The following is a 1,127,053-nucleotide window of genomic DNA, read 5'->3' as shown; positions in this document are numbered from 1 at the left end:
ATTTAAGTACATTTGCATTCAGAGGGACTCTTATTTCTTGTGACTCATGTTTCCTCCACCTCTGTCTGGTGCTATGACTGTGAGAAAAGCTCTTTTATCTGTGTGTCATCAGGCTGTTGTGTTCATGAGTCTTAGTGGGTCATGAGATGAGCTGCTGTTTCATTTCCCACATAAAATAATCTAATATATCACAGCTTAGACAATTTTAACTGTCCAAACAGCCATATGCTTGTTGTTGACTCAGCTCTGTCTATGTAATGTAACATGTTGTATAGGGTTTGTGTAACGACAAATGCACTAAGTACACATAATTCCTCTTTGTTTATATCCACATAAACCTTGCAGCATTACACTCGTACATCTGTATTATATTTAAGCTGTACATTCATGAACTTTACCCATATGTCTGTTGTGGTTTGGGGAATTTAATTAACTTAAATTGAAGGAAAACAAGGAGTCTCTGTCTCTTGTGTGAAGCAGTTCATCCACTGCTACAAGTTAAATGGAAATACTCCACCTGCTGCTGCAGGCTGCATATGTAAAAACAGCACAATGAAAGAATAAGTTCCTGAAGAGGTTCTATCAAATACATGACCTGCAGACACAGTTTGTGGGAAAGTATCTCTCTCTCTCTCTCTCTCTCTCTCTCTCTACATATATATATATATATATATATATATATATATATATATATATATATATATATATATATATATATATATATATATATATATATATATATATATATATATATATATATATATATATATATATATAAATAAAAACACCCAGCACGCCCCTGCGGGCGGTTTATCCTTCAAGCTCGGGTCCTCTACCAGAGGCCTGGGAGCTTGCGGGTCCTGCGCAGTATCTTAGCTGTTCCCAGGGCTGCGCTCTTCTGGACAGAGATCTCCGATGTTATTCCCGGGATCTGCTGGAGCCACTTGCCTAGCTTGGGAGTCACCGCACCTAGTGCTCCGATTACCACGGGGACCACTGTTACCTTCACCCTCCACATCCTCTCGAGCTCTTCTCTGAGCCCTTGGTATTTCTCCAGCTTCTCGTGTTCCTTCTTCCTGATATTGCTGTCATTCGGAACCGCTACGTCGATCACTACGGCCGTCTTCTTCTGTTTGTCTACCACCACTATGTCCGGTTGGTTAGCCACCACCATTTTGTCCGTCTGTATCTGGAAGTCCCACAGGATCTTAGCTCGGTCATTCTCCACCACCCTTGGGGGCATCTCCCATTTTGACCTCGGGACTTCCAGGTTATACTCGGCACAGATGTTCCTGTACACTATGCCGGCCACTTGGTTATGGCGTTCCATGTATGCCTTGCCTGCTAGCATCTTGCACCCTGCTGTTATGTGCTGGATTGTCTGGGGCATCTTTACACAGCCTGCACCTGGGGTCTTGCCTGGTGTGATAGACCCCAGCCTCTATGGATCTTGTGCTCAGAGCTTGTTCTTGTGCTGCCATGATTAGTGCCTCTGTGCTGTCTTTCAGTCCAGCTTTGTCCAGCCACTGGTAGGATTTCTGGATATCAGCCACCTCCTCTATCTGCCGGTGGTACATACCGTGCAGGGGCCTGTCCTTCCATGATGGTTCCTCGTCTCCCTCCTCTTTCTTGGGTTTCTGCTGCCTGAGGTATTCACTGAGCACTCGGTCAGTTGGGGCCATCTTCCCAATGTATTCTTGGATGTTCGTTGTCTCATCCTGGACTGTGGTGCTGACACTCACCAGTCCCCGGCCCCCTTCCTTCCGCTTAGCGTACAGCCTCAGGGTGCTGGACTTGGGGTGAAACCCTCCATGCATGGTAAGGAGCTTTCTTGTCTTTATGTCAGTGGCTTCTATCTCCTCCTTTGGCCAGCCTATTACCCCAGCAGGGTACCTGATCACGGGTAGGGCGTACGTGTTGATGGCCCGGATCTTGTTCTTACCATTCAGCTGACTCCTCAGGACTTGCCTGACCCTCTGCAGGTACTTGGTGGTTGCAGCTTTTCTAGCGGCCTCTTCATGGTTCCCATTCGCCTGCGGGATCCCCAAGTACTTGTAACTGTCCTCTATGTCTGCAATGTTGCCTTCTGGTAGTTCAATCCCCTCAGTTCTGACTACCTTCCCTGTCTTTGTTACCATCCGGCTACACTTCTCCAGTCCGAATGACATTCCAATGTCATTGCTGTATAGCCTGGTAGTGTGGATCAGTGAATCGATGTCTCGTTCACTCTTGGCATACAGCTTGATGTCATCCATGTACAGGAGGTGGCTGACAACTGCTCCGTTCTGTAGTCGGTATCCGTAGCCAGTCTTGTTAATGATCTCACTGAGGGGGTTCAGGCCTATGCAGAACAGCAGTGGGGACAGAGCATCTCCTTGGTAGATCCCGCACTTGATGGTGACTTGTGCTATGGGCTTGGAGTTGGCCTCTAGTGTTGTACGCCACATCCCCATTGAGTTCCTGATGAAGGCTCTTAGGGTCCCATTGATCTTGTACAATTCTAGGCATTCGAGTATCCAGCTGTGGGGCATTGAGTCATAGGCCTTCTTGTAATCAATCCAGGCAGTGCACAGGTTGGTCAGTCTGGTCTTGCTGTCTCGGCTGATTGTTCTGTCTACCAGTAGCTGGTGTTTTGCGCCTCTGGTATTCTTGCTAATTCCTTTCTGTGTCCCGCTCATGTATTGACCCATGTGCCTGTTCATCTTAGCCGATATGATGCCTGACAGGAGCTTCCATGTAGTACTGAGGCAGGTTATTGGTCGGTAGTTGGAGGGGACCGGTCCCTTCTTGGGGTCCTTGGGGATCAGGACCGTCCGGCCTTCAGTTAGCCATTCCGGGTGTCTCTCGTTAACTAGCAGCTGGTTCATTTGTGCTGCCAGACGCTCGTGGAGTGCAGTCAGCTTCTTCAGCCAGTAGGCATGAACCATGTCGGGCCCTGGAGCTGTCCAACTCTTCATACTGGAGACCCTTTCTTGGATATCTGCCACTGTGATGGTTACTGGACCCTGTTCAGGGAGGTCGCTGTGGTCTGCCCTCAGATCCTCTAGCCACTGAGCATTGCCGTTATGGGTTGCATCCTCCTATATATATATATATATATATATATATATATATATATATATATATATATATATATATATATATATATATATATATATATATATATATATATATATATATATATATATATATATATATATATATATATACATATATATATATATATATATATATATATATATGTATAAAGTTGCAGTGCATCAGTGCTTCAGAGCCACATCTCATGACCCTAAAGAGACAGTCAGAGAATGTAATTTGTCATTTGGTTAAAAGGAATAATGACTTGGAGAACTGACTAGGAGAAATCTTGTGTGAAGAATAAGTAAAAAGCAGTCCATGATGTCCAAAAAACCCCTCTTAAAGCTGGACAATGATTTCAGATGAAAAGGTCCAGTTATCTATATAAAATAGAATAAAATGCTATGTTTCGTAAGAAAATTAAACTTAGTGGTATTGCACATGTGTGGATGCGTGTGTCTGTGTGTGTGTCTGTGTGCGTGTGTATGGTCATCTGTGAAGTCTCTGTTGTTGAGTCTGACAGCAGATGTAAGGAAAGACCAGCGAAATCACTCATTCTGTCACAGTCTACAATTCCTACAAGGAATTAAATTATTATTTTTATTATTTTTAATTTTTATTGTTTGATTCGACTGAAAAAGATATGAAAATATTCATTACTTAAATTAGGTGACTTTTTTGCTAGAAGTACTCATAGATCAGGGTAAAGTGGCTTAGGAGACAAGAAAACAAATAAACACACACAAAAAAACAACAACATTCCTCTTTAAATGATCGGGTACACGGACTGGTCTGAAAATGGGTGAAAAGCAGTCCATGATATCCAAAGGAAAAAACTCTTAAAACTATTTCTCAAGTTCACTTTAAAATATTTCAAGAAAATCTGGCTAACCCTTGGAAACAAAATACAAAGAAATATAAAGAAACGTGGCTCAAAGGCTTTTGCACATCACTGTATGCAATGATCATTGTGTCACTTAAGTTGCACTTTTGTATACAAAAAAATATAATCAGCATTCACTTCTAGAAAGTACAAGCGCGAAATGCATTTTCTTCCTTTTGTCAACATTACTGAAAGTTGTAGTGACAGCCGTCGTGGAAAGACGTTACTTTTATTTTGAAATCAAAAATACTTGAACCTGATTGGTGCCTTTCGACGTGACGTCAGGACAGGAAATAGCCACGCAAGCCACTGGAATCATAACATTGCATTTGAAGAGTCTTTACTAACCCTGACATCATGGTTTTAGCTTTTTAATTTCGCTTTTTCTGATGACGGTTATTTCCGTTTATCTCGGAGAAGCGGAAGTTAGAGAAAAACTAAACTATATTTGAGCGCACTGCTAGCAAAACATGTCATTGGCCGCCGCGAAAGCAGCAACAGCAGCAACTAGCGATAGCTAGCAAATGGCTGCTTGGCTGTGATGTTTGTCACTGAGCGAAGTAAGTGTACCACTGTCACTTTTTTTTTTTTAACACAGTATCTACTTTAAAATGTGTTTAATTCGCAGTAGTACTCATGCATTTATCCAGCAATAAATAATAGTGGCTGGAAATGAGGCGCAAAAGCAGCTAAATAACGGCCTGGCAGCTAAGAGGTTTCTTCTCATCACCCTAACTTGTGTTTTTGTGTGTTTTCCAGATGACAAGACGACGAGCAAAATAGTTGTGAAGGTGCTGGGGGCTTGTGTCCTGTACAGGGAAACTGTTAGTTAACAGTATGTGACACATTAGCACTCTGCTGACTAAAAAAAGGGGGGTGGGAGTTGGTTTAAATCAAGATGCCTCGTCTGGAAGTGTTGGCCAACGTTGCTCTCAGGGTGCCGAGCATACTGGTGCTAGACCTGCTCTACAAATGTGACATTGAAGGTGTAACGGAGCACCTCAAGGCAAAAAATGAAGACATGCTCTTCAAATACAAGTATGTCATCTGGAACATGTATTACATTGGTAAGTTTCATCAAGTAAGGAGCTGGGAGAATAAGTAAATCTCTCTAATGTTAAGCTCCATGGCTTTTATTTGTCTCTCCTAACAAGAATTACACTGAGTCGCCCTCCTTCAAAAAGCTGTTTGCTTCAGAAGAATGACCTTAGTCTTGGTTTTACTGGAGTTTACTGTGGTGGTCTAAATCAGGGGTGGACATTTAATTTTCCCAAGGGGGCAAATGAGAAAGTGGGACTGTTGTGGAGGGCTGCACTAATAAGCAGAACTCAAATCTACTCAATATTAATTGGGTCATTACATCTTAAATAATCATATTGTTTTTAGAGTATTTTCTGCTTAACCACCTCTGATTTGCCTGAAAATTTTATGGTTTCAAAATGTGAATTTTTATTGCTTTGTATATAAAATATTTTTCTATATGTTTATTTTTTTAACTGGCCCACCCACACACTTTCAGGCCTTTTCTAAAAAAATATTTTTCACTTTGAAATCTGAGCTGGTGTTTGAATATGATATGACTATCTTATTCAAACAGAGTTTTTAGGACTGATACATTAGAGACATGAATGGGTATTGGTTAGTTAAAGTATGTTTTACAAAAAAAAAAAAATAAAGCCACCCTTTAAAAAAGTAAATAAATAAAATTCACATGAATAGTTTGTAGTTATATTTCACAATAATGTAAAATAAATCATGTGCAGTACTTTTTAACATGAAATTCTTAGTCACAATATTGAAGAAAATTCTATTTTCATTCCGCCTTCATGCTGATTTGAGCAAATCTGAATGAAACCAAATTCTGGTGCTTCCAATTCATATTTTAATCATAGCTGAGAAAATAATTGTCATAAATAAATGCATATTTTTCATTTTCAAGATCCACTTTTTAGGCATGCACATTGCTCTCGAGGAGTCTGATAATTCAGGTACAGCTTAAAATATACAGAAAGACGTAAAAACAAAACAAGTACCAATAAGATATTTGTGGTCTCTGACTTCAAAGTGCAAAAAAACGCGCAGGAAGTAGGTCAATTGTTTTTCTAAAAAAAAAAAAGAAAGAAGGAAAACTTGATAAGTATGTCAAAAGTTAAGCTAAAATTTTACAGCTATCATTATATATGTTTGAACTTTGGACTATTATATTTTTTGGCAAATCAGAAATGAATGAGCAGGGGGCCCATGATGATTTGAGAGGTAAAAACCAAGTTTTATCTCTTTATAAGATTATTGTGGCTCTTCACATCAGCCCCAGTTTCCCATGTGGCGCTTGTGAAACATAACTGTCCACCCCTGATCAAAATGTTACTTCAGATTGCTTTGTCATCTTAAAAGACACAGACTTTATCCAAATAAAAGCTAATGAAAATTAGAAAACCTACAGAGAATTACCTTTAAAAAAAAAAAAAAAAAAGTTGAAAATGATCTGCATTTTTAAGTCTTACGTGCATTACTATGTTTTACTGCTTCTCTTGAAAACCAGAAACCAATAAAAAATATTGAAAAGGGTCCTGTGAAAAGCAGCATTTGGGTGATTAGAATAACGGAATAATATCACATTTATAAACACTATAAATATTCTTGTTTTTATTCTGTTTCTCTGTTGTGGAATATGCAGCTGTAGCTGATTAATTATTTCATAATATTTTCTGGGTTGTCATAGTGTGAGGATTTCCTGTGTTTACCTGGCTTGTGTAACCGTAAACTGAATCTGTTTAACTTTTGGACTGTTGGCGGGACATACGAGATTTCAAAACCTTATATTAACAGTTTTTAATCAAGGAAATCCTCAATAAAAACTACATAGTTTAAGTCATCGGCATGACTTAAAAAAAAAAACAGTTAAATATAAACTATTCATGTGGTTTTAGACTCTCTTGAAAGCTTAGTCAGCCTGATGGGGAGAGTCAGCATTGTCAAAATGATAATAGACATTTATAAGTGACAGTATCTTTTCTATTTCATAATATTTGCGTGCTTTTAGCTGTGCATCAAACGCATAAAAACATCACACTCATTCTTCTTTGTCTTCCAGGTCATTTGATAAATATGGTGGTGTTAATCCTTCCATTGAGACACATTGTGACACTCTACCTCCATATTCTCACCGGCCTCCTCCTATACATGGGGCATCAGATTTCCAAGTGAGATCCTTTGGCACTATTGTTGCAATTCCTAGATGTTTGGGGGGGTTTTTTGTTTTGTTTTTTTCGATTGAATCAGCTTTTCTGACAAAAGGTGTCAGCAATTGCAATGATCCTGCTTTTTTTTTATAGTACTATGGAAAAGTCTTGAGTGTCCTCTCACTTATTTACATTTTACTTCCTTTTTCCTTCTAAAGAGTTTCTTGTATTTTTAAAGCAGTCTTTAGCAGTAGCTCTCCATGCTTTCTTGAGGTTTTTCAAAATTTGTTTTTGGACATCGGCTGCTTTACCACTCATTTTTCATTCCTGGTATTTGACCATTTTCAGAGGAATGTGTTTGTTTGTGCCGCCACTTAACGCTGACGTATGAATCATTCAGACATTTAAAAAAGGCACATATGGTTATTGTCAAAGTGTTATTATGGGAACACTTCGTATATCTCAGTATGGTGTGCAGTGTGTTCTTAAAAAAGATGAGGGAACTGGACAAATGATGCAGTAAGTGACAATTTCTAAAAGTCATGTCATTAAGAACTGTACAAAAAGAAATCAAGCAAAGATCTGAAACAGCACCTGTGAGATATAGCATAACCCTTCAATGTACTGTTTGCTGAACTCTCATCAAAAATGGTTTAAGCGGCTGTCAAGAAGCCATTCTTAAGGAAGCAAAACAGGGAGAAAAGGCTTAGGTATGACACAAGAATGGGACTTTAGTGGCAACGGGTATTATGGAATAATTAGTATGCACAGAGGGAGTCAGTTGAGAGGTAAGCGTCTACAGCCATCTGTGAAATATTCTAGAGACTCTGTCATGGTTTTCAGTCAGTGGTGCTGGTGATCTTGTCAAAATTGATAAAATTGTAACTTGAACCCCCAAAAAAAGTCAACATCCAGAAAAGCTTTGAAATGTCCTCCAAGAAGTCTAGAGAACTATTCAAATCAAATCAAATCAAATCACTTTTTATTGTCACATCACATGTGCAGGCACACTGGCACAGCACATGCGAGTGAAATTCTTGTGTGCGAGCCCCACAAGCAACAGAGATGTGCAAACACAACAACACAAACGAGCAAAATACAAGAATGGCCAACCTGAAACTAATAAATATATGTACAATATATAATAGTGTATGCATTTCTGGATGTGTATACTAAATATTTTCCTACGTGTGTGTGTGTGTGTGTGTGTGTGTGTGTGTGTGTATACACATTTTTACAAATTAAATAGTAAAAAAAAAAAATAATAATAATAATAATAATAATAAAATATATAAAATATACAGAGTTGAATATGTGCAGAACAAGTGGCATTTATATACAGTGTGGAGTGCATAATGTTGAAGTTCCAGTAGTGAAGCTGAGGTGTCTATGACGTGTTCAGCAGTCTGATGGCCTGATGGAAAAAGCTGTCTCTCAGTCTGCTGGTTCGGGACCGGATGCTGCAGAACCTCCTTCCTGATGGAAGCAGTCTGAACAGTTTATGGCTGGGGTGACTGGAGTCCTTTGATGATTCCTGAAGACTACTTTAGGAAATGATGAGAAAGCCTGTCTTAGAGTTCAGACTGTTGATGAATAAAGGCAGTCACACCAAATGTTGATTTTTAATGCTCAAATTGTATAAAGTCTGCTGTTGCCTGATATACTGTTTGCACATGTTAAAATAAGCTGCTGCACCTGTTTCCCATTTTTATAGCAAAGTATAAAGACATGAGGGGTAACTCTAAACAAAAGCATGCAGTTTACATGTGATTGTAAAATGATTTTTTTTCTGTTTGGTTTATAGGGATTATGTTCATGAAGAGCTACAGTACGGTTATCAAGGAGCAGTGTATCGTGATTCTTTGGCCTTCAACAGATTTGTCTCTGCAATGACTAGTGAGTACTAAACCATGTATGTAATTAGTTAGAAAGTTCATTAGAAAGCTTTCGATTCCTATAGGCCTACGTTCTAAAAAGGTCTGAAATACATTTTTTGCACGCAGCTATGAATTTTGTTCACTCAAATTTAGCTTTTCTTCGCTCAAAATAAATTTCTCCTGAAAATGCAACACTTGAACCTGCAAAATTTTTTTACGTGCACTCAGAATAGTGGCACAAAAATAACGCCATATGTGAAAACTGGATTATTTAATGTTACATTAAAAGAAATCTGTGAATTAAAGCCACTTCTCATAGCGAACAGTTTATCCAGTTTAGGGCCTGCTGAAGCCTGTCACAGGTGTTACAGATTTAACAAATCAAAGTTCTCCTTAAATTCCTCAAAAACTGTAATCAGTTGTAAAATAATGCAGGAAGCATCTGTTGTATTTACTTTTTAAGGGTTCGCCGTTGTGAAGCTGTACTGTTACTTTCTGCCAGGTCAGATTATTCTCAGCACACTGTGTGCCTTCTTGATGAAGACCAAAAAGGTGTGGTTGTTCTCTGCTCACATGCTCCCCCTGCTGGCTCGACTTTGCGCCACGCCTCATGCCATGCTGCTAACGGTCAACACTTTCTCCATGGGCCTGACTGGAGTGGGAATCGCCGTGTTCCTGCTGTCAAATATCTTTGTGCCATACCGTCTTGCAAGGGCTGCCTACTCTGAGCTGCTTCACCTGGAGGTTCTCTTATTCTGATATTCTAATTTTTTTATTTTTCATATTTCATACTGGACTGTTTTTGTCTTCTGTCGACAAAATCACCTCTTATTTGGTTATTATTAAGTATACTAAACTTCTAAATTATGTTTTTGGTTTTCTTGATTATATACTAGACTGGAAAACAATCAGTTAATGAACAATATAAATGTAAAAATCTGTGGGTTTGTTTTTTTGTTTTGTTTTTTAACATTCCGGACTTTATCGTGTTTCCTTTCCTCAGGTAATTGAGCTGTACAGACTTCTGGGTGTGGGAATCTCTCTGTGGAACCAGTTTGCTGTCCCAGTCCTCTTTAGCGTCTTCTGGTTTATTCTATTCATTGTCCAGCTGTGCTCAGACATCATGTCCGCTGGCACCTCAATAACCCATCATGGGATCATGTTCTTCCTCCTCACAAGGTGTGAAGGTGTTAATTACCTTCCCTTCATTTTGTATATGTTTAATCCTGACAATATGAACATCATCGGTTTCTCATTTGCTTGAATCCTACAGTGTCTCTGAATGTTGTGCAACACCATACTCTCTTTTGGGTCTGACCTTCATGGTGTCCTATCTGGCTCTGGGGCTGCTCAATCTATGCAAGTTTTACCTGGGAGGTTTTGCCGCTGTTCAGAACGAGAATGTCATGCACAGGTAACTGATAATGTAAGCTGTATCTCTGTGCTGTACCTCCTTTATTTTTATTTAATCTTAATTCCTGATCGTTTTTGTTCTCAGAGGTGTGACTGAGGGCGTCACTCTGCTCCTCCTCGCCATTCAGACAGGCCTGTTGGATATGCAAGCACTGCAGCGCACCTTCCTCCTCAGCATCATCCTCTTCATCGTGGTGACCTCAACCCTGCAGTCAATGATAGAAATAACAGATCCAGTTATTCTCGCACTGGGTGCATCACGAAACAGGTAAGAGCAGCAACAGTGTTTTTTCTTTTTTAAGCTTATTCCCGATTTCATTAATTTCTCCTTCATATGTGCTTCCAGGAGTCTGTGGAAACACTTCCGTGGCCTCAGCATGTGTTTGCTTCTCCTGGTTTTCCCAGTGTTTATGGCTTACAAGATCTCCCAGTTCTTCCACATGGATTTCTGGCTCCTCATACTAGTATCCAGCTGCATGCTTACATCCCTTCAGGTAGGAAGTATTTATGTTCTCTCTCTCTCTCTTTTTAGTGTGTTTTAAGTTATGAATACATTCAGGAAGCAATCTTAAATGCAGCTGTGGTAACAGATATTCCAGAAACTGAAATACAGGGTTAGTTTATTTATATGCTTTTAAATCACTGGTGTTAATTACTGTGACATTTAAAACAGGACTACTACTGTTGCCATTTAGTTCCAGTTGTAAATGTGTGTAGTCATGTCCCAGCAATGCAGTGTTGAATGTGAGAAATTTTATGACTTTGGCTCCACCCACTGGAGGTCAGATGTAGTGCATGTCTACATAGTTAATACCTTTTTGTTTGTTTTTTGTGACATCGTCCTGTTTCTGTACACCTGTGCAGTAACACTAATGTGACACCTCCTATAGTCATAAATAGAAAAGGGCATTTAGTAGACAACGTAAGGTCACCTTCACAAACTGAAAAACAAAGAAGCTGTTAACATGGCAGAAGCTGTAGATTTATACAGGGAGAGGAGGATGACTGCTGACTTGCACATGTAAAAGACTGACTGTTTATTCCAGGTTACAGGCACTATGCTGATCTACTCCCTCTTCATGGTGGAGCTGTTTCGCAGCGACCCAATTGAGAGCCTGGACGAAGTGATCTACTGGGTGAACGCTGTCAGCCGTGTGTTGGAGTTTGTTGTGGCACTGTGCGTGGTGGCTTATGGCACCTGGGAGTCACTCTTTGGAGAGTGGAGCTGGATGGGTGCCTCCGTCATTATCATCCACTCATATTTTAACGTTTGGCTCAGAGCTCAGTCTGGCTGGAGGAGCTTCCTGCTCAGACAGGAAGCAGCTAAGAAGATCAACTCCCTGCCCAGAGCCACAGCTCAGCAGCTGCAGGAGCACAATGATGTGTGCGCCATCTGCTTTCAGGTCAGTTACCCTTGTAGCTTTTGTTTTTAGAAGATGGTTAAAGCTGAGAACCAACAACATAAGATACTATAAAACCTCAAACCCAGTCCTAATCCTCATTTGGCTGTGAAAATTCATTTTCAAACTCGTGTAGTTTCTGCACAAAATGACACAAAGCATCCAATGAACTTAAGTAGGTGCTTTTTATGTTTTTTACTTATTTTATTCAATTATCTGACCTGATTTAATTTTTATGTTTTTGGGTTTTTTGTTGTTGTGGTTTGTTTGTTTGGTGGTTTGTTTGGTGGTTTGTTTGTTTGTTTGTTTGTTTGGTGGTTTGTTTGTTTGGGGTTATCATGACCTCTGTTTCCTCTAAACCATCACCTCTTTTAGTTGCTGTTCAAGTCTTACACAGAACTATGCTATGAAATAATGAGGGGAAAAAAACCCAACAACATTTAACTCTGTGGAATCACATTTTGTGAGTTTTGGCTTTTGAAAATTGTTCTTCCAAATTTCAGCATTCATGATTTCAAAAAACCCCAAAAACAATTTAATCCAAAAGCAATCATCAGTGATGTAAAATTTGTGCATGTTACACAAAATAATCCATTTAAAAATTCAACAGAAAACCTCAAATCTCAAGTGGCTGACACGCCATGCTTAGGTGTGGTTAATAATTAGACTGTGTGGATTATGTAGCAAGAGGACTGGCAGGCTTTGAGTTGCTAAATGTGCCCTCAGTTCACCTCCATATCAGACACAAAATGCTTTCTTGATTACATTATTGATACTTATGAAAATACATAAATGCCTGCTTAATAAAATATACTTAAATTTAGTTGTTTTTTTTCTCTGAATACTTTGACTTCCATGGTAAATTAAGGCATTTTTGCTAAAGTTTGCTAAAATTATTTAAACAATATAAAAAGAGTGTTTAATAAAATGATCCCAGATAGAGATGATGATGCATTTTAGTTGTTCAGTGCTGAAGGCCAAAATTAATTTACAGTATCGTTACATTAACATAAAAGTTGTCAGGTTATTGTAGGTGCCTTAGGTTTTACTTATTATAATCAGTGTGTCATTTTGTATTGGGGCATTAATTAAAAGTTGTCATGGGTTGATACTTGATTTTTGACAGTGTTCCCCTTTTGTTGTTATGACTACTACTTTGCATATATAATAGCTGGTGTGTGTGTGTGTGTGTGTGTGTGTGTGTGTGTGTGTGTGTGTGTGTGTGTGTGTGTGTGTTTTTGAAGTTTGTTAATCCTGTTTTTCCAGTTTGGCATTCAGGACACTTCTTTGGCCTTGAGTTTGTTTTTCTGGTCAAAACAAGCTAATAATATCTCTAGTAGAGATGGACCGATCCGATATTACGTATCGGTATCGGTCCGATACTGACCTAAATTACTGGATCGGATATCGGAGAAAAATAAAAAATGTAATCCGATCCATTAAATATCACGAAAGCACCTCACAAAACTTGCAACACGCCGTAACTCACCTCAGAACGTTAGCACGTCGGAGCAGTATGTATCACGTGATAGAGCGGCTGTGGCATGCGGGACCTGTCGATGGTCTGGATAGCATTTGGAGCTTCGCTAGCAACCCGGCATTTCATCTCCGACAAAGTTATCCCGAGAGAAGTAAAGCAAGTGTGTAAGTCCATCTCTGAATGTTTGTAAAGCATTCCTGCGTTAAGCTTAACAAACGACTGCCTCTTCTTGCTGCTACTTCAATCATGAAACTGCTTAACGATCAGCTGATCGGCTTTTCTGTCGCTAGTCCGTGTCTCTAGTTTGCTTTTGGCCCACTTTGCACCAGAAAGAGGAAACCAGCGGCTGAACAACAGCAGCACGTTTAAGCTTGATCAGCTGTTGTTAGAATGTATTTAATATTACTTTCTACTCGAGGATCTTTTTCTACGTAGCTGATGCTGGTAACTGTGCAGGGGCGGATCTAGCAAAGTTTAGCCAGGGGGGCTGATAGGGCATTAACAGGGAAAAGGGGGCACAAAGACATACTTTTCTTTCTTATTCTCATTTAAAATGTCTAGCTTTTAATAAATAATTATCTGACACCCAAAGTTTTAATCTGATGTAAAATGAATAGAAGTCAATTACTGTATATAGTGACTATTAAGTCTAATATATATACCCTAGTAAGCTATAGTACTTTTTCCTTTGGGAAGGTACCATCTGTGCAGTCTGCAATTTTGTTGAAGAAAGATGTTGAATCTATTTAATATTTCTTGAAAAATAATTGATTTCTGTGCATTTTTTTTTCACACTGCATCAAATTAAGGTTGATTACGTCGATTAAGCATCATGAGGTGGAGCGTGAGGGGTGGTTCCCTATTTTTTATTTATTTATTTATTTTTGTTGTTGCTGGGAGTTGGAACCCTATTAGTTAGGTTGCTTAATATTTATGCTAAGTACTCTTTAAAATACCAGAATAGGGAGGATGGTGTAGGTTTAAGTTTATTAGATTGATCAGTATTGCTGAACTATGAAATATTTTTTTTTGCATACAGGTATAACAGAATAGCTTTAGTGTAGTTGTTGTTTTAAACTTGAGTATGAACTTATACAAAATGCAGCAAGATATTTAAAAAACAGTTTTGTTGATTAAAAAACACTATATCGGATTCATATCGGTATCGGCAGATATCCAAATTTATGATATCGGTATCGGTATCGGACATAAAAAAGTGGTATCGTGCCATCTCTAATCTCTAGTAGTCAGTAGTTAGTCATCAAGGAAATTCCTACAGAAAATATGTAGCTTGCCATCACCAGTGTGTGAATGTGTGTGTGAATGGGTGGATGACTGGTTGTGTAAAGCGCTTTGGGGTCATTAGGGACTAGAAAAGCGCTATACAAATACAGGCCATTTTACCTGTAAAAGATAAGACTTTATTGACTTTCATGGAAAATGTATTACCTGTGTTAAAGCAGGATAGAAGTAAGCTGATGGGGGACAAGAAAACTATTAAATTGACTGATATTAATGCAAAATAAATTAGAGGTAAATGAAGAGAAGTCACATGAAAAAATAAACATCTCATAAAGAAATGAAAGGGGGGGGGGGGACCCAACAAAAACAAAGTTTTGTTCATAAGAGGAAGTAGGAGGATGCGAATGCTTAATAATTCCTACACCTGTCTAGCTCTTCTTATATAGATGTTTTGACTATTTATACAACCTAATATTTACACATATGATACAAATAAATATTCCTATCTAATACACAGACTTGTTATATTAATATAAACTTTTATAGTTTGATAATTATGTATCATTTTTCTATGCATTTTGTTTATTTTATTTTTTTAGTTATGTTTTTTTTTTTTTTTTTTTACAGGAAATGAGCTCTGCCGTGATCACATATTGTGGACATTTCTTCCATTCTAACTGCCTCCGCAAATGGCTGTATGTTCAGGAGACGTGCCCCATGTGCCACCAAACGGTACGACCGACACCGCCGGGTCAGAGCCAGGCATCAGCTGACAGCCCGGCCGCCCCACCTCAGAGAGACGCGGAGCCTGATCCAGCTGCACCAGAGGGAGATCAGAAGCTGGATACAGCAACAGTGCAGGAGACACAGAGCAACAGTGTAACTCCTGATGACACTGAGCAGCAGGAGGGAAGGGAAAGCTTTGAGAATGGAGAAAATAGTGAAGCCCATCAGGGTCTTCATTACAGCCCCAGTGGGGACTGTGTTGAATGTGTCCATGCAGTGCGTTCAGGGGACCTTTCAAGTTCTCATACGCCTCAAAATAAAAATCCTCCCAACACGCCCAACCAAGCTGAGGAGAGTGGTAAGGACTCCATACTGCCATCTACCCTGAAAACTGTTACAACAGAGGGCCAGTCTGCCTCTGAACTAGCAGAGGTTGAGGACAGCATTCATTTCAGTCCTAGATGTGATGGGACACCTGAATCATGGAAGCGCTTCAATTCACCAGAGGCAAACAATACAGAGAAAAATCAAGAGGGAATCTCAAGTGGAAAAACACTTGTTGACAGTCCATCATCTGTCCAATCGTGTAATAAAAACTCAGAACTCTGCACTGATCGTGCCCAAAGTTATAAAGGTAGCTGCACATATTCAGACTCAGAAAGCCTCAGAGAGGTTGAACCTGCTCCACAGAGCCTTGAGTTCAGCCTACGTAGAAGCACAGACACCAGTGACTGACTGCCCTGTACCAGTGCCTTGAAGGGTATAAAAGCATAATTCTCAATAATAGGAAATTAAAAACATTTGGCTTCTCTGTGTGAACCAATAGATTGGGGGGGGGAAATGCCAGACAGTATAATGAATGTGCTTTGGTCTAACAAATAATGTGTATCTCGACTAAATAATGAGATTAAATTGTGTTCGATAAATGTACAACTTTAAAGAAAATGTTAAATAAAGATCATGTTTAATAAAAAAATGTAACTATAAAGCATTGATCTTATATTAGTATTTACTGAATTTTAGCAGGTCACAACTAAAGATGTTTTCTTGGAGAAATCACATTTGTTTTCTTTTCATGTCAGTTTTCTTGCTCAAGGTTGGGTAGCATTTTTGTGAAAGAAATGTGGCAAAGAGAAAAGCTTCAGCAGGTGTCTTTTTATTTATGAATCAGCTGTTTGTACTCACACACACACACACACATATACATATATCTTAGAAATAAGATTAAAAAAAACAAATAAGAATATGTTAATTTAAAGATATGGACATGTTTTTTTGTAGATGACTTGATTTAAAAAACCTCAGAAAGCCTGGGGATCCACTAGATCTATAAACACTGGCTGAGTAACAAAAACTTGAATAAAACACTAGGCTTAATGGCCTAAATTGCATCCGTCTTTTCCTGCTATTGAATGTTAAAATGTCTCCTTTGGAAAAAAACATTACCACAAAGCAATTACCACACAGCCCCCTTGAGGTTCAGAAGCTTTTGTTTGGTAATCCAGCGTCGTTATAATTTAGTTACTTGGATTAATATGAATACTGCCTGATTTACATTAACGCGATTAAAATTGTACAACTTGTGGTTGAAGCTGTGATCATGTGGGCAACTTTTAATCACTACTTGACAAAAATCCTAAAAAGTGTTCTCGTTTAATTGTGTCTTTCAGTAACTAAAGACTGGCATGTCACGGCTGGTCTCGCATGTATGTTGTTTTTCTTCAGCAGCAGGAACCAATGTGCCATCACAAACGCCCCGTCACTCAGCAGCCGACTGCACCGCCTTCACAACTAAGCTTCAAATACATGTAGACTGACGCTAGTTGGCCAGCGGCACCGACCGAAACCAACAGCAGAAGAGAGCTTTGTCGACCGGGTTACGCCACCTGGCACTCGCACTTATTCGGCATTGATTTTTGGGTTAGGTTTAATCCGATATAAGACGTGTAATTCACGAGGAAAGTGAGCGTTATTGAGGGAGTGTGCAACATTTGACGTTTAACACCGCGTATACGTAGTTTGAGCTTGCTAGCCGGCTAACTCTGCTAGCCAGAGAAAGGAAAAAAGCCGTCGGGTTTGACCTACCGTCAGTTATTTCACCGAGAGCGAAGCATCTCTGTTTCTTCGTTTGGGATCGAAACACCGCCAACTTAGAGAGCAGAACACCAAGACAGGATGGCTCTGAAAAGGATTCACAAGGTAAGATAACGTCGTGAAGGTTGGCTAGCTGTGTAAGCTAGTCCCGCTAGCCTCCCACAATGCAGCGAGCCGCTGTTCTCGAAACAAGGCGGCGAAACATGTTCGAAGATGTGTTAACTTTACAGCTCGTTTTATTTAAAAATGTTAAGGAGACTTTGGTGTGTTTTGACTTGAGTGAATTAATGGTGGTTTTTACTACTTGAATCGGTTAGCACGGGCCAACACGGCTTAATGTTGGGCCGGTCAGCTAACGTTAGCAGTTTCACTTGTAGAGAATGTATGTTTGACGGCGGAAGGAGGCCGCATGAATTTCCCAACACTTCATACCTTTACACGAAGGCACATATGTTTTGAAGGTTGCCTAACTGTAATACGAAACTTTTAACCTGATATTCTTTGTACTCGCTAGTAAATTATAAGTCGTTTAGTTATGAATTAAAGCGGCAATAATTCATGTTGGAGGGTCCATGACTCATATCAGTCCCTGAAATCTGTTAGTCAGAGCTGCCTTCATGATACATTTCTTTGGTATGTCATCGTATTTGTTCTTGGTCTGTAATCGTGATTGACAGAAACTGGCAGGAACAGAATGGAGTAACACACTCGAATTGCTGACATCTGGTTTCATTCCTTCACTCTGCTGTTTACGAGAATTTTCTTCCAAGAAAATCAGACACTACTTCTTTGTAAGTTTACGGAAGGCTAGGGTGGGGCTGTGGCCTTCACCTCACTCTAAAATAGTGTATACCCTAAAAATAACACAACACGTGTCACATTATACACGGTATATGCTCGGTTCTCAATAACTTTGCATGGAGTTGAATTTTGAGCATAGTGGCCGGGTGATGAAACCCGAAGTGAGGATGGCGTGAAATATATTAAGCACACACCTGTCAGGTAGCACCCCTCACCACCGCAGTCTCGGTTTCAGCATGTATGTCAATGATGTTAAAAGGCGCTCACGCCTATAGACAGATTTTTGTTTTTTTAGATCACATCTACTCATTTTTTGTTACTTTTGTCTAACTGGTTATTGTTTTTCCTCATAGGAGCTTAACGACCTGGCTCGTGACCCTCCAGCACAGTGCTCAGCTGGCCCAGTGGGTGATGATAGTAAGTGTCCCAAACCTGCTCTTTATTTCATTTCTTTAGTTTCATCAAAAATAAAATGGCAAAAATCTGCAACTAAGGTGATATTATCTAATGTGTCATTTGAGATGTGCAGCCCAAAAAAAGAACAATTTTTCATTTTTGAAATGCTGTCATGTGCTAAACTTTAGCATATTTGCATTTAAAAACATGTCTTAAATATTATAAAACCATTTGGATGTTGATTTAAAGTGGAGAAATTGGTTGCTGCTGCGTTTAGAAAATTTACAGTGGGATATTAAAATTGACTTTGAAACAGGGAAATTGTGTTACTGGGAAGCTATGAGGTCTGTTTGGAAACCTTAGTTCCTGTCAGATCACATACCTGTGACCTTTTCTTGTTTTGTAACTTTTACTTTCTGTTCTCTGCAGTGTTTCACTGGCAAGCCACAATCATGGGGCCTGTAAGTAGATCTTTTATGACACAGTTGTTGCCCTTGTCAGGTTTATGGCAGCACGGTGCTGAAATTTGGCATTGGAGTAGTGTTCCCGAGTGCTTAAAATGTATTTGTAATAAAGGTTGAAATTTGACTTGATAATGAGTAGCTGTGTGTCTTCTGAAATATGTAAATGGTCCCCCCCCCCTTTTTTTTTTTTTTTTCTTTTTCTCTCTTTTTTTTTTTTTTCTCCATCAGAGTGACAGTCCATATCAGGGAGGTGTTTTCTTCTTGACGATTCATTTTCCAACAGACTACCCCTTCAAACCCCCCAAGGTAACTGTGGTTGGACTGGTCAAACCTTAAGCAGAGTTTCCTGTTTTGATAACTTAAATATGGAAATAGTCTGTCGTGCTGTAGGCAGTTGTTAGTATGAAAAAATGTCCTGTTTACAGCATAAAGTATCAACAACAAGGGCCAATTGTTATACTTTAAAATGCTGAACAGCTCTTGAGTGAGGAAGATATCTTCAAAAACACCACATTTATAGTAAATAGGGCCTGGTGATTCTTGCGCCATGAACATTGGCCAGTAGCCTACATGAAGTAATACCTGTCATTCCAGAACTTGACAGTCATGAGCGTCACACGTCAGTGCCTAGTGTCAAAGTTTCTGAGTTGCATAACACGGACATGTTGTTGCCACTATGTTTTGTATAGCTTTTCACAGTGTTTTTGTTTGTTTTTCTCTCAGGTTGCGTTTACGACAAGAATTTACCACCCAAATATTAACAGTAACGGCAGTATCTGTCTGGATATTCTCAGATCACAATGGTCTCCTGCGCTTACTATTTCTAAAGGTATGAGGACATCTGTTCATTAACACCCAACTTGTATAATTTACTTAGGCCCATATTTTTACCAGGTATTTATTTCCCTGCTTTTTGGATCAGCAAGACCTGTACTAATAATATTTAATGTCTACAGTTTGAGTTTAAAATTTAGAATATGGTAAACCATTTCTTTACCTTAAAATGCTCATATAAATCGTGTAAATAAATTGAAATGTCAAGGGAAATTAAACATTCCCTTTTTTGTGTTTAATTTTTTTTTAAAGCCATCTAAAATATAATAAATGTTAAAGAATGCTTAGCATCCATATGTTCCTTGCAGTTCTTCTCTCCATTTGCTCACTCCTATGTGACCCAAACCCCGATGACCCGCTAGTGCCAGAGATCGCACGAATCTACAAAACAGATAGTCAGAAGTAAGTATAAATATGTGTGGAAAAACTAACCTCTAAACATGTGAACTGACCAATTCTGTCTCCAAAAAGGAACATGAGAGTTTTATGGTGCTGTGTTTGCAAGAAGTGTTGCGGTTTCAAAGTTGCTGATTGCATTGATGTCAAATTCACCTTTATCTCTAGGGTATATTATAAAACCTAGTTTTATCCTGTTAGGTACAATAAACTAGCACAGGAGTGGACAGTCAAGTATGCCATGCTTTAGGGTAAGGCCAAGAGCCATCACTGCATCTTGGCTAGTGCTAAATGATCGGATATGTTGTGATGCTCTGCTCAGTACATAACTAGAGGCTTGGATCTGTTCTAAAGAGTGTGACTAAAATGAGCTGCTTGTACTAATCTTTGTCTCTACGAGCCGAATAACTTATTGACCCTGCACTGCTCTCAGGGTGTGGGTTTGGATTTTTATGTGCACCTTGATTTCCTGCAGTTGCACTCTCCTGCTGGAAATAAACAAGTTAACTGAAAATTTTTGCCTGTGGATATAATGGACACTTGAGTATTGTGGTGTACCGCTAACACAGGGCAGAGGAAAATCAAGATTTTTTTTTTTTTTTTTTTTTTTTTTCCTTCTTTGTAACCCCACAAGTTTCATTCTTTGGTATGATTTCTAGCATCAACTTGTAGAGACTTGAGGACAATCCCTCAGTTAATCATGGGTTGCCTGCATTTGTCAGTTGCATTGTTCAACAGATGTCACAGCATTGTGGAAAAATGTTCACGGTGATGCATTTAAGGACACTGCAACAGCTGGCTGTCAAAAAAGGCTGAATTCATGAGCTTGATGTCTAAAATTAAGGCAGGGCTGATAAACAAATAAAAAATGTGATATGATGGTTAGGTTTGTTAAGCGCGTTGCTAATTGGCCAGTATTTTCAAACATGTCAAAGGCTTCTATTTTATTTTTTCTCCTTTCTTCCCTTCCCTCTCCCCACACATGAACTCTGGACAGTGTGGAGAAAAATCAGGTTGTCTAAGTTGCCCTTTGTCATGTAGCACACAACAGGAAATGGTCTGCTTCAGATGCATTCTCGCTGCGGAAATACTCAATATGATTTAGACGGCGGTGCTTTGGGGTTGAGCGTGAAGGAGGCAGGACCCGACACCCACTCTATTCTCACATGCGCCCAATTGGACATCACACAGACTTTTACAGGGTTGACAATTTAATGTCTGTTTTGACAATGCGCCCTTCTTTTTTTTTTTTCTTTCTTCTTCTTTTTTTTTTTTTTTTTTTTAAATTCCGTTCTTGCATTTGGCTTCTCAAGGTAATGTCGGAGTTCAGGGCTGCAGTGTGGTGTGAGAAAACTGCTTATGCAACAGTCTGCATCGGAAGTTATATCACCAGCAGTATAACATGTCATGTTTATCAAATGATTTTACTGTACAGGATTATTCCCAAGTGAAGAACAATTTTTAGTATGAGATTAAAATGAATGGATACCAGTTCCCGCTTAGATCAGTGTAAATGTGGTTTGAAAAATGATTCGGAGGATACACTATGGGGGGGATACGAATACAAATTTTAATTCAATGCTGGAACAAGAAATAAAACTTCCTAAAACCGGCGAGAAGCAAAGTAAGCTGAAACCATCCAAATGTAGTGTTAAAGTCCTTTTTATAATAGGATTAATTTAATCTGGGTATGAACATGGATATTGAGAGTAGTAATGATGGCTCGTCTCATCACTCGACAAAGTTCAAAAACAATATTGTTTTTGCATGCACACAGCTGCTAGTTCCAGCATGAAAAGGATTGTATACCCATCCCCCTCCAAAAAAAGTTCTGTTGCTTCAGACTTGGTCTTTTAAACATCTTATTTCTGTGCTAATCTGGACGTGATCAGTTAGGGTGCTAACTTGGCATGGCCTTCAAAAAAAAAAAAATAGCAGTGTTTTCAGGTGCATGAAGAAATCCTGCTGATATTTTGGGTATGACTTGAAGACAGGAATTTTTGTATTAAATAGGTGAAGTTAATGTTTGCCCCCCTTTTTTCTTTGCAGATACACCAAAATGGCAAAAGAATGGACACAAAAATACGCAATGTGATGGGATCGTTTGGAACGCTGGTGAAAATGTGGTTGCTGGTTCAAACTTAAAATTTTGGGATTCTGTTTTACTTTTTCACTTTATTATTATTATTATTTTTTTTGTTTTTCTTTTGTTTCAATTTTTCTTTTTGGTTAATCAGAGCATTTTACCCCTCCTTTTCCCACCTGCGCGCTCATAAGAAGATAGTGTTTTCTCTCTAGGACTTGTGCCAGTTTCTGTAAAGTTTCGACTCCTGTTTTTATACAGAGTTCAAATTTTAAAAAATGTATATAAATCACGAAAACTATCGTGGTCTATAGACTCGGCTTGAGCATGCACCGGTAAGAGTTTTCAACCCAAAATTGGTGATGATAGTCATTTACTCTGCACACACTTGGTAGAATCTGATGCAGCTGGTCTCCTCATGCTGAGCAGCATCAACCCTACGCTGATCCACTTGTAGACAGGCTGGATCCTCTGGGGTTGATACTTCGTCACAGGCCGGGCTTCTTTGAGCATTTGGGGCAAAGTCTGTGTTTTGCCATTGTTGTAAATTTTGAATTCTCAAATTGGTGGTATTCTGCTGCACTTAAGGAAAAAAACAAATATAAATCTGTGACAATGAAGAAACTGTTTTGTGGACCCTGTCTGCCTCCAGGGACCGGTGCGATGTCAGTTTGTTCTTCTGATGCATAGTAAATGAAGTTTATTATCTGAGGAAAGAAGTGTATCTTATTCCACTATCAAAGTGTGTACAGAGAAGCACAGCAGTATATATCAATGTTAAAGAAACCAATGTAAGAACTTCAATGTTGTATTTTATGCATGTTAATAAAGGTAGGCTATATTATCTGATATGTTTCTGCAAATTAAGTGGATTGTAAGGTTGAACAGTTGGAAAAAATTTGGTTCCCCTCAAAGGCTTTCTACTTTTGTTATTTAGAAGCCAGTAGTTGAGCTCTTAGTTTTACACCCACTCGAACACTGTCTTCTTGTAGCCCTAAAATATGATGCAAAGCTGATGGTTGATAATCAACTTGTCGCTCTGTTTCTTTTTAGTTTCCCTTCAATAAAGTTACTTAAACCATAAAACAACCAGTGTGATGTTTTGTAGTTTTCATTTGAGGCATTTAAAAAAAATCCCCTGAACACTGCTAGACTTTGAAGACTATGCTGAAGTCTTGTCTTCAGTAAAACCATCTGTACCATGTTTTAAGTACTGTATTGTGTGTATGTAACTAAGACGCCTCTTGGTTGTGTGTGTGTGTGTGTGTGTGTGTGTGTGTGCGCGCGCGCGCGTTTGTCATTTCTTTAACTAGTCTTCAGGAATACCTCATGAGGGACATTAAAGCTCTATGCATGTTTGCTAGTTTTTGTTCCTTCTCTCAGGATAATCCCACATTGCTTCAATAATGACATCTGCGTTCTGGGAGGGCAATCCATTACTGATGGTGCCATAATGGCTTGGTGACTACTCTTCCAGTGAGACCTTTTCTGATGACCCATTAATGAACAATAGATCAACTGAAGGATCATAATTTAAAAGATCCCTGAGTTAGGTGCCTTTTTTTATTTTTTTTTTATAAATACTTGAATGATTCGTATGTCAGTGTTAAGTGTTTTAACAAAAAAATAGTTTTACAATGACTGAGCTAAGAATGAGTGAAAAGGCAGCAAATGTCCAAAGGAAAACTTCAAAGGACCTTCAGAAAGTCTGGCTCTGGAAATGTAAAGAAACAAAGGGTGACTCAAACTTTTTCACAATACTGTATATTGTAATATGCTTAGAAATATTGCCTCCTAAGAGACCTACTAAATATAAAGGTTTTCTCTGACTTCCATTTTGCTTGAGTAGTTTTCCATAATTGCTTACCATGTCGGTAAATGTTGTATACACACCCTTGTGTTTAGAAATGCAAAACACTCCCTTATTTGGTCCCTCTAAAATAAGTACATATGTTTGTTGATTAGGAAATTATGCTTTAAAAAATCTAATTCATCTTTAAAATATATTTTTATATTAAACCTGTAGCAGGATTTTGTTGAAAGGTGAGTTAGAAAAAAGCTTCTCTTTTTCGCGCCTGAACTTCCTGCCTGCGAACAGCTGACTACCACGAGCAGGTCACGTGACAAACACGGAAGCCCAGTATGGGTAAACGAAGTTAAAACGAAAAGAGTACACAATTATGGAGGCTTGAGTGAACTCTCCGTGCCTACAACGAGATCTAAACTATGCTGCTGCATGTGCGCCTCTCTGGCTGGGCCTGCTGGTGTTTGTTTTCCGGTGTTTTCTCGGTATTTTCTCTGCAGCAGCGTCTCACTGTGAACCTGAACGGCAAATGGAGGCTGTCAAACTCCAACGGTTCATTGTTACTGCCTGCACAGGTCCCAGGCTGTGTCCACTCAGCTCTGCAGCAGCAGGGATACATCACGGTAAGACGACTCACTTCATGGTGTTAATTTGTAGTCTTTAATCTTTCATTTATGTGCATTTAAGTAATGCATTTTTAACTTATCCCTATAAATTTTATTCCATGTAGTCATTTATCAAATGTTTAGATTGTATGTAAAATATATTAGATCAGACAGCCTGCGTGGGTGCAAAGAGTGAAAGACATACAGGTGAGACTAAAGGTTAATCCCAGTTCCAAGAAGGAAACAAATGTCAAAACTCTGAGAATATGTCTGCTGTTTGAAGTATTTACTGCAAGGAGCTATCAGGTTTGTGATAGATGACAAACGGTGTTGAGCAATAGTTATCCAGGCTTTCTGAAGGTCTAGGTCACTCATTTTCCGGTGAGTCCTTGATCCCGACCATTTTAAGAAGAATGCTTTTGTTCGTTTGTTCATTTATTAAAGCTCTTAACACTGATCTATGCATAAAGCAACTCAAGTATAAAACAGGGACCCAACTGCAGGGGAAAAAAGCAATTTTCTTTCTACACATAAAAACCTAGAATATAACCCATTCTTATATCAAGAAGGTGATTCCCAAAGAGCTAATAGCTGACAACATGGCATATCAGCATGATGTGCAAGGTGTCTTTAAAAAAAATTGAGGAAAGTGGAAAAGTGAAGAACAAATACAAAAGTGACAGGCCCACTAAACTACTTACAGTGGGTGAACAGTATCTGAAAGGTATGAAGAAATCCAGCTGGCCCTTCAGCTGATCCAGCTTCTGTTCATTGAAACCTGATCAGAAGGTCTCTGTGGACAGGTTGCTGTCAAGAACCCATTCATAAGGAAGGGAAGCCAAGAGAAAAGATTGGAGTATGCCGAGTTATACAAGAGCTGGACTGGGAAAACATACAGTGGAACACCCCTTAAACAGCCGCACCCCTTAAACACATTATGCACTGACATAAAATGTACTGCATGTGCTGGTAAAACATTTGACAGCCAAAAACTAAGAGGACTAGCATTTGTCATTCCTGGTAGATAAACCTTGTCCTTTTTTGTCTTTCAGGACCCGTATTTCAGGTTCAACGATGTCTCTTATCGATGGATTGCGCTCGACAACTGGACATACACAACCACATTTACATTGTCTGCTGAGCTGAGGTCACTATACCTGTATAGGTCATAATCTAGAGACTCCTTGTGCTCTCTGTCTAACTAATCTGTGTAATCTCTTGATAGCGTCAAGCAGAAGGTGCTTCTTGTGTTTGATGGCGTGGACACCGTTGGGTCGGTTTCACTCAATGGGATTGCTGTTGGAAAGACCAACAACATGTTTTGTCGACATGTATGTTTAACTTGAAACAAGCACACAGTACCGCCCCACATGTTCTTGCACATGTATCACCCGTGTGCTGTGCTTTTTTGGTGTGTAGGACTTTTCTGTGAAAGACTTGCTGAAAGACGGCGAAAATGTTCTGCAAGTTGGTTTGCTGTCACCGATTCTTTACGCGTCTGAGCAGAGGAAAGCTCACACGTCTTACGTAGTTCCTCCTGAATGTCCTCCAGGTGTCCAAAAAGGGGAATGCCATGTCAATTTTATCAGAAAAGTAAGTCCCTCCCTTCTAGAAAATAAACTGGTAAAAACAGAGAATGAATACCTTCAAACATAACAGCAAACCCTTTATAATTAAAGCTTAAAGTCTGCCCTTCCATGGCATTGTGAAAGGTTGACTTTAAAATCCACTGCGGTGGATGACATGAGCCAATATGTATGGACCTGTAACTGTGCCTGAAGAAAAATAAACCTCAGTGTCTGTGTTGGTCCAGGAGCAGAGCTCTTTCAGTTGGGACTGGGGACCTTCGTTCCCCACGATGGGACTGTGGAAAGGCGTTCGACTCGAGGCTTTTGATATTCTGCAGCTCGTCCAGGTTTCCTCTGTCCCTCTCTACAGTACGTCCCATCTAATCTTGATCACCAACCTTTTCTTGGGGATAAATGGATAGTCAAACTGGGGGCAATTTCAGATATAAGGAGAATTTTATAAAGCCTTAGTGTCTCTCCTCTGATAGAGAGTGGTGCATTATTTATCGATTGCATAAGAGCAGTTGTGTAAGACGCAGGCACTCAACACAAAAAGGAATTTTATTTATTTATTTGTTGCGAGCTGCACTGAATTTAGATTTTTGGAGTTCAGTGTTCTGTTGTGACTTCCTCAGGAAGGATCTTGGGCTATTTTCCAGAAAGTTCTGAGAATCTTCGCGATAAAGCGCCCTCTCTTACTTATTCCAGTATTTCCTGTGTCTTTTTATGAATAATCTATCTGTCCAGATGATGCCTTCTCCCAGTGGAGGGTGCAGATTGAGCTTCTTATAGATGCAGTTCAGACAGCACGTGGCCAGCTCACACTCTCCATACCTGAACTGGATTCAGAGCAAACCTTCCAGACACACTTTAACCCTGGAAAGACCAAGAGCAACTTCACCATACTCATCAACACGGTGCTTGAAATGACTCCAGTCTCATTGTTGTGTGTAATATCAATTACCCGTCCACGCTCATGCTTTATTTTTTTTCTTCATTCAGGCCAGTCAGGTGAAACTATGGTGGCCAAATGGACATGGAGAACAACCGTTTTACCGTCTCACTATCAGAGGATTTCAGGATGAGTTTTTAATTTTCAGCACAGAGTCTAAGGTGAGAGTGTGCTGCCTGTCAGCACATGCAGTCTCCTCATTTTTTATTTATGGATTTTAATCACAGTGCAATTTATCGTAGCCTCCAAGTCTGACAACTGAAGACAATGCAGATAACTTAAACTTGTAATGTTTTTAAAGTCCAGCATCGAGTGGCATCTTACGGTTACAAGACAAAGTTTGGTTCTGTAGAAATGACCCTACTTCTCACATGGTTTATGACTTTATTGAAGAATAAAGTCATAAATATTTATGGATTTTAATCCCAGTGCAGTTAATTGGGTCACCAGATTTAACTATCTCTTCTCTATCTATTGTTCTTTGTCTACTGAGTGAACAATGTCCCTGAGTTTCACAGTAGCTCGCGTGTGATGTCCAGTTTAACAACAAAAGTGCAGAATTTAATGCAGACTTCACAAACAAGTAGCTGATGTCACAGTGGATACATCTTTTATATACAGTCTATGGTTTCAATATAAAAATTGCATAACTGCAAAGTTTGAGTTTATATTGGATTTTCTCTAAACCTCACAGAATCAAAAGTATACTGCATCAGATATACACGTACACTCTCAATAACATTTGGTTAAATGTCCCTTAGCAAGTTGTGCCTCAACTAGAAGCTTTTGATTTCCATAAACAAGCTTCTACGACGGCCCCAGAGCATGATGCTACCACCACCATGCCTAACAGCTGGTGCAGTGGTCTTAGGTTTTAAAGCCTCACCTTTACACCTCCAAACATATCTCTTGTCATTGTCGCCAAACGGCTAAATCTATGTCTACAAATGAATGGTTCGAAAAGGAGACTGTCTTATTGACTAAATAAAAAGCTACTACCACAATACAGCTTACCTAAAAAGCTCTAAAATACTCTAGATTGAATTGAAAATTAAGCATTAAGAGCTTTTTCATGTTTTTTTATAACAATAATACTTTATTAATGTAAGTTTTCACTTGTGCAAACACCTGTTTCCTTCTTATCTCATTCTCTCCCTGATGATCTCTTCCTTTTCCTCCATTGCACCACAGTCTCACTCACGAATGGGTGTTGAAATAATAATGAAGTAGACTGTTTTTCTCAGGAAAAGCACTTTTTGGATGTGTCCACTTAGAAAAGGAATAAAAACTATTTTTCTTTGTTGAAAAATAAAATACTTTTCACCCTTTTTCATTTTCATGCCACTTGCCCCACATTGAATGGGACAGTTGAAGTTTTCACTGATTTTTAAAGTAGCTGTTGTAGTAAATTGAAAGCGCTCATGAGAGTATCCCCCGCAGGTGTATTTTCGCACCGTGGAGCTCATCCAGGAGCCAGTTGTTGGATCCCCGGGCTTGAGCTTTTATTTCCGTATCAACGGGAAACCAATTTTCCTCAAAGGCTCCAACTGGATCCCAGTCCACTCCTTCCAGGACCAGGTCACCCCTGATGTGTGAGTGGACGTTGGTTCTTTTGAGTTCAGTCAAGTGGTCGCTGTTTAGTTTAACCTATATTCCTCTTTTGCCTCTTGTGTGTAGGTACGTGTCGGGTCTTTTTAGTATTTTATTTTCATTAATGCCGGATCTTTCTGCCTGTCTGTCTTGCAGCTTAAAGAACTTGTTACAATCAGCAGTAGATGCTAACATGAATGCCCTCAGGGTCTGGGGAGGAGGAGTGTATGAACAGGATCTCTTTTATGAAATTTGTGATGAGTTGGGGATCATGGTAAGTGACGCTGCCCTCTAGTGTTTAAAAACAAAACTTTAAATACTTATTTTGTTGTGGCCTTTGAGACATTTGTAGTGATACCCACAGGTGCAAGAGACCAACATAAACCAGGTGAGATTTACTGGCACGGTCTATTAACTGAAGACGATACAGTTCCTTGGATAGAAAGCTTATTGTAGTCTTGATATATAATAGAGTATCCTTTGAAATACTGACGTGGTACATGATTTTTCTGCAGGGTTTTTTGTGTGTAATTGTCTTTATAAGGTTTTGCAGATCAGGACATATAATAAAAATAATCTGGTCCTTAGCAGGTTTTAAAATCGGTAACTACAACCTCAAATAAACAACTCGTGGCATATTAGACAAAGTCATCATTCAGCAAAAAATAAGCCAAATTGCAGAAAGTGTGTGAAAATCTGTTTACAGCCTCACCGCTTCCATAGGATTCAACAGGATAAGTAAGATGGTAATAAATAAGAATCAAATGCGTTTGATTAGCTGATTATGAGCACCTTGATAAAAGCAGTTTGCTGTTCGGGAGCATTAAGGTGTGTTTTGACATCCTTTATCCTTTGTTTGATGTGAAGCCATCTGTCTGACACCTAACGTTTGGGGCAATGGGATGATGATCAGAATGAATGATGATCACGTTGTGATGACCCAGTCAAAGTCCAGACCTCAGGCTGATTGAAATGCTGTGGCAGGGTGTTGAAAGAGCTGTGCATAAAAACAAATGCCCCCAAAAGCTCAATGAACTGAACCAATGAGAGATCAATAAAGTCAGTTAGAGGCAGTTCTATAAACTACTGATTGAGTAGATGTAGTAGTCATTTTAAGACCTAATAAGGACTAAAACATTTTTTGTTTACCTGAAATGTAAACCTTTCTTGACAGACTGTGCACTGCTTTGTGTAATATGACATCCAGCTGGCATAAGCCAGTTGTTGTGCTCTTGCACATGTATGTAACAGTCTGTGGTATTTTTACATGATTTTGGTTGTGTAACATCACTGAACATATTGTAAACAGATGGTTTGCTCGCTGTGTTTAAACACATCTTTAGGTTTGGCAGGACTTCATGTTCGCTTGTGCAATGTATCCCACTGAGACCGACTTTATACAGACAGTAAGAGAAGAGGTCGTCCAGCAGGTCAGTTGATATACGGATGTGATTTTTCTTATTTCCTGAAGGTGTAAAATACTGGATAAACAAACCAAACGCACAGTTTCTCTCGAAAGGCTCCGAGAGGAGATTTAAAATCCTAAAGAAGCTTGAAGTGATGTTTCCCTTTATTTCTTTCTCTTATTTTCTTTTTACTGCTCAGGTTCAGCGCCTGAAGTCCCACCCCTCTATAATAATTTGGAGCGGTAACAATGAAAACGAAGCTGCTCTGGCAACAGATTGGTTCGACATCCCAGCTTCTCAAAGGCCGAAATACATCAGTGACTATGTGATGCTTTATGTAGATAATATAAAGAAGCTTGTGCAAGAGGTGAGTCTGGTTATGTCACACTTAATGTAAGGATCTGTGTTTTAAATGACTGATTTATCTGTATTGTAATTTACGGTACTGCCAAAGTGTTTTTCCCGTCCAGATTGATTAGTTTTTTACATATTTGCCACACGTGCATGTTTCAACAAAGATAATCGAGTAAATACAAAAAGCAGGTTTTTGTGTTGTTTTTTTTAATTGATGATTTAATTATCAGGAACTGGAGCAATACACTTGCCCAGCAATGTATTTTCAGTATTACTCCTGCAAATCGGTAGAAACAAAAGTCCCATCTCCTTTAGGAGGACCAGAGTCGCCCGTTTCTTGTCTCCAGTCCAACGAACGGGGCTGAATCGGAGCAGGAAGGATGGGTGGCGGAGAATCCCTACGATCCTCACTACGGAGACGTTCACTTCTACAGCTACATCCTCGACTGCTGGGACTGGAGGACCTTCCCACGGACGCGTTTTGCCTCTGAATATGGTTTCCAGTCCTGGCCGTCCTTTTCCACTTTGCAGCCGGTAACTAAATATTATAAAGAAGGAAGCAAACATGGATTAAAGTTGCTGACTGTTTGTGTTTTCCTTTTATGATGCTGCAGGTTTCCATTAAAGAAGACTGGAGCTACGGCAGTAATTTCACTTCTCATCGTCAACACCATGAAGACGGAAACCAGCAGATGATCCTGCAGACTGCTCTACACTTCCACCTGCCAAATGCCACTGATCCCCTGAAAAGATTTACAGATACTCTCTACATCACTCAGGTGAGGTGCAAACCGTCCATGTGTGTGATACTTTTAAGGTGGTATTTAGACTGTAAGTAAAAGAAAACCAACCTGAGTCGAGGAGAAGCTGTCGTGGAGATTTGCTTGAGGGACCTCTTGAACCTCAATGTTCCATTTGGGTGGTGCAGGTGGATGTAAATGAATGCAGAACTGATTGTCAGCAGCATCTTCCTAGATCTGGTACAAAAACCGTCGGTCATCTAGGCACCTCAGTTCTTAGCTTTGGTAGTGTGACCATTTTAACGTGGAGGTTGTTTTCTAAAATACTTACATAGTCATCTTTGTGTATCTGTTTGCACAGAGTTTGGTGGGAAGTGGAAAATGCTGCATTATTTTGCACAGAGCTTCTTTGCAGCCGTCTTTCCTGTTGCTTTCGAGGAAGACGACACACTGGTCATTTACGCCATTTCAGACCTGAGCCGTGACCTGAAGCTGAGGGCTGTGGTAGGCTTTAGGAGCCAGAATAATTTATTTATTTATTTAGTTATTTTAGTCCCATTTTTGTCTGTTTTCAGTGTTGAACATCTTTAAAGATCAAAGTCTTAGCTGCTGTTATGTGATGTGATGCTTCATGGTAAAATAAATGAGGGTGGAAATATGTTTGTTAAATATTCTGTCATTATAAAATATGACAGTTTCTATTGATAAAAACAGAATTATCTTCTTAAGTCTAAATGCTTGTAGGGGAGTGCAGATCAGTTGAACAGTAAATTTAAACTGGCGCTGTTAATATTGTCATACTTTTGTGCATCAGGTGAATGTGTTCTCCTGGACTGAGCTGGATCCAGTCTGCACGCTAAACTCGAGCATGCTCCTCGTGCCTGGAGGTAGCGCTGTGGCGGTCTTCAAACAGCCCGTCGCCAGCCTGTTAGCAGGATGCGGAAACTGTACCCGTCTTACCTGCCTGCTCACCTTCCAACTGGAGGACGACAGCAGCCAGCAGGGTCCCACTAACCACCACTTCCTCTGCTCGCCCAAAGATGCTCAAGGACTCCGCAGACCCAACATTACAGTAAGCATTGATTTTTACTGAAAATCATCTGAATAATTTCAGATTCAGGACAGGCATCTTGCCTTGCCCAGAACTTGATTATAGACATGTCCTTCCATGATGGTTCCTTGCCTTCCTCGGTACTCTCATCCTGGACTGTGGTGCTGACACTAACCAGTCCCTTGTTTCTTCCGCTCAGGTTGAAACCTTCCATTCCACATACATGTGACTAGCCATTGTAGTTTGAATGGTAAATGGCCTGTATTTGTATAGCGCTTTCCTAGTCCCTAAGGACCCCAAAGCGCTTTACACAACCAGTCATCCACACACTGGTGATGGCAAGCTACATTGTAGCTTGTACAGCCACCCTGGGGCGCACTGACAGAGGCTGCCGGACACTGGCGCCACCAGGTGAAGTGTCTTGCCCAAGGGCACAACGACCGAGACTGTCCAAGCCGGGGCTCGAACCGGCAACCTTCCGATTACAAGACGAACTCCCAACTCTTGAGCCACGATTTGATGTCATGGCCTGGCTTGCCTGCTTTCCTAGCGGCCTCTTCATGGTTGATTGCCTGTGCCTTCAATCCCCCGCAGGCTACCTTTCCTCTCTTTATATTGACTACTCTTTTCTCCAGTTCTGATGTTGTTGTAGTACAGGAGCTGTTCCTGTATCCAGCTTAGCCTCACAAGCCTAGAGACCTTCTGGTACTTGGCCATGATCCTACTCCTATCACACTTGGCCTAATCTCGGGTGGGGGTAATGATATCTCCCCCCTGACCTGGCGTCTTGGCTCCCCCTTGCCGTAGCATTTATGTTGTACATCATCAATCTCTAGTTGTAAGGATACTGGATATAGACACCCCAGGTGGGAATCGAACATGCGATCCTCTGCTCCAAAGGTGTGTAGTCTAACTACTACGCTATCCAGCTATATACATATAGATATAGAGTTATATATTTAAGTTATTCCATAAGCCAATAAAGACTGATGTGTCCTTCCACACAGGTGAAGGTAGAAGAAAAAAAGACATGCTTCTCAGTGACCCTCCACTCTGACTCCGTGGCTCCTTTTGTCTGGCTCGACGTGGGAAACATCCCCGGACGTTTCAGCTCCAACGGCTTCCTGATGGTTTCCAGAAACAGGACAGTTGACTTTAACGCGTGGCGTCCTACCAGCGTAGCAGAACTTACTGCGTCCCTTACAATCACATCTTTAAGAGACATTTACTGACCTGAGACCAGCCACCTTTCCTGTTGAACTTTAGAAAACTGGAACGGTAAGACAAAAATCGAGTGAACAGATGCAGGCACTGCTCACAGGACATTCAATTCAACACAGAAGAGTATATATATATTTTCTTGTAATATGTGAATGTGTGTGTGAATGGGTGGATGACAGGTTGTGTAAAGCGCTTTGGGGTCCTTAGGGACTAGAAAAGCGCTATACAAATACAGGCCATTTACCATTAATATTGTAAAAAAAAAATAAAGGTTTTAAACTCGTAAAATATGAAAGCCATTTATTTTTGTGCACAGTACATACTGTTGTAAGTTCTATTAAAAGATAAACTTTTAACTGTCTCATACCATCAATCCTCTTCAGGGGGCTGGAGCCCATCCCAGCTGTCTTAGGGCAAAAGGCAGGGTACACCCTGGACAGGTCACCAGTCTGTCACAGGGATAACATATACACACAAACAACCATATGCACTCACATTCACACCTATGAATTTCCAGCTAACCTATCCCCACTAACTGCATGTCTTTGTAAGAGAACCAAAGCAAACACATGGAGAACATGCAAACTCCACACAGCAAAACCACAGCCTGATGGTGGAATTGAACTCAGGACCTTCTTGCTGTGAGGTAACAGTGCTAACCACTGTTCCACCCATCATTCTGTCTCATGCCACACTGGTTAAATCACAGGTGTCGAACTCCTCGAGGGCCGGTGAGACTATACATTTTTGCATTTAAGATATTTTATTTTAAAAAAAAATGTAACTCCAATATGGCATGTACACGATCAAAGGAATTATTTAGGGCTTTTCCTGGACAGATGTTGTATGGAGTTAAAAATGGAAAGCGATGTTTTTAAAATTTTAATGTTTTTTCCCCTCTTCAATAGTTATCATTGCTCACTAATAAGACCAAAGTATTTCTTATCCAGTTACTTGATTACTGAAATAGTCGATAGATGCAGCCCTACAACTGTAACAGCCCTGTAACTAATAAAGTGGCCAGTATCCTCTTAACTTGACCTGCATGTGATGTGAATTCTAACTACAGAAAAAGCACGAGTTACACTCTCTGAATGGGCACTGCACGAGTTGGGCAACTCAGTGATGAAGCAGCTTCTCTATCGCTGATGCGACAGTGACGTATTGATCTTTTGATGGGGTCTCTGCTGCTGGTCTGCTCACAGATGCAGTTTCAGAGTGCCCCGCTCAGAATAACAATTTGCCTCATTTCCACTGTCTACATATAAGGGAACAAAATGAAGAGAAAGGAGTAGTTCAGTACAAAATAAGACTGGGTGATTTATTAATCTCATCAAGACCATTAATACAAAGCAGTTAAAAGGCCACATACCATCAAATAAACCAAATGCTGGATCAAGCTGTTACATTGCCACCAAAAAGGTTCTGTTGAGGGTTTAAAAAGGAAAAAAAAAAAAAAAAATCTTCTGAAATGAACCCCAACAATCCTGATATGGGAAACTTGGGACAAAAACATGGGCAGAAACAGTCAAATGCAGTCACTTCTACTCTTTATAGAAATGCTCCTACGCACGCCTTTCATCCCTAGTTGGATCAAAAACTGAATTATCCACTGCCATCAAGCACGAGGAATAGAGGGGCTCTGTACTTTCAGCGCAAAAGCAAAGAGTTAAAAGGGCACGAGTGAGGCTTTTTTTTTTTTTTTAAGCAATTCTGCTCACGGCGGTCGAACATGTCAGACCCAGCATGGGGGATAAAAGCGAGGCGGTAGACGTGTGTTTGTTCTGCCCTGATCCACGTAGAAAGCAGGTTTAACAGTTGCATAGGACCACTGTGTTTACAAACATGACCTATAACAACTGTGGCTCTTCAACAGTACAGCCTAAAGTGCACAAAGTGTGTTTCTCAGGAGAAAAAACAAGGAAAAAAGGAAATAAAAATTCTAATTATTCACTATGCTCCCATACTTGCAGTTGAATTTACGTCTGCATGTATTCAACTGGAACTTTAAAACAATTCCAACCTCTGTTTAATGAATGTAACTATTAAAAAGTCTTGGAGGAGGGGAAAAAAAAGGCAATTAGTAGGATGTACAAAGTGAAGGTCGCGTTAAGTGCTTGGCATACTGAACTGTAATTTCATTGCTTTGAAACACCTAAGGGGCAGGGAAGAAATAATGGCTTTCCTTAGTTAATAAACTGGAGATTGTCTGTGAGTAAGTTAGTGACGTTGACCTGCGTCTGAGTTTTTTCTTTTTTATCCGACTGTGGCAGCAGTGGATTATTAGGCAATATATGACTGAACAGATGTGGATGAGCGTACAATACAACAGAAAAAACCCCTTGTCACTTTATACAAATTATTTAGTTAGTGTATACATGTTATATATACACACACAGTATCCACAAACATGTACAATTTCATAGTGTATAGCTTTGTTCTAAACATTACATAGGCAACTTTATTTTTATTTATTTTTTTTAGCATTTTAGACACCGTTTACTTATTTCCGTGAAGTAGAAAACAAAATAAAAGGCACATTTTGAGCATGATGCGAGGATTATTTCAGTCTTTCAAAGGGAAACAAAATGTTTCAAGCAAATTAAAGAAAAAAAAAATAAAGAGAAAGAAGAAGAAGCTGGGTTAAAAAGTTCCTTTTTCATGGATTGGTGGTTGTTTTTAGGTCTTTGGAGCAGCCACCGGCAGACCCAGCTTTGGTGGGAGGATGCGTGCTTCCAGTGCTAAGTTTTAATACCAAAGAAGAAGAGTTGGCCATGAGGGTGGCTTCTGGAGAGGAGCACAGTGTCAGACAGCAGCGCGCATCCTTAAGGGATTCGGTTAAGACATCGGCTTTTGAAGAGCAGGAGGACATGTCGGAGTCCTCGACTTCGACCTGGAGGTGCTGTTTGATATCGTGGCAGACTTCCCTCCGTCGTGCAGCGCAGACGGATGTTTTATTTATTTAGTAAGTCCAATCAAAACCTGCTGACTTTGCCCAAAACTGATGTGCAAATGGAGTGTTCTCAGCTCTCGTTTTCAAGACTGCGCTGAGAGAACTGGAGCCTGGGGTCAGAGGTCAACGCTGTTTGATTTATTTATTTTTAAAGGCAACGTTTTGTGGCTGTGGAGAGGCCCGTCTTCAAAAAGAAAGAAAAAAAGTTTGACTCATGTTCTTACAGTCACAGTGTTCAGCTGAGATACAAGGTGTGAGGGGGGAAGGGGATTCAGTGTCACCTCCTTGGTGTTTCTGCTAATGTCACATTTATTTAAAACAAAAACAAAAATCCCTTATCCCCCTGCATAAAAATAAGACTTTGGCAACTGTTTGCTTTCAGTTAGGAAAAACAAATCAATGAAAACATTTGCTGCTTACAGCCACTGTGAGTGAGCTACATCTGTGAGCTGCAAGACTCCAAATCACGTCAATGCCCAAAAGAAAACAAAAGCACGACAGTTGAAGCTACAAAATCCAAGGTCCCCACATTCTCCCCTCCTCTCCGTCATCCCGACTGGTGACGGAGATGTGGGGCTGTGGGGTAAGCGAAGTGTGTGAGACATGAGAACTTTTATCATCAGGAGCAGGAGGTAACGCTCCAAGCCGACAAACACTCCTTGGTGTTTAATAGCTGGCACGCCGGTGTGGGTTTCTCATTGGCACGGCGGGTTTTAACGATGGAGGTGGAGCTACCGATCCCCCTGAGAGGCACAGCGGGGGTTGGTGGAGTTTGTATGTTGAGCAGTGTTTTTCTTTCAGATCAGTAGCTTTGAGTCATCTGTGTTGTAGTTTGAAGGAGCAAGTTTGAAGTTTGCCTTTCGGTGGTGGTGAAGGAAAAGTTGGCTCAGTGGCTGCTGTCGGTGTTCTCCACCAGCGAGAGGCTTTGTACTGGCGCCTGTAGCAGCTCCCTTTTGTATGTCTTTGGTGGGAGTTTAGGGAGGTGTGGGCTGGAGTTGTAGCGAGGGGGGACAGGTGGAGCGGAGGTGGGAATAGAGAGAGGGCAGAGGCTATTCTGGCTGGCGCTGAGAGAGCAGCCCCGCCTGGCAATGCGAGGGGACGGTGTGCTGGGTGGCGTGTTTGGGGAACTGGGCGAGCTGCCGTAATCCCAGGTATATCGGCCCACGGGCGAAGGCTGGTTGACAGGGTAGTTGATGAAGATCTCCGGGGGTCGCTGGGGCACCGGGGGAGGCGTGTCTGGGATGGGGTCGCGGGGTGGTGGTGGAGGTGGAGGGCTGGGCAAGGGGCCATCGGTGGGAGGGCCGTTGTAGACTGGGGGTCGAGGCTGGTTCCTGTGCAGAGGAGGCGGCACCCGGGGAGGGATGGCAGGAGGGCTGTCGGACCTGGAGCTCAGCTGAGACATAAACACATAAGAGGTGTGTCAGACTTACTACACATGCTGCCCTGTTTATTGCACATCAGTGATTCCTAACACAGCGCTCTACATCCCCACAAGGGGGCTTCAGAGATATCAGAAAGCATTCATGCCATGTGAAGTTATTTTCTTACAAAGTTACTATGTGGAAAAAGCTGGTAAAAATCTGGATTTGTTTTTTCCAGCTCAGTTAATGTACAATGTAAGCATTACAGTCCTTTCCCTGAGGCCTCAGAGCCGGTTAGCATCCATCTGGTAACCACCAGCTGCAAGTGGTTGTGGAGTGAAGCTGATGATAGAGGGTGCTGGACCAAAAACCTTGGCATTGCCTAACTGATTGGAAGATGCCAAGTTGTGCGCAAATACGCATCGTTTTACTCTCCAAACAGTCTCCTTCAAAGTAAAAGCTGTTCTGACACCAACACATTTTAAAAAGTGTAACTTTTACTCTCTTCCCAGCATCAACCACTTGGTGGGTATTTTACCAGTGCAAACTACAGGTGACTGCAGCAGTCTGATTACAAACAAAAGCGACTGCAGTTAGGTTTTCAGTGTAGCAGCATATACCCCTTTGTGACGGATTTTACCGTCGAGTTGCCCCCGACGCATCCATCAGAGTGCGAGCGTGTGAATGTGAAGCCGAAAACAGTGCTAGGCTTTAAATATGTTGGTGATGAGTTTGGAGCAAGGAATGAGCTCAAATTGGGAAGGAAAAGCACTGCTAAAAATATTCACTCGTCTAGCTTTGCATACATATGTACAGTGACATTTTATTCTTAATCCACCCATTCACAAATGTTTGCAGAAGCATGCCTAGGTGCTCGATTTTATACACCCGTGACCATTAAAGTGATCTTAAATGCCAAAACAAACTCTTAAAATGACTCCAAGTCTTCAACTTTAAATCATCTTGACTTCAGAGAACTGAGGTAAGTCTTTGCAAAACTCATAATGATGCAGAAACGGCGCACTGCTCTTACTTTAGTGTCCGACATGGTGTCTTTCCTTCGAGGCGGCAGAGGTGGTGGCTTTAGCTCCTCTCCAAGGTGGTGGAGGCTACCACATGACGCAGACTGTAACTCTGAGGAAAACGGAAAACACGGATTAAAACAGATGAAAAAGCTGACATGCTCGGCTACTTTTATATTGGCAGAATTGTGCAGAACTACAATCGGGAGCAATCAAAATAAACTTCACACTCACTTCCAGTAAACAGGAGAACTGGAGCAAATATGGAGTTGCTACTACCTGTGAAATTCAAACACAGAAGATTAAGGTCACATGTGGCAGAAGGAATTAGAAACATTTATTAACCTGAAACCTAAACTCTACTATCGGAGAATGTAGGGGCATAGTATATAATTTAACTTGGATCTGCAATACTTGGACTAGCTGCACGCTTTTCTTTGTAAACCATGGATCAAGCATCGGCCTCACACTCACCGCCGTAGGAGTTGCTGAGCTGGTCGTGCTCTGTGAAAACTGAGTTAAAGTCAGGAGTGGCCGACTGTGGGGGAGTGGGCGTGTTCGGAGAGGTGGGCACCGAAACCAGCGACTCCGAATCGTTCTCATTGATACTCCGGAAGGTGATCTTGTGTGGGGGGTCCCTCTCCAGGGGGACAGGGTGGCCCTTTAGGGTGCCAGAGGTAGATGTTCGCACGGGGCGGATACCCGGGGATTTCAGACTGTACACGGTCTTCCTGGGCTGCAATGAGAGAGGAGAATCAAGAGATAACACATTTCTCAGGATGGGATTGATCTTATATTGATTGAACTTACTGAGATCCAATTTAAATAATCCAACCTGCCCTTTCCAATCTGCAACTGAACTGGAACTTGTATAAGAGCAGTAAAAACTTCACTAAATTATAAATACTCACAAATCGAGGAGGCTGCCTGCAATTCCGAGGCTCTATTTCCAGAGACTTTCTGAACAGGTAGTCAGTAAACTCCTTCTCGCTCAGGTTACCCATCGGGTTCAGGTTCTCGAAAAATTTCTGTGCAACACAATCATTAGTCAGAACTCAGGTACTGGGCACAGTTAAGACAAGCTCAAAGACAATTCTGGAAAGGCGAGTGCTCACCCTCATCTCGGGCTCCACTTTCAGACAGTAGGGCTGGTTCTGATACTGCTGGATCTCTCCTGTGATTTCCGCCACTTTCCTCCTCTTGCTGAAGTTGATCAGATCCTTCCCGTGGCGTTTCAGGAAGTCTGGGTTGCCTTCCTCCGTCTTCAGTATGTTGGTTAAATAGATACCTGAGGACCAAAAAACAAAAAATGTGAGTAGAGCTTGAAGTGTTTATTTGTTCAGTACTTTCTCACTTGTTAAGTCAATTTACTATTATAAAAACAACTCCGGGACAAACAAGAGATTGAATTGTTTTCTGATAAATAATGGTGACTCACAGCACAGCCAGGATCCAGACACAACTACTTTAAGTCAACATTTTTTTTGTCCTGCCATCCTTCACTAGCACAGTCAGAAGACTGTAGAAGACTTACCAAAGAAAGGCACACAGGGTGGGTTTATCGACTTGAGTTTAGCCAAGTATTTCTTAAAATGGTCCTTGCTCAGTTCTGCTGCCTCTTCCAGGATCTTCCTTTTCCTCTCTGGTACTGCCTGCAAAGGTGAGGGAGAAGAGCTCAGACTGCAGTCTGATCACCACCTCAGCCTTACAGCGTAAATGCCAGTTTCAAAATCAACGCCAAACATTGCATGTAGACACACAAACACAGAAATGTGCAGAGGCCTTGAGCCCTCCCTCATTTTTGTTTTTCCTACTTTGCTATTAGAAAAAAAAGGCAAAGGAATTTATTGAAACACATGCGAACACCTGGAAAGACTGTGTATAAAGGCAAACAGAGTTTTTAACAAGCTAGAACATCAATATTTCTTAGTCAAGTTCTCCTCCACTGTGTTTTAAAGGCTGGCTGCAGACACTGTTGTTACTTTCTTGACCTCTGATTTCAACCAAACAAGTCAAAGATGGATTCATCACTCCAACAGAGCTGCTGCTACTGATTCTCAGTCCAGTTCTGGTGTAATTTAGCATACAGCAGCAGCAGCAGATGCTTTTCTTCTCTCTTTCTCCACTTGTTCAGGTCCCTATACATTTTGTTTTTTTGGAAGTACACAGTACTGAGATGCCAAGATATGCCGAGTTATTGGCTGATATCTGTTTGGAAATCATTTTGTTGGAGCAAAACACTATTTTATCCTTGTCAAACTTTGTCATTTTTAGCATTTTTATGCTAAGTTGTCCACAATGTGCTGACATAGCACTGGTTCATCCCTTGAACGATTCCCCAGGCTTTCACTCATTTTCACTTAAGACCACTAGAAAAAGGAAAAGGTCTGGCTCCTCTGAAGCAAACGACTTCTGCTTTAATTTGTGTAGTCCTGTTTTTCTCCTCATATCTCACTCACCTCATAGGTGTGATCAAGTCTGTAGACTGCAACAGAGTTGATAGCACTGAGCACCTCCAGCACACCGTTGAAGTTATTGAGCTCCTGGAAAACCTGCAGAATCTCTATGACCCGTGTGAACACCGCCACCCTCTCTTCCAGGTTCATTGTCTCCACAATACACCTGAAACACGCAAACACATCCACGAAACATCGTTAGAGGAAACGGGACCTGAAAAATTAACGGTGAATTTTCTTATAAGCAAAGTGACTCACTTCTCAAACCACAGAGTAAGGTTGGTAGTGTGGCGAATCATGCGGAGCAAGTTTGGAGAGTGCTTCTCTTTGTCCTCTTTGGTCCAGACGCTGCCGACCAGCTCGGAGGGCCGAACAGCTCTGTGGAAGCAGAATTTTATTTCTCTATGTAAAGAAGCCGATTGCTACACGCATTTTCTGACTTCAACCTTCCACTTCTATGGCTATGAGTGACTGACCTGTACAGCTCAGACTCTATCAGTGTCAGCTGACGTGCAATCTCTATGGGGTGAAGGGTCATGAGGTCAAACAACTCCAGTTGGCCGCTTCTGCAGATGTGCCACTCGATGGAAGGAGGCGAGCTCTCAAATGTGATGCTGGGACTGACGCCGTTTGTCTGAGGCTGCATCTTTCTCCTGATGATCTTATTGATGGACTCCACCCACTTTCTCATGGACTTACCTGAAATAAATAAATAAATACATAAAAAAAAAAAAATCATCCATTAACCACTGGTGTGTCACTGTACTCATGTTTCACAGGTAAAACTACACTAGAGACTACATCAAGAAGCCCAGTGAGGCTTTGCTCAGATCCAAACAGACAGTAGTTGGACAAATCATCAAATCAATCATCACAGTAGTGATGTGGTCTTTTTAAGGCAAACAAAAAGACTATATTTTAAGTCAGAAGACAGGAAAAGAAAGTCAGCAAAGGCAGCAATTTGCCTGATAATGATCCCGTACAGACAAATTATTTATAGCTGCAATATAGTGTCTGAACCCTTTCTTTTCCTGCACATGGATATAGGTTAATATTTTTATACACACACAAAAATAACTAAAAATGCAAGAGGTGACGAGATAATTTAACAGGGGGACATAATTTCAGAATATCATATTCAAAGTTAGATTTTACCAAAATATACCTCAACTTAGGACAAGAAGTTATGAACAGCAATTAGATTTTTTGAAACATTATTTTTGGGGGCATTTTTGCCTTCTTTGATTGGACAGTGAACATGTTTCAGACAGCAAAAAGGGTAGAGAGAGCAGGGGAAGAGCCATGGGTTGCAATCGAACCCAGGACACGATATCGAACCTTGTCGTATATGGTCGCCGTATGATTTTGACGTACCAATATATGGCACACGAGGATTTAGATAAAATAACATTGCTTGCTGTTTATTTGCAATTTACGCATCAGAGGTGGCTCAATAAACACCCTTTTGGACGTAGCTTTGATAGATAAACGCTGGAAATATTGCAAAGTTCAGCTGTAGGACGGCTTTTCCCATGTTGTGTCAAATGTTTATTTATGGAAGCAGCCGTTTGTGTTTGTGACTGACCTCGCAGTTGAATTTTGGTGGTGAAGTATTCTTCTAGTCGACTTCTAAGCTCTGCGTCGTTCTCAAAGTCGTAGAAATGATGTTCAACCCACTGACGGAAAACATTGAGAACCCTGCGAGGTGAAAAAGGTAGTTGAGTTAATTTATTATTAGAGCTTCACAGGTTTATTAGGACAATATGCATACAGTTTGCAAAGTACATCTACAAGGGAAGATATTTCTACCGTTTGTTGACATTAACAATTATATTTGGTATGTCAAAGAAATACATAAGATTGCCAAGTAGTTCACAGAGACATGCCTTAAAAGGGAAAAGCAAACGTCGAAAGAGGGACACCTTCTGAAGTGCCAGTGTTAAAATACACAGTCTGACCACATTTAAGTGCTTACTGAACAACAGACCACACATACTTTTGTCCTGCATGTACACTCTAAAACATCCTGAAGGCTTTGTTTAAGACAGACACTTCAAAGATTTTAAACTCTTCCTCAGAATGTAATATAATAGCAGTACAGGACTTTACCTAGTTTATAAGGTCCACTCGTTTTGTCATCGTTTCTGTGACTAACATTCACAGAATTTACAGGAGCATGTTTGACACTAAGGAGCTCCCTCTTTTTTAAAAGGGGACTTACAAGATTAGGTCAGACTCTGCTGCTCCTTATAAGGATACACAGTCAAATACAAAAGTAATTCTGTGACATGGTGAGAACATTTTTGCCTTAACAGGGCGACAGACACAAGAAAGCACTTAAATAACAAGTAGAATAAGCTTTCTACAAATTTGAGTGATGTTTATCTAAAAATGCAGGTTGTCCAGCTGTGTATTAAACTCAAAGTTGTGTTTTGGAGCTTAGTAAAACACATAGCACTTGAATTTAAAATGACCCAAACATGAAGTTCATCTTACGATGTCCCTTGCCAAACCTTGACTGCATTCACAAGATTTTCAAAACATTTGACTTCTGACCTTTGACCTTTACATCGAGGCCACTAACATTAAAAACCATCTGAGATTATTAGGAGATAGACCTAGGGTGTCAATTTGAAAGTCGTAGATGACTTCCTTCGTGTGTCATGGCATTCACAAGATTTTCAGAAAACTTGACCTTTGACCTCGTTCTTGAGGTTGAGGTCACTGAGCTTCAAACTCATCTGAGATTTTTAGTACATACCCTTATGGGGTCAATTTGAAGCTCATATGTTGCCTTGTTCTCAAGTTATCGCATTCACAAACTCAGGCGTCCACATCGCCTGCCCTCCCATGTGCCCGGCGGGGTGACGACAATACCAGATCAGCCTTTTACGGCCGAGGGGTTAAAAATAACAAAACAAACCAAAAACGCTACTTTTTGCCTTACATACAGTATTTCAGTGTTTAAAATGAGTATTGACTCAAGACTTTTGAACAGTATATTATTTCTTTCACTGTTAGTGTTCCCCGTCTTTCTACTTTCACTCAAATACACAATTAACTTGCACATGAGCAAATTCTTCACCTGAGTTGGACCGGCTGTACGTATTCCTTTCGGAACCTTTGGAGCTGGGCTACCATCGGATGATCATTGGTCATCAGTATCTGTCTGTCTTCATCTGTTGGTTCTGGATCAGGAATCGTAAGCCTGAGAAAAGAAATGATCAGGTGTACCCTGACGTCAGTTACAGTTGTGCAAAATCACGAATTATAGCAAAAGAATTACTGTAGTCACGGAAAAGACTGAACCTGTCTATCAGCAGGGTGAGAAACTCGTGTGGCTTGCAGAATGATCGGTATGTGGTAAGAAATGTGCGAACGAAATTGGGATCTAGAAAAAGATCAAACAGATGATAAACATAAAGGAAATTAAAATATTCATTGCCACTAGCGAAGCTTATGCAGCAGCTTACCAGCATACATATGGTATGTGAGCCTCTCTATGAGCTTGTCCACTGTGCCGGCTTTAATGATGGGGATTCCTGTTTTGCTCTGCACTTTGTCCTCAAACACTATATTCTCCTCAGAGTCCTGCACCGCAAAACGGTACACCTCTGGAGAGGGCAGTCTTAGAGGCTGTGCCTGCTCCTCTTGCTGCAGCTCAGTGTCCAACATGCGATCTAAAGTAGACCGGTATTGCAGAGTCACCAGCGCTGCCATCCACGCTTCCTTCTCCTCTGCTGTACGAGCACAGAATACGGCACGGGTATCATCTTTGGCTACCAGTTCAAAGGCGTTCCGCAGCTCTGGCGAGTCCTCGCGGTCCGTAATGCTGACCTTCCTCAGAACAAACTTCTCTTTCAGACGGAACTCCGCCCCGCTACCCGCTCCCGGGAGCCGTGAACTCTGATTGGCCTTACAGCTGATCATCAGGCCATCAAAAAGGAAGTTGTGTCTCTCGTGTTTAGCACCTGCACGTATAAGCGGGCCCTCCAAGATGAACTCGCTGCAGCACTGACCGATGTCTTTTCCCTCCCAGCCGTCGATGCTTTTCTGGATCTCGTTCATGCGTTTGATGGCTAGCTGTTTGCTACGAATCTGCCTGCTATACAGACGATACATTGGCTCACTGTGAGGGAGGAATAAAGTTTGGTCAGAAAACCCCAAAGCTCAGTGCACAAGTTTTTAAATGCTGAACCACTGAAATATAAGTAGACAAACATAAGTCTTTATTGCTTATTAATAGTAAGTAGACGTACCCAGGTTTACGTCGAGGCTGGTGTTTGGCATAAATTCGCTCCATGCTAGATTGAAGGTTAAGCAGAGCTGTAAGCGCCTGTTTCAGACATTCTCTGTCGTCTAGGTCTTCACTGCGCTCTTGAAGTTGCTGTAAAACGTATCAGAAATATTCACGATTACATAATATCAACGTCTTCAGCTTTAAAAAGACAAAGTGCAGGTGTAGCTGATAATGGCACCAAAGGCTTGTTCATATGATGTATGAATGGCTTACTGGGACACTTAATGGAGTTGATTACATTATTTTAAAGTCCTACAGAAAGCCTGTGTTAAATGCAATTAAAATAGTATTTGATGTGTTACATCTCATATTAATTGTTGGGCAATCTCAATCTAACGGCTGCGTTTTCCTGGAGCATCAGGCTCAGTTATTACATCACTCTGGCATGATGATGGTGCCACAGGACAGAGAGCTTTCTCTCGTGACACCATGTGAACATTGCTCAAAAGTTATGTACCGTGTTGGATGTGATAAGTGTGTCTTTTGTTGCCTTTTCCTTCCATAACGCCAACAGGTGGCGGCAAATGGCTACCCTGCCCTGAGCCTGGTTCTGCCAGAGGTTTCTCAATATGAAAAGGAGGTTTTTCCTTCCCACTGTCGCCAAGTGTTTGATCAGAGAGTCGTTTGATGGTTGGCGTTTTCTTTGTATTATTGTATGGTCCTTACAATAAAAGCACTGTGAGGCAGCTGTTGTTCCGATTTTGTGCCACTTAAATAAAACTGAACTGAAAAAAAAAATTCATTTAAAGCAAAAAGGTCTGAATTTGTGGTTTGTGTCACACTTATTACCATTTCACTAGCACTCGAAGAGGGGCGGACGAGTGTTTGCAGGCAACTAGAGCTGATTGTGACCAAAGCAACAAGGCTTTCGCCAGCTGGATGGGGAATACTATACTATGACTGGTAGTTGCCAAGAGATCAGCAGCCTCTAGGTTAATTTGAGTCTTTAGCAATCGATTTCCTAGTGACTGCCATTAACCTCCAGCAACCACTCTCCAAACTTTCAGGAAACTAATCTTTTTTCCCCATATGACCGAGGCTTTATTCACCAAACCCTACACTGTCGTCATGGTTGTCACGTGTCAAAAATGCAAACAAAACACCACTTAGAAACGTTAAAATTACTTCATATTATGCAGTATTCTATAGTTAATAAGCTGCAGGGGCGTATTATTTCCTATTTTATTTATTTGAGGTCTTAGGAAAGTTTGGACTTGGAGAAGGCTTTGTAATTTTGTCAAACTTATCCATCTTTTACCTAGCGCCTGTGTCCTTTTTAATGGCTCTAGCGCTTCAGAATATGCACTGGAGAGATATAACTGACAAGCAGACCGTATCATAGTATAAAAGGACTTTAAATAGATTCAGTTCCCTACAATAGTTTTGCAAGCCGATGATATGCTTCTCTTCATCTCAAAATTGGAAAAAAAAAAATCTACTCCCATGTTGATGTCAAAATTAAGGATCTCTCCCTGGCTATAATATTAATTTTGATAAAGCAAGAGCAATGCCAGTTGGTTTTGATAGCAAAACTTCATATCCATCCATTTCCCCTTTCTCCTGGTCCGACTTGGGATTTTTATATCTAGGGATCGATATAAAGCCTAATGTTAGGTACCTCTTGAGACACAATTCGACCACAGTACAAAAAGAAATAAATAAAGACCTTGCAAGATGGATGAATCCGCCAATTTCATGGATGGGTAGAATAAGTCTAATAAAGATGAAGAGGCTTTACTATTATCTTAAAGGTGATGGAACTCCTTTTGCAAAATTGGGATGTAATCCCTTTGATTTAGTAGGAGACATGCAAAAATAAATCTCGCACAAAAACAAAAGACAAGCCAATTCTTCAAAATACAATGAAAAGCTGGCAAGATATAAACAACTGTATTTGAGGAAGAATTTGTTTACCTACATTACACTGCTTTCAACAATAGAGATTTTCTCCCTGCCATGAATTTGGTTGTATTTGGATCCTAGCACAGAAGAGGTATCAAAATAATAATAGCAGGCCTGTTTGATAAAAACTACATACATAAGCTGTGCGCCCAACTTCAAAATACCTTTGGCCTTCCTCAGAAAGACTTGTATATCTTCAAATTCATCACTATGTGTCACAGGATTCTCGCTTGCTTCCATAGAAAAAATTCAAGTTTACTTTAAAAAAAAAAAAAAAAAGGTTTTATTTTGGGTTTTTATAACATCCTGCAGAAATATGATAATCAATATTGGGAATGGTCTCAGTCAATGGGTCAATGGATGATTTACAGAAAGCCTATGGTGAGGACGATTAAAAAAAAAAAAAAAAAAAAAAAAAAGTAAACATGATAATATCATGTGGTCAGTGGTCACATATCTGTAAACCCCAACATCCATCAATTGTGTGCATCATTAACAATAAATCAGGGTTGTGATGGGCAGTCAATTTGGGGGAAAAAAAAAAAAAAAAAAAACAGAGAGAAAAAAAAAGTAAACATTAGGACAAACCTGCAGTAGCTCAAAGTAGTGCATACAGTGGTACACTGGGACCATCATCAGCTGGGGAAGGATATATTGCACAGCTTCTTTAAAGCCTTCTGTAACTGACTGCAGAAACAGAAAGAGAAAAATGAATAATAAGAACACTATGAACAGATTTGACCAACCAACATAACAGCAAATTTTCCACCTCAATACAAAAAGTCTTTTTCCCCCTAAACAGCATTTAACTCAGTAAATCTGTTTCAAAACAAAAACATTTTCCTATCCAGAAAAAAAAAAACCCCACAACATTTAGAAATGTGATATGCATTTATTCATATGTAAGTCACAGAGACGTTATTTTAAAGTGAAACTGAAAGTTGAGTGTTTATATTGCAGTTAGCTAAACCACCAAATAAGTTGTTGCTGGATGTGTTTAAACCTGTCTAAAGCTCGCCTTTCGTGCCTCCAGGATAAGCCAGTGTACAAGTGTATGGTTGTATTCAACTCAAATGATAAATGAATGACAAAAATTGATCATAAAAAAAAAAAAAAAAGACTAAAATGTCGGCCCTGACTAAAAATATTGTACAAAACGTACAGTCGGTCAGCAAAGACAGATAAAATGGGTACATCCCAGTCTGTTAATGTAAAATCAGCCCAAATGAGAGGGTACAGGGGGACCAGGGGGAGCAAGAAGCAGTTGATCAAGTAAGGCAGAGGTAACCAGAAAGGGAGGGGTGTCACAGTATCCTTTTAAAGCTCCTGTTCCCCAGATAGCCGAATCAGAATCAATACGCTCGTACTCAGACTCCTCTGCAGCGACCACAGTCTCTGCATGCAGGGAAGAAGTCTGGGGGAAGGGGGATCGTGTGCATTAGAGAAAGGCATCAGCTGCCTGATGCACCCAGATGGACAGCAAGGAAACAATGATCCAAGTTTAGATCATGTTATTGATACGTCAGCATCCTGCAGATTCACAAAGTGTACACGTGCTTTTTGTCACCGTTTTGAGACTCATCAGTTTCGAGATATAACGCTTACAGGGAACCTAAGGAATCCGTGTATTTATATTCATGTTTGTCACCCAATTCATGAGCATGTAGTTGACTTATTTCTGTCCAGAGTGGGTGCAATCACACAAATATAAAATAGAGAGAAATGGACTTTATGATTTACTGACTATTTTGTAACTTCTTCTGTAAATCTGATGTCATCAGAAATCTGGAAAAGGTGCTTACATGCCACAGGATCCTGCTTTCCACTGAAGCAATGCAGCTATGCAGGTATCACAAACCCAGTGTGAAACAAGAATTTTCATACACAACAGAAACCTCACAGATAAATAATATGCTAGCCCTGATCTAGATGCTTTCAGCGAAGATTCGACAACTTGGTGAGACTATTGATCTTAAGAGTCTTTAAAGAAAACAAAACTGGATTTCCATTTCTAATCATAATTTAAACTTATCATAAAGGGATATGCATCATTTTTGCTTTTGGCCCCCGACCCTCCTCTTCACCAGGAGAAAAAAAAAAAAAAGTCCTGCAGTGTAGCTGGCTGTTCTATTTTTAAAAGGCGATGTAATTTACCCACAATAGCAGACGCTGCAGAGTGCAGGGGCTGAGTGCTCGACAGACGCATCTGTCTGACAGAGAGGAGGGGCAGAAAGTCAAGAAGGGTGGAAAAAGAAAGATGAAGCACATGCTTTGAGACAAAAGCTGAAGAGGAGAACCAATGTGGCCACTGCCACAGGTTTGACTGGAACATGTGCCATTTCATCCAGGTGTCCACATAACTGAGCGTGCTGGATAAAGAAGGTAGAAAGAAGATGAGATGAGTAACTGGTTGGTGGAGAAACACCATTACACCATCTCCCGTTAGGACAACTGATGATCAACATGTATACATGTACACGTGCGCACGCACACACATCTCCGATTGTGCACTCGAGCAAAGTGGATTTGCAAGATCTCTTTCCATCAGATGCCGTAAGAGCTGAATGTCTTAGCTGCTGGGTTAACGAAAAGGCACAGCCATGTATCATTTCCTTAAATTTTGCTTCCAAAGGGGTCTTTATGAATCGTTCTCCAGGATTTCTGAAGGTCTCTCAAAGTCTTTCTTTGGACATTGGCTGAATTTTCACCTGCGTTCAGTCCAGTTCTTGTACCTGACCTTTTTTTTTTTTTCTTTTTTTTAAAAAAAGAGGATTTTTATTTTTGTTAAGCTGCTTAACACCGAGATATAATTCAAATAGCCCAAAAAAGGCTCAAGGGATAACTCATAACTCAAGGGATGAAAGAGTGTTGTGTATACACATAACAGAGAATTCTTTAAGTAATTTGTTACTAGGAGCCAATCACAAAAACACATCATTTGTTCCAGTTTCTAACAGTTTGACAAAAAAAAAAAAAAAAAAAAAAAAAAAAAGTATTTTTGCTCAAATAACAATGTGATTCCCAAAGAGCTATTAGCAGAAAACAGTGCTGTGGCAGTGTGCCATTATAAATTTTGAAGAAACTGGACAAGTAAGGTGAGAAGAGAAGTCGTCTCATGATGTCAACATCACTATCTACAGCAGATGAACACTACCTGAAAGTCATGTCCTTAAAAACAATTAATTAAAAAATAAAAAAGACCTGATAAAGAACCTGAGAGATTCATCTACTGTTCACTGAAGCCTCATCAGAAATGGTCTCAGAGGAAGGGTGGCTTCTACTGAGGCCACTGGATTGAAAATAAGTGGCAATATGATGGAATAACAAACACATGGAGGTGGGCAGGACAGAGAAACGTACCATCAGATTTTGCTACACCACACAATGCTTTCCAGAAAGTGTGATCTGTGTTTTTCAGCAATGCGAATGATCCCAAACACACCATCACTGCAACCCCAGAGCCTGGACAGCGTGGGATCATCTTGACAGCCAACATCCAAAGAAGGGCTTCTTCAAGAAGCCTGGAGAACCTATTTCAGAAGATTCCTTCTAATGGAGAAGCTGAAACTGAACCCCTTAGATTATGAATCTTAATTGCTATTTTCTGTTGACTGAACTGATTAATTGACTGATACGTTCTTACATATATAAATCGATATATACACTCAAGCAAAGACACTTTTTAGTTATGTGCTGCTGCTTTAGCTTGTGAAACAAAACAGTTCTTTGTTTTAAAAAAAAAAAAAGTCTTATCAATATGGTGCACAAATAAAGCTGTATTCATACAATACAGTTGTATTGTATGAACTCTCATACAATGAGTATATGGAAATAAACACCAGGTGTGAATAATCAGAAGACTGTGCCAGCACTCTAACTGTGGTTAGTCTAGCGGTTCACGAATAAACACAGCGAGGCCTCAAAATGAGGTACAGGCAAGGCTGCAGGGCACTCACTCAGCCAGACTTGGTTTCCTCACTGCCAACAAGATACAAATGAAGCCTAAAGGTAGATGATTCGTAACAAACAGAAATTTGACTAGAACAAAATTAGACACTTGTTTTGAAAAGCTTAAAAAAGAAGAACAGAAAACAGTCTCATTCTGCAAGTGGTGTTACAGTGACTCTGGAGCTCTGATGCTGCATCATGTGAGCACTCCACCTCACTGGGCTTTGGCCTGAGAAAACACCAGAAAATATTTAATCTTCAAAGGCTGCCAAACTGCACCCCACTGAGCATAATTCAATGCTATTCTTGTGAGGAATGTCCAAATAAAACAATGCAGCAGCAGCGAATAAACTGTACACAGGACGCTGGATATGTCATGACATGCACTCGGCGATATTAAGAGGAATTCCACCCGGCATGCAGGTTGACTTCAAAGCAGAACAGGAACAAATAATGAAACAATGTTTGCTGGGTATAAACTCAAAATGACCTACTTACACCTTCATATAAAAAAATAAAACATAAAAAAATAAAATACAGATTTTCCCTTTTTTATTTTACAGTATTTTTCAGTCTGTAAAGTTTATTTTTGGTACTGACAGAAAGAACTGATTCTCAGTTATAACAGCTGTAACCGTTAATTCTCGTACCTAGTGATAATACAAAGTCAAAGTAAATAAAACTCAAATGCACACTGTAACACAAGTTCCAAAAAGTTAGGACGTTTTGTAAATGGCAAATAAAAGAATGCAATGATTTGCAAATCTCATAAACCAACAGTAGAATATTAAAAAAAAATGTTTACACATGTTTACCACTGTGTAGCATCCCCTCTGCTTTTAACAACAGTCTGTAAACATCTGGGCACTGAGGAGAGCAGCTGCTTGACTCGTTGTCCCATTTCTGCCTGTAGAGGATTCCAGCACCTGGACTTATCTATGAAGCTATGCCATTACAGTAGCTCTAGCATGTGGCATTGCTGAAATATTAAAGGCCTTCCCTGAAAAAGATAATGTCTATACGGAAGCATACGTTGCTCTAAAACTTGTATATACTTTTTAGGGCTTATGCCCCCTTTCCAGATGTGCCAACTGCCGAATCCATCATCACTAATGCGCCCCACATGTTATCAGAGATGACACCTTTTGAACTGAGCCCTGATGTCAAGTCAGAAGCTCTTCTAATGCTTTAGTGAGGAAGAGACAGCATCCAAGTTTTCCCCCAAAAGAAACTTAAAATTTTTAAATTTTGAGGCACATTGTTCTGAAGTTGTTCCACGATTTGTCAATGCAGATTTATTTTTTAATACCCGATCGTTTTATTCACTTGTTACCAGTTGCAAAATGTAATTTTCTTTTCAGCACCGATTACATTTCTGTCCCTTTTTCACACCCGTCCCAGCTTTTGATTCATGTGGCTGCCATCAAATTCAAAATGAGCAAATATTTTCATGAAACAGTCCAATGGGCCCCATCTTTTGAATTGTGGATGTGAGGTTGTATAAATCTGACAGTATGTTTTTAAACCAAACAAATGTAGAGACCCGAGCGTCACCTTTCCAAACTCTTATGAAATCTCTTACCTGGAAGTAGAGGCCAACTGTTGGTCGTGCCATCAAGCTGTTGAAATGTGAATGAAATTCCCCGCCGAGGATGTCTTGAGACAAAGTCTCGTAGGGATCGAAGGCCTGCTCCTGCACACACATGCAGAATAATACAAGTCTTAAGAAAAACATCACAGAAAGACGGTGTCATATCTGAGTCATCAGCGCCGTCTCCATCATAACCACAAGTTACACAAAGTAGTTAATCAAGTAATGACTTACAGTAATAAGTGTTTTTACACAAACAGATGGGTTTCATTGGAATGTTCTTAGTTCTTAGAAAAGATCCTCAGTAATTAACCTTCTTTTCACCCATTTTGTTGTTTATTTGTGTGTGTTTCCGTTAACAGTCTCCTAAACTGCTGTCCTAATGTCCTCCTTAGAAATTCCTCATATCCTTTTGAATCCATTATTCTGATCAACAACTGCAAGATATACAAGCCCTAAAGTAACAGAGCAGCCCGAATGTTGATTCTACCTCCACCATATTTTACAATGGCTGGATGTTGTTTTTGTGTTAGTGTGCGGCGTCTTTTTTTTTTTTTTTCTCCTTTTTCTTTTTTTCTTTAGTCATAACACTATGGGTACCAGAAGTGTTGTGGTAAACCAACTTTCAAGTTGCTTTTCTCAAGAACACAATTTAAAAGTTTCTTTCTCAAGAAACCGATTTGAAAGTTGCTTTCCTGAGAAAGCAGTTTTTGCTAGGAACCAAGCTTCGTTTTCTTTATTTATATGGAGAAATACCTTTATAACCACTGGCCAAAGTAGCTTTTCAAGACGTCGTTAGCACAGCTTTTCGCTCAGCTTTTCCCAATATGTGATCGAATAAAACATAAAAACTAATTTTGTCTTATTAGTTAGATTTGTTGGTCTATGATTCTGACTTGGATAATAATGACAATTTTTTGAGCAATCAAATGAAGAAACTTAATTTAATTACAAACTTTTTCTCTTTCTGCAGTAAATCCTAGATTGACTTGATTAGTTTGCTGTTAATTATCCGTCAGAGAAATAATCTCTCAAAAACTAAGAATTATTTTTGTTTCTATATTTTCCTAAAACAAGAATGATGCACTCATGCTGACATGCTGGTTTAGAATGAACGGATTTCCAACAAATCTAATAAATTCAAGCCATGCATTACATTTTTTTAACAACCACATGACAACCCAACACAAAAACAAAGTACCAAAACTGTTTTTTGTACAGTTTATTGCATATTGTGTATTTCCCAACCATACTAGTAAAAGCTCAGACAATATTTGGCCCGCGCCAAATATTGTGAACTTGTGTGTTTTAAGATTTGAAAATCAGAGTGACTTCATACCTCCGCCAGATCTTCAAAGCAGCTGCCCACCAACGGATGAGGGCTGCCATCAGCAGTCATCTCAACAGCGTCCTCAATCAACCCGAGCAGCTTCACAGTCAACTCGTGGATGTCTAGGATGTTACTGAAAACCACCTCGACATCCTGCAACGACAGGACAACATGAGTGCCCGTTTCACTGTTGTGGTGTGAAACGAGTAGCTATGTTAAACTGCTGTGACTAAGGATTTTTATCCTCCAATGCTGAAACCACAAATAAGTGAAAGGTCTTTCTACGCTGGTACAAGGCACAGAAAGAGAGTCCACATGACGAGGTTATGCAGTTTGTTAACACATGGACATGAGGGGAAAAAAGGATAGAGTTACAAGATTATATGCATGACATTAAGATCCACTGGATGTCACACTAGAGCACCTTTATCTCAGACCAAAACAAACAGGCCACACTTCCGCCCTCCTTCCTTTTGTCTCTCACTTAAAACTTAGATGAGTTGTTTACAAGAGAACACAAAAAAAAAAACCCAAAAAGCCACAGCCATCTAACCACGCCAGCCCTGAAAATACATGAACGATTGTGATGTAATGTAACCCTGCCGGCACTGCCTTTTCCAGTCAACTTCTCTTTATTTGGGGGGGGGGGGGGAGCGCACACACACACACACACACACACACACACACACACACACCTCTTTAAGGAGGCTAAATCAGTTGACCAGAGTGCAAAAACATAACACAGTCAGAAGTAGAAGCAGAAGCTGTCTCAACATAATTGCATGTTCTGCATTCCACTGGGCCTCACAAAGTTGAATCCTCCTCACCCAAATGATACCACAAATTACCCAACCCAAAATATGCAAAGCCACAGCGACCCATTAAACTCGACTTTCCACACAGTTCTTCTCAAACTGTAAACAGTGTTTAATCCCTTCCCTTACCTATACATTTCCTCCTTTTTATTTTTAGGGAATTTAGAGCATTTAAAAAAAAAAAAAAAACACACCTGTTAGAATGGGTTGTCTGCTAGCTGGAAGGTTAACGGTTCAATTACAGGCTTCCCTAGTTCTGCATGTTGAATTATCCTTGGACAAAATGCTGGACTCAAAGTCCTTTTCTCATTCCTAAGATTAATTTTAATGTTTCAATGTCTCATTTGTCAGCCACTCCGGCCGCTTTTATGCTCACTGCTTACCCCCTGTCGCAGAGCGAGACAACATTTACATCATATCTGCGACTATGTGATGATGTTGCAGCAGCGTGCAAAGCAACCAATGTGGAAAAGTGTACAGCAAAGTATACTGGTGCTTTCATTGTCTGTGTAATTCACACCTCTGCCTATTCCTCAAAGCATTTATCTCAGTTGATTGGCTTGTGATCAAAAAGACCATGTCAAGTCAAACCACCCACCCTCAAGTAGCTTGTGCTGCTCTCCAGGCATGATATAATTCACCTATTCTGACTTTAGAGCTCATTTTAACCTGCAATCTAGTGTAATTGTCCATAGGCAGGAGTATGTTTTTTTTCCTGTATGGGGCTTCTACTCCTCAATGAGCTGATCCCATGGAATAGTAGACATTTCCCTTTTCTGAGGGCGACATGTCCTGATCTCTCTGAATCTGGGCCTAGATCTGCTCCCCAGAGGCACTGTGTATGGAGATCTGCATCAGACTGTTCTTGAACAGTGGCTACGCTATCAGGGACGATCAAAGCGCACAAGGTTGAGTTCATATCTCTGAAGACATTGTTAACAGTCTAAGCCTGTCAGTACCCCCTTCAAACACTAAGTCTACCCCCGAACAATCCAGGGCTTCACTGAAGCCTGACCTGGCATTTGTGTCTGGAGTTATTGGTTCATTTGTGCCTCTTGACAGCTGAAAAACATCTGAAAAACAAAAGGTTCAACATGCAGTCTCCTGTTTTTGTTTTGCATGCTTTTTTGGACAGGAGCTTTGAGCAGTGTTTTCAAGTTGTGCAGCATCAAGCTGGTCCTCACCACTCACCTTTTGTTTAAACTGAACAGCTTTCCTTAAAGTGTATCCCAAGCAGTGCAAATCACTGTGTCCTCACTTGGATAAAGGGGCTACTTGCTAACTTGAGACTTTAAAATGAGACATTGAAAATGCCAAGAATGACCACTTTAGGTTACATGCATAACCTCCGTTCTCAGAGTAACATGCGTAAGCTCGCCTCAGCCCTTCTTGTTGGGGAAATATGATAAGTGCTTACCTTGAGTAATGACTGCATAGTAGTTCAAGCCACTTAAGGGTTGGTGGTTCAGTCTGACATGGTCACCAGCCATTCAGAATTGGAATACTGAGGCAAATTCCTCTGAGAAATGTGAAGGGAGGCACATCCCACAGTAAGACATCTCACTCATGTTACTCTGAGAACTGTGGTTACGCAAGTAACCTAAAGTTCCTTTGGTTAGCCTTCTGTAAGAAGGATATGAATTGCTATTTAATGGCTGTTTACTGAGTAAGAGGGAGGAGAGACAAATCCCTTTGGGGTTGTGTCAGGAAGGGTATCCAACATTAAAACTGCCAAATCAACCCACTGTGACGATCCCTTGTGAATAAGGGAGCAGCTGAAAGTAGGTTTACTATATATGAGTCAGAGAGCATGGGTCATGCTTTGTGTGATGAAGAGGAACTGTAACCTTTTAAGGCCAAACATAATGACATGTTTCTTGTATGATGCTGATACTGACTGCCGATTATAGGACAGTGCATTGAGAAATGACAATACTTTTTTTAGATTATGATGCTTTATTCATTTTGACATAAAGTCATACTGTAAGCAAAGCAGTATTGATAGTCAATACTAAGCCTTAGTAGAAGAGACAGCCCAAAAAACACAAAAGTAGAAAAGAAAAATGATGAAAGGTATAAAAAGTATTTCACACTGCTTCATGACGCTGAGTACAAGTTAGCCGATTACAGAGTTTTAGTTGTAATCTTTAGATGATCTTAAGTTGGATTAGACTGAAATAGCTTTGATGAAAACCTAACTGTTTTCCAAGCTGGCTTTGCCCACCGCTCATTTTGTAAGCATAAGACTTGATCGTGTTCACTGAACAGTTTACTTTGTATTATAAAACACTGGTCAGTGATTAGATCAATCATTATGTTTAAATAAGTCGTAACCTGATTCTTTTTTGTCAAACTGAGAAATAAGCAATACTGACATGTGTATTTCTTTTAATTCAAGTTCCTCACCTCGTTTGTGAAAACTTTGGAGTGAAGGAAGTGTCTGCGGAACACTTTGACAATGAGGTCCAGCTCTCTCAGGTACTGCCGCTCCTCTGCGATTTCAAGCCTCACCAGGTCATCATACGTGAGCTCCCCCGAGGACAAGGGCTCCTCTGCACACTGCGACATCAACCCAATATCCTCCTCTTGGTCAAACATGTCCATCAACACCTGGAAACAGGTAGCAGTGACAACCAGTCAGTGTCATTCAAAAGAAATTCTTCTCTCCTAATCATGTTTGACAACTTTAGCTTCTCACTTTGTCTGCACACATGGACACTTTGATGTCCTGCTGGGTGATTTCAAAGTGCCGAATGTTGCCAACATAGTTTCCTGCCAGTTTCAGTATATCTGCTGATATGTATTCAAGCACTGCCACAATGTATAGGGACACATGGTAGTCCACTTTGTAGCCCAAAACCTCCTGTTGAAAGAAAAAAGGAAAACCCACAATGAGACATTAACTATAACACAGCAGTTCAAAGGGTTGAAAAATAAAAGCGAGGACAGCACTGAGGATGAACAGGACAGCGAGCTGTCAAGCATCCTTACCTTGAGCAGTGGATGTATTTTATCCACAGGAAGTAGTAAGGGGTGTCTTCTCCTGCGTTTCTCAATGGCTGACTGGGCATCTGCAATTGCCCACTTATCTATAGGGTGGGGGAAGGTTTTCTGGACGCGTTCCTGATTTAAGAGAAGAGGAAATGTTACTTTTCCTCATCAAGAATATGAGTACAAACATTAAGAAGGATGAACTTATATTAAAATAAAGTAAGTGTGTTTGAAATGCTTCTGTTGAATCATACGTTTCCTAAATGGAAAATGCCGGGACACCCAGTGGGAAAATTAGCTCACAATCTGTTTCATTGTTCTTCCTTACATCATTAATATCTACTTAGAAAATAAATACTACAAGAGATTGTAAAGGCCTTACGTCTACATCTTGCACAGTGCGAGGCTGGGCCACACACAGCATGTTGAGAAGCTGCAAGATCAGCTCCTCGATATACTGGAGGGCATCCTCCTTTGCTGTCAGGTTTGGGTGGACCTGCTTCTGTACCTGAAAGTTACAGAAAAACAAATAAGTGTCAGATATGGCAAAAATTTGTCAGTCACCATAATGTGGAGTGATATTATTTTTCATTCAGTAGGACAGAAAAAAAAGAAAAGAAAAAAAACCCCAACATGCTTCTGGCACTGTTGACATGACGTAAAGTGCAACTGTTTAATATATCAAAGTGATGTTAACATCTGGTATGATGCAGCTCAGCTGGCCTCACGCACAATTACATCAGCCTACAGTTACAATGACTGGCTGAATATAAACATTTTTTCTTTTTTTAACAAGGTGTTTATTCAGATTTTAGCCCACACACTAAATCTACTAGCTCAGTTTCATTCAACACTAACTTGAACATTACAACTCACTTGTACATTTAATTGGACAAAGCTTCTTCTTCTGATGTGAAACCACATAAGTTTTGTTTTCCTTCAGCTGAGTTAAACATGAAGCCCACAAATGACTAAGCTATGATTAGCCAGTGATGCTCACTGATACTCAGGCGTAAACACAATCATCATATGACTTTCTGCAGAAAATGAGACACAACTTTAGTATCAGGAAACATCTCACTTAACTGGCAACAAAAAGCATTTAATATACTGAAAAAGTTACCTAATGCAAGTTTTAATGAAACACTCTTTTTGCTGCTTCCAAGGGAGCTCAGACAAATGCATGTCTAAACTCATACTTACTATACTTAAAAACTATACTTTCTCTAAATTTAGTTTTGTACCTACATTTACGGGAAACTAGCCAACTCTGTCGACCCTATAAAACCACTGATGACTATGAGCTCATGCACAGCAGATGATAGAGTGACATCATAGCAGGAGAGGAGGTGTGTAGATGGCACCTGGCAAAAAACATTACAACTCTGAGGAATGTGATTGTGCCTGCAGTCCTCTACAGATCCATATAATTCTGCATTAGCCATTCCCAGAGAATAATCATAACTAAATATTTACAATGAAGTCTTAAATATTCAACTCCAGCTATTATGTATCTATACACTGAAAAACAAGTAAAAATGACTGCTTTTAAGGTTGGAAACAAATCTAAAAGACATACAAGCGATTAGGCTATGGCACACAAATCAACAAGTAAGATTCATAAGTTTCCTATAAAAAAATAAAATAAAATCAGGAATCAGCAATCGAACACACGAATACTTCTCCACAAAATTAACTGCAAGACAATAAGTCTTTTAAACAAGTATCATCTCAACTGAAAAGGATTTAGAGCTCTTTTCTGCAGATATATCAATTCACCCAGGTTTGCTCTGCAGCGGGACTCCTGAGGGTGCAACCAGCCTGACAGAAGGTGTGATTTTACATGCTGACAACAAAGAAGGTGTGGCTGCATCAGGTCTACTAATGGAAAGAGAGTAACACCACCGCCCCCAAAATACCCTCCAGCTACCCAAAAGTTGCCGTCATTTGGGCCGTGCCCTCTCACAGGAATGCTGTCAGTTGAGATACTATTATAGTATCCAAAGTAGTCTTGGAGGAGAAGGAGAAAAAAAAAAAAAAAAGTTGTGGCAGAAAACACGAGCAGAGAGGTGGATAGAAAATGAACCTGGTTTCTTACAAAGCCTGTTCACATGCTAGTGATGGAATTACCCTGGCATATAGTAAAAGTGATGAGTTATGATGACAAAACTTTGCCCCCGGATTAAGGAATGTGAGAGGACCGTTAAAAGGTCGATGCAGATCGCGCTTCATGCATTCCTCTTCTGTGACTTAACAGAGACTCAGCAAAAGCAGGATGTCCCCCGTCTCAAGTTTGACTTCATTTATTTGGGATAGAAAAATGATCAGAGAATAGAGGAGTACAGAAGTGTCTCTAGGGGATTATAAAAGACCCCTTTCTCAGCCCTCCTTTTAGTTTACATTCTGATTAACTGAATTCAGATGCTTTTCAAAACGAATGGAGCTGGAAAGTCTGAAGCTACAGCTTGGTCTCATTGAGGTTTCTGTACATCATTTCTGTTTTGATGCACACTCACAAGACCTAACAGTTAAAAATATCCCACACATATAGGCTCTACTCGGGAAAAAAAATACATATCAAAGCAGAAGTACGTTATGAGATAGATCCTTTTTAACCACAAATAGGCATTTGACCAAATTCCACAGGACACCAGGAGCTGTGAGTCACCACACTGAAACTACGGGGGTTTCCCCTGACTCCATTCACAGAATAGTTGGCCCGTTTCAGAGAGGCCCACATCCAACAAGTGTCGGCTATCTCCAACAATGTCGGGACGGGAAACATTGTAAGAAAAAGACATGAAACTGAATGCTATTTGAATAAAAACATAATAATTCAAAGACAATGCACAGAACTGGAACAGAGCTTAAGACGTAATCAAATAAACTGCTGCATACACCCGCAGTACAATACAAAAAGGATTTCAGTGTAAAATTCAGTAGGGTTACTAACTCATTTCAATTAACGGTCAATTTTCTACAAAACATAAGAAATAAAAATACATAAAAGTTCAGTGTGTTTGCGTTTCCTCTTTCACAACACAATAAATTTATTTTTCAATAGCTGCAGGTATGTCAGTTATTTTCTTACAATGTTGCTATATGCTAAATCTACACTGAAATGACACCAAGTGAATCTGTTTTCAACAAGGACATCTGACGAGAGGACTGACAGAGCGGTGGCATGTGCAGGTATGACTGTGGCTCAGTGTATTATTCACAGTACTGTTGCAACTTGATCCTAATGGGTAGTGGATGTAACAAGGTCTAATATAGTTGGCGGCGTACATCGAAGTAAACGCAAGCAAAGTGAAAGTAATCGAGTGGAAAAATGGCTGGGGAACTCCTGAATTTGAAATGCATTCAGCTCAACTCAGAGAATCTGCGACGCAGAGAAATTCTCAGGGTAGGAAAATCAACTGTTTAATCTGAGAAGCACCACAAAAGGTGTACACAAAACATGCTTCAGACTAGGGCTGTGCAATTATTCTAATTTTAATTTCAATGTCAGATTTGGCTTGCAGCAAATATTAAAGCAAGACGCTCGACATAAAGAGATTATTGTGGCGCATTCTGTTTTGCCTTTCAGCACATCTTTTTCCCCTTCTTCTGTCTTGGCCTATCCATAATAACCCTCTATAATTAAAGCTCAAGGAGCTATACCAAATAAAAATATGGCTTAAATCCTCTACAGTATTGGGGTAATTGTGTTAAAGTACTGCAGCTGTAATAATCTAGCAACCCTACTTTAGATGCAAAACTAAAAGATTAGTCAACATTATGAATTTTTATATATATACCCAATATTTCAAAGGCTGAAAAGCTAGTGCAAGCAATGCATTATCTTTTTAATAATACCTGTCATAATTTTTGTGCCATTTATCAAGCAAAAAATACCAAATATTCACCCTCACAGTATGAGTTGGGTGGTGGTGATGTTGCAGCTCATGGCCAACAAAGAAAAAGTTATCAACAATGTTTAGGTGGGTGGCAAATCACCCACATAAATGCCAGGAGTTCTTAGAAGAACATCATATTGCAAGGAAATCAACAGTTGCTCCCTTAAGGGGTCTGCCTCCATCTCAACCTATCCGTAGCCTCCTCGTCTGTCACACCAACCCCCAGCATGTCTTCCTTCACCACATCCATGAATCTTCTCTGTGGTCTTCCTCTCTTCTGCCTGTCAATGAGCTTCATCTTTTACATCCTTTGTCTTTCAATATTCTTCCTTTGGACACTACCAAGCTCCTTTGTCTCCAAAACACTCACCCTGAGCTATCTCTCTGATCAACTCATTTCTAATCTTGACCCTCCTGGTCACTCACAATAAAAAGCTTAACATCTTGAGCTCTGTCACTTTCAGCTCTGCCTCCTGTCTTTTTGTCAATTCCACCATCTGTAAGCCATCATAGGAAGTCTCAGTACCATCCTTTTCCCTCTTGATGCTAAAGTGCTACCAACTTTCAGTGGTCTTAATGTTTCTTTAAAATTTAAAGTAGGGTACAAGCTTACTAGATAGTTTCCAAATTAAAAATGATTTAATTGAGACCCAAAGGTGAGCCATGCTGTAGAAAAACATTCTTGGCCTTTCTGAGAGGAGTCTGGTTCATCATTAATAAAAATCAGTCAATAGAAACAGTTAATTAGATTGGTAGTTTACACCCAACTGCTACATGTAGGCAAAGACAATGAAATTAAAAGCACCTCGACCATATGTAAAGCTTCATGCACACACTCCTATGCCATGTTAAGGTGTTCAGTTTCATGGGTCAGCTCCATTAGGAGGGGAAAAGCTAGAGTACAGGAAGTCCCAGTGCTCACTCACTCTCACTTTCTCTCTTCCAACCCCCCCTTCTGCTCGCTCTCCACCCGCACAGAACAAAGCCTCCAGGGAGAGCAGCTCATAGCAGTAGGCTGAGAGATATTAATGTGCATGTACAAGGAGGCAGCAGCAGCAGCAGCAGCAGGTTCATGCTACACACAGACTGGACAGGCTGGTCCAAAAGGAGAGGGATTCAGAGGCACACAAAACCCACTCAGTGTCTACATGCCTGCCAGGAATTTTAAACACAGACTGACTGGTTTGATGAGGAGAACTAGCACATAAGTTAGCGAAAATGTTGTCCAACAATCATTTGACAGGGTTTCCACCAGAAAAGTATTCAAACCTGGAGGCTGCAGTTGGGTGGGGTTGGTTCAATTTAATGTTACATAGGATTAATGCAAAGCTACTTTAACAGTAATCATTAATTGTGTGGCGACACAGAGAAACAAGAAAGCTGTGTATGTGAAGTTCTACCGAGGAGGGAGGAGCGATTATTGCCAGTATGTGCGTGAAATTATATTTAACTGTGTTTATATGCAGGAATAAATGATTTAGACTATTGGTGTCAAACATAAAGGACCAGGGGCCAAAATCTGCCCACGAAAGACTTTATTTCAGCCGACTGGACAGCTTTGGAAATGTGAAAGAGGGCATAAATTTTGGACTTAAGTGTATTTTTACGAGTTTAACTGCTTTTCCTACTGATTAACACCTCCAACATTCCCATTCATATTACCCCATAGTAATAGATAAACAATTAAATTACAGAAACCTTCCTGTTTTTTTCACGCCATTTACTATAGGAATGTTTCAAAATTGTTCTGCAATCATTAAAAAAAAGAAAAAGAAAAAAAGAAAAAGACATTTTATGTGTATTAACAAAAACTTTGTTTTATAATTAAGATGCTTAGAAACAGATTTCCTTTATTTACTCCCTGAGAAAACTATGTGGTCAGTAGCTGACGTAACTGACTAAACAAAATTAAATAATACAATATATTTCAAAACTTTATTTTCTCTGCACACAATAGGGCTGTGCGATATGAACAAAATTTCATATCCCGATATAAGAATTCTATCGTCCCGATAACGATATAAATCACAAAAATGTAACATTTTCTGTAAATTCTGTGAATCTCGGGCAGCTCGTCTTGCGTGAAGTGTTTCCAGCTGTGCGTAGTGTACCTGGAGTCGAGTGTTTTAACCGATGCATGAAACTATACATATTTAGACATAAGTTGTAAAGGCCGCCATTTTCTTTGTGAGTATTTATTACACGCGTGCTGCGGGGAAAAGCCTGTTGTAACGTTTGAATCTAAGGTTTATTTTTAAGCACCTGGCGGCTCTTTTTTAATTCTCATCCGTAAATAATCTGCTCTTTCACGTGATTCAGTTTATTTTGAAAAGTCTCAACAGGATCTTGAGCTTTATTGTGAAAGGTTTATGTGAAATAGGGCTGCCACAAACGATTATTTTGATAGTCGACTAGTCACCGATTATTTTTGCGATTAGTCGACTAATCAGATCATCATCCATTGGACGTAAAACTACAGCTTATTGCACCAGCAGCATCTGCTCTTATATAACTATCATTAGCTTACAGCTTTAAGTGTTTAAGGTCTGTGCTAACTAAAAATAAAGACAAGATGATAGTTTATTAAATTTTAATGAAATTTGCAGATTGTTTCGGTGAAGTTTAATAAACTCCTTGCTATCTAAAATATAACAGGACACTGGAGTATATTCTGGAGCATCTCACACTTCTGATAATCAGTTGTCTGCTTGACGTTTATTCAGCTGTGTAAAAGCTATAACTTTAATCTCAGACAAACTGATTTACTCAGGAACAAATAAAATACTAAAAAAAAAAGCCAAACAATAACATTTTAAGTTATCTAAGTGACTCATATATATTTAACCTGAGTAGCGAAAGACGGTGGTGGGTTTGAAAACGATTTGCGGGGAGTCCGGTGTTCTCACGGCGCTAGTGAGCCTAGCCCCCGGCTCGCTAACGAGCTAGTGGGTAACAGATGTCTCCGAAAACGTCGGAGCGCTTTTGAAAATATGTGGTGTCCTGATAAACTGAGCAGATATTTGAGGTTTACACAGCTACATTCTCGCCTGAAAATATGTTAAACGTTTATTTTGTGACCCAGAAAGAATAATAAGAGTAACATTAAAACTAACTAGCTGCCGCCATTGTTGGAAACTGCGCTGGGCCGCGCTATGAATTCTGGGACACAGCTGCTTCTTCTTCTTCTTCTTCGGGGTTTAACGGTAGCTGACATCCTTGTACATGCAATGCTGCCATCTTCTGTTTCAGTCCGTTATTACACTCTTAAATCCTGCCACTTATTCCTGCGTCTTTTGTGATCTTACAAAGCTTCAAACGACGCGTCGACTATTAAATCAGTCGTCGACGATTTTGATAATCGACGTAATCGTGACTAGTCGACAAATCGTGGCAGCCCTAATGTGAAACATAAACAAGCGGACACGCGATGGTGTTACCGTCGTTGTTGCTAACCACAACGCATAAAAACAGGTGCTTGTCAGTCCATAGTGTGGTTATATTAAATATACCGGTAAGAGAAAGCGAGAAAGAAGAAATTAATATAGCCACTACAGTGACCATCAAAAGGATGAAAAAATATTGCTGTAAACAGTTTATTTTGCGACACCACAAAATAAACTATAGCATAAAATGAAACGATAGACGTTTTTATATCGTCATGCGATATATATATCGTTATATCGAACAGCCATAGCAGACGATGTCCAAACATTAAGAGTGTGACAAATATTAAGGGTTTAAAGACTGGGTTTGACACTCCTGATTGAGATGTAATCAAAGGGAAAAAAAAAAACTGGTTGGATATTATCCATCCATCCACTTCCGCTTATCCTTTTCAGGGTCGCAGGAGGTACTGGAGCCTATCTCAGCTTCATGGTTGGATATTAGCTATTAAAAATTGTAATTGTTTTTTTTAAGCATTTTTATGCATTAAAACAGGAACAATATGCTAATGAGGTACATTATGCAATGGAATATTTGCAACGTTGGTCTCAAAAATAAATTTTTTGAAAAAAAAATCCCCATTGCATGTCTAACATGACTTGCAGTGTTCAGCCAGTCTTATAATAAACTCGGGAAAACCCTGTCTACAATAAACCTGGTAAAGCTTAAGTGAGGTCGACAAGGCCTTTGTTTAGTCCAAACCCAAGCCACTTATTTATTTTTGCATTACTAGATGCGATGATATGAGCAAGAAAAGATCACTCTTCTTTTCTTTTAAATGTAAACTATTTCTTTTTATACAGGAATTATATTGTACCAATGAGCTAATAAGAAACTCTATTATTGTTTCTTTCATTTAATAGATGCAATGACAACTGAATAACTAAAAGCATCAAATCATCAGCTGAATAATCCTGTTTCTGTTTCATCCACTTGTCTCCAATAATAGAAAATCTGTTCTGCACATCAGAGTGCAGTGGATGCAAAAGGCAAAAACAGATGCAGGTCAGTGGTACACAAAATCTGCTTGCATCAAGTTTCATCATCTTGGTTACAACTCAGTTGTAGTGTGTCTTCACAATAGGAGAACAGAAAGGTTGGAGGTAATAATAGAGGCAGGAGGGTGTTGATACAGGGTTAACATTTCTAATTCAATTGATTATTCTCCTAGCTGTGTATATATGCCCTGCATCAGGCTCAGGTTGCAGGTAATATGTGTGTGTGTGTGTGTGTGTGTGTGTGTGTGTGTGTGTGTGTGTGTGTGTGTGTGTGTGTGTGTGTGTGTGGCTTGTTATTATACCCGAGCATGTGTCACTGTTTGTGATTCATGCCATGACATCATCTGCATTACAACCAGACTGTCTGGGGAACCATGAGGCAGAGATCAACTCTGAGACAACAGGCACACGCAAACACATTAAAAATACACAGACACAAAAGACGCACAGATCTGAGACATAAACAGATACAACTTCCACTACGATGCTAAAAAGCAAGCACATATATACACACACGTCCCCTATCCCTGCTCACATTCAGATAATAAAAGACAATAGGTGGTGGACATGAGGCGAACTGCACGTGGCCATGACTTGACGCCAGGCTTGTGTGACCCAGTGACCCTGGCCGCCTGCCTGCATCCACCCATCCTGACTGAACCCTGTGTGAGGACAAGCTGATGTTCAAAGCCCTGATTTAATATTGTGGGAAGGGCGGGGAACCTCTGTTTTAACCAGCAACATCTTTTTCTGTGGTAGGCCTGAGCCTGGTGTACAGGAAACGCAACCTGTTACCAGAAACATCCTGCTGTCATCACATAGGCTCATCCTGGAGGTGCAGCAACTCACTCCTGCACATTGTGTCCTCCTCACATATGTTTACCATTTGCACTTTGACAGGATTACTGCAATCAACAGAAACAGCCAAGTTCACACAGACAGACATTCATATCCTGTCCAGTAACCACGACGACTACTAATCATTACTAAGTACTAGTGCTGTAACTAATCATGTGACCAAATGTTTTGGAGGTTTTTTAGAATTACCTGGAAATGCCTTTTAAAAACTTCTTAAAGTAACGCTGCCACAAAAATATTCAACTCAAGACAAAAAAAGACCACCAATTATTATAATTTCTAGCAAATAATAATAAGTAATATATGCAAATACAAATTTTGATAATCATGACCTTTTGCTGTTTAACTGCTGGGAGGTGAAAATTTCATCGAGACTGGCCCGCCAATTAAGGAGATGGGGTACATACAGACATACATTCACTACAGTGATTATAGTAAGATTATTATATGAATACTGCAGCTATTCTTTGGGCCTGGTTTATTTTCAACCTTTGTCCTTGCACATGACCAAGTATACATAGTTTCAAGTCCAGCCCAGGAACTTTGCGCAATTATATCACCCTCTTCTCTTTTCTCATCATTTTCTCTCCCTGTCTAGATTCAACCTGGTAATAAAGGCATGACGGCAGCAACTCGGGGCATTTAGGCATGTAGATTTGGACACAGCGACTCACTGAAGTTCAAACAGAGTGGTGAAGAAGGGTGACTGTAAGTGGCTCTCAATGTTGGTGCCAGACTGGCTGGTCTGACTATTTCACATACTTCTGCTCTGCCAGGATTTTCCCACACAACTATACTTCGGATTAAAAAAAATAAATACATAAATATCGAGTGAGCTGCAGTAACCACACTGCTTTAAGCTGATAAGAACAAAACAGTAAAACTACAAATGCAGAAGAACATCTCTGAATGCACAACCTTGCAGTAAATGCACTGTAGATGACAACCAATATTGGATAACAAAAGATTAGAAAAAGATTGCCTGGTCTGATGAGGTAGGGTTACAATTTGGAGTGAACAACATAAAAATCATAGATCAACCTGAGCTCTTTGTTACTGCCTTGTATCAAAGAGCTCAGGTGGGAGGTGTAATGATGTGGGAGATTTCCTTTGCATATTTCGGGCCAAAAGTCATCAACAAAACACAGCCCATCTGAGTATTGTTGCTGATCATGTCCATCCTTTTATGACTACAGTGCGCCCAACTTCTACAGGCTGCTTCCAGCACAAAGCTCAAATCATCTCAATCTGTCTTCTGAACATGACAATGAGTTCACTGTACTCAAATGTCCTCAACACTCACCAGATCTCGATCCAATCCTTTGGGATGTAGTGAAACAGGAGATTCACATCATGGATGTGCAGCTGATGAATCTGCAGCAACTGTGTGATCCCATCACGTCAACATCGACAAAAAATCTCTTTGTACTTAGTTTTCATGGCATAGATTAAGCAAAGACTTCTCTAAAGAGCAAAAAGGGGGTCCAATCCAGAAATAGCAAGGTGTAACTAATAAAGTGGCTGTTAGGCATAGCATTTAGCAGTCATTTAAGGTCGCAGAGTCGGTTCTTTATGCAGCGTGGCACAGAGAAGCTGGAGTTGAGCTCTTATTATTTGGTATAAATGTTTATCCATTTTTTTTTCCTGATAAGCACTTTTTACTTCAAGACAATAAATTATATGTTAACACGGACATTATTATTTACACGCTACTAAAATGTATATTTTTTCTGTAAATCTTTCTTTTTTCAACAGCGGGTTACTTTAATCTACATTTACAGAAATTTATCTCACCATATAAACAAAAAAATAAATAAATAAATAAGATCTCATGTGATCGTGGGAAACACAGGAGGACTTTCTTTCAACCACCCGTTTACTGATTTCACAGAACCTGTGGTTACAGAAGATGAACACAAAACTGTGGGGGTTTTGTACTACTTCCTGGCTCTTTATCACTTTCAATTAAAACCATTTGATTTGAGCTGTCAATGTATAAAATGCAGCACTTAAATGGAAAACGCAGTTTTGATGACTGGCTGGAATCGAGCGCTGCAGTAGAGTCTCGCAATAAATCTCTGATGGTGAAATGACAAGAGCTCTGTCTAGTCTGAGTAAAAAAGGCAACAAAACCATGTGACTAAAATAAAACAACTCTCTCAGCTTGGGCCCCAAGTGAAGTCACCCTTTCAGAATTTAACCGACTGCTCATGCTGAGACTATTAAAAAAGGCAACACACACAAACATAAAGCAGGCTTGTAACCTGACCAATCACGGTTTAAAATGCTGGCCTGTGAACTCAACTGCACCAGGCTGCTCTAACTCAACAAGGCAATGGAATGAAACTGTACCCAGCAAACCTCTGGCCCATTTCTCAATGCCAATGAAACAGCAGACCTGGGGAATGCACAGTTATTATTAACACCAGCATGTCAGGGTGAGATAGAGATCGTGCATTGCACCAAGCATGAGCCATATAATCGCCAGCCAGGATATGTAGATGCAGCAATATGAATCAACAGGTTTAGGGTTCATGGCAATACATGACTTAAGTCTCAGTAATATATGCAAAAGCAATGAGAGCGATCTCGTAAGGATTTTTAATAAAATAGAAAGATCAATGGAAAACGAAAGGTTATTGGGGAGCACAGTAACAAGGGAGCTGCAACCGCTGCAAGCACCGTTTTATGGAAGCAACCCAATGCAAAACGAAACTTAATTCTATTCTCTAATCCTGTTAATCTTTTGGAAATATACAGATAAGGTTTTTAAAACCAGTTATTGTCCAACCTTAACCTGGAGACAAACACTGCACTTGTGTCATGGTGAAATATTCATTTATAATATAAAATGAGCATAAATGACAGACGAAAGCAGGATTTGAACTGTTGCATTTTATATATGTGTATATACTTCAACTGCTTCACAGCAAAGCAACCAAGTACTTAATTCTTACAGACATGCAATTAAACTTACATCAAATTAAAGACTTCCTGAGAACTGTGCATTGCAACTAACAATTACTGTTTTTAGTTCATCATTTGATGCACAAATCTTCCAACATGTCTTCAAATCAGCTTTTCTACCCACCCTACAGCATAAAAACAACATTATATAAAAAATAAAGAGAAAAGACAAGAATAGCACATCTTCACATTTGACAGTATTTCTGCATTTATTCTTTGCAAGTGATTCATTTTTTGTCAGAAAACTAACAGATTACACCATGCAAAAATTTAGCTGCAAAATTAATAGATTTTTAATCTCGCTCAAGATTTTGGCTACCCACGATCAAATAAACACGTTCCACTGATTTTGAAAATGCAAGCTCCACCAAATCAAACGCTCCCTAAAGCACTGCCTGGCGCCAATCACAGCTGTGATAAGACTACATTAAAAGACAGATGTCTAGAAAATTTCTGGCACAACAGAAGGCGAAAGGCTAGTCTCTAGAAGCACAGCAGCATTTGTTGTTTGGAAATAGAATTTAGAAAAGAAGAAAGAAGAAGAAAGTGTACTTTATTGGTCCCCGTGGGGAAAATCCCTCTCTGCATTTAACCCATTCACTCAGTGAAGCAGTGGGCAGCCACTGGGCGCCCGGGGAGCAGTGTGTAGGGACGGTACCTTGCTCAGGGGTACCTCAGGGTAGCTGTTCAGGGGAATCGAACCCCCGACCTTCCGATCATGGGGCCACCACTCTACCTACTGAGCTATCCCTGCCCATCACCCCCTAGGGCAAGTGATGTAAACAGAGAACAAATCACATGCAAAGAGTACTACAGAGATGTGTTCCCACCACAAAGAAACACAAATAATTTACTCAACCACCTGAAAAACACACCACAATCTGAAGTATAACGGCAACCAAGAAAAACAATGCAACGGTTGCTAACGTGCATCATCTATGAACTCACATATCCACAACGGTGAGTCTGTGCAGCGTGTCAGCATGTCCATCAAGATAAAAGTTGGACAAAAGATGCGTTATGACACACAGTTACTTTTCCAGAGTGCCAATACCAAAGAATTCAGGTAAATACGGAGGACTAGTTTTATGTTTAAAACTGGAAAAAGGGTTGTGTTAACAAAAACATTTTTGTCACTTAAATAATCGTGACAAATAACTCAATTCACCCATCAATTTTCTTCCACTTATCGAATGCAAGGTCGTGGGAGTGTTGGAGCCTATCGTAGGGCAAGAGGTGGGGTACACCTTGGGTAGGTCGCCAATGTGTGGCAGGTAGGGATGGGTATCGTTTAGGTTTTATCCGATACCGGTGCCAAATCGGTACTTTTGAAACGGTGCCGGTGCTCAAACGGTCCTCAAACCGGTGCTTAAAGACTGGAGAACACAAAATTGGTCCAAAAACCTCTCATGTTCAGCTGGTTTTTTGTAAAAAGATAACAATGTTAGCCTTTTCTGCAGCTATGGGGCATATATGGTATCACTCATGTGTAACTGTTTTCCACTTTTTCTTTGGTCATTTTAGCCATTTTGGCCAGGGTGAAGGGAGTATCTGCCATCAAACAAGAAGACAGCGGCATGTAGCTATGATGATGTTTGCTAGTTCACCTTACCTGCATTAATGTAATAACGTGGTTAGCCTACTAAACGTAAATTACACACGAACAACATGAAGCTACTCACGCAGAGAAGAACGGCTGCTGCCATCATCATCCGTCATCATTTCTGCTACACTGACAGGGCTAGGGGCCAGGACTCTCCTCTTCGTGTTTTTGGGGGATATTGCTAACTCCGGGTCCGATAACAGGCAACCCACGCACAGTAGATGTGCTCGGTGTGAGGTCTCGCAGCAAGCTATCATACGGCGCATTTCTGGGCTTTTAAAAAAAAAACGCTATGCGTCGCCAGGTGTTTCATCGGATTCTTGGTGTTACCTCCTTTGACAGTATCACAGTATCAGCTTAAAGCACTTGTTGCAGGCTGCTGAGTTTGCATATTTTGCTGTGAAGTACAGCCAGACTTTTGACCGCTTCGCCTTGGGCATATTTAATCTGTAGCTCTGCTCTAAAAGAACGCACGTACCTGGACCCGCCTACTATCCTCGGAAACGTAAAATTATTGGCTAGAAGTGTATCACAGCTCAGGAAAAAAAAAGCACCGAAATAAAGCACCGAAATGTGCGCTGCTTTTCGGTCTGGTTACTACCGTTTATGTCAGAACCGGTGCCATCATGGCACCGGACACCGGTACCCATCCCTAGTGGCAGGGCACGACAAATAATCTTGACAATAATTTTGGCCAAAATCATGCAGCTCTAGCCTTAATTCCAATAATGTGATGTCATGGTTATTTGTTAAGCCTCAGTAAATCCATCCATCTCATTTATGATCTACATATATCCAAAACCAACCACCACCTGGTGACACATCTCAGAACTAGCTCCCTGCTTGATAACAAACTTACGTCCCTGATCTGGCCTTTACAAGTTTTCTTTATTTATTTCATTCTAGAGGATGGAGTCATCCACCACAGCTCCTGGACAGCTGTTAAAAAAAACAAAAAAAAAAAACAAAAAAAAAAACAGCGAGTCACAGTCAGTCAAAACCATAACAAACTTCTCTTGCGTCAATCTCTGACAGGCTCTCCCTCTGGCAGTTGTGCAGCAAGTTGAGACAATGACACTGTGGCATCGCGACAGACCACCTGCTTTCTCAGTTTCACCTGATTCATCACACCATTTCTGCAATACTGATCACTGACAAGAACAGGGCAGCGTTATTTATAAGCATGATGTTGCTACACAGCTAAATCCACAGACAGTAACCTCTATAGCCACAGTGCTGCTAAAACTAAAACATGTCCCAACAAAAAGCACATTAAATACAGGTTCAAGGCTTTTCTGTCAGATACTGAAAGCACGTAAAAAACAAAAAAAAAAACAAAAAAAAAACTTTATAACACGACCAGTGATAAAGTTAAGCACAAAACCATCTTTCAACCTTGACAAATGGCTTGTTGTTGATATTTATTTTAAGAAAGGAATTATTTCAGTATTTCTATCAATGTTAAATTTCATTTTTCAGTGCGTCTGTTTTGTGTAAGGGGCTTAGTTTTAACTTGGAACCAAAGCACTCAAACACCAATAATGAATAGCAGGTTAGGTGAACCACAAGTCTCTAAAGGTCACCTAAATAAGCAATGCCATTTTCCATTCTGATGCAGCACAGTTTGCCTGTTTGGCCAGTGTATTTCTTATAGTGGAAGAAGAAGAAGAAGAATCTAGTTTCTATTTTGAACTGTAACACAGGCTTTCTTGGGACTCTCCAGCCACATCAGAACACTAAAATTCATGAGTAGGTCTTGACGGGACGCTGTAAGTTTATACACACAGCCAGTTCAAAAGGAAACGCAGCATGCAGATCATTGTGCACCTTCCAGTTTCTAAACAGTTTGGCCTTGTGTGTAACCTTACAGAAAAGCAAGGCAAACAGTCCCCAGTGAAACAGAAAGAGCAGTGACAAATGCGTTTTTCTCCATTAGGAGTTGGTACCAGACTTTCATGACTCTGCAAGTCTGAGCAGAAGGGGTGAGGGGATGTGGAGGGGCCACAAAACAGAAAATAAACCTAGGAGAAGCCAAGATGATGCAAGAAAAAGGAAAGAACAGGGCAGTCAAAAAGGAACTGATACAGATGTGTCCTGCTGACCAAGGAAATTAAAATGCAAATGCTTCCTATTCCGAAGAATTCATTTTAAGTTTATAAGAGTCTAAGCTGCATTGCTTGGGAAAAAAAGGCAGATAAGTGTGACCAAAAGCACCCGAAAACAGCTACAGAAGCTCTTTGCTCAGCAATGATGATCTTTTGATGAAATGAGGAACAAATAAAGAAGGCAACACGACACTCAACTCAAGCTTCATTGGTATTCACCCTGGATCATGCAAGTCGTTAGCACACCCTCGAAACGACGAAAAACTCGTTACAAAGGAACAACTTCTTCAAAATCACTGTGGGAAGTCATTATGAGGAACTTGGGTGACGAGCATATTGAATAGGCACAGCAGAGACATGTCAACAGGCGCGGGATATCTCCAGAGGTCTGCAAAACACTAAATGCCTCACAAATAAGTATAGTGTTAATATAAACACTTTGAAGTTTTTGCTTCTGAGCCGACTCAAGTCAAGAAGTGTTACCAAAACTTTTGTTCTGGTAAAGATGCACAGATGAAACCAGTGTTCAAATCGGTCACCCCAATACGGGTGTTTTGATTTATAATAGTGCATAGAGAAAGCTGGTGGTCACAGTCGTACCTTTCGTAGAGCTTGCACGAAGAGGCCTCTCCATTTGTGACTATTCTCGTCACTTGAAAAGTCGTATATCTGCTGGGGCTGCATTGCTGAAGCGGCTCCTGGTGTTGCCGTGATCCGGGCTGAACCGTCAGCATCGGCCCCGGGTAAATTGTCCTTATGGGTGGGTCAGTCCCGGCTTTACAACGGTGAAACAACACAAACTGGCTCACTTAATAAAAAGCAGAGTAACTAAAGCAGAGTGTGAGTCCGAGGTCAAATCGTGCTAAACAGCGGAAAAAATATCTATTAAAAAAGATGGAAAAAAGCACATGTAGCAATAAAGTTAAGTCGCTAGCTTTGTGGCTATGTGGCCAGCCTGCTGCTCCTGTAAACACCCAGCAGCTGCTAACTGCTAATAAGAATGCTGCTAAGTGTAACACTTGCTGCTTGGCGTTTGCTTAAAAACTTTAAAGCAGGCACATTGAGCTCAATGTTGAGGCAAGACGTTGGAGCCGAGGTTGCTGCCAGATAACTACAGCTACAAGTTATGTTACGTTGTTTACAGCCAAAACACCTGCACGCTAGCGTTAGCTGGCCGGCTAACGATTGCTACAGGCTGCTGGGGCTGGCCTCCGCTGCGAGTACTATGTTGTGGCACACGACCCGTTCAGCTCCAAACAAGGCACACTTTCTCCTGCGCTGCTTGCTCCGAATTCAGTCATCTTCCCCGCAGCAGATAAGGCGCTAAATCCCGCGTACACCTCCAAAGCAGCGGCCGGTCCGAGGCATATTTGCGAGCAGAGCCGCTGAAGAGCAGCCGAGGTGTTTTTGGTTCGTGAAGTCGAAGATGTTCGTACCAACTCCGCTGCCTGCCTACAGCTTCTGCTCGCTGCGCCGTGCGTCCCTGCGTAATTTCACATTTTATTGGACTGAAAAAAACAAGGCTGGACTTTTGTCTACACACAGAGTAGACTCTTAGCAGCGAAGAGTAGCGACACACAGGGATAGACAGCAGGAAATACAATAAAACTTATTGACTTTCCCTTTGAAGTGTCGGCCACACTAAACACATTTCTAATTACGTTTTATATGACAAGGAGGCTGGATTAATGGGAAAAATGCGCTTAAATAAATATTATGAGTGAAAATATTTTTTTGAAAACTTATGTGCCCCATACATTGTCTTTGTTGCTGTGATTCAGCACATGAAAAAAAATGATTGACTTCATTTTTAATAATTAAATATTTAATATGTATTTAATTTATTTTGGCTCTTCCAGTATGTTGCCTCCTTGTATCCAAACTTTATAATTCATTGACTTAGCCATGGCACAGAAGGGCTGTAGTCGCCACAGTGGACCATCTCCCTAGCATCCTCCCCCTCAAACCTCTCCATGTCCTCCTCCACTACATCCATGAACTTCCTCCTGCTAGCTCCATCTTCAACATAATTTATCCAGTATATCCACTATCCCTCTCTTGTACGTGTTGCATCTTTAGAGCTATTTCTTGACATGAAGCCATACTGCTGCTTGGTGATCATCATCTCTGTCCTGGTATGGCTCATCAACTTTAGTCCTCTGTAGTTACAACAGTTTTACATATCTTCCTTGTTCTTCAAACAGTACAAGTACACTTCTCCGTTGCTCAGCCATCCAATCAGTCTCCGGGACTGTGTTAAACAGTGTGCTCTGGTTAATTGTGGTTCCCTAGGGTAATTAAATGTAAAATGGCAGGTAGAAACTTTCACTTCAGGCCCCTCTTTTGTGAAACCAGCTCCCAATTTGGAATAGGGAAGCTACTTTTAAGATTAGGTTTAAAACATCTCAGTATGTAATCATTAGTTATTATTAATCTATGGCATGTCTTTGTTCTGTCCTCTGACGCTCCCCCCCCAACCAGGGGCTGAGGCTAATTCTGCCAGCGGTTTCTTCCTTTTTAAAAGTGAGTTTTTCCCTCCCACTGTTGCCAAGTGGTTGCTGATAGGGGACAGTATTAACCTTGCAATATAAAGCACCTTGAGGCAAATGTTTTTGGGATTTGGTGCTATATAAATAAATTGTAACTGAATTGGTTAAAAAGTCCACAACTCTCTCCATACCACCACTTCATCCTCTTCAGTGCAGTGAAAAATCAGCTTTAAACACAGCAAGGTTGTGTTTAAATATTCGAAGTTGTGGTCAATTCCCATATTAGTCATTATATTTAAATATAAAAGAATGTAGCCTACATCTTTAAAAAAAAAAAAAAAAATCCTCCAAAAAAACTAACCTAAAACAGAAACCACAAAAATGGCACATTTGTTTTCAAAAATATATATTTTAAAAATTACCTTAACATTCATTTGTCATAATCAATGTAATGACAGAGAGACAAACAGAACAGTTTTAGGAACATGTGCAGAGTTTGAAACAGATTCAAGAGAAATCACCAGCAGCTCCACAAAAAATATAAATTTGCCTTGATGAAAATATAAATAAGACAAAGACACTATTTAGTCATGATATAATTTAACAATCTTTGTTGCACAACTGTCAAATGGAGTAAGAAGAACCGATCTTTCTTGGTAAACCGTGTGGTACATGAAGACTTTCATAAGCCAACATCTAGATAAAAGCCTTCATGATGACACCGAAACTCTTCATTCATTTATAGCAGACTATACAGTCTTCAAACTCCTCTTTCATACAGGTTGAAAAATCACATTGAAAAATTAAAAAGAAATCGTTTGTACTGAAATGTAACCATTAGAGAGTCCTCGTTTAAATCTAAAGTGCACATTTACGCACAGTTGATGTACTTTGATATTATAATTTTAATGTTAGAAACTGATGATAATGCTATTGAAGTTACAAATGTAAAAAGCAGGTCATGGCAAACTTCATTTCTAGACAGAAATGTAGTGCACAAAATAAACTGTACTTTCATACGTGGTGGAGTAAACATACAACCTGAAGTAGCACCACGAAAATAAAAAAGTGTTAAAAACAAAACCGCAGCAGAGAAGTCACTTTATTCTGTTAAATTAAGGCCTGTCCTGTAATAAAGAAGTCATGACAGCTGGACTTTCTTTGGTTTTCTCTCCTCCCTCTGCTACAGCGTAAAGCGGTTCTCCACCTCATCTGCAATCATCTCAGCAATGGCGAGGGAGGAGGTGGCTGCCGGCGAAGGAGCGTTACGCACGTGGAGCACTCGACTGCCCACGTCTCCGACCCCGCCGTCAAACACAAAGTCATCCACGAGGTTTCCGTCGCGGTCGAGGGCCTGTGCTCGAACTCCCGTTGGACCCCTGGACAGGAAACAACCGGCGGTTACAGAAAACCGGTCCTAACATTTATCCTAATATTGTGTAACAAGCACCAAGAATGATTTCTCTACCTGATCACATCACTCAGGGAAAGTTCAGGGATGTACTTCTGCAGATTTTTAACCTGTGCACCAATGAAAAGTCCTCTATACATTTCTCCAACTCCGAATGTAATGTTCCTCATTATTAGCTTCTGAAGGCCTCTGCAGGTAAACAAAACAAAATAAAACACAAATTGGCATCACACACTACGCAGCTGTTACACTGTGACTGAAATCGTCACATCTTCCAGATTTGCTACCTGAACAAGAGCGCATCAGCAAAGTCTTGAGCACTGAAGTCGTACACTTTGTAACCCTCCCTTTTAAAGGCGAGGACAGCGTTGGGGCCGAGCCAAATACTTCCATCCATCCTCGGGGTAAAATGAACTCCGAGGAACGGAAAACGAGGGTCAGGAACCTAATGAGAGATTTTACAGAATGTATTAGAAAACACAGACATGTTAAACCTGCAACAAGTATTAAAACAACCCACAAATAATGTGGATGCAACCGTCAGAACTCTGCTTCAGAACTACTAAATTGGAATCGACAAGAAGTCATCTTTTTAAAATTCCCCTCAAAACATCTCCAGGCAGGAGGAAAAAGAAGTCCACATACTGTAACTCACTTATACTTTTTCACATATATCTGGGATGTTCTGCAATTGAGATTGCCAAAAAATGATTTAAACAAACAGAAAACACCTGCCTGTATATGTTTGTACCAGGAAAACATTTTCAGCAGACTTACAGGGTAAATATTTCCTTTGACCAGGTAATTCTTCTCAGGTTTCAAGACTAAATAATCTCCTCTGAACGGGACGATCCGTGGCTCCCGACTGCATCCAGATATCTGTGACAAACGGTCCGAGTACAGGCCCCCACAGGTCAGGACGTAACGGCACCGCAGCTCATTACCCTGTGAGAAAGTAATGATGCAAAAACTGTAAACAACAGAACACGATCTGACCGTGTGATACCTTTGTTTTAACATGTCTTACTTTGTTATCTCTGACTGCAAGTGGATATTTCATTCCTGCAAATGGAATTTAAATAGGGAGTTGTGTTAGCTATACAATTTTTATGACAAGTTATGACTGTGTCAACACTGATGTGCACAACCAGCTTGTTACCTTCTGTGCTTCCTGATGGGCTCTCCTTGATCATGGAAATGTCATTGACCTCATATTCAGTTACCACAGTGCCACCTGCCTCCTTGAAGTCAGTACCATAACTGAGAGCCACCATCCTCCAATCGACAATGCCAGTGTAGGGCGAATCCAAGGCCATTATCCCCTGAAAAGATGAAATATCAAATATTACTCTGCATTAACACGTTTTTGTCCAAGTAAATGAGATGATGTTTGTTTTCTTTTCACCCTGCAGTAAGGCTCTCTGTCCCGGATGCCCTTGCCATCGATAATGGTGAGGTCACGCACATTGTTCTTCATGCCGCGCTCATATAAAGCCTTCAGTCTGGGAATCTCTTCCTGCTCCACAGCAACGATGAGCTGCATGGTTTAAGACAGAAACACATACTGTATACTTCACTATTACCAACTGAAAAGTTTCAGAGTACCAACAATCGCTAAAAAAAAACAAGCAGGCATCAAATCGTTGGTAACATACATGGTCCTCTTGTATTCTAAATAAATATAAGATTTTATTTTTTGCAATAAGAATTGGCGCTCAGTCCTTTTCTTTACTCTACGGGGCAATAAAAATTAACATCCAAGTCAAAGATCTTGATTTGGATTTAATCTTTAGGGGGAGACATCAAAGCTGTCTCCAAAACACTCCAAATATTTGATCCTTGCATTGGATTTCATTCAGCTACAGAGCTGACTTTAAGACCCGTGTCTGGGAATAAATATACATTTCAAAGATTTAAAAGCTAGTTCAAACTTCCATCCATCCTCCCATTCCACACTGCAAACTCCAGACAAAAAAAAACTCCAGAAAATCAATTTGAAGTAGGAACCTACCAGGACCTGCTGAGGTCACAGGTTAACCACTGCCACCTAGTTCAATTTTAGTTGCTTTTAGTCGTTATGCTGCCTCCTGCTGGATTAAGCTCACCATGAAATTAGTTCCAACTGTGGGTACCGACTTTTCCCCCACTGCTTTTAATCAATATGCAGTTTTATTTTTTCTATAAATTTCCTGACCTTGTCACCCATTTTTGCTTTACATTTCACAGTGGCTCCATAGCGTGGTGCTTAATAAGCAAGAAAATATCTGTTTTCTATCACAGATATCTGTTCTCACTGAGAACATATAGAACCAAGAGTACAAAACAATTAGCCCCTGGTAAAAATGGGTAACATTAATTAAACTGTGTAAATATGGATGAAGCTGAAAGGGCAGTAGGCTACTGTTAAATACAGTTAAACTAGTAGTATATTTCCTTCCCAACACTGTTGATAAATGTCTGCTGTAATTTCAGTCACTCAAGGTGGTCACTGAACTCTAAATCTATCAGCTTAACATACAGAGACAAACCTTTCCGCATCTCTTGTAAGGAAGTCCTTTCTTCTCACAGTACTCATAGGCTAAAGTGGCTCCTCGCACACACAGGCGAGCCTTCAGTGATCCCGGTGTGTAGTAGATCCCACTGTGAATGACTCCACTGTTATGCCCACTCTGGTGTAAAGCTGGTAGGTATGGACAAATTGAAGAACAATAAGAGAGAAGGGAGTATTAAGTCCTACGGAGTGATGGGGGGAAAAAAAACTGACTCAAATAATTTTTTTGTTTCGTTTATTTATCTGTTTAAATGTTGATCATTTTAATATGCAAAAGTTTTAATTAACTTTATTTAACTTTCTGTTTGGTAAATATTAGGGTACACTTAGGAGATTAGCATAGCATAAAAGAGTGGAAAACAGTAGTTAATATTCAGGTGTGTTAATACAAAGCCACTATCTTCCCAGGAGTTGATGTCTCAACAAATTCTTTGGACTTTGGGCAGGCAAACAAGAACAAAGTGTGCATTATATTTGGCCACAGTGCACAGCGCCACATTTGGGGAAACTCAGCATAACAGCGCAAACAACTCAAGCACAGTGGTGGAGGGCTGATGGTCTGGGTTTGTTTTGCAGCCACAGGACCTGGGCACAATCATTGAGACAACCATGAGCTCCTCTGTATACCAAAGTATTCTAGAGTCAAACGTGAGGCCATCTATCTGATAGCAAATGAGTCACGTAGGATTAAAATGATCCAATGCACAGCATCAAATCTACAACAGAAAGGCTGAAAAAGAAAAGAATCAACATGCTGCAATGGCCCAGTCCAAGTCCAGACCTCAACCTCACTGAAATACTGTGGTGGGACCTTAAAGCGGGGATTCTGTTAGGGTCCACTTGGGTCCCAGAGTCATCAGACAGTTAGCTGAGGGTCTGCCCACCTGCCTTTTTACAATGCATCAAATACGCATGCGTCCAGACGGCAGACTTAAAAGAAGTATAACAGGAATGACAAAACAGGCGTGGGTTCTCCAACTGTTGACTTCTGTGTCCACAACAGTAGAATCAGGCTTAAGAGAATAGTGCACAAACAAATGCCTGCTATCATCGATGAACTGAAGCACTGTTTTAAATAAGCGTGCAAAGTTTTACCACAATGATGTGAGAGACTGAAGTCACACAGGAAATTATTAATTTAAGTCATCGCTACAAACCATTATATCATGCATCTATATATCTATATATATCTATATCATGCAAGTTTTTCACATGACTGCAAATGTAGTATAAATATCTTATATACTGATTGGGGTAAAGTGTTGTCATACATCCAAAATCCTGCAATAACTTCAGAAAATAGTGCCAGAGTATGTTTGCTGGTTTGTTACATTTTTACAATGTTTTGGCTCTGTTCTCCAGGACATTTGATTATTAATGAAACAGTAACTAAAGGGAAAGGGCTGTCAAGTTTAAGAGTGTCAGTGAGTGGGTCAAAAATGTAGAGATTTGTGGAGAACACAAATCTCTACATTAACATGTTGTTCCGTGTCTTTACATCCACAACACTCCACTCACAAAGCTCCTTTTCTTTCTCCAGGAGGACGAAACTGAGCGACGGGTGTCTCAGAATCAGCTCTCTGGCTGTGGCCAAGCCCACAATGCCAGCTCCCACCACAGCTATGTCATATGTGCTGAAAAAACAAAAAGCAAACAGACAGGACAAAATTTAAGGTGGCTATTAATAATCGACTAGCTGTACAGATTGAAAAGGTAGAAAACAAAGCAGGATATTTAGGTCAAAGTCCAGCCATGGATGAGAAAGAGACCTTTGACGCAGATCAGTCTGGAGACCTATGACACAGATGTTTGAGTTAAAGAGGTATTTGCAATTACAAATAGGATAGAAGAACCCTTCACCATATAGGCAAGCTAGAGCAAGCAAGGATCTGCAAGAACACAATGTTCACAAACATTTAAATCTTGTAACCAAGTGAGTACATTTTGCGGCACTTTTGCAACAGCCAGACAAAATGTCTTAAATGTCCCACAAAACATTAAAGCAATAAATGCAACCAGAGATTAAATCAGGGACTATCACCAAATTGGTTAGAAAGTGTCAATGTTCAGAGATGAAACCTTGCTCGAGGGTTTCTATCATAACTAGAACAGAGTGCCAGGACCTGTACAAATGCGCACAGGTGTAAGTAGTTAAACCTGCCAAACATTTCACCTGTCAACCCGAGGGTTATCTCTGAAGAAGCTGAATTTAAGTAGGAAGGTTTCCCTTGCTCTTAATAATAATTAACTGTAATTTCCTATATTGCAGGGCTTCCTTAAAGTAAACTGGAGAGGGAGCGGTAAGCTGTGTGCAGCCTCTGAAAATACGGCAACTCTAACAACCGTCCTCCCTGCTGGACACTTATTAAGAAATCAAGGGAGCTTCTGAAAGTTTAAAATGACTTAGTGAAATGTGAATGGAGCGCAGATGACTGGAAAGGCAGACAGATGTTTTGTGTGAGTAAACAACGTGGTGTGAGGACCTAGCTCATGCAGAGGGTACAGATGTTGTTGAATCTATATCTTGGGGAGTTGGGTGTCCTTGGCAGTGACTAGGACACCTGTGCTGGATTTCACTGACAGCTCAGTGAAAGTTGCATATTTGGGCAGGCTCGTCTGCACATTTTCCTACCTATCTGTACGCATTAAAGAAACTAGCACCCCACCACTACTTCTTCTCTCACATATAACTGAACAAGCTCACACTTATGCACAAGTCATTGTCTTTGTGGTGTCAGCCTCACCCGTGTAGCTGTCTGCTTTGAATATCCTTTAACAGTCCACCAGCAGCCTTAAAGGACGCCCCGCTCAGGATCCGGATCATTGTCACAGCGTTTAATAGCAGCTCAAATTAGCTTCTTCATTGTATAAAAGCCAGGAGCGACTTTCCTTAGCTCCTAGTGTTCGTGTTTCCTCCTCTCGCTCCCGTACGTAGAGCCGCTAACGTTCCGCTCTGACGTAAGCGCGTCCAGCCAATTGGATACCGCGTTTTTTTTATTCGTGATACGTCGTTAAGGTTAAAGGTTAGAGCTATGATGGCTGCGCTCTGAATGTAAACAGTAGTGTTTGTCAGTTGTCCTTTGCTTGTGAGATAACTCCCAGTGCGCAGTTTGGCTTTCAGATATGAGACTGTTGTCGCAGGCGGTGAAGTTTGCGGTGACTCACCCGGAGAGGAGCCGCAGACACTTCTGGGGCTGGCTCAATGCCGTTTTCAACAAGTGAGGCACCTTTTTATTAACTCACCTCCACCTTAACAATACATCACTATACGAAAGTCTTGAGCCATACTTTTCTTTTTCTGGACATTAGCTGCTTTTTCTCTCATTTTGAACCCAGTCCTTGTACCTGACTATATTCAGAGACTTAACCCTGACCTATGAGTCAGACAAACATAAAACAGGCATTTAACTCAAGGAATGAACCAGTTTTGTCAACACATAACAAAAAACTTGGCAAACACCCCTTTAAAACGTGTCTTTAGGCACTTTGCTACTAGCAGCCTGTAATTTGTTCCTGTTTCTGTAGCTGAATGTATGAAAAATGCTAAATATAATACAGTTTGATAGGCATAAAATAGGATTTTCACACCAACAAGATGATTCCCAAAGAGAGATTAGCTTAAAACTTCTTATATCTCAGCGTGGTGTGTCATTAAAATTGGAAACTGGACATGTTGAGTACAAAATAACAAGTGAAAAGCCACTACAGCTTCTACAGCAGACAAACCTATCTGAAAGTGATGTCCTTAAGAAATATAAAAGAAAAAGAATCCAGGTAAGACTTGACACAGGACCTGAGAGATGCACCTGGATCTTCTGTTGATCGATCTAGTCTTCACTGAGGCCTCATTGGAAATGGCCTCGGTTGAAGTATGGCTATAAAGAAGCCGTTCTTAAGAAAGAAAGAAAAAGCGTGATGTATGCTAAATCATACAAGAACCTGACCAAAAATCAGTGACAACAGGTCTGATGGAGTGATTCATCAATATGTACTGAAGGGGTCAGAAGAAGGAAACAATAGTGAGTATCAACAGCCATCTGTAATGCACGGTTGAGGCTTTGTCATGGTTTGGAGCTGTGTTTCAGACAACGGTGTTGGGATCTTGTCAAAATTGATGGAATTATGAACGCAGAAGAGCAAAAGTCAGTTTTTGATCCCCCATGCAATACCATTTAGAAAGGATCTGACTGCCAATGGCTTCATCTTAAACACATCGTCCATCCAGTAAAAGCATAGCTGGGTAGAAATGGACACAATGGGTCAGCTACAGTATTATTTTTTTCCCTAAACAAAGAAAAGAAAGCCCACATTGAAACATATCCATTTATCTAAGATCATATAAACAAAGTCTAAACAAACACTTAAACAGAAAAGCTATTTCTAGGCCTGTATTTATAAATTAATTTTCACTTTTGTTTCATTTACAGAGATTTTTGCTTGTAACTGTTTAGTAAAGATGAGGAATTACAGTCCAGTGGCGCTTAAAATAATTTTTTTCATGTTAAATAAACTAGAATAGAATAGAATAGAATAGAATTCAACTTTATTGTCATTGCACATGCACAGGTACAGGGCAACGAAATGCAGTTTGCATCCATCCAGAAGTGCTTTAGTGATATAGATATATTACAATATATATTAGCAATAATATAGATATGTAAGTATATTACAGAAATGGGTCTATTATGTTATAATGTACACGGTATGAAGTATGTTGTGAATATTCTATAACTATAAGTATGTACAGGCTGTAGTGAGTACAAGCTATGTACAGGCTTCACTGAGGCCTCATTGGAAATGGCCTCGGTTGAAGTATGGCTATAAAGAAGCCGTTCTTAAGAAAGAAAGAAAAAGCGTGATGTATGCTAAATCATACAAGAACCTGACCAAAAATCAGTGACAACAGGTCTGATGGAGTGATTCATCAATATGTACTGAAGGGGTCAGAAGAAGGAAACAATAGTGAGTATCAACAGCCATCTGTAATGCACGGTTGAGGCTTTGTCATGGTTTGGAGCTGTGTTTCAGACAACGGTGTTGGGATCTTGTCAAAATTGATGGAATTATGAACGCAGAAGAGCAAAAGTCAGTTTTTGATCCCCCATGCAATACCATTTAGAAAGGATCTGACTGCCAATGGCTTCATCTTAAACACATCGTCCATCCAGTAAAAGCATAGCTGGGTAGAAATGGACACAATGGGTCAGCTACAGTATTATTTTTTTCCCTAAACAAAGAAAAGAAAGCCCACATTGAAACATATCCATTTATCTAAGATCATATAAACAAAGTCTAAACAAACACTTAAACAGAAAAGCTATTTCTAGGCCTGTATTTATAAATTAATTTTCACTTTTGTTTCATTTACAGAGATTTTTGCTTGTAACTGTTTAGTAAAGATGAGGAATTACAGTCCAGTGGCGCTTAAAATAATTTTTTTCATGTTAAATAAACTAGAATAGAATAGAATAGAATAGAATAGAATAGAATTCAACTTTATTGTCATTGCACATGCACAGGTACAGGGCAACGAAATGCAGTTTGCATCCATCCAGAAGTGCTTTAGTGATATAGATATATTACAATATATATTAGCAATAATATAGATATGTAAGTATATTACAGAAATGGGTCTATTATGTTATAATGTACACGGTATGAAGTATGTTGTGAATATTCTATAACTATAAGTATGTACAGGCTGTAGTGAGTACAAGCTATGTACAGGCTATGAACTGACAACATGTTTGTTTTTGTAAACCGTTGATGATTAGTTCAGGTTTTAACATTTGCCCTAGTGGGGAAGTTGTCAATAGGACTTTTGACTTTTGTCTCTTGACACTTCTTCCCTTTCTGCACCCAACAAATGTGACCCGTCACATTTCATCACATATCAGCATGTGCAGTACTTTGACTGTTTGTTGATCTTCACTCAGGGTGGACTATGAAAGGATAAAAGCTGTGGGCCCAGACCGAGCAGCAGCAGAGTGGTTGCTGAGATGTGGTGCTAAAGTGCGCTTCCAGGGTTTTGATCGCTGGCATCTCGACTACAACGCATTGCCAACTGGGTCTCTGGGCAGATACAAGATCCAGGCGATTGACGCCACTGAATCCTGCATCATGTACAAAGGGTTTGACTACCTGGGTCAGTGTGGAGAACATCATGTTCTTGTTCTAGACTCATTGACGTCTTCACCTAATGATCGCGGATGTTGTCTCAGATATATTTAAGTGTACAGTCACACACCTGGTGAGGCTGTTGTCTTTTTAATTAACAGAAAAAATGTTCATGGGGAGGAAAACATTGATGAATTAATATTGTGTTTAATGGCTGATCTCATATCACAGAAGAAAGAAAAAAATCCATATTCTTAGATTCAGAGGGTTCGTCGTCTGCACTTAAATATCTTTTGGATGCCTTTTGGATAAGTACTTTGTTAACCTCAGATATACATGCAGTTGTAGTCAGAAGTTTACATCCATGGACGTGAATCTCACAATTATTTTGAGCTTTTAATGATTCCTTTGAACTGTGCAGATGCCATTAAAGATGTGCAGCATACACAAATGTACAAATTTGAATTTACTTCAAACTTTGGGTCAGAAGAATACATACAGGCTCAAATATATACATACAGCCTTACAGATTTAAGGTTAAGTTGAACAATTTGGAAGTAATCTTAAGATATTCCATCCACTTTCCAGCTTAATGTCCGTGTCGTCTGACCATTAAAGGTTTCTCCAGAAAGCATTTAGCTTGTCCATGTTAGGTGCTGCAATTCTTCAAAGTATTGATCAATCCAATGAGTGCTGGTAAACAAATCCTTGTTGTGGTCGATCATGATCACTAATGAGAAGTTAATAGGCCCTGTCAAGTTAAAAGACATTGTAGAACCTTCAGCGTACTTATTAAAAGATTTAGGGGAATGCGTATATATATAGTTTTGAGTGTATACATCTTCAGCCCTGTATGGATTAGAAAAAAATCAAAAGCAAATTCAAATCTATGCACCCAGTTTTTGTTTTTAAAGTGATTAAAATGTGTGCTGTGCAATCATTCCACCCTGGAAAAAGAACTGGTCAAAGAAATCATTAAAAAAAACAAAACAAATTTAACTTTAAAAATAAAGTTATATATGTCTCGTATATAATATAACAAATTAAAAGCAACATTGCAACAAAAATATGTTACAAAACTGACAGACTGTGAACTTTAATAAGGGACGCTTTGATCAACAAGGACAGAACTCAATATTCTGTACTTCCAGCTTCATAATGATCTTGTTGACCTAATGATGGCACTGGGGGAACAGAACATAAGTCATTAGGACTTATGTTCTGTTAACATCAGTAAATCCAGATGTTGACATATGTTAACATAGGTTATTTCCCTTTGAACTCGCTTTGGATTAACATAGTAAAGAGTGTGTTTAAATTAAAAATTAAAGCCAAGTTCAGAAAGTGTAAATTTTGCATTAGCTTCGACCTCGACGGTTGACCTGAAAGCGATTCCCTTCCGTGGTGTTAACAAGAAAGGCGAGGGGAAAGTGCATCTCTCTTAGACTAATTATCTAAAAGTGACGCAAGTGTCCGGGATATTTTACACCAAGCAGGCACGCACGCTTTCTCTGACCTTGCTGGCTGCTGAACTCCAGTATATATATATTTAAAGGAGAGCATGCCTGAGTCCCTTTTCCTAAACGTGCTGATGCCATTTTTTTAACGTTGATTTTTCTAGATGGTTTGAAACATTTGGAAGAAGTCAAGTTCAATAAGTGTATCTACATTGAAGATGCCTGTCTGGAGAGGCTGACCTCCATAGAGAACCTGCAGGAGAGCTTGTACATGATGGAGGTGGTGTCGTGTGGAAATGTGACTGATAAGGGTATTATCGCCCTGCACAAACTCAGGTCAGTGTTTATTGTTTGCTCCAAAGGAAACAAATTTAAAGTACTGCTTGTTTTAATGGTGCTTTTTTTAAAAAAAACAATCTTATAACGAATGAAGTAATTAGGCGATGCTTCCTCTCAGGAAACTGGAGTATCTGTTTCTCAGTGATCTTCCCGGAATCAAAGACAGACAGACAACAGTTGACAGGCTGCAAACTGCACTTCCACATCTGGAAATACAGCTGGACCTGGACTGATCGTGTGAATGGCACACAGCACAACATCCATTATTCTTAGGTTTTGAGGGTTTTTTGTCGCGAGAAGGTGTGGCGTAATCATTCACAGAGTTGTCATTTCGTCAGTCCAACAAAGAGTCAAATGAAATCGCTGGTGACACTAGTTCACTGTGATATTTATTCAAAGTAACTCCATATGTGTGTACATAGAGAAAGCAATTGAAAAGGTTTATTTTAAGAGTAATTTACATCTTCTTTTTAGATTATTTTGGCATTCATCATTAAATATCTGAGGACAAACAGATGGCTGAAAACATCCTTAGCACCAATATTCCAGAGACGTTGAGTACAGTGCGACTGCTGCTAATAAATGTTTGTGAAAGTGGGATAAAGGATGTTTAATGTCTGTATTTACTCCTAATGTCAATAAATAAGATTTTCTGAAACGCTCACGAGCAGTTTAACTTCATGTCCTGTATTATAACTTACTAAAATAACAAACAAGTTGCTCTTATAAAGCCCGTTATTATATAAAAATACATTTGGCAAACCAGGCAAGGCAGTACATTGGAGTTTTTCCTTCAGTCTACTGTGCAGCTACGAGCGGAGCAGCTCACTGCTTCTTGTCTCTATACAAAATCAGCCTGAAATGACGGCGACATACATAAACCAACATGACCTGCTGGGAGTAGTGCATAGACTGACATCAACGAGAGAGATACTAGAGACACCTCATGTGATACACCTCATAAAAAGTGGTTGGAGCTTCATTAAATGTGTTTAAAAAGTGCTACTGGAGTATGCGTCACGTTACTGAGCTCTTGGTGGTGGTTGGACTCGGATCAGGACCAGCGGGATTAGATGTTCGGTAGGTGATAGTTGAATTTGCGCAGGTTGTTGTAGTACCTCTTATTGTCCAGAGCTGGAAAGAAGCTGCTGCTGGTCAACTGTGGCAAATACTGTAGAGCACAAAAATCAGTAAAAACAAGTTTACAAGGGCATTTTTTTAAAGATCGATGAGTTTTACAACCTGAGGTTTGGACTCTGACTGGGTCTCTTTTTCAGAGAGTCTGTTGTGGATTTGCTGCCGTGATTATGATCATTGTCCTGTTGCATGACCGGTTTGACCAGTCGGACAGATGGCCTCGCATTTAATTCTAGAAAACCCCGGAAAACAATTCACGGTCGACTCTATAGCTGTAAGGTTCTTCGAGTGCAAAACAAACCCAGATCTTCACTCCTCCACCACCGTGCTCGACTGTTGGTGTGAGGTGTTTTACTGACACACTGTGTTTGGTTTTTACCAAATGTGGTGCTTATGGCCAAACAAAGTGGAACTTTGGTCTGATCTGTCCAAATGGTATTGTTCCAGAAATCTTGTCATCTGTTTAGTTGCAACGTTGGAAGCTGAAGCTGTGCTAACATGTCCTTTTTAGAGAGAAGAGGCTTTCCTTCCAAACAAGCCACACTTGTTCAGTCTTTTTCACATTCAACATGCTAACTGAGATGTAGCTCTTGTTTTGTTTTTTAGTTTCTCTGAGCATTGCATGATTTGACCTTAGGATGAATTTGCTGGGATGTCCACTTCTGGGAACATTTTGGTTTTGTGTTAACACACACCTGCATGCTACAGTCCTGCAAACTGCCAAAAACCTCTGCTTGTATGGAGTCGGTGACCCTCGTTGATGATCATTAGATAAGTGCACTTTATTAGCAACACTTGACTGCTACTTACCCTCTATGATGGAGAATTGGGGACAAATTAAGAACAAAAATATTGATCATTTTGAGAATAAAGTTGAATTGTGGCGATTGCAGATGTTCTTTCGGGACAAACTGTCATGTTATGTTTTGTAGTTCATCGATGTTGTATTTACCTAAATTTCAGACCTCGGGACCTGATTATCTTTTATTATATCCTGATATATAATAAGTAGTATAAGTGGTATAAGTAGTCATCTATTAATAACATATAAGAAGTAGTTTTTGATTTGTAACTTTTAAGTGCTCGTTTTAATAGTATGAGCCGATATAACCACTGACAATTCTGTATTCAAGTTAAAACACAACCAGTTTGGCACCAGTTATCCCAAATATGGTACGTCATCTTTATCATTGGAACAGAAGGCTGCTCACCCCGGGGGGAATGTGTCTGCGAGGTAAACGTGTCCTTTTGTTGCCGGAGCGGTCCTGCTGTCGAGATGTGCTCTCGTTTCTTTCTCTCAGGCTGTCGAAGTACGGATGCTGGAGGAGCTGCTCACAGGTCAGCCGCTCAGACGGGTCCATCCGCAGACAGCCCTGCACCATCACGTGTGGACAGAGCACCAGAATTTGTCAGTTTTGTAAAACAGCAGCAGGAAGAACTGCAAACATTAAAATAAAAACAACTTCACCTTCATCAGGCTCAGAGTTTGATGTGAGAGGTTTGGATACTTTTGCTCCAAAGATTCCTGCAGAAACCGAAGAGCAAAAGGACTTTTTGAAAAGACAGTCACAAGTTTAGATATTTCTTTTTGTTCATTTATTATTTCAGTGAAATGATCTTTATTCGGCCTTTTCTGACTGAAATAAAGGAAGCAAAACTCGTCGTCACCATCTGTTGTGGCTCTGGAATGGATACTCCACAGAAGAACTGGTTGTTGCTGAAGACCTGCTGGTGTCGAGGAATCAGATCTCCTGGAACATAATCACACAGCGAATAGCGAGTATAACGCATTATACCTCACCGATAAAATTAGGGAAAAAAATCGCTATAAGATATTGTTTCTCCGAAAATGTAAAGGCATTTTACGCAGGAGGCTGATCTTACCGAGGGTCTTTATGATCAGGTACAGCTGGTCCATGTCCGACTTCCCGGGCCACAGAGGCGTCCCCGAGAGGAGCTCAGCAAACAGGCAACCGATTGCCCACACGTCCACCGGGGGGCCGTACTGAGTGTCTCCCACCAGCAGTTCAGGGGCGCGATACCAGCGGGTCGCAACGTAGTCGGTGTAGTAGTCACACGGACCAGCTGCCAAACACAGAAATGCACAAAATCCAACATCATTTCAACTATCAGTGAAAACACACATAGTTTCTGCAAAGACTCATTCAGTGAGTAATCCTGGAGCTGCAAACATCATTTAGCCGTTTTCCTGTAATTCAATAAAGCGAATGTTGTCAAAATTTAACCCAGAAAGAGACACTTTGCTCTTTTTCATTGTGTGACACTGAACTGAATATCTTAAGTTTGTTGTTGGGGATTTCTGTTGGTTTTCAGGGAATCATTTCTGAATGAGGGATTAAAACAAATATTAGTAACAAGCCTTGAACTCTTCTATGTGAATCTGAAGCACTGAAACTATCCAGCAAGTACTTAACCAAGTTTAGGGTAACATTCATTAAGTTGTAAATATGAATATGCACTTGTAATGGTAACAGTGACCACTAAGGGGCACTGTCAACACTGTTGCAGCTGCTGATGAACTTACTGAGTATCCTGGCAAAGCCAAAGTCGCAGAGTTTGATGACTTGATGCTTGGTGATGAGAATATTCTCCGGCTTGACGTCTCTGTGGATGCACTGCAGAGACAGTACAGTAGAGTTACACCACTCTATGAACTTAACCACATGCTTTCTGATGGGAGTAGAAAGAGATTGTAGACTTCAAGCCACATTGTTATACGGGGGCCGTTCTAGCGTTTGTTGTGTCTTGGTGATACATTAACTGCTGGTCAGCCACGGGAAAGGAATTCTTGTAAAAAAAAAAAGAGCCATAAAGCAGAGTGTTTGTTGGGTGGTGGAGGAGGGAGGAGGGTAGTAAGGAATTGAAAAACAAAGCAGAGGGGAAGGTTTGACAACTGGGAAATACGCTACGTGAGGAGTCAGGTGGGAGAAGCGAGCGTGACGTCACTTACATTCTGTTTGTGGCAGAAGTTGACGGCCTGAAGCGTCTGCCAGGTTATACTTTTAACAAGATGCTCTGGGACGCTGTAGGACAAGGAGGAAATCAGTTAACTGATAGACAGAAACTTATTCGAGCTTGAAGGGTATTTGTTGATCTTGGAAAAGATTCTTAGAACAAAATGGGGTTTACTGGAAAATTTCCAAACACGTGATGACATTGTCAGAGACTGAGCTTGGAGCTTCACGCTTGCCTGCCTTTCTTAATGTAAGACCTTTTATTGGAGGGAACAAGCTTCCTGATACACTATCAACAAGCCCAAGTGATGCCAAAAGAACAGACATTAAGATTTCTGCCATGTTTACTAGATTTAGTATTTATATTGTTTATATTTTGTATCGTTATATTGTTTTGGGTCTGTGTGGTGGTGAACAAAAATATAAAACCCCTGGTTTGGTAAAAAAAAAAGTCTGGGATCAGTAAAATCTGTAAGATGCATGCTCTGGGGGTCATCAATGTCTGTGCAAAACTTTCAGTGTGGTCCGTAAAGTCATTGATGAGGTGGGGTGTGAAGGTGGTAGACCAGGGGTGCCCAATCCCAGTCCATGCATCTCTACTCCAACACAGCGGAATCAAATGGTTTGATTACCTCTTCAGCATGCCATCAAGTTTGGCAAAGGCCTGATAACAAGCCATTCATTTGATTCAGGTGTGTCGGAACAAGGTGCATCCAAAAGCTGCAGGACAGTAGCTCTCAAGGACTGGGATTGGGCACCCCTGTGGTAGACTGACCAGCAAACAGACATCCCTGGAGTGGTGCTGCTAAAGAGGCCAGTCATACAGTATATGGATAAAAGGCTACCTACACTTTATGCCTACGGGAGCTGCTGGGTCATGGAAACCCATGTCACGAAGCTCCCGGCACTCAGCTTTTGTGCTGATGTTAATGCCACAGAAGGTTTGGAGCTTTGCAGTTAGCGAATAAGAAGAATGTTAGCATCCTTCATGCATTCAGCGACACTCCTCTGTAACGTTGCGTGATCTGACACTTTGCAGCCGAGTTGCTGTGGATTCCAAGCACTTTGTGGAATCTTGGAATATCTACGAGGAAAGAAATTTCACAAACTGACTCGCTTTTTGTACCCGATGAAGGTCAGTAAGACCATAATGTTGTGATTTGATAAAATAATGGTTTGTGAGACAGTTTTGGGAGGAGCTTGGAATAGAAGTCGCGTAGCTCGTCACGGTTCATTTAGCAAAACACAAAAAAATACATTTGTTCTGTTTTCTGCTCTGTTTTGTTTCATTTCTAGTTTTCTTTTGCCGCTCTGTGGCTGAAGATGACAGTCAGTAATGGCCAGCCATTTCTTTCTTGAGGCACAATGTTCAACAACTGAGGCTTTGTTGGTCAAGGGGCCGCTATCTACCAGTGTTGCTGGGGAAATGGCTAATTCGAGCCTTGTGACTGGCGATTTATAACAATCTCAGCCCCTTTCTATCTATTTTGTTGTCTCTTCTTTTGAACCCATCTGTGGCCTGAAGGCTATAGGCCAGGACTAGAGGAGGGCGGGGGGACTGGAGAGCCAAAACACTCCCTATAAAATGTGGCTCCCTTCCAGCAAAGCATTCTGGGAGGGCATCACTGTAAGCATACCACAGAAAGCCAGTCAGTCTCCCAGGAGATGAGCGTTGTGCCCATCAGAGCTGGACAAAGCGGCATACATGTTATATAAATGAAGTTTGGAGATAGCCGAAAGCCAGGTGTTTGCAATGCTGTTCTTTAAACATGTGCAGTTACAAAGCAACTACCAAGTAAATGCATGCATCTCTTTCTTTCAGGGAGGTTTTGTGGGGAGACACACCCACCCTCTGGGATGGCGGTCCAGCTCGTTGAGGACGGTGTGATCGCAGTACTCGAAGACCAGGTGAAGCTTCCGTTTGCGTCGAAACACTTCGATCAGATTCACCAGGTTGGAGTGTTTCAGTTGCTGCACAGACAGAAAACAGAAATCCCAAACAGACATTACAAGCAGAATCTGCTGCACAGAGGAGTGGCTCATCAGTCTCTGTCTGTATCTCAAACACACTAAACTGTTAAGAGAGGGTAATAAACATGCTGTTGCCCCTGACAACCTGTCCTATTTACGAGCTCCTGATGTCCAGCAGGCCTCCAGCGCTCCCACCCACTGCATGACTAATTAAACCACCAACAAACGCATCGGTACATCTTTGATAAATATGTACATCGTTAACAAAACACATGACTTGACCACAACTGAGCCTAAGCTTCCAATTTACAGCCTAAGAAAGATATTCAACTCGTGCCAGAGGCTTTTTTAAAAGATAACTCAATGTTCACAGACATGTCACACTGCAACTGAAATACTGGAGTCAGCTCTGACCCTGCAGGGTTTTGCCTTCATTTGATTACAGCCCTCTAAACCTTTTCTCAAGTTTGCTGGTTTGAAAGCGAAGTGTTTCCCCTCTGTCGGCAGAATTAATTGCACCGTGTCCCTCCCGCTGGCTGCACAGGAGGAGGAATGCTTTACATTTCCTTGCATTAAAAACAAGATTTAAATCCTCTAAAGACTGAGTTAAAGTTTCAAAACAACAGTTTGGCTGAGAGTTATGATAAAAACTTGATTTGTAAAGTAAAAAAATGTGAATGTTTTACGCTTCCTGCTAATAATTTTATCCTGATGAGTTTTTTATTTGATAAATGTAACTTCGTAAGTCATATATTTCGTTCTTAGTCACATAATTTTATCTTGCAACTCTGCATTAAGAAGACCAGTTTTGTAAAGCAGACTTTAGCATTACATGCCTCTTTTATTCATTTATCATTTTGATGTTTTTCTCTCGCAACTTCTGTACTAATTTGCAAGCTTCTGTCAGACAGGCTGCGTCTTTACCTTGAGCATCCTGATCTCCCTCAGTGCAATTTTTTTAATGATGGGATTATCCTCTGACTCGACAAACTTCTTGATGGCGACGATCTGGCCCGTGTCTTTGTTTCTGCACTTGAAGACGACTCCGTACGAGCCCTCTCCAATCTTTCCAATCTTCTCGTACTTCTCCATACTGAGGAGGAAGCAGTGCTCCTCTGAAAGGAGACAAAACAAAAACTTTACAAGCAGCAGTGGCAGCCTGAAAACAGACAAAGAGGAAAAGAAAGGAAGAAGGGGGCTTTACTTGATAATCTACTGCTTTTATGAATGGTTTACACAAGCCAAGCTGCAAAAATTAGCTTTTTTAAAAACAAACAAACATGTTTTTGCAGCAATAAAAAGTATGAGCAACTTTTGACCCGTCAAAAGCATGCCTGCATGCAAGCTCGTTTTACAGGGATGAAAATGTTAGGGTAACTTCCTAAATGGCCCTGCACAAAGAGGGAACGTTACACCCATCTCCCAGCAGATTGCGTAACAAAAACATTTGCAATGCAAAGTATATTCGGTCATTTCCCTGAGGGGGACACAAAGATAAGACTAATAACATGGTGAGGAGAATATCAAAGTGCTGCACTGAAAAATTTGAATGCATTTCAAAGGGGGAAATACCACCTCTGATTAAAATATAACCTCTAAGTATAACGCCTGATATTTATGATTAAAAACTGTTATTATGGTCCAGATATCTGAATGAAAGGTGACTCCTGAAGTAAGCAAACATAATTTAATATTTATGAGAAAAGAAGTACAGAAATGTCCACTTGGAATGGCCACACATTATTACATCACTTGCTGACTTCATGTATACACACAAATGACATCTTAATTATTATCTTTTTGTGTGCATTTACATCCTGAGCCACAAATCGGGAGATTATCTTTAATTTATTTGCACCTCAGTCCTTCTGTGCAGCTCCGTGCAACCTACACAAATACTCTGCAGTGGATGGATGTAGTAGTGAGGGGCCTTTAGTGAGAATCATCTGCTTCTGAATGGGAATAAGATGATGACAGATATGATCAACTTCAGAAGAAAAAGGATGGCCACACTAGCTATATCTATCCTGGGACAGTAAGTTGATGTGGTGGAGGAGTGCAAGCACCTGGGAGTCCCATCATCAGACAGCAGACTGAACTAGAAGACCAACACAGAGGCTGTATTCAAGAAGGGTGTGAACAGGGTCTATTTCCTGAGGAAGATGAAGATCCTATTTATCAGTCAGTTGTAGCAAGCACAGCTACAGCTGACTGAATAATCTCATCAAAAGAGGCTGGCTCTGTGATTGGCTGCAAACTGGAAGCACCTTTGAAGCTGTGGTGGAGAGCAAGTCCCTGAACAAACTTCTATTGATCATGGATAACATGGATATTTTGATAGAGGCATCTGTCAGATAACATGATTGTTATTATCAACTATTCATCATTACTTCAACTGCTATAACAAAATAATGTCCCAAATAATGGATAAATACAGCACTTCCCATTTCATCTCTTTACACCTGCCTTCTGTAGTGCCTGGACACTGTATAATTTATTAGAAACAAAAAAAACCAAAATTGCTAAATTGATGCCTCGAGAAGGTGCAACTATTATTTTTTTTTTTTTAAATACCCATGCTACTTTATTTTAACATGGAAATAAAGTGTTTCTGTAAAGCCTATGGACGAATAATCCTGACCATTAAAGTAGAATAACCCAAAATAAATCACATTTATAAACTTACTGTCCGTAAAATGCTCGCAGATGTTTCTTTAAGAGGAAATCCAAATTCAGGAGGACCCTTTTCTTCCTCCAAACAACATCAGCCTGCGAGGTAGACGATCACAGAACAACTACTCCTGCAGCTCCAGCGAGCTCCTGTTTTTAATCCGTAAAGGTGGTTAAATGAAACCTACATCCGGTCGCGCTTTTCAAAATAAAGTGACCCAACTGTAACTGCATTTTTTTTCATTTTTAATGCTGTCACTTCTTTAACATTATCATCATTAATATCCCTTGACTGTGCTTCACTTGCACACCTGTTAAAAATTAAGTATGAAAAGCATTTTATCTTAAAACAAACTCAAATCTTTAACTCCTATTTTGATGAATCAGCTGCGTGTCTAATTTTGGAAGTAAGATCACATGACTTCCGGTGCTGCCCACTGAATAAGTCTCCCTGAACAACAACTTAACACTTCTGCTTTTTTCCACCCTTGTGTCCATAGGAACCACTGACTCCACCCCCCACCTCCAGAGGAAAAGGGAAAGCAGGACTCCTGTGGATTATCACACCTGAGAGAGTTACCTTTGTCAGGCTGTTTACCTTACAAACGTCATTATCGTCATGCCTGACTCATTTCAGTCTAACAGGAGAGCTCAACCACTGACACATGGGAAACATTTTAGGGTTGTTTTCTCACACATCTGAGTCCATGTTTACCCGACCATCAAAAACCCTTAAACCACATCAGCCTGATATCATCCAGTACGTAACACTGAGCTGCAAATTTAGTCTGGTCTCACTGCGACCAACTAGCCCAGGGAGTCACATCAGACTGAAAGCAGAACGAAAAAAAGAGGAATAATGGAAACTAAAACTCACCATCACCTGCTCTCCCTAACAAGAGATTATCTCACGACACAAGAATAACCCACAGCTCGTTCTCATGTTAACAACAGCTTTTATTATAAAAACAGTACACATTAAGCAAAGGGAATGCAGAGATGTTAATAAAACCTAGCAGTCCCTCATTTTGTCTTTTTATTTTAAATAAAAATGTACAAAAGTGCTTACATGGTGCAAATAATGATAAGTAAAGGGTCTATAAAAGAGGGGGGGGTAAAGAAAAATTAAAAACAAAAGCATGTACAGTATATCCAATTTCTAAAAAAAAAAAAAAAAAAGCAGCAGAGCAGGAGATGCAACTATATTACAGAGCAGTAAAAATAACCGAAAGCTGCTTAGGTAGTTAATTTTAACACAGCAGACCGCTCCGTCACCGTGTATAAATCCAACATACCCTCTTACGGAAGATGAGGTTAATAAATATTGCTTAAATAACCCACAGCACTTGTGAGTTTCTGTTTCAACTGATCTATTATTCTCACTACAGAGCTTGTAAAATCTCCTCTCAAGCTTACTAAGGTTTGCCACTGGCAGTAATTATGAGTGACAGACAATAACACAACAAATCTCCCATGGTTTCCTAATACAATCACAATTCTTGTGAATTTTAATGGCACTTTTGTAATAATACCGCTAGATAATTTGTTTGTAACTCAGTCCACAGAACAGGAAAGTGAGGAAAACGCTAAGTAATGATGATTATTCAAGCTTTTTACTGCTTCTCCTCCTGCTCGTAACAGTCCTCGCATTGTTTGAGATGACAGAGGCTACAGTTAACGTCTTGCTGGTGAAAGGCTACGTATGAATCCGAACTGACCAGGCTCCTCTTTTACTGACCTGCAGATCCCGTGATCAGTAACAAAAGCTCCCAAAAACGCTTTTAAACCGGACAATTCTCGTAACAGAAACGCAGGTCTAAGAGTGTCATTTTCTCCCAAAAGTGAGGCCTCTTATCCACTTTTCAAAGACCTGGCGAGTCACTGGCTGAGGATCAGTAACTGTTCTCATGACCTGCTAAAATATAGAGGTTGCTCAGGGCCGTGGGGTTGTCGGTCGGTCGACTCTCTAAGACCACCACCCTGCAACAGAAACACAGGAACAGCAGTTTGTAAGAAAAACATAATATCCTGTTTCTTTACACAACAGTCATTTAATGCAAAGAAGCCATTTTTCCCCCACTCGCTTTGCTTTTACTGGAAATCCCTGCTGCTCTCTTGATTTTCCACTTCGATCACTTCCTCTCGTCTACACAGCTCTGACAACAACGTGTCTTCCCGGTAATTACTTTTCCAAAAACCCCTACAACACGATCCAGGTGTTTCAACTAAACCCTCATTCCCTCATCATCTAAAATCCTGGAAGATTCTTCTTATCACTCGTTGTTTTCCCCACACATAATCTGATCAAAAAGGTCTAAAGCCCTGATTTACATTTGTTGGGAATCTATATAAAGCCTACAACGTAACCTACATAAGTGGTTGACGTTGCTAGCATTTATGCTGGTGCATTACGTGTTCATTACCACGTGGTTGTGTCCTGGTGTTTTATATGTGGTGTCAGTCATGATAGAAATAAAATGCAGGGACTTTTTCATATTCATGTTTGTTCCTGGAGTTCTACATTCCTTGACTTCCTGATGTCGTTTCAGGAATTTGCTGACATTTGTGAGTCCTTACTTTAATGCTATGATTATTATTTCTCATATTAAGGGGGTGACCGTTATTCTGTCACTAATAAATCAAAAGCTGTGGCGAAACAGCACAGGAGGAATTGATTGTGCTGATCAGGCAAATCACAATTACATTGACCTGAGATGGACATGAGATTATGCCGTAAGATTTCAGAAGGGTTATAGTGTAGCTAGACGTAGATTCCCCAGTGAAGCATTAATCTTATGTTACTGTATTGTTTTTTTAAATTGATAAAAATGGGTAAAATTGATGTTTTTAGTGATGAAAATTATGCATATTTTATGTGTAACACTCAAAGATCAGTTTGAAAAATGCAGAGAAACAACGAGAAGACAGCTGGTTGACTTCGTTCACCCACAGCTTTGATCAGATTATTGACAGTCTGATAAAAAAAAAAAAGAAAAGAAAAAAGGCTGAACTGCACTGAAACTGACATTAGCGACGTGTTGCATAATGTTCGTGGTTTCAGTGTGCAGAGTCATGAATGTTAAGTAATCAACAGTCAGATGACGGCCAGATCAGGACGGCAGTGGGTGCATCTTCAGATGCCATCGGCCTTGTGGCGGTGACAGCTGAGCGGAGAAGCTGCAGTCTATACTGCCCGTTCCATCAGATGAAATTACAGAGGCGCGGAGAGACACTCAAACCAGGCTGGCAGTGCCCAGGCGGCGGTGAATAAAACATGGCGGGCTGGGCAGCAGAGAGTGGCCTCGCTCTGGTGCCACAAGTCGGGGCGGCTCCATCAGGAGTCACCGCTCAACGAGAGGTGCTGCTGGGAGATCGTCCTCCAGTTTGAGCATGCTCTGTTTGACTGAGTCTAAAAATCACATCCTGCTTCATCTGCAGCTGAGAGCAGTCACCACAGAGAGCGCAATCGTAATTTACTACAGTGTTACCTAAAAGTAAATCAATAAGACGATTTGATGAGGGACAACCAAAGTAACACACTTGAAAGTAAATGTCTGAGTGCAGTGACAGATGAGAATTGTCTGCTCAAAACGTTATGGGTGAGGAGGTTGTTTGGTGGTTCTCAGGTAATGGAAAAACACACCTGAGGGATAACGGTCATAAACTAGCGGGACAGGTTTCATGGGAATTATGGGATGAATAAATAGCTATACCAAAAAATAATACCAAAAAACAAACAAAACAATTAATAATAGAACAGAGATGCTTAAAAGAGGAAGGAATGTAGGCTGTGGCTGTACTTCCTCTACTGATGACATATCTGAAGTGTAAGGATCTGTACCAACCTGTCAGATCCAAGGAGGCGGAAGACTCTGCTTGGATCAGAAATCTCCTGGGTTACCTTCAAAAGAAACACACACACACACACACACACACACACACACACACACACACACACACACACACACACACACACACACACACACACACACACACACACACACACACACTTTCATGTGACAACTGGCTGTATATCAGAAGTACTGCTGGCAGTGAAGGTAAACTGTAGCGCAAGAATAACAAAATATAAAGCTTCTTAAACTGCATGGGGACATACACGAAAGGCTCTGTGGTGTTACATCACACCTCTCTCATTAACACACCTCTCTCATTTCACTATCATCTATTAAAAGATCTGCAGAATTCCCAAATTACTCCATCTCCTGTGTTTAAATTTTGAATTCACAGACTTCCCCTTTTATAACAGACTATCTAATGTTTTTAACAAGCCCTCAGTGCCATCTCTGCTGTGTACCTATGAGCCTGGAGCTTACTGTTACCTCTACTCACAATATGTAGCCTGACACCATGCAGGGTAAAGGACAGGGGCCCCTTCAAAACACTCATATGCTGGCATGTCATGAAAACTTGTTGACAGATGTGAGACAGTGAGTGGCTGACACCTGCTAGGTGTAAGACCTTGGCCCTGGGAGAGATCTGATCTGTTTAAGTCTAAACGAGAACAAGGTCTCGGGTGTTCACAGATGCACCCACCGAGGAAAGCACGGATCACCAGACCCGCCCCCCCCTCTGAATGCCTTCGCTTTTCACAGGAATCATAACAAGACAAAGGCTGAATTATTTAGCAGCTTCTCCCTGTTGTGTGACGGGTTTCGCTTATGATTGAGTATGAATTTTGCATGACTGCTGACATTTCGAAAATCCTTGCTATGGTCGATCTGTCAAGCTGGGCCGGGCACGGACTCGGGGCACAGACCTTCTGTTTCATTCGAGTGCTGCTGGACCATGTCTCACACAGCCAGCTTTCAAAAGGGCAGCCCCTAAGGCCATATCAATTTTCATTTAAGCAGAATGCTTCACCTCTCTGCGATCCCTTGAACTTTTATTGTACCGCTGAGCGCATCTCATGATCAGGTTAGCTTGGAATCCCTCTGTGGAAAGGTGGACAAATTCATTACCACGCTCTAACACAAAGACACGCTGTCTGCTCCACCTGAGGGCTAATCTCCTGGGATCACCTACAGCTTGCAGCCACACACATAAACAGACACTACGGGTCTTTGTTGACAGGAGAGAGAGGTGTTTGTTCATGTGTACAGCACACAAGCCTGTGTCAAGGATGTTAACACATACTGCATTCACAGTTTCCACCCTGGCACCTATTGAGGAACCATGAAAATGATGGTGAAATTTTAAATATCACGGTTCTTGTTAAGAGCACAAGAAAAAGAAAAAGAAAAAAGAGCAGGTTTTATTTTTCTCCCCAGGGTGATTAAAATGACTGTATTTTACCTCATTGGACTTGAAGCTCTTTCCTTGCATGCCATGTTTCCAAAAGGCCAGAACGCTGTCCTGAAGGCACACTGTTACAATACAGAGGAAACTGTGTGTTAGTGCACAAACAGGTCAAACATTACCCAAGACTAATCAATTTAATGCTATGATACATTTACACAGCCCTTTTTTACAACTTCAGTCTGCGCTTATAACTGGGGCGCTGCTTTACAGCTCACTCGGCTGGTTGGGTGACCTAAGTGCCGAGTGGGGTCCTGGCTTTGACTCTGGACCATTTCCTGTGTGTCACAAAAGGACCCCCTGATGATCCTCTAATCATCATCAGGGGGTCCTTTTGTCCCTCTGTGGGGGGTTACTCCCACTAGGTTTATATCTGGGACTCCCCACCATTTGACCTTAGAACTGAAGAAGCTTCTCGGATGAGAGGTGAAACGTCTTCAAGTAACTTAAAGAAGTCCAGACGCTTTTCTTTGCAAGCTCCTTTGACTACGATGACCTGGATGACTGAGAACCTTCACAGACATATGTGTCATTAATGGTTTCCTGTCTGTGCTCTACTGTCCCTGTCCAATGAAAATGTCCAAAAAATTATTATAAATCTGTTTCGCACTGGAGTTTATAAAACACTTCCTTTAAAATTAAGAAATGTAATCTTTTACTAACAAGAAACATTTTCCAGAACCAAAACTTCTTTTAAACACTGATGCCTTTCAGAAATCTCACCAACAGCTTCGATGCAGAAGTCAAAGCTGAGCTCAGAAGCCAGCTTCTTGTTGGATTTCAGTCTGCCCAGGAGATTAACGATCTTCACATTTTCTGGGGAGAGAAATATAATTATTGTTGTGCTGTATGTATATGTGTATTCTCCTCAGCGAGTGGGCCAATCTGAATGAAATCCGATCACGAATTTGAAAAAGTGCCGCAGGGATCTTGCTACTAGTAGTAATGCTGGTTGATACAGTTTGTGTACAGTGTACAGACACTTACGGTCCAAACACACCAACACTGTGTCTCTCTCCAGCTGGGTGACATGGATTGCGTCCACCTGCTGATTACCTGTGGGGAGAGAAGTGCTCAGTAACCGTCCTGCTCTCCAACTCTTTCTTCTATTACTTAGTTTATTTTGCAACACTACTGGATTTGCCATCAGTTCACTAATGCTACACACGCTTTTGTTTTTCTTCAATTTTTTTATCCAAGCATCTTGAATTCTTCCACAATTCTTAAAACAACGCACATGTTAGACTTACCTGGTCCAATTTCTGTGAACCATGATGAGCAGGAGTTGAGGTTGATAGTCTCAAAGCAGACCACCTGACTCGGCTCTGTGGCCTGGCTGATGGCAACACACACCAGAGGATACTCCTGCTCTGGAACCACCAGCATCTCAAACACCTTTAGCGGGCTGGGAAGAGGGAAGTCAAAGTGCTGCGCCAGGAAGAGAGAAGCAACATGTTATCTATGATCACCGGTGTTCCGCTGTTTAAAGTACAAGAGCATCAGTTTTATATAATTATGCTTATGGAGACACTTTCACAATGAGCTGTGGAGCAAAGGAGTAAAATCAAACATGCATGCAAGTTATGAAGCACAACCTTACTGGAAAAGCAGAGGCTTAATTAGAGATGTTCATGTTTCTGCTGCGAGAAAAATAACCAACTGACCTTGATGAGCATAAATCTCTGCATGGGCTCATACCACTGCAAAAGGACAATCCCAGACTGAAGCGCTCCACACAGGTACTTGTGGCCAGTATACGGGTTTCTCACTGTGGATCAGAACAAAAAGTCAGAAGAGCATACAAAACTAAAATGTTGTGGCAAAAAAAGGAGGCCATGATGCAACTTTTATACAGACACGGTTTAATATGCAGGGTTTAAAGGGGAAAAGCCACTCACCAATGCAGCACTTGTGACAGCCCTTTGTGTCAGGGATCTTAGTTGTCAAGGCAAATCTCCTGAGGAGAGAAAGAGTCAAGTTGTCGTGACCACAGTCTTAAAAGAGCTGATGACGTCTAGAATCAGGGAAGTTGGCCTGTGGTTCTCTTTTTCTCTGTACCGCTGCAGCAGTTTGTCACAAAGGTAAAAGAACAACAAAAAGACTGCACAGCATGGGCGTAGCAGCAACACTTTAAATGAGAAAACCAGTGGTGTGATCTTATCACAGTGTGTCAGGCGCCTGCTGAAAATGCGGTTAGATAATCTTATTTATGAGTTTCAGATACCAAACCAGGCCTTTCGAGCTTACTTGGGCAAAGGGAAGCGATGAGTCTGGAACTGAGCGGCCAGGCCCGGCTTCTTCATCTGCTCGAACAGCCCGATGAGATTGTGGGAGTACAGCTGGAAGGTTTTACCTGCACAGCGTGGGACACAGCGTATCCCATCATCAGTTTCATTACGGGCAATAATTTCTAAATATTTTTGACAAACTTGGATCTCCTGAAGCAGTTTTCACATGTAGAAAGGTTAGATGTGGACAGGGGTAAAAACAGAAGTGTGATGATGATGATGTGAGTCATGATTACCTTCTGATGAAGCCAGTTAATAGAATATCAAATCAAGCCAGGGGAGAGGAGGGTGGACAGTGTCCAAGGGAAGAGGAGAAGAGAACAGAGGTTAAGTAAACCAAGGTGCAAAACTGCTGAAGGTAAAACCGAAAGCAGACCTGACGCTTCATAATCCCATCTTCAACTCTTAAGATGAGAAAAGGAGAAGTCGTTGGGACATCCAATTGAAGACAGTTTGGTTTCAAATGATAGCTAGCACATCTGATTTCTATATGGAAGACACTGCTCTTTGTAAGCGTAGCCAAGGGTAATATAACTGCGTTTCTTCAGTAAAGGGACAGGCCGTAAAGCCAGATGTGCCCCTCTTGGGTCACTGCTACAAGTATAAAGCTATTAGAGAGGCTTTCTGGGGCTAAACAAAGTACACAGTTATTTTTGGGCACAGATATAGCGGATGTGTTGCCTCAGGGGAGCAGCCAGATAACACAGGACAAAGAAGCAGCAGGTTATGACTGTGGCTGTTAAAGCAGGAGGTTGTTATAAATCCATCACCTACCTGATAAAGACATCAGGTTGTTGTTGATAACGTACAGCCACGTGCATTTCCTTGGGAAGAGCTAAACAGAGATTCAAACACAATAATTCAATAACTAAACATTGGCTTGTAAAAGAACAGAGTCAACAGTCAAACTGTCCAATCAGAGCTCAGCAAGTTTTCTCCACACCTCAAAACACAAATAATTCATTATGATGTACCAAACTCTTTATTGTGTTTCGGTTGTTTTGCTCCACCAACTTTAGGATTATGATTAAAGATGAAAAGTGACGAGATCGGTTCTGTTTATCAGTCTGACTCTTTAGCAGATGTCTGACTGCTTTCTGTATACACAGGGTTTCAGTACAACAGCTCATTATGTCTCAACTTGACACTGAAGTAGAAAGAGAAATGAAAACTTAAAAAGGTCAAAATAAATTCTTAAAAAAAATAAAATAAAAAACACTACAATGCATGCACACACTTCTGATTATTTAAACAACTAAGATCAACTCACATTGCTTATTAGAATTGTGTAATGCACTCAAGTTCCGAAATAGCTGGTGTTCTTTGCACAAAGCCCAAACTGACTGAGATGTTGAAAGCTCGTTTCTTCCTCTCTGCCATGATTGTGTCAAAATTTGATAAAAGAACGTGATCAGCTTGGACGTATATCAATCAGAAGGAACTAATAATTTGTGACCAGTTTGTGCAGGCTACAACTGCCAGCCCATGAATAATTTATTTTAATTATGATCGATTTATCTCTAACAAAATATGTATCACAGACTTTGTAGGTAGCTGCAGTTAAACCACAGCTTAAAAAACCATTACTTAAACTGGGGGTCTTAGCTATTATAGACCAATCTCCAAACTTCTTATTTCTAAAATTCTTAGTAGTATTTATCAAACAATTAACTGATCATTTGCAGAGGAATGGTTTATTTGAAGAGTTTCAGCCAGAATGCAGAGTACATCAGAGTGCACTCCACAAACCGCACTAGCAAAGCTTACAAATGATCTCGTGGCCTCTGATAGTACACTCATCTCTGTGCGTCTGTGTTTTATATATTCAGCTATGAAGTCAGATTAAAATTAATTAGTTAAACTACAGGCATATAAACTGGTGTGTGAATGTGTGTGTGAATGGGTGGATGACTGGATGTGTAAAGTGCTTTGCGGTCCTTAGGGACTAGTAAAGCGCTATACAAATACAAGCCATTTCCCATAAAGGCTTGGATGAGCTACTATCAATCTTCCAAATTCTGAATTCAAATGAAAGTGAGGTTTGATCTGAATTCGGTGATTTTTGACCATGATATATCCTTCAATGTGCACATTAAACAACTATACAGGACTAATTCATGCATTCATTGTTTCTAGGCTGATCAGGTTGCTTTTACAGTTCCATAAAAAAGCCCCTAGTTAATCTAAAATGCTGCAACAAGAGTACCAAAAGGGACTATAAAAATATATATTAGCTTCTGGTCTTTAGCTCCCTGTTGGATTGAAAATCTTTTTCCTCACATATAAAGTCTTGTGTAATCTGGCCCCATTGTAACTCGAAGACCTCATACTATCATATTATCTCAACAGAGCACTTTGCTCACAGACTGCAGGCTTCCTTGGGTTTCCTAGAATTTCTAAAAGTAAAATGGTTTCAGAGCCTCCCTCCTGTGGAACCAGTTTGGATTCAGGAGACTATTAAGATTAGATTGAAAACTTTCATTTTTGATAACGCTTTCAGCTATGGGTGGATTCTGAATTATCCCTTAGTTATGCTGCAGTAGAACACCCATGATAAATATAATATAAAGCAGCTTTTGTGTATTCCTGCCTGAAATCAATAAAACAGTTTTATCTGTGTGCGTCCCATAAAGACTCCCAAGCAATAGAATCAGGGTGGAGCTTCACAAAAAATTACAATTTCATTTTCAAGCAAGTTTCAGCTGCTGTTACCTGCTCCATTGTAGCTTCATGCAACTCATTAAGATTCAGAGTATAAATGCCATCTTCTGTCCCAAAGATTAGGTACTGATCTAGAAGAGGGATTAAAAAACAACAACATTGTGTTAGTAAAATACCCGAAACCCTCTGTGTGTGGTATGCTCACTGCTCTTTGTGTACCTTTGGTGTCTGGATGGATCCATGACGTGGCACAGTTGATCTTCAATGGACAGCCATCAAACACTTTAGAGAAGCAGGCTCCCATCTGCAATGAAAAGCAGCACAGCTCAAAGCAGGCAGCCTCTTAAATGTCAGCCAGAGTTTAATGAGCTGAGCTGAACCACAAAGCAGAAAGCTCTGTGGACCCCAAATATCTACAGAATGTACAGTAGAAGCTCAGACGAGAGTTTAATAACAGTCTCAGTGAAAGCGGGACGGCGGGAACCGTGAAGGACAATACAAATGATTCACTCACCAGTACTTTAGGAGTGGGTGGCAGGCCGTTGATAGCTGGTTTCTAAGGAGGAGGGGAGGAAATGAAAACCATAAGATAATATAGATGCAAAAGACAGAACAATTATCCTAAACTTAGCTCCATAATTTTAAAACCAGCCTGAACAATAAGCAAAAGAACAAAATGCTTGTGTGAGTGTCCTGTCAAAGTCAATTAAATATGAAACATGAATGGATGCCAAGTTTCCCCCATTAACCAGCCACATTTGGATATAACAAAGGAAAAGCATCATATTTGAGGTTTCAGTTTGAGTTCAGTCAGCTAGCTGGAGGCACTGCATGTATCAAATGTATGCTGTATGTTGTAGTATCACATGACATTTTATCCTTAATCCAATGAGACTAAATGTAGCTATTATGTGTTACAATCAGAAACTATAAACTCACAGGGAATTCCTTTTTCTCCTTCCGGTTTTGCTCACTGGATGGTGGCTTGGGACTCCCTCCATTCACACTGCCATCTGAATCATTATCTGTAATGAAAAACCAGGCAGGTAAAATTACACTTACACAGTATTAATATCAGTTCACGCTGTCAAACAAGGAGGGTGTGAATCCAAAGATCAACCATGTTTACATCAGGCTCCCTTACCTTTAAGTTCAGATTTACTTGGAGCTTGCAAAAAAAATAAAACATTTCAGCGCTTATGAAGAAAAATGAAGAAGACAAAGTATGCAGACTCGTACTGTGAATAAATCTGGATTTAGAAATAGACACAGATATGCTGAGACTCACCAGGATCCGAGGAGTGCGACAAAAGGCCGGGGCTACTGACGCTGGCTGACAGGAGGTCTGGAGATGAGTTCTCCACCTTGTTGCCCTGCTCAGGTGTGCTCTGTCTGCGAGCCACTTGGCTCGGTCCATTCTCCGAGTTAGGGAACCTCTTTACTGTCACAGACCTCTCATCGTTAAGGCCCATTTCCTCTGATGAGGTGCTTGAAGTTGGCTGAGAAGAAACATAACACTACAACACATTTAATCTTTACTTAAACCTAAAAAAAATTACAGCAAAAGTAGACATCTTTAAATTTAGGTGTTACCTTTGGAGGCAGAGGAGGAGGAACGCCTGGCTTGATGGTTGATCTGAAATTGAACCATTTTTAGCAGTAAGGTGTAAACCAGCAGAACAAAAGGTCATGCATTCATGATAAAATTTAAATCTGATGGCATAACTCACCGCTCCGTATCATCAAAGGCATCTTCAAGATGGGCGACGTGTCCCCTATAGGACAAACACAGTAATGAGTAACGCGGAAAGTAAGACTCATTTGGGTTTAGGAGGAATGCAAATGTTTATATGAAGTCCTATCTTTGAATGAGAACAATGAGGGGAAGATTCTGTGTTACTACAGACTTTAGATCACATTTGAGGTGACCTAAACCTACTGGGGACAATGATATTATTATGACTATGACCACTACTATAAACTACCAGTTAAAAGTAGGTTTCAAAACAGCTTCAATGCAGTTGAGCCCAAAATGGTTAGGCTGACACTTCAGCACTTTTTCTCTTCACACAACAGTAGTACACACAGCTTAAATCTACAGTAATCGTCACACCACACATGGTGAATGAAGAGGAGGCAGAAAGGGAGGTGGGCGGACCACGCTGAAAAAATGGTTGTGGCGCAGCAAGGAGGGTGTGGATTGGATGGCGTAGCTTATTACAGCACATGCAGTGTTAGTGTTACCGTTGGAACAATTCATCCTCAACGCTTTTGAGAAGGCTCCTTCGAGGGACAAGACGAGAGCGACACCGACAGTCAAAAAGAGGACAGAGAGAAGGTGAAGGAGGAAAAAAAACCCAAAAAACAAACAAACAGTCAAAGCACATGGACATGTGAGAGGGAGCTTAAAGACCAAAGTGACATTTCAAAGTGCAAAAGGGGGGCAAGGGGAGTAGGGGAGTGAGCTCATGTACAGCCATAGGTTAGGTCCAGTGAGCAAGCATGTTAATATGAGACACAGTGAAGAAAATCTATATACACAGAGAATCAAGAATGAGTAGTTTCTTTAGGACTAACATGTTTTGACTGTCTCAAAGTAAAAAAACAAACAAAACAAACTCAGACGATGTGAAATCCAAACAACAACAAATCTTTAATTTGCCTTAAATTCATTTGTCTGGTTAAGCCTCATGAGGCGCATTTATCTAAGACAAACCAGGTAGAGACTGAACGAGAACAACTGGGGGTAAATGGGAGCAGTTCCCATGACAACAGTTTCCATGGATCACCTGGTTGTTATTCCTCCTTCTGCAAAAGGACTCCAGGGGGAGAAGTCATTATCTTTGACATCCTGTGGAAAAGCATACATTCACAGAAATAGATATTTACATAGCTGCAGTTTTGTTAATCATCTGATATCTTTTTACTCCACACACACACACACACACGCACGCACGCACGCACGCAAGCACACACACACGCACGCACGCACGCACGCACACACACACACACACACACACACACACACACACACACACACACACACACACACACACACACTACAAACAGAAACTAAAATTAGTGTTAAACAGAAAATGATTTAAACAGAACATGATAATCACCGTTTCATAATGAGCCGCAGTTTCCTTCTGTACTGGTGCTTTAAACTGGAGCTTGTCAACTGTAAAAAACAGAGATGGTGTTTCTTTTCTTTTCTCCCTTTCTTTGCGCACATCTTTGACACTAGAGGGCATCAGCATCCAACACTTCAACACACACAAAGCACTGGAGTTATCAACATTGGGCATTAGTACCAGAAAACTTGGGAAAAAATTCCTTCCTAACCTAAAAACAGGTGTAAGAACAAACCCAAAGCAGATCATCTGCTTCCACAACAGTTAACCTGCCAAAACACTACAGAGATCCCTCACTGATTTACGATGTTACGACTTGAATGTTTGGTCTGTAGCTTCGAGACGAGTTGCTCACTAAAGACAGACACAGGTTAAACTTGACGCTGACCAGACCTGTTCCCTTTGGGGAAATATTAGTGTGAGGAAACATGAATTACAGATACATCACAGGACAGATTCTTCAGCAGTTTAGACTTCAGGTTGCGTTCTGTCAAACAGTTGATCCAATAAGGGTGTCTGGTTTGCTGTCCAGTATAAATACGACATGATTCGGCTGTAATTATGAAGGTGAAAGAAATCAGCCCACATAATCACCTTCGCATTAACAAAGACGCGTTGTATTAAAGAATTCAGACCACAGATCCCTCCCCACCTCCCCTTTCCCATGTTTTTCTTCTCAACATATCCAGATAGTGTGGAGGTTGGGAGGTAAGAAAAACAATAAAAAAGTTTAAAGAATTGAAGCCGAGTGATCAGGTGAGTCTTACGAGGCAAGCTTTGCTTTCTTGTCAGGGTAAGATTAGTCATTTAAATGCAATTTCAAGTCAGTCAGCCTAACAGGAACCAAGATGTCACAATATCCAAATTATTCAGCCTTACAAAAAAGCTGAAGTTACATTAGGTAGCCACTATATGCAGACAAAATCGCCTTATTAGTACCATTTAAATGTCAAACCGAGTGTTCCATTTCTACAACATTATCATATTTCTAATGAAATCTTAGGGGTGAGGGTTGGAATTAGACAAACACACACTGTCTCACTACTCTCACACTGACCTGCATCCACCCTGTGTCCCTCAGTGAAGCTAGGACTTGAGGGTGGCTCTCTTTGGTCTGTTCCATTGTTTGCTTCATGGTGGAGGGAAGGTCATATAACAGTGAGAAATTTAGATAAAAGAAACCAGACAAGAAGTACATCTGATACAAGCGATCACAGCACAGACGAGCACAAAACACAATGCAGCATGGTATAAATACCACACCTATCTCAACGCCAGGCAGCTGTTAGGTCATTCTAAAATGATGAAATGAAGAAATGGCCACAAACTACTGACACAACAGGCACAACACTGCATTCGGCTTTATCTATCACAACTAACGGCGACACAAAAAAAAAAAAAAAAAAAAAAAAAAAAAAAAAACACAGCTTCCTTGAAGGGGCAGGGGACAAGATGTAGAACTGTGACAACTGGACCCATCGCCAAATTCTTGAAAACAAATTCTGGCTAAAAACTTGAGATTTTTAGGAAAACTCAGAGACCCTTCAGACAAGCTATTTTGCAGGATTCCTTGAGCAACAGATGAGACAACACTTAACATGTAAAAATAGCACAAGCGACTTTACTTTCTCTTCCATGAATCCACAGACTTTTTTTTTTAGACACGCCAAAACATGCTGTGGCCTGGAAAGGTGCCAGCCTCTGCTGCAGGATTAAAGGAATGACCCTTGGTGATGCCACCAGACCTAGATCGACCTAACCACTCACAACAGCTAACACGCAAACCAACGACAGGACAGAAGCACAGCGAGCGATTGCGGAGAGGGGCTGGCCTTAATGATCCATTTAGCTTTGATGTTCACTTACAGTCGATCTCTGAGCGCGTCCTCTCAGCTCTGGCATGCTTGTTGGTGGAGCGGATGGTGTGTCTGACTTCGCTGTTTCCCTGAAACTGATGGTGAAAGACAGAATTTTTATTGAGGGAGCAGCACTTCAGAAGACAGTAAAATGTTAGGAGCTTATATAATATTCAGTGTGTAATTATTAGTTATCGCATTATCTTTTTAGATTATCTACAAAATTTGAGTTACGGTTAGCCAAAGCTGAGCTGAGACCAGCTTTTCTGGAGCATGATCACATTATTATGCATCCCAGTGGCTGTTTGTTTGCAACAAGCTCTATTGCTTGCAGTCAATAGCCTTTAGAGTTTTTTCACTCATCGTGGCCAAGACAGTGCTACTGCTGTCAGTGGGAGAAAAGCACAATGGTCCTTTAAAAAGCGCTGGTACCACCTCTTTGGCTGCCACATAGATGTGATGTTGAATCCAGTCGGAATAATAATGTCATTGGAGAGAATCAGGAAGAGGGGGAAGGGAAGTTTTAGGGGAACATGAAAGACCTGAAAGAAGCTCGCTGGTTATAGTTCACCGCTGAAAACATGTCACACATTCTAATATTTACATTCACTGATAAGAATCTGTCGTGTAGCTCAAACAGCAAGTGATAGTTTAACGTACTTCTTTAAATCAGTTATTTGCAACAAGTTCAAACATGTTCAAACAAACATGTACCAAGAACTGCATTACAGGTTTAATATTTTCAGGGTATAAATAAAAGTTGTGTGTTTATATTTCTGATTACTAGCTTGTTGACTGGGTTGGCTTTGATTTTCTTAGACAATCTCCTAACAACACACATTTCTATATATGATTTGGAGTCAGTTATTACCTCAAGGTCATCCTCATCCATTTCTCCAAAATTCTGGTGGTTGTCCGGGTTGTTCATCTTATCAATAAGCTCTGTGGCAAGTCTCCTCGTCAAACCCGTCTGAGCCATAAACACATGCTGGGAGAAACACTAAAGAGTTAGAGATCTTTACCAGGATCATAACAGGAAAACAGCTGTTTGTGTTAGACACCTGACACTAATTTGACACATAAGAGTCATAAAGGTATAGAAGCAAAGAATTTAGATTCATGTGGGGGTGGATGAAAAGGAAAGCACACTCTCTGTCAGTTCAAAGATTTTTTACAAATCATGACCTTATCAGGTCTTAAATTTAGGGAAATACTACCCGAGTTGTTAAATAATGACATCATCTGAGGTTGTATTTACCTAATTTTAAGACATGCAAAGAACCCCATTTCTTTTATTATGTCCTGATGCATAAAACTTTTGTATTTAAAGAGGGTGTACTTTCTTTTCAGATTGCAGATTGTAGGTAGTGTTCTACCCCAAAAGCTTGTTACAGATCACCAACTCCTAGCTATAAGGATAAATCATCACATTCCAGGACTTCTGGGATGCAACTATCCTCAGAGATACATGCTGTACTAATGAGACGAGAATACACTGTGCTTGTATACCTAAAAATTAGAAACGGGTGCTAACTGAACTCTGGCTCCCATCCTAAAGAGCTGAAACTAAGATAAGCTTTAATAAATACGAAACACTGAAAACAGTTCAAGGCCAGAGTCTGACGGCAAGCCAAACACTGAGAACGTCAGCCAAACCACACAGAAGCTGAGGAGGCCAGCTGGGGTTCATAAGGCTCTGCTGAATTTGGACAGAATGACAACTTCTATTTGTTTGTCAGGTGTTTTAGATTTGCAAAGGAACATAGGCCAACAAGCAAAAGAAAAAAAGAAGACGAAGAAGACACTGCAAAAAACAACAGACTCTCCGAAAACATTCACATTTTTTAAACATCAGCGCTCATACTGCACTATATTTTTTTTTATTTTGAACATTTCAACCACGCATGGAAAACCAGAGTAATATTTATTACCCCTAGAATTTTTTCTGCAGTGGGCCGCTTCTTTGGGCTCTTTGTTAAACACACTTTCACAAAGTTATGGAAGGCAGGAGACCTGTTGGATAAGATAAGTTTGTTTAAAACAACGATTATTCATATTATCTAAGAGCAAGGTATAAAGGTATAAATTATATCGCAATCCAACAATAGCATTGTGATTACTTTGGAACACTCACCATTTGCTCTTATCTTTTAGCTTCGGAGGCTGGAAGCTACTCTTCGACATCAAAAACAAGGCCCTACAGCAGATAAAGGAATGAGGATTTAATGACGCCAAGGAGGAAAATGTATTAATATATTATGTAAGGGAGCTCTAACTGATCATTTATGGGGAGGAAGTAAAACATACCTCATTGGATGCAAGTCAAACATCGGAGGCTGGAGCTCAGCCAACTCTATGGCTGTGATGCCAACAGCCCAGACGTCACACAGCTGGTTGTAGCCCCCGTTCTTCTCCACTGCAGCTACTTCAGGAGCCATCCTAAAGAAAGTGAGGACAGAGATTTAGCAGTGGCTCATTTGTTAGAATAAAAAGCAGAAGTCAGCTTTAGTGAAAGAGCAGAGGCCTGAATGTACCAGGGTCTACACATCTATAGCGTGTGACATTGAACTTTCATCTAGAAAATGGTGAAAAATATTCTAGGATGGAGCTGAAAAGGCTTAGAGTCTTTCACCAGCGCTCTTTAACCAAACTAACAAAAGCTGTCAAGGGCCTAGAGGCCTGTTTTACACAGATGACACACTCACCAATAAGGTGTTCCGATAAAGGACTTTCTTTTGGCAATGGTGGCTGTTATTTTGGCTGCAACTCCAAAGTCAGCTGTAAGAAGGATAACAGGGCTTTACAGATTATGTAATGCACATACAGCTAAAGGCTGTTCAGGAGTTCAGGTTCTCATGAAATAAAGATGCTGAAGAGGAACTTACCCAACTTCACGTCTCCGTTGTCTGTCAGCAGTATGTTGGCACCCTGTAAAGAGTAAACATTTGATTTATGCTGAGAAAATCCATTTAAAAAACATACAACAAGAATTTATTAACATTAGAATGAAGCTTGATTCTCATGTAAAACAACGTTTCAAAAATGTACATTAGATTCAAACAGTTGTATCTATTATGGATCTCAATATGATCACTTCAGGCACACACTGTACTGCTGTGAGCACAGGAGCTCCGCCCACCTGCTCCTCAAACCTTCTGTTTGCGAGGGGGAGCCAATCAGAAAAAGTTGGCTTAAAGAGTGTTTCAGAGATTGAACTGAAGAGCTATATCAAAGCAGATAAGGATCATCTTATAATGTTAATGACGTAAAGTCGCTCAAGCAGAGTCTAAAAAGATAAATACAGGGCCAGAAATAACCACAATAACAGCTTTATATGTGTAAAGATTTCTCAGCAACACCCGGCATGTTACTATCCTGGCGTCTCGTAAACTTGGAGTAGTATCACAGCCTTTAATAGTTTCACTAATATTGTTTCTGCTGGCTGTGACTGACGGTGTCTCTGGTGGCATCCTGCGGTGAGAGTAGAGGAAACAGGAAGTGCTTGCTGCATAGAGCTGAAAAAGATAATAGATCCAGCCCTGACCTTTATGATAACACATGAGAGCGAAGTTCCAGGCTTTAGTGCATGCATCGAGCAAAGTTAACTTCAGCTCAAAAGTGCAAAAGTAGCATCAGTCACATGCTTCCGAGCAAGCACACCCAGTTATGCTTTTCCTGTGACTTTGGTTTTACACCTATGCTGCCATGTCCGACCTCTGCCCCATTTTGAGGGCCACCAATGCATTCATGCTGACATTAATAGTACTGAAACTGCTACTTGTGCTGCTGCTTTTTCTTGAGATGTTCTGAAATTTACTGCTTAAAGTATCATCAGACGGTCGGTGTTTGTATGTGATGTATTACAACAGCCACGATAAGGAGACAAAATTCACATTCAAAGAAAATGAAATAAAAACCAATTGTACCTTGATATCGCGGTGCATCTTCCCCTTAATGTGGAGATATCCCAAACCCTGTAAAGGAAGGCACAGCATTACGTAATGACCACATTTGAAACCACAAACTCTGTAACGTTTCCTCAAAATATTCCAAGTAAATTACCTGTAAGGTCTCTCTGCAGACGTATGCTATTTGAAGCTCTGACAGAGGTCCAGTCACTATTACACACATTCATTCAATGTTAGTAGGGCTGAAGACAGAGATGGCACAAGGTGCATAGCAATAAAACGTAGTTCATGTCTGCACCTTGCCATGTATGAATAAAACTAAAGCTCACCATGATAGATGTCCTGCAGAGATCCTCCCCCGCAGTACTCCATGCATATCCAAAGTTTCTCTCGACTAGAAAAAAAAAGCAGAATTAAGAACATTTTAACCACTTATGCAGTCACAAAATACACCAGAGCAAACAAACATTTTGAGAAGCTGCGAAGCTTGTTTTAGAAAAAATAAAATAAAATTGCTCCCTGATAAAAAACAACTAAGAATAAGAGGTGTAAGAGTTCTGAAACTGGAAATGAATCCTCCATAGAAAGTTTCTTCCTGTTTCACATGAAAGCTGAACATCTAAAAAGCCTTCAGGTAAAGCGTGTGCTGAAAATACAACAAGCGATCGCTGCTGTGGTGAGAAGTTTTCTCTCAGCTTTGTTGTTCACACGCTACACCCTAAAAAACATATAAAAACAGACCAAAAACAGTAACAAGGCCTTATAATTTAGAGAATGGTTGCAGTCCTAATAAAAACGACACGTGAACCAGTAGAGGGGTTGCTCACTGCCACCTTGTTTCACTCAACATTTAGGTGGTCATGGAAACCATTTCAGGTAACTAAAGGGGTCAACAGGAAACTTAAAATTTCCCCAGATAAACAGGGGTTCCTTTGATTAAATTAAGGTAGTTTTATAATAATTAATGCACAGTTCATTGCTCATTAACGCTTTACTGTATCCAGTTGAGCTCTGTGTGGCAACGCCACATAAGACATGCCTGCTGAGATAAGACATACAGCTCTCTGCACGAATAGCCAAATAAAATAGTTCAGAGGCTTTTATTCCATTTAAACCTGCTGGAAGTCTAAGGAAGATGTGGGCGGAACCGGGCCAACTTCCTCTGAAATACCAGCCACAAATCATGGACTTCATTAAAACAGAAGAATAGCATCCTGGCACCGAAGGGCCTAGTCAGCACCCGTCTGCCCAGTTGAAGAGTCTGAGTCATACTTTCACACACACAGGTTTACTAAGTAATTAAATACATCATGTGAGTTTCAGGCAGTGGCTTGTTAAATCCTTTTGACAGTTACATATGAATTCCACAAATGTTATGCACTCGACTGGCTGTGAGAGTGAGGAAAAAAAGAAAACAAACTGTGAGGGTAAAATGACTACGCAGGAGCATTTTGTGCTGGCTCTTACCAGAGGTAGCTCCCAAAGTAGGCCACAATATTGTGGTGCTTGCATTCCTTCACCATGAAGATTTCCTGCTGTATGATGGAAAAGTCATCCCCTGGAAACAGAGAGAGAAATCACAGACACACGGACCAAAAAAAAGTGTTTATTTCATTTTCTGCCCTGCTTTGTTTTAAAATGAAAAATTACTGCAGTCTTAAAATAAAAACCATTTAGTTTAAAAGATCATGTAAAAACCCTCAGAGGTAGTATGTTTTTTGGGCACTAAAGTCTGTTGACACAAACGACCACACAAGCATCCAGCGTGTGACAATGCTTGCATCTTCCTTAAACTTTAGGCTTTAAAAAGGCAATAAAACAACCCTAAATCTTCTCTTTGTTATCTTTTCAGTTCAGTAAACAAAAAGTCTTCCCATGTTTGCCAAGGTTTCACCATATTTTATCCCTGTGTAAATACAGCAGGATACAGAACACTCAATGACATGAGAGGTTTTAAAGTTTATGTGGTATAGGTCATTATCAAAGCAGCATTCCAGCTCAGCAAAGATCACCACCACATTTAACCAGTAGGAAGCAAAAAGACAAAAATATGTAAGCTCAGCTGTCCCAGTTGAGCATAGAAAGACAGCCCTGGAATACATTAACAGCTGGTTAAGATCAACTACACTCTGTGACTGTCATCACAGGCAATGCTTTAAGCTTAAGTTCATATATAAATGTCTTTGGTTCCGCGATCAATCATCCAGGTTAGGAAATGAAGAAGTACTCAAACTGATGAAGCTTTTCTCCCAGTGAAACGCTACGTGCAGATGAACAAAATCCACTTTCTTTGATTCACACATAAATATACTCTCTGCTTAAATAAATAGTAGGTTGCACATCATTGGTAGTGACAGGAAATTACTGAAAACAAACTTATTTCCTTTCCAGGCTGTGGTCAAACCTGTGAATTCTTGTAACTGAGGTGGTATGTGAACAGACCTCTTTTTTTGCTTCTGTTATACAATCATCAGAGTAAATTAAACTGAGCTGCATTACACAACAATACTGTGCTTCAGACACCAAACCAGGTGGTTTGGGGTCAGCTTTTCTGATACAGGGCTAGTTATACTCAGAAAGAAAGCATGATCAGCAGAAAAACTTCCTGAAGCACAGCGGCTCGTTATTGTGCACAAACACTTTGCAAGCAACTAGGCAACTTGCGTACAGCCAACCTGTTTTCAGTGTGTCTGGGACAGTTTAGGCTTTTTCACGTGCCTGGAATGCAAACACGAGTCAAACTATTTAAACAATACACGAGTCGTGTCTTAAAATAAACCAAACACTATCTATATGCCTTTGATTTTCCTACATATAACTCAGTATAGCAGAAAGCACACATTTCCGTGCGTCACATTATTTTAAGTGACACAGAAGGAGACTTTTTTCCCGAAAACTCATTCAGTCACCAAGGTGGCATGTCAGACATTCTGCTTACAGCTTTTACATAGCTGAAATGTCAAAGAAAAGTTTACCAGAAGGAAGACGTATTGCAAAAGTCGAATACACCTCCAACTGCTTTTTACACGCACGCTGGGATATTCCTGTTAATGTGCCTTTAAAAAGCTTTAATCAGATTCACAATTAAATCTACTTGGTAAAGTTTCTTTTTCCATTTACTCAACACACTGCCATAGTTTTTACTTCTGTCCTTTTTGTTACACATTCAACATGTGCAATGATGACGATTGAATTACTCGGTGCTCAATATGGTCAAGAGAAGCCTCAACAGGAGGAAGTGGAGCATTGGCGTAATTCTGCTTGACTCCCTCCACTCCATTTGTTAAATGTCCTATAGATAAGAGGCTATAATAAGAATATGAGTAATGCCTCACACTCACCGGACCTTGTGAAAGCAACTGCTTGACAGCTTTGACGCAAAGCTCCAATTTTTTTCATGGAATCCTACATGAAGCCTCACCTTGGCGAACAGGGTTATAACTATGTCATACCACATGTGTACAGGGAGAACTAGTGTGGATCACAAACAATCTTAAATATATCTGTTGACTGACAGCAAAGGGTTTGAAGAGCCACAAAAATTTGAGCAGGAGTAATTTTAGTGAGTGAGCTTAGTACAGAAAACAAAATACATAACAAGTCACCCCACAATCTTCTCTTCTTGGTGAGCAGAGGCCTAAGAGTTTAGCCACTTCCTCCCAGATCGAGCGCTTCCCCCTGCTCTGAATATACACTATGCCTCTCATCGTGTCAAGTTTCATTTCAGTATGTAGGACTTTTGTCGAAACCTGTTACCGATAATCTCAGAAATAAAGTCCTTTTTTAATTTAAAAACATATCTGACGGTAGAAGAAGATGGCTTTATTTTAACTGACTGCTAACTGGAACCATCCAAAGATGAGAAACAAGATTAGGAAACATTAAAAGTTACTGTTTATGTGTTGAAATTTAAAAAAAAAGAAAGTAAAATAAAAAAAAAGGTAAGTCTGGTGACATAGTTCTGAGAATCTCTAGTGGAAACTGCTGGGAGGTTTTTGCAAACACACAGAACTTAAAAACTACAGAGTCACAAGACGACCAGACTAATGATGAAGTGATTATGAGTTTGTACCAAAAAAAGAAAAAGAAATGTCCTTCTCCATTTGTCATTAATGGTCACACAGTGACAACCCACACCAATTTGGTTCAGTGGTTATTTTTCTTTTAATGCTGCAGTCAAAAGCCCCACAGTCTCACCGCCAGAAGGTTTTACCACTCCTAACTCTTTTTCTGTCCCGTATTTTCTTACAGGCGTCACTCCTGGTTAAACCTGTTTGATTGCACGGTCCACCCAAAGCTGTTTACCTCGAGCACAGAAAGGAGGGCCTCTTGCGAAAGATTAGGTAAAGAAAGGAGTCCTTCTTTGACCAAAGCTGGGTCAAAAAAAAGAAAAGAAAAGAAAGGAACTCTGAACACAGGTTTAGATCATCTTGATAATCTATTGAGTTAACCTGTAACAATTTTTGCTTTAAAGCCTTTGCAGTCCAACCTTCTCACTTCATCTGATATTTTCTGATCATTCCTATATAACCTGTCAAGTCTGCACAAGTCATATCGACCATTTTGCACAGTCCATCATAAAAACAAGAAACGTTCCTCCCTCGCCAAGTCTGTCTTTTGGCATGCAGCTCACTTTCCTAATTTTTTTTTTTAACAGGTTAAGCGTGACAAGAAAGACGAGAAATGTTTCTTTGCATCTGTTTACGACCAGCCTGCCAATTAAAAAAAAAAAAAACTATCTTGAGCAGTCAAAACATGTGATGCACGTTTTTATAAACTGCCTTTCGTTCAACTTAATCAACAAGAACCTTCATCAGAAAAAAAAATCAAACAAAGAAAATACGTTGCGGCTCAACTGCATTACATAACAAGATGGGACATGTTTTGGCCCTCAACCAGCTTCAGCTTTCTGAAATTTGTAGTTGAAATATTCAGCTTGTGGTCTCCATCAGACAAATTTAGCACCATTGATCTCAGTCATTGTCATAAGCCGAGGCCACCAAGTCAGGATAAATTCATACTTTTATGCTCTGTCCTGCAGGAATCCATACTACCGCACAATAATATATAGAATAATAATAATATATATCAAGTTCATGGATCAAACATTTAAACATTTGACAAGAAGAACAAATGTAAACACTGATTAGTGATCCTATGATTCTTCATTGACCCAGACATGTGATGAATGAAAGAAAAGCATAAACAGGAGTGAATGTCCTCCTTCGCTGTTAATCAGCTGAGCTCTGTCTGGTCGCTGGTGGTACAAAGCCCTCTCCGTAATCCCACTAATCTGGATCGTGCTAACTCTGTCACTAGGTCATTACCAGCATAAACCCCAAAGTGGAACCAGTCTTTCTGTTCCTTGTACACAAAACCACACATCATACTCCTGCTGGGAAATGAGATTTATTTTTCACTGTTTAGATATTTGCCTTTTCTTGATAAATATTATATAAAATCTTCAGTTTACGTAAGAAGTCCAGTTTTGTTGCAGTAAAAAAAATTTTTTTTACAGTTATTTGAGGGGAGTTTTTTTCTGTAAAATGCTAAAAAGCTGTGTGTTTTCTTTTCACTGCGATGAGATAATGAAATAAAGGTAACAGCTCTTACCTGGTTCCAACTTTATGACCTTCACAGCAGCAAGCTCTCCGGTTTGTATGTTTCGAGCCTGAAAAACACAATAACACAATTTTAACTGAGGCTTTAACTGTAGGTTGCTCACCGCCTGTTAACTGTATTGACTGAAACACTGACTATAGAGACCAAATAAACTTGAACACAAAAGTCAATAAAGAAAAGAAGTTGTGGCCAACCAGCATTATAAATTAGCCACCAGGGAAAGGCCGGACACCGTCTGTGACTTATGAATAAATGTCTGAATGTCTGCATATTTTAGTCATTCCTCAGTTAATTTTTTGTTTCTTCCCTGAATCACTTCATAATGCCGACAAGCATGTTTGTATTTCATAGATTTTACAAAGCATCCATCATGTGTAAAAGTCCTGTGCTACAGCAGGTTTCACTGAAGTCCAAATCCAGGTCAAGACGGGATGCTGCCTAATCCGAGAGAGTGAAATGTCTGGACGAGCGGCTAAATCAGCCATAAACCACAAAACCCAGCAGCCTGGGCATCTTTCAGTAGTGGAATGTGGTGGTGATTCACACATGTAAACAGCAACCCAAACAAAGCTTTAAACTGTTTAAAATGCAGCTGCGTGCACACAAACATAAAGACATTTAAGAAAACAGAACAATTTTTTCCTACTGTGCACATATTACGAGAGCATGTGACTGTTCTGCTTTAAACTCAAGTGTGTTTAGTATTTGTGTTGAACCTCTGTTTGTTACTTCCTGAAGCAGAGGTAACCAACCTAAGAAATAAGCCACTAAAGGGGGGAGTTTTCATTATAATACCCACATACAAGATGAAGCAGAGAATATGTAGCATGTGACACTGTTTCTCATTTCCATTAGGATTCTTTCCATCTCTCTCTCACGTCTCTGGTCTCATGTTTGCGCAAATTCAGGGTAATTACAGTGAGGCTGATTCCTTCAAACTGAACATATACATAGAACAAAGTGAGTAAACATCATAAGTGTGAAAGACCTGGCACTTTTCACAACTCAAAATACCTCCAGGTACCCCATTATTTTGGGAAAACAAAACTTTTCTAGCATTTTTTTTTAAGTCAAATTTGATTGTTGAGCCTATAAGTGCAGTTTTAATGCCCTTGTGACAATCAAAATATAAGTAATTTAGATAAGGCTGTAAAATAGCTGGTCAAATAATGGATGTGTAACTAAGATGGCTGCTGAGTGGTGAGACTAGCTTCTAGAATGATTTTACTACAAGTGACTGACTATTTACAGTATCCCTTAGTTCCCTCTTTGTCCCTCAACACTTAACTTTGATGCAAATATTTTCAAAGCCATCGATACTCCATTCATCTACTGGCCTTCCAAGATTGGTTTTTCCCTTTCTAATTGTGTTATATGACAGGAAATTGACCAGAAAAAGATTCACAACCTGGGGAATTACTCTACAACTAAAGAAAACCAAAATAACCTCCACAGAGATGCCATGAAATTGTTAAACCAATATATTCACATGTAGTAAACATTCAAAGGTGAGGAATGCCATGCTGAGGACTTTTCCCAAATCTAAAGGCGCTTTCTCTGTCAAAGGGCAGAACACACCCATAGTGAAACGCATGTTTAGACAGGGGCCTGATCATATTTCAACTCACTGCAGCTCTGAGCCTGTGAGCTCCGGGAGAATACCAGGCGCAGCATACCACCGGTGGCCTGTCTGGGGGTGGAGGGTGGGCTGGCTCGCTGGCCAGGAAGGCTTTGTATGGAGGGAGGCCATGTGAGCCCGGCTGAACCATCACGTCTACATCAGATGGTTTGTCTGTTTGTGTGCGACAGATGGATAAACAAGAAAATTCTCCAGCAAAACGCACCTTGCCGCAGCCAGACAAACAGTGGGAAACATCTGGCAGTTAGTCGGCTATACCCAGCAAATTAATAACACATACGCAAAACAGCATTGGCTTGAAACAAATACATCAACGCACTAATATAATCATTCGATTTTCTATGGGGATTCTCCAGATGTTTGAGATTCACAACAATCTGACAAAGAAAAGGAGCAAATCCTCATAAATGTGCAGCTGGAACAAGTAAAGCTTTGCCATTTTTCAAGAAGAACATGGTAACAAATCACCCGAACAGTCAATTACTCTCTCTCTACTCTTTCTTACTTTGGACCTCTGGTTTTAACTGCAATAAAAGACTGTAGACTCAAGACTATTTGCCCAGTTTTTCCACAAAAAAGGGAAAAACCCCAAAAAGAAAAACTTACGAAACTAGACTGTCTCACAAAAAGCTGCAAAATAAATACAGCGCATATGCAAGTGAGAAAAAGGAACCAAATAATCATATGTTATTGCTGACAGTCTTTCTATATCCATGTCCAAAAACTAAACACAAATTTGACAGCTGAACTCTTATTCTGAAAAGTTATGCATCACACAATGTACTGTAACTGACCACTTTATTAGGTACGTCCTTGTACTGTCCTGGAGCCACTTTCGCTTTCAGAACTGCTTTAAATCTTCACAGCACAGATTCAACAAGGTGGTCAAAACATTCCTTTGGCCCATATTAACAGATAGTATCACACAGTTGCTGCACATTTGTCACGTGCACATCCATGATGTGAATCTCCTGTTCCACCGCATTTCAAAGAACAATAGAATAGAATAGAAATATCCTTTATGGACCCTGACTGGGGGAAACTGTAGTCTTCCAGCAGCAAAGTGACAGGCAGATGGAAAATGCAAATAAAAAATAAGAAATAAGAGACTGTACACTAAGTAAGGGCAATTTACAACATAAGCTGGTGTAGCCCATCTGGTTCAAGGTTAGACATGTTATGCATTCAGAGATGCTCTTCTGCATACTTCTGTATAACGAGGTATGCTGAACGAGTGGTTATTTGAGTTACTCTTGCCCTTCTATTAGCCTAAAGCATTTTGGCCATTCTCTTCTGATATCTGGGATCAACAAGGCATTTTCCCCTGCTGCTCACTGGGCACTTTTTGTCTTTTTCAGATATTATCTGTAAAGCCAACCAATGATAGTGTGGTGGAAAATCCCAGTAGATAAAGAGTTTCAAAAATACTCAGACTATCCATCTGACACCAACAACCACATTCAAAGTCACTTAAATCACCTTTATTTCTTCCTCATTCTGATGTTCAAATTGAACTTCAGCAGGCCATCTTGACCATGTCCACATGCCTATCTGTTGAGTTACTCCCATGTGACTCTCTAATGACATATTCAGTTAGCAAGCAGCTAAACAGGTGTACCTATTGAAGTAAGTGGTGAATGTATTTCTGATGTATGTTGCATTGTCTCCACCAAAAGTGGTAGAGCAAACTAACAAGAAGATACAAGCAACGACCTGAGCACAACAGTCAAACTGGTTTAGCAACACTGCCTCCACAAGCAGGAAAATACAGGTAACAAACTGATCCAACCAATAAAATAAGATAACAAAGTAAAAAACAGTAAGCGCCACCATATGCAATGTTTGGCGCATGAATGGATGCACAACCTGGCTCTCACTCAAAAGCTCCTGTCAATGTGTTTGCCACATGTTATCATGGCTTACAAAGCAAACACCACTCTGGCTTAAATTACAGCGACAGCCTGATTAGTCATGATGTGGTGGGTTATGTTATCTCTAGCTCTAATGATAGACTGTGGGAACATCACTGTACCTTATACACGTCTCCATATGTGCCACTTCCAACCCTCTGAATGAGTTCAAAGTCATGCTGAGGGTTCCTCCTTTGGATTTCATTGCTTGGTCGGGTAAAGATATCCATGGTACCTTGACCCAGAGATGCCTTTACATTTATTTGGACTGACCAACGGTGGTGTCGATGATCTGATGCAACAATGGTTTTGAGTCAGTGTTACTCAGACTGCCCGTCCCTGTTGTCCATGTCCTGAAAGGTGGAAAGTTTTTTGGGGAAAAGTGCACAAAAGAAAAACAGCGAGTATTAATCTCTATTAATAACCCTGGACGAGCTTAGCTTTGACATCTGTCACGCAAGCACTAACTAATTTACCGCCAACTACTCCTCAAAAGTAATAAAGAGACAAGCATTTAAAAGCAGTGACTATTATAACGGTATTAACATGCAGGTTGTGGTCATTCCAGCAATTAGCCAGAGCCGGTGAGAGGCTTAGCATCCGGGCGGGTCAGCTAACGCTAGCTAACTGGCTAAAGTTAGCTTCTCGGCTGGCTTTAACTTCAACAGTGTATACCTTCAACAACACAAACACGGCGGGAGCATGTCTTGAACTCCGAATCGTTTTCAGGCTTTTAACTGTGCGATGGCGTCGAATAGTTATCCAAAAAAAAAACAAACAAAGGCGGTCCCCCTCTTTTGTTATCGAGGGAACAGTAGTAAACTTCACTCGCTTGCTGGTCCTGCTGCTGCTGCAGTTCACTCCTTCAGAGAAAAAGCGACAGGGTCGACTTCAAATCCCCGCAAGCCAGCGTTAAGTTTTGCCGTTGCCATGTCATTTCCCTCGGCTGACAGTTTTAGATTAGCCTCGGGCTCATGGGTAGAATACTAACGTTAGACTACATAAACAATAAACTGTTGGATTTACTGAAATAACACGCTCCCTTAAAAGCAACAGTGTGTTACTAATCTTTGTGGAGTCGCAGTTATTGGACGCTGCTGCATTCGAGTGCATCACGGAAAATAATCTAACCACAATCACGTATTTATTACATCGTTAATAATATAACAAAAGTATTCGATTTGTAATAAAGAAATAAAAATATAAAGGGCATTCAAAGCACATGAAATGTATCTAGACGTCTCATTTTTAAAATAGTACCTTTTCTTTATTATCTATTCGAACCAAATTTTGATTTATGGGCTCGTTTTTGATGTAGTTATGGTTTAGTATCTCAGCATATCTTTTCAAAAAAAGTTGGATGAATAAAATTTCTGTTGAGATGTAATTATGACCCCTTAAAGTTATCATTTGCAGGTATTACTGTATTTGAAAATGCTTTACAAGCATAATTTCATGCCACAAAATACAATCAGGAATAATAAAAATATTCTAAATAAGAGAATATCTTTATTTTTCAAAGGGTTGGTGGAAAAAGGTCTGAATTTTTTTGATGTATGATTATAGTAATATTTTAGGTTATTCTTTTTTTTTTAAATACAATTTAAGTGAAATAATTATCTGATATCAGTAGGTCTAAAACCAGATATCTGTAATTTCCTTTATTACCCAACATGAAAGTGGTTTATTTTAAGGCAATAATATTTATCCATGTGTTAGAATATGATATGGGTAATTGTTTTAAGGAGTTGATGTTTTCTTTTCATAAAGTTACAGTTCAGTTCAACGTATAGTAACAGTTCAATAAAGAGGGGAATTTGTATTTATTTATTTATTGAATGTAGTATTTTAACAACATACTGACTACTGCTTTACCCATTTGGAATTTACATTTTTACAAAAGCGCACATGAAGGGGGCATACCTTTCAACCTCTGTGTAATTACCGCCACCTGCCGGTAGAAGCTAAAATTTCAAGTGAAGGCAGCGACAAAGAAATGCGTTTCTGGTCGCACTTTCAAGCACATAATCGTTAATCATTCTTTTCTGTAGACATTGCAATATAAGCTGAACTGCAGCTGTCGTCCCATGCCTCAAGCTGCTGCTTTAGAACTGCGCCCCCTAGCGAGATACAGCATGGCTGCATCGCATTGAGGATAAAAGCTCCATCATCCTCCTGCATCGTTTTGGTGGAGCCAGGGCATTCTCCCAGCCCACGATATACACTCATGACTACCGACTAGGGTCGCTCAGTAACCCACAATCAAAGGGATATAAGGACAGTATTATGGCGAAACACCGTCCAGAAAGAGACAGCTGGGGTGAGTGTACGTACAGTATTTCATATTTCATTGCTTTTCTTGACGGCACAAACCGTTTTTTATCCTCCCTGCCGAGGAGGAGAGGGTGTAAGCCAGTAAGATGTTTATCTTAGACTCCATGATGAAAGGCTTGGTTTCGTTTTGACCGTATCATGACCAGTGTTTATTTATTTGAATGCAGCAATACATGACGCCATTTATCGTGAGAAATACGTGCTTTTGTGAGTCTCTGCAGGAATATTGTCTAATCAGGCATAAGCAAGCACAGACCTGTATTTCTAAGACATATTATATTTTTATTCAGTAATCAGCGCGTAGGGAAATGTCTGTTAGTGCTCTCTGGACCTCCCTAAGAGGCCTGAAAACCAGCTTCTGGTGTATTTTGTTTATCACAGTGAGCTTCTCGTGATTGTACGTGGTGCATCTGGCATACAATTATGTAATATTGCATCAGAAGATAGCCTCTCATCATCCTCAGGACCACCATCTGCACCCTGACCGTTAATGCCATCATCACTGTTGGTGATTGTCACTGACATCACGCTATGCTCTGTGTTAACTATAAATTCAGGCCTGCAAGGGGAAGGAAGGGGCTGAATGACTGCATTAGGAGTGAGGGGGGAAAGGGTGAAATGCTGCTGTTTGTCATCAGAGAGTTTATCTGGGCTGACCCACTTTGAGCAGACCGCTTCTGACGTCTTTGGCTGTTTTAAGAGCAACAGCAGCAGCAGAGGAACACGATCAGGTTAACCAGGCAGGCTCATGATGCCAGGCCTGGTTGAAGAGGCCATTGCAAGAGATGTGAATCCACCCCGATAGTCCCCTTCAAGCCTGAGACGAAACCTTGGATGATTCCTTGCTGAATTATTCACCGTGCATTCTTGGCACCCTTTATTAATCATTTAACACATCCTTAAAATTTTGTCTGCTACTCCTTAATCTGTCACTGCTGCTTTTTTAAAGAGTTGTATCCATGCTTTGATTTGCATTGAAAGCTCAAAATTAACACCACAGCTGCAGTGACTGGAATTAGTGGTGTGTGTTTGGACTTTGTTTCGTCTTCAGTAAACACACATTACAGTGTGGGGAATTTGGGAGCTCGGAAAGCCTCCAATCATTGCAGGAAGCCCATTTAGCCCTTACACTGTACATGAGACAGCAGAGACTGGAAAGACACTGAGTCATTGCATGGAAAAAACCTCTGAATGCACATGATCTCATTCGATAAAAAGAGTGTGGCCTGATTCATTAGGAATATTATTAACAAGCTTGCAGGCCATGCTATTGATCTGGAGCTGAAACAGGAAGGAGTAATGGACTCAACTTTCCTGTTTCCTCACTTAATGGACTGCTAAGTGCGCTTATCATCACTGTGAAGACGTTCTCGCTGTTCAGTAACTCACACAACAACATTTTAGTTGGTGTTTCATTGACACAATAAATTCTTTAAATAAAACATTTTGCCTCCATCTCTGTGTTTGACTGTAATGTTAATGCTGTTTTCTTGCTTCAGGTTTTATGATTTCCCACGACTGTCTTCTCTTCCAGGGTCCCTCAGTGATAAAAATGTCTATGATTGGAGCTCAGAGGAGGAGGAGCCAGACGGACGAGCTCGGCCCATCCAAGTGCTGCTGGTCAAAGATGACCACACCTTTGAGCTGGATGAGGCGGCGCTGAGTCGCATCCTGCTGTCTGAGGAGGTCAGAGATCGTGAGGTGGTGGCCATCTCCGTGGCCGGGGCTTTCCGGAAGGGCAAGTCTTTCCTCATGGACTTTATGCTGCGTTACATGTACAACCATGTAAGTCTCTGCAAAAGCATTACTCCAGTCTGCGTGGTATAGATCATACAGTCTGTGTGCGTGAATCGGCTCAGTCGTGCTGGTGGAAAAGTTCCCGATTTAGCTTGTGAGTTGATGTAGCACATAAAAAAATTGAAATATAGCAAAGGAACTGGCAAAAAAAGAAGAATATTTATGATATTATATTACTACATGCATGCACCAACCTGCATATGTACAGTAATCTTGGAATAAAATGGCTATGCATTTCTTTATCTTCCTTTATCCTATTTATACCTTCTTTTTTTCAAGCAGCAGATCAAATTAAAAAAAAAAAAAAAAGAGCAATATTTCAAAGCCACTGAGGGTAAAATGACCTGTTAGCCTAACATGTGATCTGTTGGTGCTCAGGCGTCTGAAAACTGGCTCGGCAATCCAGAAGAACCTCTGACCGGCTTCTCCTGGAGGGGCGGCTCAGAGAGGGAGACCACTGGGATCCAGATCTGGAGCGAGGTCTTTCTGGTGGACAAACCAGACGGAAGAAAGGTGAGACTGTATTTCATCCCACGACTTGACAAGTAGGCTAAAGTGCAATTGAGCGCTTAATTAAATATCACACATATACTTGTTTAACCTCTTTACAGTGACACCTTTATATTCTCAATGAGCCTGGCAACAGGTCGTCTTAAAGCTTCTCACCTTCACAGTCGTAGCTGCAGCTTTGGTTGGATAACTTGAAAGGAGTCTTTTGTGGTTTAGGACATTTTTTATACCTGCATCAGCCAAATGTTTCTAACATTTTGCATCAAAGGTTGGTCGTTCTTTTTAGTTTCATTCAAAACGAGCTGCTGAACATGAATGGTTGCTTTAGGCACTTTCTGTTCTCTGGAGTGTAAACACTCCACACGCTGTATTAAAACTCACTTTCCTCAGTACAGCACATCCACGGCGAACATATTGACTCCTGCAGCAAAGGTGAATGCGTTCATCTGTCTCCTCACACAGGTTGCTGTGCTGCTAATGGACACGCAAGGCACATTTGACAGCCAGTCGACGCTGAGGGATTCAGCCACTGTGTTCGCCTTGAGCACCATGATAAGCTCCATGCAGGTGCAGTGACCTTCAGTCATCTGATCCAGCTTAGCTTTAGAAAAGACTAAGTATTTGTAAAAATGCATGCATGTACTTTGAAGTTTGTTTGGGATGGACTATCTTAGTGATGATTTTTTTTTTTAAATAAAACTGTCATGAAATTCTTTAGAGCTGTTAATGACCCTAGAAGTTTTCCTATAGCGCCACCACAAGACTGACGTCTAGTTTTGGGTGATAAGTCTCCAAAACTAGTTCTTTTCTTTCTACTCAAGCACACCTGCCAACTGCATCATTGTTCAGAAGAAATGGCCCATCTGTCCCTACCCTGTTTCCTCTTTCGGCGGAGGTCTAATGTTAATTAGCTGCATGCTTGTTTTGGAAATAAAATAGTTCCTCTGTTTGTAACAAGCTCAGATTTATAACAAAGGTTTCCATGCTAGCACACCAAACTAAGACACAGGTGTTACATATTATGCCTGCTAGTCCCGTTTGTTCCTCAATGCCTAATGGACTATTTGGTCAATAATTTAACCTGGACAAATTTACCACATTCTTCAAGTTGTACATGTTTAAAGAAAATAACCCTCTAACTCAATGGCCTCTCTCAGGTTTACAACATCTCACAGAATGTGCAAGAGGACGACCTTCAGCACTTGCAGGTAAAATTGCCTTTCAGTTATTACAGGGAAATACAGTACTGCACTAAAGTCCTCAGCTACCCCCCTCCTTTCGTTTCACCAGACCTTCTTATATATTTTAAAGTGGTCTTGATCAATAGTTCTCCAGGCTTTCTGACAGTCTTTTAAAGTTTCTTTTTCTTTTTGGACTTTGGCTGCTTTTTACTCATTTTCAGTCTAGTTGTTGTGTCTGACCGTTTTCACAGGAATGTTTTTTTGTTTTGCTCGATAAACCACTTAACACTGACCTATGAATCATTTAAGCATAAAAAGAGCAAATAGCTCAAAGTATGAGCATGTCATATCTCAGCATGGTGTGCTGTATGTCCTTAAAAATTTGAGGAAACTGAACAAGCGGAGGACAAAAAAAGAAATGTAAGGTCTAAAATAAACCATCTACAGCACGTGAACAGTATCTGAAAGTCGTGAACTTAAGAAACCAGAAAAAAAGAACCCAGCAAAGATCTGACACTGGACTATACAGATGCATCTGACCCTTCAGTTGGTACATCTACTGTTTACTAAAGCCTTATCAGAAATGGTCTCAGTGGAAGGGAGGCTGCTGAAGCCATTTATAAGGAAGGGAAACCAAGTGAAAGGACTGGTGTAGGCCAGATTACACAAGAACTGGACTGAAAATCAGTGGCAGCAGGTCTTAATTTTGAACATGACTTCTTCTTTTGGCTTGTCCCTTTAGGTTTGCCACATCTTCCTCCATCTCTTCCTATGTCTACCATACTCTTCTTTCAGATTATTTTTTAACAATGAAAAGGATCAAACACAAACACACTGTCAATGCAGCAAAAGCATACCTCGAAAGAAAAAAATACAATGAAACACTGCAAGTTGTAGATTGGTTTCCCCACCTCAATATTATTGAAGCAGTGTGGGATTATCTTGAAACAAGACATAATAAAAGGTGGCCACAATCCAAAGAGGAGCTTTGTTTATGCCTTATAAACTGTTTTCATATATGGTTTCACATGTTTCAATAACTGGAGCTATTTCCATTTTTTCCTAGCAAAATATAAATAAATTGGGTGTGGTTCAAGACTTTTGCACAGTACTACAACTCCTTCGACTTGTTTATATATTAATATCAGAATTATCATCCTCACACATTAGTTCTTCAAATTACTTGTTACAATATTGTTACTTTATTTCAGCTTTTCACTGAGTATGGAAGACTAGCTATGGAGGAGACTTTCCTGAAACCATTCCAGGTATTTTCTATTTAAAGGAAATATATTTAGTATTTCTATTAACACATTTTTATGTCTCAAAATTATTTGAGTGTGTGAGCCCACTTTATAACACAAGAATTATAATTTCCTTTCTAGTCCATGATTTTCCTGGTTCGAGACTGGAGTTTTCCATATGAGTTTCCCTATGGACAGGAAGGCGGCATGAAGTTCCTCGAGAAGAGACTTAAGGTCAGACATCACAGATGTTACTGAGATAGAAGGTCACACCACTTTCAGTCCTGTCACATCAGTTTCCTGTGCAGCCTTTGCAGTGATGTGGTTGCTTACGGCTGCTGAGACTAGCTTAACCAAAGCACATCTTAAACTTGGTGGTTGTCTTCGTGTTTGCGGTCCAGATCTCAGAGAACCAGCATGAAGAGCTGCAGAATGTGCGGAAACACATCCACTCCTGCTTCACCAACATCTCCTGCTTCCTGATGCCTCACCCTGGCCTCAAAGTGGCCACCAACCCACACTTTGATGGGAGAATCAAAGGTACATTTTCTTCATTGCTCACTTACACCATATGCACCTTTCATTCAGGTATAGTATTGTTTGTGAAAGGCTTGGGAAAAACTTCGCAGCCAAATTTCTTGGAACTTGGTGAGGAGGTGACGCTCGGGCAAAAGAAGACCCCATAAAATTTGAAATACTGCATCAGCATTGGACATTAACCTTGGCGGAGGATGCACTCTGCAAATGTACTTCTAGTTTTGAACACCTAATATTGTTTAGTTCCCTCACTTCAATCATGACATGGAACCTCTCGGTCTGTCCTGCGATATCTGCGATCAGGATATTAGGTCTTAAAAGATGCTGGTGGGGCCTCTATAGATCAGACATGTTTAGATATATCTTGAAAATGCTCAGATTGAGATATGAGGGCTCTGGAGGTTTTTCTAATGCTCGTCGAGGCCTTGCTGGGCAGGTTTTTTTGGGGTCTTGCATTTTGTCCCAAAGAAGGCTTCTGCTGTCAGTGAGTGACTTTGCCATGCTGTACACACTCACCAGTCGTTGTCCTCTCTGTCTAGAGATTGATGGTGAGTTTATAAACAACCTGACGGTCTTGGTCCCCTGGCTCCTCAGTCCTCGCAACATCGATGTGAAGGAGATCAACGGCAGCAAAATCACGTGCAGAGGCCTGCTGGAGTATTTCAAGGTTAGAACAAAGCATCGTGGTGATGTGCACAACAACCAGACTCTGTCCTTTCTTTATTTAAAGTGCCATATTTCCGCATATGACTGATCAAATGTAACAAATTAACTTTTTCATTTGTATTTGTAGGCTTACATCAAAATTTACCAAGGCGAGGAGCTGCCACATCCAAAGTCAATGCTACAGGTATATTTTTAATGATTATTTTGCTAACATACAATAAAGCTTTGCACTCAAGATACACCTATGGTCAGAGGTTTACATACACTCATCTGGACATTATTTTAATGGTAATTTGGAGATTATAATGGTTTCTTTGAACTGTTTTTTTTCAGGATAGGATGATTGGATGGCATATATCCTTAATGACTTTAAATAACAAAAACCAAGTGCACAATTTTAAATTGAATTACTGTAATTTTTGGATTTTCTCTACTCCACAGAGAGTCAAAAGTATACATGCATGTTGAAATATATATTTACAGTTACTTTAGTCTTGTAATTGATCTCGCAGTATTTTAAACTGTGACAGCGAGGTCTGTTAACTTTTCATCAATGATCATGATTGACAGCAACTGGTAGTTTGTCTTTGCCGCATAAAAAGAATTTGTTTGACAGCAATCATTGGATTGATCAATACTCAGAACAATGGGAAACTCCAAGGAACTCAATGAAGATCCAAGAAGTAGAAATGTAGAGTTAGATAAGTTAGGAAGATTTCTTGGAGCCATTTCTAAACAACTGCAGGTTCCAAGATAATCAGTTCAAACAAATGTGTCACCACTTTGCTAAGGTCTGGAAGAAAACCCAAACTTGCCCCTACATGAGAGGAACTTCATTAGGATTTTCAGGAACAACGCAGGAACCACCGAGGCTCAAGCCTTCAAACTTAAGAACACTGTACAAGCTGTTCAACATGGTGGTGCTAGCATCATGCTCTGTTTTGCTGCTAGTGGTACTGGTACATTGCACAAAGTGGATGGAATAAAGGAGGAGGATTATCTCCAAATTCTTCAACTTTGTCTCAGATCAACAGCTAGAGGAAACTTATGAGACAATGTTCCTAAACACACATCAAAAGTTATGAAATGGCCTTCCCAAAGCCCCAACCTCAACCTTAGTGAAAATTTGTTGACTATGCTTAAAAGCCAGGGCTGTGGTCAAATATCCAGCCATAATTATGCCAGAAGGTTGTTGATGGCTACTAAAAATACTACAAAATATGAGCTTAGATGTATGTATATATTTGAGCCTGAATCTAATAATAATATAAGAAGAGTTCAAAGAAATCCTTAAAAGCCCCAAATAACCATGAAAATCAATGATGAGTGGACGTAAACCTCTGATCACTGCTGTAAGCTTATCCATACTGTTAATTTCTGGTTGCTGACATTGATCCTTACATGATATTTCCATTTGCTTCCCCTCAGGCCACAGCTGAGGCAAATAATTTAGCAGCTGTTGCAGCTGCAAAAGATCTGTACAACAAGAAAATGGAGGAGGTAGGTGAAAACAGATTTGTAAGTGAATGTCCAGTAGCTACCAAGTGACTTCACCGACTCACTGCTGTCACTTCTCACAGGTCTGTGGAGGTGATCGGCCTTTCCTCGCCCCCAGTGAGCTGCAAGCCCGACACAGCGCCATCAGAGAGGAGGCGCTGCAGGTGTTTAAGGGTGTGAAGAAGATGGGAGGTGAAGAGTTCAGCCGGCGCTACCTGCAGCAGCTGGAGGGAGAGATCGACGAGGTGTTCGTCCAGTACATCAAGCACAATGACTCCAAGAACATTTTCCACGCAGCCCGCACGCCGGCCACACTGTTCGTGGTCATCTTTGTCATGTACGTAGCCGCGGGTATCACAGGCTTTGTGGGCGTGGACATCATTGCCAGCTTGTGCAACATGATCCTCGGCCTGGCACTGATCACTCTGTGCACCTGGGCTTACATCCGATACTCTGGGGAATATCGAGAACTCGGTGCCGTCATTGACCAGGTTGCTGGTGCGCTGTGGGACCAGGTAAATAAAAAGAATAACCTGTCTAACTTATCAGTAGTTAGATGGTAATGGTGGCTGCTTAGACTTTGTACAACTTATAAAAGTAAGAAAAAAGGAGAACGATTTGTTTGGTATTGAAAAGATGTCAGGTGAGTGAAAATCATCACATGCATTCAGGTTTTGAGCACTTATACTGTTATCAGGTCTGGTATCTCTTGCGGTTTGATTAGTTTAGGGACGATTGTAGGTTCAAACTTTTACGGGGGCTCGACTCCCAAACAGAATGTCCTTACAGTGTCCTGTAATGTTAATGGAATATGATGTTTCCAGACGTAATCAACCCTTTTCACATTTGCAAACCTCAATTCAACTGGATAAACATCACAATGTTACCCTCAAAAGCAAACTGTCTAAGAATATTTCAGAGTGAATAATCAAAGATTTTAATATATATTCCACCCGTTTTAGGGTGGAGCCTTTAGTTATCAAACCCGAGACAAGACTCTGTCATTAAAGAATTTAATGAACCATTTGTGGCAAAGCAGATAAGATGAAAAACATGCACAAAATTATTTCAGTCTCTTAATCAGATTGAGGCAATCCACCAAATCATCAAGCACTGACAGTAGCATTATTGTACAAACCCTCCCTTTATGCAGATGCAGCCGAGAGCAGCATGTACCCCACTTTTACGAGTAGAGAATAGATTTGTAGTATTATAAGAGCAAGTGGGACAACACACTGCTTAATTATGTGAAATCTTCATCAATGAATGTGGGAAAGCAGAAGCTACAGCTTTATTGGGTGAATTTAAATGTCACAGTAAATAAAAGACATAAATGGATCCATAGCAGTTTATAGCAATATTCAAACTGAATACAGGCTGCTGCTGGACATCTGGATCTGAAGCTGTACTGTAAACAAACACTAAAGAGCAATTTCATCCAAATAAGCATAGAAATTTTTAACAAACTAAAATAATAATGCATATCAGCTCCTTTCCTGTGAACTGCAGTATATCAGCAGACTAGGGGATCAGAAGGTTAAAATAAGCTAATAATCTCTAGTGATTTAATGTTTTTGACCCTATTTAGAGAACAAATAAAAATAAGCAGACACTTTAAAGGTCATGCCATATCCCCACTTTATCAGAACACTTTGAACTTTTGCTGTATTTTAGTTAAAGTGTGTTTTGAATCAACTTCACTGATGTGTGTCATTAAATTACCTCATGGTTTAGAAGGGAAACGTTCACATCTTTAGCCTTTAACAGCAGCACAAAAGATATGAGATTTGCTATTAGCAATAAAACACATGGTTGTGTGCTAGCTGCTCTAGCTGTTACAAAGGATGAAGACTGAGGAAAAACATATGAAACCAGAGTCACTGGTAAAAAATAATTAATAATTATTAATCATTACCTTTTCTTTTATCTGTTCACATTTACTTTATTTTAATATGAGAATATGGCTTTCTTGCTTTAAAATTAGCCATTAAAGACAAATACAATACACAGTATCCATCCACATCTGTTAGAAATGAAAGAGTGTCTTTAAACCACTAGGGGGCAAAAACCTCCTTTATTAGTGGCGGCAACAAATCCCTACAAGCCTAAGAGCAACAATTGTGCACTGTTAACGAAGAATCTGTATGTGCTGTTTGTGTTACATGTTCACTACATGTGCTCACACTGTATGTTTGTTTCTTTTAACGCCTCTGCAGGGGAGCACAAACGAGGTAAGAGGAGCAAATCAATTGGAAGTATTAACAAGAACACATTGCTACTGGTGCATTTCTATGAGATTGTTGTCATCAAACTCAAGTTCTGCTCAAATTATCTGAGCTACAGTTAAATTTCCTCTTGTGCAGCCTTATGTTCCCTGAATGAAGACACCTCAATTCACACCTTAAGGCTGCTTTATGAATTAAAAATTCTCTGTCTTAATTTTTAATGACTTTATTTGACTGTTATGATGAATAGTATGAACGCCTGATTTTTCTGTTACAGTAAACCATCTCAGTTTAGCAGATATCACGTCCTCTGCTCTCCTCTCCACTCTAAGAGATTTGATACTGTTGATGAACAGGTTGCTTTCAGCTTTGATGGTTGAAATCATATTGGGCTCTTCTATACATAGTTTAAACAGTTGCTGAAGATATTTTCAAATTAAGATTTCAGATGATTTCCCTCTTGGATCAAAATTTGCATTGTTATATTACTCTATGAATAATAGTTATTATTAGGCCGATCAGCACTTTGATGAAAGGCCTATTTTTATGGTAATAGGGCAGTTTTTAATGCCGTTGGCCCGATGCAAACAAAGCTTTTTCCAAACAGACTGCTTCCCTTCCTGGTCTAAATTTCTGAAACAAAATGTGCCCAGGACTGAAAAAGCCGAGACTCATAAATCCATGGCATTTGACTTTAAAGCAGATTATATTACATATCTTTAACCTTCTATAGCCTTTTTAGTTGTGAATGATTGTGAATGACGTGTTAATCAAATTCAAATTGAGTTTGTTTTCATATTTTGTGCAGAAAATATACTCGGATTGTCCTGAAAAATGACCTAAAGTTTAAATTTTATATGTAAACAGTGGGCTGTGTATAGACATCAACTGAGTGCTCCCTGATTTCCCATTTTAAGCTTATTAAATCAGGCTTAAATCAAGCTGGTTTACAACAGCTCTCAGGGAGCTTACTTTCTCCTTCCATTTTTTGTTGTCAGAATCAGCAGATGTAACATTTATGAAGCAGCTGATTTAGTGTTTCAAATCAAATATGAATGAAGAAAACTGATAAAAGTAGCCACTGGAAGCCTGCGGTGCATGTTTCAGCAGTGTGGAAATAAAGAGAGCAAACAGAGTGAATAAGTTATATAAGAATAACTTGTTTTCAGGTCTACAAAGGTACAAAGGAAGTCAAAAAAACATCAGTATTGAAATGCTTCTAATCCATATGACTAGATTAAAGAAGAAACCCAAATCCCAGCTCCCGGTTTCTGTTTCTAAAAGTATACAGATGCAGTGATAAACCACTTGATATGCACTGATCATTGTACAAAATATGTGTGCATAGCTTTAGCTTTACCAGCTTATATTAGAAATATAAGCTTTACCAGCTTTCTAATACTATAAGCATGTTCATGCATGATGGGTAAATGAATGAATGGACTTTGTTGTCGTGATCTTGTGTATGTGTGAAAATGTAACTCTGGTGTTTCCTGCAAAAGTAATCCATAAGATAAATAACTAACCAGCTCCATGTTCTCTCCATAGGCTCTCTACAAGCTGTATAATGTAGCAGCCAATCATAGGCACCTGTATCACCACGCCTTCCCCGGGCATCAGGTGGAGGAGGTGGCTGAGGAGCAGGACAAGAAGAGGGACTGATTAGTTCAAAGACAGAACATGTCAGAGATTTCCTCGTGATGGACCGAGGGAGGAAGCGGAGGAGGAGGAAGGCAGATGAATGCCCTCATCCATCAGGCACTCTTTAACTCTGGTACTGGCTGCTGCAGCAAGCCACTACTGGTCGTTCACTTCTTTAACCCTTATAACGGACTGTTTAATGTTCATGCATATGCCGAGAGCATCTCCTCAGTGGGTGGCTGCTTCTAAGCATTGGATGCAATGTGTCATGGTCTTTCACCTTTAGTTCGTGAAGCAAACACACCTGTACAAATACCGCGGGCACTCTGCTGGAGGAGACTGCTGCTTATTTCTCATCGAGCGTTTATTTTTATTTTTTTCTCCATCATTCGTCACTGACAATGATTTTTAAAGTATATTCAAATCTGTGAAACCCCCATTTGTGACAATTGTTCTGTTCTTTGAAGTTTTAGTGTTGTTTATAAGGAACAATATCTATGACCTGCAAGGTTTGAAAGACAAAATATGTACTGTATATTAAATAATGAGGCGTTACAAACATCATCAGCATGGTAAGTGGTTAATGTCTGTCATCTTTAAGCTCTAAATGCAGGTATACTTTATAAAAAAATAGCTGAATGGTTGTGACTAACTGGTATTGTGCCATAACATGTAAAAAAAAAAGAGAAAAAAAAGATTTCTCACCTGCTGCAGCCTGGCTACATGCAGACACTCCATGGCACACGAGTTAGTTTTAGGGTTTGGTGTATCTGTGTGCTACGGCACTGGTGGGAGAGACAAAAGTTTACATAACATAGCCGACATTATCTCACTTTATAGTCTGCTTGCAGTTTTGTAATCACGCATCATCCCAGTGATCGTTATATGTGCGTTTGGCTTTTGAGGTTTGGGAGGAAAGAGCAAGGTTAGGTTTCCATTGTGATGTAGTTGGGGGGGCGGGGGCTGCCGAAGCCATTGTTGTGTGTTTCACTGAATGTTCGAGCAAATCCGAGGAATGTAGCTATTCTGTGGCCACCGGGGGAATCAAAGCTAGATGCTATTAGGCGTGGCGACAGGCCTGCTTTGGAAACGGAGCCTCATTCCACATCTCTTTCATCATCTTCTCACACTTAAACCGAATCATCTGTGCAAAACTGCTGCATGGTGAAAGAGGCTTTTCGTGTTTCCACAACAGCTTGCATTTTTAAACAAAAGGCTTGTATCGGTGATGGCTCTTTTTTGGTGTTTGAATACTTCGGCTTAGTAGACTGTTACTGTATATTTGTACAACTGCGGTCACTGTTTTAACTCCTTGAGTCACTGCGCTGTAAAATGTCTGCATCACATACAAAGCTGCAGCAAAACTTTTCTATGTCTTTTTTCTTTTTCTTCCCCCCTCCCATTTAGATCTGCTCACCAACCGTACAGGAACACTGTCATGCATATTTAGCAAGTTTATAGTGAGGTTCGACCTCAAGGGTTGAAAATTTAAAGGCACTGCAGCAGAGTGGCTTCTAGAGTCTTCCACAATCTATAATCAACATCAGCGAGGCCTTCACACAAAGAACCATCCAAGACCAGTTTAAGATTCGTGATGTTCTGAAATCCCTTTCTATTTCATGACTATGTTTTTGGGTGTTGTGTCCATTAAGAAGTCAGAAGAACAGTATTTGTTTACACTGTGTTGGAATATCTCGTCTGTGAGACAGAGCTTTTCTTTCATTCCTAAAGCATCACCTCTCAATGTGGTGGGAGGACTGAAAGGTCAAATGAATCAACCTTTTTTTGTGAGCTCCTTCAAATTGACTCTGCTTAGTTTTCAGCACACGCATTGCAAAAAAAATTCAGTTGCAAAGAAAAGACCTAATAAAGATGGACCAAATTAATGAAATCTAGACTTGAGTTTTCTTACAATCAGAAATGTTTTAAATACAAGTCCTACGAGGCGTACCGGCAGTGTTTTAAATGGCTCTGCAATTATAAAACACTGTGGGAAGACCGGCAAGCAGCAGGAGGCAACAACTGTACATCCATACGTGTATTTTTCTTCACTGCAGACTTTATTGCTTATGTCCTGTAATTGCAATTCACAAAATCAGGTATGAACAAACTGTAGACATTGTTCTGAGGCGATGTGATAGAGGCCCAAAGAGAAGCCCAATGTTCTGTACAAACCTATTCCACTGCTCCCAATTAGGACATTCAGAAATGTTTAGGTTCCTCTGATACACAGGACTCCTTAAACATTTTATATACTGAGAATAACACATTATCACTGGTCTCCAGTAGACAAAAAAAAAGTAAGAAAACATTTCTGAGTATCTTAAGAGGAGATAAAAGCTGATTAGTGATCAGTAGAATATGTGTCCAAGAACCTGGACTTCTGTTATATCAGTGAAGCAAGATGTCAGGCCATAAACATAAAGCATGAAAAACTGAAACAAAGGGAAAGTAAAGTTTTTGGCAAAATGAATGTGACTTCTTTAAAAAAAAGTTCCAGTAGCTTATTTGTGTTTAATTAAATGCACAAAGACGTGAATTTTCCTGACGAACAATAATGCCGAGAGACGCTCAAACCACCACATCAAATCTGATGCTTCATCAATCAAAAAAGAAAAATGTAAAATTATATATCTGTTAAGGTTTTGGTGGATTGTCTTAAAAGTATGTCATAAAAAAAGGAACAATGTACACTTTCTTTGTGTGGTTTCAGTTTATGACAGTAACAGAGCAAAGGAAAGAAGCCATGAAGTCAAATTAGAAAAAGCTGCCTGTCGCTTTCTCCCACAGGAAAAAATGACGGAGTAGCTGGCGTATACACGATATGAGCAGACGTAAAACTGCTGCACTTTGTTTTATTAAAGGCACAATGTCAGGATGCTTTTGTAACAAATACCCAGAGCTGATTTTTCACACTCTGTGCTTCTCAGTCTTTAAAAAAGGAATTCAAACAGCAATTTTCCCAGGTCGGTGGCTTTCAATAGAACCACAAGCAGTTTCCCATGATGCAACACATTTTTTCTTCATTCTAGTGTTTTGTTTTTTTGTTTCTATCAGTCATCCATAAACAGAGTGTCACATGGCCCCCACCCTGGCCATATATGTGTCTCAACCTCCTGGCTGATATATTTGGATCAAGCAAAGGCACAGATGTGTTTGGTAAAGAGGCAATTAAGAGTCAATCATGATTTCAAAGGCAGCTCTGACCGCTCCCAAACTGAGGAAACCTCAGAGAGGTGTGGCACTGAGAAGTCCCTGCTGCACACACACGCACACACACATCACATGTTCCCTATGAAGTTCTTGTTGGACTGCTGGGCGTACCACTGTTGCCGCTGTTTGCGTGCCTCCACCTCCGACAGCAGCGCCTGCCGGTACGCCTCATAGGACTTGACGATGTGTTCGAGCTCCTTCATGAAGAGCAGCTTCAGCATTCCCTGGTACGTGTCCAGGTCTGCCAGCTGGAACAGCTCCCACTTCAAGATGTGGTCATACCTGATGTAAAGGAGAGGAGAGTCACTGTACCTTTAAAGTTACCCTTTGGGCTGGTTTGAAGATCTATCAGTCACTTCTTTGTGACAAAAATACTTTTATTTGGTAAGATTTTTTTTCAGGGCTTCTCTATTCAATATGTACAAACCCTGAAATAAACACCGATTTGGAATGCAGTTTTCCACAAATAAACATACATGTTTTTGAGGTATTAAAAAACACTATACAATAAATACATTACATATTTAGGTTAAGGATAAACATCATGCTTTTCCATTTCCATAAGTATTGTCAATTGACCAAAACTACCAAAAAATACTGATTCTACACTTTTGGTAGGAGCTTGAAAATAACTCGCCAATTTGGTTACTATCAAAAAAAATTATGTCCAGGATTAAATAAAAAGTAGAATAAGAAACTTAGAATTATTAAGTTGAAATTTTGAGATACTAACCCCGAATTTTGACTTATGGGTAGCATTCCCCCCCGCCAGTGGCTTCCATAAATTCCTCCTTTTAGTACCTCTCTTTGTTTGTACATTTACCGATTACTGACTGACCAGAATACTATTAACTAGACAAATGTCAGGTAAGACTGAGTTAGACTCACTTGAGTGGTGCACGAGCATACACCTGCAGCCAGTCTGGGATCTCGGCTGTGTGGTATGGGTTAGCTGGCACGAGGACTGGCTGGTTCCTCTCTGCAGGACGTGGCTGATAGGCCACGGGAGGTGGTAGTGGTGGGGGCTGATCGTAACGAGGTACGCTAGAATACAAAGAAACATCATCTCTATTGTGATGAGGTAAGTTTTCTACTAAGTAAAGAAGTAGTAGAACTTTAGTTGCTTAAAAAACTAAAAGCAGCGTTTTTTAATGCTTCATACCTTGGAGCACATGGATGACGGTATTGTGCCCTCTTGTTTATGTGATCCACATAGTAGACCCCAAACTCAGCGGACTCCACCTTCTCCCAGCCTGGAGGGAGCCCCTCCCTCTCGAGAGGGTGGCTCCAGTGTGTAGTGTTAGTGTTGTGGTCGATGTAGTACTTCCTGCCACGGATGGTCCAGTCAACGGTCCAACCGGCCGGAAGGGGGAGGTCCTCCCCTGTCAGACTGGACAGGTTCCCCAGAGACTTGGCCTGTATTCGACCTATGGCTGAGAAGAACAAACATTTCTTTTTTAGAAACCCTAAGGGAGAGGCAGAGATGTCTGACCAATCATACAGAGGAGCAGCTGCTGGCTAACAGCGCCCCTGGGAAAGAAGAAATATTTGGAGAAATTTCTTAAAAACTGCCTGTGTGGGAAAGTGTCATGTAAAGCAGAGGACAGTACAGAGTTTAAACTTTAAAACTGAGATTGCTCGACTCTGTGATTGTTGTGACAGAGGGCCATCTTATTCTAAGTGACACTGTGTGATGAATGGTAGGAAATGGGATTGTTGATACTTTTAGACAGGAAGGCAGAGAGCTCTGCATGGCCAGCCATACACACAGGGCCTTTCACTGGGCGAGAACAAACGGCTGTAAGAGCCGACAGCAGAGAGGGTTCATGCAGCGGGTCCTGTACTTTTATTGGAGAATAACGTCAGCGAGGAATGTCAAGTCGACAGCTGTGTGGATGTGGATGAGCGTGACTCAAAGCAAATGAGCTTGCAGAAACCAAGAATTCCAAATACAGGGGAACGCTAAAGGATCTCAGCGAAATGGCGGCTACAATCTGATAAATTCTACGCTAGAGTGACAGCAACAGAGGTGGAGCTCTTTGCCAGCTGCTGAATGAAGGGAAGGAATGTGTGAGAGCTCCACAGAAATGCACTCCTCCTCCTACACCACCCCCATCTCATCATCATGATCATCATGTTTGCCCTTTCCTTCAGAAAAAAAAATGCTCACAGCAGACCTAAAGCTCAAAACATCACAGGAATTTCTTAGATTACAGTGAGGTGGGCTGAATGAAACAAAGTGGGTAGACTGATAACATCAAGTTAGGGAAAACACCACTGAAAACATGGAAAGGAGAGAGAGAGAGTGAGAGAGAGAGAGTCTGGGATAATTTATGAAAACATCAATCACACACAAGAAAATAACATATGATTAACTATACCAGGCTCATCCTTTCAGGGTTTGCAGAGGGACAACTTATGCCATTTCTGTTTGACACCTGGACTCTAGTAGCTCAGCAGCTTTTTGCACAAGTTCAAAATAAGCCTAAATTGTCTCATATCAACCCCTTTTATCAGGTGAGGAACCGCATATGAGATCAAGCTATGTGACAGACAGTGACATCTGATAAATCTGCAGTGGCCCAGAACTTTTCAAACTTCCAAACCTTCACCCCTACCTACTCCTACACCTGTGATCCTAACATCAAAACAGTGGTAAATTAATGAAATGCTCAGATTATGTGTTTGCAACATTGTTCTACATGTTGAGACAGGTGTTGTTTTATGTAGGATTTCCATAAATTAGTAAAATTTGTGGCATGAAAAGTACAGGCCATTTACCATTCTTAGTAGATATTTATTTGTTATTTTTTGTTTTCAGTAAATCTACACTTATTGACTCAAAAACATTCCGTCCCTTTTTTTGCAGCTGTCTGATCAGGTTGTTTATGGAAAGAGGGAAACTGCTGTTGTGTCAAAGAATCATGTCACAGAACAGGACAACCTGACTTGAATTTCCAAGTATTTCAATGAGTGCCCTATTAAGAGTTAAGCCTTGACAAAGCCTGTCACTTCATCCACAGCTAACCCCTCTTTCTTTTACCTGGCTGCCATTTGCGAACAGGAGATTTAAACAACAGGTGTGTGGGGCTTCAGTATAGTATAAGACACCACTTAAACAGTATATACTCTTTTATTTCCCAAGGGGTTGCCACACAAAACCTTCATACCCGATTTGGCAGAGATTTGGCAGAGATTTTCCAACAGATGCTTGTGTGGGCTTGGGCGCTACCTTGTGCTTCTACCCGACTGCCTGATAGACCAACAAAAGGACAGGCAAGAGTAGCCCACAGACCGGTTGTACAACATACTTTGGACACTGTCCAACAACAGACGGTCTCTGCAGGTAGATGGGCCAGCATGCCACCCCCACTGAACAATAATTTCAGCTTAAACCAAATGTGTGACCAACTACATCACAGAGCCACGCTGTAATAACATATAGTGGCATTGTACTGACTGGGCTTCGTACACAAACATGCTGCAGCATCTCAAACCTCACTGTGTGTCAAATGTAAGTATAATGAGATCAGCACATATGTAACAAGGATGATTCATGCCAGCGAGCAGTTTGAGGCTGAGACATTTGACTGGGGGCAGTGTGCAAATTACTAGTTTGCTGGCAGAAAGTTTCAGCAAACACAGAGGTGAAAAATGCAGAGCCTCTAATGCTTGTTTAACTTTACTCCAAACAAGGCTACGTGATAGGCAGGCCTGACATAATACTGAACTGTATACATGACGCTGACAAGCCAGCCACAAAATAAAGAGTGTCTTTATGGTAAGAGGAGGACAAGAAGCATTCCCGTGCCCCCCCAATCTCAATGTAATTACACTTACATCATCGTAATGTTTACAACACAGAGCAGTAAAATAAAGACTGAAATGAAATTGCTCTTTTCAATTTGACAACTAGTGGCCTGCATTCCTTTCAGAGTAGCCTCTGTGTGGTTGGACAAGAGTTCTCCAAGAGGAAATTTTAAAAGTTGTAGAGTTGCTGATGGGATGTCAGTCATAAACTTTCTAAAACTAGGTGTTTCTTGCTTTTATCACTAAACTTCCCTTAAAATATATAAATAAAGACATGAACAGTGTTAAAAGGGAGCTTCACAAAATAATGTAAAATCTACCTGAAGGGGGTCTGTTTGGAGCTGGGGGAGTATGTTGTCGGGGATGTCTTTGGAAGTTGTGCTCATTGTGCTCGTAGTATCTATAGTCTTCAGGAAAGCGGTCTGGGACTCTCCTTGGCTGGCGCTGCTGCTGCTGTTGATGTTGCTGGTTTTCATAATAAGGTTCAGAGGGGTAATAATACCGGGCATCTCCATTCTCAGACATGGGGCTCACGTCTGTAAGGAAGGACTGTGATGAGCCTCCATACTCATGCGAAATGTCTCCCAGACTGCGAGGCAGGTACGGAGGTGCAGATAAGCGGTGGCTCTCTGTGCGGGCCACCTCGTGAGGAGTCTTCTGCACATGGGTACGGAGGACACTCTTGTTACGGGACACCACAGGTTCCCGGCTGGGTGCCAAAGGGTAGGAAGAAGGCACCATTTCTGGCAGAGGGACCTCTGTGCGTCTCGGTATAGTGGGTCCATGACGGATGAAGGAGGGCATAAGATCTGCAATCAGGTCAGCAGAGCAAATGTCAATAAAAGGCAACGCAATATCTGGGAGCTGCTCATGCCTGATGACTTGAAAATAAATAAATAAAACACCATAATAAAAACAGAGTATTTTACTAATAGGAGCCAAATCGCGTACTTTTACTTTTCATACCTGAATTATAATATTAACTGACTCTCGAATAAAACATTTACACGAGAAGGTAATTTAGTAATACCCACATTTCTACAAAATACTGCTAGTTTCTATAGATACTCTAATAGAAACAGCTTAACAGCAGCTATCACAATAATCATAAGTCAGTACAGACACTAAAAATACGTTTAACTAAACTAATCTACTAGTATAATATGCCTTTAGCTGAGTAATTTAAAGCTGTAAGCATTATCTTGTAACTACTGCACTACAACTGGCGCTCATGTAGCATTTAGCTACAATGACTATCATCCTAGCTGTGTTTGGTTAGACTGTACAGCATTAAACTGTTTTTTACAATCGTGGAGCAAGTATAAATGTCCCCAGAGTCGTTTTACAGTATTTGTTAATGCTAGCTCACTAAGGTTTAACAGTGTTTAACTTTAACTAGCGAGCAAGTTAAGTGATGCTATTCGGGGCTAGCTGATAAGCTAACCACTTGTTGCGCTTACTTCTCAGGAGCGGCGACGTTTCCTTCTTCACATACTTCCCGTGTACCTCGGCTGGTTTGGACGCTTCGTTCTTACTTTTCTTTCGTGAGAGCATAACTCCAGGCTCGGAAAACATCAACAGCACGGTGGGGTAAAGTCATGACACAATCCTTCGACTTTGCAACCATACCGGCCAGTTAGCAAAGCGCGGAAAGTCAACATTTTTCCCCGCAGCTTTGGATTAGCTAGCCGCAGTTAGCCAGCTAACTGAAGCCACAGGGAGCATCTGTGCTGCTGCAGCGGGTACAGTCCCACTACTGGGAAGTCCTTCCATCTGAAGGAGGAGGAGAGAAGAGCACAAACCACTGTGGGGCCCTTCGGTGACATAAGCACAGTATAAACTGTACTATAGTTAGAAAATATCCGTTAAATTTTTCCCATAATTTAATCACTCACATGGCAAAGCTGAAACTAATAAAAACTAGGCTAAAACGGCACAGAAGGAAGCAAACCCCCCTCTAGAAACTAAACAATGTAAAACAAATATTCAAAACAAAATAAAAAAAAGTCATATTAAAATGTATACTAGGGACATTTAACCAAATACTAGTGGGGTATATGTGTATATTTGAGCCTGTGTGGATTGGAGAAAATCCAAAATAAATTCAAACTCTTGCACCCAACTCTTGTTTTTTTAATCATTAAAGATGTCTGCTCTTCAATAAGTTCATCCTAGAAAAACATCCGCTTCAAGATATCAATAACAGCCCAAAATCACCACGACTTTCATGCTCATGATGAGTGTATGTAAACTTCTAATCACAACTGTATGTCCAGTTTAGTATCCATTGTATTAATTTACAACATGCTTATTTACAGTACAGTATAAATCTCTTTCTGTTACTTATACACGTTTTCATATATATTGTTTAATGCATGTCTTTTTTGTGCAAACTGTGATCTTTTAGACTAAAGTGACTAAATTTCTGGCCACACCTGTATGCATAGCTGGACTGGCCATCGGGCATACCGGGCATTTGCCCTGTGGGCCGATGGTGATTTTTTGTTTTTATGGGCCGATGATTTTTTTTAAGTTATTTTTTTTTATAACAGTATAAACAATGACAGATGGTGGATTGGCCAGATGCTGGCAGATGTGTAAACATAACTCAGTTGTTTGGCGGTGGCTGTGGCAGAGCTGCCACAAGAGGCCAACAGGTGGATGAGGGAAAGGGGAAGCAGGAGGAGGAGAGACCCGAGGTGGCCGCCGGTCGGAGTGTCAATCAATCAATCAATCAATCAATCAATCAATCAATCAATCAATCAATCAATCAATCTTTATTTATAAAGCACTTTTCATACAGAAAAAATGTAGCACAAAGTGCTTTACATAGTTAAAAGCAGCCCACCCCACCCTCCAACTCACTCCCCACACTCTCAATACACATATATCCCCCCACCCCCACCCACACACACACACGCGCACACTTAAAGAGTAAAAATTGGGCTGGGCTCGCATGAGCCAAGTGAGGAAACATTATAACAGAGAGCCGTCTGCACCGGGAGCCGGTCACAGACCGCAGCCTCCGGGCTGGGCACACAGCCGGAGGGAGGCAAAGGAGCCCCCCAACCAGGCTGAGAGGACCCCAGAGACCCAGCAGCCACGGTCAAAAACAGCCCCGGTGCAGAGAGCGCCCTCCGAGGAAACACTGGAGATATGACGCAATACGATGTATACAGGGTAAAATGATAAAATAAATAAGAACAGGATACAATATAAATATAAATATAAATAGAGTAAGAAGATTAAAAAATGAATAAGAATAAAATCAAGAAATATTAGGTAAATCCTAAATTAATAATAGAATAACAGGATAGAATAAATAAGCATAAAAAATAAATAAACGCTAAGTAAAAGCTAAATTAAAAAGGTGGGTCTTGAGCCTGTTCTTAAAAACATGTACGTTCTCTGCGGCCCTGAGCTCCTCCGGCAGGCTGTTCCACAGACGAGGACCATACCACTGAAAAGCTGCCTCTCCGTGAGTATGTGTCCTGACTTTAGGGACAATCAAAAGGCCAGTACCAGAGGACCTCAGGGTCCGCGAGGGTTCGTATGGTAAAAGCAGATCTGAGAGATAAGAAGGCCCAAGACCATTAAGACATTTAAAAACCAATAAAAGAACTTTAAAATCGATCCTGAAACACACGGGGAACCAGTGCAGCGATTCTAAAACCGGTGTAATGTGGGCCCGCCCTCTGGTCTTCATCAGCACACGAGCTGCCGAGTTTTGCAAAAGTTGTAAAGTTGAAATATTCTTCTTAGGAAGACCAGAGAGCAGGGCATTACAGTAATCAATGCGACTGGTAATAAAAGCATGCATCAGCATCTCCGTGTTGGCCCGAGAGAGAATAGGGCGGACTCTGGCTATATTTTTTAGATGATAAAATCCAATTTTGGTTACATGTTTAATATGTGGGATAAAACCAAGCTCAGAGTCAAAAATAACACCCAGGTTTTTCACTTGTAGCGAAGGACATAGTGAAAATGCCTCTAATTTAGACAAGAGTTTCTCTCTCTGAGCCTCAGGACCGACAATTAAAACTTCAGTTTTGTCCTGGTTAAGCTGTAAAAAGTTTTCTGCCATCCAAGATCTTATATCCAAGATACAGTTAAAAAGGGCATCCATTGGTCTGGTGTCATCAGGAGACACGGAGATGTACAGCTGCGTGTCATCAGCGTAACTGTGGAAGTTCACTCCATGCCTCCTGATGACACTGCCGAGAGGCAACATATACAAATTAAAAAGTACAGGGCCTAGAACCAACCCTTGAGGCACACCACATGTCATTTTATGGATCTTAGAGGAGCATGTATCCATACTCACCATAAAAGATCTGTCAGAGAGATAGGAAGTGAACCAGTTGTGTACAGCACCAGAGAGGCCCACCATGTGTTTTAGTCTGTTTAAAAAAAAGTGTCAGGTGAACTGAACTTCAGGTAAGAAGTTATGACCTGCAGTCTATCTGGGTCAGATATAAACCAAGTTTAGGTGGAGTTTATTTTCGTTGTGCTGAGTTTTTACCGTCAGTTACAATAACTTGTACTGCGTACTAGCTTGACGGAGTTTCTATACAGCTGGGTGGGTGCTATACTGATAGTGAACTTTATTTTATTCATAAGGTTAGTTAGTAGAGTTGCCAACCACGCCGTAAAAACCGAATCGTCCTGTATTCAGAGAAAATAATACACGTTTTGTATTTAGGTGAAAAGGAACACAGTTTGTCCCAGACTTCAGCTACAATGAAAAAAGACACAAAGCTGGATTTATTCTCTTTATGCTGCAGCTGCCTCTTCTTCTCTCATTCAATCGTGAAACTGATCAATGATCAGCTGATCGGCTTTTCTCTCTTGTTTGTCGCCCACTTCGCGCCAGAAAGAGGAAACCAGCGGATGTCGCGCTAAACAACAGCAGCACGTTTAAGCTTGATCAGCTGTTGTTAGAATTTATTTAATATCAATTTCTAGCATCAGTTGATGTTTGCTGGAGCTGTAAAAGCTGCTGGTCATGATATCGGTTTGGTTATCTGGCGAGAAGGAAACATGAAGATGAAACCAGGAGATGTCCTTACGGGATCATCAGAGCTGAACAGGTGATGGAGAAACAGGTTTAACTTTTAGGTGACATGAACAAGTTGAAGGGAAGTTATGAACTGTTTCTGAGAGACAAATAACACCAGGATCCTTTTTTAAGTAGCTGACAGCTGGTAACTGTGAACTGTGCAGGGGCGGGTCTAGCAAAGTTTTGCCAGGGGGTCAGGTAGAGCATTAACAGGGAAAGGGGGGCACAAAGAAATTACTTTTCTTTCTTATTCTCATTTAAAATGTCTAGCTTTTATTAAATAATTATCTGAATCTTACAACCAAAGTTTTTATCTGATGTACAACATATAGAAATCATACATATACCAACAAGACAGTGTACATCATTGTCACAACAGCGTTTTTTGTTTTCATTCAAAGGCTTTATGGATTTTCCTATAATACCTGGTGGGCCGGTCTCTAGTCAAAATGCCCGGGCCCATTTTTTGTCCCAGTCCAGCCCTGCCTGTATGTCAGGGATGTTAAATGGCCCAGGGGTTGGAACAGGCTTCTCAAGGGTCTATACTGACCCACTAGATGGCTTAAACACTGTGGAAATTGCAGAGATTCTTTTTCTGTATTGTCCAGTTTTACAGCGTGTCTTAAAAAAACATATTATCCTTTCATACACCAAAGTAGGTATTGAATAAATGACACGAAATGATTTTCTTTCATTGTTTACATTTGTTTTGTATTGGAGCTACAGTTAAACCCCCCCCCAAAAAACAACCAACAATTGTATTTACAGTATAACGTGTGGGATGCCAGTGTTTTTTTCTGTAGCTTTAATCATTTACTCAGACAAACCTAAAGAACGTACATCATAAAGAAATTTGACAGCAAAGACTGAGACGCACTGAGGGAAAGTGGAATAATTAAGAGGCATCTTCTAGCATGTTATTAGGCCACAGCTTTAGCTGGATGTAGGACTACAATGTAAAATAAGTTTGACATTCCTGGCATAGAGGGGTGGCATGAATTTTAAATATGTTGATTCTGCTTGAATCACATTGTTATCATGTGTATGTGCAATCAGATAACTGTGGAAAAAGCAGTAACTTACAAACCACTAAAAACAATCCTTTTATTTTATTTCTACCTGTAGCACAGCCATTACCCCATCTCAACCATAATGACATAGCATATACACCTTTATATATTGCAACAGATCATACAATTTCCTTTAAAAGTAAAATGACATGTTAAGTATTGCCACTTGACAGACATTTAAAGTCTTTTCAACTTCAGGTAGTGTTAGGTAAAGCATGATTCAACATCTCAGTTTGCGTGATTTTACTAGCGAACAACAGGTTTCTATTTATTCTTTTACAATAGGGCTGGAGAAAGAAGAGATACACACAACTTTTGGACACAATTGTATAAAAAGTACACTTCATTGTTTTTCCTCTCTTTGGACAGAGAAAAAGTTTAAAGGTAAGATATTTATTAATAATAGGTAATAGCGTTTTAAAAATATAAATTACTGCATAAAGACATGTCTTCTTTGCAGTTTGACCTCTAGTTATTTATGGGTCCCATTAATTACTGGTTAGAATTAAATGGACAAAAATACTGCATATTTAACATAAAACCACCAGTTCTCATGAATTGGCAGAATCTGCTGCATAAAGTTTGCAGCAGTGATAAATATAATAAAATAAAAGTATTTACTAAAGATAGAGTGCAAATATCGACTTGGACACACATTTTAAGTTAGTCCTTTGTGATCATTTATAATGGTACGGCAGCGGAAGATGTGACGGGTTTAGGTCACACACTATCTTATTGAGGCTAGAGATCTTCTCCTCCAGCAGGTAGTTCTTCTTCTCCGCGATTTTCTGACGTTGCTCAGTTATCTCCAGAGCCTTCAGCAGCTGGGCATTCTCCACATACAGATCTTTGATTAGTACGTCTGCTTTGCCGTTCTTGTGCAGCTAGAAAAGTCAAAGTAGATAATTGATTGTAATGGGTTACACTGAATGGCAAGGTTTTGAATAATTTCAAATTGTTCATTAAAACAAGGAGTTTAGTTATGGAGTTTCACAAGGTTTTGTACCATATGTCTGTGAAGGTTCTCAGTCATCCAGGTCATCGTAGTCAAAAGAGCTTGCAAAGAAAAGCGTCTGGACTTCTTTAAGTTACTTGAAGATGTTTCACCTCTCATCCGAGAAGCTTCTTCAGTTCTAAGGTCAATTGGTGGGGAGTCCCAGATTTAAACCTAGTGGGAGTATCCCTCCACAGAGGGACAAAAGGACCCCCTGATGATCCTCTAATCGCCTGAGCCAAGGTGTGAAACTGGGTGTGGGTCCCAATCAGCCAGAGTTTCGGGTGAGCTCATTGTGAAACCTTGATAAGGTGGGGCCAGGTTTCACAATGATTAGAAGATCATCGGGTGGTCCTTTTGTCCCTCTGTGGGGGGTCACTCCCACTAGGTTTAAATCTGGGACTCCCCACCAATTGACCTTAGAACTGAAGAAGCTTCTTGGATGAGAGGTGAAACATCTTCAAGTAACTTAAAGAAGTCCAGACGCTTTTCTTTGCAAGCTCCTTTGACTACCAGGACCCATACTATTTCCCTTAGGATACATTTCAATTGCTATGAAGACTAAATGGAGTTGGAATTATCTAAGAAGACAGAAAACACAATATGGGTGTAGTTTAAATTAATGACATAACCTTTCTAATTCTAAATTCTAAGCTTCTTTCTCTCTCTTTTTAAAAATTTAATCTCTGTGGAATTGCAAAGCATCTCAGAGTGATGTGGAAAAACGAATTCATACATTCTTGGCTGGACTCCTGCAATCACTCATTATCAAGCTGCAGTAAATGTTCCTCTTCACATATAAAGTAACAATGAGACCCCATCAGGCCTCCTCTTCTGTGGAAAGAGCTCCAAATTGATGGAGGCAGATTCCCTTCTCTACATTTAAAATTGGATTTAAACCTTTAAGTTTTGATAAAGCTTATAGTTTGGGCTGTATCAGATGACATTGAACCATCCCATGTTGATACAGGCTTAGACTGCTGGAGAACCTCCCATTATGCACTGACCATGTTTCAGTAATGAATATTATTAACTTTTGTCCGTCTTCTCCCACAGGTTGTGTTGCATTGTCATTATTACCATGTGCCCCCCCTCTTTTTCATTTCACACTAGAAGTAATCGTGGCAGACGTTTGCCCCTGTAGTTTGACTCTACTGGAGGTTTTTTCTGTTAAAAGTGAATCATATTTCTCCATTGTCATGATTGCTAGCATTTCTGATATTGCAGGATATTACCTTACAATATAAAGCACAGTGCAAGAGAGCTACAGTTGTGGGCCGGTGCTATATACACAAAGTAAAAATAAAACCAAACTAAATTAATAAGACTCCTGAAAGGTTGGATTAGATTAGATTAGATTAGATAGAACTTTATTAATCCCTCGGGTGGGTTCCTCTGGGAAATTCGATTGTGTTTAACAATCCAAATTAGCCAATGTATAATAGATTTTCTTCAAAACAGCAGTCCAGCTTTGAACAGCAGCTTAAAAACAAATTAGTGGAAGCCAATGAACTGAAACTGAACTGACCTGGTCTTTGAGTTGAGCAACCTTCTCTTTGAGCAGCAGCTTGACATTATGCAGAGACAACTCAATTTCCTTCATTCGTTCCTCCATGCGCTTCATCTTCGACTCCCTTTCATCCTGGGGAGAAGACAGTCAAGGACATCGTCAAACTGCTGCTGATGCAAGACTACCATGTAAAATGAGATTTTTAGCTTCTGAAAAAAATGGAAATGTGAGCGTGAGATGAGTCAGACACCATACAGACAGCATTTCTTGTGAGCTAGTTGCTTTATTCTTTATTATTGGATTTCTGTTACATTTCTTAAGAGAGGATGATTCACTAGAAAAATAAATACAAGTATAAAATTATGACTTATATTCCAGATATAGCTAGAAAAAATATTAATTAATGCATAAATAAAACAAACTCTAATAAACATGAAAAAAATAAATAAAATAAAACAAATGTGCATGTGTAGGAAGAAGAACAAAAATGCACTAAATGATTAAAAAACAAAACAAAAACGCAGACATAATGACACACTGTACTAAAGACACACTACCAACCTCACAAAGATTTAATAAATACCAGCCAAACACTGAAATTAATTACCAAACATGTTTGATCAGTCCTTGCTTAAAAAACAAAAAACCAAAACATCAACAACAACAACACCAAAACAAAAAGATGTGATTCACTTTGGGTGCTCAGCAGCAACAAAAGACGCCCAGAACACAAGTGTACAGTAGAGGACTAAAAACTTGGTACCTTCACTGAAAAATCTCCATGAACCCTGACTGCACATCAGGTAGCATCACCTGGCAATAACACGTGTGAATGGTTTGATTGTTAGAAAAAGACTCAAAAGGCTGTCAGGCACTAACCTTGGCCCTTGATGACAAGATTTTTCCTCCGAGGATACATACATACCCTGTCATAAACCCTTTCAAGTTTTAAAAAGACAAGTGCATAACAGTCATTCCCAGAAAGTAAACCCTGCATTGAAAAGACTGATCAGGATGTATAATGAATCCACCAAAGGTCTGGTCCTACATCTTTCCAGTCTATATAAGCTCAATAGATTTTTATTCATTTATTCTTTTTAGAAAACAGTCTATCAACTGTCAATGCAAGTATTAGTGTGATCAAAATCCCATTGGGAAAACAAGCCAGGAGCCTTTTCTGTGTTTTCCTGCCACCTAGCAGCAATGAAATACAACTACAACTTCATGCCATTTATCTCAGGCACCACGAATGTGGGGCTTCATGTGCCACATTCAGATTTTTACTCCGGAAACAGAGGGAGAGCAGAATGTAAGCAGTCTCTAAAGCGAAGAGCAGGAAATGACGCTGGCGTTACAATCCACCGATCCGCCGGCAGCTGTCTGCGTGTGCCGCCCGCTGCTCCGGCATCGCCCCCTGGAGAGAAAAGGCAGGTACACTTCACCAGGGCTCTACCCTCTAATCCTAAAGATGGGCTTTTTATGCCTGAGATGTGTGTAGACTATCGAATAAATTAAGATAGACGAACTAGGAATCCTAATATGAATGCAGATTTATTAATCTGCAGGATGTCAGCATTCCTCCTGTTCATACTGGCCAAGAAAACATCTCTTTAGTTTTGCGTTTTCAAATTTATAGTTCACCGTTTAAGCACTGCGAATTTGGAAAGTGGTATAAGCCAGCATGAACAGCAGGACTAATCATACATACAGGGATCTCAAACTTCAATCAGTAACTGATCCGCACTGATGACGTGCTGAACAAAGATGTGGGCAAACTAGGACTAAGTCAGCAATTACTAAAAAAAAGAAAAACTTAATCTGCAAGTAAACTAGAAATGGAGTTTTCTGCAGATATTGTGCATAATGTTTTTGTTTCAAACAAAGTCCACGTGTTAATGGCAACCTGATGATGACAGATGAAGGTGGAAGATGCCACTTACACATATGATAACTATAAAAGGACAACTTGTATTTGTTGGGAAATGAAGACTTACGCAGAGTGTGGGAGAAAACATGAAAAAAGGAAAAAATAATAAAAAAATAAATAAATAAGCCACCTCACCCAGATGATCACACCATGGCAACTACTTCAGCCTATTTCAACCAGCATTCAAGGTTGAAAATAAAAGACAATGAATTCAGAAACAAACAAAACAAAAAACAAAACACATAGGTGCCACAAGCTAAAACACCAGACCCCTAAAGGTAAACTCTACAGATATGAGAAAAGGAGATGAAGACAGATGGGTGCCAAAATGAATCTACGACAGGTATTAAAAAAAAATAATAAAAAAATAAAATCTCAAAAACACAGCAAACACAGCTTTAATAAATAAAAGAAAAAGAAAGGAGCGGAAAACTCAGACGAGGAATGGAGGACACTCAGCTCAGGTACACTTTTTTTTTTGCTATGATGTTGAAAATGTTAATGATGTCTAGTTTTTCCATTGACATTTACAGCCACAAGTACAATATGAAAATGCGGTACATTATTTAATATCTGAGCAAGTAACAGCAGTTAGGGAAATAAGGAGGAGGTAAACACAGGTGCTTCTAATCACATTAATGGAGGCCCTGTGAATACACAGAACAGAACCTACATTAATTAGAAAAACCTGCGTTTAACTACGATTTCATGGCAAACTGAAGCTGCTGTGACAAAGGTCTATGTATCAACTCCCATTACAACAAAAGAAAGGGAAAAAAGTGCAATGTGATCGAACAAACTAAGTGTGAGAAAAGAACGTCAATCTATAATTGTACCAATGCAGTACTTATTTAATATATCCAAGCTTACTTAAGCAGTAAACTATATTTGGTCGGGTTTGCCATTGTGGAAGTTCTGAATTGCACTGTACCTGCATGTTGTCTGGATCTTCACCACGGTGCTGTCCTCTGGGCATCCTGTGAGGTGATGGAGGCAGGAGTCCCATGAATTGTGCCTGCAAAGTCTGGAAATAGGAAAAAAATATTGTTTAAATTATTTTGCTTTCTTGTTAAACTGTTATATCCAAAGAAAGCTTTTATAAAAAAAAAAAAAGCTGGAGTACCTCGAGCAGCTGTGTTGTTAGTCGAGCCAGCTGAGCCTTGAGCGCCTCGTTTTCTTGCTGAAGGCTCTCCAGCTCAGTGCGTCTTTGTCCACCTTCACAGCCCTGAATGAAAAGCACATGTAGTGAGAATTTGAGGATTTTATATAATCGGAAAATTCTTTGGTTATAGTCAGCAGCATGCATGCACACCATGGTAAGCTCCCTTTGTGCTTCAAGCTCCTTTTTAAGAGAGAAGTTTTCCTGTTCCAAGGCCTTCATCAGAGAGGACGGACTCTGATGTTTGTGCTGCTTCAGGGAGAGTATGGTAGCATCAAGCTGACGGACCTGCAAACACAGAAAAGAAAACTCACATAACAGAGGAAAAAAAAAGAAGAAAAAAAAAAGGAAGAAGCAGCTTTTAAAAGCCTGCCATTTTTCTGTGGTGCTCAGCTCACTTTTTCTCTGGACTGGGTGAGGTCTCCTTTGATGCTGCACACTTCTGCTTGAAGTCTCTCGTTTTCTTGCCTCAGTAGCTGCTGCTCCTGCTCCATCAGCCGATACATCTCATCTCTGTACAGCTTCTTGCTGTGATTCTGCAGACCGCTTGAGTGCAGGGCCATCTCCAAAATACGGTTCTGAGATTAACAAGGGCAAAAGGTCAGTCTGTTCTGCCCTCAGCTTGTCTTTTACCTCACTATAGAGAAACAAAAACCTCACTTTATCTACAGCATTCTGCAGCTGTTTGTGTAGCAATGCAACTTCATGTTTTAGAGAATCCCTCTCTTGTTGCGAGACACGAAGGTCCGACTTCAGACGAGTACTTTGATGGTTGACAGTCTGAAGAGTTTCTTCCATAGTCTTGACCTTGAGTGGAAAGAAGCATATTAGTGCTAATTAATGCACCAAGTTAGAGTCCTTTGTGTGCTTTGCTAGAAATCTCTATAAATTCTATTAAAATGCTGTGAAATAAGCCCACTATACCCCAACTATTGAAAAATTACCAAACGATTTGTCATCTATCTGGTGACCGAGCGAGATCCTTTAGGCTACAGCAGCCTTACCTTCTCTTGAGCTTTGGCTAGCTGGTTGCGCAGCCCTACAGTCTCCTTATCCACACTCTTCCGCTCCTCTACGAGGTGGCTGAGGTGACTCTCCATTGTGCCCGCCGCGATTGCCTGACAACCAAAAGACACCTACAGGTGTAAGGAAGCAATCTTTTGCATAACTTTAATGGTAAGGGCAGATAACACCCAAAGATCTCAGCAGATCACAGCTGGCTTAAGGCTAGAAATGACTTAGTTTGTATTTTTTCCTGCATCTTAATCATTGCAGGTATTCAGAGATGGGGATGAGCTTGGGTCATTTAATTCTAAGAAGGGGTGGTGTTAGGAAGTTCTTAATATTGTGTCTGTGTTATATTATGGTGGCGTTGGATGTGAAGTGTTTTGGTGCCCATAATCTAATGCTCACCTTCTCTCTGAGGTTAGAGAGCTTCTGTGACAGCTGGATATTCCTCTCCTCCAGCTGTGCAGTGTCCTCCAGAGCTTTGGTCAACTCTGCCTCCAGAGCAGACACACAAGCTGCCAGCTAACACAAAACAGCCACCAATTAACTACCCGCTACCACCGCCACCACACCGTGGCGACTATCAGCTGGTCATTAAACGCCGTTTACCTTGTTTTTCTCTTCAGCAGAAGCAGCTTCCCTCCTCTCATTTTCCTTTATCAATTCTGCCAGCTGCTGTCGTAGACTCTCTGTACCGGCAGTATTTTGGGCATTTTTCTCTGACAGCATCCCATTCGCATCCTCCAGCTGCTGACTCTGCAAACGCAGCTCTGCAATCTGTGGAGATTCATGTTTTTAAGTAAATATCTTGGTCCAAATAAATCGAATCCAGTGTGTAAGGACAAATTGGTTTCTTTTGTATATTTAAAACTTTTTTATATTTATTTTTGCACGACATTACCTGTTTTTGGAAATTCTGTGATGCTTTTTGAGCTGCTAGCTTCTCTTTCTTCAGGTGCTCCCATGTTTGTCTGTAATTAAGCGTGAGAAGAAAATGTGATTATGCATAAAACAAACTAACAAAAAAAACCCTACTGTGGTGGTTAGCCGCAAACTATATTTGGTGCTTCTTACGTCAACTCTTGCTGGACTTCCTTTAAGTCCTCTTCTTTCAATGCAGAGATCTTTTGCCTGAGGATGACGTTTTCTTCAGCAAGACGACTGGCTTCAGATCTGGAGACAAAAAGTCAGAAAAATAAATTCAGTGAAACTGCAGGAATCCATCACACACGATGCATGTTGAGTACATATGAGAATCACCAAACGGACTGCAGCACACCGATTATAAACAACTCTACAGTTTACACACACTAAACAACTTCTTGCTTCTCCGCTGATGACCTACGGGGACAAAAACTGTCAGGCTCTGCTACAGAGGGTTTAGAAGCTCAGTCGCAGCTAGAACTTCACAGCACTAAAGGATGGTGGTAACACCGGCCACAGAAGACAAAGGGATCCTAGTTTTCTCCATGTTACCTATGAGCCTGCGTCACTTCGTTTAATGTCTGTGACTTGTCTTGTAGCTCTGTGATGGTTCGGTGAAGTTGCGTGTTCTGCTTCTCCAACGCCTTACAGCAGTCTTCAAGATCAGTCACTGCATCAACATTCGCCTCCAGTTCCCTATCTAAATCCAGAAAAGCCTCCACTGAGGGGCTCTCCAGTCGTTCAGCATCTAGGCCAAAGGCTGAAAGAATCCCATCCTGCCTTTCTAATTCGCTGAACAGCTCAGACAGTTTAGTGTTTTCTTCTCTCATCCTGTTGATCTCATCCACAAGTGAAATTTGCTGCTCTTTGAAACTATGGAAAATATTGATCCTGCTCTCAAGGCTCCACACCCTTCTCTCAAGTTCACCATTTTGCTCCTTCAGTTTGGCATTTTCACACATGCAATCTTCATACCTAATCTGAAGATCTGTCATTTTCAAGGCCTTTATCTCCAGCTCTTTGACATGCTCCATTAACAGCAACATTCTAACTTTGAGGCTGTAGTTTTCCTCTAACACCTGGTGCCCAGCCTTGATCTTTTCATTGTTATGAGCCAGCAGGTTCTCTAGTATTTCAGTCTTCTGCTGAAGCAAAGAAATCTTCTCATGCAGGAGAATGTTCTCCTCTGTGGTCGTATTATAGAAAGCCTGTAGTTTCAGCAAAGGCTGCCGCTCACAATCAGAGTCTTGATCCACACATTCATGTCCACATTTAACGTTTCCCCCCTTTAGTTCTGCGAGTAAATGTTCACAGTCTGAATCCAGGGAGTTATTCAGTAAACAGTTAACCTCAGCATCCAGACACGGTTCACCAGGGTAACCCGTCTCCTCCAGCGCTGAGGACACAACCACAGTCTCATGATGCTGCTCATCTTCCTGGGAATAGCTTTCAAACCCCACTGCTGCTACATCTTGAGGATTGTTCTCTTTACATAATTCAAGAGTTGCTTTGTTCTCACCATCTTCAAAGGCCTCAAGTGATGAGACGGGCCCACATTTCATCTCTGGGAAAACTGCTTCATTTGGGTTTTCTGTGGATTCGGACTCGGGGTGATCAGAAGGTGCCAACTCACAGCCTGCGTGATAAAGTTCAGCTTGCTCGGGGAAATCAGTAACATAAATATCATCACCACATCCCTGAAACCCATCAGCATTTGCAGGACACAATTCATGAGTCTCTTTCATATCTTCTTGCACGATATTTTGTCGGAGTTCTTGGTTTTCACTAGCACCCATTAACTCTCCGTCTCCCCGAATGTCACTGGTAGCAGAGCCATCTTCATTGTTTGCGTCAAAAACATCCACGTTTTCAGTGGCTTCCTCTCCTGCATACAGAGTCCCCGTTAGAGTCTCTTCATCGCTATCTTGTTCATCCAGAATTTCAGGTGTTTCTTCACCAAATAAAGTAACGCATTCTCTGTTGTGTAGCATCTCCTCCATTAATGTGTTCATCCCCTTCAATTCCTTCATCTCTTTGTCTTCCACTTTTTCCACAGAAGATGAAAGCTGTTGGATTTCCATCCCCAGCTCTTTAACTCTTACTTTAAAATCTTCTGCCTTAATCTCAACTGCATCTTTTAACTTTTGCTCAAGAATCGACACACTTTCCTGTAGCTCACGCCTGTCAAGCTCAAAGTCCACTGCGGCCCGCTTAAGAAGCATCTCCAGCTCTTCGATCTTCATCTTTAAATCATCGCGCTCATTTAGAAGTTCAATCCTCTCTGCTGTCTGCCTTTCTGAAATACAAAGCATCTCATTGTACTTTGACTCAAGTTCTGAATTACTACTCAGAAGTTCTTCCCTCTCCTGTTTAAAATCATCGACTGTTTCATTCAACAGGAGCTCTGTCTGAACAAGAAGATCATGTTTGGTTTTCAGGCTTTCCTGAAGCCTGTTATGGAGATCATTCAGCTGCTTGCTGAGCTCTATTTCTTTGGTCTGGGCCTTGCTAATCAAGTCATCGAGCTCATGTTGCAGCTGCTTTTTCTCATTCATTAGTGCTTCCATTTGCTCTTCGTGAACACTTTCTAGCTCCCTTCTTTCTTTTGTCCACTCCTGATTTAATCTCTGTCTTTCCCCCTCCGCTGCCTCCTCCATCATTTTTCTTTGTTCCTCTGCTCTCTCGAGAGCCTTCTGCATCTCTGCTTCCCATTCGAGCTTCTGCTTGGCGTGGCTTTCAGAAAGAGCCTCCAGCTCTCTTTGGTAGTGCTGTTCAAGTTTCAAAACATCAGCCTGAAAACGCTGTGCAACAAATTCCTGATCACACGAGAAACGATCTTCCACTTCTTTGATTCTCAGGTTGAAACTGATCTCGATGTCCTTCCTGCACATGGTTATTCAAGGGCGGTTACAGAAGCAGTTTGGAAAGTATTACATTATAATTGCTGACAATCCTCAACACAGGAGGCTTTAAAAAAATAGCTTAGACACCTTATCTCTTAGCAGAATCATGTTCGATTGTTTGGTGTTACATTAGAGGATTAACACTACTTTCATGTGATGTTAGCTTGAGATTAAGGCTGAAGAATAAATTTTGATAAATTTAATTAGGTAAAATGTTGTTTCTTACCTCTCCTGGGCGATGTCATCTCGTAGTTTGTCTAACATGGCGCTGAGTGTGTCCCTTTCCTCTATATGCTTGACACTCAGCTCCTTCACGGCTTCTCGATGGCTCTCCTCTAGACGCGCCTTCTCCTCTGCCATCAAACTTTCCAGTCTTTTCTCCACCTTCTCCCTCTCCGTCTCAAACTTCTCCCTCTCCTCATTTATCCTATCCTGGATCATCCCTTCATAATCCTCCTCCAGTTGGAGTCTCTCCCTCTCCCACTTCTCCTTCAGCTTTTTCTCCCTCTGCTCAAACTTCTCCTGTAGCTGCGACCTCTCGAGTATTTTTTCGAGCAGCGCCGCCTCGTGATGCTCCTGAAGCTGAGCTCGTTCCCTCTCCCACTGCTCCCTCAGACTGTTCTCCTTCTCTTCTTGCTCCTTGACGAGTCTCAGCATCTCTTCCTCCAGCAGCATCTGTAAAGACTCGCCGTTCTGCTGATCCAGCTGAGCCCTCTCTTTCTGCCACTCCTCTGTCAGCGTCTCCACCAATTCCTCACGCTCTTCCTCAAATTTCAATTTTACCTCCTCTAGTTTATCACTTAGTTTCTCCTCATGGCTTTCTAGTAACAATTTCTTCTTGCTTTCCCAATCATCTAATAATCTCTTCTCCAAATCAGCCTTTTCCTCCTGTAATTCCTTTCTCTCCTCTGCTAGTCTGGTTTCAAACAGCTCTGCATGCTCATCCTTTAGTTTCTTGAGCTCTGTGGCATGTTGAGTCCTCAGCTTCTCAATCTCAAGACTTTCATCGGTCTCTGTCTGTTGAACTCTTAGGGTCTTCAGCTGCTCTTCCAGGTCTGCAGTGCGAGTCTGGGCCTCCAGGAGCTGGTTTCTTAGTTTTACCAACTCCTCTTCTTGGAGGTTCTTAAGCTCTTCCCTTTCCTCTGTCTGTTTCTCCTCCAGTAAACTCCTCTCCAACTCTACCTCCTCCAGCTGGCTCTGCAGCTCCTGTGCATGGCTCTGAATGTTGACCATCTCATCTCTTAAAGCCTGAACCTCCTGCTGGTGGAGGTTCGCCAAGGAAGCTTTCTGGTCTTCATGGTTCAGCCTTTGTTTTTCCACCATGTTGTTAAATTCATTCATCTGTATGGATAAAAGATTTATATAAACCTTGTAGTTAATTTCTGAATAATAGTCACATATTCCCTTTCCCCATATTTTAGATTTAATAATCATTTTTATTTATTTATTAAAGCACTTGGGAGTGGAGATGCAGAGGACCCTGCAGAGGTCTCACCTCCTCGTTTCTTTCCAATTCTAAAACTTCTCATTTTCTTCAGCAGATTTACACATTAAAAACTGGTGGTGCTAGCAGACTAACCTTGATTTCCAGCTGGTTTTGCAATTCCTCGATTTCACGCAGGTGCTGCTCCTTCAGCTGCTCCAGCATCATCTCTGCTTCTAGGCTCATACTGAAAGGCTGAACCTCCTCTGAACCGAGACCTGTGAGAAGTCAAGTTAGAAGTGAGGGGTTGGTTGATATTTGACAAAGGTTAAAAAAACAAAGCAGGACAACACAAATAATAAAACACCAATAAATAACCTCTAAATAACCAGTGCAAACAGAGTGAGTCAGTCAGTTATCACTGCATTAATTTATCAGTGCATTTAAGTGTTCAGGACCCAGTTAGTCTTTAGAAGTAGATAGTCTCTGAAGCTATAGCTGTGTACTTTGGGTGATCTGTATCGCCTGCCTGAGGGCAACAGTCCAAACAAACTGTGAGCGTGGTGAAAGCAGTCCCTGATGTTTTGTGCTCTTTTAAAGTAGCGTGCAATGTCCTCCAAGGATGGCAGCTGGCAACCAGTGTTTTTTTTTATTCTTTGCTGTTTGTACCACTCCTTGCAGCACCCTTTTGACTGCTACAGAGCAGCCAGCATCCCACACCTATGTGTGTTTAGTTGCTGCTCAATGTTGTTTTTCCTGGGGCGATCGTGGCTCAAGAGTTGGGCGTTCGCCTTGTAATCGGAAGGTTGCCGGTTCGAGCCCCGGCTTGGACAGTCTCGGTCGTTGTGTCCTTGGGCAAGACACTTCACCCGTTGCCTACTGGTGGTGGTCAGAGGGCCCGGTGGCGCCAGTGTCCGGCAGCCTCGCCTCTGTCAGTGCGCCCCAGGGTGGCTGTGGCTACAATGTAGCTGCCATCACCAGTGTGTGAATGTGTGCGTGAATGGGTGGATGACTGGATATGTAAAGCGCTTTGGGGTCCTTAGGGACTAGAAAAGCGCTATATAAATACAGGCCATTTACCATTTTACCATTTCCTAAGTAGTCTCTGATGTGCCTTTTTCCCCTGTTCCAGTACTGTTGTCTGACCAGGAAAGGTTCAATGATAGGGGGAAACCCAATTCAAATGACCTTACACACGCTACACACTTCCTACTAATGCAGAATGAGACTGAGTCAAGCCTTTTCCTGTAGTCCATTATTAGCTCTTTGGTTTAAGTAATGTTCAAAACCAGGTTGTTTACTGACAGTTGCTGTAACTCACCTCTGCATGCTGACTCATCGTCACCTGATATCAGGCCAACAGCAATTGTGTCACCAGTGAATTTAATAATACTGTTGCACGATAGGTCATGTATGCAGTTGGTCCTCTTTAATGATTTTGAGCACTATTTTACTGCAATGTTACACTATAGGCTTACCTGGGTCAGACTCCATTCCAGGGCTTTTACTCTCCAGCTCCTCAGAGAGAGGTTTCTGACAAGACTGATGAGTTCTGCCGAGGCTGTGGAACTCCCGCAGCTCTGACTGCAGCTCATCGATACGATCCTGTAATTCCTACGGAATAAGAGTACTTAACGTTAAACATCTGTGTCACGTCAGCACATTTTACACGCTCCTGTGTGGAAAAAACAGTCTCTCTTAGTTACCCTGCACTGAGCTTCATAGCCGCTGCGTAGCTGTTTAATGCGCTCCTCTTGGAGGAGGAAGTCTGCACTGTTAGGGTCCAGATCACCAAACTAAAATAAGAAAAGATCATATACTAATTATCATGCTAGCACAGACAGATATTTAAAAACCAAAACAAATAACAAAAACAACAACAAAACAACAAACAAACATGAAACTCAAATTGCAAGCGAAAAAGGTGAAAGTCAATATTATGAAAATCCATTATATAGCATCTTAAAATGTGTCTGCACCTTATCTTTCATAATGTTGTCCAAACTTGTCTGGAGTTTAGTAATTTGGTTTTGAGCATCAACTAGTTTTTCATTGCAGTCCAGTAACTCCATCTCCAGACGTCTGTTCTCCTGAAAATGAACAACATCATGATTCTTATATTTTCAAATTATTTTTTGGGGATAAAGAACACAGTGTACATTAGAAACACTGACATATTCCATGCTTAACAAAAAAAAACAAAACAAATACACTTGCACACCATGAATTATTCGGTTACCTTCACCGAGATGGAGAGGTGGTCTCGGATGAAAGATTCATCCTCCCTGATCTTCTCGATCTCTGCTTCCAGCTCGTCACGCTGCAGGAAAGCCTGTTGCTGAATCTGCTCCATCTCCCTCATCAGCTCAGATTTTACTGCCGCTAGCTTCTCTTTGTGGTCCTGCTCAAGCTTCCTGCAGATGATCATCCACAGCAGAAAAACTCAACACTTAATATACATTACTTAACAAATTTATTGAATCACCTGTCATAAAAAAAGCAATAAAGTACAAATATTTTAGAAATCTGTCAAAAAAACAAAACAAACCTAAAACAAACCTAAAAAAATAAATAAATAAATATTGTAAGTCACTGAACTCTAACTGAATTCACATTTTTAAACTCAAATTTGAGCCGGCACACCAAACTTTGAGAGATCAGATATTAATCAAGCAGAACCATTAAAGAGGATTTTTCTGTTTAGGAAAGTAAGTAAATTTGGCATCTTAAACACAAAAATATTAAAGTGCGTTACCATTTTTGTAAAACACAATTTTAAAAGTCATGGATAAAAACAATAACAATACTTTACTTGTAAAAAATGTCATTTCAATTAAAGAGCTTGTTTGGGAAATTAACCATTATAAATACAAAAAAATATTTTTTAATTATCTATACTGTTACGGTAATTTAGGGCAGCTGTGGCACATTGTGTTTTGGTCTAGTACACTGCAAGTAGATTTAATATTTGCTCTCAACTTTTCTTCACAAACACTTAGAGTAAACAAAATTTCTTAGTTAAAGTAAAGCAAGCTAAACAGGCTCAACTGCAGTTTATCAATGAATGAAATTCATTCAGATAACAGATGTAATAAATTAAAACCTGAGGAATGAGGTTTTAATTTAATAAAAGTTAAACATGACAAATGTGTTTCCAAACCTTCCGTTTAGTCAGTCACTGGACTTTATAAAATTTAATAAAAAGCATCTCAAAAGACGTGTGGTGCGACTGGAATGATAAATTACCTGAGATTGAGGTTATTCATGTGCTCAATTGCAGAGTGATGCTCATCCACCTCATTGGCAAGCTGCGTTTTCTGCTTCTCTGCTTTTTCCAGATCAGATCGGATTTTCTCTTTCTCTCTGAGCTCTCTGTCTACACGCTCTCTGAGATCAGAAAAACCAACAGGAACAATAATTGTGCACGAGTTACACGGCACGATAAACAAAAACAACAATCCTGCTGTTTTTAAAAAAAGATTTGATTTCAATTTCAACACTATCAGCTTTAAGTAGTTCACAATCCAGTTAATCATGGATCAACAGATTGTATTAAGATCTGTATGAGCTGTATTATGATGATGACTCATACTCACAGGAGATATCTGATCTCAGCTTTGAAGCTCGCCAGTGCCGCTTGGTGAATCCCATTCTTAGTAACGAGTAGCTCATTTTCAAGTGCCATGGTGAGATCACCAAGACTCAGTTTTCCATCTAGCTCAAAGTTCAAAGCCTGCAAAAAAGTTTTCCAATTAAAATCCCATTTTAAATACATTCCAATTATATTTTGAAGATGAATTCAAAGTCAACAATTTTGTGAAACACTGTTTGTTTCACCATAAATAAACTAAGAAGAGTAAGAAGTGTAACTTCAGTAATGTACCTGCAGGATATCAGTGCTGTTTTCTATTCCGCCTTCTATCCAGGCATCCAGGATGTACTCCACAGGAGTGTAACCGGTGCCATCATCAAGAGAGGAGAACAGACGCATGCCAATGGTGCTGGTTAAAGAAGAGGGCGTAGCTATCCTCCGTCCCCCCTCATCAAAAGGCTGTAGGTAGAAGAAAAACTTTTTTTTTTTTTTTTTTTTTTTACACATCATAGCAGAGAAAATACAAAATACTACAGAGATTGGACTCTTCTCACTGTTGAGGTCTGGGAAGCGCTTCCGCTCCCTTAAGGCCAAAACAGAGAGAATGAAGAGGAGCTTCTTCCCCCAGGCTATTCGGGGCCTGAACCAGGTGTAGGACTGGACTCTCCCAAACACGTCACTATAAGACTGGACTCTCACACACGTCACCACACGCACCACCACACATTTCCTATAATCCTATAATTCCTATAATTTATAATCCTTATCTTTATAATCTCTTCTGCTATTTGCACATTCTTTACTGTAAATTCCTAAGTTAATTTGTAAATTTTTGTAGTAAATTGTAAATATTGTAAAACTTTTCTTCTGTCATTTAATGGTCGGGCATTGTACAGCTACAAGCATTTCACCCCCCATGTCATACTGTGTATGGTTGTGTGTGTGTGACAAATAAAATTTGAATTTGAGACTGAGCCTTTTCTGAATTTCAAAAAGCATCAAACACAACCCTGAAATTAGCCCCAAGTCTCCTAACCTGGTGAAGCTCAAACCACAAATAGCATACCTGAGTGGAGTGATGCCGTTTAAGCTGCCTGTAGGGTGTTGAGGCTGATGGCGTGGGGGGTTTGTTGTGGTTTGCAACCCTGGATACAAACTCCTGAACAGTCATCATTCCATCGGCAGACAGGCTTAGGAGCGCATCTCCATTCACCTGATATATATATTTAAAAAGAAAAAAAATGAAAACGCAAGATTTTTTTATTAATACCTTTATACTGCATTTTACTTGAGTAAAACCAAATAAAATGCAACCATCTTTATGTTATCAGAGAATGGTCGGAAAAAAGAAGACGTATCCAGTGTAGAAATACGCTGGGTAGAAAAGAACTTGTTGATGGCAGAGCTCAGAGGAGAATGGCCAGACCGCTTTAAACTCATAAGAAGGCAACATTACCTCAGTCATTACAACCAGGGTATGCAGAAGAGCATCTCTGAATAAAACACGTCAAACCTTGAAGCACATGACCACACCTGGTGCCCCTACTGTTAGCTAAGGTCAGGAAACTGAAGCTACTTTCAGATGGGCTCACAAAAATTAGACAGTAGAAGACTGGAAAAACATGGTTGGATGGTAGAATCAAAATTTGGCACAAGCAGCTGTAAAGCATGGATCCGTCCTGCCTCGTATGAACCTTTCAGGCTGGTGGTTGTGTAATGGGGGAGATTATCTTTGCACACACCAAGCCTCTTAGTACCAACTAATCATTATTTAAACACCACAGAGTATTGTTGCTGACCATGTCCATAACTTTTTGACCAGAGTTTACCATCTTCTGATGGCTGCTTCCAGCGGGATAACGAGCAATGTTACAAAGCTCAAATCCTCTCACACTGGTTTATTGAAAATGAGTTCACTGTACTCAAGTGGTCTCCAAACTCATTCAGTCTCAATCATATAGAGCATCTTTGTGCAGCTGACAAATTTTAAGCAACTGTGTGATGCCATCATGCCAACCTGAACCAAAATCTCTGAAGAATGCAGCACTTTGTTGAATCTTTGCCACGACATATATAAAGACCAAAGCGAATTCAAATCGGTGTAAGCAGTTAGTTTATATGTAGAAGTGCAGTAATTAGTTAATGAAAAGACAGAAAATTTGCTAACAACTTTAGATGATAAAGTAATAATCTCTAATAAATCATGAAATTTGTGTCTGTTGATCCTCTTCCTTTAAGATTTACTGCTGGGAACATGATTAAGTATTGTGCCAGAGGTTGCTTAGATGAGGGACTATCTAAATTCTGGGGATCTTTTCCGTGTTGCAAGGCCATCAAATCAGCAGACAATATCATGCCTTTTACTAGGAAAAAAACCCAAAACATTATCAAAGGCTCTTAAGTTATTTAGAAGTTTTGAAGGACCTTTTCATATCAGTAAAAATAAAAAAAGTAAAAGTCTGTGGAAGATTAAAAAAAAAAAAAAAAAAAAAAGGTTTTTGTTTTGTTAACCATTATAAGTGCCCTCAGAAAAGGAGGGGAAAAAAACAACAACAAAGAATAAAGAAAAAAGACCAAGGCAGATATGGTTATTTTAAATCATGGGTAATTTCAAATCTTTGCATTTTCCCCTTTAACATACCTCCAGACCCAAATGCTCACAGAGAGCAAGCAGTTCACTGTGACCAGCACATCCGTCCCATTGTATTTCCATCTCCTCGCAGGCTTCACGCAGCCTCTCCTCTAAATGAGCTGATAGGGGAACAATGGATCCCCGAGGCGTGTTCGGCTCATCCGGGTTCCAGAGATGCATCTGACCTGCACACAAGACAAAAGTTAGATCATGCATCAAAAAAAACAAAAAACAAAAACAACAAAACCAAACAAAGCTATGTCCTGTATGAAGTAAAATGTCTAAAATTAATTTGAATATAACGTACCTTCTGCCTCATATTCCTCTGTGCTTGATTCGTGAGCATTCCAGCGCTGAAACAAAAACATATAAAAGATAAAATGAGCTATAATCAGTTCCGTTTGGAATCAGTTAACCATTAAAATATCTACTGAGAACAATTGTCCCAACCCCCCTCTGATTTTCTCATGAGACAATCAGCTGAGAGTGTGTGTGTGTGTGTGTCTGTGTGTGTTTAAGCGTGGTTTTAAATCAGACAAGTTTGAGTCTGAATGCAGGGGGGGGCTGCAAAAAACACACATACACAGGACCTTTTGTAATAGCACGGGCCCTGACGGGGGAGGTCTGAAGGACTGATTTCGGCAATAGAAGAATAGAATAGCATAGAAATCAAGCAAATAAATCAAATAACCTCAACCATCTGCAATTTCGTGAAGGTATTTACTCAAAATTATTAAAATTATTGGGGGTTATTCCTGACAACTAGCCTCACAAAAAAGGTTTTAAATGATTTTCAATTCGAAAAAATAAAAAAAATAATTTCCTTGTGAAGAAATATTGAAGACCTTAATCGCTGATCTCCAACTCCGAACCCAGAATTCCCACCTATTGTTTGGGAAACCAGCAGTGAGGGAATGAAGAGCAGATGGGATTCTGCAAGTGGCGTTTTGATACATGAAGTGTGGGCATCCAGGAGGGAAGGGGTAGCGGAGCTCATTGTTTCCCTGACACAGGCCTACAATCTCCTCCCCAAGCAGCGGGCCTGCAGTCTCTGAGGCAGAGCCCCCTGACCCAGCCCCATCTGCTGGTCCCCAGGCTGGATACTTTCAGCATTGTTGCAGCAAGATTATTCAATGCCAAGATGCGCTTCAGTTTCAGCATCTCCAATAGTGTTTGCTTTTGCGCTGCTTGGCATCTCTGGGTGGAGTCAGAGACAATACACAGAATACTAACATCTCCATCCAAGCTTAAACTTACCACCATTGCACTGGTGAACACTTGGAGGAGTTTCTTTTACTGCAGCCCAGCTTTGCAAAGTTCTGCACAAGTAACTGAATACTAAAGGCAATATTTTCATAAAGATTTGTCAGAAGGTTCAATAAACACTCAGTCATGTGAATTTTCTGGCAATTATTTCATAGTTCAGGCTTTACAGGGTTAAACAACCTGCTAATTGACTATGTATCGTCGTTCGGAGCGGATTTAAAGTAAGCTACTAATAACTGAAAATCTCTGCTGTATGCTATTTGTGAGAAAGGACTGCGTGTGGAAACATGTCAGAAGTGAGTCTGATTAACCAAGAAACAGATCTAGAAGATCAGAGTAACCACACACCCACACCGTTCAATTGTTCACGGACATAAATGACCTGATAATAAAAACTGTGACAAGTCTCATGTCCCTTTCCTTTTCAGCATGTGCCAAAAACACAGGATGTACATTTTTAAAACCTCCTATTCTTAAACCTCTGCATAGCCGCCAGCACATAAATCGTCTGATGAAGTCTGACGTTACACAAACGCTGTGGTTAGGTGTTAATTACTCAAGGCTTATCAAACACTAATTATCCTCACAATGTTATTTACAGACAGTACTAATTTGTTATGCAACTAATAGGACCTTGTGAATCTTGCGTTGGAACGCTTATATTACACTACAGGATCTGCCCTGCATGCCGCTAAGCTGATTAGCTAAGAATAACGCCTGAATGCCGGCCCGTGGCTGCAGGGAATCACGCAAGGACAGGAAGCGATAAGGATGGCACTCGAGATGAAAAAACCGATCGGTCTCAGCCTTTTACCTCACGTTTCCTGGGAACAGCTGAGTCATAGTTGTCCTCCAAATCCTCCTCGTCGGCTGGTTTTACGTGTGTGGTTTCAGTCAAGTCTGAAATAGGCTCTATTAACTCTGGTGTGGAACGGCGGCCATAACGTTTACCGCTCTTCACAAACTTTGGTTTGATCTCAGGAGACTCTGAGGAAAAATAACAAGAAAGTGTCAAATAATATGCATAGAGTATTTATTCGCAGTTTAGCACAACAAAAACAGGAAAAAAAATGTGATGACTAGCATTTAGCAAAGCCTCCGGTATGTACTTCTCCAAATAACTTCTCTAAATCTTGTAACTTTAGGATCTTTTCAAAGCCACATCTGTTTCAGTAAAACAGCCATGAACTAAATGTCAACCTTTAGAGAAATTAACAGGAACCACATAGGTTCAATATACATCATGCTTCACTGACAGGCATAAATATTGACAATGTAGTATTTGCTTTGATGAGGTCCAATCTTTGTGTTGACATATAACAAGGATCTTACACAATGTAATGATGACAGATCTGTAAAGAAACTGAACTTACATCCAACCTCATCTGTCATCATCTACACAATAAGTAGCATGGTAATAACATAACAAGTCATTTCAAAGACTTGCTTTGGGTCCCGTGGCTGTGCATAGGGGCTTTTCCACTTGTGCACAACCATTAAGACTTTACCTGGTTTTGGCAGGACTTCCTGTTCTTCCTGAGGTGGCTCGATGGATGAAGACAAAACCAGAATAAGAGCATCCTTGAACTGTTCAAAGTCAACCTGCAAATGAATTAAAGAAATACGTCTTACAGAAAGTTCATGAAATTCCTTACAATGGGTGCTATTCTCTGTGGGTGAGGTGGAGTCTGGGTGTCTGTGTGGAGGAGGGTTTGAGCAGGGGCAGCAAGGTCACATTTTAAGAATCAACAGCTGCCAACCCTGAATATGGTGATTTTCTTTGTGCTGCGGAGGCTGACGGCTCCCGGGTTTAGATGGTGTTGGAGGGGAGGGGGATACTTGGGGCTTTTTGACTTTATTGTTGGATGCCGTGAGCAATCATTTAGGCGGCCCCTCTGCTAACATCTACCCCGTCCACTAACACCCACACCTGCCAGACAATAGCCACCCGTCTGTCTACACGCTTACATACAAACATACATCCATGCCAGCATGTGGAGTTAAGCTGTTTGGATACGTCTCATCTTTATTTATGGGTTGAACTATCAGAACCACTGTCCTTAATTTTTTTTTAAATACATTTCCAAACGGCCCCTCTCTCAAATAAAAGTGTGTGTGATCAGCACATAGTTTGACTTGACACCTGGGTTGGAGCTGACCAGGGGTTGGTATCTTAAGCAAACAATGAAATGGCAAATAAATATGAAAAATCCTGGCGTGCACAAGAAAAAGGGGCACAACTAATACCTGTTCTACCTCATGGCTGTAGCTCAGGAGGTGGAACCAAATATCACAATGTGTGTAAATGGTAGATAGAAAGCACTTACGTTTTACTAATCTCGTAAATCCATATTTTAGTCACAACAGAACATACTGAAATATTATTACTATTTAATGACAAATACTGGCTTTTAAATTTCAAAATCAGCTACATGTCTCTGAAAAAAAAAAGTTGCCAAAGGCTGACAAAGGAAGCGTTATGAAAAATAAATAGCTGGAGAAACTAATTAGGTTATTTGGTAACAGGTCACATAACATAACATATAAAAACAAGCCCATCTTAGAGGGAGAAGCAGAGTTTCTCAGAAGTAAAGCTGGGCAGAGGTTTACCAATACACAAAAAAAACCTGCATCTACAAAATTGTTATAATATTGTTCCCAAATCCAAAATCGGAAAAACTTTGAATATCTCATAATCTACAGCATGTAGTATCATCAAAAAACTCAAAAGACTCAGAGAGTATGAAAAATAACTGTGTGCACATGGAACAGGCCAAAAATCATTACACAGCATGAAATTGGGATTGTAGCATATATTCAACACTAGTAATAGAAATGAATATTGCTGCATAAATAACAGCTTTTTAAAAAGGGGGTGCGTGTCTCATTTCCAACCAGGTAATGTATAATTTCAGACTTCACATTAGCAGTATGACGATTGTTTATGATGAAACGGCTGCTTAGCAGCAGTGGAATAAACTCACCCTGGCAGTGAGGCGGTCCTGGCTCTGGAGCAGAGTCTGGAGAAGAGCTGGAGCGGTATCATTAAGGTGCAGCGACTGACAGAGGTCGGAGAGCTCCTCTGGGCACAGAGAGCCACAGCCGCTAGTGTCAAAGCTGTTAAAAACTTCTTTCAGCCGCTCCTCGTACTGGTCCTGCTCATGCCCGTCATCCATCCCACAGGACAGCACCCTGCCCTAAAGAAAGAGTGAAAGAGATGTCATACTTTCCATTACAACTATTGGGCCTCTCGAGGATGATATGCCAGACAATAGCAGACAAGATGAAGGCAAGACATTAAAGTACCTTGACAGGGTTTACATATTCAGTCACAGTGCTAACAGATACTCACAAACAGGATGGCTTCATCAATCTCAGCAGCATCTGTTCTTACCAACAACTTCATCTGAGAGCACTGCCCTGCAACTGAGCTTTCAACGCACTGCTCCAGCCTCATTTGCAGTGGAGGCTTTAGGTAATCCAATTACAATGATTAGACAAACGGATAAACTGATAGACACGAAGATATCCAACAACAACCATGACTTTCTTTTAATTCATTAAATAAATAAAAATGAATCTTAATTTATTTCACTTTGATCACCAAATAATTTGTTTTTTAAATATCTGTAAGTATTTAGATTATATGCTATTGAAACAGCTAATCAAGAAAACAATGAATACACAGTGGCACCAAGCCAAGTGGACAGAGCAGCCAGGGACTAATTGAGAAAGTTAGACCAGAGCAGTGTGCCAGCATTTCCAGACTGGCAGATTCAGTTACACATGGACCACGTTTTTGTGTCAATTGGGTTGCATCATTTCTCTAATTGAAAAACAACAGAAGCAAATGGACAGAGAGCAGCGCCTCAAAACACAAGTCTGGAGTTCAAGTCAGCTGTAAGCCACGTTTCCCTGAAGTAATGATAGCAATGCAGACAATCAACCTTGGCGAATTAACTACAAGGCTAATATTTTAATGTGGGATTGAAGTAAGAGAAGAAGCTGACATTGGTCCAAAGCAAAAAGACAGAGTCTTACTAATTTAAGCAATGACATAACTTCCAGACACAACAGCTGAGATCAGCCACATGAAGCTTACCAAAGGTGATGCTTAAATTGGGCTGAGCAGAGTTAGAATACATGTTTCTATTTTTATTTACATAAACTCTAATAAGATTTGTCTGTTTGTTACATTTTTTAAATTTGTACTGTCCACTTTTTTCTTGAATTTCAAAAATATGATATTTTTCCACCCTCCTTAGGTGTCTTTATATATTTTATATATTTGGATCACCTAACTTCAGTTTGTCCTAACATAATATATATATTTGTGCATAAGACAAATTCAACATAAAGAACATACCAGTATGTCTAATGAGTTGAAACTCCCCACTCAGGGCTCATCTATACAATAGATATGCTGCCTGACCCTTTGCTCTTCCAGCTGCTCTCAGTGAAATCATCAAGTGCTCGGCCAGGTGTCCCCCCACACTCCAGACCCGGGGTGCCCATTCACTGCACACAATAGGCTGTCCACAAAGGCCAAGTCACTATTCTACATCTGCACATTTGTGCAGCTTATGGCACGCAGGAAAATAATGGTTCAGCAGTATGGCAGCTTACAGAAAACTAATGTTTGGTAAACTTGCAGAGCAACAGGGCGACAAACAGAAAGCAAAAGCAAGCATTGGGCAACTGCTTAGGACCGCTGTATTTTACATGCGTGACTCCTGAACAGATTACTAAACAAAAATCTCTTTGCACATCTTGCTGGCATTGTTGAACTTATTCAGGTTTCTGCAAACAAACTTCTGAGCCAATTATCCAAGCAGCCCTTTACCTCAAGCTTGGCCACAGAGGCTCAAGGTGGCTGTGGGTTGACAGCTGCTGTAGCTTAGGAGTAAAACCAGTTCATATTAGGAGGGGGGAAAAAATAGGTTAATCCTAGAACCATCCCAGCATTCACTGGTCATAGTGTCAGTAAAAGATTTTAGCCAGTAAAGACAAAACTTAAAAACCTGATGATTGAACTAGAGATGACGCAACTACATTTTAATCTGTTTTCTCTGAGGACTTGATATTCTCTCTCTATACAAACCTGTCCAAAGAAACTACATAAAGATAATTCCCATGTTCCCATTTTCTGTAGATCTATGTGAGAAAGTTTAGAAAAAGAACAACTTTGAAAGCCTGCAAACAACCCATCTCAGTCACATTTAAACAACTCTGGGTGAAATGTGAGGGCAATTGTTGGTGATACAAACTGCAAAACTGCATTTTATTTCCATTAGCGCGCTTACTTAACGCCATTTAAATCAAAATGGAAAAAAGTTAGCAGTCAGCTGCTGCTCGTGTATGTTTTGCTTCACTGACTTTTCCCTGTCTTCATCCAAGTAAAGATTTAAAGTCACTTGTGAGAATAAAATAACTGTAATGCAGTTTAGCTAGCTTCACTAGTCATAAGGAAAGTGATGGGCTATGCTAACCGCGCTAGTTCATTTGGGAACGTGAGGGAACACTTTTTTAGGATGAAAGAAGCTAAGTACCCAGAGCTGGAGAAGAGAAAGAAAGAAACAAAGAAATGTCTGAGAAAAAATAAACTCACCAAAGTGTCGAAACTTTGCGGACAGCTGGCTCCTTCCTCGAGTCAAATTTGCTGATTAAACACACCTCTAAAAAACTTTAAACTACAACATTTCTCCCGCTACAGCGCAGGTAAACCTTCTGCTCCAGCAAGTTTGACGAGCAGCTAATTTGTCGATAGCAGCATTTTGTTCCCTAACATTACCGAGAAAGTAGCTGTCAGGGATTTGCTGCTGGCTGCTTTGTGTCCGCGGCTGTATCATCCTCCTCCGGCTTGTAGCGGGTTTTGAAAAGCGGTTGTAAGAGGAAGGGGCGGTGACCGACCAAGAAGCTGCAACGCAGTCCTGCCAGCCCCCAGTGGACCAAACTAAAACGTCCGAAATCACTACAGTCTTTTAAACTGATAGCTGTGTCTTGTTTTGAATAATGTGTGTTGCAATGCTATCTTTTAGGCAATATTCAAGCACAGAGGCTTTTCAAAACTGGATGCAACCATCTTTGGATCAAACAACCTCTATTAGATTAAAGTTGCACAAGACATTATACTGGCTTTGTTGAATCTGCACACTCAGCAATACAAATCTAAATGGCCTGCATTTGTATATCGCTTTTCTTTCCTTAAGGACCCCAAAGCGCTTTACACTACATTCAGTCATTCACACACACACACACGATAGCAGCCACAGCTGCCCTGGGGCGCACTGACAGAGGCGAGGCTGCCGGACACAGGCCCTCTGACTACCACCAGTAGGCAAACATGGGGTTAGTATCTTGCCAGGCAGCCAGGAGGCAGCCTGGGATCGAACCACCGACCTTCTGTTTAGTGGCTGACCTGCTCTGCCACCTGAGCTACACCCCAAATATTATCTGCCCTTTACTTAAAATACCTCAGAGTGTTTGGCCTGTTTATATTTAACTTCCAAGGAGTGAGACTTTGCTCTCTGAAGGGATTTGTGTTTCTTCCTTCATTGGCTACTTTTTCACTTATTTTTGTCCAGTCCTTGTACCTGAACATTTTCAGATGAGTGTATTTTGTTTTTTATTATGCCTCTTAACACTTACCTATGAATTATTCAAACACACAAAGGGCATCTAGCTCAAGAAATGAACCAGTTGTAGGGGAGACCGGGGATAGTTGTAACATGCTTCAGTTGTAACACTTCCAATTTCTCCAATCAGGGCTAAGTTTCAAATGATGTGACTCATCCTGTGCATGCCCAATTCAGTTCTGCTATCACATGTGAAAAATCAGCACATTTTGTCAAACACAGACAATTTAACACCAAAAAAAGTCATTTGTATGCCAAAAAGTAAGTTTTTCTACTTTATTTCAATTTCTAATAGCATTATCTGCTTTGCAGTTAAACTCATCAAACTTGAATTATGTTATTTGTATGTCTATGGGGATATATTCTGTGTAAGTCTAGTTCATGGCTATAGGAGTCTGGGTCAGTTGTAACAGCAACAGTCTGGGTTAGTTGTAACAATAATGCAGATGTTACAACTTACCACACTATTACTTTAACTTATATTAAACAAGTTGGGGCAATGACATCAGCAGAGAGAGGTTCACTGGTCGCATTTGTATATGCGGTTAATGCCATTGGCAACACAATTCCTCCACTGTTTGTGTTCCCACACATACATTATGCAGACCTCTGTGTCAGAGATGGACCAGTAGGAAGTACTGGTAGTGGAAATAAATCAGGATGGATGCAAGAAACAGATTTCCTCATCTTTCTGAAGCACTTTGCAAACCACACCAAGGTAAGCCATGATAAAAAGTAATGGAATTGCGATGCTGGTGAACAACTACATTTTTTCAGCTTCATTGTTATTTTCAAAATTGGTGCAAGAGCTGTAGGTTATAATGCCCACTGAGCCAATGAGGCCAAACTCAAGGAAGACCAACCAAAATTAATGAAATATTCAGTTGCAGAAAATTCCATAATTTGTCTTTTTTGGGGGGTTGGAATATGTTCAAAAGCTAGATTTCTGCATTCTGTCACACACACACACACACACACACACACACACACAGCTACATAAATGGCTCTAAGTGCATTCATGTGTTGAATAAACAAAGATTACATGTTAATATTTTGTTAGTACCCTTATTTCATTGTGTTACATTTTACCCCAGGATATGTTACAACTAACCCGGACTATGGGGTTAATTGTAACATTTCACTCTTTGTGTTTGAGACCATACCATGCAATGGGTAATTGTGCTGCAGAGAAAATAGCTGCACTATTTAATAGCCGAGACATGTAAATACTTTGCATTACATTTTGAATCCACTACCTTAAAAGAGCTCCAGTTTACAGACAGAAATGTCAAAAATGTTACAACTATCCCCGGTCTCCCCTACTTCTAGCAGCAAGTCCAAAAACTCATCATTTGTTTTTCACAATTCCTTTGGTTTAATCTATGAAAAATGCTAATGATTACACTGTTTGATAGGAATAAAATATTTATGCACCAGTAAGGTCAATTACAAACTTGAAAACTTGCCATATCTCATCGTGCTGCATGTTGCGTGCTGTACTGTGTGACTTTAAAGGTTTTGTGGAAACTGGACAAGTGGAGGACAAAAAACGGGCAGACCTTAAAAAAAAAACCTATCTGCAACAAATCAACGTATTTTATTCCTGTGTGTAAGAAACAGGAATCAATCCGGCAAAGACCTAAAACAGGACCTGAGAGATGCAGCCAGACTTCAGTTGATCCATCTACTGTACTGTACAATGATCCCAAACACACTTTCAGTGGAGTAAAAACTTACCTATAAATAAAAATATACAATGGAAGACTATCAGTCATGGAATGGCCTCCCTGGAGCCTGCATCTCAATATTACTGAAGCAGTGTGGGATCATCTTGACAGAGATTGGAACAAAACCCAAACAACTTCCAAAGAAAAACAAATGAATGTCCTTCAAGAGGCCTGGAGAACTATTCCTGAAGACTCTTTAAAGAACTTAGAAAGGCTGTTGCAGAATAAAGGTGCTCATACCAAATATTGACTCTTAAGCTTGTTAGAATTGTACAAACTGTGTTTTTGCTTTATATACTCTGGTTTCATGGATGTTTGCAAATAAGTCACTACTGCTTAGCAAAATAAAAAGAAATGAGGGGTCTCTCAATACATTTGCACAGTACTGCATAAGCCATAAGCTACAAGCCAAAGAGCAGTTTCAAAAACCAGAACACGAATCATTCCTGAATATAAGTGTGTCAGTGAAATGCTGTAGTCCACATCCACAGGATAAATGTGAACAGTTTCACTACAACTGCTCTGTACTGATTTCTACTGTTTATAGCATCGGTTCATGGATGACCAGGAGTGAAACTAAGTTTATTGGAAAAACAAGAAAACAGTAGTTTTCTGATACTTTCTTGGCTTTTAATTTATTTGCTAGCAATTTAAAAATGTGTGGGACACTGAATATCAGCTCAACCAGCACTGACCAGACAAACGCTTCCCCTCCTAGAAAAATCAGTTAAACCCCAGGGGATCTAATAATTAGTGTGAATGCTTGAAAAGCATTCACAGTATTGTTCTTCTAATCTTTAAACTATTTTATTATCTATTCCGTACGTTTTTTGTACTCTATCTCCTTCAAAACCGTTCAACTTAGAAAAACCATTCAAACACCGTTAGATTCCTCTTCTTTTGGACATGACTGCTTCTATTTTTCTCATTTTTAACATTTATATTTTTTAAATTATTCAACTTTTTTCAACAAAAATTTCCCATGTATTTCAATGGAGAGACGCTTCAAATTCTCATTCAACTTACTCTTCTTTAAACTGTATCTACTTCCACATACATTGACATAGAGCCACCATTCAAACTTTAAAACGAAGACAAGACGTTCAACTATCCAACTTGTATTTATCTTTTCAATATCTATTATACTTTTTCTTCAGTTCCAGTTTAAGTTTCATGATGTCTTTTCACCCGTTTCAGAGTTTATAATGGGTGTGTATGGGACGGAATGTTGGGGCTAGAGTGAGACAGCTCAACTGCTAGAGTGAGAGGAGCAAAAAAATTAATCTTAAAATCTTTTTTAAAACTGCTGCTGTGTCCACAGCGTTTACTGTACAGGTATGATTTTACCCTCAAAACGTAGCCATCGCTGTCCTCTTTCATCCAATGTGTTTACTATTGTACTAGGTGTTATGGTTCTTTCATAAATGTCACCAATGCACAGCCTCCTCCCTCCAACTCTTCCATAGACTCTAATGTTAAAATGGCTCAGAAGGTTCGTTTGAAAATCAGAAGTACAGGGTGTCTTTACACTGTCACCACGTCCATATAATATACTCCACAGGCATGAAAACTGAGAATTCAGTAGACTAGACATTGCTGTCGCTCACGGTGAAAGAATTTCGTCAATACGACTTGTACTTTTCATTTGGGAGCGATTTGTTTGGGGCTGACTTTTCTGTTCATTTTAAGCAGCAAAAGTGAGGTGCATGTCTGTGTCCGTGTATGGAGCCATTGGGTGCAGTCACTATAGCAACCAGGCTCACGCCTGCCTGCTTAACGAGCTCTCTCTCACTCTGCCAAGATTCATCTTAAACACTTCTCTTTCAACTGCTGCTGTGTCCACAGTGTTTGCTCTACAGCCATCATTTTACCCTCAAAACGTATCCATCGTTCTTCTCTTTCCAACACCGTGTCTTTCAAAAGCTCAGAGATGTAAACCTTTAAAACTGTGTGGATCCAAGTGGAGGGCTCACATTTTAGTCATTCAGTGATTCAAAGAATATGAACTTTTAATATTCATTCAGGTGTTTTCTGACTCTAAAGTTTCTTTTCTCATTTCTTAGATTTTTCTAATTTACAATTAAAACATTTTCAGCTTTTTTCCAACTTCTTCTTCTGTGTAACCTTCAGCTTTTAGCAGTTCAGCACTTTTGTTTTCACGTTAAATTCGGGTTTTTTTTTTTTTATCATTCAACATTTTTAACTCAAAATTCAGCAATTAATTCATTTCAGTGCATACATTCAGATTCAAGCATTCACACTGCAGTTTCTTCAGAAAATGCACTTTCTAGTTGCATTAACTGTCTTATCTTCCTGCTTTCTTAGATACAGATTGTTAGTTGTTAGTATGAAGGGATGAATGATTACCTATCACAATGCTCTTACATTCAGTTTTGAGGGTTTTTCTAGTTCTTAACATATAAAGCCAATCAATGTCCAGTATTTCAACTCATATAAACCCTGAAAGCATCAGCATCAGTTGCTAAACTCCTGAAAACAAAATTATTTTCATAGTTATATCTACTTTTACCCTCAGCTTTCTTTCAGTCCAGGTGGAGGAGTGGATTTATTGCATTATCTAATACAATATTGCCTTTATCTTGGTTTAAAATAATTTTAAATATTCAGCTAACTGTGGAATAAAGATGCATATACTTAAATGGTGTAGTTAACGAAACAAATGTGAAATTGTTTTAAATTTATAGTAGTTTTAATATGCTTAATGTTTACACTAAAAGAAAACATCATCCCTTAAACACCTGTTGCATGAATTCTTTTACATTTTTAATTCATGAAATTATTTTTGAGCAATAAAAAATTTTAATGAAATAAAATAATCTTAGTGTTGACATTGAAAAGAAACATAATTTAAACATCTGCCATTTGCATTTTTAAATTTGCCTTTAATTTTTCTTCTGTTTTAAGAATTTTAATGATATATAGTTGTGTTAATATGTTTACACTGAAAGGAAACGTAATAACTTATGCGTCTAACGTGTAGATTTCAAAGAACTTATAATACCCACAATTCCTTGCGGCCACTTATCAGCCGGGTTTGTTCCTGTTTTGTTGATTACATCGGCGGTAAGGGAGTTTGTGTCCCTAAATATTCTTTATGCATGTTTTCTTCTTCTGATGTCCACAGGCAGGGAGTTTTTGCCTTCTTTGGAGAGCACTGCACTTTGATCGACTTTATTTCTACATGACTGACTTACTGCATGAAATATTAACCAATAGCAGAGCGGCAGAGGAGATGATTAGTCTGAGAAGAACGTTGACCTCTTTTCACTTTATTTCACAACACTCTTGCTGTCAGGACAAGATCCCTACCGGATTCAGTTCACTGGAAAGAGGGAAATTCGCATACCCTGATCTGGACAGCGGGCCAGATTGTGTTGCTCTGGAGTGGAAATAATTTCACCCGTGGCAGAAATGAAGAGAGCTATTTTATTTCTGATAACTGTCTATGTCTCGGTGCCTGTCATTTTATACCTGTTCCCTTGGATACTGGGCCAAGTCATATTTGCTCACTTGTGTAAGTAATGTGTCTCGAGGCCTGGGTGTTTATTCAGAGTCAAGTTATTACATGTCGGATAGAGCAGATCTATCATTTAAATGACGTAATATATTTAAGTCACGTAATACTAAGGAGACCAAATCGCCATACGCAGTGTTGTGTACTGTTTATGACAAATGTTCTCATGGGAAATACTAATGCTGAAACAAACACTGTTAACAAGTTAACAACCTGTTGATCAAGATTATGTTACTGAACATCATTGTCATTATCCTGTTAAGTTCATTATATTAATATTTAGATTTGTAAGGCATCATCAGTAGAAGATTTACCCATTTCATTTGATATGTTACTCTGCTGTCAAAAAGAATTCAATCAAGGAGTCCTCTGAGATTGGTGTGATACTTAAGGTGTTTTAAATATCAGAGTAAACACTTGAGATTTATTAGGAGTCTGGGTTCCTAGAACAACACAAAAGGAGTTAATTGTTATACAACAAAATCACAATAATAGTATTTTGATATAATGATCATTTGTCTCACACTGGAAAAAACGTACCAAATGCTAGTGGCAATTGACTGCAACCACCACAATAACAAAAGTTTTTAATTGTCTTTAAGATGCTATTAAAATTGGATTCAAACAACTTCTATTTGAAGGGATTTACGTAGCTTGATAACAAAAGTTTGTTTGTCTTTACAATAATAATTAGTATTACAGGACAGCCTGGCCAATGACATGCCATCTTTCTGTAATTTTACACATTTATTTCTTACAATTTAAGCCCAAAGAGTCTGATTTCTTTCATTTATCAGAGCACAATTTTTCTGTTATGCCGAAAAACTGAGGTGTGCTTTTTAAATTGCACGCTTTCCCCCCCTAATACCAGCGATTAAGTGTGTAGTTAAACTTTGTTTGACATCGTTGAGGTAGAAGAAGATAGAAATAGGAAGAAGAGAGAGGGATGATGGCGAGAAAGCATAATAGGAGAAATCTATCAATCTATAAATTCTGTGGAACTGACAAAGCAACAGCACTGAGTTTTTACTTATCATAACAGCCTGGTTCATAGTAGAAGAGTACAGGTGCTAGACAAATAAGACTGCTGTGCAGCTAAAATCCCATATCAGACAAGGACAGGGCAACTTTCCTCTCCCAAAAATCCAGCAACTGTCTCCTTGGTTCCCAGATGTTCACTGTACTGTACAATTTGATATTTTACAGTTTAATGTAGTTTGATATCTCATGGCATACAGTACACTGCAGCATAATCTGATATAATCTAATAATTCATAACACGACATACAAAACATGCTGACCTTGTGTGCTTTTGTTTCCTGTAGTGAGGTTTCCATTCTTTGTGGATCTCAGCAGACCTGAAGATGTCCTAAACCACACATGCAATTTCTACCTCAACACAGAGGAGGGCATCTCAGTTGGAGTGTGGTAGGTCATTTTTGGGATCCTGTTGTGTCCATTTATGTGAATCACCCGAAAATACCACGTGCATATTGAGTACAGTTGGCTCCAGACTGAATATAGCAACGGTGTAATCATTTAGCTGGACAAGAACCACTCAAAAGCTGCCTGCGTATCTTGAAATGTAAGTGGATTTGTTTGTATTGTTCACTCTTTCCCTTTTGTCCCTCTCCGGCTTTGTGTCTCATAGGCATACGCTCCCTGCCAGCCAATGGGAGAAATCCGCCAGGAGAAGCCCTGAGTGGTACCGGGAGACTCTGGGAGACGGCACTCCTGTTATTATCTATCTCCACGGCAACATAGGGACCAGGTGGGATAAGAGCAGTAGGATAGAGTCCTTGAACTGATCCTAATGGAGTCTAGTGGGTATTACAGGACTACTCAGGCCCCTGGTTTTATCCACAGGAACAAAGCGCACAGGGGTTTGTGGGTCAGAGTAAATGAGACTGAAAGCCACTTGATTACTTGTATTCATTGCTCTTATTTTGCTTCTGCAGGGCAATAAATCACAGAGTACAACTGGTGAAGGTAAAATTCATAATCTGAAGTATGTTTATTTTTTTAAAATTCTGGTAAAATGCTTTTGACTCTAAGCGTTACGATGATATTCAGATGTTTTTCTTTTGTAGATCTTAAGTGCTGCGGGGTACCATGTCTTATCTTTAGACTACAGAGGTAAGATGATTGTTGCTCATTAAGGGATCATTTTTCTGCTACACACAAACCAGATCTTCTGTTTGTTGTCCTGGAGGTTTGGAGCTATATATAAAAGCTCAGAATAAACACTTATAAAATATATTTCTTTCCTCTGTCAGTAATAACTGCATATATATCTGGACATAATAAAGAATTCACCCGGTCCTTAGCAGGTCTTTAAATCATTTAAATACAACACATGACATATTAAACAGACAGATGGCCTTGTGACTGACTGTAGAATACTTTGGTTTGCAGAGTAGTTCATGCTTGACTTGCTGCAAAATGGGCCCGAATCCTCAGCCCTCCACCACTATGCTGTGCATTATGGCGAAACATCTCTTTGGGCTCATCTGTCCAAAGGACATTGTTCCATGAGCCTTGTCATTTGTTCTGATGCAACTTTGCAAAGTTTTATTTATGGAGAGAAGAGACTTTCTCCTGACAATCCTTTCAAACAAGCCATAATTGTTCACTTTTTTTCTAATCGTACTGTCATGAACTTTAACTTTCCAACTTGAGGCCTTTAGAGTCTGATATGTGTTGCGGGTTTTTTGCAGTTTTTACAAGAAGTGCATGGTCTGACCTTTAGAAAATATATAACAAAGGAGAATCTGTTTAAAAAAGTCATCATAAGTCTGTCACTGTCAGTGAGTATACTGCATAATCAATATCTTTTAACAAGGTTTTGGAGATTCTACTGGGGACCCCAGTGAAGCTGGATTGACCAATGACGCCCTCTACCTGTACCACTGGGTAAAGAAACACAGCAAGGGGAGTCTCGTCTGTCTGTGGGGACACTCGCTTGGCTCCGGGTCAGTTTCTCATGTCACGTCAGCCATGTCCACCACTCATGATGCAAAGCTAGATGAAAGCTTTAGTAAGAAAGGAGTTTAAAACATAATTGTTTTTTTTTGTAGGGTGGCAACCAATGCAGCAGTGAAAATACAGGAGCAAGGTAGATATTTAAGCTTACTTTAAATGTCCACTCTACCATGGGAAATATGACTTTTAGGGTTACTTACGGCTGTGTGTGCATGCACGGCCTGTCACTGCCATTTTTCAACCTATCCCGAATCATTTATTTGTTCACGAAGTCACCGTTACACATCTTTTCCACAGGAGAAAGTTTTATAGATTACAGTAGAAGTAATAACAATTATCTATAAATAGGGTAGAACTACCTCGGTTCAAAGTGCCTCACTGTTACAAACCCCTTTGGCTTAATGTGCATTTTGCAGTTAATCACTGAACAATGCAGCATGATGTTTCATTAGCAAGAAAACAGATTATTCAAGTCTATAAATGTAGTTTTTAAACTCCAATCATTCATTTTATTTTCTGTTTTAATCAACTGCACTTCAATCTATTTAATCAGAGTCTGCTGTTGATGCTTTGATCCTTGAAGCTCCATACACAAGCATCGGAGAAGTCGTAGTCAACCATCGGTTCACGAAGGTGTGGACAGTCATTGCACATTTGTTTAACTGCAGCTTGCAGCCCTGTGTTTTGCTCATGTTTTCAGCAAAACACAGCTCTGTTCACTTTTGTCTTGTTCAGAAAAAAAATTTCATTCCTTAATGATGTGATTGCTAAGAGATTAATCACTTCGTCATCTGTTTGTGTGATTTAAAAAAACAAAAAACAAAAAAATAAATCACTGGTTATTTTTAATGAACCACTCCAGAATAGTGAGTTACAAAAGACAAGACTATAGATTCACCACAACTTTTGGTTTTTCTCAAGCCCAGTTGATTCCCTGTTTAATCTATACCAATAAAGCAACAGTTATATAAGAAAAATTGTATTGTTAAAGCCCCTCAATCGCAACAACAATTGTGAAAGTTAGCTGCTCTAAACTGAGTCTAGCTTTGTTGGCATTCTCTTCCTGTTTATGAAAGAGGTTTTCCTCACCAGCATCGCCAAATATTTCCTTACAGTGGATCACTGGGATTCTCTAACGTTGGATCTTTATCATAAAGTATGAAGTGCTTTGACGTGACTGATGCTGCAAAGAGGGATTATATAAATACAATTCAACTAATACAGTGTAATTTTGTGTATGAATTGCTAATATTTACTCCACCTCCACACATTTATAAAGTAGACTGGAGTCTCTCACAGAACCTTCTGTTCTGCCAGTGTTTTTGAAAGGATATTGCAGCATATTTTCCATCTTTTTTTCCAGATGTACAGGTTCCTTCCAGGATTTGAGAGCTTGCTGTGGAACATAATGAAAATGACCAACATAGTATTTGCTAATGATAAAAAGTAAGTGTGGCATATTTTACTCCGAAAGAAATGCAAAGAAGTGTTCTGCATTTCCACATTAGATCTCTCTCACGTTTTTACTCCAACATCTTTGCAGCTTGAAGTCCCTGATCAGTCCACTTCTTATTCTGCATTCAGAGGATGATAATGTTGTTCCTTATCACATGGGCCTGGAGGTACAGCTGGTACTCTTCCTCTCCATTTGGACAATTTCCTCTAGTGGACTTTGCTGCTTTTTTGCTGAATACTCTGTATTTGTTGTCTCCAGCTGTACGAGATATCACTCCAGACTCGGAGGAAATTAAACACCGATGCACACGTCGAAATGATCTCCTACAGTGCAAGTCTTGGATTCTCCCACAGCAGCATCTACTTGGATCCCAATTTATCAGGTGTGGTTAGGTAAGGCAATATCTAAAATTGATTAATTGCTTTTCCATTGAAGGCGGTCTATTATGTTCATTTTTAGGTCCCCTTAACCCCTAAAATGAAAGCTTTTTCTGTTTTGGTTGCAGGAAATTTCTAGAAAACCTGAGACACTAGAGTGGCGGTCCCTCCTCCGGGCTCACAGTTCCTCGTGGTCCTCATTGCTTTGTAGGTTTTGTGAAAAAAGTCCAACACACTGGCCAACTTCTTGCACAAAAGCTTCCATATCTTACAAAGATGTCAATAAAAGCACAGTACTGTATGTCGTTACACTCTGTTTTTATTTCAACACAGAGGAACACATGTTGATCAGAAATGTAAGTTTGCATACTTAACTAAGTTACAAATGCCTTTAAATCCTTGAAATTGTTCTGAGTTTCTACAGAAATGTAACAAATGTGAGAACAGTCAGCTGACTGTGATCCTACTGGATTCCTGAAACCTCCACCCACCCCCATAATGTTAAATATGAGCAAGTTATTTGGAAATACTGAAGCTTGCTCAGCACAGTGACTCGCAGTTTAAGCCTACTACATGCATTGTGCTAAAGAAGTATAACAGTGCGTTGACAGCAAAGTAGTCCTCAAAACAGTTCAGTGATATGCAAATTGAAGGCTTAAACCAAACAGGAACGGTTAACATGCTGTAAACAAAAAGGCAGCCTCACAGTTTCTTAAGAGCTTTGACAGTTTCTTCGATGGCTTCCCTGGGCTCGCTTGGTGGCGGGATTTTGAGGTTGGTCGGCTCCACGCCCCACACCTCTGTGGCGTACTCTTTGATGGTTCTGTCACTGGAGAACTTTCCCGTTGCAGCGATGTTCTTGATCACCATCTTCGTCCACTCCACTGGATTCTTTTAGAGAAAAATAAAAATATAATTTATCATTTTAGGTTTTATATTTAGTCTTCTAAAAAAGTATGTTGGTAGCAAATACTTAATTTTTTTTGAATGGGTGTGCAAGTGCATGCATCATGGTGAGAGTCACACTAGCCAGTTAATTTTGCAGGTTTGTGTATGCGTCTGTAAAGTCCTTTAAAACTCCATTATTTTTCATTAACCAGCAGGGGACTTTCTCACTTTCCAAAAGAAGTCCAACTGTTTTTTGACCTCAGTCAACATATTTTAGTGAGTTTTTGGACTCAGTTGCTAGTGTCAGGTGTTATTTAATACAACATGATATTAATTTGGTAAATGATGGCTCACTTTAGAATTAAAGATAATTGAGAAAGCAGGATATGGTTTTGGGCGTGGCGACCCTGTGGTTGATAAGCTGGTACTGTATGAGTGTGAGAACCCTCAGTTTCTTCAAAACAATGTCTGTCGCTAAGTGCCCATCTTTTATATGCCAAACACTGCATATCTGTCTGAACAGATTTGTTAATACCTGTGCAACCCTGTGATTAAGGGTTTAAAAGCTACTCATGCTTTGGTTTAATCAGCAAAAGTCAGCTGGTGTGCTCCAAGTCCATGCAAGATGTTCTAAAGTTTTTGTATTTGTAAACAGCGAGAACTTCTTCCTGTGGGAAATGGTTAGAAATGGTGCAAAATAACAGTGTAGAGAAGTACAACTGTAATTAGAGCCGCATGTGCTACATTAAAGAATTTGATACTGTACAGATGCTAAATGGGGAAATGTAAAGCAGCTTTTTTATGAGAAACAAAAGGAGCAGACAAATGAAAACTTTGCAAAGGTGTTGCAAAGCGAATGTCACCTTGTAGAGCTTGCTGACTTTTTCTTGGCATTTCACGTAGGCTTCAAAGTCTGCGAAAACTTTGAAACTGAAAACAAACAGACAAACGAACCCAACAACCGTCAGATTTTTATAACATTTAATTGCTAAAGACAGGATCAGCTGATCATGTAACTTGAAATTACTCACCGGTCATATTTGAAAAGCATCTCGGTGAGGTCTTTGAACAGCTCTGGATTTTTGGGGCTAAAGAATCCACTTGTGATCTGATCCATCACTTGCTTCAGCTCAGGAATCTTTTTGTAGTATGCCATGGCGTCATACCTAACAAAGAACAAGTAAGAAAGTTGGGTTTTCGCAGCATTAAGTTACAGATCAAAGTCTGTGAGAGACTTCCTTACCCCTTTTTGTCCATTTCAGCTACATCCTCTACCCTCATGCCAAAAATGAAAAGGTTCTCCTCTCCGGCCTCCTCGGCCATCTCCACGTTGGCTCCATCCATGGTGCCGATGGTCAGGGCTCCATTCAGCATGAACTTCATGTTGCCTGTTCCTGAAGCCTCTGTGCCTGCAGTGGAGATCTGCTCTGACAAATCCGTAGCAGGAATCACTGAAGAAGAGCACATGAAAATTTAATTACTTGCAAAACATCTTTCTCACTTTATCTGAGTTGCATTTTAAAGCGAATGGTACCTTTCTCTGCAAGAGACACTCTGTAGTTCTCAAGAAAGATGACCTTCAGCTTGTTGCCCACCACAGGGTCATTGTTCACCACATCAGCGACGGAGGTGATCAGCTTGATGATCATCTTTGCCATGTGATACCCTGGTGCAGCCTGCAGAGCATCACACAATCACAATCATTACCCTTCTTTGTCTGTTCATCGCACCAGAGTGTTTGATTTGGCTGAATTGCTACCTTTCCACCGATGATCACAGTTCGTGGTACAAAAGGTGCGGTAGGGTTCATTTTGATGCCTATGAAGCAAAATAAAAAAATAAAATAAAGAAACTCTATATTAGTGATTTAAACAATAACCATCTGGACTCTATTCATTTTCAGAAAGTTACTGATTTAGTCAAAATTAATGAATTAAAAACCTGCTCACACATTTAAGGCATAGAGCAAAGCACACAAAAATCAGCATTTTACGCACTCATACAGTCATTTTAAGTAATTTTCAGTGTTTCAAATTTTGGGGATTTGCATTTTTACTTCTTGTTTTACAGATCCATCATTTTCCTGCTGATTTGTTTCTGAAATTTGAAAAGAAAAGCATTTGGGAAATATTTTTTGCTTTCTTTTGAGAATTTGATGAGAAAAAAAAAATGCTACCAGTCAATTTCTTTTAGCATACAGATCAGAAACAGCTTAAAAAACCCCCACACAAAACAAAACAACGGCCTAACAGTGCAGATCTGCTAGGCTGCTGCATGCTCCAGCTGTACATACAGTTCTCAAACTGAGGGGAGCAGTGAGCCACTGCAGGTGAACAAACATGAAAAATATAGATTGAAAGAATTAGTTATGCAGGGAACAACAAGTGCCTCATTAAAATTCAGCTCTGATGCTTTTCATTGCCAAAAAACCGACACACGGTCAGCAGAAAACTTGAGAATTCCTGAGCTGAGCACATCTACATAAAGCCAAAATGTAATCTTATGCAACTCATTGGCGTGAAGCTCCTGGATTGCCACATTGCATGACATATATGGCATGTGTGTGCAGAACATTTCCAAAAAAGGAAAGGACTTTAAGTGCAGGTATAGTCAGCATCATGTTGCACAGAATAAAAGTGTTGATGAAACTGCTGCTGTCCTGTTTATTACAACCTCAGGGCTGCATGGAAAATTCCCACAGCTGAGTCAGACAGCCACATTCTTCATGTTTGCTTTAACATGCACAGCTGGGTGGGTAGTCTGCCACATCGGGACATGTCAGATTGTGTCATGTAAATTATCACTCAGAAAATCAGCCATTATTAAAGCTTTTGGCACTGAGCAATCAAACTGCACGTGCTGCACGTACGGTTGTACATAGTGATGATGTGCAGGCAGTTAAGGAGCTGGCGCTTGTATTCGTGGATCCTCTTCACGTGGACGTCAAACATGGAGGCTGGGTTGATTTTCACTGGGTACTCCTTCTCCAGGTACTGGGCAAATTTCACCTTGTTGTCCTGTGACAAAAGGAAAAGAAAAATACATACCAAGTATGTGACTTGGCAGGAAGATGCTGAGGTGAAATTGCTAAATAACTGACGAGTGCCGCCTGGACACGTACCAGGTTTGAAAACCACAAACTGCAATCATGCACAACACAATCAGATCGTTTGAGCCTGCAATGATGTGCACAGGCATTGAAAAATGATATGTAATTTTCCAGCGAAGATCAAATTTTTAGTTTCATGGTGCAGCAGAACAAACACTACCATGCAATCATAAGCTACATAAGTGTAAGGGCTAATATTTAGAATCATTTCATGTAAGTGGAGATCATTTATCTGCATTTCAGGAGCGGGACCACACCTGATACCCTCCCTTTCCGGTCCTATGTCTATCTATGGCTCACATGGGTATCTGCCTACCCTGGGAGCTTCTGCCAGTCTGCTCTGAGGCCTTCCCCAAACTGCATCATCAATTTACGATGGCCCATCTGCCATTGTCCAATCTAAAAGGAGGATGTGATCTCAGCTAGTGAAACTTATTTTAAAGAAAAAAAAAAAAGTATCAGAGGAAACCAATAAATGCTATATGCAGTTCTGAGGCGTTCTTGAATCCAATGCCATTACCTCATTTTCTGTCTGAATAGTGGTGCAAGGAGTATTTACTAAAAGACTGCAGAACAATGCTACGACTGGTATTAACAGATATGATTTCAGTACAAACAATAGTGATGCAACAGTGTGTAAACCAGAACCAGTCCAGTGGCAGATGGTTGTGAAATCACTGAGCAAAAAAGATTTTACAGCACAACTCCTGCTTTACTGCAAGGGACAGACAGAAATTTTTAAACATTCCACAACTATTCTTTTATTTCTGTAAAGTAAAATGAATCAATTATGTCTGCCAGATGAATGAAGCTCAATATCATCTTTCAAGTGTTTGAGCATTAGAGTGTTTTTGACTGCTCCCTTATTTCCTGATGCCCTTGCCATTTATCCAGGCTTCATACCATCGCTGGGACTTCACAAACTCGTGTCCTCCCAGTTTCAAATCGGGGATCATGTAAGACACTACATCTGGAAGCCACTCCCAATGAAGCTGAAGTATAAATGCCCACTTTTTAAAATTTTACTCTTAAAAGCACAGTAATTGAATAAATCTACTCAGGTACTTTGCAGTGACACCTTCCACGTTACCTGTTTCACTTTAGAGACATCGCGGATGAAGGTACCATCATTAACAAGGTCATTCAGCTTCTGCAGCTCATCGAGGTCCCTCACATAATCCTCCCCGATGGCCTGAAAGACACTTAAGGTCAGGCTAAAATATGCAAACACACATCGACAGTTTACACTTCAGCAGACTGTTTGTAAAATAGCAAGTAAATGCACTGCCAAGAACACAGCCGCTTGATACATCTCTAAAGATTTAGGGGTCTTAAGCGGTCTCTTGGCATCATTACTGCAGCTGAAACAGACCTCGGCTATAAGCTCCGCCAGTCCAGGGTTACAGAGGAGCAGCCAGCGTCTGGGAGTGATGCCATTGGTTTTGTTCTGAAACTTGTTTGGTTCTAGTTCACTGAAATTACGAAACCTAAAGGAGGAAAGAGAGAAATGTTCAGAAGGATAGCTGTTATACTAAAGCTTTTAAAACCAGCAGCAATACTACAGCATTTGTAATGGTCTCCTTAACACATAGTATTCATATACAGAAAAAAAATGAATAATTATCATCTCCTGCTGAATTTGTAAGTTTGCTCACTACTTATTTCACTCAAGGACATGCAAATCAGTTGATAACTTTCATGTTTTGTTCTGGATCTTTAGGTGATATTTTGTCTCTCTCCATTAAAACGAAACTACCCTAAAAATTTGTGTTGTGTTTGCGTGTTTGGAAGCGAGCAAACATAAGCGTTACCCATTTAGCTTTGGTTTTAGGAAAAAAAAAAAAAAAAAAAAAAATTGGACAGTACACATCAACAAGCAGCCACCTGAAAATGTCCTTCAGCATTACAGTACCACACAGGTATTGAGGGTTTTGGCCTTTAGGAGAGTTTCAACATGCAGTTGATGTAATGGTGAATAAAAGAGGTAAAGATTCAGTCCTGTTGTAACATATGAAGCCATGCTCATTTAGCAACAAGTGGTGCAAACTTTCTCTTTTAAAAGCATCTGTTATAATGACATTTAAAGATTTCCTTTTTTTTTTTTTTACTGAATTTAATGGCAGCTGCAGCGCTCGTTTGGTCTTTAGTCTGATATTTGATTGACTTTTTTACTGCATCCAGCAGCAGAGGGCTTACACTTGGGTCTTGATGATGTTGGAGTGTATCTCAGCGACTCCGTTGACTGCGTGCGATCCCACGATGCACAGGTGCGCCATGTTCACCCTCTTGCCTCCGTCCTCTTCAATCAGAGACATTTTCCTCAGCTTGTCCATGTCGTTTGGATAGAGAGCTACAATATTCTGCAGAAAGAGAATAGATGGTGACATGTCCATCCCATGAATCATCAATGCAGTTTGTCATTATGGACACTCTTAATGCAAAACTAAAGAAAAAGTCCAGTATACGTACATCAAGGTGGGCCTGATTGATCTGGTAGATGATTTGCAGGTGTCTGGGTAGGAGTTTTTCCATCAGCTGCACAGGCCAGCGCTCCAGAGCCTCGGGGAGAACTGTGTGGTTAGTGTAGGCAAATGTTCGCGTTGTGAGGTCCCAGGCCTGAAAATAAAGAGAAAGTTTATTCTTTTGCAGTCATTTACACACATTCTTGATTTCATCTCTTCTCCCAGTTCATTAAAAGCCTCCAACCTCCTGCATTTTACTTCTTAACATGGCAGTCAACTTCTTCTGCTTTGCCTATGCAATACTGAAGCATCTGTTTCTTGTGCTACCTTACTTGCCCATAGTTGTTCATGATTTCCTAATTAAAGCTTGTTTTAAATCGGTCAATTTCTACTAACCGTGTCCCAGTCGATTTTCTCAATGTCCAGAAAGATTCTCATCAGTTCGGGGATGGCCATGGCTGGATGGGTGTCATTTAGCTGGATGGCTACCTAGAAAACACGGCATCCTGCAATTAGATGTTGGTTTCCTTCCCGTTGACCTCCTAAAACACTACAGGTCGTGCATACATTTAATATGCATGGTGAATATCTTTCTCTCATCTTTCTAGTAGATCACTGTTCTGCTTTAATCTTCTATGAATAAGGAACTTTATTGTGCAAGTGAAGAAGTATCTTGGAGAAAAACTGACTTGTGCTGCCACACAGGTTTGTTTGGAAACAGCAAAAAACTGCTCCTTGTTACAACAGGATGGTCAAAGTTACAAAATACAATGAAGTAATGAACTGCAAATGCACTGAAACAAATGCTACCATTTTGCCTTTATTATTATAATTATTAGAAAACTCAGAGTGTTACTTTGTCTGGGAAGCTCTTGAATGATGTGCGACCGGGTACGCCTTTCTTAGTGGTCTTGAAGCGACGGATAATGTCTTGGAGTGTGGCTGCCACGACAAAGTATTCCTGCTTCAGACGAAGTTCTTTTCCTTCAAAAAACTGTAACAACAAGTGTTATAAGTGGTGGAAAAGAAAAGAAATATGTGACTTGCACTTAATGCAAAAGAGTGACGATATTGAAATTGACTGCCTATAAACTTACATTGTCATTTGGGTAAAGTACACGGGAGATGTTCTCCGCCAGGTTTCTGTCCAGAACGGCTTGGATGTAATCTCCCACATTAACTACAGACAAATATTACAAATTCAATGCTTTAAATTTAAAGTAAAAGAACAAAAATGTACAGGAGGGGGGGGGGGGGGGGGGGGGGGGAATGCAGCGTTTGAGGGATTTGGCAATGCATAAATCTTGTTGCATGTTTCCGTTCTGCAGCAGTTGTGCAAAATTTGCCAGTTGAATACTAAAAAAAGGAAACATGACTTTAAGCAACTATGCATTTGTTAAGTGTAATTTCCGAGTTTGTTCTTGCAATGACAAAAAGTAGTTGGAGCCTCACACCACTGTTGGCAAAATATTCAAGCAGCCTCACACAGAGAAATTTAAATGGACAGTGAAAATTCATGACCTACAGTCTTTCAAGTTAAAATCATTGGGAGCGCGGGCAGACCACAGCCTCATGGTGTTCACAGTGTTGTTCATATAGCCAGGGATGGGTGTGTCATAAGGCATTGCGAGAACCACCTGCAAGTTAAAACACACAAAAACCCCAAAACACATTTATAGAATACTGTGATGTACTCTCCCGTTTTCCCAACTGCCCCAATAACCAAAAACACACCATAAATTAACATTTTTTATGCCTTCTTAACAATATTCTTATAGTAGGATACTATGTTGAAGAGCTGGTGTGCATACATTTATGGATGTTTGTCTGTTTTGCTGATTCTCATCAGCTGTAACTACTAAAGACTTCCATATTCACGCATTGCTGAAATAACCTATAAAACCTATTTCTTACTTCATCAATATTTCAGTATCAGTACCTGAGTGTCAACCCATTTTGGGCCAGCTCTCGTTTCCTCCACTCGTCCATAGAAGTGCACGGGCAGCATGTACTCGGGGCGAGCCTTCTCCCAGGGGTTTCCATGTCTCAGCCAGTCATCTGCCTCTTCCACCTACAGTAGGTCACAAGTTAGAGCTCCAGGATAAGAGTCACTGAACGAGACACAAACTCCACTTAGAGCACGAGGTCCAATCAGGGCCCTATTCCAAGTGACATGTTCAACAAACCAAGTTAAATAATTAACTCTGAATCGATCAACTCAGACTGGAGTTGAGAATTAGTTCAATCAGCTCCGAGTATATTGACCTTGAGTAAAGCATGTGCATGAGTAGACAAAAGAAAATCATCACGATTCATCGTGGCAACAGATAAATAAAGAGCAGAAGCTTTATTTTAATAATAATAATAAAAAAAGAACATGTCTCGGTGCTGATTATGATATTTTACTATAAAAGACAGGAGAGAACAAAGGAGGTATGTTAGTTTGCTTGGTGACAGTGGGATGGACCTGCCCTCAAGTCAGTTTTTCATTAAACAAAAGCTGTTTTGCAGAAGTTAAATATGTCAGGAATATAGGTCATCTTGGGACAAACATGCTGCAATAAATGCTGGGACAGAATAAATAAATAATAACATAAAGGAAACATAAATGGTTTAGGACAGGATGAGCTGAGAAAGAGTTAGAATAGATCTAAGTAGATCTTTTTTGGATCTATCCTGCTGTGAAAGTGGGCTCTGACCTGGACATGGGTGGCTGATCTGTTATGTGGAGTCACTGCAATCTGACCCACTGAGACTGAATCGGGTGATTTTGAGTGAAATATACAAACTTTTACAAAAGTAATCAGATTACAAGCAGACTGTCTGCAGGCTACTTTTTGAAAATTCACTCAGTTCAGCCTCATCTTTACTCCAAACAGTGTGGCAGACTTTGTACAGAGAAGTTATTTAAACAGTGATTGCTACAGTGTTGTAGAGTAAATGTTTCCAGTGGGGACCACACATGCAGTCTGACAGCTGCATTAGTGTCCACAGAGTCACAGGGTTACAAAGAGGTAGGCTACAGAGCATGGAACATAATCACCGCCTATGTTCTCATACATTGATGAGTGAACGATTATGAAAGTGTTCATCTTAAACATAATAAAATAGTGACCTACTATCCAACTGGGATCTTTGATAGCAACTTTATGAATGAGGAAATTAAACTGAGCGTCATTCAGCTGGCTCGTGCGCTGCAGGAGGGGAGGAGTCAGAGTTTGGTGAAGAAAACCGTCCAGTGATCAGGTGAAGTTTACAGAGTCCGTTACCCCCGTGATTGACTCACAGTTGATGTGAACCCATCTCAGGGTTCACAAACTTGGAGTTGCTGGCTACAGCAGCTTCCTCGAGTAGATTTTGAATTTACGCTGTTCACCAGCAACGGGGATTGATACATGCAGGTTCAGTCACACTGTGCAGGTTTATAGGTTGCTGTTCAGAAGTCCATGTTTACACTGAGAGTTTGAACTTCAAATAAGCAGCAAAAAAAAAAAAAAAAAAAAAAAAATCCAAAGGGCAGAAGCCTTTTTCTTTATCACAAGATACACAATGTTTTGTTCCTATACAATCAACCAACCAGCTGCTTGCATCACTCGAGCAGTGCTAAACACAGGTTTTTATTAATGATTAGCTTTATGAGTATTCTGACCTAATAATTTCTACTTTGGCCCAAATCAGCCTTGAGTTCTAGAAAAGTGAGTTTAATCAGTTTCATTGTAGTTTAACTGCAAGAGTCCACAAAAAAGGGTAATTAATGTAAAGCTTTGAAAATAAGATGCAGGTACCTGCCAGCCATCTCTTATCTTCTGGTTAAAGATCCCATATTCATATCGAATGCCATAACCGTACGCTGCAAGTCCCAAGGTGGCCATTGAATCCAGGAAACATGCTGTGTGCAGAAGAATTAGACATGAAATCAGAAACATAAAACCCCTGTAGTGAAATTAGAATTGAATTCATTTTAATGGCTGGAAGTTGATAGAATAGGCACGCAGAGATATTTGATAGAGGAATGCCAAAATAACCTGGAAATAGCAATGACATATTGCTGTAGTGGAGATAAGGAGATAAGGAGTTCGCCTGCAAAAAGACTCATCTTTAACCCTTTTGCAGAGTTGCAGCATACTGAATTTTATTCTCTGTTTTCCAGCTTTTCCTGTTAGTTAGGACTCCCAGAGGAGAGGCTGGGCAGTGAAAACCTTTTCCTCCCTTTCTCCCAGCCTCCTTTTAAACACTTGCATTATTTTACCTGCCAGTCGGCCCAGACCTCCATTCCCCAGCCCTGCATCCTCCTCCATCTCCTCCAGCTCTTCCATGTCCAGGCCAAGCTACAGCAAAGCATTAAAAAACAAAACAAAAACAGAAAAAAAATCAGCAGTGTCATTATGTGCGGTCAGTTTGTGCGGCTGTGGATGCTGCAGAAATTGCTGCAATAAACCAGACCTGATAGATGGCTTCATCGCAGGCGTTCTGCAGCCCGAGGTTGATCATTGTGTTTTGGAGTGTTCTGCCCATGTAGAACTCCAGAGACAGATAGTACACTCGCTGGTCATGTGAAAGAAACAGAAACACTAAATATTTGCACCTGCTACATCATCAGTCTTCAACTACCCCAAAACACTGATAAAGTCTTTGTGGCTTTTGTTGCAGTTTCAGAAATGAAGCAGTAAGTGCAACAGACAGCAATTTTTTTCTGCATAAAAAAAAGAACAGTGGCTCATTCTAATAAGGAAAGTTTTATGCAGCGTTTAGGTACCTCCCATAAAAAGGGAAACACTAAAGCGCATAAAGTTGTGGTTTTTTTTTTTTTTTGTTCTCTCGTTTTAAATTTCAGGAAATGCATTCTCTGAGAAAACAGTCTACATGTAAAGATATTTTTAATCTGCCAGTTTGACACTCTGCAGAATAGGTTGGCTGCACTACAGCTGTGTGCGCGTTTGTGGTGGAGTTTAACTTTGACACTAAAACTTCTTGCTGTTACCTTTGGGTCCACCTCATAATAAAACTGCTGTGTTCTGATCCATCTCCCCACCAGGTGATCTCTCACGGTGTGGGCCAGGGCAAAGTAATAATCCCTTGGTGTTGCAATGTTTCTGTCTTTCACCAAAGTGAAGTGCAGGTGTCGATTAAAGCCCTTTTTCAGCTCTGCCACGTTCTCCACTCCCACGATCCCCCTGATACTGATCTGCTTGCGCTTCTCCTGGTCGGTGAGAGGTGTCGCCATGGTGGGTGCGCAGTTTCGGGGCTGGGAAACCGTGCCTGTCCTGGACTGAAAGTGAAGTTAAATGGGAAGAGAGTTGCCGTTTTCATGCACTAGTCTCCTCCTCATGCTGGTTGTTATTGGTGAGTGCAGGGGGAGGGTGGTGCCTCTGCTGACCTGAAAACGGCAGGAAGCAGAAACACCACAGATAAAGAATGAATGGCTCTTTATCTGCAGGGTTTTTTTTGTTTGTTTTGTTTTTGGTATGATTTGATGTTATATAAAGGTGAGCAAGTGCTGACTGCCCTGAGTGCTTTTATATGTAACGTAACAACACATGGAAATATGTATACATGCATATAATAAATATATAAAATATTTTTTAAATATAATATAGAATTTTTTGCACGCTGTCATTTTGGGTAGCTTCCAAACTCTGTCTGGCCCCTCCAGTAGGTCCCTAGAGACACACCAGGGGACAAACTAATGATTTTATCCGAATCGAAAACTTAACTTTTTTATTCTTCAGATAATTACTGAGGAGTTAGAAAATCGCTAATTTGCTGTTCTGCGCACCTCATTATTGGAGTCAAATATAAAACTGAATTCTGAGCCACCAAGTGGCTAAAGGGGGTAATGCAACAGCTAAAACTTGGGGCTCTTCTGATACTTGTAAGAGAATTTGCAAACCGCTTTCCATTATTTATGTATGTATCCATATATTGTTATCTGAACAGGATTTAACAACAACCATTAACTATTATGATTTGTTCATAGCTCAGGCGCAGGAACTATAGTGTGCATCTCTTGAATTGTTTTCAATGTAATTTTTGTATTATGATGTTTAAATTAAAAATAAAGTAAATAAAATAAAGATATATAAAGTAGAATAAAATGGGACACTTGTGTAAAGTGCAAGAGCCTAAAAATTATACATAACAATGATGCTTCAAATTAAAACCCTATGTCTGTTTATCTGACAAGGTTAGTGATTTTATTTGGGTAGACTCATCTCTTGGTTGGTTTTACTTCCTGTCTTTGTCTTTTCTCCTCTCATCTGTAATTGTCTGCCCCATCCTTATTGGCTCCTGTTACTCATTTCTCTGCAACTCCACATCTCAGCCTCTTTAACTACCCATTTACCCAACATATCTTAATCCACTCGCTGCTGTTCCTTTTGTTGTCTTTTTGCTTTCCTGATGTGCACATCTTCCATCCAGCCTTTTCAGCCTGCACTGAATCTGTCTTGCATGCCTCCCGAATCCTTCATTTAGGTTCTCATATCGACTACAAATAACAATAACACATTGTTCACACCTATTTATTGAATATTCACACATACAGAAAACACAGAGGCTCATATTATACTTCAAATCATCAGAATAATAGCAGTAATATGGTAATGATAGACACCGGAACAATCATAGTAATTATACTTTGATAAAATCATAGTAATACATTGATAAAATTCTCCACAGAGATATTTCAGGTTCACCGGAAATAATAATAAGCGATGACATTCCACTTCGGATCAAATGGGGCAAAAAAAGGAATCACTTTGGAGTTGAAATGAGGTCATAATGAAGGTAATACACACACATATTCACAGGCGCACACGCACACACATAGACTGTATGTATGTACATTTGGAGATATAACACCCAGTGTCGCCCAGCGACTGAGTGCAGTCCTTTTAAGAAATAGTTTCCATATTTGGCGAGGCTTTACAGTAGACTTAAATCATCCCCGTGTTAATCTATTTAATGTTGTATAAGTATATATGGCTGGTTTAGAAACAATAAGTGTTACAATCACACACTTTTGAATGTCAGCACCCCAAGTGTTCAGTTCAGAAACACAGATTCAGGTCATCTTTTTAAATCAAAGAAGTTTAAATATTCTCACAGAATATTACACAAGTGTGCGCAATCTCACATTAGACATATGGAAAATGTCTCCGATGAACTATTTTGCTGAGTTAAAGCCACATTGTTCACATGTCCTGGATTCTGAGGTTGTGTAATGCTTTGATAATGGCTGCACTTGTCTGCGTATGATTGAAAAGAAGCTCTCGTCGCTCAGTGACCCACTGCTGAATGCGTTATTTTCCGCTATCATAATTATGGCTGAACAAAGGGCTTACCTTGAAAAGCAGCCAGTTAAATGTTGCATAAATCAAAGCTTGAATTCAGCCTTGGAACGAAGGCTGTGCAGCTTGCTGCAGTCAGTATAAATGCACGTACTCTGTCATACTGTACGTTATATTTTCTTTGTGCAGCCATTTTAGCAGTGCCACATGAATTACAATCACTGTAATTACACAGGACAGGAAAGGAGCAAAAAAATCAAACCTGACTGTGATTTTTCTCCCCAATGCTGCTGTTGTATTAGGTGCAAACATAATCACTGTTTCATTTTGCCCTTTCACGATATAAAAATATGTAGCAGCAGGTGAATTCAGGCATCGCGGATGTTACAGATGACTCTGCTGAAGCAACGAATCTAGTTCTTAGCAAAGTTTCATAAATCTTTTGGGTACTGAAGAGGGGGAAAAGGCACCCCCATGAAGCTCAAACACAGGATAGCACCTTCTGTGTATGATGTATGTCTCAGGGCTACAATGCTCCAGGAAACTTTACAAGCAACCTGAAGGGGCAGCAGTTCCTTCAAATGGATCATTCTACATTTTGACTTGAGCATTGACTGGCAGCGTCTTGCAGTTGGTTGAATTCGGTAGCTCAGATACATTCATGTTCCTCTCAGGTTGATTTACCTTCTGGTGTGAGTTATCAGGCACACTGACCGAAAATTAAATCAGACTAACATAGGAGCTCTGAGCAGAATCTCATCATCCTGAAGGTTATGGTGTCCAATGAACTTTGCGGAAGAAAAAATTTGTAGCGTTACTGAACTGTTTGAACTTTCAAGTGTCTTGCCCCTCATCGTTAGAAATACAGTACCGACTAAGGTGGGTTATCTGCCATCAATCCAGTCCTATGTTGTTGAGGGGCTCAGTGTAAAAATCTAGTCTTGAGCTACCCCTCTTTTCTTTATATCTTGCTTGGTTTGGACTCTGGGGAGTTCAGTCCATGACCGATAATTTTCCTGATGATGTGCGACTGATCTGTTGCTAGTCAGATGCTTTCCAGATGGTATTGCATGTTAGATCAAAATCTGTTGGTATCTGCTGTAGAGAGTTTTTTAGGCCTCCCATTTCGTCTTTTGATCTCCCTTTTTCCAATTTCCTTAAATGCTTTAAGGACACACTGCACATCATACCAAGATATGTCACATTTTCAGCTAATAGCTCTTTGGGAAACAACTTCCTGGTGCAAAAATACTATTTTTCATCTGCCAAACTGTGTTATGTTTAAGATATTTCATAGATTTAACTAAAAAATTGGAACAAATGATGCGCTTTGTGACAGGCAACTAGTAACAAATTGCCTAAAAGTGGTTCTTTGTGTAGACACAGTATTGTTTCATCACTTAAGTTAGATGTCTTTTAAATGTTTTAGTGATAGGTCAGTGTTGAGAAGCTTAACAAACAAAAAACATTTTTCTCAAAATGGTCAAGTACAAGGGCTCAACTGAAAATGAGTGAAAAAGCAGCAAAGCCTTGAGAAAGTCTGGAGAACTATTGCTTTAAATATCTGGTTAATTGGAAGGAAAATGTAAAGAAATACAGGGGTGGCTCAAGAGTTTTGAATAGTACTGTACATCATGGTATGCACTTTCCAAAACAAACTAATATTTAATTTAACCATAATTTAAGAGAACTTGGAGGCAGCAGGGTTCATATTTTGAGGGAATCAGAGAGTATGCACATCTGTTTTTTTCCCCAGGGGCCCCTAAACCAGTTGAAACTAATCATGATTTAATGTATTAGTAATTGTAGCTAGCTTCTAATACAATTTGGTGCTAATATAACTTTTTGACTAAAAAAATGCAAACTAATGTCACTCACCTCAACCTTGTGTGCTTTTTTAGAGCTTGTTAGCAAGTGTTCACACTTTTGAGCTAAACAAAGTAAACATTATCCCTGCTAAACACAGCATGTTGGCATTTTCTTTGTCATAATGTCATGGTAACATTAGCACTTAGCATGGCTTAATCTTAAATAAATCAAACTGCTGGTCTGACATTGTGGCCCACTGAGGAAGCCAGATGTGATGCCACAAAAACAGCCCAGCGTCTGCTTTCCTCTCCTGTTGCTCTCTAATGAAATTCAACTGAGAAGCTTCCTCAGCACGAAAACAAACTCTGAAGTACATTTTCAAGACGACAAAATGTTTCATTTCTTTCTGTAACAGCTATGTATCAACTGAAGGAAACATGAAGAACTTTCGTTGAAAAACTCTGAACATCAATAACTTATTTAGCTATACACCTCTTTGTAATAGATCATTTCAATAACAATAATAAAAAACTACCAGTACTCAATCACCTACATTTAAAAAAGCCAGAACTAAGCGAGCTGCTGTAGCACCTTATTCAAACTCACTTCTATAAATGATATATATGATATATTAATCCAAAACCCCCTCTTTCCTGTTTTGAGAGCTGCACTGCAGAGAAAGGGTGCATGAAGGCCTCGCTTCCAGGAGTATCTCAGGCTGATACTGTAATTTTTCCTTTTTCTTTATACAAACGATACAGAAGGTTCACACAAGCTAAGCCACTAAGAAAAGCGTTTCATTTATACGAACGAGGATATGACAGTGACACGGCTGAGAGTCAGGCTATTGCTCTCGTCCTTGGATCGTTACGGCTGCTGACCCATCTCAACCAATCCTCACACGCTTTCATACACATGACCTCTCATTCTCCCTCCCTGTAAGTGTGTTCATGAGGAGGAAAAGACATGTTTTTGAAAAAGAAAAAAGAGGGATGAGCATGAAAAATAGGATATATTGAAGTGTATGTGGATGGTATGATGGGGGCTCTTTTTTTTCTTATAAACTCATTTACAAAACAACACCACTTTCTTGGCTATCCACTAAATATGAAGCTACAGCCAGATGTGCCTTAGTTTAGCTTTGCATAAAGACAGGAAAAAGGGGAAATGGGCAGCCACACTCTATTTAAATATGTATATTTAAATCAAAATATTTTAAAAAAGGTTGAAAGTTGGCGCCCACGCTAGCTTCCTCCCCGTTGTTTTCAGTCTTTATGATGAGCTATGTTAAGATGGGCTCCATAATCCAAATCTAAGTCTTGGAAAAACAAAAGCAAAACAAATGAGTGTATTTCCCCAAAATGTCAAACTATTAATTGAAGCCCACATTATAAACACTTTTCTAAAAACATTCCAAGTCCATCAGCTGGGAAATTTTCTTCTTCAACCAACTGGAACACATCATAATATCAAAATACAGGGTACAGACAGCAAAGCACCCTCCATACGGACAGTGTCCCAAGGATGGACCACGAGTCCGGGGTTTAGGCATGATAAAGGCATGGCTCAGCGCTGGATGGGACCTCTTCCAGATTGCTTGGGGTCAGTTGGTCAGGAACAAAAGAGAAGAAGAAGGGAAGAAGGAGTTGGCGAGGGTATTAAAGAGTTTCTGACTGGCAGGAGGAACCTCGGGAAAGCTGGGGAGGTTTCCTTAAATCGGATGGTGTTGAGTTTTCAGCACACTGAGCCAGTTGGATCAGCCTCCCCAGGAGTGTAGAAGTCAGGGATGGGTAGACCAGTGTGCAGTGTGACCTAAAGAAAAACACATTTACACACAAATGGGTTACTAAACTAAATCTATTCAATATATTTTTCCTCCTCCAGGGGGAGCTGTGGAACTATTCCCTCAAAGCATGAAGACTATTTTTCTTCCCTTTGGGAGGCATTTTGCTTCCTGGATACAGCACTACAAATGAGAAAACTGACTGGGAGCAAAAAAGAAATTCAAAGCTTCTCACTGATGTTGACTCTTTGAAGCTTTTTCTCTGTTAAGATTTAATCTCCCGAGGACATATTTGTAAAAGTTAGATAGTTGTAATGAATAATAACTGAACTCATGTGATGCTTTATTAATTCACAAGCAGAATCCTCACTTTCTGTTTGTTGCGGCGCTCCGGCAAAAGACAGAATTAGCAAATTAAACATCATCCCCCAGAGCGGCTCAGCACTTCCCCAGCATGAGAACAAATTTAAGACTGAAAGAAGAAATTAAAATCGAAAGGAAAACTATAAACTTGTTTTCTGCAATACCGTGCAGAGTCGGTTCATTATTTAGTCTCTGCAGTATTTGGATGTAAAAAATATATCCATTTTTACTTTATTTTTCGCCTTTATGCCTCGGTATGAACTGAAGTTTAAGGTTAGAGAGTAAATTCAGTTGGAAACAGATGATTGCAGTTACTTTGGTGCATGCATGGACTGAAATTTTCTACCTGGACGTTTCGGTTGAGGCTGATAGCGGGGTAGTAAGCGCCCTCCAAGCCTTCGAATGCCACTGGGCCCTGCTGCTCATCGTTCACGAGGAAGATGAGAATCCCACGTGTAAAGTCCAGCAGCACTCCTATTGTAGCTCCTTTAGTGATGCCACCGTCTGTCCTGTGTGGGCACAGGAAAAAAAACAAAGGATAACCGTGTTATTAATTTACCACGGTAACCCTCCAGTCCTGAGCTTAGATTTTCCATCAAAACATGGTAAAAAAAAATTAAAATCTAGCAGTGACTTATTTTAAGTCTTTGTCACTTTAGAGTCTGGATTCTTTCCAGCCTGTTAATCATATTATCAGTGCTCATATTTATCATGTAGCCTGTAACACTACTACTACTACTAATAATAATAATAAAAGTAACTACACCATGATCACATTGACCACATTTAAAAGCTACTTAAACATTCATTTACAGATGACAGACAGACATTTCGGTTGCTAGGATCAAAATTTGGCTTAAACAACATGAAATCGTGGTTTGGTCAGTCTGGTTGTATTATGTTGGTGTTTGGTGTGTTTAGTTGGCACACTTTAGGCCCCAAAGTACAAACTGAGCATCAATTAAATGGCACAGCCTACGCAAGTATCGTTAGAGCCCATGTACATCCTTTTATGGCCAAAGTATACCCATCTAATGATGGCTGCTTCTGGCAAGTTAACATAGAACGTCAAATCATCTCAATCTGAACATGGCGAAGAGTTCACCATACTTAAACAGTCTTCAGAGTCACCAGATCTCAATCCAATAGATCATCTTTAAGACAAATCTGCAGACACAGTGTGACGCTATCATGCCAATATTGTCCAGAATCTCTGGACAATGTTTCCAGCATCTTGCAAAAGGGAATCTTTTTTTAAGTGAAGCATTTTCCTGCACCTACAGTAATCTTATGCTAGAAGTAAACTTTATTTTACTTAGTGGCCTTTTATCCTGTGTTATGACAGGACAGTTGAGAATTGACAGGGAAGCTTGGGGCAGATTTAAACCCAGGCCTCTGCAACAAGCTTAATAAGTAAAACTGGTGTCCCTTTTCTAAACACTATTATACTGTACATGTAAAAGCAGAAGACTTCCATTTGTGATCGAAGAAATTACATCTGCATTAGTACATGGACAATCACTTGTCACTTTCTTTATTACCTATTGGTGTGCGAGTTGTTGTGCATGAACCAGGAGCGGTTATTGTCCACATACATGGCCCAGGCTTTGTCATCCTTCCCTAGCATCACATCCTTCAGGACGTCACTCCGAGCGATGCCGAAGGCTGGGTCAGGGTGGTTGTCATAGCGGTCAACGGTCATTTCCCAGTAATGAACACCTCGAGAGAAAGCAGTGTTCCCCAAGACCACTCGGTCATCATAGCTGTTGCACGTCACCGTCAGGTTGTCGTTGGAGAAGATGATGTCAGGGTGAGCGGACGCTGGGTCAAAGGTGAACCAAGCTACTGCACAAAGGGAAATGCGTACCATTAGGTTTTTAGTGTTAATAATATCAGTGACTTCGAGATGAGAGGCAATGATCATGATTTTACAAACACCACATAAAACCAGAAGGTAAAGGTTAGATGAGGTGAAGTTACACTGTAAAAATATCTGAATGGAGGGAACAGTAATAACATGAAAGACAAGAAGAAGACTTACTATCATTGTTATGATCAAACACGAATAATACCTAAACTATATACTTATACTACATAACTTAATCTATAACTTAATAAGCTTAACCACTTTTAGATAATCAAACTTGTGTCAAACAGTATGCAAATCTTAACCGGTTCCTGCACGGAAAAGCAGATTAGTTTGATAATTATGGGTAAGGAAATTGTTAATAAAATAAAACTTAACTTTAAAATACATAACTAGAAACTTCTAATAGTTATTATAGTAAGAGGTCAGTTCACCCAAACAAGAAAAGAAACGTGAAAGGTGAAAGGTAAAAGACTCTGTGTGGATGTTCATTTAGACTGTGAACTCAAGCTTGCTTGAGCCATCTGATAACCTCCACTATCAGAGCAGACTCTGCTGTGTTGGTCTACATAAGTTAAATTTGTATTGTCTTTAGGTGAACTGCTCCTTTTCTCTATTACAACACATTGCTTTTAAACTTCTTAAACCACATGCTAATGATAATTTTGCAATACTGCTTGACTCACAGCTGAAAGACACAGTAACAGATCTCTATGCAGGAAGGTAAACAGGCGGGCTTTTGCTGGGCTCCAGTGGACCTGCTTTTACTGGTGTCACCATGTGCAGCGACGTTCCATTACACTGCTTTATTTCCCGAAGGAAATAAAGCAAAGACATTTATTGTAGGCTTGTATTGCACGTTTAATAAGTGCAGCCCACAGAGGAGCAAACTGCCCACCTGCTGGGTTGAGTGTGAAGACCTCATTGATGAAACAAGCAATGGCCTGAAGGGGATCAGAGCAGAAACAGTGTGCAAGGAGAGTTATCCATACCTGTGCCTATAGACTGAATATCACATGGAGGGAGTCCAGCTAAAATGTGAAATGGTGGGGGGAGTGAAGAAGAAAAAAAGGAAAAGAAAAGAGGAAGAGGAGGAGAGCAAAGCGAAGCAGTGAAGCAGAGGGGTGGGAAGGGCGGTGGAGAGGGTAAAAAGCAGATTTGATCAGGGATCCTGGTTCAGCTCATTGGACATAAGACCAGAGGAGAGCCCCAAAATGAAAACAAAAGAGCTCCTAGAAACAAACCACTGCAGACTTAGAAGGAACAACGAAGGAACAATGAAAACAAAGCAATTGTTCTGAATAAGAAAAATAAGAAAAGGACAATCTGATCTGGAAGAAGGGTGCAACAACACTGAAAACGTCTGCGTGGTTAGATCACTTTGTACGCCTCCAACAGCTGCTGAGTGCTTTCTGTGTCAGGTAGGGAGGCTGTCTGGGCCTTTCAGGTCCACTGATGGATGACAAGCTTCCCCATCTATGCAGATTACCATTTAACTAATGGGAAAGCCGGTACATGGGTGGATTATACACAATCCAGCTGCTCCTCGAGGCCCTTGGGCTAAAAGGCGCAAAACACACCTTCGAACAGAATTCACATCCTGCTGCTGCCCACTGGATGAAAATCTTGTGTTTTGGAAGCCTTTAATTAATGTGATCATTTATTGTACTGCGTGAAATATAAAACAACAGAGGCTTTTTTCCGGATCTTTCAAATCCCTATGAAACTAACTAACTCAAAAAGCCTTGTGTCAGTCTGAAGAACATCAAAGAAAGAAGATTTTCTCTGCAGACTTAATATATAATATAATGTAAATACAGCATAATAATGAAAATATAAGGGTTTAACCAAGCAGCAGCAGGTTATGATTTCTTTAGATTCTCTGGAGTTAAATCAAGATTTCTCTGGCGTAAACTCCCAAATGTAGAAAGAAATGTAACTGAACTGTGATAATCAGTAAAAAAAAAGTAAGTAAGCCATTAGATTATATTACAAATGTTGTTAGAAACACCTGCCAGCTGTTTGCCAGCACGCAGATCTTCTTCATTGCATGACGTTACATTAACTACAACCACAGTGGTAACTACCCTTTTTTATGTTCATATAAAACACTTTGAAAATAATTCACTGTAACATTTCAGCTTATAATAATATCAATGGAAATACAGCCAACAGGATAAGATCATGCAAGAAAAGTGTCGGCATATTTGGGAAGATGTCAGCTGCACCTGAGGAACAAAAACATGAAGACAAACACGTGGGTGTTAAAAATGCTGAAAATATTTGCCTCTAAGAATAAATCTTGGTGGTTTGTAGAGCATCATAATTTCCAGCTTTCCATCTTGGGATAAAAAAGCTAACTGTGTGCCTTTTAAAAAAATGTTATAATGCTGTAATATAAACCTCCTCTCATTCATTTCCCCCACTTGTCATGGGAGCTACCAGTTCTTATATCATTAAGAACATCAGCAGTATTCTTTCTGTCAGCCGTGCTTCTCACCTCTTTAACTGCCAACACACATCTGCTCATTATGCCCCTAATTAGCTCCCCTTGTAGATATACCGACTGGCTTTTGGCTCCTGCCTGTTACTGCCTTACATACACCTTTGCACGCCTGCCCAGCTCCATTTGCTTTCCTCGCTTTGTTTCTTTGCTCTTGCCACCTGCTGGTATAGCTTGTTTTGAGCTGGCAGCATACGAGCCCGTTACCTGCAACATGGATATTTATGACATTGATTTGATAATGATATTTTGCCTAGCAAGCAATCTTGGTGTTTATTTTAAAGATCAATCTACAAACTGAGCAGGACATTTTACAGTGTGGTAATGGCAGACTAAAAATAAAAGGGAAACGGCGAAATCTTAATGGAAGTGAAGCAAAAGTATCTGAGTATCTGAGCATTTGTAGCCAGAGGCTGCTCGACCAGTGGTGCACCCAACCTGGTTGGAAATTAAAATCACCAATAAAATATGGCAGCGCTGCAGTGTCCCACTGTGCAAGGACGTGCTGATGGTTTGACCATCTTTATTTATTGTGTATGATAAAAACCTAATTGCCAATGTTCTCTGTTCTCACTGTTTAAATGGAGACGTTGCAATTTCTCGTTATTTCTCGTCTGACCTATACAATACACTGCCACTGATAATTAACTAATATCAGCGCTGGCCTGAGCAACCCAACATGTAGCTCTATTTTAAAAAGCACAGTGTTCTGAAAGCTTGCTTGCTCAGTAGCAAATATAAAATAAACGATGGCTGAATTTTGATTCTCTTTTTGCTCAAAACTGTCAGTGAGGTAGCGCTCTTAAAAAAACAAAACACCAATTCATACTTGAGTCTTTGCTCTTTCTAGATTCACAGTGATTTAAATTTACAGTGAAAACAAGAGGAAGAAGGAGATGAGGCTCAACGTACTCTCAGAGGTCTGCATGATCAGTGTCTTGCTGTACTGGCCGACTCCGCTGGCATTGAAGGCCTTCACCCTGGACTTGTACGTGCTGTTGAAGTGGAGCCCGTCCACTGTGCAGATGGTCTCCGTCCCCACGTACACTTCCTGTAAAGACACACAGTGCTTCCTGTTATGCTGGCAGATGCATCAAGTGCGTAACTATGACACCAAAGAGAGTCCATTTCTTCTGGAGGAGTGTCCCATTTGAATTTGGTGGAGAGGGTAATAAGAGAGAATGCGAGCTTGTACAACTGAACGTGGGCACGGCAGCCCACACTTGAGTATAAATAGACATGGGGACACAACTCGCCAGGCTCAGCGTGGAGCTGCGTAGGTGTGACTCAGTGAATCAGAGAATAAAGGAGGAAGAGAAAACTTCCCTCAGAATTTTTTGGCATAGTGCTGCATCAGATGCAGGTACAGCAATACAAGGATTTTAGTTTATATTATAGAGACGCACAGACCAGATGGCAAATTAATATTTAAACACTCACACACACACACACACACACACACACACACACACACACACACACACACACACACACACACACACACAACCCCAAACCAAATCATCACAGATGCTGCAAAACATTCGCCACGACTCTCGTCTTGGTGCGTTTGTGTTGACGATCACACGCTAACACAAAAAGTCTCCAGGCTGTAATACAATTTGGCAAGGGCTCTCTACCAATTAGCAGTTAGCAGATACAGTTTGTGAATCAGTTGGCAGATTGGATGCGAATGCTCACCATGTTACTCCACACTTGTAATTAAGAAACAGACAATTACAGAACACGAAAAGAACTTGAAGGGTGAACGACTACGACCAGCTGCTTTTAGCTTACAGTCTGCATTTAGGACGTAAGTGTCTGCTTTTCATAAGTTTGAAAAACAAAACAAAACCGGATACGTTAAGAAATAGCTGCTATCCATTTCTAGTCTCCTTACAAACCACTGAGCAAAGCAACAGCTTCACAGTCAGAATCTGCAAGGGATCTCTGCACAGCAGGGATGAAAAAGTCCAATATTTTTTGAGTTAAAAGCTCTAGTTACTGCTGCCGGGGGTGTGCGAAATACTTTAATTATGCTGCACCAGCTGCTATAATGAATATAATGGACATAGTGCTTCTTTTTTTGGAGTAATGAGAGGATGCTGACAGAAAGTGCAGACTAGAATATCGAAGATGAGATGTTTATGTATGTGTGTGTGTGTGCGGTTGGCCTTCGGGGATTTGCAGGCTGCTTTTTATTGGCTTGTGTTCTTTTTATTAAAGGAGACCTATTACACTAATTTCCGACTCCATATGTCCCAGCTCTGCATGATTCACAGTTTAAAAAGTCATTATTGATGTTATATCTGGGCATCAGCCTCTGTCTGAAACAGAGGGTTTGAAAGTGGGTGGGGCTTCTCTGCTCACAGCTAGAGTGTTGTGCCCAGGATAGCCATATTAGGAAACATGCTCCCAATGACATCATACAGGGCCAAGAACAGAAAAAAAGAACTGTGAGAAACATTTTTTGGGTCTGATCTCGTTATCCAAAAGCTGTAATAGTAAAGAGAATGGCTGCGCCATATCACACTGTCCATGTTAACATTGGTATAAACTTTTAAATGGTATCAGCGTCCTGCGACAACATCAATGATATATCAACAACACAAGCCCAGACATGTCTGCAAGCAAGAGCAGGCCATCATTACCCCTCCCCACTCTGACTGCTTTATCACCTCTTTATGTGTTTGTGTTCATATTCAACATTTGTTGTTTTTTTCGCTTGGGTTCTGGGTTAAATTATTCTTCTTTTTAAGATTTAGTCACTCCATATTTCCGTTTAATTTAAGTAAATATATATTCTGTTAAATGCCATTAACTGTCTGAACCTCGAGCTGGTTCATGACAAATATTTATAAAGGGGCAGCCCCAAATAACTTCATCACCTATCATCGGAAATATCATTTGCTTGGAATATCGTGATATAGTGCTTAAACAAATGCAACACCTAAATCACAGAAGGAATTCGGTGAACGAAATACTGAAGTTGGAAATTTTTACTGACTTTTATTGAGGATTTTTTTTTTGTTTTTAATTAAGCAGCGCACATTTTTTTCCTAGGTTACATATTGGAGATCATATATAGAGGAAGATATGAGGAGCACTTTTATCTCTCTTAATTTGCTCTCTTTAAATGGAGACTCATACTACTAAAGAAGAAGATTTTGTTTTCCCCTCTCTTCTTCTTCTTCTGTTTTTAATTAAACATTGCTTTCTTGCCTGCTTACAAAGTGTGAGCCTCAGGGCTATGTTGAAATAAAACCACATTTATTCCGCAAACCAAGTAACATGACTCATTTGTTTCCAACTCCGTGAGTAGGCTACTAATAAGGTTCTTGCCTTGGCGCTGCATCCGGAATGTTAATATCACTTTTAGGAAGCCTCCCAGATTGATTGTTGCGAAAATCAACAGGCCTACTATACGGAGGTTTAGAATTCAGACACAGATATGCTTTGCCATTGTACCCAGGGAATGGCTCAGGAGGTATAAGTTGCTGTCGTAACAAAGCAGGGGCTTCAGTGAATAGAAGCGTGGGGAGTATCTTATAGGATGGATTACATGCTAAACCTCTGTGAGAGTATGGCGACTGCTTTGATGCCGGATCACGCTTCCTACAGGATCATCCTAGCGGTGGTACAAATGCTTCCTCCTGACGCCGTGTCATTCAGGGCCTTGTTACGCTGCGTCACGTGACGTGCTCTGTACGACTGTCACACATTAACTTGAGTGATTTCAGCTACAAAATACTGCTGCCACATTCCCCTGGCTGAGCCGGTGTCCTCCCTGGTATCAAATGATGGAGTCTTTGCCCAGACAGAAGGAAAGCATGTCACATAAAGGTGATTTATACTCTAGCTGGTCTTGTTTTTCACTTTTTGTTTTGGGATCTAAATGTAAATATCACAAAAGTTCTCATTTAAAGAAAAATACTGCTGAAGCAGACAGATAAATTCCAGCCTGCAGGGACAAAACAGTACCTGCACAAGGAAACCTACCCTGAATGGCCCCCCATTTCCATCGTCCAGCTCTAGGATGTATCCTTCCACGGTGATGGTGGAGAGTGGTGGCTGTTTCCATGACAATGTGGCGCTGTTGTTCTGAGTGCAGCATTCCTCCAGCTGGAGCATGGGAGCAGCTGGGACTAAGAAGGGGACAAACGAGGCCAGATTACAGCCCACAGAGGTATGAAGAGACACACACTCACTCCCCAAGTGGATATAACGCTGCATTACAGCAAAGACAACTTTTATATGTATAAAAGGACACATAGTGAGAGCCTTATAATGTAAGAGTGTAAATGTTTTAGATAGAATTTTGCACATTTAAGTAGAGCAAACAGTGGTTCTTAAAAAAATATCAGGCTCTCTGTCTGTGTACCTTTCATCTGTACAAAGTCCAGCTGGTGGATTGTTTGCAGGAGAGGTCCACTGTCCAGAGTGAGGTCAAAGTCACTGGTCATCCTGGGGGTTAGGGTCCCCTTTCCCCACTGACTCTCTGTCATGTGGACTCTCCGAATCAAAGCATCAGAGATCTGTGAGACACACAGTACAGATTAATCTACCGCTAAATCTCTCATTAATAATAAGCCTGCCAGAACATTTCAGCCTCCGTTCAGATGAAGAAATGCAGATAAAGATGCAATGATCCATAAATGCAATAATGGGATTTTTCTTTTCCACCAAGTGTCTAAAAGGTTTCTAGTTGTATTCCAAAAAATGTTTTCAAACTTGGATAGTTTCTCATTAAAATTTAAAGAAAAAAAAAAGTTATAATAGGTAAACTATGTTTTCTCCCATATGTCTCCTAATTCAGGGGTGTCAAACATAGGGCCCAGGGGCCAGAATCAACCTGGCAAAGGCTCTAATTTGGCCCCAATCTGGCTTTGGAACATACGAAGGGAGCCATAGATGAAAACCTTATGAAAAGGTTTACAGGTTTTCCTCCTGATAAAGATCTTCGCCTTTGCTATTCATACTACATTAAAGTAATTAAATAATAGATAAACATCTAAGTGACAGAAACGTTTATTCTTTCTTTTATTTCATTCTCTTTATCATCAGCATTTTGAATTTCGGATTAAATGCATAGTTAAATGTCTTTACACTGACAGAAAGGGGAGTTTCTCTGGTTCGACCCGCTTAAGATCAAAGACGTGGCCCACGACGTAAAATGAGTTTGTCATTCATGATCTAATGAAGAATTTTGAATGGTGTTAAAATCACTTGCTGAATAATTAAGATATCAATTTAAAAAGGTCACCAAACACGTAATGCTTGACTGGTGTCACACAGTGTGACACAGCATTTGCTCATCACCTCATCAGAACAAAAACGCCAGTTAGAGGCAGCTTTAGAAAGAAACATAAAGTTTTTTTTTGCCTTTAAACAGATGTCAAGCAAGGTTTGATTTTAATAAGGCAAAATTGTTCCCCTAAAAAGCAGAGCTTGGAAATATTTGGTTTCTTTGGCAAACCATCATTTTACGTCTTTCTAATGAAATTATGGATCAGTTTTCCAACAGTTTAATTCCAGTAATAGCCGGAGAAGTTACTTTTTGATGTCAGCTGGAGGTGTTGTACCACCTTGTTTTAAGAAATCTTTCGTCCAGTTCTACTTCATTGTTTCAGCTGTAGCTTGTAAAAGTAAAAAGGACGTCTTGTGGCCATCTTACCTGCAGGAAACCACTGGGGTCATTTTCCTTGATGACTTCCAAACAGTACTCCATCAGGCCTGTGGTCTGACGCAACTTTACCGTACAGTGGGAGATTTGATCCCGCACCACCTGGAAAAACAGGGAGAACAGAAGAGTAAACATGTATAATACACTTACAGTTCATAATCACAAGCTAATCGTCATCCCTAGAAGAAAGACAAGTAATGAGAAGAAGGATGGATGTAGACAGACCTAAAGAAAACAAGGAAAGAGGGGAGAAAAAGCCAGAAGTTCAGACAAAAGATTAGGAGCAGGATCGTCAGAGTTATTGATTGAGTAACTCTTTTTCTCTTGAGACACAGATTGAGGGAGGAAGAAGAGGCTGACGGGACACTAGCAAATGATCCTGTAACTGACGTTAACGGAAGGAAAGTGACACTGTGTTTTCACACCCGGGCAGCCTGAACAGTCATCAGTAGTTACATCACAGACAGGGATGAGGAAAAAGTTGCCCTAAAATATCTTTATGAGTGATGACACGGCTCTGAGATACATTCAGAGTTTTCAGATTTTCTGCCCTGTATTAGTCGTTTGATTTAACAAAAAATATAATTTGGATTAGCTCCATTAATCCTAATCGAGGGGACAGGAACAGAAACCCTTCCAGAGTAACATGTCGTCTAGAGATTCCCTCTTTCTTACCGAGACTGATGTCCGCAGCTTCTTTGCAACAGTGTGAAATAAACACAAGTGCTGGACAGGGGGTTGCTAGGAAACAGAAACTTCACCGCCACAGCTCCAAGGCTGAATGGAGAGGAAAATCCTTCCTGAAGCCGTTTGCCGACCAACAGAAGATGATTTACTGATGACTGCAGTCAGTGCACGCCGATACGCAATACTGTACCATAGGTGCACAGTGACTGCAATGGAATTACACCTCATTATATGCGAATTAAATTGCCTCTTGCTGATATAATCAGTTTTTATTTTACTGTGATTATTTAAGGAACCATTTCAGAAGAAGCCAACTGTATGTGGTTGTTTTAAACACTGCACCATTTTAGGATGATAATCCATTCAGAACATGAGAGATGACTTAATGCCCTCTGAATGGGATCATGGAGACAGACAGTGAAGAGTAAATCCCAAACAGGGCATGATAATTCTTTCTTTTGTAATTTTCAAATTTTAACTGAGAGTTGAGACACATGGAAATAATTTTTATGGTCTGGTATTGTTTTAGGTCTTTAGTGTATATTAATGAATATCACTATTTGTCTATGTGCTACACATTTCCTCCTGTCTTGGGCTTTTTCCCACCACCATGTGATTGCCTGATTGTTTGCACATGTTTTCAGTTACGTTTGTTTTTCTTGTGCCTTTCCCTCTCTTTATAAATATGCCTGCCTGACCTTGCACACCTCCTGTAGGCTTGGCACTTCACTGCGTTCATTTATCTTCCAGTCTGGATTTTTGTTGCATATTTTCTCCCCTGCAGCGACTTCAATTCTTTATTCCTTAATTTCGAGAGCTCATTTAAGTTGGTTATATTTTGCAACCTCCCACCTGTGTCCCTGGTGTGCCGGATTTGGGTCTTATTGTGAACGCACATGAAACACATCTGATGCAACAGTCTCAGAAGCCCAGTAATGTCATGAAGCATTTAGAGATTGTGCAATCAAAGCCACCGTGAGAAGATGTAGCCAAAAGGGGCGGATTTAGAGGTTCAAACTTTCTAACCCTCCTTCACTGAAACACACACACATGAGTCTTGTGCATAAATTTGCAGCAACAGTGAACAAAAACAAAGTATGTGGTCCTGATGGAATAGGAGTTTGCCAGCAGACTCAAATCTCACTTTTACTCACATACTCACTTTTCTGGATAGTTATTGCATGGCAGCCTACCTGACTCCATGTTAACTGTTCTATTGGTGCCTTTAGTCAAGGACAAAACTGGTCAAATATCCACCTTAGAAAACTACAGCCCAATTTATCTGGGTAGCATACTGTCAAAAATATTAGAAAGAATCTTTTGGGGATAGGCTTTGAGAATATAAAACAACTATTGACAATTAATTTGCTTTAAAAAATAAAGCACTAATTTGTGCATATATGCTGTGTATATGTGGTGCATTTATGTGCTTCTTCGATGGACCAAAGGTTTTGACCGTGTTAATCATAGTTAACTATTTACTAAGCCCCCTCATATCTGATAAGGATCTTGCATTATTAGTATTCATATCAAACTATGCATGTCCAGTGGGGAAGAAGTACAACCTTTCCTCGTCAAATTTATATGGATGATCTTTCTAAAACACTAAACAAGCAGAATACAGGATACATGATGGGGGAGAGCCTTATTAATAATTTGTATGCTGATGATTTAGTTGCTTTGTTCCTTATAGAGCTGGCTTGCAGCAGCTGCTTAGAGTCTGCTCAAACTATGCTTTGCAGTATGATATGAAATTCAACTCTGAAAAGAGTGTAGCAACGATCACATCAACTTACGGAGCCCTGCAGGGGACATGGGAGAAAAAAATATTAAGACGGACTTTTGCGAGATCTCGCAAAACTAACTCGGGATCTCGCAAAAGTTGAATTCCAACAATGGCGGCAGCTACTTAGTTGTAATATTACTCTTTCTGGGTCACAAAATAAACTTTTAAGATATTTTGAGGCGTGAATGTAGTTGTGTAAACGTCAGATATCTGCTCGGTTTACAAGACATCACATATTTGCAAAAGTGCTCCGACGTTTTCGGAGATCTGACACCCACCATCTCGAAGCTAACGGGAGGTCGAGACCTACTACAGCCGGGAGGAACACCGCTTTCCCGGCACATCGTGCCTTGACCTCCCGGTCGGCTTCGAGCTGGCGGCCTCCGAAGAATGCGGCTAAAACTTTTGCGAGATCCCGAGTTTGTTTTTGCGAGATCTCGCAAAAGTCCGTCCTAATTTTTTTTCTCCCATGTCCCCTGCGGGGCTCCGTATCAACTAAAAAGAATCGGAAGCAAAATTTTCCCATTTTGTTTGGAAAATCTAATTTTTAAATGCACTGACTAAAGTGAAATATTTGGGCCATTTCATCAGGAATCTTTAATATGTGACAAGCAAATATGCCAGTCCATAAATTATGTTAAAATGACATGAAAACGTTTCAGTTGGGCTATAATGATGCATACAGGATCAAGATACAAGTTTTTTCTCCTGCTTTTGTAAACGCTGAAATTATTGGTTATTCATTTTGTATATTTATATTTTTATTAAAATGGCCTATAATGTCTTAAATAGAGTTTGTCTTCCATGTGGATAATATATTTGGCTCATCCATGAAAACACAGACATGTATGTTAATTTGTCCTGTTATTCTTTTGATCTCCATTACATCACGGTATGTAACTCTTTTTGCCAGTGAAATGTCAAAAAAATGCTGTTCATAATAATAAAAAGGTGTATTTATTGTTCTTCTCTGCAAGCTATATATTCATTAATACAAAGTAATCGATTACAGGCACTTTTGGCAGCATCACTGTTTGATAAACACTTATTTACAGATATGGACTGCACTGCACGGAAATTCATTTAGCAATTTTACAAACAGCATCACTGAAGATAATAATTCCTAAAAGCTTTATACTGATAATCCTGGTACCCTAGGCAGTTTATATAGCAAGTTTTATCCAGATTGATTAAAGCATCTTTAGGGAACATACATCATTATAGTAAAATAAAATGCCCTTAGTTTGGCTTACTCTAAAAACTATTCAACGATTCACTGGATACTCCTAAAAATCTTTGGATTTGTGTTTTTAAGCAAAATCTCGAGATCGGTCAGCCCTGCTCAGGTGACATTACAGATTCTAGTAAAAATATCTGCAGCGTTTCATCCTTTTGCTGGGCTTTAGAAATGAGCGAGCACTTACAAAGCCTTAGTCCATTCCTACTGAGGCGGCGTGAACTTAAATGAACCAGATTTAAAAATTCGGCTCCACCTCTGACATTCATACAAATGACAACAAAAAGCAGGCTTGACCGCTTGCCTGGTGAATTAATATTTACTAGGACACACTGAATCATTTTCAAACAACTCTCTGGAATGAATCAACGTTTCTCTCTCTGGTGAGAGAAGATTTCATTTCACCTCTGACAGTTCGGTTTACATTTCTGTGGCTGAAGGCCAAACCATCCCTGCTGTGGCAAGCTGGAACATCCATAGCCCCGCAGTGGCCTGGCAGAGCTCCAGGAAAAGGCTTCTTACTGCTGTCGCTGCCTGCTTAACAATCACTTCACCGTCCCTTGTCTGCATGTGAAATGTTTTAAATTCAGTGTATAAAGAATATCTCTCTTCAAGGTGCAAAAGAAGTGCTGCCAGCTTTCATTACATCCTTCCCTTATTGTCATCCTCCTCTTTTCTCTCTCAGATTCGATGCTCCCTAACAGCTTCTCTCAGCATTCTAGCCATCCTCCCTGAAATCTGCTTTAAATCAGCTTCCCAATAAGATATAAAAACTGCCGCCGGCAATAGTGCTCTGCCAGATGATCTCCGGATAATCAGCGCAGGGAAGATTCATTCGTCTGAATTTAACCGAGAATGAAGGGGCTGCAGCAGCTTGTGGTGGGACGGCAGTGGAGCAAATTTAGCATCTTGATGAGAGAAATTAATTGAGAGACAGAAAAAGAGAGTGAGAGATGGTGGATTGAGAGCCAGAAAACACAGTGCAGGACAGCGGTAGAGGAAGGCAGAGTCTGCTGCGTTAAGTGGGCCACAGTCTCTGCACAGCGGATACAAACTGTATCCTCTCATGTGGCTGGTAGGGTGATCAAGCACTTTGTCACAGAAGCTCCACAGTGATGGTAAAACAACAGGAAACCGAGGGATGATGAAAATGTAAGACAGTGATAGTGCTAAAACAAACAGCAGTTTTGATAGCACGTTTGATTTCTTCATAGTAGGAAACACTGAGAAACGTGTTTGCAGTGGAACAGGTGCTTATTAAATAAATGAGCACATACTGGAGTCACAAATACTACCTCATAAAAACACACTAAAGACACATTTTACATGGGAAATGCACTGGAAACTACAAACCTCATTCACCTATTCATACAACTGCTTTTTTAACCTAACATCCACACACTCACACTCTGATGGATGCATCGCGGGAAACTCTCTATCTTGCCCAAGGAGCTGGGGATCAAACCTCTAACCTTCCGGGTGGTGTATGACTGCTCTACCTGCTAAACCACAGATGCCTTAAGATGCAATAACTGTTCTGTAGTTACTTCAGCAGTTACTGTTTCTCTGTGTTGTTAGCTGCTGAGGAGGTAAAGCTTCTTCTACCATTTTCTATTTGTATCTGCTGTAGTTATTAGGCCACTGCAGCACTTGTGTCTGTGAGCTACTGTGGCTGCAGTCTTTGAAACTGTCCCCTTCCAGGACACAGGATAACATTTGTAGACCGACAAAAGGGGTGTGTATGACAATCATTAAATGAGGGTCAAATATAAAAGAACACACAGAAAAATAGTTTGTTATTAGAAACATTAAACATTAAGGTGTGTGTGTGAGGATATGCTGCACAGTGGAGTGACAATAAGAGGAAGTGACAAGTGCCACATCCACTGAAAATCAGCTGTCAGTGAGAATCTGTTAGCGTTTACTATTAGAACTGAAGCAAATACAGCAGTAAGCGACCCATGCATACATGCATAGGTCAAAATAACAGATTTGAAATGCATTTTCTTTACTGACTGATCTCAATTATTTTCTCTTGTTTTTGCAGAAGTCCACACGACAGACAAAAACCCAAACATGTTTACCCGGGAAAACCAGTCACGCATTCAGAATAATAATAATAAGCAACTACCTTCAACAATTTTCAAGCAAAACTACTGCCTAAGTTTCATAGTTATAGCTTGAGTATAAGACTATTTTCATCACTTTTATAGCGCTATAACTGTCATGGTCTTGGATCTCAGAACAAGGGTTGTGAGTCAGGAATTTCTTTTTCTGTGTCTTCATTATGGTTTGATGCTCTCAGGTATTACTGGCTGAGGGTCTGTAGCGTATTGTTGTATCGAAGCTTTAGTCATACCTCAGGGTTTTTGAGGTTTCTGGAGTTCTTTGTGTTTTGTTGGTTCTGTTAGGGTTCATAGTTCTTTTGCTTTTAGTTTTGGCTCATGTTTGAGTTTTTTTTCTTTAAATTACATTTTAGTCCAAGATCGATTTCTTTTTGTGTCTCTACTCTTGGTTGGTTCATTTACTGTATATAATTGCACTTGAGTCTTTTAGTTTTCTTTTAGTATTAATAGACTTTGTTATTTGAGTTTTTCGGTTGTGATTTGGTTTATTTTTCCTAGTTTCCGCGGTGTTCCTCATGTCATATTCAGTGCGTGTTTATTGACTCCATTATTTCCTGTTTTAGACAAATAGGGTGTGTCTCTTGAGCATTAATATGAGTTTTACTTCCTGTCTCTTTGTCTTGATTATGTTCTCCTGTGTCTCCTTCCTAATTAGCCCTCTCTGTGTATGAATAGCACTTTCTTCCTTGCAGTCTGAGTTGGCTTGCCTGTTGTACTTGCCTTTTCTAGTTTCTCTGTCCCTGCGACCACTACAAACTTTTATACATATTAACTAGCTATTTAAAATGTTTATCTATTATCCATCTATTTTCTTTTGCTTATCCGGTTTACGGTCGCGGGGTGGCTGGAGCCTCTTCCAACTGCCATAAAGCCAGGGGGGAGATGCACCCTGGACATCTCCCCAGTCTGTTGAAGGGCTTGTTCATCTATTACACTAACCCTGATTCCATTTTCCCCCCCATACTAGCAAATGGTTTCAACAGGTTGTTCATAGCTTACAATGTCAGTTGTTCAGCCATACTTTTAACGAGCTATGACAACCATTTTTTTCATTACTTACACTGATATAATTATAATTATAATCTTCTGAGTGTCTTTTTCTACTGCCTAGCCATTACTTTTTACTCAAACTTATTCAGTTCCAATCAATTCTTAAATGGTAATTCTGGCTTTTGTTGTAGATTACCTCCAGACTACTGCAGAAGTACCCCTTGAGATACAGCCCTTGTTGGGAATCTCTGAATTAAACTCTTAATAGAAAAAGCGATCATATATCTTGAACATAAATAGCCTTTAGATCTAGAGTTTCTTGTCTTGATTAGTTCTCTATTGATTGTCAGGATCTGACAGAAAAGATACAACTGTAGTGGCGAGTAAGACCCTTATACAACATTAGCAGTCTCAACATTAACAAGTAATCCTCCCACACTGAATAACCTTCAATAACAGGCTCTGCTGCCTATCTCGCTGCAATGAAAACTGTCATTCACAATAAGAAAATGAATCATTTGAAATCTGCCTCCGCTTTTCTTTATACTTCCAACCACATCTCTAAGCATCCATTCGGTCCAAAATACCTCCCATGCCTAGTTAAAAGTGAGAAGGACCCTGAGAAGGAGGGTTCCCCTGGAGTAACACAGTCGGTTCAACAAGGGGGAAAGCAAGTGGAAATAAAAATAGCCTCAGAGCCGCTGTACTCATTAACCAACCCGAGCTGGGTGAACAGGGGACCTAGCAACCAGTGACAAACTTTGCATGAAGCAGGAGAAGATGCAGACTGACTTCGTTTCTGATTCACTTTGTGTTGCTCTAATCAGCCTTCATCTGCTGAATCTGTTCCTTGAAGAATCCAGTGAAAGAGATTGAGAGCATAAGAAGTGGGCCCCGTTTTGATCATATTCAATACAATCTTCACATTATATTAGAGGACCGTGCTGATGTTTTCTTTTTTCATGTTTCCGTCAAATGAAATGTGCTTTACAGAAAAAAATCCATCGCAGTGAATTTAATTACATTCAACATTTTTGCTGAGATGTATGCAGTTAAAAGCATCAGCTATATCAAAGGAATAGTTTGACATCTTGAGAAAAACCAGGCTTTCATACCAGGAGTTAAAAGATGCATGCCCGAGCACTATATCTGATGATAAAGCCAAGAGACATTTAGCTCAGAATAGCAAGTGGCGCAGTTGAAAAGTGATCAATATACACAATAATATACACAAAAGACTGAGGTGACTCGTGTTGTTACTCTGATGTTGCAAGGGGGTAAGCTTGTTTTCCATGAAAAGACTTGCAAGAAAACCTCCAAGGCTGAAAACCAAAGCCACCTTGGAAATGCCAGATCTGCAGTTCTTCATCATCCCAGAAGTATAGAGTTCCCACTGGTTCATGAATTCCATCATTTTATTAGTAAATTACTAATTAGCATGTATCTGCGTCTGCAATTCATGCACCTTGCTAAGGCTTTAGCCACACAGACCTAGAGGCAACCTCTCGTTGCCGGGTAAAATTGTTCACAAAGAGGGTGCTGCACCCAAAAAATCTTTTTGATTACTTTGGTCACCAGCAGACTGCTGTGGTCACATGTAGGTTGCATGGAAGACGCTAACTTTGGTGCAAACACTTGCAATCTACTCTCAGAGCAGTAGTGAAACTTGAAAAAGTGCAATGGAAACAGAAAGCGGAGAAAGTTTGCCTTCTAAGTAAAAGCTGTGCCGTACCACTGCAACCATCACAGCAGACTCTTTTTCTGTGTCACATACATCTCTGGGACCAGTTTTGTGCTAGTGATTGCAAGCAACCTTCAACTACTTGCAACTAGCCAGGGAGTACACATTACTCTGTGGGCAGGACTCTAGGCCCGAGGCTTTGCCAAGTGTGCTAACTTAAGAATCAATAATTTGGTTTAAATATTGACACTGTTTCTCTAAAACTTTAAGATAGAAGCAATCAAATGCTAGAATGGAGGCGTCAAAACAGGATTGAACAAACCAATAGGTGACATCATCCATCTTTTATATACAGTCTGAGAGCCTTTCTCTAAACCACAATGTTTTCATATCTAATGAAAAGATGTGAGCTATGAACAGATCTGTAAGGAACCGAGTGTTACTGAAAATGTGAAGTCACTTTTTTAGATCTTTTCTTGTTGGTGCATTAAAGTGCTTGTTGGAAATTTGAGCCTCTGATCTATCAGAGTCTGATGGAGAACAGAGCTTTTTTACACACTGACATTCATGTTTTTCGGGTAGCTTGAGAATCCACAAAAACTTTGTTCTGCAGTCGACTCAAGGAAACCACACATCAGAACTGCTGGACACTCAGTCCTTAGTATTTACAGCAAAAGAAATAACAAAAAGAAAGAAGACTATAAAATGCTTATGGTGATAGATTACCAATTAAGCCAGTTTAAAGGCCATGTGATTTTCCATCTGACAGAAACTGTGAAAAATTGCTTCCTGGAGGGAAAAAAATCTGTCAGAAAACTTTTGAGGTTAAAAGATTAAGCATGCGGTTTATAGCCAAAGCCTGCAACACAATCCTTCAGGCTACAGAGAGGGCTGCAGCCTGCCCTGCTCATGTCCGGCTTTGCGTCTAGGAACCCGAGGGTGAATGAGTCGAACAGGAAATTATATTAGGCTGTTGGAGACCTATAACAGATTGCAGGTTTTCAAAGGTGACTCAGGTAATTTTTTTGATTATAATTCATCCAATTGAATAATTCTTTTACAAGACATCAACATGGCATTTAGTATGTCGTGTTTTAGCTGTGCACAGATGGTTTGAATCAGCATTTAGAAGATAATCTTTACAGACTGTCTGCTTAAAGGAGACCTATCTGGGGTTCCTTTTGTATCCACTCCAAACCTTCTGCCTCTGCTGCTTCTCTACACAAACACATGGGTCAGTCCTCCTGATGTGCTGGAATAAATGAACCTGACTCATGCTATGAAGGACTACTTCTCGCCTCCACAGCTTCAAACAACAAGCTCAACGTGCCTCAGTCACCATGGCGACCAGGCTTCCTTGTCAGGAGCCAGGACCAGAGGAGAGCAGCAGGAAGCTCTGCTGGAGATGCCAAGTGATCTGCAGCAGCCTCGTTTTAAAATCAGACTCAATTGATTTAATGTTTTCTGCTCTTTTTACAGCTTTTATTGTGAACCTCGTGTGCTTAAATAAGCTGTATTATTCAGGCTATATCACTAGTTGCTCAACTGGACACCATGTTTTATGCAGCTATCAGCATTTATAAGCACAGACATCAAAAACTTCAGCATCACCAAGAGCGTAGCAGGACAGAATTGTGTCTCATTCAGCCACAGCTGCAGGATGAATGTCCATGCCAGAGTTAACACAGTTCCTGGAGATGACCTCAAGAAAACAAGCTTCATCTCAAATGATCCTTTCTCTCCTCTTTTAGCTGTGCCTCGTATCTACACGAGTGAGCTACGCTGCCCTCCAGGGGACAATAGGAAATAAGAGAACGCACGAAACTTCGTTTTCTTGCATCACTGACTCTGTGGGAAACTCCTATGATTGAAGAGGTACCCCTGAGTAACCGAGAAGCACATTCACATGTGAGATCAGCGCGGAAAGCATGAGAAAAATCTGACATCTGCGTTGGAGAAATGTGTTTCTCCAACATTAAGATTCAGCGTACGACACATGCAGACACCGAGCTGACAGGCGGGATCAAATCAGCACTGACATGCATTAAAATTCATCTGTGTTGGAGGTGTGAATCTGTCCAGTGTCCCTTAAGATCCATCCGTCTTTGAAAATTCATCCACTGAGAGGACATAGTTCATTTTTCATGTGCATCGTGCCGCACACCACTGCAAACTAAAGTCATGCCTCCTATAGACAAGAAAACACTGCAGCAGTGACGGCACTTGTAATAGCCGAGTTTCTGAGAATCACTGTAGTTTAGCCAGTGGTGAGGGTTTAGTGTCCCTATTCTCTTCTATTGCAGATCCTTAGGAGAGTATGACTAGGTGGTGTTTATTGTGTCATTTTTTATTTACAGTTTCAGGAGATTACAGGAGGCAAGAATGTCACATCAAGGATGCGAGTTGAATGTAACTGATAGCCACAGTGCCTCCTGTGGAAAAGTAATTTCCATGAACATCACATCTAAAACATATACAGTGGGGCAAAAAAGTATTTAGTCAGCCACCGATTGTGCAAGTTCCCCCACTTAAAATGATGACAGAGGTCAGTAATTTGCACCAGAGGTACACTTCAACTGTGAGAGACAGAATGTGAAAAAAAAATCCATGAATCCACATGGTAGGATTTGTAAAGAATTTATTCGTAAATCAGGGTGGAAAATAAGTATTTGGTCAATAACAAAAATACAACTCAATACTTTGTAACATAACCTTTGTTGGCAATAACAGAGGTCAAACGTTTACTATAGGTCTTTACCAGGTTTGCACACACAGTAGCTGGTATTTTGGCCCTTTCCTCCATGCAGATCTTCTCGAGAGCAGTGATGTTTTGGGGCTGTCGCCGAGCAACACGGACTTTCAACTCCCGCCACAGATTTTCTATGGGGTTGAGGTCTGGAGACTGGCTAGGCCACTCCAGGACTTTCAAATGCTTCTTACGGAGCCACTCCTTTGTTGCCTGGGCAGTGTGTTTCGGATCATTGTCATGTTGGAAGACCCAGCCTCGTTTCATCTTCAAAGTTCTCACTGATGGAAGGAGGTTTTGGCTCAAAATCTCACGATACATGGCCCCATTCATTCTGTCCTTAACACGGATCAGTCGTCCTGTCCCCTTGGCAGAAAAACAGCCCCATAGCATGATGTTTCCACCCCCATGCTTCACAGTAGGTATGGTGTTCTTGGGATGCAACTCAGTATTCTTCTTCCTCCAAACACGACGAGTTGAGTTTATACCAAAAAGTTCTACTTTGGTTTCATCTGACCACATGACATTCTCCCAATCCTCTGCTGTATCATCCATGTGCTCTCTGGCAAACTTCAGACGGGCCTGGACATGCACTGGCTTCAGCAGCGGAACACGTCTGGCACTGCGGGATTTGATTCCCTGCCGTTGTAGTGTGTTACTGATGGTGACCTTTGTTACTTTGGTCCCAGCTCTCTGCAGGTCATTCACCAGGTCCCCCCGTGTGGTTCTGGGATCTTTGCTCACCGTTCTCATGATCATTTTGACCCCACGGGATGAGATCTTGCGTGGAGCCCCAGATCGAGGGAGATTATCAGTGGTCTTGTATGTCTTCCATTTTCTGATGATTGCTCCCACAGTTGATTTTTTCACACCAAGCTGCTTGCCTATTGTAGATTCACTCTTCCCAGTCTGGTGCAGGTCTACAATACTTTTCCTGGTGTCCTTCGAAAGCTCTTTGGTCTTGGCCATGGCGGAGTTTGGAGTCTGACTGTTTGAGGCTGTGGACAGGTGTCTTTTATAAGGATGATGAGTTCAAACAGGTGCCATTCATACAGGTAACGAGTGGGGGACAGAAAAGCTTCTTACAGAAGACGTTACAGGTCTGTGAGAGCCAGAGATTTTCCTTGTTTGAGGTGACCAAATACTTATTTTCCACCCTAATTTACGAATAAATTCTTTACAAATCCTACCATGTGGATTCATGGATTTTTTTTTCACTTTCTGTCTCTCACAGTTGAAGTGTACCTCTGGTGCAAATTACTGACCTCTGTCATCATTTTAAGTGGGGGAACTTGCACAATCGGTGGCTGACTAAATACTTTTTTGCCCCACTGTATATATATATATATATATATATATATGCTGGTCCTGTATGCCCACATGTTGCCATGCACAAGCCATGTTCCTCAAACCACCTACACGTGTGAAACCTCAATTCTACAGAGCAACCAAGTGTGAAATTGGATGCTGTACAGCACAAATGTATCTCTCCATCCTCTCATCTCACTTATGTCCCCCGTTCAACGTGTTGCAGATGGCTTAAAGAAAAATGCAGCTCTTTATGCATCTGAAATCGGTGGCACGGTGTACGATTTCTCATTAATCTTTATCAAAATCGTTAAGATACTGCAAAACCTAAAAAATGCAACTGGAAATACATAATACATAACTTCAGATTCTTTAAGAGCGAAGAGATTTTCCTCACGACTTTGTATTTTATCCACTACAATATGAAACTTCACTTGCAGCGCCAGCTCATCCATCAGTCACAATCACCGCCCTCAATTTGTCAAACCAACACTGCAAGATTATACAGCAGCAAACAACCACTATGAAGCAGATCAAATTTAAAGTCCCAACCTGGCAACTTCTAAAGAAAAACAAGGATATTTTTAAGATAATTGTTTCGGTTTGCACTTGTGTGGCTCATGAATCAATGCCTCATTAGGGTTAACGCCTCATTATCCATTTAACGCATCCAGCCTTCTGATGCATACAAGTGGATTCCAGGAACAGATCTTGTCATGCTCACTCACCTTCAGCTTGTGTTCGTGCTCTTTGTTTACTTGAGACAGCAGCTGGGCCTTGCGCCGGTTCAAGGCGTCGATGAGGGCGTCGCACTGCGCCACCAAGCAAGCCTCAAACTCCACACCGTTCTCCTGCAGGAAAAATTTACAAGAAGCTGGAAAAGCAAAGCATCTGAAGACAGAAAATATGCAGGAATTTGCAGCTGGAAACAAAACAACAACAACAAAGAAAAAGATGGAGGATACTTTTAAGGCCGTGTGCATCACTTTAATAGCAGGAGTAACAGTGAAATACAGGAATGACACAAGAGTTTAATGATGGGATGGATAGTTTGCTGAGATACCTCCTCCTCAGACGAGAAGCGTGAGTAAAATCATAATGATTCATGCATCAGCAGAGTAATAAACTTGACGATTACGCCTCACGCTGTCACTTTTTCACACATCTTAAGTTTTTTTTTGTTGCTCGTCACCTCCTCTCTACTCTTTTACCTCACCCTCACCATTTCACACTGCGTGACAACTATCTACGAGAGGTTTTAATCCCACCTTCCTCCTCTAATCGCCCTCATAAGCTGACCAAAGCTTTGTCTCCACATGAGCATCTAAATTTAGACCTGGTTAATGTGTTAGATGGAAGAAAATAATATAGATGAATGTGAATAAAGGGGAATTCCCATTAATGCTAATATAACCAGGTGTTTCTGTAAATGTTAATCTTTATAACCACCTTTGTTTTGCATCCTGAGCTCAAATTTGATGCAAGCATCTTTTATAGTTTTATTAAGATAGTATCTTCCCATCTGGCCCTGTGCAGAGTTCAAGCCAAAGATTAGAAATTGAGAAATTCAAATGAATACAATAAGCCTTTTTGTGTCTGCTGCTCACGGCAGCCAGTGGACAGTCTGGGATCACAGAGGGGGATTACAGCTTGGTAGAAGAAAAAATTCATGCAGATTATGGGTGTGTGCAAAAAACCAAACAAAACAAAAAAACCCACGTGTATGCGTGTGTCTGCGTATACCTGGATATGCTGGACCATATTTTTTAGTTGAACCAGGAACTCTTTGGCCTCAGTGGCTCGATCTGACAGGCCGTTGAGGGCCTGGGACAGTTGACCCTGTGGAAAGAGACAATAAAGTATAATTACATGGACTTGCAGTACATTCAAATAACAGATGAAGTGCTGAATCCTCAGAATCTAAAGAAGGAAATGAATCTAAATTATAATCAGAGCCATATTAGTATTTAAAAACTCCAGGGTCATACACAAAGACTGCAAAGATCTAATGAAATATAAACTTAATTTTGGGCCAGTTCATAGTGATACAGAACATGAACCTCTAGCTTTTATTCCATTAATCACTTACTGGGTCAGAAGATTCAGTAACAATTTTGTTTATTTGCAGCTTTCTTCATTTCATTTGAAAACAAATTGCATATCTTTGTGTTTTTGGAAAAAACGTGTAATTTTGTCACCTTGGTCAGCCTTTTGAAGATTCAGCTGGGCCTTTCCCCACACAATTTTTGCATTAAATTAGATTAATGGAAACTGAAGATAACCATGTAATTGATATGCCTCGTGGACTATCAGCTGCTCTGTCACGCAACCATCCTTTTTGTAGTCCTTCATCCTTGTTGAATAGGGGCTAACAGTGGATTTTGTTGTCTTAACTTTTTAACTCAAACCCCACCTAAATATTTCCAACCCCGACATCCTGTTTTACACAACAACTAAGGCCCCAAAACTATTCCGTGAGACCTTTAACACTGACAGGAAAGACACATGGAGGCAGCCCAGCAAGAGTTATTTTGGATGCAGATTCCAGCCCTGACAGTTCATCATGTGCTACAACCCCAGATCAGAAAAAGTTGGGATGACATGCACGATGCAGACTAAAAAAAACACTTACATATTTACTTTGGCTTTTGAATGCAGACAATATGATCGACTTTATTTCATTCCTGCAGTTCAGGCTTGCAACAAATTCCCAAAAAACATTTGAATAGTAAAGCAATAAACACATATGAGACATTTAAGCACTGAGGATACCAAGCAACAAAATGTTTCAGGTATTATTTTTTACCTTTCCTCCTGCAAACACATCTTTGTTGCATTTTTGTTGCGTTTTAAAATTCTCCACATATTTTCTACTGGGGATGGGTCAGGACTGCAGGCGGGCCTTTATAATGTGGTTTTATTTTGTTTTGTTGAAAAGTGCATAGATGTTGTTTTACTTGTTGGTGACAACAGTCTGGATGGCGTTTTTGTCTTTGGTTCAGAGCACACGGTTTCCATGTCTTCTAAACAAAGATCTGGGATACCGATTGTTGTGACCAGAACATGTTTTCATCGTCACAGATCAACATGCAGTAAAATTTAAATTTGCATTTGTGAATGTAATTGGGATTGTAGTGCTTCATAAAGGTTTCCCACAGAAATCCTTTGCTTTTATTGTTATATCAGCTGTTGACGGATGACAGTGATGTCTGAGCGACTGGGGTCACGAGTGTTCAGCGTAGGCTTCCACCTTTCCCCTTTATGCACTGAAATTCCAACAGATTTCTTTCTTCTTTGAGGAACACCATTTTTAAATATTTCTACAATTTTCTCTTGCATTTCTTGAGAAACTGGAGCAAATCTGCCCATCTTTGCTCCTCAAAGACTGCAGCAAATCAGGATCACGATCACCTGTTGACATCATGTTGACGGAAGTCCTGTGGAACGGTTGTATGCTAACAAATTAAATGAAGATGAAAAAAGAAAAATGTGAAATATCTCGGGTTCACACTGAAACGAGTGGGTTTCTTTCTTTCTTTTTTAAATGATTAACTCAAAGGCACTCAACATGGGCCGACTTACAAACAAAGCTGCTTTTGATAGCGGCTGAGAATCTGACATTTTAAAGTGTCTGAGCTTTCACCCCTGAGACAAAATGCACTGACAGCCTAATTTTCTCACACAAAATGTCATTTTCAGCTTAAAACTGAGATGATATGTACATCTATAAGCATTTAACTTTTGCACTGTTAATGTTATAGCTGGGACTCTGGTGTGTGGAGCACATATGACGGGAAATGACATTGTTGTCCGTGTGCGCTGACACAGAAACGCTTTTGAGATTAGTTTTTCATGTATGTGAAGCAAAGGCTGTGTGAACATGGAGGTGACAGGGAGAGAGGACTTGGCCTGACCCTGTGGGAAACTCATTCGCTTGAGTGAACAACCGTCAAGCTGGTGGGTGTATTGTCTTCTGGGAGTAAACGAGGGCACTGGGCCTTATCTAAGCAGAAAAGAAAAACTCCACTTCAACGCAGGAAGACAGCAATAAAACCAGCGACTAGCTGATACAGTAGAAAACGCTGTGAAAACAACTCATCACACGCAGTCTGCTCCTCTTTGTCAGCCCAGCTCGTGGAATCTGACGTTGGCCGGACGAGTGGGAATCAATCTGCAGGGGCCGACAGCTGACCTTTGACCTTGATGTTTGGGAAACCATGACAGCTGCCGTTAACATGAGTCTACTGCACTGGGGGACAGTAAGACCTGGTAACAGCTGAGCAAAGATCCAAATGTAAACTTTCTTTAATTGTGTGGGATTTCAAAAAATGTCCTCTGTGTTATTTAGGGCTGCATACTTCAACACTGCAAAGAAAAGAAATGAAAGAGAAGACTTGAAGTGTAAGTTTTCTTTCATATAAGAATAAAGTAACAACAGATTTCTATGAATTCTGAAGACCTGTTTGACCTCTTATAAGTATGTACTTATCAAACATTAGTCTAAAAAAATGGCAAACACTTGTAAAATCGGAAAGTCTCAAGAGGAAAAACTGAAGTCTTTAAATTGCTAATCCTGTCTTATCAACTAAAAGGTAATCCTTTTACAGTGCAATAGCACAACTGCAGCACATTTTGAATATTATGAAACAATGAATCCAGCAATTTGGCTCTCTTGACTGATTACCAACATTTAAGCATAAAAGAAGAGCGATAATTTACTTTATTAACCCCCAAAGGAAAATGTATTGTAGTAGCTGCAAATTCACACAAATTACTAAAAAAGCATAAACTACATAAACCAAGAAAAACTCATGCAAGCTACAAATTTAAGTAAAAGATAATAAATATATGATAAAATATAGCTAGAATTTAAGATATTTGAATTGTTGCTATTGTAAAATTTAATGAATTTCATAATTTTCTTGTACATTTACAATGACAGGGCTATTCTATTCTATTCTATTCTATTCTACTTACTGTTATGAAATAACCCGAGCTCTTTGGCTTCCATTGAATCCACTCACACACTTCTGGTCATGTGATCACTAGCCACGACTTAACTGCTATTTTGGACATGTGACAATGTAAGGTCAAACGAAAAAGGCCTGAAACCATCTGGCAGGCAGTGGTCAAGAGGGAGGAATGTGTATTTTCTAACCTGTGGACGAGTCGTTGGTTGGCAACTGTTGGGAAATCGATTGGTGAGGGCCCCATTCGCATAGGCCTAGAAACTGGTCAGTGGTCCCCTGGCAACCACTGGTCACTTGTGAAAAATGCGTATTCCTCAACCTTGTGATTGCTTTAGTCACTAGAATATTGCTCTTAATTTGAATGAAACATACCGACTTGTCAACAACTTGTTCGTCATGTTACAATCAAGATTACAGTTTAGCCTCAGAGAGACCAGTCAGTGATAGAAAAATGAGTATTCCCTGAACAGTTATGAGCTGTGCGTGATTGCAGTTGCAGGGGAAATGATTGATAAACTACAGCCTGGTCAGGGGCTACCTGGAAACCACCTGTTGCTAGGCAAAAAATGTGCAAAAAAACCTCCTTGTGATTGTTTCGATTGCTAGCATTTCCTGTGATGATGTTTTGAATGGAGTTTTCTACAAACACTGGCTGGCTAAATTCTGAGCAGTAGCGAAATGTTGAGTGCATCACTGAGGCACAACTTTTACTTTGGAAGCAAACAATCTCTATTTCTGATTTATGTTTCATTATTTCAAGTTTTATTACCACTGGGCTAGCCAGTGACTAACGAGATCACAAGAAGCTTTTTGGTGAAGCGCCCTTTCTGTTACTTTGTGCATGTGACTTCACATAGCAACAGCCAGCAACCATGAATCACTCGCCAGCAAGTCAGGGAACACACTTTTTTCCCTAGCAACCGTTAACCAGTATAACGAATAGCTCTTCACACAACAGCGTGTTTCTTCACAACTGTAGTAAATTTACCAATTTTTTTCAGTTTTATGTTCCAGGTTGTTTCTAGGTTGAGCTAAGTGTCTTTCTTGCAGAATTTTTTTTTTAAAACTTTGTTTTGTGTACAGAATAAACAAACAGGATTTAATGAGCTTTAGATGTGCTGGTGGGCAGATTTCCATGTTTTCAGTCATCTTTATGCAAAGCTTTCCTGGCTCCAGCTTTATAGCTACTGCTCAGACATGACAGCGTTACCAATCAAACTCTTGGCAATGACAGAAATAGAAGAATTTACCAAATGTCAAAACATTCCCTTAGATAAGGAAGACATCTTCTGATTTGAATTCAAATCCACAACAGAAAAGAAAAACTTTCTTTTTTTCCAACTCACTCACTTTTTAGGACAACCCTTTTGGGTTTCTGAAATCAATCGGCTGCACTCTGCCTGGATCGCTAAGCTGCCACCATCATTTTATAAGATCCTGCCAATCACACTCTGGTGACTTCATCACCGATCAGCCGGTCCTTCACACCTGCCCTTTCATCTGTCCTAAACTGGGAGCTGGTTTTCACTCTCGGTTCTCTCATTTTGCTCTCTGATACAGTGATGGATACTGTGAGAGCTCGAGCCTCGCCTAGTTAACAGTCAGCTTGCGTTTGGTGACAGAGCAGATGAAATGAAAAGCACTCGATTGTCCGGGGGCGTTTTTCCGCAGTGTCTGTTTGAGAGCCTGCAGAGCTCAGTCCTCAAAACCAGGTCAAAAAGTGCCACGAAAGTGGAGGCTGGTTTATTTTTGCACAGCTCACGGCGACTTCCTGCTCTGCGGTGTCCACGGTGCCAAGACCGGCAGGTCGGCATATGGGAAGACAGACTTTAGCAACAAATCAAGAAAGCTGAGGTCAAGTAGGAAGAAAACTTGTTGTTCGCACCTCAAGTTCTGTCGCAGATTTTTTACATTTAATGACTTATTTTTAAGTAAAAGCTAAACTATTCATGACAGGGAAAAAAAGACTGAGGCCACATCTCTAAGGCAAATATATAATTTGCTTTGATTATTTTTTCATCCAAGTGCTCTTCATACAATTCAACTACACAAGCTGGGAAGCCATTTTCCCAATTTTGCATATAAATGAGAATGAGAAGATGGAAACAACATGGAAGCTACAAAACAGTTTATAAATTTATGGATCAGAGCTTTAAACGACATGCTGATATTTGTTTCCAGTATATTTGAAATATATTTCTTTATATCCTCCTGAGAACTAGCTTATTCATTTATGACCTCTGTAATGGACATTTGTTTCTGGTCTATATCTTTTGACATATTTGAGCTACCCTACTAAGTCCTGATGTAATAAATAGAGGATATCCTGGGCTTTCAATTGATATCTTGTGTGTTTTCGTTTGGTTTGTAGGTACTAAGTCAATCAGCTACAAATACCGAGGTTAACTGAAAAACACTCAGGTCTCTGTTGAGCCACACCTCTTAATCTTTGAATTCAGGTGTTTTCAGTCTCATAAAATCAAGAAATCAGCCAGGCAGGCTACCTTTACAAGAATTTGTGGAAGAATAACTATTCTCACTAAATTCAAGTGTGATACTGTAAAATGATGTCGTGAAATTTCATCCCTCCTAAATGTTCCACAATCAGCTGTAACAGGTAAAATTGCAAAGTGGAAGCATTTAGGGACTGCACCAATTCATTCATAAGCAGGAGACCACCTAAAGTTGCCAACACTCTGCTGAGACAATAACTACAGCGCTCCAAACCTCATCTGGCATTAACATCAGCACAAAACCTGTGTGCCGGGATAGCATGATAGCATGGGTTATGATGGCTGAGCAGCTGCATGCAAGCCTTACTATTAGATAGAGTGGTGTAAAGCACACAGGTTTGGTAAAAACCAGAATGCTGCCTGACTGCATTGTACAGGTTGTTTTTCTAAAGTTGGCCTGGGCTTCTTAATTCCAGTAAAGGGAAATTTTAATGTTTCAGCTTACTGTACCAAGATATTTTGGGCAAATCTAGGCTTCCAACTTTGTGGGAACATTTTTGGCAAGGCCTTTTCCTTTTCCTTTTCCAGGATGACTGTGCCCTAGTGCACAAATCAAAGTCCATAAAGGTATGGTCGGATAAGTTTGGCGTGGAGGAAATTGACTGACTGGCACAGAGCCCCAACCTCAACCCCATCCAACACCTTTGGGATGAATTAGAGCAGAGACTGCGAGCCAGGCACTCTCATTCAGCACCAATATCTGACCTCACAAATGCTCTTCTTGATGAACAGACAAAACATTTCTATAGATTTGTGTAGAAATATTTCCCAGAATTTTGGAAACTTATATTTGCAAATGAAGGGCCAACTCAATTTTAATGTCTATGGATTAATGTGTAGGTGGCCCGATACTTGTAATGTGTGGAAGACTTGCTGATGATATCCCAAGGAGATATTTTACTTCATCCATTTGTTACAGTTTTTATTCTTGTGTTTTTGGTTTGCATGCAGCTTGATGAGATTTTCATCATTTCTAAGATGATTGATGAGAACATTTAGCGATAACTTAAAATGCACGACATTTACATCTCATCTTCCTGCATTTGCATTTTCATTGCTTTTAAAAGAGAATATATTTCACTGTCATGGCATGATTCATGCTACTGTGATATTAGTTCTGGATGATACTCTCAGAGAGACTAGGGCTTTCTAAAAGTTTCAGCTGAATCCTCTACTTACATTAATGCAATGCAACTTCAAGCTTGCCCTGGGGATAAAATACATCTTGTTCAGGGATAGTGGAAATAAAAGCATCATGCAACGTTAGACTGGAGAAGAGGATGGTGCAATGTTTTGGGATGAGCTTCGAGGGGTTGTTGAGTTAGTGGGGTGGGGGGGCTTAGGATATAGCTGCTATTTGGAAGTACTAATCATCTTATTAATTAAGCCAAGTGGGAACACGTGCATAGGATGAATAATTCACCACCAGCTCCGGGGCCATTCTGCATGTTTCATTTTCTCTCCGCGGCCGAGTGAACTAGCCAATCTGTCACAGGAAAGCGCGAATGTCAGAAAGGCATCAGAGCCATTTTGGATTAAAGCACCCACTAGGAAGTGGGAAGTGCAAGGACAGTAGGAGGAAGGTATAATGTCACTGCATAGCTCTTAAAATTAGAGAGGTAGAAAAGTAAAAACACTCCGTGCTAATTAAAAACACACATAGGCACAAAACTTTCCATCCCTGTCACTGCAAAGATAGCATTTTGAGTTCCCATAACCTACTTTCAAAAATTGTGGCGATACCTCTCTGTGAAATGCTCCGCTCTCAGTCTTAAGTACTTTCTTTAAGTACTCTCTTTATGCACACTTAATCCCGCGTGTAATACACAGTCATTTTGGCTACATACTGTAAACAGACATAAGCTGACAGAAGGTCAACTTCTGGATGACAAAGACACAAAACAAGCAAACAAAATTAAATAATACATTTTTCTCCACAGCTTCCAGATGAAAGAACGTGAAGATGAATGCAATTTTACACAGCTTGATTACTGATTGTGCTTTTCTCTACAGAGAGACCAACCGGAAACTTTAACATGAAAGATTGTGGTTGTTTACATGAGCTGAGGCAATCCTTGGAGAACTCAGTCTGCAATATTCAGCGGGCGACTTGATGATATTTTGTATCATGGGAACCTTTTGTTGTTAAAAATTTAAGCCCTGACATGTTGGAAGAGTTAAGAGTCGGCACAGATTGTGTTTCTCCTCTGTGTTTAACAAGATCCCGTACGACACTGTCTTCTGCAGGGAGAACCTAAGTGGCTGGTGCATTATTCATCGCTTAAGTCATCAATAATGCACAAGGAGCTGTTAACTATCCACACACACACACACACAAAAAGACAGATAAAACTAAAATAATTATAGTAGGGGATTTGAAAGTTGCCACAGTTTCTCCATGTGACAAACTGAGTCATTGTGTGAAGGACCCTTGGGACAGCACCGCAGGAAATGGGGCAGAAGTGATCTATTCTTATCAGTGAGGCCAGCGTCTGCTGCAGATGATCAAGAGGCTTACCTGCTGGTCTAACTGAAAATGTCAAATGGATAAAATCAGGCAGAAAGTACCTGATGATTGGAAATCATTTATTTCTTTACTGACAAGTGCACGTGTGGCAAGTGTCCATTCTAGGTACTTGGATGGTATAATCTTTATGATCAAATTGCTGGTGAGCTTGGCTACACAGGGGAAGTGGAGGGACCACTAAGTAGTTTTAAACAAGTAGGAATATATGCTCAGTAACTAACCAGCAGCAGAATTATGGGCAGTGGCCTAAGCAGAGAAGCCCAGACATTCCTCTCTCTAGCCACCTTCTCCAGCTTATCTGGGGGAACACCAAGGCTTTCCTGGGCAGCCGAGAGAAGTAATCTCTCCAGCTTGTCCTGGGTCTACCCCTGGGCCTCCTCCTTGTTAGACAGGGGTGGGGAACTCCAGGCCTCAGGGGCTGGTGTCCTGCAAGTTTTAGATACCACCCTGGGTCAACACATCTGAATCAAATGATTAGTTCATTACCAGGCCTCTGGAGAACTGCAACATGTTGAGGAGGTAATTTAGCCATTTAAATCAGCTGTTTTGGATCAAGGACATGTCTAAAACCTGCAGGTCACTGTCCCTTGAGGCCTGGAGTTCCTCCACCCCTGCTGTACGACATGCCTGGAACACCTCAGCCAGGAGGCGCCCACGAGGTATCTTAATCAGATGCATAAACCACCTCAGAAGACTCTTTTTCATGTGGAGGAGTGTTGGCTCTACTCTGAGCCCCTGCCAGATGGCCGAACTCCTAACCCTATCTAAGGGACAGCCCAGCCACCCTGCTCATTTCCACAGCTTGCATCCAAGATCTCGCTGTCTCGGTCACTACACACAGCTCGTACCAGGTAAGGGTAGGGATGTGGATCGACCAATAAATCGAGAGCTTCGCTTTCACAATCAGCTCTCTCTTCAACATGACAGACCGGTACAGCGTCCACATCACTGCAGCCATGGTTCCAACTCATCTGTCGATGTCCTGTTACTGTCTTCCATTTCTTGTGAACATGATCCCGAGATACTTGGGACAGCAACTCGTCTCTGACGCGGAGTGGACACTCCACCCTGATCCAGCTGAGGACCATGCCCTCGGTGCTGCTAATTCTCATACATGCCACTTCACATTCAGTTGTGAACTGCTCCAGTCCGAGCTGGAGGCCACCACCTGATCAAGCCAACCGGAACACATCAACCACAAAAAGCAGAGATGAGATTCTGAGGTTGCGAATGCAGAATCCTTCAACCACTTGGGTATGCCTAAATATTGGCATTGTTTGTTTTTAATGCATTTTGAATCGTCGTCTTGGCATAGGCCAAAGATGCCTATGACAGTCTCTATTAGGTAGATAAACTGGTACTTGCACCTTTATACTCAAGTTGAGTACTTTTCACCCAGTCGTGCACACATTCACTTTGAGAAACACTCACTCAGACTCTGATGGATGCATCGGGTCTGATTTGGGTATTTGGTTGAGTATTTCGCCCGAGTATTTGTAGACGAACTGCTCTACCACCTGAGCCACAGCCACAGCAACATTTTGTGCCAGGTAGAAGGCCCTGGACAGTTCATCATGTCTATTTCATTCCTTTAAGCAAAAACAACCTACAGATGTCACTGAAAAGCCTGAACACTGTTTCGTAACTGGACCGTGTAACTCTTCCTATTAAATTAATCGTTCAGCTATATCCATACTTGAAGCTAATTAGACAAGACTCTGAGAACAGATTGATGATAATTACATCAGTGCCACTTCAGGGTTTGCCACTTTATGGTCAGGACAATGATGTTGATGATGCTGATGATAAATCTGTGAGTTATGCCAACAAAAACAAGGTCAGTGCACGATTTAACTTGTGCTGCCCACGTCTCAGTTTGAGCTCACTTTTTTGGTGTCCCTATTTAATAATGTGGGCTGACTGTTTCAGAGCAGCCAGATGTAGCAGAGCAAAATAAATTATGCCGTTTAAAACATTTGACTGCTTGAGCTGAAAAGAATAACTCTTTGTTTGTTCCTTTCCCAGTTGGGTCACAAAGGAGAAATGGCACTGTGGATTTTCTAGGCATTTATCTCTCTCCAGTTCCATGCCTGGAGCAAGCTATAATATTCAGACAGTCTGTGTTCTCACCCGGAGAAGTTATATAAAAATATGTCAGTGTTTTCTGTGCAAACCCGACTCATTTACCTCACTGATGAGACCTTCAGTGCGGCTCTGCCTCTCCTTCCTGCTCATTCTCTGGTTCACTTCTTCTCTTTGGGGTGTTTGGGGTCATTCATCGCTCTCATTTTGCTGCTTTCTTATCTCCCTCTTTCATTAACATTTACACAGATAATCTCTTTACATGGCAGCTTGAGGGGTAAATATCAGCGCCTTTAATGGAGCAGCATCAACCTAAACGGCTTTAAGACACTGAAGCTTACGCCCACTGTGAAAATTCGAAAAACCTCAGGCCTGACTTTGCCCTCTGCATTTATTAGTGCTTTCTTAAACAATTGAGCAACCGTGTCTTTTATCTACACAGAGTCACTTATAAAAAAGACATATTTAAGGGTAGTGTGAGCTGTATCACTGCACGGCGTTGGACTATTACTGAACAATGTTCTTATGCACTTACACTAACTAGACACTTTATTAGGTACACCTGTTCAACTGCTTATTAACATAAATTTCTAATCAACCAATCACACGGCAGCTCAAAGCAGCAAAATGCAACTCAATGCAATTAGGTATGCAGACATGGTCAAGATGACCTGTTGAAGTTCAAACCGAGCATCAGAATGGGAAAGAAAGGTGTTTTAAAGGATCTTGAACATGGCGTGGTTGGGCTGGTCTATTTCAGAAACTGCTGATCTACTGGGATTTTCCCACATAATCATCTCCAGGGTTTACAGAGAATGGGCCGAATGGACCAGTGAGAGGCAAAAATGCCTTGTTGATGCCAGAGGTCAGAGGAGAATGCTGGCTGCCTTGAGCTGGTAGGAAGGAAACAACAATTCAAATAACCGCTTGTTATTTGAAACAGATGGCTACAGCAGCAGAAGACCACTTCTGTCAGCCAAGAACAGGAGAATTAGGCAACAATTTGCACGTCTCACCAAAGCTGGATAACATAATATTGGAAAAACCTTGCCTGGTGTTATGAGTCTTGATTTCTGCTGCAACATGTGGATGGTAGAGTGGTTTAAACAACATAAAAATTGAGCCATCCTGCTTTTAATCAACATTTTAGGCTGCCGGTGGTGGTTCAAACTGGATAACACGCCATAAAGCTCAAATAATCTCAAACTGGCTTCTTCAACATGACAATGAGTTCAATTCAATTCAATTTTATTTATATAGCGCCAAATCACAACAACAGTTGCCTCAAGGCACTTTATATTGTAAGGTAGACCCTACAATAATACACAGAGAAAAACCCAACAATCTTATGACCCCTTATGAGCAAGCACTTTGGCAACAGTGGGAAGGAAAAACTCCCTTTTAACAGGAAGAAACCTCCGGCAGAACTGGGCTCAGGGAGGGGCGGGGCCATCTGCCGCGAGTGGTTGGGGTGAGAGAAGGAAGCCAGGACAAAAGACATGTTGTGGAAGAGAGCCAGAGATTAAAAACAAGCAATGATTCAATGCAGAGAGGTCTAAGTTCACTGTACTCAACTGGACTCGATAGTCACCAAATCTCAGTCCAGCAGAGCAGCTTTGGGATTTGGTGGGACAGGAGATGAACAACCAGCAGATCTGCAGCAACAATGTGATGCTATCATGTCAATATAAACCAGAATCTCTGGGGAATTTTTCCAGCACTTTGCTAAGGCAGTTCTGAAGGTGAAAGAAAGTCCATACCAGAAATGGCAGGCTGTAACTAATAAAGTGTCCAGTAAGCGTATTTTGAACGAAGCCATCATGCAAAACACCTTTGAGTTGAAACATTTGTGCAATAATTAACTGTAAGCATGACACATCCTTCTCATTACTAATTAAATACAGTATTGGACAGTTTTTTTCTGCTTCTCTTTATGTGGCTGTCCCGACAGTCCGACAGAAGGGTTAAAGCAGGAAAGGACAAATAACCTGCTTCTTGTATGTGAATTTTCAAGGCTTTTCCTTCTCTCCCACTGAGTTTAACAGAAGCTCCAGGTAGCTTCTTCTACCAAGAAATTACAAGAAATTACATCAGCTTCAAGGCTGAAACAAGACTTTAAAATGTTTCCCAGCCACGTGACCTGTTCTGTCTGTCCTCATTAGCTTGCTTTTGGGGCCACCTTGAATGAGAGCTTGTAGAGCATCAGTTTGGGTTAACTTAGTGTCACTTTCTGTTAGACCTTTTTTTCTTAATAGGAGTAAAGATAAAAGATAGCACATGTGCAAACCCTCAGAGTCAAACCTCTTGATTTATCTCCCTTCCTGTAGCAGGAAAAAGAATCTGCTGCAATCTGTTACCTATTTTCTACACACACACACACACATGCAGTACATTCAGTTTGATTAATCACCTTTAATTGCCACTAAACATAATGAGTGGCAGACCGTGACTTGGATTGCATTCAGTGACCTGTTATGACATCCGTGAAGAGTTGAGGACCACTCACTGTGTAGCAATTTAACACACTGATGATACCCCTTTACTCTTTTTAATGTGATTCATGGAGATCAACACTAAAGTCCTGCCACCACATAAAACCTTCCAGTACAAAGTCACTCTTTCATTTCTGCTCTTTCTTGATGACCATTTTGGTTTAGAGTGACCAAAAGGAGAGCTTGGAGATAAATCAGGGTGTTTTATTGCCTATGAGACTAGAAGAGAAGCCAAGAATGCGTTTGAACTAATGCAGGAGGAAAGCATGTAGAGCGCAAGTAATGATCTGAAACAGCATTCATTTTTAGAACGCAGCAGAGGGGAGAAGTGTAAAGCATGTGGGGTGGATTCCTCATGGGGTCCAGTATCTTAGAGACCTTTGCTGCTTTGTACTTCAGGAAGAGGGATTTGGTTGTTATGGCAGCAGGTGGTTAAAGTCGTTTACAGCAAGGAGAGAAATGCTGCAGAAAGATGGAGAAATCACTGTTTTTCTGCTCAAAAAGACAAGAAAAAATGCAACTGAAAAACAGAACAGATCCTATTAAATGATATCACCACATTTCCAGCTCTGAAGTGTAAATGCTGCAGGTGTGGATTCGAGATCAAGATCCTTAGTGTGGTACTTTGTGCATCAGCATTAGACAGCAAAGATGAACAATTCGCCGGCTCAGTCACAAAAGCGCACAGATCAAACAACCAAAAGCTTTGATCAGTTTAAACATGAAGGGGAATGCAAGATGTTTATGGGCATTTCTAAGGCTGTGTAAGTATATGGGTAAGCAGGACATGCTTTTTGAATACTGGTTGGTTTTTCTATGGCTACGGCAAAAACCTTGAAGCTCAAATAGTTTTCTTGAAGTTTGCAACTGTGCTGTTTTGGTTCATTTTTATTAACCCGTCTTTCCAGAGGTAGGCTTTTTGGGAAAATGCTGAAAAATGTAAAGCCTGCTACTTGCCCAGTAAGGAGAGTGAAAATTTGATTCCATAGGGGGCCAGATTCTATCATGCTGGTTTAAAGATGCTCAGGTGGAGGAAATACACAGAGCTAGGACTGTGTGCAAAATGTGAAGCTTTATGAGATGATCCATCTCTAATATTTGTGCAAGTGAAGAAGAGAAATGACCCCTAAAAAGGCACAAATCCATCATTTTCCCTTTGCAATGTAACTTAATCAACATTGTTTGATAAACCTGTGTCTGTATTTTGGCATTAGCGCCAGAAATCTAGGTTTGGTCAGTCTCTACTTCATACTGGAGGGGGGGGGAATCAGTAAATAAGCTAAAATAAGTTGAGATTTCTAATCGTTACATAGAATATTTGTTTGTATTCTTGTCATTTTGCAGTAACTATTTATCAATATGTGAAAAAGCTTTTTCTCCAGTGAACATTGTGAGGAATACTCTGAAGCTCCCAAAGATGACCATGCTCAGCTCTGCCAACTCTGAGCTTTGAGCCATCTGTCACAGCTCCGTGGGCAGCTTCAGATGATCAGATGATAGATCAGAAATAACCAGGTGCCGTGAGATACAGTCAAAAAAAAAAAAAAAAAAAAGTGCCACCTGCTGAATATTGGCACTAAAATTCCTGGTACCACTGATTGGTTTCTAAAAATACTATTTTTCCCATTTTACATCCAAGCATGATTACGCAGAACAGATTGGCAACTTTTCATGTGATGGAAATTTGATATGAGCGAAATGTTCGACCCCATCTGATATTCCCAGCAATTTTACAGTTGTCTATCGCATCTGAAGTGACACTCTATCTCCCTACAAGGAATGATCGGAGTGGGGTGCTTTTAAATTGTTGTTCTGGAGACATATAAAACCAGATTGCTGAGTATAAATGATGAGGACGGGGAGATAATGATGTGCTTGTGTTGCTTGTGCACCAGCACTCAATACATTCATTGTTTGGTTTTTTTTTGGTTTTATCATGGAAACCAGGAGACACCTCCACTACACAGCATGCTCCCTGTGTGTGTGTGTGTGTGAGTGTGTGTGTGTGTGTGTGTGTGTGTGGGTGGGTGCATGTGTGAGTTATATCTAGCTCTACATTCTTCCCTTCTTCATTGAAGGCTGGAGTGTGGAGGTGAGGGTTGCTGGTGCAGAGGCGTAGATAATCTCAGCTCTGCCTCTCCTGCCCACAACAACTCAGCTTCCAAAATAGCTTCTCAATTCACACCACAGGCCTGCATCTGTGCTTCACTCCCCATTCTCAATAAAGCATAGCTTCAGTGTTTGCCATGCCTAATGATCTTCAGGGCGCCTGTGAGCTGTCAAAGCACTGAAGGAATTTGATGTTGGCATCTCGTGAGACAGATGGTCATCATTTACATGGTCATGCAAACAGAAAACAGCAGCTTCTAGTTGTCCACTTATGAGGTAAAATTAAAAATGAGCCACTGCCTTTCGGGTTTGTTTGGCAGTGTTTGGCTAAAGGCAGCGTCACATGAAGCTGGACCGTGTATCAGGCAATAAAATGCATCCTCTTACTATTGTTAAACACTCATTTAAATCCAAAGCGGCAGAACGAACACCCCACAGCTCTGTACCTCTCTACCGGATGCTAAGCAGAGCTGACACGACAGCGCAAATTATTTCGAACACAGACTTGTTGCTCAGCTCAGAGGATGTTGAATCATTGCACAGAGCGGCCAAAAACATAAATAAAGACAGAAACAGACGCACTTGTAAGGGACGAAAACAAATCTTAGCACCCCGATCATTTTTACGCACGTACCTTGTGCAGTTTCCACATTGCGCCTAAAGCTTTGACCTCATGCGTGCCGTGTTTCCCTTCCTCCAAACACTGATAACATACAGGCATCTTGCACTGTACACAGTACATGCTGAGATTCTCCAGTTCGTGCTCTGTGCAAGTGGAAATTTTGCGGGGACTGGCGCGGCGACTTATCCGCCCCTGCGCCGGCGGCACCAGGCGATGCTTGGCGAGTGGACCGCGGGGAGGATGGCAGCGCAGGCGGCACGGGTCGCAGTAGAAGACGTCGCACTGCTCGCACATCACGGTGGCCTCCTTTGGACTCTTCTCACAGAGCTGACATTTGAGAGCGGCCGCTTTGCTCTGCTGATACCTGTCCACCACCCCCTCCAGCACCCTGTTCTTGGGGAACCCGCGGAGTCCCCTGTCATCCAGGATGAGGCTGCGGTGACACTGCGGACAGGTGATGCAAGAGTTACGAGGGATCGGAGTTAAGGAGCCGGGGTGCGGTAGAAGGTGCTGCTGCTGCGGCTGAGGGACAGTCGGGGGAAAACCCGAACCCCGTTCGGTGATTTTTGGCAAGGGGTGGTCGGAGCGCTCACGAAGCCCCCGTAGGAACCGTAGCCACTGTCCGCCTCACTATACAAACTCATTTTATCCAAATCCAGGTAATCATAATCGGAGACCCCGGACCCGGAGGCTCGGCTGCTCTGTGGAGACTCGGCGTCGGGGGTCTGCACAAGAATATTCCGAGCACAGGCTAAGCAAATGTTATGGGAGCACGGCAGTATGATGGGCTCCCGGTAAAATGAGCCGCAAACAGGGCATTTTAACTCTTCCTCCATTTCATCCATGGTTGCTCCTGAGAGGTGAGAGATTCCTCCGGGGTGTGCAAATAGAAACGGGAGAAGTTTCGGCAGAGCCTCGGCTGATCGGGCTGCTCTCTGTTTGCGCGTAAACGAAGCTCCAGTCGCGTTCTGCTGTTAAAACTGCAAGTGCAACCTTGACCAAATGAAAGGCATCAACGAAAAGGAGGCATACTAACACTACTCACCAATAAGCACGCAGCGTCAGCTCAGGCTGGATTGCTATTGGACAACCAGTGGATTCCAAACAACCATTGGACAAATGAACTGTCGGCGTGAAGGTCCGTTAATGAGCTCTAGAGCGATATACACAGCAGACACTAATGCGTGTGGACATCAGTGAATGCACAGGATAATTGTTTAGAGCCTTAAAAGGAAATCAATAGAATAAAATGATTACTAAACACAATCTGAACTCAACATCCGTCCTTCATATGCTTTCATTTAACATGTGACATCTGTAAAAAAAACATTTGTCCAACCAGTGGTTAAGGAAAGAAACAAAAGCTAAATTGCAGTGATATAACACAGTTTGGGAGTATGATATAACATTAGAACCAGAGAATATTTGACATTTATATCATTACTAATTTTCTGTATTTAGTTCTCTGTAACTGCTGCACAACATAAACTTGCAAACTTGCTGTTTGAAAAGCTCCTTTCATCCGCACAGGGAGCAAAGATCACTGCTGAAGCTGAGCGAAAACATGGAAACTGACACCTTGTGAGATAAGATAAAGCAGCGGCTCTCAAATGCACTCCAAAGTGTTTTTTTCCTTGAGTATCCAGAGCCTCTTTATTTCTCTGGCCAAATACCTCAGTCATTTTTGAGACATCCATGGCAACGTGAGCAGCTAGTCTTCAGTGAAGCTGTTGACCGGGAAATGAATTGGAATAATCCCATTTAAAAGAATACTTTTTTCTCAGAGGCCCAGAGGGCGACATGAGGCCACTTAGTGTGATTATATTAGCATATTTCCTAAGAAAGTTTGGGAATAGAAATGGCATTAATTAGGAAATTTTTGTTAAACATAATCAGTTTGTCATAGTTCCAGATAAATATGTCAAACTTGAGTGTGAACAACCACACAATCACATACACAGTTGCATTTTCAGTGCATCACCTGGAAAATGGAAAACGGAGTTTTTGAACATCTCTTTTGCAACACTGTCAAAGAGTTGTTTAATTTCTGCCAGAGCTTCCTGTGCTGTCAATGTTTCTGCCCATTATCATCTCAGATTCGTGAAAATATACAACAAATGGTGAGTTTATCCCTGCAAATGCATCCCTGGATTAAACCAAATACAGTGTTGACTTCAACCAAATGTTTGTAACAAGTCCATTAGCTATTTTTGGATGCATGCTCGCTGCCTCCTCTGGCATTATGGCGTTGTTCTCTGTGTAATCTCCTCATTTGGGGGCTACAGTGCAGCTTCCTGTTTGAGTAAATCTTTACTTTGTATTCTTTCTTTCTTTTTTTTGTTCTTCATTGCCAACACTCTCCTTCTGCCAGGACACACAGGCCAGGCAGCTCTCACCGGGAAATCTTCACAGATTTCTTTTTACTTTTCATGGATCCCATCCCAGAATGCTCCTGTGTCTGTGATCGTTCTGATGTTTTTAGTGACCTCATGTGCACCAACATGGGAGAGAAAAGACAACAGTACCAAGAAACCATAACCCCCCCCACAAGGTCAAGTTATGGGAGAATATAATTCTAATTATAAAACAATTATTAATTATAGAATAGAATAAAATAGAATTCAACTTTATTGTCATTGCACATGTCACAGGTACAAGGCAACAAAATGCAGTTTACATCCATCCAGAAGTGCTTTAGCCATGATATAGATATATTACAAACATATATTAGCTATAATATAGATATGTGAGTATATTACAGAAATGGGTCTATTATGGTATGTTATAATGTACACAGTATGAAGGTATGTTATGAATATGCTATAACTATAAGTATGTACAGGCTATGAACAGGATATAAATATGAAAAACTATACAGAAATATGAGATATACAGCTATACAGAAATGTGAACTATGCAAGTAATAAACAGTTGTAGAATTAAAAATTATCGTATTGAACAGAATGATTATTTATCCAGAATTATACAGTAGTGCAGTTGAGATAAGTGAGATATGTGGATAATTTCTACAGAGGCTATATGAAGTGCAAGTGGTTGAGAGTGGTGGTTCAGTCCATGTTATTATTGTGTGTATGAGGGTACAGTTGTCCGTTGTGTGTGTGTGTGTGTAGGTGGTTGTGGGTGTGTATGTCCAGTCCATGTGTTTAACGTGGGTCAGATGTCAGGAGGCAGAGTTCAGGAGTCTGACAGCTGTGGGGAAGAAGCTGTTCCGGTTCCTGGTGGTCTTAGTCCACCAGGTACCGGATTCATAATTCATAATTATCAATGATGACCTAATATGAATTGGTTATTTTTTCAGAAATAACTGATGAGCATTGAAGAGTTTTACTTAAAGATAACAGCTGCAGATTTTAATTCCCATTACTCTTATTGCTAATTCTTTAAATACCCAGCAATATCCCAAACAGCAGGCCCATCATTTTCAGTGAACAGAAATTAAATCTAATTTCTAATAAACCTTCAATGAATGCTTTGAAATCATCTTTCTTCTCACAGTTCATATCAGTGAGTATTTAAAACTGTCTTCAAAACAAAAGGCAGCCCAAGTTTATTCATAACTTGAATTGCTTTATTAAACATACAGTATTGTGCATTTCTTCCAGCGATGAACAATATCTGAATAAATATAAGAAAACAAAAAATCCTGACACAGGATCTGAGAGATGCATCTTCATAAATGTTTACTGAAGGCTCATTTGGAATGCTCTCAGTGGAAGGATGACAGCCAAGATGCCATTCTTATGGAAGGGAAACAGGGAGAACCCGTGCACTTGGATTTCTTTGATTGCCATATGAAAGATGGAGCACATTACTTCAGAAACTACTTCACCAGCCTGGGAACATTCTGCAGCAGCATTTATTTTATACCGATGTGACAGTAATGTGTTTTTTTTAACTGGACAGCTAATTTATAAGCAGGTTTCCTACCTTCCCAGCAACGGCAGCTTTACAGTGGAAGCTATCATTCAGTGCTTATAGTGGGAGGAGGCATGTGTTGTTAACAAGATATTGCTACATTAATAACACAATAAAGGCAACTGCTGCACTGAACAGATGCTCCGTCTTCAGGGAGCTGATCAAACACATTCCAGCGAGACGTACAAAAGACAAATGCATATTCATCACTTTTGTTGAGTCACGCAGAGGTTCCGATGAAGTGATTTGCTGCATGTATGTTGTATAATATTAAATGACGTCAAAGGCTTGACTGGCTCTAAATATATGCGTATGCATGGTCTGAGGTATGTGAGGGCCACACATTGTCACTGCACACTGTTTATGCATAAATACATGTTTATGTGTCAGAAAAAGCATACATATTGTTTTGTTTACTGCATATATTCAGGTGTTAGTGTATAATTTGGTTTCCTTTAGCTCCAATATGCCATTGAAGAGGTGGGTCCAAACATTGCTCTCCTTTGAATGCTCTTGAAAAAGTACATTAATGCAACAGTTCATCGTTTCACCTTCAATACCTGAATCACTAACAGAGATAAAAAGCCGCTTTTGTCAGTTGAAACTATTCAGCTCAGAGTTCAGTCATCCTGCTCGGAGTCTGCACTGCCATCGATAAGGGATGAAGTCTCCTTTGTGCGTTACTCTGAGTCTATTACCTCGTTTCTCCACAGACTCCCTTTGCAGCCCCAGAGGCATCCTGCCATCTGTGTAAAGAAGCGCACAGACTGAAGGATCTTTATGGTACACAGCTCAGCCTAGATAGCAATCTCTATGGTACAAAGTGGTGATATTGTGAAGATAAGACTAGAAGGGATACGTGTGCTTTTGTTCTTGACCTCTGGCATAAGAGAAATTGTGGTTTGATAACTTCTGGAAGAACGAAGGTACTGTAATTTAAAAAAAATGAATGGTTACACTGAATCCAAAATTGTGCAACACAGCAAAGCATCTTTATAAACCACCTTTAAAGTTCCTTTTGTTTTGAGCTAAATTTAAAGAGTCAGATTCAAACTTCCAGCTGTCCATGTACGATAGATTAGAATTCCTATTCATCAGAATAGGTGTCAAATATTTAGTTATAAAAACATTTCTGGCACACATATGCTCCTTAAACATAAAGGTTATAAAGGGGCGGACGTGGTTAGGAACAATATGCTATGACTGGCTCAAAAGCTCTGCAAAACAATGGCCAGGTGTCCAGCAACCCCCTGCATCGAACAGGAAACTCAGGCAAAACGGAGCACAACTAACACTGCAAAAAGCCCCCAGACCGTATCGCAATATGAGGATAGGCTGTGGCATTTAAATGGTTCTCCGCTGGTGCCAAGAAGCCTAAAATGTTCCAAGAAAATATCTTCCCACACTATTACACCATCTGAAGCACTGATTCAAGACAGGAAATGTACATGTTTTCATGTTGTTTAGACCAAATTCTGACCCAACTATCTGAATGTTGGGTCAGAAATCAAGACTCATTAGGCCAGATAATGGTTTTCCAAGCCTTCTATTGTAAAGCTTTGTTGAACTCATGTAATTGCAAAAGAGTTGCAGCAGAAGATCAGACCAGATGTGGTCATCTGCTTCAATGTGAGTTACAGTTGCCTTCCTATCAGCTTTAAGCAGTCTGGATGTTCACCTCTTTACCTGCATATTTTTTTCTATTTTTCTGATTATTATCTGTAAATCCCAGAAATGGTTGTATGCAGGAAAATCCCAGTAGATTAGCTGTTTCTGAAATACTCAGATCAGCCTGTCTGGAACCAACAACCACACCATATTCAGACTCATTTAAGTTACCTGTCTTCCCCATTCTGTTGCTCACTTTGAACTTCAGTAGGCTGTCTGGATCATAACTACAGGAGTTGCTGTTAGATGATTGGCTGGTAAGATATTTGCTGTACCTCATAAAGCAGTCAGTGAGCGTAGTAGCACAGTGTGAGATGCAATCTGGGAGAGGGTGCACGGAGAAGCAAAACCAAATTTGTTCCCAGGTCCAGATGGTACACACCACTGAAGATATTTTGAGAGCAGCAAATCTGAATGCCTACAAGTCCCAGACAGACAAGCAGCTGGTGGCTTACCAACCAGACATCGTGGCGGTTCACATGAAACAGAAGAGAGCATGTTATACTGTAAATGGTTAAAAGTAACATCAGGAAGAAGGAAAGTGATTCAACTGAGTAAAGTATCAGTGGCAGAAGGAACAACTGGTAAGAGGTGTAGAGGATAAAGTCCAAAATAGTCTCAGTGGGGTTGGGTGTCAAAAGTGTGCAATTTAGTCCAATTCTGCTCATATTTCAAAAGCTATGCACAAGGAATAGTTTTTCTTAGGTGCCTGGCACACCTTGCACACAGTGAAAGCGGTGAAAAACTATCTGGTTATGTTTAGGCACCAAATTAACCAACTGAAAACATGCATACGCAGTGCAATTAAATGAAAATCCAAAGGGTTCTTTACGAGCATCCGCGTGAGCGTTAATGTTGCATCAAGAGCCACTAAAGCACACTTTGTGTGTATTTGTGAGATGCCAGCAGCTGTGTCAGAGCCGTTTCTTTCACGATGACAATCCGCTAAGTGTCACTGAATGGTTTGATGAGTATGAAAAAGCTGTGACTCATATGCTAAGCTCTTCACACTCGTCAAACATCGAATCACTTGAACACATATGGGAAATCCTGTACTTATGAGTTAGACCACTCTATATACTACCAACATCAGAATATGCAGTAGAATCGATGCCACGGTGCATGAAGCTGTTCAGGCAGCACGTGGTGCCCCAACAATAAGACACTTTATCCTTCGCTTTCTTTTATTTGTCAGCAGATATCAGGAAATTAATAATCACTGACACTTAATTGTTTTACTAACACACCATCAGCACCATTAATATCCCGAGATCACTCTACTTATCCCTAAACTTATTGAGCTGCTTGAGTGAATTTGAAAGGTATGCAAGTCACTCTTTTATGTAACCTTCAGTGACCATGGCGACCTTCACCAACCTTTTCCTTATGCAATAGTTTGTATATTTTACCATCTGCTATTAGGATTCTCTGCAGGAGAAAGGACACACTGGGTGACCAAAGCCCACCATCACCGTGCTTGACATCTCCGCACAATGCAGCACCTTCCCAAAGCTCAAATGAGCTCATGTTTATGGATTCAGAACCATCTGTGCCCTTCACAGTGACCTGATAAATGCATTTTCCTGATGCAGTATTTGTAAATTAAGCCTTCAGGGAAAGATTCATGAAGTAAACAGATATTTGAGATGTTTTTGTGCAATTATTAAAGTGTACTTTTAGTCCGACCTTTCCTTAAAGAAGAGGGAAGTGTTGGAGAGTAACTGAAGACTATTGTGATACTGAGCAAGACAGAAGAAGCAATGGCAGAGAAAGAAGGATATAGATTGCAACAAAGATAATCCACCTTAACAAATCAGATGCTTTGTGAATACAACTGAGTACAAAACAGGTTTCAAAACATGACCTGTGGGCATAGGGCAAAGTAATCACCTGAGAGATCAGATCGTAGTTCTGTCCAACCGACTTACTTTCATTTAGGCATATTACACCTTATTATGTCATATTCACAAGAAAGAATGGACTCAAATACAAGACTCAGAAGACTAATGCAAATTTTAGCTCTTTATTTACACGAGCAACTCAGGTACGTTTCAATCTGTTAAGTATTGCAAGAGATCGAGCTGGAGGACACTGGAGGATTGCATTTTCCTTGTAAACTTGCAGGTGGGGGAGGTAGGTGACAGTGACAGAGATAATTGGTAGACAGCTTCGTTTTTCATTTTTACTTAACTTGGAGGTTCTTGATCCATCCAAAACACACATATAGGAGAACTAAGTGAGCAGATGAGAGGGTAAAGTCAAGTTTCTGAAAACAATAAACTGGACCACTTGCAGGAACAGACCATGACTCCCACTACAAAGCTAACAACAATCTGGCAAAGAGGAGGTTTGAGCTGGCCGTTGAATCTCAGGATAACAAGTAGATGCAGACAGGTGTGCCGGATGGAACAGAAGGCAGGAGAAACCCTGCCAAAGGAAGGCGGGGGTAAAACCAGAGCCTGGTTCAACTCCCATCTGAGAAAGAAAAGAAAGTGAAAAGAGGAAGGGAAAAAGTAGAAAAAGAAAGTAAAGTAAAGAAAAACATATTATATGTCTTAGTTTGGAAGAAAGGTTGAACTAAAAATGTTTGTGGAGATTTTTACATTTTGCTTTGACAGCAGAGTCATGCATTTTATGTTTGACCTCACTCACTTCAAGAAAAACACAAAACAAACAAGTAATATTTGATCAGTAAAAGTGGATTTTTTAAGTGACTCTGTGAAAAGAGGAATTTTGAGGTACTCTTTTAAAGTTTTGAATGCTGTGTTTGCTTTTGTTTGCCATAAATGAGACAACAGGAATGTTATAATGATGTGTTTCTTAGCTGCTGGTTTGGTTTGGCTCTTGGCCGGTCTGTGCCATGCTCTCGGTATAAATACACAGGTTGGAGCAGCTGTAACTGAAGCTGAAATGCTGGGTTTTTTCCCCCTCTGTATTTCTGCACACAGTCATCCTGTGAGAGAGGCCGAGGTTGATGCTACTGTGAATTTCCACAAAAACAACCAATTGAGAGTGCACTGCATCACTAATGAAGAGCAATTTCACTACATGCGTGGGCTGTCTGAAGAGACATGTGGGGCCTCCACGTGCACCATCACTTTGCACCTCTCCCGTGCAAACTGTCCGGGCTCCACAGGGAATTTGTGCTGCAATTAATAGCGTAATGATTTTTTAAGAAATCTAAGTGGGTTGGAGGTTTGCTTCTAAACCCAGCTCTCCTGTTGCACGGGGACTCACATGATGTTCTCCTAACCCAAAGAAACCAGAGGAACTGAGCACAGAAAGGACAATATTGATCTCTTCCCTGACAGTCAAATCAAGAGAAAAATGAAAAATGTCATGGGGTAAGGAATACAAAAGTAAATAATAAAGCTGAGTAGTTCAGAGAGATGCTGGACCTGCTGGACCTCTTTCCTCCTCGACTAAAAGCTCTCATTAAGACAGAAGGGTCAACAAAATAATACTTGTGGTGTCTTCGGTTGTCCTTTCCTTTGTTTCAGCACCCCCAACAACAACATAGACGAAATGTGCCTCACTGGCCACAATCCATACATTTACTCCATCTCCCAACCCCCACCAAGGATCCAGCAGGGACCCCTCTAATGGCACCAGCTCTCATTACTGCAGGCTATATAGCTTTCTCGAGGACTCCTTTGTTTACCTCTGATTCAGTAAAAACAGATGAGGGTTCTACTTTCACATTATATGCTTGCAAAAATCAGAGATGGCCAAAATATATTGCGACCCAGTTAAAGTTTGATGGAGAATGAAAAAACATGGGAACTCCGCTGAGAGTGATTCATGAATATTGGTCAAAGGTTTTATTGCAGTTACTTGTATAATCAATGGAGATTTTGTTTGAATACAGCAGAACTAATTCATGGATGAAAGACGTTCTGGTAAAAGAGAGAAACGGACAGAAGCTGTGAAAGTGGTTCACTTGATGTTGACCTGCAGCTATTGTGTGAAGAATTTGCATTGTATCTCTCCATTGTCTACTGCCCATTAGACCCAAAAGCAAACAAAATATTAGGCCAACCCTCACAGAAAACACTGGTTTTGTAGGGTTTATGGGTGATGTCATGCTACATATACCTATATACTTAAACTTGTTCTCATAGTAACAAGAACATGGGGGAGAAGCTTGTAGCAAGCAGCAAAATCTAAGAGTCCTATGGAAAAAAAATAGCTAATGCAAGAGGCCAGCCACTTAATAGAAGCTCCAGAAACTCCCATGGTTCATCCTGACAGACACATCCTATTATAAAATACATTTTTGTTAGATGTAGCCTGTGTCCCACTGATATGCACAAGTTAAAGATTTAATGTGCAAATATTTTACAAAATAAAACCACAGTGGCACCAACAATAGTGATCAGAAAGAGCAGGTTTATGTATTGATAAGATGAATGATAAAAATCCTGTGAAGCCCCATTCACCTGCACTGTAACTTGGCCAGGTTTGACTGTTCTGATCACCCCCCCCCCCCCCCTTTATTTTTAAATGTGCCTTAATGTGATATTTCTTACTGCTAAACTTCACCACAGCAAAAAGATAGACCTGGTTACCTTTGATTAACATTTTCCCAACTATTGTCTTGTACTTTTTCTTATTCGTGTGTTGAAAAAGTGTTCAAATAAAAAAAAAATATATATAAAAACACAAACTAATACAGATAATACACTGTGTAACTTTTTTTCTCTCAGTCTAGCCACTTTTTCCTCGTTTCTTTGTTTCCTTCTATTGTTCTTTGATTTACAGCTATCCACATCCCTGTAAGTGTCCCCCCCCCTCCCCCCCACTGACAGCTGACCTCCCACAGGCACAATAGATGCGGACCATTGATCCATTGGGACTCTCGCCGATGCCTCCATCATCTCAGTAACAGCAACACTCCTGGAAAATGGGGGGGGGGGGGGTCATGATTGACTCTTTCTGCGAGAAACATAAATCATTTTGTTTATTGACACAAACATCAGCTGTATATTCAGTGCTTGTTTATTAAGTGGCATGCCATTTTCTTAATGCTTTTAAACCTGTTTTAATGTATTCTTCTCTGCACCACACAGTTCAGTTTTTTCAAAATCCATTAAAGCAGTATTATTCTTCAATATGAAAAATAATACCATTGCCTCCACACAGTTGCTATTGTGCTAAACAGATCGAGTACAGAGTGCTATTCCCAGCCTTTGGGGGGCAGTGTGTTCAAAAATAGCAGCTGTAAATGGGCCAGAGGCAGCTGCAAGAAAACTCCTTAATAGACTACAAATGACAACTCATCAGTATCAAAATAGTTCTCACACAGTCGCTCTTCTCTCATACTGTACTGAAAGAAAACACTAAAAACAAAAACGTACTGACCGGGGCACAGAGACAGTGTCCCGCGAGGGTCCAGTTTAGCCCACTGAAGTCATTAATTACTCCATTTTTAAAGTAATATGCGTTGCTATTTCTAGTGCAATGCCAGTGTTAAATAATGAATGGAAATGCAATATTTTTTTGAAATCTCAACAAACTATTTGAAATCATGCTGGTTGAAAAAGACAAGCTTTTATTATGTAGTTACGAAAACATGTGAACTGGACGTCTGTCTTTTCATTGTGCTTTTACGTGGTACATGCATGTGACGACAGTAGACTCATTAAACATAGAAAACCTCTGACATGTTGATGAAATTATCGTTATTTTTGTAAATGGTGATTCATTAAATAAGAAAAGATGATTTTTAGAATGTACTTCTGTAAATTTATTAACCTTCGTGTAGAGTTATGTTAAAAAGAATCAAGCCTGTAGAGTCTTAGATGTAGCTCTTGGGTTTTTTGCATTTTTTCTGAGCATTGGTTTTGAGCAATGTTTTGAATTTGATAAAACTGTAAATACAGTTGGCTTTGTCTCAGCGGAGAACGATTACAACAGATTGCAACAGAAAAAGAAAAAAACATTTTGACAGACTGCAACAGCCTCATGTTAACTTTGGCCAAACCAGAGCTGGAGATTGTTGTTGTATCATTTGAGGATTGTGAATTTGTCCTGGGTAAACCACACTGGTGAAGCTGCATGGAAAATTGAATGACCCTACTTTAACTTGTAAGATGTGTCCCAATTCTTTGCTATTGAGGATAAGATCAAACCAACATTGGCCCAGATGAGTTCAGTCAAACGATGATTTTATTAAACACACGCGTGGGAAGATGTATACTGTAACAACATCAGCATAGATCTTCGCTAAAAAGCACAAAATGGTTTTAATATGTCAGGGTTCAGCCCCTTCTTGTGTCAGCAAAGAATATTGTCACGGCTGCCGAGGCGAGCCGTGTGGAGTTGGAAAAAGGACCCAAGAGCAAGCAGTGTATGAAAAGATTAGTGGAGTTTATTTACAAGGTGTCAGTGGCAGGAACAGAAAACGAATAATGAGACAAACTAACGGAAACCTAAACTGGGAAAACTAAAGAGCAACTAGAAATCCACAGGACACGGGGTGAAAGGCAGAGAGACGCAGACTGACGGAGGATACAAAAACGCAGAGAGACACAGATGAATGCAGAAAAGCGCGGACTTACATGGAGTAATACAGACGAACCGGCAACAGGCAGGAGAACACACAGGGCTTAAATACACACACCAGTAATCAGGGGATAAGAGACAGGAGGGCAACACAGCTGGGAGAAATCAGAGCTGATGGGACAGGGGAAATGTAAACTGAACACACTCACATCAGACATGAACCTTCAGAATAAAACAGGAAATTAACAGACAGAGAACCAGACAGGACACTGAACTTGACAGGCAGACTCATGAGCAGACACAATAACACCGTGGACAGACAGAGGGAACACAGAGAAGTGGGAGCAGGCAGGCAAAGAACAGAAACCTAACAAATGGCAAAAATCACAACAGAATACACACTCTGAATGAACAAAAGCATAAAGAAACACAAAACACTGAGTCCTCAGACTCAGGACCATGACAGTACCCCCCCCCCCCCCCCCCTCAAGGGCTGGCTCAGCCCAGCAGAAACACAAAAACAGACCAAAACGGAAAACGACCCGACCAGGGCGGGCGGAGGGGGCCCAGGACGGAGGGACAGAGACCAAAAAGGCCCAGATGGCCAAGTTCAGGGGACCAACAGCGCAGGAGGCCAAAACAGTACAGTTCCGGAGGCCGACCATGCGAATGGCAACGGCAGTGGGGCAGGTCCGGAGGCCAGCCACGCAGTAGGCAGTGGCGTGGAAACAGGTCCGGGGGCCGACCGTGCGGATGGCAACGGCGGCGCGAATGCAGGTCCGGGGACGGACCGTGCGGACGGCAACGGCGGCGCGAATGCAGGTCCGGGGGCCGACCGTGCGGACGGCAACGGCGGCGCGAATGCAGGTCCGGGGGCCGACCGTGCGGACGGCAACGGCGGCGCGAATGCAGGTCCGGGGGCCGACCGCGCGGACGGCAACGGCGGCGCGAATGCAGGTCCGGAGGCCGACCGTGCGGACGGCAACGGCGGCGCGAATGCAGGTCTGGAGGCCGGCCACGCGGAAGGCAGTGGCGGCGTGTAGGAGGTCGTCCACGCAGAAGGCGGGGGTGGCAACAGAAGTCCGGAGGGCAGCCACGGTGGTGATGATGTCCAACAAGTGGCCTGGCAGATGACCGACGATGTGGAGGTGGTAGTAGGGGACCCGAAGGCTGCGTGGCCTCTGCAGCACCAGGCGAAGCGGAGGTTGGACCAGACGAGGCAGAGGCTGAAGCCGAAGCTGGGCCAGGCGACGCTGAAGCGAATGCGGAGGCTGAACCAGGCGAAGCTGATGCAGAGGCTGGGCCAAACGAAGGTGGTGAAGCTGAGGAGGCCACTGCAGACGAGAATGAATACACGGAGGCTGGACCAGACGAGAAGGAAGACACGGAGGCTGGACCAGACGAGGCTGAAGCGGATGCGGAGGCTGGACCATGCGTGGGTGAAACAGTAGCTGGACCAGGCGACGGTGTAGGTGAAGCAGTAGCTGGACCAGGCGAGGATGAGGTCGCTGAAGCGGAGGCTGGACCAGGCGAAGCTGATGAGGACGCTGAAGCGGAGGCTGGACCAGGCGAAGCTGATGAGGACGCTGAAGCGGAGGCTGGAACAGGCGAAGCTGATGAGGACGCTGAAGCGGAGGCTGGAACAGGCGAAGCTGATGAGGACGCTGAAGCGGAGGCTGGACCAGGCGATGCTGAAGCAGAAGCTGGACCAGGCGATGCTGAAGCAGAAGCTGGACCAGGCGAAGCTGATGAGGACGCTGAAGCAGAGGCTGGACCAGGCGAAGCTGATGAGGACGCTGAAGCAGAAGCTGGACCAGGCGAAGCTGATGAGGACGCTGAAGCAGAAGCTGGACCAGGCGAAGCTGATGAGGACGCTGAAGCAGAAGCTGGACCAGGCGAAGCTGATGAGGACGCTGAAGCAGAAGCTGGACCAGGCGAAGCTGATGAGGACGCTGAAGCAGAAGCTGGACCAGGCGATGCTGATGAGGACGCTGAAGCAGAAGCTGGACCAGGCGATGCTGATGAGGACGCTGAAGCAGAGGCTGGACCAGGCGAAGCTGATGAGGACGCTGAAGCAGAAGCTGGACCAGGCGATGCTGATGAGGACGCTGAAGCAGAAGCTGGACCAGGCAATGCTGAAGCAGAAGCTGGACCAGGCGAAGCTGATGAGGAAGCTGAAGCTGGACCAGGCGACAGCGTGGATGAAACTGCTGCTGCAAGCGTGGATGAAGCTGCTGATGGAACAGCTGGTGGCTGGACGGGCTCCTCGGACCCCCCAGGACAGGACCAGCAGGCACACGGGCCTCTGGCAGGCACAGGACAGGACCAGCAGGCACACGGGCCTCTGGCAGGCACAGGACAGGACCAGCAGGTGCGGAGACCTCTGGCAGAGACAGAACAGAACCAGCAGGCGCGGGGACCTCTGGCAGAAACAGAACAGAACCAGCAGGCACAGTGGCCCCTGGCAAACACATAGCAGACTTCAGCTGCCCAGAGCGTTGACTCTGCTCAGGCAGTGACAGCTGGGTGCAGTCCTCAGCTGGCTTCTTGACCTCCAGGGATCCAGAGTCAGCTGGGGGCTGAACCCCGGCCTCTGGGGAGGCCCTGGAGTGTGTCGCAGTCTCAGAACTGGCCAGCTTTTGAGGACTGTTGACAGTATTGTTAGATTTGTCTCTCTGCTTGGAGTGGATGGGCGAGGAGCAGTGTCTTTCGGGTAGAATTGACTTGTATGGTTTTACAGGTGGAACAACTGACACAGGATGCAGGGCTGGTGGCTGCTGAACAGGAGGCTGAACTGAGGGTGACTGACATAGTGGTTGTGATGACAACGGTGGTGGAATTAGAGACTGAGCTTGAGGCCGTGCGGCTAACTGAGCTTGAGGCCGTGCGGCTAACTGAGCTTGAGGCCGTGGTTCAAATGAATAAACAGTCCTAGTATTATCAGAGCTGGTGTTAATGGTCTCTGGGTTATATGTCACAGTTTTAGCAGACCCTGGGTTGGCTGACACGGGTTTAACAGTTTCAGAAGAACAACAGCCCTTTGCTTTCACTGAAGTCTTAAAAATGCCAACCTGGGAGAGATCGGTTACCACGAAGGTAGGTAGGCTTAGCGAATTAGCTCCCACTGACACACCCCGAACAATCCCGGAAGAAAAAGTCTTAAGGTTCGAATTGGAACTGTTATCCTTCCTACTCACCTCAGTCGGCCGCTCTGATATCCTGGGGTCCGACTGTGGCGAGGGGCGTCGACGGCGTGAGTGCTGTTCCCCATTTGAAGGCTGGACCGACGGGCCGGGCAGGACACTCTCCGTCGGGTCGGGGAGTGAAGCATGAGTTGCAGGGTGGGTGGTAGCAAGGGGGAGAAGATGAAGCTCGTTCAGAACAAAATTCTGTGTCAGCGGGTGAAGTGAGCTGAGCAACCAGGGGAGACCAGAAAGTAAGCGCTGTAGCCGAACAGCTATGCTTTGGCGGAATTCTCTCCCCTCATGCTCCAGCCATAGGTTAATTAATTTGTCCACTGAGTACATAATGTCCTCCCGGAGCTCCTCGGGCGGGTTGACTGCTGCTGGGTCCATAGTGGCCGGTTCGTACTGTCACGGCTGCCGAGGTGAGCCGTGTGGAGTTGGAAAAAGGACCCAAGAGCAAGCAGTGTATGAAAAGATTAGTGGAGTTTATTTACAAGGTGTCAGTGGCAGGAACAGAAAACGAATAATGAGACAAACTAACGGAAACCTAAACTGGGAAAACTAAAGAGCAACTAGAAATCCACAGGACACGGGGTGAAAGGCAGAGAGACGCAGACTGACGGAGGATACAAAAACGCAGAGAGACACAGATGAATGCAGAAAAGCGCGGACTTACATGGAGTAATACAGACGAACCGGCAACAGGCAGGAGAACACACAGGGCTTAAATACACACACCAGTAATCAGGGGATAAGAGACAGGAGGGCAACACAGCTGGGAGAAATCAGAGCTGACGGGACAGGGGAAATGTAAACTGAACACACTCACATCAGACATGAACCTTCAGAATAAAACAGGAAATTAACAGACAGAGAACCAGACAGGACACTGAACTTGACAGGCAGACTCATGAGCAGACACAATAACACCGTGGACAGACAGAGGGAACACAGAGAAGTGGGAGCAGGCAGGCAAAGAACAGAAACCTAACAAATGGCAAAAATCACAACAGAATACACACTCTGAATGAACAAAAGCATAAAGAAACACAAAACACTGAGTCCTCAGACTCAGGACCATGACAAATATAATATGCATCAGTTACGGTTAATGATTGATTAACAGTTAATGACAGTTAGACAAGTTCCCATTATCAGCAACATTTTTACCATACATGGCTGTTTGTTTCAACCGTCTCCCCCTCCAGATGATTCCTGTTGACTTGCTCATTTCATGCTTGCATCACCTCTTGCATCATCTTTTGCTATGCAGGCACAAATGCAGTTACCAGAAAATGTATCTCTCACCTCTGACCTAGAACTTCATCTACAGTTAGTTGTGTCTGTAAGCGTGCTTGCCCTAGCCTTCTTGCACTCTGGTCACCTTTCACAATAGATCACCTGGACATTCACGCCAGACGAAGCTTATGACCTTCAAAAGGACTGAGCGCCAACTCTTTATGAGCGCATTTGCAAAGTGTGTATAAAAATAGCTACAACTACGCACTTGATAAAAGTTTAATTAGGTGGCACTAATGCAAGCCATGTTAGCAATGATATATTTTCTTTTAATTCCACAGATGTCGTAATGGTGCCAAGACTGGGGTTGTTCTTTTAGACTATTCTTTTTCTCCATAAACCCTAGAAGTGATTGTGTGGGAAAATCCCAGTAGATCATCAGTTTCTGAAATATCCAGACCAGCATGTGTGGCACCAACACACTCAAAGGCAGTCAGTTGTCTTTCCTCTCCACTCTGATGCTTGGTTTAAACTTAGGTAGTATGACCTTGTCTACTTTCCTTTGTTCGCTGGGTTACTGCCATGTGAAATGTGTTCATATAAAAAAGTTAACGCATTTTGATTCATTTAAAAAGACAACACATAAATTGATAACTGTACTTGTTTGAATGCATCTTTAAGACTGCTTTTGCTGTTCATTTTTGGTATTATGAAGGATCATTATGTTAAAGGTCATTGCTTTGATGGAAATTCCCAAGTTTGGCTCAAGGACCTCCCCTTTATTTACATTTGCAAATGTCCAAAAAGATCATCAGAAGCTCATGAGACAGCTGCCCAAAGCGTGGGAATCTTCTTAACCCATTTTCTACTAAGAACTTGTTAATGAACATTGAATTAACGGCCTTATAGCACAACCACGTTAAGGCCACAGCTGTTATAGCTCACTTTAGATTATTTCCATTACACAAACCCTTCTCTGTGGATTGCGCTATACTGTTATGGTATATATTGCATGCTCTATATTTGGTCTTTGACTGCTTTCAGAAATGGGAAGCACTGCAAGCCTGTTAGTATTGCAGAATCTTTTAATATAATCCCGCAATTAATTTGGAAGCTGGCTTGCTCTGTTGAAAGGGTTAAAATTGAAAACTGAAAGTTCCATGGAGACAAACAACTGTGTAATTGTCCTAAACAAAGCCAACACAAAGTGGCTGAAATGAATTCAGGGGGGATTTTGCATGCAGAGGAAGTGCTCTCAATCCCTGCACCCACCTCAAACTGCATCTTTCAGGAGACGTCTTCAGTGACAGGTGAATTACTTTAAATACATGCCAAGCGTTATGCACAATGCATTTGGCATCGTGACGCGATGTAACATATAATAAGAAGTATGGCGATGGAAATGTTTTACGTCACGTCTTGAAGAGGCATCCGTTTCAAAAGATGTGTCTATTTTTATTTAGGAAGAGGATCTACTCGTGTACTTTGCTCTAGGCAGGAAGCCTGTTACATAAATACATTTTATACGTGTTTCCATGAGTGTGTGTCTGTGTGGGTGTCCGTCGGTGAATGATACGCCATTGTGCGCCTCCCACCGCTTGCTTCGTTTCCTCGCGCTTGCCTGCCCTGTCCACCCACTGCTTCCGACAACCCAGCCTCCCTCTCAGACGCCAGTAGAGGCCTGCAAGAGCATCATCTGTCACTGAGTCATGAATGACTGTACTTACAAGGGTACCGAGCTTTTTCAGAAACAAGGAAAGCCAACTTCTATAACTGCCTCTTTCTGTTTATGGATAAACATGAAAAAAGCCTGGTGGTATATTAGCAGCACAGGCCTGAATGAGTATAAATAATATAATGTTGGCCTTCTTTAACAGAATTTGAGTTAGTCACACCAGATTACAATTAATTTCAGTAGAACACAGTAAAGTGGATCTGCTTATTAAATATTGAAACAGTTTATTAAATAAATTAGATGAAATAAAACAGTATGGAGAAGAGAGATTTGGGGCAGTTTGAAATACAGAAAGTCCCACTAGGCCAAATTGAGTTACAGTTAATAATGCTGTAGATAGATCTTCTGTTGGTTCAGCTGGGTGGAGAACCAGTAATCACAAAGGCTTTGTGTTATTTTCACAATCATCAAACTATTGTGGGACCACTGGGGTCTTTGGATTCAGAGGGAGTACTGTTTGTCAGAGACCATTTTTTATCAGTGATCAGGATTCATGTGCAGGATGTTAACCAGTACAGTTTATTTTTACAAAATCTGATCAGGAGTCCAGCTTTCTGTTATTCTTCTGGTTTGAAGTCAGTCATCACCATGATGTGGATGTGAGAGAAAACGGAGAAAGTTTTGAATCTCAGGTTATTGCTGCAGGTGGTGAAATTATTATTATTATTTTTTATCACAAATATTGTGAAGGTTTATTTTCTTCTTGTTTTAAAAACACGAGTTGGTTTGAGTTGCTGTCTTTTTCTTATTCTGACCTCAGTGATTTCATAGTTATTTTGTCTGCATCGGTTCGCCCCTGTTTCTGGCTTTAGCTTCCCATTTCCATCTTGTTTTTTTATTGCCTGTTTACATCTTGTTTGAACTTTTCTTGGATTCATCTTGGCACCGAAATGAGCACTCCTGTAACTGACTGACAGCAGACCACCTCCCAGTTCCCAACTCGTCTGCTAACTATGTGATGTTGTCCTATCACACTTTGGACGTGTGAAAATAGCGGTGACAGTTTAAGGCCATTCACACCGGGCTACAGGCCGGTTCATGTCCTTCTGTTAACCACTGGTTCTGAGGGAAAAAAGGTGGTGAAAAATTCTTCCGGATTGCTTTGGTCTCCAGCAAATTGACATGGTTTACATGGAAGTTTACATGGAAGATGCCAACTACTCTCAAAGTGGTGATGAAACTGTGAAAAGTTTGACACAAACCGGAAACCGAGATCCTTTGCCTTTGAGTGCATTGGTTGTCTTTTAATACCACTTGGCTAGTAGTTGCAAGTGTTTTAAAATCACATCTTCAATGCAAACTACTGTTTAGGCAACTGTGGCAATCTGTTTACAATCACAAGGAGGTTTTTAGTGCAGCACTCTTTTTGCCACACACTCCATTTAGTAATAGGCAGCAACTTCCGGGACCCACTCACCAACCAGTTGGTGACTAATGACTGGTGGTTGTATCACCAGTTATATGGTTCACAGCTCACCAACAATGTGTGCATGATGCCGTGCACAAACTCTGCACAGCTGAGAATCGCCTTTTCCTGCATTTTCTCAGTCTGAAGAGCATCAGTCTGATCTGCCCTGTCAGCTAATACCCAGGTGGTATCCAGCTGCTCTGCATTCAGGCTTTTACCTGTCCTATATTCTGTCCAGAACTCCAGTATCTGGGAATGGGGATTGTTTTTTGTTGCTGAATGTCTGACATTGAAAAAAATTATATTTATTACAGTGTAATAATACTTCCAGTTTAAGAAAATAACGTTTTAGAGGACAGAAAAGCTTTCTGCAATTGCTTATTTTTGACTTATTATCAAATAAAGAATGAGTAACTGCGTTATCAGGAAGATACCGTCCACATATTCATTTTCAAGCCGGAAAATTCAAATCCACACATAAAAGAGTGCAACACAAAAACATCATTTTTCAGACCTACTTTTTAAGAGGCTGAGTTTTCCTGCTCTCACCATTACCATCAAATAGGAAATCACAGTGTGCCATTTGTTTCACTGCTTTTATCACACACATGTTCAACGCATCTTGCCTTCACCTTCAGATCTGCAGCGTGCCAACATTAATGAGAATATGTGCGGGTAAATGGCCTGTAAATGGCCTGTATTTTATATAGCGCTTTACTAGTCCCTAAGGACCCCAAAGCGCTTTACATATCCAGTCATCCACCCATTCACACACACATTCACACACTGGTGATGGCAAGCTACATTGTAGCCACAGCCACCCTGGGGCGCACTGACAGAGGCGAGGCTGCCGGACACTGGCGCCACCGGGCCCTCTGACCACCACCAGTAGGCAACGGGTGAAGTGTCTTGCCCAAGGACACAACGACCGAGACTGTCCAAGCCGGGGCTCGAACCTGCAACCTTCCGATTACAAGGCGAACTCCCAACTCTTGAGCCACAATCGCCCCGAGTGTTAATGGCTTCCTCAGAGCTCCGGAGGCAGGGAGGTTGGGTTCAATTTGGTTGATGCAAAATCATAAAAATAAAACAGTGAGAAAAGAGTTTTCATTGTAATCACTGCCTAAAATACAGACTGATTGTTTGGGAACATTGTGAGGTTTACACAGTGTTCTGTCACCTCAGGGGATTAGAGTATTCAGATAAAAACAACCTTTTATGTTGATATTAAGAGAGAAAGTAGGGAAAGTAGGAGGAATACAATATGTTCAAAATGCGATTTATTGCCTGAAGTGCAATAAATCTAAAGTTAATGTAGTACAGAGCCAAATAAATGCAAATCTGTAACTGTAGTCAAATATTTGAGTGCATAGGGATGCACTGACTGGTTTTATCTTGTATGCAGACACTTTATAATACAAAGTTATCTATCTATCTATCTGGTGATCTACACAAGCTATGCACCTTTAAAAGAAAACACAAAGCAGGGTAAAATGAATAAAATGCTTTAACCAATGAAATCTGACTATAACATGCAATTTATTGAAAATAACACTTAAACTGAAACAGGCTGTTCATAAGTTTATGACCACACCTCCAAAAAACTCGTAACTCGTAAGACGACCACAAGAAGGGCATCTGCTGCCTGGAACTGTTGTCCATTTACTAAACTTCCCTTGCCATCCATCCCCAAAGGTTCTCAGTTGGATTTGGATCAGGGGAAGATGCAGATGGTCCAAAACAGTGATGTTATTCTCCTGGAAGAAGTCCCTTGTCCTGCAGGCATTGTGTACTGTAGTGTTGTCCTGTTGAAAAACCCAGCCGTTACCACACAGATGAGAGCCCTCAGTTATGAGGGATGCTCTCTGCAACATCTGGACATACCACCTGAAACTCCATTGTTCCACTGAAGGAAAAAGCACCCCAGACCATTATGGCACTCCTTCTACTGTGGCGCATAGAAAACATCTCAGGTATGATCTTCTTGTCATGTCAGCAACGTTTGAAACCATCAGGACCATGAAGGTTACGTTTTTTCTCTTCAGAGAATAAAACTTTCTTCCACCTCTTAACGTACCATGTTTGATGTTTTCTTGCAAAGTCCATACGGTTAGTTCTGTGGTGTTCAAGTAGACGAGACGACCTGTGAAGATTTTTTTGTTTTTGAAGCCCTTCAGTCTCAAATGCTGTCTGATGGTTATGGGGCTGCAGTCGGCACCAGTAAATGCCTTAAATTGAGTCAAGGATCGTCCAGTGTCTTGATGGACAGCTTTTTGGGTCTTCCACTTCCACTTTTTTATCCCATAACCTTCAGGATCATTTAAGAAATTCCAAATGACTGTCTTACTACGTTCCAGCTCAGCAGTGATGGCATGCTGCGAGAAATCCAGCTTATGCAGCTCAACAACCCGACCACGTTCAAAAAGAGAAAGCTTTTTTGCCTTTGCCAACAGAACATCATGACAGTGTGACTACCTGACAGAAAATGACAATGAATCCACATTTTTGCACAGATTTTGACTTTTAAAGACATGTGGTCCTAAACTTGCTGTAAAACAGCCTGTTTCAGTTTAAGCATTGTTTTCAATAAATTGCATGCTCAAAAAAAATGTTTAGTCTCACTCTCATTTCTTCTTGTTGCACATTGAAGCTCTACTTGGAACCTTGTTAAGATCCAACCATGAAAAACATGATTTTTTTTTGCCATTTTTCAAGTGGTTTTAAACCTTTGATCGAGACTGTATCTTACAAAAGCTAAAAAGAATAGCACATCATTTCCATTTCCTGGTCAATAAAGCTAATATCAGACCATATTTAAGGCATTATGACTAAAAAGAACAACAAACAGCTCTCAGAAATGGCATAAAAACAGACTTGAAGAGCTGCTGCTAGTATTTCCTCTCTTAATAGCTCACGTCAGTCTGTAGTGCTTTCAAAAACAGCCTGTTAATCATTAATTTTAAATTGAAGATCAGTGGTGGAATCCTCTTTAATAATAAAATTAAGATGTTCTGTTTTGTGAGCTGATTCCTAAAAGCAACCTTGCATCTTTTCCAGCGTTGTACTCAGGTAGTTGAAAATGTAGAACAATGGGATGGACTGTGTAGGACGAGCAGAATAAAGGCTTTTGTTCCAAATGAATCCAGGCCTTCTACCACACGTGCAAATCCAATTAGAGGAACCAGAGGAGCTGGCTTTCCCTTGCTGCTGCCTGACACATTTACATAGCCTCATAAAGAGGCATCCCAATTTGCACGCCATTACCCACGAATGCTCCTAAACTAATCTACTGCTCGCGAAATCCCAGTGAACCTGTCCCCACTGCTTTGTAATAACCACAGAGAACATGGAGAATGCACTTTGTTTATCATTAAATGAACATAAACCGCAAAACTTGCAGAATTATTTTCAATCACAAACACAAACAGAACAGCAGATAAAGTCTCTCTCATTTTAACATCTCTGACCTCGTTTTCCTGTAAAATACTTTCAGGACTACGCTAAATATATAACGTAGGCTTCTGGGAAATATACAAGTTTATCTGGCATTAACAGTTACATATAAACTGAAACGCAGCACATAAGTTACTTAATCTTGAGCCCATGACACATTCAATTACTTTTGAAGCAATAATCTATGCTTTTCACAGCCTCAGTAAAATAATAAAGTGTCAGTCGAGATTAAAGCGCTGGTCAGCGGTGAGTCAGGATGTTGGGACGTAAGCTGAGCTCAGCAGAATCAGTGGTACTCCCCAGCCCAGTGACCCAGTGTCCGACTGATCCAGTTTTAAGAGCACCTCCTCCTTTGTCACTCAATGCATCACCCCTCCCTTTCACTTCCCTGCACGCCACACTGCGACATGGCCACTTTGCAGGCTATAAACCCCAGAGAACTGCAGGGATAGAGGGAATCACACTGCAGAGGCTCACTGGGCTAGGACACGCATAGCCAATACATAAAGGCCCACACTCCACACACACACACACGCACACACATGCACATACAGACACCTTCACTGATTTACTAATAAAATCATGAAAAATAGACATATTGGACTGAAACAGGCATCTAAAACACACTAGAAAGAGAGGAGATAAACTGAGATGAAACTAAGTCTATAAAGAGAGTAAAATTTAAAAATTAGACAGGCTGTGGTAAAAATCAAGTCATCCTTGTCTCTGCCTGGGTGGCTGGCAGTGCTTCATAAATTTCGTTTACAACATATCACGTCGCACGCTGGTGCGTTCACTATTTTGCGTGGTCCTTTAACTCCTGAATTCGTGGTCATACGTGACATTTAGGAACAGCTTTTTACTTTTCAGAATTGGGTTCCAATAGAAATTTTTAACAGCGTAAAATCCACCAAGTTCTTCCAAAGTTAATGACCTTTAGCTGGTTTCAGAGAACTGTGTGCTAATTAGTATTGCACTTCGAAGAGCTTATCTGAGGAGTGTAATTAATGCAAACCATCAGAAAAACAAATCATTTATCATGCAATGTGCAACACATCCAAATGCGGCACGCAGGTTAAATTCAGCATTGAGCTGCAGGGAACACAGAGAAGAAAACAAATGACGAATGGCACCTGAGGAGGAATGGAACTCATTAATCACTGGCTGGAGAGTTCAGTAGCTTGACACTTTGGCACTTTTGTAGGCTGCTGACCTGAAGGCTGCAGAGGCTGTGTGTAGCCTACAGGGTTTTGCAAATGAGAAAAGATATTATGCTGTTTTTAGTGTGGTTTGGGTATGAAGAGTGATATGAAAAGTGATTTATAGCTCTTGTGAGAGGAGCAGGAGATGCTATTTCAGTTACAAAGGCAATTACTGTAGTTTGGATTTTACACTGAGGAAGAAAACTCATAAAAGTGTAATGTAAAAGGAAGAACAATTGGTAGAAAATAATTAAAAAAAAACTACTTTATCTCACCTCAGCTCCCTTTTTACACATGACTTACTGATGGCACACGAATTAAGCTGATCACTCACTGACAGAAGTTTCTAAAAGCCATAAAACAAAATTTTAAATGTAAGCTTTGACTTTACTGCGATTTGAAGACAATTTGAAGGCTTTACTGTGTCACTTTATAAAAACGGAGGGGTTTTGGCTTTAATGATGGCAAAAATTTAAAATGCAATAAGCATCTTTCTGATTCACCTTACCGACTTAAATTATTAATATTATCAGTTCAGTAAACGGCTGTCATGCTACAAGAGGAGTTGGTAGTGAATCCCTGGAGAGTGAATCACAGGAGGTGCTCGCTGTGACAGTGAGTAAGATTTATGAGAGGACATTGGGCAAAATATAAATTCTCACAGGTGATTAGGAGCGCTCCAGTGGCTCCAGATGTTGAAGGGGATGTTGGACCAGCTGGTATTGAGATGTAATTGCCAAAGTGGGCTTTACTACTTCCAAGTATGTCTAGTGCCATTCATCTATCAGCTGGGAAATACCTTGTCTCCGATTTTGCTGACAGAACACCTTAGAGAGGGGTCACGGGAACAAATATACTAATACAGAGGATGGAGTGGGAGGGCAATAACGAGGACCAGGTAGTTCTCAGATAGCTTTAAATAAACATCCATTCATCCATGATTCCTTCCTTCATTCCTCCGCTTATACAACCCAGGACTGTGGGAATGAGAGAAAAAAATATCTATCAGATTAACTCGATGTCTTTGGGTTTATCAAAGAAAACTGGCAAAAAATAATATATTTTCAGGCTGAATGACTGAACCAAACAAAAAAAAGTTGTATTAACCAGACCTTCCTATGCTGTAATACACACAAAGCAATCCTAACATTAATGAGTGTTGTGTTAGCAGCTACAAATACTTAGAAAAAGCAAAGGCATTTTCGCTGAATGCAATGAAAATGCCTCCACAATTGTGGGTGAAAAACTTGATGCTTAACTGTAAAGAAGAGTGCTGAAAAAACTAAACAATACGAGGACACATCACCAGTCAGCTTGTCTTTAGAGATAACTGAAACATTGAATTACAATATTTAAGTGGAACAAGCAAAGTTGAATATGGAGTTTGAGAACGACATAGAAAACCCAAAGAAACTTGTCCCACATGTGTGTTGCGTAGCTGGTTTGAGAGGATATTCTTCCTCCTTACTCCCACACTGTGCCACTTCGCACTCTTGAAATTACTGAAATCCATTAGCTATCACGTGGACAGTCTGAGAGCTTCGTGACAGCACAGTTGCACATAAAACGAAGCACCGATGCCCTTTACATCCACACAGAAGTAGAGCTGCAGGAGCATGTAGGTAAAAGGAAAGAAGGAGAAAATTATGGCTGCCAAAAAGACAAATATCTACACTTGTCGATGCTGCAGAACGGGTGCCAAAGTGCATTTTACTGGCCTTTTTACATTTCACATTTTACCTCATGTACAAAGTTTTGAAAGTGTGAAAGTTTTCAAGTTTTACAAACATTCAAATTCAACCAACATGATTATCAGCGTGTAGTCTGTATATATTACTGCAGCTGTTAGCTTTCAAACCAGGTAGTGTTTGCGCGTACCCTCCCTGTCAATCACGCTGAAGGACAGAGAAGGTAACAGGAAACAAAACAACATTAAAGAAGAGGATTAATGAGAGACTCGATGGGATTGAGTTTCAATATAAATTCTTAATACAAAGAGTAAAAATCTACTTTGTTTATATTTGCAAGTGTCCTGTTCATGTTATGAAAATTGTGATGAGACCATTTGCAGAAATAATTGCTCAGGAGCAACAGATGGATGCATAAAATTGAATTTTACTCTCCAGATAAGGAAACACAGCACATCTTTGCACTATGGAAAAGCAGCTATGGCTGACCTGGAGTCATTTTGCTTAACTAAAACAAACAGCGCTAAAAACAAGGCTCCATCAGGCTTAACCTTAAGTGGAGGCATTAACTCCAAAAACATTTTATTTGATGCAATATAATTGCAGTGTTTGGCGAAAATATGTATATTTCTCGTAATCTGGTAAATGACCGATGGGACAGGCTGGCAGCAAGGTTGCCTGGCATTCGGTGTTCTTAATAAATCCACGATCCAGGAAAATTACTGGTGCTGTTGTTGCTTGAGACACACAAGAAATCTCAGAGCTCAGACAAAGGAGTTGATAGTGGACTTCTGGAGGTGCAGAGAAGTACACACCCCCATCACCATCAACGGCGCTGCTGTGGAGAGAGTGAGCAGCTTCCGGTTCCTTGGCGTACACCTGGCTGAGGATCTTACGTGGTCAGTACACACAAACAAAACAGTGAAGAAGGCGCAGCAGCGCCTCTTCTTTCTCAGGAGACTGAAAAGATTCGGCATGAGCCCCCGCATCCTCAGGACCTTCTATCGCTGTGCCATTGAGAGCATCCTCACTGGATGCATCACCACCTGGTATGGCAACAGCACCGCCTACAACTGCAAAGCTCTCCAGCGAGTAGTGCGGTGCTCTGAACGGATAATTGGAGGTGAGCTTCCCTCCCTCCAAGACATCTACAGGAAGCGGTGCCTGAGGAAAGCGGGGAGGATCATCAAGGACTCCAGTCACCCCAGCCATAAACTGTTCAGACTACTTCCATCAGGAAGGAGGTTCTGCAGCATCCGGTCCCGTACCAGCAGACTGAGAGACAGCTTTTTCCATCAGGCCATCAGACTGCTGAACACGTCATAGACACCTCAGCTTCACTACTGGAACTTTAACATTATGCACTCCACACTGTATATAAATGCCACTTGTTTTGCACATATTCAACTCTGTATATTTTATATATTTTATTATTATTATTATTTTTTTTTTTTTTTTTTTATTTATTTATTTATTTTTTTACTATTTAATTTGTAAAAATGTGTATACACACACACACACACACACACGTAGGAAAATATTTAGTATACACATCCAGAAATGCATACACTATTATATATTGTACATATATTTATTAGTTTCAGGTTGGCCATTCTTGTATTTTGCTCGTTTGTGTTGTTGTGTTTGCACATCTCTGTTGCTTGTGGGGCTCGCACACAAGAATTTCACTCGCATGTGCTGTGCCAGTGTGCCTGCACATGTGATGTGACAATAAAAGTGATTTGATTTGATTTGATTTGAGCTTGACTTTGCAATGTAACCAACAATTTTCTGGATTGTTTGTCTAATAAAAAAATGACTCAAAATACTATTCACCTAAACGTGAGTGTGAACCAAACTAAATACCGTTGCAGACTAAGAAACCCTAAACCTTGTAAGTGGAGCAGCGCCAATGGCTGGAGAAAGGGGACAATAGTAGGGGCACAAAAGGATGTCATCTGGCGGGTATTTTTAGAGCGTGAGGTGCAGTGATAACTAGAAGCTGTTGCAATTTGCCTGCAGGTTCCCAACAATAATAAGTGCTCTCATTCTGGGGTTTACTCTGAGTGACATCCTCTCATGAAGAGAAAGAGGACTGGCTCAGACACACATACACTTGTTTATAGGTGGGAAACATTTGCCTTATGTGGTTGCAAAGAACAAGCAGTCTTTTCTGGAGCATTTTGAAGCATATAATAGTATTTGGCTCACAACCCACTAAACGAAATAGCCAAACACAAGAATGTTTTGAATGCAGAGCCTAATCTCTTGATGTGAACTCTCTAAAAGGCTTCAATAAGACATTTATGAATTTGAAGGCAGGAAGGTGTCTTTTATCTTCAGGTCAAATCAGCTTTGTCTGGGGAAACAGTCATATATCTTGTTTTCATTTTTTTTTTTTTTTTAACTCTTTATTTTGTACTTTTTCCTTTGTATTACATACAGACAAGACAATAATAATAATAACACAACAACAAACACACAAAAAAAAAAAGAAAAAAGAAAAAAAAGCCTCTTGTGATGTAATTTGTACCAAATTGCTTTAGCAATAGTCAGTACTGAGATATTAGTACTTATTAGTGCAGTGCTTTCGACCAGTCTGGCAGTAGGATGGATTTAATCATTAGGTAATACTGAGATCTATACATTTTTCAGTAATAATTGATAAATTATTGTTTACAGCTAATAAAAATGTTTTTAAAAATGCAGAGAAAGAGGTAGCCAGTAAGTCCAAACCCACATTACTACAAGAGCTACAGTTTCTTTCTTTTTTCCCATTTTGTAAAAACAGTAGCACCACCTGCTGGTAGTTGGCGTTTACTTAACAACAAAACACGAATATTTTAAAGGAGAGATTATGCAATGTTTGCTTTGAGAGTGTTGATGCAGAATTATAAGGTCAGAAGCTTCATTATGCCAAAAGAGGAACTGTGATACTGCATGAGGAAGTCAGGAGTGGCGGAAAAGCATGTGAGGGCTGGTGCATTTATGAGAACAGCAAGACAGCATTGAGATGTGCAATAGGAGTGACAGACTGGTTCAAGAAGGGGGTGGGATCGGCTCTGAGGCCCTTCTTGTATGGAGTGGTAATGGACAGGCTGACAGATGAAGTTAGGCAGAAGTCTCCTTGGACTATGATGTTCACAGACGTGATCTATAGTGAGAGTAGGGAGCAAGGGTAAGAGAGCCTGGAGAGGAATAAAAGTCAGCAGAGACAACACAGAATACATGAATGTGAAAGAGAAGGAGACAGGTGTAACAGTAAAGATGGAAAGGAGTGAAAGTAGTGAAGGTGGAGAAGTAACAGTCAGTGGACAAGAGAGGTGCAGGCAGGAATAAAAGAGGATGGCCGCAGAGAAGTCCATGGACGTAGGAGGACATCCAGAGGAATGGTGTGACAGAAGAGGATGCTGGTGAGATGGACCCCAGTGAGGAGTTGTGCCAACCCCAAAAGCGAGCAGCTGGAGGAAGTAGAACAAGATCATGGGTGATGAGAAAAAATATAAGGTAAATAAGCACATTTCTGCTCCCCTTTAATGCTTCTAATTTTTTAAAACACAAAAGGAATAATGAAGAAAAATCCAGTGTATTTGCCAAGTAAAGCCAGGAGGATTCATGAAATAAAACAAAAATACATAAATAAAAACATAAAAACAGGTATTACTAACTGTTCTAGTTATAAATTGTTCAGATTAAATATATTTTCAAATATATAAATAAATATACATTTTAAATATTTATAAATAAATATAAATATTAAGAAATAAAATAAACATTGAAAATGTATGGTTCCAGCTATATTTTGGAGAAAAATTAATTAAAAATAATTTGAATCGTCAGCTGACCGGTGACGTTTAGGCGCACAGCGGAAGTTAGGCACAGCGTGTTTGCTAGCTAGCTGCAGCAGTAGCACCCAAGAGCACCAGAGGCTCAAACATGTTTTCTTTACTTCTGCAAACGAAGCACACGTCATGGATATACTTTTCACTGCTGGGAATATGCTTTACAACGTCGCCACTTTTGGCCAAGCCGGACAGTCTCAAAGAAGTAACGGATGCTAACTGGGAGGAGATCCTGACTGGGGAATGGATGATTGAATTGTCAGTGTCTTGCTAACGTCCGGTGCTCACAACTAGTCAGCTAGATTTATTTTTAAACTCCCATAAACACGAGTCCAGCCGTCTAAAGGCAACGGTCATTAGTTTTATTTAATTGTTATCTTTTATTTCGACATGTAGTCAGGACAAATTCAAATTGTTCAGCTCTGCTAACAGCTGCTATTTTTAGCTAACCAGCTTACATCAGTTGCATGGGGTTCACTTTGCTAAATAACAGACTCATAATAACTCGTAGATTAGTGGTTATCTGCACGGTGAAAGTGATAATTGTGCTCCTGATTTGCGTCTTTCTTTGTGAAACTTGATCTCCATCAGCTACGCACCCTGGTGTCCAGCGTGCCAGCAGCTCCAACCAGCGTGGAAGGAGTTTGCGGACTGGGGAGAGGACATGGGGGTCAACATAGCAAAAGTGGATGTGACAGAGCAGCCAGGTGGGTCTGAATGACCGCTCCCATTTACCAACTACACAATGACTTGTACACATGAAACAAAGCTTTCAGGTCAGTTCAGGAAACCTCTCTGTGTTGGAAAGGATGATGTTACAGATTTGGCAATGATATGGCAACTCTGCAGTGAGTCAGTCATTGTTTTTCCAGCCTCTTGTAAGGTGTTAATACTAATGTTGGTCTGTAGCTGAAGATCACTTCAACATGTCTGTCACTTGGTGTACTTGTCTCCCCCCTTTCTAAGGTTTGAGCGGGCGATTCATCATCACTTCACTTCCTACTATATACCAGTAAGTTCATGGTTATTTTGTGGTTTTATTTACTTCCTCTTTTAAATGAGTTAACCCAGCTGTGCAAGCTGTTGTTTTATCATGGTTTGGTCTGTGGACGGCAGAAAACTTTGCATTGGGACTCTTAAGTACAGTAGCAGAAATAGGATTTATAGGATAGGAACAAAAACGTTTTAACTGGTTTGCCATAGAGTTCAAAGAATCAGCTAAAAGTAGCTGCAGTAGGAAACTATTCCACAGTCTTGGTGACTCGGATGGAAAGGTGCCGCCCCTTCTCAGTCTTAATCTTATATTTAGTCTTGTATGAGGAACAACTAGTAAGTTCTGACCCTGTGATCAAGTCTAACCTGCTGTCTTTTTCTCCACATTTCCTTCATGTTTCCAGTAACAATGCAGTACATTCAAAATGCCACATAGTTTTCAAAATTACCTAGCCTAAACTGCCAGAGTTGAAGCTAAAGTTTTCAGATTGCAACAGACCAAATTTTTAAGTGAAAAAAAAAAAAGAATAACCTGAGGCTTCTTTGGTGCCCCTGAACTAGTAGTGTGTTTATTTTCCTGTAGCTCACAGTGAGTATTGAAAGATTGACCCGTGTCTCTGCACTGTTTATTTGGCTGACTAAAACAGATTATAACAGTGGCTCTGCTTTAGTTGTTCTGGCTGTGCCACTTCAGTTTATATGTGCAGTACTAGCTATATACTGGGTGTGTGTATGTTTGTTTGTAGTGAATTGGCAAATTTGTGCAGGCTGAGCTCTTGAATTCCTGTCTATTCCTGTCTATTAGCAACAGATCTAAATTTATCCTTCTGAAGCACTGCCAGTTCAAATTGAAGGTTTATTATATTAGGAGCACAAAAAAGGAGTTACAGTTCAGCTCCTGATGGCTATCCATAGCATTACTAATTGCAGTTGCAGCTCTAACAGTTACAAAATCCGCAGCAAACAGGTGAGCAGCACCTATGCGTTTCTGTTTGTTTGTTTGTTTGTTTGTTTGTTTGTTTGGAATCAACAATAAATTCATCATATAAAATGACACATTATCTCTTCATAAATTGGCAGTGGCGTATAATTGGACCTGTGGTTCAGGAGAATGCAGAAATCATGACATGAAAACGTAGAAGCACAAATAAATTAACTTTCCCTTGATGCAGTAAAATACTTCATTCAATCATTTTTCATTTGTTTAGTGGAGAAAATTCAAATCTTTATCACTTCACTACTTTATCCTGCAGCTTGTCGCTCAACTTCAGCTCTCAGGCTCAAAGCCACTATAGCTGCTAAATGCACGCATTTTTTGATAGTATATCAGGCGATAAGATGGTCCCTATCTGTGTGAATCTGTGTGTTTCAGCTCTAAGGACGGCGTCTTCCGCAAGTACCAGGGAGCTCGCACTAAAGATGACTTCCTCAGCTTCGTTCATGACCAGAAATGGAAAGCAGTCGAGCCGGTTTCCTCTTGGTTTGGACCGTCTTCCTTTTTGTGAGTTTCAGTAATTCTCTATGCTATTAATGCTAGAGTTGTATCAGCCCGGGTTATTAGTTAAATTAGTTTTCCTTCACAGGGCTCTAGACTAACTTTTTGCCATGGGTGTACAGGTACGGCTAACTTCAAAAAGTTAGGCGTACCGGCACAAAAGTTAGGCGCACACAAATTTTATAATAATTGATATAATATAATGTGTTTTTCTGGATACACTGTGCTTTTTCAGGATTCAAAGATTGATGACACCGTGTCAGAGCACTGGCTATGAATTTCAGAAGGATCAGGCCTTAACTTAACAGAAAAGTTAGCAATAGTTCTTTTCCTATTACAGCTACATCCGTGGCGATCCCTGGGCTCTCTGTCCTGGTCGTTGTGTCCCTGGGCAAGACACTTTACCCTACTTGCCTACTGGTGTTGGCCAGAGGGGCCGATGGCGCAATATGGCAGCCTCGCTTCTGTCAGTCTGCCCCAGGGCAGCTGTGGCTACAACTGTAGCTTGCCTCCACCAGTGTATGAATGTGAGAGTGAATGAATAGTGGTATTGTAAAGCACTTTGGGTGCCTAGAAAAGCGCTATATAAATCCAATCCATTATTATTATTATTATTACATCCACTTCTGTCGTGCCTAGGCTGCTCACTAGGGCTGGGTATCATCACTGATTTCTATAATCCATTCGATTCCGGTTTTCAAAGTCCCGATTCGATTCAGCTTAGCCTCAGACAGTCAAAAATATTATAATTCTGATCATTTATCAGTACTGACTTCATCAGAATTGTGAACATCACAGCAGATGCCTTTGTGTGAAAGTAACTGAGAATAAAACACAGAAAAACATGAAGGAGATTTTCCTGGTCTGGCTTTTTATAGCAGATAACCTTAAAAATATTCTACAATGTTCTGCATATAAAGTTTAAATTTCTTCAGTATTGAACAACAGAAAAAATAGGCTTTCTTGTCCGAAGTCATTTAAGTGAAAAAAAGAAAAGAAAAAGACAGCAGCCAACAGCGCTGTAAACAACGGTAGACTGGTGGGTAATAATAATACAGAAAACAGAGATTGGAGAAGGGAAACTGTTCTTGAAGTACAGAGAGAGATAGAGAGAGAGCTAGCTGTGCATGAAGTGTGTTTTTAATAGTCGTGGAAGCAAAACAGCAAAATTCATGACGACATTGATCAAATGTGAAGCGCAGTTTGCTGCTTCTTTTGCTGCTGGCTCGGTGAATTTTGGTTGGAGAGACAAAACCTGCAGCTCAGAATCAGCGCAAAAAGACGTAAACACAGCGCGGACCGGACGCATCAGGATCGCTAAGCTCCGACAGCGTGTCCGTCTACGGGCCGTCGGGTGAGAAAGCCGAGAAAGACAAAGTTGATTCTGATGCGTCGGCTCTGTGTTTACGTCTTTGTGTGGAATCCGTGTACCTGCTCTCATTTGCTGTTTGGTTGTTGTTGAAATGGTTTTGTAAGCTTTAATCTGAGAATCTGGCATTTCTGGCAAAACACAGTTATATTTAAAAGTCGATTCAGGATTTAATGAATAATATCGCTTTATTCACCTCCCACTTCCACCTGCACTTTCAACTGGACCACGGCCAATCAGAGAGGTCCCGCCCCTTACTATCTCTGATTGGTTTAGTCCACGATAGGGGCAAAATGTGTGTCTGTTGTTGACCACAGGGAAGGTTGCAGATTTTTTTTTTTTTTTTTGCTACCCGAACAGTTGGTCGCACAGGTGCAACCAAATTTTTTTTTTTTAGTCGCACCACTGAAAAATTTGGTCGCACTCTAGAGCCCTGCTTCATGTTCAAGGTAGAATTTGTGATGGGAAATGATTCATTCTCCATTTATCAATTAGTTTAATAATAATGAGTCACTGTTGTCCTTTGAAAAAGCAGAAAATCACTTGAAGTGTTTACTCTTTTCTTCATGATGCTTTTAAGTGAGACACAAATGCACACCCTCCTGTGCCGCTCCTGTTATTTTTGTCTTGGCTTTGTAGTGACGTGAGAGATTGAAACAGTGTTATATTACACGCTGTCCTCCCCTCCTCTGTTGACAGAATGAATTCGATGTCTGCTTTGTTCAAGCTCTCCATGTTTATCCGGGTAAGTGAGGATTTCTCTCTCAGTGCTGTAGGTTATTATGCATATTAAGCATTTATTTTGTGTGCATGTCACGCCTAAAGTGAAATTACATGTTGAAATTAGACTTGCTTTCATGTGCAAATTGTAAACTTCTAATCCAGTTTTACGGAGCTGGCACACTGGATGAAAAACAAATGTAAGTGGACCTTACAGAGAATTGAGTAATCAAACATTACTCAGATAGGTGGAAACAGGAAATTTTGAGGGAAGCCTTGCCCAGCTTAATTGAATTAGGATGCAGAGTTAAGACATACATCAGTTGCATGGGGTTATGACAGATGGCTTAAGAATGGCTTTACACATTGATAAACGCACCAGGACACAAGTAAACTCTACCACATACTTGATGTTTCAAATATATTTTGAGTATCTCCGTTGGCAGCTTTGTTTTAAATGACAGTTTAAGTGTCGTGATATCTTACTGTTAAGCTGCTGATGAATATTCCCGAATCTAATTCAGTTCAGCTGCGATACAACTGTGCAATAGTCTTCAGCTGCCCCTCATTTCTTTACATTTGTTTCCAAGGAGTCCCGCTTTCTTGTGAATATTTTTTAACAGTCTTGAGCAATCGTCCTCCAGACTGTCTGAAGGTCTTACAAAGTTTTTCTTTTGGCATTGACTGCATTTGGCTGCATATTGAACAAAAAGCAGTCAAAGAAGAGCTTCTATTCCTGAAGACTGCTTAAAGAAATCATAGAAAAGGCTTCCCTAAAAGCATTAAGGCTGTGGTCATACCAAAAATTAACTCTTAAGCTTATAAGAAGCTCACTTTTTGTCTCTTATTCTGTATTTCCATCTATGTTCAATAAATCTCTGCACCCTTTTCCCATTTTCCAAATACGGTATAAAGAAATTAGGGGAGGTTTAAGACTTTTGCACAGAACTGTAGCTGTTAAAACAAGAACTAAATTGTATATATAAGCTATAAAAACTATAGATTCAACTTTCAAATCTTTGGCGCTCTACCCTGCTGTACCTGTATAATCAGTTCAGCGTGTGGCCTGAAGGTGGCGCCAGATGTTCACTGGACCCTTCTATTGATGATATGAATTTTAGCTACATATAAACAAAAGCACGGGTTAAAAAAGATCTAAAGAATAATTGAATTGGGATGCTTTGTTGATGTGGGTTGAAATATCTCGTCTCTTGTGATTTCCAGCGTTGTCATAACTACATGACGGAGAAGCTGGGGATTCCCGTTTGGGGATCATATGTTATCTTTGGCTTGGCCACTCTGTTTTCTGGCCTGGCGTTGGGTCTGGTGAGTAATTTTGCCGCGCTTTGTCATTATGAAACCGAAATGATTCTGTTTTGAAGCTCTTACATCGTTCATCACAAATGCACACATTCCCAGTGGTTTAACGGTTAATCCTGTCTTGTCTGTTGCAGTTACTGGTGTTCATTGCAGATTTCGTTTTCCCCTCAAGAAGATTCTCTTCTCACGATTACTACCCAAGTGAGTTTTGTAATAGATTAGACTAAATACTAATTCACATTTATGTTATATACAGTAAGATACTGACTGTTGCTCCAAATGCTGCTGTGCAGAGAAACAGACTATGGATCAGGCGAGATTAATCCAGCAACAAGAGGATGCCATTGAGGCTGATGGCGAGGAAGATGACGAGGAGGAGGAAGAAGAGGACCACGACGAGGTCTGGAGAAAACGGAGAGGATCTCCCGAGGGCCGCCCTGAACCCAGGGGGCAGGCTTTCCCTGACGACGCCCTGAGGAAGCGGGTGGTGGGCAACCGGGGCGAGGAAGAGGAAGAGGACACTTAGAGAGAGAGAGCCTCCTCTTGACACGAGTACCGTTGAGACAGCAGAGTTGAAGGAGCCAAGTTCCTGAGCAGCAGTGTTTTTTTTTGTTTGTTTCTTTTAGAGCAGAGTCCAAAATCTTCCCGTTGGTCCTGTTCCTCACCCCCAAGATCCTAAAAATGCCTCACTTCTTTTCTTTTTCTCCCTCCCCCATTTTTTTAAAGGAGAGCTTTAGACTTTCGCCTCTGCTCTCTCTCTAAGCCTAAGCAGCAGACTCCACCTGGAAAAAGAAAAGCAGCGCTCCAGACACCTGTTTCTGAAACAAACGGTCTGGCTGAGGTTTAGGTATGGCGTGCAGTGCGGCTGGATTTTTGCAACGATGTTTATGCTATGCATTGTTTTTTAAATAAATGTGTTATATTTTTAATCTCTGAATTATTATAACAGGGTTGTAGGTTATCTATGTGGACAGGTAACTTCATTTAATTTGATTTCATCTGCAACTTGAACCCTAATGTTCACACACCTTTCCACTTTCTGTGTCTGATGGCGAGAACGTGGCGAAGGACGTCTAAAATGTTAGTTTTTCAGTTTGCTTGTTGCAGATTTAAAAAAAAAAAAAAAAGGAGTGATTTGATATTTTCCCACATTGACTTTTCTGTGGCTGTTTCACTATAAAAGCCTCCTTCTTACCAAATGGAGGCTTTTAAATTGAAGCAACTGTAGGAATCTTTACGTTTGTATTAGCCGTCGTGTTACAGCTATGGTTTAGACTTGGGTTTGAGTGCGGCAAACAGTGATGCTCGTTTTCTCTTTTATTCATGTGAAGTTAATTTAAACTCAGCCACAAGCTTTGTGGTAAATATTTTAAGTATATCAAATGCAAATGTGGCTACACTTGTATTTGTGACCCTATTTAGAATACTAGTTTGAACAGTTAACACAGCCCAGGCCGTATTACAGACATCCTCTTGACACAGGTACATGTGGGGCAGGAACCCTTCGAATAGCATCTATGCTATAGAAAGAGCGACGATCACATCACTCTTTCACTTTGACTAGGCTGTGTTTCTGTTGTTCAGCAAAGTACTAGGCCATCTTGCACAGATGTGATATTGAGTTTAAATTAAAGACGTGGAGAATGTTTTTCAGTAGATTCTTTAGTTTCCCCATAAGTTATCCTAAAGCTATTAATGTTATGTCTGATTTATTATCTGTTTCTAATATTTTTACTTGTGATTCTTTAACTATGAAAAGATATTTGATTAAAAAACAAACAAAACCCTTTGCGAGGCCAGGTCTGCAACGCCGTGTAGGTGCGATTAAGAAGACGAACAATATGAAGACTTGGTAAATTCCTCTATCCAGAGCGATGTGTGGCATATCTGTACTAATGCTGCTCCGCTTTGAGGAGCAATAATAAAACTGACGTGTTTTCTTTTTTTTTTCCCCTCACCAACATCACTTGTAAAAATGTCAAACACCTGAGCTTCTTTTATATGCATGAGTGACACACATCGTGCGCTGACGTCTCATTAACACTTTATGAACGATGGCACTCAAAGAACATTAACTCCTGTATACTTTTCCTCCTTTTAACCGAACTACAGACCCAGTACACGACCAGTGTTTTGTTACACGTTTTCGTTCTGAAGGGGCTTGTAATGACTTGCATTTATTTAGATTTTTTTTTTCTATGCTGATTTTTATTCCTGAAAAAGCCAATTGATCATTTAGGTGATGGATGAAACTGGTTGTACATATGACTTGTAGCATTCTCACTTTACAGTGAGTCACCTGTGATGCTTGATTGTTTCTTTAAATAAAGGGTTAACTCTAAAAAACATTAACTTTTAGCTGTTGTTTTGCTTTTGCGTGATATTATTCTGTAAAATATACAGTTTGACAAAGATGCAAAAAGGATATTAAGCAGGTGAAGCGAGAAAATTGTCAAGTGGTAGATTTGACAATATTTGAAGAAATAAAAAATTTGGTAAAGAGTTACTTGGGTGATTAAGACTCACTGGACACTTTATTACTATGTTATTACCAGATGGACCAATTTTGCATCAGAACTTCAGATGATTTACGGAGGTGCTGGAAACATTCCTCAGAGATTTTGATCGATGTTGACTTCATGGTGTCACAGAGTTTCTGCAGATTTGACAGCCATGATTGAAATCTCCTGTTCCACCACATCCCAAAGGTCTCTACTAGATTAACTGTCACAGGCATGAAACCAGTTTGAAATGATTTGAGCTTTGAGACATGGTGTGATATCCTGCTGAAAGCAGCCATCAGGAAGTCTTACTATCAGGATGTAGATGGTAAGCAACGAGCTTGAGGGGGCCTTCAGTGTTTAACAGTGATGCTCAGTTTGTGATAAGGGGCTCAAAGTATGTCAAGAAGATATCTCCTACACCATTACACCACCAGCAGCAGGATGGAGCCTTACTTTTCTATCAGCTTAAAGGAATTTGACTATTCTCTGCACTCTAGCAACAACAACAAAAAGACAGCTGCCACTCTGCGGATATTTTCTCTTTCTCAGATCATTGTCTGTAAACTGTTGAGATGGTTGTGTGGAAAAATCTCAGGATATCAGCAGTTTCTGAAATGCTCAGCTTGTCTCACACACCCATTCCCATAGTCACCTAAAACAACTTTCTTTCCCACTTTAATGCTTGGTTTGAAAAGGTCATCTCGACCATATCTACACTCCTAAATGAACTAAATGAGTTTCCACCATGTGACTGGCTGAATAGTGCTTAGCATGGCAGCTTCTGGTGTGTAGTCAGAATAATGATTGGGAGCAGTGATACAGTCAGACAGAGACAGTACTCAAATAATCCTGAATTAAAATCTTTAGAAAAACTCAAGGGGTAGGTAAAAATCTTTAAGCTTTTTAAGTTGTTGTTTGTTTTAACTTTATGCAGTTTTGCATGCATTCTGTTTTGTTCTGGCGACCATTAAAATTAAAGGAAGTTCAGTAACTGTGCCTGGATGTTGGGTGGTTTTCTTCTAAACTGACTAAATTGGCTACATCCACTTAAATACAGTACATGGTGTAAAAGGCTGAATGAGGAAAAGTTTAAAAGGTGCTATAAATGTAGATGATGTATCATTGTTTAAGGAAATGCATCAGTGTGTAGCTGAATTTGATTACTGTACTCACTCTGGAGAAAGTTTTATCTTCTTCTTAGTGTTGTGCAGCAGCTTCTCCACATAAAGGATCACAAGACAAGTTGATTAGGAGACATGAAAACCAAAGGTCTGCCACATGTGCTCCATCCATCCACCCTCTTCTCCTTATCCTTATCAGGGGTCCATGTGTGGTCTGGAGACGATCCCAGCTACCATAGCATGAAGGGCGCGTACACTGTGGACACGTCACCAATCTGATGCAGGGATAACACAGAGAGACAGACAACCGTCACACTCACCGTCTCACCTAAGGCCAATTTAGAATCACTAATTCATCTAACCCCACCAATATATACTATATTCTTGTATACATGAAAAAGTGATCACAGCTTAAACCTGGATGAAAAGGTAACAGGTAACTGCCAAATAAATGTAATAAATGAGTGAACGTGAACTCCAGTTAAACCATCTTAAAATCTAAATATAAAAACTTTAAATGAACATATTTTATATTAAGCGCCAAAGTCTGCCAGCAGGTGACACTCTCACACACATTTTGAGTTATTTTCAAAGCCAACATTGACCTCAGGAGCTACTAGTAAGCATTATGTCAGACAAATGTGCACCTCAGGACATTGTGACAGGAATGTAAAAGTGTGGTATTCTGAATGTAAAAGCTGCAGCTGACATTTTCTCTAATTTATTCTCCTGAGGCTTCCCATTTCCTATCTTGAGTGACAACTCCTGTATTGTATCTCTCATCAGAGCTGTGATTTCAGCTTGAGTACCCTTGTGCACACGCTCTGTTTAGCAGTAGTATGTTTCTTGGAAGGAGAATGAAAGAGGAAAGGTGTTTGATGGGATTCCCCTGATGTACTGTACCAGCCTGCTACACGCCCCCTCGGGCGCTTCAGTGCAGCGGGGTCATCCTGCACATGAAGAACACAGAGCAGATGCTTGATAAAAGCTGAATGCACACTCAACTGAAGCTGCCATACTGGGTTTGATTTATCGGGCACATACGCAGATTCCCTTTAAGCTGAACGGGGTACTGTTCTGCATCCTAAAGCAAAGACAGATGGCAGTTTAGTAGTTTCTGTTCTTGTTCATTTAACTCGCTTTGGTCCATATAGTTTGCTATTGTCCTTGCTTTAACTTTACCAGCAGTGTTCTTCTGAAGTGCCATGTCTGCAGCAGGAGAGCTGGATTCTGTATGATAACACTATGTTGTACTGTGACATTTCTACAGAGGCTCTTTCATTCTTCTTTTCAGGCTGGCTGGGTTTATTAGTTCTCCAGACTTTGATGATCCCTGTTAAGAGAATCCTGTAGACTTTGGTGAAACACTGACTTCTCTACATTGGAGAAACAAAGGGGGGAAGTGTATGCCAAGGAGTTCAGTCTGCTGTGTTCCCATTGTGGTGGGTGTGAATCATCAGTGCAGATGAAAATTGCTGGTTTATTTAGAGCTCATTAGAGAGAAGCTCACAGTGAGGCTTTCAGCTATAGGTCTTAGGTGAAAGAAGTTTCTAGCTTCTTAAATCCAGACAAATATGCACTAAAGTGTTATGTGTTATAATATTACTAATAGGTAATATGCAAGGTTTAATTAAGCCTTTATTACCATGTCAACCATCGTATTATAGCAGTTAAGAAACAAGTTGCCCCTGGCTCTAGTCATATGAAAGGCCTCTTGCAAAGAAGCCTTCATTTTTATGTCTTTTTGTAGTTGGTTTCTGTCTCATTATGCTTGATTTGGAGCTCTTTGTGGTTGATTTGAAACTCTTTTACTTTTTTCGCCACCAGAAAACAAAGTAAGATGGCAGTTTCAGGCAGACTAGTGGATCATCCTCTTCTGTCACACTTCTGTCTGTACCTCTCTAACTTTGTCTCATTCTATTTATATTTAAAAATAATTTGAATTCTTTCATATCTTAATATTTTCCTAAGTGGAGCTACATGAGGCGTTTATGGATATTACAATTTCTTTTCCCTCCCCTTTTTTTTTTTAATAAAGCACATCTACTGATGCCTCTGCAGACACAAGGTCTTACTATTTTGAGGTTCCCAAAGAGAATCAGGGCTTCAAGCCTCTTTTTTAATGTGAAAACACAGAACAGCTGAGCAGAACTGCTCTGCTTTGGTAGAAATGTTCCTTCAGATTTACAATTTGCATTGGGTTTGGTTCTCTCTGTGAGCCTCCTGCATTTGTTTCCAGTCTTATGTTTGTTGTTTTTGCTTAATGTTTTGCAGATGAATAGTGGGAATTTGACTCTTTGAGCCCTCTGGCCTGTTCAGTCATCTGTCTATGGATACATGCGTACTTCCCATAAATCCCAGCATAGTTAGCTTTAGATAAGCAACCAGTAGCTTTTAGATAGATGTTGTTGAGGAGAATAATAAATTAAAACTGTTAAAGTACAGTCTCAGAGTAAATGTACTTTAACTTGTGTCTGTGGAAGGGAAATGAAAGTCTGTCTGGCTAATTTTTTACCTCTCACTGAATGGATGTGCAGGTTTTAACCTGACACACCTTTTGCAGACAACCACAAACAGAAACTTTCAAAATCTTGTTTCCCACACCCCCGTAGCCCAATTCCATAATTCATATAATTCACTCTATGAATCAGTTCCATTTCCATTTTTTCAGCTATAATTTCTCTCACAATAATAACGGTAATCTACAAAGTGTCTGTACTCCTCTAACTCTTAAACGTCTTATCATAGAATAAATGAAAAGTCACTTATCCAGCATGCGGAAAGAGGCATAAGAATTTTTTTGGTTTGAACTCTTTTAAAAATACATAAATAAATAAATCCTAGTGGACAGAAGAGGTTTTGGCTCAGACCACAAAAATCCATGAGAAAAGCAGGACAGTGTTATATGATCTTGCTGGTCCCTCTGGTCTACTGGACGCCAGCGAGGTAAGAGTGTGAGTGTCCAACAAGGCAGCGCTTGTTCTGTGAGCTTTGTCCCCTCAGTACCCTCCATGTGGTTGGACCATTACCACACATAAGGAAGATAAAAAGACTGAGATCTCTTTGTTATAATAGGAAAAATTTAAGATCATCCGAGTATTGGGTCACTGAGATTGGACATGTTTTTGTTTCTTTAGACTTCAAAACCCTCAAAAAGCAGTTTAAGATGAGGATAATTTTCTTCACAGTGGTGCTGAAAACCCACAAAATTTATCAGATCATTCAAAGAAAGAAAATTAGAATATGCTTGTGTGGCTACTGAGAAAATCTGTGAATCTAGCTGAAAATTAAGTATGTGTATGTGCTCATGTTTCTGTTTTATTTGTTTTTTTTAATGCATTATTATTATTGTTTGCATTTCTTTGTCTTACCCTGCTTCACCATCATTTGTCTTACCTGTGTTTCATTCCCACCTGAGCCTGATCACAAATTCACCTGCAGCCCTGCCATTTGATGGCTTTGGACTTTGCATTCATTGCTTTTTTTTTTTTTGGCATTGCCACCCAAATCCTTTTTTTTTTTTTTTTTAACTTGGTTTGTCTGATCAGTCATAACATGAAACTATGGGAGAGATTTGTTGAAGCCAGACTAACTGATGTGAAGGTATAGAGGAGCACAGAAGGAGCTACAATGTGACTTTGTGGCTCTAGAGAAAGCAGAAACAGATATTGTGGTATTGCATGAACGTTAGGAGCGGCAGAGAAGTATGTGAGGGTGGTGTAGGACATGTATGAGGACAGTGAGACCTGCGGTAGGAGTGACAGATGGGTTTAAGGTGTGGCTGGGATTACATCAGGGATCGGCTCTGAGCCCCTTCTTGTTTGCTGGAGATGTAAGGAGCAGAGGTTGTGAAGGTTGTGAGTTTATTTCACTGGGAATGAGCAGGACGGACAAACCTAGAAATGAGCACATTAGCTTGAGCAGTTTGGAGACAACGTTAAAGAGTCGAGGCTGAGATGGTTTGAATATGTGCAGAGGGGGCATAGTGCACGTACTAGATAAAGGATGTTGAATATGGAGCTGCCAGGCAGGAGGAAAAGAGGAAGATCGCAGAGGAGCTTTATAGATGTGATGAAGGAGGACATGCAGAGGGTTGGTGTGACACAGGAGGACAGGGGGAGATGGAGGCAGATGATCCCATGTAAAGGGAGAAAGACGCGTCACCGGAACATTTGGGCAGACACGATTGAATTTTGTGAGTGTAAATCAGTGGAAAATGAGGATATCAACACACAGTAATGGTTTTGGACATGTTTGTGGTCCTGACTGACTAATCTCAACTACCACCATGTAATAGGTGGTAAATTGGAAAAAATGTCAGGATGGAAAAAACCTTTAAACATGTTAGCAGTGCTGTACCTAAACTGTTAGCACCTCTTCAAGACACCTTTTTTTTAATCTTAAATTATCATTTAATAACCATTTACTTTACATTTCTTTACTTTTTAGGGGGCGAATTAAGGATAAAAAGCTACTTTCCATGTTTCTGAGTTTTCTCGGAAGGTTTTAGGCTGGCGCGTGCTCACGATATTACTACTTGTAGCAGTAGCAGGGTCTTTGTCCAGCTCAGACTCAATATGTTCATTGTGTCGTTACACATTCATGACAAAGTCTGTCTGTTTAGTGGCTAATTGCGTCTCCACTGTAATTACAGTTGACCAAAATCTTTTCTTTCCTTCCACAAACACCCTCCTCTGTATCCACCCATATTTACATCTAGGAGCTCTGTCACTTCCCTCCAGACCAGATAATTACACGGAGGCTAAAACAAAAATAAAAATGAAACACAATGGTTTGTTGTTGTGTCTCCCATTCAGTCTACAGCAGGTACATTTTCAGGAAACCAATGCGGTTATGCCAGAGAGAAAACCCTGCCACGTTTCTTTGCCTGAATGCAAGGGCACTAAAATAGCAACATGGTATAAAGTATAAACACAGGATACACTGAGTGGATTTTCAGGGGTGAGGGGAGAGGGGGCGGAGAAGGAAAAAAAACACCACACGGTCCATTTAAAGAAATAATAAATGCTCACAGCCTGAGTAAAACAAGAAGGAAACTCCACAAAACTGCTACTTTTAAAGGGATTTTCCTCTAACCAGTAGAGTTAAATTTAAAAATACCACAAGAACAAAAGTATAAAGGTATAAAAGACTGTCACAGCTTTCTTTAACTTATAATGACAGAGACTTCTCAAAGGTTGCATATAGCGAACCTGTAAACACTACACTGACATACTGGCTCTTAATACTAGGGGTGTGGTTGTTGTCACTTTGCTTGCACCTGAGAGAAATATCTGGCTCTTCTCTGTCAGAGAGAAAATTGCTCAAAAAGAACATTATGTGCATGTTGACGCTCATAATGTGGTAAAATATAGTCTTGGACTGCAAAACCATGAGATGTGACTCTCTAAATCTCTAAATCAAGTCATTAGTTTCAATGTGACATCGTTTTACACAGCTGTTTAATCACGATCTAATGTTATAAGCATTTTCTCGTATCCATCCATTCGCGTCCGCTTATCCTGTTCAGCCTATCCCAGCTGTCATAGGGCGAAAGGCGGGGTACAATGCCAATGCATTTTCTCGTATGTCTTGCAAAATAATCTTGTGCAAATGTTTATCTCAGGGGTGCTGTTGATGCACTGCTTCATGAGTCTTTTAGTTTGCGCTGATGTTAAGACGCATATTTTCTAGTCAGAAGGAAGTCGATGTTTACTCCAGTCCCAAAGTTTTAAACCAAACTCAGCGAGCAGTGCGGCTGTTCCCATGGATATGATAGTTTGTTTTGGAGCACCTCAACCCATGTGAAACACACATCTGGTCCTCTTGAATTGTTTAAGTCCCCGAGCTGACACGTGAAAACACCCTCCAGTACAGTTTAAACATTATCACGGGTCAAAAGAACAAGTGAAATCTGGTCTTAGGTTTGGGCGTGGGAGAGTGTTTAGAATCCGCATTCCTTTGTGTGAAGAGAAAAAAAGAGAGCGAGTTTTCTTTGACATCTTAAATCTCTTAACAGCGGGGGAACAATGGCAAAAGGGCTCAAAAGTGACAGATTTTTGAGTCTTTTCTATTGACTATCCCTCTCCCAGTGCACAAGGTTTTTGTGTGTGTGTGTGTGTGTGTGTGTGTGTGTGTGTGTGTGTGTGTGTGTGTGTGTGTGTGTGTGTGTGCATTCTCCACCATCGTTTGTCTGCCAGAAAGGTCGAGGAGAAAAATTAAAAAGTGAAGAATGACGAGAAAACCCCTCTTTAATTGGTGCAATTATTTCTGTGTAGTAGGTTTATACGACCAAGGTTTCCTTTGCACGCTTAAGACTCGCAATGCATCGTGAGATAATTAATGTCACGGGAAGAAGAAGAAAAATACTTCTGTTTCACTTTTCTTTTTCTTTTTTTTAATTCTCTTGGTGAAATACTGTTTAATTACACCTACAAATGGGTTTTTAAATGGAGCCAGACAAGAAGTTTAAAGGATAAGCTCTGCTTTGTCTGGCCTTGTGCAATGCCTAAAAATTTCTAGACATTTGAAATCCCCTAATTAGATACTTGAGTCACAAGTCAAATAGTTAGGAATTTCTAATGTCGAGCATTATATAATATTCCCGTATCTTGTTAAATCGGCATCTGAAAAATCGCTAATAGTTGGTATTAACTAAAAACTGTTCTCATAATGCATCTCAGTGCATTTAGGCATGTAGGCATGTAGGCATGGTCAAGGTGACCTGCTGAAGTTCAAACTGAGCATCAGAATGGTGAAGAAAGTTGATTGAAATGTCATTATGGAGCAAAATTCCTGAGGAGTGTTTTCAGCAGCTTGTTGAATCTATGCCACAAAGAATGATGGCAGCTCTGAAGGAAAAAGAGAGTCCAACCTACTACTAGTATTAACAATTTAGGGTTTTAATATTTGAGCTCTGTGTGGACAAACAGCAACACACATCACCAGTGAAGTTTTATTTCCATACCTCTCCAGCAGCTCCCTGAGGTCATGTAATCAGGGCCTGCTGGCTGTGAAGCGTACACAGAGCTTTTGCACCACTGGGCCCCAGACTCTGGGTCTCTCTCCACTGAGCCTGAGATTTCCTTTCAAGATAAATATCGCAACAAAATAATAAAAACGTGAAAAAAACTACAAGTCCGCAGCTGGCACTATATCACTAAACTTTTGCTTTATTTACTTTACTAGTATTAATAAAGTGACCAGTGAGTGTATAGTGAAGTAAAAGTATACAGTAAAACCAAAAAACACTAAAGTACATGTAAATGAACCACTACTGTAGTTTAAATGCAGTAATCATAGTGTGAGGACACTATGCCACAATTTTCTCCATAATAACAGGACTCATTATGAAGAAGAGAGCATTACGATTGTTTTATATCTCTGAAATAAATATTAGTGCAATGATATAATTTGGTTGTAAAATATTAATTCAAGATTTTTTGTTTTAATTGTGGGATATAAAATACAGTATTTTCCATTTTTTATAGGTTCAAGTTCAAGTTAAAGTAGGTTAGAAGAATGCACATAAGTGAAAGGGATTGGTTATCTTTATTTGCTGGTGGTCCTCTCAGATCTCTGGTTGTTCTACACTCTGATTTAGAGGCTGACATCACTCGGTTTGAAGTTGAGTGCTTCAACAGAAGCTGCTCATCTGGCTTATAAAAGCTCATATCTGAGGCTGTTGAAGAAAAGCAGCTCACAAAAAAGAGCCAGATAAGAGCCGGGTCAGAGCCGGGAGCAATAAACCTGGCATGTCTCTGTCAAGGTTAAGTCTCTGCTGTAGGTCAGGGTTAATATATTTCTCCTTGGATGAAGCTTGTCTGTTTAAGGCTGTGTGAGGCAGGCAACAGTATGGAAATCACAACAAACTGAGTTTCACTGCAGAAACGAAATGTCAGAATATGGATATGTGTTATTTGTTATGAGCACCAGTGAGAGAGCGTATCCTGACTCGGGCAGCATACTCACTTTACAATGCGGTTACATAACCAGGGAGCTGTTGATGCTTGGTGCTATGGCAGCACTGTTAGATGTGGGCTCACAGCAACACAATCCTGTAGCTTGAGAACTTACTTCACCTTTAACAAGGAAACCATTTACACATGTATTAAAGTGATCGTTTTTAACAAAAGGCCCTTGTGATGGCTACAGTTGGATGAGACCTGAATACATTTGCAACATGTTAGCTGCAAACCAACAAAAAAGCACATCCAAACATTGTGGGGGATATGAACTGTATTAGATTACTAAGACATCTAAAGCCAGATCGCACATGTTGAGACAAAACAGATATGCATCTGACAATTACATTAATGTAGAAAATGTCTGACTTAAAGCAAACCATCATTTCTTTTAAAATATTACAAACTTCTGATGAGGAGCAGGTGAACACTAGGTAACAAAATAGCTAGAAACGCACATGTACATGAATACCAATCTAAATGGAACGTACTGAATTCGTTTACAGAGGCCCTGTAGATTTATCACACAGATGCATTAGTTCATTGACTGCAACAGCTTACATACAGAGTTTGAAGCAAGGAGTGCGTGCACATGCGTCATCTTAGGCTGCAAAAACAAAAACATGCCCATCAGAGAGTTAACTACATAAGAGTTATGAGTGGACAAATCAACAGTTGGGCATTTTCTGAAGAAAAAACAGGGAGCAATCTGTTAAACACAACATAGGAAGCATAATTCATCAGACCATGTATGGTTTCTGATGGCAGTGGAATTTAGGGTGTGGCTGAGTACAGACTAAAACAGCAGCATGAATTTTTCCTCAGTGGTCGAGTCAATCACCTGATCTCAAGCTCAGTTAATCATGCATTTCCCTTGCTGAAGATAAAACTAAAAGACCAACAAACAATACAAACTAATGACAGCCTGGCACAAATGGGGGAAACTTCATTGTCTGGTGATGTCTATAACCATGAATTCCAGGTTTTGGAGTCATTGCTTGCAGGATTCTCACAGTGTTAGTATGCAAAATTTATTTATGGTTATGTTTATTTTTATTCACAGTTCTCTATTCTGTGCACTTTTATCTATTTTAAGTCCGCTAGAATCCCCAGTTAAGCTAACATATGTGTCTATGTGTGTCTATGACCACTGTGCTGTGCAATTACATGGTGACGAGGAAGAGTACAGGACAACTTTGTTACGCGGTGCGAGCAAAACCATCTACAGCTTCATTTGGCAAAGACTAAGCAACCGTTTGTGGACACGAGAAGGACAGCAACAACAGTGACTCCTGTTCCCATCCACGGGGGTCTGTGTGGTATCAGAGGATTATAAATACCTTAGTGTGCATACTGACAATAAACTGGACTGTAATAAAAACACAGGAACCTGACTGAGGTCCTTCAACATCTGGTGGATGATGCTCGGGGTGTTTTATGAGTGTGTGGTGCTCAGTACCATCCTCGATGCTATGGTGTGCTGGGGCAGAAAACTGACAGTATCAGATAACAACAGACTCAATAAACTTCGACCATGTTACAGCACCGAATACCACAGGAGGCCATTCCTGCCTGTGGCCATCAAACTTTATAACTCTCCTTTAAGACACTTGGACTATTTTCACGTGTAATTTCTTGTCTATACTGTACATAGTCTTCATTTTCATTTCATGTGGATCACATATTTATAGTTTAAGTGAGCATCTGTAACAAAAGAGTTCCTCCCTGGGATTAATGAAGTATTCTATTCTGATTCTGATGACACCGCTTAGGGGACTGTGTATAAAAATGTCTCCGATTCCTCAGTTATTAATTCAGTATTTTTCCTCAACCCTTTAAATGAAAGCTAAAACATGCACTTCAAAATTGCATGTTGATTGTGTCATTAAATCTTTCCCAGAAGCATACAAAGCCAAAGCCATTTTTGTTACTGCTGAACAATTTGATGGCCTTAAAAAGAAGTGCAGAGCCTCAAAGCACAACAATGACTGTTGTTTCTCTGCAGGGCCGCAACAGTGGGGAGGAGAGATGGACTATTTCTGTACCATCCTAAAAGCCGGTCAGAGAGAAGATGCCTTGATCACCAAGAAGTAATTACATAGCTTATTTTACAGAGGAACAGTTGCTGAACATTGTGTGCAGCAGTCACGTTGTCAAAGAGGCATAGGCCTTTAAATTGCAGGGCTCTGGTGTTTGTCAACATGTATTTTAAGAGGAAGGCTCAGGAATAATAGAAGGGCTCACGTGAGTCTATACAATATTTGAGAACCATATCATGTTGCACTGGAAAACAGCTCACTCTATTCAAAAAAGATTGTCGTTTCCATCTGTAATAATAAATATGTTCAGGGCCATCACTGCCCCTCATCACTCATGTGGAAATCGCTGGAAAGGCTGTTGAAGCACACCTCCCCACTGTGCAATGTGGCATGGAGAGCAGCAACAAGAGTCTAAACAGACAAAACATCAGTGGCAAAAGATTTTGATAAATGCAGCATTAAAATAGGAGCCAGGGTAAAGATGGGTTGCAAAGCAGCCTGCAGGTGTGAGGCTTAAACGGACAGCAGGATGTGAGAAGGTGAATCAGCCGAAGACTGACCTCATTTACCTCAACAAATTACCTTGCTGACATTTTTAAGGTGCATTTAGAGGAGCTGGACTCTGTCATATAAATCAATAACAGGACCTAATTGAAACTGACTGAGCTGGCACTGAGATCAACTTCACTTTATGGCCTGTCTGAACTAACGTTATGCTCAGGTTTGTTTCTTCTTCCATCCCTAGTGTCTTCACTGTGATTATTTACAATAGCACTGTCAGCAGATCTCAGGTCAGATAATTAACAGAAGGAGGTTTTCCCTTCTGGTCAGCTAATTTTATTTAAAGACCAAAACCAGCAGTTTCGTTCTCTTGCACTGCCTGTGCTCCTCCGCACCAAGCTCATTTACTTGAATGGGCACAAATATGTAAAAAGAGGTAATAAATACACAAAGTCCCAAAGCCATTTGAGCAGGGGGGAATTAGAAATACTCACTTCTCCAACTGCTGCTGCACAAAGTCTGTGTTTATTACCGTCCACTCATCATATGGCCATTTTAAGTCTTTTTTACTTGTCATCCAGTATGCTAGAACATGTAGGAGATTCACAGGAGATACAGAGCCAATAGCAGCAATAGTGGGTTACAATGTAACACAATACTGGAAATTGTAGGTAAGTCTCTGTGCAGCCATATGATTAATTTTAACACTACAGGGTGCTATACACAGTGAGCTGAGAAATGTCCCTGCAGCATAGATAGACAAACGCATGATAGATAATGACTCCTTCTAATAATATGTGAAGGTACATGTGAAAGAATAACAAGATTTGGGGATCTGAACAGCAGGCCACCTGAACAACTCCTTAGGGAGGGATTATGAGCTAACATGGAGGAGGGGGATGGGGTAAATTTAATCTCTTTCCTGGACTTTGATCATTTCAGATCCTTCCCAGAGGACCTGGGGAAAGCAGTTAAGGAGTGGGACACCTGGGGTACTTTGCTTAGCCTGCTACTTTGGATACTTCGACTTCAATGATCACATACAAAGCTCGTCACTGGATGTGGATGTAGTGACACGTACCTCACTTTTATATAAATGATACCTAGATGGCAATGACTCACACCCTAGTATCATTTTTAAATGTTACATATAAACAACTCCAGGGTTGTGTGCATGTGAACTCAACCAATTTTTAACTTTACATATTTAGTGGTTTAATGTGTTTTTTTGTGCTCTGATCGCGCTGCGGTACAACAAAAGTCAGCTAGCTGGAGCAATTTTCATGTACGTATCATCAAATAGTGCATTTCTTTCTTTCTTGTTATGTTGTGTGCATTTTGATATTCCATAATAACCCACGCTGTGAGCCAGGCCACCATTTCTTTTTTTTCTTTTTTTCTTTTTTTTTTTTTGCCTGTCCCATTTGGTTCTTTAGCCATCAGAATTGTTGTCTGAAGACCAACAAGGATACCCAATGGATTTACTTTGCCAAATGGATCATCGTGGCATTGCCGTATTGGTCCATTTGGTCGATCTTTGTTTTTATTATTTATTATATTTTATTTTCAGATGTTACAGACGGGACAGACATGAGTGAGGGATAGGAAAGGGAGAAAGAAAGAGGAAGGAAAGGAAAAACAGAAGGGGAGAGGGACAGTGAGAAAGGGGGGGAGAAAAAAAAATAAAAATCTCCTGGATCACCTGTTGAGAGAAGAATAGAAAACAAGCAAAAAAAAAACAAAGCAACATACTAAACACAACACCATCGCATTAATCTAGCTAAGTGTAAACAGCAGTAAATACTAAATATTCAATGTTGTTGTGCAGCACGCAGGACAGATGTGCTTCGAAATAGCAGCCAAGAAAGGTGTAATTTGGGTCTACGAGCAGTGAACACCCGTGTGCATACCTGTGTGGATCAGCGCGCTTGTATTCCAAAGGTTTCTCCATGTAACGATCTGCTAGGGAGTGTGGGGGGGCCACAGCCCCGTCCTCCGGGGTGTGAAGCGGGTATGGAGGAGATCAAAACTCCAGACATCCAGAGGCCCCCAGAACACAAGAGACCATGGAAGACCAACAGAGGGGCAGCCGCGCCACTGTTCCAGTAAGAGCTGAGGAGAGTCCCAGATGAGGGCTCACTCAGCAGCCGCGGAGCAGAAGCCAGGGGGAGTTGCAGTGACGCGCCCATGAGCTCCGCCGGCCCCCAGCTGTGCCTGAGTGACCGAGCCCCAGGCCGAGAGGCCGGGGGCACCCCACCTCCGAAGGGGCCCAAGCGAGCCCCAGGCTCCAGGCCCCGATAAGCGGCCGCCAAGGAGTGAGCCGGTGTGTACCTGGACGCCCACCCCCAGACACAAAGAACCACCAACGCACCGACACCTGAGGGAGTCCGCCACTGGCAGGGGAAGTGGTGGTGGGCGGAGATAGGCCTCCAAACCTTGGAGGGCCTGAGGTGTCCCCAGAGAGGTGGCGTCTGATACCCAACCTGACATATAGACACAAACATCCATTCCCACCCTCATGCTCTCATATGCACTCACTCCACACTCAACCAACGTGGAGACAGACATAAAGAGACGCTGTACACACGATCACACTCCCCAAGCGTACTCTACAAACCGGGTCTAGGTACCCTTGCCCCTGGAGGGGGGAACTGCACCCAGACCCAGGTGGTGTTACCCTTTTCCCTGCGGTGGGGAGAGGCAGACCACCCCGACTCCGTAGCAGCAGGGAGGCCCCACACCCCAGACCGCAGTCGGACGGCCAACTCCTCCTAGCCCTCCCGCTCCAGCAGGCCGCAGAGAACGGGGGTGAGAGAAGACTCCAAACCTCCCTCCACCTGCTCATTGTAGTGTTGATGCATGTGTGTTCTAAGGTGCAATTAAAACCCAGGAGGGCATGGAGCTACCTGCCAAGGAGGAGCAGGTAAGCGCATAGTCCCTCCTGCTAGCCCTCAATGTCTAAGTGTATTTAAAATTGAGAGGTGGGCAACGACGCCAGGGGTGAGGTGTACACCCTGATGGTAATTTGGACTCCGTGATTGTGCCCACCCCCAAGATCCTATATGTATGTGTAATGAGAGTGTGAGTAATGTGAATGTCTAAGTTGTGGGATAAAATTGAGGCAGAGGCAGCTAGAAGGGGACGGGGGGACGGGGGGGGGGGGGGGGGGGGGGGGGTAGCCTCCTCTGCACCCTGGTGACATACCCCTACTCCAAGGCCCTGCATGTGTGGGTGGTTGTGGAGGAGCGGGAAGAGGGAGGCAGCTGGAGATGGGGAGGGAAGGGAGGGAGGGGCAGGCCACCATTTCAAACTCATTTAAACAGAAACATTTTCTCATTATAACTATAGGCAAGCGTGGCACTAAGTTACTACTCTGTAAGAAAATAAATCAAATTACACATTCTTGTTGTTTTTATGACTTACTGCAGGTTTGGTGTTGCCAGAGTTCAACTTGAGATAATCAGTGAAGTGTGTTTGAAACAGATTCTTCAGACTCTTTCTCCGTCTGAGTCGCCATTGATGAAATGCAGCCACACTGCTCCAAACATCGTGCCTGCAAAGATTATGAAATATGACGCCAGCACATTGTTTGGGCTACAGGCACCGCTCACACTGATCCGACTGTGTAGCACATCAAAAGGGTCCATTTCTGTCATCCTGTGATGTCCGCAGCCTTTAAAATCCAGCCAGTTTTCTGGAGAATGGAAAGAATGATTTATAAAGAAAGCTTCCAACTTTCCTCCTGCCATACACCTTCAAAAATTTACACTCAGAGACACTTTCTTTTGAAATCGGGAGACATGTGGTTTTTGGTTTTCTGTTTGTTCTTCAGGGTCGAGAAATTAACAACCACTGACCGCTGATCTTTTCCTGAGTTGCAATCAGATGTACTTTTTCCACTCTGCTCTATTTGACATCTCTGCAGACACACTCATGGAGGATCAATGCCCTCTCTGAAAAGAGTAAAGGGAATTTCACAGGTGCCTGAATTCCTGAGCTCCTGCTGGAAAACTCCAGATAGTCTGCACTATGGCATTCCTACTGCAGCATATGGCTGATTCATTTCCCCTGACTAAAGGTGTTCGCCTCAAGCCGTCAGATACCACCATCAGATTCACAGCAGCAAGCAAGGGTGAGCAGGTGAGAGGTCGAGCCTCAAGCAGCTGAGGTCGGGAAGGTTCACACCACAATGATTGCAGGTCGTCTCCACAATGAATTTCCCTCGTCTGAATTAAAGAGCCAATTGTCAGTTCATACAATGTTATTTAAAATGTCTCAGTGTGAAATCATTTCAAATTGTAGTACTGGATTTATTTGCTTGATTTATTTATTTTAAATAATTGACACAGACTTTTGAAGTAGATGTTTTCTCTTGTAATGCAACAGGCCATTAAAAGAGAGGCAAGGAGTAGACACCCTCACCCTGGGATACCTGGGTGAGGGTGTCTGATGCTGAGAGACGCAAAACACAGCAGAAGTCATTTCAGTCTAGATCCAGCTTCTTGAATTCAGGACAGGTCGTAACCTGTTCACAGCTTTCCTGACATCCTGATCCCTCCCTCATAGCAATAGTAACACAATCATTCTCCTATGTGTGTGTGTGTGTGTGTGTGTGTGTGTGTGTGTGTGTGTGTGTGTGTGTGTGTGTGTGTGTGTGTGTGTGTGTGTGTGTAGGTTTTTTCTTTTTTTGCTGGTCACACTGAACTTGCTTTGTTTCACACAGAAATTAAATGCAAATTCGAGTTCAAAGCTTTAATCGGTTACTTTAATCCTGACTTCCTCATAATTTCTTCCTTTCTTTTTCTTTCTACCGTAAAGAATCAAGTGGAAAAACTAAATTGTTTCCAAGAGCTTCACTTAGGTAAATCCCAAACGCAGCTTACAAAGTGGAGGGACACCCCACACAAATAAATCCTGCTTGTGGGCTCAACAGGGTGTCTGTGTTTCAGTCCTTCAGTAAAAGTCACCTGCACGTACGGACATGTTGAGCTAACATTGAAGGTAAACATTTTGAAGCTAAATTTGACAATGGAGGGGTGGATTGGTGATAAATAAATGTCACAATGTTTCTGTGCCTGTCTTGGTCTTTATTTGAACTTCACATGTCTTTGCAAAGGCATGTCTGCACATTGCCCTCCAAAAATAGCAGGTGGAGATAAGCAGGAGGGGAAGGTGTGAAGCAGAGGTTGGGGGGAGTATGGAGCACAACGCTGGAATCATGGAATTAATATATATTTGGCGCTTCCTATAACTACATTATTGACTTGCTTCTTCCATTTGAATTTTCTATTCAATTCAGTTCAGTTCAATTCATATATATATATAGCACCACATCACAATAGTTGCCTCAAGGCACTTTATATTATAAGGTAAAGACCCCCAAATAATAAACAAAACAGAGAAAACCCCCAACAGTCATATGGAAAGTGCTTTGGTGTCATTGTGAAGGAAAAACCCCCTTTTAACAGGAAGAAACCTCCAGCAGACAGGTGGTATGTTTAATTATTATCTATGTTCCAAGAACAACAAAAACAAAAACTTTACAAGAAAACGTTTTCATGTAAACTTGGCCTTGGATCCAAAATGTTAATTTAATGATCTTCTAGGTACTTAATTATAAATTTCACTTTGATGTGCAGTGCTGGAAAATTCATCCTGGTTTTGTTTGGTCAGTCCTCAAAACTTTGGTCCGTCCCTTTGACCTTAAACGCATCCTTTCTTTTGATTTTTGTATTTTTTGTGTGTGTGTCTATCACAACATATTTGATGTAAATGTAGTTTCTAAGTTAATTAATTTGTATTAAAAATTTAAGTATTATATATTAAGAAGTATATATATTAAGAAATAGCTATTATTTCTTTGTATAGCAAACAATTCATATGCTAAAGACACAAATGTAAGGAGTCCCATTTTTAAAGGTAAAATCAAAATTAAAATGTCAGTTAACTGGTCAAAAATATTCATTAGTCTAATTAATAGTCATAAAAAATGAGGGGTTTTTTTTGTATGTTTTTGTTTTCTTTAGTTGTTTTTGTTCCCATATGTTTATGTTCGGTTTCCTTAACATTCCCACAGTAAAGTGGGAAGTTCCCACTTATGCATCTCCCTAAAAGAGAGCAAAACACACCATCTACTTTAACAGCCAGCTATTTTGAGAAAAGGAATCTGGCTCTCTGTGTGGGCGATGCAGAAACTATCAAAGCCTCAGCATGCAAGACAGATGCATGATATGTTTGGGTGCCAAATGACTCTTGTTATTTGTTTTGCTCTGTGGTTCGTGCCAGTGCTGTGGAATGACAATGAGGATTGTTTGAAGATGCCAGCCAGTTTGGACATTTTGGCTGAATTCTGAGCTTTATCCATGTGCGTTTCATTTGTAGACAACAAATTTGGCTTGGCATTTGCATTTTGGCTATTTGACTTACAGTTCATGGGTATTTTGGCTATGGTTGGGAACTTTTGACCTCTTTTAGATGTGGGTTGATTCACAGAGTCAGGCCTGCAAACCTCCCAGCCACAGCATTATAAATTTACTTAAGCATTACTGTTGCTGGTTCTATCTCTAACCATGAGCAGAAAACACGATGAGGACAAATAGAGGACATGGTGAAAACTGAAGCTTTTCTTCTTTTTCTGTTCTTTCTATTTGACACAAGATACACCATCAAAAGCTCATTCCCCACAGTAACTACAACCAGACATTTTCCATCTATTTGACTTCTTTGGTGTCAAACTTCTGACAAATTTCACACTTCCTGTGAAGTTTTAAAGCTAGTAAACTGTCATATGTCACCCAGACAGTAAGTTCCACATAGACTTGCTGTAGATAATACAAAAAACCAGTGATGTCAGGTTAACACCCGATGGTTTGTGGGTCATTCCATTAAAGTAGACAATTTAAATGTTGGAATAAATAACACGGATAAATAAGTAACTCTAACTCTGAAAGATTACACATTATTACGGCATAATGTTGCATAGTTTCATTAAATATGCTTAAAAAAAATACTGCACTGGAGACCAAGTGAGACCTTTTCTCAGATTTAACTGATTTATATTTACTAACCTGTAAATGTGTTTAGTAAAGGCCTGATAGCTGTAAACATTATTACTGTGCAAAGTGAAACAAAAATACTTGAAGATAGTATAAATGACAATAAACTAATTAATGTGATCATAAATATATTTACAAATGGATGACTTATTGAGAGCAACATTGTACAAGTATTTGCTTTCTGTTTGAAAGCATTTCATGGTAATAATGTTACAAAGAGTAAAATTACTTGTGTTATTTTATTAATTAATTAATGGAAAATAAAAATCTTCAAAAGGGCTGTAATGATAGCAGCTTTGCATCTAATGTGTTTGTTTGCATTTGAATGTTATGTTTCATACACGAATAATTTTATTATGCACAGTCATGAGGAACAGAAAGTACACACATTTACTACAAAATACTATGCTGTGTTTGGTTTTGACCAAATGTGGTGCTAACCACACATCTCCACTTTGGTCTCGTCTATCCGAAGGACATTGTTCCAGAAGAGTTCAAGTTTGTTCAGATGCAATTTTGCAATCCTAGGCGGTACTGCCATGTTCTTTTTAGAGAAGAGGCTTTCTCTCAGCAGCCCTTCTAAACAAGCCTAGTGTATTTCTTTTTACCACCACTGCGAATGTGATGGTAAAAAGTGTATTTACCATAATGAAACCTGGTAACTTTAAACAACATAGTTCTGAGTAATCTGATGATGTTGGCCCTCTCTTCTATTTATAACATCACATCACTGTAGAATATACACAAAGTACACACTATGTATGTAATTTCCTGTTTTGTTTAAAACAGTTATGTATGTATAAGTGTATGTGTAAGTGCTGCCAGTAATATATGTGTCACAAGTTTTGGTCTTTACAGAGAACTTTGTCTTCTACTGTACCATGATGAAGCAAAAGGTTTTTTGTTTTTTTTTACTGTAACACAAATGGAATTTGTACCACAAGCACAAATGAACAGCTTCACTTTGAGTCTAATAGATAGTTAGTGGGTTTGGAGGCTGAGGTCTGACCCTCGGAAAGTGCTGCGTATGGAGTTAACATCATGTGAGAGGGCCTTCATCCAACCCAATGGTTGTGTAACAGCAGGTTTGGAGCCTTGGCAAGTCTCAATTTGGTGGGAATGGAAGTGGTTTCCTCCCAAAGAATGAGGGTGGATCCAGTCAAGTCCCTACAAATTGGATGCTCACTTTACTTCAAAACTTCACCCTGGGAACAGAAAAAACAAGCTAGATTCCACCCAGGAGGACATTTTTTTGCATCATCTAATAATATGAGCTTGAAACCATAATGCATGTCAGATGAAGAAATGATGATGCAGAATGTGAAAATCTGTTGTTTTCCGTGAAAATATACATGGGCCAGGGAGACTATCCCACAAAGTTGTTGCCTCTCCAAACTTCCTTTGCCAAAGTTTTGAGTTACAACGAAAGCACGTTTCTCTGGCCAAATCAGCCATCATGGCTTTCAACTCAAAATTTATGAACTGTCATTAGTTCCTTGAAATATTAAGGGTTGTGTTTACTTCCCACACTGTATTCCTCCTGTAATATTAATTAAAATTATATGAAACCTGCTGGTTTTCTTGTTGCCTGTTATACATTTTAAGCCCAAAGAAGTTAGCAGACCTTAAAAAAATGAAGGCAACCGATTCCCTTATGTTTTTTTTAAGTTGATGAACTTAAAAGTTGAAGCTTATCAGAACTCCAATATTTTGATTACAATTGAAATGTACTGTTTGGCTAAAAAAACATTTAATATTTAAATTAGAAGTCTTTAGTAACTAGAACTTAAAGTTTTCATTAATGTCTCCTATGTGAATAAGTTGACATAACTTAAAAGGAATGAGTTGCTTTTATAGTTTAGCAAAACTCTATATTTACTGTTCATTTTTGTAATCATTTTTAGTTAAATAAAAGTCAAAGATCTCGATGTTAAAAGTTCAAAAACATGTCTCACAAAAAGTTTTAAAAAATTAAGGTATTTCAATTGCATTGAGTACTGCTAAATTTAAAAGCTTAAGTTCAACAATTTTTTCTTGGCCTCCACCAATAACACACTGAACTGTTAATATTAGAGAAATACAAAAATAAATCATCAGTTTTAAACAGTTGAAAAATTTAGCAGTCAACTTTGAGTTTATTCTATGTGTAATTGGTGTCAGCTGTGTCTCCCAGCTGTTTCTTCTTTGCCCTGTTCACCTCTTGTATTTAGTGTCTGCGTCTTCCCCTGCTCGTCGTTGCAGCGTTAACATACACTATGTCTTTGTGCTGTGTCTTCTGTGTCTCTTGCCAACCCGTTCGCTGTGTCCCTTCGTGTCCCGAGTATTTCCTAGCGTGAGTTTCTTAGTTTCTAGGTTCCTGTTCCCAGTTTAGGTTTTAGTTCTGCGTTTGAGGTTTTGGTTTGTTTTTGTAATGGTTATTTCTATGAAGAGTTTTCCAGCAATAAAGCTGCGCCCTAAATTTAACTCTCTGTTTCTGAGTCCTGCATTTGGGTCCTCCCTCCTGCCTGCCACACAGCAGACACCATGACAAACTGTTAGCTAATGGTACCACTGCTTTGTTTACATTTCACTAAAATGGCTTGGGGGAAAAAGAGAAAACTAAGGAAAATTAGAATACTTGCTGTGATGCAAACAATGCTGGTAACAGTCAACGGTGACTAATACAGAGCCACCACCTTTCTGGTTTTTCGAAGAGTCTTCAATCCTGCCCACTCACATTTCAAAATCTGCAGACAAGTGGGCAGACCTCCAAATTTGACAGGATATGACCTCACTACCTTTAGCTAAAAAACTTTTATGGAGACAAGGACATTTTACTTTTATTCCATTGTGAGCTGTTATATCAGACTAAAGACTAATATCTTTCAGGTTTGGGGTCACATTGACCCCAGGAGTCAAAACCTTCCAAAGATACCATATACAGCAATTTAAAGAAATTAGTAAAGTTATATTTTTAAGTAGCAAGTACTTTATTTGCAAAAAAGTAAAGTTGTTAAAAATAATAAGTTGAACTAACTCAAATGAAAGAAAATGTTAGATAAATTTAAGCTATTTGAGTTATTTTGTCAATTTTGTCCCCTTTTCATCAGTCTCTCTTTTCCATACAAACACTCGTAACGTGCCATCCCGATAACCCAGAAATCTGACAAGGATTATCATAGGATTATAGTATTACTAAAGGGTCATTTTTAACCCTTATCCAAACCGGGTAGTTTCTTCTTGTCATGCAGGAGTTGAACCCTAATCTCCTTGATCGAAGTCTCCCAACTTATCTGATTTTATGTGTCTTTAAACCTTGGCTCAAAACAAAATGAAGGATTTTATGGCAATATAATTTACAGAAAATTGGATTTGATTGTCACTTTAGCATTTAGTTTTAAAATTATGCTGTGCTTTTAGGCATGTGCATATCTGTAAACTCATTTTTTCAAATGGGATTTCACTCTGGACGTAGGTTGTAATCTGAGTTTGTTTCCCCCAAAATATGCAACGCCTAGTCCAAAAAATGCAAGAGGCCCCAGTTCGGGCCATATCGAGTCCAAAGAAAGCCTGATCCAACCTTTCTACTTTAGTAACAGCCCTCATAGTCAACATGTCACTTCACTGACATCGATTCAGTTGATTATGCAAGCTAATATTCCCATAATTAAATGTATACATTGCTGAATAAAGGGTCTCAGAACAGGAATAGTTACTCCGGTGAGGCACAGGAAGAGGGCTGTTTTGCTACACTGAAAAAAAGGGACTGGCCATCTCTTGGATTTATGTAAGCATCTTGCATGTATTTAACACAATTACCTCATGTTTTAAAGATAAATGTAACTATATAGTGTAAAAACTACATGATATGCAGAAAGGGTGTATTAAATTGTTCATATCATGTTCAGGTGAAGTAAGTCAATAAGATAGCAACGTTAAATCTCGTGAAACCACGCGTGATTTCATCTCGCGGGCTTTGGATCGTGGTTCAAAAAAGGCATCCATCTCAGTCAAGTCGAACAGCCAACTCTACGTTTTTGGTATGTCTTGATTTTTTGAATTAATATTTACCATATTTCAGCCAAATGTAGTTAAACGTCTAGAGTGTCGCCATGTAACATGCTAAAAAAGAGCCATTAGCTTATTTGCTGTTTTATCTGTTGTCAAAGAATTGGCGCTTTTTCATTTGAATTTGTCTTTGGCACAAGAGCCGTAATATCACATTAAACCTAATTATGAGGCACTCTCAACATAATTTGGTTTTCTGTGTGAATAGATTTGCCAACTGACTCTTCAGTTACATTGTGTATTTACTGCACCGTGGTGTTAGTGAGATTTTGGACATTGAACAGCTTTAGCTAATATCATTAGCGGCATTATGCTAGCTTACATCCCTACCCCTCCTGCCCTCACCTGCTGTCCTTTTCTTTTTGTTTTTTTTGCTGCACATTGAGAGACCACATCTATTCTGCATTTCACCAGGAGTCAGCTGATGGATTGTGGGTTCAAGGTATTATGGTAAGAAAGTATATTCTATTTTCGCTTAAGGTTTCTGTAACTTAATTATAATAGGTTTTGTATAATTATTAGGTGCATGCATACACAAATAGACCACCCTATTAAAACAACTGAGAAATCCAAAATCTGCCATAGGTTTAACTTATACCTGTATGTATTGTCAGAAAGGTGATTACTGGACTCACATTAATGCACACTTGAACTAAAATGAGGTTGTAACTTGTGGGTTCTTGGGTTGCAAATCAGAAACAAACATCTTTGGATTTTTTTAATCCCATAAGATCTGGAAACACAGTTTTTATTCAACAAAACATTGCTGATTAACCAAGCACAGTGCCTGCTGTTATTTCAAAATTTCAAAATGTTATTTCAGATAAAATGCAGCATTCCAGTGCATCCCAACCATGCCTTTACAGTCAAGGTTTCTGACGGAGCTGAGTTTCTCTCTGACAGTCTGCTGAAAGTGTTTGCAAAGTGATCGGGGGAACAGTGCACAAAGCTAAAGGATGTAGCTGCCATTATGACAGTAAGAACTTTAAAATTCTTTAACTACAAAGTGTATATGTATTGCATTAGGTCAGTAAAAGATTTTTATGCTGCATCCATTGAAACAGTCAACTATTACCTGTGAGTACTGATTCCACTGAAAGGATGCCATTCTTTTTTGTCATGCATTTACTGGCCCACTGAGAAAAAATTATCTTTTTTAAAAAATATATGTTCTGGAAACTATATATCCATAAAGTTGATGTCAAACAGGAATTTTTGATATTGCTTTGTAGATGCTGGTGTTGCATGTTGACTGGTTTAAAAAGTCAAGTTTTTGTCTGGGATCATTTTCTTCTGTGCTACTGAAAAGTTCACAAATCTCTGTTTTCTTTGTTATAATACTTTAGGATGACATTAATGCTCAAAGGGAGTCTCATCAAAGTGCTCCGCATCTGTGTGAAAGACAATTGCAACATCTTGGTGCAGGAGTTCATGGTGAGTGTTTTATGAGTAGATTGTGGCTTTGCAACATTTAAAAATGCATTTAGTTATCCACTTGATCCTCATTGGACTGGTTAGGACCAGTAGTCCTCTTTAATAATTTGAAGTTCACATGAGGCCTAGTAGTGAACTCGGCCGCCGGCCCTTGAGGCCCCACCCCTACCCCTGTATTAGGGGTCACATCAGTGTGAAAAAACTTTAAATTTGTCATTCTAGTGAACAAAGAAAAATCCCCCCAATATTTACATTAGCTTTTGTTTGAAAAAAAAAAAAAAAAAAGACCAACTGACCAACAGCTAACCAAATTGTGGGGCTGAAAGTCTAAATTCTAACATCTTCTGAGTGACATAACCTGGATTTCTGATGGGCCGGTGTCTTTCTAACAAAAACTAATGTAAAGCATTTGAAATTATTATGTTTTTCACTCTCTCTTAGAAACTCTGTTAGACCATGAATGGCAGCATGGCAGGCAACTCTTTGGCTATAGCTATTTACTATGGTTTAAATTACTCTAACATTAGAACTGGTAGATTCAAAAGAGATGAGTTTAAAAGGGAATCTTAAAAAAATGTTTTGTGTTTAACCAGGACTTGACTGAGGCCACTGCACAGATTGAGAAAACCACAATGAACATCTGTCTCCAGAGATGCGCCAGGCAATGACTTTTCTGATGTTGGCATCATCATCGAGGGTATAGTAGTTCTTCAAGATCTGGATAACGTGACCTTTGCAGTAGCCATGCTGTTTGGACCTTTTTTATTCCTTCAATATGAGTTACCCATCACAGCTCTGCTACACTTTTGAGGTGATTCAATGGGTGGTAATGGAGTTGGATGCAACTCAGCTCTCAAGAAAAGCTCACAACTAAGACAAAACTGCTCCTGCAAGGAAAGCTCACTGTTATGCATGCAAGGTGATCAGCTCTAGGTGAGAGGACATTTAAATCTCACACTTGTTCTGCTGCATTTTTGAAGCTCAATTCCAGGAGCAGATCGCAGGGTTCATTTTTATATACTCTGCAACTGCCATGAGGACAAGCTGTTTTTGTTGTTGTTGTTGTTTGTTTTTCCTTTTGCTCTGTACAAGTTCTCTGTTTGTCTGTTTGGCAGCATTTTTCAATTTCTCTTTGTATTTTTTCTTTCTTTTACTAGTGAAGAGATGTAGCGTGAACAGTTATACAGTCTAAATATCCCATATGGGTCGTGTGAAATGGTATTTTCAGTTTCATTCAGTTGAAGTAAAGAACGTTGAATATTTCTAAGTATGCTGTTTTGAACCAAGATGTCACAGTATGATCAGTGCTGTAATTTTTGACAGTCACTGTATCAATGTTATTTTTGCGTCTCTTGAATAAAGTTTTTGACCTGCGAGTGCTAATTTCTTTAGTTATTGGGGTAAAATGGGTAATGTTAATAGGAAGGTGTTTGCCAATTCAGTAACCTAATTTAATGTTAATGGAAACTAACATTTCCTCAAATTGTTTAGTTATAATTGTTGTTTAACTGAATCTTGACGTCAGAGGCCTTAAATAGAATGTTTTGATTTGTTCTTTCCCAACATTTTTCAAAAGAAACAGTCTAATTTCTTTGCTGTGATTGATTCCAGAGAACACGGAAGAACTGACATTATTTAACTGTTGATTTATATAGATTCAGTGGAGGAGTAATGTCAGTTTAATTCTTTACCTACTGTCAATGCAGTGAAATTAGACATTTTGTTTTTAAAGGTTACTGGTGGATGCCAGCAACCATCTTGGAAGAGAACAATACAATCTGTTATAAGGCCTCCATTTGAAAATTGTGTATTTGATACTAGAATATAATAGCAAAATGTAATTTGAAGATAACATGTAGTATTTAAGTGACCAAGTAGTATTGGGTAAAAGTTATTGAATGGTGTTGGGATAAAGTGAAAAAATTGTGAAGGATTAAAATATTCCAAGAGCTCAAATTACTTCATCAAAACATGTTTAAGTCACATTTTATCAACACAAATTGCACAGGTTTATTGAACATGAATAAATTGTGTTAATTTAACTCAATTGTTTAAGTTGCTGCCAAAGCAAAACATCTGTGTGCAACAAATGTCCACCATTGAATTAAGTAAATCCAACAACATATTTTTTTCAGTGTAAGGCCTAAAGCTGGAGCTGGTTTGCGCCAGTGACGCTTGGGATCAGCCCAACCCAGAGTGGGATCACAGCGCTCTCTGGTTCATAGCTGCAGGAACATCTGGTTCTGTTTAGGCACAGTGTTTATTCCATGCGCCGTTCCAGGGACTGTTTGTAATGCGTTCCTCTGTCGGTGCAGTCAATGAGGTCCCAAAGATGGGAATTCTGCTATGTGATAAAAAAAAGGTTGATGCTCCCCCCTCTTCTTAAGACCTGTCCCTGATCCTTGGTTGAAATGAGTTTAATCTTCCTTATCCTTAACCTTCGGATAAGATCGTGTCCTCTGCAATCTGCAGGAGTTTTCATTATTATCTTGTGGCTTTGTAAAGACAGGTGGTTTAGTTCTGTATTCAGTCAGAAAGTTTCCTCATAAAGCAACTGTTTAAAAGAAGGCTTTTGTTTCAGCAGAAGAAAATTGCACAGTTAAGAACCTGGAATAGAAAAGTGGAGGCCATGACACATGTTGATTTCCTTGGCCCATTTTGCACTGCTCACAAAAAATACTATTCAAAAACTCAGAGCTGTAAATTTTATTTTAAGTCAAGTGTTATGACTGAAAATTGGATACAGAAAAACCAGAATCATTTCCACTGCTGGTCCCATTCCCACTGCCATGCCATTATGATTTCCAGCGATACCTCTAGCTCTAGCCATATTGCTGCTTCGCTTTGCCTCCAGTTCCCTTCAACACTCCCACTCAACCAGTTTCCTGGTCCAGTTTATCACAGCTAGCACACTGATCTCCCTCACAATCACGAGGAAGTAAATGACATCAGCAGCCTTCAGATCACGCCTTTTGACCTGCAGGATCAGCAGGGACACAATGAATGCTTTTTGCCGTAAACATATCAGCAGGCGAGGATTGTTTACAGAACTCAGCGGCCTGCAGATTTGCCGGATTGGCTGATGATTTTGAACAATGCTTGAGTACACACTGAGCTGTGGTGATGGAAATATACCATTACTGGCAACATGTTCTGGCCACAAACTGGTATTGACATGTTATTGCTTTAAACTTGATAAGAGAAACGTGAATACTCTAATTAATTTAATGTTGGAAACGCTTCGTGTTGTTAGAGCAACATTAACCAAATTTTTACAGGAAATTGTTTGAGCTTAGGAGCCCTATATCTCTCTCTTTCTCACTCTTCCTCTTTCTATCAGGAGTGTGAAGCGGGTGCCGTGGGATTTCAGGTTTGTGAGTCCAGCCAACACACCTGTTCCTAATCAATTCATCACCTCTTTGGGATTTTAGAAGCAACCCTAACCTCCATTCTCCACCAAACTGCGGTTTGTCCCAAGGTTGCAATTTGGCTCAGTAAACATTTACTTGCTTTCCTTAAAATCTGTCTGATTCTGGTTGCGGTCCCATTCTCTCGTCCTTCTTTTGCTCGTTTTGGCTCGACCTTCTTGAAGATTCAAGCTTGCGATCCCCGCCTACTAACCCAGAAACCACCCACTCGCCTGCCTGCCCACTCTCCTCCACTTTTTGACCTTGCACATTCCTGGACTGTAAAACCCCATTTTTGCAGTGTGAAGATAACCCCAAGTAGGGAATCCTCTCTGCAAATTAAATCTCCTCATCATAGGTGTTCCTGCACCTGCAGAGAAACAAGCCTCCCCCCATGACCCAGAAAAAGATACAGTGTAAAAATTTATTACAGGTCTATTAAGTAAATAATTATTTATCTGTTGCACATTTTGGAAATAAGCAATAAGCATCGAACTGCACACCCTCTGCTACTTTCTGTAATGCAGTAACTGGGGTAAAATATGAAACACGGATGCAGATTTTCAAAAAGAAACAAACATCATTACCGTTGTAGTAAGAGCTTTACACTTATAGTATATTTTTCCAGATATCAAACGTTTTCATTAATACACAGACTACAAATATTTTTTTCTTAAACAAGTGTATCAGTTTGTTTGTGTGGGGAGCGAGGAGCTGGTTTCCAGGTGCTTTGAAGCTGTACTTGCTGACAGTGGAGGGAGTTCAGGGTTTGATCATTGAAGTATTAAATTGGTGGAGGGGGTGGATAAGCTACTCTGAAGGCACAGTTGGGGATCACACGGTGAAAGTAGGAGGCAACATCATGATTTCCCTCTGAGTTTACAGAAGAGAAACAACATCACAGGATTTACTGAATATTTAAACTGCACAGTTTCTTCCTATTGACACCATATTTTTGTGAGTTTCCTCCAGTTTTAAGATATGCTTTGTACTTTTTTTGCAAACATAAACGTAAGTGTAGCAAAAAAAAAAATGGCTAAGACGTTTTTCTCTATTTTTAAAAGGGGCAAAAGAAAAAGATGCAAACATAACACATCCCTAAGTGCACGTCATAATCAATAATATCTCCAATAAGTGGTGAAAAAGTGAATGTAAACACAACGAACATGTTTAGTGACAAACTTGCTGCAGCTGCCGCTTGTTAACAATTAACCTGTTCCCAGTAAGACGGCCTTTTTTCTTCTGACTTATAAGGAAACAAGACTCTTTGAAAATCACAGTTTGTTTCACACCATTAACATGGGGGAGGGAAAAAGCCTTCTTTAAACCAGACATCCTGATTTAGAGAACAGGTATGTTTCACAGCGAGGCGCACGCAAGGTGGGTGGTGGTGCTCCCACGGGTTACTGTTCTCCATAATTAGCCCATTACTGGATGACAGAGAAACAGGCCGACCTGCAGGAGACTAATAGCCCACAAAATCCCCTTTGTTAATTTCTGTATCCCACCAGCAACCATCCTGCCAGATACTGTAAAGCACATTTACGATGGAGGGAAAAACTGTTTAAAAAAAAAAACCCTCAAAAAACAACACAGTTAAAAACAAATAAACCGTTACCATGTTGTAATTACGTGCTGTCACACATTTATACAGCAGTCTGTACTACACCACTGAAGTGTGACTATCAGCTGGCAAGCACAAACACCTCCCAAGCAGGTAAACATCCTTATGTAGGTGAACTTCATCATACTGCTTAATCATAACTTCCAGAACAATCCGGATATTACACAGAAATGACTGAAGCAAGAAAGGGTTGTTCATCGTGTCTTGTCCTGTCGATGTAAGTCAGAGTAAGGACATTCAATGCTGCGTAATGGAGGTAAAAAATATATGAGGAACCAATCAAAAGTCAGGATACCCAGCTTGATAATAAACACCTGACGAGCCTACGGGTCTGACTCAGCTCCAGGATGCTGTTTAATCACGTACGAGGAATGTACCCTCAGGTGTGTTTTTCTATTTTGAAACAGGAACTTTCCTGCTGCGATTTGCTTCATCATAACTCAGTCTTTACTCTTGATTTGTTTTTAATGGCAACATTGAGGAGCTATAGTTTGAAAAATCTCAAAGGTTCTCTGTAGCTGAGCAAAATTTGGTGTGGTCTTCTCAGGTGAAGGGTTCTGGATTCTTCCAAATGTAGAGAGAGATCTCTAACTTCTGCTGCATATCCAGTCATTCGTTACTGGACGCAGGCCTTGAATAGGGTAGAAACTGCTCAGTTTACAAAAGAGATACAAAGGTAACCCCTAGTAGGCGTCAAAGTGGGAAAGAGTCAATATCTAGCCTTCATTTCAAAGTGAATACATAAACTAAAAAGTACAAACAGTTTGGGGATGGAGGATGTGGAACATTGAAGCTAATCTGCAGGATGATGCTACGTCGTGATAGATTTAAAACCATAAGCCAGCTGAGGTTGAGATCCAGTGTATTATGGATGTTGTTTAGACAGAGAGACAAGCAACTGCTGTGTTGGCTGATCCTCCAGCTCAGCAGGAGTCACACAGCACTCATTTCATTCACTTTGAGACTCATAATTCTTCACTTCGCTCATTGCATCAGACTAGCAGCCAGGAAACTTCCACTCATGAGTTTTTTTAATCACACTCTGCTGCCACTTATCTCGTCTTCAAAAGCCTGTCGTTCATTTGCATGAATCACCAAACGTCTTAGATCAAGTCGATCAGTGTAAAGGTCATTCAGATGAGACGCTAACGTTCTTTCAAAACAGGCCTTTTGGGAAATTTACAAACACGAGGTGAAATGAGGGTAAGATCCCGAGCAATAGCATGGAGAATGAAGTCCAGTCAAAGCCGGATTGATTTCCGAGGCTCTTTAAACAAACATCAAAAAGTGTTTGACAAAGAACAAAGGCAGTGCGTGAAGATCAAAACCGGTGATAAAACCACAAGACAGGGCAGGCACATCACGAAGTCTCAAGCATGAAGAGCCAGACTGTGTGTGTGTGTGTGTGTGTGTGTGTGTGTGTGTCTAAATGAATAAAAAGCCAATCGTTTCCAATCATTAGCTTCAGTTTTCTAACAACAGAGGCACCCAGTGAAGGAAATGAAGATTAAACAGGGAGTTCTATTTGTGGGGGTAATGACAGGTGAAATTACCGATGCCAACACGATCCTATGATTAAACCATCTGGACCAAAGTAAAGTGAACTCTATGTGTGTATGTAGCGTTTGTGTCCCCCTCCTATTTTATTTTTCCAAAGGCTAAAGAGGCTCCTCCATGCTGACCATGAATAATTAAAAAAGCCTAATTTTATCAGTAGGTGGCATTTACTGAACACAATTATCTGCATACCTTGAACCGTATGAAATGAATTAAACTAAACAGCAAGATAGATGGTTTCATTTAATAGCTTCTGAAAAACATCATCGTCAGCAGCATGATTGTGTAAGAAAAGTGCAACTCTCAAATCTCTCAAACTAAGCTGTCGAAGCAGTCTAAAATAACTTCTAATCTTATAGTAAGTGCAGTGACTGGCTGCTGTGGACAGTTGTCAATAGATGTGTGTATTTGCAGTTGTCATAATAGTAGAAAAGTCTCTAGTATCTCTAATAGAAACACTGATTATCCTCAAGTCGCACACATAAATCCTTCACATTTCCAGCCAAGAACTCATTTATGGACACAGACCTAAAAGTGTAGAGTGTGCCACATGCCTAATGAATAATTCTGATTAAAGACTTAAATATCAATACAGTGTAGCTGCCTCTTAGCAGTTGGGTCCAAAATATAGCTGTTTATTTTATTTCCTAAATCTGGAGGTTATAGTTTTTAGGACACATTACTCAAGCAGAACCCCTTTTTTCCCCTCAGAACTGCTGTATTTCTTCATGACATAAAGTCAACCGGTTGTTGAAAATATTCTTTGGCGATTCTCGTCCACATTGACATGATAGTATCACATAATTTCTGCATGTTTGAAAATTACAGACCCTTGATGAAAATTCCCCTTTTCGCAACATGGTGTGCTGTCCTGCTGGAAGTAGCCATCAGAAGATGGAAAACTGTAGTCATAAAGGGATAGCCATGGTCAGCAACAACACTGTGGCATTAAAATGATGCTCAGCTGCTACTAAAGTGCCTGATGTCTACCAAGAAAATCCTCCACAAATTTACAGCACCACCAGCCAACCTGAGCCTGATACAAATGAGGATGGATTCATGCTTTCATGTTGTTCACATCAAATTTTGATCCTATCATACGACTGTCCCAGGAGAAACTGAGACTTTTCGAGGATTTTTCAGGCCTCTGTTATCCAGTTTATCTCCAACCTGCACTTCACTGACAGCAGGGCCAACCAGTGAGGTCTTCTGCTCCAGATGTGATGTGTTGTGCATTCAGAGACGCTATTCTGCATACCTTGGTTTAAATTAGTGGCTCCTTGACTTCATATCAGCTCCAATAGTCTGGTCATTCTCCTCTGACCTCTGACATAAACAAGCAATTTTCACCCAGAGAGTGGCTGCTCAGGTATCCTTTGTCCAATAATTCTTCGTGAACCCTAGGTATGTTTGTGCAGGAAAACTCCAGCAGATCAGTGATTTCGGAAATACTTAGACCAGCCCATGTGATACAAACAACAATGGCACATTGACTTTAACCACTTTTCTTCCCCATTCATTCAGTTTGACTGAATGCATTGAATTGGCATTATGTGTTATATTAGATTGTGTTAATGAAGAATTAAAGCCCTGATAAAGGTACCCCTAATAAACTGGCAGGTGAGTTTATCACATTTGGTGCACTAGTGACTGCAGTAGAATTACAATGTCTACAGTAAATATGTCACCCATCGTAATATTGAGGCTGATTTATATGTCTTTAGCAAGATGGAGAAAGTCTAAAGATAGAAATGTTATTATGTCATTTGGCTGCTCTGTCACTTCTGGTGACACACATTCAATCCTGTATCTCACATTCCCGTGAGCAGTAGCAATCTCCCTGACACAAGTCAATATGCTGTTTTAATTGTAGTTATGACTCACTTAATTTTACCTTATCTAACTGATGTGTAAGCTCACTGCTAGCAAAATCTAATTATCTTGCTTTTCCATTTGGTGCAGGGTTATTGCTGCCACATAATGGATTTGATTAATACACGGTATCTCATTAAGCGAGAACAGGAAAGCAGAAATAAATCACTTGTCACAACAACACCACAAATCGAGGCATTCTAAACTAAAGTGTTCCTTTAGATATCAGGGAGGTCAGAACCAGTCGACTGCCATCACGCAGGGAGCAAGTCAATTCAACAGACCGCTGTGGCAGCCTGAATCCTCCCAGTTCTATTTGAACCAGTCAAGCCAACTAATGAGCAGAGTGAGAGTTTACACACATGATTGTATGGTTAGGCGCAAAAGTGTGGAGTGTTGTCCAGTCGCATGAGGTCAGAAACACTGAAACAATACTGATTTAGTACCAACAAAATGGGATTGTTTGGATCCTGAGATCCCCGTCCCATTACAAAATGAAACAACCATTTGGAGAACAGCCTCAGGTTACCTGCTTGCCAAAGGTTGGCACACCCTTCTAGTCCTAACATTCCTATCTGGCTTACATAAAGATAAACTATTTTTATTGCAGAATTGTTTTGTAGTATATAGTTAATTTAGTTTTAACGTAACACAAAATCTTCCTTCACAATGAAAAACGTTTGGGGGGCTCAGAAGACCTGCACATCCCAACTGCACAACAAACATTATTTGAGCTCGAATAACAGCCCACTTGAGCAAGTGAAACTCTACCTGAAGGGTAAAACAGGCTTAAAATGATGTGAAACACATGATCAAAGCTGAGCTACTTTGGCCACACTTGTCTTTTATTGCCTGAGTCAATCTTAAGATTACTGTCTGCTTTGAAGGCGGGGCAGGCAGCCACAGGGCAGGAGCTGTTAACTCTGACTCTCTCTGCAGTTTGCCTGAAATATAACAGGCAGACTGGCAAATTTCAAGGGACACAGAGACAAAAACAGAAGAAGACGCAGAGGGATGGCAGCTCATAGTGAGGTCTTTGGTCTGTCACAATAGCTCCACAGATCACATTTTACCTCCCAGCATCTTGAGCTTGAGTATGGCCACTACAGAGAGCCAATCAAAAGCCACGGGGATGCTGGGACGTCTCACTCATCCCAGTGGGAGATGATGTCATCAGATGGTGATGTAATTGATGGGCAGCATGTAAACGTTTACAGCCACACCACTCTCTGATGTCACATATGACCCTGTGCTCTCTCAGTTTCAGACCTCCCTACAATTACTGACAGTAACAAACCACCAACCTCACTCAGTGTCGAGTAGATGCACATTACTATCATCTTACCAGTGGTTAGACAATAGAAATATAACAAGATGAGTTTTGAAATCTTAAACTCTGTGCTGAAGCACCTTGAGGTTACTGGTTGTAGTGATGTGGTGCTATATAAATAAAATCTAATTAACTGTATGCACAAATATAGCTATTTTGAGTGTCAGGTCTCTGACTGTCTGTGACTTTGAACTTGGTATGGATGTTGGTGCCAGACAAGCTGCTCATCAGAATGATTTGCTGGTTGCTGCTTTATTGTACAGCTAAAATATTGTGTCCCTTACATCAGACAGGAGAAGAAAAAAGCACAGACCTTTAAACCTTTAACAGTGAACGCACAGCAGGACCAATGTTCCTCTCTCACACAGCCCCCCAGAGCTTTAAAACTTTTCATCCTGGCTTCTATTTTTAGTCTCTCCCTTGTCAGTGCCAAGCTTTTTTAGAAGGATGCATAAGATGCAAACATTGAGCCTTTGTACAGGTTCATGCTGCTCTTCTCTCTGGAAAACAGGACAGTACAGTCACGCACTATGTCGTCAACGTCTCAGCTTTAAATCAATGTCGATAGAGCACATGCACACAATGTTTCCCTTACACGTGAACTGAAAGAAAAAGAAGTCAGCTTGACACAGTCATCGCAAACATCACATTTGTTATGTTTCTCATAAAAAGGTTCTGACGTGATATATCTGTTAAGTTCAGATTTGCATTGTCTGACCTCACAACAACCGACTAATCGCTGGGTGAAAACATTAGCAAAGATTTAGATCTTATTTGTTCAGTAAGAGAGAACTGAAGTACATGTCTCAGTATATTAAGACCCAGTGTTGAAGATAAATGCTGTCAGTCAGTAAGCTTTTTGACTTACAGTCTGGGAGGCATGGGGCTTTGATCATTATCATTGTTGCCTCACATCAAAGCAGGTCCAGGGTTAGAATCCCCAGGGTGGGTCGCGGTCCTTCTATGTGCAGTTTGCATGCCCAGGTACTTTTGACTTCTTCTCATTGATGATCCTAAAAAAAGCAGTCTGTCTCTTTGTGTCGGCCCTGTTATCAACTGCAGACTTGACCAGTGTGTATCCACTCAGACCCTGAAGTGGATTGATGTGGAAGTGCTTAAGAAATTGGATGGATGGAATTATAGCTATTGGTTACTCGTGTTTGTAAAAAAATCCAAAACCAACAACTTCACACATAGTCAGGTAACAAATGCCAAAGCTCACAAACTATAACCATTTAAAAACTGCAGCAGTCCCTCATTTTACTATTGCAGAATAAGTTACCGTACCGTATTTCAGTTATGACTGAGGTACAGGTCTCTAGTTTAATGAGGCTAATAGATATTAATATGAGATTGTTGATTATTCACTGACCAAATATAAAAACACTATAGCCTCAAATATATTAGACATGTTGTTTTTAAAGATCAGGGGATTTCTCCTGTCAACCCTTCAAAATAAGCCATTCTAGATCAGTCTTTTTTTGTCTTTTTAAATTGTGCCGTCTTTACAAGTTTAAAAAAAACTTGCTATGTGAGGCCTATTGAGTCCAGGGTGTAGCTCTTGGGTTTTTTGGTCCAACCATGGTCCAAAAAAAAAAAAAAGGTTCTTTTTGGAGGTGGTCACACTTGCTGACAATTTGATTAGCAGTACCTGGCTACTACTTACCACTTTAAATCCCACGGAAGCAATGAATGTGTACTTAAGTTTTCACAGGACTGCATCAAGTCCCGTGAACACATGACATGACCCGCAGCCAGTGCTAGCTCTGGATGTAGTTAGAGATCACAGCAAATAACAATGATTTATCTTTTACAATAAGGGAAACTGTTTTATCTTCTTTGCTAATGAGGGTTAATGAGATACTAAAATAAACCAGTGTAAATGAAATAATATGCCAGTGATTCATTCAGCAGGAAGACTATCCCAGATTTAAATCTTGTTAGGAAATGTGAAAAGTTCAAACTTAGAATAGGACACAATAGTCTCATTAAAGACATGCCAAGATTAAATAATTTCTCTTTTAGTAAAGACTTTAACGTGTTGGTACTATATAATATTGAAATGTGAAGTATGAATCTAGTATCTCTAGGATAGATGCTTAAAAGCATAAATATTTCCGTTTTAGGTGTCGTATAAGCACGTATGGTGGTATTAACATTAGGACTTAAGAGTTTTCTCTTATCAGTTCTGCTGATTCATTGTTAATCCCTCAAAACATCACACACCCACCACCTTCCAGTAAATTTAATCCGATGTCCTCCTCGTTCCCCTCCAGTCTCTGGCACGGCAGCTATCTCTGCTTGCAGAGACACAACACGCAGAGCGACAAACACGCGGGAGGACATTGAGTTCCATACTGTGTGTTTCTGACAAGGGAATGGTGGGGAAGGTTTCTCAGCCTTGAGAACATGCGTCAACAAGATTTAGACTCCTTCGTGCCGACACTCAGAATATCATATCTTCCATTTATTCCGGCAACAAAAATGATAGCGTGTAGGAATTCACAGTCAAACAACACCTGTGGTTTTGAACCTCCGCTGTGTTTGAACTCATGGGTTTTGCCTGCTTTAGTTTTGACTGGCAAGCAGAGTTCAGAGAAGTAAAAGTCCAATTTTAGATTCTAGACTTTGGACTGGTTGAGGTGGCCGAAACCCAAACATGCTTCGAGCAAGGGCAAATATTTGCTCTCACCCCTTCTCGTTTCTCTGCACAACTCAGTAATTACTTTATGTCGCCTTTGTCCTCTATTTTATCCTGTTTTGTCTTGTATCAGATGTGTTTTAGTTTACAGGAAACAGCATCTGACTCAGATTTAGACTCAGCACAGATAATAAATGCAGTGTCGCTTAAGGATATCGTACCCTTTGTATCTCATTATCTCCTGTCTTTGTGACCCTTCTGTCTCGGTTCAGGCACAAATGAGTTATGATACGAAGGGAACATGAAAGGATTTTGTGCTTCTCATAACAGAACAGACATAAGCAAAGATTTAAACGGGAACTTAATGTGTCATATCTGATCTGATGGTTGATGTTTGATGTGAACAGAAAAACATGCAGTTTGCTCTTTATTTCTTAATCTCTGATCTGACCATATCCACACTTAATTCAGACGACTTAACTCTATTCTTTAACCAGTGAAAGATGAAGGAAGCTCTTTTAAAAAACAAAAAAAAAAAGGGTGAAAAACAACATCCGATAAAGAGGCAAATTTTAAATTCAGGATTTGAGATGAAGTGCCATTAGTTGCCAACCATCCTTTTGAGAATGTTTTTGTTGCAGTGAAAGGGAAGTGAGCTGCAGATACAGAGTTCAACATATGCTCACTGCTGTTCACAGCCTTAACTTGCATATGCTGATATTTACTCTGTGAGATGATAGATTAACAGTCGGGTGCAGATAGCAAAGTTAACTGTGGAGATGAGAGATAACAAACAGACACATTCCATGCAGTGGAGGTGGGGACGGGAGGTGTTGTTTAGTTGCTCCCAAGCCTCCGGCCTCTCGTGGCCTCTTCCGTGACCCTTGCGGCTGGGAAGTACCAGTGATTGCAATCAGTACTAATCCCAACAACAGATATTCTCATCCCTGCTGTGAAAATCCAGCGTAAAACTGGTTCGAGATGTTGGACAAGGTTAGCCCAGGTGATTTATGACTCAGGAACTACCAGTGACCTGTGGTGGGACAGACAATAACCCACTGATTGAGAGCTGCTGTTGAGTTTTCACCAAAAGGTAAACATCTTAATTCATGTTAATGGACTGCGGATGTGTTTCTCGGTTTAGGAAGTAACAATAAACCTAGGCTTTCAGGGTTGGGTAATGATGGCTATTCACCTGGGGGAAGAAGTGTTCTCAAGGTGTCCTGTGTGTGTGCAGACAACATCAGTCACAAGGCAACTGCTAGCTCAGGAGCTTTTCACTGACACATTTTAACCTTGACTTCCAGACAACACACTATATTAAAATACTGGAGTTATTAATAGCATAGACGGTGAACTCTCACACTTCAGCTGGGTGCTATTCATGATAAAATGTTCAGCACATATTTACAGTAAATGCTGGAAGCAGATTCTCACTGAAATCTAACTATTTATGGTAAAACTGATTATAAATTTGGCCCATTCTTCTCTCCAACCTTGCTCAAAGGCACAAATACCAGCTGTGACTGGCCAGAATCAAGTTAAAGTGAAGCCATGATCTTTGGTAAACCATCACTGCCAGAAAGAGAAAATCAATAATTCTTTATTACTGTTATAAAAAGCCATTAGCCATTTTCTTAATAGTCTCTTATGTAAGCATCTGTTGTGATCTGTTATTGGTCAGAAAGGCTATGCATGGTCAAAGCACAGATAGATTTTGCATCATCCAAAAGCATCCAATACTTTTAATGAATAATGCAAAACATGTCAACATCAGTAGTCTTTATGGTGGTAAGTGCTAAATGTGGTTCCAGTCAGTGTTTGATTGTGCTACAGAGGGATATTCACCATGTAAAGTGACACCTGCGGTGACTGAATTACAAGGACAAAGCAAATGGTTCAAAGGTCGCCAATTCCTGTCGCATTCCTGTCTGATATAAGACTCTAGCTGCCCTGAAAAAGACATTATCTGGACCAGAGCATATGTTGCTCTTATATCTTTCAGCACTGATGCCTTTACAGATGTGCAAGGTGCCAATTCCATAGATACTAATGCACCCATATACCACCAGAGATGCAGGTTTATGAACTGAGCACTGATAAGAAGATCATTGGAAGCGATTTCCATGCTTTCTAAAATGAAATTACATTCCTGTTTTAAACAGTTTTCCACTTTGACCCAGAAAGGACAGCAGCATTACTGGATCATGTTCACATATAACTTATTCTTTGCACAACAGAACTTTAACCTGTATTTGTGGATGATACAGTGAACTGTAGTCAGAGACAATTAATTATAGGAGGGTTCCTGAGTTCACACAGTAATTTCCATGGCAGAATTATGCCTGTTTCTAATGCAGTGACGCCTGCATGCCACACAAGCATCCAATATTGACTTTCAGCCTTGTTTGCGCACAGAGATTTCTGTAGATTCAATCTTTTGATAATATAATGTACTTTAGATGAAGAGTATTTAAAGTATTTTTATGCTGAGGAACATTATTGAGTGCAGTTTTTTAAAATCTTGGTGAACCGCTGCTCTTTTTTTACTTCTGTGAAACTCTGCCTGTCTAAGATGTTCTTTTTATACCCAAGGCAAATGCTTGTTTTCATCCATGGAAAAATATTACAGACATTCCTCTATGGCAGTAAAGGCACCTCCAGAAATGATGCTCCTTAAATGAAATGTGGTGCCTGTAATACTCATAATAATAGTTCTGAACAGACAAGTAATGCAGCAGAGCTGATAAAGCGCCAGCTGGCTGTGTGAATGGGGACATGGCCAGGTATGACAGCTGGTGCTCAGATCTGGCCCGTACTGATCGCACTAGCGTGACCCCATGTTGCTACATTAGCCACGTGGATGCCATACCAAAACAAAACAACAACCCACTGTGACGACACACACAGACACATACTGTATACTGTGGCTCATGTTTCCACAGAGCATCCCTGCACATTCATATGATCCTCAGTGAGAAAAATACATTAAATTTTATAAAAGTAACAATAATAAACTGTTGCTGAAAATCATGCTCAGTTCAATTTAAAACTTCAGTTTATGAATTTAAAGCAAAAAGCGCAACAATTCTGCCCTCAGAGGTTTTTGTAACAATATATTGTCTGTTTTGTCCTGTTAAATTCTGCTGTCTAATACAAATATAGACAAGATGTCCGCTCCTGATATGGGCGGCGTCATGTTCGAGCATTTCAGAAAGAGAAATGAAAAAAAAAAAAAAAAACAACAAAAAAACAGCTCACTGCTCATGGACAAGAGGCTAGTCAGAGAGCTGTGTGTTTTATTTTATTACCAGTTACCAATGCCATACATTTATCTACAGCCTTTTCTCCTTCCCAGACTTATTTTACATGTTACAAATTGGATCAATACAAACATTGTTTGTGTGTTATCACTGATAAAACTCTCTATAACATAAGGCTTCTTAGACTGGTGCTTTATTCATTCCTGTTCCACTAATGCCAACATTATGTTATAGTCGGCATGTGCATTGCATATAGTATTGCAGTTTGGGATTACAAGAGCACACTGAAAGAAAGCAGTGTTGTGTTACCATTGTGCATTCTTTTCACTGTACCATCTGGTGACCTCACTCTTCCACCCCCATCTACAGCTCTCTTTCTCTCACTTTGTTTCTTTGTTTATATGTTTTCCTCTGTCACTTTCTCTCCTGCCGCAGCATTCAACGTCCAGTGAAAAGTGCATTGTGAGACGAGCCAGTGACTGTGAGCAATGTGAGAGTGACTTGAACCTTTTTTAGCGGGACATGCTTGTTGCTTTTGTTTCAACAATACAGCGGCGATTGTCTTGCTCGATGCTGGAGAATCACATTTTGAGAACAAACAGAGACAAGTCTTGGATGATTAGTGAGATTTGCTATCAAAACCTGCACCACGAGACAGCATAATAAACTTTTTATTTCAGCTTGCAGTGCCACTACTGATGCCACAGGGTTCTCAGACAGTATCTGAAGACGACCTTGGCACAATAATTCAGATCAATGACCTCTATTTTCTATGTGGCTGCAGGAAACTCAGCATGTTTCTTCAGAATTGCTCTTGGACTAACTTTATACTGCACCAGGGCTTTGGGATTACCACCCATCTTTTCTTCCAGTTTTGCAGGATGAGGAAGTTCGTTCTTAAAACTTTCAGTAATCTGTTTCATTATTGCACTTCGGTAAAATTACAGCACACCAGAGCATCTCGAAGCCTTCCTCTCCCCATAACACTTAAGTTATCTTCCATGCAGATACCCCACCCTATTTCCCTGAGATTTCCCCAGGGGAGTGAGAATATTGAGTCCATAGCATCGTGTAACTGACCAGCCATCTGCCTTACTGCCTGAGAATGCATTCAAAGGACACTACAAAAGAGCAGCAATACTTGAAACAGAGATGTTTGTACTCCTCTTCTTTCCTCTTCTGATGCTGCTTAATACATTTGGTATGCACCCTTGCATAACAGATGAGCAAATGACCACAATTAGAGAACATCTGCTGAGCTCTGAATGCATGCTCAGCTTCTTAGAGTCCAGGCTGTTGTATTTAACAGAACAAGTACAAGCATTCTTTTGAAGGCAGAGACGGGGAAAAGATAACAAAAAGCCGATAGAGTTCAGCTCAAACGTAAATATCTGCTCAGCGAGAAGGCAAAATAAGGTTTCTGTTAAATGTTGGTAATGGATGGTTGGCAACATCAAAGCACTACTCAAATAAATGACAGATTATGATTTCTGACGATAAATTCCCCAACCTGTTTCTCATAATAACTGCACTGACAATGGTAACTTACCAAACATGTGTGTGAAATCCCCTATTTGCTTGTTTTCATCTATTTACATTGATATCTCAGGCAACAGTGCCCTCCCACCTTTGATTCTACAGGCTGTTTGTCCCTGTCCTGTTTCACTATAGCATCATTTCTGAGTGCAAAGCTGCACCCAGAAGAATAGCTTTGCAGAGCGCAGACTTACAGTGCATGCTGCAGAACTACTTTAGGTCCCCAGGGCACATTTCACAAAATGTGCAGCAAACAAGTTGCAACTTGTAACTTGTGACATGTCATTGTTTACTCTCGGGGTAATTTTGACACTATTATCTTATAAAAAGAACCATGCTGCTCTCCACAAGTATAAGATGGAAGTTAAATAAAGTGATCCCAGGTGTATTGTTTTTTTCTACATGACTCTCTGGTCCAAAATATTTTAAGAAAGTAAAAGCAATAAGAGCAGAGGATGGTATAACATATTAATGTCCTTAAGAAATAAAATTCATGCAGTCCAGTAATGACTGCATGCTCAAGTCATTTAGTTTTAGCTATCTAGACGGTGAAACCAGTCTGTGCATGCTCATCCGTAAGCTCTTTTGGAAAGTATGGAACATTTATAAGCTGATGATCCAGAGCATTCTTGCAGGGGTTATTTTTGTGTCCCTTCTTGTGCACCAAATAAATTCCAAATCACCACTGCAGATTATCACTCCACAGGAGAATATTATAATGTCTTTCTTTTTACCTTGCTTTGAGTATACAGAGTGGCTATGTGCGTCATATTAAGCCAAAGGAAGAGCTGATGGCAAGGACTCTCCACTGAGACTAAAGTCTGGTGGGGGAGCTGTTCATCTTCCCCTGGGGAGATAGAAAAGCAGAAAGAGTTGTGTCAATTAGCCAGATACTGCCTCAACAAAAAGCTCCCCCTCCTTTGCACCTCCAGTCTGGCCAGACCCAGCTAATCAAATCAAGACAGGGAGACAAAGGCTGGAAGCACTCTGCGGTTTAAGAAGGAGGCAGACGGGGTGGAAATAAGCTGTGGAATATGTCAGGTATGTCACATTTGGAGTGGCATTTGTTCCACTGGTTTTGCATTTAGTGGGAAAATGGGAGAGGGCTGTGCAAAGTACTTGCACAACAAGAATTAATGATGTTGCAGAGGTGTCACCACCAACTTCTGAACTTATCTTCAAACACGACAGTAACCTGATCAGCGTTTCATCCTGGATTTGGGATTTGTGGCTTTTCCTCCTTTTCTTTTTTGAAGATAATGGCCTGTGGGTCGCTTTGTTGTTCACAGGTCCCTTTCTGATGTCACTTCAAAGCTAAGCTCTGCGCAGTCTGGACTAGATGGGGGTTTTAGCCTGGCTTGACCAGGCACACTTCCAAGCCCCTTTTCATGTTTGACACTCGTCTTTTTTCTCCCCTGACAAGCAATTGCAGCAGAGTGGGAGCCCCCACACACTAATTACAGGTCAGCATGTCACCTAAAAGGGGCTCTCCCTAATTTTTTGTTGTCTTTTAAGCAACCACTGCCTGACATCACAAAGGTGGAGCTGGGTTCCCCAAGCACACCCTTTGGTGAGGATGCAGTACACAAGTAACTGGAATGAATAAACATGAATATGAAGCATATGTACAGTTATTAAGTTATTACAATCATTCTTAGGGCTGGCTAACCTTTACTCTCATTATATGCATTTTGCCCAGGTTTAAAAATCAGTAAAATTAGCGTATATTATTCTTTATTTATTCTAAGCAATTTATGCTGTGCAATTTGTTTTCTTAACTGATAAAACTGACTTGCTATGTGCTAACATCCACATTTACAGTTCAAAATTAAGTGCGTTGAGCTCAAAGTCACCTTATGATAATTTTATGACCTATAATATCACATGATTGGACGTTTTATAAAATAGGTTTTTGTATCCTTCCTTTATCCGTGTGGAAAATACTGCCCGTTACTGCATGTTCAATAACAGTGCAAGAGGAGAAGAAGACCAAAACAGCTGGTGATCCTGAAATAAAACAAAGTGCCCTACATCTCAAACTTTTTGAGCTAGGCTTTTAATACATACGAACGACGCCGTTACTATTTTATCGCGATCTCCCTGCTGCGACTTCCAAATTTAATGCGGCAGAGTTGAGTCTTACACTGGGAGGAATGGAATGAGAGGCGGCCGTGGAAGATACCAAATCAGACCTCTATTAGGGGGGATGCACTATAAGCTCCACGGCAATTCTCCATATTAACAGGCATAAACTGTCCCCGGGCACATTACTGAGTATACTTTTGGGATATTGACATATGTTGCCAATAGTCGTTTGGCTTTATTTTGTTGGGTCATGTAAACAGAAAACCCACATCTGCATCCCGGTTCCCTCCTCTCACTCGTCCCTTCACCGCACATGTATTCCTATGTGGAGCTCCAGCGCGGACAGTGTGGCTCCAGCCGAAGGCGGCCGAACGACTACTCTTCCTAAAAACTTACTGAAGTCTTTCTAAACTGTGGATTTCTTTTTCTTTTTTTCTTTTCGGAAAAAAAAACTCCTTTTGGATTAACCACTTCAAAGGGGAATAACTTGTTTTGTCATTAAAGGTGAGTTTTACATCGCCGGCCAAATGCTTTGAATACCTTTAGCCGTTTTTATGACTTAACGCGGGGGGATTACTAACGGTTAGGACTTTAGCTAGCGGGGCTGTGGCGTCTTTTCTCCGGGTCAAGATGTTCAAATTCGTTGCTGCAAAGTCTGGGCAGATTAGTTGCGTTGCTTCATCAACTGGGATGCTGCCAGGATATTTGACTGGGAATGTTGCCCTGAAATATGAGTATCGTGGACTTAGTCGCTGCTATTTACCTTTACTTACACGACGTGAAGACAGCTTGTTCAGGGTACATAACGAGTTATTTTATTTGCACGTCTTCACCCATCTTCTGTCATCATTACCAGAAACCTGGTCCCATCATTAAGAAGCGGATATCTCGTTTTGGGGGTTGTGTTTTTATCCAGTCCAGTTTAACAGTAAAATGACTAACATCCAGGATTTATTATTGTTGTGTAAATACCGCACACGTGTGGCTGTGGGGACGTAAATGGCAAAAAGTATGCGTGTCCTATTGCAGTCCTATCCCGGTTGTTTGTTGCTTCAAATCCCCCTTTTGTTTTCTTTTAAGCAAATTGCAAAGTTGTTGTCTTAGCGCACAGGAATGCCAGCAATTTCCCCCTCTGTTTAATATTAGACCAAAGGGCAATCAAGACACAAAGGAGAATGGGAATCTATGGATTCTGTTTATGGAAAGGTGTTGCTTATTTAAAGCTAAAAATGTTGCATGGGTCCTTGGTTTATTGTCCATTTTCTGATTTAAATGACCTCATTTCAGAAGAAGCCAAAGCAGAAACGACGCTTTCTCAGCTGGACTGATGTTAACTAATTTGTCATTCGTTTTCTTTGCCAAGCTCTAATAGGGACATTAATGCAATGTAATAAACATTCTTGCACAATGCATAAACATTGCACAGTGATGATTACTGCACTTGTCACGCTGGCTGCCTCTGAAGACACCAGCATAGTCAGGCAAGGGGGATCCCCCTGATAACGTTAGGAAATCTCTCCACTACATATGGCAGCTTATTCAGATACTTTGCTTGGACCATTCCCCAAATACAACCTGCTATCCAGGTCTCTGGTCCAGCTGTAAGGGAGAACGGAAGAAAAACAAGCCATGTTTTTTGATATGGTGACACTATCTTGGCTCAGTGGTGTATAGTGTATATAGAGCAAAGTGAATGGGAGAGGGGGATAGTGCAGGTGCTGTCTGCACGGGAAGAGCAGTGCTGGTGTTAGAAACAAAAAGGAAATGACTGAACAAAGGTGGTTGGTTGGTGTGTGTGGGTGACTCATTCATGCAAGTCTGTAGGAATGTGTGACGGGATGGTCAATAATTTCACAAGGCAATCCCCCCTCTCTAACTGCACTAAAACTTTGTGAGTGTAATGTTTTCTGTTATGTTTTTTGAGCTCCTTCTAAAACTTTTACCCTTAGCTTTACCTTTCTGTTAAAAAACCATAAACAGCACTTGACATTACTTCACTGAATGTTTTACTGATTGTTTTTCTGAAGCTTTCAATGATCTCTGCAGTTTTACACTAAGCATCAGAAGCTCAACTGAATCCTTAGCCTTGGGGCTGGCTTTCTTTGATACTAAATCTCTGCAGTGAGTACAAAATGCCTACATATAGTAACAAAGCTGAAGAGGAAAACTCCTGTGGTGTTCTTTGTAGGTAACTGAAGATAACCCGTTACCTGTATTTTACATAACTCTCAACTTGCAATGCAAATTCTCCTAAAGAAGCATGACATAATGCAATGTGGGGATTATCATACCATTTAGGAAGCGTGTTTTAAAAAGGCTCTTCTCTTTATCTGCCCTTGGTTTTGTTGCTAGAAGATAAGGTGAAACTGTGTTTGAGTTTCAGGACCATGTGATACACATACACAAGAAAGGGTGAAATTACTGTTATTGCCATGAAGTATGAGAAACTTTATCTCTTGCCATCTTGCATGTATTATCTGCACAGTGTCTACAGTGTGAGGGTGTATACACCCTCAAATCTATTTTTCTGTTAGTTATACAGGTGCCCTCGGCTCTCTGCTGCCATCACTATCTAGCCCAGATAGCTGCTCCAGGTAGCTTGTATCTCAGGAAAGGCCAGTTTTAAACTAACCTAATTACCAGAGAAGCTGTTTATGTATCTTTGTAATTCTCACAATTGACTGGTTTTATTGCCTCAAGAGTCATGAACACACTTTGGCTCTGACAGGACAAAAACAGCAAAAATGTTAAGCAAAAACATCAGGGTGGTATACTTTTACCTCAGCTGAAAGGCCTAAGTGTGCTAAGGAGATAGAAGGGGAAAAAATGGGTCAGCTCTTCCTGCATTTGTCTTCCCATGTCCTTCTTCCTTGGATTGTGTTTTTCCTCTGCTAGCTGGGCTCTTTAGTGAAGCTCATGTCTTTTTGAGGAAGTGGACCTGAGAGATTTAACCTGCCGGCATCCCCTGAGGATATTATCGGCTTATTTCTCAATGCAGCTCTTGGTGTTTCCTGAAGGCTGGTTTGTTGGTTTTTGGTAGGACTGATTGTGAGATGAGTTATAGAGACATGGGACCACTGGTGGGTCAGTAACACCGGATAGTGAGAAACTAAAGAAAACCGTTAGGAAAAAGTGTATTTATTTCTCAGCATGCTATGATGTAATTCCAGCTGTAAGTGTTGTATGGGTTTGATGATGGCTGAACACACTGGCCCAATTATCTCTACTTTGTCTTTCCGTTGAGGTCATTTTCATGCTCCAGAGCCCTTCGTAGCTGGCATGCAACCAGGTAATCAGGTTAGAGCTCTTGTTTTCCTTTCTTTTTAAAAAAATAAAAATAAAAAATGGTGTCCAGGAGGTCCGTACAGTTCAAGCATTTTTCCAGAGAAAAAAACAAAACAAAAAAAAGTGTGTTGTGGTTCTCCCCTAGTGTGACAGTGTAAGGAACTGGAAGACAATCCTTGTAGTTGCACACAGGAAACAGATTAGATCACCTGTGCAAACATTTTCATGCAGTTATAATGGAGCACTTTGCTTGAAACAAAACAACCGGTTCTGGTTGGGGTTTTGTTATAATTGCAGCTCATTTTTTAACCCTCTCCTTTAAGGCTATTTGTGCTATTTCAAGCATATGTAATGGTCGGGTTGATGTCTCTGTGGTGAATTGCACTGCGATTGCTAGGTTTGTGAGGTTACTCATGCAGAGTCCAAGATTAAATGCTGGGCGGGGAGGGAAGGGAGCGACTGCTGACTCTGTCTTAACATGTCTGGCAATGCCGGCAGTGTAAGATATGTGTGTGAGCTCTCAGTCCTTCCTCTGAGCCACATGGATGCCAGATGCTATGACTGTTAAAGCAGTTTTTCCATAAAAGTAGCCGAGCTTAAGGTGTTCACTGAGAACTCCCTGAATCTTTTCTCTTGGAGCTTTCTGTTACTACTTTTTGTTGTAGAGAAAGAAAGAAAAGTGGCATATTCAAACGGTGAGGGATGTGATCATTCTGAATCAATTTACAGATTACAAAAATATATTTAGTTTAAGCTAGGGGAAAAAGGCAAAACACAAGGAAACCTGGACATTCTTTTAACTTTAAGCATATTAATTTCCTTTATAAGATGAAAGAGAAGGTTTTGTATTGTGTGCTTTCACATGTTGCCACTTTGCAAACCTAGCCAACTCTAATTCAGTATATTTAAATTCAAAGGACCTGAAAATATATCGCATACTGGTATTGATGCAGAAAGATTTAACCTTGGCAACAACAATAGAATGATGACACAGGACTTATGAATTATAAATCCAGAGTCAGCAACGAGAGGTGATGGGTATCTTTGTGATTATTAAATTTTGTAAGCTAAAAATATAAATTAAATAGTTAATGTTATTAAATATTAACTGTTAACTGTTTTATTATATGAAATATGTTGTTTTTACTGCTGGTTTGTAGGATGCAATGTGCTACAACTTCCAAAGGTGGCAGTTATGCAACTTTTAACAGAGCTGAAGTAAAAGAAGATACTACATACCAGGTGTTGGACCAGTAAAGTGTGTGTGCGTGTGACACTTTGAAATGAGATGCCATTGAATAAACAGGAGAAACATGCAGAGCCAAAGGCAACAAACAGCCTATTGTGGAACTGCTTGGAAAAAATAAAACAGAAATGTGCTAACCCGTGCCAGGTTAAGCAATTACATCCTAAGTCTGACATAAATATGCACAGGCATTTGAGAGCAGTTTGAGAAGGGGTGCGTACTCCAGCCTAAATTTTAGATGCAAAATGATTTTAAAATTAAAATCCTAAAAATATATGTATATATCACCATTGAAAATTCACCACCCCAGTGAATTCAAGTAATGGCTCCTATATACTGAAACTACATTTTACTGGTTGAGTGGTAGTTTACCCTGAGGGCACCTATTCCTTGACTTTTCTCTGTGAATTATGTAACAGCAATACAGTGCTGTCCTGTATTCAGGTCTGACATTCAGCAATTACTGAACATGAGAATAGTCGAAGAGGACACCTAAAAATTTAGAGGTCACGTGATCATATCTTTTTTTTTATTTTTTATGATCCATCTACTGGCATGGAGGGACAAAATATTTTCTAGAGCTGGGGCTGGATTTGTCTGCATTGTGAATACTTGCCTCGATTTTCATCAGACATTTCATCAACCTTTAATAAATCACCAAAATTAGGTTTTGGTTCTCAGAGCTAGTTTTGCTCAGAGCCAAAAGGTAGTTTATACTCTGCAAGCTGGGTGGTAGGAGACAAGGAATTCTGACAGTCTACACACAATATCTGCTAGATGTTTTTGTGGGCAAGGGCTCAAGAGAAAATAGTGCACTGCAGCATTTCAGCCAGTGCATTGTAGGTCTGACTGGCTCACTAGCCCTAGCATTGGAAAACTGTCTGTGTGTCTCTCTCATAGACAGGTGGGTGTAGCCACCGTCATGTTTCCCCATTGGTTTGTTAAGTCCTGCTCCCATTGGTTTGTTAAGTCCTGTTGTTACCCTACCAGGTGGGTAGGCAAGATGGACAACCAAATTTGTGAATGCAAAAACTCGAGGATGAAGCGACGTAGGAGTTTCAAAACGATACCATAGGTGTATCTACTAAAATTCAAGTTCACATCTCAGGTCAAGCTTTCTGAAAATCTCGTGAATGCAATAACTCAAGAAGGAAGTCATCTCATCTGAAATTGATAGCATAGATTTATCTACAAAAATTCTCAGAAGAGCGTGAATCTCAGTGATGTTGACCTCAAGGTTAGAGGTCAGAGATAATTTTTTCTGAAAGTTTTATGAATGCGATAACTTGAGAACAAGTTGACATAGGATTTTGAAATTCATACCATGGACAGTGAGTGGTACCACTGGCCACCACCAGCGTTTTTTTTATTTTTATTTTATTTTATTCTTCTTCTCATTTAGTCCATCAGCAAGTTAAACAGAAGAGATGGGAAGTCTTAGTCGGCAGGTTAATGCCATCCTGTGACTAATATGATTTAGAGTTACTTGTCAGCTCAGCAACATTTCCTATTAGCTGCATAAACTGATCTTTTGGCAGGGAACTGTGAGGGGGAAAAGGATCAGCTCCTACTCGAATTAAGTCATTGGAGCCATTTATAAAAATTGTGCCCTTTAAATATTTCAGCCAGGGCACCATCTGAAGCCCATGAAACATGTCTGTATAATATAAGGATTTGTCTTGTGTTTTTGTTCCTCACACATACCCCATTGTGGAGAATTTTTTGCTCTGACTAAAGTTCAATCCCAAGAAAAGAAATGTCGAGGATAGCATATTATGACCTTATGGTGCTTCAGTTTCTTAAAATTGAGGATTTTAGTTAATATTTGTGAAGTTCTTCTGAGTTATTGCAGTTTAAACGTTTTATGGTTCTTTTACAAATAAATAAATTACCTGTCAAAGGTATCATTCGTAGATGTTTTGTTTTGTTTCACAACAGTCTGAAACCCAGGGATGCTTAGTTCACTGTCATATTGGACAAAGAATAGCACATCATTTGTATTTGTTATATTTTCTGGGAATCTCTCTTAAAAGTAGCACCAAAAAGTTTTCACAGTAACTAGAAAGTAGGGCTGCACGATTAATCGTTAGAAAATCTCGATCTCGATTCATACTTATGTGCGATCTCATTTCCAAATGACAACGATAAAAAAAAAAAATTAAAAAAAAGACGACAACGATTGTACCGCATTTTGTTCCGGGACGTAACCTGCATGAAAACAAGCGCTCACTCTTCCTGCTCAACAAATGACAAGGGCGGAGCCTTATACCACGTGATACAGAAGCTGTGCCGTGTGATGCTAAAATTGGCAGGGAAAAAACAACGGAGAACACGTCAGGGATGACGAGAAAGTGACTGGAGAAAATCCGTCCCGGTCAACCACCCAAGCATCAATAACGGGAACCTTATACAGCGCTTCCCTATACACGTCGAACTCCCGCAGGCACAAAGAAATTACGGAGGCTATTACTTATCACCTGACCAAAGATATGGCTCCCATCAACACTGTGCAAAACGAGGGATTTAGGAAAATGATCAACACCCTAGACAAACGCTACACAGTGCCGTCCCGCAACTATTTTTCTAGTGTTGCACTGCAGTGTTGAGCAACGGTGGAGACGGAATTTCAAGCAGTACAACATTTTGCGGCAACCACAAAACGTGAGACATTTGTTGTTTTTATGTTTATTTATTGTTTTTATGTTCAGTCTCAACTGTTACGAAGTTGATGTGCAGTTAATAAGTGCAATAAATATTTATACTGGAAAAGAAAATCGTGAGAGAATCGTGATCTCAATTCTAAGCCAAAAAATCGTGATTCTCATTTTATGCAAAATCGTGCAGCCCTACTAGAAAGTATGAAAATCTTAGTTCACTTGGCTTGACAGTTTTTTTTTTGGTTAGCTCCACATGAGGGATTACAGTGCACGTGTGCCACTCCAGGTTTTCAGATGCTGTCAGAGGATTGTGGCGGTGCTGCTCGTTGTGTGCATCGGGAATCAAAGGCCACCATTGTTGGAATGAGAAGCAGATGTTCGTGAGGAATTCTCCTGACTACAGCAGTTTTTTTTCTTTTTTTCATGCCAAAGCTCTGAGCGCTGCCTTGTTCCAGCTCCCTCCCGCCTGCTCTCTCGTTCTTTGTTGTGTATATATATCCACTCTTCTTCTCTCCGTTTTCTTTAACTTTGACATATGCTGTACCTGAAGCTACACTTAAATCAGCACAGCACAGCCGCCTTCAGTGAGTGTGTTCTTCCTTTTCCAAGTAGAGGAAGTTTTCTTCTTCTTGTGTTCCTGGAGCTTTGTAAGACTTGGAAGTGTCCACTCCTCTAATGTCAATGGAGGGAAAGAATGAGAAAGTAAGAGCTGCATTCTTGACAGAAGGACTTGCTCTGTATCTCAGTGTGGGATTCGGTGTCATGCCTGGTCCTGCCACGTTGACAGGATCCCTGTTTTAGACTTAAAGGCAGGAGGAAGCGCAGTTGGCCGCTTTGTGTGCGGGTGTTGGCTTAGTTGGACTTGCAATCACACTTTGCAATCCAGTAGAAGGGGATTGAAAGCAGCATCCGATTCATTATCCAGCACTCTCTTTCCAGTAGGCCCCTACACACACACACACACACACACACACACACACACTTATCCATTAATCTGACGCCATCTGAATGGTTTATGTCTAATGCAGCACCCTGATCACATTTCCATAAAACTTAGCATGGCGCTCTTACAAGACGTGATGTATCCCCTTGAACACACCACAGAGCTTAATCTACCTCAGCTTAGATTCAGTAAGTACTGTGCACGTATGGAGAAAAAAAAAATAGCTGTCTTCATGACTGTTTAGGGGTGGGGGAAAAAAATCGATACTGTGTAGTATCGTGATATTTTGTTTGCTAATAATGTATCGATACAGGGACAGCAGAAATCGATATTTTGTTACAAAAATGGTTTTTGTGCTCAGAGCATGTTGATCCTTTTTCTGAGCAAGAATCCTGACATTCCTTCACTGTCCAAATGTGTTTAACTTGTTTTTGGCAGCAATAAATATGACAGTTTACTTATTTTAATTTAAGACATGTTTTATTTTAATTAAGTTTAAAACTTTTTTATTTAATGCAAAATTATGTTTTGTTTTGATTTACTTTCAAATTCTTCAGTTGCTGAATGGGCTGCATAGTTTTTATAAATTGCATAGTTCAGAATAGCTATAATTGTACCAGATGGTTGCATTCATTAAGTTGGACTAGACTGTGATACAAACCGTTCAGTTTGTCAACAATAAAGCTGACTGAAATGAGAGACTGAGTGTGAGACTTTGATATTAGATAAAATGAATATTGATAAAGTTTACCTTTATGTACAGAATCTGAATATCGCAAAATATTTTTAAAAATTGCAATAATATTGTATCGTGCGTTAAGTATTGTGATAATATCGTATCGTGGGATGTATGGTGATTCCCACCTCTATGACTGTTGTGTGGTTATATATGATTAAAGCCTTGAGGAACAATTTAGCAAATTGATAAATCCAGTAAATTTATGTATTGCATATATGAAAAGGACCAGTGCGTTGTCATGGTGGACAAGTCTGAAGTTATGTGTCACATGTACACCAGACATGACACAATAGCCCCAATCCCATCAGTAATGGCAAAATGCAGTCATGTCTGCATTACCGCTGTCTTTGATATTAGAGGCATTTGCTTTCACCATTCAAAAATGTAAAAGTGTAATGAATGGGTAGTATGAAAGATGTGACATTTGTTTTTTTCCTACCCCTGCTTTCCATCATCACTCACTGCACAACATGTCATATGGAGCCACCCTGAGGAGCTGCTTGATTTTTGCACCTTAACCAAAACATTTAAATACAAGACAGAGCTATGCTGAGTGCAGCTGCCATATGGATACTGCAAGACCTGTGGTTGGTCAACCAGTGAAGCTTGTTCTGTTACTAACCTTTCAATATCACTGATAATTAATATGTAATTCCTCTGCAAACCTTCTGGTCTCAGCAGCTGTTTATTTTCTGTGTCACAAACTGAATGATTATGTGCCATTTGACTTATTACTTTAAACTTCCCACTAGGGGTGGGCGATATAAACGATATACAATATAAACGATATAAATTTTGCCAACGATAGAGATTTTGACTATACCGCTCTACCGCGATAGCGCATGATGATGATGTCATCAAGAGATGAAGCACTTTTCAAATATAATAAAGTAATACTTTGACAATCCATCAAGCAGTGTGGCTTACCAAAGTTGTACTAAAACATTTTTTAACAGATTTCTGCACGCCAAAATCGGTTCAAGGTCAGTAAGCACAACCAGAATTCATACATAAGGCACACTCTCAATTTTTGAGAAAATTAAAGGATTTTAAGTGTGCCTTACAGTGTTGGTCAAGTTACTTGAAAAAGGTAATCAGTAACTATTACTGATTACTTCCCCCAAAAAGTAATCCCATTACTTTACTGATTACTTATTTTCAAAAGTAATTAATTACTTAGTTACTTTTTAAAAACCCTATTTACAACCTGAATAGGTGATAAAGTGATAGATCTTTCAGCCCAATTCTTTTTCTGCATAATCCATCATACAAAATGTAATCAAATGGAAAAGTCTTTTTTTAAACTTGTTTTATCAGTTTTAATCTTTTAACTTAATGCATCAAGCAAAAATTAAATTATATGCACCATTCTCTGACTGGAAGAAATTAGTTTAACATTTAAACCTATTTTCTGCACATTCCAGCGCATAAAATAACATATTTGTGTTTACACTCAGTCTTTCAAATAGATGCAAGTAAAACACAGCAGAAAATAAATAAAATAAGAGTGGGTATAAAAGAGTATAAAATAGGAGTGGGGTAGGCGGAGGTTTTCCCTGGTGCAGGTGTGCTGCAAGTCAGTTGAAGAATCCGCGAGTCTCTGTGAATTTCCCATTACGTCGTTGCGCACTCGGTGCTTGTTTAGGGGTTTTTTTTGCTGTAAAAAGAAGTTTTCTTCCCATGCACAACAGACGCAAATGTTTTTGTCACTTTTTATGGAATCAAACTCAAAATAAGGTCAGTACTTCCATGCTTTAAACGCTGCACGCTCATACTCTTCTCCTGCACTCGATATATTATCCATTGTTGATCTGCACACAGCTGTTGTCACAAATATCGCACTCGCTTACGTCATTGTCATGAGACATTCTCGCTAAAAAAAAAAAAAAAAAAAAAAAAAAATCACGGTTTTAGTAACGCAGTGTTCCTACGGGAAAGTAACGGTAATCTAATTACCGTTTTTGCAATAGTAATCCCTTTACTCGTTACTTGAAAAAAGTAATCTGGTGCCTTATAGTGTGGAAAAGAATATATCGCGATATATATCGTTACTGCATGTGCTTCAAATTATACCGTGATATGGATTTTAGGCCATATCGCCCTGCCCTACTTCCCACATAACTTATATTTGCCGCTTACTGTATAAAGCCTTTGAGACATACAGCACAAGTGTGTTTTCATTGGCGTTTGTCTGTCTCCAGCAACATAAGGTGAAAATCAACCAGTCTTATCTCATGAAACTAAGTGGAGAGGTGAGGCACGGAGAGAGGAAGGAGTCATTCAGATTTTATGTGGATCTCAATTACTTTCTTTATTATGAAATGGAACATTGGTGTGAATGAGGGACTATGCTTTTCAAATGTTTTTGTAGTTAAGCATGCTTCTAGTATTACAGTACTGCTATGATTGGGAGAATTCTGAAGCTAACCTGTAATGTAAATTAAAACCTCCTGTATTTTTTATGTATGTACACATGCCTTGGCTTTATTTTCCATGCACTGCCATTCTGGCTAAGCACGGTATTGTCTGTAAACATTGTGTCTGTCCTGGGTCACTTGCATGACTCGTGCTCCAACGAGGAAACAATGATAGAGAGTAGTAATCCAGTTAGATTGGTCTAATGTCTAATTAACCCTGCTGCCTTCCCACTGCTCAGCTGCCCTGTAGTAACACCTGACATATGGTCATTGCAAGAGTCCAGGAACATACCCAGTGTGAGTGTGTGTCCTTATGAATGTTCTTACTGTAAATTTTGTCTCTAATTCTGTCTGCCCGTACACACACGTGTGTGCAGTGCAGTTGCAGGTTTAGTCAAGGTCAGCAGCAACGCAGGGACCTGCCCCAGTCATGGCTCATCAGCTGACTTTGCTGAGTGGCTGGTTGCCTGCTACACTGCACACCCAATGACCAGCTTTAATGAGAACTGATGCTATATGTCAACAGTATGTGTATTTATGGGCGATTTACCCACAATGCCCCTTGTCTATGCAGGAACAAAGCAGTGTTATATGTCGACAGCAGGCGTACAAATGGTCGGTGACTTTGCTGCAGAAGTGCAGTCCTACAGTTAAGGATGTTGTTTATTGGTATGAGTTCAATAATTTCAGGGTTGTTTTCAGTAGTGCTTGCTTTGTTAAAGCTGGAATTTACAGATTTAAGACTGATTTTTTTTCCCCACTTAGTTTTTATAAGTGGTACTAAAATGCTGTATGGGGAGCTCATACTGCAGTGTTTATGGCATGCAGGTAGGGCTGCCACGATTTGTCGACTAGTCACGATTACGTCGACTATCAAAATCGTCGACGACTGATTTAATAGTCGACGTGTCGTTTGAAGCTTTGGAAGATCGCAAAAGACGCAGGAATAATAGCAGGATTTAAGAGTGTAATAACGGACTGAAACAGAAGATGGCAGCACTGCATGTACAAGGATTCCAGCTGCCGTTAAACCCCGAAGAAGAAGAAGTAGCTGTGTCCCAGAATTCATAGCGCGGCCCAGCTTAGTTTCCAACAATGGCGGTAGCTAGTTAGTTTTAATATTACTCTTATTATTCTTTCTGGGTCACAAAATAAACGTTTAACATATTTTCAGGCGAGAATGTAGCTGTGTAAACCTCAAATATCGGCTCAGTTTTCGGAGACGTCTGTTACCCACTAGCTCGATAGCTAGCCGGGGGCTAGGTCACTATCGCTGTGAGAACACCGGACTCCCGGCAAATTGTTTTCAAACCCACCGCCGTCTTTCGCTACTCAGGTTAAATATATATGAGTCACTTAGATAAATTAAAAATGTTGTTGTTTGGCCTTTTTTTTTTTTTTTTTTTTTTTTTTATTTAGTATTTTATTTGTTCCTGAGTAAATCGGTTTGGCTGAGATTAAAGTTATAGTTTTTACACAGCTGAATAAACGTCAAGCAGACAGCTGATTATCAGAAGTGTGAGATGCTGGAGAATATACCCCGGTGTCCTGTTATATTTTAGATAGCAAGGAGTTTATTAAACTTTACCGAAACAATCTGCAAATTTCATTAAAATTGAATAAACTATCATCTTGTCTTTATTTTTAGTTAGCACCTTAAAAGCTTAAAGCTGTAAGCTAATGATAGTTATATAAGCTGTAGTTTTACGTCCAGTGGATGATGATCTGATTAGTCGACTAATCGCAAAAATAATCGGTGACTAGTCGACTATCAAAATAATCGTTTGTGGCAGCCCTACATGCAGGTACTGCTTACTGAATCTTTAAGCTGAACTACCTGTCAGTGAATCTTGTATTATTTAACTGCATCCTTTTAAATGCTAATAGTTTCTCACATGGTAATGTGATCCTCTCTGTTACCCATCCTGCCTGTTTTTAATGACAACATGCCTTCAAGGTGAGTGACTTTAAACAGGAAGAAGTGATAATCTTTACTGATTGTTCTTAAACTTTCTTTGGTCTGGTCTGAGACTTTTCATACCCTCTGAAGGTCTCACACATCCTTAGGTGTAATTCAAGCTGTGAGCAGCTAGTAGCTCACAGCTTGAAGCTGTTAAAGCTGTTGGTGTGCCTATTGTGTGAGAGACTGCTATTTATAGTACTTAGTAAGAAACTAGGGAACACACTGCTGTTCAAAAAGATAAGATAAGATAAGATAACCTTTATTAGTCCCACACGTGGGAAATTTGTTTTGTCACAGCAGGAAGTGGACAGTGCAAAAGTTATGAGGCAAAAATTAGAATACAATAAGAATAAATACAGTACACAACTGTACAGAATAGAATAAAATAAAATACTATATACAATAAGATAAAAATAGAATACAAATACTATATACAACTGAGTAAAAATACAACGATGACAGAAAGGATTATTGCACTTAGTATTATTGCATATGTATGGATGTGTGTGCTTGATCAGTTAAAGTCTTTATTATGGAGTCTGACAGCAGTGGGGAGGAAAGACCTGCGAAATCTCTCCGTCCCACACCGTGGGTGCCGCAGTCTCCCACTGAAGGAGCTGCTCAGTGCTGTCACAGTCTGCTGCATGGGGTGGGAGATGTTGTCCATCAGGGATGACAGCTTAGCCGCCGTTCTCCTGTCACTCACCACCTCCACTGGGTCCAGAGGGCATCCTAGAACAGAGCTGGCCCTTCGGATCACCCTGTTCAGTCTCTTCCTGTCCCCAGCAGAGATGCTGCCGCCCCAGCAGACCACACCATAAAAGATAGCAGAAGCCACAACAGAGTCATAGAAGGTCTTCAGGAGTGGGCCCTCCACTCCAAACGACCTGAGTCTCCGCAGCAGGTACAGCCTGCTCTGCCCTTTCCTGTAGAGGGCGTCTGAGTTATGAGTCCAGTCCAGTCTATTGTTCAGATGAACACCAAGGTACCTGTAGCTGTCCACAGCCTCAATGTCCATACCTTGGATGTTCAGTGGTTGCAGTGGAGAATGCTTGTGCCTGCGGAAGTCTACCACCAGTTCCTTGGTTTTACTGGCGTTGATCTGGAGGTAGTTCAGCTGGCACCAGTCCACAAAGTCTTGGGTCAGACCTCTGTACTCCTTGTCGTCCCCATCAGTGATGAGGCCGACTATTGCAGAGTCATCAGAGAACTTCTGCAGGAAGCACTGGGTGGAATTGTGGGAGAAGTCTGCAGTGTAGATGGTGAAGAGGAACGGAGCCAGAACCGTTCCCTGTGGGGCGTATTAGAACTGTTTTCATATGACCTGACTTCAGGTTCATACACAGAATAAAGTTACAGTTGGCCTTTCATATGAAAATACTGCTGAAAATTAAAATGAGAGGGTTCAGGAATATTTTTATTTCCTGTTCAGCATCTTCAGACTTTAATTCTAGGAAACTGAGTAAGAAGGCATGGAGCAGACACTGCCACAGTCTGACTCTTGCATTTGGATTCCAGCAGACGGTGAAAAATTCAAGAAAGTCAGACAGCCAAAAGCTTTTAACAGAACTGAATGAGTTGACAAAAGTAATGCCAGGAGGGAAATGTGGAGCTGGTTGGCTCACAATCAGACACCCAGTCAGCATCCAGTGCCCTGTGTAGGTTTTTATAGACAGCTGTTCAAGCTGCAGTTTGTTACATTTGTCAAAGATGAGAATAGCAGCTAGATTGAGTTGTTGTTTTTTTTTTTTTAAAGAAAGGTGGTGACATAAACTGAAATTGGATAGGAGTGCGAGTGGCTTAGTCAGTATCTCCTTAACCCAGCATTACATGTCATCAGTTCCTCTCCAGACCCACCTCCACAGCTTCCATTTATCATTTATCGTCATTTATAGTCTTCTGAAATGGTGTCACATATACATGGAAATGAACAGGAGTGCTTCCCCTCCTTATTTGTCTTATATTTCTCATTCCTGTCAGACTTTATTAGTACAGTTTTGCTCTTTTTAAATAATAATTTAGATCTTCAGACAAATTTAGATTTATTTATTTATTTTAAATGTCAGCCATGCCTCCTCCGCACATTGCAGAGCACATCTTTATAGTTCATACATTTGCATAAATCAGACTGTACTAACATCAAGTGCTTTGTTCTCTATCATGTGTCTTCACAGTGGCTGACTGCAGCTCGGGTCCCCATGCCCTGTCTTGTGAGCACTGCTTGGCCTGCTGAGCCCATAGGTGCATCTATACCGGGCTACAGCTGAAGCAGGTCTGGTCGGTGGTGGAGGTGGGTCCTCGGAGGGCCTGATAGCAGGCGAAGAGGCCTGTCCCGTTTCAGCCACACGAAGATGAACAAACTGAACTTCCACAACAACAAAACCATGCAGGACCGCCGCTGTGTCTGTGTCTTTTTGCCCAATGATGACACACTGAATGTCATAGTTAATGTGAGTAGATGCATAAAAACTTTTTAAGGTAAAGAAATACTTATGAGTGAAATAATGTAGTGTACTTCAAATGCTTTAATTGACAAACAGGCAGCTTTATTTTCTAGATTAGATTTAGAAACATAAACAAAGATGATGCACATCTTTTATATACAGTCTGTGGGCGAGACTGTAGAAAGAAAGTCAATGACCAAGCTGCTCGGCTTTGTCTGAAGGTTCAACTATTTAGCGCTTTACCTCTCAGAGTACTATAGGTCATTGATTGTGCCAGGTGTTTTTTAGGTGAGCTACCTTTTGTTTTCTTATCTCGGAAAACAGGTGTTTGTTTTGTAGGTTCCTGATTGAAAGCTGCCTGGTTCGTTTTTCAGAGGTAGACATAACCGCATCTAAATGAAAAGCTTTAAAGCCCTTTAGGAGCAGGCATGAAGTCAAAATCATCTCTACTGTTACACATCATGTTGAGTTTACAATAAGTTTTAAAGAGCTGTTTGCTGATTGAGTTATACATTTACACTCAATGAGGAGCTATCAGCCAAGCAGCTGATTGATCTCAGTGCTTTCCATGCTATCTAAGCAAGGAAAAACAAGGTAGTTCTCTCCAAAAACAATAACTGTTACAGGATCTTTTTTTTTTTCCTTCAAAGAAATGTCTCTGGCCTGGTCAGTAGATCTTTCCGCGATCCAATGTGTTCTTTTGCAGACTGGATAATAATAAATAATAATGGATTGCATTTATATAGCGCTTTTCTAGAGCGTTTTACAATTCCACTATTCATTCACTCTCACATTCACACACTGGTGGAGGCAAACCACAGTTGTAGCCACAGCTGCCGTGGGGCAGACTGACAGAAACGAGGCTGCCATATCGTGCCATCGGCCCCTCTGGCCAACACCAGATAGCTAGATAGAATAGCTCTGTTTACATTCTTATTTCACCACTGGTGAAACTGCCTTATGAAAATGACAATAAATCAAGTTATACAAGCTCGGAGAGCATGTTAAGTCTGCTTGGTAGTACAGGCTTAGTAAAAACCAGTTGGTGCTACTGGCCACTGGCTTAAGGTTGGGATTAGGTTTAACTGTAAGTGTCAAAGTAAATAAGGTTTTTGAACTAAACCTAAAAGCACACAGGCTGAGAAGTTTTGATTTCATTGCAAATTCTAGTCAATATTTCAGAAAGTTCATGAATCTCTTCAAGTTAAAAGATCCAGAATTTAATTTCAATCTACAATCACCCATCTGCTTATAGTTTCCTGTGTTTGGTGGCTAACACCATGGTACCACAACATGTTTAAGCTTGCACAAGATGTCATAGGATGATAAACATGCATGCAGAGTGCTGCTCATGCATGCCCCAGGTCTTTGTAGTGGTTCATAACAGTGCAGAATAAATACAACACATTGCCGATCACTAATAATTGTCCTGACATCTCCTCCCCAGGTGAAGAGTTTGTGCCAGGAACTTTTGGTCCAGGTGTGTGACCTCCTCAGGCTGAAGGACTGTCATCTGTTTGGGCTCAGTGTTATTCAGAGTAAGACTACTTTTCATTTAGGGGTATGGGTAGAGCTGGGCGATATGAGATTTTTTCATATCAGGCGATAACGATATCCATCACGATATAAGCCAAATAACTATATTTGTAAGATTTAAATGTGCCGTTGCTCACAAGTAAAATGTGAAATAATCAGCAGCTTGTTTTTATTTTATATATTTATTTCCCATAATAAGTTCAACAGGGTAGATGTACTTAAGGAACATGAGACTTTTTCAGATAAATAAAGACAAATATTGCAAACTACACAAAAGGCAGCCGCTAAAGCGTTTAAGTTTCAAAATAGAACAAACAAAACAGACTACTAAATTGTCAGTTCCACTTAGAAACAAAATATTAATTCTAAAAATGAATCTTAGTTTGTTTTACAGAAGAACAGACAAAATTGACTAACTTTTGTCAATATCAAATAAACTGAGAACTAAAAGGAAATTCTCAATCTCTCCTTGTTGTATAGCTTAGCTTTTCAAACAGTTTTAACAGTTACTTTAGTCTGACAAAAGCCGAATGACGAATTAGCGCTTCCAGTCAGAGATTGAGCATGCACCGGTTTATTGTATTTCCAGACTTGCTTTCGGCACAATTTATAGTGCGCGCTACTCTGTTTTTTGTCAGACTTGAAATAGCCAAAATACCTTCACACTACGGAACTTCTATGGCTCTTCCGTTTGACAATCTCTTCGACATTGGAACCATCATCTGTTTTCTCTTCTGTCACGCTCGGTTGATTTTTCTCTAGTCGGCGCACTCATTTCCTCCATTACCCGGGCAGTACGGTGGCTGGCTGCTTCCCAAACAAATACACATGTGCGGCTTGGCACTTGTGCTTTACGTAACAAGTCACGTGACGTGACGCTGCGGCTGTGATTGGTTCGGCTCTGCGCTACTTAATTTGGATTGGCTGTTTTTTTTGTTTGTTTTTTTTTTTTAAAGAGGACAAGAGCGGCGAGGTCTATCGCGATAGTTTAATTTTTCTATCGAGAAAAAGTTATATCGCAATACATATCGTTATTGTTCTATCGCCCAGCTCTAGGTGTGTGTATGTATGTATGTATATATATATATATATATATATATATTTCTGTTTTGTTGTGTGCAGCTCAAAGTTGATCTCATCAGTCAGAATGATTATTCTTAGGGTCTTTATACAAATAGTACTTTTGATCATGAAGTATGCTTGTCATCAGGAGCCACATAAAACCAGTGTAACCAGACAGATACTTTCCTTAGTACTAAAAGTAGCATCTCTCACATATCTGTCATGGCGGTTGCCCAGGAACCAGGGCCTCCTGATCCTGACTGCCTCCCATTGTGTGGCAAAGTTAAAGTTGTTTTTACAGTGATGGGGCTCAGCGAGGGTCGTCCTATTGGAATGAGTCACTGTGTCTGTTTTATGGTGTGGCAGACAGCAGATGACAGTTGTAGGCAGCTGCATAGGGAAAGTAAATTGCAAAAGGCGGTGTTTTCAGACAGCTGCCCGCCAGATGAGCCAATGGCGGCACAGCAGGTCAGTTGAGCTGGAGCCAAAGGGTCTGATTGTAGGACATTCCTGAAGTGCTTGTCTGAACAGCGTGAAATGCCCAAGGCAAACAGAGGCCACCCACTCCCTGTGTGTCACCCACTGTCCCCCTGACAAGACGATCTTCACCAGACTCAGTTTTAGATAATATCTGTGGTTTAAAATAATAAAATTTGTGAATGTTTTCAGCAATAGGGAAAAGATTTCTGTGGTTCTAGCATCTGAAATGTTAGTTCCTAATTATGAGTTTTCAGAAAATATTTAGGCCATCCAGATATTTTTACTGTATGTTTGTAAATGTGCCAGACTGTAATTTAAGTATTCACACGGTGTGCCAGAAATGGCATCCTTCTCTATTTATATTGCCGTTATAGGCCACAAAATTACGTTTTACAGGTCAGTTCTCACACACACACACACACACACACACACACACACACACACACACACACATATATATTTTAAAAAAACAGTTTCCCACTAACCCCTGCTTCATTTCCACTTCTACTAATGTGCAACCACAAAAATACATCTGCAGATTATCCTTGGTAATAGGAATATTGTTTCTGGAAACAGATATTGCCTTTGGGTATTTCAGATATATTTTTTGGATTCTTCAAGTGCCACAAACCAAACATAAATTGGCTCAATAGCAATAGAATGGCGGCAGAAGTCTTAGCTGTGGAGATCTCAAATTGTCACCAAGTAAAACCAGCATTTTCTTGGAAAATGTTTGAAATCTAACAGTGTGGAAATAAAGAATTTTAATGGATCTTTGTATTCTGGTGATTATAATAATGTGCTGCTGCTTAATGTGCTGACTTTATAAGTGCAAGTCATGTAAACGAACACTCAAGTTCCAGGTATATTTATAATGTTGATAAAAATAGGTGCTGGCATCCTGTCATAGAGGCTCTGCTCCTGCTCTTTATGTGGCTTTTAGCTTTTCAGCTGGTTTTAATTGTATAGAAGCCCAGAGTTGTCAGATCAGCAGGCTGCAGCTTATGAAGGGTGTCACTTTAGGAAAAGATTAAGACATGACAGCGTGATTTAAAGAGAATGAGAGGGAGGCTCAGAGTACAAAGGGAAGCTCAGAGGCTGTCTAATGTGACTGCTCTGAGGCAGTCTTTGAACTGGGCTCATTCAGTGGTGATTTTTCTGAGCAACACACACAAAGGCATATATGTATGTATCCAGGTGTGCACACACCGATGACACAGACAGTGAGTTCCTGGGCTAAAGCAGTTTCTCTCCCATTGCAGATAATGAGCACATCTATATGGAGCTGGATCAGAAATTGTCCAAGTACTGTCCCAAAGAATGGAAGAGAGAAGCAAGCAAGGTAAGAAAAGGTTTGCTGGGCTCCCAAATTTTAGTAGAAATTGGAAGAAGACAGTAAGATGTAAATCAAAAAGGATTTACCAAGAGTATTCTACCTGGACTTACATGATTTATACAATTAAAATTCCTTGTCAGATGGGTATAATTTACCATCTACTTGCTTACCTTCTAAAAACCGTGGTCATATTTGCATACAGTTCTGCTCAAAGCCCTGACCTTTTTTGGATCCAGAGGAGCTATATGCCTAACATACAAGTTCAAATCTGTAGGTATGGACATTAGGCTATGTTCACACTGCTGGTCTTGATGCTCAATTCCGATTTTTTGATCAAATCCGATTTTTTTGTCTGCTTGTTCACACTACAAATAAAATGCGACAGCAAACGCGCTCTAGTGTGAACCCTCAAAGCGGCCTGCATGCGCAAAAGAAGACGTCACACACAACGCGCTCTGTTTAGACCCAGAGCAAACCATATTGTTTGACTGATGGCCCTTAATATAAAGACTTCGGACTTTACTTTTCCCAATTTTTGCTTTAAGTCATTTTGTTATTTTTACATAATAATGTAAATAACCCAATAATTATCCTTATTGCTGTTTTAGAGGAGCAGTGCTTCAAAGGATAGTTGCAGATTTCTGTCAGCATCTGCAGATTATACAGTACAAATAAAATGTTCTCGTTTCTCCAACGTTGTCTTCCCAACAGTTTCACTGACATCTACACTGGATGGCCAGGAAGCGTTCGCGATGTCTTCTCGGGCGCTGATAATTGGCGTCTGTCTTGTGTCAGTGGCGTAAAAGACGGATTTAATGCGACATGACCGTTCAAGCAGCAGTCGCTTTCAAAAACATCGGATATGTATCGGATTCAGGACCACATACGAAAGTGACCCAGGTCGGATTTGTAAATATCGGATTTGTGCCGTTCACACTGTCATAGCATGATCAGATATGGGTCGCATAGGGTAAAAAAATAAATAAATAAATAAATCTGATTTGATGCGCTTTCGCCTGCAGTGTGAACAGAGCCTTAGATTGACTTTATCTTGTAATTGTCTGACCAAGCCTGTGAATAGAGAGGTTAACAGGGTAGATGCCTGGAAAATTCACAGGTGGGGAAATCCTTAACCAAAATCAAATGGATTATTTTCAGTAGATACAAAGCATCTGATGCAAAGAGTTTCCTTTTATCTCCTCCATATGTGAAAGAGCAACTCTGCACGGTATCAGGATTATATCCCAATTCCCCTTACATTATCTAGAGCTCATGTGTAAAATTGGCTCACCAAAGTCCTTCTCTGGATTTAGACAGTATTAATGTCTTTGCCCTGTTCATTGCAGAGTAACTGTGATGTTAAGTTCAGGGCTGTTGGGATCAGTCTGCTGTAAGACTCCTTGTTCGAGGCTGAAGATAGAGGAGTTCTTTATCAGTCTACTGGCTTTTCTTGACAGTTGTCATATTTCAGAATGAATTTGGATCACATGCCTGTCGGTGGTATTGCTCTAAACATATAAAGTGCTTAAAACATTTGCACAGTACTGCATGCACCTGGAGATTTGTGCAGAATCTCTGGCTGTAACACCAGATGCAGCTGTGTGCACTGGCAATAGTGTCTGTACATCCAAGATGGTACCACACCTGGAAACCTCAGTCTAACGATTAGACTTCAGGGAGTTGCTGTGTTAGGTTGTCAAACTAGCCAGGCTAGCTGTTTAATGCCAGTGTTAATGCCAAGTTGGTCAACATCTGGGCATGAGACGTGGTAATGAGCTTCCCTTCTCACTTCCAAGTATTACAAAAACTTAGTAATTACTTAAGTAATTACCTGTTGCTCCTTTACTATAGAGTTGATCCAGTTCATTTTTGTAGATTGATTATAATCGGTCAGTGATGCTGGTTGTAGTATATAAACACATTTTTCCACATGTGACTTTTGCAGGGCATTGATCAGTTTGGGCCTCCAATGATCATTCACTTCAGAGCTCAGTATTATGTTGAGAATGGACGATTGATCAGGTCAGTAAAGCCTCTTGCTTGTTTATTTGCATGCTGAGTCAAGTAATATGTGTGAATAATGAGGATATTTGTATAGACTCACAAAGATCATTCCGTTTAGCCCCAGTTATCCTTAAAGCTGGCTGAATCTGCTCTTTCTGCCCTGCAGCGATCGGGTGGCCAGGTACTACTACTACTGGCACCTTAGGAAACAGGTGCTTCTCTCTCAGTGTATCCAAAGGGAGGAGGCCTACTTCCTCTTGGCAGCCTTCGCCCTGCAGGCTGACCTCGGCAATTTCAAACGAAACAAGCACTTTGGGAAATACTTTGAACCTGAAGCGTACTTCCCCCCATGGGTGAGTCTGTCTAACATGTACTGCATTTGGAACGTACTGTATGTCAAACCTAAGTTATGATTTAAGATAAATGACTATTATCCTGCACACTCACAGGCTGTTCTGAATTTATCACTGATAGTTAGTTGCCTTAGTATCACATACAGAAGTTGAAGTATAGTCTCTCTTACTTAAATGGATATCATTTGATTATTTTAAAATATTACTTTCATCACATATGAATGTTTTAGCTTTTGTTTGACTTCTGTGGTTCTAAGACCATATTTCTTATGCATTAGGTGATACTATGTTATGTGAGGAGTTATGTGTTTTGACTGGCAACATCCTAATTTAATTGCCATCTGGTGGAAAGCTTTGGCATATGCATAAAAATCTTAGAAGTGATCTTAGAAGTTGGAAACAAGCTGTCAGATGTGGATAGCCTGCCGGAAATAAGACTGAAAGAAGAACACAAACTGCTGTATCACTAGCTGAGAAGCTACAGGTACAGTGGGCATTATGTTAAAATGAGATTTTAGGCTGTCAAGCAGTGTTCCTGGCCTGCAGGGTGTAGAATATGTTTTAGCACCTTTCATTAGTCATGCTGACCAAACACTTAGCAACAGCTCCATAGCCTAGCATGGAAAATAATGAGAACTGGAACACTTCGGTTTATTTTTGTGCCAGAAAGTAGCACACGCACTTTTTAAAAAAACAAAATCTTTCGAAGCACGTAAGACGTGTCTATTCTGGCATCACTGCCTCCCCAACCACTACTACCATCCCTCTGAATATGGCAGCCACACCCATCTGATTGCCCCCACTTCCCGTCATTAGCCTCCTACCTCCTTATCACTACTCGGAGCCAGCAGTGACAGGAAATTGTTGGAAATGAACAGCGTACGCTCCCCTCTGTAAATCTTGCCCAGATTTAGGTGCTTAGAAAGCTTACTAAATCTTCAAAAAGGGGCTCACAAAGCTTAGCGCGTGTGTTTCCGGTTGCTGCCTCTGGCTCTCTCTCAGTCTCTTTAGGTTGACATCTGTTTGCCCTGCGGCAGGCAGCTTCATCACCCTCATCAACCTAAGCCGCCAGTCGGTTGTAATAACTCAGCACAACTTCAGGGCAGCCAAGCCTGACGACTATCCCCCTCTCTCCCTCTCCTTACTCAGGTGATAGCCAAGCGTGGCCGTGAGTACATTCTGAGGCATATCCCAAACATGCACAAAGACCAGTTTGCTCTCACGGCTTCAGAGGCACACCTCAAGTATATCAAGGAGTGCGCCCAGCTTGATGATGTCACAGTCCACTACTACAGACTCTATAAGGTGAAAAATGCCTCTAATCAATCTAGTTTCTGACCAAGATAGTGATATGTTGTATGTTATATTGCTATGTCATGGCTAGGCAAAGATTATATGCATGGACTGCTGGTTTGATTTCAGCCTTTTCTCCTTAATTTCCCCCTCTTATCGTGTAACTTAATATTTTCAACAGGACAAGAAAGAAGTCGAAGCATCTCTTACATTGGGCCTGACTTTACGTGGTATTCAAATATTCCAGGTATTGTTCCTTAATTAGAAATCAACATAGCTACTTTTTTTGTATTCTTGTATACATACAGTTAGGCTTTAACACAAAATAACATAACCAGACAAAATCATATCCAGAAATAATAAATATTTTTTTATTTTGTTTAATTTATGAAACCAAGTAATCCAAAAATATTGAACTTTATTAGTGTAATTTCTTTTCAGATTTCAGGTGGTTTTGCCTTCAGTGCCTTTCATAAGGTTTCATGCTTTACATTAACTTAATATGACTCATGTATGCTATCATCATGAATCGCACCTGGAAACCACTTGGTGACCATCTGGCAACCAGAGGCAGCAAGGAAAAAAGGTTTATTCCCTGACTGGTTGACAAGTGGTTGCTGGAAGTTGCTTGCCCTGCACCAATCACCTCTGTGTGATTGCTTTGGTTGCAAACAGATTGCTGTGGTTGAAAGAATCTTGCATTGAAGATGCAAACTTTGCTTTGAAGACTCTTATATCAGTTAAAGTGGCAGTGAAATTATGCAATCGTTAGTGACCAAAGCAAACATTTTTTGGTGCAGCACCCTGTTTACAACCAGTTTTACCTGGCAATAGCCAGCAGCCACTCACCAAATGGTCAGTGAATATACAATATACATTCTTTGTTTACTTTGATTTGTAATAAGTCGACATCCATGCATTTGTGTTTCTGTGTTGCAGAATGTCGGGTCTGTGAGGCAGCTGTTGTACGACTTCCCTTGGACCAATGTGGGAAAACTGGTATTTGTGGTGAGTCAGATATCTCATCAAAACACGTAGCCCAGAGAAATGTTCTTCACAGGTCCTGCAATTTACCTTTTTGGATTTAAAAAGAAAAATCATTTCAGTGATGATGAAACGCAAACATTCCCTTGCTTATGGCGATGTACGTGAAAGCCCAGCTCCTGCTTAGGGTCACAGAAATTTTTACGTGAAGATTTTTTCCTCTTTGCGGCTTTTTTTATCTTAGTCCTCTGGAACTAATCAGGGATTTAAAGAGACTTTCCTTGCACACGTACACATGCAGAGCCACATACTGTAAACTACAGGCCTTTTTTCATCTAATGAGCAGCAGGATTTTCTGTTTCATGATATACATGCCCCTCGATTCATCCATTTTGATCAGTTATCACTGTGGTCCCTGTGCTCTGTAAAGGAAATCCTGTTAAATCTCCTCATCTCTGCTCTGACTCAGCTTGCTGTTAAGCTGAGCGCTGCAGCAATTTACTTCCATAGGGTTTCTGTTATCACAGGAGAGCAGAGAAGCTTACTGTTTATCTGTTTCACTCTTGACAGCTTCATGTTTTCTGCCAGCCTGTTATTAATCACAATCCCAAGAGGTCTTTATTGCTCATCACAGCTGTTACACAAAAATGGGCTCCTTGTGACTCTAAATTTGGCTGTTTTGTTGTGTTGAGGCAGACTTTACAGGCTGTAAGGTCTCTGAGAAATGTGGTTTCTTTGTCCCAGAAAGTTGAAGGTCTTGGTCTCAGACTGGGTTTTAGTTTGGTCTAATTTCGGAGTAAGCAGCCGTCGTATCTGCTGCACAGTTCACGGTGGAGACTTCCTGTTTTCCACAGTCTTGTTTTTTTGGGTGGTTTTCTTGCGTCTGCCATCTACACCGTCGTGACAGTGAACAAGCCATGGCGTGGCTGTGGTTTGACTGAGACCCAAAAGGCCTCTGTAGGCCCTGTCCCACCCTTTTTCTGAATAACAGGCTTTCTCCTCTACCCCACCCGCAAGTCACGGCATCCTGCATTGCTGCCATCACCCGCTGCAGCTACAGGCAAGCCAGAGAAGGATGCAAGCAAAGGGGCGCATGGGTCAATAAGCACCAGATGTTGTGATGATTTTAGGGGGATTTCCGATTCAGTATTTGGCTTTTGGAATTGCTAAAACTCCCCCTTTTTTGTATAAAAGTTTAACGCAGGAAGGGTAGAGTATGCTCTTGGTTCACTAATGCAACAGGGTGGAATTCTGGGTTTTTCTGAGGGAATAAGTTGCATTTAGATTTTTCTTGAGCCAGTGAGCATTTCATCTCCTCCCCTTGAAAGCTGAAATTAAGTAATTGCCTTTATGTCCTGTGCTCTTGGATCTCAGGCCAGCTTTTGCTTCGCTACTGCTCTGGTTGATGCTGGTCTGTATGAGGAGTTGTTGGTGTTGCTGGGAGATTTCGATGTGTGTGGCCTGCTCGGGAGGTCTTTTTTCATGTAACGATTCAGAAAGTTGTCCAGCAGCTTTAGATGACCCGATCATGTACAGTGCACAGATCAGGAAAAGCTGTGGCTTCTGAAAACCTCTTAACAGCCTGCCACTCGACACCAGTCTGCTCTTTGCTGTGTGTGTTTGTTCTTGAATAGAGTTACCGTCACACAAGCTGTTCATCCACTATACCTGCTGCTGGGTGTTGGATTATTTTTGCCTACTTAAAACCTGACTGAGATATTATTCTACTAAAGAAAAAAAAAGAAAGAAGAAGCACCCCTCACAGAGTCATAAATACTGATGCCATAATCAAAACCAAACATATCCCACACATCCCTCTTCATATTAATCATCCATAGACCTGCTGCACAGAGTTCAACTTAAAGATAAATGCCTGTTGAACAAACGATGCAGCATCAACACTCAAAGCATGTTTGAAGAGCGTGTCTCCCATCTCCTCTTTTCTTTTTACTAATTATCATTTTTCAGCTGTCAGTACTGATACTGGCCGATATATTTGCAGGGTGTTTGTATAGATGTCTATGGGAATACAAACCTGCTCTTTTGCCTCAATAAACTCTTTTCTGATGAGCTAATGGTCTCAATCTCTAGTTTTAAGTCTTATTATAAAGGGTGATGTTACTTTTCTAAAATATGGCTTCATTAGAATGAAAAAGGAAGAAAGAATTAGTGTGTGGTTTAGGGTTGGCCTACCGTGTGACATTACTACCCTAATAGCCATTTTCCATTAATACCTACTCGGGTTGGCTTGGAACAGCTCGAGATGATTTTTAGAGTTTTCCATTAGGCGATTGTACCTGGTACCAGGTAAATTTTTAGTACCTACTCGACTGGGGTTCCAAGCAATCCAAGTAACATCAACAGACTTCATGCCACCAAATGACTAGTCAGTGACGTTGTTCGATAAGTCACCTTCACGAAAATCAAAACAGCTATTTTTGAAACCCAGCAACAAAGGAAATGGTTACACAGAAACAATGCCATAGTCCCGGAGTCTGACCAAAGGCCACAGACCGAGCTGCAGGTATACCATCGCCTCGACGTCCACCTTTGTTGTAGTGTTCGAAACGCTTGGCTGCATTGCTATAATGACCCTTCGCACATTTAGGTGGTACTCGATTGCAATGGAAAATGAGTCAAGCCGAAGTGTCATCAAGCTGATCCGGTTATGTAGTAATGGAAAACGGGCTCAAGAGCGTGTACTCTTCATTGTCACATACGGACAGCTAAAATACTCCATTCAAGACTTCACACCTGAACCTCGCAAAACCAACAGCTGATGTGACAGCCACATAAAATCTTTTGTACGCAGTATGCGGTTGTTATCCATTATTCTCCCCTCTGCCTATAAATAAAAGGAGCTCGAACCAAACAAAACAGTGGATGGTTCAAAGGTTTAAGATAAAAGCATTGCCTGGGAAGAACAATTAAGAGTTCACAGAGAAGAGATTTAATGCTCAGCATCAGCTGCCTCCTCCTTGGACTCACCGAGTTCGCCTCGTTCACACCTGGCTGCTGCCCAGTACGACTTCACTGTTTTAGTGGTGGTTTCTTGGATCTGCAGAGTAGCATTTTGAGGTTAAAGATAAATACTCAGTTTGAAGGATGGCAGCAAATTTCTCTCGCATTTTCCCACCCAGACTTTCTCTCCTCTCCCACAGATTTAAAGAGGAAATCTTATTCACAGAAATCTTTTGTAGGAAAGCCACCGGTAAAGAACTCAGTTCATTTTATATGAGCTTATTTCTCGAAAGACAATAACCACTAAACATACTTCAGTTCAGCAGCTTTCTCTAAAAGTATTTGTCTAAATAAAGTAATGCTCTGTCCCGTAGTCCGAAAGCATAGCTATTTGCATTTTCTCGAGGTCAGAGGCTAAACACTTGCAGAAATGTTTATAGGTCTGTGTTGAAAACAACCCTGCTGACACTAAAGACAGCTGTTATTGTGTCGAGCCTCTGCCAAAAGGCGCAGGAGAAAGCACAAACCCACCATTTTAGTTTTTCCGAGCATCCAGCTAATATGTCCTCTGACTGGAAAAACAACCAAACTGCTGAGAAATGCACAATTTCAGTTTCTGGTTTGGGAAATGAAGAACAGATTCATGAAGTGATTGCAGCTTTGTGTTCAGCTACAAAATAGTTTTCAGGAACAGACTTTGTTCTTTGGCTAATGCTCGCCTTCAGGCCTCCCTGGCACTTAATCACAATTTCACATTCCAATTTCATAATCGTGTTTTGTTAACTGCTGTAAATCACCGAGTCCTGTAATCAACATTCATGTGTTTTCTTTTTCCCCCTCGCTCCTCACTCTCAGGGGAAGAAGTTTGAAATCCTTCCTGACGGTCTACCCTCGGCTCGTAAACTCATCTACTACACAGGATGTCCTATGCGGTCTCGCCACCTCCTGCAGCTGCTTAGCAACAGCCACCGGCTCTACATGAACCTGCAGCCGGTTCTCAAACAAGTCCGTCGACTGGAGGAGAACGAAGGTATTTGGCGCCACTTATTCTGTCAACATTAAACACCCTTTGATCACTTCTTCAGAAATATAAACAAAAGAGAGCTGATGCTTCCTGTTTTTTGGTTGCCTGCAGTACGTAAATCTGTGTTTTGAGATGGATACAGCATTTTGAACAGAAGTCTGTTTGGTTTAGATATTAAAAACTACCTGTTTTTTCTTTCTTTCTTTCCCCACTTCAGAGAAGAAGCAGTACCGGGAGTCATACATTAGCGATGCTCTTGAGCTAGACATGGATCATCTGGACAAGCGTTCCCGCGCTAGTGGCAGCAGCGCAGGCAGCACGTCTCATCACAAGCGTCTGTCTCGCCACTCCACTACCAGCCACGGCAGCTCGCACACCTCTGGCATTGAGGCGGACAGCTTCAGGGCCCCCGGCCAAGCTCCGCACAGACCCCTGCGCACCTGCAGCTCGTCCACAACCAGTCACGGGAGCTCGCACACCTCTGGCATCGAGAGCAGCGGCAAGGAACGCAACCTAGATGATGAAGGTATGAGTATTTACATTTATTTTTTTGTGCGTTTATAGTCCAGGTAAGTTTTCCCTTCAACAATTTAGGGGTAGATTCATTTCATAAAGTTTTTGCTTTTTTATATAAGAAACCACAGGAAAAGATTTCTCTTCAGTTTTCAAAATAAAATGCTGTAAGACCTGCCTGATCAGAGGTAACATGCTGATGGCTTGCTAGATTTCTGGGACTTGATATTACAAAAAAAAGCAATGGTCATACTCCAGTAGTGCTGCTCCAGAGAAAGTGAGAAGACTTGTTTATCTCAGATAATAATTCAGAAACATTTTACTCTGCAGAAATTGAGATGCTGGTGGATGACCCCAAAGACTATGAGGAGCTTCATGAAATGGCCCTGGATCAGGAGATGTGCATTCACATTACCGAGGACATGCTGACGATGTCACCTGATCAGACCAATGGATATTCAGGTACAGTTTCTCTGCAGTCAGGGGAATTAGCCCCAAAGTGGAATGAGTTAATTCAATGAATGCCACCTGTCTGTTTTTAAGGAGGCGGTAGCAAAATGCATCTCAAAAGTTTGTGTTTTTGCAGGATTGATTGTAAAAGATGTTAGCTCCTCCACATCCAGCTCCTCTGAGACTGTCGTCAAAATGAGAGGACAGAGCATCGAGTCTTTGCCACAGGTAGTTAAAGCCTTTTCTATCTGTGGATGTCCTGAGAGGCTGTTTTTTTGTTTTTATTTCTTATTTTTTCTGGAAAACCACTGCACATACAAGTCATAAGGAAGTAAAGCAGAGGGTTTAGAGTGACTATAAAGAAACACCTGGACAAACTTCATAACTTATCTGTGTTTGATTTTCTACGTTTTTATTCATAAATTTGACTTGTTTTCCATGCAGACGTCTGCCTGCAGGAAGCCTCAGTCTTCGACTGACCGCCACAGCCAATCACTAGACGACATCCGCCTCTATCAGAAGGACTGCCTGCAGTGGGCGGAGCTCTGCCAGGACACCGCCCACAGCTACACATTCGGTTGCGCTCAAGAGCTGAGTGACAGCAGCGGCGGAGGCGGCGGCTATCAAGGCCTTGCCGATCAGCGTGCCGGCATGCTTGGCGAGCAGCACCCGTTTCCCATCAAGAGAACCAACAAGTACTTCTCTCTGGACCTGACCAGCGAAGAGGTTCCCGAGTTTGTCGTGTGACAGAAGCACAAAGTAGGCAACCGCAGGGTGCCCTTTTCGCTCCTCCACGTCAGACGTGGAGATGTTTCAGGCCTCAGGGAACGAGATGAGAGGAGCGCTGCAGAGCTGGTTTCTATTCTTGGCAGCAAATAGTAGCGATGAGTAAACTGGCAACAAGTAAGCTGCCCCTTTTAAGCACCACTCGAGACGTTTCACATAACACATAATAAATCAATAGACATTGAGGTTTCTGTCAGAAAATCAGACTTTAAGAACAAACACTGGGCTCAAAAGAACTAAAAAACTGCACCCCCAGGTCAAAAGAAACAAAAGGGATTGTGTCATCTTTAAAAAAAAAAAAAAAAAAAGATTTTATTTAATTCAGTCTTCTCCAAACTGATCCGCTTCTTTACAAAGTCATCAAAAGACTTGTGCATGTAGGTCTACAGCAGACAGATTAATGCACCTGACAAGCTTTTCAAAGATCTTCAGTGGAGGACACAAAGGACAGAAATCATGCTGAGCTACAAACCAAAGACAAGATGGAAATAAACTGAAACCACATCTGTCTCTACATCCAGTATGGTGGAACATTATATTTCAGTCATGCAGGGAGGGAACATGGACCTACGATCCTCTGTGTGAGAGCGGCCATGCCTCCTTCCTCCTCTCTTCTTCTTCTTCTTCTTCTCCACCACTTCATTTTACCTCAACTGGAAGTGGAGTGTGCCAACACCCCCCCTCCTCACAGACTGGACTTTTTAATCATTTGAACACAAACCCGACGTGCCTTTATCACACTATGCAGGTGTCAGTCTCGCGCCTTGACAATCACACACCTTCACCCTTAGATCCAAGCCATCAGAACTCAAGCTCTGCTTTACTTTTTAAAAATTGCGCACGCACACACATAAACATAGAGCTAGTTTTTTGGCAATTAAATGTTAAAAATATCACGATTTCACAATGTTTTGTGTCCTGTCAAATTCAGCCGAGTTTCCCAGGAGGAATGAGGTCGAGCGAGTTCCTACGTGTTCTGACTCGCTCTGCGATTGCGGCCACAAAAGTTTCCCTGTAATCTAGCCTCAAAATGGAGCCGGGCTGGCTGTCAGCCAAAACAAACCACACTTTGACGCATACATATACATTCTCCTTTGACTCTTCTAATCCTTTTGTTTCAGCTATTGTTTTAAACTGGAATTTGTTACATTTTTCTCTTAAAAATCAATTTATATGTTGTATTTTTTATGAACTGTATATGTTACACACTTAATCTGTGTAAGGTTAAAGTCATTCAGTATTACAAGCCAGTGTAGGTGACAGTATTAAGGACATGTGGCTCTGAACAAGAAAGACAGGTTTTATTGTCGGTTTGATTCAAGAGATGTGACCGTTACTCAAGATTTCAATACTCTAGAAGTGGCACAGTTTCCACTGCGGTTTGTAAGGCAGTTGGTTGTGGAGATGACATCTTTTCACCAGAAATGGAGACTCTTTCCCTGAACCGATGTTTCCAAACTATTTTATTGGGTTAATTTTTCAGTTTTTCTTTGCCCCACTGAGCAGCATGAATAAGAGCAGGAGGAGGTCAGTTATTGGTTTTGATCAACAGCCTTCTTTTTTTTTTTAAATCATGAGATTAGGAGAAATGGTGGAAATGTTCAGTTTTAGATATTGAGGCTCATGAATTTTAAAAAACACTGCTTTATAAGGATGTAGGATCATTTTGCTATAAAGCTACAGCTTAGCTTATCTAAAAGACACAAAGAACAACTATCCTGGCAGTCCATCCACCTGCCAGCTCACATTCATTCAGCATGAGGGTGTAGGAAGTGTTCATTACCATTTTAAGATTTAAAGTTGTAGGGTTGGCTAAATCAAACCCCTCAGTTTAACCCCACCTGCCCTCTTTCTTCTTTTTGTTGTTGTTGTTGTTGTTGTTGCAGTCAGCAAACAAAAGCGAGGTGTTAATGTGGTGATACTCCAGCGACTTTTTGTGCCAACCTGTGACACGTGCAGTGTAAGAACCGTTAGCTGAGAGTTTAAAACTTATTTATCATGGTTTTAAGTGTCCTGCGCTTAAAAACGCTATTTTAACACAGTCTATCAGACAGCATCAATGAGAATTTTTATGCAATACATAACAAATACATGGATTTAATAAAGCTGTGTAATTAAATCAACTTCTATATTTCATACTTTGTTTTCTTTAACTGTTTATATAATTACTCATTAACTGAAAATGTCTATTTTGATGGACAGCAATGTTTCTTATATTAAAACAGCATGTGTTAAGGTACATAGCCATACATTCATAACCCATGTCCTTAAAGTCTTCCTGTCTTACTTCTTTGGCTCTGCTATATGGTCATACTTACACTTTGTAAGAGTCTGTATGTCTGTGCCCATAATCCTTTCTGTGAAAGGATCGCCCTGCAGGTAAAAATGTTTTTTGTCACCTTGTTGTTCAAAAAAAAAGAAGAAAAAAAAAGATTTGTTATAATGAAGTCTGGTCCGTGCCTTCTTGGTACTAATGCCCTCAATAGCCAATAAATAGGTACATTTATCTACCAATTATATGTTGTCAAGTCATTTCATTTTTTTGAGTATTGCCAGCTGGAAGCTAAAATCTCTAAAAACTCTTTAAGTATAAAACTTTACATGTGGAAGGTGGTGTACAAAATGTTCCCTTAGTTCATGCTGCCCTCTGGTGGTTTACACTCACTGGAATGCAAGTCTCACTTTGGCCTGAGGGTGGCAGTATTTCATGATAAGTAAACAGCTCTGTTCCTTTTGTCCTCTGGCCTCAAATTTGGCTTCACGCCTATTTTTTTTTGTATAACCATACATAAGCGTTATTTTAAAGTGTGCTATCTGAACATAAAAGGACACTATAACAACTTAATATTAACAAAACCATTAACATCAGAGCTTCAGCTGATCTTAGTTACCTGTCATCCTCACTTGTACCTCATAAATCTAGGTGACATAGTGATTGACTACATCAGGCGGAGTGATGTCCATTTTCTTAATCTGTCTGAATTTCAGTTTCTTTTCCCAGAGTTGGCAAGCCCAGAAATCTGATTTGATACCGTTCGTATTTTTATCTTACATGTTTTATTAAAAATACATTTCATTTCACAGAAAATGGTTATCCCAATAATTTATACTATGAATTGCAGTCAGTATTAATAGCAACGAAATAAGCAGATCAGCTGACAATCAGCGTTTAATTCTAAGCTACCCTTCTGTAAATATCTATCAGACAATCACAGAAACTGCTGATCTATTGGGATTTTCCCACACAACCATCTCTCCAGTTCACAGAGAAAGAAAAAAATCCAGCGAGCAGAAGCTCTCTGGGTGAAAATACTTTGATGCCTGAGGTCACAGGAGAATGGCTAGACTTGCCCTGGGCTAATCGAATGGAGTAACCTCAATTAACAACTTGTCATCATCAAGGTATGTAGAAGAGCATCTCTGAATACACAACATCTCAAAGTGTGGAACAGATGGGCTACAAGAGCACACTGGATGCTACTCCTGTCACTAAACTGATGCTACAGGTCACAGATTAAACAAAATTGGACAACAGAATTGTAATTCTCCATTTCAGCTGCGATAGTCATATGTTTACACTGCTTCCGTCACAAGACTCACATCATCTCAAACTGGTTACTCAAACATGACGGTGATTTCACTGTACTCAACGGCCTCACAGTCACCAGATCTCATAATCAATATCAGCAGAAGCCCCCAAGAAGCAAGCAAGGCTACAAGACGTGAAATCTTTGAAGTAGGAGGAACCGTAACTGTGTTTTCTTTTGCGTTAAAATATGCAACATTGGGCTGAAAACACAAATCACCACAAAATCATTGATGCACAAATTAAGGGGAAACATGGAAGCCTTCCTCAGCGAGCTCCACCTCTTTCCCGCACTCTCCCCTCCGAGCTACACAGCTGTACAGGAAATCATTCATCCACCATCCACTGCCGTCACCATGGCAACACAGAGGGGGAAATCCATTCTCAGTCGCTTGTCAACCCCCCTCTCTCTCCTTCCTTTTGTCTTGTTGAATTAGGTGGAGCTCTTTTCTGACCACGTTGATGCATCATTTTTAAATTTTAAAACAGAGCAAAGGCTTCGTTCACTGATCCTAATAATGCTTGCAGAGCCTCATTTGTATCCTCTCTAATATTTCCATACATCTGTTCTCCCCATCAGTAAGCATGCATGTGTAGGTGATCATTGCTGCTGATTGTCTGAGAGTATTAGGTGGCAGTGTCTCTCCAGCAGCAGTGGTGACCTCTCCATAAATCCCGTGGGGCATTGGGAAAGGACAGGCGGGGCGGTTATGCTTGGATCGGGCCAGCAGCTGCCTGGAGGAGGCAGATGGTCGCAAATCAGAGATGAAATCCAGGCCCCTCCCCTGCCTGCATGATAACCTACCCCTCTCACGCACACAAAAATAGAACAGTTCAAACTATTGTCTTACTACACAAATTTTGGGCGAGTGGGGTGAATGAATGCTGATGACCAAAAGATTAAGAAAAATATAACCCATTCAAACAAAGGCAGGCCAATCAGTATCAAAGGTGGTGCTTTCCAATTCCTGAAAAACCAGCTGAATTTAAGCTCTGCCCTGATGCACGAACATCACTATTAATTGCAGCAGAAAAGTCTTTAGTCACCACATCTGTCCGTGTCCTCTTGGAAATGGATTAACAGCACTTAATAAAGCAGCCTATTAACCTAAACAGCTGCACTGACACCAAAAGGAGATGATCCCCAGAGCCGATAATAATGAAAAACAGCAATCTGATTACAAATAAACAAATCTCTGGAGTTATCTCTTCTCCAGTGGTGGAGGGAGGTGCCTGACACATTTAGCTTGAAACCAGTCGGTGGTATATGATATACAGCGCATCTGAAGTTGCTACTAGATAAGTGGAAAATTTAACCATCTCAGAAAAATAATTCTTACAAAGTTCTATAAAAGGGAAAAGAGGAGATATATTAAATATGTGGTTTTGACAGTCAATTGTCCAGAATATTCATTATATTAGGTAATATATATGTATGTGAACAATATGTGAAAAACTAAGTACACCCTGCTTCCACAGGACTTAACAGGGTACTTAGCAACCAGGTGCTGCAAATCAATTGCTTGTGATAAACTGATCATCAGTAACTATGAAAACCTCTATAAAAACAGGAATTTTGTACATCCAAGAGTGGGAATACCAGCAAATTGCCCACAAGGTCAGAAAATGGTCCGAAAAATTCCAAAAAGCTAAATCTATAAGCCTCTGGAAGTGGCTCGTTCATTGCAGATTGCTTTGATGCTGAGATCTGGTTGCTTGTGGACATTCAAGGCTCTGGGTGCTAAGGTCACCCTCTAACATATTTAATACCAACTCATAAGTCAATCAAGTTTATTCTTCTCTTTTACTTTTACTTCAGTTGCAAATGAGAAAGAGGAGAAAAAGTTTATTTCGGGTCCTGGCCGCTTCCTTTTCTTCACCATGGCACTGTGAATCACTTCCAGTGTTTGTAGCTTCAGTTCAGCTATGTTAAATCTGCTCACAGTGCAATTAGAAAAAGACTGATGCTGCAGGACCCGAGCACCTTGTGCAGCATCTGACGTTGTGTTTACCCAAAATTAATAATCTAGTATGGACAAGATGAATTCTCCATTACTCCTGATATGTAAAACCTAACTGAAAGAGGATGTGTTCTCTCTTTTTACCACACCGTTTCAAACACACGATTAAAATACCCAGGCGTCTGATCCATATTCCAAGCATCCATAGTTAAAACTGCTCTTATCTTAGACACAGAGTGAAACTTCTGATAAGAGTACACACTGCACTAATGTCTACTGAATGTGTTTTATATTATTGGAGACAGAAATCAAACATCTGACTTCCTACAAATGCAGTGAGACAGAGGGCATGCAGCGTTTATCTAATTAATGGCAAAAAGAGTCAAACAACAGCCATTATGAGTCTTAATGAGGGAGTACTGTTTCAAAGAGGGCAGAATAAGATGCACACACTGTTCATACTATGAATCTAATTATCTTAGTGTAATGAAACAGTCTCATCAATACTTTTATTCCAAACATCAATGACTGTACAATGTGCGGTGCATTAAAAGTGCCAAATTTTCACAAGTTATACTCGTGGCTCACTATTTAAACTATAGAACAGAATATTATTTTTATTTTAAAACGCTGTTTGTCTTAAAAGAAGGTAAGCGAAAGCACATATGATGGTAGCGTGGTCGGACAACGAGGACATGACCAGTTTCCTGCTTTTCAATATTGTGTCAGACTCACACCTCTATTTTTAGAGGACATAATCACACATATTGTTGTTACATTTTCAGCCACTGGTTGCTTGAAACCTTTCACACCTCATCTCATAAACCAGAGTGTCTATGATTGTTAAAACACTGTGGGTGGCTGCTGCTTCACTATCCCATGACACAACACAGAACTGCTTTCAGCATACAGTTTATTCATTTTGGGCTTTGCCTAATTCTAATAACAAAAAAAAAAGGTTTCTAGCATCAATTAAAGCTTAATATGAATATAGACATGAATAATAGTACCAGGGGAGTAGCACAGAACTCTGGGCCCTATAATAAACAGTGTCTGTGGCCCCCTTCCTTTGGTGATGCACATCTCTGAAGAGTCTTTTGATCGGTCTGAAAAACTATTAACACTATTTTCAAGGCTTTGGGGTCAAGATATAGAGGTCAAGGCACACCATAATAACTGTAACTATTGTAATTATCTTGATAATCTTGTGCAGTAAAAATGCATTACATTAAATTAAGTTTATGATCTCAAACACAAAAATTAGACAGATAAAGTAACACGTGTATCTTAGTGTGCTGCCCGTGGGTGTTTAGAACTAGCAAAAGCTAAAAAAAAAAAAAATCTATCCCCATTTAAATTAAGCAGCAGTGTCGTTGCGTTATTCTGAAGTACCATTTCATCAGCCTGAAACACATCGACTTCCTCAGAACAGCTTATTTATCTCACGGCACAATGCTTGAAAACCACCGGGCCCACAATAAATAAAGCTCAACAGTACAGCAGATGACTTAAGATGATGGTGGGGCTACACAGTGATGCAATGGTTAGCAGTGGTGCCTCACGGCATGGAGGTTCTGTGTTTGAATGCAATCTGGGGCCTTTCTGTGGGGACTTTGCATGTTTACTGGATACTCAAGCTTCCTCCCACAGTCCATAGACATGCAGACGGTTAGGTTTATTAGTAATTCCAAACTGAGCAAGAGTGCTAGTCTGTGTGTTGGCTCTGTGATAAATTTCCAAACCTGTCCAGGATGTACCCTTCCTCTTAACCCGTGACAGCTGGGACAGACTCCATCCTCCTCCCACAGCCCAGAATTTGATAAGTGGAGAAAGACGCATGGATGAATTGTAGTTCCTTATGTTTTTGTTATTTCAATCTTTCAGTTCTGGGCTTCTGTTGCGGAGGTACTTAGGTTAATACAGCTAAAACTGCGAGAGGGTTGTTAGATTATTTACACAAGTTAGCCAATAGAACCTGCTCAGCGCTATGTTTGAAACTGTCCAAAGATATACTCGCTAGGTTAACGGATAATTCTAAAGTGCCTGCTGGTGTGATGGTAAATGGTTTTATATATATATATATATATCTTATCTTAGTCTTTTAATAATAACAATAATAATATTAAAAATTAATTATAGAGTATGCAAGCATGAGAAAGCTGAGCCAAGGGTAAAGGAGACTTCATGCATTGAATACATAAACTTCACTGACTTGAAATAAAGAAGAAGTTTTTAATTTATGAGAGGAAAAAACTCTACGAGAAGGATCCAGCGGTTGAATTTCTGCAGTAAAACGCTTGTTTCCCGAGATGGAAAATGATGGCCTAGTTGGAAAACTGTGAAAATTCCAGTTGCTAAGAGGGACAAACATTAAAATTTTGGCGCTTGGATCCACTTCATCTTTAAAAGCTTATTTGAGTTGTTTACTTCACTATAATGCTGGATCATGGTGTTTCATTAGAACTAGCAAAAGCAGCATAAGTGCCGTAAGCGTCCACCTATTTTTATTTTAATTAATAAGACGTGTCATTGTGGTATTTTAATGTCCGTTTCATCAGTCTGAAACAGCACATTAAAGCTTACTGCTAAAGTTTCACCTGTTTCTCACTGTCTCTACCAACTCATGTCAACTTTGGGGAGTGCTCTGCTTACCTTTTTCTTTTCCTCAGTTTTCCTCCTTCTCTCCTTCTTTCCTTTCGTTAATGGGTGGGCTAAACCATTCGGCTTCATTTGTAAGGGGTGGAGTGGCGTCAGAGAGGCTCCGTTAGTTTTTGGAATCAAGCTCAGTCACCAGAGTTATTCGAAAAAGTTAATTATGACACTAATTACTTAGGAATACAAAAATTGCAAATAAATATACAGCTTTTATTCGACGCTGTCCAGGATCCATGCCACCACTGGGGCCCTAAGTTGTCTGCTTGTGACCCCAAAAGCTAGGCTAGGTTAAGTGCCAAGACATCAAAGGTGATAATGCGCATGTGCAGCTAGCAAGAAAGGCACTTGTGGATGTGTACAGAATATTGAATCATGATTTTCAGTCAGGTAAAGACCTTCTTTGTACCTGACAAAGGGCTTAAGAGATAAATACTTAAATCAATAAAACAGTTTTTATAAAAATCACAGATGCCCTTCAAAAACGTCAAGTTAAAATCGCGTAATTGTTTGTTTGTTTTGTTTTAATAATTAGCTCAAATGCAATTCAGTGCAAAAGTCTCTTATTTCTCTAGGAAAAGGGGAAGTAGATACTACCGTAGATGGAAATAGAGTATATAAGGCAAATATTTGATGTGCTGCATTGTTTTTTATTAGAACTTCAGTAAAAACCTTTATTCTTCAACCCATCCTGAGCTCTCTTAGACAGTTGTCTAGTAATTTCTTGAAGTAGTCTTCAGGAATAGTTCTGCAGGCTTCCTAAAGCACATTCAAAGCTCTTCCATTGTATGTTTTTCTATCTAGGTATGCTTTGAATGCATTGCCAGTGTGCTTGGGATAATTGTAATAGTGAAATGAAGCTGCTGTCAATCAGATGCTTTCCAGATGGTACTGCACAGTGTTCACACTATTCTGTGTTTATAATTAAATCTTGACCCGATCTCCAACACCACTGGCTGAAATGCAGACCCAAACCGTGACAGCACCTCCACCGTGTTTTACAGATGACTATAGACACTCACTGTTGTACCTCTCACCTCTGACGTCCTCTGATTTCAAAATTATTTGTAAAACTGAATACCGTTCAGTCCTGTTTGTTAATGTGTACTGAGCATAGCCGTTTGCTATACACTTCCAGCTGGAATTCTTGCATTTACTGAACTGGATGTGGAGACGTTAACAATGTAATCATCAGCAATTAAACTGCATGACAACATTTTTCAAAGATTTTATAGTAAAACAAAACAAATCTAGATGTTTATAATATCAGGACAGACGGTGATATCAGTGATTCTTGAGTTCAGAAACAAAAGGACTCTGGAGGATATGTGGGGGGGAAAAAAGAGATGTGTGGAAACCATTAATTTACTGGACCCACAAAGGGCTATCCCAGATCATGGTGGTATCCTGGCGACAGAGGCTTCCTACAGTCGCCTTCGCAGGAACCATGACTCACTGATTCTACATCTTCCTCTCCGCCCTCTCTCTGTCTCTCTCTATGGACATGAGCTGCTACTGTAAGTCACAGAAAATAACATCTGCATGAATGGAGCCAGGAAAAATGTGACTCACAGAAAACGTGACGCTCAGACAGTAGGAGGAACACAAATACCGTTTGCTGAGTTTACCTGGAGGCGAAAAACTTGATATGCATGAGAGCAGATGTACAGTATTCTCATAGAGGCATCGTCTGAATGAGCTCAGAATTAGAAGCCAGACAGCTCTTAAATGCTGCCTTAATAATTTATATGAATCACAGGATCAGCACAGTTTTTTGTTGTTGTGGCAGGATGTAATGTCCTCCTGGGGGAAGCATCTGCCATCAGGGAGAGTGGCTTTGGCAGTCTCAGTCGATTTGTTTTTACAAACTACATCTGCCTGCTGTTATAGATGTACAGAAGAAACACTCCACTACAGCTGTTTGATATAGGACTTTTAAGACTGATACCAATACCGATATTTGTGGTTTACAAATCCAAAATTCTGATATATCGTCTAATTTTTTTTAGGAAAACTAACTAACTACTTTTTTACACTCTGCTAGGGCCCAGTTGATGTACCAGGGGAGCCGATATATATCGGTTGAAATGAGCTATTTGCTCATATACAGTGGGGCAAAAAAGTATTTAGTCAGCCACCGATTGTGCAAGTTCCCCCACCTAAAATGATGACAGAGGTCAGTAATTTGCACCAGAGGTACACTTCAACTGTGAGAGACAGAATGTGAAAAAAAAAAATCCATGAATCCACATGGTAGGATTTGTAAAGAATTTATTCGTAAATCAGGGTGGAAAATAAGTATTTGGTCAATAACAAAAATACAACTCAATACTTTGTAACATAACCTTTGTTGGCAATAACAGAGGTCAAACGTTTACTATAGGTCTTTACCAGGTTTGCACACACAGTAGCTGGTATTTTGGCCCATTCCTCCATGCAGATCTTCTCGAGAGCAGTGATGTTTTGGGGCTGTCGCCGAGCAACACGGACTTTCAACTCCCGCCACAGATTTTCTATGGGGTTGAGGTCTGGAGACTTGCTAGGCCACTCCAGGACTTTCAAATGCTTCTTACGGAGCCACTCCTTTGTTGCCCGGGCGGTGTGTTTTGGATCATTGTCATGTTGGAAGACCCAGCCTCGTTTCATCTTCAAAGTTCTCACTGATGGAAGGAGGTTTTGGCTCAAAATCTCACGATACATGGCCCCATTCATTCTGTCCTTAACACGGATCAGTCGTCCTGTCCCCTTGGCAGAAAAACAGCCCCATAGCATGATGTTTCCACCCCCATGCTTCACAGTAGGTATGGTGTTCTTGGGATGCAACTCAGTATTCTTCTTCCTCCAAACACGACGAGTTGAGTTTATACCAAAAAGTTCTACTTTGGTTTCATCTGACCACATGACATTCTCCCAATCCTCTGCTGTATCATCCATGTGCTCTCTGGCAAACTTCAGACGGGCCTGGACATGCACTGGCTTCAGCAGCGGAACACGTCTGGCACTGCGGGATTTGATTCCCTGCCGTTGTAGTGTGTTACTGATGGTGACCTTTGTTACTTTGGTCCCAGCTCTCTGCAGGTCATTCACCAGGTCCCCCCGTGTGGTTCTGGGATCTTTGCTCACCGTTCTCATGATCATTTTGACCCCACGGGATGAGATCTTGCGTGGAGCCCCAGATCGAGGGAGATTATCAGTGGTCTTGTATGTCTTCCATTTCCTGATGATTGCTCCCACAGTTGATTTTTTCACACCAAGCTGCTTGCCTATTGTAGATTCACTCTTCCCAGTCTGGTGCAGGTCTACAATACTTTTCCTGGTGTCCTTCGAAAGCTCTTTGGTCTTGGCCATGGCGGAGTTTGGAGTCTGACTGTTTGAGGCTGTGGACAGGTGTCTTTTATACAGATGATGAGTTCAAACAGGTGCCATTCATACAGGTAACGAGTGGGGGACGGATAAGCTTCTTACAGAAGACATTACAGGTCTGTGAGAGCCAGAGATTTTCCATGTTTGAGGTGACCAAATACTTATTTTCCACCCTAATTTACGAATAAATTCTTTACAAATCCTACCATGTGAATTCATGGATTTTTTTTTCCACATTCTGTCTCTCACAGTTGAAGTGTACCTCTGGTGCAAATTACTGACCTCTGTCATCATTTTAGGTGGGGGAACTTGCACAATCGGTGGCTGACTAAATACTTTTTTGCCCCACTGTATCAGTATCAGCATTTATAACAGCAGAGAAATGAAAATTTAAAGAGTAAAGAAGAGATGGGAGAAACACTTTTAATCATGCTATGAATGTTGATCTTGTATACTTTGCCCAGCTGAGGGGACTTTGCAACTTCCCTGTCAGCAACACACGCTTGGAGCCAGTTGAGTAATCCACGAGTTACTGTGGCAATAAAACAAGGTTATTTTTAAGCTGCATTACATTGTCCTCCCCACCCAAGTACACACAAATACATTTTAGGGAAGCTGTTTATGTTTCTTCCATCTGAAAGAAAAAAAAAAACAAACTACTGGTCAGTTTGATTTTTAAAATCATAAAATGTTAGTGTTGTTATCAGCCTTAAAAATCTTGTATTGGTCGCGGACTCGGCTTGGATGGCCAGTTTTTATGTTTTTAAGACTGGCAAACAGATGTTGCCAACATGGTGCCTCTGCTCAAAACTCATATCATGATTAAAGGGTTTTTTCCTGTCTCTTCTTTACTCTGTAAATTTTGATTTATCAGCTGTTGAAAGATGTTTTTGTTGTTGTTGGGGTTTATTTGTTTGTTTGTTGGAATAAGTGGTTCAATATATATGAAAAGAGATACCGAGTGTTGCAACTGGCACCAAAACAAGCCAGATCAATTAATGGCTCAACAGAACAGAGGAAACTGGCCTAAATTTAAATTTTTGGATGAGTAAAGATTGTAATCACCTTAATTCCCTGTTGTCTCTGAATGCACTGAAGTAATTACATGGCACAAAAACTTAATGTATTATATTTACTAGTTAAAAAGCCAGACATTCCCTTTGTTGTTTTTCAGAAACTTAGGATGGGTTGTTATGCTGTTAAATGCAGGATTGGCAAAGAAAGGCATAAAAATAACAACACTAACCAATTACAAGGAAAAACAAGCTTAAACGAAATCAGATAAATGCAAGCGTATAGTAATCGAAACATTAATGCCGATTTTAACATGCTTGTTTATTGCCGGTTGCGTAGTTGAGTTAAGAATCTGGCTTTCGCATCAGGCAGTTGTTTGCTAAGTGCCTTTGCAGCACAAATAGCAGAAAAGAAAAGAGAAAAAAGTCCCAATCCCACAATAATATGGAACATGGCGCCATCAAGATAATGTGACAAGATATGGTGCAAAGTGCAGCATATTTAAACCAGTTGTTGGGGCCTGTTGCGTTTGCAAGATAACATCAGTTAGGTTTGCCAGTATTAAGGGTAAGAACCAGTTTTTGACTTTTTTTCTTCTAGTACACTCGCCCAAATTGAGTGTATCCAGCACATGCAGAAAACCTCTGTACTCCCAAATGTACCGCACACTTTTTGTGTTTTTTTAATCTTTTGATCTTTGGCTTTGCTGTGATATGCAAGTAGACTGATGATTAAACATTTCCGCTGTGGCAAGAAGGCGTGTGTCGTGTATGCAATACAGGATGTGATGTCGGCTGTCCTGGTATGCATCTGTTTATTGCAGCTGTTTAGAGAGACACTCGAGGCTTTTCCTGTGGACCTCTGAGAGGCGGAGGAAGTGTGTCCTAATAGCAGAAAAGAAAAGACACAAAGAGGGAGGGAGGATGAAGAGGAGGGTAGATTCTTGGAGCCCGAGCGTTTCGCTGAAGGGTGGAGACTCGGAGCAGCAGTGAGGAGGTAGGATCTCAGCGGGAGTAGACACACAGAGAGAGAGGGAGAGAGCGAAAGCCATACAGATAGAGGAGTGTGTGTTGTGAGCGTGGATGTAATCGGCTGCCTCTGTGTGTGTGTGTGTGTGTGTGACAGAAAGAGATCAGCAGAAGGCAGAACGCGTGGATACTACTCCACATGACTGGCTGCATTTGGATTCACAGAAGGAGAGCACACAACCACAGTAAAGGTTGGTTGAATTTTTATTTACATTTTTGCTTCCTGACATTTAGTTATTTTTTGTAATTTGGTGGCATGTGGGTTAATCGCATCTGAAACAGGGTGTGTTCCAGAGGAGGGGGGGGTTTACATATCCATGATGTCTTTTTTGTCAGCGCTCGAGGGGTGAGATTGATGCTGCTGGCTGGTTTACGTCATGGAATCCCCTCCTCCCTCTAAAATCACTAAAAAGCTCCTTCCTCAGAGGTGAGCCGCTGTTTAATACCCCCCTCCCCGTCCATTATCTCCTCCTATATATGTGTGTGAAAAGAAAACAGGAGAGTGGGCTTTCTTCCTTGCTTTTCTTATTCCTCACTCCTCCTTCTTGCCTCAGGATTGGGCAGATCTTATAATGTGGGGCCAGAGGAATTAAGGGCATCTGTTTCAGGGGATATTTGCCTGAGCAGAAGGGATGGAAAAGGCAAAGAAAGAGGTGGATGAAAAGCAGGGTGGGGGTGGTTGGCAGGAAGAGATGCAAAAGACGGAAGCAGCCGAAAGTTATCCAGAAGCTTTTCGTGAGGCTTCCTAGCCCTCCATTGAGGAAAGGAAAAAGCAGTTGACAACACACAAGCTGGATGTAGTGGTTGTATCAGGCAGATGGCTGAGGGAGAAGGAGGGAGGGAGGAGGTGGAGAGGGGGGTGGTGGATGGTTTTTTTTTTATGGAGCTTAAAGACTATATAGATGCTGACACCGGCACACATTCAAAAGAAATGCAAGAAAACAAACACAGATGCGCTGTTTTTCCCCGGTCTTAGCCCGTCACACAAAGGCATCGTCATGCACAGCTCACGTTAAATCACCCAATCATGTGCATGCAATTGTGTTACATATCCAGGCCTATTACAAATGCGAGCTGGAATTACGCAAGAGCTCGCGTCCAGGCAGGTCGTACTGTATCTCAAAGAGGAACTGCTCCGAGGCCACATCAGCTGCATCGATGTTGAGACTAAAAGAGCGGCTCACAATGCCTCACAAAACCTTGAGTGTTTTCCAGAACCCCAGTGCCGAGTCTGTAAATAGAAAGCAAAGGCAGTAAGGGAGGAACGACTGAAAAAGAGTAAGGGGAACCGAGCGGTGCACGACTTGCTGAGCATGGTGACCTCTCCCTGCTCCTTTCAGAACCTCCGCCCAAAAATGATTCTGTTTCAGGGTAAAGTGAGAAACTACAGTTAGCCTTGTCATCTGTGTGTCAGTTTCCTTATTTAAGATGTGAGCAGAAGTGACTTCATAGGAAAAGCAAACATGAGGTGGGAATTATGTTGAATTAAAGGCTTTGACCTTTGTACTCAAAGCGCTTGTTTGCTTCTAACAGTGTTGATTTTGGTTTTTAAGCTCATTCGACTGTGCTGTGTTCTCAGCTGTCGTTTAGGTAAAGAGGAAATCAAGTCATGAGTCTTCGAAACAAAGCTCAAGCCAAGTCACTAGACTTTAAATGTTTTTTTACAGTCTAAACTCAAGACCTAATTTTTACAATCTGCATATAAAGAGAAATGTCCACCATGCTGTGCAGCGGGCACCCGGTTGATACGGTCGACTAACTGCCTGAAAACAGAGTAGTTTGAGTTGTTATGTCTTCATTGTCCACTGGCGTGTGGCTGTGGCGATATAACTTTAACCCTCTTAAAGTACGCATCTAGACAATAAGTTGTGGGGAAAGTATTCGGAGTCAAGTCACATAGCTGTCACACACTTTTGTGGCATTGTTGTACCGCTGCTGCCATTGGGGAGCGCTATTTCTATAGATTTGTGGTTGGGTGGGTGGTAGATGTCACATATCCACCCTAGCGCAGGATACGGCCTGAGTTTTCCCAGCAGACCACTGATTCCAATGAAAAAAACATTGTTATTTACATTTTTATTTTTGTGAATTAAGTGTGAGCCGGATCTACCAGATGCAAGTCTTATCCAATCCAACTCAAATCCTCGAGTTTCAAGTTCGCAGGAGCAGTTTTTAGGTCTCCTGGAGCAAATCCAGCAAAGGCTAAAGCCACGGCAGAGGTCACTGCAGGAGGAAAAGTCTCAGGCCTGTCACCTCTCATAGCTGTCATATAAGTTTAAAGTCTCTCTTAACTGATTAATCTCACAGAGATGTGTTTAAATAAAATTTACAGCAAGTCTGACTCGAGTCCAAATCAATCAGAAGTGTTTAGTTTCCAGGCTTTTAGTTTGTAAAAGCTGATCAGAAAGACCAGAAGCCCAGTGAGCGTCTGTGATGGTCCCTCAGCAGAATCCACACAAGCCCGGATGTTTGTGATATTGTTAACAGCCCAGGAATCTGGCTGTGTTATTCTCTTGCATGCTGATTAATTTCAGAGGAAAAATGTGTTTGTGCTGCCATGAGCGAGGACAAAACTCCTTCAGATTCCCGTCAATGAAATCACGGAGAACAGAAACTGACGTACACAAAAGATGCGACCACACTGTCTCATTCCAAGTATCATTAAAGAGTGGGTAAAAGACGTGATTACCCCCCGAAAACCTTCACAAAAATCAGCAGCATTATTTGGCTGATGACCCCCCCAAAGAAAAAAGAATTGGGTTTTTTTCTTTGTGTTTGCTCCTGAAGCTCAGAGGCTGTTCCCGTGAGCGCCAGTGCATTGTTTCTATCCCACTAACTGCACTGCTGTTATGTAACACGCAAATCAAAGGTTTAAAATGCTTTACGTTTGAGGAAAAGCCAAACCACTTGGTCACTGTTTCAATCTGACAATGCAAAAACACACAGGACCTTGGCTGTTTGATTTAATAAACATAAAAGACCATATTTGCACTCCCTGGAGCAAAAGAAGCCTCCTCCCTGCTGCCTCCTTGACTCCCAGCGGATGCGTCATTTCCTGGGCCACTGCTTTCTCCCCTCCCCCCTCAGGGACCTAGATTACCCCCACTACACATGTATACAGTATATGTACACACACAGCCTCTGAGATGGTAAGATGGGCAGGGCATCCTGGGGGTGGCACAGATGTCCAGGCTCATTGAATGATCGTGGGTGGTGGTGGTCTGACTGGGAGGAAGTGGCACGAGGAGGGAGCACGAAGCAGCTAATACGTGCCAAAATTAAAACAATGCTGGGGGAAAAATTAGCCTGATGATCATCATCATCATCGTCATCATGAATATTTATTTCACTTGACACAGATTCTAAAAACGTTTTTTGTGACTGAATCAATAAAACAGATTTACAGCTGCGTGCTTGCTAGCCCTTTAAATGGTTCAATGATTAAATTAGCAGCTAAAATGTTTTAATCTTACATGTTTTTGTTTTTTAAATGATGGAGATTTGAAAGAAACATTTAGATCCTTTTCTATTTCTTAGTGAATTCGCTTTACAGTGCTATATTAAAAAGCAATGGCTTTAGAGATATTGAATGGGGATTGTGTATTTTTCATAAATCATGAATGAAACGCAACCACAAGCCTCCCTCCCACACACAATATAGATCCACAGCACTGAGGCGCTCTTTTAGTGCTAAATACGCAACTCTGGTGGCTGACATGAGATTTTCCCGCGATGTTTTCACACGTTTTTCAGTCTTTTTGCATGTTCAGTTAGCTAGTACAGATATTAACTTGCACTATGTTTTCATTTCTTTGTGTTTTCAGGCTTATCAGTGAGGGATAGGCCTCTTGAATGGGCCGGTTTGTGATCAAACCTCCAAATGTTCTTTATTTCTTCTACTAATATGATGCCGCTCAGAGCCCAGTATAACTGAAGACTGTGATGGAGAAGGGCATTCAGCTGTCGCACTCAGCATCATCTCCACAGACAGTTATGACCTGACAGTTCAGCTCTCTGTGTCTCATCGCTTCGTCTTTGCGTGCAGAGGGAGGGGCGTCCTTTCTCCTGTTCAAGGGCAGGGATCCGTGCTAAATTACAGTCAACAGTCAATATCTTCCTGGTTGTGTTCATTAATAACTCCGGAGGTCAGTTTTATGTTTCTGTACTTCTCCTTGCTGCGGTCAAAGCCACTCTGGAAGAAGGTATTGCTACCACATCCTCTCTTTCATTTTTCCAACAAACTTTATTTCCAGCTTTTATTTGCTTTTCTCTCTCTTTCTTGGTGTCCTCTAGTATCCGTTTACACTTTTGCAAATCTTTCTTTAGCTGAGTGTGCCCTTTGCTGTCTTTAGTTCCCCAGTGACATCGCAGCTCAGTGTCCTATGACGCATTGAGGATGGTACAGTTACTCTGTCATACTATGAGAGTCAGATGACTGAAGTTTTTGCACACTTTTTCTTCTGCACACTCACACAAGGCTACAGAAATAAATGGAAAAACTACATTGTTAAAAAATCCGCAGCCAGGTTTAGGATTGGTTTTGTTTGGTAGGAAAGCATGAAATACTGACTCAATGGGAAGGATTGCAAATACTTCTCTCAGGATGCTATAAGCTCAGCTTGATTAATATGAAAAGAAATAACATTTTATTGCATACCGTCATTAGTAGCGAGGTATACAGATAGTTTTTTGTAGGATGCAATATGCCAGGGAGGATAGGGTGGATTTCAGCCCTCTAGCTGGCACATAGTTAACCAGGACTGCACAGAAAACCCTGTGTGACTTCTGGGTTGCTAGTTGCCATCGAAGTTTGTATGGATGACACCAACTTGTCTGCAAACACTAGCAAAATACAGTGTTTACAGACAAGTCTGATCTTTCATGCAGACAAGTGCGGCAATCTGCTAATGACCAGAGCAATCAGAAGGAGGTTTTTAATGCAGAACCCTCTTTTCACTTGGCAACAGCCAACAAAGTCCAGCAATCACTCATGAACTCGTTGGGGAATCTACATTTTTCACCCCAAATCTGTCAGTTTGAAAAAGGCAAAATTAAATGCCAATTTGTCTACTAGGGAAGAGAAACTTTTACTTTTTTTAAAAGAAAAACTACAAAAAATAACTTTTCTTTGGAAATAACTAAGAATTTGTAGTAAATCTGCTGGGTTTATGAGTGTAACTTAAATGTAACAGCAACAATAAGTAAGGGGGCTTTGAGGAAGGTGTGCTGTTTGCATTCTTGTAAAGACAGGCCTTAAGAGACCTTCAAATGAGCTCTGAGCAGGGGTTACTTCCTGCCTTCTTGCTGTCCCTGCAGACCCTTGCAGGTTAATCACTGACTCTCCAGGGTCCAGATGGCTGAGCCAGGGACACATTTTTAATTACCACGCTCTGATTTCACACCCTAGGCATCACAGAGGACAGAACACTCCCTGCGTCGCTGCTTAAATTTCTCTTTGGATGGTGTAGGGAATAAAAGACAGGATAAATAAGGTGTGCACTACAGAAGTGAAAGGAGTTGGAAAAAGGGAAGGAGAACTGAGCCGAGAGCCAGCCTGCGTGGGAGTACGTAAGAGATCGTCACTCTCGACAGGCCAGGAATTATATTTTCCTCACCAGGATGTTTCCTGTGGCGCTTAATCACCCTTTAAGTCAGCGACACCCAGAGTCGAGCAGCAGCTATAATCACATCTATGGAGGGCCTCGTCACAAACACAGACCCCCCGAAAGCCTGTAGGAAGAGGTTCAAAAAAGCTCCAAATGTCAGGGGAAGGATGGCAGAAGGGGTTAGATTGATTCTGTGGTGTTAGAAGCAGGACAGAGCATGCTGGGGGTGGTTCTGTCATATCGGTGAACACCTGTCTGCCATACAGGGAGGGACGGGAAGCAGAAGGCTGGAACAAAGGAGAGAAATGGATCACCACTCACATGTTGCATTTGTTTTTTCCCGCTCACCACAGTTTAGCTAGAAATTCTTTACTGGTCTAAAAGTAAGGAACGATATTTCCAAGTATTTAGATAAAAAAACGAATTCCTTGGACTTAAGTATTTTAACACCCTTTGTCTTTCATCCACTGATCTCGCTGCTGCTTTGCAACATTAATATGACGACATAATCTGTTCACCAGGAAATCAAATTCAGCAACTTTTTTCTTTTCTTTTTTAAGAATGGCTGGCTTTCCTGACTTTCCCACAGCATAAAGTGAATTAAAATAAGCAGGAAATTACCAAAGTTAGTGCAGCCATTACTATAAAAAAGACACTTTGTCTCTTTTCTATAGTAAATGAGATGAGTGTTTATTTTCACACTCACAAGAAGTGTTTGTTTCCCCACAGAATGTGTTTTATTTCCTGATGTCCGACCTGGGTGGGATCAAACTAGCTACCTTTCAGTTACCATGCAACATTGGAGGCACTTGATTAAAATGGCAACATTATATGGCTGGAAAAGTTGTCTAAAATACACGGTAATGTTGTTTGAAGCGTAATTTATGTCCCACACTTTTAAAAGTTTATCGTCACCTCCAGGCCCGACAGGTGAAGTACATTCAGAAGCGCCTCATTCTCTTAATGGGCAACAGGGGGCGACTCTTCTGGCTGCAATAATAAGTCTTATTGTAGAGAAGATCACACACAAATACAGCTATGTTTTAAAAACTGTTATAATTGGCCTAGTTGGGAAAAAAACATTGGTCTGGGTTTTTTTTTTAACGTTAATCACAAACTTTGTTTGGAGGGTAGCAGACTGCTAAACTAGCTGTTTAATTTCTTGCAAATTCAGTGTTTATAAAACTTTACTTTCATATTGCTCTCGATCCCAGCAGCAGCCGACAGAAGATGATTGCTGGAAAGTTCCCGGATGTAAAAGCAATTCTTTTGATTGACAAGCCGGATGTTTCTGTGAGCAAACATGTGTTCTATATAAATAAAACTTATGATGACACAGTCGCATGTTACTAGTCATGTGACTCTGCCACTGTGTAATGTCAATAACAGTTATTAGTTAGAATAACTGGGTGATACACACAGCAAATAAACTCACAGGCCAGTTCATTGGGTACACCTGTTCAACTGCTCCATAATGCAAACATCTAATCAGCCAATCACATGGCAGCAACTTAATGCATTGAGGCGTGTAGACATGGTCGAGATGATGAAGTTTAAGCTGAGCATCAGAACGAGGAAGAAAGATGATTTTTGTACCTTTGAACATGAGCTGGTCTGAGTGTTTTAGAAACTGCTGCTCTACTGGGATTTTCCCACACAACCATCTCTGAGTTCACACAAAGTGATCCAAAAAAAGAAAAGATTCTGTGAGCAGAAGTTAACTGGGCAAAAATGCCTTGTTGGTCTCAGAGGTCAGAGGAGAATGGCCAGACTACTTTGAGCTTATATCAAGGCAACAGGTACTGTTTGCATCTCTGAATGCAAAACGCATGAACGTTGAAGCAGATGTACTACAGCAGAGCACACTAAGTGCCGCTCCTGTCAGCTAAGAATAGAAAAATAAGGCTACAGTTTGCACAGGCTCACTAAAATTGGATGATGGACGACTGGAAAATATCGCCTGGTCTGAAGAGTCTTCATTTCTGCTACGATATTCAGATGGCAGAATTTGGCATAAACAAGATGAAAACATGGATTCATTCTGCTTTATATCAGCGGCTGAGGCTGTTGGTAATGGCTCCGGGAGCCTGAAACATGGGGAACATTTTCTTGGCACACTTTGGACCTCTTCGTACCAACTGAGCATCATTTAAATGCTGCCGCCTGCCGCTGACCAGGCCGTTTATCCCCATCTTCTGGTGGCTTCTTTCAGCAAAATAATACACTGTCACAAAGCTCAAATCAAACTGGCTTCTTAAACATCACTGTTCTTCGACTGCTGCTCTGAAAGTGCAGCAGCATTTGACTTTTTTAGTGGAGTATCAAAAAAACTTTTTCTTTGCCATCAAGAACTAAATAAAATTTCCCGTTAAGAGATTTTACAAGACCATCCCGTTACACACTTCACACCTGCTACAGCTCTCCTGCTGCTAGTTTAAGAATCACTGCGCAGATGAGATTATTATAGACGCTTGCATAACACAGTGTAACAATGTAGATTAATGGCACCACCAGTGAATCTGGAGGGGCTACAGTGAACTCCAAGACTGCAAGAGTCCTCTTTCTTTTTGCTTGTTATTTAAACTCCAAGCAGCTTCAGCATTGCTAAAATACTTTGGCTCAGGGGTCCTGCAGCTGTTGGCAAGGCTTTGTTAATGGATTCCTCATTGTAACGTTGCTTTAATGTTGCGCGCTGTGTGCTACCATGATTTATGATGGCAGGAATTCCCATCCTCTGCAGATCTGCTCATGCGGGATAATTGGCCCATTTATCAGAACTGAGATGCAGAGTCACAGATGCATTAAAGAATGAATCTGAATGGCCAGAAGAAGAAAGGACAGGCTGATAGAGAGAAAGTTAGGGTCAGCACCCACTGAAGACTTAAAGGAAGAGTTGGACATTTTTACAAGTGTCACTATTTGTGGTTTTGCTGAGAGTTAGATGGGAGGACCGCTAGCACTGTTGCTTTGTTTAGTGTAAAGACTGCAAATGAGGACAAATAACTAGGCTACTTCTGTTCTACCAGCACATCTAAATCTCACTACACAGCACTTTATATTCCATATGTCTTCCTGAAAGCCTGTAAAACCTCTTTATGCTAAGCTAGGGTAAACAGCTGATCTCTGTTGTACATATTTATTGCATAGACAGAAGAACGATCAGCCTTCTTATCGTGATGAAAACATTTTAAGTTTAGTCTGAGGATTAGTATGTTTGCAACAGAGGTAGCTGTTTCCAAGTTAAGGGACCAGCATAGTTCATGGAACAACTGGTCTGGGGAAAAGCAAAGTTATAACATACAAAAGGCTAAAGTGAAACCAAGTGTTTAAAACAATAAAAACTGTCCACTGTAGCTATTTTCTTTTCTTCTTTAAGGTTTTTTTCCACCCTGCTCCCTCTGTGTTGTGGACTCCACTGCAATTCCTTTCCTGTTCTGGGCAACTTTACAAAATCCGCACTTGAGTTACGCACAGCGTCATCTCAGTCAGGCTACCCAGTGTTGGTTTTTATGGAGGACCACATGCAAGCATGTCATGCATAGGTTGTGTACCCATAAACCTTCACTCTGCAGAGCAAATCACCTATGCAAATGACACAAATGCAATATCACAAATTCCAAATTATCCACATTATACTATGGAATACCTTGAAGGAATTTCTTCAGCTTTGGCACACACTGTCATCGTTTGAATCCATCAGACATTAGTGTGAAAGGGCGACATATTTTTGAGTAAATTCACCTTAAATCAATGACAAAGTCCCATATCTCTCAGGACATTGGTGACATCCTTCGTGGCATGCATTTTTATGAGCCTGGACAGACTCGTAAAAGTTTGACTTGTGCTTATAATTAAGGCTACAAAATAGTCACACATTTAACCCCTTCAACACTAAACTTTGTATGGCATCAACAAATGGGATCAAACATTAACTGATGAGTTTTGGTGGCGCTACAGGCAGATTATGTTACCTTGTCCCTGCCCTATCTTTGAGATAGCCTAACTAGCTGTTGAAAAATCATCCTCTCATCTTTCTCTCAAGCATATTTCCTTTAAAAGTATAAATGACTTTGCCTTGTCACTTGTGCTGTGGTGCGCTGTTTCTCCATCAGTTATTTGTCTTTAGCCCAGTTTGTAGGAGCTATCTGTGACATTCTGACACACACTGATCAGAGGACAGAGGCTGCACAGACATGCCTTGGCGTAATTTATCTGGAATGTGGGATTGAAAGCATGCAGAGCTCTGATTCCGATTCTCACTCCCCTTCTCTTTCCTTCTCCTTGTTTGCAGAGAGTGTGGCAGACACAAACTGCTGACTGAACTGCAGACGCGCACCAGGGCAGAGTGCGGAGGAGTAAGTAGACAAGGTACGTCCAGGCAAGAGGAAGAAGGTTGACGAGAAAAGACGCATGGCGACATCTTTCTCAATCTTGTGGCATGAGGGCTGTGAGGGACCAAGCAGCCAAAGCAAAGAGGACACAGGCAAAAAAGTATCTTCAAAAAGGGTTTTCTTTATTTTAACCCTCAAAAAGTCCAAAATTAACAAAATTCAAAAGCATACTTAGCAGGCCCATAAAAGAGGTCAGCTAAATATAAACATCCACCGCCCAAACCCAGGTAACTCAAAGAAAGAGAAACATAATTAATATAACAAAACATTTTAGAAAAACCAAACAATGCTACTATGTGCGCGCCTCATCATATCAGTGTTAGGTTTAACCAAATGATTAATAAATTATATTAATGAAGAAAACTGCAAAGCAAACGAATAAAGTGAAAAAATGGACTGATTTACCCCTGTGTGGCTGATGCCATCACAAGGGCACGGTGATGACACAGCCCTCTTGCTGCTGCTGCAAAGAGTTTGTGAACTAATCGTGACAGCTGCCATAAAGTTGTCGACAGCTTACACGGTTAAGGCCTCTGTCCATCTGAATGCATTATTTATCAGTGTCACACTTATCGGGATGATGACACCAGACGCAACATCTCAGAATGGTATTTTAAGCAGCTAGCAGAAAGGAAAGGAAATTAGGTTGGAAGGAAGGAAGGAAAAGTGTGCATCTGCTACATGTCACCATCACCCCGCCCTCCTTTAGCAGATATGAAAATGTCAGGGTGGCATTTTCGCACGCTCCAACAGTAATGAACAGGAAAGTGACCTTGCAGCCTCAGTGAAAGCTCTGCCCAATTGCTTCTTACTTTTTTGTTTTTCTCTTTATTCTCTGTTTTCCAAATTCATGCTTTAACTTTAGTGTCATTTGGAGACGTTTTTGCCATTTTTAACCAAGCGAGCAATGTAGCTTTTTTTGTTTCATCCCTTAGCAATGTGTTAAATTAACTTTGATGAGATGAAATATAGCCCTTTGATTAATTAACTACACCCTTACTGCTTCCATATGAATAAAGAGCACTTACTTATTAACTAATTCAATCTCTTTGATAGTTTGCTAGTCTTGAGCATTTAGGTGCATGTTAATATGATACTACAATCTTCCCAGGAGTCAACATTCCTGCAAAGGTCAGGCTGTGCAATCCTCGGAAAAACTCAGACTCTACAGGCCTCAGTTAACATGTTAAATGTTGAAGTTCATGCAAGTGCAATTAGAAAAAGACAAGTATGTCTATAAAAAGACAACAACCAAGGTGCTTGCAGTGGACCAGTCAAAGCTCAGACCACAAGCCAGTTGAAATGCTGAGAGCTGTGCATCAGCGAGTGCCCACAAACCTCAAAGGACTGAAGCAATACTGTGAAGAAGAGTGAGCCAAATATTAAAAGACTTTTAAGAAGATGTTTACTTCCCGCTAAAGGCGAGTTTACAAGCTTAGTTTCTCACATGACTATATAAAATGTAGTAAAGAATTATTTTCCACATGACTGTATACTTTATTTAGCTCTAAAGCGGGGAAATTCCTGCTTTACATCTGCCAAAACTGTAAATAACCAGAGTGGCAGTTAATTTACGTGTGGCCTCCATTTCTTTTATTATCATAGAGCTTAGTGGGTAAAATAAAAAGTGAAACTTTTTACATTTCTCAGATTTCTGCCTCTGTCCTCCTCTCTGTGACCTGGAAATTAAACTCGGAGTGCCATTTAAAGGATGTCCCAGCTATTAAAATGTATCTGGAGGACAAGAGAAGGCCACCTCTGCACTAGTGTTTTTAGCCTGTATTTATAAAGTAAGCGTGGCACACAGATGGAATACACAAAATACAGAGGGACTCCGGGGACTCTAGGTACGATATCTCGTCACAATGCGGCATGTGGTGAATTTAATTAAACGCAGACCTAATTATAAAAGCTGGCGTGAACACTGTTACGCTCATCAGTAGTTGGGCTGTAACGAAACAATTTATGATGTATCTGTGCCAAACATCATATTTAGTTGACACGAAGCGCTGAAGCCTCATCGTGTTAAACGCCTGATACCTGCAGTCCTCTCGCCTCGCGTCTCTCCCTCATCTTCTCACATCTCTTCACGTGAACTAAGACACAAGGGGAGGATGCAAGGACAGGAGGAAGATGTAAAAACTGAGAAATTACAAAAGGGGACTTGACTTTGATCATTTAGCTTCTTCCATATTTAATACAGCGTTTATTCAAAACATCAACTCTCCTTGACAATTTTCTTAAAATAGGCTATTGTGCCTCTTTTTTTTTTGGGCATGTGTTAAAATGGAAGACCTACTTTTCTTCACGTATCCCAGAAACCTTACAGAGTGACATTTATCCCTATCAATAGTCTGATGATACGGTGGCCTGTTTTGACGTCTCCCAGGGGTGTTGAAACAATATTGTGGCCTTGATATAAACGACACTAAAGACTAATTTCTGTTCAGCGATCATAACTCTCTGTCCTATTTTTATTTTGGTGAGGGACGAAAACGAAGTTTGCTTTAAGGGCTTTTAAAACGCTAACAGAGTTGATTAGCAACCTCATAATGGATGTTGGGCGTTTTTTGGCACACCATGACCCTACAAGGTGACGTTCTCCTCAAACTAAGAACATCCAGGATCCCTCAGCTGCAGTGGCTATAAACCATCGTGTTTATGTTCCACTCCTCGCGCTTTGAGCCTGCTGCGGGCTGTTCTCACGGATCGTCTACACGTTGTCATTTGGTTTGCGCTGACATCGTGCAGAGATGTTCCAGCTTAGGTTAGAGGAGGGGGGAAATGGAAAATGAAAAAATACTCTTCCTGTCCTCAAAATGTTTAACCTTTGTGTTGATAATTAATCTTCTACATTGTATTGGTTTCAATTTTATTGTTTCAGCTTATGCAAAAATTACAAAAACAAGCCAGTTGGAGCTTCTTGTGCATGATGCTTTACAGTTTTTATCCCATTTATTTTAGGGTTACTCCAAAGATTAAATAGATTAAATGGAGCACTGTAACGAAAAATAATTTCCCCTAGGGATTAATAAAGTATTCTGATTCTGAGATCACTGTAGTACTTTTTAATCATGGTATTTCTTTTTATCTGTAAACCATTTAAGAACGCTTTAAACTTAAATTCTCTGCTTCATTTGAGTACAATCGATCTTTAAAGCATTGCAAATATAACATGGAATCAACCCGTGAACCTGTGCTGAGGAGCAGATGTGCCACCGCACAGCGTTAATGTTTATGCTTTGCTCCAGCACCCCACTGAGATGAGTGCTGAACCCACGCTGAGTCGTACCACAGCGTGCACAGACGAATAACGAAGGGGGGCTCCAGCGATGATTGATCGCACACCGAGGATGAAGCCGTTTTGGAGGGCTTGATCCATTTAATCAAAGCAGCTGGAGAACTCAGGGGAGGCCCTCAGGACACGGTGACAAATGTAAAGAATAAATAGTTGGAGAAACGTAATGAAGACGCTGAACAGTTTCATCGCATGTAAAGACCTGTGAGCACGTTGGGAAGTATTTTCCACCAATATTTAATCACCTAGAGTGGCAAGAAATGTGCACCTTCAAAGGCGTTCCAGAGAGAACTTGAGGAGCATTGAAGCTTCTCCAAGGAGGCAGTTGTTATTTGTTTGATCTGCAAGAAGCCCATTAAGCATTTGAACAGTTTTACTAACTCAATACAGTGGCTACAGTTGAGAGAAAAAATATGTGTATTAAAAATTGCTATCTTCTTAAAGATATTTGAATAAGTAGATATTTTATGAGCCTCTGTCCATCCATTCTTTAGGTATACCTGCTTTACCCTTCAGTACACCTGGTCTACTGGCTGCCATAGGGCTGTCAAAGGAGGAAAAAAAACCACCACTCACACTTGTAGCCAATTTAGAATCGCCAGCCAACTTTCTATGCACTGTGAGAGTAAGCAAGACTACCTGCAGATAGAGGTAATATACTCAAACAAAGGGCATGTAAAAAAGTTTGCATTTAATTTAACATCTTGCAACTTTTATATGGAGGAAAAGTCCAGTTTCAGCAAGCGTATGTCTGCTTAAACGGGGCAATAATAGCTTCTGAGGCCAGGTTGCTTCCTTTTTCACAGAATAAATATCCTGTTATGTTGAAAACAATCAAAACCTCAAATGAAATGTAGTTAATTTTCATGGCTGCACACCATGTTTTTCATGAATTGTCCTACATATAAGGCAGAGACAGACGCTGTGCTCTTGTGTGACACTGTGACTGAGTATCACCACATATGTTTAAAAAAAAACAAAAGATATTGTGCATAATGAGAGCTTTTCCTTTCTGAAACCTCTAATGTTTCTTATCCGTTTATCTTTTTTGAAATTTAGTACCGGACAAAGCGCCACCCCCACACTCCCCTCCCACCTCCCCCGCCTCCCTCTCTTACTGTCAGGGGCTGCCTAGCAACTGACACCATAAATAATATGCTTGTGTCTGTGGTTTGTGTGTCTGTAGGCATGTGATAATAAACAGGGTATCTGTTACTAGCACTCCTCTCTGCATGCCTGTTACACTATATCCGGGGTAGGCAACTCCAGGCCTCGAGTGCCGGTGTCCTGCAGGTTTTAGCTCTTACCCTGGGTCAACACAACTGGATCAAATGATTAGTTCGTTACCAGTCCTCTGGAGAACTTCAAGACATGTTGAGGAGGTAATTTAGCTATTTGAATCAGCTGTGTTGGATCAAGAACACTTTTAAAACCTGCAGGACACCGGCACTCGCGGCCTGGAGTCGCCTACTCCTGCACTATATTATAGTGCTCGTCTCTGAGCTGAAATGGTTGGGATGTTTAAATCTCTTTCTGCTACAGGCAGACAGAGCACGCGAGGCCTGACTGATAGCGCCCATGGCGAGCAATAACACAGCCAGCATCGCACAAGCCAGGAAGCTGGTGGAACAGCTGAAGATGGAAGCCAACATCGACAGGATAAAGGTGCGCTGGCACCTCGTGGTTTATGTTTTTAATTAGGTTTCCGTCCGTTAACTTACATTTATTTGTTTACAATTGGGCTTAAAAGTTTACAGAGCTAATGGAGGTAAACAATAGCAATGAATACTTCATTTACTTTTAATTTTTGCTAATGTATCCAAGTAAAAATGATAAATGGTAAATGGCCTACATTTGTATAGTGCTTTACTCAGTCCCTAAGGACTCCAAAGCGCTTTACACTACATTCAGTCATTCACCCATTCACACACACACATTCACACACTGGCAATGGCAAGCCTATTAAGAACAAACTGTACTTACAAAGAGAGCAGCAATCACTGTTACGGTCATAAAAACAGACAAACGCAGCTGTCGCACATGACTTTATTATTACTTTTCTGATTTACAGTACTGTGCAAAAGTCTTCAGTCAACTCCCATGTCTTTATATTTTGGTGAATGAGCTGGACTTTCACCAACAAGGTGATCCCCAAACAGCTATTAGCTGAAAACGTGGCGTTTCTCAGCATGGTGTGCAGTGTGTCCTTAAAAATGTGAGAAAACGGGATAAGTGGAGGACAAAAAAAGAGGTGGCCTAAAAAACTAGCTACAGCAAATGAGGAGTATATGAAAGTCATGTCCCTAAGAAATAGAGGAAAAAAATCACCAAAGTTCTGGAACAGGACCTGAGAGATGTATGAGGAGCTTCCATTTAATAGTCCCTGAAGCCTCATTGGAAATGGCCTCAATTGGAAGGGTGGAATCAAGAAGCCCCAAACACACTGTCAGTAAAAGCATACCTGGATAGAAGAACACACAGTGGAACACTATGAGTCATGGGCAGACCTCCCCACAGCCCAGACCTAGAGCTAGATGTGAGATCATCTTGACAGACAATGGAACAAAAAGCCAGCCAACATCCAAAGAAGAGCTTTGAGTGTCCTTCAAGAAACCTGGAGACTATTCCTGAACACCTTAAAGACTAGAAAGCTCACCTAAGAGAGTTCAGGCTGTACTGTAGCATAAAGGTGGTCGGATCAAATAGTGACAGGTTTTGGATTTATATACTCTACATATACTGTTTCCCATTTTTATTTGAAAACATGAAGAAGTGGGGGCCAGCTTGAAACTTTTGCACAGTACTATATGTACAGATGTGTATGGAAGCCTGTTTCTGCCACTTAAAAAAAATAAAGTATCGTTCTTGACATTTTGACTTATTAACTCGAAATTACGAGTTATTTTCTCAAAATTTGGAATTAATAAGTCCAAATTTCGAGAAAATAAGTCCAAATTTCGAGAACGAGTTATGGATACTTTTTTTTTTTTTTTTTTGTAGTGGCAGAAACGGGCTTCCATAGATGTGTAAGATCAGACTGATTAGATGATTTATTTGGTTAACTTAACGAAATTTAACATTAGGCATTGCCAGAGCAAGTCACATGATGAGGGTGGTAGTTTGTGAGAATTATTGATGAAATATTGTGAGTTTTAAAGTAGTGCTAAGAGGTGAGACTTACTTCTAGGGGTACTTTGGTAAAGCTAAGCTAACCAGGATCTAGCTCCTGCATGCTGCTATGCGTTTGAAATCCAGATAAAAGACAAGCATCCGCCTTCTGATTTAACTCTTTGAATTAAATTGGACTGGTGTTTTTCCACACTGTGCACGCCAACTTGAACTGATACACTTGTGTGTGTGTTTGTAACTGCAGGTGTCTAAAGCTGCAGCAGACTTGATGTCATACTGCGAAGCTCATGCCAAAGAGGACCCTTTATTGTCGCCGGTGCCAGCGTCGGAGAACCCGTTCAGGGAGAAGAAGTTCTTCTGTGCCATCTTGTAAACTCGGCACGTCCCTGCAGCAGTCTGCTAAGTGTGGGGACTTTGAACATGGACGTTCAAAACACATAGAAATCTTCTAGTAGGAGGGCACGTCGATCATTGCCCCCTTTTCTCGAACGGCACCTAAAGAGTGCAAAAATTAAAGTGTAACCATTAAAGCGGTGCAATTGTTTTTGAGGGGCTGTGCGGCATGTTGAAGGGTTCTGCGCTTTTAGATGACACAAAAGGGATGATGACGACGATGAGGAGGAGGAGTGTGATGATAACCACCTAGAGACATGATGGACAAGCAGTCAACCTACCATGTCGTCGGGTTGTGATGTGTAACAACAAAAAATAGATAAAATGAGAAAAATATGGATGTGGTTCTTTTGGGACTTCCAGATGTTTTGTTCAGTGGTTTAAGGGTTGGTTGAGCTCTGTAGGAAAGCAAAAAAAAACAAAAAAACTACGCCTACCACTAGACGCCACCTGTATATTGGAATGTTTTTTTTAAGTTGTTTATTTTGTGTTTATTCCAATTTTACCTAAATATCTTTCTATAACTATGTGATTACTGAAGTCTTTTTTTTTCTTTTTTTTTTAACACCAACAGGTTAGTGAAAACTTTTTTTAATGGGATGTCTGACACATTCAACTCTGTGACTATTTACACCTTTACCTTTCTGAAAATCAGTCTCTGTGTATCAACATCTAGCCTGTCTGGCACATGTGATGCAGTTTGTCTCCTTCAGATACAAACCCTCTTTCTACTATTTGTATGAAATGACTAGCAAGTAAACTGTGCCGTGCTGTGAGTTCTGAATGTTTGTGTTTGTATCATTAACTATTGCATGAAACAGTCAAATGATCTTCTCACTTTCCTTTCATGTGGAGGTTGTATAAAATAGGCACTCTCATTCTGGAGGTGACAAAAGTAAATATTAAAACAAGAATGATTCAATGCAGACTCAACGAGCACATCTCTCGATTATACATGATACTGCTAAAAGCAGTAGGCAGCGGATCTGTGAGATTATTTTTTCCACATTGCTTGTAATCATATATATAAACTAAGAACCTCTGGAAACATCATCACATCTGCAAGCTGACACCGGTTTCATAAGAGAACATTTACTCTCATGAAAAAACGACTTTAGAAATATTTCTTTGTAATATTTGGCATCCCAAACTTTGACATCTCCACCACAGTTTAAAATAAAGTTTGAGAAGTGCAACACAAGTTCATTAAAATGGCTCCAGCAGTGTGTTTGGCAACTTTAAAGGACATTTACTTTTTAAAAATGGTAACAGTGTAGCTATTTTGCTGCCCTCTGCAGGTACTGAAAATGCAACTGCACGAATTACATTTAGGTTTTCCTAATTTTCATTTTAAATCATTATTATTTGCATTTAAAATGTAAAATAAAAAGTTGTAGACTAGCTAGATTTAACATAAAAAATCCATTTCTCTTAACACTACATAACAGTCATTAAGGTCACTGAATCAAAACCAGAACTTTAGCTTGTCAGTGTGGGTTGATTCTATGGGCCACAAACAAGGAGTCAGTCAGCATTAATGACTGAGAACCTTCACAGTCAGTCAGCATTAATCATAAACAAAACGGTGAAATAAAACCAGATTCTTGTATCAAAAAATGTAAAAAGGTTATTGTCAGAAGTGGGATTCGAACCCACGCCTCCAGGGGAGACTGCGACCTGAACGCAGCGCCTTAGACCGCTCGGCCATCCTGACTTTCAAACAGAAGCGGCTAGACCATCTTTTAAAGTCGATCATAGCAATCTGCACACTTATAATTGTGTTATTGTATATTGTGCTACTAAAACAACAATTCATCCCACTGTGAAGGCGCTGAACTGAAATCAGAAATCCTCTCTGTCATTAGCAGGCAGCTAAATATCCATTACAACAAGTAAGATGATTTTCATTGAAGAACTTGACAGCCGCTTCCCTCACCGATTGATTGATTGCCTGGCGCGTCATACCTAGCATTGCAACAGACACAATCTAGCCTTGGTTAGATACGTGTCTTTCCAGTTTTACTCTTGTAGAATCGTAGTAGTTATCAGCGAAATTGTGAAGTAGCTGCTATTAAGTTGTCTACGGTACGTGCTAACGGCGAACGTAGTAACTAGCTTGACAGACAGGGTGAGGCGGTTTGAACAAGTCCCTAGAGTGCATTCATCAGTAAACCGTGAGTAATTCTCAGGACTTTTTGACAGGTAATAGACATTCATTGTCTATAGGGAAGCTAATTGCTATAGGGTGAATTCCTCGCCCGAGTTGTCTTTACAAATCTGCGAGGTGCTTAGTTTCATCATACCATTGCTAAAGTTTAGCTAGGGGTTACCTTTTGTCACTTGCTTTTCTAATCTCTGAAAACAAACAGGTAAAGTCTGGTAAGGCCTGAAGTGTATTTCCGTACCAGACCTGTGCCGTATAATGCTACATTTGTAACCCTATTAAACTAATCCCTCAATGAGTCACTGGACTGTCTAGCCTAGTCAATAGCATTATGCTAACGTAAAGTAGACAGCTGCACAGTGTCACTCTTGGCATCTTATTTTAGCGCTCTTTCCCGACTGTTTACTGATATATTTAAGATGTAAAAGTCGTTGTTGCTTTGTCTGTATCTATGTGAAGTTTACATGTTATCCTCAGAAAGATCAAATCAGTTTTTAGTGTCCCGATTGAGACACTTTGAGGCGGGTTGTGACACGATAAAAAAAAAAATACATAAATTAAAAACACTTTCCTGGAAGTGAGGGTTCGAATCCCACTTGTGACATCAACAGTTTCAGACTAAGATTATGGTTTTATTTTACTGTTTCGTATATTGTTAATATAGACTGAATGTTTATAAAGTAAACCTATGCTCTGCCCTCTCCTCAGTTGAATAGTTATGGCCTCCTTTGCTCCACACAACTTCTCCTGGGTGGAGCCAGGCAAACTGGCTGGACTGGCGATGCCCAGGATGCCATGTGAATACCGGTATATGGTGGACAATGGCATCAAGCACCTGGTTTGCCTCTGTGAGAGGAAACCACCCAACCATGACTCATGCCCAGAGTTACAGCTTCACCACATCAAGATAGTTGACTTTACTCCTCCTTCACCCAATCAGATTGATAGATTCCTCTCTATTGTGGAAGAGGGCAACTCCAAGGGTGAGGTAAGATCTCAGATGCTGACAGGCTGTGCATGATGGATGGTTATGCATTTAACAGTTGTATGCTACCTCAGTACTGTAACTTAAAACATTTGACATTAAGTTTCATTCCTGTAAACAAACGTCTTCTTTTGCAGGTTTTCCCCTAACATAGCTAAGTGCTACACTCTGCCAAGAGCCCAAATGGGGGGGGGATAATAGATTATTTTTAAAATGTATTACATAGCATTAGTAATATAATTTATCCATTCTGGGAACAGCAAGCCTAGAAGAAATACTCCATAACCCCCAAAATATTCAGGGATACTTTATAGATAACTGACTCAAATAGTGATTGTATTGTTTTCTACAGGGTGTGGCAGTTCACTGCATGCATGGTCATGGGAGAACAGGGACAATGCTGGCCTGCTACCTGGTGAAGACCAGGAAGATTTCTGGGATTGACGCGATCAACGAGATCCGTAGACTGCGGCAAGGTTCAATTGAAACTCACGAACAAGAGAAGGCAGTGGTGCAGTTTTATCAGCGCATTAAGTAACATTGATTAACTGCTTCCACTAAAAGAAGCAGCAAATAGTTACTGTTAATAAGAAAATGATGTAAGAAGTGCCTTAACTACTCCTAAATGAACATTTTATTACCTATTAAGAAAATACAAGAAGGAACAACAGTGCTGAACAATATTGTGTTAAAATTACCCATTTTTTGCCCTTGGGACATTTGATTAATAGATGCTGTCATGATGCTAGGAAATAATTTTTTTTAATTTAAACATTTTTGTCTTCTGAGCTTTCTGTTTATGAACTGGACGCCAAGGAAAAAAGACGCTGGCGCTCCTTGAATGTTAGCTTCTCAGGAGCCGACGCTCTCTTCATTTTCTCCTCCTGGTTTCTGCAAATACAACCATCACATGAGAGATACCTGAATTATATCACATATGGGTGAAACAAACATCCTGTGCTGTTTTAGAATGTATTTATAAAGGGGACTTTACTTTATAGATTTATTTTACTCAGGGATATTATTCCGTTCTATTTTGCACCACTGTGTGCAGATGTATCATTAAGTCTTCTTGAGAAGAAATGTGGCATTAGTAGCTGCCTGTTAAATTAGATCAGGGATGGGGAATTCCAGGCCTCAAGGGCCAGTGTCCAGCAGGTTTTAGATATCACCTGGGTCAACACACCTGAATCAAATGATTAGTTCATTACCAGGCCTCTGGAGAACTTCATGACATGTTGAGGAGGTAATTTAGCCATTTAAATCAGCTGTGTTGGATCAAGGACATACCTTAAACCTGCAGGAAACCGGCCCTTGAGGCCTGGAGTTCCCCCACCCCGGAATTAGATTAATGTTCCGCTTTGTGTGCCAAAAAAAGTGTAAACTCACTCTTTTGATGCTGCTTGATGAACATCATGAGCTAATCCACTTAATCGCTGAGCTGCCAAAAACATGGACATTTTCCCAGTTAGAATCAAATGACATAGCTGATATGCACACATACTTTTCTGAATAAACAAAACTGACACAACAACATTCACTTTTCTTTAATGTGTGAATTAAGGATCACCTCTCTTTTCTTCATCTTCCTTTTTGGAGAGGTGAGTTCCCGTCTGCTTTTCCGTTTTGTCCTTCCCACTAGAGCTTCTTGTGTTGTTCTGAACCAGGAAATAAAAGACAATAATGCAAATTATTGGGTGTTTTTTAGTTGTATCCACAAATAAATTTGTCATTACAGAAGTATGCATGTACAGCTATGGTTAGATATGTTAGTTATGGTTAGATTCATTATGGACATGAACTTCTTGGTAATTTTGACCTTTTAATGTTTTCTTTAATAATTTCCTTTTCTTTGGAATGTTCTTTTTCCAAGGGTAGAATGATTGTACAGCAAACGTCTTTATTGACTTAAAACATCAAGAATTGGGTGCATAAGATTGAATTTGAATTGAAATTTCCAGTAGCAAGTTGCACCTTGACCATACACATTCAGTCAATACGTTTCTGGCATGAATCTGGCTGCATATCTGACCTCTCTTCTTGGCAGAATAGGTAGAGTTCATTGAAATTGGCTGGCTTCCTGGCATAAACCTGGCTTTTACGCCTAATCCACAGATTTTCAATGGGGTTGAGGTCAAGGAATGGGAAGGCCATTGCAGAAGCTTAATGTTAGCCTGAGTTATCCTTTCCAAAACCATTTTTATGTGTATATGGGATCATTGTCCTGTTGGAGCACCCAGTTTTGTTCAAACTTCAAACATCTAGCTGTTGATTTGAGGTGAAATTTACATCCATAGGGATGTAAAATTGGCTTCACTGTGGACAGTGACGCTGGTGTTCCAGCAGTTTCCAGTTCATGGCAGGGTTGAGCCTTGGTGGTTTCTTAACCAGTTTCCTTTCATCCAAATATGACAATTTGGGTCTTCTTCCAGACCAAAGTGGTGACACATCTTTCTTTTACTCATTAACATTTGTTTGAACTGATGATCTCGGTCTCTATAGTTGCTTAGAAATGGCTCCAAAAGACCTGCCAACATGTGTAAAGCTACAGTTCTCCTTAAATCTTCACTGAGTTCTTTAGACTTTCGCGTTGATCAATCCAACGAGTGCCGTCAATCAAATCCCTTTTATGCTGACAAAGAGAAAATTCTAGTTATAGTCAACCATGATGACGAATGAGAAGTTAATAGGCCTTGGAACCATCAACAAAACTTAAGAGTCTATGTATACTCGAGGCTGTATTTAAACTTCGGTATATAAACCGTGTGGTTTAGAGAAACTCAAAATAAAGTCCATCGAATTCTTGTATTTTGAATCATTCCACCCTGGAAAAAGAACCAATCAAAGAAATCATTAAAAGCCCCATTTTGCTATGATATTTAGGTACATGAAGAGTGTATATAAACAAATAATTTAAAGCTGACTTTTTTTCTTAACACTCTCTACTAAAGTCCTAGAATAAATTACCATACTAGGCTCCCTTTAATACACTTTACTTAATACCACAAAAACTTTTGGGCGTCTCTGTGTTCAGCTTTAAATTAGACGAGCTGTGTGACCTAAATAGGAATCGGAAGAGGTTCCAACAGTGTTGTGTATTAACAGTGTCTGAACAGCATACACAAAAAACAGGCTCAGAAAGTAAAGTTTTCAGTGTGTTTTCTCTTTAACCTTGGCCTGTGACATGCTGTTCTCTAGCTGCTGTATCATCACCATCATGTCCAAATCGTTATCTTCATCCTCATCATCTCCTCTCTGCTGAATTTCCTGCAGCCTCTTCTGAAACTGCCACTCCAGGTTGAGCTTTCGGAGTCGGTCGTTCTCCTCCGCCGTGCGCTTAGCTTTAGCCTGAAGCTCTTGCATCTCCTGCTGCAGGAACTCCACCGCTTCAAGCCTCTGCTGCTTCTCCAGCTTCTCCTGGGCTTCCCTCTTCCAAGGATCAGACATATCCAGAGGGTCTTTCTGTTTCATTGGACCTGTGCTCTTTTTCTGTGAACAGGGAGGTTCTTGGAAGGAAACATGCTTTGTTGGAGTGATACTCACTTGAGGTTTTGCTACTTGATCTCTGTGCGTGTTGAGTTTTTGTGATGAAAGTGAGGGCTGAAGTAGCTTCTTAGTTGGAGATACTGGACATGCAGAAGTACTACTAGCTTGGCTTTGAGGATTCTGCTTGTGTCCATTGATTTGAAGAGTTCGGCTCATCTTCACTGCCAGCGACGAAGAACTCTGCTGGAAAGTAGTGAGTGGAGGATTTGACTGGTGGCTTGCTGCTCTTGTTAGGGGGATGTCGATGCGTATCGGCTGGATTGAAGGTGTGGATGTTGAGTGTTGTGAAAAAGGGGTTCTCCAGACACCGGCACAGCTTACACGGCTGACCTGCTGCTGATTTGTGGGGGAGCTGTTATCAGAGAGGATGTCATGAGTAGAAAGACAAGAGCGGATAGGGAAAGACGTGCAGTAGTTCTCAGTTTGCTTTGCACCCTGATCCTTCTGTGTCCACTTGCTCTGACTTTTGTCCAGCAGGGGGCGTCCACTGTCTGTACACAAGTTCTCCTGAGAGAGGGCTTGGCGCTAGAGGGGGATAAATAAAGAGATTTTAATGTAATTCTTTCTAGCTGTACTATTATGACTTTGCTTATGTATTTCTTTTAATGTCTTGGTACACCAAAACTTACCATGACGTTTAGAGATCTATTGGAGCTCTGTCCAGCTAAAGGTTTCAAAGACACTTGGAAAGTTTGCTGTGGTTTGCTAGGTTCAGATACATTCCTGTCCTGGGATCTAGGGTTCGGTAGTGTCAAGTATTCCCAGTGGAATTTCTGACCACAAGAAAGGAAAAAGTGTTACGCTGAATCCTTAAATAAAACAAGTCACTGAAAATGTGTTAAAAACATTGGTCAACAACGATAATATTAATAATAATCTCACATCAGAGCAAAGATTTTTAGTGGACACAGAAGCGGTGCTGTTTCCTGTGAAAGGGTCAACAAGTTTATCGCCATCCTCCAGGCAAAAGTCTGCTGTAATAAGAAGAAAATAAAAGTACTGCAGCTGTTATTATGACTCGCTCTCCAATGTTATGCATATTTAACAGTAAGAAATATGTGCGGTTAGCGCTCAGCAACAAAAAGTGACAACAGGAGAAGAGCGCCCACCGGCCATGTTGGGGTTGGAGCGATAAAATTGTCTGTTCCTCTGCATTATCTGCTGTTTCTTCCTTCGATTGCCTCCATGGAGCTGCTCTGAGGGACTGTGGTCCTCTGTGCTGTACTTTATGCAGGCTTTATTGTTTGGCTTAGCGTGGTCTCTCTCCCCTTATGAGGCAAGAAAAGGTCTTTGTCAGGTAAAAGAAGGTAGAAAGTAATGGAAAAAAAGCTGAGGTTTGATTTGAGTGTACTGGTGCTTGCCTGTAGTCTTCTCTGGGGTGGATTCTCTCAGCAGGGCTTCTAGGCCGTGGTAACTCGCTGCAAATTTTGCAACCTGTAAGGTCACAATGGGGCCAGTTTGCATCATGATCGCTGCTGCCCTAAACCAGTGTAAGATTAATAAGGTTACTTTTCATTAATGTCACAGTTTAGAGATTGTTTCGGAATTACTAAATACTTAAACTTGGCTAAAACATTCTTAAATTTTGGCATTTGTAAAGTTAAAAACATGCTACTCTCAACCAGCTAACCTGTGCTGTGTGTCTAATATTTACATTGCAGTTTTGGGGGGGAAAAGAAAACAAATAGTTCATGAAATTCAGTATAATGTATCATATTAAAGGGAACAGAAAGAGCAACACACTTTATTATTTAAGTTTTCAAGACTACGCCCTACACTGTCACAGTGACGCAATAAAAAGTTTTGGAAAATCACACACTGCATGAAGCATGAGTTTTTACAGACTGCAGAGGCCAAAGATTTCAGTCTATTCTGCTCTATTAATATGGGAAAACATGAGAAAATACACAATTTTGGAATGTAATGCTTCAAGGTCAGAAGTCAGGATCACTCAAATTGGGGAAAAAGCTTTAGTTTTCTTTATCTCGAGATTTTAAAGCAATATATTAATCACTGGAGGCCAAACCGTTATTTCAATATGACATTATATGATGGGAATATCAGTGTCTGTACAAGTTTCACTAATTGTAAAAGAGAATAAGTCAGGGTTATTCTTATTCACTTATGATCTCTCCTGCAGTTTTCAGCTTAGACTAACCACCGTCCTGCTTTCAAAAAGAAAAAATAAGAATAGCTAAACATTTCCCTGGCTGGTGTGCAGTAGCTACCTTTCTTGGCTGAGACCAACCAGGCTTTGACCATCCACACTGAGCAGCTGATCTCCAGCAGTTAACTGGCCATTCTAGACAGAGTAAAGAGACACAGTTTGATTAAGTGCGTACTTCCGCAGTTCATTGAAAATTCTGCTCCTCTTTTTCAAAGATGGACCTAAACTGTGTTTATTCTCACCATTTCAGCCGGTCCTCCCTTGACGATGGATTTAATATAGATCCCGAGGGTACACTGCCCAGCTCCCTGCAGCAAAATAAGAGGCAGGCTGTTTTTGACATCTGTAGTAGTGAATACTAAAATGCTAAAAACTAAGAAATAGTCAGGAATAAACGAACGGTCACCTTGGCAGCTACAATGCTGACCCCCATCCCACTGTTCAAAGGTTTGTTCAGTGTGATCGTCATAATCTCTGGCTGCCTATGTGCTGCCTGTCAAAGAAGAAATTATGCACCCTTAAGTCAAAGTAAAATCATATTTCAACACATCTTGGGCCATGTGTTTCTTTTTTGTTTTCGTTTACCAAATATGTACTCTCTACAGAAGGGTCAGATTCGCTGAAATAAATGGTCCAGTCCCCTTTGGAGTTTGGCTGGGGTGTTAAAGAGCAGAGACCTGTAAGAGAAGGATGTAATATGGTGAAGCAAAGATCCCATTTTAGGTTTAAGTACAGTCGCTTACCGTAATCTGAATTTTTAAAAATCCATACCTTTTTGGCACATTGGCTCCAAAAACTCTCTAAACCCCTGAGGGATTCCTCTCACAGTCTCACAGGAGTATCCTCCCTCCGGCAGCAGGAAGGGCAGGTGGAGGTCGAGGCTCTCCTGCAGCTGGATGTCCTGTCCTTCGCTCCGAATCAGGTTATCTGCTGAGGCCTCGGCAGCTGTCACTACAGCATTGATCAAATCCTGCAGTGAGGACAGGCAGCGGATCACGCAGCTGAAATATTTCAGGAAAAGGTCGATGTGCTGTATAGAGTAGATTGCTATTAGTCATTATGTGGCAAGGCTTCAGGAAACGGATATCCAATCGGCTGGGACTCAAAATCTGGAAAAGGACCCTGATCTCAGACCTCAGTTGCAAATGAGTGCTGTTACCTTCAGGCAACTATAGTAATGGAGCAGGTATTGGTGCTAGTTATAAAGAACAGCAGCAATAATATAAGTTAAAGATTTATCAGTTACAGTTAATATAGTTAAAATACTGTATATTCAGTATTGCTTAGTTAAAATTAGTTTTTGGACAGATGTAATGCTTTGTTTTATATGCACTGTAAAAAAAAAAATATTTCTAATAATCTTGTAAGTCTTAGCTAAAACTATTCCTCTGTTCTGCTGCATGTCCGCCTCACGATGCTCAGTTCTTCTTCTCATGTACTGCCTACACCCAGACATTCTCAAGCCAACCAAGAGGCAAAACCTCTCTCGCACATCGCGAATCTGCTGCTCAGTCTCCTCCCAGTCAAACATGCTCAAAATACCTCACACATTAGGTGTTCAGTCTTTCCTAAGGAACCACTAACACAATCTAATATTAGATGCAGTAAATCATACCCTAGTTAACGTTACCATGGGGCGGTTTTTAGAGTGAATGTTTTAGAGGTGTTGATATAACTGTTGGACTTTTCGATGACTTAGTTTATACAAATGGAACAACGACACCACTGTGGAAGGACAAAAAAAAAAACCTGCAGTTCCTCAAATGTCCACTTGAGGCTGGCTTCCAAAAGCGAGTCCATTTTCATAGATTTCAGAAGCATTAAAAAGTTTGAATATATTCTGTTAGAAGAGTTTTCAGCTAATTCCCCAGTTTATGTTGTAAATCTTTGCCTCATTCAAAAGCACTTCTTTTTTATTTAATTGTTTTCTTTCTAATATTTACATTCCAGTTATTATTATTAACCTTTATTTAACCAGGAAAAGTCCCATTGAGATTAAAAACCTCTTTTGCAAGGGAGTCCTGGCCAAGAGGCGACAACACGTTGAAATTACAAAGTTACATACATATTATAAATAACAATTACATTTTAAAAACATTTTTCTCTGGCTCTCTCAATCTGGACTTAAAAGCATTTAATGAAATAAGATCTGCTATCTTCCAGTCTTTTTGCATCATGTTCCATGTGAAAGGGGCAGCATAAGTAAAAGCCCTCTTTCCCAGTTCAGTTCTGGCAAATGGAACATTGAGCAATAAAAGATCGCTTGAACGCAGGCTGTAAGAAACAGTACTTCTCCGTGTGAGCAGATCGCAAATGTAGGTGGGCATTTGTCCAAGCAGGGCCTTATAAATAAAGATGCACCAGTGAGCAAACCTCCTGGAGGACAACGAAGGCCATCCCACTCGAGCGTACAGATCACAACAATGGGTCAAGGCCAGTTAAGACAACTTGAGGTTCAGTACTTCCCCAAGGATAATTTAGGATGCAAACTATCAACCTTCCCATTGGCAGATGACCTTCTCTACCTCCTGAGCTACAGCCGCCACACATTTTCAACTCACAGATTTTACTAAAGCTTTAAGTTGTGGATTATTAGGGGTGTGGTGGGTGCTTCCTGAGACTGCAAGGGGTTACTTCAGCCAATTCAAGACATTAAACTGGACTTTGCTGTGTTTGCACTGTTGGTGGCTTTTGACTTTTTGATTTAGGCGTACAACAAAAGCTATAGCCCTGTCCTCTGCCTTTGTTGTATGTTACTTAGCATTAATAAGCATTAATTGGTATCTCTCTGAGCTGTTACCTGATCGAGCATGATGGGACATGATGGATAGTCGGCGTAAACATTTGTTCTCAAACTCCCGAATAAAGTAATATGACAGCTCAATTTACTATTTCTTATATATTATTCATTATCATATTATTCACCATTAATTATTCACACAGATCTATACAGCGGCACTCCTTTTCTGTGGTGAAGCTTTTAATTCAGCAAGGCACACTAACCCTACGTTTATGCCAGCGTACTGTTTTCTCTGTCACGTGAAAATGTGTTTCACATAATTTGACTAACTGATCTTTAGAGTTGGACCTTTTCTTTCAAGGATTTACAAGCATGAGTGGAAGTGGAAGAGCAGACTGAAGGTACTCACAGGGGGGATGTGTGGCTCATTGGTTGCATAGAGGTAGCCAGCCAGCAGCATGTGCAGCTGCAGTGAGTTCAGCTTGAAACAGGTTGTCTGGATGTCCTTCGCATCCTGCATTGAGTACTTGTTCATGGTCAGGAGGGTGGTTGCCTAGAAACAGCCAGGCAATGCTATTTTAACGGCTTTAACCAAATGAAACGCGCCGTAAATTAAAGCCAATAATACATCTGTCGAAAGCTCTTCGTATTAGAAAAAATAAAACCTGGTTCAGGTTTAAATCATTTTTGAGGTAGAAATTTTTAGTTTTGGTAAAAAGTGCTACTGTTTTAACAGTATTCAAACAGAGAGTTGCATACCTGGATGATGTGGCCCAGGTGGCAGTCAGCTGCCAGCTCCAGGCCCTGTCTCTCTGCCCAGGCTTCGATGGTTGTGAGCCTCTGATGGAGAGCAGCTCCCCAGTAGTGGGAGCGCAGGCCTGGGGTGCTGGCTTCAGGGCTCATGAGCTGATTGAAAAGCCAGACGCTGATGTAGTGAAAGAGCTGAGAGAAGAGCTGGATGGTTAGGGCAGGGTTGACCTGACAACGGCGCAACAGAGACATGGTGTTCATCAAAGTGTTAAGCACCATTTCTGCAACAGGAAGACAGAAAATAGACCGTTTAGTAAAGTCAAGGATCCAAAAACAGTTCACTTAGTAAAATAAGTGAATTAAATATATGCTAATTTAATAACCAAACCTGCACCTATACCAGCTGGCAGGGAACCATATTGCTCAGGATCAATCAGAAAGGTTGGCAAATGTTTCCTCAGCTCATTCTGCAGACACTGTAGCAGACAACTGGAGTAAAAAGTATAACAATTAGACTTTGGGTGACACTATGCATAAGATTAGATCAAATCAGAGTAACATACATAAGATACAAAAATATAATGTAGTTGCGCATAAACATGCAAACAAGATTTTAAAGTTTTAAACAGCAGGTGGGCAGGGGCTATATTCCCTCTCACTGACATCATACAGAGCCAGGAGAAGAAAAAACTTTCAGAAACGTGTCCTTATACTTGTGTAATAGCAGATATAATGAAAAACACAGTAAGTCCTCTCTAAAGTTCTTGTTTTTACTTGTTTCACCACATATAAAAACACATCTTTAGATCATATTAAACAAAGTGAAAAAATTAAGAAAATGACATGTTCAAGTCAAACAGAAGGCTATGGCCTGATTGTGTCGTGTCTACCTGTAGGCTTTGTGCACCAGGTGGGACAGGTCCAGCTGGCTCTGCTGTGTCAGTGGGCTGAGGTCTTGGTCATGCTTGAGGAAGTTTAGCAGCTCAGAGGAGTTGGCCATCCAGAAGGCGAGAGCCCCTCCAATGGTCTGCTGCCTCTGGAAAGGTAAATGTAGCCCACATATGAGCATCGTGCAAACTTAAAGAACACCTGCAAACATAATTCTGAAGTGTCAGCGTCTGAAAGTCCACCTTGACTGTAGACATAATTTAAATTAAACAATAAAGTGACATTTCCTTGAAGTTAATATTTGCAAATGTCACAGAATCTGTCATACACTTGCCTGGATGACCTTCCCTGTCATCGACACCATTTTGTTACTGATCGAGGTTACACTGTCTGCGTGCTCTGAGGTTCGAGAGTCTTGACTGTACCGGCGTTGTAGAGCAAACCGGCACGCGGTGTAGAGGACGTATGCAGGCGAGAGCTTGAAGTGAACGGTGGAGCTGTTGGTGTAATTTATAACTGCACACAGGAAGGGCTCTGCAACTAAATGTGTAAAAGACACCAGCAGGGGGCAGGAGGACATTATGAGAGAGTCTGCAAATGCCTTGTATCAAACTATAAAATGCTTATTTCATACTCACAGTTATCAGAGAACTGAACGCCAATCGGTAATCCAGCTTGATCTGAAAGTTCACAATTAGATTTGGATTTAGAATTTAAATATGCCAGACAGTGTCCAAGACATTTATGATCCACTCTGTAGTGTTAAGGTTACTCACCTGCAGCAGCCTGCCTCTGTGGTCTTTTCTTTTCTGTGCAAAATTTCTGTGCATCAATGTTAGACAAGCAAATGCTGTCATTGTTGAGTGAACTTTCAGCTGGCCTGGATAATAATTTAAAAGGAGAGGATGTTATTCTGATGGTTCGGTAGGTGTGACACTGGTAGTCTGGCAAATAAGAAGTAAAAACTGCGAACAATGAAACGTTTTACCCATTCTCATCCTCTGAAGCTTTGTCATCTGTGTTGCTGTTCCTCTCTTTCTTCTTTCCTTTTCTTGACAGCGTCCTCTTAAAGTTTTGTATGAAGCCTCCTTTCTCTTTCTCCTCGAACTTTTCCTTTATTGTTAAACACATAAAACGATGGCGCGGGTGTCAGACAGTACGTTACAGTTATAATTCAGGTTCGATGGGTGTTAGAGTTACCTCCACACTGTCCTTGTCTTTCTTGAGCACAAAGCGTCCTTCTCTGTTGGCTGAGTTCCAGTTTAATTGCACAACTAAAGGTCTCTCATTCAGATCCAGCTTGCGTTCTTCTTCCATACAAAACATAGAAAGCAGGAAGAGCTTAGTTACTGAATCATATAAGCGACTAGAGCACGTGGCTGTGCTTGATTACTCCTTTATATCTTGTTTTAAAAATATTAACATAATGATAAAACTGACATTTCAGTATTACCCACACATGCCACTATAAAAGCAAATAAGCAGCCAGAAACATGCAGTGTCGTCACCTGTTTTCTCTTGAGTTAATTGCTTACCCCTGTTGTTGTGGATTTCATACAGGGCATAACTAGTAGTCAGCATTTTCATGTCGGGCCTGAATTTCTCTGACAGCATGTCAGTGATCTCACGAGTCACTGAGTTGCTGCAGACGCGCAGACACTTCGTGGCCACGTTGCCTTCAGCAGGGTCCTCGAAGTAGAAGCGCATCACGCCATGAAATTCCAGATTCTGCCAAGAAACGTGACGTTTTTAGAGTGTTTTGCGTGTTTGCCTTTCATATTACTGCAGTCGTGAAAGAACTAAGACGAAGTTTGAACCAGCAGCTTGAGTATATGCAGGGTAACCAGTCATACATGACAGCTTTGAACTGTGTCCTGTGTTTTCTGTTCATTAAATTTACCTTTTTTATTGCATTAAAAAAAAACACGCTTTTCTATCCTTCTGTGTCCTTCCTTAACTGTGAAGGTGAATAGACTTTGAAAAGGAATGGACCAATTTAGTCTTTATAAAGAGCTGTTTTCTATTTAGGAATTTAAAAAGCTTTCAGAATGTCCCTGAGAACCGTTCCTGCTGCTCCTCATATCTAAAACAAAACAAACGACCCCTTAAATCTGAAGCTAAAAACAGGATTCCAACTGAGAAAAAGTCTGTTTTCTAAGACTTGGAGCTTGGAGTTAAGAGAACATTTGAATTGTGATCAGCTGGTTATAGCCCCGCAGAGAGAAACAGGCAGTACAGCTTACGCTAAATGTAAGTTAAATGAGCAGAGCAAGATTTACAGTTTCTGCTGTCCTCTATACAGTTGTGCTCTGAAGTTTATGTACAATTAGTTTTATGGTAATTTTAGGCTTTTAATGATTTTACTGAGCTGTTGTTTTTTCAGGGCGGAATAATTATACAGTATACATCTTTAATGACCTTAAAAAACAAGAATTGGGTGCAAAGTTTTAATTTATTTTGGATTTTCTTTATACACTCACAAAAAATATTTTAATAAGTGATGCTGGAGTTTCCACAATGTCTTTTAAGTTGGCAAGGCCAAGGCCTGTTAACTTCTCATTAGTAATCATGATCAAGTACGACTGGTAGTTTTTCTTCGAAAAGCATTTGTTTGACAGCACTCAGTGGATTGACCAATACTCAGAACGATGGAAAAGTAGATATACACACCCTGTGAAGGTCTGTTAGAGCCTTTTTTAAAACAACTGCAGATTCCAAGATCATCATTTCAAGCAATTGTGTATATAAATACATGTTGTTAAGATGGAAGAAGACCCACGTATCCTGTGACTCCAGCCAACTGTAATTTCCATCACCAGTTAAACTTAATCAGATAAAAATAGACATTATAATTTCCCTAAGTGGTGTCTTCTGTTGTTTTCTAACCTCATAACAAACAAATATGTGACATTTATTTGGGGGGAAAAGAAAATTATCATTTTACTGAAATTATGAAATTACTGTTACTAACAGCCTGAGGCCTTTCTTTGTGGAGTTTGCATGTTATTTTTGTGCCTGTGTAGGCTGGATACTCCAGTTTCCCTGGGGTACACCCTTTCTAGGGTGTACCCCACCTGCACCTGCCCAGTGACAGCTGGGATATGCTCCAGCCATGCCCCTCTGTGACCTCGAACTAAGTGATAATGAAAGTGAATAGAGGCTTCTGTATTTTTATATACTTTTGGGGTTTAGCCTTTAATTGATAGGACAGTGGAGAGAAGACAGGAAATTTGGGAGCAAGAGCAAGGAGAAGACACGCAATAAATGGCCCCAGGGCAGAGTCAGACCCAGGCTTCTACAGTAACTTTATGCAATATGATTAAAAGCAGAGACTCAACCCAGTGAGCTAAACAGGCCCTCGGAAGCTTCTGTATTTAAATGTTGGGGCTATTTTCAAACACAGACTTTCTGTGTGTTCTGCAATTTTGGCTACAGTAGCTCTTTTGCAGGATTAAACAACATCAGCCTACTTTTGCAGAGCTTTGGATCTGTTCACCCATCTCTTATTCCTTTACCCAGTTGGTAGGCACTAAGCACTACCAACAAGACCCGTTGTTTTGGAGATGCAATTCTCTTGCCTTCACAGATTGTCTTATCAAAGTCCATCCTCACAGAGCCACTGGCTGCTAAAGTCTGGTCACCGCTCAGACATAGTGAAGCTCAGTGGGATGTTGCACACAAGTTCACTGGCTCAACCAGTAATTTATCAGTGAGAACCTTTTTTTGCAGAACCTCTACTATTCATTACATTTGTATTTATCTTCAGAGCTTCAACAGATAAAACTAAAAAATCAGTTAAGAGCACTTCCAATTAAAATTTCTGTAACCCTCCAGTGCAAGGAAAAGTCTCAGCCTGGCCACCTCAGTAAAAAGAATAACTACATACTAACTAAATAACTTCATATTTCAGTGGTTTGAAAACTGTGGCTGGTGGGTGAATATAATATAGCACACATATAAATAAACATTTTCCCTATTAACCACAAATATTTCAGTTATTTTACAACAGATAATTTTCCTGTTTTGGAACATAAAAAGTGAAACAGCAACAAGAATGTGCTAGTGGCAAAACATCTGATCAGACCAGAAATGTAAAGGCCAAAAGTACGCAGCTGATTCTTCTGTAATAATAACCAGTAAATCCAGAAATTTAAGAAGCTTTAAATTTAAGAGTAAATGCCAGAATTTGATATAAATAAATTTGAAAAACTGAATATCTAAATACTTTCTATTGATCGGCTAACTGAATTGTTCATTAATCATTTTTAAATGAGCTTTTAAAGTAACATGTCTGTGTCTTATAATATCAAATAGCACCAATAATTAAAAGTAGAAAAACATTTTTATCTTTGAAACTACATCTAAAACTGTGGCACTGACAGAAAATACAGAAACCTTCACGAACACAGATATTTTGTGTTCCTCACCTCGTCGGGTTGGCTGATTTCAAACAAGTCCAGTCTGTTATTGTTCCACTGTCTGATGACTTTCCCTAACTTATCTTGTTCGTCCTCTTCGGGCATTTTTAACAACCAACCTCAAAGTTGTTTTCTAAATAACAGCAAAGCTCCTTCCTACAAAAACAGGCTGTTTCAGTAGGACTGCAGCTCTCATCGAATCTATTCCCCACTTACATTGTTCTCTGCAGTGAATTCTTAAACATAGTTGCCTACTTAATACTCGCATACTCATCCCCTCTTCAAGCCCCCTCACCGCTCTGCCCTCATTTAACAGGTCAGTGGATCTTTGTTATGTGAGAGACACAGTTTCCTAATCACACATTTGATACAAGAAAATAATTCCCACGTTTATCGGGCAGCACAGATTTAATCTATCATCTTCTCTTTTCATTATTTTCACCACTTTCAAACATAATTGTCTTTAAAGATTGTGTTTTGCTGAGAAAACATTTTTTCTCAGTCACCTCTTTTTTTTCTTTTTTTCTTTTTTCACAGCATTGTTTATGCTTGAGGGAATCCCATTTCTCACGCATGCCATTGATTTTCAGCACAATTTATAGTTACATGTCTTCCCATGTATGTGGGGCAGCTTTTGTTGGCTGCTCCAAAGCTTTCTGGGTAAACCTTCGGTGGAACAAAAGGCGTAACAAAACCATCCTCAATTATACATACAGTATTGATTTTTCTTTTTTTAAATGAACAATCAAGCGTATTGTTGTCTGGATGATGGAATGTGCAGATTTCTCAGAGAAGCAGAAAAACAAAAAACTACATTAAAGTTTCTTCCATTATTGTCTGTTTGATGAACACATCGAAGCTCCAGCCCAGGAGAATAACTATATATATATATATATATATATATATATATATATATATTAGGGGTGCAACGATATTCGTATCGATATTGAACCGTTCGATACAGTGCTTTCGGTTCCGTACGCATATGTATCGAACAATACAACATTTGTAATTTATTTTATCAACTTTCCTTCTGTGCTGTCTGTGTTGAGCGCTCAGTGAATCTGCGTTCGACTACTCAGCCTAGGCTGCACTGTCGAGTGCAGATCCACTGAGCGCTCAACACAGACAGCATAGTCAGAAGGAAGAGCGCAGGGCAAGCTAGCAAGACAGAAGTTAAGCTCTCCTTGCAACATGGACCTCCCCCACTCTCATTCAGATCTGGCGTTTGGAATTATTTTGGTTTTCATGTGACGTATGACCCTGAAGGTAAGCGAGTCATGGACTAAAGTAAAACAGTATGTTGGATGTGCCATGCAATGCTCAATTACATGGGTGGGAACTAGTGTGTTAGCACAGTTAGCTCGTTAACGTGTTGGCCGTCTAGCCCCATGCACGGGGCGATCGGCGGTAGCTCGTTAATGGAGATTTGCCGTGTTGTGGCGTTAAGGTCATTTCAACGAGATTAACCTGAAAGCACTAGTGGGAACACAACGAATATGACTGCACATTTACGCCGACATCATCCTAGTGCAAAGACAAAAACAACAAGCATGCTACTAACTTTAGCCGAGTCATTTAGACAGCTGTTAGCACGTGATTCTCCTTATGCTGCTGAGAATATAGCCCAGAAGAAGTGGATAGTATAGCTTTTATTTTGGAAAGAGACATTTCTCTGTAATAAACTCTCTTTTCCAAAGATGAGTGATTCCTCAATCAGATACAGGGCTCGCAATATCGCTAGCCCGACGTCCCGGGGCTATCTCTGCCCTGCCTGTCGGGCTATTGTAGGAAGGAAAAATATATGTCAATGCTTTTGCATTCTTTCAGAAATGTAGCTGGGTAATTATGTCATTGGCATCGGTGAGCCACTGTCAATATGTGACATATTGAAATCGCGTTTGAATTTGCGCTTGTTTTTTTGCTTTCACTTTATAATCATGCAACTGTGTATAGAGAGCGACAGCACTGATCTGTGAGTGATGATAATTTGTGCACCAATTCCTCTGACATCGTCTTATTAATCGTTAGCTTACTATGCAAACATGACAAGTGAAATCTCCGCAGCAAGCTTAAACATGTGAGAGGTTGATCGCGCAGAGAATCGCTGAGCTTATGTGAGTCGGTGTGTAAAAGCATTTCAGTTCTGCTGAGCCAAATAAGACAGGTCAGGGTGAAGAAGTGACAGCCAAAGAAAAGCTTACCACAAAACGGAGAAGTTATGACAAATGAGACTATAAGGCAAAATGAAAGTGCAGCTTTATGGTTTCATGGACAAAATAATTTCTGTGGCTGCAATATGACGAGCTAAATAACCAGGGCTGCACATAAGTGGTCCGCAGGTGCGCATTAGCTGTCAAAATAAAAAACGCGCACAAGGGTTAGGGTTAAATTTAAAAACTGTACTTTTGAGTTAAAATATATATATTTATAATTTTAATAAATGACAAATTAAAAAGGCATGAACATTTTTTTTGTATCGAAAAAACATCGAACCGTGACACCAAAGTATCGAACCGAACCGAACCGTGAATTTTGTGTGTCGTTGCACCCCTAATATATATATATATATATATATATATATATATATTTATTTATTTCATTTAAAAGCTTAGTTTATACAGTGTTTTATATATAAGGTTATATAAACATATAATGGTGTAATGGTGTGGAGAATGTTTTCTTGGCACACTTTGGTACCAACTGACCACGTTTAAATGCCATAGCCTTGGTATTGTTGCTGAACATGTCGATCCCTATATTACTACATTATACCAATCTTCTGATGACTAATTTGAACAGGATAACACTATCTCACAAAGCTCAATGCAGCTATATGTAGCTCTAATGACCAATCACATTGGAACAGGGTTACAGGCGGGTAAACAGTGCATGTGAAAGTAACAAAAGAAAGCTATTGCATCTGCATTTCAGAACCAGGTTCACTGAGATGTGGTAGTGGGATGGATGTATAGATAAACCAATATAGAGCTGAATTGATGAAAGAGGTGTTTATTAAACACAATCAATAAAAGGAACAAAAATGATAGTACAACATAAGGGTCTTGTAGGGGCCAAAGTGTTTTATAAATGGCTACATGCTGGCAAAATTGCGTATTTGGTGTTTGGGTCTGTAACTCAAATACCTGAGGGTTTTTTTTTTTAGTTTTAACACCCCTTTTATCTCAAGGAGACATAAAGGTGCTGATCCCTTATTCATTTGACTGTCAATAACACCTTGTGTGTTTCATCACTTCACAGTGTCTATATTTCTAGTTAACACTTCATATGAATGTAACACAAGTCTGCACAACCACGGCAGTTTTAAATAACTTTTCACTGGCTGTGAAGCTACTGTTCAGTGTATTGTAAACACAGGACATCTGCAGAAAAAAATCCACTAATGTTTTTCTCTGTGAAGCGTCAGACTTTCATCAAGCTGTTTCCCTCTGCATATTTCGATTTCTCTTTCTTCCTGTCAGAAAGCGCACACAAACAAAAATGAAGGACTTCGAACATGAATCTCTCTGCGGCAAATGCCTAATTGGAAAACTGGGCTTTTTAAGCACACTCTTGTCTCTTAGACATCAAACACTGATTTTCTTTCTGCTGTCTTCCTCCCTCCTCCAGTGTTTTTTTCAGCACATTTCTATTTCATGTTTTGAAATTTATTTTTCATTATCCTGAAACATTTCTGCAAATCAATTCTATGATCTCTGGCAGGGCAACTATAGACATCTCCTGTACACTGTACCACATCAACATCACACCTGAAACAAAGATAACATATGTAATATGCTAAATACTGTAAATTTTACTATATACAAAATAGTCGCAGGTAGATCAAAAACTTTAAATTAACTGTAAAGAACCAGAGGCAGCTCCAGCCACATACTGGCCAGTCTGTATAGCAGGAATGGGGCTACAATGGCTCCAGTGCCACTAGCTGATGAACACACTGACACACCCAGATTTCTGTGAGAAATTAAAACTGACAACAGGAAGTTAGAGCCACATTGGTCTGAAAAGTGAAGCCAATATAGAAGTGTTTTAAACCTGCTCTTTTTGTAATGGGCACCAGAGGGCGATATCGGTGGTTGAAAGGACTGGTAGACTTTTGCCTACAGAGATTTCACACATGATGCAAGTGCACATTGCTTTTGAGATGTCTCCAATAATGTGAATGTGATACAACCACTGGTTGGCGAGTGGTTCCTAGCAGTTGTTCACTGGGTGAAATCAGTTCAGCTCTAAAAGCTCCTATACTCCTATACTCTTTGTCTGTAAACTGTTAGCCGATAAACGTCTAGCTGCACAGTCAGATCCATCCTTCACTTGTCACCTTCAATTTCAAAACCAAAATGGCCATGGTGAAAGTGAGTATCTGAGGGAGCATCAAACCCTTGTTGACCAGCAGATAAAATATGAGCCCAATGGGAAGCTCCACCACAGCACAGAAAAAAATCCAAGAAGACATTGTTATGTGCTTGTAAACCTGGATCAAAGAATTATAGTATGGTACCATTGTGATGTATAAAAACATAAAATCCTTAATTGTAGTTTCAGACTGATTTACCAAGTATACATTAAAATTAGAGTGTTTTTTCTTATATTTGGTGTCCTGAACAAGTCCATAATTGACATAATTGGGTGTACTTCCTTCTTTTACTCCTAATGAATGATCTAAAAACATTTTAATAGACTGTTAAAATATTCCATTTGTAAATTGCATCTCCTATGTTAATAAGATTATACAGTTGTTCAAAAATGTTGTCATACCTCTGGTAGATCATGTGGTAAACATTTCCCATTGCATTTAGCATTGTTTGCAGCAACTTTCATGGCCTCCGTAGTTCTTTGTTGTGAAAACAACCAGTGTGGATCCTTTTAACAAACATAACACAACTTACTATTGGACTCAGCGTGAATATGAAGTGAAGATTAAGCATTGAATGTGTCACATTGAAGGAAAATTATATTCATACCAATGGTTTGAGATAAACAGGATGCAAAGAAGACTCATGGCCAGCTGCAGAGTCTTCCAGGAGGACAGGAAGTAAGCCAGACCAGCCAGGCAGGATAACCATGCCAATAGAGTAGGAAGTTCAAATCACCATGGCCACAAATTTCCTGTTGTTGGACCCAAAGAACTCAATCACTACGTAAAGAAAATAACATGTTTTAGCAGAACATTGAAAGCGGATCAGTCTAACACAACAAAGGAGACAATATGTGACAAAATATGCTAAATTAATCATCAAAGGGTAGATTTGATCTTTCGCAGCCAACAACCTAGTGTAAAAGATGGATAGATAGCTGCTAAGTCTAAGAATAGGGCTCCTTAAACCTCCATTCTATCTAGTGGCCAACAGGGGGTTCTCTAGTTAAAAAATAAAAGTATAAAATGTAAAAGAAATCATTGTGTAGTTTTCACTTGATTTGATATGTCACTATTCATTTTGATTATGAGATTATAGTTGGAATCGCTAGTTTTAAGCCCTACTTAGTACAAAATCATGATCATTTTATAAATTATTTTCCAATTTAAAGTAAATCAGATGACAATCCAAGGAAAGATTTAGGCATTGCTACCCTGTAAGTTGCTACTTTATATCCTCAATGATTTGATATCTTGTTTTAAAAGAGTGATGAAATGACTAAAATGCTAAACGAGCAATCAAAAAGGTCCATAAATCAGTCGGTGACGTCATCTAGGGTCAATGAGTTAGAGGGGTATGCCTAAATTGATTTGTTGGTGAAAAGAAAAAAATGTGTTGTCATTGGTGCACCTATTGTCATAGGTTTATTATAACCTGACAGCTGGGTAACCTGTCACAAAAGTTCCAATGAAAAATCCACATGCCAGGGAAACTTGATTCATGTCGGCGAGCCAGGATCTAAAAACTAGGTGGGAAGGAATTCCAAGAAACACAAAGATTAACACTGTTTTCCTTTGTGATTTCATGACTATAACAGTAAAATAAACCTAGTAAAAACCAAAGAACACAAACGAATGTGTGTGATGAGAATAGCAAGGGGGGCAATATTTGAAAGTTTAGATCCAGGAAAAGACTTCTTTTCACAACTGAAAATGGATTTCTTTAAAACTCTCATGGTAACATGGCTCACTTGTTTTATTTTTAGCTGCAGGACAGATTAGGTCATGTTCCAGAGTTACACAACATCACATGAATATTACATGTGATGCAATGAGTTTCTTCTCAAGTAGTCAAAACATGAATCAGTCTAATGCAAACGCAACCCATGAGCTCAATTACAACAGCTGTAAAATCAATTTAAAGATATATGGCATCATACTATAACATCATTGGAGAAATAGGAAAAAAATGACCATTTACCTTTAAAACAATAGTAGTGCGGTTAACACCCATCTGCTTTCGCACGCTACCGTCTGGGTTGCATTAGCAATCCGCTGCCAGTCAAGTTCATCATATTTCTTTTGGCTTTCGCTCCAGTCCACTGCAAATCTCTCACAACGGCTGAAAGATCCAGACTGTTCTGAGTGGGGAATGGTCACGTCCCGCACCTTGACATCACTCCATCCACATTCCTCCCAGAGGCCCTCAGATCCATGACTCCAGCACCAGTGATCCAGAGTGTGGCCTAAGAAAACAACTCCAACAAGTACAAAAGCGAAAACTATCAAGTGTGGCAATCTTCCTCTGGAATGGCCCAAAGTCTCATATCTGCATGATGAGTTTGTCCACGTTTGCCATCTCTGGTGATTAAGGACTGTCTTAAAATGATGGGTCTCTTAAGCAGTTCTAGTCTGAAGATGTCTAAGAAGAGTCTTGATCAAAGGCCTGCTTTTTTTTATAACTCTTGAGTTTACTGCTCATCATTTCAAGGGTTTTTGCGCAGGCTTATGTCATTAAACATGCAGTATTATGAAGCTTGATCCTGTGATTTATGTCTGCAGAGGTGCATTTTCTGCCTTCAGCCTTCATCTTGATTTTTATCGTTAAGATATATTTTTGAACTGCTCTTCTTCTGCTATTGCAAATTTGGCGAGAATTTTTCTTGCATCATTTTCTAATCATTGATTGAAACTCAGATATGAGAAGTAGCAGTTTTAACATCAGATTTTAAAGTTGAAAACAGTTATTGTTTCTGCAAAATGTATGCTTTTTAAGGTAAAATGCCATGTTTAAATGGACTTCATTTATACACCAGGTTTTATCACTTATCAAAGGACAAAAGAGGCTTCAGACCTTAGAATAGAGGCTGTGCTGCATCACCTCATTTTCGCAATGCTGTGTAAGCAATTGCAAACTGTGGAAACCCAACCATAAGTTGTAGTTTGTTATTATTACCTGATGTTGGACTTCAACCACTCAGCAGTTTGCACTTTTTGTTTCATGTGACAATGCATTACATGCAGTCAGTGGGTGACAGATGTGCACTTCGGACATGTTTAGGATGCATACTCTTACTGTGGAGCTGTAATTTAAAAGGGCTGTGTGTCGTTAAACACTTAGATGCCTTGACATATGTGCAAGTTACCCGTAGTGTTAATGCAATCCAAGAGTTCCAAGTGGAAAACTGGGACAGTGCAGTGATATTGTGTCTGTCATACGTTTTCATATTTAATCCATCCATCCATCCATTCGCTTCCGCTTATCCTTTTTCAGGGTCGCGGGGGGCGCTGGAGCCTATCCCAGCTGTCATAGGGCGAGAGGCGGGGTACACCCTGGACAGGTCGCCAGTCTGTCGCAGGGCCAACACACAGGGACAGACAACCATTCACACTCACATTCACACCTAGTGACAATTTGGATTATCCAATTAACCTATCCCCACAAGCTGCATGTCTTTGGACGGTGGGAGGAAGCCGGAGTACCCGGAGGGAACCCACGCAAACATTTAATGTACTTCCTATTTCATCATCTTATCTTTAAACTTTTAATCTGAATCTGGTCTCTTTGGCTGGTTTGCTGCTTGTGCCTCCATTACGTTTTGTAATTGATTGTGAATTCTGCTCTCTACCAGAAGGTCCTGAATGTCCAGTCATCAGTTTATACACTGAAGTTCAAGTTCACTTGATTCACTTAATACAGCAGGATATCTGAATGGCTAAAAAATACCAAAACTAAAATAAAGGCTTGGAGTGACCTTATCAAAATCCAAACTTAAATCTGATTAAGATGCTGTGGCATAACCTCAAAGAGGCCGTACATGCTTGAAAATCCTACAATGTGGCTGAATTAAAACAATTCTTCAAAGAGCAGCAGCCAAGATTCCTCCACAGCGATGTGAGAGACTCATTGCCAGTTCTTGCTAACGCTTGATTGCTGCCAAGGGTGGCACAATCAGTTATTAGGTTTAAGGGTAATTACTTTTTCACATGTAGATTTGGATAACTTTTTTCCCTTAATAAATAAAATAATTTTATTTGGGGTTATCTTTGGGTTATCTTTGTCCAGTACTGACATTTTTTTCATGATCTGAAAGATATACATATGACAAATAAGGAAAAAATGAAGAAATCTAAAAGGTGGAAAATACTTTTTCACAGCACTGTATTAAAAAAAAGTAATACCTTTAAAGCAGTTCTCACAAAATTATCGTTTCAAAGGTGGCTTAATAATCACATTTATCTTAACTTGATACAAAGAATGAATCAGCTGACATCATCTGTTTCTTTTTTCCTTTAATTAAGTCATGCCGTGCATGAAGGATTTTAATATTCACTGTGCAGATAAAATGTCCTCCACTGAGGGTCGGTCTATTGGACTCTGGCAGCGGTGAGAGAACAACACCCTTCCATGTTCGTCCAAAACAAAGTTGCCTCCCAGCTGGAACAAATGACAGTAACGAGAAATTATTCATAAATCTTAAAAGTCTTTCTTTGTGGTGAAAATTTAGTGAATTTCTCTATCACCTCTTAGAATTCATTAATACATAGATAGATGTGTTGCACAAAATAGTCATATTGCATTCTGATGACCTGAAACATGTCGTCTTGAATCCACGGAAGCTCTCGTGGAAACTCCATGTCGTTCGCTACATATTCAGAGTAGATCAGCATGTTACCGAAGTTTAACACTTTCTGCAGAGATGCTCCCAGACCAAATGCACTATACATCTGCAATACCAAACAATGAGTTAATTTATTTATTCATCAAAGACTGAAATGTGTATTGTCTGATGCTGACCCCTGACCTTTCTACTGGGATTCAGCAGCATGTCGTACTGACAGCCTGTTTGCTCTACCCAGTGTGATGCTCCCTCCTGACAGCCAAACGAAATGACCACCACTTGTACTGAGTGTGCATCCAGAGAACTCTGCAAAGTAACATTAGAGATAAAAGTATATGTAAGTTTTATATACTGTACTGGGGGATTTTAGAGATCAGTTGATTGTAGATATTTATGAGAATATCACACTGCATATACACCATGGTCCAGAAGTCTTGAGCCAACAGTTTACTGAAAAAAAGAAAATAGGAACACAGTGTATGGGGCAAAAACAGCATGTGTACTTTGAACTTAGGGCATTCAAAACTCTTCTTTGGATGTTGCTGCCTTTTGTTCCGTTCTCTGGTATCTTAACAGAGAATTGGGGGGAAGCCTGATAGCCTTGAGGCTATTGTTGGGATTTTGGTGCTATATAAATAAAACTATTGAATTTGATTAAACTGAATGATCAAACACTGCTTCAATAATGAGTCCAGGATGTGGGGAGGCCAGTGTATGCCTAATTATGTTTCATTGTGTGTTTTTCTATCTATCAATGTTTACTTTTACTGCATTAGCAGTGTTTTTGGGATCACTGTCAATCGGACGACTTTCAGATGGTATTATTGTGTGGTGTATCAACATCTGATGATACTTTTCTACATTCATAATACCATTTATTGACAAGAATCCCAACACCACTGATTGAAATGCAGCCCCATATCATGATAGAGTCATGTATTACGGATGACTGTAGATACTCACTACTTCCTCTTTAATGGTTTCCTCTACACACACTAATTACATTTAGACCCAAAACTTTTAAATTTGGGCTCAAGACCTGTTACCACTTTCTCCCTGTTTCCCTCCCTTAAAGACACACTGCACAGCATGTTGAGATATGCAAAGTTTTCACCTTATAACTCTTTGGTAATTATTTTTTTGGTTAAGCATTGTTATTAGGTGTGTGATGTTTACTTGATTCTTCTGCAGATCTTGAACGTGTAGACGGCAGAGCAGACAGGAGAACTGACGGATTAACACCAGCAATATCTTCTTACCTCTCCCAAGATATTTCTGCAGCGTTACTGTTCTGTCAAACACAAAGCCTCAGTAAAATATAAAGGTGCAAAGCAGACAGCACCAATGACGCATAAAAACTGGCAGATATATGAGGTTCATTGTTACGCTTTTTTAATAAGTGTGGAAGCATTAAAGACTTTCATCAAACCCACTCTCCAGTTCTGGCATCGATGAGCGGCGTATCTGGTGAAATGCATTTTGATTGATGATCGACATTGTGTATTTTAGGACTCAGTTGTAGCTCATCATCCAAACGCTGTAGAAAGGCATCCCACTGCACCTGCGGTACATTGGCTGCACTACGTAAAACGACCGTGGTGAGTATGCTTTTTAAAAATATTTTACATTTTGTATTAAAAGAACTCACTTCGAGCTCTTTAAAGTCCTGAAGAGCTTCTCTCAAAGCAGCACAGCTGGGAACATCATGCAGAATAGTTTTCAGGGGTCATGTCAGTTTATTAAGGCTGTGACTTACTGTACTATGTGAATCAGTGAGTGGATGCACAGCAATTGTGACAGCACAGGCTACAGCTGATTTGGCCTTTGTCATGTAATCTAGATGATAATACCTCGATACATTGTACAAGTTGAATTTTTGTGCTCTTACTTTGTATTTTTGCTCCAGAGATCCTCTGCATCCTTTTTTTGTTTAACAGACAGGCTGTGAAGCAGAAAAAATGGGCCTGAAATATAACACTTCATTACATATTTTAGCTAAAAATATTAAATATAATAAGGTTTAACAGAAGAGGCTGCTTAGTTAAACTGAAGGTGGGACTTTAGACCTGTTGTACAGAGTTGCACCGGCTTCAATCAGACCCAGCAGTGACTGTTTACGCTCTATGCGGATTTTCTGCCTGACGAATTCTTGGCACGAGCCTGTGCGTCACAAAGTGCATGAAGTTAGCAGCTAACCATCTGTTTCAGAGGATTCTTTATGTATAATGATTGATAGGACTTCTGCAACCCCTGCTCATGCTACGTCCATAAATTGTTTGACGACTGGTGTCTATTTTTATGTACACTTGTGTGACCTACCTTCCCTGCTTTCCTTCTCAGCAAGGTCCAGCAGAGCTTTTCCTTTTTCGACAAAAGATGAGAGAGCTTTTGCACAAGAAATTGCAGTTGAATCCGGTTGTTCTGCCATTTTTCTTTTAAACTCTCCAGCCTCTTATCGGGGACCGCAGTAACAACTGCCTCTGCTTTCTCTCAAAGTCCAGTCTGGCCAAGTTTAGAGCCAAAAGATTTTTGACTGAAGCTCAGTTTAAAGGGGAACGTCACTGATTTGTGACACAAGTGTTTGTTTGCAGGTTTTAAATGACTTATAACAAAACATTTAATCAAAACTGAAATAAAAGCCAAAAAAACAGAAAGGTGAAAGAAAGGAAATAAAATTCTAAAATAAAATACATTCTTTGACATCAAGCCCATTTTATCGTTTAGTTATGCTATAACTGTTCACTGATTTGGTACAGTATCACATTAGGATACTAATAATTGTGTTCACGGGTAATTGGACACTTTTTTTAATGAGCAGGTGAGATCCATTGTTCCATTATTCCATGACAAACTAAGCAGCTAAACGATCTGAAATTGAAGTGCTGAACATTTAGTAGACGTCTCAATATCCATAGTGATGTCAATTGAAGTGAAGGAGACAACATTAGCTGAAAACCAAAATAAACATTTCAGGGACAGAGAGAGAAAACGTAGGAGTGCCCAAATCAACAATCTGGTACAGAGAAGGAATGCAGTGACCAGCTCAGCAACATGAAAAGGTGTGAAAGACTATAAATGACAACTAAAAGTGATGATCACAGAATTATTTCCATGGTCACGAGTGTTCATGCCATCTAACCAAGTCATGTACACTCTCAAAGAGGTAGGTGTTTCATTTTAAAAGTCCACATTTAAGAGAAAGATTGTGTAGAGCAAGGTGCAAACCCAAGACCAGGAAGGACAGATTAAACTCGTGAGGAGCCTGAACAGTTCTGAAAAAAATATATATATATTTGGGCAGATGAAACTAATATTACCTTTTCACAAAAAGATGGGAAGAGAAAAGTGTGAAGAAGGACAAAAACAGCTCATGATCCAAAGAATATCACATTATCTGTCAAACATAGTAGAGTCAGTATTATGGTATGGTTCCCAATGGAACTAGCCACCTCTGTTTATTAACGATGTGACTGCTAATAGAAATAGTAGATAAATTATAAAGTGTAAAGGGCTGTCCAGACAGATTTTGCTAAACTAATCAGATACTGTTTCACAGGGCAAATGGATAATGACCCAAGAGAAACCCAAGAGTTTATCATGGCAAAGAAATGGGATGTTCTTCAATGCCCAGGCCAGTCATTTGATGTTGGCCCAATAGACCATGCTTTTTAATTACTGAAGACAAAAATGAAGCCAGAAACAAAATGCATCTGAATGTGTATGAAACAAAGGCCAGAAAAACGGATTATTTTGCTTACGTAATCAGTAATTAGTGAATTTGTAGTTAAATTCATTCAACTTTGGACTCAGTTTTTGTTTTCTTGTGAATTTCTGTTGTCTCTTAGCCCTTAGCTAGCCACCTTAATACTGAAAAAATACAATCTTGTTTGCTTATGTAACAGTTTCCATGCTCACTAGATCCTATCAGGTCCTAGACTGGGTAAAGCGCAGCGATATTGCAACACAAGTAATTAAAGCCAAGACTCTCTACAGAGACTTTTAATATTGGACTTAAAACTTTCCTTTTTGATATACGATTAAAGTTACAGCTACTTTAGATGTGCCTGAACATTCGTTTAGATATGCTGCTATAGGCTGAGGCTGCTGGGAGGGGTCTCGTGGTATCGAACTGAGTCTTACAAAACTGTTACTGGAGAAAAAAATGGGTAGTTGGAAAAGCTCTGGTTTGTTAAACAAGTTCTTAATCTGTGTAGTTATAGGTGGAGATTTGCATACTAAAATAAACCCACTTTTAAATGTCTTTACACTAGGATCAGACACTCAACACAGATGTAGCATTTTTATTTTTATTGCTAAGAATCTCACATGATCATGGTTTCTTTTCACAGTGATTTCAACATTAATCAACTGACTCCATTTCCAAATCTCTCTGTTGTTGGTATCCATCTTCGTGGACTTCCTGGTGTTCGCTCTGCTCTATGTGGTTCTCCTCTGGCTCCTTGGTGGGTTCATGTGATTGACTTGTGCCTGTTTCTGTAGGGGCAATGTGAGAGATTGTGAAAGAACTGGCGACCTCTTTCAGAAGGGCTTGTTCAGCCTTCAGTGTAGCCAGTTCCTCGGTGAGCGGACTTGTGAGCGTTGGTGTCCCGGTAGGGGCAGGTGCTGCAGTATTCTGGATGGGCTGATTCTCATTTGGGTCTTCAGGTGTCTTCTCAGAGCCCCCCTTCTCTGATGGATCAGCAGACTTGTCCTCTGGTTGACTGCCAGCTCCATGCACCTTTGCATATAGACTCTTCCTTTCTTCCTGCAAAGCCCTGCACAGATTCTCAAGCTTCTGGTTTTTGATGGTGAGAAGCTCAAACTCCTTTTCCTTGATTGCTTTCTGTAAAAAATATTTTTAACATATTGTATAAAATTTCCTATGGTAAACTGAATTTTTTCCCTGGTGGGTCATATTTTTTTTTTTAAATCTATCTATGTATGAGGGTATTAATGAATTAAAACAACAACAAAAAATTCTTACATCTGCCACCATGTCAATAAGATTCTTATTGCAGCCATCAAAGCGAGTCTTCCATGACTGGCACTCTTTCTCCAGCTTTTTCATTTTCTTGGCCATCTGCACAACAACACCAAAAAAAATCATGTTATGCTGCAGACAATCAAAGTAGCTTCTAAAAATAGCTGCAACTGAGCAAGTGTAGGATTATAAGGTTTGTCAGTTTTTGAAGTGTTACTGAAAGGCTCATGGGATTCTTTCCTCTCATTTGTATTTTTGTCATCTTTGTCATCATCTTTTTGCAGAAAAACTCAATAATTTAATCTCCTGAAGCAGACTTCAAATATTCTGTAAAACCAAACTTACTTTGTCCATGTCCTGTTTGAAGCTGCTGTAGACACTGGTACTCTTTGTTACCGTGCCCTGGAATTCATCAAACTTCTTGGAGTACATATCAAGCTGAGGAAGAATGGTAACAAAACATTATACTTTTCTCCAGGGAGGTAGAAAAATGATCCAATTTTGCCCATGATGCCCTGATACCATACCTGGGCCTTCATATCGATCTCTTGCTCCTTCATGACCTTCACTTGCAGTTTATATTCTGCTGCCTGTTTCAGCAGCTGTGTGATTTTGAAATGGTAAAGAAAAATGAGCATTAGGGGATTATTACAACAAATCTTTTATTAAAATGCACAACGAAAAAACGTACATGGTCTTTTTCCAGCTTATGCTTCTCCTCTGCTTCCTTCAGCAGCATGTTTGCCTGCGCGAGTTTGGTTTCCAGCAGCTTTTCTTTCAGGTCTCTGTGCTTGAAAACCTTTTCCAGGTTCTGGAAGACATTCAGGTGGATTTATGAGTCGTTTTCACAGAGAAAGCTGTTTCATTTCTCGCTCTGGGAGCCTTTGGCTACATAAAACTGAAATAGTGTAACTAATAAATGTAAGACCTGGGAGAAATCTGCAAATAATTCATGGGCACAGATGTGAGAAGGTTTACACAAGTACAGTTTATCCAGTTTTAATAATGCATGTAGACTGGGAGTACAAATTGGCTTTGCTGTTATGTTATGCGAGTGTCCGTGTGTGTTCACAGTGTAGCAGGATCCATACCGCCTCTCGCTGGTCGTATTGTGAAATGAGTCCCTTCAGTTTTTCTGCAAGAGCACCGTTCTCCTGACACAGTTTGGTGTTGCGGCTGCTGTGTTCCTCAATTTGAGCCTGAATCTCACTGAGCGTGCCCTGGAAATGGGTGGTGATCTCTTTCCTCTTTAGGTCATCCTCTCTGCACCTCTGCAGGGTCTCCTCCTGCGATTCAAGCATGGGTGTTAGCTTTAAAACCTGCACTGCAAGATGGATATAAATGCTCAACTGTTTTGTTTGTCTTGTGCACCACCACTGACTTATATAATTTGCTATTGCTCCAGCTAGCAGCCATGCAGGAAGCTCATGAAGGAACTGTATCACTGTACAAGAGGAAGCATCCATGATGTTAAACTTATAAAAGAGAGAATGCAAACCCTTTAAACTGAACTGCAGTGTTGTCTGCACAGTTCTTATGATTGTTATAAAGGTGATAGTTGCTAAAGCATCAAAAAGCTCTGAAACTGAGCAGCTCACACCAAAACATTCTTGACTAAAACGTGCTACACTGCAAGCAAAAACATGCATATTTGATCAGGGATCATCGCTAAAGTTCTGCTGTTTTGAACAACACTTGGCTTCACAACAGGAGTTGTGAGGGTGGCAGTGGAATAGGTCAAACTTTGAGCTTTGACATGGCAGCAGATTTTCAGTGCCAGTGATGTCATATCCTGTAGAGCACAAAATATGCTGGGACCACCTGGCACCATAGCTCAACAGCAAATGGCGATTTCGGCATCTCTGATTAGACACTGTTCAAGCAGTGATGTCTGGAGTTGAGCTACCTTTAAAGTCTTGTTATGTCTTTGCAGCTCTCTGCAGAGCCCCTCCAGTTTGCTGCGAGCCAGCACTGCACGGCTGTGCTCGCCCTGCAGCTGGTCCTTCTCCTTCATCACTTGGAGAAGCTTCTTCTGGAGAACTTTCATCTGCTTCTGATCACTGCGATGCTCCTCCAGCTGCAAAAGCACACACACAGTGCCCCATAATAGTGATTATATCTTTTCTCTAGAAACAAACCATAGCTTTGATGAGAGCTACTATACATTTTCTTTTTTTGCTCTCTTCGCCTTTGTTTTATCCACTCACCAGCTCGGCATGCTTCTTGATGATGGCCTGCAGTTTCTCTTCCGGAGAATCGAGTTTGTTCAGACTTTGCATCAACAGCATAGCTTCCTTCCCTGAGCAGCCATACAGAATTTAACCTTAAAAATCAATCATTGCCATAAAGCCAGTTTTAAACAGACTGATACAGAAACTATTGTTGGATGATTTTCTGGGACTTCAAGAACTCTGCTGGTCCATCTTGTGAAAAATCATCTTGGCAGCTGAATGACACAAACTATAAAAGGCATTTGGAAATACTATTTTACCTCCCTGTCTGTTGCAGATGGATGCATTTACACGCGTTACGGCTCTGCTATCACACACCAATCACTTTCAGTACAACCTGGACTTTTGCTGACTTCACTGAATCAAACCCACCTCAGATAAAATCACTAAAACTGTTTTTTTGTTTGTTTTTTCAAAACCACACACAGCACCTAGATTTTTCAGCATCTTCTTCTCCATTTTCTGGTCCTTGCGGGTCTCTGTCTCTTTGACGGCTGTGACCTCCTCCGTGTCCTCTGGCTCAGCTGGAATCTCGGCAGCCTGGTAGGTGCTAATGATGTCCTCCAGCTGTTGGCCCAGGTCCTCTGTCAGGTCAATGTGGTGATCCTCGGCTGGCGATGCTTCAGGACTCGTGGGTGAGCGTTTACTCTCCTGACAAGCCTCCATTTTTCTGAGGTAGTTCCAAAAGGGAGATGGTTGGTTCTGTAATGGAATCCGTACATGTGTAAGAGGCTAAGGATTAGGTTTAAGATAGACTCATGTTTTCCTGTTTAGTGAAGTAGTAAACATGGAGAAAACCAAAGTCACGCTGAGTGTCCATTTTGGTCCTAGTTATTCCAGCTTTGCTATTTGAAGCTTAATTTTACTGATTAATCAATCAGAAATCTGATGAACTCAAATCAGATTTGAGAATTTCCAGCACAGACCTTCATCTCTGCAGAACTTTTTGTCATAGTAGAAAAAGCACAGGTCTTTACAATGATGTCATAATTGACTTTTTCATTCATGTTCTCCAGTACAGCAACACAGCGTTATGGTTAACCATTAAGAAAAGGAGAAGCAAGATAAATAATCACACCTGATTTTCATACAGAGACAGTAAGTAAATGTCTTTCAGTGAATTGGCTGACCCAACACATCAACAGATATTATTATTTTTTGTAAATAGACACACATAATTCTTTGGTAAAAGACTGTAAAAACTCTGTAACCCTGCTGTAAAGGCTCGGCAGAAAAATGGACTCAAACTTCAACACTACCATCAAGTTCTTTGGACATTGGCTGCTTTTTCGTTCATTGGGTTGTTTGTTAAGCAATTTAAAACTGACCCAAGAATCATTTAAGTATAAGAAAGACTCAAGGGGTGAACAAATGTGTTTACATATACTGTAATAAACAACTTTGAACAGATCAATTTTAATTTGTATCTTCAGGCCCTTTGTTACTAGCACCCTGTCACAAAAACACATAATTTGTTCTCATTTCTTACGTCAAATCTTTTTTTTTTTAAAAAGCCAAAGATAACACAATAATTTGACAATAAGCTTTACACCAATAAGGTGATTGACAAAGAGCTGTTAGCTGAAAACATATCTCAGCATGCCGAGTAGTTTTTACTTAAAATTCTGAGTAAACTGGACAGGTGGAGGACAAAAGAAGTGCTAGGCCTACAAAAATATCTCCAGGAGAGTAATTTTCTTAGAAATAGGAAAACGTCCGGCAAAGACCTGACACAGGACCTGAGAGATGTATGTAGACCTTCATTTGATGCATTTGCATCCTTCAATGAGGATGGAGAAAAATTCCAGAGGAGTAGTTAAAGAAACTAAGAGTTCAGACTCCTGCTGAAGAATAATGGTACAAACGTTGTTTTTAATTCTTTGTTTCCGTGTATCTTGACACGTTTCAGTAAATCAACGCACTTGTTTTTTCCATTTTTTGCAAAACAAAGAAATGAATGGTGGCCCGAGTTTTTCTTGGTTTTGAGACCATCTTATATTTACTGTTAAGACAGGCAGCCATTTTTACGACAAAAACAATAATCACTTAAAGTAATACTAAAGCTCATTAGTGAATAATAAATATAATCCCCTATCGAGTCCTTGCGTTTCTCTTGCGTTGTACGGGCTTGCAGCCAGAGCCTGTTTATGTGCATAAAAATTAGTGCAGCCTTCACGCTGCCTGTGCTTTCACAAGCTGAGCACATGGCACCTGTTCCAGATCCACAGGCTATTTTAAGAACTTCTTAATATGGGCACGTTATTTATTTATTTCTTATCCACTCTTATTGATGTCAGTGGTTGTGCGCAGTAAAGTCTTGTTTTTCAACTATTAATATTCAATAAAAACACAAATGTTACATAAGCAACCCCCGTCGGCACGCAGTATATTTCTAGGAGGTTAAAGTTACCTTTAACACAGTGTATGTAACACTGTGGCTTTAGTGAGCCATTACTTTACTTTAACATAAATATTACTAAACGCATTAGACTAGCCTCACTGCCGTCAAGAGCTTCTCGCCTCTAACAAACTTGGCGAAGATTGCATCCATCAAATTCAGAGAGGCACTCATTAGTACGTTAAAGAAGACGTTTTGAAACACATCCCAAGCACAAGAGTTAACCTTTTAAACTATTAAAGCCTAAATATCCCTGAAGAAGCAGGGCAAGGAGCAAACAGGGTCTTACCAGGACCAAGGGCCAGAGGGAGAAAAGGAAGAGTGTCGAGGGGCTTGGACAGGCTGCCACCAGCTACAACAGCTGTGATAAGACCACCTCAAAATAAACCAGAGGAGCACAGCTCACTCTGAACAGAGAGAGGGAGTACAGAGATACTCCACAGCACACCTCTATTAAAAACAACCCACGGGCCTCCTCTGATTGTAATCTTAACGGGAATTTACCCCAAGAAGCACCTGTGTTCACGCTAACAATGTATGAATGCAATAAATCTTCTGGTAAAATCTTTAGCAGCCATTTTATGTGGTGTCTTTGAACCAATGCAGCACTCGTTTTATTTTAGGCAAGGTTGCTGTTAACAGCCATATAATTATTCTAACAAATGGGCCTGACAAGCCTGGTGACTGAGCAGGAGACAAGGGGGGAAAAAACCTTATGTGTCTCTGTGATTGGCCAGAATTAGAACAGACCTCCTCCCCCGACCCAGAGAAGAGTGGCCGAAAAAATGTGATTTTCTCATTTCCTTGCTTATACATGCTTCACACATGCAGTAAAGTGCACCGCAAATGCTGCTGATACACAACAAAGTGTGTGCGAATGTGGTTCAATATTAGTCACAAGGTGAGAGCTATTTTTGGAAGCGTTCATTTATTTTTCCTCTCCCGTGTTATGACTGCAGTAATAATTCTTCACCAGAGGATGTCACTGGTTGGAGATTCTCCAATTTTTCACTGTACCCTGAAGATAAAATGTGAGCGATTTCATCTGAAAACCTTCTCGTGCGAGCTCTAATTTAAACAGCGGTGAATAATGCAGGAGGAAAGGTACGGAAGCCGTGAAATAAGCTGCGACACACATTTTTGGGTTAGAATTATATTCTTTTAAAACAATTTTGAATTTAATCTGAAAAAGTAGAGCACCAAACAATAAATTCCTCATAGCATAAAAGAGGCACTCCGTCCTGACTAGCCAGATTTGATGCAAATAGCTAAACAACAGATTGGCTACTGAGGTTGTTTTTTCCCTCCTCGAAAAAATCTTAGCTTAGAGGTAAAATGATTTGTCCTCTGTGTGTTTTACAGGATTTCCATAGACATGAGAGGCACAATGCAGTTCAGTATATATGAATACACAATTTAAAAAAAAACACAAAACACAATCTGAATACATAATGTATGCTAAAGCAAATAAAAGGCTTCACTTTCCCTTCACATTTTATGAGCTATGTGCACAACAAATGAAAATACACAACCGTGAAATCAAAGCTACATACACCTTCAGAAAGGAAAACACAAAATTAAAGCAGTGCACCTATAAATCTTTTATGTAAACATGAGTGAACAAAGTGTTGTTGTGTTTTTAAATTTCGAAGTCTCAAAAACGGATAATCACTTAAAGATGTGAGTACATTTTTTTTTAAAAAGATGAGACACGCTGTGTTAGCAATCAGCCTCATTAAACCTCTGCCATTACATCAGCTGCAGACATTTTACCTCTTAAAGAGATATAAACAATCCACATAAAAAGTTTTCAGAATTCAACACTGCAAAAATAGTTTAAATCATAAAAATACACATATATATATATACAGAGAAGAAGTAATGCATTTGGTGAATGATTACTTACATTGTGAGCTGAAGCACAGTAATAGTCATGCTTATAACGTCATTACTTATATTGATTCATCCAGTTACACTTGAAATGCAAGAAAATGTACTATTGACTGATCATTGTAGCCCCTTGGATTTGTGTGCAACGTGTTTTACACAATGAGAAAAGAAAAAAAACAACTGGAATGTGTCAAAAATCACAAGAGAACAAACTGTGTTTTACTCCCCCATTTCCTCCACTGACCGAGGCAGTTAAAACATCAAAGGTAAAAGGATGAAAGTGCATCTTTAAAACTCATAAAATGCTCATGGTCATCTGTATAAGCAAGAAAAAAAACTGTAGAGACGACATGAGATCAAAAGCAATGCCAGCGTAGCTCACTGCATAACTGCATCACTGCTGCATAAGTACAGATATACCATATAAATAGTAGTCAAATATTTACCAGTATCAATAAGTGCTTACGTTCTAATATATAAATACATCTTACAGTATTCATAATTACATAATTACCTCCTCTATTGTTGTGCAATAGCAAATCCCATGCATTTTTACCAAGATAAAAACCACAACATTAAGAAAATTTGCAACATAGGAAACTTTTTTTTGTTTCTTTTAAGCTTGTTTCACATAAATAAAGCCGACGGGGCGAGAAAGAAAAAGCTGTCCTCTGAGCAAAATAAAGAGTACCTCGACTGCTTTCCGTAGTTCTCGCTCTGATAAAGAAATGAAGAAACGCAAAATAAAGGCACAGACCCTCGCTGCTTGATCAGAAGCACCAAACTGCACAAGAAGCGTCTACTTAAAATTTGGTCAGACTGTTTCATAATACACATACTTTTCCCCTTATAAATAGTCTTTATTTACTGCACTACTGCATCACACCTTGATATGATTACATAAACAACAGTCTATTTTCAAAGTACACACAGTAAAATACACTGTTTGTATGTATCTAAGAAGGAGTATATGTTAAGGACATTTGTACAGAATTCATAAATATAATTTATGTGCAATTGTACGCAAACTACTATGTCAGACAAAGGCATATTAGCAGAATATCTTTCCGTATTGCACCTGAACCCATTAACGCAAAAAACACCCTGCTGCTCGTCCAAGTTTTCCAAAAAGCCTCTGAAGAGAAGAGCTCATCAGATGCGGTGGCCTTCTTCTTCACTGAAAAGATATGACCTCCACTCATATTATCCACTTAAGAAGATGTCTCGGGTATGTGCAAGACCAGAGGAAGTGTTATTATATTGCCTCTAATGGGATAAAGATGAGGTCATGTGCCTAAAGGGCAGAAGGTGACAAGGTCGCAGGTGTAGCAGGGAGGTGTCTTTTCCTTGATCAACCCGAGAAAACAGACAATGACGGTTCTAATGAGGGTCTTCTGTGGTAATCTTCAGTGAGGCGATGGCTTTCAAGCAGGTCTGTACATTCTCCTCTTGTCCGCTGTCTCCGACTTCGGGGTCGAGGCTTTTCTCCTGAGCGGCCTCGTGGCAGGACAGCTGGCCGTGGCCTCTGATGTCCTCTCCTTCTGTCTCAGGACTGAGGACAGATCCCTCCCTGCTGCTGCAACATTGGCCTTCGCTGCTTTGGGGGCTTGGCGCCACAGAGGGGCTGACATCAGTGCTGGAGGAAGGCGGGGAGTGTAATATCTGGAGCCCGCCAACAGGAACAACGGGGAGCAAACTGTGGGCCTGCTGCTGGGAGTGAAGAGGGAGGTGGCTGAGGATGTTCTGATGATGAGAACTGGCAGCACCAGGCAGACTGGAAGCCAAGCTGCTCCTTTGGTCCTGGAACGACACATTGGCAGAATTAGCGGCAATTTCAGCATCGCCAAGATAATTTCTCATGTGAAAATATCTTAGTTAGAAATCATGAAGTAATGTGAATGTTGAAAAATGAAAGCACTCAGAGAAGAAAAAACTTCTCTGCCAACAGAATATTCTACTACTTGTTCTTTCAGTGCAAGAAAAAGAAAATGTATGTGTGCTTTTCTTTTAACTAGTGAAACACAAATAGCTAATTCCATGCTGAAATATACACTGGTTGCTAGGGAAAAATGTGTAATCTTTTTGAGTCTTGGTGAGTGGTTGCTGGCTGTCGCTAGGTGAAAACAGTCGCAAAAAAGGTGATGCACCAAAAACCTCCCTCCACTAGCAGATTGCTTTGGCAAAAGTTTGTATTTACAGTTTGAGTCACATTCTTCGCTGCTTCACTGCTTCTTGACAAGTTTTTTGAGAGTTTTGCACCTAAGTTGTCATCTTCCATGCTAATTATGCACAACCTGCTAACGCTAAAAGCAATCACAAGAAAGTTTGTGGCATAGCATCATAAGTTTCACACTAGCAACTGCCAGCAACCAGTCGCCAACCATTTGTGGGGTACACAGTTTTCTGAGGCAACTGGTCATTACCATTGGGTAATTGACTACCCTCTTGGCCTGGTTGAATCAGACTTTTGTAATCAACTTAAAAGCAACTGCCAGCAACGTTCAGCAACAGTTGGGGGATAGCCTGTGTGACTAGGGCATTAGGGGAGAATAGTCTTCACTATTGGTAACAAATGCTAAAGATCAGGGTGCGCTAACTGTAGCAAGTGTCTAATCTGCTGAAACACTAGTATCGACCATACAATGCCAGGTCATGATAGCACAACATTAGCTAGACAACAGTTGTGCTTTACAAGCTAAGTATTTACTGACTTGAAAATGACTAAATTAAGGCAAAAAACAAAAAACTGTCCCAAAAGAAAAAATGGCGATGGACTCGACACGCCACCTGCTAGCAAGAGTTAGCATGCTTGTTTGCTAAGCTATAATTTTAAACATCGTTACCATTTTAACTGTGCCTAGATTAATATCTTATGTTGTTTGAGTTAGATACACTAGTAGACAAGAATATAACATTTCTGAAAAATTTCTTAAATACAGTGTATGAAAATATTTTTGTTTTTACACCACACACGGTCCATCTACATGTACCCAGATTCATCAAAGTTTAACAAAATAATTTTTAGATGCTGTTCTATACACTTGAACAGATTAACAATAAGTCCTTAAAAGCTCTTTGTTTGTGTTACACTTGAACTGGCTGCAGAACACGCTGTGCTACTTACCATCTCCATTTCAAAGGCTCCTTGGTACTGAGCCATCTCCATCTTTGCTTGGTGTCTGGTTTTGTCACCGCTGCCTTTATGTTGGTGTGAACCTCTGCGTGGTGAAACGGCTCTTAACACAACCCTCTGCCTGCCTCTGACTGAGGATTCCCGCTTTCCAGCAAGCTCTATGCCGGGAGACATGGGCCGTTCAATTGAGACCGGGGAGGGATGCTGGATGGGTGTGAAGCTAGGTGAACTGGGCCTCAATGAAGAGGTATCCCATCTGGGAGAGGAGCGACCACGTGGCGAAAGCTCCCTCCTTGGGGACGGGTAACGTAAACGTGAAGGGGAGGGCTCCCTGATGGGAGACTCCCAGCCAGGAGAGAGTAGACAAGATGAATAAGGGTCAAAAAGGAAGCTGCTGTGATCTGGAGACAGCATGGTCAGAGAGTCTTCATCCACGGATTTCTCTCTCTGGTCGTTTGCAAGAACAGGACGATGATCCAAGCTCGTACGTCTGCCGGAGGGTTGCTGACTGACATCAACTCCGGGCAGAGATGTGAGGGAGCAGCCGTGGATGGCAGCAGTGGCTGTAACTGACAGAGAGGTAACTCCACACGGCTGAGGACTCGTGCTTCTTGAATGTAACTTCGGAGTGGAATCACCCTCGTATTCATCGTCCTCATCGTCATCTTCATCGATTTCATCAGCTTCTTCATCCATGCCGTCGGAGTCCTCGGCGTCTGAGAACTGATGTTTGGTCGTCGCAGCCACCTCTGTCTTGGACTTTTGTTGCATGTCGTCCACTTGAAATGAGAAACACATTAGTTTATCTGGATTTGTTGCAGTGACAGCTGGGCATATCTACAACACTTACATACATCCCAGTCTTACCATGTTCCTGTATCTCTGTCTCATCCATCGTCACTGACACTCCCAGTTCAAGACACTTCTTCATGTGCGCTTTTGACTTCATGTGTTTAGTTAGGTTTCCTGCAGAAATAAGGCAAATTTGTTGAAATTAAACACAACAGAAACTGAACTTTCGTACATTTCAGATGCTTAAAAAAAAAGTTAATCTAACAGCTTTTTTTTATCACTGCTACAGCTACGATAACTCACTACTCTGTAAGAAAAAAAATGCTTACCTTTAGTTTTAAAAGCAAAGTTGCAAACCCTGCAGATATACGGCCGCACATCCGTATGGGTCCTGATATGTTTTTTCAGCATGCTTGGCTTCTTACAGCGAATACCACACTCCTCACATATGTATTTACCCCGGCCTCGACCTCTAACATATACATAGTCTTCATTGGATTTGTACCTGAAAGAGAGAGATTCATTTCTAATAAAGAAATGCAAAAAAAGCACAGTCGTAAACTGCAAAAAGAGCGTGGGCCAACAGATACTTCACATACTAGCACTCTAATATATCCGCTGCATATGCAGTCAGCAGAAGTGACGAGTGTAATGGTAAATAATATCTCGACTGACCCTCCTTCAAAGATCTTAATTCGTGTTGGCATAGTCTGGGTTGTGGCAGCCTCTCTCTCTTTCCACTCTTCCTTGGCAGTTTTCACTCTGCAGCTGATGTCTTTCACCTTCTTCCCGTAGGTGACGTCCACCTCTTTGGGCTCCGGTTTCCTCTGCAGCTGAATCAGATGAACAAACATTGTGTTAACATCCTTTTTAAGTGGACACCATATCGACAGTGCAACGCGATCCCACCAATATTGTATGTCACACATGGCATTGCACAGCATGTTTTGCAAACATGAACTATGCCACTGCTGGGGAAAATCCCAGCACAGGTAACTCTGATCTTAATGTTAAATTTATGCTTTTTATCCACTGAGCACAGTGGAGAAAAGTACCAAGATTTGGACTTAATAATGACCTTAATATAATTATAATATCTGGTATTTTTATCTTCAAGACATATTTTTTAAAATCAAGACCATTTGGTGATTCATAGTTAAATATCATTATCAGCACCAAGCAAATGCTCGTTCCAGGATCTTTCCAAGGAAACCTTCTGTCAGTTGATTAAAGTGTGCAGTTTGCCAAATTCTGGGTATTAAGGTCCTTAAAACTTTCTGCATTTTAAACAGTTATCTTCTCATAATTATTTCTGATTATATCAGTGATTACTGATATAAGAGGTACAATAAATAAGGCTTTAATTCAATATCTCAACAGGTGTTTAAAACACCAGTACGCCTTTGATAGAAAAGACAGGATTATTTTCTTACCTGTTCCATGGTCTGCCTCCACAGGATGAGTGATGAGACCAGTTTCCCAGTACCAGGCTGGCACATGGCAGCCATGGTGTATATAACCTTGTCTCCCCTCTGTCTGGACTGCAGCAAAGCCAGAGCAGAGTTGGTGCTCACTTCAAGAGGGTTCGGGTTATGGGAACTCACACGCCAGGTGGCGTACACAGATGAGAAAGGGGCGGTGCTGTGAGAGCAGCTCGGCGTGGTGTAATTGAGATAACACCAGCTCACACCTGTCGTCGTGCGAAGACTTGGAAACTGAGATAACAGTCCTGAATGCTCAGAGTCTGACATCAGGATGTCTTGACTGGTTACCAGCTGTGCCACTATATCCATCTGCACTCGTTTCTCCGTGCCAGCTTCTTTCACTTCACTGACTGATATCATGGCGTAAGGAGGCGAGCTTGCATCCAGGGAGCTGCTTTCCATAACTGACTCCGCGCCGTGGTCCGTGGCCTCGGCCTCTTTTTGCTGAAGTGTGATAAATTTACTCCTGCGTGAGTCATTCTGAGCATGAAGTGTTGGTGCACCCTGCATCCCTGACCTGTGCCCCTTCTCTTCACTCAAATTACATTTTCCCAACTCCACCGCACTCAGTTCCTCTACAATCTGCCCAAACATTCTCTCCTCTTTCACACGTTTTTGCTGCTTGACCTCCATGAATAGGTCCAGGCTGCTGGCAGGGGATAGCATCCGTTTGTTTGCGCCACCACTGGAGGCATTAGTGGTTGAGATAGTTCTGGAGGTCAGAGAGAGAGGGATGCCTGTCTTGAGCTTGGCTGAGGACAAATCAAGGGCCTCAACATTGAGGGTGTGTGTTGTAGGTGGTTTTGTATGAGCCGATATGTTATGAGAATCGAGATTCCCAGAAATTCTTGAAATCTGACTCTGAAGGGTGGACGTAGTGGAGCTAACACTGTCATAGTGATTGTCAAAAATCTGTGACATTGAGGTGTATGTGATACTACCGTAGGATGGAACATGAGTCTGAATTCTTACGGGAACCATCAGGCTCGGATGTGCAAGCTGAGGAAATGTACTCCCAGCTGAGAATATTGGCAAAGTCTGCGGCAGGATAGTGGCGGCAGTGAATGAAGGGGAGATGCTGCTGAGATACTGTGGAAACACTTGTGATGTTACTTCACTATCCATATTCAGTGACTCCTGTCGCACTAAGTTTCCCCTCCTTCTCTCCTTCACAGAGTTTATGTCCACGTGTCTAACTTTGGATGTTGGAGAAAGACTGCCATAGTCAAATGATATGCTGCGCAACTCTGGGAACTCCTTGCGCAAGTTACACGGCGCCTGCTCTGAGGAGGAGCGTCTCATTTCATGTTGTTGACGCTGGTTGAGCACTGAGAGGGAGTGCCCACTCCCTGGCACAGCTAACAACTCTAATGGTTTGCCAAATTCATCCTGCCTGGCGGGAGAGACTGACTTCAAGCTCTCTTCCCTGTCAAACGATAAGGTGGAGCTGTAAGATAAGTTGCTGTCTTGACTGGGGCTGCGGGACAGGCTAGTGCAGGCCGACTCAAAGCTAGATTCACCAGAGGAGTGCTCAATATCAGCTAAGCGTAGCCTTTTTTTCTTTGGAGGGAGTTTTTCTGGAGGGAATTGTGCTAAAGTTTCACTCCTTTGAGGCCACTGAAACTCCTCCACGTGCTTCTCTGGCTCCTTCACCTGCACCTCAGGAGCTTTTTCTGGACTATCAGGCTCTACTGTGACTCTAATTTCTGGGACTTGTATGTTAGACTGCCGCACGAGCTTGGGACCTAATTGAACCGACGCCCTTAATCTACTGTCACTTCGCTCCATCTCATATGATTCAGAGGCCTCCATAGCTTGATATTTGTAAGATTCTGAATGTTCAGAGTAAGGCCTGTTTATTGAGTTTGTGTGCTGGATAACTGAAATTACATTCCCTAAGTTTTTTCGAGCAGACACTTCAGGGCACACCGATATGTCCATGTCACACCTGTCCATCTGTGAATGGCCTTTCTGTAAAGCCATAATGCCCAGTGCGCCTTGTTTTACATCATAGTCCTTGCTTGAATCAAACATCTCCTCACACGGTTCATGATGGCCTTCATATTGACCCGACAAATCCTCCTCTTCCCTTTTTTCCTTCCGACGCTTGCGCGTTGCCAGTTCCATCGCATGCCTCTGATGGCTCATACTAGGCACCACAGAAGGGTAGCTTTCCATTTCCAGTCCTGAGGGTGAAATGCCACTCTCACTAATCTTTCCATGACTGTCAGTGTCAGTATGGCCATCTTGTGCGGATAGTTCGAAAGCGGCTTGCCGCCTGAGTCTCCTCATGCCGCCGGTGCTTGTTCTTTCATCAAACGAGTGACTGCCTCTGAGTGCTTGAGGCATAGTCAGACAGACTGCTGAGGATGTTGGCATTGAGTTGCTTCTAATCAGAGGCCCCACATCAGAGCTAGCATCTAATAGGGGTTCTTTTACCTCTTCCCTTGTGAACGATTTTGTGTTTATTTTGATTGACTCAACTGTGTCTTTTTCTTGCGTGAAAACACGGGAGACGCCTTTCTCTGAGCGTTTGCTGGTATATTCACTCGTGTCTGTGCTACAAACCGCAAAAGCTGTAGCCTGCTTAGGGCTTGGCCGATAACACTTTCCAAACATAATTTCTTGGTAGGACTTTGCGTTAGTGTTCGGAGGGCCAGTCTGGTGCTCAGCACTCTCAGAGCGAGAGAAGTACCCGGAGTCCGTGCTGCCCTTGCTAGACTGACTTGGGAGGGACAGATTGTGGTCAGAGTCACTGCTTCTTTTTTCAGACAGCCGGAGTGCCAGCCTCTGTTTGATTGTGCAAGATTGAATTGCACGACTAGCCTCGGCAGCAGCAGAAGGTGCATTGATTTCTTGGTGTTGGGATGAACCATCCTGAGCTGACATTGACGTGGCTCCCTTTTTCTGAGCAATGAGATTTAGTACTTTTACAGCAGTGTTATCTGATCCCTCCATTGGAGAGTCCAGCAGCAGCAGCGGGTCATTAAGAGTGTCCTCGTCCGTGTCTGTGCTTTGCTCAGCATCAGAGAATAGCTCTCCTTCCCCTTCAAAAGACCCTTGGTCTGTATTGGCATTGTACGAACCGAGTTCTGAGAATGGCACCGTTCCAGCTTTGACTGAGTGAGCATGAGACTTTCTGTGTTTGTACAAATTACTCTTGGTTTTGAAGGAGAACCCACAGGGAACACATGGGTAGGGTCGTTCCCCTGTGTGCGAGCGAATATGTTTCTTAAGCACGCTGGGTTTGGCACATGCCCTTCCGCAGTAATCGCAAACATACTTCCCAGGCTTTTGTGGTTTCTGTTCCACCTTGCACACCGTTTCTGTAAGTGGATCCATCCCTGAATTTGAACATTGTTGTTGGACTTCAGGTGAGCTGGGGGACTTCCTGTGAGATGTGGGTGCTGGGGACTGTGTAGAAGCTTTCTGTCTGCCACTAGAAAACTGCTTTGTGGACTGTAGTGGGTATGAGGATACCTCATAATCTGGATGGCTTGTGGACTGAGCTTGAGGGTGCTGATCTTCTAATTGCAGTGATTTCCCTGAGTCAGACATTTCTTTGAAACCACATGTATCTTTGCTCTGAGCTTCTTCTAGTTTTTGGTGCCACCCTTTGGCTTCCAATTCGACTGGTGGTCTCCGCCTACTCTGTGCAACCTCCGATGAGCATTTTTTCTGTGCAGCGTTTCTGTCCTGACCCTCAGTGGAGCTTTTTACCCCTGCAGTAGTTTCAAGTGACTCCATGAATCCAGTGTCACTTCCTTTGCGATCGATTTTCAAGGACAATAACTGTTATGTAACTTTAGTAATATTAACATACATGTGAATTGCAGGGAAGGGTCATCTGAAAGAAATAAGAAAGAGTCGTTAGGATGCAATAACATGAACTAGGACCACATAAATATGCACGAAGATTATCGTGACAAAATAAATGAGGCAGGAAAGTCTGTGTGTGTGTGTGTCTGCGCTTGAAATTGAGAGCTATTCAAGGCTGTTTCCCAAAAGTCCTCCTAATAAAACTGGAGTATAAAATTCATAATGAGCTCCATCACAGCAGGAATGGAAAAGCTGGGTCTCTTTACCAAGGTAAACCCTGGCACCTAATTTTCTGAAGCTCTGTGAATGTGCATATGAAGAGGTATTTAACTCTTTGCACCTTGAAAGCCTACTAGGAGTAACCCTCGAAGGTCCCTTCAGACCTGAGTGGTTTCTGTCATATTTCAGGCCTCCTTATGGAACAAAATCACTGGGTGAGTGAAAGTGGTCTCTGCCCATGTATCTACCAAACCACATATTTACTATTATATACTGAAGTGTCAAAACTGATCATTAAGGGCACAGGTGAGGTTGTCAAATGATGTCCTCATGGGGAAACAAGCCAGTACCGTAATGTGGAATGTCACTTTTATTCAAACATTTGTGCACCGGGTCACCATCACCCCATCCCGAGTTAGAGGTAGTGTTCAGCTTTTGATCAAATTTGAATCTTTTTGGAAAAATTTAAAAAATAACTGCAATGTATTAAAATTAATCTGAAAGGTAACATGATCTAGTTTGTAAAAATTAATCGATTTGTATGGCTCATAACACAAAGCTACATTGTATAGGTTGCCACTGGGTGCTACAACAGGTCAAAGGGAATTAATAAATTCAGTTTTAAACTCACTTGTTCAGCCGTGGTCGACATTATTGGCAATTATGGGAATAAAAACTAGACTGAACCGAAGAACAGAAGACAAGACTGTTATTGGAAGTAAGCATTTTTTGAAGTCTGGTATGTGTGCTGAAGCATGCCAGTCGATAGTCTTAAATCAATGGCAATGAAGTGTAATGAGTCCGCCCGCACCTTTAAAGCCTTTTATCTAAATCCAGTATCATTTCATATCACCTCCAGTGGGATTCAAGGCTTCCAACCTATCTGAGTCACTAGTGTCTGTCTCCACAGTGAGCCGCACAGGACCACACTCTTCACTGTAGGTAAACATGCAGGACTCAAGCGAGAAACATCATGATGCCTGTGGCTGAAGTGAACTGGTTACACTTTCACTTCATACCATGGGGATGGATGGCCATCTGAGGGCACGTCAGTTTCATCTTCTCAGTATCAAATGCTGTGTCCTCCCTAACGACGTTATGTAATTTTATCTGGTACAAACCCTCTGAGTTCCCTTTAATTAGGACATTCTTCGACTCTCACTCTCTTTCTCTCACTCCCTTTCTTTCTTTGTTAGCACACCACCACGCTGCTCAAGCATAAAAACCAGAGGATATGAATCCAAGGTGACTCTTGAGATGCCGAGAGACGCTCGAAAGCAGCGGTAAAGATGATAATCTACCTTTTGTGTTCTTATCCAAACGCCCATTCCCCTCTTTGAGCTCATCTTTGGGGTCTCTGCTGTCAGACAGATTTGAACGCTTCCTCCACATACAGGAAAAATAATGAAGGCATATGAAGGATGGTGAGGAGGGGAGGAGGTGGAGGGGCAGCTTTGGATTGGAATGATCCATGCTTCAACGGGGAGGTTTAGAGAGGTAAACTAAGCTGGAGGGTGCCTGGGGGTAACAAAAATTCAGAGGCCTGGTAGGGAGCTCCCTTTCAAGGTCGATCTGACCTCATTGCTTAGTTTCCATCCTCTGTGAGCCACCAGAGGAGGGAAGAGGGGAATATAGGTGCAGAGTGACAATGAGATAAGACCCTCAGAAACAATGCATACCTTTGAACTGAGCACGACAGGGAGGAAACAGAGCCATCACATTCAGAGTCTCATTGACAAGTCTCTGAGCGCATTCAGACTTTTCCAAAAAAAGAGTGGGCCAGCGCACCTTTGAAAGCCAAATTCCTCTCACTCCTGGCAACAAGCGCTAACCTAAACGAAAATATGTGACACAGCAGCAATGACGTGCAACAACAGGAGGCAGGTGGGTGGCAGTAGGTGTGCTTCGGGATGACTGTGGGCTGACTGTGGTACAGTATGTCCGCATGGATGGAGAAACGTCTCTGTGGAGACATTTATCTGAACCGCACATTCGCTGGGCACATCCCTTCACACACAAGGGAGCACGGTGAGCTACGGGAGAGCATCGTTATGCCGCTGCATTACATCATTAGGGGCTAAGTTGGCCATTAAAGGGAACGGGGCTTGAAGTCTCACGCTGACAACAAATCCATAAATATCATAAGGAGACGGTTGGCTTTAAAGTCCTCTACGACAGCATGCAGAATGAACCAGCAGCTCTCTCACTGTGATCGGAGTGACACACAGCACACACACAGCAGCTGGCATTCACATATCAAATATAATCCTCATACAAACCTGACATTTGAATAGTCCCCTGTCCCATATCGGCAGTCACATGTGACATTCCTCATACTGCATAGTCCGTCTCTCCATTCTCCTCATGTCCGGGTGGCGAAATATGAAAGAAACGAGCGAGGTAAAAGTCCCATCAGTCGCGAAGCTGCTGGCCGACTGGATGTACATTAGAAGATCTATTGATGCGAGCTAGTCACCAGAGAAAATACCCAAGCGTGACGTGCGGACCCAGGCACAAAAATAGCAAAGGGGCCCAGAGAGGGATACACAACAGCCCACGTTTAAGGGCGCTTTTCCTCTCCCTCTCCCTCTCGTCTCTCCGTGCGCTTCGCACACTCCGCACACAAAGTGGGGAGCGAGGCTGTCATGATCCAAAGAGCTAAAGCATCACCCATCCCTCACAGCTCAAATTCATTCAGGTACACATATTCATTAACTATTATTATCTATGTAAAATGCGTCGGACAGTCGGTAGGAAGAAATGCAAAAGCGCTCGGCTGAAAGACTCTAATCATATGGTGCAGCGAGCTGTGAATGTACATCTCCTACAGCGTGATCCTATTCAGCGTGTGCATACGGAGAGGAACTCAATGAATGTGGCTGGCTGCGAGGCTGCTGCAAAAATTAGACATGTTCTCTGAATTCTGAGACACCCACAAGCCCCGTTCAGAGCCAGTTCTTCCCGTCACGACAGGATTTGCTTTGTGAATGGAGAGAGTCGTGATGAGGGGTGTCATTAACGCGGCAAAAAAGGAAAAAAAAACTAGGACAATACTGCAGATTATGTGCAGCTGCGAACCTCATCTTGTGAATCACATGTGCGAGTTTAGTTGGTGCCATTTGGAGCCTTTGCATTAATGCATCAACTCTGCAGTGAATCTTAAAGACTTCCTCTGAGCAAGATTCAGTAAGAATTAGTGTCTCTTGGGCTGCATTGTTATAGTCTGAGCTTTAATTTTGCAAAACAAGAGAAGAAAGACTAATTGCTTAATTCTATTAACGTAGCAGTTACAACTACAGTTTAATGTATTTACTGTTTGCATGTAACCCTGTTACACATAAGCCTGTTGCTTATAATTAAATAATTGCCTGTGATGTTTCCTGATCAGGTTAGTCCACAAATTCCTGTAAACAAAGGGTTAAAGATTTGAAAATGACTCCAGTATTGGCATATAATGTTACTAGTCACCTTTTACATCCTTTTTTGCCTTATTGTTAGATAACAAAATGTGGCACATTGTACCCAGGTAACTACTGCTGTGTTACTTTGTACTTTCTCGTCTATTTTTAACATGTCTGATTGACTTTTGGAATCAAAATCATACATGAATATAGATTAAAACAGTGTCCTTTAAAACACATGACAAACATTTGAATTCGACTTGAATTTTACTGTGAAATTACCTTTGCATAGAGGCCGAACCATCTGATAAAATGTGTCATAACATTCGTTTGAAGCTGCAGGTTTTGCCATCAAGCACATCAAACGAGGTCTTTCCGTGCTTTTGAACTGATTTATGATCACCCCGCCTCAGCCATTTGTGTGAAAAATTTGGCCTTTCGACACAATATAATTTACAGAACTTCAGATACTACACCCCGCTTTGACCCACCTCCTCCTCCTCGTCCTCCTCGGTTTCACTCTTTGCTCTTGGGTGAGAACAACTGGAGGCTTCTATGAATAGGAGTCCTTGGCTTTGGGCTTGCACCAGCTGTGCTTGCTGTGGCTAAGACATGTTTCACAGAGGTCCTCCCCTTGATGCAAAGCTTACACAACAGAGCAATTTATGTAATGACTCGCTGTTGAATTTCACCTCACAGTTCAAAATCTTATCCAAATGGCAAGCATTTTATTTCTCTGCAAAACTGTAATGTCACAGAGCATTTCCTTCAGAAAAGCAGCAACTCGCTGTGCGCTAGAAAAGCAGTGAATGCAGAGTCTGTGTATTGACAGAGTCCCTCCACAGTATGGAATTGCAGAGAGCTATTATTAGATATAGCCTCTAACAAGCCAAAGATGAAGTTGAAGCTAACTAACTGCAGTGCAGCTGAGATCCATTATGCTGTATTCAGTATCTACAGGAGCGGCACTAAAATGGCTGATACTCAATGTGCAGTGAAGGTCAAGTCGTGAGCCTCTATAAATATAATGGTCTGTCCCTCAGGATGTTCCACACACTGCTTGGCATTTCCATCATCTAAAGCTACGCCGTGGCTCTACTGACCAGCTCAAATCTGCCACAAATCTGCATGTGATTGAATGCCACACATGCACCTGACTACTAGCGGGCCTTTAATTATATTAGTCCTAAATTAGAAGGGCAGGGAGGGGGGTTTATGAATGGAAGGAATGAGGTTTTCCTCTTGGCTCACTGTAGTGGCAGTCATATGGCAGCCTGAGATAAGGGGGGGGACTGAACCCAGCAGGTTGAACAAACACAACAACATTAAACTAAAAACCTTCTCACAGAAGCCATTCAGAAAACTTCAACCGATTCACTTTTTTCATCGGCCGTCGACCGCTCCTTTGTCCGTCTCTTCAAGTCAGCCTCTCGAGCAGGCATGCTTATGCCATTATCACAGCAGTACCTGAAAATAATCTAACATGATTGTGTGTTTCCATGGCAACCATGCCAACGTCTGTAACAGTTTCCCAGTTCCTGTCTACATATATAATTACTGCCTGCAGATTACAGAAGCAAGACTGCAGAAATGAGCCGGCAGTGTGTCGACCGCACAGCGAATCACGCAGTTTTCTGTGCTGATTGATAATAAAATGTACACGCAGTCCCAGTGAACATGAAAAATAATAGTTTGAGAAACGGCAAAGATTTGGCTTTGTTGAAGTCTTGCCTTTACTTCAAAGTAATATGCAAATTCATTGCTGCCGGAAATGGAAAACAAGTGGGAGAAAGTCAAGATGGCAAAGTACAGTAACACGTCTGTTTTCAGTTAACTGAGTGTCATTATTCAGTATTACAAGAAAAGTCCTTTTAATGTCTCTGACACCACTAACAACAAATAAGTCACATAAACCTAATGTACTATGCTCAAGTCAGTGCTCTACATCATTTTATTGCTGCTTTGCCTGGGATCATTGTTGAGTTTTTAGGACATGTGGCCTCACACTGGACTCCAGAATCCTTTGGGAGGAATTCAAGATCCACTAAATGACCACACAGTCTCAGAACCTGGGCTGCAAAACAAGCTCAAATCATCTCCTGTCACCACCATTTGTGCTTATATATTGTGTTTGATTTTCTCCAAACATGGCACCATGTGCATGCATTACAGCCAAACATCTCCACTTTGGTCTTGTATTTCCAAAGAAAACTGTTCAGGAGGTCTTGTGGTTTGTTCGTATCCAGTGTTGCAATCCTAAGGTGTGCTGCTTTGTTCTTTTTAGAGAGTAGAGGCTTTTTCTAACTGTGATGGCCTTTAACATGCTAACTGAGGCCTGTGGACTCTTTCTTTGTCACACTACTGTATAGGCAAATAAACTCTACAATATGCAGTCAAACAGAACAAATACATCATTTTAAACAAGTAAGTTCTGTTCCAACTGACCAAACCGAGAAAATAATCTGCACTGCAGTCCTGCCTTTAAATGTCTAAGTTAATTTTTTTGACATCTCAACATTTTTGCTACAAACTTTAAAGGTTTAAAGCCCGGGTTCTCCCAGAATGCAGAATATGTGTATTTCACTATTATTGAGCGTCTATCTGTGCACGCGTTTTGCATCCTTACATCTCTGTTTGTTGTGTTTAGGTGATCAGCTGCGATGTGCGCGTACCAGGCTGGGGATAGCCTGCTGAAATTAGGGTATGTGTGTGGGGTGGGGGGGTTGCACAGACGTGAGAAGAACCCCTTGCAAACCCCCCATCAGCACGTCATGGAACATTTGCAGAACAGGAACCTCCCACCTTAAAGGCGTGCAACAGAGAGCAGACACAACAGTGAGATCTGCCCTGCACCGGACTCTCTATCTCAGTTGACAAATACTCCTGCAGCTGCTGTGGTTTCAGTGCAGAAAAAGAGCAAAGACCAGCTTTGAAAGAAATTCTGCAGAGGCTTACCGGTCAGTGTGCAACATGAAAATAACTTCACCGCTGCTGCATTTTTCAGAGCCAGAAGAGGATGTGTTGTTTTCCCGGTTCATCTGTGCACAGCGGGGGTGCATAGATCTGTTTTGCACCGTCAGACTGCTTAAAATGTCCCAGGCGGCTAGGGCGTTACCCATGTTGACACAAGGGGGCGCCAAAGGGAGGCAACAAATGAGAACAAGTCAGTGTAATAAAGGTTGATTTTATTGAAACATTTATTAAAAATGAATCAAACCGATCAGTGCAACAGGCTTATCAAACTTCCCACAAAGCACATCTCAAAGAAAAGGTGCAATTCACAGTGTTTAATGTCACTGCTCCCAAAATTACAGAAAGTGGCCTGGGTTTCTGGGTGAGAAACTAAAGGAAAACCACGGTGTTCTGTGTAAAAATGTCAAGCAGGCCCAGCTGAAACTCTATCAAGATAGCAAGAAAAAAAAAGGCGTTACAAGTGAAAAGGGATTCATTAGGAACAATGAGTAAAGCAATATTGGCATTTACAGATAGGGAAAAGTTTACTAAATGGAATTGGAAACTGTGGTCAACACCGCACATTTGTTGACTCTGATGCTTGTGCATTAGTGCGATTTGTACGGCATAAACAGAGGAGGAACTCTTCCTCGGGCTACTGAGGATGTCAGTGCAGGGCATCGTCTCACCCCGCAGCAACAGTCGGTCAGCAATTACATGAAGAGGGATGTTACACTAGAGCTGCAGGGCATAGCCCCAGTATTACAAAGATGATTGCACATTTCAGAGCAAGGGGTGTTTCGAGACAATCTGTGGCAAGCTCTGAAAACTGCTGTTCACAAACGCTGTCCATCTAATCTGACCGAGCTGGAGCTGTTTTGCAAATAAGAATGGGCAAGGATTTCAGTCTCTAGATGTGCAAAGCTGGTAGAGACATACCCTAAAAGACTGGCAGCTGGAATTGCAGCAAAAAGTGGTTCTACAAAGTATTGACTCAGGGGGCTGAATAATTACGCACACCCCACTTTGCAGTTATTTATTTGTAAAAAATGTTTGGAATCATGTATGATTTTCGTTCCACTTCTCACGTGTGCACCACTTTGTATTAATCTTTCACGTGGAATTCCAATAAAATTGATTCACGTTTGTGGCTGTAATGTGACAAAATGTGGAAAAGTTCAAGGGGGCCGAATACTTTTGCAAGCCACTGTATAATCCTTCCTTTCTGCTCCATCAGTTCCTCTTCAAGTGATGTGATTTTCCTTTAAGTGGCACCAGTCAGCTTCAGTGTCCAGGCCCACTGGCATGGCATCTGGCTAAAGGAGAGCTGGGGCAGGTAAACCTGCAGCCCACTGGGCTTTACAGGCTCCCACTTCAGAGGGCCATAACCAAGAAGCACCACCTTTTTTGTTAAACAAAAGGAAGTTATGAATAAAGTTCAGATCTCACACAAGGTTCTGCATTTTATTGCCATGTACACTAATATCAGTTTAAATATAAGAAGCTGGCATCGCAACATTATTAGGTATTGAGTCAGTCTTACCTGAGTTTGCCCAGTAACCACTGGCTCATTCAGAATCACTGATCCATTATTTGGCCACTTGAGTAAGATGGAAAATATGTTTTTTTCCTGGGGTCTGAACGTGTACCTGTTGAAGATCAGACCCATTAATTACCTCTGATTTTATCAATCTATATATTTTTTTTCTATAACTTTCTATAGATAAATATCAATGTAGCCTTATAAAAAAAAAAAAGTTGTGGACCCACCACAGATCTGGAGTGAGGCTGTCATTCTGAGCTCGCCATGCTGTCGTGTTATAGATGGCCTCCCCATTGACCTTCAGCCACTGACCAATCTGCCTCAGACGCTCCTCAAAGATCGGAGCGATTCTTCCATCGTGTGTGGGGCCGATATTCATCAGCAGGTTTCCTCCACAGGACACAGTCTCCACCAGTGTCTGAAACACACACACACACGGACACACATTAAAGTGGACATGACTGGAAATTATTACAAGCGATTTTTGACACATAAACATGAACAAACAAAGCCACAAGAAGGGCTCCAGATCAGCGTTTGACCCTCGAGCCAAACGAACTTCAATCTAACGTGACTGCTCCCTTGTCTGGGTCTGGAGGCGTGTTTTAAAGTAAAACAAGGGGGGACTCCTAACATTTTAACCACAGAATGGCATCACTGCTCAGCTGGCTCACCTTGGCTTGCAGAGCGACCCTCGGGCTATAGTTTCTAACTTAATTCTCTAGTGCCGCTGACTCAGGTTGAACTCCCATATATTTATCTCTATCCCATTTTCTTTCCTCTTTAATGACACTCACTCATGTGATGATATTTTGTCATTCTTCTTGTTGATTTTTTTTATTGATTTTACTGTTTTAATTATTTTATCTTTTTGTAAATTACACAGACAAGTCTTGCATTTTTGCATCTTTTTAACTTGTTGATTTAACTCTCGTGGGTTTACATTTTTAAGTGTAGTCATGGTATGTTTTTTGTAAGTGATGGCTGCTAGTAACAAAATGCCTAAAGATACAATTTAAAATTGCAGAGTCGTAGGAAATGTGTTGAAAAGAGTAAAGAAGCATTAGGTAAATTTCCCAATGACTCATTTAATCACAGTGAATCTGTTTTAGTTTAGAGGCAAATACGATTTTCAGCTCTCACCGACACAAGCTGATCGACGGTGAGGTAATCGCTGAGAGGAGCGTTACGTCTGTAACCCCAGGACTTTTTGTCAATGGTCATGCAGTTTTCCCATTTGTGCTTGAGCAGGTGTCCTGGCTGGTAGCGATCAGAACAGGTGTAATATCCACCGTGTGTGCAGATGGAGCCATAGCCCCACCGATCATTCGTCACCACCGTGTCACGTACTGGACTGTTGAGAAGATTTCAGTCAGCTCAGTTTTTATATCCATGATGGGAAAAAAGCTAAAAATAATGCACATTTTGCAAGTTTACCTGTCATTATAGAGCCAAGCTAAGAAACCAGTGCTGTTCCAGTACTTGTCAGGCGCGTCTCCATCTCCATCAGACCACAGCACCTCTGGTTTGTACTTGACAACAAGCTCGTAAAGCTCAGGCAGAGTTTTACTGGTAGGAAAGTAGTTTGTAGTGAAGACATTGGCAGCGTCCAGCTCAAAGAGCGGGTTAAACCATTCGAAGAGGGAGTGATACAACCCTACACGAATGTCCCCGTTATTGCGAAGAGCTGTCACCACTTCATCCACCAGGTCTCTCTTTGGTCCAATATCCACCGCATTCCAGTTCCAGGAGTTCTTTGAGCCCCAGAGTGTGAAACCTGAGAAATACACCAACAAAACAGAACATCTCTTGTGTGGTTGAAGGACAGTCATACATCGCTGACACCAATACTGACATCAGACTACTTCTTCAGAAAAAAAAAAAGAACACTGTAGCTGGCATATATAAACACAGCGATGCACAAAAATGTGGTGTACCTTCATGGTGTTTTGTGGTCAGAACGATGTACTTTGCTCCCGATGAGGCGAAGATGTCGGTCCATTCTTTGGCATCAAAGAACTCAGCAGTGAACAGCGGTGCAAAGTCCTGATACTTGAAGTCTGGAGGATAATTCCTCTGCATGAAGTCCACATATGGCTTTTGCTTTTGGTTTTGCCAGTACCACCTGTGTAACAAATAAAATGTAAAATGTGTCATCACTGTAAAAACTTGTAAAACTTTTAAGCTGTACTGCCACTGTTGCCATGATGTAAAACATATGGGATCTCCGACAGGATAGATGGTGGGTTCCTGGATAAGTCCGAAGTCGGAATTTCCAATGAATGAGTTGTTCCCTAGATTTCACAGACCCTCTTGCCCTCACTGATTGTCTGCAAAAGTTTAAATGATCTGGTAATGTCAAAAGAAGAACTCACCAGAACCATTCGCTGCCAAAGCTCGGGACAGAAAAGACACCCCAGTGTATGAAGATGCCGAACTTTGCCTGGTCATACCATTCTGGCAGCGGTCTGGAGTCGATGGACTTCCAGTTGGGTTCGTATTTGGCATTATTGGCCCCGATCTGCAGGATCAATAAAAGCAAAGGAAAGACTGCTAAAGCTCCCATTTCAGTGTCGCACACAGATCCGACTTCACTCTTTAGACGTCATATGACTGTGAGTAAAGTTGCGGAACTGACACTGGCAGGAGAAAAACAAACAAGGAAGTGAAAACGGCTGGTTTAACCTGAAGAACCAGGTACGTTTGATTTCTTTCCGTTTACTTCCCGCCATAGTTCAACCAATAATTTCTAAGAGAGCACCGCCCTCTCGAGCTGCGCAGTGTCATCGATCTCGCGCACTGACGAGCCCACACGTGCACATGCGCAGTCGGATTTTATTGGAGGAAGCGGGTTTGTTTTGATTTTGAGGGCTAAACAACGTCCACATGCACGGCTACGTTGACTGCCACTGTCACATCTCTGCGGGGGATTTTGACAAGGTATTAACGCTTGTTTACGGACTGAAAATTAATTTTTTATCTTTAGCAACCTTAATTTAACCTTTCCACGTTTTTTTGGCCAGGATGTAGAAGAGGTGATCGAAAATTCAAAAAAGGTGAGATCCTCGTGAGTAAAAGCTGTAAGTTAGTCAGATATTTGTTGTTTTAAAGATAATTTCTGGTTGTTTTTACTCTTGTCCAGGCTGGCTTGTTGGCGTTATTAGCTGTGGCCGAGCATTCAAGGGAATTTGAGAAGATTATAGAGTTGTCACAGAGGTACCCAGCACTGTTTAAATGATGATGTATCTGTACTGTGTAGGTCGCGGTTTTGTAATTTCCTGCTGTAATTTTCTCCAGGTTTCCAGGTTTCATTTTCCCCTGCTTAGGAGTTCACCCTGTTCAAGAAGTATCCCCCGAGCAGCAGAGGGGTGCTTGCCTTCAGGTAGGATTGCTGCAGTTTAAAATCTTTTTCCACCCATGCTGTTAACATAAGCTAGTGGTGTCACAACTACCTCCGGAAAACAGAAATCTCCTTGGATTTGAGAATTTATAGTGCATCATATCATAGAAACGACACCAGTGAAGGTTACGAATGACCTTCTCATGGCCTCTGAGAGTGGACCCAGTCCTTGTGCTTGTCCTGGTACTCAGTGCAGCATTCAGTACCACTGATCGAAACATTTTACTTCAGAGATAAGAATACAGCTGTGGTCATTAAAGGAAATACACTGCCCAAGTTTAAATTGTACCTGTTTGTTCATGTAAACAGGGAGTCTTTACACGCAAACGTTAGTCATGGAGTTCCACAGAGTTCTGTGCTGGGACCAATACTTTTTACATTGTAAATGCTTCGCTTAGGCAGTTATATTAAAAAACGCTGCATGCTTTTTCATTATTTTGTAGCTGATACCCTGCTATATTTATCTATGAAGCCAGATGACAAAAATTAATTAGTTAAACTACAGGAATGATTTCAAGACATAAAGGCCTGAATGAGCTCTAATATCCTGCTTCTAAATTCAGATAAAACTGAGGTTATTATATTCAGCTGTAAAAATCAGAGAAACATGGGGTCTAACCAAATTCCTGGTATGGATAGAATTACTTTGGCCTCCAGTAGCACTACGAGGAATCTTGAAGTGCCTTACAAATATGTAAGATTGTTTCCTTTTATCTGTGTAGTGTCTAAAAGTAGGAACATCCTGTCTCAGAGTGATGCTGAAAAAATAGTTCATGACTTTATTACTGCAAGGGTGAACTATTGTAAGTTATTATCAGGCTGTTCTTGAACTTCCCTGAAAAGCCTTCATTTGATACAAAACACTGCAGCAAGAGTACTAATGGGGGATGAGAAAGATGGCTCATATTTCTTTATTCACCAGAAGGCCACAAACCCAACAGCCAGCTGATCCGAACAGCCATGTAGAGCGTAAACAAGTATTGTTGTATTGTGGCTTTATGAAAATATAACATCCATCTAGCCACCCATCTTCATCTGCTTATCAAATTGAGGGTCACGATGTGCTGGACTGTATTCCAGCTATTTTAGGGTGAAAGGGATGGATGGGGTACACTCTGACAGGTCACCAGTGTGTCTCATTATTAGTGTTTCAGTCTGATCTTAAAAAAATCAATTGTGGTACTCAGTGGTGGAAAAAAACAGCAGCGCTTCTTTCCTGAAATAGTGTGGATGATTCATTCTTTCTGCAATTTTGCAGTAAAATGGTAAATGGCCTGTATTTGTATAGCGCTTTACTAGTCCCTAATCCACCCATTCACACACACTGGTGATGGCAAGCTACATTGTAGCCACAGCCACCCTGGGACACTGGCACCACCGGGCCCTCTGACAGTTAATTTTCCTGTGTTTCTCTTCCTCCACCACAGCTGTAGTTTTCTCAGAAAACAGTAAAAACATTGTAATTTTGACTGCTTGTAAATTTAAAAAATTGGATGAGTTATTTCTGGTTTATGCAGTTAGATTCAGGAGTGTGTTCTGTGTGTTTTGCAGGATCTGGATGCTGCTTTGCCTATCATAGAGAAATACAAAGACCAACTTGTTGCTATTGGGGAGGTAAAGATTGAGCATCTTTGATTCACCTTCGTTGGTTTTCTTTATTAACTACAATGATATTACAGCTTGTTTGCCGTTGTAGGTTGGTTTGGATTTTACACCCCGATATGTCAGAAGCGACACCGATAAGGAGAATCAAAGGCTGGTCCTGATTCGTCAAGCACAGATAGCCAAGGAGCTGGACCTCCCGCTGTGAGTCTTGAGATATTTATTATTAAGGCTATTCTCTGAAATTCATGTGGTACATTTATTAGCATTTTTTTAAGCAAAGACTAATTAAGAGCTTTCCTGGGAGGTGTAGCAATATATACAGTACAAATATTAATGTGTATTGTTTTTGGGTTGGGGTTTTTTTTTGTTTTGTTTTTAATAGAAGAAGAGTCTTTCAGCCACTCCCTTATTCAGAAGGGGTCTGCACAGTAGATAGCTTTGCATATTTGATTTGGTAGATATTAATGCCAGATTCCCTTCGCAACACAACCCTAAAGGGATCTGTGTCACCTCTTGGTATCAAACCAGGGACGATCCATACATTCGGCAAATGTGTAAACTACAATTAAAGTGTAAAAACCTAAATAAGACAGAGAAGAACTCCATAAGAAAACAAACATTTACATTTGCAGAAATTAAAGCGATCAAAATCTAAGGTTTATGAGACAATGACCGACACAGTATATTACAGAATCCTTCTATAATACATTGTGTTTGTTTATTTGTTTGCTTTTTTTTTTGGCTTTAGAAATGTTCATTCAAGGTCTGCAGGAAGACCCACCATTCAGCTCCTGAAGGAGCAAGGTGAACACCTAAGTTTATTCTGTCTGTTTGCATGTGAGTGAACAGTTTTCTTGAGTGTATGAGAAATAAACTGCAGTTCCTCTGTATTGCCACTAGGTGTCAGAAAAGTCCTTCTTCATGCTTTTGATGGGAAACCGTCTGTTGCTATGGAGGGAGTGAAGGCCGGCTATTTCTTTTCTATCCCTCCATCCATAATAAGGAGTGAGCAGGTACAGCCGAGCATGCAGTCAGCTTATCTGTCATTCGTGTGTAAACAGACCAAACTAGTTTATTTAATTGACACAGGTAACAGTTGTATGTGAGTATTTACACTCCCCACACAGCACTGGCATGTTGACTTTGTTTTCATTGGTTGACTTTATCACATTGAGCATTAATGATTTATGGTGATCTGTGTGTGTATTTTCCACTAAGAAGCAGAAACTTGTGAAACAGCTGCCGTTAGAGAACATCTGTCTAGAAACTGATTCTCCAGCTCTCGGCCCAGAAAAACAGGTTGAGTATTTAAAAATGTCTTATATTATCTTTGTTTGGGAGGAGTAATTTAATATTTTCTTTATGTATTACAAAGAAAATTGTATAATAAATGTTCTAGTTTCTAGATAAGATAGATACGATACCTTTATTAGTCCCACAAGGGGAAATTTCATGAAATTTCCCCTTAATTACAACTAGTTTGTTTTAATTAATATAGTTGATAATATGATAACTATAAGAATCGATACAACAATTGTCCCTTGTCCTGACTGCAGGTGAGAAATGAGCCAAAAAACATTTGTGTCTCTGCCGAGTACATCAGTAAGATCAAAGGGGTGTCGCTGGAGAAGGTGATGGAGGTGACGACACAAAACGCTCTCCAACTCTTTCCGAAGCTGAAGGCTGCCATCAGACCTTGACGGAGAGCACAAAGAATATTTTATCTATCAAAAAATGCCTTGAAGGATTTGCCAAGGAAAAATTATATATATGATGGAAACAAAATGCCCTACGGTGTAAAAAGCAAAACAAAAACATGAGAAAATAAAGACAAGTTTACAAACTCGCATCCAAGTTGTGCTTTTTTTGTGCATTTGACACATCTGAAATTCCTGCCACTGACATCCTGCATGCCAGTTTTATATCCTAGCGTAAGCAGAGCAGTAGCAGTTATTTCCTTGATGACTTTTTCAAATTAAAAGGCAATTCATTGTAACTTCATGACAGCTGATGCTACCACACTCTGATGGCAAACTTCACAGCTGCATGGGGGTAGTGTTGCCTTCACGTGCACCTCATAATTTTCTGCATTTTCACTTTTGAGCTCTGAAGTTGCTTTTTTTTAAAACCAATTATGAAACTAAATTTCATTCTTGGTTTTTTTTTTTTTTTTTACAAAAGAACAAATTGAACTCAGTGGTCAGTTTACACTAGTGGTACACTAAGCTAGTTTAATACCACAAGACTGTAATCAATTCTGCTTTCAGACTAAATAATAGAATTATGTCTGCTGCTTTTGTGTTTGCACATCTTAGATTTAGAAAATCAGTGAATTGATTTGATTTGTTTGAGTTGTGAGATAGATAAGATTCAGCTGAGTTGTACTGACATGCCATCTGGAGAAACTAGTTCAGGGCCATCTCTAGCAGATTAGACCTCTGTAATGGACTTTTGTCCAGTCTTTCTAAGACAGTGATAAAAAAAGCTTCAACTTATCCAGAACGCAGCTGCTAGAGTCTTAAAGACTAAAAGAGCTGAATGTAATCCAGCCAAGCAGTTCTCAGATTACTGCACAGGTTCATTTTGTCTGCCAGAGAATACATTCTAAAAATATTATTGCTTATTCATAAACTTTTACCCACAGTATATTGTAGATATGCTGATCTCAGACTGGCAGATTCTGAGTTACTCTAAAATGAAACTGAATACCTTTTAAGTAAAGTTTCTTTACCTTCTATCAAACTTTAAGAAAACATTGCATTGCATCATGATTAAATGATATAAAAAAAACATCCCTTTTGTCTATGTAGATATTAGAGGCATTTCCAGATTTTTTTTAAAAAAGGGGGCGTGGTCACGGGGGACCACGAAGTGCAGAGGCAGATGTGCATTGTGTTCCCCTGTGTTCTGAAATACAATTTCAGGCTCATGTGCATATCATGTGTCCTATCACAGATTTTTTTGGGTAAAAAGTGGTGTTGGACAAGAATTTCGAGACACTTATTTTGGGAAAGTAGAAAAGGCATTTATACCTTTTCTACTTAAGCAGCTTAACTGCTGACAGGTTGTATATTTAAAATATATTTAAAGCATCTACAGTAAATGTACACATCATGTGGGATGAAACTTTTCAGAATCATATAACCAAGCATGATGTTATTGTATCATAATTATTGACTTGTTTATATGTATATCTCTTTAATGTCAGGGGTGCTCCTACTTTTAATTGCTTATCTAATTCTCAGTAGCTCGATTAATAATAAAAGCTGCTTTCAGCTACTCCCTTTTTCCCAAGTGGCGCCACAACGGATTGCTCTGCATGTTTGATCTAGCTGTATTTCCCGCTGCATCCTCTTCCTATAGCAACTCCAAAGTGAATTATGCGTATTCTTGTTATTGAACTGGAAGTATTTCACTTGTTAGACGAATGTGTAAACCGCTAAGTGATCTACAATCCCCCCCACCTTCTAGACACACCCCTGCTTGTAAGCAAGGTTATCAGAGTTAACTAAAACTAAACAAAAAAATAAACCTAGACCTGGAAAACAAGTGTCAGCTGGCTAATTAAAAAAATTGACCTTTAAAAAAAAGAAAACTAACTGAAACAATTTTGTGAACTTTAAAAACTAGCTAAAATAAAATTAAAAAAAATATCGAGAAATAACCTTTAAATATTGTGTTTATTAATTTGGTTTAAAAAGAAAGAAAGAAATTTATAAATATATCTAGTATTACAGTAGTAGGGGAGACCGGGGATAGTTGTAACATTTTTGACATTTCTGTCTGTAAATTGGAGCTCTTTTAAGGTAGTGGATTCAAAATGTAATGCAAAGTATTTACATGTCTCTGCTATTAAATAGTGCAGCTATTTTCTCTGCAGCACAATTACCCATTGCATGGTATGATCTCAAACACAAAGAGTGAAATGTTACAATTAACCCCATAGTCTGGGTTAGTTGTAACATATCCTGGGGTAAAATGTAACACAATGAAATAAGGGTACTAACAAAACATTAACATGTAATCTTTGTTTATTCAACACATGAATGCACTTAGAGCCATTTATGTAGTTATGTGTGTGTGTGACAGAATGCAGAAATCTAACTTTTGAACATATACCAACCCCCCAAAAAAGACAAATTATGGAATTTTCTGCAACTGAATATTTCATTAATTTTGGTTGGTCTTCCTTGCGTTTGGCCTCATTGGTCCAGTGGGCATTATAACCTACAACTCTTGCACCAATTTTGAAAATAACAATGAAGCTGAAAAAATGTAGTTGTTCACCAGCATCGCAATTCCATTACTTTTTATCATGGCTTACCTTGGTGTGGTTTGCAAAGTGCTTCAGAAAGATGAGGAAATCTGTTTCTTGCACCCATCCTGATTTATTTCCACTACCAATACTTCCTACTGGTCCATCTCTGACACAGTGTGAGAATGTGTATGTGTGGGAACACAAACAGTGGAGGAATTGTGTTGCCAATGGCATTAACCGCATATACAAATGTGACCAGTGAACCTCTCTCTGCTGATGTCGTTTCCCCAACTTGTTTAATATAAGTTAAAGTAATAGTGTGGTAAGTTGTAACATCTGCATTATTGTTACAACTAACCCAGACTGTTGCTGTTACAACTGACCCAGACTCCTATAGCCATGAACTAGCTAACATTACAGCCAACGGCTAAAACATTAGCACTAAAGACTTACACAGAATATATCCCCATAGACATACAAATAACATAATTTAAGTTTGATGAGTTTAACTGCAAAGCAGATAATGCTATTAGAAATTGAAATAAAGTAGAAAAACTTACTTTTTGGCATACAAATTACTTTTTTTCGTGTTAAATTGTTTGTGTTTGACAAAATGTGCTGATTTTTCACATGTGATAGCACAACTGAGTTGGGCATGCACAGGATTAATCACATCATTTGAAACTTAGCCCTGATTGGAGAAATTGGAAGTGTTACAACTGACCCACGTTACAACTATCCCCGGTCTCCCCTACATTGTCTATTATTTTTCTCTGTTGTACTACTACTACTACTATTGTTGTTGTTGTTGTTGTTGTTGTTGTTGTTGTTGTAAATTGTGGAAATTTCTGAGTAGCCTCTGGTACACCTTTGGGGCAAATACGGATCTACCTTATCTAAATAAATAAATAAATAACCATTTACTTTGAGCGTTGTACTACTTCTCGTGGCCACAGTAACCTTACATCGAACGTTAGAGAGCGCATGTCCAGCACATGGTCTAGCAGAAAGCCTTTTCCTCCATATGTGTCCTTTTTTTTCTTTCTTGCTAGTTGCTCTTGAACGCCTCACATGTTCGCATCTCGCACCGCCCCATTGGAGGACACGTCAATCGGTCGCGTGCTGACGTGTGAGGGGCGACTGACAGTTTGTCCAGCCAGTAAGGGTGTATGTTGATGTCTGGACCCCGCGGCTGAAGTTGCCTCATTGGCCCGTGTTTGTTAAACTTCCTCCGAGGGAGCCTCGGCCAGAATCGGCACGTACTCCAGCGCGTCGCCCGCCTTTTTCCTTCGTCCCGCTGGAGGTTTTTTAAGGGAATTGTGTCGAGTTAAATCAAGGTGAACGTGGCTCATGCTACAGTAGCACAATGCTTGCTGGTGTGCACGCTCACTGAGCGGGGAGGACGTGTGTTGCGAAGTTTTTATTAGTGGTGAGTGGAAGTTGTTTCTTTGTCCATGCCTTTTGTCTCGGGTTTGTTTTGAAAGCTTCTCTTTGTGTTGTTGTTGTTGTTTTTGAGTTTTTTTTTTTATTATTTTCCTTTCTTGTCCAGGCTGTTAGCAACGTCAATATCACACTTTTGCGTTGTTTTGCTTAAGCGTGCTATACGTGGTCTTGTTGTACTCTTCAAGTGTGAGAACATAAACGGATATTCACCCAGAAGAGCTACACCACTTCACACATCTCTGCATGACACCCCAGCACCTGTTTCAAAGACCTTACTCCCCTGCAGGTTTCTAACAGTTGCAGCATGGCAGGCGACACCGTGGTCTGGAGGAGTCTTAAGTGGGTAAAGCAGGCGGCCCACAGAGCCCCACCAGGCGGCCTAACTGTCACCGGGAACCAGAGGCTGGTAAACTTTCATCACACCACTGGAACGGCAAGGGTGAGCAGTCAGCTGTGATTTGGGTGTTGTGCAGTTGTAGACTAGGATCAAGTTTCACATTGCATGCAGCGCAGATATCTTCTGTTTTTGCTTTTTGGTCACGATGACCTCATCAGCAGCAGTAGATCGAGGCTTCTGGAGGCAGGTAGTACAGAAGCAGAAGTGAGAGGGGATGGTTTGTGAAGCAGGCTGTGAAGGATACACATTTCCTAAAGCCTGATAGGGGTATTTAAAAAAGAAAAAGAAAATAAAATAGTAGCCTGCCAAGTGTACTGCACTGCTTCTGTTATTTATTCGCTGTTGGGAATAAAGGTTCATAGTTAAAATTAAAGGATTTGTACTTTGGATATTTAATAATTAATCAATAATAGTCTCTTGGGACTAAAATAACAGCCTCTGAACTAAGCAGGTAGAAGCTGGATTTGTATACACCTGGTTTTAGTATTTATAACGCCTTACACCAGGGGTTCTCTTTTGCACCAAGCTGAAGGATCTGAAGGCGACTGCATGAACTTGTACTGTATTTTTGTAACCTGTTAATTGAGACCAAACACTGATGTTGTATCTAATAGCAGTTTACAGTGTATTTATTATAATACACTTTCATTAGTAACGCCTCTGCATGGGCCAATTTCTGTAAATGCCAACCCATCTTCGGTTCCACTTTAATAGGAGTTTCATACAGAGCTCTGTGCATCAGGAGGAATACAGCTGTAATGTTTATTTTCTACTTTAACAGAACTAATTTGTTAGCAGGTTTTCCTGTAAGGGTTTTATGTGCTGTAGATACTACAAACCTGCAAACCTCACGGGTGGGAACAGCTCACATTACTCCAAAAGTAATGTTTTACACGTTATGAGTTATTGTTTCTTTTCTTATTTACTTGATGTAATGAGTAACATGTTATCCCACTCTTTATATTGCTTTTTCCACATGCATGTGCCCATTAAACACATCATCAACAACTTATATTGTATTGCATTGCATTGAACACTATTCATGATTAGAGATGCCCCGACTGCAGTTTGTCGGCTGGTCCCAGCATCTCTACTCATGATACAGTACTCTCACAATACCTTTACCTCGATAATAACAATATCATGATACAGCAATCCTGCTGAACTGATAAATGTGTATATTGCAAGGTGGTCACCTACAACACATCACTGCAACATCATATCACCATAGTATAATACCACTTAAAAGGGTAAAAACAGGAACTATGCTTTTATAAACAGCATTGCTGTGCCTGTGTGTATTGTCATTATTATTTAAGAATATTATAATATTTAAATTCACATTTGTTAGCTTTCTTGCCATTTTTCTGCTGCAAGATTCTTCTCTTCTTCCCTGAAGTTTAGTTATCATCTTTGTTTTAATAAAAATATTGATATTTGGCGCCAGCGTTTCGGTAACATATCACAAGAGAAAGCGAAAAAACATTTTGTCCCATCCTTACTTAACAGCTGCATAAATAAATGTTGCTGAATGTCATGTTTTGTTCTTTTAGGAGAACCAGAAAGATGTCTGCGTATACAGAGGCACAACATTTCACAGATACTCCACTATGGCTGCTTGCTTCAGTACAAGCTTAACAGGAAGTGCAAATGGGCATCAGAGGACCTGCAGTGGAAGATGTGATAAAGGTCTTAGGTACTACAAAGACTGGTCAAGTCGGCTGTTCTCTGGACATACGAGGCTCTTTAACCAGGACAACACCACAGTGGGGCGGCTGACATCGGAGGATATCGATAAAGCAAGGAGTAACAAGAAAAGGGACTTTAAGCAGCATACGCAAGTGGTATCTACTCTCTCTCTTTTTTCTGTAAATGAGTGTTTTAATGATAATGATAAATGCAAGTGTGTATTTCACAGCTGCAGTGAAGTGTTTACATTTTATTTCCTTTGATTTCAGCTTAGTGAAAAAGCTCGAGAGAAGAAGGTACCCGTCACACGGATAGGAAGGCTGGTAAACTTTGGAGGTAGGTGATTTCTTTACCATGGTATTTGTCACATTAAAACCTGAATTAAAAAATGTCTGTAAATCTCAAAACAAAGTGTGACTCTCAGTAAGGCATTTGACCCTGAGTTGCTCCACTGGGCAAGTACTGGACAACGCCAGCTTGTGTGGGAATACTGGGCTGCTGCCAGGTGCTGTCAAAGTGTGATCTGCATGAATGTGAAGCAGCAGCAGTGTTGAAAACCTATCACACTCCCCCCAAAAATGTGTTTTAAAATAATCAGTTGCAGCTCTTTAAACTGAGAGAACATCTGCAAAAATCGTTAACCAATTTAATGTTGAGCTCACTTTAATTTTTATATATTAAATGAGAATCTGACCTTTTTAAAAATCATGATCCTGGATGGAGTCTGTAACTAACGACTTTTTGCGATAGAAGTTCTGCAAACTAGTTCTGCAATTTGTGTTTGGCAGTGCTGGCACTTCCTCCAAGTCTAACTCAGCGAGACGTCAAAATGCACTTGAGTAGAAACTCCCTCACAAAGCCTGAACATGCCATTTATACAGACATCTGTTTTTTGTAATTGGAATAGCCACTGTTGCTTGTATTCCTCATATTGTAAAGTGTTTGGGTATCAAAGTTTAATTTTGGATTTAGTGGAAAGAGTCTGACCTCATGACCTTGGTCAGCAGTTTTCAAGAGGTGGGGCGAGATTGTGGAAAATGCTGACGTGCTCCCTCACAAGACTTAAATTACAGAGTATCAGTAGCAGAAAAAACGTTACTGGAACATGCCTGAGAATCCAGCTAATAGGAAAATGTGCAATCAACCATCAGCTGCCTTCTCGTGGAAGTATCAAATGTTTCTCTCACTAATTCTTGGCCTCCATTTGTCCCTGAGCCTCCCTTGGTGCTGCTTTAAGAAATTATACCCAAGTCTGGTTGCTGATTGTTGTTATCACGTTCTTTTTTTTATGCAGTAGTTATCATATGCAGGTAGGTTGTTTGTAAGGGCAACACTGCTCTTGCAAGCAGTTACCAACACTGGTAATGTTAACTTCATCTTTGCAGCAGTTTATTCAGTGAATTGTTTGGTTAAAAAAAAAAAAATCACTTCCTTTTGCAGGTCTGGCAGTTGGACTTGGCATCGGAGCAATCGCAGAAGTGGTCAAGAAGAGTTTAAAACCCAAAGAACGAGGTGACAGCAGGAGACTTTTGCTTTACGAGTCTGCTGAGATTGATCCTCATGTTTGGGCTTTGCTAATGATGCCAGGAAAGCTATAGCTGCTCCTCTAAACCTGCACAGCTGACCTGTCATTTAACTGAGACTGTTAAGATAAGCAATCGTGAGTAAACTACATACCTGCCGGTTTATCGTCAGAATGTCCAGGTAGTCTAATTTTGGATATTGGAGTTCAATATTTTTTTATGTGGAAGCAGAAAGCTTACGCAAGCACAGAATATCAGTGACTAGTTTAATGTTCGGGGAAATGCAGGACACTATTGTAATGTTTTGTTTGTAAATAAGGGGCTCTGAGATTTTGTACAGAAGAAACAATCAGCTATGTAACATCCCGCTAAAAACGCTGGCATCAAAAAGCCTGATCCTACCAAAAAAAACTTCTGCATTTCACAAAAACATGGAAATAAAAATGGAAAGTCTGTGGATTTAAATTGATGTTAAAAAAATGTGTAATGTTGTGACTAAAAGTTAGAAAGCGATATTGTAGATGCTTCATTGGCTCTAGGTCAGGAGTCGAACTTAAGCAGATTAGTGGTATTGATTATGTTGCTTGCTTTGAGCAGCAGGTCACATTTCCTCTGGATGTAACCTTCCACTGAAGCTTGTGTTCAGTCGATCCACTCATCAGAATCTTGTTCAAGAAAATCATCTTGGAGACATTTTTCACCTCTTATAAATATAGCTGGGCCTCAGTGAGCTGTACACACAAAGCACGATCAAGCAGATTATCTTAAAGCTTTTAGTCTTTCCTCCCCACTCACCTGACCTGAACCCCACTAAACATCTAGGAAGTGGGGACACTTTAAGACAGAGAAAGCAAAATGTGCTGGGATAAAAAGGATTTGCACATTTTGGAATATAAGAAAAATGGTGGGATTTGTTGTGGATTGATGCATTTTTCAAAGACACGTGTTCCGTTGCGAGTTGTCTTGGCACATGTTATAAACAGTTTTTGTGTTTTCTAGGTAACAAAAAGGCCATAATGGATTCGAATGCTTTCCTCTCTGAAGCCAACGCTCAAAGAATTGTCCGGACGCTTTGCAAAGTTCGAGGTGCTGCTCTAAAAATTGGACAGATGCTCAGTATTCAAGGTGAGGTACAGATACACATACACCTGAGTGATGCACCTTAATGGATCTTAGCTGTTTTAATCACTGTAAACACAAGCAGAAGTTAATCTTTAGTGATACCGTATTAACTGATCTCGCGTGATACAAGGACATGAGGATCTGGACAAACTGCTGAGGCATATTATAAGCAGGAAACCCACATGTGTCTGTGTACAAATAAAGGTTCAACTTCCATCACAGACTAAACATGCCTACTGTCTGCTGAGATCACTTCACCAACTTTAAAATGTCATCCCCAAAAATAAACACCGGGCCAGCTGTACACAATACGTGCAATTCCCGTGGAGTTATTGTAGGTGGCAGAGTCTAGCCTGACTGTTGGCTTTAAAAAGCATGTTTACAGCGCAGACATGTTTTTCAGCTCTGGCCTGTGCAGTCATGTATGATCCCTGCGATAAAATCCTTCAGCCAAGCATTTTTTGAAACATTAATCCTTGGCAAACTTTTAAAAGAAATCACAAGATTGTTCAACAACACTTGTTTTAAAGATGTTTGTAGAAGCTTTATTTTCCCTTATCCAAACTGACATGGTAGCCAGCCATGACACAGTTTCAGCGTTATCATCAGCTAACTTCGTTAACTTTATCTTAATACTGACCTTGAGGGGAAAAAGAAGCTGTTGACAAAACGGTGTCACTTCAAGGTCCGTTTAGTATCTCTTCAGCTTTCAAACGATCCTTATCTGCAAGGAGAGTAGAAGTGAAACCGTTTGTGATTATTAGCGTTATTAGTTTTCACGTTAAAAATACAGAACAACTATTTCCAGTTTTTCAGCAAGAGGATCTGTTGTTTTTCTTCCCATATGACAGTAAACTTATTTACATTTTGAATATATTATTAGATAATAAAATAATTTATAGGGAAACGCTTGTCTCTACTACAGTAAAGCTGCATTAAATGGTTATATTTATATTTTAAATGTATGTATTTTACAGCTTAATTTATGTGAAAGAGATTGATCTTAGTGATGGACCTATAGTGTTAAACCTAACTCGGCTATGGTCTGGACCCTGTTTTGGTTCATTCTCATCTCTCCTTTAAGGCACCATTTAAGCTGTAGTCTAACTTACTTCATGATACCAGCTAGCCAAATTTAAGCTTTGAGGTATTTTTTCATTTAAAAGCAAGGATTTAATTAAGACTATCGGTTTTGCACACTTGAAAACGTACAGTACCAGAAGATTGTTTTTACTACTTCTTCATCATTTACCTGCTCCCATTAGGGGTCACCTCACTCTATCCCTGTCATCCTCCTTTGTGACACCAACTCTCTGCATGTCCCCCTTCACAACATCGATGAATCATCTGTGAGCTTCCTCTTTTCCCCCTCCTGGCAGCTCCATCCTTTATCCAGCATATCCACATCCTCTGCACATCTGCAAGTCTCACCCTGAGCATTTTCAATTCATTTTTAATCCTAAATTTCAGCTCTGCCTCCTGTCTTTTCAATAACACCTGGATTATTATTTTTTTAAACGGTTCTTACCCTATAGGCATCATCATGTGTTTCATTCGCTCTGTACTTTTCGTTTTTGTTTGTCAGATGACGCCTTTATCAACCCTCAGCTGGCTAAAATCTTTGAGCGTGTTCGACAGAGTGCAGACTTCATGCCTACTAAGCAGATGATGGTACAGTATGGAGAACGCTGGCAAACTATACAAATAAAGTTACATTTCTCCAGTTAATTTTTTTCCTTTTTCTCTCTACAGAAAGTCATTTACAATGATCTCGGCCCAAACTGGAGGGACAAACTGGAATACTTCGAGGAGAGGCCATTCGCAGCCGCGTCCATTGGTCAAGTCCATTTAGCAAAAATGAAGGATGGCCGGGAGGTAGCCATGAAGATTCAGGTGAGAGAAGTGTTTGTGCTGAGATAAATGCAGATGTTAAGTGGGTCAAATAGAATAAAATAACTCAATCAAATCTTTCCCTTCAGTACCCTGGAATAGCAAAGAGTATCGAGAGTGACGTGAATAATATCATGACTGCCCTGAGGTTAAGCAACGCACTGCCTGAAGGTATTTTTCTTATCATTTAGGGATAACAGCTGCTATTGTCTGATCTTTGTAAACCTGCAGCTCGACCGCAATGATTTTCAACCCCCCTCCATTTGACCTCTTTTTCCAGGTTTATTTCCTGAGCATCTCATTGAGGTCATGAGTCGAGAGCTGGCGCTGGAATGTGATTATATAAGGGAAGCAAATTGTGCCAGAAAATTTCAGTGAGTTGTTTGCATTTATTCTTACTAAATTGACTAAGCTTGGGTAGAGATGGACCGATCCGATATTACGTATCGGTATCGGTCCGATACTGACCTAAATTACTGGATCGGATATCGGAAAAAAATAAAAAATGTAATCCGATCCATTAAATCTCACGAAAGCACCTCACAAAACTTGCAACACGCCGTAACTCACCTCAGAACGTTAGCACGTTGGAGCAGTATGCATCACGTGATAGAGCGGCTGTGGCATGCAGGACCTGTCGGTGGTCTGGATAGCATTTGGAGCTTCACTAGCAACCCGGCATTTCATCTCCGACAAAGTTATCCCCGAGAGAAGTAAAGCAAGTGTGTAAGTCCATCTCTGAATGTTTGTAAAGCATTCCTGCGTTAAGCTTAACCGACTACCTCTCGCTCTCCGGCTGCTACTTCAATCATGAAACTGCTTAATGATCAGCTGATCGGCTTTTCTGTCGCCAGTCGTGTCTCTTGTTTGCTTTTGGCCCACTTTGCACCAGAAAGAGGAAACCAGTGGATAAACAACAGCAGCACGTTTAAGCTTGATCAGCTGTTGTTAGAATTTATTTATTATTACTTTCTACTCCAGGATCTTTTTCTACGTAGCTGACGGCTGGTAACTGTGCAGGGGCGGATCTAGGAAAGTTTAGCCAGGGGGGCCGATAGGGCATTAACAGGGAAAAGGGGGCACAAAGACATACTTTTCTTTCTTATTCTCATTTAAAATGTCGAGCTTTTAATTATTTAATATTTATCTGAATCTTACACCCAAAGTTTTAATCTGATGTAAAATGTATAGAAGTCCATTATTGTATATAGTAACTGTTAAGTCTAATATACCCTAGTAAGCTATAGTACTTTTTCCTTTGGGAAGGTACCATCTGTGCAGTCTGCAATTTTGTTGAAGAAAGATGTTGAATCTATTTAATATTTCTTGAAAAATAATTGATTTCTGTGTATTTTTTTTTTTTTCACACTGCATCAAATTAAGGTTGATTACGTCGATTAAGCATCATGAGGTGGAGCGTGAGGGGTGGTTCCCTATTTTTTATTTATTTATTTTTGTTGTTGCTGGGAGTTGGAACCCTATTAGTTAGGTTGCTTAATATTTATGCTAAGTACTCTTTAAAATACCAGAATAGGGAGGATGGTGTAGGTTTAAGTTTATTAGATTGATCAGTATTGCTGAACTATGAAATATTTTTTTTTGCATACAGGTATAACAGAATAGCTTTAGTGTAGTTGTTGTTTTAAACTTGAGTATGAACTTATACAAAATGCAGAAAGATATTTTAAAAACAGTTTTGTTGATTAAAAAACACTATATCGGATTCATATCGGTATCGGCAGATATCCAAATTTATGATATCGGTATCGGTATCGGACATAAAAAAGTGGTATCGTGCCATCTCTAAGCTTGGGTAATATTTTATTTGTCTTTGCTAGAAGCGTGCTTTGCACCAGAACTTCCATCTAGCTACAGTTAGCCACAATCGCTACTTCTCACACAATACTGTTCAGATTTCAGTAAAACACAGTGATCACCTACTTGGTCTTCACTAAAACTGCTCAAGGTCACGATCACGTTTGTTGTTTTACGAGCAGTCACCTGTGAATTGTGATGACATGGTGAGACAGATGAGCTGCTGCATCATTGACAGTCTGGCTTGTGGCCTTTATCTGTTATTTTTTAATATTTTTGTATTATTTAGCAGTTTGTGTATAAATGCATTGTTAGGTTTTAGATTTTGAGTTTTAAAAAATATTCCTCATATAGTCTGTGGCTTTTGCGTCAACTTCCCAGAATTCAGTTGTGTTCCCGCCTCCTTAGACATTCAGGTTGTTTCACCGTTGGTGCCTCTATTTTTGGTATTTTTGGCTATTTTAGCTACTGTACTGTATTTCTTATCCACAAGAAAATACTTTGTAGTGTTTTGAACCTTCTGATTTTGTTTAACGACATACAAACTTATTTTAACCTTTGGTCTCTGCCAGTTTTTCCTGGAAAGTCCTACCAGGCAACAACTTACAATAATAGCTGCTGCATAATGAATGATATACAGTATACACAAACATTACTGTTCCCATATAGTTCCCATAGTAACACCTTCACAGCTCTTGTTGTGTCACAATGAGTCCTAAAGATATTTTTGATTTGGGTTCATGCCCTTGACATTTTCAGCAGCAGGCGGCTTTGACAAAGGAGCCATTTGGCAACAAACAGCAACTAGTACTGTGCAAAAGCCTTGAGCCCCACCCCTCATTTCTTTCCATTTTGCTCACGAAATGAGTGCAGTATTTATTGAAACACGTTCCAACATAAATGGAAATGCATAAAAATAAAAAAATCTAACAAGCTTGAAATTCCATATTTGTTATGGCCATCATTATTCTTCAATACAGCCTGAACTCTCTTAGACAAGCTTTCATATTATGTGTGTGTGTCTAGGTGTGCTTTTACTGTACCGACAGTGTGTTTGGCGTCATTATCATGCTGAAAAATGAAGCAACTGCCAATCAGATGTTTTTTCAGACGGTCTTGCATGGTGGCTCACATTCAGATAACTTTATTTATCCCACATTGGGCAATCCAGTTTGACAGTCCGCCATTGCAACAATACGGCAAAAATTAAAATCAACATCCAACAGTACTTTTCTGAATTTCCACTGGCTAAAATGCAGCACTCAATGAGATCTGTCGCCAGCAATTTTCAATCCAGTTCTTGTATAACTGTGTGTACCTCAGCCTGTCCTTAAAAACGGTTTCTTGACAGCCACCCTTCTGTTGGGATCGTTTCAGTTCTCCAGGTTTTCCAAAGAAAAAACTTTGAAAGCCCTTCAGAAAGGTCGGAGAATTATTGCTCAAGACCAGACAAAAACATCTGGCCCCTTGGAAGCAAAATGTAAAGAAATAGGTGGCTCAAGACATTTGCACTGTGCTGTAACAGAGCACCTGAAGGGCCAGATAAGGGTTATCTGCACGCTTCTTCTGACTTTGTTGCTGTGTGTTTGGTAGCGAGCTGCTGGAGGATCACCCCTTCTTCTGTGTGCCTGATGTGATAGACGAGCTAAGCAATAAGCAGGTTCTCACCACAACACTGGTGCCTGGTTTCCCGCTGGACAAGGCCACACATCTCCCTCAGGAACTCAGGAATGAGGTATGCCTTTAAGAGCTTCACTCTGCTCTGAACTCTACACTATTTACAGTATAGTTAACACCTGTGCTCTGCCAAGATGAGGTACATGCCACCTTAAAATAAAATAAAAAACCCTGAGACATGGCAGCATGTAGCAGAGATAACTATTTAAGTATCAGCACCCACTCATGTCACTTCCAGTTGTCTCTCCTTCTGCCAGATTTGTGAGCAGATCCTTATTTTATGCCTGAGGGAGCTTTTTGAGTTCAGATACATGCAAACCGATCCGAACTGGTCCAACTTCTTCTTTGATCCACAAACTCATAAGGTCAGTTTGCCCAAGTTATACCAGCGACACGCGTGGATTTAATCTTTCTCCTTTTCACTGATGCGTGTTTTCTGTTTTTTTATGACTTCACGTCAGGTTGCGCTGCTGGATTTTGGAGCTACTCGAGGATTTAACAAGCATTTTACTGATACCTACATTGAGGTGAGAAGTGTTCTCATTGTTGTTGTACACTGTGTTGCCCCCACTGGCTATTATGCTACATGAATTTAAAAACAAAAAGATGCATACACCTGCTTGAGAATTTAGTTTATCTAGTTCTCAAACAGTGATGTGCAAATGTTATGTCATTTCTTTATAAATATTCTTCTAATGTTTCTTGAACATTGGCTGCTCCTTAACCCATTCTAGGTCCAGATAATTCTGGTCACATGAAGTACACTTAGATTATTACTTGTAATTACAACATTTTGTTTTGTATTTGGAAAATAGTGTTCATGAAGACTATCAAGAAACTAAACACATACAAATATGAAAAAAGGATGTGAAAAACTTAGCACACTGCTTCGATTGACAGAATTAAGCAGGCAAGACTGCTAATGAAATGTGCTTGATTGAATGAACATCGGCAAGTGTGAGCACCTCTATAGAGAACAGAGGTTTTTGGAGTTTTCTGGTCTGGAGCATTTAGGCGTTTCCCTGTAAAGTCACCCAAAAAAACCCAATAGCTACATCTCACACTCTGCAGACCTCAGTTAACATGTTAAAGTCATTTTGACCGATGAGACGAAAGCACAGCTCCATGTTTGGAGAAAACCAAACACAGCATATCAGCACAAACACCTCGTATCAGCTGTGAAACACCGTGATGGTGTAGGGGTGATGATTTGGTTTGGTTTGCAGCTAAATGCAATAGTACGATGATCCAAAGCACAGCAGCCAGTCTAGAACAAAATGGCTGAAAAAAGAGAAGAATCGAGGTGCAGCAAAAGCCCAATGTCCAGATCTCAAGCTGATTGAAATGCTGTGGTCCCAGAAACTGAATTGAAGCAACACTATAAAGAAGAGTGGGCCAAAGTCCTCCACAATGTTGTGAGAGACTCATAAAGCCGTGCAGAAAACGAGTTCTTCAGGTTAATGCTGCTAAAGGTGGTTCTACAAGCTGTTGAATCGTGGGACAGGACTGCAGTCCTTTTCAAGTTACTCTGTTTTTGTCATTTTGCTGTGAGAATATCTGTTAACCACACAGGTTAAGACAGATGATGTGCTTTATTGTTGTGCAGACAAGAATTTCAATAAGTTTCAGTTGAGAAATATCTTTTTGTCATGTGAAACCGTCTGGTGCGATTTCTCTCACTCAGATTATAAAAGCAGCTGCAGATCAGGACAGAGAAGGCGTCCTACTGAAATCCAGAGAAATGAAGTTCCTCACAGGATACGAGTCAAAGGTGAGAAACGGACATTGTAAATTTTACTAATGAACCGCACCACACTGTGATTCAGTTCAACAGTAGCTGTGAGTTTATGTTTATGATTTGTCTGTTGTTGTATTTTTGAATGTAGCGTAAAAGACATGAAAGGTTCATGCAGTCAAACAGCAATTTTACTGTGTTCAAAGTAAGATTGAGAGGAGCTTCTGAAATGCACCATATTTTTATTGAAAATGTTTTGAAATATTCGGTCACTCAAAGTATTTACTAGGTGTTCTTTAGCGACCTCTAGTGGCACCCAACAGGAACTACAACAGCACTCATATTTTGTGAACAGTCTCGCTATCTTGGTTTTTATTATACAGGAACTATTATGAGATGATAGTAAAAATGACTTAGAGTATATACTGTGGACAATTTCTTTTTTTTTTTTTTTTTTTTTTGTTCTCTTTATTATATGGTGCCTGAAGATCACATTGCTCTCTCGTCTTACTACAGTTCTTGTGTGGGTTTAGTGTGTTCCAGTGTTGTTCAGTCTGTCTCTTCACATAACTCCAGTTATTCCCTGAGGCTGAGAGCAGGCCTGTGTGTCTTTAATCACATTTGCAGCTCTTGTGGTAGAGGAAATATTTATTGAGTCTGGCTGCATGTCCTCCTGCAAAATAAATATGGGACCAACGATGAATGAAGTGTTAGCTTTAGAAGTGCTGATGGAGGGGATTATTTCAGCTTGTTTCCAGTCTCTGTTGCAAGATGCTGGGTGCAGCGTCCTATTCAACACAAATAAAATTAATATTGATCTCTTCGTCTAAAAGCAGAGGAGCAGGTTTCTGTACATGCTGAACTTTTACTTGAAAGCCTCTTGATCATTTTTCTTGTCTTCTGCATTAAGGCGATGGAGAACGCCCACGTGGATGCGGTGATGATCCTCGGAGAGGCCTTCAACTCAGAAAAGCCCTTTGACTTTGGAATGCAGAGCACAACTGAGCGCATCCACAACCTCATCCCAGTGATGCTGAAAGAGCGTCTCACGCCACCGCCAGAGGAAACCTACTCCCTCCACAGAAAAATGGGCGGCTCCTTTCTCATTTGCTCGAAACTCAAAGCTAAAATCGCATGCAAGGACATGTTCCAGGAGGCCCACAGAAACTACTGGAAAGATGGAGACCCCAAGTCCGCACATTGAAGACTGCTTTTCCAGAAAGTGTGTTGAAACCAGGAATTTTTGTCATGCTGAACAATTCTTATCTGCAAATTTTTGGGCTCATCACGCCAGAAAGTGTTTTGTTACGTGATATACTAATAACTACCTAGATTTGTTGGTTTTTTTTTACTGTTTGTTAAACTAAACTGTTACAGTACATCCCAAAAAAAAAAAAAGAAAAACCTTAAAAAATGCATATCGGAATAATCTCTACCTATTAGGAATTTCATATCTATGTTTAACATTTCATTGCTTGCTTTGACCTGGTTTCAATCCAGACTAACTCTTACTATACCGTCCTTAATAATGTGCTAAGACTCTTTTGTATGTATTGTTTGAAAAAATTAGTACCTCATAATTATGTGCCTGTATGATCTGAGGGAGCGTCCTTCATTTGACCTGGATTGTCAGTTGAAATAAATTGAAACTGATGCTGCAAAAAACAAACCAAATCTGTTCTAGCGAGCACTGGAGAGCTATTGAGTGAAGCAAGGTGCAGACAGAAGTAAAGAAAAGGGTGGGGGAAAAAAAGAAGGTTCATATGAAAAAATATTTTAATTCACGAGAAAAAAATTCAAGTTTAGAATTTTATAACTGCAAAATGTCTTAGTGACAGACGTGTGTGTGATGAAAGGCGATTCAAACGTCACACAGCGGTGGTGTTGATACTGCAAATGTTACAAATCTGAAAGGGTGTTACTTCAAAAGCCAATTATTGTGCCAAGTGAATCCATTATGGTCTTATAGCTGAGGCAGGTGAGCAGTTTTTTAGTTGGCATAGAGAGTACACCATGTCTGTTCCGTTAATGTATCAGTGACCTTTAGTGTTGTGGGGAATATGGCCACTTTAGTTGGATCACTTGTGAGTGTTGTTGGCCAGGTGATGGCAATAACACTGCGGGGTGCTGAGCCACCCTTGATGTGATCGTTGTGTGGCTATAGCTCTCCATTTTGTGGTTGTTCACTAGTATGCTTGCTTTACTGAATTTTGTATATTACAGTAACTTTTTGTGGTATGAGGCCACTTGTAAGTGACCGTTTGTGTGGTGGAGACCACAGATCACTTGTGAATGTGATTATTCGTGGCTGCTCTCATTTTGTGTTGTAGTAGGTTGAATAATCCTTTTGGGTTTGACTGCTGTACTCATGTTGGTCACATGTTACTCTGTGCATTCAGTGTGGCAACTTTAAATCCTCATGCAGGGGCATCCATGCTTAAAGATACCAACTAAAGAAATGCGAGTATTTAGTTTTGTGTCAGGAGAGCAGGTGATAAAGTGCTCAAGTTTTGGCTTTGGCTTAATAAATTTAGGGGTCCTAGAGGAACCCTTTTGAGGGAGGTGGTGTTACGCTCCTCTGCAGCCCCTAATCTCAGTGTGTTCAGCTGTTGCTAATTGGCCACACCAATAAGGTGTAAATAAAAGCATACCTGAGGCAGGCTTTTCAGGAAGCTCACCAGTCTTTGCCTTTGTGGCACCAGCCATTTGAGCCAACCTGCGATGCTATTTTAAGCTAAAACCTCTTCTCACTTACACTCTGATATTCGCCTCCTTTTTTATGTTGCGGCCTCGAGCCGGGTCGTAACACCTCTTAAGTTTTCCAAAAAAACCCCGTCTTGATGATCCCCAAGACCTTAGGGAAAATATTCTGTGGAGTCATGAGACAGTTTGTGGATAGTTGGATTTCTGTTATTTCTGGTAGTGAAATCATAAAGCTAACATAGTATTCCATAAAATGAACATCAAATTAAATTAATTCGATTTATGCTGTGTTATCAGTGTTTGCAATGATAGCATGGCTGTGGTGTCATATCAATGTATGCTCTCGGTGTTTGCTGATATCAAACTGTGGTATGAGGACCACTGTTTGTAATCTTTGTAGTGATACTCAGAAGGTCTGGCTTATAAAGTCCTTATTTGTTTTATTTAGACCTGGTTTAATTCTGGCCGTTGCAAGGCCTGGGTCATGTGGCAGCCAACAACTTCTCCAGAGAGGCTGTCCTGGTGAGGGAGAAGTTCATGGCCCACTTCTCGGTGGAGGGAGCAGTGTCTTGACAACCAAAAGAATAGCCTATTTGAAGTCCCAGTGACGTCCCCACAACGGCTCTTTTAAGAGCCACCCACAAATCTCTAAATAGCGTTCCTGCCTTTTTAAAATTTTCTTAATAAATGGAGCTTGTCTCCAAAATAAACTAACCTCTCTTTATTCTCTTAAATAATTAGTCTTCACTATGTTCCTATATAGTAGTATATTTTTTATTGGCCAATATTAAAGTTATAATATTTATCATTATTAGTTATTACAGCAGTGGACTTGAACTCTGTGTCAAATACTGAGCTTCAGTAAAGATTCAAGTTGCAGTTATTTGTATTACCTATCACCTTATATCTTCACTCAAAGACAAGTATCTGCTGCTCTATTCCCATGTTGTTGCAGTATGTAGTGATGGGCAGATGAAGCTTCATGAAGCACTGAAGCTTTTCATCCAGTTGGTTCACCCCAGCGCAAAGCGTCTTGAAGCTTCATTTGCTCTAGTAGGACATCTACTGGACGTAAAAATATTAGTTGGCATGAATTTGAAGAGTGTGGCATTTTGCACACAGCCTGTAAATGTCAACAACAAAAGGAGTGTGTAAAACATGTATATTGTAGTGATGGCATTATACTGTGCATATTTATAAGCTTTACAAGCTGCATGTCTTCGGACGGTGTGAGGAAGCTGGAGTACCCGGAGGGAACCCACGCAAACACGGGGAGAACATGCAAACTCCACACAGAAAGACCCCAATGGTGGAATTGAACTCAGGACCTTCTTGCTGTGCGGCAACAGTGCTAACCACCGTGCCGCCTCAGTCCCAAATATGAAGCTGTTAAATGGGAGCACCCAGTGCCTTTACTTTTGCAGTCACCTGTTCAGTCAACTTTAAACCTCTACACTGCTGCCCGAAATCCTGCAGCTCTCCACTTGAATTGTGATGCTGGAAAAACCAAACTTGGAGCACAGGACCCTTGTTGCCTTCCTGAGGATGATCTGCGAATCAGCATCTTCCTCTGGAAAAAACAAACAAACAAATAAATACAGACAATGACATGATTTAATCATCAGTGCTCTTCTTCTACAACTTTGGCTCAACTCTTCCTCTTCATTTTATTGTGGATGCTAGAATTTTGCTTGTACTCAGAAGTTCATGGAAGTAAATAAAACTTCAGCCCAAAATGACAATATTTTACCTGTTTATCGTGTATGCTGAACTTGTGGGTTTTTTGTGTTCTATATAAATCAGATTATATTCATAGAGAGTTGGGGAATGGCTGCCGTGATTTCAACATCAGGGAAACCAAACAACCTCTGGTGAAGTGGATTGCGCAACGCAGAAGAGCTAACTCGCCAGGCCAGGACTCTGCAGACTCTTTACACCTACAGGCCAGTGGACACTCTTTGATGATGAGGATGTACACATCCTGGACGGGGAGGAACGCTGGTTGCAGCGCAGAGTCAAGGAGGCCACTTACGTGAAAAGGGAAAGACCATCTCTGAATCAAGGAGGGGGCCTAAGGGGCCATCTTTCGCCATCTTACAATGCTGTGATTGCAGCCATTCCCCAACTCTCTATGAATGGTACTCATGGCCATGGATCAGTGGTTGTTGATCAATGGTCATGAGAATTTGCATATTAATGATCAATGAACTGACCTCACAGCCCATTGTTCATTCAGTGGTGCTAGTTTCAGTCATTGGGCAAATGTACTGTTTATAAGATTGGGGAAACCTGCAGTCAGCTGAGACTGAAGAAGTCACTTGGATGAGCGACGAAACGTTTCTCCCACTGAAAACGCTACGTCCAGATGAACACAATCAACCTTTTGGGGGTTGTTTTGAGGTGTTTGTGTCCATATTCTTCATTACTTCCTGTGTTGTGGTTTGTTCAGATGCAACTTTGCAAACCTGTGCCGCCATGTTATGTTTGCAGAGAAGTCATACTTAGTCTTTTTTTTAAACGTGCTACCAATGGACTTGAATATTTCACATGTTAACTAAGGCCAGGTTCTTTAGTTTTTGTTTTTTTTTTAGTTTTCTGGGACCTTCCCTCCTAGAAAGAACTAGAATGCTCCAGAAAATTGCCAAAAACCTTTACTTCTATAGAGTTCATCAATGAATTAATCATTTGCTGATGATCATTTAATCACGTGCATCTGATTAGCAGCACCTGGCTGCTTCTTACCCTCCTAATTCTTGTGGAAGCAATAAGAACTTTCTTTTTCAGTTGACTGGCACCTTACATTACTGCTGTAATAGATCAATATTTGCCAAAGGGTTTTCCATCCTATTTACTTAGAATACAAACACTCTGATCAAACAATAAACAAATGTTTACAGGACCAGGATAAAAGGCGCAGGATGGGCGTGTGGTGTTTCATTTCTAATTAAACCTCCATAGTTTTAGCAGGGGCACCACCAAGGGAGGGGCAAGGGGGCAGTGGGCACTCCCAAAAATCTGCAGACAGATTTGCAATAGACTATTATGGATTTCCAAGTCTTATTTGATTTTTATATGTATCTATTTTCAGTGATATCAACTTCAAAAGCAGAAAATAACAAAAAAAAAATTCTGTTTTTTGCCATATTTTTCAAGTAACTTATATTTGGCAACAGCATAATAAAACTGGAAATTCTGTTTTTTACTGGGCTTTAGCGCAGGTTCTGCTTCCTCTCCACATAACAGTACCGTCTTCGCCTCTTACCTGTGGCAAGGTGCACGGAAAGCAGAGAATGAGTCGTGTTGAGGCTCCACATGTGTAAACTGTGAATGGCGGTGACTCCTCCTACAGACAGCAGCAGCTCTCTCACGGCACCGAAACTCACGTCCCGAGGAGCGCCTTCAGAAAATACACACGTTAAACTGTCGCTAAAATCTGAACGTCACCACAGGCGGAGGGAAGTGTGTTTACCTTCCAGCAGTATCCTGAAAACATCCTTTGTGACAGGAAGCGTTGTCCCAATAACGAGAAGAGAGAACAGGAAGGTGCAAATTGGATCTGCTACTTTATATTCAGGCTGTGAAGAAGACAGAAATATGATCAGAAACAATTGATGGAGTGATATTGAGTACTTGGAGAGTACAGTGCTGTATCAAGCCCATCCTGATTATTTTTGTTATTTAACTGTTATTTTTAATCTTACACTGACCCAGAAGTGGATGATGGTGGCAGCCAGCATGACACCGACACTCTGCACCAGATCTCCCACCACATGAACGAAAGCTGCCTTCACACTTGCATTACCGTGGCCGTTCCTCTGCCCATGCTTGTCCCTCTGGGTCAGGTTGGTGGCAAACCCATGGCTGTGGCCATGTGAGTTGCCAGGCTGATGCAAGATCAGGATCATCCTGGGTAAAACAAAGCATAGACGTCATCACTCATCGCTGCTGACTGCCCCCCTAAACCAAGCAGAAATAATCCATAAAGTAAGCTCGGCACACTTACAGGACATTGACCCCCACAGCACAGCCTGATGTTATGAGCATGATCTCACTGTCAATCTCGTATTCCCCGTCGGAGATCCTCTGCACGGCTGATAAGACGAGCACTACTGTCACGGCCCAGATCGACACGACTGATAGAAACATGGCCAGAATCTCTGCGTGAAACAGTAACAGAGTCAGAAATGGCCCCGAAAATATGAAGGATATGAGTACGTGCAACTCATATGGACTAATGTGCACATAAATTCAATGGGCAGTTTGCTAGTATCGGGTTGGACGCCCTTTTGCTTTCAGAACTGCCTGAATTCTTCATGGTACAAATTTAACAATGAGCTGAAAGCTTTTGGTCCATATTCACATGATTATGGCACACAGTCCACATCCACCACATCCCTGCTCTACTGGATTGAGATCTATTTACTGTGGAGGACATTTGAGTACAGTGCACTTGCTGTCATGTTCGAGAAACCAGCTTGACATGATGTGAGCTTTGTTTGTTCTCCTGCAGGATGCTGCCATCAAAAGTGACATTTAAATGATGCTCAGTTAAGGGATCCAAAGTGTGCCAAGAAAATATCCCACCATAACATCAGCACCTCCACCAGCCTAAACTGTCGATACAAGGCAGGACAGATTCATTCTTTTGACTTGTTTATTCCAAATTCTGACCCTTCTATGTTGTACTGCTACTTCGGTTAATGAATCTTAACCTGTGTACCTAACAAAGTGGCTGGTGAGTGTATTCTTGAGAGCTACTCGTGAGAACCTTGTTCCTACCAGCTCGATACCATCCAAAAGTCATGGTTCCTGTCTGAGGCCTTGATGCGATCCACAGAGAGAAGATGCTGATTACAATGCTGACAAAATCAGTCAGAAGGTGAGCTGCGTCCGTCATGATGGCCAGACTGCCGGCGGCGTATCCACCTGCAGAGGAAACCGTATGTGTGTTTGGGCAGAGGAAGCCTGAGTGTGTCACTTTAAGATCAAGTTTGTATGGAGCGATTCAAACTCAGCAAGCTTTACATATTTATGCATGACACAGTAAAAAACGAATATAGGTAAACTTCATTTTTTTTGGCAGAATCAGAGTTGCTGGCATGGAAATTTGTGATGAGTCTTTTGTCTCACCAATAGCCTCTCCTGTCATGAACACAAGGCTGACGGCACATGCAGTGAAAAGCTTCTTTCTGGCCAAACATCTCGAGTCCCTTTCAGTCACCGACCTCCAATTGGCCTCTTGGCAGAGCCATTCGTGCTGCCACAGCCCCTCCACACTGAGGGTGTCTTCACTGAATTCTGAGTCTGAGCACTTTTTCTCTGGACCGCTCACCCTGACACAAGACGGAAGATCTACACTTAGGCTGGCTCAATGTGGAAGTCAACAGTTTTAAAGCCATCTGTGTTGAACTTTGGTGTTTCAGGAGGTCAAATGAAAAATGAAGACGTACCACACAAGAGGCTCCGAATGAGTCTCAATCAAATGTTGCTTCTCTGGATCTGTTGATGACTCCATATCCTCATGTTATTGACAGCTGAGACACTCCCGTATTTAAGGTTGACCTGGAGCTAGAGGGAAGCCTGGCAACTTACCACCTGCTCTAACCTACGCTATCTCTCAGGGGTGGAGCACTGCAGGAGCCAATGGCAGGTTACTGCGCCAACTCCAGTGAAATTATAAGACAACCGCATGACATTTTCTGAATTATTCAACTTTATTTCATGAAATGCTTTAGAAGAAACTCAAATTTACACCAACAGTTGGAAATCTGTCAAAGTGGACAGAACAAACTCAGCATGGAAATGTTTAGATAATGACATAAAATACACTTCTGTAAAATTATTCAAAAACTGCATTCAGGCACTTTTGCGTCAAGTATAATCATTGGCATACAAAAGTATACAAGCAGGCTTTTAAATACACCGCAGTCAAGGATCGTCAGAAAATCAGCATCCAAATTATTATTATTATTATAGCCAGATTTGTATAAAATGAAATCAAAATGAAGCACAACCTCAACATTTTTACCCCGAGAGAAAATAGAAAAATATCATTTAAACAAAAGAATCTTTACCTTAATACTCAATTTGTAATAAATCCTCTAATCATAAATATACATCTCTGACTTTACAAGACAATCACGACATACACAAAAAAGTCAAAATGGCAATAAATCAGAAAGCTGCGATCTTATTTTCTAAAGAAACAAACGATGGTTTTAGTGTCAAGTGTAGAAAAATTCACACAACTCTATTCACCTCCCTGCATATTTTTTTACTTATGTGCAATGACAAAAATGACCAACTGTACCTCTTCTGAAACACTGGCTCACTTTCCAGGAGTTAAAACAGATTATTGTCACTGTGCCTGTGTGTATAATTAAGCAAGCTTGAGCAGGAGCCAAAGGGACTTAAGCATAAAGGTTGAAAACATCACAAGTGGAAACATCAATCAACATGTCCAAAACATGTCTTTTGTTTAATCTTTGCACAAACAGAATAAACAGTGGTCCACTGGTCCAGCCGGTTCTTTGCTTCAGGTAGTGAGGGAGGAGGCGGCTTGGAAAAAGGTGTGCTCCCCCAGCTGGTCGGCGAGTGGTTCCTGGGGCTTGCTGGTTGTTGTTAGGTGAAATCACACACAAAGAGGGCGCTACAGCAGAAGCCTCCGTGTGATTTCTTTGGTTTCTACACATTGCTGCACTCGCCCTAAAGGGGTGTGCCAAATGTAACTCAATGGTGCGTTTAGACTAATTTCTAAACGTACCATTGAAGTAAATCCAATCTTTTTGTGTTAATTAAAAGCAGGTATATAAATCTGGTTTTACAATTATGGCATTTATAGGAAGACTCAAATCATTTTGGGGGGTCTTATTTGTGGACAAACACAAATGTGATCAACAGTCTTCATCCAACTCTCAGAATTAGGCGATTTAGTAATTCCTTAAAATCTCTGCAAGCATCACAAGACTAAACTTCAAAGAGTCATTTACAAGCTGGCAACTGAATGTGTCACATAAGGCAGCGCTAAAATTTTAAAACTAAACCTTTGTTTGATAAATCTGTGTGTGATCTGTGGCCACATCAGTAAACCGTTTAACATAGAGTCTGTTTCTATGTGCAGTGCGACCGAACAAGCGTTTTTTGTTTTGTTTTGTTTTTTTAAACTGCGAGGCAAAGTTAAGTCAAAATTTCAAGTCACCATCTCAAAATTTCCACTTGCCGGCTCACACGTCTGATTAGGTGAAACTTTAAGTGAGACTCGACTTGAGATCCTGAGTCATTGAGTCGAAATTTTGAGATCTGACACCAAAATTCTGATTTACGCTTGGCTTTTTTTTTTTCCCCCCCTTTCCAGTGCTGGAAGCAAGCTTCCACAGAAACCCCTGAATCGGCATATTAAAAATAAAAATCTGAAAATTTCTGAATCTTGGGCCAAAACGTGCTCTGATCATGGCAGCTTCAGAATATTCCAAACATTCAATATGAATGTGTGAGTTTAAAGTGCGCAGGAAAAAAAATAATTATCCCCGAGCTCAGAGGCTTTGATCTGCATGGCTTTGTTATTAGTCTCCGCCCCAAATTCAGAAATTTAACATTTTAAAAGAATAAATACAAGACTGGATCAAAGAAAAAGCACATTTTAAAAAAAATAACTATGGCACAATCAAATAAATTGCAGTTTGACTCATGTAAACAAACAAATCTCTGAGATGAAAACATTTTCTGCACTTCAGTGTTTGATACAGTCGTTCATTCTCCAGGTCCTGAGCCCCCCTTGGCTGCGTGAGTCTGAATCACAATCGGTGTGTTCTCCCCTGCAGAAGGTAACGAGAACAGGTGATGAACAGGTGTGTGGTGTGGGAGTGTTCTTAAATCAGACAAGCTATCAAAACCACTTACGTCTCACAGAAAATGAAACATGAAGGAAAGTACGTCTCGTCATTTAAAAATAAATACATAAATAATATTACTGCCTGGGTTCACTGCCTTAGTTTAGCATGTTAGCGCACAAAAGCAAGGTATTTGACCAGATGATGGCCCCAGAAAACAAGTTAAGTGAACACTATCGGTACCAAATTTCATGTCACTCCATATTTGTACAAATCTTTCAGCCAAAACTCCAGAACTATAAATCTGTACGAATTATTATGTGTCAAGATCAATCTGTGCAATCTGCTCATACATGCAAAAGGAGACTTTGATGACTCTGTTCTGTGTCCTTTTTTTTTTTTTTTTTTAAATATAATGTGGGAAATGGACAACACTTACAGTCTAAATTTCTATAACCATTATTAAATAAAACCCAAAGAGCTTAAAAAGAAAACCGCTACTATTACAGTTTGAGCCATGATCTTTTATAGCAGGGAATAAACCATATAAATAGTATAACGCCATAAAAACAAAACAAACATCCTTCCAAAATCCTTTAAGATAGAAACACTGAAAAACACTTAATGAAGCTTTTCTCATTAACAACAACAACAGAAAACATAAGCAGCACAAAAACCTTTAAATCAATTCTTTGCTGCAAGATCTAGCAGCAAGTTAAGCAGCACAGAGCAGCAGGAAGCCGGCAACAGGTGAATGTATTTGGAGGAGGAATAACACCTTACCTGAATGCATAGCGGCATTGCTAGAGTTCGGCTGAATAACTATTACGGGATGGTCTGCTGTAAAACAAAATTCAACACTGGGTAAATCAACACGGCTTCTTAACAACATCTCCTCGCTTGCTTTTGTCTCGGCTTGAAATGTACAAAGACGAGAGAATACAGAGATCAAGATCAGCGCAGAATTTAAAGGATTAGCATGACATTTTATTAGGCAACAGCACCAGCGAATTTAATAACTGCCACTCTACATGCAAGTCTCATGTATTAGAATAACAGTAATCTGACCTTCAGCACGTCTTAAAATGACAGAAATATAACCTCACTTGACCTATGACATGTGTCATTATTTATTTAACAGAAATAAGCCAGAATGCAGAAGCAGTGTTTAAAGTATACGAACAAACTTACAGCTTCGATTGCAATTAACAGCGTAACAAGCATTCAGGGGTTTGGGGGGGGGGGGGGGGGGGGGGTGTCAAAGGATCATCAATTACAGAGATCAAGATCAGGGCAGAATTTAAAGGATTAGAGTGACATTTTGTTAGGCAACAGAATCAGCATTAGTGATTTTCATTAATACGACTCTACATGCAGGTTTTGTCAGAGTAAAACAAAAACGATCTCCCCTTTAGCACGTCTGAAAATTAGACTGGGGGGGGGGCTATTGGGTTTGCAAAATCGCATCTGAACAAACCACAAAACATCTGGAACAATGTCCACTAGACAGATGAGACCAAAGTGGAGACATCTGTCCACAATCCGCAGGACCACGTTTGGAGAAAAACCAAACACAGCACATCATCAAAAAGTCCTCGGTATGTGATAAGGGACATAAATCACTTAAAAAAAAAAACAAAAACAACAACAACAAAAAAAGCTTTGGATTTCCCATGCGTCCTTCACATTAAGGATTTAATACATGGACAAAAAAAAAATCTTCCACAGTGAATCACTGCTGTAAAATCTAGCAGGCGAGTCAAGCAGCGCAGAGCAGCAGGAAGCTGACAACAGGTGAACGTTACCTGAAGACGGAATAACACCTTACCTGAATGGCTAGCAGCATCGCTAGAATTCGGCTGAATAACTATTACGGGATGGTCTGCTGTAAAACAAAATTCAACACACAGCTTCTTAACGACATCTCTTCACCTGCTTTGGTCTCGGCTTGAAATGTACAAAGACGACAGAGTTTAGAGGTGAAGTATCACCAGTTACACGGATCAAGATCAGGGCAAGATGTAATGGATTAGAGTGACATTTCATTAATTTCCACTCGACGCGCAGGTTTCATGAGGATAAAAGTAAAAAATATTTTGCCATTTAGCACGTCTTAAAATTAGATGGAGGTGGGGGGGATATTAAGGCTATTTCGATAAAAATGTAAAGTCCATCATTCTGCAATGAGAAAGATTATTCACAAGTCGAAAGCATTCAAGACAGCTGCCAATCTTCCTAGCAAATTTACCCAGAGATCAGAAAAACGAAAAAAAAAACTCCAAGAGGTCTGTATCTGAGATTCTTTAGGCTACAGTTATCATGTTAAATGTTAAAGTTCGAGAGAAAACAATTAAAAACAGACCAAACAAGTATGGCTTGTTTAATAAAGAAAAAAAAATTAAAAGTGACAGTATGGTTTAGGTTTGGAAAGTTGCATCTGAACAAAACCTTGAAGGGGTGATGATCTAGGCTCGTTTTGCAGCCATTGAGTCAAACATGAACTCCTTTGTATAGCAAATTATTCTAGAGTCAACTGTTAGGCCATGTGTCTGACAGCTAAAAGTTTGGCCCAAATTAGGTAATGAAATTGGACAATGATCGCAAGCACAGCAGCAAATACACACCAGCTAAAAAAAAAAAAAAAAAAAAAAAAGAGAGAAAAAGTGCTGCAGAGGCCCAGTAAAAGTTCAGACCACAACCCAGTTAACATGCTCAGAGCTGTGCTTTGGTAAATACCCCCACACACCCCACTGAAAAGAAACAAATCAACGAGTTGCAATGGGACACCCAAAGTCACGATTAAAATGCTGCGGTGGGACCTTAAGAGAGCTGTGCATAAACAAATGCCTCCACTTCAATGAACCAAAGCAACGTTATAAAGAAGAGTGGGCCAAAGTCCCTGCATCCCTGTGAAACACTGATGAAGTCATCCATCCATCCGTGGTTCTTCAAGCTACTGAGTCATGGGGTGTACTTCGTTTACCCACACACTGCTTCTGCATTTTAGCTTAGTGTATATTAAAGAAACAATGGCAGTGTAATATGTCATCAGCTGTTATTCATCTGAGATGTTTACTTCATTTTTATAGACTATCATTTTCTAAACATGCCCTATACTGAATGAAGATGTACCCCCCTTCTTGGCAAAGTTAACTTCCTGCTGGATTTACTGCACATGCACAGTTAAGATCAAGATTACCGGCAGGGTTACAACTGCTCAGCATAAAGTAACACCCGTGTTATCAGTACAGCAAAACTGGGCAGTAAACACTTCAAGAGGCTGTCGACTGTATCTAAGAGAACCCAGTTAACGCCTTCCTGTGCAGACTTTCCACAGGAAAACACATAATTAACTATATCTGTGAAAAAAAGGCAGATTAAGCTGTGAAAAATAATATTTCCATATCATTAATCCTAGATTTCTAGAGGAAACATTTTCATCTTAAAAATGCTGACAATCAGAAACTGGACACTACACCATTTGGGTTTCCAACTCCAGCTCTTTGTTTCTATGCAAGCTGCTGCCTTGCTCAACTGTATACATTCTTAAGTGAATATAAAACAGTTCCTCACCTGCATCTTGTTCTCTAATCTGAGCCTCCAGGTCCTCAGGGTCCATGTAGACGAAATTGTCCTCTTCATCTTGTGGTTTGCACTTTCCGCAGCAGCAACAGCAGCAGAGGCAACAGCAGCAGCAGGTGAAAATAGTGCAGCACACAAACAGGGTCTAAAAGAAAACCAATGTGAGTATTAGGAGAGTTTTTGGACACTTTGCAGCATGCTCTGGTCACATTTTGGCATTTAAATTTCTGCATAATTCACCTACTACCAGAACAAACAACTTCATGTTCTGTTTTCACCTTTAAAACTACATCCCCTTGCCTCTCACCTTGAACCAGCACTTGGACATGAGAAAGTAATATTTGACTCCCTCCTCCCCAAACTGCTCGGCCACCGAGAGGCCCATGGATCCATATTGGTCGTAGATACCACGCTTGTCCAGATCAGTGAGGATGGAGTGGGCATTATTGATCTCCTTGAACTTCTCAGCTGCTTCGGGGTTGTCTGGGTTCTTATCAGGGTGATACCTTAATGCCATTTTCCTGGTCAAAAGAGAAATTAAAACATATACAAACAAGTGAGGGTTTAAAAAAGTCGGTGCTTTTCTTTGAAATTTTGCTGCGACGTTTCAAAGCGGCAGAAAGAAATGAGGCAGGTCAAATCTTCTTGCGTTTCACGCATGCACAGTACTGGAACGTAAGCGTTTTCGGCCGTTTCAATGTGGATGCACAACTCTGTGAAAATTACTAAATATGCTAGAAGAGACACGGAGCGTTTTCAAACGAAAATGCAGTTTTCAAATCTATCCGGTCTAGTGTGGATGTAGCCTAAGATTTCACTAATGTCGCCATAAATCTCTGAAACAATGATGTTACTCTCACTAGTTAATTGTGCTATTGTAAGAACAGCACAATTAACAAGCGAGAGTAACATTTTATTTATTAGTTCTTGTAGCTCAGAACTGAAAGAGATAGTCACACCTGTAGGCTCTTTTCAATTCGTCAGGAGACGCTCCCTTCTCCACTCCCAGCAACTTGTACAAACTCTCTCCTGCTGTTGACATTTTCCTCTGTGGTCTGTTTGGATCCTCCATGTTTCAGGATGTGTTTTCTGTGACATAAAAAATGTAAACAATTCCACCCTTTTCTGACAGGCACAATGCAGACAGATCAGGAAAGTAACTTCAAGGGCTCAAAAGTTTAGTTGAAATAAAGAAGTTTGAGGGGAAAAAAGAACATATCTGGAAGTTCTGATGGACAGCACGCTCACCAAGGACATCATTCAGTATATCATTAATCTGCATTGAAGTAGGCGCATTACTTGCACACATTTGTACAATTAACCTAATTTAGCCTAACCTGCACGTCTTTGGACTGTGGGTGAAAGCTGGGGTTCTCTGGGATAATCCTACATGCAAATCCCACATACAGTCATATATCCAAATAAAGCTCAAAACAGAAAGTAGGATCAAGTTTAAATACAAAAGTTCCTCATACCAGCAGTTAGGTAAAGTGCTTTAACACGTGTAATTACACTGGTTTACAACTCTTGTTTATTGCTAATAAACCTAAATAGGCCTATTTGCTGGGGATGTTTGTTTTCCTTAAAAGGACATCATACTCCTTCACATTTACCTTTTCACTTAAAAAGGTCAGCCAGTCTCTTTCAAGAACAACAAATGCATTTCAGCACTCCTTAACTTACATGTTGTAGAGCTGTTATGTTATAGTTGTGGCAAATTCTGCTACCCTACTGGCTAAATTTGTCTTGAATTTGACATTTGTAACGTCAACAAAACTTGTTACCTTGATAAATAAAGGACATAGGCGGCACTTTACCCAAACACTGACTGCAGCTTCTAACTTGTGACAGAAATGTTACTTCTGGTTCAAAATGGCTTGATATTCATGAGAGATGTTTGACCGATTATAAGTCAACAATTCATTCACATGAATCAGCTTTTAACACGACTGGCTGCATAACTACAGCTCACTCATAAAAACATTAGTTTAGCTCTTACATTCAACTTGTTTTGCTTTATTTCACGTGAACACCTGCGGGTTCAGACTGCTAGCTGACGCAGATACGTTTAGCAGGGCGGCTTGAGGAACATGCTCACTCTTACTTACCAGATAAATAAAGATATTCTCTGTTTTCCGTCGAATCATAGAGTCCGAATGTTGTCCGTTGACTAATTTAATATTTATTCATTAAAATAACTCAGTTACACGACCTTTTTATGTTAACTTTGCCTCCTCGGGACCTGGAGGGAAGTTGTGAAAGGAGCCGCAACACAGAAGCCGGAAGTTTGAGAACATTTTTTTTTTTCAATTTAAAGAACTTTATTTAAACAAGTACACAACCAATCAGCATCGTCTAGAGAGTCGTCTCTAAATCCTTTCCGATTTTTTTTTTAAATTTATTAATATAAGATTCAGCTCACATAAAATTTGAAGACCTTGACAGTTATTATAGTTTGCTATTTTCTATTTATTTTTATTTATTTATTTATTATTTATTCGATTTTTTTCTTTCCAATACAGTTTCAAATGACGTTTTATTCTTATAATTATAGCGAGGTAGAGAAGTGTGTGAGGGTGGTGCACGGAATGTATGATAACACTGAGGTAGTAGTGATAGATGTGTTGAAAGTGGGCGTGGGATTGCATCAAGAAACATCTCACCCCTTCTAGTTTGGATCTGTGATCTGATGAGGTCAGCCAGGAATCTTCATGGAGTATATAATGTTTGCAAACAACATTGTGATCTTTAGTGAAAGTAGGGAGCAGATGAAGAAGAGTTAAGAAAGGTGGCGATATGCCCTGGAGAGACGAGGATTAAAAAGGAGAAAAAGTGGAAGACCACAGAGGAGGTACGTGGATGTACTGTGGGAGGATATGCAGAGGGTTGGTGTGGCAGATGAGAATAGATAGGGTGAGATGAAGGGAGATGATCTGCTGTGGTGACCTCTGAGGATTATTATCAGGGGCGAAATTTAGGAAAATCAAAACAGGTATTGTTACAGTACAAATGTCAGCTGACTCACAATCATGTAGACAGACATCCCAAGTCTCAATAAGCAAATGCAACAAAATTTAATCAGGCAGGCTGTGATAAAAAAAAAGTATCTAAACTGCCAAAGATTAAAACTTATAACATTTACTATCTATGTATTTCTAGTTTTGTGAGTTAGTTTTCCTTTTTTCCCAAATTAGCTTTTTAGTTAACTATTGTAAACATTGATCATGCATTGAAATGCACATTTCTGTCATTTCTATGCTGCTAGTAGAAAATTGTGAGTAATACCACCACAGGAGAAAACTCACCTCAATGAATAGGGGATAGAAAAAGAACAGTAACACGGGACGTAATCGTAACAATACTAGAACAGAAAATGAAAAACAGTGATTTGGTCTATTTTATTAGTAAATTATGAATATTCCTAACAAAAGAAAAGTTTTACAATGACAGTGGGTTTCAGTATTTTGGGAAATTTCATAGCCAGTGCGTTTCTATTACAGTATGAATTCATCACTGTGTTTGCTCAATCTGTGGAATCACATTGATGACAATCTTCCCCATGTTTCTGTTAGCTTCCATGTGCTTATGAGCCTCTGCAATGTCATCCAGGCTAAATGTGCGGTCAATCACTGGCCTCAGGGTGGCAGGCTGGTCTGAGAAATATGGCAACACCCTGCCTGTAAAAGCTTTCACCAGGTCAGCTTTGTACTGTGAAAGGAAAATGCAAAGTACATATCAGGTCCAGTTGCAAACATATATATTACAAGAGATGTCTGAAAAGTAACCCAAGCAAGTTGCCTCATTTTGGCAAACCAGACCCAGGAGAGGAAAGCGACACTGACATGAGTCAGCGCAGAGATGACGAAACACAGCTGTTGTGTCACTTCTGTTTTCAATTCTTACCTGCAGGCTGCGAGAGCGGAGGAGACTAGTGAGCAAGTGGCCTCGCTTGGACAGCAGTTTGCCCAGCAGATCTCCCTCTACCGCCCTCCCTCCCATGGTGCCGTAGAGCACCCACCTGCCATCGATGGCCAAAGAGCTCACATTTGACTCCCAGTTGCGCCCACCAATGCAATCAAGGATCACATTTGCTCCCTTGCCTGTGAAATTAGAGATTTTACAATTACAGGTAACTGCCCTTCTCCAATACAATCACGTTCTTGATTCAAAATAGCTCCAAACCAGAGATGCTAATCTTATTTTACATCATGGCCCACCACAGCCCACTTTGACTCCATGTTTAGTGTGAAAGTTTAGGAGTAAACTAATGCTGTGGTCTATACTGAATAAAGCCTTTAACTCAGTTTATTTGCATATCATATCCTCTTATGCAGATTTATTATTTCGGTGACCTTTTCCACCCATTGTGTTCAAATATATTCAAAATTATTTCAGTGTTTTGTGGTGTAGGTTAGCTAGGCTAAACAAGACCAATGAAGACTACATTTCTGCAGTGGAGAGTGAAAATACAGGAACTATTCTATCCTTCCGCTGTTTTTAATGCTACTTTACTACATTAGTGCAGTATGAATGACCATGTGGGAGGTTTGTATCAGTAGGAAAAGTTGTAAATGTAATCAAAATACACCGAGAACTCCAATCTTTATGCCCTCCTTTACATTTTCCAGTGGGCCTGATTGGACTCTTTGGCAGGCCAATTCTCCCCCCCGGTCTTATGCTTGACCCCTCTTCTAAACAAATACACTGTGACAGATTGAATAAAAAAATTTTTTGAACTAAAATGACAAAACAACTAATTTTTCTTTTATCCTTGAAAATGAAATCATGTGTTTTGACTTGGTTCTTAAGTATTGACGGAGGATTTTTTTGGAGTTGGTTACCAAAGCTCTTTGATGTGCATTTATTAGAAAGCTACAGAAGAGCTATGTAGCATTAAGCTCTGATTGCTACAGTGGTTGGAAACATTTAACTCTAATATAATGCCTGTGAAACAAAGACAAAACATTTGATAGCAATCTGAAGTATGCAAAAACAATGCTATCATTAGGAATTATCAGCAGAGACACTGCACCGTCGCCTGCAGCAAAATTAAATGCACGTTGATTTCCATAATTCACCTCCAGTGAAGTCATGCACTCCCTGTGCAAAGCTCTCCTCTTTGTAGTTGAATCCAACTACAGCGCCCAGTTTCTCAGCCAGCTTCAATTTTTCTGGGCTCCCGGCAGTGACAACCGGCACACCCCGAAACAGACGAACAAGCTGAACGGCCGCTGTTCCGACTCCGCTGCCTCCAGCGTGAACCAGCACCACCTCACCCTCTTTCACCTGAGCTGGAGCAGAGAAGACCGATGGCAAGTATAGAATTTGAACCAAATCTGACTTTGGCCTCTTGTTAATTAAAAAAAGTCAAATAGAAATAAATGTGACTCATTTAATAACTCAGTTGTCTAATCTTTATCCAAAAAACATATGAATATGAAGAAAAACAAAGAGACACAGAAATGTTTGCTATACCAACAAAATCCAGCAGTTGGAAAGCAGTGAGCCAGGCCTCTGGGATTGCAGCAGCCTGACACATTGTGAGATTAGAGGGAACGGGCATGAGAAGCTCCTCGGGCACAGAAACATATTCTGCATATCCTCCTCCACAGAGCAAAGCCATGACCCGGTCATCTGGTTTCCATTGCTTTTTCACCCCTGGACCCAGGGTGTGGATAGTACCAGCTACCTCCAGGCCTATGATGTCACTCTCACCAGCAGGAGGAGGGTACAGGCCTCGTCTCTGTGGAAAACACAAGATAATTATTTTCAGGCCTGTTTTATGCAAATTTAGATATAATTCAGAATACAGTGAGTCAAAGAAGACTGAAAGCAGGTTATGAGATTTACAGGAGATAATAGCACTGTGTTATGCTCTTTTGGCTACAATAATAATCTACCTGTAACAGGTCTGCTCTGTTGAGGGCAGCTGCATGAACTTTAATCAGGACTTCTCCTGCTTTGGGATTAGGTCTGGGAACAGACTGCAGCAGCAAATTCTCCGGTCCTCCGGGTACATCAACACACACTGCCCGCATCATCTTGGCAACACTAACGTAATGCTTGGACCACACCTTGAAAACAAAAGTAGAGTAGGCCTACATTTTTCTTTCTGACCTGCAAGTAGTGCAACAAGAAAAACTGCAGCATGTAAAACTGAAGCAACTTTATGTAGGCTTTAATTTAGTGCTTAAACACTTACCGTGTGGCACGTATTTCTGAGTAAAAATCTTCCAGGTTGCAGGATTGGATGCATTAGATAACCTCTGCAGGGGCAATTGCTATTTGAGTGGAAAACAAAAGAGGAAATTAAGCTGTTAAAGCACAAGTTACAAGTTACAGAACATAAAGTATGTCATAATTTCTAATAATAACAACAAAGCAGAATTTTATAAAATGAGTGTTATTTGTTGATATCTGCATTTCCATAGATTTGTTTAGGTGCTCCATATTTAAAACAGCAATGTGCTTCAGCTCCTGTCTGGTGTAAAACCTTAAGAGTAAATTAATGTTGTGGTTTATACTAAATAAAGCCTCCAACTTGGTTTATTTGCATATAATATCTTTTGCGGATTGATTATCTCAGTGATCTTCTCCACCCAGTGTGCCCAAATGTATTAAAAAATGCCTCAGTGTTTAGTGGTTTAGGTTATCTGGCTATGGATTGTTGCCGTTAATTGTTTTAAATAATATCCAAGCATAAACCTCTGTGAGATCAAAATTAACTGTTCGTATTTGGTAACAGCCAACTCATCTGCAGTTATTTATGCCAAAGTCAGCACCTGAAGTAGCAGAAACAGTTAGACTCTCCGGTTAACACAGTTTTACATCTCTAAACAATTACATGGGACCAAAACCGTTTAAACCGCAAAGTTTGAAAATGCTGAATACAAGCCAGGAACTCAAGGGTTGAAGACATATCAGAACTATTTAGCAGAACAAAGGGAAAAAACATGGAGAAGAGACCGTGAAAAAGCGGAAAAGAGAAACCCCTTATTGTAAACGTATGCGTTTTTCTGCTTTTACATTATACTGTAATCTCCCCTTTCCGTAATGCGCATGCGCAACATTCTCTCGCGCTTTAGACGGCTGTATTTTACATTATGTCCGAATCATTATCTGTTTCATTAAATAATGTAAATCGACAAACCTGATTGATTACGCTGTTTGACCTGAGCGACTAAAACCAGCGAAGCAGCAGTGAAGATAAGCAGCTGAAAACGAGCGAACAGCTCTCCTGCAAATGTAAATGAAGCCAAATCACTGCAGAGAATAAACTTACCAAGCAGCGATGTCAACAGCTGATCAACTTTGGAGTAACTGTGTGACATTTTGGGAAGTTTTGTTGTGCCATCTTCAAGCCTGGTTTTCAGTTTTGGCGCAGGAGGGCCAAACTCCAGAGGGGCTGGCTTTGCTTGTTAAAGGTATACTGCAATTTTACACCATTTTTTGTAAATATGATCAGGACACTTCGTATTATTTTCATTTATATAATAACTTAATATATGCAGTTAATATTTTATGGGGAACAGAGACAAATAAAAGTAAACTGAAAAATCTAACAAACTAGAGTCATGTTTTTGTAATATTTATTCAACTTTTTCGTTTTCTGCCTGCTGTAGCACAGCGATTTTCTCGTAAGCATAGTTTGCCTTATGTTCATGTTAATGTGGATCTGATGATATAAATGAGTCTACTAAAAAGTAGATTGAAAACACCCACAAGAAGATGACAAATCCCAAATCAATCAATCAAAGGAAAAAACCCCTCTAAAGACTCAGAGTTTACTGTGAAATAAGATGCTAAAAAACTTAAAGTAATGATAAAAAAAAATGTTTTTGCTTAAAATGGCTGAAGGAGTTAATAGATTATCAAAATATTAGGAAAACCCAATCAATAAATATAGAAAGCTAGTGGAGATCATGACCAATATATATTTATTTTATGGCTCAACCCAGAGTACTCCTAGTGTCAGTCCCAAGCCCAGTTAAATAGTGAGGGTTTCACCGGGAAGCGAATTCAGCATTAAATCTTTGCCAAATGAATAACTGGCAGGAGGGTTAGTGGATACATCCGGCCGAAGATAACATTGAGCTGCCAGGCAGGAGGGTCAGAGGAAGACCAGGTAAGATTCACAGATATAGTGAAAGAGGAGATGAGAAAGAAGGTTGGAGAAGGATGACACGTTTGCAGATGATCCAATGGCTAAAGTAACAACTGAAGACTTGTGTCAAAGCAAATCTTTCTCAGTCAGAATAGCGAGGATTCATGAGCTCAGTGTTTCTAAAACCACCACATCTTTAATTACCAATATTTATATAAAAGCAACAGTTTAGGATATTCGAATAACAGTCTCTGATTGTATTTATTTGCACAGCATTTACAGTAAAACAAATGGTTACTCATAATGTAATTTTCTCCCAAAATGTACATTTACAATTCATTTTTTTATCATAACCCCAAATAGTGAATTATATGAAGCAGGAGGGCGAAAACTGCACAAAATCGAAGTATTTTTCACAGTCACAGTGTAACGTGCAAGAAGCCCTGCTACTGTGCTGAAACTGAATCTCTAAGGAATGTGCTGATGAACAATTACTGCACACTTGCAAATCACTAACAAAACCTCCATTAGACATGCTTTACAATAGGCTATTATATTACAGATGGTGAGACTGCCATGAGACCAAACACACCTGTACGACTGCGCTCAGAGTAGTGCACAAAAATCAGGTAATAAAACTGATATTTTTGGTTTTAATCTAAAAAACAAAAAAGCTCAGAAAATGCTTTCCTCCCCCTAGTTCTTGGACATAATGGATCACATCTACAGAAGACCTGAACTACAAAGAGTGTTAAGAGTGCTAAACCAAAAGGAGGACCGAGATCTGCAACGTAAGCTAATCATGTTGGATAAACAGCACCGATACACCCAGAAAATGCTTCAACAGCGAAGGGACAAACTGATAAATGAAGCAAGACGGATGGTGATGGTACAAGTCTGTGAACCAAAAGCTACAGTCAGCATCGCTATGAAAGAAATCGCCGAGTATGAAAGAAATGCAGACGCAAACTTCTCCAGGGCGATATACACATCTGCTGGACGATTGCGTCCTAGCAAATCCAGCTATGAAGGATCTAAACTCGTGGAACAGGGTCGATCCATATCAGCACCACCACCATCGACTAAATCTACAAGCTCTGTGAGACACAAAGGGAAAGTCCAGAGCAACTTGTCACTTATGCAGATGAAACAGATTGCAACGATTGACTCAATATCAGAAAAAGAGCTGGCCAGGCAACAGCAGAAAGCCCAAGAGGAAATGGAAAGGCTGAGACTGCTTCAGAGAGAAATGTTACACAAGAAGGTGATGGAATTTATAGAGAAGCTGAAAGATAAAAAAGACGTGGAGGTTATTACGAAACTTTCGTAGAGGAATTTGAAAGTTTGGGCACTTTTACTTTTACACAACTCAATATCTTAAAAACGAAACTATTTCTTATTAGTTGTTTGATGTGAAACAAACTCCTTGATTATGCTGAAACTGAATCTCTAAGGAATGTGCTGCTGAAAAATTACTGCACTTACCGACAACCGCTTGCACTAGACACGCTTTACAATGGGCTATTGTATTACATGTGCTGAGACTGCCATGGCAACAAGCATACCTGTATGACTGTACTCAGCGCAACAGTGTGCAAAATAATAAAAAAAATAAATAAAATTGATGTTTTTCCTTTCTTTATTAGAAAGAGGGACAATACATATTATTGAACATTTTAACAAATGTAACTATGCCAGATTATAGCCTAATTTCCATCTGTAGACCCTCTGGCAGGTTGACGTTACACACAAGTTAATAGCAACATCAGAGACAGTATTTACAGACCATGTATATAGAGACAGGGACAAAAAAACAGCGATCGCATCACAAATATGACTTTTATTGCCTGAATTTTAAGACTTTTTGCTTGAACATTTGGAAACTTCACTTTCTTACAATTTAATACCTTAAAAACAAAAATGAAAAATGAGTAAGTACATTACTCTTTTAGCAAAATGCAACAGCAAAACTCATTTAATACATATTAGTGAATAAATTAAGCAATGCTTCCCATTTTCTTCATGGTTATTAAAGCTTTGTGCACAGGAGTCTCCATAAGTAAGGTGCAGTTTTTCTTCCACTGTGGAGAATCGGGAAGCTGTTTGTCTGCAACAAACAAAAGGAAATCAACATTAAACAACATTACCAAATTTAAGTTTTATGGGTGTCTTTAACAACAACATCACATGTTTGTAAACAGACTTTCTACATCTATTAAATGGACAAAAGTATCGGGTCGCATTACAGCAAAAGTCTGCTCAGCCACTGAAACAGTCCTGTCACTTCTTGAACCGTTTGTGGCTGACCTCTTGTGGCTCCTGAACACTTCCACTTTTAATATACTTGAAGCTGATGGTTGAATATCTAGGATTTCACAAGCTTCCTTTTTGCAATTCAGTGACCGCTTTACAATGACCATTACTTCCACAAATGTTCGTAAAAGCATGTTGCATCATACGCCTGTGGGAATGGGACTGAGTTTGCATTTAAAACAAAAATGAATGTGAAACTCTTACCTTCACTTTCCAGATGGACTCGTGTGGGGAGACATCTGGTGTGGTCCGTGTAGTCCAGTGTGCAGAGCACAGCTGTCTTTTCTCTCGGCACCGTGAATAACAGCACCAGTAGTGAACATAAAACATTACTCTCCATCACCTCAACAGACTTATGTTTCTCCTATAAACAAAAAGCAAAACAGGGTCAATTTGATATTGTTTTAAAACAAATAGCAATGAATACAAAACGGTTTTGTGCTTTAAAGGCCATAAATAGTTTGTGCTTAACATTAATGGGTTCTTGGCTTTCAAAATTTACGAATGGAACAAAACTCCACGGTTTCTACTGTTCACCAACAAAACTACAGGTTTCATAAAAAGAACTGTGCAACTGTTTAGGGTACTTTTGATTGTTATATTCTTATTCATAATTTAATCAAAGTGTAAATTAATTCTGTAGTAGAACAAGCCCAAACGTCCAGCCAGAGATATGTTTAAAAAAAAAAAATCTTCAGCCACCTAAACATGGAGTCCTGCAACAGATGGCTTTGCCCTCCCAGAATGCTGACATGATGGAGTCAACATCAGCTACTGAGGGATATGGTGAAATATAATTTAAAAAAGTGAAATCTGGCACCTTAACAAGCTTCAGCTGCTGCTTGCGACCAGCAAAGGCGTTGAGATGTTTGCTGAGGGTGTCCAGAAACACCCTCAGGTCTGTCTGCATGTTGTTCTGCTCAGCAAGGTTGTTTAGGGGAATAAAGGGAGGGATGTTGTGGCGACTAATCTTTACAGTTGGCTTCAGATCAATCTCCAGGTTAAAGGTGTCTAAGAAGATGTCCTCATAGGCCGTTGCGATAGATACGCACGCTCCTTTCCCCTTGTGAGTCTTTATGATGTCATACCCACCTGATGATATCAGCAAATAAAACAGAGCAGGAAAAAAGAGAGGATTAAAACAGACCAATAAAGATCTGAAATATGAGACACACTGGAAAAAGTCAGTGAAAACATCTCCAGGTGACACTGAACCAGAGGAAATAATACTGCAGTTAGGCTGATACCAATGAGGTGATGAGCATGTAGAAGATCTTTCAGCTGAGTGTGTCTGGCCATGAGCCGCAAAAGTTTTGAGTTCTCCGACTCTTCCTCCATGTTCTCCTCTTCTTCATCTGCACACTGTTTGTCCATAGCCAACCTCAGTTTCTGGAGGTCCTGTAACAGGGAAGTGCAACCAGCATGTGAAAGTGATGTAACGTTTCAGACCCAGTTCAAATGTGAGCATCATATTAACATGAAATCAGTTGGTTTATCACTGCTTTCTCACACCTAAGTAAACAATCAGGATCGGAATCCCAATCAAAAATACATCTCTCGAGTTGTGTACCTTCTTTATGCTTGAATGATTTATAGATCGGTGTTAAATGGCTTAACAAAGAAATACAATATTCTTCTGAAAATGGTCAGGTAAGGATGAGTACTCTACTGTAGTATATAAGTAAAACACTAACATAAACTACTATATCTTGATAAATATTTCAATGTAATCGTACTATAAACTGTATATTTTATGAATATAAATACGGCTTATAATTTTATAAATTTATCACGTGTTTTGCGTAAATATTTGTCCGCTAAGTTAGCTTCTACCATCATGAGCCCCCAAACCTGGTGCGTCTGTATCTGTGCCTTCAGCTGCTCTCTCTGGGTCTTCAGTGCTTCAACTTTAGCCTTCAGCTCCATCACACGACTGTGCTGCTGAAGCTGAGTTTTACGACTCCTGGCTTTAACTTCCAGCAGACTCAGGTGACTCAAAACACCTGAGGATAAAGCACACATTTACTAACTTCTAAAGGACACAAACGAATGTTTTACTGTTGGGCTAATAGACATTAGCTCATAGCATTAGCAGGCTAACGAACTTTGCATCACAACAATGTTCTTTATAAGCTAGCTTGCGGTGTCGCTAAGCTAGTTAAAAGCTCTCGCTCCGAGGTACCTTTCGCAGGTGCTCCCTCCATGTTTCCCGAGTCTTTTTCTTTATTTTTCTGTACGTACTTGATCCGATGTAAACATCCACTCCTCTTGCAAGTTTTTGATTTTGGCGGCTGTTGCGTCACCACACCGCCCACTTCTTCAACCCCGGAAGAAAATTAAAAACAGTTTGCGATCACATGGAGCAATGGAGCGACAGATTAGCATGGTAAGTGTGTTCAAGTCCTTTTTTCAACATAGCATAAGTTTAAACACACAAGACACACGTTTATTTGAAAATACAACCCTTGATTTTCATAAAGTCGTGATTTCATTCATGGAAATACCTTCCTCATCAAGCTTTAACTAACGCAGTGCTCTTGAACGTCTCAGTGAAAGGCATGGTGACGGTTACACTCACCCGGATACCCACAGTGCTGCCCTGTAAAGGTAACCCTGCTCAATGCTGTTGTACCTGTTCTGTCTCCGCTAGCACACTGTTTCCTCTCACACACCATGCTGTCTTGATTAGGGCCATTTCCTTCATACCCAGTCAAGTTATGCAGATAACGTTACAGACGGTCACGGGACAGTTATTTATAACTAAAATATCAAAGCTACAGCAACAGTGTCTCCAAGTCAAATTAAAGTCACTTTTAAAATCCTGCATCATGCTTTGCTATAGTACAACGAGGCTTTTGTGACCTTGTATTTTGTGCACCTCCTTTGTGGGGTTTGAGGCAAAATGATCAATTAATTGATCAGCAGAGATTTTTACAGTATATTAATACCTAATCTGGCTCCCGGCCAGATGAAAGGATTTCAACCTTCAGTCTGTTTTAATGTGGAAGGAAATCAAAACAAGATACATGAGGATGCCACCCTGGACTCTTGAGTGACACCTATTTGTAATGCAAAAACCCCCCAAAATGTTTTGAAAACAATCTTCTAGGTAATTTTTCTTGATTTAGTTAAGCAGTCAATTTAAAAATACTGCAATTTATAGTACATTCCACTGAAATATTTTTTATTGGCTGTATATTCTGATAGGAAAACACGTTTTAAAATGACCTTTTAACCCCTCTTCGCCACAGCTGGAAGCGCTTGTTTAAACGTTTGATGTCATTGACCTTGAAAACTCACAGTGACTGGTTCCTGCTGTAGCTCAGGAGCAAGGAACCTCCCCCTTTCCAAAACAGCTGACATTATTTTTGGATCAGCACAAGCAGGGAAAAGTTGACATAGTGAGAGGTTACGTGACTTCAGTTTGTCTGCTTTACATTGCACAGATTGGTGATATTCTCATGTAGCAGTGGTGCTTTGATGCAAGCATTACAGTTTAGTGACAGCAGACTCAGTGCTGAATCTGTTTGTCTGAGCAGGAGCACAAATGTCTAAGAAAAGCACAAGGAAATCAGCTGTGTGCAGATGTGTTTCTTCTCCAACTTTTGCAAAGTTGTTGTTGTTTTTTTAAATTTTATAAGCAGAAAAGGGCTGAATAGAATAATATTACATAATATAAATAATAACTCTGGATATCTGAGCAGATCACCTCACATGCAAATGATAAATAGACAGGTTCTTAAATAGCACTTTTCTAATCTGAGCACTCACTCATTCACACCCTTTCATACAAGCACTTTTTAATGCTTAAATGCTTTCTGTCTGACATTTATACTCGAATGGATGTATCAGAGAGCAACTTGAGTTTAGTATCTTGCCCAGGATTCAAAGCACCAACCTTTAACAGCCAGCCCACATGCATATTTATTCAGCTTTTTTTGTTTCCTTCAAGGTTTTTGGACTGTTATGACTGATGGGTGTGAACAAGGACGTTTCCTATTTTTCTGACCGTGTGTGTGAAGAAGCACACAATCTTCTCAAACTGCAGCCAGGAGACAATCAAGATGGACCCGTCCGACCAGAAGTTCTTCACGGTTATAGACTATGTGATATTTGCCGTCTTACTCGCTGCCTCTATGGGCATCGGGCTGTACTACGCTCTGTCTGGTGGGCGTCAGCGCACGACTCAAGAGTTCTTAATGGCAGACAGAAGCATGGGCTGCCTCCCCGTTTCCCTCTCGCTCATTGCCTCGTTCCAGTCGGCCGTGGCTATCATTGGCGTACCAGCAGAGATCTACACGCACGGCACTCAGTACTGGTTCATCGGCTGCGCCTACATCCTGGGCCTCTTCATTCCAGCTCACATTTTCATTCCAGTGTTTTACAGACTGCGCGTCTCAAGCGCTTACCAGGTTTGCCGAAGCATTTTCATTTTTCACCAGTACTCATTTAAAGCAAGCTTATCTTTAGATTTCTTATGCTGCTTTGTTTCACAGTATCTTGAGCTGCGCTTCAGCAAAGCAGTACGCATATGTGGAACTTTCACCTTCATCTTTCAAATGGTGAGTGCAGCACTGCAGTGCAATAACACAGGATGTGCTGATGCAAGGTTTTTTCCCAATATTTGATATTCAAATACCACAGCTACAAATATAACATAACTGCTGTCTTTCTCACAGGAGTAAAATATAAATAACCTCCCTTGTGTAACCTATTAAGAATTTTTTTTAAATGTAACATAACATTTTATAATAATCGGATTCTGTAGGGATGGTGCCAAAAAATAAGTTTAGGCTTACAGTTTTTTTTTTAAAGTTTTTTTAAATTTACAACTGGTAAAAATAAAGACAGAATAAGTGTAAATGACAGGGTTAGAGAAGGTGGACAAGTTTAATGGAGCTGGAGATAGTAGAGTTGAAGATGTTAATATTTTCACTGAGAGGGGCCAAAATTGGCAAGATTAGAAATAACTACATCAGAGGGACAGGTTAGATTGAGCAGTTTGGAGACAAAGTTAAGATAAGGCTGAGATGGTTTGGACGTGTGCAGAGAAGCGATATATGCTGGACAAAAGATGTTGATGGTGGAGCTGCCAGGCAGGAAGAAAGGAGGAAGACCACAAAAAAAAGATTATGGATGTACTGAAGGAGGACATACACAGGGTTGGTGTGACAGAGGAGGATGTTAGAGAAAGTGTGAGATGGAGGCAGATGATCCACTGTGGCGACCTTTAAAGAGAGCAGGCAGGAGAAGAGGAAGACTGATACCCAGTAGCTATGTCATGTTGTACCAGCTCTAGTTTTATTTTAAGCAGATATAATAAAGCGGTGTAAATATTCTTTTTTTTTACTCTCAGCTATAAGGATAATAAACTTAATGTCACTTTGCACATTTAGTGGACCGCTTTAGTGCATTCAATAATATAAAGGCCTTAAAGTTCAAAGGTTTTTCTATGAAGCTGACATTTTCTTTTTGCCCGACTGCAGGTTATCTATATGGGAGTTTGTGTGTATACTCCTGCCTTTGCACTAAATGCAGGTAAGAAGAGGTCATTTATTTATTTATTTATTTATTTTTTACTTTCTCATTGAACTTAACTAAATAATTCTTGTAGTTCAGTGGGTTGCTCTCTGTCTCTGTTTTTGCAGTCACTGGGTTTGAACTATGGGGAACAGTGCTGGCCACTGGACTCGTGTGCACATTGTACACAACACTGGTGAGTTACATCACAGGCTCAGTTTGAATCAGCCATCTACAAGGGCTTTGAATAAATTGAGAGTGATTTTATTGAGCTTAACCTGATAGGAATGACTTGCTCTTCTGTCAACACTGCCTTTGCTACTCTATAAAAATAACTTGCAAGAACTGACAAAAAACCTGCAAAAAATACCCATAAATATTTTTTAGTAGGGTCTTTATTTTTGAGTAGCAGTTGAATACTTCTTGATTCACATATGTAGCCTTTTAATGCTTTCGGTGCCTTTTTGTCTCAGGGTGGTTTGAAGGCCGTCATCTGGACAGACGTCTTTCAGACTGTTGTGATGTTTGCAGGGCAGCTGGCTGTCATTGTGGTGGGAGTGCAGAAGACTGGAGGAGTGGCTGATGTTTGGAGGAAAGTCTGGGAGGGAAACCGCATCTCTGGCCTCGAGTGCGTTTGAAGTTTGCTTAATGGAAACGACTCTATATGAATATGTGAAATATGCAGGCAAGGGGCATGATATTTGATACTGAAAGCTTTCTGGGGTGTACAACACTGAGCACACATTAGTTGCATGCAGATGAAGATGGGGGGGGGGGGGGAAATAAAATACACGGCATATATATCCAGATGATAGTCAAATACATCGCACACTCCAATAAAGCTGTCATTATTTTTCGTACCGGCAACCACACGAAACTTCCTTCTTTCTAACAGTCTTTCAAACAGCTGCAGAATTAAAGCACTCTGAAATCTAATGCTTTGTTTTGTTGTAGCTCGTACATTTAAAAACCACAGTGCGGTTTTTCTGGTGAGAAATTAGGTTTGCATTTGGTTATTAAAATTTACCATGCATTTGATTTCATAAGATATAGTCTTTAAACCGCATCTCTCTCTCTCTTTCTCTCGCCTGTCATACAGTCTAAACCCAGATCCGACAGAGAGACACACCTTCTGGACTCTTGGGGTCGGTGGGGTCTTCCTCATGCTGTCCCTGTATGGTGTGAACCAGGCTCAGGTCCAAAGATACCTCAGCTCACGCACAGAGAAAGAGGCTGTCAGGTAAGCAGTGGCTTTGATATTAAAGCAAAGATTCTTGTGAATTCATACTGATAATATGTTCTACAGTTATTCATGACACAACAGAGATGGAAGGAGACGGTAGATGAGCCTCTCAATATTTTATTTCAAGCTAGCTTGTATGTATTCATGTGCTTTATTAAATCCCGTGGCTGTTAGATTAGCTATATGTGTTAGCCACTCTGCTCTGCAAGTTTAAAGGAGGGTGCTCCAAAAAAACATGAAAAAAACATCTGCAAAAAGGATGAGTGAAATAAAAAGAAAATGACAAGAAGCTGACTTCAAAGTTAGCACCTTATTATGTTCCCAACCTCCTGCAGGTCTTGCTACATGGTTTTTCCCTCCCTGCAGCTGGCTCTGGCTCTAAGTTGTGTGATGGGGCTGGTCATGTTTGCACGTTACTGTGGAGAGGACCACTCTGACAAGCTGGCCAGTTCTTCACGGGATGCAGTGAGTTGCACTGTGCTGTGTAATGTTTTTAGTGTTCCCATCCATCCATCCATCCATCTATCCATCCATCCATCCATCCATCCATCCAGGATGAATATTGCATAACTGTCATACTCTTCTCTGGAGTAAACAAAATCTGAAGTGAAATATGAAGGATGATCAAAAATATTCGTGCCGAATTAAACAAAGTACCCCTGAGAGCACAAAAAAACCCAGCATTGGTATTTGCATATTTTATAGTGATACCTTTCATTACATTCGACTCATGTCTCTCTAGTGTGTTTTGGACATCAGAGATGATACAATATGTGTTTTGTTCCTGGCAAATTGTACATTTATGCAAATCGAACTGAAGGTACCAGGAAGATATGTTTATAGTTTGTTTCCCACAGATGGTGATATATTTTGTGATGGATATGCTGCACGGTCTGCCTGGGCTGCCTGGACTCTTCATTGCTTGTTTATTCAGTGCAGCCCTCAGGTACGGGACTTTCCACAGTTTCTGCAGAGACAGAATAATTTTTACTACCAATCCTCTTTCCACAGTATTTCATCCCTCAGCTTTAGGCTTGTCATGATACCTGCATTATCTACTCATCGTCACGTATGGACACATTTTCAATAATTGTCCATGACCCCAACGTTGCATGATGTTTACATGCATCTTTGTTAAAATAGGAAACATTTTAACTCACATTTCCAAAAGGAAAACAGGTTTTTCACTCTCATTAAAAGTGAAGAGACAAAAAAAAAAAATTCTTTTTTTTTTTTTTTTGCTGTAATTTGTGGCTGTGCTGATCTTTGTGATGCAGTTTCACTGTCAGTGGGGCACAGGTACTGCTCCTACACACACACAGAGTGTGTGTGTAGGATTAGTGTGCTATGCTGAGTCTAAAGTCATACATTACAGTGTGAATAACCTGCTGCATTTGTAGGCTATTTGTCATGAAGAATACCATAAAGGTGGCCCTCTTTTCAGGTTAGATCACCATAGCAACTTCTGCTGAACAGCTAACCTGGGCTGGAACAGGTTATGTTCACAATTGGAAGTGACTCATTTTCACTATTTCTATTATTTACAGAATCTTTAAGTGTTGTATAGATTCACTGCTTAAGGAACCAGTTTTACCTGTAGAGATGTAGCTTAGTAACGCCACCAGTTTAAGCCCAGCTATAAAGTTACAGCAGCACAAACCGTTGCTATAATTTTACAGCTGCTAGTCTCATTGCCACTGGAATTTACATTTATGAAGTTGGTGATACAGAAAATATGTAAATGTTTGTGTTTCATTTGTAGGTCATTTTATCTACAGATGTGACTTTTAGTGACTTTTACTTTGATCTTGTGACAAACTCTCCTGGTGTCCATTTTACTGACTCAGAACTGAACACACTGCATAATTTTGATCTTTTAAATGCAAGTTTGAAAGTTTCAGAGCTCTAACGCGCAGATGTCACATATTTGTGTCTATCTCTGATAGGAATTGTAGGTTTTCTCAAGCGAGTAAACATAAAGAGAACCTGACTGTTTATGTGGAGCTTGCTTTATAGCTCTGTTGTGGAGTTGAAACACTGTTCCATTCTCTTTATCTCTTGAAGATAATTAATAGGAGAATTTCCTCAAATTTGTTACCAAAGTTCACCTGGACTCAAAGATAAGACTTGGTACAGACCTATAATACAAGGTGGTAACTGCGGTTGTTTATCTTTTACATCAACTCTTATTGCTGTAATGATTTAGTAACTAGAATCCAAGAGGTGAAACATGCCTTTAATTTGCATTTTAAAGTTACACGCCCTTTTTCCCTTTTCTTGTTTAGCACCATATCGTCGGCCTTCAACTCATTAGCTACTGTAACAATGGAAGACCTCATCAAACCGCAATATCCTGCCATGACTGAGGCGAGAGCAACCCTGCTGTCCAAAGTTTTAGGTCTGCTCTCTGAAGCTTTAAATGTTGCAATTTGTGAATTAAAGCAGTGAATTGAAAATGATGCTTTGACCCTAAAGTTTATACTTGTGTCTCCTTAATAAGCTATGTCCTATGGACTGCTCTGCCTGGCCATGGCATATCTCACTCACCTCATGGGTGATTCGGTTTTACAGGTAAGCTCGCACCGGTTATAACTTTATAATCAACATACTTCTATGTTTGGACCGATTGTTTATCATATTTAACGTTAGGTGGCTTTGAAAATCTTCGGCATGGTTGGTGGTCCTATTCTTGGTCTGTTTTGTCTCGGGATGTTCTTCCCGTGGGCCAACTCCATCGTAAGTTGACTTCTAACGTAAATTCACAATAATGCTGTTTATTTATTTATTAACTTATTTTGGTAATTGTTTCCAGGGAGCTCTGGTAGGTCTGTGTGCAGGACTGGTTGTGGCTTTCTGGCTCGGCATTGGAAGCATCCTCAATCGTAGCACAAGACCACTACCACTCGAATGCGGCACCAATGCGACTATTGCTATTCAGACAGCGTTCAACAATACCACTCTGAGGTACAGATCACTCCGGCTGCACACTGTGACCTCTCCTCATTGATCATCTCCTTAAGCATCTCTTTGTTCTTCAGCCAACCGTCTGGACTCAAGAGATTTTACTCCCTGTCCTACATGTGGTACAGTGGCTTTAACTGCACTACAGTCATTTTAATAGGCCTGATTATCAGCTTTCTCACAGGTAGGTGAGTTCTTATGCATATCTTTATTGTCCATAACTTTTCTTTATAAAATTTTTATTAGAAATTCTTAATTATGTTTCTTAGGCCCAACAAAGGAAGAAGATGTGATGCCAGGAACACTCTATCCCCTGTTAGGAAAACTTTTTTGTTTTCTACCTGAACACCTGAAGAAGAAGCTCTGCTGTGTGACTCCACTGGGACAAACGGTGAGTGAAAGGATCGATTTAATAGCAAAGAACCTTGCAACATTTATATATGATGTATTTGCAGTAGAATAATAGTAAAGCATTAAGTAAAGATGGTGGTACAACTGTGTAACCCCGGTGAGACAGAGATGATGTTTTGAAATGTTTACTAGAATTTGGAAGCGCAGGACTTTTTTCAAGAGCCTCTTTTCAGGATCATGATTTGCAGGCGGCTAAAGTGGGATTTGGCAGCTTGGGCGTAGTGGTGCAGCATGGGAAACTAAATCACTTTAAATAAATCAGAATAATTTGTTTTGCTCTTTCTGCCCTTTTTAGCCAACCGAATTCTGCATGATATTAGTAACTGTTACACAAGCTTTATAACTAATTTCCAACACCTAAACCTTTCCAATAAGAAAGGTACAATTCAGTGAATCTAATCAGCATCGTCACTTTGAATATACATTCGTGTCAGCTACCTAGATGTAAACAGTCCAGCACTGTAAACTTTAACACATTACTCCAAACTAACCAGTTTAGCCTGTCCTAAATTTCCTGATATTTTCATCCAGTCTTTGTATAACACAGAATTAGTGTACTTCAGTTCATTGTGCAAGAAATTGTAATTCAGCAACACATCATTTATTTATAAATATCTGACTCAAATTTTTTAAAAGTTAATTACAACATTATATATATACACTTTAAAATTCCAAGCATGTAAATTTCACTTTCTAAGCAGTGCTCGCCTTTGAAAATAATCATCCTTCCTTTCTTGTCCTGTCTTTCTTGCATCTTTTTCCATCTCTGACAGTGCCACATATTAACATTTTATTCTAACCCTGTAAAATACAGAAAGTGTCCACATACAAACTTCACATCTGCATCATGAACCCATTGCAGAGTTGAAAGCGAAAAAGGATGAGTTTGCAGTGCTTGCAGGCCATGGATGTAATTATTTTCTTATTATTGAGCAAATATCTATATGCCGTCACTAGAAGCAATGCCAGGCTGCAGTACATGAAAAATTAACTCATCCAGTAGTGATATGTATGAACCTGCGGATTAGATTTATTTATTAACTGACTGCTAATCACCAGGATTAACACTGCAAATTGCAGATTGTTCAGTCGTGCAAATTTAAAAGTAATTTTTATTGAGCTGACCTGACAGGTTGATGAAGGCTATTGCAAAATGTAGGTGCTACAACCTGAAAAGCCTCTGGTTTTAAAGTAAGAATTGGAACAGTTAGACTAATCAGATAATCAGAGAGACTCCAATGAAGAATATTTCAGTCTTGTGTAAGGAATCCTCATATCAGTCAGGGCTATGTGAGAAACTCATAGTTCTTTTTAGACTAAAACTGAAAGAGGTGCATTCACCTATTTCCAAGGACTTAAAAGGATTCAGGACTGGGTGACTTCCTTCATCTTTATTATAAGTAATTTATCCTAACTGATTCGTCAAAGGTTGTATTCTTGCAGGAGTAAAAATCTGGTCTCAGAGACATTTTTTTATTATGTTGGAGATGGTGGGAGGGATTATCTGTAAACATCTTCAGGCACCACTGAATATAATGCTGCTTCCCCTTTTTTTTCCCCAAAATTAGACTAAATATTATGTATGCTTGCTTGCATTTCGTTCGTATTTACTCTGCATCATTTAGAGTCAAAATTCAGAAGTTGGCAGCAGTCAGTCATTCTAACAGTTTATGGAAATGTGTAGCACAAAATACAGCAGTAGCAGTATGTGAAGCATCCCTGGTTTGATCCCCTTTGGGGCTTTATCAGAAAGGATCTCTGGCATAAAATACCAAATTGAACATGTAAAGCTACCTTCTGTGGAGACCCCTTGTGAATAAGAGAGTGCCTACCAGTAGCATTTAGCATAATGTCAGCATGCTAACTAACATGGTTTTTATAATCAAAATGATCACTGTTAAATATTTGCTGCTTTTTCACAGGTATGAATATTTGATAAAATCAGTTTCCTTATGTGTGTTTTTATCTTTTTAAATTAAAAAAATATCTACATATAGATTGCAGCGCCGCAGAGGCAACCTTCACAACACAAAGAAGGTAATGGACTGGCATTCCCACAAGAAGATAGATCATCACTGGAAGAGAGGGAAAATTTTCTTGCCGAGACTTTCGTAGAGTATGAAACCGCAGTGTGACGTCGACGTCTGTCACAAGAGGCTCTATTCAGCTCCCTCTAAAAATTTACATGTAGAAGTTGTGAATATCGTCCACATTAGATTGATGCCTGCAGCATTCAAAGCTACAAATTTTTCAACATTTAACATCAGAATTTTTTGTTTGTTTGCTTTTCTATTTATGTCAAAAGACTCAGCTGAACCTGTCAGTGTCTGAGTCAGTTATGTCTTACTTACATACTCTACTCTACTCAGCTTTATGTGAATGCAGCTGACAAATTGACCTTGTACTAGGCCCTGAGGCAGCTCCTCGGTTAAACATCCGTTTTAGCTTTTCTTCCATTAAGCAGGTTTATTCGGATTGAGGGCCCCTCGCAAACAGCAGAGCCAAAGCTGAGTCCCTGAGATGATTATCTTAGGAATATCCACTCTCACCTTGACATAAATGAGCAAAGACTATAGAGGCAACTTTCACACCTAAACTTTGCACATATGCCAACCTCATTATATTTTGGCCATGTTAAATTTGAGCATCTCCTATTGAAACAGTATAAAAAACTGCAGCAAGTAGGGTGAAGAATAACAGACTCACTTCAGATTGTTAGCTGCTTTCTGGAAGGTTTTTCCTGAGTACATGTTAAAAAGCTGAACTATGCTGATATATGTCAAAATTGATACGTTGGGAGCTTGACATAAGAGGAAAAGAAGTAAACATATTTTATGGTGATATTTTCTTTGTACTTGATGACTGTTTAGCATTACTGTGGCTGTTTTAAAAATGGTCCTGTGAAAAGATACAGCCTTGTCTGTTAAGAATGTTTGATTATTACTTGACCGAAAAAGTACAAAACTTTCTAAAGAGAATTAAAGATTTTATAGTTACGTTGTTGTCTTTTGTGTTGTTTTCATTAGTTTTTGTAGTTTTATGTTTTGACTTTTTTATTCATTTTTTTTGTCTGTAGTTTTGAATAGATTTGTTTCTGTAAGTTTTAAGAAAATGTTTAAAGTTTAGTTTTTTATATTATTGAAATTGTTTATTTGATTTTTATCCTCTAATACTGGGGTAATTTCACATCTTTAAGAAGTTTAGAGTAAATATTAAAGTAAACACAACACTTTGTAAAAGGAATTGACCCAGAGCTACACAATCATCTCAGTCTCAGTGTTAGGAAGCGCAAATGATTCCTTATGTTTGACATGTTCAAAAAGTCAGTGAAACTGGTCGATATGACTGAAACTAGCACCACTGAATGAACAATGTCATCCCACTGTTCATTCAGTGGTGCTAGTTTCAGTCGTTATGCAACGTACTGTTTATAAGATTGGGGAAACCTGCAGTCAGCTGAGGCTGAAGAAGTCATTTGGATGAGTGACGAAACGTTTCTCCCACTGAAAACGCTACGACATCCAGATGAACAGAATCAACCTTTTGGGTTTTGTTTTGTTTTCCTAAGTTTTTATTTTATTTTTGCAGTTGCAAATTTCAGCGGGCCCTGTACAAGTTTCACACATGAAGATCAGTATAATGTAGCTGGAGGACTGTTTTTAAATTGTATTTAATTCGAAAACAGTTGATTACTTTTGTTAAACTTCCTGAATTAAAGTTGGAAGTCGACACTTCAATTGCATATTGATTGTTTGATTTAAAATCCACTGGGGTGGTGTATAGAGGCAAAATGACAAAAATTGAGTCCCTGTCCAAATTTACAACTAGTGCTATTTATAATTAGCTTGCATTAAAAATACAGGCTTGGTGTTTAAATGATTAGACATTTTTCAAACTTACTCAAACATCGTACTGAGTTAGTTGTATTAATATAATATCGTACTTTCCTTAAAGCAATTTGATTTTTTTCTTAACTTGCCTGTACCGTACAATGTATATAATAAGTAACTGGACAGAAAAACACCAACAGTATTAGGATTTAAATATATGAGCTATTTTCCAGCTAGTTACATCATTAAAATGTTGTTAATATAAAGATCTACATTCCAATCATGTATTCAAGTCACAAAATATTATCATTTATGCTTTTAGACACTTTTTACTCTTGTACATTTTGAATGCGCTATTTTTTTTTTTCAACTTAGTCTCCCTTCATGCACATGTTTTCGGTTGTGGCTGGTTAGATTTAGACTTCTCTGCAACATTCAAACTAAAAGAAATGTTTTGCATGTTCACATCAAGTTTGGGAGAAAGCAGCTTTTATTCTGGATGTCCTTTTTTTTTTTTTTTAAGATAAACAAGGAAGTTTGCCAATACTATCTTTTTTCTTTTAACCAACTGATAAGTCATCGGTTTAAATAATATCCAGATTGTTAAGATGATGAATGAAAATATTATTTTAGAAATATATTATTACACTACTACTACAGTGTTATCAGAATAGGAACGACTGAAAGCTAAAAGTAATTTTTTTTTTCATTCATTCTGTTTAATAAGTAATTTTCATCAAACATGAGTTATTTGTATGTAACACATTCATCCACTTTTCAGGGTCGTGGGGAGCACTGCAGCCTATCCCAGCTGTATTAGGGGGAGAGGCAGGGTACACCCTGGACAGGTCGCCAGTCTGTTGCAGGGCTAACACATAGACAGAGACAACCAATCTCACTCACATTCACTCCTGTATTCACACCTATGGGCAATTTAGTGTTTCCAATTAAACTAACCCCACCTGCATGTCTTTGGGAGGAAGCCGAAGTACCGCGGAGAACCCACTCAAACACCACACAGAAAGACCCCGGCCTGATGGTGGAATTGAACTCAGTTGAACTCCTCTATATTAAATCACCTGTGAAAATATAATTGAATGCGATGTCAAGTCACTGCATATGTTTAATCTAAAAATCAAATTTGAGGCTAATTATTTAAAAACAAATAATAAGAGTTAGATACCATAACTCTCCAAATAGATTTTGTGTAATATGTGTTTAGCGGTGAACTCTTTATCAGTTCACCCTGCCTAGAAAGAGTTGTCAGTTGCTCCTAAATCTCATTTGACTAAACATTTGTATTCGTAATATACTTAGAGCAAATGAGTTCTTTATTTTAAGGTCAGACCACTAATGATTATCCAAAAGGGACCCATAAAAGTTCTTCATTACAAAGCTTCTCTATACACTCGGTCCTCGACACATGGTTTGTATTATAAGGTCTGTTAGCACATAAAGGTTATGTAAAAACTGTAAAGGGTAAATATAGATACTTGGTATAGAGGTGATTTGCCATTGCAGTCATGTGAAAAGAGTTTGCTTTAAGATATATGCAGTACTCACTGGTCTTCAATGATAAGGTGGTGTACAACAAATTCAGAAGGAAAATTAACAATTCAATCAATTATTCAACACATAATACATGCAATAATACATTAAGAAGGGATTGGACCGTTAATTTACTAAAATGTACTTAAGATCATCAGTTTACGCTCAAAGATGTTTTTACTTTGAGAGTTGAGATTTGTGTCAAATAAGGACATATCACTGGTAAACAGGAGATGGCAACCAACCTGATATTGACATATAAGGACCTGTGGAGGAGTTCAAAGTTCAAACAAAAAGAATTTAAGGGGAAAAATCATTAGGGTGAAACATTAATGTGTAATAAAATGAATGGCTATCTACTGGCTAGTTGCTACATGCAACTAAGTAAATGCAACAGTTTATCTCCTATAAATCCAGCTTTTATCCTTTGTGTATTTTCCCAGTCCAAGACGAAATACTCCAAGAAACCCAAACAAATTCCCACTTATAGTCAAAAGCATGTATATAAACCTCACATTAACACATGCTTAAGTTACTCTGAAGCACCAAGTTGAACACTGAATAAACAATATAATACTGTTTGAAGGCAAACATCAGTGATATAAAAACTCTCCTTTTCATATATGACATCATAAAAACTATGCCTCATATCTAATAAATAAACTTCACTTTTGCTGTAGTGTGGAGTTATTCAGGTGACACTGCACTTTCTGTACACATAGTTTCAAAAATGAAAACCATATTACACACAAACACCATTCAGTCTCTGTTTTTGATAGTCAAATTAGTGGTACATGACAGCCTTTTTACTTTGCATGTCTATCTGCAGTAACCTCTACAGGTCATCTACTGCTGTCACGTTAAAAAATACTTCAGTCTTCTGTTGACCATTTCCTTGTGAGCAGCAGTAGGGATACCTGGTGCACCTTCATCATTTTGGGGCTCTAATGGGTCCTTCTACCATCCTGTACACCAGGTTAGTAAAAATTTAAGTATTTATGATTTTCCTCAATGTGACCATTTAAAAATAATTTGGCTGAAAATAGTGTTTTTAAGAAACTTGGAATTTCTTAAATATGTATTTGAAATTTGATCCTGAATTGTGGATGGCTATGGCTCAAGAGGTATTAGAATTTTGGAAGTATGAACCCTGGCAGTCAGTATAAGACGGGCACCTCAATTTCAACTTATTTTATATTTCTTTTGTGTAATACATCAGGATTTTTATATGTTAGAGTAATTTGTATTAGAGCTAGCTTTTAATATATTGTATTTTTTAATGTTGGTAATTTTCACTACTGTCCTTGCTGTCTTGGAGCAATTGTGACCACAAAGTTTCCTCTGGGATAAGTTAAGTATTCTGATTCTGACTCTGCTTCACTCTGCATGCAAAAATGGCCTCTCTCTTTCCTTTATTAATGAGCTCTATCATGGCTTTAATCATATCGCCATTTTAAGCTTTGCAAAGGCAGATTTTTTTTTGCTGGTGTTGCATGGAAGTGCAACATTTTAATTATAGTATTTATAATTAATAAATGCTATTGTTTGCCAAATGCTTTTTAAAAATATCATTTATTTTTCCAAAAACAGGATGTGGACCTTTTTATTTCTTTACATCTTGGGCATAAATTTCTGCCAGGTTTGTTGATTACATCAATTAAACATTTTGATCTTAAATATCAACTGTATCATGAAATAAAATAAAAAATGGAAACACTTTTCTTTCACAGGCTGATAACTCAACCCAAATGCTTTATGCCAAACTGATAATAGACAAAAGTGCAATTGCAAATATCACGAGCATACTGAAGAATTTTATGTATAAGAATACATTTGTTGAAGCACCTGTAATGACAACAGGTAAACTAATTTCCAATCTTCCACATCATGCTGTGATTTCTGAAGAAAATACTTTTATAACCTCTAACTCTAACCCTGCATAACTCTTGTCCTTATAAGTGTGCACAAATGGTACCGGCAGCAAAGAATGTGAATGCAAACCAGACCACAGATGGAACGATACTTTCTGTCAGTCTAATCGAAAATGTTGCGGCAATGAAAAATGCACTTTGGATAAAAGTGCAGACGCAAAGTGTGTCCTAAGCACCACAGGTATTTATATATATTTATTTATTATATATATATATACATATACATATATATATACACACACATATATATATACTGACATTTTCTTGCTCACAGTTACCATTACAGGATCTTTGAAAATTGCACAGGCAAACAAATATGAAAAGTGTCTGAAAGGCACAGAAACCACGGACTATATAAACTGCAGAGATGACTTGATGAAACAGGTAATAAACAGTCATTTAAAAAATATATAATGTCTTTATCACCGCAATAATAAATAAAGAATACTATTATTAACTCTTTTTTCCATCCTTTGTTACCTCTTAGATGAAAACAGCGTACAGCACTCTGAGGGGATTTGACTTTTTAAACATTACAAGATTCAGGTATATTCGTGCAATCACAAATTAAATGTTTTATTAAATTTATTTTAGATATGTGACTAAAATCTGTCTTTGTTTTTTATTGAAGGCTCGGAAGCCTCTTCATAGATTTTACAATGAGCGTCGCTTCCACTGTCAATTCACAAACTCTGATTAACATTTCAGAAGCCATCAGCCGAAATCTGTCAGCCTCGCTTGATATGGAGACTGCAGGTAATGTAAACTACCTGTGGAGGGCGCAGTTAATTCCAACCTGGACGGAAGGGTTTTTTTTTTCTTAAATTTTATATAAATTCTGTTAGATTGTGTTTTAGATATCATTTTAGCGCTCCTTGAGTATCATTCTCCACCAACATATCAGACTGAAATATCTCGACAGCTACTGGAGGGACTACCATGAAATTTTATGCATATTATAAATACGTTTTTCACTGTGTAAATTGTTATTAACGCTCTTATTTAAAGGAACAGTTCAGCTAAATAACCTTTCAATCGTTGACAAATTGCTGCCCGCTAAAATCCCAATTTTATTTCTTTGTTTCTATTATAAAATGATAACCTGAGGTCAACAATGCTTTGGATGCAGTCATATTACTCTGATAAAGATCAAGAAAATATGAGTGAGAGACAAAAATCTCTCTGAACCTCATGCATCTTGTTTTAGTTTATAATAATGTGCTCTAAAGGTGGTGTTGTAAAGGCTCTTTTAGCACATTCACTTCACCGGATGCACCTTTTTTCTTTTCCTCACCTTTGATTGGGTGTGGCGCTTTCCATTAATTGCACTCACTTGTCACCCGTTATATAAGGACTGCACTCACCTACAGCTCACTCTTTCTTCACTCCCACATGGGGCGGCAGCTGAGAGATAGCAGTCCATGTGTGTCTTTCCTTTGCTCATTATTCAATAAAACAAAAAACCTGCAAGTGAGTACTGACTGTTCAGTCTCATCCTGGCCGGATGAGCCCGTGATGGTAACTATCTCCAACCTCCTCTGGACCTTCCTCTAAAACAGATGGTTTATCTGCAGCTGCAGTGCTATTCAACCTATGGTGTTCATGGAACTGTAAAGGTTTTCAAGTTTCAATGACTGGCCGCAAGGTGGCAGTATTTCCATATGCCATACCATCTAGATGTATGTGGTTTCCATGGCAACTGATTATCATTTGTTTGTTCTCTGTAGGTGTTGTCCGCTTAATAATGCCAAACAAAATGCCGATCTCTTATGGGGACACTAACAAAAACATCACTTGCAATGCAACGGAGGACCTTGGAACTACACCACAGTGGAGTATAACAAACATCAATGGGAAATATGACATAACTAATGGAACAGTTTCAACTGTCACAACATTATCAAAAACAGAGAGTCAAATCCAGCTTAATGAAGTGACAGAACTCTGGAAAGGTATGTTTGTTTGTATGTATGTGAGACTTTTATATAATTAGTGTAAACCCAGAAAAAAACTAAATAAATTGTACAATACATGTTTAAGCAATTAAAAAATAAAGAAATAAAGATTTTTCTTTACATCTCGACTGTGATACAAATTAAAACTTGTATATGCAATTTGATATTTCTTTCTTTCTTTTTTTTCTTTATGTCAAAATGTTAAATAAATATTTCATTCACTTTTTTTCTGGGAATGTTTCAGGCTTTAAATGGTTAACTAGTTTGGCACTATGAGCTGAAAAACTCAGTATCACTATCTGGATTAAATCTAATTCCTACTTGTACCAGCTTTAACCACGTTTTTTTTTTTTCTAGGAACATACTTGTGTCTCTACCAACAAACCAAAAAGTTTGGCAATGACAGTACAATCAACATATTACACAAAGGCAGTGATGTACTGGATGTAGCTCTATTGCCAGACATTGCTGTTTTCACTGTGCCATCATTTCCACGCTGCAAAACTAAAACTGATGTTCTCCAAGTAGCAGCCCAGTGTGAGATAAATAATAGCACTGAACCTTATATTGTCTCATGGAATGGTGACGGCCTCAAAGATTATTCAGAAACTTCGGGTATGGATATTTCCTTTTCTTTTCTTTTCTTTTCTTTTCTTTTCTTTTCTTTTCTTTTCTTATTTGCCAAATAATTTTATTTCAAAATAGTTATTTTGCAAGAACTGTTATGAAAATCCATGACATGAATGTATCATTCTTGCAGCTGACAAAACACAAATTTATTCGGCTCAAAAAATTATCGACTGTGGTGTAAACAACAACAATCAAACTACAGCATCGTGTATATTTAAAAACAGAAACAATCAAACTAAAAGTGCTTCGGTGCCCTTCAACATCATTGGCGGTAAGTTATTGCATTTTGTAATAAAAATTAAACACATAGCTTAAAAAAAAAAAATCTTACTTGTCTTTGGCAGAAATAAATGAATTTTTTTTAAATCTGATTTAGTTTTATTCAAAAAGTGCCACTTCACTAAAGTTGTCTGAAGTTGCTGATATTTTAAGATAAACCAACTAAAATATTTATAAATAATTACTTACCTTAATAAGGACAGTCAAAAGATTTGCCATTTTAAATGCCCAAAAATGTATTCATAATTAATTACAATTAAATTAAAAAAAATAGAAATAAAAAGAAGTGATATTTGTAGCTGTAAGACACACATATTTTATTATGGGTTTTGTTTATACTTTTCTTTTTTTTTATCCCGCTTTAGAGTATGTAATTAATTAATATTTTGCAGGTCTAAAGGTTTGGTAAATACAGCCTCAGATAAACTACAAAACATGGAATATTACACTGTGTCATTATTTATTTAACAAAAAACTAAGCAAAAATACAGAAGCAGTGTGTGAAAAACTAAATACACACTTCCTGCTGATTAACTGACCGTCAGTGTCATGGTCCTGGGTCGTGTGGCTCAGTGTTTTGAGTTTTTTGGTATTTTGATATTCATTGTTTATGTTTGGCTGTCATATATTTGTCCAAAGCTCATTTTAGGTTGCCATGTTAGTTATTTTGTTGATTAAGTTCCCCTTGTGTTTTAACCCCTGTGTTAAGTGTCACTCGTCGCCCTTCAGGTGCTTACTTATGTCCTTGCCTCATCTCCAGTATCCCTTTTCCCTCTGTATGTTTCTACAGTGTTCATTCTCCACGTCAGTCCACCATGTCCACGTCGTTGTCTGTCTTGTGTTTCATGTTGTTTAGCTCATGTCATGTCTGCGTCTTATTATGTTTCCTGTTTTACTTTGAAGGGTACTTTTGTTCATTGTTTTAGTTTTACTTCCACTGTGGCGTCATTATGTTCATTCTAGTCAGCTGTTCCCTCATATGTTTCCACTCCTGATCACCCGTTGAGTGTATTTAATCCGTGTGTTTCCGTTTAGTCATCGTCAGGTCATCTGTTATACTTCCCCCATGTCATGTCAGGGTTTCTGGTGTTTTGCATGATTGTGTTCAGGGCATGTTCATTGTTTTAACTCTTGGTTTTTCCTCACAGTTTCTATCATGCTCACTATCATGTTCAGGTCTGGTATCACAGTTTTGTCATAGTGTCATAGTTCATTCATAGTTGCCAGTCTCGCCCAGTTTAGGTTTAGTTTTAGTTCTTGCCACTGTTGATAATGTCTTGTTGTATGTTCCTGGTTTTCATCAGCCACAATAAACAGCTCGCTTATAGTTTACCACAGTTTTGTCCTCCTCCGTGTCCTGCTTTTGGGTCTACTTCCTAATCACCGGCGTACCCTGCCATGAGTAAGTTTGGGAGTAAGTCAGTAAGTTTGAGCACCTCTGTAAAAGCAGATCAGTTTGCTGATCTGGAGCATTCAGTAGTGTGTTAACACATAAGAAAGACACCAACAATGATCTTAAAGGAACAACTGTTACTCACCATCCTGGGTGGGGTTTTAAGACCAAACAAGTGAACGTCCATCATTCAGCAATACGAAATATTACTCACAAGTGGAAGATGTTCAAGACAGCCGTAAATCTTCTCAGGAGTGCACATCCTAGCAACCCAAGGTCAGACTGTGCAGACAAATTACATAAAAACCCAAGAGCTACATCTCAGACGCAGTTAGCATGTTAAATGTTAATGTTAAACACAATATAATTACAAAAAGGCAGAATGAGTGTTACTTGTTTGGAAGGGCTGTCAGGAGTCAACTCTTCTCTTTAAAAACAAATTGACAGCATGGCTTAGGTTTGCAAAGTTGCATCTGAACAAACCACAGGACTTCTGGAACACTGTCCTTTGAAAAGACAGGACCAACGTGGAGAGGTTTGTCCACAATAAAGGTTGTTCTACAAGCTACTGAATCATGGGGTGTACTTAATGAGGGTGGACACAGTGCTTCTGCATGTAACTTGACACAGAATATAAATGTATTAAAAATGTTGTGTATCTGAGGTTGTAGTTAAATAGTTTGTGAATCTGTTAAGGTCCAGAGGATTTATTTTATATTGTTGTGATATATAAAACCTTTGAAGTGAAAGAGGGTGCACTTTCTTTTTACCATGACAGTAGTAGTTTGTAATAATAGATATAGTAATAGTGATATGTACAGTGTAAAATAAAATGGGGTAAAGTATTAAATTGCTTCTTATACTTATTATATAAAAAATAGGAGAGTGATTTAGAATCATGAATGAATGCAGGCTATATTGATTACTTCAAAGATGAGAGAGTGTTTCTGGAGAGACCAAATTTTTATGAGACATTATAGGATATAATTTCTGCAACAGAAATTGATTTGAACTCACCATTCTCTAAATTAACTTTTGATATTGTCTTAGTTAATGTATGAAAGTTTCTTCGCCAAAACAGAACGTGACCCGTACTGTCAGGCTCAAGGTGTATGGGGAGACACCAAAGCTGGTTTCACTTCAGTCTTAAAATGCACAAACTCTGCTGGGCAAAGAACAAGGAAATGCAAGTAAGAATCCAACTGCTGATCATATTTATTATGTAATAATGTATCAGTTATTTGTTTGACTATTTTTATTTATTTATTTGTATTGAAATGGCTCCAAGAGTCCACCAACAATGATTGTTTGCATTTGTGACTGGGGACATCATTTGACCAGTTCATAAGTGAACATTTATTTGTGACACTTAAGATATTAAGATATTCAATATTAAAATTCATATTTTCAGCTTAAAGGGAAAATGGGAAGATGAGGTGTCAGGATGTGTGAACTCAGACCTCTACAACGTACTGCAAAATGCAAAAGTAAGTAAGCTTACGTTTCATAATTGATGTTAAGAAATTGTTTCCATATGATGGGAAAGTAACTTAATAATCTCAAACTTAATATAGCAACAAATTCTCCAACTGTAACAAGATTTTTACGCAACAGAAAAATGGAAAGTTGTTCATCTTTTTGTCAAACTCACTGTAGCTGATACAATTAGGCTTGACTAATTCATATGTGCTCTTGTTACAGATTTCTGACACTGGACTTGGGGCATTAGATAAAAATGCAGAAACAATATTTTCTAACCTTAACAATGTCACTCAAAATTCAGGGCGTATTAACACTTTTGCTAATGTGAACGCATCAGTTGATGTACTCAGCACCATGAGTAACAAACTGAAAGTAGTAGACAATGTAACCACAACTAAAGTAAGTATCAAAGAAGCTTTATTTTTATTATTATTTAAATTCTTTAACAAATATTAAAATGAGTAAGTATAAATACTTGTACGTAAAGTTGGAATCTTTAAGAGTTACAAGGAAACAAATTTCCAATCTATTTATTCACTTTTTTGAATACATTAACAGTTTTACTATTTACAATTAGTTCATTGCTAATGCAAATCAAGAATTTCCTGCTGCTGTTACTTCATATTAAAAGAGTTCAAGTGCTGAATAACCCTGTTCCTTTTATTGTGAAGAAGCCACAGGAAGCCACACGTCACCACCTTAGCCATTGTTCAATTCAATTCAAATCAGTTATATTAATATAGCGCCAAATCACAACAACAGTCACCTCAAGTTATTAGTGTTGACAGTGGTTTACTCAAAGAAATCGAGGGTCAATTAATGACCAACTAGGGAAGCAGTTAAGAAGCTGCATGTGTTAAACTTTGACTAGTTCAGTCTTTTATGATTCATTTTAAGCATCATAGTTATACCACCCTCAAAACTTTGTTGTTCTTTTCAGAATTTCCTGGCCTCATCTAGTAATCTGCTGGATGGGTCTCTTGAAAACTCATGGAACAAACCAGATCCTGAAAGCAACAAGAGCCTGGCTGAGAAATATCTGCAGTCAGTTGAGGATTTAATTAAGATATCAAACATAAGTAATGATTCTGATCAAAAAAATATACATATAGACACATGCAGCGGAGATGAATGCACCAATACGGTGTTCAATGCCACAGTCACTGTTAGAAGCTCAGGAAATGGCATCGTAAAAACAGCTGGATTCAATTACCTGCAGGACTATTTGCCCAATACAACACAAACATTTAACATCAACAGCATTGTTGTGTCAACAACCACTCAACGGGGAAAAGACCTTGAGATTACACTAAAGTTCCCATTGCTCACACCAAGGCCTCGCCATGTTGAACTGCAATGTGTCTCATGGAACTACAACCAGAGCAAATGGACAGATGAAGGATGTAAATGGGGGGGCGCTTCTAAACCTGACGAGTGCATTTGCAATCATCTGACTTCATTTGCCATTCTGATGTCTCGGTGTCCCATTGAAATCCCTTACATGAGCGAGATAACGTACGCTGGACTTTCTGCATCAGTGGTGTCACTCGTTATCAGCCTCCTGATAGAACTGATCGTCTGGCGCAAAGTAGTCAAGACAAATACTCTACACTTGCGCCACACCGCCCACGTGAACATTTCTCTTTGTTTGCTGGTGGCAGATTGCTGTTTTCTGGCATCTTCTCAACCAGAGATCATTTCAGAAATCTGGTGTAGAATTGCAGCTCTTCTGAAGCATTTCTGCTACCTGGCCATGTTCTTTTGGATGTTGAGCCTGAGCACCATGCTCCTTCATCAGGCAGTTTTCCTGTTTCACAAAGTGGGCAAGAAAACCTATCTGAGGTTCTCGTTGATCCTGGGCTACGTTTGTCCTTTTCTCATTGTTTTCATCACATTTCTCACCAACAACGGCGGCGCTCCAGGCACGTATTTCAGTTTGAAAACATGTTGGCTGGTTTATTCTGGACTTCTGAAAGGAACCATCTATACATTCATTCTCCCAGTTGGTATAATTGTTTTCATCAACTTGTTTGCCATGATAGTGGTAATCATGAAGCTTTTAGACCATAAGATCACAGAAAAGTCTCATGAGAAAGAAATACAGGCTGCCAAAACTGTCCTGAGATCAGTTATTCTTCTGACTCCAATCTTTGGTTTGCCATGGATTTTTGGATTTGCAACATTTATTATGGACCTCACAGCTGGAGCTGTGACTTTAGCTGTGAACTACGCTTTTGTTGTGCTCAATGCATTCCAGGTATGGTCACAATTATTAAACTGATCAGACTCAATATCTGTTCTGCTAAAAGCATTACTTTTTTTAAAAAATGCTTGTTTTTCATTTCTAGGGTTTGTTTATTCTGTTGACCACGTGCCTGGGGGACAGAATGGTAAAGTCATTTACTTCTAGAGATAAGAGGCCTACCTAGTTTAGTTAGGATGCTGCTGTATCACTGTGATAATATTCGAATATATTTAAAGTTTGAAGCCAATGGCATGATCTAAAATCCACAGCTGAATCGATGTCATTATTGTTGTAGTTGTTCTCAGGTTTATTCTGTGTTATTTCAATTATTGTAATGAAATTATTATCAACAGTCATCAAAAATATCCTTGAAAATGTTTTCATCAAATGTTTTTATTCTGATTTTCACAGACCCGTGAAGCACTGCTGAATTCTTTCAGGAAAAAAGTAAGTGAACCACAGCTTGTTTGTAAATAACCGTGGTAACTCATAATGAATGACGCACATCTGTTTCCTCTGTTCTGCAGGCTCCACCAACCATCAGCGAAAGCTCCACAAAGTTGGAAACAACAACTAAAAAGTCCTAAACAACACCTGCACACATGTATACTCACAAAACACTACATTTAAATCAAATATATTCGATTCATGAGCTACATTTACTCTTTGATGTGACTGTTTCTTTGTTGTTTATTTTGAGTAATACAAGTCAGAAATTGTCATAATTGTTATATGCATATCTGTGTTTCTTTGTTCAATATACATATTCATATGAAATGTGATTTAATAATACTGTACATTGCATGTTTTAAATATGTTTTAAATAGCACTTAGCAGTAAAGAGCTGAAGAAAAACTCTCAGCTGAAAGGATAGAAGAAAACCTGCGTGAGGATTTTATTTCTGTAAATGGGATTTGGGCTCACATCTTGCTTCAGTTTTTAAGTTTTCTTTGTCCCGTTCTGCCCACTCCTCATCTGTGTCATCCACTGAAACCCCTTCACGGGCTGCTTGTGTACAATAAACATGTCACCCTGTCTCTTCTCTGTAACACACAAAAACAAGAATGTATACTCGTCATGTATAAAGATTATACTCTTGGTTATTGTTAATAAAATTACAAGAATCTGAGGTGTGAACTGGGCTTTATGTCATACTGCTCCAACTGCTTTGTAGTCCTTGCCATGCCGATCCTGCGCCCTCTGACGGCGTCCTTGCTTGTGTGGCCTTGCAGATGAAATACAAACCTCGGCCATATCGTTAGCAGCAGTTCTCCACTGTAATCAGTGCACTTGGTAACTAACTGTGTTAAAATTTAGTAGCCTGAAAAATAGGCTCTGGATCTTTCACTTTTCCAGGATAGAGTAACCTGTAATAACCCTTTGAGAGATTTTATAATAATACACAGGCTTTTACCTTGTTTACTCATCCAATTAATCTACTGCGAGCTAATGATGATTTCTAATACTGAACTTGTGACTAAGAGGAGGATGGGCACATTCAGGGTGGAAGAAGCACACTGAAAAAAGGGATTGGCCATCTCTTGGGTTTATGTAAGCATCTTGCATGTATTCAACACAACTGCTTCATGCTTTAAAGTTAAGTGTAACTATATAGTGTAGAAACTACATGATATGCAGAGAGGGTATATTAAGTTGTTCATATCATGTTCGAGTGAAGTAAGTCAATAATATAGCAATGTTAAATCTCGCAACACTGCATGTGATTTCATCTCGACGGCTTCGGATCATGGTTTGAGGAAGGCATCCATCTCAGTCAAGTCGAGCAGCCGCCTGTCCTTCTTTCGGTGTATATGTACCCTGCCTCTTAAATCTATCACTTCAGGGTTATGCCCCAGCACCCCTGCAACTCTGATAAAGATAGGAGGATGGCTTCATTTAATGATCACTGATGGGCAGTTCCAGCTCAATGTCATTATATTATTCAATTATAATAGAACTCGATTCACATTTAAAAATAAACCTTACTTACTAGGCCTCTTCAGTTAATCCTCAGTTTGGGTGTTTACTGCTTTAAGCAAGTTTTCTTCTGACTGGAGACCCCCCCCCAAACAGCAGGTGAGTGAGTCAACTGCATATAGTTAGAGCTGAGTCCTTGAGTGATTATTTTATTAATATCTGCCTTCACCTTGACACCACAGAGCAAATAGAAGGACAAAAGCACCCTCCCAAAAACAAACTCATGAACTGGTTGTTTTCAAGCTGTCTGACACTTAAGCATTTGGATCATAAAAATTACCTGCACATTTGCTGACCTCATTATTTTAAACTTTGGCCATGTTAAATAGAGCAACATGTATTCTAACATTATAAAACACCTAATTTAAATGGTTAGTTCCTTCCTTGAAGGTTTCTCCAGGTGAACTATGCTAATATAAAAGTGATATTCAGGAGCTTTGACATCGGAAGAAAAGTAATAATATTTTATGGTGATATTTTCTCTGTACTTGATGATTTTTTTAGTACTAGTTTGGTTGTAAAAAATGTCCTTTGAGAAGATATTGCCTTGACTTTTAAGAATGTATGTTTATTACTTCACTGATAATGTCAGGTTTGTCCCTTGGATGTTTGTCCTGAGTTCCTAAAGGCTCTGGATGTTGGTGGGCTGTCTTGGTTGACACACCTCTGCAACATGGTGTGGAGATGATACAGGGCGGCAAGGCTGGGAATCAGTTTGGCTCAGTGAAATGAGTAACTGCCTTTAGAACAGAAGGGCCAGGTTCGAATCCTGCTCAAGGCAAGGCTGGACTGGGACAAAAAATCGGCCCGGGCATTTTGACTAGAGACCGGCCCACCAGGATAAAGATTGAAAATGTGACGTCATTCAGGGGTAAAACCGCAAAGGATTCTGGGAACTTGTGGCAAGAGGTACTAGCGCACGCAGGCTTTCAATTGAACTCAGTTACACAGCGATAAAAAGAAACCCAAAAAATGGCAAGAAGCTGTTGTATTATTAACTGCAATAGCCGGTCGCATGACAGCCATGGGAAGCCGACGGGTAAAGAGATCGTTTTTTTTTATCGGATTAAGTCGTTGAAGAGAAATTTTTTAAGCCATGTTTCCGAAGTAAGAGCCGACGGATGGTCTGGATATACCAAATATAACGTCTCAGAACACTCCAGCTCACAGGTTAGTCTGCTCCAAGCATTCCCACAAAGGTCAGAGTTTTGTAGTAGTTAATACGTCATTTTTCTTAACATAATTGGTGATATAGGTTACAAGCAAGTCTGGCGCCGAACAGAAATTGTTGCGCTATGCTCCTTTGTTTATTGTGTTTATTGTGCATAAATAGTGAATTGTCCTGACACAATATTGCGTTTCGCTTCTGTTATTATGGTACATTGACAAAAACATATACTTTTATTCACAGGATAAAACAGTTGTTTTGTATCACTAATTGTCCAGTACGATTACAGCATACAATATTATTGTCACTGCTACATTTCTGTGATGCTACCAGAAATTATTTCCACTACTAATTAATTACCGTTGAGCTCAAAGGTTATATTAATAAACGGTTAACGAATGTGTATCTATGACGACGATTTGTGAGACTGGTAAACTTACCTTTGTTCGTACGATGGTCTTTCGTTCTACACGGTGCGTTTCAAGGTCCTGTACCCATCCGTCGGTAAACTGTACCTGGGCTTGTTGCAGTGACCTGAAGTTACTAAACTTCATGAGTGTATGCACTCACTCCAAGAACCGTATAATTATAAATATGAGCGTGGTGAAAGTTGGGCAGCACGCTAACGTCTTTTGTCCACTCTGTGTACTCGTAAGGGTCTAACCCTTTCACTCCTTTGATTTTTTCCTCGTATCTTTTCTTTGTCTTTTCGTCGAGTCTGTCTTTGTACGGACCGGCATTGTTCTCCTTTTGTTTTTGTACATTCCTTTTTGTGCGTCAAAGAAAAAACAAGAAGGCATTGGAACCGGAGAATGAACGTTTTGCAGTGCTGCAAATGCTTGCATTTGATGCGGTACTTGGATTGTTTTGCCACGAGTTCCCGGCATGCAATGCGCGAAAATCACGTGATTGCTAAACAAGGGAGAGGGTGCATCCGGCCTCCTCGGCTGTAATTAGTCCAGCCCAGAGTCGATCATGACCAATTGGCCAATCCAACACCTTTCATTATATATACCCTTCCTAAAAAAAAAAAAAATCCATCGGCCCATAAAAACAAAAAATCGCCAGCGGCCCACCGGGTATGCCCGATGGCCAGTCCAGCTATGCCCGGTCTCATGGCACCAATCAAAGTGGCAGAAGTTGCATTTAAGCAATCCAAGAGTGTTTGTGCATGATTATGTTGGCATTTAGGGTTTAAGGGTTGCTGGCTTTAACAACGGAAAATGTGAAGCATGAGAGGGCTGAGGACAACAAGCTTGCTACGTCCCTTTCCACACACACACACACACACACACACACACACACACACACACACACACACACACACACACACACACACACACACCCTTGGGTGGCTGCTGAAACAACTAGACAAGGCTATTCATACATGCAGTAAAAAGGCCTGACACACCTGGAGCCAGTGATGTGAGAACTGAGTGGAATTATGAAAATTAAATTGTTATATAAACATGTTTTTTTTCCGCTTGGCATATACACATGAGGCCTGGTAACACTATTTGTGCAAGACATCCAGGGAAACTTGTTTTCATACTCCAGGGCCAGCATTGCTTGCGAGTTTGATTTATTCCCATCTACTTGGTTGGTTTAACATTTATTTAATCACCATAGTAATGATCCTGAAATAATTTCCCCAAACACACACACACACACAAAGCACAACATACTCTTCAAGTTTGAAATTCCTAGCATCGAGCTAAGACCAGACATCCCAACAGAGCAAAGCAGAGTGAACAGGTCAAGCATGTCGAGGCTAAACAATGAGCTTAAGTGGTGTGTGTTTGTGTTAAGAGACAGAAAGAGGAGGAATGAAAGGGGTAATAGTAACGATTTCAGTGCAGGTCCTGATTTAGAAAACTCAGTGAGTAACTTGCCAAGATTAAACATGTCAAGAAGTTAAGAAACTGATTTAATTTCTTTACCTTGCAATTTCAGAAACCAGTTTCTCAGCGTTTCACTGACTTCTACTGAAATCCTTTTGCATCATTGTGAAATTTGGACCAAAATATTCATTCTAAGGGCAGAAAAAGAAAGCAGTGAGGGAAGATAATAAACATAAAATCAATACACAGGATACATTTGTTGTATCAGAAATGTGACAAAAGCTCCTGGAAAAACACAATTGACTATAGAAGGCTTAATAGGGCTTTGGAGTTGACGTCACACCGCAATGCATTATGGGAGCGCAGCGCCATTTTCGGGGTCTACGAATCAAACCAAACACACTGTGTTGGAACGACGACTACAAGAAAGATGCTTAAAAGCAGCTCAAAAGAGAATGAACTGTATAGAGACCGATTTCATTCAGAGGCGAAGCAGCGGTACTTGCAGAAAATAGCGTGCATTGGAAATGTGGACCCGTATGAAATACGGCCGTGGAGTAGAAACCCTGAAGACCAACCGCTACTGACACCGCGGTAAAGTGAGCCGTCATTTGTGAGCCGCGGTCAAGCCAGCTGCCTCCTATCCGCCGCATAAATTTCCTTGCGCTTTTACACCAGTCTTTACGGTAGCGCCTTTTCGCTTTACGTACCGATTGAAAGCCTATACCCGCACGCGCATGCGCGAGCACAAATTACAATGTAACAGCCCGATACAGTCAATACAATTATGGAAATGTCAGAAATTCATTAAAAATCATCCTGAGTAGTTGAGGTCCAACTTTCAACACATCCCCCCTCTGGGACACCTACTGTACCTGTGTGCCAAGTTTCATCCAGATTTACTGTAGAATTCCTCAGAAATTAAAGTGTACTTGTATTCAATGCAATACAGCCAATACACTACAATTATGTCAATTTTCAAAAATTCATGAAAAATCATCCTGAGTAGTTGATGTCCAACTTTCAACAGATTCCTTCTCTAGGACACCTACTGTACCTGTATGCCAAGTTTCAGCCAGATTTACTGTAGAATTCCTCTGAAATTAATGGAAACATTTATTCAATCTAATACAGTCAGTACAATAGAATTATGTCAATTTTCAAAAATTCATTAAAAATCATCCTGAGTAGTTGATGTCCAACTTTCAACAGATTCCTTCTCTGGGACACCTACTGTACCTGTGTGCCAAGTTTCAGCCAGATTTACTATAGAATTCCTCTGAAATTAATGGAAACATTTATTCAATCTAATACAGTCAGTACTAGGGCTGGGCCATATTATACCGTTCACGGTAATACCGGTATAATGTTAGGCAACGATAGGAAAATGAAATATCGCGATAGAATGGGAGTAAAACGCGCATGCGCAGTGCCTTTGTTTTCATACGCACATGGCCGATTGTTGAGTGAAACAGATGAACCAGAATTGGTTTGTAAAAATGGTGCAACTTCCGTGATGTGGAACTGGTTTGGTGTTTGTCCGTCAGATACACAACAAAGCACATTTTTTTGCAGAACGTGCAAGCGGCCGTTGTTATTGTCGTATTTGTCGGACTAAGATGCTCTTAAATCTGGGAGTAATCTGGGTCCTAAACTCCGTATACTTCAGGTCAAACAACACTGTAGCATCACTTAGAGTTAAAAACTGTCTAAATTCTTTCATCTTTAATAAAACGATCAGCATTGCTGCTTTACCAGGTGTAACTATAAAGTTTAACTTCCAGGCATCCATGAAAACAAAAGTTATTACATTTAACGGAGTTAGAAGTTAGCAGGAAGCTAGCGGAAGTTAGCTCGCTAGTTTCGCTAGTTACCTAAGCATGATATAGCATGTTCTGACTGAGAGATTTCTGAAAAAAATCAAACGTACAGCTCTGCTATCACTTCCAACATAAATGAAGACAGGAAACTAAACAGCAGTGACGTTTGTAGGGTTACTGAAGTTGGGCTAGCTGGTATATAATGATGTGCTACGTGATCGCTAGCGACACAGCTATGTTAGCATAACATAAACAGTGAAGCTGGAGGACGAACACTAACACTTTTCCACTTATAAAAGTTAACGTGAAGGTTCTTCATGGTTAGAAACAAATGCAATCGCATGGCAGGATGCTGTAAACGGACCAAACTTCAGTCAGGAGAACAACTGAGATAATCCATCCACAATACGAGGTTAGTCATTAATATACTGCAGCAACATGGGAATAGAACAGCTGCTAGAGAATTCAACATTAATGAATCAATGGTACAGAAGTGGAGGAAGCAAGAAGAATGAGTTTAATAAAGTTTGATTTATCTGACTGCTTTGTTTCGCTTAATGTGCCTTATAATCCCGTGCACCTTATGGTCCGAAAAATGTGTACTGCACACTGCAGTTTAATGTTGCAAAGCACCTCTTTTTAACTTCAGTGGATATTATACATGGTTATGCTCAGGATATGTCAGCCCATTTCTACTGGAAATGCCTTTTGGTTAAACTTTCAGCAAGGAATTTGCATTTGCACTGTTACATTTTTATAAAGCTTTAATGTACATAAAAACCAGCTTCTTGTTTAAGTGAAAATAAATGGAAGGTTGTCTTTTTGCGCTAGTAATGTTGTGGAGTTGTATTTTGTCTCGCATCAATTATATCGTCGGTTATATCGTTATCGCAAATTTTCAAATATATATCGTGATAAATATTTTTGGCCATATCACCCTGCTCTAGTCAGTACAATAGAATTATGTCAATTTTCAAAAATTCATGAAAAATCATCCTGAGTAGTTGATGTGCAACTTTCAACACATCCCTCCTCTGGGACACCTACTGTACCTGTGTGCCAGGTTTCAGCCAGATTTACTGTAGAATTCCTCAGAAATTAAAGGAAACTTGTATTCAATGCAATACAGCCAATACACTACAATTATGTCAATTTTCAAAAATTCATTAAAAATCATCCTGAGTAGTTGATGTGCAACTTTCAACACATCCCCCCTCTGGGACACCTACTGTACCTGTGTGCCAGGTTTCATCCAGATTTACTGTAGAATTCCTCAGAAATTAATGGAAACATTTATTCAATCTAATACAGTCAGTACAATAGAATTATGTCAATTTTCGAAAATTCATTAAAAATCATCCTGAGTAGTTGATGTCCAACTTTCAACACATCCCCCCTCTGGGACACCTACTGTACCTGTGTGCCAGGTTTCAGCCAGATTTACTGTAGAATTCCTCAGAAATTAAAGTGTACTTGTATTCAATGCAATACAGCCAATACACTACAATTATGTCAATTTTCAAAAATTCATTAAAAATCATCCTGAGTAGTTGATGTCCAACTTTCAACACATCCCCCCTCTGGGACACCTACTGTACCTGTGTGCCAGGTTTCAGCCAGATTTACTGTAGAATTCCTCAGAAATTAATGGAAACATTTATTCAATCTAATACAGTCAGTACAATATAATTATGTCAATTTTCAAAAATTCATTAAAAATCATACATAATAGTTGATGTCCAACTTTCAACACTTTCTTACTCTGGGCGTCCTACCGTACCTCTGGGCCAAGTTACATCTCAATTCACTGTAATCTTTATCAAAAATTGAAAGAACAATTATATGTGAATGCTGGATGTGTGTCCTTTCAAAGTGACACTAAATAACAGAACTCAGGCACTTAGTGCAGCTGCCGTACCCTACTGTGATGCAGCAAGTTAGTAGGCTCTCAATGGGCGAGTGAGCTGTAGTCCACAAAGAGCATTCTGGCGTAGCTCTGCCGCTGTTCTAGGTGACTCAGCACCGAGTGGAGGGTGATGGCATCTTCTGTGAATCTGTTTGCACGGTATGCAAACTGGTGGTGGTCGAATTCTGGGGGGAGGTAATCCTTGGTGGTGCTGAAGGACTAGTCTCTCAAAGCATTTCATGATTACCGGTGTGAGGGCCACAGGGCAATAATAGTTCAGGCTGGTGATGGGAGACTTCTTTGGCACTGGGATGATTGTGGCTGATTTTAGACAGGATGGGATGGCTGCTTCATCTAGTGAGAGGTTGAAGATTCTGGTGGAGATGAGGGTGAGCTGGTGGGCACATGGTCTTAGCACTTTACCACGTATTCCGTCTGGACGCCTTCCTGGGGTTCACTGCTAGGAACACACATCTGACATCGTGCTCCGTTACAGTGAATGGAGCGGTGCAGGAACCAGGTGAGGATGAGGATGGGAGCAGGGCTGAGGCAGATGAATGCTGCTGTTGTGGTGTTTCAAAGCGGGCGAAGAAGCTGTTTATTTCCTCTGCTATCTGCACACTCAGGTTTTCTGTTTTCACAGTTCTGCCTCTGTGGTTTATGATGTCTATTATTCCATGCCACACCTCTCGTGTGTTGTTGCTGGACAGGTGGGACCCCTTTTCAGGTCAGCTCGAGCAGACCTGTACAGAGATCTGTCAACAGACCTACAGGGAGTGCAGAATTATTAGGCAAGTTGTATTTTTGAGGAATAATTTTATTATTGAACAACAACCATGTTCTCAATGAACCCAAAAAACTCATTTATATCAAAGATGAATGTTTTTGGAAGTAGTTTTTAGTTTGTTTTTAGTTTTAGCTATTTTAGGGGGATATCTGTGTGTGCAGGTGACTATTACTGTGCATAATTATTAGGCAACTTAACAAAAAACAGATATATACCCATTTCAATTATTTTTTTTACCAGTGACACCAATATAACATCTCCACATTCACAAATATACATTTCTGACATTCAAAAACAAATCAGCGACCAATATAGCCACCTTTCTTTGCAAGGACACTCAAAAGCCTGCCATCCATGGATTCTGTCAGTGTTTTGATCTGTTCACCATCAACATTGTGTGCAGCAGCAACCACAGCCTCCCAGACACTGTTCAGAGAGGTGTACTGTTTTCCCTCCTTGTAAATCTCACATTTGATGATGGACCACAGGTTCTCAATGGGGTTCAGATCAGGTGAACAAGGAGGCCATGTCATTAGTTTTTCTTCTTTTATACCCTTTCTTGCCACCCACGCTGTGGAGTACTTGGACGTGTGTGATGGAGCATTGTCCTGCATGAAAATCATGTTTTTCTTGAAGGATGCAGACTTCTTCCTGTACCACTGCTTGAAGAAGGTGTCTTCCAGAAACTGGCAGTAGGACTGGGAGTTGAGCTTGACTCCATCCTCAACCCGAAAAGGCCCCACAAGCTCATCTTTGATGATACCAGCCCAAACCAGTACTCCACCTCCACCTTTCCGGCGTCTGAGTGGGACTGGAGCTCTCTGCCCTTTACCAATCCAGCCACGGGCCCATCCATCTGGCCCATCAAGACTCACTCTCATTACATCAGTCCATAAAACCTTAGAAAAATCAGTCTTGAGATATTTCTTGGCCCAGTCTTGACGTTTCAGCTTGTGTGTCTTGTTCAGTGGTGGTCGTCTTTCAGCCTTTCTTACCTTGGCCATGTCTCTGAGTATTGCACACCTTGTGCTTTTGGGCACTCCAGTGATGTTGCAGCTCTGAAATATGGCCAAACTGGTGGCAAGTGGCATCTTGGCAGCTGCACGCTTGACTTTTCTCAGTTCATGGGCAGTTATTTTGTGCCTTGGTTTTTCCACACGCTTCTTGCAACCCTGTTGACTATTTTGAATGAAACGCTTGATTGTTCGATGATCACGCTTCAGAAGCTTTGCAATTTTGAGACTGCTGCATCCCTCTGCAAGATATCTCACTATTTTTGACTTTTCTGAGCCTGTCAAGTCCTTCTTTTGACCCATTTTGCCAAAGGAAAGGACGTTGCCTAATAATTATGCACACCTGATATAGGGTGTTGATGTCATTAGACCACACCCCTTCTCATTTTTTGAGATGCACATCACCTAATATGCTTAATTGGTAGTAGGCTTTTGAGCCTATACAGCTTGGAGTAAGACACCATGCATGAAGAGGATGATGTGGACAAAATACTCATTTGCCTAATAATTCTGCACTCCCTGTAAAGTCAGCATTGTGGGGTTTGAGGAGTGTGCAGACGTCGCTGGTCATCCGGTGTTTTTGGTTTGGGAAAACCCGAATGCTTTTGTCCACAGTCACATTTGCAATACAGAACTTGATATAGTCCAGTACTGATCCTGTGAAAGTTTATAATGCAATATATTATACTTTACCAATGTAATGCTGCATGCCAAATCAATTTTGAAAATATCTGTGAATTTTGTATTGAAAAATGCAGGTATCTTTCAGGTTTATTTTTATGGTAAATGGCCTGTATTTATATAGCGCTTTACTAGTCCCTAAGGACCCCAAAGCGCTTTACACGTCCAGTCATCCACCCATTCACACACAGGTGATGGCAGCTACATTGTAGCCACAGCCACCCTGGGGCGCACTGACAGAGGCGAGGCTGCCGGACACTGGCGCCACCGGGCCCTCTGACCACCACCAGTAGGCAACGGGTGAAGTGTCTTGCCCAAGGACACAACTACCGAGACTGTCCGAGGCGGGGCTCGAACCGGCAACCTTCCAATTACAAGGCGAACTCCCAACTCTTGAGCCACAATCGCCCCGTTTATGTTATCAAAAATGTATTAAAAGTATAAGCATGAAAAATTACAAGAGTGCAATAAAAAATATAACCAAACAAGCTTAATTTACAGTTTGAAATACAGAAGATAATGAAAATATATAAATAACTACCTATTAATCCCCATATCCAAGTATCTTGACGTGTAAAAACAAATTACATTCTTTCCTCAGTTTCTATTAATAAGACTTAAATTTACATGAAATTATTCAAAATTATATACATTATTCATAATGTGACAAAGAATTCAGAAACAACATGGAGAATGTCTTGATGCATGCTCAATCATCCAGGTAATTAAATCCCTAAAGGTTGATTCTGTTCATCTGGACGTAGCGTTTTCAATGGGAGAAAAGTTTTGTCACTCATCCAAGTGACTTCTGCAGTCTCAGCTGACTGCAGGTTTCCCTAATCTTATAATAATAATAATAATAATAATAATGGATTCCATTTATATAGTGCTTTTCGAGACCCTCAGAGCGCTTTACAAATCCACTATTCATTTACACACGGGTGGAGGCAGCTACAGTTGTAGCCACAGCTGCCCTGGGGCAGACTGACAGAAGTGAGGCTGCCATATCGCGCCATCGGCCCCTGTGGCCAACACCAGTAGGTTTTAGATGAAGTGTCTTGCCCAAGGACACAACGACCGAGACTGTGGGAGCCGGGGCTCAAACCGGCAACCTTCCAATTACAAGACGAATTGCCAACTCTCATTATGCAATGTACTGTTTAAAAGAAAAAACTTTTTTTTTGCCTTGACAACATACATTCATCTTCATTTCAAATAAGTAGTTATTTTTCACACAGAGAGCAATACCATTCTCCAGCCTCTGCTGTCCAAAACTACTCTGTATTCATCTGGAGGCACTGTGTGTGAAACCACTTTAAATAGCTCTCATGCAGGAACAAAGCAATTGTATAAAATGAAGTGAGGGAATGGAGCTATAAATAGATTAATATAGATATATGAAAATAAACTTATATATAGACATAGGAGCACAAGTTTTAACATTAATGTTTCTGGGATATAATAAACAATATAAGCATACAGGTGTCTAAGCAAACATTGTGGCATACAAAGTGATAGTGCAGTGAGTCATGTTTATTCCTGTTCAGTATGTGTCTGACACAAGTGGATGAATTTAAAAGTCTGACAGCAGCAGCAACAACAGACTATGCCTTCCTAATGACTTTCTATCTGTTTACATCTTTTTCTTTGATGCCTGTATCCCAGCTTGAAGAGTCTTGGACCCTTTTTCTAGTCAGTGGGTGTGTGGGCAGACAACTCTGGCTTGTCACCGAGTTGGATTTCCTGGTATTTGTAAGATGGCACTATCTACAAATCAGGACACATTAACTATGATATTAAAAAATGACATGATGACATAGTTCTTGGTCAGTTTAACAAGCATTTCTCAGTTTTGTTCTTTATAGTTCTGTTCATCATATCATTGCTTGTGAGTCCTGGATTATTTGATGATATGTTTACATTATGTATTCTTTTGTTTTCAGTTCCATGTTGCTTTTAAGTGTAGTTCTTCTTCAGCGTTCCACAAGTAGATGGAACACTTGTGAAAACACTCTAGTGTTAAAGCCAGTCTTGTCTTCATGTCTGTTTATGCTTTTGTCTGTGTCAAGCTCGTGTGTCTTAGTCTGTGTTTTAGTTTGGTGGCCTCTTGTCTCTTTCTTGTGTTGAGTCTTACTTCCACTGTCTTCTTATTCCCAATGTATCCCTGCTGTGTTACACAGCCGTCTCCAATTCCCCTAATCGCCATCCTATTTATACATTTTGCCAATCTCCCGGTCTGAAGTACATTATTCTATTCTATTCTATTCTATTCTATTCTATTTATACAGCACCAAATCGCAACAACAGTCACCTAAAGACACTTTATGTTGCTGGGTAAAAACGCAACAATAATACAAAGAAAACCCCAACAATTTAAGTACCCCATATGAGCTAACATTTAGTGTGAGTGGGAAGGAAAAACTCCATTTGAAGAGGTAGAAACATCTGGCAGAAACAGGCTCAAGGAGAGACACCCATAGGACAACATATACACTGTGCAAGAGATACATACTAACTAATGATTAAATGCAGAGAGGTGTATAAACACAGAACGAGCAAAGAAGGAAAAAATTCATACATGATGGGAAGTCAGCAAGAGCCTAGGCTTATTGCAGCACAAATAAGGGAAGATTCAGGGTCACCTGATCCACTATAACTGTATTATTTGTCAAAACTGAGGGTTTTAATGCTAATCTCAAAAGCAGAGACGGGTGTTTGTCTTCTGAATTAATTTAGAATAGAATAGAATAGAATTCAACTTTATTGTCATTGCACATGTCACAGGTACAAGGCAACGAAATGCAGTTTGCATCCATCAAGAAGTATATATTGTAATAGATGTATTACAATATATATTAGCAATAATATAGGTATGTAAGTATATTACAGAAATGGGTCTATTATGGTATGTTACAATGTACACAGTATGAAGTAAGTTATGAATATGCTATAACTATAAGTATGTACAGGCTGTAGTGAGTACAAGCTATGAACAGGATATAAATATGAAAAACTATACAGAATATGAAATAAAAAAAACTATACAGAAGTATGAGATATACAGCTATACAGAAATGTGAACTATGCAGGTTATAAACCGTTGCAGAATTAAAAATTATCGTTTTGTACAGAATGATGTGAGCTGCATCCACAGAAGAGAGGTCTAAGAGATGAAGACTCTGATTCCTGTTCAACATTAAAATTCTATACAAACCACAAGTACACCTAATATTCTAAAATTAAAATCTGGATTTCAAAGCTAGTCAGTGAAGACAAGCAAATATGCTGTCTCTTTATAGTCCCTGTCATGACTCTCTCCGCAGCACTTTTGATCCATCAATATTAAACAATTATTGATGCATCGGATTGAGATGAAACCTAGCCCACAGGTACAGTAGGTGTTCCAGAAGAGAAATGTGTTGAAAGTTGGACATCAACTACTCAGGATGATTTTTAATGAATTTTCGAAAATTGACATAATTCTACTGTATTGGCCGACTGCATTGGATACAAGTACCCTTTAATTTCTGAGGAATTCTACAGTAAATCTGGATGAAACTTGGCACACAGGTACAGTAGGTGTCCTAGAGAAGGAATCTGTTGAAAGTTGGACATCAACTACTCAGGATGATTTTTCATGAATTTTTGAAAATTGACATAATTGTAGTGTATTGGCTGTATTGCATTGAACACAAGTTTCCATTAATTTCTGAGGAATTCTACAGTAAATCTGGATGAAACCTGGCACACAGGTACAGTAGGTGTCCCAGAGGGGGGATGTGTTGAAAGTTGCACATCAACTACTCAGGTTGATTTTTAATGAATTTTCGAAAATTGACATAATTGTAGTGTATTGGCTGTATTGCATTGAACACAAGTTTCCTTTAATTTCTGAGGAATTCTACAGTAAATCTGGATGAAACCTGGCACACAGGTACAGTAGGTGTCCCAGAGGGGGGATGTGTTGAAAGTTGCACATCAACTACTCAGGATGATTTTTAATGAATTTTTGAAAATTGACATAATTCTACTGTATTGGCCGACTGCATTGGATACAAGTACCCTTTAATTTCTGAGGAATTCTACAGTAAATCTGGATGAAACTTGGCACACAGGTACAGTAGGTGTCCTAGAGAAGGAATCTGTTGAAAGTTGGACATCAACTACTCAGGATGATTTTTCATGAATTTTTGAAAATTGACATAATTGTAGTGTATTGGCTGTATTGCATTGAACACAAGTTTCCTTTAATTTCTGAGGAATTCTACAGTAAATCTGGATGAAACCTGGTACACAGGTACAGTAGGTGTCCCAGAGGGGGGATGTGTTGAAAGTTGGACATCAACTACTCAGGATGATTTTTAATGAATTTTCGAAAATTGACATAATTCTATTGTACTGACTGTATTAGATTGAATAAATGTTTCCATTAATTTCTGAGGAATTCTACAGTAAATCTGGATGAAACTTGGCACACAGGTACAGTAGGTGTCCCAGAGGGGGGATGTGTTGAAAGTTGCACATCAACTACTCAGGATGATTTTTCATGAATTTTTGAAAATTGACATAATTGTAGTGTATTGGCTGTATTGCATTGAACACAAGTTTCCTTTAATTTCTGAGGAATTCTACAGTAAATCTGGATGAAACTTGGCACACAGGTACAGTAGGTGTCCCAGAGAAGGAATCTGTTGAAAGTTGGACATCAACTACTCAGGATGATTTTTAATGAATTTTTGAAAATTGACATAATTCTATTGTACTGACTGTATTGCATTGAATACAAGTACACTTTAATTTCTGAGGAATTCTACAGTAAATCTGGCTGAAACCTGGCACACAGGTACAGTAGGTGTCCCAGAGGAGGGATGTGTTGAAAGTTGGACCTCAACTACTCAGGATGACTTTTAATGAATTTTTGAAATAAACATAATTGTAGTGCATTGACTGTATTGCACTGAATATGAGTTTACTGTGATTTCTGAGTAATATTACAGTAAATCTGGGTAAAACCTGGCCCAGAGGTAAAGTAGGTGTCCGAGAAGAGGATTGTGTTGAAAGCTTGGCATCAACTTTTAAGAATGATTTTTAATGAATTTTTGAATATGCAACCAGACTGTCACGATGGCTGTATTGGGCTGTTCCATTGTAATTTGTGTGCGCGCGTGCGTGTGACTGTTCACGCGCGTGCACGTGTGCGCGAGTCTAGGCTTTCAATCAGGATATAAAGCGAAAAGGCGCTACCGTAAAGACTGGTGTAAACGCGCAAGGAAATTTATGCGGCGGATAGGAGGCGGATGGCTTGACCGCGGCTCACAAATGACGGCTCACATATTTTCGTACCTTATCTGTGGAATCAGCGCGTACAAGTCGTCATTCAAGCAAAGGTAAGTCAGCTCGAGTACTGCGAGTGAAATGCGTTTGATTTCCTTGCAAACATTCAGATTAGTGCAGCATAAATTCATTCATGAGGGGAAATTACAGTGAGAACATGTGGAGGCTGTTAGGTGGATAACATAGCGAGTTCAGTGCATTGATGTGACATTCTCCTGAAGGATTGTTATTCTTTATGGTTAAAGAAATTGCACTAATTTATTCATATTTATTATAAATAATCCTAATTAAACATCTTGCTTCCATGTTTGTATCTTGTGTCACTAAAAATACAATTTATTTTAATTTTATATATTGATCAATGACCTGCAGAATCTCCTTATCATATTAAGGGATTCATAATTGTCACTTTATGCTTTCTCCATCTCTAAAGTGATGACATCCTTGCATTACCGGTACATACTTTAGGTTCATTTTCTGCAGGCAGATTTACACTATAACATGCAGCGTTCTATAGATGGACACATAAAGAAATGAAAAATTACATGTATGTGCTAACTTTCTAAACACTTTGTTACATTTATGATAAAGTAGATTAAACACATTTACGTCGGCCTTGGCTCATAGTTCTTGTCTTTAAATGAACTTTGTCTGTGTGTGTTTCAGGTCCTGCACTCTCAAAGACTGAATGAACCAGCATTGCAGCCATGGGTCACTGTGAGCATCACAGGGAAGGTTGAAGCCGCCCACTGCACCTGTATGGCCGGAGTCGCAGAGACCTGCAGCCATGTCGCTGCTCTTCTGTTTAATGTAGAAGCAACAGTGTTGATCCGTGGCACAAGGACTGTTACAGATGAACCTGCATACTGGGTTTTGCTGGGTAATATGACCAAGATACAGCCAGAGGTTGGCCATAAGATAGACTTCTCCTCTTCAGCTGCCCAAAAAAAGGCTCTTGATCAAAACCTAAACAGACCATCTGTAGTGACAGGTAAAAGGAGCTGTCCTCAAAACAGAAAAATCCCACCTGCTACTTTGGAGGAGTTGTCACTGCTATTGGATACTTTGCTGGAACACAGTAAAGCTGTGGGTTGTGGGAATGACCCATAATGTTTTATCTAGGGGTCTAGATTTATGCCTGTAGTGCACTGCCGTGTAAATAATTTGCATTTACTGAATATATACTGACTGAGTCCCACTGTTCAAAAGTTGAATAAAGAAACAAACTAATTTTTGCCTCTTTTTTTTTTATTGAAACCACCTTATAGAACATCACATCAGTTACAATGTAGAATCCATGTCATTTATAGTTTACAAATGACAAAATGTTTACACAAAATCATGAGTGTTTACATGACATCACCCACTACTAACATTATTTACTGTATCTTTTGAAAAAATACAGCAATTTTAACAGCACAAGACTTAAGAATATTTAACAGGAGCAGGTTTCATTCTTCCCTGGTTTTATTATCACACTGTTCACCAAAACGCAGCAAACCTTCACCATCTTATCCAGAAGGGTCCCCTCTTCACCCTCACATGGAAGAAGTAATCTGATTGGCATGGTGGTATGTTTGCAGCAGGTCCCTTGTGTAGCGCTGGAACCCAGTCACGATGTTTCATCCATTTCATAGGCTGGTTTGCTGCAATAATGCCAAATAATTAGCAACTCTATAAATAGAAGCTGGGAGGAAGCTGGTGGCTGCCTTGTTTAGCAATCACGTGATTTTCGCGCATTGCATGCCGGGAACTCGTGGCAAAACAATCCAAGTACCGCATCAAATGCAAGCATTTGCAGCACCGCAAAACGTTCATTCTCCGGTTCCAATGCCTTCTTGTTTTTTCTTTGACGCACAAAAAGGAATGTGCAAAAACAAAAGGAGAACAATGCCGGTCCGTACAAAGACAGATTCGACGAAAAGACAAAGAAAAGATACGAGGAAAAAATCAAAGGAGTGAAAGGGTTAGACCCTTACGAGTACACAGAGTGGACAAAAGACGTTAGCGTGCTGCCCAACTTTCACCACGCTCATATTTATAATTATACGGTTCTTGGAGTGAGTGCATACACTCATGAAGTTTAGTAACTTCAGGTCACTGCAACAAGCCCAGGTACAGTTTACCGACGGATGGGTACAGGACCTTGAAACGCACCGTGTAGAACGAAAGACCATCGTACGAACAAAGGTAAGTTTACCAGTCTCACAAATCGTCGTCATAAATACACATTCGTTAACCGTTTATTAAAATAACCTTTGAGCTCAATGGTAATTAATTAGTAGTGGAAATAATTTCTGGTAGCATCACAGAAATGTAGCAGTGACAATAATATTGTATGCTGTAATCGTACTGGACAATTAGTGATACAAAACAACTGTTTTATCCTGTGAATAAAAGTATATGTTTTTGTCAATGTACCATGGTAATAACAGAAGCGAAACGCAATATTGTGTCAGGACAATTCACTATTTATGCACAATAAACACAATAAACAAAGGAGCATAGCGCAACAATTTCTGTTCGGCGCCAGACTTGCTTGTAACCTATATCACCAATTATGTTAAGAAAAATGACGTATTAACTACTACAAAACTCTGACCTTTGTGGGAATGCTTGGAGCAGACTAACCTGTGAGCTGGAGTGTTCTGAGACGTTATATTTGGTATATCCAGACCATCCGTCGGCTCTTACTTCGGAAACATGGCTTAAAAAATTTCTCCTCAACGACTTAATCCGATAAAAAAAAAAACGATCTCTTTACCCGTCGGCTTCCCGTGGCTGTCATGCGGCCGGCTATTGCAGTTAATAATACAACAGTTTCTTGCCATTTTTTGGGTTTCTTTTTATCGCTGTGTAACTGAGTTCAATTGAAAGCCTGCGTGCGCTAGTACCTCTTGCCACAAGTTCCCAGAATCCTTTGCGGTTTTACCCCTGAATGACGTCACATTTTCAATCTTTATCCTGGTGGGCCGGTCTCTAGTCAAAATGCCCGGGCCGATTTTTTGTCCCAGTCCAGCCTTGCCACCGGGCAAATGCCCGGTATGCCAGTCCAGCTATGCGGGGCGGTCCCTCTGGATTGGCAGACCGGGGTCCAATCTTTAAGAAGTGCAACTGGAGGTTGTGCTTCAACTACAGGGAGATCACACTCCATAGCCTCCCCAGGAAGGTCTATGCCAGGGTGCTGGAAAGGAGAGTTGACCCTTTAGTCAAACCTCAGATACAGGAGGAACAATGTGGTTTTCATCCACCAGGGCTGCCCTTTGATTCTGTTTATAAATTTTATGTGCAGAATTTCATCTGTGCTTTTTTCAGATGATGTGGTTCTGTCGGCTTTATCGGGTGGTGGCCTCTGGCTCTCACTGTAGTGGTTTGCATCCGAGTGTGAAGTGGAGGGAATGAGAATCAACATGAATGTGAGTGAGAATGAGAATCAAATTTGAGGTCTTAGCTGGAAAATGGTAGAGTGCTTACTGTGGGTCAGGACCAAATTGCTGCCCCAAGTGGAGGAGTTCAGCACCTCCCTTAGATACAGGGTGAGGAGTTCAGTAATTAGAGATGCGTAAAGTTTTTATTTAAAAAATAAAATAAAATAAGAGTTAGATACCTGACTCTCCAAATACATTTCCTGTAATGTGGGTACAATTCACATATTCCTACCAGCGTATGAACAGTCAGTTCCTGATACATATAATTTGACTGAAGATTTGTATGCTTGGAGTGAATAAGGTCCTTGTTTTAAGCTCAGGCCTCTAATGATTGTGCAAATTGGACCCAAAAACTAGGAGCCCTGCATTACAGAGCTCTGGGTCCTCAACAAAAAGGTTATATAATAATGTAAATAATGTAAAAATAAATATAGATGCTTGGTAGTGTGCTGATTTGCCACTAAAGTAACATCAAAAGTACATCCCCGTGAAACATTAAATTGGCTAGTTTCTACGTGTGGCTAACCATAGGCCACATTTTATCTCCTGCTAAATTTTCAGACAAACTCTTGTAATTCACCGTTTATCATTTGTATATTCTCCCAGTCCACGATGAAATACTCCAAGAAATCCAAAAGAATTTCCTACATACAGTCAAAAGCATGTAAACAAACATCACATTAACACACGCCTACACTAGTGTGAAGCAGCAAGTTGGATGTTGAATAAATATAATACAGGTTATCGAGGGATTGCATGCCAATCCCAACTGAAGGCAAACGTGACAGATGTAAAAAAATAAAGTGGTTTTCATATATTAAATCATAAAAAATTATTTCATATATGAAAATGTCAACGTTATCAATCCCTTATCAACAAACAGTATATCAAAGACATTAGATTCATGTAAATTATACATTTTATGCATAGATAAGAGCATTCTATCAGAACGCTAAGCAAACAGCACAAAGCAAAGATGAAAACTTGAACAGACTTTAAAGTGAGCATGCCATTGCATGTTTTTCTGTGCGCATAATTTCGAAGTGAAAATATATGCTAATACTATGGACACCAACATCATTCATTCTATTTTTGAAAGTCAAATTAGTCCTTCATAAGTCTTTTTAATTTGCATATGTATCTGCAGTAACCTCTTACAGTAACTCATCATATACTCCTATTACTAGACACCAGGTTTTAGTCTTCTGCCGACCTTGTAAGTTGCTGTAGGGAGAGCTCCATCAGTTGATAGTTCATCATTTCTGAGCACCGATGGGTCCGTCTACCATCTTGTACAGCAGGTTAGTGACGCTTTCACAAAAATGTTTGGATATGTGTGTAAAGTATCATTTAAAACGAATTGAAAATAGTGTTTTGAAACTTGGGATTGTTTTTTTGTTTTTTTGTTGTTGTTTTTTTTCTTTTCTTTTGCCTGTCCCGTTTGGCTCTTTTGCCATCAGAATTATTGTCTAAAGGCAAAGAAAGATGCCCAACAGATTTACTTTACCAAATTGACCATCCCAGCCTTGCCATAATGGTCCATTTGTGTCACCTTTTATTGTTTATTTTATTTTCACTTGCTGAATACGGGACAGACTTGACTGGGGGAAAGAAGGGGAGAAAGAAAGAGAAACAGCTGAGAAGAGGGACGGGGGAAAAGGGCAAAAAAACAAAAACCAACAGAATGGGCAGAAAAAGAAAAAGAAAATGCATATATCGATCACCTGGATCACCTGTTGAGAAAGAAAAAAGAAAACAAGCAGAAGAGAACAAGAGTAATAGAATAAACAACATCACAATGATATATGGGAATATGACAGTAAATACTAAATGTTAAACATTATTGTGCAGCACATAAGATCAACAGAACACAGTGTGCTTTGAGGTAGGAGCCAAAAAGGGTGTAGTTTGTGGGTGTGATCACCCGTGTGTACACCTGTGAGCATGGACGCGCTTGTTTTTTTTTAAAAGGTTCCTTCATGTAATGATCTGCTAGAGGGTGTGGGGGGGCCACAGCCCCGTCCTCCAGGGCATGAAGCAGGTATGGAGGAGATCAAAACTCCAGACATCCAGAGGCCCCCAGAACACAAGAGACCAAGGAAGACCAACAGATGGGCAGCCGCGCCACTGTCCCAGAAAGAGCTGAGGAGAGTCCCAGATGAGGGCTCACTCAGCAGCCGCGGAGCAGAAGCCAGGGGGGGTTGCAGTGACGCGCCCGTGAGCTCCGCCGGAATTGTTTGTAAATGTATTTGAAGTTTGATGCTGATTTGTGGGTATGATTTCTGGCTGTCGGTCTGATAAGCGCCTCAGTGTCAGCTTTAAATGTAATTTTTTTTGTGTAATATATCAGGATATTTATATTAGAGCATTTTTACACTATTAATATTGGCAGTTTTCGATCATGTCCTTACTATCTTGGAGAAACTGAGACTGCAAAACTTCCTCTGGGATTAATAAAGTTTTCAGATTCTGAATCGCTTGGTTTGCTTGAGTATAAATGATATAACCTAAAACATAAAAAAATCTAAAACCTTTTTAAAAAATATTTTTAACCCTCTCCAGGCAGGCGTTGCCGATTTGCAACGGTTAAAAACTAACAACCTGATTACCCCACATACATTTTTTTTTTTTACTCAGAAGTACCACTGCAGGACTTGGTTGTCCATTAGCAACTAAAACTTAATTTGAGCCTGAGAGGGTTAAAGAAGGCTGTGCCGCATCACCTTTTTTGCTTTTGTGGTCCACATGTTTGCAGTGTGTGAAAGATTTGGACATTGGACAGGCCAGTTTAGGAGCCATACTGTACACGACCACATAAAATATGGTCTGACATGGTCTTGCTGTAATGAGTCTTTCAGAAGTGTTCTTGAGCCCAAGCAGTGATTTCCATACATAGTATTATATCACATCTCTTTTTAAATTGGATTGCACAGTGATGGAGTGGTTAGCTCTGTTAATTAAAAGCATGAAGGTCCTGGGTTTTAAGTCACCAGCCTGTTGGAGCTTTCTGCCTGGAGTTTGCGTGAGTTCCCCGTGATGCCGTGAGTTGCCACAGGGTTCGCCACACCCTACATTCAAAAGACAGCCAAGTTAGGTTAACATACTCTAAACTGGAGGGAGGTGTGAATGTGGGCATGAATAGTTCCTCTGTGTGATAGCCTGGCAGGATGGATGGAACGGTTTGTAATTCCAGGCTCAACAGTAATGGCCGTTCTATATTAGAGTTCAGCTTTGTCTCTTGTGTGTGGATTTGTTTTTACTATTTAATGTCTATCATACAACATAGAATCTACATTTCTTTTTCATTCTTAGAGTATTTTGTAGCTTGCTGCGGATATATTTTTCTCTCTAAAAAAGGTGTTTATGTTGTACTTGAACTATATTTAGTCAAATGATTACCAATCATTGCACCGCCTTTTTACACATCATCCAATTTTTTGGGAACTTACTTGTTTACAGAGCTAGTGCTGTAATACAAGCTAGACACACACTTTATCAGATACACCTGCACAGTTTAACTGTTCTTTCGAGATAAGCGGATTTCTTTGTACTGCATCATATTCAAATGTGTTTTTTTTCCTCTCTCATGTGTGCAAAACGGGAAAGATAAAGCGACAGAAAATCTTTTTCATGCATCACCTTCATTTGTTTTGAAGCGGAACATTTTAATTATAGCATGCTGTGTACTCCAAATGCTTTTTAAAAATATCATTTATTTTTCCCAAAACAGGATGTGGACCTTTTTATTTCTTTACATCTTGGGCATAAACTTCTGTCAGGTTTGTTGATTACACACAATTACACATTTTGATCTTAAAGTTCAACTGTATCATGAAATTAAAAAAAAAAAAGAAGAAAAAAATGGAATCACTTTTCTTTCACAGGCTGATAATTCAACACAAATGCTTTATGCCAAACTGATAATAGACAAAAGTGCAATTGCAAATATCACGAGCATACTGAAGAATTTTACGTGTAACAATACATTTGTTGTAGCACCTGTAATGACAACAGGTAAACTAATTTCCAATCTTCCACATCATGCTGTGATTTATGAAGAAAATACTTATATAACCTCTAGCTCTAACCCTGAATAACTCTTGTCCTCATAAGTGTGCACAAATGGTACCGGCAGCAAAGAATGTGAATGCAAACCAGACCACAGATGGAGCGATACTTTCTGTCAGTCTAATCCAAAATGTTGTGGCAATGCAACATGCACTTTGGATAAAAGTGCAGATGCAAAATGTGTCCTAAACACCACAGGTATTAAGTCAATTTAACTGTTTTTGCACATCTGGTTATTTGTGAGCATCAAGGTTAAAAGCATCCCCCAAAATGACATTTTCTTGCTCACAGTTACCATCACAGGGTCTCTTAGACTGCAGGGGTCTACATATACAGATTGTTTGGAAGATATAACAAACCCTAAATATGCAAAATGCAGTGATGGGTTGTTGACAAAGGTAATAATGTTTTTCTCAAAATGCATTTAAGTGTATACAGCATAATTTTTAACCTTGAAAATAGAAATTACTGTTATTCACTTTATTTCCATCCTTTGTTACCTCTTAGATGAAAACAGTGTACAGCACTCTGTGGGGATTTGACTTTTTAAACATTACAAGATTCAGGTATATTCGTGCAATTACAAATAAAATATTATGTTTTTACATTTATCTAATAAAAATGTAAAATCACTCTTTTTTTTGTTTGTTTGAAGGATTGGTAGCGTCATTGCAGACTTTAAAATAATCATCGCCTCCAGCATCGATTCACAAGCTCTGATAAGTAATTCAGTAAAGATTGGCCAAAGTCTGTCCGCCTCACTTATTATGGAGACTTCAGGTAATGTAATCTTGCTGCAGAGGGGTGCATTGTACTGTATGCAAGAAATTCTTTCCAACATGTGAGTTTAAAAATTCTGTAAATTCTGTTCTCTTCTTAGTTCTCCATGATCATCATTTTCTGTCCACCAAAAAAAAAAAAAAACCCAAAGTGAAATCAGATTTGTTATGGATGCAATCATTACTCTGATGAAGATAAAATGAAAGTCACAGATCTTTATGCATCTAGTTTTAGTTTATAATAATTTTAAGATTTATTCTGTTGCTCCAAAACAGTACCTTCAATCTGCGGTGTTCACAGCACTGGATAGGTTTTTAAGTTTCAGGGACTGAAATTTCATTATTATTATTTTTTCCTCCACAGGTCTTGTCAACTTAAAGATGCCACCAATGCCTGTGCCTTATGGTGCCACCAACCAAGTGATCAGATGCACAACCAAAGAGGACCTGAAAATTTACCCACAATGGAGTATAATAAATAGCAAAGGGCAATATGACATAACTACTGGAACAGTTTCAACAGTTTATACATCATCACGAACTAACAGTATAGTCAACCTCAGTAACGTCACAGAACTCTGGAATGGTATGTATGAATGTTCCATTATATTATTATTGGTACTGTTAATAATTAAAGATGATACAATGATGGCAAAACAGAAAAAATGCACTTTTAACACACATGTGAAAGCCCCCCCCCCCCCCCCCCCCCCCCCCCCCCAACCACCCCTCTATGGACCAGAAACAAACAGAATGAAAAGAATCTAAATCTGCTGGCTTTAACCCCACTTGTGTTTGCTTCTTAGGACAGTTCTCATGTATCTATCACCAAACGGGTAATTGCACCACATCAGGCTGTACAGTCAACATGTTACACAAAGCCAGTGCTCAACTGGATGTAGCACTATTACCGGACATTGACGTCTTCACGGAGCCATCATTTCCACGCTGTAAAACCAAAAATGATATTCTCCAAGCAAAAGCCAAATGTGAGATAAGCAATAGTACTGAACCTTATAATGTCACATGGGATGGAGGTCTCAAAGGCCAATTAGAAACTCAGAGTAAGTAATTTATTTGGTCTCATTTAATTTCAATTAAAATATTTATTATGCAAAATTGTTCTGAAAATACATGACATGAATATTCAATTCTTGCAGGCGGCAACATACTAGTTTATACAACTAGTAAAATAATCATCTGTGCTCATAGCACAAGTGTAGATACAACAGTGTGTACATTTACCAACAGACTTGGGAATGTAAGACAGGCTACAGTGCGCTTCAATATCATTTCCGGTATGTCTTTGTATTTTGCAATGGGAATTATTGAAGGCATAATTACCCACAAATGATCCCACAATGAAGTAAAAAAAAAAGAACTAAGTAACTATAAAACTTTCAACAAACAAATGAATCTGATTTCATTCATTTGTGCCAGTTCACAACAACAGGTTCTGATATTTTAACATAAACTGCCTGAAACATTTTTAAATGATTACTTACCTTAAAGACAACAGTCAAATGAATCATTTTAAATGCCCCAAAACGATTCCTAATTCATTTCAAGAAAAATAAAAGATATACAAGTTTAAAAAGAAGTCACATATGTATCTTTAAGACACACATATGTTATTATGGGTTTTGTTTATATTTGTATTTTGTATAGATTAACAGGCTGTCAGTAAGTGTGAGCGCCTCAATAAAAGCAGATGTTTTGTCACTTTGCTGGTCTGGAGAATTCAGTAATGTGTTAATGCAAAAAAAAAAGAAGCAAAAAGACATCAACAACTGTTACTCCCCATCTTGGGCTGGGTGATAAGGCCATTTACAAACAATTTTAGAAGTCAATCTTAGACTCTATGAGCCTCAGTTAGCATGTTAAATGTTGAAGTTAATCAGAATACAATTGGAAAAAGAAGAATAAGTATGGCTTGTTTTGTAAAGGCTGTCAGGAGTGATCTTCGTCTCTAAAAAATGAACATGGCAGCACAGCTTAGGTTTGAAAAACTGCAACTGAACAAACTACAAGACTTCAGGAACAATGTCCTTTGAAAGGTCAAGACCAGAGGGGAGAAGTTCTGGCAAAAAACAAACACAGCATATCATCACAAACAGCTCATGCCAACTGTCAGCACAATGAAGGGTTGATGTCCAGGTCCTGTGATGGGACAGGACCCGGGCACCTTTCAGTCACTGAGTCAACCATGAACGAATCTGTACTGTATTAGTTTCTAGAGTTGCATGTGAGGCCATTTGTTTATCTGAGGTTGCAATTATATAATTTCAGAACTTTCTATAGTCCAGACAAGTTTTTAAAATTACATCCTGATATATAAAACCTTGCAATTGAAAGAGGGTGCATGATATTAGTGTATAATAATATAGTAATTGTGACATACTGAATTATACTACATTGTAAAATACATTTGGGTAAAATCTGGCAAGGATTATGCAGTCATGACTAAATTCTGGAAATACTTATTACTTCATTGAAGGATCAAATATTTATATATTTGTATGCTTTACAGGAAAAAAATTTTGTGACAAATTCAGTTTTAACAGTTTTAGAATATTGTCTTTGTAACTATATGAAATTTTCTTCCCTAAAACAGTAAATGATAAGTACTGTCCAGCTGAAGGTGACTGGGAAGCCACAAAAGCTACTTTTACTGCAGTTTTAAAATGCAAAAACTCTGCTGGGCAAAGAACAAGGATATGCGAGTAAGAATATAACCAATCATGTGTAGTATGTAATAATGTAAATAATAATAATAAATTATTTTTATTTATTTATTTGGATTAAAAGTTCTGTTTCTTTTACTGTCCAAAAACTATAATTGTTTGCATTTTGATTAAGAAAATTATTTAAGCAGTATATATATTAGAATTTATGTGTAACATTTAATTTTTTTAATTAATATTTTCAGCTTGGAGGGGATATGGAGAAAGGAAGAATCAAGATGTGTGAACTTCGACCTCGACAATATACTGCAAAATGCAGTGGTAAGCCTAAATTTTATAACTGAGGTTATCATCTTGTCACTTTTTATTTTTTTATTTTGTTTTTTACACATGAAAGGAAAGTAATCGTATTAATATAAAGCAACAAATTATCCAACTGTTTTGCTATTTTTACAGGACAGGAAAATGGAAAGTACTCTAGTGTTTTTGTTAAAGTCGCTGACACAGTTACATCTGACACAGTTAAGCTTGCCTAATACATATGTGCTCTTGTTACAGATTTCTGGCACTGGACTTGGGGCATTAGAAAAAAATGCAGAGTCAATATTTTTTAGTCTTACCAATGCCACTCAAAATCCACAGACTATTAACACGTTTCCCAATTTGAATGCATCAGTTCAAGTGATCAGCACCATGTCTATCATTCTGACAAACCATGGTGTAAATGACACAACCACAAGTAACGTAAGCACCAAAGAATATCTTTGTTATTACTATTTAAAAACATTTAAAACATTAAGATCGATAAGTATAAATACTTGTATTTAAAGTTACAAACCTTAAGAGTTACAATGAAACAAATCTCCAGTATTGGTCAATGTATTTATTGCTATTTACATACATTAGTAGTACAGTATCACTATTTAACTTTTACACCAAGTTCATTGCTCATTTAAACCATATACCATAAAACAGCTGCTGACGAGTGACAACTAACTCATTTTTTATGATTAATCTTTAATGGGAACATCACAGCTATATGAGCTGCAAACCTTTGTCTTTCTTTTCAGAATTTCCTGGCCTCATCTAGTAATCTGCTGGATGGGTCTCTTGGAAACTCGTGGAATAATCCGAATCCTGAAAGCAACAAAACCCTGGCTGAGAAATATCTGCAGTCAGTAGAGGATTTAATTGCGATATCAAACATAAGTAATGATTCAACTCTAACTAACTTGCATGTACAGACATGCAGCGGAGATGAATGCACCAATACGGTGTTCAATGCCACAGTCACTGTTAAAAACTCAGGAAATGGCATCGTAAAAACAGCTGGATTCAAATACCTGCAGGACTATTTGCCCAATACAACACAAACATTTAACATCAACAGCATTGTTGTGTCAACAACCACTCAACGGGGAAAAGAAAACCTTGAGATTACACTAAAGTTCCCATTGCTCACACCAAGGCCTCGCCATTTTGAACTACAATGTGTCTCATGGAACTACAACCAGAGCAAATGGACAGATGCAGGATGTAAATGGGGGGGCGTTTCTAAACCTGACGAGTGCACTTGCAATCATCTGACTTCATTTGCCATTCTGATGTCTCGGTATCCCATTGAAATCCCTTACATGACCGAGATAACGTACGCTGGACTTTCTGCATCAGTGGTGTCACTCGTTATCAGCCTCCTGATAGAACTGATCGTCTGGAGCAAAGTAGTCAAGACAAATACTCTACATTTGCGCCATACCGCCCACGTGAACATTTCTCTTTGTTTGCTGGTGGCAGATTGCTGTTTTCTGGCATCTTCTCAACCAGAGATCATTTCAGAAATCTGGTGTAGAATTGCAGCTCTTCTGAAGCATTTCTGCTACCTGGCCATGTTCTTTTGGATGTTGAGCCTGAGCACCATGCTCCTTCATCAGGCAGTTTTCCTGTTTCACAAAGTGGGCAAGAAAACCTATCTGAGGTTCTCGTTGATCCTGGGCTACGTTTGTCCTTTTCTCATTGTTTTCATCACATTTCTCACCAACAACGGCGGCGCTCCAGGCACGTATTTCAGTTTGGAAACATGTTGGCTGGTTTATTCTGGACTTCTGAAAGGAACCATCTATACATTCATTCTCCCAGTTGGTATAATTGTTTTCATCAACTTGTTTGCCATGATAGTGGTAATCATGAAGCTTCTGGACCATAGGAGCAGAGAAAAGTCTCATGAGAAAGAAATACAGGCTGCCAAAACTGTCCTGAGATCAGTTATTCTTCTGACTCCAATCTTTGGTTTGCCATGGATTTTTGGATTTGCAACATTTAGTCTGGACCTCACAGCTGGAGCTGTGACTTTAGCTGTGAACTACGCTTTTGTTGTGCTCAATGCATTCCAGGTATGGTCACAATTATTAAACTGATCAGACTCAATATCTGTTCTGTTAAAAGTATTACTGTTTTTTTTAAATGCTTGTTTTTCTTTTCTAGGGTTTGTTTATTTTGTTGACCACGTGCCTGGGGGACAGAATGGTAAAGTCATTTACTTCTAGAGATAAGAGGCCTACCTAGTTTTAGTTAGATGCTGCTGTATCACTGTGATAACATTTGAATATATTTAAAGTTTGAAGCCAATGGCAGGAACGCATGATGTAAAATCCACAGCTGAATCAATGTCATTATTGTTGTAGTTGTTCTCAGGTTTATTCTGTGTTATTTCAATTATTTTAATGAAATTATTATCAACAATCATCAAAAATATCCTTGGAAATCTTTTCATCAAATGTTTTTATTCTGATTTTCACAGACCCGTGAAGCACTGCTGAATTCTTTCAGGAAAAAAGTAAGTGAACCACAGCTTGTTCGTAAATAACCGTGGTAACTCATAATGAATGACGCACATCTGTTTCCTCTGTTCTGCAGGCTCCACCAACCATCAGCGAAAGCTCCACAAATTTGGAAACAACAACTAAAAAGTCCTAAACAACACCTGCACACATGTATACTCACAAAACACTACATTTAAATCAAATATATTCGATTCATGAGCTACATTTACTCTTTGATGTGACTGTTTCTTTGTTGTTTATTTTGTTTTACTTGCAGTAATACAAATCAGAAGTTTTAATAATTATTACACTTATCTGTCTTTCTTTGTTCAATATACATATTCATATGAAATGTGATTTAATAATACTGTACATTGCATGTTTTAAATAGCACTTAGCAGTGAAGAGCTGAAGGAAAACTCTCAGCTGAAAGGATAGAAGAAAACCTGCGTGAGGATTTTATTTCTGTAAATGGGATTTGGGCTCACATCTTGCTTCAGTTTTTAAGTTTTCTTTGTCCCGTTCTGCCCACTCCTCATCTGTGTCATCCACTGAAACCCCTTCTCGCGCTGATAGCTTGCGATAAACCTCGCACTCTATCTCTGCTCTGTAACACACAAAACAAGACCATATATTAATCATGTACAAGCATTATATTATATATAGTTTATTGTTATTAAAATTACAACAATTTGAGAACCGGGCTTCATGTCATACTTTTTAAGGAATCTAACACAGTCTTGGTGTCCGTATATCTCGGCTATACGCGCTGGCTTGTCTCCACAGCAGTCCTCCTTATCAATAGGTGCATGGAGTGAGTGCAGCAACCGCAGCACTGCCAGCCGACCAGACTCTGCAGCAAAATGGGCAGGGGTCCACCCATACTCTGTCCTCAGGCATGGTCTGGCTCCATGCTTTATAAGTATCCTCACCATTTCTGTGTGTCCTATGGAAAGATATAATTAGTTTGTGAGCAAGTTAAGAATACTTATTTTGATGAATTAGGGCTATTGGGGAAATTAAACAATATTGTGCAGAGTGTTTTATAAACGTTTTCAGGGACCCTCCTTAAGGTTTTGGCTCACTCATTTCTCTCCCTGTAAAAAACAGCAGCTGGACCTTTAGCTAGGAGCATGCCTGACACACAAAAAGCCACTCTTTTCATGCGTCTCCTCTCCTGTAGTGCTGATGAAGTACAGATTTTTCTCTAAAAATGTAGGGAGAAAAAGTAAAAAGGTAGTCATAAATACTCAAGTAAAGTGCAGAGAACGGAAAATTCTATTTAAGTACAGTAACAAAGTATATTTACTCCAGCAGTGTGGAGAATCTCACAATGGCTTCACCCAAAACCTTTGCTAATAATGGCCCACACCCTTTTTCAAGGTGTGAAAAAGGGTGTGGGCCATAGCAGAGGTTTTGGGTGAAACCATTGTGAGACCTTGCCTCGCCCTAAATAGCCAGAAAACCTGAAAAGAGACCTCTCTATGTTTGAAATCTTGGGAGATGTTGTCTTTGTCTATTGTGTGTGTGTGAAAAAGCCACCTTTCATCAATAGTGGGTCAATGACCCTCTTAAGGGACAACTCACACTTGGGACTCTCCACCATTTGGTCTTAGAACTGAACAAGCTTCTCGGATGAGAGGCGAAACATCTTCAAGAAAAGTCCAGTCACGTTTTTTCCTTGATTCCTCTAAAAAAATGGTCAGGTACAAGGACCGGACTGAAAATGAGTAAAAAAGCAGGCCAAGCATGTCCAAATAATGTTGAAAGACTGGAAAACTATTGCTGAGGTCAAGGTAGTGGTTTCGGTAAAAATTTACGAACAAGTCTGGCACCTTGGAAGCAAAATATAAAGAAATGAGGTGTAGTGCAAGGCTTTTGTACAGTGCCGCACATGCCTAAAAGTACTGCGTTTCTGCAATCTGATTGGCTCATTAGAAATGACAATAAACGAGATGTTGAAAAGGTGTACCTAAAAAATTGGCTATAGTGTGTAATCACAGTTTTAACATACAAGCACAAAAAAGACATTGTTGAATATTTAGAGACTGGTCTGGACGCAGCAACTCAAAACTCTGATTCTTAGCAAACTACAAGGTTGGCCTGTAGCTCCCATGTTGGCTCACATTTTGTTTTTTGTCTCAGATGGCCTGACTCAGCAGCTGAGGGTAAATGCAGTTTCTGAATTTGCCTTTGCCCAACAAGTGCAGGAATGGCTCCTATATGCTCCAGATCAGATGGGTGGTGCAGGACACCCAATATCCAGCCCCATTCCAGAGTAAATTAGAATCAATGAATTCAAAATAATACACTGAACAAAAAAAAAGTTTTTATATAATAAACTGTTCTTAATTGATGCAAAGATAAAACGTAATGCTTAATAATATTGGGATATTATTATGGACATGTTAAATTGTAACATAATGTTTAACAGATAATGGTTATCCTGTTTTTAGATCATACACAACTGTCTTATGCACAGGTTTAAATGCTGATGATAATTTGCAGTGGTTTAGTATTAGTCCTGTTGATTTTTAAAGGATTATTTCATTGTTGCTTCACTATTAACGGAGCATGCAAAAGTGATGGAAAAATCAACATCAGAATTCAACACTGATTCACTTTTAACAGAGGGTGAAAAATTGATATAAAATAAATGTTCAACATCAATGTTGAACTTTAAAATGTATTTTATCCGACTCTGATATTGTTTCAATATTAATGTAGTTTAAAAATTTGATGTAATGTCAGATTTCAATGTTGAATCAATAGAATTGAGGAAAGGGCTTTTTTTTGTCAAGCTTTTACAGAAAAATCGTCATCTTTATGGCTATTAAAGGAGAAACTGTTTCCAAAGTATTTTTTTAATGAATGCTGTCTACTGTATTAAATATTTAGTGAAAAGGCAGCTCTAACAAATATTCATGAATTCCGACTTTGTGCCTAAATCGTTTTTACGCACGGTATAAAGCGCAGTTTAGTGTACTGACACTAACATTTATGTTGCATAAACAGCGTACACGTGGTCTAATCACATTTTTCATTTTCCAGCGAATGCGAACAGGTAATTTGAGCCCAAGACTTGCGCAGTCACCAGGGGACACGGATACGCCTCATTTTCACGTATTTAACGAACTACCTTTAGCCGCTGCCCAGTGGAGAGGTGTCTTGCTGTACCAGTCGATGTCTTTCTGGTTGGGATTGCACTTATTTTCCCTCAGAAGCTCCTCAACTTGATCACAGTCGCCTGCTGCTGCAGCTTGGTGCAACTCTGACATTTTAACCTAGCAACAGTGGATCCTAGCAACGGATCAACACTAGATGGCTCCTAACCTGAAGGTAAAAACGCGGAAAGGAAACCAGGGCGTGTCTAGATCGTTATCAATAATAATAATATATTAATAAAAATATATTATTATTATTCAAAAACAGCAAGGACGCGATTTAAGTAAGGCTAGCCTGTCTTAGGAAGTGAAAACTCATTTTATGTGCTATAACAAGTAAAAAAAAGGTAACACAATCCACATTGTGTCTGTTTTTAGTGTGGAAATAAATCAGGCTAACATTTTAAGTGTCCTGTGCTTCACAGATATAGCCAGATTCTTAATTAATTGCTTTATTAGTTACAACATTATTTTATTCACATTCATGACTCTATACTGGTTTTCCACATCTGCTGACAAACAATTCCCAGATCTAATGGGCCTACATGAAGCACATTTATTACCCCAGTACATTTTTTCTTGACTTTAGTCATTTTGAACCTGCCACACATGTATCCCTTCCAGAGATGGGCAGTAACGAGTTACTGTAATCTGATTACTTTTTTCAAGTAACGAGTAAAGTAAGGGATTACTATTGCAAAAACGGTAATTAGATTACCGTTACTTTCCCGTAGGAACGCTGCGTTACTGCATTACTAAAACCCTGATTTTCTTGCAAGTGTAAAACTTCTTTTTACAGTGAAAAAAACCACCTAAACTTCCAAGCAAGCACCGGGAGTGCGCTACCACGTAATGGGAAACTCACGGATTCTTCCACTGACTAAATAAAAAATAAATTATGTGCTGGAATGTGCAGAAAATAGGTTTAAATGTTAAACAAATTTCTTCCAGTCAGAGAATGGTGCATATAATTTAATTTTTGCTTGATGCATAAAGTTAAAAGATTAAAACTAATAAAACAAGTTTTAAAAAAAGACTTTTCCATTTGATTACCTTTTGTATGATGGATTATGCAGAAAAAGTGGGCTGAAAGATCTATTGCTTTATTACCTATTCAGGTTGTAAATCGTGTTTTTAAAAAGTAACTAAGTAATTAATTACTTTTGAAAATAAGTAATCAGTAAAGTAACGGGAATACTTTTGGGGGGAAGTAATCAGTAATTAGTTACTGATTACTTTTTTCAAGTAACTTGACCAACACTGATCCCTTCATCTAGATTCAAGACTTTGAAGACATGCTCTCTACTTTTAAGATTACGCTTAAATCTTTCCTTTCTGATAAAGCTTATAGTTAGGGCTGGTTCAGCCTGAACATCTCGCCATTAAAGGCTCGGGCTTGTGGAGGGGCTTCCTAAATGCACCGAGCATTTCTTCCCCAGGTGTTTATACACCACTGCAGCATGTCATTAATGTTAATTTTCATGCCACAGTCGATTTTTGTCTCATCTCTCTGTGTGTGCCCTTTTTCTCTTTCCTTTCTGCCCCAGACAGTTGCAGCAGATGGCTTCCCCCTCCCTGAGCCTGGTTCTGCTCAACGTTTCTTCCCATTAGAAGTTTCTAAACTGTAAGGAGTTTTTTTTTCAATCTCAAAAATTACTTAGATAATACCCCATGAGCCAGCACTGATAGTTTGAGTTTTCCACTCAGAGATTCTACGTTAAGACATAAAGTGCCTTAAAGTGACCGTTGTTTCATAAATGAAATGCCAAATAAATATCCATAGAAAAAAAAAATTAAAATTAAACAGCACCAATTGTTAATGCTCAAATCTTTATTATAAGCAAATGCAAGTCATTTTGGATTAAAAGTGAAAACTGCTCTAGGAATCAAACCATCTTTAAGGATTGTCAAAAAACAAAAATATGACTCTGTACGCGTTTCTAGAGACTTGACCTGGTAAAGAATATTATAACCTGTTATAACAATAAATCCAAACAAATCTAAAAGCTATAAAAGCTAAGACTAAATCCCTTTTATTTATACATTCATCTTGATGATTTGGTTGTAGAGATTTATTCCAAGTCTGCATTACTGTTCTTTTAATCAGAGTACAAATGCTAAGCAGCTGCAAATCTGCCAGCCAATGCAGTCTGCAAAACTATCTGTTCAAATGTTTAGAAACCATGAAAATAAATAAACAAACCAGTTTTAATCTATGTAAACACTTTATTGGGACAAATATAAAAATAAAAAATGTAATAAGACAAATTGTTACTTCATATTGAAACAACGTATCAGACACATTTTGGCTCCCCAGAGCTGGAAGAAACAAAGAAAGATTTTTTTTAGTGCTGTCATTAATTCTCCATTTCTGGAAATTTACTTTTGATAGATAATTCATCTGTGAGTTGCTATTAATAATACATAAAAAAAGAAGCATTTATCAAAAAGAGACCTTTATGTATTAAACGTACCGATTGCCGTATCACTTGACAGCTTTTAAGCCTCGTCAATCTCATCCTTGGCACTGGTTTCATCCTTGTATACTGAAAAAAAAAAAAAAAAAAAAAAGTCAAGATAAACTAAACTAGCAAAGGACCTTTCAGTCATTTCAGTAACACTAACTAGCAGTCTACTAACCTGATTCCACACTTTCTGCCAAGGCACCATCTCTGGCCACTCCTTTCCAGTATTTGTGCATTTGTTTGTTCACATTCACTCCCTCACACTCAATTTTAACGTGATACTGAGGAACAGTGATGTCCGAGTGGTCTCCGATGCTGATTACTGTCAGTCTGAGTGGTTTATTAATCACAAGGTTGAAAAAGTCATCATAAACTGTGTCATCCCAAGACTCCTCAGACTCCTTAAATCCATTTAAGCAGCACAAAAAGGCCTGAGGAGCCTTCTCCAACAGAGTCTGAGGCAGTGATCTTATATCACCGATGTCAACTTGAGACTCATTTCCATAGTCAATGAACACAACATGCAGTGAAGTTTCAGCGTTCTCAATAACCTGGGCTCTGTACCATTGGTTGTCATCGGAATACAGAGCGAGGCATGGACTGCCTGGACCAGGAGTCTCAGGGAACAGTTTCTGCTGTGCCTCTCCTGCTTCCTGAGCAAGCTGCGACACTTTGCAGAGGTCCTCTGTGTTGGCATATTGACACCAGAAGAAATGTGGTCCCACAATACAAGATGCATATACCATCTCTGTATCGTTGGGGGAAAGTCGCGGCTCTTTGTACATGCATTTAAAAACATTTTCTTCTGCAACGCAAATTTGTTTCACATCAGGTTCAGTCTGACCACCCTGTGGGAGGTTTTCTGTTTGATGGCTTTCAGCATCAACACATTCTTCTGTAACCGGATTCCAGTATTTCTGCATTAGTGTGTTCACAGCCACTCCTTCACACTCAATTTCAACATGATACTGAGGAACACCAACCTTTGAGTGGTTTCCTATGCTGATTACTCTGAGATTAAGTGGTTTATTAATCAAAAGAGTGTAAAAGTCATCGTAAACTGAGTCATTCCAGGAGCCCTCGGACTCCTTAAATCCATTTAAGCAGCACAAAAAGGCCTGAGGAGCCTTTTCCAGCAGAGGCTGGGATAATGATCTGATGTTCCTGATGTCAATCTCGGACTCGCTTCCATAGTCAATGAACAAAACATGCAGTGTGCTGTCCGCTTTCTCAATTACTTGGGCTCTGTACCATTGGTTGTCACTGGAATATAGAGCGAGGCATGGACTCCCTGGATGGGGAGTCTCATGGAGCATCGTGTCCTTCTGTGCCTCTCCTGCTTCCTGAACAAGCTGTGACACTTCACGGAGACCTTCTGTGTTGGCATACTGGCACCAGAAGTAAAAGGGATCCCCAATGCAAGAAGCATATACAGTCTCTGCATCGATTTGGGAAAGCTGTGGCTCTTTGTACATGCAAAGATTGTCATTTCCTTTGGGAGCATCAAAATGAGTTGTGTTGTTCTCAGTTTGAATGCCTTGGGAGAAACTTTCTGCTTGATCAGTCTGGTTCTCTGAATTTTCTCCTGACAGTGATTTCCTGTTTTCCTGCACTAAGCTACTGATGAACATCTTAACACATTCAATATTCACTGCATATTGAGGAACCGCCATCTCTGAATACTTTTCCTTATTAATGACTGTCAATTTGAGCGGCTTATCAACCACAAGATTGTAGAAGTCATCATACACGTCATCGTCCCAGGAGCCTTCACACTCAAAGCCATCTAGAAAGCAAAGAAATGCCTGAGGAGGAATCTCCAGCAGATGCTGGGGTATTGACCTCACATCTTTAATGCTAACTTCAGACTCATTTCCATAGTCAATAAATAGAACATCGAGAGTACTGTTAGTCTTTTGAATTACTTGAGCTCTGTACCACTGGTTGTCACTGGAAAAGAGAGCAAGGCATGGACTTCCAGGCACCAGTACCTCAGGAAAAACTGCGTCTTGAATTTGCCCAGTTTCCTGAGCAAGCTTTGATATCATGTTGAGATCTTCAGTGTTGTACTGACACCAGAAATAATGTGGTCCAACAATGCAGGAAGCGTACACGTCCTCAATCCGTTTTTGAGAAATATTTGGCCAATTGTACATGCAGATGGTCAAGTTTTTCTCAAGGCAAGAATTGGAGTGCTGTGTGTCTGAGTCACTGTGGCAAATCTGAACAGAAGTCTCTGCCACAGTTTTGTCTTCAAGAGTGACAAGCATTATGGGTTTTGTTCCTTCATCCAAAACCGTTGCATGCTCAATCCGTGGTGAAGCGACATTAGCTGTGGATTTTGAACTCCCCTTTAAATCATCTGCAGCAGACATCCTATCGTTACCATGGACTCCATTTTGTCCTGCTGTCTCCACCAATACTGATTCTTGTGCTGAACAGCCTTTGTTCAAGCTGTTAAAGTGGTGCTGGTCAGTCTGCTGATTGACATCGGTCATTTTGTTTTGTTTAGTTTTAGCCATCCTCTCTCTGACTTTCATATTCACACTCACTGAGCCATCATACAGTTCAACAATTAGCTTTCCATTTTCCACTTTTGCCACGGAAATGGTGAAACTACGGCCAACAGCACGATCTGCAAACCACTGGTTGACCTCCTGGGGTAATTCTGCAGGGACATCAAACAGTCCGAGGGGAATAGCTTGCACTGGACATGACCTGGCCACGCTCGCTTCAGTGGGAAAGGGACAGATATCAGTTTCACTGACTACAAGAGTATCCCCATAGTCCACAAAGTGCACTTTGTGCTTTGGAGTTATTTCTACTACTTGACCTCTGTTCCACTCATTATCAGTGTACCTTGCAAAGCACAAGCTACTGAGTCCAAGAGTCTGATCTGAGCGCTGTGGCTCACTAAGGAGTTGTGCAACACTTTCCATCAATTTGTCAAACAATTTAGCATTCCTGTCCAGTTGGCAGTAGAAGTGATTGACAGTCTCTGAAGACGTTATCCACACATTTTCTTTACCACCCACCTCAATATTATATGTGGAGTAATTGTACACATCAGATGTGACTTGTGGAGGAGATTGCAGATGTGCCTCAGACTGTGCACATTTCTTATCCAGAAGCTCACGTGCACTACCAAATGCAGTCTGAATGTCTACCATATTAAGCAGCAGACCTTCTTCATCAGATTCCACTGCCTTTACAACGCATTTCAAACTACTGTCTGTCGACGCACTTAAATCCACAAACTTGTGAAACTCTGCTAAGGCATCGCTATTCCAAGTAGTGGTAACGGGATAAGTAGGACTCTTCAGACTGAATAAGCAACATGGGAAAGCCTGAGTACTTAGCCGCAAGAAAGCTGGATCAATGGGGTGCACATCTTGCAGAGGGACCTTTTGAATTTGACCATAGTCTATAAATCTCACGTCTACAACAGGTGAATTGCTATTAGCAACGATCCTTGCTCTGTACCACATGTTATCATCTGGATTACGGGCAACGCAGATGGACTGAATAAGTGGCTGAGAGCGGGCGGATGAATAGTGATTTTGCAGATCTTGCATAAGGCATCTGAGGGAGTCGTCATCTTCTGTTATTTGACACCAGAACTTCTGTAGGCTTTCAATGCAAGACACCTTTACAGTGACACTACTTCCTACAGTGAATGCACTGTCATGACAAGCACTTTGCAACTCAGAGCAGAAACTTGATGCAGTATTCCCATTGCAATCTACTGCAGGTTCAGAGCTTGCTTTCGTATAAATGTCACCGTTACAAGAAGGAGATGCACACTCTTGTCCACCATTGACCGTTTTGTTTTTGGAGCTTGGCGCAGTTCCTTCCGGTATACCATCAGGAATGACATGGACTTTGTTCTGTAAATTCATGCATTGTTCATCTTCAAGTAAACTGAGAATGGATGAGTTAAGAGATTCATTCTGGACAATTAAATCCTGCTCAAGCTTAGAGAGGGGAATAAAGTCTGCCTTCTCCAGAAAAGAACTGTTGACACAGGTAGCATTAGCTGCATAGAGTGTAACATTATAGACATCTTGAGTCGCATCATAGTGGTCAAACGTCACCACCACAGTCTTGTTCAGCAGGAGTGATTTCAACAAATCTGTCTGCACTGCAGTCCACTCTCTGCCATTTTCTTTTATTCCATTTAGAGAACAACGATATGTGATAACTGGCATTCTCAGGAATTTGCCAGCCAGTGGCCTGATGTCTTCAACAGGCACCAAGTCATTTTTTCCTTCATCCACATGAAAGACTTTTACAGCACCATCACAGGTCTCAATGTTTTGCTTTAGTAATGAGCGGTACCATCTGCCATCTGTCCCTTTAGCAGCACATGGATCCCCACAGCTCTGCGGAAGTTCCTCTCCAAAACTAGAGCTCTCTTCATAGTGTTGATGGATCTGTTCAGACAATATCTTCACTGCTTTTGAAAGAATAACAAGCTGGCAAAAAACATTTTCTGGATCAATTACCTCAGTCACATAAACCGTTTCCAAAATGTCAGTAAGCAGCTCTGGGTAAAAGTATTGGTTATGTTTAGCAAATTGGCTGCTAACATTCAGGCTCTGTTCCTGTGTTACATCAAAGGCCTCAGAAGACTCATCATTGGGCAAATTTAGACATTTCAGTACAATATTTTTAAATTCCTCCACTGGGATCTTCTTTGCAACTCTAGACTTGCACATGTGCTTCGAAACAACTGGTATGTCAAGGAGAATTGTCCTATCCGGCATCAGTACATATTGAACGAGTCCCCTAAACTTCTTCCCAGGCAGAGACATCAAAAACTTTGTAGCTCTATGAGGGAAATTTTTCTCAAGGGACAAGATATTTGCAAGTATGCAACATTCGATTTCAGGAGGCAGGAGAAAGCTGTCATTTTGAGCCCATGCTAAAACTGCACTTGTGGCAATGTGGGGCTGCCCCTGATCAATTAGAAAAAGACTGTATGTTTGACTTTCAATCGATACGATCCGAGCTCTGTGCCAGGTTTCGTTGATGCAGACCAGACAGAGATCCCCTGGTTTCCCTTCTAATCCAGAAAACTTCCTGTGAGGAGTCTGAATTTCCTCTCTCATCTGCTCGTAAATGTGTTTCTTCTCATCATCCATATTTACCCATAATTCCACAAGACCACAGTTGGGTTTCAGGTTCACCCTGGTGATGAGAACAGAGATTTCTGTTCCTGGTGCTGGAAGCCCGGGAATTGAACACATCGTGAAGCTTAGACATCAAATATATCTGCAAAATAGTAAAGACAAATGTGTTACGACTTAAGAAAAAAAACCCAAAAAACTTCAGTCCATTATTTTTTTTAAAGGCACTTAAATTGTACTAAACTGTAGTGTGGCCTAGGTTACTACCACTCTGCATTTAATGATAGCAGCCCCTCCCCGAGCCTGGTTATGGTGGAAGGTTCTTCTTCCCATTGTTGCCAAGTGCTTGTTCACAGGCGGTCATCTGATTGTTGGGGTTTTCTCTGTATTATTGTAGGATCTTAAACTTCCAATATAAATAACTGAAAAGGCGATGCTATTGTGAGTTCAACAGCATACAGATTTGAATTATATTCAGTTTTATACAAATAAGACTGAACTGACTTCACAACTGCTGCAACGCCATGTACTGTGGGATCGATATAGTTCCTTATTTTTAAAATGCAACTTTTACATTTTGATGATGGTGCATGCATTTTTGTGTTATAGTCATCTATGTCAGAACTGTTAGCAGAGAAACAAAGTAACACTTTGCATAATTTCCATGAGATAGCAATTTTTGTTATTTTCTAACCATTAACCAACCAAAACGTATATAATCTGAACTGACTTTGCAGTAATTTCTAATGTAACTGGAAAAGTTGTTAAACACACCAGATGATTATTTGGCCACATGTGCATTCAACTATTTTACTTATGCATTTATCTCATTGCTTATTCTTATAAGAAGAGGATTATTATTCAGGTCTGTATGTCTTGGGCTGCAGAGGAGTCTCAGGTTTCTTAAAAACATTCACTTGTTGGACTGTTTAACCGCTCACTTAACTGACAACAGCAGATGAACAAAAACAAATATGATGATAGAGAGAAACAAATTTGTGCCATTTAAACCACTCAAAAAAAAAAAAAAATGCAGCAGCTGTTTGAGTTCTTTTTGACCTACTGTGATCTACTAACAACTAATGTGCAATTTAATCTAACTTCAATCAGGCCACAGAATTGCAGTGAGACTGGTGGTGTTCATTTACAAAACAAACAAGCTATATGGTAAATGGCCTGTATTTATATAGAGCTTTACTTAGTCCCTAAGGACCCCAAAGTGCTTTAAACAACCAGTCATCCACCCATTCGCACACACATTCACACACTGGTGATGGCAAGCTACATTGTAGCCACAGCCACCCTGGGGCGCACTGACAGAGGTGAGGCTGCCGAACACTGGCGCCACCAGTCATACACAGGACTTAATGACCCATCTCATTATTAGCACATTAAAAACTACACATAAAGACAGCTCAGGCAGCCTGATGAGGAGAGACACAATCAGGATCAGGTGAGAAAGCAGATCATTTAAATTTCACAACACTGGCATTCGGTGCCATCTACTGTCCATCTGCAGAACATGCCAACATTTTTAAAAGATATAACTTTAAGTTTATTCAGGTGAAAGATGTCTATCCAGGTATGCTTTTCCTGCACTGGCACTGTGTTTGGGGTCATTGTCATGCTTAAAAATAAAGCTGCTGCCAATCAGACGCAGATGGTGTTGTATTGTGGATCAAAATCTGATGCTAAGAGACCACCAGCACCACTGGCTGAAATGCAGCTTTAACATGTTTTACAGATGGCTGTAGACACTCACTGTTGTACCTCTCTCTCTGGACCTCCTTTGTACAACCACTGGAACCAAAAATGTCAAACTTGGATTCCTCACTCTTTTCTTAAAGCTTAGATGTGTAACCTTCACTGTTTGTCTGCTGTTGATAGTTTTAGGCCTGAAACGTTTTTGGCCACCACAAACATCTTTTAACAAATACTGCAGACTTTGCATAGATATGCTAAGTTTTCGGGGAATAGGTCTTTGGGAATCACCTTGTTGGTGCAAAAATAAACAGTCTACTAGCCTCAAGTGCCTAAAGATACAATTCAGTATTGGTTATTTACTAAGCTGTCTATGATGTGTCACCAACACTGATTCAAAGCTTGAGTTACGGGACTATTTTTAATGCTTGAATGACTCATAGATCAAGAAAAAAAGAAAAGAAAACATGAGGTGACCAAAGAAAACGTTTGAAAAATCTTCAGAAAGTCTGAAGATAAATTGCTCAGGTCTGTTTTTTTTCCTGGCGTATTGCAAGCAAAATAAAATTAAGGGTAGTTTAAGACTTTTGTCACCAAAAGTGCCCGTCGCTTCACAGTTTAGTTTGCGTTCTTTTTCACATGTGTTACACGGATCTTCAGCTTAATTTTTTTTCTCTCACCACGTCTGCTGCAGGCAACACGTCTCATCTTGTTCCTGTCGTTAAACTGAACTGGGATCCGGTAGGAGGAGGACATGGGGGCGTGCACTCACGCCTTTTAAAGGCTTCGATGAGCCATGACACAAAATCCTCCCGGAGATCAATGTGTTTGCATTTTTGTTGTTGTTTTCTTTTCGTTTTTTTAATAAAATAAAATAAAATATAGAGTCTAACTCCACATGCAGCACCATTTAAAGCCCCGGTCCCTCCCTCCACTTCCTCTCTCACTCCCCCGGCTTTTCTATTTTCAGCCAAAACAAAAACAAAACGGGAAAAACTGTTACATTTGTTTTGAACGCGCGCGCGCACACACACGGCCACGCACGCACACAGGTGGGTGCCGAGCAATGATGCCGAGCCAATCACGCTGCACGCTTCGTGTTCCGTGTTTAGAACCGAAATCACACCCACAACTGTCACGGCAGCGGCTCGTTTTCCACGCAGTCACACCGTACGACCAGGAAGTCGTAAAGCGACGCACACTCTTCCCGTGATCATAATATTTTTGAAGGCTTCCCACGAGATCGAGCGATGGTAGGCGACTTCTAACAAGGTGCTATATTGTTCGTGATCCACGAGAGCTGAGCTCTAGCGGAGGTCTGCAGGGGGGTTGTGAGACAAAGAGCTGGACTTTGGTGTGCACTTTTGGAAGCTGTTTTCTCACTGAGCTCAGAGGCTCTTACATGTTGGTGCAGCTGGCATAGCAGATCCAGCTCATTGTGACCTATAGATGCAGCGTAGCTCGGCTTGCTGGTGCCTGTAGTTATGTAGAGTTGCATGTGGAAGCAAAACGCTTAGCTACATGTTGCACTGCTGATCATCTATTTGTATCGCCGCTGAATCTGCTAGTTTAGGTGGCGGCTTCCTGACTTCAAGTCAAAATGCATATTTCTTTATTTTTACATGCTGACTCTATGAGAAATTAGTTTTCACCACTGTGTAAGCTTCCCTATACATTTTTGGTGCCGTCTCCAAACTGCTGCATGTCTCGCTGACATATTTACACTTCTGATTGCAAATTTAAACAAGGAACTACTACTAATACTGATGGCTTATTTAGGGCTTTTGCAGGTGGACACACTTATTAATAGAAGCATTCAAATCTGCCCAGTTTAATAGATTAAGACTGAACGAGAAAAGTTGTTCTGGTTGTGCATTAGTAGAATTAAAAACTTATCAGTTTGCAAAATGAGTGAAAGTTTCATTTAAGCTGACAGTGCTGAGCTATAGGGGGAGTTAAAAATAATGGTATCTCATTTGCTTTGTCATGTTAACTCTGTTGACAGTGACTTGTTCCAAAATGAGTAAGAGAAAAGGCAAAGTGATCACTGAAGCAACAACTTTCAAGAGCCGCAAAGTCGCAGCTGCGAGTATCGAAAATACGCCAGATGATGCAAACCCAAGTCATCAGGGGATCTGTTCCAAGGCCTTCGCTCAGTTTTCTACAGTGAGTATTTCGCCCCAACATTAAAACCCACACAAAGTTTTGTCTTTGCTCCTCCCGGCTCGTTAAAGGTTAAATATCGTTTTCTGCTTGTGTTCTTAGGGTGACATTGGACTCATTGAAAGCATCACTGTGAAGAATTTCATGTGCCATCATTCTTTTGGTCCGTTCCAGTTTGGGCCAAACGTGAATTTCATAGTTGGCCACAATGGAAGTAAGAGCTTTCCCTTCACTTGATTGTACCTGGATGTTGTCATGTCTGACATGTGATTTTAATTGGGTATAGCTTTCTTTTCCCTATAGAAACACTTGCTGGCCACTTTATTAGCTACAGCATGCTAGTTTGGGGTTGGACCTTCTCTCACCTTTGGTCCATGTTGACATGATAGCACAGTTGCTGCAGGTCCATGATATGAATCTCTCATTACACCACATTCCAAAGGTGCTTTTGGATTGTACAAGCTATTTGAGTACCTCGAACTCACCGTCATGTTCAAGAAACCCAACTGAGAGGATTTGGGATTTTTGTCATCCTGTGTTATCTTGCTGGAAGCAGCTTTTTGAAGATGAGTACACTGTGGTCATACAAGGATCGGCATGGTTAGCGACAAAACTCGGGTTGCCTGAGGTGTTTAAACAATGCTCAGTTAAGCAAAGTGTGCCAAAAAAAGTAGTCCCCACAACATTACACCACCAAGAGCCTGAATTCAAATTTTGATGCTACCATCCAGCCTTGGTTTCCTGTTCTCAGCTGACCCAGTCTGGTCTTCTGCTACTGTAAGTTACAAGACTTGCTATGCTCTGCATTTAGAGATGTGTTTCTGCACGCCGTGGTTGTAACAAGTGGTTATTTGAGTTATTGTTGCCTTAAGCAGTGCAGTTATTCTTCTCTGACCTCTGACATCAACGCGAGAACTGCCGCTCGCTCGATATTTCTCTAGTAAACTCTAGAGATGATTGTGTGGGGAAAGTCCCAGTAGATGAACAGCTTCTCAAATACTCACATCAACAACCACGTTACATTCATGTTGCACGTAAATCACCTTTCTTCCCCACTCTGATGCTTGGTTTGAAATTCAGCAGATCATCTCGACCATCTCTGCATTGCGTTAATGATGAACAGTCGTACTTAAATCGAGAGTTTGTTTTTAAAATGATATAACAGACTTCTAATATATCAGGAAGGAATGGCATCTTTAGACTTCAGGCCTAAATCCAGAACAAAACCTTGTCACCCTTTGTGGATCAACAATACAGAGTGAATGAACAACACCCAATTTTGTTATCTACAGAAGAACATTTGATCCATCCCTCTCCAGCTTTGTTATTTTGTCACTTAACGCCACACAAACTCCCCTGTAAAACATTTTAAACATTTAGATTTCTTTCACTGGAAAAAATACTTTGCAGGATTCACAAGATTATCATTTATTGCTCACTTGGCTGAATCATTTTAGGTGAAGTATCAGCTTATGTAAGGAACTGTTTAATGCTGAGCTCACTGAAAATTTGTTTATTCAAAGATGGCTCCCTGATTTCTTTTTTTTTCTTTTTTTTCAGTTGATGCATCATTTACAATCATTTGCATAGTTTTCTAGCACTGCCGAGCACCGCATGTCTGTAAGATGCTTTACATGCACCGATTTAATTTGTTGTCTTGTAACTGCTTTATCCCTCAGGTGGAAAAAGCGCTATCCTGACCGCTTTGATTGTAGGCCTCGGGGGAAAGGCCACTGTGACGAACAGAGGAATGTCACTGAAAGACTTTGTGAAGACCAATGAAAAGTAAGTAATAGATCCTAATATCGTCCCTCAGTAATAAATTGTGTGTCTTTATTTTAGTGTTAAAAATGCTTCAGATTTCTTTACTAGCACGTCACTAAAACAATGTTAAAAATACACTCTGGTTTCTAGTACTGCAGATATAACAGTAAAGCTGAGAAACAGAGGGCCAGATGCTTACAAAAAGGATGTTTACGGCGACAGTATCACCATTGAACATCGGCTCTCGAGTGATGGATGCCGGACCTGCAGGCTGAAAAGCAAATCAGGTGACTTTCCACAGATGCTGTGACTGGAAAACTTTCTGTGAGTCGGTCCAAGTCTTGTGAAACCTTCTGGAAATCTTAGATTAACCAGACACAGTTGGGAGTGGAGACCAAACACTTCAGCCACACTGTCACCTCCTAATACTGTATACATTCTTTACTCTCAGTCTGGAATTTTCTCTATAAACTTGTATATATTTTATTTGCATGGCACTGCTTTCAGCCGCTGGTTTTCCTATGTTGTAAATGTCATTTTATAAATAAAAGGAACTTAAAGTGCATGTGCCAGTATGCATGTTCACTCTTGTACCTGACCATTTTCAGAAGAATGTTCTTCTGTATGTTAAGCCACTAACATTATTATAACACTATTATTACATTCTCACACAAAATCACAGAATTTATTCACGTTTCTTCTGTTGAATCTACCCAAAAATTTACCAAAGTAACCAAGTTTAACAGGCATAAATTAGTATTTATGCACCAACAAGATTCACAAAGAGCTATTAGCTAAAAACCTGTCACAGTGAAGTGAGTGTAGACAGTGAGTGTCTACAGCCTGGAAAACACACTGGAGGCTCCGTCGTGTTTTGGGCTAGATATCGGCCAGTGGTGTAGGAGATCTTGTCCAAATTTAAGGAATTATGAACACAGTACAGTACCATCTTATTATTTTCCAATGAGTGGCATGTAAGTTATAACCTCTTTTAAAGGGCAACAGAGGTTCAAACCACTTTACTTGCATTTTATCTCTTTTAGGACATCTCGTCTCAAACAAAAAGGAGGAATTAACGGGCATTTTGGACCACTTTAACATCCAGGTACTTGCTACTTTTTAAATTTTTTTCCTGTAGATGCCCCGAGGTTGTACTGCTTCCTGCACAATCATACACATTAAAGGACTTAACAGGATATTTGCTTGTGTATTCCAGCTGGATAACCCAGTATCCATTCTCAGCCAAGAAATGAGCAAGCAGTTCCTGCATTCAAAAAGTGAAACAGACAAGTATAAGGTAGCGTAACGCCACGTTCGCTAAAAGCGTTAAGATTTAAAGGTTACACCTGCAATGAAGCTCACTTTGATAAGTGCTTTCTTTTCTGCTTTTTTTCGTTTGTAGTTCTTCATGAAAGCAACTCTGCTCGAGCAGATGAAGAGAGATTACATCCACATTAAACACACTAAAATGGTCACGCGGGAGCAGGTTGAGAGGCAAGAGGAGGTACGGCATTCCTCACACAAACCGCTGAACGTTGATGTTGCACATCAAGCGAGATTATAAAGCAAATACACGTTGGAGAAATGTTATTTACATTGTTTATTTTTGGTTAAACACTGACAGTTTTAAAAGCATCTTCTTCTTTGGGGTTTCTCTTGATTTTCTGCCTTTTATTTGGGAACCCTAATTGTATCCAGTTGCAGCTTATATGTTTATCTATGAGTAGCGTTTGATTTTTACATAAATCAAACATATTTTAAAATGCTTTTGTGTCCAGTGTCTCAAGGACCTGAAGCAAGAGTTCCTGCAGAAGAAGGAACGATATGAAAATGTTGCATCCTTCAGTGACATGAAGGTTGTTTTAGAGAATCTGAAGAAGGCGATGGTATGGTGTTTGGTAAGACTTGATCTTGAGGCTTGAACGCAACATTTGCTGGTTGGATAGAGCTTGCAATTTTTAATAAATGTGTTTTTTTTTTTTTATCTCTTTCAGGTGAGTGAGAAGGAGCAGCTCTTAAAGCAGTTGAAGGAAGACATTGAAAAGGAAGAAAATAATTACAAACCCAAGGATAACCTTCAGCTCTGTCAGGTGAGTCACAAGTGTTTCTTTTCTGTTAAATATACAACCCTATTTATAAATGTCAGACCACTTCAGACCTTCATCTCTGCATAAACTCAAAGTCCTTCCTTCACATAATGCATGGTTGTGTTTACAGTAGATATCCTGAGGTTGTGGGGTGGAGTGGCTCTATCCTGCTGGTAATTATTTTCAGGCATTGTCTTTAAAAACCTGTTTCTGTCTCTCTCATCTTCAGACGAAGATCATACAGCTAGAGAAGAAGCTTCAATGCATCAAAAGCAAAATTGACACTCTGAGAGAAGAGCAAGAGTCTCTATCAGAGGACAATGTTAAGTTGAAAGAACAAGTGAAGATCATTAGCAAAGCACACAAGGACCAGGAGGTAGTCGCTGACAAACGGCGCTGTGTTAATCTGCACATTTACTTATTTACTGTATGCATAGAGAAATATTTGACGTCATGTTAATGTCACAATCTTTTCCAATAGGTCGTTTATTTTCGAGCTCTAAACAAGCTGAAACAGTCGGAACAAGAGCAAAACCTTCTCCAGGAGAAGCTTAATAAGGCAAAAGCAAGGTAGGGGAGTAAGAGTTCATGTTAACACTAGCATCCCCAGGCTTCTACCTTTCTACCTATAAAACCCGAGAGCAGTCAAATGGTGGAAGTGGAAGCTAAATTGGCTAGTCATTCATATGTATATTAGGTCGTTACCTAGGAATTCTGGAGGGAGGGGAGTGGGGGTGAGTGATTGAGGGGGTGGGGGAGTGGAGTGTTTCAGTTTGCCATCTTAGGGAGAAATCAACACATGTCCTTTGTATGTCCTTTGTTGCTGACATTTATTGATGAAAACAGTACAAAAAACCAACCATTTGTACACATATTTACAAATAATGATAAAAAGTGAGTGAGTACATTTCAACATTTTCAGCAATCACTCACAATCCTGGCACTGCCACGGTATCTGTCGTCTGCATTTACCACATGTGTACCTGTAGCAGTGAACACATCGCACAGTGGCCTGATTTTTTTTGCATCTGTGTACTTGGATTTTAGGTCACAAGCCACCCAAAACTTGCTCCATGCACCACTCAGCAGGCCATTTGTAAATATGTGTACAAATGGTTGGTTTTTTGTACTGTTTTTATCAATAAATGTCAGCAACAAAGGACATACACCCATGTGTGTTGATTTCTCCCTAAGATGGCAAACTGAAACACTCCATGTTGGTGACTTTTGGAGATTTGTTTCCCTGGATGATTGAGAATGCATCAAGATGAAACACAAAAGGAAGCTCACCGCTTTTAGCAGCTCCCCCACCCCCTCAATCACTCAGTGAGTGATTGAGGGGGTGGGGGAGTGGAGTGTTTCAGTGTTTCAGTTTGCCATCTTAGGGAGAAATCAACACATGTCCTTTGTATGTCCTTTGTTGCTGACATTTATTGATAAAAACAGTACAAAAAACCAACCATTTGTACACATATTTACAAATGGCCTGCTGAGTGGTGCATGGAGCATGTTCATTGGTTCATGGACCTCCCTGAACTAATGGCATTTATGGCAGCAACAAAAGCGGTGAGCTTCCTTTTGTGTTTCATCTTGATGCATTCTCAATCATCCAGGGAAACAAATCTCCAAAAGTCACCAACTTGGAGTGTTTCAGTTTGCCATCTTAGGGAGAAATCAACACACATGGGTGTATGTCCTTTGTTGCTGACATTTATTGATGAAAACAGTACAAAAAACCAACCATTTGTACACATATTTACAAATAATGATAAAAAGTGAGTGAGTACATTTCAACATTTTCATCACTCACAATCCTGGCACTGCCACGGTATCTGTCGTCTGCATTTACCACATGTGTACCTGTAGCAGTGAACACATCGCACAGTGGCCTGATTTTTTTTGCATCTGTGTACTTGGATTTTAGGTCGCAAGCCACCCAAAACTTGATCCCAAACTTGTCAGGTTTACTTGCAATATACTGCAGGAAACAGCACCGAGTCTTTGATGGAATACAGCTGATGTATTTGTTTTCAATATTTTTTTTTTTACTCTGTTTCAGTAAGAGTCTGAACAGTGAGGGAGACTCGGAATACACGAAACGGCAGAAGAGTTTAAGTAATCTGAAAGAGCAGCTTGCAGAGCTCGAGAATAAGTGCACGCACCTGAATCAAGACATCAAGAACAAACATCAGGCGCTTCTCAAAGGGAAGGAAGAACTGGACAAGCTGAGGTATAACAAAGTAAATCAGCTCTGGTGTAAACATATTGTCAGGGAAGTGAAAGTTTATGATCTTGCTCTCTTTGTATTTACCAGACTGGAGGAAAGGAACGTACAGGCTTCATATGAGTCCAAACTAAAGAGGAAGAATCAGCTGCTCGCCAGTCGATCGAACAAACTAAAGCGCTTTGGAGACCAGGTGCCTGACATGATGAGTGCAATTAGCGAGGCTTATGCCACGGGACGCTTCCTCAAGAGACCTGTTGGTCCAATAGGTAACACTCATTTTTAGGTTTTTGTTTTTTTTTTGGATAAAAATATTTTCAGACTTGTTTTTTTTTACTTTTCAGTTCAATACGATCTGCTTGTTAACGTTCTTGATGAGAAGATTGATAAAACTCTAATGTTTGCATACTAAATTAAAAACAAGCGCCAATAACCAGTTTGACTAGAACAGAGACTGAAAACTGGAAACAGGAAGAAGTGAGTCATCTGTCAGCTATCACATCTAAAGCTCTCTGATCAAGAAAACGTGCCCTGTTAGCGTCATTGCCTCACAGCAACGAGGTCCTGCATTCCTTAGACAACTTGTAGCGAGGTAGAGCCATTCACTAGTAGTCATAATACAGTGCAGGGGTCGTTTTTCTGTGCTTGAAAGCATGACTGAAGAAAAGTCATGGATAGTGTGCTCGATTATCTCTGTATGGCAAGTCACAAGCACACAACAGTGGCAGTACAGATAACAAGTTGGAAACTCTGACTTCAGACTTTAAATGGAGCACATCACAAAGACAGGGAGTTGCCCCACATGGTTTAAGAAGCATCTTATTTTCCTTGACATCAAATGTGAAACGAGTCCTGCTTCTCTCTTCTTCACAAGTGTTGACATTTTGTTGCTTTTTCATGAGAAACTGAGAGCGCGAGAACTTGTATGTTTCCCCTGGGCAGATCAAATCTGACCTAACTACACAAGGAGATTACTTCTGATTGGATCACTCCCCAACTTGTCCCACCTTTCTGAACAACTTAGTTTGTTCTGATTGATCCGTCCATTTTCATCTCATTTTATTGGCGGACAAAAGCGTCAATACATTTCATCATAGTTTTTCACTATCGTGCATTGGTTTTTGTCATGTTTTCATCTTGACGCTAACTAAGCTAACGAGTTTCTAGCTGCAGCTGCGTATTTACTGTACAGACATATGTCTAATGTTCTTTTCTTTCATGCAAAAAAGCAAACGCTGTACCTTTTTTTTTTTTAATTTTTTTTTTTTATAAACATCTTTAACATTTAAATAATTCAAAGCTTTCTACTTTTGATATATTGAAGCTGACAGTCTGTGTTTATTCCCAGGGGCATGTATCAGTTTAAAGGATCCCTCGTTAGCTGTGGCTGTGGAGTGCTGTCTGCGGAGCTTCGTGAAGGCGTTCTGTTGCGACAACTACAAAGACGAGGCGGTCCTCCAGGAGCTGATGACTCGCTTTTATCCAAAGGGCAACAGGCCACAGATTATCGTCAGCCCCTTCTCTGATAAACCGTACAACATTCATGGAAGGTCGGCATTATGTGAGATTTTCTTTTCTTTTTCTTATTACGTTTTTCTGAAACTTTTGTTTTTTTTTAAGCATGTTTTGTTTTCACTCTGTGCTGTTTCACAGGAAAGCATATCATCCGGAGTACCCATCGGTAATGGACATAATCACAGCAACAAGCCCAGTGATTATCAACTGTCTGATTGATATGCGAGGGATAGAATCAATCCTTATAATCAAAGTAAGTGTCTTACTAAGACCTGCTTATGCCTGGATATTGCCTAGAGTGGTGCTTTAGGATTGATGTTGCATTTTGTTGTTGTTGTTTGATCTCAGGAAAAAGATAAAGCGAGGAGGGTCATGCAGCACTGCCGTCCACCTAAAAACTGCCGTGAAGCCTTCACTGTTGAGGGGGATCAGGTGTATCCAAACCGTTATTACACGTCTGATTTCAGCATGGCAAGATATCTCGGTGGGGACATTGAGACTGAAATAAGGTAACCACTGGAAACTATTCAAGGTTTGAGTGACTGTCTTTCACATTTACACCCAGTTGAATGCTCAAACTGGATCTTTATGTCACATGGAAATGACAGCAGTATAAATTGTGCCTGAGTACAGTCCCCCCCCCCCCAAAAAAAAAAAAAAACCAAACAAACAAAAACAAACCCAATTTCATGTGACTTCATAGATGTGGTATGTTATGTTTGTGGTATCCTGTCTGTTCCAGTATGCTGGACTCAGACCTGGAGAATTACCAGGCTCAGCTGTCCAGGTTTCAGCTCCAAGTAAACTCTGTCACCGAAGACATTGTGAATATGGAGAGCAATCTTAACAACACCATCCTGACCATGAAGACAACACTGGTCAGTAAAAAGATACACCTGAAGCTGTTTGGGTTTCCTTTCATTTTCTGCATTTGCAGTCTGTCTCCTCTTTTTGTGGTTTCTGGCTTCCAATTAAAGCAGAAAGCTAAAGAGCTGACAAGTGAATTCAGTGTTTGGGCTGAATATGTTGATTACTGATTTTCTGGAGTCAAATGTGAACCAAAGCATATTTTTAAAGGGGTTATATGCTAAAAAAAAAAGTAGTTTCTTAGTGTTCCAGCCTCAGTAGCTTTGACACAGTAACATCTGCTGTAATATTTACACCTCTAATGAAATCTCACAAGTGTTAGCTTTATTTTGATGCCAGGATTGTTTACACAGAGTTTGTAATTGCTGAGAAATACAATATTCAGTTTGGGCATGTCATTTTCGAGCAAGAAGCTCAGAAAGCCCCTGGAGGCATGAACAGGTAAAAAGATTGTGGCTATTTACTCCCCTCACTAAAAATCAAGTTAGCATCCCTTTCAGTTTTACAGTGATTTACTAATGTACCTTGCTAACCAAGATAGTTGCTCAGTGTTAGCATTGAGCGTGTTTAGTATAAAAAAAACAAAACCTCAAGATGGTGACAACAGAAAAACCAGTCTTGCAAACAGTAATCCATAAGTTACTATGTATCCATCTTTTATGTAAAGTCTATGTTCCAGTTGCTGTTTAATGCTGGCAAATCAGTGCTGAAAGATGTGATTAATGTGATTTTTAATTAACATTAGATAACATTTATTTTCTCTTCGTTGCAGGCTTCTGTGAATCATGTCAAAGCAGCAATAACTGATCTCGTGACTGCTAGTGAGGAGCAAATTAATGACATCAGCTCACTGGTGATACTTCAGTTTTTATTTTTATCTGTTGCGTAATAAACTAAATGCTGCCATGAATTATGCAGGTTAAGTGTTTCTGAATGTTTTAAACTGTGCAGGAAGAAGTTGCCCAAGAGAATCAGCAGAAAATCGAGGCAGAGAAGCAAAGTGTTCAAGAAGCAAAGGCAGAACTCGACAAGCAGCGAAAAATGGCCGAAGACTCAGATTCCAAGTACTCATCTGTCAGAGACCGGATTGATCAGCTTCTAGAGGAAATAGAGCCCCTTAAGGTGCAGTAGAGGTTTTACAGTTTCAGGTCTACAACTTGTTGTTTTGTGCAGGTTTCCAAACCTTTGTGCTCTTGATCTACAGGATGAACAGCTGAAACTGGAGACGGAGTGTGCCAAGCATGAACGAAACCTGAAAATCTTAGAAAACAAAGTGAAGGCTCATGACGACAACATTGAAGGCATGAAAAATGAACTTGCCCAAAGAGAAGAGGAGCTACAGGTAGGAAGTTTTTTGTTTTTTTTCAGCATGATACGGTGTAGTTAAGCTGTAGTTTAGCTATTCACGCCAGCCGGTATTCGGTGAATTCAATCAAAGAAAGTAAGCAGAAGTCTCGTGATGTTACGACAGGAATACGTGGCAAAGGCTATAGAGATCAGTCCGGAACGGCAGCACGTGGTCGGCAACACCAAGAGCATCGACACAGAAATCACTCGACTGAATAAGAAGATCAAAGTGTATGAAAGCGACCATGGCGAGCAGCAGCAGGTGGTCAGGTGAGAAACTGAAGGCTTTCAGCAACAGAGGCAGAAATTATTTTAACAGTTAAAACTCAAATATTTATTGAGCTAATTCATCAATCATGTTAGTGCATGTGTAAACTGTATGTATAAAACTGGTGGAATGTAGGTAATCTAATCAGGTACTGTACCTGTGTACAGACTTAAGGTACTTATAATATATATTAATCCCAGTTTCCCCCTAGACCTAAACTGGCACCCCACTCAGCCAAGGATTTTCACCTGAGCTGACTTGTTTTATTAGCTAACCTAAATAGACTCTTAGGCATGGTTAAAGTAGACCAGAACCATCCAGAACGATGGTCCAGGAACTTTAATTGAGCCAGCATATCCTCTCAGCACCACCTTTTTTCCTTCTCATCGGTGTGATGCCTTCATGCTGCAGATGTCAATAAAGTTGTTGTTACTGCAATTGAGTATTTAGCTGCCTGCTCTGTCTGTGCTTACTTGTATTTGTTCAGGATATAAACAGAGTAGCATTTATCGCTGTTGACATTCAAATGTTTCAAACAGCACGAGAAATAAAGACGCTGCGTCTCCCAGGGAGAAAAGAAACATTCACGTGTGAAAATTTTACTGAATAGAAATGAGAGATGATGAAAGATGTAAGGAAGACGCAAGATTAATTACATTTAATACATCATTTCAGGTTAGTTTGCAGCAGTGTGGTGAAGTTTACAGTAAAGCAGCAATGTTGGAGCAGTGCACAGCAGCCTGTGTTGTTCATGGTCAATGTCCGGTTACATCCAGAGTAGCAGACATCAAATTTAAGCTGCTCTGTTATCTTGTTGAATTCAGATAAATCCAAAAAGAGCAGCAATGGCACATGTTAGCTGATCACAGCCATATGCAAAGAAAACAAATCTATTGGAGCTCAAAGTACAAGTTTTTATCTTATTTTTAAGCGTTTTTTCTTCGCAGTGCTACACCTGACAAATCCACTTTAACCCCTTTTTACACATAAAACAACAGCTGAAAACAACCCAGACGTATGAAACAGGCAACTGTTATGATTTGCTATTGTTTTCCTTGCCCTTATGCTTCTGCTAATCAAAGATGACTATCATAGATTGCTACATATGAGTCAGGTTGTTGAAGTAAACAATAGACTCCTCGGTCGCCTGCATGCGCTCTCGACCTCCGGTGTTAAAGACCGTAGGCGCACCACCACAGACGCATCGACGAAATAACTCTGCATTAATTGGGTGCAACGTTACATTGAATAATTATTGTTATCTAATAATTGTTGTCACCACACTTAAAGGTGGTGTCTTACTTTAGATCGAACAGTGTTTTTGTATTCACTATCTTGCCTTTATTTACGTATTTATAGAGGGTGCAGTGTTAGAAGCACTTCTGAATGTGTCATGGGTGTTAATTGTTTTATTGACACCTATGACAAGTGGAACGCTATTGGCATCGAAAACCTAGACCTGGTGGAACTTAGCTGTTGTACTGGATAAAGGAATATATTGGTTTTTTGTAATCAAAATCAACCTTATCATATAGATAATATTTTAGAAAGCTCTGTCTCAACCGGCTGCAACAGTTAAATCCTTCTCAGACACTTATGCATCAGTAAAAATATTAATTTAATTATGTATAGTAGTATTACCCTTATAGGACTCATTAGCAAAGTTGATGTGCAGAGCTGTAGCAACTATAGAGATATAAACTTCAAGTAGGAGTAACGGATGGATTCAAGGTGGGGGTTGACAGATGAGACCGGGCAGAAGTCTCTGCGGACTATGATGATAGCAGATGACACTGTGATCTATAGAGTAAGGAGCAGGAGGAAGAGATCCTGGAAAAGTGGAGGTGTGCTCTGGAGAGAAGAGGAATGGAAGTAAGGAAGCAAGACAGAATACATGTGTGTGTGTGAATGAAATGGAGATGATGCTGGGAGTAAAGGTAGTGAAGGTGGATCTGTTTAAATACCTCGAGATCATCCAAAGCAATGTTTAGTGCACAAACAAGGTAAAGAGGAAAGTGCAGACACAGTGGAGTGGGTGGAGATGAGTGTCAGGGGTGATTTGTGACAGAAGGATGGCAGCAATGGTGAAAGGGAGTGTTTACAGGAGGCCTGCGATCTAGTTTGGAGGGGGTTGCACTATTCAAATGACGGGCGGCAGAGCTGAAAGATGTTAAGATCTTTAATGGGAGCGATCAGGAAAGTTGGAGAGGCAAAGCTGACATGTTTTGGACATTTAAAATTGAAGTGTTTAAAGGTAGAATTTACTCACACAGCAAACATGACTCATACAGATTTAAAAGCTAACTTAGTTTGCTGTAGACCAACTGTATTTTTTCAAAAACTTATTTACTTAAAGGCTTCTTCAAAGACATCTTCCATCTTTATTCTAACCTATCATTTTCCCTGGATTTCATCTCCCAAGAAATAAAAAAGGTGCTCCTGCTCACTAAGTTTCAGCTCATCTCCTTCGGACTGTCTCTTCCCCTGTACGGATTAATCAGATCTGCCTGCTGGCCATCACTAAATCATCTCCTGCCCTCATTTTACATGTGCACACTGAAAGCTGAATTGAGAAGAATTTAGGCTATGCCAATTTCTTCCCTCTGACCTCATTAGGGAGTACGCCGAGGCCCTCGCTCTCTACAGAGAGAAAACCAACCAAGTAAGAGATTTGCGGAGGTTCATCGATCGTCTGGATAACATCATGTCAGACAGGCAGAACAGATACAAAATAATGCGTAGGTAAGTAACGATCTTGCACGGTAGAAAAATATAATATAAGGATTCATTGACGTGGGAAAAATTGTACTTTTAGCTAAAACTTTTCTTCTTCTCTTTTTCCTGAAGGTCCCTGTCTGTCAGATGTAAGTTATACTTCAATAACTTCCTAATAAAGATGAACTGCTGTGGATCTATGATTTTTGACCACAACAACGAGACGCTCTCTATCATGGTACGTGCTTATCTCTCTAGTTTGCCAGAAAAGTTTGTTACATTACAGCAAACCAGGAGCACAGTTAATATAAGTAACACTCAAGTTTGTTGGCACTGAAGGTAAAGCCTCCAGGCAGGGAGGAGGATGGTGTGAGTGACATGAGGTCGCTGTCCGGTGGTGAGCGCTCCTTCTCCACTGTTTGTTTCATGCTCTCACTGTGGGAGATCACCGAGTCACCCTTCAGATGCCTCGACGAGTTTGACGTCTACATGGTGAGTGCACAGAAAACACATTAGTCGCACGTAACCAGTAGAAAATGCTTACGGGATTTGGCTTTTACTCACTTGAGTTAACAGTTCCCTTTCTTTTGCTGCGGCAGGATATGCACAATCGAAGAATCTGTCTGGATCTGCTTCTGGAGTTGTCAGAGCGGCAGCATCTTCGACAATTTATCTTCATTACACCTCTGAACACCAGGTAATGTATTTGTGTGATGTTAGCCTTGATATCCTTTGACGTTTTCTCTGTGGAGGCTGATGTGCGCAAGCAGACCAATTGTAGATTTTTGTTGTTGTTATTGTTCCTGAAATCATTTTATGTCAGTTTGTCAGGTAAGTATTTTTGATTTCACTGTTTTTCAAGATCCTATATTCTTCTTTTTAAACCTCCCGCTATCCATCTTTACCTTTTAATCTCTAAAAATGACCTGTGCTGTGTGAAAAATGATTGACAACTGATCAAAAGGTTCGTATTTTTCAGCAATCTACCCAAGTCGGACCTCATCAAAATCCACCAGCTGCGGGCTCCAGAAAGACACCGGGGTCAAACAGAAGATGAAGATGTTTAAACTGAGCTTCAGTGACATCAGTGGATGAATGTTAATGGGCATTACTGTATACAGTTAGAAAAAAACATTTATGAACCCTTTTGAATTACCAGGATGTCTTCATTTAATTGCTCTAAATGTGGTGTGAGCTTCACCTAAGTCCCCAGTGGTATGCTGGCTAGAGTAAACAGGCTATCTCAAGAGCTGTTTACTTTAGCCGGAAAGAGTACGTGTGCTTTTGAATTTATTTTGTGACTTGTAGATCCTCCTCGGGTAGCAACAACTCCCATCAGACACTTCCTGTAGCTGGTCTTGAAACTTGTAGAGTGATGAGGCATTTTGGACCCCTGCTTCCTACAAAATAGTTTCAGTGCATTAACATTTATGGATAAGGCGCAACATCTCACTTGGATTAAGACAGAGACTCTGCCTTTATCATTACAAAACCCAGTTTTCTTTATCAGCTGTTCTGTTGTTGGCTTGCTTAGAAGTGCTTGATACGGCGCCAGGCTCTGAGGTATCAAAGCAACATCAGTCCATGGTTTTAAAATTAGATCAATAGCAACATATGATATATTACACCGTGCCATTATTCATTTAAGAAAAATGCAGCGCCCGCAGGTCGGCCGCTACATTTCAACCGCAAGACTTACGTGCGCCTGCTCGCCTAATAGCTGAAGCAGCACCCTTCAGGTCTGGACTTTGACTGAGTCAATGCAACACCTTGATATTTTTTTTCTTTTTCAGCCATCTGGTGTAGATTTGCTGCTGTGCTTGGGATCATTGTCCTATTTTATGGCCCAGTTTAGGCCAAGCTGTCGGACAGATGCCCTCACATTTGACTCTAGAATACTTTGGAATACAGAGGAGTTTGTGGTCGACGCTGTGGCTGCAAAGCAAGCCCAGGTTATCACCCCTCCGCCACCATGTTTGACATTGTGCTGATATACTGTGTTTGCTTTACACTAAACGTGGCGCAATGCATTATGGGCAGACATCTCCGTTTTCGTCTTTCAAAGGCATTTCGTCAGATCCATCTTTTTGAACCCAAGCCGTACTGCCATGTTGTTTATAGAGAGAAAGGCTTTCTCCTGGCAACAATTTGAAACAAACCATACTTGTTCAGGCTTTTTCTAATTGTGCTGTCATGAACTTTAACTTTTAACACGCTAACTGAAGCCCGTAGAGTCTGAGATGTAGCTCCTTTTTACACTTGCTCTGAGCAACGCTCAACGCTCTGGCTCCGGGGTGAATTAAGCACCTTGATCAACCGTTGTTGCGATTTGGCACTACATAAATAAAATTGAATTGAATTTGCTGGGAAGTCCACTACTAGCAAGACTAAGCACTGTGTAAAATGTTTTCCACATTAATCTTTGTCGTTACAGCACGGTGTCCTTCAAGTTGTTTGGAAATGGCCTCGTAACCTTTTCCAGGTGACCAGCAACAACCGCTTTTCTAAGACAGCTGCTGATATCTGTGCTCGTTGGCATTGTTTTAACTGCTCCAGACCTCCAAACGAATAAAACGTCTGCTTTTATAGAGGTGCTCACAATTGCTGATGATCATTTAGTCAAGTGCATTTGATTAGCAGCACCTGGCTCGTACCCACCCCCTGAATTCCATTGGAAACATTAAGGGTGTACTTAGATTGCGTTTTGGTTTAATTATTAATGGCAAAGTGTAATATGTCATGTTTTGTAGGTCAGATTAGGTTGTATTTACCTGATTTTAAAGACTTGCTAAAGCCACAACTACTTTGTGTCCTGATAATAAAACCTTAAAACTGACAGACAAACATCCAGGTGATCGTTTGCAAGCTTGAAATGTACCACAGTATGTTTGTGTGGAGTGTTTTTTGTTTCTTTTGTTGCACTGATCTCCATGAAGGCTCACACAAACCAATCTTTCTTGAGATTCTTCTTTCTTTTCTTTCATTTCTATGAACAATCTGTAATTTTTACAGCTGTGTCCAAGCAGCTGTTGTTGTTGCTCATGTGAAGGCTCGTTTTTAGCCTACGAGCGCTTTGAGCGATTGCTCAGTGTGTTCACTAAAGGCTGTTTTTATAATTAGTTTTGTGTTTCTCTATTATCGTTACTTAGATGAAGATCACGCCACGTTTTTAACGAGGACTAAATGAAGCCGTAGTTGCAGCTGTATGTCAGTATTACTGTGTGTTTTTGGAGAACTTTTTTATTTTATGTAATGTTTTTATCATTTTATGGCAAATGAATGCAGGCTTTTAAAACAACACAGGAGGTTGTGTGCCAAAAATCATGCACTGTACAAAGTTAATGTTTTGTCCATAATAGATAAGATGTCTGAGTGTAATTTTAATGTTTTAATGAAACACCGAGTGGCTGATGATGATTTCCTCTGTTCATTATTTGACTTTACATACACGTTCTCAGATTTAGTCATTAACGTGAAAAATTTCACAGATCTACCAGAAGTGTCCTGCACTATTAACGTTTTCTAGCAGCTTTTATTCCAGTTTTCAAGAGCTAATGCCTGTGTTCAAGCTGCCACGTAAAGATGGAATCCAGCCACGGTATCTTCTTTAAAATTGTCATCAACATCTGGCAGGGCTGCATCCGGTCGCTGTTCTTCTTTCAGGTTGCCCTTGATTACATCATGTGGCAAGCAGTAACACACATCAGAGGTGGCATCCGCTGGAGTGATGGGCAAACACAACATCACAGATGATTACAGTGTAGTTGAAACACAGCGGCTTAGATAGAAGAAAAACCCAAGAAAGTCAGCGCTGGGGAGAAACCGTTCAGGTCTAATGCTTGTGCACAAATGTTTAGACATCAAAGAAGACTAAAAATACATGAAAGAGATGAGCCCCTCTTGTCCACTTGGATTCTTTATGAGGGAAATGTTTTGATCCCGTCCAGTGAAAGACCTTAGACAGTCAAAGGAGCTTGCAAAGAAAAGCGTCTGGACTTCTTTAAGTTGCTTGAAGACATTTCACCTCTCATCCGAGAAGCTTCTTCAGTTCTAAGGTCAAATGGTGGGGAGTCCCAGATTTAAAACCTAGTGGGAGTGACCCCTCACAGAGGGACAAAAGGACCCCCTGATGATCCTCTAATCGCCTGAGCCAAGGTGTGAAACTGGGTGTGGGTCCCAATCAGCCAGAGTTTCGCATGGGCTCATTGTGAAACCTAGCCCCACCCTATCATGTGATTTCCTGAGATCAGATGGCCCAGGATGTGAGTGGGCATTAAGGCGTCTGGGGAGGGAACTCAAAACTTGATTATAGATGGCAGACAGTTGGTGTCGTAAACCACCGCCTCTGTTCAAAGATGGTCGCTCACAGTGGACATAGATGGCTTCTTTCACTCCTCTTTCAAACCATCTGTCCTCTCTGTCCAAAATGTGAACATTGGCATCCTTGAAAGAGTGTCTTTTATCCTTAAGATGCAGATGGACTGCTGAGTCTTGTCCTGTGGAGGTGACTCTTCTGTGTTGTGCCATGCGCTTGTGAAGTGGCTGTTTGGTCTCTCCAATGTAGAGGTCTGGGCATTCCTCGCTGCACTGTACAGCATACACCACGTTGTTAAGTTTGTGTTTAGGAGTTTTGACAAAACTCAGGAATTAGCATGATAAGGTGGGGCCAGGTTTCACAATGAGCTCACCCGAAACCCTGGCTTCACACCTTGGCTCAGGCGATTAGAGGATCATCAGGGGGTCCTTTTGTCTGTGGGGGGATACTCCCACTAGGTTTTAAATCTGGGACTCCCCACCATTTGACCTTAGAACTGAAGAAGCTTCTCGGATGAGAGGTGAAACGTCTTCAAGCAACTTAAAGAAGTCCAGACGCTTTTCTTTGTAAGCTCCTTTGACTACGATGACCTGGATGACTGAGAACCTTCACAGACACAAAGACCTTAGACAGAAATTTTGATGATTGAGTTTTCTTGAAAGCCAACACAATGGAGAAACAATTTGGCTTATGCGACTGAAATAAGAAGTTTGTCTTTGTTTGCAGAAACTGAGATGAAGGCAGTGAAATGACAGACCAGTTGGACAGCCATGTGTCATTTGTGGGTGTTCCACCTCTCATCCAAGAGACTTCTTCAGTTCTAAAAATAAAAGAGTCCCAGATATTTTACTCTTAGTGGTTGGTTGTCCCCTCCCAGGTGGTTGTGAGGGTCATCAACCCACTATCGATCATGTGAGTCATCACATGAACAAAGGTGTATTTAAAAAAAAAGTATGGGTCATTACCAACACTGGGGGTTAATGGTGAAACCACCTTGTAACCTTGCCCCACTGCATCATGTGACTTATTGGGATCACATGAGGCCAGGTGTGAGTTGGGATTGAAGCACTCGGGAAGGGATCTCATGACGGCATTGCAGGTGGTTGATAGCTGGTGTTGTAAGCCACCACCTCTGTTCAGTGATGGTCGTTCACAGGGGGCTTAGATGCTCTTGGTCCACAATGTGAACACTGGCATCATCAAGAAAGTTCCAGTGCAGATGCATAGCTGAGTCTTGTCCTGTAAAGGTGGGTCTTCTGTGTTGTGTTGGGTTAATGGAGTGCCTGTTTGGTTTCTCCTTTGTGGAGGTCCAAGCATTTGTCACTGCAGAGCATACTCTGTCCTGTTTAGCTTGTGTTTTAGAGTTTTGTCCCATGGATGAATCAATTTTGTCTGAGGGTCTTGCTGGGTCTGCTGGTGTCTGACCTTCTTTCGTGTACATATTTGCTGATTTAATGGAGGCCCAGTTGCGATAACCATGTTTTATTAAGAGCTTTCTTTAAGTGTGTGTTCCTTTTCTTTCCCTTTTTCCTTAGAGGAAATATTTTCTGCCTGGTGTTGTAGGCTCCTTATCACTTCAACGTTGTGTTTCACAGGGTGGTGGGAGTCAGAGAGTAGGTACTGGTCTGTATGTGTGTGGACTTCCAACCCAACAACACAGTCAAGGATGCTGTCCTCCCTGGTGAACATTTGTTTTAAGCCACTTGAGTGAATTTGTTTGGTGGGGGCCTCTACTTCCTGGGTTAAAAACTGGTTGTTTCAGGTAGTGGATGAATTATAGTGTGGATTATTTTGAACTGTGAATCGTGAAGACAAATAGGGAGCTGGAAAAGAGTATAACGTTTAGGGTAAAAGAGAGGTAGTATCAGGTACTTGCTTTTATTCTGATATAGATTTTCTTCTATATTGCTGGATAGTTTTTGATGAAAAATCAAATTGTGATGTCATTTTTCTGTTTTTACGGGGCTGACAAGAGTAGTGTTAAAGTGCTGCATAAATAAGCAGTACTGGAAAGGGTTGTAGTACTATTATACTCGTGGTGATACCCATACTGAGCTACTAAGTCCCAAAGTGGGTGGTGTGTCCAGTGGGAAGCTCTTTTTATCCTTTTGTAAAGATACGATTTAAATTTACCTCACCAATGTGATACCTTGAGACTTTTAGTCAATCAACCCAGCTCTTTACTCAGTTTGCAAATATTGCCACAATATTAGTGCTCTTTTTTTAGCTACTTGTTGTCACTGTTCCTGTTTTCTTTATCAAAAGTCTTCATTGATTATCTTGCGGTAGTTGTTAATAGTCATTTTTGTGGATAATTGAAAGCACTGTCACAAATAAAACTGTAATTCTGAGCAGGTTTTATGCGGATCATATGATTTATGCACACAAGGCTGTCCATCCATTCATCCCTTTGTCCATCCATACAGAGCACTGTGTTCAGAGATGATTTTATTTTGTGCCCATTAAGTCCACCTGGCAGCCCGTGCCTTTTGAAAAAAGCCTGTTCATGGTTTATTTGTTTTAATCACTACAGAATTATTTTTGGGTGCAACACATGCCACATGTATAAAAGAATACAGTCACTTGTATTATGCTTTTTCATATTTGATATAAACATTTACTAGACAAAGAATCTGACATGGTGACTGGCCTGAAATTTATAAATTATATAGACACTGATAATGTAATGCTTGATTTGAGACAGAACAATGACAAGCTTCTGCACCTTCCACTACTATAAGTGGACTACAAGCAGACACTCAGTCCTTGCTTGCATAGCCTGGAAATGGGGAAGCAAAACCGCTGAACGAGAATTTCTGCAATAGTTTCAACCTTCGCCAACTCGTTGCTGTCTCGCTCTGAAACGCTCTCTCAAAAGCTTTATCGAGCACCTCTCTCGAGGGTCCTGCATCTTTAATGACTGCAGCGAACGGAATAGATTAGAAGATGAGACCTTTCAATAAAAAGTTTCTCCTTACAAAAAAGTTTTATACGAAGGAATGCAGTGTGTTCGGTAAACATATATGTAAGGCTTTTTCCCTCCTTTTGCTGCACTGGAAAGTGGAGCCCCTCTCACGAGGGCCCTAGCTTTAAGAGTGAGCTCCCAGCAATAAGGTCAAAAGCCAAGACTATTAATTTTGCAGTGCTCTTCATTTCTGTAAACAAGTTGATATGTACTGAGTAAAGTTTAGTTACTTTAACGTTAACTCGAGTAAACCATAAATCAAAGAAGAAGCCTAAAAAGAAGCCAATCTGGGATCGCCGTGGGGAATAATGCGCCTAATGCTGTAAGTCTGGCCTCGTCTCTAGATTAAGCGGCAGCAGTACAATAATAACATTAAGGGACGCATGTTGCATAAATATATTTCTGCTCATTCTGTAAGTCACTTAAGCAAAATATAATATGTTCACGTGAAAGCTCTTCCTTGGAGATTAGCCCTCAACTGCAACCCAAAAACCTTTCGAAAAGTGTCACACATACACGTGTATCGAATGGAAGGAAGCATGCTCCCACATTACAGGAGGTGAACTAATGGTCTAATGAGTCACATACTGTACATCCCATGCAACAATACTAAATGAATTTAGAGTGACGGTTTCTCTTTTCATAACCACCTAAAGATGAAAAAGGTAAGAGATTTTTTTTTGACACATAATATATGCATGCAAAGAACCTACTCTTCTTGGTTCCACTGTGTGAAAACATCTGGAACAGACAGGAGCCTTTCTACCCTCCAAGAGCTCAATAAGTCTGTACAGTAGAGACAGTTACAATTATCATAGGAATTATTATTTAGTTACTATCATGTAAAGCGTACAGTAGTTGCAGCAGTGAACACTGGGGATCCTAAATACTGCAGAAACATAATTTAATGCAGTGCTCCACTGATATACAAGCTAAGGTTGAATGAGAATGTAGAGGAGTTACTGTGCACAAATCACATTGGCATGTTGTCAGATAGAAATGTATGATATCTTATAGCTATGTTCAAAATTATTCAGCATTTGACATTCTCATGCATACAACCACAAGAAGCGAGTCCATTGAAAAATAGTCCAAGCATTGTTTTTTGTTATTTTTTTTCCTGTGGAAATGGCAGAGAACCTAATGAGACATTAAAACGTGTGCTGCTGTCCAGAGTGTGTGGATACAGACGGGAAGAGGAGGGAGCAGCGACGGCTCACTTCTGCATGTCACACTGCAACAGGAGCACGATGGACGGGTCGCTCTTTGCCGCCTCTTTGAACTCCTCCAGCGAGATCTGGTCGTCGTTGTTTTTATCCATTTTACTGAAGATCTTGTCCACCCTCTGCTCTGGTGTCAAACCGTCCTCGTTCATTTTCATCATGATCACCGTGCCCACCATTTTGTAGATAGCCTGTGGGCGAGGTGTGGCGAGAAATTAGCTGAGAACTGTGGTTTGCTGTGCAAGAATAAAAGATGAATGGATGGATGAAGCAGTGAATAAACAGATAAAAGTCAAATGTTGAAATATTATCATTTTTGTGGAGATTCATGATTAAATTGCTGAAATGGCTACAAGTAAACAACAACAAGCTACATACAATTATTAAGCAAAAGTAATCCGTGGATGGAAATAGTACCAGTGGTTGAATAATGTATGCATGCTGCTATTTTCTGTCAGCAGGCTGAAATTTGATTGCACACAGAAGACCAAGAACTCTGAATATTTCATTAATATATATCAAATGTGCAGGAAACACTGGGCCTTTACTGATTTATTGAATTATTTCAAAAGCAGTGTTGCACAACAGTGCAAACAAGAGTCGAGTTGGAAAATCCTTTGTAAAAGTGTGAAAATCATTTTGACTTTTTATTTAAGTAAAAGTTATAATTCTACTCGAGTACCCAATAAGTGTGACAGAGTTTTACCAAAAAAAACACCAAAAGAACAGATTTTTTCATTATTATTGTTCAATTTAAGAATAAACCCAAATCTTCAGATTAAACTTGAAATGCTATTTTTGAGAATCATGTCGAAATATTAGCTAAAGTTGAAATGTGGACTTAATGAGTTGACACAACAACTTCATCAGCGTTCTGATTGTGTTTTGTGATCATCCATTGCCAGCTATTTCATTTTGCACAAATGAAGCCAACCCCTCGAAGTTTGTGTTTTTTCCTTCTGAACAGATGCAGCTTTTTGCACCATCTCTTCAACATCATTGCACTTATCACCACATCGTGTTTATGTAATAAAAGAGAAATAATTTCCTTGTTATTAAAACCAACTCTTAAATACACTTGCGCTAACTCTACGCAAGCTATTTTGTAGAGGGCAAAGCAGCCATGGCATTTGTCTGACTTGAAACAACAACATTTCAGCTTTAGTCTCAATATGAACAATATTAATATAAAAATATATTTGCCTTTTCTTTCTTAATGTGGCCCTAATACTCCTTTATGCAGTAGTGCACAAGTCGTGTGTCCAAATATATATCGAATGCCACTTTTGGAATAACATACATTCCAAAGTGCCTCAAGAGTTCGCCATGTAATCGGAAGGTTGCCGGTTCGAGCCCCGGCTTGGACAGTCTCGGTCATTGTGTCCTTGGACAAGACACTTCACCCGTTGCCTACTGGTGGTGGTCAGAGGGCCCGGTGGCGCCAGTGTCTGGCAGCCTCGCCTCTGTCAGTGCGCCCCAGGGTGGCTGTGGCTACAATGTAGCTGCCATCACCAGTGTGTGAATGTGTGGATGACTGGATATGTAAAGTGCTTTGGGGTCCTTAGGGACTAGTAAAGCGCTATACAAATACAGACCATTTACCATTTTACCATTTCATTGGATCATCGCAGGTGTCCATGATGTTAAATACTTAAATATTGTTGGGTAGCTCTATAATAACAATAATAACAGCCACATGGGTCAGTTGTAGTCCTGTGTTTAAGCATAATAATTCTTTTTTGAGTGCAATAGTATGATGCCAATGTATTTGTTTATTCTTCAAACTGTTTGGCTGCTTTTGGGTTTGCTAAAGAAAAGTTTTATAAAGACCCAAACTGTGATTTGAACACAGTTACAATGCTCAAATCTCCAAAAGTCAAAATTACTGGAAAAACAAAAACAAAAACAGCTAATTCCCACATTTAACAAGCTGAAATCTGGGCTCTTTGCTCTGAGGTGATTTATTTGAAAACCATAAGTCAATTATGTGAAAAATAACTTCTTACTAATGTTAAAAACTCTCAGGTCATAAAATAATGGGGTTTTGTCTGACTGTTTTTGCACTGTTGCACACTTCAGAGCATATTGACAGTCTCAGTAGGGGCTGTCAATATGCTCTGATATCACTGACACATATCGGATTTATTTTATAGATTGTGTTTCCACAAATAGCCAAATGCAATTCAATACAACTGCAGTTTTGCCATTACGAAACTGTATCTGTACTCAAGGCTCTGCAGGTGTGTGGGAGACTGATAACACCAAAAACCAATGGAGAAAAAAACCCCTCAGAGCCAGTCTCCTGATGAGCAAAAGCTTAATGACTCCATAATCCCTCACCTCGATTATCTCCAGCATTTCCACTCTGGTTATTTTGCCATCACCATCCAGGTCATACATGTTGAAGGCCCAGTTGAGTTTCTGCTCAAAGCTGCCACGGGATGTGATGGACAGAGCGCAGATGAACTCTCGGAAATCAATGGTCCCGTCTCCGTTTTTGTCAAAGGTTCTGAAGGCGTGTTGTGCAAATTTTGACGCATCACCGTAAGGGAAGAACTGCACAAAACAGTAGAGAGAGGTCAACTGGTGCCTTCTTGTTACAGGATAAGCACAGCTTTTTAAAAGGGAAAATAAGTCCTCTACTGCTGCATGATTAGTTTGTACAACAAATAACTCCAACAGATGCAAAAGAGGCAGTTGATAAAGAAGAGCGGGAGCTTCTGGACACAAACCTTCACATAAAGCTGCTGGAACTCATCCAGATTCAGCCTGCCACTGGGGCAGTCCTTCAGGAAGCCTTTGTACCACTGCTTCAGCTCATGTTCATTAAACTCTGTGTTCTTCACCAGATCCTCCATCACCTCAGGAGTCAGCTTGCTGTTCTGCTTACCCATGTTTCCTGTGGTGCAAGAACACGTGAATAATGCATTTGCTTTTGCTTCGGCTCGAAAATATTTGTCAGATTCCCACTTCGAAAAAATGAGCACAGAGTGTAAAAAATGTGCTCTTTTTCTTCTGGGATGGCAGCAAATATTGCCCCAGTGCTTATGTTCTATTTCGGTCCCTTCAGCCTGTTTGTGCCAGCCAGTGGCCTGGGTAGCACTGACCTGGATCAACACCATCAGAGCAGATCCAGTTCATCAAATGTTCGATCGCTGCTATCAAGTTTCCACTGCAAACGCTGTCCTATAACCTGACAATGACAACAAAGGCTGTGCTTGCTTGTAAAAGAGAGGCTGCTGCAGTAAGTCCACAGACACGAGTAAGAGCAGCGTGCAGGAGCACACAGCACTGGATCAATGGAAAACACATGAGTGGCCTGCATGTAATCCAGTGTTTAAAGAAGCCGTGGGAAAGCTGCACAACAATCAGCCTGGGTTAGTTTGTTTGACAACTTAAGCCAACCACACCAGGGCAGTCCATCAGAAGCCCCACATTCATTAATTATTTACTCATCATGTGGCGAATGACATAAGTGGCCAAGGATGCGTCAACTTCCATTGCATAATTGAACAAATGAGAGAGCAGAATATTATTTGTATTCCAAATACAGGCCGTTGTGGGAGTGTCCACAACTTGAGACCAACATATGGTCCACATCTCTGCAGCATGACAGCAGGCTGGACAGCTCCACCACAGGCAGCACTGCATTGGCTTGGGCCTTCCACAACAAACGGCAGAAATGTGCGCTACAGCCCAAATCACTGCAAACCACAGCTTTTAACGTCCATCCCCTGCATGTCATAGAACCAAGCTTGGCGAGCGTGATTAGTAATTACAGTAACAGATGTTGGGTATTATCTCTAAAATAGGCTACAGCGAATGACCTTGAGGAGCAACATTTTGCAGGAAGATGACAAAACTGTTTCACGGAGCGTTGAGCTGAGAGAAACGGCTCGACGCGCTGCAACTGCGGCGTTTAATAGAAATATCAGCCACATTGCGCACAGGCCACAGGTATGAACGACTCGTTCTGCCATCGGATGCTGTTTTATATCACGCTTTAGGCAATGACATCCGTGTTAATGCTATTAAAGCTAACCGCCTCCTGTGAGAGCTGGAGAGGGAGACGCTGCTGCATTCCGATGGAAACGACGCAGTGAGAGTATTTTCAGATTAGATCCCCCCCATCCTGCTCCTAATGACATCTTTCCGTGCGCATCGGGCCAGCAAACATGTCAAAATGCAAGAAGCAAACAGCTATTTTTAAAACACAACACAGCCCTCCTCGGTGCCGCCGCAGAGCCACATTGGAGGGGTGGGAGAAAAGCGAGAGAGAAAAAAGCCCATTAAGTGCAGAAATCTTGGTGACATTTTGTAAATTCACCAAATAATCGCTCTCTGCCTTATTTCTGTTTTTCTGGCTCTTTCCAGGCAGAACGCAGATGCTTTATTTCAAAGGATGCGCAGGTGCCAGAGAGCCAGCCCTCTCCTCAATCCCCATTCATTCACACCAAAGGAAAATATGAAACATAATGCGCGACATATCAACACGAACCCATCCCTGCATGTATAATCTGAGATACATCTAAGACATGGCACATAGCTCAAAGTGCACGCACTTCTTACCTTATTATTTAGCGATTCTCTATCGGAATAAATCTGCTCTGGCTTCTGCAAAGTACAGAAAACCCCCTGCCGATGAAAACGTTTGCCCAAAAGGGATTATTCTCAACAAGGCTCGCCCTCTTTCAGAGAAAAAAAATCACCCGCTAATGAAATTTCTGGATTTTCCCGACGTTATTCCAGATGAGGCGCAGCAGGCACCGATCCCACGCCAGTCTTTGGTTATGCGACTACAGGAGCGCGGCGTCACCCGTGTGCATCACAGCCTGATCATAAGTTCACTGTTGCTGCTGCTGCTCGGTTTGGGTTCAGCCTGATCCTGTCACGTTATTACCGGATCTTCATCGTGATGAGGATGGTCAGCTTGAAATTTCATCATCAGGAAATTAACATGTTGGATGTTTCCGTGGCACAAGAATGGAAGATTCATCGCCTATTCATTTTTGGCCCTGATGCAATTATTCACTGCGACTAATCTGAAATTGGATTAAATAAACCCGACTGTGAAATATTTCACTTTTATGGTTTTAGACAAATCTGTGAGAAGAATAAATACATTTATTAAAAAATTTAGAGTTTATAGATAGGCTGTAGAAGACCTGTCACCCCAACCCCAAATCCACCTTCAAAAATTTGACCACAAGCCAAGTTAAAGTGTAAAATTCATTATTTTTTACAAATTATTTTTAATATTTTTGTACTTTTGTTGTTTAACCCTTCACGTTGATCCTAAACACACGATCTACCCTATACTTACTAGCTGTTTCCCTTGGGTACGTTCAAATGCGTCCCCAAGGTGACATTTGGTTTAGTTTTAAAGCTTCCTCATAACCTTTGGGAGACAAAATCCTGAAGTATTCAATTAAAGACCGATTATTACCATTTTCTTTCCCCTTTTCCTCAAAAATAATGTCAAGCTTGTCTTAAAAGTATGAAAAGAACCAACACATCTTGTCCATACTGACTGTGGCTTTAAGTCTGAAGCGACTCCAAATTTCTCACAGTCCTCTTTCTGTGAAAAACTGCCCCATCTCTTAAGGTGGTGGTGGTGGTGGGGGGGGGGGGGGGGGGGGGGGGGGGGGCTTCCATCCATGTAAGCTAGTGAGTGTGAATCTAACCTTTCACGTCTCCATGGTGATTAAAAAGTCTAGGTTTGGCATTTAATTTCTTCCTTTTAGAGTTGCGGGGGATTATGCACATCCTCACACACACAGACACACATCCACTCACACACAGCACAAATTCAGTTGACCATGAATGTGGCCAAAGTTTTAAATAATGGGGTCAGTGTATGTTCAAATAATCCCTGTGCACTAGAAGCTTAGGCTTCAGAGTTCTCCATGTACTTTTTTTTTCTATTCTTGGATGTGTATCGTGTAAAAGACAGGAGGTATCCCTCTAGATGCGAGCACAAAGCTGCTGTACAAACCTTCTGTCGGGGGAAAGTTGCCTTAAAGGGAGAGGAGCTGGCTGGTTTCAGACAGTGGGTGTACCCAGGCAAAGAAGGGTTATTCTCAAATGTGAGTAATGCAAAGCTACTCTACCAGAGCCCGAGATTTGTATTGTTTTTAAATGGAGCAGGAAATTAGCATAAGAGGTCCACTTTAATATCTAGGCCCTTCTTACCTGATTACAACAGCCTGTGACATAAACATGGTGCAAGTTCCAGAGCAAATGTGTCTTTACTTAGAAGATTTTAGACCAGATAATAAGTCAGGGAAAAATAGCTACAATGCACAGAGCAGAGGAGAAAATGAGGATTAATATTTTTTAGCATTTATTTTGATTTATTATAATATCGCTGAACGTAATGACCGCTTGAGAGAGAACCAGCAGTGTGCACAAAACCAGGGCCTTGAAACTGACCCAGCTGAATGGAGTTTAGTCATTGTTACCTGCATTATTAACATCTACTTTTTCTGCTGTGATGTCAAAAAGTCTTCAGTGAATTATTAAAGCCCTCCATAAAATCATTTTCTTTTACATACAGTAAAAGTCATTTCATTCCAAATTAGCTGTGATATAAGTCTCAAAGACCTGAAAAATCCTTTGAACTATAAGGTATAAATTTGACCAGAATTACATGATATACTATATACTGATATATTTTTTAAATATTCTATTCTGCAGTTGGTAAACCTATTTATGATTCACGGAGACCCCTTGAGAGCCCTGCAGAGAAACCTGGAAGCTCCCTGTACACCGGTTTGAGAGGCACAGATATAGGTCACCTTTGTTAAATCATGTGTGTCGAAGAGCAGACGAGGCTTCCAGCCAAAATAATTCTCAGATGTGTGGACCCAGATTTAAACCGCCACCTATTCAGGATGATTGGGTGCTGTAAAAAAAAAAAAAAATAGTGCTAACTGTTGTTCTACAAGCCAAAGGCAACCAGGCCCTTCGAATATTGTGTTACAATAACTCTAACATCACCTCCGGTTATTTGACTTCTTAATTTAATGCTCACATACAATACAGCATACACATATGTTTTCCTTTACATCTCACAAACACAAAAGCAAACAGTTGAATACGTTGATAACTTTTAGCACCGGTATAGAGCACTGATCCACTCAGCTTTCTCTAAAAGTCTTATTCATAGTGACTTTCAAAATAAAACAGCTTAGTTTGATCTCACTAGGCATGGCTTACATGGAATATCTTTACAGCAGCATTCACTTACAAAGGTTAATTGATTAAAAAAGGATGCATACTGTACACCAAAAGTGGTATACAAAAGCAATATCATCTTATATACCCATTTACATGGCCTTTTGGGTTTTCTCAGTATAACATTTAAGTGTTTCGTGTGTTCTGACAACTTGTGTATTAACACTGATGCTCAATAAAAACATAGAAACATATAATTTAAAAAAAATGTTCTTATGACTGTACATAAAGAGGCTATGGAGATAGGCGGCGTGTAACAATCTTGCATATTAAAACATTAATATATCACGTTCACAAAGCTCTCGCTTTTCTTTATATGTGTATGTACAAGAGAGCTGCTGTCCTTCTGTGTAGGCTATTGTTCTGTTTTTGTTAGGCTGTACTGTTTTTAATATGAAAATTATAATTAAAAAAGAAAGGCAAATTCAATGGGAACATTACTTTTTCGTCATACAGTAATGTGAAAAAATAGTATCAAAAATGATTTTCTAAATCTCTCAATCAAAAAGCGACGTAGTCTTTAATGCACCGTTTTTTTAAAATACACTCGTGGATATGTTTTTTCAGCTTGGTAAACGAGAAAACGAGATCTGATAGTGACATTTGACAAAATGAGACTTTCTTAAGGTATAAAGTGTTTTCTGTTATACATTGTTTGTCTGATGACGGATATACTGTATATATAATCTGCAGCAGACAGATGTTCTGCCAATGAAGGTTTGTGAGACAAAAGAGATTTTAATGATTACAAATATGTTATATAATGCGTATGAAGGATGTATTCCACAATATGATGGGTTTAGATCAAACTTTATGCCAGACACAAGACAAGAGGAAGGGATGAATCGTAGCTCTGGGAAACTTAGCAAAATTTCTGCTCTGTAAGCCAATGAGGGAGTAAGCTGTCCAGGTCTGAGGTGCACCAGTTCAAAGTCAAAATGTTCGAGTCTCTCTGCCCCCGCGTGTTTTATAATCAGTATGAGGTGGTTGGCTGTAGTGCACAATGGATGCAGCGACTGAATCGTCAGCTCCTCTTGGCTTTATTTACCGTTACACGGTGTTTGCTTATTGTTTAGTTGTCTGGCTATTTTGGGTCAATCTCATAGCATAGTCCAGTGGTTTACGCAGTCACCTAACAACTTAAAGATCCCCAGTTTAATCCTGGAAGGAGACACAAATCCCTTAGGTGCCTTAGGATGTCAGGAAGGGAATCTGGTGTAAAAAAACAAACACGTGGAGACCCTTTGTGAATAAGGGAGTAGCTGAAAGTAGCTTCTTCTTTTCATACCGTCATTTTTTGCCACTACAGATTTGAGTGAAGAGTCTCTCAACAACCCATTTATACTTCATCTGCTCAGCACTAAAGGGCTGACAGTCAGAATTAGGAGCCCAACAGTGAACAAAAAAGGAGCATCTAGCATTTTAGGAGGTGGTGGAGACCAAAACTGGAGTTAAAAGATTTAAGTTGAGCTGAATATGGTGACCATAAAAATAACTCCAAATGAATAATAAGTTTATTAAATGATGCTCATTATCATGTTTGATATAGAAACTTTAAAGAAAAAATCAATATGTGCAGATTTTTACGATGTAAGAACCAAACTAATCTGTGATACTAGTTAACCTAACATGTACAGAATTTAGATGGATATGGTCTTGTGATGTGACCTTGCTAATGTTAAAGTGCTAAAGTTACCAACAAATACCTTTATGATAGAGATAAATGAAAGACTGAAACAATATAGTTATTCAGTAGTTCATATAACTGATTTGCTTTTGTACTTTTGGGGCAGATAAGGAACAGATGCACCTGACTTCCGGGAACTCTAAATGAAGTGGCACACCTCATGACTCTACTTTCTTCCCATTGGCTAACAGACCTGCCTTCCCCAGATGTGACCTTCCTCAAATATCCTGCTGGATTTAAGAGGTTAACAAACTGTAGTCAGTTTTCAGAACTTAGTCTGCTTAAGCTTGTCGATGTGGTAGCAAAGCTTCAAGGCCGGCCCCAGCTTGAGTCCGAGGTACTTCATGATCATGTCGCTCTTTAAGAGTAACAAAGCATTTCCATCTATCTCCTGTGAAAGGCAGAGGAAGATGGTGTGAAACTCAGTGAGGACCTGAGGTTTAGTCTAGCCAGGTAAATCAGCAGCATAACACTTACATGTTTCCTAAAGACATCTGCGTGAGGACCTAGAGCCTGGGGATCTGCATCCCTGATGAACCATACAACATCTTCCACAGACCAGGTGGATGGGTCTTTATTGGGCGGAGCCTTGGACTCCTGCGATTCTGAAGACACATTATAACCTCAAGAAAGAACAAATGAAAGATGGAGAGTTACTTTTGTATCTCAGAAAAATAAAGGCCGCATCAATGCTTGATTTATCTCTTGATGGTGTCATACCTGTCCTGTTGCTCTCCGGGAACGCGTTTGGGCTGGTGGATGACTGCCTGCACATGGAGGCTGAGCCATTAGAGAACTGCTGTGAAGAGCGAAACCCGTAGGTGGACTTTGGTGAGTAGGACGAACTTATGGAGCTGAAAGCGGAATCGCCAGGGTCAACGGAGTAGCGTTTGCCATCTGACTGGTCTAAATGGTAGTCATCAGCCATTGATGTTTCAGCTAAAGAAATGATGGAGACTTCTGTTAGTGATAAAAATCCCCCACAGATTCAAAGTATTTGTTTATATTAGTTCAAGAACTTAATTTGGAAGTACCATCTGACTGGTAGGAGCCACCGCTGTGCTGTGTAATGGGCTGATCACTGAAAAGGTTTTCACAGTGCAAGCTGCGACAGAGCTTCTTCAGAAAACGAAGCACATAGTCGATGCTGTTCACCACGGGGAGGCTCAGAAGATGCTGCTTCCCATCAAATGTGGCTGGAAGAGCAAAACAGAAGACCACTTGAAATGCAGCTTAGACAAAAGTTTCTTATAAGTCAGACAATGAAACCTTTAATATTTTTTTCTCTCCCAGTAACACCTTAGGGAGTGTGCTAAAGAAGCTATTAAACAAACAGATAACAACACCTGAAGGGGGTCTTTGTACAACACCTGATATTTTTTCTCCTCCGTAGCCTTGCGTGAGGAGAGTGAACACCGTTTTCTGCTGGAAAGCACTGTCAATGCAGCCCTGAACGGCCTGCTGAAGCACCACAGAGGGTCTGTCGGGCCCAAAGTGATCGGGAAGCTGTTGGATCTTCTTCCTGTCCAGGTTGGGCCCAGTGTTCGCCTGCTTGTTGATGTAGATACAGACTGGAAAACACAAATGAGGAAAATGAAGGAAAGGAGAAATAGCAGAAAAACATAAGGGGAAAAAAGAGATCATATGCTTTTTTGTCTTTAAGCTAACAGAGAAGCACTTTAAAGCTTCTTAAGTGAGATTAACAGCGTATTGTATTTTACCTGTGAGCACCTGGGGCGTGGCAGAGTGGGGGATGGTGGCAGCATCCTGAGGAATGGAGCTCATATCGGGCTCTGGGGTGCTGCTGGGTGGAGAAATAGCCAGTGGTGTCATCACCATCCTGGGTTTGAGCTGGAGAGGAAGAAGGGGGTTTTGTATTGCTATGTCTGTTTTGGAAATATCATTTATTTATGCACACTAAATCATGCAGGGAGGGTTAGGATTGTTTAACACTGTAGTTTTCATGCTTTGGCCTGTATGAAAAGAAAACAAATGTGCTGATAATAATGTCCTCTTTAGGCTAAAAAATAATTCCATAACACAACAGAACAAAGCCTCACAGATGTTAACTCCAACTCTGTTTATGCTGGGATCCCACAAAATCTGAAGGGCATGGAGTCTCCCTGTCTGTATACACATGTATTTTTAAACACACTGCACCCACACACACTACAACTCATCCACCAGCCCCCCTTCCCCTTTCCCATCTGGCTGACCTTGAAGCCCGGCTTTCTCCCCCTCTTCTTGGGCACTTTGAGTGGAGGGAGCGATTCAGGGTAGCGATTAGGAAAATCCATCTTGGCGACATTGCGGAGCGGAGGTCTCCCTCTCTTCCTGCCCGGTATCTTCCCCGCCTGGCTGGGAATGAAGGAGGGAGCCACTGCAGCTGATTGCATCTCACCGTTGTTGCCGTCTGATTTCTGTGCCGTCACTGCAGGTACGCTCATTTGTAGCTGGACACAAAGGAAACAATGAGTGAGCTCAAACAAGGGCAAGGGCAACGCATTGAAAACATGCACTTTAGTTGCACATCAATACTCCTCTGTAGCCGCTGCATACTAGAGTGCAGCATTAGCATGAATTCAGAGGAAGCAGACGCAATTGGCAAAGGTGTACCAACAGTAACATCCAAACACTAGGAGCCTGCAGAAAACTCAGCCGAGCAATGTGCTGAGAGAAACAGCATTCAGCTGAGCACCATAATAATCAAACAACACACAAAGGCAGCCATGCATGTGCCGTGGTGGAAACAGCACCTCCATCCTGCACTCGTAACACACTAATAAACCTGAGAGAGGGAGGGGTGACTATTACCTGCTATCTTCTATTGTGAAAGCCCACAACCTTTTGTTTTAAGTCCCAGGAGCCTAAAGGCAACTACAAAGTTAAATCCCATGCAGTGCAGGAAAAGCCATCTTGCTTTTTTGCCCCCCTTAGTCTCCCTTTGGTTAACACACCGCTGCTGCTGCTGCTGCTGCTGCTGCTGTGCTGCTGCTGCTCCTGGGCACACAGGCTGCAGACATCTCATTAGACTAATGCATTCAGCAGTGGCAGAGGGAGGGGGGGAAATTGACTTCACCATGGCTACCCAGCTATGAATTACCATTATCATGACAGCTTCCAGCCTATTCTTAAAATAAGAGAAAGGAAACAAGAAGCAGCTACTAAATAAAAGAAATAACCCCCCCCAGCAGCAGCACAACTAACCGGAAAGAAGCCATTTGCAATGCCTCCAAATGTATTTTGAAGAGATTTGTGAAAGGATGCAGCATGTAAACAAACAATAACCGGTTAGCAGGCACTCACCATCCAAAGCAGATGTGAAGATGTGGAGTATCCCTACGCTCCGTGCTGTGGTTCCTATATTTTCTTCTGCTACCAGTAGCAGAGCACAGATCTCAGAGCAAGGCGGATTCCACTGTAATACTGTATATATGTCTGTGTGCTTGTGTGTGTGTGTGTGTGTGTGTGTGTGTGTGTGTGTGTGTGTGTGTGTGTGTGTGTGTGTGTGTGTGTGTACAACAGAGACAGACAGAGAGCGAGTGACAGTGTGTGTGTGCATTAAAGAGACAGAGAGACGGAGAGAGAGGGAGAAGTGCTCCTCTGTTGTCATGGCAACAAGCCTGTAAGCCCTGACAGTTGTCTGCCATGTTTTGTCTGCAACTCAGGCTCAGTGCTTCGGAGGCACAATTAGACCCAAGACAGATTTGCATCTGTCAGTTGATATAAAAATTAAATATCTGTTATTTATTTATTTATTTTTAACACGATTCTTTTTTTCTTTTTTTGTTTTTGTTTCAGCGTTATTGTGAGCTTTTAAATGGTTTATACTTAAATTATATTTAGATCTTTCGTGAATTGTTGATAAATTCATCAACCTATAACGTCTATCAAAATGATCATCTTAGTCATGTTCTTAAGTAAAAATGACCCAGATTATAAAAAAATGTTTTAAAAATTCCTGCTTCGAGCTTTCCAGATGAGAGGAATCAGGGCTTTTCTTTGTTATGCATGAGAGCACGCTGAATATATTTGGGCTTTCTGTTTGTAAAAACAACACCAGGGAGCTGCTGGAGCTGCAGGAAATTTTTTTGTGATATGTTACAGTGAATAAAATAAATAGCTGCTGTCCAAAATAATCATGTTAACATTAAAATCTTATTGTGAAAATATGAAGAATCCCATGTGGATTTTTGCTGTGAAGATCGCATGTTTTATCATTTTGTGTTTCAAATGTATTACTCATTAATTTGAATAAACGCTTTTTCCCCCTTTTTTTTTTTACTCCGGGTGGGCGAAGAAAGACTATATCTGGCATTAATTTACCCCCTACAGTCATACAGTGAAGTCAATGATACTGCTGCACTTGATATTACAGTCACAGAGGACAAATCAGGTGTGCGTGCAGCGTGAGATTTAGGCAAATTAGTTTTTTTTAATTATTCAAGAAATTATCTAGCAATACATTTTTAAATTAAGTAATTATACCGAACAACACACAATTTCCCAGAGCTGAAAGTGATGCTTTTAGAGGTCTTCTTTTGCCTGACTACTAGCCGAAACCCCAGAGATGTATTAAGTGTATAACATTATGAAGTGGCAACACGCAATAATAATATAGCCTTTGAAAATGTATTTTTAGGATGCAATAGCACATTTACTACGCATAATTAAAATGCAATATTATTTTACTTACGTTTTTCGTATTTATTTTTATACGGACAGTATATAATGAAAGGTGCTGTTAAATAATCTGGCATGGTGAATTGTCGCCTCCTGTTGGCCGAAAAACGACTGAAAATGTCATTGCTAATAAAGTTTGATTGACAGAATTTGAATCCAAGATGGCGGCGCGCGTACCGCTGTCTATGAAGATGTCACCCTCAGCTTCTTTGGGCTTAAGGCTTCTTTTTAAAGAGCAACATTCCTCCGGAAAGCTGCTGAAATCTCTCAGCGAGTTCCACAGAAGAGGTGAGGTTTGTTTTCAGTCAGTTTAGACTGTTTAAAGTAACCGTCCGCGGCTCTAATCATAACCTTGTCCTACTTTTACTTAACATAATTAGTTAGTGTACGCTTTTCCACGTTAACCTGGCATAATGCATATTTTTGAGGTTTTGTTCAAACTTACCTTGTTATGCTTGTCGGTTTTTCCTGCCCTTTGAGCTGTCAGAGTCGTTACCCGCTAATTCTTCCTATTCGCCCACCAGAGCAACGTTATCGTTACTGTCCGAATCACCCAAAAATCGTTGTCGTAGTGGTCTAAAAGCTTTGCGGAGAGCTAACTTATCGGTAACGTGCGTGTTGTTACGGTTTTTAAGGCTACTCTGTGAAAGTCCGGCAGGCGGAGGAGGAGAGCGGTGTTAGCGCCGCCGGCTTCAGCGGCCCCCTGGATCACTACACCGGGCTGATCAGAGATGGGAAGCTGCGGGAGGATGAGCACCAGAAAGCGGTGATGCAGAAACTGGACGAGCTGCACAAAACTCTGAGAGGATACAGCAACACCCCGACATCTGTCTTCTCCAGGGTAGGTAGAAGCATGCCCCAACTTATGTTGTTATTATTATTAATATAATAATATTAAGTGAATATTAGTGCAGAGCAACGTGGTTTACAATGTTGGCAATATTAGAGATTAATCTTTACATTTGTCCAACTTTACTCAGCCTTTAACTTAGTTATTATCCAAATTATGAAGTGTTTTTGCATCACAGAGTATCACAAAGGTTTTGGAGTAATAAAATGCTGTTATTGTGTAGCATTCACACTCCAATGAATGGGGCATCTTGCATAAGGATACTTAGGTATTCAGACCTAAGGTACTCAGGTAGGTGGCTGTAGTGGAGGGAGGGTTAGCACTGTTGCCTCACAGCAAGAAGGTCCTGGCTTTGAATCCACCATCTTGCCAGAGCGTTTCTGTGTGGGGTTTGCATGTTCTCCCCGTGTCTGTGTATCTTTTCTCTGGGTACTTCGGCTTCCTAGCGGGGTTAGGTTAACCAGTAATTCTAAATTGTTCATAGGTGTGCATGTGAGTGGTAGCTCACATGTGTTAGCCCTGTGCTCAACTATGGCAGCTGGGGTTGGCCACAACCCTGAATTGGATAAGTGAAAGAGGATGGATGGATTATATATACAGGGGTCCCTTTGGCCATGTTACCTACCATAAATTTGATATATTTTCCCTATTTCCTGTCCATCCATCCATCCATTTTCTGCTTATTCAATTCAGGCACTGGAGCCAGTCCCACTTGACACTGGTGTACCCGGAGAGAAGCCGTTTGAGCACATGAAAACTGTGTCTTACTATGTAATATGTGCCTTGAGGTGACTGCTCTTTTGATTTGGTGCAATATAAATAACTATGCATTAAACTGAAAAGGCCCCAGGGTACAACAGTGCTAACTGTTACACCACTGTGCTGCTCTACATGTGACCGTTTCACATTCAAAAACATTAACACAGAAAGTCCAGTGTTAATGATGACTTGTGAAACGTGGTTTTTCAGTTTACTACTTTGTCTTCATCTTCTTCTGTTGCTCCTCCAGTTAGAGGTTGCCAGAGCAGATCATCTGCCTAAATCTCACCCTGCTCCTAGTATCTTCTTCTGTCACACCAACCCTCTGCATCCATGAATCTTTTCTGTGGTCATCCTCTTTTCCCCCTGCCTTAAAACTCCATATTCAACATCCTTCATCCCATATATCCACTGTCCCTCCTCTGCAAATGTCCAAAATATCTCAGCCTCTCCTCTCTAACTTTGTCTCCAAACTGCTCAACCTGAGCTGCCCCTCTGATGTACTCTTTCTAGTCCAGCTTGTCCATCCTGTCAACACACTCCACCCTGCCTGTGCTCTGTTCTTCACATTCGTTAGGTTACCACTGTGTGACATAAATCTGAGGAACGTAAGAGCGGCTCTCTTTCATGCTTTATCTTCTTTGCTGATAATTTCAGCAGCATGCCTTTTTAAAATTTGACTCTACAGTGTTTCTCTTATCTTCTCACTCAGTCTCATCAGCTGTAGGCTTTGTTGACATAACTTGCGCTCTTACTGGGTGTGATTCCTTCAAAAAAAAAGCCTGTGTGTTGGGCATGCTTTGTTCAGATCACACTTTAAAAAAAGGAATTAGTGAAAGATTCCTAAATAATTTGCCATCTATTTGTCTATATTAGTTTATAATGATGATTTTTGCTCATTTTTACTTGTCTCTGCATCTTTTAGTTTTTCACAAAACCAAAGCCTCCCAAAGGTTACTACATCTACGGTGATGTTGGTAAGCCATGGAACTCACAGAATTGCATATCTCAATGTAATGAAATTAAGATTTTTTCCAAACTCAGAAGATCTTTTTGTTTTGTTCGTTTGTTTCAGGCACGGGGAAAACGATGGTCATGGACATGTTTTATTCATATGTGGAGACTGAGAACAAAAAGAGGGTTCATTTCCATGGTTTTATGTTAGACGTGCATAAAAGTGAGTACAGTTGTTAGTTAAGCTGCATTTAAGAGAAAAAGGGGGGGTGAGCTGTGTTTATCAATGCAACTTTGGACTTTCTCTGCTTCTAGTGAACATGTGGGGGAAGATAAGGTGTGTTTGTTTTATTGGCAAAAAGAAATACTGGAGTTTTGTTCCAGATAAATCAAGTCTCTTGTATCTGTGCCGTTAAAGAAGATTGCAAATATATATATTTTTTTACATCAGTACATAATCCATTTGGATATATCATGCCACTCCTGCCACTTAAACGTAGCTGTGTAAGGATTTTTGTGTATTTACGAAAATCCACTTGTCACTAATGGTAAAAGCTCTAGCATGAGACACAGTTTTGTTTTTTAAATTTATTTCTCTGTGATTTGATTTGTGGAGATTCAAAACATTTACCTTTGAAATACTGTAGTATTTCCTCCAGTTTAAGCAGTACTTCACATACAGTCATGTGAAACGAAAGATTTAAGAGGACTCTAAGTACAGCCTTACTGCTTCCATAGCAATTAAGAGGGTAAGTAGCAAATTAAACTCAGCATATGAGCACAAACACCTCATAACAACTGTAAACACAGCGGTGGAGGGGTGATTATTTGGGCTTGCTTTGCAGCCACAGGACCTGGGCACTGTGCTCATTGAGCTGACCGTGAATTCATCTTTATAACAAAGCCTTTTAGAGTCAAATGTGAGGCCATCTGTCCAACAGCTAAAGCTCGGTCCAAACTGGACCAAGAACAAGCGATCCCAAGAACACCAGGAAACCTACAACAGAACAGCTGAAGAAGACAAGAATCAGTGTTGTAATGATCCAGACCTCACGCTAACTGAAATATTGTGGTGGGACATTAAGAGGGTTGGGAATGAACAAAAAACCCCACAAACCTCAATGAACGAAACGTATGTTGTAAAGAGGAGGGCGCAAAATTCCTGCACAACGATGTGAGAGAAAGTTGTGCAGAAACAATTATTTAATAATGGCAACTTTTTCCAATATCCTGTGCAGAAAGCCATATAGAAGAGAAAGAGTCTTGTGCAAAACAATATATGTTACCCTATATGTTACCCTAACCCTATTGCATGCTTATTATACATAAAATATTTAATATTATAATATTGTAAGAATGTGGTAGTTTGCATTTTCCACTTGGTTTTTCTGGGATCTGTATTTGTCTCTTCTTACAGACTTACGATTAACAGTAACTGCATTTATCTTTTCAATCTACAGGGATTCATCGGCTGAAACAGAGTATGCCAAAAAGGAAAGCAGGAAAAATGGCCAAGTCTTATGATCCCATTGCTCCGGTTGCAGAGGAAATCAGTGAGGAGGCTTGTCTGTTGTGCTTCGATGAGTTTCAGGTACTTTTAAATCATCTTGTAAAAAAACATTTAGTCTCTATAACATGTAACCTCATGTAACAATCACGTTGTTGTGCTTTACCCACATTTCAGGTCACTGATATTGCAGACGCCATGATTCTCAAGCAGCTTTTTGAGAATCTGTTTCTAAACGGTGTTGTTGTTGTGGCTACTTCTAATCGTCCGCCTGTAGGTAAGTAATGTCTAGTGTAATATGATTATAAATGTGTTCTTAACACGGCTTAAAACTCCTTTGGTTTACATAAAAAAACAAATAATGCCTTTAAAGCACAATCCTATGGGATTGTAATCAGAAATGTATAAGCTATAATCACATTCAGGAAATTATTCATCATATTAAAGAAAACATGTGCATACATCATTTGACAAAAACAACTGCAATAATAAATATTGTGTTACAGTGGTCCCTCGCTATAACGCGGTTCACCTTTCGCGGCCTCGCTATTTCACTGATTTTATTTTTTTTGTTTGTGCAATTTTGCATGCTTTTTATTTTTGTTGTTGTTACAGCACATTGTGTTCTGCATCCTGATTGGCTGTAGACCATTGCAAAATGCAGCTGCTCGCATTTTAACAAGAACTGGGAAATTTGAGCACATTACCACTGTTCTTAGATCTCTGCTTTGGCTACCTTGTCAGGTTCGAGCAGATTTTAAGGTCCTGCTGCTCACCTACAAGGCTTTAAACGGACTGGCACCTTCATACCTCTCCGACCTTTTACACCTTTATGTCCCATCCCGTGCTCTACAATCTCAGGACTCTGGCCTTTTTAAAAGTTCCTAGAGCCAGAAAACAGACAATTGGAGAGCGTGCTTTTTCTTTTCGTGCCCTGTTTCTGTGGAACAACTTCCCTCAAGATATTTGGCAGGCATGCTCTGTGGAGGTTTTTAAAACTAAGTTGAAGACACATTTGTTCACCCTATCCTAAATGTCTTAATTCTATGGCTTTTAGTTTTTAAATGTTTACTGTTTTTAACTTGTATTGTGTCTTTTACCTGTATTGCTATGTATCACTTTTATTTTATTTATCTCTTTAATTGTACAGCACTTTGTTTGAAAGCGCTTTATAAATAAAGTTATTATTATTGTCAATCAAACTCGTGCTGCGTCTCCTGTCCAGTACAGAATGCGTTCAGCTTGTCAAATTTACATAAATCTTCGATCGCTAGCAGTGTGACTCTGAAGTGCTGCACTGTATGTTTGTAAGTTTTCTCCCCAACAAACACAACAATGTCGATAAAACGTTTTGCACCGTCAAAGGCGCCTGCGGTAGCACCCAAAAGGCAGAGGAAGATGCTATCCATCGCATAAAAAGTAGGACTTCTGGTCATGGTTAAGGAAGGTAGACGTTACCGTATTTTTTGGAATATAAGGCACATTAGGCAAAACCAAACAGTCAGATAAGTCAAACTTTTCTCAACTCATCCTTCTTGCTTCCTCCACTTCCGTACCACTGATTCATTAATGTTGAATTCTCTCGCAGCTGCTCTATTCCCATGTTCTGAACCTGAAAACAGGGTTTGATCTTTGGTTTCATTCTACAATACTGGACTTATTTTTCTATGAAGGTTTGAACTTTGAGGGTGTTTAAACAAGAGAGAAAAGTGTGAAAATCTTCATGCCTGTCTGAGAAAAGTGTATAAAGTGTGTAGTGAGGGGTTTTTACAGCCTTAAAACATCTAGAATAATTGTAAAATATGAAGCTGGCTTCTTTGCGGATTTCACCGATTGCGGGTTAATTTTAGAATGTAACTCCCACGACAAACGAGGGACCACTGTATTTAAAATTTGTAACAGTTATGCTATGTCAAACTGTTATTTGTCTTACTCATTCATCATTTGTTTAAAACGAGTCATTTTACCTCACTTTGCCCTCCTTTTAAGCCAGCTTTCTTCTTACTGGCTGACCCTTTCAAGCACAAGGTTTGGACAGCAAGTGGGCTGAGCTGTTTTGTGGCTAAATCCATAATGTTAGGAGCCTGAATCGATGATGTTACGAGTATCTGCTCACACTGACACCACAGAGAGCCAAGAGTAAAAAGAAACTGTTGGAAACTGAGAGCGTTTTAACCCACAGGGGTTAATTTTACATCCAGTGACCTCGATATCCGAATTAAATTGTAACAGTATAGAGTATACACCCACCAGGCACTTTATTAGGTACACCTTGGTAGTATGAGGTTGGAAAGAACTGCTTTAATTCTTCGTGGTAGAGATCCAACAAGGTGCTGGAAATATTCCTCAGAGGCGATAGAAACACTCAGAAATGCTCTTCTCCATACCTTCATTGTAACAAGTGGTTATTTGAGTTTCCTGTCACATTAAAGCAATCTGGCCACTTTCCTGTGACCTGAGTCAGCTCTGAGTCAATGAGGCATTTTCACCCACTGAATTTGCGAATGCCATATTTTCTCATTTTTTGGACCATTCTCTGTAAACCCTAGAGATGATTGTGTGGGAACATCCCAGGAGACCAGCAGTTTCTTAAATAGACTAGCCTATCTGGCACCAACAACCACACCACATTCATAGTCGCTTAAGTCCCCCCTCTTCTTCATTCTGACGCTTGGTTTGAACATGATCAGGTCATCTTGACCACGTTTACAAGCTTAGATGTGATTTGAGGCTACAAATTACAGAAAACAAGAAAGCGTAATCGGTCTTCTATAACACTTTGAAAGCCATTTAGATGTATGCCAGATAACAGCAAATGTGACAATGGTTTTTTTTCTTTCTGTTTCCTCAGACTTGTATAAAAACGGCCTGCAGAGAGTCAACTTTGTGCCTTTTATTGCAGTGTTGCAGGTAAAGTGAAGTCATCTTCTGCTGCTGAGGCTACCACGTGTGGCATCGCAGTATTTATCTGTAAAATGTTTGTTTTCCTCCTGCAGAAATATTGCCATACTCTTCGCCTGGACTCTGGGATTGACTACCGCAAACAGAATAGACCCTCATCTGGAAAACTCTACTTCCTGTAAGAAATGCTCACTGTAAAACAAGACAGGGGGATGATTTTGCTTTGTGTGATTTGCACTGTTTTTCCTATTTAATGTTTCCCTGTTACATCTGTTGCAGTTCCAGTGAACCTGATGCAGAAACGACCCTCGATAAAATGTTTGACGAGCTGGCTTTTAAACAGAATGACAGTAAGTCTGCTTTCAAAATAGCACTCTGTCACTGCAGCATTTTACTGATGACCTGCTCATTATATAAAGTGCTGAACATAATGTTTTCTGCAGTAACACGACCAAGAGTTCTGAACGTCCACAACAGAAAAGTCCGTCTGAACAAAGCGTGCGGGACCATCGCAGACTGTACGTTTGAGGAGCTTTGTGATAGAGTGAGTCTCTTTTACAGACACACTGTGTGATGGATCATATGTTATAATTACTGTTTGTCATCTTTTATTTTTAGATTATGTGGTATGGCAGGTTTAATATGGGAGAAAAAGTAGTTTGCTTTATTTTATGGCACAAATTGGGCTTGTTTTGACTTTGTATCAGAAGTCTATTATTAAAAAGGGAAATCAATGGTATGCTCAACCACAAGAGTGCAGTATTTTTTGTTTTGTTTTTTTCCTTCAAATTTGCAAACCACTCGCCACAATCTTGAGCTACTAGTTTCCCATTGCTAGTAAAAACGTGCAGATGTGTGTGTTTTCAGAGTTGCAGTATGACTGGTTTTCTGGATACTGATGACAAAGTCCTGCTGCAAAGCCCTCGAACACTTGTTATCAGATGTTTACTGCACCAGTTTTTATTGCTTTAACGTCACATCAAATAAATTCAGATGTATTTTATTTTATGTACCTCTCCCTGCATTTTAATCTAGTTGGTTTCCTTCACAATGATGGGAAATGAAAGGGGTCTGTTTAAACGACTGACTCGCTTTTGGTTCTGCTTATGCTCAAGAGAAAGAAAATGACTAATACAAAGCAGCAGAGTCTGAAGTTTCTAGTAAACATTTTATGCAAAGTGTAGTTTGGTGAAAAACTTATGGAAATGAAAAAATGACTCAAACCAGTGCGGGAAGTCTTGCTTGTGGACACCTCATACATATGTTTGAATATAAATGTTCCAGCCTTTAGGAGCGAGTGACTACCTAGAGATATCCAGGCTGTTTGACACAGTCTTCATTCGACACATTCCTTTGCTGACCGTGAACAAAAAAACTCAAGCCAGGCGGCTCATTACGCTTGTGGATGCCCTCTATGAACACAAGGTACGATTCCTTCATTTGTTTGTATGCACATTAAATCTGCGCTAAAACACCAAACACGGGAATTTAACACTAAATTTGTCTCGTTTCAGGTACGTGTGGTGATCCTCGCAGATCACCCGCTGGAGGATATTTTTGTACAAGATGGGGATCACAGCCACGACGAGGGCCACATCCTGATGGATGACCTGGGGCTGAAAAGGGTAAGCGGTGACTCTGTTTCCACAGAGAAACCAGATTTGGGTAATTTTGGTGGTAAACACAGATGATTAAGGCCTCTGTGGCCTACGGCTGACAGTAAATGAAACCCAGAGCACACAGCTAAAAGTAAGTCAGCACATACTGTGTAAACTGTAAGAATCATTTTAACCAGTATATCAGTTTGTTCCTTCCTTCTTCCTTTTTTTATTAGAAAAAATACAAGTCCATCCTTGAAGTGTATCAGTAACATAAAATAGTGGAAATTAATGTGTACATTTTTGTGTGAAATGCCATTTAAAACAGAATTTGCGAATCTCATAAACCCAAATCGTATTCACAGTAAAACATAAAACTTTAAAATGTTTAAACTGACACATTTTATTATTTCCTTAAAATTATTACCTCATGTTGAATTTTATGGCAGCAGCATGTCTCAAACAGGTTGCCACGGGGATGACAAAAGGCTGTAAAAGTGAGCGATACTAAAAAGAACGCTGGAAGGAACATTTGCAGCTAATTATGTTTATTAGCAACACGTCAGTAACATGACTGAGTATAAACAGTGCGTGTTAGAAAGGCTGTTTCTCAAAAGTAAAGATGGGCAGAGATCTGCAAAAAAAACCCACAAATTGTAGAAAAATTCAGAATAATGACCTTGAATGTAAAATTGAAGGTCCATGTGTAAGAGACGAAGCTAAAAATCAGCTCAATTCAGTTTTATTTTTATAGCACCAAATCACAACAGCAGCCACCAAGCGCTTTATATTATAGAGTAAAGACCCTACCGTAATACATAGAAAACCCCAACAATCAAGTGAACCCCCTTGGTGACAGTGGGAAGGAAAAACCAGGCTGAGGGAGGGGCAGCCATGTGCAATGACCGTTTGGGGGTTGATGGTACAGTTTTGTATCAATGTTGGATGTTTGTGATCTTCAGGGCCCAAAAGCATGTGCTCCCATCTAAACAAAGTCTCGGCTATTTCAGCAACACAATGCTTGCCCACAAGGACCAAAGGCTCACATCGCATATAAGACAACATATCTCTCCCAAAAGCCTGCTGGACTCCTCGGTTCCCAGATGTTTGCAAACTGTTGTTAAAAGAAGAGAGATTGCTACACAGTGATAAACATGGTGCTGTCGCTTCAGATTCAAAATGAGTTCTTTTTTTCTTCACACTGAACGTTTTCATTGTTTAAACCTTTGATATGGTTGGTTTGCTCTATTGTGACTAAAATGCTGGTTTATGAGATTTGCAAACTTAACTTTAGGTTTGTAAAAGTTAAGTAGCTTAGTCAAGAATTAAAAGCATTTAAGACTACAGGTTGTTTTGTTTCCTGTGTCAGAAGAGAGATGAAGCATGTTACCATAGAAATAATTTTTACCAAAATAGAAATACTAACTTAAAATTTATCTATTCAAGTTAGTGGTTCCACAGATTTTATTTTCCACTTCATGAAAATCCAATTTTTACTTTTGGAACATCTAATTTGGAAACTATTAAACCCATAAATACAACACTGAACGAGTGTAAAAATAGAATAATCTGTCTGAACATGTAAAGATGAAAGATCTGAGAGTGAGGAGGTTGTATCGTTTTATTAGACTGCCACCATTTGATTAATGGCTTTTTTTGCCCCAAAGTCGTGTGTAAGTAAACTGTAACATGTCCAATGTCTAACAGGAAGAAGCCAGCAGTCTGTCCATCTTCAGCGGCGAAGAGGAAAAATTTGCCTTCCAGAGGACCGTGTCCCGACTCACAGAGATGCAGACAGAAGAATATTGGCTGGAGGGGGACAGAAGCATGAAATCACAGGCGTAACATTTAGAAAGGAAACAGTGTTACCAAACTTGGTGCGCCTTAACCTGCACTCCTCGCTGCCTGTAACAGCCCAGAACTGAACACTCCTCCTCATCATCATCATCTTATGCAGCACAAACCCAGTGGAACTCCTCATCTCTGTGCGTGTGTGCAATTGTAGTGCAGAGTATTTATTCTTATCTAATCATTTTATTGCGACATTGCACTTTAAGGAGGATTTATAAGATGAACTTTGAGTTATTGCTTTTAACTTGGTGACATTTTTGAGGTCCAACTTCACTTTTTTTTTGATGTGTGGGAAATCAGCTGGACGACTTTTGGAAAAGTAATCCAAAAGGACTTTGATGAAGATTTAAGGGACATTTTAATTGGATCTATTTTAAGATACACTACGGTTTGAAAATGAAATGAATTGTATATGATCTTAACACATCTAAATACAATGGCAGCAGACTGGTTTGGAGATTTGCAGCCGTGTGTTTATTCGAGTTGTGATTTATTTAGCCTGTGCATGTGAAATGTTTATCTCAGAAAGCTTTGCAGATGCTGCAGAGAATGAATGGCACCATCTGACTCTTCATCAGTGTCTTCATTCGCCAGACGGAAAAAGAAAAGCAAACCATGTCAGCTGAATATTACTTATATGGCACAATAGCTTTGTACATCTGTCCCCACAAATGAAACCGTTTCAGTGTTGGCGTAGGCTGATATTTAACTGCTTTCTGCTTGCATTCATCCTCCGTTTATTTAAATACAATAATGCACACAGCCTTACAGAAACAAAGACTGCACTGTGTGGGAAGTGAAAGTGAGAAGAAAAAAAAACTACATGAGTATATCTCCTGTACAAACATAAGCGTTACCAATGCAAGCACAGTTTTTCTGCATAAATTAGATCTCATGTCCTTTTTTTAATCAGCATTTCACTGATTCATTTTGAACGTGACAGTGAGGTTAGCAATAGCAATACTCCTGATAAGATTTAATGCTCATATGAAAAAGTATTGTACAGTGAGTCATTCAAACACAGTTTCATTGTGTCATGTTATTCTATTTAAATATACTGGCAACAACTTTATTCGGTGCATCTTGCTAGTACTGGGTTGGACCCCCTGTGACATTAATTAAACAAGGTGCTGGAAACGTCCCTCAGAGATTTTGACATGATACAATCACACAGTTGCTGATTTCTTGGGTGCACATTCATAATATGAATATGCAATTCCATCACATCCCAAAGTGCTCTATTGGATTGAGATCTGGTGACTGGGGAGTGCAGTGAACATCACTGTCATGATCAAGAAACCAGTTTGAGATAATTTGAGCATCATAAGATGGGTACATTGTGCTCATTTGTTACAAGGGACCAAAGTGTGCCAAAATGGAACCATTACACCACCAGCAAACATTTTGAGTTCCCTGAAGCAAGTAATTTACAGCTCTCTGTCACATGTGAAACTTGGGCCTAAATTTAATTTTTGGTGCCCCAAATTAACTCTAACAAAAGCTACATAATCTAAGCAGGAAAAAGCACCTATCTTCTTCTAAAGCTAATGTTGACTGATTATATATAGGGCTGTTTTCGCGTCTAATTGGTCTGGCCAGTACCAATACCTCAGGCGGGTAAACATGGCAACCAACATGAACATATGAAGATCACACACCGCTCACTAGCCCAGCATTAGTGCATTAACATTGGTAAACTCTTTCCTATATGGACAAATTCTTTCAACAATTTGTTCCATAATCCATTAAACAAACAACAGAAAACATTCCCACACAAGAAAAGCCCTCCACTTGGTTTTGCCCAGCAAGGTTCAAAATGACATCACCTGCACTATAAAAGTCAGGACATACGGGGCGAATTTTAACACACTTGACCGGTATGGAGGGCAAGGAGAGGAAAACTGTGGTAAGTAAGGAAAAGCAAAACCCTGAACCTGCAACATAATAAAATAATTTAGCAATTTATCATTGTGAATTTGCTTTAACTGCATTAATTACTTAAACTGTCACAGAATGCTAACACATAGCTTAGATAGCAAGTGAACTACTGTTGCTTTAGCAATTGCAAATCAACAAATAAACATGTTTTAAAAATAAATATCATAATCATCTATATTTGTATTATACTGCTCTGTCACAGTATAATGTAAGAGATAAGCGGAGAATCTGAAAGTGTTTCAAGTACTCGCCCACTTTTTTCCAATCTTCTGTCGTCCACTTTTACTGAGCCCATGGGAAGTGTAGCCTCAGTTCTCTGTTCTGACAGGAGTGTCAAGCAGTATGCTCTTCTGCTGCTATACCCCGTCTTCTTCAAAGTTTGAAGGACAACGTGCAGAATAGATGCTCTTTTGTATACCTTTGAGTGGTTATTTAAGTTACTGTTGCCTTTTATCAACTCTAAGCACCAGCAAGATCCCATCACCCAGAGAGCTGCTGTGGACTACAGATATTCTCTTTTTGGACCATCATTCTGTAATCTCCTGAGATGGTGGTGTGGGAAAATCTAGATCAGCAGTTTCTGAAATGGTACCACCACATCTGGTACCATCAACTATATCATGTTCAAAGTCACCTAAATGACCTTTCTACTCCATCCAGATATTTGGTTTGAACTACCTAAGGTTGTCTTAATCATATCTACACGTGTAAATGTACTGAGTTGCTGCCATGTGATTAGCTGACTAGATATTTATGCAAACACAAGTGTTTGATTACTTTATTGGCTTTTAGATTCATTTTGGCAATATGGCTTAAGAGTTGAATAGTTTCTGACGTTGGGGAAACTCTCCCTTTAGGCAGGTTTTAAAAATAATTTTGGTGGTTTTGCTATTGTGAAGTGTCTGCAACAAATACCAAGGTCGATATCTAGAAATGTACTCCAGTGAAAAGGAATTTATAAATATTTTTACCTCTTCAGTTCCATTTTCTGTACACTGCTGGGGTGTTTTTGTTTTAAATAGTGGGTCCATTCAAAATCTGTGTGGGGTTGGTTGTGTTTTTTTGTTTTTGTTTTTTGTGTTAACTCAGATTTAAATCTGTATTGGCTATCAAATAACAATCTTTGACCTGGAAAAACATCAGAGGCTGTGTGGGTAGGTGTGCAGCTGACATTCTTCAGGTCAGTATAACCACCAAATTTCCGTAAACGGTTGCTGTCAGGACCTGACTATATCTAGCTCTGGTTTCAGATAGGAAAATGACATGTTTAGAAACTGCATATCTGAGTAGGGGACAAAAACAACAGCCTATTGTGAGGAGCATGTTTGTTTATTCTATACTTTTACCTTTTTGGTGGAAATGTATAGGTTTTTGCTTTGGCTTAAATGTTTTTAATGCCAGTCGAGTATATTAGGACTGTATTCCTGGCAGTGTGGGAGGAACTTAAAGGCATATTTGGGTAAAATGCACATATTTATCAACTTAAACGGTACAGTCAGTTTTTCAGGTTAGTTTGGGTTGATTGTATTTTTTTTAAAGATGACCTATATATTCTGACATCCAGTTATTTCCCCTGCATTCCTGATTTTTATGTAAACATTGTTGCTCCCTTTTTTTTTTCGTTTAATATTCAAGTGAATAAAATCCAGTTTTACCGTTAATTTTTGCGCACTGGATACTCTCCGATGGTCACATTAGAGGTGATGTCATTGGCGAGCGGACATCTCTACACTGTCGCTTTAATTTCAGTGCAGTCCAGGGGGCAGGATCGCTTTTTTCCTTTTTTAACCCTCTTCTCCTGGGCTCTGAGCGTTTGCGCCAACCGCAGCAGCAGATTGAATGAAGTGTTTGCAGGCAGCTGGGCACACGGAGGACACCGTGCTACTTCGTCCGGGATGCTAGACTACAGCCAGCATCATTATTTTTCAGCTCTTAACTGGGCGGATTTTTAGGCTCGGTGCATTTTCCCAGCAGCCACATTTTTAAGAAGGTGCAGGCCCTTAAGAAACCGTCCCCTAATCGCCTTGATGGTATCTGGACTGCAGCGCTCAAGCGACTGGCAGCTCCACAGCACGGCTGATTAAGAACTTGGGGAAGTGAAATGGTCAAGATGGCAGCTGTGTGGAGTGATGAAACTGATGTGGTGGCATTAGATGCAGCGTGCGTGTACATTTAAGATTTTTCCCTTTGTCATGCAGGATCGCCGTGCGGGACGCGGACGCTTGTGAAGGAACGCAGTTTTGGATTCCTCCGAGGCTCCGCGTACGCTTCACGTCTTTTCACTCCACAGTTCGCGAAATTGCAATGCATGTTGGCCAGGGTGTGGGCTTAGCACGACAAAAGGCGATGTTCTGGTGATTGTGGTGAGCTCCAGCTGCTCCGTGTGTTGCGGACGGACGCCGTGCAGGAGGACTGATAGACTGACACGTGCTGGGACCGAGCTGCAGGAAGGGACACTTGCATAGTAAATAAACTGTCCACGAAGCCTGCACGCGACATTGATGGAATGCGACCCGAGTGATTTTATAACCCTTTGTGCAACCCCCGACAAATTACGACCAACATGGCTGAGGCGTCGCGCAACGGCAACGAGCCGCCTCTAAACGTTGAGATAGATCCGGATTTCGAGCCCCAGAAGCGGCCACGGTCCTGCACTTGGCCCCTGCCCCGTCCGGAATCTGGTGCGGGCAAGCCCGGGGCAAATGACACTGACGTAATCCCCGAAGAGGAGGATGACGAGGGTGGGAGCACGGGGAGCGGCGCTGCTCAGAAAGCCAGCGGCGGCGCTATTAAAACCCGAGAGCCGAGCAGCAGCAGCTCCATCTCCCAGCCGGTGGAGGTCCAGCGGGGCCCCTCCAAAGAGGAGACCGCCGACGGCTCGCCGTCCTCGGCGCAAACCCCCGCAGCAGCTCCGAGCGGTTCTGCCACCCAGCAGCTGAGGAAGTCCTCCGCCCGCAGGAATGCCTGGGGCAACTACTCCTATGCAGACCTCATTACCCAAGCCATCGAGAGCTCCCCTGAGAAAAGGTTGACCTTGTCCCAAATCTATGAGTGGATGGTGAGATCCGTGCCATATTTCAAGGACAAAGGCGATAGCAACAGCTCTGCTGGCTGGAAGGTGAGCGGTGATGTGTTGGGGCTGTCATCATAACAAAGACCAGTGTTATTTTTTATTTTTTTTAACTTGTCCTGTAAGACATGCAATGCACAAAGCTCATTTTAATTCTGAGATGGAGGCAGTAGGTGCAATCACAAACCTGTAGTCTCATCAGTTACTGGCTATACACATTTATTTATCAAACATCTCCTCCTATCAGCAGGGGATCTGAAGATGTGTGGCAGTCTAACGGCACATGGTGTAACTATATGTAAACCAGTGTAGTTGTAGTAATGCGTATCACATTACACGCTTCATTATGCCTCTAAAATTAAGGATGCAGACGAACCTCTGAGAACAAAGCGGCTTGCTTGAAAGTTGAAACCCAAAAGACGTGCAATGCAAAGTTGATTTCACTTTCAGACATACTGCTCAGACTGCAGCACAGACTTCACCAAAGCTTCAGCCGGGCCTTGCTTGTGTTTGATTTTCAGGATTAGTTTGGCCTGGACCAAACCAATTCATCTGTCATGGAATGTAGTCTGATGGAAAGCTTTGAGCTTTGCAGGATTTTGTGTGTGTGTGTGTAATCCTGCACAACTGGATATGCAATGCAAGCTGATTCCAGTGAGCAGCTTCTTTGAATGAATCACACTGGTTAAATTGTGCTGGTTAAAACTGCTGCATTTACAGAAGGGGAAATAAAAACATCACCCTGAACATGTGAAACTGATTAATCTGCACAGAATCAGTTACTTTATGCTCAAAACTGCTAGATGTCAGTTTTCATTCATGTTTAAGCTGCCTGATGCATATTTGAGCTTGGCAGATGTTGACTGGAAAAGGAAAGGGTTAATAACAGGGTTTCACATGTGCTGACATCAGCATTTCCTAGGAGATGCTTTGGAGCTGTGTGACATTCAGGTTGAGCCTGGCAAGTGTCCCCAGCAGGTTCAGGGTTGAACAGATGGGTTTTAAATTCAGACCCGTCACACATCTCATTCAGCACACTGAAAGTACACCACCTTCAGTTTTGAGCTTTGTCTCCAGTGCTGTAAGTCAAACTAAATATTCAGCCCCTGTATGGACGCCCATCAAACCCTCTGCGGTTCAGCCCCGCTGTTGTCTTTTCATGATGCCTGGGCACAAGAATCAATCAGCTGACTATAAATTATGTAGGTCAATGTGTAGCAGTATGAGAGAAGCTCAGTGTTTGTCTTTGGATCTGGCTCTGGCTAAACTGGCATTGCTCCAGTCCCTGCTCAGAACGAGGCTTTGCTCAAAGGGTGCTGCAGCACTACTGTGACTGCGTGTGGGGGAGGGGAAGGCAGGAGTTCGCTCTTTGTGATTTCTCTTGTAAATGCAGTACAGCTTGTACTGTACGTGCCTGTGAAGCTTATTGGATACCTTCATATATCCAATAAAATTTCATCTTAAGGAGGCAGACAGGTAGGTTACGCTGCTGTATGTTTGCTATTGGTTTTATTCATATGGATGTGGTTACCTTAAATCTTTAACAAGGTGCTTCAGTCTTTTACTGGTTGTGTACAGGAAGTGAAATCAATAAAAGAAGCATGTTTAAAATTCAGTACTTCTGCAGTAAACCACCTTTGAGTCATCAGATTTTGTTGTATCAGTGCCTTGGGCATTTTGAGGTTGTAAATCTGCCTGCTCCAATAATTGAATACAACAACGGTACATCTTAAAGCCTAATAAATGATCACAGACTTGAATGGAAAAACCTCCTGTGTCAACACCGGACTGTATCCCAGGCTTATTTGTTGCAACTCCACTGTATTGGATTGCATTAGATTGAACGGGACAGGTGGTGTTATTGTGTTCTCTGCCTGTAGCTCATGGGATAAGCAACATGTTGGAATATTTGACTTGCCCCATCGACAAGTGTGGTATTGGATATCATGGTAGTGATAAATTTACATGTAAACATTTTGATTAGTTAGAATATGTAGCTGAAAAGGGATACATAAATCCCACTGGATAGATCGATATCAGAAAGCAATTCTAAATTGATCAAATTTAGCTTTAATGGACAGAAACTTTTTCTCTTTTTGGTACCGCTGTGGTCTGTTCACCCAATGAGTTCTTGTCAGTGAGATAGCTTTTATGTAAACTGATTCAGTAGTAGCAGAGACTCTAACTTTGTCTAGATAGATATAGACAGGAAATGAGTGGATTAGTGCATTTCTAACCAGAAATAAAAGGTCTAATGGCTGCTCATCTGTTGTGTAAACACAAAGACCAGATGCACTTGCATAAGATTTCAGCAGAAAACAGTGAAACACTTATCAGGTATGTGTTTACTGCAGTATGTTTGGAATCGCTGATATGCTGAAAAATGAAGCTGTTGCCAAAAGGATGTTTTCCAGATGTTGAATCAAATCTTCCATATCAAATGGTATGACAGAGCCTCTTTTGTACAAAAAAAAAAATTGTGTTCATCACTCCATAAAACCTGTTGCCACTGTCATCAGCCCAGTTCTTGTGTAATTTAGCATACCTCAGCCTTTTCTTACTGCTTCTCTTAGGAATGGCTTCTTGTTGGTGGGTCTTTACTCTGTCTCAAAGCATTAAGAGGAAAAACCTGCTTGTTTGAGAACCCTCAGTCATTAAAGCGCAGATCAAGTGCCTTAATGAGACCAATTTCTGGTCTCCTCTTGCTGTAGTTTGTTTTGTGTTGAGCTTGCTTAGCGGATAACTTTAATCGTCTTAGAGATGGGTTTAAATGGGACCTTGAGTTAAATCAGGTTAATTTAAGCTTTAGAGAATTGAGTTGAAGCCTCTCCCTGTGAAGCTGGCCTCTGGGTTATGGAGATCACTGCGGAGTTTCTCCCTCTGTTACTGAAGTGTGACAGGCTGGGCGTGCACGCTCCAGCTGTTTAATTTTGTACGTGGTAAGGAACATCTCCAGGGAAATCCTGTAGACCTTTGTGAGCAGCCAGAAATGGGTCACAGTGCAAAGAAATGTCTATGAAGACACTGCAGCATTGGTAATTAGTCCTTTTGTATTAACCCTTTAAAGCCTGAACCATGAAATAAAAGCCCAAAAACTTTTTTTAAATTATTATTAATGGATTGTTTAGTGAGTCTTGCAATAACGATAAATATTAATTTGCATAAGTTTAAATTTGTATCATATTAGCTACATCAGGCTTTTGTTTTCCTTTCTATAATTTTTTTGCAGAATATTTACACTGATATAGATGTATCATCTTTGATACACTTGGCCTTAAAGGGTTAAATTACAGTTAACCCTGTGCAATATCCTTGAGTCACTCATTTCTTTAATTTGAATTTCAGTAGTCTTTGGGAATGTGTCTCCAGGCTTCTTGAAGGAGACTGAAGTTCTTTGGCTGTTTGCTGCCTTTTTGCTCAGTTATCTGTCAAGATGATCCCACACCGCCTCAGTAATGTTGAGGTCTGGGCACTGGGGAGGCCAACCTATGACCGATGGTGTTCCCCTTTGGGGGGGGGGGGGGGGTGGCATTGGAAGTCTATTTGGGATTGTCCCAAAAACACTACTGCTAATCGCACCTTCCAGATTGTATTGCACGGTGATGTCAAACTGTACTTGATTGCATTCATGATTCCATCAATTTGGCAAGATTTCAACACCTCTAGCTAAAACACAGCCCAGAACATGACAGAGCCTCAACCATGTTTTCTAGATGGCTATAGACAGTCACTCTTGTACCACTCGACTGTACATATTGACAGCAACTTGAACCATAACTTTCAAGCTACATAATACCTTTTGCCACTGACTTTTAGTCTTTTGTAATCATCTGAAAAGTCAGCAGTGTCTCTATTTAGAACACAAAATTCAGATAATTTCAGTCCTGTGTTTTATTTTGTCATCAATTTGTCCAGTTTCCTCAAATTTTAGGAACACTGCACACCATGCTGAAAACGTAGTACTGTAGATGAACAACAAAACCTTAAGAAGTTTTGTAGGGGACACAGAATACAGCACTGTCTGCTTACAGCACTGAGTTTTGTATTCTGTTGTAGTGATTTATATTATCTGGCTCATTGTTCCTTTGTTGGGCTGTTATAGAGCTCTGCAATTACTGTAATACATGTTGTAATCTTTTGTAGTTAAGCTTGACTGAAGTTTGAGAATAACACTAACAGATGCAGCAGGAACACACATTCTGACTTGGTCCACTTTGTAGGTCACATCTCATTAAAGCTTTTGAAGCTCCTAAAAGTATTTAATACTTAATCGTATCATGTACACAAGTTTTTTTTTTTATGAATTATTGCTCATACTGGGAAAGTTGTATTAATGCTTAAGTTTTCTTAATCATTTGTCTTTGCAGAATTCCATCCGACACAATCTTTCCCTCCATAGCCGTTTTGTGAAAGTCCAGAATGAAGGAACTGGGAAAAGCTCCTGGTGGATGGTCAACCCAGAAGGTGGGAAAGGAGGTAAAGCTCCCAGACGTAGGGCTGTGTCGATGGATAACAGCAAGTACATCAAAGGAGCCAGAGGACGTGCCACAAAGAAAAAAGCCTCATTGCAGGTTGCTCAAGATGGGAGCTCTGAGAGCTCCTCGAGCCTCTCCAAATGGACAGGAAGTCCCACCTCCCGCAGCAGCGACGAGCTCGATGCCTGGACAGACTTCCGCTCTCGGACAAATTCCAACGCCAGCACGCTCAGCGGTCGTCTGTCCCCAATCCTGGCTAACCTGGAGCTGGATGAGGTACCTGATGACGACTCACCCCTGTCGCCAATGCTGTACTCCAGCCCCAGCAGCATGTCTCCGTCCACTGGACCAACAGGACTGTCTGATCTGGCAGGCACTATGAACCTCAATGACGGGCTCTCTGACAACCTGATGGATGATCTTTTAGACAATATCAGCCTCACAGCATCCCAGCAGCCTCCTCCTGGAGAGGAAGATGGGGCCAACAGTCAGGGGAGTTCAGTATTTACCTTCAGCTGCTCAGGAAGCAGTTTAGGTAGTCCCTCTAGCAGCTATGGGACAAACCCACTCTTCAGCCCTCCGTCCATCACAAGCCTGCGACAGTCACCCATGCAGACCATCCAAGAGAACAAGCAGACCACTTTCTCCTGCATGTCTCACTACAGTGAGCACCAGGCCCTAGATCTGCTTGGGATGGACTCCCACAGCCCCAGCAATGTCATGATGACCCAGTCCGACCCTCTGATGTCGCAGGCCAGCACCGCCATCGCTTTGCAGAACTCCCGCCGAAATGCCATGCTGCTCCGCAAAGACCACATTCTGGTTAACCACACCAGTGCAGGCCAGGCCCAAAGCTCTTCAGTGCCTGGTTGGCAAGCGGGCTTGTCAACCTCTGACAGTGACGACAGCTTCCCTGAAACAAAGCAGCTACACCTGAAGTCTCCTAGTAAGAACGCCTCTATGCAGCTCAGTTCCAGTTTAACCAGTCAGGACCGTTTCTCCGCTGATCTGGACCTTGAGGTGTTCAGCAGCAATCTGGACTGCGACATGGACTCAATCATCCGCAATGAACTGATGGACGCAGATTGCCTGGACCTCAGCTTTGACTCTCGCCTCACCTCCACACAGAACAGCAACAAGAATTCAGGAAGCTTCTCCAGCTCGAAACAGAGCCCTCAGAGCTGGGTGCCGAGCTGAGGAGCTGTCAGAAGTAAAGAAGGTGTAAATTTGGGTTAATTGTCCTGCGTTGTGCAACTAGAGGGAAGGAAGGTATGTAAGAGTTTCAGTAGACTTTCTTCCTATTTTTCATTTGCGGCATTAACTTCAGTACTGTATTGTAGGTGTCTGAGACAAAACAACAGTGTCTTCACAGTGAAGGAAAAATAATCGTTTCAAAAGATCAATGCCTGGCCAGTATGAACAAATGGTACTGAGTGGAATGAAACTACAGTACCTTCAGTTAAAACTACATGGATCAACTTGTATCAGTCTCAGGGATTCACTCATATCACAAAGTAATACATAAAACTGAAAATGAAGTGTTTTCATCCTGCTTTCTCTCCTCTTTCACACCCTTTCATACCCAAAACATTTTTTGCCAAACCAGCTGTCAGCCTGACTGATGGCCTGTTTACAAAAACTGCAGAGAATGTTACATTACTACGTTCCAGTGGAGGATACTTGACAAGCTGCTTTTTTTTTTTTTTTTTTCCTTTGTTTTTTTTAAAGATTTCTTTGAGACGTAGCCTAAATGGACAAACAGTTTTTTAAAAGCTTTCCCTCCCCATTGATGCACCAATTCACACCAAATATCAGTATGTAATGTTATCAAGATGTGAACTGCTCTACATGATGTGTTTTTTGTATGCAGTGTTTTTTCAATTTTTATTTTTTGTAGCAAATTTTACCCTGTGATTTTTAAGTGACATTACTGTGAATTCTGTTCCCTCTGAAGAGGTCCATTACTGAAGTATTGATGATGTTTCTGCTGCAGATCCCTTTTTAGGTCCCTCCTCTTCCACTCACTGCACTGTTGGAAGTACTGCTCTGTATACAGACCTTAGGACTGAGTTAAGGACACGATTTAGTTCTAGTTACCACTTTTTAGTTGTCAAACACTTGGGACTACTTGGGTTGAAATAACCACATTCAGTGACTCACAGCGCTCGACAACTACACCAGTTTTGGCATTGATTTGATGGAGTTCTTGGTGCTCTAAATCTAAAGATAGCAGGGAGTGGCTGCAGATGAAGCACCGTCAGTAGCCTCTCCTTTGTTATCAGCACTATAGCAGGTGCTGGGTGACATGTTTTCAACACTGGGAGGGTGTGTAGTATCTTGGCGTTTTTCTTTTTTCTTTGTAATGAAAGAAATGACCACAGTATCTTAAATATTGCCAAAGTTTATCTGCATTTAAATAAGTGGAAAGAGGCTACACAGTGCATAGCTAATCAGAAGTGTGTGTGTGATATAAGGGCAAAAAAATCTACATCAGCACAATTTTGTAGGAACAGCAGGATGCTTTTTAAAATTGTTTACATTTTTAATTTTTTTTTTTTTTTTTAATTATCAGGAGTGTTTTAGTAAACTTGTATCATGTTGCATCATTGTAAAAAAACAAATTTGGTTTATTTATTGCGATACTTGTTGCCATTGTTCCTCGATGCACATTTGGTTAGGGCTGTGTAAAATCATGTTTTCATTGCTCTGTTCACTGGGTGATCACTTGCACAACAAATGAAAGGGTCCTTTTGAGAAATGTTTAACAGTGTGTTAACCAGATTAAATAATTCTCATTGGCTTAACCTTTTAATACATTTCTGCACAGCTGTGCTTCCACTTTTTTTTTAATTATTATTTTTTTTTTTTTTTCTTGACTGATTTTTACAGTCTGTGTTAAGGTTTAAATTTCACTGCCAGTCTCCACATTTCATATATTCCTATTGCTCCTACAAAAACAAAACATGAAGTTGACATTTCCACTTGTAAAGCAAACACTTGGTTTTATCAGAGCTGGTGCATGTAAATAAAGCAAACTACTGAAAAGCTGGAGTTTGATGTTGTCTTTTGTTTTTAAATCTGTCCCTAGAGGAATTCCACAGCTGTGGAGGTGACTTGCTATTGGATAATCATATCATTGAAGAACCAATCACACACTGTATCCAAGAGGAATAGACTATTTGGGCCTAAATCAGGGTTTTTGAAGGCAAGGAGCTATAATTGGTGAATTCAGGTGCTCCTCAAAGATGTAATAGTACAGTGATGCAATGACTTGTATTTGAGATTTTTATTACAAACTAGAGGACAAAACAAAAAATTTGACTGAAGAGACTGACATCACTGACATGACAGCCCAAAGACTGGTTGACTGCACTGAAACGATGGAGCCCTCTAGAGCCTGAATGGAGTCACTGAGTCCAGATGCCCATGGATATTTGTCTCCATGGACACACCACAACAAGTCAGCGTTGAGGCAGAGATTTAGCAGGGCTAAAGGAGAGAGAGAGAGAGAGAGATATATAAAATTATTATTATTTTTTTTTTTTTTTTGTCATTTGAATGTGTTGATCATTGAAGATGTCAGACATGTGTGCAGTGTACAAAGTTTCCTCCTCTGTGAAGGTGAAGCAGATGGAGGCAGAGCTGTGGAGTCGCCTCTCTGCACTCAAGGCAGAGATTGAAGAGAATAGAGGAGCAGGATCTTCTAATGCCTACAGGTTTGTCTGTGATGTATTATTTAAGCTCAGATTGCCAAAAGGGTAGACCTGAAAGCTATCCTCAACTCAAAATATGGCCGGTTGTTATTTAACATGAATGTTTGCCCTTCACAATGCAGACCGATGTACTTATGTGCTCAAATAACCCTGCACATTTCAGATTTCTGTTCTGAAGCAGGACGCCTTTCGGTTTTCCACCTTAAATCCAAGTTTAAGATGCATAAGGCTTGTAAAGTATGCAACACAAGTATTACCAGTAGTGATGATAAATTCACATTAACAGGCAGCTGAACTTTTTTGTTAGTGTTATGTTCCCTGTATATTTATCCTTTTTTTTTTTTTTTTTTTTTTAAAAAGCCTAAGTAGTGTAGCAGCATAGTAGTCACTTTAGGTAAAATGTGACAGATCTGAGCTGTGACTGATTTGTGGGCATTTACATTTTAAACCCATGATGTTTGTAAAAGTTTTTGTTCCAGTTCTGTACTACCTCCTAAAGATATTTCCTTCTTTCATGTGGAGAGGGAGCATGCACTGAGGAGAGGGCTTCAGGTGATGCTTTCTACAGAAAGTTCATTATTAGTCTTGCATTTTTAGACTTTAAAATCTTTGATTTATATCCAATTTTAAGTGAAGGCATTATTTTTAGGTTGGTTTTTTTTTTTTTAGGTGTAGTTTGTTTTCTGCTGGTTTCAGGTGGCTGACATTTTGCCGACTCGGTCTCAGGCTGATATCATGCAGCGAGAGCTGGAGAGCTGCTTGAGTTCGGAGTACACTCCTGACAGTCTGCCTCTTCTGCTGCACCAGGTCAGGACAGAGACAGAAAATTTATGCCTGAAACAAGAAGCAGAAACAGATTATTTTAGGATTTTTTTTTTGAAAAGTTTTTAAACTTAAACCAGTTTCCTTTTTGTATTTTTACCACAGTTCTTCACAGACAGATCTTATCACTTGGCTCAGATCAGATATCTGCTCATGCTGAGATGGAGGAGATTTTGCCACCATGCCAGCGTTATTGAGAAGCTTTATCCCCATTATAAGGTTGCCATGTGTAAACGAACAGCATGACCTAGCAGTGTTTTAACAATACTCTAAAAAAAAAAAAGTACATCTTTTCACTGTACTTTTGTACTGGTTTGTGGTTATTTTCTGCATTTTATTCTGTATCTACCTTTAATCTGAGTTTAAAAATATGGCAAATATCACAGAATACATTTCCCAAAAAACACAGGATGCTCTACACGAGTGTGAATGTGACTTAAAAACATGTTTAACTAGTACACAATTAAGGTAGCATTAATTCTGAAAGGTGTATATACTCACTGGACACTTTATTAGCATTAGCTTGCTAGTACAAGTTCTGTTACTGTTGCCTTCCTGTCGGTACGACTTGGATATCTGTGGATATTTTGTTTCTTTTTTTGGACCATTCTCTGTAAATCCTAGAGGTGGTCATGTGTGGGGAAACCCCAGTAGATCAGAAGTTTCTGAAATGGCAACATTCATGCCAAATTCAAATTCCAAATGACCTTTCTTCTTCATTCTGAAGTGCGGTTTGAACTTCAGCAGGTCTTCTTGACAATGGCTGGTTGCATTAATGAGCAGTTGAACAGGTGTGAGTAACTACAGGTTTTTGGATTTCTTTTTCAGGGCAGCTGTTGTTTACATCATCTTAGATCACAAATCACGCTGCAAAGTTTCACAGCAGCATAGTAAAAGAGACGGAGGGCTAAATTATCGTGTCTGCAGTCATGTTTTCCATCTTTGTGTTACTTTCTCTTATATATGAGCTTTAAATGATAACAAATACTTGGGATCCAGTTATTTAGATTTTATACAGCATCTGTGATTTAATAATTATTCAGAATGCAGTCAGTTCAGGAAGCATACGGTTCCTTGTACACTATTTTGAACGTCACTGGAAAATGTTCTCCTCGTGTAAACAGCTTGAGAATGCTGAATCTTTTATTTCTAAAGAACGAGAAGAATCGTACAGATGTCGCACTGAAAAATGCATCATCGTATAAGACTTGTTTTGTCTCAGGATCAGGTGTCCTACATGACCCGTGAGTATCAGGATGCCGTTCAGAGAGCTCGCAGACTGTCAGCAAGCAGAGAGAAGATGCTGACCGGCCGAGGAAACCCCGTCAGCCTGCTCACTCAGGACGATGTCGTCATTTATCTGCAGTGGCTTGTCTGCCACCTGCACTCTGTTCAGCCCATCCACCACTTTCTCAGGGTAAAAAGCCACAGACAGATTTTATCACTGTTCATCCTGTCTGATGCCTGTGGTGCTTTATTTCACATTAAAATTTGCTTTAACAGGTGCTCCACTATGTACCTATGTGTGAAAGAAAAGATGAAGCACCAGGAAAGGATTGTGGGGAAATTTTGCATGAAAGGCAACAGGCTGATGGTGAGCTTTTCCCTTCATACATGTTTTTTGTAATCTTTTGGAAATAAAAAAAAATAGTAAAAAAGTTTACATTTAACTGTATTTCAGTACTACCACTCCACACAGTTCACCTGGAGCAGTTCATGCCCGAGCTGGAGTCCCTGCTCGCCTACTTCTGCCTGCCGTATGACACAGGAAATCTGAAAACCACTGCAGATGAGATGGAGCTATTCAGCATGGTATATTTGTCCTCAAAAGGTGGTGAAATTTAAAATGCATTTAAATTATTGGTCTGAATCGCAGCTGCTGTCTGTCCAGGTGTGGAGGGAGTTTAAAACAATCTTCCGACAACAAGAGCAGATGAAAACGTTTCCTCCTTACGACGGTATGGACGTCAGAGAGAGTCAGTGGGGGAGGAAGAGTGCAAACATGGCTGTATGCAAGGAGGCTAACTGGATTCCTTTCATCCAGGTTTGAGGGGAAACAAATAAAATAGTAAAATAATCTCTTCAAATACTGTTTCCTGTGATGCTCGGTGCTTTAGAGTTCATCAGTATCTGGCAAAACATTTGCATTTTTTTTTTCTTTCTGTAAGCACTTGTGTTTTTATGGATTCTGTAGTCTTTCAGACGTTTGCAGGATGCTAGAAACTGATTGTTTGGTTTCCGCTCTGTAGGTGAAACCCAGGCGAGATCCGTGGCAGCAGAAGCTCTTCACAAAGCTCAAGGAAAAGAATTCAGTTGATGAGCTGCTCCAGATGCAGTGCAAGTTTCTTCAGGTAAAAAGCGAGTCTGCTCTGAATCAGTGTCACGCATCCTTCAAAATGGGTGAAATTATTGCAAATGATTAATAAATATATAGTTACAACTGACTAACTGATAACTGGTGAAAAGAACATAAGTGAGAATTTGCTAACAGTGCATTACACTAATGCCACTTTATTAGGTACACCTTTTCAGCTGCAATGTCATATGAGCCAATGACCTCGGAGTATTTAGGCATGTGGACATAGTCGAGACAAGCATATAAGCATGGATCCATCCTGCCTTGAACCAGCAGCTCAGACTGGTGCTGGTACCGGAATGATTTCGGAACTTTCTTGAATCTGTGCCACAAAGAATGAACACAGTTCTGAAGAAAAGCCAGTACTAGCAACGTGTACCTAATGAAGTGTCCTGACTGTATATAATGCCTTTTTATTTTAATGATTTTTGTCACGTTTTGTTATGCTGTCCTCACTGTGTATCTGAGCAGGTCCGCAATTTGCTCCACGTGGCTGCAGCTCTCAAAGAACATGCTGCACAAGTTGGCGACTCACAATCCACATCGTTCATCTCAAGCAGCCGCAAGACAAAAAAACAAATGATCTCTGAGATTTGGAAAAATGTTTACAACGCTGCCAATCTCATTCAGGTGTGTGTCGTCTAGTTTTCGACTTGGGAGATGTAAAAATTCAGTCAGTGCAATAACACTGACATTTATGTTAATAGGAAACCCACAGTCACTCATCCGCATCCAGAGGGAGCAGAGGCAGCAACAAAGAGATTTCAAAGAGTCAGACTTCAAGCTTTTACCATGAAAGGTGTGTTTATTCAAAGAAAAATTGCTTTGCAGAATTTATTCATCACATTACTTTGGTCACTTGTGAGGCTGAAAGCCTTTTAAGACTAAGGAAAACATCAGCTCTTTTCCCACTCACTCATATTATCGTGGCACAGTCAGTCTTTGGAGGACAACCTGCAGGTCCTGGGCCTGGATGACAGTTTACCTGAAGGCTTCTCGGGTCCAGTAGTAACCAGAGGAGCTTACCTGTCCCTCATCTTTCTGCGCCACTTGAAACTCAGAGAGCTCCAGGTACAGTAGTAGTATTTTCTACTAGTATTTATGTGGCAGGTATGTAAGTGCATGTTGATGTATGCAGTATAATAGATACATTTCATTGGCATTGGGGTGAGAGGAGCAAGAGAAATGCAGTTAAATGCAGGGAGGTCTTTTAACACATAGTGAGTGAAAAAGGTGACTGAAGAAGACACACCAAATGCATCATGGGAATCCCCCAGCAGCCTACAACTATTGCAGTGTAACTAAGGGAGGATTCAGGGTCACCTGATCCAGTCCTAACTATATGCTTTAGCAAAAAGGAAAGTTTTAAGCCTAATCTTAAAAGTAGAGAGGGTGTCTTTCTCCCAAATTCAAACTGGAAGCTTCTTTCACAGAAGAGGGGCCTGAAAGCTGAAAGCTCTGCCTCCCTTTCTACTTTTAAATACTCTAGGAACAACAAGTAAGCCTGCATTCTGAGGGTGAAAAGCTCTAATGGGGTGATATGGTACTATAAAGTCATTGAAATAAGATGGGGCCTGATTATTCAATACTTTATATGTGAAGAGCAGGATTTTAAATTCGATTCTGGATGTAACAGGGAGCCAATGAAGGGAAGCCAATGTGGGAGAAATACGCTTTCTTTCTAGTCCCTGTCAGTACTTCGGATCAACTGAAGGTTGATAATAATGAATTAGAGTAGTCCAGCCTAGAAGTAATACTAAGTAATGCCTATGACCTAGTTCTTTGGCATCGCTCTAACACAGGGTGTTTCTAATTTTAGAGATATTGCACAATTGGAAGAACTCAGTCCTACATATTTCTTTAATATGCACATTCAATGGCATATCCTGGTCAAGAATGAGTCCAAGATTTTCAGGGCCAAGTGCAATAACCTCAGTTTTATCTAAACAGAATTGGTCCTAGCACTGAACCCTGTGAAACTCCATAATTAACCTTAGTGTGTGAAGAGGACTCTCCATTTACATGAACAAACTGGAGTCTATTAGGTACGATTCAAACCACTGCAGCACGGTACCTTTAATTGCTACTGCATGCTCTAATCGCTGTAATAAAGTTTTAGGGTCGACAGGATCAAACGCTGCACTGAGGTCTAGCAGGAAAAGCTAAGAGATGAGTCCACTTCTAAGGCAATTAGAAGATCATTTGTAACCTTCACTAAAGCGTTTTTTTTAAAATTAACTCCTGCCAGCTTGAAGGCCAGTGGTACATAGCCGATTATTAGAGAGAGGTTGACCATATTTAAGACTGAAACATTAATTATTGGTGGGACTTCTCTCAGCAGTCTTGAATGGGGTCTAAAAGACATGTTGATGCTTTGGAGGAAGTAATAACTGAAGTCAGCTGGACATAATGTTACGTCTGTGAGATGGTTACGAGTGACTTTTTCTCTAATGTTTAAAATTTTATTTGTGAAGAAATTCATGAAGTTCTTACTAGTTAGCATTCCTTTAAGCAAAAGTTACAGGTGGTAGAGCAGATCACCTACTAATCAGAAGACTGGTGCTTCAATCCCTATCTGCTCCAGTCTGCATGCCAAATATCCTTGTGCAAGATACTGACCTCAAGTTGCTTTCCAATGCATCCATCGGAGTATGAATGCGCATGAATGTTAAATAGAAAGCACTTAAGAAGTAGAAAAAAGTGCTTGACCGAATGAGGGTGAATGAGGTTGTTTTTTTTTTTTTTTAAAAGTGGTTTTAGAGTAGAGTTTAGAGTTTTCAGAGTAGAAAAGTGCTATATAAGAACCAGTTCATTTACCATTTCCCCTGGTCCTTACTGGGTTGTCTGCTTTAGGTCTGCGAGTTATACCAGGGAGTCAAGTACTTCTGGTTTGAGCCTTTCTTTTTCAGAAGAGCTACAGTATCCAGAGGTGTTCGCAGTGAAGAAGTGAAATTATTAACAAGATAATCAACCTCTATGGGAGTAGCGTTCAGGTAGCTGCTCTGCTCTGTTTGGCACCAGGCATAGAAGAAGAGAACAGTAGATGAATTGCATCCTTAAACTTAGTTACAGCACTTTTAGAAAGACATCTACTGAGATGAAATCTATTCCCCACTGCTGTGTAATCCACCATTGTAAATGTAAAGTTATGTGGAAATGTTCCGTTTCTGTGCCATATGTGAGAACAAGATCTAGAGTGTGAGTGGTGGGTGGGTTCTTTTACATTTTGAAAGAAGTCAATCGAGTCTAATGATCGATTACATGCCTTGTTGAGGCTGTCAGTATCTACACTGATGTTAAAATCACCCACGATAATTATTTTATCTGAGCTGAGCACTAAATCAGATTAAAAACAGGGTCTTTGGTTAATTAACGACTGGAGTGGAAGATTGCTGCCATTTATTTAAACTAATATAATCATCCTGCTGTAAACAGGTTTCTATAAGGCAGAGTAAATCAATTTGTTGATCAATTTTTAATAAAATGGGAGAGAGAGACCTGAAGTTTAATAATCCACACTTCACTGTTTTATTCTTTGGTGCAGTTGCGGATACTGAATTGTTCTTTCTCTCGTCTCTAAACTGTTTTTTGCTGATGATCGTTTTCTTGTTGATTAAAAAAAGAAAATATATTAAGTATATCTGTCTGTTGCTATAGTATGCGAGCTCTCGAATGTCGTTTTAATTTTTACCATCTGCAGCGTGTGTCACTTGGGATGCTGAACTACCTGCGCTCTGTGGAAAGGACTTTGACCTTTGACCTGGCAGGTTTGCAGCTAGAAGGACAGGTGCTGCGCAGCACAGCAGAGGAGACGGGTTGGATGAATGTAGCCAGAGGAGGAAGAGGAGAGGCAGAAGGTCTCGGCTCTGTCCAGTATATTCACAGCACTCCTGTCGATTACAAGGTAAAAACATATATCCTCTTGCTTCAAGTGAATTTTAAAAAATTGGTTTAACTGAGAATCCAGACATTGCTTCTTACAACTGTCTAGGTCCACTGCTCAGAGTTCATGGAGTTTGCAGAGGTGGAGAATCTTCATGATTTTTACACCTCTGAGGGTCGTTACATCCACACTCAGGACCCCAGAGGGTTTTACATCATGTACGACGCTGCTCTGCAGGACCTTGTAGAGCTGATGAATGAGCTTCTCCTCATCGGCTCGCACTTCATCCACAGAAACACAATCAAACAAATTGGAAAAACTGAGGGAGTGTCAGCCTCGACAGTAGATTTCAACTCCTGGGCTGGGACAGATGTTGACCGCGTTGCTTTGCTTCTCAATTTGTGGGCATGTGAGACTGAGTTCATGGAGAGCAAAGTCCAGGTAGATTGATGGAAAAGAGGATTTGATTTCTTTTGGCTCAGTCATTTCCTGTTAGCATTGAACTTTATAGAACTACGACTGACATACTGTTACAACTGACTAACTGTGCACTTCTGTGTTTCTGCAGCTTTTAAACTGTTACTATGAAGCCTACCAGCATGCAGTGGGCACAGAGGAGAGGTTTGCATTGGCCCAAGTTATCACTGACATCATGCACAGGAAGCCACAGCTGGACCTGAACCAGGATAACTATTTTCAGGCCTACAGGACTGAGATCAGCTGCATGCAGAGCCACCAGCGGCTGATCCGAGACATTCTGGACAATCAGGTAAACACTAAATGATGCACTGGATTGTATTTACATGTGAAGCTGTGCAATGACTGTGGTCTGTACATGAGACACACCACAGTTATATGTTGTGGTTATGTTGTTCCTCTGAACCGATAGAGAGACAGCGACTGTACCTTCAGCGCATCTGGAGAAATGATCACAAAGGCTTTATAACCAGCTATGGTCGTCCACCCAACTATGTTCCCCAATATTTGGTCTCACTTGGAGGCACGAGGCAAGTTAAAACAGCTGTGGAAGACTTTATACTATAAAACATAATTATTTTCTTCTTTTAATGCTCATGTCTTTCCCTCCTTGCGTCCTTTTGGGGTTTTTTTGTTTTTTTTTGCAGGCCTGCTCTGATGAACGTATTCCTGCTAGAAGTTCACCCATCACTCTGTCTGGCCTCTGCAGTCTATCACGGATTGGTTCAGGCTCACACTGAACTATGTCAGTTGCACCGAGCCACGAGCATCACTGACAAACTCCACCTCGAACACAACCTTTTAGAGCAGGCACTGAAAATCTGGAACAACCAGATTTCACCAGGAGCCTCCTACAGCTCACAAATACAAAGAGATGTACATTCTTGTTCAGAGTATGTTCAGATTACTGTGTACAAAAAAATAAGCCATTTCACTAAATCCCAGTTTCTGTTGCTCTCAGTTGTTCTCAGACGTGTTTATTGAGGATCCAATTTTGGTCCAGAAGTTGGGCCTGTCACTAGTAAAAGCTGCAGAGGAGAGGGACATGAAGCAAGGACCAGACAAGCTGACAGACTGTGCTGTAGAAACATTGTCCATGCTGCTGGAGCTTATGAGCATCCGCCATCGCCTGCTGGAATCTGCCTCAGAGACGGCACATCTGGCACAGTTAAGAAAACACTCACAGCAGAGGGGCAGGGGTATTTACAATAGGTTCTGGACCTTTTATTTAACTCCTTTTCCCCCCATGAAGATCACATTTGACAAAGTCCTTTGTACCCTTAGTAACAAGTTTTGACACCTCACTATGCATCAATAAAGAGGTGGTTTGCTAAATATTAAACAGTTTGCAGGTTTTTCAGCCAATCATCAAGTTCTGATGAAAACCCAGTTGTTTTGTTCTATAAACATACCTGACATATAACAAACTGCTCAGTTCAGAAATGAGCTTCAAAGGTTACTTCAAAGAGTTATTATATTTACACCCAAACATATCCAGCTGCAACCTAACACATTTAAGCATGATAACACAAACAACTTTCCACTTTTAATTTCCTACATTTTTACATTTCATACTTCTCTGTCGCACCTCCTTCACTACATCCACGGCTTTTCTTCCTCTTCCTCTTTCCGTCTGGCAGCTCCAAGTTCAACACCTTTTATCCAATATATCCACTATACCAATTCTGCACATTTCCAAACCATCTCGTCCTTTTGTTTTTTAACTCTTTCTCCAAACCGGTGCTGTCCCTCTGATGTAGTCATGTTTATTCTTGTCCATGCTGGTCTCTCCCAATGGAAATCTTGACATTTTCAGCTCTGCCTGCTGTCTTTTTTGTCAGTGCCAACATCCTCAAACTATACATCACTTGTTAATTTTGTAAATTTTCCCTTTCACTCTTGATGCTATCCTGTCACTGACATTTGTCTTCACCCACTGCACCTTTTTCTTTTAGCAAAAAAAAGTTTCTGGAACAATTTTAAAGTTGTTTAAAACTTTAAACCCTCCCAGGATAAGAAGAATCCAGTTTCTATTAAACTACAGCTGTTGTTAGGTTATACTGGCTCTTTGCTGATATGTTAACATTTCTGTGCAGCCAGGATTAACCAGTTTGAATTAAATGAGTAATGTAACGTAACATTTTTTCTCAGGCTGTACAGAAATGTGGCCTTAGAGTTCGGCTTTGAGGAGTTCCACCTGTATCTGAGGCCGCTGCAGTTTGAGTGTACTGATCAGAAAGTCAGAGTCCAGCAGAGGCCTTTTTGTATCACAGAAATCCTGGAGGACGACAGCTGTGTGGACAGGTAAAACATAACTACATCTGATTTTCCAAATAAATCTTCATTTTCATAATAGCTGAAAGCTGGAATTTTATTCTCTTTAACTAAAAAGTCTGCTGTATATTAAAAACCAGACATGTTTGAGAGAAGCTGTCAAAAAGATGTTAGGACTTCTCTTAAGCAATCTAGCAATGTCTATTATTTCAGCTTCTTTACAAAAGCAGTAAACTGTGTTTGAAAGAAAATTAAAGAGGACTTTCTGCTGCAGGCTCATCCCATCCCATCTGCCTCTGAGCATCCAGGAACTGGACGAGAACCAGATCAGATTTAGCTTCAGCTCAGAGGAAGCAGTTATCCATGTGAGATTAAAGTAAACATTAAGGCTTATCAGAAAATAAATTAATACACACAAATACTTTCATGTGTTGCTTTTCCTAGCTTATGAACAGACAGAGTATCAAGAACCTCCAGGTGGCGTTGGCCTGTCAGGTTACACAGAAGAACGCCTTGACGAGTGCGGTCAAACTGGCTCGACTTTGTCTTTGGGCAGAAAGTGACTCATCTTCAGCCGAGGTTTGTGTTGCTCTCTGATGAAAAGTAATTTCAACTTGGAGTATTTGCCTTTCCTGTGAAGAACCTGTCAAAATAACAGTCTTAATGACCTGGAGTCTGTCGGCCGCCTGCTGCAGCTGCGCAGGCAGGTCCTCCTGCTGCAGTTTGATACTGCTGTCAGAATCTTTGTCAGGTCAGCGGTGAAATCGTCACTTCCCTCAGCTGTCTGCTACCATACTGACACTTTCTCCATGACAAAGATATTTAAAGGCTGTTTTACTTTTTTCTTTTCTGTGTTTGGTTTTATGGTTTCCTTTGTTATGATGCAGTTTTCATTGATTTAAAAAAAATACCAGCATTTAATAGAAAACATTTTCAAATTTTGCAAAAGAAACATGCTTTAAAAAAATAGTGTATAATATTTTAAAAACATAAAGAAAAGTATGGCTTAAATTTAGTGATTAGTTCATGTTGATGCATTTTCCACTGCTGGGTGATGTGAGGTGTTTGGCCAATTCAAATATTTCAACAACTCAAAGCTTTTGCAGTATCAGTTTTTGTTTTTTGTCTTTTCCAGTTACTCGCCTGAAGTTTCCCTCCATCACTCTTCTATCACAGCTTAATAAACCTTAATAATGAAAGTATGTTTATCATGTCTAGGGAGGCTTTCCTCTCCTCTGGTGATGTTACTTCCTGCCAGAGTGTAAATGACAACATGGCGAACGCTCTCCCTCCAATGATTGGCTGCATCCAGACTGACGTCTTCAGTCTCACGCTGCCCGTTCCTCAACCTTTGGAGAATCAAGGCTGTCAGGTGGTGACCTCATATAATCATTTTAGAAAACCATCCTAACATATGTTTTCAAAAAACATGAAAACACTTGAGAGGATGAGAGGAAATGTGCTCTGTCACGTCATCTTTCTGTGCCTTTGTCTGCTGCAGGCACAGAGGATGTATCCATGGAGGAGTTTCATAGCCTGTCATGGACTGCTCCCTCTTCATGTTTGGGATGTCCCACCTACTGAACACTGCATGCAGGTTCACCACCTCATATGCTTTTTTTTTTTTTTTCACCTGTTAATGGTGCTGATGAGACTTGGTAGATTTGGTCTTGTGTATGAATCATGTTTCCAACCAAAAATATATTTTGCCATCAATATGTCATAATTCTGGAAGTTTCTTCCTGTTAAAAGGAGTTTTTCCTTCCCACTTTCACCAAGTGCTTGCTCATATGGGTTTTGTGATTGTTTGGATCTTCTCTGGATTATTGTGGAGACTTTACATTAAAATATGAAGCACACTGAGGTGACTGCTGTTGTGGTGTGACACTAAACAGATGGGACCTCAGTATTGTTATCATTAAGAGAAAAATGGTCAAGTAAATTCATGATCATCTGCTAAAAAGAAAGTCGTTGTATTTCCTATCTTTATTTATACAAATATGGGTGTGGACTTCTTTCTTGTATTGTCCTTAACCAACTACACAGCTTTGTTTGTTTTGGTTTTTTTAATGCATCGTTAAACTCTCCCAGTGATAGTTAAAAAGATTTCATGGTTATTTGCAGCTCTGTTTGAGCAGCCTGAGCAGTCGCAGCAGACTGCAGGCCAATGCTGCAATCCTTGGGGTGTCCCTGCTCATGGAGGACGTCCTGAACGGTGGAAGAGAGGCAGAGCCTGTTCGTCTCCATGGCAACAAAGATGACCTTCAGCATAGTGGCACACCTAATGAAGTAGCGACAGTTTCTAACAAGGTCATACCAGTGACGCTTCCACATTAGGGTTCACACATTAGTGAATAAAATTGTAAGTAAATTACTAAGATTGCTGATTTGGTAACTATTTCTTTTTTATTGCAGGGAAATAAAAGCTGCAGTGAAGATGATGAAGAAGAGGAGATAAAGATCAATTCCTCAAACCTTCAAGATCCAATCAGTCCAGTCTGTGCTGAAAGGTTTTCTCCTGCTGACAAAGCAGCTGGAGGTCTTCAAGGAGAGATGGGCTCTAAGACGTTTAGGCACCGATGTCTTCAGTACACCTGCTTTGTATCAACAGTTTGTAAAACTTTACCGGTAATTAAGGAATATCAAAAATCAGACACTCAAATAATGTTATTTACTCATATCAGAAAATAATTGTTTTTGTGACAACAAAGTTAATGTTGTTTTAGGATAATGTAAGGTATGCTTAGGTCTTTCTAATTCAATCATTGTTTTACAGCAATTATTCACTTTGTTTTTAGAGATGAAATCTTTTACCCCAGTATGAGAGCTCTGGCTAAACAAATGGATAAAGAGCATCACTATGAGGTTTTAATCTCTGGCACCCAGTCTCTTCTGCCCCCTCCTGGAGCTTCAGAGGTTGATGTGAAAGCCTGGCAGGTACAAGCACAATGAAAACTGCACAATTAAATCATCATGTCATAATAACAAGAACTTATAGTGCTGCAAAATCTACTTTTTCCAGCTCCACCTGCTGATGGAGAGCACAGAGTGCGACATGATTAGAGCAGTGCAGAGAAAGATGAGCAGAGAGCTCACACTAGTGCTTTCAGAGAAAACTCAACAAGATAATCGGCTCCCCACAGGTGCGCATAAACACCACTGAATCTACCTTTAAATACCCATTCAAAATATTTTTACTATTAACTATATGATTGCAGTTACATAATGTTTCCACATGTAAGCAGAGCTGTGGAAAAGAAGTCAAATGAAGTACAGTTTGTCCCGTGAGAAGCCACAGATGGTGGAAACATTCATCCAACAGCTGATGCAGGGAGCTGAGCAGTCGGAGGGAGAGGTAGGGAAAATACCCACTGATGCTTTGTTCTCCCCTAAAGTCTTTTAATAATGTGCTGCTACTGTTGACAGACTTCTGATTACTGTGTAGGATCTCTGCTGAAAAAGAAACTCAAACCTGTGTATTTTATCTACTTGCATTCATTGTTATTTCAAATGTGGGCTTTATAATGCTCTTAAAACCCTGCTCTGCTAAGGCATGCCTTCAAAAACACACTAAATACCTTAAATGCTTGCTCTACAAAGGCTGCCATTTCTCCTGAGCTGATTATACAAGCTGGTTGCACTCCAGCGCTATCATTATCATTTCTAACAGCCCCAAGTACACAAAGTATTTGGAAAAACATGCAAAATGTGCTGCTTATTCCTATCATTTCCAGTGCACAGGAAGAAAGTGAAGTTGTTTAGTTAACTGCTTTCCTGTCCATAAGAAGAGGAGAAAGGAGTGGGAACATGCTCAGTTAATTATGCAAACATGTGGGACAGGGAACATGAGGTGTTGCTTGGTATCAGCTTTAGGTAGACGTTTTATTTGACAGGTGTTTGAGAAATTATGTCTTATTTTAGAAAGAGAAGGTAATCAGTCCATTTCCACCAGGTTTCTTCTTCCTCGAGTCTGCAAAATAAAGGTGGCAATCACGTTTCCCACAGAGGGTATGTGGAGTAATGTACAAACTCTTTTTAAAAAGTTAAAAATTAAGGGGAAGTTTTCTCTAAAAGCAACATTTTTACATGCAACTAAATGTTTACAAGCTGCTGTTGTGGCCAGTAATGTCTTCACACTTGAGGTAATGAATGCTATGGTTATTCAGGCCTTTTATTGATTTCTTTGAACTGTTCCTACAGCAGTTATAAGTGGTGTTGAAGGCTCTTCAATAGCTTTTAACTTCACAACATGTAAACTTCTCATCAGTGATGACAGACGTGACAATGATTGAGCTATTTGTACGGTGGCCCTGAGAGGCCAAATGGACTGCAACTTAAGAAAACACCAGCAATAAGAAAAACGCTGCAAAAGCGCACAAAACACAACAGAAATAGGGAAAAACTGAAATAGGAAAAAAGAAAACAGATTTCTAAAAGCACAGAGGAAGTGTGGAAGTTTCTGGGGAGACAATAACCCAACGAACCAGTTGCAGGAACCCAAAACATGCTAGGTGTGTTTTATCATGATTCATATAATACTGATGATGGATTTTTAGGCTAATAGTTAGGCTAACACACTTACCTGTCATCTTTTCTTTCCTCACAAAAGTGATAGATCCCCCACTTCTTTTAGGTGTCTCCCAGCGCAACACTTTTTCCTATTTCTGTTTTTGTTTTTCCTATTTCCGTTGTGTTTTGCGTGCTTTTGCAGCGTTTTTCTTATTGCTGGTGTTTTCTTAAGTTGCAGTCCATTTGGCCTCTCAGGGCCACCATATATTTGGCCTAAATGACAAGAGATGTGTTTGTAGGAGTGATTGTGATGCTTTCTAACCTAAGAACACAGTGCCAGCTGTCCAGCACGGTGGTGGTAGCATCATGGTCTGGGGGCTGTTTTGCTTCCAGTGGTACTGCTACATCACACAAAGTGGATGCAATAATGAAGGAAGAGGGCTAACTCCAAATTCTTCAACTATTGAAAACTTATGGTAAAATGGTAAATGGCTTGTATTTGTGTAGCGCTTTTACTCATGGGCTGCGCTTAAAAGCCAGGTCCATGCCAGGAAACCAACAAATTTAAATGAACTCTACCAAGAGAGGTGGTCAAATACACAAATACAACAATTACACCAGAAACTCATCGATGGCTTCTAAAAGTGTCTGGTTGAAGTGTAACTTTGCTAAATGACATTTAACCAAATATCAGTGGGGGTCTCTGTATATATTTGACTCTGTATGGATAAAGAAACCCCTTCTTGTTTTTATGCTCTACAATAATTCTACCCTGGAAAAAGAGCAGTTGAAAGACATCATTAAAAGCCTAAAATTACGATGACATTAATTTCCTTCTGACTACTCTTGTATCTCTTTCACATGTATTGTGTGAAGAAATGCCAACACATAGAGAATATAACAGTGCAGCTTGTTGACTATTAAAACTTATATCCCAAAGAATGGGGGGAATAGAGTATTAATGCAAATTGCTAAACTTTAGATATTCATTAATAATACTCTTGGTTTTCTTTTTTTAGCTGAAGGTCTCTCGGGATCATCTGCAGCAGTGTCTCACTCACCTCGGCTCCTCAGTGATGGAGCGAGAGCGCCAATGCTTTCTGCTTTACTCACAGTTTTATGAACAAATCCTGCAGCAGCACACTCAGCTTCTGTACCAGAGAGAACAGGTACATGTGTGGAATATCTTTTTATCAGAGTAAATATATTATTGGCAGTTTATATTTTAAAAAAAATGAAATCTATTATCTTTCACCATTTTAACTGCAGGATTTGAAAAGTCTGAAGGACGCTCAGACAAGTAATTCTCACAAAGAGGTACACACAGTGATTCCCATCTGTAGCCTCTATGATTTTGTGAGTTAGTAGCAGAAAAGCAGATTTGAGCTGCTTTAGGAATGTAAGTCATGTTTGAGATCGAGAGCCTTTCAAACAAAACTACTTTTGAGCTCTATTAATCCACAGGTGGCAGATTTATGCCGTGGGATGATGTTGGAAGTCTCAGCCCTGTGGGCCCAAGTTGCTCACCTGGAAGAAGAGAAAATTAATTTAGAGGAACAGCTCGGCCTCACATTCAAAGAACACTACCACCCTCTGGTCCGACACCTTTTCTCTACCTGCATCCAGTTAAAGGTGAAAGAACAAGGCCCCCTGTTAAAGGGCTACAACAAAACTTTCACCCTCGACATCCAAATGTTGTAGTAGAAATTAAGACCCATCAGACGAGTTTTTTTCACTCTTCTGTGAGATTATGCAAATTTTAGCCTCCGTTTTGAGTTCTTAGCTGGCAGAAGTGACACGGTGTGACTCTGTAGTTTTCACCAGTTTTGTGTTAGCAAGTAGCTGAAGTGGTGAAAACGACAAAGTGGCTGGTAAGTGTACTGTTTCTTTATAACTAGAATATATACTTGCCCTTTTCATATATCATATTTGAGCAGAAAGTGGTTGAATGACACTTTCTCAGAAGTTTCTCTGTACCATAATAATTTGCTAACATCTGATTGTTGGTGTTCTCTTTATAATATTGTAAGATCTTTACCATGCAATATAATGCACCTTGTTGTGACTGTTGTTGATGCTATAGAAATATAATTGATTGGACAATAACTTTAAACTATGTGGTAAAACGTTGCTTATTCTTTAGTTCTTTATTCCTGAAATACATAAACAAGTGTTATTTTGTCATATCTCACATTTTGATTTGTTAAAGACTTGTTTGGTAATTTTGTTTGGCTTTCAGGCCAGACTTGATGAATATCCCCGACAAATGAGGCGGGACATAAGTGTGATAGTGAACAGAGCACGGGGGGAAGGAGTGGACAAGATCATCAAGCTCAAGAAGAGGTACGGCTGCACCAAAGACAATGATGGACTCGCCCTCACACAGTTAAAGGTACGGAAAGTTTTTATGTGTAGGCAGTTAAAAAGAGCAGAAGTATTGAAGATGATCTGTGAATTGTACCACTTTCATACCTGTTATCTTAAGAAGGAAGAAGTCCACGAGTTGAAGCTGGCGAACAGCCGGCTGACTGCTCTGCTCTGTAAACTGAAGGCTCTGAGATGCTGGAGGAAGGTGGTCGACCAGGAGAAACTTCACAGGCAACTGCTCCAAACCAAGCAGGTTAGCAGCAGGATGAAGAAATATTCAGCAATCAGAAATTAGCTTTACCTCTTGCAGGGAGGGAACATGAGGCCATCAAGTAAAAGGGAAAAGCATGAATATGCTTAGTTGTAGGATTTAAACAAATAATGTAACAATGTTACATGTACTCATGTAGGGGAGACCGGGGATAGTTGTAACATTTTTGACATTTCTGTCTGTAAATTGAAGCTCTTTTAAGGTAGTGGATTCAAAATGTAATGCAAAGTATTTACATGTCTCTGCTATTAAATAGTGCAGCTATTTTCTCTGCAGCACAATTACCCATTGCATGGTATGGCCTCAAACACAAAGAGTGAAATGTTACAATTAACCCCATAGTCTGGGTTAGTTGTAACATATCCTGGGGTGAAATGTAACACAATGAAATAAGGGTACTAACAAAACATTAACATGTAATCTTTGTTTATTCAGCACATGAATGCACTTAGAGCCATTTATGTAGCTATGTGTGTGTGTGTGACAGAATGCAGAAATCTAGCTTTTGAACATATTCCAACCCCCCCAAAAAGACAAATTATGGAATTTTCTGCAACTGAATATTTCATTAATTTTGGTTGGTCTTCCTTGAGTTTGGCCTCATTGGCTCAGTGGGCATTATAACCTACAACTCTTGCACCAATTTTGAACATAACAATGAAGCTGAAAAAATGTAGTTGTTCACCAGCATCGCAATTCCATTACTTTTTATCATGGCTTACCTTGGTGTGGTTTGCAAAGTGCTTCAGAAAGATGAGGAAATCTGTTTCTTGCACCCATCCTGATTTATTTCCACTACCAGTACTTCCTACTGGTCCATCTCTGACACAGAGGTCTGCATAATGTATGTGTGGGAACACAAACAGTGGAGGAATTGTGTTGCCAATGGCATTAACCGCATATACAAGAGCGACCAGTGAACCTCTCTCTGCTGATGTCATTGCCCCAACTTGTTTAATATAAGTTAAAGTAATATTGTGGTAAGTTGCAACATCTGCATTATTGTTACAACTAACCCAGACTGTTGCTGTTACAACTGACCCAGAACTCCTATAGCCATGAACTAGCTAACATTACAGCCAACGGCTAAAACATTAGCACTAAAGACTTACACAGAATATATCCCCATAGACATACAAATAACATAATTTAAGTTTGATGAGTTTAACTGCAAAGCAGATAATGCTATTAGAAATTGAAATAAAGTAGAAAAAATTACTTTTTGGTATACAAATTACTTTTTTTCATGTTAAATTGTCTGTGTTTGACAAAATGTGCTGATTTTTCACATGTGATAGCAGAACTGAGTTAGGCATGCACAGGATGAGTCACATCATTTGAAACTTAGCCCTGATTGGAGAAATTGGAAGTGTTACAACTGACCCACGTTACAACTATCCCCGGTCTCCCCTACTGCAATTTAAAAGTTTAATGTTTTCTTTTGCTTGACCTGGTTAATCCTCACTAATTTTGTCAGCTTTGCATTATTTTTCTAAGCCCATATTTATACATTTATGAACTCAGTGCCACACTGGTCATTTTGCAGAGGGAGGTTACCACTCGCACCGAGGCTCTCAGAGTGAAAATGTTATCAGAGGATAAGGTGGCTCTCCTGCAGGGGGAGCTGGACTTTGCACAGCAGGCGCTGACCTGCTCTCAGGCCGAATGCAGCAGCATCAAGAAGCAGCTCAGCAGGAAGGTACATGCACTCCTATCCACACCTTCTACATCAGTTAACATCAGCTGAAACTGCAAATACTCTGAAATTCATTAAAACTATGAAATGTTTGGTTTGTATTTCTTAAGCTTGGTGAAGGTGCTGTTGAATGCTTTCAGAAGCAGTGCAGGTTTATTTTAAAATGCCAGGATTTTAAAAGTTAACTACATTTTTTGCCTCGTTGCTGATCCTACAGACACTTACATTATATTGCAGCTTCTCTAGGTTTCTCTTGTTGGCTTTTTTGGATCTCTGAGGACAGGATCTGGGTTTTTGGAGGCTCACTGCACATCTTGAAGTGTTTAAATCACATTTCGCTCACATAGACTTCCTAATTCATGTAAAGCTGTGCATTTTCAGTTTTGACAGTGGCAAGAGCTGTCAGGAGAAGAAGCCTGGATATATTCACTGAATGTTTGCTGGTTCTCGCTCACAGACAGAGGAGCTCCAGGTGTTCAGGCATCGGTCTGCACGGGAAGCCCGCAGCAGACAGGAGCTGGACGCTCATCTAGTGCAGACCTTGGAACAAATGAGAGCCGACATGGAGGATAGAGACAGACAGCTCAGGGCCCTCGGTGAGCAGCTGGACAGAGGCAGCAGGATAAACAGGCTACAAAGAGAGCGCAGTGCCAAAGAGATCCGGCAGGTCTGTACGTTAATTAATGTGTTATGCACCACTGATTGCAGGCTGTCTTCTGTGCAAACCCTAAAAAAAATCCACTTTTCATGAGCTAAAAAAAAAACCTGTGGTCAGTGGATTTTAAATAGATCATCCAAAGAAATACAATTTTTAAAAAGATCGTGGTATTTTAAGTAAATCAACCTCTGAACATCTTAACTGAGAGTCAAATAAAACCAATTAACAGACTATATCTGTAGGTTCTCAGTCTTTCAGGTCATGGTAGTCTTCAGCACTAGTTGGACTTCTTTTCAATTCATGAAGACTTTTCGCTTCATCCAAGAAGCTTCTTCAGTTCCAGTGTAGAGTCCCAGATACAGCGGGGAAAATAAGTATTTGACACATCAGCATTTTTATCAGTAAGGGGATTTCCAAGTGGACCATTGACACAACATTTCCACCAGATGTTGCCATCAAGCCAAATATTGACGTCATACAAACAAATCAGAACATATAAGTATACAAGTTAAACCACAATAAATAAAGTGAAATGACACAGGGAATAAGTATTGAATACATGGAGATAACAAGGGGCAAAATGACATAGAAAGCCAGGAGATCACCTGAAATCTGTCAGTATTGATAGAGAAATCCTGTCCCCTATCAGTACTAATTGATATCAGCTGCTTTAGTCCTAATTGATGGCCTATAAAGGCTCCTCATTACCCAGAAGGCACACAGGAAAGACTTCATGATGGGTAAAGGCAAAGAACTCTCTCAAGATCTTCGTAATCTTATCGTTGAAAAGCATTTTGATGGGAATGGTTATAGGTGCATTTCCAGAATGCTGAATGTTCCTGTGAGCACTGTGGGGGCCATTATCCGGAAATGGAAAGTGCATCAGTTCACCATAAACCTGCCACGATCAGGTGCTCCACGCAAGATCCCTGTCCGAGGAGTCCAAAGAATAATCAGGAGGGTTCTCCAAGAGCCAAGAACCACTCGGACAGAACTTCAGGAAGACCTTGCATCAGCAGGTACTGTTGTTTCAAAGAAAACTATAAGCAATGCACTGAACCGCCATGGCATCCATGCACGCTCACCACGCAAGACTCCATTGCTGAACAAAAAGCATGTCAAGGCTCGGTTAAAATTTGCGCAACAGCATTTGGAGAAGCCTGTGGATTATTGGACGACTATAGTATGGTCAGATGAAAGCAAAATTGAACTTTTTGGCAGTCATTCTACACACCATGTTTGGAGAAGAAATGGCACTGCTCACCACCCCAAGAACACCATACCAACAGTCAAGTTTGGGGGTGGAAGCATCATGGTTTGGGGCTGCTTTTCAGCAAGGGGTACTGGCAGACTTCATATTATTGAAGGCAGGATGAATGGAGAGATGTACCGGGACATTCTGGATAAAAATCTGCTGCCATCTACCAGGAAGCTAAAAATGAAAAGAGGGTGGACATTTCAGCAAGACAATGATCCCAAACACAAGGCCAAGGTAACAATGAAGTGGTTTCAAAGAAAGAAAATCAAGTTGCTTGAATGGCCCAGTCAATCACCTGACCTAAATCCCATAGAAAATCTATGGAGAGAACTGAAGATTAAAGTTCATAAAAGAGGCCCAAGGAACCTTCAAGATTTAAAGACCGTTTGTGTGGAAGAATGGGCCAGAATCACTCCTGAGCAATGCAGACGACTGGTCTATCCATACAAGAGGCGTCTAGAAGCTGTAATCACCAACAAAGGCTTTTCTACAAAGTATTGAATAAAGTGTGTTCAATACTTATTCCCTGTGTCATTTCACTTTATTTATTATGGTTTAACTTGTATACTTATATGTTCTGATTTGATTGTATGACTTCAATATTTGGCTTGATGGCAACATCTGGTGGAAATGTTGTGTCAATAGTCCACTTGGAAATCCCCTTACTGATAAAAATGCTGATGTGTCAAATACTTATTTTCCCCGCTGTATTTACCCACCATGGAGGTTATGCAGAAAGTCACTGATCCACCCCGCAACCACTTGAGTTATTAATGGTCATATGATCCAAACTGTGAATCAAGGTGTGGTTCTTGATCGCTGGGCAGGCTTGTCAGAAATTACATTTCTAAGAAATTATGATGGAACAACTCAGTATAACATGCAAGTGTATGTCAAATCCAGCAACACCTTTAGAAAAGCACTGGTTCATCCCAAAGGCACAAACACAATCTAAGCAACGTAGTGTGTGCTGCTCAGTGCAGCAAGGAGTGCTCATAACGTTACACGGGAAAACCAGACAACCACTCCACAGACTGATGGCTCAGCAGAGAAGAACTCATCAGGACAGACTGTTTTCAGGATGATAATGTTCATACTTTGGCCTGAGAAGCCATCAATGTCCACTCTGAACGACTCTCATTGAAAAGGCACAATGCCCTCCAAAACCAGCTATCAGAAACCTCAATTAATACCTCCCTCCTGATCTCCTATCTGTAAATGGTAAGTGGAGCGATTCTTATATAGCGCTTTTCTACTCTCCCGGCGTACTCAAAGCGCTGTATACAACATGCCACATTCACCCAATCACACCCATTCTCACAAGCACTGACTCTAAACTGAGTGCTTTTCTAACAACATTCACACTCCGATAGCTGCATCGGAGAGCAACTTGGGGTTAGCTATTTGCTTTTAAAGTTTTTCACTAGCCACTGCCAAAAATCTGGCAAAAATCTGACAGAGTGATGTAGGATAAAAGTCCAGACCTAAATCCAATTGAGATGAATTCATCATTTAAAAAGTGATATTTTTGTATATACTTGGGGTTACCTTTGTCTAATATTAATATAATGCAAATTAAAGGGGTGGCTGTAGCTCAGGAGGTAGAGCAGGTCACCTACTGATCGGCAGGTTGGCAGTTTGATCCCTGGCTCCTCCAGTCTGCATGCCAAGTATCATTGGGCAAGATAAAAAAAAAAGGTTGCTCACAGTCATTTCATGATTTAAAAAGGGGGTAATTATATTTTTCACACAGGGCCAGGTAGCTTTAGATCCCCCCCCCCCCCCCCCCCGGTTAATTAAATAATCATTTAAAACTGCATTTTGTATTTACACGGGTTATCTGTGTCTAATATTGAAACATGTGTGACAAAAAAATGGGGGAAAAAAACAGGAAAGGGACAATTTTTAACAGAACTGTATAATGCAGTCTTGAGATCCCATGTGATTCAACAGTCACACTTTGACCACGTGACCTTAATGGATTGCGTGATGACACGACTCTCAGGACCACCTCCAATGGGACAAATCCACGAGGGGTTGAATACCTGAGTCTCTTCATCAGTTTGCAGAACTGAAGAAGCCTCTTGGATGAGAGGTTAAAGGATTTTTGCAGTGCCTTGGTGCAAAAATCCTGTAGAGATACTTACAGATACAGAGTTAGTCTTGGCCTCATTCTGGTGATAGATCTGTCAAGTCAATATCAATGCACATGGTGTTTTCATTTTAAATTTAAGCAGGAATAAAAAAAACAACAACTTTTAACCACATTGTTGGGGTCCAGGTGAGGGGGCAGCTACAGCAGCAGTGCAGCCTTAAACAAGAGGCCTTTCAGCAGCTGGATAAACTGCAGAACCAGATGAACGATGTGGAGGCAGCTCTCTCCAGAGGAGCTTCGACAGCAGGTAAAAGCCTTCCAGGCTCTGCTGATACTCAACAGGATGACAGACCAACAGCTCGCTTTGCCTGTAAGATTTTGTCTGCTTCAGACATTCTTGACTTGAAATTTCACTCCTACTTTCTCGGTATCGTTATATCACAGGTCAAAGCAGGACTTATTCCACGCTGTCAGTCAGCAGACTGAGTACTAGAAGTCCCTCGACAGGTACTGAGCCCACCACCTTCATCTCAGAGCAGTGAAGCAATAATGTAAAGCTGCTCATGCGGTTCATGAGTGAAATCGAAAGCCATCAGATTATCCAGACACTCATATCTTTTTGTGATGACATTTTAAATTACTTTATAGATGTTATTTTCACACTGCAGCATAGCTCTCACTCTGTTCTATTTCTGTGTGCACAGGTCTGCACCGGAACAGGCTGCATTCAGCCCTGCAGCCTGGCAGCCTCACAAACTACACCACACCTCAGGACTTTGCAACAGAGCCAAGACAGCAGAGAGCAGAAACAGCCAGAGGTCTTTCAAACATGAGCACAGACAGATCGAAAGCAGTGAGTGAAATAATCATTTAAAAACTTGTTTCATCTCTAATGTAAAAAACAAGAAGGTGGGTGGGGAGATACTTTTTTACAGCACGGTACATTTTGGAGTTTTAAAGCATATTGAATTCACTGGTGTCCCAACTAATGAAGATTACGTCTACATAATAATAGGACAACTACTAAATGGTGAACGTAAAGCGAGACAGTACATTGCTGGTTTCAAGGTCAAGAATGTGTGAATGCTTTTGTGGTCACCCATCTTCAAAGATTCAAGGAGCTTTATTGTCATTCGCATCACAAGTTAACATGAGGTGGAAAGAAATTATGCACACACGGTCCTGGAGTGAAAAAAATAATAATAATAATGAAGAAACTGATTTTTTTTAAAGTAATAAATAATAGTTGTTGGTCTTTTGTTTTGTTTTTTAACAAACAGAATAACAAGTAATAAAATAAGACGATAAGTTGAGTGCAACAACCTGAGTACCAGTATGGATATAGAGTGTAGGTATCTGTTTCGTCAGACAGGTATAGCAGGGTGCCCAGTTTTATCTCTTAGATGTTCAGCTTGAATCCGCCTTTGTTTCTCTTTCAGGATCTGTGTCGCCTGCGCCTCCCGATAGCCGAGGCTTTGTTCCCAGATCTGTGAGGTGCAGCAATCAGTCACGCACACAAACTTGATTAGCAGATTAGCTTGCTGTAGGCTTGCCTGTAGTGTTTTATAGCTCTGTGTGAACTGAATGTTATCTATTCCATTCCCAAAGCTGTGACATGCATGTCTTCCCTTTAACCTACAGCACAGCATCTTGATGTTGCCCCTCTCCATATTTCAGTAACTTTTTAAATATTCAAAATAAATACTTTCAAAGCTCTTAACAAAACCCTTATCACTGATATTTTACTTTCTGGATATTTCTATAATTTGCCTTTATTTTTATCCGTACTTAACTTTTGTCAATTAATAGCATTACATCGTGTCTACTTAAGGTTTCTAATACTCATATTAGATATATACCAATTTGAGCTTATTGCAAATTTATCAAAGGAATCATGTCAAAGTTCATTTTTCAGTTGTAGAATGAGTTTGGTCACATCTTATGAAATAAAACCAAATGATGACGTTTTTAAGTGGGCAAAAACAAAACCTGTTTTGTCATAAGCTCTAAAAAAATCATTAAAATAATAACTGTTTAGCATCTGTTGCATAGTAACTGTCTTCTGTTCAGACTGTACATAAAAGGTGGAGATAGCCATGTTTATATCAACCATTTGATTGTGAACAAACCTTTTAAAGACTCGAATTGAGCGTTTTGGAAGTGAGGATCTTGGAACCAGCCATACCTGCAAAAGCTACCCGCTTTATTATCACCAATTTTACAGTAATTAATAAAATGATTAAATACCAATAAATACAAATTCAGGTTTAAGACACTTTTCACTTTTCAAACCTGGAAACTGAAAAATATCACATTTGTTTGTTTGGGAGTTCCTCCATTATGGCTCCTGATATTCCTGCCTTTCGTGTCATGGACTGAGATCTAAGTGCTGCATCCAGCTGATGTCCTCAAAGGCCTCAAGGGTTTTCACACATGGCCACTAACAACATGTCATTAACTTCAGCATCATTTTGGGTGTTTGACAGTCATGCTGATGATGTAGGATCAACTGTCGCTGTATTCCCCAGCTGGATGATAAAAGGCTCTTTGTGACTGCTTTTGGCGAGTAAGATAGTGCTGCATTCGAATGGAAGTGACAGATTTGTCTACAGACACATGCCAGTAAAAGTGGCGCCCTTTGACACATGATTGCTGCAGCACTGAAGCAAACTTCTACTTTGAAGTCGAACCTTCTCCTTTTCTGGTTTGTGTCCGACTTTATCATGATGTACTATCAGTTGGCCAGTAGCTGGCAAGTATTTGCCATCAGACATGAAAAACTCCAGGTAACCATGGCAATCTGCTTGCAACCAAAGCAATAACCAGAAGGTTTTTGGTTCAACACCTTTGTGTCTGGGGGCTCTTTGGATCACTCATATCAATCTCAGACACCTGTCGTAATTAGTTAACCAGGTGAGCCCAATTAAAGGAAAACTATACTTAACTCATTCACTGCCAGCCATTGGCAGTGAATGAGTTAAACCCATTGACTCATGCACTGCAATTGACGGCTATAGACGTCAATGGCAGTGAATGAGTTAAGACAGATGTTCCACATTATTAATCATGCCACAGTTTTTAAGCAATATGGCAAAGAACAAGGATCTGCTGCAGAAAAGTGTCAAACAGTGCAATACCTTGGGCAAGGTATGAAAGATATTAGATATTTAACACACAAAGTGTGATCATTGTGCCTTTGACTATGGTCAGTTTTGTCTGTATATAGTTGATCTCCACAGTAGCACCATCAGATTTAAGTTCCCGGTGGTCCAGATCACTCTCAGCTCTCCTGTGGCAGTCCGGTGGTGTACAGGTAGGACACAGTTCCTGATTGGATCTGAAATGTCTGTCCTTGGATGTGATGGTTGGAGATCTGCTCGCTAGTCTGACTGATGGAGATCGGTTGGCTGCTCTGGCTGCTGACGTGAATAGCCCGGCCTTGTTGTTGTTCCCTGCTCACCTGCCCCTCCAAGGGCTCCTGAACAACAGGCAGCTGCTGGATTGGCTGACGCATCACCTGCAGCTGTTGAATGGGACGCTGTGTTATTTGAAAGGGCTGCGCAGGACCGTGATGGGCCTGCAGCTGCTCCATAGCCTCTTTACTCAAAGTGATAACATGCATCTGCTCAGCCTGGTGCATCATCTGACCCTGCAGCATACTTATAGTGTGGATCTGAGAGGTCTGATCCACCACATCACCCTGAGTGACCAACGCCACATTGTGCACGTGCCCTGATGGCCGGGCGAGGAGGGTGAGTTTAGAGGGGGCTGACTGAGCCATCTCTCCCTCTGTGCTGATGAGGCTGATCTCGTGGTCCTGACCCGGGATAAAGTTAATGTGGTCCACATCCTCTGTCACCACCACCTGGAGCTCTTGTTCAGAGGTGGCAGGCAGCTGGTACTGCTGCAGGTGAAGGATATTTTGCACCTCTTCCTGCGGGGCTCCAGAGCCATCTTTTGCTGCAGTATCCGATGAGGCCTCTCCACCCGCAGCTCTCTCCTTGTTGTGGGATTTGGTGTGTGTTTTCAGATTGTCCAGGCGTGTAAAAGAAAGGCTGCAGGAAGAGCAGGTGAAGGGTTTCTTCCCCGAGTGGGAGGCAACATGTCGTCGTCTTGCACTGGGGTCTGAAAAGGACTTCTTGCAGATGCTGCAGTTATAAGGCTTCTCACCTCTGCAAAACCAGATATTGAGGCAGTTATGACCATGTCTCCTCCTGGGTCGTATATTATACAGCAGGGAGCAAAAACTGTTAAAAGTGGAGTGAAAATCAAATATAACAGCTGACCTGTGGATTCTGATGTGAGTCTGCAGTGTGCTCTTGGCTGTGAAACATTTTCCACAGATTTCACAAGTGAAAGGCTTCTCACCTGTGTAAACGTTAACACCATCAGCTGCTGCAGCACACGCTTCCATAAAGCAGATATCAATAGCAAAAGAATGACTTGGAGAGCTGATCTTACCTGTATGAGTTCTTACGTGCTTTTTCAGTTGAGCTGCATCCATAAACTTGTGATGACACTGAGCACATTCTGGCAATGATTTCCCTTTATTTAAAAATAAAGATTCAATAATTTTACCTTCAGATTGATTGAATACACTGACCAGATCTCTGGCAGTTTCCCCATGACTTACCTGTGTGAACTCTGTAATGGCTTTTAAGTTGCCTTTTCTGAGTGAAGGTCTTTCCACATTTATCACAGTCAAAGGATTTCTCTTCTAAAGAAGCAAATAAAACAGAGCTCATGAGAGATCAACATCGCAATATGCTAGAGCACTTCGGCTTTAGTGCCATTAAGAGAAGGAAGTCATCTCTACAGCCAATATCCATCCAAAACTAGGCAACTCACACCAAATTAAGCTAGGTAAATCAAAAGCACAGGCAAGACACAAAATGTGGGCATTTGATTTTTGGGCACATTTAAAAGAGTTGTAATAGGTAGTAAACTGAAAATCCTTCCGGTTTTCCTAGCCAGAGAAACAAAACACCTTAATTCTTCTTAGAGCATCTTTTTACCCCTTAGTTGTAAAAAGCTTTTCCCCTACATTGCTTCATTTATGTTAAAGAAGGCATGTATTTACTGGGCCCAAGTGTATCTAATAGAAGTAAAATGTAGTATTTCATTATAATAACACATGAGACTTTTGCATACAGCACAGTTATTGCCACTGTGCATTTTTAGGGGCTAAATATGTTAGCTGTGTTGCTTTGCAATGAAGACAACTGTACAGCACCGTTTGCATAAGATTTGTTCCTGGTTTACATCCCTTGCACTGAATCGAAAGTGGATAACTGGAAATGGATAACTATCCATTTCTAGGAATCAAGTCCAGACACTGGAATGTGGTTTGATGGTCTGTTATCTGTTCTATATCTGCTTGTTCGTGTAGTGTTAATCTTTTGGGCTACATCCAGGACTTCAATCTGCACAATGCAGTGAACAGCTCGTCAGACGGTGCTTTAAGGAGTGCCTGATTTGCTTTGGCTTTGCATTCTATTGGTGAAACATAGCCTTTCAGTACCGGCTGAATGTGTTCATTTCTTTTTACCTTACAATATAAAGCGCCTTGAGGCATTATATAGATAAAGTTTAAATGAAGTAGCCAATCAGAAGAAAAAGCTGGTGAGGAGGGTCGTATGCCATCCTGAAAGCTACTCTGTTCGAATTTAAAAAAAAAAAAAATACAGCTGAAACTAAGAATAGTAGGTCTGATGTAATCACTGCAACAACTAACACTTTCTACATTTCTCAAATCAGACTGTAGATCAACTTTGTTGGAAAGATCACTTTCAGGAAATTATGAGGATTCCTGGAAATTACTTGTAAACAAAGTTACTACTTATCAAACATGAGAAACTGAGAAGTCAGTTCATTGGGTCCTACCTTCATGGAGGTTCATGTGCTCTTGCAGGGAGTGTTTGGTGGAAAGCGCTTTGGAGCAGACGGTACAAACAAATGGCTTTTCTCCAGTGTGCATGCGCTGGTGAGCCAGCAGAGTGTGCTTCTGGGTAAAACTCTTCCCGCACACCATGCAGTGGAAAGGCTTCTCACCTGGAGTTAAAGAAAGTAGTTGTACTTTTACAGGTGCGGATGTGATTAGTGACTGCTAAACTCTCGTCAGTCGTAGTCATCTGTACTTTCTATGCGTTTCTATTTTTCTTTTCTTTTCTTTTTTTCAGCACAACATTTGAAAAGTTAAAACATTTATTTTTATTACAGTTGAGGGAATGAAGTCCTTTTTTTAAACTATGTCCAAAAACTCTAGAAAAAAAAGGCCAAATTTGTATTAAACCTCCATTCTGACCTCTCTTTAAATCAGAGTGTAATTACCTGTATGAGTGCGCTGGTGAATCTTTAAAAACAGGTGGCTTTTGAAGACTTTTCCACAGTCCTCACATCGTGCCTCAGTGTCAGGGTATTTCCTTTTCCTGCCCCTCTTCCCAGGCTCCTTGTGTCCTGCTGTGTTATTGCCCACTTTGTAGCCCTTATATTTTACCGGTGGGTTGATTTTGCGTTTGCTCTGCCGGCTTTGGTGTTCTTCGGGGTCCTCATTTCTAGGCTGAGACTCAGTTTTTGGATTATCTTCTGCCTGTCGGTCCTCTGAACTCTCACATGGTTCTCTTCTCCCCACCAGCTCTGTCACAGGTGCACCTACATCTTTCCTCGGCCGCCCTCTTTTGCGCTTCACCAGCTCTGCATCTTCAGCTTTGTTTGCTTGAGCATCATTGCATTTGACCCCTGCTGCAGAGCGAGTTAGGTCAGTGAGCACTTTGACAAGGTCACCGACTTCCATTCGATGAGCTGTGGCCAGGAGCTGCTCTGTGGCGCTCTCCTCCACAGACACCTGGGCGCTGTAGATGAACTCCAGCACTGCTGCAAACATGTTTGGTGCCATACCGTCCAGCCGGTGGGTGGACCGATGGATCTGATCTTCTGCTGTGAACATGACGGAGAAGTACTCACTGCTTGCTGCCAGCAGGGCTTTGTGGGCCTTGAACTGCACATCCTCCACGACAAGAGTAATGTCACACAGCAGGTCACTTTTCCTGAGCTTGTTGAATTTGTTCAGGATGCTCTGTTTATGTGACTCTGAATGAAGGTGAGCCATAAGCGATGAAGGTGGACTGGTTGATTTTTGAGACATCTTTGCCGCAAAAACAACCACATCTGTCCCTTAAATGAAAACATATGAAAACAAAATGAGTGTACAGTTAGTTTAAAAGTTTATATGAATTCATCATGGGCATGAAGGTCATGTGATTTTGGGCTTTTAAAGAAGACATTTATGCCCATTATGATACGAATATATGTAAACTTCTGACCTCAGCAGTATATATGTTTGGCTTATATCAGAGGTTCAGTGCGTTTTTTAAATGTAGCCGAGTGGTAAATTGATAATATTTTCCATTTCAGTTAACCAAATATCCATTTAAGGTTCAAAAAAAATAACAAGAATGTTATTGGGTAATTTAATGGTATTGCTTGTGCTATAGGCTTAAGGGTTAACTGCAGTTTTCCAAAAAAAACTTAACAAGAAATGCATCTTGGGACTTCCTGTTTACTTTTCTTTTTGTTGTGGATGTGGAACGGGAATGTTGTGAAGGAGTTAAATTATTGGTAAGGAATTGTTAAATATGCACATAACTCATTGAAACATATTGTTATAATTGTAGTGCAGTGGCAAAACGTCAGTATTTTAACAAGATGATGTATTTCTTAAATGTATGATGCAAAGGACCTGTATGTGCAGCGTGGAGTGGCCATTTTCTCCATGCAAGGGATAAGTTGCGAGATTGTCTGTGTGCTCCAGTATTGCAAGTGAGCTGAGATTTCTGTGGAATGTAAGTGTTTATAAACATGTATGTAACACTTCCACATTTTTTTAAAGGAGCCTTGTGTGATTTAGTTCTTTGTATTTTGTTCTGCACAGACAGAGGCCACTGCCGTATTTTTGTGTTTTGTATTTCATTTCTTTTATTCCTCGTATTGTATTGGCGCATCTTTGTTTAATCGGTTATTCTGTTACTTTGCCACGTTACCTCTCGTGCTGTAGATGTTCAGTACAAGTCCATATGGCCGCTGTTTGACAAAAGTAAAGGTCAAAGGACCTTTGGTTTATTCAGTCGTCATTGACAATAAAACTGCACATTAAGAACCCCAGTAATTGTGTCCTGTGTGGCTAACCATTTCCCAGGCTACATAAATATATGATCTTTTTCATATTACCACTGCTATTACTACTTACTCATACATGACCAGAGGAATCTACATGATCCGTTTATCCATTAGTAAATGTTCAGTCTGTAAAAATGTAGGACAAATATTACTAACAACAGTTTTTCAGGAATTTGTCACATTTAGGACACCAGACATGGTTGGACTGTCCAAATACGAGTCTGTCGTGTAAGCATACATTTGGTATTATAGATCTAGAATGAATTTGTATTACAGAGCTGATTAATCTGTAGTGACCAGTCTAAACTAACAAAAATATTCTTCATATTACAATAAAATAAATAATAGAAGTATAATAAACTGTCTATAATGTTGGTCGTTGTTTAGTTTATCCTCATGTTTTCAAAATCAAAATTGAACCCATACTGGTATTTACATTCACCTCATATATTAACTTACAGATATTTTGCACTGTTCATCACGTTCATGCAGAGTTCACTGACATTCAGCTTAAATAATGTTTACAGACGAATGGATGTTAGCAAGCAAGCTAATTGTCTCAAAGCAAACGATGCACCGCCGCTGTCTTGAAAGGGGGGGCACGAGAAGCAGAAATGGCGAAGAATGCGACCGAAATAAAGCTTTCAAAAGAAGTTAACTAATAATTTTCGGTCTGGTGACAGGACTTGGACGTATAAACTGCGGTTTAATTTGAAGTAGTCAGCTTTTAGGACCTTACCTTCGCTCGCTGGACGGACCAGAGCGTGATATGAGCCACCTATCGCGAGATGTGAGGTTCTGACGAGATCCACGCCGAGCCGCCGACCCCTGGGGGTCGCACTTTTCCCCGTCGATCAACCCTTTCTTCTAGGTTAATAAAGGTTTGTTTAAATTGTTAAATAGGTGGCATTATGGGAAATTATTTTATTTTAATAACTCAGTGGGACTTTTAAAATAACTAAAACTATCATAGCTAATGAAATTTGATTCAGGAAGTGCACGTTCCCGAGAGAAAAACAGAAACACACAGCACCTGTTGACTGGTGTCAAGCCAGCCTCCAATTCGAGACTTGCAGTCAAGCCAGCCTCCAGTTTGTTTTACGTTCCCTGTGTATTCAAAGTATTACGGGAATGGATGTGGAAACCGGATTTCAAAATAAAAGCCAACTTCGAGTGAATTAACAGATATGTTAAGAACATAATAACATATAACTTAGGCTTTTTTTTTTTTTTTTTTACAAACTCTAATGTTAGATCTATATGACACAGCCTTGTACCCTAATTGTGCCCTGTCACTATCAAGGCCATCTTATTTTGGATTTCAAAGTAAAAGCCCTGTGAATCTTCATTTTTGAACTACTCTTTCAATGACTTAATAATGCTCTTAAAAGCAAAAGTCGTATTTCCAAATACTATTTGAACTTTATATCAACACTTTCCAACCACAGTCTTTTTACAGTGATACCATATCAATATCAAGTCAGTCTGATTTTGCCTTTCATAGTAATGGCCCTTTGAAATTGTCCATAATTGACTTAATCTTCTAACGATTCAAAATGCTCTAAAATGAAAAATTCTTGTTTCCACAGGGTAATTCCACCTTAGATCAACAGTATACAGCCCCACAGTGATACCATATCAATATCAAGTCATTCTGATTATGCCTTCCAAAATAAAAGCCTTTTTAAATTGTCCATAATTGACCTAACTTTCAGTGATTTCAAAATGTTTTAAAATGGAAATTTCCTGTTTCCACAGGGTAATTCCACCTTAGATCAACAGTATACAGCCCCACAGTGATACCATATCAATATCAAGTCATTCTGATTATGCCTTCCAAAATAAATGCCCTTTCAAATTGAGCATATACGGCCTACTTTTTTGACGATTTCAAAATGTTCTTAAACAGAATTTTGCTGTTTCCACAGGATAATTTCACTTTAGGTCAACAGTATACAACCTCACGATGTTACCATATCAATATCAAGTCATTCTGATTATGCCTTCCAAAATAAAAGACTTTTCAAATTGCCAAGATACGACCTACTCTTTTAAAGATTTCAAAATGCTCTAAAAGTGAAAATTGCTGTTTCCACAGGATAATTTCACTTTAGGTCAACAGTATACAACCTCACGATGTTACCACATCAATATCAAGTCATTCTGATTTTGCTTTCAAAAATAAAAGCATTTTCAAAATGCCCATATCTGACTTGATCCTGGAACAATTTCAAAATGCTCTAAAATGGAAAATTCCTGTTTCCACAGGGTAATTCCACCTTAGATCAACAGTATACAGCCCCACAGTGATACCATATCAATATCAAGTCATTCTGATTTTGCTCTCAAAAATAAAAGCCTTTTCAAATTGTCCATAATTGACCTAACTTTCAGTGATTTCAAAATGCTCTAAAATGGAAATTTCCTGTTTCCACAGGGTAATTCCACTTTAGATCAACAGTATACAGCCCCACAGTGATACCATATTAATATCAAGTCATTCTGATTATGCCTTCCAAAGTAAAAGCCTTTTCAAATTGTCCACAATTGACCTAACTTTCAGTGATTTCAAAATGCTCTAAAATGGAAATTTCCTGTTTCCACAGGATAATTCCACTCCAGATCAACAGTATACAGCCCCACAGTGATACCATATTAATATCAAGTCATTCTGATTATGCCTTCCAAAATAAAAGACTTTTCAAATTGCCAAGATACGACCTACTCTTTTAAAGATTTCAAAATGCTCTAAAAGTGAAAATTGCTGTTTCCACAGGATAATTTCACTTTAGGTCAACAGTATACAACCTCACGATGTTACCATATCAATTTCTTTTTTTTTTTTCTTTTTTTTTTTTTTTTTTTTAAATGACATCAGAAACAGCAGTATGCGACATTACGTGATGGCAGAGCTTCAGTTCATCCTTTGTCTTTTTTTTTTTTTTTTTTTTTTTTAATAAATAGGACAGGGTGTGTGTGTGTGTGTGTGTGTGTGTGTGTGTGTATAGGACAGGGGGAATGAATGAGAGAGAGAGGGGGAGAGAGAGAAAGAAAACCAAAGGGGAGAAGAGACGGTGAGAAGGGGGGGGGAAGAGAGACAAAAAAAAAAAAAAAAAAAAAAAACTCCTGGGTCACCTGTATGGAGAAAAAACAAACAAACAAACAGAGGAGACAGCAAACAACAAAGAGCAACATAATAATAGAGAAAACAAAGCACCATCACAATAAACTAGCTAGTCATAGATATCAGTATTTACTAAGTAATAAACGATATTGTGCAGCACGCAAGATAGACAGCGCACAGTGTGCTTTGAGGCAGCAGCCAAGAAAGCTTTAGTCCGCGTCTGTGAATACCCATGTGTGCATACCTGTGTGGATCAGCATGCTTGCATTCCAAAGGTTTCTCCATGTAATGATCTGCTAGGGAGTGTGGGGGGGCCACAGCCCCGTCCTCCAGGGTGTGAGGTGGGTATCAATTTCAAGTCATTCTGATTATGCCTTCCAAAATAATGGCCTGTTGAAAATGCCCATAATTTACCTAACTTTCAGTGATTTCAGAATGCTCTAAAAAGGAAGATTTCAGTTTCCACAGGGTAATTCCACTTTAGATCAACAGTATCCAACCCGACAGTAAAACCATGTAAATTTCATGTTGGTCTGATTTCGCCTTTCAAATTAATGGCCCGTCGAATTTGTCCATATGTGATATACTCTTTCAATTATTTCAGAATGTTTTAAAAATGAAAATTGCTGTTTCAACACATATTGGGTTTTCATTTTGAAAAGCAAAATCAGACTCAATTGATTATGACAGAATTGAATCATAAAGATGATGTAAAAGGAAGCTGAAATTGCCACTAGGTTGTAATTGATAGTACGTTTATATTTTAAGTCTGTGGAAAGATGTCATGGTTGGTTTGCAAGCTGTTTTGTAATTTCTTTATTTAGAATGACATCTTTCCACAGACTTAAAATATAAACGTGAGGATTTTTATAAATATAAATATAAACGTGAGGATTTTTCCACAGTCCTCACATCGTGAGGACTGTGGAAAAGTCTTCAAAAGCCACCTGTTTTTAAAGATTCACCAGCGCACTCATACAGGTAATTACACTCTGATTTAAAGAGAGGTCAGAATGGAGGTTTAATACAAATTTGGCCTTTTTTTCTAGAGTTTTTGGACATAGTTTAAAAAAAGGACTTCATTCCCTCAACTGTAATAAAAATAAATGTTTTAACTTTTCAAATGTTGTGCTGAAAAAAAGAAAAGAAAAGAAAAATAGAAACGCATAGAAAGTACAGATGACTACGACTGACGAGAGTTTAGCAGTCACTAATCACATCCGCACCTGTAAAAGTACAACTACTTTCTTTAACTCCAGGTGAGAAGCCTTTCCACTGCATGGTGTGCGGGAAGAGTTTTACCCAGAAGCACACTCTGCTGGCTCACCAGCGCATGCACACTGGAGAAAAGCCATTTGTTTGCTGCTCCAAAGCGCTTTCCACCAAACACTCCCTGCAAGAGCACATGAACCTCCATGAAGGTAGGACCCAATGAACTGACTTCTCAGTTTCTCATGTTTGATAAGTAGTAACTTTGTTTACAAGTAATTTCCAGGAATCCTCATAATTTCCTGAAAGTGATCTTTCCAACAAAGTTGATCTACAGTCTGATTTGAGAAATGTAGAAAGTGTTAGTTGTTGCAGTGATTACATCAGACCTACTATTCTTAGTTTCAGCTGTATTTTTTTTTTTTTAAAATTCGAACAGAGTAGCTTTCAGGATGGCATACGACCCTCCTCACCAGCTTTTTCTTCTGATTGGCTACTTCATTTAAACTTTATCTATATAACGCCTCAAGGCGCTTTATATTGTAAGGTAAAAAGAAATGAACACATTCAGCCGGTACTGAAAGGCTATGTTTCACCAATAGAATGCAAAGCCAAAGCAAATCAGGCACTCCTTAAAGCACCGTCTGACGAGCTGTTCACTGCATTGTGCAGATTGAAGTCCTGGATGTAGCCCAAAAGATTAACACTACACGAACAAGCAGATATAGAACAGATAACAGACCATCAAACCACATTCCAGTGTCTGGACTTGATTCCTAGAAATGGATAGTTATCCATTTCCAGTTATCCACTTTCGATTCAGTGCAAGGGATGTAAACCAGGAACAAATCTTATGCAAACGGTGCTGTACAGTTGTCTTCATTGCAAAGCAACACAGCTAACATATTTAGCCCCTAAAAATGCACAGTGGCAATAACTGTGCTGTATGCAAAAGTCTCATGTGTTATTATAATATAATGAAATACTACATTTTACTTCTATTAGATACACTTGGGCCCAGTAAATACATGCCTTCTTTAACATAAATGAAGCAATTTAGGGGAAAAGCTTTTTACAACTAAGGGGTAAAAAGATGCTCTAAGAAGAATTAAGGTGTTTTGTTTCTCTGGCTAGGAAAACCGGAAGGATTTTCAGTTTACTACCTATTACAACTCTTTTAAATGTGCCCAAAAATCAAATGCCCACATTTTGTGTCTTGCCTGTGCTTTTGATTTACCTAGCTTAATTTGGTGTGAGTTGCCTAGTTTTGGATGGATATTGGCTGTAGAGATGACTTCCTTCTCTTAATGGCACTAAAGCCGAAGTGCTCTAGCATATTGCGATGTTGATCTCTCATGAGCTCTGTTTTATTTGCTTCTTTAGAAGAGAAATCCTTTGACTGTGATAAATGTGGAAAGACCTTCACTCAGAAAAGGCAACTTAAAAGCCATTACAGAGTTCACACAGGTAAGTCATGGGGAAACTGCCAGAGATCTGGTCAGTGTATTCAATCAATCTGAAGGTAAAATTATTGAATCTTTATTTTTAAATAAAGGGAAATCATTGCCAGAATGTGCTCAGTGTCATCACAAGTTTATGGATGCAGCTCAACTGAAAAAGCACGTGAGAACTCATACAGGTAAGATCAGCTCTCCAAGTCATTCTTTTGCTATTGATATCTGCTTTATGGAAGCGTGTGCTGCAGCAGCTGATGGTGTTAACGTTTACACAGGTGAGAAGCCTTTCACTTGTGAAATCTGTGGAAAATGTTTCACAGCCAAGAGCACACTGCAGACTCACATCAGAATCCACAGGTCAGCTGTTATATTTGATTTTCACTCCACTTTTAACAGTTTTTGCTCCCTGCTGTATAATATACGACCCAGGAGGAGACATGGTCATAACTGCCTCAATATCTGGTTTTGCAGAGGTGAGAAGCCTTATAACTGCAGCATCTGCAAGAAGTCCTTTTCAGACCCCAGTGCAAGACGACGACATGTTGCCTCCCACTCGGGGAAGAAACCCTTCACCTGCTCTTTCTGCAGCCTTTCTTTTACACGCCTGGACAATCTGAAAACACACACCAAATCCCACAACAAGGAGAGAGCTGCGGGTGGAGAGGCCTCATCGGATACTGCAGCAAAAGATGGCTCTGGAGCCCCGCAGGAAGAGGTGCAAAATATCCTTCACCTGCAGCAGTACCAGCTGCCTGCCACCTCTGAACAAGAGCTCCAGGTGGTGGTGACAGAGGATGTGGACCACATTAACTTTATCCCGGGTCAGGACCACGAGATCAGCCTCATCAGCACAGAGGGAGAGATGGCTCAGTCAGCCCCCTCTAAACTCACCCTCCTCGCCCGGCCATCAGGGCACGTGCACAATGTGGCGTTGGTCACTCAGGGTGATGTGGTGGATCAGACCTCTCAGATCCACACTATAAGTATGCTGCAGGGTCAGATGATGCACCAGGCTGAGCAGATGCATGTTATCACTTTGAGTAAAGAGGCTATGGAGCAGCTGCAGGCCCATCACGGTCCTGCGCAGCCCTTTCAAATAACACAGCGTCCCATTCAACAGCTGCAGGTGATGCGTCAGCCAATCCAGCAGCTGCCTGTTGTTCAGGAGCCCTTGGAGGGGCAGGTGAGCAGGGAACAACAACAAGGCCGGGCTATTCACGTCAGCAGCCAGAGCAGCCAACCGATCTCCATCAGTCAGACTAGCGAGCAGATCTCCAACCATCACATCCAAGGACAGACATTTCAGATCCAATCAGGAACTGTGTCCTACCTGTACACCACCGGACTGCCACAGGAGAGCTGAGAGTGATCTGGACCACCGGGAACTTAAATCTGATGGTGCTACTGTGGAGATCAACTATATACAGACAAAACTGACCATAGTCAAAGGTAGCAGTATTAAAAGATGAAGTTTGTATTTTCTTTAATGAATTTTTTATATAAAAAAATATATAAGCATACCTTTTTATACTGCTGTGTTTCCTTCCACACACTACACCACTGTAATCTGATGAATTTGTCTGGCAGATACCTTCCTCATGCCTTTATCTGTGCCACAAATTTCTGCGCAGCACAATGATCACACTTTGTGTGTTAAATATCTAATATCTTTCATACCTTGCCCAAGGTATTGCACTGTTTGACACTTTTCTGCAGCAGATCCTTGTTCTTTGCCATATTGCTTAAAAACTGTGGCATGATTAATAATGTGGAACATCTGTCTTAACTCATTCACTGCCATTGACGTCTATAGCCGTCAATTGCAGTGCATGAGTCAATGGGTTTAACTCATTCACTGCCAATGGCTGGCAGTGAATGAGTTAAGTATAGTTTTCCTTTAATTGGGCTCACCTGGTTAACTAATTACGACAGGTGTCTGAGATTGATATGAGTGATCCAAAGAGCCCCCAGACACAAAGGTGTTGAACCAAAAACCTTCTGGTTATTGCTTTGGTTGCAAGCAGATTGCCATGGTTACCTGGAGTTTTTCATGTCTGATGGCAAATACTTGCCAGCTACTGGCCAACTGATAGTACATCATGATAAAGTCGGACACAAACCAGAAAAGGAGAAGGTTCGACTTCAAAGTAGAAGTTTGCTTCAGTGCTGCAGCAATCATGTGTCAAAGGGCGCCACTTTTACTGGCATGTGTCTGTAGACAAATCTGTCACTTCCATTCGAATGCAGCACTATCTTACTCGCCAAAAGCAGTCACAAAGAGCCTTTTATCATCCAGCTGGGGAATACAGCGACAGTTGATCCTACATCATCAGCATGACTGTCAAACACCCAAAATGATGCTGAAGTTAATGACATGTTGTTAGTGGCCATGTGTGAAAACCCTTGAGGCCTTTGAGGACATCAGCTGGATGCAGCACTTAGATCTCAGTCCATGACACGAAAGGCAGGAATATCAGGAGCCATAATGGAGGAACTCCCAAACAAACAAATGTGATATTTTTCAGTTTCCAGGTTTGAAAAGTGAAAAGTGTCTTAAACCTGAATTTGTATTTATTGGTATTTAATCATTTTATTAATTACTGTAAAATTGGTGATAATAAAGCGGGTAGCTTTTGCAGGTATGGCTGGTTCCAAGATCCTCACTTCCAAAACGCTCAATTCGAGTCTTTAAAAGGTTTGTTCACAATCAAATGGTTAAACATGGCTATCTCCACCTTTTATGTACAGTCTGAACAGAAGACAGTTACTATGCAACAGATGCTAAACAGTTATTATTTTAATGATTTTTTTAGAGCTTATGACAAAACAGGTTTTGTTTTTGCCCACTTAAAAACGTCATCATTTGGTTTTATTTCATAAGATGTGACCAAACTCATTCTACAACTGAAAAATGAACTTTGACATGATTCCTTTGATAAATTTGCAATAAGCTCAAATTGGTATATATCTAATATGAGTATTAGAAACCTTAAGTAGACACGATGTAATGCTATTAATTGACAAAAGTTAAGTACGGATAAAAATAAAGGCAAATTATAGAAATATCCAGAAAGTAAAATATCAGTGATAAGGGTTTTGTTAAGAGCTTTGAAAGTATTTATTTTGAATATTTAAAAAGTTACTGAAATATGGAGAGGGGCAACATCAAGATGCTGTGCTGTAGGTTAAAGGGAAGACATGCATGTCACAGCTTTGGGAATGGAATAGATAACATTCAGTTCACACAGAGCTATAAAACACTACAGGCAAGCCTACAGCAAGCTAATCTGCTAATCAAGTTTGTGTGTGTGACTGATTGCTGCACCTCACAGATCTGGGAACAAAGCCTCGGCTATCGGGAGGCGCAGGCGACACAGATCCTGAAAGAGAAACAAAGGCGGATTCAAGCTGAACATCTAAGAGATAAAACTGGGCACCCTGCTATACCCGTCTGACGAAACAGATCCAGATTGTCTTTAATGTGAAGAGGCAGTCCCTGCTGCTCAGAATTTCACACTTAAAGACACCTGCTAAAGTATTTATACCTACACTCTATATCCATACTGGTACTCAGGTTGTTGCACTCAACTTATCGTCTTATTTTATTACTTGTTATTCTGTTTGTTAAAAAACAAAACAAAAGACCAACAACTATTATTTATTACTTTAAAAAAAAATCAGTTTCTTCATTATTATTATTATTTTTTTCACTCCAGGACCGTGTGTGCATAATTTCTTTCCACCTCATGTTAACTTGTGATGCGAATGACAATAAAGCTCCTTGAATCTTTGAAGATGGGTGACCACAAAAGCATTCACACATTCTTGACCTTGAAACCAGCAATGTACTGTCTCGCTTTACGTTCACCATTTAGTAGTTGTCCTATTATTATGTAGACGTAATCTTCATTAGTTGGGACACCAGTGAATTCAATATGCTTTAAAACTCCAAAATGTACCGTGCTGTAAAAAAGTATCTCCCCACCCACCTTCTTGTTTTTTACATTAGAGATGAAACAAGTTTTTAAATGATTATTTCACTCACTGCTTTCGATCTGTCTGTGCTCATGTTTGAAAGACCTCTGGCTGTTTCTGCTCTCTGCTGTCTTGGCTCTGTTGCAAAGTCCTGAGTACCCTGTGGAAACAAGAATTTTTCATTTTAGAGCATTTTGAATCGTTAGAAGATTAAGTCATTTATGGACAATTTCAAAGGGCCATTACTATGAAAGGCAAAATCAGACTGACTTGATATTGATATGGTATCACTGTAAAAAGACTGTGGTTGGAAAGTGTTGATATAAAGTTCAAATAGTATTTGGAAATACGACTTTTGCTTTTAAGAGCACTATTAAGTCATTGAAAGAGTAGTTCAAAAATGAAGATTCACAGGGCTTTTACTTTGAAATCCAAAATAAGATGGCCTTGATAGTGACAGGGCACAATTAGGGTACAAGGCTGTGTCATATAGATCTAACATTAGAGTTTGTAAAAAAAAAAAAGAAGCCTAAATTATATGTTATTATGTTCTTAACATATCTGTTAATTCACTCGAAGTTGGCTTTTATTTTGAAATCCGGTTTCCACATCCATTCCCGTAATACTTTGAATACACAGGGAACGTAAAACAAACTGGAGGCTGGCTTGACTGCAAGTCTCGAATTGGAGGCTGGCTTGACACAAGTACCTGTTGTCGGTCTCTGGGGACATTTTCTGTGCGGGGGAAGAAGGAGACAGTTTTATTTTAGGTGGGTGGATACATTTGGATTGTCGAGCTTTCGGTGTGTATAAGGCTTATTTATCTGTATAGACATTTTCGATTCCTTACAACGCACTGCCACGTGCTTTATTTCATTAGTTGTTAGTTTGCACTCTGGAGAGCCATTCAAAGTTGCGCATTCATATTTAATATCCACACACTTTGACAGAACTGTGCTGCTATATTTGTTGCGATTTCTGCTCTTCTCGGGTAGGTCTAGGGATTTTTTTTTAATGTCAATGGGACTTTGTTTTTAAAGTGAGCCATACAACATGTATTTAGTTTAGATTATACTTCCATATTAAGCGAACTTTCTTCTAATAAAAAATAAATTTCAAAAGAAAGTTTTTATTTTGAAATGCATAACGAAAATAGAATATATTTTCCAACATCATATCAGCTATATTTCACTAATGGCTAAGGTATTCGTACCTTTCCAACAACAGTTGGGAGTGGATTTTTGTATGGTTGCTGTTACAACCGGCTACAACTTACAGCTAGATATATAACTGAATTATTGTGTGATGATTCATTTAATAAATATACTTCCACAATCTGTAAGACAGTTTCAGCTGCAGCAATAACTAGAATACACATTTATGCATTGTGAAAAAGGAATTAATGAGGAGAGCCTGTTAACTGAAGTTTGGCTGGTGGACCCCCTTTTCATTCCACCATCAATTCATCAATTCCCTCCAAACCTTTCTGGGGAGAACAACCCCCTCTTTAGCCATTTCTGTGGCTTTATCCTCAGCTTCCTGTTCCACCCTGACCTGCTGGGTCTGTGCAGAGGGCAAGTCTGCAAGTAGTTCTTTAAATGGTGAATTTGGAACTTTTCAGACCCCAGAAAAGCACACACATACACATGTATCTCTTATGTGACAATGCAGTAATTAAAACATTGTGTAATTATATATATTGTTCACTATTTGGCTGTTCATCTTCAAGAGCTTTAGTCATAGAAATGTATCATAATTAGTATCAGTAATACTAATCACTAATCCTTAATACACTCTAAGAAATGTCAGGGTGTTTGAGAGCCTGTGAGAAAGAGAGCTCTGTTTTGTAAGAGCTGCTTTTTATTTATTTGTAAAAGGCAGGATTGAGGCACCGTGAGTTTTTGAGGTCTCCTAAGGCAACATTAACAACAAAGTCTTTGAAACAAACACTAAATAATGAAATTAAGAAAATGATTTTGCAACTTCTTGTGAAGTTGTTCAGGCTCGCTAGAAGTGAAAGTCTCAGGTTCAGCAGAGGACATTGCTGCACATACAGGGTGCTTTGTTCTTGTATATAACCCTAAAAGGACAATCAGAACTGTTATATTTTAAACAGCTACAGCAAATGCAAGACTTGGACATTTGGTACACCAGTAGCCTTTGTTTTATGGATAACTGCATGTACACTGCTCTTACAATGACTGTTTCGTAATGGACAATTTGTCGTTGAGTAACTTTTAAAAGGGAGTCATAACAAAGGCTATTTGGCATTTAGTAAAATTCTCTTGTCGTTTGAGGTGCAGAGCTGCCATGATGAAAAGCGTCAGGGTTGTGGTTGTTGGAGCTGGCGTGATTGGATTCTCCACCGCTGTGTGCATTGTTGAAGCTCTACCTTTCTGCTCTGTTACTTTGATGGCTGACAAATTCAGCCCAGACACAACAAGTGACGGAGCTGCTGGGATTTTGTTTGCTGCACAATTTCCAGGTAAGAAAACAGGATCTGTCTCAGAGATTTACACTACAGCTGCACCACATTATGCAATGTATATAAAAATAAAAACGCAGTGCACATTTGCTTTACATGATGCCTTTCTCCATCAGATATTCCCTTGCAAAGACAAAAACACTGGTTCAAGGACAGCTTTGATCACCTGTTGGCCATTGCTCAGTCTCAATGTGCACCAGAAGCTGGAGTAATGCTGAGCTCTGGGTAGCAATTACTTGTATACGATGCTGTAAAAGTTGAGTACTTAGCCCGATCCATTGTCGAACAACTGATTTCTCTACTAATTTCTTGCAGCTGGCAAATTTTTAAAGAGGTTCCAGCAGTTAAAAAACCATTCTGGTCAGAGTTTGTGATCGGCTTTCGACTCATGACTGATGTTGAACGGAAACGCTTCCCAGATCACAAGTTTGGTCAGGCTTTCACCACCTTAAAATGCGAATGCTCCACCTACCTGCCATGGCTCGAGAAGAGGTTCATCCCCTACATTAAACTTCTTTTATCACGTCATACTATTATATCCACAAGCTTTTAATTACAAATGAACTCTACTTAATTTAAAGTTCGTCATGTTAACATCATAAATTCTTCTCTAAAGGTTCAGAAAAGCTGGAGGTCAAGTGGAACAGAGGAAAGTCAACAATCTTCAAGAATTGAGTAACAACTTTGATATCATTGTCAACTGCTCCGGTCTCGGCTCCAAAGTATTGGTGGGAGACACACAAGTGTACCCTGTCAGAGGCCAGGTCCTCAAAGTGGAGGCCCCCTGGGTGCAGCACTTCATTAGAGATGGAGATGGGACGACGTACATCTACCCCGGCATACGCAGTGTCACTATAGGTGGGACGAGGCAAGAAGGAGACTGGCGGCTGCAGGTGGACGACAGAGACACTAAGGGCATCCTGGAGCGCTGCAGTAGGTTGGAGCCGTCACTCAACAAAGCCAAAATTCTTAACGAGTGGGTCGGCCTGAGGCCCAGCAGGAAGAACCCAAGGGTGGAGAGGGAAGTGGTGGAGCTGCAGGGCCGGCCGGTGCCTGTGGTCCACAACTATGGCCACGGGGATTGGGGAGTTACCCTCGCCTGGGGTACTGCTCTGGACACACTGGGGCTGGTCAAACAGTCCCTTCATGAAATGGCCCCACAGCCTAAACTGTGAACACATTCTACATCCCACTTCTACTCAGGGCTACTAACACAACCTTTTTATAAAATGACAAAGCTAAGCACAGACAGAACACTTAGTAGATTTAGAGTAGATTTTACATTTAAAAAAAAAAGACTATAAGAAACATGATTTATGGAAATATAATTATTTAATAATTTAATTTAACACTGGTGGAGTTTTAATTTAACTAATCGTTAATAAGTTTTCAGGATATTACATCATTACATCTTTCTGTAACAGTACTGTAAAAACATCAGATTTAAGAAAAAAAAGCATTTACTGCTGTTATTTTTATGCTTATAATACATAAGAACATTTTCTGTATCACTATTTCAGTGGAGATAATGTTTTTGCATTGTCTGGAAACATTCATTTTGTTATCATAAAAGCTGATTGCCTGTTAATAATTTTAGGTTCCTTTCACAGCAGATGTTTTGATTGGGGTGTTCCTAATATAATATAAACATTGTGTCAATAAACCCTGAAAAAGAAACTGCTTATTGCTTTTCTAGTTTGCGCCCGTACTTTGCCATCTGGGGCCAAATTGTCTGTATAGGCCAGCTGTGATTATTATATTCTATATTTATATATATACACATACACACAACAAGAACAAAACACTCAGTTCATATTAACAGTTTGAAAACGTTCCATTACAGTGAACCCAGAAGGAGTAAATTATTCATGAATGCTTTGTGTTGAAAAATGACAACTCTGAGCGAGCGCTACTGCTCGTGTAACTGTTGGACTCTGCACAGCTCCACTGCAGAGACGAACCAGATTCAGCTGAATGGAGATCACTGAAACTGTGACCGAGGGGGGTCAGTAGCTACATGAATGTGGTTTAACAGCGTAAGCACAGACCTTCACGTTTCCACTTTAGATGTCAAGTTTACACTGTTATATTTTCTTTGAAAACCTGTGGTTAGATTTTCAGAATTTCCATTTAGCTGAAAACCAGAAATCAACAGCTGTAAAGACACCTTTCTGTACTGCACTTACTGTACAGACCTTGTTAGAAACTGGCTCCACCGCCAGATTTACTTCTAAGTTCTTTTCGTTTCAGCCGACAAGCTTCAGAAGTGGCTGAAACTGAAGCACCCTTCCTTTCTCCTAGAAAGATGTGCTCTCTGTCGGGCATTACTGTCGGTAAGGGCTCTCGCTCTGGGTTTAATAAGGAAGGTGCAGCTACATGGTCGCTGGACCTTTTGGGTGGAGCTGTGGGTGGCGGCTCTGGGTGTGCCTGCTGTGTTGCTGTGCTGGTACATGCAGCAGTGTATGATGTCCTACATAAAGCGTGGGAGGATGGACGCACGACTGTCAGTGGGTTTTTTGTGCTCTTTATGTACAGATTTAAGTCTTTAGGGCGGAGGAGGAGTCTTCTCTTCTGATCTTTGTGGAGAATCGTCAGGGAGAAGCAGCGGCGTAGCGGAGTCTGTGCTGCGTTTCTTCTTAGCTCCATGCAGCTGTGGCTCCTAGCAAACGATCTGCTCTGAATACGACCTTTTATTGAGCTCAAACCGCGCTTTGGGAGGTTAGGATGGACATGGGGGAAGCATCTGGGTTTACTGTGGGATGAAGACTTGCTGGACTGGATGGAGGCGAGGGGCAGGGGGAGGACAGGGTACTCTGGGGATGGGAGGTGGCTGGACTCAAAGCCAGATGAAGATCTGCTGATGGTCGAGCGTGTCTTTTTGCCCCTTCCTGAAATAAACAAGTGGAGTGTGCGCAGATCATACAGCTGCCAGGCAGTTGTGACATGTATCTGGGTTAAACACAACAGCAGCAGAGCAGGGAGTCTTGGAAAGTGTCTACTTTGAAATGACACCAAAGAGAAAAAAGTCAAAACAAGCAGCTAAATGTGCACTAAAATGAACGATGGGTAAAAGAAAAGCAGCAAGCAGTCAGTTGTGGTAAAGCATGGAGCGATTTATTCCTCACACTCAACCACGACAGAAGCACACTTCAGAAAATGCTGAGACTTCAGGGCCCAAACATGCCACACTTCAATGAGAAGTTGGTTAAACATTTTAAAGTAGCCCTAAGCCCTCTGCATTTTTGTGCATTTACAATGATACAAAATGCCTTATTTTAAACACTTACACTGTTAAGTAAATATTTTAATTCTGCTGCAATATGCAGTCTTCAGGCACGTGATAAAATATTGTGCAACATTAGGTTTTACTGGACTAAAAAAAATAAAATAAAATACACACACAAACATCAGAATCTTAAAGGAAATACACTTTAAGGTGAGGCTGATCTGACATCTTAGTCCAATCACGTAACATTCAGAAAGCACAGCTCTTTGCATTTCGACAGTTTGTAGACTTAAGTCTAAAGAGAAAACCACTGTAAGCATGATACAGCTGTGAATAAAGCGAGCACTTACTGCAAAAATGTACTGTTTTTAATGTAAGTAGACCTAAAGCTTGTTTAAACACTCATCACACAACAGCCACCACTTTCAGCAAATGCAAAAACCACCACACAAGTCAACACTGCGGATCTATTTGTAGATCTGCAAGCTGCTCTGCACGCAGCTTCTTCCAAGGCCTGAAAAATGTCACTGCTCAGCTCAACATCAAGTAAATTTGCTAGTCCCTTGTTACCTGTCCTCTGTATTATGTTGAGAAGGCAAGTGATGCCAACTTTCAGAAGCACTGAACAGACACGTGACCGCAAAACAGTTTGATTCAGTGATGCAGAAACAGAAAAAAGCATGACGATGCTTGAGGGAAGAAAAAAACAAACAAACATGAAGCGCTAGAAGTAAATGCGACGACAGCTGAGTCTTTCCAGAAGAGCATGGAAACGGAATCTGGTGGATTGGAATGCTTGAGCTGGAGAGTCTTTCTAGACAGGGATGAGGCAGAGGAGGGCTGAAGAAGCGTACAGTGTTCACAGGCGGGTCAGGCTGTCATTACCGTTCTCCAGGTTCTCATTACTCTCGTAGCAGCCAGAGTCTCGCGGGGAGTCTCCCAAGAGGCCACGCCTGTCCGGCAGCAGCTTCTCCTGTGAGCTTTCAGACTGACCGCTTCGCTCTGGGTCGCTGCTTCCTGCAATGCACAACGCCGCCACCAGGGGCATGACAGTCAAAAGAAAGTCGTGCAAAACTGTGACTTCCTAGTAGGGCTGGGTATCGTCACTGATTTCTAGAATCGATTCAATTCCGATTCACAAGGTCCCGAATCGATTCGATCCACGATTCGATTTAATTCGATTTAATTCGATTCGATTCGATTTAAATCTGGGAAATTTTGACAGTCAGAAATATTATAATTCAGATCAGTACATTTACATATTTTTGTATCAATAAAAAGGAAGCTGACACACGCAAGACTTTATCACAGGTGTGAGCGTCACAGCAGCTGAAGATAAAACACAGAAAAACATGAAGGTGATTTTCCTGGCCTGGGATTTTATAAAATATTCTGCAGTACATCAAAAACGAAAGAAAACCATTAATCAACATATGAACATTACCTCTGAAGTTACAGCGGTTTTATTAGAGACACAGCGTTTTGCATTTTGAATAATTTTAAAAAGTTTAAATTTGTTCAGTATTGAACAGCAGAAATGAGGTTTTCTTTTCGGAAGAATGTAAAAGGGAAAAAAACAGCGGCTGACAGCGCTGTAAACAACAGTAGACTTGTGCGTAACAAGCAAGCGAATAATGAAGAAAGCGAAACTGTTCTTGAAGTACAGAGAGAGAGAGAGAGAGAGAGAGAGCGGTGCATCGCGGTGGAAGCAAAACAGTAAAAGTCAGAGTGAATACATGACGATGTTTATGTGAAGCGTTTGGATCTTCTTTTGCTGCTGGTTCGGTCAATATTGTTTGGAGAGAGATCAAACTAACAGCTTTAGAATCGGCTCATAAAGGGCGTGAACACAAAGCGTGGACCCGCCGACAGATCAGAATCAGCGAGCTGTCGGCTTTCAGCCCCGACCGTGAGAAAGGCGACATCTAACTGATTCTGATCCGCAGGTCGCGCTGTGTGTTTAAGTCTATGTGCAGAATCCGTGTACCTGCTCTCATTTACTGTCTTAACTGTTTGGTGGTTCTTGAAATTTTGTGAGATGTCACCAGAGATTCTGGCATTTCGGGCAAAATAAATTTATATTAAAAAAATCGATTCAGGATTTTAATGAATCGATTTTACGTTATCCAAGCCAGAATCGATTTTAATCGATGAATCGATTATAAAAACCCACCCCTACTTCCAAGTCTAAACATGCATTCTTTCCGATGGCCAGCAGGGGGCAACTACTCAGACTTTGTTAGAAGAAAAAATGCCCCTCAGTCTCTTTACTTTGTGACCTCAAACAATTTCCCGATGTTATGATCCCAGTTGCTAGTTTCAAGCCATACATGAATTAAATGGTAAAATTTTGCAAATTACTGTGGCTATTTGAGTTAAAGAGGATTATGCAGGATTTGTTCATTTATTCTTCAAAATTTAACTATTAAACCATGAGATGCAGCAACAACAGAAAAAATGTCTACAGAAGCTGAAACCAAACTCGGACTGTGTGTCTACTGCAGACAGTATTTAGATACCGATCTGTACATCTAAACCCTCAAATATTCTAATTTGAAATGTGGCCCTTGGATTGAGGACGTTTCTATGATAGAGCGAGACTTTCTATTGTTTGTCTGACCCACCATCATATTCTTGCAGCAGCTCCACAGCGGTGAGCAACACGGCTCTGTGTTGCGAGTCTGTGATGTTGAGTTCGTCCAGGTCCTCCTCCTCTAGCAACTTAAATGTGTCTAGATCCTCGTAACCGTTAAAAAGAAAGGTGGGCAGGTGCTCCTGTAGAAAGGCGATAATAAAAGGTGCACAAACAGATCCATTAAAATATGTAAGAGGGATGCCATTTGAGCATGCACATCTTGCAAAACAAATATGAAGTTAGCTTAATTTTAAAATTTCCCAACACAGATGAAAATGAAAAATAATCTATTTAAGCTACAGGTAAAAGTTGTAAGTTTGACATTTTAGAAAATACTCCTATTGGCCTGCTGTGAGTAAGGTGAAGCTTAAGACTGAGAGGAGAGGGAAGCATCATACAAAATAAAGGCAAATCTCACTAACATGTTAAAACTCTTAATATATAACTATCACTTATATACTTACATATAACTAGTTGCTTTTGCACTTTATTTCCCCATTGATTTAACAAACAGTATGTAACACCTTACTAGTGAGGAGGTGGGGGAATAATATTAGTCTGTACAGATTTGAAGGTGGTTGCTGTTATCAACTCTCAAAAAGAAAGCAAGTAAGTGTACTTCCCCTGAATGTCAAACTGTTCCTTTAAATAGAGCTAAAGCCAATCACATGCAAGTATTTTAGTCACTGCTTTTAATCACAAATGTACGCCTTTCTTTACTTTGAGGTTGATGCGATCAAGCAGTTCCTCCACAGAGGTGGGTTTGGGTTGCCGGGCCTTTCTCCTCCTGCGTGTTTTCTTGGGCTTCACCTCCTCTTCGTTCAGAACATCCACATAAATGAACTTGAAGGTTCCGACTTTACCGTTGAGCATCCCCATCCACGTACCCATCGGAGGCTTACTAATGATTTCGATGATGTCTCCGCTCTGCGAATCGAGATAAGCTGAGCTTGAGTTTTTTTGTTTTTCAGTACGAGCTCATATCTAAGTAGTGAGCAATATAACATAGCCTACCTTCAGCTTTAGGGAGTCGGTGTCATAGGGACTTGGAGTGAAATCTGTGTGAACCAGAGCACGTCCACAGAAGGGTCCACGGTAAGGCAGCTCGTCTTCCTCTCCGTCCTCAGACTTCACACTCTCTCTGTTGCTGTTGGAGGAGTCGGTGGTGCCCACCGTCTGACCACCTGCACGAATCAGAAAAGAAGATGTCACATCAAGACCACAAGTTATCATGGGTCTGTTAGTATCTGAAAAATATTATAAATGTTCTTCTTTACTTCAGGAGTTAGTTTTTTTTTTAACCACAGATGAATACAGCGAGATCAGAATGTTTAGACTACTTCAAAAGCGATAAACATCAAACATCAAGTTTAAACAAATACTGAGAGTTATTAAAATATACACGACACACAGACATACTCATGGAACTCTGTCCGCTGAGAGAACTCCTCAGGCTTTCCACGGACCCTCCTGGCTTCAGTTTGGGCTTCTCCAAAGAGTCAGAGTCTATCTGAGGCGAGTGAGGGCAGCTGGAAGAGCGATCTGGACTTGACTGGAAGATATAAGGACAAAAAAAACCATTTATTACACTTGCTTAAAAATCCTCACACCCATACTTTACAATGATAACACACATAAATGCTTCTAAAAACATACCTGCTCAGAGAGAGAACTATGGTATCGCTTGGAAATGTGTTTGCGCATCGTCTCTCTCACAGACTTGACTTTTTTACCCAGAGAGATACGAGGTGTTGGTGGAAATTTAACGCCATCTCTCAAATCCCCGTCTCCAGTTTTGATCTAATTTACAAACACAGAGAAGTAAAAAGGATGGAAATAAGTAAATCAGATTAAACTTATAATTCATATTTATTTAGATAGCTTTAGGATTCCTTGCACAGCTTATATATTTTAATAAATCTTGTGTACTTCACATTTACTTTCATATCTGTGTCACAAATTTTTATGGCTCTCTATTTAATTTCATCGTTTTTGATCCATTCTTGTTGCACACAGTGGGCTACACAATACTGCATATATTCTCTACATATTACAGACAATAAAGTTGACTTTGATTCAGGTCGCATTTAGTGCCACATACAGTGTTATCGTTCTCAGGGCTGACTGCAGTCACTGAGCGGTTGGTCAGGTCGAATCCTCCAAAGCTAGAAGCTCTCTGTGAAAACACAAGAGAAAGCAAGAAATGAGATTTTAGAGCACGGTCTGTCTTCTGCTGCAGGTGCAATTGTTCCCACCATTTATGCTTTTAAGCCACAAGAATAACAACATAAGGCTGACATAGAGAAATGAATAAATAAAAAGACAGTGTTATGGAAAATGTACACGTCTAGTGGTTTGTTAGTTCCTGAGGTTGCTTATTATTCATTCTTAAATAGACTTCAACTATGTTTACGTTTAACCAGGATCAGTGATGGTGTATGGTACCACTGATAGGCACCAGTCTGGTTTAGTTAAGCATTAATCCCGAGTTTCTGTACAAATACAAGACAACAAGAAGATAAGAATAAATGAGGCTATTATGTACAAACTGTGACATGTTTAGGAATTTAGAACTTTATGTGAGTGTGCCAGACTCTCTTTCAAACTAAAAGGCCAGTTTAAATGGGCAGTTTGTTGTTGCCTCATTGAGACGCTTAAATAATGGTACCAATGGTGCAAACTCACTAACAATGGAGGTGAAAGGATTCGTTACTAAACAATCTAGACTGCAGTCTTTATTTAAATGCGCCTGTGTACTCACCCCGTGGTGACTGAGTGGGTTGAGGACCGGGTGACGCAGCGCGCCATCGGTCACCGAGCGTGCAATTTTGGGTTCCTCACTGCAGCCCTCTGTTTCAGAAAAAGAAGAGCCTTCGCCTGGCTCCCGCACCTCCCCTGCTATGTTGGTCTCCTGGTGAATAGGGCTACCACTAGACTTGCTCAAGGTCTGGAAGGTCTTTTGGCTACTGCAGGTGTCCACACTGCTGGATGACGGCGAGGTGGTCAGGCTGTCCGGGTCTCGGTTATAGGAGAGTTGCTCCTGCAGGGTTGAAGCCAGGGAGTCCACTGGACAGACTAAAGGTTTCCTCTGCAAACCTGAATATAGAGAGATGCTGGCATCTCCACAGGGAAGGCCATCTGCATTCAGGCTCTCTGGTGGGTAAAAAGAGAACAGAAGAGAGTTTATTAACAAATCTAATAAAATCAGCAACTGCATTTATTAATTATTTGATAATAGCTGCAATTTGTGAGCCATTCATGGTCAATACTAAAGAAATAAGATTGTTACAGCATCTACTGCTTCAGAGAGCTTTTCCAATCTGCCAATAAAACTGTATTTGATACTTTTATCTTTGGAAACTTGCCAGATTGTGGTTTTTGAGCATTATTTAAAGCAGGGGAAAAGTAAAAACATGCTATAAATATGCCACATAAATGCCACATTCAGCACCGCGGTGTGCCACACTGCTTCCTCTACCACATTAGATACTATCTGAGAGTAGTTTTAGTACCCTCTGCTCCAGGCCTCTTAGACTCATCAATCCTGATCAGCTTCTTCTTCGTTTTCCGGGTTGAGTTGACCAGCTTGTGGAGCCTCCTGAATGTGACAGATTCCTCTTGTTCATTGTCTGACAGGTCGCAGGGCTGATGGAAAAGAATATTAAGAACTGTATTAATAGACAACATCTGTAACAACACTTTGGCTCTGAGGCCTAATATTCTCAGTAGGTCAGGAGATATTATGCAACACTTTTGCTTTTTGTATACTACAGTGTGCAAGCCTAAAACTGTGAGCTATCTTAATTACTCTCATTTCTAGTAACTCATCAGCGTACTTGCTGTGGATGCTTTGCAACTATCTGTTGTAGAAGCTTGTAGCTTAATATAAATATATGTGGTAGGAAACCACAGTGATGACACTGGGGCCCCGTGCAGAGAGCTAACACATACACAGTGGGTCACAGCAGACTAAAAAAAGCCTTCTATGTACAGAAAATTAAATAGCTATCTGCTTGGAAATCACCTTAACCATTATCTGAAAATGTCAGTGGTGCATTTGCAGTCTTGGGTCATGCATGCTGAGCACTATCTGCTGACCAAAACATCAGCGGCATGCATCTCTCAGAACAGACATCGTGAGACCAAATGAAAGCTGATTAGCAGCTTGAAATATACAATAGAAGTTCAGAGTTAGAAGGAAGGATTTTTATTTTACAAAGGTCACATAAATACAAAAAAAAGAGAAGAGTGAGATTGATACATATAGTAAAGAGAAACAGTCAGGCCATACAGACTAATGTGAAAAATGTGCCCTGAACCTGAGCCCCCTAATCACCCCACCCACGCATAATAGAGCTGCAGCCTGCATAACAGAGCCCTGTGCTGAATCCACCCGCTCACCACAGCACAATAGGGGGTTAGGGCTTTGACAGCAATGAATAGAAGCTCGTCCAATGCCCTGCAGTTGGGAAAGGACCCTGAGCTGCAGGGCTTTAGAGGGGCCCTGGTTCATCATCGGGACAGAGCGAAAAAGAAAACGGCACTGTCAACGCCTCAGCAGCGTTGGCACGGGTAAATCGGAGGTCCTCATGCACAACACACTGTCTGAAGTAGCGATTCAGCATTAAAAAGCAAATAAGATGCCCTTAGAGACTTACGTTACAGCTGAACGACTCATTTGGGGTACTGGAGGGATCAGTGGACTCTGTGAGATCAGCCTTGTATGTCTGTCTGTTTTGTATTTCAAACTCCTTCAGCTGCAAAAAAAGAATGAGCCTGTTAGTTAATGATGTAGATTTAGAGTCTATTATGAGGAGCCAATCAGTCAAAGAGGAAGTAATCCTGGAAAATGTAGTATGTAGTATTTTATGATGAATTATAAAAATTACATGATATTCACTGTGCAGATTAAACCCTAGTTTGACCATATATCTGCATAAGATTAAATCGTGCCAGGACTTTTTTTTGTGATGCATGGATACAAAGTTTCCGACAATATGATAAGACTTTCTTGTAGTTTATCCATAAAAATGCGTGTTTTTCCCCCACAAGGTCAAAGTAACACAGCAGCTGGATAATCTAAGGTTGAGTTTCTCTGGGATGCAGAACATCCTACCCGTGCCAGGGCTTCCTCTATGGAGATCATGTTTTCCTTCACCATCATCATCAGCTGAATTCGCTCCTCATCACTCATCGTAACTTCACTGGCCACAAACCCAACATCATCACCTGCAAAAATTAGCAATGACACCTTACATTAAGGAACACGACGAAATTTAAGAAAAATTCTTAATGTCAAAAAAACCAAAAGCATTTTTTTCATGTTTATTTGAGGTACCTTTTGAGATCTGACGAACGACACCCTTCTGGGACTTCTTGAAACTTTGCCAAAAAGACTTGCTCTTTCGTTTTCCATCCCATTTTCCTATTACATATAAACCAATTTTAGCACAGGAGAAATTAAAAACACAACAACAAAACAGATTCAAAGTATAATCACCCCAAATTGATAAACAGGTAAACAATAAAGTAGTATGGTAAGGGAAAGAATTCCTTCCATTTCTCCAGAAGAAATAAATGAACAAATCTTAGTGGTGATTAGGAAAGATTAAGTGTGTAAATGAACATGTGAAAACTCATATTTATTTAATATAGAATAAAAAATGAAAACAAAATACACCAGTCAAGTTTGGACTTACCTCCTGATCCATCGTCCGAGCTGGATTTGTGAACAGGAAACCTAAAAATTAACAAAAAATATTCAGTTAATCAGAAAAGCTCGAATAAAAAACAAACAAACATCAAACTAAAGAACACGACACTACCTGCTGTCCAAAGTTATTTTCTTCATCTTTTTTACTGCTATCCCACCATTTCCCCTAACAACTCAACTTCAGATTTAAAAAAAAAATTAAATGAAAATAAACTAAAATAAAAAAAAACAAACAAAAAAAACACACTGTGCCTCAAGACACTAGCATCACATTAGAGGCAAATCAAACAGACTGGCTCGCTCTTGGCCGATGAACACCGATCAGTGCTCTGCGTCCATCTCTGGAACAATGGAGCACTGTTCTTGTCCGTTTGGGGTTTTGCAGCAGCGGCGGCACCAACGTGGCCTCTGCATTCCCTGCACACGTTCACTCTCTCTTTCTGCCTCTCTCTTCATCTCTCTGGACTGTTTGTTTGTGTCCGTCTTTCTCACAGCCTCTCTCTGTTCACGCTTGTTTGTGGTCATTCACTTTGAAGCCAGATCAAGTTTATGCTTTTAAATCGGAAGTCATGGGTTTATTCCTGATTATAGAGTTGCTTAGTAATATTTTAAATGCTGCTTTGTTTGTTTTGTTATTGATTTGTATTAGTTGTGTGTCAGCCTGGTTTAAGGTTACTGTATCCAGAGTACGCAGGTACTGTGCAAAAGTCTTATGCTTCTCAACTTTCTTTATATTTTGCTAGGAAAATTGGAAAATGGGTGCAGCAACTGAACGATGTGCAAACAGAGTTTATTTAGGCCTGTGTCAGGCTGGCAACCTGTGCAGTATGAACCCCGCTTCTCGCCCTATAGTAGCTGGGGTCGTCTCCAGCCCTCTGCAACCCTGAACTGGATTAGCAGAAGCGAATGGATGTATGTACAATTCCACTCAGCTTTAAAGCTGATATTTGGTATGACCACCTTTATTCTTCAAAAGCCTGAACTCTCTCAGGTGAGCTTTCTTGTAATCTCTTTAACTAGTCTTCAGAAATAGTTCTCAGTGGTTCTTAAAGGACATTGACAGCTCTTCTCTGGATGTTGGCTGGCCTTTCAAGATGATCCCACACTGCTTGTTGAGTAGTTGAGGTCCTGATATGTGTTCCATTGTGTGTTTTTCTATCCAGGTATGCTTTTACAATATTGGCAGTGCGCTTGTGATCATTATTAGTCTAAAAAAAAAAAAATGAAACTTCTTCTCAAAGTTGAAGGAATCATGAACAAAGGTCTTCAACATCACTGGCTGAAATGCAGATTAAAAAGGTGACAGTCTCTCTACTGTGTCTCACTTCATAACACCACTTGCCACTGATTATGTGTTCAGTCCTTGTGTAATTTGGTACCGCTCAAAGCTCATATTCCATTCCTTAATAATGGCTTCTTGACAGCCACCCTACTGAGACCATTTCTAATGAGACTTCAGTAAGTTCTGTAAAAACACCTTCAAAAATTACAGGAAAGTCTGTCTTGTTGAAAGCAAAACATAAAGAAATAATTGGTGGCTCAATACTTTTGCACATTACATATTGAAGATAAGCTCCAACTATTTTGTGAAGATGTTATTAAATGCTCCCATTTACCACAGGAAATAGCATAAAGACTCCTCATGCACTGTGAGAAAGAAAGCATTATGAGAGGACCGTGCCTTGATTGTGAACTTTAAAAAGATATCATTGAAATCATTTTTAAAAAGTGTAAAAGAAACATGCTTGTTTCCAAAAAGGAGCCCTAATTTTGCTGATAGTCGCATTCATGAAATTCCTATGGAGTGATCCCACTAGGGGGCAGAGTAGGATTCCTGCTAATCCCGTTCTAACAGGAATTACACAGTTCCATCCCCGTCCAGGTTCTGAATAAAACAGGCCTCTTTGCAATGATAATTAAATCCTGAAAAACGAGAACAGCTATTACTCAACTTTCAGGAAACTTTTACATCTGCACAAACAAATCTAATAAAATCAATATGTCGCTTTCTCATTACTCGTCATATAAATTATTCGATCTTATTCAGCTTTCCAATGACAAAACGTGACTAATCTTCAAAATGTTTCCAAAGAAACAATGAAAGGAAGGAAGGACGTTTAGAGGTTACACAGAAATACTTCATAAATGTGACACCAGGAAACAGAGGAAATGCACGTGTCCACGGGGCGGTGGAGATCACACAGGAAGAGTCATAGCAGTGCAGCTTCCAGAAGTCATGGACTTTAAATTTAAATCATCTTTTCCTCGATACTTCCTCACAATACTTCCCAAAGTCAGGGAAGCTGTGCTATACTCATGTATAGGGTTATTTTTATATGTATATATTCTTTATACCTTCTTTCGGTCTCCGGAGTCGACATGGTGCTGCTGAGTCCTAGAGATTCCTAAGGAGATGAAAAACACATGTTAAATATACATATATACAGGGAATGGCAAATCTTTTTCTACTCAGCTGGATCAAAGTCCAGACATTCACCAAACCTAAAAACTTCCATATATAACTTGTCATACGTCATCATGTTTTAGGATCTACTTCCAAGAACAGTGTCAAGGCCAGTTCTTTTCCCGGCAGTCACTCGGATGTTACTTTGTGGCCTAGTACACTGACTCGGGATAAATCATGACTAGCCAATTCCTCTGCCTCTTATCAGCCTGTCTGCTGACACACGGAAAAGGAAGTTGCCTTCTCCCAGGGTCTGACACGCTCAGAGCTGGACACTCACCTGGATCTGTGAGCGCAGCTGCACTGATGTGGCCACTGAGTCAATCGTTCCCTGAAACACACATACACGGGAAGTGGAGGAGTAAATCATAGTGTCATCATAACATAAGAACAGACAAAATTTTCATTTGACTGAATCACCCAAAAGGTGACTCAGTCAAAAGGTTAACCTAAGGTAAAAAACCAAAAGTCAGAATCAGAAACTAAAAACAAGTTGCAGTGAAGACCCAACCTCAGGGACAGCTCTGCATGTGAGAAAATATGCTTACTCACTTTCATGCAAGATGAGAAAATCAGTAAGGGATCTATTTATTGTAGAGCCGCTAACTTACATAAGCAAAAATACAATGTGGTAACGTGACTTTTAAAAAGTGCAGGTAGGCGGATTTTGTCCCCTTCTGCTTGCATGAGGCCTGAAAACAGCTGGGCTAAGTTCAGAGTGAATAAACAGCTGACTAATGGATACGAATGCACTAATATACATTTCTCAATAGTTCCACAGTAAACCTTAAACCCTGATCTTAATGGACAAGAAAAAGACAATTTACCATCTCTGCATCTTGCACTACTTTGCGTTTCCGTAGCTCCTCCATCCTTTCGCATACGTCACTGAGGGAGGTGCCGTAATACTGAGAGTACTCCTGAGCCAGGTCATCTAGGTTCCCCACCGTGCCATCCTGCAAGAGAGGGATTCACACTGGCACTCAGATACGAGCACAGATCAGGAGAGGAAAGCGACACCCGGTGAGGGTTGACCAAGATACTAAACAGCAGGCAACCACTGTAAACATGAAGCCATTGTTTGAAAGTTTAGCACTGACACCAGTAACATAGACAGCCAGGAACCACTGAGATAAAGCCCCAGGGCATAAGATAACGCATCAAAGACACTCGGCTGCAATACCAACTCTGTTTGCACCAGCTTATCATCTTCCTGCCCGGTGACCCCATCCCACCTCCTCAGCCCTCCTTAGACCTGACCTCAAGGCCAGAAGAGGCAGCGTGTGACGCAACTGCAACACTCACTCTGCTCTCACAGTCATCGGGACTTGACTTAAGAGGCCACGGTTCAGTCTTCCGTAAATCAGGAGAAGCAGAATCACTCAGTGGGATCGTGAGTCTTTGCCCTGACACACAGCTCATTCTCCTGCATGTAACCCCCTTTTTGGTTTCCTTCAATTGTAAAAGCTGGATGCTGTGTGCCTCTTGTTGTGTGGGAAGATAATAAATCACAGAATCTGTGCTGAGCTTTGTGCTTCAGTGACCCTTGGGATCAGGAATTAACACATTGTGGGAATTTTCTTTTCATGGAAATGATTCTAGATCTAAACAGGAAGTTTTAAATCAGAAGAATTTAAAGTAACTCTCAAAAAATACTGTTAATGTTTGTTATCATGACCAACCCATATAAGCTTTCTGCTCACAAAACAACCTTCCCTCTTTTACAAAAAAAATTCATATAACACCTGTGATAGAGGATCACTAAACCAAAAAAAACAACAAAACAAAACAAAAAAACTAAATTGTGATGGTTTTTGTTTGCCTTTAACATTTGGAGACACGCTAAAAACACTACAACATTATCATATCACCCTTTAAGCTTGTTGGAGTCACATAGGTCTAGCAGACACGGGGCAACATTAGCATTCATTTGAAATGGTGTTTCTTCCCACCTGGGGAGTGTAAATCCTCATGCATTCTGCTTTAAGCTCAGTTTCTGTCTTTTATTTGGGTGGAGACTCGTTACTAGTCTCCACCATGTTCCCAGCTTGTTGCCAACTCTGTCTGCGAGGTGCTAAGCAGGAAGCGTCCAGTAACTTTATAGAAGTTTCTCAATGAAGACAGCTGCCTGCCTGTGATGTCTAGGAAGTGATGGTGTGAGAGTGGTGAAAGTAAACAATAAGATTCTCTGTAGTCTCACGGGAAAACTGCAGAGTGAGGTGATATTTGTTTGTGGACTTGCCTGTAACCGTGCCTACAGTTCTTTCTAACAAGTTAATTCATGTCTCACAGGTCCCCAGACGGTGTATTTTCAACTCAGGATACTTCACAGGTTGGTGAGGGAGCACATTCAATTAGGGGAATCTATCAGACGACCTGGACGACACAATATATATTACAGACACATTACACATGCATTGCAACCCTGAACTTGTCTAGGCATCACCCCATCAGCCAGTTTTGACATTAAATGTCTGAACTTGCCAGTAACATTTAGTACAAAGCATGTGAAAGGTCTGATTTGACCCATGTGAAATTATTGCAGGAGTTGTTTTTTTTTTGAGAAAGAAACTGCAGATGATGTTGCAGCATGATTCTCCAGATTCTTATTGAGCTCATGCATGAAAATGGCTCCGAAATTTCTCTCTCACTGAATATTTATTTGTAATTATAGCTAAAATAGTTTTTATGTTATTTAAATGGCGATTCTCTAAAACAATGGCATGGTTATAGAAACCAGGGTTAAAGCAGTGTGTTTGTGTAGGTAAGAAGAAGAGGAGCGAGAAAACTTAAAGAAATCGGATCACCTTTTTTCAAGTGCCTAAGGAAAAAGAGTTGTAAGGGACAACAGGTTTTACTTTCAGTCAATGAGCTGTAAATGTTGATGCATTTACTGCTCGCTGACAAAAATAAAAATAATCTATTGCAGCTTCAGTTCCTGAAATACTAGTAATAAAGCAAGTCTGTTGTGTCTGCTCTTTGAGCCAATAACATGATTTGCATTTCTTTTCTCATGACGTGGACATTTTATAGTTAGAAGAAAACACTGGCAAATAAATAACAATGGGAGACTTTGGCTCCACATTTGGAATTAAAGAGGGTGGGTCTGTGATACCCAGTAAGTTCTGTTTACTGTTTACCAGCAGGGGGTTGGGGTTGTGGTCGTTTGTGCTTATCAGGTTTTGACATTGCAACCAGCTGCAATCCTGAAAGGCTCATTCCGAGACACAGTTTGTGGTCTATATGGGGGGTGGGGTGACTAAGTAACTAAGGGATGGAGAAAAAAATATATATACGTGTGAACAAATACAAGGAAAGCGAGGTGGACAAAATCTAATTAAATTTAGTGAGTAAAGTAAGTGAGTCTACTAATTTCTCCCCATGTAATTAACAACTGTGCATGAAAATGTCAGAAATCAACAGCGATGGTAAACCTGCAAAAACAGAAGATGTAGGAAGACAGCTGGTCATGACGTCTAGTCATGATTTAAGTCAAACTGTGTTCGTAATAGCCGTCCAGAATGTTCATAAGCTGTTTCACGCATGTTTATTATCTTGCTTCACTCATGCCATATCCTGAAGGCATGCAAATGGGCCTGCAGAAAACAGCCCTCTGCAGTGAAAAGTAATACTGTGGGCCCACTTGTCTTGTGTCATGATGGACTCTGACTGCCTCAACTGTCCAGAAGAGAGGCCCATTCATTTGGTAAATGACATGCCCCCGAGTCCAAGAAGGCTTGAAAATCTGGCTGCTTTTCATATAGAGGAGGAACAAGGCTTAGGCCGACTGAGAAGCTCTGCACTGTGCCTGGCTGCAGTCGCTCTTCTGCCTCCGACTGCCACTGGTTCACATAAACAGCCCATTGTAAAGCAGCCACATGACACTGCGGCGCCCTAAGTGCTTATTACACATGGTGGATGTCTAGTGTATACTTCCCTGTTATAGACAAATCTAAACACAACTTAAGTATACAGTCAGAAAAGTGAGCTGAACGTTAAATCGAATAAACAATCTCGCACATTCTTCCTCGGAGATGACTGACAAAAATACTGCAGCGTGCTTGAAATTCAACTGTTTCCAAATTAGCAGAGTCTGCGCCAAAACTGTAGCATGAGACATCGACCACAGAGGCTGGAAAAGGAGAGCGTGGTGTCACGTTTCTCGAGCAATAAGCATCTCATGGGCAGACAAAAGATCCACATGCCCCCAGGACCAAGAGTGTCTAATGAGTGTTTTTACAGTTCCTCTGGCTTGCCTTAACCACACCTGGGTCACAAAGTATCAGCAAATGGTTTTTTTTTTTAATCCTGCTCTGAGACAGAAATGTAGGTCACGTTATGTCAGAGGTCAATATGTCGAGTATGAGAAGGTCGACATAGTTCTAAAGATCATAAGATCTTCTTTTAGGTGAATTAGTGAAATCTGAGTTAAGTTCTGTGCTCTGATCACCAGATCTACAATGTGAAAAAGTCCATGTCTGCATCTATTTTAACAACCTTTTATTTACTAAAGCCTTGTGTTTGATTTGAACAGCTTAATTCAAACCAAATGACACTGTATGGTTACAGTTCAGCAGGGGACCTAATAAAGATCACTACATGCCTTCAACACATTACACTGAGTGATGTTTCAAAGGATCATGTGAGGACAAGCACCGACTTGGTTAATAACTTACTAACAAAAGCATTTGAAAGCACAGAAAGATTCAAAAGCAAAAACCAAGAGCAGAAAAAAGGCAACACGAATTCAGAGATCCTCTTGTTAATCTACAGAAAACTACCACCTCCGACCATAGCGCCGCATTCCGGGACATACATAAAAATACACTCACCGCAAACAGACATCTGTGTGCCAACAGCAGCCATCCAGTAGTTGCTCTTTAGTTCCACCACAGTTCTGTAAGTGAATGGCTCCCTTTGAATACTTAACTCAGTTTAAAGAGTGGAGGACAATACATCCTGAAGTAAAGGGGAGGGCAGTCCAGCGTGCATAAATTAGAGGGGGAGAGGGGGAGGGCAGGTTGGGGGGAGTTACAACCACATTTGACGCTGCTGCTGCTGCTGGGTGGGGCACTGTACTCCCTCCAGCTGCAGCCCACAGGGACTGGCTGACTCACATGTTCAAATAAACCACCACCTCTCAGTGTATGAAAGTGTGGCTGCATGTTTATGCCTGCAGTGGAGTTGGGAGAGTGATACATCAGGGGATTTTTTTCAAGTGTGGTTGCTGGTCATGAATGTCTCCCTCTGCTGATATGGAGGCTCTTCAGATCACACCTTAGCAGATGTGCACCCCAGGGGGTACTTCTGCTGTAGGCATGGGATGAATGGAAAGATTAGTAAACCAACTAAATGAGTGCATCTATAAATGATTAAAATAAATCGGTAAGTGTCAAAAGAGATTAGTAGTAATTGGTATAGCTGGTTAAAAGGACAGCACAAGTTTATCTATACTACTAATAGATTTAACAGCAGTACAAAAACAGCTATTACTGACATTCATTTAGCTGAATGTATTTGCTACGATTGAATAGAAAAATTAATCCAAACATTCACAGCTGGACTGGATGAAAAGTTATTTTGAAAAATTACAAGTGTTGAAGAAGAGCCCAGCAGTCTTTTTCCTCTTTAATGATCACCTTACAGAAAAGGGAATAACATGAACCATAATGAAAAGGTACAAAGAAACAATCCATATGACAGATCAATAATCCGGATGGTCCTCAGATGTCAGCCAGCATAGTTTTTGCCCTAATTCACCAGCAGGTGGCAGCAAATAGCAGCTCTGTCTCCCCAACTATTAGTTACTGGGCCGCCACATAAAAGGGCGGTGAAGGTAATGACAGTGGGACGAAGAGCCAAGTAAACTGGACATACTAGTTTGAAGTGCCATAAAAGATAAAAATAAAAAAAATAGAAGCAGTAATGTTTCCTCTGTGCTCACTGCTGTAGTTTATCTCCATAAAAAAAGACATGTTTACATTGAGCATTAAGTATAGGAATCAAGGCGGTGACCTCATTTGCTTGCAGTATTAGTCAGTCAGATTAACCCAGATTCTCTTTGTCTAATTGTGACCCTACACGCAGGATGTGTATTATTCATCCTGCGTGACTGACCAGTGACTCCAGAGCAGCAAGTACCAGCAGCAGCAGGAGGTACCAATACCAGAGTCAGATCAGTGGCAGGAGGCTGCAGATTATGCCGAGCTGCAGATGGATGGTGGAGATGTTCGAGGGCTACGTTGAGCGTGCGGTGCCAAAGGGCTGAGGCCACTGATGCCAGAAAGGGCAGTTTTCCGCCTGGCTACACAGCGGCGGGCTGCTTGTCACCTCGGAGCACAGGAGAAGCCAGAGATTGACGCCATCTCCTTTTCTATCACCGTCAAGTCTCCTGACTGTGTGCGCGCCAGCTCTGTGTGCCCGAGCGCTCCTCTGAGCTTTGATCCCCGAGGAGATCGCTCCGTGCGAGAGACACATTCATCTGCGTATCTTTCAAAGGCAAATCATGTCATCGCACCTATCATTGTTCATCAGCTGCATATAAAAATTTAATACAGAATATAATATTAGTTAGCTGAGACGGTGCACCTAAAATGTGACCATAGCAGTAGAAATGATGAGTTTATCCAGTCCTGTTTGTACAGGAAAGGTCTTAATCAGACCACACAGGAGATTAAATATTAAAACTGGAATCATAAGGATTTCAAATGCTCTCCTCCTTGAATTGTAGGTGAATCACTGATTGCATTTAAATGTACACTTCTGTACAGTTATTGTGTTAGTAAACACGTTTAACATTATATTTACAGCGCATATATCTTTCCTATCAGTCTGTATTGTATTCACATAATGCTACATACATAAAATATATCCTGAGGATGTTACTTTATTCTGCTCCAATGGTTCAACTGCTACGGCTGCTTTTATCTATACAGTCTGTACATTTTGTGTTGTTGACAAGCTAAAAGATGCCTAAATTTACATTATCTATACTTAAATAAAAGACATTTTTAAAGCTTCAAGATGACAGCAGCAATATTTATTATAACCTAAAACACTAGTGTGTATTCCAGAATACCTAAAGGCCTCGTCTAGATCGACAGCCCAAGGGTCCCCTAAAGAGAGAGGGCGGGGGGGAAGAGAAAAAAAAAAAAAAAAAAAAGAGGATCAGTGGAAGAGCTTAACTATTCAGGTCTGAGTGGTTAAGTGGATTTTGACAAGTCCCAAAGGGAAGTTTGATGAGAAGGGTCACACTATGACATACACGCTGTCAGTCACACACAGACAGAAGGAAAGGAGGATACCTGGCCTTGTTTGAACTGCATTAGCGAGGTCTCAGGCACACAGCTCTGTTCCCACTTCTCGTGCTGTCAGTCACTGAGCAACTGCTTACAGATACAAAAGGCTAGCTTCACTGCATAGGACTTTTTGGTCCTTCTGCAATAAAACAGAATTGACTGCAAGCAGGTTTTCTCACATTGCAAGAAGGTGCATGGACAGATTTTTCGAAGAGAAAAAAAAGAAAAGAAAAAAAAAGCCGATTAAAACCACCCCTGTTGTCTTCAGGCAATGGAGACAAATATAAAGATCATGCCACAAAGGGAAAGCAGCCAGGGACCCTGATTAAAAAAAAAAAGGGTGCATGTGAAACGCCTAAGAAGATTAAAAGGGCAGACAGGAGGCACAGAACCAACCTTTTGTCTACAAGACTAACTCTTGCAAATCCCAATGGGATTTTAAACATTAGCTGAAATCACACAAGATAGATTTAAGTGCAGGAAACTACAGACTCCAACAACCACCCGGCTATGAACTGCAACACAATGCACATCTGGAAATATGTATCATGTATAATTATAAAAGCATCTTGTAGATTGTTCTGGATCTTGTTTTGAAGTATCTTGTGGATTGTCGCTGCTCCTTGGAGCATGTTTAATTCAAAGTTTAAATGGCGAATTATCTCCTTTAAATTTCAGTTAAATTACATGGATGGAAATCCTCTGTGTATTTAATCCCTGCTGGATGGCAGTGCGTTTGTGGTCTGAGTGGCATGTAGATTGTTCCCATTCCTTCGAGCATGTTTAATTCAAGGCTGCTGAGAACAAGAAAGAAAGAAGAAAAAACAAAACAAAAACTGTGCATACCGCTCCTTTAAAATTCAACAAAGTTCATACCAAGAAACGCCATGTGTATTCATACGTCGTAAAAGGCTCTGTGAATGGTTCTGGGTTTGTCATGAAGTAGCTGTGGATTACTCATGTTCCTTGGACCATATTTAATTCAAAAGTGCTGAAATCACTTCATCTGCCCCTCACCCCAGTGCTCGGGTAATTTCCCTTGTGCGATCCTCCTGAGACGCAACGCAGGAGTCAAGGGTAGCTGTCAATCACGAAACGTAAGATCGCGAAGCCTCAGAATGAGGTCATTCTTCATGGTGTGAAAGCAAGAAAAGTGGCCTAAAAGCAGGAGAGAGAAAAAACCCTCTGGTGGGCTTTTCCCTTTTAAACATTTCATGGGAAAAAACACGGAAAGGAGGATTACAGCACAGTGCACAGCAGTAAGTGATATGAAGAGTAGCAGCAGACTAGACCTATGGCCAGAGAACAGATTAGAGCAACCTAGGATGAGTGAGTAAGCACAGACTGGTAAAATTCTGTTATTTTAACATTTAATCTGCCAGTCAAATAAAAGAGCATAAGAAATACCAAGAATATGAGAAGGCTCAGTTTTGAAATCAATATATGCTTTGGAACAAGAGAGAAACCTAACAACTTTTTAAAAATGTACTTAATTTTTTTAAAAATCACCAATTTAAAACATTCTATGGAAGGCCGTTTCTGCCACAACCCCCCCCCCCCCCCAAAAAAAAAAAACAAAAACAAACCATGTATCCATGTTATAACTCAAAATTTCGGTTTATTAACTCAAAACTTCGACTTATTAACTCAAAATTTGGAGAAACATAACTCGAAATTTAGAGTTAGCTCTGCCAATCAGTAATCTACGTGAATGAGGTCACTTTCTTGTTACCCGGAAGCATATGCGCAGACTAATGCTCACTCAAAACCAGATCGCAACAAATTGGCGCTTTCGCGAGTACGTTTGCGGATAGTAACGCAATGTGATTCAGCTAATAACACAATGATTTTATCATTTTTGAAGCCACGCTGAAAATACTCAGCAATCTGTGGATTCATGACTGGATGTAATACTGGTAGCTTAGCTGTAGCATTTGTAGCTGAGGGCTTCAGCTTCCGGGTAACAAGGAAATGACGTCATTCACGTAGATTACTGATTAGCAGCGCTAACTCAAAATTTCGACCCATTAACTCAAAGTTTTGAGAAAAGTAAGTCAAAATTACGAGAAAATAACTCGAAATTATGAGAAAATAACTCTAAATTTCGAGTTATGGATCCTTTTTTTTATGTGGTGGAAAGGGGTCTTCCATAACAAAAAAATCTAATTAAAGCTAAAAGTTTCTGGGAGTTAACGGTTACATATTGATAAAACCGGCACAGTATGTTTCCAAGTTTTGAGTCGAACTCTACTAACAAGCAGAAGCTGATGGAAGACAACTGATGCACAAACAATCCAGACGAAGCAGTATGTCGACATAAATACACTTCTATAACAGTAACCGTTTTTGTTCATAGTGATGTTTCCAAATAGATCCTTTTTCTGAATATGCAAACTGGTTGCTGCCTGTCTAAACCAATCACTCTGTACATGTCCAAACAAGAATCCGCTTCCCAAGATAAGGGACCATAGAGGTTGGGAGTGGCCATCAGCCTGCCCAAGCTCACACAGCTTAAGAGATGGGGAACATCCCAGAAAGGCCACCAGTGCAATACACAACTCCAGTATTGATACAGGTTGATATTCTTGGGTTATACAGAAAAACAAAAATAATTTGTTAGCAGTGAATTTAAAAAACTAGTTAGCAACATAATAATACCACCTCCATGCTCAGCTGCAACAGACGATCGGTAAACCATAGAGCTGAAGCAGTATGCTATAACAGCGATCCCAAACCTTTTTTGCGCCACGGACCGGTTTAATGTCAGACAATTTTTTCACGGTATCGTGGATAAATTCAACAAAATAAAATGATACAACCAAGACAAAAACTGTGGTATTTTCTAAATATAAAATTAAAAATGAATTCACTGTGTAATTGTTTAACTTTATTAGCAGCAGCTTCCTGAAACGCGCCAACAACATTGAGAGTAACATCCTCCTTTCTGCACCCTTTCTGCTCTCTGGTTGCTAAGGTAAAGCGTACATATTTCTTTCAAAATAAGACACACGACTACAACACAGGAAAAGACCAAGAAAACCATAAATTTCACACCCGAGCCTCAACTCTCGTGACCTGGTACCAAATGACTGGTCCGTAGCCCGGGGGTTGGGGACCACTGTGCTATAACACCTATGATGGTACGATTTCCACATTAGCCCAAGGATCCGCTAAAAATATACATATAATCACCAACCACTTTATTAGGTACACGTGTTCAACTGTTTGTTAATGCAAATATTTAATATGTTGATCACTCAATTGGCTCATCAAAAGCTTGGAAAAGAGTGCAAAGATGCTGTTGGTATGGCGAGTCGTGATTTCTGCTGCAATATTAAGATAAGCTCAGAATTTAGTGCAAACAACATGAAAGCATGGAGCCACCCTGCCTTGTATCAACAGCTCCGGCTGATGACGATGGTAGTGTAATGATGTGGGGAATACATTTGTGACACACTTTGGGGTCCTTAGTACCAAATGAGCATCACTTAAAATGAGTGGAAAATGAGAATGAGCTCACTGTACTCAAATGGCCTCCACTGTCAGCAGATCTCTATCCCGCAGAGCACCTTTGGGATGTGGTGGAAAGTGAGTTTCTTATGAATGTGCAGCTGAGAAATCTGCAGCAGCTGGGTGATGCCATCATGTCAATATGGACCAAAATCTGAGGAATGTTTCTAATACCTTGTGGAATGAAGGCAGTTCTGAAGGAAGGAGGTCAAACGCAGTACGCAACAAGATGCATGTAATTCCACACTCTGTAATTCCCATGTTCAGAAAACTGTTCTCACTGATTGCACATGCCTCTTATGACAGAAGCATACAGAGCTGCTGACAACCATTCCTGTCCAACTCGATTTGCCTCCTCCAAACTCTCAGTGTGGTTGATTGGTCTCCTCCACTGTCATTCCAAGGACATCCACCTTTCAGCCATTAATGGATGCAAACCGCAGCTAGTCAAACATGCTCTGATGTCATGAAAAACTCCAAGACAAACACTCAAGAAAGGTATTTCCATCAGTGGTTGTTCTTGTGATGCTCTTCTTGTAATGCAGCTTTTAAAACTTGATTTCTTACGTTCAAACATTCACATCAACACTGTAAAAATATTACAGTGAAAGCATACTTAACTCTAACGTAGTGCACTTTCCTTACACTTATTTTTATGTCTAAAACAAAGGGGGTTATGGTAAAGGAAAAAAATGCATGACAAAATGCTTCACATTTCTGGCTTAGTGAGTAAATATACATAGTCACTCACCAGAATTGATTGCTTGCTCAGTATCTGCCCTTTTCCCCAAGATGACATCAGGTAAAGTGTTGAGATTTTCTCAGCCTCACTCTTCAATCAATATACCCTATTAAAGTTTCATGTAATTTAAAAATATTTATTTAATAGTAAAATGCCACAGTGGCTGTTGCACAGTGTGAAAATGATGTTTTTTTTCCTCCTGCTGTTTCCCAATGAGGGTTTAGTTCGAGCCAAAGGAATCTTTTAAAGCCAGTTTTAACAGTTTGTTACATTTACTCAGACATAACATACATTTATGAAGACATTTAAAAGTCATTGTATTCCCATTATTCCTATGTTGTCAAAACAAACAAGAAACAGTTTTTAAAAGCTTGACCTTGAAATAGACATCAGATGTCAAATCTCACATGGTATTTTAACTCTATGCTTTAACTTCATATGTTGAAAATATACACCACACCACACTTGTAAGAACCATGATTGTTAAGTTATATTGGTTTTTGTCCATTTTTGGCTAATAAATCATCGAGTTGACCTTCGATGGAAGCCAAATCTTAATAAACTTAACATCTCCTCACTCTATACCCTTACAAATCTTATCAAATTTCATTTAAAACTCTTCAAGTGATCTTGTTTGTAAACCGAATGACATGCACATAAACACTAATATAAGCTTGTACTTATAATTACCTCCTTGGTAAATATGAAACTAGCTATACTGTGAGGATAAAACTTTAAATGGCTTCATTAAACAGTCGTGAAAAAGAGAATTTCACTGAATTCTCTGCAGTGTTTTGAAAAACTAAGTAGACCCCATGAATCAACAGCTTGCAGAACTACTTTCACTAGAAATAACTAAGAAATCCTTTTCTGTATTACCTTATCAGTCCCTCGCATCATTGTGCAGGAATTCTGGCCTACTCGTCTTTATAATGTCGCTCCTATTCATTGAGGTTTGCAGGCATTTGTTTATGCACAGCTCAAAGTCCTGCAAAGGTATCTCAATTGCGGTCTGGGCTTGGACTGACTGAGCCATTGCAACCAGTCAATCCAATCTTTTCCTTCTCAGCCCCTGTTTGATGATCTTCAGATCAAGATCCTGTAAGATGATCCAGTTTCAGCCAAGCTTTAGCTGTCAGACAGATGGCTTCACATTTGACTCTAGAATACTTTGGTCTACAGAGGAGTTCATGGCCATCTCAATGACTGTTTAGTGTCCAGGTCCTGCAGCTGCAAAACAAACCCAAATTATCACCCCTTCATCTCCGTGTTTGACAGCTGGTATGAAGTGTTTGTTCCGATGTGCTGTGATTGTTCCCCCCCCCCCCCCTAAATGCATGCTGTCATGTCCTTTAAGAGAGAACAAGCTTTCTCCCCGTCTGCTTCTCTAAAATGTTACATGAAAATGCACGAGACGACCTTTCAAACAAGCCATACTTCAGTCTTTTTCTAATTGTGCCGTCATGAATTTTTGCATTTAACATGTTAACTGTAGACTCTCAGAGGCAGCTCTAGGCATGTTGTAACTTTACCTTTTATAACTAATGTATACGATTCAGATAAAATGACCTTTTACAAATTGTATTTTCGAACTTAAATGGTTTTACAACAACTTTCATTAGATAAAAACACAACTGCCACTATGTTAATCATTCTACAACTATTTCTACTTCTTTCTGTTTTTCTTTAAATATTATCAGTCCCCTCTCAACTAACTAAAATGTCACATAAAAATAAGCTCCTGCATGAGAGCATCTGAGGAGCCATGTTGTATAAGTGTTATATTAACTTTAACAATGCAAAATGCTTAAACCGTATCAAAAACAAGCAAAAGCACTCAGGAAAAGAAATTCAATAATCAAATGAATGCACTGTAAGCTCTCTACCTGCACAGCTGACTCTACAATCCACATAATACTTTAAGTGGCTCCTAAATGCATTTTACATCAATTGATAACTACTAATCATACATACAGAACGACTATCTCTACCCCTCACTCTAGCACTTTCGTCATTACATGCAACCCCTTTCTTAAATGACTTTCTCCTTCCTGCTTTGCTTTCTCCTTCCTGCTTTGCTTATTCTCATCGCTTTTGGCCCATTTTTCTCACCACTGTTCGTCTTTATCTTTCTTCCTTCGGGCTCAACATTTCTAAAAGGAATAATTTTCTCCATTATTTCTTTAGCAATGTCACCCAGCCTGCCTGCCACTTCAGACTACAGTCAGAGGATACATTAAAAGAGGAATTAGCCTATTATGTCATCTATTCTCAGAGGTTCCAATGTAAGACCGTGGTTTTAAACAGTGTTATTACAGAAGATTATTACATGCGTGGACTTTAGAGGTACATTTGGACTTACCTTTAATCCTAGAGGTGAAATAAAGGTGAGTAAGACGGGAAGAAATTTCTTTAGAATGCAGAAAAGTCCTACAGCCATACACAGATGGGAACTTGGTAGTAGAATCATTTAAATATAAAGAAATAATATAGTGCAGTGAAAACCAAAGTCCTGACTACTGTTATGGTTCGGCGTTGGCAGTGTATTGTTTTAGGCGTTTTGGTTTGGCGTGACTGTTATGTGTTTCCTGTTTTACTTTGAAAGTCTGTGTTATCTTGGTGTGTTCAGTTTACGTTTCCTTGTCTCGTCAGGTCTAATTTGCCCCAGCTGTGTTTCCCTCCTGCGATCCATTCCCTAATTGCTCCCTCTATGTATTTAAGCCCGGTGTTTCTGTATGTCATGGTCGCGATCTTCCCCCCCCTTGTAAATAGTTTGGCGCCTTGTGTTGTGATGTAAATAAATATCATATTTTGCTTTAAAGACAATAGTGGTCGATACTTTCGTTTTGGGATTATTTTTGTGGTAGCTCGTATTAGTTTTTTTTTTTTTTATGAGTTCGCCCTCCCTAAGAGCAGTGAGCTTGGGGGCCCTTTTTTTCCCTTTTTCCTATTTTTCCTGAGTTGCACGCCGGTTGCCTAGGCCGGGGTGTAACACTACTAATTCAGGACAATACCTGCATATTTATAAGCCTAGTACCATCAGACATGCACTCGCCAACCACTTTAAAGGTTCAGCTGCTTGCTAACTCAAATATCTAATCAGCCAATCATATTGCAGCAACCAAATGGCATTTGGACATGGTCAAGAACATCTGCTGAAGTCTAAATGGGTAAGAAAGGTAATTTAAGTGACTTTGGATGTAGCATGGGTGCTGGTGACAGACAGGATGGTCATCAGGAACAGGAAACTGAGATTACCGTTCTAACAGCCTCACCAAAATTTGACAACAGATGATTGGAAAATGTGGGTTATTGCAAGGAGTCTTGACTTATGCCGAATTCTGACATGGGAGGGTCAGAAATTGGCACAAACAACACACAGGCATTAATTCTGCCTTGTATCAACACTGAGTACCAACTGAGAATGTTACAAAGTTCAATTAATCTCAAACTGGTTTCTTGAACATGAGAAGGAGTTCAGTGTACTCCAATAAAGCACCTTTGAGATGTGGTAGAAAAGGAGATTTGCTTTACAGATGTGAGGCTGACAAATCTGCAGCAACTGTGTCATACTACCACATTAATATCGACCAAAATCTCTGAGTGTATTACAGCAATCTTGTTGAATTTGTGCCATGAAGAAGGTGAGTGTATGCACAAAGAATCTGAAGATTTTAAGGCGTCATTGTCAGATGCTGAATGTTCCTGACCTCAATTTAATTGAACTACAACAACAAGAACGGCAAAAGATGTAGCACTGCAATACGTGACAAGAAATGTAAACACATTTTAGTGCAAAAAGTTGTTCGTTTAGCATGCAAAACCTGATCCATATTAGATAACTGGGTGTGATTGATCCAACACAAACAGGCCAAGGCAGAAATCTCCATGAAGAGAGGCATGGCATATTCTGGCAGAGCCAAGAAAACATGAACTCACCTATTTGTCAATTTCCCAAGCCAGGGCATGAATCAATTTATGCGAAACTCTATTCTCACATGCGAATAACGTTCAACAAGTCCGCACAGAAATGCTTTCAGATGGGTTTGTTTTTAGGAGAATGAAAGGAAAGACGGAACAACATGGAAAGTTTGTGAATATAAATGCATAAATTACACAATGAGAAAAATGGGCAAAAAAACCCCTCCAGTTTAGTGTATTAGGTGTAAGGATTGTCAGCCATTAGTATTTCCCCTACTGTTTAACCATTTTAAAATAAATAATAGCTGCTGATTAATTCTTTAATAAATATTGAGACCATTTTCGAGTGACATATTTTGAACCACAAATCAGCTTGCAGACAAAAGCATTTTTAAAATGCAGACTCAGCTGCAGACCTCTGATCCTCTCTGCCACATTTGGCAGTGTAATTATGTGTGGAGAGATCTAAATGACCCTGGTTTTTGAGTTAGCTTGTTTACTGCTGCAATTGGCCATGCACTGGCTGCAAGCCTTTGGATCCTGCTGATACAAGCATAGATTAGCAAACACCCCGCAGAAACACAACCAGCTCGCATTTTATTTTCCCCTGTAGTTTTCAGGTTGATCGAAAAGGAGACTGTTGCATGAATAACATCAAATGTTTCAAACCAATATGACTTGGACTATTGCAAAGAAAAACAACTACAGTCTGTTATTATCATGTGCATATTTTTCCTTTTATGCAAACATTTAACAGATTAAATCAAACAGGAAGGTCACCTGTCAACTTCTGCTTCACCAAAGGTTAGAAGGGTAATTCTTTTATTTGCTCTGTCCATTCTGCAGGCCCAGCAGATACAATACCTGTCGTACAGTTTCCTGTCATTTCTCACAGATATGCACAGTTTGCGTTTCTTTGTAGATTTGCTATCACCACTATCACTGGAACACCCACATCCTTTCTCTATGTTTGCTTTTTAAAAATAGGTATAAGTTAGAAACATGCAGAGGTTGTTTAGACCACACAGTTTCCATGCAGACAGCTGGGAACACGTTAAAATAATAACGCCATGGTTATCTAGCTGTGAGGAAAGGTTGGCTTACTATTGGTTTAGCTCAAACCAAACAGAGAGAGTGGCCAAAAAAATGAGACAAAACATCTCTGCAGCGACTGACTGGAGCTTGTACAGGTACAAGGGAGCAGCTGTTTATATGGCACACTGTCAGTGTTGCAGCATAACAAGCTCTAATTAATGTAGAAACTGAACAGCATCACTCTAGGCAGGCTCTGGTTTGCAAATACAATTGTCAGAATGACAGATCTTGGTCAATATTTGCTTTGTTTATTACTTTACTCATTGTGAAAATGAATACATTCAACTAAAGTAAACATGGTCACATTTTTTGGAATAAACTCTCAGGCAGACAAAGAAACTATGCTTCCAAATACAGCTCTCATTTTTATTAAAAGATGACATCAAAGAATTTGGCAAATGGTCAGTTTCTGTGGCTCCTCCTCTGAACAGCTTTCCATCACTCTTTAAAATCTGGCCAGCGTGTGCGACACTGACACAGCCGCCAGATTAACCAGCGAAGCGGAAAATAACTCCATTTCGCAGTGGACTTTGTCCACTGGGCATCATTAGCTCATACAGAGTAGTGACTGAGGACCACAGATGTTGTTCAAATGTTAACATCAAGGTTACATGAAGGTTATATGAATACATCATTTAAATGGACATCTAATGAGACAGCTAATCTTGATACAATACTAAACATAAGATGGCATAGGATGGAGACCAAACTGCTGTTGTTAGACTGACAGTTTGAACGTGATTGTGTATGGATGGGAGTACTAATAAAAGTCAAATGTAATTACAATCGCAGCACTGCATGGAAGTAAGAGGACATCCACTGGATCAAATTTCATTCATGGCAAAGGTCCAAACGCTGTGGTGGGACCATTCAGGGTAAATGGGGCAATGGCTGTATAGTAGAAGCAATGCACATGTAACCAAAGTAGGAATCCACATAAAACTATGGAACAAACGGTCTGCCTTCAAGTCAAAATGTGGGTAAAAGCCTTCATTTCTATCAAAGTATGCAGTGTACAAACACTCAGCTCTATTTAATCTTAAAAAAACCCCAACCTTTTATTTGTTTGAACTGAATTCAAATATGTCTTTCAGGTATGACATATGTTTGCACAGTCGGTCTGAGCTTCACTAGAGGATAAAACAGCTTGACAGCTCCGGGACGAATTGTCTAGAAATTTTGATGAATACATGATGAATTAGAAGACAGTGATCTGGGGGTTTAAGCTACTTTACAACTACCACCATCATCCACTTTAAACTTTAAATATCTACTATTTTGTTTGCGATTTGATTCTTTCATTCATTTCCTCCAGCCTCAGTTTCATGTTGTGTTTAATGCTGAGAGATAAAAATTGATAACATTTGTACCAAATGACTCAAAAACTAGCAGTCCTATGATAAATCGAACTTTCAGCAAGTTTACAGTGTACGTTTGTGGTGCTCCTGTGGTTATAGAGATACCTTTCTTCCTTTCAGCATGACTTGAGCTTCTTTGTAGTTTTGTTTCTTTGCGCCCGCCACAGATCTCGTCAACTTCAGTCAAAGATTTTAATGTTTAGACAAACAGAACATATATGAAGTATTTCAAGTGCAATTAGATGGAAACAAAATGTCAAAAAAAGAGAAAATAAACCAAACTGAATGTGTTTGATTTGATTGTTATGACATAATGGTTTCTGCTCTGCATAGATGTGATGTCTTAGACCTAAAACCACTAACATTAACCAGGTTTATGCCAGCTAATGCATCTCACACTGTAGGTGCAAGGAAGCTTTATGGGCACTGAGCTGCAAGAGAGACTCTGTGTGCTGTACTGTCATTCATACGTGATGAGCAGTTAATCTTATTAAATAAGAAAGGAATGCAGATCATTAAAGTTAGCAGTTGAAAAAAAACACTCCAACATACAGTGAGTTTAAACCATAAATGTCATTTCGCAAAGTTAATAAGATAATAGATGAACACAGTCACGTTTCTCATGTCGACGTTATTGGCCCCTACGGAAGCCATTACGTGATTAAGTGCTTAAATAAAGGGCGCAGTGCATCAGATATGGCTGCAACCTTGACAAAGATATTAGGGACAAAGAAGGAAAGAGATTCTATATGTGGCACATTTTGTACACAGTATGTACTTAAGACACTAATCCATCTCCATACCCTGAAGACACAATTTAATCTTAACTCCACCAACAGGAATCAACCTCTGGGTAAAGGAAAATTATATACCACACTTGGACCTCTGAGGCCTTAAATAGCCATTTGTTCTCAACCACGGTCACACATGCACAATAAAGAAATATCAACATGTCGAGACGCAGAGTAAGTCAGTCTTTATGTCTAAAATCCAGTGTGGGAAGCTGTAATAATAAAAACTAAGCCAAAAGCCAAGAAGCTATCCTTTACTTCATGGATTTACATCCATGATTGAACCTGCTCGGGTCTGTCTGTGTCTCATGTCAACCATGTAAAATGTCTTGCACTTTGAATCAATTTTTCTGCCAGGCTGACTCCAGAGAGGAACTTTAAAAAGCCAAAAGCTAAATGTCAGCGGCTCTGAGCTCTATCGAGTTTACTCCACTTCAAATGCTTTCTATATGCTAATTCGCCGGGTCTATCTTGGGCACGTTTCATTAACAAACACTTTGAAGTCTCATATTTGAAAGTTCAAAACGTCAAGTGAGAGACGACTGATAAACATCAGCTGAGTGATACGTTCAGACGCACGTTAAAGAGAAACATCAAGGCATGATAAATATTCACTCAGTGGATCTGACCCACAAAGAGATGAAGCCTGTCTGCAGGCGCAGAAACACTGGCACAAACAAGACTTCCTCGAGAAACCACTGCAAAGCCGTGCCGCGCAGTGCATTTGAATCAAACAATATAACTAGAAAAACTGAGGCATGAGATTAGATGTTCGTGCAAAATCCAGTAATGCAGAATAGAAAAGAATAGCCTTTTGTTTTGTCAGTGTACATGTACATCAAGTTGTGGGTGCTCCACACCAACTGTGCATGGAGGGCTGACTCACAAACAGTGAGTCACCATGAGGTGCCGTGTGGAAGGCAGAGGGTCTAACAGGTGGTGGGCGGGATGCAGGGGTCACCTGTGAGTGCCCCGGTTTTCCTGAGACCGGAAGATCCGGCGATGGCCTCCAGGGGTGGCAGAGGGCAGCCAATGATTTTCTGGGGCAGTGTTACTTAACCCTCTGCACAGCCTTCCTGTTCTCAATAGTGGCCCCTGCAAACCAAACACCCAGGCAGTAGGAGAGCACGCTGTCCACTGAGAAGATGTAAAAGTCCAGCAGCAGCTGCTGGTCCAGGCTATGCTACCTCAGGACATGGAGGATTAGCAGCTGCTGCTGGGCCTTCTTTTCAAGGGCGTCGGTGTTGTGGGTCCAGATGAGTTTGGCGGAGATATTGGTGCCCAGAAATGTGAAGGTGGATACAGATTTCACCTGTTCTCCATTTATAATGACATGGGAGTATAGTGTCTGTGCCTGTGTAAAAAGTAAACTGGTGTGATGCAGTTATTGTATCTAAAAACACATTGGATGTTCAGTTTATATGCAGTGTATGATGCTGTTATCACAGTGATATTGCAATGGTCTAAATATTCCTTTAACAAACAAGTTTGATGTTTTGTTTTTTATGGTTAATACAATACAGTGTATACAATTTTGATCCACTGGCCAAAGAAACTGATGAAAAAAATTAATTTGTTTCATTAGATGTTAATGATATATGTACTAACCAAACAAAATTTGTATGGGTTTGTAGAGACTTTTGGAGCCCTAATCATCATAATTATATCATATCTGACTCTTTAGCACAATGACCCATTTTTACTGTTATCAGTGTACAATTTTTCATTAAAACCACATTTGAACAAGAATATTAAAATGTGAAAATTCTCTTGGGATTTTCCCACACAACCATCTCTAGGGTTTACAATGAAGGATCCAAAAGAGGGATGCCAACTTTCATAGTAGAATGACCAAACTGTTTTGAGCTCATAGGAAGGTAATCTAACAGTAACAGTAAATCTCTAAACATCTCTGAACACACAACACACTGACCCTTGAAGCAGATGAGCTACAGCAGCACAAGACCACACCAGGTGCAACTCTGTAAACCAAGAACAGGAAACTGAGGGTACAATTTGCATGGGGCACACCAAAAATTGGACAGCAGACATTTGGAAAAACAATTCCAGTAACATTCAGATGGTAGAGTCAGAATTTAATGTAAGCAACATGAAAGCATCAATCAATTCTGCCTTGTATCCATGATTCAGACATTGGTACAAGGCAGTATAGCATACTTTTGGCCCTTTAGTACCAAATGAGCCTTGTTGCTGAACACATCCATCTTTTGATGACCTCAGTCTTCTGACCATGTCTCAAAGTTCAATTTATCTCAAACCGATGTCATGTCCTGAGTTAAGCATAGTGTGACACACACACACACACACACACACACACACACACACACGAAACATTTACTGCACATTTTTAACTACTTCTTTTCCATTCAGTTTGTATTTAAGAGCTCTTTTTAAACTGATTTTGTTTAATCCTGTCTATCTGTGCTTTTAGTAGAGATGGGCCTTTACAGAATATGATTTGAGCGATACAGTGGTTGATTTTTCAAACTTTAACCTCCTAGGACCTGGCGTCCACATATGTGGACATCACATTTTGGTTTATTTAGACCAAAATACTCAAATTTGCTCCATATCTACATACGAGGACATTATACTGCTACTGTTCTATCAAAATTTTAAACGAATATCCTCATATGTGGCTCTCATTTTTCTTAAAAACAAAAATAAGGTAAAAGAAAATCTGGTAATTCTTTGTTTTTACATTCATCAGGCCACAATTAGCCAAAATATCAAAGAGAAATTAAAAATGCATGCCGTGGAAGAGTTCGGGTCTTAGGAGGTTAACACAAACAGCAGAATGCATCCACATATTTTAATTCAGTCAGCAGATGCAACATAAAAGGTCACACTACTGTACTACCATCTGTATGTACCATTTTTGATGTATGTCTGTGAAGGTTCTCAGTCATCCAGGTCATCGTAGTCAAAGGAGCTTGCAAAGAAAAGCGTCTGGACTTCTTTAAGTTGCTTGAAGACGTTTCACCTCTCATCCGAGAAGCTTCTTCAGTTCTAAGGTCAAATGGTGGGGAGTCCCAGATATAAACCTAGTGGGAGTAACCCCCCACAGAGGGACAAAAGGACCCCCTGATGATCCTCTAATCGCCTGAGCCAAGGTGTGAAACTGGGTGTGGGTCCCAATCAGCCAGAGTTTCGGGTGTGTTCATTTTTGATGTAATTATCTTGCTTTTCTATTATTTGCTTTTAATGAGAACTATGCTACCCAATTTATATATCCATATGAAGCAAATCTTATATGATTTATATGTATCATTTGCCTTTAGAACATACAGTAACACCATTCAACACAAATCAAAGTGACATTTCACTGTCATGTACAGGACCTCCAAACCATGCCACCATCCACACTAGGGCTGGGCGATATATTGAGTTTTTTAAAAATATCGATATATTTTCATACGAGATATAAGATGTGACAATATCGTTTATATCGATATAGTCTATGTTACGTTATAATTATACTTGTGGAGCCGCAGGTTTGCCTCTCTTTCGTCCACTTTTGTCTCTACGAAACGTTACTCGGCCTCGCCTCTCCTTCACTGAACACAACTCCGCCTCCCCCATAGCTTTACCTGCAGGCAATGACAAGATGAAAGCGGAAAATCTCCGTTAGCGAGTTACCGCGGATCGTCCCGTGCGTGGGGCTGGACGGCGTCAACGTGTTAGCGAGCTAACCACGCTAACGAGCTAACCGCGCTAACGACATGCAGCCCGGAGGAGCTGCACGGCCTAAAATCCTTTCATTTTCTCAAAACTCGACAGTGCGCCTTATGTATGAACTCTGGTTGTGCTTACTGACCGCGAACCGATTTTATGTGGTACACAGCACTCAGCAATCTGTCAAATGTTTTAATATGACTTTGCTAAGCTACGGAGCTGCACCGCTTGATGGATTGTCGGAGGATTACGGCTACCGGGGAGGAGCCTCGCGGAGTGATACGTACCGTGCTTCAACGTAATATTACCGTACTGTGTGTGTATAAGGACCACAAATGGCACCTGTTCAGAGACGTGGTGCAGCTGTGAAATCTGTCTCTTTGTTATTATGCTCAGCGTCTATTAGTTTACATTTTGACTGCACAATTGTGAGCTTTTTGTTATGCACAAAAACAACATTGTTTTCTTTTATTTATGGACCATGATTATTTAATAAATGCTGATAATTTATTTTTAAGTAATTTCTTCATGTACATCTACGCTGTATGTAAATAAAAGTGCCCGTGTGACATCTGGGACACAGTGTGACTAAGAACTCTCTTTTTGTTCTTAACTTATGGCTTTAAAAAAAAAAAAAATCGAGATATATATCTTATATCGCCATCCAGCTAAAAAATATCGAGATATGAATTTTGGGTCATATCGCCCAGCCCTAATCCACACCACAACCTTTTCACTGAACTTAACATTTAAATGCCAACAAAAGCTTGGCATGGTTCATAACAGTGACATAATAACTATGTGGCATTTAAGAACTTTCTGCTAGATGTAAACTGTCTTGTTGGATAATAGTCAAAAAGAAGTATGGAGCAGACAAAAAAAATGAGAAAAAAAAAACAAAAAACAGGCATTAATGAGTCATGTTTCTCCATCTACAAATACATGATTTTAATATTCATTGGATGCATGGCTGGGGGGACTACCACTCTCAGTAATGAATCACCCTGGCCAGGTTCTGCCAGACATGGGGCTAGAGGGCCTGGTGTAGCACACTGGCCTCATTGTGGCACATGGAATATTATTTTAGCTTGTCTGCACCAATTCCAGTGAAAGTCGAGCCAACTTCTGAAACCTGCTGTTGCAAAGGTGAAACCCAGGCTTCACTATCTGCTACAGCTGTCATGTTTGGGAGGATAACTGCGGGAGTCTGCAGCAGCGTGGGAAGACAGGCCAGAGTTAGTCATGAATGCAATAGTTAATAGGCTTCCTGTCAGTCTGCCAGATCAGACTTAGAAGGTACCAAACCAACACTCACCCACTCCACCCCGAGGGTGTAATTGAGAAAATTACTGTCCAGAATACAAATCTCAAACAGTGGTGGGATAGTAGCAGTAGTAGTAGTAGTAATAGCAATCAGACAATACAGTGTATTTTACAAAGACAGGCACCTTTGTTTGATCAGTGATAAATCAACTGAGAAGGAAGCTCTGGTTTACAATGGCACCCAGCATGTACATTATAATATTACAATATAAAAATACCTGTCTATCACATATATAGACATAATCATAAATCCACCCTATGGGCAATTTTTCCAGGCCTGTGACCCTTTTCAAAACCTAACAGGAGACCGCAACATTGCATTCACAATATGTGAACCTTCACAGTTTTGGTCAGACTGGCTCACCCATTAAGGAGGAGATGGGGTAAGTTCAGACATATATTTTTGTGCTATGATCATATAATAAGATTTTCACTGTTGTGATAGGAATTTCACAAATATGGGATAAATAACCACCCACGAGAATGGCCATCTTATCGCACTGGAGGGGTTTGTGTATCCCAGGAGCTATGCCTCTCCCAAGGCAAATTAAGGTTGGGTGAGGCGTCAATCAGAGCCAAATTCAGGAAATCCTTATGAAAGAAAAAAGTTAATGAGGGGCCAGCTCAACCTGACTGAGACTGGGCTACTGGGGAGCCACCCTATAGTCAGGCATGGGGACGGGGCTCAAGGGAGAATGCTTGGTGGAGGTGCATTAGTCCAATGGGCCCATGGGACCCAGACCTCGGGGAGAGAGGTCTAGGTTCTCTGCTCAGACTGCAGCCCCGTAACTCTGCCCGAGCAAAAGTTCAGTGAATCAAAGGACAGACATATCAAATATCGCATTTCTCATATTTTATACTGCAAACCTATTTGAGAAAAATCATTAGTAACTAAAGACTTAGAATAAATGTAATGGAGGACACCCTGTGCTCCAACTCAGCAGCAGTTATCTCTAGTCGAAAGAGAGAGGATGGCTGCGGCAAACTTTAACAATCTGGCAAATGTAAAGCTAAACAGTTTGTCACGATACAGACAGGTTTTATTTTAGTTATCGCTTTGTGAAATAAATCTAATGTGGATGGAAGCGGATAAAAAGATCACTTTTCTTCACATTTAAATTCAAGTGAAAATACTGAAAAAGTGACTCATTCGTGAGGATCCGTTTCAGGCAGTTTGCTTTGCCAGGGAATCAATTAATGGAAATGCCATTACTGGTCGAAATGAACCAGTGGCTGGCCAGTCAACTTGCCCAACAGACTTGTTACTGACCCTGGGCCATCAGGCCATTAGTTATGTTGAACCCAACCATCCATCCCCGCTTATCCTTCTCAGGTCTTCTTTTTGCATATTCATTTAGAGCATATTTGTTATTGACCCAAATAGGTGTATGATCTCGATCACTTTTCACAAGGCTTATTCAAATCCCTTCCGTCCCTACCTTCCATAAAGGGGTTAGGCAGAGGTTAGGATGGATTTAACCAGCTTTGAGTGCAGGTTTTGCTATCATGTTTGAAAGGTTTCCATTTTTTCCCCCTAATCTCAGAGGAAGGCGTTTTCACAATCTAAACTGTTCAGTGAGGCCTGTGGATAATTCTGTATAACTGTGACATTGTTCACCTATGTTGTACTGCGTTTAGCCTCACCAGTCCGCATGTCTAGACAATACTAGGTAAGGAGCAAATGTCACTTCAATGTTCTTCAGTACTTCATGATGCTGCGCTGCTGAGGCACCTTATGCCCTACCCATCAGACCATAAAGAAAGGAACACTGCTCATCCCCTGGTTCTTTGACATTTTTAGATCACACATCAAGGTCAGTCGTATTGTAGTGGAGTAGTGCACCAAACATCCCTGGCAACATATGGTTGCTACAATATGAGCAACTGAACTTGGGAAAATCAGCCACAGCTTTCTGATTAAAGCTTTTCTAAACAAGACGGACACAAAATTCAATGTGAATAAAATTACATCTTAATTGGAGTGAGTATTTAATGTTCCAGCGTCCAGTTTGGAGTATTATTCCAAGATATATATTTACTATCAGGATAATAATCTCACATTGCTTCCAAAGGTTAAGTCCTGAGGTTGTTTGCTTTTCAACATATGATCAGAGTTTATCTGTCATTGTGCCTTTCCCCACTGGTGTTAGTTTACACTGAAACCAGGAGATATACCAGCCCTCCACCACGGGGACACTTTTGTTGCAGGCTCTGTTTTAGGACAGCTCCACTGCGAGGATAGAAAATGCCACAGAAATAAATCAGTTTCTTTTCCTGGTTCGCGATAAGCTTTTAAGGTAATGAGTATGCACAACATTAATCATGATTTGCTCACTTACAGTAAAGGCAATGAAGCTGTTCTATACCTTGAATTAAGATTAACGAATAAACTAAATGAATTAAGATTACATCAACTTTGTTATTTCTGATCGTTTGTTTAACCAGAAATTAGGTCGTACATTTGTTAAATACTTAATCAATTAAATGTTGATGCAGTGAGGGGGTGAGGGAGACTGGAAAACTGGTTTATGTTCTTATTCAACAGCTGTTTGACAAGTTACGTTTAAAACACATTCAGATTTATGTTGCTATTGTTAGTCTCAGTTCTTATCTTTTTGTCGCTGGCGGATTTCCTGTGAGGCTGGTAAAAACATTTTTCACTATGGACTAAAGAGGACAGAAGATGACAAAAGCAAAAGCATTAAAACATGAAAGAGTCCTTTGCTGTAAATGTGTATCACTGCAGCATTATGAATACATATTGATTATATTTTATCAATCCAGTAGTGTCCTACTATTTTCAAGCACCCTAGATTTACTGATTTATTATAAAAGCACCATAGCAACTGATTGCCATAACAGAGACTTCTATCTATTCATAAAAACATACACGGCTCAGAGACACACGGCTTATGGCCCAAAGACTCTTATGAAACAGTTCACATTTAATTTCTGTGTAAAATTTTGCACTTTATTTAACTGCACGGACTTTAAAAGCTTTAGTTACTAATTATTTATAAGATCTAGAGTTTTATTTTGAAAATGTGTAAATTATTATATTATATATAGACTAAGAACAAACATGAAACACTTTAGAAACTTCTGCAACAACTATATACAAGAAATGTTGGTGGTCTCAAGAAGCACTATCAGTGGGGCTTATACACCAAAACATACTAACATCCATCCATCCATCTTCTTTCGCTTTATCCGGGGCCGGGTCGCGGGGGCAGCAGCCTAAGCCCAGAAGCCCAGACCTCCCTCTCCCCAGCCAACTCCTCTAGCCTATCCGGGGGAACACCAAGGCGTTCCCAGGCCAGCCGAGAGATATAATCTCTCCAGCGTGTCCTGGGTCTGCCCTCCTGGTGGGACATGCCTACATACATACATACTACAACATACATACAACATACTAACATAACATAAAGGTCATGTTGTCCTTTACTTAAATGGCCTGTAATGGTTAGATGTAAAATGTATCTGTCTCCATTTCATGTCACCTCAGACTTTAGTGCAACTCTGGGTCATGCCACCTACAGCTTCTTTGACAATTCTCCAGTGATGGGATGCACTCGTGATGGGAGGGAAGAGGAATGCAGAGCACTAGTGAGTGATTTTGCTGAGTGGTCTGGGAGGAATCACCTGCTTCTGAGAGAAGACCAGAGAGATGGTGACTGACTTCAGAAGGAAGAGGACGAGTTGTACTGCGCACCTCACTAACACAATACTGAACATTTTGTCTCCATTTCTGTTCTCCATTTCCTGATTTCAGTAAAACATATACAGTTGTTTTAGCTAAAATCATAAACAAACTGAAAATGACTGAGAACTGTGTCGAGGGGGAAACTCTTGTATCAAATAACAAAACGATTTGATTTCAGGAGAAATCAAATCAACTAGTAATAGATTTCCAGCAGTTGTTGATCTGTTCTGGGGTAAGGTAAACCACAAGCTCTGCAGACATGAGCTGTATCATATCACCATGTTGGTAGCGAGGAACAGGGATTTAACAAACCTACATTATTTAGCCTACTTCACCGCTAAGCAGTATGCGCTGATTCACAATGAAATAGAAATTCTTCAGTTCTAAGGTCAAATGGTGGGGAGTCCCAGATATAAACCTAGTGGGAGTAACCCCCCACAGAGGGACAAAAGGACCCCCTGATGATCCTCTAATCGCCTGAGCCAAGGTGTGAAACTGGGTGTGGGTCCCAATCAGCCAGAGTTTCGGGTGTGTTCATTTTTGATGTAATTATCTTGCTTTTCTATTATTTGCTTTTAATGAGAACTATGCTACCCAATTTATATATCCATATGAAGCAAATCTTATATGATTTATATGTATCATTTGCCTTTAGAACATACAGTAACACCATTCAACACAAATCAAAGTGACATTTCACTGTCATGTACAGGACCTCCAAACCATGCCACCATCCACACCACAACCTTTTCACTGAACTTAACATTTAAATGCCAACAAAAGCTTGGCATGGTTCATAACAGTGACATAATAACTATATGGCATTTAAGAACTTTCTGCTAGATGTAATATAATTCAACCTGTTATTTTTGGGTGAGTTGCTGGGCAGCCTGGCAGCTTTGATCTTCAATAAAACACAACTCTAGCATACGACCTCTGTGGATGCAATACGCTGAAGAAAACACAACCACAAAGCTGAGACGAAGAGGATAACTAGGGTTCCACTACAGTTCATGGTTCAGCCATTTATCACAATAGTCATAACACATTATTATGGCTATAATGCATCTAAGGTAAAAATCTGAAACCTGGAGTTAAACAGAATAAAAATCTTATAGCCAAAATTTCCATGTCTTTCCTCTGGCCTATAGTGCTTTCTGGAAGGAGACATTACTGCTAAGTTTTGTGCTTTAAGAACCAGAAGGCAAGTGCCGTCTAGTTCTATTATATTCAACCAAAGGCGAACATTTTCACAGCTGATATTTCCAAAAGTGGGCAGCTCACAAAAAAAGGCAGCTAGACGGATAAATTACTCCACAGCCTGGAGTAAAAGCAAACAAACAAACAAAAAACTTCATTTTATAATGGAGTCAACTGTCCCTTTGAATCTAGTTTTATTTATTGTGTGTTTTTAATGATGATGTGGTCACTTTCTGTTTTTGGCTGTTAGGCTGACAGCGTGCCGACAGAGAATGCACACTTCCGTGCACTTGGGAGCCTCTTCAGATCTAAACAATTTACACAACTTAGCCACACTGAGGCGGGGAAAAAAAAGTGTTCTTCAAAAGGTTGTTGCATCGCTTAATGCATTTTATTCGGTCGGGAGTCCAACACAATCTCAGGTTTGGAGGATTTCTGTTCATATTTAACCATTTTTCCGTTTTCTTGTCTCCAGTTTGTGTGCATTTTGAGTTGGACTCACCAACATTTACCAAAGTCCAGATTTTAGCACGTATATAATTTTTGTTTGAATACAATGTTTTGTCTTAGCCCAATTCTTCAGTTCTAAGGTCAAATGGTGGGGAGTCCCAGATATAAACCTAGTGGGAGTAACCCCCCACAGAGGGACAAAAGGACCCCCTGATGATCCTCTAATCGCCTGAGCCAAGGTGTGAAACTGGGTGTGGGTCCCAATCAGCCAGAGTTTCGGGTGTGTTCATTTTTGATGTAATTATCTTGCTTTTCTATTATTTGCTTTTAATGAGAACTATGCTACCCAATTTATATATCCATATGAAGCAAATCTTATATGATTTATATGTATCATTTGCCTTTAGAACATACAGTAACACCATTCAACACAAATCAAAGTGACATTTCACTGTCATGTACAGGACCTCCAAACCATGCCACCATCCACACCACAACCTTTTCACTGAACTTAACATTTAAATGCCAACAAAAGCTTGGCATGGTTCATAACAGTGACATAATAACTATGTGGCATTTAAGAACTTTCTGCTAGATGTAAACTGTCTTGTTGGATAATAGTCAAAAAGAAGTATGGAGCAGACAAAAAAAATGAGAAAAAAAAACAACAACAAAAAAAACAAAACAAAAAAAAAAAAACAGGCATTAATGAGTCAGGTTTCTCCATCTACAAATACATGATTTTAATATTCATTGGATGCATGGCTGGGGGGACTACCACTCTCAGTAATGAATCACCCTGGCCAGGTTCTGCCAGACATGGGGCTAGAGGGCCTGGTGTAGCACACTGGCCTCATTGTGGCACATGGAATATTATTTTAGCTTGTCTGCACCAATTCCAGTGAAAGTCGAGCCAACTTCTGAAACCTGCTGTTGCAAAGGTGAAACCCAGGCTTCACTATCTGCTACAGCTGTCATGTTTGGGAGGATAACTGCGGGAGTCTGCAGCAGCGTGGGAAGACAGGCCAGAGTTAGTCATGAATGCAATAGTTAATAGGCTTCCTGTCAGTCTGCCAGATCAGACTTAGAAAGTACCAAACCAACACTCACCCACTCCACCCCGAGGGTGTAATTGAGAAAATTACTGTCCAGAATACAAATCTCAAACAGTGGTGGGATAGTAGCAGTAGTAGTAGTAATAGCAATCAGACAATACAGTGTATTTTACAAAGACAGGCACCTTTGTTTGATCAGTGATAAATCAACTGAGAAGGAAGCTCTGGTTTACAATGGCACCCAGCATGTACATTATAATATTACAATATATATAATATTACAATATAAAAATACCTGTCTATCACTGACCATTACTGGTCGAAATGAACCAGTGGCTGGCCAGTCAACTTGCCCAACAGACTTGTTACTGACCCTGGGCCATCAGGCCATTAGTTATGTTGAACCCAACCATCCATCCCCGCTTATCCTTCTCAGGTCTTCTTTTTGCATATTCATTTAGAGCATATTTGTTATTGACCCAAATAGGTGTATGATCTCGATCACTTTTCACAAGGCTTATTCAAATCCCTTCCGTCCCTACCTTCCATAAAGGGGTTAGGCAGAGGTTAGGATGGATTTAACCAGCTTTGAGTGCAGGTTTTGCTATCATGTTTGAAAGGTTTCCATTTTTTCCCCCTAATCTCAGAGGAAGGCGTTTTCACAATCTAAACTGTTCAGTGAGGCCTGTGGATAATTCTGTATAACTGTGACATTGTTCACCTATGTTGTACTGCGTTTAGCCTCACCAGTCCGCATGTCTAGACAATACTAGGTAAGGAGCAAATGTCACTTCAATGTTCTTCAGTACTTCATGATGCTGCGCTGCTGAGGCACCTTATGCCCTACCCATCAGACCATAAAGAAAGGAACCTGCTCATCCCCTGGTTCTTTGACATTTTTAGATCACACATCAAGGTCAGTCGTATTGTAGTGGAGTAGTGCACCAAACATCCCTGGCAACATATGGTTGCTACAATATGAGCAACTGAACTTGGGAAAATCAGCCACAGTTTTCAAATCAACTAGTAATAGATTTCCAGCAGTTGTTGATCTGTTCTGGGGTAAGGTAAACCACAAGCTCTGCAGACATGAGCTGTATCATATCACCATGTTGGTAGCGAGGAACAGGGATTTAACAAACCTACATTATTTAGCCTACTTCACCGCTAAGCAGTATGCGCTGATTCAACTATAATTCAACCTGTTATTTTTGGGTGAGTTGCTGGGCAGCCTGGCAGCTTTGATCTTCAATAAAACACAACTCTAGCATACGACCTCTGTGGATGCAATACGCTGAAGAAAACACAACCACAAAGCTGAGACGAAGAGGATAACTAGGGTTCCACTACAGTTCATGGTTCAGCCATTTATCACAATAGTCATAACACATTATTATGGCTATAATGCGTCTAAGGTAAAAATCTGAAACCTGGATTTAAACAGAATAAAAATCTTATAGCCAAAATTTCCATGTCTTTCCTCTGGCCTATAGTGCTTTCTGGAAGGAGACATTACTGCTAAGTTTTGTGCTTTAAGAACCAGAAGGCAAGTGCCGTCTAGTTCTATTATATTCAACCAAAGGCGAACATTTTCACAGCTGATATTTCCAAAAGTGGGCAGCTCACAAAAAAAGGCAGCTAGACGGATAAATTACTCCACAGCCTGGAGTAAAAGCAAACAAACAAACAAAAAACTTCATTTTATAATGGAGTCAACTGTCCCTTTGAATCTAGTTTTATTTATTGTGTGTTTTTAATGATGATGTGGTCACTTTCTGTTTTTGGCTGTCAGGCTGACAGCGTGCCGATAGAGAATGCACACTTCCGTGCACTTGGGAGCCTCTTCAGATCTAAACAATTTACACAACTTAGCCACACTGAGGCGGGAAAAAAAATGTGTTCTTCAAAAGGTTGTTGCATCGCTTAATGCATTTTATTCGGTCGGGAGTCCAACACAATCTCAGGTTTGGAGGATTTCTGTTCATATTTAACCATTTTTCCGTTTTCTTGTCTCCAGTTTGTGTGCATTTTGAGTTGGACTCACCAACATTTACCAAAGTCCAGATTTTAGCACGTATATAATTTTTGTTTGAATACAATGTTTTGTCTTAGCCCAACCTTACACCTACTCTGAGAGCATATTCTAGACTGGCAGTCAGCTGATTTAGTCTTGAATATATAAGCCTTCAAAACTTCTTTGTTATGCATGTACAAGAACACTAACTACACCTGAAGCATTTACAGAATAGTGCATTTATATTTACCTTCACACATTCAACAAAGACACGCAGAAGATTATGATTAGATCTTACAAAATGTAAAACAAGCCTACAAAACCATAAATACAACTAGAAGAAAATACAGTATAGAATACAACGGACTAGTCACACACCAAAAAAAAGTAGTGTGGTTAAGGTGCTACGTGACAGATATGAAACAACTCTCTACTGAAGGGGGTGAATATAATGCTTATATTCAAATGTTTAAGTGGGCTTTAAATAAATATTGTTCTTAATTGTAATGACTGCAGCATATCAGCCTGTCATACTGGAAAATGATACACCGGTTACTCATACCCTCAGCATGGAACATTTTCCAAGATTTTAAGCTCCAGTCCCTTCATGTTAATTCCAGGAATTTAACTGAATAATTATTGGTAAGAACTTTTTTCCAAAAGTCCCGAATGATTAAACGTGTCACCTGATATGCTATTCGCAGCTCATGTCCTCTTATATCTGCAGGGCCAAAGAATCCTTTCTGTATATCATCACATGTAAGGCAGATTTTCTTCTCAGCCCTTAACATTTGGATCTGTTATATAGACTGACAGTTAGAAAACACACACACACACACACACACACACACACACACACACACTAAGATTAAAGACTAAGCATATGAACATCAACCCTAACCTTTTCACTAAGCCCTCCCAACAAAGACTCTACAATAAACAGTGAGACATTAGAATGTAAGCACACAAGAGACCTATAAAGTCCTCCACCCACGCCGTGACTACACTGTTACACAGGAGAAATGAAACCATCCTCCACTTTTCTAGTTCTCACAAAATGTCTAGAGGAAACTGACCAAAGGCTGCAGATCCAAACTGCAGCTGTGTGTTGAACAGAAAAGTGACAATCAATATTTCACAACAGGCACTACTTTTTTTTTGCGGATACGCATAGCTGCACAGAGTGCAGCAATTTGGTTTGCCCTGATTCTTTCAGTTGATAACACAACACTCACCCTAATGGTTTCCAAATCATACTCGTCCAGCACTATCACTTTCTTTCAGTTGCCCAGGGAAAACCTAGCGGAAACTTCAAAATCTTACAGTACGTGCAAAGTAGTTTATTCAAGGCATTTGCTCACTGCCATCAACTTTCCCAGGAGGAACAGCCTGCTCCTGTTTTTTTAAAGAAACACTGTCGGTGAGGCAGGAAAAACATTGCTAAATATTATCCCGAGATCTGTGACGTGTTTACATGTTAGATATAAAAGATTTGCAGCTTGGAATCATTTTGGTGAAACTGATGAACGGGAAGACAGATGAGAGGTAAAGGATCACTGCCGAGCCAGCACAAGGATCAGAGACAAAGTTTAGACAGCCTTTTCCCAAAAAGCTGCCTAAACATTGCCTAACTTTGTCATCAGAAAGTTGAATATTCTTGAATGTATTCAAGAATATTCAGCTTTCTGATGACAAAGCTGGTGTTTATAAGATTACAGCATCAGACTTCCAGACAAAACTCATAAAACATCAGGCACACAAGCCCAAAGGCCAGCTGACAGTGCTTAGAAGTTACAAAACAAGTGTCTAATGCCTTAAGCCCCAGTACTTCCCAGCTAGATTCATTAACCATAAAATAACAATCTGGTGGTTTTTTTATGAGTCTTTGTGGGGCTGCAATGCGGTGCTCCAGTTTATTGATAATACTAATAGCACTTAAATCTAATTGAGCATAAAATGGAACATGACCTAAAAGGGGATACTACCAAGGCTTTTTATGTTCATCTCATACATACTGTGTCTCCAAATTGGTCCTGTAATCTGGCAACATTTGCATGTCCTAACCTTCACATATAGTTTCCTGCAAAAATCTTATACAAGTGCATGGTGCAGTTTTTATCAGATAGGATGCTGCAAGTGCAGAGTAAGTTGAATGGACTCCAAATAATGAAAACAGACTACGCTTTCATGAATTTCTATAATATAATAGTGCGAATATTGTTAAAAATGTCCTCTTTTAAAAAAAAAATTGATTCAAAATAGGTAAACTATTATATACATTTTAAAGTAAAATATTTCAGGTAGTTCATGAATATAAGAAATACAGTTTTTCAAAAGGTTAGAATATTTATTTTAAGCTGGAGTAAATTACGGTTCAACATTTTTTCACTTACTTCACTTATTCCTCGTCTTCTGTTGAAGCAAATGGGAGAACAATAAAGACAGTAACAGTAAAGACTCTTCTTCTCTGTCGTCAACAGCGCTCTGGTTCATGCCAGCCTAGATGCTGTCCTTCCATCTGTGTCTTTCATGTCTAAGGATTCTTGGAATGGTTACTTGCAAGATGATTTTCACAAGGCCTGATGAACGAGAAGCAAGGCTATGCTATCTCATGAGGTCCAATTACCTACTGGATCTTTCTATGAACCTCTTCATGTTTGGTGTATGAAATGCCTAAAATGTTCCTGTACCATCTCTTCTCTGCTGCCAGAATTCTTCTTTGGAGTTCTGCCATACAGGACGTTTGAGCATCAGATGGATTTTGGAGCAAAGACAGATGTTCTTGTCTCCCCAGATGAGCTTAAGTTATTCCATTTGTTGCCTGTGCTATCCTTGAGCCTTCATCTCTGCACACGGCCATAAACAACCAGAAGAGTCTGTTCAGTGACAGGTTGCTTCTCCCCAAGACAAGAACTAACAGACTTAAAAACTCCTTTGTCCCACACAACATCAGACTGTTTAACTCCTCTCTGGAGGGGAGAGGGAGGGGAAATAGGAGGACAAAGGAGGGGGGAACAACTAAGCTGTAGTGCCTCTGCACCTCACTGTACAATACCTTGTGCAATACTTTTTGTAAATAGTCAACAGTGCAATAGACTCAATACTTGAAATGTGCAATTCACTTGTATTTTTAATTCCTATTTATTCTATTTATCCCCTTTGTATATTTTATTTATATTTGTCTCTGTATTTATATATGTGTGTGTGTGTGTGTGTATATATATGTATGTGTGTGTATATATATATATATATATATATATATATATATATATATATATATATATATATATATATATATATATATATATATATATATATATATATAACAGTTCTGTAACTGTAACTTCGGTCGTTGCTGTGCTTTTTTTGGAAGTCGAATTTCCCAGAGGAACCCACCCGAGGGATTAATAAAGTTCTATCTTATCTTATCTTATCTGACATGATGGAACCAAGGAACCTGAAGGTTTTCCCTGTTTCCAATCTTGTCTCTCTCTGATTTCAGAGTTGACGCCTTGGGCACTAGTTCAGTACAAGCAACCACTATCATGGGGAAAACTGCTGATGCATTTGTAAAGCTGTCAGCTTAAGACAGCAATCATAAGCTGACACAAAATATCAAGGCCATCCAGTTTGATCAATGTCATCCAGAGAGTGTGGCGTTTGTATAATTTGTTTGTGGGTTGTTGTTTTTTTCCTCCAAATTGCATGAAATTATTCAATTTCACTTGACCCTTTCACTCCTTAATGTTTGTAAAACACACAGCAGAAGTGAAACTATTCCAAAGTGATCTAAGCAGTAAACTCAAATTCATAACAGCAACATAGCTTTTAGACTTACACAATCGATGCAAAGTGAGCCATTTAAAAGTGTTCCGGTTTCATATAAAAGGCATCAAAAAGTGTAAAATACTGAAGCAGGCTGTGTTGAATGACTCCTGAAGGGAAGTGATCTGAAACCATCTCAATGGCCTGACACTTGCCTTCTGCAGATGTCTCTGACACTCACATCAACAATAATGCAGTCAGTCTGACAGTTACCACTTGCATCTCCTTCTTTCATCTCCATGAAGAGAGATGGATAATAGATACACGTATAAATTACTATCATGAGGATATGCTGCTGTTGGATTACTGGGAGAACTAGGGCTGTGCGATATGACCAAAATCTCAATAACATTTGAGTCTAAGGTTTATTTTTAGCACCTGGCGGCTCTTTTTTAATTCTCATCCGTAAATAATCTGCTCTTTCACGTGATTCAGTTTATTTTGAAAAGTCTCAACAGGATCTTGAGCTTTATTGTGAAAGGTTTATATGGAACACAAACAAGCGGACACGCGATGCTGTTACCGTCGTTGGTGCTAACCACAACGCATAAAAAACAGGCGTTTGTCAGTCCGTAGTGTGGTTATATTAAAATAAAAGGCATAACAGTGAAATGATTCTGAGACTTTTGGAAGAAGATACTTGGAAGAGATGGATTCGGGCCACCCGCTGCTTGTCAGTAATAAATGAATAGAAATTCAGCTCCTACATAGGCTGCTTTTGAAATTGTCCAAGAATATCTGAGTTGTGCTCATGTATAAATGAAGAGAGCCATAAAATATTACAACAGAGAACTGTAAAGATCTGGGGCAGTTTCTACTATTAAGGCTGACACTTAAAAACAGAATCAGTAATATGAACTTCTTTTCTGATAAGAAAATCATTCGAAATATACAAAAATAAACAAACCAAAACAAACAAACAAAAGAAAAAAAAAAATTAGTACCGGTACTGTGAGGTTCAGTGGCAAGTTTAAATTAAAATAAAAAATAAAAAATAAAAATAAAGACAATAGCCTTAAAGATATACAATATTCGCAGCCTCTGATAGACCACTTGCCCACAGAGGTTGGTGATATCATCCAAAGATGAAAGAGCACATTGGGTTTGAAGGTTCCAGGTTAATTTTCCTGTATTCAACTGAAACTGAGCGATGATCAGAATAACTGCATACTGAAACTGTACAGAAAAGCAGTATGACTGATCTGTTTTTAGTGCCTTTTATTCCTCAAGCGTTGGAAAAGTTAGTTTTATTAAACTCACTCGAGAGTTAAAGTATGGGAAGAGGAAGAATGCAATCAATTTGGATGCAGAGCCAGGAAAACATGTTTTAAAATTGGAATCTTAGGCATTGGCCTTAGTAGGGACTGTGCTTTCAGAGCTCTCTTTTCTGTTTCAGTCCATCATTTTTTAACCTTTCACTTTGATTTGTGTTTCTTCTCCTTCTCTGTGAAAAAGTGTTGAAATGATGTACAGTGGGGCAAAAAAGTATTTAGTCAGCCACCGATTGTGCAGGTTCCACCACTTAAAATGATGACAGAGGTCAGTAATTTGCACCAGAGGTACACTTCAACTGTGAGAGACAGAATGTGAAAAAAAAAAAAAAAATCCATGAATCCACATGGTAGGATTTGTAAAGAATTTATTCGTAAATCAGGGTGGAAAATAAGTATTTGGTCAATAACAAAAATACAACTCAATACTTTGTAACATAACCTTTGTTGGCAATAACAGAGGTCAAACGTTTACTATAGGTCTTTACCAGGTTTGCACACACAGTAGCTGGTATTTTGGCCCATTCCTCCATGCAGATCTTCTCGAGAGCAGTGATGTTTTGGGGCTGTCGCCGAGCAACACGGACTTTCAACTCCCGCCACAGATTTTCTATGGGGTTGAGGTCTGGAGACTTGCTAGGCCACTCCAGGACTTTCAAATGCTTCTTACGGAGCCACTCCTTTGTTGCCCGGGCGGTGTGTTTTGGATCATTGTCATGTTGGAAGACCCAGCCTCGTTTCATCTTCAAAGTTCTCACTGATGGAAGGAGGTTTTGGCTCAAAATCTCACGATACATGGCCCCATTCATTCTGTCCTTAACACGGATCAGTCGTCCTGTCCCCTTGGCAGAAAAACAGCCCCATAGCATGATGTTTCCACCCCCATGCTTCACAGTAGGTATGGTGTTCTTGGGATGCAACTCAGTATTCTTCTTCCTCCAAACACGACGAGTTGAGTTTATACCAAAAAGTTCTACTTTGGTTTCATCTGACCACATGACATTCTCCCAATCCTCTGCTGTATCATCCATGTGCTCTCTGGCAAACTTCAGACGGGCCTGGACATGCACTGGCTTCAGCAGCGGAACACGTCTGGCACTGCGGGATTTGATTCCCTGCCGTTGTAGTGTGTTACTGATGGTGACCTTTGTTACTTTGGTCCCAGCTCTCTGCAGGTCATTCACCAGGTCCCCCCGTGTGGTTCTGGGATCTTTGCTCACCGTTCTCATGATCATTTTGACCCCACGGGATGAGATCTTGCGTGGAGCCCCAGATCGAGGGAGATTATCAGTGGTCTTGTATGTCTTCCATTTTCTGATGATTGCTCCCACAGTTGATTTTTTCACACCAAGCTGCTTGCCTATTGTAGATTCACTCTTCCCAGTCTGGTGCAGGTCTACTATCCGGTTGTTCAGTCTGACGTCACTAGCCGTGTCTGGGTCTAAACTCCGCTGCAGGTCCATATATCAAACGATCACTGTGGCATTACTGAGAGTTGAAAAACTGTCTAAAGTCTTTCATCTTTAATAAAATGATCAGCGTTCTGCTCTACCAGGTGTAACAATTGAGTTTAACATCCAGGCATCCATGAAAACGGAATTTATGACATTTAACGGAGTTAGAAGTTAGCAGGGAGTTAGCTCGCTAGCTTCTATCTAAATACAATATAGCATGTCCTGACTGCGGGGTTTTGGAAACAAATTAAAACGTACAGCTCTGTTATCACTTCCAGCATAAATGAAGACAGAAAACTAAACAGCAGTAACGTTTGTAGGGTTACTGAAGTTGGGCTAGCTGGTATATAATGATGTGCTGCGTGACCGCTAGCGACACAGCTACGTTAGCATAATATAAACAAGCTAACTTTTTTTTCCACTCGATAAAAGTTACCGTGAGTGTTCTCAGTGGTCAGGAACAAATGTAATCGCATGGCAGGATGCTGTAAAAGGACCAAACTTCAGCCAGGAGAACAACTGAGATAATCCATCCACAATACGAGGTTAGTCATTCATATACTGCTGCATGGGCTGGGCTGTAGTTACATCCTAAGGTTTTAAAAACTGAGCTTAAATAAATGATTAGCGGTAATAAAAGCCGAGGGAGGTCAACAGTGATCACTGACTGTTTTAGGAGCTTTTTGAGATCAAATAGAAGAAAATACATAACATTAAACATGTTAACAACACAAAAGCCATATTAAACGCAGACTACTTTAGACCCGGAAGTAGGATTCGTCGCGTCATCAGTGAACAACCGGATACTTTTCCTGGTGTCCTTCGAAAGCTCTTTGGTCTTGGCCATGGCGGAGTTTGGAGTCTGACTGTTTGAGGCTGTGGACAGGTGTCTTTTATACAGATGATGAGTTCAAACAGGTGCCATTCATACAGGTAACGAGTGGGGGACAGAAAAGCTTCTTACAGAAGACGTTACAGGTCTGTGAGAGCCAGAGATTTTCCTTGTTTGAGGTGACCAAATACTTATTTTCCACCCTAATTTACGAATAAATTCTTTACAAATCCTACCATGTGAATTCATGGATTTTTTTTTCACATTCTGTCTCTCACAGTTGAAGTGTACCTCTGGTGCAAATTACTGACCTCTGGCATCATTTTAAGTGGGGGAACTTGCACAATCGGTGGCTGACTAAATACTTTTTTGCCCCACTGTATGCGTTATGATGTGAAACACTGATGTAAATCAGTCCAATTACAACAAATACAATCAATAAAACAGAAGTCATAAACCAATAACATGTAGCACAATGTATTTATATGTATCTGAAGAATAATGCTGAGAGATTTTTGCAACTTAAAGCAACTAGGACCTTTTTTTAAACTTCAGTTTGATAAAACAATAAAATAAATTTAAAATAGCTTTTCAGAAAAATAGAAAAATATCTGGTGGTTACACAATTTCTCTTCCACATAAGAGAAAAGATGACCTAACCTAAGTTAATGCAGGGGGACCTGAGGCAAAGCAAACACAAACGCACTACAGCTGCTCCATTTTACTTGGATTTCTTGGAGTGAATATATTATTTATGCTGCCAATGTGGCATTCCACACATCAAATATTCTCAGGAAACCAAAGGCAGGATAATAGGAATTCATTTAAGAATTTCATCCTCTTAATTTCACATGACAGCTATTTCAAGAAGTCCTCGGCCCAAATGGCTCACCAGGAAAGTAGCTCAGCTTATATAGTATGTTGCTGTTGGATCTATGCCATAGTGTCAGCAGACTTATCATATGAAATTAATAAGGGAGGAGGGGTCTTAGCTGCTATGGGGAGGAAGAGGAGCAGAAAGTGGGTCATACTCTGAACATACAGTGTTCACTGCATTACAAGAGCGCGACCCTTGGCTTTTCTTCTATATACGATGAACAGAAACAACTAAATCCACCAGCCAAATACTGTGAAGGTCTACCTTAAGCTCGCGACATCTCTAATTCACTGGAACAGAGACCTCTGGATGTGTGTTTGCAGGGACAGTGGTTGATTAGGAGCTTAGTGTGGTTCCACTGTAGATACAACTCTGCTGGGAGAGGCCACTGCCCTCAGGGAGTGCCATTGCCACGATGGCACTTCCTGGCAATAATGTGCTTTTTAATTAACCACATTAATGCCAGGAAACAATTTTAGTCAGTGGGTTAATGTTGTGGTTGATCGGTAACCACAGCCTTCATGAAACGTCACGTACGGTGTTATTTTTAGTGGTGTAAAACTCACTTGTATGAGCAGACCTTATGCTGACAACCAACACTACACAGCTGGATTGTACTCTTGTTCTGCAGACTACCAGTGCATGGAAGCAGCAGTAGACTCCGTGGGGAAGCTGCCACAGTACACTGCCAGTCACTGGGTAAACAAGCAAACAGGAACTGATGTGGCATCTTGATGTATTCCCACTGTCATCCCTACAAGATTTACGCTATAAAAAGACCAAAACGCACTTTTGGTTTAACAGTTTTGCAGGAACATCTTTTGTGCAGCTTTTCTGCTTTTCTCACTGGGAGAACATACCTCATACCTTGAGGTTAAGTTACTAATAGGTCAAAGCACTGGATGAATTGGAAGCTTGAGATTTACTGTGGGCCACAGAAGCCTAAATAGCACACAGATCCCCTTCTAACCATATTTGGCATATCTACAGTACAGATACAGCAGCATGATTAGAAAGAAACTCAGTCTCACTAAAGATTACAAATGTTTAATTCAGTTTTGTTGCTTGCAGTGTTTAATTTGCCACTGCAGTCCCACTGACACCACTAATAAAAAGGGACCTTCATGTTTAAAATATTAAAGTCAACAAGTGGAAAGTTAATGCAACTATTACTTGTTTTAAAATATACATTTTCCCTCGTTTTCTCCACCACATTCAAGTATGTAACACATCTTTTTTGTTTTGACAAATCAAGGAGCGCAACAGTTATTTTCTAGGTTTTGGAGGAGGTTTCTTCCTGTTAAAAGGGGGTTTTTCCTTCCCACTGTAGCCAAGTGTTTTCTCAAATGGGGTCGTTTGATTGGTGAGGTGTTTATCCATATTACTATAGGGCAGGGGTCTCAAACTTAAATGAGCTGTGGGCCACTGCTGGCACTGAACTTCAAGGTCCAACTAGGGCTGGGCCATATTATACCGTTCACGGTAATACCGGTATAATGTTAGGCAACGATAGGAAAATGAAATATCGCGATAGAATGGGAGTAAAACGCGCATGCGCAGTGCCTTTGTTTTCATACGCACATGGCCGATTGTTGAGGAACCAGAATTGGTTTGTAAAAATGGTGCAACTTCCATGATGTGGAACTGGTTTGGTGTTTGTCCGTCAGATACACAACAAAGCACATTTTTTTGCAAAACTGAATGGAACTGAATCCCTGATCTGCAAAAGAAGCATGAATTCAATTCTAAAATTAGCTGCCAAACATGGGAAGATTTGTCGGTGTTATTGTGTTTAATCTTTTTTCATTTTTATGCTTTTGATTTTAAATGAGCTGTGGGGAACTTCTGTTTGAAACACAAGATAAAACTGAGACTTCTCAGATTTCAAACTACTGATCAGATCCCTCTTAAATGTGTTCACCTTCCATTGCCATGCTTTCTGTGAGGATAATGTGGGACAGGATAGTGGAAGAGATAATGAAAATTCAAGTCCCCAACAGATGTGCACTACATTAAAAGGCAGCTCTGCACCAAAGATGAAAACCTTTAATACAAGTTCAGAGGCTTAAGTGAAGAAATGGTGCCATTCATTCACTACCTTCCTATGAAAAGCCATGCAAAATGTACCAATGCTCTTTATAATGCTTTCCCTTAATGCAGTGAAGTAACTCACATTATTAATATGTGCCGTGTGGAATTAGCACTAATATACAGAGTTTCAGCACGTAAACAAATAATAAGCTGCTTCCATATATGACCTAAATTTTAGAAGAAATATAGCACTAATCATGTTTCCACCAGTAGTGCACTGCAGTTCAGGTGGGGGTGGGGCTGTTTAGTAATCAGCAATGAGTGTCTCAGAGGAAATGATATTATAACTCAACATCATCACTATGATGAACAACTTTAGAAAGCTGTGGCTTTTCTTTGGACACAATGATTTAGCTTCAAATGGTTCAACTTCTACTTTAAGGGTGGATGCTTCCAGTTTGTGTCACTTTCACTATCACTTGGTGAGCGGTTTTCAAGTGTTTGCTGACGAGTTGGTGTCCCATATAAACTACATGCGGCTGTGGCTTCGACTACCAGCAAGGAGGCTTTTAGCGCAGCATCGTATACCTCCTAGGACCAATTTAACCTAGCAACAGCAAGGAACCTCCCGCAACCACTTGCCAACTGGCCTGTGTGGCTGGAGCCTTCGCTAACTTAACAGTTCTACTTTTTGTCTAAAAAGATTGACTCGAATTTCTGCCCAGTAGACTGATTGGCTTGTACTACGTTGATAGAACACCATTAAATCTATACTGGATCCGAAGTAAAGCTGTTAATTTGTCAAGTCAATTGATGCCTGTATGTTTGATGGGTCTTAATGGGATATGGTGGCTAATCTTTATTCTCAAAAGTCTGCAAACACTCAGCAAAATGAAAGCTAAATTTTTAATATAGAAATAAAGAGTGCAACTGCTCTACTACTCTAACTGCATACTTTATGTGGTGTAGGTTATAGGTTTCACACTATGCCAGTGCTTATTCTGTTAAGAGAAGCCATGCACAAAAAAAGTAATTAGAACTCAGTTTTTGAATTCAAACAATTCAAAACATCCAAAACAAATGAAGCAACTCCTGATCAAAGCAGTTCAGTGTTGGACTCGGTGCTTGCTTTGATACAAACTTAAATAAAACTTCCTCCTTTACTTCAGCTTCCTCTTACATGTGCCTGGCACAAAGAAAAGAGAGGTTCTTGCTAACACAGCAATTTAAATTCTGAGAGCACCTCATAGTTTAAAAGACCTATTTAGCCTTGTGAAACACAAGCCAAAGCACTAAAGAATAAAAAAGGAGGAGCTTTGTGGAGCATTTAAATAAGTGAGGTTGCTTAAGAGAAATTTGTACACAGAACAACTGCTCAAAAAAATACTCACTCATAGAAAACAAAATACAGCAGCCTCTTCTTGAGTCAAATCCAAAATAAGCACGGTGTTGCATAAACTAAGTGTGTTATGCATTTTTGTTGCTTCCACTGGGCAAAGCTCCTCCAGATGCTCTACTGAATAATTCCTACTTGAATGCAACATGAAGGCAGAGGGCCATTAAAGAGAAGATTTAATGGGATAGATGGATGTATATATACAGAACATGTGACCCTGGACAACATTAAACTTATACAGGTCAGTGCATCTGCTTTACATTGTACATAGAACAGTATCTGTGCTAGCAGCATGGATCAGTTATATTTCTCAGTAGTCACATAATATTGAATATGTGCTGGTGTACTGACAGCTGTCATTATACAATGAAGTAGTGAGATGATCAGCCAGCCGGACAAGAATTTACTTAATCCCAAACTATAAGCATGACATGTTTAGGTTTTGAATGATCTGTACAATGCTATTCAATCACCCTGCCCCCAACTAGCCCTCGGCACCATAAGGGTAATACTCCAGGCTCAGCTGGCTGGAGTGTTCACGCACATCTTCAACCTTTCCCTCTCTCTGTCTGTAGTCCCAGCCTGCTTCAAAATGGCCACCATCGTCCCTGTACCCAAATCCTCCACCATCTCCTCATTGAACGACTGGCGACCTGTAGCCCTGACCCCCATCGTAAGCAAATGCTTCGAGAAGCTGGTCAGGGACTTCATCTGCTCTGCACTACCCGACTCACTGGACCCTCTACAGTTTGCATACCGCCACAACAGGTCCACTGATGATGCCATAGCCCTGACACTACACACTGCCCTGTCACACCTGGAGAAGAGAGACACGTATGTGAGGATGCTGTTTGTAGATTACAGCTCAGCATTCAATACCATCGTTCCCTCGAAGCTGGACAGGAAACTGCAGGATCTAGGACTGAGCAGCTCCCTCTGCAGCTGGATCCTTAGCTTCCTGTCTGACAGACGCCAGGTGGTCAGACTGGGCAGCATCACCTCATCCCCCATCACACTGAACACTGGTGCTCCACAGGGGTGTGTACTGAGCCCTCTCCTGTACTCACTCTACACCTACGACTGCACGGCCACTAACAGCTCCAACATCATTGTGAAGTTTGCGGACGACACTACAGTGGTGGGTCTTATCACCAACGGTGATGAGACGGCTTACAGGGAGGAGGTCAGCGCCCTGACCCACTGGTGTCAAGACAACCATCTCACCCTCAACGTCGCAAAGACAGAGTTGATAGTGGACTTCCGGAGGTGCAGAGAAGTACACACCCCCATCACCATCAACGGCGCTGCTGTGGAGAGAGTGAGCAGCTTCCGGTTCCTTGGTGTACATCTGGCTGAGGATCTTACGTGGTCAGTACACACAAACAAAACAGTGAAGAAGGCGCAGCAGCGCCTCTTCTTTCTCAGGAGACTGAAAAGATTCGCCATGAGCCCCCGCATCCTCAGGACCTTCTATCGCTGTGCCATTGAGAGCATCCTCACTGGATGCATCACCACCTGGTATGGCAACAGCACCGCCTACAACTGCAAAGCTCTCCAGCGAGTAGTGCGGTGCTCTGAACGGATAATTGGAGGTGAGCTTCCCTCCCTCCAAGACATCTACAGGAAGCGGTGCCTGAGGAAAGCGGGGAGGATCATCAAGGACTCCAGTCACCCCAGCCATAAACTGTTCAGACTACTTCCATCAGGAAGGAGGTTCTGCAGCATCCGGTCCCGTACCAGCAGACTGAGAGACAGCTTTTTCCATCAGGCCATCAGACTGCTGAACACGTCATAGACACCTCAGCTTCACTACTGGAACTTCAACATTATGCACTCCACACTGTATATAAATGCCACTTGTTTTGCACATATTCAACTCTGTATATTTTATATATTTTATTATTATTATTATTATTATTATTATTATTTTTTTTTTTTTTACTATTTAATTTGTAAAAATGTGTATATACACACACACACACACACACACACACACACACACACACACACACACGTAGGAAAATATTTAGTATACACATCCAGAAATGCATACACTATTATATATTGTACATATATTTATTAGTTTCAGGTTGGCCATTCTTGTATTTTGCTCGTTTGTGTTGTTGTGTTTGCACATCTCTGTTGCTTGTGGGGCTCGCACACAAGAATTTCACTCGCATGTGCTGTGCCAGTGTGCCTGCACATGTGATGTGACAATAAAAGTGATTTGATTTGATTTGATTTGACATTGCTGCAAATGCCCAGCGGTTTGAGCTATCTATACTGACATAACATGAGTAAAGTCAATAGTAGGTCTTCCCTACAGTACACTACAGGGCGACCAGGAAGAGAAAGATAATGGATAGAGGACATGATAAAACTGCATCACACTGCAACATGACCAAACCATTTATGCATGTCAGGGTTTTTCCTTGCTCAACATAGGTCTTTGAGTCAGGACTTTTACACAACCATGATGGGTCTGGACTTCTGGTCCAGATTACCTTATTTAAAAGAAGTTTTATAAACTCAAAATACAAAAAATAAAAATTACAACCATGGCGATTTTCCTTTGGAGGGAAAACAAAGTTTCCTTTCCTGCGCCATAACACCTGCAGAGATTAAAAGTCACTCGGCACATAATTCCAAAATCTGGGTGATGGAAGAGCGAGACCAACTTTGCCTATACCCCATATTCAGCAAAAGCTTAATCGGTTGAATTCAACAAAGCTGAAATATCCGCTCACAGTAACAATAATATTCTTGATTGATTAAAATGAAGTAAGTCTCTTTGCTTTTCCCTTGTAGCGCCCATCTACTGGCACAAAAATGACAATAAAAGCACAGGATGAACTGCAAGACTCTTTAGGTCACTTCTTTAAATTTAGACTTAAAGTCTAACAATTAATACACTACAGCTATAAATCAGAATCAGAATACTTTATTAATCCCTAAGGAAATTATGTGTGATTTGTAGTTTGTGTTAGTCTTGGGATAGGTAGACCCCATCCCACGTTATCTAACTCAAACACAGCAATTCACACTGGAAGAAATACTATTTAATTCAACATGTCTTTGGACCTTCAGAGGAAAACACTTAACATCGAACACAGTAAAGTCCCAGCAGACTCCAGAACTGAAACCTGGGACTTTCGCCCAGTAAGGTGCTAATAGGTGCTAACCACTGCATCACCGTGCCATCAGAGGAGATTGAACTATTTTTAAGGCGACTCAAGGGAAGCACTGAAGGAAACTGAACAAAAACTAAAGTCACCAGTCCATGTGCAGGTGGCCAGCATACTGTTACACTTGTGCTCGCTTTAAACTCCGTGCTGGTGTTTTAAAACCAACTTTGTTCAACAAAAGCCATTTTATTCAATCTCCACTTTATTGTGACAAAGGCAGAGACAGCTGTCAGCTGCTGTAGATCTTGTATTTTGCCAGGCTCTATTCAAACTGTCTTTTCTTCTGTCAAAAGGGGCCTGCTGGTTTTGTTTGTCCTCTGATCCTCTGGAGAAGCAACACAGAAAAAAAAAAAAAAAAATCTTATAAAGATTTCTTCTCCAGGACAGTTTTCAAGTGAGGCACTGCAGCGAAGCCTTCTGGGGAGTTGAGGCCCATTGTTAAGACAGCTATAAAGGGAGCTTTTCCAAAGAGGGATTGGGCTTGATGAAATGTGATGTATGCCTTACTGACAAATGATGAATAATCTGGTGCATATCTTTAAAAAAAAAAAAAAAAGCCCCTCTATCATCTTGTCTGAAACAAAACTTCTGTTTCAGACTATATCTATGCAGCACAGATTCCCATTTCCAGCAGCTGCAATTTCATGAGCAAATATATCAAGCTTTTTTTCCATGTGACATTTTTAGAAAATGGCTTGTTGTGTCACCAGCACTTAGATCATTTACAGCTTAATCAGCTTTACTATTTTTTCCCCTCTCAAAGTCAGCAACAGGCCCTTTGGGTCTGTGTGAACAAGTCGTGCGTATAGAATCGGCAGAAAAGCACATTGCTCAGTGGGAATTGATTGAGCTAGAGACTGAGGGCAGAAGGCATAATGTGGTTACAGATGCAAACTGCTGTGGTTCATGAATACCAGACAGAATAGGGCCTGAGGACATACTGTACTGTTAAAAATTAAACAAAGCAAATGGGAGACCAAGTTTTTTTAAAAATAGAAGAACAAAAAATGATATGGTGTGAAGAGGCTTTACTAAAATATCATGTAAGCATAAAGTAATATATGGTACACTACACAGCCCAAACCTAGGTTTTAAAACATCCCTGTCTTGTGGTTAATAAAGCCTGGAAAATACAATACAAACATTGAACTGATCTCTAAATGGGCGTATACAATATTATAGTTCTAAATGGTCCAAAATTTAAGCTGAGGAGAACTGGTGGAGGAGATGGGTTTACCCTTAAGCTGCTGTATGCTATTCCTGGTGAGAAAATGGGCCGTACTGGCCTACATACCTGTATCCTGCAAGCATTTAATGGACTCCATCTGATGAAGCTGAAAGGCCAAACTGCTCCGAAATCAGTTTCCATAACAATCAATTTTACCTGATTGTTTTACTTTCAAGTTTTCTTTACTAATGAGCTTCGAATGAAGTAGAGTCATCGTTCACATTATAAGTGAATGAAATAATCGTGCATGTCTTTGCAGTGCAAGTACCGAGACGGATCCAATGGGCCAAATTTAATGAGCCAAAAAGTTTGACCGACTTCCTAGTGAAATGCACCAGGATGACAGAACATTCAAAATGTTAAACACACAGTGGATGGCAAGAGAACCACAGCTTAACGTTCAGGAATTGGCCACAACAGTAAAACCACCTTCCCTATAATGTGTAAATCTCTGACCCATCATGGCATGGAAACAGGACCTCAGGGGGTGTCCTGCAGTGCCTGGCACTGCGACATTGGCGAGAGAGCCGTGTGCTGGCTCCAAAAGCAGAGTACAACTTTTAATGGGTAATTGCAACGCAGATGGGTAAAGAAAACTTTCCTAATTAGAGTTTCAATAATAAAGCAAATAACAAAGCATCAAACACTGCATAAGGCTCACTTGATACAAAGAAGCACAAATACAAGGACTGCGATCCTGACCAAATATGAGCTCAATCTAACTGGAAAGCTGCATCTGGCTCACTACCCCCTCAGAACACATTCATTCATTGTTGATGAGCAGCATTTTAAACTTGTATCAGCTTTGGAAAGACAAATAATCAACACGAGTACTCTCTTGCCTAAGCACCACTGCTGTGAAAAACAACTGTGCCTTAGGACTGAAAGTGTAAAAATATGCCGGGACAGTGTGCATCAGTGCTTCTAGCAAGGATTCACTCTGACACTCTGTTACAATACAGACTGTTTACCATTTAATCAACAGTAAACATCAGTTTTCTTCACTATAATCAAATCCCAAATCCATCAGTCACACCTTCCTCTTGGAGACAGGCTGTTGAAAATAAGCCAAACGTATCGCTGAGCTTTTCATCTGGCCGGCCTTGGACCGCTCGCTGAGTGCATTATGGACTGAATGGATTTGGTTAATGCCAGAGCAGAACAGCTATCCTCTGCAATTACATTAACTAACAGCCCCTGCAGTCAACACAAAGAGCAGTTTGTCAGGATGGGAAAAAAATCCCTCGAAATAAAATGAAATGCTGTCAGTCAGTCATCACGGCAGACTGATCCACTGTCCACAGAGGTCGGAAGCTTTTTAACTCTTGTTCATTGTTTTTCTTGCGATTGTTGCTTAACAAGTGAAACTGAGCAAATGTTATTTTCTGGCAAAGAGTGAGTATTGTTAGAATCATCAACCGCTTGGAGAAGGGGAAATTTCAAATATTTAAAATATTATTATAGTTTAAAATTGCAATATATAACTTCTACAAATATTTATAGATCAGAAGACTTGTGTATAAGAATTTGCTAGAAATCCCAAATTACTCACATCTCTTAGATTTTTTCTGTGTAAAGTATCAGCAACAAAAACACTTTGTATCCAAATTGTATTTTGAGATGTTGAAACTGGCTAATAGTAATAGTCATTGATGATGGGATGAGACTTAACCATTGAGAAATTTTATTTGTAACATTTAAAAAAAAAAAGAATTACACTATAATATTTTGCATGATGTATACACATTTCTCCATATAGCTATAATAAGTACAGAACAGAAACCCCACCACACTGTCCTAAATGTAAAAATCGTGTAGTCACCAAATTTCATTATTTGCAGGAATGGGTGAAAATTCAAATGCTTGGAAAGGTTTCTGCCTCCCTTCAAGAAAATGCGGCCGTTATTCAATCTGTTTTAATGTTATCAAAGAAAAGACTAATGGTCAAATGGGTCAGCGTGATGGAAAAACATACCATCATGTACCATTTCATTCTGGATGTCACAGCCTCTTTTGCCTTACATACAGTCTAGTAGCATCACTGTAACATTATTTGTTTTTTTTTTGTATTTTGTTTGTTCATCTACCTTAAAAACAACTCACTGTTCGCCAGTATAGTAATTCTTGGAGATTTAAAACAGCTGCAGGTGTTGTGGTGTATTCTAAGCAGGAATCCATGGCTACAGAGCCAAACAGCTGGAGCTGCAGCAAATCTTTTATTATAAAATACCACATTTTTCATTTTATGTGCTCAAATTCAATTCCAGTGTGGATTCAATGCCCCAGTTTGGATGTGTGAAGGGTGCTACAGCAAAGGATTATGGCAGAGTGGGATAATGTCTTCTAAACGCTTGAACTCAACATTTTCTGACATGGCATTCTGCGAGATACGTGAAATAGCGATCTAGGCACATTTAGGCTGCTTACGGAACAGTAAATCCAGAAAAAGAGAACACAATTAGGATTTTTTCCACATAAAATCACCTTAACTTAATTTAAAAGATGTACACTGAGGATCAGAAGGCATTGTAAGTCTTACTACTGTTTCACCAAGTACCCAATCAGTCAATTCAATTAGATTCATTCCAGTTAAGTTTAACACTAATATGGAAATGTTTTGAGTAAACTAACACTACAATGAACCTCAGTGAACCTTTGCCAGAGACTCCAACACATCCTCAAAGAAGAATCACTTGACGTCAGCACTATCAAAGAAATTTGTCACACTCTTCATCACATTCGCAGTAAAGTAAGCATATTAAATCCAATGAGACAGCTCTTAAAGACCCAGCATTTCTTATCAACTTAACTGCAAGAGATGAAGTCAAAATATCCTACCTTGTGGGTGTAAGGTGCTTGTCCCAGGTTAATGCCATCTTTTGCAAGTTTATCCCGTATGAGTACTTTGAGCTTCAGTTTGGGATAAGTCACAAAGTCATTACAGTCTGTGAACCTCGGGTTATGGTTCCCAGGACAGGAGGCCTGGTGCACTCTTGCAGTCTGTGCGTGACACCTCGGCGTCTCCAAGTCACCCAGTCTGTCTGAGTATGAGATGTGGTGGCAGGCAGAAGCATCCAGAGGCTCTAAGGTGAAATAGTACCCAGGTGCTTTCCTTTTGTCCTCCTCTTTTAACGCTTGCACTGCTGTGAGCAGCCTGTGTCTGTGATACTGAATGCGGACCCCGATAGCATCCAGGTCTGGTTCTCCAATCTGCTTACAAACTTCCAAGTCATCATACCCATTGTCAAAGAATGACTCCACATACTGGGTCAGGTGTAGCTTAGACAGCCACTGGAGGACGAGATTTGGCCCCTGGCTCATCTTAAGACTGGAAATAGAGAAAAAATTTAAGTGCACATCATCATCTCCATTCACACTGGTGCTGTTGCGCTGGGCCTGTGCGGTGGCAATCCAGCACTGTGGGCCGTAAAACTTTACACAGTCTTCAGTTCACTTCTCCAAAGCAAACACAGGTATTGCTTGTGGATAGAGCATTAGACAGCAAAGCAGACGCATATCAGGAGACAGCAGGGTACTGTCAGCTGCCCTTTGACCTCACCCACCCACGCTGAGACACCTGCACTTCCCAAGTTTTCCGGTTCAGACTCTGTTGCTGTCACGTCGCTAAAAGTTTGGGAAAGGGCCAAGGGTTTCACATAACAATTTCCCCTTTGGATGCAGTCAGCGAGACTTCTAAATGCAAGGCTGTTTAGCTAGTCTGAGCAGTCAAGGGAAGCGTAAAGTTAACGTTAGCGGGGGGAAAACTCTCTAAGTGAGTCCGCTGTGTTTCTATTAGATTTTAAAATTAAAGTACAACGATCGACGTCAAATAGTTGGTGTTGGTCAGTGTGCGTCCATCGTCTTTGTTTCATTCATCGCGGCGGCAACTGAGCAACACGCGGAGGTCCATCAAAAACATTCATCCGAAGCACAGACTTAAAAGGATCTCGTTTCAAACACAGCAATATATAAAACCTGAAATACAAATGCTACAAAATAAATCACAGAAATCGTCTATGGCTATTCAGAGAACACGTGTTGCGGCTTACTTTGTCCCCGGCTTTTACCGTTTTCAAGTTTGCCGTCCCTCCGCTCCATCCGCCGGTTCGTCAGACAGTGAGGATGCTGCTGCTCCTGATCTTTACTCACCGCTGTAGTTTCTATCCCGCTGGACGACGGGAGTTCTTAGAGCGGCGGCGCCACCTGCAGGGGCTGCTGGGAAATGTAGGAACGGTCGCTGAAAATAAAATAAAATAAAATAAAATCCACACACAAAAACATTACAATAAAAAAATACTACTAAAAGTGTTTATTTCCATCCTTTAATTTAATCATTTTAATTTTGAATTTAACTTTTAATAAGTAAAATAAAAACATACTAAAGTCAACAACAAATTTTCAAAAAATCACTAAAACTTACACATATTAAAAGTGTTTGAAACAGACTGCGTGCGAGAAAGAAAAAAAAATCAGTGGAGAAACCCACTAGATAACACCCCCCAAAAAAACCAAAAACAAAATCGGCTTAATCTATATCATGGACAGTGCCCGGATGCTATGTTGGTCTGACCCTTGACCAAAACATTACACAAAGCAGCTGCTGTATCTGTATGGATGCTTGTTTGTGTCATTCAAAAAACAAAAACAAACAAACAAAGAAAAACTTTTTGATAGGGAAAAATTCTTTTCTTTGTTTTTTTGTTGTTTAGCATTAGCAGGAAGTCTTCAAACTAAGTGGATCACTGGCACTCATAATAGTATACTTTTATAGGCATTTAGTATACCAATATGATTAAAACACCACGAGTACCTATAAATATCTATTACATAAATTATTTATACAAATTCTCTACCCTGCTATGTATAAACTTTCCAAAACAAAAAAATGTTGATTAATACTAAATGAGAGTAAGTAAACAAAGACTTTCCAGAGGTCTTTCACAGTGGAAGAGCAAGTGCAAAAATGTGAAAAATTAGACTCTTCTCTGAAAGTTGAAAGTGCAGATGGAAATTTGCCTGAATGTCTAAATCTGGCAGATTTAACTCACACGCTTAAACATGCGTATTCTAAAGCTGTCCATTAAAACGATCAGGTCAGTGTCAGAGCTGCCCCAAAAGTCTTTGAGCAAGACATAATGATCCAGAACAGCCACTGAACTCTGACCTGCGGAGGCCAAAAGATTCAGGTATTAAAAAATATATATATATAAAAATAAAATAAAATGGAAAACACATAACTCATTACGGTTGGTTTTACATTTATTTTCCATTGCACAATAATATCTATATATACTGTATCTACAGTCTAAATTGTGGCAGCAGATAAAGTCAGACATCCATGTGAAATTTATTTTAATAAAACTGTACAAAAATTGCCTACTATGAGAAAATACTGCAACTCCACAGATATTCATCCCAGAAGACAGACGGATGGAAGTATGGCGAGTGAGAAAACCTCGAGCTCTCCTGCACGGTGCTGTGAGCCTAGCTTCCAACTTCAATGCATTTTTACAGCGCAGGGAGAGCAAGAGTTTTCATGAAGCAAACAGCAACATTAACAGATGTACCAATAAAAAATAAATATAATCTCTCGCATGTGTACAATTGGCATGATCAAATGAAAATGGGACGCACTCCGGATGTGTGAAGAGAACTTCAGTTTTGTTCAGCATGGTGGTTAATACAAATGCTAGAACAGACAATCTCTAAAAGGGGATAATACATGGTTGTTTCAAGTTTGTAAACACTTAATATCATGCATCCTTCAATGTGCAATAAGAGACCATTTAGGACATATGTTGCAAACTGAAGCACTTTAAAGTTGAGGCCACACTTTGTAAAAGGACTCAGCGGCCCACTCAAAGGAGGATGGTTCGTTCTGCAGGAGAAAAGCTTAAATCTGAGATGAGCATGTTAAATATATACCAGAAAACGTTCATTGTCATGTCTGGATGATGGATATTTATGCACAGCCATAGCTTGGACATTAATGTTGACATGGAAAACAAATCTGAGAGTGAAGAAATCAGCATAATTGGCAAATGACATAAATAAGCATAGGTTCTGTCATGTTTTGGTCCTTTGAAACATAAGAAAATGGGACAGAGGAATCAACACTTTAAAAATCATACTAACAAAATCATTTGAAGTACAAAAAAATAGTGCAAAACCCACACAACTGCTCTTCCAAATGGGTTTATCTCAATAGTATACAGTAGATTTAAAATCAGCCATCTAAAAGTGAAGGGTTTTATTCGAAAATGCCATATCTCCATATTGCAACTGCTCATCCAATGTTTTCTAGGTACGTTTTCTTTATTTCAGTGATATAATACACAGAAATAAAGAGGAGGTTTCAAACCTCCTAGCAGTTTCTAGGATCAAGTATTCAGTCAATTTCCATTTCCATTGCTGGATATCCCATTTTGGAATGAAACTCCTCGGGTTTACTTTATACGTGTCCAGCAGTTTGGGGCAGTAATGAAGGTTTCATGCCCATAAGACGAAGCAAAGCCAATCGCCTCCCTAAACCCCGCCCCCTTACACACAGAAGATTTCTTAAGAGTGTCATCAAACTATCCTGACTGACTCTTAACGCCTGGGGAAAAATGAATCAAGACAACTTTGTGAAATTAAGAAACTCTTTGGTGTCAGAAAAAAAACATGGCCGCAAGCATACGGTATGTCACATTACCTGAACCCGCACTGTCAGATTTGTGTCCAGCTGTTGCGCTATATACAACATTTGGCAGCAAACTGAACTGACAAAGTCTTGTCCCCTCTTTTCAAAATAAAGGCCCGACAGATAATGCTCCTATATTGACACAACTAGCAGCATATCCTCACACCTCATGAAAAAGAAATCTAATCTAATTACAATAGGATTCCGGTTAATCACATTGAAAAACACTGTCAAGCAAAAACAAAAACCTCAAAAGACCTATTGTAATACATAGGTCAATATATTGTTATATAGACATTGGTGCCCATACACATATTCCTGAATATATGTATGTTTACAAAGACACAGATATACACGTAGGTAGAGGTTAGCATATATGCGTCATGAGGCAAAGGCAGAAACAGTTTTTTTAAGTTAATGGTTCAGAGAGAGATGACCAACGGCACTGCGTGGAACACGTATGTGTGCTTGGTCATTTCTACTGGCAGCTACAGATACAAACACAGCGTTATCACTTCCATTGTGCTGTAAGAGACACATGCTTTTTTTCCTACACATTGAGAAACAAGACTGAAAAAAAGAAAGAAAAAAAAATTCAGCTACAAATGTATGCCAATAAAAATTTGAATGATCATATATAGATACATCTTTAAGACAGGTAAAACTTAAATTTGTAACCAAAATATATATATATATATATATATATATATATGTAATTATATTAAGGGCAATCTTAGCCTTGCCCATCAACACATCATCCTTCTCATACATGACTTTGCTATAGCCCCTTGAAAGCCTGAAGAAAATAAGCTCTTCATGGATTTTCCAGTGTATCCACTCTTATCAATTCATTTTTATTATAGGTCAATGTAAACTCATCATTGGGGTAAACATTTTCAGCACTTTCTTTTTCGCATTTAATAGACAGAAGAAACAAAATAAAACTTAATGCCCAGCTTCATTTAATCCCCAACTATTATTCGCTCCCCATAAATAATTACATTTAAAAATAAAACAGAGTGATTCCATAAATTCACCATTCGTCTTTCTCACCCAAAACCCATTTGCTTGGTAAAAGCTGTAAAAAGGTATGGTCGGTGATGAACTAGTGTACTACCAGCCCTTATTTGGTGAGAGGCAATAGATTCAGAATCTCCCTGCCCATTTATTTACTCTTTTAACCACTTCAAAGGCCCTTTCTAGACAAAAACAATATATTAAAAAAAAGGAAGGATAAGCCATACTTACAGATGCAAAAAGACAAACTCCAAAAATAATTTAGACAGAAAAACAAACAAGTCCTTCAGTGATTTAATCATTACTACAGAAACTTGCACGTTCATCGAGTTGATTAGAATTGAAGGACAAGGGGTCATCAGACTTTCCTCCTCATTTAAGTCCACTGTGTTTAGCAGACACCATAAAGGGCAGAGAATGACCAAATGCAGTCAGGCTAAAAGAACAGCACTTTATATCTTTTTATATATGCCTGATGGATATATGAAAGGTCCCCTCTTCTCCTACTGTGTGGACTGATGTTAAATGAACGTCATCACTCTCAGGTGAAAATGGAATGAGAGTCTCCTAAGAGCTTCTCTTCTTCCATTTCTTTCCTCTTTCCATCCTCATTGCATTGCACTGGACAGTGTCTGTGCTGCAGAGGTCCTCGGGTGACTGAGGTAATGCAGAGGGATAATATTACGCTGAGGGAAAAAGAAAACGGGAAAAAAAGCACAATTCTTTTGCGCATAACTCCCCCGTGGAGAGAAATAGAGAAGAGAAGTAGAGGGACCTGCAGCTCCTCAGAGATACTGGTGTGTGAAATTACTGAGTCCGATGCTCCACACGCTGCCATCAGAGCTGGTACCACTTTTTATCTTTGTATTTCAGCATCATCTGAAGGAAGTAAAGTGGGGAAAAATGTGAATCAGGATTAATGTGATAACCTGAAAAAGAAAAAAAATTATACAAGCGTTCAAACAGATGCCGTTCACGTACATCATGCGCATGTTTGGAAAAGGACTCTGCGCTGGCCATCATGGCTGCTGTTCTCTCCTCCAGCTCGCCCAGCTTCTGCCCTCTCTCATCCAGAGCTATTCTGGCACGGGCAAGTTCTCCCACAACTCCCGATGCGGCCCCCTTCATGCCTTCCATGTTGCCTGGGCCAGGGATGTGCTGCGCCAGGCTACGAGATGCCTTACCTGCAGCTGTTTCTCCAACTAGCAGAGACAAAAATAGATATGCAGATGGTTTGTTTACTAGTCTTTTTTTCATTTTTCCCCTAAATGAAAGGTCACCAATCATTTTACCAAAGACAGTGGAATAAAAGCCCTAAAAAGGTTCAAATTGTTTTACATATAGGACGTGATAGCTAAATAAAGTTTAAACTGTGAAATACTTATATATAGATATATATGTAATAACAATACAATAATATATGAAACAGCTAGAGTAATTCAGAAGCCCGATGACTGAAAACTACACATTTAAAACACGACTGCATTAAGTATTCAAATGCAAACATATATTTAATTGCACTCTGAGGTTTTGAGAACTCTTTATGCAATACTAGAAGGCACTCTGTACTCACAGAGGTCCTCCCTGTCCAGAGACTGAGCTCCTCCCCCAAAAAGGCCTTTGAAGAAACCTCTGTTTGGAGCCTCTGGTGTCTCCACTGGAGTAAATAACTCACTGAGCATCTCCTGTGAAAGACAGAAACATCAGTACATGTATTTCAATATATTGTCTCTGAAGATATGCAGACTCAGCCAGACTTTTTAAATCAACCCGATTAAGGCCTGTATCTCCCTGAAAGAGAAAAAGGAAAAAGGAAATTAACCCGCACCTTCAGATCATCTACTGAATTATCTGTAAGCAGACAAGCACTTCACCTTTCTACTGACCTGTAATTTTCTATAAAGATAACTATGAGGAATTATACTGTTGTCTAACGTTAAAATGACCGCAGACCTGATTCAAACAGCTGGCCTACATAAGCATGTGTGCCAACATCACACCAGTTACTTTTCCTGGTTTAGACTGAGCCCATGTGAGAAGATTTATGTAAAGTAAACACAGCAAGTCTGTGTTGCTATGTTTGGCAGAAATCGCTGCCAAACTCCTTGTTATTTCTGAAATGCTTACAAATAAGAAATGTCTGCTATGTTGGACAAAATTAAACTCCAAATTTAAAGAAACAGTTTTACTGCTGGGGAGTTTTCTTGGGCTCTGAGGCATTTATGCATTTTTCTCTCTGCAAAGCTACTGGCATGGAGCTGATGGTGATCTGATCATTTATCTGACCTGCAAGTTGTCACACGTCTCCTGGCTGTAGGTGATCCTCTGGATCTCAGTAGGGGAGGTGAGGTACAAAGCCTGACCCAGGTTGGAGAAGCAGAATGTTCTTGCTATTCGCATGTCTGTGAGCGGCAGGTAGTTGACATCCAGAAGAGGCCGTAGACTGGGTAAACTGTAATCACGCAAAACACCACACCAAGTTGCTAACATCTATTTATGTTTTCCTCACTTGGTATCTCTGCTTGATCAGAGATTTCAAAATATAAATAACAGCAGACGCTAGTAATGATGATACCTCAGAGTCATTATATGCCCATTAGCACAGAAACAGGCGATGCAGTTAGCCCCGGCCATCTGCACAACATCAGCCCTCAGCACGAAGGAGGTCTCTGTGATGCTGTGTTTGTAGATGCGGGTTTGGGAGGGCAGGGCCACCACCTTGGCCTGTTTCTCCGAACACAGTATGGCAAAGTGAGTATCCTGGCTCTCCTGTGACGAGGGAGGAGAGGCTGGCCTGCGCTTCCGACTCTTCTCTTTTTCTTCATCTGAAGCATTTGGGTCATACCACTGCTCAAAGAAAGGGGGCAGCAGAGTTCCAGTTGCGTCCAGCAGGGCCATAGTTAAAATGCCTCCTTTGAGCTTGACCAGGGTGCCTAAGAAATTAGATATTTTCAGCTTAAAATAAAAAAATAATTGGTCACAGCATAATTCAAGGTCAGCTATAAGTGGCATGTTAAGTTCTTAATTGTCTTCTGAAACTTGTGCAATTTTAGCTTTAAGCTTTGTTTTCATAACTAAACTAATCCTAAAACCAAAACGTTAAGGTCAGGTCTGTTTACCCTTTGGCTTCAGTAAATAAACCACAAGATATACCCATCATGTGGATAGCATGTGACTATTGTAGCACCAAATGATATTGGAAACCATCTGTGTAGCTTTAGTCTATATTCTTGTCAACTCCTTGCACACACATTTCCACACCTTGATCAACATTTGCTTCCCCCTCGCTCCTTTTCAGCAATGAAGGCTGCTTGATCCTAGTTCTAATGCTTGATATTCTAATGCTTGTCAACAAAGGTCACTATGTATCCTCATGCAAATTTTATTTTAAGTTTGTTTTTTGTATTTTTTTACCGCAAGACGCAATGCCAACTGGCTGCTGTAACCTCTGGTCTCCACTTGGTGGCAGGCTGAGGGCCACCATCATCACCGAGCCGTGGGTGGTCCCCACCAGCAGACAGGGGCTGACCAGGCTGTCTGTCTTCCTTGGAAAACTCTCACAGAAGTGAAAGGAGGAGATGGCCTCTCGAGATTCTCGGTCTATGCTGGCTACACTTGAACTGCGTGAGCGGGTGAATGAGTTATCCCTGGCATCTGGACAGCAGGAGGACAAACAAAAGGAAATGAGGAAACAACGCATGTAAAAGTGAAAGGGGTTAGTAGTTAAACTCTCCACTTTAGCATTTTAGTTCTCAGAGAAAAACAAAACCCTGGTTAGAAACATATATTCTGATGTCAGAGGTTTAGCAGAGAATGCCTTCCATCGTATTTATGTACTTTATAGAAATGGAAATGCAGCGGAAAAGAAAAAACACCCACAGTAACATGATAAATAAACCCAAAGTCCAACAAAAGAAAGAAAAAAAAAAGAAAAAAAAAGCTTTTGACATTGTGATGCTCTTTCAGTTTACATTCAAGGAGGCAGTTTACTTTTTTCCAAATGTGGATTTCCGGAATTGATTCTGAAAACTTAATGTTGTTTATTTAAAGAAATAAAAATGAATGTCCTATTATAGGATCACAAAAAAAAGCAAAAAAAAAAACAAACAAAAAAAACAAAAAACAGGTGTTTTAGAAGTAAGAATTATTCATGCATTATTTTTGTGCTGATGGCAACTTAAGAACAAGTTTTAACCCCCTTTAAAAAGCTAATGAGGGACACCAACATAAACACAAAAGGCCTTTTAACATGGGGGAAAGGCTTAAAACATCGGCCATCACGTGTGATCTTCACAAGAAAAAACTGTAAACAGGAAAAGCAAGATTTTTAACACCGAGTGCAGTCATGCCACTGGAACTTCCTCAAAAAGAAGGAAACGCTCACTGTGAGAGGATTAGTGTTATCTGCCAAATCTGCAGAGTAAGAGCCATAGTAGTGGAGTGAGTTAGTACCAGTTATCCCACTGCAGCCCAAGTCAGACCAAGGCTGGTCCACTCACAGAAAATGGGGTCTGACTTAGTTCTACAGAGGTCCTCCTTCAGGTTCATCCTGGCTGTTGCCGTTCTTTTCACACAACACAACTGCTTCTTACATGTCTGAATGCGCCTTCGTTGGAACCCACCCTTTTCTTTGAGTTTAAAAAGAGAGTGTTTGTCTGAACTTGCAGTAAAAAAAACAAAACAAACAAACAAACAAACAAACACACCCCCAAGACATCAGGAACATGACATTCAGAACAACATGTTGCTGGACAGTAAGAAGTAGTTTTGCAGACCTACTTAAAAGCTAGAACCTAATACAAAGCAGAAGATTCAAATAACAAGATGAACACCTGTAAGAAAATACAAAGGTTCTTAGAAAAATGTAAGTTATTAGTTTTGGCTTACCCAGGTCAGTCTTTTGCTCACTAGACGAGCTAATTTTCCGTGACATCTTAGCTGTAACAGAAACAAATACCTCTGTTTTACGGTGAAACAATAATGCCTAAAAGGATTGAGATTTTTTTTTAACTTCTTTGATTGTGAATTACAACAAACGATTCAATAAGTATGATTTTTACCATTTTGTGGCCTTGTTTTCAATGTGCACATCAGTGTGCAATCACTGAATAGAACACAATTTTGAGTACGATTTTTAAACATGGTGATACCAACTGTAAGACAACTGTTGAGGTCACAGTGCATACACCAATCAGCTACAACATTAAGAACTTTGGCAAGTGAATTGAGTAATACTGATTATTTTGTTAGAATGGCACCTATAAACAGGTGGGACTATTTAGCGCTAGGTTCAAACGAACCTGATGGGCTAAAAGGAGAAAAATGTAAAAAAGAAAAAGAGCAGTGCATGGACCAAAGTCCTCTCACATGGATCATTATGTGATAAATGTTCCTGGAAGGTAGAGGTTACTTCCTGCCAAAAGTGGCCCGAGAAGGGACAACTGGGGAAGGGTCTAGCTCCAATTGCACTAGAAGGGCTAATGTAACAAATTTCTGAAAACTTCAGCACTGTTTGATAGTACAGTATCAAATAGTACTATCAAACAGTACTGTTTGATATAAATGGATTGTTTGCATAGTTTGAGGTTGGACAGCTGCAGAGATGTATGCTGATCCCTGTTAGAAGCTGAAAAAAACCTACAGTGAGCGCATGTGTATCATAACTGGAACACAGACCAATAGAGAAAGGTGTCTAAAGAACCATGTTTTTACATCATGGAAACGGGGCGTCTGCATTGTTTACATGTGTCAGAAATTACAGCAGGATGCATGACGGCAAGCCAGTGGAAGCAGTGGGACGGTCTGGGTAACGTTCTGCTTTGAGGTTGCTATGGCATTCATGAAGATGCTACTTTGACACATAACCAACCTAAGCATGGTTACAGTCCACATACAGCACTTCACTGTAATAGTAGTTGGCTCTTTTAAGAAGAACAATGCCGAATTGCACCCCCACCCCCAAAAAAATGATTTTTTCCAGGAATATGAAAAGTTGTTGATTTTGCCCTCCAAACTTCCCAGACCTCACTTGAAGTGAACATCTGTGGGAAGTGGTAGAAATAAAAGAAGTCAAATGCGTGCAAGCCCCATCGAGGTAAAGAGCTTAAAGGATCTGCTGCTAAGGTCGTCCTGCCTGATACCACAGGACACCTCTGGAGGTGTCGTAGAGCCCACGTCTCAAAGGGTCAAACAACGAGGCAGACCTACAGAGTATTATGGAGGTAGTTTTAATGTTATAGCTCACTGGTGTATATCTTGTAAATGACTACTTGTAATAAGACGCTAAACTCTTTTGGAAATAACATTACAATTCATCATAATAAAAGCTGATTTTAAGGTGGTGCTTTTGGTTGTTGCCAGTTTCTTTTCTGTACAAATTCCTAAAAGTTGTCTGTTGCAGTCAGTGACCACCCTGAGAGAAACCATGAGAATACAAATGAGGTAGAGAAGCATCACAGACAACCGATAGAGCCTGTAATGTCAAACAAAGCAAGAGGCAGTTGAGAAATAAGGTAATTACAATTCAGTGAACATAGTTATGCAAAGAGAGTAGGTGGAGAGAGAGGAGGAGGGGAAAAAAATAAAAAGAATCAGTGGACAGCCAAACAGTTAACACTGAACTGAAGCCCTGGAATCAAACACACAGAGCAAGTATCTACAGTCCAAGAGAAATCATTTTGATGTTAGTGCTGTAGAGACTGAGGCGAGAAGCAGATTTTCTATGCTTTTGTTTTAGTTTCAAAAAATAAAACAAGAAAAACAAAACACACACAAAAAATAATCCTCAAGTAAAATTTCATTTTTCCATACTATATTCTAAGTTGTGTAACAGCAGTCTACAGTATTTTGGTAAAAATCTGCATAGAAAATCTGCACCTGAAATTGAAGAGTCATCCTGTCATGCACTTGATCAACCTCCCTGATTCATTTTCTACAAAACCCCTACATTATGTGATTAGTGAAAACCGATTTCTTTAATGCAATTATTCCTTTAACTGGCACAGTATGCACAGGCTTGCGTAGGATTAAGGCACAGTGTGGTTAGAACGCCGTCATTCAGAGAGAAAGAGTGAGTAATCACAAAGAATACATCTGAAAGATACAGTACCAAAGTCATTGGCAACCGTCTTGGAAAAGCGCCTGCTTTTCAACTTCACTGGAAATAAGGTTCAAAAATACAAGTCAGAGAACTTTAGTCACCGTCTAAATATTAACTTTTAAAGGGTCATACACTTGAAAATACAATACCCTTCTCTATGAAATTCTGCTTTTTGTCATCATCTGAATTGCAGGGTGAGGTAGAGCCTACATGACAAATGGCAGCCGATATGAAAGACGAATTTCAAAAGAAAATGATACAGTCGGTAGTTCACGCCAAGACTTACCTGAAGTAGGTGATCTGCAGCGGTCCTCTGAGGCATTGGACCCATCGTTGGAATCACAAGTCGCTGCAGGAGCCACAGAAATTGTAATTAAGAGTCAGACAGGATTACGCTGCAGTTAATTCCTATTGCACATGTAGCAACAATAACAGCTCAAGTATTACAAAGGCAATCATACAACGAGGTAATCATTCAATTTAGCAAGTAAGCTCTGCTTCAGTTTACAAATCTACCACAAGTGAGCTCACTAAATGCATCAGTATTGGCTGTCTAGTAGTCAAATCATAGGTGTATACTTTAAAGATACTCTCTCTCTCAAGTCTGAAATTTGACTCCATCCTCACTGGAAATGTCAAAGAAAAGTCTGTACTGAGCTTTGGAGATTTGGGGTGCTATAATAAAACCAGAGAATGTATCTCTATGTGATAAAAGAAAAGGCTTAGAGGAGAACAATGACACTGTGGGTAGGGGAGAAAAAAAAAAAATCTGACACAACAGGACTTACTGAAGTGAGATGAGCGTCGTTTTTTCATAGACTCAGAATACAAGAAAGAAAGTCTGGACATGCAAGACGTCACAGTTGGAATGTCTTTACCAAATCACAGAGAGAGATCAACAGTAAAAACAGTGAGACAGAAAAATGCCTGAAAATCTAACTGCAAAACAGAAGAAAATGTGAAGTCTCAGCTGCTTGCTGCTGAATTTCTATTTGATTCACTGTTAAAACAGTATATGTTTCCAATAGTGTTCTTGCAATTTGCATAAATTAAAGACTGCTTTTAAAAGGCAACCAAACAAAATGCAGATAAGAGTCCTGCATCTAGCATCAAGCGACTGAGACTAAAAAGAATGAAGACAAACAGTGACTGACAGGATGATTAGGCAAAGAGAGAAAAACACAATAGAAGACATGACAGAAACAGCAAGGCTGAAACAAGTAAACAAGGTTTATGTATTGTTTTGTCAGTAAACAGAATCAAAAGGCAGTGCTATTACAGCAGAGCGGCTCTGCTCAGCTACAGCATCCATTCTAACATGCATGCTCCACTGTCTTTGCTCCTTCCAACTGAACAGATGGAGAATCCGCCAGCGATGCCCCCTGTTGAGGGAGAGGAGCTACTGCAGGGGGCGGTGCTCACAGTGCGAAGTCAGGGCAGCTGCCAAGTGTCAGCTCTGCCTCCCTAACCCACCTCCAACAGCCTCCAAAAGTGTTCAGCAAAAAATAAAGGAATACAAGGAGCGTAGCAAATTATTTACTGTATTTCAGTGAGATAAATGTTATCCAGGGTGACAAGTTCAGCAGAACACAGAGAGAAATCAACAGAAAGAGTGTTTAATTGGTTGAGTGCAGCTCACCTCCGGAAGGCTTTGCTTTACGTGGGGAGCGAGGCTGCCTCTGATAGGGGTCAGATGGGCTGTACAGCTCTGATGTGCCCATATTGAAAAGCAGGGTTTTCTGGAGGTAGTCCACCACAGCCAGACCGTTACTGTTTCCAAACACCACACTGAAAGACAGAAAGGTCAAAGAATGCAGTGGAACTCCAAATTATGATTTAGGCAGGCTTTATTTACTTTTGCACTTGGTTGAAAATGCTTGGTTACAGTGTGCTTTGAGACAGGATATAATTACGATTTCTTTACCCACACAAATTGAGCACAAAAAAGGATACCGAGCTATGAAGACTAGTGAGAGCCCAAAGTGATGTGACCTCATGTCAAAACCATCAGCTGTATTGAACATAAGAGACTTACAGGCCATAGGAAGAATTGATTGCCAGGCTGGTGATCTGCTGAGGTGGCTCCCCACTCACCCACACCAGCTGGATCACCAGTTCCACCTGGTTGCCCGGAGACTGCTTCAGTGGGGAGCTCCGCACCCTGCATCAAACACACAGCAGGATACGACAGCAGGCTGCAGTTTACACTGGAATAAATTATCATCTATGGGCAAGCTACACTCTGGATCATCATTTTTATTGCTATTATTATTATTATTACTTTAAAAGCATTTTATTAAGAGGATTCTTTTTTTCTTGTGTTTTTCATCTCTTCTGTGACAGCCTGCTTCACAAAAACAGAAGCCAAGGCAAAATTAAAGAAATTCCATACTGTAGACATGGTATATTGTCTCGGGGGCCATCAGAGGAGTTGCTCCCTGTTGATGGCTGAGTGGGAAGCTCACTCTCCTGAGGGCTGGAGGAAGCTCCCGGGGTTGGCAGGGTGGGGGTCTGCTCTCCTCCTGGGTCAGGAGAGTCCACTTCGCTAAACTCACACTGCATTCGCACCTCCAAGAGCTAAACAAGAAATAAAAAGACAAAAAAAAAAAAAAAAAAAAAAGGCTTGTTCTTGTAAATGTTTATCGACTATTATCCTATTATCTATCCATCCTGACCTTAGGAATAATTTACCCATTCACTCTGTCCATTTATTATGCCCCAAGCAATTTACCTGAACAACTTCAGTGGTAATTTCTTGTTTGCTGAACCTATAGACAATAACATGAGCAGATACTCCAGCCACGCACAGCATCCGGCTCTCGGGACACCAGGACAAGGTCTGGATGGCAAATGGGTCCTCATCTACTATATCTGTGTTTGGCTTCTCCTCCTTTCCACGAGCCCTCTCAAACACCTTGGCAGTCTTCAGCTTGTACAGCACTTGAAGCATTACTGTGGAAGGAAAATAAGGACATGATGATTCACTGCGATCAGCGCACTCTCGATAGCACAGGTTACAACAGGAATCGAGGTGGTGGTGATTAATATTGTTCTTTCAAGGAGCACTACGTTCAAAATCCAAGCAACTAGAATTAGAGATGGGAATTAGTTTGTGAACAAAGAAACCCAGAACATCAGTGACGTAGCAGCTCATCCGGCTCGAAATCCATCAGAATTCACAGGTTATTGTAATGTGTGAAGTACAGAAAGAAAGTGATAAGTTTTCTTGTCATTGGTGTGTTATATTGCACAAACTAATGAGAATTGCAAACAGTAATTTCTAGGACAAAATAATGTAGTTCAACACCAAATAGAAGTGTCTGGGTTCAGTAGCATTATAACTACAGGGTCAGTCGTAACTATGGCCATAAAAAGTCTTAAAATATGTGCACACTTCAGTATGTCGTAGTAACAGTAACCATATAACCAATGGGAACCATCAACCAATAGGACCACTTGATTTTTAAAGTTTTTAATTTAGTGCATGAATACATCTCCTTGGAAGGAAAATTAAAGATAAAGACATGCAAGGATGAACTTTTTGTAGTAAGTAATATACTGCTCTTAACAACAAAATACTCACGTGCAGAAGCATCCCAGAATTTGATTGACCCATCAGCATGTCTATTATAGCAGGGGATAGACAGAATAAAAACAAAACAATTAAACATTTATTACTGAACAAGACCTGTGCACATCTTAAAATAAGTAAGCACGACTCATTATATTATTACTTTATTCAATCAATACAGACCCTGTGATTATAATCTCAGGGTAACTCTGTGTGCCTTGGCCCCAGTTTCCCCCACTAATGGGCCATTCCTGTTAAAAACAAATAAACAAAAATGAAGCTTCTGTCTGCGGTGAAGTCAAATGCTCATGTAAAATTCACACAGACAACACAACTGAGTCATTTACCTTCTTACTGTAACCTTGCCTCTTTTGCCGACAGCCGACAGAGTAAAGTGCAGGAATAAGTTCAGCAGGACAGTCAGCAAAATACTCACAGCAGGTCACCGGTGACTCGTGGATAGTCAGAGGATAAGGGTTTTCAAATATGGGATACCTGTCACGATAATCAGTCACATGTTTACACTAAATATTATACAGCATTATGCTACATGTTCTGATCTGTATGTCAAACTTATAGCTGCGATAATAAATGTTAACAAAAGATGCTAGATTTTGTGTAATGTATTCACCAAAGTTTGAAATTTTAATAAAGTTTATTACTCTGTATATTAATATAGCGTACTTTAGAGTGGGCAATGTGGCCATTTGGTGTAGAATCTAGATGCACAATGTAAAATATCCATGTTTTTTGATGCAATATAATTATTAATACAACCACAGCTAGAAAGTTGAATATTTACCCAATCTGTCCGAGGTCTATTACAACTAAATCTTTCTCAAGAAGGACCACCACAGCATAAGGCTCCTGAAAGTCTAGAAAACAAATCGGCAGAAAATTTACATGGATAATGGCATCGTTTCAGTTGGTAACTGCATATGCTGTTCTGACTAGTGTCACAGCTCACCATTTGGATATGGAGTTTCACACAGCGTTAGGAAATCCACAATCGGGTAGTCCATCTCCAGAACAGCAGTGCTCTTTCCGTGCATCACAGTAAGACAGGCTCTCCTCCCCACTGTATCGTAAGACAGACCTCCAGACAGCACCATGAATGGGTCCCTGGGTTTAACAAACACACATATTTTAATAGCTTCTTCAATAAAATTGAATTAGTTGTGGCAGATGAAAAATTACCAGGTGTACTCAGCGGTAAATGGGTAAAGAGGGACACCAAATTTTACTGTGGTGCTTTCTCTGGGGACTTTTTGGCCCGATTTTGATAGAACCTGTGCTGGGAGGAGCCTACTTTTTAATCATTATTAAAACTATATTAATCCCCGTCCTCAAACGCCTGAGAAAAATGTATTAGATCACTTTCAATGAAATGTTGGCCATTTAGTTAATGGCTTTGACATAAGAGCATCTCTTCAGATGCTGCCAGCTGTGTCAAAAATCATTATATTTAACAAGTATCATGAGACTGTTGCCTTGTCTAATTACTTATTAGACAGGGCTTTTTCATCAGCATAAGGACACTGTCAAGAAGACTAACCTGTTACATATTCAGAATAACAGGAAAGGACATTTTGAGTACAGGATATGGTTTCAAACTAGCGTCCGTTAAGACACAGGATGGGTGGGAACTACCATCACACTCACCCAGCCCTTGTTGTTTTGTATTCCACTTTCAGGATAGGCTTGCATGGTTCTGGCTTTTTTCCATCCTTAGGCTGCTTTCCTATTGGATTTCAAGATGCCAAAAAAACAAAACAAAACAAATCCCCGAAACAAAAACTCATTATATTTTACATTGCAGGAATACAGTACATATGGTGCATATGTGAACATATGGACATGTCGGCATCCATCTGTTACACATGTCAGGTCTCAAAGACTGGCGGGACTACACTTTATTTAAAGGCCTATATATAGTTTTTCCATTAATCATGCCTCTGTGAATATAAACAATACAAGTGTGTGTATACAACAGCTCCTACCATGTGGTGTGATGATCTGTGCGGGCTTGGCTGGGGTTCGTACATTCCACGTGGTCAAAGTGCCATCGGAGTGGCTGCAAACAAACTGTTTGCCCTCATGGTGCCAGGCGACTGAGTGGATTGCCTGAGAAACCACGGTAGCCGTTTAACAGAGTGTGATACATAATGTACAAGTAACATATGTTTGACAGTTCAGAATAGCAAAGTAACTCTACATCATTGGGGAAATCAGGGTTTGTCTCAACAAAGGTGATACTTGTCCACGGATAGTTTGGGTCCCTTCAAAAATTCATGAGTAACTAGCAAAATACATGATAATGTTATTTTGAGCTGTTTTCCATTCTCTTAAAATGAAAGAAACCTAAACGTCCATTTCATGTGTCATTATAAAACTTCATGTGTTAACTGATTTACAAAGAAACCCAACAAGACCAAACATGTTTCTCAGACAACAGTGAGGAACACCAGACAAACTAGTTTCCTCACAAGAACTGGAACAAAGGAAAACAATGCCTTACCTCATCATAATTGTAGCGGTAGTCAGCTTTTTTGCACTTCAAATCCCACAGCACTACTATCCCAGACTCAAATCCAATCAGAAGCTGAAATAACAAGAGAAGCAAAGCAAGTAAGGCTCAGCTGACTGCTGTTAAACTACATTCTGCACAAAACTGGTTCATAATGAATTCACTTTATGAATGTATGACAGTTATTTATTTTACATTCCCTAGTAGACTTTTATGACATTGCTTAAGATGGCATAAGATGCAATATTCTGACATTTACACACTGTAAGAAGCAACTAAGTTTTCACTTACTATGCAATCATGTAAACACTAGAGTAGCTTATAACTATTTTTTCAATAGTTAGGAATTTCCTTGTGAGAACAGGCTAAAAGATACGCATAAACCCTTTGAAATGGCCTGTAAGAGGCAAATAGAAGGGTCTGCATACGAGCGTAGGTGTTTTTGCATTTTTGGCTCTATATGATGTGAGAAAGGATATCCTTAATATGGTCACCTCAGACGAATATTGTCTGCTGTTCAAACTGTGTTTGCAGGGGGCAGGCCAATAGAAAGACAGCTGGCTTAAATTGAGGCTTGTTCAAGACAGTGAATGAAATGAGGGGGCGCACCAAGATGATCATTTTCACCTCTAAATAACGCAGAGCTACTCCAAAAGAACTTAACAGTGAGATTCCAGAAATAAAAATCCAATTCATATGCTTCATAGGTATGAGCTATAATACTCTGTGTATTTATTTCTTTTAACAAAAGTGCAATTTATTTGCAGTGTCCCGGAAAAGCACTACTCTAACAACAAACTTAAATTTCAGCAAATGCCCAACTGGTGATAGCAGTAACATGAATTCCTGTGCCAAATTGTCTACCAGCAACTAGTAGCAAATTATAATAGTCAACCCAAATGCTCCTAGTTGTTGTTGTCGCTGCCTTTTTTACAGTCACAGTGGTAGCCTACTCTGCGCCATCACTGCAGACTGTCCTATCTTTAGCTCTAGGAAAACAGTAACTGCTAGTTGAGGTAAAACATCATTACCTATGATCCAAAGCAGGAATGTCCCCTGCAATCCATCTTTATCTAACTGATTATCTCCAGTTCACTTAATCACTTAAGTGGAACTTTAACTTTCTTGAATTAAAAGCAAGCCTATATTTCTTTTAAAAGACATGAACTTTTACATTATATAACTGAACAGTCTCTGAGATCCAACTAAAAATCATTTCCAGCTCTGCTTCTCCACATAACATCATCAGATGACGTACAATTGTTTATCTTCTCTATAGGCAATGTAATGTTCAGCTATCAGTTACCTTGCCCTCATCCATGGGGTTATCACTGATGTGCACAACAGGCCCTGGGTGTGTCTTGGTGGATCTGTCAGAGAAAGAAAGAAATGGGAGACAGTCCAAGTCAATTTAGGTATATTTGCCACTGATGAGTAAAATGTATCTGATAAATATAGTGATACAGTGGAGCTTTTAGAGGGCGGTAAGATAGAGGCAATTAGGAAAGACATCCAAAATGTAAGCCCCAATCTTTGGTCTTGCACAGAGAAAAAAAGGACAAGATAATAAGATGAAAATGTGCATCAGCGCACCAGAGGGGAGGAAAAAAAAAATAAAAAATAGCCATGACATATGAGAGAGACAAACAGCGAGGGAGAGGGAGAGTAGGGTCACATGAGGGTCTATGAGAGATTATAGTGTTTCAAGACAGGATCACCGTGGCAACAGAGCAAGGGGCATGGAGGAAGTGAAGGTCTGGCCTAAAGAAAGTGTTGCTGCCTCTGAGTGTGGTCTGGCTCCAGCGGCTAATGATCTCATTGCTGCTGCTGATGAGTCGATACAGTCAGTGATGTCGCAGTGAATAAAAGGAAGGGATGGAGCGGAATATGAACTCCAGCCGGTAATCACCACATTGTGATACACCCGCACCACAAACACCAGGCTTAATAACCAGTTCTCATGTTTGTGAACTGGATTTTATTGTAATAAAGATTATTTTAACCTAGACTGTTAACTGACGGAATCGTCGGTAAACATTACTTTAAATTAACTAGTTAAAACTGAGTTTCATTTCCAGCATAACACCAGATATGATCATTAGCGCCATACACAGCGTTTCTATCCACTGTAGGAGAGTCCACGAGTTTCCAAAGGCAACAAGCTATGAAGCAGAGCGTGGAAAAGACGATTCTATCAGAGGTTCTACAAAGACATAACTGAATATTTCGCTTTAGATTTCACACCACATCGTTTCTTTTCATCTTCAAAATCAAGACAAGCTAAATCATTTCCCCATCTCCACTTCCTGCATCTGACACATTTATCTAAGAGGACGGCATACTTTGCTCTGACACTTTCAACTCCAGGATCTAAAAGAGCAATTTATCCGATTTCACCAGCAGCCTCATACACACGCACACCTTTATGCAACCAATTTTAGCTGCCAGTCACTTTCTAAAATAATCTTTTTTAGCTCGCTGGTGGGCACATGGAAAATAAAATTGCTTGGAAAAACTTCTACTGACTAAAGTTTTCATTTAGAGAAAAATAGTAATTTCACTACCCCTTTTAAGCCCCAATCAAGGGCTCAGAATGGGCAAATTTTGTGGTAGACATGTAACCAGTCCTTTTAAGACATGTACTTCTTTCTGTTAATCTGAATGACCTGAGTTCATGTATCAATGTGTACTTTGATCACTTCACAGCGAGTCATGACGGCAATCTTACTAGATTGTACCAGTAACATTTTGGTATCACTTTGCAAACCACCCAATTCGGAATACATTCAGTTACTTTAAGAGTATCAACGGTATATTAACATTATATTAAAAAAAACAAAAACTTCTGGCACCTGCATTTAGTCTCACTTTGCTCAAACTAATCTCACAGCCTCAAAGCGACTTCTTTATGTTGTCCCGACACAAAACAGTTTTATGACACTGCTTGCTAATGAGATTTGAGGTTAACAGTTCGTTTTTTTTTTCGTTTCAGCCATTTCTAGAAGTCGGTCTTCTGTGTTCCTAACATGCATGAAATGTCAGACAGCACAACAGCAGTAATTTCATCATTTGCTTGTAATGAATTGTCCCCAATACATTTTACTGAGGCGTGCATGAATGAGGTCCATGAAATGATCAAAGTACCTATATAACACACTATATGAACAAAAGTAATAATTCACTGCCTAATCTTTAATTTCAGGTGTATTCCTACTGCCACAGGTGTATTAAATCAAGCATCTATCCATACAGTCTGCCTTTACAAATATTTGTCAAATAATGGCTAATTCCAAAGAGCTCTCTGAATACCAATGTGGTACTATAATAAGATGCCGCTGTTGCAACAACTTTGTGAAATTACTTCCCTCCTGGATATTCCACAATCAACTGTAAGTGGTATTGCAAATTGGAAGTGTTTAGGAACCACAGTAACTCAGCCACGCAGAGGCAAACCACACAAAGTTACAGAACTGCGTTGCGTTGAGGCGCATAGAGTGTAAAATTGTCCAATGGATTGCCGAGTCAATATTCACAAAGCTCCAAACATCATCTTGAATTATCATCAGCACTAAACATGTGTGCTGGGATCTTCGTGGCATGGTTTTTCGTAGTGGAGCAGCTCCAGTAGGTATAATGTGCAGGTGGTCTGGTACTTTCATCTACACAGTGTAGGTGGCATTGAAAGACACAGACTTAATGTCTTTTACAGAACTGTTAAATGTTGCACAGTTATAATGGCTCAGTCTGTACTAATGGGAATGCTGGAGGGATGACCCAAACGACTGAATTCCTAAACTTTATCTAGCAAAATAACTTTGCTAGATATTGCAAGTATGAAGAGCGCGTCGACCTGCCAGTGCTGCCCTGTTTGACCAGAAATTATTTTTATTATCACTTGTTAAATTATGTATCAAGTAAATAATCCACCATTTAGCAAAGCTGTTTAAAAATGATCACTTTAAATTCCTGTGTGCTGGGAAAACCTGTATTCGATACACGAAAATGCTATCATAACCAGAAAAGATACTGATAGTGATTTTATCCACCTCGATCATACACCTGCATGTGACATTAAATGGGAACCCCTCAGAAGATGCAGGATGTGATGTAAAATTCCTTGCAAACTTTACAGTGGGTGTTTACACGAGGGAGTGGGTGACACAGGATGGGTCACTGGGGTTATGAAGTGGGCACTTCCTATCAGAGATGTTTGCTGCCAGATTTAACAGAACACCTCCAGAAGTCTCAACTGCAAGTCCTGGCATGGCACAATCACCACCTCCATACCGCCCTCATACCGATCAGAGCTACAGTATTCTCAGCTTACAGGACTAACTGTTTCTGCAAGTGCCGGCAACCGCATTCCTTTGCAATTTTGAGTTTCCTGGTCGAGTGTCAGCTGCACAAAGAAGATATGCAAATAGTGAGTGAGTAATGGGAGGAGGGGTGTAGTTGTGAAATACAGACTCACAGTTCGATGGCTTTGTTCCACATAATAACGTAGCCTGAGAGAGTGAAGGACTCCACGTTGACAATGTGGATGTTTCCTCTTTCTGTGCCGATGTACAGCCATTTGCTCTGGAAGGGCAGGTGGCAGTATGTGATTCTGGAAGAGATCAAGATCCATCACAACCAGGCTTTTTATTATCTCATGACTCAGTTGGCATCAGACGGTTACCCTTGTCCCTAATCACGCTGGTCCAACTGGAAGAAGAAGCAAGTGAGTAAGATTTAATTACAAAGGCCTTGCACTGTGTCACACTAATGAAGCCAGACTATATATAGATCAGTTGGGGGGAACAGCAGAGTAAATACTGTTGCCTATTCTCAACTGGGTGAAAGAAGAATCCAGTCATACACAACATTTACTATCTGAAATAGAATGAACCTGCAAAAATGTTTTGTCTTTTGCTATTAGTCTGTACCTTAATTGTGATTTTTTTTTCCCAGAGGAAATCTGGAGTCATTTTTAAATGAACTTGGAAATACTGACTTAACAAAAAGTGTGGAGTTTCTTTTAACAGACCTGATGGTTTAAACCATCAAGATGCTGCAAAATATCTGTAGCAACTGTTAAATGAAAGGAAAAGTAGCACACAGTCAAAATATACTGCCATTTAAGTCAGTTTACTGCTCATTTTTGTCTTGCCATTTCAGTGCAAATATGTCCCACTGGATTATAGAATACAATAACTTTATTATCAACATCAATGGAAAATTGTCTTCGGTTCACTAAGCAATAAACAAAATGAATCAAATCCCTTCACATCAACCCACATTCATACATACACGCATATAAAACTTCAACATAACAACAATAAAAACACATCACAGCATCTCATTATTCAGTATACCGATTGGCTCTTGGCACAAATGATCCCTTATATACTGCGGTGAACACCGGGTCAGCAGCAGATAGCCGCTCCCCTGGGTGGGATCATCTTATGTTTCCGGTGTTCCTATAGCATTATTATAATGTCCTTCTGGCCAACATAAAATTTCTGCTACATTTGAAAGAGGGTCTGAACAGAGAGAGGGAAAGAAAATCTGCAGGCCAAAAATCCAAATAATGAGCTGAGAAAAATTGCAAAGCTGGGTGATAAAAATCTGTGGGTGCCACATTCCTTCTAAAATGTAGTAATTTGATGCATTGTTAATACTGAACCATTAGTCACAGATTTTCCTTATTGGCTAAAAACAGCTGGTGCAGCCCCACAGCATGTGGCCAGCTGTGAAGGCAAATTTTGTTCACATCAGATGCAGTGTTGCAGCAAATGCAGCAGCAGACAAACAAACACATTACTGTACCTCTCCCTGTTAAACTTGAGTGAATGCAGGATAGCAGGGATTTTTTGCCTCAGGTTCCACAGGTGGATGCTGTCATCAGCTAAGGCACTCACCAGCGCCCCCTGTGGTGACGGTGATAAACAGAGCAGTTATTTGCGTTGAGAAAACATCATGTGGCTTGGCATTGACACTTTATATGGCTGTATCACAAGCATGTGATATAAAGCTCGTAGACTCTACAGTATAAAGTGTGCTGAAGTAAAATTAGCTCAAAGAGACAATATTCAAGTAAAGTCAACTGAATTGAACTGAAATGAATACAGGTTACACCACTAGCATTACTTTTAATCGATGTATAAAAGCACATTCATCAATAGATTCATGGCTGGGTGTGTGAGGAGAGGAGTGAACAGGCTGGGAGCGAAGAGGTGGTGAGGAGGAGGAGAGAGAAAATCAAACAAGGACACAAGGAACAGGTAATGACAACAAACCTCGTTGATCAGGAACTGGAGCTGGATGACAGCAGCGTTGCTCTCGTGCTGACAGTAGCACTCCACCCCTGCACGGCCAAAGCTAAAAAAGTTTGCTCAGTCAAAGAAAACTGGAAAGGTGCCAGGAAGGTTCATGCAGAAATCGAGGAAAACCTATTTTAAAAATGCTGCAACTTTTCTAATATAATTTCATACAAAAAGATGAAAGTGACAATTGCTATTTCCAGCCTTCTGTGATTTTTTCTAATCAAAGGTTCTTAAGTTCTTTGTTTGTTTTTTCTGAACTAAATGGAAGTTGACATTTTCCGCTTGCATTCCTAAAAAGGCACAGGCAAAAGCATGTAACACACTAAACTGATGAGTTATAAATAAAATCAGTGGGCCCTGTCTCCCTCATATATTCACATGCGTCAGCCAGTGTGACGGCAGCATGATTAACTTCACACTCACCTCTCTCTATTGGACTGTTAAGTTTAACTTAGAGAATCTCTGCCTGCTTAATTTGTCCATTCAGAAGCAATCAGGCTGCTCGTTCAGCTAATAAAAGACACGGGGCATCACAAATTATGAACAGTGCAAAAGTCAGACGCATTGCCACGTAAGCATTGGGGCTGTAACGCCTCAGATAAAAACCTCCAAAATACTTTCACAAGCAGCTGAATAATCACAAGAGAAATTGGGGGAAATCCTTTCAACTAGCCTCTAATCACTCTCAGAGACATATGTGCACTGAGTTGTGCATGCAAGCACAAAAGGAGGAGGAAACCACAAGAGCACTAATCATACAGCCAGTCTATGAACAGACAGACAGACCACAGAGACAAAAAAAAAAAAAAAAGGTGCAGTGTTTCTCATACTATTAATGTTAGCATGCAAAAGAAATGCTCCAAAGACTGGCAGCTATGTCGACTAAAACCATTTTAAGGCTCAAATAGTATGATTCTGTACAGGATTAAACAAGCAAGCAGTGATCAAACAATCCCTCAGTTCCTTAAACAAACTAAGGTGGGGTTCAGGACACCGTTTCAGGATGGGCTCAACAGTGGACATCAGGTCGTTATATGACAGTGGTAAACTCAGACTATTAGAGTCAAGACTTTTTTAGCTGGCGCCAGTCGAAGGCTGTGGGCAACTGACCTCACATTCACCCACGACCTTTGTGTCCAGTTTTAGCTCCTGGCATTGCAGGTTGTGTACAACATTTGTCAAAATTATTAATGGTTATCATGTTTCCATAGGTCCACAATGAACGAGGAGGAGGAGGAAGAGTCATTAAGTCCATTGCATACCCTCTGGTGATGCATAAATAAGAGCATAAGAGCAGAGAGGTAGCTGAAAAACCAAGAATGGTAATATTTAACAGTGTTTTCATCATATTTCTGTAATCCAGTGGGGGTCATTTAAGCAACCAGGCAACAGTGAACACGAAGTATGTGTTGTTTTCCAGTGATTATCAACTTTTCGCTGTAAGTATTGTAAAACTGATTCAGCTGCAATATAGGTTAATAGTACTGCTGAGCAAAGCTACTTTCTAGGCTAGCAGGAAATTACTAACACGAACCTCACAACAAGATGTTATCACTGCGGGGAGCGAGTGCATTCTTTTCTAACTTCCTGCCACACTACATGATCAAAAGCTTAGGGGCCACAGGTATAATCTACATAGTAATAGACCATCTATACAACAATACATGTTTCTCTTTATTTCTTAATTTCATTGGCAGTGTGGACACAGGAAGATGGGTCACACCACAAAACAAAAAAGCTCAAAATGCTAGTTCCTGTCTCACACTGTTGGTCATATGGTAACTTTCATATGATTTGCTTTTCTCTTAAATTAAGTAACTTCCTAAGTTGAGTAATCAGTTAGTTGATTGCAAGGTTCCAGTTTTTGAGAGGTGAAGAGTTCCTGCTGCTTCTTGTCCTGAATTAATTAACGTTTTGGACTGCAAGACAACACAGCGATGAACTGACTGGATATTAGCTTTGTCTGATTAAATAAAATGCTTTATCCGTTATTAAATAGCATTATATTTTGTAATTAAGATTTCGACTTCCTTGGCACAAAAGTGGGGAAATCAATCACACAAACAACACAAATATACAGAAAATATTGGTAATATTGGAAGTCTCTATTTGTGCGTCCTACTGAATAGATCAACTCTCTGAGCAACTGTATTGACCTGCACTTTAAGATTTCCAGTCATACTATTAAATCAAATACATTTTGAGAATTTAGAAAACCATTATCTGGTAATCAATCATGAAATCAATAGCAGCGCCGTAAGCACATCACAGGATAGCACAAGTCACGAGTGGGAAATTCATCTTCCCAAGAGACCACATGAGAAACTGGGAATGGTGTGGAGCTGAACGCAATTCTGCTCAATATTAATTTTATCTCTTTATAAGCTGCTGCTAGTAAGAGTAGATGTTCCAATGAGGCCCAAATTGTGGCCCCTTGGGAAAGTTAAAGGCCCACTCTTGACCTAAACTGACCCCTCACTGGGCCTACAAAAGAGAAATAGTTTTGAATACATAAGCTACACCCATTAAGGTAGCTAATGTGCCTTTTTAGACTACTGTTGCTGCTAACTGCACCAAACATTAAATTTAAACAAAACTATGGGTGTCTCACTCAAAGCCACTGGGGTTAACTTTTCTGACAAAAACCCTGCAGATGCATTTTTTTTTACCCATGTATGAAAGGAAAGCACACTTTAGTCCTAATGTCACAAAGTTTGACATATCACAGCAGATGCCAAATAATTTGCTCTCGTAACCTTCTTAAGGATATCCCCCCATGTCCCTAAAAACATCACACACTTCAGTCATACCCTATGAACGTCAACACTTCCCTGTTCGGTAAACCACTGTGGTTCACCGCAGCATTTCAACATCAGCAGGTTTTCTCACAAAGTCAACAGATGATACGCATGACAGGAAGTTCTCTTTCATGCTAGTTTACCAATAGAAGACTGATAATGTCTTTAGTAGTCTTTCTACAAGTGCAGATATTAATACCAAAAAAGAAGGAACTACAGCGTAGTGAAGCAGGTACAGCATTTCTACTCTGAAAACCTTCAAAAACAAATTCTGACTTCTACCACGATCAGACCAGCCTTTACCTAATAAAATACTGATTTTGCAAAAAGTTAAAATTAATATATTTATATTGGGTTCACTAATTAAAGTATGCAGGGAGAAAACACAGCTTCAAATGTTAGGTTTTTCCTGCTCATCACCCTGTATAATGTTAGTGAGTGAGTATATCCCTAATGTGGTCATCTAAGGAAGTCATCCATGTCTACACAGCACAGAAGAACCACCCACCTGCTGTTCAAACATTCTGTTTGCCAAGTGCAACCAGTCAGAGGAGAGCTGGCTTGTCTATACATGTGTGCTTTTACACTAATGACACACATCAAATGAAAAAGCCGGTATCAAACCAGGGACCTCTTATGCTTATAGCATCGGCAACCAAACAAAATATATCCCAAGTACTCAGCTATTGGATCAACCGTGATGTCTAGTTTTTAAAAAAGTTCAAGATGTGTACGGTCACTGCACACAAAGATTATCTGCATGTGCTTAAACACGAGATATGATGGTTTTATAATTGCCAAAACTGCACTGGAAAGAGCACGGAAATGTCTAGAGTTACACACTGATTAAAACGCTGTAGTAGAGGCAGATCTTGTAAAAGCAGACATTTATTGCTTGTAGACACCTCATTGAACTTATGTCTACTGAGCTGTGGCAGCAGTTCCAAACTCCAGGGGCAGTGAGGTGGATCGATACAGACCATCTTTTGATAAATGGACCAATTGCCTGAATGACAGTAATCCCATCAGCTCCACCTTGCACATTAGGACAACATGGAAGCAGTGTATGTTCTGTGGGAGTAGCCCTGTGAAAAAACAGCATGCCCCCTTAATCTAGAGAGTGGATAATGATGAGGACAAAGCCACTTAATGAAAATCTAAACAAGGCAGGTGGGCTTCTTAAGCAGGATACCAGCACAAAGGGAAACCCTGAGCTGATACACTAATAGGTCAGCCCTGAAGGCGTAACCTGGATATGAGTAGACTATCACATGCAGTGTTTAATAGCCTGGAATCCAGGGGCAGTTCTGCTGCTGTGAGTCACGGATGTTAGCTGTAAAAGCAAATTTTTATCCTTCAAAACAAAGAAATACGAAACTGACTTCCAACTGCCTGAGGGGCCACACAGCACTGTGGCAGCTTGATTGTGTGTGCATGTCGTGCAAGTCCAGTTATGTTTACAGCACATATGAAGTGGCATCCTGGCACTGACTGGGCAGCACAGTTGATGAGGTTGGCTCCTCGGCATATGGCAGAGGAGCTGTTCATGCTACTGCAGAGATACCACTAATGAGCCTGGGTGCTCCAGGAGAAGGAGGCTGCTGGTTGCACAGAAACACATCCTAAGCCTAAGAACTCAGATTCCTTTAGCTTGTTTTGGAGATTCTTTTTTTTGTAGCGTTGGATGACAATAGACAGAAAGGATCATTTACTCTGTGAACTCCCGTGCCTTTGTGGAATGCTGAATGGCAACTTAAGTGGAAAAATGTTCCTGGAAATGATTCCAGGAACTTGGACACGGATTTACTTTCCTTACACATGTGTGCCACGACTGTGTGGGTGAGAGTGTTTTTTTGGGTTTTTTTTAAAAAAGTAAACCTTTACTTTCCTTGCATGACTCTTCACATGGGAAAAAGGATACAGCCTCAAAGCTCCAGTCTGAGTCCCAATGGCCAAGATTTTCTGTACGGGGTCAAAAGCCATTGAGGATGGTTGATATGGAAAGCCATGACGCACAGTCTGCAGGAAAAAAAGAAGAAGCAGAATTTACATTAGACCTTAAGCCAGCTATTCGATCATCTCCTACACAGTCAAGCTGACATTAAAAAATTATAGTCTCCAAGAAATGCAATCCATCAATGTGGAAAATGTGCTCTATTATCAAAAGAAATTAGATAAAGCATAAACATTATTGAAATATCTTTCTCATGGCTACTTGATATCTGTGAAGTATTAATTTTGGAAAACAACAGTAAAACTCAATATGACAACCTTGAGCTGGACTTTTATTGTCAGAATCTTGCAGTAGCTTATCCTCCAAATTATTATCATCATCAGGCATCTATAACCCAATTGTTTCAGGTTGGAAACGTTGCTCAATCATCCATAAGCTCTCTGCAGCCTGCAGCAGGATTACATAACAGGTAATGCCATGGCCCTGTAACCCGGGGACCTGACCTGTTCTGCTCCCAGCTGGAGTTGAAGCTGATGGGCGAAACCTTTCCAGGCAGCCCTAACAGTCTGCATTACTAAACCGTGCATGATTAAAAACAAGGCTGGGGAGCTCTTGTGTAGTGACCTGTGAGGTTATGATTTAAATGATCAGTTTTATTTATTTATTTTGCCAAAGCTGTTCACTCACATGCTCTTATGCACTGTACCCACAAAGATTATGCTCTGAAGCGATTGCTGCACTCGTGGATGGTGGTGGCTTAGTATAAAAATCCAAGTAGAAGTTTAGCTGAAGGTAAGAGAGGTGCTGGATATTTACTAGAGTTGGAGTTTTTGCAATAAAAAGTTTTCTTCTCACCACCTTTGAAACACAACATGGGAAATTTGCAGTGGATCCACTATTATTATGATAAACGAAATACAGGCTGCAGATGTTGCCCTCAACAACTCTCATTAAAACCCACGTTAGACCTGCACCTCCAGCATGAATAGAAGTGAGCAATGTCCAAATGGGGTGGGTGAGTGTTGTGTTGTAATTTTATGATATTTTACAGTGACGAAAATACAGTTTCAAAGATTCAGAGCAATGCAAACAGCCCACTATGGACTACATCAAGGCAGGGCTGGCTAAAATAGACTAAAAATAATTACATATAAATAAATCACATTGTAGTGTTCAAGTGTGTGACTTTAAATCTGGTGTGTGTACATTCAAGTGGTTTCCATCCTAAATAATGAAATTAATATCCAAAAATAAAAGCAGTCAGCGTTTTTTCTTTTCTTTTTTTGTGTCACGCTGCTGTCATCTGACTGTCAGTTCGTTAATGTTAGCTGTTATTAACGGAAACCCACCTTGCAAAGCTGAAAATGCTCCGACTGTAAAGTCTCCTGGACAACATCGTTTTCCCTGTGAGTACCCGGCTGAGCAGTTGCGGAGGAGGAGGAAGAAGCCGCTGTCAAGCCGTCCAGCACCTTCCGAATATTAAACTTCTTCATTTTCCTCCGGTACACAAGCGACGGTTCAGAAAACAGATCAAGCGAGCTACCATAAATTGGATACAGAGAAGGGGGTAGCTGCTAGCTAGTTAGCCGAAATAACGCACAGTTAATACCTTTCTGTATACATCTCACATGTTACGGAGGGTGTTGCCAACGCATTCTCCAAAAGCGCCCGAGTCACGAACATTGGTTTAGAGAGTCCCTTCCGATAGCAGCCCTAATGCGCCATTTATATTGCCAGCTTTGGCGTTTAGTCGACCGGGATTAGTCGTTTCCGCCAGCTCCTTCCCCAACCAGGGCTCAGCGGGTAGCAAAGTGGCTACGGAAACGCAGTGAACTGCAGCGGGGATTGAGTCTGCGCTCTGCCGTCACCCGGATGCAGGACCGGTGTTACGGTGTATTCCGTGACCCGTCAGATTAGGTGACCTCGATCGGAATGTGAGCTGACAAAACGCTTTAAAACTGCTTGTGTTGTTGACACCTGCTGAGAAAAAAGAAGAGCATAAATAGGTTTACATTTATATACATATACATTATATACAGTATACATTTTGATAGCTATCATAGCAAATTAAACCAATTTAAAAGACATCAATATCCTTAAATTATTGTAAGTTTAATAGAGGGAGTGTTATTATTTCTAAACACCTATGTATGGTCATTTTGTGTGGCTCAAAATTCAATTAGAATTTAAAAAAATCCTCAAAAACAAAGTCCTTATTTTTGCCACAATCTTAACGTTTTTGGCGCTGTGAGCTCTTCAAACAATTTTTAGTTATAATTTTTTTTACATAGCAACACAAGGAATTCAGATAGCCCTGCGGCCCCCTGCTGGCTAAAGAAGAGTCCCGAGCAGCCTCAATGCTCGAGGGCTGGGAGGGAAGCAAAACCTTACCCCAGTGACACCTGTCAATCCTTTGAAGAGTGGTTTAAAAGTGCAAACAAATAACGCAGGGAGACAATGTAGCCACAAGCATCTTTTACTAACGCCCTTTCCCACTGAAACGCGATATAAGGGTACTCCTCTGGTATTCTATTCCAATCTATTGTGCATTTCTGAAAAATAGGCCGTATTTCCTCATTCCTTATGTTCCCCAAGGAAGAAGATTGAGGTTATTTTGGCTCTGCAGAGAATTGGACACAAAGCTGGAAAACCTGGTTAAATATTCACCTTTGTGATATGTCATTCTTTTAATTAGCCCATTAAAAAACTTCACATGTGGGCATATAGTTTTATTTTAACTGATTCCCCTTAAATGGTACACCTGACAAAGTCACGTGGAAGACACAAAAGACAGAAAATTGTCGAGTTAACCTAATGAGACATTAAAGCCATGGCCTTTGCAATACACGTTTAAAACGTCAGAGCCTTTTTGTAAATTCGATTTAAGACATTGTTTAGTTTTGGTTCTTTTCTGGATATAATTCTGTCAAAAGTTTTGTATTGACTTTCAATAATATATCACATACAACACTGTGCAAAAAGTCTTGAACTGCTCCTATATTTTGCTTCCAAGTAGATTTTCTTGTAAATTTTTACAATGGCTCAGACTTTCTGAATGTCAAAGCTTTGCTTTGCTGCTCTTTTGTCCATTTCCAGTCCAGTTCTTGTACCTGGCCATTTTAAGAGTGATGTAATTTTAGACTCATGAATCATTCAAGCACAAAAAAAGCATCTAACACAAGATTACAGTGTTTTGTCTACACATAATAGACTTCTAGACACTTTCTTACCTGTTGACTGTTGCAAAAACAAAACAAAACATATTGTATTCTCATTTCTTAAGCTTAATTTATTAACTCAGAATCTGTGCTGCTGTGCTTTGGATCATTGTCCTGTTACGTTACCTAATTTCAGAAAGCTTTGACTTTCAGATAGATGGTCTCACATTTGACTCCAAAATGCTTTAGTATGAAGAGGAGTTCACTCAGTGACCATCATCAGCCCACTACCACTGTGTCTGACAGTTGGCATGAGGTATTTGTACTAATATGCTGTATTATATTCAGTGTTTTAGTATTTTCTTTTTTTATACTGCTTCAGCGTTTGGTATTGATAAAGACCCCCACCTCCTACTACCATCCATACTACACCAAAGTACATGTTAATGTTACATGTTTTTCAGGTAGTCTCTGTCAAATCGTCTGTGTTTATAGAGGTAATTCCTATGAAACCTGTGAGAATGTGCTTCGCATGTATGTCTACTTCTGCATTTTGGCTTAATTCTTGTTAAATAAGGGCATGGTGTAATATGTCATGTGTTGTTTATCTGAGGTTGTACTTGCCCGACTTGAAGGACCACATTATTATTATTATTTATAATGTCCTGATATGTAAAACCTTAGAATAGAAAGAGTGAGTACTTTATTTTTATCATAACTGTATGAACTTCAATTATTCATACTGCTGGGGGAAAAAAAAGAATGCATACCAAATAATATAAATAAAAACATTTTCAGTGCAGTGTGTGGATTTGACAAACAGCACTGATCACAAAGTGGAAGAAGTTGAGTATTTGCATTTTATGCTACTTTAAATATTGCTTTTAAAAAAGTAGTAGCTTCATTGGCACTGGTTATTTTGCAGATCATTACATGCAAAACATCTGATTAGCTTATCCTTTAAACTGCTATAGATAACACTTAAATGCTGCAAATGTAGCTACAAATTTAAAAATCTGATTCAGAAACATGATGCGATGAAGCAAAACATGTTGGTGGTTGATGGGGGAAACAGGACTGGTTCAGTACTGCCAATAACCCTTTAGAATCAGAAACAGGATTTTCAGATAGAATCAGTTTGTCTCAGCGTTGATGTGGACAGCAACACAAAAGAAAAAAACACTTTGTGTCCCTTCTCAAAGTGTCTTTGCACAGGTATATTTTGTGCACTAGATGGCGTCATCTACTAGCAAAACTATTAACCTCTAAATCTGTATTTTGTTGTGTTTGAGAACTCGCCTTGTGACAAAAATTCAGAACCATGGACAGCAACGTAAGGATTCCAGACCGTCATCATGGAGCCCCTTGATGGTTCAGGACGTGGTCAGTTTAAAGGGTATAGGTTCATTCATATTCTAGCATTTCTTTTCTTGCATTTATGGACTCGGGCACATCAACATATATAATGTAGGTGCAGGAGAATGTCTGCAAATGTCTGCTATTCAAAGACTTTTTCCACACAGGACATCATAAAATGGGTCACACAAGGCACAATGGGAGACAGTGAGAGGCACAGCAAAGCTATGCACAAAGCTTTACGCTTTATAAACCTATTCACAAGTTTGACTAAATTGAAATTGTCATGCAGTCATGAATATATGAACGAAGCTGACAGAGAAAATGCACGCCGGAGGGCTGATAAAACAGGGCAATATCAATAATGCACAAGTGATGGGATCTGTTGCTGGGAGTGAGGCTCCCATCCATTCAAACTGTCATATTTATAAACAAGTTAAGGAGCGGGGCTTTTGTGTCCGATGTGAAAAAGTATTGGGGCCAGCATCCCTCTTTGACTTCTGAATGTAGGTCTCCAGAAACTGGGACATACATCCAAAATTAGCAGTTGTGTGTTACTTCTTCCATCGTTTTGCCTCAGGCACAATTGCCACATGAGGTAAACTACCTTGCTGGCTTTTATGCTGCAACTCCTTTGATCAGCATGTAGAGATCAGATGAATTTGTGATGGGGTTTGGATAAATATGGGAAATTATGGTGCCCATTTTTAACTTTTTAATCTATTTTGGGGGAAATTTATGGTAATGCAAATTAATGCCACGTCAACAACTGCTGATATAACAAAACATTATGTGATTATACTCCAAGGTTAAATCCATTCTCATGACACATCTGGAGAGAGTGGCTGAATTTGGACAAATGCTACTCTGAAAAGGTAACCAGCGGCAGGATGTAGAACAGTTCCCTTGCTGCACTGCAAGGACACCGAAAAGTAAAACTACAGGACAGCAAAGAACAGATTGGTGTGCAAAAATAACCTGAGCAACACAAAACATGTCAATGAGCAAGACAAGGTATCGTACATTGCACTGGTTTAAATGTCCGACTTTAAAGGCACTTTAATTTCACATTAATAGCATTAAAACAAACCACTCAATTAAAAGTTATTATTTCAAACGTATTCTGTTAAAACACCTTGTAACTGATTAAAGCATAAAATTTACAAGCCTTTAAAAAGGTCATGGTGACATGATTTAAATGAACAAACTGTCCATGAAAAAGAGGCAAGAAATATATTTGTTAAGTTGATCAACGTAGAATTATCCAGTTACTTTAGGCAGTGTAGCAATAACTAAACTAACGAAATAATGAACTTATAAGCCTGGTAACCTGTCGAGGGTGTGCGATGAATGGATGAGCTTGTCATTTTCTAAATACTTCCAAATGATTTTATTTCAATCTCAGCCAGAATTTAGTGGCTGATATTTTACTTCATTGACACATACAGTCACATACACTTACTCTTCTGATATTTGTTAGATAGATGCTAAATGCTCTGCTCCCAGTATAGGACACTGTGTACTTTCTGGGCATTTTCACAAATCTCTTTTCTCCACCAAAATCAGGTCATGCTGATAGCTTTTCTCTGCTTTTGGCCATATCAATCTGAGATGCCTTGCTTGTGCATGGGTCTTAGCTCATCTTACTGCAAAAGTGATTAAGAGATAATTATATGCATGGGTTGCATAACAGACGAAGGCACAGTGGAAGCTGCAATCAAATAAAGTGTCATTTGATGAGGACTATTTGATGAAATATACATTTTTGCTGTTTTTCTGCATGGGAATAAACGTTAGATAGCTTGTGGCTCCTCATCATAGTGGGTCATTCACTAGCACGTCTTGGTTGTGCAGTGAGTGTCACAGGCTTTTCCCAGCAGGATGTGTATCATGCTGATCTGTTTATTATCCTGACTGGATCAGTGGTTTATCAGAGGAATGAGCTCATTGTCTCCACAGAGGTGTTTATGAGGCAGCCCACACAGTCCATAGATTATTGAGAAAAATCAGCAAAGCAGAAATATGAATATAAAGCTACTGAAGCTTGGTGGCTTTCTGTCATAGCTTCACTGAGGCGGCTGTGGATTCATGTCCCAGCACCACAAACAGGTCAGGTTCTGTTTAACCAGCAGTAGCTTTAGTTTGGCTCTTTGTCTCAGAACAGTGATCTCCCGCAGCACAGTGACTGACTCTGACTCTCCGTGGGAGTCAGGTTCACTTTGATCCTATCCCAGTGGTGCTCTTCAGCGGACAGGCTGGTGTCACACAGCATTATTTGTTTGACAAGGAAGGCACCTGCCTCTTCAATATTTATATCTTCCTAAAAAAAAAAAGCAGGGAAGAACACGATTTAGAACATTGTGCGTGCATCCGCCGGGTTAAGTTTTTGGCTGCGTGTTTTAATATTTTAACATATTTATATGAACAGGTTATATGCAGTAGCTGCAGTGATAAAGTTCACACATGCAATAGAGCATACCCTCATGCAAGTCTAATGCATGATCTCATGCAGTATGCTTACTTGCAATATGAATATTTTTAGATATAAAATCTATTAAATTAGTCAAACAGAATCCAATCCCTGAGATAATCAGTTAATGATCTGCTGAATATCCTAACGTTATTACCTCTAAACACCCAACACTGACTGTTACTGAAGGCACATATTCCCCTTCTATGGTTGCACAAACCTTAGCAGAAGTCTCAAACCAGCCCAGGAAGCTGTTGTCTTTACAAAAGCTGTCCAGAGAGGACACCAAGGCTCCATCCTTCCCCGTCAGGTCGCATTTGTTGGCCAGCAGGACAGCAGGGATCGGTTGGCCACTGTCAAGACGCACTTTGGTATCCAGGTCTTGCTTCCACTCAGAGGCAGCCTCCAGGGTGCAGCTGTTTGTAATGTCAAAGACCACTACTGCTCCCATCGCCTCTTTGTAGTACACTCTGGACATGTTCTTAAACCTCTCTTGGCCTTGAGGGATAATAAAATTATGTGTGTAATGGATCCTTTTGCTCAACTTCTAATAAAACCTGGCTGCAAGTAGGAATGTGTCTTTTTTTTCTCATGGATAGGCAGCTATTATTTCTTTTTGGTCTGAATTATCATGTCAAATCTGACTGCAACCTAAATGTTATGTAAGAACTGAGAGACTACTGATAATTTTCTGAAATAAAATCATATGTTTCCATGGACACTGGCTAGGATTAAAATTAGCTCTGAGTAAAGAATGGATCAAAAAAACAACAACACTGCAGTTTGACTTGAGTTTCCAGGCACTAAAGCATTCAGCAAACTTAAACTTAAATTTAACTTTTAAAATGTGTATAAAAGTTGTGTCACCAAAAAAGAACTAAAATATAATTTCCACAGGGGAAAAAATGGATTTGGATGAATTTTAAAAAATGTGCAATTTTGGAATATTATGTGCAAATAAAATGCTTTCCTCCAGAGTTCTTGTTTATTTAAAATATATTTTAGGCAAATAAGTGTACTTTCTATCATTTTAAATGTAAATGTACACTCAGCACCCACTTCATTAAGTACACCTTGCTACTGGATTTGTGACATTTGTGACTGGAAGCAGTCGTAACAAGATGGGTTCGCTGTGGACATAAAGGGGTGGCCATGGTCAACAACAATCCTCTGTAGGCTGTGGGGTTTAAAAAATGGAACTAAGAGGCCCAAAATGTGCCAAAAAATAACCCACAGTAACCACAACCAGTCTGAATTGTTGATGAAAAGGCAGGATGGAGCCAGATTTCCAAATTCTGTACCTACCTTCCAAAGGTTGCTGAAAAAAATCAAAAGTCATCAGACCAGGAAATGTTTTTCCAATATGTCCAATTTTGGTGCGCCAGTGCAAACTGTAACTTCAGTGTTTTTACACTTCTGGTCTTCTGCTGCTAAAGCCCACCTGCTTCAAGGTTTGATGTATTGCTCATTCATTGAATATCATGGTTGTAATAAGTGGTTATTTGAGTTACTGTTGTCTTAGCTCAGAGGAGTCTGGCCTCTCTGCTGTCCTCAACAAGGCATTTTCACCCAGAGAACTGCCACTCATTGGACATTTTCTCTTTTTTGGACCATTCTCCCTAAACCCTATAGATGTTTTTTGGGGAAAAATCCCAGTAAATCAGCAGTTTCTGAAATACTCAGACCAGCCTGTCTGGCACCAACACCCGTACTACATTAAAAGTCATTTAAATCACCTTTCTTCCCAATTCTGATGCTCAGTTTGAACTTCAGCTGTTCATCTTTACCATTCACATGCCTAAATGCACTGAGTTGCTGCAATGCCAATTAGACATTATGTAGAACATGTATACCTAATGCAGTGGCTAGTGAGTGTATCTCTGGTATACTCTATTCAAATACACATTATATATAAATAAATGTATCGAGATATTACTTTACTACATTTAAAACGTTTACAGATAAAAGCTTTGGAGAAACTTTTTAAATCGTGTTTTCACAGAAGTGTCGCAGTACAGTTTCTACAGAGTTTATAACAGATGCCATAAAATTAGATTTAGCCTGTTCATCCAGTATTTTTGTACAGGAATTTGCTTTATAGTTTTGAAACTCACCTCCAATATCCCAAAGCTGTAGTCTCACCACTGTCTTAGGATCCCATTCAATTGTCTTTAGGGCAAAGTCAACTCCAATGGATGCTTTGTATGTTTCATCAAAGCGTTTATTAACATAACGCATGACAATGCTGCTTTTCCCAACCCCCAGATCCCCAATGACTAAAACTTTAAAAAGCTTCTCTGTAGATAATGTCACCGAAATCCTTCCCATGCTGCGGTCCACGAGCTGACAGGCATCGAGACAGATAAAATATTTTCCTAATAATTGTGTAAAACTAGGTCACATTTACACAGAGTTTTAAAGTAAAATAACAATTTGTAGAAATAACAGTGTTACAACACTCTGCGTTATTCCCTGTGTCACTCACTACTTCCTACGGTGTCCCTGTTTTGAAATTCTTCCTTCAAACCAGAGCAATAAAAAGCTGACCTTTGATTTATAAATCACTAGCAACCACGCCAAGAGCACAGAGCCACCTAATGTTTCAACTTGAAAAACATGAAAGACAAAAGCATAAAAAATATTTAATGTACTCAAATCAAACAAGTGCCCTTCAAAATTGTCGTCTACAGCAACTACCATTTCAAAACTGTAGATATATTTTACACTGAACTTCATATAGCTTATATCGATGTATAACTAATGCAAATAGTATCACTTTATTACACTATACAATTTTGATAGGAAGTTAAAGTCTAAATATTTAGGAAATGGATTGTTGTACACAACCAATCACACACAATATAAGCATAAACAGCTACTCTCTTCTTTAATACTAACAATTCATATAGAATACCAAAATAAGATACACAATTCATACATTCACAATACAATAATATAGAGTTCTGAAAGCGGATGTCTATTTATAAAACATACAAGTTTAAAACTGGTTCAAATTGCCTCTCAAGACCATATAAATAAGATAAATGTACAAAAGAAAAACAAACGTGGCACTTGAACTTGTCCTCTGCTACATTCAAGGTACAGTGCAATTGTTTGGCAGTACTGTATCCATCAGAGATTCACAATATAATATCTTTTTTCACAACAAAGTTGGTATTTATTAACATTTTACCCTGCACTTCAAGCTTAAGTAGATAGTTTTATAGTTCTGGGGGTGTAACTCTTCTTAGCTGTGAAGATGGATGCCACTTTTATGTCCGTATACTAGATACGAAGCTACTATGAGCAGCTAGAAACATATACGAGAGTGACATTGACCTAGTTTTCTATTTCTCGCCAAGAAAGTCAATGAGGGAGTTTTTAAAAAAAAAAAAAAAACTCTTGCTTTAAACCTCTACATTTGCCCGACAAAGGTCATGACACGCAATGTGTCACACAAAACAAATTTCCTTATTATTAAAGTGAATAATTTTATATTAGCTATGCTCATTAAGTTACCTTTAAAGTCCAAAAACTAATCAGATTGATACCTAATCTACATTTATCAAACAATATTTCATAAATATATATATATACAGTTATTTTTGTCTCTAAAAGCTTATATTAGAAATTTACAGTATGTCTCACCCTTATCATTTAAAAGCTATTAGGAGTGAAAAATGACTTGACAGACCACGGGATCACTTTTTCCTTATGTAAAATCATATACAACACATAAAAACTTATAGTACAAGCGTCAACATTTAGGGCGTGCCCTCACAGAGTTGAGGAGCTTTGCTTGTAGTCTCTGAGGATGACGGAGGCGTATGTGACATTGGGAGGTGTGCACAAAATCGACTCGGACACTGGCGAGTTGGGAAAGGGGCTTACTAGAGCACCGGTGCAATCACGGAAAGGCGAGGGGGGCATCAGAGCCAGAGAGTCCTCTGTTGCTAATTTGACCTCAACAAAGTCCTCCTCGTCATGAATCTGGGAGTTGTTGTACATGTAGCCGTGGAGAAGGCAAAACTGCTCATTCATTTCCTCCTCTTCTTCCTCCTCTAAAGGGAAGACAGGTTCCTCATCAAATGGGTCGAGCTGCATAGGCAGGACAGGCTCCTGCTGGATGAGGTGAGCCTGATGGTACACTGGCATCCCACCACTGACAGCCTCAGGCATGCTTATCATATCACGGATCTCAGGCATGTCACTGTTGAACTTGCTCACCACCCCCTCCTCTTGCAGGCGGTCTATCACGACATGTTTGGGGGGGATAATGCTATTTTGCTGCAAAGGCTCGGGGGAATAGAGCTCCACTTCCTCGTGCACATCTTTTTTCAGCCCACTGGCAGGCATTTGCCCGTGGGCCACCATAGGGGGAGTGTCAGGGGAGTTATAATGGACAGGGTCACTCTCATCCTCCTCAGCCACATTGTACAAAGTCTTAGTGCTGAGGTCTGAGAATTCCAGGCCCGTGTTATGGTAGGTATTAGTTAAGGGTTTGATGACAGCCATCTGATTGGAACCTGCTTCCTGTCTCTTCACATGCACTGACAGTCTGTGCCACATGTGATCCCCTTTTGGAGGATGTCTTGCACCTGGTTCAGACCATGACACAGACTTTCCATTAGAACTATGAACAAAATAAAGACGGCTGTTACTTCATAGGAACCCAGAAAAGTGGAGACAGAAAGAGCATTTCTGCTTCATGTAAAAAACTAATGTCATTATTTTTATTTGATTTGATTTTTTTTTAAGTATTGTCAGTATTACAGGGTATCTACAGGTTTTGAATATAACATCTCAAAAGAAACACCTTAAATGCTATTGAAGCCCTGGAGAAACCCTGCATTCTGTATTAGGGATCTAATTTGCCATCCCTTAGCACACAGAGATGCTTGTTTTAATTTTAATAACAGATCAAGGGCTGAACTGGCTGTGTGAATTGGGTACTGACCTATATCCGTCACAGTTTACAACAGGTGTCCCTAGGAAAGTGAATACAGTAAGACATCACGTTCCCTTTGAGAGGGAATTACAGTAAAACCAGCATCCCTGAGGTGCCTCAGGAGCAGGACTCACAGACTCAATTAATGAACCTACCTGCCATTTCCAGTGTTCTTTTTCCTCTTGAACATGTTCAACAGGCTGTTGCTTCGGCAAGCAATTTTACCGTCGCCGACATGCATGCGCACCGCATCGGAGGTGGTGAATGCGCTGCGCACGTTCCTCTCAGGTTTGGCGATAATGATGTACATCTTTGGAGTGAACATGCACCCCAAAGCTACAGTCACGCTGAGGCTCACAGAAAAGGACGTAGTGATGATTTTGTAGTTGCTGCCAAAGTAGATTGGCACAAACGCCAGCCAGATTATACATGTGGTGTACATGGTGAAGGCAATATATTTGGCCTCATTGAAATTTGCAGGGACGTTGCGGGTCTTAAAGGCGTAATAGGTACAGCTCATGATCAGCAGGCCGTTGTAGCCCAGTGGAGCTACAACACCAAGGTTACTGGTGTTGCAGATCAGGAAGACTTCTCTGATGCTGGGGTAAGATTTGACGGGTTCAGGAGGCTCCATGATGATGAGGGTAATTTCCAGTGTGAGCTGGACACTTATCAGGATGAAGGCGATGACCACCTGAGCCCAAGCGCTCATGAACCTCGGCTTCCTCGTGCAAATCTTCTTCTTGCTGCCCGCCAGGATGCGAGCGATGCGATTGGTTTTGGTTACCAGGGCTGAGTAGCACATGGCAGCTGAGAGTCCGACGAGGAGTCTCTGGAGGTAGCAAGAGGCCACGGTGGGTCGAGCGATGAGAGTGAAAGGGCACAGATAGCCCAGGAAGATCCCTGCAAGGATGATGTAACAGAGCTCCCGGCTGGAGGATTTGACCACTGGTGTGTCGCGGTATAAGACAAAGATGAAGGTAACAAATGATGTTACCAGGATGCCCAGACAGGAGAAGACCACCTGGATAATGGACTCTGGATTTCTCCACTCCAGATAGCGTAGAGTGATCGGCTCACAGCCTGTAAAGGGGAAAAACATGAGTTATAAAAACACAGCCACAGTATACTAAAAGCTGGCCAACTCTATACATTTTTTTATCCCTTTAGCACCAGCTCTGGGGATATATTCATGATTATTTAGAGAAACGTAGTTAAATAAAGGGTTGTTTTCAATGAAAAGTCTAATATATTAACGTTGTACTGTATGGACACATTAGAAATTAATAAAATCCATCTTTGCCTGAGAAAATACAGTAAGTCTCAAAGTAGGTTTTTAGTTCAACTATAAATAAGCCTCTTTCTACTCAGCCATGGCAAGGCTGGGCTGCAGCCAGCAGAGGAGGGGTGCTGGTGCAGCAGGACAAAATAACTAACTGCTTTTTCATGGATCCAAATAAGCTCGCCTCTCTGCCTCATGCTGAGAACACACTTTGAATGTCTAATTCATGTTGTGTTATTTATTTATTGTACAATGCCAAGAGGTAGGGTTAGAAAAGTGCACAATAATATTTTTATATCCTTCTTTGTGCTACGCATTATGCTGTTTTCATGTGTATCCAAACATCTGTGGCTGTAAAAATAAAAAATGAAACAGCATGGAGGAAGGATGATCCTATTAAGGAAGTGTCTTTGAAAGCCACAGAAGACCTTTGAAAGTGGGCCAGAAGAGTGGTAAGTGAACTAGGGCTGCTGTCGGATGAAATGGTGAAGATGATGAATGGCTCTCAGGTGTCATGGGAAAGCAATGAAAATAGGACAGAACAGGTTTGTGAAATAGCGCTGCAAAAATCTTAGCGGGACAGGCTGTACAGGGTGCAGGTAAGAGGAGGAGAAGTAAAAGCTTGGAGGAACTTAACTTTAAAAAAAAAAACTGCCTCAGATAAGCCAGAAGAAACTCTTCTTATCTCTGCAAGCATCAGTCATGCAGCAGAAACATACCCTGTGGCCACTGAAGCAACCTAAATTCATCTAAATTTAAATGACAAAACTGCAGAGCAGCAAAATTTGCTGTGTGGATCAGATGAATCACTTTGTCCAGGATCTTTTTTGTATACTGACTGGAGCATTGGTGATTTCAAGAAGCTGGTCGACATTATCTAAAATGCGTTTATTGCATTTATTTACTTTTTAATTGAGAGACCAGAAGATGGTGTTTGTTTGTTTGGGGTTTTTTTTGTTTAAGCTTCAAATTGTGTTTACTAAGATTCCTTTGTGAAATAGGCTATAAAATCACCCCTTTGTTCACTGATTTACTAATATAGTGTGTATAATTTTTGTGAGGACTGTTACACACGTCATAGTATATTAGGACCCTTTGAAACATCCAAGTATAACATGTAAAAAACTGACCTTTAGAGGTGTTGGGAGGTTGATTAAATTTCCTTTTCCCTTTTTCCTATTTAACTAATCTCTAAAAAAAAATCCAGTAGGGTCATGTGCCAGGCCCTGCACAGTATTTAAAGCAGCTAAAGATTTACACAAGCGGATAAGTGAAGAGTGCAAGCAAACCTTCCAGTTCTTTGTCAGGCCACCAGCCCAGGTCACAGGCCTTGCACGTGAACTCATCCTGGACGTACTCATTGTCTTTGCAGGCAGTGCAGATCCAGCAGCAGCTCACCTCTCCCTTCCTTATTACCTGGTTCATAAAACATGCAAGGTAATCAAAAGTAAAAAGACTCTTCTAAAATTAACTATATTTATCATGGATGTATTTTGATGTCCAAGGAAGGCCAGATCTACATAAATATTTAAATATTTGTTTTCAACACAGTAAAAACAAAGATAGAAAGGTTCAGCATAGGGAAAAAGACATGAGAAAAAACACCAAACATAAACACAACCTCAGATTAACAACACCACATGATATGTCACACCATGTCATCATTTATTTGATGAAAACTAAGCAAAAATGCAGAAGCACTGTGTAAACCCCATGGTTTAATAGTGTGGAGAGCCGTGTTTATGAAGCAATAACTTGAAGTTATCATTCTTTGCATGGCTTTATAATTCCCTCACATCATTGTGGCAGAAGTTTGACCCACTTTTCTTTACAATGTTACTTCAATTCATTCAGGTACAATGTTGCCAAGCTAACTATTTATGTGCGAGATGAACAATGTGGGGCCTACTGTGTTTTGTAAAAACTTTATACAAATACCTCATACAAGTGTGACGTAGAGACTGAATAACAAAGATGTAACAGGGATGTTTGATCACAAGATGTACAAGATCCGAGCTTAACCTTGATTTCTCCTTTGGAGCAGGGCTCACTGCAGACAGAGCGGACCATCTCACTGCGGTTCATCTGGATCATGTCATCATCGATACTCAGCATGCCCTCGTGCCAGGAGCCGATGTTGATGTAATCATAAACACTCGTCTCCACATGCTGAAAGTTCATGATCTCATACCTGATTGTGGAAAGAAAGAAATGGCTCAGAGGAAGATCTTTCACCATTGCTGATAGATGTTATGTTTACTGGTATTTCTTAGGTGGATCATACTCACTCAGCATAAAAGAAGTCACTGACCCTTTTATTACATATAATTTGGAGAATATTTAACTTTATCTCAACGGCTTAACCATAAACTTTGTGATTTAATGACATGAACGGACTTACATGAGAATACTGTATGTGGCTTACTTACTGGAAGTTCTGTGCTGTTATGATCACGATTGTGCTTTAGATCAGCCAATAATCACCAACCACTTTTCTAGAGATGCCTATTCAACTGCTCACAAAAACATATATCTAATCAGCCGCATCACATGGAAGCAACTCAGTGCATTTAGTCGTGTAGAGAACCTGCTGTTTTTTTTAATAAAGTGATTTAAGTGACTTTGAACCTAGTGTGGCTTGTGGTGCCGGATGAGCTGGTCTGAGTATTTCAGAAACTGCTGATCTACTGGGATTTTCCCACACAACCATGTCTAGGGTTTACAGAGACTGGTCCAAAAAGAGAAATACCCAGTGAGTAAAAAGTCCAACAGTCCACTATACCACCTTTGGGATGTGTTGGAATGGGAGATTCACATTGTAGAAGTACAGAAAATCTGCAGCAACTGTGTGATAATATTGTGTCAACATGGACCAAAATCTGGTCCAACCCACTAGCAAGCAGTACCCTGGTTAATGGTGTGTCTTGCTAGTGGGTAAAATATCCAGGAAGCGTAGTGCCTCAATTTACATTTATCAGCAGTTTTTAAAACATTACATTTATCCCGGTTTTAATCACCTTTAATTTTAATTTAGTTGTTCTCTGTTACTGAATAGTGAATATATTGGATTTTTTCCCTTTAAGCACTGGTGGTTCACTGCCCTCCGCTGGGTGAAACCGAAGGTCAGTTAATGCTGTCTTAATTAAACTACTTTTTCTAAAAATGTCTAAAAAAATTCCTTTCACCTAAAACAATAAGAAAAGTGGGTTTACCTTCCAGGAGAATCGCCGTTCTCATCGAACCATATGTCCTCCCCGGACACGCCTGTGAAGGATGTCTTCAGAAGGAATTCCAGTAAGTAGCTTCCATCAACAGGCTTCATGGCATCACAGAGCCCCACGTGGCCGGGACAAAGGTGAGAGTGCATATCGTGCAGCCCGTGGGCCATCGCATTGATGGCATTGATGACGAAGCCCATCTTGCTGTCTTGCACGTAGTTGTCCTCCAGACTTTCATAACCTGCCCACACATGAGAGAACAGTAAGGATTCAGCTTTCAGACAAACATACAGGTAAAGACTTACACGAGGTGCTTTATTGCTGCAAGCAGAAGCATCTTATGTGGTTAAAGTTTACATTTCTACATTTCAGGTATACCTAATATCTTGTCTAGCATGATGTAACATATTACAAAGGAGTGATAGGGTGCTCACAGATTCATTCTTATAACTGCTCTCTAAATTCAGCCAGCAAGCCACATGTATCTTTGCCTCTGTGGGATACTGCTTTAAAAGAACTGGAAGCCTTGGAAGATGGCTTCAAATAATCCTTGTTACCATGGCAAGACTGTTCATTTCTGCAGTCATGAGTCAGGATTCAATTAGAGTTGGCCTAAAACGATAGAAACCACTGAGAATCAGTCTCCTCAAGCAGAAAAACAAACCAACACGTATTTGAATCTTTTCTGTTCTTATTGGGGGTTTTTCTCCAACGAACGGGATGAATGAATGAGACAAAAAATATTTGGAAGCAAACACTGTGTGATGTTCAGACACACCCTATCAGTTCAGTGTAATGCAAGCTAGAAGCAGAGTAGCAGTTTATCAGTTGCATTGTATTAAAGTATAACAAGCTACACCATGCATTCACTGTGTTTTGGTAAAACTGGGAGCCAGGCACAGACCCGTCATAGAGCTAGAGCACTGGCAGGTGAGGTAAAAGAAACACCGATTGTCTTGTTGCATCTGTGAAACCTACGGTCCTGTCACTTGTTATTCCCGTGTGTTTGTATATTTTAAAGCAAGATGGTCCTCCCTGAGACTGGTTCTGTTGAATATTTCTTTCTGTTAAAAGGGAGCTTTTCCTTCCCACTGTTGCCAAGTGTTTGTTCATTGGGGGTTATTTTTGTGATGGCATTTTCTCTTACTGAACTACATTTCCTTCATAGGTGTACACAAAACCAGCGTAACCACACAATGAGGATAAGGGTGATCGTGGCTCAAGAGTTGGGAGTTCGCCTTGTAATCGGAAGGTTGCCGGTTCGAGCCCCGGCTTGGACAGTCTCGGTTGTTGTGTCCTTGGGCAAGACACTTCACCCGTTGCCTACTGGTGGTGGTCAGAGGGCCCGGTGGCGCCAGTGTCCGGCAGCCTCGCCTCTGTCAGTGCGCCCCAGGGTGGCTGTGGCTACAATGTAGCTGCCATCACCAGTGTGTGAATGTGTGCGTGAATGGGTGGATGACTGGATATGTAAAGCGCTTTGGGGTCCTTAGGGACTAGTAAAGCGCTATATAAATACAGGCCATTTACAGACAAAGAACATCTATATTATATCCTGTGATTGCTCCTGAGCATTCATAGAAATGCAGCTGTTAGGAAATGCAGGTAATGTGCCCGTTGAAAACAAAGTCCAAACTTTGTATCCATGTAAGTCTGACACGAGGGTCGGATGATACCAATAGGCTGACACATTGCTGGATAATTTCTACCTGAGAAAAATGCCAGTAAGGAACAAACAAATAAAAAAGCAGTGGCAGAAGTCTCTCACATGTCATTCTTTGAGGCTCAATAGTCAGACTGAATTTCTTATATGCAGAGACAATTAAAATTAGTGCTGCAACTGAGGACTAAGGAAAACAATGCTCTAAATCATCACAAGAAAACAGCAAAAGAAAGCAACATGTTTAGAGTCTGTGCTAATCACAGATAGCATCAATGGTACAAACAGTTCACCAGAACATTTTGATCCGTACAGCCAAGCAAAGGTCTAAAGATTACTTTGTGGAGGTATGTAATAACGATAGGAGAGGTCTCTGTGTCTCACTCCAACTTTATTAACTGACTCTCAGAACTTCACATATATTGAGCGCCAAAATCTCCACCCCAACACTTCCGTTCAACTTGGGTGTGAGTGGAGCCACCTGGTGGTCCGCCACACATACCCCCCCCTGAACACACAGTTAGGTCCCTATTCAGTCCAGGACCCTGGGTCTAAGCAAACGACCCGAACGACTGAACCTGGGAGGGAGAGAACAGGCAGAGGAAGGTCCATCCTGTGAACGAGGCTGGTGAAGGCGAGCAGGAAAGGCAGGAGGAGGCTCAAACGCCGGTGGTCCGGGGGTAGTCCTGGGGGGAAAACCAGAGTCTGTCAACCCCATCGAAGGAGGGCGGCCACGGCGAGGGGCCTGGGCCGGCACTACATTACTGTCCGGAAGAACATGTGCAGGTTTAAGTCTGTCAACACACACAGTCTCCCTTCGACCCCCAAAATCCAAAACAAAATGTTTCCGGCCCGGTTCAATAACCCTGAATGGGCCGTCATACAGCGGCCGCAGCGGTGTCCTGTGGGCATCGTGCCTGACAAAAACAAACTTAGCAGTCTCTAAAGTCTTTGGAACAAAGGTGTCAGGCACGCAATGGTGCACCGGACCAGGAACCCGAAGTGAGTGTAAAAGCGGGTTGAGAGATAGCACTGATGGATCGAAGCAGGGAGGAGGAGTTTCGGGCAAGAATTCTCCAGGCACGCGGAGGGGCTGACCAAACACTAGCTCAGCTGGGGAAGCGCCGAGATCCTCCTTAACCGCAGAGCGCAGCCCAAGCAAAACCCACGGGAGGCGGTCAACCCAATTACCATCCTTTAAGGAGGCGCGAAAAGCAGCCTTAAGCGACCGGTGGAACCGTTCACACATCCCATTAGCTTGCGGGTTGTATGCGGTTGTGCGGTGGACTTTAGCCCCCAGTCCATCAGCCATGGCCGACCAAAGCTCGGATATGAACTGGGGGCCTCTGTCTGACGTAATGTCCGCGGGTGGGCCGAAACGCGAGACCCAGCTTGACAAAAACGCCTTGGCCACCACTGCTGCGGTAGTGGACGCCAGGGGAACCGCCTCCGGCCACCTGGTGGTCCGGTCAACAACAGTCAAAAGGTGCGTAAAACCTTGTGACTGCGGCAGAGGACCCACCAGATCGACATGCACATGATCGAAACGTTTGCCGGGTATGAAGAACGGCTCCAGGGGCGCCTTGGTGTGTTTATGAACCTTCGCACGCTGGCAGGGAATGCACGCCGACGCCCATTCCTTAACAGATTTGCGAAGGCCTGGCCAAACAAATTTAGAGCTGACCAGTTTAACAGAGGCCCGGACCCCTGGATGAGAGAGAGCATGTACCGAGTCAAAAACTTGACGACGCCAGGAAGCGGGAACCACTGGGCGAGGGCGGCCGGTGGAAACGTCACAGACGAGGAGGGGACCACCGTCCTGCACGGGTCTGTCCTCTAGTATGAGGCCCGTCTGGGTGGATTTAAGCGCGAGGATGTCCGGGTCACCGCTCTGATCGGCAGCCATGGCGGAGTAGTCTATGCCGAGAAAGACGGGAGAAACCAGCGCACGGGACAAACAGTCAGCCACATGATTGGATTTACCAGCCACGTGCCGAATGTCCGTGGTAAACTCAGAAATGGCTGCCAACTGGCGCTGCTGGCGTGCACTCCATGGATCAGAAACCTTGGACATGGCAAACGTCAAGGGTTTGTGGTCCACGTATGCGGTAAAGTGACGACCCTCGAGAAAAAACCGGAAATGACGAGTCGCCAGGTGGAGCACCAGTAGCTCCCTGTCAAAAACGCTGTAATTGCGTTCGCTGTCACGTAGCGTACGGCTGAAAAAGGCGAGCGGTTGCCAGACACCCGAGATTCGCTGTTCCAGCACCGCACCCACCGCTATGTCTGACGCATCGGTGATCAACGCAATCGGCGCTGAGGGGGAAGGGTGGGCCAGAAGGGCAGCATTAGCTAACGCTGACTTAGCATCAGAAAACGCTTGGATGCTTTCCGGAAACCAGTCAACGGAGTCATTAGCTTTCTTACCTTTTAACGCCCCATAAAGGGGCTTCAGCAGATGTGCCGCTCTGGGGAGAAAACGGTTGTAAAAATTCACCATCCCCGAAAATTCCTGCAGTGCCTTAACATTCGTGGGACGCGGAAATTCCGAAACAGCTCGGACTTTGTCAGGCAACGGAACCGCGCCCTCGGCGGAAATACGGTGCCCAAGAAAATCGAGAACGGGCAACCCAAACTGGCATTTAGACGGATTAATAATCAGTCCATGCTCCGCCAAACGCTGAAAAACCTGCCGCAGATGGAACATGTGCTGCTCCTTCGAGCTGCTGGCCACCAGTATATCATCAAGATATACAAAAACAAAGGGCAGCCCGCGCAAGACCGAGTCCATCAACCGCTGGAAGGTTTGGGCGGCACCTTTCAGGCCAAACGGCATGCGCAGAAACTCGAAAAGGCCGAAAGGTGTAATTACGGCGGTTTTGGGGACATCCTCCGCGCGCACGGGAACCTGGTGATATCCCCGTACCAAATCGATCTTCGAAAAAACCGAGGTCCCCGCAAGATGGGCGGAAAAATCTTGGATGTGGGGAATGGGATAACGATCGTTCTCTGTGACATTATTAAGACGGCGGAAATCCCCACAAGGTCGCCACCGACCATCAGATTTAGGCACCATGTGTAACGGAGAAGCCAGGCACTGTTCGAACGCTGCACGATGCCCAGACGCTCCATGGTGGCAAACTCTTCCCGAGCAACAGCCAGTTTGGCAGGGTCGAGGCGGCGCGCGCGCGCGAACACCGGGGGCCCTACTGTAGTTATGTAATGCTCCACCCCATGCTTCGTCACAGTGCTCGAGCACAAAGAAAATCAGCGCCTATTATAGGCACAGAGCTAGCAGCAACAACAAAGTTCCACTGAAAGTCACGGTCGTGAAAGCAAACAGTCACCAACCTTTCACCGAAGGTTTTGATGGGAGAGCCATTAGCCGCTGTTAGCAATGGCCCGCAGCCCTCAGCTAGCCTGTCCTAGCCAGCCGGGGGAAGAAGGCTCTTCTGTGAGCCGGAGTCTACCAGGAAACGCCTCCCCGAGCGTGAGTCCTCTAAGAAAAGCAGCCTTTCCTTGTTGCCAGCGGTCGCGGCTGCTACAGAGCGCTGACATGCCCGTTTCCCTGGGTCTGGGAACTGCAAGGCGGGAGACAGCGCCGTGCCTTCGCTCCAAAACGCTGGTGATAAAAACAAAGCCCCTTTCCGCGGTGCCGCCGTGCAGCGATTCCGGCCACTGCGGACGAGTCGGAGGGCCCCTGGAGCATCGGTGAGGGGGCGGGGGAAAACGCTGGTGAGTCCTGAACAATCGCCTGAACGCCGAAAGTCCTGGTAGCCAGGAGGATGCGATCCGCCTCTTCCGCAAGGGAGCGGTAATCCTTCGTGGCCAATAGCGGGGGGTTGGCAAGGCCAGCGCGCACTGGAGCCGGCAGCTGTCGGAGAAAGAGGTGGGTGAAGAGAAATCCTCCGTCATCCGCGCCCAGCAAGGACAGCATGCTCTCCATGAGCTCGAGAGCGGTACCGTCGCCCAGGCCCGCAAGGGAAAGGAGTTTCTCGGCCCGCTCAGCATCAGAGAGGGAGTAACGCCGCAGCAGCAGCGCCTTGAGGGCGGCGTACTTGCCTTGGGCTGGGGGGTCCCGGAGGAGAGTCATCACGCGGCGGGTTGACAGCGGGTCAAGTGAGGCCACCACATGGTGGTATTTAGTATCGTCGGCTGAAACTCCACGAAGAGCAAACTGAGCTTCTACGTGCACGAACCATGAAGGAGGATCGTGAAGCCAAAAATCCGGCAATTTAAGCGCCACAGCAAACGCAGCCATCGGCGGAGGTGAAAGTCCAGCGGCAGCCGATGCTTCCAGGCCGGAGCTGGCTTCGTCGTCGAGCCTTAGCATGTTCGCTACAGGGGTCACCAATGTGGAGGTATGTAATAACGACAGGAGAGGTCTCTGTGTCTCACTCCAACTTTATTAACTGACTCTCAGAACTTCACATATATTGAGCGCCAAAATCTCCACCCCAACACTTCCGTTCAACTTGGGTGTGAGTGGAGCCACCTGGTGGTCCGCCACAACTTCAAGCATTTACACCGACCATCAATGTCATACTGTCCAGCTGCCCAAAGCATTCCTCGGTCGCCATCTTTTCCAGGACAAAGCCATATATATTGTAACGATGGTTAAGTGTTACTGGACAGTGACATGTTGGTTTTCTCTGCACACTGTTGTTGTTCCTTTAAGATTCATGTTTGGTTGGGCTGCAGGAAGTAGTGAGGGTGGTGTACAGGAAGGGGTGGGGGGACCTGGTAGTTCTGTGTGTGTGCCAGGCTGAAGAGAGGTGTAGTTCGAGAGCGCTCCCCCTGAGTTAACAACCCGCTGGCTTATGTGCCGAATAAACGGACAAACTGAGACCCCAACCGTCTGGTTCTTGTGAACGTTACATTGGTGTCAGAAGTGAAGAAAGAAAAAAGAACCCCAGAACGCCCGAGACCCTGTTGCCGGCGACGCTTGCTGTTACGAGACGAGGATGTTGCCGGGCAGGATTAAGAAGGAGACGGAGGAGAGGGAGGTTCGTCCGCGCTCGCCCGCCCATGGAGTGAGGGAAACGGCGCTGCGGCTGTCTGCCGAGGCTGGATTTTCTCCAGGTTTGACTAGGCTCGGGAACTGTTCGCACAGCGGCCGCGATTCCGGCGGGAAGGAGTCGACCTCGCTTGGCACGCCGTCACGTGATGTAAACAAACATGGCGGCGCCCAGCAAGCTGCAGCGAATATAAAAACGCCTAAGTTCAGCGGCAAGACGCCATGGGAAGTGTTTATCGCACAGTTCGAGCTGTTAGCTGTTGCAGCTGGCTGGTCTGAGGAACATAAAGCTCTCCAATTGGCTTTGTGCCTGTGTGAGGATGCAGCTGCATGCCTGCTGCTGCTGACCGAGGAGCAGAGGGGAGATTATAATGCTCTGGTCGGAGCACTTCAGAGGCGCTTCGGGCAGTATAACCAACCAGTGCTGCTGAGGTCGGAGTTCCACAACAGACGCAGATTGCCAGGTGAGCCCCTCCGCATTTTGGCCCATGAAGTCGAGTGCCTTTGCCGGAGGGCGTATGACAGCATGCCACCATCAGTGCAGGCGGAGTTAGCTCGGGACCAGTTCCTGCAGGCCCTGAGCCCTAAAGAGCTCCGCATGCAAACTCAGCTTGCTCGGCCGGCCACACTCAGTGCAGCCCTGGAGCTAGCGTTGGAGAGGGAGATGCTTGCAGGATCCTCTGGGGGCGCTGACGACGCACACGTGGTGAGGGCTGTGTCAGCACCTGTGGAACAGATGGAGACGCCAGCGGGCCTGTGCAGTTTGGTGCAGACAGCTTCGCTGCAGTCGCCTTCCCCTCGGGCTGGCCCACACCGCCGACCTCAGAGCCGCTGGGGATGTGGACAAGTCGGACACCACATCAGGCAGTGCCCCAAGCTTGCAGCGGTTCAGGGAAACGCCCACGGGCCCGTGTAGGCGGGAGTACACGGGCCTGGGAGAACGACATCCCCACACCACCGCCACCTCCACCCGGTGCGGCCATCACTGTGGGCTGGACCCAGGTTGGCGGCTTTTGCCATGTTCCAGTGACGATTGCGGGGGTGTCCTGTACGGCCCTGCTGGACACGGGATCCAATGCAACGCTGGTCCGACCCGATATTGTCCCAACCGGAGCTGCTGTACAACCGACTAACGTGCAACTTAAGACTGTGACCGGTGATCTGGCCCCAATGAGAGGGAAGGGAGTGTTCCAGTTCAAGGTGGGGGACCTCGGTGTGTCTTATGCTGCCTGGGTGGCTGACGTGCAGGACGCCTGCATCCTTGGGCTGGATTTTTTACGAGCCATTGGTGGTGTACTGGACTTAGGCAAAGGCCTCCTCGTACTCCCTGATGGGAAGAAGGTGCCGCTTATTCCTCCCCCGGTCTGCACAGCATCTGCCGCGGCGTCCACCTCCACCGCAGAGACCCCTGCAGACCCGCCAGCAGAACAGCGAGCGGAGGAGGAGGAGGAGGAGGAGAGGCTCTCAGCAGTGAGGAGTATCTGGTCAAAGAACTGTGAGGGGCTGACTCCACAGCAGCAAGAGAGTCTATGGCAGGTACTAAAAGAGTTTAGTGACATTTTTGCCCTGAAAGAAAGTGATGTTGGCTTGACACACTTGGTAGAGCACGTCATTGAGACCGGGGATGCCCAGCCTATTAAAGTGCGCCCCCGCCGCCTGCCCCTGGCTCATCAGGAGGCTGCAGACAGGGAGCTGTGTGAAATGATGAAGGCGGGCATCATAGAACCATCTGATAGCCCGTGGGCCTCCGCGGTGGTGATGGTGCCTAAGAAAAAAAGTCCTAGGATGCGTTTCTGTGTGGACTACAGACCACTCAACAAAGTGACGAAGAAAGACTCTTACCCCCTTCCCAGGATTGATGAGTCCCTCGACTTAGTAGCCGGGTCCTCCTGGTTTTCCACCCTGGACCTGCGGAGTGGCTACTGGCAGGTGCCACTGTCCCCGGAATCCAGACCGAAGACAGCCTTCTGCACTAACAGGGGACTATGGCAGTTCAAAGTCCTGAGTTTTGGCCTTTGCAACGCTCCTGCGACCTTCGAGAGGCTCATGGACAGTGTGCTGGCTGGCGTCCCACGGCAACGGTGTCTGGTTTACCTGGATGATCTTCTAGTGCACGGGAGCTCCTTTGATGCTGCCCTGGATGCCCTGAGACAAGTGTTGGAGAGGGTGGCGGCTGCAGGCCTGAAGCTGCATCCCGACAAGTGCCACTTCATGAGGAGGGAGGTGGAGTTTCTGGGCCACAAGCTGGGTCGTGAGGGCATCAGCACTTTGGAGGAAAAAATTCACACCATTACCGAGTGGCCCACACCAGCAGACCAGAAACAGCTCAAAAGCTTCCTAGGACTGGCGTCTTATTACAGGAGGTTTGTGAAGGGCTTTTCCTCCATAGCCGCACCACTCTTCCACCTGCTGCAGAAGGACCGTGACTTCATCTGGACCCAGGACTGTCAGCAGGCGTTCGACACCCTCCGCAGATCGCTGACAGAGTCCCCAGTCCTTGCCCCCCCTGACCCCCCCTGCCTTTTGTCCTGGACACTGACGCAAGTAATGTGGGGCTGGGAGCGGTGTTGTCGCAGGTTGGACCGGAAGGGGAGAAGGTGGTGGCGTACTTCAGCCGGGTCCTGAACAGGAGCAAGCGGCGCTACTGTGTCACACGACGAGAGCTGTTGGCTGTGGTGGCGGGGGTGAGACACTTTAAATACTACCTGTGCGGCACAGCATTTGTTGTCAGAACTGATCATGCTGCCCTTCAGTGGCTGATGTCTTTCAGGGAGCCAGAGGGACAGGTCCAAGCCTTCAATTTCACCGTGGAGCACAGAGCAGGGACGCACCATTCTTTTTTTTTTTTTTTTTTTTTTTTTTTTTTTTTCTAAATGACATCAGAAACAGCAGTATGCGACATTACGTGATGGCAGAGCTTCAGTTCATCCTTTGTCATTTTTTTTTTTTTTAATAAATAGGACAGGGGGAATGAATGAGAGAAAGAGGGGGAGAGAAAGAAAGAAAACCAAAGGGGAGAAGAGATGGTGAGAAGGGGGGGGAAGAGAGAGAAAAAAAAAAGAACTCCTGGGTCACCTGTATGGAGAAAAAAAAAAAAAAACAAACAAAAAAAAACAAACAGAGGAGACAGCAAACAACAAAGAGCAACATAATAATAGAGAAAACAAAGCACCATCACAATAAACTAGCTAGTCATAGATATCAATATTTACTAAATAATAAACGATATTGTGCAGCACGCAAGATAGACAGCGCACAGTGTGCTTTGAGGTAGCAGCCAAGAAAGCTTTAGTCCGCGTCTGTGAATACCCATGTGTGCATACCTGTGTGGATCAGCATGCTTGCATTCCAAAGGTTTCTCCATGTAATGATCTGCTAGGGAGTGTGGGGGGGCCACAGCCCCGTCCTCCAGGGTGTGAAGCGGGTATGGAGGAGATCAAAACTCCAGACATCCAGAGGCCCCCAGAACACAAGAGACCATGGAAGACCAACAGAGGGGCAGCCGCGCCACTGTTCCAGTAAGAGCTGAGGAGAGTCCCAGATGAGGGCTCGCCCAGCAGCCGCGGAGCAGGAGTCAGGGGGAGTTGCAGTGACGCGCCCGTGAGCTCCGCCGGCCCCCAGCTGTGCCTGAGTGACCGAGCCCCAGGCCGAGAGGCCGGGGGCACCCCACCTCCAAAGGGGCCCGAGCGAGCCCCAGGCCCCAGGCCCCGACAAGCGGCCGCCAAGGAGTGAGCCGGTGTGTACCCGGACGCCCACCCCCAGACACAAAGAACCACCCACACACCGACACCTGAGGGAGTCCACCACCGGCAGGGGAAGTGGTGGTGGGTGGAGATAGGCCTCCAAACCTTGGAGGGCCTGAGGTGTCCCCAGAGAGGTGGCGTCTGATACCCAACCTGACATATAGACACAGACATACAGGCACACACAGACACAAACATCCATTCCCACCCTCATGCTCTCATATGCACTCACTCCACACTCAACCAACGTGGAGACAGACATAAAGAGACGCTGTACACACAATCACACTCCCCAAGCGTACTCTACAAACCGGGTCTAGGTACCCTTGCCCCTGGAGGGGGGAATTGCACCCAGACCCAGGTGGTGTTACCCTTTTCCCTGCGGTGGGGAGAGGCAGACCACCCCGACTCCGCAGCAGCAGGGAGGCCCCACACCCCAGACCGCAGTCGGACGGCCAACTCCTCCTACTAGCCCTCCCGCTCCAGCAGGCCGCGGAGAATGGGGGTGGGAGAAGACTCCAAACCTCCCTCCACCCGCTCATTGTAGTGTTGATGCATATGTGTTCTAAGGTGCAATTAAAACCCAGGAGGGCATGGAGCTACCTGCCAAGGAGCAGCAGGTAAGCGCATAGTCCCTCCTGCTAGCCCTCAATGACTAAGTGTATTTAAAATTGAGAGGTGGGCAACGACGCACCATTCTAACGCAGACGCCCTCTCTCGCCGCCCATGTGCTGCAGCTGGCTGCCGTTACTGTGAGAAGCGAGAGGAAATAGAGCGGGAACTCACGACAATAGACGGGAGCAGCACAGCTCGCCTGCAGGGTTCTTCTGGTGGTGGATGGAGCGGAGTGGAGGGCACGGCAGGAACAAGACACAGACCTGCTGCCGGTCCTGCAGTGGCTGGAGAAGTGGGAGCAACCCCTTTGGGATGAGGTCACTGGGTTTTCCATCTGTACCAGGGGGCTGTGGGCCAAGTTTGCAGCTCTCAGGCTGAAGGAGGGGGTGTTGGAGCGTGCCTGGAAGGATCCTGCCACGGGGGAGGAGAGGTGGCAGGTTGTGGTGCCAAGGTCGCTGAGGTCAGCTGTGCTGGGAGCCTGCCATGGGAGCACTGGCTCTGGCCACTTTGGGGTCTCCAAGACTCTTCGCCGCCTCCGCCAGGGCTATTACTGGGGTCAACAGCGGAGGGATGTGGAGGACTTTTGCCGCAGCTGTGATGCATGTTCCTCACACAAAGGGCCACAAGACCAGTCCCGGGCTCAGCTTCAGCAGCAACCAGCAGGAGCTCCAATGGAGCGAGTAGCTGTGGACGTCATGGGCCCATTTCCTCGCACAGACAGAGGAAACCGCTATGTTCTTGTGGCCATGGACTATTTTACCAAGTGGCCGGAAGCATACGCCATCCCAGATCAGGAGGCTGAGACTGTCGCTGATGTATTAGTGGAGGGGATGTTCAGCCGCTTTGGGACAGCAGAGACCCTCCACAGTGACCAGGGGCGTAACTTTGAGTCCAAGGTATTTTCTGCCATGTGTGAACGCCTTGGGATTAAGAAGACCCGCACCACCCCACTTCACCCCCAAAGCGATGGGCTGGTGGAAAGGTTTAACAGGATGCTGGCCCAGCAGCTAGCCATCCTTACCTCAGAACACCAACGGGACTGGGATTACCATCTTCCCCTTACCCTCATGGCCTACAGGTCGGCAGTGCAGGACTCCACCCAATGTACGCCTGCCCTGCTCATGTTAGGGAGAGAGCTGAGAACTCCTGCAGAGTTGGCTTTTGGGAAACCCCCGGACGCGCCAGAGGCACCACCGGGCCGGGACTACGCAAGGAAGCTGCAGGACCGGCTGGATTCTGCACATTCCTACGCCCGAGAGCAGCTGGCGAAGGCAGGCCTGCGCCAAAAGAGGAATTACGACATCACCACTAAAGGGAGGCACTTCCGTGCTGGGGAGCTGGTGTGGGTCTACAGCCCAAAGAGGAAGAAGGGACGGTGTCCTAAACTGGATAGCAGCTGGGTGGGGCCTTGCAGCGTCCTAGAGCGAGTGGGGGAGGTTGTTTACAGGGTGCAGTTGCCTCCTAGGGGGAGGATAGTAGCGCTGCACAGAGACCGGATGGCCCCCTACAGAGGACAGTCCCTCCCCTCCTTTCCAGAGGGACGTGTACAGAGCGTCCATGACCCTGCTCAGAGGGGCCCCCGACCGGGGCTGCGTTCCCCCCCCTCGGACTCTTCACCCCAAAGCCCCGAAGCTCCGCGTCCTCCTCAGGGGCTCAGGAGGTCAAGGAGGGAACGTAGGCTACCGCCCCGCCTCAGAGACTGTGTCGTTCCCTCGGGGACGAGGAACTTATTGCTGGGGGGGCAGTGTAACGATGGTTAAGTGTTACTGGACATGTTGGTTTTCTCTGCACACTGTTGTTGTTCCTTTAAGATTCATGTTTGGTTGGGCTGCAGGAAGTAGTGAGGGTGGTGTACAGGAAGGGGTGGGGGGACCTGGTAGTTCTGTGTGTGTGCCAGGCTGAAGAGAGGTGTAGTTCGAGAGCGCTCCCCCTGAGTTAACAACCCGCTGGCTTATGTGCCGAATAAACGGACAAACTGAGACCCCAACCGTCTGGTTCTTGTGAACGTTACAATATATATATATACATCCACAGGAAGTTGTGGTGTTAACAGGTCTTATCTCCTAACTCTTCAGGCCAGGGCTGGCTCAGCAGCGAGGGCAGTAATGAGCAACGGAGGAATGCAGGGTGACACTAAGGACAGCAAGAGACGCTGAAGCACTACCACCAAAACCTGCTGCACGCAAAACTTTAAAACTACATCCAGAACCTAAGAAAAGTTGCCACTCCTATAATATAACATTTTTCCAAAAGTGCACGAATGACCAATGAGTAATTTAGAAGTCTGAAATCAAGTCTAAAAAGAAATCAAGGTTTGCTTTTGGATATATTAAAATTGAACCTTATTTTAAGCACTGCAGAATTCTTTGTTTTTAAGTGCCATTAATCTTTCATTAGGATTTCAAGCTTGAAAAGCTTTAATCTTCGCATCTATATGTCATAATTGAAGCTGAGATTGTGATAATTAGACAATAGAAATGTACAGTAGAGAAAAAGATGTCTTTATTTATTTTATCTATTAGGAATAATGTATTAACAGATACCTATGCCCTTCTAAAAGCAAGTCTCTCTAATCTGCAGCTATGTAGGAACTTGACACTTTTGGGCTAAACTTGAACGTTTTTCGCCCATTTCCTTGAGTTTAAATTTATACTAATGCAAACATATACTAAAATTGTAAATTGAAAAAGATCCCACTATAATCACACCATGCTGAATATCTGCCACCAGATACCTTTTTATGACACTTTAAGGTGGAAAATTACAGCATGTCTCCTCGGATGGAAACACACTCTATAATATATGTATTATGTGTACAGTTAAAAAAAATGTTAATTGACAATGCAATTCATGTTGTCCACTATTATTAATAGTAGAGATGGACCGATCCGATATTACGTATCGGTATCGGTCTGATACTGACCTAAATTACTGGATCGGATATCGGAGAAAAATAAAAAATGTAATCCGATCCATTAAATATCACGAAAGCACCTCACAAAACTTGCAACACGCCGTAACTCACCTCAGAACGTTAGCACGTTGGAGCAGTATGCATCACGTGATAGAGAGGCTGTGGCATGCGGGACCTGTCGGTGGTCTGGATAGCATTTGGAGCTTCGCTAGCAACCCGGCATTTCATCTCTGACAAAGTTATCCCGAGAGAAGTACAGCAAGTGTGTAAGTCCATCTCTGAATGTTTGTAAAGCATTCCTGCGTTAAGCTTAACAAGCGACTGCCTCTCCTGCTGCTACTTCAATCATGAAACTGCTTAACGATCAGCTGATCGGCTTTTCTGTCGCGAGTCCGTGTCTCTTGTTTGCTTTTGGCCCACTTTGCACCAGAAAGAGGAAACCAGGGGCTGAACAACAGCAGCACGTTTAAGCTTGATCAGCTGTTGTTAGAATGTATTTAATATTACTTTCTACTCGAGGATCTTTTTCTACGTAGCTGACGCTGGTAACTGTGCAGGGGCGGATCTAGCAAAGTTTAGCCAGGGGGGCCGATAGGGCATTAACAGGGAAAAGGGGGCACAAAGACATACTTTTCTTTCTTATTCTCATTTAAAATGTCTAGCTTTTAATAAATAATTATCTGACACCCAAAGTTTCAATTTGATGTAAAATGAATAGAAGTCAATTACTGTATATAGTAACTATTAAGTCTAATATATATACCCTAGTAAGCTATAGTACTTTTTCCTTTGGGAAGGTACCATCTGTGCAGTCTGCAATTTTGTTGAAGAAAGATGTTGAATCTATTTAATATTTCTTGAAAAATAATTGATTTCTGTGCATTTTTTTTCACACTGCATCAAATTAAGGTTGATTACGTTGATTAAGCATCATGAGGTGGAGCGTGAGGGGTGGTTCCCTATTTTTTATTTATTTATTTTTGTTGTTGCTGGGAGTTGGAACCCTATTAGTTAGGTTGCTTAATATTTATGCTAAGTACTCTTTAAAATACCAGAATAGGGAGGATGGTGTAGGTTTAAGTTTATTAGATTGATCAGTATTGCTGAACTATGAAATATTTTTTTTTGCATACAGGTATAACAGAATAGCTTTAGTGTAGTTGTTGTTTTAAACTTGAGTATGAACTTATACAAAATGCAGCAAGATATTTAAAAAACAGTTTTGTTGATTAAAAAACACTATATCGGATTCATATCGGTATCGGCAGATATCCAAATTTATGATATCGGTATCGGTATCGGACATAAAAAAGTGGTATCGTGCCATCTCTAATTAATAGTAGCAGTAGTAGCATTACTGTTACACTGTTGGTTGAAAGTATGTCATTGTTCAATCCCTATGGGTCTTTTACAGATTCAGAAGGAATAGGTTAGGTCAAGTCAGCTAATGTCAGTACTTCTACTAGTTATAGGTTATAAGTCAGGCTCATCAGGCTGTGAGCATCTCTTACTGGCTTGCAGAACATTTAACCTAAAAATCAGGTATGTCAGAGTTTTTGGAAACAACTTATTATTCTTAAGGAGCAGGAATGCAGATGATTGGTGTTTGCCCTGATTTTAGCATTTTATACATTCATTTGTTGCGTGTTTTCTCAGCCATACTGTCAGTCTATGCAGTCCGTGAGACAGAATTTATTCTGTCCTATCCTGCAACATTTATAACAGCGTGGTGGCTTTCGCGAGTGTCATCCATTGCTGACGTGTTTGTTGCCACTTGTGTTAAATCACGTAATGATCGCTAAAAAGGACTGCTGGGAAACTCACTGCCTCTGCAAACAAACACATCAACAGTAAATTTAGTTGGGTAGCAGCTGGGTGAGCGTCCGATGGGATCTGCTGGTGATGACCTAGTTTAACAGCTCCTTCGCTTTGACGCTCGCCGCACTCCTCTGAGCTGTGTGAGCTTCAGTCATGATGCAATGATGACATGATGCGAGCATGCAAACAGAGGACCTACTGCTGCACGTCGGGATTAGTCGGCTGCATGACAAGTGAACCTTCTCTGTATATTTCATGGATTAAACTGTGCAGAGATAAGAAGAAAATGGATCCCAGCGTATGCATTACCTGCATGTTAACTGCTATTTCTGTGGCTACATGCAATTAAGCGAGTTCCCATCTCACTCAAATGTTATTGGGCTGTTTTATGCGACTGTCTTAAGGCTAGAAAAGGTGTGAAAGCACAAAGTGTGAGCAAACAAGACCCAATTGTTGAGCTTTCAGTGCACAGGAAGAAAAACATCCCAATAGCTTCATATATTAGAGGTCAACTGAGATTAATTGGAAATGTAATAGAAAGAAAAAAGATTATCAGCAATGCATTTACATTTTCCCAGCGTGTGATAAAACCTTAATATCAGTCAACCTCTATGTATATTTCCAAAGTGAGGAGCATTATGGTTCCATTAAAAAGTATTCACTCACCATCTTGGAGTTCTACACCAAAATAAATAAATAGATACACATATAAATAAAAATAAAATAAAACAAACAACAACAAAAAAACAAATGTTTGCAGGACAGGACAAATCACTATATCTCCACCTATGCCTATGTGAATAACTGCTATTAAATAATGATGCCTCATAAAAATGAATAAAAGCAGAAATATGCGTCATATATCAAAGAAATCCTTGAAAATAATGTGCAAAGGAAAAAAAAGATGCAATGGCAAAAATAAATTCCCAAAAGTATCTTTATAGCCTAAAGTCAAAAAACGTTTTTTTGATTTTTGCTGCATGCAACATTTTATATTTACGTTTATCAACATGTTCAAATAGGCTCATTTTAAAATAACTGATTTTAAATTTGGGGAGCTTGAGAAACATCTTCATCCCCATAAAACATAAAGCTTAAGATTGAAAACGTAAATATATAGAGGCTTTTATTTTAAAAAGAAAAACGTATGAGTGGTGTATAAAACAGTTATGTCTTGGAAACATGCTTGTTGAGCATTGTTTCGAGAAATTAACAAATAATGCATTAGCTCTGTTATACGTGAAAGGATTTAGTTTACCTAGATCATCATCCTCTGTAAAGCCAAGTGTCACAGAAATGAACAATATAAAAAAAATATGTGTTACTGGATTGACTTAGAGAGAATTTTACCCTCTGGCAGTCTAATTCATATTTAAATAGCGTGTTCCAGTTTGTGGGGCCCTTTTGGCATCATCCTTTGGGCATTGAACGCATCAGAACAGTTGAAAAAGACAAGCAGATGTGCACGCTGGCGTAAAAATGGAAACCAGGAATAAAAAAAACCTAAACAAAGCAAAAAAACAGCAGGAAAACATCATAATTGCTTGACGAGTTGTTTAGCTACCTGAGCAGTTCCGTGCATAATTCAAGTTCTCTTGCGGGTGTCCGGGAAGGCGGCACTGAAACCGGTACTGCCAGAACTCTGGAAACCATGGGTTGCGGGTGTTGGTGCTGAGCTTGAGCCTCAGGAAGTAGTCGTCGAATGAGGAGACCTCTTCAGAGTGCAGCTTCACGGTGATGCCTCCCACAGCCTCCTGTTCGTACCCCTCCACCACCTCGACTCGGTCTGCCCATCCATCACTGCGGAGAGAAGGAGGACATTGTAATCATTTCTACTTAAACTAGACACCCACTTGCTGCATTGTATGTCTAAAAATTATGTCAGAGCTTAAAGCATTGCAAAATCTTTCCTACTGACCTTTCAAAACCCATAATATTATAAATAAATAATAAATTATATCTCTTTTGTGGGAAAGAGAAGAGAAAGAGGAGGATCTAATCAGAGACAGTTAAATTGATGTATTTGCTAAAGCTCTGTTATCAAAGGAATATCTTTTGCAATCAACAAAATATCAATACACAACCCAAAACCTCTCAAGCATTCAAACCTAACCCTAAAGGTTATCTCCAGCTACTGCATTTTTATAATTTAATAACAAGTCACACAATATTAGTCAGCATCTGGCAAGACAAAAATAACAAACTGTTTTATGCTGCCGAGCTCCAAAAGTCAGCGCACACTAAATCCTGAAGAAAAACAACATCTCCCTTTTGTTTTCCTGACTTTGTTTCCCTTTCAGCCTCCCCGCTGAGGGGCGTGGAGTGCTCGCTGTACTTGCTGAAAGAAGAAGAAGAAGAAAAAAGCCTCAGTCCACAGACACAATCACAAGTCTGGTGAGAATTCGCAGATTAGTACTGCGGCTCTGCAATCTGCCCCGGAGAGAAACAAACTCCCACCCAACACGCAGACTCTAGAACCCTAAGTGTCAAAGCTGGTCATAACTTGTATTTATAGCTTTATACTCAACACTTTGAAAGTCAGTTCAGCATCTGATCCTGTTACAAAAGGTCATGCAGACAAAAGAGACTTTTGGATGCTCCAGATTTAAATTAGAATAAAAATGAAAACCCCATTTCTCATTCATTTCAGTTTCAAATGTGTTTTATAGCAGCATTATGCAGTGTAGGATCAAATCCTTGATATATTCATGTGGCATTGTACGTCTCAGCGGGTGAAATGAAAGCTGAGAAAAGGGAATATGAGAGACTTTAAACTGAATATTCCAGTGATGATTTGACAGAAAAACAGCTTCTTAAAATGCAGCGACACACTGAATGGAAAACAAAACATTACAGATCAGTGACAACCTGAAGAAAAACTTCAACCCTTCAGTCCTTTTAGCCACAAAGAAAGGGAATCTGGTGGCACATTAGCTGCACAGAGCATTTTGCTGTCATGGTTTGGGTCCACTTGCTTGTAAATCAATCCAGCTATTTTAAGAGATTACCTGTATCCTATGATGAAACATGTTTATCCTGATGATGAAAGCAACCTCATGTGATGATGGCACTGAAGATGGTCCACCTAAAAGACCACAGGTGAATACATCTCTTGACGCTCTGCGGTTGAATACAGACCAAGCCGGGGAGTGGGCGATATATTCATCTACATGCTGCAGACAGCTTCCTCCCATACACAGAGAAACAGCTGCAAGGTCAAGATCACCTTCTCTGATTTCTCAAGTGCATTTAACCCAATTCTTCTTCTACTGAGACGATGATTTGTGAAGTAGTCTTGGAGGAATCATCTGCTTCTAAATGTGAATAAGATCAGAGAGGTGGTGATCAAAAAACGATGACCCGTGTCTAACTTGTGACAGGATTTTGATGTGGTGGAGAAGAACAAGTAACCGGGTGTCCACATCTACAGCGGGCTGAATTGGAAGACCAATACAGGCTGTGAACAAAGAGGTGATGAACAGGCTCTATTTCCTGAGGAAGCTGAGACATGTGCAGCGAAATGCTGGAGATCTGTGACGAAGGCAGTTTGCTTTGCTGTGGTCTGCTGGGGGAGCAGCATCGGAGCTGGGTCTGGGATTGGCTGCAAACTGGACACTTTTGAAGCTGTGCTGGGGAGAAAGTCACTAACAAACAGTTGCTCATCATGGAGAATCATTTCCAGCCTCTGGATTCATTACTGAACAGGCAGAGAAGCACCTTCTCTAACAGACTGATTCAGCTCTGCTGCACAAGGACAGATACAGGAGCTCTTTCTCACAATACAACAAATATAACTGGAAATATGGAACAAGTGACATATTTATTGTTCTCATTCATTTAGCTATTGGCTCAAAGCTTGGGTCACTGGATAGTTTGATAATAATAATGTGCTATCAACACATTTAAATCCAGCTGAGCACCTGTGGGAGATTTTGGACTATCATGAAAACAGTAAATGAGGAAAGACAGAACTCCAGCAGGCTTACAGATTTTGAGATTCACTGCTAAAGTGTGCCAAAGCTGTTCCAGTTTTGTCCAACACCTTATTAAGAAATGTATTTTGGTGTCTTATCATTATCATCATTATTATTATTATTATTATTATTATTATTATTATTAGTAGTAGTAGTAGTAGTAGTAGTAGTATTACCTGCCTTTACATATGTTTGGTACTAACTCAAAGTTGCAAATTTCCAATATTCTTGCAAGTTATAAAAAGATAAATATCTGCAACACTTTTCTGTTGTTGATGAGAATCGTAGCCTCTGTTTCCTGCTCTTAGCCCAGCTTGCGTGGTTTTCTGCTGCTGTAATCCATCTCCTTCAAGGAGATACATATTCTGCATTCAGAGATGCTCTTCTGAAGACTTCATCTGACACCACAAACCAATCACTAAATCCCGTTTCCCCCATTCTGATGTTTAATTTGAACTTCAGCAGGTCGTCAGCTCATCAGCTTTGGAGAGTAACACCATGTGGAGGTGTGGTCCCTGGCTCAGCTGCAGGGGAGGAGTGGAGCAGTGAGTTCAAGGGGGAAGTGCTGGGAGGCAGGTGAGGTGACAGGTAATGGCGTTTGACTGATGACAGGCTCTGTTTCTTTTATAGTGAAGGAAGAGATGAGCGGGAGAGACTGAGATCTGGACTGAGACTGTTTTCTTGTTGTGCAACTGTTAATAAAAGTGAAAATAGTGAGCACAACCATTGCGTGTGTTGTGTGCCTGTACACACGGCCTTAAAAGATGAAACAATAAGAAGAGGGCTTTAACATTTAAACAAACATTTAAATCTGGTCCAAAACAATTAAATACCCTTCAAAACAGAATATTTAAAAATATTGTATATATTACACAAACCCATCCACAGGACAAAAATAGCACTTTCCAGACTTCTACAACCCACATTTTGTTTAAGAAGCGAAAGCCAGCAGCATCTTTGGCTTGGCTGGTGCTTCAAAAATAAATTGACAATGGTTGTCCAGCGTGACAGTATCAACAGTACCTGGCCATCTGCTTCTCAGCATCACACTACCCCCAGTCCAACACTCTGGGTGCCAAAAACCTACAGCTCTGACGTCAACACACGCACATACTGTACAGACTTCTAACACAAGTCTGAGCTCACACGTCTGTGAATCATTTAATTTGGGGCACAGTGGTGTTATTAGAAAAACTATGAATGTAGAGCCAAACAGTTTTTTTAATGAAATCATTTATTTGATCACTAGTCAAACATTGCAATCAAAGTCATAAAACTGATATTTTCTATGAATTCCAACACAATGGGGGCTTCACTGGAGAGTTGATCAAACGAGTTGTTTGTTGTTTGTGATGTGTGGGTTCTGCAGTGTGAGAACAGCCATCTCTTTCATCCTCCACACAGCAGAAGATGGATGGCTGATGACCAGCACCTCAGGCATTTCGATTTGCCCACTGCACAGGCCTGCGTGTGTTCACTTACTGCATTGCTCTAAAAAACATTTTCCTTTTTCAGTAGTCTCCTTGACCCAGAAAACACACACGTGTGCACAGACACGCACACTGCTCTACCAAACTCACGCCCTCCTTATCTTCAGTGTAGACTTTCACAGCAGTGCAAATTTAAGTAGAAGGGGTGAGAGCGAGTTTAGGCTTTAATGTGTCCTATTTTTTTTAACTTTATGCACCTATTCCATCATTTGGGTCGCAAGTAAATCGGGCTGACTCCTTTGAATCTAAACATTAATAAACCACTCTTGGCAAATCAGCCGTAGCTGGCTTTTAGCGTTGGTTCTACAACAACTGCTAACTGGACTTAAGGTGAACTGAGGCTCCACAAAAAGGGAATGCCTGGTATATGTGCTGATATAAGCTTTGATGTTCACTACTCCACTTTCCCCAGCTTATGCTGGAGGTGCTGTCCCATATTAGCCCATCCCTCCTGTGATCTGACAGGGAGCGTGAATGCATTATTCATTACCGAGCCAGACTCAAAGCATCTTCTTGCTTTCAGGGGAACTCTGCTACCGTTAGGAAAGGAAGAATATTTTGCTTCATATGAACTTTTTGTATATAATCCATTCTGAGTACAACTGAGTGTCACAACATGGAATTCAGCATTCATATTTCAGTCAGCAGAGTGTCATTTTTCTATGTTTAGCATTTAGTAGAAGACGAAGGGCTCCTGAAAGGATCTTCTAGTAAGATGCCTAACATCTTTTCTCTAAAAGGTAAAACATTAACACTAAATTTAATCTTTAAACGTGTTGTGGAAGAATAGTTGTTAAATATTTGGAAACTGCTAATCCTTATCTTGACTGACAGCGTGTGAATGCTGCAGAAGAGCTACTAATTGATCCCAAGTGCCAAAAAAAAGCAGAGCTGGAGCAAGATGGCATTTACAGCAGTACAAATTTCCCCATTTGTACACACTGCACAGGTGTTATTTTTAGATGGAAATCACCCGTTTAAATTGCATTAGGGTTTGGAGTTGTGCATAATTTATGACATAACCACTATGAGTGAAAGATGGGTGCCATTTGTTGTACCATATTTCATTCATATAAATTTTATAGTGAGTTATGGGCACTCCTTGATAACCAAGGTAACTAGGCAGCACTGATGGTAGCTGATAGCTCCCTAGACCTGTCCTCCAAATATGGTCATGGGTCACGTCGGCTTCAAAAGCAAGTCCACAAACTGATGGCTAAAACATACTGGCATCTTTTGTAAAGGTCCATGTGTGCAGATATACCTTGGTTTGATAATATTTGGTCAATAATTTTGCACAAGCACCTCAGGTTATTGAAAAATGTCAAGTTTTGAGATATAAAACACAGCTAGTTTCAATATGCCTGTTGGGAGGATAAATTAAAAACCCATTTCTAGAAATGTTGGGACGCTGTGCAAAATGTAATTAACAGAATGCAATGATCTACAGAGCTCATAAATCCATATTTTGCTCACGTCGAACATGGAACATTAAACATTTAAACTGAGGCATTGTCAAATGTTGGGATGGGGGCAACAAAACACTGAAAAAGTAAGAGGGAATTAAAAAAACAGCTGAAGGCAACTAATTGGGTTAATTGGCATCAGATCAGTAATAAAATAAGGTATTTAAAAAAGAGCATCTCAGAGAGGTGGCATTTCCTAATATCAAAGATTAGCAGAGAACCACCTGTGTGCAACAAAACTGGGTCTACAAATTGGAGAACAGTTTAAGAGTAATGTTCCTCAACATAGAATTATGAAGACTTTGAATATTTCCACATTTACAGTACATAATATCATCAAATGATTCAGAGGATCTGGAGAAATTGCTGTGTTCTTCTTCTGGACTAAAGAGGAATGAGACCATCTGGATTATAATCAGTGCTCAGTTTGGGGCCTGTGTCTCTGATGGTATGTGGGAGCATCAGAATCAGAATGCTTTATTAATCCTTGAGGAAATTATGTGATTACGAAACTAAATTAAATAACACAATATATTTGTGTGTGTGCATGAGCAATTAATGATTTGACAAAAGCCTTATAACTTTGAAACTATGATTCGTAAAAGTGTCCCATATATAAAGATTTCAAATAATATGTCAAATTTGACCTTTGACCACCTCCTTTACGGTCAGTAGATGTATCTGAAGGTCAAGGCATTACTATAATAGTTATATAGAGCTATTTATAACTGTTTCTTACTGCCATTGTTTATATTGGCAACATATCAACAGTGATGTATAGGGAGTCGATACATCACGCTATTTTGTATATTACAGTAGCAGGTTATAACCAATTAAATAACAATTTGAATACATGTACAATGTTTCTGAATAAGTAAACTGCAGCACAAATGTCTTAAAGTATATTTAAAAACAAACAAACAAGGAAAACAAAATAAATATATACAAAATATAGTAGTAGTCCCTTAAATGTAAATATTGCCCAGAGCATGAGCTGCCTTGGGGGAGGTTTGCTTTCTCTGAGTGCATCTTGTCTGAGATATGTTGCAGCCATCAAATTCAAAGTGACATAATTTTTTTCTTTAAATGCCACATTTTTGTCATTTTAAACAGTTAATATTTTCTACACTCAATTCTGGATTAAATATGAGTTAAAGAGATTTCCTAATCATCCAGCATCCTAACATTTTTGGGATTTAAATCAGCATTATTAACACAAAGGCCATTACTCTATCTGACATACAAATATGCTTCTTATTTATTTAAACTGATATACTGACTGATTTTTGTGGATATATAAAAATACAGCTACTTTTGAAAAGCATCAGCAAGAAAGATTTTCTTCTCGTCATTGTTGTTCTTTTATTCCAAAGAGCACCGCGACTGACAAACCTAAAAGCCCTGTGGGAAAACATTCTCCAACAAACCTGCCAATTAGGAGGAACTCTCCGGCTACTCCGAGCCGTCTCATAGCCATGAGAAGCCCTCGGACTGTCATGCCTTCACAGAAGCAGACAACAACTCTGGCTTTAGGCAGACGCTCCCGCAGCTTTCTCAGCAGCCTGTCGAAGTGCTTCTCCCCAGCATTGCTGTAAATCTTGTCAGAATGGGCGATGCAAAGGCCTTCCTGCGAGGCAAGCTCTTTGAATACTTCCATCCCACTCTCCCCATAGTTACCTGAGAAAGATAAAAGGAGCTGTCAGTTTGGCTCATTCACAAGAAAATGTAAAGGGTTCTCATTCATAAGTTCATTCTGTCATGTTTTATTCTATAAGATGTTCTTTAAAGGAAATAATCCAGAGGGAAAATTATTGAAAAACTCTTCTTTTAAGTTCACTGTGTCCCCAGACCTCTTGCTGTGGAATCAAGAGCAGTGCAACTAGAGCAAATGGGCCAACCGTGACCTCAAGAGTAGCATCAGAGGATGAGCACTCACATAAGTCTTGTCATTTTTAGGTTGTCCGTCCAGATGTTCGCAGTCATTCAGCTGCAGCATCACTCATAAATCCAATAAACAGGCTGTAATCTAGCTTCCTCTGTAACATTTAACACCTACTGCTCATATTTAATTCATTACAGAATGACAAACATGTATTCATTTCTGTAAACAAGGAAGGCTTGCCAGGTTTTTGTTTGGATTTAGCAGATGGTTTTAAACTTGTTTTCATATTCCATCAGTTAAAACTGATTTGCAACAGCTTCCGTAACCGTGTCTCGGGTATAAAAACTGTGGGAGGAAACGTAATTAGAATCTGATTATAAAAACATGCCTGGAAAAAATGAGTTTGGGATGACTGTTGTGTTTTGAGCAAGTGTTGTACAAAAATGATAGTTTATGCCTCAAATGATCTTTAAGGCATGAAAACAAATGGTATAATTACCATAAAGAGACCTCACTTCTCCTCTGAAATTGCCCACCACTTGAACGAATATGGATTAGTCACACAAAACAGGCTTTAATCATGTCTGCAGCCACCTGCTGTTGGAACAGCAGTACATAAGCCATACTTAAACTGAGCACAGCCACTTCATTAGTTACACCTTGGTAGTATTCCATTGAACCCCCTTTTTCCTTTCAGAACTGCTTTTAGTTTTCTTGAGAGTGTCATGAAATAGCTGCAGATTTGTGGACCACACATCTGCGATGTGAGCCGTTCCACCACATCCCAAAGACACACTACTGGTTTGAGATCTGGTGACTATGGAGGCCATCTGAGTACAGTAAAATCACTGTGATGTTCAAGAAACCACTGATGAACTGAGCTTTGTGGCATCGCCCTGCTGCAGGACCATGTCATGGTGTTTAAATGATGCACAGTGGGTGCTAAGGGGGGAAACGTCTCCATACCATAGCATACCATACCATACCACCAGCCTGGACTGTTAATACAAGGCAGGATGGATCCATGATTTTGTGGTGTTTATTCTGAGCCTACCATCTGAACGTAGTAGCACATGTCAATACTTATCAGAACAGGCAACATTTTTCCAATCTTCTATAACCCAATTTTGGAAAGTCTAGGGGAACTACAGCCATCCCTGTTCAAAGGCAACACAAATAGCACCCAGTGTGACCTTCCGCTGCAGCCCATCTGCTTTAAGGTTTAGGGATGTTCTTCTGCATACCTTGGTTGTAATGAGTGGTTATTTCACCTTTAAATCAGCTTTCTTACCCATTCTGATGGTTCTTTTGAGCTCTAGCATGTCATCATGATCATCTCTGAATTGACATTTGTGTTAAGGAGTAGTTGAATAGGTGTGCCTAATGAAATGAGTTTCTTATAAAATACATTAGGTCAACAGAAACAACAGACACTATTAATATAGAACCGCATTTTTGCAAATGAAGGTCAGTTTACCTGTCAAATTGAATCGTACTCAGCTAGTCAGTAAAAACATTTTTGGAGAGTTTTCAAGCTTGCAAAACCTGCCAAAATGATGTCAAATGATTTAATCTAGAACTTCTGTAGGTCTAGATGAATCTAGATTTCATGAAACTGCACTCGAAACAGTGTATTAGAAGGTCTGTATCACACACTGGAGATGTAGGGTTTCAACAGTGTGTATTTTCAAACACAGGAAGCCATGAAGGGGCTTTTTTAAAAAGCTAATGAGTGGCATTATAGGTAATGTAGGAGTCTAATAAGCTAGGTTCTTATTAGACTACTGTACTGTTTGAGTTTAGAGTGCTGTGTTGTGAGCCCCCAGCTGATAAAGAAAAGTGTCTTACCCTCTGTGTGAACGGCTGACACATAGGTCCAGTTGTATCGTTTGACAATGTCCACCAGAGCTCTGGCTTGAAGAGTATCTGAGGGTACAACCCTGAGGAAGTACTTGAACAGTGTCTTGTCACTGAGGTCAATACTAGTTGCAGAATAAGCGATCTGCGGGATGTTGAATAGCTGCAGAAGGTTTTGCACCTGAATGGCAACAGAACTGGAGCCCGGCCCAATGACTCCAACGATGGGCTTCTTGGTCGGTGGTGGCTGACTGGAAGGCGCCCCTTCAATGCACCACCTGGAGCCGTCGCTCTCATCCCGGATGGAGATGAGAGAGTCTCGTATGAATTCGATGCTCTGCTCCAGAGCCACCGAGGAATGCCAGCAGGAGTCTCTGATCTCACATCCAAGGGTAATGTTGGGTAACAGATTTGGGTCCGAGTTAATCCGATCCAAAGTGTGGAACATGGCCTCCACCCTTTGGATGCCGTACTGCTCGCGGACCTCTCCACATTTCCTCTCCGCCACCTTCTCAGCTGATGGTTGGTGGTGGACAGAGAAAAGGGCTCCAATTATAATATCCCCGTCCATCCTCGCCACCAGGCGAGAGGCAGAACTTGGCACCACCGACCTCTCATACTTTCCTCTGGACAAACCGAATGCCTCGAACAGTAAAAAAGGTAAATATAAAATGCTTACGACAGTCAGGTAAATCATATTCGACATCGTGCCAGAGGTGCTGAATGTAGAATCATGTCCACTTGGCCATAATACAGGGCCATCAATCCTCTACGAGCAAATTAAACTCATCTGCTTCTTCTTCAGTGTTTCCACCCTGCAAATGAGACATGGAGCGTTAATTCTTGCTTTATAATACATTTATTACATTGACAAATCTAAATAATTCAACACATGTATTTCAGAAATCTGTAGGAGAAAAAATACTTGCAGATCAATCATCTTTCATCCAATCACACCATAGCTAAAAATGTAAAAATATACAGGAGATCCAACCAGGCAAATACTTTTTGGGAGGGAATAAGTACATATCTAAAGATACAGAGCTATTTGAAAACTGAGAATGCTCAAATTCTAGCACCACGGACAGCTGCTACTGTCCTAGTTGAGGATCTCAACTGATTCTACATTTATACCTTTGACTGACCTGTTTACGAAGTTACAATCCTGTAATTCAGCTAGAGACCTCTTCAGTCATTGATAAAGACCCCTGTGCGATCATTTGGATGATGAAATATCCTTTTCACACTTACTGCTCTCTTACTTCATATTAAAAGTGTCAAGTTAGTGTCAGTTTCAGGACAAAATGCTTGCTTAATGCTCTCAACAGCTTTAAAATCCATCATGATTATCAAAAAATGAAATAATGAGTGCTATATTTTGAACTTATTAACATTTAAAGCCCATTCGTTCTACATTTTCTTCTGAATAGTTGGTTGGATTTTCTGACATTTAGTGGGTTTAGATGCAAAAAAAGAAGTGAATGAACATTTAAAACTATCACAATGTGCATGCTATTGTGTGTGCACTCCATTACTGCTTTTTACAGTAACAAGTAAGGGCAGTTTTATGTTTAAGTCAGTCATTACTCATGCCACAGACAACAAGCTAGTTACAAAAGGAGTTTTAATATGTTTAACAACTGTATGATCTAAATTACAAGAAAATATCAGTTCACTCTGTAAACAAGTCACCGTGTTGTGTTTCACTATACCAACTGAAAACATGGAACATGGAACTGCTGATGAAAGAGTCATGTCTGCACCTTGCACAAAATACGGTATATTATTTTTCTTTAAGTCATGTGAGTAGAGGGCCAGTGAAGGGGGGTGTTCAGTCAATTCAGGGAATCAACTTCATGCAAAGACTTCAAGTATTAAAAATGAATCAATATCTATTAATATCCATCATGAATAAAGCTATGCAACGGTAATGAAAAAATTTAAAGTATTCTGATTTTATATTTTTTTGGGTAACTGAATTGAGCGAAGATCAATGTGGACATGGTAATTATTTAAAAAAAAACCTTTGATACATGTGGCTGTTTTCTACAGTTGAGCGAAGTTAAGTGAGTAAAAGAAGCCTTTGGAAATAAGTATTGGACTATTTTGACAAAAAATAAATAAAAATAAAAATCAAAAATCACTATGGCTTGAGCCAGAAATGAGCCATCTCAAACAGCACACATAATGACTCTGCCTAAATACTCTTTATTATCGTTTAGCAGCTGTCTCCAGGTCCTCAGCTGCAGCTATAAAACGGTGTCATTCACAGGTCATAACATGCAACATCATCAGCTGCATGCACATGCATGTTTAACAGTCTTAAAGACGTGATTTCACCTACCTGAACCAGGTAAGGACATAACCGGGACATAGTGGGTCCGTGTCTCCTCTGAAGCCGCCGGTCTGGACTCTTCTGCCTCCGAAACACAGTGGGACTCTTCCTCCCTCCCTTTCTCCCTCTCTCTCTCTGCACTGGTGATAAGATGCTCCCTTCTTCTCCTCTTGCTCACTGCATTTTTAAATCGGGTCAAACTCACTGCAGTGTCCCTGATTTAAAACCAGAGTTCATGCACATCACGAGGGTCAGTGATGCGTCGATTGATAACATTTTGGAAGAGATCGGGGTGAGAGTGAGGCTCCTGAGAAGCATATTTTAAAAATAAATAAATAAGTCGGGGATAGATAACGATTTGACAAGCTTCCATTAAAACCCCCTGGACCAAATCAGCGCAACGTAAGAGACTGTTTATAGGCAGTCGCTTACTTTATGCAAACTTCAAAGAGACTCGTCAAACTTCAATTTAATTTTTCCCTCCTGCGTTGTGTCTGACAGGGACAGATGTGATGTACTTGTTATTCACTACTGCAGCTGTCAAAAGAGAGCGGGCTCTGCTGCCACCTTGTGGTGAAGGGGGTGATGCCACTGCTGCAACCTCACTGAATAAAGGTTTACTCAACCTTAACCTTTGTAATCCTAACGATTAGACCACAAAATAAGCAACCAGTACAGCAAAGAATTTGGCATTGCATGAACTCTCTATAAACCTAAAGCTTTGTGCAAAAATGCTGACTGACTCTTTTTTCTTTTTTTTCTCTTTTTTTTATATTTTGCTTCCAATTTTCTTGTAGTTTTGGCCATTGACTGCTTTTCGGCTCATTTACAAATCAGTGTTTTTACCTGAGAATTGTCAGAGGAATCTCTGTTTTTTGTAACGCTAAGCCACATAAAAATGACATATTAATCATTAAAGCATAACAAAAAAACAAAAAAAACAAACACCCAACTCAAAGGATGAAACACTGTTGTGTCTACATGTAAGAGAAAACTTAGCAAAGAATCAAATTTAATTCTATCTTTAAGCAGTTTGTTACCAGCAGCTTGTTAGAAAAAGGTATAATTTGTGTCCTGGTCCAGGTAGTCTTTTTCCCACTTCTTTCTTTTCCTTTCTCTTGCCTGCTGCTCTCTCTCTCCCTCTCTCTCAGGTGGAGTTGTGGACCTGCTGTTCTCGCTGGCAGAGCTTCTGATTTTCTTCAGCCCTCATACCAGTTCCCTGTCTTTTCATCAGATGCCAGTGCTTTAAATGATCATCTGCCAAAAAAGGATTACCGGTATTTAACCTGTTCCGAAATGCTTGTTGACCTATAATCAAACATGTTTCTTATCATTCATATTAAGTCATTTTCAGCCAGAAAGAAAAAGTAAAGTACAAGCCGTAGTTTAAGCAAAATTCTTTTTATGCATCCTTTAAATAGTCTTACTGACAATAAAAATAAAATTTTCATGAAGCCATTCTTAAGGAAGGGAAACGAGGAGGAAATGGCAAATTACACCAGAACTGGCCTGAAAATCAGTGGAAACAAGTCTAATTGGGTGATGAATCAAGATTTGAAATTTGGTTCTAACCGGCACCAGTATGTTTGGAAGAGGTCAGGAGAGCGGTACAACAGTGAGTGTTTACAGCCTTTTGCAAAATTTGGTTTGGGACCATATTTCAGCCAGCCAGTTTTCAAATTTCCTGGAACTATAAACACATTAAAAAAACACATACAGCCAGATTTTAATGCAACACGCACTGCCTTCTGGAAAGCATCTTATTGGCAACTGCTTAATTTTTCAGCATGATAATTATTTTTAAACACACTGCCAATGCAATATAACCACAGCTGGAAAAAAAAAACATGCAATAGAGCCTATCAGTCATGGACTGGCCTTCCCAAGACCCTGGACATCAACGTTAATGAAGTAGTGGTAGTAGAAGAGATGACAAGAAAACTGAAAAGAAGAAAGAGTTCAGGCTGAGTTGAAGAATAAAAGTGGTCATATACAAATATTGACTTTTAAACTCATTAGACTCGAACAAACTCAGTTTTTGTCTGTTTTTGTCTGATATTGGCAATATATATATAACCATGAAAAAATGTAAAGAAATGCAAAAAGAAAGACAAAAAAACAATCATTTGGAGCAAATCATTTAATCTGTTGTAAGTTTTGAGTCATACAAATTTGTGTTAGATAAACTTAATCTGACAGTTTCCCCTGCTTTGACGTCATTTCCTGCATTTAAAAATGGCGGACGTCAACATTGATGTCCGTAGATGAACTGTACAGCGATTCAGCCGGAATGTGTGGAGCTGCTTCAACATGAATCGGTTTCTCGTCGTGCTGTATTAACGGGAGCAGTTTGAGGCAGGCTCGACAAGTAAATATGCTTTTTTTCTTTTACCTTTTTAATTTGCTTGTTTGCAGTCAGGGGATGAAATGTGGCGCGCTGTGCGAAAGTGCTCTCATTGTGTAACACTGTTTATACCACAGACTGTTGTGTGCTGATGGTTTCGCTGCTGACTGAATTCTCAGAGGATAAACTCTCCCCGCAGGGAAGGAGCTAATTTTAAAACTGCTATTTGTAAGCCGTCGTGTAGAAGATGTATAAGTTAGCCAGCTAGCAATACATGTAGCCTGAGCCATAGGTAAACACAGATACAATGTAGGTGAAGTGACAGGCTCCAGCTGTGGATGCAAACTTAAACTCTGACAGGTTGTCTTGTGGGATATGTCTCATTCGCTTTGATAGTTTAATAGCACAGTAAGTACCTCACATGCTGCTTCCATTGATATGCTATCTTCCAGTATGAGCCTTGTTGACCTGTTGGTAAATAAGAAGTCTGTTGTATCCCATAAGAGGCCTTTACTGTGAAGCAGGGTTTCATCTTAACCAGGAAACTTCAGGGTCAACCCTCAGTTTTCTGTACTACAAAGGCAGATCACTTCTACCTGGGATCAACATCAACATAGTAGCTTATGGTGCCAACCTAAATAAGTGGACACGTTAAAGTCATTTTCCGGATTAGAAATCAACATACATGGTATCACCACCTATTGTTCTCTGGAGAACGGCCTCACCATTATTGGAACAGCCCTTGAATTCAATTTGTCCATCCACTTTCTTCAACTTATCAAGTTCTGGAGATTATCCCAGCTGTCATGAAATAGAATAGAATTAGAATTAGAATAGAATTCAACTTTATTGTCATTGCAAATGTCACAAGTACAAGGCAATGAAAAGCAGTTTGCATCCATCCAGAAAGTGCTTTAGCAATAATATAGATATATTACAGAATATGGAACTATTATAGGTATGTTACAATGTACACGGTATGAAGGTATGTTATGAATATGCTATAACTATAAGTATGTACAGACTATAGTGAGTTTACAAGCTATGTACAGGCTATGAAAAGGATATAAATATGGTTAAAAATATGAAACTATACAGATTGTAGATATACAATTGTGAGTATTAATAAACAATTGTAGAACTATAATTATTGTATTGTACAGAATGATTGTCTATACTATTCATATGGTGAGAAGCAGGGTATAACAGATTGCCACATTATTTTAGGGTTAACACAGAGACAGACTCACATTCACCAAGTAACGTAAGGGAGATCTTTGGACAATGGGGGGAAGCCAGAGTAAATACAAACTCCACACAGAATCCAGACTGGATTTGAACCCAGAACGTTCTTGCTGTGAGGTGATGTCACTAACCACCACACCATCATGCCACCCTACATCAGAGGACTAAACGTCAATTTAATGAAATACTTACGTATGATCAATATTGATTCCTGGCTCAGTCAGAGACACACATACATTTGGGTTTTGTCAGGAAGGGCAATCAGCATAAAAGCTGCCAAAAGTGGCATTATACTGTCATGAATAGGGAAGCAGCTAAAGGTAGCTTTGTTACTTAATTCTAATCCATCAGATTCTCCTGTGTCTTAATGTCAGAGTATTTTGGGTATGCTGAAGTTGCACAGGACCCAAGTTCTCCCCAAACAAAATAGCGTGGCTGAATAAGAGATCAGCCTTGAACATCACAGGTGCTGCCACTCTCATAATAACTGCTCACAAGGGATATCCACAATATGTCGTTGAAGTGGTCTTATTATAATTAACTGTTGCAATTATGGGTGCTCGTCTTAAACAAAAAAGTTTTTTAAAAAAATGAAGAAAGCTTATGTACAAGTAATCCCAAGGATGCAAGAGGTTAAACTTTTTAAAACTCCAGTTTTTCCTACTTTTGACTCTGTATGATGCCTCTTGCCCTATGGTAGCTGGGAGAGGCTCCAGCCCCTCGCGACCCTGACAAGGATAAGTGGAAGAGGATGGCTAGATGGACTCTATATGATGTCAACGTATTACTTCTAAAAGGATCATCTTAGACACAAAGCTCTAGCTGTGAGAACAGAAGCATTCATGCATGTACAAACATACTACAGTATTAATATAAAAGTCTTTGTAGAAACATTATTTTTGCTGTGGATCTACCAGCAGTTGATTAATGCTGTGCACACTCAGGAGCTGGACAGTTTCCGAAAAAGTCATCTGATAAAGTCAGCTTAAAAAGGTTGTACCAGGGCACAGTAATACATAAATATGGATTTAGTTGAAATGTGAATTATGCATGAGTACTAGTAGAGTATATTAAGTCCTGCATAAGTGCATGTAAAAATGTAATGATTTAAGGAGGGATATAGGCTAGAAGGCAACATAAATAAACAAAATGTTTGGTTAGTGGAAAATTGGATTTTACTTAATTTTGTTTGTGTAAAAGAAAAGCATATTCCAGCTGCTCCCTTATTCACCAGGTGTTGCCATACTCTGTAGCTCTACATATTTAATTTGACAGATTTTTTGAACCGGATGCCCCAAAGGGATTTGTGTTTCCTCTGGAGACCGAACCATAGATCTTTCACTTATTAGGTGAATGAGTAAACCACTTTACTGTGGAGCCATGGTCTGTATGACGGAAAGTTTTTATGATTAAGTTATTGTTTATTATTAGGCAATAATCAACCTTGTTCAGGGAAACTCAGGAAGGATATTTTCTCTCTGCCTACCAAATATAAATATAAGTATCTGGCATATGCTACTGATGTAGTTATGAATAAATAAATGACGTGTTTATTTTTTTTGGTGAGCGTTTCATAATATTTGCCCTCTTTGCAGAGCTTCACCATGAGTAGCCGAAGAAAGAGGGCCCCTCCTGTGAGGGTGGATGAAGAAGCTAAGAAGAGGTTGAACTGGAACATGTTGGAGGACCGCAAGAATGAGGAAGTCCAGGAAGATGAAGAGATACCGACTTGTTCCATTCTTTCAGCGGACCCAGCTCCTAGTAGCACCCTCCTCTCCCCTCCAGAGGGCGCCACAGAGGCTGCCTGCACCCCTGTCCTGTTTACAGAAGAACTTCCCAACACGTCGTCCGACATCACCGCTGCTTCTACCTCTCTGGCGCTCACTGTGTTTCCACTTTTGAAGCTCAGCCACATCTGGAAAGCACTCATTGGGGAGTTCAGTGTCAGGCCAGCCTGGCTCCCATCTGACTGCGATCAGAGAGCTTTCACGTTTCACAGGATGGGTGAGCAACTCTGCATCAGTTACAGCAGCTGTGATGAGAGCTCAGGGGTGCAGTGCAGTCCTGATGAAGACACTTGTACGGCAGAATGCAGCCTCCGTAGGATCCCATTGGAGGACCTCGACTGGCTACAGAAGAGGAGGGTGGTGCAGCTCTGTCACCAGGCAAAAGACGACTCAGTCAAGGTATATGTAGGTACTTTTACTGGGACACAAAGATCCATGTTTAGGCTTGATTTTGTTAATAAATGGTCATGAAGTTACCTGGCTTTTAATACCATATATTTTTTAAATCAGCTGTCTTTGGCTGGAGTAAAATTGTGCTCCTTTAGTCAAATCATCAAACAGTTCAAGTTTTGTTAAACATTATTTTATATTTAATCTTTTTCCTGGCTCTGTCTGGCAGGTGGGGATTTGCTTGCTGGAAACTGGGCTCGGGAAGCCAGAATTCCTCAGTGAGGGAAATGCTCGGCTCAAAAAAGCAAACCAACTGATGCAGAAGTTAATGGAGTATTTCTACGATTTCATTATTCCCGGTAAGCAGACTCCAAGTTCTTTACACCATACTATAGCAGCACAGGGTTTCCAATTCACCTTGACTTGTTTTTGTTGCTTATTCTCCATAAAGAGGTCGTAGATAATGAGGAGGAAGAATGTGATACCGACCTGGAGAGGCAAAATGTTGAGGAGCTCTACGATTATGTCAGGCATATGCACCAGGAAGAAAGCCAGAAGGTGACCTATGACGTTCAGCATAAGGCTCTTATTCCTGTACTCAGGCCCTATCAGAGTCAAGCAGTCAACTGGATGCTGAGAAGAGAGAAATACAGGACCAACTCAAGTAAAGGTGCCTCTGTTCATTCCCCTACAGCTCATGCACCTTTAACTGGAATTTTAATTGAATTGAATTAAGTTAGATCCCTTTGAATTTAAGAATTTTTGATCTCAGTGGTTTGTCTCAAAAAGCATCATATTCAGTATTTACTGTTTCTTTGCAGAACAATCATTGCATTTCCTCTGGCGGGAGTTGATCGCTTTGTGCGGCAAAAAGCTCTTTTACAACCCTTTTATCGGCTGGTAAGAACATAGTTATTCTCATGTTAAAGGTTCTGATCATTTGGAAACATTTTCTGCCTTTTCAATATTATAAAGATGATGGGAATCTTATCTTTCTGCAAACAGTTTACACTTAAACTCAATATAATCCACAGGCCTCACTGTCAGCAGTTTTTATGGGGACTACTATTTAAGTTGAAACCACAAAAGTTGTGTGTGTTATTATTTTGTTTGTTAAGCACCATTAGCATAAAACTTGATGGGAGAATTGTTATCTTAAAATCACAACAGTAAAACAGGCTGAAGGGACACCATCAGTGGAAAAAAACGTGTGTAATTTGAATGAGTTGACCTTTAAACTTGCTGTTATCACATTAAGGTGACTCTCAGGTATGATATAGTTCTGCAGCTACTAGAATTTAGTTTCTTTTTTTATTTTTAGCTTAATTCGAGAATTTCCACTAGCTGGCATTGAGTGGCCTGGTGGGATCCTGGCTGATGAGATGGGGCTTGGAAAGACGGTGGAAGTTCTGGCTCTAATCTTGTTTCATACCCGGCAGGACCTCGAACAAGAGGCCCTCACACTCCCTGTGGTTAGTAGACCTCTACTGTGATGAATGCCACATTTGTTTTCTTCCCTAAACGTTGTAATCAAATCTTATGTATCATACAATGGTTTATGATTTATTTCTTTTTTTAATCTCATGGCTTTGCAGGGAAAATCTGTGAATTACTTTGTTCCTCCTCCTCCGCTAGAAAGAAAGAAAGTTATCAGCTGCAAGTCTGAAGCTCAGCCTAAAATTAAAATATCCTACCCAAGTATGTCACTCAAGTCTTTTTAGGCAATCCGCATAAGTCACTGAAATTTCACACCTTTTTGAATGATACTTATATTTCTCCAGCTGTGCGTGTCATGCTACTCACTGCTATAAAGGAGATGAGATCTGGCAAGGGAGCCTCAGTCAATGCCATCTTCACCTACATCCGAGCCACTTATGGCTATGACCTCCTCAAGAACCGCAACCACATCAGGAAGACGCTGACAAAGCTCATAGATGACGGCATGGTTGACCGGGTCAAAGGTCGGGGCTTGGCGGGGTCGTTCAAGCTGGGAAAGAAGTACAAAGAAACAAAGAAAACATTTGCAGGATCATCAAAGTCTGTAAGAATAAAGAACTTCTAATATGAATGTTTCATGCTACAAATATGACTTTATTGTGTTGCCTGAGTTTGGTCTGCATTTGTCTTTCTTAAGACTTCGAGAAGCACGGAGCGCACGCCCAGGAAAATGTTTCAGAGACGAGCAAAAGAAAAGGCAGAGGCAGCTCTACAAAACTCTCTCTCAGACGATCAGAGAGATCCGAGCACCCCTACATCTGACTGTCCTGTCTCAGAGGAAGCAGAAACAAAGACAGAGTGGGATGAAAGTCTGAATGAGAAAGCAGATCAGCCAGATGACATGCTGGATTCTTCCACGGCACCATTACAGGTTTCTCAGGATAAAAGTGACTCAGATACACGAGACATGTGCAGAATAGCTGATCTCCCCGAAGAAAGAGGAGAAGCTTCACAGCTCGATGATGACAAGGAGACGGAAACCCCCACCAGAGCGTCTGTCGTCCCGTTTAACACCCCTGACTACAGATTCGAGTGCATCTGTGGTGAACTCGGCATCATTGACTACAAGGCCCGCGTCCAGTGTATGAACTGTCAGCTGTGGCAGCACGCAGACTGTGTGAACTATAAAGAAGAGAGCCTTGAAACTACACCTTTCTACTGCCCTCACTGCCTGGTAGCCATGAAACCCGTGTCCACAGGAGCCACCCTCATAATTTCCCCGAGCTCCATCTGCCACCAGTGGGTCGAGGAGATCAACAAGCATATCAGGTCCTCCTCCTTACGAGTGCTGGTGAGAGAGTAGATTCATACATCAGTCTCTTGGTAGTATCTCATATATAATATGCTTAAAGTCTAAAATAAAAATAAAATAAATCTTAAATGTGCTTCCTGAGTAAAACCAAAAGGTGGTTTTGATTATTTACAGTTATTGTTTGGCTCAGTTTAGGCACAAAACTGATTGGTTAGATGTAAGTAACAAAACTGTTTTGTTAAGATTAAGAAAGACCAGGGTTTGGTTTAAAATACACCCTCTACCTTCCAACTTTCAGGTACTCTGAAAATGATACACTCACTTAAATCATTGCATGTTACACTACTGTACCATCACAACAGTGCGAGTCGTCAGTTGCAATGATGACGCAGAGCAGGAACAACACAACATTGTGCAAGCACTACACATCTTTTATAATTTGTTAAAGCACGCACTCTTCTCTCTCTCATCTGTGTTTAAGCATGCCTAATTATTTTGCCTTTCACATTCCTCTTTAGGTTTATCAGGGTGTGAAGAAACATGGATTCATTCAGCCTCACATGCTCGCCGAGCAGGACGTGGTCATTACCACCTACGACGTGCTGCGCTCTGAGCTCAACTACGTTGACATTCCCCACAGTAACAGCAAAGACGGCCGCCGCTTCCGCAACCAGAAGCGTTACATGGCTATACCCAGTCCTCTGGTAGCTGTGGAGTGGTGGCGAATCTGTCTGGATGAGGCTCAGATGGTGGAATGCCCCACTGCGAAGGTGAGATCATTCAATTCTTGTTGCATCTTACTTTGTTTTGTTATTTAAACGTAGTTTATGCGACCACCTGACGTTGATCCCATCAGGCTGCGGAGATGGCTCTACGTCTTGCGTCTGTTAACCGCTGGTGTGTCAGCGGCACTCCAGTCCAGAGAGGCTTAGAAGGTAAAGTGAAGAAGCTGTTACCACAGAAGAAAAAAGAAATACTATGAGTATGAATGCAAATTGAATTTTTTATGTAGCATATAAAGATATAAAGATAAAAATAAGTGTAGGTTTTTACTGCCTTTACCTGCCAAAATATAATAAAGCAAAGTGTTTTTGAATCTATGCACAGATGTAATTAATCTGTCAAGGTTGTGATTTCAGTCTTTGGTCTCTTCAGCAGTAAATTAAAACTTTTGTTTTTTGCTGTAGATCTGTATGGCCTTGTGCTTTTCCTGGGAGTTGACCCATACTGGGTGAAGCACTGGTGGCACCAGCTTCTTTATCGTCCCTATCGACGTGGAAATACGGAACCTCTGTACCATGTGATCGCTCAGATATTATGGCGATCGGCTAAAAAAGACGTCATTGATCAGGTAGGATTTTAAAAGTATTTTTCTGATCGTTGGCCTGGATTTCATTGAGACTGTCTGAAGAACTATTTTGTTTGACCCATTTTTTTTCATATGAAACACATCCTTAAAGCTTTCTCTTTTGAATGTTTGTACTCATCTTAGATGGTCCTGTTAATCTTTCTCCAGATTCAGATCCCGCCTCAGACAGAGGAAGTGCACTGGTTGCACTTCTCGCCCGTCGAGGGTCACTTCTACCACCGTCAGCACGAGGTCTGCTCCCAAGACGCTTTGGTTAACCTCAGGAAGATCTCAGACTGGAGCCTGAAACTCGGCAGCCTCGACCGCCGTACCGTCAATACCATCCTGTGCCCGCTGCTCAGGCTGCGCCAAGCCTGCTGCCATCCACAGGCTGTCAGGGGGGAGTTCCTGCCTCTGCAGAAAAGGTATTGTGTTCTCAAGATGCTTATGCATGAGATGAGGTCTTATTAAAGGCAGCTGCAGCAGTTAATTAACAGTCCAGCTGGACTAGATCATAACATTAGGATGATTGAAGCCCCCCCAGCAACCTTTTTGTTGCTGGGGGTGTTTATTTAAAGCTGACCCATTCTGTGTAATCTGCACTGGAGGATTTGTTAAGCAGGTTTGCCTTCCTCTCTGTAGCACCATGACAATGGAGGAGCTCCTGAAGTCCCTGCAGAAGAAATGTCGAGTGGAGTGTGAAGAAGCTCACAGACAATTGGTGTGCGCACTCAATGGTTTGGCTGGAATCCACATCATCAGAGGTATAGATCCCCACTTCTATACATCTGCTCCCTTTGCTCTTAGTTTCCCATGGGAATTAGTTTAAACAAAACAGAGGCCATGATCCCATCTTTGTGTCTCCCGACACTTTTTGCACCGGGATGTTTTGTTAAGGCTGGTCTCACTAAAGCGATATGTTTATTGTTACTGCACTGAGGTGATTTGTGCAGCCAACTTTGTTTGCTTGACATGTAGTGGACATTTTAAGTGGCACTAAGGATGACTATTTCCTTTGCCACCTGCAGGTGAGTTTGCAGAGGCAGCAGAGATGTATAGAGAAGTGCTCCGTTCATCAGAAGAGCACAAAGGCAGACTGAAGACTGATTCGTTACAGGTATGTGGCCTCATACATTTCATCTCTACAAAGACTGAGGGAACACATGACTTAAAAACCAGAAGCTAAAATCTTTGTTTCTGGCTCTTAGAATGTATTGACATAATTAATTTTCTATTACTCTTGCCATTGTGGTAAAACAGAGGCTTCATGCTACCCATAACTTGATGGAGCTGCTAAGCGCTAAGCATCGTGGGATTCCTCCTACCCTCAGAGATGACAGACTAGATGAAGAGGTGATTCACAAATATATATTATACTGTCAGAATGTATCTATTTTTCTTCTTTTTAAATCAAAGCTGTGTTTTAAGAATTACTACTGCAGTTTTTTCATTCTCCTTGTCTCTGTAGGCCGAGCAGCTGCGACAGCACTACATGACCAAATACGACTCTGAGGTTGCGGATGCTCGGCAGGCTTTGCAGCCGGTGCTGCAGAACATAAAAGAGCTGAAGCGAAAAGTGAGAACTTCTTTACACTCGGGGAAATTACATATTTTATGAAAAGATTACATATATAAAGAGAGACATAAGTGATGTTTAGGAGTGCAAAACCAATATCTTAAGATCATAAAATTTCTGCATTGATTGCCTTTTTATATACATCCTCTGCAGCTCCTAAAATGAACTTACTTGAAATGTATTTAAAATGACATTTATTTGAATCTGTTAATGAACTCCAACAAATTAGCACAGCAAAAAGAAAACTGCATAGCAGGAAATTGGAGCTTACTGATCAAATTATTTTAATAAAAAGAAAATAGTAAATGTAGCTAATGGCACTATAATTGGCATTCTACTCGTTACTTACACAAACAGTTAAAGTAGTTGAATATCACTATGATTATCTATCTTTCTCAAGGTCAAGCTGAACTCTCCCTGGTGGCTGGATGTTATTCAGAGGGCAGTTCGCTGCTCCACTGATGACGACCTGGTGTCCCGCATCAAGAATGAGCTGACGTCCAGCTACAAACAACAAGCCCACAAGCTCTCCATGGCAGACAAGTAAGCACTTTTTTATCAAGTAGTTCCGAGTAGTTGCATAGTGGTTGCAAGCCGTTACCTTGAACTTATCAAAAGACCAGGATGCTTCAAGTGTCTGGTGTCCTGCAGGTTCCGTGATGGCTATGGTCTGCAGTTTCTGCTCACCACACAAATGCAGGACCTGATGAAATCTCAAAAGACCGTGCAAGATGCAGTGAAAAGTCTTGAGGGTCCGGCCTCGAAAGAAGTTATAGAGGAGGCCACAGTTTGTCATCTCAGGCCAATGCGACTGCCACTCAACAAGTATGTCGTCAGCATTTTGCAGCTTCGTACAAGCACTGTTAGAAACCTTAAAATGTTCAGTTTATAAAGTTATGTGGAGGTTAAATGACAGCTTTTCCTTGTGTTACATAACACTTCTTTGTAAATACTCTGAAACTTATTTTACCTAATATCTGTCTTGTCATTTTCTAGCTGTGTTTTTTGCAAAGCGGATGAACTTTTCATAGATTACGAGTCCAAGCTGTTTTCTCACACGTAAGTAGAGCAGTATTTTTAGATCCATCATTAATCAGATTACATAACCAAGCGGTGGTTAATCAGTAAAATTCCTCCACAGCGTCAAAGGTCAGACAGCCATCTTTGAAGAAATGATCGAGGATGAAGAGGGGCTGGTCGACGACCGTCTCCCTACCACTAGCCGAGGTCTGTGGGCAGCCAGTGAGACAGAACGCACTTTGAAGGCCATCTTGTCTTTTGCCAAACTTAAACGCATGGACCCAGACCTGGTGGAGGAAGGAAACACTTTTATGGAACTGTTTGAGAATTGGAAGAAGGAGTACAAGGTTTGTAGGCACACCTACAACATTACAAGGACAAACGACAACAAGAGCATCTTTTATTTTTTAAAAAGCTGCATTTTTCCAGTAGGGCTCCAATAGGCATTTGGTATTATTATATGTATTATGAGGAGTCAGTTTAACAAAAATTCTTTTTTTAAGTCTTTGTTTTGGTGTTGGTGTTTGTCCTCAGGTGCTGCACGAGTACTGGATGGTGCTGCGTAATCATGTGTCAGCCATCGATGAGCTGGGTATGGCCACCGAGAGGCTACGTGTGCGTCTGCCTGATGAACCAAAGCCCAAACTGCCGCACATCATAGAGCCCCACGAGGCGAGTTAAAGACAGTGACACTCATTTAGCATAGCTGCACGCTTATGACAGTCTGGTAAAAGATAATTTATACAAGTTGTGACAACATGACTGACTTGTTATTAGGACTGTTAAAGGATTGGCTCTTTGCAGAGTTACTTTGCTTCATAGACTAACTGTCTGCAGAGATTTAAGGGGGGTTTCTTCACTGTCCCCGAGTTTTCTCATGTTATTGTTGGATCAGTGGGTTTCTACATATAATATAGATCTTTATATTTGCAATTTAAAGTGTCCTGATATTTTTCATTAGCTGACCCCTCCTCTCGATTGTTTTGCTCCCAGGTGGAGCAGAACAGAGTCAAACTTCTGAACGACCAAGCTGTGGCAAAATCTCAGCTCCAAAAGAAGCTCGGCCAGTTTTTGTATCTCACAAATCTGGAAAAGGTAATTTTATAGGTGATAGTAATTACACAATTCATAAATTTACCCCAGCTAAATGTATTATGTGAGCTTACTCTGAACAACATACATTTCTTGATCCAGTCGCAGGACAAGTCTACTGGAGGTCTGAACCCAGAGCCGTGTCCCATTTGTGCTCGGCCCCTGGGACAGGAGGTGAGAGTCACTACTTCTTATACATCTTGGTTGGTGGGAACATCTCAGTAGATCATCAGTTTGTGAAATATTCATACCAGCCTGTCTAGCATTTTCGAACAAACCACTTACAATCTGCTTTCTTCTCCATTCTGATGCTCAGTTTGAACCTCAGCAGGTCATCTTGACCGTGTCTACTTGCCTAAATGGAATAGGTTGCTGTCACATGATTGCCCAATTAGATATTTGTATTAATAAGCAGCTCAACTGGTGTACCTAATGAAGTGGTTAGCGAGTGTTTGTAATTAATGTCAATAGTTATCCATACTCTGCTAGTCATACTTTAGAATAATATCTCGCTCTTCTCTCTTTTCCAGTGGGCCGTGCTGACGTGTGGACACTGCTTCTGTAACGAGTGTATTGCTATCATTGTGGAACAGTACAGCGTGGGCTCAAGGCGGCGTGCCATCAAGTGTGCCATTTGTAGGCAGACTACATCCCACACAGAAATCTCTTACGTGTTCACCACCCAATCATCCAGTCAGGACCAAGACATACCAGTCAAGGTCAGCCAGCGACCCCATTTTCAAAGAAAAAAATAAATGTATAACACAGCCATGACAACGTTCCTCTTCCTGTGTTGTCAGGGAAGTCACTCTACCAAAGTGGAGGCAGTTGTGAGAACTCTGAAGAAGATTCAAGTGACCAACCCCGGGGCCAAATGTCTCGTCTTCTCCACGGTAACAGTTAACTATCCGCACTCTTCAAGACTTACTTTGCCGATATCGAGTTTGGATCTGACCTGTTTTGTTGCCTTTTCTCTTGTGCACAGTGGCAGAGTGTCCTGGACATCATCGCCAAGGCCTTGTTTGACAATAACATGGAGTTTTCTCAAATCAACGGGATTCACAAATTTCAGGTTTGAATTTGACACATAATGAACGCCACAATTTTTAATACACACCCCTGCTTTTTAACTTTTGTATTGTTTTGTTTTTTGTTGAAATACCACAGACTGTATGATAGATTTAAACATTTACAGTAAACCCCCTGTCTAAGGACTGTCTAAATACCTACCTACTAGGTTTTCCTTGGTGTGTATTCTCCACCACCAGCAGCTAAAACAGCTGTTCGGCTTGCTGCTACACCTTGTTCTTCATTTGAGGTTGTTTTTGTTTTTTTGTTTTTACCTGAGATCACTCCCTTGAGAGCACACCAACCCTAAACTCAATATTTCTTCCTTTACCCCGGGCCGCATGTTTGTTTGTTTTTTGTGTGTGAGCTATACTGCCAACAAACAAAGAGGTTAATCAATTGGAGATGAATTCTTGCCTCTCATATGCAGAAACTTAATAACAATTAAGGTTTTTCTGTAGTAAAATACAATATAAAGACTAATGAATACATTCATTGTCTATGTTTTTGTGTAATACAAAGGAGAAACTGGATAAAATCGGCACGTTAAATAATTGTTTGAATTTGAAAATACACAGTATTTAAATTGCAGTATAAATTTTCAGGGAATCCTCATTTTTTTCTTAAAATAAATCAATTACCGAAGCATCTCTTGATACAGATATGACTGTAATTTGTTCATTATTGCACTGTTCATTGTGGTTTTCCAGGAGAATCTAAGTTCCTTCAAGTACGAAGAGAAGATCAACATTCTTCTTCTACCTCTCCACACGGGCTCCAATGGGCTGAATATCATCGAAGCAACACATGTGCTGCTGGTTGAACCAATCCTCAACCCTGCTCATGAGCTCCAGGCAATAGGCAGAGTGCACCGGATTGGCCAAACCAAGTAAGGAGCAGGCAGTAAAGTGTGTCAGTAAACCTCTGAAGTTTCAGCATAACTTTGTGGGTCCTTTAGAGCTTTGTGTAGATGTGTTGCTGCATCTACACGAAGCTTCTGCATTTTTCTCATCTTGTGAGAATTGACTTCAAAGCTGCAGTTTTTTTTTTTTCTTAGATTCATGTTTAATACGAGTGCAACCTCCAGTTATTTAATAAAACTATAAATCCACAACTATGCAGCTTATAATATGTCAGAAAATAAAGCACTTAGAGTTCAGCAGGATACACTGAAATTGATTTCATTAGTTTTTTGTTTTTACTCACCACTGTGCTCAGGGATACACAGTTCTTGACCAAAGTGCACTTATATAGCATGCACACCTCTGTCAGTGCTGTACACACATCATTATTCACTGCTTCTAGTTACAGATCTGCATCAGAATGCACAAATGCATGTAAATTAAATCCAACTAAGAGTACTTTTTTTTTTTCATTTAGGAGCAGTTAAAGTCTGACAAAGGAATGACAATGTGGAGAATTTGTTAATCCTTTTATCCAAATAATATTTATATTAAATTATCCACCCTCTACTGAACAAAAAACTAAACAAATGCTCATTTTTGTTTCCTCTCTCCACCAGGCCAACATTTGTTCACAGATTCCTCATCAAATCTACAATTGAAGAGAGAATGCAAGCAATGCTGAAGACGGCAGAAAAAAGGTGCGTGTCAGTTCTTAATGATGCTATTTTTGTATTTAAATACAAGTTTAAGAGGTCAGGGGATACGCTGTTGTCAAAGTACCAATAAAAGTCTTTTTGATTCCAGTCACACCAGCACAGCCATGAAGCACTCGGAGGCTGCGGTACTGACAGTCGCTGACTTGGCTGATCTGTTCACTGAAGACACTGAACCTCTGGAGTGAATCTCAGCACTGGGCTCCTCACTTGGTACATACCAAGTAAAGCAAACAGGAGAAAAAGGGAGTTCACGATTTACACAGCGGTGACAAATTTTGCACATTCCACTTTTTTTATATAAGCATCCTGATGTTATGAAACGAATTTCCAAAAACTATTTTAAGAAATCGCTGATGGATGATGACTACAAATTTCTTACTTGTTGAATTTTAACTCAATTTAGAGCTGATGCATTTGCATCACTTGTCATAGTTGTATCTTACTGGTCCAACTTGTTCAGCTGTGTTTGTTTATCGCATTTAGTCAGGTGTGTTCATTTATGTGCAACTTCACTGTATCTCCAGATGGACTGAACCACTTTGAGGCATTCTCACAACATTCAGGAAATAAAAGTCTGTGAGTGACGGGTCGTCCGCCTGTTATTGCCAGATTTCTTTGTGCCGTCCTTTTACTGTGTGGTTAAAAAAATGAAGCAGGAAGAACGCCATTGATTTGTGCTCACCTCTGACATAAACTCACTTTTACTCTTTTACAACTGAAGTGAAAGACTGTCGCGGGATTTCTTCGGCCGGGCAATCGACCTTAAGTTATTTCACTGTTGAAACAAAGCCACACAGTTTGGTCTAACAATGGCGCCCATCTTATTTGCAAGACAAAAAGAAGCACAATGTGCAGATTGTTGGAAACTAATCTTGTAAATCAAACTTGTAAAAATTGTGTGAAGATGTTTTGTGCTTTACAGCAACTGTCTCATTCTTTTCTATTCCTCAAAATCGTCTGGTCAAGCTTAAGAATCGTGTGGATTAATTAAATGTTACTTGTCTTAAACTGATTAAAATAATCATTCCTCTCTTGTATTTTATGGTCTCTTCTGCCACACACATGCACTCACTGGTACTTGGCATTGTTAGCGAATTGCCCTTGACTTGTAATGCGTTTTCTTTTCACCTGACTGACTGCGATTCCCGTACTTGTAAAGATTTTAAGATGTCCAGACAACAAAGAGGGACAGCCTCGTGCTGGTGTTCCTTTTTACATGGTTACCAGACTTCTTGTTAGTCTGTGTAGTAAGAAACGGTCATAAGATGTTTACTAAGAGAACGTCGCCACAGTAGGCGGTGACATGCGTGTTACCTTGGACTCCCCCGGTTCCCCCTATTCATGCGTGGAATCTCATTGTTGTTGGGGGCATCATTCAAGCTGGTGTTTTTTAGGGCTTGAGGGAGGGCCGCAGTTCTTTAGTTTTCAAGGGGCTGGAGTAAGAGAAGGGTACTACATTTTCTGGTGTCAGACTGTGGTGAATAGCTCCCAGAAGATTCACAGAGTGTCAGAGAAGGAGCCAAAAGGTAGTGGAGTGGCTGAGCTACCAGAAAGCAGAGGGAAGATGGCATCTGCCAGTTTGGTTTTTGTCTGGCTACTGCTCACCATGAGGATGGTTACCTCGGCAGTCTATCTGGAGTCTGAGGCGGAGGGTGAGCACACGTTTCACAGCTCACAAATCTGGGGATGAACAAAAAACAAACTGATTATTGATTAGCATGTTTTGTTTTGTTTTACTGGCTGCAATAATTGTAAAAAGGTTCTAACTCAAGAGAGGAGGATTTAGTCCAAGTCCAGTGAAAGCTGGAGTATAACTGGTGCCTCCTTTGGCAAAAGCTGTATGCCTTGACATTAAATGCAGTGACGGGTTTCAACCACATTCAGGTCTTGACTCTCTGAAAATGATTGAGGCTAATTTTTAAGAAAAATATATAGAAAATGACCTGTATATACATACATAATGCTCAAAAGTACTGAGTCATAGTATAACTTTCAACAAAAGAGGAAAATAATCATTCTAAAGCTAATATTTGGATATTGTTGGTTTGGTTGATTTACTTATTGGTGGCTACACTGTTGGTCCGCTACATGTGCTGACTGGTTAAATAGTAATATACCTGTTTATAGGTGCCGAGTGTAAAATGTGACTGATAAAATAACTTTGTTTTTTTTTACTGTTAGAACTTAATGAAACTGTCATTTGCACCAACGACCGTATGGAGCTTGTTATTCCAAGCGCTTTTTTTCTCAACAAAGTTCCTCCTGTTTACGTAAGTCATCACTGACCAGTCATTAATAATGCCAAAGAGCACTGTGTCATTTTGAGTAATTATTACATATTTGTCTCTATTTGCTTTGTGTCTTCTCTTTTAAGGCTTGGGATTTGCATTTAAATGATCCGGAGTGCCGTGGTGATGTAGTCGGAGAGGACTATGTTTTCAGCATTAAGACAAATCTGTCAGATTGCGGCACTATAATGGTATGATCCATCTTTGATTTGCCTTAAAAAAATAGAGGATTGCTCCTTCAGGTGATCTTTTAAGAGTGAACTCAGATATTAAATTCAGGTAAATCTGATAAGAAGACAAGTTACTCTTTACTACCTCCATTAATGTTAAGAGGATTCTCTTCATAATGAATTAAAGGGTCTACAGGTGCTGCAGGAATATCTTCAGATCCATGATCCATCACCTTCTTTCTACTGTGTTGTGAATGTGGATTATGAGGCTCTGTGTTCAGATTTTGTATGGAAATTAGCTCATAGCAAGTATAATAGATGGACAGAGAAAGGCACACACGCTGAACCCAGAGAGACGGGAAGGAAGAGAAAAGAAGGGGAGGAGTGGCATTTCTTCAAGAAAGACGGACAGAGCTGTTCTTTTTGCCTATAACAGGACAGGGCCTCATTTAAAGCATCAATGGGACTCTGAATGGCCTTGTATTTTTTATTTATCAGCATTCACGTGGGCAATGAGGCTCACGGTTATTTTAATCCAGCTGCTCTACACTGAAAGCCGGCCACTGCTTAACACATAAGTGTCCTTTAAATCCTTGGAATGCTTTAAAAATTTTCTTGTAAACCACCTAAAAGGTTAACACGGCTTTCAGCAGTTCTCTCAGTACTCAATTTCTGCGATTTACAAGGTAAGTATGCTCTGAAGGAAAAAGGGCTGTTGCTAAAGGAGAAGAATGTCACAGCTGTCAGTCATGCTTTCACCTTGACCGTAGCACCTTTTACACCCTGCCATCAGAGACGCCACGTTTACAGTTTCCTCGCTGACATTTCTGGATGTATAAGACTCAGAGCCTTCGTGATAAGTGCACGTAGCAGTGGGGGGGTTATGTAGTTTGCTGCGAGATCTGTCAGTGGTCCTCTCATTGAGGCTGCCCCGGGGGAGCGATTGAGTGTTTACCAAGAAGTAGTAAAAAATGTTGAACTGTTAGAGGTAAAGACAGTTTGTCCTGCTTTGTAACCATGGTCACCACCCTGCATCTCAACAGGGACCTGCAGAAACTTCACACACCAGCTTTTCACCTGTTCCCATTTTATGGTTTATTTTAAAAGGATGGTGACAGCTGAATAAGAGTATTTAATCCCAGTGACTACTCAACCTAACTTTAACTTAATCTCTGTATTATTATAGGTTGTTTACATTACAGTATAAAGCACCTTGATCTAACTGTTATGTGATTTGGCACCTTATGAATGAAACTGAATTGAATTAAAAAATGAATGTGGTGATGCTAGCAAATCCACTTTGCCAGTATTCATATGTACCACAGTAGAGTTTATGTATTGTTAAATGTTAAGTTGGACTGGTACTTATATAGCACCTTTCTACTCAGTTGAACACTTAAGGCACTTTCTAATACAAGTCTCTTTCATTCAGTTACACAAACATCCACACAGTGCTTTTATCTATGCCTAAGTGCTTTCTAACATTCACACACACTTGCACCCTGATGAATATGGTGGCATGGTGGCAACTCAGGGTTCAGTATCTTTCCCAAGGATACTTTAACATGCAGACTAAAGGCCGCCCAACCTGCATTATGTTAGACTCGTGTGTATATGTCTTTTATGATGTCGCAATCCAGACATTAGTTAGACAAAGGCATCAAACTTAACTAAACTTCTAAACTTTCATAAAAGACATTCTCTTAAGATCTCCACTATTTAATCAGCCCATCACTTAATTTCTATTCCAGGTTTCTGCAGTTGTTCTTACCTAAAACAGCATTATTGATTCCTATTTCTATAAAAATCTAAAAAGTAATGGTAAAGTAAACAAGCTACATTTCCCCTCACTGACCATCACACATGCTATGTTCTCTCCATAGGCCTCAGATGACACACACATGGTGTTCATAAACACCATACACAACAACTACTCAGATATTATCACAAGAAACTACATCAACATAACATTTGCGTGCCGCTACCCCATCAACTACATGGTCCAACAGCCCAACGGAGAAAACATGATCAGAGTGGACATCAGGTAAATGTTTTCTTCTTTTCTGACTTTTCTCCAACTGGAGAATGATTTGTTCTCAACATTTGGCCTATTTTAATAAACCCATTGCCTCTGTAGACCTATCACTCTGAACACTGAGGATGGGAATTTCTCAGTGTCAATGCTGCTGTACAAAGACGAAGCCTTTGAGGACAGGTGGACCACTGTGCCATCGCTGACTCTGGAGGATAACATCTTTGTAAAAGTTTTCATGGTAAATCGCAGTGAAATGTCAGTTTAGTATATTTTTCACCTCCAAATAGTAAAGATGTAGTTCTCACCTTAACAAGCTGTATTATATATTTGCAAATTGAAATGATGCACAAAAGCAATATGTTGTATTTGCATTTGATTGGCAGGATAAGTATATCTGTTAATATCTAACAGGGATTATATATACTTGGCTCTGACTGTTAAGCATTCAAAGTGTTGTTAATATTCACAGCTATTTTTGAGTTAGTTTGGGTGTGCTCTTACACAAGGTTAAGCAATATGTTTTGTGGGTAGTTTTCCAACCAGTGCTGGAAATCTAACACTCCACCCATGACTAGACAGTCATTTGAGTCCTCTTTCGTGCTGTTATAATCTCTTGGTACACCTGTTGTTTACTTACTATGAGTCATCATTTTGTTGTGCGTTATGGAAAACTGTTTGTCCTGTTTAAGGAATTAATTGACCGTTGCCGAACTCTGTCTGTGTCACAGATACCTTCTCATCTGCAGCTGCGTATGGAGAGATGTTGGGCTACGCCGACCAGTGATCCATACAGCAATATTCATTACACCTTCATCGCAGACAGGTCTGCCTCTGGACTGTTTAAACTGAATGCAGATGAAAATGCATGATTGCCATGTTTACACCACATACTTTGAAGGTGTGGAAGCTTGTTTATGGCGTTCTCCGTGGCTGTGTTGTTTCACCACATTAGCAAACAGTTCCACCTCCTCCTATGGGTGCACTGTTGAAATCTGAAATAAGAGAGTTTGTTGCATAGAGAGCTGTCCAGACAACAAATCTCACAGGCTGGTCATGTGACTCCTGGCTGAGAGGCCACATGCATTTCACTTCAACAGCTGTGCATGCCCTTGACAACCAGGCAGTATTTGGTACTGTTGGCAACAGCAGAGTTATGAAATGCACCAAGATTTCTCAGAGCTAAAGAGATGAAGAGATGAAAGCACTCAAACACTTCTGTGTTGTATCACCTCAAGTTATGTTTGCATTTTTTTTTATTAGCTGTTTCTCCTTTTGTTATATTTAAAGTGCAGCATCGTGTTTCATTGCTATCAGCAGGCCTCTTAGACTTGTCTCCTTCCCTCTAGCTGTCCAGTGTTGACCAACGACCAGACTCTGAGCGTGCTGAAGAACGGTCAGGGCCCAGAGGCCACGTTCAGGATACAAATGTTTAAGTTTGTCGGCAGCTCTTATACCAACGTCTTCCTTCACTGCAACGTCCAGATCTGCCACAGTGGTCCTGGTCTGTGTCAGCCTGTGAGTGACCTCATGCTGCACCCATTCCTCAAACTGATAGTCAGGAGCCAGTTCAGACAAGTAGCCTGCTATATGTCACCAATATAGACCCGTCAGCCTAGGAGTGGTTTTCAGCCATATGAGCTGCCATCATTTTAAATATACAGTGCTTATGACTGTATATTTGACTGCTTATGTTGGTTTTTAAATTTCACATTTCACTCGTGTATTTGCCAAACAGAACTGTTCCGGTGAAGATGGATTACTGAGAACACGGAGAGAAATACCACTGTCCCATACAGTGTCTTACGGACCCATAAGACGACTATTAAACCACAGTGAAAATCCCAGTCTAGGTATGTTTAATTCAGTCTTTGCAGTTAATATAGTTTAACTTCATAGTTTAAAGATTCCAGACACTGTAAGCAGTTCATAAGCATGCAGACCCACCTGTGTGTAGATGCAGGAGGAGTCCCAGCTGTGGAGACCTTAGTCCTTGGAGGACTGCTGCTTGTCTTGCTGCTGGTAACAGGAGTCTTTGGGAGGTTGTGGCTTCGCTCCAGACATTTCTACCCAGCACGGGAAGCACAGCTTACCCTGTCCAGCATTCATCACATCTCAGAAGTGGCCTCATGAATTGTATGGACTTTATAGAATTAGTAAATGGACACAGGAAAACATACGTACACGCGTTTTTATAATAATGTTATATGTTTTGTGTATTATGCTCATTAGAAAAAAAATTTGTTTGATTTGTAAAAAGCTGTGGGTAATAAACATTTCTCTTAAACACATTCCTGATATTAAGATACTTGTGCTTTATGTCATTATTTTTATTTTGTGCTACTTCATTCAACTGCTGTATACCATTTGTATTTTCACTGAAGTAAATTCTTTCTTGCATGTGTGGCTTTTACTCAAAAAGCAACTGTAGTGCCTTTTCAATTGAATATGATCCAGAGCAACAAAACAAAAAACATGCCCGAACGTTTAATGTTTTACTTTTTAATGTTATATGACACACAAATATGCTGCTCAGTTTTGGGTCACATGGTTTTAGTTTTAACACGTGACCCAAATAGCAGATGTAAATAAAACAATGTTCTTAAATTAATCATGTTTAATCGTGTTTCACGTTTAATGAAAATGGATGTGAATTTGCTGTTAATGGTTCCTGGATATGACATGAACAGTAATCAGACTTTTTTTTTTTTTTTTTTCCTTTTTATTTTCACAAATAGTACATAATTACATAACATAATACAGTGTACAATTCAAAACCAAAAAATAAACAAACAGACAAACAAACATAAAACAAACAAACTGATAACTAAACACATAAAAAAAAAAAATGAAAAAAAAAAACAGCTCAGTTCCATTACAGTTTAAACACTCAAGAGAATCCTTGTAACATAATATTAGAAACATCAGGTTCCACGTAGTTCAAGTATGGTTCCCACACCTTAAAGAATTGATCTGTTTTTGAATGCAATATACATGTAAGATATTCCAGTGGCACTAAATCCAACACTACTCTTTTCCAACCTTTAATAGTTGGTACTTTTTCATAAATCCATTGGAGTAGTATATTCTTCCTTGCCGCATAGGTGAGAACACAGTACAATCTCCTATTATTCTTGGATATTAATCGCCGGCTGGGGAGGCCCAGTATGAGAGACAGAGGGTCCATCTCCAATTCACAACCGAAAATCTTCTCCATTTCAAATAGCACATTAGACCAATATTCTTGCAATTTCAAACATGACCAGAAGCTGTGAGTTAGGGTACCAATTACTGTCTTACATTTAAGGCACATGGGTGAAAGGGTAGGATTATATTGATGTCTGCGAAACATAGATATGTGCATTCTATGTATAATTTTTAACTGTATTGCTTTGGTACGATTACAAACTGATATTGATTTGGCGTAACTCCAGACATCTTCCCACTCCTCATCATCAATTACTATACCTAATTCCTTTTCCCATTTGCCTTTAAGCCTCTGTGACGTCCCTGAGAGTACAGAATATAAAGCCTTATAAAATATCTTCACAGGTACCTCTTTGTCTGTTAAAAATAATAATTTTTCAACAGGAGAGACTTCATGACTCTCACTAAAGTTAGTACTATGCAAAATATAATGCCTTATCTGTAAGTAACGGAAAAAGTCATGCTTGGGGAGAGAATATTTCTCAACCATTTGGTCAAATGGCATAACTACATTATCGGAGAATAAGTCCCTCAGTCTCTGAATTCCTTTGTTCTTCCATTCCTTAAAACCTATATCAAACATCCCCGGTTGAAAGTCAAGATTATTCACAATAGGAGTAAACATAGATGTTAGCTTCAACCTTCCCTCAATTCGACATACTGACCGCCAGGCCTTAAGTGTATTAAGTGTGACTGGATTATCACAGCTCAATCTAATATCTTTAAAGTTCTTGAAAAACAATAGGTCCCTTAATGGATACTTTGAAAGAGAGGTTTCAATCCCCAACCAGATAGAGTGTGAATTATTTGTGACCCAGTCATGAATATAACTCATGTGAGTACTCAATTGATATGTTCTAATATTTGGTAAATCTAGACCTCCTACTGAACCTGGGAGCTGCAGTGTAGCCATCTTAAGTTTTGGTCTACGTTTGCTCCATATAAAAGAGCTTAGCCAACTATTCAGATCCTTCATCACTCTATTTGAAAATATAACCGGAATCATTTGGACAGGATATAACAATCGAGGTAAAATATTCATCTTAATCAAAGCTATACGTCCTAGCCAAGAAACAGGTAGGGAATTCCATCTCTCCAAATCTTGCTTTACCTTCTCGAACAGAGGGGAAAGACTTATTTATGATAGGATAAGTTATAATTTTACCCCAGTCTTTTTATCTTTATGCATAAAAATGTAATTAGTCTTTCTGAGTTTTTTAAGCATCCTCTGATTTTTACTTGTATGCCTACATGCAAAAGTCTAGAGCCACCACTCATTTCTTTATGTTTTTGCTGTGAAAATGGGAAATAGATTAAACTAATTATGAATCATGCACAAACACACATAGAAATGCAGCATATAAGTATTCTGTATGCAGTGTACCTCTCCTGCCCTCCTCCCACACATACTGATTTTGATTCACCACACTATCAGACTTGTTGCCACTGATTTTCAGTCAAGTTGTTGTGAAAGTTTGCAGCCTTTTATTCCAGTTTACCTCCATAAGAATGGTTTCTTCACAGCCACCCTTCCACTAGGACCATGTCTAATGATGATTTGGTGCATAGTAGAGTTAGATGCATCTCTCAGGTCTTTAATAAGCTTTTTCCTCTTTCTTAAAGCCATAACTTTCCGATTCTGTGCCAATTCTGTGCCAGCTGCAGACAGATTTTATACCTGACACTTCTTCTGTTGTCCTCCATTTGTCCAGTTTCCTTAAGTTTTTTTAAGGACACACCGCACACCATGCTGTCTAGATAGATATGAGCTATGATATGAGCTACGTTTTCAGTTAATGGCTCTTTGGGAATCACCTTGTTGGTTCAACAGTAGTATTTTATGCCCATTATATCATGTTGTCTTTGACTTTCTGTAGATTCAAAAAAGAAATTGGAACAAATTATGTGTTTTTGCCACAGGCTTCTAGTAACGAAGTGTGTCAGAACAATGGTTCACTCCTTGAGTTAAGTGCCTTGTCATGCTGGTATGATTCATAGGTCAGTGTTAAGTAGCTTAACAAAAATAAAAACATTCCTCTGAAAATTAGTGAAAAGGCAACAAATGTCCAAAGAAATACTTTGAAAGACCTTTAGAAAGCCAGAAGAACTATTGCTGGAGACCACTTAAAAAATGACAGGAAACTGTCTCCTTGGAAGGAAAATATTAATTAAGGGTAGCTAATTAATATTATCTCAGGAGTCTATTCCCATTAAATTTCCCAGACTGCATCATAAGCACCCTAATAGTGATTATAGATGTAAAACTGCCCTCGGGGGTTTTCCCACTCTGTTTATTTCAGTGCTCTCAGGTCTGCCTCCATAAACCTAAATATGACCGGGACACCGGCCGGTTTACGTGATGACGTAGTACTGCGCCGCAGTATCAGGATCAACATAACTCCGACTGACCCCGAGCAGCGAGGAAGCAGCTGCAGCCTGTTCAATTCATAAGAAGATTTAAACACATTTAATACCGCGGGGTGTTTGTGTAGTCACAGTTTCCGTACTGCAGGCATCGACGGAGCTGTTAAAAGTTAGACAATATAAATAAAGCACACTCGGAGAGCCCAGCGACTCGGGTAAGTTGTTTGTAGAAGCTGTGAGCTAGCTAACTAATTAGGCTAACAAAGTGTAGCCGCTAACGCTAACCGGCTAGTCATGTTGTTGATGTTCTTTTGTTTACTTATTAAGATTTTTAAAGTTTTGTGACTTAGCTTGTCATTCTTTAACTTTATACATTGACACGTAAATGCATACTTGCCAAGCTGCAATTGGATGTTGTTAACATGTAATCTGTTGATGGATTGATGTGTTAGGAGTTGTTGCTGTGTTTTTGTTTGTGTTTTTAGCCAGTTGTGCTTGCGTAATTTAGACAGCGGTCGCCGGCCAAGGCATTAAAGACTTGAATAATAGCTCTTCTTTGTTGCACTGCATTGTTAGGGCTTGCAGCATTGTTGTGGGTCTTTAATATGATTGTTGTCCTCTTAGCTTGCGTTCATTATCCCACAAATCCCCTACACAAGCAGCATGACCAAATAAGCCCGGCGTTATAATTCAGAAGTATTTTGGTGGCTGTGTTGCACCCGGTTGGCAGGTTGAATTGTTCGCTGTTCTTGTTTTACTTGTTACCAGAATTCCTTGAAAAACTAAGGGCAAGTTACAGGGCCTAAAGGTCAGGGTTCAGGCTTGCCTTGAAAGTCCTGGAAAAACTGGTGTGACCATGAAACCTAAGATGGGTGTTGTGAAATGTTACTGAATAGCGTAAAGGTTTACAGTGCATGTGGAGGGAATCTGTGACAGGGCTTTTTGAAGGCACGTGTGCTATTAAATGGTTGCATAGATGGTATAATGTAACCCTAGACATGTTTTGTTCCAGTTAAACCTAAAAACAGGGGTGTTACCATGACGTGTGAGATTTCTCAACAAAATAAATCTATTTATCATTTTGTTTCAGGGTTGGACACCTTCTCCAGCTATCATTAGGGGAAAAAATGGAGACTCTACACCCCCACTGCCTTAAATGCATCAATAGAAGATGCATGGTGAGACCAGAGACAGGTGTTTCCTGTGACCTCATTGGCTGTCCTCTTGTCTGTGGGGCAGTTTTTCACTCGTGCAAACTAGAGGAACATCGTCTGCTGTGTCCCTATGAACGCCTCCCTTGCCTCAACAGTGGGTTTGGCTGCCCTTTCACTATTGCAAGGGTCAGGATGGCACAACACCTTGAGACGTGTCCTGCAAGTATAGTATGTTGTACTATGGAGTGGAACCGCTGGCCTGTCAGCTATGCTGATCGCAAGTCCTATGAAAACTTGAGCAAAGACTTCGATGAGGTGGAGCAGTTAGACATGGCTTTGGCTCTGCAGGATCAAAGGATGCTGTTAGAGTCCCTTAAGGTCACGACCACTGTGTCGAAGAATGGAGATAAAGAATTAGATGAAAGTGATAAAATGGCCACAGCATCAAGTTTACCAGAGACAGTGTTAGGTAATGCAACAGTGGAAATGGAGGAAGAGCCCTTTAATGAGCTGTACAGGGCTTCAGTGGAGACGAGGAGAAATTTAGCTGCTGCCTTGGACATCCTCACTAATTCCAAGGACATTAATGTAATTGTTGGAAACTTAAATGGTGAAAAGACTGATAAGAGTGGAGCACTCCATAATGGAGAAAATGGTGATAGCCATGGTATTTATGTTGCTGAAGGCGGGAAGAATGTAGATATGCAAGAAAGTGACTCTGATTCAGAGTGCGAGCTGGGAGCGGTGGGCGGAGTGGAGAGCGCTGCTATAGACGATGGAGAAGAAGATGGTATCAACTGGGTTGAAGAAAATGATTTTGTTGAGTTGCTTTTTGATGAGAAGGAAGACGACATTGATGAACCGATAAATGATTCCAACCTTGTCTGGCCAGAGATGCCTCAGAATTACATGCCTGTTGTAGCACTGGAACCTCCTGTGCCTCAACAAGAACCACTTGCACCTCCAATGCCATTCCTACTGTCTGATCATGTGAGAAATAACTTCTTGCAACACTTACCCACTGAACTCAGGTACAGGTGCCTGGAGCGTAAGCTACAGAATGTAGAAGTGCTTAGAGGAATAAGTATGTTTACATTTAATGGACGTCGGGCCCTGCTGTCAGATCCTTATTTGTTTCGAGCGAAGATGGAGGACAAGGCAGTTGACACATCTGACCTGGAGGTAGCAGATGACCCCATGGGCCTCCATGGCATTGACCTTATCACTGCAGCTTTGCTTTTTTGCCTTGGCGATTCTCCAGGAGGCAGAGGAATCTCAGACAGCAGGTTTGTTGATGGCTACCACATTGATTTTGGTACGCAAACATTCTCCTTCCCTTCTGCCATTCTTGCAACCAACACCATGGTGGGGGATATTGCTTCAGCTTCAGCCTGCGATCACGCCAGTCCACAGCTTTCCAACCCCAGCCCCTTCCACACTCTCAGACTGGACCTAGTGCTTGAATGTGTGGCCCGATACCAAACCAAACAGCGCTCCATGTTCACATTTGTGTGTGGGCAGCTGTTCCGACGAGATGAATTCTCATCTCATTTCAAAAATGTTCATGGAGATATTCATGCTGGACTCAATGGCTGGATGGAGCAGCGCTGCCCCTTGGCCTACTACGGCTGCACCTACTCCCAAAGACGATTTTGTCCATCTGTTCAGGGCTTCCGGATCATCCACGACAGGCACCTGGGTTCTTTCGGGGTGCAGCCTGGTTTGCCGTTGAAAACTGGGGACACGCGCCTAAGAAAGAACTGCCAGTTTAGCTCTCAGTGTGACCAGTTCAGCAGTCTTCCATTTGAAGTTTTGCAGCACATAGCAAGTTTTCTGGACAGCTTTAGCTTGTGCCAGCTCTCCAGAGTGTCCCGCATCATGAGAGATGTGTGTGCCAGCCTGCTGCAGATGCGTGGCATGGTTGTTCTGCTGTGGGAGAAGAAACGGCGTGCTGATGGGTCTCCCTCATGGCAGATCACAAACAAGGTTTGTCCACTTGCACACTCTTTAAAGACAGCTGAGAGCAAATTTCACTTGTCTGTCTTGTGCTCAGCACATGAAAATAAACAAATTTTCCTATTTCTGTTCAGGTGTGGCGATTCAGCACAGCCTTTGGTACAGTGAACGAGTGGAAATTTGCAAACATCGCCAGCATGGCTGATCACCTCAAGAAATGCAAATTTAACACAATTTCTCGTAGGGAGGAGGCGATCCCTCTGCCATGCATGTGTTTCACCAGAGAGCTCACAAAGGAAGGGAGGTGTTTACGTTCAGTTCTCAAACCAGTAGCATAAACGGTGAGGTCATCCTTCAGACTCCTCTGGGTCCTATAGAACTCAAATGCACATTTTTCCTCCAGTGTTTACAGACATTACGACTCTTCCGGCCTCAGAAAGACAACTCCTGGTTGAACTTTACCTGTGGTTCTCTGCTACACAGTGGAAACAGTCTTCAATCCCTCAAATAAGACAAAGCCAGTAGTGAGCTGGCATATACTTCAGCTGAGGCTGACCTGCTGCAGTCACACATCAGGACTATAAAAAAGCAAATTGAAGTTCTAGCGTTGTATCTTCCTCTCTGATATTAATCCTGGTGTACTGAAGTTGTATCTTTACCTACTCTGACACTGTGTAAATATCGAATGTTTTTGGTGTAGAATTTTTAAACAATTTTTATATCAAAAAGTCAGTACCGTGCTTCATTGGTAAGAGTAGAGCCTTAACTTGAGATACACTTGATTTTTCTCGCCATGAGGTCGTTCAGAACATCTGTGAGATTTCTCCACTGCTTCACGCTAGAACAGTTACTGCTACCTAGAACGCTTTGACATCTTCTTTAGATACCTACAGTGACCATGTGTGTACTGCTTAGAACTCAGATTTCACAGCGTTAATTCTACATTTTCACATTGACCAAACGTCTGTGCTCCACTTTACAGGATTATTGAACTGCACCAGCATGAGCATGCTCACATCTTTTTTTTTTTTTTTTTTTTTTTTTTTGGCATGTTTTAGCAGTCACAACAGTGGTCCACCCTCAACTTTTTTTCACACTTCTGACTAAGAGGCGGCTTTGTTAGTCAGGGTACAGAGACATGAAGCAACACTATTTACCAGTTGAGTGTCAGTACTATTTTTTTTTTTCCTGTTTGTTTTTTAAGCCACGGTTGGCTTGTGGGTTTTTGTTTTTTTTTTTTACCAGCTATTTTGACAAGTAACCAGCAATTATTTAGAGGTTCTTTTCTTCAAAAATCTAAATGTAGCGAAGTCAAATAATGAATGTACCTGGTGAATCATCAGTGACTGGTTAGCAGGAAGCGTGGTTTCCTTCCCCTCAGTGTCAGACCTCAACAAATCCTGCAGGCCAGGTTCTAGGAAAAATAACGGGCACACACTTCCCTCCTTTAATAAGCACCATTAACTATGTTCATATTCACTATTTATCATGGTTTTCAAGTTGTTTTTTTCTTTTTGGCACTACATGTCCGCTATTTTCACGTATTGTTGGTGTCTCAGGGTCGTATCATGAAGCTTCATATCACCGTAGTGTATTTGAGAAAATTGCTGAAAATGCCACGACAGCTGGTCAGCTGCTTTATTATTACAGGATCCGTGGGGAACTGTTTCAGTATTATAGTGGTGTGAGTTGCAGTGCTGAAATAACATGGTTTTCATGTTTATCAGTAAGGTTTTGTTTGGTTTTTTTAAACTTATAAATCTTCGTGATTGGGCTTGTTGAACAATTTATTTATTTTTGTCTGAATTAAGAAATTTGATGTAACAAAACTTGTAGTTCCCATATATAGAAAGAAATCTTCAAAAACTTTTTGAAACTGGTTTAAAATGACAGACATGTCATTAGTTAGTGATGAAATATGGGTATGGTGTGTGTTTCTTTTTCTTTTGGATGTAGGAAAGCCCAAGCTGTGTCAAAACTAAACTGTCTTTTTCAGTTTGTGTGATTTCTTTTTTTTCTTCGTTTTTTTTTGTACTGGTACATCTATTATTATTTTTTTTTTTGTTTTAAGAAATGCAAGTCTGCCTCTGTTAGGTCTGGATTTGAATTACTGATTTGCACATGACGGCATGTACTGTAAAATTTAAATCCTAAATTTGACAGGTTGTCTTTGTTGAAGCAGCAAGAATGCTACTCCTTCCTGTTCTGCATGTAATCAGTCCAGTTACAGGCTAATTTATACAGTTTGTTTCTCAGGCACCACGCATTACTATTAGTACATTTTATGTCCTTTCTTATATTATAGAAAGAGAGACAGAAAGAATGAAATCAACAAAACCTGATGAGATGCACTAACTCTTTGGCGTTAAAGTTGTCCGAGTGAGTTGAATGAGGAACTGAGCATGCAAATCAGGCTTTTATTCTGTGGATGTTCATGCATGTAAGAGGTCTCCAGATCACTTTTTGTTTTGCAGTCTTTGCACCTGGAGTGTATCAGTATTTTGGGTTAAATTATCACTGCTGATGGGGTTTTTTTTTCTTTTGTTTTGTTTGTTTTGTTTTGTTTTTTTCACCACAGTATGCCAACTTCATTTGTTTGACTTTTGGTCCATTTTAATAAAGAGACTCTTGAGTTCTTAAATGTTTCGACTTTTAATCTTTTTCAGTATCTATCAGAGGTATGTCTGTATATTTAGATCAGGTGTACACTAACAGATGTTCTCTTCAGACCCACTTAGTCTACATATGATTGGTTCAAAAGCCATTTCAAACTGTACTCTAATATCTTTGTGTTTTATTCCTTCGTTTTGACCCATTGCAAAGGCAGAAGAATATAAATAGGACACATTGTCTTCTTTTAGTGCCAGCAAAGTCTTGAGAGATTTAATACAGTGTCTGTTAAACTGGGAAAACAATAATACAGCATTTGTGAAATAATATTTCCCTCACCGCTAGATGGCACCACATAAACAGACCTTCACCATCAGGGGTGCGAAACCGTCCACACAGGAAATATAAATAGGCCTCTTGGTACATAACATCTTCCACTGCGATGATGAGCCAGGATGTGATTTAGCTGTTGGTCCCCGGTTGGTGGGTTTTGATTCAAGATAAGAATGAAGAGAAAATAAAGTATAAAAGTCCTCATCATTGACTTCGTTTCAAATATTTGAATAAAAGCGTCACTGAAGAATGGCAATGATGAAAGCTTCTTCACGTGCATGTTACTTTGCAATTACGTCTCCTTTTGTTACAGCATTTGTAAATCTGTTAGAAAGCATCAACTACTGCTTTTTAGGGGCTTTTGAATATTTAAATATTAATATCTGCTACTGTACTGCCGTTTTGTTTACATTTGGACCACACTGTGTAATCAAATACCTGTTAAGTCTCAAATCTATAGTGAGGCAGTGAGGCGTGCCCCTTGTAATTATCCAAAATCTCTCTTAGTTTCTTAGCTGAACCAGAGTACATGCGTGGTAAGAAAAAACAGACAAAGCAATGGCAAACAATGGCTTCGCAACAGGAATCTCAAAGGAAGGTGACAATTATTACTGTGGGAGCTTAAGCGCAGAAAGGCTGACCATGAAGAGTAAAGTCGTCCTGAAGTGCATAAGACTGCACGCATTTCCTCCAAACATCGGTTAAAACTTCCGTTTTTACCAGGAGTGGGGTTCGAACCCACGAGGACTATTGTCCATTGGATCTTAAGTCCAACGCCTTAACCACTCGGCCATCCTGGTGAGTGCACGTGCACAATCAGCGCATGGCTCACATCAGATAAAGCCGTGTGACTCCAGCACGCACAGCTACCAGAGGCGTGACGCCACAGTTCAAATAAACACGCTTTTGTCGGTAAATGCCCCCAGTAGAAACCGCACAGCACTGCTGAGGAAGTGCAATCATTGCAGCCCTGAAACTCATTTCAACACAGAGCAGAGGCAGTTAAGTCTGAAAACTCCCACAGGTACACAGCAGTCTGAGTCACAACACCCTCAGTTTACCAGCTGATGACTGGGATTCCCCCAGTGAGGGATGGGCTGGCCCAGAGGCACGGGGAAATAAGGGTTTTTAAATTTTACTACCATCACAAAGGGCAGTGAGATAGGCCTCCTGTGCAAACAGAAAGTCCTCTGACCTGTTTAGTTTGCCATTCTGTTCTGTTTCTCCTGTAACATTACCTGTGCAAACACCGCATTAAGTCAGGCAAACTGCCCTGTTAAAGAGATTTCACTGGCTTTGGTGACGTTGGTTGTCTGGCAGTGATAAACAAAATCATTGACTTTCTAAAGTGGAGCTGACACACAGATATTTGTGTGTTTGTGTTTTTTTATGTGAAGTAACACGTGGAGGAAAAGCACAGCCTTGGCTTGTAGCTGGTGATGATATACATGGGGGTGGCTAACATATAGTTGCACAATCCTCACAAATCTAACTTGCCTCCCCAGCTAACCACAATTGCTGGTTGAGCTGTGATCAGTGTTTCTACACACTTGTGAAGCAATGGTTGCAATAAGAAACACGTCTATAGCAAGTACCGGTTCCAAGCTTAGCTGTAGATGCACATTCAAGTTGTCCAAATATAGCCACTCCAAGGCATTTATTTATAAATAAAATCATACTTTATGGGCTTAAATATTGCAGACTGTACAAAGCTAAAAGCTAAACAAAGCTGCAAGTCACATGAAATAATAATTTCGATGTTTTTACAGCAGTCATGTATGCATAAGCTGTTCTCAGTAGCAATCAGGAAATGTAACTACCATCATCGCACTGTATATATTTGCACATGTGCATGTGGTTTGAATCACTCTGACTAGTTGATATCAACTCAATAAAGAAAATGATACCAGAATGTGATATCTGGACACATCTAGAGCAGCAAAAAGCTTTCATGTGGAAACATTTGCAGAGAAAGCGGATTTGAATCAAATGTTCTGGTAGGGGGTGGGAACTGGTGGCGCCTCATTTACAGCACGGGAAACAACAACAAAACAGCTTCTTGCATGGATTGCTTTTCTTGTATATCTTAGCCTGCTTGATCTGCGCTGAAGCTTTGGCTACATAGTCCTCTGTTGCCCCTACATTTGCTTCTATGTTGTCCAGCATGCAGCCCTGCTGCTCCACCAGCATCGCCATCTGGAAAAAAAGGTCATGAATGTCCCTGATGCGGCCCTCCAGCTCCAGCAGCTCCTTGTGCCTATTCTCAATCTCGTTGAGAGCAGATCTGGCAGTCCTCCCTTCCAGCAGGAGATTATCCGAGAAGACGTTCCACTTGCCCGTCTCAGTCATCTCGTCTATCTGCTCCCTGGTTACCTCCTTGCCCATGATCTCTGCTTGCCTCTGGATGCGGGTTTTGCAATTCTCCCTTTGCGCCATTTCAGCCTCATTGTATTCAGACATGGCACTGTGGAAGGCACTGGTCAAAGACACATACTGCGAGCGCACCATGCGAGCCAAAGCTGATGTAACTCCGTGGACTTCCTCCAGCTCCTTGCTCAGCTTCCCCATTTTTTCCAGCTTTTTATAAATGGACTCCCCTCTGGCCTTGATGTCTCGTCCCAGTGCGTTGGAGTCCCGCTTGATGCTGCTGATCCTCCTGACTGATGTGAGGAACCTGGTGTTCTGCTTCCCCAGACGTTTCACATCCATTCTGAGCAACTGGATCTCCTTCCTCATCGCTTGGGCATCCTTGTAGATGCCATCCATCATGTCCTCACCCTCAAACACAATGGCGTGTTGCTCGAGAGGCTCCTCATCCTCACCGGCGAGTCTCTCGTTCTCTGTGGGCTTGTACTCCTGCTCTGCAGGCGTGAAGGCCTGCAGCTCAGTCAGTCGGTCCTTCATCTTACCTGCAAGAGTCATAGACATTTATTCACCTCGCTAATGGAATTGTGGGAAACGCACTCTTTACTCTGTGGTGAAGAACTAGATAAAAAACTAATATCAAAAATTCTAATGGCACAACTTTATTTTGCTGGCTTTGCTCCTCTTCATCTTATTTCCTGTCACATGTATACTGTTCATATTAAACATAGCAGAAGTTTCAAATAGTGAGGTCAGCACATGCAAGAAAACAACCAGGCTTTGGACTGTTGTTTCTACTTTCAGCTCTATATGATGTCACTTTTTACATTTACTTTTTACATATATCCTTAACATAGTCATCTCAGGCACACAGCTCTCTGGCCTTGAGCACAGAAGCCCCACCCATCTGTATTCAAGCCCTTTGTTTTCAGCTAATCAGAAGAAAATTGGAGTAAAGGTCGGTGGCCATAAAGAGAGAGGACTTACAATGACGTATTTGACATGTTAACTTAAATGTTTGAGATTATTCTGAAATGTGAATCATGCAAAGCTACACAAGTTAAGTTACAGTTTTTTTTAATGTGTGGAAAACCTCCGGTCCCTTACAGAATGAAACTGGATATTGGATAGCAAATAAGATGGGTCATGTTCTTTGGTCATTTCCTTTCAATGTTGCACTGAAACCTCCTGTTAACAGAGAGAAGGAGGGGCTGGTATCACACTGAGTTCTTCTTTTGATATGTTATTATTAACATTAACGAATAAATGTTAAGTCTCACTTTTAGATAACGATAACAGCTTTTGATGTACAATCCAAGGTGGCTGTAGGTCAGTGAAAAGTCCTCAAAAGCAAACTGGTGAGTTACTTCCTCAGCTGTATCACTCTCATCATCATGAGATAGAAGTTATTTTAAAAGTTCCTGTCCTTCAGGAAGCGGTTATTTCCTGCTAAACCAATCCATTCCTGAGGTGCACTGTGATGTAGATAATGTTAAAAATCCTCACTAAAGTGAAAAAACCACATCAGAGAAGCGCAAAGCATCCTCTCCCGTGATAAGGTGAGATCGGGAGGAAACAGAATAGCTCGAAAGCAATCTTTTGATACAGAAATCGACCTGTATGATACAATACACCTATGTATCGATTACTGAGCCTATATCTATATAGAGAGTACAACAGAAGGCGCAAACAGCCTACCTTTTTGTGTCCTCCACCGATACTAGAGAATCAAAGTCCCAAAAGCAGAAGGGGCGAGTACGGAAAGACTCATTTCCTCTTTTTTGTCTCGGTTATAAATGCAAATTTCAACATGTACCAGAGTCAACTTGGTATTTTTGAAGGAGGTCTTGCATCACGTCCTATACATTACAAGTGACACGCTGACATTACACTGCCCATATACCCTGCAGCGGGTATTAATGCGGAAGATAACGCCTTTTCCCCTTTACACATTTCACTGCTTCTCGGGTTTGATTCCAGGAAGGAGGTGTAGGTCAGTCACAGTCATTATATATGGTGGTTTTTATGTCAAATCCTGCGCATTTGGAATTTGCGCAATAAAGGTTTTGTGTTGTAAAAACCTTTTAGATTCACGAGTCGACCACGAATCTCAGTCATTTTCATTTTAGTTTAAATTCTTCGCTGTGAAGATAGAAAAGAATACAAGAAGCACGAAAAAAGAAATTCATCTTATTATACTAACATAAAAACGCGATTAGAAGTTCAACACTAACCTTGAAAACGGAAGGAAAGCCTCGACATAAAACACATTTAGTGTTCAGGAACAAGTGTTTGACACAAGTGGAAAGTGCAATCCCAATATTTTTACATGTGGTTTTAATGATCAGGTCTAAAAATATACAACGAGTATTAAAATTTACATTTCTGAGAGAAAGGGGAAGGGGGGAGGGGGGCGTTACAACACTGGGAGTCTTGTAACCTGTAATAAGCAATTTTCTTTGGTAGTTGGGCAAGGAAAAGCCTTCATAATTGCTTTATATGTAGGAACAGAAAAAGTGCTATGGCCATTTGCTCCATTTAGTCAGCTGCAACAGTCCTGTGTTGAAAAAGTGAAAATGTATCAGAGTATTTAAAAAGCTGAAGTTCTCGCAATGTCAAATTACAGATGATAAAGATCAAGCTGAAATGAAGAAGCGATAGTTACACAAGGGTTTTTTTTAATTATTATTTTACTTAAGGGGGACAAGTCACACAGACTTAGTATAGGCTGATATCCAGACTGCTGACACTGTCCTTTGGCTGGTATCATACAGTTACAGGAGCAAAGGCTTTATCAACATTTGAACAGAAATCATTAATTGTTACAGTCATACCAGCCTGTTAATGGCTAAACTTTTATACTTCCATCAATAAAGGCCGCATTACAACTTCACATAAAATCACATAAAGTCTAAATATACCTAAAATAACAATCTAAAATCACCTAACTTAAGTATTTAAGGTTAAATATTAACAGTTCTATGAGTCTTTACATTAGCAATTGCCCTTTGCTAATGCCTTAAATAAATATTTTACTATAGATCTATTTTTAAGCACCTATACAATTCAGGCTTGCAGGAAGTGGAGCTCTTCCCAGAGAAACGGAGAGTCAGCCAATTGGTGGGTCTTGTTTTATGATGACCAGCGCAACTTGGCTTCATCACCATCAGTGTTCAAACCTTTCTATTAGTGGCGCCATCTACTGTGCTCCCATCTGTGGGTGTATCCTGGGAGCCAGTGCGATTCATTAAAAGTTTCACCATATTTCAGAATCAATAAAAGCTTCATAAGACCTAATTGTGATAACATGGAAAGCAGGCGCAAAACAGCTTCTTGAAGGGGTTGTTTTTATCAGATTTAATGGCATTATCCAAATAGACCCTGCTTTCCAGAATGATCACACCAACATTTTGAACATTTTTCTGGATATTTTCCACTCCTGTTCCCTGCTCCTCCATGAGGACAGCCACATCTAGGAACAGTTCCTGGATCCCCGCGATTCTCTTCTCCAGCTCCTGCAACTCACGGTGCCGGCTCTCTATCTGCATTAGTGCAGACCGGGTAGATTTCCCTTGTATCTGGATGCTGAACACAGTCAATTCTTCACCCTCCATCATCTCCTCCAGCTCCTCCATGCTAACCTCCTTACCCACTATCTCCATCTGTCTCTGGATCTGCTTTTTACAGGCTTCCCTGTGGTTCATCTCTGTGTCATTGTAGCTGAACATCACCTCCCGCAGAGCGTTGCTCAGGCAGTGGTACTGTGTTCGAGCAATGCGCACTGTGGGGTCCAAACTGCCGCGTTGGACCTCCAGTTCACCTCTGAGGTTATTTAGCATATGCAGCCTCTGCAACACAGCTTCACCTCTGCGTTTAATATCTGCCCCAATTGCGTTGGAGTCCCGTTTTATCACAATGGAGTCTGAAGTCTTATTCAAAGCCTGATAGTTTACGTCCTTCAGATCTCTGATGTCATTTTGGATCTGCTGGATTTCCAGACGTATCAGCTGGGCCTCCTTCAGGACATCATCCAGCTCATTATCTCCAGCTGTTGCTTCATGATCTGATAGGTTATCTAGCTGCACTGTACTAAAACCCTCCGTGTCAGTCTGTACCTGATGCAGGTGTCCCAGTCTGTCTCTCATGGCTGGAAGGAAACAGAAAAAAGGTAGATTTACTCATCTGGGAGAAAAGGTTCATCCGTGACTTGAAAAAAAAGCATCACATCCAATATATTTAGTGTTTAGCAACTTTTAGAGGCAATGAGCAACCTTATTCTTCATTTGTAGTCATGTTTGAGGCCAGTCTTCAGCTTCTAAGGGAGGTATTTGGCTCTTTGGCTGCTAAAGTTGAAATTAAACTATGTTGAACAGCTAGGTGTGTGTCTGTGTGTGTGAGCAGACTGCTTTTTCAGAAAAAAGCAGTCTGCAGCAGTTCAAAATGATGACGATGGGAGAAGTGAGTGTCTTAAAGTGAAAAAAAAACCCTCAGCGTTATGAAGCTGAGGAGATTATTATCATCTGTGGGTTCGTGAGTACGTGCAGTGCGTTGTGTAAATTGAAATAAATAAACAGTAAGCTTTGCAGCTGCTTTTAGTTTTTATTTTTCCAAAGTAAATGAATAAAAACATTTCAAATTGAAATTAAAAGAAATATTTACTCCTCAAACTTGGTTTAATTGATTACAACTAAACATCTTACTGCTGAACCGACCGCCACCGCCTGACCTTTTTACCCTGAATTGGCTGTAACATCCCTGCTGAAGACATAAATACTTCCTGTTTTACAAGCTAAAACAGAAAAACATCAAGAGAAAGCTGTTTCCCAGCTAATGACTGTAAAGCTTTTATTCTGTTAAGCTCATCTTACAAAATAAAACACAAAGGTCTTGTAATCAGTGCATAGCACTGTGGCACATTTTCTACATCTCCAGTATCGAGTAATCTTAGATGAATTCTCCTGATCCACTAGGACGTGTAGTCTGTCAAAGACTTGCCAAACAAGTTCTCAAACAGAGAAGCTGTTGGATTTTTTCTTTGTTGCAATACTTTGAATTAAAGTGTTTTAAGCTTTGGTGACGGTTTAGCTCCCAAGCAGATCAGGTAAACATGAGCCTCAAGGCTGAATGCAGCAGCCCAGGTTTGATTTGGACTTGAGGAACTTTAACACTCTCATTTCCTACTTTCCTGAAAAGCCCCACCCCCCAAAAACAAAAATAATAATATTAAAATTATTTTAAGCTTAACTCAACAAAAACAACAGAAGAAAAGCAAATCATGTTACTGATCACCATCATACAAAGCAGACATGAACTCAGTCACAAGGAAGTCTGGTTGGATTTAAATGATTTTTACAATAGATAATACAAATTTTACATTATTGAAACACATAATCTATTATTCTGAGCACTGAAAAAGCCTTATTGGGATGTGAATACTTTCTGTAAACATTAACAGTGTAAAGTACATGGACATAGCTGTATGATTTTGCCAGTACTGGCCCTTTTCTTTAAATCAGTAGTAAATCACGCATCATATGATTCATCAAGACAAATTCGCCCTTTCTATCAGATGCAGTATAAACTCACTAACAGTTTAATGTCTTGTATCATGATGCTGTGCTGACAACATTTGCACTAAAAAGGTCCCCTGAGCAAACCTAAAGAATATAAAACCTATGAAGCTATGATTATAGAATTATTATATCTTACTTGTATTGTTCTTAGTTAGCCGTAGATGAGTTTCAGATACTTCCTTGTCCTCTGTAGTTAAAGGCGATCATGAAAATGGGAGTTCAGTCCAGTTAGTAGAGCGACGGCTGCTTTAAGAGCAAGTGATTTTTTAAAACTGTTAACCATCATCTCTGATAGACCTGCTTATGAGGAAAGGTTTTTAAAAACAAAACTTTCTGCATTCCTCTCGTGTCACGTGGAGACGTGAGGTGACGTACAGTAGGACAAAGCTATGCTTGTTAACGATTTAACATAAAGATGAAACACTCGTGCTTACATTTCACCTCTGTTATCATCACCTTTACCGCACTGCTTTTTAAAAAATAATAAAATAGCGTTCTCGGGTGTTGTTTTCTATCAACAGAAATGGCAATGAAGGGGGTAAATGGCTGTGCTGAGGCCTTGACAAAGCACATATAAGATAACATCAGGGATAGAGGTCACTGACTTTGGACACACGACATGTTAAAAAAAATAAAGAGGAAGTATTTGAGATAGCTTATCTTCCAGAGGGGTGGGACCAAAATGTTCTTATATGATAAAAACTCAAGTCTAAAAAAAAAGAAAAAGAAGAAGACATGAAACACTGCCTTCTTTAGTTAATACTTCTACATCCTTTCCTGTTTCATGAAACACAATCTAAGTGTGAAGCCACCAACCATCAAGTGATTTTCAGTCATGCAGCCAGAAAAAGAAACTCAAGCTGAATAGATCATTCGGTGCATAGGCTGCATGTGCATGAGCAGTAATTTCCATCGGCCTACTGAGTTTCTGAGTCACTGGGATTGTTTCTCACGGGGGATTTTTTTTGAAGGCCAACGTGTGCCCTATAGCTGTATAAGCATAACTGACACTTTACTCTTAAGACAAAAGTATAAATGAAACCATGTGAAGTTAAAAATTCCCCACTAAACCACAACCAGCAGTAGTGTTCTCTTTCACCGTTTCTGTTTTTAGCACATTTCTCACTCGCCTTCTTAAGACCTGGTGTCATGGGCTAATGGAGAGAGGACACAAATGTAGTACATAAAGAGAAACTGGGTATTGACTAAAAAAGGAATAAAAGAAAGCTAAACAAAGGGCAAAAAGATTACCCTAACACAGCACAGGAAGGACAATTAAAGAAAGACAAGGAGAAAGAGGAAGACTGGACTATATATAGACTGTGGACTAAATGGGGAATAACAGACAGAAGAGGAAAAAGACACAAGTGAAACACAATCATAACATCCTTTACTTCACAAAGGGGGAAGGAAAATTAAAAAGCAAACTGTTAAATTTAAGCAGAAGACAGCTGATACTAGACACTAAACATGATAACACAGAAGGTGGAAGAATATGGAGGGGAAACATAGACAAGGGAAACACTGTGGGAACTAAAAACCCCAAAAGAAGAACTTCCAAAAACCACACAGGAAACAGAACTCAAATAAAAAAAAAGAAGCTAAAGCTCAACATCATTAGAAGAAGACGCCAAAACAGGATTCCAGAATTAAACCTTCACACAAAATCCTAGAAAATCCTTAAAGACTAAGAAACCTGGTTCATTTTTTGTGGTCGATGACAAGAAGCAAATTCTAACACATGCATTTGTTGGTCAATTGTCTGTTCAAATCACAACAAAGCAAAAGACCAAAGGATCGACCCCTAGATGGCAACAAAAATAAATCGTTCAGTCAGAACATCTCAAATTAGAACCTGAACTTTGTTTTTATAGTTTAACTGTCACCTACAACTTTGAGCAACGGAAATATTGACCACTTTATTTCATTTATCTCTATACAAGAGTGAAAGGGAAGTTTTACAAGATGCTAGTGAGACCTGCTGTGATGTATGGTTTGTGACGGTGGCACTAACAAAAAGACAGAAGGTGGAGCTGGAGGTGGAGGAGCAGAGCTGAAGACAGACCGGGATGGACAGGATTAGAAAGGAGTGCATCAGAGGGATGGCTCAGCAAACAGAGTTAGAGAGGCATGCAGCATCTATCTGGGTGGTGCAGAGAGCTATTTTCAATATACCAGATCAAATGTTTTTTACTTGACAAAAAATTCACAGTCAATAAGTGTAAAATGATCTGATATTTCATGAAGAGCCAAGAAAGTTAAAAAAAAAAACACACATAAAAAAACAAGTAAAACAAAGATTAAACACAACTTTAATGAAAAAGCCCCAGAATGCTTAGGATTTAGTGGTTCTACTAGTGGTTTTGCTGACATGGTTATGCTCAGTTTGTCCAGTTAGAGGGAAGGGATGATCTGTTAAGCACTACCTCTTCTGCTCACTCACTTCAATCTTCTTCTTCTATCCAGCTTGCTGTGCCTTCTTTCTGCCACACCCTCACGGGAAGCAGAGCTTTCAGCTGCTCTGCTCCCAGGCTGTGGAACTCTCACCCCCCAGATATTAGAAGCACTGGTTCTCTCCCCCAGTTTAAATCAACTCAAAACCCATCTGTTCAAATCTGCATATTCACTGTGAATTTATTGTTTGTTTATTTTATCTTGTGCTTTTTGCTTTTATTGTTCTTCATTGTAATTGTTCTATTATGTGTTTTATTCTATTGTTAAGTGTCCTTGGGTGTCTTGAAAGGTGCTTTTAAATAAAATGTATTATTATTATGAAATTTTTTTCTGAAATTGTATTATTTATCGTAAGAATAACAGTCTCTTCAGCAGTGTTACGGAGACTTGGAGACCTATGCTTTTTTGTGACATTTTTCTAGCCCGCTTTACTCCCCCTTTAACCATCACAGAACCCCTGGAATAAATCCTGAGACCCACTGGCTGCTCAGACATCTTGCATCTTAAAACGAGCCACTTTGAGGTGGTTTGGATGCCTCCTGGAGGCCTTCCTTTGCAGGTGCTCCAGGCAAGCCCACCTGGGAAGAGAATCTTGTCTAGCTTGGGAATACCTTGGGAACCCTCTGGAAAAGGAATATTAAAAGTATTGACTTTTTTAAATTTGTTTTTTCTGCATAACAATAAGTTCTTTTTTATATATCTTGTGTTTGTACTTAAAAGGCGACTTCACCCATGAAACACATTTCTTCTTACACATTTTTCTGTTTTGGATCTCTAACCTTGAGAGAAGTCTAATACTGAATAAATGATAAATGATACTAATGGCACTTAACTTGGTGGTGCTCAAAGCTAAAAAAACAAAAAACAAAAAAAAGATCTGAAAGCCCCAGCTGCAATATCTCTTTCTAGAAACCCCGAGGGCAGTTTTATGTAGGAACTACTTTTATTTCTATTGAACTCTTCCCCCTGCGCCTGAGGACAGGCTAGTGTTGCTAACGCTGTGGTATAAACAGTGATGGCTGAGCTGCACGTTTCTTTTGGTTCAAGTATGTAGAAAGAATGATGTACACAAAAGGAAAAATATATCAATTAGAGGTGAACTTCTGCCAGAGATTCACTTTTGCCACATTGTCTGTGCAACATGCCTCAAAGTCTATGCAATATGTTGAAGTATTTATTTTATCCAGCAGATGTCAGTGATAAAACAATCAGGTCTCAGGGCCACAGATACAACAGTACTTTAATCTGCTCCAGCAAAGCTCATTAAGTTTCCAAAAAACACAAAAACAAAAACAAACAAACACATACACACAACGAGCAACTAACTAAAGACTAAGCTTTATACTTCTCCAAGTCATATGTAAACATATGCAGCTCACATTATTGTTTTAACAAATTTCTGTTATTACCTTTTGAGACAGATGGTGATATTAAGAAACATCACATAAGATTAAAAAGCATGTGCATTAGACTTATGGATCTTTATTTTTGTGGACAGTTTTTATTTTTAGATATTTTCCCAAAGATGTTCAGGCTTTTTATAGATTGCAGTGTTTAACTTATTTCCAGCACCAGATGCAGCTAATAAACAAAAAAAAAGGGGGGAAAAAAGAGAAAATACAAATTGAAAGTTCCAGTTAAATTCATGTAATCTGTTTTTTTCAGTCAGCTGGTTCTAATTTAAGCAGCAATAAACCATGTTGCATGAGATTCATATGTACATTTCCCTGGTCACAAGTTGTGATCTGGGCATGTGATCAGCAAACTAACTCTTAACATCAGACTCTAACTTTGACACTCTCTGCACTGTTTCTCAAAGGTCCAGACCTACCAGGCTCAGTTAAAGAAACACTGGGAAACTGTTCATTGTGAACTAGCCAAGACTTCTTATTCTTAATGAAAAGCTGCAAATCTGCTAAACTCAATGACAAAGGTCTACTTTGTGCACTTGGACAGTTGAACAAACCATAACACTGTAACACTTTGCCACGTTCCTCTGCAAATTTCCCTTTTTTTAAATGGAAATGTGAGTTTTACCTACAGAACGTTTTGTTACATAACGGGATCGCAATGTAATGGGTCAGAGCATAAAAAAGTGCCTTCTAAATTCTAGGTTTTACTGATAAGATCCAGTAACTACAACCGTCTTAAAATATATCTGAAATTCCTATTTAAAGTACAAAATTGGTGTCAAATTAATCAAATATTTACTAACTGTGATAAGATGATTACCTCTGTAGAACAACATGCTTAATGCGATATATTACAGTTGCTGTCTCTGTGTGTTTTCCCCAAAAGCAAGCTGCAGCCATGTTTATAGTATACTGATTTACAGTTAATCACATTTTCTGCAGTTCTGTAACATATACGGTGCAACTGTGCAGTGCAAAGATTAAAAAAAAAATAGCTGTGTTAAAAAAAAAATTTTATACAGTGCAATAAATTCCGTTCAGACATAAAACTTGAGTCATCTGTTAGGTCTGAATTTTATACATAGTCCTTTATGATAGCACAAAATGCACAGGTAGATGAAGAGGACATGTACACACATGCAAGCTGACTCACGGAGACCCCCTGCACTTTTATTACATTATGTAGCATTAGGCCTCAACAGCTAGGCTGCTGTAATCAGTGGAGAAAACATCAGCTGTTTTCACTTATCCAAAGTTGTGACTCTAATTAAGTGAGCTTATTAACTTTGTACTAAGGTTCACATAACAGCACCAGTGTCTCAAAGAGTTTGATCAAATCAACATGAATGCCTGTCATGGGTTTGCAGAAGTTTCTCTGCTCTAAGCTTTCCCTAGGTCTCATTTTATCCACCTTGGTGACATATCATACTGCTTTTTCACTGAGGTAAAGAGAGGACGTCACTGCTTCTATTACAATATGAAGCAAAATTAGTGCACATTAGTGAACGCACGCAAAGCTACTGGTCCGGACGGGATTCCCGGCCGCGTCCTCAGGTCATGCGCGGCTCAGCTGGCTGGAGTGTTCACGCACATCTTCAACCTTTCCCTCTCTCTGTCTGTAGTCCCAGCCTGCTTCAAAATGGCCACCATCGTCCCTGTACCCAAATCCTCCACCATCTCCTCATTGAACGACTGGCGACCTGTAGCCCTGACCCCCATCGTAAGCAAATGCTTCGAGAAGCTGGTCAGGGACTTCATCTGCTCTGCACTACCCGACTCACTGGACCCTCTACAGTTTGCATACCGCCACAACAGGTCCACTGATGATGCCATAGCCCTGACACTACACACTGCCCTGTCACACCTGGAGAAGAGAGACACGTATGTGAGGATGCTGTTTGTAGATTACAGCTCAGCATTCAATACCATCGTTCCCTCGAAGCTGGACAGGAAACTGCAGGATCTAGGACTGAGCAGCTCCCTCTGCAGCTGGATCCTTAGCTTCCTGTCTGACAGACGCCAGGTGGTCAGACTGGGCAGCATCACCTCATCCCCCATCACACTGAACACTGGTGCTCCACAGGGGTGTGTACTGAGCCCTCTCCTGTACTCACTCTACACCTACGACTGCACAGCCACTAACAGCTCCAACATCATTGTGAAGTTTGCGGACGACACTACAGTGGTGGGTCTTATCACCAATGGTGATGAGACGGCTTACAGGGAGGAGGTCAGCGCCCTGACCCACTGGTGTCAAGACAACCATCTCACCCTCAACGTCGCAAAGACAAAGGAGTTGATAGTGGACTTCCGGAGGTGCAGAGAAGTACACACCCCCATCACCATCAACGGCGCTGCTGTGGAGAGAGTGAGCAGCTTCCGGTTCCTTGGCGTACACCTGGCTGAGGATCTTACGTGGTCAGTACACACAAACAAAACAGTGAAGAAGGCGCAGCAGCGCCTCTTCTTTCTCAGGAGACTGAAAAGATTCGGCATGAGCCCCCGCATCCTCAGGACCTTCTATCGCTGTGCCATTGAGAGCATCCTCACTGGATGCATCACCACCTGATATGGCAACAGCACCGCCTACAACTGCAAAGCTCTCCAGCGAGTAGTGCGGTGCTCTGAACGGATAATTGGAGGTGAGCTTCCCTCCCTCCAAGACATCTACAGGAAGCGCTGCCTGAGGAAAGCGGGGAGGATCATCAAGGACTCCAGTCACCCCAGCCATAAACTGTTCAGACTGCTTCCATCAGGAAGGAGGTTCTGCAGCATCCGGTCCCGTACCAGCAGACTGAGAGACAGCTTTTTCCATCAGGCCATCAGACTGCTGAACACGTCATAGACACCTCAGCTTCACTACTGGAACTTCAACATTATGCACTCCACACTGTATATAAATGCCACTTGTTCTGCACATATTCAACTCTGTATATTTTATATATTTTATTATTATTATTATTATTATTATTATTTTATTTTATTACTATTTAATTTGTAAAAATGTGTATACACACACACACACACACACACACACACACACACACACACACACACACACGTAGGAAAATATTTAGTATACACATCCAGAAATGCATACACTATTATATATTGTACATATATTTATTAGTTTCAGGTTGGCCATTCTTGTATTTTGCTCGTTTGTGTTGTTGTGTTTGCACATCTCTGTTGCTTGTGGGGCTCGCACACAAGAATTTCACTCGCATGTGCTGTGCCAGTGTGCCTGCACATGTGATGTGACAATAAAAAGTGATTTGATTTGATTTATTTAATGCCTTTTAGGTTTAGAAGTTTAAAGGAAGATTTAGAGCATATGTTTAATAATCAAAAAGCTTTGCAAGAGGAAAAATCTCACTTCATTGTTGTGAATGAAGATGTTTTCTTTTCAAATTGATACAAATTTAATAAAAAATAAAATTGGATCTGATCAAAAAAACCACAGACACAAATAATAGGATTTTCCTAAAATAATCAGCTAGAGACAAAAACAAGGATTTATGATACCACATCATAATAAGAAATTATGAAAGGAAAGTTCTAAATAAAATGTAAAAACATTAGAGAACCAATTATAAACTGTAAATACTGAAGATGGATTGTTTTGCTGAAATCTTAAAACTGATGGACAACTATGCAGCCGGGACTGTTTGCCAGCAGCAGTGTTAAACCGTCTGTCCAGCACGGGCAGTAACAAAGGTCAGTCCACAACAAATAATAGCAGAGAGATTCAGTGTCCAGTAGGCCAATCAGACCAATCAGTCTGGTCCTAATTCTTTTTCAGAAGAGCATTAACAAGTTTAATCTTTTTATGAAAGTTAAAATGTGGGGTAAACAAGGCAGGGTTTTTTTTCTTCCTATCTCCAGAATTGGCTGAGACTAATCTGTTTAAAGTCCCACAACAATAAAACCTCACCTCAGTCAAAATAAGCAAACCGTTTAGAGCTGGAATATATTATTTCATGCACTTGTTATAGGTGTAAGTGACTCAGCTGGTTCCTTTAAGGCCTCATTCCCCTTTAGCATGCTCTGTGTCTTGAAATCTATTTTTGCATTAGCTAATGATTTTCATCTTGTTTTATGTCTGCAGTTTCTGGCAGAAACAATTATACCTATGCTATATTGCACTTACAAACATGTTTTGTTTTGAGTGAACAATGCTGCATCTCCAACAAGAGCTGCTCAGCAAACACATACGCTACAGGTTGGTGAGGAAATAAATTGAAATCCTGAATGAGTGGAGTGTATAACAGTATATAACAAAGGCTACTACAGCTTTTCTGAAGACCTTCCTATATATGTTGACCAGACACTTTATTAGGCACAGCTTGCTAACATTAGGTTAGACTTGCTTTTGCCTTCAGAAAGGCCTTAAGTCTTTGTGGCACAAAATCAACAAGATGATAGCATCACACAGTCTTACATCCTTCATGCAATCTTACAACATTGCAAAACTGCTCTATTGGATTGCGATCTGGTGACTGTGGAGGCCACTTAACTGCACTGAACTCAGTGTCACATTCAAAAAAGCAGCTTTTGGTGATCTGAGTGTTGTGACATGGTGTGTTATCCAGCAGGAATCAGCTCTCTGAAGATGTGGTCATTAAGGGATGGACATAATCTGCAACAATATTTAGGTAGACTGTGATGTTTAAACAGTCCTCATTTGGTACTAAGGGGCTCAAAGTGTGCCCAGAAAATGAACCCCACATCATTATAGTCTGAAATGTTGACACAAAATAGGATGAATCTATCCTGTTCTAGGGTGACAAGAGTGGCACCTGGTGTGGTCTTCTGCTGCTGTAGACCATCTGCTTCAGGGTTTGTTGTGATTCCGAGATGCTCTTCTGGATACCTTGGGTGTTACGACTGGTTATTTGAGTTACGGTTGCCTTTCTAGCAGTCTGTTCAGTCTTCTCTGACATCTGCTATCAACATGACATTTTCTCCAAGAGAACTGCTGCTCGTTGGATAGTTTCTCTTTTTTGGACCCATTCTGCTTTTGTGGGAAAGCAGAAGATTATTTCAGTTTCTGAAATACTCAGTCTGTGTGGCACCATCAACCACAGTCATTTAAATCACATTTGTCCTTTTTCTGATGCCCAGTTTGAACTACAGCAGGTCATCGTGACCATGTCTACATGCCTAAATACACGGAGTTGGTGTTGGCTATGTGATTGGCTGCTTAGATACTTACAGGTGTTCCCAAGAAAGTGAGCAGTGATTAGGGTGTGTTTTATTTATAGTTGCCTAAAATTCTGAGTTTGGCCTTACTCATTACTTTGGCATCTAAGTAAAAAATTGCCATGACCAGCATAAAGCATATGTGTAATACTGGAAAAAAAAACAAACTATGGAACAAAGACACCCCCCTCCCCCGCCAAAAACAAAACAAAAACTAAACTAAACAAACAAAAAAATCATCTACCACATTATCTTGCCTAAACTGGCATTATCGTGTAAGCCCAAACACTGCAGTGCTAGTGCTCATAAAAGAAGTTTCAGCAAAACGCTTTAATGAAAGAAATGCAGCTTAGCAGATAAACACATTATTAGTTTATCTTTTATTTTTTCACAGTCAGAAGTCAGACTGCAAGGGGTCAAGCTTTTGAAGCAGCCTTTTCTAAAACGAATCTTGTATTTTAGGCAGACTGTTGTGTGTTTGTCTGCCCTGCTCATGATATTCTGCCCACACGCCTCAGTTTAAACACCAAATCGAATTAAGTCTGTTTTGCTCAAGAGGTACATTTGACCAGTCAGCTGATTTTCATTTTCAAGAAAACTTTTTTGCCAGCTTTAAAATATTTGATCATTTCCATACGCTCTATGCTGTTATGAAATATTGTTTGTGTTGGACTGGTAACAGATCAGCTGATCAACACTAAATACCAAAAAAGAAACCCTCAGAATGACATGTTGTGCATTCAGAGGTGCTCTTATGCATACTATAGTTGTAATGAGTGGTTATTTGTCTCCCTATCAGTCCTTCTCTGACCTATAGCATCAACAAGGCATTTACACTCAGAGAACTGACATTCACTGGATATTTTCTATTTTTAGACCATTCTCTTTAAACCCTCAAGATAGTTATACAGGAAAATCTGAGCAGATCAGCAGTTTCTAAAATATTCAGACTAGCCAATTAGTACCAAGAAACATGCCACATTCAGATTTGCTTTAAATACCTTTCTTCCCCCATTTTGATGCTTCAGCAGGTCATCTTGATCAGGCCTACATTGATTGGCTGATAAATATTTCATTTTACAAGCAATTAACATGTGTTCCTAATAAAGTGGTTTGTGGAGTGAACAGTAATTAACCTCAATATGAAAGCACTTTTAAAGTAGATTTGCTTTGCTATGGCTTTTTTTTTGTTTGTTTTATGGAGAAATGTCGTATAATTGTTGAACAATTTCTCCATGCAGTCTTCAAAGTGGGCACTCAATTTTACTGTTTTTAAGATTCTGACTTAATAACAGTAATAATGGGTTGAAGTTTTAAAATGTGGTCATGCTAACAATCATGTTAATATGTTTGGGTTTTTTTTTAGCATTAGCATGCAGCAGTTTATATATACTGTGTTTATATAAGGCTGGCAATTTGCTATTTAAATGTCCACTTCTTCCCATTCTCTAAAAGATGTTTTAGTAGTACATCTGCCCATTTTAATGTTATTAAATAAGTTATTAAGACATACATTTGTTTCCCCCAGAACACTTCCCACTTATTATAAATTAATTTAAAAAATGTTATACATAAAGAGGATTGTTCTAATTATAAGGATGTAGGATTTAACATGCTGTCCAAAAAGCATCTCCCTAGAAGTATTTGCAGGGCCGCTGATGTGATGGCAACTTTAGCAACAGGCAGGTTGTGACATTTTCCCCAGACACTGACCCACAATGTCCAGCCGCAACTTCACTTTTGACTCTCATGGGCCTATATGACATTTGTTATAATGAAACCTGTCTGCTTATTTGTCAGACTGAATGTGCCCTACAGTTTTTGATACATAAAATGATTGCAAACTTGTTCAACATGTATTCTTTTCATTGTACAGGTAATTTTACTAATTTAGGCAATTAAGTAATTGGAGGAATACTATAACTATTATATATATATATATATAATAGCCAGCCAGTAGTTCATTTTAACTATTTTTAACTGTTAACCATTTCTATAAAGATTTAAATAGTTGTTGTTTTTTTAAAGAACATTCCTGGTTTCAAAATTCTTAGGTTTTGGGTTTTTGTTTTTTTTTGTTATTGGGTTGTTGTTGTTTTTTTATAATAAAACTAGTTATAAAATCCACTTTCCGAATAACCAAAGTGTTAAACAGCAACAGACTTTCTTATTTAATGCGGCATGCATTTGCAGCATCTGTTTCCGATGAAAATATCCTTTAAATCTTTAACATAGCCACTCGTTGTTCAGTGCATCTGCGGGCTAGTGCATCCTCACCAGTGCAGGTTTATGCTTGTTGCTGGGACATTCTCTTCAGTAATCTGAGAGCAGGCTGTTTTCTCTGCAGTTCTTTTTTTCAATGCAGAGAGAGGCGGGCCGAGCCGGGCCGGGTCAGCTGGCTCATATGGCTTCATGTGATTCTGCAGGGAGGTGTTAATCTAAGAGGAAAGAGTTTTTCCAGCATCCAGACTACACCATTTGAGAGCTGACCGCCTTCCGTGGCTCAGCTGAGCTACCGGCCTGTTTTTCTTGTGGGATATCTGTTTCACTCGTGTGGCTCATTCCGGATAGCGACGCGCTGCAGTTCAGATAATGGGAGACACTCAGTCTGCGCAACGTGCGGGCAAGAAGGATGCAGAGGAGGAGGAGGAGAGCGCAAAAGTGAATGATGTTCAAACTGTGCAGGATACTGAAGACAAGGTAACATATCCCAAGAGCCCCAAATTCTTCCTTTATGGCTGTATTAACTTTGCAACAAGGATTTAGCCTGTCCTCTTTTCCAATCAGTGGTTTTCATTTGATTCATTATGGTGACAGAGAACAAACAGTAGGCGCTTTGAAAGATTAAAAAAATGCTGAGGCTGGATTTTGTTGTTGTTGTCAGGACGGTGCACACGCTGCATGCCAACACATCAATTAACGTCAGAATAAAAGGAAAGTCCTTGTCCCTTCAAAGCGGATGAGTGCATCCAGCAATACTGGGACACTGACGAGCAATGTGATTATTTTTAAGCTTTTCTGTAACAGGAAGCATTATTGATTGCTTTATATATTGTGCTGGGTGCACAACAGCCTAGTGTCATTTCTCCTTAGACATAAAGACAAAGAAAATAAAAGGGGAAAAAGTCTTATATGTGATGCATTTCATATGTATATATGTCCCACATTGACTGAAACTCTTTTTGGCCCCATTTTCCTTATACAGCAAGATTTGCAAAATTGGAAAAAGAATAATAATTGTAAATCATAGCCTGAGTCTTACAACACAAAACTTAAACCATTTACTGTAAAAGTTGTTGTTGTTAAATGGATTGTGTGCAGTGCCTCATGTTGCAATTGTGAGTAAATTTAATGGCCCTTGACTGCTGGCTTTTGGCTCTTGAGGCTACCTGATAACTTACATAGTATTACTCTTCTGAATAGTCGTTTTTCACTATTTCATTGATGGCGCAGAGGTTTTCATTTACTGTAGATGAAAGAGGAAACAGCATGGAGGAATGATGACCTTTCATTCTTGGAGTGAACCAAATAAAGCCCATGGGAGAGATGGAATTTCTCCCCTGCTGGACTAAGCAGAAAACAACATTGATTATTAGTGTACAACATTATAACAGCTCATGCCGATGAGGATGTCAATTAGCACTGTCCTGTAAGAATCAGTAGAGAAATTGATGCTTTTTCTTGGCGATGTTGTGTTGATTTGATGCTATATTCGAGCATGCTGATTGTTATTAAGGTGGAGACATGACACTGCTGGAAGAAATCATGTGCTTAAGCTTGGAAGTGGGGTGTTAAAAAGAAAGAAAAAACACTAATCCCAATAAGTTGTATTTAAATTGTGATAATGGGAGTTGATGATGATTATGGCCTTTAACTATCTAAAACTAGGTTGTTTTGCCTTCAGTTGTTATTATTTTCGGGCTCTTGGAGAGCTCGGATAGTCAGTTTAAATTCAGTTTAAATTAGATAAAGCACTTAAAATAAGGCAACATTATAACATGAGTAAAAAGATAAGCAAAACTCTGTACATCTAATAAATTGGTTTAAAAAGTTGAAAAATAAGCTTAACTTGGAAATAATATTACCGTCTGATGTATTTACAGTTGTTTATTTAGGTTTCTTCGGCACACTATTGGGTGCAGTTAAGTTTCTTATTCCCTAAACCCTGCTCAGACATTCCCAACTAATCTGACTCATGGATTTAGGATTGGAAAAATCAGGAGCGTTGACTCTAAGGCTGCCACAAAACCTAGCCAATAGTAACTGGTCTATACTGTTTCTATAGGTCTTTGGCATCCCTGTTAATTACAGATGGAAATTCTTCAGAGGTTCAAACTAGACTTGTTAAATTTTTTTCGTGCCATGCACACATGAGCAGAGATTTATTGTACATTCAGTTTTGTGCTTTTTTTCAGCCTCTCAAAACCAATGGGCAGATCTCTGAGATAAATGGAAAAGCAGACAGCTCTATAGCAGCACTCAATGGTCACTGCAAAGACGAGATTTCTGCAGAGGGTGGGTATTCATAATTTGTGTATTTCTGCCAGCATGGTTTCAATAGAAGCGCAAGTTGTTGGGTTCTAAGTGAAAGAATCTGTTAGCACACTAGGCCGATTTTTCAAAAGTATTTTAATGATTAATTTAATTGTTGATTTAACTATCCTTTCCTCAGACAAAGATGTTGCAAAGACAGAAAAGTCCCCTAAAGAAGAAAAAACTCCAGTGGAAAGTGTTGACATCAATGCAAAGACATCACCAGATGAAGCTGATGCAAATGAAGTTGAAAAAGTAGAAATTATCGAAATGGAAGAGAAGCAAAATGACATCAATGAAAGTTTTAGAAATTTTTTCAGCAACATTGGTTTGAAATCGACAGTTAAAAAAGGCTCTGGTGAAGAGGCTGAAACAGATGTGCCCGAGGAACTACCAAACATACCAGAGGAGGTCAAAGATAATGCACAAGAGGTCAAAAGTGAAAATGAGGAACAGAGTGTGGATGTAAACACAGCACAGGAAGCAAATGAATATGATTCAACAACATGTCCCAGTCTGACAGATGGAACATCAGAGAATATTGCAGAAAATGCAGACATAAAGAAAACAGAAATCAAAGAGGAAGCTGAGCGTGATAATGATGATGCAAGAACAACTTCACCTGCTGTAAATGAAGATGGACACCAGGATACCACACAGGAACTGCATCCAGCATCACCAATGATTACTGAAGAAAAGGTGGTTGAATCTCCATTAAAAAGGTTTTTTACCACAGGAATCTTTTCTAGTCTACGGAAGAAAAAGAAACTTGCAGAAGATGAGGTGACCGAGAAAGAACTGGTGGATATGGGGGAAAACGAGATTGCTGAAATAGCAGAGCAAGCAGTGGAAGAACAGGATAAGGAGGAGATTACTCTTGATACTGAGGCAGCTACAACTGAGAAAGGACTTGGAGAAGCTAAGATCGTGCCTGCAGTAACCACTCAGGATGATGTTAAACCACCTTCCATGAAGAGATCAGATGGTGAGGGTGAAATACTAAACTCTCAAGAAAAAGAAAAAGTTCAGGCGAGTCCACTGAAGAAGCTAATGTCAGGCTCTAGTTTCAGGAGTCTTTCCAAAAAACAGAAAACAAAGAAATCAAGTGACACAAAGATCACTGACTCTCAAGAACAAGTCTCTGATCAGCTGCTGTCTTCAACAGAGTCAGCTGAAAATCAGAAAGACGAAAGTCCTGCACAGCCCTCTGCCCCGGCAGCAGAAGAAGAGGACAGTGCATGGGCAACCTTCAAAAAACTTCTGACTCCAAAAAAACGTAACAAGACGCCTTCATTGAGCAATGAACAGGCACAAATCTCAGGTTCAGTAGATGAGGCTAAACCAAGTGAAGGGGGGGAAATATCAGATCACAGCACAGAAGAAGGGAAAAAAAGGAAAGACTCATCTGTGTCATGGGAAGCTGTTTTGTGTGGATCTGGAAGGAGAAAAAGCCGAAAATCATCAGACTCAGAAGAAGAAACACCCCCAAATAGCAAGCAAGACAGTGGACTTAAACAAGGTGCAGAATCACCACTAGAAAGATCTAACGAGGCCCAAGAAATTAAAGAAGGAAGTCCTCCAGAGAGTGATGGGGAGTCAACATGGAAATCATTTAAAAAACTTGTCACCCCCAAAACAAAAGCCAAGGATCTGGATGAAAGCAAAGATATCATTCCTTCTGACAATGATGTTACTCAACCTGAGTCCACATTTTCTATTAAGAATCTCCTACCTGGAAGAAAAAAGAGAAAGCCTGCTGAAACGCTAGAACAAGTATCTTTAGATGAAGCTGACAAGGAAGCTTCAGGTGATGAAGACTCTGAGACTCCAGCTGTGATTCCACTGTCAGAGTTTGCAGATGAAATGGGAGAAACCAAGGCAGATGTAGAAAGTTACATACCAGAAGTAACAGACAATGAAGTCCAGCAGGACTCCACTCCACCTTGTGATAGTCTTCCACTCGAAACACAAACGTCCCAAGACAATGAGGAAGCTTTAGAAAATGAGGTTCCTAAAACACTGGCTACACCTGCTCCAGTTGAAGAACCAGATGACCTTACAGAATCAATCAGTAAACACCAACAACTCAGTGATATTCCAGAGGAGGGAGTACTTACAGAGACCATGGCCACTCCGGCTTCAGGCATTGAGGAAGCAGCAAGAGATGACACTATAGCAGAGGACCTGGTAGAGATCACATCTGAAGCCATAACAGCTCCAGAGCCTGCTGATGTTACTGTGACAGATGAAACTGAGATGATCTCTGCAGTTTCCCAGTTATCAGACTCTTCAAAAACATCTGGTAATGCAACACCTGTCCCAGCTGAATACAGTGTCAACAACACAGAGTTGTTGCTAGAACAAGTTGCTGAAACCATCTCTGTAAGCACACATGTAGTCCCAGTGACTTTAGAGGAGCCAAGTTCAGAAAGAATAGTTAGTTCTGTCTCGCCTCAATTACTTGAAACATTTGAAAAAGAACAGCCGAAAATCCTGGAAATACACAAAGGATCAGATGAAACAGTGGTAAACGCAGAGCTAAATGCTGAACCAATTGATGCAATTAATGAAGTTGAGGCAACAGCCCAAACAGAGAGCATACCTGATGTTAACAAAGCTGTTTCAACAGAGATTGTATCTGAGATTGTATCTGAGGAGATTGACAATGCAGAAGTCACTGAAGATGAAGTTCATGAGGTCAGTGTTACACAGGTGCAAGAAAGCATGAAAGAATTAGAAGTTACTGATGACAGCCAACATGTGCCAGAATGCATTTCTGAAGAAAAGGAAGAGTTACCTCAGGAGAGATTACCTGAAAATGATGAAGTTGCTCCAGATAAAGGTTCTCTAGTTGTGGCAGATCAAGTAGAAGAAGATGCCTCAAAAACTGAGGCTCAAGAAGCAGAGTCAGCTCTTTTTGTGGCTGATGAAACTAAAGATGGAAGCATCGAGCAAGAAGCCCAAAGTTTGTTCTCCATGGGGGATCAGATCAATCAAAATATTACTGAGCAAAGTCAAATTGAAGCTGAACCTTCTGTGGTGGTGGATGAGTTGGAAGCACTGGAAAATGTAGAAAAAGATGTAAAAGCTTCAGAAGAGGATACTGTTCAGTCACTTGAAGACGAAGCACCACACTTAGATGACATACCAGCAACAGAAATAGTTACAGACGATTCCAAGCAGACAGAGCATCTTGCTGAAGTGACTGTTGAGCCAGAAGATAGACAAACACAGACTGAAGCTCCAAAAACAGAGGATGATGAAGTGAAAGATGTAGTGGAAGTTGAGCAAAAAGCCACAGCAACTGCAGAAGAGGACAAAGTTCAATCACCTGAAGAAGAAGCACCGGCCTCAGAAGATGTTCCACCAGCAGAAAGTATATTTGAATCCAAACCGATAGGAGAGCATCTCACTGAAGGTGAAGTTTCTAATGAGCCAGAAACTAAAGAGCCACAGTCTGAGGTTTCCGAAGTTACAGAGGTGTCAGAAGGCGTTCAAGCCACAACATTGGAATCAAAAGAGGACAGTGTTCGAACAGAAATACAACCTTCAGAGGACATTCGGTCTGCTGAACTAATAACGGGTGAATGTAAAGAGTTAGCAGAGAATCTCATTGAAGTGACTGATGAGATTAAAAAAAAAGAACCACAGCCTGAAGTTTCCAAAGTTCCAGAGGTACCAAAACTTCTTCAAGCCACATCACTGCATTCAAAAGAAGATAGTGTTCAAACAGAAATACAACCTTCAGAGGACATTCAGTCTTCTGAACCAGTAACAGATGAAAACAAACAGACAACACAACATCACACTGAAGTGGCCGATGAGATTCAAAACAAAGAATCACAGCCTGAAGTTCCAGAAAAGGTAGAAGCTGTACAAGCAGCCATATTAGATTTAGAAGAGGGGAGTGGTCAGTCATGGGAGAAAGAAGTAATATCAGAGGATGTTCCACATGCAGAAAAAGATCAGCCCCAAGAGGCTAAAATGTTACCAATCACTGAAGATAAAGGTGAAGCACTGGATGATTCCATAACCAAGGATGTTCAAGAACCAGCAGTGTTACAAGTGGTACAAGTCGTCACATTAGATTCAGAGGAAGGTCAACCTCAAGGAACTGAAGATGAGGTGATATCCAAGGATATGGGGGCAATGGAAACAGTTACAGGTGAACCCAAGCAGAAAGCAGTTGACCTAATGGAACCAGAACCAGAAGTTGAGGAAACAACTGAGATTCGAGAACACTTGATAGAAAGAAAAGCAAGTGTGATGGAGGTAAAGGACACTTTTGAGAGCACAACACCATTAGAGAAGAACAATGTCATTAACACAGCAGAAGAAGGCAGTGTGGTTGTTATGATGCATGTTCCATCACTAGAGTTTGACGACAATCACAGATTCCAAGTGCAAGTGGTGGATGTTGATATCAATTCAGCAGAGAATATCGTCAACACAATGATTGAGGTAGGGGTTACAGAAGCCAAAGAAGTTATTGATGTTTGTCATGAAACTCTTGAAAAAGTAGAAAATCTATCTGCCTCTACTGCAATCGAAGAGGAAGTGAATAACGAGGAAAACAATCGAACTGTTCAAGAAGTTATTCAATATGTAAAGGGGAATTTACCAGAGCCCACTCCTGAATCTGTGCCAGATAAGTTGGAACAAGAAGTTATAAAACAACCAGATATTAGCGAGACAGTTCAAAGTGCACCAAGTGAACCAGAGGATGAAAAAATGATGGACAGTTCTGGGGAGCTCATAGAAGAAGAGGATGAAGGACATGGGATCCCAGCTGAGCAGAAAGAGTCTGAGGATCAATTGCGAATTTCTGATTTAGGTTTAGATATCTCTACCCATGATCACACAGAGGATCTGGAAGAAACTCAAGCTGAGCAGCAAAAATCAGAGGTATGTGTGACAGCGGAGGATGCAACATCTGAAGAATTAGCTAAGAAGAAAGATGGCGATACCACCACAGAAGCACAAAAACTACAAAGTACACAAAGCCAGATTGTTACACCAAATAACACAGGATTAGTAGCCCCCCAGAACACGGGTATGATCTCGTCAATAGGTAATGTAGAGTCTCCTTCAAGCCTGTCCTTAGAATTCAAACTTAACATACAGTTTGGGCAGCTAAAGGCACCAGCATCCCCACCACCTTCTGCAGAACCTGTGAAACAGCTTAATGTGTCCGAAGTTGCTGTTCAGGCAGTAGAAGCAGTGGAACCTACAAACCTGATAAATGCAATGCAAAGAGCTGAGAGCGAGAAACAAATGGAGCTAATGGAAGTCGCTATTCAGACAACAGAAATCACTGAATCAGAAGCTGTGGTCTCCCATCAGCCTAAACTTCAGGACGTTGCTGTTCAAGAAATGGAAACAACACAACCAGCAGAACAAGCTGAATCAGAGGAACCAATAATCTCCAAAATCCAGGCAGCAGAAACCACCAAACCGCTGAAGCAAATCACAGAGAAAGCAGAAAAATTAGATTTAACTGAAAGAGCTAAGATATCAAAACAGCCAGTACTACAGGCTGTTAGCATCCACACAATAGAAACAATAGAACCAGTGGAACAAATTCAGTCAAAGCAATCGATAATACCAGACATTCAGGCCACACAAACGACAGAACCTGTGATGCAAAAAGAGAAACGAGGCCTGTTGATCAGTCATCCTGCAGTCTTCAAGGCTCGTAGCAAAGAAAAAACAGCAGCGGAGCCCATTAAACAAATAGAGGAGGAAAATGATGACGTGTGGCTGGATGCTGTGGAAGACATTTACACCCAAGAGGAAAAGGGGGCATCCCACATCAAAGTGGAAGAACCCACGGAGCCTCAAGCTGGAAGTGCACATGAGGGAAGAAGGAGGGAAGAAGATCCTGAATCTGAGTTTGAAATGGCACCTGATACCAAGAGTGAGGATGAGGAATATCATCAGAGATTGCATGAAACAGGAGGAATAGGTGAAATTGAGAGTGAAGGTGAAGATTTTGCTGTTGCCCTGGAGTACCCAGTAATCACAACATGTGTCACTCAGGCAGAATGGGATTAACCTAACCCAGCTCAAGTGTTACTAAGTGGTAAGCCACATCTTATTCTGTATATTTTCACAATCAATTTCAATTAAACGTATGCCCTTTTTTGTATTTCTTTTTGTAGGTGGAACAATCAAAAAGTAAAAGGAAGAAAGCTTCATAAAGCCATCAAAGCCTTTTATTTCACATTATGTTGCACCAAAATATTCTGATTAGCGAAACTAGCCTTAATTGCTAAGATTATCTTATTATTATACAGTATATGACTTAAGAGAGTGTTTTGGAAAGTGTGCATTGAAAAAAAAGGTTAATCTTCTCAGGGGGCTTGAATTGTGATTTTTGAATGATTTTAGAAGTGTGACAATGAGCTATTTTACCACGCAGGGGCCTCAGTAAATTTAACTACCTGTTTGTCATGTAATGCAACTTCATTGCTAATTTTGTCAGGTCTCTCCACTCATAATTCATACATTATTATGCCTAAGTTTTTGAATAGAATGTATATGTCAGTAAGTCAATAAGAATATCATAATATATTTGTTGAATCTTTTCACCTTTTATGGTAAAAAGCTTAAAAAACGTTCAGGTGTTATTCACAGACCACATTAAATCATGATGTATGTTACCAGTTACAGCACATAGAAACACCTTTTTATAAAAATTAGCAAAATGTAGATATTTCCACAACACATTTATTTGCAATTAGTATTTCACTTATGCCACATGATTTAAAAAGTCAGACCTGAACATACTGAGGATATATATATATATATATATACATATATTATTATTATTATTATTATATGTGATCTTGTAAATAATGAATATTTTAGTGATTAGAATTTTTACTGTGAGCAGTTCGAAAATATAAGCATGGTGAGAGCATGGCATGAAGCAAGGTGCGACAGTGTTTAATTTAAAGCTCAACTTAATTAAATACGCAGTTAATCCAATTTTAATCAGCAGTGCCTTAAGCAACCATGTTTACTCAAACTTTTCTGTTCTCCTGTTCTTTAACAGGCTGTTTCTACCACTGAAAAAAATAAAAAGTGGAAATTTTGATTGTCTCAAAATTTCAAGTTAAGCTGAGAATTTGAGATACTAACCCTGAATTTAGACTTAGAGACAGGAAAAAAAAAATCTAAGTGCCAGAAACAAGCCTCCTCACTAAGCTTGATGCCTGAGGCTCAGTAATCAAACTGCAACAGTGAGAGAAATAAGCTTGTGAAAAGGTATTTATGTTAGCTGTATGCTTTTACTTTGAAATCTCATTTCCATTACTGTCTGTTATGGACAATCCTTGCTTGTCTGATGTCACTAATATTGATTTATGTGTATTTATATGTTTTCTGATATATTTACCAGTGTTTAATTAATAAAAACTATTTTATTTGAATAAATTAATACATATAAATTAAAAGTACTTCAGTAATTATTTGTTTACTGCAAAAGAAAAGAAATCTGTTAATAATGTTTAACATCCAAACACAGAAATATTGAACATAAATACTTTATTCCCATCTTTTATAACAGAGTTACAGTTGGTGTTTGGGACTCAGTAAATCTGGATGCATTTCTACATCCCCCCCCCCCCTTTCTTTTTTAAATCAGCTGCAAGATCAGTGTCAAGGTGTGGGAGTCCCTGCCTTCCCATGCAAATAAGACCTTTTAAAAATGCATCTTTGACACTGACAAGAAAACATAGATGCTTTCTCATGACGTAAAAAGAAAATTAAGAACATAAAGACAAAAAAAGTCCCAAAACATAAAGGTCAGATCATCACAAAAGATTAAAAATCTTTTTTTGCCTACTTTGATTTTTCTTTGTTTGTTTTTTTTCACAGTAATAAAGAACAAATGTGTGTAAAATACTGCTCCCGCCCGCAGCCAAGATCCTCAGTAACAATTTGTGAAATTCTTGATTTAAAAATAATTCATGGTTTTCAGAAAGTTGCTGATGTAACACATGAAGAGTAAATACATTCAGCGTGATCTAGGTCCCCTTCATGACTCAGTGCCTTCGCACAGTGCAGCATTCTTCTTTCATAGCTGCTTGTGCCCTTTTTAGAGTTGTTGTAGCTTCAGAGCAGCAATTTAGAAGATCATTTTTGCGAGTTCAAACATAACCTACAAGAGAAACAAATGAGATGCACTCATTATTAAACATCTCCCTGTTTTTTTTAAAGCATGAATAAAGGTTTGTTTTAAAAATGCTGCATTCTTTGAGGCTTCTTGCTTGACCTCTTTTACCTCAATCGTAATCAGGATGACTATCATCCACTCCAACCTCAAGCTGTGCTTCTCACTCAGGTGGCTCCTCATCAAGTCTGTCAGCTGCGTGCAATGTTCCAGCTTCTCATTCACAACCTAAAATGAGATAGATTATGAAGCTACATGGGCAAAAAAAATGATTGAGTGTTAACACAAAGAGCCAGCAGCGATAGTTTATCCTTTACATTGACTCTGCGGTTGATGCTGAGGAACTGGCACGTCTTATCGTAGAGTTTTTCTAGGTTTTCTCTGTCCCAGTAGAAATCAGGCGTGAGGAGAAGGTCAGATCGCAGGTTTATACAGTGTCTGTCAAAGCAGAGTGTAAATAAAAATACTAAAGTACGGTAATACTAGAAAAGCAAACAAACAGCAGTTTTTGCATTTAGAAATAACATGTATAATTACACAAAACTCAAGGTGTATTACTTGCTCATAAATAGTGAATACAAAAATAGAAAGGATGTACTTTCCTGAATTTACCTTAATGTGAAAAGCTCTCCTATCTTCTGCATAACCTCTGCAGAGGACAACTTGACTCTTTTCCCAGACTTGAGTGTCTGGGTGGGAAAGGAAAAAAAAATTAGCATGCTGGCATTAGCATTTTAGAAAAATGCTAATGCCACGTGCATCTCCTAACACACAAACAACCATTATAAATAATCAATTATTCATTCTTGCTGTTAATTGTCCACTGTACCTCTGGAATTGATTGAATGGACTCTACAAAGTTGTCTAATGCTACCTCCCATATTGCCAACTTCACTGGAAAAGAAAGCAAAGAGAAAAGGTTAGCAGTGTTCACAGGAAACAAATACATTTTTTATGATTCAGACTGGAAATACAGCTTCTCACCAGACAAACAAAGTGCATTTGAAAATGCAAATTTCTCCAAAACAGCTTCCTCTTGATCCATATCGTCACTCAGAATAAAGTTGCCACGCTCAAGCTTTGTATTTCCCCTGAGGTGGAAAAAAGTGTCTGTTTAGAAACGTTACAGAGTCTGAAAGTACTAACAAAACAAAGCTTGAGGCTCATCGTACTCTCCCACAGTGTAGTTAATCTCCTCATTTTCCCAGTGGACTAACGCTACTTCATAAGGCTGGATCTCATGGTGTTCCAGGATTCTCAAAATGTTTTTCATCTGTAAAGACCGAGGGGAAATTACAGAGTTTAACAATAGTATAGTAGAAAAGTGAACTGGAAATTAGATTAACTGCATTAATGGTGATGTTTGCTTACCGTTTTCTCCTCGACATTCCAGAAAACTACTGAGCCTTCTCTAAAAATTTAGAAAGTGGAACAAGTCAGTGTTTAGCCCTTCCTCTCATGTTACAAAACAAACTATCAGTTCAAGGTAATCATGAGGCAAGCAGTCAAACAAAAACTCTAGCTGAACAAAACAACTTTTAAACTTAGAAACTTTAGACTGAGATCAGGCATTATGGGGCCAAAGAAAAAAGCAGCTGTACTAAAGAAGTATTAGTAACTACACTGCTGAAAAATGCTAAAGGAATGCTTGATTGTCAGCGTATAACAAAAAAGTCAGCTAAACTTCAGGGATAGCAACCTGTAAGTTAGAAAGCATAAACTATTAAGACTCAGTTTCACCTGCTCTGGTGCAAATCAAAGGAACAACAGGTGCAGGGGAAGACAACAACAAGACAACCCCCCAAAAAGGGAATGGTTGCCACAGACCGTTTCTATCTCCTTGTCCTTGCTACCACTAGTAACATGAGACACTATCACCATCTCAGCCAGGTTGCACAAATAGTCCAACTCCTCCAGGATGGCAAATCCACACGTGCCATGGCAACAAAGTTTGCGTCTCTCAGCACAATCTCAAGAGTGTGGTGGAGATACCACAGGGAGATACCACAGCAGCAGGACCAGTATCTGCTCCTTTGTGAGAGGAAGAACGGGAGGTGGCCTACAAAACCTCATGTGCATGTTTTAGATCAAACTGTCAGAAACAGACTCCATGAGGGCGGCATGAGGGGCTGACATCCATCAGTGGGACCTGTGTTCACATACCAGCAACATGCAGATCGAATAGCATTCACTAGTGATCAACAAAACCAAAAGGTCCATCAGTGGGGCTGCATTCTCTTTACAGATGAGAGCAAATTCACACTGAGCATATGTGGCAGGTAAGAGTCTGGAGATGCTGTGGCGAACGTTATGCTGCATGCAACATCCAGCATGAATGGTTTAGCAGGAGGTCAGTGATTGTCTGAGGAGGCATATCCTTGGAGGATTACATAGACCTTCACAGCCCTCCCTGACTGCTTAGACACAATGCAGTGGGGCCTGGCCTCACGTGGCAAGAGCATCAACAATTTTAAAAGGCACCACTGATTAGCCTTGTGTAATCCAATCGACAATCTCAGCAATTGCATGTTTAGATTTGTGTGTGCATCTGATGCTGAGAAATAGATCACTGATATAGGCATACAGGCAAACCAAGGTACGCCTGTATCACCGAGTACTGACCAAACCAATTATCAATAATCCTCAAATTAAGCCATATTTTTGACAATGTTTGAACAGAACTGACCTTTCTACAACAAAATAATACCATTGGAGACAAAGTCTAAACCAAAGCGCATCAGCATTACCTGAAGAAGAAGATTTGTGCATTATCATCTGGTTTTGCAGCCATGTCTGTGCTTATCACCAGAACATTCGAGGCATCTGAAAATAAAAACACGACGATCATGAAAGCCATCACTAATAATCTAATGCACAGCTGTATGACCTTTTCACTCATACCTCTGGGCAAATCTATCTCATGGAAGCCGTGGTTTATCAAGTCGTGAGAAAGTGTTGGCAAATGATACTGATCTGCTGTTGCAAAAGCAATGCACTGCATCATATCCTATGGAGACAAACAATTGAATCAACACATAAAACAATACCAGGCGCAGCTAAATAAAACATTTCACTACACTAAAGGGTAAATCACCTTGTCTTCACTGAGGGAAGGCTGGTTGGCTCTGGACGGCTGCTTCGTCCGTGGTCCCTTGGGTGCCCTCTTCCCAGGCACTGTGGCTGGTTTCAAACCTGGTTTCAACACTGACTTTACGAGGTTGGTTGAATACAAACTTGTTTGTCCTCTTGCACAGTTTGAAAGTCTCCCAGGGTCAGTCAAAAACCCACTGCTAAGACTTTTACATCCACTCAAAGCAGGCAAAGAAACATGTCTTTTCTGCTCGTGCTGCTGATGAATATAGTTTAAATGGCAGGTCCTGGAAAAGCTCCACGGAGCACAGTGAGTCCTGGCCGAAGTTAAAACGCAGCCTGATCTGCTCCCTGCATGCAGCTGGGCTCCCAGTCTGGACCACAACGTCCGGAGAAGCATCTTCCATTCACACTCACCTACAAATAACCTGCTGCCAAAGGAAAGTGCCTTTAGGTGACTGGAAGCACAGAACTATGTTAAACAAACAGATCAACTTAGCTAATGGACGTATAGTTATATTGTTACACGTTAAATCTAAAGTATAGACAACAACAGGAATCAAAAGTGCATCAGCAAGCAAAACACTCGTATATCCTGCAAACTAATTAGGATAATACATTCAGCTGTACTGCGGCTCCATGCCTGGAGCTAACTTCTGTATACATGCCAGCCGCAGACAATTCAGTGAGTAGAAAACGTCCGTTTCTTCGCTTACCAGGTTAGAAAAAACAAAATACGGTGTTAAATTAATTCACAAATTCCAGCTACCTTCAGTGTTTACAGTCTTGCATACATTCAAAGGCGGCGTGTTTGTTCCTCGTCGCTTGTTTCCTGCTCGAAGTGACGCAATACAAGTAGTCACATTAAGCTCTCAGCTCTGACTTGAAGGTAGAGCGTTTCCATTTTAAGCTGAACTATATTACTTACTAAAACTTCAAAACACAGCAGGAAGTACCTTAAAAATACTCAGTCGTTTATATTTAGACAAACTCGATCAGTTTATGAGTGGAAAATGTCCGGTAAGTGAAGCTCATACTGGGATTGAGCAGAAGGGCTACCTGACAGTCTAAACTCAGGGCTAACGTGGTGCTTATGAAATGACCTTCACATTGTTGCACGTTCAGCGTGACTTTGGATTTTTTTTTATGTTACTATATAAATTAAGAAATCAATTTTTCTAAAGTAAACTAAACTAAACTAAACTAAACTAAACTAAACTAAAATAAAATAAAATAAAATAAAATAAAATAAAATAAAATAAAATAAAATTCCACCAACTTGATAAACGAGTTGATGCCTGACAGGCTCAGCTACATCGCCCCAGCTACATCGCCCCCTTCTGACTGAGCCTGTGTTTGCTGTTGCCAGGAGACTTCTTAAAACAGAGGCAACATCTACTTAAAGTTCACTTCTCACCTCTCTTATTTGGAGTTATGGAAAACTCTAACGAGGTAGGCCTTAAAATATTTTAAATGTCTACTGAATTCAGTCATAGCGGAGGAAAAAACTAAATTGATTCCTATGTTGGCAACTTTTAAAAATAGATTAAAAAAAAACATTTAATAACTATTTAGTACCTTTCTTCAACCTCTGTAATTAACAGTGCAATGAGAAGGAGAGGCTGAAGATGAGGGTTGCTGTTTTAGAAGAGAGTGTGAAGTCCAGTGAGGTGGAGTGCAAAGCCAGCAGAGAGACGGTGCTGAGGCTGGTGGCAGAGCTGGACCAAGAGAGGAGGAAGGCTGCAAGCAGTGTAGCAGCACTTGATTCACTCAAAGTGGTATATACACAACTTAAAAGAGTAGTTACTTTACAGTACAAGATTTCACATGTCTGGACGGCTTAACCCACGAACTAAAGGATTTAGTAGCGTTGTGTAAAAACTACTGACTTCTGTACGAAATTGTTAATTTAAAGATTTTATTACTTTAGGAGTAACTGCTAAAATTGCCCTATTGTTGTGGTGTTTGTATGTCATTTAGGAGCTTGATGGTCTGGCTGTTGGGAGAAGAAGTGTTGAGATGGAGAAGCAGACCCTAACTGAAAGACTTGAGGCCAGTAAGAGAGTAATAGAGGCAGCCAGGCGAGAGTCACACTGTCTGGAGAACCAGGTGGAGGAGCTTGAAAGAAGGATCCAAGAAGCTGAGAGCAAGCTGCAGGCATTCTTGGAAACGTTGGTCGGCCTCCTGGAGAAGAGGTGTGAGGACGTCATCCTGCCCACGGAGAGAGATGTTCTACAGACACTGGATAACCTCTGCAATAAGGTGAGGAACGTTGGGATTTCCAACAAAAAATGCTTAAAAGCTGCTTTAAAGCTAAATTTGTTCTCCAAGGTGCAAATGTGGCTTCAGCCAAACAACACATTTGCTGACAATTATAAATCACATTGTATTTTAGCTATTAGGATTACTTTTTGTTAATCGCTATATGTCATGAATGATCAGTTACTTGTGTAAAATGAAACATACTGGTTGATTTTTTTTTTTACCAATAAGCATGCAGGTAGCACTTTAATCTCAATACTTGCAATATAGCTAAATATTTTTTTTATTTTAATTTGCAGACTAATAACTACATCGACTGGATAACTCTGTAAAGTAGAAGAATACGTCCCAAAGCACAGCAATTGATGCAGTTACTTGTATCTTTATGTTAACTCTTCCTGTTCCATCTGTCAAGGACTTAGTCCAGCTGTAAGATAAAAAGGAGTGTGCACACAATAGTTTATGTTACCACACATTTTCACTATGCTGGTCTTTCAGAGCTTGCCAGAGGTGGAAATGAGGCTGTGTTGTGTTTCTGAAAAGCTGAATGAGCAGACAGAGCTTCATCACATTGCACAACAGAGGGCTCAGCTTGCAGAGCAGCAAGTCCAAGACCTGAGGGGAAGACTGCAATGTCTGGAGGCCGAACTGCTGACAGCAGACATGCATTGTGACCGATTGCAACACAGCAAACAGGATGTGAGTAAAGTCATGTGACTAAGCATATAAGTTACAGATACAGGTTGGTATAGCGACACATTCCTATGATTTGTCTCTTTTTTTTAACAGTATGAGGAATTCTTGGAGCAGCTGTCCAAGACGATGAAGGTTGAGGACTTTGACATTGATCTTGACTTCGAAATGAAGCTAAAATTCATTCTGTCACGTGCCGAACAACTTGTTAGACAAGAGGGAACTGCTTTAGTTGAGAGTAAAAGTCTGACTTACAGCTTACAACGGAAGGTAGTTTTTTTGTTTGTTTTTTGTTTTTATCATTCACAAGTTTATACAAGTGGAGAGTGGTGCTGAACAAGCAGATAATTTACCTCTAAATGCACAAATGCAGCTTAAAAAAATGTATACAGTTGATTTAAAATATTCCCATTCCCTGTAGTTGAAATCACAGAAGGAACAAATAGAGAGCAAAGGACTCCACATCCAACTACTGAGGAAAAAGGTTTCAGAGCTGGAGGAGGAGAAGAAGACCCGATCAGCATTGGCTGCGGAACAAAATGATGCACAACTGCAGGCTGCGAGGCTGCAGAAAAAACTGGAGTGTCTTCAAAGTGAACTGAAAGCAACCAAACTTTCCAACACTGAGCTCAAGGCCCAGCTCTCCCATACCAGCGAGCTCAAGGTAGAGGGGAGAAGGGTTTGGGCCCAAATTCACTCCAGAGGGATTTTCACTTCATAATGTTTTGTGTATTTGTGTTAATTTTGGGGCATGGGTTGGTGGGTCATTGAATCATATGCATATGCAATCAATGCATGCTTTCAAAGTATCAGAGTATCTTAGATTAATAATTTGACATAATTAAATAAAGTCACTCTTGTTTTACTAAAACCCGACGCTCACTCGAGTCTCTGCTGTGCCTAAAATGCCAAGCTGAAAGTCGCGCAACAGACTCAGACCATGCAGGAGCAGAAAAAGAAGCTGAATCTGGTGGCGGATGAGAAGGCAAAGGTGGAGAAAAAGCTGAGCGCAGTTAGCTCAGACCTGCAAAGCCAAGAGAAGAAGACAAGAGACGACCTACAGGAACTCCTTACCCTCAGACAGAGCCTTGCTCAGCTGTCTGAGAGGCAGAGAGAGGTAAGAGTCAAACGACAAATAGGAAAACTTGTTTACCATGCTTTCATCCACATCTCATGACCTTGCACAGCAGATGTTTGTTAGCGGTCATAGAGCTCATTTAATGTTGTTTGTTAATATAAATAAAGGAAAGGTCACAAGATTTCTGAAAACTTTTGAACCAGGTAAGTTTCTTTTTTCAGTTGGTGGATTTCCGCATGCTGGTTTCTCAAACGTTGGGCCTGGATGCCACAGCGTTGGCTCTTCCAAATTATGAAATCATCAAATTACTTGAAACCCTTCTTCATGGCCATTGTCACCGTCACCACCTTCATCATCATGTTAACATACCCCGGCACTACTCGACTCACCAGAGACCTCACCTGCAACAAGTCCAAGAACTATCCGATGGCTCCAACCTGGATGTTACCACCTGCAGATCTCACGAAACTTAAAATGTATTCACTCCATTCATACCAAAAATAAGTTGAAATGTTGAGAAATAGTAGAGATATTAATTACTTTTGAAACATAAAATAACAATTTAAAAGTTTTCTTTTATATTTGTGTTTTCATGGGAAGATCAATATAAGTATGATGCACAAAGGGTGAAATATTAAAAATGCTAACTCACAAATAAAATGACAACTTTTAGAATGAAGGTTTGGCATTCATTGTTTTTGAGAGTCGCATATACATACATTTCTCATATTATTTCTTTTTGCATTATATACATATGTTAAATAACTCTCGACTGTTATACATTTGATACTGAACTCACAGTCTTATAAAATATGCAATAATTCTATTGGTCATATTTCTCAATCTTAAAGACATATTTCATATCCTGAAAAAATAAAACAGCAGAATGTATAAAGACCATGGATGACTGTTAAAGGTTAAACTCCTGCGTTGCGTCTGACTTGGATATTAAATTCACTTGACTTGGCTTAAATGACTCTTGCATGAATCCATGTGGTTCAAGTTAAAAATGGACCGATTACCACAGACACAACGATGGATGTAAGTAAGTAAAAGCAAAGATTAAAACTGCATGCCAAAATACAGGTAAAAAAATAATTGCAATGTAAGATATATTAAATGTTTTTGCTGTTTACAAACTTTTAGTTACAAGCAAATTCACAGGCTATATTTCAGCGTTTAACTTTGGTGCTATCGGCTTGAGAGAAGTTACGTCATGTTTACACCACTGAGTCGACACGTCGTTTATCCAGCAGATGTCCACTGTGGGCAGAAACCTCCAGATCCGTTACACCAAAAATGCAAATTAACTGACACAGCATTACACAGAGTAACATAGTGAGATGCTTGATCCTATGTGCTACACACAAAGATATTAACTGTAGATGGCAGCTGTTATTCTGCAGTAAAAATGGACGAGCAGGATTTGTTTTTGCTCCCAACGTGATTAACCGTTTCAAGGATATCAACATGAATCCCACTAAGGTCATTCTGGCTCAAGAATACTAAACATCAGTGGTTTTTACGTCCATCTACACTGGAGGCGGTCCGTTGGTGTAGCTCAGCATCGGGTAGAAGGAATGAGCAAAGTTGTTGGACTGAGCACAGTAGTCCTCCTCAGACATTGGCAGCAGAAAGGCAAAAACCACTAACAGGAGCAGGAAGAGCTGGAGAGGCAGTGCGACCCAGAAGACGCGCCACAGAAACGAGGACCTACGAGATGATCGTGTCTCCGAGTCAGAAGGGAAGGAAGCGGATCCAGCGTCGCTGTGAGGCCTGCTCACACAAACACAAACATTCACAGCCCAGCAAAAACAGGATTAGTCAAACACAACTATGGATTATAGACTTTTAAAATCTCCTTCTCATCTGCACTACTGCAAATGTGTTTCCAAAAAGACTGTGGCCTGAATGTATATAAAAGCAGAATGCAATGGATTTTAAATCATTTAAACCCAACCTAAATTAATTATCAATTAAAGGGTTTTTTTTAATTAATTAAAAGAATTGGCAGACCTATGTCTAAATTTCCAGTTACTTTTCTTAATTTCAAGCTTGCGTTAATCAGTCGAAGTTTCAGACAATAACTCGAGCTTTTGACTCTGAAATGATTTTTTTCAGTGACAGAAACAAGCTTCCATCCAAAACATGTAACATGCTGGAACAGAGTTCTTTAAATTGTAACTTATACTATAGTCTAACCAATCAAAGTCTGAATTTCTTCATGGAAATGATGGATAGTTGGTCCTTTGGCATAAAGAGAACATGAGCCAACATCTATTATATGATAATAACAGTAGATGTAGCTTTTATAACTTGACCATCTGTGAAGAAAGATACAGGATAAATGAAAAAAGATAAATGCAGGTTTTGAAGCAACACATGCTGCCATCTAGATATCAGCTAGCCTTGTTTATTTTAGCAAAACCACAGTCTCTGTAGTAGAGACAGTTTGGGTGATACTCACTAAAAACTCTTGATCACAATTATAAACATGCCCTGCACCACCAATTTGAAACATGGGGCTGCTTTCAAAATTGACTAAACATATATAAAAACATAGAACCGAATTTTAAAAATCAATTTACATGCATTTCATCATTTGATTTCTTTATATTAAATATAATTGAGTTTAAATGATCATTGCATTTTTATTTTATTTACATTTTGCACATACTCCCGTCTTTGTTGGAAACACTGTTGTACTTCCACGGCAATATAATAAACCAATCTTACATGTACAAAACTGCTTCTCTTTGCTACAGAAATAGTAAAAATTACAAACAAATCAAATTAGTCTAATCCAATAAACAAACTTCCCTTTAAAAATTATCCTAATTTAATATCCTTCTCTCCCCACTCTTAACTGTTTTAATGTTGTCTGCATAGTTTCAATCCAAATAAGATCTCAGTCCAGCGACAGTGGATGTAAGCACCATGCTGTGTTTGAAAGACATTGCCAACACAGTGTAAAGCAATGTTAGACAATGTTTAACATTGTGATCTACATGCTGACTGAGACTGGGGTGGATCAACACAAGTACGAATACGGTCACAAAACAGTTTTCACGGCATACATTCTGCAATCCTGTGCCAGACAAAGACATTTAATACGAGAGCTTGCATTTCTTTGCAAAAGGCGTTAGAGTAAAAGGCAAACGGCATGCTGCAAGTAACAGCTGAATTTGAGAATACTCTTTTTATTCATATAACAATGGAGTCTTTGAAAGTTTGTGTCCTGTTAAAAAATGCAAAGCAAACGGAGGCGGGAAGAGCACGGCAATTAGAAACAGCATCTTTGACCCTGGTAGTTAGCTGCGTTTTCTTAAATCAACAGTTTGGGAAATCCAGTTCACTTTCTAGATTTAGAGTTAGATGAGATGACTGAAATCCCTTTGTGAATTAAGATGTTAAGATGAAGCTGGGACAGAGCCTAGTTTAGCATGGACACTGGGAGGAGGAGGAAAGAGCCAGACACGCTGGCTGTTTCCAACTGCTTCCACGTCCAAAAAAGAAACATAAGGAAATAAGCAAATTCACAAAATGTCATACTATGAGTAGTAATGTGTCATTTTTCTGTCACCATCACCCTCAGTAATACTGTCTTCTTATAGCCTCAAAAAGTTAGAAGACACGGTCAGTTGAAAGCAGTAATATAGGGGTTTACATATGTATGTATTGTAAAAAATAAAGTATTCAGAATGTATTTCAATTAAGAAAAATCAAGGCTGCTTTGCTCTCTAAATGTATTTTTCCCTCAATCCCAGAATGCATGAACAAAGTGACTCGAGCTGCCCTGTGTTTTTACCGAAAGTGCCCCTTTACCATTTCCCAAATGGAGACCTGAGAGGCAAGACTCACAGATGACAGACTGAGGGGGGGGAGATGGTGGATACTCAGTGAGATAGCAGCAGCAGAGGGAGAAGAAATGTAACACACAAGAGAGAGAATCAGCGCAAGAGAGGAAGAGAGCGGCCTTTGCATTGTTCATTGCAGACATTTACTGGCTCGGCAATTTGAGAGCAAAAGGGTGTGTGTGTGCGCTCAGTATCAGCGAGGAAGTTAGATATAGAGAAATATTTGTGTTATTCATAAGAAACGCCCTCTGGTTAGCAATATTAAGCAGCCAAGGACATTGGCAGAGAGGAGGCCTTGCACCTTTCCTTGTGAAACTCCTGTCTCGGATGCGTGGGCTACCACTCACCTGATCGCCTAGCCTACACAGAGCATCTAGACTTACAGAAGATGATGGAATTCATTATCATGAGCTGCTATTCTGGCACGAGCGTTAAAAGCTGAAATTCTGAATATTTGTTCCTTAAGTGTTTCATTTCAAAGCTGAAATCAACTGATCTCCAAGTGCATCATGGGCTGCTGAGTTCCATTATCTTCTGGGTGTGCTAGAAACCAACAGAAAGGTACCTGTGGTGTGGACTGCTCACAGAGGGTCCAGGCTGTGACAGACTACATTTGCCCCGTTGCTGTTTGCAATGAACAGGGGGGGGGGAGGTAAAAGAAAGAAAGTATGTTTAAGTCCAGGCAAATCAAGACAAAGCTATTGATGAAAAGAAAACCCAAAATGAAAGAAGAGCAGCAACAAAATCATACGTGAAAGTGACTGATTTTGTAACCTGTTATAATAAGGAATCTGGCTCTTCACAGTGCACAACTACTTTGAATTGCTTCAGCTTGGGAGTGCAATAAAGGGACTGCTACAATTATGCAATGTGATGCATGAATCTCTTTGGAACAAGGACATTTAGTAACATACACATAGTATAAGCAGGGACATGCTTATTTGGACTGATGTACAGTTGAATAATGAGAAAATAATGCTTTCTCATTGCTGTTGTTGATGCCATGCTTGCTCATTAAACCAGCAACAAGTTCTATGCTACACTTGAAATTAAGCAGCTGCACAATAGCCAGTAATCCTAGCTATAATACTACGAGGATCGAAACGTATCTACAGTGAGAAGAAATTTAAGGGAAGTCTGAGAAAAAGAAAAGGGTTTCAGAAATACTGGAAGAGAAAAAGAAACAAACTGGGCAGAGCTAAAAAGCCTGCCAAGAAAAGGAAGGAAGAAGTAGAAAAGTTAGAAAGGAGGAAATCTCAGGAGACTGTCTGGAGATTGACAACATGCAAGAAGAGCAAAAGGCTGGAAAAAAGTTCAAAATCCAGAGGGAGGGAGCGTAACGCTGGTTGTGGAGGTGGAGAAAGATTTGAAGAGCGTGAGGAGAGATCTTGGGATGACAGGGGTGAATCTGGCCTTCACTGGGGCATTTGGGGCATTTACTCTATGTGTCTTAGGGGTTTCCAAACACCTGGTTCTCATATAGCAGCATGTACAGGTAGAGATAAACATTACCGATCGTCTGTGACTGGGAGTACTCCTTCCTGATACAGGACTGAGGGAGCCAGACGTGTCCAGCTCATCAGCAGACGACCAAGAGGAAAGATCCTGATGTTGGAAACAATCGCAGATACAAAGAGAGACAAAGCAGGTGAGAGTTAAGCAAATAGTGACCCCTTTTCTAAATGTGGCCACAGACTACACAGAGTGGTTGGCAGGTGATTAGTACTTAAAAAAATCTAACTGAAGGACACAGCCAAACAATATAATACACTCAAGTAAAATTAAGTGTATCCTGTGCTGAAACAATCGTTTATTTGCAAATATGATATTTTTTATTCAGTGCAAAAATATGCTCCACATGAGAGCTAAAAATGTAAAACGATTACACACTTACAAGATTCTGGCAAATTGCACCATCACAAGTTTGCTCCCCACCTTTGCTAATATTGTACATTAACGGTGTGAGTAACACATTTGTGACTAATGAAATATCACTGAATATGAACCTGTGAATTTTCAGCCTGTCTGCGTTTCACAGTTCTTTCTTTTTTGAGCTTTTTTTTTAGATTATAGCCAAATGTATTCATTTTATTTTATTTTATTTTTACAAAAACCACTTTAAACTTGAAAATTCTGTTTTTAAAAAAATCTGACGATGGAAGAAATTGAAAATGTTTCTGTCAAATGCTTTTTGACTTTTTAAATGCAGGTGAATATAAAAGAAAGGTGTTCAGGTAACACATGACAGGTACACAAGTGACTGAGGCTCTACCTGTTGACTGCTTGTGATGTCCAGAATCTTGGCCAGCTCTCTGAGGTCTCGGGTTACTTCCTTTAGCAGGAGTTTTAGGCGGTTTCCTATGACGTGAACCTTCTCCTTAGCCTCCAAGCAATCACTGCCCTGCGAGTTGACCAGCAACTGGAGGGACATGTCTTGTAGTGAAGCAACTTTAAGCTGTGAGTCTAGCAGCTCCTGGCGGATTTGCTGGAGAGAAAATTTAAGCGATACATTCAAAAAAGAAACCTTTTACAGAGTGGATTTATGGAAGTAACACGGAAAGACGCACTTAAGTTTAAGAGTGTGACAGTTTGGTACCGTGAGTGTTTTGTGATGCTCATGGAGAGTATCACTGTCCTGGATGGGATCAATGGGAACCACCTCATTCCTCCTGCGATCGATGTTTTCCAGCCAGAGCAGCAGACCGTGACTCATCTCATGAAATTCCTATTGATCAGATGAAATTTGGGAAGGTGAAGACCCAACTAGCATATCATAGAAGGATATTCATACTCATGAGCAAGTCGATCTGTTCAAACAGTCCGACTTGATCAGCACTCACTTGACACTGCATCAGAGCTTCCTGTAACGAAGACCTCCATTCCTCCAGCGCGCTGCCGAGTTTATCCCAGTGGTTGTTCATGTCTTTCAGTTTGCCTTGTAGCTCTCGGGACTCGTCTGTCTCCGAATGCAGAAACTCCGCACTGCACAAGTTGATGGAAAGCACTATAGCTTTGCGCTTGTCATACGCCTTCTGCAGCTCCTGTAGACAAACACGCATGTCCATGGTGACGCACAAGTAATGCAAAAAATTCCCAATTTGATGACAAAACAAGGAAACAGCAGGAATAAAGACTATAAGGTATATATTTATAAGTATTCAAGTAAGAAAATAACAAGCAGAGTAATAAAAAAGTTAAAAATAGGGACTTTACTACTAAAAAAAACCTGTACCTTGAGCTTTTTGATACGCAGCTCAATCGTCTGGATGTCCGTGCCAAGCTCCAGTCTACGCTGCTGCTCCAGCTCTTCCTCTGTCTCTCCCAGCCAAGTCAAGATTTTGTTCAGGTCAGAGTTCAGCTGCTGCCACTGCTGCTCGTTCTGCTTTGTTCTCATCTCCTTGCTGAGGTCCTGAGCCTGCAGGAGCTCCCAGCGCTCAATCACTCCTAGATTGATGGATGTGAGACCAAAAAGATTATGTTAACTGAATTTACCAGCACTGTAGCCCAATGGATAATTCACATTTTTTTCTTTAACAAGCATAAATTAACATAAATTAAATGCTTATTTAAGATGGGGGTTAGTTATAGGTATTACCTGAAGTCTGGGACTCTGAGCTGCTGGGATCTGCCAGTCCAGACACCGTATCCTCTTCCTCCTTCAGCTCAGAGCCCATCCTCCTCACTGTGTCAATACTTCCGCGACACTCGCCCATCAGTCGCAGCTACAGAGCAGTTAAAAGACTGGTTATTGCAGGCAGTGTAACAGGATTATACTGACTATTTCAAAATTGGAAAAAATATTGTTAAACTGAAGAACCAAGTGAGTTCTGCGAGGAGAAAATAGATTATTAAAAAAATGTGAGCAAAAATAAACAACAGCAGCATTCAAATAGACAAAGCAGAATTAATTGCAGTTAAATGTACAGTCCAGAGCAGAAAAGCTTTAAAGAATAGATTGTTCTGAGCTCTAAGCGTAATATGAGTAACACATACATATCCCATGTATGAAGAGTCCGTTTCTGTGCTTGCAGAAGTGCGGCTGCTGTCCGTTTGTTGCAGGTGGAAACGGCTGACATCCAGAGGGTGTATATGAGAGTCTGCAGCAGCAACCTCCCCTGTTAACACAATATTAGCTGATTATATTTCCATAATATATTTATGAAACATGTTTAACATCAGAAAAGAAGGTAAGCCCCCCTGATTTAAGAAAAATAAAATGTGGAGAGCGAAAAATGAGAAGTAGACAGGAATGCAGATTGTTTGTTCTGGCCTTTTGTCACAAATCACAGCACTCCCTTTGTGGCCCTTTGCATCGGGAGCTGCATCCCTGATTTGAAATAATACATTTAAACCCCGTGTTTTTTATGTGATTTGCCTTTTCGTGAGACGTCTAAACAAATCTGCAGTCCCTTCTATAAGAATCAATACATTTCTTTCAAAGAAAGAAAAAAAACATGCAAATCAACAAATCCAAACAGGTTAGCTACAAAGAACAAGTCAAGTTAAAAAAATGAATAAAGCTAGTTAGAAAGAAGGGTTAGGCTGAATTCCATTTCTGTTCTGCTGAATTAGAGCCCAAAGCAGAACAAGTGAATAGAAGGAATAAAAATGGAATTGACCCTATTCCCCAGGGTTAGAAAGTGTTGCCATTTGTGCCCAAAGTGTGTTTAAGAGAAGAAATGAACACAAATCAAATTCCAAGCTGGTGAACAGACTACTAGTGTTTCATCACTCAGAGTGTGTCTGTTATTTCTGGCCCCAAACACATGTGGCATGCTGGGGTCTGCTGTTGCCTACCAGTGGAAGACCTCAGTGTTTGTTCTGTTAGTTTAACAAAGGCCTCAGGGCTCTCTGGGATCACTACATCTGGAAGAAACATTATACAGTACACACATTTAGCAGTGGGCTTCAGAATGACTCAGTGAACTGATTATCCTGGTATTCAACGGCACCAAGAAAATCCTCGCCATAATGTAATCAGTCACAGATAAACCCTTCACTAACTTTCTTGTGTTCCTTATGTGTTTTTCTGTCCCCTATGGGAACTTTTGATGTCATTTTTTGGACTTCTCAAAAGATGCAGAGGCACAGTCGTTTAAGATATCGCTCTTCTAACGTTTTTTTAACAGCTAACAGTGATAAAGAAAAGTTATTATTCTGAAAAATCTCTTAAATTTCAAGCATAGTTTTGCACTGGTATGGGAACCTACCTGACAAGCCTGAGGCAGGACGCTGAAGGAAGTCTCCCTCTTCACTCTGCTGCTCTCTGAGAGCCCTGCTTGCACTCTCAAGCCCACGGCTCAGGTCGTAGTCGTGGTCCCATTCCAGGGGAATGGAGTCCACGCTTGCTGGGGTGTCTCTGCCCGAGCGCTCAGTCCGGAGCTGGGCAGCCAAGGAAGCTGAGCGACCGGAGGACGGCAGAGGCGACAGGAAGCCATCCCCCAAACGTTCACTCCACGGCAGACTGGACAAATCACAATGCTCATCTAGCTCCAGCTCACGATCGGACAATGACACTTCAGTGTCGTCATCTGCAAGCTAAAGATAAAGGACTTTAGTATGGGAAAGATTACATTTGGACCCAAGCCACAGATCTGTCAGATTCTCTCAATTTTGAGGTCTTACAGGAAGGCGAATGAGTTTCTTGTAGTAGCGCTCCACTCGACCAAACACCTCCTGACAGTAGCGCTGCAGCTCCTCCAGCTCTTCCTCGATGACAGCAGCATCCAGAGGCTCACTCTTCTCTATCAGCGCTTCCCCCTGGTGGAAGATGTGCTCGATCTTGGCTGTTGTTAGAGAAATCTCCTGCTGGAATGACTGTGAAGCCGGAGAGAGACAAGCTGTTAAAGCTAAACACAAAGTTGTGTGTGATGTGTATCTCACATTAATTATGAAATATCCATTTAGCTGCTCTTCACAAGTGCAAACTGACTCTAGAAATGAAGATAAAATGAACATATGTAAGAGTCAGTAGAAAGCAGTGTTTGAAAAATGCACAGTGGATTTTCTTGGTCTGAAATATCATGACAGGCTTACCCTGAGTTGTTTGATCTTGGCCTGAATGTCACATTCAGAGAAGTGCTCGATGTTGGTCAGCTGAAGGTCCATCTCTGTCAGCCAAACCAAAATGCCATCTCTGGCTGTCTCAAACTCCTCTCTCTGACTAATAAAGTGCTGCACGTGTAAAGAGGGACACTGGTGTTAGAGTCTATGCTTTCACATCATGCAAATGGAACAAACCTTTGTTCGGGCTTTATTAGTGAATAATAAGCAGTCACAGAAAAGTTCGATGAAAAGAAATGAATCCAGAAATGCATGACAGAAATTTAAATTAAAATGTACAAAAATGAAATGGAAATAATATATAAGTACTAGTAGAACAATTGTACCTTAAGCCTGCGGAGGATGGATGCCACCCTCTTCTGCAGGTTGTCCCATCGCTGGTTGGCATCATGTGCCATCTCCTTCAGCCGGCAGGAAGAGTCAGTGCGGTTTTCTCTGGCCAGGCGGCGGTATTGCTTATTGATTAACTCCAACTGAGTCAGACTCTCGTGAACTTGTCTCTGGAAGGCCTACAAAAACACATTCATACATTTTCTCAAGAAATTTGCTTTTGTGTTTTAGCTTCGTGTTTCGTTTACATGTTTGCATTTGAGAGATAGAATTTTCTTATTTAATGCTGTCCTACTAGGTGAAAACAGTAGGTAGTTTGATCATTTGTACAGAGTACACAAAATAATTCTGCAATACCTCAAATTTCTTTAGTTCCTCCTTGGCTACAGTATACAGCACACCAGAGGAGTTGGGTAGAGCAGCTGTATTTTCTGAAGTGGCCAGCCACTCCTCAAAACGTGCAAAGTCGTCCAGGAACTTTTGCCATAAACGCCATGTCTCCTCAATCCTAACAGAGGGAATAATTTCAGGAAACAGTTATAACAGTTACCTGTTATCCATAATAACGTATGCATTTGATGCTTTCATCTAGTGTGTAACGTCTTACTTTAATCTCCTCTCCATAGACAAGGCACAGATACTCCTCCAGCGGCGATCAAGGCTCCGCGTTGCCTGCTGGATGGAGTCGCACTCTGCATCGGTGGCGCAGGCGTCACAGTCATGCAGAAGCACCTCACATAGATTCAGCACAGACGCCACTCCTGTACTGTGCTTCTCTATGTCACGCTGAAGCTCCTGACGGGCAAGAAAAGAGTGACACAGTAAGTAATAAGATGAGAGACAGAAGGAGAAGGAAGAAGCTTGATAGAAAGTTAGAGAATGACTTTTTGAAAGTGGTTACAAACTGTACAACAATAACTTTTACTAGTGTATTATATCACAAAACCTGTTTGCATAGAATTGATACTAATAGTTACATTTTCATTATATGATTACAAAAATGTGAATGTTTTTAGAAATTTCAGCTAAATGATTACAAAGCCCTGTTGCCTGTCTGCTATTAAAGAGCTTGCATTTGACACAGACTGAATGATTCCTGGCAAGCTGCACATATGTATTTTAGGTCCTGTTTAGTATATTATGTCACCTGCTGCAGATCGAGCTTCCTCTGAATCTCTTGGGCATCACAGGAGTCATAGGCGATAGGTTTGGACAGCTCTGTTTCGATGTGGGCGAGCCAAGAGCGCAGGCTGCTCATGTTTTTATCTAGCTGCTGCACAGCCACTAGAGTTTCTCTCAGTTTCTTTACTCTGTTAAAAGAATTTAACAGATTAGTTACAAACAACCCAGCATGGGATAAAAACACAGCTGCACAGCTGTGACTGCACGTCTGCTCACCGCGCTCCAATGAGATTGAGGAGATGCTGCCAGCGGTCACTGACTTTGTTGAGTTTTTGTTCGATTTCGGTGGCTTTGCTCTGGTGACTGGCCCTGGCCAGGCGCTCTCCTAGCTGGTGCAAATGTAGCTTGTTCTCCTCTGCTACTGTGATCTCCTCCTGGTAGTCCTGGCATACAACGCAATGCAAACAGGAAATTTGAAAAAACTGCACTTGTAAAAGAAGCAGAGTAGGAAAAACACAACGTAACTGAAATACAACAATTAAATAACACTGTCAAACTTTGTAAATATCTGAGGTGTGTGCAAACCTTGCGAAGCTTCTCGATCATCTCCTCAATGCTGACGTCTCCATTCTGGGACACCTTGTTCTCCATGTTAGTGAGCCACTCGCAGAGCTCCTTATACTTCTCGTTGAAGACAGTCCACTCATTTAGCTTCTCGCTTACCTGCTGCCTCCGCAGTGACAGCTGTGGAAGAACAGCAATACATGACAAGTTAACTGCACCTCTCTGCAAAGCACATAAAAAGTGCCAACGAATGCATGGCAATTTAAAACAAAAGCTAATAAAGATCAAGAAGGCTCAAAAGGAAGCCGTTCAGACGCTTTCATTTGCATCACGCAGTGAGCGAGTGCTGTATTTCCTGTGTGTGCAGTTTATCCGCTGCACACAGGATGCCACTGTGAAAAAACGAAATCACCTTGAGGTTTCAGCTTTTCTTAACTGACTGACTGATTACATTAACTTGTCACGCTAACTGTTCCTCTCAGTGTATTCCTTTCTCAAAATTGTTGCACAATGGCACATTCAGCAAAATCGAACTACTGCTCCAACCATTTAAAAAAATGCTGAGCAACATCTACATATACAAATATATGCTTTGTATCGTATAGTGAAGATTGACATTAGTAACATTGTCTCCTGGGACTTTTAACTGTTACACAGTAAATATTGTGTAATATGTAGAATGTAGCTATAAACTAATTTTTGAGAATCAGACTTTTAGCACACAGTATATTCAGAGAATCCAAAATAGTAAGCGACTGTGCCAAGAGTTGTACCTGGTGGCAGATTTCATCCCACTGTCTATGCAGCAGCTCAATACGCTCTTGTAGGACAGAAAGGTCCTCAGCACTGATGTAACAAGAAAGTGACTCTCTCAGTAAGGTCAGATGGGCCAGATCGCCTGTCCAGCCGTCAAATGTATTTTCCAAATCCTGGAAAAACAACAGTGCCACTATAAAAACACTAAACAAGCACCTGAACAATGTAAAACATCAGCTCAACATACACTTAAATAACTCTACATATATGTCTTACACCTAGATGCACAAAGAAAAGTCAATTTTGAAAATGTTCAAGTTGTTACCTTGCAGCGGATCTGTTCAGCTTGCAGATCCTCATTGTGATCGGGAATAGGTTGAGAAAGCTGCTTTTTGAAGGCTCGAAGCTTTTCCAGTGATCCACAAATCCCTTTTTCACTCCTCTCCCAGTCCTGCGTTCAACAGATTACAAACACAGGCAAAATTACGAGTTGCTCTAGAAAGCTGTCCTCACTGAAACTACAAATAGAAGAGATTGGTGTATTATAAGGAAATCAATGTAAAACTTTATACATACAATGGAGATTGTCCATACAAATGCAAGAATTATAGGAGCCATCAAGGTATTCTGAAGTGGCCTGGAATTCAGAACATGCTAGCGTATTGTCGTTTTTACCTTTAACAGAGTGGAAAGCTCTTTCTTCTGTTGTTCCAGCCGTATGCTGGTTTGTTTCCATCGCTCCTGGACATCAGTGAGCTCTGCCTGCAGGGTCGCCTCTGCTCGGCTATCAGCTGATAAAAGCAATTGCCTGCCAGCCTCCACCGTCAAGATATAGCTGCCCTGCTGATGCTGCAGCACCTTTTCCTTCATCTGAAAAAGGAAGAAAGGATTCTTATCAAGCTACAAGCCTGTTAATTTACACAGATAACGCCCAACCCACAATTGCAGTTACATGTTTAAGGTTATCAGATATTATATTTTTGGTTTATTACATGAAGAACATCACATTGCAACAGCTTCTTAATGTTAGCTAGCCTTTGCTGTCACTGCTGTATTAATGTGTATTACAGTCAGGTTTGTCACTATGTACCTGGACCGCGTCCAGCATAGTACGCGCTTGTTGCAGAGGAACTGTATTCCCTGCCTGAAGGGTCTCTGTACGATGGGACACTTCCAAGAGCCATTTGCGCAGCTTGTCCACCATTTCTCTATACCGCTGCCACTGGCGGATGAGACCATCAATGATCCCGCGCCTTTGCTGAGCACGTCGCACTACGCCCTGCCACTGGTTACTCAGCAGAGCCAACTTCAGATTGAACTCATCTCTGTAGGTGATTTCAGAAAGACAGGAGACAAAGAAAGGCTTGCAGTGGAGTATGGTGGTAAACAAAGATCTACAGAGTAGTCGAATAGGTTTACCTGTCATCTACCTGACCCTGCTCTAACATTCTCTGCCCATCACTGATGATGGAGTGGAGGATCTGCTGCCGACTGAACATCTCAGCTTGGAATAACTGTAAGATAAAAAATATTAAATTTGTTATATGTGTTAACAAAATTAAAATATACTGCTTGAGGATCCTTTTCTTCAAATGGGCCCTAACCTCATGGGTTTTCTGCTGTTCCATTAAACTCTGGTAGTTCCCTGAAATTTCTACAGCCAGATTCTCTTCTGTTTGGACCAAGAACTCCATCCATGTTTCACACTTTTCAAGGAAGGTCTGCTGCTGCAGCAGGCATGACTGAAGCTTGCTGCAAGGAAACAAACAAAAGGTGATCTTATATCTCAGTTAGATGGGGAGAGTGGCCTTTACCGAACATTTGTACTGTTTTTTATGGTATTTGTGCCAGTCCTTCATTCATTCATTATTGTATTTATCTAACCTTGTTATTTAACAGAGTATCTTGAATTAGGATGGCTTTAAACCTTTTCAGATTGGCTTGTAATTTTCTTGTCTTACCTGAATCTCTCTGTGGTCTGTGCTGAGGCGGTGGACCAGCTTCTGTTGAGGTTCTGCACGCGCTTAATCTCAGAATCGTTAAGAGGGAGCCGGTAACCAAGCTCATTAAGACGCTCTAACTCAGGTGCCATACTGCTGAATTTCAACATGAGCCTCTGTAAAGCCCAGAAATTACAGAAACATTTCAGCTGTCGAACCAGTACGTGATATTCTGTAATTTTGTTCACCAAACTCAAAAAAGAAAACAGTAAAACAAACCTTGAGGTCCTCCATGCGGTCCTGGATGACCGTTAGGTCAGTAGAGCCATTAGGATCTTGTGCTTTCAGAGCCTCTTCAGCTTCAACTACCCAGGACCCCAGTGATCCCAGTTGATGGTTAAAGGTTTCATAGTCTTGAACTCCAGTCTAGTATAGAAGAATGCCAAAATACTGGCTTGGTAACTGATTGCCTATACAAAAAAAAAGTATGTTTCATAAATCTTTTTTTTTACCTGTAGAGCGGTGAGCTGTCTAGTAAGAGCCTGTTCCACCGCAGCTAGCCGCTGGGTGAGAGAAAGGTGATCGGACTGGATAGCAGACGCTGCTGATGTATCCACCTGCTGTTTCAGCTGCTCTCCCAGTTCTTGGAGAACTTGGAGTGAGGCCTGGACTGGAGCTTGGGACCTGAGCAACTCCTGAAATAAAACACCCATAACATTCAGGGCAATATGTCTTCATTATCAAAACTTAATCATAACATCCAACTGCACCAAACACGTGAGGGGATGTTTAATATATTAAACTTTTCCTTCATATCCATGTAGGTTTCACAATGAGGCTTTAGAAGTAAAATACTGAGGAGTTTTTCTGTTGTTGCAAGTTGCAAAGCTGTGGCTTGACTCACGCTGCATTCTTGAATCCAATCAGACACCTCATCGTCAGCAATGTCCTTGTTGCAGGTGGTCTTGAGGAGCTGATCTGCTTTTTCCTCCTGCAGCTGGATGCTGTTGCAGCTCTGCTCATAAAGCTCATTGTAGCGCTGCCACAGCTGAAGCAGTGCCTTGCTGCTTCTGAGACGCTCTCCAATCTCCTCCAGTAAGCCAGTCCATCTAAGTGCAATGACATGGTAATACGCTAATAAATGTCTTAAATTCGTTAAAGAAACACCAGTAGTAATGATAGTAATAAGCATAGCACCATGCTAATTAGGTTCACCTTGCGTTGACATCTTTCAGGGCATTGTTAAGAGAATCTGACACTGAAGGGTGACACTCCCTCAGCAGTTGGTGGGTAACAGCACCAAATTTTCTGAGACTGCTCTCCTGTTTTTCCAGTTCCCCTTGCAAATCCTTCACAGTGACAGATACAGTGGTTAATTCACCAGCAGTTAAATGATCACATTAAGAAACATACCCCTAACATTGCTACAAGATTTCAGAAACTCATATCTATACAGTTAAAGGCTTTAGTCAGTAAACATGTAAAATACACTGAATGCCCCTTTATCTTAATATACCTGCAGACTTTGCACTTGCAGATGAACAGCCTCCAGTGAGCCTGTGAGGAGGCGGAAACGAGACACAGAGTACCTTCCCTCCATCAGGTAGCCATTGATCTCCTCTGAAGCGTGTTTGTATAGAGTCCACTGGTCCAGCACTGACTTCAAGCTGATCTTTAGCTGCCCAATCTGTAGAAGGTGAAATCAAAAACATGCATCTACATCCAGTAAATTGCAAAATCAGGCCAAAGTCAGAGCACGAGAGGGATGGACAAGCGAGCATAGAATAAATGGGTCTAACCCGGGTAATAAAAAATAAACAAAAAAGAACAAGGAGATTACCAAGTGGTCCAGGTTAGCCCAGGTGTGATTGACACCTTGGAGTGTCTCCATGACGATAGCACAGGCCTCATCAGTCTTATTTTGAACAAGGGCACAGCCTTGCTCTTCGACTCGCTCCAGCTCTTTCTCTTTTTCTTTTACCAGTTCCTCCATTTCCTTTAAAAAATTGTTTTTATTTAGCAAATACAAACACAAGATGAAGGGCAAGAATATCTTAATCAGATCTATAGTACCTGGCAGTCTTTTAGAGCATTCTGCACAGATGTCAGATCCTCTATCCGGTGTTTCCTCTTCAGCCTTTCTTCTTGAGTTGCCATCCAAGACTTCAGGGCCTGAATGCTGCTCTCATAATCTAACCACATCTCCAAGAGGCTCTCAAGGAACTGGATCTTTAAGAATTTCATGCAAAAAAAAAAGTTAACTTTGGATGTTGCATTGATAAAGGACATTGGGTGAATATGCTGTTGGTTTTATTGTAACATTATCAATGATTACGTCCTCACCCTCTCATTGATGCGGCCTTGTAGGATCTGCCAGCGCCTGTTCATCGCTCCCAGACGCTCAGCAAAATCTGTTTTATCACTGCGCTTGCTCTCCACATCCTGACCACTGAGCTGCAGCACTGACTGGTTGACAAAGTCCACAGTCAGCTGCTTACAGCTTAAATCTACTCTGAATCCCTAAAGTGAGGAAACAACAGGAGATTTTATAATAAAAGATCTACAGTTAGAACCAGTAGTTGCATCACCATTATGATCAGGTTAGGAAAACTCCATGTTTAAAAATCAAAATTTTAGCTCTCAACACAAGAAGAAGAAGAATTTTATCTAGAAAAAAACCTTACTTGCAATGGCAAACCACAAAAAAACCAAAACCATTCAAACCAAAAGTTATATTTTTGATTTAATAAGAGTTCAGACCATACATGTAAACAAAAACTGTCATGAATCAATAAAAAATGCTCCACTACCTTATATTTTTGCAAATAGTCTTGAATCACACTTGATCCCACAGAACTCTTGAGGTTTTCTTCATCCTCGTCAATGACACTCTCCATCAGCGATATCCAGTTAAACAGCTCACAAATGGCATGACGGGAGGCCAGTTTTTCCATTTGGATCTAGAAAAAAAAAAAGAAACCGATATGTTGGTAGTTTAAAAACAAACTGCAATGAAAACTTTTGCATGCAAACTGGAGAAGCAGAAAGAGGTAATCCTATTTGTCCTGAAGCAGGTAAGCCTTTTTAGTCTGGCTGCATGTGACGATACCTGATGCAGCTTCTCCTGGACCACTGGGATGCGTGTGAGTAGCTCAGCCCACTGAGTGTCAATCCGTGCCAGGTCAGAGCGCAATACCACCGTGTCCACTTTCTTCAGCCGCAGCAGCTGGTTGCCCTCATTAACCACTGAGCTCTTAAGGCTAGACTTTCCCTCAACTTCTTTTGAAAATTCCTAAAAAAGAGAGAAGTGGAAAATCATCCAATCAAAACTATGTGGACCAGACTGCAGCAAAACAGTGCTACTGCAGAAGATAATAACAATATTAAACAAATACAAGTAAATTTGTAGTATATGCTACAGTTGAACTGAGGTGTTATGTTCATGCCTACAACTGCCATTAAGTGAGGCAGCTGGTTGGCCAGCAAAAACAAAACAAATCAACCAAATTGATTGTCTTTGGCCTCACAAGGAAAGCAGAGAGATGATCTCTGACTGTTTCCAGCTCCTGTGGCACTAACACCGCCTGCGTGTTCCAAAACTCCAGACGCTCCAGAGCAGACTGCAGCCATTCGCTCATCTCTCCACACTCCCTTTGATACCTAAAGAAAAAACAATTGAAATTAGACCGTGCACTCATTTACCGGATATTTATATCCAAAGCCTAAGAAACAGTCCTTATTTTTGAAGTCTTTCTGACCTGGTCCAGTGTTTCAGAATAGCCTCGAGGCGTTGTAACTCCTTGTTGACCTTGGCAGCGTTGTTGAGCCAGTGTTCCCCCAAGAGTGCGAGCTGATTCTCCAGCGAGGGGCAGCACACTGACAGTAACAGATGTTTACCTTCATCCAACACCTGGTAGAGCTTGTGCTGGTGCTCCGCTAGTCTCCCCTTCAGACCCTTTGCAAAGAAGAAGAAGAAAATGTGTTTCCAGCTAGATAAATATATTTTTCTACTTTGCAGCAAAGACAGGAAGCCCATTTTGACTTGAACCTTTATTTAAAGCTTAATCAGCATGTAAGAGAATTTAAGTGGCTTCTTCCTTTGTCACAGCTAAACAATTAGCCCGATGTAGTAAATTTACACCTGAGCTCATGTGACATTGTACCTGGTATAATGATATTCTGTCAATAAGCCTTTCTTCAGTTTCTTCAACCAGACCAACAGAAGGAATACTTTCTTCAACAGCCTCCAGATGTTGGTTCAGACTCTGGTAGTCCTGCACCAAACGGCACCAAGTCTGAAAATAAACATTATTATAAATAAATATTTAAAATTCAGTCGTCTGACAAGTACATCTTTGCTCTTTTAATCAGCACACTTGTTACTATGTAACTATAATAATATTTTTTTAACTTTACCATTAATTTGATTTTTTGTCCTACAGTACAACTCCAACTCTCATAGCTACCAACTTTAATATGTAATTTTTTTCAAGGTAATTAAAAGGCTTTTAAAAATGTGTTTATATAGCTAGTGATGTTCTAATATATAACATTTAAAAACTAAGTAAATGTCTTTCATTAAACATGTCATATCTATTATATCTACATGTAATAAGATACAGTTAAACCAACCACACTTGGAACTGGTCACAAAATTATCCGTTATCAGAATTTTTGTGACTATGTTAACCTTCCTTTTACACAAATATGGCATATATACTCCTTCACCTACCTCTAGGATACACTCCAGTTCAACTCCTTTACTGTGTGCCTCTTTGAGGACTCTCTGAGCCTCAGCTAGTGTCTCTTCCAAGACTTGGTTTTCTTTGGGAAGCATCAGGCCACTGATCTTCCTGAAGTATGTTTCCGTTAGAATCATATGGGACTCTAGACCCTGGAAGAACTCCTAAAAGAGGCCAGAAACAAAGACGATCAGCTCTATTTGTCTCCTGCATCACAACAAATTGGGTTCAACACGTAACCTTGTTGATTCTTTAAGCCTAAAGGATTTAGCAGGTGACTATACTTTATGTTTGTCCAGGTGATTCTGGACTTCCTCCACAGAGCTGGCAATAATTCTCTGATCGGCAGCCATCTTGTCTTTAGCTGTGTCCACCAGGTCTTTCAGGTCCTGCAGAGCACGTTCATACTGCTCCTTCAGTGCCATGTTCTGGTTCAGCCCACTGCGCCGGGAACCCACTGTCATCACCAGCTCCTCATAAGAATCCTGGAAAAACACAAAAAATCAGTTTCCGGTTGTGCATCTTTTGAATTTGACGGTAATTTCTTCACTGTACATTCAGAAGTAAAACCAAATTGATGATTTCTCCGTGAGCCATCAATCATGTATGTTACCTGTAGTTTGAGCAGTTTGTTTGTTGAGATCTGATCCGCGTGCAGTGCTGATCCTCTGGTTTTAAGTTCTGTGATTCTTTGTTCAAAGTCTTTCAGGCTCTCCTCTGCACTGGCAATGACCTGAGAGAAACCGATTAGATGTATTAAAGACATTCACAGTAATGTTCTTGTTTTCTGCAAGCTTTAATGGAAGATGGTTAAAGCTTCAGGAGGAATATTAGTCAACTCTTGCATTACCTCCAGTTGTTTTGACGCTGGTCTATCCATTGCTCCAGCTAGGGCTTGCAGTATCTGGCATTTGGTCTCAATTAAAGCAGTTTGAAGAAGCTGCAATTCAGTCTGTGTAAGACACGAGGTCATTTATAGGAAATTAAGACAAAATGCAAGCATGTCTGGTTTCATAATATAAAGATATAAATGTTGTTTCCTATAGGCTTGTCTTTGTCTTCTGCAACAGTGGCTTAACTTAATAAAAAGAAGCATTTCCCCAGCGGCTGTCTCTTTAAATCGTCAAACATTAAAGGGCTTGAAAAACAAAAAGCACAATATGAGGCAAACCTGATAGGATGTGAGTTCATGTGCTCTGCTCCTCATTTGGTCACAGCGTTGTCCCAGAGCACAACCCAGAGCTCCTAATCTCTCTTTGAGGCAGTTAAGGTTGTCTTCCAAAAGTACTCGTTCTTCGTGCCTTAACGCTGAAGATGAAGTGAGCAGAGTTTGGCTGAGCTTCACCTCCTCCGTCATATGCCTCACATCGTTCTCCAAGGTCTGCAGAAGAGGTCAGAATCATCAGCTTGATTTATACTAAATAATTACAAGGTGAAATCTGTAATATGGGAAAGCATTTTGATTGACGGTGTAACACTGCAGTTATAATGACATAGCTTTATTTTTATGCACCAGCACCATGCTTCCCACCCAGAACTTTAGCCGCATGCTGGTGTAGACGTTACCATTTAACCCTTCTGATCATGTGATTTATTCATTTCAGATTTCCTGCAATATTTACTGAAGCTCCACAAATAAGGCCAATTGTACCTCCTGCTTTTGTAGCTGGGTCTCTGCATTTTCAGCCAGCAGCACTGAGCCAGAGAAGACGTTGTTCTCCACATTATCCAGCCAGGAGGAGGTGGATGACACAGCTGTGTAGAGCTGTTGTTCCATCTGCGCCACCTGTGTCTCACCACCACCAGGCTACATACACATGTACATGGGAAGAATGTACGTTTTCATTGAGACCACATGCTTGAAATAAAAAGTTGCATTTCCAACATTGCATTACAATATAATAACAGATATGCTAAACCTGCGGGGTGACGTCTTCTACTGTTTGCCTGAAGCTATCGTACAGAGTCTTCAGAGAGGACCTGTCAGCCTGGGTGTCTCCTTTAAACACCGGCCCAGATGTGGACACACGGGAAGCTCTCGAAAAAACCTAAAGGACAAAAAATACATATTAAACACTCTGATTTTTTTTTTTCTATTGAGTGTATGCTAACAGGAATTAAAAACACAGGGATATGTACTGGCTGCTTGTGGTCCTGCTCCAGGGTTTTCTGCAGGAGCTGGAGTTTAGTTTTGAGCTCCAGTCTCAGACTCTCCCATCTCTGCCTCATCTGCTCCCGCCCAGCCTGCGTTTCCCTTTCAGCCAAGGCTGCCGGTGAAAATGGTTCTGTCATACTGCAGGATGACAGAGAATAAATTAGTGCTCTGTTACATTACTTACATTTATATTCTGCCATAAGAATGAACCTCATACATATACTTCATATTTTATTATTCAGTTAATTATTATTCATGTATAATATAACTGTTATTAAGAGACCTGGCACTGCTGGGTGAAGCCTGCAGGATGAGGATCTCCTCTCCTCTGCTGGCAACTGACTGAAGAAGCTTTTTCTGCTCTGCAAGCTGCTCTTCCAGTTCCTACAGTAGAAAACAAGCAACAAAACAACAGTGTTAGACTGTATGTGGCATCACAAAGAAACATTTATGAAGTTATTTATACAAATGCTTGTTAGACCCTTAGGGATACACATGTTTTGGTGAGAAGCACATATTTTTGGCTCCTGTGGGGACATGTCATTTATTGCACACTCACTCCTTTTTACATTCAACTCACAGATGAGGACTGACCCAAAAGACAAATTAAAGTTTGTCATCAACATTAAGATAAGAACATTTATTGTGCATTCCTGGGTAATAGTCAAAGAAATCCAATGACAAACTATGTAAGAACGTGTATTTAAGTCTATACTGAACTTAATGAAGGTTAAAAAAAGAAAATCACCTTCTGTCTCTGAAGACTGTCTTGGTGCTGTTGGGTTCGTGTGGTTCGGGCCTGGGCCAGCCAATCTTGTACACTGGGACTCTGAGAGAGGCTGGAGTCTGATTCACTGTCTTCCTGCTCCTGCAGAGAACCCTGTCGGATCAGAAAGTTAGATATAAGACAAATGCTTCAGAAAAAGTAGTATTATCAAATACAACAATTCAAAATTTACATGTGCATTTGTTGTAGACCCATTGCTGATAAATACACCAGTGCAAACTTTGCAAATATGGTAGTCACAGTGAGGACCAAACACAGAGTCAAATATTCTGCACTACATGCACACACATTAGCAGATGACAACATTTAGCCCATGCAGCAACCTCACCTGGATGTTACTCTGTTTGTCCTGTAGCATCCTCTGCAGCTCCAACAAACCACCCTTCAGTGTGCGTAACTTCCTCGCCAAATGTTCAGCTTCCTCTCTAGTGTCTGTGCGGCCTCCCCGCAGCAAGTTCTCACTGTGAACTGACAGCTCTGAGAGGGCCAGCACCTTCTCTTCAATCTCCAGCATCATGTTCTGCAGCAGTAGGAGGAGAGACGCCAGATCAAACATCGTGTTTCACCGCCTACAGGAGCTCCTCCATCTACACGACAGACTCTCCAGCTATGGATGAACCCCCTTCACCAGCAGCTTTCCCTGTCCAAAGGACAGGGACGGCTCTCATCCTTGGCCCACCTCTTCGGCCTTGCCTCCTGTGCAACATATTACCGCTAATCCTTCAGGCTCCGTGCTCTTCAGCATACATGCTCCCCCTCAACTTACAAACCAGTTTGTCTGTGTAGAACACCATTCTAATTCCAGACCAGCTGTCAGTGCCCATCAGTAAAGACTATCCAGATGTTTAAAGAAACATTTGTTTTTTGATATTACTGACATTCCTTTGCAATCGTTAGAGTCTGCATGTTATTCTACAGCAGAGAATCGCTTCCCACCCTGCTATCCTACACTCCCTGTACTCTAGGATTCCCCTACTTGGATATTCTAGCAGCTTTGTCCCGAGCACCAATCCAGGTAGCGAGCTCTGACTACACAGCCCTAGGCTTCTAACATGCCCCTGTCGCACAGAGAAATCTGCATAATCTGCTTAAGACTAGTGCTACAGTCACTTAGGTCCAGCCATGTGAAGGTCCCTATTACTCCTCTAATACGCTTGTTTACTCACTGAAAGGCCCCTGACCCCCTGAAATGATCCATGTGTAATAAGGACAAAATACTGAAAGATGAGACGTAGGTAAAAATCCACTGACAAATCTGATTTGCACTAGTGTGCTCAGAAAAAAATCCCTGAGCATCTAAAAAGTAATCCCAGACATCCACCTGTCATTTCTGAAAATTTCCTGTGACATGCATTATTAATTAACCCCACATTTATATTCACAAATCCATTAATATTCTCAAGTACAGCAGTGTTTGAGGCTGCATTACTGCAGGTGAACAGCAGGGGGAACTCTTACTTGACATTCAGCCAGTTGATTCTCCATATCTGTCTCCTCTGGAAGTTTAGGTTCAAGGAGGGACAATACAGCACTGCGCATTTTGCCCAACCACTGGTCCAGTTCATCTGCCTGGGTGTGATAGAGCTGTACGGCCTGTTCCTGAAGCTGACCCTCCAGGCGGTCACTGACACGCTCCTGAAGGATGCCACATCCAATTTGAGTTATTATAACAACTTTCTAAGTTGGTATTCGAGAAATAACGTTTGATTAATTAATAAAACAACTATTTCTACTATTTGATATGATTTTCGCAAAAAATACCTCTAATAATTGTTGTTTCCCTGAGGCTTTCATGTGGATGGTGGCCATCCTCTCAGCTAACACAGCAAGGGAGGACTGCATGGCCAGCTGGTCAGCCATGTCTGAGTCCACAGCATCAGTGGCCAAATCTTCCGTGAAGCTTGTCTGCAGCCGGTCTATTTCTTCCTGCGCACTCTGAATCTCTTCTATCAGACCCTTTACAAAACAACCAAAAGTTAGCCTACTCAGTTTACGAGCAAGAACTGAGATAGTGATGTAATGTTTACACAAAATACCATAATCCTATAAAAATAATATTAAAGATTCAAAACAAGGTGATAAATACATCTTCGACAAGTCTGACTTTCCTCAACTCAGCTCTCTAATCTTCACAATATGCAAGCCCTTTCTGTATCTGACAAACCTTATGTGCCTTTATGTGGCTATCCGGACTTTTATCTCCCTCCAGAGGCTCACTGAGTTTGGCTTCTAACGCCTCCATCTTAGAAGAGATTGATTGGAGTGAACCCTGGTAATGCTGCTGCTTCTCGAGAGCTTCATACAAAGATCTTTGCTTCTCACTGATCTGTAAGACAAAACAGAGTATAAAAAAGGTCTGAAATACCATTCATACACTAATAATGATAACCATTAACAAGGAATAATCAAATACCAAATTCATAACATTGTTTCTAGTTGCTGAAAATAGTGTTTTATTAAAAAATGTTCAAATCTACGTGCTCGTAATCGACATTTTTTATTAAAAAAGCATGAAGATGAAGACTTTCACATACCACATTCTTTAAACTCTCCCAGGAGCGCTGCAGGTCATCTAAGTTGGCCACAGACTCAAAGGTTGGGTCATACAGTTCTTGAATGGGAGCTCTTGTGAGTGTCCCTCGTCCCATCTAAAGGGAAATTTAAAGGGTGTCATCAGAAGTTACGTTATTAAATGGATAGTAACCAGACAGAAATACTTGCACGAAGATGCAAATCTAATGTCATCTACACTACACAAGAGAATCTTTTTACTCAGCAACTTCGAACAAAAAGAAGAGAGAAGGCTGAAACCTTGGTTACAGTTGCTTCAGTGTGAGTTATGGGAGAAGGAGAACGGCACACAGGAGGAGAAGAGATCTCGCTGTTAGTGCCCTCCTCACCAGACTCCTCAGTTACAGGTGACAGCAGGGTGTGACAGCGTCCAGCTGTCATCTGGCACACCATGCAGGAAAACAGAAGAGCAGACATGCAAGGTAAATCGGAAAAGATGATGCATAGGAAAGGCGTAGATAAAAGTAAAAGCTCCACAATAGACCTGTCAGGAGCGAATTAAAGAAAAATATCCGGGCTATGCTAAAGCTTTAAACAGTAGAATAGGTCAACATATTTGTTTATTATCCAGCACAAACTTTATAGCCATCAGCACATTATGTTGTGCATGATGTTCTCTTACCACGACAGCTTGAGCTGCAGATTTCTTTGATTTCTCCCCATCCATCTCCTGGAGATCCTCAGGCAGACCCTCTACATCAGTCACTGTCAGGAGCATGGTGGCGTGCTTGGCCTTCACTGCCAGCATTTTGCATTTTGAGTTGAGTGAGGCGATTTGCTCCTGGTAACCTTTGATCTTTTGGGCAAGTTCCTAGTCAAAAATACAAAATACACACAGCAGTTATGGGTTACATATAAAGCTCAGTATGAAAGACAAGCAGATATCAGGATTTTTTTAATCAAAATAACAAATACAGCAGTGAATACAGCACATGTTCACACAGTAGGCTCCTGTTTTTCTTAAGAAGAAAGACGGGCAAAGTGAAAGAGTTAAAGTACTGTACTTCATGGTGTAGGATCTGGGCTTGCAGTTCCTGGATGTTGTTGGTGGGGATTGGTCTGTCCTGAATGACCCGGTGCGCTTCCTCTATCAGCCCCTGTAGATCTCTGACTTCCTGTTCATACTGCTCGTACTGCACCACTGCCTCCTGAAAAAAGTGAAGTGAAATAAGTTTTAATATTACATAATTCGTTAAATCTCAGAATGTAAAAAGAGTAAACTTTTCAAATCCAGTGCGTATTAAAAATTGAAAGAAACTTTGGTTACAACTTTGAAAGGACTCAAAACACACCTTAAAGGTGTCAAGTAACTTTCTATCAGTACCCAGCATTGTTGCATATTTTCTGTGAATACAGTGTTGACGTTATTGTGCTGCAGCAGCAGCGTCCCCCTGTACCTGTAAGATGTTGCACTGCTGAATGGCTACATGCTGCAAGTGACTGGCTTCTTGCTGCAGGCGCAGAGCTGTGCGACAGATAGCAAGGTTAGGCATCACCTCCTCTGGGACCTGCAGTGCACTCTGACACAGCTGCACGGCCTGAACCTGCTGCTTGAAGCTCTCCATATCCGCCAGCAGACGCTGTAAAAATGTAAAGTTAATATTGTATGAAAATGTTTAAAATACACAAGATGAAAAGTGAACATTTGAGGCTCTTTATTAACAATAAATAAATAAAAGGCATTCATATTTGTTGGTTACCTGTCTCTGAGCCAGCTGTTCTTTGAGGCTCTGGCGTGCCAACTCTGGTGAAGTCAGTGTAGCTTGGACCTGCTCCAGAGCAACATGGAGGGCCTTCACTTCATACTCCAGGGCTTCCATACTCTGAAGACAGACGTCCATAAGATAATTTTCACAAAGTGCTACGAGTATTAATGCTCCTTTGGGTAAATTCTACTAGTAAAACATGATTTTAAACTAAAATAGAGATTATCAAAAATCTTAACAAGTGAAACAAAAACAAAATCTTTTATTTTTCTGTACCTTGTCTGCATCCTGCAGACTCTGCAGTCGTGTCTTGATGCTTTGCTGAAGCTCCTCGGTGTGTCGACTGAGCTCACAAACCTGCTGGCTCATAGACTCGACCTGCAGCACCTCAGATAGAAGCTCTACTTTCTCTGCCATGGATTCAAGGTCCCCGTGGAGCTCTCGAGACTCACGCAGGACAGCCTGAGTACAGAAAGAGAAAGGTTAGTGGTCACAGCATTGTTTCGTACAACAGCTAACTTTGCCATAGACAAAAAAACAGAACCCATTTATGACTAAATGTGACCACGTTTACGTGTATATGCATCAATCCAGCTCAAGCCATGTCCACCCATTTAGATTTTGCTTTTTTAGAGAGACTAATAACACTTTAAAAAACACGCCAACTCACCTGGTACATCCGTATCTGTTCCTGCAGATGAACAGAGGAGTTCCAGATGATGTTTGCCCTCACCAGGCTTTTGGCTTTTTCTGACCACCTCACAATGAAGTCCAGCATCTCATTATACTCATCTAAATAACAGACAGCCTGAAAAGCCACAATAAGAAAATGTAAACTCTCTTTACCTTTATTACTATGTTGGACTTATATAACTTATTGTTATATAAAGGTTTACAAACAAACCTTTTTGAGCCAGTTGTTTCTACAGTCTGCTAGTCTTGATGTGTGATGATGCATTTCTGACAGCTTGCTGATGGCATCACTTAGCTGTTTGGCCAGCAGGGGGTTTCTGCGGCCAAACTCTTGTACAGCTGCATCGAGCTCTGCAAGAGTGCGACCGCAGGTATCCAAGTCTTCAAAAAGACTCTGAGAAAAAAAATCGGTGCATAAAAGTTTATATCAATCATTGTTCTCAATGAAAAAAAGTGTAATTTTAGAGTTTCCTTTATCAACAACACATAAAATACGATCAAACACAAAGTAAGCATTCTACCTTGACCTCTTCTTTGGCATGGTCAACATCAGGAGATTTTTCCTTAAATTTAGTGGAGATGGCTTTGAGTTTCTCTGACATGTCATGGATTCTGGAGCTGAAGTCCTCCTTTATTTCTCTGGTTTTCTGATTTTCTCTCTCCTTGGAAAGAACCTGGAAAATAGATGAGAAAAGAAGTGACAGAAGTGACAAATGCTACAAATATGACCGATGCCCATTGATGTCTAGTTTATATTCAGGGCTGTGTGTGTTGTAGAGTACCTGATCCTCAATAGCACCCAGAGCAAGTGAGACCTCTGCTAGTTGCATGGAGATTTCTGAAGGGAGTATAGTGTAGAGGTCCAGGTACTTGCTCTGTTGTTGCTCTGCTAATTTATCCACATTCTGACGATAAGTGATCACATCTCCATGCACAACCTATGCGCAATAAAGAGAAGACCTATTTAGCCTTTTTTGGCATCAAACACTTTCACTGATATTGGCCATTAGAGAACAGAATATTTTGGAGACTTAGTCGAGGTATAGTGTGAGCAACAGTGTTCTTTTCAGACATATTTAATTCACAAATTGGACATTTCTCTATGTAGACGACAGATTTTAGATGGCAGATATACCTCAAGCTCCTGCAACAGAGAATCAATGTCTGGAGTGGGATTGAGAAGAAGTTCCCTGGTCTCCTGTATCCAGGCTTTTACAACACTAAGTTCCTTCTCCACTTCCTCTCTGTCCCTCAGCTCCTGAGCTGCCTGAGCTCTTTTGGTCCTGGACTGTGTCAAAAGGCTGAAGACAAATAGATAATTAATTCATCTTATATTCTGAACAGCAACATAGATCGCACTTTTTCATCTCTGATCGCTACAGATGGACTTGTTTAAAGTTTCTCATCCTCCTACCTTTCCATTCGGTCTTGTACAGCTCTGATCTCCTTCAGGCTGGGCAGCTCATCTTGTCCATTTGTTGGTGAAGGCACTTCCACATCATGCAGCAGACTGAGTGCGTACTGGCGCAGCAGCATCAGGGATGACAGTTCCCGCTCCAAGTCTTGGCTCAACAAGTCATGCTGGTCTAACAGAGACTGCAGAGTGGCTTTGGAAGCCTTCTCCACAGCACTGTCAGGGAAACGACTTTGGAGCTCATCGCAGACCGCTTTAACCTTCACCATCTATATAAAGAAACATAAGTATAGATGTTTTCTACTGCAAATCTGTATTTTTCCATACTTAGCAAAATATTATTTCTCCCCATTGGCTGCAGTGTACCTTCTCTCTGAAAGTCCTCCATTCCTGTGCGGTGTCCTCAAGTACTCTCTCCCGTCCCCGTGCTACACTGCGTAATCGTGTCCACCGCTGCCACACAGTGGTCATGGAGCGACTGATGGTGGCCTTGCTGGCGTCACTCCCCACCAGCTCCAGCTGAGCTGCCTGTTCCTCTAAACCACTCAGCTTCTCTTGGAAGCCATTCACCAGAGATACAAGGGACTGAAAAAATTGAAAGAATGTCAGTAGCATGAAGCATTCACAGAAGCACCACCTATTGAATAAAATAATATTATAGGCTATCATACTCTGTGACTGCCTAGCTTGTCTTCAGCCTCTTGGCTTGTGGCTGCCTTTGCAGTAGAAAATTCAGTCAGTTTCTTCTCAGCCTCATTCATAAGCTCAATGACAGTCTGCCTTGCTTCCTGGTATGACTTCCACTGGGCCACACAGCTGAGAAAAACAGAATATATTCAAGTATAAAGTACCACTATAAAAGACCAACAATAAACTGCAGATAAAGGGCAGATTGCATGATCGGACTCTTTTCTTATTACCTGTGAAGGACTTCCTGGTGACACTGGAGCTGATCTCGAACCTCCACGCCTCTCTGCTTTGCCGACTCTACACTCACCCGTAGCTGCTCTTTAGCAGTAGGGTTGACCAGTTTCTCCAGCTGAGGAAGGAGGGTTTGCAGTTCCTCTAGGTGGCTGAGAAACTCCTGCTCTGTGGCCATGATATCTGCCTGCTGCCTCAGACACTCTTCATAGTTCTCCACATCCACACCCAAGCTAGCTTGCTGCAGGAAAGATACGGCATCTTCGAGCCACTCGCACGCTGCTTGCATCCTGAAGTGGTATTTCTGACACAACACCAAGGCTTCCTCCAGAGTAATCTTAATCAAAAAAAATCAAATGAGAAAAATATGAAAAGGAAACGTCGATCTAATTCACTGAACAGCTAACAACTTCAAAAATGAAACATTTACATTCACTAAAGATGTTCCCACCTGTTTGGCAGTCAGTGCCTTCTGAACATCTGCCTGTAGCTTTGCCATTTCTTCAAGACTTGTATCTACGTGGGCTGGGACAAGCTCATTGGCACTGATAAACTCCTGCTTTTCCCTGCTGCTGAGAGCAGCCACAATTCTCAGCCTGGACTGCACTTCTTCTTGCATGATTTGCTGCTTCCTGATCTCCTCCTGGACCTTCTCCACCCTGACATCCACAATCACAGCACAGTCAAGATCATCCCTGACTAGCTGCAGCCAGTCCAGGGTCCTTTTCATCTCCGTCTCAAAGTCTTTGCTTTGGATAAACCTGTTCTCACATTCTTCGATCAGCTCCCCTACTGCAGCTTGTAAGGATTGCAGCTCCTCTTGCCAGAGCACCACTTGCTCTTTCGAGGCATCATGGGCTGCTTGGTCCACACGAGGAGCAAGAGTGTCCATCTGCTCCATGAGTCTTGACAAATGAGAGTTGGCGCTCTGGAGACTCCCTGCCAGAGCATGGTAGTTCTTTAGCCTCTCCTCAGCAGACTGCGTTTCTGCATTCACTTTAACCAGCTGCTCTTTTGTGGCCTTTAACTCAGAGTCAACCTGCATAGCCATCGCCTTGTGGTCCTCAAACGACTCCAAGGTTTCGTCCAGATGCTCCACTTTCTGTTCCACCAACCTCTTCAGTCCATTGTACAGGCTCACGAGCTGGGTCATTTCCTCCGGGCGCCACGGCTGGCCAGTGCTACGAAATCCCTCTTTCTTCTGGTTCAGTTCACTCACTGCTAGACCCAGGTTGCTCAGATCTTTCTGAATTGCTTTGTAATCACTCTGCAGGCTGACAACTTCTTCTGTTTGCAAGCCTACCGGCTGAGTCCCCAGATTATTATACTGTTCCTCAAGTTCTTTCAGTGCTTTGTGAGTGATATCTATGAAAGACTTGTACTCGTTCCTTGTAATAATGGCCTGCTGGATTTTCTCCTGTTTCTCTTTGGCTAGTGCTAATATGCTGTTATACTGCTGAGGAAGGGTGTTAAGTTTTTCATCTAAATAGCAGTGGTCAACTTCATTCAGAGTCGGCAATATTTCCTGGCCAGCTCTTTGGACAATTAGGAGGAGGTTCTCATACTCAATTGCCTGCTCAACTATTTGTTGATACTTCAGCAACTGTGCTTCCAGTTCAGCATCTCCAACCATCAAGTTTATTTCAGGAAAGGTGACTATATCAGCTTGCTTCAACCACTGGCATATTTTCTCTAAATCAGCCTTGAAATACTTCCTAGAGATAAGCACTTTTTCAAGTTCTTGAAGTTTCTGGCCACATCTATGAAGGGTTTTGTCAAAGATACTTTGCAGCTCCTGCAGCTTTGTGAGAATCTCATTCCTTTCTTCCTCACTCGCATCCCTCATCAGGTCTCTCCCCTGAGACCAGAGGGATGTCAGCTCGCTCTGATAGGCCTTCAGACTGCTCTGGATGTTGCGACAGGTTCTGACCTGCTTGGCTAGGTCATCAGGTAACAAAGCAATGTACTCTTCTGCCTGAGCCTTCTTCTCATTCTGTTGGACCCAGGAGATGGACTGACTTACAGCCATCAGGAACTGTGTCCTCTCAGTAAAAGCTTTGCTGAGGTGTTTTCTGCGCTGCGTCACCTTCACACTCAAAGATTCTACCTCAGATTGTGTGTCGGAAATCAGCTGCTGCAGATGCTGTCGTTCACTGAGGCCCAGCCGCGCTAACACCCTGTCAGCGTCGGCCATGGCCTGAGCCAGGAGGAGCTGCTTCACCTCCAACTCACTGCAGATGCTCAGGTGATCAAAGAGAAAGCTCTGAGCTAGCTCAGGAGGAGGACTCATTTTCATGGCCTCAGACAGGGCAGGCTGCTGCTCTTCAGCCCAATCTCGAGCCTCTTTCAGACGGGCCTCCACTTGATGCATATCCTCTAGGGTCACGACTGAGTCTTGGATTTTTCTTTCAATTAGGTTTTGCATCTGAGACCACCGCTGCTCAAAGTGGCTGATCTGCTCTTTAACCAGCTCTTTGTCATCCAAGTTCAAATGCTGGATGACTTTCTGTTTCTGATCCTTGAGGTCCTCAAGAGTGCCTTTTTGCTCTTCAAGAGTTATTGCAAGCTTCCTCAAGGCCTCCAAATGCTGAGATGAACTTTCGGCATCCGTTCTGTGAACACACACACAAAAAAACATTTCCTTAAATTTGTGGACACATAAAGATTACATTTTCTTGATTACGGAGCTGAAATTCAACTCTAGGAAAAAAACTCTATTTTTGATGAACAATTATTCTCGACAGTTTCTGCCCAGAAGACAATATTTACCTCCCAAGTTAAATGTAAATTTAATTTTCAAAAGCTGTGTTATTCCTGAATTGAAGTATAGTTCATATAAAAACACACCTGGCCAAATTGTCCCACTCTTTGGACACCTGTTCAAACAGCACCTCCACTGCAGCGATACACTCATGGTATTCTTTAGACCTCTGCAGATCTTCCTCTCTCTGGCTCTGGAGCTTGTTGGCCTGGTGACAGAGCTCGAGCCAGGAATGGCTCAGACGGTCAAGCTCTGCATGCTCTGGAGACTCTTGGGCGCCTGTTAATCTGCTCACGGTTTCAGTCATCTTGGTCAGGATACTCTGTTTAGACTGAAGTTGCTGGCTGCATTCCTGAGTGAGTATAGGGAATGGTCACCGGAAATACTTCCAAATACCAAGCAGATCTCACTTTAATCCCATCAAAACCCAGGCCACAAATGTTGCAATCACAAGGGAACAGATCAAGATTCACTGTGCTGTATGGTTAAAAAGCAAGTGAAAACATACAGTAAAACCTAATTTAGAAATATAAGTACAGAAGCAAGGGATACTTGATAGTTATTATTGAAAAAGAGTAAACCTATCTGTGCATTAATGAAGGACTGATGATTATGATAGTGTATCCTACCTTGGCTTGTGACAGCATGTTTTGTGCTATCTTGGTCTCCAGCTCTGCTGGCCTTCTGGAGAGGCTGAGAAGCTGCTGCTCCATGTCCTGGAACAGGCTGGTTAGGTCTTGCTTCTGTTCCTTGATCTCTCTCCAGCCCTCTGAAAGCTCTTGAGCACTGGACATCCGTTCCTCTATCTGCACAAACACATGGTAAATCTTTCTATGGTCAGTACAATACTTGCAAGATGATTCATTTTAAAGTGTATATGTGTCTGCACTAGCACACTGCATGCCTTATTAAAGCATATACTGAGTAATTGCTTAATTAACAGCCAAGTTGCTTTAGTATGCTACAATATTTTGCACTTGGTCTGAAGTTCTTCAACATACCAAAAAAATTGGTCGAGCTTATTGCAAAATAGAGTGACTATTACCTATATTATGATTATATATCCACACTTTATATCCACTTTTATGTTGCAACAGGAGGTAAAAAAGATACCGACCGTGAGTTTGACTTGCTGGACCTCCGCAGCTGTCACTCTTACGGCATCATCGGACAGGTCACACACAGAGCAAACCAGGTCTAGGTAAGTGCTGGCCTGCTCCTGAAGTGCTCTGTAGTGCTTCACCTGTGTTTGCAAAAGTAATAATCAAAATAAGTTATAGAAAAATAACTGAAAGACTGAAAAACTGTGCAGTGCTAAATACCTGCTTCAGTGCTTCCTGCAGACCAGATGGTCCCTGATCATTGAGCTGAAGCTCCTCTTGTACAGTAGAGAGCCACGTTTGACACTGCTGCAATGTGTCCTGGTGATTAACATGTTTCTGCAGTTCCCGATCCAGACTCTGGTAGACCTGTGGAATATGTTTTGCATTACATACTTTATCCTTCAGTTTTGATTTGCTTTCCTTTTTTTTTTTTTTTAAACAAAACACTCGAGAAACAAAAGAGTATGGTCTTCGTCTTCAATTACTCACACGTTGGGCAGTACTGCAGATTGCAGAGTAGCTATCACTGGTTCCCTGTATGTGAGCCTGGACCTGCTGACTGATCTTGGTTTGAACTTGGTCTGTACAACTGGCAACAAGACCTTCTCCCTTCTGCTTCAAGCTGGCAAGACGCTCCTCAAAACTGGCTATTTCCTCCATTATAGCCTAAAAATGATGACACAAGAGCAAAGCTGTTGAATTAAGGAAAAGCAGAGCTAACTTTGGACTACTACTTTAAACTGTAACATCAATGCTTTGAAACTTTGAACAAGAAATACGAAGTTGATTACTTTGTGTCTGGCAAGCTGTTGAGTGGCCATCTCCATACTGCTGGTCTGCATGGAGTCTGAGGTCACCAGCCTACTGGACATCTGCAGAAGCCACTTCTCAGCTTCCTGCAGCTCACTGTTGTAATCCTCATGTTCTTTCACCCACTCCACAAGGTTCTGGACCTGAGCCTGAAACACAAAAAAACCCATTTCTGTGTATTTTTTTTAAATTACGCCTGAAAAAGTATAGGCTTTGGACCAAAGTTTGACTTTTTTAATGTTTGCTCATATATTATAATAAAAATAGCACAAGCAATGATTAAAATGTAGGATATTGGACCTATTTCACACCCTTCATTCCAAGTTATATTAGTTATATCTAAGTAGGAAACAGTTAAAAATACCTTAGCAGCCAGGCACAGATCCTGATAATCAGCCTGCAACCTTCTCATGTTTTCGCTGATAGTTGGATCGTTTACTGTATCAAGCAGCGCCTCTCCTTTCTCAGTGACAGATTTCACTGCTGACTCATGAGACTGGACTGTCTGCTGGATGGTCTGTGTGCATAACAAGGAAGAAACATATTGCATGTAAATCAAGCAGTTGTCTCTTTCTCTTTCAAGTTCATTCTCTCACTGGTGCAAAGCTAAAAAGGATTTAGCGGTATGAAGTTACCTTGTACTTTGCCAGCTGAGCCTTCTTCTGGTAAAGTTCAGCTTTAGGCTCTACATTTGATGCTAAAAGGTTCTTGGTCTCCATCACCCACTGGGCCTGGGCCTTGTACTTATCCATAAAGTCTTTGGAGAGGGAGATGCACTTCTCAAGGGAGCTATGCTCTGTGCGCAGAGCTGCCATAAGTTCCTCAAGCTGGAAGAGTCGTGTGCCCACCTCCTCTTTGAGCTGCTCAGCTTCAGGCTCTTCCAAGAATGCCATTGCTCGCTCTGTCTTCTCCCTCATTGCCTTTAAGTAAATGTGACCCTGCTCCATGTCAGCCTGAAGAGCCTGAAATGACATGGGCTAGCATGAGTGATCGATGTCTCTATTGTGACATAATACTTCCAGCGTAAACAGGCTTTAGAAAAAAACAAATTCATTTCTGTATTAGGTCTAATCCTGTGAACGTCTTTATAGATAGTATAAGCAGAAGAGATGCTATTTAATAAACTATACCTCTAGTTTCTTCATCTTTCTCTCCATGGCAAAGCGGTCCACTATATCAACACTTATAGCCACAGTGCTGAAGTTATTCTGAGCTGTGCTGAGCCAGTCTGAGAAGGTCGTGAAAACACACTGTGCCTCTTCGATGCAAGACACCTCTTCCTGGAGCTGTTTGATAGTCTCCTGCAAAGTAAAAAAAGAAGTAAACATAACAAAGAAAAAGTTAAAGAGGAGGCAAAAGCTTAGGGTAACTTAAACTAATCAAATCTTATGATTATCAGTCTAAATATAAATTCACAATGTCAATAAAGGCATAGTAATATTTGCAGTTCCAGTGACGTTGTGTTCAAAATCACGTTACCAGTAAATGCAGAAGCAGGGCGTGGTAGCGGGCTGTGATCTGGGTGGCTCTGGTACTGATCCTGCTGCTAATATGTGTCTCATCAAGAACCTGCTGAGCCAAAAGACTCAGGCCCTCCATTTCTTCTTGATAAACCAGCACTTCCTCCTGCCAGCTCTAATTAAAGAAGCATGCTATTAATGTCAGGACCAGACTTGGATAATTCGATTTTATTATATTCATTACTTGACTGCAGAGCAAATTAATTTCTTCAACATTCAGCCATGAAAACTAGAAAACCTAAATGACCTGATAGAGGAGACAATGAGTGACACAATAATATGAGCAACTAATTATTTACAAATAACACTGCAGATCTGTACAACTCAGAAAAGATTGTCACAAGTCTACCTTTTGTGTATACTACACTAACCTTTATGAGCTGAAGCTGAGCATCTTTAGTGGCACGGTCAGATCGCCGATGACTACGCAGTTGTGCTTTGGTCTCCATGCCCTTTAGCCAGCTGTCAAGACGCTGGAACTTCTGCTCCATCTGCCGAAGTTTGGCTAGAGCACTGTTGAGCTGGGCTCGGGTGTCTGATAGCCGGGCCTGGTAAAGCCGCCACTCTTGCTGAAGGGTCTCTAGAGCTCTGTCTTCTAGCTGAGGCAAGCCCCAGGGAATGACCAGCTCTCGACTCACCAGTAGAGTGTTTAGTAAAGCCTGGCCCTCTGTGCAGTGAAGCTGTAGTTCCTGTAATTGTATAAACGCTTGCTTTCACATAATATACTCCATGCTAGTGTTTTCTAACCATTTAATCCTTATTGAGTGATAATTTCCACAGTAATAATTGCTGGACCTGTAGCTTTTGGAGAGTCTCTTCCAGCATATCAACATCACCCTCCAGCTGGGTGTAGCAGCCAAGCTTCTCTTGTTCCTGTTCTAGCCACTCTTCAAATGCATGAAGGCCCCGTTGATACTCTTGGTGGGCTTTCACCAGCTCCTCAGCTTTGCCAACAGCCCTCTGAAGAAGTGGAGAGCGATAAAAATTCAGCGTGAGCTATTATTTTTCTTAAATTAACCCACAGATGAGTCTCACTTGTAGTTTTTTATTAAAAAAAGCATTCTTTTGCAGACATCTTTAGGTTGATTTTTTTGTATCAAGCTGTAACACTGAAACTGAAATTCTGCATACGATTCTAGCACTGGTCAAATGTGTTGAGTTATTACCATTGCATTGTCTTTGACAGTGTTATAGCGCTCCTGCAGATCTTGGAGTTCCAGCTGAGTGACATAGTTCTCAGTGATGCTGGCACTCTTTGCTGTTATGGTGTCCAGTAGGGTGTTATGGGTGAGCACTTCCTCATACAGTAACTGAAACCCCAAAATTAACAATCCACTGAAAAAATATGCTTGTAAGACTATTAGAGCATAAGGTTAACACAATAAATTGTATATTTAGCACACAGTATGTAGTAGTTGTAATAGTAGAAGATTTCAGTGCCTTAGCTTTGCTCAGATTTGCAGTTTTATCTCTCATCTCTGGGCATTGTTTATCAGCAGGATCGAGACTCTCCTCAACATGCTCAATCCAAGCAACAAACTGGCGTACATCTTCCTGGTAACTGGTCCACTGAGACAGGGAGCCCTCCAATTGACTATCAAATTTAAAGATTAATATACCGTGAGACAGTGTTTGATGCAACAGCGGTAATACGACATGAAAAAACTGAAAATACAGATGCAGCCTCAAAGTAAATCATTTACACTCTCCATGGAAATACATTTACTAAAGAATGCACTATAAAGCAACCAAACAGTACTTGCTGTTACTTTTGGTAATGCACAAACCTTTTGCATTGAATAGAAGCAGAGAGCAGAGCATCCCAAGAATCTTTTAGCTCCTGTATTTGTTTTTGAACCGCAGGCACTCCCTCAGCTGAGGTGTTCCTCTGAACTGATTCTCCTCTTGTGATCAGCATCTTCAGCTGAATTTCCTTCTCCTGACGTGCAGTTAGCAAAGCCTGGTGCAAAATCCACCCATGTGCATTTATTAAGATCCTATACTGGTATTAAACATGGTATGTTTTACTTTTGAAAAACAATAGTGACTTGGTATACCTCCAGCTTGATCATCCTGCTGTCAAGAACATTTTTGTCAGCTGTGGGAGCACAGTAAGTCTGCAACATATGGCTGGTGTCAACCACCCAGTTCTGCAGCTCTTTTAAACCTTGGGAGAAAAGCTGGTGCTCAGTGACTATCCGATCAATTCGTGATGCCTTCTCCTGCAGAACCATAAGGCAGACACAACCAGCAAGTTACCAGACAGATGGAATCCACAGCCGCTTCACACTTTCAAACTTCAAAGTGCACATGCAGATTTAGATATCTTGCAAAGATACATTTAAATTAGTTTGTATAACCTCATTTAAAAGAGCTGCAATAACAAAACAAAGGAATCAGTGTTTAGTTAGGTAAGTTAGTACCATCACAGTTATGATCTGTAAAACATTATTAAGTCAGAGCTCTGTCCAGTCTAGTTCCTCTGTCTTCTCTCCACGCCTACCCCAGAAATACCCCAGTGCTCAAGCAGTTTGGTAAGCATTACTTTACCTTTGTCAGGTTGGTTAAAGCTAGGTACTGAGCAGAGAGCTGTGACACACGGTGCACAAAACCCTTGCCGGCAGCATGTTCGTCCCACAACAGCTTGGCCTTCTCTTTCAGCCTGCTCAGCTGAACCTCTTGAGAGGCTAACTCCTCAAGCACAGACTGGAAAAGCACAAGCAGGTTATCAAAGACACATGCAAGCTGGCGCACAGATATATAAGACAGTTAAATTCAGACAAACAACAAGGAGTTAGAGATGGGAACATGACAAAAAGGAAAGCGAAAGAGATATCGTGCCAGCGCTAGTCTCAATAAAGCTCTTGGTCATGACATGCAGTCGAGCCCTCAGAAAATAGTCAGTGGACAAGTTTAAATAATGAAAAATGTTATAAAAGGTCTTTTCATAGGTTAAATATATTAACTCATATTAAGGACACTGTTAAAAAGACATATGAGTAGCAAAGGAGCAGAAAGTATTTGCAGTTAGCATAAGCTCTTGGCAGTGCATCTAAAGTGAAGAGCAGCAATGCTTTAACTCTGTAACTTAGCTGGAATGGAGAGCTTCTGTCAATGGAAGTTAGGTTCACACTTAAACTGAGTGGCATAATTGGCCTTTATGTGTGTTCCAAGTCTGGTTGATTTTGAACATTAGTACCTGTAGCTTGTGAAGCTCCAACTTCTTGGCTGTGAGATCATGAAGTCTTGTGCTGCTCTCCTGTACAGCCAGCTCTGTGGCGTTTAGGAAGTCCTGAACAGGTTCTGCACTCGCCTCAAAGTCCTTCATCTGTGACACAAGATTCTGAAACACACAGGTAGACTGATGCATCACTTGGCATAAATCTGATTTCTACACTGATGGTTTTAGGGAATAAGATGCCCCCAGTTACTGACAAGGGGTGTTTGAATGCTCACTTGCAGACATGTCTCTCTGTTGTGCAGACTGGACATCATGTTTTTCCAGTCCTCTCTGGCAGTGTTCATTTTAGCCCGAACTGCATCAACTTTATCTTTAGCTGTGACACTAGTGACAAGCTCACCGTTCACAACCACAGCATTCAGCTTTGACTGACCTTGCTCCCTATCACTTAGAAACTCCTGTTAAGGAAAAAAGGAGATGAGAAGATCAATTATTAGGCTGAAATATTTGATATAGATGCTAGGTCTTTAGTTAGTTCTATACCTGAATTTTCTGAAAGCTAGACGAGGCCTCACTGAGATTTTGAGGTGCATCAAAGCACTTCGCCGTGTTGATCTTAGCATTAACCAACCACTGTTGGAACTCTCTGAAGGCGGAGCGGAAACCTTGTTCCAGCAGCTTCTCTTTGCCCTGGCACTCCCTGGAGGCTTGGAGACTCAGACTAGAAACAAATCATGACGAATTTAAGAATTTCTTTCTGTCAATGTCATTATTTCCAGTCAAATCTGAAATTGTTGATTGTATTTTCTTATTTTTTGTTATAACTTTCTTGATCAATCATTTTTAAATACATGAAAAAATGTATCACACAGTATAGTGTATAAAATAATGGTCTACATTGGAATAAAACATCATTACTTTTACTTACCTATTGTATTCCTTGATGAGAGCAGACACTCTCTCCGACTGTGTTCCCATTTCTCTGGAGAATCGGCACAGATCGTTTAGTTTAGTCTTCAGACTATCAGACATGGGCTCAGCTTTGACAAGTTCCTCCAAAGTGTCCTAAATGGAAAACAAATATGAAGTTATGGACCGTCAATTAATATTAACTTATCATTGGAACCAAACTAAAGCCAAGACTTGCCTTTGCTATCTGCCAGCCCTTAACAGCTTCTTCTCCATCATTTTTTCTCTCTGCTTGGGTCAGCCTTAGTCGCCAGTCCTGCAGCTGTCGGTTGAAGTCCTGCAGGTCCTGCTCCAACTGTGCTGACAGGCTGTTGAACTCTTGTTCAGAGCTTGCTATCTGTGAGAGTGTGGTCTCTAGACTTGCACGTGTCTGTAGTGCTGCCCGCTCCCACTGTTCCCATGATGACAACAGGGCTGCTTCCTCTCGCTCTATAGTCTCATATCCCCCCGATCCGGTGTAGTCTCTTGCCACTGCTCCGCATCTTTGAACCCGGTTCAGCCTCTCTCTGCCTCGCTGCTTAGAGTCAAGCAACTCCTGGAAAGATCCAAAGGAATGGCAAACAAATTAAATGCAAATTTCTACTAATTAAATCTGTAAACAGCAGCAAACTGTGCCCCCGCTGGATATAACGAGAAGATATCTGTCAACTGAGAAACCTGTAAACTCAGTAGTTAATGTAGCCCGCTTTTAATATTTGTTTTCAGGATAAATCCATGCGCTCAGTGAACCAGTTGTTTGCTCAGTCACACTCATGGTCTGACAAATTAAACAGTGTATTAATTCCTTCCATCTGATTCTAATTTTAAATATTTTTTTTCTGCCTGTAGGACCTTTTTATCAGGTTGACAATCCCACTCCATATTTTAGACACTTTTATAAATAAATATAAAATAACAATTTCTTAGGTTTTAAATGGCACAGCTGACTGGGTAACTTAATTATACTGAGCTCTTGACTGTGGCCAAAATCATAAAATTATTGCTACCTCTGGCACAAAAAACTGGGATTCATGTCCAGCCCTTATTTGATGCTAAGAAGCATGGAGGAAGAACATCTTGATTCCTTATGGTTGTCTCCCTAGTGCTTACTTGGGGAAGTTTTCAGGCTGGAATATGAGACGTGCATCACAGTGGAAAAACTAAATAACCTCAAATACTTTTTGCCTTGAATATAAGCAATTATGGTTATTAAGCTTCCTCACCTGCACTTTGGAGAGCTTTCTTTTAATGCAAACTGAGTCTCCTGACAGGTCAGACCAGCGCTGGAGTTCCTCTTTTGCTGAAATTAGCCAGTCGTTGAAGTCTCTCACAGCATCAAGATATTGCTCATGCTCAGACACGATGTTTTGCATGGACTGTACTTTACCCTTTGGGGGAAAAAAGACAATGAAAACACTGTCAGTTATGAATGAGTCAGCTTCCTGGATCCAGACTCTGTTTAGCTGTCCCGTTTTCCTGTACTGATGATCAACGATTCAGTAATTATTTGTAAGCACCATTTAGCCTATGCCTGAAGTTAAATCACCTTGACAACAGCCGAGATATCAGCAAAGTGTGCATTGAGCTCTGCCCTTGACTCTGGTCCAAAAATCTGATCACCAGTTTTTTCATGCAACTCCACCGCTTTGTCTGTTAGGCGTGACAGGACTGCTGCATGAGTGTCCACGTCAGCCTGGATGGCTCTGAGGCGCTCAAGTAAAGCCGACTTCTCTTTGAGGCCTGGCTGCTGAGGCAGAGTCATCCCCACCTCTTGCTCCACTGACTCCATCCACTGCTGCAGCTGGCTTTTATTTTCCTGATAGCTGGTCCACTGAGCCACTGTCCACTCCAGACGACTATAGAAAAATGACAAAATTTCATCACGTAATGTAGATAATGTAACTTTTATCAGATGCCGTGTAGAGGACATGTTTCCTACCTGTGACAACTCATAGATGTCATTAACATATTAGCCCAGGCATCCTTCAGGCTCTGGAGCTGCAGACAAATAGCTTCTTGCCCTTCCATTCTGTTGTGCTTTAGAACCTGTTCACCTTTTCCTACTGTCATGTTGAGCTTCACCTCACCTTCACCCTTCATTAGCAGGATATCCTGAACATATGAGAAAACAGTAAGGAAGATCTATGAGATCGCTTATGCACTTCAAAATGTGTCCAGACAACACTGTGAACCAAATAACTGCATTTCTGGTACACATTATTTACTGACCTGTACAAGGCCTAGTCTTTTTTCCAGAGTCTCTTTATTTCCTACTGTGCTGTTGAGTGAAGCCAGGCGCTCCTGGACACCATTGAGCCAGGTCCAGGTAGCCTGCAGTGTCTCTTCAAAGGCCTGTTGCTCTTGCAAAGTGAGCTGGCAACTGCGCAGCCTCTCTCTCACACGCCTCAGCAAGGCCTGGTGTTGTGATTGAAGCTGAGCAGAAACTCTTGTCTCACTTCCATCACCTCGCCCACCTTCATTAAGTGCCTGCCCCTCTTGACAGAGACGCTCAAATGAATCCCTGCATGTAGGAAGGTAGGATGTTTAATTGCTTTGAATCTTTTGGGCACATTCAGAAACAATGATAATGCACTAAGCAGTCTTTCCTTGGCAAATAAACGTGTATAGTTAGCACCTTTCTTTGAGCACTTCCTGCTGGTATTCCTCCACTTGTTCCAGGACAGCCTTTTCAGGACCACGTTGCTGGGCTTCAAGCAGATCGGTGGTCATTTTCTTTTCCATGTGTTCCAACCACCATCTGAGCTTCTTAAGGCGACCCTCAAATCTACAAGGAAATCAAAATGCCTCGCTTATAAATAGTGGGCTTACAAAGGGCTTTACAGATGCAGTTCAGCAGAGGTGCTCACCCTTTCATAAGAGATGCACTGTCTACCAGGATCTGTTGGTTCTGTCTGCACTGCTCCACAAAGCTGTCCCAGTCCTGCTGGATGGATGAAAGATGCTGCTGGACCTGCCCAGCGCTGGCTTTGGGAAGATGAAGTAGGAGCTTCTCTCCTTCCTCACAGACCTGAGTCAGACGTACCTCACCCTCCTCCACACGATCCATGGCACCCTGATAGATAATCCACATCACTTTTAGTTTCGAACTCCTTCACATGTGAATCATACCATTACACAAGCAGCATCCAGAGCCAGAGGAAAGACATTATGCTTTTAACCACAGATACTGCACATACAACCCCTTCCTGTGGATGCTACATCATTTAAATGATCAAGTAAAACATCATTGTAACATCCTCTAAAAACACTTCTTTGGCTGTTAGTCAATGCCAAAACTTATGAATACAAGTGGCAATTTTGTATTTGATCACATCTTGAATCAGTGACACCTACTTATGATTTTTACCTATTCAAAACCTTTAAAGTCTTCACTATTACTATATATTGAAAGATTAAAGATTATTTACTGTAGTGGTAGTAGTCACTGTACCTTCAGTTTCTGCAGTTTGCGTTCCACAATTTGAGTGTCTCCTGATCGGTCAGAGCATTCTTTCACTATCTCCCTCTGCTCTGAAAGCCAGCGATGAAACTCCTGAACTAGGTCTGAGGAATTGGGGGTAAAGAGAATTAACATCAGGTGTAGACTTAGACAGAATGAAATCTAAACAATTAATAAAATAATAAAAGTTTACACCGAGCATGGATTCCCATTAAAACGCAGTATACCTGTACATTTTTATCCAGCCAGCCTTCTTACCATTGAACTGCTGCTGAAGACCGTTCTGCAGTGAGGCAAGTGTCCTTGCAGAAAGCTGGTTTGCAGACTCATAAGTCTTGATAAGATCAGTGAGAGCTGAACCCAAACCAGCCAGCTCCTCAGATGGATATTTTCTGCACAACGTGTTGAGGCTTTCTCTGGTGGAGTCAATACTCCCTTGCTGATTTTGCAGCTCCTTCTGGAGATCCTAAAAAACATGTTAAAAATGTAGTTTTGATTATCACTGTAACTTCTCAAATTTATAGAAACACATTGCATTCACCATCAATATTTTTTGTAAGGGCTATAATTTTAAATTGCTTATTATTTAGACTGTACCTTCACTCTGCATATGTCCTCAGGATCTGATCCAGTTGGAGAAGAAACTAGAGAATCTTCCATACTTTTTAGCCATGCAGACATCTGTGAGATGTAGTCTTCAAGCTGTTTCCGTTGGGAACTGAAGTCCATTAGATTTCCCTTAGCCTGCTCATGTAGCTTCTGGACAGTGCAGATCTTTTTGCGCAGGTCATTCTCCAACACCTAATACAATCACAGTATTTACTGAAGAAAGACCAGTTCATCTGCAGCGCTTGAGCTAATATTTGTTTGTTCAGACCCACCATAAACCAGAGTTGTATTTAGTACCTGTAGTTTAGCTGGAGTCTCTTGGTTTTGACTGCACTTCTTCAACTCTGCCACTTTACTTTGCAGGGCTTCAAGTCTCTGCTCCTTCTCGCCAAGTTCCACCTGTGGCGTTGTCGAATGAGAAAAGCATGTCACGCACAAGCTCACCTACAACAACCAAACCCAGGTAAAACAAATCCTTGCCAGTTTTCCAAGACATCATATATCTTACTGTACCTTCAACTCTGTAAGCCTTGCTGATATCTTCTGGCTGTTGTTTAGGTTGTTCAGGCTTTCATTTAGCTCAATCACACTTGTGCCAGTCCAGCTCTCAATATCATCATTGATTTTACGCACATCATCCCACAGGCCCAAACACTGGTTTAGTCGATCAATGTTGTCATCTACCCTCTCAGACACCTGGGAAATGGAATACACTTTACCATTGTTGATTAAACTGGGTGGACAGTAAACCTTAATCCACAGTAGATTAAATTTATGCTCTGTTGTACATCTTACACAGAGTATAGCTTGCAAAGCTCTCTGTTAACACATAGACACAACACAGATAGAAGTCCAGTCTTTTTCTCCGATTTAAAAAAAAAAAACCCAAGTAGAGAACTTTATTGTTAACAACAAGGCATAACATTGATGCTTCAGAAATGAACTCTTAAAGTCAGGCTTACATCCAACCACTGGTCAACAAGTGTCTCCATATCCTTTTTCATCATTTGAGAGTCACACTCGGGGACCTTCTTTAGTTCAGTCACCAGCTGTTTTCCTTTGCTGGAAAACTGATCTAGTTCATGCTGCTTGGCAGCCAGATCCACCTTCACTGCTTCATGCTACAAATGAAGTAAAGACAGCAAAGTACTTAAGTAACACAATGTAGTCTTGAACCTCAATATAAGAAAAAGAATAGAAGCATAATTCCTAAAAGCGATATAAAATATATATATTTTGTTCCAACCTTGGTTAGTGACCTCCTAGTTTCCTCGTGGTCCTTCAGAACAGAGCTTATCTCAAGCAAAGGTTCAGCACTCTCAATAGTGCTGCTGAGGGAGGCTTTCAGGATTTGGTATTCTCTCATAAGCTCAGTAAGGACACTGCACTGCTCCTGTCTGTCAAACGGAAATGAGTTCGTTTCATTTTAACTGTAAATTAACTGGAAAATACAGTAAATTGAAGAAAAATGTGTTTAAAGACACTCAAACACACTTAAAAACATGTTAGAATGAAGGAATCCCCATTGCTTTTACTTCTGTACCTCTCTGCAATGAGCCTCTTGGTGTCTTCCCATGTAGTCTCTAGCAAGCTGATTTCCCTCAGTACCTCTCCAGCCAACTCTGCATCCCTCTGAGCCAGCTGGTTGCCTTTGTCCCTCAGCCACTGCTCCTCATGCTGGTGTGACTGGAGCTCATCCTCTAGCTGATTAAAGAACCGAAGTCTGACACACAGGGGGATAATATGTATAGTTATTGACTATGTTCAGTTGTCAATTTCACCACTTCACATTTGAATTACATCAGATATTGCTGGAATACTTTACCGTTGCTGTAAGCCATGCAGGCTGGGCTCTTTAAGGCTCTGACGGTCTGCTTTTTCTTCAATATCTTCCACGGCTTTCAGAAGCTGCTCTTTCCGCTGTCTAAATGAAGTCCACAGAGCCCCCAGGGCTTCTGCTTCACTCTGCTTAGTACCAAGCAAGTTCCTCACTGCATCCAGCTCAACACTAAGTGAATCCGCCAGCATGCGACATGACTTAGGAGAACCCTCATCAGCACCAATGTGAAGATGACTTTTGCATAGACTGCTGTCCAGACTGATGGCTAGAGTCTCGAGCTGACTAATGTCTGGGACAATAGTTGTCAGCTCTTGCTGCAGCTCCTCCACTCTTCCACGGTCCCAGCTCCCAGCACTTTCAACAGTCTGTCTCAGACCCCGCAAAACTCCAGTCACCACACTGTGGGTCTGCAAAAAAGCCTCGAGCCTCTCCAGGCACTCCAACTGGAGCTCGGCTATATTGTGGGCCTCCATGTAGGGCTGCAGACAGCTGTCTGCTCTGCTACGTAGGAGCTGTGCATCACCAGGCTCACAGAACTGACAGAGCTTCTCGGTTTGCTGCTCCAAACTCTCTCTCACACTGGACTGCTTCTGCAGGGCCCCCTGCATCTCCTGTAAGATGCAAGTTTTAGAGAATCAGCTGTTGCTCTGAAAGCTCAATTCCTCTGCCTATTTCCTTTTATCTTGGAGAAAAACATGTTGGTTTTGTCAGTCATAGCCTTTAAAAAAAGGCCATTGAATGTTACATTCAGTTCAATTCATATTTAATTTAAATAGCACCAAATCACAACAACAGTCGCCTCAATGTGCTTTATATTGTATGGTAAAGACCCTACAATAATACAGAGAAAACTGTTTGGCGACAGTGGGAAGGCAAAACTCCCTTTTTAACAGGAAGAAACCTCCAGAAGAACCAGGCTCAAGGAGGGGTGGCCATCTGTTTCGGGGTTGGGGGTTTACATCTAAATTTAGCAAAATTTGGGTATTTTAGAGACTTGAATTCAACTTTTTCCATAATATGTCTGAAGTACATCTAAATAGTAAATTAAGGGAAAAAAAAATCAGGTTAAATTTGGTTCAAAAGAAAAATTTTAATAGTGTTCAAGATTACACCTTGTATTTTTTTTAAAATATTTGACTGATTTGATTTCCTTTTTTTTTAATATGTATGTGTGGTTGTGACTTTAAGATCAAATAGACATACAATGTCACCCTGCGCTACACAGAAAAGGTATGCATCTTATACTTCAATAAAGACAGATAGCAGCATCAATAGATATTCAGTAAATGGAAAAGTTGGCATGGTGGTAAAATGGTCAGCAGTGTTGCCTCACAGCAAGAACAGCTTGAGTCCTTTTCTTTTGATTAACCAGAGTTAAGAGATAAAGTGATGTATTTTTGTGTCTTAAAGGGTGGCTTAACAATGTTTAGGTAAACCTGTCTTTTCAGCATGTCTTTGCCACGGGTGTATTAGGGATGCAAATGTAAGAAAAACATTTCATTTCTTACCTTTACTTGTGTTGCAGCAGGTTGCAGTTTGCCGATATTGATTTGAGGAGATGAGTGAAGATTTGAGAGCATGTTCTCACTCCATTGGCAGAATTTAAGCAAGGCCTGGTCAAACTGCTCTACCAGTGAAAGGTGGCTCTGAAGCTCTGAGATTCTGGAGTAGAAAAAGGCTCCATGGTAACTCCACAATTTAGTTAGTGCAAGACAAGCTTTATAATTTAATTTGCAGTCAGACTATTTCATTGTACCTTCGAGGGAGAACTTCATTTTGGACATGCAATCTCCTCTGCAGGGTTTCAAGCTCATCTTTCAGCTGACTAACTCTCTCTCCTTCTGCAGTGGGATACAATGATGTCCCCAAAGATGCCAGTTCAGCATGAGCCCTCTCAAGGGATTGAACCTCAGAGTGCAAGACCTGCAAGGAAAAAGTATTCATCCATGTTGTTACAATAATATATTATTAATTGAATTCTGTTTCATAGTTAAACTGTGTCTGTATAAATTGTACCTGCAAATCCTGTATCTCGCCGCGGAGCTTGGCTTTATCTGCTGACAGGAACGGACTTTCTGGTTTGGACGCAGATTCACTTCTCTCCAAGCAGGAAACAAAGTTTGAATGCTGCTTCTCATACCTGAAGGACATCAGAAACATTGGAATTGTAAGATTTATTTACAGAGTTGGGTGCACTTTGCTTCAAAGGGAGACACGGCTCTGTTTTGTCTATTGTCCATATCAAATGTAACTATCAGCATTTCTTAATTTTATCCTAAAGCTTTTAAAATTACTATGCTACATACAGTAATCCATACTTTTGCCAAAGGGAGAGCAGGTTTTCCAAAGTGCTCTGTTTGTCCTTTGCTTCCTGTACATGCTGGTCATAGGTGGTGTTTAGCTCTGTCACAGTCCGCTCTGCTTGCTCTTTGTCACTCAGTCGACGGGCGCCAGCCGACAGCGACAGCAAGGTTCCTCTCAGCCGTTCCAGACACTGACAGGCATCCTGGAGAATAATAACACATGGCAGTGACCAACAAAGCCTCAACCTGCACTCTAGTACCATTACTGGTATTTAAAGTTAACTCGCAAAATGAGCAATTGTAGAAAGAAATAATACCATGTGGTTTTGAAGGGCTTTGTAGGTCTCTGATGAGGAGGTGCAGGATTTGATAGGATGCTCCAGGTTTGTATACAGCTCACTAAGAGATGCTTGTACCTGACAGAAAATTAAGACCCGATTAACTCCATTAATTATTATCTCTCTAATCTTTTCTATATACCACTGTTACTGCAGCAGTATCAGTCAGTGAATATATACCTCCTCTAGGCTCATTTTGAACTTCTGCTGGTGAGAAGAGCTTTCCTCCAGCTGTCCATCAAGCTGCTGAACGCTCTCCTTCAGCTCCTCCCAGTACCTGCCGATTTGGGTCAAACGAGCCTTGATGCGAGCCGCCTCCCCCGAAGACACAAACTGAGCCAGGGCTTGGGAGTCTGTCTCCAGCTGAGAAAGAACCTCCGCTCGAGACTGAAGTCCTGCCGCAACAGCCTGAAAAAGCAAGACAATTAAACTGTAATAAAGTCCAAATAAGATCTTTATGACTCAATCAGTGTTCCTCCATCTAAAAAGAGGTCCTGCCCACAATTAAATCACCAGTAGTTACTGTTTTTTGCTGTGGGTGTCAACGAGAGAGACAGTCTCGATGGGCAAAGCAATATTGCACTGTTGCTTCCAATGGCCTCTTCAGACACCTTATCGATTTTAACTTTAATGTCTTGGCTTTGTGGTTATTGTTTGCTGGCTAATATTACTTGGTTTTATGGTTTTAATGGGTTGGAGCGTTATAATACACACTACTGTACCTTGACTGTGTCGATCTGTTCCTCCAGAGGCAAAGTAGAAGACTTCATTGCATCCAGCTGTTTTTCCTTTTCAGATATCCATAAGGAAAAGGCTTCAAATCCAGCTCCAAACTGATCCCACTGGTCTTTCATTTCTTCCAGATTTTTGACACTGGGGGAGTAAAAATGATAAATTATATAACTTTTAGCTGCAAGCAATGCCTGATATTCATGTTAGGTGTAAGACAGCTAAATTTACTACTGCACATGTCAGTCAGCACATTCTCAAATGCACCAATGTGTGTATGCGTATGTGTGTTTCCGAACAAAATAAAAGCTTTAATCAATGAATCTATTTTCTTACTCTTTTTTCAGCCCAGACTCTACTTTATCCACTTGTTCGCTGAGAGAGCGGGCTTGCTGTAAAAGCAGAGTCTTGTTTTTGGGGCCCAGCTGGATTTCTGCTGATCTCTTCAGCAATGTGTTCATATGTAAGGCCTTTGCTTCACATTGCTTCAGCAGCACCTGCTCACAAAATGGCAACATTTAGTATAGTTTTCTACAGTATTTATCTAACCCATACCTTTCAGTTTAAATGTTAAGAGTCAACCAAAAGATATTTTTTGGTTTTGTTTATTTGTTTGGTTTTTTAACTTAAAAAAGAAGACTTACTCTGGCCTGATCAAGTTCAACTGCCAGACTTTCTGGACTGCTGAAGTTCAGGTCTCTCTCCATTGTTGAGCGTGCTTTGTTAACAAACTCATGAACTGCTTCCTGTTGGCTGTCAAACTCCTGCCAGGCTGCCAGTGTGACCTGGGAATGACAATCGTCAAACTCATTAAGGTCAGATCAGCATTATTTTTAGATCCATTCATTGTGTTTAGTGCTGTTATCAAACCTTCATATTTAAATGTTGTTGCAAGATAATAATCATCCCCCAGTGGCAGAAAAAACACGTAAAGATCACACTAACAGAACACAATGACACGGCACTATACCAAACCTGCTCGGTATGACTATTATGTATGCAAATGACACCATAGCGTCTGCACCTATTAGCAGGGGTGATGAGTCAGCACTGCTAACACTTGACAAAAACCACACCATACAAGGCAGCAACTGCACAAACATTAAATTCATTACTGATTATCAGTATAACCGCTAGCATAAAAAAGGCTGAACTTAAATTTCCATTTCAACACTAACCCCTCATCTCACAAATAGCAGCACCATTAAGAATAACATATCTGACTCACTGCAGCGAGGCATCCTTAGAGCTGTAATGCTTCTCAAAGAACAGTACTCCATTAGAAAATATCAGTCAGACCTTTCAATCCTCTATACATAACATTTTCCTTTACTTACTTCATTCATTTATTTATACGCAGCAACACACATTAGCTTATATAATATATAGTATAATGTAACTGTGTCAGAGTCCTGGAGAGAGTAAACATGCAAAACAATATAAAAACACATAAAGGGGAAGCACTGTGAATAAAAGTAAGCTTAGAAATAAAAAAGGCCTCAAACTTCACAACAACAGATGCTGAACTGAGCAATACTGAGGACTACGCAAGAGTAGAGAGTCAGTTAGAGCAGAGAGAAAATGAACAATTTGACTATCATCAGAAAAAACTTCTTACGCAATAAAGTTTACTTTGACTTTGACTCACACTTTAACAAAATAATATGAGAGCAAAGCAGTGGAGCGATAATGCGTGCTTCCACTTGGCAACCTTACGTGATATGATAACATTCATTACCGTAGTTACGCAGATGATACACAGATATATGTTTGATCTACTCATCTCATTAGCACTTGACATTAACAAATTGATGACTATAAACGCCTTAAAACTTAATAGAAACAAACTGGAATTTTCTTTTTTAAATTGGCCCTAAAACCAAACATGATCTGCCTTTTCATGAGTTGGGGACATCACCTGACGTAGTACAGCCACAAATTAAAAGTCTTGGGCTTTATTTTAGATTCTGGTTTGAACCATTATTGGTTCCACCATTCTTCCATCTTAGGATTATCGCCAAAGTACGAAGTTTCCTGCCATGACTCTGAAAAACACCTTCTCAGTAGACTGCAACTTATCTAGAACTATATGAAATATGAAGGTAATGAACAAAAACAAATCATTCCAGTTTTAGCAGGGCTACATTGGCTTCCAGTTTCTTACAGAGTTAATTTTAAAATACTCTTACTTGCATATAAAATCCATTTTTTTACTTCCTCCTTCTCCTCCCCCAAATATTTCTTAATATGGTTTTATGGGCGTAAAACCCTTACTTATACTTATACTAGGTTATACAAATTGAATCGAATTAAATTGAATTAAATTGAATTGAATAATACAATTGCTAAATTGATCACTACACCAGGATTAAGCTCAGATCCTGGGAATAACTTTTCACACCATATGCTCATTTCACCAGAATTATTCAGAGCACAGTGTCACAAAAAGAACTTTATGACTTTAGTGGGTGAAGAAGCATGCATCAAAAACACTGTTTCATCACTTTAGCCAGTGTATCAGTGTATCAATAGCTTTCGTTGCTTTCAGATCAGTCTTAAACACTGCTCACCTCAAGGCTTTGCTCCTGTGAATCCATATTCTGTTCCATTTTGCTAAGTGTGTTCTCTAAACTCTGCAGGTCCTGCTGCAGAGTCTCCCCCAATCCTTCCTCAGCCTGGAGTTGCTGGCCTCTGGTGAAAAGGTGCTGGACATCCTTCCTCTTTAGTTTCAGGCGTTTTAATAGTTGCTATTGGGAAACATTAAAATTGTTTGGTTATCAGAGTCAAATTCAATAAGAAAATCAAGCAAAAACAAAATCCAAAGCACAGTAATGTGGAATTATTTGTTTGGTCTAAGGATACCTGATGAACAAGCAGCATCTGTTGGGCTTCTCTAGCAGTTGAGCAGTCCAGTATTTTAGTAACCTCAGCCTGAGCCTCTTTCTGCCCCTGAAGCAGGTCTTCCAGTGTAGTTTGTACCTCTTCTCTGAATTGTACACAATCCCCAACAGCCAGCACCATCTTCTCAGCCTGATTAAAGACATCAGAGAAAACGCAACGCTGTCACAAACAATACTTACGCTTGGATATTGCTATTGTCTGCTTCTGTTGGCTGGAAAATGTCAGTTTCATGATGTCAACTGTAACAATATTTAATAACTCATATCTTAGACTGTAGCTGATGAGAGATATTTTGATAAAATTCAGTGGTCTCACTTATATGGTCCACAGGCCAGAGCCATCCTGTCAAGAGGATGACTGCACAGCATGAAAATTTATATCTTAAAATTGGAGGGAAATCATTTATAATCCCAATTTTAACTGTTTTTCTGTTAAAAAGTAAAATATAACTGTGATTTAGATCTACATACGAAGTATTTGTGCCTAATTTTTGAATAAATTACTGGTTTGTTAAAGACTAGTAGGTCCAACTCAAACTGGGTTGCATGTGGCAAGTTAACTAAAATGAGTTTCACACTCTTCATACTATATCTGTATTCACAGTTTATTTTTACTGTATGGTATTTTAATTGTTTTTGGCACCTTAAGATAAAAACATGTGAGAACATCACTTACCTCTAACAGAGAAGCGAGAAGACCCTTAAAATCAGTGGAGAGCTTGCTCAGTGCACTTCCTTGCCTCTGGGCATCGCTGTCAGCACAGATTTCAATCAGTACAGCCATACGGCTTTTCAGCCAGCCAAGATTCCCCTCCTGTAGCTCTGCATCATTCCTCAGCTCCTGCACACAACAACAGAGTGTGATACGACCCGTGTGGACAAGAGTCACCTGACCCGGAGTGTTTATACAGTAACAGCTTCAGACACGACACTGAGAAGATGTGACACACCACAGAAGAAAGTGGGAAAGGAAGTAAACAGTTTGGACTTTAGGAAGAGGACTAACTCACCGTTATGGTAGCCTTCACCGTGCCATATTTATTGGGGTCATTAGCTCGATTTCTCAGCATCCTTAGTTGGCTTTCTTTAGATATAAGCCAACAGGAAAGTTCAGCGTATCTGTTTGACACCAAAAACAAATCTCATGAAAACCTTGAACAGCACTTTAAATTCATACAGAAAATGAGTACTTCTCTAAAAATATATATATATAATTAAATATCAGATGCACTATGGAAGCTGGGATAGACTCCAGCCCCCCGTGACCCTGATAAAGATAAGTGGAGGAGAATGGATGGATGGACATAATTTGGAATCTGTGATCTTTGCACCAAAAACTGAATACACTCGTAACTGCTACAACTACTGTTCTTTTTCTCAAGTGAATGAAAAAATGTTAACATGATTACATCGGGTATGCCAGGAATGTGTGGCACTGCACGGCAATGACAAACACACAGTTTTATTGCTGCAGCGCCACAAAACACGAGGTTAAATTCTAAAGTATGTGCGTATGTGACATTTACAGAAAGTGTTTACACTGAAAGAAATGAATCATAATGACTAATTTTATAACATTATTGCACCTTTTGTTGTACTCCTTCCATTTATCTTGGTGCTGCATTAGCTTCTGGTGAGTGTTCTCAATCTCCTCCCGGACCTCAGCAAAGTCCTTTCTTGCCGTCTCCAAGGTCTGGTGAGCCAGGTCACCCTCGGGGAGTTTTTGACAAAGTTCCTCCATCAGCTGCAGCCTTTTCTCACATATAGACTGTGGACCCTTTTCCCTAAAGAAGGCCTGAAGGCCATTTATATAAAGCAGAAAATGCATGTAAATCCAAGGCAAAACAAAATGCTGCTAAGCTGGGTGACAGGAAAGAGCTTCAGCTCTTGACACACTTACTGTGCGAGGCAGTGAATTGATTCACACTGAGTTAATCAATACATGTAACCAGGCCAGCCAGCCATCTACACTGTGCTTACCCTGTGCTCCTTAATGAGCCTTTCGCTCCCCATGCTAGCCAGGTGGCGGTTTTCCCTGGTCAGCTCTGCCTGGCACTCTTGCAGTGACAACATCAGCTTGCTTCTTTCCACCTCCACCTTCAGATGCAGGAGATGAAAGGGAGCATCTGTCTGTATATCCTGAAAAAGGAGAAAGACAACAGCAAAGCTGTCACACTCTGAGCAGCACAGTTTGTTTGCACCAACTTTTTGAAAAGCTGCAGAGAGAGTTTCAGTCATTCCAGTACATTTTAAGAATTTCCTACTATCTTATAAAAGTCATATTGAGATTGAAAACATTTTAAATTAATGGATTAAACATCCTTGACACCAACCTTCCAGTGTTTATGCAGCTTTCTAACTGTTTCCTGCAGTGACTGCTGCTCCTGCTCCGGCAAAATGTCTGTCAGCTCATCACAAGCTTTCAGGAAAGTGTTCAAGACCCGCTGGTCGAGCTGTCCAAAGAACTCCTGAAAAAACCCATAACTGCTCATCATGTTTAACACTTTGCACAGACTATACTTTGTTTCATTGTTGTACATGTTACTGCACTGGGATTCAATACCGTGTATACTGTCATAAACTGATATGAACGATCTAAAACATCTGAATCTGGCAAAGTACACTCACAGTGTGTTTCTTCAGCAGCTCTTCTGGGTTGCCTCTTTCTGTCAGAAAGTTCTGTGCCATTTTAAGAACCTTCTCCAGCTCTATCCGTGACTCATCAAATCTCTTCATTAGACTGCTGTTGGCCTCCACATGTTTTCTCCACTCTGTGGACTCTTTAATCAAGTTCTAGGCACAAAACAAATCATTTTTAGTGCTAAAATAATTCAGTCACTGATTACGGTGGAGAAGACAGCAGGTCTTGATGTTTACCTGTGATGAGGTCTGCAGGTCTGCTACCCGTTTCTGCAGTAGACCCATATCCATATGCTCGAGGGTTTTACTACTGTTCATTATTTTCTGGATGGTCTGGTGGTCTTTCTCTATTACTGTCAGACACTTCTTACAGCTATGTGTGAAGGTTGCCAGTTCCTGTAGAATTAAATGACAGGTAGGGTGTTAGCTTAGGTTAGTTAGTTTAGGCTAAAACATACATAAATCTGCTCGAAATCCGAACTACTAAAATGCCTCAGTGTATTTCACAGTTACTCACCTGGCATTTCTGTTTAAAGTCTACTGGTCCCTCCGAGTCGGTGGTGCTGGTGATATGACTAGCCTTCTCCAGAGCTTGGTAGAAGCCTGTGATATTCTTCTCCATTTCCTCCAGTGGAGGTAAAAGCGATTGAGACTCCCGAAGCAGAGGCAAACATCTCTCCCGTATCTGATTGGAGGAGAGAAATGGTAATAATATTTCATCATAAGAAACTTCATTATCCTTAAGTTCAATACAGGTTATCCATCCATTATGATTTTTAAAAAAAAATGTCAGTATGTAAAAACAAAATGTTCTATTAGAGTAAAAAAGCAGTTTAGCTTTTATTTTCTTAATAAAAATGGTACATTTGATGTTGTAGGAAGTGGCAGTTCTTGATTTAATTTTAATAAACCATGGGCTAGAAAATCTAAGAGGTTAAATCTCACAGCTTGGATTTCATTTAAAGACCTCCTTTGCTCAGGAATACAAAGTAGTGCAAAAAAGCTAATAAAGTAAGTAAGATGCCGTGGTGTTAAGCAGCAGGATTTCTATTTTAATCACACATTAAAGTAAGGCCATGTAATCTATATAGACTTGTACACACGTTACTCAGCTGCTCTTTGATTGAAGCCATCACAGTCATCATCTGTGAAACTTCCTCTTGTGGAGTGTCTTTGGTTAACAGCTGAGCTGTGCGGCTTGCTGCCTTACAAGCTGCTTCCATAGCTGGCAATTTGTGCTTAATTTCCTAGAGGAAGTTGAAAAAAATTATGATATATCATATAATAGAGAATACATAAGGATTTATCTAAGTTGAGAAAGCAGATTTACCTCAACATCTTGGACAAAGGCTCTGCAATTTAGAAAAGATACTTGGATAGGAGCTGTCATCTTCTCATTGGTTGCATCCATGAACATCTTCAGTGTATTAATCCCGTCTTGGTAGTCTTGCCTCAATTTATCCACCTCATCCGCTCTTGCATACTGCAAGTGAAATAAAAGATACCACAATATTTTTGTCCAAATCGTTAAAACTTGCAGCTGTTTGGATAATAAGTACAATTCGATATTTTTTGGTGGTGAATGTGTTGTTCCAAAGTGTGTTGCATTTACATGTTTGACTTTAACAAACAGTTCCCTCCATCTCCCGTTCAGCAGCAGAAGTTGCTGCTTTAGATCCCGTGAGACCGTATCGTCACACGTCTCAATGAGAAAGTTCCCGGCATCGTTCATGTCCATGTGCTGCTGGATCCAGTGGGAGAAGTTTCTGAAAAAGTCCTGTAACAAAGAAAAATACAAAAGGCAACACAACTTTAACTGTACACTCCTTGGCCAAAGAGAAAAATATGCTTTTCTTTCTATTCATGTTTTTAAAAAATCAACATAAATTGTACAGAAAATATTGTTTTTTCTATTATCTGAATGCACTTACACGTTTGGCATTCTCTGACTGGCTGAGCATCTGCTCTGCATCCTCTAGCCAAGCCTGCAGAGCTGCCACTGTGCTGCTGTACTTCTCCCAGTTAGCGATCACCTCCTCCAGCATGCTCCGTACACTGCGCACCTCCAAAGCCAGGTTCTTCCACTGAGCTGTGGTATCACTGAGGAATTTACTCACCCCCTCTGCTTCATCAACTTAAAACAGAGAATAGAAACAGTAGTTCAGTTAAACCAAAATCTACATGGTTGCCACCTGTATACAAAGCATTTGATTATGTCCGCTGATGATTTGGCCTCATGGTTGATGCTGGTGTGTTAGGTCAGAAAAATCATGCTAAAAAAGCATTCAAATTATTGTTACTGCATGCATTATGCATGATTTCATAGTTTGGGGATTTTAAAGAGAGAGAAACGAGAAGTGCAGCCCCCTATTTGCAGACAGAAATGGCTCAGGATCAGGCAAAGTTTGGACTGTTTTTGGACTTACCTCTGTTACAGGTCTTAGACCCTGTAACGTGAAATCAACAGTAAGTCTGTTTACTAGAAGCCCAAATTAAAACACTTGCATATAGTATGCACAAATAAAAAAGCAGCTTAGAAATAAAAATGCAAAGAGACTTACTTGAACTGTCAGATTTAACATAAACCTCTGCAGCTTGCTTGAGACCTGTGAAGATTGTCTCATACTGCTCAAAAAATCTGTGGCCTTCAACGAATGTCTGAAACAGAAAGAGAAACGCTCGTTGGTTTGATGTCTTTTAAAAACCCAGACTACAATTCCTATGATTTCAACTTACAAGGTAGCTTTGCAAGAGGAGTTCAACTGAATCCCGTCGGCCGTATTTAATGATCCACGACTTGAGTTTTGATTCAGCCAACATAAGAAATGCCATCAGTCGATACTTCATTTCCCAGAATTCCAGCTTAATCAAGTGAGCGTGTGATGATGTAGACACAAAGTTGAACCTGCAAATTAAACAAATGGTCTGTTATTATTTTGAAAAGTGCAAAAAAAGAAATCATGAAACGGTAAAGAAAAATGCACTTATCCTGACAAAGATCTTACCGTTCTGCCATATCCTGGAGCTGCTCAGGTGGGACAGGTACCCCATTCACCGATCTGTCCCTGTGGATCTGCTGAAAGGTTTGCCTGTGGGACTCCAAGCTTTTCAATACCTCCTGCAAAATTAAACAAGCGCCTGTTTCTTCATACCGTCCAAAACAAAGTTAACCCCACAACACGTAAAGGCTAAAAGGTAAGCTATGCTACCTTATGCTGCTCTAGTTTTCTGTGAAGAACATTGGCTGTCTCCTCATGAGCATGTTGGATGGGAATGTCCTCTCTCAGAGCCATCTCGGCTCTGTGCAGCCAGGCGCCAATCACTCCCAGAGGCCCAGGCAGGGACTTGTCCAGATGGATGTGCCAGTCGAGCAGCTGCAATTGACACTCATTAAACAAAACCACTCTACCAAAGCAAGATCCCACCGTACAGGAGGCTATGCTGGGCATAACATTTCCACATGGTCACAAGCAATCAGGCCACAAAAGAGTGTTATGCAAGTCTAGACAAGCTGTGGAGGTCTCGAGGAGTAGACCACCCCGTGAACAAAATCGCCTCTGTTCCCATCTCCTCCCCCTCTGAACAAACCGCTTGCACCCCACTGAACTTTCATTGGCAACGAGTAAATAGATGAACCCTGACTGGTGTTTCTCAGAGCCTCCAGTGCATCAATCCAATCTTTTTAGCCAAGAAAAGGACAACAACTAAAAAAGAATGATTATTGCTAATCATCAGGTTTTATTTAATTCATGTGTGGTTAATTATCACAAATTTTCCTGCTGTCTATGTGGCCCATAATGAATTATTCATGCAGTACAATTACCCTGGTAGACACACGGTCCCAGGCCTGCTTGACCAGAGCTTGATCCACAGAGAGCTTGCCATCCTTTTGGACTGGCTGTAAGAGTGGATCTGTCTGCTTTTTCTTCATTTCATACTGGACACGGAAGTTCTTAAATGCCTAAAAAAAGGAGACACACATTGCTAAATGAGTTTTCCAAAGAAGAATGCTACAGTCCATTTGCCACACCTCACTAACCTGGTACTTGTCAGCAAGGCTTCCCTCTGTTCCTTGGGCCCGGAGCACATCTCTCTCCAGCTGATCTAAAAACACCTTTAGTTCTCTCAGCATCTTCCGCTCCTCTCTCTGTCACAATCAGCACACATACAGCTTAGATTGGGAACAGACCTAATCTCTTTCATTATAAGCAGGCCAATGGGAATCTCAAGTAAAAATGACATGCCGAACACACACAGTTAAAGATTAGACTCAAGACTCAACTTGCAAAGAGACCCACACGCAAACACAACCTCTACATTTAAGGACTAAATAGTTTTAAAAGTTAAGGTAGAAGAAAAGGGTGTACAGACAGTATCTTGTTAGAAACTCTGATTTAGTCTTTTAAGTTGAACATACCTCAAGCATTTGCTCTATATCTTGGGGACCAAACTATCCAGGAAAGCGGAGAGATGCAAATATGTGATAAAAGCATTAGAACAGCAAGGGAAAAAGAAATAAAGTGGATAGAAAATGGAACAAGATCGAGGTGGACATTCACTCCAAACAGGAAGCATGCAGCGCCGTGACCTGAACGCTCACCTGGAGCACTGGCACTGACAGTGCAAAAGTTGGAATTGAGCCAAGAAGCAGCTTAATGTGCACAAAAAATAAATTAAAGAACGAAATTAAATGAGCCCATGTTGATGGAAAACTATATTGATGATTATATTTATGCTGTGATCATGCAATGATTGCTTTATCTCACTTAAGCTTTATGTGATAAAATGACAAGAATCACATATAAGCAGACACAGCTATTCAAAACTTTTGCTCAGCAGCAGATGAAGCAACTTTCATTAAGTATGGACTGTTCTCTGTATGTCGGCAGTTTTTGGAAAAACTGTAGGCACTAAGTACAAATTTAAATGTAGTAACGTATGTAGTTACACATTCATTCTAATCCCCATTTTACCCCAAACTATCACTGCCTACATACACTTGAAAAATAAATGATAAATTTAGGGTTAGCTACCTCATCTTGCTGACCGTCAGTCTCAGAATGATGGGGGTTCGGATAGTGCTTCAGAAACTGCGCCACGTATGTCATGATGGATTTCTCGTCTGGCTTGTCTACGTCCACATCTGCAGATTAACATAAACATTGTCCACTGCACTTGTTGAAAGAATACAAAAAGAATCATATTAAAAATGGATGCAAATATATTGAGACGTTTAATAATCCTGTCAGTATTAAAGGTAAAATGTGCTATGATGAGGAGGATATCTGACATAGTCATTACTTTTGGTATTAAGTCAGTATGGCACATAAATACTTTGTGTCCTTAGGATAACTCTCCCAAGGCCTGCCGGCTAATTATACATGTCTTTTTCATTTCCATCCTTGACCTGATGTTTCTAGAAAACGGGGTCAAGCTCCTGTAAAAGCAAAGGCATTTCAATGTGTAGCTGCAATAAAGCATCACGACTCTGCTACAGAAGACAGGACTGCAGAGCTGCTGCAGACTGCTTCTACACAGACTGAAACTCAGAGCTACAGATAGCACAGAATATTAATCCTCTGTAAGGTGGTATTTTCCACCACACAACTTAGCAGCACAATTTCCTGTGCTAAAACACTAGCAAACATACACTCAACAGTTAAGCATGCATGCTCAATACCACTTTGCAAGAATAGCCTGCAACTCTGGAATAATTAATGCGAGCTGTTGAAAAGGTCAAGGACACCTTCTGGATCCAGCAGACGGGGAATGCCCAACTCGTTTTCTGCGAGTGAAAAGGCCTCCTCCAAATTCTCCCTGTTGCTTCTTCGCCGTACCACCTCCATGTCCACCAGGTCAGGTCTGATGGCGTGCACCACTGACTGGAATGCAACGCCATCACGCCAACTGGGACCAAAGTCCTTCACCTCAATTCCAAAATTCCTTAAAAAAGAAAAATGTGAAAATGTTCATTTTGCAGACTTTGCATACACGAACCTTTCCGATATGATATATATCATGATGATGATTTTTAAAGTGACATACTTGGCTGCTGTACACTGCACCCATTGGAGCAGTGCCTTCTTGGCATTGCCCTTAAATTTGTTGACCACCTTTCTCTTCATTGGAGGGCTTCCTGTTCCAGAGCTGGTAATACTCTCCACAGAAGAGTTGCTGTTGGATAGAGCCTGAAGGGCTGGCAGGTTACTGGTTAGCTCTTCAATCTAGTTGAGAGAAAAGAAGAGAAAACAAGGAGAACATGGCAGCATGTCTTGAGATTTCCCTGCATCTGTAATTTTTAACATCACCTTTAAGCTGCTTGACTTACATACTTTGTCCTTTGTAAAGGTTAGACAGCATAAAGATTAGCAATACATTAAATGTTGACCATAAAAAATGATCAGAGGGTGTTACTTGCAGGAGAGCAACTCACCTTGGAGAGAGACAATGTAATAAAACTTTTGGGATTTAAAGAGAGATGAAGTATTACCTGGAAGTAGAGGATAATAGTCCATATCAACCCAAGGACAATTGATGGTCGGCCATCTGCGATGTCAGTTGCATGAATGTTAACAAGTTTGATCTGAAACAAAAGCCAAGCGAAAGGTTATTATGAGAGTTAAGTCATATTCAGGCAGTCTAGAAGTGAGACGTTCAACCCAAAGGAACCCTTTCAGTTACACAGTCCAAAGAAATCTGCAAGCTTTTTTTGTTCAAAGTCATCAAAGCCACGTCTTTGATGCAGTTAAGTATTGTCACTGGCAGAAGGCACAAACAGCCACAATGAAGAGTCAACCAGATGAACAAAAGAAAAGTATTCAACTAAAGGTTAAAGCGAAAGCAGATGCAACACAGCGTTTCAAACCCTGCATTGAAGAACTGCTACAATTTGTCATGTTCGCATCTCTGCTTTTGGAATTTAGGGAGCCAAACATACCAGTAATCAGTGGTGTAGTCAAAATGCTTTAAACACACATCAGTAGAAAAGCTTAATGGCTACATTTATAGAAAACAAATGATTGTATCCAAGCATTGCATAGTCTACATCGTGCATCAAAAGAAAAGGATGCATACAGCATATGATCACACAGGGCGTTTACTGGCGACTGACCGGTGATCCTCGATACACAGACTGAAGCCACACGTGATGGGAGAGAGATCACAACAATAGAAGTCTCAGTCCTGAGGGAACTCCAATGAAAGTGGGACACAGGCTTCAACAGAGCCAAGAGATTTAGAGATGGCTTATGTAATCAAGAAGTCCCGTTTCCTGCTTCTCTAAACGTAGTGCATTTTCTACCGGCAGCTACCTCATGCATACTAACCAAATAGCCAATCAAAAGCTTTTTCTCGGGGGTTATTAGCCATACCTTGACTTCTTGAAGACATGTCACATATTTCAAGTATTATATTCAGTTGTGGAAGAAAAATACTTGACAAAATTTACTGTGAAAGGTCAAATTGTCATTATGACTGCATGCTTACCTTCCTGCCTTCGAGGAATTTGAGTGCAGTGCCGATGTTGGAAACCCAGTGGATCCTCTTCAGCTGGCGGCCTTGCTCACGAGGCTTAAGACAGAAAGGACAGAAAGTCAAAATTTAGCTAGCTCATTAAAGTTAAGGATATCTTCATCCAACCATCTGCCATCTAATTTGTAAAATTCAGATTCAGATAACTTTATTAATCCCACAAAAGCTGTGTTTGTTTGCAGCTACCCCTGACTCACTGTAACACACAGGGAGTGGTCTGTGAGAAGTAGCAGGACTTTTCGTATATAAATTAACAGCAGAGTGCCAAAGTTGCTTTGAGAAAAAAAAGTACAATCCCAAGCTTTAAAGCATGAGTTAGAACCAATCATATCTGTCTATATTAAAATCTTGGCTGATCTAATACGACCAAAGCGGTAAGTGAAATCCTCAAACACTGTTCACCATGAAAAGAGTGAATGACTCATTTGCCAACCAACAGCTTTACAGATGACATGGAAGTCTGTATCAAGACAGGTCTAATCAGAACTTGCAAAACAGAATCTGGGTCAGCGCGTGTGTGTGTGTTTCTGTATTTCTGTGTCAGGAGAGAGTGAAATAGCGGCACTGTAGTACTAACAGCTCCTCACAGCGGGGAGGCTGAGATCAAAATTAAGTCCTTGTACAGTAATCCACGACTAAATGTTTACCTTTTCAATGAAACTTAGTTGTCTAAGTTTACAGTATAGTATATACTACTAGATTTGCTTGTTGCTTTAAACACAGGACAAAATAAATCATTACGTAGGTTTTGCTAGCATCTTCATTTAACAGAATAGAACATTAACATTAAAACCCCACATACTGTATGGTCCTGTAAAATCCTAAGTACACGCTTAGTGGTTCCATATTAATTACAAGGTAAGTAGCAGTCAATTGCTGCTAATCAAATCCACTTTATTAACTGATTATCAGCAAGTGTGACCACCCCAGTAAAAGCACATATTTTGGCAGGTTGCAGGTCTGGAGCATTCAGATGCGTGTTAATACAATGTCAAGGAGGAAAACATTAATAACTACATAAGAGAAGCAATTGTTGCTGAACATTAGTCTGAGAAGGGTTATAAGGCTATTTTGAAGCAATTTGAAGTCCATCATTACACAATGAGAAAGTTTTTTTGCAAGTGGAAAACATGCAGAACTTCCCAGAAGTGGACTTCCCTGCAAATTCAGCCCAAGGTCAAACCATGCAATCCTCGGAGAAATCCCAGAACATCCAAGAGCTACAACTCAGAATCTACAGGCCCAATTCAAGAAAGACTAAACAAATAAGGCTTGTTCAGAATGGTTGTCAGACGAGAACATGGCAGCACAGGTTAGGTTTGAAAAGTTGGATCTGAACAACCTAAAAGACTTTTAGAATAATGTTCTTTACACAAACGAGACCAAAGTGAAGAGTTCTGCCCACAATCACATAAAAACAAACACAGTATTTAATTTTGAAGTACAGTGGCCATGAACTCCTCTGTATTTTAGAGTCAAATGTGAAACCATCTGTCCAACAGCTATAGCTTTACCGAAAATGGGTTCCATCATAGGACAATGATCTCAAGCATATCTGCGAATCTACAACTTGAATGGCTTAAAAATAAAAGCATCAAGGTGTTGCACTGGTCCTGACCTCAAGGTGACTAAAATGCTGTGGTGGTACCTTCAGACAGAATGTCTGCAACCCTCACTGAACTGAAGCAGGATTAAAAGAATGGGCCAAAATGTTCTCACAACAAAGTGAGAGATGATAAAATCATAGAGAAAGCAATCAAAGTTATTGCTTCTAAAGGTGTTACAAGGCACTGCATCATGGAGCGTAATTAGTTTTTCACAGGACTGTAAATTGAAAGTCCTGTGCAATCTTTCTTTTTCACATGAATGTAAATTCATTTAATTTATGCCTAGATCCTGAAAAAAAAAAAATACTTACAAGTCTTTGGCCAGACAGGACCTCAAGCAGTGCCAAGAGCTTCACCCCATCTTTGATGTCCTCAAACAGGTCATTTACCTCCAGTGGTGGTTTATGCTGAAGGAGAGAAGACGGTTTTAATGTGCAGAAGCAAAAATGTCATGAAAATCTGCAGTAATTAGAAGCTAAACCATTACACTATGAAGTCTGGCATATCGAAGGATACCAGCACATTACAGCAAAGAGGAGAAACCAAAGGCTGTTTGTGAGAAACAAGCTTGTTAGCAACAACTACACAGCCTCCCTGCAGCTGAAAAGATGGTGCCTTTTCCTCAGCAGTGGCTTGGTGCCCAGTCCTGAGGCGATGGTACTCATTTAACCCTAACCGGTTACTGTCTCCTGATAACATATCCACACTTTTACAGAACTGCAGATTCTCCAACATGAATGACAGCGTTATGACGTACTGTTTTACACGTTCAGCACAGAATAAATAACCAGAACACATGTTTATTTATTCAGCACAGTGAAGCTGTAATTAAAAGCAAAGCTCACCATGGGAATTCTTTATTTGGCACTGTATACGGGCCATTTCACAACTCAACATATTCCATGACAGGATGCTGTTGGCTGCCTATTTGGGGCAAAGCAGCATGAAGAAGCAAGCTACTGTCTTGTTACTGGTTGCATGTACTGTTTTGTCTTTTTGTCACAAAACAACATTAGATAATCTCTTATTGTGCTCAGCTCTGTATGATCTAAATGAAAAATCTCAGTAAATGCCCAGACAGTATAACACTGCGTGGGATCACCATTTGGGTTTTTCCTGTGATTTTTCACCTCTTTATACAACCTAATTAAAATGCACATTGTTCCTTCAACACTGCAGCTTAATATCCACATTGAAGTATGAGACCCAATTTTAGGAATGTAAGTTTAAAGAGTTTTATCTATATGTCGTGATCTATTCTATTTCTGTTAGATAAAAAGAAAAAGCAGCCCTTCAGCATAAAGCAGCCTTTGTAGTTTGGAAAATCGCACGTACCCTGGAAACTTAAAAATTACTGCGCTATCAGCAAACGCTTAGCAGTGGAAAAACAGTGAGAATCACTGGAAAGTTGCTTAGTAACACAATATCAGAGGAAATGGGCACAAAGGCTGAACGGAAGTGTGACAACTCGAGGAAGTTCAAACTTTGATAAACTTTGTTCAACACTCATCTATAAAAAGCTAATTTAATTCAAAGCGATTCTTAAATATTTATACACGAGTGCACCAAATCTTTATGTAGAATTTTTTCATGACAGCAAAAAAAAAAATTGAGAAGAAAAGTCGCCACTGTTAATTCTTCTGGTAAATCAGGCGGTTGCTCAGGAGCTGCTTGCAGTGCAAACCTGACTGTGTGAAATGGCTTTCATGATGTGGCTTATGCTACATTAGTCCTATTGGTATGCGCAGTGTGTGAGCTTGAGCGCAGTGCATGAATAATGATGAATAGACCAACAGCGCGTCCCAACTCTGGCCCACCACATTACTCAGATTCTTCTAAAGTTTTAGAAGCCAAGCTTTGAACTATCGTGGGCAGATCAGGCTCAACAAAAGGCCCCCTCTAAACCAAATCCTTTGCCAGATCCCAGACTGAAAACAAGCAGCGTTGCCCCATGCTACACATTTTGCTGTGTCATCTGCAGTTACATAAAGATTCCCAGCTAGTTATTTATATTTTGAGTAATTTCTGGTATGCAGTACATCAACGGACGCAATCTAATTTAGCTCCTGACGCATTCCAGTCCCACTGTGATGCAATACAGCATGTGGGCATGTGTTATTGTTGTGCATTAGGCCCTTGTAATTTACATGCATGAACCTTATAAGCAGACGACGGCCTGCAGGGAACAGTCCTCACCCTCTTGCTCTCCATCTGCACACTGCATCACTGTCCCTGCCAATCCTCTCCGCAAACACACACACACGCCGACGCACACACAGAGTACATGAATAGCCGAACACCAACACACATACTTACGCACTCTTAAACAGAAGGCACACAAACGCTAAAAAAACTACAAACACATAGCTCAAACGCCAGTTTTTAGTTAATCCTTAAATCCATTTCACTTTGACTATAAATATTCCAAGTTTGATTCTTTAAAACTGAACTGATCTTTGTCTGATCTAACCTGAAGAATCACAGGTTTGTATGTATGTGGAGTTTGTCCCTTCCCCTTCATTAGACCAATTGTAAAACAACAGCCCAGTCTCATTAAACAGGATTTTGTTTTGAGTGCTTAAGCATCTTGGTAAACGATGTCATTATTTACAGCTAACTGGATAAATTCATTTGTCTTGTGCAGTGTTATAAAGGCTGGTGTTGTCACGTGGCAAAAATCATTTCCTTTTACAGATCTGACAGGTCAGCAGCTTGAAAATAGAAGCTACATAAATATGACAAGTTTGACAGGTTGCTTTAAGTGAGTTTGATCAGCCTGTAAATTACATTTCCGATAGTTTATAAGTGATTTAGGTTAGTTAAGTAAAGAAAGCAGTGAACTGCATGGATGGAAACTCACACTTACCTTGGCTAAATGAGAATTGATCCATTTTGTGAAGGTTCTCTTCTGCACTGCCTCTTGCTCATCTGGAAATTAAAGGAACATAGTCCATGTCAACACATGATCGCTAAATCGCATGCTCCGATACATTATGCTCCAACGTTAGGCTCACCAGAAGAACTGGTGATATTTATAGTGAACAAACCACCAGATGAAACGAACACACATAGTAAACTACTAAAAAAAAATCATAAAACACATAAAATAATAATCTCGCTTAAACTTTTGTGACTTGAAACCATTTTTGGACTTCCACGGTCAGAATAATATTTTGTCATAACTTACACTATATAATGTCTGGTAGCATTGGAGCACTCCTGCACCGTGTATGTCCGCATGCATAATTTGTGGACTATTTAGATGTGTGCGGTTGATTACCAGGTCTAGTATAAAGGATCCTCCTGGGAAGTGCGCTCCAAAGGAGGTCACACCAGGAGATTAGAGGATGAGTAGAGAGGCAGTTTCTCACCCCGCAAACCCTGCATGTCCAGCGTTAACATGTGTGATTGTTTAGGTCACCCTCAGCCTCTCTTGTGGCCTATTAATATATTCATTCCAAATCCCTCATGCATTATTCAGGATGTGTAATAAAAACAACACATTTCTTTGCTTTGGCTGTTGACACGGTGAGAAGTGATTTCTAACACTCTGTCAAACATACCAGTTGGCTAATGCTGCATGCCACACAGAGTGGCCATTTTCAAATATCCACCCTTGGAGATATAGACAGTGGTCACGTGTTTAAGGAGGCATTGCGAACACTATAGAGGGAGCAAAGATATCAAGTTAACCCACAGGCAAATGCTTCATCACTGATGCACTAGGGATGCCCACTGAAGCATAGCAAGTACATACAGATGTGAACATGCAAGGATGCAACACTGAGCTGTGTTTGGGCAGCAGGCTAACTAGTTCTCAAAGCAGGGATTCACCTACAAAGCATTAGGATATATTATGCCCCATATTAGCCACATACGACCACACAGACAAGAGATGATGCCCTACTTACCACGAAGATACTGAAAAAATCCAGTCACCAGATTTAAAGAAGTCTTCCTGACAGATACATCCTTATAGTGAGCCATTCTACACCCCACTCTCCGGCTCTCGCCCTGTGCATTTCATGAGTTCCAGTGTGCATATATGTGTGCGCGAGAAAATAAAATCCAGAGTGGAAAAACTGACACAAAAACACCCAGATGTCCTTGCACCCTTTTTCCAGCAGGAAGCAAAACAGATCTGGCTGTCTGGTTTCCCAGTGAAAGCAAAAGAGCTGCTGGAGGCTGTGATGAATACGTCCCCTCCTCCCTGACACCCTCAACCTGACACACACACACACTCACACAAGCACACACACATACACACGCGCACACAAACGGCAAAGCAGAAAACCCTAACAGAAAGGGTGATTTACAATCCCATCCTTCCTTCTTCCTGTGTTTTTCCCATCCAGAGGAGCCATGCCTGTGTGGATGTGCACAGCCCCCGCTCTACTGCCTCGCTGTATCATCGTACCATCTGAGGCTGGAGGGAGCTCAGCTTGAAGCATGGCTCCACCAATCAGCATGCGGGAGGCGGTGATGTCACAGCCCTGGATGCATTATCCCGATTTAAGCTTGGTTTGTGTGTGTGTGTGTGTGTGTGTGTGTGTGTGTGTGTGTGTGTGTGTGTGTGTGTGTGTGTGTGTGTGTGTGCGTTTGGCTGTATTTGCCTCTTAGATTTGCCTAATCCTCTATGAGACTGACACATTTAAAAGCATTAAAAAGCCAAGACAAACTAAAACTAAAACTTCAACAAGTTACTTTCTTCACAGCACAAATAAATAAATTACATTTAGGTTTATTTATTAAAGAGCAAAATTAGACTTCTTCACAAAGCTCTCTATGCTACAACTAATCTTAATAATTAATGCAGTCTAGTGAGTGATGTCTACCACCTGCTCTCTCAGTGTCAATGCTATTGTGACGTCAAAGCAGACACACCCACGCCGGGATCCCCTTTGTACAAAAAGAAGCATGTTAAAGCTCTCAAGCGTGCCCGTATTGTTCTATTAAGACCTCGAAGAACCCCCTCAGCTCTGACCAGTCTGACTACCACTCAACTCTCCTGTATATAACATACAACAGTTACTAAGTATGGCACATGATACCTTCTCAGCTCCTGCAGAAAAATCCCTTTATTCTTTCAAGACCAGCAGCATGCTAAAAGCCTCTCTGATATGTTAAAAATAGGCCTGAGGTTGCCGTTCTATTATTATCGCTCTATAGACTGCTGGTGAAACTGGCCCAGAAAAGCTATTTGGGTGAAAATGTTTTTCTGTTTTTTATCTAAACATCAAAAGGTTATCGGTACTCTTAAAATGACGCGTAAAGCTGCCCATACTGAGAACAATAAGCTTTTAGAGGTACTAAAACTATTACTCAGCTCAGCTAAATACCAAACTCTCCATATCAGACAGGTCCAACCCAGGAAAAGATCTCAACTGCAAAGGAAGTGATCTGTTTTTGTTCCTATCAGAGGCAACTAGGGCAGGAATCATGTAAAAAAAATATTGGATACTAGTGCCAATATGGGTGTGGTTGAACAACTTAACATATAAAGATGTTTTTTCTGCTTTTTTCTTCAGTCTAAAGCCGCTCAAATTATAAGTGTTGTTTAAATGAAAGGCACTGTTTTCGATAAACTCCTGCTTAGGTATGAGTCAAACAATAACTGTATCATGTTAAGAAGCCAATCATGTGTGACCAATATTATTATGATTATTTGTGGAAAGAAAATGCCATATGGAGTGGAAAAAGACTTGGGCCTGAGACTGGGGTTTGGGAAAGGCATCAGTGAGACTGGCAGCAGCTCGCAGGAAGGGCAGACCCCTAGTACCAACCGGAGAAGGTGAACAAACCGGCATGTGGGGCAGGAAGGTTTGCGAAAACATATAACCAGATGCGGAGCCTGGGAGAAATTCAGATAAATTATCTTCAGTGAGTTAAAATAATAAAAATCTGGCAATCATTAGCAAGTTCTTGTTATTCTATGCAAGGAAACAAAAGTACTGATGTTCGATATCCCACCCCAAAAAACAATGAGAACATCAAAATGAACAAAACAATAAACTTAAGACTTATTGAACTTTTCCTGATGTTCCAGCTGTTCGGTGCAATGCTCAGCATGGTATTAAGGAGCTGTCCAGAGTCCTGAACTCTCACCCCAACCGGTCGCAGCAGATGGCCGCCCCTCCCTGAGCCTGGTTCTGCCGGAGGTTTCTTCCTGTTAAAAGGGAGTTTTTTCTTCCCACTGTCGCCAAAGTGCTTGCTCATAGGGGGTCATATGATTGTTGGGTTTTTCTCTGTACCTATGAAGCGCCTTGAGGCAATTTTTGTTGTGATTAGGCACTATATAAATAAAATTGAATTGAACTGAATTGAATTGTTTAAAAGGCTCATTTCCTGTAAAAAGATGCAGGTAGCGGGTAGCTCACACCTTACTATCTGGATTTAAAAGCTCTGCCTAGGACTATTTAAAACAGCATGCAATCATGAGTCGTTATGTTTGTGTCATACTTAATCATCAATGACATAATACTAATAGATAAGTGGCAAATAAAGTGCATACACTCAACTGGAAATAGCACACAACACATCAAACCACTAAAACACCTGCAATTCATGTGAGTAATGAGGTACTTAAGGTGATCTTAGGAGAGATGATACCACTGGAAATACTGTAGAGTCGGTGCTCAGCTTCACTGGCTAACGGTGGTCACCTGGGAGCACTGTAAAAGCTTACTTTTGTTCCATTTAGTCGGCAGCAGCCCTAATTGAGCTCCAACAGGCCAACAACAATCAAGTAGGCCAAGAAATGATGTGCAGTTGGACTCAAGCCAGCCAGCCCCATATGAAATGCATGAGTGAGAATGTGTTACTTAGAATGGCTTACTTATCTTCATAGTAATATGGCAACGGTGTAATCTAATTTTCAAAAACAAAGACATATAAGCATAATACAAGCTGTTGCAGAGAAATAACTAGCTTCTACAATGTTAGGAATCTAAAACAGCCTGATGCGGAGAGTAATTAGGCTCCTTGTTCATGAGGTAAAATGAGTTTGATGGCTGTCTGTTTGCACCAGCTGTCAGTGACGCAGCAGAGTAAAAGCATCTCTTACGGCTGATGACATGCATGCTTCTCTTTCTTTCTTTTTCATTTACTTGCCGTCACTCTGTTGATGATGTAACGACAATCCACTGTGGTGCACACAACGGGTGCACTCTTACATCAAAGTGTGACCACTGGCAACATGTAAGCTGTGAATATGTTTTAGCAAAAAGTATGATTTTCAGAGCTCAAAGAACGCGACACACGCTAAACATTTATTGCTCTAATGTTACTCACTGGTTGCAGTCCTTTACATGTGAGCATTTATATCTAATTATATCTTTTAATCTGGATATCTCTACATTTTGGGCTGCTGATCTGACTGAAAAATAATTTGAAGACATGTGTTGGTGTTGTTCCTGCATAATCATCATAATGTTGGTCCAGGATCAACATCGCAACTGACCAGTCACCCTGTTGTGATGTCATAGCTTTGAAATTTGGAGTAAAAAAGAAATATTTTCCTTTTTTTTTTAAATGTAAAACTCTCTTCTGAAACAAATAACAGGCATTTCAAGTATGTTGTTTATTGATTATTGGAATGTAACAAATATGTTATCAAGTTAGTGTTACTGTTAGTCAAAATTAGTTACTCATGTTGGTTTGCTGGCGACAGTTTTAATAGTATTAGCTAACGTATTGGCTAATGCTAACAGAATGCCGAGACAACATGATTGGTCAGTTGCAAAGACGATACTGGACCAACATAATTATGGTGATGCAGATCGTGCTTGTTACAAGTTTTTGTTTCCACTCTTGATATTTGTGTTTGTGGCATACATGTGTTGCCAACAAACACATGTATGCCAAGTTGCAAAATGCTCCTTGGTAAACAAACTTTGCAACATCAATATCCACAACATGATTGAACGGTGTTTGCTCTTCATTTTTTAAATGATCATTTATCCATCCACCCATTTTCATCTTCTTCTGCATGTCTTCAGACTGTGATGAAGCTAGAATACCCTGTGAAATCCCACAGTACATGCAAACTACACAGAAAGGCCGAAACCTACGCACGCAATTCACTGCACACAATTTACCAGCTGTGTTTCCGCATATCCTGTTTGACACACGGTCTCAACTAGAGTGAAACCCACAAGAAGTCAGTGAGCGTATTATGAAAGAAACACGCCTGTCACGAATGCTCCACCTGGCAACTAACAGGCATCAATTATACCCCGAGGGCATTTAAGGTTGCAAGGTGAACCATCATAAAGATTTTGAATGAAAGCGACAAACAGCGGGAAACCATGATAGAAGCAACACGTTCTTAATCTACCTTTTTACATAATGGCTTTGCTGTCAATAATGCATCTGTTGCTCCATTCAAAGTGAGTGTGCAATAATTGTCTCTGTAGGATACTTTAATTGACAGGAAGCTGCATATGATTTCCAGTGGAAAAACCAAGAGCACCTTGCCGATTGCCATCTAAAATCACCGGCACGCTAATGTCTTCCAGATGTGACTAACATACACTTCCTGGCATGAAACACAACAGCGGCTGGCACTTTGCAGTGCAGATCGTGCCATCTGTGCACTGATCATGTGAACTTTAACAGGATTTTTATCATTTTCTTTGTAAGACCTAAGAGATCAGGGTACAGCTCAGCCAATATGAAGATATCAAAACAGCCACACAAAAGTGTTCTTTGTCACACATTTATAACCTTCTTTTAGTTAACATACTTTACCATTAAGCAAAGTGAAATAGCTGTGCAATGCACAGGAAATGAGGTTTCTCTGCAGCAGGAACTGGGCAGCACTGGCACAACCACAGACAAACCTTTCATAACAGTATCTATGGCGACACGCCATAAGGTGTGAAATTTCCTAGTATACTGTATATCTGAAATACAACTAAACCTGTGCCAGACTTGACCAGACTTGTGAAATGATGGTTGTGGCCTAATGCCCTTGTAACAAAAGGGGGACGCCAACAAAAAGAGACTCGCGTTATCGACCTATTCTCTTACCAAGGACAGAAAGGGTGTCAGGTTTTAGTCTTGTTCAGTGCATTGTCTGTGCACTTGTGTAGGCACTGTTGTTACGATTCAGTATCTCCTATCAAGACTCGAGGGAGATTAAATGTTTCTTGCAATCATTATCTTGTCTCAAAAAATAAACAACAACCAAAATAACCTACAACTAAAGAGCAAAAATCAGTTCACTGAAAGAACTTTTCTGACTAAATAGCATTCTAGCACTTAAGAAGCACAGCGTTCTCTGCACTGGTGACAAGACTTGATGCTACTTGACATGACATGATGTCAAAATGTGTGCCTCTTTACTAAGAGTTTGACCTACTAATACTCACATGAAATCTAACGTGAAGATGTGAAGACAAACTGATAAAAGAAAATGAATCATGTGCTTTATTTCACCGTATTCACAAAATAAATCAAATTGTGTTCCTCCAAATAACTTCTTAATTACCCAGTCTGGGTCACCAAACAACGCACTATGTCTTCTTGTAGTGTGGTCACAAGATTTGCAGGAATCGACATTATTTTTTCTTGATGCTCTAAATGTGATTACGTACTACCTGGAAAAAAAGCCTTGGACAAAAGGGACCATGTGCACACTATATCAAATTAGCCAAATGTGTGATTCTGTTATGCTTTCAAAACCTACAAATGCTTGAGAACAAGTCAGCTGCAGTGTAGTGTAACTTTGTACTGAAACACATATGTTATAGTGCAAACTTTGGGCATTTTAAAACTATTTAAATCAACCGGCAACACAGTTTGCAGAGTGCCAAGAAATTTATTTTAAGAGTAGGTTTACTAACTGTAAGCACACATGCTCACATACTACTTTGTAAGTGTGTGAGCATGTATAAATGTAAGCCTGCATGTGTGAGCATCCTGGATTGCAAATGTTGGCAAACTTCAGATGGGCGTGCAGCCAGACTTTGAATCAGCACAATATTACAGTGCAGCAGTGCAGGAGCAGAGGATGTTGTGTCCGTAAACCAGCTGAGCAAAAGAGTGCCACTTACCCTGCAGTCTCTGCATCACATTAGCTATGTCCACAGACGATCGACCTGGCTGCCTTGGAGAAGCCATGTTGTCTCCTTGCAGCTGTAATGACAAGGTGGTGTCACTGATGCTGAGAGCAAAAGATCCTTCACAACTGTCCCGTGTGGGACATCCCCTCTGCTCCTCCCTCCTCCTCTCTGCTTCTTTCTAATTTCACTGCAGGAGAAGGCCCAATTGAATCTCAGGTTTCATGAAGGGACAAGCAGGTCTACTGTCCAATAGAGGCACTTCTTCCATTCACCGCCTTGGACAGAAAGGTATATCACTTGAGACTGAACAGAATTATTTTGCTGTATTGTTCTACTTAAAACCTAAAAGATGAAACGTCTCCAAAGATTTCTTTCACAAGAGCCTGTTAGTTAGTTACTTTTAAGTTCTTAGTGGTCTTAATAAGATAGATATTTGCAACAGATCAGTCAGTAAATGATTGTGATCAACAGTAACTCATCTCTAAGTGCTATTTACTCCTTAATATCATTCAAGTATCCTTTGAGACAGGCAAATTCATTCAAAATAATACTTGATTGCATTTAGTTTCCTATGTTTTCACAGATAACTAAACATATTATTGCATCACAGCCAGGAGGGCACACGTATAAGGACAAGAGAGCCATGGTTTATGGTATTAGTGACACTTGTGCTTTTCTGACTCTCAAGAAAATGCATATATAGGATCCTATAAGACTACAGGTGTTACAAATGGGGGGGGGGGGGGGGGGGGGGGGGGGATGATGACACAGTCTAACAGTCAAATATTTGCTTACATGATAGGTAAGCTACAGACTATGAAGACATTTGACTGAATTTGACTGCACTTAGAAACTGGCAGGAAGTCATAGATACAGATTTAGATATAACGGCTAAAAACGGTTTCTCCTTGGCTGATGCTTTCATTTATCTAAAGCAAAGTTTTTTTAAAAACAAAAAAGGAAGTTAAACTGTCGACTGAGGAAATGTAAATTAAGATTAGCTCAAGTAAATTCTGAATTTAGCTGAACACCAAGCTTTGGATCCAAAGCTCCCATGCGTTACTAATCCTACAGGCAAGTTACTTTACTCTTAACTAGTGTCTATCAAAGTAGCAGAGCTGTAGAGCTATCTGATGTATGTGCATGTGCGAGTTCGACAAGAGAGGAAGTTACTAACATTACAGAAGCAACACACACAAGACCGAGCACGAAAACGCCCGAGCGCACAAAATACAGGTAATTAAACAGGAGGATAAATGAATGAAACAAAAACAATCAAGAAATCTGCAGCAGCTTCTTGACATTTCATCTTACCGCATTGAGCACTGAAGAGCACAGTAACTTCACAGGGGAAGTGCCTGTGTGCTGCGCGTGTGTTGCCTCGTTGCCATTGGTAACTCTGAAAATGAAACATGGTGGCGTGAAGCGCTGCAGCCGCCAATAAGTTCGCGACCGCAAGAAGCTGAGCGGCAAACTGCTGGCAACAAGCTGCACCACACGCTGCAGGAGGAGGGTTCGGGAAAGTGTGGTCAAGCTCCTGTCATTCCTATTCTATTCTAATCTATTTGTTTGTTTGTTAATTAATAGGAACAATGGGTTTGTTTTTCTGCAGAACACAGATGATTCCCGGGTATATAGCCCTTTAAATATAAATTACTTTTGATGGCAAAGTGATAACATTTTAAAAATGTTTAGCAAATATGGTAAATGGTAAATGGCATAAATGAAAGAAACACACTGTGGTGGTTTAATACAGTGCATGCACATCAATAAACAAGGCTATTAAAGATCATCTGTAATCTGTAATTAATTACTTTATTAATATTTAATGTGCTTTGCTTTATATGCTACTAGAGCTATTTTCAGGTTGCCAGATTGTTAAAAAAAAATCCTCCTCCAGCGTGAACCTTTAGAGGGACCTCAGTAGACTGTTTAATCACTTCTGCTCTACAAAAGGGCTGCTTATTAACATTTACAAGCTTAAAGCATGAGCATGTATTGGTTTACATGTATTACATTTAATTCATGATACAAACACACACAGAGCTCATTACTTAAACTTAGCAATCAAAGTAAAGAAATTAATTTGTGTTTATGTCTAAATTTTGCGGAACACCACCTTGAAGTTTTCCTAAACGTGGCATGCTTAGAGCAGACACCCACTACAGCCAAGAATCATTGTCACTACAAAGAAATAATCGACCAAACACACATTTGTGCTAAATTTAAATTTATCTTTATTCTCTAGAGACTTGCACGAACCATTGCTTGCCAAAGTTGTTTGTCCCCTAAAGGAAAGCAAGTCTGTACACTATCATACCTTAATATGTTTCAAACCCTATGTGCAAACCAAGTGCTCGAAATAAAACTCATTACAACTACTCTGGCGTCACCTACTGGAATTTTCTGTGACATGACAGTCTTACAAACGAGCATCAGCTCATTTACCTAGAAACAACACGTTTTAACTAAATGAAAGCTTGAAACGAAACCTTAGAAAACAAAACAGAGGAACACAAAAATACAAAGACGTGCTGAGCTCCAGAGAGCTGTGGTTCAGGCTGTGCTGTTGGCCTGAAAGCTCTTAGGGCAGTAATGAAGTGGGAACACAGCAACAATTGAAGGAAATCCCCACAGAGACTCAGAGCTTGATACCCTGCAGACTCTTAAGCGGATGGTTAGGTTTTCATTATCCAGAACCTTGTCAAGACACTTGAAAACTTTCTCAGGCATATGAGGAAAGACTATTTATTCTGACTTGCCTGAAAATCCATGAAAAACTTTCTATATGATACTGAATGATCTGAATAAAATTGTTACATAAGTAATAGATCTCTTAAACATGGCCTGCTTTTTAAATGTAAAAAAAAGTGTCAATAATGGCTCGTTAAAAAGTATTGATCGTAAGGAAATGATGTAAAAGGAAATGAGCTTGTTTCCCTGTGTTATGTCCCACACAGATAAGCAATGCATTTGCTAATTTTAAAGACAGAGAGGGAAGGAAGCATGACAGCAAAGTTTCCGCCACAGCAAACACTGTAGGGGGGAAAAAGCAAAAAGTCTGTCTTGGAAAAAGCTCAGTGTTTCTCCGTCTGTGTGGAATCTAGAACTGGGCTCATAGTGGAATAATGGCACAAAATAAAACGGATCCCTCTTTGGAAATAGACAAATCATTCAATCTGGGTGAGTGTATCTGCATTTCTTTCCCAAAGCTGTAGCCTACACTGTGTAAAAGTACAAAGTTTTGTATTTTAAAATATAGATGTGATAGTTCTTCACTTGATTCAACACATACAGTCTCACAGTAAAAAACCTGCAATCCAAAATTAGATCACTAGAAAATACTAAAATGCACATTATTTTTGGATCAGTCAAACAAGTACTGAATGGTCTGGGGCCAAAATAGAGTCCTGCTGCTACTTCAGTACTATTCAAGTATCTTGGATGCAATTCTTTACTGCAGACAGAGTCAGAACAGCAAGTATACAGCACTTAAAATACCCCCTTTGAGTTTCTTATATTTTCTTCTATAGTAGAACATGTTTTTATCTGTGATAGGCTTTGTTTGCCATAGCTGTCTTGATGTCTTACATAACATATGAATTGCTTTCTATGCGGCTGTCCAATTTTAGTACGTGATTTTAAAAGTTTCCATTGTTTCTGGACAAGAATGACGATGGAAATGTTGAGTAAATCTTTTATACATTTGACATAAATGAAATGGTCTGTTTGCACTTCATCACACTGACACTACACAGACTAAAAAACCCACACACCAGGTATGATGTAAGGTTTTATGTAACATTGTAGCCCAGTATAGCGTTTTCCAGAAACAATAAATCAATACACCGGAGGAATATTTCAAAACAACTCTAAGATCTTAGCTGTTCCTCTCCTGAAACTACCATTTGGATATATAATTTACCCATTATGAGAACAACACAATCCATCCTATCTCCCTCTAAACTAAATATTTCCAGCCATTTTTTTTATCCCTCTGCAGTCCCTTTTCTGAGACTTTGCATGATTTCTCTGTTTCCAGGCGATATGATTCTAGCCTTCTGTTTATCTGTGCTTGTGGGCCTGCTGCTGGGTGCTTTGATCTACGTTCTGCTGACCTGGGCATCCAGGCGCCGGGCTACAGCCAGGATCACCAGGCACTCCAAAAAGAAATCTGGCGCTTCACAAACAAACGATGCCACGAGCAGCCAGCTGGGCCTGTACCGAAGCACTTTTTTGAGCGTCTACAGACAGCCCTCTCTCGAGCCAGTTGGCCCCCTGGGGAGTAAGCCAGGTGCAGAGACATCCACGTTTCGCCCACTGCCCAAGAAGAGCAGGCCTGCCCTAGATATGGGAGATGACACCCAGGTGTCTGAGGATGCAGCGCCTTCAAACTCATCTGATTCAGCATCGCTTGTGTCAAACAAGAGGCATTCCTTCTGGCTGGGCAACAATGGGCTTAAAGGTTTTCTACCCTCGCAGACGCCCCCTCCTGCATATGACACTGTTATCCATGCCTTTGAAGAGACTTGCACCTGAAAAACTCCACATAAATACAACAAGAACTGAAGCAGTTCGGTGGATAACAATAGACTTTCTGGCTTTACGTTGTTTTTAAAGGGACAGCTGTCTGTGCACGATTCACTTTGACGCAGTGTGAAGGGGTTAGAGACATGAAGTGTTAGCTCAGCTTTTGTTTAAAGACACGAATAAGTGTTGCAGTTTCCATAATTGATACATTTGCACATTATTTTCCCTGTAATTCACTTTTTTTCATAAAATATCAGCAAATGACAAAATAATAATGGCCATCCTATTTTGTCTTCTCTAAATGTTACATATCCATTTGTGATGACCTATAAACGGACACAAGAGGCACATTTGCACAGAAGATTGGGGGAGCTGTTTTCGCTTTAGCTTGGAAGTGGTTCACTGATTAGTTAATTATCAAAAACAGTCAGTGGGTGATTTTCTTTAAACTGGTTAATTGTAACATGACCTCTCATAACCTGTAAACTACCAATTGTGTTTGTTTTCTTTTTGTTGTTGTTGTTGTTGTTGTTTGTTTTTAAAGGGTCTGAGAGCAGATTCTGCCCCTGATTGTGTGTCCATGAGAGCCAATAAAGAACAAAAATAATTATTTTTAAATGTCTGAATCTGTTGTTATAGAATTCACACGCATGTGAATTTAATGAAATTCGTGTCTCTTGTTTGTGATGCTGATCATGAGGCAGAAAGGTGGGACAGTGGGTTACCAGCGCACGCATAAAATCAAGGTGTTGTGTCAAGAATGTCGCCTCAACTTACGTCGCAAAGATCGGGTGCGCCTTGTGGGGTTGCCATCATGAAGGATACACGCTTTTGAAGTGCAGTGTTGAATCTAATGTTTATTATATGCTAACAGCCGGTGGACGAGCCTCCATATCATAAGATACCTAAATGAACTGCACATAGTCACCTCCAGCGCTTGTTAAGACGATTATCATGGGTGTTGACGCTTTTATTTTGTACTAACTTGAAAACATTGGTCTATTTTACGTGCTACCTGCCTCATGGCAACCCGCGTTAAAGCCACAACCCCAAAGTGCGCCAGCGGAAAAGTGCCTGGCAACACTACCGCACTGTGCGCCGACTACATCTGGATTAGTACGTGATTACAGCGGTGTCAGGTACGTACAACATATAGGATATATTTTTCTCCTCACAGTCGCTTTTATAAATGAATACATTCATTTACCACCGCAGTTTGTTTTTGTCTCGTAAGCGCTTAATCATTCAGACTACTGCATGCGGTGAGACGCCTTTGAATGGGAAAATCATTTGATGTAATGTGTCATGTAGTGGGAGACCTTTATAAAGGAAAGGATGGGTAATTTATTTCGACTGTAATCGGGTGCTAAAGTCTCAAACCTGAGTTTGAGTCATAAGATGCAATTATATTATTGTTAGCTACACTATGATATGTTTTGGGTCTGCTTCGTGTAAAATATTGGGCATTTTAGTTCTTATGCTTGCCTGGCTGCTGCTGCTGCTGCTGTGGTGGAAAGGAACAGACAGTATCAGTACCCATGGAGACTGCGAGTGCCTTGGTCTCCAATGCAGTGTTGCTGTTGCATAGAGACTGAGAAACACTGTGAATTTCAAGGTTGATGCACTGAATGACAAGGATGCTATTTAAAGCAAAAACCACCTCTCTCTCTCTCTTTCTCTCTCTGATTACCTTACTTGTTGAATAACAAAATTCCTCTTTTCCTCTTTTTTTCATCTTCACTGCAACAGGATTGCACAACTCTCTGGAGCCACATCAGGAAGACATGGGATGGGCTACTGGCACAGAAGCCTCAAGTCATTTAATGGCAAACTCTGGAGCGTAGAGCTGCTTGATTTGGGTGAATGTAGAGCTGGACACCATTTGGCTGTATGATGCATTTTACTTCCCCGTAGATTTTATTGTAAGTATCAAGAGCAGAGCAGCCACTACCCTCCAGTGCACCATCTGAATGGAAATATGGACACCTTCAATGGAGGAATTTTGACTCAACATGTCCAGGAACTATGAGGTATTTTTTATATTTATGTGCTGCCAGACTAACTTGAATGTCATTTTTCACTTTAATTAGCCATATTATAAAATGCTATTACCTATTATGTAGTGTGCTAGACGATACCACGTAGGATCTAAACCGTTCATAAACAGATCTTGATTTTAAATTGCAGAAGAGACACCCAAAAACTAAAAGCAAACCAGACTAGATTTGTTTCTGTCGTACTTGTAAAACATTGTGTTCAGTGAAATTAGTATTATAGAATAGCATTGTTTAAAAGCTACTACGGGGACCTAAAAGAGTTAAAATAGCATTTTAAAGGTCCTCCAGGGCTAATGTGGGAAATCTTTACGATATCTATGTGAGTGAGCTCTTTCAGACATTTTCATGTAAATCCAAATGAGTAGGAAGGTTGCAAAATGAATGCACCCAAAAATGAAATGTGTCTAACCTACGTTGTGGAGACAGGATTTAAAAATACACTGTGGTTTACATATTTGTGCCCTAAATTGCAATTCACATGTTTCGTCTAGTCCTCCTCTCATTTTCAGTTTGTGAATATGAAGAAATAAAACACAGACTGTCGTGATGATGTAATCTAGAGACAAATCCTGGAGCCACTCCACGGACAGTGAATAATAGATTAACAGCTAGAACACTATGAGCAGCAGACATCGTGATTTTACTGGTGTCAGAGCACATTTGGTGATTCACTTGTGTACTTGCGTAAAGTCTGTTCACAAATGAAAATCATTAGGATGGAATTTATCAAAGAACCTGTAAATGATGTAAGTGCCTGGTTTCACTCGCCAGTCTGGTACCTGCACATAAGCTCAGGAAGATGATGCCCACTGATATCCATGAATTCGTTAATTGGGTGTTTTTTCAGGGGTTTTCTCTTAACGTGCAAATTTACGCCTCTGGGAGGCAACATTTTAAAGCTGAACCAACTCTCTGCTCATAACTTGATAACATAGGTGACTCATCTTGATGATCTCTGTGTAAAAGGAACATACACAAAGCTGTGTTTTTATTTTTATACAGAAAAGTCTCACCATATTTGTGATTATATCACTAGCCCAGGGGTGGGCAATCTCAGTCCACCCTGCAGGTTTTAGATGTGTCCTCGAACCAACACAGCTGATTTAAATGGCTAAATTAGCCCCTCAACATGTCCTGAAGTTCCCCAGAGGCCTGGTAACGAACTAATCATGTGATTCAGGTGAGATCTAAAACCTGCAGGGACACCGGCCCTCGTGGACTGAGATTGCCCACCCCTGCACTAGCCCCTTGTTTATCTTTGTATATATTGAAAATCCGTTTTTTCTCTCTTTACATTAAAGACTTCTTTCCAAAATCACCCTTAAAGCTGATGTTGAAAGTTCAATCTTTGTAGCTGCTTTGATTAAACTCCACCCTAAAAAGGCCTTTGAATGAACTGCCAAGGTCCAGAAGTGCTCAGAAAAGAAGGAAATTTGTACCGGGCAAACAGCAACTGCCCATTAAGATTGTATGATATGACTGGAAGCATCAGGAAAGCTTGGATCTTGTATTGAGATTGTTCTGTCATCTTGTGTTTCAAAGGTCAATAAGCTTTTAATCTAAACTATTTCATATTTTACATTAGTAACCACAGCCGAGCTTCCTGTTGACCATGACAGTGTTCATACCAGAATGCCCTGAGCTTCACTGAAAAGGCAGTTTTAAGTAAATGCAGAGTCACACACTGACATAAACTGAAAACGTTCATTATCTAGCTTTATTACAATTGAAAGCATGGTGTTATTTGAAACTCTCTTTCTTTGTTTCGCTTGCCAGCCTGGTCAATCAGTAGGGATGTTGGCCGCCGTGGAACATGGTCCCATCCTCTGCAGCGACTCCAACATCCTCTGCCTCTCGTGGAAAGGCCGGGTCCCCAAGAGTGAGAAGGACAAGCCAGTGTGCCGGAGACGGTACTATGAGGAGGGTTGGCTCGCCACAGGGAATGGGAGAGGAGTCGTTGGGGTGACGTTTACATCGAGTCACTGCAGGAGGGATAGAAGTACACCTCAGAGAATCAATTTTAACCTGCGAGGACACAACAGCGAGGTGGGATTTTCTCTTTTTTTGCAATGAGTTGAATGTATAAATAAGAATTTGACCTCTGCTCTTTCATTTTACACAACTAAAACAATGATCTTATTACTGATCCAGCCCACTCGTAAAGGAACTTTTGCAACAGCAGAGTAAAATCAAGAAATTACTGTTTGAATAAATAAATTAAAACAAAACAATCCTGCATATTACAGAACTAAATTGGGTTAAATGCACACTATATTTACAGAGACTATGCATTAGCATACTTTGTAAAATGATTCATCTCGCTGAAATGCTAATTTTTATTACATTTAAATAAATTAAAATGCTATATGAACAGAGTGCATTTTCAATATTGTGTGCCATTAATATTTAGACACATTTACATTATTTTTTTCCTCTCTGTAAGTTGATTTTTCTTTGAACTACATTAGCTTTTATATCGATGAATGTTCCTCTGCTAGTGAAAAAAAGCTGATGGTGTTTGGGGTATTTGCAGGTTGTCTTGGTGCGCTGGAATGAACCCTTCCAGAAGCTGGCCACTTGCGATATGGAAGGAGGCATATTTGTGTGGATTCAGTATGAAGGAAGATGGTCTGTGGAGTTAGTGAATGACAGAGGAGCCCAGGTAGACATGAATTTTTTTTGCAAATATGAGCTAAAATTGCTTTGTTTTCCATCTTTATGGTATTTAACACCCTTGTACTCCAACTGATGCAACAGAAAGGCTCTATCTTCTTGGCGCTGACCTCTTGTGTAATTACACTAATGATACAAATCTTTAAATTAGGTGAGTGACTTCACTTGGTCCCATGATGGCACTCAAGCCCTCATTGCATACAGAGATGGGTTTGTGTTAGTCGGCTCGGTCAGCGGTCAAAGACACTGGTCCTCTGAGATTAATCTGGAGAGCCAGATCACCTGTGGCATCTGGACCCCTGACGATCAGCAGGTACCTATGTTTGGCTGAATTTGTACTACATAAAAGATAATTACAATTACGTATAATTCAAAAATGTAAAGGTGTTGTGGAATAATGTCATAATCTTGAAGTGAGTGAGTGAAATGGGTTTGTTTGTTTATCTAATCAACTATTAAAGTTTAATGTGCAATGTCCCCTCAGGTGTTGTTTGGAACAGCAGATGGTCAGGTAATTGTGATGGACTGTCACGGAAGGATGCTTGCCCATGTTCTGTTACACGAGTCTGATGGGATTGTGAGCATGTCTTGGAATTGCCCCGATTTCCTAGTCGAGGACAGCACGGAGAGCGACACAGACTCCGATGACAATATTCTGCCTTTAGGTACTAAACCGGTTTGCCCTTCGGCTCATGTAACTTAGTTAAAAGTGTTGCCTGAGGAAGACTCACATGTGTACTTTTCTTTCTTCCTCCAAGTGCGGCGAGTTAAGCCTCTGTTGACTGTCACCTTCTTATCAGGAGATATCAGTTTGATGAATAACTATGATGACCTCTCTCCTAGTATAATTCGCTCAGGGCTTAAAGGTATGAACTCTGAACATAAGTATGTTAATTTGCAACTTTAGTGATATATACTGTTAATCATGTGAAGTAAATACCCTTTTTTCTTTACACCAAAGACGTCGAGGCCCAGTGGTGCTCCCAGGGAGACCTCCTGGCTGTGGCTGGCATGGAGAGACATGGGCTCCCTTCTGACTCAGCTTGTGCATCCATCATGAGGAATGCCCTTGTTAAGTTTTATAATGTCCAAGGTGAACACATCTACACTTTGGAGACACCGGCGCAGGTTAGTCCTTCATAAATTAAGGGATAGATGTCTTGCTTAAAAAAATTATAATAATAAACATAAACCTTGTGTCATATTTCATGAAATCCACACAAGTGAGGACCAATTAGTAGAAATTGTCTTTCAATTGTTAAACATTCTCAGACATTCTTGAAAGCAAACTACAACAAAGATTAGGATTGACACTTTGCCAGATACAAGGGTGTAGATTGTTTGTTTTGTAATCTAACCTAAAGGGTGTTAACCTTTGTTCCAGCTCTAAGTCAACAATAGGAAGTAGCATAAAACAGAAACTAGCGAACCTGCTCTGCTATTGACGCCTGCAGGAAGTTTCTTATTCTCAGTGGTTCTTTTTCAGAGGCCCATCACCACCATTTGTTGGGGTCACAGAGATTCCCGTCTGTTCCTCGCATGTGGACCAGCTCTCTATGTGGTCCGTGTGGAGCACAGGGTGGCCAGCCTCCAACTTTTATGCCAGCAAGGCATTGCCAGCGCCCTGCGAGAGGAGAAAGATGTCGGGAAACTAAACATGCCCTCGCTTCTCTGCTCTTATGTCACCACTGCTTTTATCCCCACCATCAAGGTATTAAAGTTTAATGTGCAATCCTGCATCAGGTCTTTTTTGGTACAGCAGATGGTCAGGTGTTAGTGATGCTTTTCACCACTGCTTTTCAAATACACCGTTGCGGTGCAATGATCCCTGTTTCATTAGTGTGCAGTGACTGTCAGAGATAGGTTTCTTACCAACTTTATTGCACAGCGAGTAAAGGAAAATTGCTGACAGGGGCATGTTTTCATTTGAGTGTCCAGCAGTCTTACAGCTCCTTCCTTTCTTTGTTCTAGCCCCCAATTCCTGACCCCAACAACATCCGCGACTTTGTCAGCTATCCCACAGCAGGGAACGAAAGGCTCCACTGCACCATGAAGCGAGCTGAGGACAGTCCTGAAGCAGGCGGACCCTGCTACACGCTGTACCTAGAATATTTAGGAGGACTGGTGCCTATTCTCAAAGGAAGGCGCATCAGTAAACTTCGGCCCGAGTTTGTTATTATGGATCCAAAAACTGATGGCAAGGCAGGTGGGTTTAGACCTGAAAGAAAGCACTTCACCTAAATCTTTTAAAAGTCGCTATTCATTTTGTCTTTAGCTGCAGTGAAAACTCTGCACAGTTTGGAATGGTCATGAACCAAAGTAACCACAAAATGCATTAGGGGTGGAACAGAAAATAGACCTGCCCAGGGTCATTCTGTATGCACCTTGTTTTTGTGCATATTTGTGCTGTGCGCTCGTCATTCACCTTGAGGAAGAACAAGTACAGAGTGTGGTGATGAGTGTTGTTTTCTGATGCAACATAGTCTGGGGCCTGATACAGGAATAGAGTATATCGTGACCTGGCTGCACTCGTGTTACATTTAATGTTATTCATGCAGAGCTTGCCCACTAATGGCATGTTAGTTGGTGTATTGTAGATATTTTGTTCAAGCTCAACTTTATTTCTTATTTTTCTTTGCTGTGCTTCTTTCAGAGGAAGTTTGCGTCAATCCCATGATCTCATACACCGACAGCTGTAACTGCTCTGACTCCAGTGACATTGAGCTGAGCGATGAGTGGGTCGGGAAGAAGTCACCAAAGTTATCTCGCGGAAACAGGTCACCAAAACACGTCTGAAGTTATATAAATGTTTTTTATTTTTCTGCACATTTTCTCCAGCAATGTTTTTTCATCATTCCAAGTGATTTTATGAGGTGTAAAAATGTGTCTTTGTTTCAAAGGTTGAACATGGAATCAAGAAAATCTCCCAAACTTTCACGTGCCAATCAAGAAGGTCAGCGATCACCACGCCTACCAACAAAGAAGCCTCCCGTTCGGTCACCCAGCCTGACACGGCGTGAGTTTTCTATGGATGGAATTACGGAGGTAATGACCTGCCAAGTATATGTACTGCCAAGTATTACAGCTCATGCTCATTAGCTAGTAATACTGTAGTACCTGCATTATCATCACTGTGTAATTCACAGAAACTTATGTTACAATATGTTTTCTTTGTTACTGGGCTGCCATATTTCTTTAAGATCCTTTAATGATTGGCAAACTCACAGTTACTGCCATAGTGGAAATACTGACTTTGAATTTAAGCTTTAAAAAAAAGAAAAATATTTGTTTATCTAGGGCAGCATAGGCCAGTTATCCCTGTTGCCTTACAGCACAAATCCATCATCTGGCCATGGCCTTTCTGTGTTTGCATGCTCTGGGCTCTTTCCAGGTACTCTGGCTTCCTTCTGAAGTCCAAAGACATGCATTTAGCGGGGTTAGATTAATTGGTGATTCTGGTGAATGTGAGCACAAATGGTTGTGTGTCTCTCTGTGTTAGCCCTGAAACAGATTGGTGACCTGTCCAGGGTGTACCCTCTCGCCCTGTGGCAGCTTGGATAGCCTCCAGCCCCCTGAACTATCAATACATCCATCCATGGGTAGAAGAAAAGCATTTAGTTTAGGCAGCCAACTGCTATGATGAAGTTCAGCACTCAAACGGATGATGGCCACTGTGTAACAAATGATTTGACTGTAGAATATATGCTCACCTGTCAGAGGTAAAGAAAAATACAGACTGTGATTTATTGTTAGGTCCACATTAATCTTGTCTCTACTTCAGCAACATTTAAAGTAAGGTACACAAATTTAAGTTTCTGCTGATGTGCCAAGTGAGCAGATGTGTGCAGCCTTTAAGGACTCTGCTCTGCTGTAGTTAACTCTGTGAAGCTGCAGATAATTAACTGCTTTAGCTTCTATTTAAGTTTTTTAAACCCAGATTACACTCTTTACTTGATTATCTCTTACATGTAGGTGTGCATTTGCTCCATGATCAGGCAGCAGGGCAGGGGAAAATCAGGAGGGAAAACTAGCGAAGGGGCACTGTCATCAGTTTAATTATTTATCATGGACTATAACAGTCAATAGTGTGCTGGAAGTAGGTTCACATGTGCTTAGCAGCAAAGCTTTCACACTTATTATTCACTTTTCCCCCTTTATCTTCAATTTTCTGCCTCACAGCACAATTACCTTGCACAAGTGACATCTAATATTTGGGGGACAAAATTCAAAATTGTGGGACTTGCTTCGTTCCTCCCCACGAATCTTGGCGCAGGTAAAAAACAAAAGCAGCACATATACATGACTTTACTCAAAAGTTACTTTCTTTTTCCTTCTCGAGTCAACTCTATTTTCCTCTTTTTCAGTCATCTATAAGACCAGTTTGCTTCATTTGCAACCGAGACAGATGACAATCTACCTTCCAGAAGTGCGAAAGATTTCTCATGACTTTATGAGTCTGCCGGTGTTCAACCCCAATGTGTTCAGCGAGGATGAGGATGACTTACCAGGTAAAAAGGAAATCCAAAAAGATGCAAATAAATTAGTTTGCATGCCCATCAGTTTATTATCATCCTAAGTCGCTTATACTCTTCTTCTCTGTCTTCTTATATAGTGATGGGGCCGTCTGGAGTGGCTGGAGACAATCCTCCATGTACAGTCAACATTCCCATTGCTCCCATCCACAGCCCAGCTCAAGCCATGTCCCCAACTCAGAGTATTGGTCTGGTTCAGTCTCTTTTGGCCAATCAGAATATTCAGCTTGATGTTCTGACCAACCCGACCGCCACTGCTGCAGCAGCAGCTGCAGCAGCAGCAGCCTCTGTCCCTGTCACTGATCATGGTCAGGATGCTGTTGCGTCACCATATCCCGTGCCAACTAGATACACCAGCCCTGGTCAGATGATCTTCAACGGGTTGGAGATGGGTCCTCTTCTCCCTGGCACTTTACCTCCCCCACCTCCACCTCACCATCTCCCACCACAGCCTCATTCACAGCGTTCTCATTCACAGCAGCCTCGCCAGCAGCCATCTAAACAGTCACAACAAATACAGACACAGCAGCAGCAGAAAATGCACCATCATCAACAGCAGCAAGGGCAACTGCAGCAACAGCAACACCATCACCCGTCCCAATCACAGCAGCAGCTGCAGCAACACCAGCAGCTGCAGCAGCAGCAACACCAGCAGCTACAGCAGCTGCACCACCAGCAGGGGCAACAGCAGCAACAGCAACACCATCACCCATCCCAGTCACAGCAGCTGCAGCAGCATCAGCAACTACAGCAGCTGCACCACCAGCAGACGCTACATCAACAACAGCAACATCAGCAACACCAAGTTCAGCAACATCAACAAATGCAACAAGCGCAACAGCAAGTGACGAACCAACAGCTTCAGCAACAGCAGATCCAACAGCAGCAGCAGCAGATGCAGATGCAGCACGAGCAAATGCAGCAGCAGCAGCAGCAGATGCAACAGCAGCAGCAGCAAATCCGACAACAGATCCAAGAGATGAGGCAGCAGCAGCAGCAGCTCCAGCAGCAGCATCAGCAGATCCAGCAGCAGCATCAACAAATGCAGAGGCAGCATCAACAAATGCAGCAGCAACTGAAGATCCAAATGTCATTGCCCCCTCCTCCATCTGGCTATCCAACCATTTCCTTGCAACAGATTCATCTTCTTCCCCAGATGCCACCTCCCACCACTGAGCCAGGGCTCGACAGGGGAGACCATGGACACACTCTGAAGCCAAGTCTGCCACGTACATTACCTCCCTCCTTTAACGATACAGATGGGTCTGTAGAGATTCAGATGAGGAAAATAAATCCCCCTCCTCCGTACCCTGGGACTGTAGTGTCTGCAGCAGCAGCTTCAGCTGCTGCTCCTCCTCAAACTCTCATCACAAACTGTGACAGCCCAAGTATCCTGGCACCGGACCCCTGCCTGAAAAAGGATGAATTTTTGCTTCATCCTGTCACCTTACAGTACCCAACACCTCTTGGGTATGAAAGGATCACGACCTTTGACAGCAGTGGCAATGTGGAGGAGGTGTGTCGGCCACGAAGGCGCCTCATTCGCAACCAGAATGCATACGCTGTGCACAGCATTGGGGGCTCAGCTACCCTCAAAGTCACTTCCTCAGAGAATAAAAAAATTCAGCTTCCATACAGTTCAGCAACATTAAGTCGTCTTTCTGTCCCTCGATACACAATACCAAGTGGAGACCCCCCTCCTTACCCTGATCCAGCCAATCAGGTAACAGCTACACTTCCTCCTCCCCAGAGAATTGATAGCAGCCTCATTCATGCCACTCTACGTCGTGAACGAAGGGATGTGGGCCTCAAAGTGCCACAGATGATGGACAGCTCAAGGACACTACCGACTAAAGCTAAAATGAACAGTGCATTAGCCCTTTCCTACCAGCAGAGGGTGCCCACTGCCTTATACACATGCACACAGTGCAGTAGTAACAGCAGCAGCACCAGTGTTAGTGTCAGTGGAGGTGGAACTACCAGTAGTGGTATTGCAGGTGGAACGGTGGTGAGGCAGGACTTCCCATCAGGGAAAGGTGCGCATCACAGTACCATTATAGTGCACTCCAAAAATGCCTCTCCAATGGCATCTCAGTCATCTTACAGTCTACTGGGTGGCGTTGACAACAGTCGGGACAGAACAGTGTATGTTAACTCTGCATTTACTGAGGACGAGACTTTAAATCAGCAGTGTCACCTTGAAAAATCAGTACGTCAGCTGACTCTTGGTGATGTCAGTTTGACAGTAAAACGCCCTCCGCCTTACCAGTGGGACACCTCCGCCACAGAAGATTTCTGGCTCACCCCAGATCAAACAATGTTAGCTCCCCCACCTCATAAACCGCCTCCCCTTATTATCAGTCAAGCTCAGCACCTTGATGTGACTCGGCTTCCCTTTGTCCTCACAACTAAACCTCCAACCAGTCCGAGCACAAGCACTCTTACTTTTCCATCAGGTTACCAGATATCCCTGTCACCCTTTCCTCCAGGGGTGGGTCACAGTGGACCCCCACTTCAGACTTTGCAAAACCCTCCGCAACAGTGTTCTCCAAATGAAGTGGTCGCTCCTGTCCCTTTTGCTCAGCAGGACCCCAATTTGGTCTTGCCACCGGGCTACCCCCCAAATCTGGCCAACTTGGCCTGCTGTCCTCTCCCTCCTCTGTACCCAGGAGCAAGCTCATGTGCCGGACTCCAACTGCACCCGGTCAGCCTCCACCCTTGGAACCCTTACCCCTGCCCACCGCCCATGCAAGATCCTCCCGCGCCTCCACTCCCAACCAAAACTCACCAGATTTTGGAGAAGCCAATACTGTCCCCGCCTCCTCCTACTGCACCACCTCCCCCACCTCCTCTTCCCCCTCCTCCCCCACCTACCGAGTTGCCACCATCCAAAAGTGCCACAGAAGATCTCGCAGAATCTGCCAATAACTTTCCAGAGCCATCATCCTTAAATGAAAGCCCTGTCCCACAAGAGTCAGAGCGCTTCAACAAGAAGAGCCGCAAAAGGCTTGACAGCCGGGCAGAGGAGGCCAACATGCCCACTGTGTCTGAGGGCAAATCCAGAAAGGAAGGGCGTGCGCTGTCTGATTTCAACACTCTCATTGCGAGCCCGAGGCTTGGTAGCAGAGAGAAAAAGAAGCCAAAGGGGCAGAGAGAACAACTTAATAAAACAAAGAAAATGAACAGGACCACGAATGAGTTTCAGGATAGCTCAGAGAGTGAGCCAGAGCTCTTCATTAGCGGTGATGAGCTAATGAACCAGAACCAGAGTAGTAAGAAGAGCTGGAAGAACAAGCGCAGCATGCGTATGGCAAGTGAGCTGGAGGAGATAAAGTGTCGCAAGGCAAATGAAAGGGAGGACCGTAGTTTAGGCAGCCAAGGGTTTGTGTACGTTATGGCCAACAAACAGCCACTGTGGAATGAGGCCACCCAGGTGTACCAGCTTGACTTTGGAGGTCGAGTCACCCAGGAGTCAGCAAAGAATTTTCAGATCGAACTGGATGGTAGACAGGTAATGATAAGCAACATTAGTGAATTTAAAAATGATTTGTCTTTTCATCTCACAGGGGTTTCTATTTTTCTATTTTTGCTTCAGCCCTTAAAGCAAAAACACCAAACACGTGTGACATCATCTTGTACATCTTTGGGCTTTAGCTTTAAAAAAAGCAGCTTCACGATGCTTATGTTTTGGTTACTGCTTTCTTTCTGAAATATCTTCTTCTTCTACAATTTTTTAGGTGATGCAGTTTGGGCGGATAGATGGAAATGCTTATATCTTGGATTTCCAGTATCCTTTCTCAGCCGTGCAAGCATTTGCTGTTGCCTTGGCAAATGTGACTCAGAGGCTGAAGTGAAAAGGTCATTTGGTGTTGCTGTGCACTAACTCAACAGAGCTGAGTGGACTTACCTTCCAACGTGTGGGGCTACGATGGAGAAAATGTCCTGTTTTACTTAGAAGAGATTAATATATGTACAAGCTAGTCTTGCACATGGAGGCAATTTACAATCAGTGTGTTTAGGGCAAAGTCACTCCAGGTTGGTGTTGATGAAAGAGATTTAAGTGAATCCATAATTTCTAGTTCATATATTAAATGTAGTCATGTAGTCAAAGTATTATAATTATTATGATATGGTATATATTAGATTAAAGAAAACAAACCTAACTAACTTATGTTGCAGTGACTTTTAAAAGCTGTCTGGAGGTTTAGTGCCATCTGTAGTATCAAACACATTATCTCGCTATCGAACTGCAAATTAATAACCTTGTCGTGTTTATAAAGAAATAAGCACAGCAAATATATAAGTCTGAAGTGGCATTCAAAATTTATATACACGTTCACTAAGCCATACCGTGTGTTATATAAAGGCTGCACTATTTTAAATCCGTATTAAGAAATAAGTAGATATATTATACAGTTTTATTATATCACACTTATAGGTATTTAATTACATTTATTTATAATCTCATTTGGAATTTTTTTCAGTTGAATGTCTTCAACATTATGTTCAATTTGCTGAACATGCAATAGAGGGATATATAAATTTGGTAGCTGCAACATGAAAAGTTGAGTACAGTTTGCCATAGTTTATATATTTTCTCTTCATGCTACTTCCATGAAGTGCTGCAATGAACATAGTTAATCGTATTATTTTGGCCTCTGTACATTCAACCCATTCAACACCTGACGGTGTGTTCATTTTTCCACTTGTAAATTGAAACACATTTCGATTGAAGAAACATTATTCTCTATTTCCTTGTTGATTTCAGAATCAACTATTGTGGATACAGTTGTCAGTAATCGTGTACAGTAAGTCTATGGGTGCCATATCTAGCCAAAGGCATTTGGCTGAAAGGATGCCTGCTAGAAAATTAGCAGAAAATGATGTCATGTAGATCTCATGTCACCCAAAATAAATCTACACAGTAACGATTAAGATCTTTTCAATCAAATTCACTTGGTTGGCTCTGTTTTGTTTCCACTGGGTGTTTATGATGCTACTTGAATTCTGCATTTGAATGTGAAGTACAGTAGTTTGCCTATTTTGGAAACCAGTGCTGCTTTAGATAGAGCTTGTGTGCAATAATGCTACCTACACAGAACTTAATGTCGTACCTGCAAAAGAAAATGTAATGCTGCTTGCGCTGTGTATTTAGTGACCTAACATTATTATGTGCTTAGAAAAATATGTGTGTATGTTGCTAATTTGAATAATTTTGTATTTCACCTTTGCTTTAACATTGCACCTTGAGTTGGTTTTTTTTTTTGGTTTTTTTTGCTGATGTTACAGAAAAAAGAATGAGAGCATAAACATGCAGAGCTGTTAACTACAACATACTCATAAGTTGCTAGAGATGACCCGTTAGTGGGAGTCAGATTCATGTAGATTTGGTGCTATTGTATAAAGAAAAAAATGTGATCATATCTGGAAATCTGTCACTTGTTTTTAGAAGTTTATTTTAACTGGAAAGTATTTTGCAAAAAGTTACAGAACATTTGGTGCAGATGTTTTCATTTCAGCTTTTTTTATTCAGTGCAGCTTCAGAGATTTTAGCAACAGTGCGTGTCAGTTATTATCAGCAATACTGCCTAATAACCGAATGGTTTGCTGCCTGATTGTTTTTCTCTTATTTTGTGATGAAAAGAAAAATATGACTGTAGGTTTTCTGGGGACCTATAAGCTGGCCAAAATGGAATAAAAATCTATGGTTCCAAAATGTTTTTTGTTGTTTTTATTTTATTTCTTTTCATATTAGATCTTTTACTAACTAATGCAATGGAAGTGATTGCAAAAGACCCCTCTTCACTTTCCATTAAATGTGAGAGAAATATTAATGCAATTGTAGATATAAAACATTTAAATTTGTTTATTTACTTTTACATTTACATTACATTTCGCAGAGAATCACTAATTAATCTAAAACGCATGTCTTTGGACTGAGGGAAAAACCTGGACTGAGGGAGAAAGACATAGAGCATATGGAAACTCCACACAGAAGGGTTCCCGGCTAGTGGCTTCAAACCCAGGATGTTCTTGCTGAGAGGCCAAGGAGTAACCTCCATGTTGTGCTTTGATAAGCTCCATCAAATTAAGTAAATAGGGATCTAGCCTAAAACAAAAACACAACTTACCTTTAAAATACATTATAGTTGTGGTTATAGTCATTGTTGTAGGCAATAGCATTAAGCTACAGTTTGCATTAAAAAAGTACGCATATTTATGTTTTAAAGGGGTCTTTAAAAATGTTAAAAGGTACAAGCAATTTGCTGTCAGATTCATCAGTATTAGCATCAGAGATCAACTGTAGTCGGAGATTTTAGCATAAACCTAAGTGATGCTTAACATAAAGGTTTGTTTGTATATATTTAAACTACATTTATAGATTTTTTTTTCATTTTTTGTTAAAACTTTGTTTGGCCATCATAAAAAAAACATTCATTGAGTTTCTACTTTAATTGTGCGACGACTATTACAATTCGAGTTTCCAATAAAATAGCAGTTTAATATGTCAAACTGCGGAGGGCAGTAATGGGATGGGACTAAGTTATTACTAAGAAGAAGAAGTCTGGAAATGCTCCGGGTAGACCATGCACATGACTCTAGTCGCTTGTAGCGGAGGAGGCTGTCAGAGGCATTTACTTCGCGGCTGGTGCTTTCAGGATTTACCCTATGCTTTTTCACTTGTTCTGTCATCGTCTGCATTTCTCAGCCACCGGATGTTAAAAATGGACCAGAATCCCGATCTTCCGACGACAGGTTTGTGACCTTTGTACGCTGTGTAAAAATATTAATCAATAAAATAAAACTGTTGGCAGTCACTCAGCTCAATATAGCTGACTTCTCTTGACTTTATTCCCTTACCACTGCGATAATTTTAACCACGAACTTTATGTTCTTTCAACTCAGCATGGCCTAATCGCATTATTCATGTTTCTCCTCCCGTTTTCTCTTCAGAGATGTCAGATAACAACACAGATAACAACACCACAGCTGAATCAACAGATCCTCCTCAGAGGTTCACAAGGAAAGAGATTCTCACCTTAATATCAATGGCGTCTGTCAACTTTGGCTCTATGATTTGCTACTCAATATTGGGCCCATTTTTTCCCACCGAGGTAAGCTCAAGGAAGCCAGCATCATAGGGTACAAATCACATGTTACAGCACAAGAGGTTAAAGGTTCAAGATATTAAAAGTTTTAAAACTTAGCTTATGAATGCAGCTTTTGACTGAAGAAATAAAACACGTTCTCTCATACATGCAAGTCATATATCTGCAAACAAATCTTTTCTTGCAGTAGGAAACGTATTTGTGCTCCCATGTAGTTGTACAGTTCACAGATTATGCTATTGTTTACCTTAAGAACTCAGTAATGTCTTCTGAAGGGAATGAATGAGTAGTCATGCGCTACCAACAGACATCCTCCCTGAAGGCCAGTGAAGACTGGCTCTTTTGTAATCAGCCGTTCAACTTAAGGTCTGTCAGGAGCTAGAAATGCAAATGTCTGAAGAGTGGCACAACAAGCTGGCTAGTTAAAAAGACATTTGTCACCTTAACATCATAATGCCTACTTTATCATATTTGATACATGTGCGGGGGGACATTTGATACATCATCAGTGTGATTTCTTTTCTTTTCCTCCTCAAAAAATCTAAAATAAATTACACAATACAGTTTTAAGCAATAAATTAAATGCATTAAATAAATAAAAATACCAGATGTAGCAAATGTAATAAAAATTTAAACTCAAATATGTTACGTATTTAATTTGTCAGGAGGTTCAATAAACGCTCGATTGTTTAAAAAAAAGTTGAATTTCATGTCAGGGTTATTCATATATTTATAGTTTATACGTTATTTTTGAGATTCACTTTTCATTATCCTTGTTGTTTTTGTTGCTGTTATGTAAATCCCCTAATTTTATCTGTTGTCCTGTTTTGATATTTAGGCAGTGAAGAAAGGAGCCAGTCAGACTGTAGTTGGCCTCATATTTGGGTGTTATGCTGTCTCCAATCTAATTGGTTCATTGGTACTGGGAAAATATGTAAGTATAGTGTTTGATTTCATGCCATATGCATGGCAATTTGGAGCACAGGTGTAACCAGAGAGTCTGTAACAGTGCAGCTGACCCATTCTTTGTGTATCAGATTGTCCAGATTGGTGCAAAGTTCATGCTTATTGCAGGACTTTTTGTATCTTCGTGCTGCACTATTATATTTGGGTAAGTGATCTGTGTTTCGTATTATGATAATATTATGCTAAAAATAATAACTATGACAAAGATGAAGCTGGAAAAAACATTTTCTCGTTATTATTTCTCACAGATGTTTATTAATGTAACAAACAATATTTTTTGTGCTGAATGAACAGAATGAAAACACATTAGCCACAATGTTTTAGTACAGAGTTGTGTATTTAGTGTTATCCCCATATACATGTTGGGCTGCTGTAAATATTCATCACTGTAACAAGTTTTTATTAATCCACAGGAGAAAATAGATCCAAACTTGTGTAGGCAAATTTTCTAAAAACTACTGTGCCACGCCGCTTAAGAAGGAGTCCAGGAATTCACCGATAATTAAAGTACACAGTTATAATCCAGTATAGCAGCTCTCAAGCAGGCAGATTGTGGACCCAAATCTAAGACTCAGGAAGCAAGGCATAACAAACTAGGACAAACTGTGACAATATAACAAAGTTCAAGGGGAAAGATAATGACATAAGATAGCAAGGGGAGAAGTAACAGGTGGAAAGAGAGATTTAATCACCAATCACCAACAATAATCACCAAAATAAAACAAGGAAAGAGATATAACTGAATCGGGAGAAAATAAAAACAAATACAGAAATAAGATCGGAGGAACGGAATCAAAAGTGGATTAAGCTAAGAACCGAGGGCATATAATAACAATATAAGGAACATCAGGAAATAAATAGGACAAAAACAAAAACAAAGAAAATAACAATGTGACTAGAAAGCTAGAATACAGTAAAAATAGCAAGAATACAGAACCCTAATCCAAATATAGCCCAAAATACAAAATGAGAAAAACCGTAAAGTGAAAAACTAAAAACTACGAGTTTAAGACCCAGAGACCATGGCACAATCACCTTTGTTTCAGATCACACGCAGTTCCTCTGAGCTTCTTTATTTCATCTGCATTTCCTTTAATCTTGGCTGGCTCTTGTCTTCTTTGCAGATTTCTTGATCGGGCTCCTGCAGGACCTATATTCATCAGTCTGTGCTTTATTGTGAGGTCGCTTGACGCTGTCGGCTTTGGAGCTGCTATGACATCTGCTTTCGCCATGACTGCAAAAATATTCCCAAACAATGTGGCAACTGTTCTGGTGAGGGTGGACAAACTTGTCAGACTGGCATGCTGTTTAGACATTAGAATCACGAGAAAACAGAAACTATAGGTTTAAGTTGTTATGTATCTCTCACAAAACAACTGGCTCTTGGCTATGATGTAAGAAATTCCCACAGCATAGTAATCTGGGCCACTACTGTTTTAGGGTAGTTTGGAGATTTTCACAGGACTCGGCCTTATCCTGGGACCACCACTGGGAGGGTGGCTCTACCAGTCTTTTGGTTACGAAGTCCCTTTTTTAAGTCTTGGATGCTTGCTGTTGATTATGGTTCCTTTCAACATTTACGTCCTGCCGTCCATTGGTATGTAAAACATAAGATTTGGGTGTATTATTTGTCCATTTGAAAATTGCCATTTTGTGTTTTTTCATTTTTCTCACATTATAACTGAGCCGTATTTTGTGCTTCCCTCCTCTCAGAGGCAGTCCCATCGAAGGATTCATTCTTTCGACTACTCACCCACGTGAAAACAATCCTGGTTTGCTACGTGGTATTCACTCTGAGTGCAGGTCTGGGCTTTTTGGATGCCACTTTGTCACTGTTTGCTATTAACAGGGTAATGATATCCTTTATAATCAAATTAGCTTACGTTTGGTAGAATTTTATGTGGATTGCATGAACAACTTTTTTTCCTATCCATCATCCTTAGTTCGGTCTCTCAAATGGCTACGTGGGACTAATAATGCTTGGTTTATCTTTACCATATTGTCTGGCATCACCGCTGATTGGGTATTTCACAGATAAATATCCTGTATGTATCCAAGCAATCAAAATGATAAAATATAAATGAATATGTTGATTTTGAAATTAAATTTGATCTTGTGCACCAGGCCACTAGGATGGCGGTCTTGGTGACAGGTGGAATCGCTGCTACAATTGGCTTCTGTCTTCTTGGTCCCGCCCCTTTTCTTCACATCCAGAGGTTAGTGTGGGATTCAGGTAAAACTAACACTTCTGTATTTAAAAATGATGGACATTTTAAGAAAGATGTGTATCCCATTCTGAGCCAAGAGTCATATCAGAGGAGAGATTGGAGTAGATTTTCCCAATCTCATTTTTACAGTAATGTAAACAGTCGCACCTGCCAGGAAACAGTCCCACTCTGAATAAAAATGTGATCTTACCATTTGAAGGTGTTTTAAACCTGCACTCTTTGTAATGGCCAGCAATAATATGTGGTTAAATATCCTCAACCAGACACTTCTGGTTGCCATCAACATGCTTCTGGGATCATTTTAGTTGCATTCTTGACCAGTTTATAGCGTTGAACTGGTTGGTTTCCTGGTATGGATCTGGCTTTCAGTTGTAGTCAACAAATGTTCAATAGGGTTGAGCTTAGGGCTTTAAAAAAGCTTAATGTTAGCTTCTTTATCTATTCCAAAACCAGTTTAGCATCATTGTCCTGCTGGAACACACAATTGTGTCCAAGTTTCAACGATACAGCTGTTGATTTGAATTAATGAATGAATTTGGAGGCACACTTATTAAAATAGCATATGTACATAATTGGCTCTGTGTAAATGAGGAAAAAACCTAAATAAATCCAAACGTGTACACCCAATTTATATTTTTTCAAAGTCATAAATATATATCTATACTATATATATCTATAGATATAAATATCTATACTGTACCATCATTCTGCCCTGGAAAAAGATAGTTAAAAGCCCTAAATTGCCATGACATTCATGCCCTTCAGTGTGGTTAAACGTCAAATCCCAATGTAAATCTTTACTTTGCAGTCATATGTTCATAAGACTTCATAGTATCTTACACCATTTCTTCTTTTTTTCTTCTTCTTTTGGCTGCTTCTTTTAGGGTTCACCACAGCAAATCGTCTGCTTCCATTTCAGCCTATCCGTAACATCTTCCTCTGTCACACCAGTCCTCCTGCAGTACACCCATGAACCTCTTCAGTGGTTTTCTTCCTTTCCTCCTGCCTGGCAGCTTTATTTTTAACATCCTTTGTCCAGTTTATCCACTATTCCTTTCACTATTTCTGTCACAAATCACCCCTGAAACTCATCTCCACCCACTCCCTCCTGACTGCATTCTTTTCTTCGCCTCTCTTGTGCACTGTGTTCCTTTCGATGATTAAGCCCAGATATTTAAACTTTATACCACTACTAGGGAGGTATTCAGTGGGACATATTGACAGCTTATACACTATTTCATCTCTTTGCCTTAAAAAGTCTAACTTCTGTATCTTTTTCTGTATTTCTGTTTTGATTTAGTCACCTGTGGTTGCTGGTCGTCATGCTTGGTCTAATTGGGTTTTCTCTGGGTATGAGTGCAATCCCCACGTTCCCTGAGATCATCACATGTGCATAGTGAGTTGCTTCACATAATGCTCAACATTCATGAGCTGTATATTGTTTTGGGGGTTTTCTTCTTTTCATAAATACGGATGGATGAAACAAATGTTCTGCAAATTTTGTTTTTCCTCATAGTGAAATAGGATTTGAAGAGGGGCTAAGTACACTTGGAATGGTGTCTGGGTTATTTGGTGCAGTGTGGTGCACTGGGTGAGTCCCTAATATATTTGTTTCCCGGCATTTTTCTTTTTAGCGCCTTGATGTTGGTTCTAATTTTGTGCTCGTTTTTAAGGATGTTTTATGGCCCCATTGTGGGAGGAATTATTGTTCAACATCTCAGCTTTGAATGGGCTGCTGTAGTTCAAGGAGCGTTGGCATTTTTGGGTGTAAGTATCAGTGACTGCAGCGTTTAGATATTTTATGTCAATACAATGTTAATGATCACTCTGTCCTCAGGCATTTCTCATCTTCATGTACTCTGTCTGTCAACGGACAAAACGACAAAGGTAGGCCTAAACTTTAAGTTAACATAATAATATTTGTCATTTCAACCACATAGAAAACTTTTTTTAACCTTTGTGCTGTCTGCAGCAACAAAAACATGGTAACTCTTTTTTTAACGTTTAAATTTAAGGGTCCAAGAAAACAGCCAACAAGCAGATGAAAGAACCCCTCTCCTATGATCCTGTGCTCCAGCTCCAAGTTAAACATCTTATCAGCCATTTTTTGTTATCAGGCTGATATTGTATTAATGTTGTGAGTCCTTTGGTTATTTATATGTGGTTCTAGGGCATGCGTTGTAGTAGGAACTACCAAACAGGTATTTTAAGTACTTTTGCAGGTATTTATAACTCTATAGCCTGCTTCTTATCAATGCAGTAACACTGTGTAATGTAAAATGGAGTGGGTCCAAAAATAATTTGGGGAGCAACACGGATATTAAAAATGAAACCAGAAGTTCACTACACGAACCCAGCTTGATTGTGATCTAAGTTAGAGCCCTGTGCAGGTAGGAATCCACAGACACAGACTCCTGCCAAAGTATTTAAAACTGCCTGATAATAGTTTCTTCAACATTGCCACGATGACTCACACACAATGACACCAGCCACTTGGTTAGTAAGAGTGAGTTTTATAAACAGTGGTTTAATTGTAAAGTAGTGCAAGTGTACTGATTTAAGGTGGTGCATCTGAATGTAAGTGTTTCATATGGGTGTGTGAGTATGACTTTATTTACTATACTAAAACAGTGCAATTTACCTAATAATCACAAACTATTGCCGACCACAATTGTGCCTTTTGTAGAGATATTCATAGGATTTCTACATCAACATAATATCAACCAATATCAACATCTGATTACCTCATTCATAGAAATGTGAAGAAAACCATGTGATATAAGGATATCTTTGCTCATAATGAACCTTTCATACTGTACTAATTCTTCAAACAGGGAATTTATTGCAGATTTCACTGCAGTTAGAAATGTTGAATGTTTTGCCTTCTTTTCTGCCTGCATTATAGATTTATTTAACACTGATATTGAGATTTTTTTTCACTCACTGACAATTTAAGGGACTGCAAAGACTGATTATGAATAAAAAATGGAAATAAAACTATAAATTAATTGTTTTTGTTTTTGTTGTAGAGAAATGAATATATATATAAATTCTAGCTCTCTTACAGGGTATTCAAGTAGAATTACAATATGACATAAGTTTTCTTACATGGATAAGTTATTCAAAAAAAACTAAATTACAAAAAATATGCTCATCAACTTTACATAATTACAATAATTTTGTTTTTCCCAATTCAGCTTTTTAACTTTTCAGTACTAAAAATATATCACAGTAATAATAATATCACAGCAGCACCACGGTGAATGGTCAATTCATCAGAGACATAAAGAGAAACAACCTATGAATGGAACAGAAAGGTAGGACAGTTGAATAAGTGTGAAATAAGGCTGCGGCTGAGCTTTAAATTACACTGGATGCTTACTACTTGCTGAACAGGGGCAGAATCTGTTTCCACGTGGATCCCTGAAGAGTCTGACAAGGAAAAAAGGACATTATTTAATTCTTGTAGCAGCAATTTTAGAGAGCAGACACCACTGCAATCCTTGCGTATCTTAGCAACATTAAAATTAATTGGAAACATTACAAAATCTTGCCGTCTGTAGCCTAAAAAACGAAGCACCTTTTAGAAGATAACCGACAGGACTGAACCCACCTAAAAGTATAAGAAAAAACATCAAGAATTGACACTGCAGTAATATTTTATTACAATTGCCAGGAGTCCATCTGTGTTTCTGTTCATAGCATACATGCTGCACAGTGCTGAAAGGACTTGGCCCATGTTGTACGTGGCGCAGTTAAAATCTTCATAACTTTTTGCATTCATTAAACGACTCGGCTTTTCTCCCATTTCCCAATATGCTTGATTAATGCGAAATAAAGCGTATTCTGCCTTTCTGTTGTACAGTACATTCAACTTATATTTAACTTTAACAATTTTATTCAACGTAACTCCGTCTTCTGTATGGGAATGTACTGCCTCAAGTGCCTTTAATTTGGCTTCTAACGTAATGATATTCTTGTTAGCTGCCTTCTTTTTAAAGGAAGCGTAAGAAATTGTCCTCCCCCTTAAGTATGCCTTCATAGCATCCCACCAAGTAGCCAATGTAGTGTCCTCTCGATTATTTGTCTGTTTGTAAAATTGTATTTCATCTCTTATCAATTTAATAAACCCAGAGTCTTTAATTAAGGACACATTTAAATGCCATCTGCGGCTTTGAGGAATCTGTCAAATATTTCCAATACATAGAAAAATTGGCACATGGTCCGAGAATACTATATTACCAATACTTGAATCTATAGAGTTATTCACTAAGGCTTCAGAAATAAGAAAGTAGTCGATTCTAGTATAAACATTATGAGGCGGAGAGTAAAAGGAATATTCCCTGCCTTCTGGATGCATTGTCCGCCAAATATCATTCAGACCTAAATCTGAGGTCATCTGCCTTATGGCAACTACAGATTTACTCTCTGTGCCTCTCCTAGGAAGTGATCTATCTAGGTCTTGATCCAGTATTTGATTAAAATCTCCTCCTACCACTATTTGTGCACCTTCTAATTCCAAAAGATACTGTGACAGGTTTTGAAAAAAGGCGAGTATGTCTGCATTAGGTGCATAGATATTACATGAAATTATTGGTGTGTCTAGTAGTTGTCCATAAACCAATATAAATCTACCTTCCTTATCTGTTATTACTTTTGTTTCAGTAAAGCTAACTGCTTTATGAATCAGAACCGACACTCCTCTACTTTTACCAGTTCCAGGACTGGAAAAGACTTTACCTACCCAGGAACATTTAAGTTTTAAGGCTTCTGACTTACACATGTGCATTTCTTGAATAAAGGCTATATCAACTCTTGATAACTTTAGATATGTTAATATTTTCTTCCTCTTAATCCCGTTATTCAACCCCTTAAAATTCCAGCTGGCTATTTTGAAATCTGTCTGTCTATCCATGTTATATGTTGTCTCCTTGACCTGGAGACAACATATAAGATGACACCGCCATAGACCTCAACCAGCAGGCTTTGTGTTACCTGTTTCTTTATACAGGAGCATGTAGGGGTGGACTGCCTTTTTATTTGATTACCCTTTTCTCATGTTTTTCTTAGTTAGGGACATTTTGGGGACATTATACTCTTACTTGTTAAACACATGCTCCCATCCACTCTCTTGGTCCAGAAGCTCCATAATCCAAGTGTCCCAACTCAGGTCTGATAGCATTTTTTCAGTGGTGTTTTTAACCTCTTGGGAACTTTCACTACATTCCTTACTTGATGCAGAAAGAAGAAATGAGTCAGGGATGCATAGCAAGCACAACAAGACACCAGCAGCCCAGACCTTTCACCAACTGAAGACATTTGCAGCACCATAAAACATGACAGAGAAGAGCTGGGACTATGCGAAAGGGTGAAGTGCTGCAGTAAAGTTGCAATGGTCCTATCTTTTATACAGTCTATGGTTCACTCTATTAAGATGTGATTATTTCCAAGGTCCATTTAGTTTTAGTTAACCAGAAGTTAAAACGAGATGGTGAAAAACATTTTTAGTTAATGTTACGACTGTTGTCATAATGTTGTCTCATATGTAAATCTGAGTGTGCAGGTGCCTTTCCGTGATTGGTGCATCCATGGGACGGCCCATACAGATTGGCTAATGACCTGGAGACAACATATAAGATGACACCGCCATGGACCTCGACTGGCAGGCTTTGTGTTACCTGTTTCTTTATACAGGAGCATGTAGGGGTGGACTGCCTTTTTATTTGATTACCCTTTTCTCATGTTTTTCTTAGTTAGGGAGATAAGACATTGTCATTTGGTTTTATTCTTTTCATAAATAAGTTTTGTATATCCTTTAGATACGGTCCCTTTTGTTTGTTGTTTTGGGGTCCACCCCGAAGCTATAGTTCGCTCCTTTCCTTTGTTAGAATTCAATCACTGTGAAAAAAAATCACCATCAAAATTGTACTGGTTGTGTGATGTGCTGCTTGGGGTCAGACAGGGGTGGATCACCCTTATATTAGAAAGGCCATAACACTAACTAAAATGAAAATGAAAACTAGACTTATAACTGGCTGGTGTCCTTACCAGTGACCTTGGGTCTGAACTGTAGGCTCCTCTTTCCAGGTGTTCGTACTGCCTGAGTGGGACCAAGATATGCTGTCTTGCCTCTTTTGGGTTTTCTGCATGTTTCTGGCTCTACATGCAAGTATCCACTTCTTGACGTTCGTTGTTGGTTACAACCACTTGAGGTTTTGGGCTCATTTGGGTTCTCAACACTGGGTGACTTTGATGGGAGTGAAAGCATCCTCACAACATAAATCACCACACTACCTGCTTTTGTTTCAGATTTTTTTTTATCCTTGTTAACATGTTTGGGTACTGGGTTTACCTGTAATGCATTTTGTGCTCCAAAAGCTGTTATTTTGTGCAGCTGTGCTCCAAAAGCTGAGGGCATGACCTTTTTTATCATTAGATTGTGCCACACCAGCACCTGAGAGAAAAGCTTTGAGTTTGATTTTGTGTTTGTGTTTTGCAGGCACTCAGGAGAATAAGTCATGATGTTTCTTGTGTTTGTCATGTTAGTATCTCAGTGCTTGTCAATCACCAGTCAACAGTGTCACCACTGTGAACAACATCCTTCGACTGTTCGAGCCAAAACCTTCGAGAAGTCCCTGCAGCCGCTTCAAAACTCATCACTGAGCTCGATCTCTCTTTTAACACGCTGGAGACAACAATGAAAGATGACTTTCTTTCATATGCTGCTTTGAGGGCTTTGTTCGTGAATAACAACAGAATCAAAACCATCCATGAAGAGACATTTCACCCGCTGATTAATTTGGAGAAACTGGACTTCCACAAACCAGTTGGAGACTTTGTCTTCTGGATGGTTTCAGAACCTGATTTCTCTCCACTATTTCAATCTTTTGGGAAACAAATATACAACACTGGGTCCGGGAAACCTTTTCCTGCCACTGAGGAGCTTGAAGACCCTCTATTTTTGAGGAGCTTTCCTTCAGTCTGTCAGTGAAAGGGATTTTGTTGAACCTTGAAACTGCCGTGACCCTGTCCAAAGACCAGCTGGCCATGGATATTCACAAATACCCCATAGTACTGGTGGAAAAGAAATATCGAGGGAAAATCCATGTTCAGACCATGTTCAGTGTGTCGTGACACTTGCACGATGGAAGAACACACCCACTTGTTGGTGCCAGAAGAGCCACTGAGAAATTATTGTTTTAGCTGGCTCATTACAAGTCGATGGCTGGTCACCTGGAATAGGATAAAACTCTGGAGCGAATAATTGCCTGATTTTACTGGCCAGGAAACTGTTTAAGACTTAGAGCTTTTTATTGTCATTGTGCAGTTTCTTGCACAGTGAAATTGGGTAAGTGGAGAGCATAGAGCCGCTGTATCTGTGCGCACCACCATCTTGCATTTTTTGCATGTTTGGATATGCGCCGATGGTGTGCGTCCAGTGGTGTCAGCTGGTGAACCAGCTGGTCATTCAAAAAGCACCTTTATGCCCCTCACCATTAATGGAGGTCCCATTTGAGCGCTTTGGCATGGACCTCATTTTATCGATGAGAAAAAGAAAGTCTTTAGTTCAGCTGTTGTTAACTGATCTTGACTTTGTTAATTAAACATTGCAAACCTACCTTCAGTGTGTCCTGTACATGAGGCCATTTAGTACACCACAGCACGGTGAGTTTTTTTTGAGCTGATGAAGTTCAGCCAAAACAGGAAACTTGCAGCAGGAGACAGTAACTTGTTAAAATGTTATAAAAGGTACAATTAAAGATTTTCACTCTACAGGGTTGTCAATGATCCAAGGATAAATGTCTAATTTGGTCAACATTTTATAAGCCATTTCTGGAGAGACTGCAGTGGAAATGTTGTCACTTTTGGACTTTGCTACCTGCAGCTAAACATTTGCAGCTAAATCATTTATTTAAAAGCAGAAGCTGCAACTGATCGAGGGAATATTTGTCTGAAAACTTAAACTGAACTCCAAGGGTACCATTGCTCCAGCTTACCATCTTTACCTGAGTGAATCAGTTTGTTGAACAATCTAAATGATTCAGAAACTTCTGTGACATCAACTTAACTAAGGCTCATTACAAATTTCACAAAACACTGCTGAATACTTTTAATATTTTTTTATTAGTTATTTTTGTTTTTGTTGTTATTTTGATTTTAATCAAACAAAATAAAATAAAGAATTAAATCATTTCTTTGTTTTTTTTAATTTTATTTATTTTACAAATAAATTAATAATAACAACAAATTAGTGCTGTCAGCGTAAACGTCATTGGGTAAAATGACGTTAACACTGACAGCACTAATTTGTTGTTTCCAGAGAGCAAGCCAAACACTGGTCCAGAAAAGGACGATCTCTAGTAGTGCTGCACTACTAGTAGATTTTGTTTTAACCTCCTAGGACCTGGTGTCCACATATGTAGACATAACATTTTGGGTTGTCTAGACCAAAATACAAAATTTTGCTCTTCAAAAACCTGATATCCACTTATGAGGGAGGACATTACACTGCCACTGTTCAATCGAAATTTAAAATGAATGTCCTCATATGTGGATCTCATTCTTTTGAGAAACAAAAAAAAGATAGTCCGAATTTGATGTCTTTGTTTTTACATTCATCAGGTCCCAATCAACCCAAATGGCACAGAGAAATTAAAAATGCATGCCATGAAAGTTCAGGTCTTAGGAGGTTAAAAATGTCCCTGCTGATGAGACCAGTGAATGTGGGGCGACGGTGGCAAGAAAAAACTCCCTCCTGGAGGAAGAAATCTTGGGAGGACCAGGCTCTCTGGGAGGACCCTTCCTCCTGAGGGCAATACTTACCTATACTTGTCCTCCAGTGTGCGATGGTGGGCTGGGACGACTGCTTTTCCTTCTCAGCATGATGATGACCTTAACTTCCTTCCTTCCTTCCATTTCCTGTTTCAGAACTGAGAACGAAGACAAAACTGGTTAACAAGGTAACAGGACATTTAAAAATTCTCTCACTTCAGGATGAGATGCTGTGTCTTCTTACGTTTCTCTTGTAAAACAGGATGTAGGCCGATTGCTGCTGTTCCTCACAAACTGCAGATCCAGTTGTGTGGAGCACCTGTGCGTCATTATAGGTGAGCCAGCGATCTGATGTAGAGTGCTGACTCTCCTCAGGATGGACAGAACTACAGATGTAGTGTCCTGAAATCACATTAAGACAAATGAATCCAACTTCTGGAAGTCAACTGATTCAAGCAAACAGTGATTTTGACTTAGTGCTTCTTAGAACATCAAAAGCTTTTGTGTGTGAGTCCTTCACTGAAAAGTAGCAAGTTTTCATTTTCTGTTTGTCACAAGTCTGTTGTTTTACCTGACTCTGTGCCTCCATAATGACTGATGCTGCTGACAAGACTATAACAGCCACCACCCTGAGAAGGAACAAATCCAAAGAGTGTTAGTTTCATAAAGTCTCACATCAGTGCCATAATTAAGCTGATTTGCTGAGGCTACGTCCACACTCGTTTTCTCTCCACTTTGACCTCCCGTCCACACTGAGACGGCGTTTTCCTCAAGGAAAAACACAGCATCTTGAAAACGCTCTCGAAAACGCATACATTTCAAAACGGAGTTGTCCCGTCGCAGTGTGGACACTCGAAAACGCAGACTTTCTAAAACGATGACGCATTTTAGTCATGTGATGCAGTCATGTGAGCAATTAAACAAAGATAAACTGAGTGCATTATACAGCAGTTGTTTTGATTGCTCTCAACTTTGACAGCCCTAAAAAAGATTAATATCAGTTTGTACATGCTCCGGATAGCTTTTCTTCAAATTCTGTAATTCTCACTCACTTTTGCGCATGCGCAGGACTGGAACGTAAGCGTTTTCGGCCGTTTCAATGCAGACGCACAACTATTTGAAAATGACTGAAAACGCTAGTGTGGACACGGAGTTTTCAAATCTATCCGGGCTAGTGTGGACGTAGCCTGAGACGTTCTGCAGTCTGTTTTTACCTGATTGGATGACACCACCAAGTCCCTCTGCAGCCTGACGGGGTCATCCACCTTCTTAATGTTGTAGGTTTGTGTAAAGCCAAACCTCTTCAGATGCAAGATCAGAACTCTGGCAGAAAAGAAAAAAAAAACACAAACAAGGTAGAAAATAAGAAGAATGAGTGTCAAACACAAACAGAAGATGGGAGAAAACGACTGCTCAAATATTGTCTCGAAAAACTCTGATATTTGATGCGCCACAGTTTGGAAACCTGGTCAGTCGATCAATTCTGATGTGACCTTACTCACCTTGGCAGTGTATCAAAAGACGACTTCAGTTCTGAGGCCGTCCCTCCACAATCACAGCGAAATTCTATTTCTTGTTCCTGAACAACAGCACAAAGAAAACAGGCTTTATGGTAGAAAGAAATCTCAACATATGCACACACACATACACACTAACACTAACAAAAAAGGTGTGTTAAGATCGCTGATACGACAACTCTATTGGAATTTGTGATCTTACCTTCAAGTATGTCTCTAACATGTTTATAATAGACCCCTCTGGAACAAGGTCAAGAGACAAGCTGGTGAATTCCTCTTGCTGTGTTGATTGGTGACTGCAGCTACACATTTCAGGAGTAACGTAGTTAAAGTAAAGATCAGGTACGTGGAAAAGAGGTATATGAAAATATTGCAACCAGCTCTGCGTTTCTGAAAGACAGGCTTACCTCTTGCATGTCCTCATGTTTTCCATTTTAAAAATGTGATGCTCTTCTACTGGGCAGGTATAACTTTGGCCCAGGAGAGCTGCGTTCCTCTCCAGGTGAGGTGTGAGCCTTTTGACCTCATTGAGGAACAATGTTAGGAATTCATGAGCGTCCTGAAAGAAAAGCAGAGAGATTTAAAACAGTACATCAAAATCAGAAGGTAAAGCAAAAAACGAAATGTCCAAATAGCTGACGCACTTTCTGTGCACTGCCGGTGTATTCAGGAGCTTGACTGCTGAATGCCTTCTTAAAAGCTCTTAGGTGGTGAGCTTTAAGGCCATAATCTGTTGACTCGTGACAGTCCCTGACATCAATAAGCCTTCTGTAGAAAGGAAGGGTAAACAGACATTTCTGCTGTTAGATCTCTTTGTTCTTCAGGTTTTTGAAGAAAGTAGAAGGTTGACGTAGCACACCTTAAGAGCTGAGCTTCTGGATCTGTGCTCCACAAAACCCCCTGACGTCTGATGTCTCTTATGAACTCCTCAATGTTGAGGAGGCTCTGCAGGCAGGAGTTCATGTAGCAGGTGTTTCCGATGTTTGGAAACCTGACACACACGCGCAACGTTTACAGTATCAGTGTAAAATAATTCATTTTCTCCACTTTGACAAAGTGAGCTTTGGTCTTTGTGCACCACGTGTACTCACCCGAAGCGGTCTATAGTCCCAGTTTGACTTTTTATTTTTTTCCCACCGCATGCTACACTGCTCCAAAAAGGTAAAAACACAAACACAAAATTAGGAAAGATGTCAAGATTCTGAGCAGTGTATGTACATGTATGCATGAGCTTTGAAGTTGAAACATTTTGGAGGACGTCCAAAAGTAGTAAAAAAGATGTAAATACACAAGGTGGAAGAAAAATGCCAATAAAAGGGAAATAAAACAGCTCCAACTAAACCACTGCTATAAATATCTCCAGCAGCATTAAAGAGTGGCGCATTTCTTTACCTCTGATGAGACGTAGAAGGAATTTCCTTCTCTGCCACATTTTGTTTGTGTAATTTCTGTTTAGAAACAAGAAAAGCAACATCAGTAATGGCATAAAACAAACATACCAAGGGAGTCTCTCCATGAAAAGTGTCCAGTTAGAAAATTTGGTATTATTTCATATTATTTATCACTTTAGTGAGCTGTCAGCTCATGAAGCAGATATATAGGAATATCTTTAAATAAAATAAAAACAATTTATTCATGCTTTAAATTGAGTTTTAAAGTTTGTCCTATGAAATACAAAATCCTTCATTTGGTTCTGATCAAAATTCAGTTTTTACAGAAATCATCCATGAAGCTTCATTAAAAGATTCAAAAATGCTTATTTACCATAAAAAATATTTAGAGAAACATCCTGCAAGTCTCTTCAAACTTACCTTTCTGTGAAAAAAAAAAAAACGTTTAAACATCTTTGAACTTAATTTGAGGACATAGATGTGCTAAATTGCTCTTAATTCTTCGCATTTAACTGTGATGAGTAAATGCTTGATGACAGTGACTCTTTCCATAAAACATACCTTCCAGAATTTAAAAAGAAACCAGCGACACTTTTTTTGTGTCTTCACAGTGTTGCTCTCTGCCTCTGCATCGCTGTCAGTTTGCTGCAGAGGACGAACAAACATAAGTTTATTAAAAACAGTAAAGTCACTTTAAATTAACAAGTGCAATTTAAAGAGAATGTGCATTTCATATGTTTTGTGTAAAAGCAAACCGAGGAACAGCAGAGGTGTCTCCATTTTCTCTTCTTCTTTTGACCATTTTCAGCAACACAAGCATCCGGGATGCTGATGAGGACAAAAGTGTAAATGTTATTTTTCAAAGTGGAAATTTTTAACAAGGAGTACATGCTGAGATTGCAGATAAAAATTAATAACTGTAATGGAACAAAATCATGTATTTTGTACATTTACACTCTACATTTTCAAACGCTAATCTCTGAATCAATATAAATTATAGACAAGACTAGAAGTAGTAAAAAAGATGTAAATACAAAAACACCAATAAAAGGGAAATAAAACAGCTCCAACTAAACCACTGCTATAAATATCTCCAGCAGCATTAAAGAGTGGCGCATTTCTTTACCTCTGATGAGACGTAGAAGGAATTTCCTTCTCTGCCACGTTTTGTTTGTGTGATTTCTGTTTAGAAACAAGAAAACCAACATCAGTAATGGCATAAAACAAAGTATATGGTAAGAAAATACAATATCCTTCATTTGGATTCAAAATTCAGTTTTTACAGAAATCATCCAAGAAGCTTCCTTAAAAGTTTCAAAAATGCTTATTTACCATAAGAAAATATTCAGAGAAATGTGCTGAGAGTCTCTTCAAACTTACCTTTCTGTGAAAAAGAAGTTTAAACATCTTTGGACTTGATGAGATCACAGCGAAAATCTCCTCAGCTTTGCAAAAGTTTAACTGAAAACAAGCAGTCAAAGGTTGTATATTTATAAACTTTCAGCATAGAATGTTCATACCCTGAACAGCAAACATCAGCATTATGATGTATGGGGCTAATTTGCATATTTTGGAATGTATGCTCATTTGAACTGTATGGCACTCGTCTCCAAGCAACTGCTACAAAATACAGGTCAAGTCAAGTGGCTTTTATTGTCATTTTAACCACGTGCAGAGGTACTGTACAGAGTGAAATGAGACAGCGTTCCTCCGAGACCCTGGTGCTATATATGACATATACGGACAAACCCAGGACTACATAAAGTGCAGTGTGCATAAACTGCAAAAATAAACAAGACAAAACAGAGCAAAACTAGACAGAACAGGACGATACAGACACAAGACAATGGAAATGTGCAAAATGCTGCAAAAGTAACTTGGTGTCTGTATGTATGTGTATGAGTGTGAGATACTGCAGATAAGTGCTTGGTAGTGACATGTGTGAAGGTGTGCGTGTGCCAGTGCAGTCACGAGTGTTCAGGGGTCTGATGGCTTGTGGGAAGAAACTTTTCCGTAGTATGGTAGTGAGGGCCCGGATGTTCTGGGACCTCTTTCCAGAAGGCAGCAGGGTGAAGAGTGTGTTTGAAGGCTGTGTGGGGTCCTCCAGCAAGCGGGTGTTATAAGGAGGGGAGAGGGACTCCAATGATCTTCTCAGCTGCTCTCACAATCCGTTGTAGGGTACTGCGATCTAATACGCTGCAGTTACCATACCAGACAGTGATGCAGCTACTTAGGATGCTCTTGTTAGTCCCACTGTAAAAGGTGGTGAGAATGGATGGTGGGAGATGGGCTTTCCTCAGCTTCTGCTTGAAGTAGAGACGCTGCTGGGCCTTCTTGGTTATGGAGCTGGTGTTGAGGGAGCAGGAGAGGTTCTCCGCCAGGTGGACACCAAGAAATCTGGTGCTCTTGACGACCTCCACAGAGGATCCATTCATGTTAAGTGGGCAGTGATCCCACTGTACTCTGCTGAAGTCAACAATCTCTTTTGTTTTGTCCACGTTCAGAGACAGGTTGTTGACTCTACACCTCTACAGATGGCCCGCAGTGCAACCCTTCAGCTTCCTAGGAGATTCACCTATATACAAATTTAAAGACCTAGGAGACTTACTTCTCGTCACAGAGTTGTAGCATTCACAAGATTTTCAGAAAACTTGAACTCAAGGTCAAGGTCACTGATATTCAAACTGACCCCAGAACTTTAGTAGATGCACCAATGGTATCAATTCAAAATCCTACGCTTCTCGTTCTTGAATTACTGTCTTGACCAAGCTGAGTATACAATTATGAACCAATCATTTTCCATTTTTATTTCACTATCTGTAACTAAGACAAATAAACAGTATTTGGGACACAAGTCACTATTAAAGTGGTTAGTGAGACTCCACATCTGATAACAGTATAACACACTGCTTATTTATGTAAAATTGTCATCAATAAATGTGTTCAAAACAGAAGCTACACTGGCTTTAAAAGTTTTTGTTAACTCTGACTACCTGTCTGCTCTTACCAGTTTCTTTTGCTCTCTGCTGTCTTCATCCTCCATCCAACTCTACAGCTATTATAGGGATGACATGATGAAACTGAAGGGTGTCTGGGCACCGAAAAAAGAAAAAAAGAGAGACTGGATTAGGCTGCAGCTGGCGTGCCATTCTCTCACTTCAGGATGAGATGCTGTGTCTTCTTACGTTAATCTTGTAAAACAGGATGTAGGCTGAGTGCTGCTGTTCCTCACAAGCTGCAGATCCAGTTGTGTGCAGCACCTGTGCGTCATTATAGGTGAGCCAAGGATCTGATGTAGAGTGTGGACTCTCCTCGGGATGGACAGAATTACAGATGCAGCAGCTGTTTCCGATATATGGAAACCTAACACACAAACAAAAGTTTACAGTATCAGTGTAAAATAATTCATTTTGTCCAGGTTGAGAAGGTGAACTTTGGTCCTTGTGCACCACGTGTACTCACCTGAAGCCGTCTGTAGTCTGAATTTTATTTTCCATTATTTATCCACCGCCCAAATGTTTCACTACGCTACTGCAAAAAGACAAACAAACACACAATTAGACACTGAGCACTGGATGTGCATGTATGCATGAGCTTTGAAGTTTAAACTTTTTTTTATCATCAACAATTTTTATTTATTTCATTTTAAACTTCAATAACAGAGCTTAAGGATAACTACATAAATAAATAGTTTAAAAACAAACAAACAAAAACAAAACAACAACAAAAAACTAAACAAAACAAAGGGAAGTTATCCTATTCTTTCTTCGCACACCAATTCCCACACCACCACTCTGTCATTACTGCTCTGTTCTTCAAGTTACAGAAAGCCAGCTTGTAAAGGGGGACCAAATACAATCATATTGATGCAATTTGTCTAATAAACCATAAGTCACTTTTTCGTAAGACGCCAACTTAGCCATTGTCTTTAGCCACTCTTCATAGGGAGGGGGGGTTCTTTTTCCGCCAATGTCTTAGCAGGACCCATTTGGCCGTAGTAAGAGCCAAAATAATCCATCTTTTTGTATAACTGGAAAAATCTACATCAGAAAGTTCTGTGGTTATACCAAGTATGGACAGTTTTGGTGAGATACCAAATCTCCTTTTTAAAACACTGAAAATTACCTCCATTATATTTTCCCACCAATCCCGAAGTGCCGAACAGCTCCATAAGATATGTAAAATCAAAGCATTTTGACCATCACATCTCCAACATTCGTCCGTAGAGGCCAGGTTCCATTTATACAATTGTTGCGGTGTTCGATGCCACCTATGGATTATCTTAAGTTGAATAAATCTACTGCCTGTTTCTTTATACATAGTATTAATATTTTGAAAACATGAATCCCATTCAACTGAAGATATGTCCAATGCCATGTCCTGGGCCCAGTAGCCCTTAACTTTAAGGAGAGGGTCAGCTGACCGTTCTTGCAATAAGTGATAAATTTTAGAGGTAATGCCTTTACCCAAGGGTGATCTTGAGAGCAGGACTTCCACAGGGCTGCTCACAGGACAACTCAAGGGGGTTCCCAGCCACTTTGATAACGAACTATGTATTTGGACATATCTCCAGAATTGATTACGCTGCAACTTATATAACTCTACAATTTTATCAAAGCTTAAAAAACATTTAGTCCCACAGTCAAATAAATCTGATACATTAAGGATGCCTGCTTTACGCCACTGTAACCAGTCAACCGATGTCCCTCCAATTAAAATTCTTTTATTACTCCATAAGGTTGCCGAAGGTGATTTAATAAAGTCCCAGCGACCTGCCCTATGTAATTTAAACCACAATGTCTTTGCAATTATAGGATGGGTAGTTTTATGACTGGTATCAAACAGCTCCCTCCAAGGAGAAATACCGCCATTAACTTCCGTCTCTATATGGGACCAGATGGGTTTAACTGGTGCAGTAGGTAACCAAGCTCTAAGTTGTTTCGCGTTCATCACCCAATAATACCATTGGAAATTAGGCAATGAAAAACCTCCTTGTTTTGCACTCGCTTGAAGTTTCTTAATACTTAAACGATGCGGTGAGCTATCCCCAAATACGTCAAACCATTCACGGACCACCGAAATTCCCACTGTTTAAATAAAGTATGGGGGCAGTGTCCTGACATAGGCATTGCCTCTGATTTATCCCAGTTGACGCGATACCCTGAAAGCAGCGTAAAGCTTTCTATACATTCTAATAGGGCTGGAATTGACTTCCCAGGCTGGGTCATAAGTAACAACATATCATCTGCATATAATAGAGGCTTATGTTGACTATTACCCATCGAAATTTCAAATATATTTACATTATTTCTCAGTTTTTGTGCCAAAGGCTCTATAGCAATTACAAAAAGACCGGGGCTAAGGGGACAACCCTGTCTTGTAGATCTCTGTAAAAGGAATAGGTCTGATATGAGCCCATTCGTCAATACTCGCGTTGAAGGCGAATCATATAATATCTTTATCCACCTAATAAAATTGTCACCAAAACCAAACTTTTATAATGTCTTAAACAGATAATCCCACTCAACACAATCAAAAGCTTTTGCAGCATCCAGCGATAGGGCCACTGTTGGATATACTGAATCATATACATAATTTTGCAAATTAACCAACCGCCTAATATTATCTGAACCATAGCGGTTTGGAACAAAACCAGATTGGTCTGCATGAATTATTTTCACCATTACTACTTTTAATCGACCCGCTAAGACCTTTGCCAAGATTTTTTGGTCAGAATTCAGCAAAGATATGGCGCGGTAACCACTTGGGTCTAAAGGGTCTTTCCCAGTTTTAAGAATAAATGTTATAAGTCCAGAGTGCATTGACTGAGGTAATGAGCCTACTTTGAACGCCTCATTATAAACATCGAGCAACAGGGGACTTAACATATCCTCAAATGCTCTATAGAAATCCAATGGTAACCCATCTAATCCTGGAGCTTTATTAAGTGGCATACTGTTAATTGCACGGGTAATCTCCTCCACTGTAATTGGAGCATCTATAATCTGCTGGTCAGTAGTAGAAAGCTGTGGCAGGTTTAAATCAGTAAAGAATGCTTCGAATTTCTGTTCATCTAAACTCCCTTGTGTAGAATAAAGATTATTGTAAAAGGCCCTGAATCCATCATTTATATGTCTAAAAGAAGTTAAAATAACCCCATCTGATTGTCGTATGCCTGGGATATGGTTCATACTGTCTTTCTGTTTAAGAGGGTATGCTAATAAACAGAGATGGGCAGTAACGCGTTACTTGTAAAGCGTTACTGTAATCCAATTACTTTTCAAGTGACGCGTAAAGTAAGGCATTACCACTGCAAAAACGGTAATTAGATTACCGTTACTTCCCGCAGGAACGCTGCGTTACTACATTACTAAAACCGTGATTTTTTGCGAGAATGTCTCATGACAGTGACGTAAGCAAGTGCGACGTTCGTGACAACAGCTGTGTGCAGATCAACAATGGATGGACTGCAGGAGAGAGTATGAGTGTGTAGCGTTTAAAGCTTGGAAGTACTGACCTTACTTTAAGTTTGATTCCATAAAAAGTGACAAAAACATTAGTGTCCGCTGTGCGTGGGAAGAAAACTTCTTTTTACAGCGAAAAAACCCCCTAAACTTCCAAGCAAGCACCGAGTGCGCAACGACGTAATGGGAAATTCACAGAGAAACTCGCGGATTCTTCCACTGACCGCTGCGGCACACCTGCACCAGGGTAAACCTACGCCTACGCCACTCCTGCTTTACAGGTGAAAATAGAGCAAAAGGACCGCTAGTCTTTGACTTTATTTATTTTCTGCTGTGTTTTACTTGCATTTATTTGAAAGACTGAGTGTAAACACACAAAAAATATATATTTTATGTGCTGGAATGTGCAGAAAATAGGTTTAAATAGGTTTAAAACAAATTTCTTCCAGTCAGAGAATGTTGCATATAATTACATTTTTGCTTGATGCATAAAGTTAAAAGATTAAAACTAATAAAACAAGTTTTAAAAAGAGACTTTTCCATTTGATTACATTTTGTATGATGGATTGTAGAAAAAGTAGAATTGGGCTGAAAGATCTATCGCTTTATCACCTATTCAGGTTGTAAATCGTGTTTTTAAAAAGTAACTAAGTAATTATAAGTAATCAGCAAAGTAACGGGATTACTTTTTTGGGGAAGTAATCAGTAATTAGTTACTGATTACTTTTTTCAAGTAACTTGACCAACACTGTCAGTTACACAGCTCCATTGAAGCCATTCACTGGTTAAATACAAATAACTGTGATTAACTGAAAAAAGCCACTTACGGGGCTGAGTGCTCAGAGAAGCCTGTGGGATAAGCTGCTCAGCCAGAGCACCAGTGAGCTTCAGTCTGGAGAGTGGTGACAGGAGAGATGGAGGTGGGAGTGAGGCATTTAATCCTGTCTGTAAAATAAATATAACAACACTTAAGTAACTTGCATAATAATTCAAAATGGCAATAATTTAATAGATTATTGAATTATTTGCTCATGCTAAAGTCAACATAGAAAGACTACATATTTCTACATATATCTGGTTTACTTTAATCTGCCAGACTGCGGAGGGCAGTAATGGGATGGGACTAACTTAGTTATTACTTAGAAGAAGAAGAGGGTTAGTCTGGAAGTGTTGGGTAGTCCATGCTCATGATTGTTTTCACCTAGCGGAGGAGGCTGTCAAAAATATTTACTTGTCAGGATTTATCCTCTGCTCTTTCAGTTGTTCTGTCACCGTCTGTATTTCTCAGCCACTGGATACAGACCCCTGAATATTGAAAAATGGATCAACATGCCGATCCTCCGACGAGAGGTTTGTGACCTTTGTACCCTGTGGAAATTAAATTACTGTGTAAAATAAACTGAGAAGTGTTGGCAGATACTCAGCTCAACATTATGTCAGACGATTTTGTTTTATTTCATTATATATTTTTTGTTTATCTGAACACATACGTGTGTGTGTGTATATCTACATATATATTCGTATCTGTAAATGAAAATATATGTAGTGTGTATATATTGTTTTTTGTTTTATATGTCTGAAACAAATAAAGATACAATACAATACAATACATAGCTGACCTTTTGACTTTTTTCCTTATCTCTGTCAAAAGTTTAACCGCAAACTTTATATTCTTTCAACTCAGCGTGGCCTAATCTCATTATTCATGTTTCTCTTCCCGTTTTCTCTTCAGATAACAACACAGATAACAACACCACAGCTGAATCAACAGATCCTCCTCACAGGTTCACAAGAAAAGAGATTCTCACCTTAATATCAGTGGCATCTGTCAACTTTGGCTCTATGATTTGCTACTCAATATTGGGCCCATTTTTTCCCACCGAGGTAAGCTCAAGGAAGCCAGCATCATAGGGTACAAATCACATGTTACAGCACAAGAGGTTAAAGGTTCAAGATAATAAAAACTTTAAAAAACTTAGCTTATGAATGCAGCTTTTGACTGAAGAAATAAAACACGTTCTCTCATACATGCAAGTCATATATCTGCAAACAAATCTTTTCTAGCCAGAGGAAACTGGGAACAAGCATCTCCTTCTACTAAAATGTATTTGTGCTCCCATGTAGTTGTACAGTTCACAGGTTAGACTATTGTTCACCTTAAGAACTCAGTAATGTCTTCTGAAGGGAATGAATGAGTAGTCATGCGCTACCAACAGACATCCTCCCTGAAGGCCAGTGAAGACTGGCTCTTTTGTAATCAGCCGTTCAACTTAAGGTCTGTCATGAGCTAGAAATGCAAATGTTGGAAAAGAGTGGCACAACAAGCTGGCTAGTTAAAAAGACATTATATTATCCTTGCTGTTTTTGTTGTTGTTATATAGATCCCCTAACTTTATCTGTTGTCCTGTTTTAATATTTAGGCAGTGAAGAAAGGAGCCAGTCAGACTGTAGTTGGTCTCATATTTGGGTGTTATGCTGTCTCCAATTTAATTAGTTCATTGATATTGGGAAAATATGTAAGTATACACTTTAACTTCATGCCATATGCATGGCAATTTGGAGCACAGGTGTAACCAAAGAGTCTGTAACAGTGCAACTGACCCATTCTTTGTGTATCAGATTGTCCAGATTGGTGCAAAGTTCATGCTTATTGCAGGACTTTTTGTATCATCGTGCTGCACTATTATATTTGGGTAAGTGATCTGTGTTTCGTGTTAACTATGATAATGATAAAATTGGAAAAAATCCAGAATCTCATTGTGACAAAAGGACCCAACAACTCCAAGGATCATGCTGACGTTCTGTCACTTTATTTGTTTTACACACACCTTTTCAGTGTGCTTTTGGAGTTCGCTTTTCAGCATGACTCAGCGAGTTGCTGCTGCTGCTTCTGCTCTCCGACTCTCCACACAGCGTGCTGCTTAAATAGGGGAGGCATGATTAAACAGTGGTTACCAGCTGTCAGCCATCCTCCCCTGGCACTGCCTCCTGAACCTGCTGCTCTATCCCTCTTCAGTAGCCGAAAAACAAACAACACCCCCGCCACACTCCCACAAATTTCCTGAAAATACCAAACTAACAATGAATTTATTCATGTAAAAAATAATGTTTTGTGCTAAATAAACAAAATTAAAACAGCTGTGTAGCAGGCAGATTGTGGAAACAAATACAAAACTTGGGAAGTAAGGCGTAAACTCAAAATATAGCTTTAATGTTGCCCACTCATAAGGACACAAAAGGTTCAAGATAAACCATGACAGAAAATATAACAAAGTTCATGGGGAAAGATGATACGACAACACAGAAAGAATAAGACAAGAAAGACAAGACTGGAGGAACAGAATCAAAAGGAGATGAATGAACTTGGAGAACTGAAGGTATATAAAAAAGGAACTTATATGAAGCGTCAGGACATAAACAGGACACATAAAAACAAAGAAATCACAATGTGAATAGAAAGCTAGATTCCATGAATACAGAACCCTAATCCAAACATAACCCATAATACAAAATGAGAAAGAACCCCTCTGGGGCCAAGGCCCAGAGACCATGGCACAATCACCTTTGTTTCAGATCACACGCAGTTCCTCTGAGCTTCTTTATTTCATCTGCATTTCCTTTAATCTTGGCTGGCTCTTGTCTTCTTTGCAGATTTCTTGATCGGGCTCCTGCAGGACCTATATTCATCAGTCTGTGCTTTGTTGTGAGGTCGCTTGATGCTGTCGGCTTTGGCGCTGCTACAATGTCTGCTTTCGCCATCACAGCACAAATATTCCCAAACAATGTGGCAACTGTTTTGGTGAGGGTGGACAAACTTGTCAGACTGGCATGCTGTTTAGACATTAGAATCACAAGAAAACAGAAACTATAGTTTAAGTTGTTATGTATCTCTCACAAAACAACTGGCTCTTGGCTATGATGTAAGAAATTCCCACAGTATAGTAATCTGGGTCACTACTGTTTTAGGGTATTTTGGAGATTTTTGCAGGACTCGGCCTTATCCTGGGACCACCACTGGGAGGGTGGCTCTACCAGACTTTTGGATACAATGTCCCTTTTTTAAGTCTTGGATGCTTGCTGTTGATTATGGTTCCTTTCAACATTTACGTCCTGCCGTCCATTGGTATGTAACACTTGAGATTTAGGTGTATTGTTTGGGTTTATTATTTAAAAATTGCCATTTTGTGTTTTTTCATTTTTCTCACATTATAACTGAGCTGTAATTTTGTGCTTCCCTCCTCTCAGAGGCAGTCCCATCGAAGGATTCATTCTTTCGACTACTCACCCACGTGAAAACAATCCTGGTTTGCTACGTGGTATTCACTCTCAGTGCAGGTGTGGGCTTTTTGGATGCCACTTTGTCACTGTTTGCTATTAACAGGGTAATGATATCCTTTATGATAAAGTCAGCTTACGTTTCCTAGAGTTTTTGTGCATTCCTTGAACAACTTTTTTTCCTATCCATCATCCTTAGTTTGGTCTCTCAAATGGCTACGTGGGACTAATAATGCTTGGTTTGCCTTTAGTGTATATTCTGGCATCACCGCTGATTGGGTATTTCACAGATAAATATCCTGTATGTATCCAAGAAATCAAAATCATTAAATGTGTATAATTATCTTTTTTCTTTTCTTTTTAAATAAAATTTGATCTTGTGCACCAGGCCACTAGGATCACTTTCTTGGTGACAGGCGGCATCGCTGCTACAATTGGCTTCTGTCTTCTTGGTCCCGCCCCTTTTCTTCACATCCAGAGGTTAGTGTGGGATTCAGGTAAAACTAACACTTCTGTATTTTAAAATGATGGACATTTTAAGAAATATGTCTATCCCCCTCTGAGCCAAGAGTCATATCTAACGTCATTTTTACAATGTCTAATTCCAGGAAATAATTGCACCTGCCAGGTAACAGTCACACTGTGAATAAGTGTCTTAAACCCTTAATATTTTTCACGGGTAGCAGGGAGCGACTCCTGTGGTAGCAAAAAAGAAAGCCCATTGTGAGGAATAAACTCTACTTTAAATGTTATTATATAACACTAAATATTGTGCTAATTACTTTAGGGTCTCAATTTCCAGGTTTAAGTTTAATATTGGTTACATGTCCCAGAGTAACTGGCACCTCGACCAGACACTTTTGGCAGCCATCAACAAGCTTTAGGCATATTTCAAGTTGCATATTTGACCAATATTTTGAAGGCGTTGATTTTGGAGCACGAGCTTCTTTCTAGGTGATTTAAAGCTTGTTTCACCGCAGATGCTGGTGTTTCAGGAGTTTCTAGTTAATGGCATGTTTGAGCCTTGGTTCCTGGGCTGTTCATGAACATCCTAACCAATTTCCTCTCAACTAAAGGTGACAGTTTGGGTCTTCTTCCAGACCTTGGCAAAGTGGTGACATATTTTGATAAGAGACCTTTCCACCTTGTGTAAATCTTCAACTCTCCTTGTTAGATGTCACTGAGTTCCTTGGACTTGCCATTGTTCTGAGTATTGGTCAGTGCTTCTCACCGCTCTCCTTCTGTCACAAATCACCCCCTAAAACTCCTTTCCACCACTCCCTCCTGTCTGTACTCTCTTCTTCATTGTGCATTGCTTTGGATGGTTGAATCCAGGTATTTAAATTCATTCACCTTCACTGCCTCTGCTCTTGGCAACTTCACTATTATGTCTGTCTTCCTATCATTGACACATAGGTCGGTTACTTTGGATGGTTAAGCCCTGGTATTTAAAATCTACACCGCTGCAAGGGGAGTGGGACATGTTGCCTCGACAAGTCATATACTGAATTAATCCCTTTGCCTTAAAAAGCCAAACTTCTGTATCCTTTTTTTGTTTTTTTTTTACATTTAGTCAGCTGTGGTTGCTGGTCGTCATGCTTGGTCTAATTGGGCTTTCTCTGGCAATAAGTGTAATCCCCATATTCCCTGAGCTCATTTCATGTGCACAGTGAGTTGCTTCACATAATGCTCAACATTCATGAACTACAGTTTGTTTTTTGTGGGGTTTTTTTCATAAATATGGCTGGATGAAACAAATATTCTACAATTTAGTTTTTCCTCATAGTGAAATAGGATTTGAAGAGGGGCTAAGTACACTTGGAATGGTGTCTGGGTTATATGAAGCAGTGTGGTGCACTGGGTGAGTCCCTAATTTATCTCTTTTCTGGCATTTAGCTTTTTAGTGCCGTGATTTTTGCTCTAATTTTGTGCTCGTTTTTAAGGACGTTTTATGGCCCCATTGTGGGAGGAATTATTGTTCAACAGCTCTGCTTTGAATGGGCTGCTGTAGTTCAAGGAGCGTTGGCATTTTTGGGTGTAAGTATCAGTGGCTGCAGCGTTTAGATATTTTATGTCAATACAATGTTAATGATCACTCTGTCCTCAGGCATTTTTCATCTTCATGTATTCTCTCTGTCAACGGACAAAACGACAAAGGTAGGCCTAAACTTTAAATGAACATAATAAGTTCTTTCATAGTATTCATTTCGTTTCTCACTATGGGAACGCCTTCTATGTGACCTCATCAGAAGCTGAAATGCCATTACGTTAGCTCTTACAGGCTTTTTAAGTGACGCTCATGTCAGGAGGGGCTAGGGCCTCCCCATATAATAGACTGACATAGTGTCAGATGTCATTCAAAAACTCTTCTCACTTCTTACAGAAGTCTGTCGATAACTGTGCTGTTGGGTTTAAGCTAAACTGTCCACTGTCCTTGCAGCAGATTTTCTGTCCAGGGGCAACCCACTGAACGCAGACTAGAGGCTTCAACCCTCCGCTATACTTTCCCACCAGTGGCCCTCCTGACAGCCCTGTGCTGGGAAGAGAAACATTGACTGGCTGAGATTTTTTTAGCTGCTTTCCAGCCCATCTTGACCTCATCTTCATCCCAAAGGTTATCAGTACATGTTCCCCAATAGTATTGCCTGACTTTTACCAGCTGGCCTCCATGCACATTCCACTAGGGGCCTGGCTACCTTATAGGCTCTAAGGGAGTTTTATCCAGGAGGTGTGTGCAACTCCATGCTGGGCCTCATCTCACACATTTGTTAGGTTTTATAAGCTAGATGTGACAGCGCCTAACCTAGCGCATTCAGTCCTCAGTACAGGTTCTTTGTTCACCAAACAAATGCTTTGAAAAAGAACTTAAGGTTATGTATATAACCCTGGTTCTCCAAGTAGCATGAGTGTCTCACCAGACCATTCTCTCTATAAAAAATGAAAAGGTGGGCTTGTTTTGAATGACATGTGACACTATTTCAGCCTATTATATATGGAGGCCATGGCCCCTCCTGACATAGGCAGGTGGCATTTGAGCTTCTGATGAGGTTCTACAGGAGGCGTTCCCATAGTGGGACACTCATTTGTGCTACTCAGAGGTTATACATGTATAACCTCAAGATCTGTGATTTATTCTAAATAGATTTCTTTTTTTAACGTCTGCAACAACAGCAAAAATTGTACCTCTTTTTTTAACTTTTACATTTCAGGGTCCAAGAAAACAACCAACAAGCAGATGAAAGAACCCCTCTCCTATGATCCTGTGTTCCAGCTCCAAGTTACACAACTTTTTAAACATCTTATCAGTCATTATTTGTTATCAAGCTGATATTGTTTTAATGTTGTGTCTTTTAGTTATTTATATCTGGTCCTAGGGCATGTGCTATAGTGGGAATTCCCTGAGAGGTATTTTAAGAAAAAAGCTAGATACATTCATGGAGTGGGTCCAGCTGCATTCCCAACGGGTTCCCAGATATATTTGAGCATTTATTTGGGGAGCAACATGCACATTAAAATTTAAACAATAAGTTAGGATCCCATGCAGGTATCCACAAACACCTGCCAAAGTACTTTAAACTGCCTTGTAATAGTTTCTCCAACACTGCCATGATGACTCACACAATAACACCAGCCACCCACAGTTTGGTTAGTAAGAATGAGTTTTTATGGCCAATGGCTTAAAAGTAAAGCAGTGCAAGTTATACAGGTCAATATGAACCTTTCATACTGTGCTAATTCTTCAAACAGGGAATTTATTGCAGATTTCACTGCAGTTAGAAATGTTGAATGTTTTACCTTCTTTTCTGCCTGCATTATAGATTTATTTAACACTGATATTGAGGTTTTTTCACTAATTTTTTGTACATTAGCATTCAAATGTGACAATGTAAGGGACTGCAAAGACTGCTTATTATAAAGATGGAAATAAAACTATAAAGGAATTTGTTTATGTTGTGAAGAAATATATATATATATATATATATATATATATATATATATATATATATATATATATATATATATTAGGGGTGCAACGATACACAAAATTCACGGTTCGGTTCGGTTCGATACTTTGGTGTCACAGTTCGATATTTTTTCGATACAAAAAAAATGTTCATGCCTTCTTAATTTGTCATTTATTAAAATTATAAATATATATTTTAACTCAAAAGTACAGTTTTTAAATTTAACCCAAACCCTTGTACGTTTTTTATTTTGACAGCGAATGCGCACCTGCGGACCACTTATGTGCAGCCCTGGTTATTTAGCTCGTCATATTGCAGCCACAGAAATTCTTTTGTCCATGAAACCATAAAGCTGCACTTTCTTTTTGCCTTATAGTCTGATTTGTCATAACTTCTCCGTTTTGTGGTAAGCTTTTCTTTGGCTGTCACTTCTTCACCCTGACCTGTCTTATTTGGCTCAGCAGAACTGAAATGCTTTTACACACTCACTCACATAAGCTCAGCGATTCTCTGCGCGATCAACCTCTCACATGTTTAAGCTGCGGGAGATTTCACTTGTCATGTTTGCATAGTAAGCTAACGATTAATAAGACGATGTCAGAGGAATTGGTGCACAAATTATCATCACTCACAGATCAGTGCTGTCGCTCTCTATACACAGTTCGCACGATTGCAAAGTGAAAGCAAAAAAACAAGCGCAAATTCAAACGCGATTTCAATATGTCACATATTGACAGTGGCTCACCGATGCCAATGACATAATTACCCAGCTACATTTCCGAAAGAATGCAAAAGCATTGACATATATTTTTCTTCCTACAATAGCCCGACTGGAAAAATCGCTAGCTCCGGGACGTCGGGCTAGCGATATTGCAAGCCCTGTATCTGATTGAGGAATCACTCATCTTTGGAAAAGAGAGTTTATTACAGAGAAATGTCTCTTTCCAAAATAAAAGCTATACTATCCGCTTCTTCTGGGCTATATTCTCAGCAGCATAAGGAGAATCATGTGCTAACAGCTGTCTAAATGACTCGGCTAAAGTTAGTAGCATGCTTGTTGTTTTTGTCTTTGCACTAGGATGATGTCGGCGTAAATGTGCAGTCATATTCGTTGTGTTCCCACTAGTGCTTTCAGGTTAATCTCGTTGAAATGACCTTAACGCCACAACACGGCAAATCTCCGTTAACGAGCTACCGCCGATCGCCCCGTGCATGGGGCTAGACGGCCAACACGTTAACGAGCTAACTGTGCTAACACACTAGTTCCCACCCATGTAATTGAGCATTGTGTGGCACATCCAACATACTGTTTTACTTTAGTCCATGACTCGCTTACCTTCAGGGTCATACGCCACATGAAAACCAAAATAATTCCAAACACCACATCTGAATGAGGGTGGGGGAGGTGCCCTGCGCTCTTCCTTCTGACGATGCTGTCTGTGTTGAGCGCTCAGTGGATCTGCGCTCGACAGTGCAGCCTAGGCGGAGTAGTCGAACGCAGATTCACTGAGCGCTCAACACAGACAGCATCGTCAGAAGGAAAGTTGATAAAATAAATTACAAATGTTGTATTGTTCGATACATATGCGTACCGAACCGAAAGCACTGTATCGAACGGTTCAATATCGATACGAATATCGTTGCACCCCTAATATATATATATATATATATATATATATATATATATATATATATATATATATATATATATATATATATATATATATATATATCACATATTACATACGTTTACACAGTATTATCTGTTTTCTTACATGGATAAGTTATTCAAAATATTCAATGTACAAAAAATATGTTTATCAGCATTATACAATTACAATATTTTTATAAACATATTTAACAAATTTTATCTGTATTAGGTGCAATATAAACTGTGACTTTTCAAAACTAAAAAAATATTTACAAACAAAAAAAAGTGAAAAATAGATCACAGCTGAAATAAAAATCAGAATAAAGCAGACATACGGTTGCTGTTTGTTTCCATGAGTTTATGGATCAGGCTCAAAGGCACTGTTTGTATTGTCTGTTGGCCTCTTTGGCAGAGGTCGCCCTGCTGATCTGCCTATCCTCCTGGTGCTACTGGTCGACGCTGATGCGTCTGCATCTGAAAACGTGGCTTGAGAGGAAGCTGCAGGGACTCGTGGCTTTTTCACCTTCTTTTTTCTTCTACTTCTATGTGGGAAACGTATTTCACAATCAGCACTTAATATCTCTCCACCACAATACAGCTTCATCAGCCTGTGTAGTTAGGAGTAGTTCGGAGTGAAGCAAAGAGAGCCACTTACCTAGTAACTGCCATCTCAGGTTCCGTGTCGGAAAGCGTCGGCTCGGAAAGAAACCTAAGTTCTCCAGAAGAACTAATGGCAGCAGACACCTTGGAGATACGAGTATAAAGAAAAAAGTGATGGCCCATGGGAACAGGAAAATCACGCATATATAAAACCAGACCACATTTGTGAATTTATGAAATGAAAAGCAATCAAAGTGACACTTGCCCACTGTAGGCTTTAAAATGACTCACGGTTTGTCATAGTTTCGCCAAAATAGCTGCTTACAGCAGAACATGGAAGTTGTAGCTACAGCTAGATTTGCATCAGAAGACTGAAAAATACAGAAACTGATATTTTGTTCCAAATCTCTTATTTTCATGCACAAAAGGTGGAATGACAAAGACCACTGCTGTTCAAAATATTGTTGTAGCTGTAGTATGTAAAAGGAGAACCAGGAACCACAGAGCAATATATTGATATTTTTCAGTCTTCTCTTCTTTTTTGTTGCTGACATGAAATCAAGCTGACAATTTTTTTGACAAAAGGCCTACAGTGGGTATAAAAAGATTAATTAATGAGATGTGAACTCCACCCCCACTTCACCTTTTAGCCAAAATACATTAATGAACACGTCCCAGTCAGACGCCACTCTGATTTTTTTGTTCTCTTACCCTAGTAGGTGTTGACCTCTCATCAGGCTCTTTAGACAAAGGCATGTGAGTCCCCTCTTCATTGTAATCCCCTACAACAATAACATGTTTTTATCATTTTTATAAACAATTTGTTAAAAGCATATCTACCACAAGAAAAGATAATCCACCTACTCTGATCTGCTACGTAAGAAGCAAGAAAATATCCCTGCTGCCCATTTTCAAGGCGTCCAAACCACCAGTTCTCGTTGTCTTTGTACAGTACTTGGATGACATCACCACGGCGAATGGTCAATTCATCAGAGCGATTTGCTTTGTAATCATAAAGAGAAACAACCTATGAATGGAACAGAAAGGTAGGACAGTTGAATAAGTGTGAAATAAGGCTGCGGCTGAGCTTTAAATTACACTGGATACTTACTACTTGCTGAACAGGTGCAGAATCAGTTTCCACGTGGATCCCTGAAGAGACGTGGTCAAGAAGAGTCTGACAAGGAAAAAAGGAAATAATTTCATTCTTATAGCAACAAGCAGGCAGACACCACTGCAGTCCTTGCCTATCTCAGCAGCATTAAGATTAATTGGAAACATTACAAAATCTTACCGTCTGTAGTCTAAAAGACGAAGCACCTTTTAGAAAATGACCAACAGGATTGAACCCACCTAAAAGTATAAGAAAAAACATCAAGAATTGAAACTGCAGTAATATTTTATGTATTACCACGGTAAATATTGTACATTACTGCAGTAACTGCAATTTGCAGTAGTCACTTCAAGAGATGGGTAACAATTGCCAGCAGTCCATCTGTGTTTCTGTTCATAGCATACATGCTGCACAGTGCTGAAAAGACTTGGCCCAAGTTGTACGTAGCACAGTTATAATCTTCATAATCATTTGAATTCAGTTACACAGCTCCACTGGTTAAATACAAATAACTGTGTGATTAACTGAAAAAAGCCACTTACGGGGCTGAGTGCTCAGAGAAGCCTGTGGGATAAGCTGCTCTGCCAGAGCACCAGTGAGCTTCAGTCTGGAGTGTGGTGACAGGAGAGATGGAGGTGGGAGTGAGGCATTTAATCCTGTCTGTAAATAAAAGAAATAAATAAATACATAACAGCATTAAGGTGCAATAAATCAATTAATGCAATTTTCTGTTTTGTATTATAATAAAAGTAAAATTCACATTTGTGTATTTCATGTAAACCCTCTAATACAATTCTCACTGTCAGGAACACAGATTTAAAATCAAGGTTAAATAGAAATCCATACATTTCTTTGAAATATGAAAACATAAATTAACACAGAGCGGGATTGGCATATTACACAAAGGGGAAAAATGGCTGAGTTTACAATTAAAGTATATAAACCCGGTTCTATGCTGTTTCCCTTGTCAACACATTGAGGGCAACTGAGCAATAAAGCGATTGGAGGCAGATTACAGAAAACAAAATCAATATTGACAGAAAAGACTCATAAAGCTTGTTCACCATCTGTGACCTCAGCAATGCTTCAGTATATAAAGGTGTGTATTTTGATATAGTACTGATAAAAACTCACTGTGCCGACATCTGATGTGAAGCTCCGGCCTGTGTGAGTACTGCTTAATTTATCTGCAAACCAGAAAAATAGGTTAAAATACCAAATCTAATATAGCTAATTATATAAAGTCCTTCTCATCTAAACTGCTTAGAGTACCTTGCTCATAAATGAATCCAGTAGCAGAAGATCTTTGACGTGGTTCCTGAAAAAAATATGTAAAAGAATTTCAGTTAATTTAACTGCACACTTATTTCACTCTACATTTAAAAATTAACATGAGCATTTACCAGAACTGAGTCCAGTTGTTCCTTCACACACTGCATTTTCAGTGCAAGTCTTGTTGCTTGGGCAAACTGATCCATGGCTGCAGAAATAGATGTGTCCTGCAAAGCTAGAGGGTCAGGTGTGTTTAAAACAGTTTTGATATCTTCAGAAGCTGATCTGCTTGCTGCTTTCATACTGTGCACCTCCATCTGGGAAACTAGAAAAAATAAGAGAAAAATAAGGCAGATATGAAGCCGTGCAAGTCTGTACAATACTACTGACTAACTTCTTCTTTTGTCAAACAAAACACAAACCTTTGCGGTCATACAGGTACACGTGGACGGGCTGGCTCTGACCGAAGGCACAGAAAGCTACCATGTTCTCGTAGGGGTGAAATGACACGCCGTGGAGAGCCGTGGGGTAACAAAGCTCTGAATATACTGCAACTTGATCACCTGGGAAAAGAAACGGCTGGAGCAACTATGCAGAATACTGTCAAAAACATTAAGAACCGACTAGTGTCTTTGTTACGGGAAAAAATAACAATTTCATGCTCACCTGTATCAGTATTCCAGACATACGCCATCCCATCCTCACTGCCAGAAAAGATGAAGTTCCCACATGGTGTAAAAGTACTGTAAATCCTCTCTCTGTAGTTAATGGCTCCAGTGTATTTCTTTACAGCCAGACTTAAAGAGGGAAAGCCAAACACATATTCAAACACACATACAATAATATAATAATCACTCCTCATTTATATGCAGAGTATAATACAATACTTTAATATTTGTCTTTGCTTTATTATAATTTCGTCTTACATTCTCAAATCCATCATCCTCAGCGCACTGTCTTTGGCATGTATGAGCAGGCACCGCCCATTCGGATGGAGCTGCAGCATGTTGATGGGGATACCACTGAGATCACTCTCATCAATTTTCTGCCAAAAGAAAACATGGGATTTTAAAATGACCATAAACTAACATTAGCTAAATAAAGTGCAGTGAATAGTATCAATTCTTGTACCCTCTCTATACACCAGTGGCGACATGGCTGCTGCTGTTGCCTGCTGTCATTTACTGAGGTTTTCCACACAATGATGAGGCCCATGTTGTCTCCAGAAAACATTCGTTGACCTATTTACAATGAAAACAACATCAGATATGGCATAAGATATACAAGAGAACAAGCCTCACATTCATTATAAAAGACCAAACACAACACCCCTTCACAGAAAGGCACACATGTTCCTCATAGACACAAAACCAGAATTAGTTGGCTGGCTTTGAGTTTTTCTTTGCTTTAAAAAGAGCAGCTTTCCTTCTCTCTGAACTGGGCCTTGAAGTAAATGACAGTGACCGTAAACAGTCTAAGACAAATTTAAATCTCAGTTACTCTCTCTAATAATGGAAAAAAATAGTCCAAGGCAAGTCAAAGCAAATCAGTCAGTCTGGCATAAAGGTTATACTGGCAGGAATGTTTGGGGAAAAATTGGAGCCAGTGGATTTATAAAAACAGAGCTATACATAAAGTTCACATTAACCACCATTTTATTTACAGCTATTAATAACAAGATTCATTAAAACATATACAAGAGACATCATTCTTTAAGAGACTACATTTACTCTTATCTTGTTCCAAGTTTTCCTAACTCACAGTAGCTGACAACACAAACACACACACACATCGGGGACATGTTTCCATAACAGGGCTTACAGTACCTTCGGAGTCAAAGCAAACTGTGTTAATGAAACTGCCGTGACCCTCAAACTCCTGCAGCAGCTGGCCATTCACATCACCGACATCAACTCTCCACACTCGTATCAGGCAGTCGTAGCCCCCAGTTACCACCAGGTTCTGGGCTGTAGGATGGTACCGAGCACTGTACACAAACGATGGATGAGGGAGCACCTTCTGGGCTGTTACTTGAAGCCTCTCTACATTCCACTCCCTGAGGGAAACAATGTAAAAATACAAAAACTATTTTATATAAAGAAAATGCGTTTGCTAGTTTTTAAATCAGAACATCACCAGTATTGTTGAGGCCGTTTCTCAAAAAAGCAATATATTACACACACTACAACTTAGGTAACTTTATTTAGAGCTAAAATATAATAGATTATACAAAAACTGAGTCACTACAAGAAACAGTGAAACCTCATTCACTTCTAATCACTTTTATTTAATCTTACATTGTACAATGACAAAGTTACCTGACAGTTCCATCAGAGGAGGCAGACAAAAGGCTGCAGTCATCTCTGGACCAGCAGAGATCATACACTATTTTGAGGTGACCATTGAAGGCAGCCAAAACCTTGCCAGAGGGAATCTCATACACTGAAATAAAAACAGCATTTTATTTTATTTATTTATTTTTTACCTGATTTTTTAAAAATATATATGCACAGACAAGGAAGAATCCAGATGTCATCAAAGAGGTGTTCGTGGCATACAAACAGCAAAGAAATTACCTGGTTGGAGTCAACAAAGCATTAGAAGGGGGACTTTTACACCGATGAGATGTGACCTACCTACAACAGGGAACGCATCTTTGTCAGCACAAGCAGCAGCCAGTATGGTTCCAGCGTGAGAAAAGAGTACTGTGAAACAGCCCATCTGACCACCACGAAATGCCAGCATTGGCTTGTTAGGAATTCGACAGATCTGCAACAGTAAAACTCTCTTTAGTTCTTTGACTGCCACTCTTTGCTACTTACCCATGTTCAGGCTAAAAATATGAACATGTATATTTGTATGTAATATTGATAGGAGCAGTTTAAACCCTTCTACAAACCTGACCAGGCAGCCTGCTCCATCTCAAGGTTAGAGGTTTGCTGTCTAGAGGTTGTGTCAGACTTCTCTTGGTGATCTCATTCTGCAGTTCACTATAGGAGGTGCTGCCTCTCTCCTCCTGCAGTGCCATCATAGACCGAATACTAGGGTCCACCTGAAGAACATAACCAGCTCAGCTACAACATACTCCATCCATGTACATATGAAGATTTATTAACCTTCCAATAACTAGACAGTAGCAGCTAACTTACATGCTCAGGGAGTTTAATGCCTTTTACTGTAACATAGAGGGTAGATGCATATTTGGTTCTTGGGTACTTTCTCCACCATTCAACCACCTCAACTGTTTTAGGTTGGCTCTTTGCCCGATGTGGAGGGCAAAAGAGCTGGAGACGAAGTTTACTGTCAATATTCAAGACACCATTTGTGCCAACAAGCTGAAAAATGGAGGGGCATACATATTAACAGGGGAGATTAAAATACAACCAGACTGATCTTTTCTTTCTAAATGATCAGATTAAACACATTACCTTCAGAAATGCCCAGGCAATCTTTCGGAAACCTCGATCATGCTTGTCAACATCAATGTTGGCTCTTGCTTCTTCCATAGTCACAAAATCAAGGATCTTTGCAAAACATTTCAATAAAGGAAATTACTGTCACAAATGTTAAAATATGGTTTATTAACTGTTATTGAAATAACTCTTACTTCAAAGAACAGTATGACTTTGGGGCCTTCGTCATGTTGTTGAACAAAGTAGCCAAAACGTTCATTGAAGATGATCTGCTCCTGCCACTCAGGGACGACTGATTTGTTCTTCTTGAAGTCATAAGGCTGGGTCATGATGGGGAGAACATGGTCAACGTTTTCCTGCTCATAAAATGAGGATACGGGGCGATGACTACAAAAAAGAAAAACAAATTTGAACTGAAGGCAAAATGTGTTATAATTCAAAGGTTTTGGCACAGTTAAGTGGCTTATAAATACAAATATCTATAGATCGTGCCTAAATTTAACTGAAAAACAAGTAACCATGGTCCAATTATTTTAAGGTAAAAATTTCTAAATAAAAAATGTGCCCAGAAATTGAAACACACCACTAAACTTAATAGCAGAAATGTCTCACCAGTCTTCTTTCTTCACATATTGCCCTGTGGCTTCATCAACAACGTGGATCTTCACCATGGGGTGTGAAATCATCAAGTCGGTCTTGAGGCGGTCTGTTCTGTGAATGTACACTCCAAGAACAAGGTTGTCATCAAAAACTGGTTTCTGAGGTGCTTCTGACTCCGCTTCACTCTGGTCTTTGACAACTACAAGGGGAGAAAACAAAATATGAAATGCATCACCATCAACACCTTTCTTCACCTTTAACTGGAACTTGGTGAATCCTGAGAATTATCGTGCAATCACCATGTTTTTTCTTCCTCTTTTTCTTCTTTCCCTTGGATTCTGTTTCATTTTCCACATCAGCATCCAGGTCTGTATCTTCATCTTGATCCCTGGAGGCAAAAAAAGAAGTAGAAAGAAATCAAACACTGTTGCTTTATCACTAAATATAACTCCATAGTACACTAATAGTTATACACACCCTGCATCTGAATCTGTGACTACAGATTTCATCTTTTTCTTTTTCTTCTTCCCCACATCATTACTAAGCGTAACACTTTGTGAGACAGCACTCTCATCTTCTCCTTTGACCCTTGTCCTCCTTGAAGTCCTCTGGTCCTCCTTTACTATCTTTTGCTGGTATTCATGCAATAGGTTATCTTCTGTGTCCTCCTCCTGGCTTGCTTCTTTAACCTCTGTATCACCTTTGCTTTTTCCCTTTTTATTTTTCTGCTTTGGGGCCTTTCCACCTACAGAATCATTTGGATCCAATGGAATTTCAGACTTTGATGCATTTGCATCCTCTTGGATGTGACTTCCGATGTCCTCGGGCATAGGAGGAGAGGGAAGGTCCCTCTTACTTTTTCTTTTAGATTTTGATGTTTTAATCCCCTCTTGGTTTCTATTGTTGTTAAAATTAACCTTCTCTGAAATTTCTCTCTCCCTTCTTTTATTCTTTGTGTAGCGAGGGCTGCCCTCTTCTGGGTCATATGTGTTCTGGAGGATGGTCTCATTGTCTTCTGTGTCCTTCTCAAGGTTGAGATTTTTTTTTAGATTCTGAAGCTAAAGAGGAAAAGGTAAAGAGGTGTCAGTACTTACAGTCTTTTTATTTTGTTATTTATTAAAACTTCCGCAATTAAAATATGTCCGACATGTTGTCTGTTTTGGAAGAAGGGCATCATGACAGCCTTGTTTACATAAAATGCAGAATCCACAAGGATTCGGAACTATTCAGAAATAGTTTTAAGACATGTCCTGCAAGTTCTATATGTTTTTGCCAACATATAGAGCATCTGATGTAAAATTATCAATAGAACACAAGAATGACATACCACAATAGTCTCCGGAGTTTCAGTGCTTTTCTTTTTCAACTTTTTCTTCTCAGATTCTGTGTACTTCTTGAAGACTTCATTAAATCTTTCCCGGGTTTTTGCCCGGTCTTCACTCTCACCTATAAAAGGGAACATTTTAAATAGATTACGTGACAATGCAGATTAGACTTTATAACATAAATAAGATTAACTACACGTTGTTGATAACACTTCTGTAGATTGATCAAATCTTTTTGCAAAACTTGTAACTGCATTTTTACGCTACTGCATCACACCAAGTAAGAGAAGTAAGAGTAGCAATGCAACAGACAGGGGGCAAGTGAGGTGAAGAAGAGAGTGCAGGCATGGTGGAGTGGGTGGAGATAAATATGAGAGGAAAGAAGGACACCAACAACATTTTGCAACATTTTAGTGAGACCTAATATGATGTATGGTTTGGAGATGGTGGCACCAAGAAAAAGACAGGAATCTGGGCTGGAGCTGGTGATGGAGTTGAAAATGTTAACAATGTTAAGGGAGTGACCAGAATGGACAGGATTAAAAATGAGTACATCATAGGGACAGCTCAAGTTTAAGAGTTTGGAAACGCTACCGAAGTTAACGAAACAAGACCGAGGGGGTTTGGGCATGTCCAGAGGAGGGGACAGCGGATAGATTGGAAATATGTTAAACATAAAGCTACCAAACAGGAGGAAAAGAGAAAGACTACAGAAAAGATCCGGGAATGTAGTGAAGGAGGAAATGCAGAGGGATAAGGAGAGATGCAGGCAGATGATGTACTGTGGCGACCCCAAATGGGAGCAGCCGATACAAAACGACATTGCTACTTTAATTTAAAGAACCTTCCACCATTGGAGTGAGGAGGGAACAGCAGGAAACGTACCTGCTGGCATTCTCAGACAGCGTGATGTTTCTCTTTCCGAGCGCAAAATGAGAATAATCCAGGACTTAAGACTCTCATTCTAAAAGAAATGCATGACAACGACGTTAAAGTTGCACAACAAAACCTCTACTGGGTTAGCTAGGTTTTGCTAGCCAAGCGTTTAATTATATAGTTTAGCACTCTAGTAAAATAAACCCGTATTAAGTCTCCCATGGTGTTTTTATTTGCTGAAGTCAGAGTATAGGAAAAAGTACAGTTTGTGTGAACCACTAACCTTAGCCACTTTAGCAGCTAGCTTGCTAAATGCTTCTGATAGCTCACTGACTTTACAGGGTTACTACATTTGGTAAGATAATATTTAGGAGCTTCAACGAACAGTCTGAGTATTAAAACAAACCTCGCCCCACAGAAGCAGTCCGTAAAAGTATGTATAAGAAGCAGAAGAGTTGGCCGAGGGTCAGCGCATGTATCTACTCTGCAGTGATTGTCCTGTCCTCCATCTTTAACAACAACGCTTCGACGGTTTCCAAGTCAACAAATCTGAAAAAGAGAGGCGGAGCCGGTCAAACGTAATCTGACGTACATACAAAAACAATAACCAATCAAGCTGAAGACAGAATTTCATAACAGAAATACATTTTCATGTTTTTTCTGTTATGATTAACTTCATTTTCTTCTTATTTTATGTCTACCTCTAAAAGCCTGATGTTTATCTGTCCATAATGTTAAAAATAGAAAAATAAGTTATTGCATTAATACAATTGCCACAAAAGAAGTATCCTATTAATTTATTCAAGTAATGTAATATTTTTACCCGTGTTGCACTTTTTTTGTAAGCTGATATATACTTTACGCAGTTCACATGGAATATCATACAATTCTACATCACAGTCACAAAGGCTTGCACACAAAGACAGAATACAATAAATTTGTAGCCTAGAACAAAAGAAACGCAAACGAAAATACGACCAACTTAATATGAAGGCTGCACAATTCCACAAACTTGCACAGCCACGAAACGCCTAAAATATTTAGATATTAATATTTATTAAGTGTCACAATAAGTTTTACTTTTAAAGTTGTGTCGAGATGCAAAAAAAAAAAAAAGCTAGAAGAGCAAGATACTTTCCATAGTCTAAATTTACCTTGCAGTCACGTGACACAGCAGTAGGCGTGTCTACGTGCAGGTTGTGTAAAATAGACAGGTGTGGGGACCTTGTGCAAGATGCAGTCATGGCTTCAGGGTTTTGTAACACCTGCTCGCAGTTGTTGAAGGGATTTGCGGATCACTTGAGGAGCGCTTGGAGAGAGCTGGAGATCAAGATAAAGGAAGCTTTCAGAGAGATTGGACGGTGCAATTGCTTTAGGATTTCATCCGAGAGAAGGACGGCTTTTGATTTGCCTTCCTTACGCCTCAACTGTGGTAGGAAAATTGCAGTCATGCGTATTTTTTTATGGAAATCGCAGTGGAAGAACAAAAACCGAGGCAGTGTGTTATTTGGAAAATTGAAAAGCATCAAAGTAAACGTTTAGACAGCAACTTCTTTAAACTTTCATACTGCATGTGCTATTACTCTTCAAAGTTGTACACAAGTTTATATGATCAATTCAATTAATCTCTTTCCCCCCTCCCAGACAACGAAACTCAACTTCTCAGCCAGGAAAGTCTGCAAACACTGAACAAACTTGCAACCTCAGAAAACACCGATCTACAAATGACTTCAGCCATGTATTATCTACACCTCAGTCATCATCGTGAGTATAAAGATTTCACGTTTTTGTTTCATCTGACAGTATTCCTGATAGCATTGGCTTGCAGATGATCAGCTGTTGTTTGCACTTCAGGTTTCTTCATAGGCCTCTATCAGTTACTGCAGAGATATTTTCTCTAACGGGTGTGACCAGCATGCAAATTTCCAACTGTATTTTTTCCCCAAGGTTGGCAGATAAAACGCCCACTTATGGACCCATGTGTTACAAAGAAGGAAGAATAAGAGGATTTTACTGTGGAATTCACAGTATGCTTTATTATAATCTGCCAACCAAGAGCCCTATCGTGCATATTAGGCTGAGGCTTCTTCTTTCAATACAGCATAGACAGTGTTCTGTAGTATGTAAATGGGTGACCAGGTGTTTTGTGTATAGGTGGCAGTTGACAGATTGCTGTGTTTAGATGCTTGAGATTATAGCACAACTCATGAGGGATATATCTTTTGAATTCATAATCAGCTACAAGTATGTAATTCAAATTTGTAACATTTAGCTTCTCCCAGTAAGACTGACTGACATACAACTACTATAAACTGGTCTCAACTCGAACATTGTTCATTCTGACAGCAAAAAATATGACTTAAGTTTCAAAATGTGTTATTTTTCCCTTGTTTGTGTGTTACAGTGAACTGTCCATTACCAGATGCCTTCATGGAGCCCATCGTGGCTCTACTTTTATCATCTGATCTCGATGTTCAAAAGACTGTCTCTCTCGCCCTTGTAAATCTGTTACTAAAGAATAATGGTAAGAGATAATAATAATAATAGTAAGATATTTACATTATTATAATTTTTTTTTAATTAATCCAGAATTTTAGTGATTTTGATAGTATGATTCTAAAAACTCGTGTTCTTTTGGATCAAATGGCTTATTTATCATTTGCCATTCATAAAATTTGATTTCAGTGTGTAAAGAATTGGTGATAGAAATGGGGATGCTGGTGCCCATAATTGAGTTGTTCCGGTCAGGTGATCCCACTGCTCAGTGTCACTCCTGTGCCTGTGTTGCCATGTTGGCCTCCTCAGGTTTGTACAGACCTTAATTTTTAAAGTATTTTTTGACACGGTTTAGAAAGTACAAACACTTAATTTTAAAAACTTATTATGTATTGCAAAATAAATAGCAGGACTTTCAGGATGGCAAGAGAACTGAAGCCTTATGAGAAAAGTAGTTATTTTGTTCCATATGCTTCTTGAAATGACCTCTCCTCTGTCTTGCTGAAATTCTGCTAATTTGTTTTGGGCCACTAGCACTCCAAAATTGTCCCTGCATGCATGGTTGCTATTTCATCTTTCTTTCCAGAGTCAAATCGAGATTCTTTGATGGTTGATGGAATCATACCACTCTTGGCTTTAGCAAAATCTTTTGATCCAAAGGTCCAACGGAATGCAACTTGGGCTCTATTACACCTCAAGCAGTCAGGTGGGACCATTTCATTTGAATGTCACTGTGCACTTACAGTTGTGTTTAGAAGTTTAGATACACTCATCATTGGCATCAATGCCATTGTAATTTAGGGATTACTTTGAACTGTTCTTTTTCTAGGAATGATTGTGCAGTATACATGTTTATTGAGTTTAAAAAAAACAAAACAAGGAGTCTGTGCACAGTTTTGAATTTATTTGGGGTTTTGTCTAATCGACCCAGGGTCAAAAGTATAGATACAGGCTCAGATATACACACATCCTTACATTAGTGGAGGTACTAATGTTTTGTTAGATGCCCTTTAGTAAGTTGCACCTCAACCAGATATTTTTAGTAACCATCAACAAGCTTCTGCAATAATTCTGGATGGATATTTTACCAATTCTGCCAAGAGAGGTAGTTGAGTTTTTATTTGTTTGATTTCTTGTGGGGTTTGTTTGTTTGTTCGTTTTTGTTTTTAAATAGGGTTGAGGTTTGGGAAACCCACTCCAGAACCTTAATCTTAGCCTCCTTCATCCTTTCCAAAAACCAGTTTTGATGTGTGTCTTTGAGATCATTGTCCCTTTGGAAGACCCAACTGACTCCAAGTTTCAATCATCTAGTTGTTAATTTTAGGTGAATTTGAAGGTAGTCCTCCCTTCTTTATTATTCCACCCACTTTGTGCCATGTACCAGTACCACTGGAAGCAAAACAGCCCCAGAGTATGGTGATACCACCACCACCATGCTTGACAGTTGAGTTGATAGCCTCACCTTTATTGCTCTAAGCACACCTCTTGTCTTTGTGGTATTCTCTTTCTTGGTCAGCACCCCCTCAGCCCAACTGATGTAAAACTTGCTTCACATGAACAGTGATGCTGACGTTCCTGCGGTTTTCAGGCAGGCTTGAGCCTTGGTGGTTCCTGGGTTGCTGAACCAATTTCTTCTCATCTGAGGGTGATAGTTTAGGTCTTTTTGTTTTCCAGAGATGGGCAAAGTGGTGACAAATCCTAATAACTTGTACTTATGTACAGTTGTTTGAAGTAATGCTCTATAAACCCGCAGTTGACTCCAAGAGACCTTCCTAACTTGTGCAACAGTTCTCATTGTTTGTTCTTCACTGAGTTCCCAGGAGTTTCCATTGTTCTGAGTATTGGTCAGTCCAACATATGCTCTCAAACAAATGCTCCTTATGCAGGCAAAAAGAAACTGAGTTGTAGTCAATCATGATCACTAACAAGGAGTTAATTTGCCATGGCCTTAGGCCTAGAAGCTTGTTGATGGCTACTAAAACCATCTGGTCGATGTGTAACTTAGTAAGGGAGGATGTTTACCCATTACCAGGAAAGCAGCAGGACCAGACCTAAGCATTTCACTGCATATCGTACTGTGTATGACTGTGTACGTGACAAATAAAATTTGAATTTGATTTATTGGGGGTGTAATTATATATTTGAGACTTTATCTATACACTTTTTTTTTTTCTTGGTGTGGATTAGAGAACTGCACCCAATTTGTGTGTTTTTTATTTATTTATTTTTTTTTTTATATAAATCATTAAAGACGTATGCTGTACAGTCTTTCCACCCTGGAAAAGAACAGTTTAAAGAATTAAAAAGCCAAAATTCCCGTGACATCCATGCCGATGACGAGTGTATGTAAATTTTTAAGCACAACTGTATTTTCCAGAAACTTCTCAATTTCTTCCAGTGTTACATTTCCTTTTATTTTATGTTTTTACTCTTCAGATTGGTCAACAAGGCTGTTATGCCAAGCAGGAGCGATTCCTGTTTTGCTTCTTCTCCTACAGTCCTCAGATTCAGAGGTTCAGTTTTATAGCTGCACTGCTCTTTGCAACATTTCTGCTATCCACGAGCATCACCCAAGATTGCTCAGAATTGGGGGTCACTATTTATCAAGGTCTCTTTTGACTCTTATGTCTTCACCTGTGAAAAAGGTAACTCTGAACATGAGTTATTTTAACTTAGTTTAAAGAAAATATATTTTTAAAGAGGGGGAAAAAAAACCAACTTCCTTTTCAGAATTCAGCCCAAGCGTGCCGGTGCCTGCAGACTCTTTCAAAGAATGGTAATAAAAATGGTATAAAAAGTAAATTCAAAAAAGGTATCATACCTCTGGCAGATGGTGTTTATTACTTTTATGTGTAGTTCTCATTCAGGACCAGCTGATGGAGCTTGACTGCGTGTTGCCTCTGAAGGCGCTGTTAAAAACCTCTACTTCAGTGTGGATTGAATCGGCACTAACGCTACTCTCTACACTGTCGGCACACCCGTCAAACACCGTATGTTAGCCTAAATAAATAATTAACAATAAAGCTGGGAGCAGTCCTGGTTTTATTATACAACTGCTTAGTGGTTGAGTATGGTTTTATTTTTGCATTGTGCCAATATTTATTGAAATTTTACTTTAGTGGCATTCAGTGTCACCTAAAGTAATTGCACAGTTTTTATTTAAATTCTAATATTGACAGTAGTTTTGTAATTTGATTCCAGGACATCCTGGTAAGTGAAGGACTATTGGAGGAAATTGGTCAGGTGCTTCATCATCCCAGATCAAACTCTGTTATAGTCACATACAGCTGCAAGATAATCACCAATCTGTGCACTTCCCACGTTGGTGAGCAGGTACTTGCAGACTACAATTCTTTTTTTCTTTTTGTTTTCCTACCTCTGCTTTATTGATTTGTCCAAGACTGATAAAGTTATCCTAAATCCAACCATTGTAATCTAGGCTGTGATGGAAAGTCTGTGCTTACCAGGACTCCTCTGTGCGCTTGTGTCTAACACCCTGTCAGATGAGACATTGCTTCATGTGACATCATGCTTGCATCACCTGATGGCCTGTGGTGAGAGATCTTGACTTGAAATAATGACTTATTTATTTTGAATGTTTGCGGTGGAAAACTTTTTAATAATCTATTACAATTACTCACTGTTTCAGATGTACTCCGGACAAAATTGTCAGCAACCATAACATCAGAAAAAGTTTCAGGCTTAGTGAAGCTGTCAGAGCAAATCAGAAATTCCCAGCTGGCGTACAACTCTGCAGCTATCATAAGCGAATTAGAAATGACTGGTAATGCAATGTGGCAAGAGAAAAGAATACCTTCCTTTTGTGTTTTTACGCTGGATGTATTAAATGTTTCTGTTTTCATTACAGAAGAGATGATCCGTTTGTTGAAGCCACATTACACTTCCATATCCAAGTACCTGTTGGGATTCCTCAAAAAGAAAGATGTTAAATTCCAGCAGCTTGGCGTAGTTACCATATTTAACCTCAAGAAAGGTTTGCATTAATTGCACATTTATTTAAGAACTGAAAATACTGCATAAAATTTAAACAGTCTGTCATTGTAAGAGTTCAGAGTTTCTTCCTGTCTTCCTCTGCAGATGGAGACTTTTCATCTCTGTTGACTAACAGTGAGCTAACGGTTCAGCTATTGAAGGTGCATGCACAGACAGAGGAAACTAGACAGCTGCTTCAAATGATTCAGCCCCTTTCTCCATCTCCTGTCAACTCTGGACTTTCTCAGTGAAGTTACAAAGAGACGCGCACAGACTTTGCATGAACATAACCACGTTGCATGTAAAAGCTACATTTTTATATGTGTTGTTTTTTTGTTTTGTTTTTTAGCCTGGGGTTTTAAAATGCTTGGTAGTTTTTATTTTTACAGTTTATTTATGTTTTCAACTGGAAAAACAAGGCGAAGACGTGGCATAGTATTAACTTTAATCAAATATGGCATATAATAGGCTAACGTGATAGTCATAAGCAGTACTTGAACTATAAGATCAAATATTGTGGCTCAGATACATCTGGTTTTGTTTTATGCTTCTATATTAATAAACTCTTAAACTCTATGCATCAGACATTGCTTGTAAAGTGATTATGCAATATCAAACAAAGCAGTCAGTGCAAAAAAAAAAAAAAAAAAAAAAAATACACTGTGCATTGTATCCTCTAAATTGGCACAAATACACACACACACAACAAAAATGAAGCACAGTCTTTGGAAACTATATTCCATAGCAGCTTTGAATTACATGATTGCTATACTTTACAAAATCCAAGGTTAAGGTACAGTGGGAATGCAGGAAGTCATCTTTTGCTAAGACATTAAACTCTTGTATTCTCTGAGCAAACTGCCACTTTTGCTATTCTAACTCCACAGTGACAAAACCGAGGAAGAAAAAGTGCAAGGGTGGCAAGAAATATCAGGAATAAGCAAAAAGCATACGGCATATTGTGACTGTTTAGAGTTCCTATTCCTAATATTTCAACAGAGGCAACACTCTCCTTAACTGATACACTACGTTTGCCAGCACAGTCTACATCTACTGCTTTTTGGATAGTTATTAGATCAGAAAACTGCTGTACTGAAAAAGCTCATATGCGATTCGCTTTATGCTTGTGCCACTGGTTACACACAGAAAAGTGACCAAATGCTGACATCCTCATCGGGAGGCAAGGTTATAATTTTACATGCTCTTTCAAAGTGCCGAAGGGGAGCAAAATAGCTGTGCAGCAGTAATTCTTGTGTATTCACCGGTCTCCAACAAAGGCTTTGAAAGTCATCCTGCAGGCATTCAGATGACCTCTAAAAAAAGCAAAGGAAGACGACGAATGATAGATATTAAATCAAAAACAGCAAATATAACATTTTGAAAGCAGCATTATGAGCATAGAACTGTTCACCATCAACCTGAATACGTTTTTTTCAAAGCTTGCATAACTTTCCCCCATTTATAACTGAGTTTTTATGAGTTGGTTGCTGCGGGCCTGCCTGCACAAATCACTGTGGATCATCAATCACGAGTGAGTGAGCCTGCCTGTGTGGGTAGTACAGCCAATTGGGAATTAATATGGCAAATTATAACATGTAAATGAGTAACTGGTAACTTAAGGTGGGTGATTCTACAAACACACTCGCTGATTATTAGACTGATGGTTGGTTTCGCTTTCCCACCCTGAGGACAAGTGTTTTTAAATACTATGCTGGTTGTTTCTCACCTGCACGTTGGTGGGTCTGGATTTCCTCCAGGCCAGTGAGAGTTCTAAGAGACCTGCGTTCTTTGAAGGCCACAACAGGTAGCATATCCTCCTGACTGTTCAGGCCCAGCTGTGTGGTTTTATTTCCCACTGGCGCCTTGGCTGTATCTTCTATCGTTCCATTGTGCACAGGCTGCGTGTTTTCCTTTGGTTGGGCATCATTTGACATAATCCTCACTGGAACAGATTTCTGTGATAAAAGACATTAATCATTTTAGTTAAGGACAAGTTGTGTGGCTTTTAAAAGTTAAACAGATTGTTTAATAGCTGATGCAGAATGTGCGTCATGACAGACCTGAGGCAGTAGACTTTTTACAAAACGAAACACTTAATCTCACCGTATCTGGAGAATCAGTCCTTCTGGTTCTCCGCATGATCTCCTCAAGTCGCTGCAAAAGAAAACAACATTCACTAAAATACTTTCACTCAGAGAATACATTCAGTGTCTTTCATAAAACAGATTTTTCGGCACATCTTGTTTCCATAATAAATTTAAAAATGCTTACAAGTTAAAGGTAAAATAGTAAAACATCCACTTTTAAAAATACTGTTTGTAATATATATTTTTGACAACCGTGGCAATGGCTAAAAGCTAAAATGAGGCAACTTTTATTGCAGAGTCTCCTGATGTTCCAAGGAACAAGGGTACCGATTTTCAGCCTCGTCCCTTGTGTACAGAAATGTCTTCGGGCTCTGTAAAACTCTGAAAGATATTAGTGATCACAGTGGATGAAATCTCCAAATTATTTAGAATTAAAAAGGTTCTTCTTAAATGGCTGAAATATTTTGTCCATGCAGTCTTACACAGAGTGATGAACCCCAGTGCAGCTTTATTTCTCAAAGTTTCTTGCTCTTTTTATACTCATTGATTTTTCTTCTTAACTTTATAAGTTGTCAGATTTTGGTATTTCGTTTTTTTTGGGGGGGTGGTTAGCATTATACAACAGTGCCATTTTCAACATGTTGCAGGAATCAAGTTCAAACAATGAATGGAAACAATAAAATCTCAGTTTTTTAAGTCTTTTAAATATTTTCAGTTGCACAGTGTCCATTTTTATCATTGTAACTTCTTTTGCTAAGTGGGGTGTATTATTATTTTTTGATTAATTCAGTTAATGTGTGGCCCGAGCTGTATACAGAAATGACGGCCGTACTTTAAAATCCTAGTTGTCACCTTTTTCCTTGCTTGGCGCTCTGCCTCCTCTTTCTGTGCGAGCATTTCCCGCTCTTGTTTCAACTGCTCTGCTCGTGCTTGCTCTTTGGCTAGTTCCTCCTCTCTCTGCACAGACGGGTAAAAAACATTAAGTAAGAACGTGAATAGAAAACCTATCTACGAATATAATGCATGATAACAACAAACTTTTCTGTTTCCCACCTGTTTCTGCAAGAGGGCAGCTTCCCTCATAGCCTGAGCTCTCTCTTCCTCAGCTCGTCTCTGCTCTTCTTGCTCCCTTCTCCTCTTCTCCTCTATGAGACGCTGAGCCTCAGCCTGCTGTCGTGCCCGCTCCTCTGCCCTCCTGCGCTCAAGTTCTTCATGGCTCTGCCTGGATGTTATTTCTAATGTTCTTAAAAGCTTGCTAATGAATATTGTTACCATATACTTGGATGTGCTTTTTTACCTTTCAGCCTCCTCCCTCTGTAAGCGCTCCTGCTCCTCTTTCTCCCGCTGTAGTCGGGCCTCTCGCCTCTTTTCAGCCAGGAGACGTGAGGCTTCCTCTGGGTCAGTAGTTCCAGCTGAGGGGCGGGACATGACTTCAGGAGTCTGTGGAGCTGGACAAGGAGGCATTTTGGAGAGACCTAAAGAGAAATAATTTACACTTCACTATAAATATCCCAGAAACACATTGACACACTTTGTGCTAGATACATTTTTCTAGCTTACCTCCATCTCCTGCTGTTCTCTTTGATGTCACTTTGTCTTTGTCAGGCAAGTTTGAACTTGGAGTCTCCTGTGGATTTTTACCCCTCAGTTTCTCTTGCTGAGATTCAACTGATTTCCTGACAGGCCTGGAGTTAGCAGGAGAGAGGGCAGAGTTGCAAGCAGCAGCATCTTCCTCAGGGAGTGATGGGAGCTCAGGCTGGAGCAGGGTTGGCTGTTTGATGACTGATCTTTGTGAGGTCCTTTAAGAAAAATTAAAAGGGAGCATTTTGTTCACATTACTGCCGCTCTGTCTCTGATGCACAGTTGTGGCACTTTACCTACCGTTCTGATGATGGAGAGGATGTTCTGCTCGGCATCAGAGCTGATTTTACACAGACGCTGATGGTATTTGATTGAACGTTAGAGAGAGTACTTGAGGTCCTCTTAACAATGTTTTGCTGCTTTGCTGCTTTTATCTAGATCAAAAGAAAATGTTATTTCCAATTCAAAACTGACTGAAAAAAGAGACAGCTGGCTGATCGTAAAGATTTCTAATGAAAAGAAACAGCTAGCTGTACCTGTGCCACACTGATGCTTCTGTGCTGGCTGTTGCGAGAACCAGAGGAAGCAGATGGCCTGTTGTGGACTGAACCAGAGTGATGCCGGGGTTTGTGAGTGGTGGTGGTATTCATGGAGTGGAATGAAACTGCACGGCGACAAACATGGACAACTGAGCCAGTGTTTTGCGCCATAATTATGGCAAATTGGAGAGCAATGCAGAAACGGTGGGAACAGTGAAAAGGGTGGAAATATGAAGTAGTGTATCAGCAGAGAGAAAAACAGCAGCGTTAGAGACCAGAGGGCCCTGAGATATTAGTTGTTGTAGCAACAGAAGTTCCTTAATGTTAAATTAAAATAAGTACATTCTTCTGTTATGGGGGAGAGTACCTTGTTCTCCTGACTGACAACCAGCACTCTTGCTCCTGGCCAGATAAGAGCATGTGGGGGTAAGGAGACGACTGACCAGGTTCTTCTCCCATGTGGTCAGTGGCAAGCGATGTGGAACTAGTGTATTAATCAGTGTAAAGTTTTAAATGCAGCAAAAACAGAAGATAGGGTTTGCCAAGAATTGTTGTGTTAAGATATCGTACAGAGACAACAGATACTGCAAGCAGGTTGTTATGAGTTTAGTAAGATTATGTTAGAAAAAAAGAAAGGAGAGAGAAATGAAAGCACATTCGCCTAGCTTACCATTTTTAGTGAGTTTCCTTCCTCTTGCATTTTGACTGAGGCTCTGCTGGGCCTTTTGGCTCTTCTCGAGTGTCCTACGCACTGCAGATTCATATCGTTCCTTAATTCAGAAACACCTTTGAGTTAATTTTACTGAATTTAGCCTGAACAGTGAACTCATCAGCATTGCTGGAAATAAAATACTCGATATCCACCATCAAAACTCACTCTCTCCTCTTTGAGCCTCTGCTTCCGCTTCTCTTCCACAGCAGCACGCCTCCTCTCCTCTTTGAGCCTCTGCTCCAGGAGTTTCTTCTTGCGCTCCTGCAGTTGTTGTTCATAGTAAAGCCTAGCCCGCTGCTCCCGCTCTAACCTGCTCAGTTCCCGAGAGGCTAAGAATGAACAAAGCAGTACAACATGGATTTTTGTTTATGTAAATATTATTAGAAATTGAGGTAAGTGTACTTGCAAGGACATGTGAATATTACCATCATGTAGGGGCCCACATACCAAGTAGCTTCTGGTGCTCTTCTCTTCTTTCTCGTGCGGCTTTCAGCCTCTCGTCAACATTTTGTCCATTACCTGCCAGGATGCAAGGATACGATATAATAGCAATTTTACTTACAGAAGTAAAAAAACATGGCCTGACATCCTAAAAATATGACAGCGGGGTGAGTGTGCTCTCAAAAACCTGCAGCAGCCCGAGGAGTAACTGTGTTGCAGATGTTGACAGAACAGGTTGCTTTCTTCACTGTCGCTGAAATCGGTTTGTGATAAGAGCCATTTTCTGTCAGAGAGAGGAAAAAAAACTTATTCTGTAGAATATTCCTTCATCAAGGCTTTATTTTTTGTAATAAAACTCATACTCATTACACAGATACTTGGAATTGTCTCCGTCTGTAAACAGACACAAGTTTATAAAACGAAATTGTTTGAGGTGGCCCTTGGACACAAACTCAAATCAAATCAGCTTTTAAGAAGCTGTCCCAAACAGTGGTGGTTCAGGACTGTTTGGCCCCAGGGTCAGCTCCACATGAAAGAGCCTTTATAAATTGCCTACATATAAAAGGCTAGCACCTGATCAGTCCTCATGAGTGCAGCTGAATCAAACACTGTAAAAGGTTAAGATAGAGTGGCACACGTAAGACTGAAGAGTAATTAGTTTAAACAAGGTGTTTCTTTAGGGCTGTACCGTCTACTGGTGTTGTTAGTTTATTTTGTAATATGTACAAACAGATGCCTTGTTATTTAGTTCACGGTAGTCATGTGCAAAGATTTCTTAAGAGAGATGCATAATCTATACGATCAACTAATAATCGATATGGTGCAATGATCCTATGGTTCTAATCTACAATCTCTGATTCAATGAAAAGGCAGGTTTGATAAGATAATCATAGAAAGCGCAGAAAAAGGCTACCAACCTTCTGTTTTTTCATATCTGTTTCTCTTCCTTTGGCTTTCGATGGTACGTGTAGAAAGAGGTCCCTGCGATGGAGGGATGACACACTGTTTCTTCTGCACAGCCATGCTATGTACTGAACCTGGCATACCAATGCTCTCCCTTAAAAACCCCCTTCCTTTCTCTCCTCCTCCTCCTCTTTTGAATTTCTATTTCAAGATGCCTCTGGGTCCTCGGTTAAGTGTGCTGTGGATGGAACTGCCTCCTGCATCAGCTGCTTGTCCATCTGTGCCTCACAAATAAACAGGGAGAGAAGCAAGAATACAAAGCCTTTAGTTATACCCGTGTCCAATGGATTGGAAAATATTAAGGCAGGGTTGTTCACATTGAAAATTTCCTCCAGTCTCGTTCAGGATTACGAAAGTCTGAAGAGATTCTGAGCCTCTGTGAGTCTCATCTATAAAAAGGCTACTCCCCCTTTAAAGATCTCACCCTTGTGAGCTGCTCTGCTTTACTTTCACATAATATAGCTGTGTCACTTTAATTCCCCCACCTCACTGCCTGTTTGCTGGATGGAAGCAGGCAAAGGGATGCAGCATTTCCTGGAGGCCGTAAAAAATTGAAGCAAACCTCAGAGCTTGCCATCATGCATAATTACCATTGCATCACGGCTGCAATATCCAATGACATATATTGCCTGGACATTAACAGGCAATATAGTGATGCAGTTAGTGTTCATAACAGATGAGACGAAAATTGCCTTTTTCCCTATGATTCATCCTTGGCGAATGAAATAGTCTGGCCACTAGATGGCGGGCTTTCTTTAAAGAAACAGATTCAGCTATAGCCACCCAGATTTGACACGTGACATTTTTACATGTGACATTTTTACTTAATGGTTTGTTGTTGTTAATTTATGTGCTTTACCACTTGGATTTGTAAACAGTGCATTATAACTTAGCTGACCAGCAGTCCCTGTGCTACACTTATTTTTAACCTTAACCTGTCACCTCAATTTTTCTTACAAGTTTAAAAGATAGCAATGCCATTCAATAAATTTTCAATCTACTTAGAAATCGACTGAAAACAGAAAGTGTGTATATCTCACATGGATATTTAATTTAAGGCTACAACATGATTTAAATGCAAAGTTTGATACCAGAGTGTTGTTTTCTAATATTCTTTGTAAAACTGTTATTTATGACAAAGCTAATCACAAATGTATGAAAGCTTAGTGGCATAAAAATTGCTTACACGTTTTTATGCATTTAATCTTTGATTATTTTGCAAAGTTTATATGCTGATATGTAACTTTTTTAAAGTATTATTACAAAACAATAAATGAGTACAATCAAATGAATGCATTCATTTTACATTACAGCCTTGTGTTCAATAATCAATATTAGCTGAGAACAGGTTGTTTAACCTGCTCATTTCTTCCTTCCTAGTTGCCATCATAACATAAAACACCATTAAAGATGGAAATCATCTGCCAGCTTAAGCAAGAGATAATTCTCCATCCATGGTTAGCTACAAAAACACTAAGCTAGCATGCCTATTAGCTTACTTTCTTCATGAAGCTAAACTATCAGCTGAACTTTTTCTAAAAAGTATAAAACGTTTAGCTTTTTATTAGCAAATATCTACTGATAAATAGTTAGTTTTGAGAGAAAAGAAAACATTTTATAGGCATCTTACATACAACTGTTAGCATTAGATTTAGCTAAAATAAAGTCTATACTGTCTCTGAGTAAACTTAGAATGACCCAATCAGGAACCAGAAAAGAACTGTGCTGGTGCAGTTTGAGTTGAACTGTTAATACTACTACCACTACTACTACTACTACTACTAATAATAATAATAATAATGATATTGATAATAATAATAACTAGACAATGAAACTGTTTTTCACTAGGGTAAACTAATCCATATCTGTAGGAAATAATTACTAATAACACTAACAAGGCTGGCAATGTTGTGTTATGTGCATAATTACATGCAACTCCACTCTTTTAGCTAGAAGGAACGACTGCTACTAACAGCTGCAATGAAAACAACTTTACAGCTTCTCAAAATGTATTTTTCTTTTCAAGCCCTACATACTTTATGGTGAATGTGTCCCCGTCTGGCAGCTTAAACATATAAACTTTCTTTTGTGCTCACTATAGAGACACAAATGAGTCCAAATTATATGTTATCTTGTATAACATATCTTGATTTGGATCAGAAAACCTTGCCTTTTGACTCTCACTCCAAAGGCTTTTAAAAAAAAGTCAGGTATGTTTAACAGTCCTTCTAAATTCGGTCTCCTCTGCACTGTGAGCAGTATTTTGGGTATCAGCTGACTGTTAAGAGTAGTGAAAGGATATTTGTTCCTTGTCTTTAGTTCCCTTCCAGGTATGGTCCTCTTTTTTTCAGCTGTGTAGTGAGCCAAACACAGTACAGCCAACTGCAGTGACAGTTCTTCGGCCACCAGGTGGTGTTTCCATTCCTTTCTTGGGGATTAAAGAGAGAAACATGGTAAGATGCAAAAATGTATAGACTCTCCAAGCACTGTCCATGATGTGCTCACACAATTTGACAACACAAACGCTCTCACATGATTTTTGTTTGCCCATTATATGATAATAGGGTGTTTTATTATATATAGTACACATTTCTATCCACAGACATTAAAAATAATCACTCAGATTCTGAGTATTTCTTTAGTTTCTGAGGTCATATAGGGTCAAATACACCCAGGCCCTACGTGCTGACTAGTTAGCACAATGCCAACTCAACACCACCACCAACAATGCCCTGTGGCTGTGTTTCACTGGTCAAGCTTGCCAGAGTCGTCATCCAAACAGTCTGAAATGTGCCCCAACGATATAGTACACCACAGTCAGCTGGTGTCCCCACAGAGTCAGTGGAGCATGAATAAGATGTTGATAACCAATCTACAACCAACAGCCAAAAGAGGTCTTTGGACACTGGACCTACATGGGATAAGGTTGCATGATTGGTATCAATTCATTCTGTGACTCATCTGTGACTCATCCTAGACGACATTGTCAAAGGTGTCACTTTCTCATGCATATTCATAAGTGTTACCTAAATATTCATCCATAATATAGATAATGCTTTCTTTTATTGCACAGATATTGTGTTTTGAAACTCTTATGTTGTATAAAGAAGTCCACTTCAATCTGATTTTATTCAAGGCGCTTAATATTGCAAGGTCAAAACCCTACAAAATTAGCGAGAAATGCCCAACAATCAGATGATCCCCTATGAGAAAGCAATTGTGACAGTGGGAAGGAAGAACTCCCTTATAACAGGAAGAGACACCCAGCAGCACCTGGATTAGCCCTCTGCTCTAACAAGCTAGAAGGTAAGAGGAAAAAGAAGAGAAAAAAAGAAGAGCACAGAGACACTAGAACAAAACAAAAACTATGGGAAATTATTAAGTCATGTTAATTTTTGTTCTTTGTCAAAACAGAAACACCAGCGATGGCAGACTGGTTTGGTCCCTAGAGTCATCTTCTGTGCTTAAAGTTGAATTTGATGACAACATCCATCAGAGAATGAGGTTAGTATATGAGACAGCAGGGGCAACCAGTAACTTTGCACTATTGGTGACACGGTTAGCTCTCCTGGAGGAACTAGGACATCTCCTCAACCCCTCTTAGCTGGTATTGAATCATGTAATTAACAGCAGAATCCCTCAACAGACACCAGTGACACCACAGGCTGGTGTCACTGAGCTGACACTTCCCACTGCGCAGGTGGGAAAAGAATATATCTGTTACGGATCTAGGTAAAAACAAGGAAGCTACTGCACAAAGTTAAAAACAGTGTTTTGTTTGAAATGCATTTACCCAAAATAGTTTCATACATGCATCACTTAAAATAGTCTTTCCATCATTTAATTAAGAGTGTTATCCATAGGCATTTTTCCCTATATGATAACAAAGATACTGTGTTTGTGTTATTTCCTGCAAGCAAATCTATTTCTTTTATTGTGAACAGCGATACTGCCTCTTAATGAGGTTGCCACATGCAACACTGACTGGGCCATCTAAATAATTTAGGGACTTGTTTCATCGGATACTAGGAACTTTAGACTTTGACGTATAGCTTACAGACTGGCTGTATGTGTAATTGATGAGATGATGAGTTGTACTTCAGCATGCAAGAGAAGTTGCATTGAATAGAAGTTGCTAAAGCATATCTCAGCTCGGCAAAATAATGCAACACAATCAAGGCTTTTGGCAAATACTTCTACTCCCCCTGTTAAAAACACATGCTGGTTCCTTAATCTTTCAAGTAAATAGCCCTAATGGTAAATGGCCTGTATTTATATAGCGCTTTACTAGTCCCTAAGGACCCCAAAGCGCTTTACATATCCAGTCATCCACCCATTCACGCACATTCACACACACTGGTGATGGCAAGCTACATTGTAGCCACAGCCACCCTGGGGCGCACTGACAGAGGCGAGGCTGCCGGACACTGGCGCCACCGGGCCCTCTGACCACCACCAGTAGGCAATGGGTGAAGTGTCTTGCCCAAGGACACAACGACCGAGACTGTCCAAGCCGGGGCTCAAACTGGCAACCTTCCGATTACAAGGCGAACTCCCAACTCTTGAGCCACGATCGCCCCAACAACAGAAATAACAACAGTGACTCAAAATTCAGGTCATCTTTGAAATTGCTCAAACTTAAATGGATTTGAAACGCAAGGCATTGCAAATATGGTTTGACATCATTTGGCAATTTCACGATGATGATAAAAGAAAATGCATGTGTGCCCCAGGACCAAATTGGGCGCAGCACCTTATTAATGATTAAAGGGCAGCATTCTTTCGGCTAGGATGGGCTGACATTTTGGTTACTTCCATGAAATCCTATCACTCGTTACACAGCAATATACTGATTACCCAAAGTTCACACAGTTTAAAGCACTTCCAGTAGATTTTTTTATACAACCCTAACTTATGGTAACACTATGAAAATCTTAGAATTGTCTTTATCTTCACATTGTAGCAAACTTGATTATTATTTAGTGCAACATACTTTCTAAATTGTACTTAAAACATACTTTCCAGTAGTGGTATTGAAGCTTTGCAGGCTATGTTAGGAAGATTCACTACAATAGAATGATCATGAACTATCTCGTTCATTTGAAATATTTTAGATATATTTATATATATATTTAAAAAAAGAAGCTTAATACATATATCCTTTGTAGCAGACAGAGCTTGTGTGGATTGGCAGATAGTGACGTCTCTCAGCGGTCCCTAGTTATAGTTACCAGTCTCGGGTTCAACACTCATGCACTATTCATTGGTGTATCACATCACTCCTGCCCAACTTTAGACTTAGACAAACCAAATTCTTTTCTGCGCAACTTTACTTTGTAGCCTTATTCTTTGTGCTGCGCAAATGTCTAAAATGTTTACGTAGTGTTTCTGCCATTTCCAGAGGGAAAAAAAGAGGAAAAAATAACAGCCTGCTTAGAGGAAGGACACAGGGGAATCATTCCTTCTGTATGGTATGTATGATCAGATTATTTGAAGTCCTTAGCAACACCAAGTTAAGTGAAAGATCAGCTGTACTGTGCAAATAACTTTGGCAATTAGGCCTCAGTGTTTTTGCAATATACTTGAAAGACTGTTTCTTTGATGAGGAACCCTTTCGTGGCTTGGTAGATTAGATTCAGTTGAGTTAAAAAAAAGTTATGTTTCAGAGCTGCAAAAATATTCATTCTTTTAGTTATTCTAAATTTTCTAAGTGTGCATCTCATAAGAGTGCTTAAGTTGGTATTGGTTTGAGCAGTTTGAAGCATTGATGCTTGTTTTATACATTCAACAGAAAGTGTTGTAATATATTGCTTTGTTTTTGGATATTAGTGAAAACTGAAAATATAAAAAAGCAAAATTCAAAACAGCTAGAAAAGGTGACACATGCTAGTTAATTGACACCACAGAAATCCAATTTTCCGTATATTTTTTTAAATCTCGGATAAATGAGGGGAAAATTGAATTTTCCATTGTCCAAGCTGTTAATCATGTCCTTACGTTTTCGTTTATCCTGACACCTGCCCCACAGTGTGCCACTTCCAAAATTAATTATTTTAAGTGTATTATTTTTCACAATGCATGTGAAATGTATCCCCTCCAATTCATGTATTAAGGTCAGCCAATCTAAATAATTGAAAAGGCCCTTTTAAAGGGTAATCCGGGGTGTGGTAGTATGGTGACACCCTTCTTCTTACACACCTTCTGTGCTGTGTTCTGTCCTTACACTTGCTTTTTGTTTGCTGTTTGTTTTAGCATTTAATTTAAACAGTCCTAATAATTTAGCCTCTATCTGCAGCACAGGCCAATAGTAAAGTGCCATGGTTTATTCTGCTGTGGTTTTGCAGGTGTGTTACTGAAGAATGGGTTTGGTTGCTGTTTCTGGCAACAGAACATGCACAGAAAATATACAAAAAACAAAAAAACAAAAAACGCACAGACCATTAGTTCACTCATATTGATAAAAAGAAAAGTACAAAATTGTTATGAAATTTTTATTGTTTTATTTTTTTCACAGAGCACTCGATGATTGTCGTGAACCATGAAGCGCAGTAAGAACCGTGGACAAAAGGAGGACAGAAATGGAGGTATTGGCCATCATGGATGATTAGGTCAAAATAACTCAAAACCCAGCAACCACTCAAAATGTATTAGTATCCTGAATATAAAATACAAAATATCAGCTTTTATATGCCAATCTTGTTAACATTTCAATAGCCTAATAGCTATTTGGATATTAGATAATTAATCCTGCACTGTTGCTTCTAATTGGTAGATGTATCATATCAAAAGGTCAGCAGGATGGGTTTCAAATTATGTTCTATGGTTTCATCTCTCTGTGTCCTCTTGGTGAAAACAACTAGTATAATGTCGCTACTATTAATGGTGTAAGGAATTGGTATCAATCTGGGAAGGGTAGTATTTTGGCTTTATTTCCTGAAGTAAATACTGGACTGCCACTGTCACAGCAGTCAGGCTACCTGCTGTATTCTCTTTTGTCTCTGCTGGGAGAGGCTGAAGGTATTTTGGGGTCTTCTCTTGTAATGACATTCTTGGAATTAACGCTGCTACTAAAATAACACGTTTTCCTCACTCTGTGTCTTTTATTTGATCTACAGATGAGCCAGCAATTTTGGAGACAGAGGACCTGGATCGCCAGGGCATGTTCATGGGAGGAGGCGTGGACCCTGACACCATCTCACTGGCCTCAGTCACAGCTGTCACCACCAACGTGTCTAATAAGAGGCAAGAGTTCTGTAGTGCATGAACAGCAACAGAGATACACACCCTGGATCTCTGTTCAAACTGTTCAAACTGCTGCCAACCTGCAAAACCATTCAGAACAATAAAAATGAGAACGAGTGGACTGAGGAACAGTTTATCCTAGCATTTGCTTCCACTACTGAAGTTTCCACCTCACTACACACTTGACTATAAACACTTTACGCTAGCTAAGTTGTGTACAATGCCGCTGTGTTTATTTTTTATCTTTAGTTACTTACCTATTTGTATTAATTCTAATTATTTATTATTTTTATTTTAATTATACATTGTATAATGACAATGAAGATCATTTATTTGCGTCTGTCTCACTCTACATTAACCACGTTCACATTGCGATGCAGGTCAAAGCCAGACATCAAGATGGAGCCCAGCTCTGGAAGACCAGTAGACTATCAGGCAAGGGAAAGTTGTTATTGAGTGTTTTTATATTTAATGTAGTGCTTCTTAAACAATAGCAGACAAACATTTGATTATTTAATTCCAGGTCAGTGTGACAGTGATTGAAGCCAGACAGCTGGTGGGCTTGAACATGGATCCAATGGTTTGCGTGGAAATCGGAGAAGATAAAAAGTACACCTCAATGAAGGAATCAACCAACTGCCCATATTACAACGAAGTGAGTCTGTCATTACATCATGTATAATACTTTATTAAAGTTTATTAAAAGGGCAACTGTGCATCATTGTCATTAAAACTCTTTTAATCTCCAGTATTTTGTGTTCGACTTCCACGTCCCTCCAGATGTTATGTTTGACAAAATCCTGAAAGTGTCTGTGAGTCGTCCCGTTCCTTATAGTTAAACGTAAAAGTCACTGATAGCAGTTCCTTTTCACAAGCGCACTAAACCCTGTGTTGTTTACTTCCCTAAACCAAACTATAGGTAGTGCACTCCAAAAATCTTCTGCGTAGTGGGACCCTGGTTGGAAGTTTTAAAATGGATGTAGGCACAATCTACTCCCAGCCTGGTAAAGAATTAATCGAGATCAGCTTTTTAAAAATATCACTACGTTAATGATACAAATGCATTAATAAATATGTCTCCCTTGACTTGTAGATCATCAGTTTTACCACAAATGGGCTCTCTTGTCTGACCCTGATGACATCACAGCTGGCTGTAAGGGCTACGTTAAATGTGATATTGCAGTTGTGGCTAAAGGGGACACTATAAAAACTCCACACAAGGCAAATGAATCTGAAGAAGATGACATAGATGGGTAAATAAAACACAGATGTATTCTTTTTTTTAACATTTGAAACTAGTGAAGAAAATATATTAACTCTCTATTTCAGGAATCTCTTATTACCTGAGGGGGTGCCTGCAGAGAGGCAATGGGCTCGTTATTACTTGAAGATCTACAGAGCTGAGGGGCTCCCCAGAATGAACACCAGCATCATGGCGAATGTGAAAAAGGCCTTCATAGGAGAAAATAAGGACCTGGTTGATCCTTATGTCCAAGTACAGTTTGCTGGGCAGAAGGTGAGTGCTAACAAAGCTGCCATGCGTTCGTTCCCCTATGTAGCATTTTTTTTCTCATCCAGCTCAAAATCTAAATCTCACTGACATAACATAAGTTTACAATGTGTGATTGCTACAGGGGAAAACATCAGTTCAGAAGAGCTGCTATGAGCCTATCTGGAACGAGCAAATTGTTTTCACTGAGATGTTTCCACCACTCTGCAAACGTATAAAGATCCAGCTCCGAGATTCGGATAAAGTGAATGATGTTGCGATAGGAACGCACTTCTTAGACCTGCGCAAGATTTCTAACGATGGGGACAAAGGTGATGCAACTTTAAATGTTTGAAGAAATATCTTCTCCACAAATTAACTGCAGAAGATTTTCTTTTGACATGTCAGTTAGTTTTGCTCTTGCAAATTATTAGATTAAAATCCCCTTTTCTCTTTGTTTTTCAGGCTTCCTTCCGACTCTTGGGCCTGCTTGGGTGAACATGTATGGCTCCACTCGTACCTACACCCTGATGGACGAATACCAGGAGTTAAATGATGGACTTGGAGAGGGCGTGTCCTTCAGAGCCCGTCTGCTCATCAGCCTTGGCATGGAGCTCCTGGACACCTCCTCCCCTGAAATTACCAGCTCCACGGACGTGCAGATGGAGGGAATACCCAACATCTCAGAGGTGAATGCCTGACTGGATGGGCAGTCATGCAGATGGAGCCAACTGTTTCTCCTACTGATGGGTTATGTGCCTGCAATTACTGTGAATTATTAATAGTACCTGGTGTATTATTAATAGCTGTTTGCATCAATGTGGCTAAACTCAGTGGTATCCCTCATAATATGGGATAAATTGATTGTTGTCAATATGTAATGAATTACAGTGCTTTAACCTTTTTTTTTGTTTTACATTGATGCCACCTTTATATAAGTCTTTATTCTTAAACAGATGATTATACTTGTCCATTTTTTGATTTCACAGACCGCCACTGGAAAGGTTGAGGAATTTTTCCTCTTCAGTTCCTTCCTGGAGGCCACAATGGTTGATAGAAAGATTGGTGATAAGCCCATACACTTTGAGGTCACCATAGGTACTTTCCATCACCTCGTTGTCAGTTTTAGTGTTTAGCAGACTTTCTTTTGAGAAATTAGCATGCCTAATGACCTTTATTAAATATCTTTACACTGTTTTATCCTTTACTATATTAGAATAATAGCTGTGTTGCTGTAGTTTTTAAAAAATATAGAATCATATATATACTATTATTGTAGTAAGTACCGCATCTTTTATGGTTTAACTGTTAACATCATGGTTGTTGCCAGGTTATTATGGAAATGAGAACGATGGAGTTGTCAAACCAAAAACAAAGGGGAAGAAGGGTAATGGAGATGAAGAGGAAACTGAACTGATCAACAATTCCAGTGAAGAGGAGATGGACGACGATGGAGACCTGCAGTCAGTGGCAACAACCCCACCCATGAAACCTGTCATCACAGACCGGTCAGAGCAATAATATCACATACAATACAAAAGTTTTTAGTTCTTGCTTTGATTTAAAAGATTGTAAAAACAGTTTAGAAGTATTGATTTAGGTATTTTAAAAAACAACATGTTAGATACGCTCTAATTTTAATCCACAGAAGTTATTTCCATCTGCCATATTTTGAGAGGAAGCCGTGCATTTACATCAAGAGCTGGTGGCAAGACCAGAGAAGGAGGCTGTATAATGCCAACATCATTGACAACATTGCTGATAAACTGGCAAGTCATGCATTAACTTAAAGCTAAGTTTGTCTAAGTCAACGCCAACATAATTTAAATCATTATCGTTATGTTGCTTTCATAGGAGGATGGGCTGAATGATGTGCAAGAGATCATTAAAACAGAGAAGGCCTATCCCGAGCGCAGGCTTAGAGGTGTTCTTGAGGAACTCAGCCAAGGATGCAGGTCCGTGGTTACAAACCTAAGCTGCACATGAAGTGTTTTTAATGATTGTAAACATTTGCACTCACCAAACCTTAACTCTTTCAGTCAGTTTCTTTCATTGGCAAACAAGGACCAGAGTCAGTCGGGCAGAACCAAACTTGACAAGGAGAGACTGAAGCTGTGCTTGTCGGAAGTGGTACGTAAACTCAAAAGAGTAATCTTTATTGTTCCCACCTATTGATTATATTTGTACTGTGCTAACTGCTGAACCTCTTCCTCCTTTTAGGAGGCCATTGGTCAGCAAGCTAAGACCATGAGGTCACAGGTGAAAAAAAGCACAGTGAGAGATAAGCTGAAGCTGGCTCAGAACTTCCTGTCGAAGCTGCGCTTTCTGGCTGAGGAAGTGAGATCTATGTCTATGTCTTTATTTACAAATAATCTTTTTTGGTGCATTTGTATGTTCTATAGTGGTTATTCAGTAACATATTTAAATGAGGACTCATTCTTATTGCAGCCTCAACACAGCATTCCAGATGTTTTCATATGGATGATAAGCAATGGAAAGCGTATTGCTTATGCACGTGTCCCCTCTAAGGACATCCTTTATTCCAGCATATACGAGGAGAAGGGAAAAGACTGTGGGAAAGTCAAAACAATCTTTCTCAGGGCGAGTACCTAATCTATTCTGATACAAACTCCCAGTCTATAATGAAACTTTTCCTTATCTGTATTCTGTGTTCTTCAGCAGCTAAAGTGTTTTGTATTTTCCTCTTGTAAAGATTCCTGGTAAAAAGGGCTTTGGACCAGCTGGGTGGACAGTGCAATCCAAGATAGAGATTTATCTGTGGCTGGGTCTGAGCAGGCAGCGCAAAGACTACCTGAGTGGCTTACCTAATGGATTTGAGGAAAATAAGTTGTCCAGAGGACCCGGCTTGCCAGCCTCACCACCCATCAGCCTCACCTACATGAGTAAGGCCATTTTGCAGCTCACCTTACACCAGCTTTTCTCATAACAAATATCTACCATTCACACTGTGGCTAAAGGGACAAATTATACCCATTCACAGCTGTGTAAATTTATTCTTCAACTTTACTAGATTAGCTTTGTGAGAATCTCAGTTCAAAATTATCCTTTACCATATAGTTATATTTACTCTTTTTATGGCCTTCCTCGCTTTAAGCCAGCTTTCTTCTGATTGGCTGCAGGTGGGTGGACATGCTATGCTCACAAAATAGACTCTGTTTAGATTGTCATAGTCACTATGCTGTCACCCACTGGATAGTGAGGTCTTGTCATGAAGCCTTAGAGAGATTTGTATCTTGGTGTAAAACTGGTCTTTATGAGTGAGAGGTGGCTGTGACTGACATTAATCACCCATTCAATAGAAACTCATCAATCACAAAGTTTTCATTTCTTTAAGGTGGCCTTTATTGTCTTTCTGAACCTTAATAGTAACGAACAATCACACATAATTTCCAAACCATAACAGCACCTCCTGCTGGTCATTAGAGGGATTTGCTACTTGGCTTCTTTTTTTACACCTGGAAGCTGCAACCTGTCTTTTATATGGAGTGCATGGCAAAAAAAGAAAAAGTATATCTCTAAATCTAACATAGGCAAGAATTACATATACTGTTATATACTTCTATAGTCACTTATGAGACTTTACTTCTCTGTAGTGAAACAAATCTTCCAGCTGAGGGTCCACATGTACCAGGCTCGCAGCCTGTTCGCCGCTGACAGCACAGGTCTGTCCGATCCATTTGCAAGAGTTTTCTTCTCATCGCAAAGCCAAGTCACTGAGGTGGGCAAGATCAAAAGTTGTTTTAATGAGATCACCTGTTAGCATGAAATTTTATGTACTTGAAAACCTGTCCTCGATCACTTTAAACGTTTTGTCTTCTTGCAGGTGCTGGCTGAGACCCTCTGCCCCACGTGGGACCAGCTGTTGGTTTTTGAGAATGTGGAGTTGTTTGGGGAGGCCAGTGAACTGAGAGATGACCCTCCTATTATTGTCATTGAGCTCTATGATCAAGACACAGTGGTAAGGGTTATTTTGATATACAGAGGCCTCTCTGTTTATAATAATGTGGGCAAAACCTCGACAGCAGTCTTACCATGATCCTTCATCTTTATATGTTGAAATGTATGACTAACCTAGTCACGAGAGACTAAAAGTAGCATGCGGTATACCCGCAATATTTTTATTTTTATGATTAAATTTTTTTTGCATAAATGGTTGTGGGTTGATTTCATTGAGTTTGTCTTTGTCTCCATAGCAACCTGACATGAATTATATCTGAAGGAATTTGTTTGCTGACTGACTATTTTATATTATCTCCTGACAAAAACACCATTGTTTTGGATGACCCTTTGGATAAGTAGAGTGTGGATTGGCTTGATGTACTGTAGCAGCACTGTCATGTGTGCAGAGTAGATTCCTTTGAAAGGCATGCAAGAGGAATAAGGACCTGATGGACCCTCGTGATTAACTTATCCCTGTTGCATTCCTTTAAGTAAAACTTGTGCTTTTGTATGTGACCAACAGGATTTTTGACTTTTTTATAACCACTAACTGCAAGAAAGATTAAGTTGCTTTTGTTCTTTTTTTTCTTTTTTTTTTAGAAACAATGATTAGATTTTCACTCATTTTCTGAATGTGCATAAATGCATATCTGTTTTGCAGTTCACTGGTTATTTTAGGGATCTTTCATTGTTTACTTTGTCTTTTATCTTCAGTCCTTTTTATCTAGTGTGAAACATGTGCACCTTGAGCCATGTTTCTTCCTGCTAATGGGACTACTTACTTCACAATCAGCTCTCTAATTGCTTTTTTAAATGCACTCATTGTAATATAAACACTAATACGGTAAGCCAAGAAGAGCATTTTTTAAAATAATCAGATTTTTCACTGCGTCTGGTCCTTTGCTTTCAGGGTAAAGCTGACTTCATGGGCAGAACCTTTGCTAAGCCTGTGGTCAAAATGGCTGATGAGCACTACGGTCCCCCACGTTTTCCTCCCCAACTGGAGTACTATCAGATCTACCGTGGAAACTGCACTGCTGGAGAAATGCTGGCAGCCTTTGAACTGCTGCAGGTTAGCTTTCCAAAGTACAGACAACATCAACCCGTGAGCTTATGCTTCCATCACTTCATTTGCTTCATAGTTCTTTATATCGTCCTTTAGATTGGCCCCAATGGAAAAGCTGACCTACCTCCCATAGATGGTCCTACAGATATAGACCGTGGCCCAATCCTCCCAGTACCACTGGGGATCAGACCAGTGCTCAGCAAGTACAGGATTGAAGTAAAGACTTCAGAATAGCTTTGACTGTTAACTGACGGACATTCACTGAAAGAAAGTAAAACATCTGTAATGTCAGCTAACCTTTCTTTTCTTTAGGTTTTGTTCTGGGGCTTGAGGGACCTGAAGAGGGTGAATCTCGCCCAGGTGGACCGGCCTCGTGTGGACATTGAATGTGCTGGAAAGGGAGTTCAGTCTGCCCTCATCTCCAACTACAGGAAAAACCCCAACTTCAGCACTCTTGTCAAGTGGTTTGAAGTGGTACCGTACTGGCACTATTGATATATTTTTCCGTTATGCATTTGCGTTCAAACATAGAACTGAAGCTTGGGTTGACTCATGTCAGCCACCACACCTGCTCTGCAAGAACTCACTCTGGATTTTGTGTGTCAGGACTTGCCTGAAAATGAGTTGCTTCACCCGCCGCTGAACATCCGAGTAGTGGACTGTAGAGCTTTTGGCCGCTACACTTTGGTTGGCTCTCATGCTGTCACCACTCTGCGGAAGTTCATCTACAGGGGAGCTGACAAGCAAGCCAACAACTGGTCCACTACAGGTATCAAATAACAGAAAAGTAGAATATATGTTTGCGCCACACAGTATTGTCTGACAGTTTGTGATGATGATTTTTTTTTTTCTTTCAGAGGAAATTATTGTTGTCAGCATGGATTCTGAGCCTTCTTTTAAGAAAGTGGAAACTGTTGTCAAACTTGACTGTGTAAGTGTAACTTTTGAAAATTTGAAAATTATAGAGATAAAAAATACAAAGTAAACACAATCTGGTGTTCCTTTGTAGGGCTCTGATGCTGTGGTCAAAGTTGAGGTAAGTAGAGATCTGTACTTGCTTGATTTATAAATCAAACTGCATTATTTTATTTCACGGTGAATCAAGATGTCTCAAAGCCTTAATCAAAAGATCTGTGTTACTTTTATACAAAGGATGATGACAAGGATGGCAAAGGGAAGAAAAAGAAGAGGAAGAAGGGTGATGAGATGGAGGAGGAGGAACTTGACGAGAGCATGCTGGACTGGTGGTCCAAATATTTCGCTTCCATTGAAACTTTGACAGAGGTAACAAGCCTTCTTTTGACTGATTATATAATGTTAACAATGTTGCAAAGTATGATGATGCAGTACTACACGAAAGTTTTGAGTTGTGTCTCATTTCTTTATGTTTTGCTTACTGCCTGTCTTTTAAATTTTTTTTAAAGTGTTCTTGAGCAATAGTGCTCCAGGATTTCTGTGGGACTTTCAGAGTTTTTCTTTGGATATTGGCTGCTTTTTCACTTATTTAGAGTCCAGTTCTTCTATGTGACCATTTTCCGAGAAACTGCTTTTTCTTTATTTGGTATCAATGACCTATATAACATAAAAAGACCTAGGGTGGAACGAGGGATGAACAAGTGTTTTGAACGAAAAAGGCGTTTCCCAAAGAGTTATTAGCCAAAAACTTTGCATATATCGCCATTATGTGCAATGTGTCCTTTAAAAAATTAAAGAAACTGGTAAAAGTGGAGGACAAAATCAAAAGCAGCAGGCCTAAAGACTATCGTCATATCATTAAGAAGTAGGAAAAAAGGCCAGCAAGAAATCACACAGAATCTGCGAGATGCATCTCCTTAGGTCTATCTATCTACTGCTCATTCAAGCCTCATCAGAAATGCTCTCGGTGGAAGGATGGCTGTCAAGAAGCCATTCTTAAGGAAGAGAAACAGGGAGAAAAGGCTGCGGTGTGCCAAATAACACAAGACCTGAGCTGAAAATCAGTAATAATATGTCTAATAGGGTTATGAATTCTAATTTGAAGCTTTTGGATCAAATCATTGTCAGTATGGATCAAGGAGATCGGGAGAGAGGTACAACACTGAGACACTATCAGTCATGGACTGGCCTTCCCGGACCTCAACATTACTGATGCATTGTGGGATAATCTTTGCAAAGAATGGAACAAAAGGCAGTCAACATCCAGAGAAGAGCTTTGAATGTCCTTCATAAATCCAGGAGAACTATTCCTGAAAATGATTTAAAGAAATAACAAGAAATCTTGCCTAAGAGAGCTTTGGCTGTGTTGAAGAACAAAGGTGATCGTATCAAATATTAACTTTCAAGCTCATTCAATCTTTACAAACAGTTCTTTCTTTATATACAACATTTCTGTATTTGTTTTCATGTTTCAGTAAATCATTGCAACTATTTTCAAATTTCCTTTCAAAATAAAGGGCAGCTAAAGACTTTTGCACAGTGCTGTAGATTGAATTTTTCTTCAAGACATTTTTTTAGACTTAATGGATCTTAACCTTGATACTATAGCTGATAAGTAGGAGGTTTTGTTTGGTCTAGACAGTTAAGAAATAGAGCTTTACTCTTTCAGTCACTCAAGGCTCAAGAAGCAGCTCTCTCAGACTCAGAGGACAAAGATGACATGGACACTGCAGATGGTGGAGGTAAAAAAAAAAAAAAAAGAAACCTTAAATTTCTTCTTTTTGTCATCAGTTTTAAAATCCACTAATTGCATCTCCATATGTTTTTGTGTTTGCTGAATATTGTTTTTATGTGCTTTAATAAAAATCTGTGATGTTCATAGTTTGACACGTGTGCCTAAGTTTAAAATTCATCCTTTATTAGCTCACTAACTCTGTTGTTTTGTTCTACAGTGCAGTAGTGAACCTCATAGCCTTCATAGCCCAAGAATGCCTCCATGTAGATGCTGACATGAATCCAAATTTCCATTCGTAGGACAATTGCTTGTTTTCTTCTCCCGTACATGCATATTTGTCATATGCTAGCCATGAAAGTTGTCAATAACAAGACAGTGACTAAAAACACAAAGATGATGGAGCATGGCACACAATAAAGAATTAGCCAATACCTACAGCGTCACAATACCAAGCATTCTCACTGAACTCTATACTTCAGGAGTTCAATGGCATGCTTGCTTTGTACCGTAATGGCAACTTTCATGTGGAATTCATGTCTCGAGCGCTCTGCTCCTTCTCGCTGTCCCTGTGTCCTCACCACTAACCTGTACTCAGATATCAAACCTGATGACTCTCCTGTGAAAGGCACAAAGAAGGGAAAAGGAAAGAAAGATAAGAAGAAACCGGCAGTCGACCCTTATGAGAAGAAAAAGCCAAAGCTGGATGAGCTGAAGGTATACAGTTGTGACTGCGACATACAGACACGGTCTTAGAAAACAAGTCATTCCAAACCTAATTTATGTGTTTATATATACACTTATCTGTGTTCAGGTGTATCCTAAAGAACTGGAAAGCGACTTTGGTAACTTTGAGGACTGGCTGCACAGTTTTAACCTGTACAGGGGAAAAGCAGGTGATGATGATGATCAGAATGTGACAGATGAAGATAGGATTGTTGGAAAATTCAAAGTAAGAAATTGTCTCTTCTTTTTCATTGATGATGAAAGTCAAAGCTCTTTAAATAATTCTTTCATATTTTCCTCTGAATGCCCTTTCATTTGTATCGCTGTGTCAATTCAGGGTTCGCTGTGCATGTACAAAGTGTCGGATGATATGCCAAGAGACATGAACTTTGATTCCAACATGGGAATGTTTAATAACATTCCTAGCAATGATCCCATTAACGTCCTTGTTCGGATCTATGTCATCAGGGTAAGCTATGTGCTCTGCTGTGAATATTTATTTCAATATCCTGGGAAGAGGTCCTTTAGCTCCTTTGAGTGCTCATAGTCAGGTTCATACCAAGGGTGCTAGCTTGTGGATGGTTCTGAGCTCTGCATACGTTAGCTTTAGCCACTTTGCCTTTGAGAGTTTCTTTCAAATACCCACCCACATTTGGAAATGTTTAAGGCTGACTGGCTGGTTACCGGTCATAGCCGAGAATGCTAGACTTACTTATCATTATCATACACAAATTTATCCATTTTTTTTCGTAGGCAACTGATCTGCATCCAGCAGACATAAACGGTAAAGCCGACCCCTACATTGCAATAAAACTGGGAAAAACAGAGATAAAAGACAAAGAGAACTACATCTCAAAACAGCTGAACCCACTGTTTGGCAAGTAAGTAATTTTAGAGCATGGCCTTATCTATACGATCTTACAAGTTTTTATTTTTTGTGAATATACTGAATTTTAATTAAAACCTTAAAACTAAAATCTGTCTCTTATTAGATCTTTTGATGTGGAGGCCACATTCCCAATGGATTCCACATTAACTGTGTCAATTTATGACTGGGACTTGGTGGGAACTGATGATCTCATTGGAGAAACCAAAATTGACCTCGAGAACCGTTTCTACAGCAAACACAGAGCCACGTGTGGTATCACACGCGCCTACGCAATGTAAGGATCACACAATCTGTTTGACTCAAGTAGCATTAGCCAACATGAAAGCAAAAACAAAAAAAACCAGTACTTTAATTTGTTCATTTTCAATAGATGCACTGCTCTTCACCACAAACTTTACTACAAATTCAATCAAATGAAAGCGTTCAGCTAGCTAACATTATAGCTCACAGCCACCATTAATAGTTAACCTGTTGCTAGTCTGTCTCCATAGATGTCAAGAAAAACCTAGTTCCTGTTGTACTTAAAACTGCTTATGATAAAGTTTGGAGCAAAGACATCATGATTTCTCGAGAAGCCCAACTGGGTAACAAGGCAATTAAATTCATCTCCAGAACTGGGCAACTTACATCAAATCAGTCTGGATCAGGGGTGTCACAAGCCAAGGCTCGGGGCCCAGAATTGGCCTGGCAAAGGGTCCTAATCTGGGCCACTGGATGGGTTTGTAAAATGTGAAGGAGGCATACATTTTGTACTTTTACTTTCATACGTTTTACAGCTTTTTCTGCTGATAAAGACATCCACATGGCCAGTTGTACTTTACCAAAGTAGTTAAGTCACGGTTAATTAACATAAAAGTGGGCTGTGGCCCATGATGTAAAATGAGTTTGACGTCCTGGTCTAGATGAATTTGATTTGTGTTAAAGTCTTCCTTTAATATTAAACCCAACATATCTGTGTGTGTGTGTGTGTGTGTGTGTGTGTGTGTGTGTGTGTGTGTATGTGTGTGTGTGTGTGTGTGTGTGTGTGTGTGTGTGTGTGTGTGTGTGTGTGTGTGTGTGTGTAGGTTTTTTACAGTTTTAAAATGTCACCATTTACTTTCATTTGATTCTAGTTTTAAAAATGTTGTTTTTTTTAACCCTTTTTTGTAGCCATGGTTACAATGTGTGGCGTGACCCGATGAAACCCACCCACATCCTGGCTAAGCTGTGTAAGGATGGCAAACTGGACGGGCCTCACTATGGTCCTGCAGGAAGAGTGAAGGTGGAGAATCGTGTCTTCATGGCGCCAACAGAGATAGAGGATGAAAATGGTATTCAATGACCTTCTGTTTCTTCCACTTCATTTTCTCAGTAACTTACTAAAGAAAGGCAATATTGCTGTAGTGGGACATACTCTCTCCAATACTTGTTGTGTGCTTGTTTTCATGCTGGTACTACTGACAAACTGGTCTGATAAATGCCAAAAAAGTTGATTCTGTTCATCAACTTTTTGGCATTTACTTACCTTGATGATTGAGCACGCATCAAGTCTGATAAATGCTTAAACAGTTTAAAGGGAAAGCTTAATTTCATTTGCTAGCATTCGCTTTAAAAAATACATATATTTTTGTGATGATGTTTGTCAGGTCTGAAGAAGCAGACAGATGAACACCTTGCCCTTACTGTGCTGAACCACTGGGAAGAAATTCCACGAGCTGGCTGCAAGCTCGTCCCAGAACACGTGGAGACCAGACCGCTGCTCCACCCTGATAAACCAGGAATTGAGCAAGTGTGTAAACTTATTTAAATATAAAAACTTTTGATGAAAAAGGCTTGTATGTTGGAATTATCTTCTACAGATTATTTGCATATTGAAAAAAAAATCTCATCCTGTACATTTTTTTAGGGAAGAATTGAGATGTGGGTGGATATGTTCCCTAAAGATATGACAGCACCTGGTCCTGCACTTGACATTTCACCAAGGAAACCAAAGAAGTATGATTTCAACAGTCATCTTGCAGCTTTAACACACACAGTATAAAGTTCAAAACCATCTTAATGTATTTGAATAAATTATGCAGTTTAATTTGAGGTTTTTACCAATCACTATTGATCATTGATTAGTGTTTTTGCGTTTGTACAGGTTTGAACTGAGGGTCATAATTTGGAACACAGATGAAGTCGTTCTGGAGGATGATGACATCTTCACTGGCGAGAAATCTAGTGATATATTTGTGCGAGGGTAATAATGTATCTTTTGTTTTTTGTTTACTTGTTTATGAGCAGAAATCAGTCAAATCAGATTCCCGATACGGAAACATTTACAAACCCTCCCCCTTTTCTCACAGTTGGTTAAAAGGGCAGCAGGAGGACAAACAGGACACTGATGTTCATTATCACTCCATCACTGGGGAGGGGAATTTCAACTGGCGCTTCATCTACCCGTTTGATTACCTCATGGCAGAGGAGAAGATCGTCATCTCAAAAAAAGAGTCCATGTTTGCTTGGGATGAGACTGAGTACAAGATCCCTGCTCGTCTTAACCTGCAAGTGTGGGATGCCGACCATTTCTCAGCAGATGATTTCCTGGGTATTGTCAAAAATCATTAAGCTAAAAAACATCGCTACTCATAAGAGATTGTTTGTGAAACACCACTAACACAGCAGGCAACATTGTAAATTTAGGCGTAATGACATTAAGATGGCTTAACCTTCGTACTTATTCGACATTTACTGTAGAAAAAATGTCTTCATAGGTGCAATTGAGCTGGACTTGAACCGTTTCCCACGTGGCGCCAAGACTCCCAAGCAGTGTACCATTGAAATGGTGACAAATGAAGGAGAGATGCCCATGGTCTCCATCTTCAAACAGAAGAGGATCAAAGGCTGGTGGCCCTTTGTGGCCAGGAATGAAGATGATGAGTTTGAGCTTACGGTCAGTCACACCAAAGCACCACCTGAAATTATGGTTCTAAATAGGGAATGACTCATTTTTGTAATGCTAATGCAAGCAGTAAAGCACACTGTTTCGTAACATATCTCCAGGATTAAATGTGTAGTTAAACCTTTGTATGCACTGGTTCATACTGGTCTCACCCACGTTATAAAATGAGTTTGACATCTTTGCTTTAGGTAATAGCGTGAATCCACATCACTCATACTGTTTTTTGTCTTTACAGGGAAAAGTGGAAGCAGAGCTGCACCTTCTGACAGGAGAGGAGGCAGAGAAAAGTCCAGTTGGTGAAGGACGAAATGAACCAGAACCACTGGAGAAACCCAAGTATGAAGGATGTTTTCCTATCATCCATTCTTTTGATCTAATTTTTTCAGCGGCATGGTCCAGTATATTCTTTTGGCTTCTACATAAACCCCTCCTATAAACAGAAGCAGTCACATACTAAATGTTGTGTCCATGTACACATACCTTACATGCACAGATACATGCAGGTTTAAAGGTTGACAGTCCGAACAAACATCATTCGACAGGTAAGCGGAAAAAAAGAAAAACAGAGAACATAATAGATATAGTGGTAAATTGAATTGTTAAATCAATTGTTGTAAAAAAAACAACAACCAAAAAAACCATCTTTTACACAGTCATTAAAAAAAACATAAAAAACAATATTAAACTTGCATAAAAAGCATTAAGAAATTTCATGAACTGAGGAAAGACAGTTGAAGGAATTTGCTTCAGTCAAACGCTGGACTTAGACCTAGGATCTTCTTTCTTTACATGGTAAGTTGCTGTTTCTTATCCTTATTTCTAACTAGAATTATTTTTCCCCATCCTGCTTTCTGCTTTATTGTTGTTTCAGGGAGTCCACTAACTTTCAAAGCATTAATTTAGTTTGTAGTAGAAAAACAGTAAAATGCTCCAAAGTCCTTAAAATCTGTAATACTGAACGTGCACATTTCTGTCCTTCTAGCCATCCTGACACCAGCCTTCTGTGGTTCCTCACTCACTAATGAGACCATTAAACAATTGTTCTGCACACAGTACAAGTGGCTGGTCATCAGGATTGTCACTGCTCTCCTGCTGCTGGCTGTGCTCACTCTTTTTCTCTACAGCATGCCCGGTTACATGGTGAAGAAAATGCTGGGAGCTTAAGATGTTCTGCACATGGTTCCAGCAGACTAATCTTAGAACTTCTGACTCACTCTCTCCTCCAAACTTCCTGTGCACTTTTTCTATTGAGCCAGCACTTTTAAACTAAATAAAAGCAATGAAGCAATACATTAAAATGTACAAAGTTATACCAAGAAAACAACATGCACTAAGAAAAGGATTCAGAAAACCATGTTCTTTAAGAAATCTACCAAATTAACTTTCACACACCCACGCTACAGTACTGTTTGGCCTGTTCATGCTGTTCATAAATCAATATCTTAATAATAGTGAAAAAAGTTGGTTGCCAGGTGGTTGCTAAGCATGTAAAATGCAATTTTTATGGATTTAAATGAGATGTTATTGTCATGAAAATAAAAGGATAGATTGGAGTTGCAGGCTTAATACACGTAAGTTTAGCTCATTGCTAGGTTAACAGGCAATGTGATGCGTCATACAGTAATATCTGGTGTAGATAAAAATCTGCAGGGGCACTTATGTAACAAATTTGGTTACTCGGCTCCTGATGATGTGTTTGTGGACAAAGAAAAACACACACACACACACGGATTTCTTTCAATATAGAGTTTTATTCCTAAAGTAGAGTTTTAATAAAAATGCTTTACAATGGAAAAGAAAAAAGAAGTATAGTCACTGGAAGAACGATAATCAAAAGCACCACCTCAACAGATGAAACAAGTTCATTTCTTCTGAGATATAAGAACTAAGCCTTGTGATGGATTGGCAGCCTGTTCAGAGTGTGGCAGCTGAAATTGGTTTCAGCAACGCTCACAACCTTAAACTGGACAAGCAAAGGAAAATGGATGAGTGGATCCATGGATAAGTACTAAACATATAATGCACCTGAAAAAATAAAACAGAGAGGTCAGCAGTCACTTCAGAAAAGCAGAAGCTCATTTCTGAAATAAAAACCCCCACCTAATACCTTTAGCAGTTGCTTAAGTATATTTTACTATGGTAAAAGTGGAAAGAAAAAGGCTGCTAAATACAATATGTTGAAAAGGTAGAAGAATTATTTTCTAGTGTTTCTATTGGTGGCTCAGGAGGTAGAGCAAGATGTTGACTAAGTAGAAGGTTGGTGGTTTATTCCCTGGTTGAATCTGTATGCCAATATATACTTGTGATACTGAAGCCCAAGTTACTCCTGATTCATTCATTGGAGTGTGAATTGCAGATGGCCCCTCCTCCCTGAGTCTGGTTCCTGTAAAAGAGAGTTCGTTAACAAACACCTGAATGCTCCAGACCAGCAAACTACCAAAATAATGCTTTTATAGAGGTGCTCACATTTGCTGATGATCAATTAGCCAAGTGCATTTTGACTAGCATCACCTGGCTGCTACTTAACTCTTAATTCCTATGGAATCAGTTATGGTGTTAAACAGGTAACCAGTAACATTTGCTTGTTATATCATGTGGGTATTTCCATCATGCAAGTAATCGATTATTTTGCATATATGTGGGCCACAATGGCTTTGGCTTCTTTAACGTCTTTTTACATCTCTGTACTCCACCAGCCGTCCAGATGTTGCCCTCCTCTGGTTCCTCATCCCCTTCAAAGCTGCGAAACACCTGATTTGTGACCAGTACAGGTGGCTTACCATCAAGATTGTCACTGCTCTTCTCCTGCTGGCCATCTTTGCTCTTTTCATATACAACATGCCTGGATACATGGTGAAGAAGATGCTGGGAGCTTAAGAGAAACAGCTGAGGTTTTTACCTTGTATTCTGTTGTGAATGGTTTCAGCATTGTTAAACAGGCGCTATCACAGTAACACTACTGATAATACTTATTACTTGAGTGTGTCTAATATTGTGTATTAATGTGTACAAATCATATTAGAGGTTTTTTTTTGTTGTTGTTGCAGTTTTTCTTGTTTGTTGAAATAGTGTTTTCTGTATTTTTAGTGCTTGTTTTTAAAATAACTGAACATTAGTCACCTTCATATGTTGTACTGGTTTAAAAGTGAGTATATTGTGTTTGAATTCAGTTTTTTGCTTTGCATCTGTGTATGATATTTTAAATTTGTGAATAAACTGAGATCTGGACAATCCATTTATCAGAGGGTTATGTCATCTCTATATGAATGCCTTCTTTGTTTAGTGCTCAATAGAAAACAAAAAAGAGTGCAGTGTTGTTTTGTCATCAGTGAGTATGAGGTTCAAATATGTTGGTTTTTTCTCATTTATATTTTTAATGTAGTACAAGCCAATTGGTGACAACCTCTAGATGTTCGGAAAGAAAATTGGTTTGTCAGTTATTTGATGTTATTTGTCTAACGCAGTGTTTATAACTCTGTACTCCACCAGCCGTCCAGATGTTGCCCTCCTCTGGTTCCTCATCCCTCTCAAAGCTGTGAAACGCCTGGTTTGTGACCAGTACAGGTGGCTGACTATCAAGATTGTCACTGTTCTCCTGCTGCTTGCCATCATGGCTCTTTTCCTGTACAACATGCCAGGATACATGGTGAAGAAGATGCTGGGAGTTTAAAAATAAACAAATAAACACGGTACTGAGTCTGTAATCCAGTGTTTTTGTATTTGGACTCTCTGGATTCTCCTTTATTTAATATTCAAAGATTTAGTGTATACACCTGGTTTTGCTTTTAGTTGTTTTTCTGGTTTGTGTACTATTTGTAGTTTCTAGTCTTGGCCTTGTCTTCATTTTGTTTGGTGTTCTCTTTCTGTCTCCCCAGTCAGTCTTGTTTCCATGTCTGTTTCTCTGTGGTTATCGTACTTCCTGTTTTATTTTGAAAATATTTCACCTTGTGTTCAGTGTGCTCAGTTCCACTTCCCCTGTCATGTTAGTCTGTATTAGTTCCAGTGTGTTTCCTCCTGTTTCCCATCCTCTCGTTATCCTGTGTGTATTTAAGTCGTCTGTCTTCATCTGCTTGTTTTTGCGTTGTTCTCTCTCTCCCTGTGTCTTTTCTTGTGTGCTGTTTCCCTTGTAATCTAGTTGTTATCTCTTAATTTCTTAGTTCCCAATTCCTAGTAGTTCCCCTTTTGCTATTGGGTCCTACCTCCACCTGTCACACAGTAATACAATGACATTTGACATATTATAAAGTTTTGATTACAAGCATATATACTATATATCATCCCCTTTTGCAAAAATTATTCTCATACCATATAATCTAATCCATTACTGTGGTGTGGTGGTGTAAAATATCATTGTTTCACAATGACGGTTATATTTGCTGAAATGATTACCATTAGTTTTAGTGTTGTGATTGTTGCTTCTCCAAGGCAAGACTGTCACATTTGTTCTGATTTATTGTAATATGAAAAGCTTGTTAAAGTGTGCAGTAATTTGTGTAGTTACGAAACAACAATAAACATTATTATCATCATCTGTCAGCACTTCTTTCCCTGGAGGATTAACTCACCCTTTCAAGAAAACCCTCGAAGTTTCAGCATTTTCTTTCACTGCATATACTGACCTGCATGTGCATGATCCTTTCCAGTCTATAACATTTTAAAATCTAAAATCTTTATTGTAAAACACTTTAAAAGAGTTTAAAATCTCGCCACAATAGTGTTCCATAGCATGCAATGCGTGTCCAAGGAACTCTAAAATTATCAGTTGAGAGAGGATTCTGTATTATAAAGCTTCTGGCCTGTTTGCATCCATCCTGTAATGTGTGTAAATGCTCATATTTATTAATGGTTTCAATTCTTTCTGCCTTCTATTTCTATTCTTTTACCATATTTAGGGCAAATTTTTAGATCCAGGTCTTTATTTCCATTTTTCTTTCAGAATAAGAATCAGCACTTTATTCACGTTTCATTTAACAGAACAGACAATCAATACCAAATTAATACCAACAATAACAAAATCACACAGATAATAAAAATACATAAAGCATATTTGTATTTCTTTGTATATAATCTAATTAATTAAACTACTTTGGCCATGTTGGTCCTCCATTTGACGTGTTCGCTCCTTATAATAAAAAAAATACACAAACCTACCTGAACACGTGGCTCTAAATACACGCTCATTTTAAACTAAATGAATATAGACAGAGGAGAGATCAATCGTTTATGAGTCTATGCTGCCATCTTCTGGTTTTCTGTGGAATTAACAGTAACAGTGCTATACACGTGCGACTGCTCCGCGTAATTCGCTGATCATTTGACACAGTTTGTTAAGAGGTCATCGGTTGCTTATAGTTAATGTATGAATGAAAATGAAAGAACAAATATTCAATAACAAAATTAAAAAAAAAAAACATTGGAGGATGCGGGCATCGATCCCGCTACCTCTCGCATGCTAAGCGAGCGCTCTACCATTTGAGCTAATCCCCCTGGCTGTACGAAACCTCACGTCACTTTCTTTTATCATTGCATCCACAGCCTCGTCTGCTTCCTGTTTTGAATCATCGGGTGTTTAACTCTTTATACAACACGTGAACGTTAGTAAACACCATAAGATAACTTCTGCAGAACTTCCTCACTACTCTTGTTATTATCTTACTTAAGTTTTCTGCATACCATCCTTTTTGGTCGTTTTTTCGTAGTCAAGACAAAAAATGCTAACAGTCACTTCAACTTTAGTTACATCTATGAGTCATATTAACCGAGACACAAATCTTTAAGGCTCACCTTTATTATAATTTCTGCCGAAATTACACACGTTTTTACCGCATCAAGGATATGTTACAAGCAACGTTTCATTGTTTCCAGTCGTTGTCTAAACTTGAACTATGAAAAATGAGGTAGTAGAAGCCAATCGCAGCTGTTATTCCAATCACGCTAAAACAAACACTTTTTTCCCATTTTATTTCTAAATGATGCCTAACACAGGTCTGAGCATCTCAGGGTTCTCAATACATTATATGATTTTGAGGTAATATTTTATAATACGGCCATAATTTCTAATACTACAAGAAATTATATTTTCTAATACTATTATAAATTATATTTTCTAAATGAATACTTATATAGCAATTATATTTACCTACACATACTAAGTTAACTACACTAGAATAAGAGGGTAACAAATCAGGCTTTTACAGGAGATTTTCAAAACGACATTGTTGGTCAGAAACAAAGAAATCATTGTAATGTAAGTAAATTTAACTATTTTGTAATGAATGAAAGAAGAAGTAGTGCATACATAATTTGAAGTGCTCCTTAAATTTCAAAGGGAAGGAGACTCAAATTACACGCTAAGTACTGCGTAACTTTTTTTTGTAATCGTTGCAGAAAAACTATATTTCCCCATCTGACACTGTAAGCACACTTTAGTTTTGGGCGTGTGAGCTAAATTATGAAGTGGCTTAACCTTGTTTAACATCCAGTCATTTTACAGGAAAGGAGACATGCCTTACACTACTTTTCAAAATTACGTTTGAACAGTTTTTGTGAGAAAAAAAAGACTTCATCATCGAGCTTACATAAGCCTGCAATTATTGATGGTATTTATTTTTTCTTGCAAGTTGGTAAGGGAGAACAGTTCTCATCACATGTATTTTGGTAAAATAAAAGGATAATAGAACATCCATCATGCAACATCAACATAATGAATATTAAATAAGGATGTAAAAAGGCAAGATTAATCCACTCTATAATACGGCCCCACCATGAAAAGTACGATGGGGAATCGCTGTTTGTCAAATTGCACACTGCCTAAACTTAATTATTTAACAATTTCTTTGTTTCTTGTAAAATTCTGACTGATTGCCCTCATATTCCAGCCTACCAAGCTATCTGGATCCAACTATAAGTATTTTTAGGTAAATAGAATTATATTGTAATTTCAAATAAAAAACACTAAAATTCCTTTTAATTACAGGTGAAAGACACCTTTAAATCGTGGGCCGTATTATATAGTGTTACTAATTTCTGAGCTCATAATTGCACAGTTCAGGAAACCAATGATGAGTTGATAAACAAGAAAAAAATTCTGGAAAAAACCCCCCTGAAATGCTCTTCTGTTATGTTAGTTACAAATATAAAACAATGTACATACTAAAAGCTGTTCACAATACAAGACACTACACAAATATACAAAATGTAAAAATAAAAAAAATCCTCCAGTTTAACGCTGTCAAACAACTGCATACAGCATTTCTGTTGCACTACTACCAACAATAAGGCATCAATTAGAAAAGACAAAGAGAAACAAAGAAAAAATGACGACAAAGCTTTCTGAGAAAAAGTGTGGCTGAACTGATAAGCTAAAAAGTATTGGTGATGCAGTAAACAGTGTTCAGATCCATAATCTGTAGGAGATCCTGCAGATGTGTTTTCATGGCAAAGCTGTATGCGTAATTTTGTTTTTTGGTGCCTGCAATACCCCCAACTACCAACAGAGGGCCGAAACATGAAGTGTGGACATTATTCATCTTCCAATTTAAGATAATTAAAAAAAGCAGACTGCAAACAAAAATATATAACAAAGACCCGACTTTACTGGAATGGGAATATTTTCATTCAGATACAGTACACTGGCCTTGTTTTTCACTCCATAAAGACTGCATTGTCCCATCCTCGGCCACAGTTTTAGCACACCATGATTTTTAAATGTCACATTTAAAAGTTTTGGATCCAGTTAGTCACAACGCACATGTGCAACCACAGCAGAAATAACCACAGAAACCAGCTGCATGGTCACATGGTAGAATGATAAACAAAACCATGTTGTGCTCCTGTCATAACACTGAGATCTAAAGAGAAGAAAATAATTTAAACGTGAAGCTCCTGGCATTTATTTTTCCATTTTAATTAGGATATGTCACTTTACTGACACAGTGTTCACAAATAAAAAGATCAATGTAAAGATAGCAATTTTATTAATTAAGCGTAAGGTTCACCTCTGTTCTGTTCTGGGCTTTTTAGTGGAACAAGTCGTAAACCAAGATTCTTTACGAATATGGCCCTCGGTGTCTAAATTAACAATGATAATGCATCGGTTATGCACAGATAACCAGTTTCAACATCACTTACATACAAACACAAAACAAATGGATAACATATTATGGCTATATGCAGCTTTAGAACAAGGCACAAAGGTAAGATAAATATCTGTGTGGAAACACCGGGAAGAGTGGAGCAGCATTTTATGCCCTTTTGGAAAAAAATCATTAACACTAACACACTGCAGATAGTCGTCATATGTGGACCAGCAGGAGATGCTGGCTTGGAGTCTTTGCAGGCCAGGATTTAGCGATTGCTCCTGATGGCTTCCTTGGCTGCCAGGATGAGCGGGGTGAGGCTGGATAGAGGCTTCGCCACCTTCAGGAATGGATGCTGAATGGAAAAAAGTGGATATGTGAAATTTTATAAGTTAGGGGGTGAACTTAGATAACGGTGTACATAATTCACTGAGATGCATAAGAAAAAAAAAAATCTAGATTCAACATTTAAAGACATCTTGAATTTGGGTCGGATGAATAGGTCTTTTCTACCTGCAGCAGCTGTCTGCCTGACCCTCGTTTCTCCACGTCCATCTCCAGACAAAGGTTAAGGAAAGATCTGAACACAGGAGACAGCTTCTCTGGGTTCTGTAGCTCAGGGGTCCCATTGGTGGCGATTAAATACAATGCCTAAAACCAGGATAATGGCAAAGTAAGAAATGTAGGGCAAAATATTTTTAAGCACTAGTCTTTAAACACAAATGTAATTTCTTATAAATTGGATTGGGACAGTCAAAACACCAGATTTTTACCTTCACGGTTATTGTGATAAATTTCACATTATTGAGGTTTTTTTAAAGCAATAATGCTATCAGTTCAGTTATTTCCTATCTTTGCTTACTGTGTGTAATCTTTTGTGGAAAATCAGTAAAAACTGCCATAACTGCACAGAGCTGGATTGGATAGAAGCCAGACTCCAGTCATTACAGCCCTGCTATGAGCTCTGTAAGCCTTTCATATTTGACCAAAACTGCAACAATAACATGCTTGCGCTGACACATGCTTAGTGATAAGAAGGTGTAATGTTCCCCATGTTCATCATCTTACTTTAGGAAAGATTTTCCCATAAATTACTGTGCAAACAAAGAGAATCATCAACCTCAAGGTGGTGCTATAGGAAAAGTCAGAATTCTTCATTAAGGAATTGTTTTAAAAAAAATGTTCCTGTCCATCTAGTAGATGCTGTCATATTTTTAGGTTTAAGTGAAGTGAAAAAGCGAACATCTATCCAAAAATAGAGGATCGCAAATGTCATCAGGGTTCAGCGTCTCAGCCACGAGGTTATAATGTAATGGTTTTCCATTCGGTAGTTGCTGAGGTATTTTAGCCTGGATCAACACGGTTGACGTACTGACCAGCAGAATGTGCACATTTCCATCCACAGAGCTGTGACACATGTTCTATTTCCAACATCTTAAATGTCAGGATTTTCTCCTTTTTCTGCATTATTTCATTCTGAAAAAAATAGACTAACATTTCCTTTTTTATGATTTTCAAGATAAAACTTTAACAAAAAACTTGCAGCTTAAATCTCAGGTTCACATATTGAACCTGTAGTGGAGGTATTAGTGTAGGTAACTGTACAAACATCACAACAGGCATTGCTGCTCCTAACACACACTCACCCTGAGAGGATTTTCATTTAGGTATGGAGGCTCTCCCTCCACCATCTCTATGGCCATAATCCCCAGAGACCAAATATCCACTTTGGGTCCATAGGCTTTCCGGGTTACTACCTCTGGAGCCATCCAGTAGGGTGTACCCACCATGGTGCTGCGCTTGCTCTGCTCTGGGGTAATCTGAGCACAGAAACCGAAGTCAGCTGCAAAGAGAGAGAAAAATAAATTGAGATTAGAAGAAAAAGCAGTGTGTTGTTCTGTTCGAAGTATATTATCAATCCGTGGATGTGTACACATCTGCATGCGTTCTCACTCACTGAGTTTGACTGATCCGTCCATCCCAAGGAGAACGTTGTCACTCTTGATGTCCCTGTGGATGACCTGGTTTGCATGGAGAAACTCCAGGGCCTGAAGGACCTGAACGTATGTAGGTAGGAAGATTATAATCCACCAAAATTGCAATAGACAAACTGTTTTCATTAGCTCGGCTGTCTGAGAAAGATCCTACCTCTCTGCAGACAGCAGCAATTTGAGCTTCATCCATACAGGTCTCTGTCACAACATCGGTTAGCGACCCGCCGGCCAGGTATTCCATTACCACGAAAAGCTCGTCTCCAACAAGGAAACTATAAACACGCACAGACGGTCGGATTTACAGAGCGGTCCACTCACAGCTGGTGTTGTGAGGTGTATTGTATGTTTTTCTGTGCAGCATGTTACCTGTCTACGAAGTTGACAATGTTGGGGTTCTTCAGCTCCTTCATGACCAGGATCTCATTGATAATTAGCTCCTTCTTTGGCTGCTTCTGCAAGTTGATTTGTTTGATGGCAACCTGCAGAAGACAAGATATTGTACATTTGCTTCAAAACACACACAAAACCTATCTGAGCAATCACAAGGTGCAACTAATTTTTTCCTGAATTTGGACAGTCAAATCTAGGAAATGTAAAATTGTAAAAACAAAAGAAAAAATAAACTGCTTTGTCAGCCATAACTGCAATATGAAAAATGTATATTCTTCTGATAAGGACTAAATGCTGGGGTTTGAAGTCTTGGCACAGACCCGGTAGTGTACTTGTACTATTAAAACACAGATTAAACAAATTTCATTAGCGATGGCTCATTTTTATCAAATCTCTCAGCTAGCAATGAGTGCGACAGCCAGCACGCCCAAGACTCGGCAGCATAAACCGCTGTAGGCAAGGACAAGATTAAAAGTATGATAAGCTTTCTGGTTTCCAGCTGTAGTCTGAGATTGATTGATTAATCACAAGATTCACAAGTTGCAAATGTTATTTGCAACTTTTTACATCAGAAATCTCTATAAGCTAATTCAGCAGAATGCCAGAATCATGAAATTCGATATCGAAATTAAACAAACTAAGTTTAATACAGTCAGTGAAGTACCACGTGTGGCTTTTGTGATAAGGCATATCAAAGTGTGTGCTGTGAAAAAAAGCATTTTTTTCCACTGTGATCTCCTAATATCTTCTTGGGGAAAAACCTACAGGGTGACGGAAACAAAACAGCAATATTGCAACATAGTTTAGTGCTTCTAACATATTAAAACTAGTGCTGTCAAAATTATCGCGTTAATTGTTAAGATCAACGCGAAATGTTTAATGCATTAAAAAAATTTAACGCTGATTTTGTTTTTTTATTAATTTCCTGTAATCTAAGACCTTTAAATTCATGAGCACCTCTGGAGGAGGGGGCAACAGTGTGCTATGCTGGCGTTTGGCCTGACAGAAATGATTAGAAGAAGAAGAAGAAGAAGAAGTGACACCATGCTACTATCTAGCTAACACTAGCTAACACACGCAAGCATGGACGAGGGCGGACTTTTGGGTGGAAAGTTTCTCTTTAAGAAGTTGCCTGATGGCTTGTTGGACAAAACGAGAGTAAGATGCACAATTTGCAACGCTGAATTCAAGTACCACAGAAGCAGTTCATCACTAGCGTATCACCTGAGAGCAAAACACCCAACTGAATCCACCTCTACGGGACCTCGCCAGTCTACGCTTCAGGAATATGGTGCTTGTGGACGAATAACAAAAAATGTGAGAGAAAAGGTAACCAATTCCTTGGTTGTTTGGATAGCTAAAAACTGCCGACCAGTTAGCATAGTAGAAGATGATGGACTGAGAGAAGTCATTCGTGCTGCATCAGGAGATGAGTGTTACAATCTGCCCTCGAGAGGAACCATTGTGTCGAGACTGCACACTTTGTATGGGGACCAGAGGGCTCAGCAGTCCAGCAAGCTTGTGCAAGTAAGGAATGTCGCTCTCACCGGAGACCACTGGACTTCGGTGAACAACGATAATTACTTAAAATATAAAGAATAAAAAAATGTAATTGGAGCCAGGCTATTAATAAAGTAATTGAGATTAATCGCAATTAATAACAGAAAATTGTGAGATTAGTTAGTTAATTTTTTTTAATCTATTGACAGCACTAATTAAAACCACTGAAACTAAAGTGAGTATGTGCTGCGATTGTGTTTCTCTCACCTCAAGTAACTTCATGAACTAAAAAAACCCCACCAGAATGTGTTTCATAATATATTAATAACTTGTAAATAAATAATTAAATAAATAAATCCCAATCCAACTTCATTCTGAAAACTGAGGTAAATGTGAGGTAGACATTTTGGTAGTGGCTCCAACACTTACCTCTTGCCCTGTGGCAACATCGATGGCTGTGTAAACTGTGCCAGACGCTCTAGAAGTGAAAATTTCAACAATTACTGTACATAATTTATTCTACTAAACTTGTCATTTTGAACCAGCAACTTGCTACACATTCTCACATTTTTCAGTATACACAGTGGCCAGAATTAAAACTCACCCCTGACCGATCTTGTCATAGCGAGTGTATTTCTTCTTAGGATCTCCAATGCTCACAATCGTTCCTGAGAATCAGGAAAAAATAAATAAAGTGAATAGTGCTTCACCAGAGCCAAAAATACTGTTGGGCTGTGATTCATGATTTTTAGTGTGTGGGTGCTTTGCATACTTAGTTTTTCCATGATTTCATCATCAGTCATCTTTCTTGGCGTATTGTTCTGCTTGTCAGCTGCCTTAGAGGTGGCATTTCCAACTGGAGCTGGGATTGGTTCAACTGTCTTCGTGTACATCTGACACACACACAAAAAAATAAATAAATAAATAAAACAAACAAAAAAAACCCCATGAGTCCTGAATAAATACTAAACTTCGACTGAACCTGCTAGCAATTTTGACTATTAAATTCTTACAATATATTTATTTTAATTTACTGTCTAGTTTTAGTTGTGAAAACAAAACATCAAACTCACTGATTTCGTGTGTTCTGGCCGTGGTGCCACGATTGGTGGCGGCGAATCAGCTTCATCGTCGTCGTCGTCATCCTTGCCTGATGGGGAGGTTGCAGTACCCTGCTTGCCTGGCTGCAACAATAAACGCATAAATAGCACTTTAGTCTGAATTTGCTGATGCAAATAAAGGCAGTGAATAAAAGTAGGAAAAAAATGAATGGAGCTACTCACCGACTGTGATCCTTTGTCTGAAAGAGACAAAATAATTCAAAGTTTAAGAACAGAAAAGTGAGCCTGCACCAAACCGTGCTTTTATTTATCTGCTGAGAAAAAGAAAACTAACCCGCGCCAGAAAAACTGAGGTATTTCTGTTTTCCACTGGTGGAGTCGAAGAACTTGAGAACATCAAGGACGGCCTGAGGATTTTGTTTCTGTTCTGATTTACTGATGTTGGAAGTTTGAAGGAGACGGGCCCACTGCTCTGGCATGCCCTGCACAAAAAGACCCACAGATACAATTTTTTTACAGTGAAGAGTATTTCATGCAGCTGGACATCCATTCTTTTTTAGCCAGTAGTTCCTTTCTCTCACTCTTACTTCCTTTAGCTTATGTCAATAATCTCTTTTTGAATAAAACAAGAACAAAAAAAAAAAAAGTCACCCGTCTTCTGACTTCCAGTTTTCAAGGGTTAAAGAATATAATACTTATGCTGACTCCACACAGAGAAGGGCATGAAATATTGCACGCCTGACCAAGAAATCTTACAGCAGCACAACAGGAAATTCCTGGGACTTTCCATGGCTCGTCACAGTGGAATCACTGGATCAACTTCTCTGGAAGCTCAGCTCCAGCTCTAGTTACACATGAGTGCACCAACCACCAAAAAACATCTAGAACATTTCTGAGTGAAGCTCCATGTGCAGGGGTCTTACAGTCAAATGCATGCTACAAATTCGTCTTCTTTTTTTAAAAATCTCAGACAGCTGCAGCGATCTCATCTTGTCCCAGCAAGCACTGCAGCTGACAATCTCACAAGTTATCTTATTTACAGCAAGTATTTCCTAAGTGGAGATTTACATGGTAAACAAAGCTAGTCCAAATAAACCAGATCTTACAGAGATTAACAGTAATAACTTTTGCATACCACACTGAACTAACTGACAAATCTGAAGTTAGATTGCTGACATACCTAACCTATAATGGACTGCAAGTAAAAGATGTAATGCGATAATTGCATCTTTTACACAGCGACAGTAACTTTTAACTGCTTGCCTAGTATAAATCAGAAATCACTCCAATTATTAGATACTGAACCTGTAATTAACATGCTATAATAGGATTAATGCCTAAAATGTTTACATTAACAAAATGAATCAGGTAATTTAGTTTCTGCTCATACTACTGACTCTGAATCCACATAAGCACATATTAATAAACCAACTATGTTTAGAAATTATTTACTATTAAAATTTGCCTGTTCAACCTGCTCACGTCAAAATGCCTCTCGATGGAAAAATCATAAACTGATAAACAATTAGACCAAATAAATATATGATGTGGCACTGAGGAATGTAAAAAGATGACAGCATGCAGAGATCTCAGCTGTCTAATTAAGGGCTTTTTGCAGTGCTGGTGAAACTGGCACTGCAAAACCCGTCTCGCTTTGTTAGCCCTGTGACTGACTGCTAAGTGCCAACGATGGACGGATGGATGAAAAAAAAAATTGACAACACAAACGTGTTTATTTTATTTTCATCTCATCATTTAACATTTTATCAATGAATAAGAAAAGCCATATTTTAATCAAGCCTGATGTTTACTCAAACATAAAAGAAGCATTCCCAGACTCTTCCTTAAAGATATGATTACAGTTCATTAATTTAACACTCGATGTACTCTGAAGATACCTTAAGCCAAGGTATCAGTGAGATCAGTGCATGAATTAAAATCTCATTTTGCAAGTGAACACTGGTCATTGTTTAAGGTACTTACCGTGAATTCTCCAGTAACAGCATCAAAACCCACATGGATGGTGTGTTCAAAGTCTGATGGGGAGGAGATTTCAGGTCTGTCCTTATCCCGGTCCTTTTTCTTGCCTGCTGCAGACAAAGGTCAGAGGTCAAAGTTACATTCTTCCATGGCCACTCGTGTGGTCTTTTATTGTGGTACTGTGCAGTATATTAAATGTCTGGGTTTACTTATGTGTGTGTGCTCCACGTCTCACCTTTCTCTCCAAAGATGGAGATGATCTTGTTTCTAGGCTTCTTCTCCTCTGGTGCAGACGGAAGTGGCCGAGAGTTGTGATTGGTCGATTGGGCGTCTTTGACTCCTCCTTGGCTGCTCATCCTGACAGGGGGGGCGGGGGGCTTATCCTCACACACTCCGCTGTCACACATCTACACTCACCTCGACCTGCAGAATCAGGGTCCACAAATTTAACAGACATCCAGAAAAATCCACAAATTTCACAAACATCCAAAAAGCGCAGTGCACACTAAAACTGCGGTCCTCTTCTTCCTGTTTTTTCACATGTCGCAATACTTCTATTGCACGTTAGGCCAAGCTGTTAGAGAGAAATGGTTGCTGCTTCGAATAAAGCTTAGCATACGCCACACACAGAAAAAGAAGTAGCCAAACAATACATTTAGAAAGAAAAAAAAAAAACTCACACAGACATAACTAATCCATCCATGCTGCAATGTGAGAATCGGCTCTGACTGTTGGAGCGAAGGGAACCAGCCAAATGTGAACAGGAAGCAACGCTGAACGGCAAAGTGACGTGCTGAGTCGGTTACAAATGAATGAGGAAGGAAAGCAGACAGAAAGAGAATAAGAGTGCGCAAATGAGTGTGACGCCAAATGGTATGACAAGTGTATAACAGGGGAAAAGACCAGCCCTAAAAAAGGGCCTGATCAGGGTAGTAGGGCCTAAAAACAGTGTTCAGACTGAACTTTAGAAGTTTGTTATTCCTTTCCTTATTTAGTTATATACTAGTCAAAAAAATAAATACATTTTATGTCATGAAATGTGTTTTCAACCTTTGTTTTGGTATGTCATTATAATCTCATAGAGAACCCAAACATATTCTGTTAGTTTGTTGTTTCAGTCAATTGGGTTTTTACTTTTTACCAAACACAAATGAACTCACTTGTGCAATTCAGAACTGGGTCAGTTTAGCACTTTATGTTGTCTTCAGTGCCACTGTGACTGACTCACATTAAAATCTGGTATTGGCATGTCGGCATGCTCAGACCGTTGCTGGTGGAATTCTGACTGGACAAAGCTACTGGGACGAGGTCTTCTAACCTATACTTCTGCCATTCATTCTGGATGACAAGCACATCCAGACACTTCCTGGCTAGCATTTAGTCCTGATATACCTCCTACTGAACACGCCTGAGATATGGCATGATGATATGTTCATTAGGGGCAGCCACGGCCCACGCCCACTGAACAGCTGCAGGTTGCATTCATCCAGTAATGGAGAGAAATTTGAGGAGTCCATGCACAGATAAAAGACAGTTTGGATCACATTCAGAAGAGGCTATACCATATATTTTCCATCATCAATATTTGAATAATATAGTGTCTATTTATAAAATCCATTTAAAACACAAACATGTTTCTTTTACATGTTGGATGGTCAAATTAACGACTGCCAAAGTCTCAAATGCTCAAGTACCTCCAGTGAGGCAAAAGCTCAGGATTCAGACTGTTCTAAGCACACCGTTTCAGACCGTTTCTGTACTCTTAGATCTGCATGATGTCAATGAAAGCACATGTCCTTATATGGTCATCTCAGACACACAAGTTGTCAGCACAGAAACCTTCTATTTGCAAGAAGCAGCCAATCAGAATAACGTTTAATGCTTCAGACAGAAGATGACCAAGGCTGTATATAATATAGATTAGCATTATTTTTAACTGTGAGTGATGCACTCAGAAAGTTATGCTGTTGAAGAATTCAAGAATATTAGTATTATAGAAAATGGGAGTAAGCAGAGGTACTGTACTTGTTAGGGCTGTTACGCTATGACAAAATATATCGGATGACGATATGGTAACATCCGTCGTTTCAAATTATACATTATCGTTTGCTTTGTTGTGCTGCAAAATACACTGTTTATGGCAATATTTTTTCACCAGGGCACAGAGAATACCAGCATAACCAGTGAAGAGGAGGCAGAACCAAGTAGCTCCAAACAGAAGGAACAGTGAAAACAAATCAAGGCCCTTATTCCTAAACGAGGGGCTACCTCTGTAGCATTGACATGGTTTGGTTATGAAAAGTCTGACACAAACCAGAAAACTCTACTATGCAAATTATGCCGCAAACCAGTCCCCACCAGACTCAAACATGACAAACCTCTTCTACCAGCTACGCAAGAATTACGTGAAAGACTATGGAGAGAGTTTACAGATGAGAAACAAAAAAGAGCCATCAGGTGCTCAAAATAAACCTTAGACTCAAATGTTAGAACAGGCTTTTCCTCGCAGCAGTTTCATGCATCGGTCAAAACACTCGACTCCGGGTACACGACGCCCAGCTGAAAACACTTCACACAAGTTGAGTTGCACGAGATGCACAGAATTTGGTCATATCGCACAGCCCTAGTACTTGTTTATACATCCATGTTTCAGTTTTCAGGGAACCTCAGAAAAAAATTAACTTTTCTTACACCACCACATCTGAAATGCACTGTTATTAGATACTTTTAAGATCAATATTTTGCATAAAAGACCATCTCTTTAGAAATAGTGTGCAATAACAAACAAACAGGGACTAGAAATTGATGTAAGAAACTTTGTTTTGCTTCTTTATTGGCATGTACAGCATGATCATTAATCATTAAGCATCTCTTAATCTGTTGCATGAATAAAGTCCCAAACTATATAAAGCAACAACCAATGTCCGTATTTAACATGTGGCAAGTGCAAATTGCAGCTGTATTTTCTGTCCACCCCCCAAGTACATCTGACACATTGGTGCATTCATGCGTGTACCTAAATAGTCTTTTCACTCACCCACACATGCACAGACACATGTATATCATGAGGAGGCACTCCTAACCATCTAACCATAAAGAAGTGGCAAAAAACTAGCCAATCCAAGGCACAGTAGTAGCCGGCGAGAAAAATGTTTGCTTGGAGAATCACAAAAGGTCATTTCAAACGCTGGCTACAAGAGTAAAAAGTTTCTTAGTCATCTCTGAATTGTATTAACAACATAAAATTGTCTTATATATTAAGATATTTATCGTAGGGCCAATCTTCTTATGCTCAAAATAGTCAATTATTTTGGTCCCAATTTAAACACTACCACTTCTTACTTCCCCATAGGTACACATACTTGGGTTTATCCTAATATGGTGAAAACTGAGATTGCAGACAGACACGCGCAAACACAGAAACCCTGAACCTCAAAAGCACCTTTTAGGCTCTTGCAAAGCAAGAAGTTCGATCGGCTCTGAGCTGCTGCTTGCATTCTTGATGACATCACAGACAGGAAATAGGAAGCAAACAGAGGTTTCCTCACTTCCTGCGTCTGACCGCAGATGACACAGCTCGTACTAAAACAATATAACAAACGTGGCTCAGCTAGGTATACCTATGACCTCTTCTTTACACAGAAACCCTCCCCCTTGCCGTAGAAGCTCTGCAGACTTGACTCGGTTGTAAAGTAAAATCAAAACACAGAAACTAAATCACTGGATTTCAACACTGATCCATTTCCATGATACATTAATCAGAGCCTTTGTGGGTATAAAATTAGTTCTATGTAACAGCCAAGCCCTCAGGCCCCAACATGGATACAGGCTAACATTTAACTGTCAAGGCTAAATACTTCCCTTTCTGCATAATGTCTGAATCACTGTACTGTAGGTGAGAGGCTTTCTCCTCTTCAGAGTGACTCAATGGATGGCTGTGTGTTAACTCTAGTTGGTTTTCACACTTTAGGTCAAGCTTTCTATTGTGGCAAGAGTAACATCAGCAACAAAGTCCACAAAAGTCCACCCACTCAAAATGAGGCACCCCCCTTATGCTCTTTAAGCCCTGAAATCTCTTTAAGCTGTGAGCACTAACCTGTTTTGTGCTTCTTCTGCCCCTCAGAGAAGACCAGGTAAACAATAAAAACTGCTGTACTCCTAGTGGATCTGTGCACCTCTTTCTCTGGTGCTCATTTATCTACTTAGCTCTCGCCCTTTTCCTTATACCCCTCTCTCTATCTTTTCACCCTCACAGGGCAGGTCTTAGCAGGCTGCCTCATTCCTCAGTTATCCTAAAGTGGACAAGTGTATTCTTGCCCAAGCGGGAAAAACTAGACTCCATCCATCGTTGATATCCAATTCCACAGAAAATGTGTGTGTGTGTGTGTGTGTGTGTGTGTGTGTGTGTGTGTGTGTGTGTGTGTGTGTGTGTGTGTTGGGATGAATTTTGGGAGCAGGCTGTTCAGGCTGAGACACGTTGTCTCTCTGTAGGAATTCCATAGCCTGCAGGGCTGCAGCAGGAGCTGGGTGTGTTGCCCTGTTCATCACAAACACACAAGCCTTGTGCATACCTCACACACACACATTCCCTGCCCTAAAACACACCCTCCTTCTGCCAATAGACGCTTCAATAGAGCATTTGATCGTGTTTCATGTAGCTTTGGGGTAAAACATAATAGGGTGGAGGTAAAATATCAATATGTCAGTATCACACTGCTTCCTCTTGCGGTACAATAATAAAACACAATGGTTAGGAAGGACAGCCACTATAAACCCAACAATCTGACGTACTAGAGTTACTGCTCATTCGTGGTGGAACTTCTCAAATGAAAAAGAAAGTGAAAAAGTGAAAAGAAGTTCTAGTACAAAAAACTCACAAGGGGAAAGATATCAGCGGAAAACAAATCAGCATACTAATAATCTGACATCTTTTCTTCCTGCCTAGCAGCTCCATTTTCAGCATTCCTTTATCCAGTATATCGCCTACCTTTGCACATGTATAAACCCTCTCACCCTTCCCTCTTTAACTTAATCTTCAAACCATTAAACCTGAGCTATACCTCTGATGCACTCATTTCTAATCCTGTCCATACCGGTCCCTCCCAGGAAAATTAGCATCTTTCGGTTAATCTCACCATCTCTAAGCAATCGTATTGATCGCATCATAGCAGGCCGCGCTACCATCTTGTAAATCAACCCTTTCACTCTTGCTTCTTTCCTTCTGTCATAAATCACTCTCAATTCTTGTCTCAACCTGCGCTTTCTTCTTCACTGTCCATTGCTTTGCATGGTTAAACCCAGGCATTTAAACTCACCCACCTTCACTACCTCTTCTGCTTGACCTCAACTGTCAACGTGTCCATCACCATCGCAAACAAGAAAGGGCTCAGTGCAGATCCCACCTCGACCTTAAACCCATCTGTCACTCCTCACCACTGTCTCGCTGTTCTCCTACATGTCCTGCACCACCCTTGCAAACTTCTCTGCCACTTCCTGATATAGTAATACAGTTCCTCTCTTGGCACCTTACCATATGCTTTCTCTAGCTCTATAAAGCGCAACCCCTGACCTTTTCTATACATTTCTATCAACACTTTCAAAGTAAACATTGAAGTTACAATCACAGAATGGCTGTATTACAATACCAACACTATTGTGGGCAACATGCAGTGACATTGTGGTGAGTCTCACTCCTAGCATAAACTGTGTTTGCATTTAGCTTTAAGCCTTTCAGCATAGCTTCAGGTAGCTGCTATTAGCATTTGCATTGTGCAGACTACTGAAACACACGGTGCACTTGTGTGTTTTTTACATGGCGGCATTGAGTACTGTAGAAATAATAATTTTAGACAACAGCCCAGGATCTAATGGTATTGAGCTTGCAATGATGTGAAACTGAAACAAAGAGAAAACTTTCACATTTAAGAAGCTAGACCCAATTGTTTTGCTTTTATGCTTTAAAAAAAAAATACAAAATTATTAAAACTAGTCAGGTTTTCTTTCACCCAATCACCTAAGTTTTTAATTGAGCAGTTATTTCAGCTCTATTGAAATATGTTGCCTTTAAAATCCCGCCAAGCCAGCAACATGCCTGTGCCTATACCATTTCTATTCCTCATTCCCCACTCTCTCACTACATCAGGGTACTTTCTATTCTCTGTGGTTGGCTGTGATCAAGGGAAGCCTACTTCCTCATCCTGGAACTCCCTGAGCCACAAAGGGTCACAGGATCACTCTAGCCAACCAGAGAGCGGAGAACGCGGCCAGCAAGATGTTTACAGGAAGTGGACAACAAGTCTTTTGTATTCAGCTTCTATAAAAGGAAATTCTGTGGAGTACTTCCTGGAAGGAGTGATAATGAGTGATGGAAGGAGTGATGAAGCCATGCACACACACACAGCTTTCTTCCATCTTCCTTTCATTCAGTGACATAAATATGCAGAAACATACAGTTAGATGAGAAATCACACATTTATGTGCACCACACAGACAGACACACACACACACACACACACACACACTGCATTTACGTTCTTCCTCTTCCCATTTACGTTCCTTCCCTGACCGTAAGTCTGACAGTAAATGAAGCATATACCCACATATGCCCAGCTGCACACCCACAATGAACACCTTATCCTGTTTTTCCAAACAGCTACTTCACCCCCGTGTCAACAGTTTAATGGCTCAAAATAATCAACCTGCAAGCAATCTGAGGGCTTTAGGCTTTGTATCAGGTACAGAACTAAACTCACAAATCAAAGTCGCAATGTTTTAGCTTCCTGCTCGACTACAAAAGTCAGTGTGGATGGAGAAATGACAGGCACAGATTTACAGATGTATAACACTTTTTGGCAAGCCCGGGTCACGTGACGCCCACATTGCTCCGATTTTCCAGGATGAAAGTTGTTTTGGCAAACACCTTTTAGAAAAAGTCATGTTTAGCTCTTGTTTTAAAAAAATGTCTAGAACTGACTATTTATAATTATCTGATTCATTTTTATACAGTCAGAATTGATCACGTGCTGGTTTACAGTGCAATGTCTACAAGTTTGTTAGAAAACTACTAAATTCGTGATTGTTCTTTATCAATTTTAATTAGAAACAACAACAAAAATACGTTTAAATGTCACAAAAATGCACTAATTAGGTTTAAATTTGACTTAAGTGTGTGATTTCTCTGCAAGTACAGGCTGTATTCATTTAAAGTAGGGCTGCCACAAACGATTATTTTGATAGTCAACTAGTCACCGATTATTTATGCGATTAGTCGACTAATCAGATCATCATCCACTGGACATAAAACTACAGCTTATTGCACCAGCAGCATCTGCTCTTATATAACTATCGTTAGCTTACAGCTTTAAGCTTTTAAGGTGCTAACTAAAAATAAAGACAAGATGATAGTTTATTCAATTTTAATGAAATTTGCAGATTGTTTCGGTAAAGCTGAATAAACTCCTTGCTATCTAAAATATAACAGGACACCGGAGTATATTCTCCAGCATCTCACACTTCTGATAATCAGCTGTCTGCTTGACATTTATTCAGCTGTGTAAAAACTATAACTTTAATCTCAGCCAAACCGATTTACTCAGGAACAAATAAAATACTAAAAAAAAAAAAAAAAAAAAGCCAAACAACAACATTTTTAATTTATCTAAGTGACTCATATATATTTAACCTGAGTCGCGAAAGACGGCGGTGGGTTTGAAAACAATTTGCCGGGAGTCCGGTGTTCTCACGGCGCTAGTGACCTAGCCCCCGGCTAGCTATCGAGCTAGTGGGTAACAGACGTCTCCGAAAACGTCGGAGCGCTTTTGAAAATATGTGGTGTCCTGATAAACTGAGCCGATATTTGAGGTTTACACAGCTACATTCTCGCCTGAAAATATGTTAAACGTTTATTTTGTGACCCAGAAAGAATAATAAGAGTAATATTAAAACTAACTAGCTACCGCCATTGTTGGAAACTAAGCTGGGCCGCGCTATGAATTCTGGGACACAGCTGCTTCTTCTTCTTCGGGGTTTAACGGCAGCTGGCATCCTTGTACATGCAGTGCTGCCATCTTCTGTTTCAGTCCGTTATTACACTCTTAAATCCTGCTATTATTCCTGCGTCTTTTGCGATCTTACAAAGCTTCAAACGACACGTCGACTATTAAATCAGTCGTCGACGATTTTGATAGTCGACGTAATCGTGACTAGTCGACAAATCGTGGCAGCCCTAATTTAAAGTCCATCTTACTTAAGTTAAAAATGTGGTCCTACAGATGTAAACCACATTCAAGAGTGCAACTTCAACACCTCACTCTCGGTACCGTCATTACTAAAGCAGGTTTTGCTTATTTATAGACTCATTTTTGTAGAATACATTCCAGCGGTTTGTGTGAACACAGTCCCTGTAGACTGACATCACTTGGGTTAATTATTATATTGCTCTGACAATATGACAATGTGGCGAAGCCAGCCACAAACCCAATTCACACTGGTATTTTGCCTCCTGTACTTTATTACAGTTTTTTTTCAATCTCATCTAGTGATCAGTATGATTTAGTGCCTTCTCAGTAATTATGGAAGGAGATGCTATCCGGTTTGGGTGCTTCCTGTGCCAGAAAAAGATCTAACCGAAGCAAAAATGTTTAAGACAAGTGTTGCACTGACTAGTGAATGAAGAAGTCTTAACTTACCGGTTGCTCTCAACCGCAAAACTCAACCGCACTCCGGCCAAAACTACCGAAACTCCGCCCCGTGTCTGTTTGTTTTCAGTCCGTTTAAAGCCCCGATTTGACGCTGAGATTTCACGACAGTCCTCGCGGGTGCGAAAAACGAAGCCGTCTTTTATCACGCTACAGTTTGCCTTCTTTTCTCTCCCCGAGTGTTTTCAACTTGACTCCGTGCTCGGGCCGGGGAGGAACCTGACGGAGAGGAAGCGAAACAAACCGAGCAATCGGAACCACGCGGCTTCCGTAGTGTTTTTAGGGCAAAACTCAAAGGCGCGTAAACGCAGCTCCTGCGCAACATCCGTGGCAACCACACCGGAAACAACAGATCTTTAATTTTCAGAATAATACCAAAAAGGGCTGTTCTGATGATATAAACGTATTAATTTCTTTTTTTTTAAAAGGTGTTGATTAACTCATTCATAATTCTAAAACCTGGCACAATGATCAAAAACAAGAATTAGAATTTATTTTGTGGTTTTTGAAAAAAATGAACCCAAAATATACTGTCATTTGTTGTATTTTCTATGGTTAATAAAATATATTGGACTAAAATTATGATGAGATATTGAGCTGTCACATTAACAGTAAACGGATGTGTAAAGTAAAGTACTGTCTAGATCAAAGATTCAGGTTTTGATCCATCCCCCATTTTTTCATATTGTAAGAAAAAGGTGAAATGGTTTCTTTTAATTTCTTTAAAAATGCCATCAGGAATCGTTCTCCATGTTTCTTGAAGGACTTTCATGGCTCCTCTTTGGATAGTGGTAGATGATCCCACACTTTTTCAATAATGTTCTGGTCCAGGCTCTGGGGAGGCCAGCCCATGCTTTCTAGATGGTATTATTTGGTGGCTTAAAATCGGTTTGCACTTTTTTGTGTATCATAATTCTATAAATTTTGACAAGATCACCTGTACCACTGGGGACCAACACGCAGATCCTCCACTGTATTTTGCTGGTTTCGTTTCTGATTTCCTCTGTAGAAGTAGAGGGAAAAGAAAATATGTAGGCCCCAAAGCATGGTGGAACCTGTCAAGTGATGTGTATTATTTGGGTGTTTGGTTTTGGTGGTGGTAAAGCAGGATGTTGATACAGGATGAGAGGTGTCTTGAATAAGGTTATCGCTGTCTAATCGCTGTCTAATCTCTTTTTATTTTACAACTCATTTGATGACTAAACGTGAATGCTCTCATATAAAAATGTCTATTTATTGGGCGATCTTTTTAAACGAAATAATAATTTATTTTGAAAATTAGTACCGGATGTTATAGAGCAACTAAATCCGTTTTTACTTTTTGAATAAGCAGCGGATGAAAGTAGCTCAAACGTCAACAAAATACGTCAAAAACAACAAACTACAGTCTTCGCCGAGAGGAAGTTAAACAGTATGAACGATTTGTTTCATGTCGACACTCTGTAACAGTCTTTTATTTGTATGGACACACTACACATGCTAACTCTTAATAGCTTATAAGTCTGTGTGTAGGTATAGGTTGAGAAGCTAACTTTATTATATTGTTATTTATATTATAGTTTAATCCCACTGTTTACGTGCTATTTCTGCGTCTGCGTGTCTTCGAATTTAGAATGCGTATTTTCTGTCGTTACAGTCTGCAGCTTATCTTATCACATCAGTCCAGAGTACTCTGTTATCTAAACTCATGTTCTTTCATCTCTGCTGCAGTCATGCAGTTCAACCGCAGGTGGAAGTTTGGTTGGGGCAGGTTCAGTGAGGTGGACCTCTTCACAGATCGCCATGAATCCAATGCAGAGACTCTCTCACAGGCCATCAGAGCTGCAGCGTCTGAGGAGCCCGATGCAGACGGCAGCGTGCTGTTTGGTCAGCTCAAGGGAACCGTGGTCGGCCTCAGATATTACTCAGGGGTGGTGAGGATCAGTCAGGGTCTTTTTTTATTCCTCTAGTGGACAGAGGAGACAACACAGATCAGTTCTACCACACAGGTCAGAAACATGTGGAGAAACCTGAAAAGCAAAAGGTGTTTTTACTCTCTGGACAGGTGAACCAAGGGGAGATGGTCGGTTTAGTGCGGCAGCCTCAGAATCCATATGACCGCAACGCAGTGATGGTTGCCAACATTTACGGAAATCAAGTCGGACACATCAAGAAGGAGCTGGCAGCAGCAATGGCTTACATCATGGACAACAACTTAGCTAAAGTAGAAGGGTGAGCTGCTATGTGCCCGAAACTATTCTCCCTTTCAGAAAATAGGACTATCATTACTTGAACCCCTAAACAAAAGTACTCAGGTGTTGCAGACCACTAAAATCACATTATTAATCAAACCATTTACTCCTTTTTTTGTACATATATTCCTTATAGTGTACTGTTTTGGATAACAAATGTAGGATCCCTGGTTTGCTTCCAAGAGAAGAGACAAATCCCTTTGGGGTTGTGCAGGAAGGGCATCTTCCTGCAAAAATCTGCAAAACCAGACATGACATCGTCAAAGTGACATTGAGCTGAGGCGCATGTTCATTATTAGAGGATTAATGTTGGCAAATTGTAATTTCCTACATGTACTAGTACACTTCTCATTACTTTTTCAGGGTGGTATTCTCAGGGACGAAAAACACCTACACCATGCCGGTGATGCTGTCCTTCTGGGGGAAAGAAGAGAGTAAAAATTCTGTACTAGAACAAATGTCACGCCGAGGATATAAGCTGAACACAGAGGGAGGCAAACTGAAAGGTACGCCCTGCACAATCGCTGGACTTAATTTACTCAAATTTAATGTGTGTGTATGCTCGTGGTTCTTCATTTACCTGCATGCGTTGGATTTCAGGCGACAATCAGCAGTGGTATAATAGTCAAGATGCTCGGGCATTTTCATCCAAAAAAGGTGTGACCACTGCACTAACTGCCAACGAGGTAAATAAATTACATTAAACGTTTTAGTAGTACTCTGTAAGCCTTTATAGCTTATAATAAAATAATAATAATAATTATACATTTTATTTATAGGTCCGAAAACACTCAAGGACACCTTACAAGCAAATAAATAACAAACTCATGGGATGGACCAACATGTATCTGTGTTGAAAACAATGTTTTTTTACTTATATTTTTTTTCCTTTCAGCTAAAAAATGCATTTGATAACCTTTTCGAAGGGTTGATGGAGAGTAAGGATGGAGAGAAAGAAGCTGCTGTGGTAGGTACTTAATCTGTTTATCTGTTTTTATTTATTACCGTACCTGCTTTTGTCTGCAATATGTTTGTTTTTAAACTTCATAAACAACAGTTAAATGCAATGATTGAGATCCATTTATTTTTTTTATACTGGAGTTAAGGAAAGAGTTTTGTATTTCTCTCCAAGCTGTCACTACATTTTGCTTTTCTTTATATGGGAGTGCAGCTTTAGTGTTTAACATACAACCGTCTCTCTTTCCAGTCTGTGGCTACTCCCCTCCTGCTCCATCAGAAGCAGGCGCTGTCCTGGATGTGCGCTCGGGAAAACAAAGCTGCCCTGCCGCCGTTCTGGGAGAAGAGAGGCGAGCTATACTACAACACCCTCACGTGTTTCTCTGCCAAAGAGCTACCAGAGAGGGTTCGTGGAGGCATACTGGCAGATGACATGGGGCTGGTAGGTGACACACAGATAGACATATTAAACTGCACACATCACATGATCATATTCTAACAGCATCCACAGTCAGCGTATATTGCACTGTTTCCTTTCTTTTAGGGTAAAACACTGACTGTAATTGCACTGATTCTCACCAATTTTCACAAAGGAAAGCCGCTGCCTGTGGAGAAATGTGTAAGTAGGCGTGTGTTGCAGTCTTTTCAGGCAATATGCTTCATGAGTAACTTGTTTTCACCAATTACAAAATGTGTGTTTATATGTGTGCAGGTTGAGAAGGTTTCGCCCATTAAAGCTAAAACGACGTCACAAATGGCCCTAACACTGGAAGGTACTGAAAACTTTTAACACATTTTATGATTTTGTCGAAATTAAATAAAAGATGTGGTGTGTTTGCTTCAGGAAGCAGCAGTGCAGTTGGAGCTGGAGTGAGTGGCACATCAAGTGGTTCTAACCTGTGAGTGTATTATTGATGTACATTTCACTCAAATTATACAACCTCAATTCCAAAAAAGTTGGGACTCAGCGTAAAATACATGTCTCAAAAATAAACTGGGACAGTGGGACAGGGCCATGTTTACCACTGTGGAGCATCCCCTCTACAGAACTGTAAACATCCATACACCTTTCAAATTAATGATGCCTTTCCCAATGTGCACGCTTCCAATTCCACAGGCACTAAATCTTACCCAAGTCCATGCATTGATTATAGTGGGAAAATAATGTCTGTTTTAATGCAGTGCCAGCTGAGGACCCAAAGATCACAGACTTCAATAACGATTTTTAGCCTGTGCACAGAGATTTCTCCAGATTCTCTGAATTTTTTGATGATATTATGTACTGCAGATAATGAGGTATTTAAAGTCTTCACAATTTTGCATTGAGGAACACTATTTTGAAGTTGTTCCACAATTTGTAGACAGTTTTTACAGATTGGTGACCCTCTGCCTCCCTAAGATGCTCTTTTTATGCCCAGTCATGTTACTGATGTTTTGCTAATTAACATAATTAGCTGCTAAATATTCCCCCAGCTTTCTTTTTAGTACCACTTGCTTTTCCAGAGATTTGCAAGTCATTGCATTGTGTTTTTATATACATTTTACACAGTGTCACAACCTTTTTGGAATTGGGAATCTATTTTCTGCACTATTATATTCTGTGTTAGCTCATGACCCAATTCCCCTGTGTGAATCAGTACCCAGGAGGAGGTGATCTGTGTTGATGAACCACATGCAGTGAAGGCAGCAGATAAGTCAGAGAAAAGTAAGAATTGTCATCTCCACATGTTTATTTTAAAACTTTTGTTTGTGCATTTGTGACTCACTTGCATTTTTAACCTGACTTAACCTTAACCTGACCACTTAACAGGTAAGAGCAAAGAGAAGATGAAAGCAACCAAGAGAAAACCAAGCAAAGGTATAACTGTAACCTGTAGAACTGTGTACTTGTGATGTGGCTCAGGAGGTATAGAACATCATCTGCTAATTGGAAAGTTGGTGGTTCGATCTATGGCTGCTCCAGTCTGCATGCAAAATTATCCTTGGTGTAGATACTGAACTCCAAGATACACAGATTTACAGACAGTGTATGTGAATCTGTGCAATGAGTGTGAATGTACGATAGAAAGAACTTTGGTAGAATGAATGGGCGAATGAGGCATGTTGTATAACTGTGAGTGCTCAGATAGAGTAGAAAAATGCTTTAAAAGAACCAGTCCATTTACTGGTGAGAAAGTAGATGCATGATTGCACTGAACTGATTTCTTGTTTTGCTTCTAAACACTCTTAATAATCATTTCTTGTGAGTAAAATTATTGACTTGTATGCTCTTGGTGCAGAGGGATCGGTGTTGTTTGAGGATCTGGACTTTGCTGCTGCTCTGAGTGGCTCAACATCTGGCACAGGGTCAAAGAAGAAGAAAACAGACAAGAAGTCCAGTCTCACTCAGAGTGAGTTCCAACAGTGCATTTTTATTGAGTGTTTTATGTTTCTGTTTCTGTTTAAAGAAATAGAACTTGGACAGTCATTTAATATTTGATTTGGGCTTCTCTTTATTTTTTTACATGTGCAGTTGCTGAATCCTCCATCGCTGAAAGCCCAGATGACTTAAAAGCAAGAACAACTCTCATCATCTGCCCCCTCTCTGTGCTCAGTAACTGGCTGGTAAGAAGGCACACTTTGAAAGAACTGTATTTTTGCATGCCATAATAATTGGCTACAATTAAAGTTAAGAAATGTGTAGTTTTTTTCATCATTTTCCTCTCTTCTTTTATGCAGGACCAGTTTGAGCAGCACATGGACCCTAATGTGAAGCTGAATGTGTATTTGTATTACGGTCCAGAGAGAAACAGGAGTAAAAAGTTTCTGTCCTCTCAGGATGTGGTGATCACCACGTACAATGTCCTCTCTTCTGATTTTGGGGTGAGTATATACACAAATGTGTTGCAGTGTGGACTGAAATATTCACACAAATTAAAACTGAAGATAATCCAGCCATTGGGTACATTTTTTTTAAATAATTCATAAGTAACTGGACTGGATTTTTCTCCTAGGAGATCCCTAATGTACTATAATGATTTCCTTTCAGAATAAGAGTCCCCTCCATGGGATCAGCTGGCTGAGGGTTGTGCTAGATGAGGGACACATCATAAGAAACCCAAATGCACAGATGAGTAAAGCTGTACTTGACCTGAAAGCTCAGAGACGCTGGATTCTTTCAGGTATCCCATATCTAAATACACACACAGATTTCAATAGATGACAGCGATGGTATGGCAGGGTTTCTACCGGTCATTTAAAAGTCTGAAATGAAACTCAAGGAGATACAAGTTTTAAAATATTTAATATTTTCTGTAAATTTGTTATAGGTATAACATTTGAAGATGAACTGTTTCAGACTCATAAAAATATAAACTTTGTTAAACCAGTTTTTAAAGTGTCTACTTGCATTTATTTGCAATGCATTTATTTTAATGTGTATTTTTGTAGACTGGCACAGTAGACAGCTCTAAACTAATACCATAATTGTGACTATTCTGTGCTGTTTCATTAGCGTCTTCATCTACAGAATGAAAATAACAGAAATTATGGTAATTTCTGTTACATCACAGAATGATATTGGTTTGATAGATCTTAATACCACAACTGTAAATACCCAAATAAACAAATCCTCGACGACATCACAGTACGCCATTATGTTTTTTGAATATGTAGTAAACAGGCACACTCATTCCTCTTCCTCCTTCTCTTCAGGTACTCCCATCCAGAACAGTGTGAGGGATCTGTGGATGCTGGTGGCCTTCTTGGGTCTGAAGCCCTTTGATACGAGAGAGTGGTGGAACAGAGTGATCCAGAGACCCGTTACGCAAGGAGACAGGGCCGGCCTGCAGTGAGTGCTCAGAGAGCCTTTAACTTCTAGACTGCAGCACCGCATCAATCCTGCAGAGGGTGCCATTCACTTAAGAGTAGCAATAATCTTTCTGTTTAAAGCCTATTTGCTTTGCTTGCGTCTCCTTACTTTAATTTTAATATTGTTTGTGTTCCCTACTCCTTGCTCATTGTTGCATTCCTTGACTTTTAAAGTTTTTCTTTGTCTAAAAAAAAGCTTAAAGCTCCACGGTCTAATCTCTTGTACAGAGAGCCTCGTATCCAAGTTTTTAATCAGAATCACTTTGCCAGAATCACTTTCACGTTACTGTGAAAGATCCACGACAGACCTGACCACTCGTTCATGCTTTTCAGCATACTTTTACTATAGCTCTGCAGCTCACTGCTGGACATATACCAACAACAGTCACTCAGCACAGACTTTAAGCCGGCCTGGCGTGATTGCGGTTGCCATGCAGGTGCGCCCGCCTCCCCTGCAGTGGCACCGCAGATCATGCCCCGCATTTTATGTGAGGGTATGATAAAGTTGTTTTTTGTTTTTTACAGTATTAGTCTGTGATACTTGCTACTGTGTGCAGACACCTTCAGACACTAGTGAAGTGCATCACCCTGAGACGGACCAAGAACAGTGAGGTGAACGGGCGGCCTCTGGTGTCACTGCCTGAGAAGAAAGTCTACGTGGAGCAGGTAGAGCTCAGCCAACCAGAAAGGGAGGAGTACGAGCTGGCACGCACTGAAGGAAAAAACACCATTGGCAGGTACGTGTGGAGCGTGTCAGTGTACTTGCGCAAGCATGCTTGAGAGTGACGAGTGTTTTTGCTAAGACAGAAAGTACCTGTGTGAGATTATTTGACGGGACATGTGACTGTTGATTCATCCATTCATGTCAAATGTTATAATAAAATACGATTTTACGTTCATTTTTGCAGATATGTAGCTGAAGGTACAGTCTTGAGGAATTATGCTGATGTGCTTGCCATTCTCATGAGGCTCCGACAGCACTGCTGCCACCCTGACCTGCTGGCAAAGATGTCCTCAGATTTAGGTAAAATCTGAAATTTGTGAATTAACGAGATCAAAACTTTTGAAAACACCCGATGATCAACCTTATCAATGAGGAAACTCATTAGTGGGGATTTTGTTGTTTTTTGCTTGATAATTAGGATGTTTTTTACTTTGTTCTGCTGCTATCTTGAGCTCTAACGTGTTGAGTTAAAATATAAAGATACTTTAGGCAAACAGTTGACTTTGCTGGTAAAACCTTTTTCTTAACACTACCTGTTCTGAGATAATCAGTCAAACAAGTACTTGTATAATACAAACATTAGAAATGTTTCTCCTTTTTCCAATTACTTCGTTTGCTTATTTCTTTCCCTCCTCATCACTTTCTGGCTTTAGGTGCTGCAGCAACACCGGCAGAGCTGCGGGAGCGTCTCATAGAAAAGCTGCGGTTGGTGCTGGCCAGCGGCTCTGATGAGGAGTGCTCCGTGTGTCTGGACTCGGTCCGTCTGCCCGTCATTACACACTGCGCCCACGTATACTGCCGGCCATGCATCGCACAGGTCATCAGCACTTCGGGACAGGTATATGTGCATCAGGCATTTGTAAATTAGCTGTCATTCTACATAAAACAAATACATATTCAGTTTAATTTAAATTCATATTCCTCTCTTTGCTGATGCTCCATATGTTGGCACAGGAGGTGGCGCACTGTCCTCTGTGTCGAGGTGAAATCAAGACCAGTGAACTGGTGGAGTTTCCACAAGAGGAAATGGAAGAAGAGAATATTACAAAGCCTGAGAGGTGGAGGACAAGCTCAAAGGTACTCACTTTAAGTAGGAGAAAATAACAAACGCACTCAGTAGACCCTAAAACAGGAGCCATCCCTTAAGCTTAATTTTCAACACATGGTAAAGCTTCAGCTAGTCTTCGCTTGCTTTTGGTACTGGGTACTTTTATATCAAACAGAACATGAACACAAACACTGGCATATAACCAAGGTTAAGGTTTTTCTGATTCTCAGCATGTGGCTGTTCATCACACCTTGTGTCATTAAGCCCATGGTGCACACATGGAAACTCAAGTGACTGCTAATCTCTAAGCAATCAGTGGTCTGATATTTTGTATATAATAGAGCAGATTAGTTCTCTTTCACAACTTTAGCTGAGGTGGTGCCAAAAACTTAAAGCAAGCAGGTAGCTCCACGGTTTTGATTTGGCAGGGGTGGAAAATGGGTTTGTTCTGTGCCGTGTGAAAATCTGTGTGTTTGCAGGTGCAAGCGCTCATGGGAAATCTGCTCAGGTTGCGATCTAAAGACAGCAGCATAAAGTGTTTGGTCGTCTCTCAGTTTACACGCTTCCTCACCATCCTGGAGACTCCACTCAGGTAAACAACACTAAGATCATAGATTCAGGATTTGCAGTGATTGCTGTGGCTTTGATGGAGGACGGCAAGACAATAATGACGTAAGCAGTATGAGTGACAGATGGGATTAAGTTGGAGAGGGGCTTACATCAGGGATCAGCACTGAGCGCCATCTTGTTTGTTTGGTGATGAGCAGGTTGACAGATGAGATCAGGCGGGAGTATCCGTGGACTATGATGTTTGGACATTGTGATCTTAAGTGAGAGCAGGTAGCTGGTGGATTGAAAGTCAATGGAAGCAAAAAAGAATACATGTTCGTATTCTCGTATTAGAGGGAGGCTGGAGGAATGGTGAAGATGCAAGGAGCAGAGGTAGTAAAGATGGATGAGTTTAAATACCTGGGATCAACCCTCCACATCAACGCACTGCACATAAGAGAGTGTAAGAGTGAAAACAGTAGTGAGACATGCTTTAATGTATGGTTTGGTGACATTGATACTAACAAAAAGCAGTAGGCTGAGCTAAAAAATGCCAAGATTTATATTGGCAGTGACCATAATGAACAAGAAATGGTTATATGAGAGCAGTTTGGAGACAAAGTTAGAGAAGTACAGTTCAGGTACTTTGGACATGTAGCTTAGTGGAGGGTTAGTGGATAAATTAAACAAAGGATGATGGATATGGAAGCAGGAAGAAAAAAGGAAGACCTGCAGAGGACATGCAGAGAGTTGGTGTGACAGAAGAGGATGCTGGGGTAGGATGAAAATGAGGCGGATGATCTGCTGTGGCGACCCCTAAAGGGAGCAGCCGAAACAAAAAGGAGTAGGAGCAGCTGTGGCTTTGATGACCAGGGAAAAAATACAGTGCAATAAATAAAATTTATGAAGGAAGCTCTAAATGTGTCTTCTATTTCAGTAAAATTCAGCTAATCATTTCAGTTACTTTTACTATTATTAATGATTGCTTTAAAGCCTATTGATTTATCTGCTACAAGACAGAAACTAGCACTGAAAACATACAGACTGTGGTGTAAATGTAATTGATTGTATTAAATATTTTATTTGATTGGTCATCATGGAAGTGTTTCCTCCTCACCAGAGAGCATGGCTTCAGTTTTGTGCGTTTGGACGGCACCATGACCCAGAAGAAAAGGACTCAAGTCATCCAGGAGTTTCAGAGCTCAGCGGCCGACAGCCCCACCATCATGCTCCTGTCACTCAAAGCCGGAGGAGTGGGGCTTAACTTGACCGCTGCCTCTCACGTTTTTCTCATGGACCCCGTAAGTACAAAGCCTGGTGGAAGCAGACATTCAACCACATAGGTTGGTGGCCAAAGACTAAGTTATGTAACAAATTGATAACATCTAGGAATCATGTTATCAAAGATTGAGATTTTCTTTGGTGTATGTAGTGGAGGTAGACTGACTGGAATAGGCGAGGAACAGGTCTCTGAACATTAATTAAAGTTTGTTAATCTTTTTTTAATCATTAAAAAAAATGAAAGGAAAAAAGAAAACAACACAAATACCATACATGGCTGTGTGACTAGGTCAGGACTTGGGCTCTTATCTCATAACTAAACTGATAGAACTGGTATGCATCAGGATCTGGCTTGCTTTACCACCTAAGGATAATGTTGAGGTAATGCTCACCGGTCATTACTTGTGCAGATGCCAACACTGTGCCACAATCATGTATATTCACACCGGATGGATGCTTGACTCACTGAAGTTTATTAATGATCAGTTCTGCTGCTTAAAATAATCATTAGTTAACTGAAATAAAGTGATGGTAGATTTTCTGCAGAACATCTGATCTTTTTCAGCTGTTGCAGCGGGGAATCCCTGTGGCTGCATTGATGTTTCACAGACTGACCTACTTGCACATTTGTACCTCCAGCCTAGCCCAGCAAGCTGCATTGGTTGCACCGATGTAGCTAGCAATGTCATGGGGGTTGCATCACAAGTCAAAATGGCATCAGAGTGCACCACTACTCAGCATTCATTACATCCCGTTAGATGTTTGTGCACAAGGATGACAAAGACGATCTCTAAGGATCTCGAATCTCGAAATCTATCTTGTCATAGAAGGTTTTCAGGAATAAATATTGCATATTTTCAGTTACCGTGAACTCTCTCTCTCTGTGTTTGTGTCTTAGGCATGGAACCCAGCTACTGAAGAGCAGTGCATTGACCGCTGCCACCGTTTAGGCCAGAAAAGGAAAGTTGTAGTCACTAAGGTCAGTAATTTGGCTCTCACTATTTATAGTATTGGAAAGACATATTTTGCTTTTTTCTGATTAGTGATTTTTTTTTTTTTTTAATTTAAAAAAAGATGCTAGATTACTAGAGAACTAATCATGTGACCATGTTTGTGGGTTTTTTTTTGCTGCAGTTCATTGTGAAGGATTCAGTGGAGGAGAATATGGTGAAGATCCAGAGGAAGAAACAGGACCTGATGGAGAAGGCATTCGGATCCACCAACACTGACAGGAAGACATCTCGCATCGATGACATCGTAGCTCTGATGGAGCTGTAGACGTCTGGTACTGGACTTGAACTGAAGCGTTAACACGAGTTACAAACAATGATTTGCATTTGAACCGTAACCATCAGTTATTGTGTATTCGTTCGCCATGGTCAGGCATAGTTTCTGTTGATGATAAATGTGCTCAACGGTTTTTAAGTCACCATTTTGATACAAAGATGCAGGACGTACCACTTGGCAAGCATTCATATTATTCAGCTGTGATGTTTAGCAACTGCTACTCTTGATTTACATGTTTTAACAAGCCAATACTGTGCTGATTACTGGAAGCGGCTGATAAAGAGATTAAGGTTAATAATTAAAGGAGGTGAAGGTTGGACAAACCTAACTACCTTGTAACAGTTAACTTTTCAGTTTTCCCCATGCAAAACTGAACAGTTGTGAGAGTGTTTTTTTTTTTATGACTCTAAAATTAAAGAAATGCACATGACTGATGTAGTACATCTGTATCTGCTATATATAACTAAATACAACAGCTTCCAGATGTTAAATGAAAACTTAAATGAAGAAAAAAGGATCTGTGACACATCTGTTGTCACACCACGTAAAAGAAAAGTAGAACAAATGATGGCAGCATGTTCAGTAAACGTCTGAACCATCTAACCAACCTCTAAAATGGATTAGTTTCCAAAATAAAATGCAGCTTTAAATAGTTTCCAAATCTCTTAGTCAATATAAAACCAGACATTTTGGCTGTTTACACTTGATTCTCCACAGCCTTGACATTTGACAGAAATCAAATAGCACAGTTGCAGCACGACATCCAATAACAAGTACAGTAAAAATTAAACAACACAAGAGGTGGATTAAAGGTGGGGTTTTTTTGTTTTTTTTATTTGAGCTTTCAGAGGGATGTACAGCTAACAGCTGGGAAACAGGACAGATGTGCACTAACTCACAACCTAGAAAGCTACATATGGACTTCTCCCATAACCTTGCCAGCTTGTTTTAGGAGTGTTTTACAGCTGTGGGTAACAGTTTTGAGGGGCACTCGGCAGGATTGAAGCAAAGAGGGTATTGGCAACAGCAAGGGATGGAGTCAACGTTCAATCTGTTGTGCCACTAGCAGCAGTTACAGTAAGTGAGGTTTTGTAAACAGTGAACAGCAATAAGGCAGCTGGTTACACTACAGAAAGGAAGTAAAGAAGTTAAACCCAGTTAATGGCACAGACGCACTGATGCAAGTTTGACAGGGACGTACATGCAGGAGACGGATGGACGGTAACAGATGTCTGACGAGTGCGCTGTGGTTCAATCCCACGAAAACACAAGACAAACCTGACTGTTAACAAGATGTGGGTGGAAGCACCTCATTACTGATCCATGTTTTAACTCTGTGCCATGCAAATACAACACAACACGTCTTGCTCTAATACGATACCAGACAACACAAAGCTGAAGTCACAGGGAGCTGGTGAGTGTCAGAGGCACAGACAGGAACGCTCATCTGTGCACTCCAGTGAGGTGAACTGTCATGTAAAGCGGGATTTTAATAACTGTCTGCATATCTGCTTTAAAGTGGTTTAGACATAGAGGTTTATTGCCAGTAGGATAGATGGAAAAATCCTGAAGCGACTGCATTTCTGCTGAGCTGCTCAGATTTTCCAAAGATCAGGAAGACTCGGAACTGTGAGTCCGTTTTCAACAGGTGCACTTAAAAGGAACAGACATTTTAGGAAGTAGCTACAGCTTTTTTCTTTCTTGTCAAGAGTTTGGTGAGAGGATTTGCTCCACACAGCTGGATAACCTCGCTTAGCATGAAGACTCGAACTGCAGAAACAGCCAGAGCACAACTGACCAACCAGCACCTGGAGGTCCATCGATTGCAGTTCATTTTCTCATCATAAAATTCATCTGTGAACGCTAAAGAAAAAATAAAAATCAGCGTTTATGTATATATGTGGCTCAAGGTGCTTGGCCAAGAAAATTGATACGTTACAGGTTATAAAACAGAACCGTTGTTTCTTTACACTTCTGCTTTTGTAGGGAGTTTCCAATCAATCGCTAGTCTTTGTTAACTTTGGACACAGACTAGCAGCTTCCACTCAATATTTTTGACCTCGATACATCACTTGGCGATTGGGTCACATAACCTTGGGCAGGGAAATAGGATGGAAAAGAAAGTTAAAATTTAATTTAATTTTTTTTTTAATTTCAGTTGTAAAAAGCATCTCCAAAGATATTTTATACAAATTAATACATGTTCAGTCTCTACCCAGACTTTTAAAATGTTTGCATGGGGTGAAGCTGATGTCCACAACCTCTGTCTTTCATTGCTAATGTAAGGGATTAGTGAAAATACTGGATTAAGCTTTGTTTTTTTCAACATAACAAATACTCCATTATACTACTATACTGTAATACTCCAGATAGACAATACACATCTCTAGGATTCTTTAAAATATCTCTCTCTACATATTTTTTGTACCGTTAGCAATGCAACTAAATTACATCTCAGAATATACACAGCACTTAATAACGGGATAATAACGACTATTTGCAGTCTCTGTGCTAAGGGAGTTAGTTGGTCAGCTGCTGCTATAGCTTCACACTTACTATAAAACCATGTGAATCTTCTCCCCTAACTCTCAGCAAGAAAGTAATTTATCCTAAAATGTCCAATTTTTCCTTTAAGAGGAAAAAAAAGTGGAAGGTGGAGTGCATGGGAATTTTGTTTTAGTCACACTTAACCCTCTGCACACTAACAGGATGCAGAGGTGGAGACCGAAATTTGCTCAGAAGCATTCATCCAGTCACCTGCCAATCAAGCCCCTGTGATTCACTGAGTGGTGGTTTACACTCCCACCTTCCACCCCCACCCAACCTCACAGAGCTTCAACTAGTGTCCGTCACGCTCCCTCAGTCGCCCACTACTTTAGGAAAGAGTTAAGTTTTTCCTCGATGTTGGCAAACGAGTCGTCACCCATGTAGTCGATCTGGCCCGCTTCCCAACGCTGCTTCCGCTCCGACGATGAAATCTTCTGAGGCACAGAAGGAGGAGAGGACACCGACTCCTCTCTTACATCCTCGTGAAGCTTACCCTGCATGACATGGAGAGTGAATGAATGAATCATCAAGTGAAACTAGAGCAATACTTTATAAGGACTGCTTTCCTCAAGCCCGGCCATGCTCCGCTGGAATTACCGCACAGAGGAATTTGCTCTTTTCTGGCCTTGAGACACGTTTGGTACGTGCAGGCATTTCTTAAGGACAGTAAAAATATAAACGAGACATTTTGCAGGAGATAAGAGTAGCACTATTTTCTGAGATCATTTATCATAACACTATAAAAATAAACAGTTCTAGATGCTGGATGTGCACTTAATAAACTGCATCAGGTGGAAGAATCAGGTAGAATTTATAACTTAAACAAATATTTTAATACCAGAAGTTGTTTCCTGATTCACAACAGTCTCAAATCAGTTTATTCCCCTTAATTTAGTTTTTTTGTTTGTTTTTTTTACACATCATAATCCTTTCAGACTATCATACTCATAGATATACAATTATGAGTATGAAGAGAAAAATCTTCAAATATCAAACTTTAAACATGCATTCTAATCACTTTTTTAGTGAGATTTCTTGATACTGTCATTAATGCAGCTGGATCAAAAATTATGTCGAATTTCTACTCATCATTTAAAGTCTTCTATAAAAATGCCAAATAAAACAGATCCGAGTCCAGATCTAAAGAACTACACCACTATAGTCTTAAAAAGTTAGTCATAGCAAATGGAAAATTACGTTTCTCATCCTGCTTGTCTGTATAAACATGTAAGTGTGACACAACATGGCACAGTTTCAGGCTGTTGGGCAAAGCCACAGGCTTTTGGCAGCGCTCCTTTGTGACAGAGCTATTTCACTACAGTGCTGTGACTTACAGACTGCACGACAACTTCCTGCTATTCTGTGTTAAACAGTTGAAGGTCCCAGCACGGCTCACTGATGACAGTAAGCTATTCATGCAGTTGTGGCACTGCTGAGAGGAATGACACTAGCGACAGACATCGTCTGGTGCTGAGGAATGTGGAACCAATCAGCTCTTATTTACTATCACTATTATGACTAAACCTAGCATTTTAAATGCAGCTTTACAAGAAATTGAAACAATTTAAAGATTTGGTAATTGCTCAACATGACGGAATTTCACACTTAAAAGATATGTACAATATAAAGAAGAGTTGCTATGCAATTAGAAGTTTTGAAACAGTCAGGAAATGCTGATTATGCAACATGCTACAACACCTAAAATCACATACATTCATAGTCATTAATGTTTCATCACATTCCCACCAGCCACACCCGAGACCCACAAACCGTTAACATACCTCATCGCTCTGCTCTATAAAGCCGCTGAGGAAGGGAGTGTCTCCGTAGGCCTTCTGCAGTAAAGGCAGCACAGATTTGGTGTACACCTGCCACCACATCAGCAGATAGTCAGGGTGCAGCACGCAGGGGTCAAGTGAGGACTGACCTTTGACCTCGCCACACTGAGCATCGTAGGAGTAGTTCCACGGTTTCACTTTGCCCAGGAAGTGCACCACCTTCGCACCTTGGCCGTACCTGTGCAAACAAACAGAAGACCGTGAGAGGGGGAAAGGAGAGCGAGAGAAACATGCAGTGAGAGGGCTCTAAACACTTCATCCATCCATCCATTCTCTTCCACTTATTCTTGGGAGTGCTGGAGACTATCCCAGTTGGGATGGAGTGTTGTGAGAGATCAGTAGTCTAACACAGAGAGACAGACAACCGTTGACACTCACATTCACACCTATGTCCAAATTAGAATGTTGCACCAAATTTGCAACACACAAACTACAGTTTACAGCATGAGATTATTTCCTGTCAATTCTGGAAATGACCAGAATGCACAAGATTACAGATGAGTACATCAGAGGAACAGCTCGAAATTAGAGAGGCATGTGCAGATGAGGGATAGTGGCTATACTGGACAAAGGATGATGGATATGGAGCTGCAATGCAGGAGGTAAAGAGGAAAATCTAAAAAGGAGTTAATGGATATAGTGAAGGAGGACATGCAGAGAATTGGTGTGGGAGAAGAGGATGCTAGGGATAAGATGTGGTGAACATAGAAACTGTGGCTTTGCTGACAAAGAAGGGGGACAAGAAGAAGACATTTATTTTGAAGGGCTGAATTAAAATTATCACTGTACTTTTGTCCAGAGAATTTGTGAACTCCAGTAGGATTTTTTAAAAGTGGGAATGATCCAGTTTAGTCATACTGCAAACCAGTTTGAGACAACCTCCATTTCTTTCTCTTTCTTTCTTTCTTTCTTTCTTTCTAACTATTTGGACATGAACACAGCTTTGCTTCTGTGTATTGCTTCAACAGTGGTTTTGAAATGAAGCAATGAAGAAGTGACTTAAGGGTGCTCTTAATTCACTTTTCTTAAATTCAAGAGAAAAAAGTCCCTAATTATTTTTCACAAGTTTAAAAGTCATTAAGCAACAGACTGACAGTTAGCTGTTCATGTAAACTCTCAACAGGGACCTAAAAAGTGAAAAAACATTATTGTAATCAGACCTCCTGATAGTGGAAACTCTAGAAGAGGAGAAAAAAATTGACTTGGATGAAAACAGGAGAAATATCAAGCAATGAGAGGGTTTACCCCAAGATTCAAACCAGCATGATGGAGTTATGTCGTGTTAGGACATCTATGGCTGCTAATAGAACTAGATGTTTATTGATGATGTGACTGCTGATCAAAGAATGACCAATGGATTCTAAAGTGTGTACTTAAAAAGCTGCATGACACACATCCTGCAACGGTTTCTTGCCACATTCCTATAAAACTCTACTAAACAGCAATTACATTTGTAAATCCAAAGATATGAATCATGACGACACACTACATCCACCGATCTCCTCCAAAAGGACACATACGGTTCCGATTTAAATAAAACGGCATATATAGCTGCTCTAGTTCCTCTTATTCGAGCCAGGTTTTGGTAAAACTAGCGATCTGTTTCAGTGGCTTCTTGTAATTTAACCCCCAACCACTGACACACACACAAACACAAGACCTTTGAACTGACCTTGATGAAGTTTTATGTCACCTTAACCACATAATGAGTGCATTGAGTATTTCCTCACATGTTCACATCTACTAGTTTCTGCAGTTTTCAAAGAGAAACTGTGCGCATGTGCTTGCATACTAACTGTTTGAAAGCCGGTAGGTAGGAGTAGATGGCAATGCTGCTGAGGTTGTAGATAAAGGGGAGGTGTTTGGAAATATCTGCCGTCGCCCAGGTGTTAAAGTAACTGTTGAGAACTCCCTGATCCCCACCTGAAGGCAAAGACAAGCAGACAAGCATTATCAAATACACTTCACGATATAACGCTTTTAATTTAGTGTCTTTCTAATAAAGGATAAAGATGTTATTCAGTTTCTGGCATTTTCACCTCATCTGACCGCTCTTCTCTCACTGCTGTAATCCACACACACACACACACACACACACACACACACACACACACACACACACTATGGTAGATACAAGAATACCCACCACCATTGCATTCTGTACATTCCCACAGGCTGTGTCCTATCTGACATGTAAAAATAGAAGCTGAAAGGGTGTGCTGACAACGCTGTGGGAAGATACAATGAGTAACAACATATGGCAAAAGCTTTTTTAGATTTCTATGATTTAGCTATTTACTGAGTCACAGAATCAATTCTGATCATAGAAGTAGCTTTGATCTTTCGTCCACTTGATTTCTTTTTGTTTTTAATTGATTTGGGAATTGCTTTGGTTGCTACCTTAGCTAAATCATTGATTTTGATATGGGACTTCCTGAAACGACATAGTAAAATAAAAGTAAAAAGGTTAACAAAAATCTCTTCGAACTTAAACTATGCTGAAAACACTTATTCTGGTGCCATTTTCCATCACGTTCATACACTGTCCAAATAGTGGACAGTGTACGCAAACAGTTTATTCAGATACTCAAACTTGTTTATTCAAAGAAACCCTCTGCAACGAGTCATTCTGCGGACAGATAAGTCTGAGTTCCTATTACTTTCGAGAGGTGAGAGTGTTTAGTGTTCACACTAAATACCACCAGCCATTCCCACAAAAGGCTGCCTACAAGGCCACTAAGGAGACATTTGGAAACCACTTTTCACTGAAAAATATAAATATTTTTCTCCATCATGGTGCCAGGAACAGTGATCTCAACCATATAAGTTGTTAACAGCTACTCGATATATTGCAGCAGTGATTTATACAGATATTCATGATTCCCAGAGATTTACTTCAGGAATGGCTTCCTTTTGCTTGATGAGCATATAACTACAGCAATGAGGAAATAGCTCTCGTCACATTTACTGTTGTTATAATTTGCAGATGAGCAGGTTAAATAATGGAAATTGTAAACTTTTTATCTGCAGTTTAGCTGTTAGAGTTTAAGCACGATAAGACAAGAAGGACCACAGCTGGCCCTTACTTTTCACTGTAGACGATATTATGTTTGGATGTATTTACACAGATTCACTTGCCATCAAAGCTGCCATTTTCACCACAGAATGTGATGAGCTTCTCGTGGGTCTCATTGGATGGTCTGAAGACAAATACCCCAGAGTTGAAACAATCTGGCCAACCAGGATCTGGAGCAGCAGATAACTCCTCTCTCTCAAAGAGTTCATCTATGTTGGACAGCACCTGAATGCATAAATATAGATGTATTAAGAATCATTTATAAAAACGGGAGAGGTTCGACAAGGAAAGTATTTTAGATGTCCACTGTGTCTTTACATCGCTACAAAAAAGAGCCAGTGCTGTGTGGTTTTTGTGCTGTTAACAGATCTCTTTCTCACCAGTGTGTCAGCGTCCATGAACACACACTTGCTGTACTGCGTGAGCGTCCAGCAGTGCAGTTTGGTGAACGTCACCCCCAGGTCCGGACGCTTCATCAAGGCCAGATGAGCTGAATCGCCTGAATCCATCACGTCCACCATATGCACCTCATCAAAAATGGAGCGCAGCACATCTCTATAGAGCAGACGGTATGATTTACATCAGCATGTATGTCACCTCTTATCCTCCGGTAATGGCTAAACAGCTGATGCTGTTACCTGCAAGGTTCTGCAACATGTGGCCCCACGAGAGCGACCAGCTTCCTGGTTGTGTTGTGGCTTCGTAACGACTGGCCGAGGACCATCGCTCCCTTTGCATAGCTGTCATTTGTGGCCAGTGTCACAAAAGCTTGGTCTGTTTGCGGAAACACACACATTCACACACTGAGCCAGAAGAATAATGCATCATAACATTACTGCCATAACTTCATGTGTCTTTCAGTCACAGGCTAAAAACCTTTATACATTCCGACAACTTTAAATATGAATGTCTTCAATACCATCTTTCTGCAAAAAGACAGGAAAAAGTGCATTTTATTATGTCAACAGCAGGTCCCACAGGTCTTTTCATTCAACTCTGTATTAAATTAAGTAAGAGGTGAATTATCCTTGAAGACTGCATTTGATTTCGTTTTATTTTCTTTAGTTTCTTAAGATTCTGTTTTCTTTTTTAGTGAAGGCCTTAAAAAGCTGCCCTTTTCACCACAACATTTACATAAATGTATATAAAAAGTATTACTGCTAATAGAAGCAGTATTACTAATTTTGAGTAAAACCAACTAAACCCGTGGCCCCGCTTCCACTTTTCCTCTAAAGCAGACATCAATTGAAGCCTCATGATCCCCTTCTGCAATTACGGTAATCTCCTGCATCAATACAATTCATTTTATCGAATTTTATTCATCCTAAAACCAGTTATGCAAAGGTCAGCGTATGATGAGTCCCTAGAGCATAAATTAGCAACCACAGGGGGCAAGCAATGTTGAGTGAAAGCAGGCCTGGAGCCAGCTGAGAGCATTTATCAAGCTGAACGTATGAGCTGTCGGGGGGCTTCTGGGAAACCTGACCCACGTGGCTGTGTTGTACAGTTGCTAAGATCTTATTCAAGGAATTCTAAGCGGACTGTTTCAGCGTACAAGAAAGGCTTCTCTCACCTACAGGGCAGTACAGGAAGCATGTGTTGCATTCTCACAGGGTTAAACGTGGCTACATGAAGTCTCGTGACCTCTAGGTATGATGTGAAGAATGGTGATTACCCAGTTCAAAATGTGAAGTCTGCTCAAAAGCCTCCTTTGTTTACGAAAATCACATTTGTCTTTATTTGATATAAACTAATCAGAACTGTTGCAATCAATGTGCAATGATTATATTAGATGAAAACAAGTATGGCTTTCTTTTAAAGAACACGTGATCCCAAACCTTTGTGTTGCAGTTGCTTGTTTCATGAGTAACCTGTACTGGAAGCAGACAATTGCATACATATGTAACTGTTAGTGTTACAGTGTTGTACACACATTATAATAGTAATTATATAACTATATGGTCCATATTAAATCGTTAGCCACATTAAGACTTTCACAGTAACACACAGAGAGACACTAAAGATGTTTTAGTGTACTGACAGGAAGGGGGAGGGGACAACTTCAAGCCTACATACAGCAGCGCACGTCCACATTGAGAGTTTACTGAACAAAAACAGGAAGTTAACAATGTATTTCTAAAAAAATAAAAGCACACGTAAGACGCTGAGGGATAAAGTCTAGAGAAAATTGTTACCTGTTTGAGTAGAGGGGAGGGCAAGCCACAAAACAATCAAAAACAGACTGAAAAGGTTTACACGGCTTCTAAACAAGTATTACATTTTGCTGTGCACACTGATTTTCACTGAAAAAGAAAAAAATATATCTAAAAATGCAAAAAGCAGATTTGCAGATCAAAACTTGTTCAGTTTTCTGGCTATAGACTAATCACTGCATGGATACAGCCTCATGCTTCTCTACAAGTAGTTGTACAAACTTTTGGTGAAAAATAAAATACCAAAACCACTCACATTTGTGTACTGTAAATATGCCACCAGCTGGCTTTCAGTCTTGGTCCTAGGCTCATCCAACTCACTACAGTTTGTATGATGAAATCATGACTGTGGGTGAGGTAACACAGGGAATTCCCACATGCCCACCCTGTGAAATCCAGATGTACTTATCAGCTATGGGCATACTAATTAACACTAATAAACATCCATGTAAGACTAAAAATGTTAGCTGATAGGGAGCAACTACAGTAGTAATTGTATTTAAGGCTATATTTTGGTCTAAGCACCTCACGTCTCAGTATTCAATATCCTTATATTTATGCTGCTTGTATATATAAAGTAGCATAACTTTGAAGACCGATTGTTTTTAAATGACTTTAAAATTACAGTAAAGCAATAATGAAAAAACTGCAGGTGTCTCATCTTTTTAAGAATCCTTTTCATGCCTTACTGAGGCATATGTACAAATTTATGTGGCGTTTGAATGAGTCAATAAATTCAACAGTAAGAGCTTTGACTGTTATAACACGTGGTGACACAAGGTACACCTCCCGCTTTTCTAAACATTGTAACAAGTGTCTGCATATTTTGTGATAGTTTCGTCTGCTTGAAGTTTTTGGGTTGGTTTTTTTTTTTATATGGACTAATGTTGCCTGAAATAAAGGTGAATTAAAAAAACAACAACAACAACAACGGTTTGTTAGATCCGTAGTTGTTTGTACGTTTGTACCTTTTTAATCGCTTAAAACTACTCCGATTTTGAAGCTTGTGACCGGATGTGCTGCTTTTCACCATCGCCAGCTTTACTTTGGTCCAAACCTCTGCAGAAACTCATCAAAGCAACTCTATGACTACACAACCATTTAAACCACTAAATCGCAACTTCTGTGCACCACATGAGCGTGGGAGCGGGTGCTGCAGCCACTCTAAAGCCCCAGAGTTTGACAAGTACGCGTTGATATTTCGGAGGATGCATGCAGTTCGTGCAGCTCAGCTCCGGACCGGTCCGATGCGGTGCGACCGGGTTCCGATGTCAGTGTAATGTCTGAGAGAGTCGGCCAGTCCCTTACCCGACATGGTGTGCTTAGGAGGGTCCACCCAAGGGTCGGGGGTCGTGATGGGGAAGACGAAGGGCTTGCACTGCGAAGGGCAGAAGCGCAGCAGCTGGGAGCAGTCCAACACAGGAATTAAGCCCCACATTTTCCGGGTCATGTGACCACTGACAGCCGACACGGCCCCCTACGTTTGTCTCTTTCCGTAAAACTTTATTTGTGATGGTCTTCATCACAGACAAAAGCCATCTTTTAAAAAATTTTTTAATCAGTTAGGTAATTAATGATGGGTAAAAGCACAGCGCCATTAGTATAAAAATAGATTACAAATTAACAGATTAATAAAGACTAGATTAGTGTGTACTTAACAGTATTCTGTTGTTTAGGTCATTATAAGGGTCATATTTTATTTATTTTTTGTAAAAAATAAAAAATGTATGAACTATTAATATAATAATAATTAAACGGAAATGCGTTATTAGCTAAAGTACGAATACAGCACGCTGATTTTTCCCGATGTTGAGTTACGTTTTTTCATATGTTTAAAATAAAAATGAAATTAGAGAATTCATTTAAAAAAAATCAAATTAAATGGGGCAAACTATATAAAGTTTACAGTCTGACATTAATATGCAAAGGTAAAAGTGTAAGTCCCAAACATCATAAGTATTCCCATACGTCATCCTAAAGGAAAATTTAGCGTCCGTTGTCATGGAAACGATGACGCTGCAGTCCTTCGGGTGATGTCCATGGAAGAGCACCACTTTCACTTTGACATAATGACACCATTATACTCCCCTGCTGAGGTTATAAATGGGAACTGGCTTTAGTCGAAGGGCAGAGTTATTTCTGCCGAAATTCTCAGAGACAAAACTTCTGCTGAAATCAGGAAGTAACAGAGTTTTTTTTTTTTTTTTTTTTTGTTTGTTTTAGGTATTTTGTTCTGCAGCCTAAAACGTAGATGGCTGTGAATTTAAGCATGCATTAATTTTACGAATTTTGTGGGAAATTATGTATTTTGTGTGTTATAAGAGTATTCACCTATATATGCATTATAATATGCAATAATTATACCACTACACATTTCTTTTGTTGCTTTTAAATAAGTATATAAATATGTTCTCCACTTCAGTAATGCAGACAGACATTTGTTTTGCTGGAATTCTACCCTTGAGTATGACATGCTTAAGACTACACTCAAATGAGCAACATTTCATTACATTTCATACCTTAATAGAGTAACATTCATTAAGTTTATATATATATATATATATATATATATATATATACATACTCCAATGTTGTCAGGGCTAATCATGCCTGATTGAACAAATTGACTCTTAAGTACATTTTGGTGATAATAGTTTCCAACACACAGCTTTTACAGGAAAGAATATCTGCAGTAATCTTACCTTTGCAGGAAAATGATCTGGTGATTTATATAATTCAAGGACACAGGGTAGTAACACAACCTAATTTAGGCTAAACTTTAATTTTCCTTACAGTCCTGACTACAATCCAGATTTTGTTCGAGGCCTAATAAGCCTTAGAGTGTCAGAAATGACCTTCGCTATATTTGTCCATCTTTCCAACAAAAACAGGGAGATCCTTTGTACTTCAGCTGCTAAGTAGTTGAGTGTCAGATGTCAGATCATTAAGACTGAAGCAGCACTGCCTCACCGTGGTAACACATCCTCATTACAATGGAACAAAGCATGAAAGGCTCAAACGCACACCTTTAATGGCGCTACTACTGTAAAATGAACAAAGTAAAGTTTCTGTCTGTTTTGATGCAATACATGTCTGCAATACATTCAATAAACATAAGTAACTGTCTCTTCTTTGTACTGGCGTTTGGGTGTTTTTCTAAATTTCCTTTATTCTTGAGTGCTTGAAAAAAAGACAGCTGGACAGATTTTTGGCTGATGAAGACCGTCCACCTCCCTTTCACCTTCTAAGAGGCTTCTTCATTTCTAAAAACAGCTGATGCAGAGTCTCAGGCATTAGTGCAGTTGGCCCTTTAGAGGTGGTCCTGAGGGTTGTTGACCCACAACTAAGCACATGAGCTGTAACATGAGCCAAAGCCTTAAAACAAGTGTGGGTCAGTGACCCCCAGGACATTATCCTAGTCAGGTACAAAATGCATTCGAATGAAACTGATAGGAGGCTTAAAATATTGTTCTAAGCATGAAATACGCTGTGTGTTTCACTTGATTCTGTTTTCATGCTGGGCTTCAGTTCAAGCACCAGTAGCAGTGAACAGACCATTTAGAAAATATCCACTTAAATAACTATTTCAAGCTTTGATCAGTATGTGTTTTGCCCCACTTTAATTAAAAAACTGTTTCTGTGTACAAGAGACAATTATGGGGAGAATGGTTGCTCTAATATGTCATATAATAGTCACACAAGTCAGTAAGCTGTCTCATTAGTGATACTTTCACAGCAACACATAAAAGTTAGTTACATTAACTATTATGAGCTAATAGTCCAAACATGTAAGAGTGCAGAATGTTGACTGCCAATGCACTAATTACTGAAGGGACATTTTCAAAATTTGGCCAAAGGGACTGAACTTGTTTGATATACACATTAACATGTGAGAGATTGGCAACTATTTAAAAGAAAATGATGACAAATGATTAGACTAAGTCTACAAAAAGTGAGATTTGAATCTTTTAGTATTCTGATGAGCAAAAAATCTGGATTTTTATTGGATGTTGTCATGCCTGCATTCTGTGTAACAAATGAAAGTTTGATGATCTTTAAGAATTTGGGGCCTTAAAATCAAGTAATAATACACACGTAGCTCTTAATATCATTAGCAAAACAATAACAGCTGCTAAAGTAAAAGCAGCCTATAAGCCGCATGCTCAAATAATGCAAATAATTTGAATTTTAAATGTACCCTGTATTATAACTCCAAGCTATTTGAGTCTCTCTGTGTACTTTTGTATATCTGTGTGGCTTTTACTTGGTTCACCTTTTTGTGTATGTGCTTTTAGATAAAGTGAATAATGCAGGAGGCCCTTGAGAAAGTCTTTGATGGCTGGTACACTTTTACACTACCAACTAAACCAATACAGCAGCTCATACGTCAGCAGCTGACAGAGGAGTGCTTACCTGAGAGTAACCGGAGAGCACATCAGAGTCACCGAGTGAAAACAGGCCGATCAAGTGTCAGAGGAAGAAAAGACTCAAAGGGGAAACAGAATGATGGACTCCTTGGTCTGTGTGGATGCAGGGAGTAAATACTGTATCTTAGTGATCAGAGATAAAAATGCATTTAGTTCATCTTAGTCAAGAAGGGAAGATTTGTACAAACTTGTCTTTGTTCTGCCTGATTATGACACCGTATAAGTCTTTTTGACTGATACGATGGGAGAAATGGTAGAAGAACAAGCTCAGAGGTAAACAAAGAGAAAAGGAGAGAAGGAAAGTTTTTTTAAAAAAAAGGTTGCAAGGACAGAACGAAAAGGGTTAATAAAAAAAACAGAGGGTGAAAAAAAGTGGTGTGGAAAGGAGAACACGGAAGAAAGGAGTACAGAACTGACCCTCAGCAAGCTGATTTTCAACTCTGGCTTTGCTCAGGATCTTAAGCCCTTCAGCCTGCATGGGACTGGGAGTAAGCTCATTATTTTTGGTCTTTTCTCACATTATAATTACAATATGCGACAACATTCTCAAGTAGTAGTCTCAAGTGAATTTTACTGTTAAAGAAGTGCAATTATCTCCAACACTAGGCTCATTTGAAATGTGAAGCGAGGAACATGTTTTTAAAAATTTGCAAGTGACTGAAAACTTTTGTAAAGCTAAAAAAGCACCTAGTTGAACATGATCATTAAGACTGTTCGAGTCTCACTGTTTGAGAATCTTAAAACGGTTCCCTGTATAAGTTGTGGACGTCACTGCAAGGGATCCGAATCCTTTGTCAGTGAAAACAGTTCGGGGCTAAATCAAAAGTGATCCAGAATCAGTGCAGACTTCACTGAGCTGGGTCGTTTGACCTCTGACTAAATATTGGTGCTTCTTGAGGTTAAAGACACAATTAATCCTGAATGATATTTGGAGCAACATTTGCTGTTATCCAGTTATCTTGGTCAGACAATCATTTTCTCACCCAGTGAGAGTCAGGGTGCTAAACTGGCCTACATGTATAGTCCAGACTGATAAACCAGTGGAAATATGGGGTAAGCTCAGAAAAACAGAAAAAACTGAGCCCAGCTGAAATCATGAAGCAAGTAACAGTGGGAAGATTTGGCTTTCAGAACGCTTACAGTGTTGGTAGCACGATAAACACCTGTCCCAACTTTTTTGAAATGTCCTTTGACAAGACAATTAATTTTCTCAGTTTTAATGTAATGTATTTTGCAAATTATTTCATTCTTTTTTATATGTCATTTTTACACAGTGTCTCGGGATGAAAAAACATTGACTGGACTATAGCAGGTTAAATTTCACAAATTCTGCAGCAATTTATTAATATATAAAAAAGAAAGCAGAGATCTAAAAAGATATAGATAACGATAAAGGTGGAATAAAGTTGGAATGAGGAGGAGGTAGCAGTGTTGTTGTGACGTGGACCATTTTAATCTAGGTGATGCAGTTGGCTCCGTGCCTCAGGTTACAAGGCATTGTGTGGCAATGAAGCAAGCTGTGCGAGCCTCATGTTTTAAACATGTCTAACTTAAATGCTAAATGTGATCCTGCCTCCTTAAAAAACAGCTGCAAATGCAAAATATAGTCAACATTAGGCACACATGTTTCACATTCTTTTCTTTTTAAACATGTGTTACAATTCAGTTCATTGTGTGGCTTCATGCTTGGTGGCTTTGTAAAATAGCCTTTGGTAATAAATATGCTGATTTGTGCAGCTGTTTCAATGTGACTAAATTTAATGTTTATCTCCTCCTTGAATCGCTGCCTTATTGTGGTGGAGGGGTTTGTGTGTCCCAGGGATCCCAGGGGCAATGTTGTCTGGGGGCTTTTGCCCCCTGGTAGGGTCTCCCATGGCAAATTGGTCCTGGGTGAGGGACCAGACAAAGAGCGATTCAGAAGACCCTAATGAAAAGAACATCGAGGGAACAGTTTACCTTGCCCGGGATAGGGTTACCGGGGCCCCGCCCTGGAGCCAGGCCCGGGGAGGGTGCCCGAGGGCGAGCGTCTGGTGGCCGGGCCTTAGTCCATGGGGCCCGGCCAGGCACAGCCCGAAGAGGAGACATGGGCCCATCCTCCCGCAGGCCCACCACCCGCAGGAGGCGCCATAGGGGTCGGGTGCATTGTGTGCCGGGTGGCGGCCAGGAGCGGAGGCCCTGGCGGAATGACCCCCGGCTGCCAAGACTGGCAATAGGGACATGGAATGTCACCTCTCTGGTGGGGAAGGAGCCTGAGTTAGTGCGTGAGGTTGAGAGATACCGGCTAGATATAGTCGGGCCCACCTCTACGCATGGCTTGGGCTCTGGAACCAGTCTCCCGGAGAGGGGTTGGACTCTGTCTCAGTCTGGAGTTGCCCCTGGTGAGAGGCGGTGGGCTGGGGTGGGTATTCTAATATCCCCTCGGCTTGCTGCCGGTACGTTGGGGTTTTTCCCGGCGCCTTAGGGTCGGGGAACGGGTCCTGCGGGGGGGGGGGGGGGGGGGGGGGGGGGGGGACTCTGTTGTCCTGCTGGGAGACCTCAATGCTCACGTGGGTAACGACAGCGAGACCTGGAGGGGCGTGATTGGGAGGAACGGCCTCCCTGATCTGAACCCGAGCGGTGCTTTGTTATTGGACTTCTGTGCTAATCACAGTTTGGCCATAACAAACACCTTGTTCAAACATAAGAGTGTCCATAAATGCACGTGGCACCAGGACGCTCTAGGCCGTAGGTCGATGATCGATTTTGTAATCGTATCAGCAGACCTGCGACCATATGTTCTGGACACTCGGGTAAAGAGAGGGGCTGAGCTGTCAACTGATCACCACCTGGTGGTGAGTTGGATCAGGTGGCGGGGGAGGACGCTGGACAGACCTGGTGCACCTAAAGTGCGTAGTGAGGGTGTGCTGGGAACGTCTAGCAGAGGCCCCAGTCCGCGAGATCTTCAACGCACACCTCCGGCAGAGCTTCAACAGCATTCCGAGGGAGACTGGGGACATTGAGTCCGAATGGACCATGTTCAGCGTCTCCATTGCTGAAGCTGCTGCATTGAGCTGCGGCCGCAAGGTGGTTGGTGCCTGCCGTGGTGGTAATCCCCGAACCAAATGGTGGACACCAGAGGTGAAGGGAGACACCAGGCTGAAGAAGGAGTCCTATCGGTCTTGGTTAGCCTGTGGGACTCCGGAGGCAGCCGACGGGTATCGACAGGCCAAGCAGAATGCGGCTCGGGCAGTGGCTGAAGCAAGAACTCGGGTGTGGGAGGAGTTCGGAGAGACCATGGAAAAAGACTTTCGGACTGCCTCGAAGAGATTCTGGCAAACCGTCAGGCGTCTCAGGCGGGGAAAGCGGTGCTCTACCTGCACTGTGTATAGTGCTGGCGGAGCGCTGCTGACTTCGACTGAGAAAATTGTCAGGCGGTGGAAGGAATACTTCGAGGACCTCCTTAGTCCCACTGACACATCTTCCGAGGAGGAAGCAGAGTCTGGGGATGAGGGGAATGACCCGCCAATTTCCGGGGGCGAGGTCACTGAGGCAGTTAAACAACTCCTTGGTGGCAGAGCCCCTGGTGTTGATGAGGTCCACCCCGAGTTCCTGAAGGCTCTGGATGATGTAGGGCTGTTCTGGTTGACACGCCTCTGCAATGTTGCGTGGAGATCAGGGGCAGTACCTGTGGACTGGCAGACCGGGGTGGTGGTCCCCATCTTTAAGAAGGGGACGCTGAGGTGGTTCGGACATCTGACAAGGATGCCCCCTGGGCGCCTCCTGGGTGAGGTGTTCCAGGCATGTCCTACCGGGAGGAGGCCTTGGGGCAGACCCAGGACACGCTGGAGAGATTATATCTCTCGGCTGGCCTGGGAATGCCTTGGTGTTCCCCCGGATAGGCTGGGGGAGGTGGCTGGGGAGAGGGAGGTCTGGGCCTCTTTGCTTAGGCTGCTGCCCCCGCGACCTGGCCTTGGATAAAGCGGATGAAGATGGATGGATGGATAACTAAAAATTATATACTATCTTACAACTAATGGCTGCTTATTAACCAAAGCATTAAAAAGTTAAATGTTTATTTTTAGTGATGTGAGCCACAATGGTAGCAGTCATAGTTTAGGCATAGCTGCTAAAAAAAGGCCAGCCAGCAATGTGTGAAAGATAAAATAAAACAGAGCTTCCAAGTTATTAAAAGTACTTGATATCACTCTAATCTGATCAATAAACTGAAGATGAAAAGTCCAAAGTATAAAAGCAACAAGTCATGGTTTTGCAAGGTGTGCGCCACATTATCTCTGTATGAGCTGAAATGCTGGGCAACTGTGCCTGCATAAAGCCAAGCTAACTGTTTGCCCATGCGTCCTTTCTTCGTGCTTCATGCTACATTAAAAGTCTTGTGAATTGAGACTGGTATTCAATTTTATTCAGGTAATTTAAGCATGCTTATCTATCACTAAGCAAACGTCAGCTCTAACAGAGAAGTCAGGGTAAAAAAAAAAAGTAATATTTCTATTGTCAAACTGCAGGCTGTGCATTTGGAAAACATTTATTTATATATGCATGTGTTTACCTTTTTTTCAGCTTCCACTACTCTGGGATGCACTGTAAGACAGGTGTGCGTTGACTGCAAATCAATGGCCCAGAAGGGGCAAACATTTGAGCTTCCACGACAGAGAATAACAGGATGAGGTGTTAAATGTTAACTGTCAGAAGACGCTTGTCTCAGGGTCCAGGCAGGCCAAAGGTCCATCGTGTGCCTCCACCTACTGACTCCTCCTAAAAGACATAATCAGCTCTCCGGTGACTCTACGATCCAGCTTCCTCTCTGTTCCGGTTTGAAACCTTGCAGAGCTCTGGAAGACTAGAGAGGCTTACTGCTCGAGACTCGACTGAGAGGGGAAACACAGGTAATGTGAAGGTAATTGTCCTTGACTTGTCTCACTTTGCCTTTTTAGTCCCTTAAGCAAAGACTCGGAGATTAATGAGGAATCTTTAACGTATTTTGGATGCTGATATAGTTATAGTTTGGACAAAGAGAGATGTTAGTTCAAATGAAACCTACTTTTTTAAAATTTAGATTTAAAGTGTATAGTAATTATATGTCTTTGCAGTAATAAAGTGTTACAACTCTCGTGTTAAGTTGTCAGGTTGATCAGACTTTGTGTCCGTTGCTGAAAACTGCCCTTGTTGTGTGTGTTTTGGGGTGGTGAGCGTGTATTTCAGGTGCACAAAGCTGCAGCTACTATGGACAGTCACATTATACAGATTTCCCGAGATGACTTGGAAGATCTAAAAGAAGCCTTCAACAAAATCGGTCAGTTTCGCACAGAGCCACGAACATGCATACACAAACACACAAACACAACACACACGCAAACTCTAACATGACCCTATAAAGGTACTGACAGTAATTCTGAACAAAGTAAGAGTTTTACTGCCATCATAAAATAAAAGACTCTTATGTAAGCCAGTTTTACTGCTTGTGTTGTACTTGTGTTTCACGTGTAATAAACGGTGCCAAATTTTATCAGTAACAATCACAGCTGCAGAGTTGCAAAGATCTTGATAATAATGAGTGGTGTAACAAAACAGACATTATCTTCCCATTTCTGCATGGCATAAAAATATCAAGCACAAAGGACAACAGGTCAAAGGCATCAAACAGCAATTTGGAGCAATTTAAAAATTATTTCTAACACCGTTCATCCTGGTCAAAGTTCATCTCTGACACTCATGTTTCTTGGAACCTTGAATGTCTGAACAAAACGCGAGAGAAATCCATCCAGTAGCTCCTTAGTTTTGACATCATCAGTGAAAACAACAAGCACCCATAAAGTGCCACAAATAGTTTTTGCCTCATTTTAGTAACAAACCAGAAGCCCAGGGGCCACTGACATGCAGCCCCAGTGCAATGAAATTTGTCCACATGAAACAATAAAGTTTAGAATCTATAGAAAAGAAAGTTTACAATAATAAACTTGTAATATGAATCTTTATTCTTAATGAAGGAAATGATTTGCCGTTTTTGTATTTTCTGTGTCTCTGTGTCCAGATATTGATAACAGCGGCTATGTGAGTGAATGGGAGCTTCAGGAGCTGTTCAAAGAGGCAAGCTTCTCCCTTCCAGGCTACAAGGTGCGAGAGATCGTCGAGACCTTCATTGCTGGAGATACAAACAAAGATGGAAAGATCAGCTTTGAGGAATTTGTCTCTGTAAGTTTTGGTACAGCCTGGGAGTAAATACACAAGTTTACACACCCGATTAGACATGAAGTAATGCATCATGTTTTGCTTTCAGATCTACCAAGACCTGAAGAGTAGACAGATCAGCGAGACATTTAAAAAAATTGTGTCACGGAGGGATGGGATTCGTTCTTTTGGAGGAACATCAGGAATCTCTAGCGAGGGAACCCAGCATTCCTACGCTGGTGAGGGACAGCAAGCTCTGTGTGTGTTTGCGTGCTTGTGCGTGTCCGTGTGTGTTAGTGATGAATTTTATCGCACCGGTGAACGATTTTTGTGTGCATGATTAGCTCCAGCTTGTAAAGCAAAGATGTTACTAAAAGCAAATACCTCAAATCTTAAATGACACCAACTGCTCTTCTGAAGGATATATTATATTATATTATATTATATTATATTATATTATATTACTGATGAAATCTCATTTTAGGGCCGTGTGAGCAGGTCTTTAAATCCACTTATAAGATATCCTTAATTGATCCTTAATTTAAAAGAATTATATAAAACATAATATATCAGTTATTACTGGATAAAAGGGTTTATAAATGTTAGCAACTGGACCTAATTTACTAGGAATTTATTTTCAGTATACGGATTATTTAATTTTTATTTATAGCTATTCTGTATCTCAAACCCTTGGTTAGTTAGTTAGTTAAATACAGCATATCAAAACAAAAAAAAAAACTAAAGAGGAAGTCCTTGAAAAAAATTGAATTTTTGGCTGTAATGTAGATTATTAAATGAATTATAATTTAATGTAACAGCATGATAATGTTTATTTGAGGTGGCACAAAACAACTGTAGGCTTCCCTTCGATTTTCCTAGCTGTTTAATTATTATTTTTTGTCTATTAAATATCAGATAATAGTGGAAAAGACTTCCCTGAGGCCTGTAGAGAGTTAATAGTCCATCTTTGTGATTTAACCGTTCAATCTAACACCATAATTTATTATAATAAACATCATAAACAGTCTACTAACCAGCTGAGCAGCTAATTGTTTACGCTCCTACATTACTTACTGCAGAAATTTATATGTGTGTTTAGATGAGGAGAAGGTGGCTTTTGTAAATTGGATCAACAAATCTTTGGCAAAAGATCCAGACTGCCAACATCTGCTGCCCATGGACCCTGATGATGAAAGCCTCTTTACCTCTGTCCGTGATGGAATCCTCTTATGGTATTAACACAAGCTCATGCACACAGGCAACCAAGAATAAGCGCCTCTATAAACATTTTTATTTTGCACTTTTATGTTGTAGCAAAGGTTAAAAGAGAAACGGTGTAATCTTGTTTTACTATTGTTTTATAGTGTTTCAGAGCGCCTTCCTGCTCACATTTTCTCAGTGGGTTTCTCTTTATTTTACACTTGTCTGCACAAGTATTTTACACTTGTCTTTATTTTACACTTTCACAGACGAAAGATAGCAAGTGAACTATCAGATGGCAGTCATAAACAGTAAATGCTGGATATAAAAAGGGGGAACTGGGAGCACTAAAGGGTCAGGAATCAAACTTGTGACTACCCAGTGCCCAAATCTGGGTATCTTAGACTAGATTCAGAATCAATTCATTCTTTTACTTGTTTAAAAAACAAAAATCTCTTTCAGCAAGATGATCAACCATTCTCAGCCAGACACGATTGATGAAAGAGTCATCAACACTAGGAAACCCTCTACCTTTCATATGAGAGTAAGTAGCAGTTCTTAGTGAGTGGGTAAATACATATATTCATATCACCAATCCATGTTATTTGCAAAGAAAAAAATAGCTGCACAATTTCTGCCAAATTTTAGCTGAGAGCATCTGTAAAACTATATCATCAGCTTGTTAACTAAATGCGGACTCAGGTTGCCAGATTCTGTGCAGACTAAAAGAGTCTGCTGTTGTTTTTTTATAAGAGGCCAGCTTATGACCTTTGCTGCACCTAAAAAGTAAAAAGAAAGAAGAAGGTAGTAAAGGGAAATTCTCATTTAAGACACGACTACTTTAAAAGACCTGAATGTATTCGGTTAGATGTACTGTAGCTGGCACATGATAAGTCCTCTACTGAACATATGGATGTCAACTGAGATGACGATAGGTAGTAAATGTGTTATTGTGTTATTCTGAATATACTGATTCTCCCGGAATGTTGGACTTTGCAAAAAAGCCTGTAATATATTAACTTTTTACTGCATCGTCCTCTTCTTTTTCTTCTGCTGTGTTATATCTCATGAACACTTCTTCCTGGATGATATTTGTCCATCAGCAGTTCCATTTTCAGCTTCTGCTGATTTCTGCTTAGTTTCTTATTATTTGCAGGGTTCAATCTGTAGTCTTTATTTTCGCTGAGCTTTTAAAACAACAGAAACACTGCTGTATGACATGAGAGTGTTTCAGACTTTGAATTAAAAAATCTTGATGCAACGTGTGTTTGTAGGAGAATCTGGTCTTGGCCCTGAATTCAGCCTCAGCTATCGGGTGCACGGTGGTGAGCATGGATGCCCATGACTTGATGGCTGGAAAGCCCCACCTGGTTCTGGGATTGCTCTGGCAGGTTATCAAGATTGGCCTCTTCGCTGACATAGAAATCAGCAGGAACGAAGGTCAGCGCACACCTGCATGCAAACACACAACTTCACTTTTACAGCGCTCACCAATATGTGATGTAGTTCATGCAGGAGAGGTTTGAAATGTAAAGGTTTAGGCAAAACAGTGGAGCTTGTTAGGTTAAAACTGTATAACAGAGTGCCCATAACAGTGTTCATGATTATGTTTCTTTTCTCTAAGCATTCTGTAAGCATTTGGTGCTTTATTTGATTTTATTTTTATATGTCATATTATATTATCTGTAATCATACAGCCTCTAGGTACAAAAATATGTTACAAATTTTTGATTTTTTTGTGCTTTTTTTGTAACAAATTAGTGAATTCTTTTGCGCGTCTTCTTTACTTTGACCAGCATAACCACAACTGTATTACTTTTAATTGAGAGTATCTTGCTGCTTCTAGGTAAAAATGCAGTTTTTTATTAATTTCCTCTTTCTTGCTTTAACAGTTGATTAACTGCTGTTATGTGTTTTCAGGTCTGATTGCCCTCCTAGCAGATGGAGAATCACTGGAGCACCTAATGTCTCTCTCCCCTGACGAGCTGCTGCTCCGCTGGGTCAACTATCATCTACGCAACGCTGGAACGGAAACAATCAGCAACTTCAGCGAAGACATCAAGGTACCGTGCAGAATAAATACACACACACACACGTGAATACAGAGTCATCAGTAACCTCATCTTGTACTCTCCCACCGAAGGACTCACGGGCCTATTTCCACCTGATGGATCAGATCACTTCCTGTGAGGAGGATGAATTCCAAATGAGGATAAAAATTGACATGAGCGGTCTCAATGTGAGCCACAAACTTTTCACATAACAATGAGAAACTAATAAATAAAGCTAAATGTAAAGATAAACATTTCTGTTTGTCATTTTAACCTGTTTTCTTCACATTCTCATATTTACATAGCGTCTATACCGTTCTTCTATGCATACATGTCTCTGTGTGTGTTTGTTGTGAAGGAGTGGGATTTGGAGAAAAGGGCGGAGCTGATGCTGCAGCAGGCAGCCAGACTGGAATGCAGGCAGTTTGTTACTCCTCATGATGTCACATCTGGAAACAGCAAACTGAACATGGCCTTTGTGGCCAACCTGTTCAACATGCACCCCGGTCTGCAGAAGCTTCTGATGAACGGAGGCGATTTAGAGCACATAGAGAGTGAGATACATCCACCACTACATCTTGGCCTTACAATTACACGACAGAGTCATAAAATGCTGAAATGTACAGTACATAGAGGCATATTAGCCATAAAATGAGCATGGAGAAAACAGACGTAATGCTATGCTAGTTATACATGCCTGTCGCGGGGTCCTCTCCTAAACTTCTCCCGAACAAATACAGGCGTAGTCGGAAAGCATTCAGTGTGGATAATTTATTTATTTTGCCGGCCTCCCAGGTGCACAAAAAGTTATTTACAAAGAAAATAGAACTGACTTAAGTCAGCACAAACAACCATCTATATACAAAACACAGTCTGCATGTTACCCTCTCTGTAACAGCTCACTGGACAAAAGACTACAGGTGGGCCCTGACCGCCTTCTCTTATACCCCATAGCCCCTCCCACTAGGCGTAATAGTCATCTCTTTATTATTTCTTTTATCAAACCGTCTTTCCCCCTCAGCTTATTTCCTGCTGTAGTCCTACAATACATATATGTATATACAGACATTTATGGCCACTTCCCGGCAGCCTACAGTGTTTCACAATAACACCAAACAAACCAAAAGAATAATGCAGTTCACGTGACTCTTCAAGCGCGCGCGAACCCACTATTTAAACCCCGGAACCCCATACCATCGGCTTGCATAACCCCCGTATAATTCGGCGATCATAGCGAGTCTCCGCGACCGGCTTTATGGAAGGTAAGTGGGAAAATACGTTGGCCACCTTCTGCGCTGCTCAAACTATACCTCTCACCCCTTTTTGTTTATCTGCCCGGTCGCCGAAAAGCCGCGCAGCCCCGGTAATTGTAAAAACTAATGGTGGTGGTGCGTGTATGCGCCCAGATCAGCTGTCGGCGGCTCGGGACGGGGTGACTCCGTCACAATGCCATAGACCAATAATAAGCCAGAGATGATAATAGGTGCTTGAGTTTGTGGCAGACGTCCAGACTATAGATGAAGTCAACTGTATGATAACATGTATGATGTCTTCATATCATTCTAGGGGAGACCAGAGAAGAAAAAACATTTCGCAACTGGATGAACTCTCTGGGTGTTTCTCCACATGTGCACCATCTTTACCAGTATGTCATCAGTTATAAATAATCATGTTGACCATATCAGTTATTTAGGGTGAATGGAGCTGTAAATCAAGATCACGGCTTCATTTAATGAGGGTGAGAATGGATTAGCATGTGTCCTCATTTATCATTTCACTGAAGACTCCACAAGAGTAAGATATGGGCTTAGATATCCTAAATTTTAACGCTTTCCTCATGCAGACAGCATTGAAAATAATAAATCCCTTATTTAATTATAAGTGTAATTATTACTATTTGTTAGCTTTAAAGCACAGTAAAACATGAACTCCCCCTAAGGCTGCTAAAAGTCCATATTTCAACAAAAATAGAGATGACATGCTCTAAGTGTTCTCAGGGGTGGTCTTTTTTTTCCTTCTTCTTCTATTGAAATCCATTATCTGTGTCATTGTTTTTATCCAGTGACCTGTGTGACGGCTTGGTGATTCTGCAGCTTTATGATAAGGTCAATGTGTTTGTGAACTGGAAGAAAGTCAACCGCCCTCCTTATCCTGCTCTGGGGGCCAACATGAAGAAGGTACTAGACGCTAACAAGCAGAGCTGTCACAATGACAGGAAAAGCACAGCAGTGGGAAATATGAGAGATGTTTTGTTTTTTTCCCTGTATCCCAGCTGGAAAACTGTAACTATGCTGTGGAGCTGGGCAGGGATGTCGCCCGCTTCTCCCTGGTTGGAATTGGAGGAGTAAATCTAAACGAGGGGAGTCGTGTACACACCTTAGGGCTGGTCTGGCAGCTGATGAGGAGGTATGTGCACGCAGAGCTGCAGGATGTTTTGCTTGCTGTAGTATATTGTTTGGTGAAAACAGATAGTCCATGCTTTGGCGACTGCTGCTCCTTGTATAGTTTCAGTTACCTGTACTTCTTACAATCCGCCAGGTACACAATTCAAGTTTTGTCTGATTTGGGTGATGGAGAGAGGGTGGTAGATCAAATCATCCTGGACTGGGTCAACAAGATGCTGAGTCAGAATAGAAAGGACACACAAATCACCAGCTTCAAGGTGTGTATCTTTGTTTGTGAAATGGTATGATATCAAAAGACTGTGTGCTTTAAACCCCTTTTTCCTGTTTTCTGCAGGACAAGCTGATCAGCACCAGCCTGCCAGTGATTGACCTGATTGATGTAATTGCTCCGGGGATGGTCAAGTTCCCCGTGGTGGCAAGAGGAGAAAATGGAGTGCTGAAGAAAGATGATAAAATCAACAATGCCAAGTAAGAAAAAAAACGTTTTTAAACTCCCAACCTCTTTGGATTTTTCGCTCTTTTCTAATTTCCTTACTCCTCTCTCCTTTTTTGCTGCTCTTAGGTATGCAATTTCATTGGCTCGTAAGATTGGCGCTCGTGTCTACGCTCTGCCTGATGATTTGGTGGAGGTCAACCCCAAGATGGTGATGACTGTGTTTGCCTGCCTCATGGGGCATGGTATGAAGAAAGCCAAAAACTGAAGTAGGCACAAACAACACTGAATGAAGATGGAAAAATATATTTGTATTTTACTTTTAAAAATTTTCTTTAAGTTTTAACCTTGCCGTGCGTACAAAACAAAAACAGTCTAGCATTCTCTGTTATTCGTTTGCAAGAAAAGAAAGCTGTAAATCTTTTTCCATCAATAAAGATTATTTTTTTTATACGTGATTTTATGGAAGATTGTTCTTTGCTTTAATAAACTTAACCAATTCTATTTACTTCTTCTGCAATATGAGCCAGAGATCCGGCAGAAGAAAAAGCAGAATTATACACACATCTGTTCTGTCAAATACATTTTATGTCTGTAAATGTTGTGCATTGAATATTGCTATTTAATTAATAAAGAGAATCTATCAAATGTACAAAGTACCTGTGAATTTTTTCTGTATCAAAACACAAGTAAAGAGCAAATTGGATATAACATGTATATTCAGAAGTGCATGAAATATAATTGAATCAAAAGCCATTAAAAGCAAAAATCTGGCTTTTCTACATAGCTTCTAAAATGAGCATAACTAAAAACTTTAAGGTTAAAAATACTTGAAAGATGGGAGGTGACAATAAACTGACATTACTTGATATTTATTTATTTATTTACTTATTACCCATTTTCAAATATGTTTCAGTCTCCCCTTTAGATAGGGGGGAGCATCTTATACATCTTAAGTGTTTTTAAAAAGCTGCATGGTGAATAAAGGGACTGAAACACTTGTGTTTCTCTTGTTCTGTTGTAGTTTCTTTACCTTACAATATAAAGTGTTTTAATGTGTCTTTTGTTGTGACTTTGTACTATATAAATGCCATTTAACTGATTTAAGGAATTCTACTGTAATTTTGAATTTAGCAACTTAATTAAGATATACATTAAATTCTAATCACAAAATACATACAAATGCCTCATGAATAGTTAAGTAACACATTTGTAGGTAGGCATACACAGTTTCACAAATATTTACATTGTACTATTTTGTATTATACCCTCTTGTTACATATTATTTACTACTGCAATTGCACTACTCTTTTGCACAGTCTCAATTAGATTTTTTATTTCACCTTTTTTACTTCTCCTTTAAAAAACATCACTGTTGTGTATATTTTTACCCTACCTACTTTTTAAGACCTTTACTATGGGCCTGTGGTACCTTTACTATTAACATTTTTTTAACAATTTTTAAAAACATTTTCCTGCCGTAAAACACATACTTTAACGTTACTTTAGCGACCAGAGGGAGCATTTACTAGTTTGCGTTTTGTTTGAGCTTATAGACCCTCGCTGGCTTCCGTATCAAAACAGAAACGTCATTTTGGAGCGAAAGTTTTGGAAAGACTTGACAGGCAGAAGGAGACGTGGAGATGTGTACTGGTTAAAATGATTAGACAGAGCTATATATTAATGTATTAAAGAGTTTTATCGAACAGCGACACAAAAAGTTTAAAAATGGAAGGTCTGGAAATGTCTGCGATGATACCGGCTCTTCAGGAGCTAGCTAGGTGAGTACACGGCTAAAGTTGGCTAAGAGCTAAGTAGTTAACAGTACCACTTATTTGGGCTAAAGTGAGTCCTCATCTTTACTTATTGAAGTCGATAAAAACCTTTGCTTCGTCATGTCTCTGTGAATAACATCGTGCTGATATTTGCAGTGCGAGCGCTGCAGAGTACGGCCAGGTGGTACAGAAACCTCGACAGATTCTCTGCCAGTTCATCGACAGGATACTGACAGATGTGGATGTCGGTAAGCCGGGAATATCGACACATACTAGGGGTGGTCACCATAATAAAAGCCTCTGAAAGGACATCAATAAAAAACAAACAAACAGCTTTTTGGTGCACACTGTCAGACTTATCTGCTGAAACATTCCCTGAAGTTGTTGCTTACCATGACTACTATTCCCTCTTGTTAATATACTTCGCTGATTTCTTTTCCCTTTTTTTGTATATTTGTCAAACGTGCATGTTTTAGATCATTAGACAAATTTTTAAAATAGACAGAGATGGCCTAAGTAAATGTAACATGCAAATTATAAATTCCTGAAAAAATCCTGTTAAAAATAAATAAATAAAGATTGATGATGATGATGATGATAAAAATAGGGAAAAAAACCTATCTAAACCTGTGTGAAAAAGTAACTGCCCCCTAAACCTAATAACTGCTTGTGCCAACCTTAAAAGGAAGAACTGCAATCAAGTGTTGGTGATAAGTTGCAACAAGTCTTTCACATAACATCAGCCATAATGGAAGTTTTTCAAGCATGAGCGGTCTGTTTAAGGTCATGCCAAAGCATTTAAATTATATTTAAGCCTGTACTTTGACTAGGCCACTGCAGAACTTTCACTTTGATTTTTATGGGGTTTTTTTATGCATTTAAGACTTCCTGGTGGGTGTGGGATCACTGATCATTATTCGTGGTTCTTTTGTAACTTACTGGATGAGTTGTTGATACACTCTCTGAGCAATTTTTGGTTGGCTGTCCACTCCTGGGAAGGTTTTCCACTGTTAAAAGCGTTCTCCATTTGTGACTCATGGTTCTCGCTGTGGATCACTGGAGTCTCAAAGCCTTAGAAATGGTTTTGTAACCCTTTCAAGATCGATAGATGTCAATGACTTTCTCAGCAGATTCTTTAGATCTTGACATGATGTGTTGCTTTTTGAGTTCTTTTAACCTACTTCACCTCAGATAGGTTCTATTTAAGGCATTTCTTGTTCAAGAAGCCATCATGGCAGTAATAAGGTCTGGGTGTTACTTGTGAAATTAAACTGAGCTTTCAACCAATGTGATAAATCACAATTAATTCATCATTTAAAAAGGGAGGAATTACTGTTTCAGTGAGCGCAAGGTAGGTTTGGGTAGTTTTTCTTTCTCTTATTAAATGAAATCAAAATTTAAAAACTACACTTTGAATTTACTCGAGTTATCTTTGTCTAATATTAAAATGTTTTTGATGATATGAAATATAAACTCTAACAAGCTCATGTGTGCACATCAGACATTATTCCATCATTCCCTTAATTCCTTTATCTTTACCTTTGTTACATCTCGTACGCAGAGTTTATGATAAACCATATTAGTTTTTTGTCTTCCCTGCACTTGCATGAATCTTGCCCCTTACTCTACACCTACACCTGTAACTTCCCCTGGAATATGAAGGTGATATAACAGCAGTTCACATTGCTGGCAGGTGTTTGTTCGGCAAACACAAAGTTCCAAAACACATAGAGGGCACATCGGGTGTGACTAGAGATAGGAAAAGTACAACTAATATAAACCTGTGTCTGCTTCTGTGTTCTTGCTGCTGTTGTATAAATTTATGATGGCTCGGCTTCTCAGATTATTTTGAATAAATCTTGTACCTGGAGTTTAAATCAGTGTGTTTCTTTAAGCTTTTTATCATTTAGTGACTTTTCAAGTTAATATTGCAAGAATATTTGACTTATCCTCTGTATGTGTACCAGCTCTTTTAACAAAGCAGTTGTCTTTTCTTCCAGTTGCTTTAGGGCTAAGTAAGAAGTCCACCTCAGAGCCAGCCTGTGTGATGCTGCTGGACTTTGTGCAGCACATAGTTAAATCTTCATCTCTGATGTTTGCCAACCCTGCCTGTCAGCCTGCTGAATACCCAGAAACAACACAGAGCTGCACTGGTAGGAAATTCTTCTCAAAATGCTGCCATAAGTGATTTCAGAAATTAGAGAAAATAAAGCTGAACATGTTTTGCCTTTTTAGTTTAGTCCTTTAATATCTTCTCATTCCTTGTCTTGATTTTAGACTTCAGTAAGTGGGTGGCGGTGCGTTTCCTTCGTGTGGCAGCAGCTCCAGGCTGTGATATCATCCATGGACGGGTCTCTGCTGTGTTGTGCTCTTTATTTCACACTCTGAGAGTCCGGGCACCATTTATCTTTAATTGCCTCATTCAGGAACTCATATTTCTGTCCCAGGAACTCAGCCATAACCTGTATGCACATATTTGCACACTTGCAGGACAGGGACATGTTTTGGACATTCACACAAAGAACCAGTGGCCTATAAACCTCAAGTGCTTCAGTTTATCCCCCCTCTGTGCCTCCTCATACCTCACCCCCTCTGCCCTTGTGCTCTCCTCACCTGCTGCCTTGGAGTCGCTGACACTCGTAACGATCAACATCATAACTGAGTCTCTGAGGGGAGTCATCTCCCGTCGTGACCTGAGTGTAGCCTGGGAAGCTGCATGCTTCATCCTGTCCAACGGGAACATCAGGCTGAGGAAAGCCTCCATGGTGATGCTGAGAACACTGGTGGAGCTCAGAGGATTTCCTGAGATGCAGGGCCACGAATTCTTTGCAGCCTACTTCCAGTTGCTGGAAACACATTCCTACTCTGCCACAGCAAACATAAATGAGAAGCAAGCTTACGAAGGAGAGCTGTTAAGCCTGACCCGCTGCGTGTTTCAGCAATCGTATGTTTCTCACTCACACTTTGAGCCCATCCACCTCTCACAGATGTTCGAGTGTGTTTGCACTCTTGCTGGAGCTGGTGTCAAGTTAGGTGTAGAAGTGACCGAGTCACTTTGCCTGCTGTTTAGCTTCTCGCTATCTGTAGCACCAGTTTATGAGAGCGCCGCGTTGCTTAGGAGGCAGCGGGTCACCGAAGTCTGCGGGACACTAGCATGCACCGTGGGGACAGCAAATCAAGCTGAAGTACAACTCTGTTCTTTGTGTTTCCTTTTAAATTATCCTTTTGATATCCATACAGTGTTTCCCTCTTTACAATATGTGCTATGCTTGTTGTTCGCAGTGTGCAGAAGGGTTTCTCCGAGCTGCCCTGAAGGCTGAGACAGCTTTAGTGCTGCAGGAGTGTAAAGATGGAGCAACACCTGCCAAGAAGTCTTGCAAATCTGCCACCAGTTCAGTCGGTAAAACTACTAAAACATCCTCAAGGTGAGTGCATCAACATTTACTATTTGGCAATAACCATGAAAATCTCAAACAATTTTTTTTAAAATGTCTCATATGTCGTATTGAAGTAATGTCTGTGTCTCTATCTTAAGCAAAGTGGACATGCGTGTTCACAGTAAGGTTTGGGCTGCGTTAAACAGTCGGCTGGAGGAGCTGCTGATGCTTTTGGACTCCAGTTCTGCTAAGCCTGAGACCACCCAGAGTGCGTCTGCTCTGCAGGGACTGGCCCTCATTCTCCATCAGGCAGCCCTCTGCTCCTCACCCGTTAGGTAATTCCCAAACATACACCCGTGCTCTTACACAAGCCCTCTCCTTTTTATCTTTTTTCTGCCTCTCAGAAAAACTTTTTCTCTAGTTTTTTATTTTAATAGTGTTTAATATTAGAGATTGCTTACTTTCCTGGCTCCAGTTTGACATATGTCATTCACAGTGATTAATAGCATATTATTCACCTCAACATCTCTTTGTTATAGCAGCTTGTCACCTCTCCTTTGGGTTCCCACTGAGACGCTGAGCAGGGCCCTGAAGAGCTGTCAGTCAGTGTTAGAAGGAGGATCTCAGCCTGTGTCAAATCGGAGCTACTTTCAGTCTGCTGTCCAGATCACTGTCAGGGTCCTCGACTCTATACTTTACCTGACAAGTAAGGATCTAAATACAAAAATACCAGATGTTTTTGGTTTAGTTTGTTGTCAAAATAAAAGTTTATGTATTTTCCATATTTGTTTGTGTTTAATTTGAAGATGGAAATCAAGCCAGATACACATCCTTTATTATAATCATAATCTTCTTTTTTTTCTTTTTTTTTAGTGAGCAGCCAGAATGATGACAGGCTCCAACAACATGTGTGTGCTCTGTTGTCTCTTCCTTGGGTGTGTGAGAACAAGTCTGTCTCAGCCTATAAGACTTCAGGCTTCCCTTCCTGGTTGCTAGCCTTGGCGCAGAGACTCGGTTTCTGCTACTGTGAGTGTTCCTGTGTGCTTCTTTTTCTTTTAATGAAAACCTAAACGACTGCTTTAAAAGTCATTTAAAGACGTCTTTCTTTCCAGCACCTGAGGTCCAGGCCGATTGCGTGTCGCTGCTGGCCTTTTTACATGGCGGTGTGTGCGAGACGTGGCGCGTGTGTGTGTTTTCAAAGGCGCTGCAGAGTCAGGAGGAGGTGGTGAGAGTAGCAGCAGTCAAGGCTTTCCCTCTTCTTCTCCACCATCTGGGAAACATGCACTACAACCTCATTGGCACTACTTTGCTGTATGGAAACTCATACATTACTTAGTACTTGACCACTGATATTTTCTGTCTTTCTTTCATTGATATCATCAGTTACTTTGTTATATTTCATGGCGTATGTTTGATAATTGTAGTTCCAAGCTGGAGGACAGTTCGGAGCAGGTGAAGAAGGAACTTGCCAGGATCATTGGTCAGCTGAGCTGCCTCCAATCAGAGCTCTCCAGCCTTAGTGACATCCACACAGACTCCACTTGTCTTCCCAAAATCCTTTGCCTCTCTTGTAGTCTTGAAACAGATCATGCTGGGAAAGCAGTGCCATCCCTCAAGGCATCTGTTGTTAGACCCTTCCTACCATTGCTCAGACCACAAGCTCCAAGCACCGTGAAACAAGGTACCTTTTAACCATAAGTTTTTCACAACAGCTGATGCATTGAAATCAGTTCACAGCTGCTGTTTTCTTAAACATTTTATACATTTCACTGCCAGCTTTCCTAGAAGCTCTTCCCCACCTGTGCCAGCATGTGAATCTCACTGGTGCAGACAGCGATTCCCGAGCCGTACTCTGTACCCTGATTGGTCTAATGGAGGATTCCGATCCTGTGGTTAGAACACGCTTCAGCCAATCAGTGCGTTTCCTGCTAGCAGAGACCACTAGAAACTCTGAGCAGGGCTCTTTGAATGAGGTGAGCAATTCTGACTCCAGTTTTTCTTATATTTTTATTATTATAACCTAATTATATTTTTATCAGGATAAAATTTCACCATATTCCCCTCAATCAATATAGTTTAATGTTGCATGTTTACTTGTTTTTTGATGTGGTGTGTGTCACCATCACAGCTCCTGGTTGCACGTCTTAAAGAGGCATTCAGCACTGCTAAACTTAACAGAGATGATGACCTGCGTAACACTCTGATCCTCACCACTGGAGAGATCGGCAGGTATATAAACAGCTTTTTTTTTATTCCACAAGCTGTATGAGTTATAGTAATTGTTTTTAATGAATAATATGTTATAAGATGGGAGATAAAATTATTGACCTTATATACAGAAATAAAATGTTGTGTTGCTAGTTGTTATTAGTTTGTATTATTTTCATATCCACTTAGATGTAGAAAACAGATGATTTCTTTTGTTAATACATTTAAAAAGACTACTTAATGAAGGAAATTTCTTCATTCCCCTTTCCTCTTCTGTCAGAGCCTCTCAGGGTAGTTTGGTGTCGTTCTCTCTGCTGCGTCTGCTCCACTGTCTCCTGTCCAAGTCGTCCCAGGTGTCTGTAGCTGCTTACACTCAAATTCGAGCCCTGGCCACCACTAAAGGCTTGAAACTGCAGACACTCTTCAGTCAGTACAAGAACCCTATCTGCCAGGTATCTAGTCTTTTGTTTAAATTGGACCAAACCCATCCTATTCACCTGCTTATTATGAGTTAGATGACTTGCTCTATAATACTGTTATTCATAGTATATATGTGGATTTAATGTTTGAAAATTGCATTGGTTTAGTTTTCATTTGGTCTGTTTTAGATACTGTTTTTTGTGGAAAATCTACAGTCCATTACTATATCTTCTTTGCCTTTTAGTTCCTGGTGGAGTCACTACATTCGCGCCATGCGTCAGCCCTGCGGAGCACACCAGATCAAGGAACCGAGTCAGCCAATCAGAGGGAGCTGGCTCTGGATATTCTTGCTCAGATCGCGCATGCTTTTGACTTTCCAGACCTCCACCGCTTCCTCACCGTATGTACAGTCATGCACACGCATCCACACACAGATAGTAAGCACTCTTTATGTGATGTACATTGGTGCTTTCTTGCATGTTTGTTTATGCAGCGGACCCTCCAGGTGTTGCTGCCTTACCTAGCAGCAAAAGCAAGCTCTACAGGCTCTGCTCTCATTCGAACTTTGGCCATTGAGTTGAAGGCAAACAGGAGAGAGATCCTGATCAACAACTTTAAGTACATCTTCAGCCATCTGGTCTGTTCTTGCACAAAGGAGGAGCTGGAGAGGGCCTTTCACTACCTACAAGTATGAACAACTTTACTTGCATTTTACAGCTGAAACATGATTTAGAGTCATGTACCTGAAGAGGTCATCTTAAAAACAAGTTTATTTTTCTTCTCCTTCATGTTCTTTCAGAGTGAGACAGAAATTGAACTGGGATCTCTGCTACGCCAAGACTTCCAGGGTCTTCATAATGAGCTGCTGCTGCGTCTTGGAGAGCACTACCAACAGGTTGACACACATATGTGGAAACAGATTTTCTAAACATTAAATCTATTTCAAAATATGTGGCTTTGAGGAAATTATTCTGCACAAGGCCTCCTCTTGAATAAAACTCACAAATGATCTAAAACACAGACTCTAGTTTCTGTTCTCATAAGTGTTTATTTCTTTGCAGGTATTCAATGGCTTGGCAATCCTGGCCTCCTTTGCATCCAGTGATGATCCGTACCAGGGACCCCGAGACATCACCACCTCAGAACTTATGGTACTTGGCATCCTCTGCATTTCATATCAGTGTTTTAGTTTCTTGTCTTTTTGACATTTGACTAGACAAAAATGCTTTATGAAACAATTTAGGCTTCAGAATCTGTGAGATATGTTTTATGTAATTAATTTAAAACAAAAATGTAATTTTTCTATGCAAAAAAAAAATAAATTAAAGAGATAATAAGCAACTAATCATCTGCTAATTATCCATTAATGAATGTCTTGTTTTTATCTTTAGGCTGACTACTTACAGCCAAAGCTGCTGGGGATTCTTGCCTTTTTCAACATGCAGCTGCTTAGCTCCAGTGCAGGAGAAAAAAACCGCAAGAAACTGGTAATTGATCCTCTAAAATACCAGAATTTTAAATCTGATTGGTTAATTGTCCAATAAAGATCTCCTTGGCTCAAAGTGAACATGTCTGCCTGTTCTTCGTGCAGGTTTTGACAAGTGTGATGGCTCTGATGCGACTGATGGGCTCCAAACACATCAGCTCTGTCAGAGTGAAGATGATGACGACATTACGCACCGGCCTGCGATACAGAGAGGACTTCCCTCTCCTCTGCTGCCAGTCAGTACTTGTATACTTGCACATAAAGTCACATATTGTGATGCATTTATCTTTATTATTCGTTGGCATTTGCTCAGACATCTGTTTCTAATTCGTTTTTTTTTTTTTTTTATACACTCCCTTTTCCTCTGGGTAGGACATGGGATTGTTTTGTGAGGAGTGTGGAGCCTGCACACCTGGGCCCCCTACTGAGTCACGTTATTGTTGCTTTGCTCCCCTTGATTCCACTGCAGCCCAAAGAAACTGCCGCCATCATCCGCTTCCTCATCCTGGACAACAGGTAGCAAACATAAGCACAAACGTGCACATTTGATCAGCGTGCAAACACAAAGACACATCTTTCGGTTACAGTTTTAACTTCCCTCATTAGTTAAACTGGTCAAAATGGTTTTAGAGTATGCAAAAGGATTGTGAATAATGTGGGAAAAGGATCTTATTCATTCCCATCTCATCCTCTTTTCAATCAACCAGATTTTTCTTGTGCACAACTGGTCTTATTTCCTTTTTGTGCTGAATGGACACTTGTGTAGACATACACAACAATGTGTAAAAGGGTACACATGGATGAGTATGTATGTATGCGTATGTAGGTACTTGAAAGAGTGTGTTTGTATATGTACATAGGTGTGGGTGTATGTGCGCTTTTAGATGCCTCACTTCTGTCATTTAATTACAGGGAAGAAGTCAGTGACTACCTCCATGAGATTTACTTTCTACCAGACCATCCAGAGCTAAAAGACATCCACACAGTAATGCAGGATTATAAAAAGGTCTGTATGAAGGGCACAACAGAAAGTAAAATGAATGTGAAACAAAAGGCTGGTTGACAGTGATCATACGTACAACACATTGTTGTGTTGTATTTTATCTTTTCTTCTTCCAGCTGGCGGCCAGCAGCAGTGACTTGGCTGCTGCACTGCAGCTCTCCATGAGAGCCGTCCAGCATGAGAACGTGGACGTGAGGATCCACGCGCTGACCAGCCTCAGGGACATGATGCACAGCAACCAGGTACACACTCAATGAAGTGCTACAGTGAAGTAACAGCTCCATGTTTGCAAAGAGAACTCAGAAAAGAATGCAAAATATATATAATGAAACCATTAGACTGCATCATTCCAAAATCACCGGCTGTGTTATCTTTTTCAAACGATTTGTTGTTGTGAAAGGTGTAAGCCTGAAAGTTGGGTCATTAGCATTAAGAATTATGTACAATGGATGTGTCCATAAATTAACATACTATAATACATCTTAGCACCTAAATTGGTGTTTCAGTTCTTAATTCTAATTCTTAGTTCAGTTCTTACTACACTTCTAGCATAGCCCATGTTAAATCCTCACCGTTACCCACAAATTTACTTTAACTTAACACATCTATAAATATGTTCCTCTGTTTTCTGGAGTGCAGGAGTGGCTGCTGCGGCAGGTTTGTGCGAGTGAAGCAGTGGAGCCGGTCATCTCCAACCTGGTATCAGTGCTGCTGAAAGGCTGCCAGGATTCATCCCCAGAGGCCAGGCTCCTCTGTGGGGAGTGTCTGGGGGAGCTGGGCGCCGTGGATCCGGGACGCTTGGATCTGTCGCAAACACACACCCACGGCAACCGCAACATCTTTGTGGTAAATAACTAACATAGATTGCAAATGTAATGATAATTTTGTGTGTGTGTGTGTGTGTGTGTGTGTGTGTGTGTGTGTGTGTGTGTGTGTGTGTGTGTGTGTGTGTGTTAGTTACTGTGTGTGAAGCAAAGATAACTGAACTGTATGTTTGTTTGTTTTTTCTCTGTGGCAGAGCGGAGTGGATGATCCTAACTTTGCCTATGATTTGCTGACTGAACTGACCAGAACATTTCTGGCGTACGCTGATGATGTGAGAGCCCAGGACTCTGCTGCTTATGCAATTCAGGTACGCAACAGCTTTAATTATTTGTGTTTGTTCCTCTATTGTATTTATTTATTTTTGCGGGGTGATGTTGAAATGTTTGTTTGTATTGGTGATTTTATATCCACTGTAGGAACTGCTTTCCATATTTGAGTGTCGCGAAGGTCGAACTGACTCAGCGGGCCGACGTCTGTGGAGAAGATTCCCCGAGCAAATTCAAGAAATACTGGAGCCTCACCTCAACAGCAGGTCTAAGTTTACACCTTCGTACACACATAGTCTCGTTTGTAATGGTCTCAGAATTCAGGACTTAAAAATCCCTCAGACGACAGTTATTTTTCCTCTTCTCTCCTCCCTTCTCCAACATTTTATCTTCTTGCCTGCAATCTTTTAGTACTCACTAAGTCCTTCCATTTTTTTAACTTCTCTTTTTGTAAATCTGTTATTTTCTACTCTTACCTGCAGATATAAGAGCAGTCAGAAGGAGGTGAACTGGTCTAAGCTGAAGAAACCTGTGTACCTCAGCAACAGAGGCAGCAAATTCTCTGACTGGTCAGCCACCTGGGCTGGATACCTCATCAGCAAGGTTAACCCATCTCTTTTTGAAGTTTTTCCCCAGCTTTATCTTGTTTTCCAAGCCAGAAGTTAAGGGAAGTTTCTTTGCTCTCCAGGTGAGACACGAGTTGGCCAGCAAAGTGTTCAGATGCTGTAGTTTCATCATCAAACACGACTACAAGGTCACAATCTACCTGCTGCCTCATATTCTGCTCTACATGCTGCTGGGCTGCACTCCTGCAGAGCAACAAGAGGTGAGGACACATCTGAACCACCACAGTAGTTCAGTTGCCTCCATCTCACCTGATCCCTACCATCCTCCTCTGTCACACCAGCCCCTCTGCATGGCCTCATTCACTGCATCCATGAATCCTCTAATTTACTTCTTTCCTCCTGCCTGGCAGCTTCATATTCAGCATCCTTTGTCCAGTATATCCACTATCCCTCCTCTGCATATGTCCAAAACCACCTCAGCCTTGCTTGTCTAACTTTGTCTTCAAACCGTTCAACCTGAGCTGTCCCTCTGATGTCTTCAGTTCTAATCTTGTTCTAATTCTCATTCCTTGTTGTTCCATTCTTGTTTCTGTCAAAGGTTACAGAGGAAATGCTGGCTGTGCTGACAGAGGGAGATGGACAAGCCGAGGGGCTTGCCCAGAAGACGGCCTCCAGCCTGTCACAGCTGAGCACTCAGACTGTGTTCAGCATGCTGTCACACCTTACACAGTGGAGTCGCCACATCCTCTACTCCAAACCCAAACATGGTAAGAATTCAGTTCAGTTCAATTCAGTTTTATTTATCCATAACAACAGTCGCTTCAAGGCACTGTATATTGTAAGGTAGACCCTACAATAATCTACGGACTAATGAAAAGATGCATAGCTTCAGTCACTGTTGAAAAAGATGTATTTACTCAGTCAACTCTATAGCAATTTATATTGCTATTATTTACATGATAATATTGAGGCTTTTATGCATTATTTGCATTGAACTGTATAAGAAAATAACTAAATAAAATTCAGTTCTCCTCATTGTTCACTCACCTTGTTGCTTTAATAAAGTAAAGAATTATAACATGATATTGCAGAGAGTGGGGATTATCAGCGCGTGGTGGCCTTCCTGAAAGATATCCCGCAGGATGTCCTGGCCAAGGCCTCTCTACGATCCAAAGCGTACACTCGTGCCCTCATGCACTTTGAAGCTTACATCCTGGAAAATAAAGAGAACATACAAGACCATCTCTCATTCCTGCAGGTCAGAAAACAATTTGGTTATTAACCATTAAATAAAAGATTGACTCAGGACTTTTGACTGCATTATAAAAGTTATCTTGACAGCAACGAGTCCAATAGTACAAGTGCACTTGTCTTTTAACCACTCATCCAATTAATCTCTGTGGTGAACTTTAAGCTCTGTGATGTACGTGATTGCTTGCCACAGACGCTGTACGCTGCAATGCACGAGCCGGATGGAGTGAGAGGTGTCAACGCTCTGAGGAGGGAGGAGCCATCACTCCAGGAACAGATACTTGAGCATGAAAGCATCGGCCTGCTCCGTGACGCCACCGCGTGCTATGACAGAGCCATACAGCTGGAGTCAGACCAGGTACCCAAACACATGTAGTCCATAAACATGTACACCCAGTTGGTGCGACTGAGTATTTCAGTGGTGTGTTCAAAGCCACTTTAATCACCTTTCTCCTTGATTCTGATACTTGGTTGGGTTGAAATTGATCTTGTGTACCTGTCTAAATGCATTGAGCTGCTACCATGTGATTGACTGATTAGTTATTTGCATTTAAAATAACTGACATGCTTAATAAACCGGTAAGTGTACATATACTATGCCAGTTTTATATGTTTTCTTACAATATGTTATTTATGATATCGACATAAAAGATAATTAACTCACTGTTTTTTCTTTCTTGATCATTTCAATTATCGCTTTGTATAAAGATCGCTCACTATCATGGAGTGATGACCTCCATGCTCGGCCTGGGACAGCTGTCCACAGTCATCACGCAAGTCAATGGAGTACTGGCCAACAAGTAAGAAAAATACATATCAGTGTACATCTATTTCTTATTAAATGTAATTTTTAAAATTTAGGTTAATATAGGTTTGCCTAATGTAGCATTGTATGTCCATTTAGGCACCAGTGGAAGTCAGAACTCAACACCTACAGAGTAGAGGCAGCCTGGAAGCTTGGAAAATGGGACCTGCTGGAAGATTATTTGAGTTCAGGTAGTGCAGAAACACAGCATGTATTTGCAACATCTGAAATCACTGGTGACTACATGCTGCATGGATCTGCTTAAAGCATAGTTTTCTATTCTGTGTCTCCAGACCAGCAGTCCAGCACATGGGGTGTGCGGCTCGGCCAGTTGCTGCTCTCAGCTAAGAAGCAGGATGCTGAAAATTTCTATGAGAAGCTGAAGCTGGTGAGGAAAGAACAGGTCGTCCCTCTGTCTGCTGCCAGTTATGAGTGTGGAACCTACCAGAGAGGATACGAGTATATTGTCAGGTCTGTGGATGTCAGCTCAGTTTGGAGTCAAGTGTGTTGTGTTTTAATAACTTTCTAAAAAAGCTTTTACGTGTGTTTAGACTCCACATGCTCAGTGAGTTGGAGCACACCTTCACTGAGCTGCTGAAACAGAGACAGGGATCCGGGTCCAACCTCAGCCAACTGCCTCCTCATTGGTCAGATCGGCTGGAGATGACGCAAAACTCTTTCAGGGCCAAGGAGCCAGTCCTGGCTCTCCGCCGTGCCCTGCTCAGTCTGGGAACGCAGTAAGGAAACATCACTTTTTAGTTGCACAGATTTTAACATGCTGTTTTTCTGAAACACACACATTAGAGAAATCAGTTTAAAATTTCTTCTTAATACAACATTTTCAAATCTTTCTGAACTCACATCTGCATGTATCATCTCACTCTGCAGACCTGTATGTCAGGAGCTGGTTGGGGAGTGCTGGTTACAAAGTGCCCGGGTTGCCAGGAAAGCAGGACACCATCAGACCGCCTTTAACGCCCTTCTCAATGCAGAAAATACAAATCTTGCTGAACTGGTCACAGAGAAGGCAAAGTGGCTTTGGTCTAAGGTATAACCAGGCTACAAATAAAACCAGCATTCAATATATGATGCAAAACTGTATGCAAATTATTCACATTTGTACAGGACCAGAAAACGTATTTTCTTTAGTGTCTTCCTATCTGCAAATTAGATTTTCATACATGTGCATAATCAAATTAAACTAATATAGCCTAATTTGTCTGCCTGAATGTCATCAGGGCGATGTCCACCAAGCCCTGATTGTCCTGCAGAAGGGTGTGGCTCAGTGTTTCCCTGAAGATCAGCCCCTGACAGATCCTCGCAGTCTCCAGACTAAAGGCAAAGCCATGCTGCTGGTGGGGCGCTTCATGGAGGAGACGGCCAACTTCGAGTCTAATGCCATCATGAAGACATACAGGGTTGATATATCTACACACTTTTAAACTAGATTCTGAAAATGTTTCATAAAAAGACAAAAAAGTGAAAAATGCAATGATGCAAATGTCAGAGATCACCCTCACAGTGATGTGGCACCAAAGCAGATTTCTGCATCACTTGTCTTTACCTTATGTGTTTTTTGTTTTGTTTTGTTTTTAGGATGTGACTAACCTCCTACCAGAGTGGGAGGATGGTAACTTCTACTTAGCCAAATACTATGACAAAGTCATGCCAATGGTGACAGATAACAAGCTGGAGAAACAGGGTAATCTGATCCGTTACATCGTCACATTCTTCGGGAAGTAAGTTCTTGTTCTTTCTGCTGATTTGCAGCCCTGTAGACCCAGAGTCTCCAACTCCAGTTCTCGGTCCTGCAGCTTTAATATGCATCTCTACTCCAACACAGCTGAATCAAATGGTTGGATTAATTCTTCAGCATGCCATCAAGTTTGCCAAAGGCCTGATAACAAGCCATTCATTGATGTGTCGGAACAAAGATGCATCTAAAAGCTGCAGGACAGTAGCTCTCGGGGACTGGAGTTGCACACCCCTGCTGTAGACTACAATCAGAGCTTCTATTAGCTACTTCACAGCTGTTAATTTCTTCATCAAACAACACACTTATCAACTTTCTCCCTCCTAGTGCTCTGCAGTTTGGAAACCAGTATATCTACCAGGCCATGCCTCGCATGCTGTCTCTTTGGCTGGACTATGGAGCTAAAGTGTGTGAATGTGAGAAAGGTGGGCAAATCACACAGGGCAGGGAGATATTTCTAGTTTCAGTCTAATTAATTTGCAAATTTTTAGCATTTCATTGGCTTTTCATTAACACTTGATATTATACCTATTCCTTCACCTCAGCTGGGCGAGCAGACAGACAGATGCGACAGGAGCTGAGTAAAATCAACACAGTAGTGAGCGAGCACTGTGCTAAGCTGGCGCCGTACCAGTTCCTGACCGCATTTTCCCAGCTGATCTCCAGGGTGTGTCACTCCAGCGATGAGGTCTTCAATGTCCTCATGACCATTGTGGCCAAAGTGTTCCTCACATACCCCCAGCAAGCTATGTGGCTAATGACTGCGGTGTGCAAGGTGAGAGAAATGAGCCACCCCTCATTTAAGGTTGATGGTGATTTCTATAAACATGGAAATATAGCCTTTGTAATGAGCTTGAAAGTCAGTATTTGATATGACCACTTTTATTCTTCAACACAGCCTGAACTCTCTTAGGCAAGTTGTTTTGTCATTTCATTAGGTAGGATTAGGAATATTCAGGAATAGTTCTCCAGGCTTCTTGGAGGACATTCAAAGCTTTTCCTCGGATGTTGGCTGCCTTCCATAACAGATAATAAATGCATCTCTTCTTTTGTCATCCACTTATGTAGTAGCCACTGTCCAAACAAACCCTTTGAAATCCCTCCAGAAAGCCTGGGGAACTATTGCTCAAGACCACTTTAAGAAATTACTAGAAGGTCTGGGTCTTTGGAAGCAAAATATAAACAAATGAGGGGTGACTATAAAGTTTAACATTTGCAAGTCTGTTTATGTGGGTTTTTTTTATTTGAAATGTTATTTAGCAGATCAGTTCAAATCAAAATTACAATTTCTCTGTTAGTTTTTGTAATCAACTGCTTCTGCGTCCAAAATACAGCATTTATTTATGTCTGCTTTTCTTTTCTTTCCAGTCATCCTACCCCATGCGCATGAATCGCTGTAATCAGATCCTTAAGAAAGCCGTCAGTCTTAAACAGTCCCTGGAAAAATTCATTGGAGATGCCAACAGACTGACAGACAAGCTTTTGGAGCTTTGTAATAAACCGGTATACACGCCCATGAACAAATACACTTCAATAGTCTATGACTTCTCAATCCTTAAATCATCTTTAGGCAGGAGTAGAGATGTTTCTATATGTGTCTTACAGGTGAATGGTAACAGCACCACCCTCAGTATGAGCATTCACTTCAAGCAGCTAAAACGTTTGGTGGAGGAGCCAACATTCAGTCAGATCCTGATCCCTCTGCAGTCTGTCCTCATCCCAACGCTGCCCTCCACAGGCGGGGAAAACACACAGCATGATGCTTTTCCTGGACACTGGGCATACCTGGATGGTTTTGAAGACAGTGTAAGAGAAAGAGGGTGTTAACTATTCTGACCGGCCGCCACGGTATGTTTAACATTCGGCAGGAGTTGATTGACAGTTACAGAAAATAATCTTGTTTGTGTAGGTGGAGATCCTGGCCTCTTTGCAGAAGCCAAAGAAGATAAGCCTGAAGGGTTCGGATGGTCGGGGTTACACCATGATGTGTAAACCTAAAGATGACCTGAGGAAGGACTGCAGACTTATGGAGTTCAACTGTCTCATCAATAAGGTATCTGGGAGATTTCATTCAAACTAAATGGATATATAGTGAGTTCTGGCCATAGAGCGACTTGCATGTTAGGTCAGAATAAACAAACTTACTAACTTTTAGATGTTCAATCTTATTTTATGTGTTGTTCTGGCCTCAAAGTTAAAATGAAATATTAGCCTCTTCTCATAATGTGAATAAAAACTGAACCTTTTTTTTTTCTTTGCAGTTAGGAGCTCATTATGTAGCAGAGCTGTACTAAATCAATCAATATGTGTGCAAATTACATGACAATACTTGAGAAAATGTGAGAAGAACAGCATTTATATGTGCTTGTTTGTACTGTGTGTGTACTGTTGTAGTGCCTCCGTAAAGATGCTGAGTCCAGACGGAGGGAGCTACACATCCGGACTTATGCTGTGATTCCCCTCAATGAGGAGTGTGGCATCATTGAATGGGTTAACAACACTGCCGGGCTGCGGCACATTCTCACAAAGCTGTACAAAGAGAGAGGTATCCCTTACTTATAACACCTACAATCAAAAACCTTTTCTTTTTTTTTTAAGTAAATGTTAGGAAGTAATTAAGTTGTTCACCTTTTCTGTGTTTTTAAGGTATCTACCTATCAGGTAAAGAGCTCAGGAAGCTTATTCTTCCCAAGACAGCTCCCTTTGAGGAAAAACTGCGAATCCACAAGGAGGTGCTGTGTGCTCGACACCCCCCTGTCTTCTATGAATGGTTCCTCCGGACCTTTCCTGACCCCACGTCATGGTATGACTTTCACTACAACACTGCTATAATTATACTCCTGGAAGTCACTGCTTTACCAGAAATGTTAGTCATTTTCATTTAACATCTTGACCACATTTGAAAGAAGTTATTTCAATTCAGAATTTTTCAAAAATCTGCTTCAAGTGTAACTTAAATCCAAGAATAAATCTTTGGAGTATTTGTGTGTTTACAGGTACAGCAGTCGTTCAGCATACTGCCGCTCCACTGCTGTGATGTCCATGGTGGGCTACATCCTGGGTCTGGGAGATCGCCACGGAGAAAACATCCTCTTTGATTCCTTCACTGGAGAATGTGTTCATGTAGACTTCAACTGCCTCTTTAACAAGGTTTTATTTTATTTTTTGCCTTAGATTCAATAAAATATTATTTAGGAATATTCATATATTTATTATTTATTATATGTATCCTTAACACCAGTGCATGTTGTTGCTTTTAAGTTTGCCTGTGCTTTTCTCTCCTTTTCCACTAGGGGGAGACATTTGACGTGCCAGAGGTTGTTCCCTTTCGTCTGACTCGAAACATGGTGCATGCTATGGGGCCCATGGGCATCGAGGGCCTCTTTAGGCAAGCCTGTGAGGTTACGATAAGACTAATGAGAGACCAGAGAGAGCCACTCATGAGGTACATTCACATAAAAAGTATTAATGTCAAATTCAACCATTCATAAATATTAAAAATCTGTTTTTGTTTTTAATTTTTCCTGCAAGCGTGCTGAAGACCTTCCTTCATGACCCACTGGTGGAGTGGAGCAAACAAGCCAAAGGACTATCAAAAGCTCAGGCCAATGAGACAGGAGAGATTGTTAATGAAAAGGTGGGCATGTTTCTTGAATTTTTACCTCTTAAATTATATTTACTTGCAAATCTAAACCAGAGAGACTTTATTAATCCCAGAGGAAAACTGGGCTAAATACAGCACATTCAGGTTCAATAAAACCTAATAATGTTTGTTCTTTACATTTCTCTGCTAGGCTAAAACCCACGTGTGTGACATTGAGCAGCGCCTGCAGGGAGTGATTAAGAGCAGGAATAAAGTGCTGGGTCTTCCTCTGTCAATTGAGGGGCACGTCCATTACCTCATACAAGAAGCCACGGATGATAAACTACTGTGTCAGATGTATTTAGGCTGGGGTCCTTACTTGTAGAAAGAAAAAGCACTCAATTCAGAAGATTATAATGCAATCCAAGCACTTTTGACTGTTTGTTCCTGAGCCTTTTTCCGTTTTGAAAACATTGAAAATGCAGCACTGTTGTACATTCCCTTGTAATAAATTATTTTGTTGGTTAAATGTGCTGTAGTGTGTATCTTCTAATCTCTTAACCCTCAAACTCTCAGAGCTAGACAGGCTTGTCAGCTGATTGTTTTAATCCCCTGTCTCCTGCTGCTTCTTCACTCCTGATTACAGCCAACTGGCCCAACTTTTTACATAAAAGCACCACTTAGAATTAAATGTCTGCTTAAAAAGCTGAAAGTGGACTGGGTGAAGGTGTGAGTAAGAAGTAGGTAGTAGTTTGTTTTTGGCTAGCAATATTTTTCTTATCTAGTGATGAGTTCAGGTAGTCAGAAAATCACTGTATTTGTAATTATTACTTTTCTTTTTTGTTAATGCTTGGTTGTTGTTGCAGCTGGCTTTGGGATAGATCAGGATGAACTTGGTTGTATTTATGTATTTGCATATTTTTAGTGGGAAAACACTTTCCAAGATAATTGCATGAGAATATACTTTTATTCGGAATAATCTGAAATGGAAATGTATTTGTGATAATATTTATTATCACTTGTAATCTGTTGCTGTTGTCAGAGACGACCGGTTTAGCTCGACGATGCTGTTATTTTCCACGGTTCTGGAAACTCATATTAAAGACATCCAGCTCGACAGAAGAAGCGCTCGGGATTGTGAGGAGGATAAACTGTCAACAGACTCTAACCCTATATCAAATTCTACACTAATACATTAAAATACCAGTACTGATGACCAGAGTACACACCTGCAACACTTTTTTTTTCTTTCGTGGTTAACATCAAGAACAGACAACAAAAGTCAACGTGTTTTTAATTTGGATTTTTTATTTTTATTTCATTGTAATGACAATTAACTACAAAGTCTCCTGGAGGTGTTTTGAAATTTAAGGTGGAGGGCCTGCAGGACCTCTATCTTAAAGTTCAAAACACCAATTTTAGAAAATTCCAGCAATCAAATGATCCCTTATGAGCAAGCACAAGGCGACAGTGGGGAGGAAAAACTGCCATAAAAAGCAGAAACCTCCAGCAGAACCAGGCTCATGTAGGGGCAGCCATCTGCTGCGGCCGGCTGGACTCGATGGAAAACAAAAAGGAGACACAATGAAAATATAGTTTTTTAGGAAAACTATAAAGGAATTTGATTTGACACTATGATTGATGATTCAAGACCGTTTTTGGATCACTTCTGCTTCGAGATTTTGCGAGAAGCAAGGCAGTGGAAAAGTCAAGGTCTTTAGTCATCGCTGCCCATAAAACAGCATCTGAAGGGTTTCATTAAAGCTTTCTTCAATGCTGAAAAGAACCTGGAAACTCTGGACTTTTGGCGATAACTTGTGGGGACACCCAAATGGATTTTCAAGAGCTTCAAAATAGCCTCGTCAAATGAACTATCACATGCCAAAGCAGCATCCATGATCCTTTCTGGGGAGCCAAACTCCTTGATGAGTCCTTTAACCAGTTTTTTGGTCAATCCTCTCACGTCATTTTCCAGACGTGTTGTAGACTCCGCGCTGCTGATTTCTGGTTGCACCAAGTTTTTGAGACGCTCAATGATGTCAGCTAGTGTTACGCCATCTGGAGGAGTGAGACGGCCTTTTCGCCTGTTTTTGGACTTCTCGAGAAGTCCAATTAAAAGAAAGTAAACAAGGTTTTGGGATACTTCCTCCACTTGAGCAGATGACACTGACGCTTCTGAGAGCTTTTCCTCTACGTTTTCTGAGGGTTTGTCCTCAGAAACTCTGTCCTCTGACTTTTCAGACACTTTCTCATCTGTGGAGGGTTTCTCCTCAGACTTCTCAGAGGGTATGTCCTCATGTTCTTTGGAGAATCTGTCCTCTGACTTGTCAGACTGTTCCTCCTCATCCTTTTTGGAGAATTTGGCCTCTGATTTTTCAGGCAGTTCTTCCTCCCTCCTCTCGGGAACAGGTGTTGAACTTAAACGAGAGGATGTTGAGCATTTCTCTGGAGACTTGGCCTGCGTTTCCAATGCTTAATTAGTGTGTAAGAATATTGCAGAATCTGCTGTGCTGTGTACTTTGGAAAAACCATGAGAAAAACAGCTGGCTGAAGAAGAAATGATAAATGTCCTTTTTTTTCAAGCCTTCTCTCGGCCTGGCTTGGGGGGCGGGGAGACGTGCACTCGCCTTTCCCTTTTGCCTTTTCCTGCTCCAGCCAAGTCCTCCGCCTGCTCGACATCTCTCCTATTAGCTTTTATTAGGCTTGCACTCATGCCTTTGCCTTTCACCACTTCAAAACTGCGCCTACTTCAATATTACCTTCATATGCTCTCTTTGCTTTTCGCCTTCCTCACTACACTAAGTACCATTTTTTAACGCTGTGTACTCACTCTTGCTAAGTACATGTGAACAGATCTTGAAGAAAAAAAACAAAACAAAACATACTTTTCTCTTTAATTCAAACCACTTTCCAGAAAGTACAATTGTTTACAATGAACAAAGAAGTAGGTAGGTTTCCAATGCTTAATTAGTGTGTAAGAATATTGCAGAATCTGCTGTGCTGTGTACTTTGTAAAAACCATGAGAAGGGCTGGCTGGCTGGCTGGAGAAGAAATGATAAATGTCCTTTTTTTTAAGCCTTCTCTCGGCCGGCCGTTTGGCGTATGATGTGTGGCAGAGCCCTCTGGTACAGAGCGCCGCCAGTTCGAACCCCCACGATCTCGCTGCCACGGCCCTAGCTTGGGGGGCGGGGATGCGCATTCGCGTTTCCCCTTTTGCCTTTTCCTGCTCCAGCCAAGTCCTCCGCCTGCTCGACATCTCTCCTATTAGCTTTTATTAGGCTTGCACTCATGCCTTTGCCTTTCACCACTTCAAAACTGCGCCTACTTCAATATTACCTTCATATGCTCTCTTTGCTTTTCGCCTTCCTCACTACACTAAGTACCATTTTTTAACGCTGTCTACTCACTCTTGCTAAGTACATGTGAACAGATCTTGAAGAAAAAAAACAAAACAAAACATACTTTTCTTTTCTCTTTAATTCAAACCACTTTACAGAAAGTACAATTGTTTACAATGAACAAAGAAGTAGGTAGGTTTCCAATGCTTAATTAGTGTGTAAGAATATTGCAGAATCTGCTGTGCTGTGTACTTTGTAAAAACCATGAGAAGGGCTGGCTGAAGAAGAAATGATAAATGTCCTTTTTTTTTCAAGCCTTCTCTCGGCCTGGCTTGGGGGGCGGGGAGACGTGCACTCGCCTTTCCCTTTTGCCTTTTCCTGCTCCAGCCAAGTCCTCCGCCTGCTCGACATCTCTCCTATTAGCTTTTATTAGGCTTGCACTCATGCCTTTGCCTTTCACCACTTCAAAACTGCGCCCACTTCAATATTACCTTCATATGCTCTCTTTGCTTTTCGCCTTCCTCACTACACTAAGTACCATTTTTTAACGCTGTGTACTCACTCTTGCTAAGTACATGTGAACAGATCTTGAAGAAAAAAAACAAAACAAAACATACTTTTCTTTTCTCTTTAATTCAAACCACTTTCCAGAAAGTACAATTGTTTACAATGAACAAAGAAGTAGGTAGGTTTCCAATGCTTAATTAGTGTGTAAGAATATTGCAGAATCTGCTGTGCTGTGTACTTTGTAAAAACCATGAGAAGGGCTGGCTGGCTGGCTGGCTGGCTGGCTGGAGAAGAAATGATAAATGTCCTTTTTTTTAAGCCTTCTCTCGGCCGGCCGTTTGGCGTATGATGTGTGGCAGAGCCCTCTGGTACAGAGCGCCGCCAGTTCGAACCCCCACGATCTCGCTGCCACGGCCCTAGCTTGGGGGGCGGGGATGCGCATTGGCGTTTCCCCTTTTGCCTTTTCCTGCTCCAGCCAAGTCCTCCGCCTGCTCGACATCTCTCCTATTAACTTTTATTACGCTTGCACTCATGCCTTTGCCTTTCACCACTTCAAAACTGCGCCTACTTCAATATTACCTTCATATGCTCTCTTTGCTTTTCGCCTTCCTCACTACACTAAGTACCATTTTTTAACGCTGTCTACTCACTCTTGCTAAGTACATGTGAACAGATCTTGAAGAAAAAAAACAAAACAAAACATACTTTTCTTTTCTCTTTAATTCAAACCACTTTCCAGAAAGTACAATTGTTTACAATGAACAAAGAAGTAGGTAGGTTTCCAATGCTTAATTAGTGTGTAAGAATATTGCAGAATCTGCTGTGCTGTGTACTTTGTAAAAACCATGAGAAGGGCTGGCTGAAGAAGAAATGATAAATGTCCTTTTTTTTTTCAAGCCTTCTCTCGGCCTGGCTTGGGGGGCGGGGAGACGTGCACTCGCCTTTCCCT

At 40.4% G+C, this 1,127,053-nt stretch overlaps 70 protein-coding genes, 5 long non-coding RNA genes and 1 pseudogene across 166 annotated transcripts; 40 read left to right on the top strand and 36 right to left on the bottom strand.

The window, feature by feature from the left end:
• Nucleotides 1-4,226: 4,226 nt before the first annotated feature.
• On the top strand, nucleotides 4,227-16,269 carry LOC309695132 (RING finger protein 145). The gene is made up of 11 exons (XM_082515607.1): nucleotides 4,227-4,521; nucleotides 4,721-5,028; nucleotides 7,056-7,164; nucleotides 8,948-9,039; nucleotides 9,523-9,764; nucleotides 10,024-10,199; nucleotides 10,294-10,434; nucleotides 10,519-10,701; nucleotides 10,780-10,927; nucleotides 11,480-11,836; nucleotides 15,183-16,269. The coding sequence occupies exons 2-11, from the start codon at nucleotides 4,860-4,862 to the stop codon at nucleotides 16,014-16,016; spliced, it is 2,451 nt and encodes an 816-aa protein (XP_082371733.1). The 5' UTR covers nucleotides 4,227-4,521; nucleotides 4,721-4,859; the 3' UTR covers nucleotides 16,017-16,269.
• Nucleotides 16,270-17,019: 750 nt separating this feature from the next.
• On the top strand, nucleotides 17,020-23,438 carry LOC309695133 (ubiquitin-conjugating enzyme E2 D2-like). Its single transcript, XM_082515608.1, has 7 exons — nucleotides 17,020-17,480; nucleotides 18,530-18,593; nucleotides 19,002-19,033; nucleotides 19,265-19,342; nucleotides 19,760-19,865; nucleotides 20,179-20,272; nucleotides 22,316-23,438. Exons 1-7 carry the CDS (start codon nucleotides 17,457-17,459, stop codon nucleotides 22,359-22,361), a joined length of 444 nt encoding a protein of 147 aa, XP_082371734.1. The 5' UTR covers nucleotides 17,020-17,456; the 3' UTR covers nucleotides 22,362-23,438.
• A 1,022-nt stretch (nucleotides 23,439-24,460) lies between these two features.
• On the top strand, nucleotides 24,461-33,996 carry manba (mannosidase, beta A, lysosomal). The gene is made up of 16 exons (XM_082516966.1): nucleotides 24,461-24,776; nucleotides 25,811-25,905; nucleotides 25,984-26,089; nucleotides 26,178-26,351; nucleotides 26,572-26,695; nucleotides 27,074-27,243; nucleotides 27,329-27,439; nucleotides 28,719-28,870; nucleotides 29,025-29,142; nucleotides 30,212-30,298; nucleotides 30,474-30,641; nucleotides 30,944-31,162; nucleotides 31,243-31,463; nucleotides 31,704-31,872; nucleotides 32,183-32,440; nucleotides 33,427-33,996. Exons 1-16 carry the CDS (start codon nucleotides 24,576-24,578, stop codon nucleotides 33,649-33,651), a joined length of 2,598 nt encoding a protein of 865 aa, XP_082373092.1. The 5' UTR covers nucleotides 24,461-24,575; the 3' UTR covers nucleotides 33,652-33,996.
• Nucleotides 33,997-34,940: 944 nt separating this feature from the next.
• sos2 (son of sevenless homolog 2) lies at nucleotides 34,941-75,812 on the bottom strand. Its single transcript, XM_082516965.1, has 23 exons — nucleotides 74,784-75,812; nucleotides 58,692-58,817; nucleotides 58,310-58,441; nucleotides 58,017-58,181; nucleotides 57,725-57,928; nucleotides 54,513-54,656; nucleotides 53,165-53,275; nucleotides 48,223-48,321; nucleotides 45,692-45,819; nucleotides 44,906-45,561; nucleotides 44,742-44,823; nucleotides 44,518-44,640; nucleotides 43,018-43,130; nucleotides 41,909-42,131; nucleotides 41,691-41,810; nucleotides 41,436-41,598; nucleotides 40,511-40,628; nucleotides 40,092-40,264; nucleotides 39,888-40,004; nucleotides 39,451-39,712; nucleotides 39,211-39,255; nucleotides 38,988-39,088; nucleotides 34,941-37,986 (listed from the first exon to the last, which is right to left on the bottom strand). The coding sequence occupies exons 1-23, from the start codon at nucleotides 74,865-74,867 to the stop codon at nucleotides 37,480-37,482; spliced, it is 3,996 nt and encodes a 1,331-aa protein (XP_082373091.1). The 5' UTR covers nucleotides 74,868-75,812; the 3' UTR covers nucleotides 34,941-37,479.
• A 1,249-nt stretch (nucleotides 75,813-77,061) lies between these two features.
• Nucleotides 77,062-83,575, bottom strand: l2hgdh (L-2-hydroxyglutarate dehydrogenase). Its single transcript, XM_082516607.1, has 10 exons — nucleotides 83,379-83,575; nucleotides 82,153-82,268; nucleotides 80,612-80,763; nucleotides 79,489-79,620; nucleotides 79,243-79,405; nucleotides 79,111-79,145; nucleotides 78,861-79,028; nucleotides 78,371-78,528; nucleotides 78,141-78,272; nucleotides 77,062-78,051 (listed from the first exon to the last, which is right to left on the bottom strand). Exons 1-10 carry the CDS (start codon nucleotides 83,456-83,458, stop codon nucleotides 77,856-77,858), a joined length of 1,332 nt encoding a protein of 443 aa, XP_082372733.1. The 5' UTR covers nucleotides 83,459-83,575; the 3' UTR covers nucleotides 77,062-77,855.
• A 55-nt stretch (nucleotides 83,576-83,630) lies between these two features.
• dmac2l (distal membrane arm assembly component 2 like) lies at nucleotides 83,631-89,209 on the top strand. Its single transcript, XM_082516610.1, has 4 exons — nucleotides 83,631-83,852; nucleotides 86,571-86,779; nucleotides 88,373-88,544; nucleotides 88,666-89,209. The coding sequence occupies exons 1-4, from the start codon at nucleotides 83,758-83,760 to the stop codon at nucleotides 88,778-88,780; spliced, it is 591 nt and encodes a 196-aa protein (XP_082372736.1). The 5' UTR covers nucleotides 83,631-83,757; the 3' UTR covers nucleotides 88,781-89,209.
• cdkl1 (cyclin dependent kinase like 1 (CDC2 related kinase)) lies at nucleotides 88,915-97,785 on the bottom strand. The gene is made up of 10 exons (XM_082516609.1): nucleotides 97,317-97,785; nucleotides 95,555-95,745; nucleotides 94,509-94,630; nucleotides 92,656-92,728; nucleotides 92,230-92,320; nucleotides 91,569-91,769; nucleotides 91,353-91,435; nucleotides 91,153-91,209; nucleotides 90,896-91,057; nucleotides 88,915-89,718 (listed from the first exon to the last, which is right to left on the bottom strand). The coding sequence occupies exons 2-10, from the start codon at nucleotides 95,720-95,722 to the stop codon at nucleotides 89,617-89,619; spliced, it is 1,059 nt and encodes a 352-aa protein (XP_082372735.1). The 5' UTR covers nucleotides 95,723-95,745; nucleotides 97,317-97,785; the 3' UTR covers nucleotides 88,915-89,616.
• Nucleotides 97,786-98,236: 451 nt separating this feature from the next.
• On the bottom strand, nucleotides 98,237-126,740 carry map4k5 (mitogen-activated protein kinase kinase kinase kinase 5). 11 transcript variants are annotated; one of them, XM_082516596.1, is made up of 36 exons: nucleotides 126,310-126,740; nucleotides 125,757-125,987; nucleotides 122,077-122,134; nucleotides 117,931-118,021; nucleotides 116,793-116,857; nucleotides 116,618-116,673; nucleotides 116,482-116,529; nucleotides 115,441-115,483; nucleotides 115,261-115,333; nucleotides 114,863-114,994; nucleotides 114,690-114,752; nucleotides 114,487-114,568; nucleotides 113,427-113,543; nucleotides 112,566-112,650; nucleotides 111,757-111,828; nucleotides 110,688-110,746; nucleotides 110,355-110,416; nucleotides 109,810-109,848; nucleotides 109,296-109,340; nucleotides 109,159-109,201; nucleotides 108,854-109,082; nucleotides 108,710-108,733; nucleotides 108,505-108,590; nucleotides 108,080-108,121; nucleotides 107,785-107,869; nucleotides 107,617-107,696; nucleotides 105,679-105,739; nucleotides 104,864-104,969; nucleotides 104,515-104,573; nucleotides 104,281-104,384; nucleotides 103,867-104,044; nucleotides 103,604-103,672; nucleotides 103,340-103,432; nucleotides 102,614-102,684; nucleotides 101,146-101,201; nucleotides 98,237-99,280 (listed from the first exon to the last, which is right to left on the bottom strand). In XM_082516596.1, exons 2-36 carry the CDS (start codon nucleotides 125,862-125,864, stop codon nucleotides 99,193-99,195), a joined length of 2,772 nt encoding a protein of 923 aa, XP_082372722.1. In that variant the 5' UTR covers nucleotides 125,865-125,987; nucleotides 126,310-126,740; the 3' UTR covers nucleotides 98,237-99,192. The 11 variants fall into 11 exon arrangements, with proteins under 11 accessions (XP_082372722.1, XP_082372725.1, XP_082372726.1 ...); XM_082516599.1 differs by having other exon boundaries at nucleotides 108,854-109,064; XM_082516600.1 differs by lacking the exon at nucleotides 108,710-108,733.
• Nucleotides 126,741-127,599: 859 nt separating this feature from the next.
• atl1 (atlastin GTPase 1) lies at nucleotides 127,600-141,224 on the top strand. Of its 3 annotated transcripts, none has more exons than XM_082516145.1 (14): nucleotides 127,600-127,954; nucleotides 129,503-129,753; nucleotides 130,144-130,278; nucleotides 130,738-130,842; nucleotides 131,433-131,483; nucleotides 132,668-132,724; nucleotides 132,842-132,934; nucleotides 133,102-133,240; nucleotides 133,777-133,904; nucleotides 134,031-134,087; nucleotides 135,332-135,403; nucleotides 135,484-135,915; nucleotides 137,617-137,631; nucleotides 139,174-141,224. In XM_082516145.1, the coding sequence occupies exons 1-14, from the start codon at nucleotides 127,921-127,923 to the stop codon at nucleotides 139,285-139,287; spliced, it is 1,683 nt and encodes a 560-aa protein (XP_082372271.1). In that variant the 5' UTR covers nucleotides 127,600-127,920; the 3' UTR covers nucleotides 139,288-141,224. The 3 variants fall into 3 exon arrangements, with proteins under 3 accessions (XP_082372271.1, XP_082372270.1, XP_082372272.1); XM_082516144.1 differs by having other exon boundaries at nucleotides 127,600-127,960; XM_082516146.1 differs by lacking the exon at nucleotides 137,617-137,631 and having other exon boundaries at nucleotides 127,600-127,960.
• Nucleotides 141,225-141,303: 79 nt separating this feature from the next.
• sav1 (salvador family WW domain containing protein 1) lies at nucleotides 141,304-148,141 on the bottom strand. The gene is made up of 5 exons (XM_082516147.1): nucleotides 147,750-148,141; nucleotides 146,610-147,098; nucleotides 143,642-143,912; nucleotides 143,368-143,523; nucleotides 141,304-142,761 (listed from the first exon to the last, which is right to left on the bottom strand). The coding sequence occupies exons 1-5, from the start codon at nucleotides 147,862-147,864 to the stop codon at nucleotides 142,548-142,550; spliced, it is 1,245 nt and encodes a 414-aa protein (XP_082372273.1). The 5' UTR covers nucleotides 147,865-148,141; the 3' UTR covers nucleotides 141,304-142,547.
• Nucleotides 148,142-152,438: 4,297 nt separating this feature from the next.
• nin (ninein (GSK3B interacting protein)) lies at nucleotides 152,439-177,669 on the bottom strand. Of its 7 annotated transcripts, none has more exons than XM_082517329.1 (29): nucleotides 177,365-177,669; nucleotides 174,741-174,953; nucleotides 173,265-173,358; nucleotides 172,571-172,743; nucleotides 170,798-170,843; nucleotides 170,500-170,675; nucleotides 168,925-169,071; nucleotides 168,150-168,317; nucleotides 167,863-167,999; nucleotides 167,513-167,653; nucleotides 166,506-166,680; nucleotides 166,246-166,356; nucleotides 165,973-166,062; nucleotides 165,745-165,880; nucleotides 164,423-164,544; nucleotides 163,070-164,184; nucleotides 160,493-162,823; nucleotides 160,091-160,189; nucleotides 159,918-159,987; nucleotides 159,626-159,793; nucleotides 159,422-159,538; nucleotides 159,013-159,144; nucleotides 158,669-158,815; nucleotides 158,407-158,586; nucleotides 158,162-158,296; nucleotides 157,973-158,074; nucleotides 157,781-157,873; nucleotides 154,941-155,054; nucleotides 152,439-153,302 (listed from the first exon to the last, which is right to left on the bottom strand). In XM_082517329.1, exons 2-29 carry the CDS (start codon nucleotides 174,930-174,932, stop codon nucleotides 153,096-153,098), a joined length of 6,918 nt encoding a protein of 2,305 aa, XP_082373455.1. In that variant the 5' UTR covers nucleotides 174,933-174,953; nucleotides 177,365-177,669; the 3' UTR covers nucleotides 152,439-153,095. The 7 variants fall into 7 exon arrangements, with proteins under 7 accessions (XP_082373455.1, XP_082373453.1, XP_082373454.1 ...); XM_082517327.1 differs by lacking the exon at nucleotides 177,365-177,669 and adding an exon at nucleotides 175,109-175,174; XM_082517328.1 differs by lacking the exon at nucleotides 177,365-177,669 and adding an exon at nucleotides 175,109-175,174 and having other exon boundaries at nucleotides 159,013-159,126.
• A 5,472-nt stretch (nucleotides 177,670-183,141) lies between these two features.
• LOC309695464 (lysophosphatidylserine lipase ABHD12-like) lies at nucleotides 183,142-188,769 on the top strand. Of its 2 annotated transcripts, XM_082516143.1 has the most exons (13): nucleotides 183,142-183,202; nucleotides 183,435-183,653; nucleotides 184,979-185,081; nucleotides 185,305-185,424; nucleotides 185,612-185,642; nucleotides 185,744-185,789; nucleotides 186,496-186,625; nucleotides 186,731-186,768; nucleotides 187,189-187,268; nucleotides 187,999-188,081; nucleotides 188,179-188,257; nucleotides 188,350-188,483; nucleotides 188,597-188,769. In XM_082516143.1, the coding sequence occupies exons 2-13, from the start codon at nucleotides 183,551-183,553 to the stop codon at nucleotides 188,622-188,624; spliced, it is 975 nt and encodes a 324-aa protein (XP_082372269.1). In that variant the 5' UTR covers nucleotides 183,142-183,202; nucleotides 183,435-183,550; the 3' UTR covers nucleotides 188,625-188,769. The 2 variants fall into 2 exon arrangements, with proteins under 2 accessions (XP_082372269.1, XP_082372268.1); XM_082516142.1 differs by lacking the exon at nucleotides 183,142-183,202 and having other exon boundaries at nucleotides 183,209-183,653.
• On the bottom strand, nucleotides 188,770-200,296 carry pygl (phosphorylase, glycogen, liver). The gene is made up of 20 exons (XM_082516138.1): nucleotides 199,909-200,296; nucleotides 199,371-199,472; nucleotides 199,177-199,255; nucleotides 198,713-198,816; nucleotides 196,867-196,998; nucleotides 196,453-196,564; nucleotides 196,025-196,107; nucleotides 195,784-195,921; nucleotides 195,324-195,416; nucleotides 194,935-195,081; nucleotides 194,662-194,825; nucleotides 193,838-193,952; nucleotides 193,556-193,657; nucleotides 192,226-192,373; nucleotides 191,116-191,174; nucleotides 190,891-191,032; nucleotides 190,600-190,807; nucleotides 190,388-190,522; nucleotides 190,220-190,286; nucleotides 188,770-189,359 (listed from the first exon to the last, which is right to left on the bottom strand). The coding sequence occupies exons 1-20, from the start codon at nucleotides 200,149-200,151 to the stop codon at nucleotides 189,171-189,173; spliced, it is 2,562 nt and encodes an 853-aa protein (XP_082372264.1). The 5' UTR covers nucleotides 200,152-200,296; the 3' UTR covers nucleotides 188,770-189,170.
• Nucleotides 200,297-201,445: 1,149 nt separating this feature from the next.
• trim9 (tripartite motif containing 9) lies at nucleotides 201,446-247,219 on the bottom strand. Its single transcript, XM_082515303.1, is given in 12 exon segments — nucleotides 201,446-205,837; nucleotides 206,518-206,680; nucleotides 207,713-208,016; nucleotides 209,031-209,069; nucleotides 211,454-211,592; nucleotides 214,538-214,683; nucleotides 214,920-215,073; nucleotides 216,213-216,323; nucleotides 229,511-229,633; nucleotides 230,526-230,621; nucleotides 246,110-246,642; nucleotides 246,645-247,219. Coding segments are annotated over 12 exon segments (2,184 nt in total). The 5' UTR covers nucleotides 246,943-247,219; the 3' UTR covers nucleotides 201,446-205,759.
• A 6,616-nt stretch (nucleotides 247,220-253,835) lies between these two features.
• On the bottom strand, nucleotides 253,836-299,530 carry LOC309695677. Its single transcript, XR_014273207.1, has 3 exons — nucleotides 299,407-299,530; nucleotides 285,532-285,754; nucleotides 253,836-254,176 (listed from the first exon to the last, which is right to left on the bottom strand). It is a non-coding gene; the product is annotated as an uncharacterized lncRNA (long non-coding RNA).
• Nucleotides 275,975-284,202, top strand: tmx1 (thioredoxin-related transmembrane protein 1). Its single transcript, XM_082515473.1, has 8 exons — nucleotides 275,975-276,215; nucleotides 276,549-276,664; nucleotides 276,924-276,969; nucleotides 278,323-278,451; nucleotides 280,514-280,559; nucleotides 281,759-281,860; nucleotides 281,989-282,055; nucleotides 282,148-284,202. The coding sequence occupies exons 1-8, from the start codon at nucleotides 276,052-276,054 to the stop codon at nucleotides 282,378-282,380; spliced, it is 903 nt and encodes a 300-aa protein (XP_082371599.1). The 5' UTR covers nucleotides 275,975-276,051; the 3' UTR covers nucleotides 282,381-284,202.
• A 7,233-nt stretch (nucleotides 299,531-306,763) lies between the features above and the next one.
• LOC309695030 lies at nucleotides 306,764-309,882 on the top strand. Its single transcript, XR_014273026.1, has 5 exons — nucleotides 306,764-306,804; nucleotides 306,926-307,535; nucleotides 307,909-308,061; nucleotides 308,432-308,519; nucleotides 309,113-309,882. It is a non-coding gene; the product is annotated as an uncharacterized lncRNA (long non-coding RNA).
• An 18,088-nt stretch (nucleotides 309,883-327,970) lies between these two features.
• On the top strand, nucleotides 327,971-360,824 carry frmd6 (FERM domain containing 6). Its single transcript, XM_082516474.1, has 14 exons — nucleotides 327,971-328,338; nucleotides 343,259-343,534; nucleotides 344,976-345,066; nucleotides 347,869-347,948; nucleotides 349,888-349,964; nucleotides 350,113-350,299; nucleotides 351,449-351,604; nucleotides 351,774-351,839; nucleotides 352,532-352,600; nucleotides 356,393-356,567; nucleotides 356,779-357,087; nucleotides 357,405-357,536; nucleotides 357,661-357,752; nucleotides 357,969-360,824. Exons 2-14 carry the CDS (start codon nucleotides 343,436-343,438, stop codon nucleotides 358,269-358,271), a joined length of 1,836 nt encoding a protein of 611 aa, XP_082372600.1. The 5' UTR covers nucleotides 327,971-328,338; nucleotides 343,259-343,435; the 3' UTR covers nucleotides 358,272-360,824.
• A 6,040-nt stretch (nucleotides 360,825-366,864) lies between these two features.
• On the top strand, nucleotides 366,865-389,653 carry gng2 (guanine nucleotide binding protein (G protein), gamma 2). Of its 4 annotated transcripts, XM_082516477.1 has the most exons (6): nucleotides 366,865-366,899; nucleotides 371,710-371,882; nucleotides 372,012-372,105; nucleotides 381,812-381,888; nucleotides 386,752-386,874; nucleotides 388,583-389,653. In XM_082516477.1, exons 5-6 carry the CDS (start codon nucleotides 386,788-386,790, stop codon nucleotides 388,709-388,711), a joined length of 216 nt encoding a protein of 71 aa, XP_082372603.1. In that variant the 5' UTR covers nucleotides 366,865-366,899; nucleotides 371,710-371,882; nucleotides 372,012-372,105; nucleotides 381,812-381,888; nucleotides 386,752-386,787; the 3' UTR covers nucleotides 388,712-389,653. The 4 variants fall into 4 exon arrangements, with proteins under 4 accessions (XP_082372603.1, XP_082372604.1, XP_082372602.1 ...); XM_082516478.1 differs by lacking the exon at nucleotides 366,865-366,899 and having other exon boundaries at nucleotides 371,707-371,882; XM_082516476.1 differs by lacking the exons at nucleotides 366,865-366,899; nucleotides 371,710-371,882 and adding an exon at nucleotides 385,704-385,860 and having other exon boundaries at nucleotides 371,889-372,105.
• A 747-nt stretch (nucleotides 389,654-390,400) lies between these two features.
• Nucleotides 390,401-393,416, top strand: dusp23b (dual specificity phosphatase 23b). 4 transcript variants are annotated; one of them, XM_082515172.1, is made up of 3 exons: nucleotides 390,401-390,623; nucleotides 391,604-391,883; nucleotides 392,233-393,416. In XM_082515172.1, the coding sequence occupies exons 2-3, from the start codon at nucleotides 391,614-391,616 to the stop codon at nucleotides 392,416-392,418; spliced, it is 456 nt and encodes a 151-aa protein (XP_082371298.1). In that variant the 5' UTR covers nucleotides 390,401-390,623; nucleotides 391,604-391,613; the 3' UTR covers nucleotides 392,419-393,416. The 4 variants fall into 4 exon arrangements, with proteins under 4 accessions (XP_082371298.1, XP_082371297.1, XP_082371296.1 ...); XM_082515171.1 differs by lacking the exon at nucleotides 390,401-390,623 and adding an exon at nucleotides 390,647-390,816; XM_082515170.1 differs by lacking the exon at nucleotides 390,401-390,623 and adding an exon at nucleotides 390,648-390,905.
• afdnb (afadin, adherens junction formation factor b) lies at nucleotides 392,385-411,562 on the bottom strand. Of its 9 annotated transcripts, none has more exons than XM_082515158.1 (25): nucleotides 411,375-411,562; nucleotides 411,169-411,273; nucleotides 403,507-403,699; nucleotides 403,172-403,281; nucleotides 402,960-403,084; nucleotides 402,748-402,851; nucleotides 402,610-402,651; nucleotides 402,300-402,511; nucleotides 401,974-402,119; nucleotides 401,472-401,572; nucleotides 401,093-401,364; nucleotides 400,743-400,886; nucleotides 398,365-398,563; nucleotides 398,179-398,270; nucleotides 398,000-398,086; nucleotides 397,836-397,901; nucleotides 397,655-397,728; nucleotides 396,788-396,906; nucleotides 396,536-396,694; nucleotides 396,309-396,397; nucleotides 396,056-396,199; nucleotides 395,052-395,951; nucleotides 393,451-393,538; nucleotides 393,270-393,321; nucleotides 392,385-392,771 (listed from the first exon to the last, which is right to left on the bottom strand). In XM_082515158.1, exons 1-25 carry the CDS (start codon nucleotides 411,474-411,476, stop codon nucleotides 392,678-392,680), a joined length of 3,819 nt encoding a protein of 1,272 aa, XP_082371284.1. In that variant the 5' UTR covers nucleotides 411,477-411,562; the 3' UTR covers nucleotides 392,385-392,677. The 9 variants fall into 9 exon arrangements, with proteins under 9 accessions (XP_082371284.1, XP_082371282.1, XP_082371283.1 ...); XM_082515156.1 differs by having other exon boundaries at nucleotides 396,309-396,400; nucleotides 411,375-411,561; XM_082515157.1 differs by having other exon boundaries at nucleotides 396,309-396,400; nucleotides 403,172-403,278; nucleotides 411,375-411,561.
• LOC309694914 lies at nucleotides 407,452-443,177 on the top strand. Its single transcript, XR_014272988.1, has 3 exons — nucleotides 407,452-407,658; nucleotides 416,899-416,987; nucleotides 442,385-443,177. It is a non-coding gene; the product is annotated as an uncharacterized lncRNA (long non-coding RNA).
• LOC309696207 (solute carrier family 22 member 3-like) lies at nucleotides 410,247-411,082 on the bottom strand (annotated as a pseudogene). The gene is made up of 4 exons: nucleotides 411,046-411,082; nucleotides 410,732-410,884; nucleotides 410,446-410,510; nucleotides 410,247-410,364 (listed from the first exon to the last, which is right to left on the bottom strand). The product of its transcript is annotated as a solute carrier family 22 member 3-like (transcript).
• Nucleotides 415,046-418,121, bottom strand: LOC309694911 (peroxiredoxin-like 2C). 3 transcript variants are annotated; one of them, XM_082515167.1, is made up of 9 exons: nucleotides 417,709-418,120; nucleotides 417,456-417,549; nucleotides 417,278-417,331; nucleotides 417,038-417,083; nucleotides 416,823-416,944; nucleotides 416,566-416,680; nucleotides 415,573-415,695; nucleotides 415,358-415,495; nucleotides 415,046-415,205 (listed from the first exon to the last, which is right to left on the bottom strand). In XM_082515167.1, the coding sequence occupies exons 1-9, from the start codon at nucleotides 417,815-417,817 to the stop codon at nucleotides 415,098-415,100; spliced, it is 909 nt and encodes a 302-aa protein (XP_082371293.1). In that variant the 5' UTR covers nucleotides 417,818-418,120; the 3' UTR covers nucleotides 415,046-415,097. The 3 variants fall into 3 exon arrangements, with proteins under 3 accessions (XP_082371293.1, XP_082371292.1, XP_082371294.1); XM_082515166.1 differs by having other exon boundaries at nucleotides 416,823-416,950; nucleotides 417,709-418,119; XM_082515168.1 differs by lacking the exon at nucleotides 417,038-417,083 and having other exon boundaries at nucleotides 416,823-416,969; nucleotides 417,709-418,121.
• txlnbb (taxilin beta b) lies at nucleotides 419,683-425,389 on the bottom strand. The gene is made up of 10 exons (XM_082517008.1): nucleotides 425,289-425,389; nucleotides 423,033-423,303; nucleotides 422,578-422,669; nucleotides 422,277-422,447; nucleotides 421,462-421,656; nucleotides 421,062-421,181; nucleotides 420,898-420,972; nucleotides 420,716-420,808; nucleotides 420,374-420,469; nucleotides 419,683-420,232 (listed from the first exon to the last, which is right to left on the bottom strand). The coding sequence occupies exons 2-10, from the start codon at nucleotides 423,265-423,267 to the stop codon at nucleotides 419,750-419,752; spliced, it is 1,560 nt and encodes a 519-aa protein (XP_082373134.1). The 5' UTR covers nucleotides 423,268-423,303; nucleotides 425,289-425,389; the 3' UTR covers nucleotides 419,683-419,749.
• Nucleotides 426,137-438,971, bottom strand: hivep2b (HIVEP zinc finger 2b). Its single transcript, XM_082515155.1, has 7 exons — nucleotides 438,616-438,971; nucleotides 432,248-436,145; nucleotides 431,490-431,647; nucleotides 431,144-431,319; nucleotides 430,890-430,988; nucleotides 430,014-430,801; nucleotides 426,137-428,689 (listed from the first exon to the last, which is right to left on the bottom strand). Exons 2-7 carry the CDS (start codon nucleotides 436,043-436,045, stop codon nucleotides 428,270-428,272), a joined length of 5,439 nt encoding a protein of 1,812 aa, XP_082371281.1. The 5' UTR covers nucleotides 436,046-436,145; nucleotides 438,616-438,971; the 3' UTR covers nucleotides 426,137-428,269.
• On the bottom strand, nucleotides 442,906-446,938 carry fuca2 (alpha-L-fucosidase 2). Its single transcript, XM_082515165.1, has 7 exons — nucleotides 446,608-446,938; nucleotides 446,170-446,357; nucleotides 445,670-446,009; nucleotides 445,376-445,586; nucleotides 444,460-444,650; nucleotides 444,233-444,338; nucleotides 442,906-444,091 (listed from the first exon to the last, which is right to left on the bottom strand). The coding sequence occupies exons 1-7, from the start codon at nucleotides 446,796-446,798 to the stop codon at nucleotides 443,954-443,956; spliced, it is 1,365 nt and encodes a 454-aa protein (XP_082371291.1). The 5' UTR covers nucleotides 446,799-446,938; the 3' UTR covers nucleotides 442,906-443,953.
• A 119-nt stretch (nucleotides 446,939-447,057) lies between these two features.
• Nucleotides 447,058-451,101, top strand: LOC309695014 (putative deoxyribonuclease TATDN3). 2 transcript variants are annotated; one of them, XM_082515376.1, is made up of 10 exons: nucleotides 447,058-447,172; nucleotides 447,256-447,288; nucleotides 447,375-447,448; nucleotides 447,530-447,614; nucleotides 449,184-449,246; nucleotides 449,329-449,438; nucleotides 449,986-450,041; nucleotides 450,138-450,250; nucleotides 450,456-450,536; nucleotides 450,794-451,101. In XM_082515376.1, exons 1-10 carry the CDS (start codon nucleotides 447,119-447,121, stop codon nucleotides 450,935-450,937), a joined length of 813 nt encoding a protein of 270 aa, XP_082371502.1. In that variant the 5' UTR covers nucleotides 447,058-447,118; the 3' UTR covers nucleotides 450,938-451,101. The 2 variants fall into 2 exon arrangements, with proteins under 2 accessions (XP_082371502.1, XP_082371503.1); XM_082515377.1 differs by having other exon boundaries at nucleotides 447,059-447,172; nucleotides 450,459-450,536; nucleotides 450,794-451,100.
• Nucleotides 451,102-454,569: 3,468 nt separating this feature from the next.
• coq8ab (coenzyme Q8A-b) lies at nucleotides 454,570-470,199 on the top strand. Its single transcript, XM_082516268.1, has 15 exons — nucleotides 454,570-454,924; nucleotides 455,225-455,377; nucleotides 456,889-457,179; nucleotides 457,294-457,360; nucleotides 458,465-458,536; nucleotides 459,547-459,672; nucleotides 461,255-461,340; nucleotides 461,422-461,562; nucleotides 461,649-461,730; nucleotides 461,840-461,933; nucleotides 464,968-465,109; nucleotides 465,309-465,416; nucleotides 465,513-465,578; nucleotides 466,736-466,822; nucleotides 467,697-470,199. Exons 2-15 carry the CDS (start codon nucleotides 455,243-455,245, stop codon nucleotides 467,988-467,990), a joined length of 1,791 nt encoding a protein of 596 aa, XP_082372394.1. The 5' UTR covers nucleotides 454,570-454,924; nucleotides 455,225-455,242; the 3' UTR covers nucleotides 467,991-470,199.
• Nucleotides 470,200-470,289: 90 nt separating this feature from the next.
• LOC309695549 (proton-coupled zinc antiporter SLC30A2-like) lies at nucleotides 470,290-475,045 on the bottom strand. The gene is made up of 8 exons (XM_082516269.1): nucleotides 474,940-475,045; nucleotides 474,620-474,822; nucleotides 474,269-474,415; nucleotides 473,493-473,646; nucleotides 473,197-473,395; nucleotides 472,959-473,064; nucleotides 472,752-472,886; nucleotides 470,290-471,059 (listed from the first exon to the last, which is right to left on the bottom strand). Exons 1-8 carry the CDS (start codon nucleotides 475,002-475,004, stop codon nucleotides 470,932-470,934), a joined length of 1,137 nt encoding a protein of 378 aa, XP_082372395.1. The 5' UTR covers nucleotides 475,005-475,045; the 3' UTR covers nucleotides 470,290-470,931.
• A 1,787-nt stretch (nucleotides 475,046-476,832) lies between these two features.
• Nucleotides 476,833-483,184, bottom strand: dnajc5gb (DnaJ (Hsp40) homolog, subfamily C, member 5 gamma b). 6 transcript variants are annotated; one of them, XM_082516226.1, is made up of 7 exons: nucleotides 483,009-483,184; nucleotides 481,860-481,989; nucleotides 481,208-481,421; nucleotides 480,892-481,045; nucleotides 479,147-479,203; nucleotides 478,102-478,158; nucleotides 476,833-477,303 (listed from the first exon to the last, which is right to left on the bottom strand). In XM_082516226.1, exons 2-7 carry the CDS (start codon nucleotides 481,970-481,972, stop codon nucleotides 477,239-477,241), a joined length of 660 nt encoding a protein of 219 aa, XP_082372352.1. In that variant the 5' UTR covers nucleotides 481,973-481,989; nucleotides 483,009-483,184; the 3' UTR covers nucleotides 476,833-477,238. The 6 variants fall into 6 exon arrangements, with proteins under 6 accessions (XP_082372352.1, XP_082372353.1, XP_082372354.1 ...); XM_082516227.1 differs by having other exon boundaries at nucleotides 478,102-478,155; XM_082516228.1 differs by having other exon boundaries at nucleotides 479,147-479,200.
• Nucleotides 483,185-484,283: 1,099 nt separating this feature from the next.
• On the bottom strand, nucleotides 484,284-488,312 carry tp53i3 (tumor protein p53 inducible protein 3). The gene is made up of 7 exons (XM_082515878.1): nucleotides 488,183-488,312; nucleotides 487,103-487,181; nucleotides 486,801-486,974; nucleotides 486,376-486,643; nucleotides 485,979-486,191; nucleotides 484,804-485,000; nucleotides 484,284-484,608 (listed from the first exon to the last, which is right to left on the bottom strand). Exons 2-7 carry the CDS (start codon nucleotides 487,154-487,156, stop codon nucleotides 484,411-484,413), a joined length of 1,104 nt encoding a protein of 367 aa, XP_082372004.1. The 5' UTR covers nucleotides 487,157-487,181; nucleotides 488,183-488,312; the 3' UTR covers nucleotides 484,284-484,410.
• On the top strand, nucleotides 488,225-490,565 carry LOC309695329. Its single transcript, XR_014273121.1, has 3 exons — nucleotides 488,225-488,324; nucleotides 489,567-489,633; nucleotides 489,705-490,565. It is a non-coding gene; the product is annotated as an uncharacterized lncRNA (long non-coding RNA).
• Nucleotides 490,566-490,650: 85 nt separating this feature from the next.
• Nucleotides 490,651-493,620, bottom strand: cenpo (centromere protein O). Its single transcript, XM_082515606.1, has 6 exons — nucleotides 493,500-493,620; nucleotides 493,169-493,320; nucleotides 492,565-492,715; nucleotides 492,138-492,409; nucleotides 491,522-491,681; nucleotides 490,651-491,111 (listed from the first exon to the last, which is right to left on the bottom strand). The coding sequence occupies exons 1-6, from the start codon at nucleotides 493,519-493,521 to the stop codon at nucleotides 491,002-491,004; spliced, it is 867 nt and encodes a 288-aa protein (XP_082371732.1). The 5' UTR covers nucleotides 493,522-493,620; the 3' UTR covers nucleotides 490,651-491,001.
• An 11-nt stretch (nucleotides 493,621-493,631) lies between these two features.
• Nucleotides 493,632-504,448, top strand: slc5a6b (solute carrier family 5 member 6). 2 transcript variants are annotated; one of them, XM_082515604.1, is made up of 17 exons: nucleotides 493,632-493,703; nucleotides 493,868-493,924; nucleotides 495,270-495,729; nucleotides 495,814-495,879; nucleotides 496,804-496,855; nucleotides 496,966-497,033; nucleotides 497,311-497,465; nucleotides 497,937-498,077; nucleotides 498,416-498,545; nucleotides 498,938-499,026; nucleotides 500,366-500,478; nucleotides 500,581-500,651; nucleotides 500,730-500,816; nucleotides 500,893-501,044; nucleotides 501,119-501,225; nucleotides 501,311-501,432; nucleotides 503,450-504,448. In XM_082515604.1, the coding sequence occupies exons 3-17, from the start codon at nucleotides 495,382-495,384 to the stop codon at nucleotides 503,585-503,587; spliced, it is 1,839 nt and encodes a 612-aa protein (XP_082371730.1). In that variant the 5' UTR covers nucleotides 493,632-493,703; nucleotides 493,868-493,924; nucleotides 495,270-495,381; the 3' UTR covers nucleotides 503,588-504,448. The 2 variants fall into 2 exon arrangements, with proteins under 2 accessions (XP_082371730.1, XP_082371731.1); XM_082515605.1 differs by having other exon boundaries at nucleotides 501,119-501,229; nucleotides 503,450-503,562.
• Nucleotides 504,449-507,698: 3,250 nt separating this feature from the next.
• Nucleotides 507,699-517,874, top strand: LOC309696181 (adhesion G-protein coupled receptor F3-like). The gene is made up of 17 exons (XM_082517326.1): nucleotides 507,699-507,806; nucleotides 508,421-508,469; nucleotides 508,561-508,690; nucleotides 508,790-508,942; nucleotides 509,036-509,145; nucleotides 509,249-509,307; nucleotides 509,393-509,517; nucleotides 510,489-510,713; nucleotides 511,074-511,331; nucleotides 511,477-511,617; nucleotides 514,100-514,208; nucleotides 514,430-514,505; nucleotides 514,720-514,899; nucleotides 515,441-516,757; nucleotides 516,849-516,890; nucleotides 517,157-517,192; nucleotides 517,273-517,874. Exons 1-17 carry the CDS (start codon nucleotides 507,778-507,780, stop codon nucleotides 517,330-517,332), a joined length of 3,099 nt encoding a protein of 1,032 aa, XP_082373452.1. The 5' UTR covers nucleotides 507,699-507,777; the 3' UTR covers nucleotides 517,333-517,874.
• Nucleotides 517,875-531,987: 14,113 nt separating this feature from the next.
• LOC309695985 lies at nucleotides 531,988-534,502 on the top strand. Its single transcript, XR_014273286.1, has 2 exons — nucleotides 531,988-533,325; nucleotides 533,939-534,502. It is a non-coding gene; the product is annotated as an uncharacterized lncRNA (long non-coding RNA).
• A 3,411-nt stretch (nucleotides 534,503-537,913) lies between these two features.
• LOC309695736 (adhesion G-protein coupled receptor F3-like) lies at nucleotides 537,914-547,257 on the top strand. Its single transcript, XM_082516593.1, has 17 exons — nucleotides 537,914-538,001; nucleotides 540,431-540,479; nucleotides 540,585-540,714; nucleotides 540,814-540,966; nucleotides 541,060-541,166; nucleotides 541,276-541,334; nucleotides 541,424-541,548; nucleotides 541,912-542,133; nucleotides 542,354-542,611; nucleotides 542,708-542,845; nucleotides 544,162-544,270; nucleotides 544,477-544,552; nucleotides 544,790-544,975; nucleotides 545,302-546,621; nucleotides 546,713-546,754; nucleotides 547,029-547,064; nucleotides 547,145-547,257. Exons 1-17 carry the CDS (start codon nucleotides 537,973-537,975, stop codon nucleotides 547,202-547,204), a joined length of 3,099 nt encoding a protein of 1,032 aa, XP_082372719.1. The 5' UTR covers nucleotides 537,914-537,972; the 3' UTR covers nucleotides 547,205-547,257.
• Nucleotides 547,258-547,501: 244 nt separating this feature from the next.
• On the bottom strand, nucleotides 547,502-550,409 carry ankrd66 (ankyrin repeat domain 66). The gene is made up of 3 exons (XM_082516595.1): nucleotides 550,190-550,409; nucleotides 547,768-547,996; nucleotides 547,502-547,657 (listed from the first exon to the last, which is right to left on the bottom strand). The coding sequence occupies exons 1-3, from the start codon at nucleotides 550,326-550,328 to the stop codon at nucleotides 547,510-547,512; spliced, it is 516 nt and encodes a 171-aa protein (XP_082372721.1). The 5' UTR covers nucleotides 550,329-550,409; the 3' UTR covers nucleotides 547,502-547,509.
• A 1,352-nt stretch (nucleotides 550,410-551,761) lies between these two features.
• On the top strand, nucleotides 551,762-578,406 carry smc6 (structural maintenance of chromosomes 6). Of its 5 annotated transcripts, none has more exons than XM_082516223.1 (27): nucleotides 551,762-551,838; nucleotides 561,515-561,675; nucleotides 561,775-561,886; nucleotides 563,352-563,457; nucleotides 563,587-563,723; nucleotides 564,480-564,541; nucleotides 564,653-564,733; nucleotides 564,839-564,940; nucleotides 565,215-565,334; nucleotides 565,431-565,526; nucleotides 565,753-565,899; nucleotides 566,005-566,093; nucleotides 567,583-567,753; nucleotides 567,838-568,016; nucleotides 569,096-569,297; nucleotides 569,401-569,515; nucleotides 569,611-569,771; nucleotides 570,005-570,140; nucleotides 570,902-570,982; nucleotides 571,081-571,251; nucleotides 571,334-571,471; nucleotides 571,601-571,746; nucleotides 574,361-574,486; nucleotides 574,592-574,697; nucleotides 574,799-574,951; nucleotides 575,059-575,156; nucleotides 575,439-578,406. In XM_082516223.1, exons 2-27 carry the CDS (start codon nucleotides 561,529-561,531, stop codon nucleotides 575,524-575,526), a joined length of 3,270 nt encoding a protein of 1,089 aa, XP_082372349.1. In that variant the 5' UTR covers nucleotides 551,762-551,838; nucleotides 561,515-561,528; the 3' UTR covers nucleotides 575,527-578,406. The 5 variants fall into 5 exon arrangements, with proteins under 5 accessions (XP_082372349.1, XP_082372347.1, XP_082372348.1 ...); XM_082516221.1 differs by lacking the exon at nucleotides 551,762-551,838 and adding an exon at nucleotides 560,603-560,762; XM_082516222.1 differs by lacking the exon at nucleotides 551,762-551,838 and adding an exon at nucleotides 560,603-560,781.
• On the bottom strand, nucleotides 552,079-560,513 carry tdrd6b (tudor domain containing 6b). The gene is made up of 4 exons (XM_082515154.1): nucleotides 560,190-560,513; nucleotides 552,855-557,953; nucleotides 552,689-552,760; nucleotides 552,079-552,533 (listed from the first exon to the last, which is right to left on the bottom strand). The coding sequence occupies exons 2-3, from the start codon at nucleotides 557,926-557,928 to the stop codon at nucleotides 552,714-552,716; spliced, it is 5,121 nt and encodes a 1,706-aa protein (XP_082371280.1). The 5' UTR covers nucleotides 557,929-557,953; nucleotides 560,190-560,513; the 3' UTR covers nucleotides 552,079-552,533; nucleotides 552,689-552,713.
• A 2,735-nt stretch (nucleotides 578,407-581,141) lies between the features above and the next one.
• On the bottom strand, nucleotides 581,142-587,846 carry vsnl1b (visinin-like 1b). Its single transcript, XM_082516592.1, has 4 exons — nucleotides 587,532-587,846; nucleotides 585,695-585,861; nucleotides 585,303-585,518; nucleotides 581,142-583,153 (listed from the first exon to the last, which is right to left on the bottom strand). The coding sequence occupies exons 2-4, from the start codon at nucleotides 585,854-585,856 to the stop codon at nucleotides 582,956-582,958; spliced, it is 576 nt and encodes a 191-aa protein (XP_082372718.1). The 5' UTR covers nucleotides 585,857-585,861; nucleotides 587,532-587,846; the 3' UTR covers nucleotides 581,142-582,955.
• Nucleotides 587,847-589,980: 2,134 nt separating this feature from the next.
• On the bottom strand, nucleotides 589,981-597,282 carry LOC309695547 (sex comb on midleg-like protein 4). Of its 5 annotated transcripts, none has more exons than XM_082516263.1 (9): nucleotides 597,014-597,282; nucleotides 595,192-595,260; nucleotides 594,102-594,338; nucleotides 593,607-593,736; nucleotides 593,256-593,456; nucleotides 592,920-593,081; nucleotides 592,606-592,824; nucleotides 592,363-592,508; nucleotides 589,981-592,276 (listed from the first exon to the last, which is right to left on the bottom strand). In XM_082516263.1, the coding sequence occupies exons 2-9, from the start codon at nucleotides 595,192-595,194 to the stop codon at nucleotides 592,151-592,153; spliced, it is 1,224 nt and encodes a 407-aa protein (XP_082372389.1). In that variant the 5' UTR covers nucleotides 595,195-595,260; nucleotides 597,014-597,282; the 3' UTR covers nucleotides 589,981-592,150. The 5 variants fall into 5 exon arrangements, with proteins under 5 accessions (XP_082372389.1, XP_082372391.1, XP_082372390.1 ...); XM_082516265.1 differs by having other exon boundaries at nucleotides 595,192-595,257; XM_082516264.1 differs by lacking the exon at nucleotides 597,014-597,282 and adding an exon at nucleotides 596,582-596,649.
• On the top strand, nucleotides 596,638-607,445 carry afg1la (AFG1 like ATPase a). The gene is made up of 13 exons (XM_082516262.1): nucleotides 596,638-596,856; nucleotides 597,204-597,409; nucleotides 599,103-599,154; nucleotides 599,253-599,354; nucleotides 600,592-600,722; nucleotides 600,816-600,915; nucleotides 603,490-603,548; nucleotides 603,635-603,717; nucleotides 603,819-603,889; nucleotides 603,983-604,083; nucleotides 604,824-604,964; nucleotides 605,054-605,164; nucleotides 606,845-607,445. The coding sequence occupies exons 1-13, from the start codon at nucleotides 596,730-596,732 to the stop codon at nucleotides 606,980-606,982; spliced, it is 1,422 nt and encodes a 473-aa protein (XP_082372388.1). The 5' UTR covers nucleotides 596,638-596,729; the 3' UTR covers nucleotides 606,983-607,445.
• A 1,384-nt stretch (nucleotides 607,446-608,829) lies between these two features.
• Nucleotides 608,830-619,514, top strand: foxo3a (forkhead box O3A). 2 transcript variants are annotated; one of them, XR_014273174.1, is made up of 4 exons: nucleotides 608,830-608,894; nucleotides 611,125-612,044; nucleotides 616,364-617,740; nucleotides 618,465-619,514. XR_014273174.1 is itself a non-coding variant. In XM_082516261.1 (3 exons), the coding sequence occupies exons 2-3, from the start codon at nucleotides 611,490-611,492 to the stop codon at nucleotides 617,666-617,668; spliced, it is 1,860 nt and encodes a 619-aa protein (XP_082372387.1). In that variant the 5' UTR covers nucleotides 608,830-608,894; nucleotides 611,125-611,489; the 3' UTR covers nucleotides 617,669-619,514. The 2 variants fall into 2 exon arrangements, 1 of the variants encoding a protein (XP_082372387.1); XM_082516261.1 differs by having other exon boundaries at nucleotides 616,364-619,514.
• Nucleotides 619,515-620,026: 512 nt separating this feature from the next.
• Nucleotides 620,027-632,333, top strand: LOC309696254 (uncharacterized protein; the record flags this gene model as incomplete). The annotated part of the gene is made up of 19 exons (XM_082517403.1): nucleotides 620,027-620,187; nucleotides 622,229-622,423; nucleotides 622,510-622,600; nucleotides 622,688-622,818; nucleotides 622,898-623,050; nucleotides 623,256-623,357; nucleotides 623,834-623,992; nucleotides 624,070-624,161; nucleotides 624,298-624,433; nucleotides 627,063-627,266; nucleotides 627,354-627,686; nucleotides 627,814-628,014; nucleotides 628,137-628,252; nucleotides 628,370-628,598; nucleotides 628,684-628,889; nucleotides 629,874-630,026; nucleotides 630,271-630,361; nucleotides 630,441-630,575; nucleotides 632,121-632,333. The coding sequence occupies exons 2-19, from the start codon at nucleotides 622,244-622,246 to the stop codon at nucleotides 632,331-632,333; spliced, it is 2,925 nt and encodes a 974-aa protein (XP_082373529.1). The 5' UTR covers nucleotides 620,027-620,187; nucleotides 622,229-622,243.
• On the top strand, nucleotides 630,669-644,374 carry LOC309694813 (coiled-coil domain-containing protein 162-like). Of its 3 annotated transcripts, XM_082515038.1 has the most exons (19): nucleotides 630,669-630,747; nucleotides 631,215-631,368; nucleotides 631,498-631,593; nucleotides 632,121-632,306; nucleotides 632,412-632,624; nucleotides 632,795-632,933; nucleotides 633,019-633,139; nucleotides 633,242-633,351; nucleotides 635,525-635,674; nucleotides 635,775-635,822; nucleotides 635,970-636,137; nucleotides 636,745-636,897; nucleotides 636,991-637,125; nucleotides 638,690-638,842; nucleotides 639,297-639,506; nucleotides 643,037-643,157; nucleotides 643,295-643,357; nucleotides 643,555-643,703; nucleotides 644,290-644,374. In XM_082515038.1, exons 6-19 carry the CDS (start codon nucleotides 632,817-632,819, stop codon nucleotides 644,341-644,343), a joined length of 1,752 nt encoding a protein of 583 aa, XP_082371164.1. In that variant the 5' UTR covers nucleotides 630,669-630,747; nucleotides 631,215-631,368; nucleotides 631,498-631,593; nucleotides 632,121-632,306; nucleotides 632,412-632,624; nucleotides 632,795-632,816; the 3' UTR covers nucleotides 644,344-644,374. The 3 variants fall into 3 exon arrangements, with proteins under 3 accessions (XP_082371164.1, XP_082371165.1, XP_082371166.1); XM_082515039.1 differs by lacking the exons at nucleotides 635,775-635,822; nucleotides 635,970-636,137; XM_082515040.1 differs by lacking the exons at nucleotides 630,669-630,747; nucleotides 631,215-631,368; nucleotides 631,498-631,593; ... (2 more) ...; nucleotides 632,795-632,933; nucleotides 633,019-633,139 and adding an exon at nucleotides 633,949-634,004 and having other exon boundaries at nucleotides 633,282-633,351.
• Nucleotides 644,375-644,378: 4 nt separating this feature from the next.
• On the bottom strand, nucleotides 644,379-652,704 carry zbtb24 (zinc finger and BTB domain containing 24). Of its 3 annotated transcripts, XM_082515036.1 has the most exons (8): nucleotides 651,096-651,227; nucleotides 650,890-650,929; nucleotides 649,181-650,023; nucleotides 648,734-648,901; nucleotides 647,484-647,567; nucleotides 647,312-647,395; nucleotides 647,137-647,218; nucleotides 644,379-647,022 (listed from the first exon to the last, which is right to left on the bottom strand). In XM_082515036.1, the coding sequence occupies exons 3-8, from the start codon at nucleotides 649,992-649,994 to the stop codon at nucleotides 646,131-646,133; spliced, it is 2,124 nt and encodes a 707-aa protein (XP_082371162.1). In that variant the 5' UTR covers nucleotides 649,995-650,023; nucleotides 650,890-650,929; nucleotides 651,096-651,227; the 3' UTR covers nucleotides 644,379-646,130. The 3 variants fall into 3 exon arrangements, with proteins under 3 accessions (XP_082371162.1, XP_082371161.1, XP_082371163.1); XM_082515035.1 differs by lacking the exons at nucleotides 650,890-650,929; nucleotides 651,096-651,227 and adding an exon at nucleotides 651,765-652,704; XM_082515037.1 differs by lacking the exons at nucleotides 650,890-650,929; nucleotides 651,096-651,227 and adding an exon at nucleotides 651,485-651,757.
• Nucleotides 651,222-658,335, top strand: LOC309696253 (uncharacterized protein; the record flags this gene model as incomplete). Its single annotated transcript, XM_082517402.1, has 7 exons — nucleotides 651,222-651,253; nucleotides 655,012-655,130; nucleotides 655,409-655,570; nucleotides 656,742-656,825; nucleotides 656,914-656,997; nucleotides 657,091-657,172; nucleotides 657,287-658,335. The coding sequence occupies 7 exons, from the start codon at nucleotides 651,222-651,224 to the stop codon at nucleotides 658,176-658,178; spliced, it is 1,455 nt and encodes a 484-aa protein (XP_082373528.1). The 3' UTR covers nucleotides 658,179-658,335.
• A 2,840-nt stretch (nucleotides 658,336-661,175) lies between these two features.
• ddo (D-aspartate oxidase) lies at nucleotides 661,176-664,462 on the top strand. 4 transcript variants are annotated; one of them, XM_082515299.1, is made up of 5 exons: nucleotides 661,176-661,560; nucleotides 663,094-663,275; nucleotides 663,392-663,500; nucleotides 663,591-663,767; nucleotides 663,892-664,462. In XM_082515299.1, exons 2-5 carry the CDS (start codon nucleotides 663,101-663,103, stop codon nucleotides 664,448-664,450), a joined length of 1,020 nt encoding a protein of 339 aa, XP_082371425.1. In that variant the 5' UTR covers nucleotides 661,176-661,560; nucleotides 663,094-663,100; the 3' UTR covers nucleotides 664,451-664,462. The 4 variants fall into 4 exon arrangements, with proteins under 4 accessions (XP_082371425.1, XP_082371428.1, XP_082371426.1 ...); XM_082515302.1 differs by having other exon boundaries at nucleotides 663,088-663,275; XM_082515300.1 differs by having other exon boundaries at nucleotides 661,176-661,593.
• Nucleotides 664,463-665,363: 901 nt separating this feature from the next.
• On the bottom strand, nucleotides 665,364-729,722 carry sash1b (SAM and SH3 domain containing 1b). Of its 4 annotated transcripts, none has more exons than XM_082515296.1 (19): nucleotides 729,636-729,722; nucleotides 728,407-728,896; nucleotides 678,141-678,269; nucleotides 677,594-677,644; nucleotides 677,205-677,254; nucleotides 674,836-674,876; nucleotides 674,475-674,561; nucleotides 674,253-674,365; nucleotides 673,795-673,893; nucleotides 672,649-672,781; nucleotides 671,898-672,289; nucleotides 671,238-671,312; nucleotides 670,793-670,936; nucleotides 670,556-670,688; nucleotides 670,151-670,320; nucleotides 669,857-670,063; nucleotides 669,126-669,276; nucleotides 667,387-667,518; nucleotides 665,364-666,163 (listed from the first exon to the last, which is right to left on the bottom strand). In XM_082515296.1, the coding sequence occupies exons 2-19, from the start codon at nucleotides 728,887-728,889 to the stop codon at nucleotides 665,475-665,477; spliced, it is 3,279 nt and encodes a 1,092-aa protein (XP_082371422.1). In that variant the 5' UTR covers nucleotides 728,890-728,896; nucleotides 729,636-729,722; the 3' UTR covers nucleotides 665,364-665,474. The 4 variants fall into 4 exon arrangements, with proteins under 4 accessions (XP_082371422.1, XP_082371421.1, XP_082371424.1 ...); XM_082515295.1 differs by having other exon boundaries at nucleotides 729,618-729,716; XM_082515298.1 differs by lacking the exon at nucleotides 728,407-728,896 and having other exon boundaries at nucleotides 729,618-729,716.
• A 1,087-nt stretch (nucleotides 729,723-730,809) lies between these two features.
• stxbp5b (syntaxin binding protein 5b (tomosyn)) lies at nucleotides 730,810-759,397 on the bottom strand. 5 transcript variants are annotated; one of them, XM_082517318.1, is made up of 29 exons: nucleotides 758,871-759,397; nucleotides 757,489-757,586; nucleotides 752,743-752,824; nucleotides 752,273-752,373; nucleotides 750,936-751,070; nucleotides 747,771-747,834; nucleotides 746,456-746,539; nucleotides 745,938-746,061; nucleotides 745,600-745,678; nucleotides 744,905-745,059; nucleotides 744,740-744,812; nucleotides 744,285-744,432; nucleotides 744,121-744,188; nucleotides 743,950-743,990; nucleotides 743,098-743,318; nucleotides 742,759-742,943; nucleotides 742,402-742,527; nucleotides 742,006-742,154; nucleotides 740,653-740,715; nucleotides 740,516-740,572; nucleotides 740,376-740,423; nucleotides 738,155-738,205; nucleotides 737,767-737,895; nucleotides 736,682-736,921; nucleotides 735,843-736,200; nucleotides 735,554-735,719; nucleotides 734,841-734,952; nucleotides 734,249-734,469; nucleotides 730,810-734,146 (listed from the first exon to the last, which is right to left on the bottom strand). In XM_082517318.1, the coding sequence occupies exons 1-29, from the start codon at nucleotides 759,012-759,014 to the stop codon at nucleotides 734,105-734,107; spliced, it is 3,564 nt and encodes a 1,187-aa protein (XP_082373444.1). In that variant the 5' UTR covers nucleotides 759,015-759,397; the 3' UTR covers nucleotides 730,810-734,104. The 5 variants fall into 5 exon arrangements, with proteins under 5 accessions (XP_082373444.1, XP_082373446.1, XP_082373445.1 ...); XM_082517320.1 differs by lacking the exon at nucleotides 737,767-737,895; XM_082517319.1 differs by lacking the exons at nucleotides 740,376-740,423; nucleotides 740,516-740,572.
• A 4,793-nt stretch (nucleotides 759,398-764,190) lies between these two features.
• Nucleotides 764,191-766,869, bottom strand: rab32b (RAB32b, member RAS oncogene family; the record flags this gene model as incomplete). Its single annotated transcript, XM_082517325.1, has 3 exons — nucleotides 766,620-766,869; nucleotides 764,726-765,003; nucleotides 764,191-764,355 (listed from the first exon to the last, which is right to left on the bottom strand). Exons 1-3 carry the CDS (start codon nucleotides 766,831-766,833, stop codon nucleotides 764,191-764,193), a joined length of 657 nt encoding a protein of 218 aa, XP_082373451.1. The 5' UTR covers nucleotides 766,834-766,869.
• A 65-nt stretch (nucleotides 766,870-766,934) lies between these two features.
• Nucleotides 766,935-803,212, bottom strand: grm1b (glutamate receptor, metabotropic 1b). 2 transcript variants are annotated; one of them, XM_082517323.1, is made up of 9 exons: nucleotides 802,731-803,212; nucleotides 800,378-801,201; nucleotides 798,075-798,324; nucleotides 791,282-791,517; nucleotides 773,948-774,194; nucleotides 772,758-772,926; nucleotides 772,025-772,151; nucleotides 769,609-770,536; nucleotides 766,935-769,138 (listed from the first exon to the last, which is right to left on the bottom strand). In XM_082517323.1, the coding sequence occupies exons 2-9, from the start codon at nucleotides 801,090-801,092 to the stop codon at nucleotides 768,283-768,285; spliced, it is 3,528 nt and encodes a 1,175-aa protein (XP_082373449.1). In that variant the 5' UTR covers nucleotides 801,093-801,201; nucleotides 802,731-803,212; the 3' UTR covers nucleotides 766,935-768,282. The 2 variants fall into 2 exon arrangements, with proteins under 2 accessions (XP_082373449.1, XP_082373450.1); XM_082517324.1 differs by having other exon boundaries at nucleotides 768,911-769,103.
• A 1,736-nt stretch (nucleotides 803,213-804,948) lies between these two features.
• Nucleotides 804,949-819,998, top strand: shprh (SNF2 histone linker PHD RING helicase). Its single transcript, XM_082516964.1, has 30 exons — nucleotides 804,949-805,089; nucleotides 807,906-808,496; nucleotides 808,717-808,846; nucleotides 808,939-809,157; nucleotides 809,309-809,387; nucleotides 809,809-809,959; nucleotides 810,083-810,185; nucleotides 810,269-810,528; nucleotides 810,622-811,275; nucleotides 811,755-812,006; nucleotides 812,093-812,171; nucleotides 812,424-812,587; nucleotides 812,753-813,009; nucleotides 813,227-813,348; nucleotides 813,613-813,701; nucleotides 813,845-813,937; nucleotides 814,053-814,160; nucleotides 814,561-814,703; nucleotides 814,812-814,985; nucleotides 815,157-815,219; nucleotides 815,302-815,527; nucleotides 815,715-815,852; nucleotides 816,174-816,275; nucleotides 816,375-816,446; nucleotides 816,803-816,991; nucleotides 817,073-817,165; nucleotides 817,258-817,344; nucleotides 818,051-818,229; nucleotides 818,863-818,943; nucleotides 819,050-819,998. The coding sequence occupies exons 2-30, from the start codon at nucleotides 807,915-807,917 to the stop codon at nucleotides 819,144-819,146; spliced, it is 4,986 nt and encodes a 1,661-aa protein (XP_082373090.1). The 5' UTR covers nucleotides 804,949-805,089; nucleotides 807,906-807,914; the 3' UTR covers nucleotides 819,147-819,998.
• Nucleotides 819,999-820,567: 569 nt separating this feature from the next.
• On the top strand, nucleotides 820,568-825,056 carry LOC309696252 (pancreatic secretory granule membrane major glycoprotein GP2; the record flags this gene model as incomplete). Its single annotated transcript, XM_082517401.1, has 7 exons — nucleotides 820,568-820,613; nucleotides 821,143-821,231; nucleotides 821,336-821,440; nucleotides 823,303-823,463; nucleotides 823,557-823,692; nucleotides 824,183-824,277; nucleotides 824,801-825,056. 7 exons carry the CDS (start codon nucleotides 820,568-820,570, stop codon nucleotides 825,054-825,056), a joined length of 888 nt encoding a protein of 295 aa, XP_082373527.1.
• A 3,970-nt stretch (nucleotides 825,057-829,026) lies between these two features.
• Nucleotides 829,027-833,762, top strand: fbxo30a (F-box protein 30a). The gene is made up of 3 exons (XM_082515294.1): nucleotides 829,027-829,237; nucleotides 830,113-832,162; nucleotides 832,267-833,762. Exons 2-3 carry the CDS (start codon nucleotides 830,150-830,152, stop codon nucleotides 832,468-832,470), a joined length of 2,217 nt encoding a protein of 738 aa, XP_082371420.1. The 5' UTR covers nucleotides 829,027-829,237; nucleotides 830,113-830,149; the 3' UTR covers nucleotides 832,471-833,762.
• Nucleotides 833,763-833,863: 101 nt separating this feature from the next.
• On the bottom strand, nucleotides 833,864-841,586 carry stx11a (syntaxin 11a). The gene is made up of 2 exons (XM_082517400.1): nucleotides 840,747-841,586; nucleotides 833,864-837,984 (listed from the first exon to the last, which is right to left on the bottom strand). Exons 1-2 carry the CDS (start codon nucleotides 841,582-841,584, stop codon nucleotides 837,098-837,100), a joined length of 1,725 nt encoding a protein of 574 aa, XP_082373526.1. The 5' UTR covers nucleotides 841,585-841,586; the 3' UTR covers nucleotides 833,864-837,097.
• A 12,800-nt stretch (nucleotides 841,587-854,386) lies between these two features.
• Nucleotides 854,387-864,861, top strand: akap12a (A kinase (PRKA) anchor protein 12a). The gene is made up of 4 exons (XM_082516957.1): nucleotides 854,387-854,780; nucleotides 856,496-856,595; nucleotides 856,753-862,695; nucleotides 862,775-864,861. The coding sequence occupies exons 1-3, from the start codon at nucleotides 854,673-854,675 to the stop codon at nucleotides 862,665-862,667; spliced, it is 6,123 nt and encodes a 2,040-aa protein (XP_082373083.1). The 5' UTR covers nucleotides 854,387-854,672; the 3' UTR covers nucleotides 862,668-862,695; nucleotides 862,775-864,861.
• rmnd1 (required for meiotic nuclear division 1 homolog) lies at nucleotides 864,665-868,721 on the bottom strand. 4 transcript variants are annotated; one of them, XM_082516960.1, is made up of 12 exons: nucleotides 868,649-868,721; nucleotides 867,884-868,310; nucleotides 867,691-867,796; nucleotides 867,537-867,612; nucleotides 866,161-866,200; nucleotides 865,962-866,062; nucleotides 865,774-865,880; nucleotides 865,619-865,683; nucleotides 865,402-865,478; nucleotides 865,107-865,227; nucleotides 864,901-865,017; nucleotides 864,665-864,777 (listed from the first exon to the last, which is right to left on the bottom strand). In XM_082516960.1, exons 2-12 carry the CDS (start codon nucleotides 868,277-868,279, stop codon nucleotides 864,745-864,747), a joined length of 1,239 nt encoding a protein of 412 aa, XP_082373086.1. In that variant the 5' UTR covers nucleotides 868,280-868,310; nucleotides 868,649-868,721; the 3' UTR covers nucleotides 864,665-864,744. The 4 variants fall into 4 exon arrangements, with proteins under 4 accessions (XP_082373086.1, XP_082373088.1, XP_082373087.1 ...); XM_082516962.1 differs by having other exon boundaries at nucleotides 867,884-868,307; XM_082516961.1 differs by having other exon boundaries at nucleotides 868,596-868,681.
• Nucleotides 868,722-869,219: 498 nt separating this feature from the next.
• ccdc170 (coiled-coil domain containing 170) lies at nucleotides 869,220-872,494 on the top strand. Its single transcript, XM_082516958.1, has 8 exons — nucleotides 869,220-869,331; nucleotides 869,484-869,657; nucleotides 869,860-870,141; nucleotides 870,640-870,840; nucleotides 870,931-871,104; nucleotides 871,256-871,498; nucleotides 871,748-871,951; nucleotides 872,134-872,494. The coding sequence occupies exons 1-8, from the start codon at nucleotides 869,314-869,316 to the stop codon at nucleotides 872,383-872,385; spliced, it is 1,548 nt and encodes a 515-aa protein (XP_082373084.1). The 5' UTR covers nucleotides 869,220-869,313; the 3' UTR covers nucleotides 872,386-872,494.
• Nucleotides 872,495-872,587: 93 nt separating this feature from the next.
• On the bottom strand, nucleotides 872,588-940,196 carry syne1b (spectrin repeat containing, nuclear envelope 1b). 3 transcript variants are annotated; one of them, XM_082516953.1, is made up of 147 exons: nucleotides 939,724-940,196; nucleotides 938,679-938,740; nucleotides 936,124-936,219; nucleotides 934,161-934,244; nucleotides 933,166-933,258; nucleotides 932,721-932,899; nucleotides 932,422-932,618; nucleotides 931,709-931,818; nucleotides 931,276-931,326; nucleotides 931,093-931,125; nucleotides 930,715-930,822; nucleotides 930,499-930,636; nucleotides 929,885-930,049; nucleotides 929,681-929,793; nucleotides 929,412-929,580; nucleotides 929,237-929,333; nucleotides 929,102-929,122; nucleotides 928,607-928,809; nucleotides 928,288-928,452; nucleotides 928,006-928,158; nucleotides 927,779-927,922; nucleotides 927,193-927,360; nucleotides 926,913-927,071; nucleotides 926,664-926,828; nucleotides 926,369-926,503; nucleotides 926,016-926,174; nucleotides 925,622-925,830; nucleotides 925,046-925,154; nucleotides 924,712-924,876; nucleotides 923,998-924,165; nucleotides 923,706-923,882; nucleotides 921,780-921,920; nucleotides 921,472-921,632; nucleotides 921,129-921,279; nucleotides 920,587-920,814; nucleotides 920,386-920,484; nucleotides 920,084-920,271; nucleotides 919,782-919,905; nucleotides 919,522-919,688; nucleotides 919,274-919,427; nucleotides 917,751-918,376; nucleotides 917,469-917,648; nucleotides 917,172-917,322; nucleotides 916,888-917,046; nucleotides 916,439-916,621; nucleotides 916,223-916,324; nucleotides 915,914-916,117; nucleotides 915,575-915,782; nucleotides 915,308-915,420; nucleotides 914,724-914,929; nucleotides 914,492-914,641; nucleotides 914,086-914,377; nucleotides 913,796-913,968; nucleotides 913,403-913,712; nucleotides 913,080-913,244; nucleotides 912,056-912,412; nucleotides 911,837-911,973; nucleotides 911,452-911,629; nucleotides 911,184-911,366; nucleotides 910,927-911,070; nucleotides 910,278-910,433; nucleotides 909,785-909,949; nucleotides 909,515-909,687; nucleotides 909,168-909,321; nucleotides 908,894-909,037; nucleotides 908,523-908,687; nucleotides 908,099-908,416; nucleotides 907,687-907,842; nucleotides 907,338-907,508; nucleotides 906,843-907,169; nucleotides 906,572-906,724; nucleotides 906,189-906,356; nucleotides 905,887-906,063; nucleotides 905,617-905,763; nucleotides 905,412-905,537; nucleotides 904,924-905,100; nucleotides 904,381-904,646; nucleotides 901,985-904,145; nucleotides 901,533-901,870; nucleotides 901,284-901,428; nucleotides 900,979-901,197; nucleotides 900,613-900,881; nucleotides 900,334-900,499; nucleotides 899,981-900,136; nucleotides 899,720-899,872; nucleotides 899,410-899,592; nucleotides 899,176-899,313; nucleotides 898,782-898,967; nucleotides 898,500-898,622; nucleotides 898,197-898,379; nucleotides 897,804-897,947; nucleotides 897,422-897,610; nucleotides 897,040-897,180; nucleotides 896,763-896,876; nucleotides 896,393-896,554; nucleotides 895,990-896,184; nucleotides 895,687-895,863; nucleotides 894,557-894,748; nucleotides 894,190-894,321; nucleotides 893,725-893,825; nucleotides 893,426-893,579; nucleotides 893,206-893,334; nucleotides 892,938-893,093; nucleotides 892,458-892,667; nucleotides 892,137-892,238; nucleotides 891,900-892,019; nucleotides 891,571-891,771; nucleotides 891,277-891,450; nucleotides 890,708-890,839; nucleotides 890,303-890,499; nucleotides 890,072-890,204; nucleotides 889,654-889,836; nucleotides 889,355-889,504; nucleotides 888,888-889,064; nucleotides 888,618-888,773; nucleotides 888,385-888,540; nucleotides 888,061-888,231; nucleotides 887,760-887,893; nucleotides 887,449-887,653; nucleotides 887,057-887,239; nucleotides 886,824-886,970; nucleotides 886,566-886,720; nucleotides 886,209-886,356; nucleotides 886,024-886,118; nucleotides 885,695-885,929; nucleotides 885,280-885,474; nucleotides 884,930-885,055; nucleotides 884,622-884,777; nucleotides 883,870-884,028; nucleotides 883,561-883,727; nucleotides 883,310-883,472; nucleotides 882,770-882,957; nucleotides 882,520-882,670; nucleotides 882,159-882,341; nucleotides 881,806-881,943; nucleotides 881,395-881,586; nucleotides 880,980-881,307; nucleotides 880,567-880,635; nucleotides 879,763-879,884; nucleotides 879,365-879,491; nucleotides 879,002-879,213; nucleotides 878,610-878,810; nucleotides 878,366-878,494; nucleotides 878,042-878,254; nucleotides 877,282-877,374; nucleotides 876,335-876,393; nucleotides 872,588-873,688 (listed from the first exon to the last, which is right to left on the bottom strand). In XM_082516953.1, exons 1-147 carry the CDS (start codon nucleotides 939,797-939,799, stop codon nucleotides 873,445-873,447), a joined length of 26,433 nt encoding a protein of 8,810 aa, XP_082373079.1. In that variant the 5' UTR covers nucleotides 939,800-940,196; the 3' UTR covers nucleotides 872,588-873,444. The 3 variants fall into 3 exon arrangements, with proteins under 3 accessions (XP_082373079.1, XP_082373081.1, XP_082373080.1); XM_082516955.1 differs by lacking the exons at nucleotides 929,102-929,122; nucleotides 931,093-931,125; XM_082516954.1 differs by lacking the exons at nucleotides 929,102-929,122; nucleotides 931,276-931,326.
• An 8,701-nt stretch (nucleotides 940,197-948,897) lies between these two features.
• Nucleotides 948,898-951,018, top strand: myct1b (myc target 1b). The gene is made up of 2 exons (XM_082517272.1): nucleotides 948,898-949,059; nucleotides 949,919-951,018. The coding sequence occupies exons 1-2, from the start codon at nucleotides 949,005-949,007 to the stop codon at nucleotides 950,413-950,415; spliced, it is 552 nt and encodes a 183-aa protein (XP_082373398.1). The 5' UTR covers nucleotides 948,898-949,004; the 3' UTR covers nucleotides 950,416-951,018.
• Nucleotides 951,019-951,469: 451 nt separating this feature from the next.
• Nucleotides 951,470-965,356, top strand: tulp4b (TUB like protein 4b). Its single transcript, XM_082515472.1, has 16 exons — nucleotides 951,470-951,545; nucleotides 952,156-952,436; nucleotides 954,240-954,509; nucleotides 954,997-955,125; nucleotides 955,288-955,449; nucleotides 955,621-955,801; nucleotides 955,895-956,002; nucleotides 956,098-956,264; nucleotides 956,623-956,847; nucleotides 957,108-957,342; nucleotides 957,790-957,913; nucleotides 958,037-958,181; nucleotides 959,316-959,409; nucleotides 959,501-959,644; nucleotides 959,749-963,179; nucleotides 963,406-965,356. Exons 2-16 carry the CDS (start codon nucleotides 952,419-952,421, stop codon nucleotides 963,520-963,522), a joined length of 5,550 nt encoding a protein of 1,849 aa, XP_082371598.1. The 5' UTR covers nucleotides 951,470-951,545; nucleotides 952,156-952,418; the 3' UTR covers nucleotides 963,523-965,356.
• A 635-nt stretch (nucleotides 965,357-965,991) lies between these two features.
• LOC309694810 (MFS-type transporter SLC18B1-like) lies at nucleotides 965,992-972,975 on the top strand. Of its 2 annotated transcripts, XM_082515032.1 has the most exons (15): nucleotides 965,992-966,424; nucleotides 966,623-966,783; nucleotides 967,616-967,711; nucleotides 967,815-967,888; nucleotides 968,868-969,015; nucleotides 969,184-969,340; nucleotides 969,457-969,593; nucleotides 969,687-969,788; nucleotides 969,868-969,959; nucleotides 970,856-970,897; nucleotides 971,272-971,367; nucleotides 971,488-971,562; nucleotides 971,645-971,738; nucleotides 971,809-971,858; nucleotides 971,987-972,975. In XM_082515032.1, exons 1-15 carry the CDS (start codon nucleotides 966,256-966,258, stop codon nucleotides 972,033-972,035), a joined length of 1,542 nt encoding a protein of 513 aa, XP_082371158.1. In that variant the 5' UTR covers nucleotides 965,992-966,255; the 3' UTR covers nucleotides 972,036-972,975. The 2 variants fall into 2 exon arrangements, with proteins under 2 accessions (XP_082371158.1, XP_082371159.1); XM_082515033.1 differs by lacking the exon at nucleotides 970,856-970,897 and having other exon boundaries at nucleotides 965,999-966,424.
• A 5,105-nt stretch (nucleotides 972,976-978,080) lies between these two features.
• LOC309696035 (ubiquitin carboxyl-terminal hydrolase 37-like) lies at nucleotides 978,081-998,027 on the bottom strand. Of its 6 annotated transcripts, XM_082517085.1 has the most exons (21): nucleotides 997,692-998,027; nucleotides 991,678-991,783; nucleotides 988,943-989,060; nucleotides 985,114-985,182; nucleotides 984,837-985,014; nucleotides 984,659-984,742; nucleotides 983,032-983,112; nucleotides 982,778-982,833; nucleotides 982,407-982,479; nucleotides 982,213-982,296; nucleotides 981,653-981,708; nucleotides 981,352-981,411; nucleotides 981,120-981,251; nucleotides 980,905-981,028; nucleotides 980,668-980,819; nucleotides 980,463-980,562; nucleotides 980,246-980,322; nucleotides 979,958-980,066; nucleotides 979,315-979,372; nucleotides 978,988-979,145; nucleotides 978,081-978,901 (listed from the first exon to the last, which is right to left on the bottom strand). In XM_082517085.1, the coding sequence occupies exons 6-21, from the start codon at nucleotides 984,692-984,694 to the stop codon at nucleotides 978,896-978,898; spliced, it is 1,362 nt and encodes a 453-aa protein (XP_082373211.1). In that variant the 5' UTR covers nucleotides 984,695-984,742; nucleotides 984,837-985,014; nucleotides 985,114-985,182; nucleotides 988,943-989,060; nucleotides 991,678-991,783; nucleotides 997,692-998,027; the 3' UTR covers nucleotides 978,081-978,895. The 6 variants fall into 6 exon arrangements, with proteins under 6 accessions (XP_082373211.1, XP_082373213.1, XP_082373210.1 ...); XM_082517087.1 differs by lacking the exon at nucleotides 988,943-989,060; XM_082517084.1 differs by lacking the exon at nucleotides 991,678-991,783.
• On the top strand, nucleotides 989,350-996,331 carry slc18b1 (solute carrier family 18 member B1). 3 transcript variants are annotated; one of them, XM_082517090.1, is made up of 14 exons: nucleotides 989,350-989,465; nucleotides 989,848-989,999; nucleotides 990,536-990,631; nucleotides 990,735-990,808; nucleotides 991,767-991,914; nucleotides 992,082-992,238; nucleotides 992,361-992,497; nucleotides 992,590-992,691; nucleotides 992,779-992,870; nucleotides 993,964-994,059; nucleotides 994,177-994,251; nucleotides 994,334-994,427; nucleotides 994,534-994,547; nucleotides 995,600-996,331. In XM_082517090.1, exons 1-14 carry the CDS (start codon nucleotides 989,435-989,437, stop codon nucleotides 995,646-995,648), a joined length of 1,317 nt encoding a protein of 438 aa, XP_082373216.1. In that variant the 5' UTR covers nucleotides 989,350-989,434; the 3' UTR covers nucleotides 995,649-996,331. The 3 variants fall into 3 exon arrangements, with proteins under 3 accessions (XP_082373216.1, XP_082373215.1, XP_082373217.1); XM_082517089.1 differs by having other exon boundaries at nucleotides 994,498-994,547; XM_082517091.1 differs by lacking the exon at nucleotides 993,964-994,059 and having other exon boundaries at nucleotides 994,498-994,547.
• Nucleotides 998,028-998,047: 20 nt separating the features above from the next.
• ahi1 (Abelson helper integration site 1) lies at nucleotides 998,048-1,007,755 on the bottom strand. Of its 3 annotated transcripts, none has more exons than XM_082517081.1 (27): nucleotides 1,007,618-1,007,755; nucleotides 1,007,216-1,007,294; nucleotides 1,006,333-1,006,451; nucleotides 1,005,483-1,006,063; nucleotides 1,005,305-1,005,393; nucleotides 1,005,018-1,005,204; nucleotides 1,004,600-1,004,792; nucleotides 1,004,421-1,004,516; nucleotides 1,004,142-1,004,327; nucleotides 1,003,892-1,004,044; nucleotides 1,003,629-1,003,761; nucleotides 1,003,311-1,003,434; nucleotides 1,002,819-1,003,048; nucleotides 1,002,124-1,002,233; nucleotides 1,001,919-1,002,037; nucleotides 1,001,659-1,001,789; nucleotides 1,001,415-1,001,555; nucleotides 1,001,124-1,001,317; nucleotides 1,000,993-1,001,038; nucleotides 1,000,855-1,000,907; nucleotides 1,000,263-1,000,380; nucleotides 999,901-999,959; nucleotides 999,718-999,783; nucleotides 999,471-999,633; nucleotides 999,318-999,388; nucleotides 998,662-998,750; nucleotides 998,048-998,548 (listed from the first exon to the last, which is right to left on the bottom strand). In XM_082517081.1, exons 2-27 carry the CDS (start codon nucleotides 1,007,223-1,007,225, stop codon nucleotides 998,365-998,367), a joined length of 3,645 nt encoding a protein of 1,214 aa, XP_082373207.1. In that variant the 5' UTR covers nucleotides 1,007,226-1,007,294; nucleotides 1,007,618-1,007,755; the 3' UTR covers nucleotides 998,048-998,364. The 3 variants fall into 3 exon arrangements, with proteins under 3 accessions (XP_082373207.1, XP_082373206.1, XP_082373208.1); XM_082517080.1 differs by having other exon boundaries at nucleotides 1,007,613-1,007,754; XM_082517082.1 differs by lacking the exons at nucleotides 998,048-998,548; nucleotides 998,662-998,750; nucleotides 999,318-999,388 and having other exon boundaries at nucleotides 999,485-999,608; nucleotides 1,007,613-1,007,754.
• Nucleotides 1,007,756-1,008,377: 622 nt separating this feature from the next.
• Nucleotides 1,008,378-1,014,407, top strand: LOC309694808 (uncharacterized protein). Its single transcript, XM_082515030.1, has 13 exons — nucleotides 1,008,378-1,008,638; nucleotides 1,008,851-1,008,970; nucleotides 1,009,611-1,009,730; nucleotides 1,009,892-1,010,011; nucleotides 1,010,289-1,010,408; nucleotides 1,012,139-1,012,347; nucleotides 1,012,433-1,012,478; nucleotides 1,012,559-1,012,692; nucleotides 1,012,904-1,013,035; nucleotides 1,013,142-1,013,256; nucleotides 1,013,352-1,013,486; nucleotides 1,013,571-1,013,696; nucleotides 1,013,801-1,014,407. Exons 1-13 carry the CDS (start codon nucleotides 1,008,449-1,008,451, stop codon nucleotides 1,013,944-1,013,946), a joined length of 1,713 nt encoding a protein of 570 aa, XP_082371156.1. The 5' UTR covers nucleotides 1,008,378-1,008,448; the 3' UTR covers nucleotides 1,013,947-1,014,407.
• On the bottom strand, nucleotides 1,014,124-1,021,227 carry map7a (microtubule-associated protein 7a). Of its 4 annotated transcripts, XM_082515027.1 has the most exons (16): nucleotides 1,020,504-1,021,227; nucleotides 1,019,973-1,020,236; nucleotides 1,019,243-1,019,338; nucleotides 1,019,062-1,019,133; nucleotides 1,018,780-1,018,943; nucleotides 1,018,573-1,018,672; nucleotides 1,018,270-1,018,386; nucleotides 1,017,900-1,018,051; nucleotides 1,017,664-1,017,797; nucleotides 1,017,343-1,017,581; nucleotides 1,017,080-1,017,257; nucleotides 1,016,836-1,017,004; nucleotides 1,016,635-1,016,739; nucleotides 1,015,799-1,015,849; nucleotides 1,015,422-1,015,650; nucleotides 1,014,124-1,015,008 (listed from the first exon to the last, which is right to left on the bottom strand). In XM_082515027.1, exons 2-16 carry the CDS (start codon nucleotides 1,020,097-1,020,099, stop codon nucleotides 1,014,998-1,015,000), a joined length of 1,944 nt encoding a protein of 647 aa, XP_082371153.1. In that variant the 5' UTR covers nucleotides 1,020,100-1,020,236; nucleotides 1,020,504-1,021,227; the 3' UTR covers nucleotides 1,014,124-1,014,997. The 4 variants fall into 4 exon arrangements, with proteins under 4 accessions (XP_082371153.1, XP_082371152.1, XP_082371154.1 ...); XM_082515026.1 differs by having other exon boundaries at nucleotides 1,019,973-1,021,227; XM_082515028.1 differs by having other exon boundaries at nucleotides 1,017,900-1,018,027; nucleotides 1,019,973-1,021,226.
• Nucleotides 1,021,228-1,023,157: 1,930 nt separating this feature from the next.
• Nucleotides 1,023,158-1,043,880, top strand: LOC309694809 (otoferlin-like). Its single transcript, XM_082515031.1, has 44 exons — nucleotides 1,023,158-1,023,324; nucleotides 1,023,433-1,023,522; nucleotides 1,025,420-1,025,489; nucleotides 1,026,533-1,026,602; nucleotides 1,027,134-1,027,260; nucleotides 1,027,641-1,027,695; nucleotides 1,027,784-1,027,915; nucleotides 1,028,010-1,028,076; nucleotides 1,028,184-1,028,264; nucleotides 1,028,354-1,028,513; nucleotides 1,028,590-1,028,776; nucleotides 1,028,895-1,029,081; nucleotides 1,029,215-1,029,438; nucleotides 1,029,739-1,029,847; nucleotides 1,030,080-1,030,257; nucleotides 1,030,398-1,030,518; nucleotides 1,030,604-1,030,704; nucleotides 1,030,789-1,030,879; nucleotides 1,030,970-1,031,086; nucleotides 1,031,198-1,031,350; nucleotides 1,031,463-1,031,652; nucleotides 1,032,364-1,032,488; nucleotides 1,032,594-1,032,725; nucleotides 1,033,620-1,033,781; nucleotides 1,033,872-1,033,991; nucleotides 1,034,088-1,034,249; nucleotides 1,034,382-1,034,544; nucleotides 1,034,633-1,034,706; nucleotides 1,034,785-1,034,811; nucleotides 1,034,928-1,035,059; nucleotides 1,036,360-1,036,432; nucleotides 1,037,021-1,037,139; nucleotides 1,037,237-1,037,374; nucleotides 1,037,486-1,037,617; nucleotides 1,037,902-1,038,029; nucleotides 1,038,141-1,038,311; nucleotides 1,039,187-1,039,347; nucleotides 1,039,663-1,039,805; nucleotides 1,039,923-1,040,011; nucleotides 1,040,160-1,040,258; nucleotides 1,040,365-1,040,606; nucleotides 1,040,773-1,040,951; nucleotides 1,041,196-1,041,296; nucleotides 1,043,657-1,043,880. The coding sequence occupies exons 4-44, from the start codon at nucleotides 1,026,557-1,026,559 to the stop codon at nucleotides 1,043,835-1,043,837; spliced, it is 5,379 nt and encodes a 1,792-aa protein (XP_082371157.1). The 5' UTR covers nucleotides 1,023,158-1,023,324; nucleotides 1,023,433-1,023,522; nucleotides 1,025,420-1,025,489; nucleotides 1,026,533-1,026,556; the 3' UTR covers nucleotides 1,043,838-1,043,880.
• A 3,659-nt stretch (nucleotides 1,043,881-1,047,539) lies between these two features.
• On the bottom strand, nucleotides 1,047,540-1,064,964 carry LOC309695909 (serine/threonine-protein kinase PAK 2-like). Of its 5 annotated transcripts, none has more exons than XM_082516909.1 (15): nucleotides 1,064,651-1,064,964; nucleotides 1,056,199-1,056,386; nucleotides 1,055,967-1,056,070; nucleotides 1,054,318-1,054,465; nucleotides 1,054,206-1,054,222; nucleotides 1,053,996-1,054,106; nucleotides 1,053,695-1,053,815; nucleotides 1,053,527-1,053,590; nucleotides 1,053,352-1,053,400; nucleotides 1,051,399-1,051,511; nucleotides 1,051,187-1,051,304; nucleotides 1,050,996-1,051,095; nucleotides 1,050,685-1,050,881; nucleotides 1,049,552-1,049,689; nucleotides 1,047,540-1,049,393 (listed from the first exon to the last, which is right to left on the bottom strand). In XM_082516909.1, the coding sequence occupies exons 2-15, from the start codon at nucleotides 1,056,368-1,056,370 to the stop codon at nucleotides 1,049,307-1,049,309; spliced, it is 1,539 nt and encodes a 512-aa protein (XP_082373035.1). In that variant the 5' UTR covers nucleotides 1,056,371-1,056,386; nucleotides 1,064,651-1,064,964; the 3' UTR covers nucleotides 1,047,540-1,049,306. The 5 variants fall into 5 exon arrangements, with proteins under 5 accessions (XP_082373035.1, XP_082373031.1, XP_082373034.1 ...); XM_082516905.1 differs by having other exon boundaries at nucleotides 1,055,967-1,056,073; nucleotides 1,064,651-1,064,963; XM_082516908.1 differs by lacking the exon at nucleotides 1,064,651-1,064,964 and adding an exon at nucleotides 1,061,283-1,061,422 and having other exon boundaries at nucleotides 1,055,967-1,056,073.
• Nucleotides 1,064,965-1,065,937: 973 nt separating this feature from the next.
• Nucleotides 1,065,938-1,077,015, top strand: hltf (helicase-like transcription factor). The gene is made up of 25 exons (XM_082515152.1): nucleotides 1,065,938-1,066,070; nucleotides 1,066,370-1,066,572; nucleotides 1,066,704-1,066,870; nucleotides 1,067,254-1,067,396; nucleotides 1,067,491-1,067,576; nucleotides 1,067,786-1,067,857; nucleotides 1,068,098-1,068,289; nucleotides 1,068,392-1,068,466; nucleotides 1,068,560-1,068,620; nucleotides 1,068,692-1,068,746; nucleotides 1,069,485-1,069,552; nucleotides 1,069,658-1,069,705; nucleotides 1,070,127-1,070,237; nucleotides 1,070,360-1,070,451; nucleotides 1,070,566-1,070,709; nucleotides 1,070,876-1,071,008; nucleotides 1,071,541-1,071,676; nucleotides 1,072,254-1,072,433; nucleotides 1,072,605-1,072,720; nucleotides 1,073,074-1,073,258; nucleotides 1,073,375-1,073,497; nucleotides 1,073,948-1,074,060; nucleotides 1,075,138-1,075,318; nucleotides 1,076,197-1,076,277; nucleotides 1,076,433-1,077,015. The coding sequence occupies exons 2-25, from the start codon at nucleotides 1,066,372-1,066,374 to the stop codon at nucleotides 1,076,574-1,076,576; spliced, it is 2,907 nt and encodes a 968-aa protein (XP_082371278.1). The 5' UTR covers nucleotides 1,065,938-1,066,070; nucleotides 1,066,370-1,066,371; the 3' UTR covers nucleotides 1,076,577-1,077,015.
• Nucleotides 1,077,016-1,077,391: 376 nt separating this feature from the next.
• On the bottom strand, nucleotides 1,077,392-1,087,709 carry LOC309694906 (glycogenin-1-like; the record flags this gene model as incomplete). The annotated part of the gene is made up of 7 exons (XM_082515153.1): nucleotides 1,077,392-1,079,626; nucleotides 1,080,914-1,081,148; nucleotides 1,082,767-1,082,893; nucleotides 1,084,109-1,084,271; nucleotides 1,084,427-1,084,601; nucleotides 1,084,685-1,084,820; nucleotides 1,087,568-1,087,709. 7 exons carry the CDS (start codon nucleotides 1,087,707-1,087,709, stop codon nucleotides 1,079,456-1,079,458), a joined length of 1,149 nt encoding a protein of 382 aa, XP_082371279.1. The 3' UTR covers nucleotides 1,077,392-1,079,455.
• A 7,684-nt stretch (nucleotides 1,087,710-1,095,393) lies between these two features.
• Nucleotides 1,095,394-1,103,398, top strand: pls1 (plastin 1 (I isoform)). Of its 2 annotated transcripts, none has more exons than XM_082515112.1 (16): nucleotides 1,095,394-1,095,569; nucleotides 1,095,886-1,095,976; nucleotides 1,096,715-1,096,875; nucleotides 1,096,961-1,097,090; nucleotides 1,097,951-1,098,083; nucleotides 1,098,514-1,098,595; nucleotides 1,099,326-1,099,491; nucleotides 1,099,972-1,100,114; nucleotides 1,100,195-1,100,290; nucleotides 1,100,461-1,100,656; nucleotides 1,101,669-1,101,747; nucleotides 1,102,165-1,102,279; nucleotides 1,102,375-1,102,508; nucleotides 1,102,641-1,102,764; nucleotides 1,102,842-1,102,975; nucleotides 1,103,070-1,103,398. In XM_082515112.1, exons 2-16 carry the CDS (start codon nucleotides 1,095,907-1,095,909, stop codon nucleotides 1,103,206-1,103,208), a joined length of 1,902 nt encoding a protein of 633 aa, XP_082371238.1. In that variant the 5' UTR covers nucleotides 1,095,394-1,095,569; nucleotides 1,095,886-1,095,906; the 3' UTR covers nucleotides 1,103,209-1,103,398. The 2 variants fall into 2 exon arrangements, with proteins under 2 accessions (XP_082371238.1, XP_082371237.1); XM_082515111.1 differs by having other exon boundaries at nucleotides 1,095,394-1,095,580.
• Nucleotides 1,103,399-1,104,503: 1,105 nt separating this feature from the next.
• On the top strand, nucleotides 1,104,504-1,122,787 carry atr (ATR checkpoint kinase). Of its 2 annotated transcripts, none has more exons than XM_082516137.1 (48): nucleotides 1,104,504-1,104,721; nucleotides 1,104,872-1,104,963; nucleotides 1,106,716-1,106,868; nucleotides 1,106,993-1,107,900; nucleotides 1,107,998-1,108,140; nucleotides 1,108,251-1,108,427; nucleotides 1,108,635-1,108,798; nucleotides 1,108,966-1,109,118; nucleotides 1,109,205-1,109,403; nucleotides 1,109,517-1,109,773; nucleotides 1,109,869-1,110,065; nucleotides 1,110,221-1,110,321; nucleotides 1,110,581-1,110,752; nucleotides 1,110,965-1,111,120; nucleotides 1,111,214-1,111,408; nucleotides 1,111,520-1,111,615; nucleotides 1,111,782-1,111,871; nucleotides 1,112,112-1,112,207; nucleotides 1,112,312-1,112,442; nucleotides 1,112,579-1,112,722; nucleotides 1,113,119-1,113,212; nucleotides 1,113,326-1,113,451; nucleotides 1,113,849-1,114,055; nucleotides 1,114,228-1,114,341; nucleotides 1,114,451-1,114,566; nucleotides 1,114,783-1,114,903; nucleotides 1,114,989-1,115,126; nucleotides 1,115,465-1,115,633; nucleotides 1,115,958-1,116,124; nucleotides 1,116,311-1,116,475; nucleotides 1,116,826-1,116,917; nucleotides 1,117,022-1,117,113; nucleotides 1,117,216-1,117,393; nucleotides 1,117,474-1,117,659; nucleotides 1,117,811-1,117,970; nucleotides 1,118,161-1,118,340; nucleotides 1,118,519-1,118,661; nucleotides 1,119,003-1,119,100; nucleotides 1,119,221-1,119,450; nucleotides 1,120,044-1,120,178; nucleotides 1,120,281-1,120,481; nucleotides 1,120,585-1,120,728; nucleotides 1,121,070-1,121,220; nucleotides 1,121,322-1,121,478; nucleotides 1,121,672-1,121,825; nucleotides 1,121,969-1,122,120; nucleotides 1,122,207-1,122,312; nucleotides 1,122,470-1,122,787. In XM_082516137.1, exons 1-48 carry the CDS (start codon nucleotides 1,104,669-1,104,671, stop codon nucleotides 1,122,641-1,122,643), a joined length of 7,827 nt encoding a protein of 2,608 aa, XP_082372263.1. In that variant the 5' UTR covers nucleotides 1,104,504-1,104,668; the 3' UTR covers nucleotides 1,122,644-1,122,787. The 2 variants fall into 2 exon arrangements, with proteins under 2 accessions (XP_082372263.1, XP_082372262.1); XM_082516136.1 differs by having other exon boundaries at nucleotides 1,108,632-1,108,798.
• The last annotated feature ends 4,266 nt before the right edge of the window (nucleotides 1,122,788-1,127,053 follow it).

Source organism: Aulonocara stuartgranti (assembly GCF_965226115.1).
Source record: "Aulonocara stuartgranti genome assembly, chromosome: 19".
NCBI classification, from domain to species: Eukaryota; Metazoa; Chordata; class Actinopteri; order Cichliformes; family Cichlidae; genus Aulonocara; species Aulonocara stuartgranti.
This window is presented reverse-complemented; position numbering and strand designations above follow the sequence as displayed.

Bases quoted from the DNA above. Each gene is read 5' to 3' on its own strand.
- ankrd66 (XM_082516595.1), bottom strand. From the start codon at position 550,328: ATGTCAGAGTTGCACCAAGCTGCAGCAGCAGGCGACTGTGATCAAGTT. The intron at 547,997-550,189 runs GTAGTTCGTTAA...ATCTTTCCATAG, and splicing joins CCACTGGGCAGCGGCTAAAG to GACACACAGAAATGGTGAGG. The intron at 547,658-547,767 runs GTATGACATGAA...TGTGTGTTACAG, and splicing joins TGTGTTAGATTCCTTAAAAA to AGCAGAGATAGAGTGCGAGG.
- txlnbb (XM_082517008.1), bottom strand. From the start codon at position 423,267: ATGGAGGCTTGTCAGGAGAGTAAACGCTCACCCACGAGTCCTGAAGCA. The intron at 420,470-420,715 runs GTAAGTTTGGTT...GTTGTTGTGCAG, and splicing joins TCAAACAGGACATGGACAAA to ATGGCCAAGAAAATGAAAAA. The intron at 420,233-420,373 runs GTAAGAATTTTT...TATTTTTTACAG, and splicing joins TTATTGACATGGTGGCAGAT to AAAGCAATCAAGGAAAAGGA.
- dusp23b (XM_082515172.1), top strand. From the start codon at position 391,614: ATGGCCTCCTTTGCTCCACACAACTTCTCCTGGGTGGAGCCAGGCAAA. The intron at 391,884-392,232 runs GTAAGATCTCAG...TGTTTTCTACAG, and splicing joins AGGGCAACTCCAAGGGTGAG to GGTGTGGCAGTTCACTGCAT.
- LOC309695547 (XM_082516263.1), bottom strand. The intron at 593,457-593,606 runs GTAAAATACAAT...TGTGTTTTCCAG, and splicing joins CACGCCCCAGGTGCTCACAG to TCTGTATCTACATCAACAAG. The intron at 592,825-592,919 runs GTACTTCCAAAT...TCATTTCTTTAG, and splicing joins TGGCTCCTACCAGTCAGATG to CTGAAACATCAATGGCTGAT.
- cdkl1 (XM_082516609.1), bottom strand. From the start codon at position 95,722: ATGGAGAAGTACGAGAAGATTGGAAAGATTGGAGAGGGCTCGTACGGA. The intron at 91,436-91,568 runs GTAAGATCAGCC...ATTATGTTCCAG, and splicing joins CCTGATCATAAAGACCCTCG to GAGATCTGATTCCTCGACAC. The intron at 91,058-91,152 runs GTGAAGTTGTTT...GTGATGGTGCAG, and splicing joins AAACTCTGAGCCTGATGAAG to GGCTGTCTGCGGATGGACCC.
- LOC309694809 (XM_082515031.1), top strand. From the start codon at position 1,026,557: ATGAAGCGCAGTAAGAACCGTGGACAAAAGGAGGACAGAAATGGAG. The intron at 1,030,519-1,030,603 runs GCAAGTCATGCA...TTGCTTTCATAG, and splicing joins ACAACATTGCTGATAAACTG to GAGGATGGGCTGAATGATGT. The intron at 1,040,012-1,040,159 runs GTATGATTTCAA...GCGTTTGTACAG, and splicing joins TCACCAAGGAAACCAAAGAA to GTTTGAACTGAGGGTCATAA.
- LOC309695464 (XM_082516143.1), top strand. From the start codon at position 183,551: ATGAAGAGAGCTATTTTATTTCTGATAACTGTCTATGTCTCGGTGCCT. The intron at 183,654-184,978 runs GTAAGTAATGTG...TGTTTCCTGTAG, and splicing joins AGTCATATTTGCTCACTTGT to TGAGGTTTCCATTCTTTGTG. The intron at 185,425-185,611 runs GTGGGATAAGAG...TTGCTTCTGCAG, and splicing joins CACGGCAACATAGGGACCAG to GGCAATAAATCACAGAGTAC.
- slc5a6b (XM_082515604.1), top strand. From the start codon at position 495,382: ATGGACCCGTCCGACCAGAAGTTCTTCACGGTTATAGACTATGTGATA. The intron at 496,856-496,965 runs GTAAGAAGAGGT...CTGTTTTTGCAG, and splicing joins TGCCTTTGCACTAAATGCAG to TCACTGGGTTTGAACTATGG. The intron at 500,817-500,892 runs GTAAGTTGACTT...AATTGTTTCCAG, and splicing joins TCCCGTGGGCCAACTCCATC to GGAGCTCTGGTAGGTCTGTG.
- nin (XM_082517327.1), bottom strand. From the start codon at position 175,162: ATGAAGTTGTTGGTAAGAACAGATGCTGCTGAGATTGATGAAGCCATC. The intron at 164,545-165,744 runs GTAAGCCTATAG...GACTTCTCACAG, and splicing joins TGGAATGGAGTCTGACCCAG to GTCTCGGTTCAGAGGAGGTT. The intron at 158,816-159,012 runs GTAAGGCTGCTG...TTTCCACTCAAG, and splicing joins TAGCCAAAGCTCAAGAGAAG to GTCAAGACTATGGAAGAAAC.
- LOC309696035 (XM_082517085.1), bottom strand. From the start codon at position 984,694: ATGGAGGATGAAGACAGCAGAGAGCAAAAGAAACTG. The intron at 980,820-980,904 runs GTGCGTCAGCTA...CTTTTCTTTCAG, and splicing joins ACACCGGCAGTGCACAGAAA to GACGCTCATGAATTCCTAAC. The intron at 979,146-979,314 runs GTAAAACAACAG...ATGTGATTTCAG, and splicing joins TTATGGAGGCACAGAGTCAG to GACACTACATCTGTAGTTCT.
- stxbp5b (XM_082517318.1), bottom strand. From the start codon at position 759,014: ATGAAGAAGTTTAATATTCGGAAGGTGCTGGACGGCTTGACAGCGGCT. The intron at 744,433-744,739 runs GTAAATATTCAA...TTATCGTGACAG, and splicing joins ATAGACCTCGGACAGATTGG to GTATCCCATATTTGAAAACC. The intron at 735,720-735,842 runs GTATCATCATTA...GCGTGATTACAG, and splicing joins GGGCATATAATGACTCTGAG to TTTACCCAGTCTACGGCCTC.
- dmac2l (XM_082516610.1), top strand. From the start codon at position 83,758: ATGAGACTGTTGTCGCAGGCGGTGAAGTTTGCGGTGACTCACCCGGAG. The intron at 83,853-86,570 runs GTGAGGCACCTT...ATCTTCACTCAG, and splicing joins CTCAATGCCGTTTTCAACAA to GGTGGACTATGAAAGGATAA. The intron at 86,780-88,372 runs GTCAGTGTGGAG...TGATTTTTCTAG, and splicing joins CAAAGGGTTTGACTACCTGG to ATGGTTTGAAACATTTGGAA.
- LOC309694808 (XM_082515030.1), top strand. From the start codon at position 1,008,449: ATGGCTTCAGGGTTTTGTAACACCTGCTCGCAGTTGTTGAAGGGATTT. The intron at 1,008,971-1,009,610 runs GTGAGTATAAAG...TGTGTGTTACAG, and splicing joins TCTACACCTCAGTCATCATC to TGAACTGTCCATTACCAGAT. The intron at 1,013,697-1,013,800 runs GTTTGCATTAAT...CTTCCTCTGCAG, and splicing joins CATATTTAACCTCAAGAAAG to ATGGAGACTTTTCATCTCTG.
- pls1 (XM_082515112.1), top strand. From the start codon at position 1,095,907: ATGGACAGTCACATTATACAGATTTCCCGAGATGACTTGGAAGATCTA. The intron at 1,097,091-1,097,950 runs GTGAGGGACAGC...ATGTGTGTTTAG, and splicing joins AACCCAGCATTCCTACGCTG to ATGAGGAGAAGGTGGCTTTT. The intron at 1,100,657-1,101,668 runs GTGAGATACATC...ATATCATTCTAG, and splicing joins CGATTTAGAGCACATAGAGA to GGGAGACCAGAGAAGAAAAA.
- tdrd6b (XM_082515154.1), bottom strand. From the start codon at position 557,928: ATGTGTTCAATTCCCGGGCTTCCAGCACCAGGAACAGAAATCTCTGTT. The intron at 552,761-552,854 runs GTTAGTAGACTG...TTTTTTTTTCAG, and splicing joins GGCAGAAAGTGTGGAATCAG to TATACAAGGATGAAACCAGT.
- ddo (XM_082515299.1), top strand. From the start codon at position 663,101: ATGATGAAAAGCGTCAGGGTTGTGGTTGTTGGAGCTGGCGTGATTGGA. The intron at 663,501-663,590 runs GTAGCAATTACT...AATTTCTTGCAG, and splicing joins GGAGTAATGCTGAGCTCTGG to CTGGCAAATTTTTAAAGAGG. The intron at 663,768-663,891 runs GTTCATCCCCTA...TCTTCTCTAAAG, and splicing joins CTGCCATGGCTCGAGAAGAG to GTTCAGAAAAGCTGGAGGTC.
- tulp4b (XM_082515472.1), top strand. The intron at 959,645-959,748 runs GTAAAAAGGAAA...CTTCTTATATAG, and splicing joins GGATGAGGATGACTTACCAG to TGATGGGGCCGTCTGGAGTG. The intron at 963,180-963,405 runs GTAATGATAAGC...ACAATTTTTTAG, and splicing joins TCGAACTGGATGGTAGACAG to GTGATGCAGTTTGGGCGGAT.
- cenpo (XM_082515606.1), bottom strand. From the start codon at position 493,521: ATGGAGGGAGCACCTGCGAAAG. The intron at 493,321-493,499 runs GTACCTCGGAGC...CTTTATCCTCAG, and splicing joins GGAGGGAGCACCTGCGAAAG to GTGTTTTGAGTCACCTGAGT. The intron at 491,112-491,521 runs GTAAGAGTTTCA...TGTTTGTTGCAG, and splicing joins AGTCCATCTGGAAAGTGAAG to ACAAACAGCTTCCCGATTCT.
- shprh (XM_082516964.1), top strand. From the start codon at position 807,915: ATGAGTAGCCGAAGAAAGAGGGCCCCTCCTGTGAGGGTGGATGAAGAA. The intron at 808,847-808,938 runs GTAAGCAGACTC...TTCTCCATAAAG, and splicing joins CTACGATTTCATTATTCCCG to AGGTCGTAGATAATGAGGAG. The intron at 810,529-810,621 runs GTAAGAATAAAG...GTCTTTCTTAAG, and splicing joins TTGCAGGATCATCAAAGTCT to ACTTCGAGAAGCACGGAGCG.
- l2hgdh (XM_082516607.1), bottom strand. From the start codon at position 83,458: ATGATCCGGATCCTGAGCGGGGCGTCCTTTAAGGCTGCTGGTGGACTG. The intron at 79,146-79,242 runs GTAACAAGCTGG...TTCCATTTGCAG, and splicing joins CCCATCAGGAAGCACAGAAG to GAATGAAATATCCACTTGCA. The intron at 78,052-78,140 runs GTAGAGAAATCA...TTTCCTGTCCAG, and splicing joins TCCCTGAGTGATGTGATCAG to GGGTCCAACGGGAGTTCGAG.
- smc6 (XM_082516223.1), top strand. From the start codon at position 561,529: ATGAGTAAGAGAAAAGGCAAAGTGATCACTGAAGCAACAACTTTCAAG. The intron at 567,754-567,837 runs GTATAACAAAGT...TGTATTTACCAG, and splicing joins GAAGAACTGGACAAGCTGAG to ACTGGAGGAAAGGAACGTAC. The intron at 570,141-570,901 runs GTCAGTAAAAAG...TCTTCGTTGCAG, and splicing joins TGACCATGAAGACAACACTG to GCTTCTGTGAATCATGTCAA.
- map7a (XM_082515026.1), bottom strand. From the start codon at position 1,020,099: ATGCCAGGTTCAGTACATAGCATGGCTGTGCAGAAGAAACAGTGTGTC. The intron at 1,018,944-1,019,061 runs GTATGTGGGCCC...GTTCATTCTTAG, and splicing joins AGAGCACCAGAAGCTACTTG to CCTCTCGGGAACTGAGCAGG. The intron at 1,016,740-1,016,835 runs GTGGGAAACAGA...CCGTCTGTGCAG, and splicing joins CTGCCCTCTTGCAGAAACAG to AGAGAGGAGGAACTAGCCAA.
- tp53i3 (XM_082515878.1), bottom strand. From the start codon at position 487,156: ATGCATCCAATCCTGCAACCTGGAAGATTTTTACTCAGAAATACGTGC. The intron at 486,975-487,102 runs GTAAGTGTTTAA...TTTGTTTTCAAG, and splicing joins TCAGAAATACGTGCCACACG to GTGTGGTCCAAGCATTACGT. The intron at 486,644-486,800 runs GTAGATTATTAT...TGTTTTCCACAG, and splicing joins ACAGAGCAGACCTGTTACAG to AGACGAGGCCTGTACCCTCC.
- grm1b (XM_082517323.1), bottom strand. From the start codon at position 801,092: ATGTCGAATATGATTTACCTGACTGTCGTAAGCATTTTATATTTACCT. The intron at 791,518-798,074 runs GTTTGTTGGAGA...TTCTCTCCGCAG, and splicing joins GAGTTCCTCCTAATTGGCAG to TGATGGATGGGCAGACCGAG. The intron at 772,152-772,757 runs GTTAAGCTCGGA...TTTATGAACCAG, and splicing joins GCTCCAAAGGAGAAATCAAG to GTAATAAGGAAGGGAGAGGT.
- frmd6 (XM_082516474.1), top strand. From the start codon at position 343,436: ATGAACAAACTGAACTTCCACAACAACAAAACCATGCAGGACCGCCGC. The intron at 347,949-349,887 runs GTAAGAAAAGGT...TGACTTTTGCAG, and splicing joins GGAAGAGAGAAGCAAGCAAG to GGCATTGATCAGTTTGGGCC. The intron at 357,088-357,404 runs GTATGAGTATTT...TTTACTCTGCAG, and splicing joins ACGCAACCTAGATGATGAAG to AAATTGAGATGCTGGTGGAT.
- map4k5 (XM_082516596.1), bottom strand. From the start codon at position 125,864: ATGGATATCTTTACCCGACCAAGCAATGAAATCCAAAGGAGGAACCCT. The intron at 112,651-113,426 runs GTAATAACTGAC...TTTCACCATCAG, and splicing joins TGGATGAGGATGACCTTGAG to TTTCAGGGAAACAGCGAAGT. The intron at 109,849-110,354 runs GTGATCCATGGA...TGTCCCTCGAAG, and splicing joins GAAGGAGGAATAACAACCAG to GAGCCTTCTCAAAAGCGTTG.
- LOC309694813 (XM_082515038.1), top strand. From the start codon at position 632,817: ATGAGAGCTCTGGCTAAACAAATGGATAAAGAGCATCACTATGAGGTT. The intron at 636,898-636,990 runs GTACGGAAAGTT...TGTTATCTTAAG, and splicing joins TCGCCCTCACACAGTTAAAG to AAGGAAGAAGTCCACGAGTT. The intron at 637,126-638,689 runs GTTAGCAGCAGG...GTCATTTTGCAG, and splicing joins AACTGCTCCAAACCAAGCAG to AGGGAGGTTACCACTCGCAC.
- LOC309695133 (XM_082515608.1), top strand. From the start codon at position 17,457: ATGGCTCTGAAAAGGATTCACAAG. The intron at 18,594-19,001 runs GTAAGTGTCCCA...TGTTCTCTGCAG, and splicing joins TGGCCCAGTGGGTGATGATA to TGTTTCACTGGCAAGCCACA. The intron at 19,034-19,264 runs GTAAGTAGATCT...TTTCTCCATCAG, and splicing joins AAGCCACAATCATGGGGCCT to AGTGACAGTCCATATCAGGG.
- akap12a (XM_082516957.1), top strand. From the start codon at position 854,673: ATGGGAGACACTCAGTCTGCGCAACGTGCGGGCAAGAAGGATGCAGAG. The intron at 854,781-856,495 runs GTAACATATCCC...GCTTTTTTTCAG, and splicing joins TGCAGGATACTGAAGACAAG to CCTCTCAAAACCAATGGGCA. The intron at 856,596-856,752 runs GTGGGTATTCAT...TCCTTTCCTCAG, and splicing joins AGACGAGATTTCTGCAGAGG to ACAAAGATGTTGCAAAGACA.
- stx11a (XM_082517400.1), bottom strand. From the start codon at position 841,584: ATGAGAGACAGACTGGGACACCTGCATCAGGTACAGACTGACACGGAG. The intron at 837,985-840,746 runs GTTATCACAATT...TGACTCTTGCAG, and splicing joins GTTTTGCGCCTGCTTTCCAT to GTAAGATGAAGGACCGACTG.
- LOC309695549 (XM_082516269.1), bottom strand. From the start codon at position 475,004: ATGGAGTCATCAACAGATCCAGAGAAGCAACATTTGATTGAGACTCAT. The intron at 474,823-474,939 runs GTACGTCTTCAT...GTCTTGTGTCAG, and splicing joins CATTCGGAGCCTCTTGTGTG to GGTGAGCGGTCCAGAGAAAA. The intron at 474,416-474,619 runs GTGAGACAAAAG...TTTCCTCTGCAG, and splicing joins CATGACAGGAGAGGCTATTG to GTGGATACGCCGCCGGCAGT.
- LOC309695909 (XM_082516905.1), bottom strand. From the start codon at position 1,056,370: ATGTGTGACAGCGGAGTGTGTGAGGATAAGCCCCCCGCCCCCCCTGTC. The intron at 1,054,466-1,055,966 runs GTAAGTACCTTA...CTTTTTGTGCAG, and splicing joins CTGTTACTGGAGAATTCACG to GGCATGCCAGAGCAGTGGGC. The intron at 1,053,591-1,053,694 runs GTATGCAAAGCA...CCTGATTCTCAG, and splicing joins TGAAATCATGGAAAAACTAA to GAACGATTGTGAGCATTGGA.
- LOC309694810 (XM_082515032.1), top strand. From the start codon at position 966,256: ATGCACATGACTCTAGTCGCTTGTAGCGGAGGAGGCTGTCAGAGGCAT. The intron at 971,368-971,487 runs GTGAGTTGCTTC...TTTTCCTCATAG, and splicing joins GAGATCATCACATGTGCATA to TGAAATAGGATTTGAAGAGG. The intron at 971,859-971,986 runs GTAGGCCTAAAC...TTTAAATTTAAG, and splicing joins CAACGGACAAAACGACAAAG to GGTCCAAGAAAACAGCCAAC.
- foxo3a (XM_082516261.1), top strand. From the start codon at position 611,490: ATGGCTGAGGCGTCGCGCAACGGCAACGAGCCGCCTCTAAACGTTGAG. The intron at 612,045-616,363 runs GTGAGCGGTGAT...TTGTCTTTGCAG, and splicing joins ACAGCTCTGCTGGCTGGAAG to AATTCCATCCGACACAATCT.
- sos2 (XM_082516965.1), bottom strand. From the start codon at position 74,867: ATGCAGCCCCAGCAGATATACGACTTTTCAAGTGACGAGAATAGTCAC. The intron at 58,818-74,783 runs GTACGACTGTGA...TGTAACTTTCAG, and splicing joins TCGTGCAAGCTCTACGAAAG to GTACAGAAGCAGGTCCACCC. The intron at 58,182-58,309 runs GTAAGGATGCTT...TTCTTTCAACAG, and splicing joins AAATACATCCACTGCTCAAG to GAGGTTTTGGGCTACAAAGT.
- gng2 (XM_082516477.1), top strand. From the start codon at position 386,788: ATGGCGAGCAATAACACAGCCAGCATCGCACAAGCCAGGAAGCTGGTG. The intron at 386,875-388,582 runs GTGCGCTGGCAC...TTGTAACTGCAG, and splicing joins CCAACATCGACAGGATAAAG to GTGTCTAAAGCTGCAGCAGA.
- myct1b (XM_082517272.1), top strand. From the start codon at position 949,005: ATGGCACAAAATAAAACGGATCCCTCTTTGGAAATAGACAAATCATTC. The intron at 949,060-949,918 runs GTGAGTGTATCT...CTCTGTTTCCAG, and splicing joins AGACAAATCATTCAATCTGG to GCGATATGATTCTAGCCTTC.
- rmnd1 (XM_082516960.1), bottom strand. From the start codon at position 868,279: ATGCTTCTCCGGACGTTGTGGTCCAGACTGGGAGCCCAGCTGCATGCA. The intron at 867,613-867,690 runs GTATGAGTGAAA...TTTTATTTTCAG, and splicing joins TGAGATAGATTTGCCCAGAG to ATGCCTCGAATGTTCTGGTG. The intron at 865,228-865,401 runs GTAAATTCAGGA...CTGCTTTGACAG, and splicing joins GGAGAGCTTTTCACATTAAG to ACACTGTATAAACCTGCGAT.
- afg1la (XM_082516262.1), top strand. From the start codon at position 596,730: ATGGCGGCGCGCGTACCGCTGTCTATGAAGATGTCACCCTCAGCTTCT. The intron at 596,857-597,203 runs GTGAGGTTTGTT...ACGGTTTTTAAG, and splicing joins CAGCGAGTTCCACAGAAGAG to GCTACTCTGTGAAAGTCCGG. The intron at 597,410-599,102 runs GTAGGTAGAAGC...TGCATCTTTTAG, and splicing joins CGACATCTGTCTTCTCCAGG to TTTTTCACAAAACCAAAGCC.
- sash1b (XM_082515296.1), bottom strand. From the start codon at position 728,889: ATGAGCCAGGGGCCAAATCTCGTCCTCCAGTGGCTGTCTAAGCTACAC. The intron at 677,645-678,140 runs GTAAATTGTCTT...TGTGTGTTTCAG, and splicing joins TAGTGCAAGATGCAGAGATG to GGAACGATTGACTCAGTGGC. The intron at 670,937-671,237 runs GTATGTGGCACT...TTTGTAAATTAG, and splicing joins GCCCTGAGAACGATAACACT to ATCAAAACTGGAGACGGGGA.
- manba (XM_082516966.1), top strand. From the start codon at position 24,576: ATGCTGCTGCATGTGCGCCTCTCTGGCTGGGCCTGCTGGTGTTTGTTT. The intron at 30,299-30,473 runs GTCAGTTGATAT...TTTACTGCTCAG, and splicing joins GAGAAGAGGTCGTCCAGCAG to GTTCAGCGCCTGAAGTCCCA. The intron at 32,441-33,426 runs GTAAGCATTGAT...CCTTCCACACAG, and splicing joins TCCGCAGACCCAACATTACA to GTGAAGGTAGAAGAAAAAAA.
- slc18b1 (XM_082517089.1), top strand. From the start codon at position 989,435: ATGGATCAACATGCCGATCCTCCGACGAGAG. The intron at 990,809-991,766 runs GTAAGTGATCTG...TCTTCTTTGCAG, and splicing joins TGCTGCACTATTATATTTGG to ATTTCTTGATCGGGCTCCTG. The intron at 992,239-992,360 runs GTATGTAACACT...CCCTCCTCTCAG, and splicing joins TTACGTCCTGCCGTCCATTG to AGGCAGTCCCATCGAAGGAT.
- ccdc170 (XM_082516958.1), top strand. The intron at 869,658-869,859 runs GTATATACACAA...TATGTCATTTAG, and splicing joins CACTTGATTCACTCAAAGTG to GAGCTTGATGGTCTGGCTGT. The intron at 871,499-871,747 runs GTAGAGGGGAGA...TAAAATGCCAAG, and splicing joins CCCATACCAGCGAGCTCAAG to CTGAAAGTCGCGCAACAGAC.
- atl1 (XM_082516144.1), top strand. From the start codon at position 127,921: ATGGCGAAACACCGTCCAGAAAGAGACAGCTGGGGTGAGT. The intron at 127,961-129,502 runs GTACGTACAGTA...CTTCTCTTCCAG, and splicing joins AAGAGACAGCTGGGGTGAGT to GGTCCCTCAGTGATAAAAAT. The intron at 135,404-135,483 runs GTAGGTGAAAAC...CACTTCTCACAG, and splicing joins ACAACAAGAAAATGGAGGAG to GTCTGTGGAGGTGATCGGCC.
- hltf (XM_082515152.1), top strand. From the start codon at position 1,066,372: ATGCAGTTCAACCGCAGGTGGAAGTTTGGTTGGGGCAGGTTCAGTGAG. The intron at 1,068,290-1,068,391 runs GTAGGTGACACA...CCTTTCTTTTAG, and splicing joins TGGCAGATGACATGGGGCTG to GGTAAAACACTGACTGTAAT. The intron at 1,068,747-1,069,484 runs GTGAGTGTATTA...TGTGTGAATCAG, and splicing joins ACATCAAGTGGTTCTAACCT to TACCCAGGAGGAGGTGATCT.
- zbtb24 (XM_082515035.1), bottom strand. From the start codon at position 649,994: ATGTCTCAAAAATCAACCAGTCCACCTTCATCGCTTATGGCTCACCTT. The intron at 647,568-648,733 runs GTAGGACCCAAT...TTGCTTCTTTAG, and splicing joins GCACATGAACCTCCATGAAG to AAGAGAAATCCTTTGACTGT. The intron at 647,219-647,311 runs GTAAGATCAGCT...ACGTTTACACAG, and splicing joins GCACGTAAGAACTCATACAG to GTGAGAAGCCTTTCACTTGT.
- atr (XM_082516136.1), top strand. From the start codon at position 1,104,669: ATGGAAGGTCTGGAAATGTCTGCGATGATACCGGCTCTTCAGGAGCTA. The intron at 1,108,799-1,108,965 runs GTAAGGATCTAA...CTTTTTTTTTAG, and splicing joins CTCTATACTTTACCTGACAA to TGAGCAGCCAGAATGATGAC. The intron at 1,119,101-1,119,220 runs GTGGGCAAATCA...CCTTCACCTCAG, and splicing joins AGTGTGTGAATGTGAGAAAG to CTGGGCGAGCAGACAGACAG.
- pygl (XM_082516138.1), bottom strand. From the start codon at position 200,151: ATGGCGACACCTCTCACCGACCAGGAGAAGCGCAAGCAGATCAGTATC. The intron at 196,565-196,866 runs GTACTGATACTG...TTTAACTTGCAG, and splicing joins CAAAATGGGTTGACACTCAG to GTGGTTCTCGCAATGCCTTA. The intron at 191,033-191,115 runs GTAGCAATTCAG...GATGCTCTGCAG, and splicing joins CTGTGATCATCGGTGGAAAG to GCTGCACCAGGGTATCACAT.
- syne1b (XM_082516953.1), bottom strand. From the start codon at position 939,799: ATGGCTCACTATAAGGATGTATCTGTCAGGAAGACTTCTTTAAATCTG. The intron at 890,840-891,276 runs GTAGGTGAAGGA...GTTTATTTTCAG, and splicing joins AACTGGAGTGTATCCTAGAG to ACTTGGTGCCGTTTGGTGCA. The intron at 889,505-889,653 runs GTATCGTCACAT...TTTTTTTTCTAG, and splicing joins TCCAGGAGAAGCTGCATCAG to ATCCAAATGGAAAAACTGGC.
- LOC309696181 (XM_082517326.1), top strand. From the start codon at position 507,778: ATGGGTCCTTCTACCATCCTGTACACCAG. The intron at 508,943-509,035 runs GTATTTATATAT...TCTTGCTCACAG, and splicing joins GTGTGTCCTAAGCACCACAG to TTACCATTACAGGATCTTTG. The intron at 510,714-511,073 runs GTATGTTTGTTT...TTTTTTTTCTAG, and splicing joins AGTGACAGAACTCTGGAAAG to GAACATACTTGTGTCTCTAC.
- LOC309695736 (XM_082516593.1), top strand. From the start codon at position 537,973: ATGGGTCCGTCTACCATCTTGTACAGCAG. The intron at 541,167-541,275 runs GTAATAATGTTT...GTTACCTCTTAG, and splicing joins GTGATGGGTTGTTGACAAAG to ATGAAAACAGTGTACAGCAC. The intron at 542,846-544,161 runs GTATGTCTTTGT...TCCCTAAAACAG, and splicing joins GCGCTTCAATATCATTTCCG to TAAATGATAAGTACTGTCCA.
- LOC309695014 (XM_082515376.1), top strand. From the start codon at position 447,119: ATGCACGGCTACGTTGACTGCCACTGTCACATCTCTGCGGGGGATTTT. The intron at 447,615-449,183 runs GTAGGATTGCTG...TGTGTTTTGCAG, and splicing joins AGAGGGGTGCTTGCCTTCAG to GATCTGGATGCTGCTTTGCC. The intron at 450,251-450,455 runs GTACAGCCGAGC...TTTTCCACTAAG, and splicing joins CCATAATAAGGAGTGAGCAG to AAGCAGAAACTTGTGAAACA.
- hivep2b (XM_082515155.1), bottom strand. From the start codon at position 436,045: ATGGAGTCACTTGAAACTACTGCAGGGGTAAAAAGCTCCACTGAGGGT. The intron at 431,320-431,489 runs GTCAGTCGAGAT...TCTCTCTTTCAG, and splicing joins ATTAAGATCTTTGAAGGAGG to GTACAAATCCAATGAAGACT. The intron at 430,989-431,143 runs GTAAGCATTTTT...TTATTTCTGCAG, and splicing joins CTTTGCTTTTAAAACTAAAG to GAAACCTAACTAAACACATG.
- fuca2 (XM_082515165.1), bottom strand. From the start codon at position 446,798: ATGGGAGCTTTAGCAGTCTTTCCTTTGCTTTTATTGATCCTGCAGATC. The intron at 446,010-446,169 runs GTACACCACATT...TGTATTTCTCAG, and splicing joins GACCACAAAACACCATGAAG to GTTTCACACTCTGGGGCTCA. The intron at 445,587-445,669 runs GTAAACTTGCAA...TCTTCTCAACAG, and splicing joins GCTTGGCTCTATAATGACAG to TCCAGTACGTGACACGGTGG.
- afdnb (XM_082515156.1), bottom strand. From the start codon at position 411,476: ATGGTTATCCTGCCTGGCTGGTCTGGCTTACTTCCTGTCCTCCTGGAA. The intron at 398,087-398,178 runs GTAAACGAAAAC...CTTCTTTGACAG, and splicing joins CTGTAGAGAGTACATATTTG to GCAGCACATAGGCAGCCAGA. The intron at 396,401-396,535 runs GTGGGCGCTCTT...TTCTTATTACAG, and splicing joins CTCCAACCCCAACATGGCCG to CAGACTTTTGCCTGGAGGAT.
- LOC309695132 (XM_082515607.1), top strand. From the start codon at position 4,860: ATGCCTCGTCTGGAAGTGTTGGCCAACGTTGCTCTCAGGGTGCCGAGC. The intron at 10,200-10,293 runs GTGTGAAGGTGT...TGAATCCTACAG, and splicing joins ATGTTCTTCCTCCTCACAAG to TGTCTCTGAATGTTGTGCAA. The intron at 11,837-15,182 runs GTCAGTTACCCT...TTTTTTTTACAG, and splicing joins TGTGCGCCATCTGCTTTCAG to GAAATGAGCTCTGCCGTGAT.
- LOC309694911 (XM_082515166.1), bottom strand. From the start codon at position 417,817: ATGGCAGAACAACCGGATTCAACTGCAATTTCTTGTGCAAAAGCTCTC. The intron at 416,681-416,822 runs GTGGGTTTGATG...TGTGTTTGACAG, and splicing joins ATCGATGCCAGAACTGGAGA to AACAGTAACGCTGCAGAAAT. The intron at 415,496-415,572 runs GTCAGGGGTCAG...TTGGTATTGCAG, and splicing joins TGCTGAATCCCAGTAGAAAG to ATGTATAGTGCATTTGGTCT.
- dnajc5gb (XM_082516226.1), bottom strand. From the start codon at position 481,972: ATGGAGGATCCAAACAGACCACAGAGGAAAATGTCAACAGCAGGAGAG. The intron at 481,046-481,207 runs GTGAGAGGCAAG...GTTTTCTTTTAG, and splicing joins TGTCCAAGTGCTGGTTCAAG to ACCCTGTTTGTGTGCTGCAC. The intron at 479,204-480,891 runs GTGAGGAACTGT...TTTGTTTTACAG, and splicing joins GATTAGAGAACAAGATGCAG to CAGACCATCCCGTAATAGTT.
- coq8ab (XM_082516268.1), top strand. From the start codon at position 455,243: ATGGCAGGCGACACCGTGGTCTGGAGGAGTCTTAAGTGGGTAAAGCAG. The intron at 457,361-458,464 runs GTAGGTGATTTC...TTCCTTTTGCAG, and splicing joins AAGGCTGGTAAACTTTGGAG to GTCTGGCAGTTGGACTTGGC. The intron at 465,417-465,512 runs GTCAGTTTGCCC...ACTTCACGTCAG, and splicing joins TTGATCCACAAACTCATAAG to GTTGCGCTGCTGGATTTTGG.
- ahi1 (XM_082517081.1), bottom strand. The intron at 1,003,435-1,003,628 runs GTAGGTCACATC...TTTTTATTTCAG, and splicing joins AGATGCGTTCCCTGTTGTAG to TGTATGAGATTCCCTCTGGC. The intron at 999,634-999,717 runs GTAAGTATCCAG...TTCCATTCATAG, and splicing joins CTGCACCTGTTCAGCAAGTA to GTTGTTTCTCTTTATGATTA.
- vsnl1b (XM_082516592.1), bottom strand. From the start codon at position 585,856: ATGGGTAAGCAGAACAGCAAGCTGACTCCTGAGGTGATGGAGGATCTG. The intron at 585,519-585,694 runs GTTTGTGTCCAG...TGTTTTGTGCAG, and splicing joins TCCAGCAGCTTTATGTGAAG to TTCTTCCCTTACGGTGATGC. The intron at 583,154-585,302 runs GTGAGGGATTAT...CCTCGCCCACAG, and splicing joins AAATGCTGGAGATAATCGAG to GCTATCTACAAAATGGTGGG.
- sav1 (XM_082516147.1), bottom strand. From the start codon at position 147,864: ATGTTTTCCGAGCCTGGAGTTATGCTCTCACGAAAGAAAAGTAAGAAC. The intron at 143,524-143,641 runs GTATGAAGCATT...TTTGTATTCTAG, and splicing joins CGTCATCCATGTGCTCCAAG to CGTACCTCGTTACGATCAGC. The intron at 142,762-143,367 runs GTGAGTCTAACT...CCTTTACATCAG, and splicing joins TATGCTCGTGCACCACTCAA to GTATGACCACATCTTGAAGT.
- fbxo30a (XM_082515294.1), top strand. From the start codon at position 830,150: ATGGAGACTCTACACCCCCACTGCCTTAAATGCATCAATAGAAGATGC. The intron at 832,163-832,266 runs GTTTGTCCACTT...ATTTCTGTTCAG, and splicing joins CATGGCAGATCACAAACAAG to GTGTGGCGATTCAGCACAGC.
- tmx1 (XM_082515473.1), top strand. From the start codon at position 276,052: ATGTTTTCTTTACTTCTGCAAACGAAGCACACGTCATGGATATACTTT. The intron at 276,970-278,322 runs GTAAGTTCATGG...TGTGTGTTTCAG, and splicing joins TCACTTCCTACTATATACCA to CTCTAAGGACGGCGTCTTCC. The intron at 281,861-281,988 runs GTGAGTAATTTT...TGTCTGTTGCAG, and splicing joins CTGGCCTGGCGTTGGGTCTG to TTACTGGTGTTCATTGCAGA.